The following is a 1,108,522-nucleotide window of genomic DNA, read 5'->3' as shown; positions in this document are numbered from 1 at the left end:
ATAGAATTTTTAAGTTCGTGCGGCATCAAAATCGATTAACTCGTTTTTGAAATATTCACAATTTTGTAAAAAAACTCGTCAAAAATTTATTGTGTTCGCGAGGTGTCTAAGTTCGCGGCGAACAATTAGTAATTTTTAATCATTATTATTTTTAGTTTAATGCACAGATAAGATAGTTGAAAAAGTTTTAAATTAATGGTGTTATATAAAAAAATATTGGTTTACAAAATGTCATTTTTTACTGTCACTACTACATAGTATAAAACAAAGTCGCTTCCCGTTGCGTGTCCATATTTATGTGTGTGTATGTATGCTTAGATCTTTGGAATTACGCAACGGAATTTGATGCCTTTTGGTTGATCAGATAGTGTGATTTCTGACGAAGGTTGAAGTGTTTATTGTGGTTTAACCCGAGCGAAGCCGGCGCGTGTCGCTAGTAATAAATATATCTGTATTCAATTCTATATTACAATAACATTACCGTGAAAATCATCATCGTAAAAAATCCGAGAATTTAAAAGAAAGAAATGATTAGAACTCAATAAATATAAATAAATAAATATATTAGGACAAATCACACAGATTGAGCTAGCCCCAAAGTAAGTTCGAGACTTGTGTTATGGGATACTAACTCAACGATACTATATTTTATAACAAATACATATATAGATAAACATCCAAGACCCGGGCCTATCAGAAAAAAATCATTTTTCATCATGACCCGACCGGGGATCGAACCCGGGACTCGGTTCAGTGGCAAGTACTTTACCACTGCGCCACGGAGGTCGTCATTGCACTCATGATAAAAATGACAGAATATGGATGTACCGTTTTTAGTGAGGTTGTAGGCGTTGTCGCCGCCGATGCCGGGCACCACGCTGCGGTCACACGACCGCGACACAATAGACACCGACAGCTGTTCCACGCCGACACGAGTGTCTGGAGTTATTAAATCAAATAAATCCCACTAATATTTTAAATGCGAAAGTTTGGGAGGAAGTGTGTATGTAGGTATATGTGTGTGTTCGTTACTCTTTCATGCAAAACATGACATACAGACAAGTCCGACCTCATTAAATGAGAAGAGTCAGGGTTTTTTTAATCTGTCAGATAGATTATTTCAGCGCATCGTTTTGCACTTTTTGTCAACCATATCATATATTGCATTTAGTTGGTTTGTTACTCTTTACGTGTTAACCACTGTAGTCTTGTCTTTTTCACATTAGAGGGACCGGGTTGTGTTTCCATTTTAAACAAAAAAAAAAATTAACAAAGAAAACAAATTTCAAATAAATATATTGTGCGGCTGTCAAACAAAATGGCAGCCGAATGGGAGCAATTAATATCTACTTATTGCAACATATAATATTCCGTGTGAATGAGAACTGACCGTTGTAGTCGCGGCGCAGATAGCGCAGACAGAGCGCGCGCGGCGCGGCGGAGGCGCGCGCGCGCGACGCCGCGATCACGAAGCCCGCGCCGCGCTCCGCCCAGCCGCCGTAGCACGAGTACACTGACCGACGCAAAAACAAATCACTTATACAGAAATTACGCCTTCACAGCCGCACAGCTTTTTCACGTCATACGGTCGTCACTTCGGAACGACCACTGCTGAGAACAACTGCCGATAGAAACTCATTCAAACAGTGTTGGTCCCTATCATGCCAGAAGGGCTTACCGGTTTTTAAATATAAATTTGTGTATATTTTTTTTTACAAATACCGAATCACGTGGTTATTATTCATTATGTTGTGTGAAACTATTAATATATTTCAATTGATAAAATTTACCGTAACAATTTCAGTCAATCTGCTACGTACCGATGACGTCTGTCTAGTCCATACTGTGACAGCTAATGTGGCGTGTGTGGCGGGTGTCTTCTAGACTCTCTGAACGCAATAATAACGGTATATACAATACAACGTATAAATTATTAGTAAATATATATAAGTAACCTTAACAGGGTCGAAATGAAACAAAATAGGTACTTGGTTTTCAAATATATTTCAGTAATCAAAATATAATAATAGGCTTACACATTAATAGTTACAAATCGTATCCCATGGCGTGATTGGTTTACAAAAAAAAATGCAAACGTCAAAAAACTTTACGAACGCTTATCTACACAAAATGGAGTTTTATGAAGCATAGGAAATTATCACAAAATTACATAGACAGCAAAATGAAATTAATAAAACATATTTACAAGCCATATAAATTACAAATCCCATACATTACTATATTTTTTTTACATAAATCGTTCCGTGCACTTATTCACATCGTGGAAAAATTTCTTATTTTTAATACAATCAATAAATAATTCAAACAGAAATTTCCTTAATCGCTAATGTGAAATTACAATTATTTTCGTGCACTTAACACTTTTAGTCGATTTTTTAAAATAGAAATTAATTTAAAATGGCTGTTAGAAAACATTTGATTTAATTATATAATTTTCCCTCTATACTATTTATTATCGTTTTGGTATTTAAAAATTAATACTTTCGTCCTGTATTTTAGAAATGCGTTTACATTGTACACTTATAAAATATGATTGTATATAAGTATCCAACTAATTTTATTTACAATAGTCTTTTTGGGCTACGTTTTATATCGTTTTTTTAAGATTCTGATGATCTGGGTCTTCAACTTCATAACTACTGGGGAAAAATCTTGAGCAATGAATTATATACTTTAAATACCACTAATATTTGACTACAGATCGTAAATATCAAATCCTTGTTCAATAGCGCGTTTATGATAACATTATAATGTTAAAAATAATTATGCTAGTTTAGCTCAAGATTTTCCCGCCTTTAAAGCAGTCTCGCGCGTGAGCTGCCATAATGGACGAAACAAGCAACTCCGCTCCTTCAAAGCTTCACAGGTTTAGGCAAGCATCGACATAATTCAAGACTTAAAACTATATAGTTTTGAACTTTACACCGGTAATCATAAAAAAGTTAAAACATACTTTAAGCTAAAATATGTTTTATCACTATCGGCCTTTACAATATTTGCCATTGATAGAAAGAGACAAAACATACGTTAAGCTAAATTATGTTTTTACTTTTTTATGAATAAAAGGTTATATTATTCACTTGGCGTTAAACTCAAACATCACTAATAGTCAAACAATTTCTGATATTTATTATATACATACATAAGAAGTCTCGAAATAAATACTTGAATACAGTGTCTTGAAAGTCATATCAGGTGCCTATAAGGGAGTTGAATAAAATCTAACAGCAGCGAGATAAAAATAATATCAGTTTACTCTTGCATGGATTTTTTGTACCAATAAATCTAACGCCAAGTGGAAAATACAAACAGAAAAATTGTAAGTATAATAAATTAAAATAAAAGCGCGTGAAATAAACAGTGTCAGGAACTTTTACTAGTGAATATTTACATATATTTTTAAGCCTTAAAAGATAAATTTCATATCACAAATAAAATCCCGAACTATTTTCTCGTATGAGCAATTACATATACTTTTTATTTAATAATCATATAATATATAAAACTACTGTTGGTCAAGATTGATAACTGGTTTTTAAAAATTCAAATCATTGAGCATTTGTAAAGGAAATAATAAAAAGCGACGCAAATTCATGATTGGTAAAACATTATTTCTGAACGTTAAGGCCATAGACAATAAATATCGTTATAACGTTATAATTAAATCGCGTCCTACATACGTAAAATCTATTTCAAATTAAATACTTAACTTAAAAAATACATTGGACGATTTGGAAACTAAAAAAGAAATGCTGAGCATAATTGTCTACATTATCGTTTATCTAATTTTAGTCTTAATTTTATAATAAGCATACAGTACAAATGTATACTTTTAAAAGCGTCCGCTATTAAATAATGTAATATAGACATTGTACAAAATGGCCGACATATTTTTTAAAATATAACGACCACGCTTATAAACTGCCTAGTAATATAATAAAAATAAAGTTAAAAGTACACATATAACATTATTTTCACAGATACACAAGTATTCACACTGGACATTTGTTAGGAAGAGTCAGAGTTTTTGTGTGTCAACTCTCTATCTCATCTGAGCGATCTCCCAGTTCTTCCCAGCGTCGGAGCCCAAGGTTCCTACTATTTCTCATCCACATTGTCAAACCATCAACATTTCATTCTACGACTTTAAAACCACTTAATTTGACCTAGTATAACATATTAATAACATATACGTATCATAATATCAATCTAACCAATCTTTTTAAAAAAATGTCAAGTCTGTACACTTTTATGTCTGTGCTTAAAAAATCGCATGTTTTTTTTTAATTACGCATCTTTATCAAATACCATCTTTTTATTTACATTATTGATCACTTTTTCTTCGTTTCTTTAAACATTGTTTAGTTGTCCTATCCTAAAGATAATAATTAATGTAATTTTAACAAAAAAAAAATCATAAAAGAATCGTAACCAAAATTTTGACAATCGATAAAATCTAAAAATGTGCTGCCAACTTTACGAAAATAATTTTCATCTATCACAAAAGTTAAAATACATTTTTTCTATAACGGAAAATAAGTGGATTAAAATTGATTTAAATAATTAAATGTGTCTCGAATGGAAAGATTGTACAATAAGAGTTAAAAAATTGGTATACATAATCACTATTCTATGCAAAGGATCCATTGGTATTCGTAAATCTGATTTAATTTGTGATCTACATATTAATGTTCCATACATATATAATATAGTTGTTATTATTATGTTTGTGGTGGCGCAGAAAACTCCAAAACAATTACTATAATAGGGTTTTTGTCTATAAAATAAAATGTATAAAACATTATATCTGTACTATTATTATAAAGAGGCGTTTGTGAGTTTGTGACTTAGTGAGTTTAAGGCGGGTAATCTTCGAAACTACCGAACCGATTTCAAAATTTATTTCTCCATTAGAAAGGTACATTATGCATTATTGCTATAGGCTATGTTTTATCTCAAAATTCCCGGGCAACATCTAGTTGTGTATAAAATAAAATAAAACGTATGTAAATGCATTCACTTAATGAAACACGATAATCAAATATCACTTTATTTATCAATGTTTTTTTATAGTATGTAACACTAGCTTTCGCACGCGGCTTCGCCCGCGAGTATTTCTCTGCGAAAGCGGAATAGCGGATATGATTTTCATACAAACACCCCCCATTTGAAGAAAAAAAAAGTAACCTATATTAAATTAATTTTTGAATATTATTATTATTTAAATGAAATTTGAATGAATTAAATTAAAATTTCAACAAAATCAGTCCAGCGCATTAGCCGTGAAAGCGAAACAGACAGACTTTATAATATTAGTATGGATTAAGTATTGTTCTCATTAAATGTATTTATGATTCCAACAACTGTGACGTCACTTGCGCTCACTGTCATACAAGCCCCATATATTTTTTTTTATTTTTGACACATGGAAAAAGGTATCAGATTTGACAACTACCCTTGCAAACATAAATATATGTGGCCGTCCACATCAAAAGGGACCTTACGGCGGCTGGCACTTAGGTCTTTATTGCCGTTGTTCGAATACAAAACAACGGCAATAATGGCGTAAGTGCCGGGCGCCATAACGTCCCTTTTGATTTGGACGGCCACATAATATAATAGTTGTATAGAATACGACATAACCATTAACCTCAGACGCGAAATCAATTGAGAATCAATGGATCATCCACAGAAACGTGCCGTAAACATAATTCACCTCAGCTTATTCACCCAGGTGATCTAAACACTTTTAGTTTAAAAACCTGGGTGCGTAAAAATCACTTTCAGAAAAGAATACAACTGGCAAACGAATTACGAAACGCACTTGTATGAAACTAGTCACGTCTATCACCTCCACGCGAGCATGTTCGCGAACATGATCGCGAACACGATCGCGAGCGAATGCGGCAGGAGACGAACGCTGGAGCTATTGTACATGCTGCTCTGCTCGCACGTGCCTGCGAACATACAATATCAATAAGTTTGTTGGCAATGCTGTCAGCCTTCTGGGCACGTTATCTCAAGACAACGAACTGCAGGGACATGGTACAGACATTTTTGTACATATATGTGTATGTATGTAAATCGACTTGGGCAAAAATACTTTTTTTGTATGTATGTTTGTAACGCGATAACTTTCGAACTCTGATTTTGATGACATTTAAAAGTTATGTAGGATCTGTCAATAGAATTTTTAAGTTCGTGCGGCATCAAAATCGGTTAACTCGTTTTTGAAATATTCACAATTTTGTAAAAAAAACTCGTCAAAAATTTATTGTGTTCGCGAGGTGTCTAAGTTCGCGGCGAACAATTAGTAATTTTTAATCATTATTATTTTTAGTTTAATGCACAGATAAGATAGTTGAAAAAGTTTTTAATTATTGGTGGTGTTATATAAAAAAATATTGGTTTACAAAATGTCATTTTTTACTGTCACTACTACATAGTATAAAACAAAGTCGCTTCCCGTTGCGTGTCCATATTTATGTGTGTGTATGTATGCTTAGATCTTTGGAATTACGCAACGGAATTTGATGCCTTTTGGTTGGTCAGATAGTGTGATTTCTGACCAAGGTTGAAGTGTTTATTGTGGTTTAACCCGAGCGAAGCCGGCGCGTGTCGCTAGTAATAAATATATCTGTATTCAATTCTATATTACAATAACATTACCGTGAAAATCATCATCGTAAAAAATCCGAGAATTTAAAAGAAAGCAATGATTAGAACTCAATAAATATAAATAAATAAATATATTAGGACGAATCACACAGATTGAGCTAGCCCCAAAGTAAGTTCGAGACTTGTGTTATGGGATACTAACTCAACGATACTATATTCTATAACATATACATATATAGATAAACATTCTAGACCCGAGTCAATCAGAAGAAGATCATTTTTCATCATGACCCGACCGGGGCTCGAACCCGGGACTCGGTTCAGAGGCAAGTACTTTACCACTGCGCCACGGAGGTCGTCATTGCACTCATGATAAAAATGACAGAATATGGATGTACCGTTTTTAGTGAGGTTGTAGGCGTTGTCGCCGCCGATGCCTGGCACCACGCTGCGGTCACACGACCGCGACACAATAGACACCGACAGCTGTTCCACGCCGACACGAGTGTCTGGAGTTATTAAATCAAATAAATCCCGCTAATATTTTAAATGCGAAAGTTTGGGAGGAAATGTGGATGTAGGTATATGTGTGTGTTCGTTACTTTTTCATGCAAAACATGACATACAGACATGTTTGATCTCATTAAATGAGAAGAGTCAGGGTTTTTTTTATCTGTCAGACAGATATTAGTTCAGCGCATCGTTTTGCACTTTTTTGTCAACCATATCATATATTGCATTTAGTTGGTTTGTTACTCTTTACGTGTTAACCACTGTAGTCTTGTCTTTTCCACATTAGAGGGACCGGGTTGTGTTTCTATTTTAAACAAAAAAAAAAATTAACAAAGAAAACAAATTTCAAATAAATATATTGTGCGGCTGTCAAACAAAATGGCAGCCGAATGGGAGCAATTAATATCTACTTATTGCAACATATAATATTCCGTGTGAATGAGAACTGACCGTTGTAGTCGCGGCGCAGATAGCGCAGACAGAGCGCGCGCGGCGCGGCGGAGGCGCGCGCGCGCGACGCCGCGATCACGAAGCCCGCGCCGCGCTCCGCCCAGCCGCCGTAGCACGAGTACACTGACCGACGCAAAAACAAATCACTTATACAGAAATTACGCCTTCACAGCCGCACAGCTTTTTCACGTCATACGGTCGTCACTTCGGAACGACCACTGCTGAGAACAACTGCCGATAGAAACTCATTCGAACAGTGTTGGTCCCTATCATGCCAGAAGGGCTTACCGTTTTTTAAATATAAATTTGTGTACATTTTTTTTTACAAATACCGAATCACGTGGTTATTATTCATTTTGTTGTGTGAAATTATTAATATATTTCAATTGATAAAATTTACCGTAACAATTTCAGTCAATCTGATCCGTTATAGATTCGTCATGTCCGTCTGTTGTCACGCAACAGTTTTTTTTTTTTCAACTTAGTATGCTTTTTATGCCAATATATGTATACAACACAATTTTTTTATCGTCAATTCTTTTTTCCAAAATAATCTTAAAAATTAAAAAAAAAACAGTACTGTAATACTTTTACGACTTTTTTTTTAAATTTAAAACATTTTTCACCAATAGACTGTTATATAAGTGTATATAAGTACTGGCAAAAAGTTCACGATTTCAAACAAAGCATATGCTATGGTAGGAGAATATCAAACATAAAGGTTGGTAAAATTAATGATAAATAGCCGTAACATAAATATACTCGTATACCGGAAAAAAATTAAAAAATGCGTAATGAAACAGGAGTTAAAAAAAAGCATACAGACAGACAAACGGACATGACAAATGGAACGGAATATGTAGAACAAAACTTACAATAAACTTATAACAAATGATACCGCGTGATTATTTTTCATTTTTAATAACACAGTTCACTCACAATAAAGATTCCTTTTTCACTTTAAAACAACGACGTCAAAGTAAAGAGAACTAGTTATTTTTTTTAATAGTGTAGAAAAAAATCACCTGTATCAGAGCATCCAGCCTTGAACTCAATAGTGTCCTGTTGGGCGCCACAGCCGAAGAATACGCTCGAAAATTCTGGAGAACATTCCGCTTGAGACACGTCTTGAATCTCTGTGTCGCCTGGAATATTAAAAAAATAATCTTTTATTTACTTTATTCTATACTTATATTGACGACTTCCGAGGCTTCATGGTCGTTATGCCAGACTGCTACTTTGGAAGTCCCGGGTTCGATCCCCGTTCAGGTCAACATGGAAAATGATCTTTTTCAGATTGGCCCGGCTCTTGGATGTTTATCTATATATGTATTTGTTATAAAATATAGTATCGTTGAGTTAGTATCCCATAACACAAGTCTCAAACTTACTTTGGGGCGAGCTCAATCTGTGTGTTTTTTTATTTATTTCTAATATTTATTTTCGTTATTGTAACATTGAGCGACGCATAACGTTGCCGCTTACGTCGCGCTCCGTTGTTTTCTATATGTGTGACATTGACGTGTATAAACGTACGTCAAAACTAAATCTTTGTGTTGATCCGTCGACAGACGTCAACGCAACGGAGGACGACGGGAGCAACGTAGCAGAATGTCAATATCGCAAAATGTCAAAGTGATTTGTTTTTTTCAAAAATGTTTTTTTGACTACAGAATATAATACTTCTTTCCTTTTTCCAAGCTTTAAACGTTTTTTCTCTTTCTTTTAAATCGCATGAACATTCGAAATAATTTGAAATATCTCGGAAAACTTTCATTGTCGACAAAGGGTTCTTCATTTCAATGAAACGTGATCGACTTATGCAATATGCGCGGTAAAAACAGTTAACATATTTTATGTTTTTTTACTTCCCAGACCATCATCGAAGGAGTATATAGCCGAGTCGACACGCTAATGCCCCGGCTCCACTCGGAAAGTTCGTCAAACTTTGGTGGATTCGATATTCATCGCTGGTTTTTCATTGCGGTAAATAAAAGTACTCATACTAACTACGCATGTTCACGCATTCGCGTCGACATGTATAGCTAGCATAAGAAGAAGAACATACCAATAGTAGTTTGTTGTCGCCGGCGTCGCTTGTCCGGCAGGGAGTTGATTACAGAGTACCGCCCGATGATTGGACAACGCATTGGCATCAAGGACGTAGCTGGAATACAAAATAAATATATAATTTTATAAAAACCAATTATTGTCCATGTCGTTCAGAGCTGAATAAAGATTTATTTGTTATTGTTATTATTAACACTCATGTTATTCATTTTAGCTTTCTAAATTGAATTGAATTGTATTAGAATCGTTGCGATTGCACAACTAAGTGATGACAGTGACGTAGTAGCCCCAGTAGTTAGCAATTTAGTCAGATGTCTAACAGTAAACAGGACTGTCTATGTCAGAATACCACAAACTCAGAACAATACCACAACACTAGGCAGATTTCGTTCCGCATCCACGCGCAGGAGCCAATGGTTATTAAACACGATTATTTAATTATGATTCTTGCTACTAATTGTTTTTTTTTTAATATTGTATTCCTGTCACACTCGTAAAATTTCAGCTCAAAGCATTTAATTTCCAATGAAACAGACGTAGAGGGTGGGTGTAAGGGAGGTGGAGGTGCTGATGTAGATACTGACTGACGAGAGTGACGTGCGGCAGATCGCGGTCCGCGCAAGCGCCGGCCGCCAGCTCCCAGCGCGCGGCGCTCTGCTGCAGCTCCAGCACGCCGCCCGCACGCCGCCACAGCTTCAGGCACACGTGTCCGGACTCGCTGCGACACATCACACATACACCGAGAGCTCGCTGGTTCTATCTTTTTCTGATTGGCCCGGGCCTTGGACGTATATTTAGATATTACAGAATATAGTATCGTTGCGGACATTAAAGAATATAGTATCTTCTAATATACATTCAAGTCCTAGTAATGCTGTATCTCTACTTAAAACTAATGCATTTAGATCTAAATTTAAGTTTTCACACATAGAACCTAGTGACATCATTAAAACTTTTAAACAGCTAAATATATATATTGTGTGACAATTTTCAATAATTTTATTGGAAATTGGATTAATTTTATTGGAATTATTTTTTCATTCAAATTTTCTCATTTTTAATAGTGATGTTAATTCGTCCTCCTAATTTTTAATATATGTATAAGACCTATATTTGTTAATTGACGTCCTTGGAGAAAAGGCTGCGGTGAAGTTTGTTGCGCCGCTTCTTCTTCACCTACGCTTTGGAAGCCGACAGTAGACTTAGTTTAAGTAATTTTTTTGACGTCAATAAGTGATGTTATATCATCCTTAATTGAATAAAGAATTTTGAATTCGAATTTGAATTTGAATTTGAGGTATATAGTAAATATAGTATCCCATAACACAAGTACTTTGGGGCCAACTCAATCTATATAGTTTATCCTTATATATTTCTTTCTTTTATTTATTTAAGATGTTGTTTTCACAAATTTTATTACATTTTGACGTAAACTCTTTTATCTGTGGCATGTACCGGACGATTTCTTATATACATTGGCATTATTTCAAAAAAAATCAGCTGATCCATACATTTTTCCACAACTTACTTTTTTTTTCTCGCGATTTCGAAGTTACTCCCATACTAAAAGTCGTTATATTAATAATAATAAATATTGCCAGTGTATTAAAATTCACCCTGTATTGTTTTTAGAGATACCTACAGATAGGCCCTCAGACCACACTGTGAAGACCGAGGGCCCGATTTAAAACATCGTAACTCGCTTTAGCTTTCACAAAATCTAATTCCGACTATCACAATTCTATTGGAATGTTCAAGCATATTTTCACAGAATTTCAAGAAGAGGGCCCTCATACCACACGCACATTCAAATTTTATTTTTGAAAATAATAATGAGTATAAATTCTAAAATCGAGTGGGAATTGAACCGCTGTCTATCCGGGCCAGTGATCTTAACCAATGATCTATCGAGAGCATGCCAATACAATACGACCGAATTATATCATCGATTGAAAATATTAAACAGAATATTTAGTACACTCACCATCCACTAGTGACGTGTGCGATCAGCTTGATGTGTTTCTTGTCTTTCTGCTCCAAGATAGAGTGGCACACAAGTCGCATCTCTTCGAAACTGCCGTCGGAGTTCATTATCTGAAAATAACGATAAAAATAACACATCCTACTTATATTACAAATGCGAAAGTTTGTGAGCATGTATTGTTACTTTCACGAAAAAACCACTAGACGGATTTTGATGAAATTTGGTACACGGGTAGATTATAATCTGCAATAACACACAGGGTACTTTTTATCTCGATGTTCCCACGGGAGCGAAGGCCCGGGGCTAGTAACACATAACTTCATAATCAGGTAAAACTAATCTGTGCACGTTCGTGGTTACGATCGAGGCTGTGACGCCACAAATCCCGGGATCAGCATAAAAATGACCTTGAATGAATGAATAGAACAGAATGTCTGTGTTTTCAACCGGCCGCCCGCCTGACTTCAACCCTCATTGGGAACGCTATTGTTGACTATCAGCTGTCGATGTCTTTTTGTCGCCTCGTACGACATCCGCGGGATGGAGTGGTCCTATTCTAGGGCGCAACCACACGCTGTGTATAAATCAATGTACCTTGAGAGTAGCGTTCTTCTTAGTGAAGTGGTACTGGTGCGAGTGGTCCAGACTGAACCACTTGTGGTGGTCCACGATCCAGGAGGGGAAGTGACACCGGTTGTGCTCGTCGTCACCTGAAATGTAGACAACAGATAGTTCTTTCATTGGGGGACCCTGGGCTCCGACGCTCAACGGCTGGGAAGAAACCGGGAAAAATTATCAGATGAGGCAGTTTAATAAATTGAATTATCCTACAGAACAAAAAAACCTTGGTATTGGTATTTTTTTATTAGTCTGTCGACGTGTTGCCCACTGCTGGGCTAAGGCATAGACAGAGACAGCTATAGACCTCTATTATATCTTCCATTGTAGTTATTCATAGAAAGAATGAGATTTGTATACGGAACACCGTACATTATTCTTAGAACCCTATTCATTTTATACCTAGCTATTGAAATGACAATTCGCTTGTGTAATTTCAATAGCAATAACATATTGTATTTTAGTGCAATATATCAGTTCACTCTGTTCGTTTGTTTATATCATACGTAGAGATGAAAATTGCCAGGAATATATCCTAATCCGAGGAAAGTTTCCTGAAAATTTCCGGAAACTTTTTTTTACTCACAATAACAATATTCAAATGCCTCGGCAGTTTTATTTTATTATTGTATAATTATATTGCCTGTAGCTTTTTTTGGTCTTTTTATGTCACTAACAATACAAACATGAAAACTATTTTTTATTACATTGAAAAATTGTTGAAATTTACAAATAATACCAATGTCTTCGACAATTATACAATTATACTCTTATATTTGAAATGCACTCGCTCGATGCCATTTAAAACCCACATCGATGTTATTGTAAACAAAATAAACGATTATGAAAACTTCTAAAATTACCGTAACTTTGAAAGTTTTCGCGAATATTTCTCGAAACATTCCTGGTAACTTTCAAAGTTACGGAAACTTTCGGTAATTTTCACCTCTGATTAGAGGTGAAAATTACCGAAAGTTTCCGTAACATCCGTCCATCTCCGAAACAACACCTATAAATTATCAATATCATTTATCACCAGTGTAAGGACTTAACAAACCCCACAATGTGCGTATTAGAAATACGTGAGAAGAAACGAGATATTGATATTTTTCCTTTTACCGCAAAATGACACAAAGCGGATAAAGTACATTTATTGTAAAATCGACGAACGCCATATTATGGTATAACTGATATGTTTTCAAAATGCACGACATTGTTATTAAACTTCTTTCATCGCAAAATGACACCGATTTGGCGCAAAATGCCAAAAAAAGCGGAAAATGAACACAATTTTGGCGTAAAACGACACTCACTGTTAGTAAGCTTCATAGTCCTGCTCCCGTCGGTCGGTGAAGACAGGCCGTTACATGTGGCGTCGCCGGACTGCGCTATGTTGTACGTCATCGTCTTGTCATTGTGCTGGCCCTTGTAGATGAAACATCTGGAATTTAATAAGGTAGTTAATTGTGTTTCACATCGATATATATATATATATATATATAATAATCAGCATAATATATATATATATATATATATAATAATCAGCACTCGGATCACAATCATAACCTATTTTGATATACCTTTTGACTATGTACATTATGTACTTTTATATATATTATTAGAAAAGAAACATTGTAAGAAACAATAATGGTAAGCCGTCGTTCCGAAATGCCAGTAGTTTGTAGCTTGTGAGAAATAACTATAAATATAAAATTTTACGAGAAAAAGTGCCTGTGAAAGTCTAATTTCTGAATAAATGATTTGTATTTTGAATTTGAATTTTATAAAAATGGCTCCTCTATAAATTATACACTCGTAATTTGTTCATTCCTTTTATTTATGTACACAACAATCTTAATACAATATTTTTTGACATTATACTACACCTAAAAGAATATATATATATATATATATATATATATATATATATATATATATATATATATATATATATATATATATATACAAAAATGCCACTTCCAAGAATAATTTTCGTGCGTTTCGATGAATACCTCAGTCTCTGCAATTCGTTACCTGCCCAGTAGGTAACGTGCCCAGAAGGCTGACAGAATGGACACGTTGAATGGCAATGCTTATTCTCGGGCCGAGATACATGCCAGCCTTTTAGTCACCTGTTACCCCAATGATTTTATTGGAGATGGCTTTATATAATTTGCATTTAACATGAATATCAATATCATATAACTGTATCAGTTTTGTTCAAATTACTTAATACCATCGTTCCGTCTTGAGGTTTGTATATCGTTTTTGCCTTTCATACTAGAAAATTATCTGCTTCCGTGTGTTTTCCGTTGTCCTCGGGATTTACCTTTAAATCTACTAGATATTCGGTAAAAAATAAAATAACAGAAATTTCGCCTCAATCCTTTTTTTTTAATAAACAAAAGATTACAATTTTCAACAAACCGATATGTTCTCCGACAATTGCTTCGTCTACGAACGTTTCGCCGACAGAATGTTTCAACATCGGGCGTTTGAACGACAGAACCCTTCATCTACGAACGATTCGCCGACAGAATAGAGGAGACATTCTGTCGGCGACTCCATAGCGCCACCTACATGTGTAATCTAAAAAATTGTTCTTTAGACACCGTGAGATTTTTTTCTTTGGTTTGTCAACAATTGTTACAATAATTATACATACATAACCGACATAATTATAAAAAGCTTTTGCACAACCTTTTACTGACAAACACTACTCGCATATTAAAGTACAAAACAATCGTAAATAAACAAGAAGCCAAAAAATCGCCACTGTAAACACCATTTATGAACTCAAATGAACAGTATTTTTACAATAGGTAAGACTAAAAATAGGAGCAGTAACTAGAGGCCTAACACGATCAAAGAATTCGCAGGCAAACACTAGAAGACGTAAAATATAATAACACCAAAAAAATTAAAGGCTTCACATTAAAGACCCTATTAATACATGTGAGTAATCAAAATTTCATAATATTAATTATTTAATAAACTACCTGTATGTATCTTCATCAGAGGCTATGGAGTTCCTCCGGTTGACCTGTGAGATCTGGCCCACCAGGTACCGCGTCGAGCCTTCCTTCCACGTGGCCAGGCAGACCAGCTCCTCAACTGGAAACGATATGAAAAACATATATTAATCAATAGGACATCTGATGAGAGGAGTTGCTGATTTTTCTGGTAGTGAAATAAGAAAGTCTTCATTATTTTATCTATACTATTATTGTAAAGCGTAGTGTTTGAAGCGGATAATCTCCGAAACTATCGAACGGATTTCAAAAAATCTTTCACCATTAGAAAGGTACATTATCCAAGATTGCTATAATGTCCCCGCGTGACATCTAGTGGGTAATAAATCCATTAAGCCAAGACCTTTTTGCTACAGCACACACAATTATCTAATGATATTTGTCATTATTTTTCAAGCTTTTCTTATGTCTTGTATGATTTCTTTGTATGTGTGTTTTCGTAGCATCAATTAAACGCCTTTATCTATCTATCTATCTATCAATATCGTAAAACTGTAATGGTAGTTAAGTAAAAATAAAAAAGACGTTAAAGTGTCAAGTTTATATTACCGTTGCTCTCAGTGCCAGGCACATCAGGACAGGCCATGTAACGCAGGAGTAACCTCGAGTCATCTGTGCACGACTCAGCGCGAGATGGAGGATTGGTGCAGTCGCCCGATCCACTGGAAATTGAGAAAATTAATTCAATCATTTTGAAATAAAGTTCGAGCTTGTGCACATTGACTTCTACCAATTTGCGACGCATACGTTTTCCTATGAACGAAAACACGCAGCGTATGTTTTCAGCAGTCAAAATGTAAATCTGTCCAAGACGGTTTAAGTCCCGACAGGACGTTCTAGACCATGATAGGGACCAACACTGTTTGAATGAGTTTCTTTCGGCTTTTCTTCTCAGCAGTGGTCGTTCCGAAATACTAGTAGTTTGTAGCTTTGGTAAATATCATTTAATTTAGAATATGACGTGAAAAAGTGCCTGTGAAGGCCTAATTTTTGAATAAATGATTTGATTTGACCATGCGCGCAGCTAGGTACGGGCCGGGAGGGGCAGCTGCCCCCCATCGAGCGTAGCGAGAGTTCGCTGGTAAACTGTAACTCTGACGAGCTTCATGTCTTCTTATCTAAGAAGGCTGGCTTGTGAAATCCAACAATACGTTTATTCAGATCTATATAGAATATTTTTTCAGATCAATTATTACTCTGACAAACGTGTAGCTCTTTTTTGTTATAGAATGTAAGTTAGGATTTTCTTTGTATGCCCCAAAACAAACCCCACTCTCCTATACACAATCTTGGCTACGTTCTTTGATGTATATTTCTTCCAGTCAGTAAAACAAATTATTTCATTAACAAACATCAAAAGCTAGTTTATTATATGATATACATACAACAAAAAACTTTTAATATAAAAAGACAAAATTATAGCTGGCACAAAATTATATATGGCTGCGTTCTTGGACTAAAAGCAAGACTTGCTGATGGTCAATCCAGTTCACAAGCTGTTTAATTCTTATGTTTTGCTTGGTCTAATAATCAAGTAAACTACTTACCGGTTGTATGTAAAAGTGAATGGCGGAGGATGGAATGGACATTGCTCTGGTATAGGCCTGGGTTCCTTCCGGAACATGGAGTACAGCGCGGCATCGCCACTGATCATCTCACATATAGACGCTAGCGAGTCTTTCGACGAGCAGTAAGCTGGAATATCAAAAGAAAAATATTAGTAAAATAAATAAATATCTATGTACAATCCTACTAATATTGTAAATGCCAAAGTTTGTGAAGATGCATGTGTGTATGTTTGTTACTCTTTCACGCAAAACAATACAATACAGTAATGAATACTTAAAGGAGGCACAATATCATATTGCCTGGATGGATCTTGTCAAGAGAGCCACAGCTACAGGTGGTCACGACGCTCAGACATGAGATGATGAAATAAATACTTCATGAGATAAATACTATTATATATGATAAAATTATTATATTACAATACAAGAGAAATACATATATCAAGCTGTAATTGATTATTTAGTTCGGTATTTGTAAAAATCATGTCAACTTATACGACGTGAATAAAATTATCGTGATGTTAGTTAGACTTAGTTTTACGCCAATTCTTGCAAAAAATATAACTGTTGGAAACACGTTTTCTACCGACTTCTACAAAAAGGAGGCTCTCAATTAATTGTGATTATTTTTTTTATTATGTCAAAACTTTTCAGAATAAATAAGATCTATACTTACTCTCTTTATACTGTAGAACATATTTGTGCTTCTCGTGAATCACCATACACCTGAAGCAGTCTTCGCTCCTGGATTTAAAAAATAAAATTATCACTTTAGTTATGTGTTTAACAAAAAATAATATCGATGTAAATAATGTGAAAAAAAAAATTGAGTAACTTGTATAGACTGATTAATGAGTGTTATGGTTCTCCGACAATTGCTTCGTCTCCGCTATTCTGTCGGCGAATCGTTCGTAGATGAATGGTTCTGTCGTTCAAACGCCCGATGTCGAAACATTCTGTCGACGAAGACGACACAAGAACGTTCGTACACGAAGCAATTGTCGGAGAACCATTTTAGACTCCTGATTAATGGTTGGATTGTAATAATGACCATATAAAATTTATGGATTATTGTGACAGATAATTTCAATTACAGATGAGAAGGGCGACTATATCCACGCTATGTGACCACGCGAACACATGGATTTAGTAAGTACTTCGCGGAGTATCAACTAATTCCATGCACGAAGATGACCATGCATAAACCAGAAACGTCTCTAGGGGTCGCCACCCAGAGGCCAGCATTAAATTTATCCAAGGGGCGCAAAACTACTTTGTGCCGCAGCACTAGTCAGTAGCCACACGCTGGTGGGACAATTATTTCATAGAATACTCTTTTACTTGGTGAACTTTAATAGGAAGAGGCACAATCTCTTGTGAATGAATCAACAATGTGTGGTATCTCATTTTCCCGGTCCCGAGTTTGATTCCCGGTCGTCCGATTGATCTGGGTCTTAGAAATTTATCTACATATGTATTAGATATGATATATATATATATATATATATATATATATATATATATATATATATATATATTCCTTTCATCAGCACTTGATCACAATCATAATATGTTTCAGTATACCTTTTGACCATGTACTTTATTGTGTACTTACATGTTATATTACTGATAAAAAAATTATACATAAATTTATATTTAAAAAATGGTAAGCCCTTCTGGCATAATAGGGACCAACACTGTTTGAATGAGTTTCTTTCGGCATTTCTTCTCAGCAGTGCTCAGTTTGTGCAGCTCAGTTTGTAGCTTTGGTAAACATCATTTAATTTAGAATATGACGTGAAAAAGTGCCTGTCAAGGCCTAATTTCTGAATAAATGATTTGATTTTGATTTTGATATGGTTGAAGTAACACAAGTTTCAAACTTACTTGGGGCTAACTCAATCTGTGTGATTTGTCCGTATATATCTTTGTTTATTGCAGTGATGAGATGTAGTTATCCTCACCTGTCATATAGCAGGAACTTGTCGTATGAGTCGGTCTCGGAGCACTCTCCCTTGGAGTGGATGTGCGTGGAGTTGATGGCGATGAGTCCAGGAGTCCCGGACTGGAACCAGCTGCCCGTCCAGCCGGGAGGGAATGTGCAGCCACCGCCTGAAATAGGAAACATTTGTATTTATTTATTTGCGAATGGTTTTCTCCCATACAACACAAATTAGGACAAAAATTCGAGAGGCCATCAATCCATTTTTGGACAACATTGTCGGTTTCGTGGATCGTGAAATGTTTGTTATTCTAATTAACAACAAACATAAAATTCTACATATATTTTTTATTCTTATTTTAACTGTTAACTGATAGAGAAAGCCATATGGCGTTAAGTCTACCTGTTGTACACATTTTTTTTTGGACAATAAAGTTTTGAAAAAAAAATACATGCCACGAAATAAAATAACCCTAACAATAACGAGCATAACGCTTTTGATTCATTTCGTATTTGTATTGTGAATATTATAGTATTTATTTGACAATTTTCAATTATTTTATTGAAAATATTATCATTTTTTTATTTATTTATTTAAATTTTGACATTTTTAAATAATGATGTGAATTCGTCCCCTTAATTTTTGATATCCTATATGTCCAAACCTACATTTGAAAAGGCCGCGGTCAAGTTTGTTGCGCCGCTTCTTCTTCACCTGCGCTTTGGAAGCCGGCAGTAGACTTAGTTTAAGTAATTTTTTGACGTCAATAAGTGATGTATATCATCCTAAATTGAATAAAGAATTTTGACTTTGACATTCAATTCTTACAACAGTCAAATGTAATTTATATTGCTGTTAACTAATATTATAATTGCGAAAGTACGTCTTGAAGCACGAAGAAGGACATAACCTTTCAACCCAGAAAAAACTACTGTTCCCGTGGGAAATTCACGCGGGCGAAGCTGCGGGCAAAAGCTAGTACATTCATAAAAAAACATGGTAAGATTTATTTATTAATACTTGTAATAAAAAAACGGAGTTTACTTTCGTTTCTAGAGAAATCGTTCCCTTTATAAACAGAAAACATCTATTTTCGCAAACATTTTATCGTATATTTTACGTGAATCTAAAAACCGCCGACCATGAAATCCAGGACACTTATTATGACAGTTAAAAAAAAAGCAATTCTCATAAAACGTGTCGTAAAAATAAAACGACGTGACGTCACTCGTAAAAAAAAACATTAGTCAAGAAATGGACAATAGTTTTATTGCGTTTGGAATCTGCGGTTATAGAATATAACTGTAGACTAAGAAAATTATAGACAAGGAAGGCGCTTAAAATAATAGAAACAAAAACCATGGAATATTTACCGCATATTTTATTCATTACTGCACATTTATCCCGCCAGAGTACAGCACTGTGTGTTAGGTACACAAAAGCTTTGTCGCCTTTTGCTATGTCGATTAAAACGTTTATTTTACAGTACTTTATTAATCCTTTCATTATGTAAGCATTCGTTTGTGAATATATACAACATTGTAGCATATTCGGGTGCTGAAATATTGGGAATAATCGTTTTCCATAAGATAAAAAAACTTAGAAAACTATGGGATACGCCTCACGTACGTCTGTAAAATTATCGAGCCAGTAAACGGTCGAAAAGAAGCCCGGAACACTTCACACGTGAAAACTTATTAAAATAAATATCTTCAGTTAAAATCAAGTTTATGTCAGTTTATGACCACAGTTGACCAAATAATGGAGAACATAACCTAAAATAGTGTTATTATTTACAGGATAATCCACTAAATCCTTCCTTTTTTCTTTTAAACTCGCACCACGATTGCGTAGAATGTATTTATGGTCGTAAATCTGCAACAATATTGAAAATTGGCGCTTTTTGCCTCCATTGGCAATGTTTGTGTACCTTAATTGTACCAGTAGCGCCATCTGCGCTGAGCTTTGCGTAATATGCCCTATTAGTAAGTACGTTGTACGAAGTACTTATTAAATCCAAGACAAATACAGAGAAAACTTTATAGACCACGGACGAGTGTAGTCAAATGAGACAGATTTCCATAAAACCTCACGACTTATCTCACACAAATTGGCAGATTCGGGCACGTGATCAGGGACAAAAGATGTCGCTGTCTCGGTTCTTCTCATATTTAATATGCATGTATTTTCAATACGCACACCTAATTTCTTGTATGAGGGAAATGGAAGATAGATTGTCTTCTTGTTTAATCTTGTCTACTGTATATAAGTATTATACCCAAAATATTTGAACACTAGATGTTGCCCAGTGCTTCGCTCCCGTGGGAATTTTCAGATAAAATAGCCTATAGCAATCTTGGATAATGTACCTTTCTAATGGTGAAAGAATTTTTGAAATCGGTTCGGTAGTTTCGGTGATTACCCGCCTCAAACATACAAACTCACAAACGCTTACCTCTTTATAATAATAGTATATAGATAAAACCAGTACGTTTAGAATTTAGTCTAACAAGCACAATATACCATACGAAAGGGTCATTATATCACTTTTATCTATACGTAACGATCTGTACGTCTGTTTGTATAGGATAAACAGGGGCGCTAATGACTGTCTTTTTAATGTTTGTATGCATGTATAGTACACCCCATTTTGTGACATAGATTTTTATCATTTTCCTATATTTGGACGTCATTGACATAATGACATAAACTTTTATTTGAATAAGTTGTTGAAAACGGTATTTTTTGTACAAAAAATGGGTTATAATCAGGTTATTTATATTTCAACGAATCTATTACTATATCATGTAATAACATAAGATTCTGTTGAATTTATTCCCGACCAAAATAAGCCAACAATGCGGCAAAGCGAATTTACCTCAACAGTTTTGCAAAACACTCCATCTTGCGTTGTTTACACCTTCACAAAATGGCCGCCAAAATGGCTTCCACATAATCTTGTTTACTACAACTTGTAGGATATTTGTTTATATCGTCGAGGTTCGTAAACAGTCTATTATATTACCAAGTTAAGAATGAAACAAGGCTGGTCTGAGTGGCTTTCATTATATGGTAAATATTTTTATTTCATATTAACTTGTGCATACTTTATTGGATGTCGAAGGCCTGATAATAACTGATTAAGAATAGTTTTTTTTTTTTACAAAAATGTCATATTTTACACAGGCCTTTCATGTAAGTAATTAAACCGTTGAGGTGTTCCCTCGTCGGCAACCAATCAAGTGCACCATCAGGACGTGCTTATCATAACTGACCGAGCGAGCGAAGCTAGCGAGGTCCACAAATTAATTTAAATACATTTTTTGTATGTATACGTATGTTTGTATCGCGATAACTTTCGAAAATTCGAACCGTTGGTCTGATTTTGATGAAATTTAGAAGGTATGTAGGATCTGTCAATAGAATTTTTAAGTTCGTGAGGCAAGAAAATCGGTTTTTGAAAAGAAAACCAATCAAAAATGTATTGTGTTCGCGAGTTCTAAGGCCGCGGCGTAAGTTGTGGGCGTCAAATATAGTTTAAATAAAACCTTCAAAAGAAACAGGGAAACCGCTCTTTTATCAGAGAAAGATCTATTGGTGTTTTATTGGGGGCGCCACCTACGTTATAAACAAAATAATAATAATAACTTCGACAATAGTACCGTTTTCCACCACGCGCCAAAATGTTTATTGTCTGAATTTCAAGATAAATTAATACTTGCGTCAAATAAACGCGTCAAAATGTATTATTAATATTCAAAACTCGATTGTCTGTCCGTCTGTCATAACATAATTGTTTACCGCGCAAAAATTAATAACCTTGCCATAGATTTATGTTAACTAGATGTCGCATCTTTATGTAAAAACCGGTGAGGATGAACTTCACAAGCGTTTGAACACGGAGTGTAGCGTTTCATTAGTGTGTGACATGCTTTTTTAATAAGGAATATATAATTTTTAATTAAAAATTAACAATGTACCAGTACTCTACTTATTTATAAAATAGGATAATTAAACTGATTACTGTGTATGGTACAATCCGGGACAGTGCTTTTAACAGTGCTTATTTTCAAGAATCACTACATAGTATAAGACATCGTCGCATCCCGCTGTCTATCCCCATGTATGCTTAGATCTTTAAAACTGCGCAACAGATTTTGATGCGGGTTTTTTAAATAGATAAAGCGATTCAAGAGGAAGGTTTATACGTATAACATGTATATTGAACAGGCGGGCGGGCAAAGTCGAGGCGGACTGCTAGTAAGGTATTTTATTACGATGTTACCACATCATCGTGAGGTTCCGCCCGGGAATAGGATCATACGATATTCTAGGCTACGAGACGAACAAGAGATATGTTTTACGTAGCTGATAGACAACCGAAGCGTTCACAGGTAAAAATTTCTTATGCCGGCTCCACAAACTATGGCGAAACATTGCTGGGCTTTCATTGCGGTAAATAATTAACACTCATACTAACTACGCTATTTAAAAATATTCACGCATTCGCGTCGGCATGTGTCCGAGTTCGGCGACAGTGTGGTGCTGGCATTAAGTGGGGCATACCTTACCTTATTTATACATCACGTTCCGTCGAAAGTAATGCGGTATCTAGTCTGATATAACTCTATGGGCCCATAATAAAACTCTTGGAGTAGGGTTTAATTAAATATGTTAATTATTCACAATTAATTTAGATCTTTAATTACTGTTCATAAGGTGGGAGAATCAATTTATTAATAAAAGCGGCTGTTTCATGTGGGAATTAACATTTGTTTATATCTTTAAAAATGTATTTAGTTTAGAGATGCGCCGAATATTCGTTTGATATTTGAAGTATTCGACGTCTTTTCCACCATTTGTATTCGGTAATTATTCGGTTTTGTGCTGAATACATTCGGTTCAAGTATATATATTTTCTTTAGTAGGACAACCGGCAGCTAGATGAGTCGACGATTGCTGGCAACACAGCTAGATGAATCGACGATGTGCGACGATTGCTGGCTACAACTGGACAAGGATGATACAGAACTGATATGGATCATAATTATTTCACACTAATCCTAATTAATATTATAAATGCGAAAGTAAATTTGTTTGTTTGTCTGAATACTACCGCCTTTTCACGCTTTATTTACTCAACCATCTTAAAATTTTGTATACAAGTTTGAAGTACGGAGAATAAATAATAAATAAATAAATAAATATATAATCAAACAGATTGAGCTAGCCCCAAAGTAAGTTCGAGACTTGTGTCATGGGATACTAACTCAACGATACTATATTTTATAACAAATACATATATAGATAAACATCCAAGACCCGGGCCAATCAGAAAAAGATCATTTTCCATCATGACCCGACCGGGGATCGAACCCGGGACCTCTCGGTTCAGCGGCAAGAACTTTACCACTGCGCCACCGAGGTCGTCAAACGGAGAAGGGCGGATAACTTTCAACCCGGAAAGTCAAATGCTCCCGTGGGAAATCCACGCGCACGGAGCCGCGGTCAAAAGATAGTATCAACATATTTATTATTTTATACGAGTCGATAATATTAATATCACGTTAAAAAAAAATCGGAACAATACAAAACGGAAATGCGCTTATTTCCACACAAAGTGCGTTTGTATGAGATTTGTATTAAATTGTATGGGATTAGGTGACACCTGGTCAGGATCGAAACAAAAGGTGATTGAAACAATAGGGCACAAGTTGTGTGGTGCAAGTCATAAGCGATTAATTATAAAGATTTTCATTACCTATTATTAGACAGAGTTTGAAAAAGATGCCGTGACAATATCGATGGGTTCCTGCGGAGGAGCAATAGGCTGGCCTCAACAGGGATTTGTGGAAGGAAGAGGAGGCCTTTTCCCAGCAGTGGGACACATTAACAGGCTAGAAAGAATAATATTATTAAAACAAGAATGTAATCTAAAATTATGTATTAAAAAATTTTGTTTGTGATAAAAGTTGGTTTCAAAATGTGGGAGACGTTGTACAATTAAATAAAGCGAGTTCGTCCGCGTGTATTTTCCACGGGTAATTCACAATTTTTCCGAAATAAAAAGTAGCCTATGTTGCCATTCCCAGCAGAAGATAGGTCGAGTAGATAAAGCATGAAGAACTAACAAACAAACTTGCCTTCGCGATATATCCATATATATCCAGCAATAATGATAAAAAAAGGGAACGTAGATTTATATAACAGCATTGTAAATCTGTATATTGGGTTTATGTTCATATTATGGTTTTCTTAAAGGTAATGATAATATTTTATTCCTTCTTTGTTTTTATAGATGAGGACCTTTAAATGGCCGAATGTTTCTTAAATTTAGTACCTATTTTGTATGTATGGCTTCCTAATAAATAAAAATAAAATATATCATTAATAATTCTTAATTCACCTTAGGATGACAGATATCACTTATCGACGTCAAAAAATTACAAGTCTACTGCCGACTTCCAAAACGCAGGTGAAGAAACGACGCAACAAAATTAATTAGGATCCCTTGTTACTTGGACCAATCACTAAGAACACAGTGGTTAGCACAAATAATAATTATACTCAATTAAAATCTAGGCGGTCTATGAAACTGCACTAGAAAAGGACCCCAGTGCCAATTCAGATTTTTTATAATCGAATACTCACAATGCGGTTTTGTGAAACGGAACAAAATTGGACTAGAATTGAACCATTGTGGGAAATGGTTATTGAGATTTTAAGGGTTCGGTAGTTAACTTTTACCGGCAAATTCCGTAGGCAATTTGCGCATTCGCGACAGTCTTCATGTCTGGACCATAGCAGACAAAACCCAGGAGTGCCGCCTGCGCTGGTACGGCCACGTCGTTCGTAGACCGGCAAATTACGTAGGGAACAAATGTCTGTCTATGCCGCTCCCGCCCGGCCCTGGCTGAAGGCAAACCCAAGAAGTGCTGGTTCGATGTCGTCAAGGATGATATGCGTTAAAAAACCCTTTTCTTTATTCTTTCAATATTCTCTTTCTTTAGACTTTCAATATTCACTCCGCTAGAACTTTTGAACGGCTGAACCGATTTTGATCAAACATATCTAAGAACTACCGTATAAGAATTAGCTATCAAATAAAAAAAAAACGCATCCAATTCGGTTCACCCGTTGATGAGCTACGGTGGCACGTACACAGACAGACAGACATACACACTTAGCGATCAAACTTATAACATCCCTCTTTTTGCGTCGGAGTTTAAAAATCAGAGCCGCATATGCAAAAATTAATGTTCTAATATTTGTGAAAAACTATGATTATTTTTTTACTCAGACTCAGGACTTCACAGCCGAGAATGACAACACGTGAGGATGAAAGTACCTAACGAGAGAGAATATAAGATTTTGACACCATCAAAAGCCATTTGTATTACCAATTCGTGGACTCCTTCGCACACTTTCCTTGTCATCAATTCGATCGTGAGAAATCTTGTCTGATAAGATAATGTCCCCTGTCCCATGTTTGACGTGAGCAATTGCTTAATTCGATGTCTGACACCACACAACGGCCCACGCAACTGTCAAGAATATTACTGTACCCGTAGAGTATTGCAATTGGTTAGTTGCCTGTGTGTAAAACAAAATGCGTTCACATAGTTGAAACACGTTAATAAAATGTCGCTTTAAATATTTTATAAATTTTATTTAATGTTTTTAAATCCATGCTAATATTATAAATGCGAAAATCTGTCTGTCTATCTGTTTGTCTGTTGCGCTATCCCGCTATCACGGCTAAACCGCTGGATCGATTGTCATGAAATTTGGTAAGCATGTACAATACAATACAATACAAATACTCTTTATTGCACCAAAAAGAAAAAATACACAGAAAACAATTTGTAATAAATATAAGAAGGTACAAAGGCGGACTTATCACTAAAGCGATCTCTTCCAGTCAACCTTTAGGTGGAAGGAGACATATATATATAAAAACATTTAGGCGCAGTAAAACAAACTACCAAATATATAATTACATACACTATATATAAATAAATACATTACATACAATATACATACATATATAAGCATACCAAATACACATATACATATACATATAAATACATATATATACATACATAAATATCATTATATAGAAGGAAATACATGTACAATAAAATTAGGATACGTTAGATAGATAGTGAGACTTAACGAGTTGCTTAAATTTGGTCAGAGTCTGGGCATTCCGAATATCTAAAGGAAGAGCATTCCAAAGACGAACAGCCTGAACAGAGAAAGATTTGGAGAAAAATTTAGAATTAGCTACGGGAAATCTGAGTCTCAAGGATACCGTGCTGCGCAAACTACGAGAGGAGCTGCGATCATCACCGACAAATTTGAAACGGTCCTTGAGATAAGGTGGGAAATAGGGATTGAATAAAATTGAAAAAAGCATGGATACAATATGCAAATTACGACGAAGTCTAATGGGAAGCCAGTTTAACTGGGAACGGAACGTGGAAACGTGGTCATATTTACGAAGTCCATAAATGAAACGAAATGTAGTTAATGACCCCCGTTCAAACATAGGCTACTAATTTTTTCAAAAATCAACCCCTAAATGACTACAATGGGGGGTGAAAATACAATGCACATCTGAGGGCTTAGGGCGGGTTTGCATTTCACTTCTCACCATCGAATCGATTCGAAGTGAGACGCAGCGAACCAATCACATTGCAGTGTGGTTGTCGTTGCGTCACAATGGCGCACTGTGATTTGGTTCGCTGTGTCTCATTTCGAATGGATTCGATGGTGAGAAGTGAAATATTAACCCGCACTTCGCCCACGTCACGTGTCGTGTCACCAGACGTGAGTGTAACATACCTCAGGTATACATTACTTCGTGTATGTTGAGGGCACGTATGTATACCGTTTACATAGTTATATATATTCATATATCCGTTTGGTAAATATGCAGCTTTAGACAATACCAGAACGACAGTCAATAAATTCCCAAAACGACGGAGGGGTGCCCAAATGACCCCACAAAATCAGTATTCGTCGCGTTCGACTAATAAAAATAAATACAGAGTCTATTTAAATTTATATTAATGTCTGTAATTGTTTTCTGCTTGAATGTACACCTGGCCCTGAGGTATGTACGGGGACCGCATAGTCTTGACACTTCACAATCACAGACATGGAAGACTATATCTATACTATTATTATAAAGAGGTAAGCGTATGTGAGTTTGTATGTTTGAGGCGGGTAATATCCGAAATTACTGAACCGATTTCAAAAATTCTTTCACCATTAGAAAGGTACATTATCCAAAATTGCTATAGGCTACATTTTATCTCAAAATTCCCACGGGAACGAAGCCCCGGGCAAAATCTAGTTTCATATATTTTGACCGAGCGAGCGATGCATGTATGTTTATTTGTAACGCGATAACTTTCGAACCGTTGGTCTGATTTTGATAAAATTTTAAAGATATGTAGAATCTGTCAATAGAATTTTTAAGTTCGTAGGGCATCAAAATAGGTTTAGTGGTTTTTGAAATATTCACAATTTTGTAAAAATAAATTTATTGTCATCGCGAGGTCTCCGTTCGCGGTGAACAATTAGTTTAAATAATATAACCAATTCAAAAAGTATCAAGAAAGTTGGTCGCAGTGCCCGCTCAGGTGCGCTATGAAGACGTTTTTCTTGCGACGCGCGAGACCCGCCGCTAGTGATGTTATCATGTGACAGTCCGACTATATCGATAGTTTTCAATTATTTTTACTTTTTTTATCACCATCAGCCATTAATTGCTTAATACGGGTGTTAAACGCGCACGTACAGTCAACAGCACATCAAGTTACCTTGCATGAACCTCTATGGCGCGGTAATAGCGGCGAGTTTGCAATGAATTTGGGTAGGTTGGTGCTGTTGACTGTACCTTTTATACTTTTAAAATTTGTTATCATCAGCCATTTAAACGTGCCCACTGCTGGGGCACTGGCCTTCGTTATAGTATTTCCGGTTGTATTTGCAGTTGTTGTATGTTTTTATACTAAAATATTTATTATTCAAGTAAAGTTTGAAATAGAAACAAAAACTAATATAAATAAATTAAATTATCCTACTAATAACATAAATGCGAAAGTTTGTGACAATGTATGTGTGTGTTTATTACTTCTTTACGCAAAATCTACTGAACGGATCTGGTAGAATATAACCTGGAATAACACATAGGATACTTTTTATCTGGGGGCTCAGCTAGTAACTAGTATCACAACTAATATTATAAATGCCAAAGTAAGTATGTTTGTATTGACTATAATAGTATATTAACTAAAACTATCGATATCGATACAACCGCCGCTCAACACGCAGGCATCTATCAAACTATGACAAATATTGTTTTTACCGAGTCCCGGGACGGTAAGGATTTACTTAAAGTATTCGATATTCCTGCCACATTCTCCTAGAACGCAATCTGGGAGAATTAATATACATTTGAAAACTGCAAACGGTAATATATATATAATAATACATTGTGTTGCGCCCTAGCCGGCTGCAGATAACTTATTTAGGGGGTCCACAGGCACATACAGCCAAAAAGCAGCGAGTTTACCACGCATCTACCACGTAAAGTTTTAGCGAGTAATTTTGAGGTAGATGTCAGCTCTTACTCACTCCATAAACCAGAAATCTAGCCCACTAACATCACACACACATAGCCCAAATCACGTAGATCCCTTCTCGGCAATAGTCTAGCAGTCGTGGAGGACTGTCCGTTGGTGTTCCCCGATGGTACACCGAGGGATAGATCTCTACAGATGCAGCCATCTCATTTTAGAATAAAAAGGTACAAAAATGCCTCTTCAATGTTGGCTTCGGCCCCATGAAAGCCTCAAAGGACCGGGTCCCAATGGACCCGTGACTGAAAATGCGTAATGCGTAAATCATTTATTGCAGGCACAAAATAATAAATACTATGTAAAATACATAACCTATATAACAAACAATAGAGACATTAAAAATAAAAATTAACTATCAATCCCATTTATATTATACTAGAGGCCCGACCCGGCTTCGCTCGGATAAGAACATAATAAAATATAAACCTGAACATTCCTCAGGAACCTATTTATTGGTGAAAACCGCATGAAAATCCGTGCAGTAGTTTTTGAGTTTATCGCAAATAGACAGACAGACAGACACACCAGATTACTTTGTTTTATAATATGTAAGTAAATGCGAAAGTTTGTTCGTATGAGGCGAGTAAGGGATTTATACTAAGTCATACCAACCATCGTTGGGATGGCTTCGCGGCATCACAGTCCCGAACGAAACAAGATTCAAAACGGGATCATACGTTCAAGAGGTACCTAGATACAGATACACAAACGGTGATAAAAAGTGTATTCAAAAGAACGTACGTAAGTATAATAAATTAAAAAGAAACGCAGACATATTGCAAATGTCAACGCGTCTACACCACAGACGCGTTATCCTGTCAAGTGACGTGTGACATATCACGTCATCGAGCTCAAGTGACGCGCCCAAATTAGTCCGCAGACATCGACGTTTTCGGACAACTGTCAGATTGACGATAATGGCGGGATGACAGTCGCGTCGTGGTTCGACTTCATTTGGCTCACAGATTTGGCTATTTGATTGGGTAAAAAATAAACAATGATGTTTCTCTTTTCTTTCTCTTTCTATCAACGTTGTGTATATATAGGTGTAACTTTTTTCGCAATATTTATTTAGTTCCATTGCTCTTTGGCATACCGGTTTTGACATACGAACGAATGTGTTAGTTATGCGTGAACCTTATTGCGTAAGAACGTTATGCTTAAACTCATTACGCCATAATTCAATATGCATATATTACATTTATATTTTTATGCTTATTATAGAGGGGCTTCGCTCCCGTAAAAATTTTGAGATAAAATATACCCTATAGCAATCTTGGATAATGTACCTTTGTAATGGTGAAATAATTTTTGAAATCGGTTCGGTAGTTTCGGAGATTACCCGCCACAAACATACAAACTCACATTGTTACAAACTCACAAACGCTTACCTCTTTATAATAATAGTATAGATAGAGACCCATTTAAATATATATAAATGCGAAAGTTTGTGAGGATGTATGTGTGTCTACGCACTCCAAGTACAAGCAATCCAATTGGAATTCCTGGAAAATGTACGTATGTACATTCTGGTCTTTCTGTATTATATCTACGAAATTTCATCTTAATCTATTCAGTAGATTTTATAAGTAAACAAGACTAGTTTTTGCCCGCGAATTGAATTTCCAACGGGAACAGTTATTTTTCCGGAATAAGGTGTCACCACACCACGTCCTTCTCCGTGCTTCAAACTAAGTGTATACAAAATTTCAAGAAGATTGCTTGAGTAGATAGAGCGTGAAGAGGTAACTTGCTTTCGCGTTTATAATATTAGGTAGGATTAGGACTCCAAAAAAAGCCACTAAGTCGAGTAGAAGAAATATAAAAGCGGTGCTCCATGGCTCCGATGCTCTATGGCGACGTAAGTAACCGAGAAAACGCCCAGATGAGATGAGATTTTTTTTTTCATTCATTGTGGCACAGACTGTCATAGGTACAAAAGGTATTATATAAAAGAGTATATAAAATAGCAGACCAAACATTGTCGATTATTTGAGTGATAGATATTTTATTAAAGTCATCATCATATTGACCGCCATTGAAGCTTTTTACAAAAATGACATTAATCTGTTATGTGACTGACATCGATACAATTTAGTTTTGAATTACGCCGTATTTTATCTATGGTTCTAACTGTGGCTATACACGCTTGTGTCCAATTTGAACAAATGACAATATGCCCGATTTCGGTAATTGCCCGCGCCTGCGGGCGATTAGCTTTAGTGTTTTAGTTTTATTGATTGTGTTAAAAGAAATTAGATATTGTTGTTTTATTTATTTTTCAATTTATTTAATGAATATAGAGTCATTTACTTTATAGAATCTTTAATATAAACTTAAATTAAGTTTTTATTTTATACTAGAGGCCCGCCCCGGCTCCGATCGTGTAAAACCATAATGAATCATACACCTGAACTCTCCTCGGGAATCACACTATTTATTGCTGAAAATCGCATGAAAATCCGTGTAGTAATTTTTGAGTTTATCGCGAACAGACAGACAGATGTGGCAGAGGACTTTGTTTTATAATATGTAAGGATACATCTTACTAGCTGCGCCCCGGGGCTTCGCTCCCATGGGAATTTCGGGATAAAAGTACCCAATGTGTTATTCCAGGTTATATTCTACCCGTGTAGCAAATTAAGCATAACAATCCGTTTAGTAAATTTTACATGAAAGAGTAACAAACAGACACGCACACATCCTCACAAACTTTCACAATTACAATATTAGTAGGATTTTATTTTATTACTGAAAATAGGACAAGTCTACAATGTGTGGTTCCCGTCCTAGAACAGGAACAATGTAATGAAAACCGTCTTGGCGCAAAATGTCCTATTCTCACAATATCCTTCCTCATAATGTCCCTTTCTCGAAATGTCCTTTCTCAAAATCTCCTTTTCTTAAAATGTCGTTTTCTCAAAATGTCCTTTTCTCGTAATGTCCTTTCATCAAAATGTCCTTGTGTGTTTTTGATGATAATTTACATAGCAACTGATGATAAGCAACTGATTAAAACAGTTTTTTTTTATTAAAAGGACATTTTGAGATAAGGACATTGTGAGAAAATGACATTATGAGAAATGTCTTTTGAGAAAAGGACATTTTGAGGAAGGACATGCTGACAAAGACTGTTATAAAAACAAAGATTATTTATTTGCAAAAACATGAGTTTACATTTTTTTACAATGTGGTGTTAAAAGAAAAACTTAATCCTACATGTTTCACCGTCCACGGGTATGCAAATTTAAAGTACATTTCGAGAAAAGGACATTATGAGAAAGAACATTGCAAGAAAAGGACATTTTGCGCCAAGACGATCATGAAAACTGATAAGTCAATGTGGCATTATGAATTGGGGTTTATGATAAATGATACATATTCTTCCGTAGATATTGTACAAGAAACACATAATCTTGACAGGCAACAGTAGCATTTCCACGAAGGGCTAACGCCAGGTCAGCGGTCCCTTGTAAAATCACAAAGCCAAATCTTCAAAATCCACCTTTTTAGTATGTAAACTTATCGTAAAAATATAGTTCTTTGTTAACGATTTGGCATTAGAAGAATATTACGCGACCTAACCTAAAAAGCATGTAAAATATATGGCCGAAAACCTTACCAAAACTATAATAAATGTCTGACTCAGCATGCAACGGGTGAACGACCCAGTATAGAATGATAGAACCTACACGAACATAAAAGTGTAATAGTCACAGTATGATAACATGCGATAACTGACAAATTCGCGAAGTTTCCTTTTTGCAATAGGCAACTGGATTAATTTTACTTTTGATGTTTATTTTTATGCACCTCGCAAATTCTAGAATCATCAGCGAAAAAATTCAAAGTATTCATTATATCTGGAAACAAAAAAACAATTCACATTTTTAGATGACTTTATAGAACATACCAAAACGTTACATCGTTATAACGTCATCGGCATAAGAGAATCGATTTTGATATAAAATTAGATCACAGAGGTATAAACTCAAACTGTAATGTTGCGAAATAATATGTTTATTTATGTTATACTAGCTGCGTCCCGGGGCTTCGCTCCCGTGGGAATTTCTGAATAGAAAGCACCCTATGTGTTATTCCAGGTTATATTCTACCCGTGTACCAAATTTCATAACAATCGGTCCTGTAGATTTTGCGTGAAAGAGTATCAAATTTATAATATTAGTACGACGTCAAGGAACTTACGCTGTTTTATTTTTTCAAACAATGAAACGAAAAAAGTGGAAATTTAAAATGGCGCCACATTTCATAAGACAATGAAGTCGGCTTGTTAAGTGATTGTTATAAAAAACTGATTCGATTTGCATAATTGCTCAATGGGCAGGTATTTCGATGTCATTTAAAAAACCCTTCATTTTTGTTTCAGGCGTTTATACCCTTCAGTCATTATTAAGACCACATAATGAACTTCTTTAAGGGCTTTTCACAATAAGACTATTAAATTCCTGGCATTTATTATCAAAGTAAAAATATTAACTTCTAGCTGCGCCCCGGGGCTTCGCTCCCGTGGGAATTTCGGGATAAAAATTACCCTATGTGTTATTCCAGGTTATATTCTACCCGTGTACCAAATTTAATAACAATCCGTCCAGAAGTTTTTGCGTGAAAGAGTGACATACACACATGCCTGTGCCACAAGTACTTTTTCGATTGATTTTGATAGTTATCGATTGATTTTGATATCATAAATGCGAAAGTAAGTTTGTTTGTTGTTACCTCTTCAAGCTCAATGCTTTCTTCTTGAAATTTTGCATAGGTACATGTAGTTTGAAATATGAAGGACATAGGGTACCTTTCATCTCGGAAACAAAAACTGCTCCCGTGGGCGATGCCGCGGGCAAAAGCTAGTATTCCATGATAAAACTTTAACTTAAGTCTTCAGTCTTAATTTCAATTAACTTATGTCTAGATTTTTCTTTGACCTTACAACTAATGCTGTTGCAAAGTAATTGTCTTTTTTAATTGTTTTTAAAGAATAATTTTCTGATGGAAAAATGTAGTATAGAGTCTATTTTAATATTTGTAATGCCGACTCCAAACTGTCGTCGAACAGTTCGCCAAACTTTGGCGATTTCGGTGTACATTGCTGGTTTCTCATTGCGGCAAATAAAAGCACTCGTACTAACTAAGCAATGTTCACGCATTCGCGTCGGCGTGTTTGCGAGTTCGGCGACAGTGTGGAGCTGGCATTACACTTGGCGATTTTTTGATATACAAAGTCACACATCTGTTATCCAGGTTATAGTCTACTTGTGTACCAAAATTCATCTAGATCTGTCAAGTATATTTTTCGTGATTGTGTATATACTACAGAAAAAGTTATCACGCATATCTGATGATAGAAAAAAATTGAGTGTACGTAAGTACTTGCTTTTCCTCCCGCGCAAATTGTAAAAGACAATCAAAGGAAAGGACTATCAACTGGATATTCTTCTCATAGACAATTATGCCTATAAACCTTTCTCTATTTCAGAAAATTTAAACTTGCACAACAGATTGGTTATAAAGAGTTCATCTGTACATCTAGTGAGTGTGGATACGTTCACTTGCCACTAGATGGCGGTAGGTTGCCGTAAATCATGTCAGATGCCTTTAGGCGACTTTAATACAATTACACCAGTGTTAGCAATAACACACTCTCTAAAAGAATAATCTAAAATCTTGGGTAGATACAAAGTACAACTTTTCTTCTCTCTTGATACTGTCAAAGGCTGAAGGGTTCCGTTACCCTAAATGTCGAACCCTAAAAACTAGGGAACCATGACAAACCGACAGTTTCTTACGCAAGTAGATTTATCTGAAGTCGTACCAACGGTAAATCCTTATAAATACCTCCTCGAGTTCCACTTATATATTTCGTAATAGCGAATACATATGACATAAATATTCATACAGTGAACCAACGTGGAAGCCATGACGTCCTGGTACTTATCGATACGGAAGTCTTACTGTTATGAAGATAAATCCATACTTAATATAACTATACTTTTCATATATTAAACGGAAAAGGTTTGTTTCTTTTTTGCTGTTAAGCAACTTTCACAATGGTCGGTTATTGTATGGGTGATCAAAATTTTATTATCTTATCTCATCCGTGCTTCGGAAGGCACGTTAAGCAGTCTTTAAAACCGGCCAATCTGCAATGGGCCCGCGCGTGGGTCATGGCCCATCCTTATCCATATATATATGGCAAATACCCATCAGTACATCAAAACCGACTGTGGGGTTATAGCATTCCCAAGGACGGTTGACTTCTTATGAATTAAAATCAAAGCTAAAATCAAATCAAAACTGAGCTTCGCGGCGTCACAGCTCCAGATGCAACCGGAACATACAGAGATAAGGGAAACTTCCGTAATATTTTTCCCGCATAGCAAAGTCGTTGTTAGAACACTCCTCTTTGAGGGTAGGGGGTTAAAACAGCAACTAATGATATCCAGAAGGACCCAGTCGGATGTGACCAAAATCGTCGATACACAGCGATTGTACTCCGACCTACTAACATGATACTTTAAGAAATAATTTTTATGCCGGCTCCACACTATCACTCATAAGAGTTCACCTTCATTGCGGCAAATAAAAGCACTCATACACACTAGTCTGAGTTCGGCGACATTGTGGAGCTGGCATTAGACACTAAGTTACACTATTAAGTTTTTACTTGCTTTTTTCTCATTCCTTCTTATAACAGACAGACAGACTACAAAGACGAACACATTTATATGATCTTGTATAAGTATTTCGCCCCCATACTTTTCACTAATGCTAACTACTAGCAGAACTATATAATTTAAAAAATGAAGTGAAAAAGTGTCTGCGAGGGTCTAATTTACGAATAAATACATTAATAAAAAAGTTGAAAGATAACTATATAGCTAAAGTATGTTTTCTCTTGTTCTGTCAAATATTACTTAGCTTGAAGTATGCTTTAACTTAATAGGGTTCCGTAGTCCTACAGACAAGGAACCGTAACTGTTCGTCCGTCAGTCCGTTCGCGGTCTAGCTCTAAAACTATTATATTACATGAAATATCCTAAGTATGTTTTCAATTGAATAAATCAGAAGAGTTTGTTGCAAAATTTCTCTGGACGACATAAAATATTGGACTGAAAAAATATATTTTACATCTGTCATATCGGTAAGTAGATGCTTATTACCCCCAAATGGGGCTTGTAGGTAACCAATTAGCGCTCTAGGGTAATAATGAAGCTAGAAAAGCCCTAGGGCGGGACGTAATTAAAAAAAAAAAACTTCACTCTTTCAGAAAGTTCGCGTACATCTAACCATCATACTGGCAATATAGATCATGCATTCAGCCCAATGACCAAAGAGGTGACTTCGCAATTCAGCCTTGTCTTCGTATAAATATAAATCGTTATCAATTTTAAATACGTAGGTATCGAACGGCGAAGCTCAATCATTCTTGAAAAAAAAAAATTTAAAAAAGGTCAGTTACTGAAAAAAGGCGGGAGTAGAACACTTTTACTTTAAATATTGTTTGTTTTTGGGATTTTTTATAATTACGTTTTTTTCTACTTTCCTCACAATCGAGATGTAAAGCAGAGTACTTAGGTACTTAGCTCGGGTGTAAGCATCGATTGCACCCTCGAACTATAGACGATAAAATATCTCGGGTTGGATCATCATCAATGGATGCCTTACAGCCCTTGGATACTAATCTACTATTTTTGGCTATAACAGCCAAATTCATTGGCTCAAGCATCAATACCATGCGTTGTGCTTGTACAGAATGGTAGTGAATAGTTTATTATCTACCTAACTTATATTCGTATACCAGACTATGTATATTCGATAAAACATGTAGGTTTTAATTCATTTTAACATCAATTTGTATATTTGTACTCATGTTTTTGGCAAATAATTTGTTTCTTTCTTTCTTTCTATCATCAAAACTAGCCAATCGCAGTACACAGGACAACAAGTTTTGGCCGTCACTACGCCTCGTTAAGTGATTGGCTGTTACGCTCAGCGGCGCGGTCGGCACCATTTTTATGTGCGCGCTGCTTTTTATTGGAGGGGGGGGGGGGGGAGCTGTGTTTAATGTCCTATCATACGACGTACCTCCGTGGCCTAATGGTCATCACGCCGTACTGCTACACTGGATTCGATCCCCAATCAGGGCAACATGGAAAATTACCTTCTATCAGATTGACCTGGGTCTTGGATGTTTATCTATATGTGTATATTATAGAATATAGTATCGTTGACTTAGTATCGCATAATACAAGTTTCGAACTAAATTTGGGCCTAAGTCAATCTGTGAGATTTGCCCCTATGTATATCATCACACTACATAGTATAAAACAAGTCGCATTCTCTGTCCCTATATCCCTATGTATGCTTAAATCTTTAAAACTACGCAACGGATTTTATTTATATATAGTTTGATTCCTGAGGAAGGTTTAGATGTATAATTTATTAGGGTTTTACCCGAGCGAAGCCGGGACGGGCCGCTAATTTAAGTATATTTATTGTTATTTATCATTGCAATACAAACTATAACCGTTTCTCTCTCCGCAGGTTGTCGCTTGCGTTCGAGGTTACCTTCAATTTTTTTAGATCCGGCTGTGTTTTTACAACCGGCCGCCTGTTTGTCGCCGACGTTACAATCCTTGGGAATGCTATTGTGGCCTATCAATAGCCAATAGCTCTTTATCCCTTAGTCGCCTCATACGCCCACGAGAGCATGTGATGGGGGCCTGCCTATTGCAGGGCGGCTAAGGTCTCACTTTAACCTTTTAATTTGAACTAGCGGCCCGCCCCTGCTTCGCTCGTGTAAAACCTAAATTTTAAAAGTAGCCTATGTCATTTCTGAGGGTTTCCTCTATCTCTGTGCTGAATTTCATCAAAATCGGTCCAGTAGTTTTTGTGTTTATTCATTGCAAACAAAAAATACAAATGTTTTCTCTTTATAATATTAGTAAGGATAAATGTTTTTTTATATTTGTTTTATTTATTTATTTTATCCCAAGAGACCATCGTATGCGGTCTACCAACTTTCAGATTTAATACCAGCAGCCGAAGTTTTCTAATATGTCTGAAGGTTGGTTATAATATAGTGCTGGCTGGTTTATTATATTTGTTAACTAACTTTTGCCAACAACTTCGTATGTGAGTAAAAATCCGTTTCCCGTGGGAATTTCAGGAAATCCCTCCATTCTTAGTACTCCCCTGCACTGTCCTAGGAACTTACACACCAAATTTCAGCTATCTACGCCCAGTAGTTTCGGCTGTGCATTGTCTGTCAGTCTGTCAGTCACGCAAGAGTTTTATATATATACTGATAAACCAGCCAGTTGAAGCTAAATAAGAGGAACCTATATTATGGACTTCATATAACGAGAAATACGTTGAGGCGGCGGTGGTGTTATGGTTAAGACGCTCGCCTGTTGATCGAAAGGTCTTAGGTTCGTATCCTACTCGTGCCATATGAGTTCGTATACCAATCTGACTCATATGTGTATAGTAGTTTTCATCGACCACCACTTGCTTCCGGTGAAGGAAAACATCGCGAGGAAACCTGCACACTGGTGGACAGTTTAGTTCGCTAGTGTGTATGCGACTACCTGCCACTAGATGGCGGTAAGTAGTCGTAAAAGTTATGTCAGATGCCACCAGTGTTAGCAATAACACCCTCGATATGATGATGGACGAGAAATACGCTAATTTTGCAATAAAATCTTCCTAATAATACGTCTGTGCTAGATAGTAACTAAAAACAAAGTCGCTGCCCGCTGACTGTCCCTATGTAAGCTTTATTTATTATTTATTTATTTATTTATTTATTCATACAACTGCCATTACAGGTATACACCTAATGTGATAGTGCAGACTTATACACTATTAATTACAACACATAACATCGGGTCATGATCGAAAATGAACTTTTCTTGATTGGCCCGGGTCTTGGATGTTTATATATATATATATATATGTGTATGTACCTATTTGTAATAAAATATAGTATAGTTGAGTTAGTATCCTATAACACAAGTCTAGAACTTTGGGGCTAGCTCAATCTGTGTGATTTGTCCTGATATTTTTATTGGAAATACTATATTTTTGTGGTCACAAGTAACTAGGCTCCTCTCGGAGTAATGGTAGGCATAGTTGGAATACGCTAACTATGTGGATTACGAAAATAACATATTATGCCAGCTCCACACGGTCGCCAAACGTTGGCGGATTCGGTATACATCGCTGGTTTTTCATTGCAGTAAATCAAAGCGCTTATACTGACTACGCAATGTTCACGCATTCGCGTCGGCGCGTGTCCGAGTTCGGCGACAGTGTGGAGCTGGTATGAAAATCTTTAGACGAAAGAATGGCTGCTTTTTTAATCGTGATTTTAGGTATTTTTAGACCTGGATAAAGGTCAGGAAATTTAAAAAAAAAAAACACCCACGTAACCCGGCCCACGTAATGGGTTGAAGGTCCCACGTAGATCAAATAATCCTTCAAGTAGAATAATATAGACAAATCCATAGTTTTATATTTACATAGACGACGTCAAAAGTAAGTTCTCGAGTGTTTTCCTATGTATCGCTTTGAATACGTTTTATTCCTCCTTAACTTTGTTTATTGTTTGCATAACTTTTGTATTGTGACAGACAGACTTACAATTGTTCGTTAGAATATTCCTGTTTAATATTTAGTTTTTAACCGCAGACGCAAGAAGAGAAATTTGAATGAAAATTATTATTTGAATGAAGATACATAGATTAAAATATTCAAATTGCAATCCGATGCCAATTCGGAGCCGGTTTACTGAATCCGGAAATCTAATCCAACTTTCCGGATCCGGACCCAATTGTGGACAATGGACCACGCGTGGTCCCTATATAGTTATACTAGATTTTGCCCGGGGCTTCGCTCCTGTGGGTATTTTGAGATAAAATATAGCCTTTAGTAATTTTGGATAAAGTACCTTTCAAATGGTAAAAGAATTTCTTAAAATCGGTTCGGTGATTACGAAGATAGAAGTGTTTGCACTGAAACGCTTTCCTCTTTATAAGAATAGTATAGATTATTATTGAAATACAAAATTAAAACCGATCCTTAAACGGATCCGGTCATTTACTTACTGAATCCGGTACCGGATCCGGTCAGTTACCCACTAAATCCGGTTTTGTATCCGGTAGCTTCCTCACCGAATCTGTAACAGATTCTGTGGTTCGTATCGGGTCGCTTACTAAAAGAACCCGATAGCTTCCTCGTCGAATACCGGATCCGGTTCTGACTCACCGATCTTGGCTACACCGGATCCTAATCCCAAGAGATAATTTAAATATCATCTCGAGTTTTGTATAACTCCTAACTAAAGTTTAGGAGCATAGGCCTAATAACCAAAACAAACCCAAAGCGTCCATAGGGATTTAAACGGGAAAGCTGCACTACCCTCAAATTCTAAGGAGTCCCTCTACTGCCTTATGGCGACTAATAGTGTACAAAGTACAGGCGACAGCGTAAAAAATGAATTAAAAGGAAAGTGTAATCATGTGTATAGGGTTCTAGAAAGATTCGACAGCTGCGGCCGCGCATTACAATTTATCAAATTTTAACAAAGATATTAATTAGTTTTCCTATCTGACTTTAAAATAATTACTCTGTACTGTAGTAATGTCAATTTTATGAATTATTTTGGAAATGATTTCTTGCTCAAGAAAATTTACGGGCCGTAATGACAGCCGCAGCGGTCGAAAATCCCTGAGAACCGCCATACACTTTTGTTTATACTTTCCGTTTTAATTCCTACCCTAGGAATAATGTATACCTATTATTATGTTGTGTAATGTGTAAATGTTATGTATCGACGTTTTTAAACCTTGCTAGGTTCAAAAATGTGTTTTTAAGCGACCATACTCTTGTTTACACTTAATTCCTTTTTACGCTGTCTGTACTTTGTATCGTACAGTCTCCATGAATAAGATTTAAATGCGAAAGTTTGTGAGGATGTATGTGTCAAATGTTTGTTCTGTCTATGTATTGATTTTCTCTACCACGCAAATTCTACTGGACGGACGGGAGAATATAATCTGGAATAACACATAGGGTATTTTTTATACCAAAATTCGAACGGGAGCGAAGCCCCGGGGCGCAGCTAGTAATATATATATATTAAGTCAAATTGTTACTAAAATTCTCGTAAATGGGGCATCTGAATAGAAATAATTTTATTTTTTATTTTCATAGTCAACTTCGCCAACTCTTATGTCTTAAACCTCCACTACTAAACACATTAGCTAGACGCCATTGGTATTCCTAGCACAGTATACGTTTTCATCGCCATTCACTAGACAGAGAAAGCTATATACTTCGTCATACCTTTAGTTTTGCTAAGGAAGAGAAATGCGTAGAAATACACGAGAAGAAACGAGACGGAGCGAATCTTTTGTCCCTCTTTGTGTGCCCGGTTTTACTATGTTTTGTCTCAGTTGGCTACGCTAGCTCATTTTAAGATTTTGTTTAGTTTTGACTCACTCAAACATTTTCAGTGCTCTCTCTCTCGCATATTTGCGTGTTCCCGTTTGCATACCGGACTGTGACGCCACGAAGCTTCTATGTAACTGTCTGTGGCATCGTAGCTCCCAAACGGTTGAACCGATTTTCGTTTAGTTTGTTTTTTTGTGACATAGATAATGTTATCCCTTGAGAGTGTTCTTAGCCATGTTTCACGAAAATTTGTACAGCCGTTCAAAAGTTGTAGCAAAATGAATATTGAGTCGTTTTTTTTTTAATTTGTCTAACAAATTTACTTTTTTCTAATCTAACTAACTTAGAAGTGACAAAAATAACACGAAAAAATCCTAATAGTGTTAGATTATAAGAAAGTGCCTTACACGCCTTTCAGTCTAATGTGTAGGCTCCCTTATATTACACTAATACACGTCTGGGGGATAACTTAATCACACAGGGTTCCATTTGGCTTCGTCTGCGTCTCCATCTAGAATTTTGTCAAATTAAATGAAGTGGTTTCATCTTATGTACGCAACGAGCTATGAATTATAACACACCAACTTTTGCCCGCGGCGTCGTCCGCCTGAGTTTCCCACGGGAGCAGTTATTTTTCCGGTATGTCCTTCTCCGTACTTCAAACTACATGTATGCAAAATGTCAAGATTGGTTGAGCAGATAGAGCGTGAAGAGGTAACAAACAAACTTATTTTCGAATTTGTAATATAATTTCGCATATGTAAGATGTTGCCCGGGGCTTCGCTCCCGTGGGAATTTTAAGATAAAACATAGCCTATAGCAATCTTGGATAATGTACCTTTCTAATGGTGAAATAATTTTTGAAATCGGTTCAGTAGTTTCGAAGGTTACCCGCCTCAAACATACAAACTCACAAACATTCACCTTTTTCTAATAATATAATAGTATAGATATGAAAAATATTGTTCAGCTTGCAAGAATATCTGGTAAAGAGGTACAGTACAGAGCAGTGATCAGAGCCCAAGCTTTTTACAGTTGATTGTTCGTCGCGGCCCGTACTTTATGTACAGTCAACAGCACATCAAACTACTACAATAGCAGTAGATCTATGGCCCGGTAATAGCGGTGAGTTTGCAAAGAATTTGGGTAGGTTGATGTGCTGTTGACTGTACTTTGTTATAATATTAGAAAAAATATATATGTAAGAAACAAAGAAATGAAAAAAAGAATGGTAAGAGCTTCTGGCATGATAGGGACCGACACTGTTCAAATGAGTTTCTTTCGGCATTTCTTCTCAGCAGTTGTCGTTTCGAAAAGCCAGTAGTTTGTAGCTTTTTGAGAAGTTACTAAATAATACAAATATGTCACGTCGTTTTGTCATACGGGGCAGACAGAGCCAGCAGTTCGGAAATCCAAAATCCAAGTTTGCCGTATGTAAGAGAATATTTTCTCCTATGTAAGAGTTCTAAAAAAATATATTTTAAAGAGCTTGGGCTCCATTGTAGCTACTCTATAATAGCAGTCAGCTGCAGTACACTCGTCCTGTGGTTAATATCTTGTAAAACTACGTAGTTTCTAGATACTTTCAACACTCGTAAGCCGCCATTTTCTGTTTACGTCTTATTTTTGCTGCGTCAAAATAAATGTGAGAAATTTTCTCTCTAGTTTTATTAATAAACTAGCTGGTGCCCGCGACTTCGTTCGCCGGTGGCCGAACAACTTTTGGTAAGGAAACTTTATTTCTTAATTAAATATTGGGATAGCAAGTTTAGAAAATCCTTAGTGGATTGCATTTGAGTTTACAATATTTTTACCGCACACGCAAACGAAGTTGCGGGCACGGTGAAAAAATGAAAAGGTGCAAGACGACGTTTCCAATACTAGTAAAATTCTCTATCATTGTCACTGTGATCTCGTCACAGGTATATACATCGTAAAACCTAGTATTATTGTGTCTATTTTCAGTGACGGAGTTACGCTGAATCGAAACCTGATACCTGCCTAGATTTTACAGTTGAATTCCTATTTGGAAAAGCCTAGGATTTTACGGAAGAAATCTTATTATATTCTACCGTCAACGGCACATCAACTTGTACACGTTCATAGCAAATTAATTGCTATTTACTACGAGGTTTGATAAAATTGGACCATTTTAAAGCGGTTGTGGTGTAATGGTTAAGACGCCGCCTATGGATCAATAGGTGCCAGGTTTGAATCCTACTCGTGCCACATGAGTTTGTATACCAATCTGACTCATGTATAGTAGTTTTCATCGACCACCACTTGCTTCCGGTGAAGGAAATCGTCGTGAGGAAACCGGCACACTGGTTGATTCTTATTAACCTGTGTGTGAAATGGAGAAGTCAATGGCAAACCACTCCATTAATAATGCTAAAAAAGTTGTTGTGTGTTTCGTTCCACGTCCCTCAGCCATAAGGACTATAAAGAGAAAGCTCAATGTTTCAACTTTTAACAAAGACAAGAATGAGTTTTACTATATAACTGTACATTAATTACTCTGTACTGTAGTAATGTCAATTTTCTGATTGATTTTGAAAATGATTCTTTCCTCAAGAAAATTGACGGATCGTAATGACCGCGCAGCCGCAGCGGTCGAAACGCTCTGCGAACCATCCCTTGACAGCAAAAACGCAGATTCTCAAAGATGGTTGAGGTCATAGAAGGCGGTACCAACACTGATCAAATGTGTTTATTTCGGCATTTCTCCTCAGCAGCGTTCGTTCCGAAATGCCAGTAGTTTGTAGCTATGATAAAACTATTTAATTTATAGCACGTATATCATAAACCACACCACATACCAAAACTTGTCACCGTAAAATCACGTTATTTAAAAACCTGTTACATAAAATACGCGACAAAATACTCGATATTGTACAAATAACTATTACATTTACACAAAACACGTATCTATCTTAAAATAAAGGCCGTAAGGTTGAAATTACATGTGTGTGGTTATATTCTTTGACGTATCTTCCCGTTTATGACACTATAAACCTTTATGGGCGCGTATATAATAGTTTTTTCACCGACTTCGGATAAGGGAGTGTCAGGATTTATTGGTGATGTTAGTGATACAGCTACATACATATAAAAGTATATGTACATACCCGTAGACAGTAATAAAACGAGTGTAATGGAAAACAACATCATAACTATAGAAGAAGTCACTCTGTTGCGTCTGTCTGTCTGTAGTCTGTATGAACGCGAATAACTCAAAAAATATCGGAATGATTTTTACCAATAGTAAGGTTTTTTATGGTATTATCCAAGCAAAGCCAGGACTAGCCGTTAGTATAGTAATAGTATAAGAAAAAAGAACAGCTCACGAAGATTTTAATGCTAAATTGAGAAGAATTTACTTCATTCTTTTCCTGGCACATATTTTCTGGCAAATTTTTGTTTTGATGACTATTCGAAGGTCCATACACTGGATTGAAACATCAGTGAAACAATTACTGTGATAATTACAATGCTTTCAATGATATGACAAAAATAATATCACATATTTTTAACTCGTCCAAACGCTCCGTACGAACAAGTGACGTCACAACGTGCTAAAATGTTCGCAAAGAATGACGTGTTTGTTCGACAGCTACATTAAATATTACATTTATGGTGATGACTTCTTAATAAAAATTGTTACAAAATGTTATATTTTTATTATGGTTGAGTTTGTTTTTATAATTTCATACTTTTTGAAAATTATTTTTCCAACCAACTTTAAATCCTCGTATAACGATTCAGCTGCATTGTTACACTATAAATTATCATAATGAGCCTAAATATATTATATTTTAGCTAGATTGTGCATATCATCTTAAGGTGACACTTTGGAAATTTAAATGGTAAGGACTGACAGTAATTTAGACTCTTGCGTCAGTTTTTTACTCAAGGGGTTAGCAATAAAAAGTAAATATATATAAGTAATGTAATAATCATACCACTTACTCATTAAGGTGAGTCAATCACCTTACCATCCCTTGGGAACTTCCTTTAGAACTTACCTGAAAAGATAAAATAAAAATTTGTAATTGAATCAAACACTTTTTGATATCTAATTTTTAATCTATACTATTATTATAAAGAGGTAAGCGTTTGTGACTTTGTATGTTTTGAGGCGGGTAATCTCCCAAACTGCGCAGTCGATTTCAAAAATTATTTCACTTTTGGAAAGGTACTTTATCCAAGATTGCTATTGGTTATATTATATCTCAAATTTCCCACGGGAGCGAAGCCCAGGGCAACATCTAGTATTATTATAAAGAGGTAAGCGTTTGTGAGATTACATGTTTTGAGGCAGGAAATCTTCGAAACTACCGAACCGATTGCAAAAATTCTTTCACCATTAAAAAGGTACATTATCCAAGATTGCTATAGGCTATATTTTATCTCAAAATTCCCAAGGGAGCGAAGCCTCGGGCAACGTCTAGTAATAGTATAGATATAGAATTAAAGTCTTATGGGTGACTCACAGTTAAAATGTCGGTTATACGTATTGGTTGCAAGAATAACACATACATTTTTAACAAAGTTACACTTTGCGTATAAAATAGAAAAGCCGAAATTGTTAATAAGGCTCATTTATTCACACATAATATAATTTACACTGGCGTGCAGGTAGGGTTGTCGCCTATATCTGTCGTGAAAATAGTATTGGACAAACTGGGAGCGACTTCTTTGTGGTTACTATGTGGTGGATTCTTCAATAAAACTTGAAATTATATTTTAAACTTATAATCTAATAATTTAGGCAGTTACAAAATGAATATGTTCCATGTTTGTGTCGTTATGAGGCCGTTAAGAGAGTGGGGAGGAGTTCTTCGCGTGCATGTGTGTGTGTGTGTGTATAGCAATACACACATACACAAGGCGTTAACAAGTATATATTGCTAAAGTAACGCTAAAAATATTGTATTTTTGTGTTTGTTAACTTGCTATGCTGTTGATTGTACTATGTATTTATTCTTTCTATGTATTTTCTATGTACAATTGGCTAACATATAGTACGATACAATATTATATAGTACTGGTGGCAACCCTACGTTAAGGGAACGGTACTCACGCCGCATATTAATGTGGGACACAGTAACTAATCAGAGTACGTGCTTTTACGTTATAATTGATTTCAAATGTGTTGGGAATTATTAGCGTAGTGTTGCCCGCTCGATGGTCGGATATCGAAAGCGTGTCGATAGATAAATACGACGCTTTTTACTATTTATTTAATTTTTACTAGCTTTTACCCGCGGAATAGCCACTGTTCTTTTCCCATGGGAACCGTTAGTTTTCCGGGATTAAACGTGTGTCCTTCTCTATACTTCAAACTACATGTATGCAAAATTTCAAGAAGATTGGTTGAGTAGATAGAGCGTGAAGAGGTAACAAATAAACAAACAAACCTACTTTCGCATTTATAATACATGTTACTAGTTGTTCGCCGCGAACTTAGACCTCGCGAACACAATATTTTTTTTTTCCATATTTTAAAAACGACTGAACTGATTTTTATTCCCCACGTACATAAAAAATCTATTGACAAATTCTACATACCTTTTAAATCCCATCAAAATCAGACCAACGGTTCGAAAGTTATCGCGTTACAAACATACATATAACAAAAAATGTATTTTTGCCCCAAGTTGACTTCCTAGGTCTACAAGTCAACTTGGGGCCAAATTGCTCGCATCGACTTTATCGGCAGTCCAATTGTCATCACAGATCGATACTATCGATTGTATTGTAATTTCCCAGTACTCCAAAATAGCTAAGACACCATCCATAGTTAAGTTATAGGTTTATCTATGGTATCGATTTTTCGATTAAAATTATCGATATTAAAACTATCCATAGTTCGGCAACACTATGCAATGGGATTGGAATAATATTTTGTTGGCTTCTCATTTGTTTTTGCTTCGACACACACATCGTCGAACTCTAACAAATGCCGACGAACATTGCGTAGCTTGTATGAGAGCTTTTATTTGTCACAATGATGACCCAAGATCAGTCAAACAGGAATGTCTTTAAACCCCGACGCAAAAAGACGGGTGTTGTAAGTTTGACCGCTAAGCGTGACACCGTAGCTCATCAACGGGTGAACCGATTTGGATTCGGTTTTTTTGTTTTTGTTTTCGTAAACTATCGAGGTCATATATCAAGAAGGCTGTAATCTATTATATTCATGTCAAGATCTGTCAATTTGTCATAGTGACATGTTTGTTTTTTATGAGTGTGTGCATAGTGCGCATGAATGTAACACTTCTCCCGCAAAAAATATTAGATACATTTTTTTGATCAAGTTTTTTGACTGTTCCCAACTTTGTCTTGGTCAATGAGATAAAATATAGTCTAAAGCAATCTTGAATAATGTACCTTTCTAGTGGTGAAAGAATTTTCGGAATCGGTTTGGTATTTTCAGAGATTACCCGCCTCAAACATACAAACTCACAAACGCTAACCTCTTTATAATAATAGTATAGATGATAAATAAATCAAACATTAAGATTTAAAAGAATTTTTATGTTATATGTTACTTGCTGCTACGGAACCCTTCATCAGCGAGTCCGGCTCGCACTTGGCCGCTTTTTTCATACGTCTCCTCTCCGCACGGCCGTCGGCATCCCTAGTTCTTAGACGTGCAACATTTGAATTATATATTGGCATATAAACAATTTCGCTTCACTCACGTGGACGAAGGGTAGACAGATAATTGACTCTCTCAACATCTCAACATACAAACTCACAAATGCTTACCTTTTTTATAATAATAATACTCTTCGGCAAAAAAACAAATTGATACTTTAATAATGTTCTTTTTCCAGATATTCAACTCGATATTCGAAAAAGTAACCATTTTTTTATTTAAAAGATTGACAGAAAAAGTAACAAACATGTTTTTTTTTTTACCATAATAATGATTTTAACAAAACAAATCGTTGTCTCGAAATTCCTATACCATCTCAAGAAGTGCTCCTATACGTACAGTCAACACGAAGTAAATCTACCCAAATTCCTTTTAAAATGGCCTATATTACAACGCCAGAGAGGCGACAACGACTTGGTAGACAGTCGGCCCCATATGAAGTTAACCTATATGAACCTTCACGCTGCAGTATTAAGGGCGATCTTGCAATGAAATTGGGTAGCTTGATATGCTGTCGGCTGTACACTGGCGAGCAATGCCAACTGGCACAATGCCTTTTAAATTCTGCACCTGGAGTCTGATCCAGCATAGTCGCCATATTGTTTCCGAGATAGCCTGAAAATCCATTTCGATTTGGTTAGCGATTTTGAAATATTTGGCTTTAATATTGATGGTAAATTGCTTTGTTTGTATTATATAATATACTACTACTTATACAGGTTATGGTTACTGGTATCAAACGCAAAACCTCCTAAAGACTACTTGGGTACATCAAAACAAGCAACTTTTATTGTACGACTATTCGTGATTGATAGTTTTTTTTTTCATATAAAAAAAAACAATCTATTTTGCGATTCTACACATCTTAACTCTATGTAATAGCCAAGCAACACGAGACAGTACAGTAGCGTTATGTAGCCGAATCGAACATAGAGTTAACGTTTATAGAAACGACATGAAAACTAAAAAAAAAAAAGGAAAATGTTTGTATTTATTACGTTTAGACAAAAGTCGTAGAACAAAAGATGTTAGTCTCTATGCACCTTATGCGCCTTTGGAAGGTTATGCGTTAGATACCAGTAACCGTGTATACGTTGCAATTTAAAGAAAAGCTTGTAACAAACGTAACGCAACGTTCATGATGAATACATTAAAATTCCCGGACACACCGCTCCAGTAAAAAGTAACAGTGAAAAAATACTAGTGAAATAAAAATACCAGTAAAAAATACTCGGTGACACCGTAATGCATTGTAGCATTGTCTGGGACTCTGGTCTGTTAATTTGTTTTCTCCTCTGCGATCGATACTGCGCACGCTTGGGTTTGTGTCCACTGTCGACGTTGCTGCGGCACGATATTTCTATACGAGTGTTTAAGAAAACATAAATATTTGGAATATATTTGTACACGACATTTCGTAATTAAGTTACCACACGTAACACGGCAACATCGAGTGAATCGCTGTCTGCTTTCATCCTAGCCCGGCTAGATAGATGTGTTCTGTGAAAATTATATTTTTTCTATTAATACAGTCCTAAAAATTAACACCCAGCACTTAATTTCTTATACAACGAGAATTTTTGTTGATTTATTTATCTATTTATACAATATGTCATATAAATACAACGGTACATTGTCCTATTACAGTATTTATAAAAGGAAGAAAAGAAAAACATCTTATTACAATATCATAAAACACAAAATTTGAAAAAAAAAACATAAAAAAACATTATTGTATTTGTGATGCGGAAGTAATCCTAATAATATTAATGCGAAAGTAAGTTTGTTTGTTGCCTCTTCAAGCTCTATCTACTCAACCAATCTTCTTGAAATTGTGCATACATACATGTAGTTTGAAGTGTGGAGAAGGACATAGGGTACCTTTCATCACGGAAGCCGCGGGCAACAGCTAGTAGTCATATATGTTGTGTGCGTCGTGTATTCATATTTTTGATAATTTGAAATTTTAACTGAATCTGAGCGGGGATGGGAAGAAATCGTTTTAAGCATACATAAAATAATATTCTTTTATCTATGGATTAACCTTATTACGAATTATACCTTAGATATGCTAAAATATTTTATGTAAAAACCGGTGTGCCAAAGAACAATACAACAAAATAAATTATGCGTAGGGAACTCATTATAATCGTGTCGTCGTGGTACAGTGTACACGCACCCTAACCCTACGTATTTGTAATTCCACGTGGCGAGCAAAATTGTGTTAGTTGCAGGAAGTGGCTGGCTCATTGGAGACCCGGGTTCGAATCCCACTCTGCGAAATTTCTTAATGCGTTTCTTTTATTTCCATTTTTAGGGGAATTACAATTAGGTACGAAAGAGGGGTTTTCTTTTAAATATTTGTGAAAAAAAAAAAACTAGTCTTTCAAGCAATCTTTCTCGTCCATAAGTATCGCTAGTACATCGTGGTGGAACATCGAATACATTTCTTGTGACTTACACTCACAAAATGTTCATGAAATAAATGTTTATTGTTTTATGTTTTGAATATTTTCAAAATAGGCAAATATATTTTTTCACGATATAATATATATAAGTTCTAAGAATCTGTAATATTATTTATTGTTTGAAAAACAATCCTTTTTAAGGCTTTTCACCAATTCAATACTAATTTATTCGATACTAGATGTTGCCCGCGGCTTCGCTCCTGTGGGAATTTTGAGTTAAAATATAGCCTATAGCAATCTTGGATAATGTAACTTTCTAATGGCGAAAGATTTTTGAAATCGGTTTGGTAGTTTCGGAGATTACCCGTCTCAAACATATAAACTCAAAAAGTCAATAACTCACAAACGCTTACCTGTTTATAATAATAGTATAGATAATAAATAATTTATTTACATTAAACTATAAGTAATAAAAAAGATTAATTAAAAAAGAAACAAACTATTTTTAAAAAGAATAACAATTATATACCTACATATTTTTTGAATACAATAATTATACATGTGCCTTGAAATCTTTTCCTATATACTCCCTAATAACCTAAATGGAGAGATATGTACAAAAACTATTACAACCGTGTGGAATGTCCTTCGTGGAAACTCTCCACAGTATTCCGGGAAAAATTACGGAAAATTCCTGTATTTACAAGAGACCGCGCCACGATAGCCTCATACGACACTTATGTAGTTAGCTACATCGTAGCGAAAAATTTAGTTTTATGTGTAATTCCCTTCTACATACAATCCCACTAATATTATAAGGGCCTGTTACATCACAAATTGTCATACTGTAATCTGACAGAGAAACCGACCACTTGATAAACTGCCTGATGTGTTTGGCCAGTTAGCTCCATCCAAGACTTGTGAAACTTAATTTTTAACACTATCTGTTCGATATATGTTACACTAGATGTTGCCCGGGGCTTTGCTCCCGTGTGAATTTTGAGATATAATATAGCCTATAGCAATCTTGGATAATGTACCTTTCTAATGGTGACAGAATTTTTGAAATCGGTTTGGTAGTTTCGGAGATTACCCGCCTCAAACATACAAACTCACAAATGCTTACCTCTTTATAATAATAGTGTAGATATAGCCTACTTTATCCGGTGAAACAGGGTCTAAAGGAGAAACTAGTAATGTATATTTGTTACTTCTTCACGCTCCAGCGGCCGGGCGAATTTTTATAAAATGTATTTTGATAGCTCATAGCTCGCACTAACACATTATCTTCAAACAACGCGATTCCCGTGGGATTTTGTCAAAATCTGATAGTCAATGGCGCTTTATAAAGTAGAGAGACAGAGGTTGGTTTATCAGAACAGTGTAACCACGAGTATGTTGGCATAAAAATAGGGTTCCTCAGGCTAATACTGAACCCTAAAACGAATCAGGCTGCATTTCCGAAACTACCAATTTTCCAGTTCCTACTGGATAATGGCGGGCGGATACGGCGCCGCCAATGACGTCACTGTAGGGTAACCAAGTTTATTAAATAGTCCGGGCAGGATTTAAGTTTGTGCCGATGTAATATTACCCGAGCGAGCGAAACGAGCGAGGTTTTACAAATCGACTTAGGGCAAAAATACATTTTTTGGATGTAAGTATGTAACGTGATACCTTTCGAACCGTTAGTCTGATTTTGATGATATTAAAAAGGTATGTAGGATCTGTCAATAGAATTTTCAAGTCCGTGGGGCGTCGAAATCGGTTAAGTCGTTTTCGAAATATGCACAATTAAGTAAAAATGTATCTCATCAAAAATGTATTGTGTTCACGAGGTCTATGTTCGCGGCGAACAACTAATTATACTGACTCAATACAAGTTTTAGTAATTTAAAAGTGTGAAAAGATCATAACATTATTTACAATCACATACCCGAGTCCCCGCAAAATTCGAACAGATGGTGACCCCAGTCAAGCGCTTCCGGTGAAAATGGCGGGAAAACACATTTGTTTGCACGTCATACACTCATACGCCTAATTTGGATGTTTGTTTGTCCGTACCGTATAATATTGCTGATTTGATACTTTGTTTGTGTTGGTGTAACCCACGACGAAAAATGATTTAATTATTTATTTTCGGGTCGCGGTGTCATTACAATGTTTCAAATTTTAACAAAGACAAGAATGAGTTTTACTATATGACTTTACATTTACTCTGTACTATAGTGATGTCAATTTTATGAATGATTGATTTCGGAAATGATTCCTTCCTCAAGAAAATTGACGGAATTTAATGACGCAGCGGTCGAAACGCTCTGCGAACCATCCCTTGACAGCAAAAACGCAGATTCTCAAAGATGGTTGAGGTCATAGAAGGCGGGACCAACACTGATCTCCAATCTGTGTTTATTTCGGCATTTCTCCTCAGCAGCAGTCGTCCCGAAATGCTGATACATGTTTGTAGCTATGATAAAACTATTTAATTTAGCACGTACCTATATCATAAACCACACCACATACCAAAACTTATCACCGTAAAATGTCAATTTTATGAATGATTGATTTTGGAAATGATTAATTGTTTTAAAGTCAAAACTTACTTGTTTTTGTTACAATTTGAAAAAATCGTAATGACAGCGCTGCCACAGCGGACGCAGCGGTAGCCTAGTTTTTGAGTAGAGCCAAAGCGACTTGTTTAGGGACTGACCATAGACACAGAAACGATAACGTTGTGAAGTGGACGTAAGGACCGATCCTGGTAATAGATATCAAATTACAATTAAGGATAAACTAAACAGTGTAAAGTGAAAGAAAGTGGCTCCTGTTCCAACGCTCAGTGGCTGTGGTAGTAACCGGTATAATGCTCACATATAGAGAAACTCTAACAGGTAAACTATAAACTGTAACAGATGATCCGCCAAGACGAGCCAAGCGAAGCGCAAGAACACTACCTACTTTTTCTGGAAACGTTTCGTCGTATTTTCGAACAATCGTAACTTTGGTAAACATTTTCTGAATTGGTCATGTGAAAGTTTATACGTATTCTTCATAATACACTAACGAAATTTCAACGGCATCATCCTCGCGTAACTGAATCAATCGCGCTCCATGCCGTAACAGGATTGCTAACTGGCTGCAATCACGGCGAAATTAAAATATCGCCCCACCTTACAGAAACTTCATTAGTCGGGACGTGTAGGCGACGTACGGACACCGAACTCAATCCAGAAATAGGAAAAGCCAATAATTTTTGAAGATCAAGGTTCTTAATTTTTTGCCTTTTAAAAATATCGCATTCAAGATTAATAATAAGGAAAACCGAATAATGAGGTTGGGAAGACGAAGAAACATATTAACTTATTTAATGGTGGTGGGAAGTTATATCATAGGATGTGACTTACAGTCACGTAATAATAATAATATTGTCCTTCGTTTGAAGATTATCTACTTTGATGATGGTGACTGTGAGTCGTAATCATCAACAGCCAGCGTTAAGCGTTAAACGTTCCCAGCTGGGGACAGGCTTTCCTTATGGATGGATAACGAGTGTGGGCCAGGACATGACCCATCGCGCGTGCCCATTGCGGATTGGCGGTTTTAACGACTGACTGCAAATAAAGCCGCACCTGAACATGCTTTGCGAAGCACAGACTGTGAGCCACAACCAACTATTCCATTGCCCTCCCCCCTCCCCATTATGTACGTTCATGTGTGACATATGTATACGATAATTTGTGATTATTTTTTCTTGGAAATATGATTCCTCGCGTTAGCGTAACATAGTATTTTATCTGTGCTTAAAGCATCACAAAAAGTTACAACGTTGAAAGCAAACATCCAATCGACGCCGATCGGAAATGAGAATTCAAAACAAAAGATACGATTTTTCATTTCCACCCAAGCAAATATTGTTTCATTTTTTATTTTACAAATCTGTAGGGTTTAACCCCCGACACAAAAAGACGGGTGTTATAAGTTTTACGTGTCTGTCTGTGTATCTGTCCGTGGCATTGTAGCTCCTAAATGGATGAACCGATTTTCATTTATTTTTTTTGTGTCATAAATAATTTTATCCAGCGTGTTCTTAGCCATGTTTCATGAAAATTGGTTCAGCCGTTCAAAAGTTGAAGCGAAATGAATATTGAAAGGCAGTTTTTTATTTATTTGTCTAAGAAATAAACTTGTTAAAAAGTTTTGTTTCATTTATGAAATCACGGTCTAGTGGTTAGGACGCTTTACAGTGAAAAGTGAAGTTCGACACAATTTTTACTACATTTAGGCTATCGGACACTTTATCAGCAATAGGTGAAATATCACCTATAAATCATCAAATAAAAGCTACAGCATCAAAAATATCTTATTAGATATTTTTGATCTTAACTTATAGGCTCCTATAAGTAATATATCAAACAGCGTTAAAAACTGTATTTTATAAGTGCTCGATGGGGCTAGCTGGCCAATCCCTAGGTGGGTTTATCTAGTGGTTAGTTTACCTGTCAGATTACAATATGATATTTCATCAGAAAGTAGTGAAACAGGCCCATAATTTGATTTATCTACTTACTTCTATCCTCATAGTGTTTTTTTTTACAAAACACAAGCTTTTACTCAACTTATAATGTAACTATATCTTGCAAATCAATTTTGAAACAGTTATCTTCAACCGATTGGGCTAAAATTTTCTACACACATTCAGTTTGGATGACAATGCGAATTTGTTTGAATGTTATAACGATAACCACGACCTGATAGTGCACCCAGGAATGGCTCCAGACGTGGGAACTCCTAAACGGTTTACTGCTCGGACATGTTTTTAATTGTCACATATTGAATGCCATAAAAGCTTTCTGACAACCATAAAAGCTTTCTGACAACCATAAAAGCTTTCTGACAACCATAAAAGCTTTCTGACAACCATAAAAGCTTTCTGACAACCATAAAAGCTTTCTGACAACCATAAAAGCTTTCTGACAACCATAAAAGCTTGTGTCAAAAATGATATTATAAATAAATAAATAAGGACAAATCACTCAGATTGAGGCAAATCATTCAGATTAAGTCCCAAAGTAAGTTCGAAACTTGTGTTATGGGATACTAACTCAACATTACTATATATATTCTATAATATATAGATGAACATCCAAGACCCAGGTCAATTGGAAAAGATAATTTTCCATGTTGAGCTGACCGGGGCTCGAACCCGGGACCTCCAGTGTAGCAGTCCGGCGTGATGACCGGCCACGTCATGGTATTTTTGTAAAAAACTTATTAAACACGATTTTGATTAATTAGCCTCCCCTCTGTCCGTCCATTCCTTTGAAAACCACAAAGACAAAACGACATTCATAGTAACACATCCAAATAAAACCCCTCGATTTTCATCCGGGGTTAAAACAAAACACACCCTTAGTTTTTCACTCGGACCGTAGCGCGATAATCGAATACTGTCAGAATCGTCGGATCCGGCCAATCGAGAAATACGCTCTGATTTAATATTAATAAATCGATTTTTCGATTCGGTTTTGTTTTTTTTTTCGCAAATCGAGCGCGCCTAGCGCATACACTTCGAGATTTATAGTTCCTGATTGTTTTGTGTTTCAATTTCTCTTAGCTCTTTAAATCTGTACATATAATAAAAGTGTAAGTGGCGTCAGTACATAGCAGATATTAAAAAACAATAATTATGATCGTCTTTATGGACCTAATAGAAGCCAAAACAATTGTTTTTAGAATTTCTATCTGTTTGTTTGCACACGAGTCACGCAAAAACTACTGAAAGAAATTTGAGGTCTACCGCTCTACTTAAAAAAATACCTACTTTTTTGTATGTATGGATGTTTGTAACGCGATAACTTTCGAATCGTTAGTCTGATTTTGATGAAATTTAAAAGGTATGTAGGATCTGTCAATATAATTTTCAAGTTCGTGCGGCATCAAAATCGTTTAAATGGTTTATGAAATATTCGGAATTTTGTATAATTTCTTTGTGTTCGCGAGGACTACGTTCGCGGCGAACTAACTAGGTATATACTACCTAGTTAGTTCGCCGCGAACGTAAATACAATTTCAAATAACAATTTTATTTCTTGTTTGACACAAATCAATCTTCTTCTTTTTCTCTAGAGTAAACCATAGAGGAGATGATTTTGGCGTTGGAGGTTCCGCCACAGGAACACAACGAAACAACAAAGTCGTAACGGCGGCACGACCGAAAATGGCGAATGGCACTAATTGAGTGCTTGAGCAATGGCGACTACATAATAAAGTGCTGTCCAAATCGGGTGCTATTAGAATTACAACTAATTATTCCACAATCTTGATGCAATATGTCGCGACTAAGTGTGTTACGCCTCGCTCAACTAGCTCAATATGCAGAATGTGGAAGTAGGTCGACTGATTTCGGGAGTTATCCGATTGGACGCCCGAAATGATGCAAATATGGGTTAGGAGGGCGGAAACCTCATACTAGCGCCGCCATCGCATGTTTGTCAATATCTATACATATAATAAAACCGCAATTGGTTATGTATGTACATAGGAGATGTCAAAGAAAAATAATTACGGCGTGTTTATTCTTTTCTATATTCATGTATTCATTCTTTATATTCTGTATTCATTCTTTATATGGGTCTAATAGAAGACTAAACATTTTTTTTTTAGAATTTTTCTCTGTCTGCTTGTATGTTTGTTCGCGCATCACGCAAAAAGTACTGGATGGAATTTGATCCTGAGATATCGATAATACATAATATATTTACATAAATACGTGTTATTTTTGTTATTTGAACACTTCATTGTAGACGGGATTATAAAAATAATAAATAAAAAAATACTAGAGTATTTTTGCAATAAACAAAAAAATAATAATAAGAAATAAAAAAAACTATTCTCTCTAATTCCCCCAAGTTTTGAACAATCACAACATAATGGGAGAATCCGCTCGAACGCATCCAAATGGCGTCCCCGAAACGACCGCCGCAAATAGGGTTCCGTATGAATAGAACAATTAAGAATAGAAATATGGTTTTTTAAGTGGATGACAGTATTGATTTTTTTATTATTTTCGTCTCATCCGGTGACAGTAATGGAGTAAGAGTTATTACTTTTTTGATCAATCGCTGTGTAAGTAGATCAGTATTTTTTAAAATTAAAATATATGCTGCTTAAAACACTGATCTCAAAAGACACGGCGTACATACGAAAAACGACGTTTACTCCTTCGAAATGTACAAATCATTTTACAGACGTACTAATGTTTTGGCAAATAATATTGCTTCTAGCTGCGCCCCGGGGCTTCGTTCCGGTGGGAATTTCGGGATAGAAAGTACCCCATGCGTTTATTCCAGGATATATTCTACCTGTGTACCAAATGTCGTAACAATTGGTCCAGTAGATTTTAACAAACGTACTTACACACATTAATAAATTTAGTAAGATACCAGCAGCCTGTCCCAGCTTCGCTCTGGTAAAACCATAATAAAACTTATATCTTTAGTTGACGAAATTTTGAATTTAAAGATCAAATTTTAAAAAAACCTGAAACTCTGGTTTCACAATTTTTGTTGCAAAGCATTTGTGCCAAGTTTCAAATAGATCAGTAAAGATTTTCGTTATTTTTCATACAAACTTTACCCCCAATTGTTACCCCTTTAGTGGTCGGATTTTGAAAATTCCTTTCTTATCTGAGCACTACGTAATAACCTAAAGCTACTGGCCAAATTTCGCGTTTAGGCTGGGTGTTGATTAGTAAAAAAAAAACGCTTGTTCTTATATATAGATATCGAAAGGTACCATACAAATAGAACTCTTATATTACCGTGCTTATATGATAGTACATACAAATCAGTTTATGACTCTCGTTGGGATCCTGGGTGCTCCATCAGGTTATGCTTATCGTATGCATTGTCATAAAAACAAAAGTGTCGTGGAAAGGTCCCAGATTCAAATCCTACTCGCGCGACAAGAATTTGTATATCAATATTTTATAAGACCTATATTTTTTCAATATATATATAAGACCTATATTTGTTAATTGACGTCCTTGGAGAAAAGGCTGCGGTGAAGTTTGTTGCGCCGCTTCTTCTTCACCTGCGCTTTGGAAGCCGGCAGTAGACTTAGTTTAAGTAATTTTTTTGACGTCAATAAGTGATGTATATCATCCTAAATTTAATAAAGAATTTTGAATTTGAATATGACTCATGTATGGTTTTCATAGACTACCGCTCACTTCCGGTGAATGAAAACATCGCGAGGAAACCTGCACACTGGTTCATTATTAACTTGTGTGTGAAATGGAGAAGCCAATGGCGAACCACTCCATTAATAGTGCCAAGAAAGTTGTTGTGTGTTTAATTCCACGTAATGACCACGACCCTCAGCCATGAGGAAATAAGACTATGAAGAAGAGCGATATATCGTGCCATAAATTTTGAAAATCACATAATTTCTGTAGACATTTTGGAGAAACGCCTAAGTAAAAGTCTACTGCAAGGCGTTAAGCTTTCAAAATTCCCGATGCTCGCTTCCTAAGGGATATAATTCATGCATACTTAATACGCACTTCACTAGTCGAAGACTAGTGATGGCCAAAACCCCCAAAAACATATCGATGGTTTGTTTGACCTTTACAGGCACTTTTCGCCGTCATATTCTAAATTAAATATAAATATATTAGGACACATCACACAGATTGAGCTAACCCCAAAGTAAGTTCGAGACTTGTGTTATAGGATACTAACTCAACGATACTATATTTTATAACAAATACATATATAGATAAACATACAAGACAGGGGCCAATCAGAAATAGATCATTTTCCATCATTACCTGACCAGGAGACCCGGGCCAATTAGAAAAAATCATTTGCCATCATGACCCGACCGGGGCTCGAACCCGGGACCTCTCCGTTCAGAGGCAAGCACTTTACCACTGCGCCACAGAGGTCGTTGAATAATATTTACCAAAGCTACTTCTACCATTAGAAACGACTACAACCTAGAAGAAATTCCGAAAGAAACTCATTTGTGTTGGTCTCTAGCATGCCAGGAGGGATTACCATTTTTTAATATAATTTCATTGTCAACGTCGAATATCGATAGTAAACTATCGATATTCGAGGCTTATAGCTTGCCATCACTACATTTTGTCTAGACACGTTTTACTATTATTGGCGACGGCGTTTTATTTCCGTGGGGGAATGCTGTTTAGTTATTTATTGGGAACTACTTTTTTTCTAATCGGTTGGTTAAGGTTAAATAAGCTACGTATATCTGCACCCTTAGTAACAAACTCAACGCCAGCTCCACACTGTCGCCGAACTCTGACACATACCGACGCGAATGCGTGAACATTGCGCAGTTAGTACGAGTACCTTTTATTTACCGCAATGAACAACCAGCAATGTATACCGAATCCGCCAAAGTTTGGCGAACTGTCCGACGACAGTGTGGAACCGGCTTAAGGACACTACAGAAAAAACATTGTCCAAAGGCGATAAAATAGTTTACAATAGCAATTATATCAGTCTGCAAAATGTATCCATGTTCTTTTCGCTGTTATTTCGACTCGAAAATGACAAGATGACCTGTAGAAATGTAGACTAACTAATATACAATTCTCTTACGTTGGTTAAAAATACAACAGCGCGCCAAATGAACCACTAGTGTTGGGATAACACGGGATTACAAGCAATCCAGCGCGCGGGATTACTCGCCCCCGTCCGGTCGTATTAAGAAAACAAATTACAAATTAATGTCGATATTAATGCGGGTTAAGACTGCCTGTGACTGAAACGTCTCAGGTTCGAATACTACTCGATACTACTAGAAGCTAGCAACGCGAAATTTGGGCAGTAGCTTTAGGTATTACGTAGTGCTCAGATAAAAAGGAATTTTCAAAATTCGACCCCTAAAAAAAATGCTTTGCAACAAAAAAAAATGAAACTCGTGTTTCAGGATTTATTACAATTTGACCTTTAGCGTAGTTAAATGAGGGTGAAAAGAAATAACGAATAATCCCATTCAAAATTTCGTCAACTAAAGATATGAGTAGACAGCTCAGCGGTAAACACCATTGAATTCACGTTGTTACTGTTGACGGTTGCGAATCATGAACTTCAATTATTTTGAATTAAATCTGATTATCTCTAGGGTGATTTCTGTGAAAGTTTTTTATTATGGTTTTACACGAACGATGCCGGGACGGGCCGCTAGTTCATTTATATAACGCTATCCATTCATCTGGTGGTGGAGACACCACGATTCTGGTGATGTGTATTTCTGATATCTGAAACCTCGGACACCATTCTCTCATAATTTCCAAATTGTCGTATGTAGTTTAGTTTTAACTAGCGGCCCGTCCTGGCTTCGCCCGTGTAAAACCATTATTTATTTATATATTTGTTATAAATTATATACATTAACTGTCTTCAGGAATCACACTATCTAATAAAAAAACAAGCATCAAAATCTGTTGCGTAGTTTCAAATATCTAAGCATTCATTATTATTTAAGCATTTATTACATATCTGTTTATAAATCTATACTATTATTATAAAGAGGTAATCGTTTGTGAGTTTGTATGTTTGAGGTAATCTACGAAACTACCGAACCGACATCCGATATCAAAATTCCCATGGGAGCGAAGCCCCGGGCAACATCTAGTAAGTAAATAAAAATACACATATGTATATGTTACGTTGATTAAATATCTAGAACATGGCTTTAACACTGACACAAATTGTATGTGTCGTCACCAGAGTGAGTGAACAAGTGATTATCTTGACGTTCGATTAACATACACTTCTGATTTTGATAAACTCTCTCTCATCTCCGCATTCAGGTTCGATTCCTACTCGTGTCACATGCGGTTTGTATTGCCAATCTGACCCACGTATAGTTTTCATCGACCATCACCGGTGAAGGAAAACATCGTGATTCCTCACCTGCACACTGGTCGACAGTTTAGTTCACTAGTGTGTGACGGCGGGGTTCTGAACGAGCAGGAACACACGGGCATGAAAGAGACCGCAGATATTATGTTAAAATGTCCCACACGCGTCCCTAAACTCGTAAACTGAAGACGTAAATATGATGTATTCCGTTTTACTATTTTACGACGGCGTCAGGCAATACCCTAAGTGATGGGGTTGCGTTTTTGCAGTAAGTTGAGTTAAACAGGTAGGGCCTGCTACTTAACTTTTATCACTATCAGTACATAATATAAAACATCGCTGTCTGTCTCTATGTATGCTTAGATCTTTAAAACTACGTAATCTATTTTGCTGCGGGGTTTTAGGCTGAGGAAGGTATAATTTACATAATTTATCCGATCGAAGACGGGACGGGCCACTAGTAAAAGTAAATAGAATGTGTAAAAGTAAATTTAAAAAAAAAGTAAAAAGTAAATTCTTAAAAATTGCGCGCCAAATGTATATAAATTCTTTTTTTTTTTTTTTTCACGTTTCCTTTTCGGATATACAGTGCATACAGCCAAGTCTTGCGTTATCTTATTTTCATTTCTAAGTTAGATGTGTTTTAAAAATACATGGATTATGTCCCTTGAGGATTGTCGTCTGTCGTTATGGTCTGGCAGGTCTCAACGAAGCGTATCTACCTCAGGTAGACTTGTTTTTTTCATGTTTCAGAACGAAGAAAGCGTTTTATAGTGTTTTTTGGATAATTGGATATATCCTTAGATCTCGATCGTTATCAGTTTATGTTTTATTTAATAAAATTAAGTATACAGGATAAATATTTATTTATTTATATTTAGGAAGACTTACACAGCTAAAGAACAAATAAATAGAAACCAAAGTTAAAAACAGGAAGCCAATTAAAAGTCCCCACAGAGATAGAAGAGAAGTAAGAAATTGAAAACGTCAAGCATGTAATCAGGGTGTCACATGAAAAACAATAGCCAGAAAATATGTGGTACTTGTTACACATTAGTAGTATACGTTACAAGAGATGAATAGTACAGATGCGACGAAAACTGAAGACAACAATAATAAACAATTCATATAATTTTTCAATTAGAAATTAAACAAAAGTATTTAAATAAATATTCAAAACTAAAACTATAAATATTTACAAATTAAGTTAAATTAATATAGTTAATTAGGCTAACATATTCATTTAAGTTAAATTGATGAAGGCATAACCCGCAGACATAAACACACATTTCAAAAAATTGCCATTGCCAAAAGAATATTAAATCGCGTAACCCAAGATTTTTTTCAAATATGTAAGTAAATTTGGAAATTTTATTATTTAGTTACCAGTGACCCGGCCCGTCTTCTCGAGGTCTAATAGGGTTGTTTTGTGTGTATAAACTTTCGTCAATAAATTGTCCAAATAACAGTTAAAACTGTATCAAAATCCTTTGCGTGCTTTAAAAGAAGAAAGATGTAAAGACTTAGTTTTATACCGAGTAATGATTTTAATTATTATTATATTTATTGTATATGTAAGTTTATTTTGGTGTAATGGTTAAGACGCCTGCCTGTGAATTGAAAGGGCCCAGGTTCGAATCCTACTCGTGCCGCATGAATTTGTATACCAATCTGACTCATGTATAGTAGTTTTCATCGAACACCACTTGGTGAAGGACAACATCGTGAGGAAACCTGTACACTGGTTGATTCTTATTAACTTGTATGTGAAATGGAGAAGGCAATATGCAAACCACTCCATCAATAATGCCAAGAAAGTTGTTGTGTGTGTTTCATTCCACATAATAACCACGACCCTCAGCCATGAGAAATACGACTATGAAGAAGAAGAAGAAGTTTAGTTTTATTGTGTTACTTTTATGCACCGCACAATTTTTTTTTCTATTTGTCTTAATGGTTAGCTGGGAGAAAAAAGCATTAAGTTCTCGATTTGTTTATAAGTATGTTCTTACTTGAAATAATAAATTTAAATAAATAAATAAATTAATAAATAAATAAAATTTTCCACGTGTTGATATCATCGTCAAGTTGCATTATCGTACACAACAGCTCCATTGTCGAGCAAGGATTAATGTGTCATTAACTTGAAATATATTTCTGTAACTAACAATTTTCTTGTAGACATCTTGTCCCTTAGACATTTATCTTGGACATAATAGCCTTAAAATCGAATTATAATTCCTCCCCTTGTCGTGCGTACACACAGTTTGTCCAGAAACGACCAGTAGGGTGACACCCTTGAGATCTGGGCGCGCGGCAGTTTGGGAGACAAGTTCTTAAAATTTTTTTGTTGCACAAAAAATTACAAATTCGTATGTTTACGACACTTCCATTTTTAAAGCTGTAGACAATTAATTTTTGACGTCTATAAGTGATGTATGTCGTTCTAAATTGAATAAAGAATTTTTAATTCCTTTGAAAACTTTTTTCTTATATATTTTTTATTTATTTATTTATTTGTTATCAAAACTTATTCTAATTTTTTTTTATTTTTAGTTATAGATAGGTAGTACAAGTATTATTGGCAGTATTTTTCTACTAAACTACACAATTGACTCAAGCCATGACAAATCACTTGTTCATTATTTTAAAAGAAATATTTTTTCTTTGCGTTTCTATTTGCTCGTTGTGTTGAACTTCCAAAAAGTTTTGGCGAAACATATTGACGTCATATTAATTTATTTTATGAAAAACTTAAAAACAAATTATCATGACAAAAAATTAAATTGTCTTCGCCCGTCACATTCAGATTTAGTTTGTATTTTGAAATAAAATTATAAATAGCAACTTTTACTACAATTTCATACTTTGACAGGGTTTGCGAGTAGTTGACCGCACAGACAAACAAAAATAGACTGGTAGAATTCCGATATCCTGCGGTTTAGCTGTGAAAGCGTAACAGAGGAAACTACTTCAACTAAAAAGAATAATGCCCAATTAGATAATTATAACAATGTAATTATTATTAGCCTCATTATTACGTTTCCGCTAGTATAGTTTCCTTTTCCTTAATGTGTTTTTTCTTGTGAGCCGTGTATCCGATCACCATTCGTAATAATAATATGCTTATTCATGTAACCTTACGCAATACGTATTATTTTCTTTATATATTAGGATACAGTATCTTTTACAGTATTTGTATCTGTGTTGGTTTTGCCTCAGTTCACAAGGTCATTGTATAAATGTACACCTATTACAAGAAAAATTACAAGAAAATCATATATTATTAATTATATAATTACAAGAAAATCATAGGTTTTCAAACTTGGCTCGTCGGTTCACATTTTACATTTTTCTCGTGACGTTGGGAACTTTAATATGTTTGAGTGTCGCGAGGGTTAAGCGACAATGGGCGTGTCCGAAATGCGATGGGTGATCGGTTGCTACCGGGAGCAGTTTATCGCAAATGAAGAGTTATAAATGTACAATGTATTTTGAAAAGTGCTACTTTGTCATTTGTGTACTTTTTTTGTAAATCAAAATCAAATCATTTATTCAGAAATTAGGCCTTCACAGGCACTTTTTCACGTCATATTCTAACTACTAGTATTACGGAACGACCACTGCTGAGAAGAAATGCCGAAAGAAACTCATTCAAACAGTGTTGGTCCCTATTATGCCAGAAGGGCTTACCATTTATACTGAAACATATTGTGATTGTGATCAAGTGCTGATGATGTGCTGATGAAATGTATATATATATATATATATATATATATATATATATATATATATATATATATATATATATATATATATATGTATAATTAACCAAACAAAAAAAACTTTTAATAAATACATACTCGATCTCCATAATCTAACATAATGACACTTGAAGATCACAAATCACGTATATGTTTTACAAGTAAATGTACAGTCAATAGCACCTCCTCCACCACCTCCATCCTACGGCGCGGTAATAGCGGCGAGTTTGTATTAGAGTAAAGAGTTCACTTCACTTTTTAATTTTATGGCTCCATCGTTTGGCCAAACGATGATTTTGCCAATGTCAAGGTTGAGAAAGACACTGTAATTATTACTAAGAATTATAATCGGTTAAAAATTCTACAGCGGCAATTGATCGGTGTCCAAGAGCAGGGGAAACCTAAAACAACACAACATATAGAGTAAAGAGTTTTAATCAACTAAAAACAGAAAAATGTTGTCATGACACTTGGTTGTTATTTTTCTGAGATGGTACAATTGTTGTAAAAAAAAAAAAAAAAAATTCAAAATTCAAAAATATTTTATTAAACTCCACAAGTTACACAATCAGATAACACATTAACAGTAAAAAGATAAAACAATTACAAAAACTTGTTGGAGTCCTGGAGACTCAAACTAGGCCGGAACCTGTATCTTGGGCCACCAGGTCCCCTTGTTACTTCCGATGTTTACAAATGTGAAGTTACACAGTGTTCTTTTATACATATATATATATTTATTTATTTATTTAAGACATGATTTCCAAAATGCTCTCCGTAGCCTCATAATCTAAATCAATGAACCATTTTTTAAGTTTTAGTTGAAATTCTTTTTTTCTACAATTATATAAATCCAATTTCTTATTAATAATATTATACAACATTCCTCCACGAAAATCATAAAATTTATGTGCAAACGACGTATTTACGAATATACGCTCACAGACTGCGTACTTTCTTCTTTTCACGTCCATATCTTTCTTTACATTTGCCAAAAGGGTAGAGTGTATACGAGTAACCGTTGCCGATATATATAGCTGTCTAACTGTCAATACTCCTGCCTCTTGGTAAAGTTTAGCTGTGGGATAAAGTCGCGGTTTAGACAAGCTAACTTTGAGTATTAGTCTTTGCGCCCTTTCCAATTCCATCATATCTGTTTTGTTACATCCACCCCAAGTGGAAATGCAGTATGTTATAATTGACTTAGCCAAAGCATCATATACCATGTTAATTGTACTATTATCTGCCACGTCACGTAATTGTTTGAATAAATAAGTCAATTTCCTAACTCTTTGTGATACCGTATGTATATGTTGTTTAAATCTTAAATTTGAGTCAATATGAACACCTAGATATTTTATTGTTTGGACAGAAGAAATGCTGTAATGATTTAATGTATTTATTATAATAGAAATAAACAAGTGATGTTTTATCTCCATACCCTGTGCATATTTTATGATAGTTTTATCTACGGTCCTCAACAGTTTGCTATGAATTTGGGCATGTTGATGTGCTGTTGACTGTACCACGAACTCGAAAAAAAATTATACGATATATGAAAACATTTTTTACTTTAAAATAACCAATAAGTATGTATGGACATTATGTAACGAAAAAAAAATGAACAATTATATTTTTTATAATTTGTCAGAGCAATAGCACACAATATCATTATTTACGTCATCAAGCGAGTATATTTTAAATGAATAACTACTTGTACCAATAAATAAATCGATGTAAAAGGGCCCTCATCATGTCCTCTATCGAAACTTATTAATTCAATTTAAAAAAACTATGTCGGCGCCCGCACTCAATCAGATCCATTCAGAGGATCGAATCGACTCAATTGATAGATTGAACAGATGTGGAAAAAAATCGGTTGAAAAACAAAACAGATGTTTAAAGTTGAAAATATTTGATTTAAATTAATAAAAGACTTTAAATGAGAAAAAGTTGTTTTTTAATCAGTTGTGATAAATATTTATCAATCTATTGAGTTTTTACTTTAATCTGTTCCAAATATATTCATTTGATTGAAAATATTCAATTAAACATCAATTAATTTTATTTTTATAAAACATTAAAAAAAAATCATATTTTTTTTACAAAATTTATTAGTCATACATATTAAAGAGATTCCAGCTCGTCGCCGCTTGGAACGGTTCCAAGAAGGCTGGCAGCATTACCCCTCTGAATTAATTTTGTATTTTAGGCTTTATACAACCGGCACACTAGCGCCACCATCACATTTTTATGAACTTTATCTTTTATTTAACTAGTTGTTCGCTTCTTTACAACATTGTGTTTATTCCATTACCTCACGAACTTAAAAATTCTATTCACAGATCCACAGATGCACATACAGATCCTATATACCTTAGAAAACTTCTTCAAAATCAGACCAACAACGGTTCGAAAGTTATCGCGTTACATACATACATAAAAGAAATGTATGTTTGCCATCGATTGCTTTAAACATCGCTCGTTTCGCTCGCTCAGTCAAAATCTAGCTTTTCATCGCCTGCGTTTATTTCGTGCGTCCGCTCATAACTAATTGTTGTCGATATCTTGGGATCTAAGCAAAGTATCCTGATGAAACCAACACCAGATTTTCCTTTCCTTATACAACTGTAAAAAGCGCATCCAATTCCATCCAATAGCTTCTGCGTGTTACGCGAACAAGCAAACATACAGACAGACAAAAATTTACAAAAAAAATCTATTTTGGCTTCTATTAGGCTCATAAAGACCTGCCATAATCATAATTCTTATTATATCCTATATACAGACATAGCCCACATACAGTTTTATTACATGTATATAGATAAAAACTCGATTATTCGTCCTGTACCGATAGTGCGGCGCCTGCATAAAAACGAACTAACAAGACTTCACATCCCCACCACTTGACCCTTGTACGAGGCAACTATTATGAAATCTGTGACCAAATTTTACGGCTCAATCTAGTTAGTTGCATGTATGACGAAGCAAAATGGACCCCAATCTCGAATGTGGTTTGTTTTAGAATTTCACGGATTTCGCGTACGCACTGTCCTTCGGAAACGCTGCGATATGTTTACAACGTTCGAGCATGTTTACCATTTTAAATTATGATTGTGTTTAAAAAATTAAAGTAGTAAAGAATTTGCATAACTCTTAATTGTACAATTAAGTACGTATAAAAACACACACACAAAAAAGACTCACACAAAGTCGTATACTTCGTATAAAAAAATGAAAAACTGTTTTTCTTCTTCTTGTAGTGCCTCTCCATTACTGAAGGTTGGCCAACGTAAAAGCGTGAAACATTTTTTTCTCGCGTAAAAAATATTTTAAAGTTTTGAAATAAAACAAGCTCCATGTAACCCAACCAATATGTGCGACATTTCATATCATTTATATTTGAACAATACACAATGTGTTGGAATATACATAAAATCATATTTCACACAAAGGATCTTTAAAAATGCCGATATTTCTTAAGAAACTTTGACGACCTCCGTGGCCTAATGGTCTTCATGCCGGACTGCTACGCTGGAGGTCCCGGGTTCGATCCCCGGTCAGGTCAACATGGAAAATTATATTTTTCAGATTGACCTGGGTCTTGGATGTTTATCTATTTATGTATATATTATACAATATAATATCGTTTAGTTAGTATCCTATAACACAAGTTTCGAACTTACTTTCGGGCTAACTTAATCTGTGTGATTTGTTACTATTAAAAAAAAAACATATTTTATATATTTTTGGAAATAGATCTTTAGGGGCACCTACATAATCAACTTTATAACAATACCACCAAAAACATTTTCATGTAAAGACGAGTCTAGTTTGCTTCACAAACTCTACACTTTAGTCTAAATGTATGAAAAAGTGGACAGATCATGAGATCTTGGCTCTACATGAGTAGAGTCAAGATTCTTGATATATGCGCCCTAACTTTACCAGACCAACTTCACATACTCTACATTCTAGTTAAAGGGTGTTTCTCCGAGCGTTTCGACCGCTGCATCTGGGCTGTCATTACCATTTTTCAAATTTTAACAAAGACAAATATTCGTCGGAGCGGTCGAAACGCTCGGAGCTAAACACCCTAAAACGTGTAGCTTTATTATTTTCATTGTCTCTGTACTATTATTAGCTTACAAATCAAATTTCAGCTGTCTAAGACTTCAGGAAGTACCCTAACAATTTTGATGTAATTATGAATGATGTAAATTCGTCCTCCTAATTTTTAATATATGTATAAGACCTATATTTGTTAATTAACGTCCTTGGAGAAAAGGCTGCGGTGAAGTTTGTTGCGCCGCTTCTTCTTCACCTGCGCTTTGGAAGCCGGCAGTAGACTTAGCTTAAGTAATTTTTGACGTCAATAAGTGATGTATATCATCCTAAATTTAATAAAGAATTTTGAATTTGAATTTGATGATCTGTGAATCAGTCAGGGAATCACTGACGAAATTATGGGTTTTTGGACATCTATAAAATCTAAAGTATACTAGCTACGATATTCAAATTTTGTATGTTTATTTAATGTACTCATATGTATTATATCTTGAAAATTTTAACCAAACCAAAGTCACGGGGGGTCAAAAATACGATGAAACGTTTCGAGACAAGGTAGACGGTGCGTAATCTTTAAAAGAAAGTCCGCGCATTTATATATTAAACTTAAACTTTAAAATTTTTTTTTACCAAATTGTAAATTTTTCGAAAACGGTTTAACCGATTTTTTTGCCCCGCGAATTTAAAAATTCTATTGGCAGATCCTACATACGGTGCGAAAGTTATCGCCTTACACATACATACTCGTACATACAAAAAATGTATTTTTGCCTCAAGTCGTATGCTCAAAACGCGTCGTTTTCCTGTACAGTGCGTATCGTGACCAGCGGCATATGGCCCCCAACAATTATATAAAGATTTGCAAGTCACCAATTCGAACCCAAAGCTAATATTCTAAACAAAATCTTCGCCTAAAGCCGTGTCATTGGCTGATTGTAAACAGATGGTTAATTCAATTCGATTACCGACAGGAAATCATTATTTTACGTAACAAGTTTATTTGTTAGACAAATTAAAAATCCCCCGACAATATTCATTTCAATATTCATTTGGCTACAACTTTTGAACGGCTGAACCGATTTTGATCAAACATATCTAAGAACCGACGCGTAAAATACTTATTACATGTGGCGATAAAAATGTATTGGACGCTATCATTACATAATAAAACAAAGTCGCTTTTGGGCTGTTGCTATAGATCTTTCGAACTACGCTACTAATTAATTTTGATGCGGTCTTTTTAATGGATAGTGTGATTGAAGAGGAAGGTTTAGGGTGTATAATCAATTATGGTTTTACCCGAGCGAAGCCATGCGAGCCGTTAATAACTTATAAAACGAAAGTATGGAAAGAAAATCGGAAAAAAACATTAATATTTTCTACTATTCAGGCATTCGGATAAATATTAACAAAATAATAGTGGAAACCGCGCCAAGTCTTGCATGAAATATTGTATCGAAATGATGTTTCAATTTTGCGGCAATTTTACACTATATGATTTCAGTGGTCATTGTACGGGTTAATTATATCGAAATTAATTAAAGTTTCGTCACATACATTTAGCCAGACAAAAATGACCTTACATGTTTATAATATAGATATTTATTTATTACTATTCCGGGGCATCGAGTCACTGGGACTTTGAGGAATAAAAGTATCCTGTTCACTAGCTATTCTGGGTTGTAGTAACCCACCTATACAAATTTTCATCAAAATCACGTCTAATGGATTTTGTGTGATTGAGTTACAAATATCAATATATTTGCATTAGTATCTGATCTTTTGATTTCCCTTCATAGTTTATGGAAGAATAGCAAGATTGATGTCGTACAGGGAGGTGAAAACGTTCAAAATGGCTGAGGATAGAAAGAGATGGAAGGAACTCCACCGACAGGAACGACGTTTTTAGATGATGGTGATGATGAGCTTTATAGTAACATCAGAACTAAAAAGTTACAGACGTCAAATTCTTACACTTTTAAAATTGAATTAATACATCTTAAACATATCCTTTCTTCAGCATTCGGTTGAAAACCTTTTCGCAGAACACAGTTTCACCGACCTCAAAATGTTTTCGAAAAATGATTAATCATAAAAGGGTCAATCAAACCGCATTGTGTGGCACAAGAATGGTTCAAAAAGCGGTTTCATGTGTATACTTCGGGACAAAGAATCTGGCTTACAGCAAGTCGTTACTCACAAAATTATTTTTTGATATGAATTGGAAGCTCAAATTTAGGATTAACATTAAATATAGGTACATAAGATCCAATTATACACCTTAATATTTTTATATAATGGAACAGATGAACTTGGCATATTTTAACATCAATATTTAAACTGAAATCTATACTATTATTATAAAGATGTAAGCGTTTGTGAGTTTCGAAACTACTGAACCGATTTCAAAAATTCTTTCACCATTAGAAATATGCTAGAAATATGATTCATTGCATTGTCCAAGATTGCTATAGGTTAAACTTTATCTCAAAATTCCCACGGGAGCGAAGCGCCGGGCAACATCTAGTTTTTCATAAAATCGGAGAAAGTTTACCTTGAGCTCCAGCTTTAAATTGCTGCGAATGAATCCTAGAATGTGCTCTGATAATAGACTGATGTAATGAAATTATATGCTGATGAACTGCATAACAACAATACTATAGAAAAGTACACGTACATTTTTGACCTTTGACTTCGTCAAATCTGTGGCTTGAAATATTTCTACATATTTTTCTAGCCAACGAATAAACACTAGAAAAGGTGGCAAAAATGAATTTATAAATGAATATTTTATTTCAATAATTATAAATCTATAATTTAGTCAAATCCGAATCCGTCCCCCGAATCGTACCTGACGCAAAAGTGCACTAATATTAATATCAGTATAAATTAATTTCAATTTGGATCATTTTTTTAAAAGTTATAATATTTCAATCAGTAAGGTTTTACTAGGTACAAAAAAAATATATATTTTATAGAACTTGGCTATTTCACATTCTAAATTCTAATTTTAATTTCGCGGCAATCGGTTTTTACAATTGAAATCTTCAGTCAACATTGCGAATAGTCTCCCCGGTGCGGTGCCGTCACACCCGGGTGCATTTCGTGCATTGGTCTATAAATAAAACAAATACTAGTGCGTGACTTCGCTCGTGTTTTCCGGGATCTCCCGAGACGGGAACACAGAGTATACAGAAGTTATAAGTATAATCTGCGAATGTTCAAATGTTTGTCCAGATTCTATGGCTATTTATTTAATCGTATAGCATTTTGGTAGGTTTGCGTTATAATTAAATATTATACTAGATGTTGCCCGTGGCTTCGATCCCGTGCAAGCTTGGATAATGTATCTTTCTAACGGTGAAAGAATTTTTGAAATCAATTTGGTAGTTTTAATTGTATAGATAGATGTATGATTACGGCGATGTAAATATTTGTTAGAAGTATAAAATGATGGCTTTGATTTGTCTCAATTGAAAATTATTATAAAGTTGTTTTGTTTTATCTTCACCAATCTCATTTGTAATTTTAAACACGTTAGTTCTGTTATTATAGATTATTTACGTTTACTTACAAAAAATTGTTGTTCTAAGTAAAACCTTACTTACCATACGCGGGCGCTAGTTAAAATGTCAGTTTTTTTAAATGTAATACATAGTTTTTTCATATATCTAATCTTATTCATAGGTAAGAACTTATTTCAAAATTTTTTCGTTTAAATTTATCTTCACGTGGCTTCGCAACTTTTAGCTCTTTTAGTATGGAACTAGTCTATTTATTATATACAGATATGTGTATAAAAATTTATTGCAACAATTCCCAATAGCGAGACAACACGCAACGCGACCAAGAAAAGCTCTTATTCCAATATGTCGCAGCTACCCCATTCTGGGGGTCGAGATTAATGACACAAACTGAGCATTACTATTATTAGTTTCGGCTTTTTAGGGGGCGCCATGATGGTCAGTGACTTGGCAAAAAAAAAATTCCAGCAAAGAGATTAAATAAAAATCATAATACTTGAGTAATTGTTCTAAAACAAAAAAATTGACGACCTCGGTGGCGCAGTGGTAAAGTGCTTGCCTCTGAACTAAGAGGTCCCGGGTTCGATCCCCGGTCGGGTCATGATGGAAAATGATCTTTTTCTGATTGGCCCGGGTCTTGGATGTTTATCTATATATGTATTTGTTATAAAATATAGTATCGTTGAGTTAGTATCCCATGACACAACGAACTTACTTTGGGGCTAGCTCAATCTGTGTGATTTGTCCTTATAATATTGATTTATTTATATTTAATGTATTTTTTGAGAACTTTGCTTCTCTTTTTACATTTTTATGCACACTCTCAATAAATAATTCGGTAACTTTTATAATTTGTAAAATAGTTGAATGATAATTGAATATAAATAATTGAATGGGAAAATAAATGACGATACAAATAAATGCTTTTATTTTATAATTTTTCAATTTGTATTCTTAAATAAAAATAATAAACAAGAACCAATAAAATGCCATAAATGATAAATGTGAAAAATAAGCCAAGTTAAATTATTAAAACGACCTATTAAAGTTGATGACGTGAAATCTTAGCTACCACGTAACATGCAACGTGCTACACGGCACGTTACAACGTCCACATGCTGTCTCTTTTTCCCATAACGTGTAAAAAAAGAGAACGTGTTTGTTTTATGTTTGAAAGCGGTGGTGGTGTAGTGGTTTAAACGCCCGCCTGTGAATCGAAAGGTTCGAATCCTACTCGTGCCACACGAGTGTGTATACCAATCTGACTCATGTATAGTTGTTTTCATCGACCACCATTTGCTTACGGTGAAGGAAAACATCGTGAGGAAACCTGCATAGTGCCAAGAGAGTTGTTGTGGGTGTTGCTTTCCACGTAATGACCACGACCCTCAGTCATGAGGAAATACGACTATTCAAGGTAGCCCCCTAGAAAATATTTAGCTTTCTTCGAAATCCATGTGAAAAATTCTTTCTTTCAATGTAAAAATGGCCTTACAATTTGTATTTTATGAAGAGATATCTTAATTAATTATTTACTCTCCGTAAATTGGTGATGTAATAAATAAATATGGCAATTTTAATACTGTGAGGTGATTAGTACTCATTTCCGTCGGGTTAGGGCGGGGGCACATTGAGACCAAATTTAAAAGAAAAAAATTGTACGATTTTTAACGTAATCAATTATTCTCCAATCAGTCAAATCAGATACTAGTCTGACGACCTCAGTGGCGCAGTGGTAAAGTGCTTGCCTCTGAACCGAGAGGTCCCGGGTTCGATTCCCAGTCGGGTCATGATGGAAAATGATCCTTTTCTTCATGGCCAGGGTCTTGGATGTTTATCTATATATGTATATGTTATAAAATATAGTATCGTTAGTATCCCATAACACAAGTCTCGAACTTACTTTGGGGCTAGCTCAATCTGTGTGATTTGTCCGGATATATTTATTTATATTTATTTTATTTACTATTCTCTAATGTCAAAAACAAAATTTTATATGGAGCTTGTGTTACAGTGATGTATTGTGACGTCACGGATTTTGGAGTCAAAAAGAATTTCTAAACACTTCAATGAGAAAGAAAAAAATAGTAAATTTCGTAATGAATAAAGTTGATCAATTAAATCGACTTTATTTATCGTGTTTATGTTCTAATACAATTAAGTTTTTAACATTACTAACACAATGGATTCATATTGTCCGAAAATAAATATCTTTATTTTTATTTTATTTTGTATACCTTCATACATTTTATTTTTTACCCAGCCGAATAGCCAATTGTTAAATAAGCTATGTGCAGTGTAAATTCCTTAAGCAATAACACACTCGATAAAAAAGTGTATTGTCGTCCACTAAATCCAATTTGCATGACGTTATGGGCTCAATACGCTATAAAAAGCTCAAAACATTTTATTTTAACATCCTGTTTGTGTGTTATTTAAAAAAAAATACATAAATTAAAATTAACACAAGAAATAAAGACGTAACAATGACGGACTTATCCTATGTAGGGATCTCTTACAGTCAACCGGCAGTGATATATTTTGGTTTTCATATTTTAAATACACTTTTGTAATGCCAAAAATACTGTCCTCTTCCAATTGTTGAAAAAAGTTATTGATTTTAGTGTTCATTTTCAGATGACCAAATCGTCTTTACATCTGGTAAATGATGTACCCACACTTTAACGACTCGTTAAAGGACTCCGAAATTGGTTACTCACAATATTTAATTTCTCCCAGTGTGCCGCCACCTCCTCTCAATTTCTTAACATTAGTATTTTGACGGGGCGCGTGAATTATTCACAAATTCATAACTCCCCCCTCCGACTCCCTCCACCCCCTGTATCTAAATCATCTAAGATAATTCTATCTGAGTTAAAAGGTCGCCTTTCACTAGCTAGATTGATTTTGCAATTTAGCGATTTAGATTGATAAAGGCTATAAATGTGTAAATGCTTTTGTAGTTTGTTTTGGATAGACGTGTGATATACCTAATTTCTATCGTAAATCATTATTGGTTATTTCCTATGGTTAGCTGGCAGTATACATGTGTTTACACTCAGATATACTGTATAGATGTGTTTACACTCAGATATACAGTATAGATGTGTTTACACTCAGATATACTGTATAGATGTGTTTACACTCAGATATATTGTATAGATGTGTTTACACTCAGATATACAGTATAGATGAGTTTACACTGAGATATACAGTATAGATGTGTTTACACTCAGACATACAGTATAGATGTGTTTACACTCAGATATACAGTATAGATGTGTTTACACTCAGATATACAGTATAGATGTGTTTACACTCAGATATACAGTATAGATGTGTTTACACTCAGATATACAGTATAGATTTGTTTCCCAAAAAGTTGAGCGCAAACCCAACTTTAAGATGAGTTTGCGCTCAACTGTTTGGGAAGAAAATGTATTAATTCTGGGCGTAAATATCTTTATATCGGACAAATTATATTAATGGAGACCAGTACATACATAGCAGCAATTACCATGTAAAATTTTACATGTATGTTCGCGTGGAATCTTGCAGCGTTATTTTATTATTGTCAGGGTTCTAAGCAACGTATCGCGATGAAACCTATACCAGATTTTAAGATAGACCATCAGCTATACAACTGTGAAAAACGCATCAAATTCCATACAGTAGTTTAGTTTTAGCGTGATGCGCAAACAAACATACAGACAGAGAGACGATTTTTTTTTTAAATTTGGAAGTCGCTTTGAAAGAACTTTTTACGTCAATAAGTGATGTATCATCTTAAGTTGAATAAAAAATTGAATATGAATTTGAAACAAGTAATAAGTTCCAATAGACGTCCACCTTTATGGAACATAAATAAAAATCAAGAAGTTGTGTAATTTTATCATTCAACAAATGAGAATTAACATACAAAAATATGTTTTTATCATGCTTTCCCTACAGAGATTCGGGATCCGACGGAAAAATATATTCGAAAGTCGATTTGTTGGCTTTATTTTTGAAATTCTGTTTTTTATAGCGCTGTAAAAACTTAAATTTTCATATCTCAACATGAGATAAAAAATATCGTTTTTCTTCTTGATATATTACCGCCATTTTGTTTTTTTCAAGTGATCCATTAGACTTCATTCGAGAGTTCGTGCTTACCTGAAAGGAATAAAAATATCTTAAGTAAATATATTTTTTTAAAAGCATTATAATAATTTCCTTAACTGTTTTATTTTAATTTTTGACCGACTTAATAAAAGAAGGACTTCGGTTCCCAATTCGTCGCTATCTTTTATCATTCAAATTATTACGCATAAAAAAAACTAAAGAAAAGCTATTTTTCCTATGCCAAAAACACTCAAAAGTTTTTTACAATCATCGCTGGTGACAGTTTTTTTTTTAATTTGATATGATGCCCTTTCATGTGCCCCGGTCAAAACAAAAATAAACAACTATAAAGAAAGCAATTTTTCATAAACCTTTTTCAGGACTCCGCACAACCAAGGAATTTTTAACGGCAAATGTGAAATGCTTTTTTTGCCCCACCGAATAATGTTAATAATTTTACGGAACCCTCGGTGCGCGAGTCGCAACTCGCACTTGGCCTTTTTTGTTACACATTTATAGAGCTTAATTAATGTAAAAAGCTCCATTTTAAATTGAACAAAGCTCACAAAGGATTCAACTGACAAACACATCATTTGAAGTTAATCTCTGAAGTTAAACAAATAGCTTATAAACTTTAATTGAAATATTAACTGATGAACATTTTGGGGGTACTTTTTCGCTGTTTATGGTTACTAGATAATAGTCGAAGTCATCCTGATTACATATGTATGCTTAAATCTTTAAAACTACGCAACGGATTTTGATTTTTTTTTTAGGGTTCCGTAGCGTAAATGGCAAAAACGGAACCCTTATAGATTCGTCATGTCTGTCTGTCCGTTCCTCCGACAGTCCGTATATCACAGCCTCTTTTTTAGCTATACTGTTGAAACTTGGTAAGTAGATGTATTCTGTGAATCGCATTAAGATTTTACACAAAAATAGAAAAAAAAAACAATACATTTTGGGAGTCCCCTCTCCATACTTAGAACTGAAACTCAACATTTTTTTTATCAAACCTATACGTGTGGTGTATCTATGGATAGGGCTTCCAAAATGATACTGAAGTTTCCAATATCATGTACAGTAAGTAGATTTTGAGTTTATCGCGAACGGACACACAGACAGACACGGCAGAGACATTTGTTTTATAACATGTAAGGATTCTTAAAAACACTGTGACGCCGGTGTTGCAGGCGTGGATAGGATGTGGTGACTTACCAGGTGGACCTGGAATGCCTGTTTGTCTGTTTGGTAGTATATAAAGATGGTACCCTAGTATTAGGTCTGTAGACTGTAGGTACTTCCATTGTTCTTCGACTACTAGTAACCATAAACAGTGAAGAAGCGGCGGTGGTGTAATGGTTAAGACGCCCGCATGTGGTTCCTATCCTGGCATTCGTATCCTAATCGTGCCATATGAGTTTGTATACAAATCTGACTCATATATAGTAGTTTTTATAGACCACTATTTGCGTCCGGTGAAGGAAAACATCGTGACACCTGCGCACTGGTTGACAGTTTAGTTCCCTAGTGTGCATGCGACTACCTGCCACTAGATGGCGGTAAAAGTCCTGTCAGATGCGTTTAGGCGACTTTATTAATAAAATTTGACACCAGTGTCAGCAATAACACACTCGATATGATGATGATCACTTTTATTGTGATTTAATTTCAAATTCTGTGGCTATGACAAAAACAACAGACACACAGCATTGCGGACCGCAGCAATCCCGAACTCAATTTAACTGCGGTAAAGAGTAATCTAACACAGATCCGGATCGGCACAGACTATGTATTTTAATACAGTGTGTTTAGGGTTCCGTATATCAAAAGGTCAATAAAATTGAGGGTGTGTGAAAACGGAACTAACTTCATACTAACTTTCAACCCCCATTAAATTTTTGTAATATATATATATATTTGTAAATGAAATACAACGGTACATGTGTATGCTATTACAGTATCTATAAAAGAAAGAAAAAAATCTTATAACAATGTCACAAAAAATATAACAACATAAAAATACATTTTTGTTTTATTTATGCATACAAGCAAGTCGACTCACATTCGTCATTCTAGCAAAACCGCAAACAAATATGTTTTATTAAAATTATCTTTGAACGCGTGTCTTTAACTGCATGTATAGAAAATTTCATCAAAATCTGTCCAGTGGTTTAGCCGTTAATGGAAACAGACTTTCGCATTCATATTAATACTAGCGCCCCGGGGCTGCGCTCCCGTGGGAATTCCGGGATAAAAAGTACCCTATGTGTTATTCCAGGTTATATTCTACCCGTGTACCAAATTACATAACAATTTGTCCAGTAGATTTTGCGTGAAAGAGTTAAAAGTTAGATCGATCGTTGTGTTCGCTCGCGAAATTTTGAAAGTATTTTTTTTTTCGTAAAAGCAGAAACAGTGCTTCGGAAAAAAAAGAGAAAACTGTTGAAATTCACTTAGATTGTGTGAGATTTGTGCCTCAGCACTATAGTTTCGACTCAGGAGTACCAAAACTAATTCTCCACAACATTAGCAACTTGCGCTGCCAACCGTACAATCTAAATCCGCGTAAAGTCCACAAAAACTGCGGTTTTGATCCGAAAGTTAGTTATCCACGGTCATTTTCAACTCCATTTAACTGGGCACAGAGCAATTAAACCCCGAGGTTTTATTCTGGCAACACACTATCGCCGAACTCGAATTGATATACGCGAATACACGAACATTGCGTGCTTAGTATCAGCGCTTTTATTTACAGCAATGAAAAACCAGCAATGTATACTGAATCCGCCTTAATATATCGAGGCATTACAAGCTTGTCTGTCTGTAATAAAATCTTGTAAGTTACATTTCTCTTACTTCCAGTTGTCCTAGAGAGGTGAAATTTCACTTGTCGCTTCAGATTCCACGACAATGCATTATTATGATAAACATGGCCTTAATGTGCACTCGGGTTCGGCTCCCAACTCCTCAACGTACAGCACGGGCATGTTTTTTTTTTCTATAAAAATTGAAAAAAAAATCTAAAATAATTGAGGGCGTACTGGACTAGTCTTCATAAAAAGTGAGGGCCAAATGGACGGATGATATTTCGTTGCTCATCACAGTAAATGTCTAATAATAAATTGCCATCACGTTATTTAACTCGGAAATGCCTCGCCCTGTGTTAATTCATAATAACTTAACCAAATTACTTCAAGTTACTTTAAATAAGACTAACTTGCCCGCGTGATTTTCCACGGGAGAAGTTGTTTTGCCGGGATAAAACCCTATCTCCTTGACGACCTCGGTGGCGCAGTGGTAAAGTGCTTGCCTCTGAACCGAGAGGTCCCGGTCGGGTTATGATGGAAAATGATCTTTTTCTGATTGACCCGGGTCTTGGATGTTTATCTATATATGTATTTGTTATAAAATATAGTATCGTTGAGTTAGTATCCCATAACACAAGTCTCGAACTTACTTTGAGGCTAGCTCAATCTGTGTGATTTGTCCTGATATATTTATTTATTTATCTCCTTCTCCGTATACTTTAAACTCAAAAATATATAAAAATCAAGAAGATTGGTTGAGTAGATAGAGCTTGAAGAGTTAACAAACATACTTTCGCATTTATAATATTAGTTAGGATTAGTAAATAATCTTGGCTCGGGACGCCACAGAAATTAATAATTTATGCTTTAGGTGTCAAACGCGCACGTACCTTATATACTTCATACGTTTCGTTCGGGTCGTGGATCGTGGTCGACCGACCTGTGGTCACCGAGCGACTCTTTACTATGTATAAAGTAAAACAAGACCTTGATATTTCCACACACGTAACATTACAACGGTGGTGGAGTAATAATTAAGACGCCCGCCTGTGGATCGAAAAGGTCCCAGGTTCGAATCCTTCTCGTGCCACATGAGTTTGTATACCAATCTGACTCATGTATAGTAAGTTTTCATCGACCACCACTTGCTTCCGGTGAAGGAAAACATCGTTAGGAAATCTGCACACTGGTTGATTCTTATTAACTTGTGTGTGAAATGGAGAAGGCAATGGCAAACCACTTCATTAATAATGCCAAGAAAGTTGTTGTGTGTGTTTCATTCCACGTAATAACCACGACCCTCAGCCATGTGGAATACGACTATGAAGAAGAAGAAGAGAACATTATAACAAACAACAGAAATTTTCAATGTATTCTTTGAATAAAACAAATAAAAGTACCGAAACGCTAAAAATTAAAGTCCCAATATACGATTATAGGTGACAGAAACACGATTCGCGTTATCGACCCCTGCTTTAACTACTTCCACATGGAAATTCGAATAAAAACCATTTCAATTACACACAAATACCGACCTTAAAACATTCCAACGAAAGTGCAAAACAGAAAAACAAATAATCGTATTAAAGATCGTTCGGCTTCCTAAACCGTTCAAGTAGAAATGTCTGGCGTGTTAAAGAAATTTGGGTTTATTGACAAAGGTCGTAAAGTAGATATTTGAATGATGGTTGAAGAGATACAGCGTTTTGTTATTGCTCTGGACGCGGATTCCCCTTCTATAGGAATTGTAAACAAAACGCCTATTATAATGGGACAGTACTGAGTTAGTGATGTCACGTTTCATCAAATATCGACGTCGAATAATATTTAGACATCAATACTCGTTGGAAATGCCTCCATAAATATATTTTTTCTTTTTGTAGCACGAGTTGGGGTTGCCAGTGTTTAAATTATTTTATTGTGGGATTTTAGGCAGTTAATTCGGTTTTGCAAGACCGCTATCTTCAATAATGTTAATGAATTGAATCTTAGCACTAATAATATTCAATTATCATAAACGCCTGTTTAATTCAGATACCTCACAACTCTCACAATCAACAAACTGTGCGTGTAATTTATTGTTAATGTTAATAGTTTTAGTTATAATATTAGTATTTACTAAACACGCAAGGAACTGTGAGATAAATAAATAAAATTTTTATTTTTTGATTCATACTGATCTGGCAATATTTGATTTGAAACTGTTCGTCTGCGCATCACGCAAAAACTACTGGATTAATTTTTCACCGTCGCATAGCGGACTTAGAATCTGCCATGGATTTCGCCGTGACACGTTGCTTATAATCTCGATATTGGCGATTGGGTAATGTAAGTAGTGAATAAATAAATAAATTAATTAAAATAATAAGCCTCGTACATCCAGGAAATAAACGCGGGCGAATCCGCGTGCAAAGCTTGTATTTACTCTTTATCGACCACGCGGTCGATATCGATAACGAAACAGAGTCAGGACGAGTCGAATAGTGACGTCACTAGCCCTAAAAATTGTCCGCACACGTCCGTAGGTTACGCATGATGAATGTTCGAACGGAACTCTCCAATAACTTCCGTCTAAAAATCCACCCGTTTTAATCTTTTCGAAAGGCTTTTTAGACGTTATTTTGTTGTTAAACGTTGTGTTTTTCACATTAATAGAAAATTATTTTTCCCACTATAATCTTTATTTTTACTAGTTGAGAGACAGTGGAACCACGAGCCGATAAACCTAATAGTGTATATCAGTGGTTCTTGGTATTTTTTTTTTATTGAAAATGGAACTACAAACCCAAAGCTATAGTGGGACTATGAGACTGGTGGGACTTTATTGGTGGGATCACGAGTCAAAAACCATACATAAAATCTTAAAACACAGACTCAACATGCCTTACCAACTAAATAAATAAATATATTAGGACAAATCACACAGATTGAGCTAGCCCCAAAGTAAGTTCGAGACTTGTGTTATGGGATACTAACTCAACGATACTATATTTTATAACAATTACATATATAGATAAACATCCAAGACCCGGGCCAATCAGAAAAATATCATTTTCCATCATGACCCGACCGGGGATCGAACCCGGGACCTCTCGGTTCAGGGGAAATCACTTTACCACTGCGCCACCGAGGTTGTCGTTCTACTCTATTCTCCGTGCTTACCATATAATTGTGTGCAAATATAGATACAGTGCCTGATATATATGTATAGTCTTATGTATGCTTATGTAAACATATTTCCCGGTATTAATGAACATATCTTAAGGTCTATTTTCATACGATTAAACAGGATATTACATTTATTGCTGAATAAACTATTCATCAAAAAGTGTGATATTTTTCCATCCATTCTACTGATTTCTAAACATAAAATAATGCATAAATGTTTAGGGACATAGAATGTGTTACATTTTAATATTATTCGTATTACTGTCGTGGTTATCATTATCAAAAAAGAGCTATGCTCTTCTTGGTGGAGTTCTTTCCATTCATTCTTACTCATTGTCAATTGTTTTACTCGATTATCTAAATCGTCATAATAAAAATGGTTTATATTAAATAGTTTCTTTCACGTAAAATCTACGTGCGCCTGTACACTTCTAAACTATGAATAAACTTCCCTCATCAGTGTTCTCTAATCGGTTCGACATTAGGGCTTTCAAGAAATGAGTTTATTGCTTTCTTAAAAAGTTGACATCGCACTGGATTCTTGGGCTGTGGTTACTATCAGACAATTCGCATGCCCGTATGCCTATACTATATAAATACAATCTTTCTTTTAAGAATGCTGTTGTTACCTATCAACTGTCAAGGCTTTTTTTAGTGACCTCATACGACCTCCACGGGAAGAGTTCAGGTTACCACATTACTAAGAGAAACTAAATATATGATTGCACAAAAACGGCTTTGAAAAATGGAAACCGCCGATCATAGTGTCACAGATATAATCAAATCACCAAGCGTGTGTTGCCATTAATCATAATTATTAAATTGTAATAAAATAATAAATAATAATCACACCCGTCTGAAATTACACACCAGCGAATAGCCGTAATATTTATTGCAAATATAATTTATTAACAATGCAATTTGGACCCCCGCTTGGATATAATTTAAATTCAAAAGATTACTAGTATCGAAAGGGGAGACTATGGCCGAATTTTGTATGCGCATTTTTATTTATGATGCTGGTTTACAATATGATGGCTTCCATGTCATTACCAGAAACGGTCTCCATGGTGGCAGCTCCAACAAACCTGAAAATATTTACTGATTGAAGGCATACCCTCTTGGTTCAGCGTTAGTAGTGGCCTCTAACTTTCTCATCTGAGCGATTTCCAGGTTGCTTCATGCCGTTGAGCGTCGGAGCCCAGTGTCCGCTTGGTTGTAGCCTCATGTTATGTAATGCCATTTGTTAAATGTATATTTTGTTTTTACTAAGACTATTCTTTGTTAATATTGTTGCTAAAATCATGTCGGAAAAATATTATGAATCTGAATAGTGGTATGCAATATACCGTTCTGCATACCAATCCGACTAGCACCGTTAGGTTTGAAAAATATTTTTATAATTATAAAAATATTCTTTGAATAGCACCTGAATGGTTCCGGTCAACCAAACACATAAAACCTCGGGTTAATTAAATACGTTAGCGATGGGATCTATTTGATTATTGCATAAAATGAAATAATTATTTAAAATCATTCATCAGAATAGGCATAGCCGGTAAAATTCCCCAATAGTGGGGAAGTAGAACTAAAGGGAATAACCGTATAAGAGTCATTAGGAACTCATTCTAATACGCCTTTGAGCAGGGGAGTCCCATGAGCCAGATTACACTGAATATTAGAGGAAGTTTTGTATAGAAAACTACAGGGCGACTTGGCCGAAGGCAAATTGGAATTTGTAACCGCACGCGATTAAAACGGGCATAGACAATTTCTGATTTAATATTTCAATTGATTGATCCGTGACTTGAAGAGTATCTACAGTTCTAATTTCTGAACAAGAGCCACGCTGAGCACGCTGAAATCAACAGAGTACGACTGAGCTCCAACGAAACACGACTCTTAATGCTTCGATATTGAGAACGAGACTAATGGACTGACTCAAAGTTTTCACGACGGGTTGCTAAATGAAGTTTCTAAGATGAGTGTAAAAGATTAGCTACCAATAGCGCCCGCTGTTCAAGTTGCTTTGTTTTCCAACACATAACAAAAATACCGTGTTTGTTCTTCCCAAACCTTACACTCCGTTAGGTTTAAGTAGCGCACAAAAGAAACATTTGATTAATTTAAAACGTGTGGTGCAAGTGACAAGCTGAAGGCAAAAGGAAATAAAACGTGTGGTGCAAGTGACAAGCTGAAGGCAAAAGGAAATAAAAGTAAGAACAACTGGTTTTGTGATTTACGTTCCGAACAATTTTTCAAGAATTTAATTCTGTCATTCATAAAAAAAAGATAAAGCATACTTTAAGCTAGCTTATGTTTTGTCTCGTTCTGTCAATGCCAAATTTTGTAAAGTGCGATAGTGACAAAACACACGTTAGCTTAACCTTTTTTATGAATAACAAGATAAGGGTTTTACACACCGATGTATAAATGAGACAGTTATATTGTATATAATTTTTCTTCTTTTTCTCTTATCTACGCTTGTCCCTCGTTGTATTCGGGGCTAAGACGTCGCGAAACGACAAGTCAGCATAAAACATAAAACCTATACTAGTTGTTCGCCGCGAACACAATAATTTTTTACAAAATTGTGAATAGTTCAACAACGTCTGAACTGATTTTGATTTTAACACGAACTTATAAATTCTATTGACAGATCCTACATACCTTTCAAATTTCATCATAATCAATCATAAACCACGCTCCACCGGAAAACAAACATCTGTTTGTTTTCCGGTTTAATTCATACGCTCAAAGCGGGTATCTCGTCGAGAATCTTCTCGACGAGATACCCGCTCTGAGCGTATGAATTAAACCCAACATGTACTAACAACAAGCGCCATACACGAATGAATCAACAGACAAACGGATAAGCACAATTATGGTGCGGTAAACTCGCTAAATGATGATTCAGTGACGAAACTTGTGAAATTTGCTTTAACTTAAGTTTCCGTTACTCTAACGGGGTGAAGTACTAAATAATCTGAAAAGTAGGTACAGGAAATAAAATAAAAATCCATTAGTTATGTTACAAATCCTAATAATATATAATGCCAAAGTTTGTGAGGATGTATGTGTGTATGTTTGTCACTCTTTCACACAAAATCTACTGGACGGATTGTTATGAAATTTGGTACACGGGTAGAATATAATCTAGAATAACACATAGGGTACTTTTACCACGAAATTCCCACGGGAGCAAAGCCCCGGGGCGCAGCTAGTACAATAAGATTTAAAATGTTTTTACCCTTGTACTAATTTTCATAACAATCCGTCCAGTTGATTTCGTGTGAAAAAATTACAAACATACACACATACATCCTCACAAACTTTCGCATTTATAATATTAGAAAGACGGCGTGTTTAATTCTACGTAGAACAACTTCAGACGGAGAATCAGTCTACTTAAAATATATGTTATTTCAGAATTTCAACGAAAACAGTATTTCCACTAAAGTTCCGAACCATATAATTTCCCCTAAACACCGTGATTACCAGGGTTGCCAGTAAAGCGCAGATTTAAATGCCAGTGTTTATAATCAAATTAGTTGTATGCCGTAACCCTGAGAAGTTTCGAGGGAGAAAGTTTTGTGAAACACACGGGTGGATATTGCTGAAGACCGCGTTTTCGTTTTTTTTATATTATACTAGCGGCTCGTCCCAGCTTCGCACATATAAAAACATAATAAGTTATACCCCTAAACCTTCCTCAGGAATCACACTATCTATTGGTAAAAACCGCATGTAAATCCATGCATCATTTTTTGAGTTTATCGCGAACAGACAGACACGGTCGATAGTGGACTTTGTTTTGTAATATGTAAGGACATTTTTGTATTTTCTTCTTTTGTTTTTAGTAATGTTTTATCTTCATTTCCCATTTATTGTAGTTAATCTTGCAGTCTATTTTATTCTTCATCCGTTTCAACGTTGCTTATTGACCTTTTTATCACATTTTATATTCACAATAATTTTAATTTATCAGCGTTGTGTTTGTGTCATTATCTCCTAACAAAGGTTGCATTTATTTATTGACAAATACGTACCTGTAATTCAATTTATTTTAAATGTCCGAAAAATGCAGACTTTCGAAGAATTTATTATAGAATTTGTTGAAAAATATTGTACATCATCAGATACATTATATGCATATAGTATAAAAATAACTGCGTTGAAAAACAATAACAGGATAAAACCTTTCATAATTCTACCAGAATAAACTCACTACCATTGAAACAAAATACAAAAAGTGTGAAAATACAAAGACCTATGCCCAGCAATGGGTCACGGAGGGTTGCAGATGATGATGATGATGACAAAAAGTGTGTGAGTATTAGCGTCTACCTTTGTTTTCAACTCCAACCTCACTCATCTATTGAGAGAAATTTCATTTGAAATAAGCACCACATTTGTACTTTACTTTCCTGTTTGCATTTCGTTCTCATTTCTCCGTCTACATAAACTGCTAATTAAAGCGTGAACGCGCGTAATTTATCCCCGTGTGTATTCAAATTCTTATTGTTTTCCCAACTAACTATAGTTTAAATGATCTGATATGATACGCGCTTCCCTGTGGATTTAGTGAGTTTACAAGTTCAAACACTTGGCCATATTGTTTATGACTTAGTGCGTGTACGGAGAGAAGTTAGTTTCGTATGTTTTACATAAAGGTTTTCGTAAGCTTTTATTTAGTTTCACCTGTCCTGATTTTCGTCTGTCTGTCTGTGAAATTTCACCACCTTTTGCTTGTCCTAAAGAGTTGTGTTCCACGTCGCTTCAGTGTCCACGACAATGCTTTATTACGATAAGCATGACCTGGTTGAGCATCCAGGATCTGTTCCCAACGAGGAAACTCCTCAACGGACTACTTCAGAGACATAGTTTCTTTTTCGTCACGCGTTGAAATGCTACAAGATCTCTTTGACGACAATAAAAGCTTGCGCGCTCATAAGGCTGGCAACATTTCCGATTTCCACTGCTATGCCGAGCCTCTGGCCAAAAAGTTTCCACATCTTTGGTCACGAGATACCTCCACCAGACTTTTCTTTAAAAAACTTTTGTTACGTTCAACGTTAAAACACAAATTTACGTTACATTCTTATCTATATATCCTACTTAATCATTACAATTGGGATATATTTCATGTGCGTATTTTTGGAAGGCCCCATCGCGTAAACGTCAATTATCTGTCTACCCTTCGTCCACGTGAGTGAAGCGAAATTGTTTATATGCCAATATATAATTCAAATGTTGCAAGTCTAAGAACTAGGGATGCCGACGGCCGTGCGACCAAGTGCGAGTCGGGCTCGCTGATGAAGGGTTCCGTAGCAGCAAGTAACATATAACATAAAAATTCTTTTAAATCTTTATGTTTGATCTATACTATTATTATAAAGATCGTTTGTGAGTTTGTATGTTTGAGGCGGGTAATCTCTGAAAATACCAAACCGATTCCGAAAATTCTTTCACCATTAGAAAGGTACATCATTCAAGATTGCTATAGGCTATATTTTATCCTAAAATTCCCAAGGGAGCGAAGCCCCGGGCAACATCTAATCATTATTATAATAGAAACGATAAGTTACTAAATAATGTACTAGAAAAGAATAATAAGTTAAAATTAAAAATTAAAACTAAATTATAAATACTAAATTAATTTGAATAAAAATTGGATGCTATGTCGCCGTTGTCGTGAGGTTAAAGTTCCCAGAAGGCTGGCAACATTTCCTCTTTGTATGGCCAAACTCAAACGTTGGCCACCAGTCACCAGTATACTTACATGCATGCAAAATTTCAAGAAGATTGGTTGAGTAGATAGAGCGTGAAGAGGTAACAAACTAACTTTCGCATTTGTCTTATTAGTTAGGATAAAACAGGCTGCTGGTATAAAATATATTTAATAAAATATTTTCTTCCAATCCGGAAAATTTATATTGATCTTAGTAAAGAACGTAAATAATACATATCGCACATAAAATTGTTCACAACCAAATAAAAATATAAGACAAAAAATATCGAAAAAAAAAAAAGACGAATTATATTCATTTCGCTAGACAAAAACTTGCGTACGTGATGTCACTAGTGATGTGCCTCGATGGAAACATATCCGATAGGCTCGTTTATGAATACTAAAGTATGTTTTATGAACAAACAATTGTTACAAATATGACATTTTCCGCCACAAGCTTTCATTGCCGTCAGGACATCTTGTTGCATTCAACGCGTGACAAAAAAATCATGACCGAGCAGGAAACCGTTGAGGAATTCCCTCGTCGGGAGCCGATCTTGGGTGCACCGTCATGTCATGCTTATCATAATATTGCATTGTCATGGAAACTTGAAGCGAATTTGAAAATTTCAACTCTGTAGGACAAGCGGAAGTGGGTGTAAATTAACTTGCAAGATTTGATAACTGATGCAATGAAAAACCAGCAATGTATACCGAATCCGTCAAAGTTTGGCGAATTGTTCGACGACAGTTTGGAGCCGGCACAAATTTTAAAGATTTATTAAGTGTATTAAAGTAGTATATATACGCTACTAGTGAACTGTCAATCGGTGCCTCACGATATTTCTCTTCATCGGAAGCAATATTTTTGCCCAAAATTTTTTCGCGTAGATTTAATAATTATGTATCCAGAGTGAGGGGGGGAGAGAGTTTAAAAAAAAAACAAAGCCGAGGTGCTCGAGGCGTCTTCATTTTGTATTCTAAGAGTAAATTTTATGAAAAAATACAATTCTCGTCTGCAAGTATTTAGACAGGCGATGTTGGGTTGCGCAGCGGACTTGGTGATAGGAATGGCGGGAAGTTATAACCACTGTAGAACACTATATATAGATACAGAGATACTGTAGAACATATATAGATAGCTACATGCACTCTACAAATGAAAGGTACAGAATAGCAACAAGAAACAGATTTTACATATATATATATATATATATATATATATATATATATGAAAATAAACGAGTTTGTGTTGTGTTGTAACAAAAAGCAACTCAGTGGTACTATTAACCGAATGGCAATAACACCGATAAACTCAAAAACGACGGCACAGATTTTCAGGCGGTTTTCACTAAAAGATAGTGTGATTCCTGCGGAAGCTTTAGATGTATATTTATTGTGTTTTTACCCCACTAGTACACTGATTATTATCTTCATACATGTATCCATCGTTCAGTTTCAGCAAAAACAGAAAAGAAATCCATAAAAAGCGGCCAAGTGCGAGTCGGACTCGATATTGAAAGGTTCCTTATTGCGGTTTACGATGTATGTCTTATCAAAAAAACTACTTACTAGACCCGTTCAAACCAATCTTCGGTGGAAGTTTCCATAAAGTACATCATATAAATTTCTTAGTTTTATCATTCTCTTATTTTAAGAAGTTGGGGGGGGGGACAAATTTTACCACTTCGGAAGTGTCTCTCGCGCAAACTATTCAGTTTTGAAAAAAATTATATTAGAAACCTCAATATTATTTTTGAAGACCTATCCATAGATACCCCACACGTATAGGTTTGATAAAAGTTTCAGTTCTAAGTATGGGGTCCCCAAGATTTATTGTTTTTTTTTTTTCTATTTTTATGTGTAATCTTAATGCGGTTCACAGAATACATCTACTTATGATATACTTATAAGTTTCCACAGTATAGTTTCGGAAACAAGTGACTGGCATACGGACATGACGAATCTATAAGGGTTCCGTTTTTGCCATTTGGCTATGGAACCCTAAAAATGTGATGGCGGCGCTAGTGTTCCGAACACATACATAGCGCCTTACATAAATAAATAAGAACATGTTCCCATCGCACAATCGTGTTTCAGCTCAGTCGCGCTCCGTTGGTTTAGCTACACGGTTTGACACTGACGTTGACGTCCGTCGAAACTTCATACAATTTCTACGTTCTTGTATGTACTTGGACGTCAACATGACGGCGGACGTCGCAGCGTAAATGAGGAATGGGAACTCGGCTCTAAATCAACTAGGTGTACGCCACGAACTGAGACCTCGCAAAATTGTGAATATTTCAAAAACGACTGTATTTTGATTGTATTTTGATGCCCCACGAACTTAGAAATTCTATTGGCAAATTCTGCATACCTTTTAAATTTCATCAAACAAACAAACAAACAAACAAACAAACAAACAAACAAACAAACAAACAAACAAACAAACAAACAAACATACATACAAAAAATGTATTTTTGTCCCAAGTCGAATTGTAGACCTCGCTCGGTCAATTATTTTCCTTAGACAACTAAGGACGCCTATCCTTTTATGCGTATTCTAGTGTTAAGGTCATCTTTGATTTATCAAGTGTACACGGTGATTCACGGTTATATGGTTAATTGCTTTCATCTTGACCTGAATAGTGTTCATTAGATATCCACTTTGCATTTAATTTTGGGCGTTAAGGCCCAACTTTTTTGATTTATGTTTACTAGGGGCTTCGCTCCCGTGGGAATTTTGAGATAAAATATAGCCTATATCAATCTTTGATAATGTACCTTTCTAATGGTGAACGATTTTTAAAATCGATTCGGCAGTTGGGGAGATTATCCGCCTCAAACATACAAACTCATAAACGCTTACCTCTTTATAATATTAGTATAGATTTATAGTCTTATTCATAGGCAAATAAGTAATCGGACGTTTATTGTATGACCAGGAAAAAGAATCCAATCCGCCTCCTCTCCGTTACTAAAGCCTGTACTCCGCCATTTTTACTTGATAAAGAGTACGTTCCATCAATTTACATCCACTATATTATGAGTCCCGGTTCTAATATAATTTTAGCCGACCCTCCAATGAAATGTTAATGTTTGCTCACTGTCTCCGAGTCGAATTCTTTATTCGAAATCTCTTTTACGCTTTGCAAGATTTTTTTTTTAGTTAAACATTTTTTTTTCTAGGTCTGCATAATTGGATATGTGTACCACTGTGCCACGGATTTCTCTTAGGGTCTCACCGCTTGTTAGTATATTATCTGAACCAACTAATAGAAAAAATGCGAAAGTTTGTTAAGATATATGTTTGTTACTCTTTCACGCAAAATCTACTGGACGGATTTTGATGAAATTTGGTACACGGTTAGAATATAACCTGGAATAACACATAGAGTACTTTTTATCCCGAAATTCCCACGGGAGCGAAGCCCCGGGGCGCAGCTAGTATTATAAATGCGAAAGTTTGTGAGGATGTATGTGTTTATGTTTGTTACTCTTTCACGCAAAATCTACTCGACCGATTGTTATGAAATTTGGTACACAGGTAGAATATAACATGGAATAACACATAGGATATTTTTTATCCCGAAATTCAAAGGGGGCGAAGCACCTGGGCGCACCTAGTAAAGTCGGTCAGATGAGAGGGATAGCAACAAATCTATAGTGTATGTTAATCTTGTTAACACTTTTCTCGGAAAATGTGCTAGATTGTCGGTCGACATTTATTATTAAAATGAGGTAAGGGAAAATTCTTAGAAAAATTTACTTGATAAGAAATATGAGTACGTAATATGAACCTTATGATTCATATGAAGATAATACGAGTAGTAGTGTAAACTTTGAGGAGGCCATTCTTGTAATTATTATTATAGAAAATCTTTAAAAAATTGTCCTCTTCGCGGACTCTAGGCTTCTGGGCGCCTCAGATGTGAATGCAACAGGGATGAGAGAAGAGATAAAAGTAATTTTCTAATTTTTTTTTTTTATTTTATTTGGCAAGTCTTGTTCATATTAAAAATTATTCGTCAATTTGTTGTTTGCAAGCGAAGTCCCGGGCACTAGCCAAGCGCAAAATGAGGCTAAATTACGAATATGGATTATCTCAAAACCCACAGACACGAAATTCTGAAGCTGGAGTTTTTCGGCGCCGAAACTATAAAAGTTCGCGCGAAATTCATCGAAACTTTTGATGAAAATTCGACAAATTCGAATTTAATACTTTTTATCGTTTTAGTTTTCTTAAAATACTGGCTGGCCACTTTTTTATCACAATATTCACCAATATTGGTGAAAAATCGCTTCTAAATTTGAACTAATAACATTTTTTTTTTCAAGAAAAATATTTTAATTTTCCCCCTATTACACCTAACCAGACTGCATTTTGCACAACTGAAAATTAAATAACGAAATATTATTATTCGTTTATAATACATATAAGTACTATTAAGTGATGTTGTACTCCCCCAGAAACGGTTGGTCAACATACAATGACTAATTTGGATTGCATTAATGTATTACATTGTAAATCGGCTTATGAAGTGATTTGAGTTGAAATTTACACCGAATCGTAACGAACGAGATAATTTTGGACCTTATAATAGTTATAAAACTCTAATGTACAGCTAATTTTACTCAATAGACGTTATTAATATATAAATATAATACTTAGATATTATCCGCTTTATTAATAAAAAATTAGTTTTTTGATAAGTTTGGAGTAGTGTCTTTGTGATGTCTCTCTCTCTCTCTCTCTTTTCAGTATTTGACATTGAAAGAACACGACAATAGAAACAATTATTCCGAGGCTAATCAGAGGATAACGTGGTATTAGGTTTTCAATGCGATGCCAAGAAACTCGGGACTCCGCTAGATCTACCCTATGTTTGAACTTTGCCTTTAACTACTATATGTACACAAAATTTCATCAAAATCTGTCCAGCGATTAGCCGTGAAAGCGGAACAGAAAGACATGGAGACAGACAGACTTTAGCATTTATAATATTAGCATGAAAGTATGGATTCGCGAATATTCTATCATTACACATCGGTGTGAGTGCGTGCCACAGATTACGTCAAGCGTTTCGCCGACTATTAACAATTCAGGAGCCTAGACTCGATGACTTCACAATCCTCTTAATATGGTGAAAATATTTAATATAGTCTTTGGGGAATTGTTGAGCTAATGGCAGTCACGGCAGCCATTATAAATCAAATCAAATCAAAATTCATTTATTCGTGAAAACAGGTACAATGGCTCGATAAAAATGTTAATATAACAGAACTCTGTTTTCTGCCTGGCAGGCGTACATAATCTTGTCAATATTAGTACCTATTAAATCTAGAAAACATTATTTAAAATAAAATTAAATCAAAATTAAATCATAGAAATGTCAGTCAGAATAATTAAATATATAATAGCTAATTAAATTAATAAAGATTACAATTTGTCACTCATAAAATGATTAAGATTATAATAACATTTCTGAACTAACAAATCGTGGAGGCTTCTTTTGAAACTACCCACATCTATGGTCAATTGTAGCGATTTCGGCAATTTATTATATATTAAAGGGGCTTTGCCAAATACACTATTGCTCATTAGTTTTCTTTTACATGCATATTGAATAACTTTGGTACAATGACGCGCGCTGGTGTGATGTGAAAACAAATGTTTGTTTGTGTGTACAAAAAGAGCACATTCGAAAATATATATGCAGGGCAGGGTAAGCAACTTATGCTTTTTAAAATATGGTACACATGAGTCAGTTGGTTTTAAATAGAAAATAGATCTAACGCAACGTTTCTGGGCTTTTAATATCATTTCTTTGTCAGTTGAGTTCCCCCAAAATATGACTCCATATTTTAATGATGACACTACATACGCATGATATGCTGTTAGAACAGTATTTATATTTACAATTTTTTGTAGTCTTGAGAGTGCATATGAGTATTGATTTAACCGTTTGCGTAAGTAATCTAGATGCGTCTTCCATTTTAGTTTATTGTCAATATATAAACCTAAATTAAAAATATATAAAAAAATTTATTGACCTCTGTTTCGGTAATAGTTTGGTCCAAGAATGTAATGTCAAGTTTGGAATTTTCATTATGTCTTTGTTTAAAATTAATTAGTTTCGTCTTTTCAATGTTAATTTTCAATTTATTATTATTTAGCCATTCTGTTATTAATGTCAATGTTTTTATAATTTCAGTCTTTTATAACCGTAAGATATTTTATTTACCTGTCTTTATGTATATGTAATGTTGTTTGAAAGCGGTGGTGGTGTAATAGTTAAGACGCCCGCCTGTGGATCAAAAGGCCCAGGTTCGAATCCTACTAGTGCGACATAAGTTTGTATACCAATCTGACTCATGTATAGTAGTTTTCATCGACCACCACTTGCTTCCGGTGAAGGAAAACATCGCGAGGAAACTAATATTTTTTACTCACAATAACAATATTCATATGCATATGCCTCGGCATTTTTATTTTATTATTGTATAATTATATTGTCTGTAGCTTTTATGGTCTTTTTATGTCACCAACAATACAAACATTATTACATTGAAAAATTGTTGAAATTTACAAATAACACCAATGTCTTCAACAATTATGTACTCTTATATTTGAAATGCACTCGCTCGATGCCATTTAAAATCCACATCGATGTTATTGTAAACAAGATAAACGATTATGAAAACTTCCAGAATTACCTTAGTTTTGAAAGTTTTCGGGAATATTTCCCGAAACATTCCATGAAACTTTCAAAGTTATGGAAACTTTTGGTAATTTTCACCTCTAGTGGTAACAGCACTAATGCCATGCTGTGATTGGTCGACGGCACGCGGCAAATCAAAATCAAATCATTTATTCAGAAATTAGGCCTTCACAGGCACTTTTTCACGTCATATTCTAAATTAAATTATGCTAGCTACAAACTACTAGCATTTCGGAACGACCACTGCTGAGAAGAAATGCCGAAAGAAACTCATTCAAACAGTGTTGGTCCCTATTATGCCAGAAGGCAGACATCAAGACCGGACATGTTTTTCTATAGCTCTTGTCAATTAGATTTATTAATTGATTCTGTATCATATCTAAGATTATATGTAGATATATTGTAATATATGAGATAAAGTACCAGTTTTCATTTAAACCTGCCTAGTATAATGTATTACAAAACTATTGTTTTCAGTATCGACATTGTAGGCTGTTGATTTTACAATATGACAGGAGCGGGATTAGTTACCTCCTGTGTTAATTACTGCGAAGCCCTGTTAATTAATTATGTAACTACCCCTTTGATGTTCGACGTAAGATATAGATTATCAAATTTTAAGTTAACAATATTAAAACGAGAGAATACGAATTAATAGCTGTCGGATTTTGAGCTTATTCATTTAGATAGGTACTCCTTCTCCGCTCAGATTTTAAAAGAGTGGTTTATAATTGCCTTGTGCATTTCATACACAAGTTAATAATCAACCAGTGTGCAGGTTTTACGTTGTATTCCTTCACCGGTGCTAAAATCTTACTACACATGAGTTAGATTGGTATACAAACTCGTGTGGCACGAGCAGGATTCGAACCTGGGACCTTTCGACCCTCAGGAAGCGTATTGACCATTACATCACCACCGGTTAAAATTTAAAGGGTTATGATAGATGGTTTACTTTACGAACACTATTTTCTCGATATCTTCAAAAAATTCTGGCGCAAACTCACGTGTCATGATGCCACGATACATACCTGTAACAAAGAGTATATAAGATAAATAAATAAATAAATATATTGGGTTCAAATCCCACAGATTGAGCTACCTCCACAGTAAGTTCCAAACTTGTGTTATGGGATACTAACTCCACGATACTATGTTCTATAACATATATATAGATAAACATCCAAGACCCGGGTCAATCTGAAAAAGATCATTTTCCATATTGACCTGAACAAAACTAGTTTTAATAAATAAATACATAATTATGTGATGGCGGTGCTAGTGTACACAGCGCCTTGAAACAAGGGGAGTTTTAGAAAATACATCAACAAGAGAAACAATACTCACATTTCATTAAATAAGCACTCCGTTAGATGAGCTTTAGGAAAATATACTTAAGTGTATGTAATTTTTAGGGTTAATTTTTAGGTATTATTTTCAATAATAATGTTCCTAATTTACCAGATACGTACTTACATAGTTTAGAATGAATTTGATAACAAGAACAACTCTGATAAATAGTATATTAAGTGTATTTTATTTGTTAATAAAGTGCTATGTGAGCCCCGGGGTAGATCACGTGTTAATTTCCAATTCAGTGTTATTCCAGGTTGTATTCTACCCGTCCAGTAGATTTTGCGTGAAATATTTACAAACATGCACACATATCCTCACAATTTTTCGAATTTATAACATCAGTAGGACGACTAGCGACCCGCAGCAGCTCCGCACGGGTGCAATGTTCATATTATGCACCTACATACATATAAAACCTTCCATTTGTATTAAACAAACATTCATCAAAATTCGCTGCGCAGATTTTAAGATCTAAGTATACATAGGAACAGACAGACAGACAGTGTGAATTGACTTTGTTTCGTACTATTACTGATGTTTTAACTTTCTACAATAAAGTTTAACAGAAATATAGACGGAAATGTTGACTATAGTTTCGATCTTTTTGAAGACCATTTTCCATCTGGATCGGCTCCCGACGAGGGGTCTTTACGATGGGTTTCCGAAAGTTTAATTGAAATCGGTTATCCGATTAATCGATAACCGTTGTGACGTCCAAAGTCCAAGGACCGCGTAAATAATAAAAGTTGAAATTTCGCAAATTCGTCTCTTTATTTTATAAATGACTTGAAATGATATTGTTGGCTTTCAGTTATCAAGGCATTTGTCTCTTGCACGGCATCTAGCACCTACTTTAGGGCGGGAACAACACGCCACAGTGAACTGTACTGTATTTTTAAAATAAACAATTATTTTTTATAGATTTATATTATTTTGACTGTACTAAAGTCTATTTCCTTGCAATCACAAACGCAAACAGCTAAAATCCAGTAACGGGGGAGAGGGATAGATGTATACAGCAGTAATGGTGTCGGAGAGAGAGATGGAACTAAGCGTAATGCCTACAAGCTTGTTAAGCCGCGACAGAGGGAAGAGGTCACGGTCTTCGCAAAATATTGAGGCAGTGTTTTGTGCAGTGTTATTCCCAAAGAGCGATATCAGGCGGGCGGCCGATTGTAAAATCACAGACAAATCTCGTCTCGTTTAATGGCGATTTCTTTAAACTAACCCTGGGCTTTGGGGCGTCACAGCTCCGAATGAAACCGGGAACACGAGAAGATCGTTGTGGAGTGTGGTTCCGCCATAGAATAGGACTGTCATCATGGGGTGGACAATAGCTATAAGTATAAGTTCTATACTAGAATGACATTAGAAAGGATTACACGCTTCGCCGCGCATTTCTTACGCGATTGAATGACGCCATTTTCTACAAGTACATCTGAGGGGCTACCATGAAACATAAAACACGTAACACGTCATTGCGTCCACACGTTCTCCCTTTTTAACCCCCGATGCAAAAAAAAGGAGTATTATAAGTTTAACGTGTCTGTCTGTGCATCGTAGCTCCCAAACGGATGAACCGATTTTTATTAAGTTTTTTGTGTCACAGATCATTTTATCCCGAGTGTTCTTAGCCGTGTTTCATGAAAATCGGTTCAGCCTTTCAAAAGTTGTAGCGAAATTGATATTGAAAGTCGGGGTTTCTTTTTAATTTGTCTAACAAATAAAGTTGTTACACGATGCGTACGCGATATGGGAAAAAGTTGACCTGAGCGGGGATCGAACGCGGTACCTCCAGTGTAGCAGTGATAGGCGGTCTGCACATCGAACGAAATTCAGCACACGTTTCTAAATGCATACAGACAGACAGACGGAGAGATTATACGCCGCCTGAACTAAATGGTAATGCATAACTATTTATAGGTAATTAAGTATTGTATTTTGATGCGTCACAAGTTATAAGCTCGACGACCTCGATGACGTCCTTGGTGGCGCACTGGTAAAGTGCTTGCCTCTGAACTGAGAGGTACCGGGTTCGATCCCCGGTCGGGCCATGATGGAAAATGATCTTTTTCTGATTGGCCCGGGTCTTGGATGTTTATCTATATATGTATGTATTTGTTATAAAACATAGTATCGTTGAGTTAGTATCCCATAACACAAGTCTCGAACTTACTTTGAAGCTAATCTGTGTGATTTGTCCTAATATATTTATTTATTATTATTATTTAGTTATTTATAAGCGAATGGTAGGCTGGCCTCGGATACCTAGGGGGTTACCAAAACATAAAACACGTAGCACGACATTGTCGTCCACGCGTTCTCTTTTTTTACACGATGCTTAACAAGCAAACAAAGTTAAGTTTAGTTGCAAACAAGTTTATTTGTTAGACAAATTGAAAAACTTTCAATTTTCATTTCTAATTGAACTGCTACCACTTTTGAACGGCTGAACCGATTTTTATCAAACATATCTAAGAACCACCGTATAAAAATTAGCTATCAAATAAAAAAACCGCATCCAAATCGGTTCACACGTTGATGAGCCACGTACACAGACAGACACATTTAGCTGTCAAACTTATAACACCCTCTTTTTGCGTCGGGGGATAAAAAGAGAGCGCGTGGACGTTAGCAACGTTCCACTAGCACGTTACTAACACACATTTTACCACCAAGGACAACCTTTATTGCATTCAAACATAGCTTGCTATTTTTGCGTTCAAAATTCTTCCAACCACTAGCTAGTGATTGTAACTTGTGCCACACGTCAAATATCGATTAATAATAATCTGCTAACACTAGCAGACGTATGGAGTGCAATGGAGATTACCTACATTACAGGGAGCTTAGTGTTTAACAATTTATATTAGATTTTAGTGTGGGTTTGTCCGACTGATTATATCCAAAACGTGCAATAATATCTAGACAACAACCAGATTTTTTTTTTACTTTTGGATAGTCTTTACACATTTATAATATTAAATTTTAACCAGTCTGTCCGTTTCGATGACTCTTACAAAATAATTATGCATATGTATAAAGGAAAGCCAAGAAGGGCATTCCTAGATGAAATAAAAGAGAAGGCAGAGCTCGTGTCGTATAGGGAGATGAAATCGGTGGCTGAGGACAGAATTAGATGGAAAATGCTCCACCGACAAGAACAAACTTCTTCAATTCATTGATTGTTGTGTAAATATCTGCAACAAGATGTTGGAACAACATCCCACTCCCATAAGAAACTTAGGTAATGTTAGATCCTTCAAAATTAAACTAAAACAATATATTTTAAACAACCAAAAGTTTAGCAGCATTATTAAAAAATAACACGCATTTACTATTCATTTCAAACCATTTATTGTTATAATTACAGCCGTCGTGCTTTGCACTTGTGCTTCTAATGTTTTTTTTTTATTTTATTTTATGTCTCCTTTTATGGCATTCGCGGAAGAGCAGCGTCGTGGCTCACGCCACGACACCATGCTGAGCGAAGACCATTTTAGTACAATATTTTTATATCTACTATTACATGTCCAGTGTTATATATGTCATGGTTTTTTTGTGCTAAATAAACGTATTTTTCTTTATTCTTTTCATTCTTTCTTTCGATTTCTTTCAAAAATATATTTTTGGTAACAGATAAGATGCATCGATGACATCATCGACAAGAAAAACATTTTTTTCCCGTAAAGTTTGATGGCCAATAAATTAACTCAGGGGTATTAAATCAATATCAAAGTAGAAAATGTGTTGAATATACATTTGACGACCTCGGTGGCGCAGTGGCAAAGTTCTTGCCACTGAACCGAGAGGTCCCGGCTTCGATCCCCGGTCGGGTCATGATAGAAAATGATATTTTTCTGATTGACCCGGGTCTTGGATGTTTATCTATGTAGGTATGTATTTGTTATGAAATATAATATCGTTGAGTTAGTATCCCATAACACAAGTCTAGAACTTACTTTGGGGCTAGCTCAATCTGTGTGATTTGTCCTAACATATTCATTATTATTATATTTTCTCATTATAACTGCATATTTTTGACAATTCACTCACATAGCCCATAGTCAGGTCATTTATTATGAGATTAATTAGCTGTTCTACGACGACATGTCAAAGAAGTACTTTTGTGTTATGTTGTGTCTAAAGTTTATATTCGCTACCAGCTTATCGCTTACACTGCATAATTTTATAATCTGTTAAGGTGCTCCAGTCAGTGCGTATTGCGTACGGAATGCGATTACATCGGATTAGTGTTCATATAGTTATTAATCAACATCTCTGTTCTGATCAAGTGCTGTATGATTAGCTTTGGGTTTCTCAGTGCTTTCGAAAACTAAGAAGAGCTAAGTATTCGCACGAGCGTAACCGATTTCCAAAATTAACCAGGTATTGTTGGGCTGATGTTGTTGACTGTAAAGAGCGACACAGAGATTGATTAAGCCGGCGGCCATGCTTAAAAATTTTCCTTTTCAAACAACTATAATTTCTTCTATAAAATACAATCCTAACTAATATTCTAAATGCGAAAGTAAGCTCGTTTGTTTGTTTGTCACCTCTTCACGCACGCTGTATCTACTCAACGAATCTTCTTGAAATTTTGCATATATGTTGTTTGAAGTACGGAGAAGGACATAGGGTACCATCATCAACACAAATTTTCCCGTGGGAAATTAACGTGGTAATTATAAGTATGTGGTTCCGACAATTGATTTAAATAGTTGTTCGCCACGAACGTTTTGAAAGTTATCGCGTTACAAACATACATACATACAAAAAAAATATTTTTGCCCCAAGTTGATTTGTAGACCTCCCTCGCTTAGCTAGTTCGGTCAACTAAACGCTTTAAACATCACACTCAAACCAAATTCATTCGCCTCAATGAAACGGAAATCCCTAAATATTCTAAATCACAATTTGTTTTCATTACAAACGTGGCATCTCGAGAAGTGCCATTAAAATGCGAGATATTCTAAACGGTGTGAAAACAACAATATTTATTTTAACTCAGACAGACGCCATGTTAATGTGCACGGAATTCTAAATTTGAAAAGCGCGCGCTTTAAATGTCAAATTCTTTTTTTTTTCTCCGTCGCCGCCCCGCTCTGAAATGTATTTGACATTATGAAAGATCATAGATAACTTTGTTTCTATTTGAGGCAAAGGAAAGAATGATTACAAAGATTATACAGCCAAAAGATAAACACACTTTGATCTCGATCGATTCTTTGATGATGGGTATAAGCTTGGTGAAATAAATATTATTAAATGTTTTTAATGTGAACGACCTAAGAATGACGACATACAAGCAATAAATTGCATTTTGAACATAAAAACTATACATATAGTTTAACCTAACAAATTATTTTCATTCAACGTCATGCATTTGCAATACATTAAAATTCATAAAATAAAGGAAAATAAACTTATCACAAAAAATAAATAACAAAATCCTAACAAACATAATAAAATGTGAAAGTGTTATTGTTTGTAATATCTTCTTTCATACACTTTCCATATAGGAAAAATATATTTTCTAGATGTAAGTAATATTCAGGCGGGCGTAGCCGCGGGCAAAAGTTACCTCTAATTTGAATTCTAATTATATTACCCCATAGAAATTAAAGGTAAAACCAAAGTCTTGCTTTAAAACCGCGAAAGATTTATTACATGTAGGTTTACGAGGCATAAACAACATCATCCAGACCTATCAAAGTTCCTAATGAATTGTGGTAAATTGACCTATTAAGCAAAATCACAAAACTAAAACACAGATCGTATACCTCTGCAGTTAGTCGGTTTTTTCCAGCTGTTTCAGACCCACTGCTGGGCAAATGCCGCCCCTAATTTCTTCCATATTAGAACTTGTCTCTGGTATTATCTTTGTCATTTCTTATCGAATGCTTTTCATTCGGCCATCTTGTCCTAGGGTTTCCACTTTTTCCGAATCCGTCGGTTGGAATCCATGTGGTTAGTATGTATGTTAATATGTAACTTATAACTCCTTTGTGAATGGTGCAATAAAGAGTTTATCTATCTATCTATGTCTGTCTATGCGTATCTCCTGGTAGCGACTCGAACAGAAGAGGTTGTAACATGGTCATCACGTTATATCATTAAGCGTATTTAGTTTGTGCTGGCACACAATATATTATTCTGTCGTAATTCAAATTATTTTACCTTTTTCCAATTTCTATTATTTGCTGCACTCCTACTCAAGAGTATATATTTGAATTATAAATGTTTTAAAAGTAATATAAATAATATTTAAGAACGGTAAGTTTATTTTGGACAGTTATTAAAAATTTATAGTGATATTATAATATTTTCTAGTGATTGTTTGTGTTTTTAGGTCTTATTCGGAACGAGACACGTAGCGGAAATCGTAGCGGGAAACGAGGAATTGAACTAAAGATGACAAAAAACACGAATTTGAATCATAGTAATAAATAAATTTTACCAGTCTTAGAATACGCGATAAAAATTTTACTGAAATTTTACTTCGATTCCTTTTAATAACTATTTCAGTTCTTAAAAGGAATTGAAGTAAAATTTCAGTGCGATCAAGTGCACACGCGTGCGAAGCCGCGGGCAAAGGCTAGTAAAATATATATATTAATTACTCTAAGATATATTAATACTCCAAGTCTCATGTTATAAGGTAATACTCGAAACGCACCTGTTAGCAACAAAATGGTTGTGCCCATTAGCGCTTCAAAATGGATGCTTTTCGAGGAATACCTCAATATTCATTCACTAATTTAACCTATTGGCATTTATTTTCAAGCCATAAGTAACGAAGCGAAACAAAAATCTTTTATTTCTTTTCATTCTATAACTTCGTTATTTTTTACAGCGCAGAGGAAACGATAAAAATTCTTACTAATCTGTGCTATCCGCGCCATAGCGCCTTTGATGTTTTGGCGGGATGTTTGGCATTCGAATTTTGAAAAATCCATCGCTATTTCGACGGGCGTATAAATTTTGTTGTAGTTTTAAGAAACAGATTAAATAGGATTAATCGATTAAATTACAATTAATCAACGTGCAGCCGTATAAACTGTTTTCCTTATAGGGCATGCAATCGTGGCACTATTGTCAAGCACATATTTATTAATCTAAGTTGTCAAAGAATGTATTTTAAATTAAATACATCCTAATTGTAAGGTGAAGGAAAAACATCGTGAGGAAACCTGCACACTTGTTGATTATTAATTTGTGTGTGAAATGGAGAAGGCAATGGCAAACCACTCCATTAATAGTGCCAAGAAAGTTGTTACGTGTGTTTCATTCCATGTAATGACCACGACCCACAGTCACGAGGTATACGACTATGAAGAGAGAATTGTAACTAATATATTATAAATGCGAAAGTAAGTTTGTTTGTTTTTTAATTCTTCACGCTATTTCTACTCAACCAATCTTCTTGAAATTTTACGTACATTGTTTTCACTTTAAAAAAAAACCCTATTATGCAACAGCATATAAGCTTTCCAAAATCATTCAAAATTCGCCGGTATTGCCATTGCATAGCGACGCCAATTTGTGATGCAGTTCACTGTATCTATGTATTGTTTGTTATTTGATACATAGGTGCCTAGGTCGGATACCATATGTTCTAGTATCTCTAGGGTTATAGGGCTTCTCAGGACACAGTTCAGAAAATTTCGCGCAACATTTCAAGGGCAATTCTAGGCAAAATTTACCTCCGCAGCGGCCGAAATCCGTTGAGAACCAAGAACACCATCTATATTTCGATCTATATACTATTATTATAAAGACGTAAGCGTTTGTGAGTTTTGTGACTTTGTGTTGTGTTTGAGGCGGAAAATCTCCGAAACCACCGAACCGATTTCAAAAATTCTTTCACCATTAGAAAGCTACATTATCCAAGATTGCTATAGGCTATATTTTATCTCAAAATTCCAACGGGAGCGAAGCCTCGGGTAACATCTAGTTGTTGATTAAAGATCAATATTACGTTCACACAACTGGATTGGTCACTAAGCCCCTATGCAAGCCCACTGGATGGGAGATGTCAAAACAATAATGTTAGGGTGCGTTCAGGACAAAGGTTCGTGAGCTGCGCCTTAGGATATGTAGTGATGGGGCGTGCGCAGTCTACAGGCCGGATCTGACGTGAAATGAGTATCGCAAAATTATCGAGCACGATGTGAACTTCTAAGAAATGGATAGAGTCTGTCAAGGATAACATGAACAGGAGAGGAGTATCAAACGACAGAACGGAATTAAAGGAACTTACAAACTGTGCCGACCCCACATGAGTGGGATAGGGTCAAGAAGAAGAAGAGATATGTACTTCTTATAATGTGAATCTCTCTCTCTCTCTCTCATGTTCGCATGTTCCTCATCATCATGGTTGCATTCGGAGCTGTGACGCCTCAAGGATTGGCGTAAAAAAGTTGACATCTTTGAATACAATGAATGAACTGAAATGCGTATTACATTTTATACAGTTTATTAGTTAATATTTCGTTCAACGACAGCCATTTCATTGTCCCCACTGATGGGGCACTGACCTTCCTTATGGACGTTAAGGTGTATCCATCACGTGGGTTCATTTGCTTCGACCGGGACCAACGGCTTAACGTGTCTTCCGAAGCACGTAGGAGCGTAAGTAATATATTTTTGGTCACCCATCCAATGACCGAACATTGCGAGAGTAACTTAACCGTCACTATCACAGGCCGAGCGCACTAATTATTTATAAAATACTAGCTGCGCTCCGGGGCTTTCGGGTGGAAATTTACCAAATTTCATAACAATCCGTCCAGTAGATTTTGCGTGAAAGAGTAACAAACACGAAAAACACATACATTCTCAAAAACTTTCGCATTTATAATATTAGTAAGATATCGATATCGATTAACATTTCCCAACCCTATAATAGCCTTAACGCATGGATTCACCGAACATCCTGAGAACCATCATGTCCAAACAATATGGCCTTATGTTTGGTTTTTGGATAATTCCACAAAGATATGTATGTGACCAGGATTAATGTTTCACTGGCCATCAAATTCAAATAATTTATTCAAAAATTAGACCTTCTCAGGCACTTTTTCACGTCAATTTTTATAAATAGTAATTTCTCACACAACTAATTTGAACAGTGTTGGTCCCTATCATGCCAGAAGGGCTTACCATTATTGTTTCTTACATATTTTTTTTCTAATAATATATAAAAGTACATATACATACTTCAAGAAACAAAGAAATCGTTGTATTCTTTATTCAAATATGTTTTCACTCTGACAGCTAATTATATTCCCGCCGTTTTGTTTTAAATTACCAGGTTAGTTTTAGTTTATTATCGATCAAAGTAATAGTCACTATTTCATGCCAGAAGAGTATTCTAGTTTTATGGTCACGGGCTGCATAATCTAAAAAGAAATCTTACAAACTTAATTTATCTAAACCATCGTTATCTGATAAGGCGTTTAAGAATTATGATGGAATATGGAAACTCACATACACAAATAACATTCATAACATTCCTTTTTTCGGGCAGTCGTGTAAAAATGTGTGAAAATATGGTAGAAATTAATTTTTTTTTTTCGTTAAATCAATAACATTTAAGTGCCATTAAAGTAGCGGCACAAAACCAAAGAGAACCATTCATTTGCCCGATAAGAATTCTCATTATCAATAGATAAATAATGCATACACGCTAAACGCATTCGCTTACGACACCCGAGATAAAACTTATCTTCAAATAAATTAATAAATTAGTTTTGAAACCCCTGTCTTGAGTTGTATTTGCCGCTTTTACTTCTTTTTTAGGGTTCCTTACTCAAATGGTATCGAAACTTAAGCAAAGTCTATGGATGTTCATACTATATACTATACTATATTTTATAACATATATGTATATGTTATAAAATATAGTATCGTTGAGTCAGGTATCCCTTAACACAAGTCTAGAACTTACTTTGGGGCAAGCTTAATCTGTGTGATTTGTCCTAATATACTTAATTTCTTTTAAAAAGCGGAGTTTTAGTTATTACTAATCCTAACGAATGTTATAAATGCGAAAGAAAGTTTGTTACCTCTTCACGCTCTATCTACTCAACCAATCTTCTTGAAATTTTGCATACATGTAGTTTAAAGTACGGAGAAGGACATAAGGTACCATTCATCCCGGAAAAATAAGTGCTCCCGCGAGAAAGGGCGAAGCCGCGAGCAAAAGCTAGTTATAATTAACACTAGGCTGTATCTCATTAACGTGGTAAGACAGTTTTACACATTTAATTTAACACATTTCACAGTTGATTTGATTTATTTCTGTTGCCGCAATAACAAACGTTATATTTATTGGCAGTTTTTATAGATAATCGTACGGAACCCTCAGTGCGCGAGTCCTACTCCCCCTTGGCCGGTTTTATTTAGTTTTTATACAAATGGTAATTTTAATTGTCTAGCACAGATTATTTAATAAAATCTTATGTTAAACTTGACAATAAACAAAATAAAAAAATCGAGCGCGTTGCCCTGCGGCAAAGTGCCCAATAGGACGGTAGCATTGTCAATTTCCACTACAATGCTGAGCCTCTGGCCAAAAAAGCTTCCAGCCTTATGCATATTTATCTAAACGAGTCGACTAAAAGCCCAGTCACTTTCCTAGAATACACGAACTAATCCAAATGTGTATATATCTGTATGTGAATCACTATCGTATTAACAAGAGGGAAGTATTAATACATCAATGTTTCCTGAAATCTGGCTTCAGGCACCACGTGCTGTCCATGTGTAGAGGACAGGGAAATGAGTGGAGAGTCCATTTTACGCCCGTCTTATTTATTTCTTTATAGATAAAGATAAATAAATCCTTAAATGCCAAAATTTGTGAGCATATGTGTGTGTATGTATGTTACTTCTTCACGCAAAATGTACTGGACGGATTGTTATGAAATTTGGTACACGGGTAGAATATAACGTGGAATAATAGGATACTTTTTATCTCGAAATTTCCACAGGAGCTAAACCAAGGGGCGCAGTTAGTATACTACAAAACAACTAACAAAGACTCTTTCAGTAGATCCGTGAGATGGTTTATAACGGAAAACTGGCTTTACAGACTACACGGCCAGGCTAGACTGATCTTTTAGCATGAAACCAATGCAAAACTTTTCCTTTCGTCTTCACGTGTCCTGGCCATTAGTTATTTCTTACATCTTAAATGATTTATTTAAAAAAAAAGTATATACAATACTAAAGCAAGTAGATTTTTTTATGTTTTTTTATTATTATAAAAAAGTTACTCAGAAAAAATGATTTACGGCGATAAGGCCGCTTTTTGCGCGTTTTCCTTGTTTACATGTTGAAGTATTTTTAACATAAATATGTATGTTTACGTTTTGTGCGATAACGGATTTTGTTTTGTATTGTAAGAGTCGGCTATGATTCTACGCCAGGCCGCGTGCTTGGCGTCAACCCTCAATGGGAATGCTGTCTTTGACTATTAGCTCGATCTAACTAATATTATAAATGTGAAATTTTGTTACCTCTTCACGCTGTATCAGCTCAGCCAATCTTCTTGAAATTTTGCATACATATAGTTTGAAGTACGGAGAAGGACATAGGGTACCTTTAACAGCTGCTCCCGTGGGAAAACACGCGGGCAAACCCGCGGGTAAAAGCTAGCACTCCCTTAGTCGCCTCGTACAATATACGCGTGACTCTTGTATACCTAAGTTTGTGCCTACAACTGTCGTCTAAAAATAAATTTCTATTGTTAATAATTAGACGCAGGACACTCCATGATTTTTTTATTCTAACAAACTCGATGAATGTTTTAAAGACGGGAATAATATATGTCAAAAGAGATCGCACGTCTTCATGTTACAAAAGGATATCGTTTATTTTTTACAACGCATATTATGATCCTTATTACTGTTACCATAAAGGTTGATTTGGATGCAGCATTCATGGTTTTGATCATAGGATATTTATCAAAAAACAGATGACACACTAATAATGTGACGATGGTTTTATTTGTGACGTATTGCAGTTAATTTATTTACCGACGTTAAGAAAGATAGTGTAATATAACAATAACTGTTTATTGAGATAACTTCGATCCTAAAAAATAGTAACAATTTCATTTTAAATTATGTTAGTATAATATTTTTATATAACTAGTTGTTCGCCGCGAAGTTAAGACCTCGTGTACACAATAAATTTTTACAATATTGTGAGTTTTTCAAAAACGAATTCACCGATTCTGTCGCTCTACGAACTTAAAAATTCTATTGACAGATGATATTACATACCTTTTAAATTTCATCAAAATCGGACCAACAACGGTTCAAAAGTTACAAACATACATACATGCAAAAAAATTATTTTTACCCCGAATTGATAGAATTTTGTCAAAAAGATATGATTTTATTTGACAGCAATGTTATCGTAATTTTGTTTACGATTTACGTTTATCTCTGAACCAGTATTAGTAACGTTCTACTATAATATTGAGCACATCTCTTATTCCCGTGTGGTTCCGCCCTATATACTCCCTATATGTATACATAATAGGACCACTCTATATACTAACGTGGAAGTTGTACGAGGCGACTAAACGCCTGGCGCTGTTACTCGTTTGTATTCCATAGGTTTGGCATTTACGTGAGTTAATCATAAATTTCTGCGTTATTCAGCGGAGCAATGGGGCCGGACCCTAATTTGGCTGTTTCAGGGTGAAGTGAACCAGTCAATGGGACGTTAACTTTTAACCCGCCATATATATATATATATTGACATAATCGCGTACTTTGTATTTTTATGCGTAGGTTAAAGTCAACGTTAAAAATGACTAGTTCTACCCACTCTTATACTTTCGCTCTATACTAGAAGATTCTCTAGAACACCTCTCCCTAAACACAAGCTCCTCAAAATCACCCAGGAATCGAACCGCGAATCAATACAAGCACTGCTCTCATTAAGCGTGTCTCCCTTTAATCCACACATAAATTAACGAAAAGCAATTGCGGCTATCACTTACAGGGGGCGCGCAGACGAGCGATTAAACGTTGCGATTTTTTATGGTTAGTCGCTATACATATATAATCTTTCAAATATTGTCTGTACATTTAATATTTCTGACCGAAATGTATAGAGAGACACTTAAAACGAGTAATAAAAAAGCAAAAAGAAAAAAAATGGGTGAACCAATTTAAATGCGGTTGCGGCTTTATTCAGCCAAAACAGTTAAAAATATGTTTGATCAAAATCGGTTCAGCCGTTCAAAAGTTGTAGCGAAATTAATATTGAAAGACAGGGAAAAAACCCCTGAAATTTGTCTAACAAATAAACTTGTATCTGTAATTGATGCCATCTCTCTTTTAGATAATGGATTTCATGAGTTCTTCTGAAAGTTTCTTTAATTCTAGCCTGAATCGAGATGATTACATTAATTTTCAGTTTGATGAATTTGAAGAATTAGTCGCAATAAGTCGCACGTGTCATCGACCACCACTTGCTTCCGGCGAAGGAAAACATCGTGAGGAAACCTGCACACTGGTTGATTATTAACTTGTGAGTGTAAAATGGAGAAGGCAACAAATGACAGACTAATCCATTACTAATGCCAAGAAAGTTGTGTGTGTTTAATTCCACGTTGAAGGGTTTAGGGCAAAAGAAACCAGGATTGATAATATTAGAAATGATTTATTGAAAAAGTAAAAGAACGCAATTCTGAACTAGGCCGTGTTTACATTCCGCACATGGGAAAATGACGACGGCTGCACCATCAAACAGATTTTCGCAAGCGCTCTTTGTTGTTTGCGCGCATCCGTAACCTTGGGTACGCCTAGCCCCGATTCTTCGACGCAGTCCCATAGATCTTCATGTATCAAATACATTCGCATCAAAAGCTTCCAATTTCCGTAATTAGAAATACCGTTTAGCTTCTCAAAATTTACAGAAATTCCAGAAGAGGAAGCCGACGATGTCGTCGCCGCCATAGTTTTATTGTCTTGAATATCTTGGTTTGGCATTTTTACTATTTTGTTGTTTTCGCAGGAAATATTATTTTTAAACTGATATTTACTCGTCCTGGGCCCATAACCTGAAGGGTTTAGGGCAAAAAAAAACCAGGATTGATAATATTAGAAATGATTTATTGAAAAAGTAAAAGAACGCAATTCTGAACTAGGCAGTGTTGTAAGAGGACAGAGACAAAGTTTATTTTTTTTAATTGTGTGGATTATAAACTAATACAACACACGTAATGACCACGACCCTCATCCATGAGGAACAAGATTATGAAGAAGTCGCACGTGTGCCGACCGGGTTGCAGAGTCATATAGCTTCTTAATTGTCCGGGGTGGGACATTTTCATCTATTTGTGTGTGGTCAGCGATTCTACCGACTCCTAGTATTTTTAGCTTGGATTGTCTTAGTACAGACACCCTGCATGGAACTCTATGCAATGGTAATAGAAGCCAATTTGCAATGGCTTTTCATAGGTTGAAATTGACTTTTGTGTTCGATTAGTCGCACTAAACTTATTTCATACTAACCGCCCGCCCCGGCTTTGCTAAATTAGAACACAATTCAAAAATAGTATTCAATGTTACACCTGAAGGACTTGTCTTTCTCTGTGTCATATATCATGAAAATCGGCACATTTGTCAATTTTGAGTTTATTCGTTAACAAAAAAAAAAACCAAAAACACCAATGTTTTCGCTTTATATAGTATTTTGAATAGAATCTGTAAAATAGGACAAATTTTCACGTCACCCAATACATGTACATTATACTTCCTCAAGAAAATTGACATGACATGATCGTGTGACATCGAATGACAGCGCGGCCGCAGCGCTCGAAACGCTCCAAAAAAAAAAAAAAACAACCTAGAACATTGGCTGTGAAAATCAATTGATCGTAGGTATCTAGAAGTAATAAATTTCCTTTAGTAATTATATTCATTTGTTTATCAAACAATATGTACATTTTAATTTAAACATATTACAATCAAGAGTTGAAGATCAAATAAGGTTTCAGTCATTGAAAAAAAAAGTTAATATTTTATTCCTCTTGAACGAAGCTTAGAAAAAAAATTAGTATAAGTTATTAAATGCATAAAAGGCATGTCTTCAATCTCCTTCATTATTAATTATGCATAATTTTGTGCGTATACGCTTATAGAATGCGCAGAAGCGGTACTAGTACGGTTTGGGAATACGCGACATTATCAAAGTACCGGTACACGAGACAGCTTACAGTAAAATTCAGAAGTGGACTATGCAAACTGCTATACATGAGTCAGATTGGTGTACAAACACGAGTATGATTCGAACCTGGGACATTTTGATCACAGACGAACCTCCACCAACGCTTCAATTTATTATTTATACCTTAACTTGGATGTAAACTCAAGTTCGATCGTGGAACCAAACAGCATTTGTCACTTGTAATAACTTGAAGTTGTAGTCTCTATCTGAATAAGCTACAACGGCAACTTCCCAGAGCCCGGGCGTATCAATTATAACCGAACTCCGGCTTGTTAGTCGACTCACCTTTTGTTTATACTGACTGAAGTTGGTTGCATATTCCGCAACTTTGTCTATGGCAGTCGGGAGCGGCAATTAAAAAGTTGCTGTAAGATTTAATACGATATTTTATTTGTCAATTTTAAATATGTTAATATATTTGACATCAAAAGAACTCTTTAGGTCATAGCACAGTTGCACCGACCGCACCGCTCCCACCCGGCAAGATATGACGTTCATCGAAAAATGTGCTTTCAATCGTCGTCGGTAGACATATTTTACATTGATAACACAAGAGCTGGCAGTGAGCAGTCCGCTATTTTGTTGTCATTGTAAAATAAGTCTTCATAGTACGCTTTAAAGCTCAATTTCCAATGAACGCCATCTTGCTGGGTAGGAGCGATGCGGTACTACTGTGCTAATGACCTTCTTGCACACTTGGAACATCTTTGCCTACTAAGTTCACAGATAAATTTGTCTAACATAAAATAATATCTTAGCTATTGTCTAAGAACATAAAATTTGTTACCTATACATACGAGTATAAGGATATTTCTTTATTAAAAACTAATAATTTTAACACTGTATTGTATAATCCCTAGGTGAAAACGGCATGAAATTAATAAAATTTTTGTCATTTTTTAATTTTTGCCATAAATAAACCGGAAAATGCATTATAATGTATGAAATTCTCATAAAGTTATTAACTTATCAACAAAATCCCTCACGTCATATCGAAACCTTATAAACTCTATCCTTGATACTGCTAACAGAATTTTTAATGTGTTTAAATACCCTAGTGTTTACGCTTCATGCTACACGTGAAATAAGAGAGAGATATCTAATCGAGGGAGCTCAGGGACCACGGGCCCAGAGTCGCCGGAACCTTAAAATTTCAATGATTCAGCTGATATTTCACAACTGGCTGCCTAGCGTCAGCTCTCCTTTGGAATGCTATTGTTACCTATCTATCAGCTACATTAAGTCTATCTTCCTTAGTCGCCTCGTACGAACCACGGGAAGATATGGAATGGGCCTATTCTAGGGCGAAACGACACGCTACATTACTACTACTTATCTTCCTAACTCTATGAAATAAAGACGTCTTTTTAGACTGGATTGCAACTTTGACGTTAACTTTAACCTGCGCAGAAAAAGTACGCCATTTTGTCTAAACGTCAGCGCGCAGGGCGTCAACGTTGCAACTCACCTCTATGACCAAGGAATTTCTATAAATTCCTTGCGGACGTATTCACACAAAGAAACAATTATTTTCTTATCTGACGAGACCCACTGGCCGGAAAGGTATTTGAAAATAGAAGCATAGCAATAATTAAAAAAAGAAACATACGTAATTGCAACAATTGAGCATTTGATTTTATGTTTTATAATTTTCGAGCGTTGTTGCTCTCTCTGTCTTTATATATGCCTGCATTTAAACTGTCAACAAATTGATTACAAGCCGTTAAGGTTAAGAAAAAAAAAATCAACAACCCATTTAGCCACTTTATCTAAAATGGCGGCGCGGCTACTTAGCGTCACGTAATTCCCGCCAAAAAGCGTTTATTGACAGGGAAATAATACAAAAATGGCCGACCCCCGTCTCCACCAATGACTGCAGCATAAATAATCAGACGTCCTGGCAAATTACTTAGAACGGGCGGGTTGGAAATTGATGACTACACAGGAATAAGTGGCAGCATGTCAACCGTGGCTGTCTGCGCGGTGTTTCTTTTGCGTTCCTTTTTTAAATTCGAAATTAGAACTATTTATTGGTGAGTCGATGCTTTTAGAAAGGGATCGGCGGCAAATAGTATTAAATTAACTGATAGAATTTCAAAAAAACATTGACAGAATGGTTGAATGGAAAAAGATTTTATAGTATTAAAGAGTATATAAAGGATACGCATTGAACTTATATAAATATTTTATTGCTATAGCATTGTTTTAAATTAATGTATTATTTATTATTATTATTTGCGCGGCTGCGTGCAGGTTGGTTACAGTTGACTTCAGATCTATGTAAGTCTTGCATATAAATGATTCCATTCCATTTATTTATAAAAAGAATAGAATGAATTTTATTTGTTTACAAATGTGTTATGAGTATATATATTGCGAAGTCAACGGAGTCAGCGTAAGAAATAATCTATCAATATCGAAGATTCGGCACTGGTTTTACAATCGACCGCCTGCCTGACGTCAACCCTCCTTGGGAATGCTATTGTTACCTGTCAGCTACCAGGGCTACGTCTCCCTTTGTCGCCACATACGATATCTTGATATTATTGATACAGAGTGGTCCTATTCTAAGGCGGGACTACACGCCACATCTACTCTCGATTCCCAATCCAACCGTAGCAATGCAATTACCAGTAATTACCGAATAAATCCAGATGAATCCGGAAAAAACCGGTTTGAACTTGCTTTATAAATCAGCGACATATAAGCCAGCTTATTAAACGATACCTTTATACTGTCTCAGTCCAGGGGTGTAACCGAACGTCATAAATTTTAGGAGACCGCCTCTAGTAATGAATCAATGACTGGGACAGCGGTATCCGTGGAGCTGGAGTTTTAAAACGCGACACGGATAAAATATTTCAAACATTGTTTTATTTATGCTTTATCGAAGTATTTTAATATTGAAAGACGGCGTTTTTTTTAATTTGTCTAACAAATAAACTTGTTCTAATTTAAAAGCTATAATATACTCTTCTTTATAGACAGATTTACTCAAGTTACGTCGTGTTGTATCAAATTATTGTTTTACGTGTCATATTCATATTAGAACGTAAAATTTTATTCATTTAAATGCACTAATAAATGAAAGTATATAGTAATGTATCCGCCACAAACTTCGTCAAACGTACAAGTTTATTTGTTAAACAAATTTAAAAAAAAAAAACAGACTTTCAATATTCATTTCGCTACAACTTTCGAACGACTCAACCGATTTTGATCAGACATATCTAAGAACCACCGCATAAAAATTTGCTATCAAATAAAAAAAACCGCATTCAAGTCACCCGTTGATAAGCTACGGTGCCACGTACGCAGACAGACACACTTAGCGGTGAAACTTATAACACCCTCTTTTTGCGTCGGGGGTTAAAAATAGTTGACTAAATGAAAATGACGAAAGAGAGAAGACAAAATACACAAGAGATTAGCTCTTGTATATTTTGTCAATTTGGAATTGATAATATAGTTGTTCGCCGCGAACTTAGACCTCGTGAAAATAATATTTTTACGAAATTGTGAATATTTCAAAAATGACTGAACCGATTTTGATGCCCCACGAACTTAAACATTCTATTGGCATATCCTACATACCTTTTAAATTTCATCAAAATCGGACCAACGGTTCGAAAGTTATCGCGTTACAAACATACATGACGACCTCGGTGGCGCAGTGGTAAAGTGCTTATCTCAGAACCGAGAGGTCCCGGGTTCGATCCCCGGTCGGGTCATGATGAAAAATGATTTCTTTCTGATTGGCCCGGGTCTTGATTATTGATGTTTATCTATATATGTATTTGTTATAAAATACAGTATCGTTGAGTTAGTATCCCATAACACAAGTCTCGAACTTACATTGGGGCTAGCTCTAATCTGCAAATTGCAATCTGTGTGATTTGTCCTCATATATTTATAATTTATTTATTATATTTATACATACATAAATGCATACATACATACATACAAAAAATGTATTTATGCCCCAAGTAGAATGTTAGCTTAGGAGCGACGACGCAGCATCACAAGTATAGCAGTTTTTTAACCGCACTCAGATCGACTCAAAAACACACAACTTCTTTCGACTCCACGGTTTCCATGTTCTGTTAAACAGCGTTTTAAACTCTGGATTTGTTCTAAAGTTATTTCCATAAACCAACTCCCAAACTACGCCGATCAATTATGTACCGTATTTCCTCAGCGTAAAGTCTTATAACATTTCGTATGGAAAGTTTGTATGGACGAGTAAGTATCATTAATATTGTACGTGTAATTTGTTTAATTTTACCAATTTCAGAGATTATTATAAAGACATGCTTCGTATGGACAAGATGAAATGTTTCCACGAAAATAAACAAAGTTGAAAATTACTTGTGGCCCTGAACTGAAACGGCGTTTGTTAACACAAAATTATCAAATAAAATCACTTATTCACAAATTAGACCTGTGTTATTCCAGGTTATTTTCTACCCGTGTACCAAATTTAAAAGTGCCCGCCTGTGGATCGAAAGGTCCCAGGTTCGAATCCTACTCGTGCCACATGAGTTTGTATACCAATCTGATACATATATATATATATATATATATATATATATATATATATATATATATATATAGTAGTTTGATGTATATTGTAGTTGACGACCTCGGTGGCGCAGTTGTAAAGTGCTTGCCCCTGAACCGAGAGGTCCCGGGTTCGATCCCCGGTCGGGTCACGATGGAAAATGATCTTTTTCTGATTTGCCCGGGTTTGTTTATCTATATATGTATATGTTATAAAATATAGTATCGTTGAGTTAGTATCCCATAACACAAGTCTCAAACTTACTTTGGGCCTAGCTTAATCTGTGTGATTTGTCCTAATATATTTATTTATTTATTTCTTCGACCACCACTTGCTTCCGGTGAAGGAAAACATCGTGATGAAACCTGATATGTTGATAATCATCAACTTGTGTATGAATTGGAGAAGGCAATGACAAACCATTCCATTAATAATGCTAAGAAAGTTGTTGTGTGTGTTTCATTTCACGTAATGATGACGACCCTAAGCCATGAGGAATACGACTATGAAGAAGTACCAAATTTAATAACCAATCAGTATATAATGTGTGATGAGGTATCACACAAACATACTTTCGCATTTATAATTCTAGTAGTGATAGAGATGTCATAGGGTTGACCTGATATTTGAGTTGTTTTCAACAAAGTGAAGATTGTTTACGTGTTAAGACCCGTTAGAAAAAACAGACTATAGTCTTTCATTTTTGACTAGCTAAAAAACTTGTAATACCGTGGAGTGACGACAACGTATGTCATTATTGACATCCCATTATCGAGACGACGTCCATAGAACAAACATACAGACACGTGTGTGATAACGAAGCACAAAATTCTACTTATTATTTGTGTCTGGGAAAAGTTGCACAATGTAAATATTTAATATATATTTTTTTTTATTTGATAAAAAAAGGGACGTAATTAGATATGTGTTTACATCCGGCATTTTCTCCGAGGTCTAACGGACTGCTTCACTAGAGGTCCCGGGTTCGATTCCCGTTCGGGTCAACATGTAAAATGATTTATCAGTTTTAGTTTTAAATATTTAACTATATGTATAATGTATCATATATTACATATTATAAAACAAAGTCCTTTACCGCCTCTGTCTGTTCGTCTGTTCGCGATAAACAGCGGTTTTCACCGTAGAGAGATAGACAGATTCCTGAGGAAGGTTTAGGGGTATAATTTATTATATTTTTACCCAAACAAAGCCGGGACGGGCTGCTAGTATGTTATAATATTGTATCGTTCGTTCGTAGTATCCCATAACAAGACTCGAACTTTGGGTCTAACTCAATCTGTGTGATTTATCACTTATAGCAACGATGTCGAATGTCAAAATATATATAATTTTTAAACAACCCAATTATTAGTTAAGTATGCGTTCGACATTTTGGAAATAACTCTTGGCCACGCTTTTTGTTGATACTTACCCTTTTTTTATATATTATTTTATGTTATGTTTATAAACATAGAACACTATGTCATAACAATATTGTCTGTGGATGTTTGCTTGTCGACACTAAGTTGGTCATGATGTGTGCACTTGTTTGTGGTTTTGCAACTGGCAATGTATCTATTATTGTTATTTGTAGATTAACTTTTTGTAGAAAACTGTTTTGTGTGCCAAATAAATAAATAAATAAATAAGTAAATTGGAAGTAAGGAGAGTCTGTTAGGAACTATAATACAGAGTGGCTCCTAGACACAGAGTGACTTAATAAAAAAATTAAATCACCAGAGGACTAAAAAGCGGAAAGCATGATAAAAAGTTATGGCTGTTTAAGTATAGCGTAAAACACGTATGTTTAAAAAGTAAACATCACAAAAAAGTGTTACTATCTCGCCCTAAAATTATTTAAAAAAAAAAGTTCAAACAAACACAGCCCATTCCATATTTAAAACTGTAACACTTCCTCGGCTAATAGCCGAAACGTGCCTCCTTGCTTAATTTCGAATATAGAACGCTCAGAAAATGGCGGCGTTTCCACAAATCCCCGCCTTATCCCGCGGCTTGCAATAAGCGCCATCTGTCATCGAGTTTGACAGTTGACAGTGAAATGTTTTAAAAATAGAACGTTTACGAAGGAACCGCCTCGTGAATGAGTTACCTAGGGGAAGTTTTTTTCTTATTTATTCGATTTCATAGTTCTAATTTGCGACAACAGAAGTTTAGACGGACTCAAAAAGCTCTTTATAGTTGACTAGATGTTGCCCGGGGCTTCGCTCCCATGGAAATTTTGAGATAAAAATATAGCCTATAGCAATTTTGGACAATGTACCTTTGTAATGGTGAAATATTTTTTGAGATCGGATCGGTAGTTTCGGAGATTACCCGACAAAAACATACAAACTTACAAAGTCACAAACGCTTACCTCTTTATAATAATAGTATAGACTAGTAGCCCGTCCCGACTTCGCTTGGGCAAAACATAATAAATTATACACCTAAACCTTCCTCAGGAATCACTCTATCTATTGGTGTAAACTGCATGGAAATCCGTGCAGTAGTTTTTGAGTTTATCTCGAACAGATAGACAAACGCGGCAGAGGACTTCGTTTTATAGTTGTTATTACAAAAAATAAGTCAATACAAAATACGCCTTATATAAGTATGTATATGATAGAAAAATTCTGTATAAATCATCACTGAAAGCAATTAGCGTCTTGTTTTTAATTATCCTTTAGCAATTACATTAGAATGTTTGTATTTTCATTGTTTCCTCTTTTAAAATAATTAATTCTATCCGCATACGTAGGGTTAATCCAACGAACGTGTCAAACGCCATCTGTCAAACGAAAGTGACTTCGGAATTCGAAAATAGAATTGGAGTCGAGAACTTAATTTATTAGCTCCCGCCGCTCGTTACTGCCGTTCTAAATTTGAAAAAGGTTTTGACGTTTGTCTATGGTGTTTAACTGTCAACGGAGAAATGGGCGTTTTAGTTGTCAACTGTTTAACAGTTTCTTTTTCCTAATATCTTTTAGAAACTTGTATGTCTTGTTGGTTCGTTAGTGTTCTTCGTGGAAATTTAATTTGAAATCATTTGTTTTATGTGGTTTTATGATACAACCGATCACTTGCGTGACGTCAACCCTCTTTGGGATTGCTTTTGTTGCCTATCAGTTGTTAAGGCTAGGTATGTATAGGATATGAAGTTGTCTTACTTGTAGGGCGGAACCACACGCTAAACAATATAGTCATATCCTTTAGCTAGTTCTTATATCTCAGTAACATCGGTCGCGGCTTCGCTCGGGTAAAACCATAATTAATTATAGCTTAAAAATCTTCCTCTGTAATCACACCATCTGTTTGTGAAAACCGTATAAAAATACCGTCCGGTAGTTTTTGAGTTTATCGCGTACATACAGACAAACGCGATAGGGGTCTTTTTATAAAAGTTATGTAAGGATATCTGGCTAACCCTAACCCGCAACAATGTCAGTTATTAACCCTGCCGACCACATGCACGGGCCAATACGACCCTCGTCGGCATGCAGTGGTTAGTGCCGGATTCCAATATCGCGCAACCATAGACAAATGTTTACAATTGTATTTTTTATATCTATGGTTTGCCAAGTAAATCCATAATAACAATTAAACATATTTGAAATACAAAGTTTACTGGATTATAAGATGTCTTTTAAATAATATAGAAGACAAAAAAAAACATTTTAAGTACACATCTCCTATTGCCATATCATCTAGAAATATAAATTAAAACAAAATGGAAAACTGCCTACATCAAATCTATATTTTTATTCACTAAAATTGTTAAAGGGTCCCCCAAGGCGCTCACACAAATTAAACCCGAGCTAATAGACACAAATTAAATTGAAATTATCAAAATTGTAACGCTCCTAATGTGTTATGAGGCCGGTCTTTTAGACCGGACGTTTTCAAAACGACAAACAGCCGGAAATAGGGTTAAAATGTCTATTTATAGTCCAATTTTGGGTCCGACCGTAGCCCATTAATGAATACGAATGAATGTTACAAAATTATATAAAATAACACGTAATGGCCGCGGGACTAGATGTGTAATCGTATGATGTGATGGTCAATTTATTTTATTGTGGTTTAGGGTTGCCACATCATTTTATTTTGTCGCGGGTCTTAAAAGTAACAAGTTTATTTGTCAGATAAATTAAAAAGCACCCGACTTTAAATATTCATTTCGCTACAACTTTTAAACGGCTGAATCGATTTTGATCATACATATCTAAGGACCACCACGTAAAAATTAGCTATCAACTAAAAACACCGCATCCAAATCGGTTCACTCGTTGATGAGCTACGGTACCAAGTAAAAAGACAGACGGACAGCGATCAAACTAGCGGTCCTCTTTTGGTGTCGGGTGTTAAAAATGTGATTATTTTCCGAGAGATGATTTGCGTTCGGGTTAAATCTGGAGTTATAGACGATACCAATATATTCAAAAACATTTTATAAGCAAGCTTTTCTGTCAGAAATGTCGCAAAATTTGCCTAATGTCACTCTCCGGCTATATCTCCAGAGCAAAAATCGCCTCAATCCAATTCGTACAAAACGTACTAATCTAAGTTATTGAATAATTTATTACAACTTTATAACAACACTAGCCGCGCTCCGGGGCTTCGCTCCCGTGGGAGTTTCTGGATAAAAAGTACCCAACGTGTTATTCCAGGTATTCTACCCGTGCACTAAATTTCATAACTATCCGTCCACAAATTCAACATACTTTCATATTTATAACATTAGTGGGATATTAACTAAACAATAAAACAAAATTATTGATAATCAGACAGTTGCAGCCCTAACGCATCGTCCAAACACACTTTTACAAGCCCTGCACGTTTTATTGTTTGTTCCACTCAGTTTTTTTTTTTACCTAATTTAAATAATTCTCAGGTATTTCTAACTGTTTTTAGAAGTTACAATATTTAAATGGATTTCTCATAAATGTCACACATGCTTTTTAACTTATTAAAAAAAAAAAACTTTTTTTCATCTCATTATTATTTTCAAAAAGTTACAATACGAGTATTAACGTAGTTTATAAATATGATAAAACATTTTTTTTCTGAAATCTACGTTTAATTGTGACTCTCTCTCTCATATGAGCATGTTCCCTGTGTTCCTCAGCCCTCGGAGCTCAGGGTCCGTTTTTCGACATTTTCGTCTCCGCTTCGCGCGGTCGTCGGCATCCCCAGTTGTCAGACCATTGGTTGTACTCTAGGTGTTTTAAATTTCTTTTTATTGAAATACAATACAAAAAATTACCATTTGTAAAATAAACTGAAAAATTACAAATTTTATAAATAAAACGAAATTCAAACATGTAAAATGTAACTTTTGGAAAAAAAAAAAACAATAAAACAAACATATTTGTGATAATTTTAAATTTAATTTGTAATTAAGTACTGCTTTTAAAAAATCGGTCTATAAAGTAGCGAATATCGATTTTCTCTGCGTCGGACAAGATATCACGCCGGAGGCAGTTTAAAAAAAAGTAAAACATTTTCTTTTTGACCATTGGGTCATTTAGTTCTGAGCGAGACACCTTTTATGTTCTAATTAATTTTTATTTTTTATCTGTCAAAACATGTTCGTCAAAATTGTTTTTGTCGACTTTAAATTACTTACTTTTATTTATAACTTTAAGCGAAATAAATATTGTGCAAAAAAATCGTTGAAACTTATGCATGGAATTAGTAGGTACTCCGTAAAGGTACTGTACCGTAGGAGTGCTAATTCCATGTTCAGAATCTATTTAGCAGGAAGCAAAGAGAATAATTTTATACGTTTTAGTAGTCTCTAGAGTCTAGAAGAACACAACTAATCTTTGTATTTACGCTAAAATTAATAAAACAATTGCAATTTTATAACCTAAGAAACAAAAGGACGAAACGACACAAAATAATAATAAAAAACTTACCGTAAGACGAATATACGGCTAAACTGAGGAGCAGGATCACTTGCGTCAGGATCCCGCCAGGGCCCGCTGGGAGCGCATACAAAATGGCGCCCATTTCGCGAAACAAGATGGCCGACTACAAACAACTATAACACTACACACACGGACACTCTTTATCACATAATATTGGATTTATTTTGTTTTTATCTCCACTGGAGTCCAGAGTGAGTATTCTCGTATTTTCTTCCAAATCATTCGCAGGACGAGACAGCTTCTGGAAAGAAAAAATATAAAATGTTACTACAATTTTTACAAACTTTTATTTGACTTTTAATGTAGCTAAGCTACGTATGTCCCTATGTCTATTCTGGTGTAATCTTGAACTCTCATATGCTCAGAAATTAGATCTTCACAGGCTTTTTGACGTCAATTTTTATGGACTATTCAATTTTGAAGCAGATATCTTACACCGATAAGGCTGAAATTTTGTACACAAGTTTAGTTTGGATGACAATGCGTTATTATGTTAAGCGTGATGCGATAGTGCAGCCAGTGCGGCTCCAGACGTGGGAACTTCTCAACGGCACTTATTTTACATATTAGAACGATCGTTTACATATGGATCTATCCTTTTACTACAAGATACTCCATAAAATACCATATCTTTTAGAAAAAAACTACGCTTAGCATATAGTATTTTGTATAATTTTTAGGAATTAACTGTACAATATAATTTTTTAAGTGAAAAACGTCTAATATCTGAATAAATTATTTAACTTTAAATCATATTGCAACAAATACATTTTCTTAATAATATTACACCTAATAATGTATGTCTGTCTACAATACATTAGCTCGTAAAGGATAATGTATACTTGTATCGTGTTACTGTGCCCTGAACAGTGAAAAAGCACCGTTAATGACATAGTCCAGGGGATTAAAGACAATTTTGACACGAATTTTTGATAATTAAAAATTATGCGAAAAGTCTATCACGGGCAACCTTAAATGGGCCCAAGTCAGGTAGTGCTAACTTGTAACCTTTATAATTATGCATAATACGTCTCAGAGTATAGAAACAATACGCCTATTTCAACTATTTACAGCATAATAATGTAGAACTGTCAGAAAATTTATGAATTGTTTTTTTACTTGAGTTTGTAATTTTTACGAACTTTAGCGGACCCTGGGCTCTGACGCCCAACGGCTGGGAAACTAACCGGGAAAACAAGACAAGACTAGAGTTTATAATTATATAGGAATCCTGGATTTAACACTCTGCTTCAAAATCTGAAGCTAAACCATTCCTTTAACCGGCTTTTACGATCTATTTAAAATATCAAAATAAAAAATTGCACATAAAGAAATATTTTTGTTCGTTATTACAGTTATTTAGTGAAACGAAAAATATGTATAACCTATTAAAATTAATACAAGACAAATATATGCACAAAATCGGACTTATATCAGGGATCTTCAGTTTTCAGTTTGAATTGAGAACAGAAAATATATTTTTTTTAGTTTTTAACTTAGTATTACATTAAATAAAAATAATTGCAAAATGTCTCACTAGCTCTTGGACTATAACAGAAGGGCCGGCTAATGCAGTAATTACTGCACTCAGTTTTGTCTGTATTTTTGTTTCATCGTAGCCTGAGGCCGCGCCAAATTCACAAAAGGGGACCAGTGAAGTTTGGACTATATTACTCTCTCTTTCCCTCCGTATGTTCCCGGCTGCGTTCGGGGCTGGAACACCGCGAAGCCGGGCTCAGCGTAAACAATAACCTTAAAATTAAGATTCGGCTGTGATTTTACGAACGCTTTTGTTGCCTATCAGCTGCTATATGTCCCTTAGTCGCCTCGTACGACATCCACGGGAGTACGTGGAATGGTTTGGTCACAGGATAACGTTGCTTAGAACCCGAGATATTGACTAAAATAAGTTGTGAGCGGACGCGGGCGAATCCGCGGACAAAAGCTAGTTCAATGATAAAACTAAATTTAATTAAAGTAAACAAAAAAAAATTAATTAAAAATCTAAAAAAATCCTGTGAGGCATCGTGCCTAAAACACAAGCTCTGAAAATAAATGATATTTTTTTTAATTACAATTGAACGTTACAACGGTATTGCATAATGCCATTCCAGGATTATCCCTCAGGGCTAACAGAATGGACAATATTGTACAGACGGACAGAAACAGACCATTTTATATAGATAAATATACACGTATACAATTAATCTCCTTTACAATTATTTACTTTTAAGATGAGAATGCCTGAAAAAATATTAGAGGGTTAAAAACCTTTTTGACGGCTATTTTAAAAGCTTTTTTTTTTTCTTTCTCCTTTTAATTCCCATTTCTTTTTCAAATTAAGTATACCAATAATTTTGGTGTTATAGATTTTCATGCTAAGCAATTTAGCCTAATAATATTACGGCGAACTTCGAGGCTTAATAGTCATCACGCCGGAATGCTACACTGGTGAGACTGAGGTCTCGGGTTCGATTCCCGATCTGGTCAAGATAGAAAATCATATTTTTCAGATTGAACTGCGTCTTCGGTTTTTATCTATATAAAATCAAAAATCAAAAACAAATCGTTTATTCACAAATTAGGCCTTCACAGGCACTTTTTCACGTCATATACTAGCTGAGCAGCCGTCCCGACTTCGTTCGGGTAAAAATATAATAAATTACACAACTTCCTCAGGAATCGCATTATATGTCTATTGATACAAACAGAATGAAAATCCGTGCAGTAGTTTTTGACAAACAGACGAGCCAGGGGACTTTGTTTTATAATATGGTCATTGTGATATCATATCACAATTATATGGACGACCTGATACTGCAAGGTTTAAAGTTAACGTCAACGTTGACTGGTACACCTCACCTCTGGTCCTCTGCCGCGTCTGTCTCTGTTCGCGATAAACTCAAAAACTATTGCACGTATTTTCATGCAGTTTTCACCAATAGACTAGTGTGATTCTGAGGAAGGTTTAATTGTGTAATTTATTATCATATTACCGGAGCGAATCAGGGACGGGCTATAGTTAACGTAATAGAAGATAATGTTTCCTGTACGTAGAGAATTACTGTAAGAATCCTAACTAATATTATAAATGCTAGAGTAAATTTGTTTGTTACCTCTTCACGCTCTATCTCCTCAACCAATCTTGAAATTTTACATACATACAGTTTAAAGTACGGAGATGGACATAGGGTAGACCTTTAATCCCGGAATTGTAATAAATCACACGGGCGGGGCCGCGAGCAAACGCTAGTAACTATAAAAGACGAAGTTCTTCTTCTTCTTGACCTTATCCCACTCATGTGGGGTCGGCACAGTATGTAAGTTCCTTCCATTTTGTTCTGTCATTTGCCATGTCCATTGATACTCCTCTCCTGTTCATACTTTCCTTGACACACTCCATCCATTTCTTCTTAGGTCTTCCTCTATTCCTGGAACCCTTTACTTCCATATTTAATGCCCTTTGAGTGACGTGATTTTCATCTCTTCTTAAAATATGCCCGTACCAGCCTAACGTATAACTATAAAAGAATATATACTACTATAAAAGACGAAGTTAAGATTACAAAACCATAGACATAATTAATCTATAAACCGCACCCTTCGCATCTTTGATCTCTCATACATGTTATAATTGGATGTGTATTTATGACAATATTTCCAGAACCATAAATTTATATTAGTGGTTTAGGCGTGGACACTTCAAAGTGGCACAAATAAACATACAGATGAGTTATTGTTCCTTTCAAAGGGAAGTAAAAAGGTTTTAAACTCACAACCATAGTTCTGTATCAGATATATAAATATATATAGTATATACATATATATCCTACTAATTTATTATAATTGTAAAAGTTTGTGACGATGTGTATGTATGTATGCTTGTTCTTCTGTTCTATCACGCAAAATCTACTAGGCGGAATGTTATGCAATTTGGTACACGGGTAAAATATAACTTGGAATAACACAGGGTTTTTATCACCGAAATTCTCACGGAAGCGAAGCCCCGGGGCGCAGCTAGATCAACATAAATAATAAACATAATATAATAACACGGTAAATGGACCATGTTTGTTCGCGCAAAATCAAAATGTCCTGGATTGAATTTGGTGCGGTTTTCTCAGTTTGTATAGCGAATGATCTAACTTAAAATCTTGTATAGCTTTCATCGCGATATATATTGCTTAGAATCCGAGATATTGACGATAAATTTGACCGGATACACGATATAAATGCGGGCGAAGCCACGGGCTAAATCTTGTTAATAAATACAATGCTAATAGACTCCCGACTGCAACGCACTGGAGCTTCTCGGAGTATTTTTTTTTTTAATTTCATGGCTCCATCGTTCGCCAATACGATGATTTTGCCAACGTCAAGGTTGAAATTGACACGGAATATAATATAATGATATTATAAACACGGATCAGTATGTACTTCACTGAGTTCTAATGATGATGATTTGACAGACATCGGTCACAGCGACAATTTCAACGATTTTGACACTGGCTGGTGTGCTTGTGTAGCCAATCCATGGTACTTAGTAAGTATTCGAATAGCTACTAATTCCATGAGCCAATTTTATTAGTGAAAGTTATGACGGAGTTTAGAATAGAAAAGAACAGCAAGCAAGTGGAAAAGTAAAACGTGTTGTCCTTTCTATACAATCAGATTTCTATTGGTCGTAACGCAACGGCCACACAGCCGACGCGAATGCGTGAACATTGCGTTGTTGGTACGAGTGCTTTTATCTAGCGCAATGAAAAACCAATGTATACCGAATCAGCCAAAGTTCGGCAAACTGTTCGACGACAGGGACAATTACGAAAGAATTGATTTTATTTTGTGAAAATAAATTGAGAGATACCTAGTGCCAGTCCTTGAGGGACGCCCACCGAATCAGGTTAATAAGAAATATTTTTTTCACATTTGGATAAGTATTTGCCGGTAATATGTCAAGGAAATCGAGATTTCTTTTTTAACATTGATATATTTCAAGCACGTGTAGAATGTTTACAAAAGATTTTATGTATAATATACGAGACACCACTCAATCAAACGCCTTTGACACATATAAAAATCAGTTTCATATAAAAAGTTTGTAAAATGTCTGAAATGATATTTTTGTAAATTGTGTTCCATTTTATATGAACTATGCTCTTATTTATCTTGTCAATGTTATCACGTCGATGTAACAAATTTGTATAATTGAGAATTTAAACTTATTTAATATTATTTCTCCTGTTCGTATGTTATTGTACCTTTGCAAAGCTCCTGCATTATTCTATTCCTACGTTTTAACTTTATAACTACAATTTCATGCTTCAAATATATCGCGTGACCTAAAACAACAGTGTCCTATGAAATGTTAATTACACTATTAACATCATAAACGAATTGCATACCAAAATATTAGAATGGTCACACTACGTGGAATAATTCAGTCAAAATCATCTTCTGCGCAGTATAATCTTAGAACTATGTGAAGGGCACATTTATTGGCCGAGCGAGCGAAGTGAGCGAGTGAACATTCTACTTGGGGCAAGAAGGGGGTTTTTTTGTGTGTATGTATGTTTGTAACGCGATAACTTACGAACCGTTGATCCGATTTTAATGAAATTTAAAAGGTATGTAGGATATGCTAATAGAATTATTAAGTTCGTGTGGCATCAAAATCGGTTAAGTAGTTTTTGAAATATTCACAAATTTGTAAAAATTTATTATGTTCGCGAGGTCTAAGTTCGCGGCGAACAACTAGTTTTAATACCAAATTAATGATAGTGATTATAGTTGAAGAGATGTTTCACTATGAAACATAAATCGCGTAGCACGTCGTTGCATATATATCCTACTAATATTGCATCCACAGATTCTATATATTTTTTTACTTGATGCGTACACGAGATGGGTAAAAAGGATAGCAGGATGCAGACGTTAGTAACTTGCGTGTTTGTATGTTTCCTGGTAGGCCTCTAGCGTCTGCACTAGATGGATATAATATATGTTTCTTTGTTTCAATGTGTCAATAAATAGTATTAATAAATTTTTGGGAATAAAAACATGTTTGCGAGCTGCTTCTGTGCCATTGGTTCCGTCTAGAATAAGACCACTCAATATGCTCCTGTGGACGTCGTAGCAGGCGACTGAAGGGACAAAACGCCTGGAGTTTTAGGTTGATATGATAAAATAGCTTTCTTAAAATGTATGTCAGGCAGGCGGCCATTGGTCTAAGTCTAAAACAAGAAATGGATTAGAGCACAAAAGTAGAGAAGCTCCGATAATAGAACTGGGGAAGAAACCAGGTGAGACAGATGAAGACGGTGTCGCCAAGGATAATATACGTTTGACAACGAGGGATGCCGACGGCCGTGCGGAGTGGAACGAAAAATTTGCAAAGCGGACTGTAACAAGTAGGCTGACGAAGCAACCGAGAATACACTCAGATACGAGACACATGGAGAAAAATGTCACAATTACTAAAAATAACCAACTAATTATGTTTCATACTTGTCAAATAATTCTCCCTAAAAATACTGAACAATTACTTTCAATTCACAAAATGATGAAACACAACATAAAGGGGTCACACGACGCACACACTAAAGGAATTAAAAAACGACCCGTTTTCATAGCTTCAGTGATAAAAGGAACCGCCGACATGGCCGCAAATATAGACGACACAGAATTGACAGTTGTCGTGAATTCAAATTCGAAATTCTTTATTTTACTAGAATGATAAACTATGGAATTAGTAGGTACTTACTTACTAAATCCATGTGATAAACAGATGTTTTGACGTCAAAAAATTGTTTAAAACTAAGCCTGTCCACTGCCTACTTCCAAAACGCAAGTGAAGAAACGGCGCAACAAACTTCACCGCAGCCTTTTCTCCGGACAAATCGGTCTTATTTATAAAAAACTAACAGTTATGGCTACTGTAAGCGAAAGAAGCGGTGGTAGTCCAATGGTTAAGGCGCCCGCCTGTGAACCGTAAGGTCTCATGTTCGAATCAGGCTCGTTTCGTCGTCCACTTGAATTTGTATACTAATCTGACTTATAGTATTTTTCATAGACCACCTCCTGCTTTCGGCAAAGGAAAACAATTATAATAAATAAACAATAATTTATCATCATGTGTATGAAATGGAGAAGGCAATGGCAAACCACTCCATTAATACTCCATAATGTAGTTGCGTGTTTCATTCCACATAATAGCCACGACCCCCAGCTGGAACTTGATGTATCCGCATTTGTTTTACTGTTTTGGTATAAAACTGAACTGTAAACGATGCAGTTGCTGAAATCAAAACCAAGTTTTGAGCAGTAACTGTCTCTGTAATTCCATGAAAAATTACTCCATATCCTCTCGTGGATGTCATACGAGGCAACAATAGCATTCCCAAGGAGGGTTGACGTCAGGCAGACGGCACACACTGGTTCGAAAATCGTATATGGTGGACTTAGGGATCAAAGTGCAGCTATCACGCTGATTTTTTTTTTACATACTCCTTTTAACAATAGCTTTGACTTTTGTTAATAAGGTTTTTGCTAAAAAGTGCATTTTCATATTTAAAAAAAATACTGTTTATTTTTTTGTATGGAGAAAAAGTAATAATCATAAAAATCTTTGAAATGGTAATACTGTTAGGCAGGGCGGCTAGTAGGCGTTATAGTCCGCACAATTCTCAACATTTTATACCTTGAAGTCATATTCATATGTCTGCCGCTTTGGCGTCCACAGCGCTTGGAAATTTTCCTTATTAAATATATAGGCATCATAAACTAAATTACCGTACCCATACTACGTGACCCGTTCAGAGGCGGATGGGGAGTCTTTTAAAATACCCGTACTTGATCATACGAAGGCTGGGGGGGAGGTCAGGATTACGATGAAATTTTTGATTGAGATGAAATTTCATACTATTAATGATGAAACGATTATCTTTTTAAAGCAAGACCTTTGCGACAAGCACACAAAATTTATACCGTGCGAGAATTTTATACATTAGATATTGACTATGTTGCCCAAGAAATATGAAGATATAGATGGTAGCCCTGAAAAGAGCTTTTGTAGAGCTCTGAAAAGAGCTGTTGTAAAGCTAAGAAATATGAAGATATATATGGTAGCCCTGAAAAGAGCTTTTGTAGAGCTCTGAAAAGAGCTTTTGTAGAGCTCTGAAAAGAGCTTTTGTAGAGCTCTGGAGAGAGCTGTTGTAAAGCTCTGAAAAGAGCTGTGATATTGTGCACACTAAAGAGATGATTATTCCAAAGGATTTGTCTTATCCACTGAAACTTCGTCGATCTCCATTTCTGCTTCTTCCTCTACCGCTGATTCTAATAAGTCAATAGCTTCTGAAAATAATTTTAATTTATTGAATTTTGCATACTTTGGCCTGATGTGTGATATATATGGATCCGAAGTTATTAAAAAGTTATGAAGAATGTCTTCATTATTCTGAATCCTTCCCATTTTCCGAGTGTGTTGCTCCCTTGTATTTCTAAATTCCTTATTTCTTGCTTCGGATGCTTCTTCCGACATTATTCCAATAGGCAGACAAGAGAAATGTCGGCAAATATCAGCCCCATGTATGAGCAGCTTGTGCACACTTGCTGGCATATTGTACCATGGATAGAGGTGTACAAAAAGTTCAGCTGTCTCTCTGCAATATTCCCGGAATTTCTCGATGTTGATGGCATTCCCAGAGGATATGACCTGCAAGATCACAGCGAAATGCCTAATGAGATTCTCATCAATCTTCGTAATCTGTGCACTCTTCTGGTATTCTCTGAAAAATTTTCTTGCAGTGTTGCCATCGTTCGTAGTTCCGAAGCCCTGTTTAACAATATCTATCAAGAGTCCCATCTGCTCTTTGAATTGTTGTTGCGTGAAATCCTTCCTTGCTTTCTTGAGGTTTTTATTTTCACCTCGTGCACACCACATCTCGAAGTCCATATTGTACGATATGTGCAATAGACACTCCATGCTTCTGATCCACATGTGAAGTGTAGAGAGTCCGTACTGGTACACCTCATCCCGAACTGGTCTTGAGAATACTTCTGGTAAGTTATTCATTTCACTGGGTTTTGCCAGACATATATTGCAAGTCGCTGCAGATGGAGTATCGGTGATGATTGTAGCTATCTTGCCATCAATCATCGTCATGTGCAGATCATGACTGATCTCGACTTCCCCGCATCTTGACACAGTCAGGTTTCGGATTTCTTCTTTCATCGCAGCTTCTTCTTGTTTGATGAATTCGCTGGTTTCCTTTGCGAACTGAAACTTCACTGGTCTACAGTAAAACGTGGAAGAAGGTTTTGGATTTTCCCAGATCAGCACATTGTCAGACTCAAGCTTTAATGGCACAAGACTCGTCATGAATACTGATGAATCATCGAAGTCAGGTTGCCCGCTTTTCTGTCTGTAATTACTTTGTGCTGAAGATCCGTCGAATCCCCATTTGCTGGTCATTTTTAGATGTCCATCTGGGAGATTTAGAGGTTCGCCAACAACTTGCAGGATCCTCTGTACAGTCAAATTCAGTAATGACTGCAATTTCACCTTTGCTCCATCTTCAGTTACTTCAATATCAGACGTATCCGGATAGCATTTCTTCTTAGCTTTCAACAGTTTGTAGTACGAAGGAAGCTGTGCAGAACCTTCGTAGTTTGTCAAGAAAGCCCTTAGCGTCAAATATCTCCATTTTGACAAATCCAGTGAAGTAGCAAGGGCCAAAGCTTGATCTTCCTCGAGAGTTTCCTTCTTCTCCTTGTGAAACAAATATGTTTGAACTTCGTGTGCTCGTTCTGGGTTTTTCATAAGGTGCCCAATCACTTGGGCAAGGTCGATTTTTCCTTCCGATTTCAGGTTAGAGACGAGAGCAAAAGACAACTCATCTGCTGTATAGTCAGTTAATGTACCTGACCGTCTTTTTTTTTGCTTGTTTCCCAGGTCAGAAAATGGTTTTCTGACCGGACTTTCTGTAGAAGTGCTCATATCCTTTGTAACAGAAGATGTGGATGGAGTGACGTAATCTGTAGGCTCTGGTAGCTGATTTTCTTCCTCTATGGTATCTTCAAAAATCTTCGCGAGATTCAGGTTATTGCACACAGGCCACTTGATTCTTTCCTCTAACCAGCCCATATGTTTATTCATAAATGTTTTCTGAGTTCTGTTTGCCGCGGTCCATCTGCGATTCAAGTTGACAGTGATGGATCTTGAAAACTTTAATATTTCTTCAGAATCTTGGTCACAAACACTGAGTGGAATACCAGCCAAAATCGCTTGATGGAGCCTTTTATAATCCTTGAGGTCGCCTTCTCGTAGAAATATGTAGAAGTCCAAGTTGGTTCCAAATCGAGTCATGGTATGTAGATGATAATAGAGCGTCACTGATTTTATGGAGATGTATCTTCTTCAACAGTTCAATTGGTAGTGATTTTTTTATCGTACGCGCCTCTTTTATATAATTTCTACCTGTTCATGCATCACACTTTGGACGAGATTACGGGCTCGACCAATGAGAGTCGAGTATTTTTTTAGTGGAGGGGATGGAAGAGCGCTATGGAATCTAAGTACTACTCCACCAAAACAATTAGGCGCATGACAGGAATGCGGTTTCGGCGCCCGTACCTCGTCTCACCTCCCCGCGCTCTCCCTAGTGACGCGCAGTCGTGTACTCGCGCTCTGCAGTTACACCACGTGCTTTCGCGCCTCCTAAAATTTTCGTTGTCAGTTGGGTTTTTGTTGAGTTTGTGTTGTTAATTTTTGTTAAATAATTGTTATTAATTCATTCTGTGTTGTTTAAAAGTCCCGTGTTGTTTTTGTTGTTGATATTTTTTGTTAACCTCATAATGGGTAGGAAAAAAACTATCCGTGGGTCCGAAAGGACAATGATATTAAAAGTATTACATTTTTTTGAGGAAGAAAAGTTGCATGGAATAGCTATTCCAATATCTCAAGTGGAAAAGCGAGTGTGTACGGCTACTGGCATTAGTCGACGCACATTGGCCAGAATAAAAAACGAGGAAAAAGAAGTTTTGGAGAAACTAAGGCTTTCACCACAGCCGGGTACGTCAAGCGAAGCCCCAACAGAGACAGTCAAATTACCCACTCCAGGGAAAAAGCGAAAACAAAAGAAAAAGCTGGAAATTGATGACTTCATGATTTGTGCAATTAAAACAAAAATTGAAAGCTTTTATGACGTGTACAAAGAAGTGCCTACATTGAAAAAAATTTTAAACGTTGTTAAGAGAGATCTTAACTTTCCTGGTCAAAGAGAGACCCTGCGAAAAATTATAACAGAAAGTTTGGGATTTAAATTCAAAAAGTGCTCCAAAAAACGAGACGTGCTCATAGAAAGACCTGAAATAGCAGCGTGGCGTGCACGTTACTTAAGAAGATTAAAAGAAAACGACGACTTGGGCCCGGAAAAAAAACCTGTTATTTTTACCGATGAAACATGGGTCCACTCGCATTACACTGTCAACAAGTGTTGGCAAAGTCAAACGGTCCCAGGCATAAGAAAAAACGATAGTGCTGGCCAACGCTGGATAATCGTTCACGCAGGTAATACCCAATGAGCTGTCTTATTAGGGTTCCATATAATTAATATTTCTGCACGTACGTGATATTCTACTTTAATAATTTAACTATTGTTCATGTCACTACACTGTTTATTAATGTTTATATCTTTGTATTTCAGGAGGAGAGACTGGGTTCGTCGAAGGTGCAGACTTATTATACAAATGTAAAAGTAGTAAAGGGGATTACCACGACGAAATGGACACAGAAAACTACACGAAATGGTTAACCGAAAAACTAATTCCAAATTTGCCACCTAACAGTATTGTTGTCATAGACAACGCGCCCTACCACAGCAAGCAATTAAATAAGCCTCCTACTATGGCCGCTCGTAAACAAGACATGCAGAATTGGCTGAGCGAGAGAAACATTACGTTTGACCCGCGAATGACAAAGGCTGAGTTGAATTATATTATAATTCGCAACCGACCGGAAAAAGAATATTTAGTGGACAAACTTTTAGAGGAGAGCGGTCACGAAGTCCTCAGACTTCCACCATATCAATGTGACCTCAATCCTATTGAGTACATTTGGAACCTGGTCAAACAAAGAGTCGCCGACAAGAATGTCGATCAGTCAGAGAGACAAATCGAAAAACTAGCCAGGGAAGCCATACAATCAATAACGCAAGACGATTGGAAAAAAGAAATTAATCACGTGGACCGGTTACGGAAGGCGTACTGGGAAAAGCAAGGTTTAGAAGACGCAAGAGAGTTAGTCATAAATGTAAATGACGACAGCGATGACAGTGATTTGGAATCACATTCAGATTTTGAAAGAATGTCAGGGATTGAAGAATTAGATTCTGATTAGAACAATTTTTCAAATTATTCCAATAAATAAAGTACATTTAATCAATTAGGAGTTTTATTATTTCCTTTGCACACACAGTTCTCTGTTCCCAAAATAAATAAAGTATAGTTATAATATACACATACTAAGTTGTATTCACAATAGTTACTTACCAGTTTCATACTAGGTATCAGCGAGTCTCGAATATTCCCCTCCCTAGCTACAGTGACGCCATGTTTGCCATGTGCCTAATTGTTTTGGTGGAGTAGTAGTATAATTTTCAGTGGAGGGGAGGGCTCTGGTAATCTGTCTGGCATTCAGTCACTTTTAATGTATGGTACTAAATAATAGACGTATAAGAATATTAAAAGTGGCCGAAGTTCTCTGTTGCATTTTTAATAATTTTTCTGTGACGATATATTATTAAAACATGCAAACATTTTTGTTTTGTCCATTTTTGTTTGAAATCTAGACAGTTTAACTAATATACTTGATCTACAAAATATAAAACAATGTTTCCTGTCTAGACTATTTTTATTATACTCGATCTAGAATATTTATATTTAATATATATATTATATTAATAAGATAAGGGAACGTACCCATACTACGTATAAAAGGATCCATTTTGTTATCCCCGCCCCTCCTCCTTTTCTGTGATCCTCTGATTCTCTCTGCGATATTGTGTACGTGATGATGAAATCCCCCCCCCCCCCCCTCCTATGATCAAGTGCGGTATTTTAAAAGACTGACCCATCCGCCTCTGAACGGGTCACGTAGTATGGGTACGGTAATTTAGTTTATGATGCCTATATATTTAATAAGGAAAATTTCCAAGCGCTGTGGACGCCAAAGCGGCAGACATATGAATATGACTTCAAGGTATAAAATGTTGAGAATTGTGCGGACTATAACGCCTACTAGCCGCCCTGCCTAACAGTATTACCATTTCAAAGATTTTTATGATTATTACTTTTTCTCCATACAAAAAAATAAACAGTATTTTTTTTAAATATGAAAATGCACTTTTTAGCAAAAACCTTATTAACAAAAGTCAAAGCTATTGTTAAAAGGAGTATGTAAAAAAAAAATCAGCGTGATAGCTGCACTTTGATCCCTAAGTCCACCATATACGATTTTCGAACCAGTGTGCGGCAGGTTGTAAAATCACAGCCGAATCTTCAAAATTTTGAAGGTATTTTTTTTACGCTAACCCCGGGCTTCGCGGCTTCATAACCCCGAACGCAACCGGGAACCTGCAGAGATGATAGAGAATTCCTTGAAAAACGCTACCGAATCATATATTTTAAATGGCGATTATGAAGTACTTTTCCGTAAACTAATTATTTTGTGACATGAAAGAGAAACAAAAGCAACATGGCGGCGAATATATAAATCATTGTTGACGGACTCTGTTTCGAACGCAAGTGCGTTGAAGACTGTTTTATTCGTTCGAAGAAATTGCCGGTGTGCTAAATATATTCTAATTGGCTACATGACTGGGTAAAAAATACATAAAGGTATTTAAATAACCAAAATGTCACTTTAATTCATCAGTGTTATTAATATTTTGCATATGATGCAGTGGTGGTGTAATGATGACAAATGGCGTCGTTATTGACCTCGGTCGAACACTCATAATATTGTCTAATCATAATCACAACGAGTGTGTTATTGCTAACACTGGTGTCAGATTTTATTCAAACCGCCTAAAGGCTGAGATGACTTTTAAGATAACCTACCGCCATCTAGTGGCAGGTCAGTCGCTTACACACTAGTGAACTAAATTGTTCACCTAGGTTTTCTCACGATGTTTTCCTTCACCAGAAGCAAGTGGTGGTCAACGACTACTATACATGAGTCAGATTGGTATACAAACTCATGTGGCACCGAGTAGGATTCGAACCTGGGACATTAAGTTAACAGCCGGAAGGTCTTAACCACCACCGAATAAATAAAATGATACTATTTATGTAAGTACATTAATGTAATTTTTCATCTGAGTTTATCGGGATTCGAACCTGAGACCTTTCGATCACAGCCGAGCGTCTTAACCGCTCGACCACCACTGCTGCTACTACGAGTACATTCCGGTACATTTCATACTGAAACTAAACCGCTTTTGAGAAAGAATAGACAAGTAAAGGGGTGGTGAGAGGGCTGCAGTCGAGTGCTCTTCAAATTATACAGGTGGAGCGTAGGGATGTGACTGAGCGAGTATCGATACACACTGGACCCATCCATAAATTAATAAATATAGTTGTTCGCGAACTTAGACCTCGCGAACACAATAAGTAAATTTTTACAAATTTGTGAATATTTAAAAAACGACTTAACCGATTTTGTTGCCCCGCGAAAAAATTCTATTGACAGATCCTACATACCTTTAAAATTTCATCAAAATCAGACCAACACGGTTCGAAAGTTATGGCGTTACAAACAAACATATATTATACATACAAAAAATTTACTTTTGCCCCAAGTTGATTTGTAGACCTCGCTCTCTCGATCAATAATCTTTGTCATAAAATTTCATGCATATACCTAAACTTAAGTAAAATTAAAACATGCTAACCTATATACGATATTGAATTATTGACAAAGATTTCGCCGTCTCGTGTGTAATCTTTATAAATTGTATTAACAATCAATTTATTACAGTTATTGCAGTCTGGAAAAACGACCTTATATATATATGTAAATGACAACAACTTAATTTAAGATTAATTAATTCCTGATAGAAAATATACAGTTCCACCCATTTCGCAAAACGGCGAGATCTTTTATGTTCAAGTTCCTATGTTGATGAAAATGTGCTAAAAATTCTCACAGTCCGCGGGAACAGCCGGTGGATTTTTTTATTGAATAGACGATAAACAGGCTCACCACAAAAATAATACATCTTTGTGCTTTGGTTATATCGATAAAACACAATATAGCGATTGTCGCATCCCTAACCCACTTGACTCGTGTTGAGCAGCATTTTTTTCTGCTTGCGACGGCATAAAAAAAAAAGAAAAAGGTTACGAGGTCACGAGACGTTTTCGGTAACAACTCTTGGCGGATTTTTTTTTTGATTTCCCGCGTTTTTGCTTTAAAATATTTTGAAGATTCCACAAATTTGGCGGGTGAATTCCGTCTTTGAATTTAATGAAATGATGTGAATCTTGAAGGATATTATATTAACTACTACATACTACTCATACATACTAATATTATCCATAATATCCATATAATAAAACCGTAAATGGGTTATGTTTGTTTGTACATAGGAAAATATTTATGGGTCGTCTTTATGTGACTAATAGAAGCCATAACATATTTTTTTTATTTTCGTCTGTCTGCCTGTATGTTAGTTCGAAAAAAAATTTTATGGGTCGTCTTTCTTTACGTGACTAATAGAAACCATAACATATATATTTTTTATTTTGTCTGTCGTCTCTTCTGTCCGTATGTTAGTTCGCGCATCACGCAAAAACTACGGGTTGTATTCAGTTGGGGTTTTCACAGTTGTATAGCGGATGGTTTAACTTAAAATCTGGTGTAGCTTTCATCGCGACACGTTGTTCAGAACCCGAGATAGCGATAATAATAAGCTATGAGCGGACGCACGAAATAAACGCAGGCGATGCCGCGGGCAATAACCAGTTATGAAATAATAATAAAAAACAAAAAATTGCGACGAATTATGAACCTCCTTCTTTAAAGTCGGTAAAAAAAATAAAATTGAATTCATAAAATGAGTCGACATCCGAATAACAATAATACAGTAATCACGTAAAACGGACCAAATTATATTTTAATGAAAGTTTATAATAATGAGAAGACAAAATGACTCATCAAACATTTTGTTATACAATTATTTAGTTATGTGCTTTTTGTGTGAAATTAGATGTAATTGCCGGAAAATTAGAACATTTCACGTGTTTTTTTTTTACATAGGTACTAATATTTATAACGAGAATTATTATCGCAATAACAGTGTTTAAATTTTTTTGTACATAAGAATTAACCAAGTATATGGAAAGAAGAGAGTTGAGTTATGACATGTAATAGAGTAGAATGGAAGGAGTTACCATGCTGCGCCGACCCAATACGAGTGGGAAAAAGGTTATAACGATGTATGAAGTCATCACTTATCCTCGTGGCTGAGGGTCGTGGAATGAAACACACACAACAACTTTCTTGGCAATATTAATGGAGTGGTTTGCCATTGCCTTCTCCATTTCACACACAAGTTGTTAAACAACCAGAGTGCAGGTTTCCTCACGATGTTTTCCTTTGCCGTATGCAAGTGGTGTTCGATGAAAAATACTATTATGTATATATGAGTCAGATTGGTATACAAACTCATGTGGCACGAGTATAAGTACTGTGAAGATTGTTTACATGATAAGATTCGTGAGAAAAAACTGACTTTGTGCCGGCAAATAATTCGCCTAATTTTGCGGTTTCGATGTACATTGCTGGTTTTTCTTTGCGGTAAATAAAAGCTTTAGACAAAGTCGCAGGAAGACGCTGGATGCATGCAACTTACAATCGGTCATTGTGGAAGTCTTTGAGAGGGGCCTATGTCCAGCACTGGACATCTTGTGGCTGAGATGACGATGATATGAAACTACGCGTCGGCACCAGAGTTCGGCGACAGTGTGGATATCGGACACATTCCGGCGCGAATGCGTGAACATTGCGTATTTAGTACAAGTGCCTTTATTCACCGCAATGAGAAACCAGCAATATATACCGAATCCGCCAAAGTTTGGCGAACTGTTCGACGACACAGGAGCCGGCATTATGTTTTACATTTAGTCAGTCAGCACAGACAGTCGGACATTATAGGTACACACACACACCTACGTCACTCAAGCCCTTTGAGCCCTAAAACCCCGACGTGATAGGAGATGGGGCACTTGCCTTAGGGCGTTCTCAAAGAGATGAAAAGTGGGCATAACTGACGCAAGATAAGGGTTGCTTAAGTGGGGCTTGGCATAGGCATAATATAATTACTTACTAAATAATAATGATGCCTTACTTACGATATTTCAAACGAATAAACTCTCTCCCATCTGGGCGTTTTCAGTTTCTTCCTCAGCCGTCGAGGGCGGAGCTCAGTATTCGCTTTCCAACATTTTCATTTTGCACGGTCGTCGGTATCCCTAATTGTCAGACCATTGATTGGCACGCATATCATCTATAAAACTAATTATACCGGTTTTTAATCTTAGCTGAAAAAAGTTAGCTAATAAAAATATCAAACTTTATTATGAAGCAGATGATACATAATAAATAAATAAATATTTAGGACAAATCACACAGATTATGCTAGACCCAAAGTAAGTTCTAAACTTGTGTCATGGGATACTAACTCAATGATACTATATTTTATAACAAATACATATATAGATAAACATCCAAGACCCGGGCCAATCAGAAAAAGATCATTTTCCATCATGACCCGACCGGGGTTCGAACCCGGGACCTCTCGGTTCAGAGGCAAGAACTTTACCACTGCGCCACCAAGGTCGTCATTAATATATATACATATAATATTCTTAAATTAATAATAATATTTAATTCTTAACGCCAAATAAACAGAATACTAATCCTAACTAATATTATAAATGCGAAAGTAGTTTGTTAACTCTTCACGCTCTATCTACTCAACTAATCTTTTTAAATTTTGCACAAATGTAGTTTGAAGTACGGAGAAGGACATAGGGCACCTTTCATCCCGGAAAAATAACTGTTCCCTTGGGAAATTTACGCATTCGAAGCTGCGGGCAAAAAGCTAGTCTATTATAGATGGTTGTCTATGGCACCGGCCGCGTGGAAGAGTATTGCCGCCATAAAGAATATGTGCCATAAACATTTTATAAGCCATTTAATGCACGCACATACGTTCCTTATTATCTGTGTCGTAGATAAAAATTGTGATTTTATAAAGTTATCTCATATGCATCATTGTGCAATTTTCAACCGGCTGCTTTTTATTTAAAAGGGTCTAGTAAAAATACTCCATTATTTTTATGTAAAAAAAAAAACACGAATACGTAAATCGGTTTTTGCGTAAACAGACATGTAAATGAATTGTGTGCGATAATAATGGTTAAGCAATATCGTAATGGGTGGTCGCGAAATGGGTGACCGAAATTTGACACCAAGAGTTTCCTCTCTATGGTATTTACAGTTTCGTATCCAAAGTGTAAAACATGACCTTATTTCTAAGACTCCACTATCCGTTCGTATGTCTGTCTGTCTTTTACTAAACCGTAATCCATGAACCGTGATAGACAATTGAAAATTTCACAGATGATGTATCATCATAATCATAACGAAAGGTCATTCTATCCTAATTTCACCCCCACAGTCCGAGTAGGGGTGAAAAAGGGGATCAAATTTCGTTTTAAAGTGAGACACGTGAAATTGTAGAAATTAAATTTACGGTCAGTGAAGTGACTGGAAATATGTTAATTCTTTTCGGGAAGGAAATTCACGTGGTCGAAGCCGCGGGCAAAGGCTATAGCTTAAACCAGAATGACATTTGCATTCGCGTAATCGATTGCAATTGACATTTAATTTTCACCAACAAATTATGCAAGAGCGTGAAACGTAACTTAAAAATATAAATAAATTTTATTAAAAAAATAAAGTTATCAAGTAAAAAAAAAAAAACAAAACCACCTACTTAAATGTGAGTGAGTCAGGCTCGCGACGGATGGGTTCTGTACACAAATTTAATGTTGGTTCTGTTCCATCTATCAAAACGAGCAAAAGATCACATTCGTTGAATGGGAGCTTTTAAATATTTATTTTATTCTAAATCTTTGTATTAAATACATAATCTGTCAAAATTGCATCATGTCGTCTATGCCATACATATGGCATTTCTCTGTAAGCTCGTACAGGTCCCATATAAATGCTGTCCTGGCAATTATGTTTCAAATTTGCCAAAGAATCCGGTCTTATTTCGAAGAAAATTAACTATTATTTTAGTTCGATAAGGGGGCCCACTGAATTTATGCGTTTTTTTGAGTTATTAACGATTTTCCAAAAACTCATGACAGAGGACTGGTTGAGCAATCAGGGGACTGTTTTTAACGTAACAGGGAACTGTTAAATTAGACAGAGGACTGTTGTACTTCAAATAAAGTAATTTTACATTAATGATTCATTTATTATTTTTATGACATATTTTCGTTTCAATAATCTTTACAAAAGATTTAAAAAAAAAACTTTTTTTAAACATACATATCAAAAATTAACCTTAAGTGCTAAAAACATTTTGTACTCACTGAGATCACTATTAGTCTTATTATTATAATATCAATTATGAAATGCTTCATGCAATCTTATTAGTCATTGAAATACTATTATTAATATATTATTAGGAAGTATTGTCTTTTAAATTAATATATTCTGAGATATTTCTCAATCAAATAAGGCACATAGTAATGTTTATTTTTATCACATTAATCTTAACATTTTAACAAGATAGCGCTCGAAAACCTCTACTTGAGTAGAAAACTGATAAAATTTTCTCTTTCCTTTTAAAATCAAGTCAGGATTATCTGTCTGACTGTATGGAAATTTTGGGGACAAACTTTATATGTGTTTACTAAATATAATAAAATTCATAAGAGACCTTGTTTTACGAAAATAATATAATTTAATTATTATTCTTTACGATGGTAACTGCCAAATGTGTGTAATTTCAATGAGTTCTTCATAAATATTATTGTTAGGCGGCAACAAAGTGATGGGGACAGCCAAGGTACTGTCTTTTTATAACTTCTTTCACGTCTAGAAAAAAAGTTAAAATAGTTATGGTTTTAAAAACAATGTGCCCGTAAAGTTTCAGGGTTAAAGTTTCATTAGGAGATTTTTTGAAAAAATCAGTTGGGACAGCCGATTATATGTCCGTTTTATAACCGTTTTTGGCATATTGTATATTTTCTATTAACTCTATTGAGTATTATTACCAACGAAGTATTTAAATGTATTTTAGTTTTTCGACCGCCTTCCATTTCGTAATCAATATTCCATTTTCAATTTTCTTCACACATTTCTTTAAAATCATAAATCCATTATCTTATACATTAGCCTATACAGACATTGGCAATATTATTTATATGCAAAACTATCTTTTGCCCGCGGCTTCGCCCGCGTAAATGTCCCGCAGGAATATTTATTTTACCGGGATCAAAGGTAGAGCAGATAAAACGTGAAGAGATAACAAATAAACAAACAAACATATTTCCGCATTCATAATTTTAGTTGACAGATCGAGCGAAGCGAGCGAGGTCTACAAATCAACTTTGGGCAAAAATACATTTTTTGTATGTATGTAGATAGATAAAATGTATGTATGTTTAACGCGATAACTTTCGAACTGTTGGTCTGATTTTGATGAAATTTAAAAGAAATTTAAAAAGGTATGTAGGATCTGTCAATAGAATTGTTAAGTTCGTGGGGCAAAAAAATTGGTTGAGTCGTTTCTAAAATATTCATAATTATGTAAAAATGTATTGTGTTCACGAGGTCTAAGTTCGCGGAAATTAGGATTAATTTATACATATTACATTTTGAACAAAACAAAAAAAAAATGCAAAAAAAAAGCTAAGCTTTCGTGTAAAAGCAAGGAGATTATTTTCAAAAAGTATTTCGTTGTAATCGGATTTCGATTTCCGTATTCTGAAATTTGAAAATTCAAATTTGGAACGCGTTCGGATACGCGCAACAGGGGATGCGGCTAGAAATCGGATCCGTTAATGCATTCCCGGTACACACGGATCCTACAACACGGATTTGGGGTAACAAAATACATGACTAATGGAACCAAAAAGTTACCACCGCAGACCTATTTTCATTTTAAAATTTTCACCAAGTTATTTTTTAAACACGAACGAAAAGCGAGATGTTAGCGGTATACTTCTATAGTTAAAAAAAAAACATTTTATGTCCATGTCATGTCCGTCAATTATCTATTTGGCGCGTTTTGTGTTTTATTTTGATTTCAACTACCTAACAGCACCTTTTTTATTTTTACAAACGATGGAGCCATAATACAAAGAAAACAAGAAGAAAGAACACTAATACCTATTTGATACATTTCCCGCTTTCATCTGGGGCTGTGACGCCGCGAAGCGTGGTAACCTGGCAGACGTCAGCCCTACTTAGGAATGCTATTTTCGCTGCTGACCCTTAGTTACCTCGTCATCCACCAGAGGATATGCAGTGGTCCCATTCTACGGCGGTTACGCACATCAGCAAGTTTTAAACATTCATAAAGGTACACTAAATTTATACAACAAGGAACTAACAGACAAGATTTATGGGAGGTACTTGGGTGAATTGGTCAAGTGCACCACAATGACAGTGGAATAGAATAATTGGGGGCCTTCATTCAGAGTATTAGATATTTACAACAGAATCAAATATGGATGACAAGATTTAGCTAGTTCACGATTGTTTCACATGATTCTCTGAGTGTTTTCTTGTTTCTTCCTCAGCTGTCATTCAATTCTTTATTTTTTCTCATGATTAAAATAAAATTGTTGATACACACTTACTGAAGTTTTTAACAATTATGTTATGGATGATGAATGATACTCAAACAGATGAAATCAAGAAAAGAAACAGTGTACAGCTTTCAGTAATTTTATTTCACTCATATCAAAAGAGCACAACCTATATATTGGTTTCAAATGCCAAAACAAGTTGAAAATTTGTCATAAATATTATTATTAAATATTTATTTTATTTGATGGAATGGAGAAATTCTTGTAGGTATAGCAAGACACAGGTTTTACTTGAAAAGGTGCCTGTGAAAATCTAGTTTCGGAATAATGTCATACTTTGATCCTTTATTATATGGGGTTAAAGGGTTACCTATGCCCTGTTGATTGTAAAAGATCTCTACATGGGATAAGTCCAGCATTGTATTATATACAAGTATATCTTTCTTGTAGGCACTACATAGATTAAAATTAATACCTATCTTATATTAGTGCAATAAAGTTATTACAAAAACAAACAAGAGTTGCTTTCTTTAGGAAGTATACTTCCTAAAGCAATAAGTACTCTAATTACATAAGTAATATTGATAATAGAAAATAAATATGAATGAATGTCATTGGTTTATGGTATTACAATGGAACAAATGCAATAGAGCAACTGGCCAGAAAATAAATTATTCAATAAGTTTTTTACAAAAATGCAATTTTGGACACAAGGTTTTACTGTCATCGTGCATGGTCATCCATTCTGAATGTGTACATACAAAACTTCAGCTTAACCGCTAAAGTTATCTGCATCAAAAGTTGCAAGAGCAACTTAAACTTGTTCACATTGCAGGCATAAAAAATGTACTTACATAAAAATAACTAAGATTTTCAGTATACCACAATTTATTGGGAATAAGCGTAAATCTACTTCTGGTGTCTTGTCAAAAACATGTCAACATTTCCATTTATTAAACCACAAGATTCCTGTGAAGCACATTTACAAATTGGTGACCATAAACTGATTTAAAGTTATATGTAGGAATCTAGCTATCATATTTTTTTCTGGTAACTAGTGTGATTTATTATTTCATGGAGACATCAGGAGACAGAGGAGACATCAGCATCAACAGACTGTATCCTTTCATTCCCGGACATTTTCATTGGTAAGTTTAATAAAGGTCCTATGCTTGTATATGTAGGTAGGTACTACACTACATGATTAATGATAAACATTCCTAAGCTTGAGTAAGTTTATGAGTCGGTTTTACATAAATATGAATCATTTGTTAAAATGTTATTTTAAGAAATGTGTTCAGAATTTTATCAATACTACATAATAGGTAGCTAGTAGGATAAATTGGTCGCAATATGGGAGGACAAATCACTCTCTGGTGCTAGCACTGGCATCCTCAACCAAGAATAAATAGATAGCTATAGTCTTCTAGGTAGGTAGCTACTTATGTGAGCAAACAAATTTTCCTTTCAATTAAACACTGCTATGAAAGGGCATAAAACTGGATTATCTCACAAAATACAATTTAAAACCAAAAATTTTTATTACCTATAATACCTACAACTTAGCTTAGATTTTGAACACAATTAATAATAATTAGCCTTGTCACTGAGCTTAGATCAAGTTTCGATTTTAAAAAATCCTATAAAAAATATTTCTGAGCTCAGTGTGCCTTTTGGCAAAAAGCCTCCTCCAACTGCCTCCACTGGTCTCTGTGAACACAATTTGATAGGTTAGGCTATTCAGAGCCTAGGATTATCTTTTCACTTGTTTCTACTAAACTTGAAAAACAGGTTTGTTCCTCTAAGCCTCGAATGCAGGCAAATGGATTGGTGTTAGAAGACAAAAGGGACACACGATATTAATTTGATTAGCCCTCGATAAACGTGTATTCACGCGACCCAAACGTTGTCTGTTTTAATATTTATAACTTTTTAATGCAACCCATGTTAAAATATTCATTTGTCGTGACGATTTTTACACGGCAGGCGGCAATTTGTGTTTAGGTCTAATGAATTGCTGGCTGGTTGGACTGAAACATTGCATTTTACAAAAAATTACGCAGGCAGTACATAAGTAGTAGATATACATATTCTTTTTTCGAAATTTTTTGACAGCTCTTGATTTTAATCGAAGTATTTAAAAAAACATAGGTTCTACTTTATGTCGATGAGGTATAAATTGTGATTATTTTATATTTATCGATAAATAATTGTTAAATTTGTTTACTAACCTTTACGTATTGCTGAAATCTTGAGTGCACGAATTGAGTATGTGATTATAATCATCACTTCACACAGGTCACACAAGTGAACACAAACACTATAGAATAATAAAATAAACAAAATCGGTGCTTAATCCAAGCCGGTTACTGTATTGACCCGAACACTTATGAAACCATGGTGAAAATATGCATTTTTTATTAACTTATATCGATTTGGGGATACAGAGGAAACGCGAGCTTTGTGTTGTGTTTGTTTAGCATGAACGTCGTTTAAGTAATATCACTTGAAAGCACCGTGGTAATTTCGTTAATAACACCTAAAAATCGATCCCACAACAATGTCTTGACAATTCAAACAGAAGACTGCGGCGGCGTGATAAAATACATTATTTTGCTATCTAAAGCTGCACTGTGGTGATACACGTTAAAATTCAGCTAATACACGGTCTAACAACACAAAACAATGGACTGGTATATTTTAAGCGAATGAAAAAACATTTTTCGAGTCATATTCTTTGTACAAAGGTTCTAAATAATGAAATGTAGAGAGGATAGCACAACCCGACGTGTACACGCTCACTTTGACACTAAACTTCGGCATAGATGTCGCGGTTATCGCGACCATAATGGAAAATGGCGGCCGTCACGATCCGTCAAACTCAAGCGGTCTATTTTGTATCTTACAATGTCGACATACGATCTTAAATGCGATATCAATATTCGACCCACACTACAATTCGATCGTATTACGCAACCAATTGAAAAATACTTAAGTGATCATGACTTTGATGTGAATTGATGTACTTTTTATCTATTTGGGTTATACATGAAGTCTTTTTGTCCCTTTTTCTTCAAATCATTTTGGAACAAATACATAATTTTATTGTACGCTTGCGCGAATGTTAACCAATCTATGATCATATGTTATACGAGCGATACTAAACTTAATTACGTTTGTTATAAAGTGTATTAATTTATACGCATTTCACTCGTACTATACATAAATTATTCTTGTTACCTACTATGATGAGTTTATGTGATTGTTGAAAGATAGAAATTGAAACGTTAAAATGCAAGTAATATTAGTAATAGTATTTACCTACTCAAGAATTTTGTTTATTAATCACAAAATCATTTTGTGTGGTATACGGCTCGAAGGACCCAAAACATATGGAAATTGAGTCAAGTTTTGAGTTGAGAGAAGAATTTGAGTGTCATCTTCGTATCTTTAAGAAATGAAGAGAGATGGAGAAAAATAGATGGAACAACTCCAATTCGCTCATTTTATGATGATGAAGATTCGTATCGCAAATATTATGGCGGCTTGACACTATCGCCGAACTCAGACAGATGCCGACGTGAATCAACGGACATTGTGTAGTATAAGAAGAGCTTTTATTTGCCGCAAGAAAAAATACAATGTATGTCGAATTTTGGCGAACAGTTTCCCTATATGCTTAAGCTATTATTTATTTATTTATTACATCATGTTACAAGGATTATTTATATTGAGCGTGACAATAAATTGCATTTTGAAAGCCACTGAGGTTTGTGGCGCACTGCATGGATGAGTTACATCAAGTCAATCATCAATCATATTATCATTAATATAAATATACACAACCAAAGCAATAAACAAATAATTGAAAATATTCTATTACTTTGTGGTTTTCAACAATATTTTTCACTTGAGAGAAGTTGTGAAGAGAACAAACTTCAAAAAAGTTATCTGTATTTTTGCTTCGAGCCTTAGCTTCTTCGCTATTGCACGATTAAGAATCTGTTCGACGAGTATTAGGTAGATGCGTTATGAAGACCTTTATTACTCTCTGTTATCTTCCCGGTCGCATTAAGGGCTGTGACGTCGCGAAACCCGGGGTCAGCGAAAAAATTAACTGAAAATAATTTTTTGAAGATTCGGTTTTGTTATGCAACCGATCAAGCTTTTGTGTACCTAACATACAGTGCTGTACCCTGGCGGGATAAATGTGCAGTAATACTTCCTATTTATGTTTTAATTTTAATGTTTTTTTTTTATGGTGTTCGCGGAAGGCCAGCGTCGTGGTTAACACCGTGACACATATGCTGAGCGGAAACCAATTTGGTACATGTTCCACTTTTCATATATAAGTGTAAGATTATTGTGCTAATTGTGTGGTACCAAATGAATAGGTTTTCTTTCTTTCTTTCGATCACTTGTATATGGCGTTAACTCTTCTGAATTTTGATGCGAGTTTTATTTAAATATGTAGTGTTTTATTTAAATATGTAGTGTTTTATTTAAATATGTAGTGTTTTATTTAAATATGTAGTGTTTTATTTAAATATGTAGTGTTTTATTTAAATATGTAGTGTATTATTTAAATATGTAGTGTAGGTTTAGGTATAATTTATTATTGTTTTAGCCAAGCGAAGCCGGGACGGACCGCCAGTCTGGTATGGAGGAACCGCGTCTACATTTTTCAAAACATCTTCGTCTTTTATTCCACCCAGTTAGATAATTGCTCACGAGATGTCGCTCACAGTGAAATTGGCTCGATATCAAACGATTTTTAATATATTTACTTTTTAATATAAACATAACATGCTTTAAAACAACGCTTTGTAGTATTTACAAAGTTTTTTGAAGTAAATATTTGAAGGTTTTTTGGGTGTACATTTTTTAAGAGTTTTAATATTTATAGAGTGAGTTATTGCTAACACTGGTGTCAGATTATATTCAAGTCACCTAAAGATTTCTGATATTAGTTTGACAACTAAATACCTACCGCCACACAGACTGCGGTGGTGGCTGTGAACCGAAAGGTCCCAGGTTCGAAATCTACTCGTGCCGCAGAGTTTGTATACCAGCCTGACTCATCATGAATGATGATAGTTTTCATAGACACTTTCTTCCGGTGAAGGAAAACATCGTTGGTGAATGCCGGCTCCACACTGTCGTCGAACAATTCGCCAAACTTTGGCAAACTCGGTATACCTACATTGCTGATTTTTGATGCTGAACTACGCAATGTTCACGCATTCGCGTCGGCATTTGTCTGCCTGTCTGCAAGTTTGGCGATATTGTGGAGTCTACATCTAGACATCATGGAATTAGTAGGTACTGCGTACAACGAAGTACTTATTAAATCCATGGCCGACATACAGAAAGTTACTTATTTATTGGCCACATAGCGACATCTATGATTTTTCAGTGGCAAAATATCAACAGAGTTTAAAGCGCTTCTTTTACTTTTTTCTTTCATACTTAATGCTCTATAATGCCGTCAGATGGCGTTATTTAAACATGCAATAAAACCGCAGGATCATTAGTATTAATATTTTTTGTTTATTTTACAATTAAACGTGAATTATTATAACGATTAAAATACACTTAAAATATAACTTATTGAACAAACAATACAAAACAAGTAAACATCTTATACTTCAAATACAATAAAATTTCAAATAACATATGTTTGGTATATCTCTATAGATACCAAACGCTTACCTCTACAATACCTATGTATTGTAGAGGTAAGCGTTTGTGAGTTATCGACTTTATATGTTTGAGGCGTGTAATATTCGAAACTAGTGAACCGATTTCAAAAATTCTTAACCATTAGAAAGGTACATTATCCAAGATTGCTTTCGGCTATATTTTATCTCAAAATTCCCACGAGAGCGTCGATCGAAGCCTCGGGCAACATCTAGTAAAAAAATGTTTATTTTCTTTTGGTAATTGACCACCGTAGCCTATCAACGCCTGCAACACCATGCCAATATTTATTTATTTACCTAATGAAAATGCGTGACAAAAAAAGTCACAGTAACGTCTCCGTGCAGTAAGCTCCGCTCCCGACGAGGGAGCTCCTTCCTCGTCAGGAGCAGGTCTTCAGGTGCAACCGAACAAACATAAATAATGCAATGGAAATGAAAGCTTGTAAATATAACCGGGATTCTGAACTAGGTACTTAATTGTTTACAAATTGATTTTATTTCTTCTTCATCATCCCCACTTCACAATAGCTAGGCTCGACATACTCCTCACGATTTCTATTCACGTATCTACCCTTTCCAAAATCATTTGCATAATCAGATCTATTACTAATCGACGCATACGTAGGTTCATTTTTCAATGCCTCTCCGACAGTAGCATAACACGGCTCTTCTGCATTATACCTCTGACATTTAGGCTTGACTTGAGCATAATTATCTTCCAAATCCAACGACGCATATAAAACTTCGTTCTGTGGTTTCCTTAGAGCGTTCTTTACTGGTTTTGCATATAATTCTTCAATAGATTCAGATACGAACGGCGTAACATATTTATTTTGTAATTTGTTGTCAAAAGTTTTGCAATAAGTTTCTTCTAAAGTTGCGTTTTGGGGGAAATTAGGTGGAGGTGTCTCATTGGGGTGGTCGTCTTCTGGGGTGACAAGGTCCTCCTGTGGATTAGACATTAATTTGTTACTAGCTGTCGACCGGTTGGTAAACCACCAGCCAGATCAGAAGACATTGTTCGGGTTCGCTGGTGATGGATGCTATCATAACCTGTCCGAATTTATTAAGGACAAATGTGAATTTATTTTAGTTTCTCCAATTAAATTTATGAGTAAAATAGGCATCTAGTTGCCCCCTAGGTTTGCTGTGCCCTTGCACTTCAATTGTACTATGCATGTAACCAACATATATAACTTGTGATTTGCAACAAAATCTGATTCTGAATCTGGATGAGACTGGCACGAGGAGCGTACGAAGTGGTAATAAAAAGCGAGGTCTACCGAGCAGTGGGTTGTTGGACCTAGACTGTCAATGATAAGCTGTTGTCCGCATCTTCGTCCGCGGTCTATTTCTATATTTAATCACGGGTCATTAACTATTTTTATACCAAATTTCCAAAATCAGCCCTGTAGTTTAGCCGTAACTTATTTTATGCAATGATAAATAGAAATATAGCTTGTTAAACTTATGAAATATCTGATTGAAGGAAAAATCGAAGCAAGAAGTGGAAAAGGAAAACCAAGAAAGGCATTCCTAGATGAAATAAAAGAGAAGGCAGAGCTCGTGTCGTATAGGGAGGTGAAATCGATGGCTGAGAACAGAATTAGATGGAAAATGCTCTACCGACAAGAACAATTAAAAGTTCTTAAATTAATTGATGATGATGAGCTTGTTAAAATGTTTACTATATAAAGACGGACTGTAATTAATATAATAACTTTATGTGCAGTCCGTCACGTCAGGTGAAGAAATTCAATGAGGGCTGGCAACACAACATCAACCAATCTTGACCGTCCTATTTTGTATAGCAATACCAAAAAAATGTATTTCGTCAAAAATCCGTTTTGACAGACTGTATGAATATTTACGAGCACAACAAGAATACGTACCGTATCTTTAGTATTCTTCCTATAAACTTTAATGATACACGCAATCGTTATGAAAATTATGACAACCAAGCTGGCGACGACGGGGATAAACCAGGCTTCACCTGAAAAACGGAATTTATTTCAATAACTTTATTTATATATGTATAATTGTTATAAAATGTAGTATCCTTGAGTTACTATCCTATAACACAAGTCTCGAACTTACTTTGGGGCTAGCTCAATCTGTGTGATTTGTCCTAATATATTTGGGGCTTTGGGACGTCACATCTTCGATAGCAACCGGGGACACGCAAAGTTGAGAGAGAGATGGCATCAATTACAGATACAAGTTTATTTGTTAGACAAATTAAAAAACCCCTGTTTTTTAATATTCATTTTGCTACAACTATTGAACGGTTGAACCGATTTTGATCAAACATATCTAAGAACCACCGCATAATAATTAGCTATCAAATAAAAAATACCGCATCCAAATCAGTTCACCTGAGCTACGGTCCGTAGCTCATCAACATCACCGTAGCCTACGGTGCCACGTACACAGACAGACACCCATAGCGGTAAAACTTATAACACCCCTCTTTTTGTGTCAGAGGTTAAAAAGAATATTATACAAGCTTTTATAACTTAACTATTTTTGGTTTGAATCTTGAGGCAGTGAGAGAAACTGGAGAACGCTCAGATGAGAGAGAGAGAGACACACAAGGTAGGTGGAAAATACACGCGGGTGAGACCGCGGGCAAAATTTAGTATAACATGTGTGAAGACGTACCTATTATACCATGGTTAACGGCTCCTGGAGGTACATCTGACATGCCATCTCCTTCAAATTGTTCAGTGTCTGTTGGAGCGACTGTAAATATAAATATAAGTACACATGGACCGATATTGACAATAGCTCTGTCTCTCTCCTCTGACCTTTTCTACTTCAGCCGTAAAGCGCCGACGCCCAGGAACCGTTATCACATACAAATTCGAATTTTTTTATTCAAATTTTATTTCTTTAGCGCCCACTAAACCGGGCCGTATCGCTTATCAACACCGTGACTGCTCAACTACCTTGCGTGGATATATTCCATGATAATTTGAGACGATTTTTGTGTGCGTGTATAAATTATTTGTCATATAATAATAATAATTAATGTTTATTTTTGACTCACTGCCCGTCTGGGCAACTGTAAAGTTTTAACTTTATAAATAAATACATACGACCTCGGTGGCGCAGTGGTAAGATTCTAGCCACTGAACCCATAGGTCCCAGGTTCGATCCCCGGTCGGGTCATGATGGAAAATGATCTTTTTCTGATTGGCCCGGGTCTTGGATGTTTATCTATATATGTATTTGTTATAAAATATAGTATCGTTGAGTTAGTATCCCATAACACAAGTCTCGAACTTACTTTGGGGATAGCTCAATCTGTGTGATTTGTCCTAATATATTTATTTTTTATTTATTTTATTTATTTACATAAACTTTGTACGATAATAGCGACCCGTCCAAATTCGTTCGGGTAAAAACATAATAATTTATACCCCTAAAAGCGCATGAAAATCCGTGCAGTAGTATTTGAGTTCATCGCGGACAGACAGACAGACGCGATAGAGGAATTTGTTTTATAATTATGTAAGGATGTATATCAATTATTGAAGTCAAAATTTTTCATAAAAAGACGCCGCTAACTCCACCTTTCGGGGGTTAAAAATACTCACCGTTTGCGGTGCTTAGTTTCTTTTTAAGTGTTACAGTTTTACTCAAATTATTGTATGGAAAGCTTCCAACGTTCAGTTTTTCTTCCAAACTGCATTTAAATACAGTTTCTTCATCATTAACCGGTATTTTTAATACACTTGTGGCATTTAGAGATGATAATTCAACACCTTTATAGTTATATGTTTCATTTTGAGATTCACAATCCTCTCGTATAAGTTCTGAAATATTGTACAAATGATTTTAATAATTTATTTATTGTTATTATACAACGGTACGTGCCTATCCTATTATACCTAACAATAATAATAAAAACATTCAAAAATAAAAATATTGTGTTTTCAAAACAAGGAGCGATGCATAGTCCCTGCATAGTATAAAAAACTAATTTCCCATTCCAACTTCCTTTCACATTCTTGTTCCGGTTCCCGTTCCGTGTCTCGTTCCGTGTCCCGTTCCGATTCCCGTTCCGGTTCCCGTTCATATTCCATAGCACTTTCAAGTCAAATTAAGCGCTACAGCGCATTGAAAGTAAGAAAGATGGCTTTTTGTTCCGTGGTGGACACCACGATACAGTGGGATACAATAATAAATTAGTAGCTTAATTATCCTAACAAATATAATAAATGAGAAAGTAATTTTGTTTGTTACCTCTCAAGCTCTATCTACTCAACTAATCTTCTTGAAATTTTGCATACTTACATATATGAAGAAGGGCATTGGGTACCTTTCATCCCGTTCCCGTGGAAAAAATACGCGGGCGCAGCCGCGTTTAAAAGCTACTGAATAATAAGAAACAAAAGTGACTCACTATTATTTTTATACAAGATCAAAACTGACATTGGATTTTCTATTTTGAATTCTAGAGTAGACAAGCAATTTATTGTGATTTCCACATCTTCTGTTTCAGAGACGTATGGGTAGGTGTCGCCGTTCTCAATTGCTGTTCCATTCACCAATAATGTAACATCTGGAATTCAAAATACCCACAAGTCAGCAGAGAAGGTTATTAATCTAAATAATGCTAGCTGTTGCCCGTAGCTCCGCCCATAGTAGTCTTTGACTCGGGTTATTATCTATATATATTCTAAATTTCATCAAAAACGACTTAATGGTTTAGCTGTGGCAGACAGACTTTTGCATTTTTTTTATTAGTCACTGATATAGCAACGTTAAGCCAAAACCACTCGATAAATAGTATATTTTGCACAATGTTTTTTTTTAGGACATAAGTGAGCACTAAGAAAGGATTTTTGAAAATTCGACCACTGAGGGGTTAAGAAGAGGTTGAAAATTTGTATGAAGCTTCGTCATTTTAGATGAGATACATGTTTTTTTCTGTTTACGTTTTAGTTTAGTAAAAATTTTAAATGTCTTTTGGGACTTTGATGCACACATGAATAGAGGGTGAGAGTTTGTATGAAAGATGAAGTGAATTTTAGATTTTCGTTTGTGCTTAGTCAACTTTAAATATATGCATTTTAAAGCTAGTTACATAAAGGTTGGGATTTGGTCAAACTTTGTGCTCCAACACAGGCACCCAGGATTGCTTGACGGCTGCCACCGATCTGTCTGACTGTCGCGCTTTCACGGCTAAGCTGTAGGGCTAATTTTGATGAAATTTGGAATAGATACATATACATAACATGAGTGGATCATATTAATAATCTATATATTATGTATTAGGAATAATAGTTAAGTTTATCGTGTCATATTTATCTCTGTCTACTGGTAGAAATTTCTTTAATAAGTACTTAGTACCTTTGTACATAGTTTACTATTTGTAAGTTTTATATTTACACTGTTATGTTGGAGGTTCACGCAGGGTAACTTGATGTGCTGTTGACTGTACATAAATAAATTGATTTAAAAAGTAGGCAACTTTTTTTTCAATTTTTTAACACAGAGTTCAAAACGGGGTTGTGAAAGTTTTTGTAACAAATTCACCCGCTAAAATTCACCGCAAGTGGAGATGCGTGCAACAGCTAAAACTAAAAAAAGAACATATTTAATTATGTAAACATACTTACACGGCATATTGTCTGCTTTGATTTCTGAAATTGGAGGAAAAAAATATATAAGAGTGTTTTCTCAACTTTGTGAAGAAGAATAGATCCGAATTTCTATAGAATTGTTCTATATTTCATAATTCATATACTTATATGTCTAATACATACCAATTTTTCATATAATAAACTCATCACAAATATTTCGATACATGAACATTATCACATAAAATAAAAACTATATTAGAAAATATATATATATATATATACAAGCGACCCGCTTCGCACATATTATGCGTGTCATATTGTATATAAACCTTCACCTGGAATCACTCTATCTATGAAAACGACCCGCAACAAAATCCGTTGCGTTGCTTTAAAGATCTAAGCATACATGGGAACAGACAGCGGGAAGCGACTTTGTTTTATACAGGGTGGCCAACCTGGAGGTGTACAACTTTTTTTGCCGCCATTTTGTTTTGGCGGTAAATATGACAGTTGTTGCATGAAAATTACTTTGTAAATGCAAATTTATTATGGAGCGTTTTACGATGGAACAACATGTTTTAATTATTAGAACGTTTTATTAAACATTTAAAAGAATGTTTCCCGGTTGATTAATTTTGAGAAACGGTGACATTGATTGGCCCCCAAGTTCGCCTGATTTAACAGCTCCTGACTATTTTCTGTGGGGCTATCTAAAGGGATGTGTCTATGCTAACAGGCCAATGAACCTTCAGCAATTAAAACAAAATATTCGAGACACAGTCGCTGAGATAACGCAGGAAATGTTTGAAAATTTGATGAAAAACGCGATGAAAATGTTCGCATCTGCTAGATGCTGCTAGAGATGGACATTTGCTTGACATTGTTTTCTATGTATAACTGCCGGCCCTATACAAAATATTTAACAAGGAATACTTGATATATTATATATTTCATGGAATAAAATCCTGTACTAAGTAGTGATAGTAAAACTCCGACCGAAGCCTCTCATCAGCTAGAAAAGAGCTCACGGTATCCAAACAGCTCAGAACATACAATTAATCTCTTTCAAATAAAAAAAAAAAAAAACTAGTTCAAAATTGGTTCGGCCTTTTGACTGTCACGATGCCACGGACAGACATACAGATGCACGTTAAAACTTATAATTCTCTTTTGTCATCGCGTCGTCGGGGGTTGAAAATGCGATCGCGTAAAATTTACGTTTTGTGCCGTGTATCATTTTGTGCTATGTTTTTAGTATTCTATAGGTACTCCCCAAGGAACCTACATTAAACACACAATACAGTATTAGAGTCAGCTGACCTGTGTCTAAAAATAATACTAACGATAACACAAATTTAAAAAAATCATCACTGAAAAATTTAAAGCACACTTGTCATTCCATGTCGATGATATGAGCAGGACTAATTACAGGAAAACAGTACAATGAGGATAATTGATCAATACAAATTTGTATTAAAAAAGGGAGATAATAATTTATATACCAATTTACATAAATTGGTCATATAAAAGTAGAATTCGATTGAGAGAAAAATTAAAAACGATATTTTTGTCGACGACATAAGTTTCGGGTCGAAACTGGTAAGGCACAAGACCGAAAAGGTTGACTGTTCCCAGCAGTGGGAAAACAGTTTGGCTGAAGTCTTGAAGTTATTGTTTTTTGGAATCATGTCCAAAAGTGAAGTGATTGCTTATAAATTTGTATTCACTACAGTTTTTGTCCGCGGCGAAAATTTTCCACGGGAACAGTTATTTTCCGGGATGAAAAGTACGCTATGTCCTTCTCCATACTTCAAACTACATGTATGCAAAATTTCAAGAAGATTGGTTTAGTAGATAGTGCGTGAAGATATAACAAACCAACTTCATCATGATATGGAATTGTTCTACGCCCTCTGCGGATTTGCTAAATAAAACTTATTAATAGCTTTATAACCAGCGGCCCGGCTTGGCTTCACTAGGGTAAAACTATAATAAAAGTTGCCTATGTCATTCCTGAAGGGTTCGCCTATCTCTGTGCCAAGTTTCATCAAAATTAGCCCAGTAGTTTTTGAGTTTACTCATTGCAAATAAAAAAAAAAACCAAAAATACATTTTTTCTCTCTTTATAATATTAGTATAGATGACAAACTTCTGGCATCCATTACATTGGTAAAAATTAATAATGCATTAATTCGATTTTGAAAATTACATCCCTATAGGGGGTGAAATAGGGGTTGCAAGTTTGTATGAAATATCGTCACTTTTGGTAGAGGTGGAAATTTATGCGAAACTTTATTATTTTTGAAGAGAGATCCATGAAATGTTTGTCGCACGTTACGGGAAGCGGGAGTGGGACACGTAGCGGGAAATGGGATGGGGCACGTTGCGGGAAACGACATGGGACAATTTGTAGGAAACGGGACAAAACAAGTTTCGGAACGAGACACGAAGGGAAAAACGTAGCAGGAAACGGGGAATAACTAAAGATGACAAAAATACGAATTTAAATCATAGTAATAAATAATTTTTATCAGTCTTAGAATACGCGATAAAAGAATAACTGAAATTTAAATTAGATTCCTTTTAAGAACTGAAATTTACGCGTGCGAAGCCGCGGGCAAAAGCTAGTTCTCAATAAAATTAAAAAGGTGCGTGTTTAATATCTGTCGTTTAATATATAATTATGCAACGCGAAAATTTAAAAGTGGTGAACGTAGTGCAATGATATTATATATAATTCTAATAATATATCATTGACGTAATGACAATGTTTTTACCCTTTGTTTTTACCTTATACCTCGAGTAGTGTTATATATTATTAGAAAGAAAAAAAAAACATTTTAAGAAACAATAATGGTAAGCCGATCTGGCATGATAGGGACCAACACTGTTCAAATGAGTTTCTTTCGGCATTTCTTCTCAGCAGTGGTCGTTCCGAAATGCCAGTAGTTTGTAGCTTGTGAGAAATAACTATAAATATTGACGAGAAAAAGTGCCTGTGAAGGTCTAATTTCTGAATAAATGATTTGAATTTGAATTTGAATTTGAGTCGAACCCCTCTCCTGCGTTGACTGTACATAACAACCAGATCATTCGTGTTCCACCACACTGTCTCCACACCATCCATTACGACAGCGAGAATGCTCAAATAAGATTTGAGAGATTTCAAAAAAAAATTATATTGCGACACCGGTTTATGCACCGCGACGTATCAACAAAGTTTTGAAACAGCGATACGATTCTTACATAGTCCTGCGCCGGGGCTTCGCTCCCGTGGTAATTTCGGGATAAAAGTACCCTATGTGTTATTCCAGGTATACCTCCTACCTAATGTCCTACCAAATTTCATAACAATCAGTCCAGTACATTTTGCGTGAAAGAGTAACAAACTTACACACACATATAGGTATACATCCTTAGAAATTTTCGCATTTATAATATTAGTAAGTTTCGTAGAATAAATAAAAAATAAATAAGTGTTACGAGTTACTACCATGAAATTAGTAAGTACTCCGTACAAGTACTTATTAAATCCATGGTTACTACTATAGTATACTGAACTTAGTGTTCACCACCGCTATATTGCGATCGTCGGTCCAGTGGTAGAGTATCGTATCTGAAAATACCAAACGAAGCGAACAGAAGTTTAAAAAAATTCCTGTGAATCGGGTTTTCTACGAATCTTTCTACAATATGTAGAGATATCTCCACAATTGCTAAAAATGAATGTCTGTCATTGTGTATACTTAAAACTGAAAAAATATTATGATTTAATGTGAAAAAAAAGCAGACTGACTCATTTACATTGATGAGCTTGAGAAAATCTTTATTTCCCATTGTGAGATAATTCTCTCAATTGACTTTTGGACCAAGGTAAAGTGTCATATCTACCACAACGGCTTAGTAGAATATTGTATGTCGAGAATTTAAATCAATTGTTTAACAAAATATTGATGAGTTTATTGTATGTATGTACCACTTGGGCTTTTAAAACAATTTGGATTTTCGGAAGAATACTTGTTTTTTTACGGCTATATAATTCTATGTTAACATAAGATAGTTTACTTTTGCAGAAAGATAATTTATGTGCAGATAACAGAAAGAGAAAATTTTAATATCTCCGCCACTTTTACTCGTACAGTTATGATGTTTCGACACATAATGCGCAAAAAAAAACACAACGATAATGTGTAAAAATGTCAAAAACGTCAAAATGGCAGTTACGAGTGTTTACCATTGGTTGGACCGAGACGTTTGACATTATCCGCTCCACACTGTCGCCGAACTCGGACACATGCCGGCGCGAATGCGTTAACGTTGCGTAGTTCGCAGTGCTTTTATTTACCGCCATGAAAAACCAGCAATGTATAACGAATCCGCCAAAGTTTGGCAAACTGTTAGACGGGAGTGTGGAGTTAAAAATGGTGTGGTGTGTAACAAATTGTCTTACCAGATATTTGTAAATATTTAAAGTTAATAGTCGCACTGACGATAGTTTTACCCTCATGAATAAACTTGCAATGTAATGTACATCCGTCATCATCTCGGTGAAGTGGCAATGTAACACTCAGTTTAGAAGTTAAGTGAAAGGGTACAGATGATCCGTCTGTAAATAAAAGAAAAGAGGACTTTGCTTTGACTTATCATGGTATAATAAGTGGAGTCTTGTAATTAGCATACTTTTATATATCAATATACATATAATATATCAATATATACATATAATAAAATAATATATTTACATAAAAACAAAATTAGGCGATGTAGTCATAGTAACAGAGAAAGAATTTGAAAAAAAAACTCTGTCTGTTTGTCTGTTTGTACATGCTAATCTTCGGAACTACTGGACGGATTTGAATGAAACTATTTTGTTATATAGCTATTAAGCCTGGGCATGATATAGGGTATAAATAATTTTGAAAACTGGAACACCTGATGGAGAATAATGATAGTACAGCTAAACTATAGGAAATATTGAAATGACGCCCTAACAAAAGTTGTTCAGCCTGATGAGCACTTTCTGTACAGGTATCGTTACGCTTTGTCTGTACAGTTAAATTTCTCTAAAAATTTTGACTCCATACCAAAAATTTTTCGCCATCATCTAGTTGAAACATATGTAAGTTTATTCTATACTAGCTGATGCCCGCGACTTCCTTCGCGTAGCCGGACAATTTTTGGCAAGGAAAAAATATAAGAGAGATTAAAAAAAATATTTATACCTATAATAAATTGGGGATATTTCCTTCGGGCACCAAGTAATCCAAAAGATTTAAATGTAAAGTTTACTAGTTGCGCCCGTGGGAATTTCGGGATAAAAAGTACCATATGTGATCCAGGAATTGTTCCAGGTTATATTCTACCTATGTATCAAATTTATAAACTATCCGTCCAGTAGATTTCCTGTCAAGGAGTAACAAACATACACACACACACATCCCCACAAACTTTTTGTATTTATAATGTTAGAAGATTCTTACAGAAAGATACATAAAATATTTTAATTATATTGTTACATACTTGTCGTCTTTATACACTGGCTTGTAACTGGTCGCAATCCTTCGTAGGTACACACTATACGTTGATCGTGGGGTCTGTATTCATAGTCATAGGTATATGTCATATTATGTGGAAATACGTGATTGTGTGTTAACGTTTTGTTGTTTATTGCTATACTGATCGCTGAAAACATAAGAAATATTTAATTATCTTATTACACTTCACTCCCAACTATCATTATATAGGTAAAACATTATACATTATGCGAAGACTTAAAACTGCTTTATTACTAAAAACTAGCTGTTGTCCGCGGCTTCGTCCGCGTTCATTTTCCGGGATGAAAAAGTACCCTATGTCCTTCTCCATATTTCAAACTGCATGTATGCAAAATTTCAAGAAGATTGGTCGAGTAGATAGAGCGTGAAGTGGTAACAAACAAACTTACTTTCGCATTTATGATATTAGTTAGGATAGGATTAGGATATACGAGTAATTTTAGGGGCCCGTCCCGACTCCGATCAGGTAAAACTATAATAAAAACCCGTACAAAAATGCGTCCGGTAGTTTTTGAGTTTATCGCATTTATACAGACAGACGCTACAGGGGGACTTCTTTTTATAATACACTACATAATATATAGTAGGGTAAGGATACACACTTCACACCAATATACACCAGAAACGGCGTATGTTTGTTTAGTACCTAAATAATAGACTAATTTCCAGCGTGTCTTTGTTTCGGACAAAAATTATAGTTGAATATAGGCTACGTACATAGACCCAAATTCAAATTCAAATTCAAAATTCTTTATTCAATTTAGGATGATATACATCACTTATTGACGTCAAAAAAATTACTTAAACTAAATCTACTGCCGGCTTCCAAAGCGCAGGTGAAGAAGAAGCGGCGCAACAAACTTCACCGCGGCCTTTTCTCCAAGGACGTCAATTAACAAATATAGGTCTTATATATATATTAAAAATTAGGAGGACGAATTTACATCATTATTAAAAATGTCAAAATTTGAATAAATAAATAAAATAAAAGTTGTATTTCCAATAAAATTATTGAAAATTGTCACACAGACTAGACTAGATATATAGCTGATAAAAAAAAAACTACTTACCGACAACTTCAAACTGTACTATATAATTCAGACTATTATAATATTTACCATCCTTGTAATAATCACAAGGAATATATATATTCGTTATGTCTTCGCATAGGTTCGAGTCTTTTAAAGTTGTTAGTGTCCAATTTTTGGGATGATTCTCAGCGATTGGTTTGTGAAAATCCTGCAAATATTTAGAAGTAATTTGCTAAAATGTTGAGAGGAAAACTCGCGTTTTCACTACGGTTGTTTCTTTCGTCGTTGATCGGTGGAGTCTGAACTCATCAAATTCAAAATTCAAAATTCAAATTCAAATTCAAAAATTCAAAATTCAAATCATTTATTCAGAAATTAGACCTTCACAGGCACTTTTTCTCGTCAATCTTTAAATTTATAGTTATTTCTCACAAGCTAGAAACTACTGGCATCCGTTCTTTCAAATTTTCGTGTCAACTTCGCACGGTCGTCAGCATCCCTATTTGCCGACATCAAGCGCTGGCATGATGAATTCACAATAAACTATCTATTGTCCGCGGATTCGACCGCGCGAATTTCTGTACGACAGCGTGATTTTGACGTGTGACGAGCAGACATGATTTTCATACCAACTTTTATTCCGCATTATAGTCAATTGGGGATACATTTTTGAAAAAAATATATAGCCTATTTGTACGGGAGTTTTTGACGGAATGCATACAGAATTTCATCAAAACCAGTCAAGCGGTATAGCCGTAAAAGCCGACAGACAAAAAGTCAACTCCCAAATGATTATGATGAGGAGAGACATTTTGTATGAAAATCGTGTCCGATCCGTTTTGTAGATAAATACACGATCTTCTTCACAGTCTTTATTCTTCATGGCTGAGGGTCGTGGTCAATACGTGGAATTAAACACACATAAAAATTTTCTTGGCATTCTTAATGGAGTGGTTTGCCATTGCCTTCTCCATTTCACACACAAGTTAATAATCAACCAGTGTGCAGGTTTGCTCACGATGTTTTCCTTCACCGTAAGCAAGTGGTGGTCGATGAAAACTACTATAGTACATGAGTCAGATTGGTATACAAACTCATGTGGCACGAGTAGGATTCGAACCTGGGACCGCATACACGATAAAAACAATAAATAAAATGTACTTACAACCAAAACGTTATGTTTTGAAATATCTATGTTCACTTGCATTTCAGAACAATTATACGGAGCCCATATTAGTGGACCACTAGAGTTGGACTCCTCAAAACTGGAAAAAGAAGTATATATATATATATATTTCATTGTCCACACGGTTTTGTGTATTCTTGTCTGTAAATCTGTACTAAAAAGTTCAGCAAAAATTGCTATCTAATGTGCATTAGGTAACGTTTTCAATGAGCTTCCAACATAGACAAAAATACTTCCTCTAAAGGAATTTCAATCGTGTTTACACAACTGGCTGCTCGTGAAATGTTTTTATACTTTGGATGAATTTTGAAATAATAGTTATGCATAGTTTAATTTTATTTGCCAAAATGAACAAGAATATAAATTTAAAATGTAAACTTGACTAATTTTTTGCATGCTCTTGTTAATGGCTAAACAGTTTAAGGATCTTTAAATCGTATTATTAACACCATATTATGCCCTATTTCATGCAAATAATAAAATTATCTTATCTTATGGACTTGACAAAAGTTTAAGGCGAACAAAGATCAAAATAAGCCGTGAGGAGAGAAGGGGGTCGCGAGACTCAAAGACCAAGTTTCACTAAAAAAAGATCTTTGTACAAAGGTCGTCTGTATGCACGGGTACCACACTCTAATCAGCCGTCAAACTGTAGTGCTTGCATTGTGTTCCGGTTTGAGGGTGAGAGAGGCGGTGTGATTACAGGTCACTGTGGCAAAGGGCCTTAGGACATAAAGACACAACACGTGACACCCCTAGTGTTCTCACCTGGTGGGCCGCATTCTTGTTTACCTGATTTAGATAGCTGTCTAAACATTTTGTATAATACCAGCCGGAATTGAGATTAAAAATTACAGTTCGATAGCTCATCTTTGAGAAGAAACCCTTTGTCGACTTTACAATCTGAAAACTGGCATTCCACGCTTTATTCCCTTGCTTCCAGACCAGTGATATGAAAAATTGGTGATAAAAAAATATCATGAGTACAATCTGTGGTTTGTATTTATAGGTATTTCGTATTTTTATTTACCTGGAAAACTTTATATAATAATCTGAATGGAAATTTATATGTAATTTGCTATGTTTCAATATGTATACAGCAAATTCATTACTGTATTTTTTACTTTTATATATGTTAAATGTTACGCTGTGTTGACCTCCTTCAGCTAGATCTGAAACAAATCCAAAAGATTTATATTAATATTTTACTAGTTGCGCCCGCGGGAATTTCGGCATAAAAAGTACCATATGTGTTGTTCCAGGTTATATTCTACACGTGTATCAAATTTCTTAACTATCCGTCCAGTAGATTTCCTGTGAATGAGTGACAAACTAACACACACACGCACACATACTCACAACTTTTGTAATTATAAGATGGTATATAAGATGTAATGAACTAATCTTTATTTTTACATATTATATTATAAAACTAAGTCCTTTGTCGCAAACAGACAGACGCGCGTCTGTCTGTCTGGTCGCGATAAACTCAAAGGATTTTCCCGAGGAATGTTTAGGCGTATATTTTTATACGAGCGAAGCCGGGAGGGGCCGCTAGTGATACATAATGTTGGACCCGGCGGTACTTCCGTAAAATAGTTCCAAGCATAGATTTAGAAAGGGAAAAAAAACAGAATAAAATTATTCTTTGATCGATAAGTCAAATTGACAGAAAACATTCGTCAAAGATTCTTTGTTATTGTGATTAAAGTTTAATATTAATTTCCTAAGATTTTACAAAAGTTTTTAGATATATCCAATGAAAAACAATGACGCCAGGTAGTAGGTAAGTAGATAAATTAATGCCACTATGTGTTTGTTGTGGATGTTTGTCAGTCAATCACGCTAAACTTACAGAACAGATTTCAATGAAATTTGGTGAACGGGTAGAATATATCCTAAAATAGCACACAGGGTACATTTTAACCCGGAACTCCCACGGTAGCGAAATCCCGGCGGGACATTGTTATATACTATTTTTAAACTATAATTTCTATTATATGAAGTTCTGCTGTATACCAGTTTATTTAAATATCTAATGATAGTGACTGTATCTACATATATATATTTATCTACGACACGATAGTGCCCCCGCCAAGTTGAAGGCGTATCAAATATTTTGTGCCCTTCTTTGCGTGTCGATGACAAATCTTCAACAACAACCAAAAAAATGTTCTATTGGATAGATACTAAATATTTTCATGCCAAAACCAAACAACTTCGATGGCTTCATCAGACACTACCATCGAGTCAAATTAATTGATATCTTTCATTAAAACAATATCAAAAAGATTGTCATTTTTCATCTGCCCGGAGGCAAATATGCAGTACGATTTAACTGCACTTTTATTAAAACCTGAGTCAGATTGGTATACAAACTCTTATGGCACGAATAGGATTCGAACCTGGAACCTTTCGGTTCACAGGCTTAACAATTACACCACCACCGCTTCATATAAGTATTAATTATTTATTCCAGCCCTAAGTCCGATCACTGCCCTTGCTGCAAAGATTGCACCAACTGCAGTGGTTTCCAAAAGGTCTTGGCTGTGCCTGGAGCTGGCTACGTTCTGTACAGACACACCACTCGAGTGGACGATGTGAGTGATGTGATTCTTTCTTTTTCTCATACGCATATTCACGGTTTCGTTCAGTTTGTTGACGCTGCTTATGATAAAAGCCTTAAAAATTTGAATATACGGCTGTTTTTACAATAGACCGCCTGATTTTGGGTTGCTCACCAGCTGCCTACGCTATATCTCCTTCTAGGACAATATGGAGTTGTCCTATTCTAAGGCGGAACCACAAGCTCAGTCTCTCTATACAATTTTTAAAGCACCAGCAACGTAGCTGAACGTAGATAGCTGACATCATAAATAACGACCATTGTTCGATGAGTTTGGTTTTGTTAGGTTAGGCGAGGAAGGATTACTGAATGAGAGAAAAAAGTGAGATAGCAATATATTGCCTTGCATTAATGTTTTTAGTAGTTCTAGCTCCATTATTATCTAATAGCTTCATAAAAGTATAGTTTAGTTATATTTAACCAAAGTCGACGTGTAATGCGATTATCATAACGATTGTGTTATTGCTAACACCGGTGTCAGATTTTATTCAAGACCCTAAAGGCATCTGACATGACTTTTACGACTACTTACCGCCATCTAGTGGCAGGTAGTCGCAAACACACTAGTGAACTAAACTGTCCACCAGTGTGCCGGTTTCCTCACGATGTTTTCCTTCACCGGAAGCTAGTGGTGGGTATGAAAACTACTATGTTATTATATGAACCTGAGTCAGATTGGTATACAGAACCATATGGCACGAGTAGGATACAAACCTGAGACCTTTCGGTCCACAGGGCGTCTTAACCATTACACCACCACCGATTCTATATTTTAATTAAAAATGTAGATGATTATTGACCTTTTCAGATTAATAAAAAAACACGTGTAGTGGAAACAACTATTGACACAGTTGATGATGTCTTCATTTTGGAAAATACTGAAGGGAATCCTTTGGGACAGATTGATGTCACTCCGGGTATTGGTAAAAGTTTCCATTATTTGTCTTGAAACGGTCAAAATCTGTACGTACGATATTATGTTGTACGTATCAAACGTTAACGTACCTTTTTTATATTTCGAAAGTTTCGGGTCGTGTTACAACGAGCCGTGGTCAACGATCGATTGACTCAGCGCATTATTGCTCTAACTTTTCTTCTTCTACGATGCCCATTCCTAATTTTATTGGGGTCAGCCCTCCTCGTTCTATGGCGTCATGAATTCCCATCTTAGGTTATCTGGTCGTTGGTCTTTGCGCGTTTCATATCTTTGGCAACGGTTGTCCACTATGTGGCCCGCGGACATTCTATTCCTTTCTTCTTTTCTGGGTTAGCTAGGGTTTTCTTTACAACATGCTTATCGTCTTGCCTCATTACATGTCGCGGTTTTCATCTTATATATGATGGGTGCACTTTAAAGGCCTCTGATGTACTCATTGCGTCCTTTATCGAGCCTCGTATCTCCAGCAGACAATCGCAGCAGCAGAGTTACTGCTCCAACTGGGCTGCAGAATGTTCATCTACCACCAAGTTGTTATTTCTTTGCCAAATATGATTAAAAAACCTTTCAGTCGTCGGAGCAGTAGCCCGATGAGTCAGCTGCTCGATGACTACGGGTCGTTGTAGTGTTACAACAGCCGGATCATACCGTCCTTCCTTATTTACATGTGTATGTATAACATTAGCAAGTGTAACTTTTTATTCATATTCTCATTTTCAGATCGAAGCTTAATAAAATGTCCCCGATGTGCACAATATCTACAACACGCTCAGAGATTACTTAAAAACCAGGATTTTGGTAAAAGTGATATAGCAGGGATATGTGAGCATTGCCGTAAGTACGGCAGCACTTGTGTGAAATGTGAGAAAGCTGTTGAGCAGTTTCAACAGAGCAGGAATGCTCGAAAAGCAGATCACGTGCAGCGGGTCAAGACTTGGCTGTCAAAAATACAAAATATCATCAAAGTCAGCCTTTTTGATGATGTGAAAAGAAATCGAGCTCGAATGGCTCGAAGATATTCCGATGTTGATTTAAATAATCTGAGACAAATAACAAAATTAGATCGTGAACCTGAGGTAGAGGATTTGTTTTTGCACGGCATTAGAGACTTTTATGCTACAAAAAGAGGTCCTAAAAGTGAACGTCAATACCGTCATGGAAAAGACAAAGAAATAGCATTTTACGAACCATCAAAGACTTACGATGATCGAGAAACAACTTATGTAAAAGGAAGATTTGATTTTATCCCGACTCGTGGGATACATCCCGATGATGAATCTTTAATGTTATCAAATGGAACACTTTCAGAAAATGAACTAGAAAAGAATTTTATTTATAACTATGGAAAAAGCTATAAAAGTAACTTAAAGTATAGTTCTCCAGTTGATAGTAAATGGTTAAAAGATGAAGATTTCATTCCAATGCCAGGAGTGCACCACGAATATGAAAAATACTATTATGATGATAACAGTCATGAGACAAGAAAATACGACGATATTACTACACCGAAAACCCGTCATATTGAAGAGAAACCAAAAGATATTGATCGACAAATAAGCAAAGGTGAGCCACCAGCTGGTAAAAGGTATGACGATGAAATGAAAAGGGCTGAAGTAGACAAAAAAAGTAAAAGTTATGGAGAAGATGCACAAAAAGACATTATTTCGATATCAGATGAAGAAGAAAAATTAAAAAAGTATGATCCACTCGAAGAAAAAATACTGAAATTTACTACAGATAATAATGACAGAAAAAGAAGAGAATCGGAAAAAAAGATAGGAAAAGCCGAACCCGAGACAAAAATAATATTTGAGTCACCTTCACGCATTAGAAAATATCGTTCAGAGGAATCACTACTAACTGGTATGTTAAAAATGAAAGACGATGTGCAAAAGAATAAAACTTTTGACTATTATTTCCCAGAAACGATAGAAGGTAGAAAAAAAATAAAAAGGGAAAAAGAAGTGAGCTCCTCGGAACTGATCAAAGATACTCTTGATAAATTAAAGAATAAAATAGAAGAAGAGAGAAGAAAGCGTGAGGAGGCTGAAAGATTAAAAGAAGAACGGCGAAAGAAGCTTGAACGAGAAAAAAGGGAAACAGAAGCAAGAATGCTGAGACAGAAAATGGAAAAACTTAAAGGGGAAATAAAACATCATGGTTCTAAGGAAGAACTTCTTGAATATGACAAGGGAAAATATAAAGTATCTAAAGAAAAAGTACCAAAAGATAAATCACCAAAAGAAAAAGTATCAAAAGATAAAATGTCTAAACAAAAAGTTGCACAAGAAAAAGAATCGAAAGAAAAAGCGTCAGAAAAAATATCTAAAGAAATGATACCAAAAGAAAGAGTATCTAAAGAAAAAGTACCAAAAGATAAATCACCTAAAGAAAAAGTATCAAAAGACAAATTGTCAAAAGAAAAAGAGTCGAAAGAAAAAGCGTCAAAAGAAAAAGCACCCAAAGATAAAGTACCAAAAGAAAAAGAGTCAAAAGAAAAAGTGAAAAAAGAGGCGCCTGAATCAAATAAACAAGAAAAACCCGAAAAAAAAATTAAAGATGACTCAGCAAAGGAAAAAAAACTGAAAGAAGGTAAAGTTAAGGAAGAAAAAGAGAAGGAAGTGAAACGTAAAGAAGAAGAAAAAGTTAAAGAAAAAGTCCCACTGGTCGTGGATGAAAATGAAGCGGAAAGGAAAAGACGAGAAGTTGAGGCTCTAGAGCGAAAACTAAAGATGGATCAACAACAGGGTCAAAAAGAGGAGCAATTGAGAGAATTGAAACTGCAAAGGGAAGAAGCTAAAAAACAACAATTAGAACAGCAAAAAAAGGCGAAGGAAATGGCGGAGAAAATGAAACGAGCGATGCAATCTGAAACGCCACAGCAAAAATTCGAGCTGACTAAAATCAAAGTGAAAAGGCCCTCTATTTATGATTTGATTGACAAGAGGAACAAGTTTAAACGTGCTACTCCACCAGAAAACTTGAAAATGCCAAGTCCTATTGTAATTAAAAAACACAAAAGGCATGGTAAACAAGAATCCAGTTGCGACTTATGCATGGATTCCGATTACGAATTCGATGTCCAAAACGTTTTATGGATTAAGGAGGATGATATGGAGAAAAAAGAAAACTTGAAGGAAGCTGTGCTCGGCACCAACATTTACAAATACAAAAACAAATTCGGGGAGCAGGAAGAGAGGGAGACACAGCCGATACTTTTCCATAAGAATTATGGAGAAAATTTCGATCAAAGCGTAGAAGAAGAAGAACGGGTGCCAAGGATAGAAGTGAAAAAGGACAAGGCGCCTGTGAAACAGGTATGTTTTTGGCGCGTATTCAATTTTATTGTTTACTAGCTTTTGCCTGCGGCGTCGCCCGCGTGAACTTTTCTGCGGAAGCGTAATAAACATGATTTTTGACATACAAATTTCACCCTCATTATTAGTCATTTGTGGTTTGATTTTTGAAAAAAAGTAGCCTATCTTTGAACTACATGCTTACTAAATATCATGAAAATCGGTCAAGCGGTTTAATCGTGAAACAGATAGACATCAGATCTGCCTATCTAGACAGACTCTCGCAATAGTAATATTAGTATGCAGATAAGCAACGTAAGTAGACGAGGAATTATTATAATATACTAGCAATAGCCCGCCTCTTCACCCGCGTAAATTTCTTACGGGAACAGTTATTTTTCCTATATGAAAGAAGATTTGTTGAGTAGATGGAGCGTGAAGAGGTAACAAACAAACTTTAGCATTTATAATAGAGAGGGACTGATTGAAAATTTGAAAACATACTGTCTATGTATAACAAGGAGCAAAACCTTTTTCTCTATATTTATGACTTATATTTGATGAGTATTGTTGATTAATCAATTGTACAATGATAGATATTTATTTTATTTCAAAAACTTGACGCGTATGGGATACATTTTGGTAGTAACTATATGATTATAATAGTGATAATTGTATCTATTTATGACAGCTGTAGCAAAACCCTGTATGAAAAAATTGTTGCTCTCTCGTGCGTCCGGTCGTGTAAGTTATCCACAGAATTTAAAATATTACAAGAAAGGTCGTCTAGGCGATCTGTGACAACTTCTTGTGACGTACTCTTCTGGATATTACTAATTCTGTTTTTGACCACTTCTTGTTACGGCCGATTCTAGTTGTGTGTATGACCATGTTTTTGACCATTCGTGTTATGGCTACAACAAGTACAGTATGAACAAAAAGAAACAAGAGATATCAGAGAATTTTTTAATTAATAGTTAACACAAGTAACGACAAAGAATAGTACCACGAAACATTGTGTACAATCTGTAAGTTGGCTATGTCTGTACATACATAGGATATATATATATATATATATATATATATATATATATATATATATATATATATATATATATATATATATATATATATATATATATAAAATAACGGGACTAATATAAGCCATAACTATGTTTAGAATTTTATACTTGAAACTATATGTAGGTATACAAAATTTGAAGAAGATTGGTTGAGTAGATAGAGCGCGAAGGTATATGTAAGGTGTCTATTGTCTAATATTATAGTTTTCTTAGCCTTTGACAATATCACATTCTGTCTGGCCGCTAACAATATTCTTTCTACCTATCAATATTGTTTAAATGACATTAAATAAATTGTCATTTGCAAAAGACTTTTGTGTATTTCATACATCGAGAACGTTTGTTTTTATGTAATTTTAAATTATCTTGCTAATGTTATACTTTTGGAACAGTGTTGTGAATATTTGTGATATTGTTTTATGAAATGGTATCTACTATTTTTATTTGTATATTAATATGTATTTCCCTGGGCACGCTTTGTATTTTGATATCTCATGTGGTGTGAGCGGGCTTCGAACCTGGGACCTTTCGATCATAGGGGCTCGCAATCGGAAAGTTTCATCAATTTTGACCATTTTCTGTGTTTCAACCCAGTGCGCTCATGCGTGCGTGGTCGTAGACGGAAGGAGGCTTATATCCCCAGCAGTAGGCCACGCATCTCTGCAGATGATAATGTTGATGCTCATTCCAGGAGCAAGATTACGGCAAGGGTGTTATAAAGTACGCGTTGTCCAATCGCACATTTATAGAAAAAGGGTGGACGAAGCTTCCTACAGAAAAAGTTGTTCGCAGGGTAAGTGCTACCTGGTTTCTTTTATTGGTAAAAGGTGCAAATTTTATTCTTGGATTTTATGAAAACACCATTTTTGTTATATATGTTTTTTCGGCAAAAAAGTGAGGGACAGAGAGAATTAGAGTAGATGACAAGGACAGACAATTGTAAAAAAAAAATATATTAATGTATAAATAGATAAAATAGATTTGAGACCATTGTGATCATACGAGTACAGTACATAGACTAATAATGCTTCTATATCGAACGTACTTTTAAAGTTGGAAACTCAATTTTAATAAATAATTAATCCTTACACATTATAAAACAAAGTCCTCTGCCGCGTCTCTCTGTATGTCTGTTCGCTACAAACACAAAAACGACTGCACGGATTTTCATACGATTTTCACAAATTGTGTGATTCCTGTGGAAGGTTTAAGCGTATAATTTACTAGCTGCGCCCTGCTTCGCTCCCGTGGGAATTTCGGTATAAAAAGTACCGTAGTAGTAAAGTTATTTTCTACCCGGGGACCAAATTTCACAACAATCGGTCCAGTAGAAAACGCGTGAAGAGGTAACAAACTTCCTTTCGCATTTATAATATTAGTTGGGATTGTGTTTTTAACCGAGCGAAGCAGAGATGGGCTTTTAGTATTTCATAAAAAATTGTCATCCAGATGAACGTCTACCGCATGCGCCCAGCACATCCTGAGTTTGACTGGTTTGAGCGCAACAAGAGAAAGGGTATCATCAACTACGACAGTGGTGAGAAACTGGCTGAGTTCGAAGACAGCGGTCGGGGACGGTGGTATTACAGGAGCGGCTTGTTAGCCCTGGATCATTACACTCCAGAAGGTAACCTTAACACAGTAATTTGAGTCCCCACAATCGATGGCTCATCTCCTCGCTTGTCCCGAGTACCCATCTGTATTCGGGCTGACGTGATGGCAGTTTCCGATGAAGCCGTCGAAGTGGCTCGGTTCTGGCACGAATATATTTAGCACCCAATAGAGCGTTGATTTTCCATCGACACGCAAAGAGAAGAAGTATATCAGTCTGTAGCGGGAGCTAATTGACTGCGGGGTGAAAGTTTGTGTTCCTCTTTCGCAGAATAACTCTTGCCGGCAAACTCGCGAGCAAAGCTAGTTTAAAACTCCCCCCTTTATTTTCCTATGGTCCCTTCTCATAACGTGATCATATCATGGAAGCCTAGTCACCTGTACTCTATATTTATGTGACATCTTTTGAACCTGTGACTTGCAATAAATTATCTGAATCTGCCTATTATTTTACAATTTCCGTGTAATTGACTATGTTACAGAAATGAATGCTCAACAAAGATTCGTTGTGTACAGCAGTGGTGAGCCAGACCAGCGGGGCAGGTCGCGACCGAGGACTGTGCTGGCCACCTTCGACTACCTGGGCAACGGGATCGTCTTCGATCACACTGGGAAAATTAGGTACTTTATCTTGTTGTTCCAAAACTTATGTAGTCCATGTGTTGCGGCGCTTACCGACCGGCAATTGCTAGCTTGATGTCAGCTTTCATGTGTATATGTTACCGACCAATCCCGATTCCAGGATAAACTAGTTTTGCCAAACTAATTTTTCCTACATGCGATAGGATAAACTGGTTTATCCTATCGGGCTTAGGACGAACTAGTTTAGCCTAGGCTATACCAGTTTCTCCTATCGCATGTAGGAAGAATTAGCTTAGCTTAGGTAAAACTAGTTTGTCCTCGAATCGGGTTTCGCCGGTAACATATATAATCCCAGATCCACACTGTTGCCGAACGTAGACACATGCCGACGCGAATTTGTGAATATTGAGAGTACTGGTAAGAGTGCAATATCGCAACGAAAAACTAACAAATAAAGGTCCAAAGTTTGGTAAACTGTTGGAGGACAGCGTGGAGCCGACATACCTAATATAATACGTATTTCGCGATGCGTGTGGTTCCCACCCTAGAATAGGACCACACCATTGGATGTCATAGGCTTGATTTGATATTAAAAATGCATAAAAACGAACTTGCTTATTAATAATGACTATATCCTTTCAAGTATTTTTTTAATAGCCAAGTGGGCAACGGAGTGATTTTAAATGGCTTCTGTTTTTACTTTTTAAGGTACGGAATTCTTAAAAATGTGTTAAATAAGAAATGCGTTACCTGTAACACTCATTCCTTTTTCGGCTGATAAAAATTTTTCAGAAATTGTTTTGCCGTCAATCCCTTTTTTTGGCTTGTTTCGCCCATAACCTGTAATAAATTAAATACACTAGCGTTCGTTGCGAACGTAGACCTCGCGAATACAAATTTTTTTTTACAATGTTTTTTTTTACATTAAGTAACTATAAGGCATTTTATATGTAAATAGATAATGTAAATTAAAATTTGCATTTTGACAAATATTACTACACAAGCATATTAATCCTTATGATTAAAAGTTATTTCATCATCAAGATAATTTCATGAAGATAAATTTTGTCCTTTACAGCACATAAATTGGATGAATAGATTTTGAAATATCGTGGAATTAAAAAATACGCACGGCTAAATATTTTATGTAGGTTACCTACCTACATAAAATATTTAGGCGTGCGTATTTTTTAAATCTATCTATATATTGTTGAACATAGCATGCGCTGCCGTGTGAAGCCAAAAGACTATAACTTTGAAAAAGGTGTTTTGAGAATAATCTCAAAAATATTTTATATTATGTTTTATATGTAAAAAAAAAATGTATTCTACGTTCGCGGCGAACAACTAGTGTTAGTATGAATTATAAAATGTGATTATTTGTTATTACAGACTAAAATACAACCAATCAGAGGGTATAGTATTGGATAGAGGCCTAGGTCCAGTGTCCCACTGGAAATGGCACACACTGAACGACCCACCGGTCCTCCAACAAGTCATGATTGACACACAAATGTCACACAAAGACCCGTACATACTAAAACTTGCAACTCCCAACGAAGACCAGCCGAGAATTGACGATGAAGACATACTAGCTATAGAATTTGACAATTTCATTAAAGAAAAAAGTCAGAAACTCACTCAATCATTCAAGCCATTTCAAATAAAGATGAAAGCATTGAAGATCAATGAATACTTCTCACTAAGAGTTTTAGATCAAGCTAATGTACATCTAATATTTAGAGATGGTTCGACTAACATTAATTTGAATATAGGCATGATATTAGATCATAAAGAGATTGTTGATACGGACACAGCGGAGGTCGGCGAAGTTTCAAGTAATTTAGAACGATTGCCAGCTAAGACTGATAGTTTAGCCGAATTGCAGCGTAGTGTAGCCGAAGCGCAAAGGATAGAGAGGGTTAGATTCGAAAGAGACAAAAGAATTAACAGACCAGAGCAAGTGATGAGTGTGGATCGTCTGAGAACGGCTGAATCGAAGGCACTGAAGCCACCAATAATGACTGTTGATTCAAAAACTGGTGTTAGCAGACTTTGTAAATGTAGACAGCCGTCTGCATCCAATGTATATTATAACACTGGTTTAGTGTGATTACTATTGAAAGCAACACCACAACGCGGGGCTGAAGCGAAGGCAATTGCGTTTTAAATCATTATTTTCCGTTATTCGAAAGGAAAAGTTGAGTTTTCGATTGTTACTAGGTGTAGTGGTCGTCACGTCAGGCCGTTATCAGATTGGTGGCACGTCATTGTGTCGTCACGTTCGCTCTTTTTTACACGACGCGTACACTATATAGGAAAGAGTGACAGCATGTGGACGTTAGTAAAGTAACGTGCACAAAGTAACGTGTTACGTGTTTGTATGTTTCATGGAAGGTCTGCTGCTGAATTAGATTACCAGCGCTTGCAATTTATATTTATAATCACAGAAATTTTTCAGCGGTTCTGGATGTTAGTGCTCGTTTCTGTGTTAGTGCTTAGTTTGATATCAACCTATTTGTCGAGTTATTGTATCGAAAAGACTATGCGTCACTCGGAGCGGTGTTCCGAACGGTCACTACTAAAGTTCGCTTTTGCTTCGCCCTCGCTTCTTTTCGCCCTCGCCTCTACATAGCGGATCTAAGAGATATTTTGTAGAGTAACTTTAATCATTTGTATTCGAGTTTTAATGTAATTCAGTTATGTTAATATATTATTATACTGTAATCTTTACGATTTTAATCATAAAAATCAGGCGATATTAAGTTATTCGATTCGAGTTTGTTATTTGAATAGGTATTTTTTCTCTAGTGATTTCTTATTTTTATATCAAACTAAAGCCCAATTTGTGTTAGGATAATTTTGTGTAATGTGTATTTGTTGGTATTTGGTAATCGTTGTTATATTTAGTCGTTATTTGTAATAAAGTTTTACATTAAAACATATTTCACCTTCCTCACACACCACTGTGTCTTTTGGCGAAAACCGCATAAAATACGATCAGTGTGTGCAGTGACACTATGCTATTTCCATCTCACCATCGTGTGATTCGCAGTGAGACGCAGCTAACCAATCACAGTGCGCCATTGTGCTGTGACGACAACCACACCGCAATGTGATTGGTTGGCTGTGTCTCACTGCGAATCGACTCGAATGGTTAGATATAAATAGCAAAGTCGCACAAAAGAAACTGTAGTTTTCATTGTTTTTATTTCCTAGACTGTTTTCCTTGTCAACGACATGTACGGGAGGATATTGTGGTTCTATTCTAGGGCGGAACCACACACCTTCAATAATCCGATCAACAACAGTACAGTCAGCGTATTAGTCATCAAAAAATGGGTGGGACCACGAGTCAAACATTACTAATAGTTACAGTGGAGCCACGAGCCACTAAACCTATAAGTATATATATTTTTATTTTTTAACTAGCTTTTGTCTGCGTTTATTCAATGTTTCAGGTGCTAAGGATAATATCGCGATGAAACCTACACAAGATTTAAAGTTAGACCATCAGCTATAAAACTGAGAAAACTGTATCAAATTTCATCCAATAGTTTATACGTTTTTCGCTAACAAACATAGCCCACTTACAGTTTTGTTACATGTATATATGCTTCCGGACTGTAGGTAATAGATTGAAGGAACCAGGAGCCCAACGCTGGTATAGGCCCTATTAGACCACTGGGACATTATTAATGGGATCACGAAGCAGAAATAAAAAATTTAATATTCATTTAAAACTCACTATTTCCGTAAAATCCATCCATTGAAATAATCACAGCGTAGCTGATCACAAAAAACTTCATTGTTTCTGTCCTAATTTAATGTAAACATTAATTAAACATATAATATTAATTTATTTATGGGTCACAAAACGCTTGTCACATGTAACATGTTCAGATACAATTGTGGCATTTTCCTTTACCTACACGTATTTATAGTGCTGATAAGTTTGAACCCTCCATTCTACTGTAAATTCTGATCTTGTACCATTATAATTATATTTTACTAGCTATTACACGCGGCTACGCCCGCGTGAATTTTCCACGGGAACAGTTATTTTTCTAGGATGAAAGGTACCCTAAGTCTAGTGACAAATTGAAAATCCGTGTTGTAAAAGAGTGAATTGTGACTATATATTATATAGATAGTGAAAAAGTATATACTTAACATATAATTTACCTAAATTAAGCAATTACTTTTTAGTTTTCGCGTGTCATACTTTCAAGAAAGCGCCTGCATATTTTAAATACTAATTCCTTCAGAACAAAACTTTAATAGTTGCTATATGTAAATAAAATGTTTTTTACTTCACATTTTTTTTGGCATGTAGTAACGTCCTAAAGGTTCAAGTTGATCCGTTGTCGGACGAGAACGCAACGGATGAAGACGGAGCAATGGGTTCGGGCATTCGAACACAGCCTTGGCAGTTGATACGCAAAAATAACATTCCCATAAAAAGGTTGACGTCAAGCAGACCAGCCGGCCTGGCGTCAAGCCTCTTTCAGATATAGTTGCTGAAAATTCTCCGTTGCGACGACGCAGCACTTTGCGACTCCGTTTTTTTCTATAGGTTAGACACTGATGTGCGTCGACGTACGTCGTAAACTACATAAGTACAATCTCAACGTTGATCCATCGACGGATGTCAACGTGACGGAGAACGACCGAGCAATAAGGCATGGCCAAGGATTTAGTAAGTACTTCGTCCATGGGCATGGCTCTTTAGAGTGTATGAATTCCATGTCACCAGATAGGTGAACTACGGTTTCATTATTTTGAATAGAACACCTAGTTGAACTATGATTACAAAAATTTAATCGTGGTGATCTTAGTTAAGAACCACGGGTCAGAAAGGGTATTGCCAACACTGGTGTCAGATTTTCTTCAAGTCGTTTAAAGGTACCTGGCATGATTTTTACGACTGTTTACTGCCCTTATAAAGACACTTCTTAGAAATCATTTGCGCGAAAGACACACGCGGTAAAGACTAGTTGTACTTAACGTCTAGGGCCATAGAGTCACTGGTGAACTAAACTATGAATATACCTACTAATTGTTCGCCGCGAACTTAGACCCCGCGAACACAATCAATTTTTGATGAATTTTTACAAAATTGTGAATATTTAAAAAACGACTTGACCGATTTTGATGCCCCACGAACTTGATAATTCCTACATACCTTTAAAATTTAATAAAAATCAGACTAATAACGGTTCGAAAGTTATCGCGTTACAAACATATATACAAAAAAAAATTGCCACAAGTTGAAGCGAGCGAGGTCATCAACATCGCTCGCTTCGCTCGCTCGATCAATTAGGACAAATCACACAGATTAAGCTGACAGCTGACCCGATAGTAAGTTCGAGACTTGTGTTATGGGATACTAACTCAACGATACTATATTTTATAACAAACACATGTATAGATAAACATCCAAGACCCGGGCCAATTAGAAAAAGATCATTTTCCATCATGACCTGATCGGGGTTTGAACCCGTGACCTCTCGGTTCAGAGGTAAGCAATATTCCATTGCGTCACCGAGGTCGTTACAACTGTCGGCTAGGTGCAGGTTTCCTCACGATGTTTCCCATCACCGGAAGCAAGTGGTGGCATTTAGAAAAATATAACAGTGACAATAGTAAAGCTAATGATGTAATTATAATTGTTATATATAAAACAAGGGCATTATTAGGTAATAATTATAATTCATAGTTATTTATAACTTGCAATAAGTAGATGGTTCTCGAATGAAACGATTTTATGACTCACCTCCACTACATTTAAACTTGCACAACCATCTGTGCCCCGCTGCACCTTGTTCTAGCCGAGATGACAAAGGATGAACGTTGGTTTAGCCGACTGTAAACTGGTTATACCTAAGGTGTAGCCAATTGAGTTCACTCAATTGGCTACAGAAGACAGGGGGTGAAGATAGGTCTAGCCGTTTTAAGCGAGCATAGGTGAAGCGGCATTTCAGGGTTTTGCCGTAACATACATAGGTACGCCATAGATACTTTAAGTAGTTAAAATACTTTACATAGTTTTGCAACGAGATGCGTAACTGATCATTCTTTTTTTTTCAACAAAAAACGGGACATCCATACATTATCGACCTTGTCGACCTCGGTGGCGCAGTGGTGAAGTGCTTGCCTCTGAACCGAGGGGTCGCGGGTTCGATCCCCGGTCGGGTCATGATGGAGAATGATTTTTTTCTGATTGGCCCGGGTTTTGGATGTTTATCTATATATGTATTTGTTATATAATATCTTTGAGTTAGTATCCCACGACACAAGTCTCGAACTTACTTTGGGGCTAGCTCAATCTGTGTGATTTGTCCTAATATATTTATTTATATTTATTATTATCGGTATTATATGTATATAAGCTAGTATCCAACATAACCTTCCAAGTATGGGAAATGAAAAGTAATTTATTTTCTCTTTTTGATCTTCGACATTTCGACCACATAATGTTTTACCTTGATATTTTAAAGATCTAAAGGCACAATATTTACACCACAAATAGGAAGTAATTATATTATGACTCGTTCAAAACCACAGTTACCCAGAAACCTGGAAAATTTTATACAAATCGTTCCCTTAAACTGCGTCAACAGAATAGACATTTTAACTCGTATTTTACGTTTATTAATCAGTCAGGTCATTAATGAAAGTGATCACGTCACGATTCGTACTGCAGACAAATAAGATAGCTTCACGTCACCGTGTCATACTTGCGAAATGGTCTTCGTCCAATTTCTTGAATCAGTTTCGAACGCACGTCCACCCGGTCTCCTTGTGTTCGCGGCATTATTTTGACGTTTAGTGACAGTGTTCGATTTTTTAAATTTAAAATATATTTTTTTTTATTTGTGCTGTGAAATATTGCAGGTGAGTTTCTGGCTTGTATTCATTTGAAATTGGAACGATTTTGTTTTAATTTGCATATTTGATAGTGTTTTGTTTTTGTTGCTGTAAAAATATTGAAATTACCCGCTTAATAGGTAAGTAGAAAATATATTAATTTTTATTTTGTTTTTTAATTGTAAGGTTTTGCAATTCATAATCTTGCAAAGGTAAAATTATTGAATTTAATCAAATGTTCTCGGTTCCTCTATTTGGAAAGTCAACGTGTTTATGAATTTTAAAATTCTACCAAACTTTCTACATAATTATCACAATAAATTAGCGCAATCAACATACATTTTAGTGTCATTTGTTACTTTGTTTTTTATTTATTTATAAATTTATTAATCTATAAGCATATATATATTTAACACGCTTTAGCCATAGTGTATATTAGTAAATGTTATGCATTTGTTAGTGGGACAGTTATAAAACATAATCTAGCTTCAATTATGCTTTACCTTTTTTGTGGATACTAGGGTTAATTTGAATGAAAATTTTGAAACAAGCTTTTATTGAAATTCGTGAGACAAAATCATGTCCGTGCAATAAACCGTTGAGGAGTTCCCTCGTCGGGGGCCGTCCCTGGGTGCACGGAATAATGCTATGACATCCAAACTGAATGTGTGTACAAAATTTCAGCTCAATCGGTTCATTTCTTCTCAGCAGTGGTACGTTCCGAAATGCCAGTAGTTTTTAGCTTTTGAGAAATTACTGTAAGTACTGAGAATATGAAATTTTAAGTGAAAAAGTGCCTTTGAAGGTCTAATTTCTTAACAAATGATTTGCTTTGAAATTTGCTTTGAAGCTATTTGCTTCAAAATTGACTAACAAGTTTCCACCGAAATAATATATAATATAATTAAATTGTAAACTACGTATCCGTCAAAAAATCCTTAGCTTTGTGTTCTGTGTATTATAATCAACCAATTTTAATAAGTTTTGTTCATTAGTTGTGATTAGGTATCTTTTCCTACATCTATACTTATAATAATAATATTATAATAATCTATACTAATATTAAAAAGAGGTAAGCGTTTGTGAGTTTGTATGTTTGAGGCGGGTGATCTTCGAAGCTACCAAACCGATTTCAAAAATTCTTTCACCATTAGAATGGTACATTATCCGAGATTGCTTGCGATATATATATATATATATATAAATATATATATATATAGCTATATTTGTTTTGAAATAAATTAGTTTTCTATAATATCACAGAAAAATAATTACAGGGTTCTTTATGGGACTGATAGAAGCCAACCCAATTTATTCGAATTTTTGTCTGCCTGTTTGTGTTTGTTCGCGCATCACACAAAAAGCTACTGGATGGAATTTGAGAATTTGATGGTTTTCATAGATGTTTATCAGATGGTCTAACCTAAAATCTGATATAGCTTTCATCGCGATAAGTTGCTTAGAAACCGAGATATAGACAACCATAATTACGATGCATATATTTAAAAAAAAATGTCCGGTCGTGTCTAGGTATTTTAAGACGATAAACTAAAAAAATACCGGACGGAATTTTCACCAACTGTGTGATATGTGTATAATTTATTATGGTTTTACCCGAGCTTAACGAGGATTCAATATTTTTATTATTATATTTTTTTATCTAGCCAGTCGATGTGTCCCACTGCTGGGCAAGGGCCTCCTCTTCCTTTTCTCACAAATTTCTGTCGAGCCCCGCCTGTTGCCCCGCAGGAACCCATTAATATCGTCCCGCCATCTCTTTGGCGGTCTCCTCTGCGCGTACGCACTTCTGGCACCCATAGGGTAGCCAGTCAAGTCCATATTTTTTAACTTATTTTTTAAGTTAAAACATGACCACATTGCTTACATAATATTATTAATGTTGAAACTAGTTGTAATCTAATAAGTTTTGCAATGAGATGCGTAACACATTCTGTGCACGTACGGCCGCGTCCCTACGCCCGCTCTGACTAGTGTTGCGACACTATCGATATTAAGATATTATGTTTTTCTCAATAGTTTATCGATAAACAATTCTGAAGTAGATAAAAGAGACAAGCTATCACTCTAAGTGGTGTTGTGACACAATCGGTAAATTATAACGATGTTACGATTTTGAAATATTATGATTTTCTCAATGGTATATCGATAAACATATCTGAAGTAGATACAACAGACATAGTTACTCTACGTTTATCGATAAATAAATACATATATCTATATATACAGCAGACAAACTATTCTACGTACATCGATATAAATCTCCATATGCAACAGGAATCTCCGAGCGTTTCGACCGCTGCGGTCGCACCGTCATTATGATCTGTTGTCAATTTTCTTGAGGAAGGAATCATTTGCAAAATAAATCATTCATAAAATTGACACTGACCGCAGTACAGATTAATGATTTTAAAGTCAGATAGTAAAACTGATTATTGTCTTTGTTTAAATTTGCAAAATGGACAATGACGCACGGCGGCAGCGGTCGAAACGCTCGGAAATTCACCCAAATATAAACTCTACGCCTGTTCTAGCTATTGTTGCGACACATCTATCATCATCAAGAAAAAGGACTTCATCAAAGTTCTTAATTCAACTTAAAATGATATACATCATTTATTAATGTCAAAAAATTACTTAAAACTAAGTCTGACGACTTCCAAAGCGCAGGTGAAGGGGAAGCGGCGCAACAAAATTCACAGCAGCCTTTTCTCCATAGACGTCAATCGTTTCTTGTTTTTATTTAAGTATGTTTTTATGCAAGTTTATTAGTGTTATATAAATGTAATTCAGTAGGTAAGTATTATATTGATAAATGTATAAGTACATTTCTTTCAAAATCAAAATCAAATCATTTATTCAGAAATTAGGCCTTCACAGGCACTTTTTCACGTCATATTCTAAATTAAATGATATTTACCAAAGCTACAAACTACTAGCAATTCGGATCGACCAATGCTGAGAAGAAATGCCGAAAGAAACTCATTAAAATAGTGTTGCTCCCTATTATGCCAGAAGGACTTACCATTTTAAAATACCATTTATAAATTTATGTATAATTTTTTATCAGTAATATAACAATGTAAGTACAAAATAAAGTAAATTTTCAAAAGGTACACAACATGAAACATATTATGATTGTCTCTCTGTTTGCGCTTCCATCAACAATATTCTTTCGTCTCCGCATCACTGACTGGTGGACTGGTGGAAAAAGCCTCAGACATTCAGTCCGCCATTTAACTACATGTTTTTATAATAAAGTTAAATAAATAAGATTCTTTTAACGTGTAATATCGATACGCAATCGGTCACAACACTAACTCGATGGGTTATAATCAGTCCATGTATTCTTTCTGAGAATAAACAATTAGATATGACATTGGTTTCGATTTCATTGTAGAATCAATATCCTTATTTCAGTTATGTATTTGTCGACCTCGGTGGCGCAGTGGTAAAGTTCTTGCCACTGAACCGAGAGGTCCCGGGTTCGATTCCCGGTCGGGTCATGATGGAAAATGATATTTTTCTGATTGGCCCGGGTCTTTGATGTTTATCTATATATGTATTTGTTATAAAATATAGTATCGTTGAGTTAGTATCCCATGACACAAGTCTCGAACTTACTTTGGGGCTAGCTCCCCATGACACAAGTCTCGAACTTACTTTGGGGCTAGCTCCCCATGACACAAGTCTCGAACTTACTTTGGGGCTAGCTCAATCTGTGTGATTCGTCCTTAATATATAGAAAAAAAAGTTATATAAGTCTTGGTTGTTGCTTACTTGTCCTCAGAGTAGACACATATTGGTCAAAAATGATACATTTTCTTTTAAAAAATGACAATTACTTTATTATTGTTAAGAAAGACGTTATTTGCATTCAACGTATGACAAAAATGTCCGTGAAGAGTTCCTATATCTGGAGCCGTCCCTGTTATATATAAATAATAATAATTAAGTAGGAAAACTTCCTACTAACATTATAAATACGAAAGTTTGTTAGGATGTTTGTGTGTGTATGTTTCTTACTCTTTCACGCTAAATCTACTGGACAGATTGTTATGATTTTTGGTACACGGGTAGAATATAACCTGGAAAAACATATAGGGTACTTTTTATCCCGAAACTACCACGTGAGCGAAGCGGGCAGCATAGTGTTTAATAAATTAACAACAAAGAAAAGAATCGTGTGCCAGTTATAATACCAGATTCGTAACAAGATATTTAAGTTAGATTTTTAAGTAGGTAGAACCATTAATATTTCTTCGCAGAAACATAGATGCATATTTTCACAAATTTATCTATATCTATATTATTATTATTAAGAGGTAAGCGTTTGTGAGTTTGTATGTTTGAGGCGGGTAATCTCCGAGACTATCGAACCGATTTCAAAAATTCTTTCACCATTAGAAAGGTTATGATTGCTATAAGCTATATTTTATCTCAAAATTCCCACGGGAGCGAAGCCCCGCGCTACATCTAGTACATATAATGAAACTGTAAGTGAACTATGTCTGTCTGTACAGAAAAATAAAATAAGTAATGGAGATATTAGAGAAAAACAATTATGGGGGTCCATATGGGACTAATAGAAGCCAAGACAATTTTTTTTCAGAGTATTTCCCTGTCTGTATTGTTCATATCACGCAAAAACTATTGTATGCAATTTGAGTGAAAATATATTGACAATAATAAGTTATGAGAGGAAGACGCAATATAGTTACGCGGGCGATGCCGCGGGCGAAAGCCAGTATACACATATAACGGTAAAACAAAACTGTATTTTTACTATCACCATCTATTAGTGTTGACCGGCCTGGATTGAAATGTTATGTAGTTTATTATATGTAGAACGACAATCAACTGTTGAGGAAGTAACCGGGACATCTTTCGAGTCGTTGGGCGTTCCGTCCTATGAACATTTCGTCCTATAGGGACGAAATAACACTTCGGAAAAATTCAAAATATGTTTTCTGCGATTCGTGCCGATACTAATTAACTATTATTAATTTATTATTTTAATAAATTTAGTACAAAACACAAGCAAATACACAAGCGTATTAAAAATATAAATAATATTTTTATAAATGTAATTTTCTATAAAAAAAAAGATAACTCTAGGACAACACAAAGTTATGATTAATTCATTTCGTATAAATTCTTACACTCATTTTGTCACATTTAAAAAATTTAATAGGCCGAATCGCACACAGAATTAAATATGCTTCGGCCCAGTACTAATATTATAAATGCGCAAGTTTATGATGATGTATGTGTCCAACATTTGTGACGTCACTTGTGCCCACTGTCATGTCATACAATCCCAATATGTTTTTTCGTTTTTGATATATTATGGAAAAAAATGGTTGCCTGTAAAGTCGGTTTTACGGGCAAAGATTTTACGTGTCAACGTCTTTTTACGCGCGCGGCAGACCGATCATAGTTGAGTGGGAGAGAGACGCAAGGCATTCGGCGGGCCTCTCTCTCGTTCGGTGACTCATCGTAACGTTACCGGGCGTTACACTTTTTCATAAGTGACTCCCAGCCGCAACCTAATTTAAGACGTTGTCACGTCAAAAAGACCGTGCGTAGATCGGCAAATTACGTAGGGAACAAATGTCTGTCTATGCCGCTCCCGCCCGGCCCTGGCTGAAGGCAAACGCAAGAAGTTGGCTTGATGTCGTCAAGGATGCTATGCGTGACAATGGTCTGACAACTAGGGATGCCGACGACCGCGCTAAGTGGAGACGGAAAATTATACGGACCCGGTAAAAAGTAATATACTTTTTATACATTGGCAATATTTTGTCCACATGCTCAGTCCCTGATTCTGTACAACTTTTAGTATGAGAGTAACTCCGAAATCGCGAAAAAGAAAATAGCTGCACTTGACGCATGTTTTAATTCCGGATTGTATTGTCAACTTAGTTTTAATTGCCATTATGTACCAAATAAACTATTTTTCTTTCTTTTGTTGTTCTATACAAAATTAAATAAGGTACCTAAGTCGTGGAAAATGTATGGATCAACTGATTTTTTTCGCGATTTCAAGGTTGCTTCCATACGATCTCAGTACCATCGACTGAGCATGTAGATAAAATAATGCCAATCTATAAGGATCGGGAAGCCCTACATAATCTGTGGGTTAAACAGTGAGAGATAAATAAATAAATAATAAATAAATATATTACGACGAATCACACAGATTGAGCTAGCCCCAGAGTAAGTTCGAGACTTGTGTTATGGGATACTAACTCAACGATACTATATTTTATAACAAATACATATATAGATAAACATCCAAGTCACGGGCCAATCAGAAAAAGATCATTTTCCATCATGACCCGACCGGGGATCGAACCCGAGACCTCTCGGTTGAGTGGCAAGAACTTCACCACTGCGCCACCGAGGTCGTCTATATAGACTCTTCCTTCCAATCGCAAAACGTCATAGGATCATCTCCGAGACAAATACACAACTGAAATAAGGATATTGATTCTACAATGAAATCGAAACCAATGTCATATCTAATTGTTTATTCACAGAAAGAATACATGGACTGAGCTATGAAGGTATCATCTCCGCTCCAATTCCCTCTCGATTCTTCACGTGCCGTTACCATCGAATTTTAAAATATCTCAGCGCAATAAGGTTAAATGAAACTCGACAACCTTCGACATTTGTCCTTAAAAAGTTGGTTGGCAAGTAAATTACTTAATGAATAACGCTCCTTACGTAGTTTTTACCTAAAGGTTGACGATATATTATGTACAGTTCGCGGCAAATAAACCCGACCTTTTTGTGGTAGCAAGTTCCATGTTCCGTCATATTTTTATCGATTTCTTTTAAACAGAGGCAAATTTTATAAATCTGGACTAATTGTGTTCCCCTAGATAAACGACTGCATAAAAAAGTGTTGTTGTTTTATATTGGACACAGTTGCCGCAATCTACTAAACGGAAAACGGAGTCCACTTATGTCGGTTTAGTAAATTTTGACTACATATTGTACAATAGAAAACTATTATTTAAAATTTTGCTCTTATTAAAAATATGATGGTTGCGCTAGTTCGGTACACTCTTAAGTGGAAAACTATCTGTTAGAGTCACAATAAATAAAGTATCAGAATTTTTTCCGAGCTCCACCTGTAAATTGTAACAAACAGGAAAAATTTAGTCAAGTAATCTAATATGTGCTAATGAATATGTGTTTGTTATCTATTTTTAGGGTTCTGTAGCAAAAAGGAACAAACAAACGGAAACCATACATAACCACCCATTAATTTTTATTACTAAAAATGTATTTTCAGATATTTAGTTGACTAGAAAAGTTCCCTGCTGGGATAATTCCGACATTGTGCATTAATTCCTATAAAGTAATCATGTGTTTTTTTATAAATGACAATTTATTTACAACCAAATAAAACCATACTAATCATACCAACCGTAGTTGTAAAGGTCTAAGCATACATAGAGATAGACAGCGGGAAGCGGCTTTATTTTATATTACGTAGTCATAAAGATGGTACAAATAATCTGTCAGGTCAATAATCTTCCCATGATGCATTTATTTCATATTAGCTGCCTAGGCGTGTCCCTTAGTCGCCTCGTACGACATATACGTGATATGGAGTGGTCCTATCTTATGGCGTTCACTACTGTGTATGCAAATATACTTGCCACATGTCGTAAAAGTCACATCAGTTGCTATAAATTTATATTGGTCTGACAAATAGGGATGCGACCGTGCGAAGTGGACACGAAAAAGGAGAAAATCGGGGCTGGCGGAGCCCAGGTCAATTGCTGAGAGAGCAACCGGGAAAACGCTCAGAGAGAGAGAGAGAGAGAGAGAGATAATAAATTCTTACACCAGTTTTAGCAATAATATTCGTAAAGAAATAAATATGTTAGGACGGAACCGTACAAGATACTTCACTGTTACTGTTCTGACATAAATAGATTTATGTCGTTTAACAAAAAAATGATCAACGTTTAGATCATTGAGTAGTCGGCAAATATTAAAGTTTCGACGTTCAAGTACACAATGCAAACATACATACGTTTACTGATGTCATGCGATCGATCAACAAATCTTTACATAATGTAAAACAGTCCTCTGTCGCGTCTGTCTGATCGCTTATAAACTCAAAAAGTATACTGCACGGATTTTCATGGTATATCACCAATGGATAGTGTGATTCCTGGGGAAGGTTTTGGTTATTATTAATCTTTTTGGTAATATATTTTAATCTATACAATTATTATAAAGAGGTAAGCGTTTGTGAGTTTGTATGTTTAAGGTACATCATCCAAAATTGCTAATGGGCTTTATTTTATCTCAATATTTCCATGGAAGCGAAGCCCCGGGCAACATCTAATTTATTGTTTTTATGAGGACGTGTGTACGTATGTTTGTTTGTGCACTCTTTCACGCAAAATCAACGCGACCTATTGTTATGAAATTTGGCACACGGGTAGAATATAACCTGCAATAACAGATGGGTACTTTTTATCGCGAAATTTCCACGGGAGCCAAGCCTCGGCGCGCAGCTTGTTGTATTACAAAAAAAAAATTGTCACAATTTATTTTATTTCAATTTTTTTGTATAAGCATGAGGTAATTTTTTAAATGTTTTGTTTTTCTCATATTTCAATGGAACAAAGTGCAAAAGTTATAAAAAAATTATAATAATTAACAAAGCTGGTCGTATTTTATCTTAACATGTCACCAAACTTCAAATCCGGCTAAGCAATAATCCAGACAATACATATTTGTATTTACCATCACGTCCATGATAAATTAACACTTACATGCCAATTTTGTCCGTCCGTCAGTCCATTGATCACGTGGTGTTTTTTGATAATTTTAAATCTATGATACATAGTGAGATTTACGGCATATCATCTCAGCAGTGGTCGTTCAGAAATGCTAGTAGTTTGCAGCTTTGGTAAACATCATTTAATTTAGAAAAGTGCCCGAGAAATTGGGCCAATTTCTGAATAAATGATTTTTGCAATAGCATACTAATACCATTCAAGTTTCGAACTTACTTTGGGCCTAACTCAATCTGTGTGATTTGTTCATATATACACCATACATCATACCTACGTCCTCAGTTTGAAAGGTTTTGAATTGATACGTTTAAAAACTCAAATTCAAAATTCTTTAATGAACTAACAGGATGACACACAATACACACACATCGCTTATCAAAATTTTACATAAATAAAATTTAGTCTACTGCCGACTTCCAAAGCGCACATATATGTATATAATACGTTTATAGAACACACTTTTTGTTTACTTTGAGACTATGTACTTTATTTACTACCAGCTGCGCGCCGCGGTTTGCCTTGTAAAATTATTAAAAAATAAAACAGTACAGTAGCGCCATCTACTTATAAAGCACGAATAGCTCAGGCTTTTAGACCAAATCCTACGGAATCACGTACTTTTGGGTTATAAAGTACCCTATCTGTTAATCCATTAAGGCATTAGCTGCCTAAATAACAAATTTTATAAAAAATGGCTTGGCCGTTTGAGCATGACAAAGTGACAAACTTTCGCCTTGATAATATTAGTGGGATGAGATTAGAAAAAATATGTATGTAGAAACAAGAATAGAAATACTAGTATCGACTTCGCTTATATATATAACGAAAAGGTTGAACGTCAATGTTAGCTTTTAACCGCGGCTTCGTCCGCGTAAATTTCCCACAAAGTACGTATGTCAAACTACATTTATGTAAAATAAGAAGAGGAAGATTGCCTTAGCAAATAATGCTTCAAGAGGTAACAGACATATAAAATTACTTTAGTATATATTATATTATTCAGGATGACTTAGTAAAAAAAGTTGGGTCTATGTATTTCTTTCAATGTCAAGCTAATACTGTCGGTCAATAGTGGATTTAGCAAGTAAACTCGATTTTCCAACAAGTCCCCGGCTAAAAACAGTACCGCTTTAAACGTAGACGATATTTTTGCAAGCTCTTATATAACTTTATATGCTACAGCATGTTCGGGTGGAATCTTGAAGCACAACTGAAACAGATATCTTCAGGCGATTGTATAGAAAATTTTGTACACCATTTAGTTCAGATAACATGACCTAATTGTGCAACCAGGATTGCCTCACTACGAAGGAATTCTTCAATGGCAACACATGATTTGAATCACGCGTTGAATGAAACATGATCGTGTGTCAAAAAAGACATTTTGTTAAAAACAAAACTTGGGTTGCACTCCGCGAGCGCCGGCAGAAGTGAAAACTTGAATATTAACGTATAGTGTCCTTACGAATCGTGTCCTGACGCGAGTTTAACATTTTTTACCCATCACAAAAATAAATAAATAAATAAATATATTGAGACGAATCACACAGATTGAGCTAGCCCCAAAGTAAGTTCGAGACTTGTATTATGGGATACTAACTCAACGATACTATATTATATAATAAATACATATATAAATAAACATCCAAGACCCGGGCCAATCAGAAAAAGATCATTTTCCATTATGACCCGACCGGGGATCGAACCCGGGACCTCTCGGTTCAGTGGCAAGAACCTTACCACTGCGCCACCGAGGTTGTCGCAAGTGGACAACGTCGCTCAAGAAGTTTTCACTTCAAAAACCTTTATTCTTGATTAATCGCCTTGGCCGCACGCACGTTACTACAGACTTATATACATATTAACCACTAGCTTTTGCCCGCGGCTTCGCACGCGTGAATTTCAGTTCTTAGAAATGTATCTAATTTTGCTACAGGACCCTTCTCATTTTCCGGGATGAAATGTCTATAAGATGTTAATCCGGGATTCTGAGGCATTTTTGATTCATAATTAGTTTTTCAATTATCCTACGGGAACCTGATAATTTACCGAGATGAAATGTATCTAAGATGTTAACCCGGTATATAAGGTACCTACATACCAAATTTCAAGCAAATCGGTCCAGTAGATTTCGAGTGATGCGCGTTCAGACAGACAGACAGACAGACAAAAATTTCCAAAACTATATTTTCGTTATCTATATCAGCAACTAAGTATATTCCATGAAGAATTTAAAAAAATATATCCAATGTACAAATTTGGCCTTTCTTCAATTTTATCACATGTATCGATTTTACCATATATATTGTTACTCAACACGTGACTCGACTATTGTTTATCACAACCAGAATAACCAGTGGATCCGATTAATTGGGGTACCTTGTAGCAACCTGGAACCAGAAATAACATGGCAGATCATTTGTTTCGGGCGTTTCTTTTTTTCGAGTCGAAATTGCTGACAAATCGTATTAATTTAGATCAGTAGCCGTAGTACAAAATCAAAACAAAACGATAATCAAAACAAAAACAAAAGAAAAATCAAAACGATAATTAAATGTCACTTCGGTTGATCAGTTTTATTCATTACGAGATTTACTTTTTTTTTCGGTCAATATCAAAAATCATTTCTAATATCCTAACTAATATTATAAATACGAAAGTAAGTTTGTTTGTTTGTTATCTATTCACGCTCTTTCTACTCAACCAACCTTCTTGAATATTTATATACATATAGTTTGAAGTATGGAGAAGGTATATATCTTTCATCTCGAAAAAATAACTGTTAAACACGCGGGCCAAGCCGCGGGCAAAAGCTCGTAGGTATTTTATAATAGAAATGCTTTTTGACTCCGTGACGTCACAATACATTACTGTCACACAAGCTCCATATTAAATTTTGTTTTTGACATTAGAAAATAGTATCTGATTTGACTAGTTGGAGAATAGCCAATTGCCTTGTCATTGGCTTAAGGACTTTTATGGTGGAGGAAGGAATGAGGAGGGAAAACTAAAATTAGAGTTTATGACGTCGCGAATCCCAGGATCGGCGTTAACAAGTTTTGTTAGACAAATAAAAAAAAACTGTTGGCACTTTACTAATATTACGTTGTGTATTTTTGACATCTTACGACTTTTCGATCAGGGTCACGTGTTCTGACGAGAGTTCAACATTTTTTACCGATCACAAAAAGTGCACAACGACGCTGAAGAAGTTTTCACTTCATATACCCCCGACTTTCATTATTCATTTCGCTACAACTTTTTAACGGCTGAACCGATTTTGACCAAACATGTCTAAGAACCACCGCATAAAAATTAGCTATTAAATAAAGAAAACCGAATTCAAATCGGTTCATACGTTGATGAGCTACGGTGCCACGTACACAGACAGAGACACTTAGCGGTGAAACTTATAAAACCCCTCTTTTTGCATCGGGGGTTAAAAATAACCTTATTCCGGTGTGATTTTAGAACCAGCCACCTGCCTGTCGTCAACCATAGGATTGAAGAACCATAAGATTCATAATAATTTTTTTCCATGGTTGTGACAAGAAGAATCACATCATATGCGTATGCTATCAGCTGTCAAGGATTTATCCCTTAGTCGCCTCGTACGAGGATCCACGGGAGGATATCTTCCTATTTATACTCCCTATTCTGGAGAGGAACTACACGTCACTAAAATAATACTCCTCTATAATAAAATAAAAATAATTTGTTGTCAACACACGGTAAAATTGTTAACCGCATCAAACGAGTTACACTGATCTTTATCAGGTGGTATTAACGATTAATTTGCAATGAATTTTGGTATCGTACGAGTCGCTGTATTACAGAAATAGAAATGAAACAGTACCTTTGTCAAGGAACAGTAATAATATTATGTACCTAATTTAATATTTTTTAAAGTAAAAAAATTATGGGCTTTAAGTTTTAATGGTTGAATTTTAAGTACCGTCATTCGGTTAATCGTTTTGACCCATAAACTATTTGATGTGCGTCGAACTTTATTTTTGAGGTATGATTTTGTTACCTAAGTGCATCACATATAAGAAAATCATTAAATAATTATGAAGCAATTAAATGGGGTTATAAAATCGCAGTCGGATCTTTGAAAAGGTTGTTTTTGCTGACCTTGGGTTCCGAGGCGTCACAGCTCCGAACGTATCCAGGAACATGCGGAGATGAGAGAGAGATCGTAAAAGATAAATAAACATACTTTTAAGTTATAGGAAGTGTTATAAGAAAAATACGGAACCTCGAAACAAACCGCTCGCGCTTAGCACTTAACCTCAATTCGGGTTCGCGCGTGAATTTAAGGTCGGAATTATGTAATCGGATGTGAATAAACAACACATTTTATTACGTGAAAAAAAGAGAGAAAACACGAGTTTGACTGACGACTGATTATGGCTAAAATGAAATAAAAATAATATTTTTTTTATATAATTTCGATTTTCGAAATATTATTTTTATAAAATATATGTAACTAGTTACTCCCCGGGGCTTCGCGTCTGTCGGTTTTGACGTGAAAGACGGACAAAGAAACACACTTTCACGTTTATAATATTAGTATGTAGGTATGGATTTTAATTAGATGTTGTTTTGTCCTAATAAATGACTTTTAGATTTAACTGCCTAGGCGTTCGTATAGCTTCTATATACAACTTTCTACTTTCTATTCTATCACTATTATTTTATAAACGCGAATTTAGCGGTTGGAAATTGTTTGAGCCTTTCACGGAAAAATACCTCTTTTTTAATACCAAATAGACATGCGGCCTTGATGGTAAGTGGGCCTATCACCGCGGCCTATCAACGCCTGCAACACCAGGGTTGTCACGCGCGCGTTACCAACTTTGTGTCCTGGGATATTTTGCCACAGCGCCCTGTAATCACACCGCCTCTCTCACCCTTCAAACCGGAACACAATGCAAGCACTGCAGTTTGACGGCTGACATTGATGAAAGTGATTTGTGACAGATTGCCTTTGTATGTCTTCCTCGCGGTTTTTTAGCGGTTTCATTGTAGGCTGTGACGCCCAGGTTCCGAGATCGAACTATTTTTCATTGTCGTGTTTTATTGATAACATTCAGTCAGTCTGTTCCGCTTTAAAGACTAAAATGCTGGACGTATTTTGATGAGATTAGGTATGTATGTAGTTAAAGACCCCCATTCAAACATAGGCTACATTTTTACACTCATTTACGAAATTATCTTGGTTTCTTAAATGTAATCTTATTACTTTAATTGAATAACTTTCTTTCTTTCTAGTACATACTTACCTAAGATTTTGTATGTTTTTAGTCCCCATCAAAGTATAATTGAAACGTTTATGACGTCACTACCGCCCCAAGCCATACAAGCTCCATACAATTTTCTGTTTTTGATCCACGGAAAAAAGTATCTGACTTGATATCAACTACCCTATTATGTTAGTACATAACTTAAACTGTGTAAATTTTTTGAGCCTTTACCTAGTTTGGTGCAAATTTTTGCTTGTAGGTCAACCGGAAATGTCATAATTATCAATTTAAAGGCTTATTTTGAATGGACATCACATCGGCCTAAGTATATGTAACCTCTATTCTGAATAAATAATTATAAAATTACGAATATTTACCACACCGAGGTCGTGCCAGTTGTAATACGATGGTGTCTGTCGAAACTTTTTGTAGAAACACAATTAAACAATCATAAGCGGCGTGTGGTTCCGCCCTAGAAAAGGACCATTCCAAAGGCTCTCGTGGATGTCCGGACACATCACATTTGATAGGCAATAGCATCCCCAAAGGGGGTTAACGTCAGGCAAGCAGCGAATTATAAATGCTAAGCCAAATTTCCAAAATTTAATTGTTTATTTTATACGCGAACCCTTGGGCTTTATAGGCGTCACAGCTCCGAATTAAACAAACATAAGGCAATGTGATTACGGCCCATTGCTTTTCCTATTTTATTGTTTCTTTTCGAGTGTGTTAAATATTAACACCGGTATTAGATTTTATTAAAGCTGCCAAAATGCATTGATTTTTACGACTGCCTACCGCCATCTAGTGGCAAGTAGTCGCATAAATACCAGTGAACTTACTACGTTTTCCTTCACCAGAAGCAGGTGGTGGTCAAAACTATTAATGTGTCAGATTGATACACAAAACTCATGTGGCACGAGTAGGATTCGAACCTGGGACCTTTCGATGTCAGACGAACTAACTAATTACTGCCTATACAAAATTTGACATGAAAAAGCGCCCGTGAAGGTCTAATCTCTGAATAAATTATTTGAATTCGAATTGATTTGGATTAGCTCTTCTTGTAAATTTGTGGCTGAGGTGTTTACTCCGGTTTTTTTGGGAATTGAGCATGATTTGTGAATCTTAGTTTCCATGTTGATTGTTTACTAACTGCTATTGTATGAAGATCAATTTTTCTTCTACCGTAACCGGTTACGAATATAGTTTCGTACGCGGACGAAAGAGCTGTGATATTAAATTGCAAAAAAATCAAGTGAATATATTATAGTGAATATAATATATTTGAATAACCGGTATTAGTGGCCAAATCATTTCTGCTGTTGGCCGTAAATTTCCGCTTGTTCCAAGATATACCTAGTTATAAATATACTTATTAAAATCTAGATAATTATAGGTTGTTTACTGTTATTTCATTTCTTAGTGTTATTTACGCTAGCTTTGTTGCAAAACATCGGAAGTTTACATTATGATTATCATTATAAAAACTTGAATATTAACGTTGTGCATTTTTGACGTGTTGCGTATTTTCGATCAGAGGAATTAGTGTGGGTTTGCATTTCATTTCTCACCATCGAATCGATTCGAAGTGAGACGCAGCGATCCAATCATATTGTTGCGTCACAATGGCGCAAGGGTAGGGACATAGGGTACTCGTACCATTAATCCCAGACCTACCTACCTTTAATCCCAAAAATAACTGTTGCCGTGGGAAATCCACGCGGGCGAAGCCGCGGGCAATAGCTAGTATATACATAAATATCCGAGACCTAGATCAATCTGAAAAAGATGGACGACCTCAAGTTTTTACTTGGTTCCAGCTGAAAATCAGCGCCTTAGCTCGATACCATATGGCACCATGCTGAGCTGGTCGCCATTTCGGCTGACATTTTGTGATCTATATTCGATACTCTTTTGTATTGTATCCGTAGATAAAATTAATATATTTCTTTTATCTGTAGCGGGAGCGAGGTTATCAAGCTCGACCGAAGGGAATATCTTTCCGCCAGGCTAGGTGTTGCGCCTGGGGAACCGCACGGCTCCGACGGTGTCATGTCGGAGGTTGTATGTATGCTTCCAATCGAAAACGCACTGTCTGCGCGGTCTAGGCTTGTTAGCTTCTGGTAGTGAGTCGGCCGTAGTGCCATCTGTCCGTAGATGTCGTGGATCACTTATGTGGCTTGTTATTCGTTGCGTATGGTCGTCTTTTTACATCTGCGGGCGTTGTACATGTGGCGTGGTAGATGTCGTTACATATATTTATTTTTTATTTTATTTTATTTTATTTGGGAAACATACAATCGCCTTACACATAAAAATATCAATAATAAAATAACACACCAGTAAAGTTTCCACAATTAATTACCTAACTCAAATGTTTTGAGCAGGTAGGTTTTGTAAACATAATATTTAAAACATTACAAAAATAAAATTAAAAGTTCCTTGTTTACTCTAAAACCCTAATGAAGAATTACAAAAATAACTATTAGGTAGAATAAAAGTGTTACTATTTATCTTTGCTAAAAATTATTGTTCGTAATTTGTTTTTGTTAAAAGCAGCAGAGCGAGATATCTATTATTGTACCTTTTACTGTTAATGTTTAATGTTTGGATTTGGTGTCTACCGAATGAATAAGATGATTTCTTTCTTTTCTTTGTTTTCTTTCTTTCTTTAGCAATCCGCCATGATATACACGATTAAACATGATGTACTTAAACACAAACCTTTTGCAAGGCACTTCGCAATGAACAAATATACATACCTATATGAAATATACATAAAACGCCAACTTAATTGTAAGGAAAGCTGGTAATATTCAAATGGAAGTGCAATGTCGAAACTCAATGTTGTACAAAAATAAACAGACCATAACATCTGATCTTGGGTGGTTTACAGAGCATTTCGACCGCTGCGGCCGCGCTGTTCATTACGATCCGTCAATTTTCGGAGGAAATTATTTCCAAAATCAATCATTCCTAAAATTAACATTACCACAGGACCTACAGATTGATTTGTAGTATCTACAAATCAATTTGGCAAAAATATTTTTTTTTTGTATGAATGTGTGTCACGCGACAACTTTCGATTCGAACCGCTGGTCTGATTTTGATGAAATTAAATAGGCATGTGGGATCTGTCAATAGATTTTTTAAGTTCTTGGGGCATCAAAATCGGTTAAGTCGTTTTTTTATAAAAAAATATTGTGTACGCGAGGTCTAAGTTCGCGGCGAATCTAGTTATTTGAAAGTCACATAACAAAATTAATTCTTGTCTTTGTTGAAATTTGAATGACGGCGCGACCGTAGCGGTCGAAGCGCTCTGAGAACCACCATTTGATGTGTACTCTTGGGCGTAGTAGCAGTCCAGTGGTTAAGACCGCCTGTGAACCCAATGGTCTTAGGTTCGAATCCAACTACCACATGAGTTTGTGTACCAATCTGACTTATGTAGTTTTCATAGACCACAACTTGCTTCTTCTTTGAAAAGAACTTCTTTTTTATGTCGCGTGTCTACTGGAAGAAATTTTTTATAGCAACGCCTTTGTACTTAGCTTACTGTTTGTAAGTTTATATTAACACTGTTATGTTGTGTACATAAGGAAACAAGTCCCTTACTAAGTATAACAATAATATAACTTGCGAATTATATACAATGAATCGTAAAATATATTTATGTGTTCATTCATTTGAACAATATTATGTAATTTACGACATGAAGGCTTCCATAACTGATAGCGTGTTTAGTTTTGTAACATCATAGAATATGAAGTATGAATCTCGTCAAATGACAATGCTCGACTGAGCAATGGCGCACGCGCAGAGCATATGGCTCTATACCCTGATTTTTAATTAAGTACACGGAATTCTGACATTTCATAAATGTTGCCAACATTCAAACAGCCGAGCTGATAATTTGAGTGAAATAAATAATAACATATACTTAATTAATTTTACGTTTCAATTATAAAAACTAAAATTCATCATCAAAGCGAGTGTAAAAATTAATTCAATCAGCCTAAAGGCATCTGACATGAGTTTTACAACTACGTACCTATCCATCTAGTGGCAGGTAGTCGCATACACACTAGTGAACTGAACTGTCCACCAGTGTGCAGGTTTCCTCACGATGTTTTCCTTCACCGGACGCAAGTCTATGAATATAATATACTTACTTTACTAGTATAGTTCGAGTTAATCCTATTATATATATTATAAGGGCGAATTGCGAGGATGTGTATGTAGTATGTATGTTTGTTGCACTTTCACGCAAAATCTTTTGGACAGACTATGATTAAATTTGGTATATACACGGGAAGAATGTTATATTGTGGAATAACACATAGGCTACTTTTTATCCCGAAATTCCCACGGGAGCGAAGCCCCGAGGCGCAGCTAGCAAATATGTACCTACATGGAATTTCAAGAAGATCAACAATAAGATGAGCATTAATTTGAGGTTATTTTTGACGTATATAGAGAGAGTTGGACAGTGACATACACTGATTTATTTAAAAAACAATGGCTAAAAAGTGTTATATGTATTTGAGGTTATAGCTAAATATATAACTACTTATAAATGACATCGTGTAACATATTGACTTTCTACTTTATTACCAGAAGAAAATCAACGTGATTATTCATGCTTTCACAGATTATATCATACTTTAATAGTTACTTTTAAATTTATCCATCTTATTTATAGGTTACTAGTTGTTGCCCGGAGCATCGCTCTTGTGGGAATTTTGAGATAAAATATAGCTTATAGTAATCTTGGATAATGTACCTCTCTAATGGTGAAAGAATTTTTGAAATCGGTTCGGTAGTTTCGGAGATTACCCGCCTCAAACATACAAACTCACAAACGCTTACCTTTTTATAATAATAGTATAGAAGTATAGATTGTCAATATCTCGGGTTCTAAGCAACATATCGCGATGAAACCTATACCAGATTTTAATGCCGGCTCCACATTGTCGATGAACAGTTCGCCAAAGTTTTGGCGGATCCTGTATACATTGCTGGTTTTACATTGCGCTAAATAAAATCGCTCATACTAACTACGACGCAATCGTGTCGGCATGTGTCCGAATTCGGCGTTAATGTGGAGCTGGCATAAGTTAGACCTTCCGCTATATAGCTGTGAAAACCACATCCAATTCCATCCAGTACTTTGTGCGTCATGCGCAAACATACATACAGGCAAAAATTCTTTAAAAAAATTGTTTTGCTATTCTTATTTAATATCTCCTATATACAGACATTGTCCACTCACAGTTTTACTGTACTATTTGTAGGTATGTATAGATCTATATTAATCCCCCTTAAGAGATAAATATAATAAATATATAAGGACAAATCACACTGATTGAGCTAGCCCCAAAGTAAGTTCGAGACTTGTGTTATGGGATACTAACTCAACGATACTATATTTTATAACAAATACATGTATAGATAAACATCCAAGACCCGTGCCAATCAGAAAAAGATCTTTTCCATCATGACCCGACCGGGGATCGAACCCGGGGCCTCTCGATTCAGAGGCAAAACCCTGTTAGCACTGAGCCACCGAGGTCGATATTCAAAAATAACATAAAAAGAAAAAAAATCGCATTATAATTTATAAATAATAAAAATAAATCTTTATTTATAACATTACACGTACAGATAACATGAACTTTGAAGTCTGTGTTCTTCAGACTTCCCACACTGTTGATACAATATGAATTATCAAATAACTTAATACTAAAAGCATTAAAAAAAAAACTTAAAATCTGGCATTTTTAGAATCCGGCAATCATGGAAACTGGCCTTTAAAACTCATCTGACATTTACATAATCTGACAATTGTCGACTAAACCCGTATTGGTTTAGATACTTGTTGGTTACATAACACTTACGAAGAGATCTTTAATAGCATCATAATCCGATTTTAATCTCTGTATCAAAATATTTTTGAATTCTGTATGGCCGGTAGAAGTTCCTCATAATATAATTAGTTCTCTACTAATTCGACTAGAAATGAATGATCGTAATTGCCGATTAAAAACTTAATAATATTGTTACAGACATGCAGACGGACATTCAGTCGAGCAATACTAAGGAAGGTGGCGATATAACCTATAAGGATATGGTGGAAGAGACTTCGGTGATGGAGGAGTCACAAATACAGAAGTTTTTCTCTGGGACCACTGTTCTTGCGACTGGTGGTACTGGTTTCTTAGGGAAACTGTTGGTTGAGAAGTTGTTGAGGTGAGTGTACTGTTCGATTATTTATTTATTTAACTTTTTTTTTAAATACAATGAAAATATTTACATTTAATAATCTTAATTTACATTGTGGTTATATATATAGAAATTAAAAGTAATTAAAACAAATTATTACAAAAAAATAAGAAAAAGAAGGGTTAAATTTATTTACATATTTACAAAAATGCCAGTCCCTGCAATTCGTTACCTTGAGGTAGCGTGCCCATAAGGCTGACAGCATTGCCACGTTGAATGGCAATGCTTAATCTTTGGTCTAGATACGTATATGCCAGCCTTTTGGTCACCTGTTACCTCCATGATTTTAGTGGAGATTATTTATTTAACAGTTTATGTACACAGACAGATATACAAGAAGATGAATGTTAATAGGAAAGTACGTAGGTGCTGTACCTATTTTTCTAATGAAATGTCTTCCAGCAGACCAATTAAGAAATCTAGTTCTTACTAATATTATCAATGCGAATGTTTGTGAGGATATATTGTTTGTTACTCTTTCACGCAAAATCTACTGAAATTTGGTACATGGATAGAATATAACCTGGAATAACACATAGGGTACTTTTTATCCCGAAATTCTCACGGGAGCGAAGCCCAGTGGCGCAGCCTTGTACCTTGATGATTCTTTATGCGAAGTTTCAAGTTTATATATACGTTTAAAACTGTTAGATTGATTCTGCCAATATTGCTATTTTCTGAGAAAATTCATGTGAGCATATATATTAGTGTTGATTATCGTTATATTTCTACATCAAACATCACGCTTATAATCGTGAGTTGTCAATTTTCTAAAGCAACTGAGTATAATAAATTGAGTGGTGGGTCGTTGACATTTTTCGAGCCAACGAAACTCAACTGTTTTTGTTCAACTAGCAACTAGCTATTAAACCAGTTGGCGTTGCCAACTGGTTTGATAAACAACGTGGCTTTGTTTTTTCATCTGTTTCGTAGCGTTTTTGGCTTAACGCATTGCACGTAGACAAAACAGTTTAGAACAATAATAAGTTAGAAAAAAATACAGTTTTTTTCTTTCACACTACAGTTCTATGTTTGGTTGTTTCCGTGGCGCGCCAAGCTCGCGCACGTCGCTCGCGCCGCGCGCGTCTACTTTGGAAGCAAACCAGTTTGGCATTCCAAATACTTTTGCAGTTATTATTAAACCAGTTGAATCGTTAAGCATAGGAAACAGTTGAACAAAATAGTTAGTTGAAACAACGCCCACGACTAATAAATTGTCCTCACCATAAATCTCTTATCTCCGTGGTCTATTTACACGCCTCGAGGCGTCACAGCCATTAATGCAACCGGGAAAAAGGAAAGAGAGAGAGAGAGAGAGATTTCTTATTTATTTATTTAAATTATATACCAATATTTATATTATAATAATTATTTATATTATAACAATTATTTATATTACCTATATACCAATTTGACGACCTCGGTGGCGCAGTGGTAAAGTTCTTGCCACTGAACCGAGAGGTCCCTGGTTCGATCCCCGGTCGGGTCACGATGGAAAATGATCTTTTTCTGATTGACCCCGGTCAATAGCTCAATCTGTGTGATTTGTTCTAATATATTTATTTCTTTATTTATAATTATTTATATGGTATAAAGAGCAGACTTAATGTTAAAAGCATTCTCTACCAGTCAACTTTCGGGAAAAATAATTTTTATAGCGATAGGTGTAAATATGAAATATGAATAAATAAATGAGACTAATTAGATATATAGCTAAACAGATATTTAAATTAATAAAATACATATCCCAACTATCCAACTAATATTAAAAATGCGAAAGCAATTTTGTTTGTTATCTCTTCACGCTCTATCTACTCGACCAATCTTCTTGAAATTTAGCATACATGTAGTTTGAAGTACGGGGAAGGGCATAGGGTACCTGTCATCACAGAAAAATAAATGTTCCCGAGGCGGAGCCGCGGGTGAAAGCTTGTATACATAAAAATAAATAAATAATGTAAGAAAATAATATCTTATTCTGTTGTGAAATACTATTAAGGTTATAGCGGACATTTTTCTTTAAAGATTTTTACTGTGACGCTGTGATGCAATATTGTTAATATAATTAGGCAAGGAATAGTTTGTAAGTAGTTTTTTATTTACTTAATAATGTTATATTATAAAGGCGTAAGCCAAATCTTCATTTCTTGTCTTTCTCTTTTTCACTTTCTTCTTTGTCAATCAAACTCATTTTTCCTCGTGTCATAGAAGTAGATTTTCTGCGTTTCCAATCAATGTCATAATATGTACTTATAAATGTCAATTATGTACTTTATACATGGAATTAGTAGGTACTTCGAGTACTACTTAACATCACAATCCATAACTTTATATTAAAATATTTTGACGGTGAAATCAAGTTCAAATTCATGTGTTTCCCCAGTTTAATGATACGTTTCTTAGTTTTAAATGTTTGGAAGAGTGAAAGACGGACACGCATATTTTTATATCCGTAACTGGACACGATTTCGGTAAAGAATATGTTATAACCTCCTTTTAATAGCCCGGTAAAAGGTCCAAAGACTAGCTAACAGCGACAAGGCTGACTTCAAACGTGAGTCAACATACGCGTACGTTTTACAAAATATGTGGCCGGACTGATTTAAATTGAAGGTTTAACTGATGGCTGCTTTGTGGCTGATTTATAGCTTATCACCCGCGGCTTCACCCGCGTGCATTTCTCTCGTTAATACTTTTTCCGGTACACAATTATGATAGGCGAAAAATCGTGATTATATGAACATTTATTTTCGCATTTATTTATAGTACTTACAAGTTGTTCGCCGCGAACTTGACCTCGCGAACACAATAAAGTTTTCAAAAACGACTGAACCGATTTTGATGGCCCACGAAGTTAAAAATTCTATTGACAGATTCTATATAGGTTTTACCTTAAATTTTATCAAAATCTGACCAACGGTTTGAAAGTTATCGCGTTGCAAACATACATACATACAAAAAATGTATTTTTGCCCCAAGTAGAAGCCCGGCTTCGCGCGGTTATTAGCCTGTTTTGTATTTTATACATAAAAAATCTTAATAAACTATCTAAATATCAGTGAAAACTGCATCAAAATTGGTAAGAGGTAAGCTTAGAAACAGACAAACGTTGCGTCTCAAAGGCGCGCTGCGTCATGCGATTGGCCAGCTGCGTCTCACTCACTGCGAATCGACTCGATACTGAGATGTATATAGCAAAGTGGGACTACGCGCTGTAATGTGTCATTATATTAGTACAGATTATATTTATAGAGGTCATGTTTTATATTCTAGTCACAAGTTCAAACAATCGAGATATGTAGTTTACACTCATTTATTCACAAAAGGTATGGAAATTGTGGTTTGAAATTAGAATATTATGTATGTTCTTTGCATACTACGTACCTATGTAAGTTAGACGAAGAAGGACATAGGCTACAAGTCATCTCGCATAAAGAAAATTCACGCGGGAGGAGCCGCGGTCAAAAGTGTCAATATAATTTAATCGATTTCATTCACACATGATTCCTAATTTTTTTTTTGTTTCTATTTTAGTCTTTATAACTCTAAAAATCGTGACGTCATACAAACTCCATACAATTTCATATCGAGTGTGCTATTGCTAACACTGGCGTCAGATTTTATTAAAGTCGCCTATAGGCATCTGACACGAGCTTTACGACAACCCACCGTCATCTTGTGCGGCGAGTAATCGCAAACACTCTAGCGAACTTAAACTGCAGGTTTCCTCACAGTGTTGGTTGGTTCCAACCAGTGTTGGTCGATGAAAACTAGGTACTTGTGTAAAATAACTGTGGGGGTCTTTATGAGACTAATAGAAGCCAAAACAATTGTTTTTTAGAATCTTTGTCTGTCAGTCTGTCTGTATGTTTATTCGCGCATCACGCCAAAACTACCTATTACTTGGAATTTTAACAGCGTGCGATTTTAACAGTTGCGGATTGTCTAACTTAAAAGCCTCGCGATACATTGCTTAGAACCCGAGATTAGCAACAATAAGTAATGAACGGTCGCACGACATTAACGCGGACGAAACCGCGGACAATTGCAGTTTGATAAATTACGTTTACTGTTACAAAGGTTCTATGAATTTTTATTAAGCCACATGGGAAAATACGTTCCAACAATGTTATGTAAATATTCTGATATGGACGTCGCGAATCGCATATAAAGTGTTCCATGTGCGATCCTATTTCTGATATGTTTAATTTATAACGCTTATAAAATATACAATTACACACGTCATGGTACTAAAACGGAAACGCGTCATAACATCATTGATATTGGTGACAGTTTCATAATAAAACTATCTTTTGAGCCAGGTATGATGCAGGGTGGCCTGTTAGATTAATAATATATTTGACGAAGCGTGTGGCGGATGCATTTCTGTACACTTTCTGACGAAGCATATTGCGGATGTGGCGACATCTACAACGGCGCAGGTGTAAAAAGCCGACCAAATGCAACGAATAACAAGCCACACAAGTGGTCCACGACTCTACGGACAGATGGCACGACGGTCGATTCGCTACTAGAAGCTAACAAGCCTAGACCGCGCAGACAGTGCGTTTTCGATTGGAAGCATAAATACAACCTCCGACACCTTCGAAGCCGTGCGGTTCCCCAGGCGCAACACCTAGCCTGGCGGAAAATTTTCCCTTTGTGGCGGTCGGTCGAGCATAATCACCTAGCTCCCGCTACACGGATATTTCAAATTGTATTAAATAGTTACTACATAAATAAATTTTGATAGATTGATTGTTATATAATATTGTAATTTAAATTATATTAGTTAGGATATTAGTTGAGACCGAAAAACTGAAAAATGGATTGAACAAATCTGAAATTTATTTTAGGACTTTGTTATAGAGAAGTTATGTCTAACGACATAAAACTTATAGTTTGCCCGCGGCTTCCTCGGTTTACAGTTTTTTCTTCATATTAAAATGCGATTGGGATAAGTATAGTTGAAGTAAAATATCCAAAGCGCATTCAAAATACACACAGCGCCATCTAGTGTTGTATTGCAAAGTTTTTTATTAGCATTTAGCGCCACCTATAATTTTAACTATGGATATTTATATTATATTAGCGAATTTTATTTATATTAGCGAAGACCTGTTATTATTGGAAATCTTTGATGTATTTCCATTTTTTATACTGTTAAATAATTACTGTTAGTTTTCCTTGAATAAATAAATAGATACATATACCTATTAAAATATTTAATACTTCTACGTATAGCGCATGTCTTTCTCCGTACCTATTTGAAAGAAATATCTCAAAAATATTGGTTTTTGTTGCATAATGCGTGAAGAGGTAACAAACAAACTTACTTTCGCATTTATAATATTAGTTGGGATTGGGATTATACACTTATATCTTCTTCAGGAATCGTAATATCTTTTGGTGAAAATCATACAAAAATCCGTCCGGTAGTTTTTCAGTTTCTCGCGTTTATACAGACAGACGCGACAGGGATCTTTTTTTCCATAATATGTAAATAGGTTTTTATCTATCCGACAAGACAGGAAGTCAAACGCAATAGTTCAAGAACTGCAAACAAATATTGCAATGTTATGAGTAAATATTTGCCCGCGACCTGTGACAAGGTTCGTTTAGGTTTAGTGTACCAACTAGTCGGACATATCTTGTGCAATACTTGTGAAGTGAAGGTCGCTCGTCCTACCGGTAGTACCAAGTAAATAGGGATTATAAAACAAATGTTATGGTTAAGCAACTTTTTCAATGGTCGGTTGCGAGATGGGTGGCCTAAAATGCATGTATACAGTATGTGTTGTAATTCCGCCATTGTTAATTGACGTCTTTGAAGAAAAGGCTGCGGTAAAGTTTGTTGCGCCGCTTCTTCTTCACCTGCGCTTTAGTCAGTAATACTAATTCTAAATTTATATATATATATATATATATATATATATATATATATATTCATCCCATCCATGATTTTTCGTACCTACGCGCAGCGTTGGAAATTTTGATGCGTGAATCCGTGTGCCCACTTTACCTACAATTCGTTCTTTTCTCATTGAAATCATGACGTGAAGAAGTGCTTGTGAAGGTCTAATTTCTGAATAAATTATTTGATTTGATTTAATTCTTTGTTATCTACGAATATCTGTACTGCTTATTATTATAAATATAAGGTATAAGCGTTTGTGAGTTTGAGGGTAATCGGAACCAAAACTACCGAACCGATTTCAATAATTCTTTCACCATTAGAAAGGTACGTTTACCAAGATTGCTATAGGTTATATTTTTTCTCGAAATTCCCACGGGAGTGAAGCCCCGGGTTACATCTATCTAGTATCTAATACAGAATGACAAAAGTACTATATCAACTGTCCCTCCCTGGACCATCAGCTAGCTACGCCCTTGAATTCTATCTGAATCTAATGCAACGTAAATTTTAGTGATCCTTGTACTTTAGATAGGAAAATTGTCCAAGAGTAGGGACATCAACTTAATATGGCACTTAGTAGTCGGCGTGACCAACCAATCGTGTATGAGGAAAATATTTGTGAAAAAACCTAAGTAACTACCCACCGATCTAAGTAATATACATAGTGTTGGTCTGGGACTCGTATTAAAATGAGTATTTGAATACGTAATACGTCGTAAATCGTACGAGGCGACTAAGGGACACACAGCCTTAAATGGCAGCTGTACCTCGATCGTTCCAGATATTTTTTAACGCTTCAGTTACAAGTTTCTCCAAGAAATCTATTGTTTTGACAGAGGCAACGTTCGTTTATGATCCAATTGTAATCAAGAAACTGTAAAATTGTTTTCGCGATAGCGAAACGGCTAAAACTAACTTCTAATTCTAACTAATTCTAAACTAATTAAGTTGATATTATTAGCGAGGTTGGAGGACTGGGCTTTTAGGCGTCACAGACGAGAATAATATAAGAAATGCGCTCAGACTGGTGGGAATTTTGAAAATGAGACTTATAAAATGGGAGTCGTTTTAGAACTCATCGTTCGCCTTTGAAGAAATTTGTTGCGCCGCTTCTTCTTCACCTGCGCTTTGAAAGTCAGCGGGTAAACTGACGTCAATAAGTGACGTATATCATTCTAAGGTTAATAAAGATTTGAATTTATTTTGAAAATATCTTCGCCCCTCCTGTGTGACTTTCGGGATAATAAGTACCTACCCTATGTGATATTCCAGGTTATATTCTACTCGTGTGCCAAATTTCATAACAATCCGTCCAGTATATTTCGCGTGAAAGAGTAACAAATACACGAACACACATACATCCTCGCAAACTTTCGCATTTATAATATTAGTAGCATATTAAAATTACTCACTATTAGAATTAATTACTGGAATATTCTAAACACAAATTAATCTAGAATTCGTGTTACATTTAATGTTAATTGAAAATATCATTACATTAATTATCTGTTGACGTACAATATTGATTAGGAAAAAAGACGTGATTATACTAGAAATTTTTGTGAAACGGAATAACCAATTACTTTAGGTTCCGGTGTCATTAATAAAAGGTTTTTCTAATTGTTCCCATTGTGGGAATTTCGGGAATTCCCACTACCACCTGGAAACAAAGTTTTAGGTCTTCTTTCTATCTTATCTCGTGTGTTATCGCTAACACTGGTGTTAAATCTTATACTAGTTGCCTAAAGGCATTTAACATGACTTTTATGTCTACTTAGCGAGTCTAGAAGCGGTGGTGGTGTAATGGTTAAGACGCCCGCGTGTGGATCGAAAGGTCCCAGGTTCGAATCTTACTCGTGCCACATGAGTTTGTATACCAGTCTGTCTCATGTATAATAGTTTTCATCGACCACCAATTGCTTCCGGTGAAGGAAAACATCGTGAGGAAACCTGCACACTGGTTGATTATTACCTTGTGTGTGAAATGGAGAAGGCAATGACATACCACTCCATTACTAATGCCAAGAAAGTTGTTGTGTGTGTTTAACTCCACGTAATGACCACGACCCTCAGCCATGAGGAATACGACTATGATGATGAAGCGAGTCTAGTGGTTTTAGGTTATAAGTATTCGTTTCATTAAATATGATAGCATAGGTAATCTGTCGCTATACAGCAGGGTTTGCATTGTTGTGTTCCGGCATGAAGGGCGAAGGAGACGGTGTGATTACAAGGTACTCTGACAAAAGATGTTAGGACACAAAGTTGGCAACGCGCGTGTGTCAACCCTTGTTGGCGCAGAGGCCTGAATATAGGTTGTGACTGGACTGTATTTATGAGGCGCTGAATTTGTAGATTAGAATTTATTCTTTGGACAAAGTTGCGTACAAGATCTAGGATAAGATGGTGAGTAACGGATGTCCTTTGTTGCCAGGCTTTGGCCGCAACCACCATGGTGTTTATAGGCTGCAGTGACCACTTACCATCCCGGCCGCATGCCTGTTAATCTGTTTGGTAGTATAAAAAAAAAACAGAGACTCGAGATCGTGAAATTGCATTAACTAAATTTAGATTTCTTCGTTTCAGATCGTGTCCGGATATAAAGAAACTGTTTCTACTGGCGAGGCCTAAAAAAAACAAGGATATTGTGAAAAGGCTACAGGAACAATTCGACGATGTGGTAAGCTATATCCTTATCGATATATATTACAAAGTCTCCATGTCGCGTCTGTATGTATGAACGAGAAAAACTCAAAACTACCGGACGGATTTTTGTACGGTTCTCATAGGATGATCATTCCTGGGGAAGGTTTAAGTGTAACGTATAATATAAGGTATGGGCCGCTAGTTAGGCTATTATATTCTATGTATATATAAGAAGGTATTTTTTATTGGTAAATTTTTATTGCATATACATAGATGTTCTAATTAGCTTCCAGCTGCCTACCATCACCTCTTACGGAACGATTCCAATGCAACTCAGTTCAATTTAGGAACCTGAAATAAATCGTATTCATATTGAAAACTAACTCGATGGTACGAATTTGTGATGCTGATCAGTTTAGGTCCCGAACTGCATTGCAATAAGTGATGATGGTAAGCCCCCTGGTCATGGTCATGCATACAGATACAGATGTTCTCTTGGCTCCGTCCCTCACTCCATGGCGATAGGGCGCCAACATTTCCAGTTTCTTCTCCCACATATCTCAACGTTTTTCCGGTTGGTCTTTTCATATTTTTCATATGTTGTGGCGGCAAACTCGCTTTTAGCGAGACTGTCGAACTGTATGAATCTCATTAAACTGTGCTAATATGTTTTCAGCTGTACGATAAATTGAGGAAGGAACATCCAGACTTCCTTCAGAAGATAGCAATTTTGGAAGGTGACGTTGGACAAATTGGTCTTGGTCTCAGAGACGAAGACAGGACTAAAGTTATCAATGAGGTAAGCCTTACTTTCATACTAAATCTAATAATACCCCACTAACATTATAAATGAGGATGTATATTTGTTACTCTCACGCAAAATCTACTGGACCGATGGTTATGAAATTTGGTAGACGGGTAGAATATAACCTGGAATAACACATGAGATACTTTTTATCCCGAAATTCTAGTGGGGCGCAGCTTGTATTAATAAATGTATGCAATATGACTATGAATCTCAGAGTTTCAGATGACAGTTGGAATAGATATAGTTGATAACTTCCAGTTTCGACATTTTAAATTCCTCTCACCAATTTCCAGGTGGAAGTTATCTTCCACGGCGCGGCTACGGTCAGGTTCGACGAGCCCCTGAAGACAGCTGTGGCGATCAACGTCAGAGGCACCAGGGAGATGTTCCTGCTGGCCAGAAACTGCATTAAACTGAAGGCTTTAGTGCACATCTCTACTGCTTACAGGTAATGGGACTTTCTTTATTACTTTTGCGGCGGCGGTGGTGGTTAAGACCCCCGCCTGTGGTCCCAGGTTCCAGGTTCGAATCCTACTCGTTTCACATGAGTTTGTATACCAAACTGACTCATGTATAGTAGTTTTCATCGACCACCACTTGCTTCTATTGAAGGAAAAACATCGTGAGGACACACTTGTTGATTATTAACATTGTGTGTGGAATGGAGAAGGCAATGGCAAACCACTCCATTAAATATGCCAAGAAAGTTGTTACGTGTGTTTCATTCCATGTAATGACTTATGGTCGTGCCCTCATTCATGAGGAATACGACTATGATCATAATTATTATTTATTTTTGAGTCTAATACTAATGCTAACTAATATTATAAATGCGAAAGTAAGTTTGTTTTGTTTGTTACCCCTTCACGCTCTATCTACTCAACCAATCTTCTTTATCTAAATCTTCTAGTCAATTATAAAGAGGTAAGCGTTTGTGAGTTCGTTTGTATGTTTGAGGCTGGCAATCTCCGAAACTATCGAACCGATTTCAAAAATTCTTTCAGCATTACAAAGGTACATTATTCAAGATAGGCTATATTTTATCTCAAAATTTCCACGGGAGCGAAGCCGCGGTCAACATCTATAGTAACTTAAAATTCGTTTAAAATATCCCAATAGTTAAAGATTATTTCTTTGCAGCAACTGCCTCCAATCACAAATCGAAGAGAGGTTTTATGAATGCCCCCTGCCGGGAGACAGCCTCATAGACCTGGTGGAGACCATGGATGACAAGATCATAAACAACATTACTCCTGGGTAAGGGACTTAACTTCATTATTTTTGGATGTGGCGTCTTGGCGCAAAATGTCATTTTCTTACAATGTCCTTTCTCATAATGTCCTTTTCTCGAAATGTCCTTTCTCAGAATGTCCTTTTCTCAAAATGTAATTTTAATTTAAAAAATGTAGCAACTAATTAATTTGACGACCTCGGTGGCGCAGTGGTAAGATTCTTGCCACTGCGCCACTGAATCGAGAGGTCCCGGGTTCGAACCCCGGCCGGGTCATGATGGAAAATGATCTTTTTATGATTGGCCCGGGTCTTGGATGTTTATCTATATATGTATGTATTATAGTATCGTTGAGTTAGTATCCCATAACACAAGTCTCGAACTTACTTTGGGGCTAGCTCAATTTGTGTGATTTGTCCTAATATATTTATTTTTATTTATTTATTTATTTTTCAGCCTACTCGGCGACTGTCCCAACACGTATACATACACGAAAGCGGCAGCTGAGGACATCGTGCTGAAGCATTCTAAAGGACTGCCCGTCGCTCTCTTTCGGCCTGCAATTGGTAAGTGAAATATCATTATAGTATCTACAATAACACTTATCTGTTGTAGTCAATAAATTGCCACGTTAATTGATGATTTATTATGCAAAAAATATGGTTTTCTTTCTTATCGAGTGTGTTGTTGCTAACACTGGTATTAGATTTTATTCAAGTGACTTTTAACGGTTACCCACCAACTTCTACTTACAAATAGTCGCATACACACTAGTGATAATTGTACTGTGTTGTACTGTAAGTACCATATATTGCTATGATATAAATCTGATGATGAATTAGCCTTTAAAGATTAGATATAGAAATAAATTTGATTTTGTTACAGTTATTGGAACAGCAAAGGAGCCTGTGTCAGGATGGATCGATAATGTCTACGGACCTACTGGAGTAAGTCTTCGCTTCATTTCTCTTTTATGTTCTATTTTAGTATTACGTAGTAATTTTGTAGTATATTCGGTATATTAATTTTAAGATTACTGTTGTGTCGGTGGGAGTGACTTCAATATATGTCTATTCTGAACCATTCTATTGATCTCCTTGTATAAAAAAATTTTTGTAACCTTTATTTGATCTGTGTAAGCTCTGGTTGATCTCTTCCGCTTATATTTTACTATAAATCATATTGAGGTCTCTTTTTCGCATATTCAAATTCAAATTCAAATTCAAAATTCTTTATTCAATTAAGGATGATATACATCACTTATTGACGTCAAAAAATTACTTTAACTAAGTCTACTGCCGACTTCCAAAGCGCGGGTGAAGAAGAAGCAGCGCAACAAACAAGCAACAAACAAACCGCAGCCTTTTCTCCAAGGACGTCAATTAACAAATATAGGTTATACATATATTAAAAATTAAGAGGACGAATTGACATCATTATTAAAAATGTCAAAATTAAAAAAATATATTGAAAATTAACACACAAACTATTCGTCATTGGCATACCCGTTGTAGCGTTAAATATGTTGGCTTGATTGAAGGGAAAATTTAAGCTTAAGAAGATTACAATTGTCAGTATCGAAGTGTATATTTAAAGTACACACATATTTGTGATCACAGATACAAATATTTGCCCGCGCACGAATGATGTACACTATAGATAAATCAGAATCTGGATTATCATATCAATTTAGGGACAAATGCAAACGGTACTTTAATAATAAGTAAGACATACCCATTACAGGTGGTAGTCGGTGCGGCAGTTGGTCTGCTTCACGTACTAAACTGTGACCCTAAAGCAGTAGCGGATCTAGTCCCAGGGGACATGGTGGTCAACGCTTGTATAGCGACTGCGTGGAAGACGGCGAGGGAGTACCCTGGGAACCATGAGGACGCTCCACCTCCTGAGTTGGTGCCGCCAGTTTACAATTACGTATCTTCGGAACAGAAGCCTTTAACATGGGGTAATTATTGTCTATTCTACTTAATTTTATTGTATATTAGCGGCCTGTTCCTGCTTCGCTTAGGTAAATATAAATAAACAAATATAAATATATTAGGGACAAATCACACAGATTGAGCTAGCCCCGAAGTAAGTTCGTGACTTGTGTTATGGGATACTAACTCAACGATACTATATTTTATAACAAATACATATATAGATAAACATCCAAAATTATAATAAAAATAAATTGCCTATGTTAATTCACAACATCTCCGTGCCAAATTTAATCAAGCGGGCCAGTAGTTTTCGAGTTTATTCATTACAAACAAAAATACAGATACTCTTTCTAATATTAGTATGAATTGGCCAACGAGCTTGCAGTTTGCCAAATGGTAAACTAGCACCGTAGAGCATGGATACCAACAAACCTATACGAGTTACCGATGTGTAGCTAGTTTAAAAAAAAAAGCGATAGACTCTATTCTACTGTCCCAATGTTGAATCTATTGGAGTCCGCAGTGGGAAGTTTATTTCATAATTTAGTTTGGCTTTACTTATAGTAGTTTAGGCAAAAGAGTCACTTAATGTGGCGACATCTACCACGCCACATGCACAACGGCGCAGATGTAAAAAGTCGACCAAACGCAACGAATAACAAGCAACACAAGTGATCCAGGACACTACGGACAGATGGCACGACGGTCGACTCACTATGGACAGCTAACAAGCCTAGACCGTGCAGACAGTGCGTTTTTGATTTGAAGCATATATACAACTTTCAACATAACACCGTCTGTGCCGTGCAGTTCCCCAGGCGCAACACCTAGTCTGGCGGGAAGATCTTCCCTTTGTGGCGGTCGAGCATGTTAACCTAGCTCCCGCTACAATTACAAATATACATGAACTATATTTGAGAAAGAATTGTATATTTTAAGGTTATAAATTTGTATCTTTATGTTTTATTTGCTAAACATTTAAGAATGTAAACCGAAACAATCGTATAATACAATGGACAAACAATAAATCGTGAACGTCCTATAAATAGGACTGGTCAAAATCTATGGTCAGCAATAAATAAAACTATGTAGTGGTAATTAAATGAAATTATATTGACTTTTCCAAATTTGTTAATGAATTTATCAAAAATCACATACAAGCAATCGGCGGTAATATTTGTATCTGTCATTGTGTGAAAAAATATTTAAATCAAGAATAAAACAATGTCTTTCTTTTTTATCTGTGGCCAGTAAAACATTACCTAATCCTGGACAAGGACATTTTTAACGACGACGATTTCACGATTTACATAATTTTACAGAGAAATTCATGAAATACAACGAATACTACGGTCTGGACGTGCCTCCGATACAGGCGGTGTACTACTACTTGCTTCACATCACGCCGTCCCGCTTCCTCTATCACCTGTCCTGCTTCTTCCTGCACTGGATCCCGGCATATATTGTCGATGGTATTGCTGTGTTAATCGGGAAGAAACCCATGTGAGTTCTTTGTCAACATTATCATATTCCTAGCCTTCCTTATGTATGGTATTGTGTGTGGTTGAAAATGTCTGTAGGATTATCTATTTATCGAAATATGTCATGTCTATCTATCAGATCTTTTATTTTCGATGTGATTTAGTCCTTTTTTTATGTGGTGTGTTCTTTTTTATAATTTTCGTTCCGAATTGAATTTGATACTAAACTACTAGATTTTTACCATAATTGAATGTATTTATTCACAATAAATAGGATCTACAAAGACATTTATAACAATGATGTCTCTTTATACTTATTTAGCTAAAAATATCATGTAGATATCCTTTTAAGATAACACAATTTATTTGCGTATTTCGAGGTAGAATTACAATAAAAAATAAATATATATGTTTGTTACACAGGCTAAGAAAAGCGTACACGAAAATCTCAAAGTTCTCCGACGTCGTGTCCTACTTCGCCGTGCGCCAATGGAAATTCGAGAATATGAACACCCAAAACTTGTTCACAGAAATGTGTACCACAGACAAGGATTTGTTCAATTTCGATATGTCTTCGTTAAACTGGAGCGATTATTTCTTTAGCTACGTTAGAGGTATTAGAGTTTATTTGCTAAAAGACCCAATAGATACCGTCCCAGCTAGCATCAAGAAGCATTCGAAACTTAGATATTTACATTACACATTTTGCACCATTTTGTTTCTCGGTGTTTTGAGGTTATTATGGAGTCTCTTATATTTCTCTTATGCGTTAATTTTTAGGATGTTTTAGGATTGTAACTATAGAATTTAATCAAAAGTCAAATGTTACAATTAAAGTTAATAAACAAATATTTATATCAGAAGTTATAAGTACTAAAGGTTGTACAATTGCTATATTAGTACTATTTATAGAATGGATTATTTTGTGAGTAATTAAACTGGAAAAAAAGAAGATTTCCTTTCTTGTATTTTAGATGTGCATCAATTATACTTCGTACTAAAATAGTTTAATTTCAAGTTACTAGGTTTTATATTTGGGTTTCAATAAGTACAATATGTCTTTCAAATTTATCTCTCAATTCTTTCTACGTCTCACTTTTTTTTAGTCATTTGTTATATTTGTAAAAAGGACATAATTATGCTCATTGATGTATAATTCGGTTTTGCAATATGTGTGAAAACTGTTTAAGGTTATATTATTGAGATTCCGCTTTTAAATAATAATTTTGTGTCACAATGTGTAAATTAGTACTTACAGTGTAATTAAGCATATTATGTGATGGTATAAACATTAGTTAGGTGTAAGAAAAATAATTTTAAGAATTTCTCTCATTTGGGTATTCGTCTGCAACATTTTGCATGTTTGTCCTATCAGAAGGCCACTATTGGCCTTTGTTTTTGTCTACCATAAAGTACAAATTTTCTACTCAACAAATTTTGAACATAAGTCGTTATACATTTATCATAATAATTTGCATAGTACATACAACTTGGTATAAAAGTAATATATACTTGTTTTTTTTTTTTGTAAAATCATAAAAGATTTTTTAATATTTTGGCAGACATGTTTTATTTACAGTGTCATTGTAATTAATTTATAGAGGTTTTAATTATTCGCTGTATTATAAAAATATAAAATTAAATTATTAAAATATCGATGAAAATGCGGTATAAATGTATGATTTTGTGTGAAATATTATTTATCTACGGCATTATGTCTATGGCATCAACATTTTATTGTGATAAATAAATTATTGAATTTTTGCTCAGTACTTAAATAATAATTTAAGAAATTTATTTTGTTATAACATAATATATTTAGTCTTATAAATTTTTATTGAGATTTAGGGCGACTTCCCATTGCTCCGTCGTGCTCCGTTGTTGTTTTTGGCGTTTGACACTGACATGCGTTGACGTACGTCGAAACTTCGTACAATTTCCACGTTCTTCTGCGTTGATCCGTCGACGGATGTCAAAATGACGGATGACGATGCAGCGCGTACAAGCAATGGGAACACGGCCACAGATTTTTTTAGTTGCCATTTAAGTAAGATATTTAAATAAAAAAATATATTTACGTATTTCGTTTTCTTATGTATTTTGTAATTAATGACTAGCGCCATCTAGTTACAGACACATACACTCATAAATTCAAATAAGACTAATAATGTTCTTGACTGTACCATGAACGTTATGCCGGCTCCACACTGTCGTCGAACAGTTTGGCGAACTTTGTCGGATTCGGTATACATTGCTGGTTTTTCATTGCGGTAAATAAAATCACTCACGCAATGTTCACGCGTTCGCGTCGTCACGTGTCCGAGTTCGACGACAGTTGTGGAGCTGGCAATTGATGCCGACGCGTATGAATGTATGAACATTACGTAGTTGGTATAAGAGCTTTTATTTACCGCAATGAGAAACCAGCAATGTAGGTACATACAGAATACACTTTAATTACATAAAATAAAGTTATCTATCGCGTGGGCCGCATCGACCTGTCTGTTCGCGATAAAATCAAAAAGTGTAGTAGCTTTTAACTAAACAAAAACGTATCGACGCAACAACGGAGCAATGAGGCCGCTAAACCCACAGATATAAAAACATTACATTGATCATATATCTGTAACAAAAGCCCTAATTTTCGATATTTCAGCTTTCAACACCACCGTTAGTGTAATTCGTAGCTTTGGTAAATATCATTTAATTTAGAATATGACGTGAAAAAGTGCCTGTGAAGGTCTAATTTCTAAATAAATAATTTGATTTTGATTTTGTTACGCAAAAAAAACTCAAACACCTTTGTTTTCTTAAAAAAAAAACCAAAGATAACAAACCACTCTGTTGATCAATCCAATTTGTGGTTTGACTGACAACCATGACAGATGACTTTATATAGCATTTTTATTATAAGTTTTATATTATTTTACTCGAATACAATTGAAACTATGAAGAATATTAATTTGGCAACACATTTGTATTTAGATACTATTTTTCCATCGGGCACAGGTCTCATCTTCGTGTTCACTGTGAACAACTCAGCCGAAGATGATGCGAACGTTGAGCTATCAGGAGACAGATGCTGTCTCTCAATTGGTTCAGATAATAAATGTGATCTTTTAGAAGTCATTGGGACATGCATCGAAAGAATTCCTAGAGGTAATGTCTTTGTATTACATAAAGACGGTATTGATTACGTGGATTTATTAGCTAATGTGTTCCGTGGTTGGTTTTAGTGAATCTTATGAATGTTTCAGAAGATATGTGTTAAGATACTCTCAATAAGTAAACAATAAATATAAATAAATATATTGGGACAAATCACACAGATTGAGTTAGCCCCAAAGTAAGTTCTAGACTTGTGTCATGGGATACTAACTCAACGATACTATATTCTACCAACATCAAATACGTGGCCTGACTGCTACACTGGAGGTCCCGGGTTCGATCCTCGGTCAGGTCAACATAGAAATGATCACTTGGGGAGATCCCCAATCGGAAAAAAGAACCCCAGATGGGTTAGAGATGTCAATATTATGTTTATGTTATAGAATATAGTATCGTTGAGTTATTATCCCATAACACAAGTGTTCAACTTACTTTCGAGCTAACTTACTGTGATTTGTGGGGACAAATATATATATATATATATATATATATATATATATATATATATATATATATATATATATATATATATATATATATATATATATATATATATATATATATATATATATATATATATATATATATATATATATATATATATATATATATATATATATATATAGTGTATATAGGGATATACAATACTAGCTGTGTCCCGGGGCAGGAGCAATCCTGTGGGAACATCAGGACAAAAACCCGATACGTACTACCCGTACCCTATGTCCTCCGTACTTCAAACTACGTGTATGCAAAATTTTAAGAATATTGGTTGAGTAGGTAAGCGTGAGAGGTATCAAAATAATAAACAAACTTACTTTAGCATTTATAATATTAGTTAGGATTTACTTATATATTAGTGTCATGAAGTTTGTTTGACTGATGATGTCCGACCGATTTTGGTGCCAGCGACAACTTCAACGATTTTGAACTCGCTGGTGAACACCAGATCACATGTGGCTTGTGTAGCCAATCTTATTGCTAGGTCGTTAAGTTACTACCTATTCCAAAATAAAAACGGAGAACCTACTTTACTGATGTAACCTGTGTTATTTGTCCCTATTTATTGCAAAAACTTCGTGAAAAAAAAAGTAACAATCAAAATTATTTATTTTTTATTCAAGGTACAGCCAAAACTATGAGATTGGTCGCTCCAATATTGGACCCTTTCGAAAGAGTCGGTCATTGCTGGTTCAATCTGGATTCCAAATCTTCTAGAAAAAGAAAAAAAACTATGAGGAACCGACTAAAAATAAACTTTGACACAAAAATCGATAATAAAGACCAAGCTATGATTATACCTAGGAATGTTAGAAATTGTGATGAAATAGATGAAGACCCTTTGAATGATTGTCAGTTTGTTGATTGTGATACTTATTATAATGGAAAGAAACCGTATTTTAATAAGAAATCGAGAAAATGCACCGAAACGCCCGAATGTGTATATAACGACGATGAAACTCAAATGGTTTTGGATACAGTATCGAATAAATGTCTAGAAACGGATCTGAAGAAAGAGGACTTGGATTTCATTAAACATTTGATTGACATCAAACAGCGTACTTCAAAAGATATTATTATCATTAAAAACCCAAACACGGCCACTACTCATCGCACTTATAAACCCATCAAATATCATGGTACTACAAAATATAAGAATATCTTTAAATTACTCACGTTACCTACAGAGCAGACTGTGACACACAGAACAACGACAACAAAAGATTTAGCAGACTATCATATGAACGCTAAAGATAATCTAAATTTAGTGCTACACGAAGCATCAATTAAACTTACTTGTTTAAATAACTTATTCAAAAGACTTTCGGTTCATATTCTAGCATTTATAATTCTGGTACAGTGCTGTTGTATAGTTGCAATGATATGTCTCATCCCAAAACCCTGCACGTGTGCCAATAAGAAAGTTGTCAAAAATTTCCTAAACTATCGTCAAGATGTTTCTGTGACTACTCCTCTAATTGATACAAGTAATATGGATACAGAAACAACAAATTATACTAGTGAATCTAATGTAGATAAAAAGATACGCTGCTACAAAGCATGTCAGAAAGAAGTCAATGTACAAATGAGTTTGTCCGATGATATCCTATCAAAATGTATTACAAGAAGAGATTGGCACAGTAAACATCTAAAATATACACCTGATAAACACAAAACAAAGTCTGATATCTGTAAAATACAAGAGAAATCCGAACACGAAGATGATTCCAATGTAGCTGAGGAAAAAGTGAAAAATGTTGTTAACAACAAAGTGCTTATAAAAAAAGAAACTGACAGTAAAGAGAGAGAGAGGAAAAGCGCCCTACGCAAAAGTATATTTCGGAAACTTGAAACGAAGAGTGATTCGGGGGAGGGATCACCGAAATGCGGTTCTTCTGAAAAAGAGATCTCAAGCCATTTTTACACAGAGGAGCTTAAAGATTCGTTCACGTGCACTGACAATACCAAAATTTGTGAAGGTTTTAAACCAAACGATGCACAGAAACACGCGTATTCGATGTCCACGGAGAAGGGAGCTCAAGTTGAGTTTTCAAACGATTCTATCGACGATTTTCTGTCTGAGAGAGGAATGATATACGTAGCCGGAGATAACATGTCTAAATTCTCATTCTCATCGTCGTCTGAAGCGAAGCCTACGTCACATTCGACCGGAACAAGTAAGACGTCAAAAAACAATCTTGTGAAGAATATTTTCTCGATTTTCCGTAAGAATTCTAAAGTTGGCCCTCTATCGGATCCTGGTGCTAAAAAAAGCGGGTTGAACGTTGAATTACTACACATGTCCCATGCTTCAATATATTCTTCAAGTAATAATGGTTCAGAGTATTTCAGATGTTTAAAGAAAATGAAAGATTCTAGAACGTCTTTGTAATTTAGTTGTACTTTCATAGATTTATTGATTAGATAATTTTTATTTTAATTGCAACGGATGCTTTTTTTTTAAATTGATTCGACCGATTTTTTGCGTAGTCACACCATACCGTCCCATGGAAGTCGTGTGAAGCGGCTAAGAGACACAAAGCCTAGACAACTGATATGAAACAATAGCATTCCCAAGGAGGGTTGACGTCAAACAGGCGGCCGGTTGTAAAATCACAAACATTAGGTACATAAATGTTCATCTGTTTGATGTACCTATACTGTACTGACCTGTGCGAGCCTGATTCTCAAGCAAGCCGAAGATTTTATGCAAACGATTCTTGTGTTCGATTGAATGCAGAAATCTGTGAATGCAGAAACTATGTTAAAATCTTCAACTTCAACAGAGAAAATTATGTTCTATTGCATGAGAATTGGCCGCATGAGCATTTATTTTCAGTTTCTGTCTGTTCTAAGCTCGTTCCTATATTCGTCTGGATTGCACACACGACACAAGCCCACTGAGTATTGCCAATTTATTAAAAAAATAACTTACAACTACAATATTTTATTGTGAAATGCTATAAAATATAAATTTCGACATTTTATCGCATTGAAAAATAAATTCGATAATCAGTATTCTTCAATACTAACGTGGCAAAACATTTTCGAACAATATGAAATTATATTTTGTATTTTTACTTGTGATTTCTCTGGTATATGCTTTGCCTAGACCAGTAAGTAATTATAGTAATTATTTCCGTCTATCCCATTAGTCCTACGGACTTGTCCCATCATGGGACAACAAATCATAATCAAACCATTCAACCAACCATTAAATTGGGCCTTCACAGGCACTTTTTCACGTCATATTCTAAATTAAATAATATTTACCAAAGCTACGAACTATTAATATTTCGGAATGACCACTGCTGAGAAGAAATGCCGAAAGAAACCAGTGTTGATCCCTATCATGCCAAAAGGGCTTACTATTTTTTAAATATACTCGTATGAATTTATATATGAGACCACTGGGAACCTATATATGCCCTATATTGTTAGTTGACGTCCTTGGAGAAAAGGCTGACGGCTTCCAAAGGCACCTGCGCTTTGGAAGCCGGCAGTAGACTTAGTTTAAGTATTTTTTTGACGTCAATAAATGATGTATATCATCCTAAATTGAATTAAGAATTTTGAATTTGAATTTGAACACGCGAAGATCTCAACCGCGTCCTGTCCACCCACTAGCTTCACCCGTAGGTCCACGGGTAATTTCTGTTTATCCGTGCACCCACTGCAACCGTGTGAGTGTGGCGGGTAAAATATATTACGACATACTGATCGGTCACATGATATCAAGGTCGAAGCGATGATAGTTGTTTAAGATTCGAACCCAAGACTTTATCTAAACCACCATCTACGCGAATGTCCCATGCCGGCTATACACAAGAACAGTTCGCGGAACATCGGCGGATTTGGTATATACATCATTCTGTATATAATCATAAAAAACTACACAATGTTCGAGCATTCGCGTCGACATCTGATTTCGCCGATGGTGTGTTGCTGACATAAAAGTAGAATGAATAGAATAGTTTTGCAATTATATTGTATTAAATTTGACATCTGTAACTTTTATTTTAGCAAGATGACCCACCAGTAAGTTGATCGATTTATTTTTAACTAAATAGATATATAGATAAGAACTTTATTTGTTACTAATACCCTTGGCTTCGCGCGCAAGTAATTCTAAACAAGTTAAGTGCGAAAGTCTGTTTGTTTGTAACGTCTTCACGCTCTATCTATTCAACCAATCTTCTTAAAATTTTGCATACATGTAATTTGAAGTATGGAGAAGGACATTCATATAACTGTTCCCGTGGGAAATTAACGCGGACGAAGCCGCGGGCAATTGTATGACGCTTCGTGTTTATATGTAAAATGCCGAAGCCGTTTGCAAACGGACCAATCATACAGATTGCCTGAGACAAATACATTGTATAAAACAAAGTCGCTTTCTCCTGTCTCTATTTATAATAAATAATAATAAATATATTAGGACAAATCACACAGATTGAGTTAGCCCCAAAGTAAATTCGAGAATTGTGTTATGGGATATTAAATCAACGATACTATATGTTATAACAAATACATATATAGATAAACATCCAAGACCCGGGCCAATCAGAAAAAGATCATTTTCCATCATGACCCGACCAGGGATCGAACTCGGGAACTCTCGCTCCAGTGGCAAGAACCTTACCACTGCGCCATCGAGGTCGTCAATTTATGAACAACGGATTTTGATGCGGGGTTTCTAATTTGTTATGGCTTTAACCGAGCGAGTCGGGACGAAACGTTAGTTTGTAATAAACATTTTTGTATGAATTCACGTTTGAACGCGGCGTGTAGCGTTTCATTAGTGTCCTACATTGTTTTTTAATAAAGATTTTTTTTTAAAATTTAACATTTATAAAATGAACATTGTACCAGTACCTTACTTATGTATAAAATAGGATAATTAAATTGATTACTGTGTATGTGTAATACAATTTAATTAACACTAATGACAGCCCGCGGCGGAGTTCGAAACGCACGAGAAATTCACCAATTAACGAGACGAAATATATTGTAATGTCTTTGTATTCTGTCTACAGTTTTGCTTGTTCTGCGGACATGTTATTCAGCATAGTATATATTATATACATATAAATATATATATTATATACATACTCATTTAACACAACTTTGTTTGCATACAGCCCGAAGAAGGAGGTGTAAGTAGATTTTTTAAAATAAGATTTTTACAAGAAATATCATTTTTGGCACAAGATTTTAGTGTCCGCAAAAAAATTATATTATTGATAATTATTATTACTTGGGTCATAATAATTTATGTCGTGTGGATACACTTTTGATTAGGACCACTGGCATATCCCTCCGTGGACACCGTAAGAGGCGATTAGGGGTATAGACAGTGTCATAGTCTTGACAACAGCTACTGAATAATAGCATTGAAATATACACATGTTACTGTGAAAGCCCGTATACAGGTAAATCTTAGGTTTTTTCAGAAAATCTTAGGATTTACCGGCATGGGTTGGTAAATGTAAGGATTTATAAATAATTGACGATTTTTTTGGGCTTTTGCTATTAGAATTTAGTAAATGCTAGGTTTTGCTACTGACGACTGGTAAATGTTGGTTTTGGTAATAAAACAATGATTAATTCTTATTAATCATTTATTTTTCAGTCAAAACTTTACATATTTTTATGTAGATATCATAATTATGAGAGTAATTAATTAACTAAGTAATTAGGCAAATCCTTACCTATAATTTCATTTGGTAAGTATTTTTATTTATAAATGTTTTTATATTTTAAAGATAAAGTTATACCTTACCTTTAAAATAATTCTTAAATAGTAAAAAATAACAAAAGTAAAATTATTTTCTCAACATTTTTTGCCTTTGAAGCCTTTGATGTAAATCTTAGGATTTACCAAGTGAATGGTGATAAAAGTTAGAATCGCAAAATTGTTCGGACTTTTACCATTAAGAGTTGGCAAATCTTAGGTTTTACTGGAATATCTAAGGATTTACCGTAGTTCGTGCTTTTACAGTAACACATACATAACATTCCAAAGAGGGTTAACTGTAAAGCAGTAAAGACTGAACAAAACAGCCGATTATTAAAAACTGTAAACTTTATTTTTTACACTGTACAGTCAACATTTAGTTACTCCGAATGATCCTCTATGGCGCGGTAATAGCGACGATTTTGCAATGAACTTCATTGCAAAGGTGTAGGTAGATATCTGTTGACTATACCTGGCTTTTGTGACGTCACAGCCCCGAATGCAATAGGATACAAGCGAAGATGACAGAAATCACTACATAGTTTAAAACAAAGTTTAAAACAAAAATTAAGGCTGTCTATGTATCCCTAGATCTCTAAAACTAAGCAACGGATTTTAATGCGAGTTTATGTAATAGACAGTGTGATTCCTTGGGAAGGTTTAATAATGGTTATACCTGAGCGAAGCCGGGACGGGTCGCTAGTTTCTCAAATAAAAATAAAACTTAACTAATAAACTTGTTCCTGCGTTGGTGGAAAAAGCATTATTATAGATGTGGTCCACAGTTCCGAATGTACTACAAACTAATATTGTTAACATTTTGTGTTTGTATTTAGGATGCTCCTGCACCAGTAAGTTCTTATTCTTTATTATTCTTGTATTTTAACTCGTAACAAAATTAATTTACGCAGAATAAACCTGCTAATATACTGATGAAAAAAATATATGGTCTAGATTGCTATAGCTTTGTAGGGATTTACACTTGTGTAATATTTGTGAGTTGTAATTTCTTAATGTGTATTTCGGACAATATACCGGGACTTTCGTGAAATGCAGTCATTGGTTTCATTTGAACATCCTTCTCAATCAGAACTCTTAATTATAATTAACAATCGTACAATCTTGTTCTTATTTTTTTTTTTATTTTATCTCAATCTCCAATAGTTATTTAGTAAGATAACTTAAACAACTAAATATGATTATAAATTTATCTATCATACTGCTTGGTACTATTAATAATGTTGTGTTTACATTTAATTGGGTTGCATGATAGAACACCATATTGTAATGTTATTTTGAGTTTTTGTCATGTAACCTGTTGGTGTATCTAATAATAAATAAATAAATAAATAAATAAGCTCAGTGGTTAAGAGCACTGTCCCGGACAGACAGGACAATATCTGAAAAGTACAGAATTTGTGAAAATTCGTCTCGTTCGAAAATTTTGAAAATTAGTTAAAAGGCATTGTGTGAAATAGCAAAATCATTTTAATGCCTATTTCATATCATCTAAAAATTACAACAACCGGTCAAAATTAGTTACGATTGTTTTTTTTTTTTATAATTTACACTTTAACGTTTATTTTTAGCCCCCAGACGATGTAAGTAGTATTTTTAAACTAGATACGAACACAGACATAAGAATTACAAATGTAATGTACTTACATCTGTGCTACGAACTTTCATAGTCCTGATAAAGTTAAAACTGGGGTCCCGAAGCCGAAAAAATAATTGGTGACTTATCGGCACGCCTCTTCGAGACAACAGGTGACCGCAGAGCTGGCAGCTTCCTGGCTCAAATGATCAGCGTTATAATTCAAAGAGGAAAACGCTGCTAGCATTCTGGGCACTGTGTCTGGAGGAGACGTGTTACACGAAATTTTTAGCTTGTGGAATATTAAATTGTAACAAATGAATTGTAATTCTAAAGTAAATATTAAAAAAATAAATAAATAAAAATAGAGATGTTAATATTAGTTAAAAAATATTTTATTATCATTTCCTACAAAATGTCATTAAAGTACATTTTGCTGTAATTGTTGGATGAAATGAAACGCAACCAACCAGTAGTAGTATCTGTTTATCTATGACTGAATGTCTATTGCCATCTGTCACTTTGTAGCGTTCGTTTTGCCGCCAATAAAATTTCAAGTTGTCCGAAAATCACGAGTTTATTTTACCACAAAACTGCAATATTCCTACAGTAATACGACGATATTTTTAATGAATTATTATTATGTTTAGGGGGAACCCAAAGTAAGTTTTTTTGCACTTTCTTTCTTTATTTTGTGTTTAATATAGCATTTTATATAACTCAGTCATAATAGCATTATGACGCCGAAAAAAATCTTCAGATTTTCAAATTAATGAATAATTAGTTTAATGATAAGAACAATAATATATCAGTGTTATACAGGGTTACTGGTATCTAACGCATAACCTTCCAAAGGTACCTAAGGTACATAGAGACTAAGATATTTTGTTCTACGACTTTTTAGTTTTAATGTCGTTTCTATAAAATGTTAACTCTATGTTAGATTCCGCTACATAACGCTCCTGTACTGTCTCGTGTTGCTCGGCTATTACATAGAGTTAATATGTGTAGAATGGCAAATTAGATTGATTTTTTTTCTATGAAAAAAAAAACTACGTATCACGAAAAGTCGTTGAATAAAAATTGCTTGTTTTGATGTACCCGAGTAGTCTTTAGGAGGTTAGACGTTTGATACCAGTAACCCTGTATATAGTGTACTCAAGGACACATGAAAAAGTGCCTTCGCATTAATACAGACAGTAACAAAAGTGCCGATACCGATGAAGACACATTATTGTGCAAGCTTTGGATCACGTGGACATTTATAAAAATAAACACATATAATATGTATTTATTCGTTCCTTAGCCCGAAGGTGTAAGTATCGATCCTAACTGATATTATAAATGTGAAAGTAGGTTTGTTTGTTCGTTCGTTCGTTTGTTTGTTTGTTACCTTTTTTACTTTAATCTTTTTGAAATTTTGTATATGTAGTTCTAGGGTACGGAGAAGGACATAGGGGTAGGTACATTTTGTCACGGAAAAACAACTGCTCGCGGGCAAAGCTGTAGGTAAAAGCTAGTTTAAAATATTCCAATGCCTAATATTTCTTAGAATTACGTAACGATTTTTTTTTAACTCAACGATACTATATTTTATAACAAATACATATATAGATAAACATCCAACGCCCGGGCCAATCAGAAAAAGATCATTTTCCATCATGACCCGACCGGGGATCGAACCCGGGACCTCTCGGTTCAGAGGCAAGCACTTTGCCACTGCGCCACCGAGGTCGTCATAAATGGAAATAAACACATGAGAAAATTTGTTTCATTTATCGTTTAATATTTGAAATATCGATGATTTTTATGTTAATTCAAATTACATTTAGGAGGAAGGGGAAAAAACGGTATGTACTATATATAACATATGTCCCTTACACAATAGGCTAGTTGACAAATTTGATGACTATTCGAAGGCCCATAAATTAATAGAATCAGTGAAACAATTATTGTGACAATGCTTTCAAAGACATATGACAAAAATAAAATCACACATTTTTGGACTCGTCCAAGCACTCACGACACGAACAAGTGACGTCACAACGCGCTAAAATGTTCGCTAAGAAAGATGTGTTTGTTCGACAGCTACATTAAATATTACATTTATGGTGATGACTTCTTAATAAAAATTGTTACAAAATTTTAGTTTTTTATAAAGGCTGAGTTATGTTTTTATAATTTCATACTTTTTGGAAATGAACTTTCCAACCAACTTACAATCTTCGCAAAATCCAGCTGAATTGTTACAGTCTATGAATTATTATAATATCCTAATATGTATAAGTAAAAGTTGAGGAGTTCTCTCGGTGGGAGCCGATCCTGGGTGCCCCATTAGGTCATTCTTATCATTAACGTTGTCATGAAAATTGAAGTGACATGGAAAATTTCAGCTCGGTAAGACAAGAAAATAGGTGAAATTCAACTAACAAGATTTGATTACAGACAGACAGACATCGGGAGAGTCGGTGAAACTACATAAAAATTGATAATCATATAATATTGTTTTTTTTTTAGCCCGAAGATGGCGGCGCCGATGCGGGTGTAAGTGGAAAATTCTTACAAATTGTGACATATAAAGAAAATTAGTTCATAATGTTATATATCAAGTTTTTAATATTATGTAATCAATCTGAACCAAAAAAAAACGGAATTAACATGGTAAATGATGTAACAGACAATATAACGACCAACACGTCTCGCCTTCAAGATGACGTGTAAATTTAATTATTAATGCCTAATTATAACACAATATATAGCCCTTCTCCCATTGCAGCGCCCGTCAGGGTCCTTAATTGTTACTATTTATTGTAAACAAAGACCTGTATGACATTAAGGAAGCTATAATAACAAATTTATCATCTTATTGAGCTTTAATAATATCTCTTCTTCATCTTCTTGACCTTATCCCACTCATGTGGGTTCGGCACAGTATGTAAGTTCCTTCCATTTTGTTCTGTCTTTTGCCATATCCATTAATACTCCTTTCCTGTTCAAATTCAAATTCAAAATTCAAATTCAAATCATTTATTCAGAAATTAGACCTTCACAGGCACTTTTTCTCGTATACAATATTTATAGTTATTTCTCACAAGCTACAAACTACTGGCATTTCGGAACGACCACTGCTGAGAAGAAATGCTGAAAGAAACTCATTTGAACAGTGTTGGTCCCTATCGTGCCAGATCGGCTTACCATTATTGTTTCTTACAATGTTTTTTTTCCTTTTTAATAATATATAAAAGTACATAATGTACATAGTCAAAAGGTATATCAAAACAGGTTATGATTGTGATCCGAGTGCTGATTATAATATATATATTCATACATATATCATACACATATCCTTGACACACTCCATCCATTTCTTCTCAGGTCTTCCTCTATTCCTGGAACCCTTTACTTCCATCTTTTATGCCCTTTGAGTGACGTGATTTTCATCTCTTCTTAAAATATGCCCGTATCGCCGTAGTATGCCGTGAGTTTTTGTAACATACATGTTATTAATTGATGTTATTCTTTTAGGGTGAACCTAAAGTGAGTAATTGTTTCTATTATTATTGTATCTCCTTTTGGGATTCACGGCACATAGTCCGGTCCTTTGAGAGGCTTGCGTGGGGATATGGATCCAACACGTAGAGGCCCTTTGGAGAATTTTGATGTTGTGTAGGTCTCCCGCCAAAACCCGCTCGCGGATATACCAATAAAATGATATGTCCATGAGCAGGTCTCGGCGGGAATGTGAACTATTGCAGAATAATGGATAGAAGTACTGGTCTATAGAATGAAATTTGGATGGACTGAGAATGGGCTATTGCAAAGAGTTCGGTCACCTACCATAATCATGATAACTGACTATTCAGTGGCAGGTGGTGACTCGCCGCTCACTGGATGGGCCCCTCAAATCAGTCGCCGTGATTGGCGACAAAGGGGCAACATTGACGTGAGCGGCTATGGGTGTAGACTCACCTCGTCTGCGAGGCGTGAAATCGTGGTGATCCAGTCAGACGCCCCCGGCGTTATGACATTTTACACTTCCACCCTTCGAGCATATAGCTCTCGCGACTCCACTCTGGCCGGCCGGTGAAGGCAAGCCAGAGGTAGGGGTCCTGTTACCTCTTGGTTTCCACTCCGACCTTGGGGAAGGGAGGCGGAGGTGAGGAACAGGGGCCTCCCCTGGGAGCACTCAGGTCCGTGGGGTCGCTACTCCCCAACAGCTCGCCACAAGCCGCCCTGCGGGCCTATTATTATTATAATTTACATTTAATGTTCTCTTTTTACGGTGGGACGCAAATAGATTCTGGACGTGCCCTACAGTTTCGAATAATTATTTTTTTTATAGCCTGAAGGTGAAGGCGGAGATGTAAGCATTTTTCACATCAATATGATTGCCATTTTTAAAATAATATTTTTGGATAAAGTTAGACCATACTAATATTATAAAGAGAAAATATGTGTATTTTTGTTTGTAATGAATAAACTCCAAAATTAATGGGCCGATTTTGATGAAACTTGGCACAGATTTAGAAGAAACATTCAGGCTACTTTTTTATTATGTATTTAACCCGAGCGAAGCCGCGGCAAGCAGTTGGTTTGTCTATAAAGAGTAAAAACGGACTTTTAACAAACTAATTGATTTTTGTAATTGCAGTACCACATAGAATTGTTAAGATTTATTTATAAATACCTAGATGTCACTTTAACACTGAGTTTAATAAACCCAGTGTTAAAGTGTATACAGAGAGCACCTGCCCTAGTACATAGCCATCTAATTTATCGTCTATTTTTGCATAGATCGTAGCGTTAATAATAATGGTTGACGCAATTAATGAAAGTCGCCTTGGTAAACGTCTGCTAGACCACGGACAAGAGTGACACTATAGTCGACTTTACTGTCGATAATTACGTGTTTGATCAGTTTTTTAATTGATAATTAATGATCGTTTATGTTTGTTGTTCAGGACGCCGAAAAAGTGAGTAACGTAAATGTTAAATGATTGACAAATGATTTCAATAATTGCTTCGAATTTAAAAAGCAACGGAGACTGTTCAGTTGTGTTGTGTCTGATTATGTTCTGTTTTCGTATTCAATGGTTGATTACATGAAATCAATAGGATATTATTTTAATTTTCTGTGATATTACCTATATAATTTTCTTTAATATCCTCTTTATTTATTTATATTTGCATACCTATATTCGGTAAAACATGTAGGTTTAATTCATTTTGACACCTATTTGTATATTTGTACTCATGTTTTTGGCAAATAAATGTTTTCTTTCATTCTTTATCGTAATAATTGATTTAAAAAAAGTTATTTAAATAAGTTCAAATAGACAGACTGTATATATAATATGGTGATATAATTTTCTTTTGTATTTTAGCCTGTAAGTAACAATTCTTCTAAAATTGATTTGTTTGTAGAAATGATCATAACATAATGGAATAGAAGCCTTCGATGACAGATTTTTCTATAAAAATATAAATATTTTTATAACAAATCTGAAACTTGCAAAGGAAATGTACCTTTTGCCTATCCATTTTATTTATTTGTTAAATGTAATGCTCATTTATTCCCACGCCTTTGTGATGTTGTGGTAAGAAATCATCGGGATAATATAGACTATGTTTACACCCTTCTAAACGGCGTCACTCAGTAACAGTATTGTATGTATGGCACCTAAAATTTATAACAAAATTCCACAACAAATTAAAGATCAGAATTTAAATTTATTTAAAAAGCACCTCAGGTCCTTGCTGATTGATAAATGTCATTATAATTTGAACGATTTTTTTAATGATAGATTTAGATAAAAATTTAGTAAATTTAGTTACTTTTATTTATTCGATTTTGTTTTGTGGGACTATAGCATGCTCTTCGTTTAAATTTGCATACCCGTGGACGGTGAAACTTGTAGGATTAAGCTTTTCTTTTAACACCACATTGTAAAAAAAAATGTAAGCTTATGTTTTTGCAAATAAATAATCTTTGTCTATTGAAAATCGGAATCAACATCGTCACTTTAGTAGTCGGATTAAATTAGCGCAGTGTATATCCACCATTAATATTTTAGATGTGACTTACAGTTGCAGCCGCAGAATACGGGCCGAGACAATTATTTAAAGATTTATTTATATCAATATGTACTAATTAAATGTAATGAAATTGATATTTATAATTTTAGAAAGAGGGCGAGGGGGTAAGTTTATTTCAATTTATTATATATTTTTATTATTTTCTTCGACGAGAATAAAATCTTCTCTTTTCGGCGTGCAAAGTATGAAGTTTGTACGAGTACTTAGAGCATCTATTGGTCTATGGAAGAATATAGTTTTATAAATATTCTTTTATTACAGAATATAATCTAGATATACAGATTTTGTAAACACAATAATGATCGTATTGTCAATTTAATTATATTTCAGGCTGATGCTGAAAAAGTGAGTGTTTTTACGTTTACCTATTAAATTACTGCACAGAAGCCCTTTTGGTCTCCAATTAGTTTTATAAGTAAAAATGTGTAAAATTTTAGAAACACAAGGTAACGAGTGTTAAGACACTCGTTACCTAGTGTTTTTATAAAATTTTACAAATTATAGCATTGCCATACAAATTGACAATGCAACTAAGTAGTTTAGAGGAATTCGTGTAAAACTTTACATTTTAATTATTGAAATAAATAAATAACTTAAAGTTTTTTCGTAATTATTATTATTATTATTATTCAACGATGTCATTCACATTTTTAGCCAGCCGAAGAAAAGGTAAGTCATGTTTATATTTCGACGATTTGCGTCACACGTAATTCAAAATAATTTTTGATTTCGATCTTATTCAGTTATTCCTCAGCTATCGTACTACATATAGTTAACTCAAACTCAAATTATTAAAACAATATTATCTTGACTAGCTTAAGTTCTTCTTAAACGAATTATCTCAAAGTATATAATTAATTCTATTTAGCCTGAAGAAGATGTAAGCAAACTTTTTATTACTTTGTGTAAAACACCAATTAATTTCTATTTTACTTGATATGGCAATGTTAAGCACTGACAAAAATTTACTGAAAATAAATGACATTGTGTATTCAGAACGGTGGGACTTATATAAAAAGGTTAAGTCATACAGTCTTTTAAATTTCATTTCGACTGAGCATGTAGATAAATTAATGTCAATGTATAAGAAATCGCCCTGTATTTGTATCCCGCCCTATCTTCGTAGGTATATGCAATGACCAGTTTTAATACTTACTATACGTTGTCTTAGTAATTACCCTCTCATTTTAAGATGTCACAAGCTTAAATGTCAATTCCCAGCTGTTTGTAATGGCCGTAGCTCTTCATATTCAACTTACAACTAAAAAACGAAGAAACGTTTTATGATTTTTTAACCATCGTTTCGTAGATGTTAATACCATGGAATTGGTACGTTACTAATTAAAGAATAAATAAAATAAATAAATATATTAGGGATAAATCACACAGATTGAGCTAGCCCCAAAGTAAGTTCGAGACTTGTGTTATGGGATACTAACTCAACGATACTATATTTTATAACAAATACATATATAGATAAACATCCAAGACCCGGGCCAATTAGAAAAAGATCAATTTCCATCATGACCCGACCGGGGTTCGAACCCTCTCGGTTCAGTGGCAAGAACTTCATCACTACGCCACCGAGGTCGTCAAAGAAATACCTACTTAATGGTTAATACCATTATATATTACATAATGGTGTTAACCATGGAATACCAAAGAAGTACTTACTAATTCCTTGGTTAATACCATTATATATTTTTTCGTCTACCAAAGAGGGTTGTTGTCAGGCAGGCGGCCGGTAGTAAAATAACAGAATCTTCAAAATTTAAAGGTAATTTTTTACCCTGACTATGGGGATCACGACGTCACAGTCCCGGGTCATAGAAAGAGATTATTTTATCGTAAAAGTATAAATTTTTTATAAAATGTTTTTGTGACAGTGTGATGATAGTAAAATATAATTAACCTACCATACATATTATTATATAATGCTAATGTTATTTGAAATATATTATTTAATAATTCAATGTAATATTTTTAAGGATGCCAAGGATGAAGTGAGTATAAATATTATATGATATTTTATTAGTGAATGTTAAAAAAATAAATAAATAAGAAATAAATATATTACGACAAATCACACAGATTGAGTTGGTCCCAAAGTAAGTTCGAGACATATATTATATATAAGACATCCAAGAACCGGGCCAAACAGAAAAAGATAATTTTCCACCATGACCGAGGATTGAACCGAGACCTCTAGGTTCAATGGCAAGCACCTCGGTGGCCTAGTGGTAGAGACCACTGCGCCATCTAGGTTGTAAAGGGGAAAAAACATGTTTAGTACTTTAGTTATTTTTTTAAAATTCGATATAAAAATTATGTTAATTGTATGTTTTTTTGTTTCTCAGGTAAAAGAAGAGGAAAATGTAAGGGGGTTTTTAAATCTCGGTATCTAATTAAATTAAGAAACGGATTCAACGGAATCCGTTTCTTAATTTAATTAGATACCTAAGTAATAAATATATGTTAAACTATAGTTTTACATACGTATATTTTACTAGTTGCGCCTCAGGGCTTCGCTCCCGTGGGATTTTCGAGACAAAAAATACCCTATGTCCATCTCCGTGCTTCAAACTATACGTGTAGGTATGGAAATTTCAAGAAGCTTGAGCAAGTAAAGCGTGAAGAGGTAACAAACAAACTTACTTTCGCATTTATAATATTAAGTATTATGTAGGTATATTGTTTGCAATATAATGTATATATTATTTACATTTTCATTGTTTTATTTTACACAAGATTTATAGTATTATAGTTCTTTTAAATCCGAACTTAGTATTTTCGAATTAATGTTTCGATTTTTTTGTTTTTCAGAAAGAAGAAGAAAAGAAAGTAAGTGGGTATTTAAAGCCCGCTTTGAATCCGTTTCTTAATTGAATTACCAAATTAATAAAAAAAATTAAATGTGATTACCAAAGTAATAAAAATTATATACGTAAAAATATTTAAAATATTAAACCAACTTTTACGTTCATTTAGTTTTTCCGAAGTAGATTCATAAAGTTTTTGACAACATAAAAATGTAATTATTGCCAAATACTTTTAACAAAATTTATGTACTTGATTTTGTTTAGGAAGAAGAAGTAAGTATCGATTTTTTTTATTAATTTTTACACAGGTATATATAGTTTTCTTAAATAAAATCTATCCAAGTTAGTGCACTGCCAAGCTGTTTCTTCGCAGGAGATGATTGCCTCGCTATTCTACACGGCAATGCATCCAGTGTTCTTGGCAACAATACCTCACGGATTTATTTAAATTTTGTATTAAGTTCATTTTAATTTTGCTTAGTAATTATTTTTACAATTTTATTTAGCCCGAAGAAGTAAGTGGCAACAATTTTTCACGACAAGTGCAAATTGTACCTATATTTGTTTTATTTTTTAAAATACATAATGCAGGTATTATCTGTATCTAATTTGTTTTAGTGGGTTTTGGTTAATAAAATTTTGCATAGCTGTTATGCTTATTTCCAATTTATCGGTGTGTGTACTGTTTGTTTGTAAATGCTTTAATGCACAAAGAAAACACGTACGAATGTAAATATACATGGATTTTATACATATATTTTACTTCATAATCCATGTTGAACCGATTCTTGCAAATTAATTTCAGGAAAAGAAGGACGAAAAAGAAGCAAAGGAAGAAGAAAAGGAAGAGAAGGCAGAAGTATGTTGATTTTCTTAAACCTGTTTAAGACGCCCGCCTGTGGATCGAAAGGTCCCAGGTTCGAATCCTACTCGTGCCACATGAGCTGTATACCAATCTCTCATACCTATATAATAATTTTCATTGCTTCCGGTGAAGGAAAACATCGTGAAACCTCCGCACTGGTTGATTATTAACTTGTGTGTGAAATGGAGAAGGCAATGGCAAACCACTCCATTAATAATGCCAAGAAAGTTGTTGTCTGTGTTTCATTTTACGGAATGGCCACGATCCTCAGTCTTGAAGAAGTTCATTCCATTCGGGCATTCCTGCACATCTTTACATAGATAATAATTTACATTATAATATTAGGCAATACCTTTTTCAACAAAAATTGCGTGCACCTTGCAAATCCACCCAACCACTAGAATTTTTTTTTAAGTTTTTACTTAACTTGTTAATTTATTATTGTTTTATTTTATATTTCAGGATAAAGTAATTTCTTTTTTATTTTTAAAATCTTTTAAAAGTTAGTCAATTATTTACTTATTTATTACAAGTTTGCACTAAACTTTTTATTGGTAAATTTTATATTTCAAGATAAAGTAATTTCTTTTTTATTATAAATATTAACATGGTTACTTAATTGTCAAATATGTTTGTAGTATACAGGACAGGACACATATATAAAATGTACATAACAGACACATGTAATGTGTCACTGACTTATATATATATGTATAGAATACAATAATTCAAAAGTAATTAATTTTTAATTTTAAACAATTATATAGTTGATTAATTATTTATTATAAATTTGAAATTAAGTACTTAATTTATTGTTGGTATTTCTATTTCAGGAGAAAGTAATTTCTTATTTTATATTAATTAGTTTTATTTTAAATAATTATGTAGTTAGTTAATTAATTAGTTAAGTTAGCTAATACTTGGCTGCTTATTTTATTATTGGAAAATTTTCTATTTCAGGACAAAGTAATAAGTTCTTTTTTTTTAATATTTACACAGGGTTATTTTTAAAACACCAAGCTCGCAGACATGATGTCAGCTTTCTTGTACTACGAGATTTCTCGTGTTGTAGAAGTAATCCTGTATAGTTAGTTGAGAATTTCGTTTTTTATTAAGTTTGTACGTAGCTGTTTAATACATTGTTCGTAAATTTTCTATTTCAGGATAAAGTAATTTACTTTTTATTTTTAAATAATTATATAGTTAGTATATTTAGTTATTTATTATAAGTTTGAAATTAAGCACTTAATTTATTGTTGGTATTTATATTTCAGGATAAAGTAATTTCTTTTTATACTAATTAATTAATTAGATAGTTATTTGGTTAATTATTTATTTTATATTTAAACTTAGCTACTTAATTTATTGTTGGAAAATTCTCTATTTCAGGATAAAGTAATTTCTTTTTTTAAAAATTAATTTATCGACATAAAAATTGTTTTACAAAGAAAAGTAGGCAACAGATTATAATGAAAAATACTCCATTGACAAGAACCTCGTTCATAAACTAATTGATTGTGACGATCTATACTATTTTATATCTATAATAAACTATCTATACTTAACTATATTATATCTATAGTAATATATATTAAGACGTTTAGGGTGATAAATGGGTGATAATGAAAATACCTCCAGAAATAAATTGAAAAAATCTTATTATTTATAAAATTTTGTTTTTCCAAGTTAAAACATATATCTGAACAAATGTATGTATTATGGTTCTTTAATGAATATACTGGCTTTTAATTAATTATTATTATTTTTTTTTATTATTATTTTTAGACCGTTAAAGTGAATGTAAGTACTTACTAAATATAATATATATATATATATATATATATATATATATATATATATATATATATATATATATATATATATATATATATATATATATATTTAAATTTTTTATTTTAATTATGTGTTTATTATTACAGATGACGGTATGTAAATATTTTTATTTTATATTAAATTCTGCAACTAATTTATTATTTTAGCATAAATAACTAATTTGTGGATAAAATCTGATTTTAGCTCGGTGTGAGTAGGCTTTTGATTTTATATATTATATATTATATTTTAGATTTTATATATTCGCAACACTATTAATTGTGTATCAAATATTTTGTACTGTTTATGAGACGTGTGGTGTAAGGAGGTTTTAATTATTTTCAGCCGGAAGATGTGCGTAATGTATTCATTATTATAAATATTTATTTTCTAATAATAGTCATAGTTATTTGTGGTATTTTTTTTATAACCAAATATGTAATTGTTGATACCTTTGTTTATTTTATTATAATTTCTTTTTTTCAGACCAGTACAGTAAGGGTTTACTTTTGCATTGATAAAATATATATTTTTTTTAAATATATTGAATAATATCTATATATTAAATAACATACATTTCTACAGCCAGTGGTAAGATATTTTTTTTTATTTTTCATTAATAAATTGTTTCAAATAATAATATACTTATATATGTTACAAAATTCTAATATATTATTATTATTATTTTAGAACATTGTAAGTATGACATTTGATTTTTTTTTTAATAATTAAATTTTTCAAAATTATTTATAAGTTATTTCATTTTATTTTTTTATATTTTTCCCAGGTCACGGTATGTTTAAAAAAAATCATATTCATATGATGTTCTATATATTGAAATTATCAAGAATTCAGTTATTGTCTAATTTACATTAAATTAATATGTTTCCCTCCACAGGATCGGTATGTAAGTATTGTTTTTTTTATGTCCATGGGTTCCGCACATAACATATAACGTATGCTGTTAACTTTTAAACATATTGTTACATACACTTCAATTAGTAATTTTATATTTGTAATTGCATTGACTAAATATTTAATTTTTGTTTTTTTTTTCATATCTCGCTGTCGACGCCGACTTGAAAAAAATACAGTAAGTTCCTAATTTCACTTGGTCTTTGAAAGCGGTGGTTAAATTAGCTATAGTTAGTTATTTCGTTAATAAATTATATTTTTTATCGACATAGTATACAGGGTGACTGGTGTCTAATAGTGTGCATAGAGACTAACATCTTTTGTTCTACGACTTTTGTCTAAACGTAATAAATACAAAAGTTTTCCTTTTTTAAAACGACGCTTCATAACGCTACTGTACTGTCTCGTGTTGCTCGGCTATTACATAAAGTTAAGATGTGTAGAATCGCAAATTAGATTTATTATTTATGTTAAAAAAAAACTACGAATCACGAAAAGTCGTAGAATAAAAGTTGCTTGTTTTGATGTACCCAAGAAAGTTTCGCATTTGATACCAGTAACCCTGTATATAAATATCACAAAAAGGGGATTTTTGGAAATTGGAAGGGAAGGGAATTTGGAAGGGAAAGGATTACCGTGACAAATAAAAACGTATTGTCATAAATAAAATAAATAAATAAATATTGTTGTAAATACAAATACAAAAAACACACACACAAAACATCCACCAGTCACTGCTGCCCAGTTCCGTGTGAGACTGCGCAACAGCGACCCATGTACAGTCCAGTCTGCTGGCCACCATACTCAGAATGCTGTTGGTTTACACGTCGCGTACATCATATGAGAAGGAAGAAAGAGACAGAATGTGGACGTTAGTAACGTGCTAGGTATTTTCATGTTTCGAGCGAGGACTTCAGTCTATAAATTGTTTTACGTTTGTTTTGTCTTTGTTTTACGTTTAAATAGTGATAAAAGTTTTAAATTAACAATTTTCACGCAATTTTAATTTTCTATTCTTCTATTTACAGAACAGGGTGTAAGTATAAATATTTTTATATATTTTTTTCTTTTGTAAGTGAAATTATGAAACGGGGCTAAGCGGCCTCTGGTCGGATATGAGACAACACTGTTACTAAATTAAATTGCTTAACGTTATTAGTACGTACGTGAAGCAATTTAATTTTAATAATTAATGATAATGCAATAACATAGACCTTAAGACAACCTGTTACTAACTTTATAAGGGAAACCGAAATAAATGATTATATATTTATTGATCATTATTATTTATCAATTTTTGTTTTTTTTTTTTTCACAAACAATGTTATAATTAAATGTGTACATATGTTTCTAAATTAATTATTATTAATTAAATTAATATCTATAAAACAAATTATAATTAATATTTTTGTTTTTTTTTTCTAGGTACCTGTAAGTTTGTAACGTTTTATTCTTTTTTTATACCAAACTTTAATATAAACATTAATTATATTATTATCTCTCTCAACAGCTGATAGTAAGTATTTAAAAAAATACATTGAAATTAATTAAATAAGTTGACAATATATAGATCGTCTTGATGTTTGTCTTACAGTTGACTTTAACAATCTCATTAAACTTTTGTCTCATATTTTTAGATAACGGTAAGACAAATGTAATGTTTTGAAAAACTGCGCTTTTTTGTAATTATGATGAATTATAGTATTTTTTTTTTTGAAATGCAAACGTTTGAACAATCCAAACTTGGAAAAAACGTTAATATGTCTGAAAATTTTCGGTTTTTAAGTTAGAACCCGAACACAATATGACTGAAATGAAATGAAACATAGTACAAATAGATGTTATGTTTAAATATACATATACAGGGTCACTGGTATCTAACGCATAACCTTCCCAAGGCGCATAAGGTACATAGAGAATAACATCTTTTGTTCTACGACTTTTGTCTAAACGTAATAAATACAAACATTTTCCTATTTTTCCTTTTAATGTCGTTTCTATAAAACGATAACTCTATGTTCGATTCCGCAAGCAACGCGACACCGTACAGACTTTACTGTTGCGTTGCTTGGCTATTACACAGAGTTAAGATTTGTATTAGATAGGAGGCTGTAAGAACGGTCAATAATTTTGATTTTAAAATGTTTTAATAATTCTCGTACAAGTTATCTATATATTCTACTATATTATAACATTTACTCTATATATTACAGGAAAAAGTGAGTTTCTTTTAAGTATATTGCTAAATAGGGCTGGTTCGTTTTATAAGCATCGTACACTCAAACGCACTTCATGTTAACCTTCATGGATCTCCATGTTATGAAAATAACGGCGAATTTGAAATAATTTTGGGTAGTTTGATGTGCTGTTGACTGTACCAGCTCAGTTTCATGTATGTGGGTACTCTCTCTGTATGCAGTTATGAACATTATTGGCAACTTAAAATGTATACTGTCAATGTGTCATGAATAATTTGGCAATGTAATAAAAACATGTAAAATACATTATCTAAATATTACAGTTAACACATGGAAAGAAAATGTGTTTTTTTTTTTAATTTTCTTCATTTGTATATTGTCTAAGTAGGTATATGAAAAATCTATTATTTATTTTAAAAACTGTTTTTGACAGCGCAATGTAAGTTATCTAATATTTAATAATAATTTTATTTATTGTAACACAAATGTCATAATATATATTATAATCATGTGTTTCACATTTTTGTACTATTTCCACAACATTGAAGTAATTTAAATTCAGCAAAATTCATATTTTACACAATACAATATAATTTGAATGTTTGTATACTTATTAATATATAATTTGTTTTACAGTTCACGGTAATATTTACACAATAAAAATACGTAAATGTATATCGTCTCATTTGATTTCTTTTTAATCTATTTTTTTATTTTAGCTAGAGGTTTGTATTTGTCTATGTATCATAGTTTGAAAATTTTTCATTTTGGAGATTTCATACAAATTAAAAATTTAATAAAATTAATATTTTTCAGGATGGAAGTGTAAGTATTGCATGAATATAATGAGTTATTCAAATTCAAAATTCTTTATTCACTTATTGACGTCAAAAAATTACTTAAACTAAGTCTACTGCCGGCTTCCAAAGCGCAGGTGAAGAAGAAGCGGCGCAATAAACTTCACCGCAGCCTTTTCTCCAAGGACGTCAATTAAAAAAATGTCAACATTTAAATGAATAAATAAAATAAAAGTTGTATTTCCAATAAAATTATTGAAAATTGACACAAAAAAAAATATATATATATAATATATAAAGCTAAATGTACAAAACGTACGTAATAATGTCATAAACCAATTACATATGTAATGAGGATACTGCACCACGCTTGGGCCAAACATTATGATCATAATATTATAAATTAAAACGAGTTTTGTGTTTTTAAATATTTCATTTTATTATTTCAGGAAATTGTAAGATATTTTCGTTTTTTAATTATAATTGGAATCCTTTGTAATTTTTTTTTACAAAAATTAAATATTTCTTTATTTTTTATATATATGTAATTTCGTTAGTATAAATAAATTTACTTCATCTCATTTTTCAATATATGGAAGTAAATGCTTTTAAAAATATATATATAAGTCACTAACACACACGTTTTAATGAAACTATTATTTTTCTTTCAAGGAATTAGTAGTAAGTTTTTTTTTTTTACATTATCTATTAAAAAAAAATAAGTACACAATTTAAAGCTTGAACAAGGTCGGTCTAGCTTCATGGCAACTTCTTATGAACTTTACCGGTTCCTTATAGAACTCCGTGCTCCTCTTCCTTGTGATTCCTTTACTATCCTTTCCTTTGCAGATTTTAAATATATTAAAGCTCTTGCTTCTTTCCTTTCTTACCATAATATTTATGTTTAAAACTATTTATTTACCCTTACATTACATATGATAATATATGTATTTATTTCCCCTCATTCTTCAACACCGCCTAAGTCCTATCCTATCGTCCAATAACAATGTAACTTGGCAAAAATAAGCTCTATTGAAGAACTTTGATTGCCACAAAGAAGAAAAGAAAAAAAAACTTCTTATGAAGCTACTGAATTGGCTCGGTTGTAGCAAGAAAATATTTCATAGCTAGTGGTGAAGTCTTTCCGGTTTCGCCGCCGACATGCAACGAAAACTATTATTCTAATGATTTATTTGTAAAATAAGTGTATGTTGATGATATAAATCTATATGTACTAGATAATATATATTTTTTTTTTTACAGTCAGAGGTAAGAAAAATCATAAATTATAATTTTACAAAAAAAAAAAAACTTGAAACATTTACAATGTAAATATCACTGCATTTTGGAAATATTTCAGCTCTGGGTGAGATTTCATTTTATAAAAATATTATTATTTTATATTGTTTGATGAAAAAAATAAATAACTTCATTACATTATTTTACAGAGAACAGTAAGTTTTATGCAATTATTAAGTGTAATTTCCATAATAATTACTTTCGGAAATAAATTAGTTTCCTATTAAAAAAAACAAATATTTTATTACTTTACAGTACTACGTGAGTAGAATAATAAAAAAAGCAATTTATAGATAATTATTGTTTTTTCTTTTATTAATAAATTATTTTTGTTTTTCCACAGACAATGGTTAGTGAATATTTCGAGATTATTCGTTCTTTGTTTAAAGGGCATAGTCTTTCTTTACATTTATTGTTTGTATTTTCGTATTTTTTAAATTAATATTATTATTTTATTATTTTCTTCTTGCAGCCAGCTACAGTAAGTAACTTTCAATACAGTTTCTTTCTTCGAACTATAAATAATCTATATTTGTAATGGTTAAGACAAAAATTAACTTTTTTTTCTTACCAATTTCAGATTGTAAGTACCGATAACATATTATTATTTTATATTTACATTTGTCTTTATATATATATATATACATATACTACTTTATGTATATTTTACGTTTAATTGTTACCTTCAATAAGACAAATATAATCAAGCGAGAGAGATTTTTATAAATTGATAATATTAATTTTTAGCCCGGAGTAAGTTTATTGCAGTTTTTTTTTATTTGTTGATAGAGTATTATGAAAAATTTTTGAGTAATACAAGTAGTTACAGAGATTTTTTTGAGACGTATAGGTACTTAGTAAGTGTGAATAACCTTGAAGATAATAATTTAAAAATATTCTTTTATCAATAAGCACCTGAAAATTATTAAACTTTTTTTTTTAATTCACAGTGCGGTTGCATCACTCGCGGTCCTTTATCCCGATTGAAGTTGATCGGGAATATACATTTTAAGAGAATAAAGGCAAGAAACGTATTTTATTTTTGTAAATAATAATGAGATGGAAAATATCTGGAATCGAGCGGGGAGTTGAACCCGCGCCCCTGTCTATCCGGGACAGTGCTCTTGACCACTGAGCTGTCGAGACCAAAAGTTGAAGCATGTGTGACAAATCCATTTAAAAAGAAACATAGTTTGTTTTTTTTTTGTCACAATAATAGAAAAGTAACTAAATTTCTCTGGGTCGATTTTTATGTATAAGAAATACATTCGGGCTTTTCCCCTACACCGTTTCTCCTGTGGACTTGAAATTTCCCACATAGATTTTCTATAACAACGCATTATTATGATAAGCATGCACGACCTGATGTTTGACCCAGGTTTGGCTCCCTACGAAGGAACTCCTCAACGGTTTACTGCACGGCCATAATTATTTTTGTCACACGCTAAATGCAACGTGTGTCAAAAAATATCTCATTTATGCATAGAACAATAAAAAAAATGTGATATTTTTTTTTAATTGAAAAAAAAAAATTGATAAATCCTTTTATTTTTCTTTTTTTTTCAGGTGACGCCCCCAGTGCCCCCAGTGGCCACGGAGTCAACCCAGTCTACAATATGTCCGCCATGCCCAACGTGTCCTACGTGCGGTCCCGGGAGATATTAGAATACTGTTAGATTTAGTGTTGTTGATGTTTAGCTTACTATCGATAGTTGTTTCCCTGAATAGTAGTAACTAGTAACGCCATTTAGTTTATAAAGCGCCATTGACCAATTCCTTTTTTGCACAGTAACGCCATCTAGTTTACGAAGCGCCATTGACAGTAAGACTTTTTGACCAATTCCTACGGGAATCGCGTACTTTCGGGATAAATAGTATCATATGTGTTAATCCAAGTTATCAGCTACCTCAATATCAAATTTCATAAAAATTGTCCGCGCCGTTTGATCGTGAAGAAGTAAAAAATTACTTTCGCTTGTGTAGGGATTGTGTGTTATTCCAAGTGTCCAAGATAACGTCGCATATGATCGTTTGCGTCGATCGTTCTTTGGAAATTGCTGACTGTAGGTACCAATTCCGAGAATAGTATCGATACAGTTGATTTTCTACTTTCCCGAGTCGACAATCGATAGTAAAACTAAGTATTGTATATTTTACAACACCCAATTTAAGAAATCTGTTATAATGGAATAAAAATTGTATTTGAAGCTTTGCTTGTTTTTACATTCTCGACTGCACATAGATCTTTGCATATTATAAAACGTCGCGTTTGTCTGTTTGAACTCAAAAACTGCCGGACAGATTTTTGTTCTTACCTTTGACGACCTCGGTGGCGCAGTGGTGCTTGCCTCTGAACCAAGTGGTCCCGGGTTCGATCCCCGGTCGGGTCATGATGGAAAATGATCTTTTTCGTATTGCCCCGGGATGGGATGCGTGATGGGATCTTGGATGTGTATTTGTACTAAATATGTATTTGTTAAAAAATATAGTATCGTTGAGTTAGTTAGTATCTCATAACACAAGTCTCGAACTTACTTTGGGGCTAGCTCAATCTGTGTGATTTGTCCTAATATATTTATTTATTTATAATACATAATGTGATTCCTGAGAGGTTTAGGTGTATAATTTATTATAGTTTTACCCAAAGCGAAGCCGGGACGGGCCGCTAGTTAATAATTAATTTATCTATCTTCAGTTAATAAATATATAGGTTTATTAAACACCACTTCAAACTACCTGAATACCTTGCTAATTAAGGCTGCAAAAAATCCACTTTATGGCTTTAAATCGCGTACAGTCTCCCACTGACAAATCTGACCCCCCCGCGATTTGAACACCATCTCTTAGGGGGTCAGATTTCTCTGTGGCAGACTGTACACTAAATATTCAAATCAGATATATTTTCTAAAGTGTTTATACTCAGCGGGAACACCTGGTCTTTTGTAAAAGGTTTTTCCGTGAAATAGATCTATATAATTAAGGCTATCTAATAGTAAGACAACTGGAATTTGAATCTGAAACAATAGTAAATTGTGTAGATAATTAAAAAAAAAACTATATTTAAATAATCAAATATATTAATTAAATACCTTTATGCAGATGTATATTTGATTAATTAAATACCTTTATGCATTCTATTTTTAAATAACTAAATAGTCAATTAAAGAAAACGCAACGTGTAAAAAATATATATACATTTTATTCGTAATTCTATATACAGTTTTTGAATGTCATCATTTCGTTCCCTCTTTCTCTTGGTAGTGGATCACTCCCTTTTCAATTAAGTCCGGGATTTCGACCGCTAGCCAGGGCCCTAACTGAAATCAAAAATAATTTTAGTTTTCAACTTGCAATTTCATATACAGGTTATTTTCTTCTTCATAGTCGTATTCCGACGTGGCTGAGGGTCGTGGTCATTACATGGAATGCAACACACGTAACGACATTCCTGGCATTATTAATGGAGTGGTTTGCCATTGCATTTTCCATTTCACACACAAGTTAATAAGAATCAACCAGTGTGCAGGTTTCTTCACGATGTTTCCCTTCACCGGAAACAAGTGGTGGTCGATGAAAACTACTATACATGAGTCAGATTGGTATAAAAACTCATGTGCAAGTAGGATTCGAACCCGGAACCTTTCGACCCACAGGCGGGGGTCTTAACAATTACACCACCACAGCTTCTTTAAGGATATTTAACTTTAAGTTAAAAAAATAAATATAAATATATTCCAAATTTCACCAAAATCAGTCCAGTGGTGGTCGATATGCGCGCTTTAGTGTGTGGTCGATTGACTTTATTCGCTTAAGCCGGGTCCGCAGCACCAATTTTCTAACAAAACATGTTATAAACACAAGTTAGGAAAACCGGCCGTCCGCAACGCCTATTGTTGTTTATTCCATATTGCGCTGTGCTGTCCTACGTCTATAATTAGTGAGCGCTAACACAAAAAGAGTCACTTCCCCTCCCCGCAGGCGAACGCGGGAATGTTATCCATTCGGTTTGGAAAACATGATTTTGCGTTAGCAAATACGAAAACACGGCGCTACGGACCCGGCTTTAGGTTGGTGTTCAATCGACCAAATGCATTTTGGTTGGGTGGTCGATGTCTAGGTCTATGTGTGCCTTAATAGTATAATCGACCACACACGCTTCCGTCGGGTCAATCGACCATGCAGTTATTAGCATACCTATGTACTTGACTGAACTAGTTAAAGTTAAACATATAAAAACCTACACCAAGCGCCATAGCGTGCGCTATCCCGAATTTAGGCACATTTCTCGCCCACAGCGGCTTGAAGTGGTCAGTGAGGCAGATCTTACCGCCGCGGTACATCTTAGCTGTCTTCCCGTCCAGACCAGGCAAGGCTAACTCCGGAGCAGTTGTGGGATAGGTTATCGGTATCTGTGAAAGGTCATGCGTTTTTATAAGAATAGGAATTAGAATTTGCATACCAACTCAGCTTTGTGTGACTGAGAAGCGGAATAAGCCATGTTGTCTTGTCCAAACAATCACTTGCTGTAGCTATGTACTGGTACGGTAGCTTAACCCGTACTTATGTTTATGTAGTAAATGGCATTCCTACTGTTAACACACTAGCTCCATCTAGTGACTTTAGCTTGCACAGACTACAAGGAGAAAATAAATATCGATTATCTATATTAATACTTTTAAGATTAACCAACGGATGTTACTACAATTGGTTAATTATTTTATTCCTAGATGGCGCCAGCTATTCTTAAGTTCATACATAAGCTAATTATGCCTGTAATTCCCTCTCTTCTTCTCAGTTTGTATTGCAATACAGTACATCAAAAGTAATTCCTGAGTTTCTATTTTGCCATCTAAATCCTACTGGTCACGAAGCTAACACCTACATTTACTGTATGTACTGTACACTTTATTATACTTTCTGTGCCCATGAGAACAATAATGAACAAATATATGTATACTATTGGCCTGATCCGGCTGATAAAACCATAATAATTTATATACCCAATCCTTCCTCAGAATGACACTGTCTATTTAACAAACCCGCATCGAAATCAGTTGCATAGTTTTAAAGATCTAAGCTACATATGGACAGACAGCCGAAGCGACTTTGTTTTATACTATGTAGTGATAAAACAAATCACATAGGTAGAGTTAGCCATAAAGTAAGTTTGAGACTTGTGTTATGAAATACTAATTTAACAATAGATTTTAGAACACAATAAATATACAAGCATCTAAAATCTGTGTTTGAAAAAAAGAAGTTTCCATCTGGACCTAACCGGGGATTGAACCCAGACCTCCAGTGTAGCAGTCCGCCATGATGACCATTAGGCCACATTGGTCTGAACCGAGAATGGCCACTAATAAATGCAAATGCAAGTTGAAAAATATTGCCGCATGATAATTTCCTTATTATATGCAAAAATACATACAAAATGATTACTCACATCAAATTCCAAGTCGAACTCGTACTTAAGTAGGTTGTGGACATACCAGCACTTGCCGAACCACTTGGTACCGGTTTTATCCGACTCCAACCGGAACCAGTCATTGTCTGCTTCTTTATTGTTTTGGACATACTGAAATATGAAGAATACAATTAAATTTTCTGTGAAATATAGACAGCTTTTTTAGATCTGTCAATAAACATTGTTGACAAAAACAAAGATTCTCTGTTTGTGAAAACATTTTTGTTGAAAGTTTCTGTTCTGGTCAAAAATATTGGTTCCATCATTTCAGTCATTAACTTCAGATATGTCATAAACTTGGAAGTCGTTTACGTAAAATTTTTATTATTCTTCAAGATCTGTGGGGGTTTAAACTTCTACAGGAGAAATTTGTAGAAAACGTAGTGAAAGTTACATGTGTGGAATGTCAGCATAAATAGTATTTATAGTAGTAAACGTTTGATAACCTGTTAGATAATGTTGTAAAATAGCTAATTAATCGCATCAGGAATTAAATTACCTTAATTAGGGCTTGATATTCTTCTTTTAGTCGCGTCACCCATAATTCTTTATCTCTTGGCCCGGCCTTCGTTTGAAGCAATGGAATGCTACTCAAAGTCTTCCTGGTACCTTCGTCTACCATTTTAAACACTTACTAAACACTGTTTCATATTAATTTCAAGAGAAATCATAAATAATGTTTTTGTGTATATGCACGTCGATTGTCGTAATGACGTCGACGTCATCGACGTGTCAGATAATGTTGCCAGTGTATTCTTTGAAATAATGCATTCAAGAAAAATAAAGGAAATAAAAAATAACAAAAAGATTATATATAAAAAATAACAAAAAGTTTATTTCTTATGAAATACATTGTAACACCATTACTCAAATAAAATTCACACAAAATAAACACTAATTTCAATAACTAAAATTAGTTAACAAAAAAATAAACAAAATTAATTGAATTAAACAATAAGTATATTATGCACATATACATTATAATTGAATTTTTGAACCCATTTTTATTGTATTACTCATGAAAATAAAAATTTGCAATCTATTTCAGTAAAAAGTAAGAAAGTTTACTTCGTAATTTCGTTCGTAACTTTTTACATGCTTTGTCTTATATCATGTCTCCTAAATGTAAAGTCATCGTACAATATCTCAAATTCTCAATAAAAGAAATTCAATATATATTTTTTAATTAACACAGGTAATTTTAACTTTAGTTAAGTTTGTGAATAAAAGTAAATGAAAGGGCAACACATAAATAAAACGTTCTAAACAACGCAGAAAAACTCATGTGTAAAAAATACGAAAGTACTACTGGATTCCGGCTGGCAATAAGTATGAATAAAAAAATAATATAAAAAACAAAAACAAGGCGATGATTGACTCATTGTATAAGTCATAGAAAACATAAAATCTATGAACATGCTATGTGAAATGTGGTTTTCGTTTTAATTACACAACATTTAATAAATAAAAAAAAATTGAAAAAGATATGTAAAAAGGTAAGATTTAAAATGCATAATTCACAGTGTCTTTACAAAACACTAAAGTCTTTACAAAAGGAGAAACAAAAACAAAAATAATTTAATTGACCCTTTGTATGAACACGCTAGCGGAAGATTTTGATCTGTTTATAATTATCAGGGACAAAAACATTCACTGCTTATAGGCACCAATAGCATTCCCAGAGAGGTTGACGTCATGCAGGGGATCATGAAATCATGGAAACATGCGCGGATTGGAAGAAAACGTAGTGTAATTACGACCATAATTTATTTGTCAGTTTTTTATAACCTTTTTTTCAGATTTCCAATGCTGTCAAAAGTATCTGTATGTGGAGTTGAACGGTACCAAGAAATTTATTAATAAAAAATAACACTTGTTGATTTAGTTTATGAAGTGAGTGGACAAAAATGGCTGATAAAAAGAAGTAAGCATTTTAATAATTTATTATTATAGTTGTTTGATCTAGCTTAAAATTTAATTTGTCCAATTTACTTTTATAAACTCGATAACCTACATTAAATTGTATATTTACATATATCTTCAACTTTGCTGTTAAAATATCGACAGGGGATATGACAATGCGCAAGTATTAGAATACATTTTCATCCTTAAAACCTATATATTATAAAACGAAGTTCTCTGCCACGTTTATTCAGAAATTAGGCCTTCACAGGTATCATATTCGTCATATTCTAAATTAAATGATATTTACCAAAGCTACAAACTACTAGCATTTCGGAACGACCACTGCTGAGAATAAATGCCGAAAGAAACTCATTCAAACAGTGTTGGTCCCTATTATGCCAGTAAGGCTTACCATTTATAGTTTTACCCAAGCGAAGCCGGATCCGCTAGTGTCGAACATCCGATAGTTTTGACTACGGTTTTAAACCCCTTCCACACGACCCAATTTTACGCCCAGCTTGATTAGATTGACAATCAAATTGGGTCGTGTGGACGGAATATGAAATTCAAGGTCATGGGGTGGTCGGTATCGCTCGATTTGGGATTGCTCAATCAAACACTGAAATTGGCAATTTAGTTGGGCACGTGTGGACGGACGATCAGATTGTATCCAATTCAATCGGCAATCAAATTGGGCTATCAGATTGTATTGTGTGGATGGTGTTTAAGGTCCATAACATATTTGATGGTCATATATTTTCTTGCAGGACGGGGGCAGGAGGCGATGCCCCAGCAACTGCGAAACCCAAAGGAAAGGAGGCGATGGAACCTGAGGAGCTGCCTAAGACACCCTCAGAAATCGCCAGAGAGTATGTACATATGGTATCTTTTGTAACTGATATTTTAGCGCGTCTCTGTACGTGTAACGGGCGAACCAAGGGCGGGCAGTTATGTTGCACAAAGGATTGCCCTGTTCAAAGGGGTAATGCTGCCAGCCTTCTTGGAACCAGCCTTCTTTGGAAATTTTTGTAATTAAATTAAAGTAAGTATTGTATACATTAATTGTATATAATGTTTTATTTTATATTTTTACTGTAAAACATAATAATATGGTAGTGCCATATTATTTTTATTTTTTATCACTGAAAATCAGCGCGTTGGTCTCGCGTCATGGTTTATGCCGAGCTGATACCTTTTTGTAGCATGTTTGATGTAGGTAATTTGCCTAATTTTACATAATATGCTCCCTATGGAAATGTATAATTTATTTATCTATCTATAAATATAAAACTATATGTGAAAAATAATTATGAGGAGTCTTTATGGAATTAATAGAAGCCAAAACAATTTTTACTTATCTTGAGTATCTGCATGTCGTTATGTTTGTACGCATATCACGCAAAAACCAATGGATGGAATTTGATGCAGTTTTCACAGTTGTATAGCGGATGGTCTAACTTAAAATCTGGTATAGGTTTCATCGCGATACGTTGCTTAGAACCCGAGATATTAACAATAGTAAGTTATGAGCGTACACACGAAATAAATATATTTTTATATATTATTTTTTTTTTAGTCTTTATTGTGCAAAATACAAAGTAAACTCACAAATGGAATAGTCGCTCTTTTATTTGACTGTAAACCTCTTCCTTTCCTGTCTCTCATCATAGCGTGATGAGAGACAGGAAAGGAAGAAGAGTGCATTATCAGGGGTTGACGTCAGACAGACAGCCGGTCGTACGTAAAATCATAGCAGAATCTTAAATGTTTGTTTACGATGCTAGCTTGGCGGCGTCACAAACCAGACAATGAGGAGGTAGTGGGTTTTCACCTAAACTGGATTAGGTACAGGTATCTTCTCACGCATAACCTTCCAAAGGTACATAAGGTACATAGAAGGTACTAAGGTAAAGGTAAAGGTACATAAGCTACATTTTAACACTACTGTACTGTAAAGATGTGTAGAATCGCAAATTAGATTGTTTTTTTTTATATGAAAAAAAAACACGAAAGTCGTAGAATAAAAGTTGCTTGTTTTGATGTACCCAAGTAGTCTTTAGAAGCACAAATGCAAAAGTGCTTGTAAAAGGGTTGGGTTAAAGAAGGTTATGCGTTTGATACCAGTAACCCTGTATAGTATATATAAGTATTTTGATTGATTGATTGGTTCCACCAGAGAGGCCGAATACCGATCAATGATGAGGAAGAACAGGTTCAAGCGCCGCTGGCCTGAGATCCAGAGGCCCAAGTTAAGGACGAGGAAGTGGCGACCTCCAGGACCACCGCAGAGGATACCTCCCATTGTAAGTAGTGTGGACCTTATGTATAATTGACCAAAATCCCTGTACAGGGACTTAAAAACTTAATAAAAGTGTTTTTAACACTGTTTTTCCATTCGGGTTAAAAGAAAAAGAGAAATAAACTGTAAAACTTTAAATCAGTTTTTTAAATAACAGGTTTAAAAGTGTTTATAACTGTTACAGCCTATAAGGTTTATAATGGCGTAACAATGCGACAGCCGACGTGTAGTTGCCGGTCCGTTATAAGACGGAACGGCAACAGCGCGCGCTTTGACGATGCTGGCGGTCAATGGGACTTCCCCATACAGCGACGCTGTTTACATACACACAGAAAATTGTAAAAACAGTTTTCTAACAGTTTGGTTAGGTCTAACAGGAAAATACACATCTGTTACACTTTTATAAGTGTTCGAAGCAAAACAGGTTTGAAACACCCAAATTAGTGTTACAGGAATAATTCTGGAACAGATTCAATGTGTAACACTTGAAGTATCTTTTATTATGGTGTTTTAGACCCTGTCCTTGACTACTACTTATTGAAAATTAGCAACTACCTGCCACGGCTCCACGGGTAGAATATTATGCATGTTTTAATCAACTATCTGTTAAAGAACCCGTATCAAAATCCGTTGCGTAGTTGAAATCTAAGCACACATGCAGACAGACAGACAGCGATGATAATGATTATCAAATCGTCAACATAGTAAAAAATTGGAACACTTTTGCAACCCTTTTACAAGCACTTTTGCACATAAAATTTTAAAGTATATATAGTACCGCCCGGAGGCTTGTTCCCGTGGAAATTTCTGGATAAAAACTACCCCATATGTTATTGCTGGTTATATTCTAATACCCGTATATTAAATTTCGTAACAATCCGTCCATTAGATTTTGCGTGAAAGAGTATCAAACATACACTTATACAACATCACAAACTTAATTCATCCATTATAATTAACAGGTGGTAGAACTTCCAGAGCTGACTACCCGCACATGGGTGCCTCCGTTTCGGCGCCGACGTCGCCCGAGGAAGAAGTTGATGAGAATACCACGCGAAGAAATAACTCAGCCGTTGTATGAATGTGCCACGCTGAAGAAGGTAATATTGCAATGGTCTTAAAATCCATTATAGTTTACACTCTGATGTCCAAAGGTGATGGAACAACTAGAGCTGACGACGTGAGAAAGAAGCTGACGAGAATACCTCCTGAAAAGCTAACGCAGCCGCTACGCTAAAAAGGCAATAATGCAAGGGTGCCATGCTGACGAAGGTAATATTATATAGGCTATAAGGATCATTATCGATTATATTCAAGAAAGAAGCTGATGAGTATACTCCTGAATAGATCACATACCCTTACAATGTGCCACGTTGAAGTAGGTAATATTACCAAGGCTTTAATGTCTATTATGGTTTACACTCTGGTATCTGAAGTGGTGGATTCATTAGAGGTGATGACTCGAAGAATAAGCGGACCTCTTGAAGTGATCACGAAGACTTTGTATGAGTATGATACGCTGAATAAGATTGTTGGATCTTTAAGGTCTGCAGTGTATAGGTGAACTGTCTTTGGGTATAAGCCTCCATCCGTCTTCTCTCTATATCCTGGGCCATCTATATCCAGTTGTTTGTTGTCTGCAATATGTCATCTTATACATCGTCGATATATCTGCCGGATGTCCAACATTCCTCTTTATCACCAGGTTTTGTTGATTTCTCCACCTGAAATTGGAAGAGTTTTTAAGAAATGTTTGTCTTTCCACTTGTGTACTTGATCTGTGATGCTTTAAAACGTCTTCTAACTTTAGTGGATTATTTTAAAAGGTCTCATTATCCCGTAGGACCCGTTGATGCCCAGAATCTCACTCCGTATTGCGTTTAGGACTTTGGACGTGTTAGAGGCTAATCATCCTAATCTACTTTCAGATCTGGCATTCGTTCTACCAAGTGGAGAAGAATAAAATGATGTTACAAGGCAGCATAGGGTGCGATTCCAGAAGATATTCGTCTACAGCTTGTGGTATGTTATAAATAACTGGCGCGGGTAAAAACTATAATAAATTATACCTTTCTCGTTCGAAAATCCGTCCGGTAGTTGAGTTTATCGCGTTCATATAGACAGACGGACGAGGCAGGGAAAAATATGTAAGGAAGTAGTTATTGCTAGCAGCTCCGCTCGCGGCAAAATGTAGCCTGTTACTCTCCAGCTCTCAAACTGTCTCTACACCGAAAAACACCTCATTCCAATGCTTCGTTTTGATTTGAAACAGGAACAATGACAGACACACTTTAACGTGTATTATATATAGTAAGATCAGATCCAGATCCACCCAGACCCGATGCTCAACGGCTGAAGAAGAAACCAAGAAAACTCTCAGATGAGAGAGATATCTGTTCCAGGTCCAAATCCTAAGAATGCGGTGTACAATTTGAAATTCATTTCAATAAAAATAAATAAATACACAAAACAGAAACTAAAACTGAATTATCACTTGTATGTAATGCTCACTGGTTTATATGCGACTGCTTGCCACTAGTGTGAAAGTCATGCCAGATACCTTAAGGCAACATTTTTTAAAATCTAACACCAACACTATAAGGAGGGATAAATGAATAAATGATGGGTTTCTATAGGGTCCCAAACTGCCTGCATTGCGGTGATCTGCCGAGCTCTTCTAGACGAAAAGCCAGCTTCAGCGTTGGTGAAGAGAGATGTGAACGAGGTGATAGAAGCGGGGGATAGGTACTATCATCAGTGTATGGTGGCCATGAAGTGTTATAAAGGTAGGTACAGATGGCAGCCTTTATTCAGCAGACAAACCATGAGATTCTAAAATATTATTGAGATGAAAACAATCAGGAATCGAACAGGAATTTAACTCACCAAGGGCGTGGGTTAATTTCCTGCTGCCCGATCCTTCATACTTACAGAGACAGTCTTAGCCACTGAGCTAAAGAAACCAAACGACGGTTTCAAAGTTTCGCCAGTCGCCTTCGTTAGTGTAAGCAAGCAATGATGTAGGGAATAAAGGTCTGGCTATGCCGATCCCGCTCTGCTCTGGCAGAACGAGCGAACCCAAGAAGGCTTGATGTCGTCAAGGATGATATTCGTGCCAATGGTTTGGGAGTTAAGGATACCAAACACGCAAAGTGGAGGAGATAATATAGAAAAGAGGAAAAGTAGGAGGCAACCCAAAGAGAGAAACAATAGTATTCCCAAATTTACTAAAAGAATTGAATTCAATAAATTAAATTTAAAAGGGTTGGATAATACACAGCCACATCTTCAAAATTTTAAATTCATTTTTTATACTCTTGGCTTCGCGGTGTTGCATCCCTGAATACATCCATAAAACGTGAAGTTAAGAGATTGAGTATCTTGAACGGCTCTTATTTTCTTAACCAGGAAAGCCCCAACTAAGCCTAAACCAGCTGCTAACATCATTCTTCTTCCACGACACCAAGTATACAATAAAGATGCAAGAAGCAGAAAAGGGGCTGCTTGCCAAACATCCTGATAATGTACAGTCTGCACCTGATTTCATGGCGTGAGTTATCTGGTCTTTTTGATGGTTGAGATGGTTAAGCTGTGTTGGTCCAATGGAGAGAGACTGTAAACTGATAGGTCCTAGATTCGAATCCTACACGTGCCACGTCATATAGTATTGACTTTCACTTGCTCCCGGTGAAGGAAAACATAGTGAGGAAACTTGCACTCTAGTTGATAATTTATCATCGTCATACTGCAAATAATAATAATTTCTTTATCCATTATTATCGTCAAAAATGTCTTTGTGTTTGTTAACTGCAAGGAAGGGAGCATTAGTTCGTATTAATAAATCAGTATCGGCAAGCGCAGCTCAGGACCAGGACATCCACCAACCAGATGTGGTCCGACGATATCGTTAAAATCGCAGACAGTCGCTGGACGCAAGCTGCTTTCAATCGGTTATTGTGCTTACACAATGAGCCTCTGCCAAAAACTTATCTTTGACAGAGGCCTATGTCCAGCTGTAGACTTCATGAGATAATGATGAATTAGTATTTATGAATGATCATTTAAGAGCGAGGCTCTTGTCCCTTCTCTCTCTCCATAGCTAATTCCTTCCTTGTATTTATGAATATGAATCTTCAAAATTGCAAGGTTTAACGTAGACACCACGCTTCGTGGCTTCACATCTTTGAGTGTATCCCTGAACACATGAGGATTAGAGCACAAGGAATCTACTATCGGCATTCATCATTTCATTATCTAACTAGATCATCATCAGTCATTTATTTAATCGTTAACACTGTTGGGGCTCTGCCCTTCTCTAAGGCAGGGTACTCATATACCTGCCGCTAGGGCAATCTAGGGTCGAAAGAAGGAAATGTACGTATTTAAAAAGAAAAGGAAGGTCGTCTTACATCCCTTTCTGTAGTCCCTTAAATCGGAGCGTGTGTAGCCAGTCTATGGATGTATAACGACTCAACTTAATTGTAACTAAAAATACCAATTATCCCAGGTTGATGGAGAAGAAGATTGGTCAAACTTACATGATGATCCTGTCGATCGGCGGCGACAAGCACTTTTTGATCTGGGGCCACCCGCCGGAGGTTGTCAGCAGCTGCAAGACAGTTTGCTACATCTTCGATCCTCACATGCTTAATGAATTGGGACAGCCTAACAAATTGTAAGTCATCTTTTATGTTAGGACATGGATGTATCCCTCAACTACTGCCTATAACGCCTCGCTAGCATTGTCAAAAAAAACAAATAAATAGTTAGAATGATTCTAGGTCAATAGGAAGTGAATATTTTTTCTTTTTACACATTGCCACTTACTACTTATTAACTAGTTTTACCTGGACAGACATATTGTCCTTTTGACGTGACAACGTATTAAATTAGGTTGCGGCTGGGAGTCACTTATGAAAAAGTGTAACGCCCGGTAACGTTACGATGAGTCACCGAACGAGAGAGAGGCCCGCCGAATGCCTTGCGTCTCTCTCCCACTCAACTATGATCGGTCTGCCGCGCGCGTAAAAAGACGTTGTCACGTAAAATCTTCGCCCGTAAAACCGACTTTACAGGCAACCATTTTTTTTTATTTATTTATTTTCATGTAAACGAAGTAAATCCTTTTCTGCCGTTATATGGCTTTGTTATACTAGTTTCTTCATCAGCGGAGTAACAACTATTCGGCAAATTGACACAATGTCCAGTCGAAACTGGCTCCGCTCCGCCAATTCCTACCTCTGTCTAGACAGAGGAATAAGGCCTAGGCCTAAGTAATGAATATGTTATTCTGTACCAGTTAGTAAAATTCCAGTAGAACGAGCACATGGATAATGTAGGTATAGAGAATCGGGGTTCCCGGGAAAAATAATGAGGTCAGAAAGTTACGTTGCCAGTGTAGTTACGCTACTGTTGAGCTGACCTTCGTTTTCATCTTATTATTATACTACTTCTATGAAGTTTTCCGACTTCTATGTATTTAAACCGATCTAGTAAGACTGGAATTGCTTTCCCTTCTAGGGGTGGAGCGGGTGCGTTTCTTCGCTACGCAGGAGTAACGTCCTTCGTTTTGGACTTCCTGGCCAACCATGGGAATCTGGACGTCTCTAAGAAGAGCATGCCGAAACCGGCCATCACACTGACTAACATTGAAGTAAGTGGTGATAATTCAATTTATACAGACGTTCAAGGTGCGGTAAAGATAAATATTGATTTGAGCGAACCCGGCGAACAAAGCTCACAGACAGATTAAACAGAAAATATTAAAATAGAGAAAAGATAACACTTAATTATAACGGCAATGAAGAGAAAATTAATACTCATTATATTTATGTAATGAGCAGGCTTGTGGAATTTTAGTTTTAGACCTTCATTTCGTATTGTTCTTCAGGTGGTACAAAGGGAGCCATTACAACGAGTGCCAGATTACGACTTAGATCTGAAGGCATTGAAGATACATTGCAGAGCAGAGTGGGATAGCATGAACATCAACGCTCTCATAGAGAAGAAGAGGACAGAGGTAGGAAGGAATGGAAAAAATCGGTGGATGATGATTTATATGTAGATTTTACATATTGAGAATCTTGATCTACTACAGATGTGAATAAAAGAGTGAGTATATCAAAAGTCGGTAATACACCGGTGTCCTGCATCGGCTGCCGATGCAGGACACCGGTGCTGCGGTGTTTGCTTACCAACAGGTAACCAGCACGCTCGTTTGCCCACTATACTATAAAAACATTGTTGGATTGTCGATGAATATATTTTCAATTTTGGGTAGAGAAATCTCTAATTTTATAGAAATTTAGTAAGAAATATGGTTAAATGGCGACAGAAAAATAATTTCGGATGATGAGTTTTCGAGGATCAGAATTCAAAGCTCTCAAAACTCATGAAATTAGTGTTAGCAAGAATATAAAAGCGTTGATTAGGTAAAAGAATATGGCGATAACTCGAATAAAGTGGAGGGTCAATGAAGATGGGAGAAAATGAATTAAAAACATTACCTCTTTTTTTTTTGTATCCTTAAAATTGTTTTACAGGGTCAATATCCTCTGGCGTCCCTCAGTGCTGTAAGTTTGGCGACCTCACGAGGCACCTCTAGAAGGAAAGTCAGAGATTTCTACCAGAAGACACCTAAAGAGGTACGCGGTTTATCATATTTTTCATCACTTGATTCACCTAAATCTTGTTTGTCCCTACATATGCCTTTATCAATATGATCAACTGTAAGAAATTTTTTTCACGAAAGATTTTCACGTTATTTTATTTAAATGTTCTTGTATAAATTACTTAATGTTTCGAGAATCAATATATTTATTTAATATCATGTCGATAGGGAATAAAGCACAAAAAATTCTGGAGAATGTCAAACTTTATTTTCAGTATGGTCTCAACTTTAAATGTAATAAAGTAACAAACCGATTCTACCGAAGCCAAAGTCGAAACTCTCTTATGATGATATGGTTAACATCATTTATTGGCTCCTTATCCATCCATAAGGATGGCCTGTACCAAGCATTGGGAACGTATACGTATTGCCGTGGATGATGATATTGCTGAGTGGACAAATGTTGTTTATTAAATTCGGGAGATGAGTAATCAAAATGAGTTCTCAAATTTTGAATATTATTTACCATGTGAGAAACCTGAATATTTTTTGCAGCCCCCACCAGTCCTCCCCATGCAGCCGGAGAAGGCTCCCCTGAGCCCTACATACGATCAGATCATGGCGATGAGAGGAGAAGACTTCTTCTTATTCTGTCCTAGGTCTGATGGACATACCTACGGAAGGTTAGCCTCTCTCTCTCTTATTTCCTTCCCTTTCATTCTCATCTGTGTCACCACAAAACCCAGAATCAGCTTAAAAAATAAATCGTGAAGATTCGGCTGTCCGAATGCTGATGGATATAATTACAGAAGGATTGTTTCTCATTTTCTTCTCTTTTATTATCGGCTGTGATGCCTCGGAGCCCAGGGTCTGAGTGAAAAATAAACCTTTTTGGAGACTAGTTTTACGGTCAGCCGACTGCCTAACGTCATTCTACTTTGGGAATGCTGTTGTTGCTATCCAGCAGTCACGGCTTTATTATTAGCCACCTTGTGTGGCATGTGTTTGAACATTTTAAAATATATTTATTATAATCTTATGTTAAAATCATGATGTCGACCCTGGGTTGTAGGACCTGATGGATATAACTTCAAACATTTTGCTGAATAAATTACTCAAAAAAATTTACGATGAGTACCAACCATGTAAGTTTGTGTGTAGTAGAAATTGATACAATGGAACTTATTAACTGGTGCGTGCCAATGTTCTAGCAACTAGGTATGCCCAAGACCTTGTTAAATGGAGGAGAAAAAGCACCTAGGTTCCAACGCCCTTTGGCTGAGGTACCATCCAGGGAAACTCTCATATAAGGGAAGGGTACCATAGAGCATAAATATACATTTTAAACTACTCGTGTTTTTTAATCAACTTACTTTCTGCAAGATAATTTTGTTTATTTATTAACATCTATATCCTTTAGCTTAGCTATCAACTGACTTGCTTGGTAATATAAAAATAATTTTAGAGTTGAAATTATCCATTAACTTCCACGTTAATAAATTTATTTTTGTCTCCAGGGATGATATGATTCCACCGCCAAAGGAAGAGCCGATATTGCACAGTCCAGTGGACATCGCAGACAAGAATTTCATATCTCAGTTCCAGCAGCTGGACGCTGGGAAGTGGATCCTAAGGGGCACCAGGCACATGGCCAGTTACAAGTGAGGGTATTTCTTGTATCCGGCGTCAAAGTCTTCTTAGCTCAATCGGAGTTTCATGTCATAAATTTCTCAATTTTTTTCTGAAGGTTCAAACGTATCGATTGATCAAACTGTTTGGAAAACCGTTTTGAATTGACGTTAAAAAAATACTAAAAACTAAGTCTACCGCCGACTTCCAAAGCGCAGGTGAAGAAGAAGCGGAGCAACAAACTTCACCGCAATATTTTCACCAAAGACGTCGATTAACAAATGTGGTATAGGTGGTTTTTATCCGCAATGAAATCATAAAATCAATAATTTGGCCGAACTGGCGTTATCTTGATAGCTCAGTGGTTAAGAGCAGTGTCCCGGATAGACAGGCCAGCGTGGGTTCAATTCCCGCTCGATTCCAGAACTTTTTCATCTCATTATCATTCATCAAAATTAAATCGTGAAAATTTAAACTAGATACCAAACGTTCAAGACATATACGGCTGTCCCGTGCTGTGTGATCGCTATAGCCATGTTGAGACGCATGAGGGCTAGAGCTTGGAACGAAGACACTATCGACGAAACCTTGGATCTTGGCTATAATCTGTTCAGAGTGAGTATATATCCTCACAGGAGCAAAGTCCCGGGCAACAGCTACACTAGCTGTTGCCCGGGACTTTGCTCCCGTGAGGATTTTGAAATATAGTCTATAGCAATCTTTGATAATGTACCTTTCTAATGGTGAAAGAGTTTTTGAAATCGGTTCAGGAGTTTCGAAGATTACCCGCCTCAAACATAAACAAATGTTTACCTCTTTACAATAATAGATTACCTAACTTCGATTCGATAACTTCGTCCTCCGTGTCGTAGCGGACAACGTAACATTAGTCCGCTATCTGTAGGTCCTAAAAAATTAACCCCAAGAAGTTTCTGGATGTACTCATACACATTTTTACTTAACCTAAGAAACATACAATGTTATTCATAACAAAGTTATTGCTGCAAATGTTCTAGAACAGAAATAATTTTTTTGTACAGGAATCACTGGTGGAACGAGGCGGACCGATCCGTCGCCTCGTGTTGGGGGAACTGAAGGAGAGCTTCAGGATACGAGACAAGGAGTACACTCCAAAGGTGAGTGGCGTTACAAGACGTACGTGGTGATTAAGGGATAAAAGCCTTGACAGACTACATAAGCATTCCAGAAGCAAGCAGCTGTAGTAGCTTTTAGTTCTTCGTAATTTTTTAATAATTATCTTTCTATTTTAAGATGTCAAGTGATACAATGACAAGTTATCAGTTTTTTTTCATTCTGTGCGGTGCATGTGTTTACCAAGATGTTATCTTTTTGCAAAATGAGAGAGAATGTAAAATCACAGCCGAATCTTCATACCCTGAAAGGCATTCCTACAGACCCAATGGCGAATAACCTCTAAATATTATACTTAGTTGTCCCGGAAATCTTATAAATGACTAGATGTTGAATTTTTGAAATCGGTTCAGTAGATTCGGAGATTACCCGCCTCAAACATACAAACTCACAAACGCTTATCTCTTTATAATAAAAGTATAGATATAGGCTTTCTTTCGAAGCTGAAACTAAAAAGTTCCGACTTACGTTGTAAAGAGGTTGTTTCAAAATTTGATGCTGAATCCTGGGTCGGTCTCCCATCATGAGAGAGAGAGAGAGAGACAGAGAAGAGAGAGGAACAGTCTTCAACGTCAACTTTATAATTTCCAGCAACGCGGTATAGCTGTTTGGGGCAAGCTGGTCTCTGGAAACCCCAAAGTGTTTGATGTTTGTAGAGGAATCGACGCTTTCTTCAAGGAGGCTGACAGCGGGATCCTTCAGGTATGACTTGATGTATCTGTTACTAGCTTTTGCCCGCGGCTCCGCTCACGTTAGTTGGTGAATTTTACCTGAAAAGAAAATTGAAATTAGTGGGTCATTTTGTTGTAAATATGATGTGGAATTTATCAATGATACAACGCGAATTAATTTACTGTTTCGTCTGTAAAGATTTGAAGACAGCGGGCGATCTAGATCAATCTAGATTCCAAAGAAGTGAGGGCGAAGCCAGTGAAAATCTACAAATGATGGATACTTACGTGGAAAATAAATATATTAAATATATTAGGACAAATCACACAGATTGAGCTAGCCCCAAAGTTCGAGACTTGTGTTATGGGATACCAACTTAACGACGATATAACATATACAAAGAAAACCTTAAATAGAACCAACGACAAGGCAATTGGCTGTGGCTACTTGCTGATCTAAATTCTTCTTATTTCAAAATCTGGTTCTCTATTGGGTGCTTAATATATTCTTGCCAGAACCGAGCCACTTCGACGGCTTCATCGGAAACTGCCATCAAGTCAGCCCGAGTACAGGGCACAAACACTCAGGGCAGGCGAGAGGATGAGCCATCGATTGTAATTTGTCTGTTATTTCGTCTTGAAAACGTATAATTTGGTATTTTAGGTGCCAGGAGAATATGAATGTGGGATATGGAGCGAGGGAGACAGATATTATCTGTACCACCCATGGCCAGCTGACAGGACTGGACGAAGGGTAAGGTTTGGATAATTATCAAAAATTTACAGTCACATGTGTAATACATATTTTTTTCTATGAATTAAATGAATAGGCATAAGAGAGACGATCGGTCATCTATAGACAATTGTTAATGAAACCAGAGTTTTTTAGGATATTAGACCTAAAAATAATTCTCAAACTTTTTTATGTGCATGTGTATTAACAATTAGGTATTGGTAATAATGCTGTACGTAGCGCAAGCGTTTGGTTCATTCGATAGTTTATTTTATTACAATAAATTATAATGATAGAATACTTACGTTCTCTATTATGTGCTTGGTTTTCATTCATTATGAAATTTCATTTTCATAGACCATGAAAATTGGCTACATAATTTTAGTTCATCTTGAGCGCATATTCATCAAAACAACGACGAAGAAGAAATGGTCGAGAAGGTCAAAATCGGTTGTACTGTACAGAGACCTGATTCATAGCAATCGAAGTTCACTATATATCGCCAAGTTTTCAAAAGGTTTAATCTGATTTATGCATTCAAAGAAAATCACAATCGAAAAAATTTGAAGAAATGAGCTTCGATTACCAGAAAATTTAGTCCAAGATCATCAATATAGTCTATTGCCTGTTCAAGGTGAGCCTCCAAGGGGGCGGCAAAGCTTGCCTGTTATACTTCAACCGTATCTCCCACCTCTGCGACTACTACATGGAGAACGTAGCCGATATCAAGATGAAGCCGTTCAGCATTTCTGAAGTGGGCTGTTACGAGAGATATGACTTGCCTGAGCCAATCAATAAGATGAAGCGTGAGTCTCAATTTATCTTCTTAGTCATTAAGATTGTGAAGACGTATTTTTCATTGCTGATAGATTGCAGCTTTTACAAATTTTTTTCCGCAAGAAAAATTTTGCGGATTATTTAAATGTCGAAGAATTGAAGGATTTGTAATTAATCTTCTGTAACGTTTACTTCTAGTAACTAAATAGGACCACTCCATATTCTTCCATGAGGGTGACTAAGGAATACATAATCTTGGCTTTACCAGATAGACAACAATAGTATTGACACATTATAAAATCGCAGTCGAATATTTTTTAAGCTGACTCTATTCAGCTTCTCAGCCCAGAAGGTATATCTTTGTTCCAGCAAAATTATTAATCCCATCAAGTCTAAATCAGTTTTCATCAAAAACTAAATCAGTTTTCACTATCTCCAGCCGTGGCGCCAAACCGCTGGGTGGTGCGAGGTCGTTTCCACGAGGCTGATGCTAGATTCCCTGAAGAACACAGAGGGAAACAAGCCACGCCCGCTTCCATCACAGCCATAGCGATGTCTCACATCATAGAGCCTGCTAACTGGACAGCAGACGATATTGATGAGGTTAGTGTCTACTGAGGTTTCGAACAATTTTTCTTGTTCTTTTCTCAGCCGTTTAGCGTCGTAGCCCAGAATTCGATTGCCTACTTTATCATTGTAGCGCAGAGTCCATTTTCATATGTTTTCTCCTTCTCTTTGTACGGTCTTCGCCAGCACTTGTTTTGTCACAGCTATAGCGATAGCTCACATCATAGAGCCTGCTTACTGGAGGGTCGATGATATTGATGAAGTTAGTATAAAATCACTCCCTGGAATAGGATTACCTATTAACAAATAAGGGACACATAGTTAACGCTCCATGTGAATGTTATTGTTGACCGTCAGCTGACCAACAAGTTGATCCCAATCAGAATCACAGACGGTTGTATAAATCAGACGAATCTTTAGAATTGTATGCTTTATTTTTCACACAGACCGCGGGCTTAGCGGCTTCGGTGTTCGGAATGCAATCGGGAATACGCAAAGATGAGAGAGTGTATTTAAAACATAAATCTATTGTACATATTGTACCAGGCTCGATATCAGATTGCAGATTTTTTTTTGTAGCAAGGTGATTGCGAGAATAGGAAAAAAGTATAATTTTTAATGGGTTTCATCTTGACTTTAGTTACCGAAACCTCAATTCTTCTCCAGACTCTAGTCAGAGGTGACATCCTGTACCAAAATACAATGGAACACCTTGAACGCATGGGCATAAGTCTGGACACCCCCAAGAGTGAAGAAGTTGAAGAAGAAGAGGACGGTGGCAGCCCATCCGGGACCCTAGCCGCTGCAGATGTGATTAACAAGTTTAAAGTTACAGACTTCGATTGCATTGAGACTGATGTTATGGACAGCTTGTATAGTGGTGAGTATTAGAATTTAATACACACAGTATCATGTCTTTTGGGTTCTAAATTTTATAATGGACATTATATTTTTAAATGCCACAGTTTTAATATTTGACACTATAATATTTTTACACCATACCGCGGTAAAATGTAACGGATACAATGTTATTACCAATACTTAATTGTAAATACCTATATTTGTGGAAATAAATTGTACAAATTTACAAGCTAGACAGACCACGAAGACCTTAGAGAATTATTTTTTACAGTCTGCGCGGAAGGAGAAAAATCTGGCATATTATTTGTTTTTCTTACTCGAATATTTCCAGACATTGCGATTCAAAATTGTAGCAATGTGGTGTGAATGGTGGAACAGGTTATAAAACTACATACTGTAAACTGTAAGAATAGTTATATAATTATTATGATGTATTGTGAACAATACATCATAATAATTATATAAAGAGTATATCTGTATGTATTATATAAATACATAAAGAGTTCATTCATTCGTTCCAGGCCAATTGAACGCTGAAAAGGGCAGTGGAGTAATGTCCCTCAAAGAATCCCTGAAGAGTCTCTTTAAGAGTTACCGTCATGCGGTGGTCACAGCTAGGGGCGGGTCCACCGCTATCTGGTACGATGACGATCATCTGTACTTCTTTGATCCTCATGGGTGTGATGAGAATGGTACGTCAGACGTAGAATTAGACATTATAAATAAATAATATGGACAAATCACACAAATGTCAGATGTCTTTAGGCCAGTTCAATAAAATCTGACATCAGTATTACCAATTAACACACTCGAAAAGACAAAGAATAAGATGATGTTCCTAAGGATTGCCAAAAACTTTTCTAAATATCAGGTGCACCATCCGACGAGCCAAGGGCTGCAGCCGCCCTGGTCAGACTCAGCAACAACGTTGAGGAACTGGCCAACATTATCATGGGTAATCTGGCTCCTGGGCAGGATGACAGCTTCAACATATCTCCCGTGATCATAACTGCTTCCAAGCTTAATCCGGAGTTGGGAGCGCCGGCTACCAAATTAGATGTAAGTAGAATATCGTCAGCATTATTTTGAGTGATATCATCAACATCTTAATGAATATTGTCATCATCACTTTGATGAATATAATCATCATAATTCTCAGGCTATATCAAGCCACTGCTAGGTGGGTTTAGTATATTTATGTGACGGTCCTCGATTTTTAGTTAGGTATTAATAATTCTGTATGCAACAATGTTATTTTGATATTCACTCTTAGTACGTATGTGTATTGTACGTACGTGAGAATCACATAGTTTTAAAATTTTCAGAACAAAGAATTCGCGTGGATCGGCAAAGGAACTGCGGCCATCTTGATGGGACCCAGAGGAGAGAACAGTGCAATTGGCAAGGCTGCCGAAAAAGCTGGCATTGGCGTTAGTGACTTTATATAATATTAATTTTACGGAGAACCGTATGATAAAATTAAAAGTTAACAAATTGACTCTTGTATTAATTTCTCCTGTACAAAAATTTTATTATGCAAGATCTATACTTTGAAATCTCTTATTTTTAATTTAATTAGTTAAATTAGGTTAGATTAGTTATGCGTAAACCGTTACGCGTAAGAATGTTATGCTTAAAAATCTTTATCCATAATATACAGTATTACATAATGGCTTAAATTTTTATGCATGTATAGATATAATTCATTTTTCCAGGAAGACGATATGGCAGGAAGAACTCTGGCCTTACCAGCTGCAGCGGCTTTCTGCGCCGCCACGGACTCTGTTCCACCACCATTCATGCATAACGACCACATGTTCAACTTCCTTGGTGAGTTCGTAAAAAAATATGAAAATTCTTATTGGAGCAAGACAAACAAACATATAGAATAATTGGAAATGTATGACACCTGCTGTAGTTAAAAAACCGAGTCGTATTTATTATATCAACCATGTAAACCAACGATGCATCTGAATTTAGATGTTCTGATGATCTTAATATCTAAATTTGGGTCAAAATAATCAATTTCATTACATCTACAGATGCTGGTACAGAGTACTACTTGAACCACGTTAAGAAAACAGGCCGTAAGGATATCCAAGTTGAAGATCTTTCAGAGAAATTCGAGATGGGTGCTAACACCTTCTCCATTGAATTGGGAGAGCCCATCAAATTGCCGCTGAGATTGCCCGATGAGCCTGCTGGGGTAAGTAGTATTCTTGCATTTAGGAACAAAAAAGGTGGTGTGTGATCCCGCCCTTGTATAGGACCAATCTATGTCCTTACTTGGTTATCGTACGATCGATGCACTAGAGCTTAAAATTTAGTGGCTTATATACCTGTAATGTTAAATTTTACGAGCAAAAGTAGTGAAAGAAAAATTGTAACAGGAAAATTCAGAAGTGAAACTTTTTGTCTTATTGCGATATGAAAGACTGACAGAGATTTGAACATGTTAATAGCTAAGCTTCTCTAGTTATAGCACCATTTAATGAAGAGTTAGATAACGTTGAATTTATTAACAGGAAGGTGAAGAAGGTGGTGAAAAGGAAGAACTTGGTGAAGGCGAAGAAGAGAAAGAAGTCATGAAACGTAATTTTATCAAGCCATATATTTATATTACAATTAAATAGTTTGTCATTTTTAACTTCAAAGATTTAAATGTTACCTCTAATATTGTGCAATACTTCTCATGTCTCGTGGAGTAGACAGAGCGAAATCACAAAACTCAAGAAGATCAAGTATTTTTATGGTACCAAGCAGGCTACATAGGTGTACGGCCTTCAACATAGTGCGACAACAAGCTTTGCGTTACCAGCCCAGAACGAATCTTTTCACGCCCTTTTTAAGAACCCGTTTGTGTACTCTTTAGAGAAAACCATGGCAGATATTACGCTAATGCACTTACTTCGCTGGCTAAATGACCTAAAGGGGATCTTGGCCTTTAAAACTATACCATTCTGCACGACTTCTTTCCAATCGGATCTTTGGAGCCGTCTCTCAGGACTTAATTTCCTGGAAATATGGGTCCAGTCAGAGGAAGAGATAGTCGTAGTTCGATGGTAAGAAGAAACAAGATGTGCTAATGTAAATCAATTGAATTCTAGAAATAAAAGATGCGCTTTTCAAGCAATGGTACGACCCAATGAAGCCGACTACAGTGTCCCTGCTGGTGGGTGACTACCACCAGATGGGCGTGTGGGTGTCTGCTGGCGGGAAAGTAGTTGCTTTTGATCCCGCACCTACACTCTTCAAAGGGATGCTGACCAGGCAGAGAATCACTAAGGGTAAGTTTTGCGTGTGGTAAAAATTTGTCATCTAATCTATGTGAATACATCTATACTAACATATAAAAAGGTAAGCGTTTGTGACTTTGTATGTTTGAGGCGGGTAATCTCCGGAAATATCGAACCGATTTCAAAAATTCTTTCACCATTAGAAAGGTACATTATCCAATATTGCTATAGGCTATATTTTATCTCAAAATTCCCACGGGAGCAAAACCCTGGGCAATATCTAGTAATAAATAAAGCATTATGAAGCATTTCAAGTCACATGTAATATTTAGTGGAAGATGGATATTGAGTCTGTACTACGAGACATCACCTCTTGTTTAGGAGACGAGATCAGACTTCAACGCATTAAGGACGAGATGGCCGGTGAAGGTGGCGGCGATGAAGAAGAAGGAGACGAGGAAGCTGGTGGCGGTAAGTATACTGATGATGATTGATATAACTGATGACATAAATTATGAATGTCCAATAGGAAAAAAAATTAAGAGGAATAATTACCAATAAGAAAAATTTCCAATATGTAAATCGTGCAATACAAATATTAGACAACATAAAGTGTCAGCAAACACACTCGATAGAATAGAAAGATTTAAAGGCAAATTACGCTAAAGACCTCAAATTGTATCAATTATTATAATAATACTTATAACTAAATGTGAAAATAATGATAAATAAATAAACCTTATAAATATAGTAAAGGAAAAAAGTTATTTGAAATCGTCAAAAAAAAAAAATTGTACTCCACATATTATTAAGAAGATTTAAAAAAACTTTGAATATGGGCGCATTTTTTTGAATGAAAATATTTTGAGTTTCAAATTTCCATTTGCAGAAGGGGAAGCCCAGCCCGAACCCGAGCCAGAATTCGTTCCACCTGAAGCTTGTCCCGCTCTGATGGTGTTCGCCAGTCCAGCTGAGTTCATCGACAAACTTAGTGAGTACTTTTATTGATACCATCTAGCAAGAAAGGATGCTGTTACATTTGTTGATTGTTTTTAATTAACATATAATATACAGTGGATCTTGAACCTCATCTCTTCTCATCAGTTAGGGTAGATTGAGGAAAAAACCGCTTAAATTTCTAATTTAAAAAATTTAAGTACGTGTTTTTAGAAATATTTTAATTTAATTAGAAGAAATTATACAAGAATATTGTATAAAATTGCATGTGAGTTTTTGAGGCTAGTTCATAAATTCGGCGCGTGGTGCCGTCCTAGAATAGGACCACTCCGTATCATCCCGTGGATGTCGTACGAGGCGACTAAGGGACGCACAGCCTAGGCATCAAAGAGGCAACAAGGCAGGCGGCCGGTTGTAAAATCACAGCTGATTCTTCAAAATTTTGAGGCGTTTTCACGCTGACCTCGGGCTTCGCGGCTTCACAACTCCGAACGCAATCGAAAAAGGAAAAGACGAGAGAGAGCTATTAATTCAACACCTATGTCGTGCACTCTCGTACACATTTTACAAGATAACTTTCACTTAAGTTTCAATTCCTGAACATGCAAGATAGCCTTTTCCTTCACAAAGTATGTACTTACTCATGATTATTGCAAAATTTTTCTCCCATTTTGAAATCATCAAACATTGTCAGCGCTCCAAGGCCCTCTAGACAAGAAGCAGTGTCTGGCGCCGTACAAATTGTACCCGGTGACGATCACCAACGAGTTAACGTCACTTTTGAAGGAAAAGAAGTCAACCGAGCCTAAGGAAGGAGAAGAGGAAGATGGTAAGAGTTTTTTACACTTAATAATACATTTTAGCTAAGATAATATCTTACTTAATAATTAAAACGTACACGTTAATACACTTTAAAAAATTGAAGCTGGAAGAGAGAAAGGAAAGCCAAGAAGGCATTCATAGATGAAATAAAAGACAAGGTAAATGTCGTGTCATATAAGGAGGTAAAATCTTTGGCAGAAAACACGAGGTTATTATCAATACAAGAAACCTCGTTCTTAAATTGATTGATTGATTCCTTAAATGTCATTAGAAAAGTCCAGACTCAACCATCATCTTTGCCATTACTGTTGTTATGTTGTTTGTTTCACAGAATAATGTTTCAATTAAATACATAGTCATTAAACAGTACGAAAATTCGTCGTCTACCCTGCCTAGGGTCTTTAGAAGAAAGCCAAGAAGGGCCTTCATTATATTAAATTATTAAGAGAAAACAGAAGGTCCAATAGGTAGGTAAAATATTCCATCGACAAACATTAGCTTACTAGCTCTTTCAATTGGCTTTTACATAAATTTTCTAATGTTATAAAATCGTTCAAACAACTTAAAAATCATAATACGATTTTGACATTAGTATTGTAATAGTCGCGTAGTCGCGCAGTATAAGTTATCATTCGGTATCTTTCGGTTTCCCGAAGGTTGAGTGGTAGATAATGCTATTAAGCTATAAATCTTGTCTATAATATGGTAAACAAAATTCGAGTAAAAACGAAAATTCTTCACATGGTTACCCTAAATACTTATATAGTCAAGTTTTTGTTTGTTTTTAATTATTATGTAACAGTACAAACAAAAACTAAATTAAAATAAGAATGCTAAAAATAATGACTTTATATAATTATAAAAATAGTCCCTACAGTTTGCTGCCATGAGGTGAAGAAAACGAACATATTGTTAATCCAAACGGTATTACACATTACATTGTAGAAGCAGAAGCGATGATAGAACCCCTGTCGGACGCCGCCATTGGCCAGTACTTCACCAAGGTCAGCCGCGCGATCGCGTCGCTCCGAGGCAAACTGTCACAAGGAGAGAACTACTTCATGGAGCAGCCCAACAGGGACAACCAGGTGCGTGGAGTTGCGGTCCTACTACCGTAAAAGGCAGCTAAGGGATAACCCTCTTTATCTGGCCAATTTACCCCAAGAGAGAACAATGAGCTCCAGCAAAGTCTTTCAAAAGATTAATTGGCTGCGACGACCTAGTCGTGCCAATCAACGGTTGATATATAACCACAGTATTCCCAGGAGTTGACGATAGGCTGGTTATAAAAGCACATACTTGATTTTTGGGATGTCATAGCAGAGAATGCAACAAGAAACACACAAGGATAAGAGAAAGTTCTGAATCCTGAAAGATTATATTGTCCAAATGGACACGCGGATAAAATTAGAACAAAAATAATATTTATTTTCTATAATGTCCCCTCCTCAGGATGCAGCCAACGCAGTGATGGGTATAGTAGTAGATCACATAGAGCCGTACGGGTTCTGGAAGCCATCACTGATCGACGCTATCCTCAAATACGGCGACCGACTCTACACCCTGTCTCTACCGAATGCAAGCGTACCTCCAAGGCTGTCACCGGCAGAGATTGTGCCAGAGTTTCATGTCACAACTTTCAACGTGAGTCTTTGGACTTCACCACTTTCTGATCAACTGACTATATATATCTGACAGATACTGCCAAACAAATCGGCACGATGTGTTTTGCCAGTTATTATAATGTCCAACACTTGTAATACACGAATTTTAACGCTATCTGTTCGATATGTTACATGTAGACTTTCAGTTATCAGCAATCGGTGAAACAAGTCCTTATTCCGAACTTATTATTATATCATCTAAATAAAGATGCTGTATATATTTATTCTAAGAAAAATGCTTAAAAAGGAAAATTAGGAAGCGAACCCTAGGCTCCGATGCTCAACTGAAGGAACCGGGAAAGCACTCAGATTAGAGAGAGAGTTGGACAAGGCCTATTACGAAATAGATGGTGATAAGAACTAGAAAATTATCTGCGTGTGTAGCAAAATGTCACAATCAATATTAGAGAAAAGAAAGTTGTGGTCTTTGTCCATAGCGGCAGACTTATCCTTACATTTTATAAAAAGATGTTCTGTCGAACGCGATAAATTAAAATCTACAGGACGGATTGTTGTACGGTTTTTACCAATAGATAGTGTGCTTCCTAGGGAAGGTTGGTGTATAGTTTATTATAGTTTTAGGCTACAAATAGGTTGTTTGATTTCAGGTAAGGCTAGAAATAGAACAAAACACAGCAATAGGCGACATCAAAGCAGGCGAGACTGGTGGTGTGCTCAATATAAAGCGAGCTATCGACAAGTTCTTTGAGAGTGTAAGTGATTCAAATCATCGTTATAGGTACTTAGGTGCTTCTGTTTTCTGCTGTGATAACGAAAGATTAGGAAAGGGGACCTTGGGCTCCAACATTTAACGGTTGGGGAATAGCTTTTGGCAACCATCAATCTTTTTAGCTTTAAGGGCCGCAATCTAGTAATTCTTTTTTATCTACTAGCTGATGCCCGAGACTTCGTTCGCGTGGCTGAACAATTTTTCGTAAGGAGTCAAAATTACTAGAGAAATATAACTGTACAGACAAAGCTTAACGATACTACACAGAAGATGCTCATCAGACTGAAAAACGTTTGTTAAGGCGTCAATCCTATATTTCTTATAGTTTAAGTGGACCATCATGGGTCTGCATCAGGTATTCTAGATCTTTTGTTTAATACCCATAACCTGTAATAATAGAATATGTTATGGAGAGTAAATGTACAAACTTATCTCCAGGGCAAGCATGGAATACTTTGCTGCAAACATTACTGCGTTGGCATCTGGCGAGCTTCCGATGATAAAGCATATTGTTTATGGGAGCCTCACGCAGTAGGTCCAGCTGGGAACACATCTCCGAGTGGATCGGCTGGAATCATCCTCTTTTCCACTGTGGATCTTATGGCTGAAGTCATTAAGAAGAATATTGAAGCTACAGGAAGAGCTGGGCCTAATACGTAAGTTTCTTTAATTAATTCGTATACAAAGCTGTGCATAAGTGAGATTTAGATGAAAACCCTTTCAATTTGTGGCAACGTCAAGCCGTCATGGAAATTTGTCTGGAGTTTTGCTACTATTAATTGTAAGGACGTAAGGAGACGAATTATATAAACGTGATACTCTGTATCTGTATATTTGGTCTCGACTAATAAGGATGCCGAAGACCGTGTAGAAAATGGTGAAGGGGTTAAAAAAAACTATCAGCTTATAGCAGTGGCCACAGCAATGGTCTTGTGTCTTCTATGGAACAAGATTAGGGGTAGTTTGGGAAAGCCAACAGATGATACTCCACAGTCAAAGTATTAGACGCTGAGATGAGAGAGACAGAGGGAGAGACTGTAATATTTTCAGTTTATCCATATCTGGCGTGAAAGTGTTCTGGGAGATATCAAAGACTCCTCAAGGCGTGACTGCGCAAGGAGCAGTACCTGATGAAGGATACGAGTGGAAGGTGCTGACGGCGTACGTTGAGAATGCTCGAGGAAGAACTATACTGAGGGGCAGCAGACCAAATGATCTAGTCAGGTAAATGGCATTCGGTAAACGTGTGTGCTGACCATTTATTTTATCTTCTGTTATGATAGGGACCTACATAGAACTACTGTTGGAATGGGTTTCTTCTTAGCAGTGGTGGTCGTTCTGAAATGCTAGAAGTTTGTAGCTTTGGTAAATATTATTTAATTTAGAATATCTGAATATATGATTTGATTTTGTATTGGTGTGAACGTCCGCCCTAAGAAGAACCTCGTACGACATCTACGGCAGGAAATGGAGCGGTCAATTTCTCGGGGATGGCAAACGAGGCAACTAAGGGCCAAAGTTTGCAGATGATATATAAGAGGCGGCCAGTCATAAAATTAGAACTGTTAGGTATCCAAAAATCAGGCTTCACATGGTTTGAATCTTTCAGGGGCCACAGCCGAAAATATGCTAACATGAGAGAGAGTATTCAGTAAATATAAACTCTTTCACTCTCGAAATTCAGAGCTTTGACGCCGCTAGTGATTTTAATGCTGATAAAAACAGACCTTGAACTTATGAATGTTTTGAAACTCAAAAATTTCTTTTTTAACTCTTGGGTGGTTAAATCCAGCAGTGGACTAATAAGACTGAGATTAAGGATTAAGAACAACAACTTTCCGTACAGATTCACAAGAGACTCTTTGATTCAGTCGTCTTGCGGCGCCATCGTAGCGGCAGCCATGTCGCACGTCAGAAGATCACATCTATGGACCGCCAAAACTGTGGACGAAATTATGTGCATCGGCTGTCAATTGTTTGCCAACTCAGTGGGCACTTTAGGCTACGAGTTCAGGCCGGGAGATGATGTGCTCCATCCATTACAGGTTGGTATTCTCAAGGTATCCTGAAAGACATCGCGCTAGCGATGAGGCCGCCTATTGTGCGTTGTACTTGTTGTCTTGTTCTAAATTATGTCTTGTTTTTGATGCAATATAGTGTTTCTACTTACTTTCTACGAGCGTAGACAGAGAAAAGTATACTTCTTTCGTTCCGCTTTTGTAAGAAGCTACATACGAGAAACGAGTATTTAAAAGTTTAAGCATACTTTAAGCAAAATTCGCTCTTGCAGGAAGCTACATACTATTAGAGAAACCAGTACATAAAAATGTTAAACTACTTAAGCTATGTTTTGTCACGTGACAAAAAATACTTTAGCTTGAATGCTTATTTTTTTATGAATAAAAGGTAAAAGGTATATATTTTTATGGTGTCAATGACATACAAAAGAATCAGATTTCGAATGATATATAGGAGTAATTTTTTTTTCTTCTGTTTTTGTATGGCTTATTGTCCATTAATTCACCACCACTGGACTACCACCTCATTGTTTTCAGGTGTTGAAGAGGTTCGTCATGGGTGTCAACTACGTGAGGTATGACTTGGACGCGATCTACTCTGGGAAGCTGGAACAGAAGGAGCCGACGGAGATGACTGTCAGGTACCGAGTCGAAGTCAAAATATTCTTATTTAAATCCCACTTCTACTAATATTGTAAATGCGAAAGTTGAGGATGTATTTGTGTGTGTTTGTTACTCTTTCACGTAAAATCTACCGGACCGATTGTTATGAAATTTGGTACACGGGTAGAATATAACCTGGAATTACACATAGGGTACTTTTTATACCGAAATTCCCGCGGGAGCGAAGCTGTGCATATTAGAGATACACGAGAAGAAACGAGACAGCGCTGACATTTTTACAGATACATATTATTGTCTTAACTTTTCCGTCAACGATCACACGTGAATGACCCGTATTCACTAATAACTATATTATACCGGCTCCACACTGTTGTCGAACAACATTGGCGGATTCGATATTCATTGCTGGTATCTCATTGCTGTATATACTCATAACTCATACTAACTAGGCTATGTTCACGCGTTCGCGTCGGCATGAGTCCGAATTCGGCGATATTGTGATTAACTTTCCTCGCCCTCGGCCCTCAGATCAGCCCTAGAGAGGTTCTTCGAGGGCCACACGCACGGCATCCTGTGGTCGGTGCCGCACGCGGTGGCCGTGTGGCGCGTGTCGGGCGCTCCGCCCTTCTACATGATGGAGCCCCACGCTTGCGGTGCTACGGGGCTCAGGATCGATGCACAGGTGTCTCTTATCTCCCTGTCTACCTAGCATTTGAGAGTTTTCCAGGTTTCTTCTGCGGCTGTTGAGCGCCGTAGTTCAGGCTTAGGAGCGTTAGGAGCTCTCAGAATTATGTTGAAGACCAACGCTTGCGGTGCTACGGGGCTCCGGATAAATGCACAGCTGTCTCTCTCTCTCTCTCCCAGAATCCGCTTGGCCATTAGGTCAGCTATGAAAAGGTTCTTCAATTCTTCTTCTGAAAAGGTTCTGCCACGTCGCTTCAGTTTACATGACAATGCATTATTACGAAAAGTATAATCTTACGGTGCACCCAAGACCGGTTCCCGGTGAGGTAATTTAACAGTTCACAGCACGAGCATGGTATTGTCACGCGTTGACGACAATAAAAATTTACGGAATCCATCTACTTTAGCTTGATTTCAACTTGCACTTGACACACGTCTCCTACTTACAAATCCTTTTCCATCTAATTGCAGCATTAAATTTATTTTTAGGACGACGGCGCCGCTTGTGTTTTGACATTCACGTCTGCTAAGCTGATGGCTTATGCGTTAGTATCTTGATCTCCATAAATATTCGTATTTCCTCATGGCTGAGGGTCGTGGTCATTACTTGGATAGTAACACACTTTCATTGCACTATTTATGGAGTGGTTTGGCATTGCCTTCTTCATTTCACACGCGAGTTAATAATCAACCAGTGTGCAGGTTTCCTCACGATGTTTTCCTTCACCGGAAGCAAGTGGTGGTCTATGAAAACTACTATACATGAGTCGGATTGGTATACAAACACATGTGCGACGAGTAGTTTCAACCTGAGACCTTTCGATCCACAGGCCTTAGGCCACAGGCGTCTTAACCATTACACCACCATTGCTTCAAATGATGTAAGTAGTGCAGATTTTAGGAATATTTTTATTATCATCTTTTGTTTTGAATTAAAATGATTGTGTATTATTGAAGGCTGCGAAACACCGGTGTGTAATTCTTTGAATGTTTCATAGAACAAATGCGGGGTTATTGGTAATAAACTTCGTTAAACCAAATAGATTTTTCTTCATAAGATGTTAATGAAACTACTCAAGTTAAGTTTAGCTAACAGTTATCAATAAGTTTTTGATGTCGTGATAATAAAAAATATTTAAATTATATTTCACCTTCCTCTACGATAAGACGTAGGTCTTGTTAATTGATGTTAATTGACGTCTTTGGTGAAAAGGCTGCGGTGAAATTTGTTGCGCCGCTTATTCACGTAGTCATTTTTTGACGTCAATAAGTTGATGTATAGCATCCTAAAATGAAGAATCTTTGAATGTTTGATGATCTTCCAGATATCTTCAAAACATCCCAGTGATACAACGTCCCAAACACGATTTCCAACTATACGCGATGTCGGCCGTAGTACAGCCTATAAAACCACTCGGCCCCGTGATGCCGCCATTGGTGAGGGCACCTGAGGGGGTGAAGCTTGTGCCAGCCACCAGCAAGGTTCGTATTTGGAGGGGCTACCATGATAAGTGTCAATCAAAAGGTACTTTATGGCGGCTAGCACTTAAGGTCTTTATTGCCGTTGTTCCAATACAAAAAAACGTTCTTTTTTACACGATGTGTACACGCCACGATGCCACGTGTTTCTATGATTCTGACTGATGATGATAATAAATATTTCCATTCAGGTTGGCGTCGATGGAACTAAGCGTCGTGCGGACGAGCAGGATAGGAAGCATCCTCCGGGAAGCGCTACTTGCATGGACGCTCAACGAGCCACAGAGAAACGTGACAAGGAAATGAAGCTGAAGGGTAAACATTCCTACTACTAATATTATACATGCGAAAGTTTGTCAGGATGTATGTTTGTTACCCTTTCACGCAAAATCGACTGGAGCGACTGTTATGAAATTTGGTACACGGGTAGAATATAACCTGGAATAACTTGTTGGTTGATTATAAAAAAACTTCTTAAATAAATCAAAAATACCAAATCGTACGGCTTAATGCTTGCTGCGTATCCTCGTTGAATAGCTGTTGACAAACTTTCACCCAGGCACCATTCGGAGCGTTAAGCATATCCTCGACATCTTAAGCGCACTTCTATCTCGTCAATAGAGCAGTAATGGTTTAAAACCAGAAATAAAATCTCTCATATCTGTCCGTTTTCCCAGATCCCTCCACAGCCGTAGAGCGTAGAAGCCCCGCTATTCTATTTTTCTTTTCCACTTCCACATTCTTAGTAGTCAGATCATGAAATATAAATATATGGGACAAATTATACAGATTGAGTTAGCGCCAAAGTACGTTCGAGTCTTGTGTTATAGAATACTAGCTTTTGCCCGCGGCTTCGCTCGTGTTAATCTACCGGGATGAAAGGTACCCTATGTCCTTCTCCACATTTCATACTACATGTATGCAAAATATGAAGAAGATTGGTTGAGTATATAGATCGTGAAGTCGAGTTAACAAACAAATAAACAAACTTACTTTCGCATTTATAATATTAGTTAGGACTAACACAACGATATAATTTTTTTATAATATATACACATGCAGATAAACATTCATTAGCTCGCATATCATCCTTGGCATCATTGACAGAGAGATAGAATATAGTTTCGAAATCTCAGGTCTAAGAAACACGAGTGGTTGGCTGGTGCTGCAAGATGGCACCCAGTTCCTGTCGGCTCACCACTCCATGGCCTGCAAGAGGTTCCCGTACGGGTCTAGAGGACACCAGGTATAAAGTCTGCGAGTCTTTCCCTTTCCCTTGAATAGAATATTCGTCTTTATTATGAACACACACACAAACATACATAGACACATATATTATGTGGCCGTCCAAATCAAAAGGGACTTTATGGCGGCTGGCCCTTAGTTCGAATATAAAACAACGGCAATAATTTAATTCCACTTGCCACGATCCTGACAAATCTCACTCGCTTCCTCTATATCCATCACTTTCTACATGCATGATCTCTGGTTATGGGCGCCCCCTTATAAAGAAGATCCAATCTGGTTGCGTACACACAATCATAGTAGAAAAAATAAATAAAACTTCAGTACTAAGTTTGAATCGGTGCTGGTGTGATGGTTAAAAATTCCTAATTTCCTAATTCCTAAAATACCTGTGGATTGAAAGGTCCACATGTTCGAATCCTACTCTCCACGTGAGTTTGTATACCATTCTGATTCATATTTAGGAGTTTTCATCAACTCACTACTTGCATCCGGTGAAGGAAAACATCGTGAGGAAACCTGCACACTGGTTAATTATTAACTTGGTGTGTGAAATGCAGAAGGCAATGGCAAACCACTTCATTAATAGTGCTAAGAAAGTTGTTCGTGTGTATTTCATTCCACGTAATGACCATGACCCTCAGCCATGACGAATACGACCATAAAGAGAGAGAGAGAGAGGAACTAAGTGTATGCGTGCATCACATTTGACAAATTGCGCGATAGTAGAAGTGACTGGCATATACTGTCAATCATATTATGAATGTAAAATCAAAATCAAATCATTTATTCAAGTAATTAGGCCTTCACAGGCACTTTTTCATGTCATATTTTAAATTAAATGATATTTAACCAAAGCTACTAACTACTAACATTTCTGAACGACCACTGCTGAGAAGAAATGCCGAAAGAAACTCATTCGAACAGTGTTGGTCCCTATCATGCCAGAAGGGCTTACCATTATTTAAATATAAATTTATGTATCATTTTTAACAAAATAATAATGTAAGTACACAATAAAGTACATGGTCAAAAGGTATACTGAAACATATTATGATTGTGATCGAGTGCTGATGAAAGGAAAAACTGACTTAATTGTACAATACAATAGTGCAAAACAATATCGTATTCCATTCCTTCCAGGCCCTGGCGTGTGCAGTGATGGCGGTGGCAATGTCTAGAGTAGAAGACGTCTGCCGATGGTGCTCGTCCAATCTCGACGATATACTGGAGAGCGGCGATCAGTTATACCAGGATAGCTATCTGCACTTTAAGCCTCCGACGAAGATATTGTCTATACAGCAGGTAAGCAGGTTTCAGCTAAAAGAAGAATCAGATGGATAGAGGTTTATGCCCAGCAATGGGTCACGGAGGGCTGCAGACGTTGATGATGATGAAGAAGAAAAGGAGAGGAAATGTTTTGAAAAATGATTGAAGAAGAATCATGTAAATCGTAGAACTTGAGTCTAAAATTATATTCCTTTCTTTTTAATTTATAATCATAAATAATAAAGAGATTACAGCTCGCCGCCGCTTGGAAGGGTTCCAAGAAGGCTGGCTGCATTACCCCTCTGAACCGCTAAGGCAATCCTCTGTGCAAAGTAACCGCCCGGCCCGCACTTGGATCGCCGGTTACCTTACGGAGACGCGCTGAAATCTCAGACGAAAAGAATTTTGCCAGTCACCATATTTCCTTCGCTTCAAAATCGCGGTCTAAGTCCAACCACAAAGTACAGTTGTCCAAGTGTTCCCAAATTAGCTGAAGGAAGTGCTTTTACTAGACATTTTTGATATTAATCATTCACATTTTAACCATCAATTGCTACTTATTTACCTATTATTGCTATTATTCCCATTTTTACCATCAATTATCCTTTCTACTTGGACGATATTCTGGATATTGGTGGATTTGCACTTTAAGCTTCCAACGGAGATATTGTCCATAGAGCAGATAAAATATTTCAACCACAAGAATATTCTCTCTCTCATCTGAATGTGTTCTCGATTTCTTCTGCAGCCATTGAGTATCGGAGCCCAAGGTCCTCTGCACATCTTGTCTGCCACAAGAAGAATAATCTTGGAGAATAAATTATACTTACTTACCAAGATTCTATTGATCTTAAAATTGATCATCCTACATCCTACATTTGACTTGGACGGTATTCTTGAGAGCGGTGACTAAAGCAACTATGTGCACTTCAAGCTGTTGAGTGTACAATAGAAAATAGCATTTCCAATGAGAATTTACGTGAGGCAGTCGTCGTAAAATCATCGCCAAAAGTTCAAAATTTTATAACAATGCTTACCTATATCTATAGAAATCGATTGTCGATCTATAGAAAGTGTTGTACATTTGATTTCTATAGAAATAAGTATTGCCTTGCTACTTAATATCCCATTTCTAAGTTATGCTGTGTACATCATCACAACATAGTATAAAACAGCGCTTTCCGTGCTCTATCAATAGGTAATATAATAGCTTTACCCGAGCGAAGCCGGGACGAGCCGCTAGTAATTAAAAATAATACAGTAACCATTTGGTTATAGATACTGCGTAAATTCTACACGCCCGGTAACTGTGTGTGTCGCGTGCAAGTGTATAAGCCTCGGCAAAAAGGGAAGGTTGACACTGATCTCGTGGAACAGGTGAGAAGAATCAACTGTTTGTTTATTTGTTTATTCACTACAGAGACACTCAATGCGTTAGCGTGTGTAGGGGGTAATCTGAATATTTACGAAAGGAGAACGGTCAAAAAACCCAGGGCGATCAGAAAGTCATATTTATTTGATACTTGCTACGCCCCGGGGCTTCGCTCCCGTGGGAGTTTTGGGATAAAAAGTACCTTATGTGTTCCAGGTTATATTCTACCCGTGTACCAAATTTCATAACAATCCGTCCAGTAGATTTTGCGTGAATGACTAAACATACACACACATGTGTGTGTATTTATAATATCAGTAGATATAGTAAGATAGTAAATAAAAGGTTATATGCTATTTTATCGAAATGAGTATTTTTTTGTGTATATATTTTTGTGAATATTTTTTTATGAGTATTTAGTACCCACGTGAACAGAAATAAAACATAATTTATGTAAGAAAATTCAGACTGGGATTTTTCATGGTTTCGTGAGGTAGCGAATTTTGAAAAAGTTCGACGTGAAAAAGTGCCTGTGGAGGTCCAATTTCTGAAATGCATTGAAATTGCTGGATGGGGATGGCCCAGGACAGAGACGGTTGGCGGAGACGGAAGGAGGCCTGTGCCCAGCAGTGGGTCACGGAGAGCCCTCCGTGAGCAGATGATGATGACTGTGCATTGTCTGTGAAAAAGTGTTAAAGTTAAAAACTTTACTACTTATTACTTTACTAACGTTTTTATTTGATTGTTAGCTGTCACAATTCTTTATGGAGGAAAAGGCTGGCGTTTTCGTTGCTGGCAGGGGAGACTTTGCTGTCGCCTTATTCAGAACTCCCAGAGGTTCGTGCTACTGCTTACTCTTTCTTTTCATCTCAAGTTGGTAAGAGATGACGATGATATTGATTATAATTGATATCTTAAGACGTGCCTTTGATCCAAAATCAACATTGATCTATTCATTTGGCCCACAAAGTTTTGCCCCGATTTGAACTTCTCGATTTATTTCATCACCATCGAGATATTAATGCACGAAATGCTACCTAATTCTGTAATCTAAACAAACATGCCATACTTAAGCCCTGTTTCACCACTTTCGGATGGAATATCATATCTGAGAGATAAACTAAAATCTGCCTGAATTGCCAAATACTTGTGATACACAATTTTAACGCTGTCTGTTCTACATGTTATAGTTATCAGTTAATTTATCAGCAAGCGGCGACACAGCCATCAAAACTTCATTTTCATCTAAACTATTTCAAATACTTCCTACAGATTTTTTTTTGTATCGACCAAATCTAACATCAACGTCTAAAAACATTGTGGTGTCAGATTTGGCCAACTCGGCCGAAATAGGAATTTAATAAGACAGAAGGGGATAGTGTAGCCGGTATCACGTAATTATATCAGTCTCTCTCTCTCTAGGGTATTACATGTTCGACCCAGCCGACAGAGATCGCTACGGGCGCGCAGTGGCGCCCCCATGTACTGGGAAGGCGAGAGCTTGTTTCTCACAGTATCCTACTGTAAGTTAAATCATTTATTTACTATGAATGTTATAAATGAAGCAGTGGTGGTCTAGTGGTTAGGACCGTTCGTGGTTAGGTTTGTATACTATTTAGGCATACAGTGATGCTATCAGTACAGAGAGCCCATTGGCTCTCGTCATTACGAATGAAAGTTTTACAATATAATGTATGGACAACGCTTTTCACTGGCAAATCAAAATAACAATTTTTGAACGGCACAACTTCTTCTCCAACTTTAGGACGGCGTGTAAGCCGCAACAAGGTCCCCAGGTTCGAATCCTACTCGTGTCATATGGGCTTGTATACCAATCTGACTAGTGTAGTTTTCATAGACCATAACTTGCTCCCGGTGAAGGAAAACATCGTGGGGAAACCTGCTCACTGGTTAACACTTTATTCATGTTAATTGTAGAGACGACGTGAATAAAATCTGATAACTCTGTAAGCATTAGTACACTCGAAAAGAGTTTAAACTAAAAAATAAATTATCAACTACGTTTATGAGCTTCTTTAAATGAAAAGCAATTTGATTTTTAAAATTAATTTTAAAGGTGGAGGCATTGGCAGAGAAGTTGGGCCCGAACATACCACCGGTTCTTAACGAAGAAGTAGCAAAGGAGGTATATCCACTATATTTTTTCCAGTACCTTGTAGTTTATTCTCTGCGAAAACGGAACAGATATTATTTTCATACAAACTTTCACCCCCTATTACAGTCAATTGGGGGTTCATTTTCGAAAATAACATAGCCTACGTCTGAAAAGGGTCTTATTCATACTTAATTTCATCAAAAAGGGTTCAGCGATTTTTGCCGTAAACGCGGAAGACTTTTGCATTTATAATAAGTATGGAAAAAATCTAAATTCATTATGAATTTAGATTTTTAGTTTTGTGAGATTTCTGATGTTTTACAAATAATAAAGTTTATATTTATTTTTGCAATTTAGCCTGGATCGATTGGGGAGAGAAAATCGAGGACATCATTGAAACAGGAGACAACGGAGGTGAAAGACGATAAAGAGGTAATTAATTTATATATTTACTGATATTATATTCGGATGAAATGCTTATTGGGCGACTGGGACCGTTTGTGGTCCCAGTCACCCAAAGACCCGATCTAAGGTGCTTCTTGAAACTCTCTTCATAGTCGCCCAAGAAGCATTTCAACTGACTGTAACGTAGTGTTTTTTAAATAAATTAAAATATTACTTATATCTTTACATTTTAAACTAAACATTTATTATTTAGCGATAAAAGAAGAGGGGTTAGTGCAGGTTTGCATTTCACTTGTCACCATCGAATCGATTCAAAGTGAGACGCAGCGAATCAATCACCTTGCAGTGTGGTTGTCGTTGCGTCACAATGGCGCAATGTGATTGGTTCGCTACGTCTCACTTCGAATCGATTCGATGGTGAGAAGTGAAATGCAAATCCGCACTTCGCCCAAAGATATCTTTTCTGTTCATTTATTTTGTACTATGATGTTATATTTTAATATTAATTTTAAAAAACATATTGTTGACCTGACCGGGGTTCCGTTATCACAGCCAGAGAGGACTTCAATTAATTTTGACATTCTATATCACAGCCAGAGAGGACTTCAAATAATTTTGACATTCTATACATTTCAGGTACACTTTGAAGAGCCAGCCACATTCTCTGTATATGGAATGGACGTCACCAACTTGCGTAAACTGAATCAACACGAACGATAATAATAAAAAATTTAAAAAAAAAAAGAAAATTTAAAAACACTCTATGGGTCTAGTCTACGCAAGTTGGAAATTGCCGTCCATTTATGTCCAAGTGAATATTGTTATGTAGGTATGAACTTTAGTAATACGCGACTTTAAAATTGTTTATTTTTGACGTAAGTAGGTACATGATTTTTATGCGGCTTTTTAATAAAACTACTAAATTTGTGGTTGTAATTTTCCTTATTTTTTAAATCGAGATTTGAATTTCGAATAACAATGTATCGCGTGTATTTGAAATTGGAACTGTGTAATTTAAAAAATAATTTTGAATTAGAAAATGTTCTTTCATGAGATTTTTTGTTGGTTTCCATTTAATATTTGTGTACCTAATTTTCATAATCGAATTAGTTTATAAGCTAATATAATTATAAATATAATTTAATTACTTGCGTGGTTAGATCTGTAGTGTACATAATATAATTGTTTTTTATATAAATTGTAACAAAAAAATGTTAAGTATGTCTGTAAGGTCGAAGCCACATTTTGTCATAGATTTTGTAATATAAATTATAAAAGAAGATTTGTTTTATTAACTTTTAATATTCATTATCGTCCGCTTAACCTTATCTCTATTTGGGTTAAGTATGTACAGCATGTCTGTCTGTCAATGTTCTGTTACCACTTTACGAGGCTAATCAGAGGATAACACGTTTTTATTTTATTATCACACACACATTATACTACAACTAGAATTATAAATTAATAAAAACAAATTATAAAAAAGGATAAGATACGTTGTTATTGATAAGGGGGCAGATGTTTAAGAAGTTTGTACCTATGTACCATTAACAAAATTCATTCAATTCCACAAACAATGCATCAAAGCTGCAAGTAACGCATCCAATAAATCAGCCAGATGTCATTTAGCGTGTTTAGTCACGGTATACATCTGTAAATGCGCAGGTGTGGAATTTCTTGAGTCCCTTGGGTCAACGAGTAGGTACCTAGCGGACATGTCAGAAAAAGGGCTTTTTGGACGATACAGTGATATGTCGGAAAGCGGCAAATAGTGTAATAAAGGGATAATTCAGGATACAAAAAATTATTTTGGTAGTATTTTTCCGCCTCTACATAAGTGACACAAACTTTTTGACAATGACAAATGACAGATGACAGGTAAAGAAATTTAAAAGTTAGGTATTACAGTCATGCGGAATTAGTAGGCACGTTGTGCGAAGTACTTACTAAATTCATGATTACAGTACAAGCGTTGTTACTGTTCATCATCATCATATCGAGTGTGGTTACATCTAACATTGTCAGATTTTAGTCAGATTTTATTCTGTGTGGTATTTTTTTTATTTAATATCTAGTCTGTAACAGTAGGTTTAAAATTTTACTTCAGGTACCTATGCAGTTGGCCCTCCATAGTAAGTGGACAGATTGGCAACTGAACAGATCTCTCAGGTGGACGGAATAGCATTTGTACAAGATATGTGCCTACAGTCCATAACATAACGAATAACCTATAGTTTAGTAATTTGTTGGTGAATTTCACAAGCGTTTGAACGTGGCGTGCCAATGGTGTCCGACATTTTTTAAATATTTTTTTTTCTAATTAAACATTTATAAAATTAACATTGTACCAGTACTCTACTTATTTATAAAATAGGTTAATTAAGTTGATTACTGTGTATGGTACAATTTAATAAACACTAATGACAGCCCACGGCGGCGTTCAAAACGCTCGTGAAATTCACCCTTGTGTGATATTGATAATATCAATCATATTATGATCCTATTTCATGTAATGCGTGGTTCCCAGACGTCGATAAAACTGGACATAAGTGTTTATGACGTTCCGGCCAAAATAAACGATGACCCCGCTGCTCCGGTTTTTGTTTTTAACCTTTTATAGATTTTTAAACCTGAAATAAATGATTTTTATTTTATTTTATTTATTTAACCCCCGACGCAAAAAGAGGGGTGTTATAAGTTTAACGTATCTGTGTATCTGTCTGTGGCATCGTAGCTCCCAAACGGATGAACTGATTTTCGTTTAGTTTTTTTTTTGTGTCACAGATAATTTTATCCCGAGTGTTCTTAGCCGTGTTTCATGAAAATCTGTTCAGCCGTTCAAAAGTTGTGGCGAAATGAATATTGAAAATCGGGGTTTTTTTAATTTGTCTAACAAATAAACTTGTTACACTTAAAGTATCATACTTAGTCACTTCACAAGTCGAGTCTTTAAAAAAAAAACAGATCTTTTGTCCTATAGTCTGGTTGATACGCCACACCAATAATCTACAAAACTTTTTGAAAAATAATTAGTAAGTACACTACGAAAGAAAGAGACGACAAATAGCAAAATGGTAAATGCCTTTTTGTACATGGCTGTGACCAACATTGTCTTTCACAAATTTACGCAGCAAAAAAAGAGATGGCATATCTTGTACATAGTGATTAGAGAGAGTTCGTGTGCTGAGGAGTTTAAGGGACATATTTAAGTGCTTGCCTCTTAACCGAGAGGTCCCGGGTTCGATCCCCGGTCAGGTCATGATGGAAAATGATCTTTTTCTGATTGGCTCGGGTCTTGGATGTTTATCTGTATATGTATATATTATACAATATAGTATCGTTGAGTTAGTATCCCATGACACAAGTCTCGAACTAACTTTGGGGCTAGCTCAATCTGTGTGATTTGTCCTAATATATTTATATTTATTTATTATCATCATATCGAGTGTGTTATTCCTAACACTATCAGATTTCAGTCAGATTTTGTTACTAAGTACTAGCTACCTAGCTAGCTAACGACTTACTAGTGTAAGCTCATTATTTAGTTTCACTTGTAGCGGTGGTGGTGTAATTGTTAAGACGCCCGCCTGTGGATCGAACGGTCTCAGGTTCGTATCCTACTCGTGCCATACCAATTTGACTCATATATATATAGTATTTCATAGACCACCACTTGTTTCCGGTGAAGGAAAACATCGTGAGGAAACCGGCACACTGGTTGACAGTTTAGTTCGCTAATGTGTATGCGACTACCTGCCACTAGATGGAGGTACGTAGTCGTAAAAGTCACGTCAGATGCCTTTAGGCGGCTTGAATAAAACCAGTGTTAGTAATAATAACACACTTGATATATGATGATAATGATTTACTTTCACATTTACCGGACAGTGTGTCCGCTCAACTCCTGCGCACAAGGCTCCGCGTCCGCCATCTTGCCCGCGAATTTTTAATTACAATGTTTTTGCGTGTGCCACCGGCCATCGCCGGCCGAACCAGAATGCCTCTTTTTGTCAAGTCGGTTCGCAGAAGAGTATTATATAAATACAGTTTAAAATGTTTCAATTTGAACGGAGGACATGTGAATGCAAATCTAGAAAGTTTTGGTAATTATCTGTAATTTAGCCAAGTCATTTATTTGTGTACGATCAACAACACATCATTCTGCCTCTCTTCATTGCAAATTAGCCACTATTTGTACTACTTAATGTGCCGCTACAACTCCTGTATATGTGTAAGTACATACGAAATTAATATAAATACTAATAAATATTTACACATGGTTAAGTACATACGGTGAAGGAAAAACATCGTGAGGAAACCTGCACACTTGTTAAATTGTTGACTTGTATGTGTAATGGAGAAGACAATGGGAAACCACTCCATCAATAATGCCAAGAAAGTAATTACATGTGTTCCATTCCATGTAATGACCACGACCGTCAATCATCAGGAATACGACTATGAAAAGATGTTCAGAAGTACGTTATTAATATACATACTGATAAATATTTAGACATGAATATTAGCTGCGCCCGGGGCTTCGCTCCCGTGGGAATTTCAGGATAAAAAGCACCCTATATGTTATGCCAGGTTATATTCTACCCGTGTACGAAATTTCATAACAATCTGCCCAGTAGATTTTGCGTGAAAAAGTAACCAACATACCCGCATATGTACCACAAACTTTCGCATTTATAGGTAATGTCAGTAGGGATTTTTAGTCAGCAACGCAAACTAAACAAGCATAAAATAAAAGTTCACGTCATAAAAATCACTAAATCACCATGAGTAAGTTAACTCATAAAGTTATCGCAATGCTATGAATGTCGACATTTGTTCTCTTCAAGGAATTGGCCGTCACACTCTTGGCCGGTGTAAAGTGACGGCCATTAATTTTTTGGAATGGAAAAAGGCCGGTATCGATATCGATGAGTTTTGTTTTTTATTCCACGGCGCAACGTTTGAAAAATCTCTTTGTTTTACTGTCCAAAATTACCGAACTAAATATAAAACTATTTATTTATATAACACTAGCTTTTGCACGCGGCTTCACCCGCGTTAATTTCGCGCGTCCTCTAATAACTTTATTGTCAATATATCTTGTTCTAAGCAACGTGTCGCGATCAAACTGTAACCAGATTTAGTTAGATTATCCCATATACAGCTGTGTAAATCGCATTTAATTCCACCCAATAAATTTGTCTTGATCCGCAAACAAACATAGAGACAGACAGACAGCAAAAATTAAAAAAAAAAATGTTTTGGCTTCTATTTCCTATGTACCGATAAATGAGCATGCGATTTGCTTGCAAACAAACAATCCATGGACAAATTAGATCTTCACTTGCACTTTTTCACGTCATATTCTAAGTTTAATATTATTTCTCTACTATTAGACTACAAACTACTGCCTTTTCGGAACGACAACTGCTGACTTTACTAAACTTTAGAACTATATAATACTACCTACTATACTGTACTAACTATTCTATATTCTAGTTTTGCAATAAAGAGACATTAACGACGACAAAGCGAATCAACGACGCGACATATTACTTGAATACTGTTCGAATCACCACAAAGAAGAATAGCTTAAAAAAAATAAAAATAACAGTTTATCGATATCGATAGCCCGCAGCACTTCACTGATCTCCATGACTAAACAGCTCAGCCGATTTAGAGCGAGTATTGTGTTCAAAATACCTATAATACGCAAGTAAGACCATTCAGAACTCATTAAAATGTGGATTATGAGGCTGGAGACTTATTAAATGCTGAGCTTATCCACTTGGAGTTATTGGTTATTAATCTTTAATTTATTAGGCACTAGTTTTCGCCCGTGGAGTCGTTCGCGTTCTTTCCGGGATGAAAGACACCCTATAATACTATAATGTGCATTTTATCCCAACATCGTGTACAACGTCCACAAAAAGATATGGAATAGTCACTCCATATCCTTCTGTGAAGAGACAGCCTTGGTAGCTGATAGGCACAACAGGATTCCCATTCCCAAAGGGGGGTTAACTTCAGGTAGTCTCTCGTAAAATTACAGCCGAAATTTCTAACGCAAGGGATGACACGCGCGTTGTTTGAATTCATCTTTAAACGTGTTGAAGTATGTTGTAGTCACTGGGAAAATGGCAGGAGCTCATTACACAACCTCAGAATACGCGGGAATGGCATTTAACCCTTAGACCTGGGATATATTAATGACAATTGAAAAAAAATACGATCGCAGTCCGATTGGGCCGTGCGAGAACTAAAAGTCAAAGTGCACTAAATGCGGCTCTTTGGGCTCCAGAGTGTGAGGATGAAGTCTACGATAAAGTTTTGCGGTGACACCACTTTCTTGGTAGAGGTGCTCACAACTTGGAGCCCAAAATGCTGCATACATCCATGCAGCATTGGTGAGTTCCTGGGAAATCCAGGGACCATGAGTGAAGCCTGCCGTACACCATCCGCGGTGCTCAGCTTCCTGAAGGAGCTGGGCTGGCTGGAATGATCAGCGACTCAGACTCCGAACGCAGAAAGGGCCCAACAAGAGGGCTAACTGCGGAAAATTGTCCTCAAGGGAAGTAAGAAGTAAGCTGCATACATCCTAAATCAATATCCATCCTTACCCAACCAAAAGATAGGCCGCTGGCCCAGCAGTGAAAACATTAAAATGGGTGATGATGACATGTTTACAGCCTCGTCTATCAACAAATCCGACATCATGAACAGCACAAATTTCGCTGCAAATTCGCTCTTATTACCTCGGCATAAAAATCCGTGCACATAAAATACCTGGCTAGAAGGAATGATGGAAGGTGGAGTAAAGCTGTAACTGAGTGGTACCCCCAGAACTGGAAAACGGAGCGTAGGACGTCCGGCAGCTAGACGGATCGACGATGTAAAGGGAATCGCTGGCAACAACTGGATGGGGATGGCCCAGGACAGAGATGGTTGGCGGAGACGGAAGGAGGCCTATGCCCAGCAGTGGGTCACGGAGGGCTGCAGATGATGATGATGATGATGAAAAATCCGTGCAGCATGCCGACTGTACGTGCGCGGATTTAAAAACCATTCATCGGTATATTTCAAAAGTCATATGAACACTTATTTCACATCAGAAAACTCGTGTGACAATAGTGGAGATGATAAAAAATATTGCTATTTCCTGTACACAATGGAGATGGTATTCCATTTTGTCGTGTGCGGTCAGTAGTGTAGCTGAAGATATAATACTCTGCTATAACTGCGTGGAACCAACCACGTTTCTTTTCATGATTTTACTCTCAACATTTTTCTTATTTCATTTGTGGTTATCGAAGTTGGTGGCCACCGAAATCCGCGAAATAAATTGAGATTAAGATAAATTAATGAAAAACTATAACACTTAGAAAATCCTATATGTAACTGAGCTTCATATAGGTAGGTAATACTTTATAATGGTAAAAATGTGACGGTGGCGCCAGTGTACAGGTTTAAACGTCAATATTACAAAAAAATTGACAAGATTCAGCAACAAACGCCATTTTGTAATTTAATGATTGAGGATTTTTATGATGTAAACACATTCAGATTAAAATCCTTCCATTTTCGTTGTAATATAGACAAAATGTGCACAGTATCTCGTAGAGATAGGGACCTATTTACCTGTAACCTGTATAACACAAGTCCTGCATTGATCCTATTTCAGGAACTAACTAGTCTCTACTACTAGTTTACAATATAGTCTTAAACTAAGCGTGTTCAAAGCTAGCTAATTGAAGTATAGCTATAGCATATGTCGGCTACTGGTCAACCGTCTTTACCTGTGACTAATTCTTAAATTTATAGCCCAGCCCAGCGACCCGAACACGCTTTTGGTCACGTATGGATTTCAAAGACTTTTTTGCGAACTATGCTCAGAATTGTACAGTCGCCCACACGACATATTCATAGCAATTTCGCGTCTATAACCACAGCGTAAAGGTCACATTTGAAGGGTGAAATTTTCTAGGTTGGCTGTGCGGGTTTTTTGTCTCACATTTCGTGTACTTTTCAGTAATCTACGATCCCATCTTTCGTGGACTGCTTCCGATAATGATTATCGTAAATAAAATTTGACGCCTCTTCCTGAGTATTATGGTCTGTTCTTTTCAATGCATTTGCCGCTGATTTTTTTTAACAATAAAAATATAATAAATGTAGACATGCTCGTAGGTACTTGTCAAAATGGTGTAAACATTTTCCATGCAATTAGTAGGTACTCTGTACAACGTACTTATTGGATCAATGATATTTTCTTGATCAGAAACTGCCATGGAATTAGTAAACACGCATGGATTTAGTAAGTACTCTAGCACCTACTAATTCCATGGAAACCACTAAATTAATGATATCTGTTTACAATTTTCTGACCTTGTCATCTACCCTATTTCAGAATTTATTATATTGCCCGTACACAAGTACTTGCTGGCAAGTACTACTTGCGAGCTACTGACCATATTCCCGATTTAATTAATGATATATAATTCCCATAGGATTCAAATCACTTGGGGTTTTAAAGAAAACACTCAAGTCTACTAGAGGCGTGGGTGTTTCAGTAAGCAACGCCGGAGGAAATAGTTGTATTGTCATAACAACCGGCTGTCAGTTGTGACAATGACGTAATTATGTGTATTTGTGTGGAGTTGACAGCTGAGGAGCGAAGCGGACATTTGTTTGATGACGTAAATCTACTTATACTTGTTAGTTGTTCGCCACGAACTTAGACCTCGCGAATACAATAAATTTTGATGATATTAATAAATAATAATAAATATATTAGGACAAATCACACAGATTGAGATAGCCCCACAGTAAGTTCGAGACTTGTGTTATGGATACTAACTCAACGATACTATATTTTTATAACAAATACATATATAGATAAACATCCAAGACCCGGACCAATCAGAAAAAGATCATTTTCCATCATGACCCGACCGGGGATCGAACCCGGGACCTCTCGGTTCAGTGGCAAGAACTTTACCACTGCGCCACCGAGGTCGTCGTCGTATTTCACACAAAGAATGTATGTTTCTTGTGTGAAATATCATCAAAATTACTACAGGTACATACATAATATGTATTTTTGCTTCAAGTCGATTGTAGACAATTATCGGTAAACGTTTGTGTGTTTGCATGTTTGTGGCGGGTAAGCTACGAAACTACCGAACCGATTTCAAAAATTGTTTCACCAATAGAAAGATACATTATCCAAGATTGTTACAGACTTCGTAAAAATGTCCCGGGCAACATCTATCAATTAATATATATATTTTTTGCTGTCAATGTAATAATGTGAAAGTATGTTCATTTTTTATTTAATATTTTTCTATTTAATTTAGTTTTTTTTTTAACCGCACGCCAGTTATCCGCTATAATCTTAAAAATAGTAAAGTCCATTTTTTACACCCCAGGCTTCACGCCTTCACAGCCTCGGATACACACAAAAATAAGAAAGAAAGAACTGTTTCTTTCTTATTTTTGTGCGTAGGTATCTGTCTCTACAGATACAGTCTCAGGAACAGATTAAACTATATAAAGGCTTGTAATACAAATGTCCGGTTCGCTCCTCAGCAGACGGCTCCCTACAACAATACACACAAATGAGCTCAAAATGTCAAATAAAAAAAAAGTTCTGACAGCTGCTTCTATTCCAGCTTTTAATTATACATAAACATTTCAATTCTGAATCTTCTTTACTAGTTCACATCAGCCATTTTGTTGAAAAAATTGTATTTATTTATTTTCTTGTGTGACCATGCCATTTTTTACCCCCGACGCAAAAAGAGAGGTGTTTAAGTTTGACCACTAAGTGTGCCTCTCTGTCTGTATACGTGGCACCGTAGCTCATCGGTGAACGGGTGAACCGATTTAGGTGCAGCTTTTTTTATTTTATAGCTAATTTTTATGCGGTGGTTCTTAGATATGTTTGATCAAAATCTACTAACAAATAAATTTGTCTAGTGACTGCAATAAGGATTTCTTCAAAGAGGACGTGAAAAGATTGATTAAGAGCTTGCAACGCGCGTGTAAAACGCGTTATAGGCTACGGTGACCACTTCCCTTCAGGTAGGCCGCATGTCTGTTTCCTTGCTCAAAATATCTTAATAGTTTGCTTACTTGTGTTAACACTGCATAAATGAATTTCGGCATTTCTTCACGGCAGTGGTCGTACCGAAATGTTAATTGTAGCTTTGATGAGGTAAATATTAGGTATTCAGTTTTGAATATGACGTGAAAAAGTGCCTGTGATGAATTTAACCTGTAATTTATGAATAAATGATTTGATTTTTGATCTTGTCTCACACAATTCCCTCCCGTGAGATAGAGGGAGATACAGACGACTGTCTATATATATATTAATATTATAAATGTATAAGTGTGTTTGTTTGTCCGTCTTTCACGTCAAAGCGGAGCAATCGATCGAGGTGATTTTTGGCGTGGAGATAGTTGATGAGCCGGAGAGCCGCGAACGTAGCCGCGGGCAACAGCCAGTGATATATAAAAGCCACATCTCGTCCCGAGATAATTAAAGAGGACAGTCGCAAGCTATAATATGCGACTCATGTTAAAGACAGCTAAACATCGTTCGACGAGGCCTGCCACTTTTTACATCGGGATTTTTTAAATTCCCGCTCCTTGGAGCCGGGCCCTATTCTGATGTATCGAGTGTAGCACTACGATTCATATGCTAGCATTATTGACCGAGTGAGCGAAGCCAGCGCTTTCTACAAATCAACTTGAGGCAAAAATACATTTTTTGTATGTATGTATGTTTGTTTGTTTGTTTATAACGCGATAACTTTCGAACTGTTGCTTTGGTGTGATTTTGATGAAATTTAAAAGGTATGTAGGATCTGTCAATAGAATTTTTTAGTTCGTCATAATCGGTTAAGTAAGTCGCTTTTGAAATATTCACAATTTTGTAAAAATTTATGTGTTCGCGAGGTCCAAGTTCGCGGCGATCAACTTGTTATACTATAAATGCGATCTGTCTGTCACGCTGTCACGGCTAGTCTACGAACTGATTTTGATAAAATTTGGAATTAATGTTTTATTTAATTTTTTTTTTAATGACCCCATGTATGAGAGCAGTGGTTTAATCGATTTTATTTTTTTCACATAGAAAATTAATATCTACATCCATAATATTGAATCAATCCATATTCCTCTGAGGACATCACTAAAGACTCAAACATTTCAAAAATGTCAAACCGCGTATGGCTAAAATAAACCTAAAGTCTTTAATCATACAGTCGATATTTAGAAATCAACACAATTGTCATTTGAACCAGCAACATTGCGAGGCGGGAATTTTTTTGGCGGCCATTTTGAAAAAAAAATGGCGTCGTTTCATGTTGTCGCTCATAATCGCCTATTCTGAGTACTGGCCGTGATTATTTCTATAAAATTATTTTTTAATTGACGGAACCTTTTGACGAGTTGTGACCACCTGACATTATGAACTATAATATGGTACAGACATTTAATTACTAGGTAGGTACAGATTTGTGAGATATGGGATTTATCAATGCGGTGTCACCAATGTAGGGTTTATATCATGATGATTCCGTGAGCCAAATAAAAACAAAACACACAGATTGAGTTAGCTCCAGAGTAAGTTCGAGACTTGTGTTATGAGATACTAACTCAACGATACTATATTTTATAATTACATAATTAAGTATATATGCAAAGGTGGTCGATGAACACTGAAGAATATTTATTATGCGAAATGAAATTTTAATAGTAAACCAATCTGTTGCGTTTTGCCTTGGAACCCTTATACCAATTACGTTCGATTCTTTTTCTTTTCTAGTGTTTTAATTGCTTAATCTGATGTAATTTTATTCGAGCCACCTAAAGGCATCTGATACGACTTTTACGACTACCTACCTAAAAAAAGAGTAATTAAGTACCTACTCAACAAGCCATGCCAAATTATCATAGACAAAGAAAATAATCATTACAAAATTGTGGTAGACAAAATTGTGGTTGCAGGCTATGACGCCACGAAGCCCAGTATAAGAATGTCAAAAATATACCTTACAATTTTGATAATTTGGCTGTGATTCAACAACCGGTCGCCTGATATCTACCCTCCGCGGGAATTACATTGTTTTGTTGTCTATCAGCTGCCAAGGCCGTGTCGTAGAAGGCGACTAAGGGACACATTGCCTTGTACGACATAGGCAACTAAAACGCGAAGATGAGAGACAACATGAACTGTCGAAAAGAAATTAAAGAACTGGAGTCTAGACCCTGTTTATCCCGTGATTATACTTTTGTACGTCTGAGATTCTTCAACGCGGTCTCGAAAAACAAACCTGTAAGATTAATTTTATCTGTGGTGTAACCAGAGATTTTTTTTAATTAGTCTTATTTGCCACAGAGTAAATATTAGACAAGAAGGTTGTAAAATAGGAATTTATAATCAGGTGAGATGCCTGGAGCGTGGCCAAGACAGAGTCGGGATTTTGGCTGAGGTTAGTTTATTTGCTTTGGTAAAAAGAGGATAATTTTTATAAAATACTAGCAGCCGCGGGACTATACTCCCACGCGAAATTCAGGATAAAAAGCACCCTAGGTGCTATTACAGGATATATACTACCTGATGATGATTAAGCAACAAACATCCTGACTTGACACACTCACATCAAACTTCAGCAATTTATATCATTAGTGGGATGGGATTCGCTTTTTCCTGCAACTTTACCCGCGTCAATTTTCTACGGGATGAAAGTTAGTGTGTATCCTTCTTCGTCTCTCTCTCTCTCTCTCTCTCTCTCTCTCTCTCTCATCTGAGCGTTATCATAGAGCGTGGGACAACAGAGTCTGCTTTCCTGTTTTTTATTCTCTACTTCGCACGATCGTCGGCATCCCTAGTTGTCAGACCATCGTCACGCATATCATCCTGGACGACATCAAGCCAGCACTTCTTGGGTTTGCCTTCAGCCAGGGCCGGGGGGGAGCGGCATAGGCTTTGTTCCCTACATAGTTTGCCGTTTCATTTTGCCTGTAATATCACGGACATTATGATCAATCAATCAATTAATCAATATTTTTTTTATTTGTGTAAACTATATATATAAGATGTCACAAATAAAAAACAATACAGGACTCCGTTTCCTTCCCTCAGGCGTACAAATGTTAGTGCGTATAAAATAGTAATTTTAAAAAAAGTTATAATTTGTCTTTCATAAAGTACCTAGTCTAATTTATAGTAGCATATTTGAGGCTCACCACACATTCTGCGCAATATTGCCATATCCATAGGTAAAAGAAACATATTCATATGATCATATCTGTGTCGTGAAAGTCTTTCTTAAAATCCTCAAGTACTGGCCACGCTTCGCTGCTATACAAAAGGATGGTCTTATTTGATGAATATGATAGACTCAAAGATTTTGAAGTTGGAACCTTTCACTACGGTATCCTAATAACAACAGGGTGTTATTTATGGTCGTAGCAAAACAAAAAACGGACCACCGACACTAGCGTGTCATTTCATATATAGAATGTTCCTTTTGTATTTATTTTTTTAATTCACTATGTAATTAGCACGAGCCGCGTGAAATTTTAATAGAAAAATATACATTAAAATGTTACAATTATTCACAAATACAATGCTAAAAAACTCCAACACTTTTATGGCAATAAATGTAATGGTAAAGATTACAACTAATGATAATTAAGTTTATAGTCACGTTATAACATTTTTTGTGGCATACGCTGTCTGTGTCTTTTCGCGATAAACTCAAAAACTACGTGAAGGATTTTTGTACGGTTTTGTCATATATATAAGTTTACACTGTTTGTTAAAATATTAAAAAGCATATTATATCGCGCTCACGCGTTTGGCATGGATGCGAGTGCGATACTTAGTAAAAAGTAATATTGAAAACCCCAAATATTTGTTCATTCTTAGTTATTAAGATATCTGTCATGTCATGTCTGTTTATTATATTATATACTTATGTTCTTTCTTGGTCTATCAAACTCCTTTGTACCTAATATTCTCTGTAAGCACATGTTTGGATTACAGCCTGTTTTCTTTGTATTTTATCTCTATGAATATTTTATATTTGTTGTAATCTGTTTTGTGCGTGAATAAATAAATAAATAAATATAGTGTAATTCCTGGGAAAAGTTAGTAAGGTAAGTGTATAATTTACTATATTTTTACCCGAACGAAGCCGGGACGGGCCAGTGGTAAAAAATACAAATATTTTTCAAACCAACCTGTACATCCGAAAAAGTTAAACCGCAAATAAAAGCGTATTTACACTAGACGTGTGACATTCGTAGCCCAACAGCGAGTGCGGACTAGCTAGAAACGCGAGTGATAATCGAGAGAAACAACAATGAGCTGTCACGAATTATTAAGTCACGTCTGTCGCTTGCGGGGTGGACTGAGACTTGGGCAGGATACATCTAAGCGACTTCTTGTTTTTATCACTATCAATCTATACTAATCTACAACTGTAATCTACAACTGTAATCTTATTTTGACTTTCTTATTTTTGTCTGTAATTTTACTGTCTGACGTCAATCGTCTTTGGAAATACCAAGTTACCCAAGGCCACATGTTCGCTGTCCTTTCGGTGATTCGATTGGTGTCTCTGTCTACCCCGTGAGGTATAAAGACGTGATACTATATCAGATTTTTGTTTGTTTTCAACTACAAATTGACGACCTCGGTGGCGCAGTGGCTCTGAACCGAGGTCCCGGGTTCGATCCCCGAGATGGGAAATGATCTTTTTCTGATTGGCCCGGGTCTTGGATATTTAATTATATATGTATATGTTATAAAATATAGTATCGTTGAGTTAGTATCCCATAATACAAGTCTCGAACTTACTTTGGGGCTAGTTCAATCTGTGTGATTTGTCTTAATTATATTTATTATTATTACAAATAGATTCTTGAAAGATTATCAACCATCACTACATATTATAAAACAAAATCGCTTCCCGCTGTCTGTCCCCTATGTATGCTTAGATCTTTAAAACTTCGCAACGGATTTTGTTACGGGTTTTTTTAATAGATAGAGTTCCAGAGGAAGGTATATGTAACATGCATATTGCACCCGTGCGAAACCGGGGCGAGTTTAAGATAAATGTTTGTATAATATACAATTTTTTTCACGCAATCCAGACTTTTGTATTTTGCATAAAAAGTTCTGTATCGTCAATGTTCAAACTATAAGGTAAGCTGAGACAGAACGCAAAATCCCATACTGGCATGATAGGGACCAACACTGTTCAAATGAGTTTCTTTCGGCATTTCTTCTCAGCAGTGGTCGTTCCGAAATGCCAGTAGTTTGTAGCTTGTGAGAAATAACTATAAATATAAAGATTGACGAGAAAAAGTGCCTGTGAAGGTCTAATTTCTGAATAAATGATTTGAATTTGAATTTGAATTTACTGAGTTGTACCTTTTACATTCTTAACGTCAAAGCCTTTGTCGCTCGAACTATGCTGTGATTTGTTAATCCTCCACCAGAAAAAAAAAATTGAAATCACACAACAAAATGAAATTGTTAGTTGACACCCTTTTTTGACAGCAGATGTAGGAATATGCTCATGTACTATATTATGTATGTATGATGTATGATCATGTACATATTTAGTGTGTGTATAAATAATAACGAGAGGAAACAAGAAAAAAATTAACACAACCCTGTCTATCCGGCCCAGCACACGTGACAGACAGACAAACAGACTTTCGCATTTATATTGAAGAATACCGAGCTTACCGTGCGCTAACGGTACAGTTATAACCGCTAATAATTTTTAATGTGTAACCTATACGATACGAAAATCAAGAAAAATCAAGGATCTCATTGATCAGATATTGTTTATTTTAAAAAAAACTTTGAATATATCTTCAATATCAATATTGATAGTAGGAAATCGGACCCTGCGCTCCGACGCTATATGGCGAAGGAAGATTCTAGGTAAACGCCCAGGTGAGAGAGAGACAACCAATCGATTTCATAATGTAACATTTTCACAGCTTATGTAATAAATTCTACGAAAATATTTTGTATTTAGAATTCTATTTTGAATTCTTTTGGCGCGCTTTTGTCAGGGCCTACTTAATCCACAGACAAAAGTTTTTTTTTTATCCAGCCAGCTGCTATTGTCGAGTTTGGCGCGTAACTTAATACGCGGTAAAATTTCTAACAATGAAATTTTTGGTTTTAAATAGGATTTACGAAAATTGAATCGTGCATAATTCGAAACCGTGATTTTAATCATTTCTGAATTGATTTGGAGCGTGTGTTTGGTTTCATTTTTTTTTAATGTTTGTTATTATTATTGTGTGGTTTCTTGGGAATTTGGTAATATCCTAGTGCTGGTTTTTTTTAACAGTAGATATTTCGACATTGATGTTTAACACTAAATTACTAGCTCTGGTCTGTGTGAATTTCCCACCAACACGTATTTAATATTAGCAAGGTAAATGGCACTATTGCAAGAAAACTTGGTATTTTTACAATCATATTTTCCGTAGCTTTCTTATCCTTGATATAGCAGACGAATTGGAGGAGCGTCTTTGTTTGGTATACCGCCACGTCACACGGCACAAAACCAAGAAATCACGTAAAAAATAATTACGTCGACATTGTATATTGGATTTGCAATCAGAAGCAAAAAAAACACGCCATTGGCATAGTCTTGCACAAAGGGTAGGTATATCTATAAAACAGTATTTAAATGTAATGTTTTAACTATATTAATTTACCTACGTATTTTTCTATCATGTCCCGCGTTTGACGGAATAGACCCGCAGTTTTATTCATTAGGACTTGATCCAATTTTGCCCAAATCTGGTAACGCTGATTAAGACATAAGTTGCACTTAAATTTAGCTTAAGTCTTGATCTTTGCAAAGAGGAAAATAAACGATTATTTATTTATTTTACTTAACAACAGCATCACCAGTAGCATCACGGAGACGTTGCCTTTCAAGAAGTCGTTGATTCATCACTCGGAGGTTCCAAAGTTGTATCGGATCGATAACAATGCCGATTCGACATATGACATTTCCTAGATTGTAATTGTTTTTTATTCAATTATTTATTTCACTTCAATTTTATTTTATTTATCTAGTAATTATTATAGCTATCAAGTATTATAGCATATATATAGTATAAATATAATATAATATAGTATAAAGTATTATAGCTTGATTTAAATGTATTTATTAATAATTCTGTTAAGGAATGTATATATATTAGGTCCTTACATATGAAATTGGCGTTTGGTATAGGAGGAACAAAAAGTCGAATATTTTTTAATATAATATATTTATTTAATCAAAGTAAGAACCATTATTATCTATGCACCTTTGCCATCTCATATAGGTAGTTCATTGATCCCTTTACTAAAAAAAACCATTCGGACGGGAATCAATAAAATCATTGAAGGCGGTTTGGACTGCCCTATCGGAGTTGAATTATTTTCCTTGGAAGAAGTTATCCAAATTTCGAAAAAAATGGTAATCTGTTGAAGCAGAGAATCCACTTTTCATCACAGGTAATGATTTGATTTAAAAACCTTTCATTATGTACCGGTTAAGTAATGTAACGCAGCAGTCGACACGCGTTTGCCGGTTTGCTTCACTCAATTCGTGAGGTACCTTTAAAGTTTCTTAATCTTCCCAATTTGCTTGAAGTAGATTACAATTGTTTTATCACTAACACCGAAGCCTGAAGCTAACTCGGACGTGGTTTGCGATGGATCCGCTTCCATAATAGCCTTCAATTCTTCATTATCAACTAGGGTCTCCGGCCGTCCACGGGGCTTGTTCTGCAGGTCGAAATTTCCAGAACGAAAACTTTGGAACCAAAAGCGCACTGTGTTTTCTTTTGCGACACGACCGCCATACACTTCATTAAACCTTCGAGCCATTTCCGCAGCACTGGTGCCACGGTGGAACTCGTACTCGTAAATAACGCGATATTTCAAGTTTTCCATTTTGTAAACTGAGTGACGCAAACAGAAAAATCAGACGAAAAAGAACAAGTGAATGACGGTTAACGAAATACAAATACATGTGCAATTAACTGTATAAATTTGAATTTGGAATTCCTAACCAAAGAGGAGAAATTTGTGATTAAAGTGGCCAGTACAACAAAACGCCAATTTCATATGTAAGGACCTAATAATTATGTACACATTTCGACACAATGTATATTGTTTGGAAATAAACTAACTTCATTTGACAGTTTGGCCGTACTTAGCGAGAAGTTTTTGAAAAACATATTCCATAAACATAGACGAAGACGCGGCAGCACTAGTGTGTAATATAATACAGACATCACAAAGCATGGTCGGCTAGCATTTTCTGAAATATCCCTCTATAAGAGTATAAAACACGGCTCAACAATAACACACCCATTTAAAATATGACACCATACGTCGTTGGCGCAAAATATATATCGTTGACTGTTTATGGTTGCCGTAAAACTATCTCTAGGGTTGTCAGCTGTGATGAGCAGATCCTGCGGATCTTATGAGGGCGTGTGAAGCATAACTTGAGGGCGCAATAACCACACTAGTGCCACAATGACAATTTTATCAATTCCTTTTATTATCTACAAAATCGTCTGTAAAAAAGACTGAAGCGATGAGACGCCCAAAATCGCCGGCTCCAGATTAGATGAAGCAATTATGGTTTATTAAAAGAATAGCTACGTTAGTATCATATTACTGGGAAGCTTTAGCTCAAAACATATACGCTTTTTCTCCTTTTCGAGTATCAAGTCACTTAAAGGCAACTGACTGAACTGACTTTTGCGATTGGCTCCGCATCAAGTGGCGCAAGCATTCGCATACACACTAGCGAACTTAAACTGTCAACCAGAGGTTTCCTCACGATGCTTTCCTTCACCGGAAGCAAGTGGGATATATGAAAACTACTTGTGACGGCTTAAAAAGCATCAGGAATATTTTCGACATTAAACTAACTTCGCCCCGGGGCTCGCTCTCGTGGGAATTTCGGGATAAAAAGTACCCTGATTATATTCTACCTGTGTAACAAAATTTCAATAATAATCCGTCCAATCGATTTTTCGTGAAATGTAACAAACACACATTCACACATATATCCTCACTAACTTTAGAATTTATATTATTAGTAGAATTAGTAAAAAGGATCAGAAAGGAAGCTTGCTAATAGTCAAAAAAGAAAAATTTAATAAAAAAAATTACACGGCACATAATGTCGTGTAAAAATATTCTTCTCCCTCTGCATCACCGACCGGTTGACTGGCAGAGGTCCGCCATTTGCATGTCTTTGTAATAAAGTTAAATAAATAAATAAATGTTGGCAGCCCTGCGTCTTAATTAGCCAACACTGCGCTCCCCACTAATTTATGATCAATTACACCTGCGCAATAGAGATACGATTCTAATCATATTGCGATATTATTGCAATTTTCACGCCGGCATCATATTACTTTTTTTATTACCCCCACTTGGTCTGATGACAGACATCATAGACATAACAACATACGGCCCGATGTTGTTGTAAATAAATGTTTTTTTTTTCTTTTTAATTGCGATTCCGGTTCTGATTAAAATATATCGCTCTGGATGTCTATGGTTCTGACGATATAGATATAAATATGGCATTGTGATCTTTCAGTATTGGATTATTACGCAATACAATACACGAACGCATACAATACACGATACAATACACGAACGCGAATTAAACGAAGTAAATAGTGTAAACACTAGAAATAAGCACAAACTTTGTATGAACAGATTCAGGCTTAAAAAGGTTCGGCGGTCTTTCGTGGGTCAAAATTATTCAATAAACTCCCTGCAGAGGCTATTAATCTGCCAATGAAAAATTTTAAAACTTATGTTAAGAAAAATTTAATGGATAAAGCGTATTACACAATTAACGCCTATTTGACTGATAAAAACGCTTGGATCCTCCCGACAACTTTGCCACTCCACACATGATCACCTAATTTTTATTTTACTGTTTTTTATTATTTTATTCATAATTTTTATTTTTGTTATAATAATTCGTATGGCATTTAAATTTTATTTGTAAAACATGTACGTGATTTGTGATCTTCAAGTGTCTGAATTATGCTTCTATTTCGACGAATAAGATTTGTAATTATGAAGTCATGGGAATCGAGTGTGTCATGCTCACTCAAATGGTCAATCTGGTGGTGGCGTCGTGGGCCGGGTCGTGAGGTTCCCTCTATTATGGTTGAGCTACGCGATGGCTGTCCCATGCGTCAACTCGTGAACGGGTGCTGCCAGAGGGAACTGGTCATCTCGTTTCTCATATATTTTCATGTAAGTTAATTGTGTTTCACATCGATATATATATATTATAATCAGCACTCGGATCACAATCATAACCTGTTTTGATATACCTTTTGACTATGTACATTATGTACTTTTATATATTATTAGAAAGAAAAAAAAAACATTGTAAGAAACAATAATGGTAAGCCGATCTGGCATGATAGGGACCAACACTGTTCAAATGAGTTTCTTTCGGCATTTCTTCTCAGCAGTGGTCGTTCCGAAATGCCAGTAGTTTGTAGCTTGTGAGAAATAACTATAAATATAAAGATTGACGAGAAAAAGTGCCTGTGAAGGTCTAATTTCTGAATAAATGATTTGAATTTGAATTTGAATTTGAATTTAAAATGTCGTAAATAAATAACTAATTCAATGACAAACATCTCTCGCTCTCATCATCGCGCGTTGCATTCGACTGTGGCGTCCGAAGCCCGGGAACTTTGGAAGATTTGCCTGTGTAAATGCATGACGCCAATCCTCTTGGGGAATACGGTTGTTGCCTATTAGGTGCCAATGCTATGTGTCCCTTCGACGCCTCACATGACATCAACGGAAGCTTGGTAGAGTATCCTAGGATTCGTGTGGATCAAGCTAAAATATTCTGCCTCATTGTAGCTCATTCTCAGAGTGGTATTAATTTGGTTAATTAGATATACAATATAATTAGATCAATTACGCAAATATGCTTGAAGAGCGGCATGTACACACAGAAAACAAAATTAAAAAAAAACTTTAAATTTTGAGACATCATTGTATTTTTTAACCCCATTCCATAATATCAAAGAATGAAGCCTTCACATTCACAAAATGCTCATCGAAAAAAAAAAGACCGATCGTGTATGACTGGCCTTAACTAACCGAATTCAAACTTCTTTGTCAAACATTGAAATAAAAAAAAAAATTGAAAAGGAGCTCGATCGAAAACGGCCAGCTCGAAAAGATCCTTGTCATTCTATAGAATTACACCATTTGAGACGTAAAATTCAAAAATCGAAGGAAGGGGCACGGGTCTTGTCAAATTGGATTTTTCATCTGTCGATTTGGAGAAATATCTTTTTAAGGCAAAAGCGTTCGTGGTATACAGTTAAATAGATGTGTCGAATATAGAACTATGCATTTCCGCTGGGTTTCTAGGCCAATTGTAGCTTTTAATTGATGGCATTTCGACGTGTGAAGTCGGAATGAGACTTCGTTTTTGTAGAATTAAAAAGATTAATCCGTGAGACAGAAAATTAGATCACGCGTTTTATATAGGTACTTTCTTTTATTACTTTTGATCAATATACATAACTAAACATATTTTCTCAAGCGATACAACAATAGTTTCTTTTTATATTTTTCTTAAACCGATAATAATTACAACTGTCATCCACAAACATAATAGAATTCTTTGTCATATGATTTTCTATACTTAGGTACTTGTAAATTTTTGATTTTAACGTAAAATAAAAAACGTAAAGAATTAGGATATACTTAGGGAATAAGATTGTATAAGGTTTTTGCACCTAGGTCTATTGTCAATGCTATAAAACCGCAATAAATTAAAAAAAGTTTTCTATGTTATGTGTTTGGTAAAACTTACATTACTAGGTACTTTCGTGTTCTATAATTCATATTATTTACACATTCAAAAATGGAAAGATCGGATGTTAAATTATTTAAACAGGAGCTAGATATTCTCAGCATGTGGCCAGTATTTTTTGGCTAAAAAGCTGTTAATCAGGCCGATACGAATTCTCATTTTGAATTTGTTTACGTCATCGTCTAACAAGGATGTCTCTGTGACCAAAACGTAACTTTTTTACAAATCAAGTACATATAAATGGCAACGATTGACGCAGTATGTGGTCAAAACGGTTGCTATTTTTTCGACAACTGTCCTGTTTTGAACCTTAGCTCTTTGATTTAAGGATCCTTTTACCTTGAATAAGCCTTAAGTAGTTTTATAGGAAACAAAATAAAAGTTGTCTTTATTACCGAGTAATAAGGTATATTGTAACTGTTTTGCTAATATATTTAAAAAGTTAATTCTAAGCTATTCATTCATCAGTTAGTAAATAGTGGCGTAACTTTTAAAGGGTTAAATGTTGACTGCAACGGGGCCCTAAATAGTTAGGAGCGTTATATTTATTTTGGGACTTACCGTAGAAAACGAATAGAGCGAATGGCGCATTCGAGCCACATAAAACCATTTGACGCCTTTGCCATAAGAGCTAATGATATCCTCTTAAATCATATCACTCGTTTCAAATCATTCGACATAGAACGACACATACATACGAAATTTATTTCGAAGGAAAAATCGTTTGAAAAATCATCAAACAAAGTGTGTACCTAGCATAATCTCCTGTGATATTTTTTAGTTTCTATCAAATATGAAGTTTATAAAACAGTGATAGCGGCGTTAGTGAGTAGGTAGCGCCCTCGTCCATGGGCTTCCAAGTTTTTTATGCCCCGGGGCCAAGGACTGTTTAGTTACGTCGCTAATGTTACACCTACTTGATTAACAATTTTCTCGCTCGAATGACTAACTGTAAGGTGACGCTTATTTGTTGTTATATCTTAATGTTTCACTTATCCCGATAAATAAATAAATATATTGGGATAAATCACACAGATTGAGCTAGCCCCAAAGTAAGTTCGAGACTACTTATGGGATACTAACTCAACAATACTATATTTTATAATATATACATCCAAGACCCGGGCCAAAAAGAAAAGATCATTTTCCATCATGACCCGACCGGGGATCGAACTGGGGACCTCTCGGTTCAGAGGCAAGCACTTTACCATTGCGCCACCGAGGTCGTCAAACTTCAACCTTCAGTTGACATCTAAGAAAATGGCGTCATTAGAGACGGACTTCGAGTTTCTAGAAATAAAATTGTATTATTTTTAATTGATTTCTTTGTTATTAAAGAAATATAAAACTTTTGATGAGCTTGACATGTTTTGTCTGTCTTACTCGTAATTCTATATTAGGATTTTGTGTGAAGCTTTAATTAATATTAAACTGTGCAATATTTTCATAGAAATCAATATCGCTAGCTATCTATATAATAAAACTAGCTATTGGCCGCGAATTCGAACGCGGCCAAAGCCTAGCCTAACGTGTAATTTTTATAATCTTTTATTTAATTTCCAATGTAACTATATATTTCTCTATATCTCGGGTGGAATCTTGCAACTCGGATTTTGAAGCAGATATCTTCGATAATAATAATGGTAATAGCATAGTATGTATGGCACCGAAAATTTACAACAAAATTCCAAATCAATATAAAAGCTTAAATTTAAATCTATTTAAAAAGCACCTCAAGTCTTTATGAACTGATAAATTGTTATTGTACTTTAAATGATTTCTGTAATGATAGACTCGGATAGAATTTAGGGCTAGTATAAGTACATTATAATTCTTTTTTTGTTTTTGATTTGTAGTGGATAGCATGCTCCTCTTTATTTATTTATATTTGCATACCTATATTCGGTAAAACGTGTAGGTTTAATTAATTTTGACATCAATTTGTCTATTTGTACTCATGTTTTTGGCAAATAAATGTTTTCTTTCTTTCTTTCAATCGATTGAGCTGAATTTTTGTACACACTTTTAGCTTGGATGACAATGCATTATTATGATAAGCATAACCTAATGATGCATCCAAGAACGATTCCAGACTTCGGAACTCCTCAACGGTTTACTGCACGGACATTGTAATGCAATTTGTTGTCACACATAGAATGCATAAAAATCTCTCGATTTTTGTAAGAAACTACTGGGCGTGAAAAAAATATTCTTTTCTTTTAAGTGTGTTGATTGCTAACACTGGTGATTTTATTAAAGTCGCCTAAAGGCATCTGACATGACTTTTACGACTACCTACCGCAACGAGTGTGCAACTATATCGCACACAATAGTGAACTTAAACTGTCCACCAGTGTGCAGGTTTCCTCACTATAAATAAATAAATAATAAATAAATATATTAGCACAAATCACACAGATTGAGCTAGCCCCAAAGTAAGTTCGACACTTGTGTTATGGGATACTAACTCAACGCTACTATATTTTATAACAAATACATATGATATAGATAGATAAACATCCAAGACCCGGATCAATCAGAAATTAAAGATCATTTTCCATCATGACCCGACCGGGGATCGAACCCAGGACCTCTCGGTTCAGTGGCAAGAACTTTACCAATGCGCCACCGAGGTCGTCATGTTACTATGTTTTCCTTCACCGGAAGCAATTGTGACTACTACACATGAAATAGATTGGCATACAAACTGAGTCATGTAGGTTTGTCAAATGGCAAGATTAGGACTCGAACCTGGGACCTATCGGGGGGTTCTGAACCACTTGAACACCACCGCTTTCAATCTGATCAAGGGTTAACAAACATACAAACTTTATTTCGCATATTTTTTATATCTTGTCCTTCATACGCCTTTTGATCTGTTTTTGCCATTAAGTCTAGGAAACAAGCCTTCTTCGAAGTGATTAGCGCGGTATTTAGCTGCAAACGGTACACAGTACAGTCAGCTAAGAATATAATTACAAAATCTCTCTCTTTCATCTTCGAGTGCGCCGAGTTGCATACAAGGTTGTGACGCTCTCAAGCCTAATATTAGCATAATATATAGCCTAATAATATATTCCTTTCAAATACTTGGTTGACTGGAAGAATTCCCTTTCTGGGATAAGTCCGCCTTTGTACACGCGTCTCTTTCTTTATTATACTGCTTGAAAACACTTTATTGCACGAAGGAAACACATACAAAGAAAGCAATAAAATAAAGAAAGACAAAACAAACATTAGCTTAGAAAAATAGTTCTTAAAATTTTGAAGATTCAGCTGTGATTTTATAACCTTCCGTCTGTCTGATGTTAACCCTCTTTGGTAATGCCAATACTCGGTCAATAGACCGAGTATTGGCAACATTAGGAAGAGAGAGAGATAGAGCTAGAAGTTAAGATGGCGTCAAAAATAGGAAAGACGTGTGAAACGATTTGGTGGCGACATAAAATATGGAAAGTGGCTCTAAGCTTTTTATTTTTCTATCCCGGTCTCTACAAAATTTTACCTGTTGTTGATCGCTTCGTATGACATCGACAACGACACCGAACGTAGCTTTATCTACATCTATTCTAATCACTAATGAAACAGAGGGGAAAAAACGAAAAATGGCGTGTGGCATGTGTTTCCCACCTAGAATAGGACCACTCTACATCCTGTCGTGGATGTAATACGCCATTCCCAAGGAGGTTGACATCAGACAGGCGGCCGGTAGTAAAATCACCGTCGAATCGTTTCAATTTTAGGGCTTTTTTACGCTGACCCCAAGCTTCCCGGCTTCACAACCACGAACGCAACCGGAAACATTCAGAGCTGAGAGAAAAGAATAAACTTAAAATCGACTACACTAGTCAAGAGTAACTTAAGCTACTTTTAAATTTAAATTAACAGTAGCCGCTAGCTATCTATAGTGTGTCTAGTGTAAGACCCAAATTTGTCAATTGAAATCTTTAGAGAAAAGGCTGCGGTGAAGTTTGTTGCGCCACTTCTTCACCGGCGCGCTTCGGAAGTCGGCGGTAGAGTTAGTTTTAAGTATATAAGTGATGTATATCATCCTGTTAAATAATGTTTTAACTTGAATTAGATAAATAAGTTTAAATTTAATTAATTTCGCATTGACTGTACCTACATTGTTGACTCACTAATCAACTCCTAGTTATTTTAAAAGGTAAATGAGTTTATTTTATAGTGATTTCTTGTGGGAACCCTCAAGTTTAACATGCTCTTATATATTTAATTACTAGCCATTGTCCGCGGCTCCGTTCGCGGCAAAAAGTAGCTTATGTCATTCTCCACCCTTCCCTTGGAAACTATAGACTTGTGTTATGGGATACTTTTTTTTTGTTTACCCAGGGGAATGCTTGTTATGCACTGAGTGTGGGACTCCTGGGCCGCTAGTCGGCCCAGCCTACCCACTAAACCCCTGGGGCGTTTTCACGCTGCCGTTATGGGGGACGTCACGGGGTCGCTAAGCATTTCTCACCGCGACGCCCCCCGGCCGGCCTTTCGGCCCCGACCTGGGCGGGCAGCAAGCACAAGTGCTAACCACCCGCCCCTTACACCACGCGAGCTTGGCGCGGACCATCAAGCCCACTCCGCACAGCAGTCAGAAAGCTGACGGGGGGAGCGGGCATCACCGACCTCTGGTCCTGAAGGGACCAGCGGCCAGGACACATATAACAAAATCCTGGGTGCCACAGGGCACCCAAGTCTGCCTCTGTACGGGTGCAAGAGGTGATAGGCAGGTACACCCACACATTGCGCCCGATACAGAGGCAGCCACCCTTCGGCCGCAGAGGACAGAGGGATCGTCGAGAGATATACCGACGCTTCCCTTCCTCTGCGGCCCCACCGCACCGTGATCAGCACCACGGCCGCGCTGTGGTCGCGGAGGACAAACCCCCGCGACCCCACCTCTGGTCCCCTCTGGTTTCCACATCCAAAGGCTGGTCACCAGCCAATGGCAGTACTACCGAGGGGACCGTCAACCAGGTGTGTTATGGGATACTAACTCAACGATATAATATAGATAATAAACATCCAAGACCCGGATCAATCAGAAAAAGATCATTTTCCATCATGACCCGACCGGGGATCGAACCCAGGACCTCTCGGTTCAGTGGCAAGAACTTTACCACTGCGCCACCGAGGTCGTCAAATTTTTATATTAAAAAAAAATATTTAATCGATATTGAACTTTTTCATTTAAAAAAAATGTCATCTACCCTATTAATGTGAATTAAGTATTTACGGAATGGCGTGTGGCATGTGTTTCCTACCTAGAATAGGACCACTCTACATCCTCCCGTGGATGTAATACGAGGACACACACCATTCCCAAGGAGGGTTGACATCAGACAGGCGGCCGGTAGTAAAATGCTTGCTTACTTTTTTTATTTCAATCCATTTCCTTCGTTCCATTTGATTTCATTCATTCCAGCGGTAGTTACAAACTCACGTCAGATACGGTAGTATCTTTAGTAATAGCGAACTTAAAAAAGAAAGAAAACGTGTCTAATCTTCTTCATGGTCGTATTCCTCCTTGCTGAGGGTCGTGGTCATTACGTGGAATGAACACACATAACGACTTTCTTGGCACTATTAATGGAGTGGTTTGCCATTGCCTTCTCCATTTCACAAACAAGTTAATAAGAATCAACCAGTGTGCAGGTTTCCTCACGATATTTTCCTTCACCGGAAGCAGGTGGTGGACGATGAAAACTACTGCACATGAGTCAGATTGGTATACAAACTCATGTGGCACGAGTAGAATTCGAACCTGGGATCTTTCGGTTCACAGGCGGTCTTAACCATTACACCACCACCGCTGCCAACGTGTCTAATGCCTATGTATATTTCCAGCGAATTACGACATAAGAATACCCAATGCAAAGTATTGTATTGTCCGTTTGTTCATGCAAGGTAATTTATTATATACTTACAAGTCTAAAAACCAAGTCGGTAATAGTAACATTAGTTTTAGTATTGTCCTTGTTATTTAGACTAAATAAATAAGTCGGGCATTAAAAATGACGTACAGGTGTTTTGTTTTGACACAGTGGGTTCCGTATCAATCTACACTATTATTACAAAGAGGTAAGCGTTTGTGAGTTTGTATGCTTGAGGCGGGTGATCTCCGTAAATACCGAACCGATTTCAAAAATTATTTCACTATTACAAAGGTACATTATCCAAGATTGCTATAGGCTATATTTTATCTCAAAATCCCACGGTAGCGAAGCCCCGGGCAATATCTAGTTATTAAGAGAGAGACATTTATAAGTGTATAATATGCGTATTGCACATTCCTTGTTGTACAATCGGCTGGTTGCAAAAATGCACGTGAAGTCCAATAGAAATATAAACTTCAGAATTGTGACAACCGTGTAATGATCAAAAAGTTAAGCCAAAAAAACTTTAGATATTTTGAAGAACTATATAATTTCATGAGCGAAATCAAATCATTTATTCAGAAATTAGGCCTTCACAGGCACTTTTTCAAATCATATTCTAAATTAAATGATATTTACCAAAGCTACAAACTACTAGCATTTCGGAACGACCACTGCTGAGAAGAAATGCCGAAAGAAACTCATTCAAACAGTGTTGGTGCCTATTATGCCAGAAAGGCTTACCATTTTTTAAGTATAAATTTATGTATAATTAAAAAAGATTCTAAAACTAGATATCGCCATCTAGTGACACACATATTCAACTTGAATACTTGTCGTTTCCAATTAAATATAAATAATAAAAAATAATTTATTGCCAAACTCAGTATTACAATAGTTTAACATAATGTTCTTTTGGAGATACATTTAGCAATAACACGGTGACAATGAAATGTCTAAGCCTCTGTTGTGTGCACTCCGCTAAATTTCACAAACTGTGAGCCTTTTAAATATAAATAAATAATGTGTGTCATGTATAACAAATCCATTTAAATAAATAAATAAGCCATTTACATAAGAAAGAGATAATTCCGAAAAATCAAACAGATTCGATCATAAGGATCCCTAAAACTATCAAAACTATGTGGCTCCCGCTGAGCGCATGTTCCTAGTATACTTTGTTACTATTTTAAGTGATATTAATTAATCATTGTAAATAGATTGTTTGTTTAATTTAAGTGATCAAGTAGTTTTGATACTTTTGAGTTATGAGTATTTTCTTATTGAGTATACACGATTTCTCGTAACCCTTCTCATCAAAATCAGAGTATCAGAAAGAGAACATACATATACACACAAATATAAATAATAATAAATAAATCATTATTAAGACAAATCACACAGATTGAGCTAGCCCCAAAGTAGGTAAGTTATGGGATACTAACTCAACGATACTATATTTTATAACAAATACATATATAGATAAACATCCAAGACCGGGGCCAATCAGAAAAAGATCATTTTCCATCATGACCCGACCGGGCATAGGGCCGTCTAGGTTCAGAGGCAAGTACTTTACCAATGCGTCACCGAGGTCGTCATATCATCACAAACTTTTGCATTTATAATGCTATATACCTAGTATCTATGGCCCTGTTATTCGTAAAAAAGTTAAAACATAGTCTATGCTTTCTGTCAATGGCAAATATCATAAAGTCCGGTGACAACATATTCGCTTAAAGTTTAACTTTTTTATGAATAACGAGGTAGAGAGGAGAAATACTTTCGTTGAACAAGTCAAAAATCACGCTAGTTTATTTAGTACCCTACAAATTTTCACATGGGAACAAATATTCACACAGAAATAATTGAATGAAAACTTAGTAGGTAATTTAAGTCGCTCGGTATGCGGTCACTTGACAGTTCAAAAAGTGATATCTTAATTCGTACCACAAATAAAGGCACAAAAGAACTCTTACGCATAAAAGAACCCTTACTCTCGATGCCGAGCGTCACTTTCGCAGAATGTCATTCTAATATTATAAAACCTAACATCATACGATTTTCTGAACGAAACGTAATTCGTAGAGGTATATGAGACTGGTGAAGAACGTACAAGTGCCATTTACATAAGATTAATTTAGTATTTCGCGAAAACGACATTTCATAAAAATGTTTCTTTGAGAACATAAACAGAGAAAGAATTCGTCATATTTTTCGTTTCGCTCTTACAAGAAAGGGAAACGCATATTAGAAATACATGACACGGGACAGAGCGCTAATATATTTTGTCATCTTGTGTCTTTTTTACGCCAATCTTGCCGTTTTGCATGCCGCAAATTGTATGAAATGTTCTATCTCATTCCATTACGCCAGCTCGTTGTCTTTAGTTTTGTTTGTTTGAAAATGACATTACGGGAAAATGACCTTTTTTTCTTGATGACATTCTGCGCACATTACGTTCTGCGTAAAGACTTTCAAAATGCGCCTTTTATTTCCCACATCGTCATTCAGTTTTTGGACGCAAAATAAATAAAAAACCTTCAAAATATCAAGATCGGTTAAGTTTGACGTATGTCAAGCTATTGAAGCGTGCACCGACTACTCTTGATACATTTGGTGTTTAAAATCTATATTTATGTTGATATCTTACTGAATGATAAATATTTATAAACTAGTGTCCTGTTCCGGCTTCGCTCGGGTAATAACATAATAAATAATTCGCCTAATCCTTCCTCAGAAATATAAATATATATATATATATTAGGACAAATCACACAGATTGAGCTAGCCCCAAAGTAAGTTCGAGACTTGTGTTATGGGATACTAACTCAACGATACTATATTTTATAACAAATACATATATAGATAAATATCCAAGACCCGGGCCAATCAGAAAAAGATCATTTTCCATCATGACCCGATCGGGGATCGAACCCGGGACCTCTCGGTCCAGTGGCAAGAACCTTACCACTGCGCCACCGAGGTCGTCATTATTAAATCACACTACACAAAGAGTGAAAATCGTACAAAAATTAGTCTGATGGTCTATTATCTTCAATCAGTCTCACATGCTAGATATTTTACAGTTAGATTTAAAACATGCAACAAATATTTTAAACTGTGAAAAACAAAACCTAAATATACCATAAATAACATGAAATTAACATCGCAAACTAATAAAATACGTCATAATTTATTGCATAAGGAAAACATTAAACTTACGATTTTTTATAGATATGATGTGTCTATGGTCTTTCAAAAGAATTTGTCAATTCTCATATATATATATATATATATATATATATATATATATATATATATATATCATAGGGCGGACACCACACGCTTCATAGCAATACTGACGACTGTCTTTATATGTTATTAGTATTAAATTTGAATGTAAATTGGTAATTATGTCCTTAATTGTTGATTTAATTAGCGAAAAATATGTTTCAGAGATAAAATTGTATGTAAAACTAAACAGACCACAGAGTTAAGAATATACATAGAGTTAAGAAGAGAAGAATAGAGTTAAGAATGTAATATATCCTAAATAATATTATAAAAGCGAAAGTAAGTTTGTTTGTTACATCTTCACGCTTCACCTGCTTATCCAATCTTCATGGAATTTTTGTAAACATGTAGTTTAGAATATGGAGAACATACGGTAGGTACCTGCTTTTCATCCCGGAAAAATAACTGTGCCCGTGAGTAATTAAATCATAAATTTATTTTAATTCCAAAAAACAATTTTTAATTAACTGGGTAACAAATAAAAGGTATTTTAAATAATCAAACAATATAATTAAATGACACTAAAATTCATCAGTTTTATTAATTACGCGATTTACATTTTTTTTTGTTCTGATCATAATCTATTATGAATGCTTTTTGACTCAAAAATTGTGACGTCACAAGATGTCACTGTCAAGGTTAGTTTAATTTTGACAATAGAAAAAGTAAATCTGATTTGACTAGTGGAAAATAGCCAATTACACAAAAGTATATTCGGTACAGTTATATGTTAAATAAATTCCTCTTTACTAATAATAGTTTTAAGAACAATGTTACTAACCCTTTTTATGGATTTTTTTTCCGAAATAAATTATATTATTATTATAAGTAGTGTAATAGGTATGTACCCAAATACCTAATCAGATGTAATGCGTCAAATTTCAATAAACACAGTTTATATTTTGTAATATAAATATATAAATTTTACGGCTGTCCGTCGGTCCACCGCGCTGTCAGTTATTTATGTTTGATCGAGCGAAAAAAAAGAATTAATGGATTTGGATGGCGTTATGCCACGTCATCTATCTTTGGACTAGGATTTTTTTTTTGGTAAATTCTCCTTTACTGACAAAATAAAAATAAAAGTAATTATACTTTTATTTCTCCTTTACTGACATTTTGTCTAAAGTTTCTTTCTAAATTACTCTGGAATAAGCAGGTACCCCATGTTTGACCTAGTATCATCATATCAAATGGACATGACAAATTTCATTAAAATATAAATAGGTATAGATATATACTAGCTGCGTCCTGGGGCTTCGCTTCCGTGGGAATATCGGAACAAAAAGTACCCTATGTGTTATTCCAGATTACCCGTGTACCAATCTTTCATAACAATCAGTCTTGTTGCTCTTGCGTGAAAGAGTAACATACACACACACACGTCCTCAGAAACTTTCGCATTTATAATATTAATAGGATTTTCATCCAAATCGTGACGTCATTTATTGAAATTCAATATAAATCGACTTAGAATGGTATTACTTATGACGTCAGTCAAGTATTTGGGTGTTTCTCAGAACATCGACCGCTGCGGACGCGTAGTCATTACCATTTTCCATTTTTTAACAAAGACATGATTGATAGTAATAAATATATATATTAGGACAAATCACACAGATTGAGCTAGCCCCAAAGTTCGACACTTGTGTTATGGGATACAAACTCAACGATACTATATTTTATAACAAATACATATATATAGATAAACATCCAAGACCCGGGCCAATCAGAAAAAGATCATTTTCCATCATGACCCGACCGGGGATCGAACCCGGGACCTCTCGGTTCAGTGGCAAGAACCTTACCACTGCGCCACTGAGGTCGTCAAATTGATTTTGGGAATGATTCCTTCCCATGGAATTAGTAGGTAGAAGTACTTACTGAATTCACGTTCCTTCCTTAAAAATTGATGGATCGTAATGACAGCGCGGCCGTAGCGGTCGAAACGCTCTGACATCCCATTTATTTAAAACTGACTATTCTGTTGCATAACACCATTCAAAGAACATACAAATACATTGCTAAAGTTCATTGATTTCTATAATATACAGCCGTCTGTATTTGAATAATTTCGCAGTGAATGTAGTCACTGGCCGATAATAAAGAAATCTTCCGATGAGCCATCTTGGATGCGGCATTTTAATCAAAATTAATGATAACGAAACTATTTAGAAAAATCGTATTGTAATATTCAACTCACTCTCATAAGTCCGCCTTTGTCCCTTTTATTTTATTTTTGTATGGTTATTTTTTTGTTAATTTCGCTTTTGGTGCAATAAAGAGTATTGTATTGTATTGTATTGTACTAGAGTCTGTTTCATAACGTTTTTATAAAGTGATCATAAATAAAATAAATAAAAATAAACTTCATTCTTCACCACAATAAAACAGTTAATTCCGTAACAAAACTATATTATGCTAATTTATTGTATCATATTGTAATCTGACAGATAAACTAACTGCTAAATTAATCTGCCCGATGTGATTGGCCAGCTAGCCCTTTGCAACACAATTGTAATGCTATATATTCGATATAATTACTATGTTACATAAAGGACCAGATTTTTATAAGTATAAGTATTTTTTTATTAAATATAAGTACATTTTTATTTGAAGCGGTGGTGGTGTAATGGTTAAGACGCCCGTCTGTGGATCGAAAGGTCCCAGGTTCGTTCTACTCGTGCCACATGAGTTTGTATATCAATCTGACCCATGTATAGTAGTTTTTATCGACCACTTGCTTCCGGTGAAGGAAAACATCGTGAGGAAACCTGCACACTGGTTGATTCTCATTAACATGTGTGTAAAATGGAGAAGGCAATGGCAAACCACTCTATTAATAATGCCAAGAAAGTTGTTGTGTGTGTTTAATTCCACGTAATGACCACGAGCCTCAGCCGTGAGGAATACGACTATGAAGAATTTTTTTATTATGTTGCTCGCGGAAGACCAGCGTCGTGGTTAACACCTTGACATTATACTGAGCGGGAACAAATTTTGTATGAAAAGTTTAAAGAGAAAAAAAATTGTTATTTATTTATATATAGTAAATTCTTATTATTTATTTTTTACCAAATAAATAACTTTTCTTATCATAACTGATAAATCATATGATATGTAAATACTTATCGATAAGAAACCGAAAAATAATTTTCTCTCTGAATGGAATGTATGGGATGTTAAGACGAAATGGTTTCAAATATTAACCAGGTGTCCGCGCCGTGGTACTACCACTATTTCGTACATTAATGTACTTATTTGTCAATAGATATCGTTTTTATTGAATGAATAATATTCGAAAGTATCAGATACGACTAATCGAATGAACCTCTTAGTCTTATGAGCATTAATATTATGAAACTAGCTGTTGTCCGCGGCTACACTCACAGTACGAACATTTTGTATTTTTTAGAGACCGTTGCGCCCCCGAAACTTTGGGAGGAAAATACGCAAATTTTTTTGCTAATTATTGATTTGTTTAGCCCGACCTTGGCAGAAGCGGCAAAACCCAAGAAAGCCATGCTGGCTTGATGTCGTCAAGGATATGAGTGACAATGGTCTGACAGCTAGGGATGCCGTGCCAAGTGATGAAAAAGTAATTAACAGGACGCTGGGCTCCGACGCTCATCGGCTGTGGAAACTGAGAAGAAACAGATATAACGCTCAGATTAGAGAGACAGACGGGACAGATGAGAGTACATAACAAACTTATAAACAACAAAAGCGCGTGGGTTGACGAAATGAAATGAAAGCAATATAACATCATAATTTTTATAACCCAACACTTTTTTTATCCAGGACGGAAAAGTGCAAGGGTACTTTACTTTACAATCGTTTTGGAGTTACGATGTGACAGACCAACATACAGATAAAGCTGTGATATAACACAGTACCCTTTTACGGAGCTTGCTAAGTGAGGCCGATGACCGATTATGGAGATATGTTTTAAGGACGAACGCTAATTTATAAATAGGGTTCCGTATTTTTTAGTTTGTTTAGTGTCGCCCGTTTGTGTTAAAACCAGCGGTGATAGACGTCCCGATTTTGGCGGGACGTCCTGATTCTGCACTCGATGTCCCGCGCGGGACAAGGGAAAGCTTTTTTTTAAAATTGCAGTCCAAAGAACAAACAGTAATAAAATTCCACAAAGGATTAAAATATTTCATATTTTCTTTTTTTTTATCTTCGAATGTATTAATTGCAAAAAAATATATAACACAATACTTATAGCTATCTATATGTGTATATGCAATTACTGCCATTAGATGGTAGGCGTAAAAACCATGTCAGATGCCTTTAGGCGGCTTTATTAAAATCTCACACCAGAGTTAACAATATCTACAGAAATAAAAATTCGAAATTATAAATTTTTGTTGCAATAAATTTCATTTCCTTATCTATAAACTTTATTCAAAATGTGAGTATGTTTGTCCTTCTTTCACGACAAAACGGAGCATTGGATTGAGGTGATATTCGGAGTGGAGATGGTTGGAGAGTGACATAGGTTATTGAGCTTTGAGCAACAGCTAGTACCTAAATAAAAATATTTATCAATTTCAAATACACCTTTTTCAAAAATCAATTATAAAATATTTCTTCTTTTGGATATCTTATATTTTATAACAGTTGACGAACATGTGTTCCGTTCGTCGACGAGGCTCAGGCGCAAAATGTCTGCTTCGCAAAATGTCTCTTCGTTTTCGTAACATCTATTTCTTGTAATGTCCCTTTCGCCGAATATCTCATTTGCTGAATGTCTGTTTCGCAAAATATCACGAAAGGGACTTTGAAATTTAGATTTTCAAAGCAAAATCATTTATTAAAGTTATTGATAATATACTCGTAGTAGACATTATTATGACGTTAGGAAAAAGAGACATTTTACGACAAGAGGACATTTTGCGAAAGACATTTTGCGTTTGAGCCAACTACAATGTCTATATGTACAGTTAACGATAAGCTATAAAACATTATTATATGGTTTTACGATAAAATTAATTAAAGACAAAAGATAATATCATTAGCCGTATACGTTTTGAAATAAATTTATGAAAGAAATAAATCTCTTTTCATTGGCTAGTGGTGACTCCTGACTTTGCTCCTGTAGAAATTTCGAGATGACATAGGCAGTAGCTAGAAGCATAGTGTACTAAAATCCCTTCGAAATTTGACTAATAGAATCTTATAAAAAAAATATTAAAAAATTAGACTTTATTCAAATGTCATAAATAGTCTTTTTAACTGCTCATCTCGCGCTTGGCCAGATATACATAAATTTTTATTTAGTTCCCTAGTTGACGGGTCAGCAATCACGAAGCTCAATCATCAAAAGGAACTTTACAGAATCTAAGAACACACCACGCGTCTGCCACGGCATTTAGAATTTATAGTGGAATAAAGAAACTCGCATGATCCTTTTAAACATGGCAGTCCTTTTTTGGGCAGTCGCGTAAAAACGTAAAAGCCTAACACGGGCAAGTGAGGTGAATACTCCACAAGATATAATAAGCTTAACTAGTAATAAAACGCTTTTACAACTTAAAACTTATTATGTGTGCTTTTCATGTCATTAAAACCTGAAAGATGAAACATCGCTATAGTACACTGGTGTTTCTTCAAGACTTTTTTTACACTATAGATTAGATCGTTTACAAAAAATTTTAATCGATATTTTATACTAGCTTTTGGCTTCACCCGCGCGAAGGAAACTATTCTCCACTCGAATTTTATAAAATACTACAAAAAATTAAGGTTCCCTTATCCGCGCACTTAACCCTAAATTGGTTGTCACTGGCCAGCTAGGACACTAATGGTACTTAAAGGAAAAAAAATAAAACGCGACACATATGAGTCATGGCCGCTATCGCAATGTTAAACCCTAAGATATGGGTAACTGGGGGACAAAGATTGCATGAGTACAGATGAGACGTGGGAGTTTAAGTGCCTATGTAAATCGAGCATCATAGATGTGTGACAAAACTAAAGTCGCTGATTGATTTGAAGGTGAAATAATCTTATGCGAAAGTTGACTTTCTACTCATACACATTAGCCTTAGCCTCCTGATAATATAAATAAAAAAATATGCTATTATCGCAGGTCAGGCGCACGAATTACTTCGATTAGTTTAGTAGGTACGTCACTGAGCTCTTAATTTTTTTTTAATCTATGACATTTAAACTCGATACGTGATTTGTGATCTCCAAGTGTCTGAAAGTAACATAGGTATCTATTATGTTAGATTATGGAGATCGAGTATGTCATGCACATTCAAATGGTCAAACCGGTAGCGGCATCGTGGATCGGGTCGGGAGGTTCCCTCTATTGTGGTTGAGCTTCGCGATGGCTGACTCACGCGTCAACTCGTGAACGGGTGCTGCCGGGGGAACTGGTCAGCTCGATCTTTTATTAAAAGTTTTTTTTTTGTTTGGTTAATTATACATATATATATAAGTATATATATATTTTCCTTTCATCGGCACTTGATCACAATCATAATATGTTTCAGTATACCTTTTGACCATGTACTTTATTATGTACTTAATGTTATATTACTGATAAAAAATTATACATAAATTTATATATAAAAAATGGTAAGGCATAATAGGGACCAACACTGTTTGAATGAGTTTCTTTCGGCATTTCTTCTCAGCAGTGGTCGTTCCGAAATGCTAGTAGTTTGTAGCTTTGGTAAACATCATTTAATTTAGATTATGACGTGAAAAAGTGCCTGTGAAGGCCTAATTTCTGAATAAATGATTTGATTTTGATTTTGATTTTGATTTTGATCATCAAGAGTGTTTCTTACGAGAATTTCCTAGAATTACCTGTGATGACTATTGTTTTTTAAATGCTCTTAAAAATTTACGTACGTGACGACAAAACGTCATTAAAAAGATCGAAGCAAAACTGTCGTCCGATAGAATACTTGCCAGAAAGCGTTCAAACATGCTTAATACAGGTTTATGCTAATTGGTTAACTGGTCGCAATCCCTTCATGGGATAAGTTCTTTTAGGTTACTCTACATTAATTTCTGTACTTTTTTTGTATTTTATAAATGTGCATGGGCAAATAAACTAACACGTGTGACGCGGCGTGTTAAACTCAAAACTAAACGCAGCTCAGGGAAGGTGCACGGCGCGCGGGACGGGAAATTATACATAAATTTATATTTAAAAAATGGTAAGCCCTTCTGGCATAATAGGGACCAACACTGTTTGAATGAGTTTCTTTCGGCATTTCTTCTCAGCAGTGGTCGTTCCGAAATGCTAGTAGTTTGTAGCTTTGGTAAACATCATTTAATTTAGAATGTGACGTGAAAAAGTGCCTGTGAAGGCCTAATTTCTGAATAAATTATTTGATTTTGATTTTGACGCATCCGCCCAGCGACGCGGCCGCAACTTGCTCTCCCAGAGAGCCCATCAAGCTGTCGGCGCATGTACGCATTGCGTCTGATATTTTATTTATATTTATATTAACTACTGAAGTAAATACAGTTAAGTTGCCAATATTTACTGGCTCTCACACAACGTGAATGCATGATGCTCATTTTAATTGCAATATATTTTATCATAATTTTTTGCTCACTAACTTGTAATATTTTATTTCTACTGTAATAAATAAACCTTTTCAAATTTTTATTATATTCAATGTAAACCTTATGTCACAGATAATTTTACTACTAGTTTCGTGTTGATCCACATTTCCGAGCCATAACACCGAGAAGAATATGCCAATTATTCAAGCACATCAACCTACCCGAAATCATTGCAAACTCGCCGCTATCACCGCGCCATAGAGTTTCATGCAGGGTAACTTGATGTGTTGTTGACGGTACGGTTGATAAAACTGTCCATTCTGCCTTGAATTACTGATCTTTGTAAAAGCTCGCCGAGACAGGGCGGTCGAAGCAGTGACATCAAGACAATATTACTGATAATTACATACTTAAAACGGGGGTCTTGACTTTTAAAATGATAATTGTAAAAATGGAAGCGGCAAGCAGTAACGGTCGTAAAATCACAGTTCTTCAAAATGTTAAGGCTATTTATTACGCGGGGCTTCGCGGCTTCACAGCCCTGAACGAAACCGGGAGTTAGCGGATAAGATAGAAAGGTCTGACAACTAAGAGTGATATAAGTACAGAAGTTGAGTGACACCACTCAACTTCTGTACAGTAAAAAGCATACGTAGTAGGTACGCCATTTTTTTCTTGCAAGTGAGATTTCTCCTACTTCCAGTTGTCCTACATAGTTGAAATTTCCCACGTCGCTTCTGTTTCCATGACAATGCATTAATTACTACACGATAGTGCACCCAGGATCCCGACGAGGGAACACTTCAACGGTTTACAAAACGGACATGATTTATTGTCACGCGTTGAATGCAACAAGATCTCTCAGACGACAATAAAAGCTTGTGGCAAAGATGTCATTTTTATATGTATACTTTTTTTGTCCGCGGCTTCGCCCGCATGTTATTCGGCGAAAGCGGAACACAAACTTTCACCCCCCCAATATAGTCAATTGGGGGTAGATTTTTGAAAAAAAATCTACCCTATGTTTGAACGGGAGCCTTTAACTATATGTATACCAAATTTCATCAAAATCGGTCCAGCGGTTTAGCCGTGAAAGCGAAACAGACAGACTTTCGCATTTATAATATTAGTACAGATACAAAACACATCTTTACGACTAAACAATCTAAAATGTTAACAGACTGAATAAAACAACCCATTCACATGGAAATGGCCCGTGGTCAAAACCTGAACGAGGTGCGCACAGTGGTCTGCGGTCAATAGACCCGAACATTACAGTAGTTCAGGCGGTTGTCATACTAATTATCATGACAATACACTAGTAACCAGTCGCATGTCGTATTTGAGTTGTACCCATAGATGGGCATAAACTGGACTTAAACACTAAGTCCTCGGGCACATAGCCATCTCTCTCTCTCATCCTCACGTACCTTCGCGGCTGTAACGCCGAGGAGCCCGAGGACCGCGTAAAAAAAAAAATAAGAATCGATTGAATTGATCGAGCGAGCGAAGTCTACTTTTCAACTTCGGGTAAAAATACATTTTTTGTATGTATGTATGTTTGTTTGTTTGCAACGCGATAACTTTCTAACCGTTGATCTGATATTGATGAAATTTAAAAGGTATGTAGGATCTGTCAATAGAATTTTTAAGTTCGTGGGTCATCAAAATAGTTTTTGAAATATTCATAATTTTATAAAATTCATCAAAATGTATTGTGCGCGAGGTCTACAGGTAAACTTGCCTGGCTCTATCTAGAGACGAAGACATAATACTGTATGTAATTTGAAGATTCGTAGTTAATTTTACGGTTTGGGCGTAGAACGTCAGAATGCAAACATGACAAATGGTCAAGTATTAGTAATTTGTCATAAATGGTTAGAATAGTAAAAAGACAGATTAGCAAAATGACAGACAGAGTAAAATGACAGATTTTGATTTAAAGGCTTCACTTTCGAATTATAGTAAGTATTTGTTTGTATTATGCATTTTTTAAAAGCACTACTTTAATGTTGATTTCAGTTTTTGAAAGTGTATGTTGATTTATACAGACAAAGAATTTTGTAATAGCTTTATAAATTTATGTTATTTCTACAGACGAATAATAAATTTTATTATTATCATTATTTGTATCTCCTTTTGGGATTCACGACACATATTCCGGTCCTTTGAGAGGCTTGCGTGGAGATGTGGATCCAACACGTAGAGGCCCTTTGGAGAGTTTTGATGTTGTGTAGGTCTCCCGCCAAAACCAGCTCGCGGATATACCAATAAAATGATATGCCCATGAGCAGGTCTCGGCGGGAGTGTGAACTATTGCAGAATTATGAATAGAAGTATTGGTCTATAGAATTAAATTTGGATGTACTGAAGACGGGCTATTGTAAAAGGTTCGGACACCTGGCATAATCATGCTTACTGATTATTAAGCGGCAGGTGGACTAGCCAATTCTTATTTACAATCCTTATTATCATTTTATTATTCAATTCTAGATTGACCTGTCAATCTGTGAATCTGTCATTATGGGAATCTGTCTTTACGCCAATCTGTCATTATGCAACACTTTCGTACAAATCGGTGAACTGTCATTTTGCATTTGTGACATTCTTTATCCAAACCGATTTTACAGCACTCTGCCTAACGTCTACCCTCTTTGGGAATGTTATTGTTGCCTATCGTGTACCAGAGCTGTGTCCCCTAGTCGCCATCGATGGGAGGATAAGGAGTGGTCCTATTCTAGGGCGCAATCTCACGCCACAGCCATTTTGCTCTCTCTCTCTCTCTCTCATTGAGCGTTTTCCCGGTTGCTTCTTCAGCCGTTAAATGAGGCCAAGGTCCGCTTGACTTTTACCAAATGAAAAAAGAAAACACTTCTTCATTGAAATTCATTTATTTGTTACAATTAAATTTTTTATACATAATATTTACATAATTATCACTTCTCATACAATTGTAGCGTAGACTGTTATAGTCGAAAAATATTTTTTTTATATTATTCATGAGTTGTGTGATTGTATTATAATCACCATTTACACAATGTAAACAAAACTTGAAACATATAAAAATATCTACTCTACCTACAATCTGTGACAAATCATAAAAAAAATATTTACAATTTACTTTTTAAATATCACCGTAAATAAACTGGCACGTTTTTATATTTATTAATATATTTTACAATAAGTTACTATTTATTTGGTATCGAAAAATGCTTATTATATCACTTCTAAGCAGCATTAAAAAGTTCTGTTCCCACTCATTAATAAAATAAAACTATTTATTAATAAAATTTCATATTGACAACGGCTGAATGATGAGGATTCGCGGATTTTCCCCCACTAGATGGCGTTAGTGAAACGTGAGGTCAAGAAAACTGCCAGCACAACCAAAATTTCATTAATTCATAGAGTTATGAAGCGGTGATGGCCCAGTTTTTCAAACGCCTAAAGATCCCAGGTTCGATTTTATTTTTGCTGACATCTGGTCTAGATGCAATTTTGCTCAGTACAATTTTTCTATACCTGGGTAAGTAAATTTTAAAAATAATAATGAAAAAATCGAGCGGCAATTGAACCCACGCCCCTATCTATCCGAGACCACTGAGCTATCAAGACCATGCCAGTACGGCTGAATTAATTTCTCTTCACGTCTCACGCCGACGTACAGTATTGTCATTAGTGAGTAGTACGTACTCTTAATTCGATTCCAGAACTTTTCCAAAAATAAATTAAAAAAGTATGTGTGACATATATAACAAATCCATTTAAAAGTAAATTTGAATTTAAAACCGTTTTTGATCAGATTTTACGTCTTGGTGATGTCATTCTGCTTTTACTACCATGGATACAGTATTTAATACTAGTAGAAAACCCTCAACGAAAATTATTTCATAAAAAACTAAGAATGATATTTTCCAAAATGTCGGCGGTAACTGGAAACAGAACTTATTAAAATCTAGAGCAGCTAGCTATCTTTGTGAAAATTTCTGTTCACACTTTTCAACTTGGCCGAGTACTTTCCCTATCCTCTCGTGCAATATTTTAGCATTTTTCTCAGGCAAAGTTGGCAAGATGTCCCTAATTACAGCGTTATTTTTACTATGAAACATATCACTGAGTTTATTACCCACAGACTTGCTTTCGTACAAACTTTTTAATGAATCTATTGTTCTTTTCCTAAATACACATAAATTATCTAACATTACACTATGGTACACATTATATTTCTTCAACAGTCTATATCCATGTAGTAACCCTGATTCATTGTCTAAAAACACAAGTAGACCACTGTCCATTTTGCGAGCCAAATTGTGAGCTGGTCCATCCATTATATTTACGTTCCATTGATAATTGAATAAATTATTAACAATCCTATCTAAATTTGCCGTTAAATAATCAAAAATAATTAAATCTGACCACTGTGCTAGTTCTACGAATGATTTTATGACTTTCTTATTTAAAACCATATAAATATGATCGAAGTCTTCAGCTTTAGTTTGAGATGGCGTCACATTTTTCGATTTCAACTTTTCAATCAATATTTCTTTTGAATTTTCCACTGTATTGTTCTCTTTCAACGACAATTGTAATACATCATTTTTATTCAGATGTCTATTTGATGGTTTGAAAATATCCGGGATCGTGGACGACTCAAGACTAGGAATATATTGCGTAATCACAACAGCTCTGTTCGTGTTCCATTGAGCAGCAGCAATATCAGCCGCAACGTTTTGCCATAACTTATCCTTCAGATCAACAACTTTCACGACAGATGGTGCTAAATTTGTCAAATTCAATAGCCTTCCAACGTAAAAACTGAATATTTCACCTTGTATTTGATCTGTGTTCTGTCTATAGCGGACACAAGCCTGAATTCCATCCTTGAATGTAACTAATCTATTCTGCATTCGACCACAACCTGCTTCCATCTTCACAACTTCACTTTGACTGACGTATTTCTCCCAAATCTCTGCTGTGTTCTCACCGTAACCTTGAGGCATCATATCTTCAACTTCTGGGCCCCAATAGACGTTGTCATAAAGCACAGTAAACTCGTCAGGTACATACTTCGTTTTATTATTAACAACATTAATAGTATGTTTATGAACAGTCATTTTATTATCTTTTAGAATATCTTTCATGTCTTCAGTCAGTCCTTTAGGATACACATCTTTTTTGTATTTATGTTTCTCAACATCACCAGTGAACGACACTGTTTCGAATTTGCCATCAATTTTCTTATCATTATCTAAACTATTGAAATCAGTCTTCTCATTCAAATCATACTTAAGACTATTTAATGTTCTTGTAGCTAGATTACTGTTATTGATTTTCACTAATTTTCTAGAGCTTAGATTTTTTAAATGTGCCTGTGACGAGCTCACTAAAACAACTCCTATTAGTAACCCGAAAATAAAACTAATTATAACACTTAGAATACAATAGTTGTAGAAATTATATTCTTTTTTTATTAAGTTTCTTCTAGATACGTCTTCTCTATATCTTAAATTGTCGTATAGGATGTGTTTAGGTTTGTTTACAACCAAATAATTGGTGAAATTGATTGTTGTTCTCATTCTCTCTTTCGTTTCGTCTTTTATATCATTGACTACCGGTAATCTTTCTTCTTTGTTGCTCTGAAGCATATTTGGGTCTTTATTGTCTTTAGCCATGTTAACAACTTCGTCTTCTTCTAATCAGTCACCATTGTAGATCTGAAACAAGACAAATGATACGTTATTTACTTATATTTGACTCCGGGTTTCGCGGCTTCACGATGAGAAAGAGAGAGAGAGGTATCTTTATGGGACCTGTGACATTTCTGTCACAAAGTTGACTCTGACCATAAATCTATACAGAGAATATATTCTAGACATTCTCGTAAACGTCTGGACTAAGGTTATTACTGAGATTGATGCTGATGACCTGACCCAAAGTGCGTATTCTATTAGAGGCAAAGCATCCATTTGGAAGACAAATGTTATTATGTATAGTTTTGTATGTTACATGGCTCTGACAATTATAATTTTGCTATAACTGTGTTCACATATTTATTTATTTATTAAGGTATACACAACGGGATACGATCAATTTAAATATAGATATTTATAAAAAAACCTATGAGCCAGACAAACATATGAAAAAATAGTTCCACATACACATAAATCTATTATTAATGCTGAAAGATAATAATATGATAAAAATACTAAAGATATTTATTAATTATAAAATTATATTGATTTAAATTATAAATAAATAAATAAATATATTAGGACAAATCACACAGATTGAGTTAGCCCCAAAGTAAGTTTGAGACTTGTGTTATGGGATTATTGTATTATTATTATTATGTGTGTCCGGGAATCGAACCCGGGACCTCTCGGCTTAGTGGCAAGAACTTTACCACTGCGCCACTGAGGTCGTCAAAATTACATACTTATAATTATTACCATTACAAAATCATTCTTATTACATAGTATAAAACGAAGACGCTTCCCGTTGTCTATCTGTCTTTATGTACTACTTAGATCTTGAAAACTGCACAACGGATTTTGATGCGGCTTTTTTAAATAGATATAGTCATTTAAAAGAAGGTTTATATGTATATAACATGCATATTATTGCACTCTTTCGCTAGTAACTTATAAATTAAACTTGGTAATATATGTAATATTCTATCCATTTCAAAAACTTGATATTAAAAACTCGATATTAAAACACAGTTGCAAAACTATCTGGCTAGATTAGGTTAGTACCTTACGATTTTTTATTACAGTGCAACGTATGGTTCCCGCCTTAGAATTGGACCAGTCTGAGAGAAGATATCGTTCGAGGCGACTAAAGCATAAAACGCCTCGACAACTGAGAGGCAATATCATTCTCAACGGTTGAAGTATTTGATTTGACTCGTCATAAAATAACACAATCAAAGATCATTAATCTTTATCCTACATATAAAAAATGCAGCAAAAACCCAAAGATAACATAATATGGACGGTTAAATACCGCCTCCTTAAATTGTCCAGGTCAAAAAGCGAAGCAAAAAAGAATAAAAAAAAAACAAACGGCTTCAAAAATTACTACATCTGTGCGTGAAAAAACAAAAAAAAAAAAAAGTACCTACAGAGTTGTTATAACCACCTATTATTCGGTTAGCAACTAATAATTCAATTAGAATGTTCCGTAATTGTCTTGCTTAAAGTTTTGAACACACACGCCCTCGAGAAAAAAAGGGACGGTAATAAGCTGTGTGTTTTGTCTCTTTTTTTCGAATGCATTGGTCAATTAAATACGATCTTTAATAAGTGTGTTTTAAAATTAATTTGCCTATATATATGGACTAATAAATGCTTATTTGGTAAAGGTAAATTATCCCATTTGTAATTAAGTATTTTATAACCTTTTTTTATTGTAAATATACATAAGTTTTTTTTATTGCAATATAAAATTCGCACCTATAAGGAATGGTAATTAATAAAAATGTGACATGTATAATAAATTTATTAAAAACAAAAGTATTTTAAAACTAGGTAAGTGGAATGGAATGCATATAAAAACTTAATTAGAGTAAGTAAAATATTTTCGTAGTATCCAAATGAATGAATTTATTTGAATGTATAATAAACATCCGGGCAAAGGCGGTTCGCTTGACTAGTATAATTGCCTGTGTTACCTGTAATTGTTTCTGGCACGCCCATCGACGCGTGCGCAAAGTTGGAGATGATAATACAACCATGAGTATTCACTAGTAACTAGATTAAAATTTATTGCGCACTGAGCGTTTGATTTTTTTATTACTGGCTTTCCAGATTATTTTTAATTTTAATTTCAGAATATTTCTTTTTGTTGCTTTATTTAATTTCTTTATGCATAACAAAAAGTATGATTTTGTCTATTATTCAGCATCAATTGTTACGTTACGTAATTTTAACAGTGAAATATATATGTAAAATTGTGGATGTTGTTTTACAGACACAAACTGAAAAACTACATTTTTAATGTTAAAATTTCGCATACACAACAGCCATTTTTCTTTTCCCTATTATTAAATTCACTTTGTAATTAATTAAGGCATTTTTAGGTGAAATAATTGTATCGGAATTCTATTTGAAAAAGTAAAAAAAAAAATATTAAGTTTAATTGTGTAAGAACTTTACACAAACGAAAACAAATCATGCAAATAATAAACAATGGGATATTAAACTCACATTGATAAAAACAGTCCTTCAATGGTATCATCAACTCTATACAATTCATCCTAAGTCAAATAACTAACTTTAACAACCTGTTTTTGTTCCGTTTTTTTTTTTCGTCCAATCGGTTAGACCTTTTTTTTTTGAGGCTCATGTAAAAATATTGTTTGACATGGCCCCATGTCACCGTTTTGGGAACGGTGGCTGTATCAATTACGTGTGGTAAGCAACGTTTTAAGATACCAGTTTATGATGGGACAAAAAGTTTTTTTTTTTTGGCACACAAGCTTATATTGTCTTGTCATGTGAGATCTTTAATGTTTTACTTTAATATATATTGACGACATCGTGTTTGTCGAGGCGTGTGGTTTCCGCACTAAAATAGGACCATTCTCCTGTGGGTGTTGTACGAGACGAATAAGGGACAGCCTTGTTAGCAGACAACAAAAATATTCCCAAAAAGGGTTGACATCAGACAGTTTGCTGAATTATGTTTAACACGCCCGCCTGTGGATCGAAAGGTTCGTATCCTACTCGTGTCATATGAGTTTGTATACCAATCTAATTCATATGTATTAGATTTCTACCACCGGTGAAGGAAAACATCGTGAGGAAACCTGCACACTGGCGGACAGTTTAGTTCACTAGTGTATATGCGACTACCTGCCACTAGATGGAGGTAAGTAGTCATAAAAGTCATGTCAGATACCTTTAGACGACTTGAATAAAAACTTACGCCAGTGTTAGCAACAACACACTCGATATGATGAGCAAAAAAACATACGGAGACGAGAGTTAGTAATCAATTTAAAAGAGTATTCATGAAATTAAGCATCGCCACTTAACCGACATTCACAGAGCGAGTTATGTTTTCGCTAGTCATCCTACTTAATGATAACACATTTTGACAGACAACAAACAAGCAGCTAATCAATTGAAATTCTAATTTACTGTATTTATAAATTTGAAAGTGCGCAGTTTCATTATGATTCTGGTATGGTACTCTCTCATTTGAGCGTTTGCCCGCTTCCTTCCACGGGATTATTTCATGAAACTTATAATAGAAAAAATGTAAATTTATTTAGTTAAATAGATTTTTTCCGGTATATCCCGCTTTTTTTGATTTGCAATCAAAAACAAAAAAACAGGAGGTCGGCATACACAAAGGGTCTATAAAATTGGTAATTTAAATTTTCAATAAAATTTAGGTAGATTTTTATTTAAAAAATGAAAAAAATCTATTTAACTAAATAAATTTACGTTTTTTCTATTATAAGTTTCATGAAATAATCCCGTTTCATTACTCATTATGTTTCAAAATTATTTTTATCACAAAAAAAATCTGGCAACTCTGTTACTCTGTGAATATATTTGACTAGGAACGATATCGGATATCGACTACCGATCGCAACTGCGTGGGGGGACAATAGTTCAGTACAATTGACTATAAAACCAATGCGTTTACGTCGATGGCATTACCACAATGAGCTGTGGGGGGTGGACATAGAACTTGCATTAAAAACACTATAGAAATGTCATACAATCGTTATATTATAAGCAGATAGAAGGAAATAGCGAATTACTTTTTTATACATTATATAATTTTGTCTACATGCTGCAGAAAAAAATCTGCTGTTTGTTTATATATCAAATGCATCACACGAGGAAAATGTATGGAACGGCAGATTTTTTTGACGTGACAACGTCTTAAATTAGGTTGCGGCTGGGAGTCACTTATGAAAAAGTGTAACGCCCGGTAACGTTACGATGAGTCACCGAACGAGAGAGAGGCCCGCCGAATGCCTTGCGTCTCTCTCCCACTCAACTATGATCGGTCTGCCGCGCGCGTAAAAAGACGTTGTCACGTAAAATCTTCGCCCGTAAAACCGACTTTACAGGCAACCATTTTTTTTTTTTTAGAAGCCAGGGATCGCGTTGTATGATGAAGTAAAATCGTTTGATAAAATTTAAATGGAGGCAGCACCACCGACAAGAACAGACTGATGAGCAAACGTGCTATTTAAATTTTATAGAAAAAGAAATAAATTTATTCATAACATGCTAATTAATATACATCACAGAAAATGAACAAAATGTTAATATTACAAAGGTACATAAAATATGCTACAAAAGGGTACCACTCAGCTTGTGCCGTGACGAAGAGCCATGACGCTAATTTTCCATACAAGATGGCGCTACCAGAAAAGAGTTTGCGAGATAAATCCGCGAAACATATACACATACAATCATATTCTCAAAATAACATTGTCGAGATGGATTAACATTATTAATGACTGGGAGGAAAATATATATATATATATATATTAGGACAAATCACACAGATTGAGCTAGCCCCAAAGTAAGTTCGAGACTTGTGTTATGGGATACCAAAACTCAACGATACTATATTTCATAACAAATACATATATAGATAAACATCCAAGACCCGGATCAATCAGAAAAAGATCATTTTCCATCATGACCTGACCGGGGATCGAACCCAGGACCTCTCGGTTGGCTAGAACTTTACCACTGCGCCACCGAGGTCGTCGAAAATACAACAAAAAATATCTATAACAACTATAAATTTGAAAGATGAATGTAATTATAATCTATTTGGGTATTATTACAGTATTTTCCATCTGTCTCTCTCACTCTCGCGTGTTGCACTTCTATTTCACATACGGCTCTCAATTCCTGGGGCTGTCTGCGTTTCATTGTTAATTTTGTATTTTGTATATTTCAGAAAATGCCGCCTGCTTACAATATATATATATATATATATATACAAGTTATATTTATGTGCGTGTATGCTTAGTGACAATATTTTAAGACTACATAATTGAATATAAAACGAAATTAATAATATTGGTTTATTAGATTCACCATTGCGAATAGGGAAGTAAAATTTTGTTTTTTATCGAGTCTTCTGAATGTTATGTACTACCTGGCCGCACCGCCACGGGAATAAGTACTTTTTTACGGAATTTCAGTTTAGGTCCAGTGCGTGAAATTTCAACAATATAGGATGAGTAGATAGAGCGTGATAAAGATAATAAAAAACTCACTATAGCATATAATGTTGCAATGGGATATTTTGATGGGAGATTTTAGTAAGTTTATATAAACTATACTTATTTTTCATTGCATATACATATAACCGTTTAACTATTCCTTATAAATAACGAACTGGCGTGTGGTTTCCGACCTGGAATACGACCGCCCCTTAGATATCGTACGGAGCGACTAAGGGGATACTTAAAGCCTCGTCTGCGCCTGTCAACAACGAGAGGATAATGCGAGCAAACCCAAAGGTCAATACTAGTCTGATACTACCGTTTGATTTGCCGACAAAGGGCCATACTGATCTTTAACCCTTGTGAACCTAAATTCAATATCTCATTCCATTGTCGTGATATAATAAAACACGGAAGGTATTGTGATCTTAGGTTACCTAAGTAGGTTACAGTTACTGCGACACAGCAACTATTCCCTTTGTCCCTTTCAATTCGATTCGATCCGATTCGATTCGATTCGATTCGATTCGATTCGATTCGATTCGATTCGATTCGATTCGATTCGATTCGATCCGATCCGATCCGATCCGATCCGATCCGATCCGATCCGATTCCGACCATTGATCATCGCACTTTTTTAGTACAATTAAAAATATATGGTTACTCTCTATGGTCGAGTTGAAAATCATTAATGTTTACAAGCTTTTATCTAGTTTCACGCTGTCACGTTGTCTGTAATCAAATCTTGCAAGTTAGATTTCTCCTACTTCCAGTTGTCATACAGAGTTGAAATTTCCCACGTTCCATGACAATGCATTATTATGATAAGTATGACCTAATGGTGTACCCAGGATCGACTCCCAACGACGGAACTCCTCAAGCTTAAAAATCCCTAAAAATTTTAAAGATTCGGCTGTGATTTTACAACCAGGCGCCTGGCTGACGTCAGCTGCCTCGTTCGTGTGTCCCTTAGTCGTCTCGTACGACATCCACCGGAGGATATGGATTGGTTGTATTCTAGGGCGGAACCACACGCCACAATGCTAAACTCACAACGTAATAACTTATTAGGAAGCAAGTAAACATCGCTCATTTCAAAATTAAATCGACTATTTCTTGAATTAGCTAGTGTACAATTTATGGTACATGCAGCAGTAAAAGTATGGACTTAGGACGTTTCTCATCATGCCCCATTAGCTTAGGCGCTGCAACCTGGCCAAGTTTACAATTGTCGTAAAACATAATGGCTAGTTCACACTGTACTTTTGATTGGAATTTACGTGAATTTCTATAAATCTATAAGTTGTGACTTATATACAAGACGCATAAGATTTAATAGCAAAAAATTCCCTCTGGAACTCATCCATTCGACCTTAACTCAGTATTTTCTTACAAATCTTATTACGTAAACAATTATTACCATGTGTTTTTATGATTTTACAGTATATTTAATGTACTTAAATATAATAGACTTTTTAGGAAATTACGATTTGACGACCACGGTGACGTAGTGGTAAAGTGCTTGCCTCTGAACCGAGAGGTCCCGGGTTCGATCCCCGGTCGGGTCATGATGGAAAATTATCTTTTTCGAAATATTTCGAAGTAGAAACATTTTCATTTATAAAGTTTACGTCAATACTTCTCTTAAAACTGAGTTTAACACCGTCTACCAAAGCTCAATTTTTTTCTAACAAATTTTATAATAATAAAAAGTACGTTTTACCGCTTCCACAGCGCTCAGATATTATTCTAACGGTTTTTTTTTATAAGAAAATTTCACTAAACTCTCTCGCTACTCGCCCCGTTGGAACTGGCCTTTATGAACACTAAAACGCCGCACTATACCTCGTCTGATGAAATTACTACTCTCAATCTGAAACCTAATACCGGTACAGAACCGCGTATTTATTACTAGTGTGTGCCTTTGGCTTTGCGCGCATATATTACCCTGAAGAAGTTATAACGAACTAGTTGCCCGCAGCTCCGCCCGCGGGGTAAATTATCCCGTTTGTTTTAAAGTATTCGTTAGATTAGGTAGTTAGCCTAAAAAGTGGACAGTACTCGTACAGTCACCAACACAATAACCTATTCAAATTCATTACGAGCTCACCGTTATTGCCGGGCTATAGAGGTTCATGTAGGGTATCTTGGTGTGCTGTTAACTGTACTTGTGCAACACAAAAAATTGTTACGCGACACCGAAACTAAGTATAATGCGTTTATGTGGGTTCACGAGGCTCGACCTCTTGATGAGCTTCATGTCTTTGACACAGCAGACAATTCGCACGAACGCCTTCAGCGCTGGTACGGCCACGTCGTGCGTAAACCGACAAGTTACGTAGAAAATAAATGCCTAGCCATGCCTTTCCCGCGCCTGGAAGAAGGAGCAAATGCAAGAAGTGCTGGCTTGATGTCGTCCAGGATGATATGCGTGACAATGGTCTGACAACTAGGGATGCCGGCGACCTTGCGAAGTGGAAAAGAAAAAGTAGGTAAGCGCACCCTGGGTATCGACGCTCAGCGACTGAGGAAGGAACCGGGAAAGCGCTCAATAGAGAGATAAGTCCATTTGAGTGCCACGTAACTTCGAAAGTAATCTGAATATATTACGATAAACTTCACAAGTAAAATGGAAAGAATTTCAATAAAAAGTCCTTGCTAAAAGAATTCATGAGAGTATAAAAAAAAGAAAGTCACTCAATCGATCACACTTGACATATTTACGTTCATAGGAAAATATTAAAAATAAAACACATCTTAACACATAGTAATATAAACTTTAAAACTCTGATTATAAAACTCAAAATCCCTAAAGAGATAAATGCGTAAATATATTCAATATTTATTTGAATAGCAGACACGAAGTGCAATCGAAATTCAACCTTGGTGCAGATAGATATAGAGTTGAATATAGAATGGATTGAGAAGTTTATTCTCTTTGTTTCTTTTTGTACCGTTCCACCTGATTTGTCCCATCCCATCATGTCGCAGTGTGTTTGTTCGTGTCACAGTTTTGATGTGGTTATTAATATACGTATAATACATGTTATAGTACAATTTACATTTTGAGGTCTAAATGCCGTCAAGTTATTAGTTTTTTAGTTGTAGTTGTATTGGAATTTGATAATTTAATAAGGCCAAAGCATCAGACAATTCAAAAATTCTATGATTAAGCTGTTCCCCTAAATTTTGCTTTACAATTGTTTTATATTCTACTAATACTCTGTACAAGCTGTTGTTCTGTGACATCTTTGATCATATTTCTTTGTCAATTTATGTGAATGTACCTGAGTACTACACACTGTGTACACTAAATTTGGGCACTTTACTTGTGCAGTAATGTATAGAGTTGAAGTATAAAAATGCAAAATTGTAATTTGTCTGTATATCTGTATCTTAATAAATAAATAAATTTAACCCAAGTTTTTTGCGCCGCTTCTTCCGCGATTTGGATAAAGATAAAAGATATTTTTATTTACAAAAACACGGTGTGGAACCGCCATTAGATTTGAGTAAATTTTCAACGTCAATAATTGATGTAAGTCGAATAAAAAATAAATAAATTTGAATAACTAAATATTAACAATACCAAATATGACCTAGTAACAAAACGAGTTAATTTGTTAGACAAATAGACAAATTAAAAAAAACCCCGACTTTCAATACTCATTTCACTGCAACTTTTGAACGACTGAACAAATTTTCGTGAAACATGGCTAAGAACACTCGGGATAAAATTATCTATGACACAAGAAAAAAAATAAACGAAAATCGATTTATCCGTTTGGGACCTACGATGCCACAGAGAGACACGTTAAACTTATAACACCCCTCTTTGTGCGTTTAAAAAAAATATTATAAAGCTGAAAGGCAATAACAACATTGCAAAAAACGGTTCACATCAAGCAGGCCTGGTCATAAAATCTGAGATATACTTATGTTATTTTTTGTATGGGCTTCGGTATCACAACCCAGAATGTAACCTAACATGCGATAAGAGAAAGAGAGAGAAAATCATAGAAAGATATGTTAAAAAACTAGGAATGCGGATTTTTGGCTCCAACAATCAACGGAATATACCAAAGCATAATACCAAAACAAGAATTTGACAATCTCCCTCCACCCGCCATCTGGAGTTTCAGTGGGGGCACAAATTTGTACCTATGATCTACCTACCTAGATATTCGTCTACGATTCTGTTAGGTCTGTTTCCGTGTTTGTGTCCATACCATAGGACCCGCGGCACAAACCTAGTGATTATATATTTATAACACCACTCTTTCTCGTCAAGAGTTAACTACACCATTTAACCGGGGGGTTAAACTAACGATCCCATAACAACGACCCTACAATGTAACCAAACAAAGCAGTAACCGGATCATTCCTTACTGCGAGCGGATAGTTCAAGTTACGGCCCGGTTACACGAACATTAACCTGAGTTAACGATATTTAAATTAGAGTTAGCTATAAATGTCGGGTTAAATGGTGATTTGTTTTAGTAAAATCTATATTGGCACCGCGGAATACATAACAAGTCTTTATTTATTACCGGCTAATCTAAAAAATAGATTTTTCAAGTTAAAACGAAACAAGCGATTGGTTTTCAGTTTGTTTATAGTTTAATACAGGATTTATTCAATTTCCACGAATAAACATATTAACGCTATTCTAGAATGTAAATAAACTTAGAAATGTATAAAACTATACTAGCTTTCGTCCGCGATTTCGCCCATTTTTATTTACGTGCGTCTGCTCAAAACTTAACTTAATCAATATCTCGGGTTATAGGCAACGTATCGCGATGAAACCTATACCAGATTTTAAGTTAAACCATCCGCTATACAACTATGAAAACCGCATCAAATTCCATCCAGCGATTTTTGCGCAATGCACGAGCAAACGCACACAAAAATATATTTTTTTTTATATTTTGGCTTCTATTACTCAAATATTACTCAAATAAAAAAATTAATATCTTCTACGCACAGACATGATATAGATGATCCGTCATATTACAAAATTTCCCGTGTGCAAACCATAGTCTAAATTTAACTGCCCGTGGTCAATTAAAATTAACTATCACTTAACTTTACCACTCGCCTTTTTACAATCGCCTCCGTTGCTGAGTTTGACACACTTATTTTGACAGGAAACTATGAAAGCTTTCAACCTTATTCCGCTAGAAATACAGGTGTTATTTAAGATTTCGTGTAATGTGTAAGTTTGTGACGCTAATCGTGGCTGTATACGACATTTGTCAACGCAAAAAAGATTTTGAATATTGTACAGCAGTCACTGAACCTCATAAAGCGTATACTAAATGTTGCCCGGGGCTTCGCTCCCGTGGGATTTTGAGATAAAATATAGCCTATAGCAATCTTAGATAATGCACCATTCTAATGGTGAAAGAATTTTTGAAATCGGTTCGGTAGGTTCGAAGTATACCCGCCTGAAACATACAAACTCACAAACGCTTACATCTTTATAATAATATTATAGTATAGATGTATGTTAGTCTGTAAGGTATTTATAATATTGGTTACAGCTATTTTATACTGTACTTAAGCTATTACCTGAAAAAGTGATATATTTATTTAGTTATTATAAAATTATAAAGAGTGTCTGCAAATTTGTGTGTATGTTTAGTGCTTAATATTCGGAACTTTCACCCATTTCCGCTTGTCCTACAGACTTGAAAGTTTCCACGTCGCTTCAGTTTATAACAATGCATTATTATAATAAGCACAACCTGATAGTGCACCTGGGATCGGCTCCCAGCGTGGGACTCTCATCAGCTTACTGCGCGGACATGTTTTTTTGTTACACTTTGAGTTACAAGATCTCTCTGATGACAATAAAAGCATGTATCAAAATGTCATTTTTGTAAAAAATTAAATACCTACACGTGAAATTGTTTGACCATTGCATCAAGTACATTGCAGTATCCTGACTGTCGCTTCTTACAATTTTAATATCTCAAAATCAATCTTCGAAACGTAATTGTCGTTAAGGGAATTTCTAAGAAATATTCCTTGTGATTCCGAGGCCGACCTTCGTGTATCCGATAAAAGTGAGCAAAAAAGTAGCCAAGTGTGAACCACGCTTTATAGTTGCTGTTCACTACTAAATTATTGATGTGAACGTGTGTTTGTTTGTCCATATTTTACGTCAAAACGGATCATAGGTGATTTTTCTGTGATTAGTTGAACAGTTGAAGAGTGACGTAGGTTATCATAGGCTTCAGCTGTCATACGAGTTTTACTACTATTCATAATAGTTTGTTTTGTATATAGTTTACTAGCCCCGGGGCTTCGCTCCCGTGGGAATTTCGGGATAAAAAGAAACCTATATGTTATTCCAGGTTATATTATACCCGTGTACCAAATTTCATAACAATCCGTCCAGTAGATTTTGCGTGAAAGAGTAACAAACATACATATCCTAAAAAACTTTCGTATTTATATTATTAGTACGATTAATATGTATATATTACGTGTAAGTTTATATATTGTGTTACATTTTTGCGCCGCACAAATTTTTAAGTATGTCCATAATTTAGCTTGACATGCAATAGACAAACTAAACGGTTTGTCTATTGTATTTTAAGCAAACCATGTAACAAATGCAGCCATTTATAATATTATTAGTATAAATAGTATTAGTTATGACCTTAATGACGCAGTTTTAAAATGCCCGGTCGGGTCATGATGGAAAATGATCTTTTTCTGAATGGCCCGGGTCTTGAATGTCTATCTATATATGTATTTGTTATAAAATATAGTATCGTTGAGTTGGTATCCCATAACACAAGTCTCGAACTTACTTTGGGGCTAGCTCAATCTGTGTGATTTGTCCTAATATATTTATTTCTTTATTCATTTATAGTATGATATTACTGGTCAGCAACAGGTGTAAGGAACCCCAAGAAGGGAATATTGGCGTCGATCGCCGATAACCCACGTCAGGGAAGCGCACATTAGCTGCCCACCAAAAAAAAAGAGTGTACGGCGTATGAATGATACAGTCAGTGTGGTACAGTCGACAAATAATATCAACCAATCGACAAAATGACCCGATTGATTCTATTTGGTGTTGCAATAGCAAAAAAGCTTATTTTGTTGTAATAGAGTACATATCAACCCATTTTACCTATGTTTACAAAATGAACGGATTTGAATTTGAAAAGTCGTTTATTTGTATCAAGTTTACCATTACTAACATCACATTACGGAAAGTAACTTAATTATTATTTAATAATAATAATCGTATTGTTTTTAATACGATAAAGATTATCGTATTACAAAAATTATGACATTCTTCGATAATGAAGTTTTGTAAAAGAAACAATATGTGAATATGACGTTTTGCGTAGGTCACATTGCGGAATACAGACGTTCTTCTTAAAAAAAAAAAAACAAATGCATCGAAACTAGCCAAGTTACAGCCCGGTGAAGACCGCCTGCGTAATGCATACGCGTGCACGTTTATTTTATAGAATTTTCGCGCATGCTTTGACTAAGAATCAGGCCTTTATTTACAAAGTAACTAGTTACTAATCTGTACATGTTGTGTGTGTGACATCGTTTCCTAAAAAAATATATTTTTCCGATCCGAGGGCGTCCTCGCCGAGGGCGTATCAGCACGGGTTCCAACTGGCCGGACCCGAAACATCGTCCTAATAACAAAACATTTGTCTCATCGGCTTAAATATCTTCTTTTTTTGCCGACAGTACATGTGGCCCGAACATTTTTGGAATGCCTCCCGATGGTACCGAGGTTCGAAGCCCGGGAACCGGTTCCAAATAGACAGCTCTATTACACTGTATGTTTGTATGTAATTAGTATTGTTTAAATACTAATATATGCTCGCTCCCACCCAACTCCGCCCGGCTTTGAATGTATATTTTGGGGAAACTGTATAATTTGTATAGAAATTAGTTAAATGTTCACTTTTGTTATTAGTTCATTGAATATTTTGGTTTTGGTTTTTTGGGAGAGGTGTGTTGGTTTTTGTGTCGGTCGTATTGGAAAAATCTATAAAAATATCTTTTTCGTATCTGTATTACCTGGCTATATAGAACCTGGGTCTACTTAAAGTTATTTGACCTTTTTTACGAGCTTTTATTTAACTTGCAATGTAACTATGTATGTTCCTATGTCTCGGGTGGAATCTTGCAATTCAAGTTTTAAACATATCTTCAACCGATTGATCTGAAATTTTGTACACACGTTTAGTTTGGATGACAATGCGTTATTGATATGCAATTTCACATTTCGCGCCAGAACTCTATGTCTTCTTCATAGTCGTATTCCTCATGGCTGAGGGTCGTGGTCATTACGTGGAATGAAACACACACAACAAATTTTTGGCACTATTAATGGAGTGCTTTGCCATCGCGTTCTCCATTTAACACATAAGATAAAAATCCAGAGTGCAAGTTTCCTCACGATGTTTTCCTTCACCGGACGCATGTGGTGGTCTATGAAAACTACTATACTTGAGTCAGATTGGTATTATAAACTCATACGGCACGAATAGGATTCGAATCTGGGACCTTTTACACCACCACTGCTACCTTGCTGTAGGACCGCTACTACTATTAGAGCCTAAGTGCTACAGTTTAAATATCATTGATAAACAATAGTGATGTATATGAGAATCGACACCCATACTTCAGAATGTTAATACAAAGTAAAGATCACCTTATAAACGAACCAAAGTTTGCGATCAAATAGCAAAGAGCTGGATTCGGAAACATAAAAACAAGCAGCCGATTAGTGGCGAAAGAATGTCATTGTTCGCTTGTGTTCGGCGAAGCAATTTGAGCCGTGTGCGCCTTGTGGGCACTTAATTTTTTTACAGATCTACAATTAAAATTTATGTCGTTCTATGATTTTTAAATTGGATGTTTCGGTTACTTTGTAACTTTAAAGGCTTTTGTTTGTTACGTTCCACGAGTTAGGTACTATATTTTTAGTGATTTTTAGTGATATTTTTAGTGATATTTTAGTGATATTTTTAGTGATATTTTTAGTGATTTTTTTTAGTGACTCATGTTTCTGTAATCCGTTACTCAAAAACTATTCAGATCAATAAAAGAAAAACGCGTTAAAACACAAACTATTAGAGGTTCACGCAGGGTAACTTGATGTGCTGTTGACGGTACATTGATGAGAGAGGCACACAGAGGAGTGTGTTAAATTTCCATATAATTTTGCATGTGCTTTTACATTGAATTTTATTGCGGAACCAATATCCTATACAATGTGAACAGTATTACAGTGTCAAAATAAGATAAATCCATATTTGGAATAACTAATTCCCCAGAGAATTTTCATTCGCATGCTTGCGATACGGCTTCAAAATCATTGTGGCATCAAAATGACAATACTTATATAGGAAATGAGTATTCTATCGACTGGTCCCGTTTCAGTTGGACCCGCGGGCCCAGTTACTGATATGTATTTTAATTAACCCCCGACGGAAAAAGAGGGGTGTTATTGTTTAACTCTCTGTGTCTGTGGCATCGTAGCTCCCAAACGGATGAACCGATTTTCGTTTAGTTATTTTTGTGTCATAGATAATTTTATCCCGAGTGTTCTTAGCCGTGTTTCATGAAAATCTGTTCGGCCGTTCAAAATTTGTAGCGAAATGAATATTGAAAGTCGGGTTTTTTTTTTAATTTGTCTAACATACAAACTTGTCTTTCAGTCGACTTGCGCATTCTATAACATTACATAGGTACGCTAAATATTGTGCCCAGTAATTGGAAAAAATACTAAATAATTACTAGATAAATTCTCTGTCTCATTTGAGCGTTGTCTCGGTTTCTTCATCAGCCATAAAGCGTTGGAACCCAGAGTTAAACTAATTTTCTGTAATAATAATCTCTTTCATATCGTATATTCTTTGGTATTTTTAATTGCCAAATCATTAACAGGCGTTTTGATTATCGTAGTTAGAATTTTAAATTTGAATCTGCCAGGATATTCCTTAAATCCTTTCTAACGTAATTTTGCAACGCAAAACGATAAACTTTTTTCGTTCGACTGTACTTTTGTGTGGTCAATAGGAGGGAAAAAAATAAATACTAGCGACCCATCGTGGCTTCGCTCGGGTTAAAATTGTAATAATTTATACACCTGAACCTGTCTTAACTTATAACACAATATATTAGTGAAAATCGCATGAAAATTCATGCCGAAAGCAAACAGTCAGACAGTTAGACGTGGCAGAAGACTATGTTTTATATGTATATATATACGTATATATGCGTAAGGTAAGGAAGGATAAAGTTGTATAGAAGTTAAATCAATAATTTTGAATTTGAATTGTGCTTTTGCTATCTATAAACTGGTCCCGCGGGACCACGTGCGTAGTGCGACTTCGTTAGTTACATCTCACCGTCGAGTCGACTCGCATTGAGACGCAGCTAACCAATCACAGTGCGCCATTGTGACGCGACGACAACCACACCGCAATGTGATTGGTTCGTTGCGTCTCACTTCGAATCGATTCGATAGTGAGAAATGATTTTGGCGGGGCCAGTCGACGGAATACAGAATCGTTGTATCGAAATGACAATATATAGAAAATCTCAACTCGGTGCTTATTATCTTAAATCTTTATGGGGTCCTAGTATGTAATAAATAACTGCTTTACTGTGCTGATATTGATAACGTTCCTATTTGCAGATAGATTCCAGTGGGGCAATTGTCGTTTATACGCTTCCTGTATGATGTGGAGTTAGAAATAGGATAATAGGATTTACACAATAGCTTTTGTTTGCGTGTTGGGATTTATATGTGTTTTTTTTCTAGCGACGTTTGGTCCCACCCTAGAATTAGACCAATAACTATACCATACACTATAGTTGACAAATAAATTTATTCACATCCTCTATGTTATAGCTAGATGGGCGACAACGACATTCCCGAGAATTGTCACCAGGCAGGCGTCTGGTAATAAAATCAAAGCCGAATGTACAAAATCTTAACATGTATATTTTAAGCTGACCGCTCTGGCTTCGCGGCGTCACAACCCCGAATGCAAACGGGGAACACGCTAATACAAAATAGAGATATCACTTTTCACTAACAATAAAAATAATTAATTAATCATAAAAGCTTTCAAAAATATTAATTAACACACTACAAGAGATGCGATATTCTAAATCAATGTGAAAAATGAAAGCTAGCTTTTTTTAAAAAAAAAAAATGTTTCGTTTCCGATCTTATTTATTGTCTACGTCAAAACAACTTGACGCGAAGTGAAAAAAAAAATCAATATTTCTAATTTATTCGCGCGAATTAATAAAATGGGGAAAACACTATACATGACAGATTAATAAATGTACCTCTATATCTGTGCGCGGAGTGTTAGAGGACCCGATAGAACGAGACCGGTCGAAACTGGAATCATAAATTTTGTTGCGCCGTCACAAAACATCTAGAACACAGAAACGTGTCTATGGAAACGCGTGGAGTGGAGGCTGGCCTTTATTTTTTATTTCATTTTTTCCTTTCATCAGCACTTGATCACAATCATAATATGTTTCAGTATACCTTTTGACCATGTACTTTATTGTGTACTTACATTGTTATATTACTGATAAAAAATTATACATAAATTTATATTTAAAAAATGGTAAGCCCTTCTGGCATGATAGGGACCAACACTGTTTGAATGAGTTTCTTTCGGCATTTCTTCTCAGCAGTGGTCGTTCAGAAATGTTAGTAGTTAGTAGCTTTGGTAAATTTCAATTCATTTAGAATATGACGTAAAGAAGTGTCTGTTCGTAAAAAAAAATCTGAATAAATGATTTGATTTTAGCCTGTTTTGATTTTTTAAAGTTAAGTTAAAGTTTTTTAAAGTTAAGTTTTTTAAGTATAACCTATAATATTAATACAATTATTAATATCTATTTTAGCTTTATTTAGTTTTATTGTTACTTTTTTTTTATTTGATATTTCATTGATAATTAAAATATTTGAAAAATATTAAAAGCTGTTGTAATTGGATAGTTGACAAAACCAGATAATTATATTTTAAAAAATATATTATCTAGATACAATAGATATGTTTAGGATCATTATGACGATTAATAGACATAACAAATTAATAGTGAAATAAGAACATAATACAAACAATCAAACATAAAAATAATACAGACAACATATTGTTTTAAAACTTAAAAAATAAATTTAAACAAATAAAAAAAATATTTTATTTATCAGTACCTAGTGCGTTTTACTTCTGTCTTTCGTCATTTTACAATATACGACCTTTTTATCATAATTATTTCCTTGCAATATGTGTAAAATGTATAAAATAGCATGATTTTAGTAGAAATAAAAAATCTATTATATAGATAACAATTCGTGTGAACTTAAATGAGTATAATTTGCAAATTTTTACATAAATTTTTAACCCCCGACGCAAAAAGAGGGATGTTATATAGTTTCACCGCTAAGTGTGTCTGTGAACGTGGCACCGTAGCTCATCAACGGGTGAAGCGATTTGGTAGCGGTATTTTTATTTGATAGCTAATTTTTATGCGGTGATTCTTAGATATGTTTGATCAAAGTCGGTTCAGCCGTTCAAAAGTTGTAGCGAAATTAATATTCAATATGATTTTTTTAATTTGTCTAACAAACTAACATCTCTTGTCTCTTTTACGTCCTCGCGGCTTCGCGGTGTCACATTCCCGAACAAAAATGAAGAGAGAATTCACTTATTTTGGGACCCGACCGGGGATCGAACCCGGGACCTCTCAGTCCAGTGGCAAGAACTTTACCACTGCGCCACCGAGGTCGTCAAAGAACACAAGAATTATATATATAAATATAGATCGTATGATTCAATCAATTTAACAAAAAGCATTTGAAACGTTATTGAGTATATTATATATTTTGAAATAACATAAGATGTAATTGCTTACCATTATGAAATAAATTGTGAATTTAAATTAGTTTAATTTGACGACCTCGATGGCGCAGTGGTAAAGTGCTTGCCTCTGAACCGAGAGGTCCAAGGTTCGATCCCCGGTCGGGTCATGATGGAAAATGATCTTTTTCTGATTGGCCCGTGTCTTGGATGTTTATCTATATATGTTAATTGTAATAAAATATAGTATCGTTGAGTTAGTATCCCATAACACAAGGCTCGAACTTACTTTGGGGCTAGCTCAATCTGTGTGATTTGTCCTAATATATATATATATATATATATATATATATATATATATATATATATATATATATATATATACATATATATATATATATATATTTAAATAAAAATAAAATTGCCTATATTATATTTTACACAGTATATAATATTTTTTTATACATAATATTAGACTCAGTTTACTTACAATAATAACCGAATGTGTTTATGCCTATGCCTATTAATATAAAAAACAACAACAATCCAAAACCGTGACTAAAAGGCAATAATATAATGCTTAAATTAATTACCATTTATAATTCTTACCCGGCTACCAGTGTAATAAATTTTATTGGTCAAACAAAAATACAAATTGGTAATAATACGATAATTTATTGATAACCGGCGAAAATTTTTATCGCATAAATATATGACACTTCGGAACTCGTTTTTTTTTTTTAAACGTGGGCTCGAAAATAGCGAACGATTTTTAAAAGGTTACAGTACAATGAACTGTGTGTTAAGGCGATCACTCCCTTCCACACTAGCGACATTAACGTGACATTTTTATTAATTTATTTCTTAGCGAAAAATTAAAAATAAATTAAAAATTATTATTATTAATAATAAATTTAAAATTAAAAAGAAACAACATATTAACAGATTTTTTTGCCAACATTCTATGCATAAATATTGCAATATATTGTTTTTATACTTTTTTAATTTCAATGGCATTAATTTATTAAATAACGCCTGATGAAATTTATCTCTTGTTATTATCGAACAAAAATTAACTTTGCTTGTTAAATGCGTGCACATTGTAAACTGATTTTGTCGGCCTGAATTTGACTGTAATTATATTTGTGATTCCAATTTTAACTAACACAGGACAGGCTTCCAGCCTAGTGTGGAGCCAACTGTATAAAGAAACTGTAAAGATTTTTGTCCAATAAAGAAATCATTCATTAAAAAAAAAAACATTCATTAATTACTCCACACTATATAAATAAATAAACATATTAAGACAAATCACACAGATTGAGCTAGCTCCAAAGTAAGTTCGAGACTTGTGTTATGGGATACTAACTCAACGATTTCATAAAAATTACATATATAGAAAAACATCCAAGACCCGGGCCAATCAGAAAACGATAATTTTCCCTCATGACCCGACCGGGGATCGAACACGGGACCTCTCAGTTCAGAGACAAGCACTTTACCACTGCGACACCGAGATCGTCATATAGTATTCGAGATTTAAAGAAGAATAAACTCAAACAGCGTAAAACCTTCAGCAATTCGATGGGTCGACGATGTGAAGGAATTTCCTTTCACTACTGGATAAGGATGGCTCAGGCAGTGGCACGGAGGGTTACCTTTGATGATGAGGTACGTTAATTAGTCAGACCATTAGTATTTTTGCTGTTGACTGTACTTTGCTATAGTGTTAGTAAAAAAACATTGTAAGAAACAATAATGATAAGCCCTTCTGGCTTGATAGGGACCGAAACTGTTTAAATGAGTTTCTTTCGGCATTTCTTCTCAGCAGTGGTCGTTCCGAAATGCCAGTAGTTTGTAGCTTGTGAGAAAATACTATTTAATATAAAAATGGACGTGAAAAAGTGCCTGTGAAGATTTCTGAATAAATGATTTGATTTGATGGCAATTACATGCCTAAGACATCCACGTGAGGACATGGCTATTACAGGGCGGGATAACACACGTTTAAGTTATTATTGTGCAAACCTAGTCCCTAGTTAGTCCTATTTAATTTAAACTATGTAGACAGGCCAGCACGTCGTGCCTACTGCTACAAATTGCGTGTCTGTCTGTCCGTTTGAAACGAGTATTTCGATTATGTCACCACTTTGTACAGTTAATACAGATAGTTAAGTTTAATTCGTGACTTTATATTACATGCTTTTATTTAACTTGCAATGTAATGTACTTGCAACCATAAATTATATTTAATCATATTTATCTATTCCATTTTTATTTATTTTATTTCTCAAGAAAACTTGCAAATAAATAAATAAAATAAATAAATAAATATATGAAGACAAATCACACAGATTGAGCTAGCCCCAGAGTAAGTTCGAGACTTGAGTTATTGGATACTAACTCAACGATACTATATTTTATAACAAATACATATATATAGATAAACATCCAAGACCCGGGCCAATCAGAAAAAGATCATTTTCCATCATGACCCGACCGGGGATCGAACCCGGGACCTCTTGGTTCATTGGCAAGAACTTTACCACAGCGCCAAAGTTATTACCAAAAGCTACTGAACAAGTTAATAAGCACTCAACATAAATTATTATAAAGCCATTTACAAATTTTCACTGTTAAATTACGTTATTAAATGTCCAGACACAAACAAAACACATAATTTCTTTTGTTAATAAATATGAAATTCGACACCATTATAAAAATCACATAAATACTGGAAACTACTTAAGTAATGACTTACAGAATCGAAAAAAGTATAGGCTACACACGCCTTATCTTCGAGTCACTGGTCGCAAGTACGTCAAGGGTAGGGTAGTCGTTTAATAGACGATAATTGTTGCCTACTTGCACTGTAGATAAAAGAGTTAAGCTACGATAGTTTGTGTGAATAATTTATAGTTAGTGTTTGTGTAATAATTAGGTCTTAAAACCATTCATAAAACCTATAGGCATTGTTATTGGCAGTTGTTTTCATGACTATTCGAAGGCCGTTATATTAATAGAAACACCAGTGAAAAAAAAATACTGTGATAATGACAATGCTTTCGGAGATGTAACAAAAATAAAATCACACATTTTTGGACTCGTCCAAATGCTCCGTACTAAACGACACGAACAAGTGACGTCACAACGTGCGAAAATATTCGCAAAGAAAGACGTGTTTGTTCGACAGCTACATTAAATATTACGATTATGGCGATGACTTCTTAATAAAAGTTGTTACAAAATGTTATGTTTATTAGGACGGTCGACTTTGTTTTTATAAGCGAGTGTATCAAAAATGATATTTTCGAAAAAAAAATGGTTGCCTGTAAAGTCGGTTTTACGGGCGAAGATTTTACGTGACAACGTCTTTTTACGCGCGCGGCAGACCGATCATAGTTGAGTGGGAGAGAGACGCAAGGCATTCGGCGGGCCTCTCTCTCGTTCGGTGACTCATCGTAACGTTACCGGGCGTTACACTTTTTCATAAGTGAATCCCAGCCGCAACCTAATTTAAGACGTTGTCACGTCAAAAACATATTTCAATGTTTCTTCCAACATCCACGGAAATATAAAGTGGTAGGACCACTTTTCTTTAGCACCATACGACTTGTGTATGTTTATACGCCAATCGCTCAAAAACTACGAATCAAGCCGTTATTGTTGTATTGCCGCTTAAATTCATGGATAACATAATAGTAAATTAATCAGCTTTTTCTGTTGTCTGTACAGTCACGGCGCCAATAATATCTACGTATCAGTCAGGAAATTTCAACCACAGTTTATCTCATAAGATCTTATTCAATAAATTTACATGTTACGCATTATACTCGCCTATCGGATTAGTCATTTAGGCATAACTTTATAAATATTAACTTAAACAGCTCAGCTTATAGAACCTCCTAAAGACTTCAAAGGTATCAAAACAAGCAACTTTTATTCTACGACTTTTCGTGATTCGTAGTTTCTTTTTTTATATAAAAAAAAATACAATCAAATTTGCCATTCTACACAAATTAACTCTATGTAATAGCCAAGCAACACGAGACAGTGCAGGAGCGTTATGTAGCGGAATAGAACATAGAGTTAACGTTTTATAAAAACGACATTAAAACTTAAAAAAAGGAAAATTTTTGTATTACGTTTAGACAAAAGTCGTGAAACAAAAGATTGTAGTCTCTATGTACCTTATGCGCCTTTGGAAGATTATGCATGGTTAGACCAGTAACCCTGTATAGCTTTATAGATAAACCTATATACATAAGATAAAATTTGTATTATCCACGACATGAATTCCTAAGAAAATCCTCGACTAATCAAAATTGGTTTACCTGTTTGATAGTTGCGACGCCACAGACCAGAACACGGTATATATATAACATCCCTTATTTACACCCCAAGAAATGTGCATTGTTTTTTATTCAATTTTGAGAAAGACTTTTATTTAAGTAGGTATTGTCATAATTTCACGAATGATTTTAATTATTTTTTTTTAATTTTAATTGACTGAATTCCTTATCTTCACTATTGGTAGATATCCATATTGTTTAATATTCTTAAGTAGTTTCTTTCTTACAAGTAGTTTGTAGCTTGTGAGAAATAACTATAAATATAAAAATTGACGAGAAAAAGTGCCTGTGGAGGTCTAATTTCTGAATAAATGATTTGAATTTGAATTTTGAATTTGAATTTGACTTATTTTATTATGATATATGCATGTCGTTGTTGCTAATACATATATGTGACACGATATTATATAATGTTAACACCATCTGTGCCATATCTGTGTCATCTAATAGGGTTGCTAAGGTCAGAGAATTGTAAAAAATGTGTATAATCTAGATAAAATAGACATATTTAGGATCACATATGATGATTCATAGACTGTAACAATGCAGCTGGATCTAAATACCAAGATTTAAAGTTAGTTGGAAAGTCAATTTTCAAAAAGTATGTAATTATAAAAATAAATTTAACCATCATAAATAACAAAAATTTTGCAACAACTTTTCTTAAGAAATCATCACCATAAATATTTAATGTAGCTGTCGAACAAACATGTCTTTCTTTGCGAATATTTTCGCACGTTGTGACGTCACTTGTTCGTGTCATTGGAGCGTTTGGACGAGTCCACAAATGTGTGATTTTATTTTTGTCATAACTTTGAAAGTATTGTAATTATCACAGTATTTTTTCACTGGTGTTTCTAATTATATAAGGGCCTTCGAATATTCATCAAAACAAACATTTGGCAACTAGGCTATTGTATGATTCTTCAAAGAGAAATAAAACACACAAAATGTCCGGTATCTTATTTGGTCACATTTTGATTCATATCGCGGATTCAAACATGACGAAATTCAAATATTTGTGTGCAAAACCAGGGGGCGTAGTGTAGCGAGGCGAACTTAGTCATAGCTCTATCAACCAGATAGCAATTTATCATTTTCTTTCACAACAGTCGAAAGTCTATGTAGGGTAAGACTTATTGCCTAATAATAGTCTTTGTTTATTGTTATTGCTTTAGTTTTGTAACCCCCGATGCAAAAAGAGGGGTGTTATAAGTTTGACCACTAAGTGTGTCTGTCTGTCAGTGTACGTGGCACCGTAGCTCTCAACGTGTGAACCGATTTGGATGCGGGTTTTTTTTTTATTTGATAGCAAATTTTTATGCGGTGGTTCTTAGATATCTTTGATCAAAATCGATTCAGCCGTTCAAAAGTTGAAGCGAAATGAATATTGAAAGTCGGTGGTTTTTTAATTTGTCTAATCGGTTTTTTAATGTCTATAGTCTATTATACAAATTAAATTAATTATTAGTCTTTCAATATTAATTTGTAGACATAACTGTCTACTGTCTACGTGTAAGAAATAAAATAAATTGATAAAAAAGTAAAATGTTGGCGCTACGGCTTCAAGTAAAGCGCTAAAATGTTATGTTAATTCTTTATTCTCAACCGTATTCATGTTTAAAATAGCTGAAACTTTTATTAACCTTAAATTTTTAACCGTTACGCCACCTGTTTGCCCATAATCGGCCCCAAAATCAGGCTTCAAAGGCAAAAGAATGTATGGCGTCTAAACAGCACGTTAATATAATTCACTATCGATGCCCCGCGTACGTACCTCTATAAATTAGCGCTGCGCCACAGGGAGCAGCCCGCGTTCCCGGGCAACGGGCCCGGTACGTCGCAAAGCGAGACTAACCTCGTGTATGTGACTGCATTTAAGTAAATGAAATGATAAAAATTCTATTCGACGTGTTTCGATTAGCTTCTTTTCAAATTTGGCTGACAAAGCTGACACGATTGACTATATTAATTCATGTGAAAGTGACACGTGTTCACTCAGAAATATACACACCATAAGGTACAGAAATGTAGCAGAGATGAAAGCGACGTTAAATTTTATATGTAATATACTCAATATAATCGTGACATACAGGCACAGAATGCCTTACGGCATAAAGACAACAATATAATTAACTTTTTAAATTAGGCATCATCATGGGGTGCCGTCTTCGAATTGAAGTTTGGAGGTCAGCACACGGAAACCCTCGCGGCTTTGGGCCGCTATTTTCAGTTGGTTGTATCCAAGTCCGGTCCAATCCTTTATGCCATCAAATCACTTTCGTCGAGGGCGGCCAGGTGGTCGTTTGCCAGGGATTTTGCCTTCAAGAATCAGTTATGAAATTCTAACTGGGGTCCCCTTAAAGTTAAATTAAGCAATACAGTTTAAAAAAATAAATATTGAGAATAAAAAGATCAAGTCGAACTTTACACAAACCTATATCTTCTTCATAGTCGTATTCCTCATGGCTGAGGGTCGTGGTTAATACGTAGAACATTTTTCTTGGCATTATTAATGGAGTGGTTTGCCATTACCTTCTCCATTACACACACAAGTTAATAAGAATCATCATTCATCATCTCATCAGTGTGCAGGTTTCCTCACGATGTTTTCCTTCACCGGAACCAAGTGGTGGACGATGAAAACTACGATACATGAGTCAGATTGGTACCCAAACTCACGTAGCATGAGTAGGATTCGAACCCGGAACCTTTCGATCCACAGGCGGGCGTCTTAACGTCTTAAGTCATAATTCTCCCACGAAAATCCCCGCTATATTCCCGGCTCAATCTCCCGCGTCGACACAACCGAAGCCCTAAACTATTTAAGGAACCGATTTTCCCCATACTACCGCGACTGGATCTAAAATGACCAGTTCCCGTACTGTTACGACCAGTTTTTTGAGGAATCCTATTGCTAAATATGTACATCAATTTCTTGGCTAGGTGGAAAAACGGACTATACCCATATAGGATATTGAATCGATCACTGAATTGTGCAACTTCTGAATTAGTGTCAAGTGTTTGTCATTGTATTGTTAAGGATGTTTGTAACGCGATAACTTTCGGACCGTTGGTCTGATTTCGATGAAATTTAAAAGGTATGTAGGATATGCCAATAGAGTTTTTAAGTTCGCGGGGCATCAAAATCGGTTAAGTCTTTTTTGAAATAATCACAATTATGTAAAAACTCATCAAAAAATTATTGTGTTCCCGAGGTCTAAGTTCGCGGCAAACAACTAGTTCTTTAGTGCCCAATAATATTGCTTTCAAACAAAATAATTAGATTAAGTAGCGACAAAGAATCCTTACTTTTTTTTATTAATTCCTAAGCTTCGTCAAAGCGTGTCATTTAGTCGCAGAGCGGGTCAAACGTATATATACAATGCAGTGTCAATTACTCAAAAAAAGGTCGGTTTAAAGGTAAGTTATGAGTCCCATTCAGAAATATATTATATCGTGACCTTAGATTTTAGGGTAGAGGTCGAACCGTCACGACATTTTTTTAGGGTAACGTAGTGGAATGACAAAAACGAAACCCTTAATAGGTCTGTCCGAAAATAAATATTCTAAATATCGTTTGGACGTCAATTGGGAAACATATTCTACTACGTACTACGCGGCGACGTAGGGAACCCGTCCGTATGTATGTATGCCACTCTCTTTGCGTGTGTCAGGTTGCATTCGCTGCTGTGACGTCGTGAAGCTCAGGGTCAGTATAATAAATAGACTTTAAAATTTCGTAGTTTCAGCTGCGATTTCACAACCGGGCGCCTGACGGTACCAAGGCTATGCATCCTAATGCCACAATGTCATACGGAGTGAAAAACCTAAAATATTTGTGATGAACATTATAGAATACGTTTAAAAAGATATACACTTAGCCAGCAGTAATTGAGAAATAGCACACGGCTACGGAACCCTTTAATAAGCGAGTCCGACTCGCACTTGACCACTTATTTTTTTATTTATCACTTTGTTAAAAGCTGTGTCACATTCTCACGACTGAAAAGTTCGAAGTTAAACGTGCCTTCGATTCGTGGCTTTAGAAAAAGCTCGCCCTGTGAACTTTTGTAGTCTTGAAAAGAGCTTTGATAGGGTATTTTATTAATTTACCAGCGCCCCGTCCCGGCTTCGCACGTGTGAAAACATAATAAATTATACATGTACCTATACGTTTTTGAGTTCATCGTGAACACAGACAGACGCAGCAGTTGACTTTGTTTTATAATATCTAAGAATAAGGATAATAATCTAGAATAATAATAATAACAACTTAAAATAATTTAGAAAACACTAAACATAGGTCGTTTTTGTCTAGTTAGTCCAAATGTAAGTGGGCGTGTGGTTCCGCCTTTGTCTAAGACGAGACTACATATCTACACACTTTAAATTTTAGTAGCCCCCAAAGTCTGAAAATGGCTGAGGAAGCAACAGTACAGATTCAGAAAGAGAATACGATCTATACATTCTATTATTATAAAGAGGTAAGCGTTTGTGAATTTGTATGTTTGATTTTAAAAAATTCTGTCACCATTTGAAAGGTACATTATCTGAGATTGCTATAGGCTTTTGTCTCAGAATTCCCACGGGAGCGAAGCCCCGGGCAACATCTAGTCTCTAATATGAAACAAAGGTCCCTAAAGAACCCTGTGTTACGTGTGACCCCGACCTCAGTAACGAACCTGTTCCGATGACGAGCACAGATAAAAAACGATAGATTCGTGATTTCGCAACAAAGAGATGCTTGCTATTAGATTATATTGACAGGGTTGTCACTTTAATCCATACACATACAAGTTGTTCGCCGCGAACTTAGAATTCGCGAACACATTTTTTTTTTTTTTACAAAGTTGTTTATATATCAAAAACGACTAAACCGATTTTGTTGCCCCACGAACGTAAAAAAAAATATTGACTGAACCTCGTACATACATTTTAAGTTTTATCAAAATCAGACGAACGGTTCGAAAGTTATCGCCTCAGGAACATACATATATATTTACAAAAAATGTATTTTTGCCCCGAGTTAATTGAGACTGTAACTGGACTATGTACATACATATATATACATATATACAGGTGATATTAAAGCCAAAACAATGTTTTTTAGAATAATTTTTCCGTCTGTATTTTTGTTCGCTTATCACATACAAACTTTTTGACAGAATATGATGAGGTTCACAGTTGTTTAGCGGACGGTCTAATGTAAAATCTGGTATTGGTTTCATCACGATACGTCGCTTGGAACCTGAGATATTGACAATGAAAGTTGAGAATAAGCTAGTCTTGACATTAGAATATTACATTAATAAATTAATACATTAGAATATTATACATATTGAAATTGGGAATTGATTATATTCCAAAGATTACTCGAGTGAATTTTTGAGCATATCGATCACACAGTCATTACCTTGTTAAAATTTATTTTGTCTCATTTCTGTGTTGGACGTATAATATTTTATCAATATTTGATTTTAAAGATTTATTTATATTATAAAGGTCCTCGAAAATCCTCGGAAATTCACCGATCCCATAAATACTTATTTAGCTCCAAACTGACAACCTTAATATATTTTGTTATCTGGAATCTGGTGTCTATGGCCAAAACTTTAGTTATGACTTTCAATAATTTGAGCCGAAATCGGTTCTTAAAGAGATCAATAACAAGTTAACTAAAAACGTTACACTCCCAATAAGGAATCGGTTAATCAGGACCAAAGATTGGCAATGCAAAACTTTTATTGTATTACTGATTATATCTGAAGCGGCGGTGGTGTTGTTATGGTCAAGACGCCTGTGGAAAGGTCCCAGGTTCACATCCTACTCGTGCCACATGAGTTTTAATATCAATCTGACTCATATGTAGTAATTTTCATAGACCACCGGTGAAGGAAAAGATCGTGAGGAAACCTGCATCTGATTGGCTATTTAGTTCACCAGCATGTGCGACTACCCGCCACTAGATGGCGGTAGGTAGTCGTAAAAGTCACGTGTCCTAATGCTACTTGAATAAAAACTGACACCACAGTTAGCAATGGCACTCGAAAAGAAATAAGTGAATTCTTGTCCAAATTAAAACATATCCAATAAAATAAATATTTATACATTTTAAGTGGCTACCATTACATAATTAAGTTTGTAAGCAATAATTATAACATCCACATGAAGATTATAATCTTTTTACGTCTTGTTCAACATACCGTAACAGCGATTAATTAAAATATAATTTATTTGTGTTATTTCGGAATTCTTACGAACTCAAATTTCAAAAGATGCGTTTGTAATCAAATGGGACAAATTATATATTGTACTAACTAGCTCTTGCCTGTGAATTCGCCCGCGTAATTTCCCACGGGAGCAGTTATTTTAACGGGATGAAAGGTTCTACTCCGTGTTTTAAACTATACTTACGTGTATGCAAAATTTCAAGAAGATTGGTTGAGTAGATAGAGCGTGAAGAGGTAACAAACTTACTTTAGCATTTGTAATATAGTTAGGATATAATTTGTCCTATATAGGTTGTTTAACTTCTCGAGCGGTTAAGCAACTTTTGCGATGGTCGGTTGTAAGATCGGTTACCGATATTTTGACGACCTCCGTGGCCTAGATCATCATGCTGGACTGCTAGTACTGCTACACTGGACGTCCCGGGTTCGATCCCCGGTCAGGTCAACATGGAAAATGATCTTTATCAGATTGATCTGGGTCTTGGATGGATACAATATTTGTTATAAAATATAGTCCCGTTGAGTTAGTTTAGTACTTATCCCATAATACAAATCTCGAACTTACTGTGGAGCTAACTCAATATGTCAAGACCGTTTTTCTCAGGAATGAATCTTCAAAATTTTGTACGGAGCCCTCGGTGCGTGAGTCTAACTCACACTTGACCGGTTTTTGGTCTTTCAGTTCAGTCTGTCAATAAATTGAAGAAAATAAGTGAGTGCGCTGACTCCTGTTGGCTGGCAACGCTGGGTTATCAACCAATCTTGATCATTCTATTTGGTTTTGCAATGGAAAAAAATGTAGTTCCTTTAAAATCTGTTTTCTTCACTTTCTTGACAGACCGTATCTTTCTCTCACGCTTACTTCCTAAGCCATAAAGCGTTACGTGAAAAATATAACTTGATATTTTTGATGATTAATAATTCGCTATAGTTTAATTCCTCAATCGCCTCGTACGACATCCACGAGACTTTATGGAGCGGTCCTATTTTAGTGCGGTAATCACATTCCATATAAAAAAAATCCTCATCAATACATTGTGTTACAATTTTCTAACTTTAGTTGTAATTCATTACTTACTACAAATTCTCAGAAATATTCGCAAATATATTTCTGATGATGCAACACCGGTGCCTTTAGGTATAGTGCTGGGACACTTATGTATTTTAACGATCGATAAATTGAAACTCGACAACTATTCTCCATGAAATGGCGATAACGAATAGTTTGAATTAGTACCTACTGGTGAAAGGTGAAACTTATACTGGATGATTTCTTATACATTGGCATTATTTTATCTACATGCTCAGTCGATGGTACTAAACAACTTTTCATATGCGTGTAAACTTAAGATCACGATAATAATCCATACATTTTCCACAACTTAGGTATTTAATTTTGTAATGGAACAGCTGATTTTTCTTTTTTCGCGATTACGGAGTACTCTCATACTGAAAGTTGTTCAGAATCATGGACTGAGAATGTAGACAAAATATTGCAAATGTATAAAAATATATTATCAATATTCGAGCTAAAATAACATCAGACATCAGATGTGGGATAAGGGTAGGTGGAGCATAACGATCATAATGATCGACTGCTGTGATATTGATAGTTTTTTTTTAACTTTTTTATTTAATGTAGCTGACATTTCAACGACCTTACAGTCACCAGACTCAAGTATTTGCAATGTGCAGTTGTGATGGTGGATGCAGTTTTTAAAACGCCACGTTAGGTTCGTGACAAATCACGTTAATATATTATTGATGTAGTTACAAAGCGCAAGTTTAAACACTAAATGAGAAATATCGATATCACGATTTTTCTATCGATCGATAGTCGATGTATTTCGACTATCGATACATTTCACTATTACAACATTACCTTCTAAAGAATAAGGATATGTTTGCTATCGTAAAATGGCCTCTATTATTATACATTTTACACGCACGGTGTTGGGTATTTATTAATTATAATTGCAAGCGCATTAGCTTAGTTTCCTAGTGCAATTTGAGCGGGAGATGAAAGAAAGGAAACAGGCTAACGTTGGTCATAAAATGTTGTATGCTATGACATACAAAGGGTTGCCATATGAAAACATTAAATAGGAGAAATGCCTGATTTTGCAGATAACTCGAAACAATTTTTTAAGTATTTGATTATGAGTGAGAGGGGATGTGAAAATTTTTATCATTGAACAAAAAAACGACACGCAGATTTCGATTAAAACTTATACGAGAAATTAGACATCTGTACTATTATTATAAAGAGGCGTGCGGTTGTGATGTTTGTGGCGAGTAATCTCCGAAACTACCGAACCGATTTCAAAAATTCTTTCACCATTATAAAGGTTGACATTATATAAGATTGCTATAGGCTATATTTTATCTCAAAATTCCCACGGGAGCGAAGCCCCGGGCAACATCTAGTTGTTAATAAAAATATGGACATTTCCGTCGATAATCACACGCGTGTATGGGAATGAAAATACAGGTCTGTATTTATTTTCATTCCCATACAGATTTTGATAACATTTTAATAGAAATAGGTTGGTTTTTTTTTCGAAACTTCTGTAGGAGCAGAAATTAAGACTTCTAAAACGGAAAAATTCTTCTCCGTTGATTTAAATCCGTCTTTGTTAGCAAGAATACGTGTTAAAATTAAAAGTGGTTAACCACAGAAGGAAGTTCGTTTCACAAACCATCTTAAGGGGTAAAAATTATCGTTTTTACAAGGTTTCCATACTTGTCTGGAAGTCTGCAAGGCTTCACATGTGACAATAAGCTTGTTGCGCGCAGCTTCGTCCGCGGCCTATGTTCATTACAGTGAATTTCACGCAAATCGGCTCAGCGGTTTAGCTGTTTCGCATTTTATTTAACATATGTAAGTTAGGTATAGAAGTATGCATACTCGTAAGTCATTCCAGAATTAAATCACCTTATTTTACGCCAAAATTATTGCTTGTGAAACTCGCCCATAACATTTTTAATTTTTATACTGTTATTATATGTTAGAAATTAAAATTAATACCAATGGCTAGATGAATATTTTTTTTTTAAATTGAGTATTGATACGTAAACCTTATAAAATAATGAATTAATTTAGAATATCTTAACGATTTAAAATAGAAAACTGAATTACAACTATGTCTTAATAGTAATTTTATTCATTTAAATACAAGCAATTATATTAAATAATGTCCACCATAAACAATATTATAAAAAACCTATATACATATGCATATGTTAATCGAATAGATCTTTCCGTAACGATGTTAAAAGCTTTCTCGAATATTATAATAGACATAAGAAAAGTGTGCAAGTGTGTTAATAACAAACATAATATCATTCTATCGCCTATCCATGACAGTAAAATATAAGACAGACGTTAAAAAATGACATATCATAAAAAAAAAAAAACAATAAGCACAAACCTGATTATAAAATTCCAAACACAGTCAATTCGATATTCCTCAAAAAATCACAAACACAGCACAGTATGTTTCCAAAAAATATAATAACACGTTTTATAATGTCTTTTTTAAATGGTTATAAAAACGGTATCACAAATCGTAAAAAATAATGTTAAATAATTTTCAGACACGTCCGAACGCCACCGATGCCACCGCCAGACTGTTATTCCGAACAAGAATCAGTTTGAATAAGAGCTATATTTGTCACGCTCTCGTGCGCTTCGCGCGCTACGTTAGAACGGGATGGATATAATGGCATGCATTATGGTATCGTGTCTTTTTTTTTCGAAGGATCTATATAGTGATCTATAGATCATTATAGCCCGTGAGTTATGCCGTCGTCCATGGCTGATTCATTGATGTCTATTCGGAAAGCGATAAGAATTTTATTATTTAAATTTATAAATATGATTGGATAGATTTTGTGTATTAGGCGTGAAGCGGTCACCGTTGTGTTTTATACTACCCTACTTCCTAATAATGTTTGTATGTCTGTTATTTACGTTTTATAGCGTGAACCTAATCAAAGATATAACGAAGCGTAGTATAATACTGACCTGAATAAAAATATAGGTATATGATAATTTGATGGATATTCTTGAAGAGATATATATATATTTTTATATGTTATCGCATGATGATGGTGTTGGGTACTACTTATTCTCTTCTTCATAGTATTCCTCATGGCTGAAGGTCGTGATCGTTACGTGGAATGAAACACACGCAACAACTTTCATGGCATTATTAATGGAGTGGTTTGCCTTTGCCTTCTCCATTTCACACACAAGTTAACCATCAACCAGTGTGCAGGTTTCCTCACGATGTTTCCCCTCACCAGAAGCAAGTGGTGGTCGATAAAAACTGTTATACATGGGTCAGATTGGTACACCAACTCATGGGACACGAGTAGGATCCGAACCTGGTACTGAGATTTTTTCTATGCCCTACGTCCACTAGTGGACATTGAACAGTGGGAAACGACATACATTATACACGTAAACCTTCCACGAGAATAATATAATAATATATTAATAATATAATATATTACAACGAATCACACAGATTGAGCTAGCCCCAAAGTAAGTTCGAGACTTGTGTTACGGGATACTAACTCAACAATACTATATTTTATAACAAATACATATATAGATAAACATCCAAGACCCGGGCCAATCAGAAAAAGATCATTTTCCATCATGACTCAACCGGGAAACAGAATCACACTATCTATTGGTGAAAACCGTACAAAAATAGGTCCGGTAGTTTTTGAGTTTATCGCGCTCATACAGACAGACGCGACATGGGTACTTCCTTTTATAATACGCGATAACAGCGAAATATAACAACCTACTATAGTTTTTTTTTAAGTGTCGGTCTATTTTTGACCATTTCTCGTAAACACGGGAACACCCACAAACGCCTTTTTAAGTATTTCAGACATGACATCATCCAGATATAGAATAGAAACGAAATTAAATCGTTAAGGCGACCCACCCTGTGGTTGTCTAGTAAGTTGTTTAGAAAAAATGGTCAAGAGCGAGCTGTTTGGTAGTTCATCCTTTCTAAAGGCGCTTCTTCAACATCTCTCTCTCTTTCTCTTGTTCATCTTTATTTTCGTTCTTTTCTGGTGTGACAAAATTTGTTAGGTTTTCATTGTCTGCACATTATAAAGAGTTTTTGATATAGGTAATAATTATTACGAATTTCAATACGTAAAATTAATTTAAAAGTTTTCGCCCGAGTCGGCAACTAAGTTTATATAATATAAGGACAAATGTAATAATAAAAAAATATTATATTAGGACAAATCACACAGTTTGAGCTAGGCTCCAAAGTAAGTTCGAGACTTGTGTTATGGGATACTAACTCAACGATACTATATTTTATAACAAATACATATATACATAAACATCCAAGACCCGGGCCAATCAAAAAAAGATCATTTTCCATCATGACCCGACCGGGGATCGAACCCGCGACCTCTCGGTTCAGTGGCAAGCACTTTGCCACTGCGCCACCGAGGTCGTCGAGTTTCGCAACCAAATGTGAAAAATAATTCGTATTCTTTCATGACGATTAAATGCAACATACTTTTATGTTTATCCGCAATTTCTTATATACAAAAAACACATCAATACATGATATAAAACAAAGTCGCTTCCCGCTGTCTGTCCCTATGTATGCTTAGATTTTTAAAACTATGCAACGGATTTTGATACAGGATTTTTTTCTAGATATTGTGTTTCGGTGTAAAATTTATTATGGTTTTACGGGACTTAATCACTCGATCACTCAATATAGTAAATCCCAAAGTTTAAAGAAATAAATTGTATGGTTATTTGCTAACATGAAATGTTTAAAATATCCTAAACATTTCCGTCGCAAACAAAGGAACCCTAAAAGTCCCACCTCTGGCTTCTTGATAACTACTATGACTAACAGACAGACGGACAAAAAACGCAAGGACAATCAGGTAAAGCGGCGACCATTGTGAATGGCTTTCACAGCTTTAGAGCTTTTCTACGAAAAGTTCCGATAATATAGTACTATCTAGTACCTTTTAAAAAATATGTTTGGTGCGTTTTAACTGTTTCTTCCTCAGTAATAAAGCGTCGAAGCCGCTGTCCGCTATCCTACTTCTTTTTCTATACTTATATATCGTGACGCGAAATTTAATTTCTCCATATATTATACACTAGCGGCCCGTCCAGGCTTCGCTCGGGTAAAAACAATAAATTATACACCTAAACCTTCCTCTGAAATCACACTATCTATTGGTGTAAACCGCATGAAAATCCGTGCAGTCGTTTTTGAGATTATCGCGAACAGGCAGACAGACGCGCCAGAGGACTTTGTTTTATTATATTTCAAGAAGATTGGTTGAGTGGATAACGCGTGAAGAGGTAACAAACAAACTTACTTTCGCATTTATAATATTAGTTGGGATTGTGATATACAGACATGTCCTTACAGCTTTATTATATACTAGTTGCGCCCCGGGGCTTGCCCCCGTGGGAGTTTTTTGATAAAAAGTACCCTATGTGTTATTCCAGGTTATATTCTACCCGTGTACCGAATTTCATAACAATCGGTCCAGTGGATCTTGCGTGAAAGAGAAACAAACATACACACATCCTCACAAACTTTCGCATTTATAATATTAGTGGGATGTTGTTTTCAGTTACCAATGGAAGTAAACAAAACAATTACTTAAATATTTACAATAATATTAATGAAACGGGCGCGCAAACAGAGGGACTATAAATCAAGGAGATACGAACTCAAAGACGGACCGGACAATGGTTCTGTGTTAAGGGGAAGGTGAAACGTGACTTATGCTTGCGTTAAAAGACTTACATAGGAAGCGGTGGTGGTGTAATAACGTTTAGACGTCCGCCTGTCGATCTAAAGGTCCCAGGTTCGAATCCTACTCGTGCCACATGAGTTTGTTATCAATCTGACTCAGATATAGTAGTTTTCATCGACCACCACTTGCTTCCGGTGAAGGAAAACATCGTGAGGAAACCTGCACTCTGGTTGATTATTAACATGTGTGTGAATTGGAGAAGGCAATGACAAATCCATTAATAGTGCTGTGTGTGTTTCATTCCACGTAATAACCACGACCCTCAATCATGAGGAATACGATTACGAAGAAGAAGACTATATACGACCTGTTTGGCGTAGTGGTCACCACGCCCGTCCGTTATCTAATGGTTCGATTAACAACGCGGGTAAATATTTGTATCTGTAATCACAAATATTTGTTTGCGGATGTGCAATTTTATTTAGAAGAAGAACAGAAAAACTAGCAGAAAAAATAGATTACGTAATTTTTAGAAGCGCTTCCCCTTAACTGGGCATGTTAAGACATTCCTAAACAAGGAATGCCTGCGCCCGCGCACTAATGATCTGTTTGTATTTTAACCGTAACCCCTGTATCAACGAAAGCGCAGGTGAAGGCTCTCTCCCCACGGCCAAATCTATGATGGGTCTGATATTTGTAGATTATTTTATTTACGTATGCGTATGCGCATGTATGTGGATTAGTGTTAAAATTAAACATACAAAGTACTGCTTCTACTAATATTATGAATGCGAAACTGTGAGGATGTAAGTGTGTGTATGTTTGTTACTCATTCACGCAAAATCTACTGAACCGAGTGCTATCAAATTTTGTACACGGATAGAATATAACCTGGAATAACACATAGGGTACTTTTTATACCTAAATTCCAACGGGAGCGAAGTCCCGGGGCGCAGCTATTTATAAATTTCGACGAATCTTTACCATTTGAAATTGTATTCGTTGTTAGAACTACTATTTAAATTATATCAATAAAATCTTTTGATTTTTCACCCTAAGATTGGACCACCAGTCCTTATCCTCCCGTGGATGTCGTACGAGGCGATTAAAGGATGGATAAGCCTTCCCAAAAAAGGTTGACGTCAAAAAGTCGGCCTATTGTAAAATTACAAACGAATCTTCACAATTTAAAGATTTATTCTTTTTATTCAAGTATCTATCATATTGCTAATACTGGTTTCAAATTTGATTCACGTCGCGTAAAGGCATCTGACATGACCCTTATCTATCGACGTCTAGTGAATAGTAGTCGCAATACACACTAGACTAACCAACTCACGATGTTTTCCTTCATCGGAAGCAAGTGGTGGTCTATGAAAACTACTATACATTATATTATACAAATTCATGTGGCATGAATTCGAACCTGGTATCACAGGCGGACGGTCTTAACCACTGGACTACCATCAAATTAACTAAATGTTAAGTAAGACTTATAATCGAGAAAAGAACCTGGAACACCTAAAATAATTTGTCTCGTCCAATTTAAAACAACTTTCAAAGTCACCAAGGCTCTGACCACTGCGTAAAGATACAATCAACCATAGACAAGCGTACGTTGAACCTATTTTTTTTTTTTGCACTAACCACTTCTGACAACAATAAAAAAAATCAATACATGTGGACTTTATTTATGTTTTGATTTCTCTGATTATACCAATGTGGTATAAGTCGACGACTTCCGAATACTTGGCTTGCCGACGAACGTACAAAATGGACGTAAGATGAGTCGGCTATTTTATACTCACCGTTTTAGAAGTTTCAAATGTATGTGTTCAATACATGCATACATTGAACATATACATGATGAAGACGACCTCGGTGGCGCAGTGGTAAAGTTCTTGTCACTGAACCGAGAGGTCCCGGGTTCAATCCCCGGTCGGGTCATTATGGAAAATGATCTTTTTCTGATTGATATGTATATGTTATAAAATATAGTATCGTTGAGTTAGTATCCTATAACACAAGTCTCGAACCTACTTTGGGGCTAGCTCAAACTGTGTGATTTGTCCTAATATATTTATATATTTGAAAACTGAAACTCCTTCGATGATCAAGGACTTGAAAAACTGGAAAAAACGAGCTAACACGAGATAGAACATTTACATGCAACTTTTCGATTTACCTCATACAACGCGGTATGATTTTGTAAAATCTGGTACAATGAGAGACAACAGATGTTTGCGCTCTGACTGCGAATTATGGGTTAGCAATTCATTTCTCACTATCGAGTCGATTTGAAGTGAGACGCAGCGAGCCAATCACATTGCTGTGTGGTTGTCGTTGCGTCACAACGGCGCATTGTGATTGGTTAGCTGCGTCTCACTGCGAATATGTAAATTGTTTTTTTTCGTTTCTTCTAGTATTTATCTAATACGCGTTTCTTTTACTTTTATGAGCGATATCTTCGATTTTCTCTGTCTACTTTCATAGCTAGACTGCTGAACCAATTTGATATTTTATTGCAATTTGTATTGAAATACATATTTATGAATTTATTTTGGATAGCTAAATATTTGGAGGGCAATTTTTACCCGAAACAGGTTTAAAATAATCTCATTGTCACAAACTACTTTCAGTTTTTTTTTTTTTTCAGATGACCGTAACGAGTGAGGAATTTGTCCATCCCAGAGTGCTCAAACTGAAGTAGTCTACGTATGATAATTGAGCGCGAAGCAATAACCACTTCTAGTGGTATCGAGTACGGGCGAAATAATAAAATCGAATAATGTAGTACAGTCATAGACACAAGCGACTTCTAGATCGCTCATTTGAATTTTATTTTTATTTATTTGTTAAAGGGCTTTCTCGACAGCGATTTCCATTGCTGCCTGTGTTACAAGTACCTAATTTAGTTTGTAGTTTAAATTAATATAATTTTGTGTGCATTTAGTGGTAGTTCATGTGTATATCTAATTGGATTATGTGTATTCCTCATTAAAATTGTTAGTACATTGTATTTTTTTTACTAACTTATGCCAGCGACTTAGTTCGCGTGGACACCACGACTCCAACATATTACAAATACCAACTATTTCCACACTTGCTACATATATAGTGCTATATACGTCCGATGTTTCTTTTTATTGACAAAGAAAATAAATTGCCACACTAAAACAAATAGTGAGAGTAGACACCATAGGGTGGGTTGCACCAGTCAACATTGGCTTTAACCAACCAACCACATCGTTTAGATAAAATGGCGTACATTGAATTATTCTGCGCACGTGAAGTTAACATCAAAGTTAACTGGAACATGCAATATACAATGTAAAAATCAGTAAATCAATTGAATTGAACACCAGTGTTAGTAATAACGCACTCGTGAAATTAGCAATTCAGTAGTGCAGAGATTACAAACATACATACAAGAGCATTGATTGATGTGTCAAATTTGCGTCGCACCGCGTCCCAACGTAGCGCGGCCGACGTCAAATTAAAATTTTTGGGCCATGATGGATTTTGCACCTTGGGGTAAAGTTGCGAGCACATTCGCATCACGAGGGGACGGAATACTGTATGAATATTGCCAAAATTATGCAACACTATGCTTTTATAATATTGCATATTTTTGCCAACTATATATATAAACTAGATGTTGCCCGGGGCTTCGCTCCCGTTGGAATTTTGAGAAAAAATATAGCCTATAGCAATATTGGATAATGTACCTATCTAATGGTGAAAGAACTTTTGAAATCGTTTCGGTTATTACCCGCCTCAAACATACAAACTTACAAAGTCACAAACTCACAAACGCATACCTCTTTATAATAATAACTAGCGGCCCGTCCCGGCATCGCTCAGGTAAAAACGCAATAAATTATACCCCTAAACCTTCATCAGGAATCACTCTATCTATTGGTGAAAACCGCATGAAAATCCGTGCATTGAGTTTATCGCGAACAGACAGACAGACGGACAGACAGACGCGGTAAAGGACTTTGTTTTATATGTAAGGATAATATCACACTAGTGTGTATGTGCTAAAATTTAAAGATTTATTTTCAAGTTTTTCTTTTTTCTTCTTCCTTTCGAGTGTGTTATGGCTAAAACTGGTATCTGGTTTTATGCAAGTCGCCTAAAGGCATCTGACATGACTTTTACGACTACCTGCCCTAAACGCAGACTTCGCGGCGTCTCAGCCCGGAATGAAGCGTGGAACACGTGTTGATGAAATATATCTTCACAAACCAGTCGATACGCACCCTTAGTCATCAATCATTATGCAGAATGCTTGATACATTGATATAATTAGATTTATAATATAATATAATAAATAAAAATAAAACTGTATATTGTCCCCGGTTGTTACCCCCTGAAATTTTAATGATTTTATTTAATGAAAGTGCATATCGGATTATTTTCATTAATTTTCAAATTAAGTTAATGTAAATTGCATATTGGGAAGTCTTAATGAGATTTCAAGACATTTTGAATAATGTCTTTATTTATTATACTCTCTCTTATCTTCGCGTGCCGGTTGCATTGTCTGCTAAGACGCTGCTAAGCCCTGAATCCTAATCCTGCAAATATTACAAATGCGAAATTTCTCACAGGAGCAAAGCCCTGGGGCGCAACTAGTAAATTATAATATATAAAAAAATATATGTTGTTGCCTATCAGTAGTCAAGGCTTTTTATCACAAAGTCACCTCCTACGACATCCGCGAGAGGGGTGTGATGGGGTGATCTGTTGTAGAATTGGAACCAAACACCTGTGTTATTTATTAAATAATTCAAAATGTATTTACTTGTGATACTTTCGATCCAAAATATCAGTGGACCCTGGACTCCAACTCTCAACGGCCGATGAAGAATCCGGGAAAACGCTAAGATGAAAGAGAGAGAGACACAAAATAAAAACAAAACAGTGAAAAGTGAAAAAATCACAAAATCACTTGTGTTATCGACGATCCTCGATGGTAAAGCTCTTGAGATGAGGTCCAATGTAAATAATTCTTTAAATAAACAAGCGACCCCATGCATTCGTGATAGTCATATTTCAATACCACCCTGTTTCACCATGAATATACCCTAGTACATACAGTATAACGTATTTATACCTTACGGGATAAAGGGAAGCGGTTGTGAATTAATGGTTAAGCCTCAATGACACGAGTGTTAAAACGCTCGTGAAATTCACTGAGTAAATTTCACGAGCGGTTTGAACGCCGCCCTGGGCTGTCAATAGTTGTTTATCAAATTGTACCATACACAGTAATCAATTTAATTATCCTATTTTATAAATAAGTAGAGTATTGGTACAATGTTAATGTTATAAATGTTTCATTTAAAAAAATATATTCTTTATTAAAAAACAATGAGCGACACTAATGAAACGCTACACGCCGCGTTCAAACAGTCGTGAAATTCACCCGCCTGTGGATCGAAAGGTCTCAGATTCGTATCCTACTCGTCCCATATGAGTTTGTATACCAATCTGACTCATATACTAATAGTTTTCCATAGACCAATAGACCACCACTTGCTTCCGGTGAAGGAAAACATCGTGAAACCTTCATCGACAGTTTAGTTCCCTAGTGTGTATGCGACTACCTGCCACTAGATGCCGGTAAATAGTTGTAAGAGTCATGTCAGATGCCTTTAAGCGACATGAATAAAATCTGATACCAGTGTCAGCAATTACATACTCGATATGATGATGATGATCATACGGGACGGACAGAGCCAAGAAAAAAGCCACATTTAGCTGTATGGCGAGTATGTGGATGGAATTAACATTAAATATTGATTGGTTGCTAGCCTAAAGCCTAAGAGAAGAATCTCAAGTTTATAGCTTTTTCTCTTGATTGACCTTTACGCATAATTTGAATTAAGATTATTTTCGTTTACTTTCCGAAATGTTTAATTTGTAACTGTGAGATTTTTATCATTTACTAGCTGCGCCCAGGAGCTTCGCTCCTTTGGGAATTTCGAGATGAAAAGAAGCCTATATATTATTCCAGGTTATATTCTACCCGTGTACCAAATTTCATAACAATTCGTCCAGTAGATTTTGCGTGAAAGTGTAACAAACATACACACATAAATCCTCATAAACTTTCACATTATTGGTAAGATTATTATTAATCACTGCTTGCTTCCAGTGTTATTTCTCCCTCTCTCACCGGAATGTATTATGAGTGGCTTCATTCTGAGTCATAAGCTTCGAAGCCCAGAGTCTTTTTCTATTGTATTTCTTCCACTTCGCAAGGTCGCCGGCATCCCTAGTTGTCAGACCATTGTCACGCATATCATCCTCGACGACATCAAGCCAGCACTTCTTGGGTTTGCCGCTTCTGCCAGGGCCGGGCGGGAGCGGCATAGACAGACATTTGTTCCCAACGTAATTTTCTGGTGAAGTAATTTTGTGGCGTGTGGTTCCGCCCTAGAATAGGACCATATGCACATGAATGACGTACGAGACGACTAAGGGACACGTAGAGCTTTGATAAGCAACAAAAACGTTCCCAAAGAGAGTTGTATTCCCAAACGTCAGGTCAGGTTGTAAAAAAACAGCCAAATCTTCAAAATTGTATGATTATTTTTATATGCGAACCCTGGGCTTTGGGGCGTCACAGCTCCAAATGCAACTGGGAACACGCGAAGTTATTAAAAATGGAAATAATTCTGGTGAAGAAAGGAAAACATTGTGAAGAAAACTGCACATTGGTTTACTGTTCAAAATTTTTCACGGCCTCAGCGCCATGACCTGAGTCTAAGACTTAACGTCGTCTACTACCGCTAGATGGCGGTAGTCGTAAAAATTACTTTAATAAAATCGAACACCAATGATTCCCGATAAAAGTATTTCTCACAAAACGCCATGTACAAATTCCACAAACAAAATCCGAAGCTAAATCCACCACCGCTTAACAACTGCGTCCAGGAGGTCCTAAAGCTTTTTATTAACTGTAGATTCTTGCTTTATGGGCAATAAACATTCAAACAAACAAACATTTCTATCATTGCGATTTTGATGGCCTATCCATTAAAACAAAACGCAATTCCGGGTAAGCGAAACCTAAGCGTTTTGGGGAACGGTTACTTTGACAACGACATTTAACTGTAATAGTAAACTGTTCACTGTTGTATAGTGCACTATACAGAAACAGTGAGAGTTGTTAAACCATTTCTTTTTATTTAAGTTTTACGTTAGTCATAAATGAACAGTTTAAAATACAATACAAACAGCGGGTTCGTGAAGAGATGTAAACCCAAGTTTAATTATATACATTTTGACAATGTACTTTGTTATATTATAAGAAAAAAATATTACGACAAGACACAATAATAAGTAAGCCCTTCTGGCATGATAGGGACCAACACTGTTCGAATGAGTTTCTATCGGCATTCCTTTCAGCAGTGGTCGTTCCGAAATGCCGTAGCTTTTGAGAAATTAACTAAAAACTACAACTGTCTTTGAACTAACGCAGTAATGCTACAAGTAGACAAAAAAATTATAAACATTTTTTATCTTACCGCTCGTATAAGAGAGAACAATGCTTATTATTAATATACACGAGAAGGAACGGGACAGAACGATGATATCTTTGGTGTTTCTTTCTCGCGTTTTCCCGGTTAATTTCTCAGCCGTTGAGCGTCGGAGTCCATGGTTCGCTTTTCTAATTTATCGTCTCCACTTCGCACGGTCGTCGACATCGCTCGACGACATCAAGCCTTCTGTGCGGATGAAGCAACGGACAAAAGTTATAGTTACTAAAGAAAACACAACTCAAAATGCAACGGTAAACATCAAGCTCATAAACGCTACTCGTAATAACAGAGTTACCCGTATCGAAACAATACAACAATGAATGACAACAAGAAGAAAAGAAATGTCTATAAGGTACCGTTTATGCAAAGAAATACTATTAAGTGAACACTGTATTGCCCATAGATAAAATAAATATTTTATTGCCTATCCCATTTGAGCATTTTAAAATGTATTAAATTGATTTTTTTGAAATGAAAACTGAAGACATCCAGATAGACCTATCTCAGCATTAAAAAGCCAACTAAATTACGTAGGAAACAAATGTCTGGTTGTCTCGCTTCCACCTGGCGCTGACAGATTGCAAACAAAATAAGATCTGGCTTGATATATCGATAACTAAGGATGCCAGAGATCATGCGAAATAGAGGAAGAAGAGTAGGAGAGCAGTCCCTGGGCTCCGACGCTCTATGGCAGCGAAGGCAACCCTGATATACTCAGATGGTAACGTATTAAAATAAATAATAAATATATAATGACAAATCACATAGATTGAGCTAGCGTCAAAGTAAGATACTAACTCAACGAAACTATATTTTATAACAAATACATATATAGATAAACATCCAATACCCGGGCCAATCAGAAAAATATCATTTTCCATCATGACCCGACCGGGACTCGAACCCGGGACCTCACGGTTCAGAAGGAAGCACTTTACCACTGCGCCAACGAGGTCGACAAAGTATGATTAACAAAAATAAGCGTAAAACTCCGTAAAAGACAAGGTAACATTGTCACATTTTGATACGAAATATGTAATGATAAAACACAACATTCGCGTTGTATTTTTATTTTGTCTTCCATTTTTTTATTCGTTTTTCTTTTACAATCAAAAGCTTTTGGCTCTGTTGTTTTTGAGACCGAGCGGCCTCACGTCAAAACTGAGGTATGCGTTTGACATTTTAGTGAATTAGTAACAAAAAAAGGTGTTGTTTTGTTATACTTACAAAGATAAAATTAATAAGGAAATCTCCCGCCGTGTTTGGCCTTTTGCTGGCTCGAATAACTTATTTATTTATTTATAATGTTTAAAAGACATTTTTATTTGTTAGTATATTTAATAAGTTTGTTTCTTTTTCTAATTCTTTGCATGTTGCCAGTCTGACTCGTATTTCATAGTCAAATCATAGTATTTTTCTAAATTAGTGTACAAGTATCTCGTCATAATGACTACATTTTAATGCCAGCTCCACACTGTCGCCGAACTCTGACACATGCCAACGCAAATGCGAGAATATTGCGTAGTTAGTATGAGTGATTTTATTTCCCGCAATGAAAAACCAGCAATGTATACCGAATCCGCCAAAGTTTGGCGAACTGTTCCACGACAGTGTGGAGCCGGCATATCAGGTAGTACTTTATATACTGGCAAAGATTAACTAACGCCCTACATTAAACTTTCATAGAATCATAACCATAGACCATTGTTAACAGCACACCGCGTTTTGTGGTGATGGTTAAAATTTACGATTTTGCTAATGTGAGATCATAAATTCATTTTAACAATGTATTTACGGTATTCGAACCCGGAACCCTCATGGCCAAAGTGGTAGTGGATTTGACACCAAACTGAGAGGGCTAAAACCCAAGGCGACAAATTTTAGGGGCGGCATTACTTTCAAGCCAATTTAATTTTTTTTCTCCTTTATTTGGATTGTATATAACATAATATTAGAACAAATATACTTGGTTTGGACATGTTACGAGGAGATATCAACATCTACTTTAAAAACATTCGAAATTTAAAAGGGGAGAGGGAGACAGAAAAAGAGATGGATGGATTGTGTTAGGGACGTCTAATAGAATATTGTGGTAAAAAGTTAAGGCAAACGATCGTTTTGACTGTTTCCTCACGATGATTTCCATCATCAGAAAGTGGTCTATGAAAACTACTATACATGAGTCAGATTGGTATACAAACTCCTGTGGCACGAGTTGGATCCGTTCCTGGTACCTTTCGATCAAAGGCGGACGATCTTAACCACTTAACCACTTAACCAACACCATTTCAAATTTTCGATACGGATCTAATAAAAGCCAAAACAATATTTTTTTCAAATTTTTGTCTGTCTGTAAGTTTGTTCGCGCATCACACATCGTGATACGTTGCTTCGAAACCGGTGATATTGACCATAACATTTGGTGTGGATACACGACGTAAAGGCATATTACATAGACATTCGACGTATAATCAATTAATATAGTATAACTTGAACTGTATTGAATATCACAGGTAAGTAGAGACGAGAGAGACGACGACACTTCTTGCGGATTTTACTGTCGTATATTTTGACGAAGCTTGTGACGAATACTTTTCTGTATACGTTTAAAAAAATGTATAGTTATACGATAAATATATAAATAAGTAGAGACGGAATAGAAATATTCTTAAATGTTTATTATTTAACTGAGACACTAAAGTAACTTCACACGAAATTCCACCATGACAGTTTTTTGAGAGAGAGAGAGAGAGAGAGAGAGAGAGAGAGAGAGAGAGAGAAAGATAACAAATAAAGTAATTTTTGTCTCATCTATTACGTTGTCTGTGATACTTGTCTTCTTCATAGTCATATTCCTCATGGCTGAGGGTCGTGGTTACATGTAATGAAACACACACAACAACTTTCTTGGCATTATTAATGGAGTGGTTTGCCATTGCCTTCTCCATTTCACACACAAGTGAATAAGAATCAACCAGTGTGCAGGTTTCCTCACGATGTTTTCCTTTACCGGATGCAAGTGGTGGACGATGAAAACTACATGAGTCAGATTGGTATACAAACTCATATGGCACGAGTAGGATTCGAACCTTGGACCTTTCGATCCACAGGCGGGCGTCTTAACCATTACACCACCGTGATACTTGTAAGTACGTTCCATTTCGTTCAACAAGTAGGAGCGGCAAAAATTTATATGCCCTTGGCGGCTTAATAATTCCATCGCTTTGGGACGAGCATTCAAAGTCTCAACTTAGCGACCGCAAGAGGTTATGTTATGGGCTGTAAAGTTCCATATTCAAAATTATATATACATATGTAAGTTCTGTCGGTCGGTAGTAGAAGAGTCAAGTAACAATAAAATTGAAAAACGAAATTCACTATAGCTTATGACCGGGGCTTCGCCTGCGGCTTTCCAACAGAAATACGGTATTAAAAGTAGCATATATCCTTCTCCGTACATTGAAATATATGTATGTAAAACTATTTCCCGCGGCTTCGCATGAGTTATTCTACGAAAGCGGAACAGAAACGTTCACCCCCTATTATAGTAAATTGGGGTTTGATTATTGAAAAAAATCTATCTACCTATGTTTGAACGGGAACCTTTAACTTTATGCATACCAAATTTCTTCAAAATCGGTCCAGAGGTTTAGCCGTTATTACGGAACAGACAGATAGACTTTCGTATTTATAGTATTAGTATGAATTTATAAGATTAAAGTGATAACAAATAAACTCACTTTCGTATTTATAATATAGTAGAGCTCCGCCGCGGCTTCGCTCGAGAAACACCATAATAACTTGCTAAATCTAATCAATAAAAACCTGCATTAAATTCCGTGTAGTAGTTTTAAAGATCTAAGCATACATATGGACAGACTACGATAAGCGACTTCGCTTTATACTTACTATGTAATGAACGCGTCCGTATCGCTTTCGGAGAAATTTTTGAATAAAAAAGTATGATTAGTAAAGCAGGGTACATCGAAATCTATCCAAAAAATATAACCTCATTGAGTATCAAACAAACATTCTGACACACATACAAGCTTTGGCAATATTATTTATTTATATTATAACGATATTTTGACCTCGATATGCGGGTCATATACAAAGTCCTCTCCCGCGTCTCTCGCAATAAATTCAAAAACTACTTCACGGATTTTCATGCGGTTCCCACCAATAGATAGTTCACCATGACTAAACAACGCTGATTAATAATGAATTGTTAAACTTTTGAAAAAAATAACATTTTCCGTATACTGTACGTAGCCCACAACCAGAAAAAGTATACCTATCACATTTTCTTAAGAGATTTTTAAAAACAAAATTGGACTAAAAGTATCTTAGAATACCACATAACAGGCTATTGAACTCATTCAGACTGTCCATACCAACACAAATGTAATTTATACTCACTAAAACTTCACACTAAGACCAAAATCACTATCAAAATGTGTAATAATTATTTTGATTACCCAATTTGTACATTTTGAGCCAATATTATGACCGTACTGATTTTTATTGATATGGACAATCGTAAAAGGAGAGGTACTACTATTGGTTTTCAAGTCAGGTCGAAACTACGGAACGCAAACGACACAACGAACAGGGCATATTACGCAAAGCTCAGCGCAGATGGCGCTACTGGTACAACGTGGTTATACAACTGGTTCCTTTAAACTTGCATAAAGGACAAAGGAAGGATTTAGTGGATTATCCTGAAAGTAATAACACTATTTTAGGTTATGTTCTGCATTATTTGGTCAACTGTGGTCATAAACTGATATAAACTTGATTTTGACTGAAGATCTTACCTTTATCAAGTCCATATTTTAATAAGTCTTCACGTGTAAAGTGTTCCGAGCTTTTTTTCGGCCGTTAACTGGCTCGAAAACTTTACAACGTGAGGCGTATCCCATAGTTTTCAAAATTTTTTATCTTATGGAAAACGATTTTTCCCAATATTTCGGCACCCGAATATGCTACATTGTTGTATATTTTCACAAACGAATGCATACATAATGAAAGGATTAATAAAGTACTCCAAAATAAACGTTTCAGTCAACATAGCAAAAGGCGACAAAGCTTTTGTGTACCTAACATACAGTGCTGTACTCTGGCGGGATAAATGTACAGTAATACTCTCTATTGGAGAATGTGTGAAAAGTATTTTTCTTGTCTTTGGCCGATATTTATACGTGTTCAAATTAAAATTGTACACAAAAAGACATAATGGTACCTATGTGATTGACTTAAACTTATTTGATTATTTCAAAAATCAGTTTGTTTTTTTGTCAAGACTTCATTAATTTAGTCATTGTATCGTGGTATCGATCTATCGCAAGTGAGGTCAAACATCAGTGTTTCGCGCTAGCTTGATTTCGACTAGTGTAGCAGTGAATCGAACGCATGATATTTCGCACAATCATTAATAGCACATCTGTTGTCGTACTCAAGAATTAGGTACACTCGATATCTGCATCAGAAAGTTTATTCCACTTATAGACAACAATGTGAAATATCCTTAAATTAATAGCGTTATCCAGGATAACATATGCTATGTGACGTCTAGAAACAGAAATGCTATTTTTAAATTATTTCGTCGTTGTCGCTCGTTCGTTGTTGCGTGCGTCATGTTCCGTAGTAAGCCCCCCAATCGATTCGTAATAAAATGACACGATTTTGACACACTTTCGACGCCTTGGAACATACAGGGTGATGCAAATTACTGTGAATGACACAGCATCCTGTTGTTTATATTTTTGAGATATTTTTAGTACGATCTGACTCATGAATACTGAATTTGGACCATATGCGGTCGTCATACGGTTTGTAATGATTTGTATTTAAGAGTAATAATGGTTTTTCCAATTTACTGATACCAAAAATGCAAAATGTGTGAGAATCGGAGCGTTTAATAAGTGAAATTTCATATAAGATCATTATCTATTGGGATTACCTGGAAGATATTCAGTTATCTTGATTTTCCCAGGCTGTCTTACTAATGTTAGCATCGGATCAAGATGTTTAGATTAACATTGGTAATTTAGAGGGTGACCGTTTGGTGTTATAGAGGTGATATGTATTCAGATCACCTTGTTATTAACGGAATCATTGTACTTACAGTTTTATATCACAACTAGCTTTGGCCCACAGCTTCGCCCGCGTGTATTCCCACGGGAACATTTATTTTTCCGGAACGAAAGGTACCCTATGTCCTTCTCCATATTTCAAACTATATGTATGTAAAATTTCAAGAAGATTGGTTGAGTAGATAGAGCGTGAAGAGGTAACAAACAAACTTACTTTCGCACACATAAACTGCGCCACAATAGGTATGTTGTGACTCGACCACAAATACTAAATAAATTATACTAAATACTTAACCTATAAATACTAAACGATTCAAAGTATAAAATGTGCCAAAGAAGCACAAGGATAACAAGCGTGCCACTTAATTAAATAAATATATTAGGACAAATCACACAGATTGAGCTAGCCCCAAAGTAAGTTTGAGACTTGTGTCATGGGATACTAACTCAACGATACTATATTTTATAACAAATACATATATAGATAAACATCCAAGACCCGGGTCAATCAGAAAAAGATCATTTTCCATCATAACCCGTTCAGAGCCATTTTACCACTGCGCCACCGAGGTCGTCAAATTGATAACTAGGGATGCCAACGAAGTGGAAAAAGTAGAAAAACGATAAAAACCGACGAAAACCACCGACACTCGAACGCTGCAAGCAAGCGTGAAAACTCACAGATGAGGGATATCGATTGACCTTGCCGTGTCATGCCTCTGCATCATGCAACGTCAAGGACGTGTGTTTGTCAGCAAATTATTCGGCGCCGTGTCTCGGAAACCTCCAGGCAGACGCCCCACGAACTAAAGCAATATATAATTGAAGTACATTGATCCGTGCGTCCATAAGTCAAATCATATTGCGATATCTAAACGATATCATTAAATATATAAAAATGTAGCGCGCGCCATGTTCTTGTTTTGCATTTTTTGATGCGGTTAAGGTGATCCGATACACTGGGCTTTTGTGTTTAATACCAATATTGCAAACGTACTAATTACGTTGGGAACAAATGTCTGGCTATGCCGCTCCCGCCCGGCGCTGGCTGAAGGCAAACCCGAAAGAAGTGCTGGCTTGATGTCGTCGAGGATGCTATGCGTGACAATGGTCTGACAACTAGGGATGCCGACGACCGTGCGCCATGGAGACGAAAATGTAGGAAAGTGGATTCTTGGCTCCAGGGTCCAGCCCAGGGTCCGCTATACTTAAAGTAATATTTTATAATATAATACATTAAAATATATATAATACAATAAAATGCATACATAATTAGATTTTGAGACTCTGATGTCGGAAATAAGCATACTTTTCCATTTGTAGGAGTTATGAAAAAAATTATACGAAATTAGCATAAAGGGTAGACTCTCCCCGCTTGAAATCTATACTATCTATACAGTACTATCTATAAGCGTTTGTGAGTTTGTATGTTCGAGGCGGGTAATCTCCGAAACTACCGAACCGATTTTAAAAATTCTATCACCTATTTATCACCCACGGTAGCGAAGCCCCTGGCAACAACTAGTAGATTATGAAATAACAAATATGACAGTAATATAATTCTGTGCTCGGTGTGCCCCGGCCCCAATGCCCCGGGTCATAAAGGACCCCCTGCTCGAGTACATGGATTTCGCACAAATACAAAATGCACAAAAATTATTTAAATAAAATGAAAAAAATATATTACATACTTTAATGATGTTTTTTGAAAATATTTCAAGGTTACCATGGTTATATTGTTTTGTTTGATTTTTGTTCTTAATTTATATAAAGGAATGTGAATAATCTTCTAATATAATTCTTAATTTATATAATTAATATATTTGACGACCTTGGTGGCGTAGTGGTAAAATTCTTGCCACTGAACCGAGAGGTCCGGGTCTTGGATGTTTATCTATATATGTACCTATTTGTTATAAAAATATAGTATCGTTGAGTTAGTATCCCATAACACAAGTCTCAAACTTACTTTGGGGCTATCTCAATCTGTGTGATTTGTCCCAATATATTTATTTATATTTATTTAATGTTTTATATATAAAAATGTATATATTTAGCGGTTGGCATGGGTTATAAAGAAGATAAAATTTGTTTAAAATAAAGTCTTCCTAATTGTAACATTATATCATAACCAAAATTATAATAGACTAGCTGCGCCCCGGGGCTCCGCTTCCGTGGGAATTTCGGGATAAAAAGTACTGTATGTCTTATATTTTACCCGTGTACTAAATTTCATAACAATCCGTCCAGTAGATTTTGCGTGAAAGTGTAAGAAACATACACACATACATCCTATAAGATTTTGTTTGTTACCTCTTCACCCTCTATCTACTGATTCAATCTTCTTGAAATTTTGCATACATGTAGTTTAAAGTATGGAGAAGGACATAGGGTAAAGGCATACTTTTTATTCAGGAAAAATCACTACTCCCGTGGGAAATTCTAAAAGGAAAAAGATAGTTTAAAATAATTATATATATATATATATATATATATATATATATATATATATATATATATATATATATAATCGAAAGCCCAGGTCAATCTGAAAAAATAATTTTACGTTGAAAAATCGATACTATATTTTTTATTTTAAACTATCTTATTATATATATATATCCTACTAATAGTATAAATGCGAACGTTTGTGAGGATGTATGTATGTTTGTTACTCTACTGGGCCGATTGTTATGAAATGTGTACCAAACACAGGTAGAATATATCACATAGGGTACTTTTTATCCCAAAATTCCCACGGGAGCGAAGCCCCTGGACGCACTTAGTTACTTATAAGTATATGTTATAAAATATAGTATTGTTAATTGAGTATAATATCCCAATAACACGAGACTTCTAAACACATTAAAATTTGACTGCATTAATATTATACATGGATCTTGTGTCTAATGGTGTTTTAAAAGTAGTTTGTACAGAAAACAACACATAAACCTATACAAAATCATTGCGAATTCGCTCCTATGACCTTCGCATAGAGTTCTGTTAACTGTGCTACACTTGCTCAACGTTTGTTAAAAGAGATACATCAAAACGAAAAAAAAAATATAGGTATTCATTCAATTTTCGAATATAGCCAGTATTTTCTTAGTAAATCAAAGAAGTGGGTGTTTCACCAAAAAAGAAATAAACCCAATGGCCAGTATTGTCCTAGTCAATCAAGGAAGTGGGTGTTTTTACGGAAAATAAAAAAAAAACACTAATTCAGTTTTGGAATATGGCCAGTATTTCAAAATATCGAAATCAATTTCATGTAACCCGAGCCCCAATGATTGTACCCACGCGCTCACATCTAAATACATACTCAGAACGAATGGCTCGCATTTGTCTCTCCGCATGCGACGCCACTTTTATTTATTTAAAAAAGGAATACATTTTTAAATTTTTTAAATAAAAACGGCGTGGGTGAGCTCTCTTGGGCTATATGGTTCCGTATTGATATTACATACATAATAGCAGTTTTAGTCACGGAGGATTAATTTCCGTGGTTTTAGTTGTAGTATATGTATAGTTATAGTTACCTACTTAATTAATGTGTTTTATTTAGTTGCGTGTGGTTGTAGATGTCGTATGAGGCGACTAAGGGCTACTAGTCTAGGCACCCGATAGGCAACAATATCATTCCTAGGGAGGGTTGACATCAGGAAGGGAACCGGTTGTAAAATCACAGCCGAATCTTCAATGCGCATTATTGCTTTCTGTATAGCAATACAAAATTCTATACTGCACATTATTTAAGGTGTACGTAGGTACAAATATTTTAATAAATAGTGGGACCGCTATGTAACGCTGATTTTGCAAGCATAACTAAAAATCTTTTAATTAATTCCATCATCATTGCCTGAGGTTTAGTATTCTTAATTGGAGGGAACCCTAAAAAAGTACGCGCTCAACCGTTTTGTTTCTCCTTCGGTTGCCCGCACATCGAAGATAAAACCGAACGATACGGCGGAACTCTTCTAACAGTATCGGCCAGAAACAGACAGCAACACTCGATTGTTTTTTTTCTCTGAATAGCCAGTTATGAGGGCTGTCTTTGGTAGATCATAAAGAATTTAAAAATGATATTACACGGGACTCGGCTGAATATTTAAAATGTTTACTTTGATGTGTTCTTTTTTTTACTTTTTTTATTCTCATAGAAGCCGAAATTCCCTTTGACATCCGGGTTTACAGCCAGTGATATAATCTATTATTGAATAAAAAAAACAGTTGATCGTATCGTTCGATGTTTAAAATGAAGAATGGCAGGATACCGAGCATGAATGTTTTTATCTGGAAAAAAAAATGTATTTGTCTGTGGCATTTTATTATTAATTCGTCCCACGGTCGTTTAGTTTGACATTATTTTTTATGGCTATCAATATTTATAATTTTATTATTCTATCGGCCATATTTAATATTTTTAACGATTCATATTCTTGTTGGTAGCAATTCAAAGTCTTTATCAAAACGTAATCACATTATAATTAATTAATTATTTATTTAACATCCGATCCCAGGGGAAAATGACAAAATAAATTAATATTTAACGACGTCGCTTTCTTGTCTGTGCGTATTCCTTCCATTCATTTTCGACTAAGACGCCACGCATTCCGTTTAAAAAATAAGTCTTCAAGTGGAGAAAGTATACTTTCATACAAACTGTGATTTAGTTCATTTAAAAAATGCCACTTGTATGTAACCGTTGGTAGGGATCAAATTTCATCAAAATCGTTCCAGCTGTTTGGCCGTAAGATCATTAAATAAAGAATCATACTAGATGGCTTGTATTCGAAAAGTCCAAGGTTAAAATATAAATTGTATTTTAAAGTTAAAAACGTTTGTTGAGTAAACTATATTTGGAATTTTCCAAACTAGAAAATGGAATCAATAAACCAGATAAATGAGCACAGTTTGTTTTTTCAAGACTTATAAACAATCTATACGTTTATTCTGTTATTATAAAGAGGTACTTAAGCGTTTGTGAGTTTGTATGTTTCAGGCGGGTAATCTCCGAAACTACCAAACTGATTTCAAAAATTCTTTCACCATTAGTAAGGTTTTTATCCATGATTGCTATAAGCTATATTTTATCTCAAAATTCCCACGGGAGCGAAATCCCGGGCAACATCTAGTAAATACCATATATTTTTATGATTTTACTGCAATATAAATTAAAGTAGACTATTTTGGAATTTATTTTATACAAAATTCAACAATAAGCAATAATAATTAAATAAATATATTAGGACAAATCACACAGATTGAGCTAGCCCCAAAGTAAGTTCGAGACTTGTGTTACGGGATACTAACTCAACGATACTAATCAAAAAAAGATCATTTTCCATCATGACCGACCGGGGATCGAACCCGCGACCTCTCGGTTCAGTGGCAAGAACTTTACCACTGCGCCACCGAGGTCGTCAAATTGTAACGTACTGTAAAAGTACTGTGATTATTGTTTACATGTTGGGAATCTTAAGAAAAAACTTACTGTACTTTTTTTTTTCTATAAGCAAAGATAGAAGATTATCAATTTGTGTGTTCCCAACTTCCAGCTATTGATATAATAATAAATAGTGGTCGAGACATCTGTCTGTGAGAGAAAAAAAACTTTTAAAAAACCTCAGGGGTGACCTTTTTATTTAGACTCGAAGCCGAGCGTCGAGCTCATAAGTCACCGATCGTATTAACCATTTTTGACATTAAAAAGGACGACCTCTTTACATCGTACGACTTTTTTCAATATTTATTATTCTGCGCCGGAACTTCAATGAGTAACTTGTACTTGGGTTCAAACGCACAATCGTCAAAATGTAGGTACAATAGTTAAAAAATTAATTATTAACTAATTAGTCACAATGAACAAACGAAAAAATAAATATATTAGGACAAATCACACAGATTGAGCTAGCCCCAAAGTAAGTTCGAGACATGTGTTATGGGATGCTAACTCAACGATACTATATTTTATAACAAATACATATATAGATAAACATCCAAGACCCGGCCCAATCAGAAAAAGATCATTTTCCTACATGACCCGACCGGGGATAAAACCCGGGATCTTGCGGTTAAGAGGCAAACACATTACCACTGCGCCACCGAAGTCGTCAATTAATCATCATGATAATACCTGCCACTGAACAGTCAGTTATCATGATTATGGCAGGTGTGCGAACTCTTTGCAATAGCCCATTCTCAGTCCATCTAAATTACATTCTATAGACCAGTACTTCTATCCATTATTCTGCAATAGTTCACACTCCCGCCGAGACTTGCTCATGGGCATATCATTTTATTGGTATATCCGCGAGCGGGTCTTGGCGGGAGACCTACACAACATCAAAACTCTCCAAAGGGCTTCTACGTATTGGATCCATATCCCCATGCAAGCCTCTCAAAGGACCGGACTCAGTGCCGTGAATTTATAAAAGGAGATACATCAATAATAACATGCATATACTAATTGAAATGAAAACTAAGCTTAAATTATATTTATTAATCTAAACTTAAAACGAAATAACGTCAACTACGAAATATATTTGTTGAATCGAGATATGACGATATGACTGCCGTCCCGACTTCGCTCGGGTGAAACCATAATAGAAATCCACCTAAACATTCCTCAAGAATCAGCCTTATCTATTGGTGAAAACCGTACAAAAATTCGGTAGTTTTTGAGTTTATCGCATACAATTAAAGGGTTATTTCGAAGCTTTTTTGTATGTTCTCAAATTAAAAGGCGGTCTAATGTTTTGTTGAAAAATTCAATCCAATTTTCGCTGTTGTCCTCATCACAATCCGCAATATTTGTGTCGATTTTCTTATTTTTCTCTTTATTGTTAAGTCCTATCAATATTAGAAAGTTTCGTAAAGTGTTCTATAGAATCTATCACGATATATCAGTCAACAAAGAGGCTGAACATCACCACAAAGAATTTCAAACCTTACGACATCACTACATACAAAACATGGCTACCCGCTGTGTGTCCTAATGTATGCTTAGATCTTTGAAACTACGCAACGGATTTTGATGCGGGTTTTTTTAATAGGTGTGATTTCTGAGGAAGGTTTAGGTGTATAATTTATTATGGTTTTATCGGAGCGAAGCCGGGATGAGCCGCTAGTTAGGAATAATATCAATCAAGTACAATATATTTTCGATTAAATTCGCGAAGTAAGATCGTATCGGAATCGTGTAGTACGGTGCAAGAAGGACTGCCACATTATTGATGGGTGTCCGCCAGACGGGTTGCTTTACATAAAGAGGCATGTCCCTGAGTGCTCGGGAATGTTACGATTGATGTTTTGAGAGTACAAGACAATGACTACAGTGCGAAGGGGTGGGGGTAACGAGGTATTTCAGCTATTCCCTTTAGATATTCAGGCACAAAATTGATGAGATTTAGTTGGCTAATTTATAATTCTTGTTTTAAAGTTATTTTTCGATTTTTACTGATTGTTTTATATTTTTTGATGATTATTTAGATGGCTGTTGAAATCCGACAATCCGCAATGGGCCTGCGTTGAGGCGAAGGCCTGTGTTAAAACAGAGGCCATGTGCCCCAGCATTAGGAAGGAGGGCATGATTTAAATCCACGAAACGGATTTGATCCGTTTTTTTTATAATAGTGTTTCAAGAAGGTTTATATGTACTTAACGACGACTTTGACGACCTCGGTGTCGCAGTGGTAAAGTGCTTGCCTCTGAATTGAGGGGTCCCAGGTTCGATCCCCGGTCGGGTCATGGAAAATGTTTTTTTTTTTTTTGATTGGCCCGTGTCTTGGATGTTTATCTATATAGGTTTTTATTTAAAAATATAGTATCGTTGAGTTAGTATCCCATAACACAAGTCTCGAACTTACTTTGGGGCTAGCTCAATCTGTGTGATTTGTCCTAATATATTTATTTTTATAAGATGGCACCCAGGCCCCAACCTGCCAGTTCCTAGTTTTGATCTTCCGCGAAACTAACTATGAAAATACTGGACTGGGCAAATAAATAGGTGCGGAACTTCGCAAGGAAGATGCGCCGGAATTGCTGTGCAGATGGAACTTCTCGGACAGTCCTCTGTGTCCCTGCGGGGAGGTCCGAAGTATGCGGCACGTCACTGACCTCTGTCCATTATAATACTCTATTGAAGGTGGCATTGTCAGGATCCACGAAGTCGACAATGTCGTCCAAAAATGGATTGATGGCTTGCCTCTCGATTTTTAGTCCTAGTTTGTGTTGTATGGAAAAATAAAACCATTTTGTAAATAAATAAATTCTTCCCAGGCGAACTTGAACTAAAATGAAACTCAGTTCACAGAATTAGTAGTTAACTTGATATAATATCTTCTAGCAACAGCTTTAACCAAAGTCGTTCAAAGCATACCGAAGCAGTTTCAACCGATGTGCATCTTTGATTCAACCGCTGCATGTTTCAAATGCATAGCATTTCTAGGTTTAAGAGGGTTAATGACAGCCGGCCATAAAATCACAGCCGAATCATTAAGATTGAAACATTTTTAAGCTAACCCTGGACTCTCGTGTGTGTTATTTGATTATTTCTAACACTGATTTTAGATTTTATTTATAAGATTTTATTGAAGCCGCCTAAAGGCATCTGACATGACCTACCGACGTCTATAGTGGCAACAAGTGGTGGATGGGGCATCACAGCCGAGAATACACACGAGCAAGAGAGAGAAATATGATACACGTCCATATTTTAACTTAACTAATATACATCAATTCCCATAATGATCATTTGTTCAAATAAATGCTCATTTTGGAGTTCCTCTCCATAACAATGTACTAAAGACCAACACGAAGGAAAAACTCGAGTTCTTGTTGGATCCGAAAAAGTTTTGGAGAAAAATTCAACTGACCGTTAAACACACTGTAAATGTTTTGTGGGAGATGCAAAAAGTATGGAAGGAGACTCTTTCGTTATCAATATTCTTGCTATTTTTGTTGCGGTAGTTGTCCAATGGTTAACACGCCCGTATGTGAACCGAAAGGTGCCAGGTTTGAATCCTACGTGTTGTGCAACGTGAGTTTATACAGCAATTGAATCGTGAATGAATAGTAGTTTTCATAGACCGCTTATTGCGTGATCTCATGACCGCATCTAGCGTGTGCAAAGAAGACTATTTTGTGACTATGTTGCAAAGTCGTTGTGTGTTTCATTCCACTTAATGATCATGACCCTCAGCCACGAGGAATGCAACTGTAAGGAGAAAGTGTTGCTAACAGATATGAAGGAGTTTGATAGCATGAGTTATATTTACTCATAAAAGTTATTAATTTGTATATTCCTTCATTTAAAATGTTAAAATCATAACATCTCTCCGGTAACACAGCGTGAAAAAAGTACTCCACTATATGAAATATTATAATCTAGATTTTTTGCGCGAGATATCTACCTATATGCATTTTTTTAACTAATTCATTTACCAAGTAACATTTCTGTGATAAATTAATACAAGGATATGAAGTTCTAAAATAAATTTAAATATCTTTCACACCTTTAGGAGATACAAATATATATATTATTTTTTTATTAACAAATTTTTACAAATAACAAAAGCCGTCCCCACACTGTCCCGACGGCCACAGCCAAATATCTTTAACATGCAAAAGAAATTAACTGCACACAGTTATCCAATGAAAAAACGCTAAATACCACGATGCAGTTCGAAATGAGTTTAATTATTGCAGCAATTGCAATCCAGAACGCATTTCGGAACGACAAATTTAATTCGGGGCCCGTCGGAGAGCGCGCGAACGAAACTGCGCCTTGTGTCTTAAAGTGACAGCTGTCAAACATTGAGGTTATAAGAAAAATGAGTTGCGCAATTTGTATTATACCAAGGCTCCACCCTGCAAACGTTTTTTGTATGGAATATCTCAGAAAAGGTGGAGTTTTTGAGGTAACGCCTTTATAATGATATGTTTCGAAATTTCGGTTATGGGGAAATGGTGTATAGTTGTTTTTTCCAAAAGGAAAGTTGTGTGGTTGTCTTGTCGTACAGTACTTCGACATAATTGTCGGTAATTATGATTAAGTACTTGGAATTTTGTAACGATATTCCTTGGGAATGTCTGCTGCCTCAATTGTTGTATACAGATACATCTCGTCTTTTTTCCATACGGAGTAGACAGGGCCAAGTCTCAAATAAATGGCCACGTATTCCGAGCTTATTGGTGGACGTGAACAATAGACAAAGCGAAAAAGTTACAGAATGATAGCTAATTGGCTATTCGACTGGGTAACAAGTAAATAATATTTAAATAATCAAACACTGCAATTAAATGTCACTTTGATTGATCAGTTTTATTAATTACGATATTTAACTATTTTTTCAGTCGTATTAAAGTATATTAAAAAGCTTATTGGCTCCAAAATCCGTGACGTCACAATACATCACTGCCATACAAGCTCTATATAAAATTTTGTTTTTGACATTGATAAAAAGAATTTGATATGACTGGATGGAGAATAGCCAATTTCTTGTTAGAACAGTTAGTTCATGTTTGTAGACTATTCCCTTAACTGACTTTTACAATCTGAGTAAGAAATTATGCAAATTTTATTTGTTTGAGAGCACAAATTTCATATACATACCATAATAAACAAGTAATTTTAAAAGTATAAATATGAAAATATTCTAAAATGCAGATTTCGTTAAGGTTGGATATGCGTGCCAATGGTCTGACTACTACCAAAGACCATGTGAAGGGGAGAATAAAGCTAGGAAAGCGGATCCTGGGCTCCGACGCTCTATAGCTCTGGGAAGAAACTGGGACTGCGGTCAAATGAAACAGATGGCAAACATCACGAACTGTGGGTGTTAAATTAAACACTTAAACACCCATATTTTTCAGAGAAATTGTATATATTTTGGAAATAATAAATTTATATATCTATACTATTATTTTAAGCATTTGTTAGTGAGAGAGACTTTGTGAGTTTGAGGCGGGTAAGCTCCAAAACTACTGAAAAATTTTTCAAGATATTATCCAATATATAAGAATTTATCCAAGATTGCTATAGGCTATATTTTATCTCAAAATTCCCACGGGAGCGAAGCCGCGGGCAACATCTAGTACTAATAAAAACCTTAGTATAAATTCAAACCTTAGTGGTATCAATATGCTAAGTTAATTACTTAATGTTTTGTAATATCTTTTATAAGATAATTAATTAATAAAATAATTTAAAAAAAAAACTATATTTTCCCGTGACATGACATATATTTCGGAAATCATAAATGTATAAATATATTTTTAATACTTACTTAAATATATTTTTATGTAACTCTAATCTTCAGACATATAAAAATAACATCCTTGTTTCGTTTTAACGTGAAAAAGACAAACAAAATAACAAAATACATACATCTGTAGTATACTATATTTACAATCTTAAATATATATATATATATATATATATATATATATATATATAATTTAAGTACTTATGTAACTACCTACACGTGTAACGCAGCTACGCTTTGTTTGGAATCTCTTTCGATGTATTTCGCCTGCGCTGGCACATTTGGATCTACTGTCATAAATTTTAAAATTCTAAATCCGCTCGAACACTTTGCCGCGTAAACATTACGACCAAGCTAGCGAGGCAAGAGGGTGGCCGTGATAAATTTATAAACATTAAACAAAATGATAAGAACAGACCCAATAAGGGTAAGTGCTCCATTTATTCTGAATATATATAACGTATCACCTAATCTCTATTTTAGAATTTTAATTTATATTTAATTGCTCTAGGTCTTACCTTAAATTTTATAATAAACTGACTTCACTACCTACTGCCTAGTGCCTATTTACTATCAAACCCACAATAAAACCCCGACACACGTAAGACTCAAGTAAATTTAATTCTATGTATATTAAATACAGATTATATCACCCTGTACATAGCCACAGCCGCCTGTATAACCGTCGGATCCCGTCACAACGCGATATGTCTATTAACCATAAGCCGCTTAGTGTAAGTTCGATTCTCAGTTTAAAAATAAAACTATTGTGTACAGAATGTTTTGGGCTAGGTCATAAGCGGCGGCGAATTTAATAAATTATATTTTAAATATACATGTATGTTTGTATTCTTTTGGTAACATATAATATCAGTATTAGAAAATATAATAAGTATTTTGTATATTATAAATTATGTTTGTAATTAAATATAAGAAATTTACTGTCACCCATGTACAGACAACAGCACATCAACCTACCCAAATTCATTGCAAGTTCGCCGCTATTACCACGACATAGAGGTACATACAGGGTAACTTGATGTACTATTGACTGCACTCCGATTTTTTTATAAACTTGTAAACTCGTCGTCTCAAAATAATTCAATTGTTACCCTATAATCCTCACATGAGAATCCTGCACGAAATATTTCACAACAATTTCTATTTTTTTTTTAAACAGCAGTATTATATAGTGGAAAAACGAGCATGTGGATTACCAGATGGTAAGCAAAGACCGCAGTCCATAGATCAGGAGAAATGAAAATAATTGCCAAGTGTGAGTGATGTGACTTTAGAATTTTACAGAATCGCAAAGCAGCAGTCCGATGTGGGTCACCAATGCGCTGTAGATTTTTTGAGAAAGCGATAAACTCTTTTCTCGCCCACGGCCTTTGCCGAAACTAATTTTTAAGTTTCAAATATGGAGAAGTTATTGTTTGATATCCATGAGTTGATATCCTAAAATAGTGATTTCTTTTTTTAGAGAGTGTTAATGCTAACACTAATGTCGGACTTTATTTAAATAGTGACTGATGACGCCTATGAGAAATATATCAATGGGACAATACTAGATAAAAAATCCTTTATTTCAAGCCCTTTTCCTTGATTAACTTTTACAAACTACACAATATGACTTTCTAGTCATATTGTGACATAGATTCTTCTAGCACATTCTAGCAGTTTCTCCTTTACTCGCAGACTTCTATTTATTCATTCCTAGCGGCCCGTCCGGGCTTCGCTCGGGTAAAAACATGATAAATTATACACCTAAACCTTCCTCAGGAACCACACTATCTATTGGTGAAAATCGCATGAAAATCCGAGCAGTAGTTTTTGAGTTTATTACGAACAGACAGACAGACGTGGCAGAGGACTTTGTTATGTGATGTGCTCTTGACTGTATGTAAAGATAGGCGCTGCATTTAAACAATTGATTTACCAATAATTAAGTTAACCAGTATATAAATGAGTAAAAACACTTTATTGCACCAAAAACAAGATACACGACACGATTTTGAACAAGACAACTAGTGAATTGTACAAATATGGAATCTATTAAGGAAAAAAATTGGTAGAAATTATTTTAAGCTCACAACTTGCACCAAACACTGATCTCTTAATAAATCGGGCGTAAGTGCCGCCCGCTTGAAGTGCCAAATCGTTGTTTTGTATGGCTTTAACAAGGCATATACAAAATCCGTTTGTCTATTTGTCTATATTAACCTCTATGATGGATACCACGCCATTGATTGTATTTAAATAAGTTTTAATCTTATTTAATCCTCGAAATTGTTTTGTTTATATACTAGCGCCAAGACCCGGCTTCGCCCGGGGGGTTTTGGACTGACTAATTAATTGATCGATAATAAATGAAAACACCGTAGTTAATAGACGACCTCGGTAGCGCAGTGGTTCTTGCCACTGAACCGAGAGATCCCGGGTTCGATCCCCGGTCGGGTCATGATGGAAAATGATATTTTTCCGATTGTGCCGGGTCTTGGATATATTGATATATTTTATAACAAATACATATATAGATAAACATCTATATATGTATTTGTTATAAAATATAGTATCGTTGAGTTAGTATCCCATAACACAATTCTCGAACTTACTTTGGGGCTAGCTCAATCTGTGTGATTCGTCCTAATATATATATATTTTTAATAGTGGTTATTAAAATTTAATGAGATCAAAAAATTATTGAAGTGACATTTAATGATTCTACTTGGTGAAGTCAATCGTTTGAAAAGTGCATTTAGCAGGATTTTTGTATATAAAAACATATACACTCGAACATAGAATCTCATACTTTTTTGAAAGTCGGTTGGAAACCCAAAATCAACTATCATAATCACAGCCGGAGGGAAACCTTTTGGCAATAAAAATAATGATGTGGAACAACGGATACCTAGCGATGTGATCCCAATACCCTTTACACACATACATCCTCACAAACTATAATACCTATTAGTAGGAATCAAAATCAATCAAAATCAAATCATTTATTCAGAAATTAGGCCTTCACAGGCACTTTTTTACGTCATATTCTAAATTAAATGATGTTTACCAAAGCTACAAACTACTAGCATTTCGGAACGACCACTGCTAAGAAGAAATGCCGAAAGAAACTTATTCAAACAGTGTTGGTCCCTATTATGCCAGAAGGGCTTACCATTTTTTAAATATAAATATAAAGGATGTGAAAGTTTTCTTGTTTGTCCCTCTTTCACGTCAAAACGTGTGGATATAGTTGGTAGAGGCAAGTGACAACATTTTGCAGTAAGCAATAATATTTTATTGAAGTGAAGATGTTTGTTACTCAACCACGCGAATTCGTTTCAACAGATTTTAATGAAATTTTGTACACGTGTAGAATATAAACAGCTACATCAAATAGGGTACCTTTTATCCCAAAATAATCATAGGATCGAAGTCTAGGAACGCAGCTAGTAAAGAGTATAGATTAACAAAAAATACTGTTTAACATGTTTAATTACATGGTTTTTCAATTTATTTATTAAGTCCCTCAATCCAGGTCGACGTTAGACAGATCGTCGGTGATCTTCTTCAGTTCGTCTGCTGTTCTCTTCTTCTCCCCCAACTGAATGGCTTCCTGCTTCTTCAGGCCGTATAACCTGAAATAAGAAGGTGCTGTCAACTCGTGTTATGGGATACTAACTCAACGATACTATATTTTATAACATATACATATATATATAGGTAAACATCCAAGACCCGGGCCAATCAGAAAAATATAATTTTCCACGATGACCCGACCGGGGTGCGAACCCGGGACCTCTCGGTTAAGAGGCAAGCACTTTACCACTGCGCCACCGAGGTCGTCAAAAATTCACTCCAGAAGGTGCAAACCCGTTGAACCAGATAATCTTCTAGCATTTCGGAACAACCTAATGAAAGTCATTTGAAGAAACTCTTAAACATCAACAACTAAAACTCCAGTGGCGTATGGTTCCGCCCTAGAATAGGACCACTATATCCTCCCGGGATGGTCATGAGCCGACTAAGGGACACTTAGCCTCAGTAACTGATAAGTAAAAATTATCAAAAATTGCTAGAAATGTGATGATGGCGCTAGTTTGCAGATATGTATCACCTTAAAGATATATTATCTTTAAATAAAGTACGTGGAATGAAACACAGATAATGACTTCCTTGGCACTTTTAATGGAGTGGTTTGCCATTGCCTTCTCCATTTCACACACAAGTTGATAACCAACCAGTGTGCAGGTTTCTTCACGATGTTTTCCTTCACCGGAAGTAAGTGGTGGACGATGAAAACTACTACATCTGAATCAGATTGATATACTAAGTCATGTGACACAAGTACGATTCGAACCAAGGACCTTTCGGTTCATAGGCGGGCGTCTTAACCATTACACCACCACCGCTTCTAATACATACGTTAACAAATATATAATACAGTTAAATGAAAGCTTATAAAAAAAATATGTGATGTGACGTTCGGTGGCGCAGTGGTAAAGTGGTCGGGTCATGATGGAAAATGATCTTTTTCAGATTGACCTGGGTCTTGGATGTTTATCTATATATGTATTTGTTATAAAATATAGTATCGTTGAGTTAATATCCCATAAGTCTCGAACTTACTTTGGGGCTAGCTCAATCTGTGTGATTTGTCCTAATATTATATTTAAAAAATTTAAACCACTAACCGTTTCAATTCGTCGAGCACGTTCTGCGGCAGATGCCCCGGCTTCGGCTGGTGGATCTCAAATTCGCCCTTCACAAAAACGAAAAATACAATTTAATTATTTATATATATTGTATTTTCGGCTTACATCGAATCATCGAATAGAATAGAATAAACTTACATATGTTTCAATTTACACTATGCTAATTACATGAGCCTATTAATTTGAAACTGTTGACGAACAACAACTAAACACAAGATTTAACGACCAATTGCGGAAGAAATACAATTGAAATCTTATACCTTCTGTGTTACGGTTGTGGAGTACGGTTGGTGAAGTAATTGGCAAAACGTGTCTTAATACATGTATTACTAGTACAATACAGGTCGAAGTTAACTGAAATATTGATAAAATTCGCAGTTCTATGTAAAAACCGTTGCAAAAACGGCTATCAGTGTTGCAAAGCGGAGCGTAGATACAATTTAAATCTTTGCCTTAGCCTAGGACTGCTAACAAGCAAGCTAATTTTAAACAGTCATTCACTGCAGTAAGACAATTAACGTAACATAACATACCCAAACCTACCTACCTTTATTGTGTCAAATGTATGTGTACGCTCTATCTGCTCAACCCATCTTCTTCAAATTTTGCATACATATAGTTTGTAGTGTGGAGAAGGACATAGGTAGGTAGAAAAATAACTGTTTCCGTTGCATATATATATTATATATTGCATATATATTTGCGCAGGCGAAGCCGCGGGCAAAAAGCTAGCTTATACGCCTTACTACTTAGTTCGCTTGTCAATAGTTGTTCGCCGCGAACTTAAGACTTCGCGAACACAATATTTTTTTACAAAATTGTGAATATTTCGAAAACGACTCAGCCACGAACTTCCATTGACAGATTCTACATACCTTTTAAATTTCATCAAAATCAGTCCAAAGGTTAGAAAGTTATCGCGTTACAAACATAAATACATAGGTAAATATAAAATTTTTATTTTTGTCCCAAGTTGTTTTGCAGACCCCGCTCGTCTCGCTCGCTCCGTCAAATATTTAGAGGTAGAAAAACTTAGGTTGTTTTTAAGTATGGCCGAGTGGCTGTTAGACTAGTTCCCTGACCTTGCTGTTCCTGACCAGCTCCACCACAGCGTCCTCGAGGTTGGGCACCTCCCCGGGCCGGGGCCGGCCCGCGCTCGGCGGGAGCTTCATCTTCTGCGCCCAGCCCTGCAGGTACTTGCCCGCCTCCGACTGGAGGTACTGGACACATTTTTGATGTTTATTTATCAAACTAACGTCACAATTCAGAAGTTGACCTGCTGCACAAGCAGTTTTTCAAGTTTAAGTTGTACTAGCTTTTGCTCGCTGGTACGCGCGCGTGAGATTCTCTGCGAACGCGAAACATACAAAATTTCGCCCCCATTATAGTAATTTGGGGGTTGATTCTTAAAAAAAAAAGTAGCCTATGTTTGAACGGGGTTTTTTAACTATACCTATGCTTGAAAATCCATGCAAAAGTTTTTAAGTTTATCGCGGACAAACAGACAAAGAAAGATGCGGCAGAGAACTTTTTTTTTATTATGTAGAATGTAATAATTACCTTTTCTCTGCTTTTGTTAGGCTTCAATGACAGCGGCGCAGGCGCCTGTCGCTTCGCGTTACTTGCTGCTACGAATCCCGTTCCAGCTGGAACAATTGTCAACATAATCTTAAGAAGTTATTTCTAGAAACGTAAGATCATACACACAGGATAGTCTTACACTGTACAGTCATGTCAGAAGCCTTCAGAAAATCTGACACATTAGCAATAACACACTTTGTTTGCGGTATGTGTGTAATTTGACGGTAAACCTGATCAGGTTTACCGTCAAATTTACTCTTGTTTATACATATATGGCAGTCATACACGATCGTGTATGACTACCATATGTATAAACAAGAGACAATAGCATTCCTAATATTCTTATTGTCAGCAACTGTATAAATACATATACATTTTAAATAACTAAGTCTAAAACATAAATATATATCGTTAGATTAACCTGACCATAGACTCCATGCCGTCACAGCCCAAAATAAGAGTGAGAGGTATGATGAGAGGTCAATACTTACTCAAATTCTGTGTGTTGGTCTGTGGGCCGAGCTCCAACACCACCTGGAAGTCAGCGTGGTTGCCGAACGCGTAGCCGAAACCGAGGCGGGAATCTGTGCCTGAAATCATTATATAACTTTTCAAAACTTAAAAGAAATATAGATCAGTAAATAATTCGGTGAGAAAATTGTAAAATAGAGCGGGAATCGAACCCACGGTCAGCCGGAACAGTGCGATACGAGTATGTCTGTTCAATCGAGTCATTAAATTGTTCATGTCATATAATTTCATTATTAGTGCAGTCTCCCATGAAAGTATATTTATTGTGAGTGATTTGTATTACTAAACCTAGGTTAAAGTCTCATTATTACTAACAAAATAGACTAAGTTTGAATAAATGAATTTATTATAAATATGTTATTTAAATTTAGTTTTTAATGCATATGTGAGTGTGCATTTACAATACACACAGCGCCATCTCGTGTTTTTTTTTTATTGTTCATTTAGCGCCACCTACAGGTTTACAGGCTTTTCGCAAATCCCACGGGAACAACAGTTTTTTTTTCGGGATAAAAGATACCTAATTCTCCTTGTCAATACTCTTAATTATATATATACGAAATTTCAAGAAGATTGGTTGAGTAGATAATGCGTGAAGAGGTAACAAACAAATAAACTTAGGTACTTTCGCATTTATTATATTAGATAGTTGGGAGTGGGATTAACCACTTCAAATCTTTATTATTACCCTTCTTAATAGGCGGTATGTTGGAGTATGCGACTGACAACAGGGAAGGTAGCTCCTCAGGAATGATGACGGATCGCGGACGGCCTGTCGCACCTGGAAATTAGAATATATAAATACATATATATATTATATTTAGTACAACGAAAATTTGTTTATGTACACAATATAACAGATACAAATCTAAACTTGTCTTTACTAAATCGCACACAAGGGCTATACACAAAATGCTCTCGCCTCTGGCCAAATATATTACACGAATAAAAAAAACTGAAATAACGTCTAAATTCACGTCCTCACGTGCTCACGTCCCGGCTTCCTTCGGGTAAAAACATAAAAAAACAGTATCTATGGAAAACCCCATGAAAATCCTAACAGTTGTAGTTTTTAAGTTTATCGCGGCAGAGAACTTTGTTTTACAATTATTAAGATATACATATATTTCTAAAATTTAAAATGATATATTAATATAATTATTACCTATAATTATTCGCTCTACGAAAAGTTTGTTTTAAATATCCTTTTATTATATTTTATTATGTCTCTTAAAAACAGATCTACGATTGCGTGCCATGGACAGAAAGTCTTACTTTCAAAATTCTTTTTTTTTTTCATTGTAAAAATATTAATTACCAACCATATAAAAACCAAAGCCATAGCGCGTGTGTGACACAGTTTACGAAAATACCATGACCCGCGACCCGGACAGCCTTGTTGCATCAGGTACCACATGTCTCATGTTGAGCAATTATCCAGACTGTGTCGTGGCTTACGCGAATGGCGTAAATAGAGAGTTTTGTTGTTTGAAATAACTTTATTGCGTACTAGCTTTTGCCTGTGGCTTCATCTGCGTCTATTTCGTGCGTTCGCTCATAAGTATCAGCTCATAACATCGATATCTCGGGTTCTAAGCAACGTATCGCGATGAAACCTATACCAGATTTTAAGTTAGACCATCCGCTATACAACTGTGAAATACCGCACATCAAATTCCATCCAGTAGTTTTTGCGTGATGCGCGAACAGACAGACCGACAAAAATGTTCACAAAAATTGTTTTGGCTTCTTTTACTCCCATAAATACTCCCCATAATCTCGCTTAGTTTTATTATATGTATAGATATATTACAACAAGACACAAGAAATAGAAAAGCAATGGCGGACTTATCCCATTGAGAGATCTCTTCCAGTCAACCGACAGAACACTCCTTGCAAAACGTCATGTACATCGTAATTAAAGTTCGGCGAATTGTTTGGTACAGTACAGTCGACAGCGCATCAACCTACATACTAACTCATTGCAAATTGACCGTTATTACAAGGTGCACAGAGGCCAATGAAGAGTAACTTGAGTAATGCGGTTGACTGTACATCACGTAGTGTTGAAATAACGAGCACAACGAACTGAGAGCTTAGTGCGAGTTTGCATTTTACTACTCAAGATCGAATCGATTCGAAGTGAGTCGCAAAGAACCAATCACATCGCGGTGTGGTTGTCGTTGCGTCACAATGGCGCACTGTGATTGGTTAGCTGCGTCTCTATGCAAATCGACTCAATAGTGAGATGTGAAAAGCAAAGTAACACTCCACACACAGTACATCGCGTAATGGAGTGTTGAACTTACGAGCACCACGAACAAAACATTGTCACTTATAGTAATATTATACGCAAGAACAGTTTTCACTCATTATATAGTGAAAACGTATGAAACCGCGGTACAAAGTATAGCTATTGAAGTATATTCTTGTCATCCATACCGAATATAATATATTATATTATATATAATGTGAAAGAGCACAATATTTTTATCGATTCTACCTCAAATTTATATACCTGGGTGGCTTGGGTGACTGAGCTTCTAGAAAATATGGAACTAATAAATATGGAAATAAATGGAAAAAAATGAATTTTGCTTTTTAAAAAAATCGATTATATAGTTTATGAAAGAGTCGATTTTCTTGCCGAAGAGGTCATAAGGAAGGACAATGAATTAGATAGTTATATAACGTTAGCCTATAAGCGCTTTGTACAGTCTGAATTTTTTTGGGTAATAAAGTGATTTTTTCATTGATGATCTATATTTTTGAGGTGCATCATAGTGTAGTGTTAATTTTATAACATAATTTCTTTGGTCCTGATTTTTTTTATCCGAACAGACAGACAGAGTAGACTAACGACTTTTCAGTGCTCAGTCTATAGTAATATTCAAATTGTATTGGCAAATTTGTTACTCTCAGTATTTTGAAGGTCTTATTGTATAGTTGTTGAAACATAGTTGGCAAGTGTAATCTTCGATGTTTTTTAGTAGTTGAAAAGACTTAACGTGTCGTACTATATCCACACCAAATTTCATCGAAATCAGTCCAGTGATTTAGTCGTGAAAAGGTAACCAGCTCAGCCATATGCTCTCGTAAGCCATAGCGCTGATTTTCAGCTGGGACTGAATTATTTATTAAAACTTTAAAATATAAGTAGAGAAAATTGTGTAAAAATTCACTTCGACACGCTGCAAAGATCACAATTCCTGGATGCCCCCTTGGTTAAGAGAGCCACAGCTATTGGTAATCACGAGCTATTGGTAATCACGAGCTATTGGTAATCACGAGCTATTGGTAATCACGAGCTATTGGTAATCACGAGCTATTGGTAATCACGAGCTATTGGTAATCACGAGCTATTGGTAATCACGAGCTATTGGTAATCACGAGCTTTTGGTAATCACGAGCTATTGGTAATCACGACCCTCAGCCATGTGGATACTACTGTGATGATGATGATAACAGACAGAATTTGTCTTAAAAGTATGGAATATGATAGGGTAAGTATTACGTTGTCCAAATTTCATAAAAACACAAGTAAATTAGTTTTTGAGTGGAAGTGCAATAAATTAACATATAATAACGTACACAAACATATATCATACGGCAGTGAGTTTATTTGTTACGCTTTCACACCTCAACTACTCGACCGATCGCTGTACTCGTGTAATAATACTTTTTATGGTGCTTTTTCAACCGAAATTCCCACAAAACAATGATAATGGTAAGCCCTTCTGGCATGATAGGTAGACCTACACTGTTCAAATTAGTTTCTTTCGGCATTTCTCCTCAGCAGTGGTCGCTCCGAAATGTCAGTAGTTTGCAGCCTTTTCGGAAATACTATGTAATTTAAAATTTGTCGTGAAAAAGTGCCTGTGAAGGTCTGCGATCTTTCTCATGGATTGGACCAGTGTGCAGGTTTCCTCACGATGTCTTCCTTCACCAGAAGCAAGTGGTGGTCGATAAATAGCTGAACTGAGACAGGTTGGTAAACCATCAGCCAGATCAGATGACATTGTTTGGGCCGCTGGTGATGCTATTTATAACCTGTTAGAATTTTTTAACGACAAATGTAAAATGCTTTGATTTCTCCACCCAATAATGTTATTTGATGTAAAAAAATAATAAATAAATAAATATATTAGGACAAATCACACAGATTGAGCTAGCCCCAAAGTAAGTTCGAGACTTGTGTTATGGGATACTAACTCAACGATACTATATTTTATAACAAATACATATATAGATAAACATCCAAGACCCGGGCCAATCAGAAAGATCATTTTCCATCATAACCCGACCGGGGCTCGAACCAGGAACCTCTCGGTTCAGAGTATTCGTTGTATTCGTAGTTAAATTTATAAGTAAAACAGACACGTAATTGCCCTCTATGATTGCTGTGCCCCTGCAGGATGTCACTTGTGCAATCAACTTATGGATGTAACTTGTATAACTTGTGATTTGCAATAAAATCGGAATCTGAATGAGACTGGCACAGGACCGTAGGAAGTGGCGTGAAAAGGGGTCTAAACTTGGCAATGGATTGATGTGGAATATGATGATGAGAGGTGCGTGAAGGTAATTCAACCTGTATTTAAATAATTACATTTGGTCACAAGGACTCGTGGACAATTTAGTATTACGGAACTTCGCAATGCCACTGATCCGTTCACTCGTCGAGTATCTTGTCTTGTAAACTTACAAGTTATTTATTGTATAATTTATATGATCTTAGTAATGTCGAGATGAGTTATATAACTAATTTTAGCATTTGTATGAATTGTATTCTTAGTAAAAAAATACCGAAACTAAACAAATCTAAATATGAAAATTCGTATATTTTTATAATCATTCTAAGAAGGATCAATGCCATAAAAATATACGAATTTTCAAGACAATTTATTGATAGATAAAACATAAATGAATAACAAAAAGAAACACATTCGCATTTAAAATATTTCATGAATTTTATAACACTAGTTTCCATAATAAAATATTAAACAATATCCTAGTTTTCGGAATAAGTTCATTGTTTGACATTACAAAATAAAATTTTAATTATAAAAGCATTTTCTATAACTCATATTCAACAAATGTCTAACGAATTCGAAATTTAAAACGAAATGTCACACTAATCCTTACCTAACGAAAACAGGAAGAGGAAAACACACAATCTCAAATCCATTGTAAAAAATACGTGCAAAATATATGGCCACTGATAATCACATTCACTTTTAAATTTAAAAATTAAAGTCTCAATACAACTTTAATATAAAAAAGTTAATATTTTAAATAAAGAACTGTCTACGACTAAATTTACCGCCAAACTAAGCGCAAAACTCCAAGAACCAATGTCGCAATAACAAAATCATAATCAAAACGTAAGTGGGGACATCTAATCAAGTAATTAGAACTCTTATTTTTACTGTAATTAAACATAAATTCCTCTGCAGTGAATCACGACTTAGATCATTATTGAATTATAAATATGGAGGTCCATGCGTTGGTATTTTAAAATATTCACTTATCGATATTCAACTTTATTAACGTTTACCATTGAATCGAATTTCGTATGACCGGAACCTGCACGTATATCTTACGCATGTGTGTGTGTCCATTCACTGAGATTGTAAATCACTTTCTTATAATAAATCCATCACACGCATCAATTTATTTTGAGCTTTAATAATATAACTTTACAGTTATGTTTAGATTGACATATTTGGTTGTTTCGACGTTAGACTACTGATAATTTTCCACCACTTTCTTATTTCGTGAAAACGATAGTGAAGAGCGAGACAGCATGGGTTCTATTGCATAGAAAGTAAATAAGCAGGACTCTTAATACATCTAAGAATATGTTTATAAAGATACTAGCTGCGCCGCGGGGCTTCGCTCCCGTGGGATTTTCGGTATTAAAATCCCTTTGGTAAAATTATTCCAGGTGTTGTGCGCGAGTAGCGCACCACATTTCATCCAAATTCGTCTAGTAGAATTTTCGTGGTTTAATAACAAAACACTCTCATACACTCCGTTACATTATATTCATTAATTTTTGCATTTTATTTTATTAATTACTAGCCTTTGCCCGCGGCTTTGCCCGTGTAAATTTCCCACGGGGCCAGTTATTTTCCGGGACGAAAAGTACCATTGTACTTCTCCACACTTCAAATTACATATATGCAAATTTTCAAGAAGATTGGTCGAGTAGATAGATCTTGAAAAGGCAAACAATTTACTTTCGCATTAATAATATCAGTTGAGATTTAGGTACACTTAAATTAGCCTTGACTTAATTAACTTGTAAATATTTACATAAATTTTAATGTCCGATTTTTACAGCCTACTATTAGTCCCATAATTATTTTTCTTTAATATCTCCTATGTACAGACAGACGCAGCCATTTACGATTTTATTATATGTAGGTATAGATATAGATTCTGTTAAATACATTAAATTCTAATGGAATCATTTAACCTTTGGGTTCAAGTTAGGTTAGGATATAACTTTCGCTGCTTAACTTTCTTACGGACTCTGTTATACATTATAGACATCGATTATTGATAGTACAAAAAACGGAGTAAATTTTTCAGGATGAGTATAATATGTGTCTTGCTCTCTCTCTCGCTCTCTCTCTCACACACATAAGCATTTTCCCGATTTCATTCTCGGCTGTGTTGCCCCGAATACATACATATAATTTTAAATAATTTATTTCATCATAACTTTGTAAATACAATGTATGTGACCATTGATAAAAATTTAAAACTAAATTACTATTCGAAATTTAAAATTATCTAAATAAAAAAAAGTAAATTAATTATTAAAAGATTTTTTTCATTGAATTTTGCCTATGTTTGCTATTTTGCCTGTTTTTGCTATTTTAACACAATTTTTGAATTTTACATTTTGTCATAGGACTTTCGCATTTTGACATAAAATGAACAAAAACATTGCAATTTCGGTAATGCCTGAGATAAAACACAGTACAGTCTCGTCCAAAATTGTTACTGGAACATATCTAATGCATAACCTTCCAAAGGCGCATAAGGTACATAGACACAAACATGTTTTTGTTCTACGACTTTTGTTTAAACATAATAAATAAAAAAAATCCTTTTTGTAGTTTTAGTTCTATTCCGCTACATAACGCTACTGTACTGTCTCGTGTTGTTTGGCTATTACATAGAGTTAAGATGTATAGAATCGCAAATTAGATTGTTTTTTTTTTAATATGAAAAGAAACTCTTTCACGCAACATCTACTGGACGGATTGTTCTTAAATTTGGTACACAGGTAATATATAACCTGGAATAATACATAGGGTACTTTTTATTCTAAAATTCCTTCAGGAGCGAAACCCCGGGGCGCTGCTAGTAGTTTATAAATCGAAAAAAATATATACGCAACAACGAAAAGTACCGGAACACTTTTCTTTCCAAATGTCCCTGTACCTAATCTTGTGAGAATTTTAACCAACAATGTGTTTCATTGATTAAAAGGTTACTGTTCCCACCATTCAATAGTTATCCTTCGAACTACGCGGGGTTTGCTTGTCTCATTAAGTTAAAATTTGATTTTTGCATCCGCCATTTTGAAAAATGGCGAAGAAGTTTTTCCATTTGTTCTTTATTGGATTTATTCTGGAATGTAAGTATTTAAGATTATACAGAATTCTTCTTCTTCATAGTCGTATTCCTCATGGCTGAGGCTCGTGGTTATTACCTGGAATGTAACACATACAATAATTTTCTTGACACCATTAATAGAGTGATTTGTCATTGCACACACAAGTTAATAATCAACCAGTTTTCAGGTTTCTTCAGCAGGTTAATAGGATGAAAAGTACTATACATGAGTCAGATTGGTATACAAACTCATGTGGCACGAGTGGGATTCGAACCTGGGACCTTTCGTCAGAGCCAGGTGTCAGATTATATTCCAACATCCGTTAATTAGCATCACGGTATCCGTCAATATCGATGGCCTTCCTGAGCATTGTTTCATTCCACCTAAAGGGTTCCGTGGGGACTGCATCATCCTGGTGATCCCTGAAGATGTGCCAGCTGGATTTGCAGCTATATATGGCTTCTCTCCACGACTTATGATTGGTAAATGCGTATATATTATTTTCATTAAAGCTAGTACTGTCAACAGCATTTCAAGTTAGCCGATGAAACTTTATGACGCGATAATAGCGGCGAGTTTGCAATGAATTTGGGTAGGTTGATGTGTTGTTGACTGTACAAAGGTCGTCTGCACGGGTACCTCACTTTCATCTATGTCAGCCGTCAAACTGCAGTGCTTGCATTGTGTTCCAGTTTGAAGGGTGAGAGAGGCGGTGTCATTACAGGGCGCTGTGGCAAAATATCCCAGGACACAAGTTCAGCAGCGCGCATGCGCTCCTGTTGCTGCAGCGTCCATAAGCTGCGGTGACCACTTACCGTCAAACTGTACCTATATTGCGTGTCTTTGATATAAATAATGTCTTATTTTATTCCTAACTAGCTGTTGCCCGCGGCTTCGCCCGCGTAAGTTTTCCTCGGGAACAGTTATTTTTCCAGGATGAAAGGTATCCTATGTCCTTCTCCATACTTTAAACTACATGTACGCAAAATTTCAAGAAGATTGGTTGAGGAGATAGAGCGTGAAGACAACAATCTTACTTTCGCATTTATAATATTAGTTAGAAAGTTATAGAATTAAAATTAAAAAGGGCCCCGCGTAAACATAAATAAATTTATTATTTTTATTCTTAACTAGCGGGGCCCGTTCCTGTTTCGTTCGGGTAAAAACCGAATAAATTATAACCCTAACCTTCCTCAGAAATCACTCTATCTATTGATGAAAACCGCATAAAAATCTGTGCAGTCGTTTTTGAGTTTATCGCGAACAGAAAGACACACACGGTAGAGGAATTTGTTTTATAATATGTAAGGATAAGAATACTTTCTCCCCGCCAGGCAAAGATCACCGCTTCGGCTTCGGGTTCCGGTTCGGCAACCACGCCGACTTCCAGGTCATGTACGAGCTTGGACCACAGACCATCACCAGACCTCTGCAGCCAGTCGCTTATAGTGAGTGACCTGACTTTGCCTACCATTGTATACTCACAGTGTGTTACATTGTATAACTATGCACATAGATAAAAAAATATATAGCTATGTATCGATTGTGTGAATTTTATTCAAGCCGCCTAAAGGCATCTCAGGACTACCTAACGCCATCTAGTGGCAAGTAGTCGCATACACACTAATTAAACTGTATACATTATATCGTACATATGAAATGATAAGATACGATAGAACTCGAACTGAACTCGCTCCGGACGAAAACGGACGGACCACAGTCAATAATTAGCAATTAAAAAAAATCTAAAGCAATTTACTCTGCGACATGAAGTCAGCAACATGGAATTAGTAGGTACTCCGCACTCACCAAATCCAGGTCAGCAACGCTTGCTCATAGTCGCTCGATAGTCAACTATCGACAGCGTTCTGAACTATCGATAGTTTATATATTCACACATTTTAATCGATTATGTAGTATGAGTAATAACATGTTAATTATTAATTTAATAACTACCGCCGGTTGACTGGAAGAGATGGCCCTTCGTGGGATAAGTCCGCCATTATGTTTACTTTTTTGTTATATATGCACTTTCAACATGTGTTCATTGCATAAGAAAGGTATTACAAACAAGATTTACAGTATGTATTACCTATTACAGAGACGAGATCGGCAGCTTACCGCCAGAGCGAGGTAAAAAGGCGCCCTCTACTGCAGTTCTTAATCAACCTCGGTCTCGTGAAGCAAGTCTCGTACAACTACAACGTGGACGACGACAATGAAGTCGATAATGAGCCCAGATAATATCCACGAGGGCTACGCTTGAATGAGTATTAGTTGCTTAGTATTTTACTGTTTTTTAGATTATATATTATGACTTTTTCAGTGTGAAATATAATCATTAACGTTTGTATTTAAATATAATAAAACAAATGTTAATAAGTACATTTAGTAGTTGTCTACGCCAGTACACCACAACACTAGGCACGTCCCGCCCGCGACCCCTCGCGCGGTAGCCAATGGCTATCGTACACGACAATTTAAATTTTATTCCTGCGCGCGCACTACAAATCTAGATTTTTCTATTGTTTATTCCTGTGATTCGATTTCTGTTTTTTCATTATACCAATTTGTAAGAACAAAGAAAAATATAATTATCTAATTCTTAGCTCCAAGTATTTTATTTTAACTACCTATTAGTTCCGTAACGAACAGTAGTGTTTATTTAATGGTTGTCGCAAATAGGATTTTGAGAACATTCTACGATAAGTTATAGAATGTAGAATGTAGTTACGTAGAATGATTTGTAATAACGTATCGTAGATTCGCAGATCATAGAGTAGAATAATATTGTCATATGTTTCTTATTTTGTAAATGATGAAATTAAAATAATGTGTGCAATAAAAACAATTTAATTCTCTCATTTTCGCGTGTTCCCGATTCCATTCGGAGCTGTGACGCTCCAAAGCCCAGGAATCGCATAAAAAAGATTTGGCTATGATTGTACAAACAGCCGCTTGCTTAATGTCCATCCTCTTTAAGAATACTCTTTTGTTGCCTACCAATTCTTACGACGAGATGACATGGCGTGGTCCTATTCTAGGGCGGAAGAACCCATTCGAAAGCTATGTAATTTTTAAATCGAAAGGTTAATTTATAGCATACATCAAACTATTAATAAATCAGTAAAATAAAAACAAAAGTCGGAAGTATAAATTAATTTATTATAAATGTTCAGGTAACCTAATATAAACAAATTAAAAAAAAGATAAACAAATAATCGAATAATATCGTAAATTAATAATTAGTCTTCACAAATGGCAAAACAATTTTTGAACATTTAATAAAAATAACGTATCTACATGAGCTATTTTTACAGTTAGGTATAATTCCTATGAATAGTGCCATACACGCTCCGGCCGAAGAGGTAAATTATTTGCACGATAGCGCACGAGGCGTGTTTATTTTGTGCACGAGATTTTGTCCATTATATTTTTATTTATTACTACAGTGGACAACTTCTACGAATAACGCACGTTATTTTTCACATGCATAAGTTTTTTCACATAGTGTGTTCTATTACTACTGTTCATGTTTCATTATACTTTTTACATCGACCTTACGAACCGGTGCAAACACGCCGGGCAAACTAATGTTTATCTATTGTGTCTCCATTCTACACGATCAACGGGTTAACTCACATTTCAAAAAAACACCTCTGATTTCTTTTCAGAGAATTCCTTACGTGGAAACAGTTATAAACATCATTAGATCGTGCCAAATACAATCAAGTGAACATTTCAGATGTAATGTAAACACCAATCGTGCACTATCGTGCAAATTGAAAAGTTTCAAAATTGACGATTACGATTAGTCAAAAATAAGTCTCGTGGACATCAGAGACTATACTTATTATTATAAACATTATCATGCACGACCATTCAGTGTTATTTACATATACACACTCACACATACATCTAGAGTTTGTGACAATAAGAAGAATACTTAAAACTATAATAACAATTGCTTCCGGACGATTTCGCATAATTCCTGTTTTATTCTGTTTGTAAACTATTTTCGAATGGTGAAAAAAAAAGTTTTTGATTAGTGCACTTTCAGTTCTCGCGCGGCCCGACTGAGATACTATTGTTGCTCAATTGTGTTTATTATCTCCAAGTTCGAGGGGTTAAAATTAAAACCTATTAAAAATGTCTCAAAGAATAATAGTCAACTTGATATTTTACAGGATTTGTAGTAATGGAAAAGAAATATAATACAGAACATATTTTTCGAGTAAAAATCTAGTTTACGGACATATTGACAGAATACTTAGACACTGCAGTGAACTTTTCATACTTGCACTACAATATGGACGCACAACTTGACCAATCAAATCGTAGTTTCGTTTGATCTCACAAAAATCCATGCGTCGTTTAAAATGAAAAAAAAAATATGTTTCCTTAAATAATCAACAAACAGAGCACACACGTATATGTTATTCTATATTCAAATAATATTCATAAGTTTCATGTGACGTACATTTCATTAGGACGCAAGATCCGTTGGCAAATGCGCGAAGTACAATCACGTACATTAATATATTATAACTCTTATTCCGGAGGGACAAAGTTTAAAATTGAATGCTTGCGTATTTGTATAATTGCACGTGATTGTACCTGTTACATATGAAGTTCCTGCCACAAAAGAACGACAACAACGTGGCCGATCTATTATTAAAATAGATTTAAGTCTTTAAATAAAATGTACACAATCTTGACACTATAATTTTATTGTAATACTTGATGTTGACTGCAGCTGCGCCCGTGGTAGTAGGTTAAACATCCTCGGGTCATTGACTGTATGTATTCAATATTTCGGGTCCGGACCCGTGCTTCACCTAAGTTCTCCACCTGGATGAAGCACGGGGACTTCTAAGCTAATATTTCACTAAAATTGGCCTAGCTAGCTAGCTAAATTGTAATGTTCGTGTGGATTTTGACATTACAAATAAAATATTTTATACCTTAAAAAAAGACTTGTCAAGATTGTTTACCTTTATTAAATGCCTAAAAAAACGAACTATAGATATCTTAAGACTCATTTCGTGGACAAATTGTGCATTTTTAATCTATATTTGGGCATTGACATAGTTTAAATAGCTGTCTTTTATATACTTATTGCCTTTATGTTGGTAGTTTGTTTCCGCACTGCTCACAGTAATTCGTCAGTAATAAGACTGATTTTACATTGTCAATGTCAAGTTAATTTGAATTTCTTATGGGCTGGAAGCGAAAATTTTAAAAACTACATACACCCGTATTTTACAATTCCTTCAAAGCGTAAATATTACAAAATTATACGTCAAACATATTTTTTTTTTATAACAAGAATTTTCGATTATTGATTTTTTTTTAAATTATAAAATTAATTATTTGTGTTATAAATGACACTTTTATCAATTCAAACCAACTCTGTCCATATAAAACATAATTAATTCAAATGTCCAAATTAAAAAAAAAACGTTATACGATTGTTTTAACTAGAATATTTCAAAAAATGTGTGCTTTATCAACAACGAATTAACAATTTTTCTAAATATACATATATAAAATTGGTTAAAAAAATTGGAATGGAATTTTAAATGCAATAATATGTATGGCAGTCTAAATTTGACTATTAAAAAAAAAAACTCTGATTGTATTCGTAATTTCGTTAAAATATATAATTAATACTATATTTTCTTATATAGGCGCATGTCAAAGAAAAGTTAATAGAAAAAAAAAATGTGTTATAACAGATATTTTAGACAAAACAAAATCAACCGTTTCAAAATCACATGAGAAAAAGCATGTTTTAAAAACTATTAATTTGAACCGTATAACTAAGACTTGAGGTTCATTTTCGATTACATTTCTCTGACGTCACCTTTCCTCTTTTAATTTTATTTCTCAGAATAAAACCAGAGTATACCACAATTCCTTTCCGACAACAAAATGAATATGTTTCGTGATGATTATCATATTCATTTGTTGTGAAGACTGGATATTCAGATGTATATATTATTAAAACAGAGTCCTTTGCCGCGTCTGTCTGTTTGTTTGTTTGCGATAAACTCAAAAACTACTGCACGGATTTTCTTGCGATTTTCACCAACGGATAGTGTGATTTCCGAGGAAGATTTAAGTTAGATGTATTAATTTATGTTGTGTTTACCCGAGCGAAGCCGGGTCGAGCCGCTAGTATATTATTAAAACAAAGTCCTTTGCCGCGTCTGTCTGTTCGATGAAATTTGGCACAGAGAATGAACGAAACCTTCTGGTGTGACATAGACAATTTTTTATTATGGTTTTACCCGAGCGAAGCCGGAACAGACCTCTGGTCATCTGTATACAAAGGAATTACAGTTTGCAAATTTATGCTTTAATATACGATTATGTCAATCAACTTATAATGTGTATTTGTATATGCATCTGAATATCCGATCTATAATTTCTCACAATATTTAAAAAAAAATATACAATGACTCGTTATTATTTTGAAAATTAGATTATCGATAGTCGAGATCTAAGATAATAAAAATGTTCAACTATCGATAGTGCCTCCAGGTCCTACTGTGTAAGTCCTACCGTTAGTCCTACTAGCTGTGCTGGTCCGGTTGCGGCGGGAGACTGTGCGTCATTTTGTTCTGCATCATGTGGAGCAAGATGTCGGAGTATTGGTCGAAGAACGACAGCGCCGGGCTGGACGGATTATTAGCCTCTGTGGACAAAATTATGTCTATATATATTAAATAAATAAATATATTAGGACTAATAACACAAATTGAGCTACACCCAAAGTAAGTTCGAGACTTATGGGATACTAACTCATCTAATATATATATTATTTACATGATTCACAAATACTTTACAATCATTGTAAGACTTATGTTTATACTTAGCTAACGGCCCGCCCCGGCTTCGCTTGGTTGAAATATATAATTTACATTTTACCGTACTGAATTACATAACAATCCGTCCAGTAGATTTTGCGTGAAAGAGTAACAAACATGCCACTTGAATCCTCACAAACACTTTCACGTTTATAACATTAGTAAGATATAAACTAAACCTTTTTCAGAAATCACACATCTATTGGTGAAAACTGTACACAAATACGTCCTGTATCAGAGTTTATGGTGTTCATACAGGCTGGCGCTATAGGGGTCTTCTTTTTGTAGTATTAAAGCATGTTTAGTTAAAATTAAATTAATAGTAAACTTTAGATACTACTGCTTCACTATAAAGACGTCTCGAGTTATAAAATAAATATTTCACCATCAATAAATATGTTAGTCACAGGACATCCCGAAGAACACACAAAAAGAAAAATAAGCTAAAGGTTTTAGCTGCTCCAGTTAATGCCGCGCCGTGGCCACGTCTCTAAAGTTCCCCTCAGAGGACTTTCGTAATACATTACTCCTACTGACATCCCAAATCATTTACAAAAAAAAATTACCCAATAAAAAAACAAAACAAAATTGTCGGCAACATAAAACAAGTTATGCATCTCATAGCATTTCATTAGCCACACAAAAAGAAAAAAAATAAAAACTAACCTAAAAATTTAGACTGGTACTCTAGTTTCTGCCGAGCCGTGTACACATCTCTAAAGTTCCCCTCAGCGGACAATGAGCTTGGAGTTTCGTTGTCGTTCCTAATACATTAGCCCTAATTACACTAATGTGCCTAAATATACTTAAAAGAAGATTTCAGCCACTATTTCTGACCACGATGTAAGTCAAAAATTCTGTATTTATTCTTTTATTTTTCATTCGAAAGCGATTAGACATGATACAATAACATCCCAAACCAAGCAAAAAAAAAAGCAAAAAGCTGTCAGTAATCGATAACTAGGGTTAATCACACGTTATCTACTTCATTAAATTAATTACACAACATTTATTTCGACGAACACAAAAATAAAATAAAAAATTAAAAAAACTAACCTAAGAATCTAGTCCACTTCACCAACCTTTAGACAGATGCTCCAGTTTCTGTCGCGCCGTGTCCACATCTCTGAAGTCCCCCTCTGAGGACAATGAGCTTAGAGCTTCGTTGCCGTTCCGTGCGACTGCTGAGCGGAGCACCTTCTGGGTTTCAACTATAGCTGCTTCTAGACCTGTTGGGAAAACAGTTATAAAAAGAAGATTCTATGTGGCAATTCTGCCAGCCTTCTGGGCACGCTTCCGTGGGAGTTTTTTGTCTGCATAACTATGTAGGGCACATAGTTATGCAGTATAGAATAGATGACAAATTTGTGCTATAATAATGACAATGCTTTAAAGATATGACAAAAACAAAATCACACATCTGTTGACTCGTCCAAATGCTCCATGCTAAATGGCACATGTGACGTCACAACTAAATAATATGTTCGCAAAAGAAGCTATATTTGTTCGACAGCTGTCTTAAATATTGCGTTTATGGTGATGACTCCCCGGGCCACTCATACCTGCTTGATGACTTAATGATGACACTGGCCGTGCCCGTCCCCAAGAATAAAATGGTTGACAAATCGGATATTAATAACTACAGGCCGATTTCATTAGCCATCATCCGTGCTGGACGGGCTGTTTGAGAAACAATTAACCAAATATATCATCCATGACGCCCAGTAAAGGTTTAGGCCTGGACTTTCTACTGAGTCAGCAGTTCTTTGTCAGAACTTTATTTCGGCAGAACGGGAGAGAGGAGACATAGCCATGTTACACAGATAAAGAATATCGAGTATTATTAGCGGGCAAATAATTCTAGACACGTGAAGGTATGTTAGTAGAAAGTAATTATTTACTTACAAATCAAATATTAGAAATCTACATTGTAGGTTTATCGAGCGGTGAATTTATAACGTACCACTAATGTCGGCCGCTGCGTTTGCCTCCCGCTGCAAACTCGCGTACAACTGAACAACTTTACACGCTGTCTTGGTCAGCTGTTCAGTCAACGCTGAACATAGCTGCGATGACGTCACTGGAACAAGTTTAAAACACGTGAAAATAATATAAAATGTGACTATAATCGGTCGATGGACAAGTGGGAGGAGCCATGTTTAATTGTTCGATATAAACAAAGACCAAGAAACCTACACTACTACGACGGACGAGTGCCAAATGAGATAGAAGATTCCTATACAACTTCCCGGCCCAATTCAGCTAAACTCATACAAACTTTTTTTAAAGGTTTTTGTTACACTGCTAGCAGATACATTTATGTTATGTAAAATGTTTAAGTTAATAATTAACTGACAGAATGAGCCGGTCACGTGATCAGGGACAAAATATGTCATAGCTCTGTCTCGTTTCTTTGACAAAAAGACTTAAAAAACTTGCTAGCTATTACCCACAGGCAACAATAACATTCTCAATGAGTAAAATAACAACCAGACCTTCAAAACTTTCAGGTTTATTTTCTACGCTAACCCCGTGCTTCGCGGCCCCGAAGGCAACCGGAAACAGAAACACGTGATGATGAGAGAGAGAGAGAAGATAAAACGTCTTACTATTATCCTCTGGTGGGAGATCAGGCTTAGTCCTATGTCTGGTCGTAGCAGTGAGCCGTGCGGTGACTTCCCGCGCCTTCTGTGATAAATCCCTTTCGCTGCCGCTGCGACCTGGACAATTTTTGATACTCATCAGACAAATTGTCACTTCCGACTGTGTGTTACACCATTTTGTCACACCTTTGTCCAACAGGAAAATAGAGTAGTTCATAAATGTATGTTTAAATTATCTCTTTCTTTATAATTATTTCTAATGTGAGACTGAAGACCGGCTCGACCGTGTGAAGATTTATGTCCGTGACGAAATTGACAAACTCGAGAAGCACCGTGGAGCTGGTACGGTCCTGTGTAAACGGACTCTGCTCTGACAATCAATGGCGGTGATAGCAACATAAAAGTAGTAATTGCGGCTAAAAGGAAATGGGTCCAACTGAAATTCGAGAATGGTTTCACATTTGCTATAATATGAGCATCGATGCAATAAAAAAATTGCCCATAATTTACCTAGGCGAACTGAGTTGAGGTGAACTTAACAGGTGGACCAGGACCGACGCCCGAATATAACTTAAACTTTCGTTTTTATTTTTGCTACTGTGTTTGTTTATGAATATCATCCTCATTTATTAATTAATTCTTTCGTGCTTATGTTCTTATACATACCAATTCGCCTCTGGTCGATAGACCCAGCCCTAGGCCTTCCATTCTTCTCCCCCTGCCCCTCGGCCTCCGAACTGGACTCCTCAGCATTGGCGGTCGATAGCGACACTGTTAAATGTTAGATTAACTAAGTGCTCTGTGAGGTTAGTCTATAGACTGGTCTACTTTATTAATATGACATATTGATTGACATGTTCATAGCAAACTGGAGCATAGAAAGGGAAAGGAGATTAGTCTATTTCACCGCTTGATGATAAAATATCTGATAGCCTATATGTATGTAGGATGGCAACATTAGGAAGAGGGAGAGATAAGGTTAGAGAGAAATGGAGCTAGTGAGATGGCGTTAGGTTCAAAAATAGGAAAGACGTGTGAAACGATTTGGACACGAAATAAAGTATAAAGTGGCTCTAAGCTTTTTATTTTTGGATCCCGGTTTCTACATGTCACATATCGAACAGATAGCGTTAAAAATTGGGTTTCAAAAGGGTTGCACAGGACCTCAGTTTTTAGAGTTGTTCATAAAAAAAAGTAAGGGTGTAGTATGATATCACGTGTATTTATTTATTTCTTCAAACGCGCGATTTGTATACTGAGCAACGTGAATTGTACTGTGAAATCAACTTGGGGCAAAAATACATTTTTGTATGTATGTTTGTAACTTAACTTTCAAACCGTCGGTCTGATTTTGATTAAATTTAAAATATGCAGGATGCACGATCTGTCAATGGAATTTTTAAGTTCGTGGGGCATCAAAATAGGTTAAATCGTTTTTGAAATATTCACAATTTTGTAGAAACTCATCAAAAATTTATTGTGTTCGTGAGGTCTAAGTTCGCGGCGGACAATATATGATAGGTACATACTAAAAATACACACGAAGGTTGTGGATTAAAAACATCACGTGATTAATGGACGGCTATGGAAGTTTTTATCAAAAGCTACCATTTTAACTACTGCTAGCAGCATTTCTAACTAATATGTGATAATTACTTGCTAGGCGATGGATTAAGAGCCAGGCTCCATTGCTACTTTGCGTCGGTCGTCGCGCTCCGTTGCTTTCCATAGGTTATAACATTGATTCCATATAATTTCTGCGTCGTCCTTCGACGGACGTCAAAACAACGGAGCACGACTGAGCAATGGGACCGCGTGCTAACAATTTGCATTAACTGTACACATGGCATAATCATTTAATTACTATGCATTCATTTCATCAAAAAAATATACATCGCTTGTACATCTCATAAACATTTTCTTGACACTTGTAACAAAAACTTTCAAATACATTACTTTTGTTGTACATTTACTTTCTTTCACGAACATATGTACATAAATTTTAATGAATACAAGGAAGACACATATAACAATCATTATTCCAGCTCCACACTGTCGCGGAACTCAGACACATGCCGACGCGAATACGCGAACATTGCGTAGTGTTTTTATTTACTGCAACGAAAAACCAACAATGTATACCAAATCCGCCAAAGTTTGGCGAACTGTTCGGCGACAGTGTTGAGCCGGCGGCGTTGCAGATGACTCACCGGCGCTATAAGCGTTAGCTAGGCCCCGCCTCCTGGCAGTGTTCGCCGCAGCTTTGTTCATAGAACTGATTGTTGGCCTCATGAGACCTTGCGCTCTGGGTTGTTGGCGGGACGGCTGCGGGTCCGATTCTGAATCACTCTGGAATTAATATGTAGATTGAAGCCGTGGTGGTTCAGTGGTTAAGACAGGCCACTTGTGTTGAAAAGGTCCCAGATTCGAATCGTACACTACAATAAAATGTATATTCGTGTAGCAGTCAATGAGGCTACTATAAAACCTATATTACGCTAGAACTCCTACTCATGTTGGATATGCTGTGTCAGGTAGGCGACTCTGAGACTCATTCGTGCAGTTTTAAACTCATTAGTGTAGCTTGAAACTCATTCGTGCAGTTTAAACTCATTCGTGCAGTTTTAAACTCATTCGTACTGCTCTTAACTCATTCGTGCGGCTCTAAACTCATTCGTGCTACTCTAAACTCATTCGTGCGGCCCTAAACTCATTCGTGTAAAAAGTAAATTACCTGGTTATTTAACACCCCGACGCTAGAACTCCTAGTCATGTTAGACTTGGTGTGTCGGGTCGGCGGGCGCGCGAAGCCGCTCGGAGATTTGTTCGTGTTCGGCGGTGGCGCGGGTTTTGATGGGGCTACAATTATCGATATTTTAATTAAAATCACATTGAAGAAGAATTGTACGATTCAAGATGATCATTATTTTCCTATAGTCAAGATAAGTCCATTATAGTCAAGATGGAAATTGATCTTTTTCTGATTGGCCCGGGTCTTGTATGTTTATCTATATATGTATTTGTTATAAATTATAGTATCCTTGTGTTAGTATCCCACGACACAAGTCTCGAACTTGCTTTGGGGCTAGCACAATCTGTGTGACTTGTCCTAATATATTTATTTATTTATCCTAATGAATACAAGACTCATTTACAACGGCAGACTTATCCCATGTAGGGATCTCTTACAGTCAACCGGCGATAGGTTGAGAGGACGTGTATACAGTAGCAGGCTAGTCAGAAGTAATAACGTACAACATGAACCGAGAAGACTATAAATTTAAACAAAATAAACAAATATACTTACGAGGTTGTGGAGAAATATATACATACTAGGATAAAAGCCACTACATAATAACCATTTAACCAGATGCTTTGTTAGCTCCGTGTGATCCCGAATAACCCGAAAATAAAATGGAAAAAATACCAACTGATCAAGGTTTTAAAAAAACACCATATAAAAAGGGCAATGTTATCAAAATCATGCAATTCAATTAGAATCATAAGACTTCACCTTAAAATCATCGATATAATGTGAGTGAGTATATAGTAACTATAAAATATACTTTTGTGTAAATGTAATGATATGCTAATTGGTTTAATTCGTGCATTTAAATTGATACATTTTATGACAAGTGAATATACAGTCATCAAATAAATATATATAAAACTTCTGATAAGTGTTCCATATTACACCTTAAAAGTGATAAATTACACCATAATAAATAATGTAACGAATTCTACCATGTTAATCCGAAAACTACCATTTTTAATGAAGAAACTACCATTTTGAACCCGACCACCCAAAGTGCCCGTCACCTCGTATAAAGGTTGGCACCAACCTTGCGGCGTTCTCGGCGCCGGCGACGGCTTAACAGCTAAGTCGGATAGTGATATGGCTCGCCGCATTCCAGAGGATTCTTCTTCGGCCTCCACGGATAAATGGTTGCGATTCGCTAGAGGACGATATTTAGGTAACATGCAGAAAGCGATCTGAACTGATTTATATTTTAGAAAATTTTAAATTTGGCTCTAGAAAGTGATATTTCGTAAATTTAAAACATAATTTCGGATAGTAAAAGACGACAGTCTGCCTAAAAAGAATAGAAAACTATTTTTTAACGAACTACATTTTTTTATAGCAATACCAAATCGAATGGGGAGAATCGCCCAGTGTTGCCAGTCCAGAGGACAGAACGACCTCATCTAGTTTCCACCCTTTATAAACAGACTACTAGGTAAACATTTTGTTATTTGTTTGTATTTGTCACATTTTGTGTCCCATTTTAGACAACATACAACTTAAAATTATTATTTGATTATTATTAGCAATATAATCAAATAATTTTCTAATATATCAATGATTTGGTTTAAAATCACCACGGCTAGATTAAATTGGGCAAAATTTAATGTGTACGGAAAACTCATTTAAAATTGTGAGTTTCATCAAATAATTACCACTTTGCAAGCAAAAAGCAATGCAATTTTACTTCAAAATGTAACACCAATTCAGATGGCTATTTCGCAAAAGCTATAAAATATTAAAACACATAATGAAAATGGACATGCTTACACTAAGGCAAAGGGCAATAAAATAAAAAAAATGTGGTGGTCCAAATCAAAAGGTTTGATTTGGACGACCACAAATACTAACAAGCTACCACAAGACACAACATACGCTGGTTCGTGAATGTCGTGACGATGTTGCCAGTGTTAAAAACAATAATTATTCATTGGATTTCTTCATAAAGACCACAGATGCCGATTTAAAAATTTAACAGACATTTTATGGATTACTAAAGCATCGATAAACTAAGACTCGACAATACTCGACATACTTTAGTGAGTAATATTGCTAGTGATAAGGCAAACAATGCGGCTGCATCATTTAGTTACATTGTTACTACATGGACATATTTATTTCAAGTAGTTACAGTATTTAGAAATTCTCATTTAATATAATCGTAGCCAACATAACACAAATCAGATAGCTGTAAGCTGAATGTTGTCGATCTAAAATATATCAACAGAGGACGCACTAAAGTTCACTTTTTATTAAACATAATATTGTTGTGTGCGTGACAAATCGGCTACGACCATACATTGCAATAAATAAGCGAACTGAAAATTTTGATAAAGGAAAGAAACCACTAAAGCAGTAAATTACAAGTCAACGATCTAAAGCGCAAATAAGGTATACAGTGTCGCCATGCAATCCCAACCTTGAGTTGGTGAAAACTTCGATGGTAACACGGGGTATAGTATCGGCAGCCTCTTAGCCAAGCACGAACCCCTTAAGACATTCCCCGAATATATAACTGGCCTGATTCTACATGTAGATGGAAAATTCTTATTCTCCATACACAATCTTGGAGTTGGCACTCTAATGATCTTCCTAAACGGAGTTTTCGCTCTGTTAAATCCGTAGAAAGACAGTCTTTTCGGTGAGTTAGTACAACTCGAACTTGTAGTCGACGATTCGTAATTTTCACTGTCTAAATGTACATCAGTTTTAGGAAATACCATTTCGTTGTATACTCTTTGTTTAAGACTTTTCGGTATGTTGATCGAATCTGTGTTAACTGTGTTATTTAGTATTACTTCTGTGTTATCGGTTACATTTTCATTGCCTGCTTCATTAGGTATTTCTATTTCTTCTTGAACTAGACTACCAATCTGTTCAGAATCCAAAATGTCTGGAAGACTTAAATTTCTCTTAATTTCTTTATTCTCCGAATTAGGTTCCGTATCCGTGTCAGCCTCTTCTAGAGTTAATGATGCGAAATTAGGAACTGTCGTCTGTTTGGTAGCTAATTTTTCAAATTTCTGTGATAATACTTTGACCACACCTGTCCCGTCATTTATATTAGCCTTTAGCGGTCTCATGCGCCATTCTTTGAGTATTTTTTCTTGTAATATCTTTCTTTCCTCCATTTCAACTAACTTGTTGATTATTTCCAATTTTCTTTCAATATATTTATATTTCTTTAACTCGTCACTCATTTCTTTGGGTGCTATGTTTTCTTTCGCCTCATGACGGCTATGACACGGCTCAGCAAAATCTCTCTCGTTTGATATCTTCTTATTTATGTGGTCCTTAATACATTTCCCGTAAAACTTATTTTCTTGTTCAGCATAATAATCTAAAGAATCTTTGGCAAAATCGTTATTATCTTCTATCACATCTAGCGAATCCATACTTACTTGCTTCATTCGCTCTATTCTCTGCATAGCATAAACTTCTAAACTATCCATTTGAATTTCAGATTTATTCTCATTCACGTCTTTTTCTTTAACAAAAACGTCAAAAGTCTTTTCAGAATTGTCGAAAGAATCAACCGTATTGGAATTCTTATCTCCGTTTTTCTTATTGCTAAGGTAATTCTTATTTTGTAAACCATCTAATTTGGCTTTATACTGGGAAGATATCGAAGAACTAAGACTGGCTTTGTCTAAGCCAGCTTTCAGTCGATTGTTTATTTTAACAGACGACGTTCTCTTTATAGGTTTCGGAGGTTTGTGTGGAACGAATTCCATAGTAATTTTTCCATTATTGTTTTTCTGAGATCCCCTTTCAAGACTCTTAGTTGCATTAAACTTATTGCCATTAGCCTTTTCCTTGTTGATCTGATTTTTGCTGACTTTATTTTGCACATTTTTACGAATTTGCTCTTCAAACTTTTCTAAATTTTTCTGCACGTGGGAGTTGCGTTTTTCCATTAGATTTTTCAATGGATTAGGTTTAGAAGCCGGCTCTAAAACTACTTCAAAACTACAACTCTTTGACTTTACCATAGCTTTATTATCACATCCTTCCATTTCACAGGAATATTTATGTTTCTCAGCAAACTTAGGCTGTAAAGACTTACTAGTATTGGCTCTGTAATCTGCTGAATTCAATCTAGGTATTTCGTCCGTCTGTTTCTTATCTTTTGTATATTGCTGTATGTTACTTCCATCGATATAATAAGCAATATTTTTAGCAGGCGGTGGTGCGTGTTTAGAAGAAGAATCATATAAACTTCTGGACCTAGTGACAGTTTTATGTTCAGACATGTCATTGGTTGGTACTTCAAATCCATAAACTTTATTAGTAGGCGGTTTGGGAGTGTTGCGTACCGGCGCAGCATCTATGTATTTAGGACTGGTGCCTTCAAAATAATTGTTATACATATATCCTCCGAAATATGGAGCATTATTAGGACTAGAACCGTAACTTTTCGATGTATTATCAAATTCATAACAACTTTTACTGTTTCTGGGTATTCCTACACCTGGATTTCTTTGTTGTCGTTTAGGCTTAGTCCCTTCAAATAACATTTCTAATGGTGCGCTTTTAGTGCATTCGGAATCATCTGATAATACACTTTCAAGTGAGTTACAGTTGGTTCTAGACAACTGATTGTCATTATCAAGGTACTCATCTGAAAGTACTGATTCTTGACTACAACTAGATTTCATATACTTCTTTTGATTGAGGAAGAAACTGGCACTACTATGTCTATGATTTTCCAGATATTTCTCATCAGGTTCATTGATATTTTCATATGAGCAATTCTGTGAATCGTTCAAATTGTATCGACTGTCAAATCTAGCTTGCTGGAATGCTACTTCATTACCATATTTCAAGAAAATTTCGTTGGACACGCTCGAACAGTTCGAATGATCACTAAGCATAGATTCATTTGAACGCGTAACGCATCTTTTAGTCAACACACTTTGGCACCTGTACATGTTAGAGTAATTGTAATTCATAGAATCTTCGTCCATAATGTCTTCAAGATTAGACGGCATATTACGAGGTAGAGTGGAACTTTTCTGGCCGATATAAGAAGGTTTAGCTGGCACTGCTGGTTTTTCGCTAACATTGCATATTTCATAATTAGACACAGTTCTTCTTGGAGCTTTATTTTTACTGTGCTTCTTGCAGATCTTTTTGGAATACAATTTATTTTTGCAACTTGCATCTTGGCTCAAACTGCAATCTTCTAAAGAATCCGATGAGAAATTACCATCATCTCTTTCTTCAACATCTTTAGTAGGATGTAGATCTAAATCAGAATTAGTATCAAATTCGTCCAAATCCCCATATTTCTTAGTTATTTCCGCAATCATCTTTTCAGTGTCACTTTTTATTGTATCTACAATACTTTTGCCACTCTCCTTTATATTCTTACCATCAAAACCTACGAAGAAACTCAACGAATTTCTCTTTTTGGGATCTAACGAGTTCGATTGAGATTTCGGATCGATTTTTTCTTGATTTCGGCTATTCTGAGCTTTATCCGCCCATTTGCACTCTTCAGAAACAGGAGAAACAGGACAAGACTTATAATTTTTGAATATACTCCTAGCACTAGGCTTAGGTTTCGCCTGTGGCTTATCTTCATGTTTATTTAAATTCAATGTGAAATTTTTGGGTGGAATTTTAGGCGGTTCCTTGTCATCTTGTGCTGGGAATAATCTATTAAAGACTTTAGATTGTACCTTTTTCCCCATATCTATGGTAAAAGCTAAAGGTTTCTGTGGCAGCTGTTCTTTGAAAACCATAGGTTTAGTTCCGTACGGAGTAAAATTCATAGTTCTTTTTTCATTTTGTGTTATTCCGACGTTAGCATGAGGTGGCACATAAGGAGCTATATTATCTAGATAATCAGGTATTAGTTTGTTGAGATTCGCGGGAATGGCGTAAGGGTTTTTGTTTCTATAGTCCATGTTGACATTAGGGTAGGGGTTGAGGCTGTCGAAGTAATTGGAATTTAGACTGTCCAGGGTTTCCTCTGGACAGGGGATGGGGTGTCCTGGTCAGCGTGGCGGGAAATTTCAAATGTTAGTATATAGCAGTACATGTTAGGTTCTGTTGAGAAATACATTTTGTCTCTTTTAAATGTCACTATTGTACATATTAAAACGATTATTTTTTCAGAATTCAACCAAACAATCTTATGGCTTATGATGTATAATCATATTTAAACGTATGTATATAAAGACAGTACTACTTTTAGAAACGGACACAAATAATACTTGTTACCAAACTCTGTTTTACGTGTCCAAATTATAATTACTAATTATTTCTCATCAGATAATAATGATTTCACAGTTGTTATGGCAAATGTTAATGATTGTGTATCACTCGAATCATTCAGCAATGATAATTTATTTAAATGTGGATGTCGACAATCGTTACTTTATGTTACTTTTTATATTTATTATTTAATATTATTTAATAACCTTGGCACGCTAAATTGTTTAGAAGCTAATGACAAAAACTCTACTTGAACTATCACGAACTCTTAAGTTCGAAATCACAGGTCAAATACAGTCTTAATATATCCAATTTTTTTTGCATAATATTTTAAAACAAAAATAGAATTTTCACGATTGCCAATATCCACCACTCAAATGAAAATTAACCTTACTTAACTCACCATAATTCCTGTTATTGCTAGGCACAGCCATGGAGATGGGTCGATTTCGTCTTGATCCATCTTTTTCGGGTAAGTAAGATAGGTCGGTGGTCGATTGACTGGACTTAAGGTTGGAACGGAAGGCTACCTGTAAAAAAAAATAGGCTTTGGAAAACTACTTCACATCGGTTATTTTATTCACTCATCATCGTGAGACATCTACCAACTTATGAGCCCCTGGTATTTAACCAATTTTTTTCTTTAAAAAGTAATGTATACTTCAAGTTATAATTAACATGTTTTGTCACTTTACCCATAATTGACATTGACAGAACGAGATAAAACATATTTTTATCACTAAGTTTTAACTTTTTTTTATGAACGAGAAATGGGCCTGTTCCACCGCTTTCTGATGAATTATCATATATTATGTCATAATCTGATAGATAAAAATAACTGCTAGATCTGCCTGATGTGATTGGTCAGTTCGCACTATCCAACACATTTTAACGCTATCACTTTGATAAGTTACATAGACAATTAGATACTTTATATACTCTATGATGCCCTGGTACTAAGATCGTATAGAAACAAAAAGCTTACGTTCTCCAACTGCCTCCTAGTCTCCAGGATCCTCCTGGTGAGTTCCTCCCTCCTCCTGGCAGCCTCGGGGTCTACGTGGCGGGGGGTGCGCGGGGCAGGGGCGGGCGGAGTCTGCGAGGGGCGCGCGGGGGGGATTGGAGCTCGGGATAAGTGCTGCGCCGATAGTGATGTATTTCCTGTATACGAATACATAGAAAAAGTATTTCAGTGATTGCCTTCATAATCATCTCAAACTTCCTTACCATGTCCCATAATTTGGGGTCGGCGCAATATGTCTTTTCTCTGCATAAAGTTTATGTTTGCTGTCACACTCTCATCAACTCTTAACTCATTTATTACTTTCCTATTGTTTAATATTAAAAAAATACATTTCTGGCAACAAAAGCTTGATTGGTAGTGTTTACATTTTCATATGTCTATGTAAATGTTATTAAAAATCTATTGATATCATAAAACGTTTCTGGGAAAGTTTGGATAACTGCTGCTTGCTTTTTCACTCAATATTACATGACGAATTTTATTAATATGAGCTCCAAAACAACACAAATTCAAGAAAGGAATATTCTTTTCGTTGTTTCCTGGTTTTTATCCTGAAATTTCCGAGGGCTAGAATTTAATAATAGTTTCCCTCACGCGTGATTCCGCCCTGAAATATAACCCCTACATGTCCTCCCGTGGATGTCATACAAGGCGACTAACGGACACATAACCTTAACGGCTTTGCGGCCTCACATCCCCGTATGAATGTGGAAACATGCGAGAATGAGAGAGATATAGTTACCTCCACTGAGTGCAGTTTCCATTTCGGCGCCACTCAAACTATCGAAAGCTGATTTGAGGTATTTTTCGCGTCTCCCGGCCGTGTCCAGGGATTCGCAAGAGCCGGACAAGGGATTGCGATCGGCGTTATCACCCGAAGGTGTCGATACCTAATGTATTACAATTATTACAATACGATGATGATGATTCACCAGTACTAAGACACCACTTTTCTGAATTATTTATTTACACTTCTCACCCACTAGTTGTTTATGATATCCTGGTACTTTTACAATTTTACCAATATAAAATACAAACATTAAAGAAATATTCTTGGCATAAAATACTACTGCTACTTTATGTTCCCCTAGTTACTTTATGTTCAACAGCATGAAGCGGTGGTGGTGTAATGGTGAAGTCGCCCGCCTGTGTATCGAAAGGTCCCAGGTTCGAATCATACTGGTGCCACATGACTTTGTATACCAATCTAACTCATGTATAGTAGTTTTCATAGACCACCACTTGGTGAAGGAAAACATCGTGAGGAAACATGCACTTTGGTTGATTATTATTAACTTGTGTGTGAAATGGAGAAGGTAATGGCAAACCACTCCATTAATAATGCCAAGAAAGTTGTTGTGTGTGTTTCATTACACGTAACCACGACCCTCAGCCATGAGGAGTACGACTATGAAAATGGCCTAATTGGTGACAATTGAACTCCTCTGTAGAAAATGATAACGAAAGTGGGTAACTACCTCGTCATCATCAGAATCGTGGCCGGAACCACTGAGGGAGGTACCACTTGGCGGTAGTTCTAATCTTGGAGAATCAGCTTTCCACCTCTTAGATCTTCTCACTGATTGTCTTAATTCTTCTGCGTCCATCGCGTTTACCATGAATTCACTGTGGAATACATAATTTGTATTAATTGGCTATTTTCCAAATCCAACCAGCCAAATCAAATACTATTCTCTAATGTCTAAAACAAAATTTTATATGGAGCAATGTGTGACAGTAATGTATTGTGACGTCACGGATTTTGGAGTCGAATTTCTAATTTTAATGACACCGAAAAATAGTAAATCTCGTAATTAATAAAACTGATCAATTTAAGTGACGTTCAATTATAGCATTTGAAGCGGTGGTGGTGTAATGGTTAAGACGCCCGCCTGTGAATCGATAGGTCTCAGGTTCGTACCCTACTCATGCCATATGAGTTTGTATACCAATCTGACTCATAATATGGTAGTTTTCATAGACTGGCTTCTAGTGAAGGAAAACATCGTGAGGAAACCTGCACACAGGTTGACAGTTTAGTTCCCTAGGGTGTATGCGACTACCTGCCACTAGATGGCGGTAAGTAGTCGTAAAAAGTCATGTCAGATGCCTTTAGGCGACTTGAATAAAATCTGACACCAGTGTTAGCAATAACACACTCGATATGATGATGATTTTATTTGAATAATAAAATACTTATAAGCATTTTGACGACCTCGGTGGCGCAGTGGTAAGATTCTTGCCACTGAACCGAGAGGTCCCGGGTTCGATCCCCGGTCGGGTCATGATGGAAAATGATCTTTTTCTGATTGGCCCGGGTCTTGGATGTTTATCTATATATGTATTATATTATATAAAATATAATATCGTTGAGTTAGTATCTCATAACACAAGTCTCGAACTTACTTTGGGGCTAGCTCAATTTGTGTGATTTGTCCTAATATATTTATTTATTTTTATTTATTTTATGTTACACCCTGCCGAGTAGCCAATTATAAGCATAATTTTCATTACGATACTTGCTACTAACAAAATATGGAAGTAAAGGGTACCAGGAATAGAGGAAGACCTAAGAAGAAATGGCTAAAGTCTGTCAAGGATAGTATGAACAGGAGAGGTATCAGTTGTACTTGCATTGTATTCGCGAGGTTTAGTTCGCGGCGAACAACTAGTACTTTACTGCACAAATTAGTTGCATAGTATGCATATGTACAAAATGTATTATCACACATACACAGATACTCACATAAGAAGCGTAAAATAAACACAAAAAAGTTAATTTTAAGGGCATGGGTGCACGTGTCCAATACGCACTTGACCGTTTTTTTTTTAAATAAAAAAATTGTCTTACCCCGGCGTATCATCATCATTATTCCCAGGATAATAAGTCGGTCTGTTGCGACTCTCCGAAGAAGAAGTCCTTTCCCCGTCAGAAATATCTTCGATGTCACCATCATGTTCAGTAGATTCTTGATCCTGGAAACAAAAGTTATTAATTACAAATGCGGCGTCGCTCCCTTAGAAACATCAGCGTGAAAAGTATCATGTGTCACTCGGAATAATGTAGGAATTTTTTTTTTTAGTAAAAAAATAATCTATGTCTTACAAAGTCGAATTTCGTAAAAAAAGGATAGAGGTGAACACAATTCAACTAAAACTTATAGAAATTACTTAAAAATTGGTTGTTTCAAAATTTCATATCAATGTTATAATCTGTAAAAAACAAATTTTAAATATTTAAATATATAAATGTTGTTCTTTGGAGACGTAACATATTAACGCATCTCCAACGGGAGCTGAATTAAACAAAATTGTAAAAAAAAAATAAACAAAAAGTAAATAAAAACCTCATATTTAAAGCTGCCGAGCGACGAATCATCAGTATGATGTCTTGTGCGACCGTCTCGCGCGTTTGTTACTATTGTTACCTAATAAAAAAAAAGTAAATAAAAAAAACAATAACTACACTTCCTATCAGGTTGGCCGCATGCCTGTTTGCTCAGCAGTATTTAAAAAAAAACATTCGTCCATTTTTTTTTATTGACCTTGAAATATATCCACAAATTCAGTTTTAAAGATAAAATTCTAGCATCGTTTTCTAGATATCCAGCGCTGATTTTTAATAAAAAAAATACCCAATATATATATAATTAATATTTAAAAACATACAACACGCCACATGCAAATAAAGCAAAGCGTTGATGAGATGAACCGAAATGTACCAGGAAAATATAACATGCAAGAAGTTTATACAGGTTACTGTCGTATTTAGCCGCTTATGCAATGCAAGTATCCCGACATTTACTACACCAATATACATAAACTACATACCTTTTAAAAATATAGTACAGTATATGCTTTGTTTTTATAATACGACATTCAATCGACGAAGACTTACTTTATAATGATTTTAATTTCCCCTTTCATTCTATTTTAAATAAAAAAAATGTAAAGATGAGCGAAACACGAGCGACAAATGAACGACACAAAGAACACAAGTGCATACGGTCAAGCGAACTTAAAAAAAATAATTAAAAAAAACCTTGTGCGCCCTCGGGGACAGTATGGAATTGGCCAATCTGTCAAAGTTCTCGAATAAAGCCGCCACTCTTGGCAGCTGGCTCAGGTTGAGGGATTTCGGCCGCTGATGTCACGTGTTTATTATATATTTTTTTATTTAGGACTGGCTGGTGGTTCGAGATATTTTTTTTATTACGATCGGATCGGATGGGGAGATACTTCAAAAAGTTCCTAAAAGGTTATGTTCGCCTAGTATTTTCTCCACATTCCAGAGAATGAATTCCCATTTGTGGGAGATTTCAGTCTAACAGTGGACATTGTTTGTATGTGTAAGGTTCAGTTTCAGTTTCAGTTTCAGATATCAAGGAACACAGGTAAAAATAATCATTGTGCAGTTATATAAAAAGTTTCCATAGAAGACCAAGTGAAAAGGGTGCTAGGGTATATTCGTAGTTGAGACTTTTTAGAACCCCGTCCTTCTGCCAATTCATAATTTCAATACTGTTTTCATATGGAGTTAAAAATAAAAAAAATATACTCAAACCAAATAAAAAAGTAAAAGAAAATAAATGTAAAATATCCAGACCAACGTAAGAAACACAAAAAAAAATATTGTACAGAACGAATCGGTTTTCAATTAATTCGGGTTAAAACATATTATTACATGACTAAAAAAAAAATAAAAATATCACAGTCCAAATTAAGAAATAAGTATTTTAAAACATATGTGTAATATTAATTATATTTCGGTTCGTTTTTTATTGAAAACCGTTAAATTCATGATAGAATGTTATTAAGATTATTTACATTTAGGTATATATATATTTTTATAACACCTCCACCGATAGGACCAAAACCTTCTGAGTGATTAGGTACACGACAGATTAAAAAAAGAAACATACAAATATAATCTTGGAAAGTCAGGGATGTATTTAAATCACAATGATATTAAATTTAACACACAACAAAAATATTATGCCACACAAACAGGAGCTACAATAATGTATTATTACGTAATTTCCTTTTACACGCCTGACGTGCGTTGCACACGCTTTTTATTCCAAACGTTAGGCGTGTTTTCAAAAGTGAAATCCTGTCAAAATTGTATTATTAGTCGACATCACAAAACTTTATTCCGGTAAAATCCCACACAAAAAACAAACGTTAGTTTAACTTTACACAATACAATTTAATAACATACAAATATTGAATGAAATATTTTAAACTGGCATATAAAGCCCGGTTCGCATTTTGCGATAGTGCAAGTGGTAAGTGCAGGTGTAAAGTAGAAATATATGGACTCGCACTAATCAGTGCCTGTCCAGATAGTTTATTTACTTAACACCTGCACTCAACACTCATATTTATTTTTTACCTTGTTATTGTTTCTATTCTTTATTTGAACCACTCAACGGATTTTGATGCAGTTTTCAGTCAAAGGAACATACACAACATAACAACATTAACAATATACACAAATGTCTTCGCACGAGAGCATTTGTATATGTTAATAAGTTGTCTTAATAACAGTGAAAACTGCATGAAAAGCCGGGCAAAGTCGCTAGTATAAAATTTATTTTTGTATAAATCACCAGTCAATTTCGAAATTACGTCTTTTAAATCTTCTTTCGTGTCAATTTTTTTTTTACCTAACATCCCAGACTTTCCCCCTCCCCCCTCCCCCGCAACCCCAGCCCGCGGCACACACACATACCTGCTTGGCGTGCTGGGGCCTCCGCTCGATGTACCTGGTGTCGGTGCCGCTGTCCAAAGAACTGTCTTTCGATCCATCCGAGTCGCGTTTGTCTGCAAGTAGTTTGTAGCTTCGATAAATATTTTATATTGGACCAAGCGGCTTACATTATAAACATAAACATTTCTCAGGAATCATATGCATTTGTCACATGTATTTGAACTAAATTCAAACAATGAAAAATTGGACATTCGACTGGGTAAAAATCAAATAATCAAACATGATAATTAAATGTCACTTTAATAGATCAGTTTTATTAAAACGAGAGTTACAATGTTTTCGGTCTCAACAAAATATATTAGAAATGCTTTTTGACACCAAAATCCGTGACGTCACAATACATCACTGTCACACTGGCTTCATATTAAATTTGGTTTTTGACATTAGAAAAAGTATCTGATTTGACTAGTTGGAAAGTAGCCCATTTTACAAGCTTTCATCTTGCAATGTAACTGTGTATGTCCCTATGTCTCGGGTGGAATCTTGCAACTAATTTTTTAAGCAGATATCTTCAATCGATTAAACTGAAATTTTGTACACACGTTCAGATGCCATCATACATTATAATAATAAACATGCAAGGATGGTGCACCCAGGCACGGCTCCATGCGTGGGAACTCCTCAAAAGTTTACTGCACGGACTCGACTTTATTAAAAATAAGATCTCTCGTACATTATCATAGTAACATTAAAATGAGTAACTTTAGTACCTATACTCAGCAGTAACTCACCAGCAGGTTGTATCCTGGCGGCCCACTTGCCGCGCGCGGGCGGAGTCGCGGGCGCGGGCGCGGCGGCGGCCGGCTGCGAGTCTCCCAGGCTCTTCTTGGCCCACGTCGGCAGTCTGCCTATCCGCAACCTGACATCAAATTCAATCATAATAACGCGAAATATTCCTGACCGGGAATCGAACCCTGAACCCTCAACCTGACCCGGACAGATTTTCATCTAAATTTAAATATCACCTCAATGGTTAAATTTAGTTTAGTGAGGATATGTTTATGTTATATGTTTGTTATTCTTTCACGCAAAATCTACTTAAGACGATCTTGTTAAGAAAGAAAATCTTGTTAAGAAATTTGGTACGCGGGTAGAATAACACATAGGGTAGGTACCCTATCCCGAAATTCCCACGAAAGTGAAGCCCCGGAGGCGAAGCTAGACATTCACAAAATTTATTAAATTTATGTACAATCTCTATACAATTTACTGTGTAAAATTTCTTCTTCTTCCAAAGCGCACGTGAAGAAGAAGCAGCGCAACAAACTTCACCTTTTCTCGAAAGACGTAAATTAACAATATGTTTTGAATCCACTTACGTATAATCCGGAACGACTGGAGTTGAGAATTGTCCGTCGGCGATTTCCCTCGGAGGGGAGCCCAGTTGAGATTCACTTTCACTCTCCATCGACATGCCGTTAGTCGAGCTGGGAATTTTCCTGCGAAATGAATGAAATGAACGAATGAATGAGGTTTTTTAAATTATATATTAAAAAAACTCGTCACTCCACTGAACTTCATTTGTATAGTATTTTCACATGCAGTAAGTATACAACAGTCGACGTACGCTTAAATTTCTTCAGTCCTTATGAGAGCCTAGTACTTTAGACTATGGAATAACGAAAATGTTATCTCTGACTCTGTGTAATCCGTAAGAGACACAGACGTGATATTGATATTAAGTATGTACATGTACCATGTACCTAGCTCGCATAGTGACTGAAGGTGACCACCGTAATTGATATAAAACACAAATAACCAATCAAAACATATGAGAATCGTTACCTGGCGGCACTATAAAACCTATACTGATATCCCACCTTACAAAATATACGACCAAAACTTTCAGAGTATTTATGCGAGCCTAGTACTTCTTTCTCATCTGAGCGTTTTTCCGGTTTCTTTTTCAACCGTTGATCGTCGAAGCCCAGGGTCCGCTTTCGTACTTGTAACCACCAAAGTGTATGTTTGTCTGTACTTACTTCCCTTGCCGTATAGCCTAGCTTTGTTGTTTGGAATTTTGACCACATGAGGTAACCAGCCTACCCAAGTTACGAAATAAAGACTTTGTGATCTTTATGCGAGCCTAGTACTTATGACCATAGAAGTGTATGTTTGTCTGTACTTACTTCCCTTGCCGTATGGCCTGTTGCGCCAACCTAGCCCGCATTGTGACCACCATATCGTGAGGTACCCGCCACACGAATATACAGCCGTCGCCGGATGCGGAAACTAGGTGTTGGCAGTCGGGGGTGAACCTGAAAATATCCAACGTAAACTTTAAAAAATGCGAGTTGACTTGACATAAAAAAGTCAATTTTGTCTACGGTACCTTATACTAGATTCAATAAACTTGAAACTTATAGGCATGTTCGTTCATATGTAGCACTGTATAAAAATAAATAATCAAAATATTTTTTAAAATAAAGTACACACCTGAGTCCAGTGACAATTTCCGAATGTCCGTACATAGTGGCCATGCACTCGCCCGAGTAATAATCGTACACGCTCAGTATTTTATCTGTGCTGGATGTCGCTAAATAGATGCCGCTACTGTCCAACGCCACCTGGAAAATATGGTAGTCGCCTGTGTATAAACTAAAATGAAGCGTTCCAAAGGGGTACCACTGGGCAGATTCTACTTTTCGAGATATTTGAGACTTTGTGAAAAAAGGTGGAAAATTAGCATTTTGCGATTTTAATGCAACATGCAAATGGCTACGTTTTTACTACGCAAAAATTGCAATTGTATGTTCAGTATCTAGAACTCTAGCTATTACTTTTGAAGCGGTCTGGGTGTATGCAGGAACAAAAACTAGCGTATCCACATAAATACACTTTAATTCATAGACCACACGTACAGTTTCATAAAAAGATAGAAAGGAGTACAGAGAAGAAACAGTCGATAGTCCAAACGATACACAAGAAGAAAGGTGAAAGACATACAAGTCACAAGCTCAAGCAATATTTTAATTACGAGCGGTGGCATAAGACATTAGGTGCGGCGCGATAGCGAGCGGCGTGAGCTCCGCGGTGTATAGGCAAATCACGACTGGTGGGATCTCGCTCGGCTGGTCGGTCGACTCCGGCGCAGCGCGTGTCTACTAGCTGTAGCTATAGATGTATGATGCGTTTAATGACGCATGAGTTTGAATATTATTTATGAATAGAATGTATGTATAAAGAATAGTATGAATATTTTAGTAATGTAATAAATATGTGTGAATATAAATATAATTAAGATAGAATTAGTAAATAGATAATATTAATACATACTATAAATTATATTAATAGATAATTATATAAATAAATTATAATAAATATGTAGGTTCCCTACAACTTTCAATGTCTATTTTTGTAAGTGTGAACTTTGAAATTTTCTTCCAATAAATGCGAATAAAGTTAATTTTTTTTAAATTCCATATGATCAACAAACTATAATATTCAACTAACTACATACAGCCCCAACCAAGTGGTACCTAAACGCTTGAAACGCCACAATGACACGACATTCACATAATGACTTAAGATAATCAAATGTCACTTGGATAGGCTTAAACTTGTTGTCATTTTGTTCAAACTACATGTTAAACCAATCTGACTCATGTATAGTAGTTTCCATAGACCACATCTTGCTTCCGGTGAAAAAAAAAACATCGTGAGGAAACCTGCACATTGGTGGACAGTTTAGTTTGACCTCTGTAGCAATGTCATCATGCCGGACTGCTACACTGGAGGTCACGGACTCGATTCCCGGTCAGGTCAACATGGAAAATGATCTTTTTCTTATTATATATAAGCATATATTGTCAGATTGCTTTAAGCATTGTAAAACAAACTCTATTGTTTAAATTAAATTATTGTTGAATAAAATCTGGCGCTAATGTTAGCAATAACACATTCGAAATTTAAAACAAATTAGTCAAGCAATAATAACCTTTATTAGTGTGCCGTCTTCGGCCGTAGTTCCCCTGAACGTCTTCGTGTGCCGCCCTTGAGCTGCGCTGTACACTCGCACGTTACGGTCCTGACAATTTATTGCAAACAATATTAATTACATTTCATAGTCCTTCCTTACATATTATAAGAAGTCCCTCTGTCACGTCTGTAGCGATAGAGTCATAAACTACCGGACGGATTTTTGCACGGTTTTCAGCAATAGATAGTGTGATTCCTGGGGAAGTTCATCATAATCATTATCGTCATAATTTATTATAATTATATATCACGATCTTCAATCGATGAAGTCTAATCGAGGAGATTGTATCCACCCGAGCTAAGGGTGGATAGTTACGAGGGCGAAAGATCGATTTACTATCGAGGTAAAGTTTGTCAAGAAAGTGAAGAAAAATTATTTTTGACGAACATATTTGCATGCAATTGCAATACCAAATAGAACGGTTGATAAACACCCAGCCAACAGGAGAGCCAACATTTATTTTCACCACTTTCTTTGCAGACTGTATACACTTCGATTAGGATAATATTTTTAGCGTGTGTTCAATTATAGATATTGATTCTTCTTTTTCTAAAAAAAAACTGATCTCTTGAAAAATATTTGAATGCACACACACCTGCATGCTTATCTTTAAAATTTACAATAAGACGGATAGATTCTGTATAAAAATAGTAATTACAAAATATCTAATATTAAAGTTATAAATACCTGACAAGCTGTTAGTATGTGTCTGCCTCCAGCGTCCACTTCCATATCGTACAATGTCGTTCGTCCGGAGACATTTTGACCCCGCGCGAATTGGTAACTGCCGTCTGACGTCTGAAAAGTACAGGTTAAAAATTTAAAAAAAACTAAACTATGCAATACTTTTGACTTTTTAGGAGCCGGGGTATTTTTTAAATTTAGTTATATACTAAACAATAGGTATTAAACGCCTAAAACCTGTTGTTAAGTATATAATTATGCAACGTGAAAATTTATAAGTATATATTAGTGTTTAATGATTTTGTAACGTATCTAAGTTTTTTTTATTGATAATAGTATAGTATAGTAAAAAAGGAAGTAATTTTATATGGCGCATTTGTCATCCTATCATTCGACGTTTTTAACATAAGAGCTAACGAAAGCATGTTTCTGTCTTTCTTCTTTTTTACAAATTTCCAATCACATTACTCGTTTCAAATCATTCGATATAGAACGATTATATCGAATGTACCGAATGTGTGAACGATTATATATATACAGGAAATATTATTCGACACACGCGTTTAGAGTGACAGTTTCAAAAATGACGCATCAGTATGCGTAACTTCTCGAATTGTAGACAGAAAATTACAGATTTTGCCATATCTTTCATTTCGCTCATACAAGGAAAAGAAACTAATATATCATAGGATAAAGGAAGAATATTCGTCTAGTGAATACTAATAGCTCTTATTACATAATGCATAAGGTCTGTATTTACCGTGCGTATCTGTCTGAAGAGTATAGTCTTGTCAGCGCCACACGATACCATTTGAAGATGAGCTCCTGAGTTCAGAAACCTTACAGCCGTGATGGAGGAAGAGTGTTCATCCAAGGTCTGGAGTATTTGGTAACCCTGGAAAATATTATATAAAACATGTATAAAGGCAACCTAACTCCTGAAATAAGTTAGAACCGGAATTCCTCTAAGTGCTAGCAAATTACTCCTCGATGCTTATGAGTTCCTGGTAAAACAAGTTCAGATTCTGGAAGAATTGCCATATAGGCCACCCATCTCAGATCTGACCAGACAAAAAATCGCTTACTAATCAACTACTGGCACTGGTACTCCAAACACAGAACCACTGCATCATCAGTGTTCCTTATATTACACTACGAATTGCTATTTGGTGGTTCTGAAAACCTAGTATCTAAGAACTACAAGCACGATACGCGTGGGCAACCCATCTCAAATCTGATCACCCCGAAGATTGCTTACCTTATCAACTTAGAAGTCCCTAGAAATGTAGCCAGCAATCTAGTTATTCACTATACTTCTACATCCTAAACTTTCAATATTTGTACGGTAAATTATACATATACGAGTACCATATACTTTGCCTTGACTATAACTTCAAACTAAAACATTTAACTCCTCAATACTTATGTCAACCTAGTATCAGGAGAATACATTCAGGATCTTCGAACCCGCCCACCCATCTGTAGCTAACCATATCGAGAACTGCTTACCTTATAAGAAGACGTATATAAACCTAATGTCGAAGAGTTGGCCACCCATCTGAAACCTGAGCAGTCCAAAGATTGCTTACCTTATCAACCAAAGCTTGATGAAACTGGACTTAGTATTTCAATCTGTACTTCTTGCTAGTTCTGACACCCTAGTAATAGAGGTATTACAGGACACAATACAGGAATTCAAACCGGCCCACCCATCTCAAACCTGACCATTGCATTGGTTTCTTACCTTATCAACTAAGAAGACATGAATCAGCCTATCCCTGGAAGCTGATGCCAGCAATCTTGGCTTGGCGCTGTACTCCAAGCACAAGACCTCTGCATCATGAGCTTCCAAGGTATGTAACGCTGATCCAGCAGCAGAATGTACCCAGACGTTGCCCGCTCTATCACCGGACGCTATATGACGGCCGTCAGGTGACACTCGCACGCATCTGTCAACATAAAATGGACGTTAAGCACGACAGGTGTTACGCGACTTGGATTGGATTTCTCTCTTTTCTTTTCGAGTGTGTTATTGTCTACACAGGTGTCAGATTTTAATCAAGTCGCCTAAAGACATCTGACATGACTTTTACGACAATCTACCGACATCTAGCCTAGTCTTATAGATAGGAAGTATGAGCCAATTAGGACCAAAGAAACCAAATCAAAAGACCCAAGGACTCAAGAAGGATTGCAATTAATAATAAGCTGAAAATGCCATCTATATTCTAGATGGAATTAGATTTCATAAAAATTGAGACATTATTTTTAAACATTTTTTTTTAACTATCTGCGTCATCACTACATAGTATAAAACAAAGTCGCTCTCCGCCTCTTGTCTGTTTCTAAGCTATCTTCTTTTAAACCACGTAACGGATATTGATGTAGTTTTCACTGGTATTTCGACAATTTATTTTATTTATTCCCAAAAGTACACATAAATGCCTCCATGCGTAGCCGGGCCAGGCCGCTAGTAAGTAATCAATCAAATATTTTTTATTATAAATTACATGTAAAAAATTAATCTTACAAAAAGTTGTTTATTATTCTTTCACGTCAAAATGTTTGTGATTTTTGTGTGGCGATAGTTAAAAAAGTTTGTTTACTAACCTGACTCCAGTCTTGTCGTCGTAAGATTTGGACTTGTCCTTATCGCTGGTGGCCGTTAAATCATAGTCCTTCAAAAACTTCAGTTCCGGGTCGATGTATATTACTTTGGTCAGTTCCTGTAAGGAAAATGTACATTTGTACTCAGTACTCGGACTACACAAAATAGGTTCATTCAACTGTCAACTACTACAATACTGTCATTTGAATTTGACAACTGAACGTGTCAAGTCGTTGGCCAATGGCAAAACAGGGTTGGACTACCTAGGTGCTGACATCTGGTGTATAGAAAACAGTTATTTAGATACATTCTCTGTTTTCTACTCATTCATCATTCTACATTTTTGTTACTTAGCGGTACGTCTTCCTAAATAGTCATAAAATAAAGTCCCATTCCAAAACATCAAAATATATTTAATACTCCCTGTTTCCATATGCTATCCCAGTACTACCACGATTACGTTGACCCTGAGATCATTGAACTCAAATTGAAATTGGAACATCTCAAGGTCACCGAACTCATATTTGAATTTTGAATGTTCCAATCGTAGGTTCCAATTAACTAGGAAGAATTACTTCTCTTTAATTCATGTTTGCCTAGTACTTTTGTTCACGATACTATCACCGATCTTCATCATCATCGCAGTTATCACAACATCATCATCACCCGAATATACTGGGCTCCGACAGTCTGACGACTGAAGAAGAAACCGGGTAAACGCCCAGAAGAGATGGAGAGAGTACTCACATTGCTGTATATGTTCTGGGCCTGCGGCTGGACCTGCCAAGCGCGAACCGTGTCGTCGCTGGAGCACGTGAGGAAGGTCCCCGGCGGCAGGTCGCCGGCCCCGGGCGCCACGTCCATGCCCCAGATGCAGGCCGAGTGGTACAGGGCCGAGTGGGATTTTCCCACCTGTTGAAACACTACATTGAACACCAAGAAAAGAAAGTAACATATTCTATCGAGGGTGTATGTATGTACGTTGAGCCAAGAACCCACGACTAGATAATCGCGACATGAGTTAGTATACCAATCTTTTGTATGGCAGTTATCATGGACAACCACTTCCTTTTTCCTGGTTGTAAAATAAGAGATACTATAATATAAGATACGATAATATAATACAAAACTACGCAACGGATTTTGAGTCGGGGTTTTTTTAAAAAGATAGAGCTATATCATTTTGCACACGTGCGAAGTCGGGTCGCTAGAACTTAGCATATAGCAATGAACTCACTCGTTTAATATCCCGGACGTCCCATACATAGAGGCTGTGGTCGTTGTAGACGGCGGTCAGCTTGTGGTTCCGCTCATCGTACGTCAGCGCCACCGCGTCCGGGTACCGCGCCCCGGCCGGCTGCGAGAACATGTGGCTGAGGAGGCAACGGTTATATTAGACAGATACCTAGATATGTAAAATGTGGGTAAATAACATAAACATACCAAAAATACAGACAAAGCAAACTATTTTATCTCCCCGTGTAAATTAAGTAAACAGTTTGTAATTGTGAAATTGCAAGTGTAGTTGACATAATGTTTGACAAGACTCGTAGTAAGTAAGCTATCTCTAACGCTTGTTATAAAGAAGAAACTATACACGACAATTCGTAGTATGTTTGTTCGTAGTATGCTTTTGCGTATTCATGAAGTTGTAACCTCACAATGTGTGTATTATTATGTGACTGAATTTTAAATCAAACAAATTAAATATTTTCAGTTTCTAGATTTTTTCTATAAGCTTATACTAAAAGATTTAAGTTTAACAATTTAAAATGTTATTCTCTCACCTTATGTTAGTCCCCTGTTGCACATCGACGCCCAAATAATGCGTTCTCGGCAATGTGGTGACATACTGTAGAGAATTTGGCGCGAAACACCGCACTATACCTTCCGCGCACCCCACGAATATATACTGATTCCCAACCGCCATACAATTTGCTGAAGTTGTCTGAAAAACACACATTATATTAATGATCATAATAACAGCTGTGAAAACGGTTTTCTGAGGATGAACATATCAATCTTTAGTATTATTATATCGAAAATACTGATCATTTTTTATATTGCGCTACATTGACTTCACACAGCACCCTTGATATGTTAATCACATAGTATAAGTACATAAGAATTCTGTAAAGTCACCATTTCGAAAACTGATAAAACAAAACTCTTTTAAATTTATAATCACCTAGTACTTTCACCTTCATGCAACATGAGACAGCAAAATTAGACTGGAACTGAAAATGTGTTGTTTTTTTTTTTACAATAATTTATATATCGTTGAAAGTGTTGAGCAAAATCCTAGATTTCTTCCCTCATCTTATTGTCCAGCAATCAGCCACTTTTAAACTTACAAAGCCCCTCTTAGAAATAGCGAAGGTGGTACTATCTGCAGCGTCGACTTTCCTGACGAAGATATCGCAGAAATTCCTAATTCATATTCGCTCAATATTTCCTGTAACATTCTAATTAATAAAAAAAACACATGACTCACCCTAAGCTCCACCCACTTGTCCAGCAATCTTCTACTATTGAATTCACAGAGCAGCCCCCCTCTAGTAATAGCGTAAGTGCTATCCGCAGCGTCGCCTTTCCCGCAGACGACGTCGCAGAACTCATTGTCTTTCTGCTCCCCTAGTATCGCCGACCGGCCCATTAGGGGCACGGGCTCTTTGAACTGGAATTAAAAAAAACCCAACAGCATTAAAATCATGAACGTACGCGTTGACAACTTCAAGCGGGCCGTATGCCTGTTTGGTGGTATAAAAATAATTAAAATAATAACTAATAAAAATATTATAGTTGGTCGCAACCACCGATATTTGATGTTTTGAAGAATCTTGAGTATACATTTGAAGCATAGACTTTCATCAAAATTGAATGAAGGAAATATTATAAGCTATGTACATACCGAGTAACAATCATTTGTACGAATAAGTTACGAAAAATTATTTTAGACGGCGGCTGAAGGGAAATAGAATGTTCAAGATTTGTTGATTCGAGTATACATCCAAAGTAGCCAGCTAAGAGCACACAACGCCCTCATTAAATTCTCTATTTGTGCAACTAATAACTCCGTAACTCATAAAAAAAGAAAACTGGCACGATTAAAATTAAAAAAAAAAACAATTGATAATAATATTTCTTCAGTGATTCAGAGGGCTATTCATAGGTTTAATGAAACGTTAACCTTTGAAATATATGATTTTATGTCATTTATTATCAAAATATTCAAAGATGAAAACAAATCTTTTTATCTACAATAATTTGGTTCACCCATAGTAGCTTTAAATGATAAGATAAGTAATCATCAATCGTATTAATGTCACTCACCTTAGCATTCCTGGAATATTCTAGATACCAAAACTTGACGTGCCTAAACCCGACCGTGACGAAGTAGTTACCACTCTCTGAAAAACACACCGCCTTCACTCTAGATGACACCTGAAAATTGAGGAAAATTTGGCTTTAGAAACAGAAAAGTATAAATAAAAACGAAATTTATTCTCTAAAAATTGTAATTCATTTATTTATTTCATCATCTTACTACTACCGTACATTATTACAGTTTTTACTCCTTATCAAAAATTGTTCGGCCACACGAACGAAGTCGCGGGCATCAGGTAATTACAACATAAGTAATCCACTTGTATAAATTACTAAAACAGAACATTAGTTAGTATACAAGTGAGGAAAGGAAAAAATAGGAGGTGGAACACACTCACCTTATTGCTAGCTAGTTTGAGGTTATTCCGCCAGTCCCACACGTTGACAATCATGTCGTGCTGGGAGCCCACGGAGACTAGATACTTGGAGGACGTTGAAAAGGCCTGGAACATTCGAATCAATCAGGGACTTATTCTGTATCCAAATAGATTTTTTCAGTTCTCTTTCATATGGTATATTGATTTGTGTTCCGTCTTAGAATAGGACTACTCTATATCCTCCCGTGGATGTCGTAGGAGGCGACTAAGGGACGCAAAACCTTGACATCTGATAGGTAAAAATGGCATTCCCAAAGTAGGAATGTAACCGGGAACACGTAAAACGAGAGAAAGAGATGACGATGATAAGTAAGGGATCCATCACATACGGTTCTTACTTCGCTACCAGGCTAGCATGAGTTACAAAAACATAAAACAAACTTACCACACAGCTGACGCCATGCGTGTGCCCGGGGAATTCTGCTATTTGCACCGCCCCCGATGCCGTTGGGTCCTGAAACAACAATACGATTAATAATATTACATAAATACAAAAAAATAAATACATTATAATATTGTGGGTCAATTTTACGGGTCGGGCATACAGTGACTTGCGTGTCCAGTATAATAATGCTTTCAGGGTAATGTAGGGATTGTCCTGGCGTGACAGTGCCTCAAGAATGTTTGCGGAGGCACACACTGATGGTTTCTCAGCCATTATCAGAAAACGGTGTGCCTCCATGATGGCACGACTGCGTTGGTGCTCCAACAGTGTCCTGAAATCCTATTTGTTGACCGATGGGATACCCCTTTGGTTCAGCGGTAGTTGCGGCTTCATGATGTGTAATATGTTTTTGTTTGGTTTTTACTAATACTAGTGTAAGTTAATATTATTAACATCATATGGACTCTGAAATAAATAATTTGAATTTGAATTGTATTCTGCGCAAAATATTGTAATTCAAAGTAAAATAACACAAAACTTTGTCAAACGTTTTGGCTACTCGCCGCTAGATGGCGCCAGTCACACAGTAACAATTGGTTACTTGACTGGTTACAAAAAATTCATATAGGTATTTAAATAACGTATTAATGAATGAATTACAAATATACTGTTATATACCTGTAGGTCCCACACTCTGACGGCGGGCGCGTGGCCACACTCCCCCGTCGCGAGGTACCTCCCGTCCGGTGAGAACGCCACGCAAGTGACACTCTTTCGAGACGCGTTGAGGACGTGCGATTGACGGTTTTTGCGGACATTGTACAGGACCACTGTGCATCTAGAATTGAAGAGAAAAAATGTCAATAAAACCACAGTTAAACGATATTCATACAATTGTTCGATGGCATTGCTAAAGGTGTGTTCACCTTTTTGTCACAAAAAAGGGTTGTCACAAAATATAAATTATTAGTTTTAATTTATTTTATTTTCCAAAAGTTACAGGCTTTGATTTAGCTAGCGATGCGGAGCGTTGGGAGCGGCCCGCCCTCCCCGCACCTTTCAAACCAACCACGATTGGACCGTCCATGTAAGCCGCATGGCACTAAAAACATGGGCCATATTCGTAAGAGTGACCACTTGGGTCACGGCTGATAATAAAAGATCGCAAGGCAAACCCAAGATGCGATGGTCTGACGAACTGTCGGTCTTCGATAAGGGATGGCAACAATTGGCGATGCATAGAAATGGTTGGAAACAGAAAGGGGAGGCTTTTGCCCAGCCGTGGGGTGAAAGCTACATAAAAATCGAGCAGAACATAGCTAATTAAAAACCCAACGTTGCTGTGATATCTCTTCGAAAAACATATAAATTAATGTTTTTTATGAGAAACAATTTCCACGACCACCACATCAATCGTTACGAATATGACCTAGACTCCCACAGAGGCAGTGTGTCAATAATGATTTTAATAAACGCCGCGTAGGCGTCACTACCTTTATGTCGAGGACTTGGTGATGAGCGGAGGAAGTCAATTTTTAGGTATCCGTATCTGTAAACCTAAAAACGAAACCCTATACGATCACGTCGTTGTATGTGTAACATCACGCGACATGCCAATGTTAATAATTACATGTCTGTCTATACGAAGTAATCCTATAACGTATCTGTTACCTTTTGATGTACGGACATCTAAAAATAACAGAGAACGAAAATAAACCAGTATTCAGTAAATAAATAAAGATATATAATTGCTTTTCTCAGAAAAATCATAATTTATCCACATAATCCAGTGAGCAACGCTATCCGCATAAACAATTTTGTTCGCAATGATAACATTATTGTTATTTAGATTACGCACACATAAATACATAAGCGTATTAAATAGATTACAGTATGTAATCATGTTTAGCATATAAACAAACACTAATTAAATAAATCTGATCTGAATATTTTGAGATCTATATTTTTAGATATATTTCACGATCAAACAAGGTATTTTAAAAGCGATTATAGTTTTTGATTTGGTGTTAATGAACCAGGGTCTGGCTATGATTTTAGCTGGGGAAGAAACAGGGAAAACGAGGAGAAAGTCGAACGAGGCGATAAAGGGACATAAAATATATTTAAAAAAAAATATTATATTTATTTAAGACATTATATCTTCTGCAATTCGAGTGTGTTATTGCTAACACTGGTGTCAGATTTTATTCAAGTCGCCTAAAGGCATCTGACATGGTTTTTACTTTTAGCAAAGAATGTGCGATCATATACACACTAGTGAGCTTAAACAGTCAACCAGTGTGCAGGTTTCCTCACGAAGTTTTCCTTCACCGGAAGCAAGTGGTGGTCTATGAAAACTATACCAATCTGGTATACAAACTAACGTGGCACGAGTAGGATTTGAACATGGGACCTGTTGATCACAGGCGGGTAATTTTCCCACAGGACTAACACCTTATTATGATTTTTCCCAAACGAAGCCGGGGTGGGCCGCTAGTGTATAATAAGAATTAGCAAGCGAAACGTCCCTTTTCTCTTGGAACGTCACATTCTCTATATGCCTACTTACGCTTACCGTTAAGTCTAAAACTATCACCAAAACACGTCAACTAACAGAAACAATACAAAATCATTGCAATTTCGCACCTATTGCCGCGGCATAGAGTTCTCGTGGTGATCTCACATGCGAGTCCCACGGTCCACTAGCCCATTACACAGTCTATTGTGCTAACTAATCAATGGACATATGTTAGGTGTGCGTTAAGAATTTTTATGCGACGGAATTATGTCATGTCATTTTGTATACTACGTATTCGTATCTGTGGCGAATGGTAGTCAAATCTTAGTAAATTCCCAAGTGACGATAGATTTGAACCATTTAATGCATAGTAATTAATCGCACAGGCATGTGTCGAAATAGATCATTTAAGTTGATGTTAATGTCTAGTCTCTTACAATGTCGAATGTGTTATGTCAATATGTGTAATGTCCAGTGTCCTATAACGTCCAGTCTCACAACATGCCCTAAAAATGGTAAGCATCATCTGGCATGATAGGGAATAAACACTGTTTAAATGAGTTTCTTTCGGCACATCTTCTCAGCGGTCGTTCCGAAATGCTAGTAGTTTGTAGTTTTGGTAAATATAATATTAGAATATAATAGTAATAATAGAATATAACGTGAAAAAGTTTATGTGAATGTCTAATTTCGTAATAAATAATTTGATTTTAAGTGTACGTACTTTGCGTGCTTAAAAAAGAAGCGCTCGGGGGTTTCATTCTCATTTTACGATGTCTCTTTCTTACGCGCTTAGCAGTTATCCGTGTCGGACTATAAACGCCATATAAATACTTAAAAAATGACAAATTATTGCTAGCGCCGACTTTAAATCGACGCGCACATTACTATAACACTCTGATGACGTCATAGTAGGTATTTAAAAATTGGCACGCTAGTTTCCCATACAGTCAGACATACTTTTAACCATACGTTATCTATTTCGATACATATCTGCGGTAAATCGGTTGCTTCTAACTAATTAAATCAATGTGCATATATTACACGCCGCGTGTCGAGAATTTTCATTGGGTGACATTCCTACATGCTTCTTTGGGTTAGACTTGTCCTGAGATGGATTTACTGGGCGTAAACTGGGCGGAAACGTTTTTGCTCGGGCGTAAATCAGCGTGATTATAATCTTTGCCCAATTTAATGCAAACCCTGAAGAGGAAAGTGGCGTAAAAAGTTCTATGATCTGCAGTGGGTAAAAAAATCTCTGGCATGCTTGGTAAGGAATAAAAAGTAGCCCCCTGAAGGTCTCGTCTATCTCTGTGCCAAATTCCATCAAAATCGGCCAATTTTTGAGCTTTATCATTACAAACAAAAATACAAATATTTTCTCTTTATAATAGTATGGATTATGGTTTTACCCGAAAGAAGCCGGGACGGGCCGCCAGTGATATTATAAATGCAAAAGTCTGTCCGTCAGACACGTTCACAGCTAAACCACTAGGTATGCGCCTATTTTAACGAAATTTGATCACCTGAAGTCAAACTTATGCTACCACGGGCGGAGATGCGGGCGACAGCTAGTGTGAAAATGGCAGTGGTCTAGGGTCTTGAACTTTCCAGAATATAAATTATGTTAATGGCGCCAAGCCCTCTATCAAGGCTGGACTGCTCCTTAAAATCGATAAGGGGTTCCATTGTTTAAACTTCATGTGTTTTAACTAGATAAGGGTGTTATATTCTGAAAATATACTACGTTACGTGCAACAACGTGCCGAAATAGTGGGATATACGGACTACGCGATACGTCGTTTAGCACACCAATTCAAATGGCACCGATTCGAATCACACCGAACAGTTTTCATTGCTATATACAAGCGGCCCGGCCTGGCCCTGGCAGAAGGGCAAGGAGAAGTGTTGGTCAAGTATGATAACCGCGCCAATGGTGTGACGAAATGGAGAATGAGTGGTGAAAAAGTAGGAAAGCAGACCCTGGGAACACTCAGATGAGAAAGAGAAGTATGTTTCAAGATTATCCCATCCCGCTGCTTTCCCCTTCCCCACACCAATCAACATACCCCCTCTTCGCTTACAAGTTTTCCAATTCATTAATTAGCTTAGAACTTTTGCTAAGTAGTTCCCACATCAATGTCATGTTTATTTTGAAAATGGAATTAAAACAAAATGGCCAACAGACACAGCGGTGAATCTGTACACACAGTGACAGCGGAAACGGAAGTGAACAGTTGCGGTCGTCGCCCCACAGTTTATTTGGCCGACTGGACCGTTACCGGTCGAGGTTATCACTATTATGTCAGATGTCATATTATCTATCTCTGTCTGGGTTTGTTAGGCTTCTGGGCATCACGGCTGGAATGCGACCAGGAACGCGACGATCTGAGAGAAAAGATGAGGCATGTTTTGCACAGTCACATGGAACTAAGGCTGTAAATAGGAGTATCCTCTTCCTTATAGTCGTATCCCTCATAACTGAGGGCCGTGGTTATTACCGGAATGAAACACACACGACTTCTGGACTTCAATATTAATGTAGTCGTTTGCCGTTACCTTCTCCATTTGTTTGTATACCAGACTTGTGTGGCGCGGGTAGGATTCGACCCTGGGACCTTTCAGTTTCGGTTCTCAGACTTAACCATTGGACTATCACCGCTTTGGACTATCACCGCTTCATAAGAATTTACTCAGGCCAATATACACAGAAGCTTTCTCTCATGGAACTAAGGCGTGGCACTAACTTAGGCACTATCTGAATTTAGAATTCTAGTTAAATCTAGGCGAGGCCGGCCATACCGCTCGCCCTTCGTTACTATTGTCTTCGAACACGAAAGCATTGATTACGAAATTTGTCTATATATCATGTTTTATGATTCAAACCTTGTAAAGTAATTAAGAATCGTTATTTATGACATCACTGAAGCGGTGGTGGTGTAATGGTTAAGACGCCCGCCTGTGGATCGAAAGGTCTCATGTTCGTATCCTACTCGTGCCATATGAGTTTGTATACCAATCTAACTCATATGTAGTAGTTTTCATAGACTACCAACTGCCACGACTATATTTTTTTGATTATTGGATGTTTATCTATATAATATGCATTTGTTATATGTTATCGTTGAGTTTGTATCCCATAACACAAGTCTCGAACTTTGGAGGTAGCTCACTCTGTGTGATTTGTTCGAATATATTTATTTATTTTACAATTTATGTTTATATTGATTAATACTTGAAAGATGAAAGCAAGAAGAAGTCCAGGGAGACCGAGGAAGAGCTGTACGAGCCAAATGAAAGAGAAAGAAAGCGTCGTGTCGTATCGAGACTTGAAATAGGGAAATATAATAATAGGCTGACAATAGGGGAGGTTGTGGCGAATTCTACACCGACAAGAGAAGAGCTTACAAAAGGTGTTTCCCAAGCTCAAATTTTATAATAAAAAATTATAAAAAGGAAAGAAGCGACACTAGGGTTACTTGCCGTCAAGTTAAATCAGATACTTTACCAAAACATAAAATAATTAACAATTGACGTCCATTTCTTGGGAGACAAAAAGCATTTAAATTATAATTGAGAAACTTTTAACTGACTTGTCCGGCTTCGCTCGGGTAAAAACGTAATAAATCCTACCCTTAAACCTTCAAGAATAACTCTATTGGTGATTTTTTTTTTTTAATATGTAAGGATAAAATTATCGCTTCATAAAAAATTACATCATGTTTATCACATAACATTTATTGGCGGTGGCCCGTTTCGGTCTGTGCACAGACTCTGTGAGCAACGTTGAATACGTTGCTCACGTTCAGTAGGGTGAATGGTGAATGTTAATTAGGCATTGTGCGTCAAATCTGTCAACGTATTAAGCATGATATATTGTATGTTTGCGCGTATGTCTGTTTGTTGGCATGTAGTCAAAATGCACGCATGCCGGTGCTGACTGTATTTTGACGACCTCCGTGGCGTATTGGTCATCACGCCGGTCTGCTACACTGGGGGTCCCGGGTTCGATCCCCGGTCAGGTCAACATGGAAAATGAACTTTTTCAGATTGACCTAGGTCTTGGACGTTTTATATGTATATTATTTGTATGTTATAAAATATAATATCGTTGAGTTAGTTACCCATAACAGAACAGAAGTCTGGAACTTATTTTGGGGCCAGCTCAATCTGTGATTTGTCCATACATACCTATTTATATTTATGGAATCCGAATGCACAGATAATAACAATTATCCATATAAATTGTATACATCCATACTATTACATGAATTGTACGAAATGCGTGCCCGCCATTCCATACAATAATTATTGCATATGCATTCAGTGAGAGCTATTTTTCACCCCCGACGCAAAAAGGGTTGTTATAAATTTAACGTGTCTGTCTGTGTACCTGTCTGCATCGTAGCTCCCAAACGGATGAACCGATTTTCGTTTATCTTTTTTTGTGTCATAGATAATTTTATCCCGAGTGTTCTCAGGCATGTTTCATGAAATTCGGTTTAGCCATTCAAAAGTTGTAGCGAAATGAATATTGAAATTCGGGGTTTTTTTTTTTAATTTGTCTAAAAAATAAATTTATTAACATATAGCTGGCTGTGCAGCATACGTGTGCACGTATTATTCCATACATTTCTTACACATAATATGTAAGTGCTCCATACACATATTATTTCTATCAACTTACGTACCCAAATCAATTAACATCTTCTCTAAGTAGCAAAAAAGCAATTGAATTTATTTCAAACCAACATAAAATACCAATCTCCGCATTCTGCAATCACTTCGTAAAAACTTGGCTCCATCACTACATTACCAAATGGAAAACATACAGATTGAATTGAATAGCTGACGTTCTAGATCGGAAATATGAATCGTAGATGCAATATTCAAATGCTATTGAAAGCTTGTATTGAAAATTCCATAATTGTACTTCTTTTCATAAACGTTTACGTACACACAGTTGCATAATATAGGATGGAAAACATCGTGAGGAAACCTGCACACTAGTTGGCTATTTAGCTCACTTGTTTTTTTTTTTATTATGTTATTAAGGAATTGGCAAAATAAAAGTACCTACTATATTTCTTTTTGTATTTTGAAAAAAAAAAAAAAACAATTTTTTCTCCAAATAAATATGTATAGTGCCACTTCTTGCCAGTCGACGACTCAAGGTCTAGGAGGAGAGAAGTATCAATAGAAGGATATCCTTATCCTTACATATTATAAAACAAAGTCCTCTGCCCCGTCTGTCTGTCTGTTCGCGATAAACTTAAAAACTACTGCACGGATTTTCATGAGGTTTTCACCAATCGATAGTGTGGTTCCTGAGGAAGGTTTAGTGTATAATTTATTATGTTTTTACAAGGAGCTAAGCCAGGACGGGCCGCAAATTTACATGTACTTTGAAGTGTAGAGAAGGACATAGGGTACCTAACATTCCGGAAAAATACCTAACTGTTCCAAGGGGAAAATCACACGGACGAAGCCGCGTGTAAATGCTAGTCTTATACTCTAAGATCGCATCGAAAAAACCTGTCAAACACCATTACCAGTCGGTCAGTCAACAGATAAATTAACATCACATACATAACATTTCAAAAGCAGTTCCTATAAATATAAATTCTAGTGTAAAACTGGAATAGAATCTGCCGCAGAGCGGAAATAACTTCATATATATTACTTAGTTATAGTTATAAAGCATAGTGCACAACATTTTTTGACTTGCAATTTTACTAGTTGTTCGCCGAGAACTTAGACCTCGCGAACACAATAAATTTTTACAAAATTGAGAATATTTCAAAAATGACTGAACCGATTTTGACGCCCCACAAACTTAAAAATTCTATTGACAGATTCTACATACCTTTTTTTCATCAAAATCAGACCAACGATTCGAAAGTTATCGCGTTAGAAACATATATATATACATACAAAAAATGTATTAATAATATTAATATTTAGTAACAAATCCCCTTCCAAGATGAGTAGCAGATTCATGACAAATTTAACAAAACATGCAAAGGAATTTGACGTTCTCCGTAGCTTAGTTGTCGTTATGACAGCTACACTGGAGACCCCGGATTCGATGTCCGGTCGGCTCAAGAATTCAAGATGGAAAATGACAACCACTAATACCATCAACTGTGCGTAGTTTATCAATCGGACACATTAGTTGGCCGATTGATAAACTCAGTCAAACAATTTTTCTATATTTACATCTCAGCTTGGATCGACACAAGTCTAGTGAAAAATCTGACGAATGTCTCTTAAATAGTAATGTTATTTGCATTTCACACTATCATCTGCAATTTCACACATCGAACATCAATTTCGACAACGCCATTCGTAGTATCTTGAGAAGATACTATTCGCACTCTCTCTCTCTCTCTCTCTTTTCTCAGCATTTTTGCTGTTTCCTGTATCGGAAATTCAACGTTCGCTTCCCAAATTTTTCTCCTTCACTTCGCACTGTGTTTCGCATCCTTAGTAGTCAGATCTTTATAACGCATATCCTCCTTGACGACATTTAGCCAGCACTTCTTGGGTTTGTTTGAAATCCTATACTCAGCCTTACGCCCACGACCTCGTGACCTTTGACGAGCCCTGCCCGCAGAAGGTTAATTTAAACGACTGACAAATTCACTGAAGCGCTAACCTGAACAGGGTGTTGCAACACGGGGCGTTTCGAATATAGTTTTGATTGACGGAGAAAACTTCCTATATATTTAGCGAATAATTTTATAGCTTTTTTGTTATCCCAGTTAAAGATCGAAAGATCAAAAATTTCTTTTTATCATCAGCTAACATCAATTTATAGAAATCATGAGACGTCCATTAATACCACTACATTGCGGTTATAATTTATACTCACACCTTCCTAATTGATGGACTGACACCAGTGTTACGTAGGGTGCGGTTCTCAAAGTGGATCCCTGGGGATCTCCGCAAAGTGCGTATCGGTTGGTGTACACCCGACTATCAACAGCTGTGTGATACGTGCTGACCGGAAAATTGTGCTCGTTCCGCCGTGAAATGGAAATAGCGCAAAACCGCCTCGAGCTGATCTGTTGCTGGTTTACGAACATCACTATGATTTATTTATTTAGAACGACGTTCTTAAATGATGAAGCAACTCAAGACCTAGGAAGGGTCCTAGTAGGTAGTAGTAAATATATATTACTGATGTTTATATTGAATTACTGTATTTGAATGATACTCACCCAGCCGCTTTCTAAATGAGCAGGGCTGGTTGGAATGATCAACGGCTCAGACTCCGCACGCTGACAAGAGGCCCAACTGCGGAAAATAGTCCTCGAGGGAAGTAAGTAAGATACTTACCCAGCTGGATATGCGACCAGTTCGGTGTTGGGATCGCAATCGAGCGCCGCATTGCTGCCTACTGTCAGCCCGAGCACAGTCTCCAATTTAATCTGTGGACAACAGAAAAAGAAATTAATATATCACCAAAAAGGAAGGATGGTCCAAGGTAACATGACACACAAAACACATAGCACGACATTGGGTACACGCGTTCTCTCTTTTTAACCCCCGACACAAAAAGAGGTTTAATGTGTCTGTCTATGTATTTGTGCTATCGTAGCTCCTAAACGGATGAACATATTTTCATTTAGTTTGTTTTTTTGTGTCTTTTATCCCGAGTGTTTTTAGCCATGTTTCATGAAAATCTGTTCGGCCGTTCAAAAGTTGTAACGAAATGAATATTGAAAGTCGGGGGTTTTTTGTCTGTGTTGTATGTTTTTACATGATGCTTACTACACGATATGGAAAAAAAGTATGTGGACTTTAGTAACGTGCTAAGTTTTAGTAGGCATTCAGAACAAAGATGGTTGGCGTGGACGGAAGCCTGGCCTATGCCCAGCAGTGGGACAGGGAAGGCTACAGATAGATGATGATTTCATAGGTATACATTGCTAAAAAATGTCATCGACTGTGTAGTTGATTGTGTAGAAGGAAATGTACGCTTTATGAATACATCCCAATAAGACTAGGGATGTCAGTAAGACTAGATAGATATAACAGTTACTAAATATAAAAATGACTATGTTTATGGCAAAGTTTACATCAAAGGACAACAAGGCCTATTTCCAAACTAGTCAGACAGAATAAAGATGCGTTCGCCTAAAAGTCTAATCTCTATGCAAACAGATAAACACAAGGTTGTACTAGACAAACAGTTGAAGTGTAGACAAACATGGCGGACCTTGACAATCGCATGTTTGGTCGTAATTAGTAGAATTAAAGTGTGCCAATGCGGAAATTTACATAGATACGACCCCATATCAATTTTTATTTACTGTAATATATGTATCTTTTATAGTCATTGAAACATGATATCAAATTCACCCCTTTTCTTCTTCTTCTTGCAATACCTCTCCATTACTGGAGGTTGGCCGTCAGTTCCGCAAACTTCTCCCTGTCCATCACCAGGCGAAACAGGTGATGGACAGGGAGAACATCGCCCTGCATTTTACCGCCGCATAAAAATTCATGATATATATAGATAGTTTTAGATCGCATGTCAAGTTACCCAAACTTGACATGCGATCTAAAACTATCACAGATTTTACGACTCAATTATGTCTCCTCAACGTAAATTAACGTGCCTCCTTAATGTAAAATATAAATAACGCACAATGAATGAATGGTTCAGAGGCCAGGCGTCCTTGCAGAAGGATGCACGTGCGCGTTCGTCCTTGACATAACCGGTTGGCGGTTCGAGGCCGCCATTTCATACGTCATTTCAAACAAAAAGCTGAAACATCATATATCTTCAGTTCTAATTTTGAATTCTATCACATACATTAGAACAATAAATAATAAACTTTATCTAAACATGCGAAGAGTGTTGCTCAGTCATGGACAGAAAAGGCTGAAATTATGATGATCTTAACAGACACAAAAAATATGTCGGTCCGTATCTCCCACGTCGAATTGAATAAAATTATTAATCAAAAACTAAAAATGAAACAAAACCGCTAAGCTCTGACGTCACAATGACGATGCAGATATATTAAGCAAGCGGACATAGGTTCTATTTCGGATGTTCAGTATTTTGTGTTTTTGCTGACTGGCTAGCTTTAATAATAATTTCTTTATTCCATTCTTACAGGATAATAATTAACAGGTATATTTATAAAAGGATCACAAATTAATAAGGTGCCTGAACTAGGATGTAAATAAATCACCTGTAATCTTTGTTAGACTATTGGGGTAATTATTTTTAGAGGTTTTCTTTTAATTATGATAAAACTATTAATATATTATTATGCTAAACAAGGACCTTAAGTACAAAATCCCCACATTCTCAGGAAAATTCCTCACACGGCCAAGGTCACCACACCTGACCTTGCTGGAATGGATGCGTGCTGGCAACCGGTTTTTGGACCTTCATGATGGGCTCCAATTACTCTTGAGACGATCTGATTTAGATTCTCTTATTAGAACAACTATTTAAAGTGATGTTTAAGTCCACGTTCGAGATTCATCAAATATATAAACCGAGGTAGAAAACAACGACATATATCCTAACTAATATTATAAATGCGAAAATAAGTTTGTTTCTTACCTCTTCAAGCATTATCTGCTCAACCTATCTTCTTAAAATTTTGCATACATGTAATTTGAAGTATGGATATATAAGGTATATAAGGTATATAATATAATACATAGGGTATATTTCATCCCAGAAAATTGACACGGGCGTAGCTAGTTTCTTATAAACTAACAAGACATTTTAATAGAAAACTACCATTACATATTAGAAATTAGACCTCCACAAGCTCATTTTATTGAATTATATAGTACTATCGCGGCCCGTCCCGGCTTCGCTCGGGTAAACACATAATAAATTGTACCACCTTCCCAGCAATCAGACAGATTGGTGAAATCCGTATAAAAATCCGTGTAGTAGTTTTTTAGTTTGTCGCGAACAGACAGACGCGTTGTTTTATAACATGTAAGAATCTGTCCTGTTCGTTAATAACGTGATTAGAATGTTTCAGAATTAAAAATAAGTTTCACGTAGCGTTTCAAACGTTATCAAAGACTTTTAATTACCTGTCTGTGTAGTAAAAAAAAAAACGAAATCTCAATTTTCTTTCAATGCAAAGAAGCCCGGAGCCATAAAAAATAATATAACACTTTCGCTCTCACCAAACTTAATCGAGTATTCGATATCAATGGGGGAACAATCGCTTTGTAGTCACTTGAAAGTATTTGCCGAGAAGTCAAATTATATAAGTCGATTAGAGATTACTTTAAACCGAATAGAAAGGTTGACTAATAGTCAGTTCGATAAATCAAATGTATCCAGTAGGTTTGTTTGAAAAAACTATTCATCATTGCACATAACAAAATACCTACAACAAAAATAAATATAAATAAAATCTATATTAAATATATAAATTAATATATTACGACAAATCACACAGATTGAGCTAGCCCCAAAGTAAGTTCGAGACTTGTGACAAATACATATATAGATAAACATCCAAGACTCGGGCCAATAAGAAAAAGATCATTTTCCATTATGACCCGACCGGGGATCGAACCCGGGACCTCTCGGTTCAGAGGCAAGCACTTTACCACCGCGCTACCGAGGTCGTCATAGTAAAAAAAAAGTATACACAAATTGAAGATCTTATAATCGCGGTTGACTGGAAGAAACCCCTTCTTCCAGTCAGGCGGCAGGAAAAAACAGTTACAAACACAGATGCCAAAATAAGAGAAAAGTATATATCGGTATACAAAATCCTTTGTTGCACTCATGTGCAATAAAAAATTTAGATATGCATACGAAAATATACCATATATCTCGGGTATCTAATGTTCGTAATATAAAAATTCAGTGCAGTCCAAAGATCCATCAACCATTCACTCCCACAATCCATGACCTAGCGTACGTTGTCGAAATTCCAGGCAGTTGCTTCACAAATACTGGCTGGGCTGGTTTGACCACGCGTGGGATTAGCTGATACGTATCTGGGCGCAGCTTGGGTATTAGATATTTTGAATTTTCTAGTGAACTTTTTGGTTTTCTAGGTGAGATATGGTCTTTAGATGAAAGATTTTCTTCAATATCATGTCGTTTGAATCTTCTGGCATTTGTTTCACAAATGCTGGGCTGGTTGGACCACGCGTGGGATTAGCTGATACGTACCTGGGCGCGGCTTGGGCATTAGATAAATTCTATTATATTTTTGAAAACTCCAAAGTAACTATTCCATGTGTCGAATGAGTTAACAAATCTACATTTCGTTGGATTATCTCATCCATTTCAAAAGTATTTGTGTGAAATTTGAATATTAACAGGAATTTTAATATAGGGTGAATTCATAGATTTGTATCCAATTAAACGGCCGCGAAGACCGCTGTTTAAGCTTGAATCATTATGATTTCACAAAATACATGTGAGCCTCCAATGATTATACGATATTGTGTATCTTCTTCAGCCCTCGTATCACAATCTTTCTTATAGAGTGTGTTATTGCTAGCACTGGTGTCAGATTTTATTCAAGTCGCGCCTAAAAGCATCAGACATTTCTCAATTTATTAGTATCAGTACATAGGCACTCGCTTCGATATCAACTGTCATATTTTTCACCTTCATCCTTACAATTAACATCATTGAAAAACCCATAACCTACACAATCATTATAACTACACAGTATAAAACAAGTCTCTTCTCGTCTGTCCGTTTATAATATTTCTTCTATCAAACCACACAACGGATTTTGAGACAGTTTCCACTGTTAGACGATTTGTTCACGAAGGTGCCTCGCCTCATGCGAAGCCAGTGGATAGTAGGCGATAAATAAAACAATTCGGAATAGACTTTAATACTAAACAATGCGCAATACAAGACCAGATGTACCAATTCAGTGACGCCGACGCGCAAGCCTCGGCCTTATCTGGCAAGTTTTGAATTCTAGATAGTAGATTACGAAGTAGCTATTTGTTATTATTCATGTAATACTGACCAGTGTTTGAGATTTGAATAATCCAACTGATCTATTTGAAATCTTACATACCTCATACCTGTCTAATGATGCCTACAAGAAGTGTCCCACGGTGGAGGGCCCAGACCGAAGAATGAAGTTTGATATAACTTTTACTGCATAAGCAAGGAACGGAAACTATAATAGCAACGGTGGACGTATCCTAAGGAGGAATTTCTTTCAGTCATCATCATCATCATCATGGTGGCCTATCGGTGATCCAGTCTTGGATATAAGCCTCTTCCCTCCTCTTCCAACAGGAAAAGACTGTTACAAACGCAGAGGGCAAAATAAGCCAATAATACAAAGATGGAAAGTTAAAAGCATATCAAATAAATAAAAAACATAAATCCAAAACAGATGAAAAATAGGTAAAACTTGTATAACAACCTAGCGGCCCGTCCCGGATTCTCTCAGGTAAAAACATAATAAATTATACCCCTAAACCTTCCTCAGGAATCAGCTCTATATATTAGTGAAAAGCGCATGAAAATCCGAAAATCATATTTGAGTTCATCGCGAACAGACTGACCGTACAAAATCCTGTACCATTCGACAAGGCTATGGAGGCTTTGATTTGACTAATCCGCTTGCAAGTATGGCTGCCAATAAGTGTCATAATCGGATTTAGAACTTTAACAATTATATAGGAATGCTGTGGGTGTATCGTTAGGCAACGTTTAGGCACAGGTGACCGCTTCCCACGACACACTGTGACAGACAAACAAACCATTATACAACAGTTAACACATATTTGTCCGCATTGTGGCGTAGAATTTATAATTCCTCAAGATTCGAAGACAAGTCTTTGATGTTAAACACAATATTTTCTGGCAGTGACAATGTAGGTATTAGAAAAGTCCAATGCACATTGGACTTCTGTAAGTAGTGAAATAGTTTTAAATCATATGTTAATAAAATGTTGACCTCAAATGCATACAACCATCAACCATCATGGCAGACCTTTCTTCTTTCATAAATAATTACTTCTTTCTTCTGTATTCGGACCTAGGCTTCCTCATCCATTTATGACCGAAATGCTTCCGGATATCGTCCATCCATCTCTATCCTGGACGTCCCCTTCCCTCTCTATTTTAATTAAAAAATGATTCAATAAAAAAATCAATGAAACAAGTCTATCTTATGCAGGCTCCACTCTGTCGCCGAACTCGGACAGATGCCGAAGCGAATACATGAACATTGCATAGTCTATATGAGTGATTTTATTCACCGATATGAAAAATTAGCAATGTATACCGAATCCACCAAAGTTTGGCGAATTGTTCGCGGATAGCGTGGAGCCAGTATTGACAGAAAATCCAAAAATCAAACGCCACAAGATTCAAGAAACTTGAAAACCTAGAAAAAATATTCAAAAACCACAATAATTCTCGTGATCATGATATCAATTTCATACAAGCACGTATTTAACGTAATTCACGATTCACATAAACTACATGATAAATAAGATTTATCGACAGCCACAACCGACGAAAACTAGTTCCGATGAAAGTAAAAGTTGCGATAATACAAACGAAACTTTCGTTTATTACTTCGATGATTTATATCTTGACTTTGCTGAACGACATTTACAATAGATCTCTCTCTCTCTCTCTCCCTCTCTCTCTCGAATTTATGTTATTTCCTGGTTTCTTCCTCGGCCATGGACCTTAGACAATCAGTATCCTCTTTCCTACTATTTTTCCATTCCGCTCGGTTTTAAGGACAATGTCTTAAGGATCGGAAAAAGATTTTAACTACGACCAGGCGAAATTTTAAAAAAGTGTTTTACTTACTTATTTTAGAAATCAACTCTGATTTCAAGACTTAAATCTAGCAAAAGATACTTCAATTCAAACGGTAATAATGCTAACTTTGTTTCTCATACTACAATTAACATAAGCAGGTACTCTAGCTCATCATAATACTTCACCTTTCGAGAATTGGAGTCTCTTATACTATTATGTAATGAAACATTGATCACTGGAATAACACCAATGATTGACATGCGCGAATTACATGTTATAAGTGTATTTGTATTATGTCATTTGTTGCGTAAATGGTGATTCGGTGGGAAGAAAACCATAAAGTCTATTTCATCATCGTCTTGAGCATTCATTTTGCTTCCATGGTGGGACAGATCGTAATCAACGGGATTAATCAAAGGGAGGTTATTAGGGTAGGAGTGGTGCAAATGCTATGATTTTCAAAAGTACATACATGCTCGTTTGCCCAATATGCTATACAAAAGTACACAAAGAAGAACTCAATAAAGCCAAAAGCTTGCCAAAAGTCAGTGTGCTCACACACGAACACGTGAGTTCTAATGATGAGGTCGCTGTTGGTGCAACACAAACAATGTTAACATTAAAATATAATTTTACTGTAATGATTGATGTGGCAGACGATATAAAAACATACAATTACATAATTTAAACTTAATGGTAGGTATATTTAAAATATCGAGTTTTTTTCTGAACTACACTCATGTAACTTGGTTAAAAACAAGTTGACAAGACAGGTAGGTAATACATTTTGTATACATGAAAAATATTATTAATGGATAGGAAAGGATATGCAAAATTAAAAAATTACAAACACATGATCTTAATCGTAATTCCAAAACATAAAAGTATACATTAATTGTGAATGAACGCTGCTGCCTCAGGTATTGATTCTGTTAATGCTAAGTCGATATCGCGATTTATAATAGAAGCAATAATAACTCTTATTAAGAATATATATCAAGTTGATGTTAGCAGAATCGACATCCTAACAAATTAAGAACTGCAACAAATTCGAACTGAAAACCAAAACCACCCACCATAATAAATGGCACACATAAATCATGTGTTGTTGCAATATCGCCATTATATAGCCGAATTACGGTATTACCATTCGTAAATATCCAACGAAACTTAGAGTGAGACAAATTTTGTCATCAAAATAAATAAATAATTTAGGACAAATCACACAGATTGAGCTAGCCCCAAAGTAAATTCGAGACTTGTGTTATGGAATACTAACTCAACGATACTATATTTTATAACAAATACATATATAGATAAACATACAAGACCCGGGCCAATCAGAAAAAGATCATATTCGATCATGACCCGACCGAGGATCGAACCCGGGACCTCTCGGTTCAGTGGCAAGTACCTTACCACTGCGCCACCGAGGTCGTCATTAAAATTGGTATCTGATAAATGTTGTTGAACGTGTAGGTTTTTATCATCACACAATATTAGTTATTTAGTTATTGCTAACTGCTACTCAACTTATCATTCGATGTGTGTAAATCGAATTTATTAATTTTAATGGATCGTTCCCAGATAGGCTCTCTGATGCACACCATTGTTCTTTAGGAATTTACTTCGTTGGTTTTATCGTATTCGTATTTACTAAACATGAAAGATCTCCTTCATTTCATGACAAATCACTTATAACGATATCATCACAACATAATAGTGATAGCCCTCATACACAGCTCAGTGTATTCAAACGCCTACATAATATCAATTGAAAACGTCAAGTTTTATGGTCACAAAGTGCTGAATGATATCATAGTGTACCGGCTCAAAAATAGTTCTGATTGGTCATGTAATCGTGTTAATGACACTGTTAATATTTAGAATTGTGTCACTGTTATAATATTTTATTTAAATCTTAAAACTTATTTTCCAGTCCATGAGCTAAACGTCGGTTTTCATTCTTTCGATTACCCTCCAAAGTGACGTTTATATGAACCGATTTCTGCGCCCGTAAAGCCTTAATTGGTGCTACTATTATAAGAAAAACAAGAGATTGAGACAAATAAAGTATTGAGTATGATGAGATAATTAAAATAGCAAAGACAGAAAAATATGGCATTAATTTTAACATTTTTAAGTTTATTAAATGTACACAATGTACAGATTGCGAGAGAATGGACCTAAACGCCTGTATCACAGAACAGAACATCAGCGTTTGGGAGGAGCTGTGGATAAAAGGCTGGTGTTCTGAGATACAGATATCCTAGTGGAGACTAGAAGTATCACAACTAATTAGGTAAACATTGCTTAACAATGGGAATCACAGTGTGTGATACGATAGGCAGACTATTGAAGAAATTATTATAATAAAAGACGACAATTTAGGAACTGAATCGACATTCTCATGCCTTGCCGACATTCCATCTGAAGTGGGTCGGTGGAGACACGCGAAGACTATATTTCAACAACGGCCACGCTTCGACTCATTCTTAATCTTGTTAAATTCTATCACGATACGTTATAGTACAGATATTGTTTAACGCGATTAAATCCAAGATGGTAAAAGTTGATTATTATTATATATTGAATATAAATAAAATGGTCTTGCTGGCTTCACTTCGAGTAATGTGCATTGGATTGAAACAATAATAAATCTATACCTATTTTTATAAAGAGGAAAGCATTTGTAAGTTTGTATGTTTGAGAGGGTAATCTCCGAAACTACCGAACCGGTTTTCACCATTAGAAAATTACATTATCCAACATTGCTATAGGCTATATTTTATCTCAAAATTCTCACGGGAGTGAAGCCCCGGATAACATTTAGTAACAAATAAATATCGAGCTATCTTAGAATAAAGTGTTAACGTCTCAAGTTGCGTCTAGGGAAGCAACTATTCGTATATTGAGCGCCTGAATGGGTGTTATCAAACATGACTTTGACGATTTCATATACGAAAAAAATGTAACTAATGGACAATGTAATTAATACTAGTTAAGATATCTTATCACAAGTTCCAAGGGTAAAGGGTGGTAAAGGTAAATGAGCAGGTGAATCCTCTCATATGGACTTCCTCCCATATGGTACCTTTTGTATAGTAACGTCACATATTCTGTTCGATTATTTTCAAACTCTACAAGCTACGCGAATGGACGCATCATTCGCGTGTTTCAGATTCCAACATATTTAAATTCCTATAAAAATGTCGTGTCACAGTTTACTCACCTCATACGCTGGCGTATGCAGACTGTCCTTGATAACTGGTGCACTGTTCCTCGGGCCGATAAACGCCATATTCTCATTTTTAATCATAAAAAGAACAATGTGATCGTTATTTTTTATCTTTTACTCGACTCACGTTGCACTTCACTAGATTCTATTTTCAAATCACTGCAATCCAATTTGTGACGTTCCTTTGGCACTGGCACTTTAGGAAAACTGTTTTAAGTGTTACTTCCTTCTGAACTCATCACGTCATTTACAGGGTCAGTCTAATTATCATTAGGAACACGTTTCTGTGTTACGGTCGCGCTAATAACTGGTTTCTTCCTTTCGTTTTCGCTATCTGTACTGTTCTTTACTGTTATTGTCACTTTACGAGATAATTATAGTTGTATATTGTGATTTTTTTAAAACAATGTATCATAAAGCGGTTCACGTCAACCGCATAATGGGTAAAAGTAAAGTATTTATTTCACACAATCAAGTCAAAACACATTTTGTAAAAATCATACGTCAGTACTGCTATTTCTCACTCTCGAGGAGTACGTCTTTTGTATGACTTTTTTGAGAAGGATGGATTACGCTATTCAGATGAAAAATACACCATTTTCCGATTATGGCAAATGAAAATAGATTGTGTTTTCACACAATGTCAAGCTATTGCTTGTATTGGATTCATTGCAACGCAGGGCAGTCCCTGCAAGCTGCACCTGCCGCTTTCCCCGGTGAAACTCTTAATTGGTTCGCTTTCTCGCCATCTCCAGCTAGCGAGATATCTCGCAAACGAGACGCTATGAAATATGGCGGTTGGTCATCGTTCGAAACTCGAAAAGAAAACATTTTTACAGTTGGTTTCGAAATTTGAAAAAAGAATAGGATATTTACATTGTCACTCAATATTGATCTCAGACTTTTCATAGGGTAGCGAGGTCTGACAATTTAGCTCGCGCTGTTCCAATTCAAAAATAGAATTTCATGAGAAAATTGAATAATAAAAAGTATTTTTTGAATGTGTAATTTTATGCTTCTATTTTTATTATTCTTCCAGATCGGCAAAAAATTATAGTATATTTTGATAATGAATGTTTTTGCAGTTAGTAACATGGATTTAAAAATGGCTGCCACATTTATTTTTATAATTATTATAACTATTGTTGCCTGTACCATGACATAATATGTAGACATTATTCTATTTTATTTTGGGTTCTCTCTGTCTCTGTGTTTTCTGTTAAATTCGAGACCAACCATTGCACTGATGCGAAAAAAATGCCTTCAACGACTGATCTGATATTTTCTCATTTATTAACTTCAAAAAGTACAAAACTGCGGTTAACAAACTTTGACACAGGCTTTCAGAAACCCGATAGAACTGAAGCTGTAAAGCCACTTGGCTTATTGTTACAAATAGTGCCGGATTTTGCACTACAATCGCGTTGGGCATAAATTCTACAGCGCACCCTAAAAAAGGTCTTTTTTATGCAATCTATCTTAAGTTGTCGTTCTCAGCCTCAGAGTAGCGTTATAAGGTGGTTCGCAGAGCGTTTCGACTGCTGCGGTCGCGCTGTCATTAACAAAGACAAGAATTAGTTTTACTACATAACTTTACATTAATTACTCTGTACTGTAGTAATGTCAATTTTATGAATGATTGATTTCGGAAATGATTCCTTCCTCAAGAAAATTGACGAATAGTAATGACTTAAGTGTTGCGTAACTTATATAAAAGCTCATTCAAAATAAATGCGCATCAAACCTTTTTTTATGTAATCAGCAAAGATGCCATATGTATTCGAGAATAAATTGTCTAAGTAACAGTTATAACTGCTTCTAAATCCGTTGCGTGGTTTAAAAGAAAGCTTAAAAATAGGTACGGAGGGCGACTTTGTTTCATACAATGCAGTGGTTTAGGAAAAAAAAAACAACCAACCAATTGAATCCCGGCGAAGTGATATTCGAAAAAGGTACAGGACTCTATACTATCAGGGGCAGTCTTGTATTTAATGCCCTGGGCTCGCCCTAAATCATCATCCATCACTTGTGCCGCCACTGAGGCTTCAGTTGAGCTTTCCACTGAAAAGCTTTTAGCAAACACTTTTGACTTGTGACCTTATGAATAAAGGCTTTGACATAGAGGGATTTTAGTATCAAATATCCGGCCAAGTCTTTTATGAATATTTATTTTTACTAACTTTTATAAGGCTAACATGAGACTTTGCGAATCTATCAAACGCCATCGATAAAATTTATATAAATAAAACCGGCAAAGAGCGAGTCTGACTCGCGCACGAAGGTTCTACGTATCTATAAAAACGGCAAAAAATAATCACGTTTGTTATATGGGAGGCACCTTAAAAATATTTTTTTTGTTATAGCGGCTACAGAAATCAAGATCATCTGAAAATATATCCATTAACAGAAAACTTATCCGACCTTTCACTACGTATTATTATAGATGATTAGTTACACCATTCGAAAATGTAATATTGCAAAAACATCTTATAGGCACGATTGTTACGTGTGCTTTCATATTGATGATGACAAAAACACCCAACAAAACACTCGTGATGAAGATCTATAGCAGAAACAATGGTTCCGTACAATTTTTTTGATTCCCATTAACTATTGAATCTCACATAAATACGAGTTGTTGTTTTTATCGAAATGTATATAGATAGTGTATTTCATTAATAATTAAGGACGCAAGATAATTTGTTCGATCTGGTGAGCATCCTCGAGTAACTACAGAAGAGATTAGATTATTAGATTTATGTGGGTTCTAATATAGACCCCTGCGGAACTCCAATCCATACAAAACCAAATGAGCATGTCACATCACATAACGCTGTCACGAGAAGCAATCACGAATCGCGCGCACGGTATTGACACAATTGACGTTTCATAATATAATCATAGTATAGGCGTAGTGGTGTGTGTATGCACAAAAGGATATATTTTAGTCTTTAAATCTTTTTAAAGAGACCTTTTCGTAAGACCTTGAAGACGAAGTCACACGCATCAGATATCCCAACTCCATTAAACATCTGAACGAAATAAGTGGCGACTAGTGGACAAGATCATTATGAGTTATAATTCTTAGCAGTAACAGTAAGGAAAGGATCATAAAGAAAAAGTTAATCTCTTTGTAACTAAGTGACCTTTCCTGAATGAGCACGCAAATATTGCTAGTAAATATTATAGTAGTTTTATATTGCTAGTAGTACTCTATACTAATGTCATTTCCAACACTTCCATAATATTATGAATGATGGCCGCTATGGCCAGGCATTTGTTCCCTACAAATTTTGTAGGTTTACGCAAAACGTGTCTGTACCTGCGCAGGCGGCTCTCTACACAGAAGTCACAACACGGATTGCTGCAAATGCTCATATACAACATTATCATCTCTATGACGCGCAACTACCTTAACGGTATATAAATATACGCGACAAAACAAGTGAAATAAAAAAAAATAAAACAAAATAAGAATTTAATTATCGTTTATCACTTGTACAACTACCATAAAAAAACCGGAATTCGCGCCATAAAAGCAGTAATAAAGGCTCGCCGGTACTGATACGCATTCTCTCACGACTGTCCTACAATTGAACTATTGACATTTGACATTTGGACATCAAGATGGCGGGTGTAGTAAAATGGCGGTCTAATTTTGGCGCGGCTTTTGCAACTGATCTGGATCGCGACTACTAAAGCTATTAAATATTTATAAGAAAGTAAACCTACATAAAAGTAACAGCCGGCAAAAGACTTTACAGGCATAATTTCACACAACCTCTGAACTGAGACAGAAATAACCTTACATAACCACTTTCTTGTCTTCCTATCGGATATTGTTTCCGTCTATCACGGAAGCTGGTTTTTATTTCCAATATGTCGTGAGACTGGTTTCATACATAACTAAAAGATTGTATACAATTTACATGACATTTTTTTCATAATATTATTTAATAAAGCAAAGTCAATTTCAGACTGTCACATTGGAATAAGAAACGACGTGAACACAAATTAATGTACATGACTGTACGTACATAACAGTATGTTTTCTTCAAAAGAACCGTCTTAAATCTGTATTTGTTCGAATAGATAACGTATTTCAGAGTAAAACCAACAAGAAGTTTATTAGGTTTGATTAAATAATACAGCAATTTAGTTCATCAATCTTATAAACAAAAAAGCAATTAAAATACACAGCTAATGAAGTTATAAATTAACTGACAAATATGGACGTGTGTCCGACCAAATAAGACGCGACTTGTCAACACAAAACTAATATGGTTTGTCTTATTTATTTCCCGCGCATTTCAGCGCTTCCGGCCGCCATATTGGAGTCGTCCGTTAGCGCCATCTAGCGGTCGCGCCGTAAATAGCCGGTTTAACTGTACTTGTCAAGTTTACGGGGAAGTATGATATAGGTTGTATTTCCGTAAATATTATTGTAATGTGGAATTTACTACCTTCCACAGTTGGTAGTTGGAGCGCTCACGAATTTTAATGCCAGCTCCATTGTGGCTTTGGCCACAGACAAATGTCGACACGAATATGTGAACATTGCGTAGTTAGTATGAGTGCTTTTATTGACCGCAATGAAAAACCAGCAATGGTTAGACATCTGAACGATATTATTATTACCCTAAGCCCAGAAATGCAATGAATTTGTAATGCAATAAAAATAAAACAAATCGTTGTTATATAATCCAATGCCGACTCATTTCACATACTACATATATGTATTCATAACTTATACATAGTACTGAACAATATATCGAAAATAATAACAACACAACTTACAAACCCCATTCATAGTTGACACAGTTCGAAATGGAGAACATAAATCAAAATTAATACTAACTCCATTCAGTGAGACAAAGCCTTTGAAATAAGTCGATGATGAAAATCATGGCAGATATGCGACTACACGTGACGACGAATAAAATAAAATAATACGTATCTTTTCTCTGTAACATGTCTTGCGTAAAACGTCAAATTATGTAGGAAACAAATGACTGGCTATGCTGCTTCCATCTACTCCTGGTGGAAGTGGTAAACGGTTTCCCCATGCTTTTGCCGCAAACCCAAATGCTGGCTTGATGTGATCAGTGATAAATATGTTCTTCTTCTTCTTCTTTTTGAGCGTTCATTAATTCCAACAATGGATTCCAACGTTCTATGACTGCGGCAGGAACCGAAGTAACGATGAGAGACATATCTGTGTAACTTTACGACACCACAAGGAAAATCGTAACACAAAATACCTATAAAGTTTAATTTTTATTTTACACGATTTTGAGAATATTTACGCAAGAAATTTGTGTCAACTAGTAAATCCCGTTCTGGACCAATTTTATGAAACATTTCTAACCTCACGCCTCACATCTTACATCATAGTTTTCATTGTTGTGTCGATCGTAAATATAACCTTTCACAAAATCGTACTCGACATTTAGACAATCGCCATCATATCAATCAACTGGTACAGTCAACTTCACGTCAGGTCTACATAGACTTCTATATCGATGTGATATAGGGCGAATATTCTAACGTAAACTTAGATTGATGTGATGTTGACTGTACTGAAATGGGAGTACAATCACGTAATTTCGCGTGACTGGTTGGAAACAGATTAAGAAATCACAGGCCAAAGGTTATGTCAGTAGACTAAATACAGGATTAATCAGATCGGGCTTTGAATAACAACTAAGATTTAAATACTTATACTATGTCCAATGTGAGGAATTGCGAAGACAAGCGATCCCAAGATAGATCAAAGGACACTTGTGTCAATAAAATGGCTGTGATAATGCCGACACCAGTATTAGTATCAAACACACTCGGAAAGAAATAAAGTTTAGGAACTATAGGAGGACCTACAATGAGATTACTCCCGTGGATGTCGTACGAGACGACTGTGGATATAAAGCCTTGACAGCTGATGGGTAACCCCAATAAGAACCTTCAGATTCGAATCTTTAAAATCGTGAGGTATTTTTACGCGGATCCCGAGTTTCGGGTGCTATCGCGATCGCAACCGAGAAGGCGAGGGGATGAGGGAGAGTACCTTCATCAAAACATTAATTGATGTATTATGAGATAACATGAGAAAAACACATAACATATGTAGGGGTAAGCTCAATTTGGCGTCCCTCCAGCTCGTAATGGGTGCAGTTTGTCAAAATCATATAGATTTCGTCTGGCCCGCAATAAGCAGGCAGTACTGTAGCAAAATATATAAAAAAGTAAGAGTTTTTAATGCAGAAGCGTGGGCCATTTTGCCATACACATGCACCATGTGTGTAGTTTAAATAAGTTTAATTTCAATTTTTGTTTGTTCACATTGTACCAAATAAACGATATTTTTTTCTCTCTGCTATGTTAGCAGAATTAATCACGTTATAATTAATTATCACTCTTTACTATAATGTGGTACATAATAACACGTGCCCAGTTAAACGGCCGCGCCAACTGGTCTACCAAACACTCACAAGTCATCGATTTAGACAATGATCTCGAGTGTCATTGCCTCCCACGCATGGGCCTCGGTAGCATGCAGAAATTTCTCGAACTAATCGCATACATATTCATCGGATGTACCGCCTACTATAGGCTTCTTATATGCTGCATACTTCCCTCGAGGAACGTTATCCACAGACCCTTGTGGATCCTTTCTGGGTGTGGACTCTTATGGAAGCTACATATATGAGGATAAATAATATCGTAACACATATACATGAAGGAATAACAAGTAATATATAAAGAATTTCAATCCAATCACTATTTTTTTTCCGAAAGTGAATAATTAATAAGTAGAAATTTAGAAAGCAATAAACGATTGATTGATATTATAAATACAGACATAACGGTTAGAGCGAATACTGCTTTTCAATACGCAATTAATTATAAATATAAATAAATATATTAGGACAAACCACACAGATTGAGCTAGCCCCAAGGTAAGTTCGAGACTTGTGTTATGGGATACTAACTCAACGATACTATATTTTATAACAAATACATATATAGATAAACATCCAAGACCCGGGCCAATCAGAAAAAGATCGTTTTCCATTATGACCCGACCGGGGATCGAACCCGGGACCTCTCGGTTCAGTGGCAAGAACTTTACCACTGCGCCACCGAGGTCGTCAAAATGTAATAAATGTTAATTATGAAATTAAATTGCCAAGTCTTGGGGAAAATAATCGTAGTACATAAAATACTGGTGATAAATAAAGAAAAATAAACAAGAAAATAATAATACAACACAACTGGTTACTGGCAGAGTAGAAATAGTACACAGTTATTTAGTAAAACTAGGCAAGGCTTGCAATCTCTTGATTAAACGTTTAACACAACATCGAGGGTAGGATACTGGAGTGGAACTATTTTAAAGCGACCAGTACACATAACCATTCCATTTCTACAAATATATAGGACAGAAACCACCAGATGATGCTGAAGAACACGCTAAGGTGTGAAGAAAAAAAAAACGGACCTGTAGCTTTAACGCCGGAAAGACAGGAAGCGTCAAAGACCACCGGCCCCCACCAAAGACCGGGAATGCACTTGGATAAAAGGAGAAGGGTTAGCCAGATCCGAAGCCAATAATATAAAACTGAATCGTCAAAAGATAGCCAGAAAAACAATTAGCTACCAATGTAACACTTAGCACTAAATATGCACATATGCTAATACATATTACGCGTGTGTACGTAAGTGTGGGCGTGAAAAAAATATAATTAACTGCTGCGTAATCAAGTCTTACGGTCGATTGTTTTAATACACTTGTGGGTTAGCATGCTCTCCATTTAAATTTGAATACCCATAGCCGGTGAAACATGTAGGATTGAGTTTTCTTTTAAAACCACATTGTAAATAATGTAACTACATGTTTTTGCAAATAAATAGTCTTTGTTATTTAATACATGTGTGAAAGTGACACATGCAGACAATAATAAAATCACGGCTCTGGCAGAAGAGGCATACCCAAGAAGTATTCATGGCTGGGATGATAAATGAGTCAAAGGAAAGATTGAATTTCCTCTTTATTTTATAAGGATTATACTATAACCTTCTATGGATCCATCTATATCAACAATCATAATAAATATTAGCAATATAGCAACGGTACAATCCTCAAATGGTAGCAGGAATCATTCATCGCTATAAGTTGCAATTGCAACACCTCAAGGTCATCTATAATAAACCGTCCTACACTATATTTCCGATGCAGTTGTCTACTTTGTTCAAAAATGTACAGTTAAGAGCAGATCATCAACTACATCAAGATAATGTATTTGCAGTTCTACTCAAGATCATCGCAAGATCGATAGCTGACATCAGATTTCGATGTTCACTGAGTTCAACGTTAGCATCGACATCCTCAACTCGCCACAATCACGGCAGCAGACAATTGTATCACAAAGGTATTAACCCACTTGCTCTCACTTTCGATTTCGTACATCACGTCTGTTACGAAATTATTTGTAATCCTCATGTAATCTATTGAACGTGCTAATTGGGATGTGTATTTGTTAAATCTGAATCTTTATTTGTTTTGCAACGTTAATGGTTATGCTAATCGATCGACAAGTAAATGGAAACGCAAAAGCAAACTTATATTACAAGAATACATTACGATTAGACAAATATAATAAAAAAGAATAAAAAAAATAAAGAACTTTGTGAGAAGAAATCTGTAAAAAATAATTGAAAATAGCACTGGCCAAATTAAAACATCTTAAATAATAAAAAACATTGTAACTATTACAAATACAGCACATTACAATGTGAAAGAATTTTACGAATGCATTTTAACATTGTTGCGTGTATTAAAATTCGTAATAAACTAATGTAACTTACACATTTTTATTTGTCATTACATAATTTTTCAGTTCATGCATAATATAATAGCTAAATATTATCAAACGTAACTAATTTGAGACCCACGGCATCAAATTCTATTAACAAGTTTGGTGTGCCTCAAGGCAGCATTCTTGGACCATGTTTGTTTGTACCTTGTGGCTATTAATAAAGTGAATTGTAGGGTATGTACAGTTTATGTTCCTATTTTACATATTAGTTAAGAATCTAGGCAATAAAGGACTTGAGTTATCTCGTAAAGTCTTATTTACGCAAATGTTGTACGAGTATTAAGCGAAAAACAAGATTTGATTTGAAATTTTATAATAGTGTTTTTGCTAGTAAATCTAAAGTTTCAATAAATAAAGTCGTAAATTTTAAAAACATATCGGAGGAATTTATTTCCATTTCATAATACGGACATTTTCCATTTACAACACAACGTAAACACTACATTCAAACAGCTAAAATTAAGTGGAACGACCAAAACAGGTATGGGACAAGTGTCGAGCCTGACAGTAAATCTAAAGTTTCAATAAATAAAGTCGTAAATTTTAAAAACATATCGGAGGAATTTATTTCCATTTCATAATACGGACATTTTCCGTTTACAACACAATGTAAACACTACATTCAAACAGCTAAAATTAAGTGGAACGACCAAAACAGGTATGGGACAAGTGTCGAGCCTGACAGAAGGTCGTATCTAATCATATATGACTGTCAACAAATACAAAGGTGTTGAAATAATCGCAAATATGATGGTGTAAGTGAAAACAGACGAAATACTGATTAGGAAACAAAAAAAAAAGGTTGATTTTTGTGGCTAATGAAGAGTTGATACATACATCACGCCTTAATCCCTTACGGGGTCGACAGAGCCAAGAGTGGCGAAACTCGAAGCCACGTTTAGCTTACTTTATAGCAGATGAAGTAGTCTATATATATATATATATATATATATATATATAGATAGATATATAGATGAAGTAGTCTATATATATATATATATATATATATATATATATATATATATATATATATATATATATATATATATATATATATATATATATATATATATATCTAACTCTGTCTCTCTCGTCTGAGCGTTGTGATATTTCTAACTATAATAAAATAATAACAATACCAAGACAGTACTGACTGGAGCTCATTATAATGATAATTAAATACATAATGCTTACATACGAGCCGTCATTTTTTGTCAGTCTCGTATCTCACGCGGTCTGAACAAAAAAGAAATGGCCAAGAACGAAATTGCTGTAAATCTTGGCAAATTTTGTTGATCAACCAATGACTCTGTAAAAAAAGTGGACTTTTTAAATGTATAGCTATTTCTGGAAACTCCAATGGTAACTGATTATGGTGCCACAAATGGACTAAAGAATAAACACGTTAAACTTGATACTATTTCTTTTTTATAATTTGGGTATATTCAATCACGCGAAACCTAATGGACGTAATTATGGAAAGTCAAACATCAAAATATTCCTAGAATAAACCGCTTTAATGCGCATCTATACAAGAATAAATTTTTCAACTCAATCGTTGGAACGACCCCTAAAATCCATATTTCGTACAGGATTCACCTAGTGAATTTTAGTGCGATGTCCTTGACGTGGTATATTTAATTAGAATGAGTGTGCTAGGTAGGATAGAGGTGAAAAATCTGATAATTGGGAGCACACGTTGATGAGAGTTAGTACCTACTATTTGTATTTTGTGGTCGAGTGTATCAGTCTTTATAGTTTTCATCTTCTAAGTCATATTACGCTCTTGTTTGTGGTTTTAACTAAACATTTCGAATGGTTCATCAACATTTCTGCTTCTTTCGTCGACAGCTACGTCTTTTTGCTCTGTACTGTGTTTCTCTACAGCCAGGTATTCAAGCAGCAATTCTTATACAAATAGAAGAAAATCTTGCACATAGAATACCCTGCCGTTGACGATAAAGTGTAATCCTATTGAACTAATCGTCCTGCCTTGATTAAACAAGGGATATCATAGGAGGTCATAATTTGAATCTATCGCAGATCTGTCTGTGTTCAAATTTCCTACAGCTCAAAGATTTATTGCCATGTTAAATTTTGCGGCGGCGCTATCTACGGATCTGCGTTTCAACCTAATTCCCTTAGCTAACACTAAACAGTGATATGATCTAACCAGGGCACTTATCTTGGTGTGCGGAGTGACATCATATCTGCAACACTCGCAATTTTGCAGATTCACGTTTTTATCTCTTACAGAGTAGACAGAGCAGAGCGCAATATGAAACGATGAAATGGTAGAAACTCAGGAACTTTCTGGATTTATCACAGACCAAGAAAACTATATAGACGACGAACGAGTGTAACCAAATGAGATAGAAGATTTACTTACAACTGCCCGGCCCAATCCAGTTAATCTCATACAATGTGGTAGATTAGGCCAGAGTGATAAAGTCAGCGCTCTGTCAGATGGTAAGAAAACATACTGTCATAAAGACGACAAGAAAACATTATTTCGCATTAATAACAATAAAGCAGGCATTAAACCACGTACAGGGAACAGGTACGTAGAACTATCGTCAGTCTTTCTAACTGTAGACATAATCATTACTTCGAACATATCTCACGTAGCTGCCAACCGCGCATTTGCAATTAGAACCATGCAAATACAAGTTGATAAGTTTGCTCATTCTAAGGACGCCATGTTTTAACATACAATGAACGGTGTGATTCATGGCTTCCTGATAGATGCTGGTCTACTGGATGCCTTTCCAAGCTGTGAACTTGAGTATACAATAGTTAATGTCAATAAAATCATGTAAGTGGAAAACGTAGCTAAGATTTTTGCAATGATTATTGAAATGTTATAGGTTGAAAATATTAAATTGTACAAATAATTCAGAACACAAAGAAAAATCGAACCGTGCCGTCCACATTTATAAATTAACATCATACCAGTACTTTACTTATTTACAAAATAGGATAATAAAATTGTTTACTGTGTATGGTACAATTTAATAAACACTAATTATAGCCCACGGCGGCGTTCAAAACGCTCGTGAAATTCACCCTGTAATGTACGCATGCAGAGTTGGGTTTACTCCCGGGCATATACCCAACAATTGTGCAGTATCCTCATAATAGATTTAGGTTACAATCAAGTGATGATAACTTATATCATTTAATTTATTTTGTCAATTTACAATAAGTTACTGAATAAGATATTTTTTGACATTGAAATAATGTAGATTGGTCAACTTTATTGTAATGTATAAGTTTTTGAAGAAAAGGTTGCAGTTAAGTTTGTTGCGCAGTAGAGTCAGCAGTAGATTAAGAAAATCTTTGTTGTCAATAAGGGATATCATTTTACCTGCCTTGAATAAAGAATTTTTTATTTTATTTGCACAAATGTTTTAAAATGGGTTTGTGCCTAGTCAAAAACCTTTATCCAGGCGCCAACTCAGCAGCTCATAAACCTATGTGACGTCAGAAGGTTCACAACGCTAATTACATTTAATCCGTACTAGTATCGGCTTCTATCATTATCTGTTTACGGCAGTCCATCACGCGTGGGTCAGCCATCATAGAAATTAATTGCCTTGGCCTGATTTGTGATCTCTAAGATCAACTCTTGGATCTTTATAACCCGGCTTCGCTCCTGTAAAACCGTAATAAAACAGTAGCCTATGTTACTCCTGAAGGTTTCGTCTGTCTCTGTGCCAAATTTCATCAAAATAGGTCCAGTTGTTTATACAAATATTTCCCCTTTATAATATTGTATAAGTGAATTGCTTGTAGCACAAGTAGGTACGGAACTTAAATGAGGCGAGTCCATCTCGCACTTGACTTGTATAGTCTTTTTTTTATTTTTCGCTTTATTTTTCCGTCCGCTACCTGGAAGTCCTACGTTCGATTCCCAGTTCAGGCAAATATATTAGTATCACAGTTATTTATCTGCGGTTTTGAGTATGTTGTGTGTGCTTATAAATTTTTTTTATACTTATGATATGTCTCGTTTAAATGATACTTTATTTAAAATAATAATAAAAATTTAACACTTGTCACCTTGGTTTACGATACATTTTACGATTGGAAACATACCTACATACAAAATAATAAGTAACTGCGTATTTTCTGAGGACAAATGATGTCACGGTATATTATACTAATGTTTAGTTCGTTCGGTCACAATTTGAACGTTAAGACTTGTGGGTTACGATTGAAAATTGTTTGTTTCCTTCTCGTTATCTAAGATTAAAGTTGGCAAAGTAAATAATATTCTGTTTAGTTTACTGAGGTAATTGGACAACTAGATAGAGAATATTTTACCTTTTTTGTATAGAGGATGCTCTTTATGTATGTAGTACCTGTATCAATCATACAAAGTTTGGTGTTTTGATATAATCAAGTCAAAATGCAAAAAAAAATAGGTACAAGTACAGTAATTTCTTCTTTTTGTTAGCTTATGGTGTCCCACTGCTGGGCAAAAGCCATTTTTTTACGATGGTCGAGTTTATTTTTATATTTTTTTTTCCTATTTTAAAAGTACTTTCCAACCAACTTTAAATGTTCGTTAATAGTGATACAGCAGCGCTCTTTACAGTCTATGAATTATCATAATGTTCTTAAACATGTATTTTTTATCTTGAGCATACATATTTTATACAATTTTCTGACCTTGTCTTCTACCCTATTATAAAAACAACAACTACAAACCACAAGAATCGCGCACACAAAACCATACCTTTTCTTTACAATTCTCTACCATGTACACAAACTTCCTGCAATAGCCGATCTCAATAAGGTTGGGTTGCATTCTTGAGAGTTATGTAGCTTTAAACGGGCTATGTTTTCACTTAGTCGGGGAGCCGCAAAGGTAAGAAAATCTCACTTTGTAAGTTCTTTATTTATATCTGTGCTCCGTTATTGTCCTTTAAAGGTTGGATGACTTTGCTTGAAGACTGTTAGCTTCTCTGTCAAACACGCGTGTTGTCCTCGCTTACATTCGGAGTTGTGACACCGCAAATCCCGGTATTAGAGTTAAATATCGTTATATGTATAGGGTATTATAAAAAAAATAGATAAGAAAAGAATATATAAGAAGTTTATCACGTTAATACAGATAGGCTTGTGTCGCGTCTGTCTGTATTAACGCGATAAACTCAAAAACTACCTAACGGATTTTTGTCCGGTTTTCACCAGTAGCTAGTATTAATTATGGTTTTACCCAAGCGAAGCCGGGATGTGAGTCAAGTAATATTTATCAAAGCGACAAACCACTCATAAAACGGTCGACAATACAGTATCACAAGAGTACCGATTGAATCACTAATGTGACACTGGAATGTTAAGAAAAAAGTGGGGACGACGGGTCGACGACCTACATACAGTACAGGAGATCGGATTAATGGGCAAGTCTGGATCAAATCGATAAATAAATAAATTGCTAGGTGATGCTAAACGTTCTAGATGTGTTTCTCTTAGTAACATTTCTTTTATGATTTACGCGAGCGAAGTCAAAACGCGCGCTACTGAATGATAAAGTAGTCAAGAACGATCCTGAACTGTCATAAACAAATCTGATTGTATAAAAAATTGTCTATGACAAAAACGAAACGATTAATTTAATACGCGTATGGGTCTCGCCAAAACCCAACGGCAGTAGGCTGTGTTTTAGGAGCCGAAGGTGCACCTGAAGGTCGTATTGCATAAACAAAATAGTGCCACAGAGTAAAACCAAAGAGACGCTTTATTTTTTAATTTAAGAAGCCGCATAAACATTAAGACATTTTCAGCCATTTTGGCACGTCAAATTTTAATTTACAAAGTATTATATGATAGAAGGCCTAACCAGTATCTTTTCCCCATATTTTTTAAACAATAAAGTATAGTACACTACAGTAGAGACTAATTTTGTATTTTACCTTACCAGTACCACAGAATGATAAAGAGGAAGTGATTTTTACGTTGTTGGGGTATGTTAGTGTTAATCAAATCACACCAGATCGCAATTTATAGATAATTATAAAATATTTGTCATGTAATAATAAATAACTTGCGACAGCAGCTCGCGTTAATCGTTAGATTTCTCTGCTTTTACTTGACGCGTGAAACTCGAGCTGGAATCGAACCTGGACTTTCTCGTAATGTAGGATTATAGCTATCATCTACTAACATCCGGCTGCTAGATAGGTCAACAGCTGACTTTTCTACCCATAAAGATCAGAAATGGCGACTAAAGGTTTGTCTGACAAATGGACCCGGAACTTTTTGCGGCAAACGATGCTGCGGATAATAACTTATATCTGATAAATTGATAAGATAATAATATAAATCGATTATGAATTAAATGTGATATGATTCTTACAAACAATTCAATGAATCGAACCGGCGGACAAACCAAAAGAAATCAAGAACTTACATATAGTAAAGAAGAAAGTAACAATTATCAATTTATGACACTACAACATAAACACACCTCCATTTGATCCGTGTATTTAATAAACGACACTTTCGCGCCAAAATCACTGCACAGATTGCACGGAAGTTTTTTTTTTTCGAAATAATCACACACAAGAACTCGATAGCGAGCGAAACGTGCGCTCTAGCGGTCGCTACGTCACTGACTAATTATTCTATGGAGATCGTAGAGTGTTGGCCGTGGAATTAAACGTAAACTGGATGTGACATGGAATAATTAAGCTAACGATACTAAAATCTTTTTAATACAAATGGCATATATCGCTATCTTTCGCATTTGATGCCCTAGCGTTCTTGTGCGAGGTAATAATTTTCATGGCTAGGGTTAGGTGCGATAAAACTACGTGATTTTACATAAATTAGTTTCTATCACTGCCTTTTGTTGTTAGTAATAATGATAAAACGTTGTTCTATCCTATAGTCAGTCATTAGATAACGAGGAAAATAATAATGCCTTGTCAATTTATAGATAATTATAAAATTTTATTATATTAGCACATTGCTTTCTAATTTCGGGCATTATTCAAATTGCTCGGGTATTTTTGGTAGCGATCAATTAATCACTAGGTCCATAAGTGATATACAAATAGATTATATATATTAAACATAAATAAAACTTGTGGGACAGACGAAAATAGGCCGAAGTCTGCATCACACACATGTAATTGAAGTAAAAGAAAAAAATATTTTATATTATTTGGAAGGTCAACAGCTACACTTGCGTACATATATGAGTATAAGTGGATGAGACCTGGAATGATGAAAATTAACTCGAGTTTTAACCTGTGTGATTGTCATGAGTATTTCTCCAAAAGGTTGCCTGGAGGAAATTGCTCACAGCTAGTAAGACCGATCATGTATGTGCCTGAGTATGATTGTAACTGTACCTATATTTTTATTATGTGCGATAACCGGTTGTTGTATTGTATTGTGATTGTCTATCACAGGATGCCACATCTAGCTGCAATATATCAGCGGCGGGCGCGATAACTTGCATTCATATTAAATTGGCGGATGTCTGCATTTGGGCACGCGAAGGTTTCCACTGAACATAATGTGACATGACACAATTTAACTCATTCAATGTAATCTTAATACTGCACTCAAATTTGTAATTTACAAGTTTACTCGTATAGTTCTGGAGTCCTCCACTACACCTTTTCAATCGGGCGAAACATTTAAATAAATTTTTAACTTCCGATGCAAAAAGAGAAGGTGTTATAAGTTTGACCGCTAAGTGTGTCTGTGTACGTGGCACCGTAGTACATCAGTGGGTGAACCGATTGGGATGCGGTCTCTTTATATGATAGGTAATTTTTATGCGGTGGTTCTTAGATATGTTTGATCAAAATCGGTTCAGCCGTTCAAAAGTTGTAGTGAAATAAATATTGAAAGTCGGTGGCTTTATAATTTGTCTAACAAATAAACTGGTTTTACACGTAAACTTGATAATCAGAGAGGGCCGGCCACACGTGATACGGTGCGAAAGTGGGGCCAACTATTTACGTCGCACCCCACCGGGGTATTATTAATTAGCACAGATTAAAAACCCAGTCTTCTTCAATTCATTGTTAGCTTTATTTTTACTACTTATTACTTAATTTTATTTATACTAGTTGTTCGCCACGACCTTAGACCTCGCGTACACAATAATTTTTTGATGAGTTTTTACAAAATTGTGTTATATTTCAAAAAGGACTTAACCGATTTTGATGCCCCACGAACTTATAAAATTCCATTGACATCCTATATACCTTTTAAGTTTCATCAAAATCGGACCAACGGTCCGAAAGTCATCGCGTTACTAACTAACATACATACAAAAAAGGTATTTTTGCTCCAAGTAGAATGTTAGACCTCGCTCGCTTCGCTCGCTCGGTTAACTAACTGAGACACGCGCGGATGAGAGGGACAAACATAGAGAGCTAGTATTATTTCATACAAGTAAGTAAAATGGAAAATAGGTCTTGGCTTAATAAAAACTTCGTAATTTTGACGACCTCGGTGGCGCAGTGGTAAAGTTCTTGCCACTGAACCGAGAGGTCCCGGGTTCGATCCCCGGTCGGGTCATGATGGAAAATGATCTTTTTCTGACTGTCCCGGGTCTTGGATGTTTATCTATATATGTATTTGTTATAAAATATAGTATCGTTGAGTTAGTGTCCCATAACACAAGTCTCGAACTTACTTTGGGGTTGGCTCAATCTGTGTGATTTGTCCTAATATATTTATTTATTTATTTATTTATTTTTTTCCACAAGGTACTTATAGTGGAGCACCCTTGGCTACGGCGCGTCAGCCTTTTCCGAGAGGTTTTTAAAACTGTAACAATTTTATGAAAATATAATGACAATAATGTGTCGTTTTCCTGCTTTTTTTTCGGTCATATTAAGTTTATTTCAATATATTTCTTTATTTGAAATTCTTACTTTACTAAAAACCCCGCCATCTAGTGGCAGGTAGTCGGTAAGTGTATGAAGAACATCGAGAGGCTTCTTTTCATTCTGGGAAAAAGAACATTTCCCAAATTCACGCGGGCGAAGCCGCGTGTGAAAGCTAGTTTGTGTTACGAATTAATAAATGAATTTATTAATGGACACCTGTTACCCGGTTACATAAAAAAAAATTTAATATCCTCCTGAATATTGTGCCTGCTATACAAACTTTGACAGATTCGGTATAAATTGCTGGTTTTTCATTGCGGTAAATAAAAGCAGACATACGAACTACGCAATGTTCATTCATCCGCGCCGGCATCTGTCTGAGTTAGGCGATAGTGTGTAGCCACTACATAATATAAAACAGAGTCGCTTCCCGCTGTCTATCCCTATGTTTGCTTAGTAGATCTTTATAACTTCGCATTTGAGGATGTGTGTAAGAATGTATGTTTGTTACTATTTTACGCAAAATCTGGACAGATTGTTATGAAATTTGGTACACGGGTAGAATATAACCTGGAATAACACATTGGGTACTTATCATCCCGAAATTCCCACGAAAGTGAAGCCCAGGGCCGCAACTAGTAATATATAAGTCTGTGGTGTTGCCTGCATTAGACCTAATACATTACCTGCTCAGGATATGTAGGTGTGGCCACGGGACCGCGCCTGGTGACTCACTAATACGGAGGGGGATATAAATTATGACAATCATATTTTCGTAAAGGACATTAGGGCGTAGTGCGGGTTTTGCATTTCACTTCTCACTATCGAATCGATACGAAGTTAGACCCAGCGAATCTCATTGTGGTGTGGTTGTCGTTGTGTCAGAATGGAGCACTGTGATTGGGTAGCTGCGTCTCACAGCGAATCGATTCGATGGTGAAAATGTTAGCAAAGTCGCACTACGTACACAGTTATACCTGTCTTAATGTTACCACTTATAGATTACAGCCCATATTTTGTTTTATGGAAATGTAAATGAAGATAAATGATGTACTAGTTACAAGGTAGCACCAATCATAGAAAAATTGGAAAGTAATAGGCTTCGATGGTATGGTCACGTTATGGGAAGGGAGGAAAATAATATTGTAAGATAGGTTATGGATTTGAAATTGAATGGAAAAGAAATAGGGGCAGGCCGAAGAAGAGGTGGAATGAGTGCATTAGGTAGGATATGGCTAAAAAGGAAGTAACAGACCGGTTGACACCAGACAGGGAGAAGTGGAGGAGACTGACATGCTGTACTGTGACCACAGTGGGATAAGAGTAGGCTGATGATGATGTACCAGTTATTAGTGTTCGGTATTTCTTTTTTGTTTCAAAATATCTTTTTTTACCGATCGTGGAAAAAAAGGGGATGTTTGCCACTGCTAGTCCAGTCCAGTCTTAACCAATTACATGTGGTGATACATTAAGGTACTCCCACACAGAATTTACAAAATATTTCATAAAATAATTAATTTTGTATGTGTTCGTTGAGTGGAATCATCATTAAGACTTTAATGAACACTATACTTTTTCTAGAATCACTATAAAAAGTAAGACACATGTATTTGTGTCGACGTTCACACATAACTGTGAGTTACACACAAATGTGAGTTCCATAGAATTTGTACGCTGTGGTCACCGGTCGTGGTTAAGCAACATTTAATTCTGCAATTAGTCGTGTCTTAAAACTTTTATGTTTTTCAATAAAATGTCGCATTGACCTCAAAGATTCCACCGCCGACATTTTCACATTGCACATTGGTATTTTAACGAAGGAGAATCGTCTTCATTCCGAATGGGACGATTAGTCTAAATACCTAGTAATTCTAGCGATAAGTTGAATTAAACAAATACTTAATTTCTACCAGAAAACACTAGAATTATATCATATATACATATGGAAATGCGACTTACCCTGTCAGAAATGGCCTCTTCCATTTTCCCGCGTTTCAATCCGGGCGCGCGAATCACATTCGCTGGTGGCGCCATCACGGCGGGGGGCGGTACCACGCCACCGCTCCCCACCGTAGTGGCCGGTATAAAACCGGCTTCCATTTCATTAATCTCTCATGCTATTCCACAAGAGATGGCACTGTACACAATTTTCACGAACAAGCTCAACTGACTACACCATACTACTCGACAATAGATGGCACTGTATTGAATTTGGCGTAACCAATCAATTCTCTATGCATTTAGCGAGGTAAACACTATTAACACTTAAATTTTACACGTTTCAATTCACCGTTTGGACGCAAGTACTGTGCAAGAATACACTTTACATTGTGAGGAACTGTTATTTTTGAGCACTGCAGGTTTTTGAGCACAACATGAACGGAATATAGCGATATATTTAAATCAAAATGTCACTGTTCACAAATGCCACTTATTATTCACGGAAACACTTTTCTTTTCTTATAAATCCTTTTAAAAAATACTATAACAGTTTGCAAATCAAGAAAACGTGACGCTCCTCCGACGATTTGTACGATTCTGAGTGACAGATGTTTGCCGTCCCGCTCACTCAAAGTACCTGCGAAAGAGAGGGTGTGCCATTAGGGTAATTGACTAAACAGTGGGACAGGTTATACCTGAATAAACATTGTAAAATCATTTTTAAGCGGCAACACAACGTGTTTCGATATTTATTAGACTTGTCGAGCATGTATTTTAATTTAATTGATATTCAACTAGAATAATCATCGTTTTTTGAACGAATTATTTACCACGATAATCTAAAATGTCCTCAAGTGATACAGATCACATAAGCATATCGTCAATATAGAAGTAAACACAAAAAGATTTATTTAGTAACCAGCACTAATAATTGATTGTCGTAAGTGCTACTTTTCTTTTAAACAAAGTTTATTTTTCTGTACAAATAAGTTTAATAAACTGATGAAATTACTTTGGTACAATAATGACGAACATAGAAATGAATATGCACATTTTCTTTTGACCAAGCATGCGGCGCACTTATCTTTTGATTAAAAAAAAATAAGAAGAAAGGAAAGCTTCTCAGAGTACATGGAACAATGTAAAACAATACTATCTGTTTGATTATGAAACTATGACGTAAAAACTGCATCGGTGCCTGATAGCAAAACCAATCAATCACCATATGCTATCGGAACGACGATCTTATAATGGACTGAGCTAAGGATGCCGAAGACCGTGCGAATTGGAGGAGAATAAGCAGGAAAGCGGACCCTGCGCTCCCACTCTGGGAATCGAACCTGGAACCTCCAGATAGCGGACAGGCGTGGTGACCACGACATCGAGGCTGTCAATGAGCAAACACAGAACAACGGCAATAATAGAAAAGTATTTTCAACACTTTGGTAAGTAATTCTCTAACAAGAAACCATAAAGCCGTGAGCCATAGTATAACAATCGGTAATATTGCTACCCAGTTACTCCACAGTTACAAAACGTTTGCTAGTTTTATTTGTATGCAAATATGTTGCGCAATGGCATAGCGTAGACGCATATTTCTGTGACCCGAGTGAATTACTAGTTTGTTTTCAAAGTCTGAATATTCAAAAGAAACTTACCTATCTAGCTAATTAGTACTAGTACCTCTTAAATAATGGTCTGGACCTGAAATAGGCGCCCAGTTATCCACAATTTATTCTACCTCCTATCATAATTTGTTATGTTAGTATTCATTGTTATTGGTAAGAAAACTAAATATTAATAATTTAATAATATAACCGTCCAGTACCCATTGGATCCTCAAAAACCCTAAAACATTAGGTACCCAATCGCGCCATTAATATCAGATGCATAGCATTTGAACTTTGATCGATCAATTCATCGTTTTGGTATCGAAAAATTAGTTTCGACAAATTCTGACAGGGTCAAAACTGAACCGTCAATCCGTTGTCAGAACAACAACTTTCGATGAGAAACATTTAACCGAAACGGTAAGAAAAAAGCGGGAACGGTTCAATTGTAATCCAACTGAAGTTATTATTGAGCGATTGGGAAATCAGTAAACAGTAATTAGAACTTGACGAGGTAACAAATAAACATAATTTCACATGAATAATATTAGTATAGGATTAGGTTAAGGGTATTAGAATATGTATACCTACGAATTTTGGCTATATCTTATCGAAAAGCGAATGTCTAATCCAATCAAATTTAATCTAATCCTAATGTTGACAGAATAAGTCGAAAATAATAGAGGAAAACTGGAACTAGATATAATAGATTGGTATGTGGCCAATTGTTAAACTTTTCATGTATGTGTGCTCCAAACAAACTACGTTATGTATATATTACGTAGTTGGTATGAGAAGCTTTTTTAACGTAATGAAAAACCAGCAATGTATGTCAAAGTCGCCAAAGTTTGGCAAACTGTTTGGCGATATTTCGCAAGGTATACATGGACCTGAAAAAATACCAGGGCATATAAGGGCAGAGGAGTTCTAACAAAATGTTATCGTCTCGAGTACAGAACCATAACAATAAAAAACCCATTGGTGCATCACGCTGGCCATTGTCTAAAGATCGCAATCGTTTTATGCTTCACTTAGCTTGGACTATGATTGGATCATTCCACTTTTAGTTAATGTCAATATTTTTATACATTCGTTTATGGCCACGGGCCAAATATAGAGGACCCGGTGCAATAAACGTATGCACAACTACATCGAAAGGCGCATAGTATAGACAGGGGGGGTTTTATTTCGTTTTACACCCGTAAATGTCATGGCGAAACCGCTTCCCCACTCGTCTGCCTCAGCCCCACATATACTCCACTTTTGTTAGAGAAATGGCAAAAAGCAGTGTCCTCTTTGGTTTTGTCTTCGTGTTTTGAGTGAGTACGCCAAATGTGACCATGCGTCCCAATTTCGTCAGGATTGTCGTGTCGATCTCATGTCAAAATGGACACTATAGCAGAAACAACCGAGGCATACCAAGGAAAAGATTAAGTCATATTTATTTAGTGCAAATCACAAGTTTGAATTTTTGTTGTTACATCTCTCATCGTTGTTACATCTCTCTCTCTCTCTCTCATGTGTGTACACATGAGAGAGAGAGAGAGTTTTAATAAGAGTTTAACAGTATTCTCATTCTTTCAATGTCAAATATTGTTAATTGCGATAGTGAACATACTTCAGCTTCAAGTATGAATTATTTTATGAATTACAGGATGTAGCTTGGATGCGTGCAAAGTCACAGATCAATAATAAACTAACAAAGATCAACCTCGCAAAAAGAAACATAGTAGTAAGCATTCGTGACATTAAAAACGGTAATTCAATATCGATTAACAAAATCGACGCGTGAGAAACCGCGGGCAAAAAACGCAACGTTTGTGTGTGACGTGACAGGGTTCCGTATAATTAAACGGTTTTATTTTATTGTAATGATACATTGTGCACTGATGTCAGTCATGCGAGGATGTCGTTTAAATTACAATACTTTTACTTTCATCGCTCGTTTTCGATTTTCACAAAATTGAAGGATTATAGGTCTTGGATGTTTATCTATATATGTATTTGTTATAAAATATAGTATCGTTGAGTTAGTATCCCATAACACAAGTGTAGAACTTACTTTGGGGCTAGCTCAATCTGTGTGATTTGTCCTAATATATTTATTTTTTTATTTATATTATATACGTCTCAGTATTTTCAGCTCAATTCGGGGATAAAACACACAAAGCAGCAAAATAGGTATTAGGCGTATATATGTATAATATAGGCGGTATATAGGCGTTGTAAAACAGGGTACACTAAGGGGAGACAAAAGATATAAGCGCTCTGTTCCGTTTATTTTCATATATTTCTAATTAAACTCATTTATCACTGAGTACTTTATAAGGTACTAGCGGCCCGTTCCGTCTTCACTCGGGTAAAACCATAATAAATTGCCCACGTAAACCTTCCTCAGGAATCACACTATCTAATAATAATACTCGCATCAAAATCCGTTGCGTAGTTTCAAAGATCTAAGCGGACGGAAGCGACTTTGTTTTATGGTATACTAGTGGCCTGCCCCGCCTTCGCTCGGGTCATCAAATCATAATAAATTACATATCTAAACCTTCCTCAGGGATCACTCTATCTATTAAAAAAATCAGCATCAAAATCCTTTGAGCACTTTTAATGATTTCAGCATACATAGGGACAGACAGACAGCGGGACGCGATTTTGTTTTATACTATGTAATAGTGATCAGCCCGCGACTCAAGGGATGAAAGGAGGCACTCTATGTTCCTGCTTTATCTACTCAACCAATCATATTTTTAACAAACAATTTTAATTTAGCATTTATAATATTAGTTACGATTGTTTTAGGTTCTTTATTTTCCTTACGGAACCCAAATATCTCTAGATGACTGAGCGCAGCTAAACAGAGCGTGTGCCTTGACAGTTTCCGCTCGTAATTCGACATTGTCGACTAACTATTCGATAGTCTGGGATAATTAAAGTCTTCCACAAAGAATTATGAGAAAAACTACAAGGCCAAACGAATTAAGGAATATACCGATAGGCAACAACAGTATTCCCAAAGAGGATTAATATCAGGCCGTTTGTAATATCAGAGCAGGCAGCAGCAGTCTTCTAAAATTTAAGATTATTTTTTTAACGCGGGCCGCATGTTCGCTTTGCAATAATTTTCGCATGAAAGATTTCTTCTATAAACAAAAATCATGTAACTTATCTTTATATATGATTCATCAAAAGTCAAATGTTTAAATCACCCTGAATTGAACTCTATGACACGGTAATAGGGGAAAACTTGCAATGATTTTGGGTAGGTTGATCTGACTGACTGTCCTGCAAATACAATTAAAACAAGACTGCAAAATGCACTTTCAGGAGACAAAGAGACACGATGAGTCACAGAGTATATTCTGACTTGGAGCCACTGTTAATTATGTACAGATTAAAACATAAAACTTTTAAGATTTTAAATCAAGAGTGACTTTTTTTTCTTGAGATCTTCAACATGTGACAGAAAAATCCGTGCATTAAACTCTGCACTCCGTCCATGTCTGTGCACTAAAAACTGAAGCGACGTGGGAAAATTTCAGAGAGATTTTTACAATTTGTGCAAAATAGTCAATTTTTGAATAAATAGATCCAAACACTATATTAAAAATCGTATTAAAACGGGACACAATATACCGCTCATCGACATTGGGGATCGGCACAAATAAAACTACAGCTAATCGAGCGTGCACTCGATCGATTCGTTCTACGTAATCGATTCTAAGATCATTCGATTACAGTTTTAATGGGCCCGGGTTGGGTCGATATCGATACGCAACTCGGGAAAACTAGTAGCCATATAGTTAATGAAAAAGTGTCGCTCATTTGTCTGATTTCCCGGCATCATTCTGTGACGCTACGAAGCCAAAGGACATTTTGCCAAAGGGACATTTTGTGATTAAGCCATCTTAGATTGTCAGCAATCATCTTCCGTGGCTCGCATTGTACCAGGCGAGCAGAAATGTCAAAGAGCGTAACAAGAGAAACGTATGGAAAGTTAGTCACCACCTAATTTAAGTTAAACTTAGCTATCGATTAGACGCCCTGCGTGACTGAAGTGAATTGGCAGGGTGCCAAGTTTCTAATAAGCTAAACGGAACAAATATACAGACATTTGTTAATACATAATGAGCTTGTTAAATAGGATTATGGAATTTAGATTTAGCCATTGATTTTTGAAATAAATAAATATATTAGGACTAATCAGCTAGCCCCAAAGTAAGTTCGAGACTTGTGTTATGGGATACTAACTCAACGATACTATATTTTATAACAAATACATATATAGATAAACATCCAAGACCCGGGCCAATCAGAAAAAGATCATTTTCCATCATGACCCGACTGGGGATGAACCCGGGACCTCTCGGTTCAGTGGCAAGAACTTGACCACTGCGCCACCGAAGTCGTCAAAAAATGAAATGGCAATAGTTATGTTGGTTTGTTTCAATGTACAGTAATAACCATTTGATTGCTTCTTCAAAATGCATAGGAATCCCCAGTTTTTGAATATAAACTAAATTGAGATTAAACGTAAAATAAAAAAAACCTTATCGTTCTAAGAATAGAATACAAATTTAGAAATCACGCAACATTGTCATTCCATTTCAAAAATAAACTTTGCGGTTTATAAAATAGAGTTGCTATTGTATTAATGGTCAAAGCGTGAAAAAATTGTCTCGTCTAATTCGCAAAAAGTTCGCCTACCAGTCAATGGAACAGATGGGTCAGTGACCTTGCCTTGTAGTGTACCAGTCTGTATTTTTAAAACCCGGCGCAAAAAGAGGGGTGTTTTATAAGTTTGACCGCTAAGTGTGTCTGTCTGTTTGTGTACGTGGTACTGTAGCTCATCAACGGGTGAACCGATTTGGATGAGGTTTTTTTTTATTTGATAGTTAATTTTTATTTATTCAGCTTCAAATTATTATTCAGCCGTTAAAAAGTTGTAGCGAAATGAATATTGAAAGCCGGGTTTTTTTTTAATTTGTCTAAAAAATAAACTTGTTACTATATGTAGTGATTATTAAGTTTGGATGGATAAACAAGATACGGGCGGGTAATTTAGTATACAAACTTGAGAGCAATATCCCACCGCACTATAAACAGGCTATAGTATGCATTACTGAACCACATTGCATATGTATGCACTATGCACAACATTCCATAGGCACGACAAAGGCAGGATGCTAACTGATGAATTTTTAATGCCACCCACTCTGGGGTAAAGCTCGTGTTCTAGTGATCGAGCTAAAATCAGACCTGTTGCATGCATGGGAGCTTGAGACATTGCTAACTAAGCACAAGGCACAACCAAGGGAAAATCCGCCCCTTCGCCGGGATGAAAATTTTAACTACGCGTTTTAGTCTTGTCAGTTTGACTATAGGCGCAGGGCCACGTTGAGCAGGCGTTCTTCCTCTTCGTCAATAAGGGAGCCCAAGTACATGTTAATGGGGTTATTAAAGTGGCAGATGACTTGCACAAAGCAAATTTCATTTTATAAAATACAAAATATTTTATCTTTGCCACCAGCTACGCGTCTAAGCAACACGGAATAACTTATACTAACTTATATTGTAATTTTGCAGTTAAAGCTAAATCGCTTAGCTCTTCGCGTTGTCGTCACTGGAGCACAATCCTAACAGACCATAGACATTACAGGTAATATAGCGCGAGACGGCGTCTAGCTCCCGTAAATTATATAAAATCTATTTCCACCGGCATGGGAGACGGTAGAAATTGAGGGTTTATGACCTCGGGGAGTACCTATATAAAATGTTATTTGGACAAATGTTGGTTTCGTGTTCGGTTGGTTGTTTGTTACAGTAACTGGCATATTTATCGGTTTGTTTTCCATTCCCGACGTTGCTTGTGGGAATTATGGGAGCTGGCATCCCATAATATTGTACTCCCATCTATTTGTGAGGAAAATTTCATAATTAATCTCTGAGCGTTTGGGTTTGCTCTTTCTACCAGGGCCAGGCGGGAGCGGCATGAACATACATTTGATCCCTACGTAATTTGCTGAATAAGTAATGAAATCCATCAGAAATTATCCGATAGGTAATCTGTTTTCAAACGGCCGCACGAGCCGTTACAACAAGGCATCGCTTTACAGGCAACATACAACATTCAGATAGCGGATCATTTGTTATCAAACAATGGCTCTATTACAAAGTGGTAGAGGTCAATTTGCATACGTTTGCGATCACTGAAGAAGCCATTACACATACAAGAAAATGTACCTGGGACTGGGACATTGAAGTACGATCTTGGGCTCGGATGAGGCACGGAAACTACGAAGGAATAATAAAAAAGGAAAACATCATTTTTGTCATGCGCTAAATGAAGCAAGATCTCTCGGACGACAATAAAAGCTTATGTCAAAAATCTTTGTAAAAAAAAAACTTAATTTAATTTTCCTTCCTTACTTTTATGAATAAGTATACCTACCTTATCTAGTCCTTCTTCATAACTAGTTACGAAAAACAGTTATGAAAATGGATGGATTGTTGTGTTGAATGAAGTTATCTTTACATACTAGGTATATAGAAGTCATGTCACGTCTGTATGAAAAATACAAAAAAAAACCTACAGTTTTCACAAATAGATAGTGTGGTTCCCGAGGAAGGTTCAGGTGTATAATTTATAATGTTCTTATCCGAGCGAAGACGGGACGGACCGATACAAATAAACAGACGTATCCACAATTTCAGCTTGTTGATTCTCGGCACTATATTTGCATTTCCTGCTCCCGTCAGACAATAGTCTCGCCACATGATTGCTAATTGTCCGCAATTTGGTTCTGTATTAAGTAATTATTCTGATTTATTGCTACAGTGATTTACCGATGGCGTTTATACCTCTAGAGGTTGAGATTCATTTGTAACTAACACATGACTTGATGATATTTTTTTTTAAATATCACTATTTTACTGTTATTATAAATGCGGCAGTTCGAATTCAAATTCAAATCATTTATTCAGAAATTAGACTTTCACAGGCACTTTTTCTCGTCAATTTTTATATTTATAGTTATTTCTCACAAGCTACAAACTACTACTAACTACGCTACTAAACTACGAATGAATAAGCTCTTTATTGGACAGGTGAAACGACATATAATATACATATATATATAACTTATAATAAAAACGTTATTTATTTCTTCTCACAAAAACATTATCAATTTTGTATTCTGAACATAAGATCAAATACCGAACATATTTCCTCACACACATTGGAAATACGAAATTAATTTTAGTTAGTTGAAAGTAATGTTAGAAATGATATCTATTTATCGATTTAATTACCTAAAACTAAGCTAAAAATAGGCTGATGTTCCTATTCATAAGCATAAAAGTTGACCTTTCATCGTAAAATAAAATATTTTTGCACCTGGCATGTTATGTTAATGTTAATTGAGTTGATAAGACCATTGCTACTATTTACTGTCACAAGGTGGCAATCCACCTACCTTCGATTTCCTTCGCACGAGCTCATATTAAACGCGCGTTAAAAAAGCATTGGAATCCTATCCTAATACATTGTTTGTTATCTCATTACATTCTTAAAAAAAAAAAATAATTTAAAATATTGAATTATTATTATTTAATATTTATTTATTTTAATAAATAAAATTAAAAAAAAATATTTTCAGACGTTTGTCCATAGATAGATTGATTGATTACAAATTTTAAATTACAAATTTATTTTTATTATTTTATTTTTATTAATATTTTATTATTTATTTATTATTATTATGTATCTCCTTTTAAAAATTCACGGCACTAAGTCCGGTCCTTTGAGAGGCTTGCGTGGGGATATGGATCCAACACGTAGAGGCCCTTTGGAGAATTTTGATGTTGTGTAGGTCTCCCGCCAAAACCCGCTCGCGGATATACCAATAAAATGACATGCCCATGAGCAGGTCTCGGCGGGAGTGTGAACTATTGCAGAATAATGGATTATTATTATTATTTTTATTTATTTGCTTTTTTATTATTATTTCATTTATTATTTATTTAATTTAATTATTTATAAAATAAATTGCATGTACATTGTACACATTGGGTATAATTATTTCCACGCGATATTTCCCTCTCTTTACCATTATTATGGAGGTAAAGGATCCTGACACCTTTCGGTCCATAGAGTGTCTTCAATACGCAAAATGCCAATAACTACCCGCAAAAACCATTGAATACTCTAGAGTTCAAGGTTGGTTATATAAACTCAATTTTCATCGGAAAACAGAAGCCATACGACCTATGTTTCGCGTGTAGGAAATTTACTGGTACAATGGCGTAATAAATTATAAATTAATTACATAAAACATGCCTTGACAACTATATCAAGTTTCATGAACCTTTAAATGGTTTAAACATATATATAACTTTGAACTTCAACATAGTAGTATTTCCTCATGTCTGAGGGTCCAGGTCATTATGTGGAATGAAACACACAACAACTTTCTTGGCACTATTAATAGAGTGGTTTGCTTTTGTTGTATCCATTTCACACACAAGTTAATAATCAACCAGTGTGCAGGTTGCAGGGTGCAGGTTTCATCACGATGTTTTCCTTCAATGGAAGCAAGTAGTGGTAGATGAAAACTACTATACACAAGTCAGATTGGTATACAAAATCATGTGGTAGGAGTAGGATTCATACTTGGGACCTTACTATCTACAGGCGATCACCACAACTTCATGAAATAGCTTACAAAATACTTGTGTTTTAATAATTAATATTTGTGTTTTAAAATTTCAACAGATTTTTGATTATGTATGATATTATGGTATGTACATTAATTTATTCAAAGTAATACGCTACAGGAAATGCTCTCAAACAAACAGTGAGTCCCAAACCGAACATGGCTTTGACAGATAAGAGTTGAGCGATACACACATGATAAGATATATATGTCCTATATTTAATGAAAATTAATGTTGCTTTTTGATTGTTTACAATATTGTTATTGTATAGAGAACAATAAGAAGGTAGATAAACAATGGCGGACTTATTCCATGAAGGGATCTCTTCCAGTCAACCAGCTAGTTAGTTAGAAAGGATATATTTACTCAATAGCATTTTTGTGCATTTTACTAGCTGTTCTCAGCTTCAATCACGTTATTTCACTTTTTGTAAAAACATTCAGGGCTAAATCAATCAAGCTTTAGTGATAAGTCTGCCTTTGTGCCTTTTTATTTTATTTCATTTCTTTTGTAAATTTTCGCTTTTGGTGCAATAAAGAGTATTGTATTGTAAATATCCAAGACCTAGGTCAATCTGAAAAGATCATTTTCCATCTTGTCCGCTGTAGGAGTCCTGTCTGTACTGTCTTTGCCTAATTTCTTTCTTTTACTTTCACTTTCACCATTTTCATAGTCTCAGATATTATTGAGTTTTATGCAGAAGATTTAGCGGGGATTTAGTAATGTTATTTGCATAGGTTAATGTCCTGTTTACTGTACAAAACGAGCATTTTCCTGCATTGTTATCTACCTACAACATACTGATTGATTAGGCCACAAACAAAACTTAGTTCAATATTTGAAATATCCTTTATTTGTATTGGTTACAGTTCAATTTCTTAATTTTCATATTTTTTAAATAGTCTCTGAACTCATCACAGATTATCTGTCTGTCACAAGTTTGGAAGAGTTGTAGTGTAGATAACTCTGGGAAGCACTGGTATACAATGGTAATCATAAGCATTGCAGGACAGCATTGGGACAACATGGATAAAAAAACAAATACTTAAAATCCTATATCCAAAGAGTAAAATGGAACCAATCAAAACTGTATTCAAGAAAAGAAGAGGTAAAATACGCAGAACTAACAGAACGGTAGCAAAAAATAGTCAACACACAAGGCAAAAACCCCAGAACACCGTTGTCTCAAATTGGAATTCATTCCAAGAACTAGCTAAGCACGATCTGTCTTCGCATTCGAGAAATAAAAAAAAAACATGACCGAATGAAATATTTAAACAATACACCATCACAATACGGAGATTTTAAAACAAATATACTTTCACCGCCTTCGTTAATATAAACTGATAGCAATCTTGAAAATATTTTGATCACTTGGAAAACCATTTCGTTGATGTAAAATAAAGATATTTTTCGACTGAGTATTGCTTACCTGAGTGTTCTTATGTTTAGGATGTTGAGTAATACAATGAAATCACTTAACACGTGTATTATTATGATAAGAAATCACAGTCAAAGGTAAATAAATGTAAAAGTATGGTACAACAGGAGTCGGCCCAATATGGTCACTTTAACAATGTATTCCCACTTTGCTTTAAGTTTACAAATAAAACTTTACGTACCTATAAGTAAAAGTAATAAAGTTTGAGCAAGCTTCACTAGATAATTCAGTTTTCGCGTAAAATAATAATCACATTAAAATACCATCACAATCCATCGGTTGGCAATCGACACGAATGAATTCTTTTGAAATTGATTTAATTGATACAATCATTCATGAATGAAAAAAAAACTACGTTCAGGAATAGGGCATATTACGCAAAGCTCAGCGCAGATGGCACTACTGGTACAACTAAGGTACACAAACAATTGATATCACATTATAATAATATATACCACATTAGTAATAATATTCGTGCTAGGCTTGCAATGGGCAATCGATGAAAATTTTCGAAGTTCCTGAATATTATCCTGCTGATAGGAATAACATGACATAATGTCAGAGAAAAGTTTATGTTATCTATCAGCAGCTTCGAAAATTTTTAACAAAAACTTTACATGTATCTGTAAAGTTGATTTTTGGAATGGTAGGTATCGATAATGTGAATCACTTCCGGTTACTACAAAACCAAGAAAACTATAAAGAGGACGAGAGAGAAGATGTTCATACAACTTGGCCGAATCCAGTAAATTTAATATAAAGTGTTAGGCTGGGCCGGACAACAGAAGATATGACGGGGCCTATTCTTTAGTTATCACTGTCTAAGGTTTTAATGATAAGTAACTTACCTTTATTGCTATTGGTAACGTTATTCGATGTTCCGTTACCCATATATCGTTACCAGCTGTGCTAGTAAAATATTATGTATAGCGTATATCTCTTTACCTATCTTCTTTATCTTCATTGCATTTTAACGTTACCTTATAAGCGTATTCGTATTTTCTATAATTTCTGAACATACCTAGTATATAATAATTTTAAAAAGTATTTTTTTAATTCGTTCATTTATCTGTCACTGTCATTTGTTTGTCATAATCTATTAATAAAAAATCTAAATTATCAAAATATTTATTTCAATTTTCAATTAATTGGACTGGGAGTTTATTTTCTACTCTACAATATCATTTGACCCTTTTGGATGTGTGACTATATTAGACCGTAAATTCTGATTGTATTCACTAAACAATTATAGTATCTCATCTACAAATGGAAGACATTAAGTCGACAAGCGAAGATTGCCAGAACGAGCCTAAAATCGAGTTCAAGAAGCCTGTACTCATTGGTCGTATTGGGAAACTGCCTAAAAAGGCTAAAAATGATAGCGAAAAGCCACCAGAACCGAAAGCTGAAGAAAAATCGAGCGAAAGTGTGGGCGATAGTTCTTCAAAATCTAACTTGCCTCCTGCAGTTTTGTTAAAGGAGTTATCAACACCCATTCCTTACAAGGAACCTAAATGGTCAGGCTTGTGTCCAGATGGTATGTTTTTGTCTATTTTTCCTACTTATGAGAATAAAAAAAACTAGATGTTGACCGGGGCTTTGCCCCGTTAGAATTTTGAGATAAAATATAGCCTATAGCAATTTTGGATAATGTACCTTTCTATGGTGAAAGAATTTTAGAAATCAGTTTGGTAGTTTTGTAGATTACCCGCCTCAAACATACAAACTCACAAATGCTTATCTCTTTATATATTTGATGACCTCGGTGGCATAGTGGTAAAGCACTTGCCTCTGAGCCGAGAGGTCCTGTGTTCAACCCTGTTTGTCTTTTTGTAATGGGCCGGGGTCTTGGATGTTTATCTATATATGTATTTGTTATAAAATATAGTATTGTTGAGTTACTTTGGGGCTAGCTCAATCTGTGTGATTTATCCTAATATAGTTATTTATTTATAATAATAGTACTTATAGATTTAGCATTTCCAACTAATAAAATCAATCTGAATGCGATTTTATTACATATATTCTGTACAAGATGATTTACATACATATTTGGTATTCAATGGCCTTTAAATTTCTTTTTGTTTGCCACATTTTGTTTGTTTCATATTATATACAACGTGAAATCCATCAACCTTATACATCAAATTAAATTCTGCTTTTGAACACTTGAAATATTGTATTTTTATATGAAGCATAAAACAAGTATCATTTACAGCAAATGCATGGAATTGGATGCAACACATAACTTAATGATCTCAAATTTTACCCCTAGCTAAGTCGAACGTTACCTTAGCTTTATTTCACTGCGCAAAGGATGAAATTGCCAAAATTCCTGCAATTTCAAGTTTCATCTTCAGCTGTTTTATATCTGATTTGACATACCAATCACTCGGCATCTAATTGTATACATGGCCAGCAAATATTTGTACTTGTGATCACTTTTTCTGTGTTTGTGTCCAACTGTGTACTGACAATACAAGCTTAGAGACGGTCATTGAGTATAGACAAATTTATTTATATAGTACCACAAACAACAGAATAGTACAGACAAACTCACCATTGTTCTTATATTAGTATAGAATAGGAGTAAAGTTTGACATCAACAAACATGATTCCAGGTTCAGAATATGGCTTAGAAGTTCTTAAATCAGGCATGATTGTGGAGAAAGTGGATTTGACGAGCAAACCATACTATGTGTTTGGTAGGCTTGCCAACTGTGATGTTGTTATGGCCCATCCTACTATATCGAGGTTAGTTTGCGAATTTTTTTTATGACAAGAGATATAGAATTAGTATTACGGTCACAGATAATATAATACTTCCAGTAGTATAGGTATAATCAGTCTGAAAAGAGTAGAAAATAAAGGTGCTGTGTCCAGTCAAGGGGCTGGCAACACTGGGTGCTTATCAACCAATCTCGACCATTCTATTTGGTATTGCAATAATAAATGAATTGATTTTCTTAGAAAGACTGTAAATAAGAGACAAAGAAAACTAAAGGGTGTAGCTAAATAACATAGTGTTGAGCAGTCCAGGTCACAGGTGGATAAATCCATTTATATCTTGTTGACAAGCATTATGAAAGCTAGATAAGTTTACGAGTATAATGAGAGATCTCCCATGAGGTTCACACAAAGCGCACTGAAGCCTTGTCAAAAATTTGAAGGAAATAAATATATATATAATAATAATAATAACAGAGCATTTTCATACAACTTCCTGGTTCATCTCTTACAAAGCGGTAGATTGGTTGTTGTAAAATCGGCCACATAGTGAGGGATCAGAGATATCAGCCCTAGAATGATGTCGAATAAAAAATATACTCAGTATTCTTAGTAATGTTTTTTATTGAAATGAACTGAAACAGTTTCACCTGTCATTCGTACAATTGTATTCGCCATCGAATTGTTCTGTAGACACCACGCAGTGCTGCAATACAAAGCGTTCGCGGCGGAAGGCGAGGCGGCGGCGGGCTGGTACGTGCGCGACCTCGCCAGCACGCACGGCACCTTCCTCAACCGCGAGCGACTCGCGTCTGCGCGCTACGTGCGCGTGCGCGTGGGACACCAGCTCAGGTTCGGCAATAGCACCCGGACTTATATCATGCTGGTAATCATTGCAATGATAATCATTTATTTTTATCAGAATAAATTTGTCATCAATTTGTATGTACTTACATTCAAAACATGTATTTCCAAAAAACAATTTTGATATTATAAAACAAAGTCCTATGCCGTACCTGTCTGTCTGTTCGCGATAAAATCAAAAACTATTGCACCGATTTTCATGCCGTTTTCACCAATAGATAGTGTGATTTCTGGGGAAGGTTTAGGTGGATAATTATATATTTTTTTACCTAAACATAGCGAGGCCGATCCGCTTCAAATCATAGCCGAATCTTACAATTTTTCTTAGTTTTTTAATGCTGACCCCGGACTTTGTGGTGTCACAGCCCCAAAGAGAGAGTGATATATGATCTCCAATGAAAGAGAGATTTTTAGTCACACTAAGGATCCATGCAGTAATATGTATAATTTATATTTGCTTTTATTTTATAACAATAAAGCTAACAGTGTTTCGAAATGTATCTTAACAACATTCTCATTGAGTTTGCTCCAGTATCAAACTACTAGGATTAGAAAATAATATTCATTTTCTTCTTGGCTTATATGCGACATAGTTTTAAAGATTTACTTGTGAAGAAACTGAGGCACTATTAACTCGAATTTTATACCTATATATTTCTAATTTTGTTTCTCTTAATGGGAATTAAATATAAATAATATTATTAAATTTAAACATATAAACAATTGCGTATTAACACCAATACAATATATGCCATACATTATTTGTATAGCAATCATAATATAGTTATTAATCTCATTTTGCATGTAATACCAATGTTTTTGAAGAGTGTGGACCCACCAGCCACAGGTTTTTTTAAACATAAATGGTGAGACCTTGCTACAGTACTACCACGTTTATACAGTTACATCGGCTATATTCGACGGCGCAGAATAGCGCGTCCGAATACAAACTCAATAAAATAACGACCCTATTACTAGGAGATAAGTCTTAAAATCTAAAAAAAAAATCAATGATTCGTGCGTACGACGCGACGGCGGACTCAGACAATAGCGGACAGCTCTGTTCGCGGGTGAACAAACATGGCGCGCTCTGATTAGCTAAAATATTTTCGCGCCGTACAAAAATTAGACTTCTGCGCAGGTACATCGGTGTAACTTATAAAAGTGGTAGACCTGTACGTACATGTACCGGATTGTTTAAAAGGAATAAATGAATTTGAAAGACTATTTTCGAAGAGTTTAAATAGAATTACATCTCAAAATTAATTTGAACAATATCAAGATTTTTATTTCAGGGCCCAGATTTTGATTGTGAAGGGGAGTCGGAATTATCCGTGTCAGAAATCAAACAGAGAGCGCAGAACATGAAGGCAGAGCGAGAAAGGATGATAAAAGAGGCCACGGAGCAGAGGGAGAAAGATAGATTGGCTGAAGAGAAGAGGCGAGAGGAACAGGGCATTGATTGGGGGATGGGTATGTTCTATATGATTTTCAGTAGTTGTTGTCCGCGGCTCCGCCCATGACAAAAGGTAGCGTACATCACTCTCCAGCTGTTCAAATCTCTTCACACCAAAAATCACTACGATATTTCTCCATTTTGATTTGCATAAACAATTAAGTTCTCTCGACGGGAGCCAATCCTGGCTGCACCATCAGATCATGCATATCTTAATAATGCAAATGTCATGAAACTAAGTGTGTAAGCAATGTTTTCACAGGAGAAGATGCAGAAGAAGAGCCAGATTTAGCGGACAATCCATACGCAGTGACAGCCAATGAGGAACTCTATTTGGACGACCCGAAGAAGACATTGCGAGGTTACTACGAGAGAGAGGGACACGAGTTAGTGTATGACTGTGAGGAGAGAGGCCCGGGGCAATTTATGTGCAGGTGAATATTTTTACAAGCCATTATATTTATATATTTCTTTCTTATCGTGTGTTATTTATTGGTAACAATCTTGTCAGATTTTATTCAAGTCGCCTACAGGCATCTGACATGGTTTTCACGACTACCTACCGGTATCAAGTGGCACGCGTAGTAGCATATACACTAGTGAACCGAACTGTTCACCAGTGTGCAGGTTTCCTCATGATGTTCTCCTTCACCGGAAGCCAGTGTTGGTCTATGGAAACTACTATGAGTCAGATTGGTATACAAACTCATGTGGCACGAGTATGATTCGAACCTGGGACTTTTCGATCACAGGCCGACGGTCTTGATCACTGGACCACCATCGCGGATTGTTTATCATTAAGATAATACAAATTAATATAGTTAAATAGATTTTTTCATATTTTTAATGAAAACAAAAGCAAAATTCAATAAAAATTATTTTTTTAATAAAAATATTTTTTTATTGAAAATTACCTATAGATTTAATACATTTGCGGAAAAGTATGCTGATCGATGTCTTGTTTTTTTTTTCTTTAGACTAGAAATCCCAAACGCGTGACATAGCTGTCCTACGATTAAATTTTCGAGTCAAAAAACGGCACGTCCCGCCATGCTGGTATGGCTGTTGGTCTACCAAATAAAATAAATAAAACATTTCAGAGTAGAGTTACCAATCGACGACGCCAGAGGGCGGGCAGTGATGGCGGAAGTGATGCACAGAGGAAAGAAGAAGGAAGCTGTCATAGCTTGCGCGTTGGAGGCCTGCAGGATTCTGGACAGGGCTGGGCTGTTGAGGCAGGCTAAACATGGTGAGAAATATTATGGACTAGCTGTGCCCGAGGCTTCGCTCCCGTGGGAATTTTGGGATAAAAATCCCTACCCCTATGTGTACCCTATGTGTTATTCCAGGTTATTTTCTATCTGTGTACCAAATTTCATAACAATCGGTCCAGTAATGCATGGATAGGTAACAAACAAGCTTACTTTCGCATTTGTAACATTAGTTGGTATTATTATTAATTTTATCTAGTGTAGAGTTACCCATAGACGACGCTAATTTACAACTCTCTCTAAGCTTCACGTGTTCCATTCACGGCTGTGGCGCCCGAAACCTCAATTTAATTTTGAAGATTTTGCTCTGATTTTATGACTAGCCGCCTGCGTGGCTCCAACCCTCTTGGGGATTGCGGTTGTTACCTATTAGCGAGTCGTTCTATTCCAGGGTGGAATCACACGCCACTTTAACTGTATGTAATATTCTACAGAGTCACGTCGCCGCAAAGAACGTGATTGGTCCGCTGACGATTATTACGACTCAGATGACGACACATTCTTAGACCGCACCGGCGCTGTGGAGAAGAAGAGGAGTATTCGAATGAAGAAACACAACCAACAGCCAGATAAACCTCTCACGTATGATGATTTGGTGAGTTTACACGAAAACAGTTCTTATTTCAAGTGGTGTAGTGACTGGTTTTGTTTGAAGAGGATATATGACATTCGAAATATGAACTAATTTCGGGCCATTCATAAAAAAAATATCTTTTGTTTTTGTACTTTGCAACTAATTTGTGCAATAAATTATGATATTATTTCTACAGCTCAAGCAAATATCAGACATTGAAACAAAAATCACGGCCGAAGAGAAATGCCTCGCTCGGCTTCGTGAGAACTCAAAACCGGTTCAGCAATCTGGCGACGAAGACGCTTTGGACGCCTTCATGAGCAGCTTGAGCGGGAAACAGAGCGTCGCGCAAAAAGCCGACATTTCTAATGCTAAGGTAAGATTGATATACTTCGAACTTATGATGACCTGGTACTTTGAAGTAGCTGGCTAGTAGTTTTTAGAAGTTATTTTCGACATATTTATATTTATTTTGACATACTTCACTTATGGGTTCCTAGTACTTTCTTGGCAGAAGGCAGGGAAAAACAACGTAAATATAGCGAATCTCTCGCCACTAGATGGCGTTGTTTCTTAATAAAATTCGAAGCTAGGTTAATAGTCTAATTTATTGACGTCTTTATGAGTAGATTAAGCGGGAAACCGAGCGTCGCGCTAAAGGCGTAATTTCTAATGAGAAATTAAGATTGATATACTCCGATCTTATGATTACGGAAGCATTATTGATATACTTGTGGACCTTATAGTACAGTATTCAGTACTCTTGGCACAGAAAAACGTTACGTCTAAATAAAGCCAATTGTTTAAATGTATGCTACTTTTTTGGAAAAAATAATATAGCCTATATTTGAACTGGGGTCTTTAACTTCGTACCATATCAAATTTAATTAAAATCGGTCCAGCGGAACAGACAGACTTTCGCATTTATAATATTAGTACGGATGTTTGTCAAAACTCGACCAATCGAAAAACAGTAAAGCCTCCATTTTATTCATTCGCAGATGAACATAAGAAAACTGCAAGCGGAACTGTCAAAAGTCCAGCGGTTAGCGGAAATAGCGAGGCCAGCCCATTTGCCGCCATTGATCAAAAAGGAGGAGAGAACGGGAAACAAGATGGCGGTCAAAATCGGGAGCAACTCCGTTGTCTATGGGAAGAGGTGAGGTTATTTGCTAGTGCAATTGTTTAATGACTTCTAGTTGTGTCTCGCGTGTTGCATTCTATGCTGTGATGCCTCGAAGCCCTGGGTTAGCGTAGAAAAAATATGGGACATTGTATTGATGATATTGTATTGTATATTAAATGTAACACCTTTTTATTTAGTAAAATTTTATGCAAATATATTGATATTCTGCAAATAATAGGTTATTTATAAAAAGTATAAATTCATTCACATAATGAAACACGATAATCAAATGTCACTTTAATTGATCAATTTTATATAAAGTAACATTTAGCACATATTTTTTTGTTCTTATTAAAATATAATTAAAATTATTTTTGACTCATCTCCTACAATACAAACCTCATAATAATATTTGGTTTTTGACACATGGATAAAAGTATTATGTGTTTACTTATTTACTAGTTGTACTTCGCGATTCGAAATAAATAGATATACCTACTCACGACTACGTACATAAAGTACCGTAATATTAAATTTACAAATAGGATTATCTGATTTGACTTGCTGGTTCTATCCTATTCTGAAATACATATCGATATATAGGCTTAATGTAGTTTAATAAAAATGTATTAAAAACAGGATAAAGTTAAAAGAGGACATGGAACGCCGGCCAAAAGTGAGGATAGAGGTGAAGAAGGAAGAAGCGGAGTTCGTTGAGGAAGTGGATTCTGACGAGGGAGAAAGCGAGGGTTCCAGAACTGAGGGGGAGAGTGAGAAGTCTACAGGAGATAAGAAAGGTAAGCCAGATACACACTGAATATAAGACCATTGTACAGTTTGTATTAGAGGTTAAATTTACCGCAATTAAAAGCCAGCATTGTATACGAATTAGCTAGAATTCGGAAAATTGTATCGCGATAATGTATAGGGCATTAAGTATAGTAATACCACAAGTCAGACCGTAGTATATAGTATGTATGTGGTTCTTTCGATTCGCTCGTACAAGAAAGTATAACAGTAGACAGGGAGCTATAGACGCCGTCATATCTTCCTTTTCCTTCAAACAAAAAAGTGATGGTCGTAGATAAAAATATATTTCTAATTTTACTCTCATCGGGGCTGTGACGCCGTGAAGCCCGAGGTCAATGTAAAAATAACCATAAAATTTTAAAAATTCGGCTGTGATTTTACAGGACGCCTGCCTGACGTCAAACCTTCTTATGAATGCTATTGTTACTTATATTGCTACCTTGGCTATGAGTCCCTTAGTCGCCTTGTACGACATCCACGCTTAGCCACATTTCTATGTATATTTTTATTTTGTTGTTGTTAAATTTCAAGGTCCAAGCGAGACAGCGTCTGAGAGTAGTAAAAGTGAAGAAGAAGCGCCGAAAAAAGTGTACGGTCCCATGCGACCGCCAGAAGATTACGTCATACCTGAAAATTATTTCGACCAGGAGACGGAGAGAGATCTACCAGAAATTATGGAGAAAGAGTAGTTTTTAAGAAATAAAACAGTTATTTAGATTTTTTTGTTTCATTTTTGTGGTAAATCCTGCGTTTCTGAGGCTAGGAAGTGCTGGAGTGATCTAAGCTTTGAGAGGAAATTGTTGGAGACTAATCAATAAAATAATCTTGATTACTAGAATGTTTGTCGGCTTTACACTATGTAATTCATAGAGACGCTGCCGACGCGAATGTATGAACATTGATTAATTTGTTTGAGAGCTTACCGCAATGAAAAACCATGTGGGTCAGTGCGACAAAACGCCAATTTCATGTAAGGACTTAATACATATATTTAGTACAACTTTATGTGAGAAAAGTTAAATATATATATATTATATTGAGACGAATCACACAGATTGAGCTAGCCCCAAAGTAAGTTCGAGACTTGTATTATGGGATACTAACTCAACGATACTATATTTATATAATAAATACATATATAAATAAACATCCAAGACCCGGGCCAATCAGAAAAAGATCATTTTCCATTATGACCCGACCGGGGATCAAACCCGGGACCTCTCGGTTCAGTGGCAAGAACCTTACCACTGCGCCAAAGAGGTTGTCGAAAAAAATGTTTTTATATCTGTGAAAAGAACCGACTTTTATTAATGATAAGCTCGCACAAAATGCCGAGAGCATGGATTTAATAAGTACTTCGTACAACGGAGTACCTACTAATTCCATGGCCGAGAGAAACTGAAAGATGCCTTGGCAGCGCATCGTTCTGATCTGTTCCTAAGAGCAACGAAAAAAATTCTTTTTGTACCTTAAACTCTCAATGTCATTTCATGTATGACAGTGTGCGATCCGATATCGTGAATTGTAAACAAAGCTAATAATAACAAATTATAAGAATTCAATTGTGGAAAATATGAATAAAGTACCACCGAAACCTAAAAAACTAAAAGGTGCATCACGAGATGAACTCTCAAGTTTGGACAAAAATGTATGGAATCATAATTGTAGAAAAAAAGAAACATAACCTCTTATGCATTCAATTTTTTAAATATCTTAAAAATTTACAGGAACTTATTGATAGAATAATACAGCTACAAGCTCACAACTTACAGCTAAAAAATATTATTAGTAAAAGCATGTCCGAAGATACCAAATGTGATAACAAAAATGACAAACGTCCATTTGATTTTTCAAAGTGAGTTCCATTTATCTCTCTGGATTTTTAGGGTTTCACTCATATAAATTTCTTTACGTAAATTTGAATTTAGTTCACTCTGTCTTTTTGTGGCGTTAATAGATATTTAAATTGAGGCCAAGAATTTGCTTAAATCATAGTGAATTTGACATAATTGCTGAATCGTCTTCACGTTGGTTGATTTTAGTTTCGGATAATTTTCGCTCTGTCTGGCCCGTAATGATCTGATCTCATATACTTGCATAAAGATGTGTGACCAAGGCATAAGACATGTATGAGATAAACACATGTACCTATGAAACAGTATTAGTTGAGAATGAGACGTGATAAATAAAAAACATGTGTACTAATATGTACAAATAACACTGAAAATTGTTAAGGACATATTGTTTACGCTATGCCATGACTGGTCACATCTAGTTATCATTACGTTTTATATCTGTGGTTGTCCGGTGCGGGCTATTGTATCGCTGCGTATAGTGAGAAGCAAGTGATGCGCTAGCGACAGCATTAATTGTTGGGCTACCTACATTTTGTTTTGTTACGTTGTGTTGTTAAATAGTATTAAGAATCTGCACGCTCATTGTAAATTTTATATTATGTAAGTAGTGTTTCTCAGTAAGTGAAATACCATTGTATTTTTTATGAGAAATAAAGTTCTTTAAACTTAAATATTGCTATTTGTGTAGATGTCACTACCGTAAAGTCCTCCTCCGCATTCTCTACTTCGGCTGGGACTACCAAGGCCTGGCGGTACAGGAAGACAGCAATCAGACGATTGAGCATCACCTCTTCCACGCATTGATCAAGTCATGCTTAATACAGAGTCGCGAGACTTCACAATATCATCGTTGTGGACGGACAGATAAAGGTGTCAGTGCTTTTGGACAGGTAATGAATACTTCTCATCTTATTATCATGGTGGCATTCTGGGCTGTGAAGCCGCAAAGACTGGGGTCAGCATAAAAAATAAACCGTTAATATTTTGAAGGTTTGGTTGTGATCTGGACACTTGCTGAAATAATTTAAAAATGTTGCATGGTTTAGAAGAAGAAAGCTTAGAAACAGATTCGGATTACATTTACTTCTATTAATTCTAGGTTATATCTATAACACTACGCAGCAAATTCCCTCCGGAGACACAACAGACGGCACCCTTAGAGACCGAGATGGCTTACTGCAAGATCCTCAATCGTTTGTTGCCGAAGGAAATTAGGGCTGTAGCATGGATGCCTGTGCCAGAGGAAAAGCCGGAGTATAGTGCTCGGTAGGTCGCATTTGACTCAGGTTCTCATGCAATCGAAGTTCACTTGTTTTCTCCTTTTTCTGAATGTTCTGGTACTGTTTCTGCATTTATGATTAATGAACGAAACAACTTTTTCGCTTGTGAATACATACCCAACCGGGGATCAAACCCGGGACCTCTCGGTTCAGAGGCAAGCACTTTACCACTCCGCCACCGAGGTCGTCAACTATTTTGTAATATATTTAAATCTGTAGTAAATTTTAAAAAGCAAAACCTATAAACTTAGGTCCTGTATATGGACCATATCGAACAAATAAAATTAAAAGTGTTTCACAGGTGTTGGATAGAACTAGCCAATCACACCAGGCAAATTAATATTGCAGTTAGTTTTATCTGTCAGATTACAATATAATATACTTAGTATTTTATGCTGTCAAGAACATAGATAAAAGTACAGATTAAATAGTATATAAGTATTACATTACAAGCTTTTATTTAGTTTCGCCTGTCCCGTTGTCTGCAATCAAATCTTGCAGTTAATCTACAGAGTTGAAATCTCCCACGTCGCTTCTGTTTCCATGACAATGCGTTATTATGATAAGCATGACCTGATGGTGCAGCCCAGATCGGCTCCAAACGAGGGAACCCCTCAACAGTTTACAACACGGACATGGGATTTTTGTCAGGCGTTAAATGCCATTAGATGTCTCTCTCTTATTTTAGCTTGCGGCAAAAATGATTTTGATTGATTGTTTTTTTTATTTGATTGATTGGTTTATTTTTATTACAGCTTTGACTGCAAGAAACGTCAATACAAATACTATTTCCCGCGCTCAAATCTCGATCTTCCCGCTATGCGTCAAGCGGCGAGCCACCTGATTGGCTCCCACGACTTCCGCCATCTTTGTAAGATGGATGTCGGGAACGGGGTGACGGAGTTTACGAGGAATATACTGGCAGCTGACATTGTTGCTGTGGGGGAAGACAGTGAAGATCGTAAGTTATTTTACAAAAAAAATCGTATTTATTGAAAAGCTAATGCCGGCTCCACACTATCTCGGAAAAGTTCGCTGAACTTTGACGGATTCGACGTAGATTGCTGGTTTTATATTGCACTAATGTTAGAAGGCTTAGTGCGGGTTTGCTATAATTATACTTCATTATCGAGTCATTTCATGAACAAAACCAATCACAGTGACGCAACGACAACCACACCGCAACGTGATTGGTCCTCTACGTCGAATCGACTCGATGGTGAGATGTAAATAGCTAACCCGCACTAAGCCTTCTAACATTAGTGTAAACATTAACACACTCGAGAAAAAATATTATAGGTTATCGATAAAACAGAAAAAAAAATGAATTTACAGCATCAACAATGTACTGCCTTGTCATAGAAGGCAACGCGTTTCTCTGGCATCAGATACGATGTATTATGGCTGTGGTACTACTGGTAGGACTAGGACTGGAGTCGCATGAAGTGGTGAGGGAGTTGCTTGACGTCGAGTCTCATGATAGGTGAGTTTTCCATGCATATATTCCGTTACATTTTGTATAGCAGTGAAGTTTGGCCGGTACTTGAGTGGCACACAGAAAGTTAGAAGACGAAACAAGAGTTGAGATGTCATTTTCATCGCAGACTACAAGCATCTATGAATCCCAAATATACATATATCAATCAATATATCACAATGAGATACATCTCATATATATATATATATATTAGGGGACAAATCACACAGATTGAGCTAGCCCCAAAGTAAGTTCGAGACTTGTGTTATGGGATACTAACTCAACGATACTATATATTTTATAACAAATACATATATAGATAAACATCCAAGACCCGGGCCAATCAGAAAAAGATCATTTTCCATTATGACCCGACCGGGGATCGAACCCGGGACCTCTCGGTCCAGTGGCAAGAACTTTACCACTGCGCCACCGAGGTCGTCATATGTATTACATTATATACTTCGAGTACGTCATGCACACTCAAATGGTCAAACCGGTAGCGGCGTCGGGGATCGGGTATATATGTATATATATATATATATTTTCCTTTCATCAGCACTTGATCACAATCATAATGTTTCAGTATACCTTTTGACCATGTACTTTATTGTGTACTTACATTGTTATATTACTGATAAAAAATATACATAAATTTATATTAAAAAAATGGTAAGCCCTTCTGGCATGATAGGGACCAACACTGTTTGAATGAGTTTCTTTCGGCATTTCTTCTCAGCAGTGGTCGTTCCGAAATGCTAGTAGTTTGTAGCTTTGGTGAACATCATTTAATTTAGAATATGACGTGAAAAAGTGCCTGTGAAGGCTTAATTTCTGAATAAATGATTTGATTTTGATTCCATTGGATTTTGTATAGCTTTATTGTGTCCTTGAGTGGCGCAATAAAGTTACGTATCATTGTGATGTAATTGATGATGAAGACGAAGACAGAGGCAGTGAGTTGACATGTCAATTCATCGCATACGACGAGCACCTATACATACAACTCAACTATACAGGGTTACTGGTAACAAACGCAAAATCTCCTAAATACTACTTGGGTCAAAACAAGCAACTTTTATTCTACGACCTTTCGTGATTCGTAGTTTTTTTTTCATATATAAAAAAAAACAATCCAATTTGCTGTTCTATACATCTTAACTCTATGTAATAGCCAAGCAACACGAGACAGTACAGGAGCGTTATGTAGCGGAATCAAACATAGAGGTACCTAACGTTTTGTAGAAACGACATTGAAACTAAAAAAAAAGTTTTTTTTTTTTTTAATTTATTACGTTTAGACAAAAGTCGTAGAACAAAAGATGTTAGTCTCTATGTACCTTATGCGCCTTCGGAAGGCTATGCGTTAGATACCAGTAACTCTGTATATTTACTAGTTTTTTACACGCGACTTCGTCAGCGCAGAATAGTTTCTTCTGGCAGCGTAATAATAATCACGTTTTTTGTTGTACGTTCACGGACATGTAAGGATGCCCAACACTTAAGTATTGTAAAGTATACATTAATTTCTAGGATCAATATTTTTGTGTGTGATAGCCAATTAAGTCTTTTCACCGCGCCCAGCTGTTTGAGCGTGAATATGTAACAAACTTACAAACTTTCGCCTATATGAAAGAATGTAGATTAGAAAGAAGATTAATTTATTTTTATTTTTTTACAGGAAACCCCAATACAACATGGCCCTAGACGTACCGCTCAACCTATTCAAATGCAGCTACGATTTGGAAGATTCACAACACTGGTATTACGATAAAGTCGAGCTACGCAGTGTCATAACCGACTTGCAGGGTGAATGGACTGTTTATAATATTAAGTGAGTTCAAATCTATCATTTTTATAGAATTTCATTCATCTTTTTTTGTTTATATTTTTAATAGCTGTCAACGGTGAATTTCACGATAGTTTTGAACGCCGCCGCGGGCTATCATTAGTGTTTATTAAATTGTACCGTACACAGTAATCAATTTTATTATCCTATTTTATAAATAAGTAAAGTACTGGTACAATGTTCATTTTATAAATGTTTAATAATAAAAAAAGATGTATTATTTTAAAAAAATGTGCGACACTAATGAAACGCTACACGCCGCGTTCAAACAGCCGTGAAATTCACCCTTAAATGCCCTCGGGAACAGTTTTTTTCCTGGTATTACAATGGGATTGGGATAGTTGGAATAAAATATCCATAGCGCATTTTAAATACACACAGCGCCATCTAGTGTTTTATTGCAAAGTTATAAAACGTGCTATTAGCTCTACCAATATAATAGAATACAGGTTTTTCGCAAATCCCACGGGAACAATAGTTTTTTTTCCGTAATGTAAGGACATTTTAATTATATATATGCGAAATTTCAAGAAGACTGGTTGAGTTGAAAACGCGTGAAGAGGTCACACACAAATAAACAAACTTACTTTCGCATTTATAATATATTTGTTATTGGGATGTATATGTTACGGATAAACCTCGAAGTGCGGTTAGACCTAGTTTTAGCTTTTAGCTGTTATCTATACATATAATAAAACTGTAAGCGGGCTCTGTCTGTACATAGGATATATTTAAGAAAAACAAGTATGGAGTGTCTTTATGGGACTAATAGAAGCCTTTAGAATTTTTGTCTGACGGCATCACGCAAAAACTACTGGTTTTTATAGTACTGATATATGGTACTGGTTTTTATAGTTGTATAGCGGATGGTCTTAACTTAAAATCTGAAATAGGTTTCATCCCGAAATATCGATAATATTTTTACAGAACCACGATGATAAAAGACACCCTACATCAGTTAGAAACGGAATACTCAAAGCTGTGTGCGAGCGAGACAGATAGCGAGAAGAGAGTGACGGCGTACACGGATTGTCTGACACAAGGCGTGAAGGCCAGGGTTTACACGCCTCTGATGAAGAGGGATAAATGTTGTATGTATAATAACTTCTTCCTAACGATACAAAATCTATACTATTTATTATAAAGAGGTAAGCGTTTGTGAGTTTGTAGGTTTGAGGCGGGTAATCTCCAAAACTACCGAATCGATTTAAAAAAATATTTCACCATTAGAAAGGTAAATTATCCAAGATTGCTATAAGCTATATTTTATTTCAAAAATCCCATGCAGCATCTAGTCAGCTATAAATTTGTTGGTTTAATTTTATAACTAGATATACTAGATCCAAACCGCGGTGTTACCCGCGTTATTATACGTCTTTATAAAGTGCCAATGACTATCAATTTTTTTTACGAAATCCTACCCCCAAATTTTATAAAAATTGACTCAGATATTTGAGCGTGAAAAAGTAACAAACATACTCACAAACTTACGCCTTTATAATATTCGTGGGATACAAGGATATGCTGGATACACAATCGCCGAACTAAGACAGATGTCGACGCGAGTTTTTATTTCCCGCAATGAAAAACTAGCAATGTATATCGAATCCGCCAAAGTTTGGCAAACTGTTCGACGAGAGTGCGAAGCTGGCATAATATTTTAGATTATTTTGACTAATTCACACTATTTCTTTTTTGTTTTCAGCGAGCCTGGAAGAAATGATCGAGTTTTACAAAAAGAAGAGAAAAATTACATGATTTTAATAAATTATTTACATAAAAGCATTGGTTTTATTTATTAAAATAAAATATATTTATTTGCTTGTAATTAATAGTTTTTGGTATGGGTTTAAGCTGCCATCTAGTGTTTGCGTATTGTACTAAAAAGCAAAACATAACATGCACCTACTAGACCAGAGGTGGCGATAGTAGTGTTTAAAAATAAAAATAGTTTATATATTTTATCTGTGTACTTTATGAACCCGCGCTCGTCTAATCTATGATCATGACCTTAATAAAGTATAAATTAAAATTTCTTCCATATGTATCCTAAAATATGTTGTTATTTGTAATCAACTTTACTTTGTATAAATTGGTCTGATGACAAAGCCTAGTGCCACAAACACTAGTAGACACATGCCGTTGTGAATGCATGAACAGTGCAAAGTTAGTATGAGTGCTTTTATGAATGTAGCACCTAATGACCCCAATTCATATTTCTTCTTCCCTGTCCACGTTCCACGATCGCCTTTTACGACCACGTATTAAAAATGTTATAAACAATACCACCTAATATTTTTTTTATATACTTACTTATGTATAATGAATTGAGAGCAGAAATAGATAACCAATTTGTTGCTCTTAATCAATTATATAGATTAACATCCATGATTAATATTCATGCCTTGATTTACTAAAGGTACTTAAAATATGCCGAATTTGATTTAATGGTCAAAAGCATGCACGTAATCATAATCACTTATCCTCTATAAAGGTAGGTTTTAAGGTCATTGTGCTGCAAAAAGCGGTTAATCGACCTCTAAACAGAAGCGAGAACGTTTTGTATATCCGTAATTGTCCCGTAATTATTATGGCATTGTGTGTATAATGCACAACATTGTACATAATCCGTGATCACTCCGCAAAACCGGCTGCGGCGAACGGTGGTCGTCGATATTACTATCTCGCGCGTATTCAATAGTATTAGAAGGCTGGAGCGGGCGCGCAGTGGCCTGTCGGGCGATATAATCCCAATGGAAATTGGGAACAAACTGTAAACATGCACTTCTTGTGCCAAAGAGGAAAAATTAAAAAATAAATAGAAATTTACTCTTTTTTTTTTGGCGGGTCGAAACTTTCGCTGTAGGTCTTTTAAACGACAAATTTAAGAAGTCTTCAGTAAACACGTGGTCCCGTTCACTGACCAATCTCTTTTGTTAGCCGTATTATAAATTTTGACAGTTCGAAGAAAATATTCGTGACGTGAACTTCGGAAAAACTTTTGTATCACTTTTTACGTTTGTTTGTTGATAAAAGTTATATTAAAGTGTTTTGTTGTACTGAATTAGTCAATTTTACGTGCAATAACTGTGGATTACTTAATGTTCATGGACACAATTTGTAAATACAGGTAAAATTGCCTTCTTAATTACAATAAACGTTTTTATGTCAAAATTAGGTATTCATCATCAGTTATTCCTGCAATAATTACTCGTTTCATGTCTAAATTTATGATTGATTAAATCATTACAATTGACGTCCAATAGTATAATTTGACTTTATCTATTTGTTTTTCTTAGTTTTTAAACCGAGATTCAACCGTAGTATTCAACCTACAACCAGATTTAAGAGGTACCATAATACATATTATTAATATCTAGATAGAAAAAGCATATATCTATAACATATTACTTCTCATTCACAAGGTTTTTAAGGTTCTTAATTTTTATATAATAAAACGAAAATCAAATAATTCTTTTATTTATTTCCTGAACAAGAGACAGTCAGCTTTTTGTAGCTGATGTGTCTACATCAGGCAGTGTTAATAATTCTTTTTACTACATACATATAACATTACATATTTATACAGTTTTTAAACAGCAATGACACATTATTTACTTGTTTAGTTTATTTTATAATTTATTGATGGTGCACAAACAACTATTGAAAATTAAAACTTAAGTTTAAAATGTTTATTGTCTGGAGTTACAGAGTTCTTTGTTTCGAATCGAGTGTGTTATCGCTAACACTGTTGTCTGATTGTATTCAGGTTGCCAAAGGTATCTGACATGACTGCCGTCATATACATATAATGGCAGTAAACACTTTGATCTGCAGGCCTAACTATCATCAACTTTTACGGAAAAAATGTAACTCAGTTCATTTGAATCCATTTGAATCCGTCAGTAAAAGCAATTAAGTAACATAAAATAAATTGCATTCATACAAAAAAATAATTTGATGGTTTAGGTGGCAAAGTGGATTGCGTTAAGAGATGATGGTAAGCCCCCTGATCAATGTCCGATCTGGTTTTGTAATCTGAGATATGTTAAGGGTGTTTTTCCAAGCGTTTCGACCACTGCATCTGCGCTGTCTGAATTAATACTTAATGAAGGATTTCTTCTTTTTGAGTGTGTTAATTACTAACAAGCTGCAAGTAATTGCATACACACTAGTGAACTTAAACTGTCAACCGGTGTGCAGGTTTCCTCACAATGAAATTCCTTCACCGGAAACAAGTGATGGTCTATGAAAACTACTATGCACGAGTCAGATCAGTCTACATTTTGAAAGTGCCAATATTTTTTTCTTTGTTACAGATGCATTGATGCAGAAAAATAAAGATTTAGATAACAAACAAATGTTAAATATTACTTAGTTTCTTGTATAATAATGAAAAACGTAGACCAGTATATGCGTTTTTAGAGTGACAAAAATGTTTTTATGTTTATTTTTTTTTTAAATTATTATTTCAATAATACTATGTAAATTTTTCATTGAGTAATAAGTGGCCAGTATTTGATTTCTTATTATTAGATATTCATAATTTGATTTTATTATATCTGCAAGATGAAGACGGCTATTTTCATTATATTATGTGAGTATATTGTAAACTTATATCATAATTTAATCTCTGCATCATGCAGACTGCATGGATGGTGTCCCGGTTGCGTTCAGGGCTGTAAAGACGCAAAGACGGGGGCAGCTTAAAAAAACCTTTAAAATTTTGAAGATTCGACTGTAATTTTACTAACGGCCGCCTGCCTGATGTCTACTCTCCATGGGAATGCTGTTGTTGCCTATCAGCTGTGTCCCTTAGTCGCCTCGTACGACATCCACTTGATAATATGGAGTGGTCCTATTTTAGGGCGGAACTACACGCCACATATTTCGATATATAAATATAAATAAATATATTAGGACAAATCACACAGATTGAGCTAGCCCCAAAGTAAGTCGAGACTTGTGTTATGGGATACTAACTCAACGATACTATATTTTATAACAAATACATATATAGATAAACATCCAAGATCTGGGCCAATCAGAAAAAGATCATTTTCCATCATGACTTGACCGGGGATCGAACCCGGGACCTCTCAGTTCAGAGGCAAGCACTTTACCACTGCGCCACCGAGGTCGTCATATCATAATTTAATGTATGTTCTTATTTTGCATGTTGGCCCTTATGTTGTACTTATGAAAAATAATTTTCCATTATTAACCTTAGTTACACCGGTTAACTTTGACGTTAGCTTTAACCATTAGGTGCAAAAAGTATTTTATATTATATATAGTTTTTTTTTCCAGTGAATACGAGCTACCATTGAGGACAGGATAAACATCACTTCATGGTGTCCATGGTGAGAATAAATTGATTTATTTTTTATAATACAGATGCGCAGTGGCGTAATGTAGGCCTTTGTCGCCCGGGGCGGAATCATTATTTTCCGCTCTTTGATGTTATAAATCGTTATCGATGTTACAAGCCAATATTGTATCTATTTAATTATTTTTTAGCTTTTAGTACAAACAGTTTAGCTTAAAAAAAATTACCATTTTTTATTTAGTTTTCTAACTGGTATTGTATGTACAGAGCATACAAAGTGACCGTCAGGCCGTCCTAATGGGGGGAAATGTGACGGTCCATCCTCACCGATTTTTTAAAAATTACGGAATGGATTGTATAAAGTGCTTCTTCTTGAATATAATAAAAAAAGTAAAAAAAAAATACTACATCCGCATCAGAGTTGCCAGATATTTTTTTGGGTAAAGCGGGAATATTTCGGCAAACGCAGAATGTAATAGAAAAAACACGCACATAAAATGTAGTTCAATAGTTTCTTTCATATACATATTTACTAAAAACACAACAGCATAATTTTATTGAAAATATAAATTACCTATTTAATAATAGATTTAACCTTTGTGCAAAAGTATACCGATGTCGTGTTTCTTTTGCTTTGCGATTGCAAATTCAAAAAATCGGGACAGAGCTGTCCCTGGAGTCCAAAATCGGGACGGGAATGAATGCTGATCCGTATACAAACTCAGCTTGAGACTGTGCTTTATAACACCTCAACAGAACGATAATGAAGCAAGACAGTAATTAGCATAAATAAAATCGACTGATGTACCTTCAGTATTTAGTTAATATTATCTTAACCTTTTCAAACGCGACGGTTATGGGTCGTTATTATTACATATTTAGTATTTTATGGACTGTATGTATACATTTAAATTTCATTTTAAAATATAGCTCATAGCTGTTGTTGCACGCAACTAGGCCGGCGCCATTTTGTCGATTTATTGAACAAACTTTCACCCCCATGTCGGCATTCTGGGGTTGGAAATTAAAAAAAGTAGCTTATGTTTGAACTCGTGTCTTTAACTATACTTATGCATACAAAATTTAATCACATTCTGTATAGTGATTAAGCTGTGAAAGCCAGACGAGACGTTCGTATTTATAATATTATGTATGGCTAGCTATTGCCAAAATGTGTCGCGTGCGTTGGTCATACAAAATTCACCCCCATTTCCGGCTTTTGGGGGATGAGGTTGAAAAAAAGTAGCATAATTGCAGATGCCATTTCTACGTCATTATTAGATTTCCCTTTCTCATCTGAGCGTATTCCCGGAGCGTCGGAGCCCAGGGTTCGCTTTCCTACTTTTTCGTCTCCGCTTCGCACGGTCGTCGGCATCGCTAGGTTTCATAACATTTTTCTTTGATTTCATCTATATTTTGAATACTATTTATTTTTAAATCGTCGTCTAGTTGTCATAACATTTCAAGATTTCTGTTTATTCACATAATGAAATAAAGATCGTAGTATTTAATAAATACTTTTTTATTATAGTTTTAGTATTTAATAAACACTTATATTTGATCATAATCGATCGAATCAAACATAATTCATTGTGATACATTCGGGAAATTTGTTCTGCGCGGTCAGTTTTACAAATTGAATTATTGATACAGTCGACAAAAAAATATATAATCGCTTCTATTTTCTTCGAAAACTACTTCCAAGAATAGTTGCGTGAAATGGCGTCTTATGCAGCTTGCATAGAGATATGTTGTGGCTGCTGGTCTATTGTTAACTAGCTTTTGCCTGCGGTTACGTTCATGTGAACTTCATAACAGAACTTCGTTCCGAAATGAAATATATCCTGTGTCCTTCTCCGTGCTTGTAAATATGGTAAATGAGATCTTTACCTGGGGGTACGATCATTTCAAAATAAATAAAAAGTTAAAGTTTGTCACACACATACTTTACAAAATTTGGCAGTAAATACTGTGTGAGTTCTCTCGTCGAAACCCGTTCCAGGGTGCACCATCCATATCATGATATAATGCATGTCGTTTAAACTATACTGGTGTAGAAAATTTTATCTTAATGGGTTAAATATATCTCCTTCAAAATTGAGTTCCAAAATACAACCCGAACTTACATACATTGCAAGTAAATATAAGCTTGTAAAAACGCAGTTTATACACTTTTACTAGCGATCCGCCACGGCTTCGCACGGTTGCAATATTATGCATGTTACATATATGTATATAAATACGGAATCACTATTAAAAGAACCCGTAACAAAATCCGTTGCGTAGTTTCAAAGATCTAAGCATACATAGGGACAGACAGCGGCATGCGTCTTTGTTTTATACTATGTAGTGATGAGCTGAATAGAGACCACACGTTGTTTTCAAACCCCGAAACAAAAACGGAATCAATCACGCCGGAAAAACGTTGCGTGATATACTTGTGGCTAAAACTGTGCCGTTTAACGATTGTGATTCTATAAATCCGATATTGCACGGAATTGTACGTAAGTGTACACTATAATGCCGGCTTCACACTGTCGTCGAACAGTTCGCCAATCTTTGGCGGATTCGGTATACATTGCTGGTTTTCCACTGCGGTAAATAAAAGCTCTCATAAAAATTCGCAATTCATGCATTCGCGTCGGCCTGTGTCTAAGTTCGGCGACAGTGTGGAGCTGGCATGAGAACTAAGAATAATTACATTTCCACTTGTCTATATAGAGTACTAGCTGCGCCAGTGGCTTCGCTTCCGTTGGAATTTCAGGATTTAAAGTACCCTATCTGTTATTCCAGGTTATATTCTACCCGAGTACCAAATTTCATAATAATCCGTCCAGTAAGTAGATTTTGCTTGAAAATGTAACAAATATACATACACACAAATCCTTACAAACTTTCGCATTTATATTAATATAGGATACATTCATTCAAGATCTATCGAACCCGGGACCTCCGTTACATCATTCCGGCATGACCATTAGGGTACAGTGCTCGTCATTATGGTAGGAAGATGATTATTTACACTATGAAATATGGTCGATTTTTGACGTCCTATGACGAAAACGCCCGGCAGACTGCAATGATCGACATAAAGCTAATTGTATAAATGGATATTTCCTACGCATCGTGTTATGCCATGATGCGTAAAAATGGGGGTAAGGCTCGGGCTTAGCTTTACGATAAACAAAATAATTTTAATGTGTGTATACGCGAGAAATGCATATTGTATTATTATGAAATCAGCCAGTACAGGCTTAACTCTGGAATAATCTTCCATCCATCCATCTTGTCATCCGTGAAAACCGTACAAAAATCTGTCTGGTACTTTTTGGGTTCCGTTCATAAAGACAGACAGACGCGAGAGCGGGACTTCTTTTTATAATATGTAAGGATCTGTGGTCGTATTGTATCTCACTCATCTTGAAAATCATTTATTCAGAAATTAGGCCTTCACAGGCACTTTTTCACGTCATATTCTAAATTAAATGATATTTACCAAAGCTACAATCTACTAGCATTTCGGAACGACTACTGCTGAGAAGAAATGCCGAAAGAAACTCATTCAAACAGTATTGGTCCCTATTATGCCAGAAGGGCTTACCATTTTTTAAATATAAATTTATGTACAATTTTTTATCAGTAATATAACAATGTAAGTACACTCCTGAAGAGATTACGACTCCTACCCACAGGAGTATTGTACGATAATGTGTCAACGTAATGTCAACCTGTATGTAATGCTAGCTCCACACTGTCGCCGAACTCGGACATATGCCGACGCGAATGCTTGAACATTGCGTAGTTATGAGTGATTTTATTTACCGCAATGAAAAACTAGCAATGTATACCGAATCCGCCAAAGTTTGGCGAACTGTTCGACGACAGTGTGGAGCCGGTATAAAACGAAAAAGCGGCGACGCTCTACTATAGAAAATAAAATAACAAATAGTGATAAACGCCCCCGCTTAAGGCGCCGCTGTCACTCAAGCGCTACCCTTGCACACAGTTAATGCGATTAACACACAAAAACCCGTGAGCCGCAATTATTTTTTGTCGATTTCGAGCAAAAAAATAACTTTTCGCGCTACGATACTGGTTGTATGTCGGTTTGACGAGTTATGGCGTGCGTTACATCGTGATTAAATGTTTGTCTTGAATAGTTTTTTTGAGACAAACAGAAACTGCAATGCATTTGTATGATTTAGCAAAAAAAAATATTTCACGGAATTACAAAATGGTGGATTGATATGACAGCTCTACCAGTCCAGCAGCTATATAAGAGGGAACGATAAAATACATTTATAAATATAAATAGAAACAATACTCATCTGATACATAAGTATTAGATAAAATATCATTATAAAATGATCCTTAATAATCCCTCTGTTCTATTTAGTTTCAATCGAATTATTCTTATAATTATTATTATTAGTTCGACATTTTATTCCAAGTAGTTTATTTATTTAGTTCATTCTAATTTGACGACCTCGGTGGCGCAAAGTGCTTGCCTCGGAACCGACAGGTCCCGGGTTCGAATCCCGGTCTGGTCATGATGAAAAATTATATCTTTCTGATTGGCCCGGGTCTTGGATGTTTATCTATGTGTATTTGTTATAGAATATAGTAACTTTGAGTTAGTATCCCATAACACAAGTCTCGAACTTACTTTGGGGCTAGCTCAATCGATGTGATTTGTCCTAATATATTTATTTATTTAGTTCACCATCAGTAGGGATTTTAATGTCCCGGTAGTTGGGGCACGGACACGGATAAGTTTGTCGGGGGCCGTGGTCCGTCACGTCACGCCGAACGACACTAATAATGTAATTTGATTCCGTCGAAAAATATTTCAATTATAAGAAGTTATATAGTCATTTGAGTCCAGATCCAGCTTCGGGAACATATGGGATCTCCACCTGGATGAAGCGCGAGATACTTCACGTCATACACACGTCATTTATTTCAAATTTTATTTCAATAAGAATATTTTTCAAGTTATGGTTTTCTGCGCCTTATCGTCAGAGCAACGTTGACCTTTCCTCTCACACCCGATCCTTGTTACAAAGCAATAAAGACTACAATTATTGTAATTTTAATGGCATCTTAGCAAGGTCACGATGCCACCAACCGGATTAGTTTGTCGTGTCATGTTGGTTACTTACATTATGTCGGCTGTACACTATCGGTAAATATAAGAACATTATGTAATGTTTTTATATCTGCGGCCAAATTTGACGGTACTAATCCACGGGCCAAGCCTAATGGGCAAATTTGTTGTATGTGTTTTTATTTTTGATCTGAATACTTTTTGAGTACCAGTATACGGAAATATCTTCTTCAATGGCAACAACTTCCTTCTTAAATGGCTAAATGTTTGAGGACCAATACAACACCACCGACACAGCACTTTATGTGACGTCATACAGGTGCAGATTGTTAGAGCAGGACAGTGTAAGTGAAAAATGTTGATCATAAAGTACCTTTACCTTTAGAACGTTACATATATTTAGATTTCGTTCACTTATATATTTTCAAAGTCCAATTTGTGTTGGGCCTTTAGGTGCCTGTGCCCAGCATTGGCACACAAAATCATAATAATTTCCAGACATCGACAGCCCTACACCGCTCCATATTTGCGCGCCGCGACAAGCTCGGCCGATGCCAAAATAGTGAAAGCAAATGTTATGTTCTCACGGTGGTACAGTTTTATATTAAGCCCATTTTACACTATATTTCGGGCCAACGTTGCGGCCCATCTCCTGCTCGCTATACCAGATAAAACTATATATCATGTATTTGCTATATATCATGTCGGCTATCATTATTGCGATATCTATACTTCTATACTATTATTATAAAGAGGTAAGGGTTTGTGAGGCCGTATGTTTGGGGCGGGTAATCTCCGTACCCATACCCATTTCAAAAACTCTTTCACCATTAGAAAGGTACATTATCCAAAATTGCTATAGGCTATAAGTTATCTCAAAATTCACACGGGAGCGAAACCCCGGGCAACATGTAGTACCTCATATTTTGGCTAATAGGGTAGATTGCAATAAAAAAATATGTTTAATCCAGATAAAATAGGTACATTTAAGATCGTTGTGATATTTTAAAGACTATAACGATGCAGCTGGATGACTATAGGAACATAGGCGATAGTGTACAGTCAACAGCACATCAACCTACCCAAATTCATTGCAAACTCGCCGCCATTACCGCGACATAGAGGTTTATGCAGGGCAACATGATGTGCGGTTGACTGTACTCGTATAGTCGTTGTACGTATTTGGCCCCGCTCGCAATCTCGCGTTGGCCCATCGTGTAAACTGGGCTGTTATTCCGTGCCGCAGTAGAAATATATAGAGTCCCTTTCACGTGCAAGGCAGTGTAATTAATCAGAGATAACTAAATTGCTTGATAAAGAAGCCATTATGATAACGTATTGCATACGTTTAATGCGCGTGAAGTCATTAAAGCCTTCGGCATGAATTTAATAAAGAGTAGAAAGTTTAGTAATGTTTGTGAAGGGCCTTATTAATCATTAGTAGGAAAGACTTCGTCTTCTAGTTCATAGATGAAATAATATAAACAGAGCAGAGGTCGAGTCTCTTATCTCTCATATCTGCATGTGGTTTCGTTCGTGGCTGTGACGCCGCGGAGCCCAGCGTACATAATAACCTTACAATTTTGAAGATTCGGCGGTGATTTTATAACTGCATAGGTATAGTTAATGATATAGGCTACTATAGAGCAGAAGGCAACAGCTAATCTTCAATAAAGGCTTATTTTTCAAGCGGAGTTAGGTATTTGAGGCGTCTCGCCAATATAATGAAAGACTAGTAGGTATAGTACCTATATGGTTCCGTCTATGATGATAATAAATTAATTCGCACAGAACCCACAGTAAACGTTAGTATACATATTGTTAAGAGTATGATAGTAAGTTATTTAAATGAATCTGGGTTCAGTGTTTAGGTATGGGTATATACACCTTACCAACATAACTGAGATATACGAAGGGATGTATTACGTAGGGAACAAATATCTGGCTATACCGCTCCTGGCAGAAGGGGGAAACTCAAGAAGTGCTGGCTTGATGTCGTCCAGGATGATATGCGTGACAATGGTCTGACAACTAGGGATGCCGGCGACCGCGCTAAGTGGAGACGAAAATGTTGGAAAACGGACCCTGGGCTCCGACGCTCCAAGAAAAAGCTAGAACGTGGTTCCGTCTACAATTCCGTGTATAAAGCAGTATCGTGATTGTCAGATATTACAAAACTGAAGCACATAATTTTAATACGATAGAAAGTTAATGATGTCGTGGGAGCGCAGCTTGTGCAACCGTGTCCTGCCGATGACAAATTGTTTTATACTAGTTCTTGCATGTGGCTACTCCCTCATAAAACATATTCTTTAATTCAAACATAATCGTTCTTATTCCGATTACATTACTTATCTTAAACTAGCGACCTGGACCGGCTTCGCTCGGGTACAAACATAAATTATAGGTACACTTACACCTGAATGAAAAATTATTATCTCACCAAAGATTTTATCGACATATTCGACAGTTCACAGAACTGGACTGTTCCGTCGTACTTCGATAGTTTTTTCTGTGTATGTAATGTACATTCTTTCGCGGCATTGTTTGCAGTGTATGTTGCATTGCAGTGTTTTGGAAACAACTATGGTACTATTTTTTTTGTTTCAGGATGACATAGAGGGCGCGGCTCGCCGGGAAGGCGGCGTGCGGCCCACCAGTATGGAGGTAAGATTATAATTACTCTTCAATAAGCTTTAGAGATTACGCAATAAGTACTTGAAAAACAAATGCAAGTTATATGGATTTTTGCCGACCTTACCGCGCCACAAACAAAACGCCGCTGACGCACCGCCGACACAATCCATATCAGCCGATAGATCGTTCGTGATATTATGGACAGATGGCGCCTATGGTAGAAATGACAAGACTGAATCGCGGTGTTGAAATTTCCAAGATTGAATGCATATATACGACCACCAATGTGACACCGTTGGAGTCGCGGTTCCCCAGGCACTACACCCGATCTGTGGAGGTTGAGCATAACACATACTTCCATTGAAGTGCTGGCTCGTCAAGGGTTAAATACGTATCAATGGACCAGGAAGAAAGCTGAAAAGCGTGCGAAGTGAAGAAGAAAAAGTAGGAAAGCGGGCAACCCTGAGCTCTTGGATGTGTAATGGCTGAGGAAGAATTAGAAAAAAAACGCTCAAATAAGAGACAGATCTTGCACATATCAATATGTTACAATTGCAATTCGTTGAATAATTCAAAATTTAACTCGCGTATAGCATAGTAAGTAGATCATAGAATAAAATATATCGATTTTTTATTCAAATTATAGCTTTGAATTGAATGAGTCTGGTTTGGTATCACACCTTGGGACAAAAACTTGAGGTTGCTTATACGGCTATAGGTATAGCATTTAAAAACGTACTATAGCCATTATGTTTTCAAATATGGTATACGCAACTTTATGAAATCACGTAAAGTCCCAGGTTCGAATCCTACTCGTGCCACATGTGTTTGTGTGGTTTGATTTCATAGACCGCGTTTACCACTGCGCCACCTTACATTGGATTGGATCCAGTCAACTTTGACGTCAACGACAAAATGCGCGACGGCGTTTTTTCCGGTTAAAGTTTAATGGTGCAACCCACTCTGTGATTTACACCTATATTTAACTCGCTAATTTCATTGCTACTGAATTGTACCTACTCAAAATTAACCTTACGATTTAAGACGGCTTAACGTAGGTGTAATATATAATTTGTGAAGGCTAATTAAAGTTATAGAAGGACCTAATGGTGTAACAAACACGGTACTATCACCAAATGGGGCGAGCGTTGCAAAATACGAACCAAAATGTTTAATTTGACGTCGCATTTGCATGTAGGGCTGTCGAGTTTCAGCAATAAATATGTTAGTTTTTTATTTCATTGTCGAGTAGAACCTTTCACTGACTCTTAATAATTTAACCTAGTTAATTTACTTTTTTATTTTTCTTAATTTCAGCCAGTATTTTTCAGTAATTTTCTAAATTATAATATCATCATGGTTAATTTTTTTATTCCATAATTGCTATTTTATCAGGGAAGTCTTGTTATCAGTAATATTATTACTTTTTAACTATTCATACTAATATTATAAATGCGAAAGTCTGTCTGTTCCGCTTTCACGGCTAAACCGCTGGACCAATTCTGATGAATATATTCCGTTCAAACATAGGCTACATTTTTCGAAAAATCAACCCCCATGACTCTAATGGGGGATGAAAGTTTGTGTGAAAATCGTCTGTTCCGCTTTAGCACATAAATTCATGCGGGCGAAGCCGCGGGCAAGAACTAGTATCTATATAATTAGACTGTGAGGCCTCCTTGAATAAATAAGTAATAACTTTATTGCACGAAAGTAAATACATAAAATTAATACGTTTATACTTTGTAAAATGTAACAAGAGTCCTGTGACAGATGTCCAGTAGTATAAACATTTGCAACACAATTTTATTCAACTGGCATGGTCTCGGTATCTCAGTGGTTAGTTTCGGACTGTCCCGCTGAGGCAGGAACGTGGCTTAGATTCCCGCTGGACACCAGATTTTTCATCTCTGTCCAAATCGATATCGATACCCGCTGGATTCTAGAAATTTTTCACCAAAACGAAACTTTGGGTTTAAACGCGCGCCAACCCTACACGTTGGCTAAAGTAAATAATATAATTGACCCATTGATTTGTCAGTTACCTGATGATGTCGATCGTAAACCAACGAACGAACCGTGAAAGTTGTCGATGCCCGGATTTAGTTCAGCCATTACCATTTGTCCGACATTCGTGATTTATGCGGGTGATATTATTCGAACGGTTCGTAACTTTTCGTGAGAAATCGACCACGTGGTTTCTTACGCGGTAATATCCTTTTTTGGTTATGAAAAATAATTACTACATACGATTTGACGACCTATAGGAAATTGGAAGGAATATGAGTATGAAGAATTATACAAAGTCGGGCTCCGCCTCTGTCTATTTCTAAGCTTTGATTTTGATACAGTTTTCAGTCATTCAGACAATTAATTCCCGAAGGTTTCTAATCGTAGGATCGCTAGTAGAATAAATAAATATGAAATATAATATAAATAAACATATTAGGTCAAATCACTCAGATTGAGCTAGCCCCAGAGCAAGTACGAGACGTGTGTTATGGGATACTAACTCAACTATAGTATATTTTATAACAAATACATTATATACTTATAGATAAACATCCAAAACCCGTGCCAATCAGAAAAAGACCATTTTCCATGACCCGACCTAGGATCGAATCCGGGACCTCTGGGTTCAGACTTTACCACTGCACCCTCATGGGTGGCCTCATGGTGGTGGTGGTGGTGGTGACCTCATGGTCGTCAAATGTCACAATCGGTATCACAAAGCAAAATCATAATTCTCATACAAATCAACTTTACAGGAGTGACGTAATGAATTATTCATTCGAAATCTTATAGTAGCGCGTCGACGGTCGATTGTTTAGCCGCGTTTGATTTAAGGTTATATTATTCATTGGAACTGGTGCAGACATGGGTTTACGCCAAGTATTTGCCCGTATTCTTCACAAACAGCTCGGCGTAAACCCATCTCAAAGTTTGGTTTGCGTTGGGCCGTTTGGGAAGAAACCGCGCAGCTATGGCCTGGTGCAATATTGCTGTGTATTAATTAATTTGCTTTCTGGTTGAAGCGGTGGTGGGCAAGTGGTTAAGACCGTCTGCCTGTGATCGAAAGGTCCCAGGTTGAAATCCTACTCGTGCCACATGAGTTTGTATACCAATCTGACTCAGTTTTCATAACACTTGCTTTCAAAAAAATATAAGATAAAAATCTGAAAAATACCATTTTCAATCTTGACCTGATCGGGTTCGAACCCGGTATTAACGTATTATATAGACGTCTACGACTAATACTGTTCAACACGAGTGAACTGTCTACAAGTGTGGAAGTTTCCTCCCGAGGTTTTCCTTCACCACTATAACCACTTTATCTTCTTTGCGTGTCGATGGCAAATCTACAATGCTCTATTGGGTGCTAAATATATTCTTGCCAGAACCGAGCCACTTCGACTACTATATCAGTCAGATTTGAGACAGACAGACGAACTTATTTGGAACGTGTAGGATTCGTTCCTGGTACTTTTCGATCACAGGCATAATGACTTATGCTATACACCGCTGTAACGCCCATGCCCGACGTTTACGAAAGCGGCAGCCACGCCCGCTAACACGCCATATTCATCATGACTTGTGCCACATACTATCATGGTTATTTAGTGTTTTATAGCATGTGCTTCCGCCCTTGAATAGGGCAAATAGATTTAGCAGCTGATGTGAAAAACACTAAAAGAGGGTTGACGTCAGTCAGACGGCCGGTTGTAAAATCACAGCCGCATCTACAGAATTTTAAATTTGTGGCGTCTCAGCCTTAATAAATTGAACGGGTTACAGCACCGAAAGGCTTTCGAAAGCAAACCCATTCCAAAAACCCCTTCAAAACCCGTGAAAGGGATAGCGGTCCGGTCCCTGTTTAACACTCAGCTTTTGCTCGCGGATTGGTCCGCGTATTTGTATTTAAATAGCGGCCCGCCGTCGGGTAAAAACATAAAAAAATTATACACCTAAACCTTATTCAAAAATCACACTATCTTTTTGTGAAAACCGCATCCGTGCAGTAGTTTTTGAGTAGGTACAGATGAAACAGACGCGGCAGGAATTTGTTTTATAATATGTAAGCATTCTCATCTTCGTTACCAATATAATATTATTTTTGCCAAATTTTAATGCGTTTGACGTAAAGCGACATCTCTTAACGCCATCCACTTTATGACCTAAACTGAACTGCATCGCAAATTCGTACCATAGACTTATTTTTTAGTTTGAATGCGATTCATTTTAGGTTGCGAAATTGTACGGATTCGTTCTGTAAAAGTTGATAGTAGGCCTGAAGTCGAACGCACTCAAATTGGCAAAAATAATAATATAGGAAAGGATAGGTGTTGATTTCTGCACGTATTTGCCGTCAGTTATAACGAGACAGTCATAATATCACAATTGCAAGCCAGTCAAGGCAGTATACATATAAAAGGCTCGAGCCACAATATAAGAAAACTGCATTTCCCGACTGCGGGTGTGGCGTTTTCGTAACGAGTCGGCATCCTCATTATAATGTCAGGGTAGGGTCTCACTTCCAGCGAATTTATTTAACCCGACTATTGCACAGAATCGAGACACATGTTTGACCGTCGTATTGCACCGGTAAGGTCGTAAGGTAGACATTTATGAATATTTTTGTTGTCAGTGAAGCGACTTTTGATTTTGGTTAAACCACGGTGTGCAAAGCAAGCGGAGAAACCATTCTAAACAAGTTTTTTTTACAAAATTGTCATTTTGTCCACATGTTTTTATTGTCGTCAGAGAGATCTTGTGGCATTTAACGCCTAACAAAAAACACATGGCCGTACTTGAATGATTCGTTGACTTTATAAATTACTAGATGTTGCCGGGGCTTCGCTCCCGTGGGTATTTTGAGATAAAACATAGCCTATAGCAATCTTGGATAATGTACCTTTCTAATGGTGAAAGAATGTTTGAAATCAGTTCGGTAGTTTCGGAGATTACCCCCACCTCAAACATACAAAGTCATAAACTCACAAACGCTTACCTCTTTATAATAATAGTATAGATAGTTCTAAACTGTGTGGCAGCCCTATGTGGTTTCACTTCAAGCGTTTTGATAAATAAACGTGTCAAGACACATACATGCATGTCGGATGCAACTGGGCGCGGCTGTGTGTGCAATACATGTTCTTTAATGCAACAGTGACCACGAAGTTTATGAGTTTTTTACACGCATACGGGAACACAAGGTGGAAGTGAATTTATTTTGAGTAGCGTCTATTGGTATCGATATTGTTATATTTATAACACTAGCCTTTGCCCGCGGCTTCGCCCGCGTGTATTTCCCACTGGAACAGTATTTTTTCCGGGATGAAAGAAACTCTATGTCCTTTTCCCTACATACAATTTTGATTGTATTTATTTTGTTTTGATTCCATACATGTAGTTTGCTACATGTATGCAAAATTTCAAGAAGTAGTTGAGTAGTTAGAGCGTGAAGAGGTAACTAACTCATTTTCGCATTTATAATATTAGTTAGGATCATCATCATGGGGTGCCGTCTTCGAATTGAAGTTTGGAGGTCAGCACACGGAAACCCTCGCGGCTTTGGGCCGCTATTTTCAATTGGTTGTATCCAAGTCCGGTCCAATCCTTTATGTCATCAAACCACTTTCGTCGAGGGCGGCCAGGAGGTCTTTTGCCAAGGATTTCACCCATTATTATATATTAGTTAGGATAACTTGCAAGATTTGATTACAGACGAGCCGAGACAGATGAAACTAATAAAGGCATACACATGCTAATTGCAAACGACGAATGAGGTCGCCACCGTACGACCTTATCAATACTATTATTATAAAGAGGTAAGCGTTTGTGAGTTTGTAGGTTTGAGGTAATCTCCGAAACTACCGAACCGATTTCAAAAATTATTTCACCATTAGAAAGGTACATTATCCAAGATTGCTAGGCTATATTTTACTTCAAAATTTCAACTGAAGCCAAGCCCCGGGCAACATCTAGTCTATACTAAAGAGGTAGGCTTTTGTGAGTGTATGAGTTTGTATGTTTGAGGCGGGTAATCTCTGAAGCTATCGAACCGATTTCAAAAATTCTTTCACCATTAGACATTATCCAATCAATAGTACATTATCCAAGATTTCTATAGGCTATATTTTATCGCAAAATTCCCACGGGAGCGAAGCCCCGGGCAACATCTAGTACTATAACAAACTGAAATTAGTTATTAATTATTCAACTTCGAATGGCTTGCCTTGTGCACGCCTCGATCGAAGACGAGCCGGTTGCGAAACGGTCGTGCATCGACCACGCCCTGTGGCATGCATCGTGATCGTGACTGCATTTAGATCGCTGGTTAAGCAACGCGTGGTGTGTCCGCTTGTTGATGGGTGTCAGTGCTTAATACGTGTTGGGGGTGACTGTCTCGTGGGAATTTAGGAGAAGGTGAAGAATCTGAATAGCTATACGGGTTTGACATAGACGATAGGCTAGCCTGTCACTATTTCGTTTACCTTTACACTACATAATATACAAGTTTATTTGTTTCGCTACAACTTTTGAACGGCTGAACAGATTTTCATGAAACGTGGCTAAGAACACTCGGGATAAAATCATCTATGACACAAAAAAAAACACTAAACGAAAATCGGTTCATCCGTTTGGGAGCTACGATGCCTCAGATACACAGACAGACACGTTAAACTTATAACACCCCTCTTTTTGTGTCGGAGGTTGAAAACAGTCGCTTCACGTTGTTTGTCTGTGTCTATGTATGCTTTGATTTTTAAAACTGCAATCTATTTTGCGTTTTTGTTAAATATTGTGGTTCCTAAGGAAGATTAGGTAAGGTATATAAGTTATTATGGTTGTACTTGAGAGTAGCCGGGTCGGTCCTCTAGTTTATTAATTTATAATTTGTGTGCGTTTAACCTAAATCTAACCTGATGGAAAGATTAGGTCCAGAGTGTTTGTTACACGTAAGCTCAAAAAAATGTTTATTCACACTTGCCTTGAAGATCATTAAATTAAAGCTTCGCTCCCGGGAGAATTTCGAGATAGAAAGTACCCCATGTGTTATTCCAGGTTATATTCTACGCGTGTACTAAATTTCATAACAATCGGTCCAGTAGAATTTGCGTGAAAGAGTAACAATCATACATACATCCTCACAAACTTTCGTATTTGTAATATTAGTAGGGTATTAGAAAGGAGAACGTGGAGACGGGCGTGGTGTTATACCACGATGATTTGCGCAACTCTGAGCATCTTCGTAAGGCCGTTTTCTCACTGGCACGACTTGATCGTCTTCATAAGGCCATCTTCTCACTAGCGTTACCCAGCGTTTTTGTTTGTTTGAAATATTCTTTTGACACATGTAATGCTCGTGTCAGAAATACAACGCTACGTTCCATTACATACCTATGTCTAGTAATCAACGAAATCGTATCATTTTATTGTCGTTTATCTCAAAAATTGAGTCATTTTAATATGTTGGATGTATAGATTCTTCTGGCGTGGTTGTATTGTATGAGTGCTTTTATTTATCGCAATGAAAAATCTGTGGCTGTAATATCGTGTATGTATGCCGAATGTATACCGAATTCGCCGAAGTTTGGCGAATTGTTCGACGTCAGTGTGGAGACGGCATAACGATCGATCTTGACTTGGATACTTGTGCGAATGTTTGCGCCTACTTGCCACTAGATGTCGCTAGGTAGTCGTAAAAGTAATGTCAGATGCATTCACTCTGACGCCAGTGTTGGAGCCAGCATCGCCCCATTGCTCCATTGCGCTCCGACGTCCTTCCGTCACGTTGGGTCATGGCGCGGTGGGACAGTCTCAAAATTGACCCAGAAGCGGGACGTCCCGGAAAATTCGGAACGGTTGGCAAGCCTAGTCACAACGTGAGCATGACTGAGCAATGGCGGCAATCAAGAAGAGCCATCATCTTAATAACACTCGAGAAGAAGAAGTATATTTTTCTAATTGGTGAAAATATATAAACAAACAAGGCCCGAGGGTCTTGGATGTTTATCTATTATATGTATTGATTATAAAATATAGTATCGTTGTGTTAGTATCCCTAAACAAAAGTCTCCAACTTATTTTGGGGCTAGCCCAATCTGTGCGATTTGTCCTAATGTGTTTATTTATTTAAGTAACAGTTCTCTTCTTGCAGGCATGCGGCCCCCCGATCCAGTTGGAACCAGTCGACCTGAGCCTCAAACGTCCACCGACTCCACGTAGACGACGTAACACCAGTAAGTTTTGTTCCTTATTAACTTACTAGCTTTTGTCCGCGGCTTCACCCGCGTTCATTTCAGTTAACAGTTATTTTTTCTGGATGAACCCTATGTCCTTCTCCATACTTCATACTATATGTATGCAAAAATTCAAGAAGATTGGTTGGGTAGATAGAGCGTGAAGAGGTAACAAACAAACTTACATTCTTCAGATAAGTGTTATTTATGGGATTTTTCGTGGTTACCCACCGAAATTCAAAATACTCTTTTGTTTTTTCATAAATAATAACCACTAAAAATACTTTCATCTCTAATTAAATCTGCGCTGACGGCGGCCATTTTGGTTCAACTCATGTGCCGAGGAATTGTACTTGCGCATTTGTAATATTAGTTAAGATTAAGATGTTACGGCCAAACCCCGTAGACCGGATAATAGGTTAAGCCGGTCTTCGTTGATTACACCTGGGTGTATCGTTTTTATTTCCTTGTTTTTTTTTGTAATCATTTCATTTTTTTCGTTTAGTAACCAAAAAAAAATATTGTGGCAACCTTAGTTGTAAATAAGACTGATAGCGTTTAGATTTACTGTTAACAAGCCTACGAGCATTTTCCATACACGTCGCGAGATAGCGAGAGTGTTGTTAAGGAGAGTGTACACAACGAACGACAAGTGGGTCGTACACGGGCTGTAAATAAAGCTTGTCTTTTAGACTCGTGGCACAGTATAATAAAGAGTACTTATAGCACCGTTTAATGAGATTCATACAGTTATTAATTAAAATATTAGGACAAATCACACAGATTGAGTTAGCCCCAAAGTTAGTTCGAGACTTGTGTTATGGGATACTAACTCAATACAAAATATTTTATAACAAATACATATATAGATAAGCATCCAAGACCCGGGCCAATAAGAAAAATATAGTTTTCCATCATGACCCGACCGGGGATTGAACCCGGGACCTCTCGGTTCAGAGGCCAGCACTTTACCACTTCGCCACCAAGGTCGACAAACAGTTGTTCAATGGCCTTGCAATAATGAAGACCAGCGTCGATAATGCAGTCAGGGTTGTCACAAAATTATATATAATAATCCCACTTTAATTATAATGTAAAAGTAAATTTGTTTGACTTCACGATATAGGAGTATGGAGGGAACTGGTCATCTCGTTTCTCCTATATTTTCATGTAAGTTAATTGTGTTTCACATCGATATATATATATATATATATATATATATATATATATATTATAATCAGCACTCGGATCACAATCATAACCTGTTTTGATATACCTTTTGACTATGTACATTATGTACTTTTATATATTATTAGAAAGAAAAAAAAACATTGTAAGAAACAATAATGGTAAGCCGATCTGGTATGATAGGGACCAACACTGTTCAAATGAGTTTCTTTCGGCATTTCTTCTCAACAGTGGTCGTTCCGAAATGCCAGTAGTTTGTAGCTTGTGAGAAATAACTATAAATATAAAGATTGACGAGAAAAAGTGCCTGTGAAGGTCTAATTTCTGAATAAATGATTTGAATTTGATTTTGAATTTGAAAAATTTGAAAATAGGGAACGGAATTTTTTATTTTGTGCCGTTAAGAAATATATCCTGTGGGAAACTAAAATAGAAAAAAAAACAGTCGTGAATGCAATCAAATATTCATAGTAATCGATAGGTACAATCATATGATTATTATTTTATAAATTTGATAGACGTGCTTTTATTAAGAAATTTTTAACGAGGCGACAGTTTTTGTAAAACTATCGGCCCGTCCCTGTTTTACTTGAGTAAAACCATAAAAACTGTACACCTAAACTTTTCTCTTGAATCAGTTGAATCTCTTTATCTATTAAAAACTAGCAAGACAAAGATTATTTATTTGCAAAAACATGAGTTTTCATTTTTTTACAATGTGGTGTTAAAAGAAAAATTTAATCCTACATGTTTCACCGTCCACGGGTATGCAAATTTAAATGGAGAGCATGCTATAATCCCACAAAACAAAATCGAATAAATAAAAGTAACTAAATTAATTAAATTTTTATCTAAATCTATCATTACGATTATTTAATCGTTCAAATTATAATAACATTTATCAATCAGCAAGGACCTGAGGTGCTTTTTAAATAAATTTAAATTCTGATCTTTAATTTGTTGTGGAATTTTGTTATAAATTTTAGGTACATACAATACTTTTACTGAGTGATGCCGTTTTAGAAGGGTGTAAACATAGTCGATAATTATCCCGATGATTTCTTAACACAACATCACAAAGGCGTGGGAATAAATGAGCATTACATTTAACAAATATTGCAACCTCAGCATACCACAGCAGCGCACATACGGGCAGACAAACAGACAGCGGGAAGCCATTTTGTTTTATACTACTGTAGTGTTATGTAGAAGTGTTTGACCCTAAGACGGAGAGCGGAGAGACTTGAAACGCTTACTTCCAAAATGTTTATTTTAAAATAAAATTTTTTTTTTTTGGATCCTCAAAACAAGCCCTTTAATTGATATGTCATACAATTACAGTATATATTGCGAAACTTATAAAAAAATTATAATTTACTACGACATTCGCATAGCTTATTCAGGTTTTATGAAATAACTTTAAAAAGTGTTAAACTTAAAGGCATACAATAAATATACCCGTTTTTCATTTACCAGTTTTGACTCGGTGGCGCAGTGGTAAAGTTCTTGCCACTGAACCGAGAGGTCCCGATCCGAGGGTTCGATCCCCGGTCGGGTCATGATGGAAAATGATCTTTTTCTGATTGGCCAATGTCTTGGATGTTTATCTATATATGTATTTGTTATAAAATATAGTATCGTTGAGTTAGTATCCCATAACACAAGTCTCGAACTTACTTCGGGGCCAGCTCAATCTGTGTGATTTGTCCTAATATATTTATATTTATTTATTCATCATCTTCTAAGAGAAAAAGAAAAAAAGACGTTTATTTTCACAAACAAAATAAAAAACAAACATTATAAATAGTACTTAAGACAGCCACGAAGCGAATCCATATTACAGATGTCAAACAAAGCCCTTTTAAAGGCACTTCAATTTAATCTATCTTTTTAATACCTTAGATCTGTACTCGAATATGCTTCTATAGTCTGGTCACCCTATTATTATTAAGTGTACAGAGATGTTTCCTTCGGGGTATCTGTCGTAAATATGGGTTAGACCGTCGATGAGAGTGGAATACTTTAGAATTACTAAAATGGATAAACGTAGACAATTATTTGCGCTCACTTACTTACCCAAAATTATTCACTCCTTCATCGATTGTTGACTGAACTATTAAGTTTGATTAACTTCAACTGTAGATATCGTGTACGTAACCCGCGTATCTTTCGTCTTGAGGTGTACAAAAACAACACATCGTTTTTCAATCCTATAAGTAAGAATGTGTCGAGATTTTGATGAGCTGAGACATCGTAACGTTGATCTGGATATTTTTAACTCAAAATTTTCACAGTTTAAAAAAATCATTAGCTGTATCATTAGATATGTGATTATCACGAATGTCATTAATTTTGAATTTTTTTTCATACCTATTCAATTATTCTGATACAATTATTTAAGATTGGATTATAGATTAGTTTAAAACTATTGTTAAATGAAATTGTGTACTGTATTATCTGTATTCTGTTTGTGTACCTAATAAATAAAATAAAATAAATAAGCAAAATAAGAGTACTTCACAAAATAATACAATTATTATCCCCTCAAAAGTAGCAAATTTTAAACGTTTAAAACAATTATTATTGACGTATTACGTACAAAGTTTGTCTTCATGCAAAGCCCTAGAAAAATGTGGCATATATATATATATATATATATATATATATATATATATATATATATATATATATATATATATATATATAATGTGGCATATACACACATTAATATAGGTATAATTCAAATACGGAACCCTCTCCATGCGAGTTTAACTCGTACTTGACTCGTACTTGGTTTTTTTACTGTCACCGAGACCATAAATATAAAAAAAAAAGAAATACTTAGTTTTGACGGGCGAAAGTTTCATCTGAATTTATTGCCCGAAACCGAATATTTTTTGTTACTTTCGGTAAGACACTGAAATAAATCATAAATATGGTCTAATTAAATGGTCTAATCTGAATCTAGATTCAGCTGATATGATATGGAGTGTTTATATAAATCGAACTGATGAAGTACAACAATATCATGGCGGTAATCACACGGCGGCGCCGCGGTAAGAAGAGTAGTTCTCCTGTTGCAAACTAGATGGCGCTTTTTGTTTTTAAAACGCGCTATGGTTTGTCACACACGTATACTCTATTAGGTGGTGAGCAGTTACGCACTTCAGACAGACGGACGGATCCTATAAGGGTTCCTTTTTTCAATTTTTTCGGGTTACACACGAAAGTGCTTGTAACCTGTGTTATTATATTGCAAATCGCTCAATCGCGTGATCCCACGGGAACACGCGCCGGACGGAACTTCAATGAGTAGAAGTCTACTTGTACTCGAGTTCAAACGTTCAATCGTCAAAATGTAAGTAATAATGAAAATTTTATCATCATGGCAAAATCCGCAAGGTGCAAAACATCTATCTATACTATAATATAAAGCTGGAATTAAACTTTTGAAAATGGCTTCATATTTACCATTTTTAACCCCTGACGTAAAAATCATCATCAGGCATCCTGTGGTGGCATCGTAGCTCCCGAACGGATAACCGATTTTCGTTTAGGTAGTTTTTTTTGTGTCATAGATAATTTTATCTCGAGTGTTCTTAGCCATGTTTCATGAAAATCGGTTCAGCCGTTCAAAAGTTGTAGCGAAATGAATATTGAAGGACGGGTTTTTTTTATTTGTTAAACAAATAATTATTACCAGCTAATTCGATATGTACGGGATACAGCATTTTTATAGTATAGTGGGTAAATGGGCTACAACGAAAAAGTAACCGAAATCCTACGTATGAAAAAAGAATTTTCACATGGAAATTATTTTTTTATAGGTCCATGTGGTTTGCTTGAGTAGAAACCACGTGAACAGGTATCAAACAAATATAAATAAATAATAAATAAACATATTAGGACAAACCACACAGATTGAGCTAGCCCCAGATACTTATTTATATACAATACAATAATTTTATAACAAATACATATATAGATGAACCCGGGACCTCTCGGTTCAGTGGCAAGAACTTTACCACTGCGCCACCGAGGTTTTCAAATATAGTCCTACTATTATATTTTACAAAACAAACTGCAGATACCTCACGATGCGGGTGGATTGGTGTATAGGATTTGTACCTGAGCCCTTCGATCACAGCGTCTTAACCACTGGACCACACCGCTACATGTGTATCAGGCCCTTCACATCTGCAAACGTTCACTTTCACTGTTCTTTAATTAACACACCTGGGGGCTTACCATCATCTCTTAACGCGATCCACTTTGCGAGCTAAAGTGATCTGCATCGCAAATTCGTACCAGGGTGAATTTCACAAGCGTTAGATTGTACCATACACAGTAATAAATTTAATTATCCTATTTTATAAATAAGTATTGGTACAATGTTAATTTTATAAATGTTTAATTTATAAAAAGAAGATTATTTACAAAAAAAATGTCTGATCTGATTAATGAAACGCTACACGCCGCGTTCAAACGCTCGTTAAATTCACATACACCATCATAATTTTTTGTACGGATTCTATTCATTTTAGTTTCTGAAATTGAACTGGGAAACTTTTACAGAACGATCCCAACATTCTGTAAAAGTTTATGGTAAGTCTTGTAAATATTTAAGGTATATATCTGTTCTACGAAAATATCACTAGCAGCCCGTCGCGGCTTCGCTCGGAAAAACCATAATTATTTACATAGTATAAAACAAAGTCGCTTCCCGCTGACTGTAATTGTATGCTTTTATTTTGAAAACTACGCAAATTTGATGCGGGTTTGTTTAATAGATAGTGTGATTCCTGGGGAAGGTTTAGGTGTATAATTAATTATTTTTATTACCCGAGTGGCGCCGGGACGGGCCGCTAGTATGGTTATAAAGTAGAAACCAACAAGTTTATAGCTATTCCGTATTTGTTAATAAGGGACTTAATTAATGTTACATTGTTGTGTTCAGGACATAATTTCTCATTAAATTGACCAGTGGCTTAGTCTAGATAGTTCGAACGAAGAGGCCCAGGTTCGAATTTTAGGCGCAGCAGGAACATTATGCGGAAATCTACACATTAATTCTCTCGGAGCATTTGCCCGGATTTTTAATACTACCAGTACCAAACAGGCAAACAGGCATGTCGTCCACCTGATGGTAAGCGGTCACCGCAACCTATGGACACCTGCAACACCAGGGGTGTCACACGCGCGTTGTCTTCATGGCCTAGCCACCACGAGCGATATGTTGGCATTTATAACTTTTAATATTATTCTTTCCTAAGATATACGTAGTGAAAAATTATGCATGTTTGGTTGCAAACACGGGTTTACCAAAACGTCTATTCTTATGTCTTGGAAAAAAAAATGTGTGGATAATAAATCACACAGATTGAGCTAGCCCCGAAATAAGTTCGAGGCTTGTGTTATGATATACTAACTCAACGATACTATATTTTTATAACATATAAATAAATATGTTCCAACTGAAAAATATCATTTTTCATGTTGACCTAACCGGAGATCGAACCCGGAATCCCTTGTGTAGCGGTCCGGTATTCCTAATGATGATCATTAGGAATACAGAAATCGAACCTAATCTACATCCATTCAAAATGCTACTTTTTACTTCTCTTTCGCAAAAATATTTTTTTATGTTCGCTTCGCAACATTTTGTGCGCTCGATTAGTAGGCCTAGCAATAAGATTGGCCATTCATTATTAGGTTAGGTTACAAGATACTTTCGTATTCCGTAACCCCAAAAACTTTTTAAACGTGCACTATCAGTTGACTGTGCCACGCTTATCATAATAATGCGACATTTAAAGATTTTTAGTGCACACAACATCAAACGGTGGCGACAAACCATATCGAGTTTTAAAATGGAACAGCGCCATCTAGTTTTGTTTGCGGGAACTGTTTTCCAAGTGTTTATTTTTTACATTCATTTGTAAATTCATGTATACATGAAGCAATACATGTGGAAAAATAATTGTTAATGTCACAATTACTTATTTGACTGTTATATATAAAGTAATAGTTGTTTTTGTATGTTATCATAACTGATGACCACTATTCGGAAGAGGAAAGTTGGTTTCTTTGGCCACATACAAAGGGGACCCCAGTCTAAGACTGATTCTTGAAGGCAAAATCCCTGGCAAAACACCTCCTGGCCGCCCTCGACGAAAGTTGTTTGATGGCATAAAGGATCGGACCGGACTTGGATACAACCAACTGAAAATAGCGGCCCAAAGCCGCGAGGGTTTCCGTGTGCTGACCTCCAAACTTCAATTCGAAGACGGCACCCCATGATGATGATGATAATCGCTAGCCAATATCACTACGTACATATTATAAAACAAAGTCTCTTCCCGCTGTCTGTCCTTATGTATAACTTAGATTTTGATACGGTTTTTTTTAATAGATAGTGTGATTTCTGAGGAAGGTGTAACACCTAAAGATGTATAATTTTTCATTATTTCCGAGCGAACCGGGAAGGGCCACTAGTTATTTAAGGTCACAAAGACACAAGGTATGTAATCGTGACCCCTCAAAAATTTAAAGAAAAACGTTAAATATATAGGGAGTAGGTAGATAATAGAGGTACCTGCATTATTATATAAATGTATGTTCCTGTTATCCATGTATTCTACTAGACTGTGCGGCAAACCATAGCGAGTTTTAAGTACACGCAGCGACATCTAGTGTCAAAAAGGGTAACTTCCGCCGAATCCTATCAATTCCATTATATTTTTTTCTTTTTGTTGATTTATCAGTCATAAAATCAGAGCTGAATCTTCGAAAAATATTTTATTTTAGGCGGGTTTCGGCCGTCATAGCCGGGTAAGAATCCAGAAGATACAGACAGTACGATATCCAATAACTTAATATGAGTTTTAGTTTCTTTGAATATTGTTTTTTATACAAACAAAAACATTAATAGGTACTTACAATATTGCTTTCAATTAAAATTCTATAATTACTTAAATGTCATCAAGGAAGATTTTTACGATACTTGAATATGACCTTTATAAAAAAAAATATTGTTTTTGTATTCATATTTTTATAAACTGCTAAAATATGCAAAAATAATTACAATTAATTTTACACTACAATTTTGAATTGAATTGAAAACTAATTAAACGAATAACTAATTTAATACGACTGCAATCTATAAATGTAAAATTGTATCTTACATAGCATAGACAATTTGATACATGTATTACTGTTATAGCCATGCCACATTGCTCAGTCGTGCTCTGTTGCGACGACGCAGCACGTTGTGTTGTGGCTCCGTTGTTTCGTCACTGACGTACTTCGAAACTTCTACGTTGTTCCGCGTTGATCCGTCCACGGACGACAACGTGACGGAGGACGTCGGAGCGCAACGGAGCAATGGGTCATGGCTCTTAATCCACATACCCAAATAAGTGAAGTGATAATTTTCATAGATACAGTTTGCTTAATGCTCACCATAAACGGATAAAGCGTTACTAAATCACAGTACAATGGATCGGAAATGAAATAATCTTGTACTACTGTATAAATTGGTACTCTATACTATTAAATGAGCATTATGCATGAAGCGGCGATGGTGTAATGGTTAAGACGCCCGCCTGCGGCTCGAAAGGTCTCAGGTTCGTATCCTACTCGTGCCATATGAGTTTGTATACCAATCTGATTCATATAATAGTAGTTTTAATAGACCACCACTTGGTGAAGGAAAGCAGCGTGATGCACACTGGTTGACAGCGTGTATGCGACTACCTGCCACTAGATGGCGGTAAGTAGTAGTAAAAATCATGTCAGTACCTTTAGGCGACTTGAATAAAATCTGACGCCAGTGTTAGCAATAACACACTCGATACTCTCTTGGACTCTTGAAATCTGTGAATGACGATCCCATATAATATGTATATAATTGAGAATAAAATATCGCTCTCTCTCTGAATGTTTTATCCGGTTACTTCTCCAGCCGTTGAGTGTCGGAGCCCAGGATCCGTTTTCCAACATTTTCGTCTCCACTTAGCGCGGTCGCCGGCATCCCTAGTTGTCAGACCATTGTCACGCATATCATCCTCGACGACATCAAGCCAGCACTTCTTGGGTTTGCCTCTTTTGACAGACACTTGTTATTTATGTTATTATCATGAAATGTAGGTGCTAGCTTACGTTGGCAAAGAAACGGTATAATAATAGTTAATAGATTTTCTTCATATTTTCATGTGAAAAAAAAAAACCGAGTGGAGCTCACTCGGCTCTATATTCTATAGTCATATGAGGAGATCAATAGGTCTCAATGGGCCTGTGATAGCGGTGGTTAAGTCAATCACACAATGGTCGGTCATGGGATGGGTGACCGAAAATGTTATGTTATATGTTATGTTATATGTTATGTTATATGTTATGTTATATGTTATGTTATATGTTATGTATAGGTTATCTTGAGCTCCTCCATGCTTCGGAAGGCACATTAAGCCGTTGGTCACGAACCCGCCAATCCGCAATGGGTCCGCGTGTTGGGTCATGGCCCATACTCCTTATTCAACCATAAGGCGTCCTGTGCCCCACCAGTGGGGACGTTGAAATATCTATTAATGTAGGGAAAATACATAATTTATAATAAGTAGCTGTGTCCCGGGACTTCGCTCCTGTTGGAATATCGGGATAAAAAGTACGTAAGTCAAAAAATTATTAATTTTCCTAGTGGCGTTATTGATGCGATTACGTTACTCGCATATATTCGTGCTAGCCCTGTATTCTTGAGATTTACAACGACCCGTATCAGAACATACTAGACTGTTACAATTTTATGGGCCACTAAACCAGCGTTTTGCGGATTCCGAATGCAGGCCCACTTTCCCCAAGATCTGTAGATGTAATCTTAATTGTCCTTGCGTACAGTTCGTTATTACAGCACAGTTGGGCCACGAAACACGCGGGTGGCCGTGGGAACGTCCAGATAAAGCTTTGACAGTCGACTGAATTATGGTTTAGTTGTAGGGATCAATGATGTTAACGTCTATACCGAGAAGGGCTATCTCTCATTCGCATGAACGCTTTTAAGGTTCCTTTCTCGAATATAGGTATGTTTTAGTTTCTTTGAGCTCATGCGCTAACGAAATTATTTATAAGACGTTGTAATGTTATTACTCGGTGCGCAAAATACAGAGATTTCCAAGGAGGGTTGAAGTCGAGCAGGCGGCCGGTTGTAAAATTTAAGCCAAAACTTATAATATGTTAAGTTACTACAGTTAATACAGTATGTTAAGTTTTAATACGAGTAGCGATAGGCCTATGGCAAATGACAGAACGAAATGGAAGGAACTTACATACTGTGCCGACCCCACATGAGTGGGATAAGGTCAAGAAGAAAAAGAAGGTGCGCAAAATACAGCGAACATCTTTATTCAAAACTTTGACCATTGATTTGGATCGAAGAACGGTCGATTGAAGTTTGAACTACAAAAACACGAGCGAAGTCGATAACACGAATGCAATCGGAGCACGCCAAGACTTTCCCTATTGCAATAACTTATGTGTACCATTATCGTACATTGTCGGACAATCGGCCGCTGTTCGCTTGTGTTATGGCCACATTAGCATAGGCCAATGGTGATTGGGCCAGCTGATTGGACGTCTTCGGTCCGAGTCAGAAAATAAAGAGAAAGACATTTTCTATATCAAAATCGAAAACTTATTCGAAAGTTCAAAGGTACTTTTTACGTAAGATTTTGTTTTAATTTAATTAATATGTAGTTAGGTTTTCCCACGACCGGTGTATATTCCCTCGGGAAGTTATGTTCCCTTCTACATATGACTAGATCTCAACAAATTTTCAAAAGCCAGTTTTTGCCATGGACGGAAAAAAAGGAGGAAGGCTTTTACCCAGCAGTGGGACACGGCATAGGACATAGGATAATGAAAACATATTTTAGTATGAAAACAATTTTGATAGATTACGTCGTACGGCGGCAAATTTTATTTTTTACTAGCTAACCGGCCCGGCTTTGCACGAGGTCTGTAAACCTTCGGGAATAAATTGTCCAAAAAACAGTGAAAACTAGGTCAAAATTATTCTTTTATCTACGGTCAAAACCCGTGGCGTGATTTGAATGAAGAAAGTTTAGAAACAGACAGGCAATATGATTTTTTGCAAAAATACAATACTTGTGCGCTTGCGCCACGCACGAGAAACAATTCTCACACTTTGCCAGTAATATATTTCGGTAGCCACTCGGTGAAAGCGATCACGGAACAGATATGAAGGCTATTAAAATCTGTTAAGAGTTATCGAGAGAGATATATTGTTATATGAATTGTTACCGTCAGTTGAATGCGGGCTTTGTAGTGAACGGAGATTTAACGCTGGCTCACAATATCGAGAACTAGTTCGCCAAACTTGGTTTTTCATTGCGGTAAAATAAAAAGTCATTTGGGATTTGTGGGTTTTAACGACTGCGAATACAACCGGGACCAACGGCTTAACGTGCCTTCCGAAGCACGAAGGAGTTCAAGATAATACATTTTCCATCCAATGACCGACCCTTGTGAGAGTGACTTAACAGTCGCTATTGCCGGCCGACCGCGCTAACCACTGCACGCCATTGAGCTCCTCTACTATTCATATAGGCATATTTAAATTTGGGAAATACCACGGATTACTTATAGAGGGACAGATTGAGGATGGTTGACGTATTCGAAAATGCGATCCACTTGATGGGAAGTGGCTACCGCAGGATAGTATGTCACACGTTCAACGCCGACTTTTCAAATTGAAAAATTCTTTATTCGAATTAGGATGATATACACATCATTTATTGACGCCAAAGGTTTACTTAAAACTAATTCTGCCGCCGACTTCCAAAGCGCAGGTGATGAAGAAGCGGCGCAACAAACTTCACCGCAGCCTTTTGTCAAAAGACGTCAATTAACAAATGTAGGTCTTATGTGGCTTTGTTGGCTTGAATGAACATCACGCCTTTTTTGAAGAACTCCACGTTACAATATCTAGGTTTATTTTACTTATATAAATTGTATCAGTTTTACTATTAGATGTGATGATGGCTAATCGCTCAGTTGCAGTAATGGTCAATTTAGAATATAGCAGCGGTTACGCCACATAAGCGTTTCTCACGAGTCGAATCCGAATCTACATAGCTACCGTGCGGTCCATCGGATTAAGCCGGCCTACATTCACAGGGCTGGCAAACATTATTGCCAATTATGTCTCAGTAATCGCCAATTGGTTTCTAATAAAGTGGGGGAAGGCCATAGAAGAGATGCCACACTCAATGTTAGATCGGATATGTCTAAAAAAGAGTAAGGGAAGATCTTTCCGCCAGGCTAGGTGTTGCGCCTGGGGAACCACACGGCTCCGACGGTGTCATGTCGGAGGTTGTATATATGTTTCAAATCGTAAACGCACTGTCTGCGCGGTCTAGATTTGTTAGCTTCTGTAGTGAGTCTACCGTAGCGTCATCTGTCCGTAGTGTCGTGAATCTTCTACGTGACTCGTGTAGTCGGCTTTTTAGCATAATGTGATAGTTATATTTTATAATAAGTCAGTTAGGATATGAATGGCGGCTCTAGAGGCTATTACAAAATAATCGGCGGAATAAAACACTGGGCCAAGATTTACACGACACAAGGTTATTTTTTCTTCTTGAGAGAGATGAAAAAATAACGTACATGATGGTGTAATAGGTTATAGACGCCCGCCTGTGGATCGAAAGGTCTCAGGTTCGTATCCTACTCATGCCATATGAGTTTGTATACCTATCTGACTGATATATAGTAGTGTATAGACCACCACTTGCTTCCGTTGAAGGAAAACATCGTGAGGAAACATGCACACAGGCGGACAGTTTAGGTCACTAGTGTGTATGCGACTACCTGCCACTAGATGGCGGTAAGTAGTCGTAAAAGTCGTGTCAGATGCCTTTAGGCGACTTGAATGAAATCTGACGCCAGTGTTAGTAATAACACACTCTATATGATGATGACTTAAGCACAGACAAAAGACAAGTAAAGTTGACATTATTATTACAAGTCTCAACAGAGGCAACCCTGTTACATCGAAGGGCAGTGAGCGGTATTGCCATTGTCCTTTCTAATAAGCGCGATTTGCGGTGTGGACACATGTCTTGTATAAATGGAGTATTCCGTTTAGCACACCATTTCGAATAGCACCTATGCGATTACGACCTACCTATGAAGAAATAATTCATTTTCTTTAATATCTCCTATGTACAGATTCAGCTTATGTATAGATTAATAGGTTTGAACTAATATTTGATTTATTTTCAACAATAATGACTATGAAGATTTTTCCCGTGATAAGACTCATCCGAAAAAGAAGCAGTGTAGTGGTGGTGGCGGCATACCTATCATTACAAATATTTTAGCTGCCATTCCAGCCACTTTGTATCTTCCGATACAAACCACCGCCGCCTATGGAGTCAGAATAAAAAGACTTGCGCCGGCGACGCAAAGCATTCCTACACACTCCTCATTATCCAATTTACGCGCTAAACTGACGGGTAAAAAGTGATGAGATTAGAGCCTTGTATGGAGAAAATAAGCTGCTTTTTGTCTTTTTCCGCTCCCGATTTATACGTAATTATGTCGCACTAGCTGCGCTCCGTGGCTTCCGTGAGAATTTCGGTATAAAAAGTACCCTATGACTTATTCCAGGTCATATTCTACCCGTGTACCAAGTTTCATATCAATCCGTCCAGGAGATTTCGCGTGAAAGATTATGACACATCCTCACCAACTTTCACATTTACGAGTATAGTAGAACCATATACGCCACAGAGCGAAACCACACGTCAGATCTGAAATATACTATTATTATTTGTATATCACTTCTTGTAGGGCATTCCTAGATGAAATAAAAGAGAAGGCAGAGCTCGTGTCGTATAGGGAGATGAAATCGATGGCCGAGGACAGAATTAGATGGAAAATGCTCCACCGACAAGAAAAATGTTCTCAAATTATGATAACTTATTAAATTAAAAAATATTTATAACTAATTCTTCTACCGACTTCCAAAGCGTAGGTGAAGAGAACAAGGGCAACAAACAATCGAATATAGGTCTATTCTAAAATATGCTGGCTCCACACTGTCGTCGAACAGTTTGTCAAATTTTGCCGGTTTCGGTATACATTGCTGGTTTTTCATTGCGGTATATAAAAGCACTCATACTAACTACGCAATGTTGACGCACTCGTGTCTGCTTGTGTCTGAAGCTGGCGTAATAAAATTTTACAATTTGAAGACTTCAATGGTCCTCGCTCGCTCATTAATCCTCAATGGTTATTATGTTTTGTTTTCAGGTAGCGCGAACCCTCCCCCGACGAAGTTGGTCAAGGAAATACAGCCGACATCAACACAACTTTTATATGAGTAAGTTATGTTAAAGTACATATACATGTGTGTGGTTCCGCCCTATAATTGCATAATTTATTTTTATCTGAGTGAAGCCGTGATGGGCCGCTAGTATAGTAACTACTTATATGTAATGTAATCGTCAAAAATGTGTCACTTTCAGGGCAAGTCATCCAGTGCCTAAAATTAAGGAGGGTCCAGACCTCCGCAGCGCGAGGAAGCCCAAGCAACAATCTCATAAGTAAGTTTTTGAAAAAGTTATATTAATTTATGTTGTTTCTTATCAGAGCTATTTCTGAAGCACGGTGGGACGAGGCATACATTTTTTGTAGTGTCGGGTCGAACAAATATTACTATTTACAACAAAATCTAAATTTTGTGGCTCGTACAGACTGACAGAATATTCGGTTTGGCCCACAATTCAGCCTAAACTTGAATTCGAATTCAGATTTTTGATTGCTAAATTATAAAATTACGAAAGCCCGACAAAAAAGTTAAGTTTAAACCGCAGTTAAAAGAAATAAGAGCATAATTTCCAAACATAGCTAAGAACACTCTCGATTCGTTCATATTTCTTTATTGCGGCGAGATATTCCAGTAAAAAGGCCGTGGATCGATGTTTGTTGCGAGCGAAATCGGGTGAAGAATTAAAGAGAAAAGGAGCCGGCCTAGCCGCGTACATTGCTTATAAAGCATCGATTAAGCGACATCTAATATTATAATTAGTAAGTGACTACGCCAGTACACCACAACATTAGGCGCGTCCCGCCCGCGACCCCTCGCGCGGCAGCCAATGGCTATCGAACACGACAATTTAAATTTTATTCCTGCGCGCGCACTACAAATCTAGTTTTTTCTATTGTTTTTTTTCCTGTCATTCGATTCGATTTCTGTTTTTTCATTATATCAATTTGTAAGAACAAAGAAAAATATAATTATCTAATTCTTAGCTCCAAGTATTTTATTTTAACTACCTATTAGTTCCGTAACGAACAGTAAGGAACCAAATATTATGATTTCTAAAGCAAGCCATTACTTTATTTCAAATAAAGCAAATACTATCTGTAAAACGATTATTGTCTAGATGGCGCTTTTACAATTTCAGTAATTGTTTTCATTTGGTGTACATTAGGTTTTATTATAACATTCTAAGTGCACAAATGAGCACTGCAAGGGCGTTGCAATTTAATTGTCTTTAATATAATATTGAATATTATATTCAGCGTCATGGCTCTTCGTCACGGCACAAGCTAAGTACCCTTTTGTAGCATATTTAATATTTTGTTAAATTTTCTGTGATGTATATTAGTACTTATGTTATGAATAAATTTATTTCTATTTCAAATTTATTACCGAGTCAATTTATCTCTCTCATTTTTGTTTTCTTTTTCATTTGAAATATAATTCTCTTTCATTCACCTATATGTTATTTTAATTAATTTTGTATGCCCAATGGCGGAACATAGTGTACATTTTCACAATACCATGTCAACCTGTGTTACCTATGTTCACAAAATAAATGAATTTGAATTTGAATTCAAATAAAAAAAAACTAGATCAAAATTGGTTCAGTCGTTTGGCTGCTACGATGACATGGACTGACATACAGACACACAGACATGTTACTTACTATACTTATAACTCCTTAAAAACTCCTTCAGACGTTAATCCTAACTAATATTATAAATACGAAAGTATGTTTGTCACCTCTTTACGCATTATCTACTGGACCGATTTTTATGAAATTTGGTGCACGGGTAGAAAATAACCTGGAATTAGGGTAACTAATAACTAATATGGGGTAACTAGGGTAATTAAAATAGGGTACTTTTTATCCCGAAATTCGCATGGGAGCGAAACCTAGCGCGAAGCGCGGCTAGTAAATATCATTTTTTTTATCAGTAATAATAACAATCTAATTGCAATCTAGGTCGTCATGTTTCACGAATGAGTTGGTTTATTTCAGAATGAAACCCGTCGAACCCCCCACCCCCCCACCGCTGCCCCCCTACCTGCCGCTGCCGTACCAGCTGCCGAAGACAGACGAGCTGAAGAATTTCCTCTTCAACACGGCGTTACAGAACGCGTTGACCGGCTCACTGGCTCAGGTTCGATGCCGGCTCCAAACTGTCGTCGAACAGTTCGCCGAACTTTGTCGGATTCGGTATACATTGCTGGTTTTTCATTGCGGTGAATAAAAGCACTCACGCAATGTTCACGCGTTCGCGTCGGCATGTGTCCGAGTTCGACGACAATTGTGGAGCTGGCATGATATTTTTGTGAATCAAATCGGTGCGATTGTGGTGTGATTCTTGATTACACAATGTTTTATTATAATTGTGCGACAACCATAGATAAAAGAAATATATGGTGATAATACTAGTGTGGCGGGAAGAATTTTTTTCTTTGACGTAGAAAGATTTCCACAAGCTTTTATTCAATTTCCTGTCCCGATGTTTGCTCGTCTGTCTGTTATCAATTCTTGCAAGTTTAATTTCTCCTGCGTCCATTTGTCCTACAGAGTTGAAATATCTATACATTATTACAATAGATTATTATGACAAGCATGACCTAACGGCTCCCAACGAGGGAACACCTCAACGGTTTCCATGGATTTTTGTCAGGCATTAAATGGCACAAGATATCTGTGACGAGAATAAAAGCTTGTGGGAAAAATGTCATTTTTGTAAAAAACTTATTTCTTTCTGACCTCGGTGGCGCAGTGGTAAAGTGCTTGCCACTGAACCGTGAGATCCCGGGTTCGATCCCCGGTCGGGTCATGATGGAAAATGATCTTTTTCTGATTGGATGTTTATCTATTCATATATATATATATATATAAATATTTGTTATAAAATATAGTATCGTTGAGTTAGTATCCCATAACGAACTTACTTTGGGGCTAGCTCAATGTCCTAATTATATACATATATATTTATTATTTACTTTAGTGTGACACTGATCATTCTTTTTCTTGACAGAATTTTTTTTGTTTGCTTTTTTTTTAATTTTTGTTATGTATATTAGTGTTGTTCTCAAATGAATTGCAATAATATATTATAACTTAAACCGTAGGTGCCAAGAAAATGTAAAGAAGAGGATAATCAGAGACGAAGGTTGCATAAGTGTGACGTGGCTGGCTGCGTGAAGGTTTACACGAAGAGTTCGCACCTCAAGGCGCACAAACGAACACACACTGGTGAGCTTTCGTTTATTTTTGACTAGCTTATGCCCGCTGCTTCTCCCGCGTTAATTTTACGGCGTGAAAGTTACACAAAACACTACACAACACACACAAGCAACGCCTACTTTGTGACCTGTCTGTGTGTGTGTGTTCCACAGTACCTTATAAATACACTGCCTCTTTTACGAGAGGTAAGAGAAAGGTATATCTAGGTACCTTGTCATATCTTAATGCAAGAAAGAGATGTGCTTATTAGAAATATATGAGAAGAAACGAAACAGATCGCTTATATTTCGTCCCTCATCACGCGCCTCAATCTACCATTTTGTATTAGATTAGCTGGGTTTAGCCGGGAAATCTTTTTATATCCACAACTTCGTATGTGAGTAAAAATCAGTTTCCCGTGGGAATTTCAGGAAATCCCTTCTTAGACACTCACTTACACTGTCCTAGGAATCTACACACTAAATTTCAGCTTTCTACGCGTAGTAGTTTCGGCTTTGCGTTGTTTGTCAGTTAGTCTGTCATTCAGTAACATAAGAGTTTTATATATACAGGGTTACTGGTATCAAACGCAAAACCTCCTAAAGACTATTTGAGTACATCAAAATAAGCAATTTTTATTCTATGACTTTTCGTGATTCGTAGTTTAATTTGCTATTCTGCACATCTTAACTCAATGTAATAGCCGAGCAACACGAGACAGTACAGGAGTAGCGGAATCGAATATAGAGTTAACGTTTTATAGAAACGACATTAAAACTATAAAAATGTTTTTTTTTTGTTTGTATTTATTACGTTTAGACAAAAGTCGTGGAACAAAAGATGTTATTCGTGTAGGAACTTTATGCGCCTTAGATACCAGTAACCCTGTATAGATGTTTACGTACACATGGTGGGTTCAGGCGAAAAGCCGTATTCGTGCGTGTGGGCGGGCTGCGCGTGGCGCTTCGCGCGCTCGGACGAGCTCACGCGACACACGCGCAAGCACACCGGCCACCGGCCCTTCTCTTGTCCGCTCTGTCGGCGGAGCTTCGCGCGCTCCGACCATCTCGGCTTGCATATGAGGAGGCACTGATTCATAATGAATTCACATGCTAATGACCTATTATAATCCCAATTACAACCCGTAAACAAAACGTGTGCAACAAAAAAAGTGATAAAAAAAGAAAGTCTTTTTTTTCGTTCTTTACAAGAAACGAGTCGATTTTATTATTATTTAAGGCTGATTTACACCAAACGATCGAATGCTCCAGGACATTTTATATAGCCTATGGCCATTAGTCCGGGCCAGCCATTGGTTAAATAGCTAAAGTGAAAATAGAATGAGCATTCGCTCGCTTGGTGAAAAGCATTCCCGTTTTAAATGACAGCTCGTGTAAAAACTTAATTGGATAATTAAACATCTTTAAAATATTTCTAAATCCAGGTAGAAGCCTTGTGTAACTCCAATAACTATCGAAAAATTTTAAATAAGACTTTAATACATAAAAAATGTCTGTAAAAATCTATGAAGGTCCCAGATGTGATCCCTGTGGAACACCAATAAACGAATTCACTATTTGTGAAAATACGAATAGATAAATAAGCATAATTATCTTAAGAAAGCAGATTTACGAGACGAATTTATTATATACTTGCTCAAATATAAGTTACATTTGAATAGAGATTTGTTGAAATATCACATGGATGTAACATTATAATAAAACGAAAAACGAAAATTTCAGTATAAAATATTTATACCGAAATATATAATAATGCGTTTTACGCAAGTAAGATAAGATAAACGTATCAAAAAAGAAAATATATACTTAAAATATTGTTTTACATTGCTTTATTTACATATTATTGAGTAAAATCACCTTTTTAAAGTTGTAGACATGCGAACAAAATATTTTATTTCAGTACTTTATAATATTGAAGGTAATTTCTGTGGCATTATAATTAACCTTAAGGCCAGTAAATATGATACATTTATTATTTTAATTATTTTAGGGATATATTTAAGATTTTTTAATTTTTGCATTAGTATTAAGGTAATGAAATATTAAAAAATATATTTTTTTGAAATGTCAGCACGATTAGCTTCACATAAATTAATGATGATATTGTTCAGAATTCGAAGTGCTACTTGTAAACTTTAATTTTTTTTTCTTTTTTAGCTAGAAATCTGATTTAGAAAGCAATAATTATTTTGGTATTACTTAATGCTTTAAAAAAAATATTTTTTAAGTTTTTACTGTGCTGTCCTGACAATGAACGTCTATGTTAACATAAACCTTTGAGCGAGTATATCCCACGCTACTTCAGCACCGTCGTCTTCAGCAATCGTACGTGTTGCGTATTGAGTGATTAACATTGAAACAGAAAATTTGATGAATATTATTATTTTTTATATAAAAATAAAATTAAACGAATTAAAACTCGCAGATTAAAACTTTGTTGGTTATGAATTAATGTTCATTGACAAGACAACAACTACAAATACTTATTTTATTTTTAAATTCATGTAACACTGGTATTCTCAATAATATAATTAACTCTCTCCACTACTTTTGGTAGATAAGAAATTTGAACAAAATTACAAAATATTATGTAATAACTATATTGTAATTGTCTTTTTACAATATCAAATACATATATATATATATATATATATATATATATCAAATATGTTACATCACTTTTGTAAACTGTTAATAGTACCTTTAGAATCTCAACATTATATAAAAATTTAACACAAAGTAAATGTTCTCTAAAATATTTTTTTTTCTTTTCAAATTAAAAGAATCTGAATAATTTTGTATTTTTATATTGTGACATAGTTTTCATAATAAGGTCGAAATTGTACCACAATTTAATATATGATACAGGGCACTTGTGGCAATATTAGAATATTAAAAAAATCCTATTGTTTTAAAAATATTTTTTTATTAAGTACATTTATTGTTTTGTTTCAGATGTTTAAAATAGTTTAGTATTTTTTCTTAGTTTATATAGTTAATGAAACAAAAAGGTTATTAGGGGCCAGTATTTTTGAAATTATTTTCGATGTAGGTATAAGTTTAGTGTTGATTAAGATGAGATAAAATATTTTATATTTGTTACGAAATAATAAAAAAAACACTAATTTAAAATATGTAGATTTGAAAATTCGGTTGTGAAATGCGTTTGGTATTTTTCATCTAGTAATTGGTCGTGTTCTATCAGAAAATACTAAGTAACACAAAAAAGAAAATGTGTTGAAAAAATGATTGATCTCAAATTTGGTATTCTATCATGTTTATTGTGAGTTTTGATCTCATTCTGATTTTAAAATAAAAAATATTATAATTATTAGTATTTTTACTGTATATTCGGATTGTTTTCTGTTTAAGCATCTATCTCGAATAGGAAAATCAAATATTGAAATGAAGATGAATTCATTTTTACTTTTACACCGATTAAGTTTATATAAATTTTAAGATTTATTAGAATTTAAAAAATAAATTAAATCCTAAATTATTACATCGGCAATATCACTATATTAAAAATATGTATATATTTTTGAAATTAAGTTTAAATTTTTTACAACAAATTCATTTTTTGGTATATTTTTCTCTTCTATATGAAAGTTGATTAAAGTAACATTAATATAGAATTAATACACGAGTAGTTATTATAATGTCAAGCATTTTGGCGGCCAGTAAAATAATGAAATGCAATTTTTTTTATTCCTATTTTGTACGATTTTTTAGAATAAGTTTAAGTTTACATACCATAAAATGTTATATGTTCTACTTAATACAACTTGCTACTTCTTAATAAAATAGATTTTTTTTTATATTATCACGTTTTTATCCTTCATGAGGTAGACAGAGCCTAGTGTCGTAGTGAAACCGAAGGCTGCGTTTCGGTGGATAAATTGAGGTAATCTGCTAGCACATCGCCTATGAGAGTAATCTCCAGTATAGAACCGTTTCCCTTGATTTGCTTTTACAATATGAGCAGGAGGAGAAGCAATTATATTCTACGTTTTTTCCATATCTATATTAAAAGATTTTAATTGATATTGATGACTTTTTGCTGTTAAATTTTGGCTCCATCCGCACTTTGACGGTGTTGTATTCTCACAAATTATATTCCGCACTCGGATCGTACTTGCTCGTAGATTTTTCACCGTCTATGTGAATAGTCTGGTAAGATTCAATGTGTCACAGAATTGCGAGAAATAAATTGCGCGGTAAAATATCGCAGTGCGGACAGAACCAAAATATATTTGAAATTATTATAAGCTTGCAATGTTTTCATTTTTTATTTTTATAAATATAGTAATGATATTTTTAAAATTCAGTAAATGATTATTTCACGTTGATCGTCAGAATTTGTTGTGAATTCCTAAAAAAAAAAATGTTTTATAAACGATGGTGCTTTTGATATTTTAAAATTTTTAAGAGAAAAATAATGTAAATTGTTTTATTACCTGCTTATGTTTTTTGCATAAGGTTATTTGTATAAACATTTCATTAGTAATTAAAAATAATATTTTATGTTTTCGTAGATGAGGAATAAAAATACATATATATATGTGTTCTATGGTTGTGATTATAAATTTCAATAAAACGGAAAATTAAGAAAATTTACATTAAAGATAAAAAAAAAACAAAAATAGAAAACGGTGTGAAAAAAATTTTTTTTTAATTAATTTAAAAATAAATCTAAAAGAATAAAACATTTCAAATCACCTTTTTTTGTATAACATTGACTGTCACGAATGTACCTTTTTCTTATAGAAATAAAAACATATATTTTATTTTTTGTTTTATTTCTACTACTACATCATGCGTTTCGTTAAATACTCGTTGCTATTGTCGATTCGATAACATGATCAACAATATTGCGTAAAGTAGGACATCTTTTTGGGCTCCAACGTGACGCTCGACGGCTGAGGAAGAAACCGGTAAAATGGTCAGATGAGATCAACAAAAGTGTGTGCTAGGGGTGCCACAGCCGACCGACCTATTTGATTCATAGAGTCGAGTTTCAAGGCGATCGTGGGGCCTGTGAGGTGCGGGGAGTGGAGGGGGAAAGGCACAAATAAAGCTAGACCAAGGGTTGTTGCGACTATTCTGAAAAATTAATACAGATACAATATCACGTCTTTTTTCGTATTTCGTGACAACCCTGACCGCATTGTCGACGCTGGCGGCTCGTTCGCCTTTAGCAAGGTCATTGAACTGCGGTATGAATCTTATTGAAGGGTTTCGAAATTCCCGTAGAGCGTGGCTACAATTAGGTACAAAAACAATAATTTAAATGTATCATGTAAAAAAAAAACTTAATCATAGATTATGGTACAACTTACTGGTTAGAATATACTTTAAAGCACTCCTTTTCATAATAATCATAGAAAAAAGTAAATTTTAATTGTCAAATTTTTCATTGTCACATGTGCGACTTTTAAGTCGTGTAAATTTTAGTAATAAAAAAAATGTAAAAAATATAAAAAAAAATCCTACAAACGTAAAATGACGTGAGTGTTACACATTTTTGTGAGTCGAGTAATCTAGCACGTTAATTAGTATTACCTACATGCAAGTTTTCCATCATGTTGACTAGTAGTTCATTCTTTACTTTTGACGACCTCGGTGGCGCAGTGGTAAAGTTCTTGCCACTGGACCGAGAGGTCCCGGGTTCGATCCCCGGTCGGGTCATAATGGAAAATGATCTTTTTCTGATTAGCCCGGGTCTTGGATGTTTATCTATATATGTATTTGTTATAAAATATATAGTATCGTTGAGTTAGTATCCCATAACACAAGTCTCGAACTTACTTTGGGCCTGGCTCAATCTGTGTGATTTACTCTCTCCACCCAAAGGTAGGTTGGAAGAATTGCATTTGGGATAAGCCGCCTTTGAGCTCATTTTATATTTACTACAAAACAGGCATGCGAATGCGAAGGCACCCCTGCAACAGGGGCTGGCTACGTGGCCTTGAATCTTCTTCAAATTCAAATAATACTTTGTAAATAAAAAAAGTTATGGCTTTTTTGCCTTGCAACTTACAAATTGGTGTACCAATTTGTTTAGTTTTATGTTTGGTTTTTATTTTTTATTATAAGACTAGTCTGTTATTTCTTTGGTGTCTGTGGCAAATCAAACGAATTATATATCTATCTAAACGATGTAATGAAGGGAGAAATCTCTTAGCGATAAGACCGCCAATTGTACTTAGGTAGTTGTATTGTTTCTTTAATATTATAGTTTACTGTACAATAAATAGTTTAAAAACATTGACTGCTAAAAACACACGTTGCGTGTTTTAATGTAAAAGTTATGCGTCGGTCACACGCGAGAGATGATCTCATTTTCTCTTCCCGTGGGTACTACTAACACGCACGGGGTGTTTTAAAAGTTCCACCGCCAGTGCGCTTTTAGTGACGAAGCGTGTTTCCTATTTTTTCCTTCACCAGATCGGCTTTACCAAAGGGTATTTCCTTTGAGCGGGTGCTATGAGACACCTCTGAAGTATTTTAATCATTCATTCATTAATTATTTCATTCATTCATTCATTCATTCCTTCGTTCATTCATTCATTCCTTCGTTCATTCATTCATTCCTTCGTTCATTCATTCATTCCTTCGTTCATTCATTCATTCCTTCGTTCATTCATTCATTCCTTCGTTCATTCATTCCTTCGTTCATTCATTCATTCCTTCGTTCATTCATTCCTTCGTTCATTCTTTTATTCATATATTCATTCATTCTTCCATTCATTCATTTATTCATTCAAGCGTTCATCTATCTATGTTATTTTGTGTATTATGATTTTTTCCCAGTTGCGGGGTGTGTCAGCATTGTCAAGAATCAGTGTCCCAAGCTGAGGGGTACGCGGTCCACGCTGGTTATAGCTACCACAAGAAGTGTCACAAGTGCTGTTAGTATCATATGGCAGGGGGTGCGGTGCACCTGGGCGATCGTCATATTTTGCCACAGAGGGCGCCAGGATATTAATTGCATATGGAATCTAACCCAGATTATACTTGGCACGTGGATCTGGACCGCTCTGGTTGGATGGATGGATGTCTTACGAGGCGACTAAAGGAAATATAGTCAGCTGATTATCAGTATTACCTATTAACGTCCACTTTACGAACCGGTGCAAATGCACCACTCAAACAATTGTTTATCTATTGTCTCGATTCTGCGCGAAGGACGGGTTTTGTTTCTGTTGTCCGCGGCTTCGCTCGCGGCAGAAAGAAGCCCATGTCACTTTCCATAGCGAACGAGCGTCATTATCGTCACACCAATCAAAATTCAATGCTCCGTTTTGACGTGATAGAAGGGCAAACACATATTTGTAATATTACTAGCTTTTACACGCGGCCTCGCCCGCGTGAATTTTCCACGGAAATTGTTATTTTTTCGGAAAGAAAGGTGCTCTATGTCCTTTTCCTTAAATCAAATCAAATTAAACTACATGTACCTATGCAAAATTACAAGAAGACTGGTTGAATAGTTTAAGCGTGAACAGGTAAATAAACAAACTTTCGAAATAAATTATACACCTAAACCTTCCTCTGGAATCACTCTATCTATACAAAAAACGCATCAAAATGCGTAATTTAAAAAATTTGAGCATACATATGGACAGACAGACAGACAGCGACAGGCGTCTTTGTTTTATATTATGTAGTGTGTATGTAGTGTATTGTAAAAACATCACTACATAGTGATGTGAGTAATGTCAATGTTCGCAGACGTGTGCAGCGAGACAGACCTACACAATGCTGAGGTGTTTAAAGGCGTTATATTCTGTTCGAGCTGCTCACAACGAATCTTTCAGGTAGTGTAGTGTTACGCCAGCTCCACGCTCTATCGCCGAACTCCGGACACAATGCCGACGCGAAACTTGACGCAATGTTCACGACATTGCGTCAAATTCAGAAATTAGACCTTCACAGGCACTTTTTCACGTCAATTTTTATATGAAATAGTTATTTCTCACAAGCTACAAACTACTGGCATTCGGAACGACCACTGCTGAGAAGAATGCTGACTGTATAACTGGTGATGAGTATAAGTGCATTTATTTACCGCATTGAAAAACCAGCGTTCGACGAAAGTGTGGTTCCGGCATTACAGTTCCGTGCCTGTCCTCTGTACGTCATAGCCAGACTTATTGATGTTCCACCGTGATCACGAATTTTTTTAGCCCTTGTTACACATCAACTTCCGCACAAAATCTCAGGGACAATTGAAATTAGAATCAGCGTTATGTCCAACAAATTGTATAACAGAAGCTGAGACATTCATTTGTCACCTTATTATTACAATTACAAATTGTATCTCTTAAACATGGACGTATGTCATTGACATTTATTAATTTTTCAATTAATTTGGGCGTAATAATTATGCCATAAAAATATAAAACCCGACTTACCTGTGAAATGTAATCCCCTGACTTTTATTAAGAAAACCACTGGTTGCGGCGGCATTTAACAACGCGGCATACGGCATTTAATTTTTTTTGTGATATCGAAACAATTAAATGGTAGCTCGCTGCGTAATGGCGGCCGTCCGACACACTAAGGTGAGTGAGAGTGTGTGCGTGCCCGTCTGCGTGTCTGTCTGTAGTACAGGAGGCCGACACGCTATGGGTTGCTTCCTAGCGCTGCCTTGTAAAACGCCGTCCGTCTTTTTTTATACGTCCATGCTTTTAAACTAATTAAACAAATATTGTAATGTCACACGAGTGCCATATGAATTTGTATAACAATCTGACTCAGGTATAATAGTTTTAATCGACCACCAATTGCTTCCCGTGAAGGAAAACACCGTGAGGAAACCTGCACATTGTTTGATCATCAACTGGCGTGTGTAATGGAGAAGGCAAACCACTCCATTAATAGTGCCAAGAACGGCGTTGTGTGTGTTTAATTCCACGAGACACACCCATGAGGGAACGACTACGAAGAAAAACGAGTCATGTAGTGCCTGGTCTATTATTATAGATTATTATATATTATTATTATACTATTATTGTATATTATAGTATTGTTCGGTTTTATTAGAGTTTGTTATTATTATAGGGATGCTCCACCGCTCGCAGGACCAAAAGCGGAGTCAGGACTGGGCGAAGGAGATCACGCTCCAAGTCCAAGGCCAGAAAACGATCTTGCTCTCCAGTAAATATGACTTGTTATATAACTAACTAGATGTTGCCTGGGGCTTCGCTCCCGTGGGAATTTTGAGATAAATTTTACCTATAACCTATATTTACCTTGGATAATGTACCTTTCCAATGGTGAAAGAATTTTTGAAATCGGTTCGTTAGTTTCGGAGTTTACCCGCCTAAAACATACAAACTCACAAACGCTTACCTCTTTATAATCTATACTATTATTATAAAGAGGTAAGGTGCATTATCCAAGATTGCTATAGGCTATATTTTGTCTCTAAATTCCTACGGGAGCGAAGCCCCGGGCGAAATCTAATATGTGTTTATCTCCTTAGCGCAAGGAGGGCCAGCGCGCCAAGAATCCTATTCCGACGGGCGTCATCGAACTGGCACACCTAGCGGCCTCAGTCAAAAGCAGCGACGACTTGGCGACAGGCTCTCATGATAGAAACAGGTATACAGATGTTTTCTTTCTCTTTTATACAGGCCCAACCTGTGGCGTCAAATCAGAGCTGGGAATCATGCACAGACAACGAAACCTAGACTAGGTTCATGTTGTCTGTGGACTCATGCCGCAGCATATAACTGAGCTGGTTACCTTTTCGGCTTCGATTTCCGGATTTTCAATTAATATTAGGTTCTTCTAAAATTTGGTATAGCATAATGTATAAATGTGTTTAGCCAAATAAAGTTTTATTTAATTCTCTCTTGATTCATTTTAGTTTAGGCATAGGTAATATGTAAACGTGTTTTCTTTCTATCGTCCGCAGCATAAAGAGTCTTTTGATATGTTTATGGCCCCCGACCGCGTATAACTTTAGTTGAATGGCTGATTTTACTTTATTAGCAATATCACTACAATTTAGTCACATAAAGTCTACTATATCAAAATGACATCATTCAATTAAAAGTGGGTCTTCTCAACAGAAAACTAGAAATCACGACGGAGTTAGCTCTGCAAGTTGGAAAACGGATTTATGAAGAACCTTTGCATGAGGTACCTACCAATAAACATGATATATATTTTTTAAAAAGTTTTAAAATAAATAATAAATAAATATATTAGGACAAATCACACAGATTGAGCTAGCCCCAAAGTAAGTTCGAGACTTGTGTTATGTGATGCTAACTCAACGATACTATATTTTATAATAAATACATATATAAACATCCAAGACCCGGGCCTATCAGAAAAAGATCATTTTCCATCATGACCCGACCGGGGATCGAACCCGGGACCTCTCGGTTCAGTGGCAAGAACTTTACCACTGCGCCACCGAGGTTGTCCTAAAATGGCCAAAGAAAAAACAGAATGTGCCAGCAACTTCTTCTCGCCACTAAAATCAAAGAGCGTCGAAGGAAAGGGGAAGAAAAATAAACTGGAGAATCTTCTCATAGGTGATAGGTTAGCATCCTTCCTTCATATACGGGGTTACTGGCATCAAACGCAAAACCTCCTAAAGACTACTTGGGTACATCAAAACAAGCAACTTTTATTCTACGACTGTTAGTGATACGTAATTTTTTTTTTTTCATATAAAATAAAAAATCTAATTTGCGATTTTACACATCTTTACTCTATGTAATAGCCAAGCAACACGACACTACAGTAGCGTTATGAAGCGGAAGTTTTATAGAAACGACATTAAAACTAAAAAAGGAAATTTTTGTATTTATTACGTTTAGACAAAAATCGTAGAACAAAAGATGTTAGTCCCCATGTACCTTATGCGCTTTTGGAAGGTTATGCGTTAGATACCAGTAACCCTGTATATTTAACCTTAGTTCCAACAATTATTTCCCTATACTGCTAGACGAGTTATTAAATTCTATTTACCCACTACGGTAATAATACTTGATACTTGTATGTATGAAAAAATAAAACATGTATTTATTAATATTGTAAAATTTTTTTAGAATGATACTTGGGACACCCTCAAAAAAGAAAGCGCCGGTAAGTTTAATGCAATATATGTATGTGAACTAGCTGCGCCCCGGGGCTTCGCTCCCGTTGGAATTTCGGGATAAAAAGCACTGTGTTATTCCAGGTTATATTCTGTGTAGCAAATTTCATAACAATCCGTCCAGTAGATTTTGTGTGAAAGAATAACAAACATACATATACATACATCCTCATAAACTTTAGCATTTATAATATTAGCTATTGCCCGCGGCTTCGATCGCGTTAATTTTCCAGGATGAAAGGTACCCTATGTCCTTCTCCATACTTTAAACTATATATATGCATAATTTCAAGAAGATTGGTTGAGTAGGTAGAGCGTGAAATTTTGCATACATGTAGTTTGAACTTCAAACTACATGTATGCAAAATTTCAAGAAGATTGGTTACCTCTTCACGCTCCATCTACTCAACCAATCTTCTTGAAATTACGCATATATGTAGTTTGAAGTATGGAAAAGGACATAGGTACCTTTCATTCCGGAATAATAACTGTTCCCGTGGGAAATTAACGCGGGCAAAGCCGCGGGCAAAAGTTAGCTTAATATAATAAAAAGCTATACTTTATTTTTATTTTTTTAGAAATTGGCGTAACTACAGAAGTCACTCAAGATCTTCTCCGGCAAATGAAATGTCCCGTCATAGACAATTGTGAGAAGAAGTAAGAAATTTAAATATTTCTCTATGTTCGTAATTATCATCATCATGGGGTGCCATCTTCGAATTGAAGTTTGGAGGTCAGCACACGGAAACCCTCGCGGCTTTGGGCCGCTATTTTCAGTTGGTTGTATCTAAGTCTGGTCCAATTCTTTATGTCATCAAACCACTTTCGTCGAGGGCGGCCAGGAGGTCTTTTCGTAACTATAAGCATACAATAATTTCTAATAAAATCATTCTTTAGTATAGCATAATCTCTTGTGGCATTATTTAAATTACACCATTAAAATGATTAAAATAAATTGTTAAAAAGGTTATGAGGTGTGCTGATTAGTCTTGTCATATGCAATCTTTCGAATAGAAGAAAAAAAGTAAAAACATTAATTTTCGGTTTTTGTTCACTGTATTTGTGTCATGATAGTTTTTTTTTGTTTTAGGATGAAATCATCGATACCCAGACGCAAGCCTCCCAAAATAATCGCCAAGCCAGTAAGTGAAATTTTATTTTAGATATACGGGGTTACTGGTATCAAACTAACCTGGCTTAAGGAGACTAACATCTTTTGTTCTACGACTTTTGTCTAAATGTAATAAATACAAAAAAAAACCTTTTTTAGTTTTAATGTCGTTTCTATAAAACGTTAGCTCTATGTTCGATACCGCTGCATAACGCTACTGTACTGTCTCGTGTTGTTTGGCTATTACATAGAGTTAAGATGTGTAGAATCGCAAATTAGATTTTTTTTATTTTATATGAAAAAAAACTACGTATCACGAACAGTCGTAGAAAAAAAGTTGCTTGTTTTGATATACACGAGTAGATAGACACACTTAGCGGCCAACTTATAACATAAGTTAGCCGCTAAATGTGTCTGTCTGTGTACGTGGCACCGTATAGCTCATCAACGGGTTAACCGATTTTGATGCAATTTTTTTTATTTGATAGCTAATTTTTATGCGGTGGTTCTTGGATATGTTTGATTAAAATCGGTTCGGCCATTCAACTTTTTTTGCGGTTTGTCTCCCTCTAATGCCTCCCCGCGTGACACCACACGTCCATTGTAACATTATCACCGTAACATTTTTTTCTTGTGTCTTGTGCACTGACCCAATGGCCGTAAAGGATAAAACTTATGATGGGTTTATTTTAATTGTATTTTTAACCTTACACCACTTTTTTCCATGTTTGGTTCGTGTTATTAGATTTGCAACAATTTTCTTTGTACCATACTTAAGTTTTTTTCTCAATTTCAGAGTCCATCTCCTCACAACACAAAATGCAGCGACTGGAGAATTGCAGGTCAATTCATACTAAGCACTTTTATATTTTTTAGTTAATTTTGACGTCCTCGGTGGCGCAGTGGTAAAGTTCTTGCCACTGAACCGAGTGGTCCCGGGTTCGATCCCCGGTCGGGTCATGATGGAAAATGATATTTTTCTGATTGGCGCGGGTCTTGGATATTTATCTATATATGTATTTGTTATAAAATATAGTATCGTTGAGTTAGTATCCCATAACACAAGTCTCGAACTTACTTTGGGGCTAGCTCAATCTGTGTGATTCGTCCTAATATATTTATTTATTAATTTATTTAATTACAACTTCTAATATTTACTTTATGGTACATGTTATTTATTTATAAAATTGTTTTATGTACAGTCACCTACCCGTTATCATTGCAAACTCGCCGCTATTACCGCGCCACAGAAGTTCATGCATGGTTACTTTATGTGCTGTTGACTGTACTATCTTTGTCAGACAACTTAAAAGAATTACCCTTGATATAATTTAGACATTTAAAAGGAACATGCGAAATGGCGGCATTATGTTAATATTTTTTCTCTTTTGATCTTATGATCTTCCTCTGCTTGACGTTACCTCTCTTTGGGCGTGCTGTCGTAGCCTGTCAGCTGGCAAATTTGAGCTAATTAATAAGCTTTTTAATATAATTGTAAGATTTACTCATTCGAAGCGGTGGTGGTGTAATGGTTAAGACGCCCGCTTGTGGATCGAAAGATCCCAGGTTCGAATCCTACTCGTGCCACATGAGTTTGTATACCAATCTGACTCATGTATAGAAGTTTTCATAGACCACCACTTGCTTCCGGTGAAGGAAAACATCGTGAGGAAACCTGCACACTGGTTGATGATGATTATTAACTTGTGTGTGAAATGGAAAAGGCAATGGCAAATCACTCCATTAATAATGCCAAGAAAGTTGTTGTGTGTGTTTCATTCCATGTAATGACCACGACTCTCAGCCATGAGGAATACGACTATGAAGAAGAAGATTCATTATTTATTTTATTGCAGAGTTGGGACAGTCCACGGAAATAGCCAACATGGTTCTAAAGAAGAAGTCAGAATTACCTGTTATCATTAGATCCTTGTGAGTGACTCATCAGCTCAATTAATCGTTCTTAACATACCTACAGTTTCTTTTCTAAAACGTCTAATAAATGTATATGTATTACATTAATTTCGTTCTTTGCCTTCATTCGCTTCGTTCGTTCTTTAATGTTAAACTCCTTCAGTCGTACGTTCTTCGTGGACAAAAAATAACTTGGCGCGTTAAAAAATCGTTGCATTAGTTATATTAACTATTGATTTGCTTCGACAATTTTGACATTAAGATGAGCGCCACCATCACATTTTAAAGAATTTCTTTAATTTATTAGCGAACACTAAAAAATCCTTTTAACAAATTATTCTACACTAGATAAGGGAATTTATTGCAAAGTATTATAATTTTCCATTACACAATGAAAACCGAAAACTGTGGCCACCACGAATCACTTCATAGTGGACTACATAAAAAAAATATTATGTTATGGTTATAAAAATATTCAACAAGATGCCCAAAATTCATACGCGAATTGCCATTAAATCATTTTAAAAGACAATTAAATAAATGGCTTCTTGATCAATGTTTTTACACAATCAAAGATTTTTTGGATTGCAATGACATTAATTAACATACATGTAGGTTGTAAGTGACATTTTATCTTAATTTAATCTGATGTCATTTTATAGTTTTTTTAAATATGCCATTATTAACATTTGCATGCCGTTGACAACGGCTAAATAGGCTTGTTCTAAACCATTATGTGGATATCGTATTACCTACCCTATTTAAAGCAAATAAAAATGATTTGATTTGATTTGAAACTATTGTCTAATACTTCGCAATAAATTCCTATATCTAGTTTAGAATAATTTGGAAAAAGGATTTTTTTAGTTTTCGCTAATAAACAAAAGAATTTGGTTATGTAAGTACCTTAACTTTTCAGGAACCAATTGAAGAAAGACATGTCGCCGCATCTTTCAAGCCTGAATCGAGAATCGGGTATGTATTGACATCCTTCAACTTTATTGAGGAAGGAATATATTTTCAAAATCAATCCAATATTATAAATGCGAAAGTTTGTGAGAATGTATTTGCGTGTAGTATCTTGTATTTCCTGACTGGTATGACGAGCTCGGTGGCGCAGTGGTAAGGTTCTTGCCTCTGAACCGAGAGGTCCCGGGTTCGATCCCCGGTCGGATCATGATGGAAAATGATCTTTTCCTGATTGGCCCGGGTCTTGGATGTTTATCTATATATGTATTTGTTATAAAATATAGAGTTAGTATCCCATAACACAAGTCTCGAACTTACTTTGGGACTAGCTCAATCTGTGTGATTTGTCCTAATATCTTATTATTTATTTATCTTTCACGCGAAATCTCCTGGACGGATTGTTATGAAAATTGGTACATGGGTAGAATAAAACCTGGAATAACACAGTGTATCTACTTTTTATTCCGAAATTCCTACCGGGGCGAAGTAGCATAAAATTGACGATTGCGCAGCTAGTAATTGACATAACCATAGTACAGATTAATTATGAAATAATTAAACTTATTATTGTCTTTGTTAAAGTTTTAAAAATTGTAATGTCAGCGCGGGCCGCAGCGTTCCGAAAACCACCATTATTTAGCAAAATAAATACATTTCCTTATTTTGTGTGATCTATCTATCTATCCGCGTAGAAGTGGTGGTGGTGTAGTGGTTAAGACGCCCGCCTGTGAATCGAAAGGGCCCAGGTTCGAATCCTACTCGTGCCACATGAGTTTGTACACCAATCTGATTCGTGTCCACCACTTGCTTCCGCTGAAGGAAAACATCGTGAGGAAACCTGCATACTGGTTGATTCTTATTAACTTGTGTGTGAAATGCAGAAGGCAATGGCAAACCACTCCATTAATAATGCCAAGAAAGTTGTTGTGTGTGTTTCATTCCACGTAACAACCACGACCCTCAGCCATGAGGAATACGACTATGAAGAATCTATCTTGTGTGAGTGATTTATATTTACACTTTCATCCAGACGAATCAGGAGACAGCAACGAGGACTGGTTGAACTCATCAAGATATGAAAGGGAATGCAAAAGAGGGTAACTGATTTTTGTTTATGGCAGCACCAGCGATTATTTTCATTTCATTACGTGACTTCATGCTAATGACTATAATGGCGGTGTACGAAAACTCGTGTCTGTTCCGCGTTCGCAGAAAAATTCACGCCGGCGAAGACGCGGGCAAGAGCTCCTTTTTAATATTAGTGGAAAGTAGAATGTCAAGTTTAAATTGGTATAAAATAAACATGTCTTTTTTTCAGCATTGGTTTGAAGGATGTTCACATTGCAAGTTTCCTAAAATTACCGATAAGATGTTGTAAGTATGTATATATATATTTGCCGCTTCTCATATCAGAGAATCCGTTCGTGAGGCGGGGTCAGCAGCGGACAATGCGGCTAAACAGAAACATGCTAAATACCAATTACTAAAACCATCATATATTTTTGTTCCGGTAGCATTTGAGACCACGGGTGTTTGGGGGGCTGAGGCGAAAAGAAATATTGGAGAATTAGGTCGCAGGGTATCAGAAAGGCTAAATGATAGGCGTTCTGTATCGTATCCGTCTCAAAAAATCCATCGCCATACAGAGCGACATGCAGCCAGTATAATGGGAACTTTTGAGCCAGGTATGATGCGTTTGGCGGATGCATGCGGATGTGCATTTCTGTACACTTTCTGACGAAGAATGTTGCGGATATTTCAAATTGTATGAAAAATTAAATTACCTTATTTTGTAATGTTAGTTCGAAATTTTACTATTATTATGTTTTTCTTTTTTAAAATTCACGGCACATAGTCCGGTCCTTTGAGAGGCTTGCGTGGGGATATGGATCCAATACGTAGAGGCCCTTTGGAGAGTTTTGATGTTGTGTAGGTCTCCCGCGAAAATCCGCTCCCGGATATACCAATATATTTTTTTTTAAAGTAAAGTAAAAAGTGCTTTATTTTCTCCAAAACGCTAATGAACATAACAGTGTGACTAATTAAAGAAGTAATGTGTACTGCAGCGTGCTGGAGACTGGTGCCTGATATAGGCGAGCCTGTGTCACAGTACACCAGTATATGCCCATGAGCAGGTCTCGGCGGGAGTGTAAACTATTGCAGAATAATGGATAGAAGTTCTGATCTATGGAATGATATGTGGATGGACTGAGAATGGGCTATTGCAAAGAGTTCGGACACCTGCCTGTTGGATTATTTATAATTTTGTATATACCAAGTATCGCTGAAAGTCTTCGTTGCCGACGCCCCTCCACGATGGCGGGATGAATCGAGCAATGTGGAGCCAGAAAGGGGAGACCTTTGCCCAGCAGCGGGACACATTAGGCTAATAAAAGAAAATATCTCCTTGGAAATTCACGGTACATAGGTCGGTCTTTCGAGAGGCTTGCGTGCCGATATAGATCCATCACGTAAAGGCCCTTTGGATAATTATTGTTTTTAAGTAATTATTATAACCTATAACTGGATTTAACTTAATTATTTACAGTCAAAAGGAACATCCTACAACGGAGTTCTATTATCGATATGATAATCAGCAATGAAGACGGTAAGAAGTGAGTATTTTTTTAATATTCTTGGTTATAATACAAGCTCATTTATATATCGAGTGTGTTATTGTTAACACTGTTGACAGATTTTATTCAAGTCGCCCAAAGGCATCTGACATGACTTACTGTTACTACTGTTTTTCCAGATGAGCCGTGTTGCTTAAATCGGCTGATACTTATTTATTTTAATGTTATTTTTTTGGTATTACTTATAAAAAACAGCCATTCTTAAATATGTAAGCCATTCTTAAACATACCAGCGGCCCGTCCCAGCTTCGCTCGGGTAAAACCATAATAAACTATACACCGAAACCTTCCACGGGAATATCTATATCTATTGGTGAAAACCGTACAAAAGTCCGGCTGGTATTTTTTAAGTTTAGACACAGACAAACGGGACAGGGGGACTATATATTAGTATATATATATATATATATATATATATATATATATATATATATATTAGTAGACAGACATCTTAAAAGTAGTTACGTAGATAGTTAGAAACAAGGAACTTGTATGCTAACTGGAATGATTATGAATAACAAATGTCAAAATTTGTTAAAAGATCACATTTCCACAATGTCAGCTTGCCAACACCTAAAGTTCCTGAAATTGGGCACGAAATTTGTAGCCATCCCTTTCTGGCAAACTGTTATTGTCATATGCAAGAGAAAAATGTCTACAAATTTTAGAGCCAAGTTTAGCAACGGCTTTTCTTATTCGTGAGCTCTACTCTAGTTTGTGTTATTTAGAAATTTATTTGTTTGTTTGTTTGTTTGTTTGTTTGTTTGTTTGTTTGTTTGTTTGTTTGTTTGTTTGTTTGTTTGTTTGTTTGTTTGTTTGTTTGTTTGTTTGTTTGTTTGTTTGTTTGTTTGTTTGTTTGTTTGTTTGTTTGTTTGTTTGTTTGTTTGTTTGTTTGTTTGTTTGTTTGTTTTGTTTGGAAATCGCTAAAATTTTGAATTCTTCCACTTTCAGCATGTTTATGAACAAAATCAAGAACCTGTTCCACGAAGAGATCGTTGATCATCAATGTTAGTGTGTTTTAAAATATAATCAATCATATAATCAATCAAAAATATAATCAATCATATAATAAAACTGTAATTGGTGTGTATTTGAAACTTTACTAACATGATATAACAATAAGTATTTATTTCGCTTGCTCAGCCAAAAAAAAAAAAGAAGCTGCGTGCGCAATTACGTGCTACATGTTGTATGTTTCATGGTAACCACCCGGTTTCGGCGGGAATGTATAACTATTGCAGGATAATGGCATTACAGTTTGTTAAACATCGATTCATCTCTGTGACAGATTGTCATCTGTATGGTATGAAGATACGTGTGTCTCTGTCGTTCACATTAATCAAAACGTCACATAATAAAAAACATAAAATTAAATAAAGTGCTGCAGCGAGGCAACAAGGCAATAACTCAGCGAAACTTTCTGCATCTTAGTACAGAAACACTGATTTTCAGTTATTATATATATATATGTAACCATTACGGTGAAAAGGCATATTTGTTTCTTAATTTACAGGCCGTGGTGTCAGAAGGTTATATTCGACAATAAATAGGAGAAAAACACCATACAGGATGGGCTGGTAAGATTTCATAATTCTACTACTTTCTACTACTATTTAACTGTTGTTGTTTATACTGTGTCTTTTCTCGTCTTTTTTCGTCCGTCTGTTTGAGGAATAAACATTAAAAATTACGATTCCGGCTGTGGTTTTACGACCGGCCGTCTGACGTCTTGGGAAGTTACAATTTGGCCTCATTACGCTCATACCAATACCAACACATAAACGTAGACACGTCACACGAGAGAAAATTGAATCAAATGTTTATGGAAAGTTGTATGAAAATAATAGCTCTATTTCATTTGGCTACGATAGATCGTTGTCTTTGGATCTGTCTTTGTATCTGTCTTTGGATCTGTCTTTGGATCTGTCTTTGGATCTGTCTTTGGATCTGTCTTTGGATCTGTCTTTGGATCTGTCTTTGGATCTGTCTTTGGATCTGTCTTTGGATCTGTCTTTGGATCTGTCTTTGGATCTGTCTTTGGATCTGTCTTTGGATCTGTCTTTGGATCTGTCTTTGGATCTGTCTTTGGATCTGTCTTTGGATCTGTCTTTGGATCTGTCTTTGGATCTGTCTTTAGAGCAAGCTGATAATAGTTTCGCTGCCATTCAGAATAAATATTACTTAAATAAATATTAATAAATATTACTTCGGAATCAGAAGTAATATTTATGATGTTTGTTTTCTTACTTTTTACCAATTTCTCATACAATATTTGTTTTTTTTTAGGCTGCATGTCGTGCCTTCTAATGTAATCAGGTTCGTTATTTGTTAATCATGTTGCAGTTATCTACAGGGTGATTTTATTATACATTGGCATTATTTTATCTACATGCTCAGTCGATGGTACTGAACAACTTTTAGTATGGAAGCAATCTTGAAATTGAGAAAGAAATCAGCTGATCCATACATTTTCTACAATGCTGTATTTTTTGCGATTTCGTTGTTAGGATATACTAAAAGTTGTTCAGAATGATAATCTATCATTCTATCAAACTCCTAGCGTGTAGACAAAAGATTGCCAATGTATTAAAAGTCAGCCTGTATAAAGTAAAAGTTGTAAAAAAATTTCTCAATAACTAATTGTGACATTGCAGGATGAAACATCCAAGTTTCAAGGGGTAAGCGATATTTTTATAGAATTATTTTATTTCAAAAAATCTTAACGTCTAAATTAATTTTATTATACTCGCATATAACTTAAGAAAACATATATTTTCATTAACTTATAGAAAACCAAATTTTTTTTTCAAAAAAATACATGTGATATGAAAAAATACTGCGTCTAATTCTGAACAAACTTTTGATTCACAATTTTGTAAACGTATTTCAGATGCAAGCATTACAAAAGGTCCCACAGTTACCGCTGCATGCGATCAATGGTTATGAGGAATGCAGGGCCCACGAAAAGCGAGTAAGTATATTACTAAAACAAAGTGGCGTCTTTCTGTTACTCAAAAACTACGGATTTTCGTGAAGAAATGTTTATTTTACCAGACTGTAATTGTCATAATCTTTTCATTACATTGTCACAAGTTTCACAAGCACACTGGCGCTAGTGCCTAGTGTGCGTTTGCGGCCCAAAGGTTACCTCATCCTACTAAAATTATTAATGCAAAAGTTTGATGTGTATGTATATGTGTGTGTGTGTTGTGTTTGTTACTCTTTCACGTAAAATCTACTGGACAGATTGTTATGTAATTTGGTACACGGGTAGAATATAACCTGGAATGACACATAGGGTACTTTTTATCCCGAAATTCCCACGGGAGCGATGCCCCGGGCCGAAGCTAGTATGTCAATATTTTCTAATGCTGGCTCCACTCTGTCGTCGAACAGTTTGCCAAACTTTGGCAGATTCGGTATACGTTGCTGGTTTTTCATCGCGGTAAATAAAAGCACTCATAATAACTACGCAATGTTCACGCATGCGCGTCGGTATGTGTCCGAGTTCGGCGACAGTGTGGAGCCTACATAAAATATTTTAACTTCGCAGTTTGGCAAAGTTCCGTTCCAAGTTGATTAACTACATAGTACCCCACTGTTTAAGGAATGGGTTTAACTTTGGTAAGTTGTTTTTGTATACCCTTGAGTTTGAGTTACCATCCCATGAGGAGATGGGGTTTCTACACTCATAAGCGCCATGTCCCATTGCTCAGTCGTGTTCATTTGCGACGATTTAGCACGTTGTACCTAGCTCCGTTGCTTTCTAATTGGCTATAGGTTTGCAATCAACTAACAACTTCCGAAAACTATTCAAATCAAAAATAACTATTCAAATAAAAAACACAAAAAAATATAGGATTAACCTTCACCCGTGAAACGACAGATATATTTGAATCGAGAGCTTTTTGCTCTTCACGTTTAGCAGCTCTTTGTCGCCTTTGAGTACACTTTTAGGACGTCTGTTTTGCAAAACTAAAGGTACTTTTTTTAGAATGCGGTAAAGTGGTCCTGAAAATAATAACACCATTTTAGGTTATGTTCTGCATTATTTGGTCAATTATGGTGATCAACTTAATTTTGACTAACCTAACCTGTATGAGGTCTTATCTTAACAAGTCGTCAGGTGTGATGTGGTCCGAGCATATTTTTGACCATTTACAGGCCCGAAAATGTTGCAGCGTGTGGCGGTTTCGCATAATTTTCGAAGTTTTTTATATTTTGGAAAACGATCTTTCCCAATATTTCGGCATCCGAATATGCAACACTGTTGTATATTTTCATAAACGAATACTTACATAATGAAGGAATTCATAAATTACTCTAAAATAAACGTTTTGATCAACTTGGCAAAAGGCGGCAAAACTTTTGTTTACCAAAACACACAGTGGTGCACTCTGGTGGGATAAAATCGCAGTAATCCTTAGGTAATACTCCCTATTCAAATAATGTTTTTTAAAAATCAAGTTTAAAGAGAATGTGTGCTCGAGAAGTCATTTTTTTTCTTTATTTATTTTTTTACTTTTTTTTTCTTTTTCAGACCAAACTTACGCAGAAATCATGTCTCGGGCTTGCGGCAGTGAGCCTGTTAATTGATCGCTTCAAAAAATGTTAATCAAGTTTGTTGAAATAAAAAATGTTTCTTTTTTAATTATTTTATTTTCTTCAGTTTATCATTCTGAAAATGGTAATCATCGAACAGAGACGAATAAACAGTAGCATGTCTTCTAAAAATGTTCTATAAGTACATACAATAGGCACACACAAAGTACTCTTTCCATAAAACTGGAAAAGTTTAATTAAATCTAATTTAAATTAACTCATTAAGGCCGTTTTAACCGACGCTTCTCTTTTTTATTATCTCTTATATTGGCGTATTCCTCTGCCACTGAAGATGGTATTATTAACCGCAGTATACCTTTTGACATATCACTTAAATGAAATTAAAAAACTGTATTATTTAATAATAATAATAATAATTCTTTTTGATAATAAATCCCTGAGTTCTTTGAATTCGCTAATGAAAACTGCCATTAAAGAGTTGCCGGCGATCCCCGAAATAACAAGTTTTTCTGTGTCGGCAACATAGAAGGGATAACTCTCTATATTTTTCTCAAAAAAAGGATCTGAGGAAGTATTGGGCCCATCTTAAATCCCTAGTTTGGAGTGAGATCCTGGCGGTGAAAGTTAGAACGCGTCATCATCTTCGTAATCCGTCTCGTCCGCTTTCACTTTCCTCCACTTCTGGAAGTAGCCCTTCTTCCAGAGGATCACCAGCACCAGGACTATGGGGAAGGTCACGAAGATGCCTAGAAACAAGTTGGAAATTAGCAGGAAAATTGGGAAATGGTATCGTCGAACCGTCCTTTCGATTTCATTTATAATTATTCGTAACCACACACCATAAAAATCAATACGTATTGTTAACTACGTGGTTTGTGGTTCCTTTCCTCCCTAGAAGGCTAAACATATAGCCGTGACAGCTACATGGTCTTGGGTCTATGCCAATGGTCTGACAACTAGGGATACCGATGACCGTGCGAAGTGGAGAAGAACGTGTAAGAAAGCGGACCCTGCGCTCCGGTGCTCAACGGCTCAGAAAGATACCGGAAACGCTCAGGTGAGAGAGATAGCGTCTTAGCAGCGGATAGGCGAAAAAATAGTATTAGCAAGGTAGATGTCAGACCTGCAACCGGTTGTAGAATCACAACTAAATGTTCAAAATTGTAAGGTTTCTTCTTTGCGTTTCGCGGCATCACAGCCCAGAACGTCCGAATATGAGAAAGTGGTGAAGAAGAAGCTACCTATCATGACTCCAAGCAGGATGGCCATGTCCGGCGCGGGTACGGAGTTGATCTCCTCCATCTCCGCGCAAACCAGCGTGCGGTTGGTCAGCTGCAGCGCCTCGAAGGATAACCCTCGCACGTCGCTGGGCTTCTTGCAGCTGGGGACGGAACACGAATTGTTTTTATTCACACATGACTTTACTATTTTACAGCAGAAATTACTATGTTAAATTTGTTTTGCCGTTTGGAGTGCTTTGGACTTTTGACTTTTGTGCTGAGTTGCTGTGGACTGGCGAGCCATCACGCAGAAGAGTCTGGGGTTCTCGTGTTGTATGATTCCGTCCTAAAATAGGACCACTCTATATACTCCCATGGATTTGGCTGGATTTGGAATATTATTGTAGCTCATTACTATTTTAGAGCAGAAAATCAGCAGAACGTCAAGGAGCGTTGACGTAGGGCGAACGGCCGGTTGAAAAATCACGAGTTTTCGAAATTTTAAGTTTTTTTTTAACTTTCAATCGGTCTGAATAATATGACGTAATTAAAGTAATAAATAACGTGTGGCAGCTTCTTAGACAGCAATGGCGACCCGAACATGAGGAGATGAGAGGAGATCAAGTGGGAGAAGATTCTTTGGTTCTTAACCACTCACATCATATTAGCCGTAATGCCTCCGAGGTCCATCTTGAACAGCAAAGGCACCAGCACTTCAACCATCCACTGGTTGTTGCAGTCGCACACATACGGGTTGCTGGAGAAATCTGCTCGCTTCAGCTGGTGCCAGTTGTCCAGGAATTCCGAGCTGATAGAGGTTATGTTGTTGTTGTTCAGGTACAGCTGGAAAAGCAGATGAGATTTCATTTGCTTATGTGTTAAGTGAGTTTAATGTGAAAATAAGGAAGAGTCTTTTCCGTTTTTTGGAGAAACTGATAAATATGAATGACTGAATGATAAATATGTATAAGATTACACTTATGCGTCGACCCCATTTAAAATGGGAATTGGTAAGGAGCGAGAAGAGTAAGATTCCATATAATAGACCTCAAGCCCCAAATATGTAAAACTCAAGTCTTCCTATGCTAGGTACTGCCGGTCCATAGATTTGTCCGTCGTGCAATAATACAAGACAAAATTAGGTTGTGCCGATATGTAAGCGGGTGCAGATGCTCGGATGAGAGAGAGGCTTCTTTAAATTGCAGCGTCTCATAATTTTGTTTAAGATGTGGAATGATGTCAGAGAATCCAGTCCACTGACGTGAGAGAAACAGCTTCATCATTGTCATATCAATATAAAGAAAGTCATTCATATATAAACTTACATCAAGTTGCGATGTCTGCTCATTTTCATGCTCGTCATCTCTTTCTGGCATATCTCCATATGATATAGAGGGCATGGGCCCAAGGCTACCAAGGCGATGGACCGATTAATAACTTCAATTTCATAAGCAGACAAACAAAGTCATCCGAACATAAATAAACTTACTTTTTCAAATTCCTGATTTGTACTGCAGGGATGTCAAATGATGTCTGCCACAGCAATGTACACACTATTATGTTCGATGCCAGCAGACATAAGGTCATCCACATATAAACTTACTTCTTCAAGTTGCGGCGTCTGCTCATTCTCATGTTCGTCTTCCCACGTCAGGAAACCCGGGTCTATGGTGTTCAGTCGCGGGTTGTTGGTGATATAGAGTGACGTTAGAGACTCCAGCCCGCCCAGGGCTCCTGCGGCAATAAACTGCAGACGGCTCTGTCTGCATAGACGTAGTTCTTGGAGCTTGTTCAGGGATAATAGGGCGCTGGAATAGGACTGGAGTTCAGTCTATTGTAAAATTACTGTATTTTCTTTTCTTTTCCTATTATTATTTTCTTTTCTTGATGTTTCCATTAGAGTTAATAGTGGAGGTAATTTAAGTATCGTTGGCGTCAGCAGTAACTGATTTGATTATATGTATTATAGAAATCCATCAATGATCACAATGAATTTGGCGTTCTAGCATTAATAAATTTTTCATGGAATCTTTGTGAACTAGTATCACTAGCCCAGGAACGCAATTGGTCGAATATTTTGAAGAAATAACATCTTACGTCTTCTCGGTGAGGTTGGTCAAAGAATTCCGGTCAAAGTTGAGAGCGACCAGGTTGACAGCCTCGCCCAGCACAGAAGGTATTGTCGTGAATCGGTTGTTGCTCAAATCCAGTCTCTTCAGCCTCCTCTGACGGCGGAGTAGACCTTCAGGAAGTGATTCTAGCTCGCAGGATGCCAGGCTTAGGTCCTGGAAGTAAAGCATTTGTATACACTATCACTATCACTGTCACACATGTGACGTGTAGTGCCGCCTTAGAACAGGATCACCCCACACCCTCCCGAGGTTGTCGCGATTAATGGACACAGCCCAGCCAGCTGATAAGCAATCATAGCATTAAAATGACAACCAAGTCTTCAAAAATTTAAGGTAATATAAGGCGTTATACCTCCGAAAGCAACCAGGGACACGCGGAGACAAGAGAGAGAACAAGTACGTTTGGTTTCCATCTGGTGGCTTGCGTTTTCCACCCTAGAATTACTTCACATCTTCCAGTAATTTTAACCTGGAAAACGCGAAGATGATCTTTAAGAAAACTTGTGTATTACAGACACTAACCGTCAATTTGATATCGCTCAAGGCAACCATGGTGACCTGATCAATCAGTGACAGCGGGTTCCCACTCAAATCTAGCAGTCTCAGGTCCGGCATGAACATAAAAATGTCCTTTGGCAGCGCGTGAATGTCATTGTAGGCCAGACTTAGGTTGCGCATGTTGGAGAAGACTGGCTTGGGAGCGTCCGGGGATGGTATTCCGTCAGGTATCAGCAATGCTGCCTGAAACGCACGATAAAAATATCATATCCATGCAGTAAATCGTTTAAAATTTCACTCGTTGGGAGCCAATCCTGATCCTGGGCGCAACATCACGCCATACTTTCATAATAAAACATTATCATGGAAACTAGGGGGCTACTATGAAATATAAAACATACCTACGTGTTTTATATCTCATAGTAGCCCCCTAGCTACGGCACGTTATTGCGTCCACACGTTCTCTCATTACTCGATGCGTACACGATATGGAAAAAAGAGACAGCATGTGGATGTTAGTAACGTGCTATTTGTATGTTTTGTGGTTGGCTTTCTGTAGTGACGTGGAAAATTTCAACTTATTAGGTCAACATTAGATCAAGCGACTACTTCTACTACTACTACCTTTGGCGACTTGAATATGATCAAGAGTAGTGTAGTAATTGTATATGAACAAGTAAGAAGTGTTAACAATAGCACACTGGAATAGAATACCAGTTGTTTCCACTCACAGCAAAGATCTTCTTGCTGACCGCAGCAGTAGACAGATGGTTCTGGCTGAGGTCTAAGCTCTCCAATTCCTCCAGCTCCCCAAATGCCCCATCCACGATGTCCCCCAGCTCGCAGTGAGACAGGTTCAGCTTGCTGATGGGCAGGTCAGGCACTTTGTATAGGATGTTGAGGGGGTTCCCGCTGAAGTCTAAGTTTAGGATGCCTGTGACGTTTAGATCTGGGAATATGCGTCATCTTGATTAACATTCAAAAATGTATATCATACTAGTTGCACCCGGGGCTTCGCTCCCGTGGGAATTTCGGGATGAAAAGTACCTTGTGTGTTTTTCCAGGTTATATTCTACCCATGTACCAAATTTCCTAATAATCCGTCCAGTAGATTTGCGTGAAAGAGTAACAAATATATACATCCTAACAATTTTCGTATTTATAATACTAGCCGGCGCCCCGGGGCTTCGCTCCCGTGGGAATTTCGGGATGAAAAGTAGCCTGTGTGTTTTTCCAGGTTATATTCTAGCCATGTACCAAATATTATAACAATCCGTCCAGTAGATTTGCGTGAAAGAGTAACAAACATTCACACACACATACCTACATCCTCACAAACTTTCGCATTTATGATATTAGTGGGATTAATGGCATCGGAACAGATAAACAAGATGTCAGTAATTTGCGTCCACACGTTCTTTTTTACAGGATGCGTACACGATATGGCCTCGATACAGCTTCCACATAACAGTAACCATCATCGTCATCAATACATATAATAAAATTGAAGAAAGGCCAAATTTGTACATTGGATATTTTTTTAAAAATTCTTCATGAAATATACTTAGTTACTGAGGAAAATATAGTTTTGGAATTTTTTGTTTTGGAAGTTTGTGCGTCTGTCTGTCTGAACGCGCATCACTCGAAATCTACTGGACCGATTTGCTTGAAATTTGGTTTGTAGGTACCTTATATACCGGGTTAACATCTGAGATACATTTCATCCCGGTAAATGATCAAGTTCCTGTAGGATAATTGAAAAACTAATTATGAATCAAAAATGCCTCAGAATCCCGGGTTAACATCTTATAGACATTTCATCCCGGAAAATGAGGAGGGTCCTGTAGGAAAATTAGATACATTTCATCCCGGTAAATGGTCAGGTTCCCGTAGGATAATCGAAAAACTAATTATGAATCAAAAATTCCTCGGGTTCCCGGTCCTGTAGGAAAATTAAAAGAACAATCCACGGAGCTTTAATATTTTGTAGAAAAGTATAAACAGAATATAAACATTTTTTTTTATCGATTAAAGTCTGATATAGATATAATGGGCGCAGTATGTATCAATATATCAGTATAAAACTCTTCCGTTATTGAGTGACTGACTGACTAACAGACAACGTACACCTGAAACTGCTGGGCGGGAAGCTGAAATTTGGCTTCTAGGTGAGTACTAAGATAGGATTTTTGCAAATTCTACTCCGAAGGGGATGAAAGGGGTGAAAAACTGTAAATATGAAAGTTCTACACCGTTGAAGTTAGTGACTTGAAAATTTGGATTTTGGTTGTTTACAACAAAGTAATGAATACGTGTTTCAGATTTTTCTGAAAATTATCCCTCAACCCCTTTATAAGGAGGGTGAAAGATTGTATGGGACTTAATAAAATTTTCAAGATAAAAAGCTGAAAATTGGCACACTTACTTTTTGTAGTAAATAACAGTAATTGTAAATACAAAAAATGTTTAATGTACATTTGTGGTTAATAAAAAACCGGGACGTAAATTGTCATGGAAAATGGGACGGCACGCGTTGCAGAAAGCGGGAGTGGGAGTAGGAGCGGGAAATGGGAAGGAGACACGCAGCGGGAAACAGAAAACTGAACGAAACATGAGAAAAAATGCGAATTTGAATCATATATATTTACCAGTCTTACAGAGTACGCGATAAAAAAATTACTGAGATTTTGCTATGAAATTAACGCGGGCGAAGCCGCGGGCAAAAGCTAGTTTAAAATAAAGTCTTACCTGCCCACTCTTCTTCCTGGAACATCTTTTTTATCTCCTTCCCACTGCAGTCCACATAGTGCTGCTCACACGTACACACAGAGCACACAACATTTGTGTTTGTTGGTTGTCCCGTGTCGTCTGTGGGTGTGAAAAATATATGTAACTAGATATTGCCCGGGGCTTCGCTCCCGTCGGAATTTTGAGATTATATTGTAGACTATAGCAATCTTGGATAATGTACCTTTCTAATGGTGAAAGATTTTTCGAAATCGGTTCGGTAGTTTCGGAGGTTACCCACCTCAAACATACAAACTCACAAACGCTTACCTCTTTATAATAATATAGTATATATTATAGATTACCTCTTTATAACAATATAGAAGTATAGATTGATCAACAACAGTCGTAAAATCTCAGCTGAATCTACATAAAAGGTGATATTTTTTAGACGTATTCTGGGCTTCGTTGCATTACAGACCCGAAAGTAACCGAGAACATGCGAGAACGCGAGAAAACGCTGATGCCCGCGACTTCGTTTGCGTGGACTATATGACTAAGGTGAATTATAAATCACAAGATGATGTTTGTTATTTAGTTATACCAAACCGGCCGGACGGAATTTATCAATTTTAGGAATATCTAATATTAGATATTGTCCTTAAGTTGATAGGCGTTTATTTCTTTACGTAACAAAAATCCAACCAGCTAAATCAGACACTATTCTCTAATGTCAAAAAAAAAACAAACAATTTAATATGGAGCTTGTGTGACAGTAATGTGTTGTGACGTCACGGATTTTGGAGTCGAATTTCTAATTTTAATGAGACCGAAAAATAGTAAATCTCGTAATTAATAAAACTGATCAATTTAAGTGACGTTTAATCATAGCATTTGATTATTTAAATAAGTAAGTTAGTGCCTTAAATAGTCAAATATGGTTGCGAGAATTTTTTTACATCGAAGTCGGCTAACAATGCTTTATTAGAAGTATTGTTTTGACGTTACTTTTGAATCTGGCACCATGTTGACATCTATAAAACTTTAGTATTATTTATTTATTTACCAAATTTCATAAAACCATAATTAATAACAAATTACATGCAATGTAATCTTTGTGAATTCACCCAGAGAACACCCATTCGTAACAGAGAATACAGAGAACATTATATTCGTTTTGTATTACCTAGTTTGCCGATTTGATGACGTCACCGCGATCCCCCTGATAATGATTACTGGGTAATTGTTTTTCTTTTAATTTTACAATAATATCAACCAAGTATACCATTACGCTATTCGTAAAAATCGTAAGATCCGTTTCGGCGACACCAATGTATGAATGTAACAAATGTTTAAAAAGACTTACCGTTTTCAATTTGTGACAAACAAACACACAAGAATGTCAAGAACACAATTGCCACACAGTATTCCATGGTTCAATTTAAAAAATCACTAAAAATGTGACAATAATAAATTATTACACTTAAAATGTGTGTCAACGTTTCGGCTTGGTTTAAAATCTATTTCATTGATAAAAAAATATGCCCTTGCTGTGGATTTTGTCAAAGATTATGAATTTTATCAGAGTGATTATTTAAACGATGATACCTACACGAAAGAAGACATAGGAAAAGAGAAAGGACGAAGTAAGAATCTCTCGAAAATCGCTGAAGTATTATAGGTACTTCTTGTTAAATGTAATAATAGTGACCCTAAAGTATGACAAAAATATCTATGATATGAAGAATGTAGATGAAGGGAGCGTTGAATTATGAATAGGTACTTATCATTAAAGTCTAAAGGTGAAAGAACCACGTATACCACGTGTGATAGGAAATAAAAAAATCGTGGAAGAAAGAAAACTGCTTCTACCTCAATAAATGGATGGGATGTGATAAGACAATATGACTTGTTTAATTTTGTTCTCAAATCAAGCTCAAGTAAGTAAATTAAGACTTTCCTTTTTTTACAAGCTTATACTTAGTTTCACCTATCTCGATGTTTGTCTGTAACGTAATCTTGCAAGTTTCAGAGTTGAAATTTTCCACGTCGCTTCAGTATTCATGACGATTTATTATTCTGATAAGCATGACCAGATGGTATACCCAGGATTGGCTCCCGACAAGGAAATTCCTCAACGTTTATTGCATCGGTATAGTTTTTTGTCGCGTGTTGAATGCAACAAGATCACTCTGACGACAATATAAGTTTGTGGAAAACTCATGTAATTTTCATATAAATACTTGTTTCTATTATTCAAATATTGTTTTTTTTTCTCATCTCACACGTGTAAAAAGAGTGTCCACTCTTCAAATATTCTATGAATTATCGAAATCTTATCTGTATACACCAATAGCTGATAAAGAACGTGCGTTTTACATCTTTGAATTTATAAATCTGCTAATTCTATAACGTATCGTATTCCTTGATAAAAGTAATGTTACTCAAGTATATATACTTTGTTCGTATTTTTACTAGAATAGATTATAGCGTACGAATAAATACATTATGAAAGTAATGTATGACACAAAAGGTACGATGGATCAGATGTGGTTATGTTAATGGATAATTTGATTTATTATTTGTATTACCATCGCCATATTAAAAAAAAAACTAAAGCACCTATCAAAATAAGCCAAAACCGAGTTATTTTTAAATCCTATTTCAACCAATCATCAATTGCTATAATTATATATTATATCTTAATTCGTAACTGAAAATTAACTATAATGTAAAATTCATACGCAAGCACAGGCTAATAATCTGTCTTTTGTTATTGTTGTGAATGAGCTGAGCACCCTAATGTTGTCTTGAGTTTTTTGTTAATAAGTAAGAAGCGTTCCTACCGATACACAACTACCGACTTAAATTTGTTATGTTAAGTTTTTTTTTCTCTGTAAGTGAAATGCAAATTTCTTTGAGAAAATAAAGTTCTTTAACCATATTTCTTTTATCTGTGTATAAATTCAAATTGAAAATTCTTTATTCAATTTAGGATGTTCAATGATATTCAATTTACTTATTGACGTCAAAAAAATTACTTAAACTAAGTCTACTGCCGGCTTCCAAAGCGCAGGTGAAGAAGAAGCGGCGCAACAAACTTCACCGCAGCATTTTCTCCAAGGACGTCAATTAACAAATATAGGTCTTACATATTACCAAACAAACTTAATTACCATCAGGTGGACCCACAGAGTGGACCGCATGTCTTTTTATGCGGCCCACCAGATGGTAAGTGGTCACCGCAGCCCATCAACGCAACACGGCGTGTCACGGCGTTTGTTAGGAAACATGAGGCTCTCTATACAAAGTGGATAAATAGAAACAAAAGAAATAATAAAGACCTAAACATATTGAAAGACCAATGACTAACATGAAATTAGTTTCGAGAGGCCCCCCCTATCATATGGCTATAAAAATATATAACCATGCCACTTATCATTTAAAAAATATAGAAAAATATCCTTATTAATAAAAGTTATTGCGAGGTTTCTGAGTTTTTCGATGATATATTTTGATATAGATTCACTTTGATTTCTATACTTTACCAATCACATTAGATATATAAGACGATTTTATTTTGTAAGTAATTTGGCTCCCAGTTGTCCTCATGTTTGCTGTGCCCTTGCAGGGCATCACTTGTCCTTATAAGTATATTTACGTAACAACTTCGAACTTGCAAAAAATCTGAATCTCACACGCGCGTTGCCTACTCTGTGTCCTAGGATCTTTTGTCACAGTACCCTGTAATCACATCGCCTCTCTCGCCCTTCAAACCAGAGCACAACAATGCAAGGTTCTGTTTGGCGGCTGATATAGTTCAGAGTGAGGTACCCGTGCAGACGACCTTTGTATCAAGGTAAGGATACGACTTTTAAGAAGTTGCCTTTTGTCGAAATGTCCCAGGTTCGGATACTACCTACTCTCATGCCTTACTAGCAAACTTAGGGCCTAAAAACAGGAAGAAATTACTAAATAAAACTAGAACTAACTTAACAATCGAAATAATTGTTTGGTTTAGAACATTCAAGAATGAAAAATATATGTTCTAATAACATCTAACCAACAATTGTACTTTGTTACGAAAAAAAAAACTTGATTGATTTTAACAACTTATCTAAACGTCCATTAAATGGATTAATAAGCAATCAACATACAATCAATTACTTATGATATAATCATTTCCATGAAAAATCGATCAAAACTTTAATTTTATCTAAACGTATACTTTCGATACATATACTTGCGAGATAAAATCAAAATATATGTGTCATCGATTTGGAATTTTGTAGGTATTGTGTGTACTATCGGTACAGTGTGCCAAAAGTTTGGCGGATTCGGTACACACTGCTTGGTTTCTCATTGCGGTTGTAGCGGCGGTTGTGTCGGCTGTTTACATCTGCGCCGTTGTGCATGTGGCGCGGTAGATGTCGCCACACGGTAAATAAAACTACGCAGTGTTCGTTCCCGTATCTGTATGTTGTATGTTTCGGCGATAACATCCTAATTATCGTTAATAAATACTTAGAAGATATGCTTTCGGACTTCCGCATTTATATCCTTTATGATTCACGTCTAATAGGTAAGTAAGTACTTACCTAATATTATTCATAATAATTTCTTGTTAGAAAAGTAATCGGTGAAATGAAACATCGACCGATATTGCACAAGATTATTATATTTACACTAGCTTTTGCCCGCGGCTTCGCCCGCGTGAATTTCATAGTAAAATCTCGGTCTTTCTTTTAAAAAAAAAAATGAAGAGTATGTTTACGAATTTTCAACTGTCAACCAGGGTGCTGGTTTCCTCACGATGTTTCCCTCCACCGGAAGCAAGTGGTGGTCGATGAAAACTACTATATATGAGTCAGTTTGGTGCACAAACTCAACATGGATATTGATATTATGAAACCGCTTTTGTTGGGTACAAATCAAACAGATAATTTTAAAAAATATAGTGTTTATTTTGATACGATAAATGTTGTAATACATATTACAAAAAAGTTTCAAAAATATTGGTGGGTTTTATTTTTATGAATAGGTATTTACTTATATTCATTTAATTTTATGAACGTGAACTTTTTAGTAAGAAATTATTTATAATAAAAACAGATTAATACGTGTTCCTAAAAATAATAACTTATTCTATAAAAAGTAATTACTAAAATTATATTAAATTTATGTCGTTCTGAAATCAATTACAAAATTCATCTTTCGAGGGTAACTAGATTGATTTTGATTGTCAACTTTTATATTTAAGTAATAAAACATTTTTTCTTCGCTTAAAATTACTTTCGACTTTATTATATAACCATCTTCATATGGATGTATCCATATGAATATGACATTTCACGAGAAAAGCTACTGGTATGAAAGGCAGCCGCCTACGACATATTATGCGCGTCCATAAATAAAATCGAAGTGTCTGCAAATTCAAAATAACTATACGGGTCACATTACAGGAAACGGGACAGGGTATGCCGTGGGAAGTGGGACGGGACATGTTGCGGAAAACGTGACGGGACACGTAAGGGAAATTTGAAATTAAGTAAAGACGGGAGGCTTATAAAGTAGTCCCGTGTTAATAGTTATCTGTTCCCTGTCTATATATAGTTGTCGTCCGCCGGCGCCCTCTTGTAGAAGGCCCTGGAGAAGGACGCAGGACCGCGGAGTCCTAAACACGCGAAGTACCCCTGTCTCCACATCAAGACCAGGGCCAGCATGATCGGAACTGCTAGGAGGACACCTGGAAATCAATACATAATTATAGATATACTAGCTGCGCCCCGGTGCTTCGCTCCCATGGGAATTTCAGGATAAAAGTACCCTATGTGTTATTCCAGGTTATATTCTACCCGCGTACCAAATTTCATAACAATCCGTTCAGTAGATTTTGCGCGAAAGAGTAACAAACATACACATACATCCTCACAAACTTTTATGGAGTGGTTAGCCATTGCCTTCTCCATTTCACATACAAGTTAACAATCAACCAGTGTGCAGGTTTCCTCACGAAGTTTTCCTTCACCGGAAGCAAGTTGTGGTCTATGAAAACTAATATACAAGAGTCAGATTGTTATACAAACTCATTTAGCGCGAGTAGGATTCGAACCTGGGTCCTTTCGATCCACAGGCCTTAACCAATACCGCCGCTTCAAAAGTGCTTATATTCCTCCATAATAAACATCGTAAAAGAAAAGCTCACCAATGAGGGTTCCAAGGAGAATACTGCCGTCTCTCTCTGGCCGATGGCCGTACTTGTCCAGACACCTCATCTCGCGATGGAGCTCGTGGAGCTTCTTCATGTTGTAGCCGCGCATCTCTATTGGTTCTTGACACCTGGGTGCAAGAAGACGGACACTGCGTTTAGGAATCTGGATTTTGTATAGAAGAAACAAATGATCGATAAAAGTCATGTACTATTATGGTCACACGATTATCTTCGAATATATCTTCGGATTTGTGTCTTCTCTTTTTTTTTTTTACAAAAATTTTCATTTTTGCCACAATCTTTTATTGTCGTCAGAGAGTTCTTGTGGCATTTAACGCCTGACGAAATACCCATGTCCGGTTGAGGAGATCCCTCGTTTGCTGCCGATCCTGGCTGCACCATCGTCAGGTCGTCGCTTATCACAATAATGCATTGTCATGGAAACTCAAACGACGTGGGAAATTTCAAATCTGCTGATCGACTGGAAGTAGTAGAAATCTAACTTGCAAGATTTCATTACAGACAGACGAGCAAACATCGGGACAGGTGAAACTAAATAAAAGCTTGTAACAAGTTTCATTCATTTCGCAACAACTTATGAACTGTTGAACCGATTTTGATCAAACATACGAGTATCTAAGAACCACCACACACAAAAATTAGCTATCCAATAAAAAAATGCACATCCAAATAGGTTCAACCGTTGATGAGCTACACTTAGAGAGAAACACTTAGCGGCCAAACATATACCACCATCTTTTTGGTTAAAAAGATGAAGTGACTTACGCCATCTCAGCAGAAGCGTTAGCATGGAGCCCTTCGACCACAGTCACGAGGTTGCTGACCATCCACTGCGTGGAGCAGTCACACAACCAGGGGTTGTCCGACACGTTGATGTCCTGCAGCTTGTCCCAGCGCGCCAGCAGGCGGGAGTCCAGCATTGTTAGGTTGTTGGATTGCAGATACAGCTAGAATTGGTGACGGTGAGAGGATTTAGAGACAGACTTCATCCCGAGTAATTGTTATTATTTATTTATTTTGTACACCAAAACAGTTTTACAACAAAAGTTTATATACAAATAAAAATACTATTATTTAAATAATTAAATATAAGGACAAATTACACAGATTGAGCTAGCCTCAAAGTAAGTTCGAGACTTGTGTTATGGGATACTAACTCGACGATACTATATTTTATAATAAATACATATATAGATAAACAAGACCAAGACCCGGGCCGATCAGAAAAAGATCATTTTCCATCATGACCCGACCGGGGATCGAACCCGGGACCTCTCGGTTCAGAGGCAAGCACTTTACCACTGCGCCAGGCCAGTTACAAAATCGGAAACAAGTGCACACAGCATGACAAACTTTAGTGTCGACAAGCAAACATCCACAGATAGGTTAATATAATTTATTTTGTTTCACGGCACTAAGTCCGGTCCTTCGAGAGGCTTGTGGACACAGATCCAACACGTAGAGGCCCTTTGGAGAGTGTTGATGTTGTTTTATTTATTTTATTATTGTTATTATTTATTTTAACATGTTCAAGGACCAACAGCTTGCATTCTTAACACTAGATAGATATGAGTTACAATAAGCCAATTATAGGCTCCCGCTTGTAATAAATAAATGCGAAAGTACATTCTACACACCTTGTAAGTTTGTTACCTCTTCACGCGTTAACTACTCAACCAATCTTCTTGAAATTTCGCATATATACAGGGTTACTGGTATGAAACGCAAAACCTCCTAAAGACTACTCGGGTACATCAAAACAAGCAACTTTTATTCTACGACTTTTCGTGATTCGTATTTTTTTTTCATATAAAAAAATCAATCTAATTTGCCATTCTACACATCTTAACTCTATGTAATAGCCGAGCAACACGAGACAGTACAGGAGCGTTATGTAGCGGAATCGAACATAGAGTTAACGTTTTATAGACACGACAATAAAATTAAAAAAAGTATTTTTTGTTTATTGATTATGTTTAGACAAAAATCGTAGAACAAAAGATGTTAGTCTCTATGTACCTTATGCGCCTTTCGAAGGTTATGCGTTAGACACCAGTGACCCTGTATAATTAAGAGAATGGAGAATGACATAGGGTAAGTACCTTTCATCCCGGAAAAGATTATTGTCCCCTTGGAATTTGCGATAAATCTGTGTATGTATGTCTTCTATTATAGGTGGCGGGTGTTTCTCAGAGCGCTGCTGTTTGACCGCTGCGAGTGGAGTGGTTATTTAATTATTTTTGTTACAACCAAATTAATAAACTCACGTGAGTCAACGGAGGGTAATCAAACATCTCTCCAATGTCGTCAGGCCTCGCCAGAGCTTTGGGGTCGATATACGAGAGCTTCTCATTGAAGCTCATGTGAAGCTTCTCCAAGCTCTGCAGGTTGGCCAGCGAGCTGATGCCGACGCGAACGAGCTTTGGCATGTTACACATGTGGAGTTCCTTCAGCTTTTTCAGGGTGGGGAAGCCGCTAGAAGAATTTATTCAATTCAATATTCATTCATTCATCAGTTTATTGTGTTTGTCGAAAAATTAAAAAAAAAGTCTATGATCTGTGATTATAACCAACCCCACACCAAAATGACATGCTCATCTCAGCTCATCAACAGTTCTATTGTGTTAGTATTATTTCTGTGTTATAATGTTGTGTTAGTATTGTTGTGTGTATCGGTATTTTCATAAAAACGTTTATGTAACCAAAGATATGGTTTTTATGAGGAGGCTCAACAGGGAGGGGGGGTCAGGTTATAAATTTTGTAAAGAAAGCCCCGCGGGCTGGCGCGTGCGCCACGTTACGAAACACAACAAATGGGATGCTTAACTTGTGATAAAGAAAGGGCTTTCAATGTCGCCAGGCCAATATTTTTATGACATGGAGCCTTAATGAAGTATTATCGGGTTAGGCCATGTTAGCTACACCCACTCGATATTGTTTTTTAATATTAGGTACTTAGTTAAATATATTGATCATGAAAATTATGATTTAAGTACGAAGAGACATCGCTGGCTTTGAGTATATGAGAATTACATTTCATTTATATAAATTAATATTTTTCACTGCCAAAATTCCATATAGGTACATATTTGGATTTGATGAAAATGAGATGAAATAAAAAAATACTTGTATTATAAAATTACATTTGTTTTGTTCTCCCATGTAAATTGGCCGATCGTCTGTTCGGATTTGACATGGAAAATAATAATTATTCTGTTGTAATTTCTGTTCTATATTTCTGTTGTACCTCTACTACTTATCCTGTTCAATAGTAAGGTTAACTAAAGATAAGGTAGCTTTATGAGGTGCATTGCGGCACATTCCAAATCCATATCCAATGACCTTTAGAAGGCTGGTGGCAGCACCACTAGGTCTGCTGATGATGGGCGCTGATTTTGTCTTTATAAGTGATGATGAGTTGCAGAATCACTTTAAACCATGCAATGGATTCTGATGCAGTTTTGACTGTTACACAATTTATACCCGATGATTAGACTTCGTGCAAAGCTGGGCCGTGTCGCTAGTGAACTAAATATACGTACGGGAACTCGTGAGAGTTGTAATCCAGCTCTTCAATCGGATTCTGGTTAAGGTTCAGATACACCAAGTTCTTCGTCTCTCCCAGCTCCTGTGGGACAGCTTTCAGTTGGTTGTTGCTGATGTCCAGCTGTTCCAGGTACTGGGGGGTGTGGAGCAGGCGGTCCGGGATATCGTCCATATTGCAGGAGCGCATGCGCAGTATCTGTGTAAAAGGATTTGATGTATACGGGACCGGGCAAGTTATGGAAATAGCACAGATGCTATATTACGATGACGATACTCCTTAATGGTTAAGTTAGGTAGTATAGTTGTGTAGGCGTTCTTTATAGGCTCTGGAAAAGACACCCCACGACGGCATTGCCGTTGAATAAATGACGTCACACATGACTGAACAACTACCAAGCGAACATAAATTGCGTGGTATATGTAATTCATTACATATTACAAGTCTTAGACTATATAAGTTTAATTAGGTACATTCATAATTACATAACTCTGAGACGGTGAAAATGTCACAGAACGCGTCTGCTCGAACACGCTCCGTTGCACCTTTATGGTATGTATTGCAAGCGAAGTATATATAAAGGAAAAATTTAAAACGTACATCATGTCGTCACATCATCACATCGGTCGACGTAGAGGATCTATTACCACATGATGACCGACAACAACGTGACTGGCCAGGGCCAATTCGAAGAAATTCAGCTGATCTTAGAAATCTGGAATGAGAACTTTAAACCTCCCGAAGAAGTTGAACAATAATTCTAAGAAAACACACAAGTATTGTCACCAGCGCCGTCACCAGAGGAATCTCCGTCACCAGAGGAGTTCGACGACGGATCATATTCCGTATGCCAACAACGGACGGACGCTCCGAAAAAGCGCTCAATTTCAACTTACGCAAAGCACCAACGAAGAGATGCAGACGCAGAAGGCGAAACTGGCAATTCAACAGGAGGCCAAAGCGGTTAAGAGGCAGAATCAGGGATTGACGTATTGGATTGCTCAGTGGACCAAAGAAAACGTTACACAACAGGAAATAAACCATCATCTTGGAAAGTCATCGCTTGTAATACTGGAACAAGAAGAACGCATTACCACATCATTCACATCAGTATAAAGAACACAAAATGTTCTGCGATTGCATGTATCCAGTGCCTGCTTGAGTATATTACTGCCGGCCCTAATCGTATAACATTCAGACAAATTCTCACAGACCGTGACAAAAAGTGGCAATATGCGTCACTCATTCGTTGGGAATTGACCCTAAACAAAACAAAAATAATAATGGAGAAATTCTTTATTGCGAAAGGAAAGCACAACACGATGAACAGTTCACTGACACTTGGATATCAACGCAAAGTGAAATCGTATTTGAAGATCAACAATCGTATTGAATGAACAACAGCTTGATCAATGTACAAGCCCCGACAGTGACCTTGGAAGTGAACAGGATGCCGTTCCACAACAAACAAGACTGACAATAACAACAGACTCAGTAGTTTCGGAGATAATCCGCCTCAAAGAGGCGGAGATAATCCGCCTCAAAGAGGCGGATTATCTCCGAAACTACTGAACCGATTTCAAAAATTCTTTCACCATTAGAAAGGTACATTATCCGAGATTGCTATAGGCATTTTTTATCTCAAAATCCCCACGGAAGCGAAGCCCGGGGCAACATCTTGTAGGGGATAAATCTATACATTCTTCGTCAAAGTCGTATTTACTGATGGCCACAACGTGGACTTAAACACGCACAAAAACTATCTTGGCACTATTAATAGAGTGGTTTGCCTTCTCCATTTCACATGAATCAGATTGGTATACAAATTCATGTGACACGAGTAGCGAGCGAACATAAATTGCGAGGAGGCACATGTAATTCATTACGTAGTACAAGTTTTAGACTACATAAGTTCAGTTAAGTATCGCCGAGTTACACTTTGGAGGACTGCCCAGTGCCCAGCCTGAGCCTGACTGCACAGTTCACCGTGCAGGCCTTTGCTGAGAGCGTCATGCTAAGAGGCGGCGGAGTACACCACCGACCACGCCATACACGTATCGACACGTCGATACATGTTTCACAATCATTTATTGATTATTCTGCAACATTGTAACACATACATTCATAACTACTTACATTTTGTTTTGTTTTTTATTTTTTCAGTTTTGCCGTAGAAATGCTCTTTTGTTGTTTTGTCAAATCTGTATGCGTGAATTCCATTATTCTAGTAATTGTTCTAGATTGTCAATTTCTTTTTCTATAGTGATTAGTGCATTTGCTTGATGTAGTTCATATTCTTTTGCTCGTTGAAGGTGTAAGAAGTCTTTGTTCGTGCGATTCTTGAGATACTAATGTCCTGGCGATTCGTAATCCAAAGTTTCTGTTGAACTGAATTGTAATCACTCGAGGCGTGTTGCATACCTAATAGTCGTGTAGCTTCCCCTTCGTGAAAAGCTTTGTTTTGACAAATTCAATTCAAATTCAAAATTCTTTATTCAATTTAGGATGATATACATCACTTATACCGACATATAAGTGAAGCTCAAGTTCCTGATTTTCTCTGACAAGTTTTGCACGTCTGTTGTTATTGTCTTGCATAAAAACTCAGAAACGCTTACATCTTTATAATAATAGTATATATTAAAAATACCTACCTTCAGCATAGGTAGACTGGATATGGCGATCAATGTGACATGATCAGCCGTGCCCAAGGGGTTCCCGCTCAGGTTCAGTTCGCTGAGCTCGGGCATGTGCTCGAACAGGTCCTGATGTAGCGAGTGCAAGTTGTTGTACGAGAGGTCCAGGGTTCGCATCGAACGGAGTGGCTCGTATTCTTCGGCTGAATAGCGGCCCTGGGACATTAAGTGTGTTGTTTTATCCCTTTTTTGTTGTTCTATGTTCAACATAAAAGAAAATATATCCTAATATTAACTATTACAATCGCTATTAATTACCAGGTGCGTGTGGTGTGAGGGCCCACTTCTTGAAATTCTATGAAAATATGCTTGGGATTTAGTGAACATTAGATGTTTTAGTAAACATTAGAGTTATGATGAAGTAGGGCCCTCAGTCCTTACGGTTGTGTCTGAGGGTCCATCTTTGACCATTGTTTCAAAAGATTTAGATTTTTTTTACAAAAATGTAGATTTTGTTGTCATTGTGAGAGATTTTTTTGCATATAATATATGTCCGTACAGTAAACCATTGAAGAGTTAATTGATTGGGAGCCGATACCTGGGTGCACCATCTGTATATGCTTATCATAAATAATGCATTGTCATGGAAACTGAAGCTACGTGGAAAAGTTCAACTCTGTAGGACAATCAGTGGTGTTCCAACGACTTCCCAGGTTCGAATCCAACTCGTGCCACATAAGTTTGTATACCAATCGGTTTACGCATGTGTACTAGTTTTATCGACATCAACTTGCTTGCGGTGAAAGAAAACATCGTGAGTATGTTTGTCTGTCCGTCCATCTGTCACAGCCACATTCAATTTGCTCCGAATCTCCAAGTCAGGTGAAAGATGGTGTAATGGTTAAACTTTGGCGGATTCGATATACATTGCTGGTTTTTCATTGCGGTAAATAAAATCACTCATACTAACTACGCAATGTTCACGCATTCGCGTCATGTGTCTGAGTTCGGCGATATAAGAAATAATTTGTAGGTTGTACATAACACTCTTCACGTTTCGTAAGTTTGTACAAACGTTCGTAAAAACGTAAGTTCAAACCGCACTTAAACGGCTTTTTAAAGGCCTGTGACTTGTTTTCCAAATCAAACACTTACTTCAAACGAATGGGGACTCAGCTTCTCATAAGTCAGTTTATTATGACTCAGGTCGAGCACCACCATCTCCTGCAGATCCCTGAAGCTGCCGAATGCAATGAGCTCAATGTTGCAGCGAGAGAGGTTCAACACTTGCACTGGAAGCTCGGCCATTGCTGTTATATTCGGGAAAGAGTTGTCGCTAAGGTCCACGTGGGTTGGTTTAAAGTCCTTCAATGCTGGAAAATATAATATCAGATTTTGACGGCAAAAATAGTCTAAATATAACAACTATTTATTCAGAAACAGCGGCGAAAAACCTATGTCACCTCTCGCTCTCTTAATTTTTACACACCATAAATATATTCGATCTGTACCGCGTGCCGAAATGAGATGGAAAATTGCCACACAACTTGCCGGCTTAAAAAATCAGAAAATGATTTTTCCTCTGTTACATGACTCATTAGTGGTAAAATGCCAACATAGAAACTGCGCAATGTACATTCATACTCGTTGGTAGATACTCTGTATGCCGATATTGCATTGATAGGTTGGCTGGAAGATATTGCTTTTGCTATAAGTCCACTCATTTATGTTTGAATATTCATTCATATGGTTATAGTGGTCATAACATATGCAGTTATAACCACTATAACTTATGTTTCTTCTGTTAATATTGCAAGAAAGACTTCATCTATAGGTAGGTAGTAGGTAAGTATGAATATCAACATTATAGACACTATCGAAAACATCGCTTACCTGCCCAATCAGCGGATGAGAAGAACGTGGTTAAACCTTCCTCATTACAATCCACTTTGGTGTCTACACAACGGCATTTTCTGCAAATTCCCGTCTCTTTCACTATTTCGTTGGTAGACGCCGTAGTGGCGGGAATTGTGGCTGAAAATTGAATTATTTAGTTTCGCTATTCGCTAATAGATGGCGTTACAGGTTACGTTTTTATATTTTTTTTGCGAAATTTTATTTTATTGCCTAAATATTGTACTTACTTGTTTCTTGGCTAATAGTTTGTGCCATCAAGCATAGGAAAACGATGTAGGATGCAGTGTTCCCACCCATTTTTCCTGAAAATTTAAAGTTTAAGTAGAAATAACCAGCTCAATTCGCCGAAAATCCACAATGAAGTACCTAGGTTTTATCAGTTCTTAATCTGAATTAACTTATTGCATTTTATTATCTTTCTTAGAATCGTTCAAATAGTATCAATGTGTAAACTTTTAAGGTTGAGTCATGGAAGATTAAAGGAATTTAACTGGAACAATCGAGTTTAAATCAAAAGATATACTTACCTACTTCTAGTAACTAGAGTTAAAAATACTTATTGGGTGCTTACGCAAAAGAGTTAGGATATAGATACTTTTGAAAGGATTAATTTTAATCTACAAAAATAGGGTTTTATCGTTGTTTTATAAGTTTAAATGTCTACCATTCCAATGTAGGTACTTAGTGTCTATCAACTTACTTATCTGTTTTTTTTTCACAATTATTTCCTTAATACAATGCGTGGAATGTTTATAGTAAGTAACAAACCATACAAGCTCAACTATCGCATTTATAATATTACCGAGTAGGATTTATTGTAATGCAAGATTGTAATATTACCTGATTTTGCACTAAACTCATAAAAACACAGTTGTTTCCCACACAAAACACAGTCACGGCAGTACTGACACTACAACTTATCAGATAGCCCTTATCATCCGCTATCGTTATCATCTAGATAAGTTTTAGATAAAAATATATTATTTGTAATTATTATATACGATGATGACCTCAAGTTATAGATGGCAGTGTAACATTTTTCAATTGAAAGAACCGATAAAGAAGAATGAAATCTTTATTCGGCAATAAAAACATACAATTAAAATTATATTTTATAAACATATTATTGTCAATTTCTCGGGTTCTAAGCAACGTATCGCCATGAGTCTTACACCAGATTTTAAGTTAGACCATTCGTTATACAACAGTGAAAACCGCATCAAATTCCATCCAGTAGTTTTATCGTGATACGCGAATAAATATACAGACAGAAAAAATTTTAAAAGAGAATATTTCGACTTCTATAAGTCCCATAAAGACCCTCATATATATTTTTTAAATAACTCCTATGTACAGACTTAACCCACTTACTGTTGGCTTGTTGCATTCAACGCGTGACATGAAAATCCTGTCCGTGCAGTAGACAATTAGATATAAAATATAACTCTACTGATTTTCCAAAATTGTGAATTTTATCTATTTTAAGAATTAGAATTAGGCTTTAAGAATTAGATCTAGATTTTTTAAAATATTGATGATATAGTACATATATCTTCAATATTTGTGTATTGTATTAGAAGGCTCGGTGGCCTAGCCGTGAGACTTTTTTTTTCAGACAACTACCTATATAGTGATCTTCGCAATTATGTGGTCAAAAACTTTATGTGTACATAAGAAGACTATTATCAAAATCCATAATAATATTATAAATACGAAAGTCTGCCTGTCTATGTCTGTCTGTTTGATGAAATTTGGTATGCATCGATGGATGGATTTGTAGACCTGTCCTCTCAGCCTGACCGGCATTTTGGGGTCTGAGCGCTTCCCAGATTTCTTTCTTAGCTGTAATGCCATGCCAGCTATATAGGTAGGTACATATTATCGCGATACAGTACATTGAACTTGGCGGGATCGATGTACATTGCTGGTTTTTCTCGGTTCTCGGTTTTACTCGGACAGATGCTGACGTGAATGCATGAACATTGCGTAACTTATATGAGTGCTTTGATTTAATGCAATGAAAACCAGCAATGTAAGACGAATCCGGCAAAGATTGGCTAACTGGTCCGCGATAATGTGGAGCCGGCGGCGTTGTGGAGCCGGTGGCGTTGAGTATTTTTCCAGTTGAGTATTGTTTTTTGATTGCATTTTTATTTAGGAATAAAATAAAAAGAACTAAAAGCAGTCCATTTAAATAAAACAAAAAAAAATATTTTCGTGGAAGTTTGAATTATAATTTTAGTCATAGATGTTAGTCATTGAATTAATCCGGCATAAGATAAACATTTATGAATATTTCAAAGAATACAGTTCTCGAAATTATGATAAAAACATGTAGTTGGAATCTGCAACTTTCATTGTTGATTTCATGTCCTGAATCAATACTTTGTCATGACGAGATAAAGCCGATAAGTATTACTGATTGACAAATGATCTAATTGCTCTTGGCGTAAATACAAAGCAAATTAAACTTTAAGTCAAAGCAGTAAACGTTGAAATTTCTATAAAATAAGCTGTTAATGCGACTATTTTACGAAGATCCATCCAAACAATACAATTTACAGTTTCGTACACTATTTTAGTGGACTAAAAGGGCATAAAAGGTCTCTGTAATTTGGTCACCAGTTCGCGCTAACAAGTCCCAGCGGGCTGTAATCCGATCCGCGCCATCTAGCGACGAGTAGGATAATCACTCGTTAATTGACGTGATCGCATGCTGATGACAAAACGCGGGAAAATGTCGTCCGCCATTTTTCTTTATTATTTTTTAATTACTCTTTAGGGATTTGGAGAAATAGGGAAATGTTTTTAATAGTAAAACGAAACAGGGAGCTCCTTTTTTGGAAGCTTTAACAATATAATTTAGATAAACTGCGAACAAGTTTTTAGAAATGAAAGAATACACACATAAAACATAATAGGTATTTTTTATTTATATTAATGACAAACAATACACAAAAATGTAAGGTCTATGAATCTCGCAACTCGACTGTGTCCATTACAAACTCTAGGGGTGGCCCGAATGTGGTACGGCCACGTTATGCGTAAACCAGCAATTTACCTACGTAGGAATCAAATGTCTGGCTATGCCGCTTCTGCCTGATCCTGGCAGAACGTGCGAATTCAACAAATGCTGGATGTCGTCAGGATGATATTCGTGACAATGGTCTGAAAGCTAAGGATGCCAAAGACTGTGCGAAGTGGAGAAGTACCTAGGTATAAAAGTAGAATAGCGGACCCTGTGTTCCGATTCTTTACGGCTGAGGAAGAAACTGGGAAAACGCTGAGATCCTTAAAAGAGAGTTTAAAGTGGACATGGAGAGAGTCTAAACTATCAACTTTTCATGTAATTTTCCTTATCCTTTACATAGTACCTATTATAAAAATAAAGTCATCTGCGGCGTCTGTGTGTTTGTTAAATCACGGATTTCAATGCGTTTTCACCAAATAGATATAAGAACATATGTCATCCCTAAGGAAGGTTTAGGTGGTGGGTCGCTAGCACGTCGTAAGTTTAGTAAATAATTAGTAGATGTACATTATTATAGTTATACACTACCTACCGAACCATACTATATAATAATAAATGTCTCGCCTGTCTAATATTAAACGTGTCGTAAAGGTTAAAGACTATCAAGGGATGCAACCTTTTGAAATGGCCTAAACACCAGGCGACGATTAAAAATTGTAGCGAATTGTAGCCAAGGTTTGAAAGAATCGCTCCATACCGTATCATACTAAATATTATAAATGCGAAAGTTTGTGAGGATGTGTATATGTATGTTTGTTACTCTTTCACGCAAAATCTACTGTCATACTTTTAATACCTAGTAAAAGATGAGGGATTGACCAATAAAGCAAAATGAGATCATAACAATCTCTTTTTAGATTTTATCTTATGATTACATTAAATAGTGTCACTAATCATTTATAAACTAAATGGCACCCTTACATCGTATGTTATGAACCTTAAACTGCTCATAACCGGATCAAAGCGATCTATTCTGGTAGTAATAACATCAAATCACAACTCCCACTTGACATTTTACTAAATCGTACGAATTCTAACTTTAACTTGACTGTATAAGGTTGAAATTCAAAGAATATTTTTCAAACCCCTTAAAATTATATCTATTTTCTGCTTTAATACAATAAAAATATGGTCGAAATGACAGGAAAATTTGATCAAAGAAAGCCAAATTAAGTTATTCACTGACAGTTATTGATTTCCGACTTTGAGTTAAGGGTGTAGGGTGCAAATTCATTTAGCGAGGTTGCCGAACTGTTGAGAATAGGGTGTCCAATTGTTAGGTATTAGGGTGACACAACTCTTTTAATTTATTGCCAGAAGGCGAGCTATGGGAGTGATTTTATTATAGGGGACGGCGTTATTCAGCATGCGATGAAAAGTTGAAGTTAGCTTACAAGATATTTGTGATATTGATAGTTGATATTGATAGTTACCTACATATTTGTATATGTATAGTGTCAACATAGCTAGCAAGTCATGTTGACTCAAATTTACCCTCAGACAGTTACGTTAGAAGGTATCAATGGATATAATGTGTAATTGTTTTCTGACAGGACGTATCTTTTGAACGCAAACTAACAAATTGTTTACTAAACTAACAATATTTATTCTTCTTTTACACTGTGTCATTGCTATCACGGATTTCAGTTTTTACTCAAGTCTCCTAAACACATCTGTCGTGAACTTTACTACCTACCGACGTTTAATGATATTTAAAAAAATACCAATAAGATTTAGAAAGGGTTAGGATTAAGGATTTAGAAGATTTTTACAGCCGCAGATAGATAAACCTAACCAATGTTATAAGAAAAATAAATATATACAATAAATCTATCTATGTAATTGTAAATTTTACTATATTATATTATATTTATATTTATAATTAGTAATGTTTACTATATTTATTGTAAATTTGTGTTTTTGAAATATACTTAAGTACCTACTTTTACAAATGCTGTGTACGCCTATAATTGGGTTGTATGCTAAACTAGGTCCCCTAGAATATGTCTGTGTGATTTTGCAACCTGTGGGTGTTCCTTAAATAAATAAATAAAAATAATAAATAAAATATCTTACTACCGGTCACATTTAATTGCTCCCACATAGTAATAGTTGCTTGGTTACTTATTGCATAATAGTTTTTCACCTTTCACTCTCAGTGGGCGGCCGATGTCTTTTTTGCGATACCTTTGACGTTTGCATCGCATTGTGTTATCTGTAATAAAGGCTATTAGACCGTCTGCCACGGTGTTATTAATTTATTAGTTCAAACTGAATTTAAATTAGATTATCACAATTATATTAAAGTAGGCACCATGCCAGACTATGCCAAAAAATAAAGATGTTAGAGCATCAAGTTGAAAATATGAAAATTCCAATAATATTATTTTATTTTCCCGTGGGAATTTTGCCTATAGCAATCTTGGACAATGTACCTTTCTAATGGTGAAAGAATTGGGAAAATCATCAACATACACACTCACAAACGCTTACCTCTTTATAACAATAGTATAGACATACCTGTAGCTTTATAGTAGTTTTAAATAAATATCGATCCTTTGAAGAGGAATTTAGTATTCAATATTCGACGACCTCGGTGGCGCAGTGGTAAAGTCTGAACCGAGAGGCCCCGGGTTCGATCCCCGGTCGGATCATGATGGAAAATGATCTTTTTCTGATTGGCCCAGGTCTTGGATGTTTATCTATATATGTATTTGTTATAAAATATAGTATCATTGAGTTAGTATCCCATAACACAAGTCTTAAACTTACTTTGGGACCAGCCTGTGGGACTAGCTCAATCTGTATCCTAATATTTAAAAAATACATAATAAGGTACAGTACCTTCCAAAAATACTGAATAATAATTAATAATAAAGTTTTAGAATATCTGATAGAACAACTAAACACTCCGTCTGTTTACACTAAAATAATTTGAAGAGTGGAAACAGAGAGCATTTGCTGGTGCGGTGTAAATACACCTTACAATTAGACCCTCAAATCTATTCCTATTCTTCCCCGCGCGCTCGATGCACCACCATTTTCACAAATAATTACATCAACATTGGGGTGATTCGGTACAAACAAACTATAGTTGATTATCCGTGAAAATGTTGCGGGCTCAGTCATGATCACAAGATCATCGAAACACGATTTTATTAATAGGTACAAGCTTTTGCACGGAAGTTCACCCGCGTGAATTTTTAAAGGTAACAGCTCATTTTCCGGGATGAATATGTCCTTCTTCTTACTCTTACCTAAATGAATTGTAATGCAGGAATATAGCTGGTTGTAAAATCGTAATCAAGTCTTCAAAATGTTAAAGTATATTTTTTTGAGCTGACCTCACGCTTCGCACAAATGTCTTCGTACTACGCAAATATGAGCGAGGGGGTCTTATATTTATTATCCATATCGTATCTTCGATTAATGTCAGTATACTATAGCTACGAATGAGTATCATTAACCTGAGGGTGCAAGGTGCATTGCACTTAGAAGCAGGCATCTAAAAGAGCGCGAATCCTTTGCCTTTTCAGCAGGTTGTTTTCATCTCGACACGACTTTATTTAACGATTTTCGCGTCACCTATCAGTTACCTGTGTGGAACTTAGATAGGTACTCTTAAAATCACGTTTAGAATATAAATAAAAGTCATTCACCGAATTTATACTACTTTATTGAGCTTCAAAACTTTATGTACAAATAAATAAATACACAACTAAAATTTATTAATTAACAGGTTTAACCAACTATGTATGTTGATGAGCACTATGGAAGTGTGACAGAGAAACCTTGTAGATTTGAAGTTGTTTTATTAGTGCTATCTCATTCGCAAATTCAACGTCTAATTCAAAACTAGTAATTATTTAAACTGCAAAAGATACCTAGGTATATTCATAAAGGCATTTTGAAAAGACATTTTAGAACTTGGCTTTTGTTCACTCGATATTATGCCTCTGTAAAAACGTCAAGAAACTAAAGTTAACTATAATAATTATATTTCTTTAAACTTTAATAATCCCATGGATTGGATTCATGTAAATGCCTATTTAGCTGCGATCTCCATTGGTGTACGAGAATTACTAGCCAACTTAAATCATACAGCATTTACTCTGTATCACTTTTTAGAAGACTTAGGGTTATGACTAGACCCGAACGACTAGAAATATACAGGATGCACTATTATTGCACATTATACTAATTGCTAAATATTACTATTTTGGGATTTAGTGAATTTGACAAATTTTTAGATTCAAACAACTTGGTCTTAATGTATTTTCAATTGAGATACCAAGAGAATATTAATACAGGAATTAAAAATTAAACTAATTTTCATTTTAAGGAAAATTAATCTATCTTGACTCTTTTTGCTTCGACTTGGCTATAGCAGTTCAGAGACGTCTTATTTATTGCCGTAAGAATTAATTCGATAGCATGAAATAAAAATTAGTCAACTACACTAAATAAGTAATAACAGACGACTAAAAACTAGATCACTATTGTCAATTACAGAAATTGACATCACTCACTTTGAATACTATTCTTTTTTACGTTTAAATTTTATTATTATTTGAACTCTACAAACTAAACTTAAACATTAGTATTTTCGTTTGTTTCCAAGTTAATTTTAATAATAACAGCATATTTTATGTTCCGCTTAAACACATTTCTAATTCATAAATAAAGCAATGAATATCTTAAACAAAATTTAATTTGACTGGACGATTTTGTTTTGTTTGCGGGTACCTGTACTACTCACTACAGACAGGACACTCAGTTTTTATTCCTATAAAGCAAACGAATCGCTTTGCGTACAGCCAAAGTTCGTGCGCGTGAAACGCAAAACATTAGTGTGCGTGTTTTAAAACAGCAGTTTTCAACTAAATCCGTCTGAGTCTGACCGGGAAGGTGAAAGAAGGGGAAGGAATCGTTTCGAGTGGGGGGCGGGGAGTGTCCTTACTGTACGTAGTACTCTTTATTATACTGTGCTACTATCAAGTTGGTTATTTCCTTACATAGTATGAAAAAATTATGTTTCTCCGCGGTAGTGTTGTGCGTAGTTCGATTCGCCCACAATATCGATATCGCTGTCGCTGTGCTCGGAATCCGAATCTGATGTCTGCGTTGTCGACATTCTCGATTCGTCAGCCTGATAAGAAAAAAAAAACTTAAGTATTACCCATTAAGCATGGTAGAATTATGTGCTAATAGACTACTTATTTAAATAGGTTACCTTTCTATATTCTCCTGTTTGAGCTGGATGTTTAGTAAAGTCCACAGTTGAGCCTGTGGAAAATAGTTTGAATAAACCACCAATAAGTACCTAATTATATTTAAATAAATAACTAGGGCATATAATATCACCGACTATTAGTTTAATTTATCGATAAAATAACCGTAGACGAAAGTGTCTACACCCACGGTATGATTATGTAAAGTAGGTAACCTTTCCATGTATTAAATACTTATTAGGTAGGTACATTGTAAAAAATAACAAATACTGCTTAAGTAATGATTATAATAACACGAGGCATTATTCAAAATAGTTTTGCTTAGCAATATTCCAAATGCCTAATAAAAATAAAAATTAAAGCATATTCGCTGAAAACTCATCCATTGTTTCAAACGGCATTCAATTATATACCTTAACTGGTACAAAATAAGTCGTATTTTAACCCGCAATTTTACTGTTAACACCCTAAAAACACTCATCAAGCTACAATCAACCCTAAACTTAAGGTTATAAGGTTGATATTAGCGTAATTGGAGTTTCAAGACGTCGTTCGTTGCCATGACAACGAAGACGTCAGCCATCTTGTGAACTTGTAACTAAGTTTACGAACGTCTTGCGTTGCGGCGCAAAAGCGATGGTTTTGAAATTTAATTTGGAGTCCTTTGAGGTTGTTCAGCCAATTAGTTGATGTCTCATTATGACTTGAGCATAGACTGCGAGTTTGAGAGGTTATGTTTATGTATGGGTAATAACTTTTTAAATTTATAGACGAAGGACCTGTCTGTTACTCTGTCTAGAAAATCGTACCTACGTATATGAAGTAAGCACATGGGTAATATTTTAATAAAAAAGCATCCTATTCTTTGTTACATATTAATAAAACGTGAAAGATTGTGAAAACGGTTAAGTTGAATTTTTTAAATCTTTTGCGCAAAATTTATTAAAGAAAAATATAAAACACACTTTTTATTACAATAAATATAGGTAAGTAGGTAGGTGGAAAACATTTTTTTTAACTTTTAACGCAAACTTCCTTCTGCTGGGAATAACAACAATAAAATATTTATCCATTTAAAGAAAGAAAAACTTTATTCGGCAAAAAATTAGGTTGTTATTACCTACCTATACAGTTTGCTTAATACTATTAACATCGTGCCGAAATTGATCCCAGCTCAGCTATACTTAGTATGTCATGACAGAGCCAGCTGGTACAGTCAACAACAAATAAAGCTATCTGAATACATTGCAAATTCGTCGATAATACCGCCGCATAGACTATACCAAAACATAAAACAAATTGGTAGGTAACCTAATATAAAATTATTAGGTAAATGAAAGGAATAATATAAATTTAAAAAAGAATTTTAATATAATCCTCAAAGTTTAATACCAACCAATGGCATTCGTTAGAGCTAAAGTGAAGGCAGGCTAACTTCTCAACTCGAAAGTTACCTGTAAGTTGGCGAAGTGTAGGTAACTTTGCACCGTAAGTTTTCCAATATCAGATACACCGATAACTAGTAAATACCAACATCAAAATTTAATATCTAGTGCGTTTTTAACTTTGTTTATGAGTAAAAGAGTGCCTGTGAATTGAGGAGTTGAGTTAACATAGGTACTGTCTCTTTCTTCTATGTCGTGTAGGCATAGTGTAAAAAAAGTACGTGTGGACGCAATGACGTGCTAGGTACGTGTTTTATGTTCCCTGTGACTTCAAATTCAAAGTCAAAAACATTGCAGAATCTGTGTTTGTATATATGGTAAATATATAAGTGAGAGTTTCAACAGATTGCCCTTTTAGGCATGCAATATTTTTCAATAACAAAATTATCAATATAAGTATTATATTAATTTTAATAAAATCTCAATGACATAACCATAAGAATGGTGTTTAAATCTTAGAGTTTTTTTATTGTTTTTTAGTATCATGATCAAAATACTCATGTATATCATACCTTTTATAAATTGTTGGCAATTAGAAATAGATCCAATGTCTATTGGTAGATGCTAACTTTGAAATGATTTATTTGTATTGAACAAAGACTCACCTCTTTGTTGCTGTTGCTTCCTCATCTGCTTCTTATGCTTCATCCTTCTGTTCTGGAACCAGGTCTTGACCTGGGTCTCCGACAGGTTGAGGGCGCCCGCCAGCTCCACTCGTTCAGGGGTAGACAAGTAGCGTTGGGTTTCGAAGCGTTTCTCTAGACCTGATGAGCAGAATATAACTTACTAGATGTTGCCCGGGGCGTCGTCCCCGTGGGAATTTTGAGATAAAATATAGCCTATAGCAATTTTGGATAATGTACCTTTGTAATGGTGAAAGAATTTTTGAAATCGGTTCGGTAGTTTAGGAGATTACCCGCCTCAAACATACAAACTCACAAACGCCTACTTCTTTATAATAATAGTATAGATAATAACTTAGAAAGTTAACTTGAGATCAAAATCAAAATCAAATCATTTATTCAGAAATTAGGCCTTCACAGGCACTTTTTCAGGTCTTATTCTAAATTAAATTATATTTACCAAAGCTACAAACTACTAGCATTTCGGAACGACCACTGCTGAGAAGAAATGCCGAAAGAAACTCATTCAAACAGTGTTGGTCCCTATCATGCCAGAAGGGCTTACCATTTTTTAAATATAAATTTACGTATTTCTCTCTAATCTGAGATTTTTCCCGATTGCTTCCTCAATCGAGGCAAAAGTCCGTTTTTCTGCTTTTTCTTCGTACGTTCGTCGGCATCCCTAGTTGTCAGACCATTGGCACGCATATCATCCTCGACGACATCAAGCCAGCACTTCTTGGGTTTGCCACTTCTGCCAGGGCGAGGGAGCGGCATAGCCAGACATTTGATTCCGTACGTAATTTTTCAGCGATGACTGCTACAAATGAGTTTCTTTTTCGGTGGGAAAAATGTAAGAAAGCATTGTGATTATTTGTTGTTTACACTTTAAGGCGAATACTATTTTCTATTATATTGTACAATCAAAATTAGCATTTATTGACAAATTAGACCTTCACATGACCTTCCTTAAATATTTTAAATATATTATGGTAAAACACTAATAAAATACCAAACTACTGTGCAGTTTTGATGAAATTTGTCACAGAGATAGGCGAAACCTTTACTAGTGATATAGATTACATTTTTCTTATGATTTTACAGTTTTATCCAACCGAAGCCGAGGCGAGCGATTAGTGAGAAATTTTTTTAAACCCAAGCAGGTATACCTGTGAGCTGAGGGTCGGAGAAGACGGTTCTCGCCTTCCTTCTTCGGCAGTGCTTCAACGCCGAGAGGGACAGCTCTGATGGGGAAAACAGTGCGTGGTACGGGACACCTGCGATGCAGACATTAACACTAGATTATTTAGAACAAGTTTATTTGTTAGACAAATAAATTAAAAAAACCCCCTGACTTTCAATATTCCTTTCGCTACAACTTTTGTTCGGCTACGGCTGGATCGATTTTGATCAAACATATCTAAGAACGACTGCATAAACATTTGTTATAAAATATAAAAAAAAAAACACCGCATTCAAATCGGTTCACCCGTTGATGAGCAACGGTGCCACGTACACAGACAGACAGGCACACTTATAACACTTCTTTTATTGTGTCGGGTGTTAAAACATACTATAATCAATATATTTGAAATCAATGGTGATAAAAATTGTTAGGATTACCTACGGGTAGGACTGGACGTCCACTAAGAAAGGATTTTTTTGTGAAATAGTAGTTGCTTCTTCTTTTTTATGAATTATTCTATCTTTTGAAGTGTGCGCCGTGGAGATTAGCTAGTCTGGACTAGCTAGTTTGTTTGTTTGTTACCTCTTCACGCTCTATTTACTCCACAAATCTTCTTGAAATTTCGCACACATATAGTTTGAATTACGGAGAAGGAAGGTTAAGGAACATTAAGATTTGATTTTAAAATTAACTCCTACCGTGGGAAAGCCGCGGACAAAAGCTTATTGGTCTATAAGGTTTCTGAACAGAAATGAGAATTTGGCACATACGAATGCATGGTTTATATCCAATTCAGACGTGGCTTACGCCTTCTTTATTCTTCAGTGGATTACAGTCACTTTTATTACAAAAAATATTTTACAAAAGACTTGGCTGTATGTGTTAGTACTCTTTGCCTCCTCAATGAAACCAAAAAATGTCACAACTTTAGAAAATCGACATAACTTGGAATTACTTCAGAAAACAAAAACCCGACCTGCATGTCGATTGAAAACATATTTTCGTAATTTTTCAAATTTTTCTCATGAAACGTGTAATAACAGTTGAAATTTTCACAGATGATGTATTTGTGTTGCCACAATGACAACAGATAGTAAATAACAGAATAAAATAAATATTTAGGTTTTTTATGGAGTTTTATTACTTACTGATACGGAACCCTTCATGCGCGAGGCCTACTTCCCCTTGGCCGGTTTTATAGTTTTGAGTAAGTACCTATTTATTTTATCGAAATAGGTATATACTTACAAATTATGTAAGTCATTTAATCAAGCGGCGGATTCATTGTATTCTCTATCTACAGGGTTGTGTTCCTTTGATCGATGTTTACTTTACCGTTAAACCTGATGTCTGTACGATTTTAGATAGAAATGTAACTAGCTCCACCCGCGTGAATTTCCCACGGGAATAGTCCTCGTTTCCGGGAGGAATGGTACCCTATGTCCTGCTCTGTACTCTTAACTTTTTATATGCAAAATTTTAAGATCGCTTGTGTAGATAAAACGTGAAGAAGTAAGCAAACAAACTTACTTTCGCATTTATAATATTAGTTAGGATTAGTATTATCCATTAAAATTGCTAGATCTTACTTACCTTGTGATAAAAAATACGGAGCCTCCACACTTTTATAAGTATTTGGTGTATGTAAATATGCTCCCAAAGCGCCCATAGCGACCTGCAAATATGAGCCTTCCCTCGGCACGTGTGGTCTGACGTCACTGGGTATCGGAAAATAAGGCTTGGGGTCCCTTTCATAGTCAAATCTTCGATTTTCCACATTCGGTGTTCGAAAATTCTTCTGTTGGCCGCGATATAAGATGTCTTCGATTAAAAAAGAAGTTTTTGACGGTTGCTCTTGATTCGTCGTTGGTGATTCGCTTCGTGTTTCCTGTTCCATTTTCAAATGTTAATTTTCTTTATTGCTCATTTTCATTGCGTAAAATTTTACGTTCCTATTTTTATTCAAATGTTGCCTTAATTAATTTTCAAATAGTGTAACTAAAATCTAGAAATATTAAAATTGAGTCACCGTACTCAATTAAAAATTAAATTTGGAATTGAATATAATAAAGTTCCATTTTCAAAAATGATTACACAAAAAATGTCCTTTTCAAAATTTCTAACGTATTTTTTTTTTCTAAAACGCGCGCGAAATTGTGACACTTTTAATTTTTTTATTCAAACCGGCAAGTTTTCAGCCGTGATGTAACTATTATGCGTATAAACGACGGTTTGCCGACTATTTGTCAGAAACGAGGTGATTTCGACAACGGGTCGCGTTAAACTGTCGCGGATAGGGTAGATCGGGGGTAAACGCCACCGCCCCCTGGGGGGAGGGTGGAGATTTACTTTTTTTAGTTCAAGACAGCTGCTGTTTCAGGCAAGGGAATTAAACGTTTTCAGCCATCAAGTTTAAACAATTATCTTTTTTTAAATTGTTGTGTTGCGTTTTGTGTTCGTCAAAAGATGTTAATTTATATTTCGAAATTATAATTTGTTCAAAACGTAATTGGACCCGTCATATTAATCTAATTATCCAATTAGCCACATTTATACATTTAATGAGAGTTTAACGCCGTGTTGCCTTTGTTTGCATGAAATGGGTGGCAGATGTTTGTATGTATGTTCATGTATGAGGGAGACAGAACTACTGGACTCTCAGAAAATTTCTTCTGAAATTTCAGTCAGGATTTTGAAATTTGGCACACATGTTGCATTGTTGATAATGGTTTCATCAAATAAAGGTTTTACTTAAAATTCCTATGAATATATATAGGTTGGTAGTAGCTGTCTTTAGAAAATCGTGGCGTATGGTTTCCGCCCTAGAATAGGACTACTTATTCCATATCTATCCGTGGATATGTATACGGACATCTTAGTAGAATATCCACAGAGCTGACGTCAAGTATGAATCAGATTATATAAAAAAAGATTTAGTTTTTATTTTCACGACCCAGGTATAGTTTGTTTGTTGGGGTATCACAATGAAACGGAAAGCTCGCGAGGACGACTAAGAGAGACGAGAAAAATATTAATTGTGTACTTATTGCTATCGGTAGACTCGTTCTAACTAATGTATATTTTTCATTAAGTTATAGGACTTTGAAGAATAACCAGTAGATTTAAATATAAAAAATTCCCATTAAACATATGAACACACTGCTTTTACAACAATTGTGTGGAAGCGGGTGTGAAATTCACGCAGGCGGAACCGCGGGCGGTAGCTAGTGCAAATAATTTTCACATACAAACACGGCCCTTTGATACGGACTCCGAATAACTGGCGGATCGAGTCGAACCAAATTGGTAGATACCATTCCAATTGACGCAGTAATTCAGGATAAGGCCGCGTCCACCTTGCTTGTTGATGTTATCTGTAATGCATCCTTACATATTGTAACAAGTTTATTTACAAAAATATCATTTTTGCCACAATCTTTTATTGTGGTCAGAGAGATCTTGTGGCATTTAACGTCTGACAAAAAACCCATGTCCGTGCTGTAAACGGTCGTTGGGAGCCGATCCTAGGTGCACCATCAGGTCTTGTGCTTGTCACAATAATGCATTGTCATTGGAATTTGAAGCGACGTGGGAAATTTCAACTCTGTATGACAACTGGAAGTAGGAGAAATCTAACTTGCAAGATTTGATTACAGACAGACAACGTGACAGTTGAAACTATAAATAAAAGCTTGTAAGAAGATTCAAGATAGTAGACACAAGCGGTACTACTAGACTCAAGTATAGTAGTTTTCATAGACCACCACTTGCTTCCGGTAAAGGGAAACATCCAGCACACTGGTTAACAGTTTAAGTTCACTAGTATTTATGTGATTTCTGGCCTAAAGACGTCTGGGTTGTCGTAAAAGTAATGTCAGATGCCCTTAGGCGATTTGAATAAAATCTGACACAGTGTTAGCAATAACACATTCGTTATGAAAGAAAGATAAAAGATTTCTTTTTTATTCATTATTTTTATTTATAATTCATTAAATATTTAAATGAACTACCTTAAATACACAAAATAATATTAATTTAAACTATAAAACTAACAACTATAAAAGAAGTCCCTTAGTCACGTTATCTGTCTGTATGTATGCAATAAACATGGTTATACCCGAGCGAAGCCGGAACGGTCACTAGTATGTTATAAAATATCGTTGAGTTAGTATCCTGTTACATAATTCTCTAACTTACAGTGGTGCTAACTGAATCAATGTGATTTGTCAATTTATTTGAAAAATGCGTCGACAAAAAGATTTACCGTGTGTTTCCGCCCTAGAATAGAACCATTCTTTATTAGCTCGTGGATGTTGTACGGCGACAATACCATTCCCAGAGCGGGCAGGCGGCCGGTAAACGGTTAACAACAGTATCAAGAAATAATAGTTTGAACTCAATAAGCGATGCAAGTATACCTATCATCCTATATTGAATAAAGAAATTTGAATTTGAATAAAAATGATAAAGTATTTGATTTACTAAAAATCAATGAAAAAGTATTTGATTTACTAAAAGAAATTGTAGCAATATATAAATATTGTAATTACGGATAACTCAGCCCCTCTTCGATTGCTGGGCCCGTAAGGGTCCTTAATTGTCACTATTATATATAAGAAACATATGTTACTTACATTAATGCAAATAAAGAATTGAGTATAGTCTCACTACTCAAATCGGGCTTCGCTGAATCACAGCCAAGGGATGCAACTATGTGACGTGATCCACACTTTTACCTGGTGTTAATCAGAGCGTTTCCATCGCTGCTGCGGCCGCGCTGTCATTACAATTTTTCAAATTCTAACAAAGGCAAATAAATAAATAAATATATTAGGACAAATCACACAGATTGAGCTAGCCCCAAAGTTAGTCCTGGTCTTGTGTTATGGGATTCTAACTCAATGATACCATATTTTATAACATATACATATAAACATCCAAGTCCCGTGCCAATCAGAAAAAGATCATTCATCATGACCCGACCGGGGATCGAACCCGGGGCCTCTCGGTTCAGAGGCAAGCACTTTACCACTGCGCCATCGAGGTCGACAACAAGAATTCGTTTTACTGACTTTAAAATAATTAATCTGTACTGTGGTAACGTCAATATAATGAACTAGCGGCCCGTCCAGGCTTCGCTCGGCTAAAAACATAATAAATTATACCCCTAAACCTTCCTCGGGAATCACTCTATCTATCGGTAAAAACCGCATGAAAATCCGTGCTTTGAGTTTCTCGCTAACAGACAGACAGACACGGTAGAGGACTTTGTTTTATAATATGTAAGGATAAACATTATTGATTTTGGAAATGATTCCTTCCGGAAGGAAATTGACGGATCGTAATGACAGCGCGGGAATCATCAAGCTATGAATATTTTATAGATTTTTTGAATTTTTTTTTTATTATTACAAGTATATCTACCAAGTCTACGTGCTGTTTACTCAGTTATGTAGGTGATGTTATATATTGTTGTGAATAAATACCAAATCAAACTTACCTTTTTCTTACATACTTTCCTGAAAAATACCGTTTCATGTGTACAAGCCCTAACCCCGCTACATAGCTACAGAGCGGGGGCGAAGAGTGTAACCCACTCCGGATCATCCCCGCATGCAAAGCGGGTGTAGTGCGACCGACACGTCTACATACTTTGACTTATTTCGCTCCGAAATACTAATAGTTTGTTGCTTTTGAAGAAAAATATAAGTATTACTATAATAGTATGACTTATTTCGGTGCGAAAAAAAAAGTATTTATGTAATAATATAAGCTTTTGCATGCGGCTCCGCCCGCGTGAAATCCCACGAGAGTGCATAGTTTTCCGGGACTAGAGTTAACATAGTTCTTCGCCGTACTTCAAACTACATGTATGAAGAATTTTAAGAAGATTGATTGAGATGAAACGTGAAGAGGTACCAAAAAACTAATCTTACTTTCGCCTTTATAGGTATACTAGCTTTTGCCCACAACTTTTACGAGTAAAAATGCTTTTCCCGTGGGAATTTCAGGAAATCCTTTCTTAGTGCTCTTCTACACTGTCCTAGGAACCTACGCACCAAATTTCAGCTTTCTACGCCCAGTAATTTCGGCTGTGCGTTGTCTGTCAGTCACTCAATAAAGCATGAGTTTTATATTATATTGATTAGTAAGGAATTAAGATAGGATTTTGATGTGAAAAAATACCATTTACGTTACTACATTGACATGTTACTGTGTATATGTCCTTTTAATCTCAAAGACCAAGACCACCTAATCCCCTATCCTTTAACCCCCGATCGTAATCCGCTTATTGGGCGTGCCCTCCCGAGTCCGGCCTATCACAGCGCTCCGCGGTCGCCGCCCGCCCTCGCCAGCCAATCGGAGAGCGGCAATTAGGGCGAAAAAAGCGTCGTTTGGGGTCGAGTTTCGTCGTTTGTCTGTTATCCAGGACTAAGGATTGAAATTTGCTTCGCTTGGAACTTCGGATATGGAGGTTTTGTGAAGTTAATCGAGGTCTGTATTCGGTTGCGAGACACAGCCGAATTTTTATAATTTTAAGTTTTGCGATGACAACAGGGTAGTTGAGGAGGTTAGAAAATCGTCAAAAATATGTATAATCTAGATAAATTACTTGTATAAATGATGAATTATATAATTAGTTGCTACTTGCTTCGTCAAAACGTATACAGAAAAGTATTCGCCACAAGCTTCGTCAAAAATTAAAGATCTAGATAAAATAGATATATTTTCAATTCATAGACGGTAACAATGCAGCTGGTAAAGTTCATTTTCAAAAAGTATTATATTTATTATAAATTATAAAAAATTATAAAAAAAAATTGCAACAACTTTTATTAAGAAGTCATCACCATAAACGTAATATTTAATGTAGCTGTCGAACAAACATGTCTTTCTTTGCGAACATTTCAGCAAGATGTGACGTCACTTCTACGTGTCATTTAGTAGACATAAAATTATTCAATACAATACTTTTTATTTCACCAAAGGAAATATTGAAATACAAAAAAAAAGGAGAGCTTGTACCCCTGGCCACATGAACATGGGTTTCGTGACGTCACAGTTCCGAATGAAACTGTACGTACTTATACCATTTTGTTTTCCCCACAGTCGGTTAAAGAGTGTATTTTCCAGATTACGCTGATTGCAGGCAAACCCGCGATAAGTCACGTGCTCATTAGTGTGAGAGAGACTTAAGTGCACTTTGTGACGCTCGCGCTTGACGCTTTCTGCATTTTGTTGTTTTATTTTTATTTTGGTTCAACATCACCTTATAAAATGTAATCGCTGTGCTAATAATCTGACGACCTCGGTGGCGCAGTGGTAAGGTTCTTGCTTCTGAACCGAGAGGTCCCGGGTTCGATCCCCGGTCGGGTCTTGATGGAAAATGATCTTTCTCTGATTGGCCCGGGTCTTAGATGTTTATCTATATATGTATTTGTTATAAAATATAGTATCGTTGAGTTAGTATCCCATGACACAAGTCACGAACTTATTTTGGGGCTAGCTCAATCTGTGTGATTTGTCCTAATATATATATTATATTTATTTATATTTAATAATGTATGAACCGGTGGTGGTGATGACGCCTGTGGATTGATAGGTTCCAAGTTCGAATCCTACTCGTGCCACATGAGTTTGTATAGCAACCTGACTCATGTATAGTAGTTTTCATAGACCACCATTTGCTTCCGGTGAAGGAAAACATCGTGAGGAAACCTGCACACTGGTTGATTATTAACTTGGGGGGAGAAGGCAATGGCAAACCACTCCATTAATAGTGCCAAGAAATTTGTATGTTTCTTTTCACATAATGACCACGAACCTCAGCCATGAGGAAATACGACTACTTATGAAGAAGAATAATGAATGAATGAAAATAATAATATGCTTAATAAAATAGCTTTTAAGTTACAATAGGCAATCATCTTAATCATAACTTCCTAAATAATCTTAACTATAATACCTATTATAAATGCGAAAGTAATTTTTGTTGTTTATTACCTCTTCACCCTACAATCTCCTTGAGATTGTGTACATAGTTTTAAGTATGGAAAAGGACATAGGATTCCTTTCATCTCAGTATAATAACTGTTCCCGTATGGGACTAGTATTAATTGTTTTGTCTCTTTGTTGTGCCTCATAATAATAATCATAGAGCCAATGAAAAAAAAACCTCACTTGAGTATCTCAATATTTCACAACAATTCAAATTGTTTTATTTTACACTATTCGGTAAAGTTTGCTAATAAACGAGGTATAAACAATCAAACAAAAAAGTAGCAAGTAATTAGCAAGAAGAAAAATTATTAACAAGCAAGTGAACAACATTCTCAACGGGGGTTCACATCAGGAAGGTAGTCAGTCGTAAAATCACAGCCGAATACGAACCTCGGGCTTTGTTGCGATCTTATGTGGTATGCAACCAAGAACACTTGAGGATTATAGAGGCATATTTCTGAAGATTTCAATCTACTAAATTCCAGATTTATAAATGTTTCCAAAAGGATTTGCATTAGCCATACACTTCAATCACTTTTTTCCTCTCACCTTTAACATAACAACTTCACACCTAGCTAATTAGCGGCAAAACAAGTGGCAATCACTGAAGCGATAGGTCACGTATGTTGCAACACCAGTAACTTGGGGAGGAGTTTTGATCGTGTTGATTGAAATCACTAGATGTGGCATAACACTAACATACACAACTATAGCCATGTGCCGTCCTCGAAAATTTCGAGAATGGTCAGGAAATATTCTAAGAAATTCCCGAGAATTTTCTTCAGATCATTACCGTTAAATTGGCTATGAGAACCTAGGATATAAACGGGGCAGGTAATTACAGAGAACAGAGAATTTCCAACGGCTTATCTCTAAATCCACACAAAAAGTTCCAAACGGATTTCCTGTCGCGCCATCACTTATGTGATTTATGATAGAAAAAAAGTAAAAAATAATAATAACAACGAAATTGTAGTTACTTTCCATCTAGTAATCGCTACGTCTGCGCTCATCGGAGCAAGCGGCATGTTGTCCCTCCCTGATTGTATCTGTCCTATTTGCAATTTTTAAGGGCTGTTAGGTCCACTTGACCGTATATTGTTAATATCTAAAATCTCACGGTACACTTTTTTTAAATAAAATGCAGACAGCAGACATCGTCGAGGATTTTTTAAACTAACGTGTGTCACTTGAGTGCCTATGCTTGTGAATTCCAAAATAATACATTACATCATGCATTACATCATAAATAGAAAGTAACATTAACATCAAAAATTACTTCGAAATCCGTCTGATGGTTCCTAAAGGGTTCAACCGCTGCGGCCGCGCTGTCATTACGATTCGTAAATTTTGTTTAGGAAGGAATCTTTTCCAATATTTCATATATAAATATTTCATAATATAAATCATAAAACATGAATTGACTAAAACAAATTAATTATTTTAAGGTCGAGTAGAAAAAAGAATTCTTACCTTTGATAAAATTTGAAAAATTGTAATGACAGCGCTGTCGCGGCCATTGAATAGCTCTGTGAATTACCTGTGTGTGTGTGTGTGTGTTAGGGCACAAAAATGTAATTAAAAACTTTAATACAAAAGAAATGTAAAAGACATTGCAGGACACACATCCAAACTTTCCTATTAATAATTTAGTAAATAAGTAGTACCTAACACGCTTTTCCCGCCCAAATTTTTCTTAGTTCCTGGTTAAGTACATAAATTTAAGTACAAATTGACTTAAAACGGAGATAAAGGGCGACTTAATAACTACACTGCCAAAGCCCATTTATTAACACAATAATAAGACCCCTCTAACGCGGCAAATTAATCGAAATTGTTCTGCAAAATCTATAAATAAACTGCTTTGATCCCCCTCAGTATGATATATTCAATTAGTTTTTGTCAAAACAATTTAGTTTAAGTAATTCGGAGCACGCGTTTTGACATTGTAGGAAATTGTCCGGAATAATCAGTGTTTTTATAGGTTATAATTATTTTGTTGTTCCCGCGCCTATTAGAATAACAAGCAATGCAATTTTACAAGTAATTTAATTAGTTATTCACTGTGTTGCTACAACTTTGTGATATAACATGCAGTTTTAAAATAGGGCATTAGACACGTTGTATTTTATTTATTACGTGACTAGCTTTTGTCCACAGCTTCGCCGGGTTTATTCCGTGCGTATGTTAGTACTTACGTTCATAACTTATTATTATCGATATGTCAGGTTCTAAGCAACGTATCGCGATGAAATCTATACGAAGACCGTCCACCATACAACTGTGAAAATCGCATCAAGTTCCATCTAGTAGTTTTCGCGTGATTCACGAACAAACATACAGACATACTGCTATTTTTGTGATTCTGTACCTCGAAGGGTAAAAAGGAACTTTATTCAGCGTAGCTTAGGTATAATTTTCCAGTGTCATTATTATTGATCACTTCTATGTCCATTGTTCGTTAAGATTCTTTTTTAGTAATCATTAGGAATGTCGTTGATTCTGACTTACCTATATAAATCACTAGCTGTTGCCCGCGTGTTCGCCCGCGACAAACAGTACCGTATGACACTCTACAATTCACTGTATTCCACACTAAAAATCACTTCAATAATTCGTTTTGACGTGCAAGACGGACAAACTAAATAGTATATGTATTGGTTTTGACATATAAAAATTATTACATATTGAAATTGTTGTAAAATATCTGAAATAGCATATATTTTGTTTCAGATTTTTAGTACACTTCTATGGCACCGCCTTGTAATATAATTTCTCAGTGGTCTATCGTATTTCCTCCCTACTTCCTGTGCCCATCACTCAACTTTTAACAACGACATCCTAAAAACTTAAGATGTCACAAGCAAAGTACTTCCACGTGACAACTTTGAGACGCCTATTAGGACAACCCATTGTGTGTGTGTAGTACTTAATAAAACGTCAAGAAAACTGGGATAAAATTGCAGGAAACGAAAACAATAGGAGTTTGCTTGAATTTGAGAAGCGACACGCGCCGCCACGCGGCGAGTAGCGGAACTTCCCTCTTGGTTGGACAATGGGGGAAAAAGGAGGATTTTTTATTTCGATTATTCAATATTGTTCATTTTGTTTTTGTTACTTTGTGAACGGGAGATATTCTCACATTTAACTTTAGGTGTTAATAATGTATTTCACATAAGAATATACAGATATATCACATAAAAATAAATTTGATATTAATTAATCCTTACTAATTATATACAAAAGTTATATATTTTTGTTTGTAATGAGTAAGTTTATAGACTACTAGACCGATTTTGGTGAAATTTGGCATAGAGACAGACGAAACGTTCTAGAGTAACATACTTAGGCTACTTTTTAAATTATGATTTAACCCGAGCGACGCCGGGACAGGCTGCTCATATAAGTATATGTATGCTTGGCACAGGTAAATGTACAAAAAATATACCTATATTTTTTTGTACGTACCTGTGATTTTACGTCCGGCCGCCAGCCTAACACTTCTTTGCCTTGGGATGTTATTGTCTGTTATTATCTCTTTGTCGCTTCATTGGACATACAAAAGACAATTACAAATACGTGGTCTTATTCTAGGGCGAGAACCACACGCCGTACTTAGAATATTGTAGTTTCATTTTGTGTCCGTGCTTATACGATACGCTGATAGCAGTTAGAGAGACCGCAGCTCTAGCCGTGTCAGGTTACATAAAGGGTGTTTCAATAAAGACTACGATTACCCGCTATTATTTCTGGTTTATGCCAAGTTTTTGGGGGGATTTAAACGTCAAATTCCTGGTCACGTGTGGCTATTTGAGATTTTTTTATGCCTAATTAGGATGATGTAGAACCAGTTGTTTGTTTTGTGGTTCTGGTTTACATTTTCACGCGTAAGTGGATACGATTATGTTACGGGAAATTAGTTTCAAAAACCCCAAAAAGCCCCGGGCGTTTTAATAAACGCCAAAAAATCGGCACGCATAATTATGCATGCCGATTTTGTACAATTTATTGCACCAAGGAATTACGAGTATCATTTCCGTTTTTTTGTTGGAGTATTCTTTAAATATACAGTATGAAAGACATTAAGTACCTATTACTGTAATTTTTTTGCATCTAAGATGTTCAAATAAAGATCGTTATTCATTTACTAACTTTTGCCTGCGGCTTCGCTCGCGTTAATTTCCCATGGGAACAGTTATTTTTCCGGGATGGAAGGTAACCTATGTCCTTCTCTATACTTCAACCATTCTTCAAACTATATCTGCAAATTTTCAAGAAGATAGGTTGAGATTAGATACAGCGTGAAGTTAGATTTATGAGCAATTCATTGGTTAATCCGTATAATAAATTTCTTAAAATTATCAAGGAATAGTAAATAAAACAAAACATGTAAGAGAAATTATATATATTTCAATATATTTCTTCACAACAGTTGCACCTGCTCACCTAAGTTACATTTCGTACAAATTCATACATTCCTAAATCACAATATCACCAAACACACGCAAAGTACAAAAAAAAATCTAACGACTGGATTTAATCGAGTTTATATTTTCAACGTCCGAGATATTGCTTGGCATAAAAATGCAAAACTTGTAACATTGTTCGTTAGTAAAAAATATGTAGCGACCAACGCCATCTGTCAACGAGTAGCTGATTTAAACAGACGTTCTAAATATAAATTCAAGATTTCAAATCCATTTACGTAATAAATAAATATTGCTATTCGATTTTTATACATAATAAATCATCGAGTAAAACTATTTGATTGGTTTTTGAAAGAAAATATTAACATTCATTTATTGAAAAAAAAAAAAAGTATCTATGAACGAAATATATTTCAAATCTAGTCATAATATTATTTAACATAAATGTTTTTTGCTGAAAAATGATGTAAAGAAAACCAAAACACAAAAACAACTATATACTACAAGATAGTGAAGAAGAGAAACTCAATTTAATAGAAATGAGTTAAAATCATCTTTCGAAAGACAATCGTATATGTAGAAACTAAATTATTGACTTTTTATAGCAAGAATTGATTACACAAGTGTATATTATCACCATTAATATAGAACCGTGGCACAGGTTTGTAAAACCAATATTTTCCATAAATAACTATAAAAACGATTAAAGAAGCATGAAGGAAATGCGCTTTTGAGATTGATCAGGTTTTAAATGGGAATGGCCTAGCGTTCTGCAACTTTATGAGAATGTTTAATATGAAAAAGTGTTTTTAAAACTCCGATAATTATTACAAAAATATCATGGCGTCAGGATGTTACTAAAAGTTTTGTACAAAATTATGTTTTTTATTTGCGCAGCATTTTTACATATTTGACTAAGAAAACATAGCTTTTAATGTGTCAAAATATATAGATACAATCTGTCAATAAAGTGAAGAAAACTGATTTTTAACGTTTTTTTTTTTCCATTCCTATATGAAATATAATGATCAAGATTGGTTGATGAACACCCAGCGTCGCCGCCAACAGGAGACCGCGCAATCATTTCCTTTCTTCACTTTCTTGATAAGACTGTTCATATATTTTAACACTACATATAGATGTAATTCATAATTTGCTTGTTAATTTAAAATTTCTCAAAAAACATAATAGCCTCGAATATGACACAAAGTTTTCTAATCAATTAATACATAATTACATAAACATCGATCTAAATCATAATTCAGTCAAGGAACTGTCTAAGCTTTAAAGAGAAAAGACGTGTAACCGTGAAAATTATTTCAATCAATCGATGTTAATGTAACGTTAAAATCTAAATACATAAAATAGAATTTTCACATTATAATACCTGGTTCCGACGAGCTAAACAGTTAAGTGCTTAGTACAGTATACAGTAGCGATTAATTCATTTCGGAAAGAGATCATTAGATAGTTCAGCCTCGTCGGATTTATATAAGAAAATCACCCAATAAATTACTGAACACTTTCACTGTATTAAGCACTTCATAAGTTGCCCCCGATCAATGTCCCATAAAAGCCGTACAGACAATAAAAAAGTAGATTTGTTTTTAATTAAGTCTTATTATTGTGGGCGCCGCTGTCTCGCGGTGGGCAACTTAGCTCTAACCGGGCAATCGTCACAGTCATTCCAATTGATTAATATTCCTAATAATGCCGAAAATCTACCACAACTACCCATTGAGAATTTTTTAAATTCTAATTTTAGTATACCTATCTTCATTGCTTCGAAGGACGTTTTTGCGCGTATGCGCTTTTAGGTTATATGTCCGTTTAATGTAACTTTGCTTACGACGGGAATGACTAAAATCATAAATACCTATATTACTAACATACAACATTACCTTATTCTGTAAATGAACACACAATTGAGTTAAAAATAAGAATCATTTTAAACAGTACAATAATTAAATATTTTGTCTAATGCGAGTATTTTCAAGTCATATCATATGAATCGAAATGAATCTTTTGAAAATAAACTTTATTCTAGTAAAATTAAGGCTGGTTTTTGTTTGAGTTTTTTCTGAGATGCTTTAAGTCCAGTAATCCGTAGAACATATGTTTCTTGTTTGTAAACAAATTATAACGATAAATAGAATTATTATTTTTCGCCTAATAATTCAATGTAATAATTAAATTCGCAATAATTTATGACACTAGTTTCGTCGATTCTAGCGACGTTAAATATCGTGTCTCTACTTTCTAATATTAGTGCTTCACAATACACAACACACAAACAATTGAAAGACCATTGAAACACGATTATCATTATATAGTAAGCAAAGTTTCATTCTAGACTACCTTAAAACGCTCAGTGACTTATGATCATAGTACGCTCACCACACCGCTTCCGCCTGGCAAGTTGACGTTCATTGAAAAGTGAGCTTTAAATCGTCTACTGTAGACAAAAAAATTGCGGATTTCTCGCTGTCAGCTCTCGTCTTGTCAATGTAAAATATGTCTACATAAGATGATTTAAAGCTCACTTTGCAATGAACATCATCTTGCCGATATAAGGTGGGGGTGGTGCGGCGTAAGTGTGCTAATAAATTTTGAGGTCACGTGTTATTATTACATTATAATTAAATTGAATTCTCACTAAGATCTACTAAGAGGAGATTCTTTTCAACATTTTCCCGCGCAATATGAGTCGATATTCGTTCTACCTTTTTACCGTCTCTAATTATATCGATAGTTCTAATTCTTATGTACATTAATTTAATTTTGCAAGGGATTAAATTTCAATAATAAAAAATAATAATAAAATGGCGGACGACGCCATTTCTTGTCATAGATTTTCGTTCGTATCGTTTGTCATAGGCTTTTTTAACATGTCATATAAAAAAAAATTTTTTTTCGTTCGTTTAATATTATATTGCCATCTCAAAAAATCTTCAATCTTATAGCCATTGCAAGCGCTCATATTACACCACAAAAGCGTACACTGATAAATATTTGTCTTTTTATATACAATCACACATTTCTTAATTCAGACATTCACATTTAGTTATTTCTTGGTGTTCCATAATTGCACATCTTAACTATGTGTATATGTACTAAAATAGTATTTTTTTAAATTTTCTCCCATATACATTTGCAATCATAATGTCTATTTAGAGTTATCATTTTTATGCAAAATATCATTGCAATAGTCATAAGTTATGCTTAATTTAAATCGATCCTTAGGTACTTAAAGAAAAAAAAATACATTTTTTTTCACAAAAACACAATTAAATTAGTTAAAAATCCTACTCTATGCTTCAAGACTAGTTTTCAACACACAAATAAATGCACCAAAATGTCTATGAAAAAAAAATTGTCTAAAACTTAACTTTGTTCTTTTGAGATCAGGCATTTTTTTACGAATTGTACTATGTTTTTTTTTTCACAAATGCGAATTGAATGGTTTTTAATTCATAATACTGATATTGTTATCGAGACCAATCAAAAATATGTACTTACTAGCTGCGGCCCGGGGCTTGGCTCCCGTTGGAATTTCGGCATAAAAAGTACCCTATGTGTTATTCCAGATTATATTCTACCCGTGCACCGAATTTCATAACAATCCGTCCAGTACATTTTGAGTGAACGAGGAACAAATATTCACACATACATCCTCACAAAATTTCGCAATTATAATATTAGTAGGATAACTGAGCTTTTTTATCTGTAGTATTTTTTTTTTAATTTTTATGAAAAAAAAAAAGAACTTACCTATCTTTTTTCATTGTTTATTCCACGAAATTAAAAATAGCTACAAATAAATACGTATATTTGATGTTTAGATCCTAAATTATTAACAAACAATTAGTATAATATTTATAGCACATTCGACAACTCAGTCACGTATACGCAGGTCAAGCAACTTTATAAGAAAATAACTTATATTGGTCGCCACTTATATTAATCTGTCAATATTTTATGCTTTATAGACTTATTTCTAAACTAGCTGCCCCGCGGGGCGTCGCTTCCGTAGGAATTTCGGGATAAAACCTATGTGTTATTCCAGGTTATATTCTACACGTGTACCAAATTTGCGAGAAAGACTAACAAACATACACCCTCACAAAGTGTCGTAACACTTTATAATATTAGTAAGATGGAATTTAAGGTTAGACAGGTATAAAAGCAATACAGACATATGAATGAACTGAATAGTTATATTACTGTAATTATTTATACTGTTTGGAGAATATTGCAAAGAATATATAATTTAAATTTATATTATTATTATAAGGAGGTAAGCGTTTATGAGTTTGTATTTTTGAGGCGGGTAAACACAGAAACTACCGAACCGATTGCAAAAATTCTTTCACCATTAGAAAGGTACATTATCCATTATGCTATAGGCTATATTTTATCTCAAAATTCCCACAGGAGCGAAGCCACGGGCAACATCTAGTCTGACATATTATACATTCTAATCTATATAGTTTTTAAAATGACCTGTACCAACTTTTTCTTTAATTTTTATCAGACTCCATAAGGAGATGGTTCTCAATACGTCGCAATTTTTTTTTATTTTACTCTTTCAAATGGGTTATTCTGTTAATTTTAACAGCGTCATAAATATGTTTTATAAATAATGTGATATCTATAAACAGATCTACATTTTGTCACAGCAATCTTGTAATCATACAGTTTTAACTCTTTCTACAAATTGCGCTGTTATAGTTCTTCCCCATTGGAACGCGCCATTTCGCTAACCATCATACAGTCGTCTCACTCTAACAAAAGTAGTTATATAATGGCATCTCTTTCCATTGAAACGCATACGTTTCAGCAGTGGTGGAAACGTGGGTTGCTAGATAACATCGCTGTCTCGCTCTCACCTATGCAGCTTTATAGTGGCGTCTCTTTCCTCCATTGGAAGGCGTTAGTTTTGACAACCGGGTTGCTGGAACTTGCGCTGGCGGCTAGGGCGACGCCCGTGCGGCGTATATTTGCGGCTGCATTATCTGAAAACAAGAAAAAAAAATATACAGTCTGTCAACCAAGTGAAGAAAACTTGTTTTTGACGAACTATCCTAGACCTATGGAATGTATAGTTAACACATTCGGTGTCATTTGTATAATGTCATTATTTACGATCGTGAGAAGCGAAAATTTCATTTTACACTATTTATTAGCCGCGAGAATAGACCTCGCGAACACAATAAATTTTCGATGAGTTTTTACAAAATTGTGAATATTTCAAAAACGACTTAACCGATTTTGTTGGCCCACGAACTTAAAAACTCTATTGACGGATCTCACATACCTTTTAAATTTCATCAAAATCAGACCAACGGTTCGAAAGTTAACGCGTTACAAACATACATAAATACAAAAAATGCTTTTTTGCCCCAAGTTGACTTGTAGACCTCGCTCGGTCAATGAATATACTCACCAAGACCGTTTCTCACATTAGCGACTAGCCTCATAGCTGGGTTAGTGACTATTCCATTCCTCTTGTTCTTGCTGTGGACAAACAACATATTTAATTTACGATTATTTACCTTTTTTATTATACATTTAATTGAAAAATATTGTTTTTAAGACCGGCTGCACACGCTCCAATTTAAGGACTACAGAAAGGGATGCAGTTATTTAAAAGAAAGAGATATAGGACGACCTTCCTTGTCCATTAAATCCGAGCGTGTGTAGCCGGTCTAATACAACGCAAAAATTAAGCCACGAATATACTAGGAATACATTTGACGCGCAACACATCGTTCTTTCCTTTTCATTACAATTTGCACGAGTGAGATCGACTATGTGCTATTTCACTCGAGTCAATGGTAACGCGTGAGATAGAGTGATATGTTGCGCGTCAAATGTTGTCCAGTGTATTCGTAGCTTGATATCTTCTGAGATTTCCCATGTATCGGAATATGCTATCTATTAGTATAATATATATTGTAAAAGATATATAAAATCAACAGACAAGAGGTAGATATATAATAACCAATTTAATAATTATGCTAGCATTTTATTCGTAGAAACTGTCCAAAGAAATCAGTATTAACGCAGAGGACGGAATGAAATGAATAGTATATTCAATTTGACATTTTGTCGCCCTTCTAATGATGACGCCCAGAGCGCTCCCCCTTGCACTACGCCACTGGCCACCACAAACTTTTTCTGTAGATATCTTATCAATAAATTCTTTAAAAAACAAATTTGAATGTCTAAGATTTATTAGTAATGTATTTGGAACTTAATATGTCTAAATATAAGTATGTTATTTATTAGTTGTTTAGTATAGTGAGGTCACAAATTAAAATCTAATGCTTCTTATTAAAACGCAAGTGTTCACACATTAACCATATATGTAACATTAAAATAAACTATTATGAATTAATGTGTCAACACAATATGTATACTATGATGTTATCATGAAACGAAAGCTGTTAATTAATAATTAAGCCTTTGTTATAAATATATATATAAATATAACTTTCCCAACATATATAATTTACTTTATACGACACCTGGACACAATAACATTTAATTGCATTTTGTTTTTTATTATCCACGTAGGCAGGTGTCGCATAAAATTTTATATACCACTCGAAAGAAAGTACTATACACATGTTGTTGTATGATAGTGACCCTCGACTCTGTCTCGGGCCTTAATATCTTAATTATGAGACCCGTGGAAACGCAAATACAAAATATTCCGTTATTATTACGCGGTGCAGGCTTCGGGGCGCCGTGAATGCCGGCAACACACCATCCTTATCCTTGCATATTATAAAACAAAGTCGTCTGTCGCGTCTGTCTGTTCGCGATAAACACGGCGATATGTTTTTACCGGAGCGACGGGGTTCTAGTTAGAAATAATATATTTATAATAATAACTTTTGTTTAAAGTACACGGGACACCGTACACTGTCATGATAGGGACCAACACTGTTCAAATGAGTTTCTTTAGACATTTCTTCTCAGCAGTGGTCGTTCCGAAATGCCAGTAGTTCGTAGCTCGTGAGAAATAACTATAAATATAAAAATTGACGAGAAAAAGTGCCTGTGAAGGTCTAATTTCTGGGATTTGAATTTTGAATTACATTTTGAACGGGACTTCATGGACACAATTTTCGAACGGACAAAAATAAATAATACAAATAATTTCCATGCATATGATGAGCAGCCAATGATGATGAGGTTACAGTACAAATCTGATGCCAGCCTCAGCCAACCTATAACAGAATGGGGGTGATTGTGCTTCGAGCTACAATACCTTACTGTTTTATAGAATAGTCTAAATACCACTTACTATTTAAACCATGAATACTCAACTCTAAAAGCAGGCCAATATCTATGTTACCTTTTCACGCTTTATCTACTCAACTAAACTTCTTGAAACTTTGCTAACGTGTAGTTTGAAGTACGGAGAAGGACATAGGGTACCTTTAATCCCGGAAACATAACTGCTCCCGTGGTAAAATCACGAGGGTCGCGGTAAAAAGCTAGTAGATATATTTTTTATTTATACAGGATTACTGGTATCTAACCTATAACCTTCCAAAGGTGCGTAAGGTACATAGAAACTAACATCTTTTGTTCGACGACTTTTGTCTAAACGTAATAAATACAAAAAAAAACTTTTTTTTAGTTTCAATGTCGTTTCTATAAAACATTAACTCTATGTTCGATTCTGCTACATAACGCTTACTGTACTGTCTCGTGTTGCTTGGCTATTACATAGAGTTAAAATGTGTAGAATCGCAAATTAGATTGTATTTTTTTTTATGAAAAAAAAAAACTACGAATCACGAAAAGTCGTAGAATAAAAGTGGCTTGTTTTGATATACCCACGTAATCTTTAGAAGGTTTTGGTTTGATACCAGTAACCCTGTATATTCTTTTAGAACGTATTCTATTATTACAGGTTTATATACCTAAATCAACAGAAGAGCAAATATATACATTATATAAACTGTAACTTTAGTACATTTAGCTAATGATAATACAAGTAATATATTTAAAATATAACACTACCGCACCGCTCCCCCTCGGCAAGATAACCTCCATTGAAATGTGAGCTTTAAAGCGTGGTCTATAAACATACTTTACATTGACAAGAAAATTAGCGGACTGAATTATTCGTTACTTTGACTTACTTGTCTGTATAGGGAGTGATAAATGAAATAAATCTTTCGTCCTGATACCAGTGATTTAATGAAATCTTTGATTATTCCATCACCTTGTTCATGAGAACAATACCGTGACATCACATGTTTTACTTAAAACGTGTAATATGTGGCCGGCCATATCAAAAGGGACCTTATGGCGGCTGGCGCTTAGGTCTTTATTGCCGTTGTTCGAATACAAAACGACGACAATAATGGCGTAAGTTCCGGGCGCCATTAGGTCCCTTTTGTTTTGGACGGCCACATATAATAATTATATACTTCGAAGAAATTAATGACGCGATATATTCATTAATTAGTAAAACATAATATTTCGGAAAAGAAAATGGAATTTCCTAATCTAATATTACCAGAATCCGGATGTGCGCACAAATCTCGTAGAGTCTACATTTATATAACCAAACATTATTCAAATTCAAACAAATAAGAAAATATACAAAAAAATTATAGACCTTTCATGGGCAATCGTGTGAAACCATTAAAATATATAATGAACCCTAAAAAAACTTTTTAATAAGCCTCGCATTACACAATGCAACAACGCATGATGTCACAGTTTGCAAACCCTACACCGTTTCAAACCCTACATTGGCCCAGCACAACCACCCCTCTAGTCAAAACCGACTCACGTCTTAAATATCCTGCCTCTAGCGCGTCCAAAACTGCCCACAAGCCGGTTGTACGCTACACGACTCTTCGAAGGCCGTATCTCGCTACATATTATTATATAGATAAGTAAATATATGTTACATACTCCTATATATTTAAAATAGTGTCCGATCGAATATTTGGCTTCAGTCGTAAAATTTAATTTCGATTTCGACCAATAATTTTAAACTCGAACTAATTTATTTACATGAAAAGATACGATCTTAGATTATTTCCAATTTACTTTATTTAAAAAAATAAATATTGCGAAACGCAAGTTTTAGTCATAAAGTCACGATTGTATAGTTTCGGTCGGACACTAATTAAAAGTTTACATAATGTGCTAAGCCCAGAGATTCGCAAATTTTTACGAACGAAAGAACAATTTAAAACTAATGTTAACCATTTTTATGATTAAAATAAGAGGCATATACAAACATAAGCAAAGCTACATTTATTAATAAATGTAAATAATAAACAAAACTTGAGTTATTTAGCATTAAGAACAATATTTATTGATTGGATACAAACATCCATTGGCCTCTGAAGGTCATTGAATAAAATATATTTTTAAATCAAAATCAACAGAAAGAAAAAAATATATATTCAAATCTACTTAGAACGTTTCAATCAAGATAGGCCGTGAATGCTTTGGTGTTTTTCTTCCTCGATTAAAGTTAACGTTAAAGTTCACTGGTGCAACACACCTTTAGTTTTAAGTAAATTTTTGAAGTCAATAAGCGATGTAAATCATCATAAAAGGAAATAAATATATTCGTTATTTTATTTGATTTCATTCATTCACTCATTCATTTGAACACCAATTTGTAGTAAAACCACAATTTTACCTGTCATTCCTATCCTGCGGTTTACATTCTCGTCCTAGAATGATTCTCATATGTGTGTCGCGGTTGAAATGTGTGTCTTGTTGTATAGACTGAACTGCTGTGAGGCTGGCCGGTTGAGATCCTGCGGGAACAATAAGGGAGTTATCTTCTTTCATTAGCTCTTACCACGAAAATATTCTTCTCTCTCTACATCACATCTCTCTCATATCTGAGCGTTTACTCTGTTTCTTCCTCAAGCCTAAGCCTAAAAATAAAGTCAGTTGACTTTGAAAAAATACGTGAAAATAGGATTGACGTAGATAATTTTATTTCTAACACATCACGTCTAGGGTCGCAACAGCATCCAGCTATAAAATTTTACTTAAAAAAAATATTTTCGACTCACCAACGCCCCCTATCGGCTGTGTCGGGCTGCAAATATCGCTGACGGGGCTCCTCGGGGGCGAAGCGTATAGAGGGCTACCATTGTCCCTATAGCCGCCATGTCTCGCGTCCCTTCGTCTGTCGTAGTCTCCGTACCCTCGAAGATCTGAGTCCCTTTCGTTGGCCAGGTAGCTTCTGTTGAGGGAAAGACTTTGGGTTCGTTATTGCTATGTCATTTGCTTCCTTTTCTTATGCCGGCTCCACACTGTCGAGCAGTTTAAGCTAAACTTTAGCGGATTCGGTATAAAATTTATTTTTCACTCAAAAAGCACTTAAACTACGCATGTGTCTGAGTTCGGCGACAGTGTGGAGTACGCATTGCATATTATAAAACAAAGTAAGTTTTCTTCCAGTCAAAATGTCAGTAATTTTTTTATTGAAAAATAATCGTGTCAATTGCATATACTTGGACGATAAAGGCGGATTTATGCCAGAAAGGGATTTCCTTTTCTCCCATAAGTCCGTATTTGTACGCGTTTTCTTTTTCTGCCGATAGAAAAATATAACATTTTTAGAACGCAATACAATATTGTCTCAAAATCAAATTAAATCATTTATTCAGAAATTAGATCGTCACAGGCACGTTTTCACGTCATATTCTAAAATAAATAATATTTAAGCTACAAACTACTACTAGCATTTCGGAACGAGCAGTGCTGTGAAGAAATTTCGAAGGAAACTGATTTAAACAGTGTTTGTCCCCATTATGACAGAAGGGCTTAATATTTTTTGACAAAAATATTGTTTTTCTCATTAATATAACAATATAAGTATACAATAAAGTACATGGATTTTTTGGTTCTAATATCTAAAGCACATATATGCTTACCTCAAATTAGAGTCCGTCTCCACAACCTGGTGTTCAGGTATAGTTGTGTCTCTCTCTTTCTCTCTTCTGCCGTGGCCGCGGCGCGCGACCTGCTGCGCGAAAGAGAGGGAGAGATTCGCTCTGTTCGGCTGTTGACAAAAAGACATTATTTTTAACGGATTTCGGCTACATATTCACGTTTCAAGAGCTCTTAGATTAAGGCCTCATCTATCATCATTAGTTGGAGGTGTAGACAAGGACATATATGGTAACTTTCGTTCCGGAAAAATGACTGTTCTCTTGAGAAATTTAAGCAGACGAAGCCGGGGGCAAAAGCTGGTTTATAATATTAGTAGGATTTAAACCGTCTGTTAGCAGTCAATCAATGTGCTAACTCTTGCTCCTACAGAGGGGGGTTCAATTCACTTCTCACTATCGAATCGATTCGAAGTGAGACGTAGTCATCATCATATCGAGTGTGTTATTGCTAACACTGGCGTCAGATTTTATTCAAGTCGCCTAAAGGTACTGACATGACTTTTACGACTACTTACCGCCATCTAGTGGCAGGTAGTCGCATACACACTAGGGAGCTAAACTGTTCACTAGTGTGCAGCAGGTTTCCTCACGTTATTTTCCTTCACCGGAAGCAAGTGGTGGTCTATGAAAATTACTACCTATATATGAGTCAGATTGGTATACAAACTCACATGGCACGAGTAGGATACGAACATGAGAACTTACAATTCACAGGCGGACGTTTTAACCATTACACCACCACCGCTTCAGTGAGACGCAGCGAACCAATCACACTGCGGTGTGGTTGTCGTTGCGACACAACGGCGCACTGTGATTGGTTAGCTGACGAGGAGACAGTTTACCTTGTCATGTGTATGAGTGAGTTCAGTGTCCGCAGGCTCGTGAGACCGGCCAGAGCCTCCGGTCATGTTGGACGATGATTTTGTTGAGTTCGAACTGTGCACACTGCGCCTCTTGTACTCCGGCGAGCCTGGTACAAATATACAGATAGATAAAGGTGTTATTTGATGCGAGAATATTGTAAACGTTACATATCACTACGTATGTCAATTATGTATGCTTCGATCCTTAAAACTGCAAAACCGATTTTGATGCGGGTTTTCAATATATAGTATGATTCCTGAAGAACGTTTGGGTATCTATATAATTATTACCTACCAATACCGGCTTCGTTCGAGTAAAAACCACCTCCACCTTCCTCAGAAATGACAATATTTATTGGTGAAAACCGCACGATAATCCGTATAGTAGAATTTGTCGCGAACAGACAGACAGACGAGGCAGAAGACTCTATAACATGTAAGGATACATCAATCTGAATAGAGATAATTTTCTATCTTGACCTGACCGGGGATAGAACCTGGGACCTCCAGTGTAACAGTCCAGCGTGACGACCATGAAGCCACAGAGGATGTGGAACATCTTTATTGTTATGATATTAAAACGCGCTATGACTTTCATCACAGTACATATATAAATTTCGAATGTGTTACGCCAGCTCCACGCTGTCGCCGAACTCGGACACGTGCGACGCATTGCGTAGTCAGTATGTATTTATTTACCGCAATGAAAAACCATCAATGCATACCGAATCCGCCAAAGTTCGGCGAACTGTTCGCAGACAGTGTGGAGCCGGCATCACAGTTGTTGCTTCCCCAGTAAATACAATTTGAAAACGTGTGTTTTTCATTCCTTGTGGCGCCATCTAGCGACCGAATTGAACATAGATCTATAAGAAGTAACGACTTACCAGCGCTGGGCGGCCGCAGTGAGTGAGTGGACGGGGGCGCCGTGGGCGCGGTCCAACGTTCTAATAAACGACAGATATTAGCGTGACCAGCACGCCACGCCACTTTGGCTGGAGTACGACCTGGATTTATAACAATATGTCAGTTGCCATCGAATCATATCATAAACTATTCGCCACTAGATGTTGCCCGCGGCTGCGCTCCCGTGGGAATTTTGAGATAAAATATAGCTTATAGCAATCTTGGACAATGTACCTTTCTAATGGTGAAAGAATTTTTGAAATCAGTTCGGTTGTTTCGAAGATTACCTGCCTCAAACATACAAACTCACAAACGCTTAGCTCTTTATAATAATAGTACAGATAGTATAGATATATATCGAAAACAAAAAAAAAAAACAAAATGAAGCTCGTGTGACAGTAATATATTACGATTACGACGTCACGATTTTAAGGGATCAAAAATATTCCTAATATACTTTAAAGAGAATAAAAAAGCCTTTAGGCGTGATTAAAGGAAAAAAATCACTTCACAACAAATAAAAAAAAACATTGACGCATTTCAGCACTCGAATTAAAACTGAAAACTGGTAGAGTGTCCGTTTTATGTCACATAATACTTTTTTTTCTTCAATAAGTTAAGGAAAATCAAACATTGTAACAATAGCATTAGGTTCGTAATTTCTGTATGCTCTTTACTATACTTTAGAAAATATGATTGTATACAAAATTAAACCATATGCTAATGTAATTAAGGTCAAATTTTGAACTCACCACAATGGTCGGCCTGTAATGGATCGGCGCCATGTTGTAACAGCCACAGAACACATTCTTCATGCCCCTCCTGCGCTGCTATGCCTGTGGAAATTATCTATACATATAATAAAACTGTATGTTTGTACATAGAAAATATTAAAGATAAATAATCATGGTGACTCTTTATGGACTAATAGAAGCCAACACAATTTTTTTTTAGACTTTATGTCTGTTTGTATGTATGTGCAGTGGTGGTTATTTAATTACAAACACTTTTAATTAATAAAGAAAATATAACTTCAATGACAAATTTTCCTGAAAAATATATACATACAATCATAACAACCATGCAATAATATAGCCACTTAAATAAAACATATGTAATGTTTGTTCGTGCATCACGCAAAAACTACTAGATGTAATTTGATACGGTTTTTACAGTTGTATAGAGGAAAATCTAACTTAAAATCCGGGAATTCCCACGAGAGCGAAGCCCCGGGGCGCAGCTAGTTGTATACATAGTAAATAACAAAGTACCGAGTGGCGAAGCGCCCTGCGTGCAGACGGCGGCGGGCGAAGCGCCGTGCTGCAGCAACGTCTTCAGCACCGGCGTCCGCCCGCGCCACGCCGCCGCGTGCAGCGCCGTCCTAGCGCAGCGGTCGCGTCCGTCCACTGCTGCGCCGCCTACAATTCATCATAAACATTCAAATCATTTATTCAGAAATTAGACCTTCAAATATCTGATTGAAGGAAAGATCGAAGCAACAAGAGGAAAAGGAAAGCCCCCTTTTCGGCTTTCCTTTTCCTCTTGTTGCTTCGATTCCTAGATGAAATAAAAGAGAAGGCAGAGGCAGAGCTCGTGTCGTATACGGAGGTGAAATCGATGGCTGAGGACAGAATTAGATGCTCCACCGACAAGAACAAAGTTCTTCAATTAATTGATATTTGACCTTCATAGGCGCTGTTTCAGGTAAATTTTTATATTATTCAAATAGTTATTTCTCACAAGCTATACAAACTATTGGACTATAGTCGTCGATAAATAAAGCTATTAATGTTGTCAAATATTTCTAATACAAAAACATCAAAATTATGTTTAAAAACGAAGCTCTCACGACACTAGCGCCCCCTAGCAGCAAATTCATTAATCTTATTATTAATGCTACTGAACGAGCAAACGGACATGCGTCCCACTCTCCTTTCATCTGAGCGTGTTCTCGGTTCCATCCTCAGCCGAGCATCGGAGCCTAGAGTCCGTTAAGAACGAAACTAAACGACGCATAGAAACGAAAGACACCAGTTATTTATTACTTTAAAATGTGACGTCACGAAATTAGGAACCCTCCCAAACCATTGCCACACAATATCACATTTCAGCACACACCTGCCTCTCCCCCATATGACGTAATTTATACGTCACGACGTAAGTCTGTTTTTTAGATTAGATTCATCAAACTCACCAACTTTGATCAGAAGATTGACCATATCAGTGTGTCCTTGCCACGCCGACACATGTAAAGGAGTTCGACCCTGTAAATATGAAAAATATACGTAAAATTCGACGCGTGTTATATTACTAACTTTTATATAATATGGAGATTTTATTGTAATTTTCGCGATGTGATTTCACAAGACATCAGATGTAAATAAAATGGCAATATTGCATTCCGCAGTTAGCAAGTACACACATACAAATTGTGATTCCTATAGATAGGGAATCAATCAATCAATCAATCAATCAATCAATCCATTCATCAATAGAGGAAATATCGATAAACTTCATAATATCGATACTATGTTGATTAGTAATATAATATTATAACGATACCTCTTCTACTAAAGATAAAAACGTAAAGTTTTATAGGTAAATGTCATTACTCTTTTTTAATCCGTCAATATAATTTATATTGACGGATTAAAGAGTTAGAGAAAACATAAAACAATAAATACTCTTATTAAAACCCATCCGTAAGGTACTTTCACTTAATAAATTTATTTTTTAAAGCAATTATTTATTATCCATTGTAACCTACGTTTCAATAAAATAAATGCACTATGTCAATCCAATAAGGCGTACAATGGTTTGGCGATAATAACGCTCACCTCAGTATCGGTGGTGTCGATGTTAGCCCCGCAGTCCGCCAGCAGGAACCGGGCCATGGCCAGCCTGTTGTCGAGCGCGAGCACGTACAGCGTGCTCCGGCGGTCCGCGTCCAGCGCGTCCGGGTCCGCGCCGCGCGCGTGCGCCGCGCGCACTGTGTCAAAGTGACCTTCCAGTGCTGCCAACCTGTTATCAAAATTATTTATACCCTATATGTTGCCCAGGATTAATAGCTATATAACAAAAAACTTTCATTCAAACCCGCCTAGTAGTTCCGAAGATTAGCGTGTAGAAACAGACAGAATTTTTTTTTAATGCTTACTCTGTTGCTGTGACTCCATCGTCTAATTTTATTTTTATGTAAATTTATTCAATGTACAGGATTTTTTTTCTACTGTTTTATTACATGTATTGATTGATATCATAGAATACTTATACAAAAACACCGACAGATTTTTCCAACATCAAAATTAGTCACAACGCCATCTATCCCCAAACGCCAGAACTAAACAAACCTCAAAGCAGTCTTCCCATCGTGCGCCCGCTGGTCGATGGGCGCATTCCAGTCGTCCACCAAAATCTCGACCAGTCGCGTGTGTCCCTCTTGCGCGGCCAACATCAATGCACCTTTGCCGTCATTATCTGCTTCGTCGACTTTCGCGCCGGCTTCTAATAGCGCTTCGCAGACTTCCACGTGTCCTGCAGGAACGGAAAATATATAATGGTTAAAAACGGTTATGACCGGATAAGAGTTTTTACTGCGAAATATATAGTGCATTGGGTAATTCCGACAGAAATTTCTAATGCCAGCTCCACACTGTCGCCGACACGAATGCGCGAACATTACGTAGTATGTATAAGTGCTTCTATTTAGCGCAATCGCAAAGATCTGTAATGTACACCGAATTCGCCAAAGTTTGGCGACAGTGTGGAGCCGGCATAAGAGAAAACTAGAGGTCTATGTTTGATATGAATCGAATCTGACACCGCCCGCGGCCCGCGACTTCGCCTGCGAAAATTTCCCACTGGAACAGTTATATTTCCGGGATCATTATGTCCCTCTCCAGACTACGAACTACTATTGGTTTAGAAGATAGAGCGTGAAAAGGTAACAAATGCGCAACAGCTAAACCTTCCACAGGAATCTATTTATTCGTAAAATCGCATGAAAATCCGTGCAGTAGTTTTGAGTTCAACGCAAACAGATAGATAGACGCGGCAAAGGACTTTGTTTTATAACATGTAAGGAAGGATGATGTACACTCAAAGGCAGATAAACCTGCCCTACAGTAGTTTTTTTAATAATCATCTTACTACCTTTGTGTGTGTGTGTGTGTGTTATGTGCCGACACTACTTACCTTCAAAAGCGGCATAATGCAGCGGAGTCCATCCTGAGTTGTCTCTGTGATGCTCGTCTAGACCACGATCTAGCAGCTGCCTTACCACTTCAACGTTACCTGGAGGAAATATATGGCAAGCCATCATTGCAAAGTCTTTGTATGGGTTTCATTCCACGCAATGACCACGACCGATATGGAATGGGAGGAATGCGACTTTAAGGAAGGACGTTCTTATCGCTTCATAACTCCCTAGTACTTTAGATGAGGGAAAACCAAGACTTTTTATGGTTGCTTAGTACGTATATACCATAGCTCAGTCCATGCAATATCATGGACTACTAAATAAATTCTTATTGCTTTAAAATAAACTTACTTAAACCCTGTGCTTCCCTAGTACTTCCGGGGCAGTAAGACATATTTAGATGGAAATAATTTTTACTACTAAGTACTGAGCCCAGTACTTTCGTACTGAGCCTAGTACTTTCGAGATTGGTATAAGACTCATTTAGACGTTAAGTAAAGAAATCTTACTACTCTGAACATATGGTTGCCTAGTACTTTCGAACATGGCAAGACTTATATGTAACGAATTCTTACTACTGAGATCTTATGGATGCCTAGTAATTTCGAGGATGGTAAGACTTATTTATAAAATAAAAATAAAATTATTTTAATTCAGATTTACATTCATAGTGTTAGTAAACATTTGCAACTAAAAACATGCTAGTAACTCTTGATCCACACAGTAAATAATTCTTGCTACTCGGATCTTATGGTCGCCTAGTACTTTAGTCTGCGAATGTACCAACTTGTTTACCTAGTTCTTACCTTGAGCAGCGGCAGTACTGAGCACAGTCCTCCCCTCAGCGTCCATGTTGTCGACGCAGGCGCCCCAGAACAGCAACAGGCGCACCGTGCGCGCGTGCCCGGCGGACGCCGCGGCCCACAGCGCCGTCCGCCCCGCCACGTCTTGTGCCTCTATATCCGCTTCCGCTTCCAGTAGGAGCTCGCAGATTTCCCTGGTATTAGATGGTTTGCATGCGATATAAAACATTTCACTAATCGACTACATTTTCTAATCTAAAAAACAAAATTTTATCTTAAACTTGTATGACAGTAATTAGGACGTCACAGATTTTGGGGTCAAAAATCATTTCTAATACAATTGAGACCGGAAAAATAGTAAATCTGCTAATGAATAAAACTGACATTTAATTATTGTATTTGGTTATTTTAAAACCTATATTTTATATTATATTATACCCCAGTCAAGTAGTAACTTCTTGATCTATAAAATCATATAAACACATGAAAGGAAAGATGCAGTTTCAAAATATGTACGGACACACTAAATTTTAATAATGAAGCTGCTTACAGTTCATGAGTCCCTAGTAGTTCAGAGTGAAATAAAACACGGAGAGCTTTAGATCGCCTATTAAAAACTCATGGTATGGTACAAAAAGTGAATGAACGAATGAAAACTTACGTATGCCCCTCAAACGCGGCGACCAACAGAGGCGCGGCTCTGTCCCGGTCGGCCGCTTGCACGGACGCGCCTCGTTCCAACAGCGAAGCTGCGCACGCGGCGCCCGTGGCGCACAGTGACGCTACTGACAGGGCTGTGCGACCTGGGGAATTAATATGGCATAGTCAGTTGAAACAAAAGATTTGCTGCATGAACTGATTGTTTGTTAAAGAGCATTGAAAATTTTGGTTAGGATTAGCTGAAGCCAATTAGCGTCCGCACTATGTCGGCGTGGGCTATGTAAGCTAGTGCGGCTCTCTTATTGCTGTATGAAGTCCTGGTACTCATATGTCGGTGTGGCCAAACTGTATCGATATTAATACGAGGCACATATATTGCTACCTCTTATATCTGTGGTCTAACCTCTCTTTTTAAATATTTATACACATACAGGTATAAAATAATAGCTATACCTTTCAAAGTGAGGTAGGGTATCAAATGCAATATATGTACTTTTCATAAAAAAGTTCTTAGTAGTGCGGACTCTGAGAACTGGCCCATGTAGCCTATTGCGGCCCTCCTACTACATTATGTTGTCCTGGTACTCGCCATCCTAACCGCGTGGTCGACGGTAGCGCCGGCGTCAAATAGCGCCAGAACTATGTCGGCGTGGCCCATGTAGGCTAGTGCGGTCCTCCTACTATATTATGATATCCTGGTACTCACCATCCTCGTCCGCGTGGTCGACGGTAGCGCCGGCGTCAAGTAGCGCCCGCACTATGTCGGCGTGGCCCATGTAGGCTAGTGCGCTCCTCCTATTATGATATCCTGGTACTCACCATCCTCGTCCGCGTGGTCGACGGTAGCGCCGGCGTCAAGTAGCGCCCGCACTATGTCGGCGTGGCCCATGTAGGCGGCCGCTATCAGCGGAGTGCGCCCCTCGGCGTCTGCCGCGTCGGGGTTAGCGCCCGCCGCTAGAAGACGGGAGACGACAGATTCGTGGCCGGACCAAGCTGCCGCCCTGGAGATTTTAGGTTATGATTGCATGAAAACTGACAAAAAACAAAGGTTCTACTGGAAAAGATTTCATTTTAAATTAGTACTCATTTTTTATAATGTAATTTATATTTTAAGTTTCTTGTGTACATAAATTGATACATAAATAAATAAATCTTTTTGCTGACAGGAAGAAATCCCTTCATGGGAAAGACCCGCCGTTGCTAATGCTTCTTCAGTTTCTTGTATCTTTCTGTTTTCATAAACAATCAAGTTAATTCAAACAAAAATTTTTGAAGGATGGAGATTTACGCCACAATCATCATGGTTGATAGTCAAATGAAATCGTTAAAAAAATCCGTTAAATTGTGAAATTACCTTAAAGCTGTTCTGTTGTCGGCATCTACACAATCCACGTCGCATCCGAATTCTAACAACACTTCAACCACCTGAAACAATGCAAAATAATTAATATAAATGATAAACAGAACAAATGAAGATTGTAATCTCGGGTCCGACCAAACGAACCTTATTTCTAAGACAATAGAGACAAAATTATCTCAGTATTTCTCAGTCGCCTGCAAAGCGCCCAATCTCCTGGTCCCGTCGTGGTCGAAACCAGAAACGCGCGGCAAAATGACCCTTATCTCCAAGGCATAAGCCCCAAAGAGACCAGCTTTAAGTCTTATTACCTAATAGGGTGTACAAGTCCATTGACTTCACAAGTGTGATAATAATCCCGTGACTCGACTTACAATGAGAATATAATAGCCGCTTCGAGTAATAAAGTACCAGGCGAGCATAAAAGCCGAGGAGTTTCAAGCGTACAGCAAAATTGCCCTTGGTTGTCTCCTACATCGATCACGTCATGTCTTGTGTCAGCTAACAGATAGACAAACCCAATTTTCAACAATATTATGTTTATTATATTAATATATGCTAAAATAGCCATTAAGTCTTATGCAGTAGTGACCAAATTACCTCAGTATGTCCAGCCCAGGCCGCCGCTCTCAGGGCGCTCCAGCCATCGGCGTCGTTAGCATCAGACCTCGCCCCGGCCGCCAGCAAAGCCGCGCAGCAAGAAGCTTTTCCGGCGCGAGCGGCGCAGTGCAAAGCAGTGCCGCCGATCGAGTCGGTGGCTTCTACTAGGTGCGGACAACGCTGTAAATAATATAAAAAAAAATATATGGAAACTTTTGACGATGATCATGTTGCATTCAACTTGTTATGACAAAATAAACCATTGAGAAGTTCCTTCTTTCGGAGCCGATCCTTGCCCACCTTCGGGTCATGCTTATCATAATAACGCATTGTCATCCAAACTAAACGTGTGTACAAAATTTCAGCTCAATCGGTTGGACATATCTGCTTCAAAATTGTGTTACAAAATGTTACATATTTGCAAATTCAATAAAATCTTATAAAAAGAAAACACCCCTACCGTTATTATAATAAAGATCGAAATTATTTACCTTAAGTAAAACTGTAAGGGCTTCCTCGTCACCCTTCGCCGCTAATTCGAACACTAGATTAGGGTCCAACACCACCGGTTCTTCTATAGCTTCTATTGGATCGTCTTCCAGTGGTTTCTCGGCTTCAAGCTTTAAAAAAGGACGACTTTTAATAGTTTTAAGAGTTAATGGTAGATAAAATAAATAATTCTTATTGCATTGGTAGTAAAGCTTAAAACGAGCTAACAGGTTATGTGCCAAGCTGTGTTTAAGTATTATGAACTCTATTCTTATAGCAATAAGACTGTGGCACGCGCATGAATGGAATTCACTCTAGTTAGCTCTAAAAGAGTACTGAACACCATTTTATCACGAAGCCAGTGTGGTGCTGCTTCACATGTCACTAGCTCAGCAAATATAGACTCTATACATAATAATATATAAGGCTATCTGGCCAGCAAGCTAAGCTAAGGAAATACAGACTCTATTCTAATAGAAATAAGACACTCACCATCAAGTCCTCAGTCTGTTGCAGGGGAATCGAATCTGCTCTAGTCAATTCTAGAAGTGTCTTGAACACCCTCCTATCGCGGGGCCAACGTGGCGCCGCTTCGCCTGTCACTAACTCCGGCATTATGGATTCTATTGTCGATTGTTCAGCTGAAAAATAATAAAAATAGTTTTATAAGTACAGTCAACATCAAGTTACCCTGCATGAACCTCTATGGCGCGGTAATAGCGGCGAGTTTGCAATGAATTCGGGTAGGTTGGTGTGCTGTTGATTGTACAATAGCGACATGATCCGTCTTCGAGTCTATAAACTTTAGAGAATAATTAATTGTCTGACAATGAATCCTAACTAATATTCTAAATGTGAAAGTAAGATTGTTTGTTTGTAACGTCTTCAAGCTATATCTACTCAACCAATCTTCTTGAAATTTTGCATACATGTAGATTGAAGTATGGAGAAGGACATAGGGTAGGAAGGACCTTTCATCCCGGAAAATAACATGTCGGGTCTTGAACGATAATCCCACGGAATGCACGTGCCGTCGGCCAATCACAGCACGGCATTAGTGCTGTGACCATCCCGTCGAGATGGGACATCTAATGTATTGTATTCTTGCGATTTTCGCGTGTAACAATTCAATTGTGTAAATTCAAATATGTATATTTGAATTTCCAGTAGAATATGTTATAAACAAAGAAAATAAATTACGACGTTATAATGTTGGCAGGCGTAGCGCAATATATCTAATATCATTATATTATGCTATTTGTGATAAATAAATAAAATATTATTGTTTTATGTTTTGTACATTAGGTAATACAAATTTACATTCGTGACATTTTGCGAAATATACATTATGAGAAAGAGATATTTTACGACTAGACTAGAAACATTTAAAGCTTTAATTACAGGATAAAAAGGCACTAATTACAGGTTAACAAGGCTATTTTAGATTTAATACTACGCGTGTACCAAAATTTAGTCAGTAAATTTAGCATGATTAGGTTACAAAAATTGACTTGCACACTTCCAAACTTTCACATTTATAATGTCTATGATATAACAAAATGAGGAATATCTATGACAAATATAATTTAAAGCAGATTATAATCGCGCCTATGAGTAATATTTCTTGAAAATCTTAATCCTTATTATCAATAATTTTCTCCTGAACAACTGTTTTAAAATTACATATACCACAAGGTAAATTCATACTACTATTATAAATGTGAAACCGTGTTTATATATTTGTCCTTTTCACGTCAAAACAGAGTAATGAATCGATGTGATCTTTTGTGTGGAGATAGTTGAAACGGTAGAGTGATAATGGCTACTTTTGTCACGGGAAACAGCTGTTTTAGATTTAAAACTTTTTATAAATGTAGAATTCGATAAAAATATAAAAGACATACCTTTTCAATGACTAACAATGAATAGTGCCGGAAAATGTCAGCACTCTTTCACTTATCATCATAAAGAGAGCAAATCGTATCCACAATGATAAAATTACATATAATAAAACAATAAAATATCGCACTACCGCACTGACCTACTGAAATTTAAAGACTAAATAACACAATACACAATGTATATTTATTTTTCCTTTAAAACTAAGACACAAGGGATATTACACTTAATCACTGAGGAAATAGAGTTCATTATGACACAATCTTTGCGAAGGACACGATAAGGACATTGTTCATATTTCGAGAGAAATGATAATGATTCCGGTACACAAATTAGATAATTTTATCGTAATTAGTGTTATCTTAATCTGAATGGTCTAACCCACCCTAACGGTTAAGATTTACCGTTAAACTGCATGTTTTAACAGCTAAAGACTAGTTTTACGAAAAGAATAAGTTGTATTTTTGAGTTGCTGCAGCACACACGTTTATAGAGGATATTTGTTATTATTTCTCAAATTAATAATTCAAAAATTAAAAATAATTTATTTGCACAAAACTAGTCTGAAACAGTTCTCCGACAATAGCTTCGTCTACGAACGATTCGCCGACAGAATAGATGAGACATTCAGTCGGCGATTCGTTCGTAGATGAAGGGTTCTGTCGTTTTCCGAACCGTTTCAGACTAGCACAAAACAGACAGGAGATGTTCATTACAGATTTTTTTTTCGGAATCGCAGCGGGAACATGCGAGAATGAGAGTTATAATTATTTCCAAACGAAATCTATTATAAATAATAGTTACTTCAATACAGTACGGATGTTTAAAAAAGCTATTTTATTTATGTAACATAGCTATAAACAAGGAAAAATCACAAATTCCTATTGTAACACAAATCAGCAATTTATTTCAGCAGTATAAATTTCCCATGTTATATTAATTCTTGTTTCTATTAGTCATAGTGGCTATATTTTATATGTGTGTTTATTTACTACCGGGATACATACAGTATGTGCAAAATTATGTATCACTACACAACAAAATATACACAAAAATAGGCCAAAAATACTGTTCCAATATAAACTTTATTTTAACAGTTCATATATGAAAGGTTTATAAACTGTGATATGAAATATGTTTTTCATTTTAAAATGAGTATTAAATCATTATTGTAATAACAGTTCAGTGAACCGTACAAATTAATACTTATATTATATGCTATAAGTTTGTGAGGATGTATGTGTGTATGGGTGTTTTTTACTCTTCCAGGCAAAATCTACTGGACAGATTGTCATGAAATTTGGTACACGAGTAGAATATAACCTGGAATAATAGATAGGGTGCTGTTTATCCTATTTTTTACTAAATTACATGGAAATCATATGACAAATCGACCACATAAGAGGGAACTTCAGGAACTCATTTCACGTGCGCTTGCGCATTTACGACTTGCGGTTAGAAATTGGAAATAGATGGGTTATGAGTGAAATGTTACTCATTTAACAATTGACGTATTTTAAATACCACGTAGGTTACGTGGTACTAACATAAAAATAAGTCTACCTGTCGCGTGTGTCTGTATGAACACCATAAACTCAAAAACTACCGGACGGTTTTTGTACGATTTTCACCACTAGATAGCGTGATTCCTGAGGAAGCTTTAGGTGTATAATATATTATTGTTTTACACGAGACAAGCCGGGACGAGCCACCAGTAACAGTAAGTCGCCCTCCGCGTCTGTCCCTTTCTTCTTTTAAGCCACGTAACGGATTTTGATGAAGTTTTCATTGTTATTTAGACAATTTATTCCCGAAGGTTTATAGACCTTGTCCGACCGGGTGACTAGTATTATAAAATATCCGACAGTTTGGATGTGAGATTACAAGAATGTTTGCGTGCTGATTTTGATGAAATTTGGTACACGGGAGGAATATATGCTGAATATTCTTCTACTCGTGTACCAAACAAAATAGACCCTACGTGCTATACGTAGGGTTTTATCCCGAAATTCCCACGGTAGCGAAGCCCCGGGATTTTTGATGAGAAGATTAAATTGGGTAGGTGACAAATTGTTATTTTGATTAAAGTCTATTCGAAGGCCCTTATATTATTAGAAACATTTGTGAAGTAAATTACTGTGATAATGATAAAATCTTTAAAGGTATGACAAAAATACAATCGTACATTTTTGAACTCATGTTTGTCACGACGCTCTATACTAAATGAAACGAACAAGCAACGTGCTAAAACGATCGCGAACAAAGATATGTTTGTTCGACAGCTACATTATATACTACGTTTATGGAGATGACTTCTTAATAGTTTTTATTATGGTTGTCTTAGTTTTAATAATTTCATAATTTTTTTAAATGTACTTTCCAACCAACTTTAAATATTCGTATCCAGCAGCATTGTACAGTCTATGAATTATCACAATGATCTCAAATCAATTTTATCTAGAGCATACACATTTTCTACAATTCTCTGACCATGTCGTCTACCCTAATCCATACTAATATTATAAAGAGAAAAGATTTGTATTTTTGTTTACTTCAGGAGTGACATAGGCTACATTTTATTATGGTTTTACCCGAGTGGAGCCGGGGCGGGCCGCTAGTACTGATTATATGCTATGACTTTAAATAAATCATGTACCTGAAACAGACTCCTTCCCTTCTGAATCTGGTTCGGCATCTTTATCGTCTGCGACATCATCCTTCTGCAATAAAAAATAATATACATATGTATTATGCGCATGCGCATATAATCACTAATTAAACTAGCTTGTACACGCGGCTGCATCCGCATGAATTTTCCACTGGAGGCGTATTTTTTTCGTACTTCAAACTAAATTGTTTGTTACCTCTTCACGATCTATCTACTCAACCAATCTTCTTAAAAATTTCGCACAATGTAGTTTGAAATATGAAGAAGGACATAGGTCACCCTTCATCTTGAAATGGAGAAGGTTACCTTTCATCTCGAAAAATATCTGGGAAGAGATATTTTTAGCTAGAGCTAGTTAAGCAATATTCTTACCATTTCTGTAGATGTGTCGAGCAGCCGACAGTCGTTCTCCCGCCTCAAAGCCGATTCGACGTCACAGCCAGAATCCAACACCCACAGTAGGAACAACGTATGAAGGTCTACCGCTTCTTCTGATTGTTCGCTGTAACAATGAAATAAATGTTTTTACCATGTACTTTTTCATAGTCGTATTCCTCATGGCTGAGGGTCGTGGACTGAAAACGATGGGTGAAACACACACAAACAACTTTCTTGGCATTATTAATGGAGTGGTTTGCCATTGTCTTCTCTCCATTTCACACACAAATTAATACCACCACAACGCTTCAACAGAATGTTGACAGACTTTATACACTAAAAAGCGTTTAACTGTTGACCTCATATTGGGCTAACAGCCGAAATAAGTTTAATATTTCCGGTGAAGGAAAACATCGTGAGGAAACCTGCACACTGGTTGATTATTAACTGTGTGTGTAAATGGCAAACCACTCCATTAATAATGCCAAGAGAGTTGTCGTGTGTGTTTCAATCCACGTAATGACCACGACCCTCAGCCATGAGGAATACGACTATGAAGGGAGAAGAGAAGAAGTCTGTCAAGAAAGTGAAAAAAACATAATTTTGACGAAGTACATTTTTTTTTCCATTGCAACAGCAAATATAATGGTAAAAATTGGTTGGTAAACGTAGTGTCGCCAGCCAACAGGAGACAACGCTCTCTTTCTCCACTTTTTGGACAGAATGCACATGCTTTTATAAATAAATCATTCATTCAATATATATTTTTTTATTTGAAGATTTCTCAAAAACTACTCACCCGTTAGTTTTCTTCTTTTGCGAGGCGAGATGTTGCTCAAGATTCGTCATGTGGTAGACGTAATTGTGTATCTCTAGAGCGGTCAGTCTGGAACAAAATTCACAATTATAAAATTGTTGTCCTCTCATTTCTTTTCAGAGTGTGTCTACGTGTGTTTTACTGGTGGAGATCGGATTTTATTCAAGTCGCCTAAAGTTTTCCGACATGACTTTTAAGACTATAGTATATTTTTAGGGTTTTATCACACCGGACTGCTACACTAGAGGATCCGGGTTCGATCCCGGTCAGGTAATGACGCAAGGAAAATGATTTTCTTTTTCTGATTGACCTGTGTCTCGTATGTATCCTTACATATTATAAAACAAAGTCCTGCATGGATTTTCATGCAGTTTTCACCAATAGATCGTGTGATTCCAGAGTTTAGGTGTATCTTTTTTTTTACACAAGCAAAGCCGGGACGGGCTGCTAGTATGTTATAAAACATAGTATCGTTGAGTTAGTATCTCATAACACAGGTCTCGAACTGACTTTGGGGCTGGCTCAATCTGTGTGATTTGTCCATATACATATATATATATATATATATATATATGTACCTTCTAGCATCAAGGGTGTAGTACATAGCTAAGGCTGCATGTCCATCGGGCACCGAGCACAGATAGCGCCGCGTGCAGTGCTTCACGTCCACCAGCCACGCCGCGAACGAGTGGTGAAAAATCGACAAGTAACCTGTACTGCGCTCCATCACTAGAATCCTGTGGAAAGAGAAAAAAATATCACTGGTTTTCATGCCATAACTTCAATTTAAATCAAACAAAAAAATTTTTTTGATTGATTAAAATAATAAAAAAATATAAGTATATTATTAACTAGCTTTTGCTCGCGGCTTCGCACGCGTAAATTCCCCATGGGAACAGTATTTTTTCCGGGACGAAATGTACCCTATGTCCTTCTCCATGCTTCAAACTACATGTATGCAAAATTTCAAGATTGGTTGAGTAGATAGAGCGTGAAGAGGTAACAAACAAATAAACAAGCAAACTTGCTTTCGCATTTATAATATTAAGTTAGGCTTCTCGATATTTTTTTATTTTTCATTGCGGATTGGTACCTGAACGGCTTTAAGATAATTTTGGTCACCCATCCAATGACCGCTCATTGTGAGAGTGTCCTAACCGCCGCTATCACAGGCCGAGCGCGCTAACCACTGCGCCATTGGGCTCTTGTTGATCATTTTGTAAATTTTGCATATTCACCTCCTCAGGAGATGGAGTCTCCTGTTGAAATCCTCTCTCGTAACACAATATTCTTTGGTCAGCAAACATTTGTAGAGCATTTCTTCTGTCACACCGCATCGCGCCGCCAGTAACACGTCCAACAAAAGGCGGACCTGTACAAGACGAAACATTTTATTTAAAATTAGCATTTGCCCGTGCGTTCGCCCGCGTGAATTCATCTGCGACACGATTTTCACACAAGCTTTCACCTCCCATTATAGTCTATCGGGGGTTGATTTAAAAAAAAAAAGTAGCCTATGTTTGAACGGGGGTCTAGCTACATGCATACTAAATCTCATCAAAATCGGTCCAGCGGTTTAGCCGTGAAAGCGGAACAGACAGATATAGGTACATATAGACAGGCAGACTTTCGCATTTTTAATATTAATATGCATATAAAACGACTGTTTCTCCATTAGCTTTTTGACCTCGGCTTCGCCCGCGTAAATATGACACGGGAATAGTTATTTTTCCGGATGAAAGGTATCCTATGTCCTTCTCCATACCTCAAACTACATGTGTGCAAAATTTTCAAGAAGATTGGTTGAGTAGATAGAGCGTGAAGAGGACTCACTTTAGTCGTCGCATTAAGAAATAATGGTAAGCGATTGGTAATGGTCGCCTTTTTGACAGATAATTCTATTTTTTTATTTTTTTTGTTATTTAATATCGTAAGTTTTAATGTTATGTGTTTGTCAAATAAATGACGACTTGTTAAAAATAAATAAATGGACAACACTCAACGGCCCACACTAAGCTTGTAACGCGGGTCCGATGGACACAATCACAGAAACCTAAACAAAAATAAGATTCATTTCATGGGAGTCAGTCGACTATTGTACACCTTCTCGTTAGGCACTTTTAACATGTGTTCTTGGTATAAACAAATAAACAGACCAACAAATAAGGGTGGTTCGCAGAGCGTTTCGACCGCTGCGTTCGCGCTGTTATTAAATTTTTTCAAATTTTAACAAAGTAAAGAATGTGTTTTACTATGTCTGTACATTAATTACTCTGTACTGTAGTAATGACAATTTTATGAATGATTGATTTCGGAAATGATTCCATCCTCAAGAAAATTGCCAGATTGTATAGACCGCGCGGCCGCAGCGGTCGAAACGCTGTGCGAATGATGTCCGACCGATGTCGGTCCCGGCGACAGCTTCAACAATTTTGAACTCGCTGGTGGGCTGTATATCTATAATAAAATGATTTAAAACAAACAAACAAACAAACAAACAAACAAACAAACAAACAAAGTTTACCTTAGTAAATCGTCTGCCGTGGAATAATCTCTGCGCTAACCATAAATACAGTCCGTTGAGAGTGCCCGGAATCTCTTTGATCTCGCGAAGACCTATAAATCCGTCTGCAACACCGTCCAGAACCTGAAATACATACATATATTATATATTTGAAAGTGTATTTGTTTGTCCGTATTTACACTACAAAACGGAGCGACGGAAAAAACAAAAGTTATTGCGTGATTCACTAACAAACATTTAGGCATTTCTTCTCAGCAGTGGTCGTTCCGAAATGCCAGTAGTTTGTAGCTTGTGAGAAATTACTCTATATAATGTAAAATTTGACGTGAAAAAGTGCCTGTGAAGGTCTAATTTCTGAATAAATGGTTTGATTTAATTAGACAGACAGACAAAAATTCAAAAATAACATTGCTTTGGCTTCTATTAGTCCTATAAAGACGCTCCATAATTATTTTTCTTTAATATTTCCTATGTACAGACAGAGCCCGCTTACAGTTTTATTATATGTATAGACAATTAAGTATTGCATGTATTCCCAATATGGGCTTGTGTCTGTAATAAAGAAATGTGTATTTTTTATTTTATAAGAGAGAATTTTCCGATATTGCCACGAGAACGAGAAAATGCGGAAATGAGAAAAGCTAGTCAGAATAAAAAAGTACCTTTTCCAAATACAGTAAACAACCATCACTCTTGATCCTGAGATGGTCTAGCGCTGCCGCCGCGGCCGCCGCGGCTGTGGAGTCGCTCGACACACGCGCTCTAAAACACATACTATTTATTTAGAAAGGCTAATAGTATTAACCATAGAAATTTGATGTTTATTTTTGGTTATTTATTACAAGTTTATTTGTTAGACAACTTAAAAAACCGCCGACTTTCAATGTTAATTTCGCTACAACTTTTCAACGGCTGAACCGATTTTGATCAAACACATCTAAGAACCACCGCATAAAAATTAGCTAATAATAAAAAGAAACCGCATCAAAATCGGTTCACCCGTTGATTTGCTATGGAGACAGACAGATAAACACAACTAACGGTCAAACTTATAACACCCCTCTTTTTGCGTCGGAGGTTAAAAACGGGTGGCGTTGCTCGATTTTGTCTTAACCATTACACCACCGCCGCTTCAAAACAAACAAACAAATCTCGCCCCAGGCTACTATGCATCTAACTACTTAGGAGACTATTTAAGCGTGTAGACGAGTCGACCCTGCCACAAATACAAGAGTTTGCCCTGTACCACTCGCTATCCCGACCCTAAGCAATTCCCTAGAGACCTAACAGTTGACCCCCAGTGACCCCCTTCTTGTCCCCCCTTGTGCTGAGATCGCGAGATAGATTGGACAGAGCTTTAGAATATAAATATGTACCAATAGAGCGCTAGTATTGCAGTTCTCAGAATGAGAAAACAATCCCTCAAGGATTTCTCATTCTGGATGAATGAATATTTACTAAAGTCAGATTCCCGTTCGTTCGTTCTTCTCGTAGTCTAAATATATTAGTGCCGCTTCCTCTTCACAAGAATTATACCAGAAATATTTTTTTCCATATATGTTTAGTTAAATACAATAGTGATTTCTCCGACTTAGACCACCTTTCAAATTCTTTAGCAACCCACTAAAAACTTTCTCCATAAAAAAATTGTTAGCGATACAATAGTTATACTCTTTGATTGTCCGTATGTCTCGCCTTTTACTTTTAGTTTATACAAATTGGCGAATAATATACTATGAACATTAAATAAGATTCGGTACTGTTTTTGTCTAGTAATTAAAATTTGTTTGTTGAATGTAAATATCCTGTATAATGACGGTTACTTGCGAAAAAAAATGAAAAAAAAAATGAATGAATGAATGAACCCCTAGTATTCTCACCGCAATTTAGGCTCAGCGTCGAGCCTGGCGAGGACATATCTCTGCACGTCGGCCGCCACGTGAGCGCGTTGTAACTCGTCCAATGGTATTTTACGGAACCCTGCAACCAAACATAACAAATATTAATAAAACAATTATAATCATAATAATTCTATTATCCGACTATTATAATATAAATGCGAAAGTTTTTGAGGATGTATGTGTGTATGTTTGTTCTTTTTCAAGCAAAATCTACTGGACGAATTGTTATGAAATTTGGTACACGGTTAGAATATAACCTAACACTTTTTATCCCGAAATTCTCAAGCCGCAGCGCGCAGCTAGCTTTTTTGAAAGGTTCGTATCCTATCGTGCCATATGGTATACCAATCTGACTCATATATAGTAATTTTCCATCACTTGCTTCCGGTGAAGGAAAACATCGTGAGGAAACTTGCACACTGGTGGACAATTTAGTTCACTAAGTAGTCATGTCATTTTTAGGCAACTTGAATAAGATCTGACACCAGTGTTAGCAATAACACACTCGATATGATGATCGTTTTGTTTTATTACCCTCCCCCCTTTTAAAACCTGGCTACGCCCCGATATATACACTCACCGGTGAACATAGAAGTGATAGACCTGGCGTGCCTCCTGGCGGTGATGACGACCAGCAGCCAGGGCGGGAACAGGTGCTGGTGGCGGGCAACCAACGCGCACACGCTGGTGGCGCACTCAGACTCATCTTCCGCTTGACCTAGTAGAGTTACCTTATTTATTTATATACAATGTGTAACTACTATGTAAGAACATAATCTTAACATAGTTGTTTCCCATTGTCACATTGTTGTTGACATTGTGAAAAATGCTATAGATAGCTATGCTTAGATCAGGGCATTTTAATAAATATATACGCCGAAACCTTCCTCAGGAATCACTATATATATATATATCACTATATATTGGTGAAAACGGCTTGAAAATTTTGAGTTTTTGACTTTATCGCGAACAAACAGACGCGGCAGAGGACATTGTTTTATAATATACTAGCGCCCCGCCCCGGCTTCGCATGGTAAAACCATAATACAAAAAACTAGCCTATGTCACTCCGGAACGTTTCGTCAATCTCTGTGCCAAATATCATTAAAATCGACCTAGTAGTTTTGGAGTTATACCTTACAAACAAAAAACGAAAATCTTTCCTCTTTATTGACCGAGCGAGCTAAGCGAGCGAGGTCTAACATTCTACTTGGCAAAAATACATTTTTTGTAAGTATGTATGTTTGCAACGCGATAACTTTAGAACCGTTGGACCGATTTTGATGAAATTTAAAAGGTATGTAGGATATGTCAATGGAATTTTTAAGTTCGTGGGGCATCAAAATCGGTCAAGTCGTTTTTGAAATATTCACAATTTTTTTAAAATGTATTGTGTTCACGAGGTCGAAGTTCGCGGCGAACAACTAGTAAAATTAGTATATATCACTCACCATTACTAGCTCCCTCGTCAATCGCGTCGATCAATAAAAACAAACACTGCTTGGGCGGATCTATCTCCAGCAGGGGGAAGAGCAATGCCTTTTTGAAACACTCGTCCGGATTATTCTCCAAATTTTGAGGCAACAGCGCTTGCTGTATTTCCGTTTCCGCAAGCAGCTTGTCGTAATAAGCATTAGCTATTATAGTCCTGGGGCTAATAGGCAAACTTGGTATCGGTGGTGGCACGTCATCGTTTTGCGACCTTTTCTTCTCTAATAACACTTCCATTTCGTGTTTTTCCGTCATTGGTATAGAATTGACCACGTTCTGGTATTCGGGTGGATCTTCCGATTTCTCGTCAGATTTTTTCGGCGAATTCTCGTTCGATTTTTGATTCAAATCGCTTTTGTTGGGATATTTGAAGTTCGCGACTGGGATCCGCGATTTCGGTGGACTGTTTTCGATTTTTCTGTCCTCCTCCGTCTTCTGTTCGGTCGAGAGACTTTTTTGCAATACCGCCGTCCTTTTCTCGCTCAACGGCTCGGAGCTTTGGCGTAAAAGTCTCGAGTTTCTCAATTCTTTCGACTGCCGCTGAGAAATGTTTCGGAGAAATAGATTTTCGTGGTTTTCATACAGACGCATGTCTTTGTCGTCTGTTATGAACGGATTGGTCGGTTTTACGCTCGCCCTTGGCAGGATTTCCGGCAACTGTGAATTTTAAAAAAAGTTTATGCTTTTTTTTTACACACTTTATTAATATTATTCCCGAAATAATTTTGTCTCGTTCTGATATGTCAAATAGTGAAAAGAGAGCGAATACAAAGCAAACTCACTTTACCAAGATTAATCAGATTTTTTTTATTAAAAGGGCGGTAAAAGTTGTGATGTAAATCGCCGAAAAGGCATCTGACACGACTTATCTATCTTCTCTATCTATCTATATCTATATCTCTATCGATCTAATGTTTAATGCTATATAATTAAATCTCACTATTTGTATACATTTTTGATTATGTGCAGTGAAGTTTTGAATAAATAAATAATTTTTACTTATAAAATAATAGTTATATATAATAAAATAATAGTTAAAATAATAGTGGGAAGTCAAATACAAAATCGCACTAAGCCCTGTGTATAATAATAAAATTATTATACACAGGGCTTAGTGCGATAATATTAGACGAAACAGAAAAAAACATTTACGCGGTAAAAATGTACTACTATTGTGAAAAATTAGCTGTTATTATTAAGAATTAACTAAACAGTTTATTTCAATTATTCTAAAAATCCTAAAACAAATTGTTTTTAAGACGTAGGGTTTCATAGACAATAAATAAATATACTAACGTCATCCACATTGCTGAGCGCGGCGTCTCCGACCATAGAGTCCAAATATGCTTCCCTCTCGTGGATGCGGTCTATGGTCCGCTGTCTACGGCCGCTGCCCGCGCCTTCTTCCTCGTCTGTGCGTTGATCTGGAAAAAGATAAGTTTGTCTATTACACTATCCTGGCTAAACTAGGTAGATTTGAAAAATAAAGCATAATATTATTTTAATTTTTAAACTCTTTAGGTAAAAAAACATACAATTTTCATAGCACCCGGACCTCCCAGTGTGGCAATCGATGATGCCACAGAGATAGTCAAGTTTAGGTCAATTTTCATTCATTCATTCATTTATTGGTGCACGGAACAGTTTACAACATTATACATTATAATGGTAAAAAAACCAACAGTGTACAATGACTGGTTGTAAGACGAAAAGTGGGTGCACACAGCGTGATAAAGATTATTATCAACTAGCTACTGCCCGCGGCTTCGCCCGCATAAATTCCCCACGGGAGCAGTTATTTTTGCAGAATTAAAGATAACCTCTTGCTCAATACTTTAAAATTAAAGACTATACTATTGGTAGACTGCATTCTTCATAGTCTTATTCCTCATGGCTGAGGGTCGTGGTCATTATGTGGAATGAAACACACACAATAACTTTCTTGGCATTATTAATGGAGTGGTTTGTCATTGCCTTCTCCATTTCATATACAAGTTAATAATCAACCAGTGTGCAGGTTTCCTCACGATGTTTTCCTTCACCGGAAGCAAGTTGTGGTCTATGAAAACTACTATACATGAGTCAGATTGGTATACAAACTCATGTGGCACGAGTAGGATTCGAACCTTTCGATCCACAGGCGGGCGTCTTAACCTAATGGTTGTGGTGTAATCACCACAACCGCTTCTGTATACAAAATTTCATGGAGATTGGGTTGTGTAAATAGAGGGTGAAGGGGTAACAAACAAACTTACTTTCGCATTTAAAATATTAGCTTTTGCCTGCGGCTTAGCCCACGTTAATTTTCCGTGATGAAAGGTATGTGTCCCTATGTCCTTCTCCATATTTAAAACTACATGTGTGCAAAATTTCAAGAAGATTGGTTGAGTAGATAGAGCGTGAAGAGATAACAAACAAACAAACTTACTATCTCATTTATATTATTAGTTAGGATAAGAAGTTAATGATAGCATACCTTCACTATCAGCCAAGAGTGGTTTGGAACTTTCTTCGGTGTCATCCGCTAGTCTCTTGAAGCGATCTATCAGTCGTTCTTCATCAGAATCTCTCCTGCAACAGAGACACAGAGTGAGAGACTATATGCATGAAATGTTTTTCGTCCGTTTGAACTTTATTACACGAAATAAGTGCATACTTAAATTAAAATTGGGCGGGCGGAGCTGCGTGCAACTAATAGTAAAGAATATATTATGACGACCTCGGTGGCGCAGTGGTTAAAGTGCTTGCTTCTGATCCGAGGGGTCCCGGGTTCGATCTCCGGTCGGGTCATGATGGAAAATGATCTTTTTCTGATTGGGCCGGGTCTTGGATTATTATCTATATATGTATTTGTTATAAAATATAGTATCGTTGAGTTAGTATCCGACAACACAAGTCTCGTTAAAATTTGGGGCTAGATCGATCTGTGTGATTTGTCCTAATATTTATTTATTAATATGGTACAGTACCTGTCCACGAGTGGGGTAGTGGGCTGTTGAGTTTCGCTGTCCAGCCTCGGCCGCCTCTGGGAGTGAGTCAGGATCTGCATCGCGAGCGACCGCACGAAGTCCGGAGGGCGGAGGCTGGTTTCGTTGTGGCTCTGGGAGATATAATATTTTATAGATGTTGCCTGCCCTTTTGCCCGAGCAAATTTTCCACGGAAACTGTTGATTTCCGGGATGAAATGTATATCCTTCTCCATACTTCAATTTACATGTATGCAAAATTTCAAGAAAATTGCTCGAGTAGATAGAGCGTGAAGAGGTAACAAACAAACTTCGCATTTATAATATTAATCGGCGTCTACACCAATATTGCCTAGTGACTTAGTTACTTTTACCTAAGCGAAATTCACGCAGGTGAAGCCGCGGTCAAAAGCTAGTTATTAACAAAAATATTACCACTTGACAAATAACTTCACGATACGCTATGACGCTTTATTAAAAAAATATTGTTTTTGCTGAAGCGAACAAAGTGCTGTTTTACCATCCTGACCTGCAAGAAATGTCTGGCCAGCAGTCGTCGGTTCAGCGCCCTCTGTTGCCTCGCTTGAGGACCTTGCCCGGGCTCGCTTAGTTCTTGACATAGTGCTGTTTTACCGCTACCAGCATCACCTGTCATGCAATAAAGATTTTATTAGAAAAATAAATGAAAAACGATCTTTTGTCGTGGTCATTACGTGGAATGATACATACAATTTTTTGACACTATTCTTAAGTGTAGTGGCTTGTAATGTAATAACATCATGAATTTTGAATACACGATTTTGAATACAATACGACCTCGGTGGCGCAATGGTAAGGTTCTTGCCACTGAACCAAGAGGTCCCGGGTTCGATCCTCGGTCGGGTCGTGATAAAAAATGATCTTTTTCTGATTGGCCCGGTCTCGGATATTTATCTATATATGTATTTGTTATAAAATATAGTATCGTTGAGTTAGTATTATTTTCCATAATGACCCGACCGGGGATCGAACCCAGGACCTCTCGGTTCAGTGGCAAGAACCTTACCACTGCGCCATCGAGGTCGTCAAATTTAGATCCAGCTGCATTGTTTCAGTCTATGAATTATGATGATACTAAATATATCTATTGTATCTATTAAATATATCTATTGTAATTATACATATTTTTTACAATTCTCTGACCTTGTCAACTACCCTATAATCATGTCTTATTTTTATTTGCGGTTGCCCAGTAGCTATGAGATAACTACATTTTAAATGGATACATGTAATTTAAAAAAAAATAGCATGACCCCGTGGCTTCGCGGCGTCACAGCTCCGAATAAAATTGGGAACACGCGGAGATGGGACATAGAGAGATCATAATTAGCTTCAGGCCATCACAAAATTACATCAGTCGTCCCCCATCATAACACTTCGCTTTCATTCTCATAATGTAATGAAAAATGTAAACACATTCAGTTTACATCATAAAGTATATCATCACAAAACCGATAAGCGATAACATACGACCCGCGAGTTAAACGATAAGAATATTTAAACATTATTTAAATATATTTACATGTCAGTAGCGGTTAAAACTATTAGTTGGTTAGACGTATTTAGCCATTTATTTAGTCTGTGCCAACGAAAATGTCTCAAAAAGTGATTAAGACTATAATTTCCACTTCTAAAACCTACAAACCCGTAGGCCCATACAGGTATTTAATTTTTACTTCACATACAGCATTTTTCTTCGAAGAAATGTTATTAATAATTAGGGTTCCTATAGAAATTCCTTTTCACCTGTACTGTAATTTGTACAGTCAACAGCACATCAAGTTACCCTGCATGAACCTATATGGTGCGGTAATAGCGGCGAGTTTGCAATTAATTTGGGTAGGTTGACGTGCAGCTGTTGACTGTACATGTATATTGATTTTTGATAGATAGACAGATGTACATCTATCTTTGCACCTGTACTTAATCTTGTACATTTGTTTTGTGTACACTTTTTTGATATAACAAATGGAATTACGGTACTGCAGGGATTTAGCAAGAGAAATAAGAACATAGAATGTGCCAGCTACTCTATCTATGGTTACCTAAATATTTTTCTTTATAAAAAAAAATATCATTTACTTTCACTTCCTTGGACCTTGGACTTTTTTGGAACTTGACCCATAGCCCTAGTCCTGTATTATCACACAACTAAGATAAGTTATCAACAATAATATTTATATTTGTCTTCGAAACTGGTATAGTACATACAGTACTTATTATACCGAAATTATATACCTTATGACGACCTCGGTGGCGAAGTGGTAAAGTGCTTGCCTCTGAACCGAGAGGTCCCGGGTTCGATCCCCGGTCGGTTCATGATGGAAAATGATATTTTTCTGATTGGCCCGGGTCTTGGATGTTTATCTATATATGTATTTGTTATAAAATATAGTATCATTGAGTTAGTATCCCATAACACAAGTATAGAACTTACTTTCGGGCTAGCTCAATATGTGTGATTTGTCCTAATATATTTATTTATTTAATTCCTACAAGAGCGGAGCTGGATTCTCATGCAAATGAAGTTGGTATCATCAATTTTCACCGTTTTCATCTACACACTGTATCACAGAGAAGAAACTTGCCACGTCCCTACAGTTCCCAATACATACATTATGTTATGAGGAGCATGACTTGATGGTGCACCAAGGGTCGGCCCCCATCGAGGAAACTCCTCAACGGTTTACTGTACGAACATGAGTTTTTGGTCACGCTAAGAATCAACCAACAACATCTCCAGACGACAATAAAATTTAATATCTAAAAATATATAGATTCGTACTCTATATATAAAGTACGAATACAACAAAAATTATAACATGTTATTCATTTCTCTTATAACCTGTCGTAATATCAATAATCTATACTCCGTTTTAAAGCGAAAGAACGACAAAAAAACACAGTTTAAATATACATAATTTTGTTTCAGTCAAGCAATATTAGCAGACAAAACGCTCTATGTCTCCGGGATACTAGGCGCGGATCCAAACGCTAAACTGGTCCCGGGCGGGGCGGGGCCACAGGCTAAACAGGCTTTGGACAATCTGACACATATCCTGGCTGCAGGTGGGGCGTCACTGGAGTCTGTTGTGAAGACTACTATATTGTTGGCGAATATTGATGATTTTGTCGAAGTGAACAAAATCTACGGGCAATGTAAGTATGGGTAATATATTTACTAGCTTTTTAACCGCGGCTTCGTCCGCTTAAATGCCCTCGGGACAGTGTTTTATTCGTATTGAAATGGGATTGAGATAGTTGAAATAAAATATCCATAGCGCATTTAAAATACACACAGCGCCATCTAGTGTTTTATAGCAAAGTTTATTTTCATTAGCATTTAGCGCCACCTATAATAGAATACAGGTTTTTCGAAAAATCCTACGGGAACAATAGTTTTTTCCGGTTGAAAGGTACTCTATGTCCTTCTCCATACCTTCGTTGGCAATTTTATATCTCGTCAATTTTATACGAGTTGATATCTGGTTATAATTCGTCATAATTCTTTTTAGACTATAGTCGCTTAACGATGGATTATAATATATCATATTTCTCGCAATTAGTCGTTTTAAAAAATAAAATTTAGGGAACTTTCCGTACACTTGCGTTGCCAAAATTGATAGATTCCAGAAACTCGCACTTGGGCGATGTTTTTTTTTTATTTCTATCTATGATATTACATATGTGAATAATTCGCAGACTTCACCAAGAATAACCCCGCGCGGTCCACATACCAAGTGGCCAAATTGCCCATGGGCGCCGCAGTGGAGATCGAAGCGATCGCCCTGAGCGGGGATCTCACCGTCACAGAAAAAAAAGACTAAACTCCCGCTATTAAAAATGACACGTGTTCCAGCCCTCTACAATCGGAACGTGGTGTGCAGAGTTAGAGAGAGAGAATTGATTTATGCTGAATTTCAAAAACACTTCCTCATGCAAGACCACCTACGATTGTAGACAAGAGGGGTTAGTGCGGGTTTGCATTTCACTTACACCACACCATCGAATCGATTCGAAGTGAGACGCAGCGAACAAATCACATTGCAGTGTGGTTGTCGTTGCGTCACAATGGCAAGAGGAATTCGATGGTGAAAAGCGAAATGCAAACCCGCACTAAGTCCAAAGGTCCGATTTTACCAAGGTATATTGGAAATATAAAATATAATATATCAAATGACTGAAACGGTGTATTTATTCTATCTCATCTTGTTACCATCGATGGTGTTTCCGGTTTTATCCGGGACTGTGACGACGCGAAGCCCTTGGTGAGCGTAAAAAATACTGTGATTTTATAATGTGATTTTACTACCTACCTGACGTCAATGCCTGCGTAAGTGGCCAAGTGCGGCATCTATGGTGGGCTATGAAGTGGTCATATTCTAAGGCGGAATCACAGAGAGACTTCACCAAGATCTCACTTCCTAAATGGCCAAGGCTAGCCCTTTCCCACTCAGGGGAGTAGGAACCTCGCCGTCACAGTACAAAAAAGACTAAAATCCCGATAATGATATGTATTTATTTAAATACCTACGAAATGTATTAATATGAAATGACCGTTGAAACTGTTTTATTAACTCTTAGAAATAAGAATAATTTTGTCCAATCTCCTTAGTGCGATGATGGCGCTAGTGTGCGTGTATGTAGCCCGCACGCGCACACTAGCGCCACCATCACAACTTTATCAAATTTCTTTTATTTCTTAGCAAAAAATAAAAATTATCTTGACAAATTATGTCGCACTGGATAAAGGATTTTATTAGAAAGTAATACAGTTTTCCATTATTCCATTACACAACTACACGGATTTTGTTGGCCACGGTATTAGATTTATTATACTGTGATTACATAGAAAAACCGTAATATTTTCTAATAACATCAATAACGCGTTCGACAAAGAACCAGCAACAACGAAAAGACCTTTCACACTTACCCAGTATAAGAGTCCCGCAGGTCTTGCTGGCTGGCCGCTGCTCCAAGCAATGGGCGATCTTCTGAAACGCCCACTCTCTGCAGTAGAAGCGACGTTTATCAGTAGATATGCTCTCAGTAACGCGATGGGAGGAAGTAGATTTTCTGACACGTGGCTCTTTCTCCGCCCGGGGTGCTAGCGGGCTTAGAGGGGTGCCTGGAATTATTTAAATCTTTACCACTATAATGCCAACTGCACACTGTCGCTGAACACATGCAGTTTTTTATGGGAACTACTGCAACTTTAGAGTTTCAAAATTGAATTGATTTTTATCCACCGAACTACTGCTAGTCGACCGGACTAACAACCGAACTACTACTAACAGATGGACGGGAATATGAACATTGCGTAGTATATATATATATATATATATATATATATATACCTTTTGACCATGTACTTTATTGTGTACTTACATGTTATATTACTGATAAAAAATTATACATAAATTTATATTTAAAAAATGGTAAGCCCTTCTGGCATAATAGGGACCAATACTGTTTGAATGAGTTTCTTTCGGCATTTCTTCTCAGCAGTGGTCGTTCCGAAATGCTAGTAGTTTGTAGCTTTGGTAAACATCATTTAATTTAGAATATGACGTGAAAAAGTGCCTGTGAAGGCCTAATTTCTGAATAAATGATTTGATTTTGATTTTGAGTGATTTTGCAATTTTTTTCGCAATGAAAATCTTGTGTAATAACATTTTGATATCACCGCGCATAAGTACTAGGAAGACATGAAGATCGCAGAAGTTTACCGTCAAGCTTATCCCTGTCTCGCTCTCGCTCCCGTCGGTGCTCCCTCGTGCTGTCTCGCTCCGGGAATCCTCGGTGCCGCTCTGTTGGGGTTCGCTCGTGGGTGCGTGGAGAAATCGCATCGTTTAGTGGCAAAGACCTGGAAATTTTAGCATTTCTTTGTTTTTAATTCAATTATAAGCAATTATGATCTCAGGCTTAGTTAAATTGTTAAATTTTGGGTTAAATGTATAGACTATTTTTATTAGGCGCCATTAATTTTTTTTTGTTTTGAACACTTTTATTAAATAGCGAAAACTTAAAAAATACCACAGGAGATTATGCTATACTAAAATAAAGTATTTTTTTTTAGTAGTAAACATTTCTATTATACAAAATGTAGTCACAATTTACAAGGATTTTGCTGACCACCGTTTTTTTTAGTAAATTGCGGCAACTGTGTCCAATAGTAAACTATAATACTGTCTAAGAAAATCTATCATTTAGTGCAAAACAATCTCCTGTATTTTTTACGTTTACACTAGTAATGGGGGCGCTAGTGTGCGGTTTGGCTCAGTATTAATAAGACCAGTTACAACGATAATAAAATAAATAAACTAATAAAAAATCTCACCTCAAATTGACCCTATGCTCCGCCTGCCTCACCGCCGAATGTCTATGCTGCTGTTGCCTCATGCTGACCTGGTTCTGCCTCAAATAAGCCTCAACTTTACTCTCCGTCGCGTCACTCCTATTCTGTGTCCTTCTAGATCTGCTGGTCTCATCTCTGGACCTCCTCGACTCTTTCTTCTCCGCCCTCTCCATTTTCACTTCGTTCGACATTTGAAAATTGCCGCCATTATTGAAATTCAACGGATCGAAGTCTGTTCGCGCCAAATTCTGCGCGCGATTCGTCACCTTCGAATTCTTCGCGCGGTACTGAGATTTTGGTACAATTTGACTATATATAGGGATATCGTTCGACATCTTAAACTAGCTTTGGTTAGAAAATATAGATTTAGAGGTAACGTTACCTTTTTTTTAAAATTTAACTGCTTTGGCTTTAGATTAATTGACACTATGACTACAGGAACCAGGGAGATTTATATAGGCCTTATTGTACGTAGCTGTGTTGGATTATCACAAAATTTGTATTAATTCAAGTCATTTTTATGAGCTGCACATTATTAAATTTGTTCTTAAACTATTATGTTTATCCATTTCTTTCGGAGGACACCATGGCTGAGAGTGATTTCTGTAACAAAAAAACATAATTATGTATTAATATTATGTCCTTTTACAAAGAACTAGTGGCCGTGCCGGCTTCGTTCGATAAATTACACACCTAAACCTTCCTTAGGGATCATATGTAAAGATATAAGAAGACTAATCCTAATATTTTAAATTCGTAAGTAAGTTGGTGTCAAGAGGTTCACGCTCTATCTACGTAACCAATCTTCTTGAAATTTTGCATACGCGTAGTTAGAAATATGGAGAAATGTACGCAGGGGAAGTCGCGGGCAAAAGCTAGTTCTCTATAGTATGTAAATATATAGAAGTTAATTCAAACCGGTAGTAAATAAATAAATAAATATTAGTAAGATAAATGAATTTTTATCTCAATACTTGGATCAGTATATGTGAATGTTTTCAATGCAGCCTTTGTACAGTAGGTACATTTAAGTTTAGCACTTCCTACCCTGGGAATAACACAAGATTAGTAGGCCTTTCAGGGATGGCTTTCAATGCCCTTTCACCCTTTTGTCGGCGGAGTTCCAAAGGGCCACCCATCAGACTTTTTTGAGAAAACGTAAAAGTTACCATCGGGTTTAGAGCGTGTGCTAAAAATAATGAAATTGAATCACGCTGTCTGAATACTCTGAATGTACACCAAGGGATTTTATTTTAATGAGACGATGATGATATGAAACTAAACGTTTGTTTATTGCACGAAAATAAACACATAAATTGACACAAGAAAGATAAATGTACTAAAGTGGACTTATCCCGTGTAGGAATCTCTTACAGTCAGCCAGCGATAGGTTGAGAGATTTTCTATTCTCAGATTTGTAAGAAGAAAATATACTTCTAAAATTCTGGATTTCAGCTAAAATACATATATAAATATATGTCGTACGAGTTTATTCAATTGAAAATATACAAAAATTCTACTTTACAGGTAGTATAGATTTTGAGCATATTACATATGATACTATCGATTCTATTAACGTTAATAATTAAAGATAAATATGGCCCTAATCGCGTCTCAGTTTCAGAAATCTTTACAAAAATTAAGTTTTTTAATTTATCCCATTAGAAATGTAAGGAAAAGCACATTTCGAGAAGTGCTCATTTTGTGACATGAGCTCATTTGGCAAAATGCACAATTAGCACTAAACCCGCTTCAAGTACGCGCATGCGCCTACCCACATCAAAACTAACAAAAAAACAAGAGTAACTTTTAAAATTTACTCTAGAACTTCCTGCAATTGTACGCAAGGAGGAAATCTATTATAAGGAAGAATCTAGTCTAATTGGTTTGATCAACATTAAACCTAACTACATAGAGTCAAGGTATATTTTAGATCAACAAACTTTTCTTGGAGGACTTTTATATTATTGTTTCCTTCACGGTGTATTGTGAAATCATTCACAATAGAGTTTTATTGTTGTAGATCTGAACAAACCATTAGAATATATCCGTTTATGCTAATTTGAGAGGTTAAATGTAAACACGGGCAGAATTTCATATATGGGTTGGATTATATTCTCATTCTTACAATCTGGGCACAGTGGCCCATAATTAGGTTTGGCCTCGAACACGCCAACGTCCCTGGTCCTCATTATAAAAAAAAAATGTTTTATAGAAAGTTTACTGTAGCTATTTCTGTTTTATTTACCCGTAGTTTACATCAATGTCAGTGTCAGCAATTGCTGACTTTTGTCGAATAATAAATATATATTCTTTTCAATAATATTTAAAAAAAAATTATGTTAAATAAAAAAATAAAAGGTTGTTCGCGAAAAATTAGAATGAGAAAAACATTTTTTCGTGTTTAATAATTTCACCAAACACGTGCTTAGCTCTGTGTGGTCTCGTAGGTACCTAGTGAATAAATTTATTTATATTGCACTTTTTGGAAAACCCCGGGCCGCAGCTAATAGCAGGTTTCAATACGTTGTTTTACGCCGGGGGTTAAAAACCGTAAAATTGTATTAGGGCACGCCCAGACAGCCTCTCAAATACCACTCCCCAACCCCTTGGGGGAGTCACGGCGGGTTAAAAATTAAACGAACAGATGACGTTACTAATTTAATATTCAGTGAGGCAGGCTGGCTGACTTGTAATGTACATTTTAAGGTCGATTTAAAGTGTAACAAAGGTAAAGTCATAAAGGGCCGACAATAATTTGTTCGTGTGGCGTGTGACGCGCCCTATAATTGGGCCACATTCATATTGTACCCGTTGCGGAAATTCGCAGGCGGAGAGCCATAGAGGAATATTTTATACAAATATTTGTTTTAGATAACAAATACCTAAGGCACAAATCACACAGACTGAGTAAGCCCCAAAGTAAGTTTGAGATTTGTGTTATGGGCAGGGCTCGGATACCCGATTCATTTTTTAAACCAATTCGAGCGCTTTGATTACATAATGTCAATTTTGACCTGACCGTAGACCTCCAGTGCAATAGTCCGTCATATTATGATCATTAAGTTGCAGAGGTTGTCGAAAAATTACAATTCCATAATAATCCATATTCCAGATTTACTGCCAAAAGTATGATAATTTTGTATTGAGACAAGTTTATTTGTTAGACAAATTAACTTCCGATATTCATTTCGCTACACCTTTTGAATGGCTGAACAGATTTTCATGAAACATGGCTATGGGATCATATAGAACACTCGGGATAAAATTATCTATGACACAAAAAAAAAACTAAACGAAAATCGGTTCATCCGTTTGGGAGCTACGATGACACAGACAGATACACAGACAGACAGGTTAACTTAAACACCCCTCTTTTTACGTCGGGGGTTAAAAAAGGATAAATTGTGAAATAGGGTGACCGCAGCCGGTGTTTGGGCAATGCGTGGGCCGAGTCCAAACTGTCCAATTTATCAACAGTGGGCCTGAACAAAGGTCGTTTACGCCTACCTTTGGAAAGTGCAAGGTTGGTCTCAGCTGGCGTACAGCACAGGGTTGTCCAAACAGTTGACGTCACTTAGTTATGGCTGTTTGTTTTGAATAATTTGTTTATTAAAGAAGAGAAGTTAGAAGCACAACTATCACAGACAGAACTTATAAATTCCATTTTACGCGATAAATAACTTTAATTGATGGAGATACACAACACTACATAATATAATATAATAACATACACACCATACATTCAATAGTCCACACGTTCTTGTCATTATTATTTAGTTTCTTGTTCTAAGTGTTATATATGGAAAACGTACAGAATAAGAATCTGTAATTGGCAGTAACATAAGAAAACAGATTAGATAAATTTTAAAATAGCTGTTGATTCTATGATAAACAAATAAAAAAAAACAAAATTTTATCACAATCTTTGCAGTTGAAGATTCGCGGTAGAGTACGCGTCCCGTTCTGGCAGTGTCGCCATGTAAGATAAAGTATATTTGTATAGCGTTTTATTTATTTATAAATTACACGCTTATTACGACGCGGCTAACCAATCACAATGCAGAATTGCGACACGACGACAACCACACCGTAACGTGATTGGTTAGTTGCGTCTCACTGCGAATTTACTCTCCACACTTTGACGACCTCGCTGGCGCAGTGGTAAAGTTCTTGCCACTGGACCGAGAGGTCCCGAGTTCGATCCCCGATCGGGTCATGATGGAAAATGATCTTTTTCTGATTGGCCCGGGTCTTGGATGTTTATCTATATATGTATTTGTTATGAAATATAGTATCGTTGAGTTAGTATCTCATAACACAAGTCTAGAACTTACTTTAGGGCTAGCTCAATCTGTGTGATTTGTCCTAGTATTTATTAATTAATTAACACTAAGCCCTATTTACTCCATTAATAAGTAGTAAGATTGCCAGCCCTATGCCTTAAGCCGCCTACACCAGCTCAGAACTCAGAAAGGTTTAAAAGATTACGACCCAGTCTAAATATAACGTGAGATTAGCGCCGACTGCTTCCCGGACATTTCTACAACTATTTGACACAATTAACCATAATGCTAAGCTGACCGTATTGAGATACGGATACGATGTTGGAGATCACTTTCTATGCTCCACACTATCGCGGGAAAGTTCGCGGAACTTTGACGGATTCGTCATACATTGCTGGTTTTTCATTGCGGTAAATAAAAGAACTCGTACAAACTACGCAATGTTCACGCAATCGCGTCGTTCGAAAATAGAGGATGAGATGAACGTATATATACCAGCCACACGTCCGTACAAAAAAGAAAACGTTTTTCTACCCCTAAATATTAACCGATCTTAGTGATTTCTTTGTATGTTATTCACACAATAACAGGCTAGGTTTATAGGATTACCTTTTTCTTTCAAAATTTGCAATAGATTCAAACTTATTGGCACCTGTAAATCATTATTTTTGGTGGGACGTTACTGACTAGATCTTGCTACTTACATTAACCTAAATTTAATTCCGTCAGCGTGAGGGACTATTTATATAAACCGTAATAATTGGTATAATGACAGTCAAAACTTGTGAGTACTTTTATAACCTGGGGGGCTACCGTGAAACACGTAACACGTCATTGCGTGAGTTACGTACACTCTTTTTTTTACACGATGCGTACATGATATGGAACAAGTTAATTTTGTAGACAAATTAAAAAACTTCCGACTTTCAATATTAATTTCGCTACAACTTTTGAACGGCTGAACAGATTTTGATGAAACATGGCAAGAACACTCGCGACAAAATTATCTATGACACAAAAAAGTCTAAACAAAAATCGGTTCATCCGTTTGGGTGCTACGTTAACACAGACAGATACACAGGCAGACACGTTAAACTTATAACACGCCTCTTTTTGCGTCGGGGGTTAAAAAAGTGCTACGTATTTGTACGTTTCATGGTTGGCGTTCTAGTAGCAAAAGTAATGAGACTAAATTGAATAGGAGTGGTTGCCTTGCAAAAAGCGCGGGAAATGAGCACCCTTACGAGGCATAACAGCATCGAGCGCCACCTCCTCATTCATTATGAATGCCTTTCAGAGATTCTCTCTTTATAGCCGCTGGTGAACAAAGAGGGGTTCTATAAAGACATACACGGGCTTGTTACAGGTAAACGTACCTAGTTTCATATATGTATACCACGTCCTACTAATATTATAATGTATTTGTTAATTTTTCACGCGAAATCTACGGGACGGATTGACATAAAATTTGGTACACGGGTTGAATGGTAGGCTGGAATAACACATAGGGTACTTTTTATACAGAAATTCGGAAACGGGAGTGATTCCCCGGGGCGCATCAAGTCATGCATAAACTGTCAAATTACGTAGGGAACAAATGTCTGACCATGCCGATTCTGTCTGGCAGAAGGGGCAAACATAACAAAAGCTGGCTGGCTTGATGTCGTCAAGGATGACTGACAGTCTGACAACATGGACGCCGAAAACCATGCGAAGTGGAGAAGAAAATCTAGTAAAGAGGACCCTGCTGGGTGGAAGAAAGACAAACACACTTTCACATTTATAATATTAGTACGCATAGTATACAGTATGGATATAACATAATATCATGCACATTGTCATTAAAAAATACGTGTGAATTATAATATGAAGTTGGTTTTTGCTATCATAACATCAACTACGATTCCGCTGTGTTTATAATCTAAATCTTTGCAGACCACAGTGCACCTTACACCATTGAAATTAAGATGTACTATCGCTTGACAACGTGAATATATTTATAGATGCATAACACATCATATGGAAAACATGTGCGGTAGTTACTCATAATACTGGATCGCGTCTTAGATCAATCAATACTTAGTATTTTATCTATTTCTGTCTATCTGTACGCTTTCAGTTTTGATGTAGTTTTATATTTTTTGTAGTAATAGTGATAAGGTAGTCGTAAAAAAAACATATCAGATTCAGTCAACGAAAAACTCTTGACACCACTTTTAACAATAAAACACTCGATAATAATAAATTCAATAAACGAGTAGGATTCGAACTTGCGATCTATCGGTTTACAGGGCGTCTTAACCACTGGACCACCACCATGGACCAAGTGTGGGTTTGCATTTCACTTCTCATTATCGAGTCGATTCGCAGTGAGACGCAGCAAACCAATCACATTGCGGCGTGGTTGTCGTCGCGTCACAATGGCGCACTGTGATTGGTTAGCTGCGTCTCAATCCGAATCGACTCGATAGTGAGAAGTGAAATTCAAGGACACACTCCTGTCTATACACTTTCGTGGACGCTTGACGAGACACAAAAGAAGTTTTGTTACGACTGCTATAGTGCGTCCGCGAAAGTGTTAAAACAATATAAATAACATTGACAGACATTAACGTCCACTTTTCTTGACAGAAACTTCACATTTGTCAAATCTTTTGACGTTATCCGTTATCGCGCGCTAATTTAAGACCGTACGTCTGTTTGTCAGTCCTGACCGCCTGAACTCTAGTTTGAAAGAATTAATTGCGTGTTTAAGTAAGTAGTTGGAATGTAGATATTGTAGTAATAAATATTATAATTAAGTACCAATTTTATGGACATGTACGTGTACGGATATTTTATAAAGACAAACTTAGATGCGAATGAACGTACATTGCTTTTCATTACTTCAAGGGATAAACCAGCAATGTAAGCCGAAACCGTCAAGTTCGGCGAACTGTTTGCGGATATTTAGTTATATTATGAATTTTAGTTTGGTTACCTCTCTTTACGCTTTATTTACGAATGGAGAAAGGACAAAGAGTACTTTTCATTCCGGAAACAAGTATATTTCCCGTGGAAAATACAACGGGCGGAGCCGCAAGTAAAAGTTAGATACTTAATAAAGACCGGTGCACACGGACCTGCCACTAGACTTGTTAAGCGACTTGAACTCTTAAAATCTCCTGTGTTGGCAATAAAGAATGTTTAGACAAACTTAAAATACTGCATCATTTCACAAAACCGTTGACAAAAAAAACACTGATCGAGGCGAAATAATAATCATAAGAATAGCAGTGTGACAATAACATAGTACCCCAGATACAAAACAAAACACACAACCAAAGATGCACGTCTAAAAATAGAGATATTTCAAAATATCGATTTCGATTCGAACAATCGTTGGTATCCGACATTCGGACAAATGAGAAGCGCCGCTTTTAGCGAGTGTTATGTAACGTAGTGCGGGATGGGAGTATCGATGAATTATCCTGTTATCGATATTTATATTTCCCTTATGGATAGATGAGAAAAACATCTTGATATTTCGGAGATAATACTAAGCTAGGTACAAATAAGGACTCTTCTTGTTATATAACTATATAAACGGGTAAAATTTTCGTTCTGCGGCCAGACACCAACATACTAAATATTATTTTACATATCAAGGAAATCAATCAAACTTTCCCATGGAACACATACAGGGTGATTTCTTGTACATTGGCATTCTTTTATATACATGCTCAGTTGAAAGTACCTACTGAACAATTTTTCATACGGAAGCAACCTTGAAATCGCGAAAAAACAATCAGCTGATCCATACATATTCCACAACTTAGATATATTTAATTATGTATAGATTTTTTCGCGATTTCGAAGTTACTCCCATACTAAAAGTTGTTCAGAATCATGAACTGAATAGAACATGTAGACAAAATATCGCCAATGTATAAAAGTTATTTTGGTATCATTATGTTAGCTCAGAGATTAGTTAGAACAATGTTTACCAATAACATACGTTTCTTTATTAGGATACTACAAAAGTAAAATAAGATTTAAAATATAGCTGGCCTATAAAAAGATCAAAAAGCATGTTAAAACAAAAAAAAAACAAACAATCGAAAATAAATCAACAGCATTTCAACAACAAAACACGCAAGCGAAAATAGTTTTATATCAATTTTATCGATATCGATACTATATCAAACACGTACAAGCACTATACAGATATCGAGCACGTAGGAAGCTGTCCGCAAAACTGTATGTGCAAGTTTGAGCACCACTGGATGTAATGTGGGTCATTTCCATGCACATTGGAAAATAGATGTCTGTACTCTGTACCTGACGTTCGGGTAACACGAATTTGTTTTCATCATCATATAATCGATGGCGCAGTGGTAAAGTTCTTGCCACGGAACCGAGAGGTCCCGGGTTCGATCCCCGGTCGGGTCATGATGGAAATTGATCTTTTTCTGATTGGCCCGGGTCTTGGATGTTTATCTATATATGTATTTGTTATAAAATATAGTATCGTTGAGTTAGTATTCCATAACACAAGTTTCGAACTTACTTTGGGGCTAGCTCAATCTGTGTGATTTGTCCCAATATATTTATATTTATATAAATATGCTCCTTCACCTATCAAATGGGGACGTTTATATTTTTACATCGCGTAAGAATTACGCTTGGGCAAGTTTTAGCTTGGTATTCATAAAGCTCATAACTGAATTATTACAAATGCGAAAGTTTGTGAGGATATGAGAGTATTTTTGTTACTCTTTCACGCAAAATCTACTGGACCGATTGTTATAAAACTTGGTAACACGGATAGAATATATAACCTGGAATAACACAGGGTACTTTTAACCCGAGTTTTTCCCACAGGATTCCCACGGGAGCGAAGCCCCGGGGCGCAGCTAGTAATATAAATATTTGCACTGGAAGTTTGGGTTAAATTAACTCGGAATATGATAGCAGCTACACCAGGGACTGTCAATCAAATCGGTGTTTGCTCTTTATTGAGACAGCTTAGGCCAGTGGGAATACACTCACTCACAACTTGGCAGTTGCTTTACACCCAGGTTATTTATTTTAAATTAGCTTTTGCCCGCGGCTTTGCCCGCGTTAATTTATTTATCTGCTGAACACTAACGAAAGCTGAACATACAAATTTTTCATACAAACTTTCACCCCCTTTATAGTCATTTGGGGGTTGATTTGTGGAAAATAAAATAGCCTATGTTTGAACAGTAGCAAATTTCAACAAAATCGGAACAGACAGACTTTCGCATATAAAATATTAGTATGGATATGGATTAGGTTTGTTTCTCGGCTTCACCGCGTGATTATTCCACGGATAAAATGATTTTCCGAGATGAAAGCTATGTCCTTCACCGGTCTACGTAACTGGGTAGGTTAGGTATATGTATGCGAAATTTCAAATTTATAAATATGTATGGCCATCCAAAAACTTTTAGTAAGTTTGTACATTCTTAAACATATTACAAAGTCTTCAACCGCGTCTGTCTGTTCGGAATTATTCAAAAACTACTGCACGGATTTACATGCGGTTTTCACCATTAGATAGTGTGATTCCTGAGGAAGGTTAAGGTACGTTTTTACCCGAGCGAAGTCGGGACGGACCGCTAGTGTGAAATATTGTTCTTTAACTTCAGGAAACTGAAACGCAGCTTACGTATTGTGGTTAAATAACGATCATTAAGGTCATTGACCTTCTGCGCGCCAAAACTACAAAGACATGAACGATAACCCACTCTCACGATAGGGAGATTACAAATCTTATCTCAATGACATAAGACCTATGTTAGTTCCCTGTAAGGAAAAATACGGATTGCAAAATAGATTGTCACAAATATAACTAATCGAACGCAGTGTGTGATTCCTAAAATTATACACAGCTGCGAATGTCGTAGTAGGCGATTAAGGGATAGAAAAACCCATGTAAATGTTTATACTGCAAACAATAGAGACGTGGAAAGTTGTTTGATTCAATTCAATTCGGAATCCGCGAAGAATACAATATCGAAAAAACAATGTGGAGATATTTAACTATCGGTGCAGCTTTGCTCTGTGATTCTATTAATAAAGACGAGCATTCATCAAACAATCGTAGATATCGAGACGCTTCCTTACGCCAAATACGGTGTTTCCTGTTGAGTAACAATCATAGAAGCTCATTGCATAGAAGTCATATCAGCAGGCCTACCATCAACTTCTCAAACTCAGTTCAATTTAGGAATCTAAAATGAATCGCATTCATACTAAAAACTACGTTGATGGTACGAATTTACGAGTCAGATCAGTTTAGGTCCAGAACTGGATCGCATTACGAGATGATAGTAAGCCCCCTGATGAGGAAAGTGTACCGATCATTAAGGAAACAAAAGTAGACGGATTGTGAAGATGTTATAATTTTTTTTGTTTGTCGAAACGCTGCTTGTTGAAATGTAAACAAACACACGACCCATACAAAGTTACACACAACAGCATCAAGCCAGTACATGTAGACCACACCACCACTTTGCAGTTGGACCAAAGTTGGATAGCTTTCCGCTGCGCCGATTGAAAAACTATTGCTACGCTATTTACAGCGGCTCCGTTGCTTTTCTGTTCAGATTTGTTTTATATTCAGTATGGAATACACAGTATTCAGGTATTTGAATAATTATATAAAACTAGCTAATGCCCGCGTGAATTTATTTGCGATAGCGGAACAGACGATTTTCGTACAAGCTTTCACCCCCATTGTAGTAATTAGGGGGTCGATTTTTGGAAAAAAAAGGTAGCCTATGGGTTCTTTAACTACATGCATACCAAATTTCATCAAAATCGGTCCAGCGATTTGGCCGTGAAAGCGGAACAGACAGACAGACAGATAGACAGACTTTAGTATTTATAATATTAGTATGGATGTATGTGTACACATCCATACAAATTACATTAATCAGTACAGATTATGTATACCATTACAAAGTGAGTCATTCTTTTTTCATAGCAAAATAATATCAACTCTCGCCCGTGCTCCGTCCATCAACTGCATACAATTACACTTATTGATAGCAAAAAAAAATACTTAAAAGTCTATTGCCAACTTCCATTTACCTACAATTACGTATGTTCCCATTATATAAAAATAAAAATGGCATGATGAAAATCTCGAAGTCGAGCGTGAAATTCTCGCTCGATTCCAGATATTTTTTTCAAAATTACTTAAAAATTATGTGTGACATAGTTAACAAAAACATTTATTAACCCGTTCAAATTTTCCTTGGATCAGCGGTGATCACTTAGAGGGCCGTCCGTCAAACACGTGACGTTTTTTTTGGTATTTTCAACCGCCGCTCAATTCCTTTTATTCCAATTCCATTGAATAAAAATAATCAACACCTACAAAGTAATGACTAAAAAATTTCCGTATCAATGACACATCGGCTGGCACTGCCTCTATCAGTTGAAGCCCTAGACCTGTCTGCGGGCACCCTAACGCGAACAAGGTCAACGATCTTGTTATACTGGATGTGACCATCACTACACAGTATACAAATTCGCTTCCCGCTGTCTGTCCCTATGTATGCTTAGATCTTTGAAACTACGCAACGGATTTTGATTGCGGGCTTTTTAGAATAGATAGTGTGATTTCTGATGAAGATTTAGGTGTGTAATTTATTATGATACCCACGAGCGAAGCCGGGATGGCCCGCTAGTGTGAAATATTGCTCTTCAACTCCTGGAAATTAAGATCTGAAGCGTAGGCGAAATTAAATTAAACTGCGGCCGTCTCGGCTTCGCTCGGTTAAAACCATAATAAATTACAGAAAGTAGTAAGTAACAATAAATAGTGATTCCCGAGGAAGGGAATCACTTCCTATACCTTCCTCGGGAATCACTATTTATTGGTGAAAACCGTACAAAAGTCCGATCGGTAGTTTTTGAGTTTATCGCGTTCACAGTACAGGCAGACGCGACAGGAGGACATTTTATAGTATGTAAGGATGTCACAGTAAAGATATTACTATCATCATTAGTATCATCAAACCATACCAGTGTAACTCAATGTGTTTACTATAATTAAACCTTTTTTGGGCGCTGGAAACCTAGAAACGGCTTCCCAGTATGCTTGGCACTGCATCCAGCTGTTCTCCTAATTTCCGCCAAAAGAGGCGTGAATTAAAATTTTATTTTTTTTAGTTCAAGCAAGCCACATCTAGGTTTTTACATTCTTTAGATCAGCAAATATCGACAGTGCCACCCCGCTTGCGTTGTAGGTACATATTAATAGCCGGAACATTTTCATTATTGGAATTAAATTGTACCCCATCAACCCTTCGCATTTGGTTTTACGAAAATAATTTCTGGAAATTTGCTGTCTGGCTTGTTTCAGTTTCAGCGTTTGCTGAATAAATGACAGATTGTAATATTTTTCGTTTACTATATATACTACATGATGAAAAATGGATGAAAAGAACAAAAAAATATATGTTTTCTACATATCTACTTTTAGGGGTTCTTTTTAGATATTTTGACATCCAATCATCAATAGTAACCGGTGCTTGCGGCCTTATTCTAGGACAAAGCAGATACTTATATATTTTTATATTATTATATTATCACGTACTTATATATTTTTATATTATCACGTGTATAACCCTTACGGGATAGACAGGGCATTGTTTTGGGAAATATATATGTATTTATTTGGTGGAAAGAATATTTTAAAAAGTTCACAATTATAAAGAACTAGCTGCCCCCGGGGCTTCGCTTCCGTAGGAAATTCGTGATAAAAAAGTATCCTATGTGTTATTCCAGTGTGGGTAAGTATGACGGTGAAGTATCCTACCATTATAATATATAACCTGTACCAAATTTCATAACAATCCATCCAGTAGATTTTGCGTGAAAGAGTAACAAACACACATATATACTCACAAACTTTCGCATTTATTAGTAGGATCCCAACAAGTACAAGAGATGATAAAACTCCCAATAAGGTAAACGCACCCTTGAGTTGGAGTTGACCAGACACACACACACGGCCCAGACGTAGGGCAAATGGATTCAGACTCCAGACAATGCGTCACAGAAAAAAAATCAATTTTACGCAGACATTTTAATACAACTTGACGCAGAGCTACGTTTGGAATGGACATCTAATGAAGAGAGAAAACGAACATATGTTGATAGAGAAGGTTGTCTGGTTACAAAGACAAAGTTGGTGCAAAGACAATCTGGCCAGGTGGGGTATGCTTGACCAGTCTCAGAACATGTGCGATTGTGGCTTCTCCCCACAATCGATGGCTCATCTCCTCGCCTGTCCCGAGTGTCCAAACACATGTACTCGGGCTGACTTGATGGCAGCTTCCGATGACGCCGTCGAAGCGGCTGGCAAGAATATATATTTAGGTAGCACCCAATAGACTTACAAGTCTTTCTTTATGATTTTACAACAGATTTTGCATTGCAGATTTCGCAGAGTTTGAAAAATCTTCGATTATATTATGTGACAAGAATCCAGGAATTTCGATTATTTATCATTTTAGTGAATAAAAATATATGTAGATAAGATTTGAAATTACTGTAGGTACTCATGTAAACAGATTTTTATATTGGAATTTATTTTAATAAATAATTATTATATTTATTTACTTTCAAATACCTGCGACATATCGAATGTAGGTATAATATGTAAATAAAAATAAATTATTTTAAATGATACAAGTTACTCATCATCATCACTAAAATCCATGATTCATTAAAGAAGGTGGAGTCTGGTGACGCAAGCCAGCGGTAGGTACACGTAATAGCGCTTTATAAAAAATATCATTAATACACCGCTCTAACTTAAATTTCACGCGTATGAAGTCGCAGGTAAATTAAGTACAACATTATGAATCATCCATTAATGTTCAGGAAACATCCGATGCACTATGCTAATTTCGTCCACCCCGCCATCGGCAGCGTGGCCGAGCGGTCTAAGGCGCTGGTTTTAGGCACCAGTCCGAAAGGGCGTGGGTTCGAATCCCACCGCTGTCAAATCACTTTTTGTCATTTTTTTATTATGTTAGTCATTTTTTGTGACGTTAATAATGGAATTAAATAGTTAATTATTTTTGCGGCCGAAATTTAGCAGTTTTAAACGTGATGGTTCGGATATCGAAAACAATAAATTTGTTTACGTTTGTGTTCTTTTGTAAAATTTCATTTATAATTAAACAATTTTTTTGGTGAGTTAAAATTTTTAGTGGATATTTTTATGTTACTTTAAAATAATGATCTGCTAAATTAATGTGTACAGCTGAAAAGTTAGGTATAAAAAAAATCATGCCAATTCAACTGACACTACAAAAAGCAGCCTTGTGTCAAAATAACAAAGTACACATTACATAACCCGTTATTGTAATCACGTAAGTATATAATTTATCATATCACAAAGAATGTTGATGGCAATGACCCCTTATCAACAAGATCATGCATCTTACTGCGTTTTATTTATGGGACTTTTATTTTCGCAGATTTCCTATTTAATTAATTTATGTTTTTTTTCTGTGCTTTTCTGCAATGAGCGTTGGAAATTTGGCGGATTCGGTGTACATTGCTGGATTTTTATTGCGGTAAATAAAAACTCTCATACAAATTACGCATGTGTCCGAGTATCGCGATAGTGTGGAGCCGGGATAATGTTGTGTTTTATAGCAATCATAATGTCTATTGAAGACTGTGCTTATTGAAATTACATATTGCTAAAATTAGGTACAGCATAACAGCACGTCATCATCTCCTGCCAGTCATCTCCAGCTCTTGTGGTCAAGACTAATTTTGGGTCACGGGGCCAGATAGCATTGCAATAATTCAGCTAAATAACAGATCTGCCCTGATAGTAATAGACAAACTATTACAGATTATTTAGCAAATTTTTGTCCCTCTGTCTAACTACATATTAAATTTCATCAAAAAATTTGTGTGACTGGCAGATTTGGCTAGCTGATGATGCAATTAGCAACAATGTTAGATAACAATGAAGAATTAAAAAAAACACTAACATTAATCTGTCAGTTGGTGTTAGTTACACTGACAGATATCTCTGAGAGGAAGCTTTCTGAAAAACAAACAATACGCTCCCACACTTTCATTTTTGCTGGGAGGTAACATTATTATTCATGTGTTTTAATTAAGTCAGTTATAACGCTAATGTAATATCAAAATTATAGATAAAAGATGTTGATAACCCAAGAGGACCATGAGTCAAAAATCGACTTCTCAACGATTTACTACAGGACAGAAAATGCTCTAGAATTGTCCAAAAAACTATGAACATCGCCAAATATATTCATATTGTTGTAGGTTTAATTTTGTACTAGATGTAAATGTTGTGTGCAATCCTGCATGACTATTGTCAGTAAGAAAATAATTGTTATTTTCTTTAAAATATTAAATACATGTTGTCTTGTGTTAAAAATATACTTTACATTATATTTGATGAAATATATGGTTTTATTACCAATATATTAGTTGGGTTTTATTTTATATTAATTATCAACTAACCTTTGAAAAAACTTAAAGAAAAAAAATCACATCATTACTACTTTAGTAGATGTGATTACTACTAAGTACTAATTTTTTATGTGAGTACCTACCAATATATTTTTAAATTTATCTTCGCAAACTATACATAATTTACATTGATGATTTGTATAACATAATGTGCAAACCAAGTGTTACACTGATTCTTTGTTTGTATAACTATATTTGATACATATTTATGTACCTATGGGAAATTAAATATGAGATGGACCGGCTACACACATACACTCTAATTTAAGGGATAACAGACAATCAGGACTGCATTTTCATAAGACCATAGATTGCCCCTGTGGCAGGACTGTGAGTAGTTTGCCTTAATTAAAGATAAGGAGCTATAGTCAACTCATCCCTCCCGTGGGAATTCTGAAATAAAAAGTACTCTGTTTTATTCCAGGTTATTTTCTACCCATGTACCAAATTTCATAACAATCAGTCAAATAGATAATGTGTGAAGAGGTAATAAACAAACTTACTTACGCATTTATAATATTAGTTGGGATGCAAAAACTTAAAAGAATGAATGATGGTCATTTCATTAGCTATGAAATGACCATCATTCATTATTTAAAGTTAGACCTGATCACCTGATATTTTTGCCAATTTCTGATATAATCTGATTGACAGTGACAGACAATAAAAACAAACTAAAAAATCATGATGACTCATACAATGAGATGGCTACTGGCAGTTAACAAGTTAGGTATATTTTGAATACTAAGAAAAACAATATATTTCCCTATGTTTTGCAATGCGCGGTGCGAGTTTGATCATTGACTTTAGTTTTTTTATTTCACAAATTAGCAATGCATAAGGACGCATTTTTTTATGATTACGATAATTCGCAGATCAATTATACTTGAATTAGACTATTTATCATTCCCATCTTAACATTTTAGTAGCAGACAACATGCGAATAAATATCTTACTTTTTACAAACAGCCAGCGAGGACAGCCAGGGCGACTCCAAAAGAATATAACTTTTCTCAACAATCCCACATGGATTTACACAAAAATACACGAAACTAATGAAATTATAATAATCACAACACTTTACACCCACGATTACAATCTTTCACGTCCATTTTGTGCTTTAATTTCAATTAAATATTTACATTTCTAATCACATGTTACACTTTACGATGTGGTGTCTGTTAGTGTCTATTTTTGTGTTTAGCATAACAAAACATAGGCACCAAGCGTTTCACCCAGCAGGTTAATGAGAAACAAAACTATATGAAGAGAAATAAGATAAATTTGCATGAACAGATATTAAAACAACAACAGCAGCAGCGGCGACCGAGAAACGAAGCTTTCTTTCTCGTGCTCGCTTTGCTTGCTTGATTTGATTGCTTGCTTGGTCGCATTGACAAGTGCAAATTAGTGTTGCCATATTGTTCTTTTCAGTTTTCTACTATCCTCTTTTTAAGTACGCGGGGTAAATTTCAAGGAAAAAATACGCAGCGCTTATTTTAAAAAGATTTCCCGTGATTTAAAAAAGTTAACATCAACTTAACTTTAAGTTAAAATCATAGGTATAAGAACATTAATGTTAAATGTAAAATGATCTGTGGTTTTCTCACTATCGCACTTCAGAAATTGACAGAAAGAGACAAAACATATTTTAGCTTAAAGTATGTTTTATAAATAACGGATATTAAATATAATTGTTGAATTTGAATTTTGTTCTGCTACTAATTATTTTCAACTAGCCGCACTGCAATAGGCTAAAAATATACCAAATACCTGTATATTTTTTTGTAACAACTTTGTTCTAAAAACTATATATTAAAGAATACTCATCAATGTTTCGTATCCTTACATAAATTATTAAAAATACGTCACGTCTGTCAGTCTATTTATCCGACCACGATATACTCAAAAACCACGATTTTTTACGGTTTTCACCACTTTTTCAGTTGTAAATAATGTGACTACTGAATAATTTTATTAATCATGGTTTTAGTCGAGAGAAGCCGTACCGACAGCTAGTTTAAAATAACAATTAAAACAGAATTAAGCAATCCATCTCTCCAAAACGAATTTGAGGGAGATTTTTTTGTGATAATTAACTTATTATCATCAATTAATTTAAGGACTTTGTTCTTGTCGGTGGAGAATTTTCCATCTAATTCTGTCCTTAGCCATTGATTTCATCTCCCTATACGACACGACCTCTGCCTTCTCTTTTATTTCATCTAGGAATGCCCTACTTGGCTTTCCTTTTCCTCTTCTTGCTTCGATTTTTCCTTCAATCAGATATTTCATAAAGTTGTCGTACATCTTTCCCCTTCTTAAATTAACTTATGTAAGGATAAGATACAAAATATTTTTTATAAGTAAGGTTTTTATTTTGGCTTTACCAACTTACCAAGATGATGTTTGCAATGACGACGATCAAAAGCTGTTATTTTCAAATTCATTACTAAGATCTTCAAGATATTCTGGCTTACAATAATCTACTAATTTCGGAGATTTTCTTTAAATATGGCAACCTGAATACCACGCCCCCAAGCTAATCTGTCAATGTCAGTCCGTTGATCACCGCCATCTAACGACTGCAATCCGAATCAATAACTATCCAATCCAAAGATATATTAAGTTCAATATCAATTCAATAGATGGCGTTTAGTTTGATACCTCTTGTTAGTTCTATTTATCATTACTAGATGGCAGTAATTTGTCAAAGTTAACCATTTCAATAAAAAGAGGTTCTCTATTCCTATTTATTTCTCTTTGTCGTTCTTTGATATTCGCCATCTTCATGCCAGCTCCACACTTCCAACCCAGACAGATGTACACGCGAATGTACTTATATTGCGTGGTTTATATGGGAGCATTTATTTACCGTAAGGTAAAAGTAGCAATGTCGAATGTTCGAAACAGAAAACTTTGGCGATTTGTAGATAGTGTATAACCGACATTAGGTCCATTTTTTGACATGTAAATCATGGTTATCACCTTGGCTTACATGTTTACTCCGCTGTGTCAAAATAAGGTAAAATTAATGTGATCAACGATTCGCTTAGTTGCAGGTGCAATGACATGATTAGGTTTCTAAAAATATTTCTAAGTAGGTTTTTGACGTTGTTTTAATTTGTTGGCACCTTGTTATAATGATAGTCACTACATATTATGATTCAATATCACAGTGTAAAACAAAGTTGCTTTTCGTTGCCTGTCCTTATATTGTATGTCTACAAATCAACTTACATACAAAAAATGTATATTTGACCCAAGTAGAATTGTAGATAAAAACAGTGTGAACTTATGAACTTAGGTGAGTTACACCGTAAAATTTGACGTTTATTTTAATTTTTGGCGTAAGTACCTTTCGTTTTCCCGTTCGCGTTAAAAATGACGGTGCAACCCACTTTTAACAGGTTATAAGTGGACTTAAAATATACATAAGTAGGTATATGAAGATAATAAACGTAACTGAACGAACTTTCTACTTGCATTTGTGAGTCATCGACGTCAGGCCACGAAATATGTCAGTTCCACATTGCCGCCAAACAGTTTACCAAACTTTGTCGGATTCGGTATACATTGCTGGTTTTTCATTGCGGTAAATAAAAGCACACATGCTAACTATGCAATGTTCGCGCATGCGCGTCGGCGTGTGTCCGAGTTCGGCGACAGCGTGGAGCTGGCATTAAAAAAGCGTAATTATTAGCGGAGAGTGGAAAATAGCGACGTTTTTACTGTCGAACTCATGGTTACACGGCAATAAAAGACATTTTTTGTATTCACACTGATGTACGAGTAACAAGCACTAGTGTAGTAGTATCGACAGTGAATACACACTTCAAACTTATCCATACATTATTTTAATAATAATTATTTTTTCTCTTAAAAAAAGATAATATTACTTAAGAGAAACTCAAAGACATCGACAGTGACACACTTCAAACTTATCCATACTAATATTATTAAGAAAAAATATTAGTATTTGTTTGTAAACAAAAAAAAACTCAATAACTAATTTGCTGATTGTGATGAAATTTGGCACGAAACCTTCAGGAGTAGGTAATATAGGCTATTTTTTTTGTTATGGTTTTACTCGAGCGAAGCCGGGACTGGCCGATAGTAGCTAATACAATAAATTGATAAAAATCTGATTGCGGCAATAGTGTGTTATTTGGCACATTCATAAGAACTCCTTTTTCATAGCTCCACACGGTAACCACATACCCACGAGACTTACATAACAATATTATTATAATTCATTCACCCACGTCTTCTTCCCTTACGAGCGAGACAAAGCATTACATAGGAACGGCTCTATCACATGTAACTCCCGTGTGCAATCGACACCCATTCGTATTAAAAGATCACTTAAATTCAGATTCAGATTTTATTCACAGTCACAATTTATACATATATGTTGGTTACATGCACAGTACTAGTGACACCCTGCAAGCACAGCTAACATAGAGGGCAAATGGATGTCGGCTTCACTTTAAAATTTAACTAAGAATACCACATTAGATTAGATTATTCGGTGGAGAAATCAAAGCATTGTCATTAAAAAATTCGGACAGAGTATAAACTCAGAATAATAAACAAATATATTTTTTGACGAAATATTTACCTATAAGACTATTATAAGAACTTGTATTTAATTGCAAATAAACACAAGATAAATAATATAGGTACATGACGGTAAATTAAAAATACATTTTATATTATTTTAAATATTTCCACCTCCCACACATTCCCTCTTTCTCATCTCTGCAAGTTCCCGATCGTGTTCGGGGTTGTGTAATGTAATTTTGAAGATTCGGCTGAGATTTTACAACCGGCCGCCTGCCTGGCGGCAACCCTCCTTGAGAATGTTATTGTCCCCATCAGCTGTCTAGGCTGTGTCGCCTCGTACGACGTCCACAGGAGGATATGAAGTGATCCTATCTTAGGAAACCACACGCCACATAATTTCCATCTGCCTATAAAATGTTAAGTATAAACTTAATAGCATTTTGTAACGATTTTAAATGTTCATTAAAAATTCGGGCACTATGAGTGAGCCTATACCCAAAATGAGTATTAGCCTTCAATACAAGAGCACGCCGCCGTCTCTGTTCCCGCGCCAGCTTCTGCCAGTCGTTTCTCCACGTCATGGCTGATGTAGAGCTCACATCAGCCAGCTCCATAACTCCAGAAACATGTCGACGCGCACGCGTGAACATTGCGTAGTTGGTATGAGTGCTTTTATTTACAGCAATGAAAAACCAGCAATGTATACCGAATCTGCCAAAGATTGGCAAACGCTGAAGTTTGGCGAACTGTCGCCAAACTTTGACAGATCCGTCACTTGCCATAATATAAACACTAAAACGATAAACACAAAAAAAAAATGGGGTGCACTCCGGCAGTGCCGGCCGAAGTGAAAACTTGAATATTAACTATTTACTTATGTGAATTTCTTACGTCTTACGAATTTGTGTCCTGACGCGAGTTTAACATTTTTTTACCCATCACAAAAAGTGCACAACGCCGCTAAAGAAGTTTTCACTTCAAAAATACAAATATTTCTGTAGTGAACAACCATATTATATAAACTCAAAATGGAAGGCATAGGGTGCATTTCATCCCGGAAATAAAATGTTACCGTGGGAAATGTACGCGGGCGAAGCTGCGGGCAAAAGCTAGTATTAAATAAACTCATTTTTATTCATTTATACTGTTTATTACTTGACACAACAATTAATGTTTTATTATATAAAATATGCAAATTCGTAACACAACATAACTGTCTTAGAGTAGGTTGCACCGTCAACTTTGACGAAGTACGCCATTTTGTCTACACGTCAGCGGCGCGCCGGTTAAAATCATCGTTAAATTTGACGGTGAAACTCACTCTTAGTTATGAATTCTTTGTTCCACATTTTTTATGTCTCATTTTAACTTTCATTATGTAATTAATTCATGTGTCAACGTAACATTTGTTATCATAACTGTTAAGTAGCAGTTTTGTATGTCTGTTAGTTTTATTCGTACTCTCTATTACTCTCACTCAATATTTGCGTGTTCGTAAAAACATAACAAAAAAATTTTGAAGATTTGGCTATGGTTTTACAACCGGCCGCCTGCTTGACGTAAACCCTCTTTGGGATTGCTATTGTTGTCAAACAGCTGCCTGAGCTGTGTCTCTTCGCCGCCTCATACGCCATTCATAAGAGGATGTGAAGTGGTCATATTCTAAGGCGGAACCACATACCACAGAGTACCTAACTATTGTATTCGTCAGATTGTAAACAGATTGACTAACACTAACAATCCTACGGTTAATAAAACTAGTTTAAATAACAATCAGATTATTCCACTTGTAATCAAACGGTAATTACACTGTATGGTTACCGGGGTCGTATTTCAAAGTGTAGAGGCACTGGGGACACCTAAGAGATGGAAGCCCCTATTTTATTTTGTGGTTGGAACACGTGGTTTGCCCCCTAGAAATAGGATTACAGTACGCAATCCTATGATAATTTATATCTTCCATGGGTGTGTTATAAAGCGACTGAGGTATAAAAAACCTTGATAACCGACAGAAGGTTTACCAGGAAACATATAAATACGTACCACGTTATTAACATTCACATTCTATATTCTATCGTGTGTGCATCGTGTTAAAAAAAGACAGAACGTTTGGACGCAATAATGTGATATGTGCTTTGTAGTCCTCCAGGCACCCATCCCTTTTTTATGTAGACCTTTGTGGCTTCGAGACCTTACAGCCAATGAACGCAAACCTCTCTAGGATAAAACATTTGTGTTTGCTGACAGTCGACTGTGTTATTGACACTGCTGTAAGATTTGATTCAATTAGCATTGGCGCAAAAATATGGAAAAAAACTCTGTTTAAGAAAAACATACGGAGAAGTGAAAATAGCTTTGTTATACAAATGCTATTTAATAATAAAGTTCTCGATAGATCGTTGGTTAAGAGTTACCGGTAAGTTCGATTCGATTCCCGTCGAGTAATGATTTTTTAATGTCTGTAACATAATTAAAAAAAAAATCGGATAAGTTGTTTTCCATATTTGATTAACGATTTAATACTATGGGGGCCCCTCTCTTGTGGTAGCCCAGGGCCGTAGCCTGATTTGGACAAAACTAAATCCGGCTATGATGGCAACAGAATGATGGCTTTACCCGTGTATCAATGACAATGAATTAAATCCATAATATTCCGTCCCATTAAATGATCAGCTTGTAGATTTTAATTTTAATTAGCTATTGAAATTAGCCTTTTGCGCATTTAAAATAGCTGTTTACACGCGACTTCGTCAGCGTGAAATAGTTACTACTGACAGCATAATAAAAGTATTTACAACATAATTATTAACAAGTTAAAATTAAAAATTAAAACTAAAATAATAAACACTAAATTAATTTAAATAAAAAATTGACACTAAATCGCCGTCGTCGTGCGATAAAGTTCCCAGAGGGCTGGCGACATTTCCTCTTTGTATGGCCAAACTCAAACGTTGGCCAAAATAGTGACCAGCCCTTGGGTCCCCAGAGACATCGACCAGGCGTGCGGAAATTTCTTTGTAAAGGGTTTTGCATCCGCACCCCAAGGTCCCAGGGTCTCTACAGCAAAAGGCATAAATATGTATGGCTCTCCCAGAGATGCATACTTACGCCTTTTGCCGGACTCTGCCGCCAACGCAGCCGCACCAGCCTTACAGGCAGTCGCTGTTTCGTGGGATGGAGCTACTGTATGACATTTTTTGTGATTAATGTGTTTACCGATGCTATATTACTAATTTCTAGAACCAATATTTTTGTGTGATAACCAATTAAGTCGTCTATTGTAATGCAACATGATTTTCATACAAACTTTCAACCTCCATTATTGTCATTTGGTAGTTGATGTTTGAAAAAAATAATAGCCTATATTTGAACGGGGGTCTTTGACTACATGCATACCAAATTTCATCAAAGTCGGTTCAGAGGTTGAGCTGTCAAAGCGAAACATACAGATGTTATGGATTAAAAAAAAAACTTGTTTGGTCCTACAGATCTAGTTATGTCAATTAATTTAAATTTATTACCTGACCATTTAAATACTTTGACGCCGTAAAAAAGACCTAGAAATCCTTGAAGTGATGCATTTACGATAACTAATTATAACTGACTAACGTCCCGTTCCGGCTTCGCTCGGGAAAAACCGTAATATAAATAGTAGCATGTTACTCCTGAAAGCTTCGTCAAAATCCATACAGAACATTTTTAATTTATTGATGACAAACAAAAATATATGATTTTCTCTTTATAATATTAGTATGGTCGCAGCTAGTTAGATATGAATTCATGAATTCATGTCTTTGGAGGAAACCATTGAGGAGTTCCCTCATCGGGGCCGATCCTGATTACACCATCAGGTCATACACATTATAATAATGTCATGGAAACTGAAGTGACGTGCTGAAACAAAACGTTAAAGACAAACAAACAATCATCGAGACAAATCGAAACTAAATAAAAGCTTGTAAAAAAAAAAAATATTTCTAAAAGACGTGGAATATTGTGCTCTACATATATGTGTCAAAATCGTAAACTTTTTGTTATGTATTATAATATATCTGCAATAAATGTAACCATATTTTCGTGTCATTATGGGACAAATTGCGAAATTCCTGCAATTTTTTGTTTTAATTTTTTGAGCTGCTTTTATCGTATTTACACGTCCGTCACCACGTCCCGTCCGCTATCTGGAGGTCCTGGGTTCGATTCACAGCGCGGGAAAATATCTGTACTTGGGGCTGCGTTATGCCCGTTTCTATATTTGTGTCCATCGGTTCTCCGATACAAGTTTATTGCATAGGCCCACGGCCCACAGGCCGTTGAGTGTTGAATATCCATTGTAATTATTATTATTATTGGGTTGTTGTACATTTGCCACAAAGTAAATACGTCACAAAAAAAAGTATGTGCAAATGTGCCACACCTTAATTTTTTTAAAGTTAATTTGTCACGTTTTGTTATGGAGAATTGTAAATTCGTCACATTATTGATTCTATATAGTCCTCTTCTATTTTTTTTCGTAAATATCTTCTATATACAGACATAGTCCAGGTACAACTTATAACTATATATACTAAATATATAGTTATAAGTATGTCTAGATTATTATCTTTTTAATTTCTATAGTTTTCTGTCTTGGACAGTTTGTTGCTGCACTGAAACTTCTCTAGATCGTGGCGCCATTTTGTTTTAGTCCGACGCGTGCGCAGTTTGGTAATCCAAGTTGTGAGCATCCTGCCTATCTATCAGGAGGCGAAACAAACGGAGAGTGTTCAGCAATGGATATATAAAAGTCAATATAAAAAAATGTCTTAATTTTAGCACCATCTCACCTATCATTGTTAGGTCTTGAGGTTTGACAGGCAAGTATACAATAACAACGCATGATATTCCTAGACATGTTGATATTCCTAGAGAAAATTTATATCGACATCGATCAATATCAGCCCGAGATACTAATTTCTATGTTATTGGTTAATAATAATAATTTATTTCTTTTTAGGAAATACATTTTTTTACAAAGATATATACTTAACAAAAGAAGTTTGCATACATTTGTGCGATTCTCTGCTCCGGAATAAACCTGTATTTTAGGGAGTAGCGAGTCTGATGAGATTTAAGTAAAAACGCGTTTTATACAAACTGAGATAAAAGGACTAGGTTCTTTACGGAGTGTTTGTTTACTACAGCTTATTTTAGATCTATCGGTTACAGGTTCGACAGAGCCACATAATACATATAATACTTCTTCATAGTTGTATTCCTCATGGCTGAGGGTCGTGGTTATTGGCATTATTAATGCAGTGGTTTGCCATTCCCTCTCCTATTTCACATATAAGTTAATAAGAATCAGCCAGTGTGCAGGTTTCCTCACGATATTTTCCTTCACCGGAAGTAAGTCCGCCCCCATGATATGTGCAATAAAATTTAAACAAAAAATATCCCGTCCAAAGCGGGAAATATGGTCACCTCACCAATAACTAATCAACATCATATAAAACCACAGTTTTTGCGATTACAACACTGTTCACACATTTGTTCGTAACAATTCAATTCAAATTATATTTTTTGCTTGCGAGACAATGAAAAGTGAATGTGTTTAAAACCTATGGAACTTTATTGTGTGCATTAACAATTTAAGACGGCCATGTTACACCACTTTAAGACATCATATTTTAATCTGGCAGATAAACTAACAGCCAGATAAATCTGCTTGAAGTTATTTGCCAGTTACGCTAACCTACACTAAATTTGTGTTTTAAAATTATTTGCTGATGTGATTATACTGATGTGTGATATTCTTATTTATTTATTTGTTTGTTTGACGACCTCGGTGGCGCAGTGGTAAAGTTCTTGCCTCTGAACCGAGAGGTCCCCGGTTCGATCCCCGGTCGGGTCATGATGGAAAATAATCTTTTTCTTATTGGCCCGGGTCTTAGATGTTTATCGTTGAGTTAGTATCCCATAACACAAGTCTCGAACTTACTTTGGGGCTAACTCAATTTGTGTGATTTGTCCTAATATATGTATTTATATTTATTTATATATGATACTGTTGCCGCTCATGTATCAAACACGAATGGTGTCCGTTAGCCTGTTCTGACTATATTTATTAACATTTAAACACACAAACTGGTTACAATGTTACAAGACAAACGGAAGATACCGATATGTTACTAATTCGCATAATTAATTAGTGTTTTATCTGGTTTCTGTGCAGTTAAAAATAAAATCGCAATATGGCGGTAAAAATAAAATAACAAATATCTTTCCAAAAATACATTAAGTATAATAATCCGAAGGAAATACAAAAAATATATAAAATTGCAACGACATTCGTTTTTTGCTTTTACATCTGTAAAAAATACGCCCACAGAAAACATACGTTTATAAATTTTGTCCGAAAACGTTGATTTTAATCATCAAGAAGTCAACTGGACAAAGTTCTGTGGTATAATAAAGTAATAAGTACTTGATTTGAATCGTTCTTATCGGCAAGTGAGAACTCAGAAAGTAATGAAATATTTCCACCTACATATTAACTGAATACGTAATGCGGGGCGTGTTTTGTATGGAATTGTAATTGCGTACGTCTACGCATGTGTGCATACGTCACAATTCCTAATTAATTAGTTTTCAGTTTGCACTGTCCTCATCCTTCAGATAAGAGATAGATTATAAGATCTCTTTAGGACGATTATAATAATTCCTAAATAATTTCCTGAGTTATTCCTACGTTCTATTATCAGAGGTGGCTTAAGTATGTTTCACAACTTGTAATATATATATGAAGATTGTATAAAGCACAGTGCTACGACACCTATCACTACCAACTTGTGACGATTTTGCCCATTCGAAAATAATTCGGTTTCTCGCGGACATGATGAAATAAAGACCCGTATTTTTCAACCTACAACAAAGGCTACATTACACAGTAATGGTTATGTTCACGTCCAGTACCCACATTTTAATATGACCCTAAGAAGGTCAAATTTATTGTTCGGGTGTTCCGCAAGGCGTCACACTAGGGCCTTTGTTATTTATGAACTGAAAATTGGACAATGAAAACTGAACTTTTGTGTATGTTAACGACCTTTGATACAATTAAAATTGCGATTGTGTTAGCGATTGATAATTTTCCTGTTAATCCTTTATCAATTGAGTCATCCATATAAGTAGTCACGATAAAACAATAACGAAAAGTGTTTTCCAATTACGCATTACCCAGTGAACTCCAAATAATGTTCTAATAATAATTTAATGCAAGAATGAAGAAAATCTTTCAAATATTATATCACAGATGTTGATATTATGCGGAGCCGATGGTTCTCAGAGCGTTGCGAGCGCTGCGGCTTCGCTGTCATCACGATCCGTCAACTTTATCGAGGAAGGAATCATATTCAAAATTTTCTAAATGACATTACCAGAGTACAAATCAATTATTTTATAGTCAGATATAGTAAAACTAATTACAATTTGTATTGGAAACAAGGAAAAATGATATTTTTGACATTGATTTCTTCGGAAACCCGCTTGGCTTTGTCGTCTCCCACTAATAATATACAAATGCGAGTATTTGTTTGAGAATCAGTGTTATTCAATCGTGCTGTTGGTCGGATTTCGATAATATTTTGTACACGAAATAATAATATATTGATAGAGTATAATCTGGAATAGCATATATTACTTTTTATGCCGATATTCCCAATTAATTAAATGTTTATTCACTTGAAACGTATTACATACTATATATAGAACGTTACAAATTAATAGATGGTGTGTCCTTACTGTTAATGTTCCGCCAGGGGTATGGCATGTAAATATTATATTATTAACTGATATCTAACACAATTGAATTTAAAAAAAATGCACCAAACTATCCTCAGGACACTATGTGTTAAAAAACCCTGCATCAAAATGCGTTGTGTAGTTTTACAGGGACAGATAGCGGCAAGTGACTTCGTTTTATACGATGTAGTGATATAAATTATTAGTGATATTAATTCTCTATCTATATTATATAAAACACTTGCGTTACTGACTGACTGACAGACAACGCACAGTCGAAACTAGTGGGCGTAGACAGCTGAAATTTGGTGTGTAGGTTCCTAGGACGGTGTAGGGGAGCACTAATAAGGGATTTCCTGAAATTCTCACGGGAAACGGATTTACACACATGCGAAGTTGTGGGCAAAGTCTAGTATATTAAGGCACAATAAAAGAATTACCAATCTACGCTTCAGGGAAGTTTCGTGAAGGGAATTGTTTCAGATAATTCTATTACATAAAAACAGAGAAAGTAATAACCCAACAGAGCATCAAAGATAAGGGAGTTTTACACAACCTCTAATGACCACAAGTAGGTACTTACGGGCAAAACTGGGGCAGTTTCATAAGCTACCTTCGTAGGTACTAATTGGTGGCCGTATAGTGAGTATAACTTTATTTGCGGGCAGAGCGCGCGCAAGGACAGAGATGACGATTTTTGTCTCTCTCATACTCGAGTTTTCTCGGTTCCATTAGCGGCTGTAACGCCAAAATAAAATAAGCCAATTATGAAGATTCAGATGTCTAGAAATGAAATATTCAGGAATTTTTCTACATCTGTTACAAATAGTAGGCAATATTCCACAATATTGTGGGGATAAGTGAATTTTATCAAATGTGACACCTTAAACGTTGTCTGTTGCATGTCAATATACTATAATGGCTGAGCAGAGCATATGTTTTTATGAAAATTTCCTCATTTTATATTTTTTTACCATGTTTACAGAAATAAACTAATTCATTCGTTGATTTAAAAGTTTTTTTTACGAGTTTACCGAAAATTCGTCCCAATTTTTGTCAAGACATCAGATCATATCAAAATCACAAAAGCCGCATCTTGCTATGTCGGTTATAAACGTTTATTTTACAGTACTTTATTAATCCTTTCATTATGTATGCATTCGTTTGTGAAAATATACAACAATGTAGTATTCGGGTGCGGAAATATTGGGAAAAATCGTTTTCCATAACATAAAAAAACTTCGAAAACTATGGGATACGCCTCACGCTGTAAAATTTTCGAGCCAGTAAACATACAAACATAAGGTCGAAAAGAAGCTCGGAACACTTCACACGTGAAGACTTATTAAAATATGGACTTCATACAGGTAAGATCTTCAATCAAAATCAAGTTTATATCAGTTTATGACCACAGTTAACCAAATAATGCAGAACATAACCTAAAATAGTGTTATTATTTTCAAGATAATCCACTAAATCCTTCCTTTTTCCTTCAAACTATAACATATTTTTGGTCGTAAATCTGGAACAATATTGAAAATTAGCGAGATATGTTTGTGTACCTTAGTTGTACCAGTAGCGCCATCTGCGCTGAGCTTTGCGTAATATGCCCTATTGTTATTATTTCTTGGGCTGACGCAAGCGCGAGCATCAGATAGTAAAATAGACAACTGGTTGCTCTATAATTTATAGTTATTCTATGGCTGCATCCTATATTTTACGGTGAGGCACCATGACGGCCTACTTGTGATCCAACGCGACGCAAATTGATTATTTTGTTGTTTTTTTTTTACATGAATCGTAATTAAAAGATAAACATTGATCAATCGATTGATTTCATGGTTAAGAGTATCTCCTTCATTGATAGGTTCGACATTAATATCGTCATATTATTTGTTTCATACCAGCTGCGCCCCGGGGCTCCCGTGGGAATTTCGGGATAAAAAGTACCCAATGTGTTATTCCAGTTTATATTCTACCTGTATACATAAATTTCATAACAATCCGAGCGAGTAAATTATGCGTGAAAGAGTAACAAACATACATCACAAACTTTCGCATTTATAATATTAGAAGAAAATGTGTGGATGTGTGGTTCCGCCCTAGAATAGGACCACAGATCCTTTGGTGGATCTCGTACGAGTCGACTAAGGGAAACGTAGTCTTGGTTAATTTAAATATTTCTTATTTTTTTTTACATTATATCACGCTCTACTAACAATAAGTGACAACCGGTAGGTACTGATTTTGTTTGTTGGGTGGTTTATGCGATATGGTACGGTAAAGATGCCGGACGGTTTTTGTCTTGTCTCGAATTATCATGCTTGTGCATGGAAACCTTAATTGCGTCTAGATACCAAAAAAAAAATATATAAATTGAGTTACGTAGTGAATATGGGTATTTCTGTTTCAATATAAGAAATTTGGAAAATCTGTGTGCAAATGTTAAAGAGAAACAGTGAAGCCCTGTTTGTGACCTATAAGGTTTTCAAGTATCCTCGAATATTTATACTATTATTACAAAGAGTTAAGCGTTTGTGAGTTTGTATGTTTGAGGTGGGTAATCTCCGCAACTACCGAACCGATTTCAAAAATTCTTTTACCATTAGAAAGGTACATTGTTATTTTATCTTAAAATTCACATGGGAGCGAAGCCCCGGGCAATATCTAGTCATAAAATAAAGTCCCCTACCGCGTCTATCTGTACGCGATAAACTGAAAAATTACTCCACGGATATTTCAGTTTTCATCTTCAGAATCTTCAAATCTTACACGTCATTTTAGTTTACATGACAATGCATTATGACCTGGCAGCATGCACGGCCCGATGCATCCATGATCGGCTCCCGACGAGGAGTTCCTCAACAGATTACTGCCATGACATTTCTGTCACGCGTTGAACGCAACATACGATCTCCCTGACGACAAAAATTGCATGTGGCGAAATAGATGACTGTAAAAAACTTTCTTATCTAATCAAGTCTTCGTTTAATGTCCACACGTTGTTGCGTTTAAATTGATTTTAATTAACGAATTAATAATCTTAACTATGCATCAGCCGTTGTTTTTAAAATGCAACATATGTTAACGTGAATTTTAAGGTCGTTTATCAATATAAACGACCTTAAAATTCAAACTTATATACAATAATATATTATATTCAATACTAGCCTCCCGTCCCGGCTTTGCTCGGGTAAACGCTCAATAAATTATACACTTAAGCGTTCCTCAGGAATCACACTATTTATTAAATAAACCCGTATCAAAATCCGTTGCGTGGTTTTAAATATGTAAGCATATATAATGACAGATAGTTGTTTTATACTAGTGATAGTGTTAGTAGTTGTAATAACATGATTCTGTATGTAAAATGGAGTGCTTTAAAAAAATTGTGTTGACCTGTTATGACAAATATACTGAGTTACTGGCTTCAAACGCAAAACCTCCTAAAGACTACTCGGGTACATCAAAACAAGCAACTTTTATTCTACGACTTTTCGTGATTCGTAGTTTTTTTTATTCATATAAAAAAAAAACAATCCAATTTGCGATTAATCTTAAGTCTATATAATAGCCGAGCAACACGAGACAGTACAGGAGCGTTATGTAGCGGAATCGAACATAGAGTTAACGTTTTATAGAAACGACATTAAAACTAAAAAAAGGTTTTTTATTTTATTTATTACGTTTAGACAAAAGTCGTAGAACAAAAGATGTTAGTGTTATGTACCTTATGCGCCTTTGGAAGGTTATGCGTTAGACACCAGTAACCCTGTATATATTTTGATTGATTGATATATAATTTCCTCACAATGGAAGTACAAAGCAGAGTACATCAATACAAATACATCAATCTACTCAAATTTATTGCAAACTCGCCGCTATTACCGCGCCATAGATGTTCATGCGGGGTAACTTGATGTGCTGTTGACTGTACCTATACCTCGATCATAAATCGACTTTGCCCTTCGAACAATCACCATATCCCGCTGCGATTTGTATTCTTGATGTATAATAGTATAATTTACTATTGTCAACGAATACGAAAATTAAAAACAATAAACACGAGTATGAGTCAAGTGGAGCTGTTAAGAAAAATTATGAAATTGATTTACATAACAAACATTATTGAAAAAATTGTATATTTTGTATTATTGTGATATTTATTCACACGTTACGCATCGATGGGAAGTGGGTTTTACGTTTCAGTTCGTTAGATTTATTTGAATATTGTTGTGTTTTCAGTTGTGTGATTTTAAATTTATGTTTTTCAATAATGTGACCTGTGGCTTCACTTGGGTAAAATTATAATCCTGTCTTAACTAATATTATAAATGCGAAAGTAAGCTTGTTTGTTTGTTAACTGAAGAGGTAACAAACAAACAAGCTTATATACTCAACCATTATTCTTGAAATTTTGCATAAAACTATGGTTATGCAAAAAAGTACGGAGAAGGACATAGGGTACCTATCTTTTATCCCGGAAAAATAGTTGCTGCCGTGGAAAATCACGCTGGAAAAGTCGCGGGCAAACTAGTAAATTATACACTTAAACCTTCATCAGGAATTACATTAAGTATCTATTAAAAAATCCATCAAAATCCGTTGCGTAAATTTTAATATATCTAAGCTTAGAGGCAAAAGCGACTATATTTTATTATAGGTACTTACTAAAGTTAAATTCAATAAGGTTGGCCATAAAATCCCTTGACACCTGCGTACTATGTTTTCCCAATTTCAACAACGACAGTTTCGGAATATATGAAATGTATCGCAAAATTGTGTAAACTCGGTAACTTGGTATAGGGTTAGGGGTCATACAAGTTCACAGTAGAAATCGTCAACATTTATTTAAAAGTACACGATATTAATTCTATCTTCCTAATTGTGTTGGTTTGTTACTCTTTACGTTTTAACCGCTGTAGTCTTGGCTTTCCCACATTAGAGGGACCGGGTTGTGGTTCCATTTTAAACAAAAAAAAACTAACAAAGAAAACAAATTTAAAATAAATATATTGTGCGACTGTCAAACAAAATGGCATATAACCATACTTTACCTACTTATGTAGTGATGTATGCAATGATCAAGCTGAAAAATTTTTGAAACAGATTTCAACCCATCGCTCGTAGTTATAGGGTTAAAAATACCACAAAGATCATAAACTCTATCACTAACATAATTTCAAGATTGTTTACTAACAATATGTATGCAAATCTGAAAAAAAAACTTTTTTTTATAAGTAAACATTTTTTTTTCCTTTTTTACATTTGCAAAATGATTTTCCGATTGATTGAATTTTTTTATCTCAAATTGAAATAAAGATCCCATTCCAATATGTCTAAGTGTTTGGATATCATGCGAGATTGTAAACTTATGTATCAGTGTATCACCGTTATGATCTTATAAAGATTTAATAAACAAATAAAATAATAAACTTGGAAATGCATTGCATGGGGATTATTTGGGATTGAGTAGGAAATTTATGTTCGTTCGTATATTAAAATAAGCAATTTTAAATTGTATTTATCTTTATTTATTTTTCATTTTATATACACAACATTCACTGTGAATATAAAACTTACACGTAGGAAAATAAGTAAATAAATATTATATATTTTTAAATTAGACCAGTATTTTTTATCTTCCACATATTAATTGAAACAAACTCTTTTGTTTTATTCAAATAAAGACATCGTTTAGCTATATATTGATAATTATTTCGAACCGTCCACGCAAACTTGCGGACAGAGACGAAATAAAATGAAATGTGATGTTTGAAAATGAATTGATATTTTTATTTATTTAACTATTAATTACAAAATATATTGCGGATTTAAAGCCTGCCGCCGTTCTAGAGGCGAAAGGGCAGTTTTTCATTGTTTTTGTTTTGCCTCTATTGATAAATATTTCACTTTGTCCATAAAGTACTTTTTTAACAATCTGTCTGACAAGTCACTGGATTTATCCAGTGACTTGTCTGTGGGGTCACGCCTAGATGAGAGTGCACGTGCCTCTTAAAAATTACTAATAAGTCTAATATACATTTACATATAATATATTATATACATTTTGCAAAGCGCACATCTCTGTGTAGGCTCAGATGTAGACGTTGCTCTTGATTATTAAACAAGGCTTTTGCCAACACCGGCTGTTTATCAAATAAATTTATTTTCACCCATCAATCACTTAAATTATACAATAACAACAAACTTATTTCACAACAATGCCAACCCTGAGACGTTAAAAAAAAATTAACGCATCTCGCCAGTCACTCCCCGCCCGCGATTTTGAATAAAATAGCGCGCGAATCGCCATTTTGACTCAGTTGCTTCGCGCAGACGGTGCTGCCAACACAAAAAAGGGCGGGCATTTTCTTTTTTTTAATTCTCCGCACTCGTAAGGTGTCGTGAAGATGAAATACTTGGTAGTATTCGCTGTTGTTGCGTTGGCTTTTGCTGCTGAAGAGGCCAAAGAAGAGGAAAGGCCGAAAACCTTCAGGAGGTTAATCCCAGCTGATGTTTTGAGAGGTCAGTTAAAAAAAGCAAAGTTAAAATTACCTAAATTTGGAGGAAATGTATGAAAGAAGTGTTGCGGACATTATCTGGGATTTTTTGCCTAAGTGACTAATATTGGAAAAATGTATATTAATTTTTATAAACGGCCAGTATGTATTAAAAAAATTAAAACGACCATAGTGTTCCACTTGTAATAACATTTTTGTATTTGACACACAAATTTCGCTTAGATCTGGAATCTAGAAAATTATTTATTTTTGCAATAAAAAAGTGTGAATATTTCTAAAACTTCATTAATTTAAAATTATCATTATATATATTATGTGTGTGTGTGATATGAATTTTTCACTCAAATTTCCAAATTATAATTTAGATCTAATGAATAAATTATCGATTTTATACAGTTTGATGCAAATTGGAATAGAATAAACTCAAGGTGTGAATATTTAGAGCACGTTAGATATTCTAGAATCTTCCATTCGCTTGCATAACGACAAGTTATTTAAATGTGCATTCTGAAAGTGTTTCTGTTAGTTTTTTCATGCATTGCGTGTGTTGCCAACGTAATAGACCGCAAAAACGACTTCGTTCTGCGTTGACATCGTGAAATATTGTTTTTCTACATTACAATTATGACGTATGTATTTGACATTTTAATTTCCTGGGTTTAACCTTAATGAAATAATAACTTCAATACTTAATAAATAGTTATTGTTTAATTAGGTGCCTAATTAATTAAGGTAAAATGATAAAATTTGCGCAATCAACGATGCGAATGATTCACATTTAAATTTAATCGATATATTGCATTTAATGTCGTTTTGGATTTATCAAAAATATATAAATGGATATTTTTAACAATTGTTACCATTAATAATTTTCTGATATATGTATACCCTCTTACGGTACTACGTTAAAAGTTTTGAAAAGATAATAAAAAATTTGTGCTAAAATTGTAATTAACTATGAAATAAGTTTTTAAGGCAGAAACCCAGGCAAAACATTTAGTTAGACGTTAATGGGTAGGCGTACTTTGTCACTAACATAGGCCACCTCAACCTACTTACCAAACAGAATTGTATATTAATCGGACTAGTCACCCGACTGGTTACTTAGTCACGATTCAGGTCTAACTATTGTCTAAGTTTTAACTTAATTTCTAAAGGCTAAGTTATTCGATAATTGAGAATCATAGAAATAGAAAATGCCCAGTATAAATCGGATTATTATATGAAGAATTCATGGTTTTATTATGTAACATTTGAAGCAGCGGTGGTGTAATGGTTAAGTCGCCCGCCTGTGGATCGAAAGGTCCCAAGTTCGAATCCTAGATATGCCACATGAATTTATACCAATGGACCACCACTGGCTACTGGTGAAGGAAAAATATCGTGAGGAAACTTGCACTCTGTTCGATTATTAACTTGTGTGTGCAATGTAGTAGGCAAACCACTCCATTAATAATGCCAAGAAAGTCGTTGTGTGTGTTTCATTCCGCGTAATGACCACGACCCTCAGCCATGAGGAATACGACTGTGAAGAAGAGGCAATATTTGGATATACAGGTACAGTATCACGTCTTTATCTCTTACGGAGTAGACAGAGCCAGGAGTAGTGTAAGTCAGAGGCCACGTTTAGCTGTATGGCGGGGCTTATCGGTGGAGTCGATATTATTAAGATACTAACGCCCCATCCCGTCTTCGGTCGGGTAAAAACACAACTAAATTATTGGTGAAAACCGCATGAAAATCCGTGTAGATAGTTTTTGAGTTTATCGCGAACAGACAGACGGACGGATTTGGATACATGCGCTTTTTTGCAGCAGGCAGAGCTGTGGGCCACAGCTTATTATTATATAGTATAGTAGAAAACTACTCGTAGTGTCAAAACTGGGGGCTTACCATCATCTCTTAACGCGATCCACTTTACGACCTAAACTGAACTGCATCGAAAATTCGTACCATTGACTTAATTTATAGTATGAATGCTATTCATTTTAAGTTAAAAAACTTATGGTAGGCCTGCTGAATACTGCTGGCCTACCATCAACTTTTACAGGACGATTCCCCAATGCAACTCAGGTCAATTTAGGAACCTAAAATGAATCGCCCCCTTGAGCATACTTTACCGGAAAGGCAATAAAATGACGCGCGAACATCTAAAATCTAGACTTCGAGAAAGTATCAACAAGATGTAGTGAAAGTAAGGTGATTTCTTGGTCTATTACATCCGATATTTATCATTTGTTTGGTTAAGAAAGCCACAGTTTATTAGAGGAAAAACATACAAATTCTATCTTACTAATATACCTATTACAAATGCGAAAGTTTGTGAAGATTTGTTACTTTTTCGCGCAAAATCTACTGGATTGTTATGAGATTTAGTACACGTGTAGAATACCTGGAGTAACACACATTATACTTTTTATCCCGAAATTCCCACGGGAGCGAAGGCGCAGCTAGATTGGTATTGTATATCATTTGAAGAAAATAGAACAAAGATCTGACAAGTCAAATCTTAATTTAGTTGTTTTTTTTTATTGCACACCCAATAAGAGAACACAACTTGCTGCATACAAAAAGAGAGAGTATAGGAATACGTAAGTACATATGATATACATTTTATTTAAAATTGATTCCAAGGTCATCTTAAAATGTCATATTATATTTTTTTCTAAATTTTATTTCTTTGTTTTTAAATAGTATTTAGGAAATTTATTGAAGACATCGACAGACATTAAGTATACATTTTCATCCTTGATAGCTGGTAAAAAAAATATCAGTAACATTCTGATAACCGAACATCGCATTTATAATTTGAAATCATTTGCAGCGTTTGTGTATTGACGAGCAAAAAACTTAATTACGTATATTAAATTTAAATGCCATAGATTATGTAGACTTCACCGTTATTTACGGTCAGTTCTTTTTTTGAATATTCGCAAAAGTGGAAATTTCGGAACAAAAACCATATATTTCGTCGGTTCAAATTACAATAAGAAAAAAATACTGTCGCGATATTTACAAATAGTCGATGGTATTCCTCAAGTTTTCTCAAGTCTCAGCGGTATTCATACCAAAACGCTAGTAGTTTGTATGTTGGAGATCAATTTTTACAACTAACCTGTTGTCGTTTCCCACTGTTGGGCTAAGGCTTCCCCTTGTTCCCAGAAGGGCTCGACTCAGCAGTCCCATGGCTGCCAGAAGAGCGTTAATTATCAATTACGAAAATGACCAAATTATAATTGTCATAACTTGGGTTAAATCTTTTGGTAATTTTCTTATAATGATTATTATTTTTAGTTTAATTTACAAATGACTGTGACATCGGTAACCATCTGCCACTACATATCGATAGATATTTATGAGGAAACCAATATGAATAAATACTTACGTTTTTCGCATGAAAAATTGAATGAATATATTTCGATTTATTTTTCAGTAGCATCCAAGTCATAACTAAAACTGTACGCAAATGACTTTTTGGGCTTCATCGGTTGGTCTTAATTAATTCTAAAGTTTACCTCCATCTGTCTTGTAGTTACACTCGAGTTTGAGAATGGTAGTATATTTTTTTTGTAAAGTAAGACATAAAAACTTAATCAAGTCACTAAATATCGGTAGATTTATACCGTTACATCAAAAACTGCAATCAGTTACATTCAGGTATTTGTTGATGCACAAAAAATACAACCCAGTTTTCGACCACACTGGTTTAATATACTTTAAAAGGCTGTAACTTCTTTGAAATTTTTAAGTAATGCATATGAATTACCTATGTAAACTTAAATGTATTTATTTATTGAATAAAATAATATTTTTGTGGCTCTATCAATTTATCTTAATCTTAAATTAATCATGTCGTCGAAAAAACTCGTTAATAACTATGAAATTGAACAGCGTCTTTTATTTTGTATGCACTTTTTGTCCATAGTATGAAAATATTATCTAATATTTTCATAGTATACCTATACTAATTACTATTATTTATTTATCTGAGCACAGAAACAGACAAAGTCATAACACTGTGGACTTTCATTATGTGCATATAATTTTAATTTTCCAGTTTTCACCAATAGATTGAATAATTATTTTCCAATCACCTCACCGTATACGTACTCGTAAGTCGCAGAAAAATCGAGTCAAAGACATTCAATTTATCTTACTTTATTGTAAATTTAGAATACAATTTAAATTTGAAAATGGCTCCATTGATTTTTCTGTATCTTGTATTCCGTAATAAATTATATCCTCAAATCATTTCAAGCTTTAAAGAATTCGAATTTCGAGCAAGTCAATCTCGTGGCGGATATTTGAAGCGGGTCATTTTGTGTTTTTCCTTTTTCAACTTACTAACCAGTATTCTCAATTCAAATGCCGAAGGATATTCGAATTTCGATCTTGTCAGTTTCTAAAAGGGTGTGTTCGGATATTTGCAACGGGGCGTTTGGATTACGTGAGCCGTGACGAAACCTCGGAAATGTCGCAAGCCGGTATATTGGCTAATCCTTATTGTCGATTTAATGATGGCACTGTGTGTATTCGAACGTTTTTGTTTCTTTATTGTGTTTTGCAATTACTGCTATTGTTGATTTATTGTTTACCTTTCTTATATTGCATCCAGTGGCATCGCTTCTTATATTTTAAATTAATATCTGCTCGGTACATGACCTACGTGATTGATGTTTTATTATTCAAAATAAACCTCTGTCCTCAATGACGTTTAAATTGAAGACCTTTTAATTTGAGTAGTTTACGATGGGAATTATTACTGTTTTACAATAATGTACTATTTATTTTATTACCTAGGTATTCTACCTAACTATAAATGTTTTAAGTAATGTAGGTATTAATTACACAAATTTATCATCTTGAATTGATCATTAAATTAACCAAATAATTCATTAGATTTAACTGCAAAGTGAATCTAATCCTAAAGTTATTAGATTTATTACTAAACTGAATCAAACTATGTCATACATATGATATACACCTAAAGCAAAAATAGCTATCTCAAAAATCTAATGGGAACATGTCATATATTTATCGCTTTTTTTGCTTGGGTCGCATCAGATCGAGCTAGTACTACTGCTTTTAAATTTTCTGATAAATTATATGACATATAATGAATATAATGTAGGTAGACAAGAAGAAAGCCATAGACTTGAATTAGTAGTAATAAAAAGAGAAGGAAGAATACCATTGGCACGGTACGCATTATCACTGACGACATCAAGCCGTTCTGACTTCTTTGTCCATCGTTTAAAAAATAAAATGGCCGATAATTTCGAAGCTGCAGTTTCTCCCGCCATTTTGGGCAAACCAGTTGTGCACATTTTGAGGCTGAGGTCGATATCTTCACGTCAGGGTGTTTCTGTTTTGTAATTTTGTAAAATTATGTGTGGTCTGATTGCGAAAGAGTTTTAGCAGGAAAATGTGCAGACAAAAAATGTTCTTAACCCTTTTTTTATTTTTTATTTAATCTCTTTATTTTAGGGACTTGTCAGTTTTAACGAATACTTAGGTATAATGCCTTTGGAAGTAATATAAAATATGTGTATTAAGTTTAGAGCTAACATATGTGAGAGAACTTGGCAACTTTCGCGATCAAAGACGTGTTATTAAATTTAGAAAACATGATGTCAAATTACCTAATGAATGAAGTATATGTAATGTCTTGAATATAACATAGATTTAATGAATTAAAATAAAAGGATCTTCATCGCAGCCCTCCATGACCCACTGCTGGGCATAGTCCCATCTGTCTACGCCAACCATATCTGTCTTGGTATATAAACCCTCAATCATTTAAGCTTGCGGTTAGCGCTAGAATAGAAAAAATACTTAGTTACGCTACTCGTAACACGACGTACACAGCTACAATTTGTTAAAGTAATCTAGAATATATAAATAAAATTTCCTGCTGGCCTTAAGATGTAAAAGGTAGCAATCAAAAACTGACTCATAGTGAACGGAGTATATCAGTCGGTGTATTCGAATAACCTTGGTCGAGGGTTCTAGAAACACGTGGTCAAATCGAAAGTGTCTCATGGAAAGATGTCACCATTTGAAATTTAAATTCGTTATATTACCAGCCAGTTGTATGATGGAAAATTTGGAGGTTGTTTTTTTAAATTGCCGGCCAGTGTCATTTATTTTGTTCTTTTTTTAAATCATCTATCATCAATTACCACAGAACTAAATAGAAATCTGTTACATTTAAACTAACTCACTACATAACTAAAATAAATTATTAGTGGACGCACATATAATAAATGCGAGCGAAGCCGCAGGTAAAAGTTAGTAATTTTATAATTTGATTAAGCAGGAATTTACCAGGAAGTATTTTATTTTGTCCTTTGTAAGTCTAGATTTACAGGAGTTTTGCACAATACGGATATTATATCTCGCAAAAGGAAGCCATAATCTGTTGCGAAAGTTTGTAGGTGCAATGTATGCAATCAACACTTCATTATATCTTTACATACTTATTATAAAACAAAGTCCTATGCCACGTCTGTCTGTCTGTTCGCGATTTTCATGCGTTTTTCACCAATAGATTACAGGAATATTCTTTGGGTCCTTCCGTATAGTCGTATTCTTCATAGCCAAAGGTCGCAGTTATTAACTGGTATCGCGGTTAGTAGTGAAATGTCAAATGTAAATATTCCCATCACTAGCTGCCCATTATGTTAATTTATTATATTTATTAATAGTTCATTACGTAATTTAGATCATATATGTAATATGTAATTTCCAATAAAATATTAAAACGCATGATCCAGTTTCAAATGATCATTTTAAGGTGCAAACATACCAAGGTCAGATAACCTGGTTTGCAAATTTGACATTTCGAAATGTCACAGTGGACTTTTTATTTTTTTGTGACATTGTCGCCTGGACAACAAAAGTGATGAATACAAACATCAAGAAACCTATATCTGGACGGATTGTTATGAAATTTCGTACACGAGTAGAATATATAACATGGAATAACATTTATCCCGAAATCCTCACGGGAGCGCAGCCGCGAGGCGCAGTTAGTAGTAATATATACTCTTTAATAGACGACGTATGAGTGTAACCAAATTAGATTAAAAAATATTGATTTACTATTCGCCTAAGTTCACACTAAGAGGCAGAATGACGATGGACTAAAGATGTCAGCGCTCTGTCTCGTTTCTTCTCTATGGACATTTCTTCTTGTGTGAGCAAAACGGAAGATATGGGTCTATAGCTTTCTCTATTTACGGATCACTAATTTTATTGTGGTGTTTTGATCAAAATATTTATACAAAATGATAATAAAAATCGTATTAGTTTATTTCTATAGATATTTTTCCTTAGTTCCAAGACCAGTAAGGAAGCGTTCTTTCCATGAATATCGTAAGAGGCGACTAAAGGATATAAAGTCCTGATATTCCTAGTTTAGAGACACCTACACTACACACAAACTTATAAAATTTAAAACGCTTCTTCATTAATGGATTCGAGACCTGTTTTTTTTTCATCTCATTATTATTTAACCTTATAAGTGGCATGCATACTTATACAAAAAATATTACAAGTAATATTTACATATGCAAGTAATTATTATTAAAAAAAATATTACAATTGCCATTGTGATTTTGTAATTCAATTTACACCTATGTGTCATAATCACAATTGTAACAATTATTATGTCTACCAACGTAGACAGACTATGGTCGCACGCGCACAATAACTTTCGATTTTCAATGGAGCGTGGCCGATTGATGTATCAATGTATCGCTTCCTAGATACGCCTTAATTTGTTGACGGTTTTAACCCCCATCGCGAAAATGGTGTGTGAATTTCTGTCTAGGTAGTTAGTTAAATGATACCATCGATTATATAACATAAACCATAATTATTAATCGTATTGTTTGAGTAAATGTTATCTAGCTGCCATAATGTTTGCTTTGTATGGAGCTGTGCCCTTTGTGACTAGCAATTAAATATATCTGAATCTGTGGTAGCTTAAATAAATAAATATATTAGGACAAATCACACAGATTAAGCTAACCGCAAAGTAAGTTCGAGACTTGTGTTATGAGATACAAACTCAACGATATTATATTTTATAACAAATGCATATATTTAAACATCCAACCGGGCCAATCAGAAAAAGATCATTTTCCAACATGACCCGACCGGGGTCGAACCCGGGACCTCTCGGTTCAGAGGCAAGCACTTTACCACTGCGCCACCGAGGTCGTCGAGCTTTAAATCTATTTGACCGATTTTGATCCATTTTTGCTTGTTACTTTTATAAAAGTGATTCTAAACTCCGCTTTATGACAGGTTTTTATGGAATTACGTATTTATTTCGTTTAAATCAAGAGAATTAATGAACTGTTAAATTATTTGAATTTAAAAACAGAAAGCTTCCGCGTCCAATTCGAAATTCAATTTTAAATGTCATAGACTGATTTTTTAAATTACAGGCAAGAGAAAAGATTTAATAATATATAAAAAAAATATATATATTACTTCGTGACTGTTACACGGAAAGCAATTTAGACTGCATCGAGTGAAAGTCTAGATTGGTAGTAATGTAGGCCGCAGATGAAGGTATCGTTTATCCGAAGACGGCTCGGATTTCGTAACGGTTGAGCAAGGTGAGGTAATGTGTTAATTTTGAGGCAAAGGACATGGGGTTCTTACTCCTCGCGTCATTGGGACTTGAGTATTTTTTTTTTTTACAAATAAGAAAAATGCAAAGTGAAATGTTTTCGTGAAAGGATATTTTTTAAATAAGTAGATGAATTTTTTTTTAATGAAGCTATGGAGTCCCAAGTGTTGGCAAAAGAAATTTGTTAAAAACTACAATGAACGACGCTGGGTTTGAAATTGAACAATATTTTAAAGTTCAGTTTGTTTTATGAATAACCAGCGTTCCGTCCCGGCTTCGCTCGGGTAAAAGCATCATCAGTCTCACTTTATCAGACCAAGAAGTAAACGCATGTGTGAAATATAAAAAAAATTGCAATACCATGCCCTGTAGCCATGTGGGTCATCACTGCCTGAATGGAGTGCGTATGCGCTAGAGGACACCGCTTACTTCCCGTGCCGTTGCTTGACTTCCTTTTCCTAACTCATGTTTTTAATTTAATTAGTTAATAATTTTTCATCATCCCTCATCCCATCATCCCTGACACGTCACGTTTAGATATTCGATACTAGCTGCGCCCCGCGGCTTCGAACCCGTGGGGATTTCGGGATAAAAGTACCTACCCCATGTGGTATTCCAGGTTATATTCTACACGTGTACAAAATTTTATAGCAATCCGTCCAGTAGATTTTGCGTGAAAGAGGAACAAACATACAGACATACATCCTAACAAACTTTCGCATTTATTATATGAGTAGGATTTATTTCCCTATATATAGTTTGTATAAGTGAATATTCTGATGCAGGCTCTTTAATCAGCACTCGGATCACAATCTTAGACTGTTTTGATTTACTTTTTGACTGTACATTATGTACTTTTATATATTATTAGAAAAAAAACATTGTAAGAAACAATAATGGTAAGCCGATCTGGCATGATAGGGACCAACACTGTTCAAATGAGTTTCTTTCGGCATTTCTTTTCAGTAGTGGTCGTTCCGAAATGCCAGTAGTTTGTAGCTTGTTTGAAATAACTATTTAATATAAAAATTGACGAGAAAAAGTGCCTGTGAAGGTCTAATATCTGAATAAATGATTTGAATTTGATCTTTCAAAAATGTATTAGAGAAGTAATTTCTTGTCAAATTTATTGAACAATAGCGACGCCCTCACCGGGCAAGATAAATTTCTTCTTCTGTTGCAATATAATTAGAGATATGCAGACGAGCTTTAATTACCGTTTACACGTTACTGACCTTTGAAATATCCTTGCTAAATCGTCAAAAGCCGACTAACTGTAGACTGCAATTGTCTATGGGACATTTAGTTCATGGCTACAAGACAAAGCAGTTAAGTTTAGGAGAATAGTAGACACAGACTCATTGTTTGGGTGTAGTAGCGTTTCGTAATACATCAGTTACTAGCTTTTGCCTGCGACTTCGCCCGCGTGAGTTTCTCTGTGAGTTATTTTTCGGGATGAAAGGTGCCCTATGTCCTTTATCCATACTTCAATCGACATGTATGCAAAATTTCAAGAAGATTGGTTCATTAGATAGTGCGTGAAGAGGTAACAAACAAACTTACTTTCGCATAATATATAAAAGATGGCTTATTCCACAAAGAGAGCCACGGGTAACAGTTGTATTAAATGAACAATGTTAAAACTTTTCCTCTCGCTATCGTAAAGATCTTAGAAAGTGACTTTCTGTCATTTACAGACAATATTTGTTCAGTTTCTTAGTATAATGAATATCCATAGTATGTTTGATGTATGACTACGCTTGTTACCTGTTGATGTATGTATGTATGTATGTTTAATTGTCTACACACTTCCAGCTTTCGCCTTCGACTATGTTCATTTAAATGTCTATATTATGCTAGTTAGTGACTTTGATCAAGTCATACCGAAATGCCAGTAGTTTGTAGCTTGTGAGAAATAACTATTAAATATAAAAATTGACGAGAAAAAGTGCCTGTGAAGGTCTAATTTCTGAATAAATGATTTGAATTTGAATTTGAATTTGAAGTTCTTCTTTATTATTGGGTCTCTATTCATTGAGCGTTGTCTATCCTAATTTTTCTTTTCCACTTCGCACGGTTTGTGGCATCGCTAGTTGTCAGAATATTGGCACGCACATATTTTTTTTTATCGAGTTTATTATTTATGTCTGTTTTTTTTAAGTCGCCTTAAGGGTTCCGATGTGATTTAACTTATAGGGGTGTTATAACTTTAACGTGTCTGTCTGTGTGACATCTGCAATGGCTGAACCGATTTTCGTTTAGTTTTTTTTTTTTGTCATAGATTATTTTATGCCGAGTGTTCTTAGCCATGTTTCATGAAAATCGGTCCGTTCAGCCGTTCAAAAGGTGTAGCGAAATGAACGTGTCGGGGTTTTTTTAATTTGTCTAACAAATGAACTTGTTATTACCGCCATGTTATTAGAGACTGCACTGAATAATATGATCAACCATTGAAATTAATAATAAATCGAAAGCCATTTTTTCTCGCCTCGGTTTTTAAACATTTTCATATTTACATTGAGTATTATTATAATGTGTTATTAATAACTGTCTACATTACGTAATTGACTATGAAACGAGCACAAATTACAATTAAATTAATTTAATTATGTTACTACAATGAGCCTTCATTCTAATTATAATTAACCGTCGAGGTTAATTAGTGTTGTACTAACATCTTTGTTTTGTAACTTTGAACCACATTTGTTGTGCTAATTGTCTTTTACAATAACTTTTTCGGCACTAAATTTAATATTGATATTAAGTTAATCGTTTATTTATTTTAGAATTTTGCCAAATTAGACCTTCACAGGCACTTTTTCACGTCATTTTTTATATTAAATAGTAATAATTTCTCACAAGCTACAAATTACCAATAATATTGTATAAAAATTTGAATAAATTGTATTGTATATCCTAATCAAGATTTAATTTCAACGCATTACATATTGCGTGAAAATTGCGAAATTATTCTTAATTCAATTTATAAAAAAAGACTTTTGTATTTAGAATTTTAATTCCAGCCAGTTCTTGAATTTATTTTTTCTTTTCCCCTCTCGACGAAAACCAGTGTTATAGTGATGTGACATATACTGACTTTAATTTCCTCAGGACTCGTTTGAAAGGCTACTTTTGGATTATTTTCTTAGTCAACTACTTCCGCTTGTCGTATAGAGTTTAAATGCCCACGTCATTTCAGTATCCATGACAATATAGTATTATTATAAGAATGATCTAATGATGCATCCAAGATCGGCTCCCAACTAGGGAATTCCTCAATTGTCTTCTTCATCATAGCGTGTCGAGTCGGTGAATCATATAGTGGAGACCAACAAAACGTAACCGATACAGCATTTTCTGTTGGGCTTTTCACATTATTTAATTTAAGTATTTGTTTTACAGACTTCCCCGGCATGTGCTTCGCGTCCACGCGGTGCGCGACGGTGGAGCCTGGCAACACCTGGGACCTGGCCCCGTTCTGTGGGCGCAGCACCTGCGTCGTCAGCGAAGACCAGCCGCCGAGGCTGCTGGAGCTGGTCGAAGACTGCGGGCCCCTGCCGCTGGCCAACCCTAAGTGCAAACTTGACACAGGTAATTATTTTCCCCATTTTTTAAAGGCATCAGTGCTTGATGTCGTCAAGGATGATATGCGTAACAATAGTCTGACAACAAGGTATGCCGATGACCGTGCGAAGTGGAGACGATAAAGTTGGAAAGGCACTGGGCTTCGGTGCTTGACGGCTGGAGTAGAAACATGTTTAAAGCTCAGATGAGAGAGAGAGAGAGGTATCCAGGTCTCAATACAGTGTCAGTCTCCGTACTTAATAATTCCTGCGGAACAAACCTTAAACTTCGCTTGCTCAGCGACACAAATGAGACCAGATATCGTTTGCGTTATGATGTACTGATAGACCTGGCACCATGACTCTTTCTCTCATCTGAGCCTTTTCCAGGTTTCTTCCGCAGCCATTGACCATCGTACCCCAGATACCGCTTTCTTACGGTCGTCTCCATCCCTAGTTGTCAGACCATTGTCACGCATATCATCCTTGACGACATCAAACCAGCACTTCTTGGGTTTGCCTTCTGCCAGCGCCGGGCGGGAGCGGCATAGCCAGACATTTGTTTTGAGTTAAACAGGCTAGTTTTTACGAGCGGAGTCGCGGGCTACCGATGTTCATGTCCATATTATGACAGTGTTGCATCGACGTGCGGTACGCGTGATATGTAGAGCATAACCTTTTACGCACAAATTGATTTTTAATCACCAGCCAGACTACTGTTTTTTTACTTTTAACCTAGATTGCCAGTTTTTACTTTCTTTATCATGGTTTTATGAATCCAAAAATCTATACTTGTTATAAACTACTTAGATGCATTCCGGGGCTTCGTTCGGGAGTTTCGGGATAAAAAGTACCTACCCTATATTTTATTCCAGGTTATATTCTACCCGTGTACCAAATACGTCGTCTATACGTAAATTATGCATGAAAGAGTAACAAACATATACTTATATCCTCAAAAATTGTCACATTTATTATATTAGTTTTTTTTTTGATTTTCCGAGTTCCGAGTTTTCCGGAAGATAAAGTCTACTTATATTAGTAGGGTGTGATAGGGTGTTTGTTTGTCCTTCTTTCACATCTAAACGGAATATTGGGTTGAGGTGATTTTTGATGTGGGGAGCTATAGTAGCTATAGTGTTACATTTAGCCGCGCGTGAAACCACGGGCAAAATCTAAAGTTGTAATAAAAATAATTGAACAACAATAGGATTGCAATCTTATCGGGCCGTGCGGGATCTGAAGGGCTTCCTCAATAACCTTTTACTTTCTTTATAAACTGCCCTTTGGCTTTTTTGAACTGCTATTTTCCGTAGGTACTTATTAATTTGAATGTAATATTTGTATATTATTCCACAAAGTGTAAAATACAAATAGGAAACGAAAATGTTACCATTTAGCCTGTGCATAGCACGCAATTCATTGTAATTTTTTTTAAACAATTTCTTTTGAATTTTGACAATTTTAAAATTAACCAATTATTTTCCTATTTACAGACAAAACCAACAAGACCGCGCCTTTCCCTGGCTGCTGTCCGATCTTCACATGCGAAGATGGTGCCAAGTTAGAGTACCCCGAGCTCCCTACTCCTCCCCCAGAAGAGGAAAAGAAAGAGGAAGAAAAGAAGGCAAAGGAATAAATACAACACTAAGAAAAAAAAAAGATTTCCGCAGTCACTGGCGATTAAAAAATAAAATTAGAAAAAAGAACGCGCAAATGTCAAATTGAACAAAAAAGGCGCGCTCTTTTTTTGAACTGCGGCATGTTTGGTCTCAAAACGTAGCGAAATAGTGTTTTTTTTTTTAATATGAAATCATTACAGAACTTTCTACACTCAAATACAATACAATGAATGAATTTCATCCGAAACTTCCTTTTTCCTGTTCTTTCATACATAATCTGTAACAAAACGCATTGTTGCAATGAATGGTGTGCGATCCATGGACAAAATTGGAACGCATAGACAATTTTGTGATTGTTTTTTTAGAAGTTCATCGGTTTTTTATTTGAATACCTGCTATTACTATAATGTTTGTGATATTGATACAATAAATAATTAAATAATATAAAAGATATTCAATAAAAAATACAAAATTTCTACGTTATGCGTTTCATTTCCTATCCTACATAATATATAATATATAAAATATAATTGTGTACCTTGGCAGCTGATAGACAACAATAGCATTGCCAAAGAGTAAACGTCAGACAGGAAGAATATTTATTTTTACGCTCTCCAGGGATTCGTAGCGTCACAACCCCGAATGAAACAATAATATAAATATAGATCTCACAATAAATAAAAAATACAGTATTAACTCAATAATTTATTCGGGATTAATGATCAATAATACACGTTACAGTATGATTGTCAACACTTTATATTAAGTATAATATAAAGATACCTCTAGACCCTATAATATAACTAAATAAATATATATATATATATATATATATTATAAAAAAATCGTTAAAATCATCCCAGTGTCTTGCAAGAAATTAAAAAATAAAATAATATTAGGAAATAAATCTATACCAGGCGTACTGAATGTCTCACAAGTGTCAGTGATGTCTGTGTGACACTAAAGCCAGTGAGAGGTACGTAAAGGTAAACTTTTCAAAAACATTTGAAAAACAAGTCTAATTTATTTTAAAATATCCTTCAAGTTTATATAATATTGAAATAACATTTTACAAATAAGAATGCTATGTAAAATATAACTTGCACATGAGGAACATTCGAAATGAGAGCGACAGAGAAAGATGTATATTCGTTTCATACTATTTGACGTATTGTCATTATAATCAAATTATGTTTTAAAATGTAGTGTAAAATAAAAAAAAAACAATTTTAGGTCAAATAAAAATGTATATCATCACGTATTAACAGACACTGAGAATTAATTACAGTAATTGGTAATAAATTATTAACCAAAATTCATTGTTTAAAAGTTTTGATATTAGAAGAATCGAGTAGCAAAGGAAAAATGTGTTTAAATTAGCATTTTTTTTAAACATAACAGTCTATATATACGTTCTATTATTCTAAACACATATTTCTTAACGTTAGATAGTTAGGTACATGATATTACATATATTTTTAAAATGTTATTATTTTTTTCATTTTAAACTATACGATAAAATATAATCAACTATATTATTAAAATCACAATTCTCCTAATTATAACATTTAATACAATTATTAATATTGCACATAATATTTGACAGACATCGAACGCGGCCATTTTGTCACACTTGAGCCCACAATAAGCATGTAAAAGGCATGGATTTAGTATATCCTTGTCCATAAGGATATGCTAATTCAATGGTAAAAGGTCGCGTAAATACACAAAGCATACCTATCCATCTCATTACAAATATACGAACGTATCCGGAAAACGAAATATATATTCTTTTTATATAGAATACTGGAAAATGTCATTAGCGGTAAATATTCAAATGATTGTACCTAATTTTCGATTTAATGTCACTGTCAAAATATTTGAAATAAATATCAATTTTGAATTTAATATATTTTTATTAAAAATTTGGAAACAAACCAATCAATTGAATGATTTTATTATTTCAATGAAACAATTTTTTGATATATTTTTGAAAAAAAAAAGACAATTATTTTACTAATTTTAGCTACAAATTAATGTAGATTTAAGCTACAAAGTTAAAATTATGATTTTTAAAGAAAAACTGTATTTAATTAATAGAATTTTTTGTTACTCCTGTAAATATAAACTAGTATAATTTTAAAACAACAGCTAAAATTGATGTGGATTTTTAAATTACCTTAGTTTATAATGCAAGATATATATTTTTTTAAAGACTTGTCTAAATGTGTTATTATATAATGCGTTGTATGGTTTGAAAAATTTCCTTTTAAACTCAAAAAAACTAGGCTCATTCGATTTAAAATCCCTTATCTGTTAGTTTTAAAAATAATTTCGTGTAGTTTGCAAAAAATATAGATCTTTATTTTTAGAACAACATTCTTCAAAATATATATTTTTTTAATTGCTTATTTTTAAAATAAAACAATGTATTGATATGTTCTAATGTTGTACATCACAATGATTTTAAAATTAATCTAGATTAAAAAAAATGCTGTATTCGTTTTAAAATTCAAAATTTGTTCTGTAAAATGGTTTAAAACCTTAAAAATAATGTTAAAAAATAAGCGAAAAGGACATGTTAAAAAATTACGGAAATTTTTAACTTCCAATACTACCTAGTATTGGAAGTTAAAAATTTCCGTAAGATTTCACAAATATATCTCAAACATACAGTTTGTATGACAACAATGAATGTTTAAATATATTTTATATTTTATTTATACAGTTATACAATAGTTCCTCTCATGGCTGACCTTTCATTTTAATACTTACAATATTTAATTAATTATAACCTTTATCAGGATATGCATTTTTTGTTCAATAAATTGCGACAATCATAAATTGTATCTAAACTATTCTAAGCATTGAGTTAATTAAAATGCATAGCAAAAATAAAGGGGAAAGCACACAGAAGTCGGCGCTTTAGAACATGACAGTAAAAAATATAGATTTTTGCCATTTATCTACAATACGAGATATACTTTAGCAAACATTTGGCGTAATGCCTACGAGCAAACTACTGGCGTCCTAGTTGAGCGACTTGACGCTGTACGATGCGATCCGACTGATGCTGCGTAGGTATGTAAAGAGGATTACGATGGCGGCAACATATTCCACAAAAAAATCTACATATTTGACATTTGATGTATCCTAACGCCGCATTGTCGCGTTTGCCGCTCACTTAGGACACCGAGTTAGGTTTGCAGCCGTTCTAAATATGGACAGGTTTCACCAATACTTACGAAACTTAGACATGGGATTATAAAACACATGTAGGTATAGTATAACACAGTTGTCTAACAAGGTGTTCTTCCACACAAAATGTACTTAGCACGTGAAACGCGAATCTATATATTTGAATGACGTTTAGAATTTGCAATGTGAATTGGCTAATATTTATAACGTTTAAAATTATTAGTGTAGTTCATTAAAAATGGCGTCTGAATTATTGCACTCAAATTCAAATTCAAAATTCTTTATTCAATTTAGTATGATATACATCACTTATTGACGTCAAAAAAATTACTTAAACTAAGTCTACTGCCGACTTCCAAACTTGGCACTTCGCACGTAGGTAATAAAATGTTATGATGCATAATTAACTGTTATTTTTTCAGGATTAATTTTGTTGAAAATAAAGCCAGTTATGTATGAAAGTGATGATGGACACGTCACACAGAGTCAACTCCAAAGTAAATTCGAGACTTGCATTACGGGATACTAATTCAAAGATATAATTTTTAACATAATACTTATAACATATTACTTGTAGATAAACATCCAAACAACAGCGCTAAGTATTGATGAAACCAAGGCTCAGAATACATTTTAACCTATCATTATACTATTCCACAGGCTATATTAATATTATTATGTTGGCAATCCTAAAATCGGGTTCTGAAGCTCTGTAATGTTTCGAAATTCAAAAAGAAACTGATTTTAACATTAAAACCGTTACGTTAACAAATCTGCAGCTAACATGAACTTTTAACTGCCTAACATCTACACAACAAGCTACGTATGTAAGTATTTCGAAAATAGGGCACTTCGATTGCTTATACATATTATGTATTTGTTATAATTGGCATCATACAACTAGATATTTATCGGGTCATCAAGTTTATCTTTCAATCTTCCAAAAAAAAAAAAATGTTGTTTTCGGCATTAAAAATGATGATATTGGATTTTTACATGTAAAAAAAAAAATTTGATTCGATGCCAGGATCTAGAATAAATTTAGAAAAGAAGTTTTTTTAGAAAAGAAAATACTAGTGTTCCATTTTTTTATTTGCATATTTTGTTTTATTTGCATATCAGAAATGATTTAAAAAATGCCAATACATAAGCATCACGAAATATCGTAAATGGCTACAATTCACAGATAATAAATATAAATAGCTAATATTGTTCACTTTCATTTGATATTAATTTCCTTCTGTGTTTTTTATTATAGTAACTCTTATTTATCGAACAGACATATTTTTTACCTATCCAAAAAATTACAACCGCTTAATTTTGAACTAAATATGAATATTCAAAATCTTTTAAATATATTTATGCATCGATAAATAATGTACAGTATAATTTTCTTATATATCTTTCGAAGTGCCGAATTTTAATACAAACATTACGATAATTAGGTAGGTACATCTATATAAAATACGCTACTTCTCGCTATAAAACCTTTTACAAATGTGTACAATATTGATTCTGATCATTTTATATACTCTTTTCATATAACATCAATACTTCTACGGAATGTAAGCTTGGTACGTAACAACAAGCATTTCGATCGTAATAACTATGTTTAAAATACATATAGGTATGTATAAAACCAAATGTATAGCACAATTCAATCATTACTATATCTACGACTTTATATATATTGTTTAAAATTGATAAAATTTATAATTTAAGAATTAAAAATGTTGCAAACAATTTTGCATTCGCATATGTACGAGTATATCAATTTTTAATTTAAATGGAAAATATAAAAATGCATATATTACGTTCCCTATGTAATTATAAACTACAAATAATTATATATTTATAAAGCCATAGATACAATATATATCACAAAATATACAAATTTGTGAATTTAACATACGAACAATTAAATGTTTTCGTGACATTCAGCTTAATTTCGTATTTATTATTTCGCGCCTAAAATTGACCAACCGTATATAACTCATGCCGTTTTCTAAATTCCCTTAACGTTTAACAATTAATTTAGAATGTCCTCCGATAGGTCGTCCACATCGCGTGGGTCACGTGGTTGAAAATGGCGGGCGAAAAAAATATGTTGACGGAACGTCAGATTTTTTTTTGTTATTATATAACTTTGCCCTTGCACACGACTTTTCTGGTAACCCTCAAAGTTTTTTTTATTATATTTTTTTGGATAATAAAGTGACAAACACGATGCAGACGCCCATAGTATTAACCTTTATAATATTCAAATGACAAAATGTATTTGACACATTTGTTTCGAAATATCCCGTTATTTGTATTGTTCATAAATAACAATTTGGCAGTTTACATTTTTGATTTATTGTTTCCATAGATAGAAGAAATACTTGTTTCCTTATATGAATACGACAGATAAAAAAAAAACTTCTTGACTCGATCAAAATCGACTGAAATGCTCAACAACACGAAAATAAGGTTTAAGATTTCTTGAGCAGAATTGTTTTGTTATTTATTTAAAATAATTTAATTAAAACATCTACACTCTTTGTGCGATATGAACTCGACATTTTCACGTATTCACTACAGTTTAACAATTGTATTATAATTTTCTAACAATTTATTAAAAACCTTAACATTGATTGTTCAACTTTACGAATAAAACGTCAATAATTTTTGAACAATGATCGTGTTTTCAAACATTTTCGAAGATCATATTAGTATTTAAATAATAATATAATTAAGTGTAAATTAATTGAATTTATGATAAAAAATACAATAATTACATGTTATAAACACATATACAATATGTGTTTATTTCAATAATAAAATAATAACAATCAAAAATCTTCCATCGCGTTTGAAAACAGATCTATTTTTTGAAAGTGAAGTTGGGAAATTGTCTTAGTTTCGAAGTATCAGAAGTTTTACAGTTGTCAGATATTGAAAAGTTATGAAATGTCCGTGCAGGTAAAGTAATAAAATCACTAAAAGCGTCAAAAATATACATAACATTTCAAATTAACAGAAATATATATTTTGTTTCTGTAACAATTTAAATTTCAACATAAATTTAGAATATTTTCAATTATATTCTATTTTTGAAACACGATTTCGAACAATTAAAAAAATTAAAAAACTACCGAAATTTTCAAATAGAGAACGAGGTTCGGTCAAATGCGAGCGAAAAATCTGTACCAATAGGACAAGTTTATTTTGAGAAAAGAATCCTATTGATCGCCATTTCACGCAGACAAACCTCGCGCGTCTTTTGAAAGAAAAAAAAAAACGAAAAACACATGAAACATCCGTGCATTTTCAAAGTCCAGAAGACAGATAGAGAGGTGGATCCGTTACTCCATGTACCGCTCAGTCTTATGACGTTTTGTATTAACTTTTTTTTTTGTTATTTTCCTTTACTTTTTAATTAACAATTTACTCTGGCTTCAGACGATGCCATTGCACTATTGTCTGCCTCGGCTTTGTGATCATATCCTGCCAGTGTTTCGTCTCGGTTGCGCCGGAGCCATTTTTGCCTGAAAGCAGAAAATTATTGAAGTAAGTATAACAGACGATTTGTCTTCTCAGAGTGTTTTGACCGCGTCCATATAGCGGTCTAACTTAAAATCTGGTATAGGTTTTATCGCGATACGTTGTTTAGAACACGAGATATTTAGAAAAATATTAACACGAAATATACGCAGGCGAAGCCGCGGGCAAAAGCTAGTGTTGTATAAAAAAAGTGAAGCGGTGGTGGCCAGACGCCTGTGAACCGAAAGGTCACAGGTTCGAATCCAACTCATGCCAGGTGAGTTTGTATACCAATCTGCATCATGTATAGTAGTTTTCATAGACCACCACTTGCTTCCGGTGAAGGAAAACATCGCGAGGAAACCTGCACACTGGTGGACAGTATAGTTCACTAGTATCTATGCGACTACCTGCCACTAGCCTGACAGTGTCATAAAATTCATGTCAGATGCCTTTAGGCGACTTGAATAAAATCTGACACCAGTATTAGCAGTAACACACTCGACATGATGATGATGAGTTTTGGACAAGACAGCACATGAGCCGCAGATAGAACCGCTCCACAATTACAAAGAGCATTTAGTCCAGAAGCCCAATATAACTCTGTTAAAGGCAATTCGGCAATAGCATACCACTCCATTAACATTGCCAAAACATTTGTTAAGTGTACTTTGTTCCACTTAAAGACCACGACCCTCAGCCATGAGGAATACGACTGAAAGAGGCAAAAATAACATACCAGCCAATAATATCCGCCCAATCAGTTCATTCCTCCCGATGTTGTCGAAGTCCATGACCTGGACGTCGAGAGAACACTCTCTGATCTTCTCCCACGGCACGTTGAAGGAGAAGGAGTCGTTGAAGACAGGGTTCAGGGTGCACTTGAAGATGGCAGTCTTGCGCTTCTCGATACGCTTGTCTCCGAACTGTAGCCAGACCTTCACGTATGGATCTGGAAGTGAGTAGTGAAAGTTATTATTCACATACCTTACATTATAATACATTAAGCCGAACCATCGATAGTTTTACAGTCGATAATTTCAATCGAAAAATGCCATACTATTTATTGCTATTTTGGAGCATTATACTATTGATTAATAGCAATAATGTCTCGATAGTATTGTTTTGCAATATTAGATTTACTATCGATTCGTGATGATGATTAAACTATTGGCTATACTATTTATTTCTTGTCAAACCATCGATAGTCAATCGAAACACAATCGATAGTTTACTATCGAGCGGCAACAGTATCATAAATAAATACATATATTAGGACAAATCACACAGATTGAGCTAGCCCCAAAGTAAGTTCGCGACTTGTGTTATACTTTTGTACTAACTCAACGATACTATATTTTATAACGAATACATATATAGATAAACATCCAAGACCCGGGCCAATCAGAAAATACATTTTTCAATCAGAAGAACATTTTTCATAATAACCCGACCGGTGATCGAACCTGGGACCTCTCGGTTCAAAGGCAAGCACTCTACCACTGCGCCACCGAGATTGTCAAACATACAATACATACACGCATACATTTAAATTAAAATTCTCATCCAATTCTCATATCAGCCATTTAAAAAGAGAAGGAAAAATACATAACTTAATTTCTTCGTAAAATAATACTTACAATATAATAATTTAACTTTAAAAACTTCGATTTTCACGGAAATGCGGATTCCCAGTCATTTCTTAAGATACCCCCAGCGACCATTAGCAATAACTCAAGGTCCGGTTGCTATCTAATTGGCAACACCAAGGATTAACCGTGACAGGAACAGATGGCGCATTTAAAGAACATTCTGGAAATTGTATTTTCCGCGCCCATTCCGGGGCTCTTCATTCACTTTCGAGACAAAGTATTGCCATTTGTTTTGTGGTGTTAGTTGATGAAGAGGTACAGTCGACAACCTACCCAAATTCATTGCAATCTCGCCGCTATCACCGCGCAATTAGAGGTTCATGCAGAACAACATGATGTATTTATTGGCTGTACTTTAAATTATATTATTTAAACTTAAATTTTTAATTATATTACGTAAAATATACAAGTATTATATACAAGCTGCATCTCGGTGATTCGCTCCCGGGGGAATTTCGCGATAAAAAGTACACTATGTGTAATTCCAGCTAACAGCTAATTTCGCTCAATTTTCGATTTAATAGAATCTAAAAACGAGTCCAACAGTTACAAGACACGACACAATTGCGTGTAACATCATATAATATAATATTATACATTGTATAGATGGTTGTACAACCGCGAAGACAAGTTATGATCAATTTTTCATACAATTATGTGGGTCGAACACGCGATTTTCCCGCGCTGTACATGTGGAAATATGGCGGGAAGGTGCGCTGGGAAATTGATTAGGTTATTACAAAGTGCAGCTCATCCTGAGGGTACGGCCCGATCATTTTCTATTCCTTTTGTTGATCTATGGATGTCGCAGTCAAATGGTTAAAATGTTAAAATAGCCGTACAATCAAACATCTAGCTCTTTGACTGAACAACGACATTCAACCAACGTCTAGCTTTTTAATTGAATATTTGATGCGCTCAAAACGTTCAACACTACTTTGTTTTCAATATGGCGTCTACACTTGCCGGTGTTTTTTATTGTTTCAAGATATTTTTCAGAAAGAAAGTAGTAAATATACGTTACTAGTGTTAATATATATATATATGGACAAAATATTGCATCGAGTTTCGACGTACACCGCCGCAAGTTAACAACAAAGCAATGGAAACTAATCAATACGGAACAATGGAGCCGCGGTTTTAGAACACAAAATATGAAGACTCCTACCTGACTTTCCGTTGATATCCTTGGCCTTCAGGTTCCTGGCTTTGAGCAGGGTCAAGGTCAGCACGCTGTTGCTGGGGTGGTAACACAGTGAGGTCAGCAGCTCCCCGCATTTGTCCTTGGCTGGAGGCTTCAGCGCCTTCCAAAAGGATGGCTTTTCGCTCAGGTCCACCTGGAAATGAAAAAAGAAAATGTCATCTTTGACACAAGCTTTTATTGGCGCCAGATGTTCTTGTTGCATTTGTGGCGTGCGGTCCCGCCATATAGAATAGGGCCACTCAAAATCTAAACTTCCGTGGATGTCGTACGAGGCAACTAAGGGACACATGCCTTAATAGCTGATAGACAACAATACCATTTCATTCGTCAGGCGGACAGCCGGTTGTAAAAGCTAAATCTTCAAAATTCAATGGTTGATTGTTTACGCGAACTCTGGGCTTGGGGGCGTCACAGCTTCGAATGTAACACGCGAGGTTGAGAGAGATTATGTTGACGTCAGGCAGGCGGTCAGTATTATAATTAGAGACGTTTTTTTTTAATTTAAATTTAATGGGGCGTTTGTATTGCTTATTTTTGTATCATTTATTTTATAAGAACACAAGCGACTAACCACGACTTCGCTCTGCTAAACCCATAATAAAATGTAGCCTATGTCACTTTTGAAGGTTTAGCCTATCTCTGTGTGCTTAATTTCATCAAAATCGGCCTAGTACTTTTTTATTTATCCATTACAAACAAAAAACAAAAAACAAAAATACAAATATTTTCTCTTCATAATATTAGTATGGATTAAATGGAAAAAATGCAATAGGTAAGTACACATACAACATGCCTTCATTATCCTATCACAGACCGTCCGCACAACTCATTACCTATAAGTTACGGGGATATAAATATTAAGTACAAGATCAGGACATTTGTCACAGAGAAGTAGAAAAATATTCATAAAAACAACAATAATATGTTAACAGGTCAAAGTATGCGCACCGTTTACAAAAAGTCTACATTAGTCATAAAATAGAATAATTACAGAAAAGATTCTCTAATTTGTCACTCCTAATCGCATTTTTGTATTCGTACGGTCAAAATTCAAAATTCTTCAAGATTATATATATACGTCGCTTACTAGCTGTTGCCCGCGGCTCCGCAGGCAAAACTATGTCCACACCAAAAAACATCTTAAACCATTGCTCCGTTTTGACGTGAAAGACGGATAAACAAAGTAATAAAATTATAATATTAGTGCGGATTGACGTCAAGTCAAAAATACATCTACGGTAAAAAAATAATACTTAATTATAATGCGCGACTAAAATACTTACTATACTATAATTATTAGGTATACTTTTTCAGTTTGATCTATGGGTGACTAGTGTAGAGAATGCCATGTTAAGTTTACCATGTGAGTTACTTTCTTTATCAACAACAATTAAAAAATATATTTGACCCGTGTTGTACCTAGGTATGCTGTCTTTCAAACCTAACTAATACCTTATACAAGACAGTACCTATTACTGTATTAGTTAGATTTGGTTCGGTTTGATATTAAACACATCTATGTTCACTATATTTTGTGTTTCAGGCAAATTAATTAAAGGATTCGAAGTCGGCGCCTTAAATTTTCTTCACGGCAAAATTACTCGTTGAAGTTTTGCTCAGTAATTTTGTGTTATTTGCGAGTCCACCGACCAAACCCTAAATTATTTATTCACTCGTAATAGTTGTATTGTTACAGGAATTTAATCATTTAAAATGCCATTGTTGCATCATTATATATAGTACTAGCGGCCAGTCCTGGCTTCGCTCTGGTAAAACATATAAATTATACCCTCAGGGGTATAATTATAAAACAGCGGTTTTCGCCAGTTTCGGAAAACTGGCGAAAACCGCATGAAAATACGTAAAGTAGTTTTTGAGTTTATCGCGAACAGACAGGCATTAGAGGATTTTGTTTTATAATACTTATGTAAGCATATGTCCCTGTATCTCGAAAGCCTGTTTGCGATAAACACAGAAACTATTGGTTGATTGTTGAGGAAGGTTCAAGTGTATAATTTAATAGCTGCCCCCTATGGGTACGTAAAAAGTACCCTATGTGTTACTCCAGGTTATTTTCTACCCATGTACCAAATTTCGTATTAATCGGTCCAGTAGATAATGCGTGAAACTTGCTTTCGCATTTATAATATTATTTGGGATTATGTTTTTACCCGAAGACGGGACGAGCCGTCAGTTTAAGATAAATCACCACGTAATATTTCTTGTTTGAAAACCAGTGTCTGTACTAATGTTTTCGACTGATTATCTAAGACCATATTCCTTAATATTGGACTCGACAAAACCCACAGTCCACAATGGGTCAAGTCATGACACATACTTCTTATCCAAGGAAGGCCAGTGCCCCAGCCGTGGGGATGTTAACATCGTTTAGATGATGCAAATTGTATAGACATGGTAAATTCTTTGGAAATCTTTGATTAAATCTTTGAAAATTAAAGAAGTATACACACTACTAATATTGTAAATGCCAAAGTTTGTGAGGATGTATGTAAGTTTGTTACTTTTTCACACATAATCTACTGGACAGATTATTATGAAATTTGGTACCTTGAATAATGTATAGGGCACTTTTTATCCCGAAATCCTACTCGTGCCACATGAGTTTGTATACCAATCTGACTCACGTATAGTAGTTTTCATAGACCACCACTTGCTTCCGGTGAAGGAAAACATCGTGAGGAAACCTGCACACTGGTTGATTATTATTAACTTGTGTGTGAAATGGAGAAGACAACGGCAAACCACTCCATTAATAATGCCAAGAAAGTTGTTGTGTATGTTTCATTCAACGTAATGACCACGACCCTCAGCCATGAGGAATACGACTATGAAGAATGAAGAAGTATCCTGAAAGAGTTTAATTTAGAACACATAAAGATATGGAATTATAAGTACGTTTTTATATCCGTTCGATAATGCCTGCGAAACTGAAATGGGATTTGGCGGACCATGTACCATGTAACCTGGAATAACACATAGGGTAGGCACTTTTTATCCCGAAATTTCCACGGGTACGAAGCCCCGGGGCGCAGCTAGCTAGCTAATCAATATTTATTTTACTAGCGTTATCCTAACTGATGTTATAAAAGCGAAAGGAAAATTTCAATCTTGAAAATTCACATCTTGAAAATTCGCAATCATATAGTTTGGAGCCTACAGAGAAGGAGATAGACTTTTTATCCCGGAAAAAGTAGGTACTGTTTTCATGGGCGAAGGCGCGGGCAAAGGCTAGTATTCAATATACTCGCTGTGAGAGTTGAGTTCTCAGCCCTAGCTGGCAGTTTTCCGGATGAGTTTTGTTATCATGAACATATCAGCAGAGTTGTTAAAACGAGATTAATATTAATGGAATTTCTGATAGGACTGTTACCGTGATAACTGCGCACAAATGTCGGTATGATATGATTTCATAACAGGAAAAAAGTTTTAAATTTCTCTTCGACAATCACGATCAAGATGGTCGCACGATTAGACGCGACGGATAATAACTGGAGGAGTTACGCAATGGACAGAGTGGATGGGGAAGTGGAGGAGAGGCCTTTGCCCAGCAGTGGGACACAACAGGCTATTAACAAAAATGTTTGCTCTTGCTCGTACTGTTCGTTTAGAGCGTAAAGTATGTCGTCTAAACGCTTCATCTAAATATCTATTTTAATTCTACAGGCCGGCCATGACATCATGTTTATTTTGCATTAAAAGTATGCCTATATTACTCATGTAGGTCTAACCTATCTCTGTAACAAATTTCATGAAAATCGGTTCAGTACATTCCGTGTTTATTCGTTACAAACAGAAATAAAAATAATTCCTCTTTATAACATTATCTCGTACGTAACTGAACATCACTATATTATTACATATAATTTCTCTTTTTTTATTAACAAAATACTGTAATAAGATACAATCATATGTACCGTTGTCTTTAAATAATTCAATATATGAATGTAAAACTTCCGTTACTGAGTGACTGACTGACAGACAATGTACAGCCGAAACTACTGGGCGTAGGAAGCTGAAATTTGGCATGTAGGTTCCCTGGGGAGTGTAGCGGAGCACTAAGAAGGGATTTCTAGAAATTTCCACGGAATAAGGATTTTTACTACGAATTTGTGGGCAAAAGCTAGTAATAAATAAAATAAATCACAAAGTGGGGAGGAAGTGAACACACAGACAGACACGTACAGTGCTTAAATATGGTTTTTTTCACCCTAATATGTAGGAAAACATGTGAACGTTAGTATCGTGTTACGTGTTTGTATGATTTGTGTTAGGCTTTCTGATCTTGTCACGCCCTTTCTGAAGAACTTATAGTATCTAGGGAAAACAATGGTATTGATAAATGCTTACTTGACATAAGGGCAGGAACACCTCCCCAATAGAGTCATCCCTTGAGAAGCGATCGTAGTCGAAAACGTGTAGATGTAGAACCTGAAACAAAATCATCTTATTTACAAAATTGCCGTTGATTGTTACAGATGTGATAAGTCCGCCGTGGAATTTTTTACAAACACGTTTCTATCACGTATTAATTTTTGAACTTATTTTTCGTATAATAAAGTTACAATAAACAAACAATAGAAATAGGAATATTAAAATAAAAATAACTGTATATGCTGTTCCAGCTTATATTCTACCTGTGTACTTAAATTTCATTAAAATCCCTTTTATACATTTTACGCAATTCAGAAATAAAAAAAATATGTTGTTAATCTTTACTTTGCGAATTTTAACACCGCGATTTAGACCTGTCATTACGCCATCTATCTTATTCACTGCAAACTATTTCGTCAGTTGATCATATGGCGTGGTAGATGTCGCCACATATGCTTACCCGGCTTTGCAGCTTCTGTATCGGGAACCCCTCGAAGTAGAAGGTCTCGTTCCAGCGAGGATTGAGAGTCCGTCTCTTGATCTTAGTCTCTAGACGATGCTTCTTGTCCGGGAGGAGGGTCACCCTTACGTACGGGTCGGATGTGCCGCTTAGATCCTTAGCTGGGAGCTCCTTACCCTGAAAACGCGATGTATAATCATTATAATCTTGAGTGTGAAAGTGCCTGCAAGGTTTTATCCATATAATATTATAAACGTGAAAGTGTGTTTGTCCGTTCACGTCATAACTGAGAAGCGGATTGAGTTTTTTTGGGGTGTAGATAGGCGGAGAGCTGGAGAGTGTGTTAGGCTGCTTTATGGCATAAAGCGGAGCCGCGGACAACAGCTAGTTACAAAATAAATGCCTTAACTTTAACTATATAAAATTATTTCGTAGCTGATTGACATACAACGCACAGCCGACAGCAGCTGGGGGTAGAAAATTAGTATGTACAGATACAGATTTCCTGAAATCCTTTCGAAATCGACGACCTCCGTGGCGCAGTGGTATAGTGCTTGCCTTGGAACCGAGAGATCCCGGGTTCGATCACCGGTCGGGTTATTATGAAAAATGATATTTTTCTGATTGGCCTGGATCTTGGATGTTTATCTATTTATATGTATTTGTTATAAAATATAGTACCGTTGAGCTAGTATGCCATAACACAAGTCTCGAACTTACTTTGGGGCGAGCTCAATCTGTGTGATTTGTCCTAATATATTTATTTATTTATTATTTATTTATCGAGAAAAGCGGTAATTTTATACACATACGAATACACCGGGAGCTATCCCAACGGTAATTTTTTGGGTTTCTCTGGATTTTTGGTTATAATATTTTTGACATTCCTTCTCTATACCTAGCCTCTAAAGTCAAAGTCGAAACATTTATTCAGAAATTGGGCATTTAGAGACACTTTTTTACGTAAAATTGACTTCTCAATAGCGTAAAACGTAAGTAGACGAATCACGCAGAAAGAAGAGCGAATGGCTTGAAGACAAGTTCATCAATGGGCAAGCAGTAACGGAGTGGTAGCCGAGATATGGACAGAGACCGGTTGGTTAACCAGCAGCTGCTGGTCAGAGATGACATTGTTTGGGTGATGGAAAGCGATGGATGAGACTGGCACAGGACCGTAGGAAGTGGCGCGTAAAACGGGAGGCCTGACCCAGCAGCAGTGGGTTGAGGTAGGCTGAAAATCATGATGATACTGGCCACTACGCGAAGATTATTGACGACCTCCGTGGCCTTATGGTCACCATGGCGGACTCCTACACTAGAGGTCCCGGGTTCGTTCCCCGGTCAGGTCAACATGGAAAATGATATTTTTCGGATTGATCTGGGTCTTGGATGTTCATCTATATATGTATATAGAATGTTGAGTTAGTATCCCATAACACAAGTTTCGAACTTATTTTGGGGATCTCAATCTGTGTGATTTGACCTTATATGTTTATTTTATTATGGATTTTCTGTTGTTTATAACGTCGACTCGATTTTGAAGTGAACAAATTCGATTACAGAATCCAGTGTTAGTCGAAACTTTGTTTGTTCTATTTTATTCGCGGTCCATTGTGTATTGTTTGAAACAACAAAACGCTTCGTGAGAATCGAATCAGAACGCCATATTTGATTTTCATTTAGAACTGGCTGGATATAATAACACGGGAATATTACGAATCGAAAACTGATTTTGTATTTGAGAAACATTCGATTCTCTAAAGATATAGGTACTTATTTAGAAAATGCTGGCTGGAATTCAGACTTTTATATTTTATTTTTAGGGTGCCGTACCACAAAGGTAATAAAACCGGTCAAGTGCGAGTTAGACTCGCGTACGAAGTGTTCAATCACGTTAGGGTTAGCCGATTTAAATAATTATTTTACGAGTATTCTGATTTTTAGTATCTGTTTATAGCGGCAATAGAAATTCATGAGATACAGCCTACAATCCTAAAAACTATTTGTAATTAGACGTACAGAATTCCCAAAAATCCAACTGTGTGTTCCTGGAATGAGCGTTGAAAACACAAGATATACCTGAATGATCCTCAATATCAGAGTGGTGTTCTGGAAATCGTACTCCAGGCTGAAGTGGATCTGTCCGACGTTCTCCGAAGGCTCAGAGTTGTCGATGTACATGTCCACCAGCGATATGGAGCGGTTCTGAAGAAACGCCATCTGTCAGCGCAAATTGGACACTTTTTAGGTGGTGTCACACACTTTATGTGGTGTCAGACACTTTAGATTTGTGTCTTAACCATTGCACGAATCTATGTTAAGATATTTAATGCCGACTCAGCACTATCAAACTTAGATGACGACGCGAATAAACACATTCATTACGTACGTAGTGTGTTTGGTTTTTTACGACAAAGAACAACCAAAATTAATACAGAAGCAAAGTTTGGGGAACTGTTCGCCGATAGTGTAGAGATGGCATACATTAACCTCAAAATGTGTGATATTAAGCTTTGTTTGTGAAGTGATTTTTCAAAAATATTTTTTATCTTATTGTTGTATAAATACTGTAAGCGATCGAGTCTGTATTCACATATTTTTATAAACAACATCGAATGAATTAATGGTTAAATTTATTTGCTTGTAAACACGATTTATTTAGCAAAAATATTCATTTCAAAGCTTAATATTATTTCGAGGTGAAACTTTATTAATGTGGTATGAAAATTGTGAACATTTTTGTGAAAATTATTTGTCAAAATGTGCTAAAAGTTGTTTAATTAATATATCACACTCACTCACACGTGTTATAATGTTATCTGTGAAATATACACTGTGTTTTAGTACATAGGCGTGATATAATACATAATAAATTTATTTCTATAAAATGCTATATTGTTTTTTATCAAAGATTGTGAATCTAATAACAGACAAATATAACTGAATACTAGATTTACAAATTTAAAAGTTAAAACAACCACATTTCTTTTTTTTTTTTGGAAGAAAAAACATATATAAACATTATATATATATATAGGTATATATGTAAATGAAGTACCTGTCTGTAGGTATAATTATGAAAGTATAATTTGATTTTTCAAAAATGCACACAAGACTCTAACTTCTATTTAAACATAAAACTATCTAGATTATTCTATTCTAATGTGTAATGCACTAAAAATAAGTGAAAATGTTATGTGAACTAACACATTTCGAAGTATGCGCATATATTTATTATAAAACATACAAATAAATGCTAAACAAACTAAAAAACTATTATTTTAAAAAAATGCTTGTATTTATTTAAAATTTTAGGTTAAAATATCGTTTATAAAATTTTCTTTTTTATTTAAAATTAGAATTAACAGAACCTTATAATATAGCACTAATGTTATGAAGCTGACATTTCTGTATTTAAAATTATATTTGAGTTGAAAATAGAACAGAAATGTCACGGCACATTATGAATTTAATCGATTTATGTAAATAGGATGATTAATCGTTTGCTCGTTATGCTACAATTCAAGTTTTAAATAAAATCGGTCGCCGGCGATTTTCGTCGATTTTCGCCAGTAATTTTTCGCGGCCAAAATTACTTGTGAATGGGTGAAATTTTTTAATATAAATTGATTAAATCCATATTATTATCTATTAAATCATAATATAAGTTAAATCATATTCTTTTTAGGTAGTTCCGGTATTATTATTATTTTTATTTTAATTTATAATGTACCTACTATATATGTCATACTAACCTACAAAAATAAGCTTTGACTATTTATTATAATGACCCCCAAATTACTACAATGGGGGGTGAAAGTTGTTCCGCATTCGCAGAGATACTTATGCGGGCGGAGCCGCGGACAAAAGCTACTACACTATAAAAGTATCTACTCCAAAAAAAATCATGCACCAAATAAATAAATAATACATTAAAAGAGTACACCATGTACTATGATCTCCTATTTAAGATTATTCGGCAAAAGGCAGTATTTTTAGACGAAAATGAACGTAAACTAACTCCTATATATAATATAAAAAAGGCTTGAAAATTTTTTTCTTTAAATATACAAACCTATGTTGAAGTAACGAGCCTAGATTTAACATTCTGAAAATTTAGGCAGTCATTGAAATAAATGATGCATTGATAAAAAAATATGGCTGACATATGTCAAAAATACAAATGAAAACATACATTTAAATCATCTAAAAGCGTTATCACTACTAAAATGCAAACTCACTTAAAAATTACAATACAAAAATGCCAAACAAAATGAATACCTAGTTTATTTTTAGTTTCGCATTTTAAAAACATCTATTCTAAAAGTATAAATAAAATTAAATAACAAATAGTTTTATGGTGACTGTTTAGTTTCTATTTTAATTACTATTTGAAAAAAAGTTGCAGGTTGTCTATTTGTTCTAAAACTAACCTAAAAAGTGTTTCAAGTGAAGTAAAAAAGTATATGTACACTTTGTTCGTGGAAAAATCTAAAAAAAAAAAAGTGATAATTCACTCCAGTCAGTGGTAATGAACATTAAAAATATCATTGTAATTTCTAAAAATATAATTCAAACTATTTTTTTATAATTGTGCGTAATTATTTAATTCAGTTAAATATAATTATAAAAGCATCGTTGAAAAATCTCAACAACAAGATTGATGTGAGAAATTTCGTAAGCGGAAAATTTTTAAGCGTAATTTTTTTTCTAATTTTTAAAAAAAATATTTTCTTCTCTATGTCTTTCATATACAACCTCTTCTACCTACCATTTTTGAAGGAGAAAGCATGGAAAAAGAATCCATAGTTTAGAGATAGGTCACAAATTAAAAAAATCTAAATACACATTAAAAAAAAAAGGCAGCTCGTATTTTTTTTAAAATTTCACAACACTGGCGACTACATTTAAGAAAATTTCAATAATATCTCAGCGTGTTTCTTCCATTTGTATGTAAAACTTGTATTCAAATATTAGATTAACGACATTGTTTATATGTCGTGTCAGTTCAATTTCGATAAAAATACAGTATGGAAATTGGAAAAATGTTTTATCTCTTGCATTCAAAACGTATTTGTAGGATATTTTTATCGTGTATCTACTAACGTACCTATGTACTATTATGTCTGAGAAAATAAACATTTTTCTCTCTTTAATACTAATAAATATTTTGATATTTCTTGTTTCGTATGTAAACCAATTGTAGGATTGGAAATATTCTGAAAATATTCAGGTAGATAACATTTAATTACATTAAAACACCTCATCGTCATTCGCCATTTTTTGATTCTTCAAAAATGGGATTTATGTATACTGTCATATATGTGTATAGGTGTGCATTACAATATACGTATACTCTATTTTTTTATTGCACGGAATTCTGCTGATATTTCATAAATTTGTCAACATTAAAACAGTCTCACTGATAACGGAAAACGTTTGAGGAAAAATGGCACCTTTCAGAATTCCGTGCGATTATTAAATAATCAGTGTTTAGTAATCGATTTTGTTGAAATAGTTGGTAACTCTGTTTTAACCTAGACTCGGGTTTTTACCCAGGGGATTAAATAATTGAAAATTACTCTTATTACCTTTGTTAATATATACATCCTGATGCTGAGTAGTTTACAGTGGACTATATTTACTTATAGGTAAATGTTTTTGGTGTGAGCTCTAACACATATTGTGATCAGTCTGTGACTTATTGGTGATTTCAAGAATATTGGTTAAGTAGATAGACGCGAAGAGGTAACAAACAAAATTACTTTCTCATTTATAATATTAGTTAGGATTAGAATTCGAATCTGGAGTCTCAAAAAGATTACCACAAGACTGAGGTAAATCACAAGTTAAAGTTCATTCGAGAAATCATTCACGAACGACATTGTCAGACGGTCTAACCCACAGAATTTACAATAAAACCATAGAAATGTCGCTCTTATCCTAGGAGAGGACCACTACATATTTCGTGGATGTCATAAAAGGGGACTGGATATATGTCTTCTTCTTCTTCTTAGCGAGTCGACTCGGTTAAGTTATATCTTAACTAATATTATAAATGCGAAAGTAAGTTTTGTTTGTTACCTTTTCACGCTTTGTTCACTCAACCAATCTTCTTGAAACTTTGCATACATGTAATTTGAAGTATGGAGAAGGACATGAATTCAGGAATTGAAATGTACCCTACATTTCAATTCCAGAAAAATAACTGCTCGGCGAAGCTGCATGTAAAGGCTAGTTATAATATAAAAGGTATATAGATCTAAACTCAAGGTTATTTAGGCGGATCCCGGACCAATTTTGTATCGACGGCTTTAGTATCAACAACTATCAATCAACATCATTGTAAGATATTTCTTTGATTGTTTTCTTATTATTTAAATTAAATAATTTACAGTTTTAATTATTTTCATAACTTTTAAAAAAGATATAATACATAAATTTAATGTTATACTTTTTTTTCATACGTCAAAAGGAATGAAAATAAGTAAGGAATAATTGTTTATTAAACGTACCTTTTTAATATACCTATATTGCAAATATATAAGATAAGTATGTCATTCTGTAAAAGACAGCAGATGACATAACTATTTAGCTTATTTATTGCAATTTCTGCGGACTAACCTCTCGGGACTTTTGGGACTAAAACTATAAATAATTCAACAGAGTAGACAATAAAACAGTAAATGGATAGATATGGTATTTTTACGGGCCGTACCAAAATAAAATGTATGCGAATACAGTCCACTACAAGTCTAATTATGCATGAAATGGACCTCGATGGTTGAAAGCACGCATATGCGATTTATTTAGAAAATCCTACCAACCCTACTAATATTATAAATGCGAAAGTTTGTGACGGTGTATGTGTGTATGTATGTGTGTTCGTTTGTTACTCTTTCACGCTAAATCTAGTCTCGGACAAATGGGAATGTTTGTGAAGATGTGTCCATATTTGTTACTCTTTCACGTAATTCACTGGAACGATTGTTATGAAATTTGGTACACAATACAACCTGGAAGTTATTCCAGGTTATACACTATGTGTATACATAGGGTATCTTTTATCCCGAAATTCCCACGGGAGCGAAGCCCCGGGGCGCAGCTAGTTCTATAAATATTCTAAATCAAGAAATACACCAGAGGTAGATCTTGGTACAAAGATCTCTGGATAACTATGTGGTCTAAATGTGGTTGTGAAATTTTTTCGATTTTTTATTATCCACTGCCCGCGTCTTCGCCCGCGGAATTTCCCACGGCAATAGTTATTTTTCCGGGATGAAAGTTACCTTATGTCCTTCTCCATACCTCAAACTACATGCATGCAAAAATTCAAGAACATTGGTTGAGGAGATAGAGCGTGAAGAGGTAAAAAACCAAACTTACTTTCGCATTTATAATATTAGTTAGGATTGGGATTAAACGCACCAGGCTTTGTATAGTCTTCTTGTATGTAACGCAATATCAAGGTTTGATATTAAAGTACTTTGACGTCAATTTTAATCTGCACACAAAACTCTATCCGCCATTTTATCTAGACGACAGTGGAGCAAGTTAACATCAAAGTTGACTGGTGCAACTGCATAAGTATTCCGCTAGTATTTCGTAACTTAACCCAGGGTCACAAGAATGCTCACGTCGCCCGTCTCTGAATTATTCATCGACCGATCTGTTGCGTAGATTCAGATTGTGTACGAATGTTAATCTTGATAGTTACATATCCAAAACTAGGGTTAGGCTTATCAACTTTGACCAGAGATCAGGTTTGCTTGTATTTACGCAGTTTGCGTCGGACTTTTAGAGAAGAAACTTTGTGCCCTGTTGTAAACTAACAGATAGTGGTGGTTAAGACTCCGGCTTATGATTGGAAGGTCTCAGGTTTGTAGCAGGTAGTATCTGTAAAATGTCCTGCTTTTTATTTGAGTTGAATATGCACCGCAATTGTGCCTTAGCTTTTAATTACCGCAGCATAACCACCAATTTATACAGAACTAGCTCTTGCCAGCGGCTTCGCCCGCGTGAATTTATCTGCGAAACTGGAACAGACGATTTTTATACAAAGTTTCACTATTATTATAGTAGCCTATGTTGGAACGGAGATCTTTAACTACATGCATACAAAATTTCATCAAAATCTGCCCAGCGATTTAGCCGACAGACAGACAGACTTTCACATTTATAACATTAATAGTAATAGAACATTAAGAGTAATCGTATGGGCAATTGGGCATGTCAAACTGCACAGCGATGACGTACAGCAGGCATTAATTTCAGTGAAAGAAAGTTTAATTTGTCGTAACTTCCACCTTCATTAAGACAATTAACTTTTACAAAAGCTCGCTGTAATTAAGTTTATTCAATATTTCTAGCAGTCGGGACGAAATTGTCACAGATTGGATATATTTTTAATATCTGCAGTTATTAAATAAATTATGCTAATAAATATAGCTAAATGACGTTCCCGTCTCGTCCTGGCAGAAGGGGCAAACCCAAGAAGTGCTGGCTTGATGTCGTCAAGGATGACATGCGTGACAATGGTCTGACATACTAGGGTAGCCGAAGTGGTATACTGACCCTGGGATTCGACACTTAAAACATGAGAAAGCCACCCGATAAAATAAGATATTATTTATTATGACGTTAGTGGGAATTTCTTACACCATTTAAAAGACTGTGCTACAAATTATTTTTAAAAAATGTCACTAAGTAGTGGTGTGTCATTGACGTTTTTCCAGCTCAACTATTTTTGATCAACGAGCAACTAGTTACTAAACCAGTTGCCAACTGGTTTGATATAACAACGTGGCTTTGTTTTTTCATATGGTTCGCGGCGTTTCTGGCTCAATGTATTGCAATGCATTTAAAACAGTAATAAGTTAGAAAAAATAAATCAGCTTTTTTCTTTCACACTACAGTTCTACGTCCGCTTGTTTCCATGGCGCGCCATGTCTCGCGCTCGCCGTTTGCGCCGCGCGCTACGTTGGAAGCAAACCAGTTGGGCATTCCAATTACTTTTGCAGTTATTGTTAAACCAGTTGGATCGTTGAGCATAGGAAACAGTTGAATAAAATGAAATAACGCCCACGACTAGTTGTCACACTAGGAGCATGTTTACCGATTGCAGATAAATTATCCAAATGTAATTATTTTAAATCAAATAAAAAGTATAAAAAAATGTGTTTCACATGGATTCACGTCGATTGGATAACTGGCCAATCACATCAGGTAGATTTATCTATCAGTTAGCTTATCTGTCAGATAACAATACGATATTTTATTAATTGGAAGAAGCAAAACAGGTACTTTTATTTTATTATCTTAAAAATTGTTATTTATAAAATGTTCATAATGTTTACCTATAGTTGTTACTATTTTTTAATCATTACCTATCATTTTAATGTTGGTAACAATTCTGAAGTGGTGTCATAACGTCTGGATATTACTTTAATTGTATGTAATAACGGATAGTTCCACATAATTCGGTAATTTACTTGTTCGTTACTAGGTTACAGGAAGCCAAACATATACTAAATAAATAAATGAAAAAACAGCATTTAGGAACCTATAAAAGACAAATAAACTTGTTTGTTTGTCATATCGTTATTGTACCAAGAACACATCTTAAAAATACATATAACAAGAAGGTATCCCATGAAGGGATCTCTTCCAGTCAACCAGCGATAGTTTGAGAGAATATATTAAGAAATAAAATATTTATTTGCCATTAACATGAGTAATTAAACCCACATTGTTTTACCGAATATAGGTATGCAAATATAAAATAAATAAAGTAACTTATTTGTATACATTAATTATTGCAATCAAGAAGAACAAAAATCACAGCCGAATCCTATTTCACTCTTGTCTAACAAAATAAATAAGCCGTAAAATCTTCAAAAAGGTTAATTTTTTCCGCGGTCCTCGGGGTGTCACAACCGAAGATGCAACCGATAACACGCGAGATAAAGGACTTTATCATACCCTCATGTCAAAGTCTTCATGATTGTTATAGAGAAGACGACATTGGGTGGTTCGCACAGCGTTTCGACCGCTGCGGCCGCGCGGTCTATACAATCCGTCAATTTTCTTGAGGAAGGAATCATTTCCGAAATTAATCGTTCATAAAATTGACATTACTACAGTACAGAGTAATTAATGTAAAGTCTTATAAAAACTCATTCTTGTCTTTGTTAAAATTTGAAAAATTGTAATGCGAACCACCCTATTGCGTTTTAATAAACTCATAAAAATTTCAAAAATAAATTATTATTTACACCAACACGGTGAAGCGAAAACAGCTTATCCACCCCTGTAATTACCCCACCCCTATTCTCACCTACCCTTGTTGTGCTATGAATAATTCACAACTTGGCACGTGACCCATGTAAAGGGAAAAAAGGTTTTTTTTTTTCTATTATTGTTTATATCAGCGATATCGTGTTGAAAATATTGATATCTTAAAATTATATATGTTGTTTTCAAACATCAACGTACAAACTAAACTTTTGTGGCAAGTTATCAGCTATTTAATATCATTTATTTTTAGATAGGAGCAATCACATTGCAGTGTGGTTGTTGTTGCGTCACAATGGCCCAATGTGATTGGTTCGCTGCGTCTCACTTCGAATCGATTCGATGGTGAGAAGTGAAATGTGAACCCGCACTGAGTCGCAGTAGACGATTCGATCAGACATTATACAAACTAGTCCAATTGAAGTTATGTCTCACCAGACGTCCCGTTTATTCGTAGACCGACGTTATTGTAGTCCATTTTGTTGTCAATGTTTATTCCTGTCTGCTCTGGAGTTGGTTACAGGGTTGCCAACTTTACTACATAATTAAAACCTTATTGCACAACTAAAAGCTAACAATAGGCGCACTTAATGACATAAGGCATTCATTGGCTCTTGTTTCGTCCAAAAACCTTCCTTGGCTAAATGGCAAAAAGGGTGATGCTATAAAAAATGAAAAAATAAATATACAAACTGCAATATACCTGTTAGAACCAGCGCCATCTGGTAATAAATTGCTAATGTTTTTCTCTATTGTGTCTTATAATTTTTTTATCCAAACCAGCACATGTTGGAATCATCATCATATCGAGTGTGTTATTGCTAACACAGTCAGATTTTATTCAAGTCGCCTTAAGGCATCTGAGATGACTTTTACGATTACTTACCGCCATCTAGTGGTAGGTAGTCGCATACACACTAGTGAACTAAACTGTCCACCAGTGTGCAGGTTTCCTCATGGTGTTTTCTTTCACCGAAAACGAGCGGTGGTCTATGAAAACTACTATATATGAGTCAGATTGAATTTGACAAACATTACAAACTAATATGACATGAGTAGAATACGAACCTGAGACCTTTCAATCCACAGGCTGGCGTCTTAACCATTACACCATCACCACTTCGAACCACAATTCAAACACATGTTCGAATGATGTCTAGCTATAACTGAATGTCACAAAATACAATATTTTCTTCTATTATTGTTTATATTATAGTTGATAGGTAAATGAGTTTATAGGTAAATTTATGCATGAATCCCAAGACACTATATTTAGTCTAAATGATAAAGTATATGTTAGTCTGTTAGGTATTTACACTATAGTCACTGGTTTGTTATTGATATTATTATAAAGTTAGTTTATTGAAAAGGAGAAACAATAAATAAAAACAAATCAAATAAAAATTGGAATTGCAAAACTGACTAAAATAAAAAAAAAATATTTTAAAATAGCTGGCAACCCTTGCTTCCTTTATTAGTGTCCGTGAAGTTGTCTACAAGTTTTGCAACTTGCGGGAAATGTGTTGAGTTGCAATGATACGTTTTAGATAAGATAAATCATTTGTTTGCATTAAATAAACGTACATTGTGTGTACATATCTTTATGCCATTTAGCGGACCCTGGGCTCCGACGCTCAATGGCCGAGGAGGGAACAAGACAACAGAACTCTCAAATGAGAGAGAGATATCAGAATACGTTAAAGTCGCCATTATGTCAAATCATATACTCTTTTCCATGTGTCAAAATTTAAAAAACAAAAGAATGCGGTTTTAATGACAGTGATTTGGCACAAGTGACGTCACAAATGTATGAGTCAAAAAGCGTTTTAAATTACCTATACTTTAATGAGAAAAAAGAATCTAAATGTTAGTATAAATAAAATTAATCAATTAAAGTGCCATTCATTATGTGAATAAGGTACAGTTTATTTTATACACAGCTAATTGTCGCTAATTGTTCACAGTTCATTCGGCAAGATGGAAAAAAAAAGCGTCACGTACGGGATTTTTATATGTTGAAGTTTCGGCGATTTCACGACCGGCCGTCAACCCTCTTTGAGGATGCTGTTGTTGCCAGCTGTTTAAGTTTTCTATCACATCTTCAACGACAACCAATTCGGCTGTGGTTTCACGACCGGCCGCTTACGTCTCGTCAATACCTAGTAAGAATGCTGTTGTTAGCAGCTGTTGCTTTCTATCCCATCTTTGTCTTGTGCGGCAACCACGGGATAACATGAAGTGCTATTTTAGGGCGGCAACCGCTTGCACAAGAACCCACATTTGAACTAATTATACTAACAGAAGATGTTATAATAGGCTTGTTAAATTTGCTCATGGATTAAACCCTTGGTTAAAAGTTGGACTGGGTTGAGAAACATTATGAGGGTGGGAATAACCCTTCAGAGGTTTCCTTTACATAAATACAGTTCATTGCTGAGATTCCTTTCTGAGCACCAATTGTAATAGCACTTTGGTCACCGTTAATGTCAAACAAATTAAATTTTGTTCTCATCTCCGTATATTCCCGGTTTCCTGTCGTCAACCATGTCAACCTGTCGTCAACCGCCTGCGTGTCGTCAACCCTTCTTGGTAATACTATAGTTGCCTATGCTATTATGCTATCACGTCCCTTAGTCGCCCCGTACGAAATCCACGGAAGGATATAAGTGATCATGTCTTTGGGCGGAACCACACGCCATAGATTATTCCTAGCTTACGAGTTTGCATGGGATAGGGTTCTGAAAAATTGGAAACAACATCTTGTGAATGATTGAAAATTATTAGAGAATTAAATGAAATTAAAAGAATAAATGTTTTGAATAGTGTAGCATTTTCAAATAAATACTTTCACTAGGTATATATAAGAAAATAAATTTTAATATTAATAGTTCAATTTATTGGAGTCGTAAATATTTAAATTTGGGGTTTGAGTTAATCGATTACAAATCGATCAAGTATGAGCAGGACGAAGGGAAAACGACAAAAAGTCACGTTTGTTGTGTAGGAGCTTTCTTAAATTGATTTTATTATTTTTTTTAGTATTTGTTGTTATAGTGGCAACAAAAAATTTTAACTGTCGCTGTTCATGATATACAGCGGGGTGACAGACAGACAGCGGGCAGCGGAGGCTTAGTAATAGGGTCCCGTTTTGCCAAAATCCAAAAAAACGAGATTGAAAATATTTTTCGTCGTCTGACTAGCGAAAAGGACGAAAAATATTTTCGAAAAACTGATGTTACAGCATAAAGGTCCCCGTAAATTATTAGGTATATGTTGGCACGTTAAGAAAATATATTACCGCGCACTACGTACCCAACTCAAAGTTGTAATTATTTGGGACAACTGTAGGAGTGGAGGTAATTACTTGGTGAAATATGTAGGTGTAATTGGTCAAGTGAGATCGCTTTTCGAAGAACTTGACTCTTCGTAGTCGTATCTCCTCATGGCTGTGGGTCGTGGTGACTATACGTGTAATGAAACACACACAACAACTTTCTTGGCATTGCTAATGGTGTGGTTTGCCATTGCCTTCTCCATTTCACACACAAGTTAATAATCAACCAGTGTGCAGGTTTCCTCACGACGTTTTCCTTCACCGGAAGCAATGGGTGGCAAAAAACTATACATGAGTCAGATTGGTATACAAACTCATGTGGCACGAGTAAGATTCGAACGTGGGATCTCTCAATTCATGTCAAATTTTGTTGGCCTCTAAAGTCCAAAATACAAGAGACATGATTTTCATACAAAGATTCACCCCCTATTATAGTTAATCGGGGATAGATTTTTGAAAAACAGTAGCCTATGTGTGAATCGGGTTCTTTAACTATATTCATACTAAATTTCATCAATGGTCCAGCGGTTTAGCCGTGAAAGCGGAACAGACAGAGGAAGCAGATAAACAGCATAAAATTTATAATATTAGAATGGAAGTATGGATTTTACACTATCTAAAATACAATAAATTATCTTTTATCAATTTCATTTGGCAGCATTCGTCCCCTAGTTCACGCATGGGTCAGCCATCTCAAAATCGTATCAAGTATTCATTTACCTCGAATCGAAACTGACTAGGAAGGTAGGAAGAGTTTCTTAAATGTCTTAACCGAATTTGAGAAAAAAAGTAACATTCTGAAACATATTGAAAACTAGCTTTTGCCCGCGGCTTCGTCCGAGTGATTTTCATTTCTTAGAAGTAATGAAGGGTAAATATCTTTAATTTAATCTTTAGTTCAATTTCCCGTTTCCCGCTACGTGTCCCGTCTCGCAACTGATCCAATCCCGCTTCCTGTAATGTTACCTACATTACAGGAAGCGGGATTGGACCAGTTCTCGTACCATTTCCTACATATTGTCCCATCACGTTTTAGCAATATGTCACATGTTAGAACACATAATATGACACGACGCCTTCAGATATTACGAGTATATCCTATAGAAGGAAAGGTGGAAGGAAGAAGGGGCCCAGGAAGGCCAAGAGATAGTTACACCAGACAAATTAATGAAAAAGTCGGTGTTGTGTCGCATCTAGAAGTGAAGGAGTTTGCTTTGAGAGAACACTGGAAGGAACACCACTGACAGGAGCCTCCCTGTTAAATTACACGAAGCTGACTAGCCACTGAAATAATAAAGAGAAATAAGGTTTAATAAAAGTCGTTTTTTCATTACCTGTAGCTATAAACCTACCTTACTATAGCCTAGTAGCCTTAATCCATTAGACGATTCCCATTAAGGCTAACATTTAGTGTTGTATGCTTACTCGAAGCTGAAAGGTAGACTAAACGTTTTTATAGCTAGGACGGTTAAAAATCGCCAGTTTGGCACGTTTCATAGCTTTTAAATTCTGATGCAACACCAATCTATATTAATCTATAAGTACATATAATAAAACCGTAAGTTGCCATGTCTGTACATAGGAGATATTTAGACTAATAGAAGCCAAAACATGTTTTTAAAATTTTTGTCTGTCTGTATGTTTGTTCGCGCATCACGCAAAAAGTACAAGATGAAATTGTATAGGGTTTTCACAGTCGTATATCGGATAGTCTATGTCGTGTGTGAAATGGAGTAGAAAGCTTATCTTACACTCTTTCTCATCTGAGTGTTTTTCCGGTTGCTCAGTCATCGAGTGTCGGAGCCCCGGGTCCGCTTTCATCTCAGAAGAACATTACAATGTTCTTATATCTGTGGTTTTCATAATTTTTCGTCTCCACTTCGCACGGTTATCGGTATATTAGTTACTATAGACCATTGGGGACTACGGGCTCCAACTCCATATGACTGAGGAAATAACCTGGACTGCTCTTATACACAATTTAAAAAAATTGCGTAAAATTCGTATGAATTAAAACAATCCAAGCGAATAAAGGAACAATGCTAATTAAAATTTCGTGTAATTACATAAGGAGCTTAGACAAACTTTATCATTCGCCGCGCGCTCATTAAGGCACAGTTCCGAATGACACGACAATACTTTGACTAAACTTACTTTGTGTTTAGAAGCGGTGGTGGTGTAATGGTTAAGATCGTCGAGCCTGTGGATCGAAAGGTCCCAGGTCTGGTTCGAATCCTACTCGTGCCACATGAGTTTGTATACCAATCTGACTCATGTATAGTAGTTTTCATCGACCACCACTTGCTTCCGGTGAAGGATAAACATCGTGAGGAAACCTGCACACTTATTGATTATTAACTTGTGTGTGAAATGGAGAAGGCAATGGCAAACCACTCCATTAATAATGCCAAGAAAGTTGTTACGTGTGTTTCCGTCCATGTAATGACCACGACCCTCAGCCATGAGGAATACGACTATGAAGAACTTCCGTGTTTTCTTTTCGTTATATTTATTTATGTAATATGACCACGAGCCCAATTCTCTCGCAATCAAATGTGATTTAATATTTTTTCCAATGTTTTAAACACAGTAAATACAGTATTTGCATTCACAAAAAATTACAATCAAGATTTATCGATGCGTTCGACTCCGTCGATCTTTTTCAATGCTGAATTAGATTAAAACCTTCGTAATAATAGGCTGTGAAATCCATAGAATAAACTTGTAAATTAACCTTTGAATTTGAACATTCGCCTCTGATTTTATGACCGGCCGTCTTACCTGACGTCGAACTTTTTATGCCTAGTCCACCTTTTTGGGATCTCGCTTTAGCACGCGTCTCTATATGTGTTTAAATCTTATATAATATTTTAGTGACACTTGCGATTGGCTTCATTACCGCACCTTATCTTGTTATAGGCATTTCGAACACCTGAACCGTGGACCCTAGAATATCGTCCCTTCAAATATAATTAAATTTATAATAAATTGAATAATTTTATTTATTTAATTGTAGTTCCAAATTTATAATCACGGAACAAAATACATTGCATTCGAATATTACAAAACTTAAAATTTAATGATTAATGTCTAAAGGAAGTTCCAATTATTACCACGCTTATCAATCCTGTCGTTTATTATTTGTCTTCCCACGATGGTCTGAGAGAGACATAATTACACAGAAAGAGCAAGCGGATTATCCTCCTGCGCAGATTTCAATTCCACCAAGAGTAGGTACGTATATCGAAATTACGAAGACTAATTTTGAGTGTATTTTGTATAAGAATCTATATTACTTCTTAATTTTTTTTAGGTATTAAGGTGTTTTTTGTTTTGTAATTCTTGAAATACAGTTAGTTTTCTGTCTAATATATTCAAATATCGAGCTGCCTTTTCAAGAAACGAAAACAACAAACAGTAACACATTAGACCTACCAAATCCGCTGAAAACATGGGACGTTTCGTAAAAGAGAATGTCTGAATATTGACGATAATACATTGTTTTTTTTATCGAAGTATTTGATATATTAAAAAATAAATGTATAAAATTGTATCAATGTGACTACCTACTATCTATATCGATCTACTTTTATTACACTGTAATAATAGTATTTTACTTAGAAATAAATGAATTAATATGTGGCTGGTAATATGGCATATAATTGAGTATAGCGTTCACGCATGCAACAACATCTTGGTAAGTATATATTTTCAAATATGTACATATTATCAAAAATTAAAAATACAAAAAGAAAAATCAGACATTCCCTTTTAGATGGGAAATACCTCCGATCCCAGGAAAAGTCAGTAAACATTACATAATGACGTCATTTGTTAGCAAGTATATATATATGTTTCTTTATTTATATCTCAAGATATTTAAGATTAGATTATTACAGGCAAAGCTCCAAATATTTCTCTTATTGAAGTAAAAAATTAAAAGAGCGAGACGGCAAATATAATTGCATAAAAATTACAGAGACGAAATTAGGGTCAGTAAACGCTTTAACGCTTGCGTTTGAAACATAATGTAATTCATTCATCGAAACAAATGACGTCACTCTAGTCACAAATAAATCACACGAATCACAAATCCAACGAACAACCTGGAAACTGTAAAAAGACATTTAAACTAAACTACCTATATTTGATAAACAACATTTTTCAGCCAGTAACATCTAGAACAACAATCTCGAACAAGTTTCAACAACAGACTCCTTTAGTACTTACTGTGTTTTTATTTAAAGCACAAAATTTTGGCCTACAATTTCATCCCTCAATTTCAGAATTTCAACCCCTTAGTTTAAGATAGTAAGAAACTGATTTTTGCAGATAAAATAATTATTATCTCTTTTTTTCTTGCAATATATTTATCTAATAGACATATACTTAATTTGTTTAATAATATCACTTAGATAAATGTAGGTTCAAACAAACTTAGTCTGCTTTTTATATTAGAAATTCTATTTTTTAATTTAAACTTCAACCTATAAACTAGCTTTCACTTTATAAGCATACATATTCAAAAATAAAAATGCTTTTTCTATTTAATTTTTCAACCTCTATCCTTACATTTGTGCCCCTATCCACTATTTCAATTCTCAAATTTTAAAACTCAAAAATTTCAAACCCCAAAATTTTCAACCCCCAATTTTCAACTCCATACTTACGGAAGGATGCGGCGGGTGCTCCTGCCCCTTGACATTTTGCAGCTGCTTGTTGGTGGCGGTCGGGGTGCGGTCGCCGGCGGCGGTCGATGCGCCCGCTGCGCCTGCGCTGCTCCCGGCCGGCGACTTCGCTTGCGGGGAGCTGGTAGAGGTGGTCCTGAAGGCATAAAAAATTATTAGTCAATCAAAAACTCTATATTTCTCCACAAACTAGAGTAAACAATTGGTTACAATGTACGGTCGGCTGCAAAATATTAATGGCCTTTTGAATTTGAATTTATAAAAAACATTTCAAAAATATGAGTGGACTTAGTACATGATTCTTATTTATACAAGGTTACAAGTTAGAAAACACCTATAGGTGTGTATACGAAGCCGTAAGATACATTGGGTAGATTATTTACACGAAGTTTTAAGTTAATACGAACACTTCCACAAGACTGAAACTGTAGTCGAAAATTATATGCGATGTTGTGAGTGACCAGTGTTTTAGTTAACGATCCTCTCACGTACTCTAAGGTTGTGGAATCACTAGTGCTTACAACATTGAGTTCTTAAAAAGGGCATGTAAAGATTCAGGGTTGATACCGCGCCTGGTGATACAATACTGGTGTTGCAGCGTCCATAGCCTGTGATGACCACTTCCCATCAGGTGGGCCGAATATTCACTTGTTTAATAGTAGAAAAATAATAAATTCATGTTCTTGCGTGCCGTAGAAAAAATATAGTATCGCCTCGCCCATAAAGGTAACACGAAATCAATCATAATACGCGTATGTAGCCCTTTTCCTATGAATATATTATGAAAATTACATTTTTGATTGATGTAGGTTGTAGGTACATGTATATTTAATTTTGTAACGTACTATGTTTGTCCTTATACGACATGCAAGAATTTTGGTACATTTGACCTCATATTAAGTTATCTTGCATGGATTTTATGTTGCGGTGATAAGGCGGAGTTTGAAATTATATTTTGTCGACTGTACAAAACCTGGGATCAACGATGTCGTAAAACTAACATTAAATACAAAGCAAAGTGAAACTTTGAATTAAATATGTAAGAGAAAAACTCACGCTTTCCATTATTATAATTTTATTTTTCTGAAAAACTTTTTACTATGAAAAATAAAGGTTTTTAAATATATCAATAAATCATCAGTTCTGTTAAGTTGCATAATCTCCTGTGGTACTTTTTTAGTGTTGTAAATTAAAAGCGCGGGTTGGCCCAGTCTTAAGATTCACTGTAGAAGTTATTAAAAAATTACTTGAAGTCCGACTTAGTATGAATTATTTATATATATAATGCAATATTATGATAAAATGTATTTTACATAAAGTACTTACTCAAGCTGTGCTCTGCGATCCGGACGAGTGCATGAAAAAAGAAAAAAGGGACAATTTAATTAAAATATCCATACTAATCCATACTTAATAATATAAATGCGAAAGTCTATCTGTCTATTGCGCTTTCACTTCGTTGAAGATCACCTTTCACACATAGGCTGCCTTTGTCAAAAATCATCTCCCAAAGGGGCTGAAAATTTGTATGAAAATCGCGTCTGTTCCGTATTCAGAGCTAAACCGCTGGAACGATTTTGATAACATTTGGCACGTGTTAAGTTAAATACTCCCTTTCATACATTGGCTATTTTTTTCAAAAATCAACTTCCAAATGATTATGATAGGGGGTGAAATTTTGTCTTAAGATCATATTGAAAAGAAAACCAAAGACGTCGTAATTGGCTATCACACAAAAATATTGGCCCTAGAAATTAGTAATCTGGTATGCCTATTCTAATATTTATTCTAATATACTATAGTTCCAGTAATTGAGGTCAACTGGTTAGTTTTCAAGTACTGAAGATGTGAGAAAAATATTTGCGAACATTTGCGTAGGCACTCAACATTTTTGATCGCACTTTTTCGTATAAAATGTCAAAAGTATCCAATCCCCACTTAGTCTCAATGTTACGTGCATTTGTACCCTTTTTTATTTCACGGTCCATTTCAAGGGATGATGTAGCCCTTCACACATTACGGCGACTTGTATTACTGTTACAAGGGTGTTCAAAAATGCCCTATAAGTATTTTTTATTTCGTGTGTTATTGCTCTAACACTGGTGTCAGATTTTATTCAAGTCATAATTACACCTGATGTGCAGCCAGATACACGCCGACGCGAATGCGTGAACATTGCGTTATTTGTATGAGAGTATTTACTGCAATGCAAAACCAGCAATGTATACCGAATCCGCCAAAGTTTGGCGAACTGTTCGACGACACTGTGGCCGGTGTAACGTGTAATACTTGAAGCAAAATGGTTTCGCTTGAGCCACGACGCTGGTCCTCCGCCGATGGCATACATATAACTAAACAGTATAAAATATGAATGAAATAAAACTTAATACTATAGGAAATCATCAATACAAGGCGTGTATTTAAATTATGTCCTCAAAACTTACTTAAAACATTAGGTATTATGCAGTTATATAAGTACATACTAATAATTATTATAAATGCGAAGGATGTATGGGTGTAAGTATGTTTGTTATTCTTTCGCGCATAATTATGTTATGAAATTTGGTACATGGGTCCATTATAATATTATAAATGCGAAAGTCTGACTGTCTACCTGCTAGTTTCGCTTTCACGACTAAACCGCTGGATCGATTTTGATAAAATTTGGTATGCATGTAGTTAAAGAACCCCGTTCAAACATAGGCTACATGTTTTTTCAAAAGTCAACCCCCAAATTATAATGGGGGGGTTAAATATTGTATGAAAATCGTGTCCATTCCGCTTTCGCAGAGAAATTCACGCGTGAAAAGCCGCGCTGGCAAGCTCCTTGCAGCAAAATGTTTAACAAAGATTGTTACAAATTTGTCTTTTTGTCACGAGAAAAACAAGAGCAAAATGAAGACAAAGATGAATCTACTCACCCGTATTCTCGGGTAAAACTAAGGATATTATAAAAAGTCTCTAAACGAGTTTCAAAAAACTGAAAGTCAACACGAATCGAACACCTATTTATCATCGGTCTGTCTGGCAAGTTAGCTACATTGGAAGTTCACAAATAATGGACTTGGTTCAACTTTGAGAATGGAGCTTAGAATATTATAAGTTCTTACAGCTGTATCAACGGTTACAACAGAGGTTAGCGCCATCTAGTATGCCGATTTTAGACTAGTGTGAGTGCGTGTATAGACACGAAATAAAATGATATAATCTTTCCGATCGTTTATTTGAATTATGTTGACTAAATTTTAATAATAGGCCATAAAAAATAAAAGAGTATGTTTGCCGCTCGCAGCACCAAAATTTGCCAATCAGTACTGCAATTTGCTTACTTAAATTAATAATTGAAAATGTTTTAAACAACGCCATCTAACGGACATGTTCAAAAACGCATTCACCTTAAGTTGAGGTGTTACAGTCAAATTTACAGTTTTAAGGTAGCAAAATTGTACAATGAAATATTTTTGCTTAAAGAGATGAATGGGCGATTTTGTATGGTCCGTGTACCCATGCTGTGTCAAGTAGGGCTTTTGTCGCTTTAAGGGTGCCTTCCCATTGCGTAATCGAGCTCTGTTAGTAGGTACGTTGTAGCTCGTCGTGTTCCATTGTCTATGGGGTTTGACACTGACATGAGTCGACGTACGTCGAAACTTCATACATTTTCTACGTTGTTCTACTTTGATCCGTCGACGTATGTCAAGTCAACATGACGGAGAATGTCGCAAGCGCAACTAAACAATGGAAACGCGCTTTAAAGGTCACATGTATAGCTTCATTTTATTATATAACACCAGCATTGAGATGTGTGCAGGGAAATATATATTGACGATTTAATTTATTAATGTCATCGATATATTTTCTATGGAATATTTATTTGAAACAACAACTCGACCTGCCTGCTACTGTATACATGTCCTCTCAACCTATCGCCTATAAGAGATCCCTACATGGGATAAGTCCGCCGTTGTACATGTGTCTTTCTTATATTAATTTTGATGAAGGTACTAATTATCGTGCAATAAAGTTATTAATGATTGTCTAGTGTGAATATGTTCGTCAGACAATTAGGGATGTTGAAGACCTTGCGAGCGAAGTAGACAAGGAAAGCGAACCCTAGGCACCAGTGTTCAATGGCATAATTACATGCATACCAAATTTTATCAAAATCGGTCCTGCGGTTTAGCCCTAAAAGCGAAACAGACAGACAAACTTTTGAATTTATAATATTAGTACGGAGGTTTAGTCAAGATTATACAATGTAAAGAAACAGCAATCGAGAAAATGATCATCATTGTAATGAGTTATTGCTAACACTGGCGTCAGATTTTTTCAAGTCACCTAAAGGCATCTTGCATGACTTTTACTTCAACCTACCGCCATCTAGAGGCCGGTAGTCGGATAAACACTAGTGAACCAAACTTTCCACTAATATGCAGGTTACCTCACGATGTTTTCCTACACATTCATAGTAGTTTTAATAGAGCCCAGATAAGAGAGAGAGAGAGAGAGATGAAAATAAATAAAGAAGTTAAGTACGTTGACTTAAAAATAGCTATCTGAAGGTAGAATGAACGCTCCAAGCTACATGTGTACAAGTCACCGAGCGTGTCGTGTCCCCTTTACACACGTCTCTGGCAGGAAATTAAACTTGAGATGACATACATACATACAGACATACACACACAGTGGTGTGTCCATAGAATTTGTTATATAATAAGGAAAATAGAATTGCCATGTTGGTTATTTTATAAAAATTGTGTATAGTGTTTTCGTTAGCAGTACGTGATTTGTGGTTTACATCGTAAAAATGTGCAGTAATAGGTACGTGATATAAAAAAAATACATTGAGTATATTCAGAGACTAATTCTGATAAATTCAAAAAAAATAAGTTTTTGCTTATCTTCAGGCCACTAGTATTGTCTAATCTTTATTCTTATCCAAACTCATATTATAAATGCGAAAGTAAGTTTGTTTATTTCCTCTTCACGCGTTATCTACTCAACCAATCTTCAAAGAAGGACGTGGGGTACCTTTCATCCCGGAAAAATCTATTGTTTCCGCGGGATTTGCGAAAAACCTGTATTCTATTATAGGTGGCGCTAAATGCTAATGAAAATAAACTTTGCTATAAAACACTAGATGGCGCTGTGTGTATATTAAATGGGCTCTGGATATTTTATTTCAACTATCCCAATCTCATTTTAATACGATGAAAAAATTTAAGCGGACGAAGCCGCGTGTAAATAGCTAGTATATTATAAAGCAAAGTCTACTGCCGCGTCTGTCCGTAATGTCTTATGTTAACAACTTAATTAAAACTTATCTGTCCCGTAAGTCGAGCAAAAAAAGTGGCACGGCCACACCATCCTTTCCTCGAAGCAATTCAGACAAATTTCGAACCCCAATAACTTCGTTGTGGATAAAACAGGAAGCCTGAATTTTCAGTGACTAAGCAGATATTTGCTATTCTTCTATGCATTTTAACGAATCACTTTTGTTTTTCACCTCCATGTCACATAATTCCATTTTTTGTGAACTTTTACTCTTTCAATTCCAATGTCTGTGACACATACAGATGTAGGGTGTAATTTATAACTTATGGAAATGAGGATTTATGGGGTAACGGAGCCTTCATAATTTATGAGTTGAAGGTGCGTTATATCCAGCGGTTTAGATGTTTAAATCAGGTATTTCTATGATTAAAACATAATAAATACTTAAATAAAATAAAATGTTTTTATTTCAGATTTGCATTCATATTGTCAGTAAAAAATTTCAGGCTATCGCACTAAGACACAATGTAAATTCAAGTACTTAATACATATTATATTAAATTATTAGATTGTTTAGAGCGATTAGATTTGATATTGATATGGTCAGTATTGTTAAGTCAGCTAATTACTTAACAACTTAAGGGTCGGATGAAGAAGGTCCCTTAAGTAGGGATAGAACAAATTAATAACCGACATGGATCTTACAACTTTTTACGGTAGAAGAACTGCGTTGCATATTTGTGCACTTTTGTGTGGACACGAAAATCCCTAGTCTCTGCCTACCCCTATGGGAAAAAGGCATTACAAACACTTACTCTTTACGAATATTTGTGTTGATATTGGGGTGTCTACAGTTCACAGAAATGCTCTTCACCGAAAGCAAGTTTGAATTAAGCCGACCAAACGCAACGAATAACAAGCCACACAAGTGTTCCACGACGTCTACGGACAGATGGCGCTACGGCCGACTCACTACCAGAAGCTAACAAGCCTAGACCGCGCAGACAGTGCGTTTACGAATCGGAAGCATATATACAACCTCCGACATGACACCGTCTGTCGCGTGGGATTCCCGGCGCTGCACCAGCCTGGCGGGAAGATCTTCCCTTTGTGGCGGTCGAGCATGATAACCTCGCTTCCGCTACAAAAATAATTGCTAAATTCCTGCCTGACACAAAATTAGGTTTAAATATCTTGAGATATAAAAGAAGAAAATTCGGCGAAACATGCTGTCGGACAGTGTTCTGTCAGTCTGAGGTTCACACTCTGTGTAATAAAGAAAATGACAGGAATTAAAAACCAATAAAATGAGCGGCAATTAAACACGAAGAATGGGTGTTTGTTAGTCCAATTGTAACGCGTTAATCTCTAACTTTTCGGTTGAAGAGTCCTAATGCCAGCTACACAAAGTATGCGAATGAACATTGAACATTGCGTAGTTTATATGCGTGCTTTTGTATTTGCCGCAATGAAAACCCAGCAACGTATGCCGAATCCGCTAAAGTTTGGGCTCTCCAGCGACAGTGTGTAGCCGACATAATAGTGTCTGTGTGTTGTTTATTCGAAAAATTACCAATTTTCCGAGTTTGACTTATAAATTATGATAAATTTGGTATCTACGTAGATATACTCGTTTCTTAGGGTAGATCGATTAGTGTTGCCGCTCGATAGTCAACTATCGATTGCGTTTCGATTGACTATCGATAGTTTGAGGAAAAGCAAGAGTATCGATAGTATCGAAAGACATCTAATATTTGGGGCAATACTCGATGGTATATCGATACTATCGATAAGCCTACACTAGTATCGATAGGCGAACTATTTGCCAATAGCAGTGACACAGAAAACTAAAGACGACATATAAGATAGAAGATACATACAACTTCTCGGCCCATCTCACACCGGCCACACTGTCGTCGAACAGTTCGCCAAACATTGGCGGATATGGTATACATTGCTGGTTTTTCATTGCGGTGAATAAAATCACTCATACTAACTAAGCAATGAATGCATGAAGCATTCAATGGCTGGCATGAGACAAATTGAGCTGAACTATTAGCGCTTTATCCCGTTTTTCTCGTTTTTCTACACGTAATTGTGTCTTGTATGAGCGAAACGAAAGATATGCCGAAGTCTACTCTCTGTCTACAGATAATAGTGTGTGTGTATGTTTGTAAAAACTGTCCCCAAAACATGTAATTGGCTACATAACTGGGAAAAGAAAGTAATAAAATATTTATTTGCCAAAAACATGAGTAGAAAATATACCTACAAATTGATGTTAAAATGAATTTACCTACATGTTTTACCGAATATAGGCATGCAAATATAAATAAAAAAAAATAAAATAATACGGACTATAAATAAATAAATAAATAAAATAAAATGATGAATAAAATATAGGTAATTTAAATAAGGAGACACAATAATTAAATGTCACTTTAATTGATCAGTTTGATTAATTACGAGATTTACTCTTTTTTCAACCTCATTAAAGTATATTAAAAATACAGCCTCCAAAATCCGTGACGTCCCAATACATTACTGTCACAAAAGCTCCATATAACGTTTTGTTTTTGACATCAGAAAATAGTATATTTGACTAAGTAGTTGGAATTTGTGGTGGCGCTAGTGTGCGAGTGCAATGCGCCCTAAATAATTCACCTGTGTGTTTGTTTGTAAAAACTGTCCCCCGAAAACACGTAATTCCCCAGCCGCCTTTCGTGCCGTGTTCCATTACACACGTCCTTGTGTTACGACGCTTTTTACCTAATTGCCATACATACACACATGTTATAACCTCTAATTGCGAAGTTAAGTGTCACCATTACTTCATTCTTGTATGTTTTAAAGTACTTATACAGGGTGACTTTTAATACATTGGCAATATTTTTACTAAGTACTTCGGAATCGCGAAAAAAATCAGCTGTTCTTTCTTTTCTTCTCATACTTCTCATTCAGTACCATCGACTGAGCATGTAGATAAAATAATACCAATGTATAAGAAAACATCCTGTGTTTATGACGCATTAATTACCAATCTCTCCTTATGTTATTTATTCAGGTACACCAATAGTGAACACGTCCAACGTCTGAAATACATAGTGGCGTTCCAAGCGGTTAGGTACCACTTGGTTGGTATTGCGTTAAGGCTGTATTTAGATAGTTAAATAGTTGGTTGGAAAAATTAACTTTATTCACATTTATTAGAAAAAAAATATTTCCAAGTTCAAACTTACAAAAATCAAATTGTTGAGAAACAGACATTGTTAAACTGTAATAGCTAGAGTTGTAGTTACTAAACATACACTTGCGTACACGTTTATTGTATGAAAACGTAGCCCTTTGCATGTTGTGTTAAAATCGCAAAATGCCAATTTTCCTGTGCAGTGCCCTTTTGCTTGGAATGCCACAATAGACAAATTCAAATTAAAATTCAAAATTCTTTATTAAATTTAGGATGATATACATCACTTATTGACGTTAAAAAATTACTTAAACTAAGTCTACTGCCGGCTTCCAAAGCGCAGGTGAAAAAGAAGCGGCGCAACAAACTTCACCGCAGCCTTTTCCACAAGGACGTCAATTAACAAATATAGGTCTTATACATATATTAAAAATTAGGAGGACGAATTTACATCATTATTGAAAATGTCAAAATTTGAATGAATAAATAAAATAAAAGTTGTATTTCTCTTTCTGTATTTCCAATGACAGATTGTATATCTGTCACACAGTCACACATCGTTCTTATATCTGTGGTTCACTCCAAAAACCTTGGCCGTTTCCATTAATTCTTAAAACCGTCACAACTGTCAATTAAAGCGGCCATCTTGGAACGAATGGTCGTTATTTATCGCCCGGTAGCCTTGGTAAACATTCGATATTGGAGTGGAAAAATTATATTAATAATTTAAGATGTACAAACCCAACGTTGAGTTTGGGGACAAAAATAACAGTTACTTTGTTTAATAAGTATTCTTCATAGTCGTATTCCTCATGGCTGAGGGTCGTGGTCATTACGTAGATTTAAACACACACAACAACTCTCTTGGCATTAGTAATGGAGTGGTTTGCCATTGTCTTCTCCATTTACACAAGTTAATAATCAACTAGTGTGCTGGTTTCCTCACGATGTTTTCCTTCACCGGAAGTCGATGAAAACTACTATATATGAGTCAGATTGGTATACAAACTCATGTCGCACGAGTAGGATTCGAACCTGGGACCTTTCGATCCACAGGCGGGGTCTTAACCGCTTCAATAAGTATTAATTATATTATTAATGCAAAAGTTTGTGAGGATGTATGTGTGTATGTATATCTATCTTTATAAAAAGGAACATTAGAAGACTACTTCAACTGAATTAGTTATAATAAATGGACATATTTAATTTATCTCTTTAATTCACGCGGGCGAAGCCTCGGCTAAAAACTATTAATCTATATTTTATCAAGATATTATATTAGTGATATTTAAACCATAAAACTCTTCTATTGTTCGTATATAGTGTACAATAATTACATGGCACTGTGGCTGGTGCCCTAATGGCATGTCAAGATATATAAGCCGTACAAGATTATCGCATTAACATATTGGAAGTTGGGCCTAATTTATGTTAAGTCGCGGTCCGTGACCCACCTCATGGCTGTCGATTGGGCAAAAAGAAATTCTGGATATTTTAAGGATTTTAATCCTTAAAATATCCAGATTTTTTTCTTAAACATTTTTAAACATTTAATTAAACATTTTAATGTTGAGTAACTAATTACTTAATAAAGAGAGGAAAGAAAGCTTGTGAGATGCGGATGAGACTTTTGACCACAAGACAAAAAAAAAAATGTTATGTAAAAATGTTAAAAAAATGCTATTAGTCCCAAAACGATCACCCATATTTATTTTTTGTTTAACATCTCCATGTACAAACATAGCACTTACAGTTTTATTACATGTATACATATATGGATATAGAAGACAGATAAATAAATATTTGATACGTGAAAACATGCCTATGAAGACACTAATGAATAATCGATAGAGATCTGGGGGCACGGGAGTGCCCCCGCCAAGACGAGCCAAGCGAAACGCGAGGGCTTCGAGAAAAGCTACACGTTTTAACTAGAATGTAGAGTATGTGAAGTTAGGTCAGGTGCCTAAAGTTAGGGCGCGCAGTTATATCAAGAATCTTGGCTCTACTTGAGATCTGACCACTTTGACTACAACACTGACATTTTGACTAAAATTTAGAGTTTGCGAAGCAAACTAGACTAGTCTTGGCAACATTTTTACATGAAAATGTTTTTTGGTGGGATTACCGGTATTCCGGTATTTTTAGAGAGTCTCTTTTGTCGGCCATTTTTAATCTGCAAACTGTAGCATTTCAGATCGACCTGCTGTTATAGTGGATAAAAAAACCTCCGAAGTCGAGAAATCCAGTCCTGACGTTGGATTTAATTTAGAAGATTATTTCAACACTCCGAGACAACCTTTATTCACACAGTGATAATGTAAGCAGAAAATATGCTTCCATATTTTATCCGGAAGACAGAAGCGTCCTATGGGAGAAAAAAACCGGTCAAGGCCGAGTTGGACTCGCGCGTCAAGGGTTCTGTACGACAAAATAATTTAAAGTTATCTTACAATATGTACAACAGTTGTTGACCGCGGCAAAGTGTATCTTACGACTTGAGCTGGAAAGTGTCCCGGGTTTTTAACTATTTCCACAAGAAAATCACCTCAGTCTTGCCTCATGATTGTGATTTGATTAGCGGGTGAAACAAAATATAAGGTATTTTGTTTTGTGTATTTTGTCCTTCCTCAGGAATTATGCTATCTATGAAAAAAACACACATCAAAATCCGTTGCGTAGTTTTAAAGATCTAAGCCTACATAGAGACAGATAGACAGCGACTTAGTTTTATTATTGACTAGTGATTGTAGATTTTCTGATTAAATTGTATACACGTGTTAAGATAGCTTCTTGCCAGGTGATAAGTTGGGTTGTTTTTTTAAGTGATGCGTGCCAATGGCTTAAGACAGTCCTAATTAAGAGATACAAAAGTAGAAAAACTGACACTGGGCTTCGATGCTTTATGGCTCAGAAAGCAACAGATTGATGAGAGAAAGTGGCGGATAGCGAAGTTACGACAGTCTGCGTGGCGTTTGTTTGGTGATCACCAAACTTGAGTCTTGAGTTTGATTCCCAAAGCGAGAAAATATTTGTACTTGTTATGATAAATATTTATTATACATATCCATATACACTTTTTTTAGACGTGTAGTTATGTTTCTATGTTCGTCTCCATCCAGGACCCGCGATACAAGCTTATCGTTTGCTGTGAGTCGTTGAGTGCTGTCCATTACGGTTTCACCGATAAGTACGGAATTACCGGATTGAAGTACGGAACCCTAAAAAAGATATTTCTTAGAACTGCCGACGAGAACTGAAAATGTACTTATTTAGTGGTGATCCCAGGTGGATGCTGTGAACGTTCATATTTTACTTGCAAAACGATGAGGTATTATTGAATTTAGTTATTTTTATATTTTTGGTATTACCTATTATCATTTAATTTTTTTTTGACAAAATATTTATTTGACCAATCGAGCGAAGCGGGTATTGCGATACATCTCAAAATGTTTTTGCCCCAACTAGTCAACTTGGGGCAAAAATACATTTTTTTGTATTTGTATGTAACGCGATGTATTTTGATGAAATTTAAAAGGTATGTGGGGTCTGTCAATAGAATTTTTAAGTTTGTCGGTCATAAAAATCGGTTAAGTCGTATTTGAAATATTCACAATTTTGTAAAAAAAAAAAACTCATTAACATTTATTGTGTTCGCGAGATCTAAGTTCGTGGCGAACAAGTTATTTGGACTCCCCAAACTTATTGGTATTTATTTAATAATTAATTTACCTATTCATTTAGCTGGCTGGCTGGCTATTTTGTGAGAAGGGTGATACTCGATTCCCACACATTAGAGTATCGATCTATCGATGTATGTCGAATCGATGAATAAATTTGTAATTTTACATATTTTATTAATCAAATAAAGATGTCCCCTTGCCCCTTAATAACACAGCCTAGTTATATTAACAGTGAGTATGGATTTGTAACTATTTTATCTGAAATATATGAATGTTAATATAAATAAAATACATTCATGCGAAAGCCCGTCTGTTTCGCTTTCACGGCTAAACTGTTAGACCGATCTTCATGAAATTTGGTATGCATCTAGTTAAAATCATGTTTGTTTCAAATTCACGCAAGAAAAAGCTATTTATTAATAAATTATTATTAATAAATACTTAATATGATTTTTTAATTTTCACTAAGAAATAAAACACATCGATATAGGTAAATGTCATTGTGGCGCTGGTGTGTAAGTACATACGTTAGAGATACTTTCTACAAGTACTAAAATGTAGGAAGCAAAGTGTGGGTTTATAACAAATTATATCTTATGTCGGCTCCACACTGTCGTCGAACTGTTTGCCAAGCTTTGGCGGATTCGATATACATTGCTGGTTTTTCATTGCGGTAAATAGAGCACTCATACTAACTACGCAATGTTCACACATCGCGTTGCCGCGTGTCTGACTTCGGCGACAGTGTGGCATTGAAATGACACTAAAAGCCTTATTTGACACAGATTCTTACCTATTTGGTCACTAGCCTAATTGCTCAAATTCTTTATGTATGCCTATGACCTTGCATCTCCATAACTAATCCAAGGCTTCGCTCAAGCTGAGATTGCCTATCTACCCTCTGGGAGGTAATATTCGTGTCAGAAACTGCTGAGCTATTAAGGGTGGAATTGAACCTTGAATAATAGGTTAATCCTGAGGTAGGGTTGCGTATCTTCAATTGTTTTTGTATTAATGTCAAATATTGACATTGTGTAATATTTGTACCTATAAACAGTACATTGTTCACCGAGAAATGAAAGTCACAGATTCTAACGAGAGTGTATATTGACCCGAAACGTCAGTCGAGGGTCGCAAACACACGAGTTGTGAATCGTATTTTCTTTCGAGTGATACAATAGTGCTTATGGCTTTGTCTGTGCGAAGCTGTGGGCCAAAGCTAGTATAACACATATTTATCTGTACTATTATTACAAAGAGGTAAGCGTGTGTGAGTTTGTGATTTTGTGAGTTTGAGGCGGGTAATCTCCGAAACTACCGAACCGATTTCAAAAAATCTTTCACCATTAGAATGGTACATTATCCAAGATTGCTATATACTATATTTTATCCTAAAATTTCCACGGGAGCGAAGCCCCGGGCAACATCTAGTTCATTTATAAGAACGAATTTCTTAAATACTTGAGGATGAGAAAAAAGTGTTGACAGATTGATAGATATATAAAAATATTCCTTAGAGGGTTCCATTTTTGAGGAACGGGTCTCTAAAATTATTTTCAAAGGGAACGTGGCAATATTACAAAGCCTCAAAGCTGCGAATTCCAATTACGCAACAGCTGTAAGCTATTGTTAAAGTTTTTCGAGCTGCTTCTCATTACAGCTCGAAAAAGAGATGTTCCATTTATTTGTTATTTTCCAATTGGCTATTTGCCGACTTGTCGAATCATATACTTTTTTCCAATGAGAAATAAAATTGTGTTTGTATTGCCAGTGCTTGTACAGTGACGTCACATCCTTGAAGACAAATAGCAATAAGAAAACGTTATAAAACGTGTAAAACCTCAAAAGTGTATACAATTATCGCGTTTTTGATTATATTTGAGTTGCCAATAGTGTATTAAAAACATCGCGTGAGCTGTCTCGGCGTGGCTTTGGTAAAAACATAATAAATTATACCTACATCTAATCCTTCCTCAGGAATCACACTGTCTATTGGTGAAAACCGCATGAAAATCCGTGCAGTAGTTTTTCGAGTTTATCGCGAACAGACAGACAGACGCGGCAGAGGATTTTGTTTTATGATAAGTAATGAAGATTTAGAACAAGCGTCAATCTGTTCCGTGCCTTCAGTAGATGTCGTATGAGGCGACTTAGGGACACATCCTTGGGAGCTGGTAGGCAACTATAGCATTCCCAAAGAGGATGGACATCTTGGATGGCTGAATCTTGAATAATTTTAAGGTTGGTTTATTTTTCTGGCCTCGGTATCACAGCACCGGATGAAATCGGGAACTCGTAAAGATGAATGAGAATTTCCAAATTAATTTTACGCGAGTGAAGACGCTGGCAAACGTTTCAGAACAAACCTAAGACCGGCTATTCACTATCGACAAACAGTTTGGAGAACCTTTTTCAGTTTTCGACGTATATATTGCTGGTTTTAGATTTAAAAAAAGCTCACATAGAAAAATTACGCTTATACTTTCATTTAAGTTGGCCTCATCTCTCCGACGACATTGTGTAGCTGGCATAAAGCATCAAGAACAACGAGCGAAATAAGACAAAGACGATCTCACAATGGCTGACCAAGGACATCTACACATAATGAAGAGAATAGGTCTGTCTGTCACTGTTCATTAATAGCTGGGTGGGTGGTGAAAGTTCCCTTGTATGTAGGCTGTTATATAATAGGTTGTTATGATATCTGTGATGTTGTTAAGTTATTATTCTACTCAATCGAGGCTTACTATGATATTTTATCTCGTGTGATTCCATCGATTAGCAAAATTTGTTTACAGGTAAGTGTAAAGTATAACGCAAATGACAAACGTGTATTGCTGTTGTGAAGTTGTGTAAGTATTTTCGGTTTGGGCGGAGTACAACAGAAATGCAAAATGTCAGTTCAGTGATTTGTCAGAAACCCATAATGCCAGGTGTTGCATAATGACAGATTGGCGTAAAGACAGATTCCCATAATGACAGATTCACGAAATGTCAGAGTCGCGTAATGACAGATTCACAGATTGACAGGTCAATCTCGAATCGAATAATAAAATCAACATGAATTTAAAAAGCTAGTAATATTATTATTAACAAAATTCTTTGTCTGTATTAATCAACACATATTTTCAAAAACTGAAATCAACAGTAAAACTGTGGATGATTGTTTCCTTTAAAAAAATGCATAATACAAACAAATACAAATATTACTATATTACTATATTTGTATTTGTTTATTAATTAGACGAGTAAAACTAAAAGTAGCCTTTAAATCAAAATCTGTCATCTGTCATTTTACTCGTCTGTCATATTGCAAACCTGTCATTTTGTTAATCTGTCTTGTTGTGACAAATTACTAATACCTGAGGATTTGCAAATTTGTCGTAATTGCATTCTGACGTTCTTGGCCCAAAGCGTATTTTTATTATCATTTCATTAAATAATGACCTAATAATGATAATCCCCTGCGATGAGGAACACCCACAGTTAGAGACAATAAACCATCATTAATCATCATCTCAACTGAAAAACCGCGATACCTTAAAAAAAAACCGTAGCTTATCTAGAAAGAAATGGAGCTAAAAAACCGTGATACCTTTTAAAAATAATTCTGAAGCTCATCTAGAAAATAGACCTATTTTTAAAGGACAAGACTGACGTTTCCCTCGTAATCAATAGGCTGTTCACAATGACCTCTGCAAAAACCCGTCACTCAAAATCGTGAGAAGGCCATTTAGAACTAACAATGATATACCTACCATCAACTTTTACAGAACGATTCCAATGCAACTCAGTTCAATTTAGGAATTTAAAATGAATCGCATTAATACTAAAAATTCACTCAATGGTGCGAATTTGCGATGCAGAGCAGTTTAGGTCAAAAAGTGTATCGTGTTAAGAGATAATGGTAAGCACCCTGCTTAGTATAAAAAGTAAATAGTCCTTTACCTATATTGTATGCCTATATTATAGTATTATCAAATTTCAGGTGTAGTACAGGTCTTAGTGGACTGGGCTCCGACGCTCAACGGCTGAGGAAGGTATCGAAAAATCGCTCAGGTGAGAGAGAGAGAGAGAGAGAGAGCATGAGTAGTAATAGCCCCTACTCCACCTACCTAATGATCGCATAAGTAACAGACAAACGCATAACAGGTAACTTTACATAAATAACACTAAAACACAATTACTCCGAGGTCTCGAAACGTACGAAGCCTTTTATCACAAATTAAAAAGAATACAGATGCGGCAATCAGCCTCGCTCATGTACATAGTTACATTTTAGTACCATTAGTAGAAGAAGCCGTACAGAAGCCGTTGGTACTCATCCGTATCATATCAAACTTATCATTAAGGGTGTGTGGTCCTGGATCACACATATACCTCGGTAATATATAAATATATTAGGACAAATCACACAGATTGAGCTAGCCCCAAAATAAGTTTGAAACTTGTGTTATGGGATGCTAACTCAACGATACTATATTTTATAACAAATACATATATATAGATAAACACCCAAGACATCATGACCCGACCGGGGATCGAACCCGGGACCTTTCGGTTCAGAAGCAAGCACTTTACCACTGCGCAACCGAGGTCGACAAACCTCACTCATCTGTGATCGTAAGAGTAGTGATTGATTTGTTTTCCAGTGAGAGAGGTAATGTACTTAATTACAGGGACTATGGCAAAACACAAAATATAAAGTCATCGTTTTAGACGGCTCTGGTGCTGAAGCGTCTGTAAGCTGCATGATCAGGACATAACATACTTATTTAAATTGCTATGAGGTTCACTCCTTGAATTGAATAGAAGTGAGCCATACAATTAGTTAAAATGAATGGCAATCTATTGAATGAAATTATATTTTTCAGACTGTACACAACTAACAGTCTAAATTTTGTTAGCAGGAGACTTACTATGTTAGTGGAATTTAAAATGTGTGCTATTATCATATAAAGATGTAATAACGCGAAATAATTCAGAATTACAGACAGTTAACCCAATCTGACACCACTGTAAATGCCTGTATGTTGTTTTGTGAATTGATTCGAAGTGAGACGCAGTGAACTAATCGCATTGGAGTGTGGTTGTCGTCGCGTCACAATAGAGCGCTGTGATTGGTTAGATGCGTTTCACTGCGAATTGACTCGATGGTTAGATGTAAATAGGAAAGTCGCACTACGACACCGTTGTATATTTGTTACACTTCTATTTACACGTTATTTTGTGTGCTTTTACTCTAATAAAGGTGGAAAGTCAGTACCTTCATTTCATAAGGAAGTATTCGCTGGCAAAATAAATGGCACAATTTGATTACGAAGATATACGGTTTTTGGTGTAATCGCTATCGAGAGGTGTATTAATAGGGGAAAGGTAGGGTGAGAGGGGGGGATTCTTAGACGCTAACTGCAATGGAGTGACCATTCGAAAATAGCGTAATTTTGTTGCTGTTATATTAAAATTACAGTTACTCCAAGTGTAATTTTAATATAACAATGATAATCTTTTCTCTCTTTCTCTTCTCACGGTGCTCTCATCTTATGCCAGCTCCACACTGTCACAGTTTGCCAAATCTTGAATATGTTTATTTTTTAAGCTCCGACCCAAAAAGAGTGGTGTTATAAAGTTTGACCGCTAAGTGTGCTTTCTGTGTACCGTAGCTCATCAACGGGTGAACTGATTTGTATGCGGTTTTTTTATTTGATAGCTAATTTTTATGCGGTGATTCTTAGATATGTTTGATTAAAATAGGTTCAGCCGTTCAAAAGTTGTAGCGAAATGAACATTGAAAGTCGGGGTATTTGTCTAACCAAATAAATAAACTAGATTATAAATATTTTTTACAATTCTTTGTTCAACCCTACCCTATTATTATAAGCAATTATATCAACGTGGGTGAAGCCGCGGGCTATAAAACGAAAGTGTACTTAATTTTATTAACTTAAGAGGAATTATCTTATTCATTAAATTATGATGAGATGAAATTCTAAACCGACATTGAATTAAATTCTAAAATCCGTCACTTAGCGGAAACACCGTTGGAGTCGAAATTTAATTAACTTTACCAGTGTTAATTTTCATGTCTTTGATATGAAATTATGTTGTTATAAGCTTAACTATTTACATTCATTATTATGTCAAAATGTTACAATTAATAGGGACTATTAGAGCCATTTTTTACAAGTAATTTTTTAACTTGTCATCTCATTGCTCAGTTGCGCTACGTCATCCTCCGTCACTTTGACATCTGTCGACGGATCAACGCGGTACAACACAGAAATTGTGTGAAGATTCGTACGTCAACGCGATGTGCGTTGACGCCCAACTTGAATCATAACTGTCACGTCAACTATCATAACCTATATGAAACACCTGTACACGCGGTGCGTCGTAGTTATGACAAAATTGTTTTGGCTACTATTAGTCTAGTAAAAAACCCCCGTAATTACTTTCCTTCTATGTACCGACATCTGAGTTTTGTTATATGTATAGACTAGCTTTTGCCCGCGGCTTCGCCCGCGTGAATTTCATAGTAAAATCTCGGTCATTCTTTAAGAAAAATGATGAAGACTATGTTTACCAATTCCGAGCATTTTCATCTTGGCTTCATGAGCTCAGTAGTTTTTGAGATATCGTGATACGGGAGTGAGTGAGTGCTTTTCGCTTTTATATATAGTCACATTGTACAATGTAGCCACAGTGTTATAGAAAACTATAATACTTTTTACTAAAATTATTTATCTATAGCGGCACAATCTGTTAAAATAGATAGATAAAATTTTATTAGCATCAACTGAGACACGTACAAACAAATAGAAGTTGGAACATGTTACATAGAGATACACGTCTATAAGTGACAACAATAAGATTGTTTCCGTGATGTAAATGTGTGGCGCAGTGACACAAATTGGCGACAACTCAGCGGTGGGAATTGCTCAAGGAGCAAACACTGATTTTCAGTCATCAATACCTATATATTATCTTTTTATATTTCGCTTCTTCTTCATAGTCGTGTTCCTCATGGCTGAGGGTCGTGGTCATTACGTGGAATGAAACACACACAACAACTGTCTTGGCATTATTAATGGAGTGGTTTGCCATTGCCTTCTCCATTTCACACACAAGTCAATAATCAACCAGTGTCACGATGTTTTCCTTCATCGGAAGCAAGTGGTTGTCTATGAAAACTACTATACATGAGTCAGATTGGTATACAAACTCATGTGGCACAAGTAGGATTCAAACCTGGGATTTTTCGATCCACAGGCGGGCGTCTTAACCATTACACCACCACCGCTACGGAATAAAATAAATTAATAAACATATAAAGCGCATTGAGAGGTTCTTCTGTATAATATTCTAAATTCTGTGATAACTTACTACTCCTGTAGTATACTTATTATTTATTGTATGGCAGACTGCAGGCTCCGTTGCGCTTCAGCTTTGTAGGTAATAATGCAAAAGAATTCAGGGAACATCGAGTAAGGGACACACGCGACATTATTCTACAGAGTGATTTCTTATACATTGGCATTATTTTATCTACATCTCAATCGAACAACAGTCTGACCAACTTTTCGTATGGAAACAACTTTGACATCGCGATCAATCAGCTCCATCCATACATTTTCCACAACTTAGGCATTTAATTTTGCATAGAACAGCAGATATTTTTTGCGATTTCTGAGTTACTCTCATACTAAAACTTGTTCATTCAGAAGACAAAATATTGCCAATGTATAAAAAGTCAGCCTGTATATTTTGCATATAAATTGTTCAATTTTATATTGAGTATCTTAAAGTCGTCTTAAAGTATATTTTGTAATTTTTTGAGCACGATCCAAATTTGAATAAAACTTTTTTTGAATAAAATTTTTTGAGCACGATCCAAGTTTGAATAAAACTCGGATCGTGCTCAAAAATTTTAACACTTTGTGCACCTGAGTGATGTCCCCTGTAAGACCCTGATTATCACTTAGGTAAATTGATATTTTTATTATTCATTGTCCATCCAGGTGATCATTTTTACAATACAACAGTAACATGAATAAAATTCGCAATGAAAGTTCCAGACTGTTCACCCAGGTACGGGACGTGACCCAGGTGATATCACTCAGGTGTACCAATGACTTTTGATGACTACGACGGGCGTCAAAACGACGGAGCGCAATTGAGCAATGAGGCATGACTCTAGATTAAACATTGACGCAAATGGGGTAGTTTGATTGCAGTTGACAAAGGCTGAGAACTAAATAAATATTTCTTCTCAAATACTTTCCTTTTTATACATTGCTAGCTGCGCCCCGGTGCTTCACACCCGTGGGAATTTCGGGATAAAAGTATCCTATGTGCTATCCATGTCATATTCTTACCCGTGTACCAAATTTCATAATAATCTAGTTAGTAGATTTTGCGCGAAATATGAACAAATGTGCATACCCTCACAAAATTTTCTCTGTTCTGATTTAAGAACATTTGTTCTTATATCTGTGCCTTTTATCCCGAAATTCCTAGGGCAGTGAAGCCCCGGAGCGCAGCTAGTACTTACCTATATATAAAATCATGACTACTTTTTGTGTCCAATAATACCCGAATATTCCTATCTCATTGCGTTAACATTTCACAATACAAGCGAGGGTCTTTTGTAAAAAATAAAATTGCCGGAAGTACCCCCGCCCTTGGAAACGGAAGTCCGGACGTCGGGAGATAGGCACAGTGGACGTCTTCGAATACCGTCATACTAGTTGCGTCCCGGGGCTTCGCTCCGTGGGAATTTCGGGATAAAAAGTACCCTATGTGTACCTGAAGCTGATATATAATGCGAAAGTAAATTTGTTTGTTTGTTACCTCTTTACGTTCTGTCTACTCATCAACCAAACTTCTTGAAATTTTCTAGTTTCTACTCAACCAAACTTCTTGAAATATAGTATACATGTAGTTAGAAATATGTAGAAGGACATATGATACTTTTCATCCCGGAAAAATAACTGCTCTCGTGGAAAAAGCTAGTTCTATATATTGGTGTATCTGTGTAACATTGCCCTGGATCGAACACTGTTATAATGTATAAAAGTTTTCATATAAATATCATATTATATCATGAAATTTTATCAAAACGTGCTTAACAGCAAAGGCTTTATTTAGTATCAAAATATAATAAACAAACCTTTGAATATTCTGCTTGAACAAGGCCATTTTAGGAAACAATACAGTCGATATAAATGATAGGAATTTCCTCTCAAACGGGCCATCATATATTACCGATTCTTATGAAAATTGGATAAATTTCGGCCATTTGTTACAAGCATATCGAAATTATGGTGATTTCTAATGTTCATATAATATCGAACGAGTTATGTATACCTAAAGTAATAAGTACCTAAAGTTTTATCAACATGTTTATTTGTTAGACAAATTAAAAGCCCCGACTTTCAATATTCATTTCGCTACAACTTTTGAACGGCTGAACCGATTTCGATCAAACACATCAAAGAACCACCGCGTAAAAATTAGCTATCTAATAATAAAAAACCGTCTGTAAAGATTTAGATACGGTTTTTTTTTATTTCATAGTAATCATGAACCGATGTTCACCCGTTGATGATTTACGGCACTGTAGCTCACCGACGTACACAAATAGACAAGTTATGCTGCGCACATTAAAGTTAATGGTGTAACCCACCCTTAGTAGTTTCAAAGTAAATATAAATACAAATAAATCATATAAATATATTAGGACAAATCACACAGATTGAGCTAGCCCCAAAGTAAGTTCGAGACTTGTGTTATGGGATACTGTCTCAACGATACTATATTTTTTAACAAATACATTATATAGATAAACATCCAAGACCCGGGCCATTCAGAGAAAAATCATTTTCCAACATGACCCGACCGGGGACCGAACCCGGAACCTCTCGGTTTAGAGGCAAGCACTTTAACCACTGCGCCACCGAGGTCGAGTGAAGACGGAAAACCATTGGTGTTGTAACCTTGAGTAAAGATATAACAGAAACCAACAATTTCAACCATAAACAAATGTATTAATCCACTTAATTTACTTCGTTTCAATAAAACGATAAACTTTATCAATACGATATTATAAGTCAATTTATTATGACATGACGTACGATAAGTGTACTTTATCGCTGAAGTTAATAAATAACGAACTTTAGCGAAAATTCCTGACGGTTAGTACCTTGTGGGGCCACGAAACGTAAAATAAAGTTATCATTTTAGCATTTCGAATGTTTTTTATTTTTTTTTATTTTTAATATGGTTTAAGAATTTTATTCTCCTAAATGAATCTACAAGAGTTCGCTTGTAATGAGAAATTAGAATTTACATTTTATCCTACTAATATTATAGGTAAATGCGAAAGTTTGTGAGGTTGATTTTTCTTCATCGGAAGCAAGTGGTTTTTACTCATATTGAGAACAGACTGTGAAGCAAAAATAAGGAGGAGACGTGTTATTGCCATTTCTCTGACAGAAGTTGGGTGACGATACGCGGGGCTGAGGCAGACGAGTGGGGGTAAGCGGTTTCGACATGGCTCCGCTCCTTTACGAATAGAAAATGAAATAAACGTCGAAACTTCGTACCATTCCTACGTTGATGTTACTCAACGTGACGGAGTGCGACTAAGCAATGTGGACGGGCTCTAATTTGTCAAGATCATTTTAATTTCTCAAAGAAATAAAATACACTGATATAAATAAATAAATATATTATTAATAAATAATTTAATTTGATTTTAATTTAATTTATTAACATAGTTTTACTAAAACTATGATGAATGAGCCAAAACATGACTTTTTTGAAATTTTATTCTGTACAAAACCTTGACGACCTCGGTGGCGCAGAAGTAAAGCTCTTGCCTCTGAACCGAGTGGTCCCGGGTTCGATCCCCGGTCGGGTCATGACGCAAAATGATATTTTTCTGATTGGCCCGGATTCTGGAATGTTCATTTTGTTATAAAATATAGTATCGTTGAGTTAGTATCCCATAACACAAGTCTCGAACTTACTTTGGACACAGACTATATAATATCCCATTACTTTGGAGCTCGCTCAATCTGTGTGATTTTTACCTATATATTTATTTGAAAATTACAGACACATATTTACAACAAATTACCTTATCTGATTGATTATAATCCAATGTTAAATTGAAACCTTTCGGTTCACAGGGCGTCTTAACCACTGGATCATCACCGCTCGAATACCATTAAACGATTTTGATTTGATTTTTGATTTGACTAACGAAAATGTGATGGTGGCGCTAGTGTGTTTCTAGCCTGGACCACTGTCATTTCAAGTCAGTCAGTTTTCCACTGACTGACTTGAAATGACAGTGGTCCATTGATATTTCCGTGTTAAAAAGCAATTTGCGAGTGCATTCTGATGGAAAACGAACGCTGTCGTCCACTATGAATAACTGCAGTGGGCTATGCAATTAAAAAACATGGCTGGGTGTTTCTCCGAGCGTTTCGACCGCTGCGGCCGCGCTGCCGTTACATTTTATTTCAAATTTTAAGCAAGATAAGAATTATTTTACCTATCCGACTTTGAAATAATTAATGTAATGTCAATTTTAAGAATGACTAGCTTTTGCCCGTGGCTTCGCACCCGTGAATTTTATTTCTTAAAAGTAAAATGTAAGTAAAATCTCAGTCATTATTTTATCGTGTATCCTGTAAGACTGGTAAACATATATAATTCAAATTCGTACCTTTTCTCTTCTAAATTTTTAGTTTTTCCATTAAAATATTACAATTACTTCTCTTTCAACAATACAACGTAAAAATTGGCGCCTCGCTTGTACACAGATAATATAATATGTAGGCCGGCCTAGTAAATTTTTAAAAATCGAGGTAATTAATATCAGCAAAGAAATCATCAACAAACTGACAGTTCACAGCTGTCAGTGGAAATAATCGATAATTAAGCTAAATATTATTTCTGCACAACTAAATTCCACGTTTCTGCGTTGTTCTGTGTTCTCAGTCGACGGACGTCAAAATGACGGAGCACAACAGTTGAGCATGGCTCTTAATCGCGTCGTGTCGCTGTATACGTAATGGAACTACGTAAATTCTGAAATCAACTAATTAAACTTAGCTACCTAATGACACTTTGAGGTGAGTTTATGGTCCACAAGCGACCTCCTACAACACAGGTGTTCATACTTTAATGTGTGTCTGTCTGCAAATTTCTATGGCGTTACTGCGTGCCAGAATAAGATTGTTATATCTCTATATATTATTGTGAAAGAGCCGATTTTTGACGGATTGTTTTTGGCACAAAAGATATTATATAGTTTACAATGAGCGAAACGGAAGACAGGACGGGGTCAGACGTGTGGTTCCGCCCTAGATTGGAACCACTTGGGACAATTTAACCAACAAATATTCACATAGGGACATACAGTCTGCCTAGGCACTTAATAGGCAACAAAAGCATTCCCAAGGAGGGTTGACGTCAGACAGGCAGCCGGTCGTGAAATCACAGCTGAATTATCAAAATGTAAAGTTTTTTTTAACGCTGACCCCGGCTTCGCGGCTTCACAACCCCGAAACCTGGAATATGCAGAGATGAGAGAAAGAGAGGAAGATATGTCGGAGTCTACAGCTTTCTCGGTTACTACTAAAACTGGTGTCGGATTTTATTCGTAATTTTTTTATATAGCTACTGATTTTACAGTGTGTCTGTGTCTGTCGGAATTACATGCAAATTCTGAACTCGTAAAACGTGTCGTAAAACGGAACGCAATATTTTGCTGAAGTGAAATTGATTTCCAAAGTCTATTTATATACAATCGAAGCTATTTCTAATAATGCTGAACGCGCGAATTTCCCACGGGAAACGTTATTTGTTCTATAAACGTTGTATGTCCTACTGCATACTTTAAACTGCATTGTATGCAAAATTTCAAGAAGATTGGTTCAGTAGATTGTTTATCTAGCCCTTGGACACAACCTTCCACTAGTGAACAAAGACCTCTCACTTTTTCTTTCACTCGTCTCTTTCTATTACAGAAAAAGACAGAATGAGACAAAACATATTTATTACCTTTTTCATAATGAAGAGGATTCTAAGGTGTGTTATTATTGTTTTACACCGTTCCCGAGAAAAAGGCTTTTGACAAACGAACAGACAACGAAATGATCATATAAAGTTTTTGTTATTGTTCCATATTTTGAGGATCATCTAAAAAGGATTAAAAAATAAATAAAGTCACATGAATTTGTTAAAACCATTTTCAGTTTGCGAATAAAAAGGTTAAATGTGATATCATCAAACAAAACACGCAGCTGACGTAATATTAGCGAATTAGGGACACAAAAACTCTGTTAAATTGCCACATTACGCCAATTCACGTTAATTACTCCCAAAGATATTACAGAAACGAGTTTGTGACATGCCACAGTCAGATATGACACTATTGTCAACACGTTTAGTGGGACAAATTCAAATTTAAATTCAAAAATATCTAGAAAATTAAGGAAGAGATTTTTCAAGATTTCGTTTCGTAGATTGGGTTATTGGGTTATTGGACGATTTTCATCAAAAGATTGTGTTATTTCTGAGGAAGCATAACAGGGTAGATGACAAGGTCAGAAAATTCTAAGAAATACGAATGCTCTGGATTAAGTAAATATAGGTTAAGATCATTGTGCTAATTCATAGACTGTAACTCTTCCGCTGGATCATTATATAAACATTTAAAGATTTTAAGAAAGTCTATTTAAAAAAAAAAACATCGTAAAACACTAAAATTTTGAAACAACTTTTATTAAGAAGACATCAGCTTAAGCCCTAAACCCTCAGCATTAACTCATTTAAAGTAGCTGTTTGTAAAATAGCCTTTTTTGCTAATATTATTCAACTGTGACGTCACGTTAGAGTATCGTATCATTTAGTATGGAGCGTTAGGATGGGTCCAAAAATGTGTGATTTTATTTTTGTTATATCAGGGCATAATAGTATAAGGCCTTCGAATAGTGATCAAAATAAAAATCTATCCTATTTATATGATTGTACCCGAGTGAAGCTTGGACGGGCTGATAGTTTATCTATATATAAACTCTTGCGTTACTGAGTGACTGACTGACAGACAACGCACAGCCAAACTACTGGGCGTAGAATGCTGAAATTTGGTGTACAAGTTCCTAGAACAGTGTAGGGGAGCACTAAGAAGGGATTTCCTGAATATTCCACGGGAAACGGATTTTTACTCACATGCGAAGTCGTGGGCAAAAGCTAGTTGAATATAAATGCCTTGACTTTGAAGGATTTTGAAAACCACCTAAAACTAGAAGCCCTAGTGTATGCGCCAGCCCTAAACAGAGACTGCAGACAAGGTAATTAGAGTACCTCTTTATAATTTATGCTACCCTGGTACATTTTATAGTTTAGGCCAAAGTGGGTAGCTACATCAGACTGAATTATCCTAAATTTTCATTCTACAAATAAATTTTTCAGGAATTTTGCATCATTCTGCCCATCGAAATTATATTTTCACGTCATGAAAAATGAAAAATACTGATTATAAGCAAGAAAAAATAGTATTGTTTTTCTTAATTATTAGTTTTTATTTGCATATTTTGTGGTTTCCATCGATTTTTCTACAATAAAAGTTGGACAAAAGAAATTGGACGACGTGGCTGGTGCGAAAAAAACATGCATTTTTGAAAAAAAAAAAAAAAGAAACGTCAACTTTATATTTTACTTAAAAACAGAAAAATTAAATAAACCCCAAACCAGAGTGTAAGGTATGATCAATTGACTACAATCAGAGTCAATTCCCTCATGGTGAATTGTCCACCTAACCATTTGTCAAAATTTTCCTGTATTTATCCCATAGATTTGTTTCCTATATACCAAAAAAAGCATGCTTTTTTCCAAAGAAATTACTTAGAATCTTATATACGCGGGATATTGTCTGATATAAGTTTCATCGCGATACGTGGCTTAGAACCAGAGATATTGATAAAAATGAGTTATTCGTTTTTATAATAAACACGGACGAAGCTACTATATATACTATAATAAATAAATCCCTTACACACACACATGTCCAGATATCATAAAAACCGTACTTAACGCTGGAGTTCTACTATTTGAGCTAAATTCATCTAAATCATCGAGACAGACGTAGATTAGCATTAGCAACGCAGATGCCATTTAGACCGAATCATTTATCAAAATTCCACCCTTTGTAGCGCAACCATTAATTATACCAAGTTATGGATTGCAAATTGTGATTAGCAATTTTTTCATTTTTAGATTTATGTGGTTTTAATGAAACATTTATTACGATAATGTCAAATTTCGATGTCGAATAGGACGCACACACACACACACACACACACACATGCAAAAAAAATATTTTCTGTATGTCTATTCGCGCATCGCGGAAAAACTACTAGATGAAATTTAACGCGGTTTTTACAGTTGTATAGCAAAAGGTCCAACTTACAATCTGGTATATGTATCATAGCGATACGATGCTCAGAACCCGAGATATTGACAATAATAATTTAGATATTAAGAAACAAACGCGGGCGAAGCCGCGGACAAAAGCTTGTGCTAAATGTATCCAATATCAGTGATCTATATTGGCCATGTCTTTTTAAAGCTCCAGTCGAAAAAAATTAGCTACAAAGTTGATTTTACGGTGCATCTGGACGGATGAGCATCAAAATGAATAGCCGCATCGGAAATAGATTAACCCTAATGTAGGAGGCGATTCGTTCGCAGTCGACTGCGTGATTACCTTTTTTCATATGGATTTGAATTAAAATGTGTTTTTTTTTACAATATTTTGGGCTTGCTCTTGTTGGTAAAATATCTGGTAGACTAAGGTGAGAATCAATCAACTTTTGTGCTAACTTTAACCTGTGAAAGACGCATAGTACGCCATTTTGTTTAAACGTCTTGGTGCAACCCACCCTAAGTCGGCTCGAATATCGAACAGCACAAGTAGGTATTGGATAGGACTAACTGGCAAATAACTCCAGGAAGTTTTATCTCAAAGATAGTTTGTCTGTCAGATTACAATATCATTTGTTTATCATATTTTATCAGAAAGTTGGGAAACAGGCTCAGGTAAAAATTGAAAATTTATCTAAAAACTAGGTACCGAGCGGATTTTTATACAGTTTTCACGAACAGATAGTATGATCCCTGAGGAAGGTTTAAGCGTATACTTTACAATGGTTTTACTCGAGCGAAGCCAGGACGGGCTGCTAGTTTTAATATAAATTAAATCACATTGTAGTCGATATGATGTTTATTTTTTTTAGCTATAGCATGTCCCACTGCTGGGCTAAAGCCCCTCTCTCTTTCCACGTAAGGAGCACGTCTTTGGCGTTTTCCATCCAATGTCTGTCGAATTTTTGAATGTTGTCTGTTATATAAATGAATTTTATATAAATGAATTTTATAAAAAAAAATATATCGACTGATGCTAAAAAATAATAAATATCTGCGTAATATTAATTTAAAATCAAAATATATAAAAGAATTTGAATTACTCAAACATAATAATGTGATGTTGTGGGATTCCGGTCAGAATCCAAACAATTTATCTTCAGATCACGGGGCGACGGATCTTGTACGATATGTCACGTGTACTCGAGTACGTCACGTAATCGATGTGACGCACCATAGATATGTTACATGTGTAACCGAAACGGCCAGTGATTTTGTCCTATTTCGAGCATTGAGAAAAAAAGTAATTGAAAATGGAATGGGATTCTATTTTTTCTTTTGATTTGAATTTGGAATAATACAAAAGACAATATTATTAGAGAATAATACAATAGACAAAACATCGATAGATTTGGACTTGTTAAATTCAAATTTACTATTCTTTATTCAAATTAGGATGATATACATCACTTAGTGACGTTAAAAAGTTACTTTAATTAAGTCTACCGCCGACTTCCAAAGCGTAGGTAGGTGAAGAAAAAGCAGCGAAACAAACTTCACCGCAGTCTTTTCTTCAAAGACGTCTAACAAATGGGTCATACGGGTAAGGTTCTTGCCACTGAACCGAGAGGTCCCGGGTTCGAACCCGGTCGGGTCACGATGGAAAGTGATCTTTTTCTGATTGGCTCGGGTCTTGGATGTTTATCTATATATGTATTTGTTATAAAATATACTATCGTTGAGTTAGTATCCCATAACACAAGTCTCGAACTTACTTTGGGGCTAACTCGATCTGTGTGATTTGTCCTAATATTTTTATTTTATTTTATTTTATGGGGATTAAAAATACTAAATGTCTACATACAGCTTATTATAAATAGAACAATTTATGTAACTGATATAACACATATAGCACTGGATAGTACTTAGATTACGAGATAAAATTCGACGTACGTTCATCATATAACGAATCGGTATCGATTGCAATTGTAACTAAGCTCGTGGGGATTGAAGTAGGTATTATATTGACCGACATTATGTCAGGATGGAAAATGTTCTTTTTCATATTGACCTCTTTCTTTCTAAATCTGTAATAAATAATAGTATAGATATATTTAGTTTATGTGATTTTGTGAGTTTGTATGTTTGAGGCGGGTAATCTCCGAAACTACGAAACCGATTTCAAAATTTCTTTCACCATTAGAAAGGTACATTAACTGAGATTACTATAGGCTATATTTTATCTCAAAATTCCCATGAGAGCGGAGCCCCGGGCAACATCTAGTAAAATATAAGTTGTAAAATATAAAATAAATGTAAAAACTTATGGATGGAATTTGGTGAGGTTTTCTCAGTTGCACAGCAGATGGTTTAACTTCAAATGTTGTATTGGTTTCATCGATTTATTGCTTAGAACAGGAGATGCGAGGGCGAAGCCGCGGGCAATAGCCAGTCCTAAATACAACCACAATCACATATCACAATACAGCCAGATTTCAGATTTTAGAGATTTCCAGCAATTGCCGGTATTCAGAATTCCAGCTCCATTTCTGGAATTTCCAAAGCTGTTTCGTTGTTAGTAACTACATACTTGCATTTCGGGAAATGTTTCTGTTTACAGGAATAGCGCATTTAGGAATAATTTTGCATACCATATTAATGATGTTGGTATCGTAATAACGATGCTTTTTATTGCATTATCACTGTCTCTCGCATCTGTTTTCCTGGTTTCCTCCTCAGCCGTTCAGCCGAGGGTCGGAGCCCAGGGTCCGCTTTCCCACTTTTTCTTTTTTTATTGCATTATTACTGTATTAACATAATTTGAATATGCTCGTATATGGATCTACTGTGAGTTTACGAAATAAGTTTTATTTATCATTTACTAGCTTTTGCTTGCGGCTTCGCCCGCATTTATTATGTGCGTCCGCTCATAAATTATTTTTGTCAATATCTCCGGTTCTAAGCAACCCACCTATACTAGATTTTAACTTAGATCTTTCTCTATACAGCTGTGGAAAACGCATCAATCATTCTTAAGTAGTTTTTGCGTGATGCGCGAACAAACATACAGACAGACAAAAATTTTAAAAAAATTTGGCTTCTATTAGTCCATCATTATTTTTCTGTAATATCTCATATGTACAGACATATATAATAGAATATATAAGATATATAGATTTCTTAAGAGGAACGTCTACCGATCACTCGGCCATACAAAAAGTGGTTTTTGATTATATATTAATAAAATCCCAATTAATATTATAAATGCGAAACTAAGTTTGTTTGTTACTTCTTCACGCTTTACCTGCTTTACCAATCTTGTAAGGTACCTAGAGTTTAAGTTTATTTTGAGTAGACATGCAAATCAGAATGTACGTACACACAAACATTTGTCACACGAAATATTATGATTAATATCGGTCGTGGGTTGTGTGATTTAGAGTTGAGGTGGAAAAATGAAGGGCTTAGTAGCATTCTGACACACGGGTGGCAAAGACAACCAATAAAAAGATGTAAGATATTGCTAATTTTGCTGGACCTTATTCTACAAAACGACTAAACTACAATCAGTCTGTCTGTAGTATAAAATCTGTCTCTCTGTTCCGCTTTCACGGTTAAATAGCTGAAGCGATTTTGATGAAATTTGGTATGCATGTAGTTAGAGACACCCGTTCGTACAAACATAGGCAATTAAAAAAAAATCAACCCCTAAGTTAATATAGGGGATGAAAGTTTGTATGTAACATGTGTGTTCTTCTTTCGTAGAAAAATTCGCGCGGGTGAAGCCGCGGGCAAAAGTTAGTATTATATATTCTGTGGATATGATTACGGAAGATACCAAAAACCGTGTGAACTGGACCATAAAAAAAGAAAGAACGTGGACTCCAACGCTTAACGGTTGAGGAAGCAATCGTTCTCGATGTACGTTCAAATGAGAGAGAGAGATACATGAACAGGTTCATAATTTTTGTATAAAGCTCGTCATTCTAACAAGCAGTGTGTCACAAAATCCACTGATATAGTATCGTGTTCAACTGAAAAGAGCTAAATCATTTTTCACGGAACAATGCGACAGGTCGAACGGATTAAACGGATTTTGGGTGAAAAACAAAACGCTCCAACGACATACAATGTCAAACAATCTATGTGAACGAATATAATTTTTGTCTACAATTTTGTAATTTTTTCTCTCTCTACCTATCTCTCCCTCTCTCATTAGAACGTTATTCAGGTTTCTTCTCCAGCCGTTAAGCGACAGAGTCCAGGGTCCTCTTTCATACGTTTTAGTCTCCACTTCGCACGGTCGTCGGCATCACTAGTTATCAGACCATTGTCACGCATATCATCCTCGACGACATCAAGCCAGCACTTCTTGGGTTCGCCTTCAGCCAGAGCCGGGCGGGAGCGGCATAGCCAGACATTTGTTCCCTACGTAATTTGCTGGTCTACACAAGACGTGGCCGTACCAGCGCGGGCGGCACTCCTGGTATTTGTCTGCTACGAATCACGAAGCTGAAAACTGCGGCGAATACGCTAGTTTGTCACACGGTCCAGCCTCGCCCACGGAGAATTGTCATCTCCGTGACTTGCTTACCTTTTATGCCGCTTGAACAAGGGTCACGCTTCACTGCCATATCCCAAGCAGAGGCTGAGGAAGCAACCGGGAAAAGACTTAAATAAAAGAGAACTAATATAAATTGCTTATAGAGATGGACGTATAATTAAACTCAGCAATAAAAATATTTATTTTTCAGTGGAGATCAAGCTTTAGGTCCTAAAACCCAGCGAGCCGCGTGGAGCCGCGTGGTCACGTAGGTCTAAAATGCTATTACACACATTTCTTCCCTGAAATAGGCGTAATATCCTTTACAGCTTTACTACATATTACGTTATGTGGGTAGTACTGGCAATAATATTATATGTTTGTACATATAAGTGAGAGGAAGAAATGTTTTATTTCGGCAAAAAAAAAAGTTAAAGTTTTTACATTTGTAACACATGTACAAACTAGGGGAGAATCTATGCCGAAAAGGATGCCAGTTCAGCTTAGTGCCATGACTGCGATCACCATTTGCCACAGCGCCGATTTTTCAGCTTAAATGAACAAATATAATTTTAAAAAATACTTATATATATAAAAGTTGGCATAACATAAAAAATCAAATTGAAAATAAAGATTATGTGTTTGGAGAATATTAGTATTTACACAATTAGTTTTATTTTGGTGGTGTAATGGTTAAGACGCCCGTCAATTAGTCAACAATAGAATTGCCGAGGAGGGTCGACGTCAGGCGGGCCGGTTGTAAAATCACAGTGGAATCTTTAAAATTTATACGATTTTATTGCTTTGTGGCTTTACGACCCCGAACGCAATTGGAAAAAGCAGAAATGAGACATAATTGCTAAGTCATGAAGCTAAGCTCAAAAACTATGCTCAATTTTAAATTTATAAAACAAAGTTATAAACAAATAATAAATAAATAAATATATTAGGACAAATCACACAGATTGAGCTAGCCCCAAAGTAAGTTCGAGACTTGTGATATGGGATGCTAACTCAACGATACAATATTTTATAACAAATACATAAATAGATAAACATCCAAGACCCGGGCCAATCAGAAAAAGATCATTTTCCATCATGACCAGATCGGGATTCGAACCCGGGACCTCTCGATTCAGAGGCAAGCACTTTACCACTGCGCCACCGAGGTCGTCGAAAGCAATGGTTTTAAAACCAAATAAAACGTAATAAATATCGCACGCTGTAAAAATGATTTAGCACAAGAAGATGCTTTTGAATCTTTTATACAAGAATTTTACTTAAAAGCATAACAGACAATAATGGACATCGTGTAAGTTAAAAAGTAATTTGTTTTTATGGTCCTTTTATTTAAATTTATGATTATCACTTCTGGAACTCAATTTTTCACGATTAATTGAGATAATAGCATATTAGCCGGTGTGTGGTTTCCGTCCTAGAATAGAACCACTATATATTCTATCGTGCAATCGCTGAACTCGGTCAGATTCCGACGTGAATGCATGAGAATGTAGTAGTTTATATTTACTGCAATGAACAAATTACAATGTAGGTAATAAAACCTACAAAACAAAACAAATGTTACAATAGGATAGTTGACAAGGTCAGAGAATTGTAAAAAAATATATATAGTCTAGGTTAAATAGATATATGATCACTATGATGATTCATAGACTGTAACAATGCAGTTGGATCTAAATACCAAGATTTAAAGTTAGTTGGAAAGTCCATTTAAAAAAAAAAATGAAATTATAAAAACAAACTCTACCATCATAAAAAACTAAAATTTTGTAACAACTTTTATTAAGAAGTCATCACCATAAACGTAATATTTAATGTAGCTGTCGAACAAACACAACTTTCTTAGCGAACATTTCAGCACGTTGTGACGTCACTTGTTCGTGACATTTAGTGTGGTGCGTTTGGACGAGTCCAAAAATGTGTGATTTTATTTTTGACATATCTTTGAAAGTATTGTAATTATCACAGTATTTTTTTCACTGGTGTTTCTAATGATATAAGGGCCTTCGAATAGCCATCAAACAAAATTTGTCAAATAGCCTATTGTGATTGAGTTTTGATCACAATAATTGTTACAAATACAAGATTGTTACAAAAATGTCATTTTTGCCGCAGGCTTTTATTGTCGTCAAAGAGATCTTATGGCATTTAACGTCTGACAAAAAACCCATGTCTGTGCTGTAAACGGTTGAGGAGTTCCATCACTGGAGCCGATCCGGGCTGCACCATCAGGTCATGCTTACCATTACAATGCAAAATAAGTAACAATTTCGGATGCTCTTTAGAAGGTTCTCTATGTGTTATCTATACTATTATTATTAAGAGGTAAGCGTTTGTGAGTTTGTATGTTTGAGGCGGGTAATCTTCGAAACTACCGAACCAATTTCAAAAATTCTTTCACAATTTGAAAGGTACATTATGCAAGATTGCTATAGGCTATATTTTATTTCAAAATTCCCAAGGAGCCGAAGCCCCGGGCAACATCTAGCGTGTTATAAGTTAACTTACAATTCTACTTACTCGATAAGGTCGTTAGGTTCAGCAAATATTTCTGTAAGGATTCTGTAAACAGATTCTAATCAAATATAGTACGAATGTAACGCAATTAAAGTCTTGAAAAATTTTTTGGGGTGATACAAATACAATTCTCTCAAAGGCTTATCAATTGCTATCCAACGAAGAAACGCAGCTAGCGTTATGGGTACTTTTGAACCGGGTACAATTCGGGGTGGCATTTTTGATTGACATTGCAATTATAATTTAAAAAAAAAATCTCTCATGCGCACGTATAGATAGAAATCTTGGAAAATGTATCTTTCTAATGGTGAAACAATTTTTAAAATGGGTCCGGTAGTTTTGGATATTACCCGCCTCAAACATACAAACTTACAAACGCTTATCTCTTTATAATAAATAGTATAAGATAATTGACCCCATGCGAAGCCGGGCTCGGTCGCTAGTTTTTTTTTACAAAAAATTGGTTATTAACTTAAGTGAAATCTCGTAAAAATGAGTCACATTACTAAACACCGACGTAACTACTTAAGTACTGGTTTGAAAACAAAAACAGAACATTTCAAAGATACATATCCGTATGACCCAGTTTCAGTGATAATATTATTCTCGTGTTCTTGAAAATACACACGAGATAAGTATATTTTATACTTCCAGCTACATAAAAACGTTTTTGAGTTTTGTGTCGCTTACCCCCACCCGTCTGCCTCAGCTCCGCGTATTACTTTTGTTAGAGAAAAGGCATATATGTTTATACTTTCAAATTCCAACAAATTGTTTTAGAGTTTTGTGGACTAAACAAAATATTTTGTTAATGCCACGGCGGAACGGCTTGTTCCACTCGTCTGCCTCAGCCTCGGGTTTTTTGATTAGTAGGTTGAGGTGATTTTTAATATAGAGATAGTCGAAGAGCTGGAATGTGACATACTACTTCTTGCCGCGAGTAGAGGCGCGTTCAAGAGCTCGTAAATTAATATTTATTTTCTAAAATCGTAAATTAATATTTTTTAAAAAAATCCACTTACCTCTGTGCATAGTACTCGAAAAAAGCGACGAGTATCTCAATAGAGCGTGTCATGGCGGCCCACATTTCGTGGGGCTTGCATTTTGGATTGATCAGGGGCAGGCGAGATGGTCCGTCGGACATCTAGACCTTACATTTCGCACATGTTTGTAAAACAAAAAAAAAAACTTTACAATCCACCGAAAACACTGGCCAGTTAGTTTGTTAAGTTTTAATTTCACTTCACTATTCGAAATATAAAGTAACACAATCAAAATGTCACTTTTAAAATTCAGTACCGGTTCAGTACTTGGGGTAAAAAGTCGTAACCGCAAATTTGACACTTTTTAAATCTTACGTTCTCTTATTTGATATTCTGTAAATTCAACATACATTTTATTTGCTAGATTTATTTAAGTGATTACAAATCATATTGAAAGTTCTTTCAACACGCGGTATTTTTCGAATAAAATCGCTTATATAATGGTAAATTAACAGTATTGTATACATAAATAAAATATATTCGTTCAATAGAATGGCTTGAATCCACGAAAACAAAGCATTCATCAACCACTATCATAAAGCACCTTTTAATTTGGGTAATGCACACTCCATATATTTGGGTCACAGCGGTATCTTGTATCACAATGGGGACAAACCCCAATAACTTTTGAATAACAATGAATCCATAGCGGGATTATTATAATGTGAATACATGAATACAATACGGAAGATTTGAAACTCATTTGAATCTGTCTTCAAAAGGTTTTCATTTGAGCCAAGTTCGTCCTCATGATGGTCTTTTTTAAGCATTAATCAAACATTATTTATGAGATTTTGTATGTGATATATATAAGATACTAAGTTATGTAAGATCCCGGAATATTTATGAACTATGACTCCCAAAGGTAACATATGGTGTAACAAATAGAGACATAAAACTTTTGTTATGGATTATACAAGTGTAGTTTGATAGCAATGACATTGTACTAATATTTTTTTTATTGACGTTGGAATATTATTACAAATTGAAGAGGAACATCGTACATAATATATTATGTCAATAAAAATGTATTAAATAATTGCTCGTAAAATTAATTATATTTGTTTAATGAGTTAAAACGCTAAGTATTTCAATATGTAACATCAAATATTTCATTAACGATAATTGGTATCACATAATATTAATTTAACAAACGTTAACAGCTTTTCATCAACATGTATTACGTAATAGTGTTGATAATAAAAGCAATTACTTGAGTGGATTATTCATTATTTGTGTTTCCAACAAGCTGCGTAGTTTCGACGACACGAATGGCATAAGGTAACCATGTTTATTTAAATGCCTATATGAATAGGGATAATGGCCTGGTTGGTTGGAAGCCTGGACCAGCTCGTCCACTATTAGGTACATTCATTTATCAATTTATTTATCAACATAAAACCTCAAAACTAGATTCACAAGTTGAAAGCAGCTGTGACATCCCCACAGCTCGAAGCCAATCCAGACGATGGTCAGACAGAAAAACAGTTAAATTCTCGAAGACATTGCTGTGATTGGCAGAGCAGAATTAAAAAAAAAAATAATGCCGAAGCTGAACTATCTGACAGAAGATAAAGCTTGATAAAAGATTTTATTAGATAGTAAGTATTGGTAGTGGTTTACTATCTTACAAAATCTATATTTTGTAAGATATTAAACTACCTACACGTACCTATCTAATAAAATCTACTTTTGTGACTATCATGACCATCGTAAACATCGTTGTGACTATTCACAACGATGATTTTGATGGCCACCGATTTCATTTTAACAAATTGTGGCAACTGCATCAAATACAACAATATAACACTTTATATAATAAAATTAAAATTACTTAGTATAGCACAATCGCCTGCATATTTCTAGTTAAATTGGTAAAAACAAGATGGTGGCGCAAAATGTACGGTCGAGACCAGGTTTAAATAATCCTTATAAAAAAATTGGAAAATGTTTTTGAAAAGAAAAATTAACCTGTGCCTACAAAACGTGGGTGATATTTTTTATTCTGACAAAAGAAAATATTTTTTTCTTGATCAACAATCATATTGGCCTTCATCTAACGTCTCCAATATGGACAATTTTATAATACTATTTCTCTTAACCTTTCCGAGTGTACATAACATCGTTTCAATATGCAGGATTCTTGTTTCGTCTTCGCTAAGATGAATATTTATGAATGATTCATTATTCATATCCTTCATTCCTTATAAATGAATCCTTTTTCGATTTGAACCAATGGAAATATAGCAAGACTTTGCCTAAACAAACACAATTTTCGAGCATAAGTCGATGACTCGTCAGCCCGTATCTGTCAGAAAGGAAAAATGAAAATAACCTTAATTTTGCTTTACTGACAGATAAGTAATACAAAGATGTCAATTGTAAATTCAATTTTCTTTCTACAGTATTTACAAAATCATATACTTAACATTATTTACAATTTATATAGATAAATTGTAAATTATGTTAAATATATGATTTTTTGTTCCTTTAAAAACAATAATGAAATATCTATTTTATATATTATTATTAATTATCTAAATTAATTTTTATTAATTATCTAAATCTCGGTGGATATGCTTATAATGTATATATATAAATGTATTTTATATAACAAGAATTATAATTATTTCTACTTAAGACATTGAAACCAATGAGATACTACTATTTTTCTTTTTTACACAACTTGTTCAATATCACAGTTCAATCACAGTTACTGCAATAAAGACATATGAATTGGAGTTTATGAAATTTAAATGGATTTTTTTCTACATTTAAAAAAAGATCGAGATCCCAAATAGATGCAATAAAAAGAGATATCAATAAGTGGACATCAAAAGGAGACCTTTTACCCTTGATAAAGGTAGGTCCTTGAAAATTGATCCGTCCGTCGACACTACGCTACTCGCACACCTACGCGGTCGCAGCCGGCAACAGGTCTACTGACCCGTAAACTGTATTAAAAATAAAAAAAAGTGTATCACTCATCCCACCTAAAATTAAAAAAATAATAATAAACATGTTATCAAAAAATTACACTTGTTGAGTTACAACAATTCTGTATCGAACCTTAAAATTTTCAAATGAAGAACGTAAAATATTTTCTTCAAATTAGAATATTGCGTATCGGATTTCAAAATTTGAATTCGGAATATTTTATTTTTTTCGCGGAAAACAGGCGCCGGGATGCGTTAAAGACATCCAGCCGGTGTTGTCGGACTGGCTCGTAAGCGGGATAGCGCATGCCCGCTAGTAAAATTGTACTGAATCGGACCAACATAAAATGACTACCCTGCCCCCTTTTTGCTTGTAATTTTCCAATTCCCAACCGCTTTTCCCTACATGGTAAGAGGTCAGCTAACACTGGCCGGATAGAGCGTCAAAAGGAGCATAAAACCACACGTAAAGTAAGGTGAATCCACAGTTGGTCGTCTCTAGAGATTGGCTTGATAATTGTATCGAACACTGCTTTCAGTATCTCACTTTGAGACTTTATCCTCAATCACAGACATCTTTTATTTGACAGGATTATAATGCGATTGTCGGAATTTTCTCGGGTTGTAAACCAGCTGTGTAGGCGTCTTTGATTATTTTAATTAAGCAGATTAATTGTAGGTATTGTTTTTGCCTTTTTCAAAATAATACGATGCGAAGAATTATCCTGATTGATCTAAAGCCTATTTATAAATGTGAAAGGAAGTTTGTTTGTTTGTTGCCTCTTCACGCTCTATCTGCTCAACCAATCTTCTTCATAAAATGTAGCTTGAAATACGTAGAAGGACATATATGGTACCTTTCATCCCGGAAAATTTAATGATCCGGTGGGAAATTCACGCGGCCGAAGCCGCGGGCAAAAGCTAGTTTTAGATAATTACAAAATATTTTCTAGTCACGTTCACAAATCTTATACTTCCCTTAACGCCTTAACATTAATATTTCAACATTGCCATATAAAAATCACTTATGTTTTCTTGCCATGAGATTCCGATACAACTTTGTATTGTCTGATACAAGTACGCCTACATAATTCTCCAGCTCTCCAACTAACTCCACGCCAAAAATCACCTCAATCCAACACTACGTTTTGACGTGAAAGACGGACAAACAAACTTTCACACCGCAACACTCGAACGAATACTGTGAGAGACGTCTCGAAAAAAAATTCAACAGCGACTTTGATTTCTACTTGTTTCTACTTTTATCTAACAATATTCAAAGACTGGGCCAATAATATTAATTAGTACAGTCAACAGAACATCGACTACTGTAACACTTTATTGTTTTAACTTTTTATTTTTTACATTACAGAACTCTTTCATTCTGTTTGTCCATTATGTTTCTTGATAATGTCTTGTCATAGTCTTGTATGTCTCAAATTGAACTATTGCTTGATGTCACTCTCTAATGTCGAAGGACGAGAAAAAGGCTTACTTGACGAGAAAAAGTGCCTGTGAAGGTCTAATTTCTGAATAAATGATTTGAATTTGGACTAAAATAATAATTTTATTGACCTATTTATCAATTAACATAGATGTATGATTATTTATAGGATCCCCAAATATTTTAACTTAGATATACAGAACATAATTGCATTGCAAACTCGCCTCTATTAACAAACCTTAGATGTTCATGCGGGGTAACTTGATGTGCTGTTGACGTACGAGTATGTCTAAAATCACAGACAGATTGCCAGTTGGTGAGTATATCTGTTTAGTATCTAATCAATATAGTGCCTATACGTTTCCTACAGTCTTAGGCTAACATACTATTGTCGAACTCAGTCAGATGCCAGTGGTGCTTGTACATTGCGTGGTTTGTGTGAGAGTTTTAATTTACCGCAATGACAATACCAGCAGTGTGAACCGTATCTGACAAAATTTAGAAGAACTTAGACATCCACGGGTGAATGTGTAGTGGTCCTATAGTAGGGCGGAAGCACACGCCACTGTTTGTTATTGTTTTTCTTAAACTATCGATAGTCTATCGTAACGCTATCGGTATACTATCGAGCGGCAACACTAAGTCTGAAATTACTGCAAATAAAAATTCTAGATTGAAAAAAAAACCTGTTTTCTGTTACGTACGCTGCGTCGAATGGATTTGTAAAGTTTGTTATGGGTTAGTTGACAGTTGAAAGGGTAGGAAAGTGGCTTCCAACAGTGTTTTCAGCCAATCAATATTGTGTATACATATCTTTATACTTCGGTTGGAAGTCGGATTTGCCAGGTTTACAATTCAACTTGGTGCAAAATATTTTTTTTAGTATGTATGATTTTTTTTGTCTTTTAAATTTTATTATTGGCAGACCATTGACATACCCTTTAAAATTTATCATAATCGTACCAACGGTTCGTAAGTTATCGCGTTACAAACAAACATATGTAACGCGATAACTTACGAACCGTTGGTCCGATTTTGATAAAATTTAAAGGGTATGTCAATGGTCTGCCAATAGAATTATTAAGTTCGTGGCGCAACAAAATCGGTTATGTCGTTTTTGAAATATTCACAATTTTGTAAAAAAAAATATTGTGTTCGCGGCAAACAACTAGTTTATATGTAGTGTTTTCATCACAGACATATGCGTTAACCTTATATTTTCTGAAATTGTTAATATTGTTGCGCTATGTGAGGTGGTCGAGAAGTTAATACTTAGGTTTATATAATAGACAAGCTGCCCGGCCCGCCCTCGCTGGGGTAAAATCATAGTAAATTACACACCTAAACCTTCCTCACGAATCACACTAATAATTTTTAAAAACCGAATCAAAATCGGTTGCGTTGTTTTAAAGATCTAAGCATACATAGGGACAGACAGCGGGAAGCGACTCTTTTATACTATGTTTTATCCCTTTCGCGTCTGTCCATGTGAACGCAATAAACTCAAAAACTACCGGACGGATTTTTGTACTGTTTTCACCGATAGATAGAGCGATTCCTGTGGAAGGTTTACCCGAGCGAAGCCGGGACGCGTCGCTACTTATAAATAAATTAAAGCAATATTCGACACGACTTTTGACAGGGCGCTACTCAAGCACACAAAAGTCAATAATGAAAATTGGACACGACTTACAAACTTTACGGCTCGCGTTCTCAATTTAATTCTTTATTTTCAGGGAAAAATTTGTAATAACTGATTAGACTAATAAAATTTTCATCAGCGGAAATGGTTATATATTAAAATACATTTTTGTTGATAGAGTTACTGTAAAGGATATTTTAACTAGCTGTTACCTGCCGCGGCTTCGCTCACGGCAAACGTGGTATGATGTCACTTTTCTATCTATAACAATCTACAGACAAAAAAATACTTTTTGAAAATCTACTTTCCAACCAACTTTAACTTTGTCATAATGTAATAACATAACATAACATAATCCCTAATTATAACTATTTTACCTGGATAATACATATTTTTTTCGATTTTTATTAGACGCACAAAGAGGGGTGTTATAAATTTGACCGCTAGGTGTGTCGGTCTGTCTGTGTACGTAGCTCATTAACGGGTGGACGCGTTTTTTTTATTTATTTGATAGCTAATTTTTATGCGGTGGTTCTTAGATATGTTTGATCAAAGTCGGTTCAGCCGTTCGAAAGTTGTAGCGAAGTGAATATTGAAAGTCGGGGGGGTTCTTTAATTTGTCTAAAAATAATCTTGTTTCTTACTACAGATGAGAAGATGGTGGATTTCGCTTACCTGAAAATAAAGAAATGTGTGATTAATTTTAATTTAATAAGTTATAATAAAGTAGTTAAGTTTTTCTTACGGGTAAATATGTGTCGATCACAAATGATCTGATAACTAAGAGCGGGTTGCACCAGTCAACTTTGATGTTAACTTTAAGTGCAGAAAATCAAATTAAAAATAAAGTCCGCCATTTTGTCTAAACTTCAGTGGAGGGGAGGTTAATGTTTGGTTAAAGTCAACATCAAAGTAACTGCTGTAACTCAAAAATTCTCATTTTAAGTTACCCCTGGGGGTTTCGGGAAAATGTTTTCCCATTTTCTTTTTTAGGAAGAAATTGAGAAAATATAACCTCACTTTTGCTACGTAAATATCTGGCGTCGTCGGATCGAGCGCATGACAATTTTGCATGAATCTTTCTGCCGTAGTTATAGGGGCGAGTTTCCAATAAATTTGTGTAAATTCATGTGCTATTTTTGTCTGTAATAGACTTAATACAACTACCGATTTGCTGGTTAATATCCAATTTAATATAATTAGTTCTCATAACAAAATTTTGCTCATAAAATAGGCAATAGGCAATTAAAATATCCTCAAGGCAAAACCTCCTATAAACCGATGAATTTAAGGCTTATTTTCGTCTGATCTTAAGTGACTGGTATTCTGATTACGCTATTATGTCCATTCTGACCGTCATTTTGGTGTTTTTTATATATTTTACTATGTCATATAAAGTAAGTACTTGGTTTTTCGTACATTGATAAAAATAGACGGACAATTTATTTTAATTCTATTACATATATGTATATATGACTTAATTATATTTATATCAACATAGATACCTTATCAGGAATTGCAATGGGCGAGAGGGAGTTAGACTTCGTCGTGTATTTCGTCTTGCTCATACAAAATTAAGGGTGCGTTTACGTTAAATATAATCTGTGCAGAAAATCGCAAAATCCGCAATTTTGTTTAAATGAGCTTTATTTAAAGTAAACGTCAAAGTAGACTGATGCAACCGACTCTACGAAATCCGTATTATAGAAATACACGAGAAGAAACGGGACAGAGCGCTATGTACATCTTTTGTCCTTCATCGAGTGTCCGGTTTTACAACGCACTATAGGTACTATCCTGTCGCTGTGTTTGAAATGTTCTATCTCATTTGGCTACGATGGCTCCTTGTGTTTTTGATAAGGAAGTAAGTAGTACATTTTTTTACTCAACAGCTTGAAAGTGAAGATGCATTGTTTGTATGTATTTATATTTAAATAGCTCTTGCCCGCGGCTTCACCCGCGGCTTCACCCGCGTGCATTTATCTGCGAAAGCAGAACAAATGATTTTCATAGAAAGTTTCACCAATCATTATAGTCATTTGTGGGTTGATTTTTGAAAAAAAATCTACCCTATGTTTGAACGGAAGCCTTTAACTATATGAATACCAAATTTTATCAAAATCTGTCCAGCGGTTTAGCCGGGAAAGCGGAACAGACAGACTTTCGCATTTATAATATTAGTATGGATTTTTGTAAATAGACCTTCGAACTCATAGAGAAGCCATTTTATGTATTTTTTTTTTTCATTGCCTAGTACCTCTCATTCGACATCCCAGGGTCCTATCATAGGGCGGAATCACCTCTTCGTGCTACTAGATATTTTCAAAATCCTGTCTGCGCGTCGTTAAATCTGTGTAGCTTCCGACATTTTCTCCAGAGACCGACTAAGCTTGTTAATATGGCAATTCATAATAGATTGATTATAGTATGCTCTATTTGGTTGTTCAATTATTTTGATTAAATATTAGGTATTTCGGGGACCTGAGTGTTTGTTAACCGAAAAGCCACAGGTTCGAATCATACTCGTGCCACATGAATTTTTACAACAATCTTGCTCATTAATGTTTTAAGATTGGCTCAAGTTATTCGATATATAAACTAAGTTTTGTTATGTGTTGTTCCCGCCATATCCAGCGTTCTAAGTAATGTTGATGTTTTGGTCGTGGAATCACAAGCAAACATTCGGTCCAGTAGATTTTGCGTTAAAGAATAACAAACATACATACACACATTCTCACAAACTTTCTCATTTATAATATTAGTAGTACCATAAAGCATTTTACAAGTGGCTTCATTAACTTTGGTAGGTAGGTACTACTGACACAATGGGCTGGTCTCTGTTAATATCGACGACCTCGGTGGCGCAGTGGTAAAGTGCTTGCCACTGAACCGAGAGGTCCCGGTTTCGATCCCCGGTCGGGTCATGATGGAAAATGATCTTTTTCTGATTGGCCCGGGTCTTGGATGTTTATCTATATATGTATTTGTGTTATAAAATATAGTATCGTTGAGTCAGTATCCCATAACACAAGTCTCGAACTTACTTTGGGGCTAGCTCTGTGTGATTTGTCCTTGTTTATTTATTTATTGATTTATTTATTTATATCATGGATTTAATAAGTACGGAGTACGTACTAAATCCATGGATAATATATAAGTCTGTGGTCTCTGCCAGTCAAAACTTTTTTTCACTTTATTTTGATATGAAGAGTTATTACAATAAAATTAACTTGGTGCTAAGTATTACTAAATTCTAGATATTGATTGCCGAAAATTGACACAGTATCCTGTGATCACACAGCCTTTCTCACATTTCAATCCGGAACACAACAATGCAAGTACTGAAAAATATCTACGTATATTCCTAATTTAGGCACGTCACAAGTTGTGCTATATATTCTGTCCTAGTTTTCACACTAATTATCTACCCGCTAATGATAAGCCTCGAGCCGAGGTGCGCAAAAACTTGGACAGTTTTAAAAAGTCCAATGGTTAAAAGCCTTGAAATAATAATGCTTCTAAGCTGGTCTGGTAGTGGAAGAATAACGTAGAATGTGCCAGCTACTTTTCTTCCCACGCACAGTAAAAGTCAATTAAGGGAAAAGCTATAAACTGGAGATTCTTCTCATAGACGATGGGCTCAACCTAGTCAATATATTTCTTCTCCATAGTCGTATTCCTCGTGGCTGAGGGTCGTGGTCATTACGTGGAATTAAACACACAGAACAACTTTCTTGGCATTAGTAATGGAGTGGTTTGCCATTGCCTTCTCCATTTCACACACAAGTTAATAATCAACCAGTGTGCAGGTTTCCTCACGCTGTTTTCCTTCACAGAAAGCAAGTGGTGGTCGATGTAAACTACTATACATGAGTCAGATTGGTATACCCATGTGGCACGAGTAGGATTCGAACCTGGGATTTTCGAACCACAGGCGGGCGTCTTAACCATTACACCATCACCGCAATATATTTACAAATTATAAAACAATGTCCTATGCCGTATCTGTCTGTATGTCAATCTATTCCATCGATGACACATTATTACCAACTAGCGGCCCGTCCCGGCTTTGCTCGTTTAAATACATAACAAATTATACACCAACACCTTCCTCTGGAATCACACTATATATTGGTGAAAACCGCATAAAAATCTGAGCATCAGTTTTTGAGTTTATCGCGAACAGACAGACAGACGCGACAGTAGACAAATAGCGTGATTTCAGAGAAAGGTTACTCGAGTGAAGCAATGACGTGTCGTTAGTTAAATCCAAATTCCACCGCGCTGTACAGGTAATCCTGGCTTTCGAGTTTCGCAACTCACGGCTCTGTCCACCCCGTGAGGGATATAGACGTGATATTGTAGGATATATATGAAATTAGTATTTTCATTAATGGACTGTTTTGGTTAATAACCATTGAACATATAAAACCGCGAGACATCTAGAAATAATGTGGACAGTTTAAAACTAATGGGAAAGTAGATCTTTGATGGACACTAAATTCGCCTCTTGATGAACAGTTAAAAACTTCTAAAACAGACAGTTACGTAAACATAACAGTTACGTAAAAATGATAATTATTTTAAACCATAAACCAGCTTAATTCAAGTCACACATTTGATTTAATTCAAGTCGCCAAAAATATTGATTATAATAAATGCGAAAGTTTGTGAGGATGTATGTGTCTATGTACGTTTGTTACTCTTTCCCGCCAAATCTACTGGACGGATTAGGGTACTTTTTATCCCGATATTCCCTCGGGAGCGAAGCCCCGGGGCGCAGCTAGTAGCTTCATAAAGATTCAGACATCGTTTCAGAGTATATGGATGGTCCTATTTTAAGGCGGGAACCGCATGCGTCATTGCGTCTCTCATCATCGCGTGTTCTTGGTTGCATTCGCTGTTACGACGACACGTAGCCTGGAGTCAAGGTTAAAAATAAAACATGAAGTAATAAATAAAATTAAATATAATTCCAGGTTACATTCTACCCATGTACTAAATTTCATTAAAATCTGTTTACTCTAGTAGATTACGTGAGATTAGGCAACAACATTAAAATATTTAAACTTTTGTAATTATTTTAGTGGGATTCATCGGACGAGGGAACTCAAAAATATTTTGGATTTCTCCACATCTTGCAGTCACTTCTACTAGCCGGTTGCCATGGCGACGAAATCGATTGATGTTACCGCCTATACACCTCTCTTTCGCACCTACACTCACCTGTATACAGGTGTCTCGCTCTAACAATTATTAATTCAAGTACCAGTACAATTATTGTCTTAATGTAAACTTTGTAAATGCTTTTTTATATATTAGTTATGTATAAGATATTAAAAAAATTGTATACTTATTATACATTTATAGTTTTATTATACATATGTATTTATAGTTTTATTATATATATGTATTTAAAACTTTATTAATCAAATATAAAATTGTACAAAAGAACTTAATGCTAAAATCATTCTGTTTGAGTCAACCTATGCGATAAAATACCCTTAATAAATTGTCTAAACAACATTGAAAACTGCATCAAAATCCGTTGCGTTTAAAAAGGAGAAAGCTCAGAATGTGTTTTATACTTGTATAGTGATATTAGTATGCAAGTTCTAACTATTGAACTGATGAGAGTCACATGTGTGAGCCAAAAGTAGGTTAAGTCACAGAATATGATTACGTCTGAGCCTCTATGGCCACAAAATGTTGAGCAGAATTTAATAAAACATGTTAAATCGTGGTGGACATAAAGCTTATATTACAGGCGTGATACAGACAGACACATGTGCTAGTTATAGTCATAAACTTGAAAAGAAACGAGATTTTTGTAAATGTGTATATTCTATATCATTTTTTCGTCAGTTCTCGATCACAATCATAATATGTTTTTCCGTTTATACCTTACTAGCTGCACCCTGGGGCCTCGCTCCTGTAGAAATTTCGGGATAGAAAGTATGCTATGTGTTATTCCAGGTTGTTTTCTACCCGTGTACCAAATTTCATAACAATCGGTCCATTAGATCACGCTTGAAGAGGTAACAAACAAACAAATTTACATTCGCATTTATAATATTAGTTGGTATTAGGATACTTTAGACCGTGTACATGTGTAAACATTGTTGTATAACTGAAAAAACGACCATTATGGCATGATAGGACTAACACTGTCTTTAAGCATTTTTTCTCAGCAGTGGTCATTCCGATATTGTACATGTGTAAACATTGTTGTATAACTGAAAAAACGACCATTATGGCATGATAGGACTAACACTGTCTTTAAGCATTTTTTCTCAGCAGTGGTCATTCCGATATGCTATTAGGTACTTAGTAGTTTGTAGCTTTGGTAAATTTTATTTAATTTCGAATATGACGCGATAAAGTGTCTGTGAAGATCTAATTTCTGAATAAATGATTTGATTTTGATTTAGTATTATTGATACAAGCTTTTATATTCATCAACGAGAATTTATTGCATTACGTACATTTACGTGACAAAAAAACATGTCCGTGAGGTAAACTCTTGAGGAGTTGCCTCGTTGGGAGCCGAGCCTGGGTGCACCATTAGGTCATGCTTATCATAATAATGCGTTGTCATCTAAACGTGTATTCAAAATGTCAGCTCGATCGGTTGAATATATTATTTGCTTCAACATTGAGTTACGAGTTCTGGATGCCAGCCGAACACACATATTTATCATCATAGATACATATCCACTAATAAGCCAGCCATTCTTCAAGCTTCGCAACTCATGGCTCTGTCTATCTCGTAAGGCATAAAGATGTGAACTCAGCATAAATTTGCCACTCGATTGTAATAAATAATAATATAATATGGGACATTAATGAAACGAAGTCATTAATTATATTGCGTCTAGAATATAATTTTTTACGCTGAATTTACAAGCGGGAAGGCGGTGGCGTAGCTAGTCACCGGCCCAGGGGCATAAATAGATACGGCCCCCAATTCAACAAAATAAATAAATATGTATGTACAAATCACACAGATTGAGCTAGCCCCAAGGTAAGTCCGAGACTTGTGTTAGGGGATACTAACTCAACAAATTTATGATATAAAATCATACATGTATAGATAAATATCCATGATCCAGGTTAATTTTTGATCAGGTCAACTAAACTCTTTAGGTTTCGCTATGTTGCCATAATATGTGTTGTTACACAAGTAAAAGGTACCTATGGACGTTTTTGTATTCGTTTTAATGACTAGATGTTGCCCGGGGCTTCGCTACCGTGGGAATTTTGAGATAAAATATAGCCTATAACAATCTTGGATAATGCACCTTTCTAACGGTAAAAGAATTTTTGAAATCGGTTCGGTAGTTTCGGTGATTACGCGTCTCAAACTTTCAAACTCACACTCACCTCTTTTTAATGATTGTATATAGAAATAGTTTCTGAGGAACAGATTACGGAATGAGTAAAAATTTAGCATAAAGTAACTAGTTTCTATTCTAAAATTCGGTGACTTTTCAGGAACAATCAGGACAAAAACCGGGCGTAAACCCATCTATGTACAGTACATGACTACGTTATCCAACATAACAAGACGAAGTAATGCGAGGAATGTCTGCTGTCGCCCCATCTCTTTTACTCTTCAAGTAATGTCGAGGCCAGTTATACTCGTATAATGCTACGAATGTTTAACAAGCTTTTATTAAACTCGTTTGTATATTTTCTCTTTCGTCTGACCGTGCTGCCGGTTCAATCATTCGTTCGTTCGTTCATTCTGGGATTATGACGCCTCATAACCTTAAAATTTTGAAGTTTCAGCGGATTCAAAACCGGACTGACCACTGACCCTACTATCCTTGGGAATGCATGTCAGGCTTTTATAGATAAACAGCCTATATCCTCCCGTCTATCTGTCACGCTTTCATTGGTAAATTTGGCTAAATTTAGAATAGATTTAATTGATTCTTCTTCATAGTTGTATTCCACATGGCTGAGGGTCGTGGTCATTAAGTGGAATTAAACACACACAACCACTTTCTTGGCATTAGTAATGGAGTGGTTTGCCATTGCTCACTCATTCTCCATTTCACACACAAGGTGTGCAGGTTTCCTCACGATGTTTCCCTTCACCGGAAGCAAGTGGTGCTCTATGAAAATTACTATACAGGAGTCAGATATATATATATTACTATACAAACTTATATGGGAGCTTTAGATCAACACGGGCGTCTTTACCATTACACCTCCACCGCTATAATTGATTACCCGAGGTAAATCCTCTAACCGCCTTATACGAAGTTAAAGCATACTTTGAGCTAAAGTATGTACCGTCACTACCGCACTTGATGGTATTTTAAATTGACAGAGAGAGATAAAACTTTAGTTATTAGATATTTACAATAAATGTTAGTTATCCTGAATGTTAAGCTATTAATAAAGTTGATTTTTGCATTTGTCGTAAAAAGAGAAACGAAACTTTCTTAATTCAAAACCAATACGAACTCTTAATGAAAAACAAAGGTGATTTGCGAAGATTTCCGATTGTTTTCCGATAGTCATAATCGAGTACTCGATTACGCCACTCGGTCTATCGGAGTAGTATCATTAATAACTGCATTTATTCCAATACTGATCGCTGACCTAGATTTTCGTTAGTATATTACTCTGGAAAATATGTGTATTAAGTAGTTATTGTTCATGCTAACGAAAAGTATAAGAATTAGATATGTAACCATTAAACTAGTCTGTTAATTTTCTCGTCGTCACAAACAGTTCCACGTTGGGCGCCAATTAGCAATTTATTAAATGGCACCCAACGTGGTACTTACTGTAAACGTTTTAGTAATCTAATAATAAGTAATCTAAAACGTTTACAGAAGGTAGTTCATACAAACACTAAACATTATCAGCTGCTATTAGAAATTAGTAGCAAGTTTTATTTTATATTTTTATTTATTTAATATTAATGCTAATTGTAAAAAATATATCTAACAAAATTTTGTTAACCGCCATCTTTTCATATTTTATGTAACAAACTTCTAATTTGTTGTTGCTTTTTAGTATTTAGTTCCAAACTCGCTAGATGTCACTTTCAAAGACAAAAACTATTCCATTAACGAGCTAGATGGCGCTAAATCCAAATATTTTTTGTAGTACGATATATTTGTCATAGATGGCGCTATATGAAAAAAACTAAAATTGCACAGATATCAAACCATAGATGGCGCTGGCCACCTTCAAATGGAAAAGGCATTTCAGAACGCCTCACAATTCAGAAGTTACGTAAAGTATCTTTTCTCTGAAAATAAGCCATGAATATGGAAAAGTATATCGAAATGTTGCCTAGTTTATGGACGAGATTTTTTGTGTTTTCCGTCGGAAATGTCGTTGTTTTTCAAAACCGAATTAGATTTCCCACGACTGAGGATGGTTACATTTTTAGGACCCTGATTTGGCTGTTCAATTCCTTTATCGCATAAAATGTTTGACGAGGGTACATACAGAGGTGTGTAGTGGATTTTAGAATTGTAATTCTTTATTCCGACCAGAATTTCTAATGTGTAACATATTTCGTGTCATGCAATAATATGTGTTCACATCACCTTATCATTAACGGAGTAATTTACTTACAGTTTATCCATGAAAATATTGCAATTACCTCTCTTTAAACAACACAACGTAAAAATTGGCGCCTGCCTCGTTTGTACAAAGACAATATATGCCGACCGGCCTAGTTAACTTTTTAAAAATCGAGGTAATGAATGCCGTAAAAGGAATTATAAATTGACAGTTGACAGCTGTCAGTGAAAATAATCGGTAATGTAAAAAAAAATGTGTGTAAAAATAAGTAAGCTAACAATACCTTGTTGTAACTTTGTGAATGGTGCAATCATGGAATTAGTAGGTACTCCGACGAAGTACACTAAACTAAATCCATGTGCACTCATGGATTTAGTAAGTATAAAGAGTTCGTCTATCTATCTATCTCATCTAATCCACGTAGGTACCTACGACCTGCGATTTTAGTAATGTCATATACCTATCTCGATGCTGGTCTGCCGACATTTTCCTCTATTCGAGGCCTATGTTTCTAATTATGTAATTTGTTTACCGTATATTGTGTCGATACTAACTTTGTATGTGTAAAATTATAGCAACCCGCGAAAAACCTTCAACCTTCCTCAGGAACCACACTATCTATTGGTGGGTAGTCGTAAAAAGTCATGTCAAATGCCTTTAGGCGGCTTGAATAAAACTCACTCGCTCGATGATGGAAAAAACCGTACAAAAATCCGTCTGGTAGTTATTGTTGATTTTATCGTGTTCATACAGACAGACAGATTCGCCACAAGTGGACTTCTTTTCATAAACATAATAAATGAAATAAAATGACTTTATTTCTGGCAAATAATTTAATGTAATATATAAGGATATAATAAAATTTAAAATAATACCCATATACTAAGGACCAGTTCTATAGTTCATTCACAACACAACCGGTTAACGACGCCATCTTGACGTATCGACAAACAGTCACCATAAATATTGTTCACTCGACGACCTCGGTGGCGCAGTGGTAAAGTTCTTGCCACTGAACCGAGAGGTCCCGGGTTCGATCCCCGGTCGGGTCATGATGGAAAATGATCTTTTTCTGTTTGGCCCGGGTCTTGGATGTTTATTTATATATGTATTAATTTATAAAATATAGTATCGTTGAGTTAGTATCTCATAACACAAGTCTCGAACTTACTTTGGGGCTAGCTCAATCTGTGTGATTTGTCCTAATATATTTATTTATTTATTTATTATTATTTATTACTCGAACCCGGCGGCGTCCCGTACTTTTGGTGTACAGTCAACAGCACATCAACCTACCCAAATTCATTGCAAATTCGTCACTATTACCGCGCCATAAAGGTTCATGCAGGGTCGCTTGATGTGCTGTTGACTGTACCGGATGTCGGTCCGCTATGCCGGCTGTACACTGTCGGCAAACAGTTGGCTAAACTTATCGGTGTCGATGTATTCAGGGTAAATATAGTTCTCATACGAATTATGTAACGTTCACCCGACTTCGCCGATGATATATAAACCCATTATTTATATTTATTACAATACATATTCGGCATCACGTCTTATTCCCTTGCGGGGTAGACAGAGCCACAAGTTGTGAAACACGAAGGCCACGTTTAACTATATATATATATGCCTATGTATGTGTTTTTTACAAAGCTTTATTCAATTTCACCTGTTTAGTGTCTTTGTATATAAGAGCCATGTACTAATTGCTCAGTCGCACACCGTAGTTTTGACGTCCGTCGACAAACAACGCAAAAGTTGGGAGTTTCGACGTACGTTAACGCACGTCAATGCTCCAATATTGAAAAAAGCAGAGGACAACGCAATGTACTACATCAACGCAACGACTGAGCAATGGGGCGTAGCTCTTCTTCTTCTATCTTTCAAGTTAAATTTCACCTACTTCACACACTTCTTATACAGAGTTGAAATTTCACATTTTATGTTCGTGGGGCATTATAATCGGTTCAGTCGTTATGGAAATATTCACAATTTCGTCAAAATTTATTGTGTTCTCGAGGTCTAGTTTATTAAGGTTTTACCCGAGCAAAGCCGGGACGTTGCTATAATGCCATAAAAAATAAAAGTGAATTTGTGTTCTACTTAGATAAGTTAATAAAACAATGACCATTTGATCAAGCAGTTGTTACGGTACCCTATTTAGTGAAACTAATTTCATTAACCCTTAAAACTGCGGCTTAAATGGTCTTAACCCTTAATCTAGCTACACAAAAGAGGAGTGGTCCTTTGTGACTCACAGTTCATACAGATGGCCAACATTCACAAACCACTAAGAGCATAGTACTAGTATGTACTAGTGGTATAGTATAGTCACTCCTGAAACACAGAGTGATTTTCACTCTAGCTCAGGGTTACCTGAAAAATATAAAAAAAGTACAAAACATACATGTTAATCTATTTTTGCACTTTTTTATACATATCTATAGGTATATTGTAATATAGCTGTTAAGATATTTGAATAAAGATTTTATTTATTTATTATTCATTAGTGTAATACTATCACCACAAGAAAGAAATTCCTTCATTCATTTTACCCCGGTCCTTTGAGTATTGTATGGAGATAGGATAGGCCTATATTTTGATAATATTAATGCCAAACTAATAAATTAAGTATCGACTAACAACAAGGTATTAAAATATTATGAATGCATTAAAGTACAATGGTACACATGGATGAGTTATGGCTAAAGCGCATTTCTTTGTCTCTTCAAGTGAAAGTGGATAACTGTTATCTTTAAAAAAAAATACATATTTAAAAAACTCCCCGCTAGAAAAGGCTCTCATCAGCTAGAAAAGATCACCCGGTTCCCATATTAGTCAACACACATTTTCCAAACATAGCTAAGTATGAGTACACTATAAATTAAGTATATTCTCTTTCAACAAAAACTAGATCAAAATCGGTTCAACCGTTTGAATGCTACTATGCCACGGACAGACATACCGATAAAATGACACGTTAAATTTATAATCGCCTCTTTTGTCGGGAGTTTAAAATCGGTATTATAACTGCATAAATTCTATCCATACATAACAAAGTCCACTGTCGCGTCTGTACTCTTTTGAGTTTAGTTTAGTAAAATATAAATTCCTACTTTATAACGAGGTTACACGTAATATTGGCGACGTATGGCGCGCTGAGTCAGCCGCAGACTTCCAGCAGTTTTGCAAGACATTTCTGTTGGGTATTTAGTTGGACGCACGGAGTGTCTGTGTGTCAGGCGCCCTATTAAGAAACGGGGCTACCGCGGATCATTGCAATCCGTTGTTTAAATAAAGACCTTTATTTGCTATTCTCTTAACTCTGATTGGTTCAAACGGGATTTTTTAATGAGTGAATAAAATTCGATTAACTTGAAGTATTTAATCAGATATTTTCAATTATTAGGCTTAATGGAAAATATAATTTTTAGCAACACACGGGCGATAGATTCATCTGAAATAATATAATCAAAAATGTTGATAACAATGAAGATTTTGCCCCCACGACGACTGCTAAATTACTGACTTAAATAAAATAAAAAATATATCAATTTGGAAATCTTAGTTTAAATATTTAAGAAATGGAATCAAGAATCTCTATGGGAAAATTTTCTATACTGTTTAAAAATTTAGGATTCTTATACGAAAAAAAAATAAACATATACAAACAATTCTATATACAAGGGAGAAATCTAGTCTTCTTAATAGGTCAATTAATCTAGCCTCTAGGAATCTAGCCTCTACCTATCCCTGTGAGAAACAGTCGTGATAATATGTATGAATGTATTAAAACTATGAATTTAAATTCAACACTCATGCATGAGCAGTTCTTTAAAAATATAACTGTCCAAAAATATCACACATCATAAATATGACTGAAGTTTTTTCCAATGGTTCATACGGAAAGGTATGAAAAAAGTTTGACTTGATTTAATAATGTACGCTGTGACAGAACAAAAGCTTGCAAACAGTAAAAAAATACCGTTCACATATCATATTTCAACGCAAACGTAACACAAGAAAATAAAAATAAATTACGGAGATCGGATGCCATTGGAATTATGCGTGTGGTTCTCAAACTGTCAGTATTTTTTTTATCGAAAAGAATCAATAACATGTGTATAATTTATTATCAAGAGTTTGCGACTATAGCCTAATTAGTTATACGAAGAAATTTAGTAACGTCCACTTTTATACAAATGTCGAAAAGTAAAAATGACAAGTATAAAATTTTTAGGACACTTATTAGCATACTTTTGACAGTAATTGTTATTTGGACAAAATTGTCAAGGGAAATGTCAAGTTTTTTAATGCATGTATTGACGTCACAACGAAATTTAACGTTTATATCAAAATTACTAAATTAACAGTCACGAAATTAGAACTTCTCCCGGGAGAAGTCTCTAGATAACCTGGAATCATTCTCTAAACTTGATGACAGAAGATGACCAGAAGTTATTGGCGTCGAGAAAGTTAGGCCAAGTATATTTTGTCTCTATAGTAGTAAAATCTAGACAGATTATCAGAACATGACTTTTATTATATGTCATATAATTTTTGGCATGTTTCTCTTCGCCATCAGTCTCGCTGTCAGACAGATCGTTATGAAAATTAGGCTTTGCGAATGAATAACGAGAATTAGTCACAAATAAAAACCTTAAGGCGAGCATTCCAGACTCGAGATTATAGATTTTTTGGTCCCACACTTCGTGACAAGTAACTACTTCTTCTGTTTCTAAGGGTGCCTCTCCAACTAGTGAAGATTAGCTATTAGTATTCTTAAGTCCATTTTGTCTTTAGCTCTGCGGAAAAGCTCAGCTGCGCTCGCTATCCCGGTCCGTTCTCGGATGTTCCCGAAAAAAATTGTAAACACTTCACTACTTACTAAAGAAGTAAATCAGCACTGAAATATTGAAAATGCTGTAAAAAGAAATCAATCGTTTTTTTCTTAATTTAACCATTGTTTAAATTCTCTTAGCTTGAACGAATTATATTATTGATTATTCTTTAATTCAACACGAAAACATGTTTGTGTAAGTCATGCCGAACAAACAAGACATTATTCCAGACACCTCTTAGGAAATGCATTACGTAACCCACACTTTGAGCACCACTGGGACATAACAGCGGGTTATTACGTGAATGTCTACAAAATGTCCCATTTCCTAACTTTCTGTCTGACTCAGCTTTGACATACTTATTTCAATTGCGTAAGGGGTAAATTAGCTTGGCAGATTCACAATTGTCCTGATAAAGATACTCAGTTTTGGAGAATGTCGAATTAGGTGCAATAAGAGCGATTTATTTCGGGGGCGAATTTGAGTTGAGATTTTGTGATACTTTCGGTAATACGGTTGGGGATACTTTAAAAAAATCTTTTGACATTTAGTATTTTACCTCTGCTCAGATAATGCTCTTGATCATAAATTCTTTTCATCGGATTATAAACTTTGACGTAGGTAAAATTTATGTTTATGTCAAGTATTCAATTTTGAACGTTGGTTTGTACTACGAATAGTATAAGGTCCGTAGGATCCGTCTGTGTTAGAAACTTAGTCGAGTGAGCTTTATTCACGGACCAAATATAGAGAAAGACTCGGTATATCTGTTCAGAAAGGGGTAGAGTCATATCGTAGTGGCTTACTCCACTCGTCTGTCACAGCCCCCCGCTCATCCTCTTTTTGTCAGAGAATTAGCAATAAGGCGTGTTCTCTGTGTTCTCTCTGTACCATGTCTTTGTTTGCCCCTACTTTACTTTCATTTTTGTTATATCGTATTCGTGCTTATTTTTGTGCAATTCAAATTCAAATTTCAAATTCAAATCATTTATTCAGAAATTAGACCTTCACAGGCACTTTTTCTCGTCAATTTTTATATTTATAGTCATTTCTCACAAGCTACAAACTACTGGCATTTCGGAACGACCGCTGATGAGAAGAAATGCTGAAAGAAACTCATTTGAACAGTGTCGGTCCCTATCATGCCAGAAGAGCTTACCATTATTGTTTCACATCAATTGACTTTGGAAATAGTCCAATTCCTGCCGATGATTCTCATGCTATAGATTTTTTTAGTACCAATTGATTCCTGGGGAAGGTGTATAATTAATTATGGTTTTACCCCCAAGCGAAGCCGGGGCTGGCGGCTAGAGCAGCGTTGCTTTGTCGCTTACATATAACTCCGTGAATCTCGAAAAATACTATTTAATTATACTAAAATTTACTTTAGGTTACTTTAGGTTTTACAAAAAATATTAATAAAGAGTTTTAAAACTGAAAACCACCTATTTTTCTTCTAAATCACCAGCTGTTTGAAATATCCACTATTAATTTTAGAAATTCTCTGTATTTCAGACTGTAGTAATATTCTATTAATCATGTGTCCAAAACAAACTTGATTCTAAGCACGCAATTGATCGCAAATAACATAAATTTCAGTATATTTTCTTCAATGTCTGTTCTAAGAACTGACAAATCTCATAATACTGTTCGTATATTAAATGCAAATAAATAATTTATTTCTTTAAAAAAAAAAAGATCTAAGTCTTTGAGTAATATTACTGAGACACTTGACACAGATCTAAACTAAACAGAGAGAGTGTAAACAAAAGCTCAAAAGCTCGGACGAATTTAGAAGCGTTTTCCCAAGTACGGACAGTGCCCTTCCGGTCGACCTTGACCCACTTCCGGTTCTTGAGGAATACGTCTTAGTCCAGATTTAGTATGTCTAGATCATAGTGAGGATAATTGTGATTATATTTAGCTTACAATCTGTCTGAACGAGTATGTTACTAATCGTCACAATAATTACTAGATAATAATCGAGAAAGTCTGTCTGTAAGATTTTGTCTGTTACGCTTTCACGGCTAAACTGCGGATCTGATTTTGATAATATTGTGAATCCAAAATAGATTATTTAAAATTGAGTATCTATTTCGGATATACTAGTCCAACATGAATTTTGTCTTCCCCAAGATTTTATTCATACTAATGTTAGGTATAAAGAGAAAATATTTTGTTAATGAATAAACTTAAACACAATTGGGCCGATTTTGATGAAATATGGCACAGAATAGGCGAAACCTTCAGGAGTAACATAGGCTACAGCGAAGCCGGGGAGAGCGGCTTGTAAAAAACATAATAAAAATCAAAAATATCATCTCCAACGGTACCTGCACTAAAGCTTCTCAATATACTGGCGTCATTTTCACTTCAATTTTGTCTTGCATTTGAAAAGACGGCAAAATTTTCACAAAAATATCAGCCGTGTGAATTTTCAACCGGGCGTGACGCAACGGACAGGCACCCGGGTGTCCGGGCGAGCGGGATGATATTTATGGAGACGGTTACCCGATACGTCGAGACGAGTAAGCTGGGTGTAACTGGCTGGTAATAAAACAGGAAATAGAATAGTTGCCACCATGTCAAATGAAGATACCTTTTTCCATGTGTCAAAAACAAAAAATATATATGGGGCTTGTTTTGGCTTGTATTGTCGGGCACAATTTTTGGAATTAAAAATAATTCTAATTATAATTTAATGTGAACAAAAAAATATTAAAATTTCATTATCGTATTTCATTGTGAATGCATTTATACAATTTATTTAATATACAATAAATTACGGGTACTGGTTGAATGAGACGATGCTGGATAGATCAAAGAAGAAATTTATGATCGGCTGTCACTGTCAAACTGTCACTAGTGGCTGAATTTGTAACAAATACTTTTATGGAAATTTGATTGGTCTTAAAAAAATTTTTATATTTTTGGTTATGTTTTATTTGGATTTATTACTAAAGATTAGGCCTATTAGGCCTCAATTTTTGATGTACACTACAGACTTGGCTTATGCCTTCTTCTTCAGTGGATATTAGCCACTCTTATTTATATATAAATATTCAATACAAAAGACTTGGCTGTATGGGCTAGTACCCTTTGCCTCCTCAATAAAACGAGGGAATAAACAAAAAAAAAATGTCACTAGTGGCGCGCTTCTAAGTTTATCATGAACTGAAACTTTTTCAGAGTTTATTATTTGCTTTTTTTTTAGTTAAATCGAAGATTGTTTTAACGTGTTTTTTGGAAGAATGGACTCGATTTCGCTAGATAGGACACACATCGAAAGTAATATAAAATCATCGAATAACCTGCGATCAAATGTGGCCAACATATCACTAAATTCGCTTATGCCAGCAAATAGTGCCATTGGTTCGAAATTACCCCGATCATCGGAATCGCCGGGGCCGGATTTCAATGTCTGGGGGCTTCGGGGCAATGAAAATGCGGGATCCCTTATTATCTCTCTCTCTCACACATCCTGCGTGTTTTACTCCGCCTGCGACGCACCGAAGCTTGAATAAAAACCTTCAGCCAATCAGTCAATATTTACTAAGTAAAAAAAACTTTAATATTTTTTATAGTGAAGATTCGTTACTTTATATTAAATAGTAATTATTCACAAGCTACAAACTACTGGCATTTCGGAACGACCACTGACGAGAAGAAATGCTGAAAGAAACTCATTTGAACAGTGTCGGTCCCTATCATGCCAGAAGAGCTTACCATTATTGTTTCTTATAATTTTTGATATTGTCCTTCACGTCAATTGACTTTGGAAATGGTCCAATTCCTGCCGATGATTCTCATGCTATAGATTTTTTTCGCTCAAACTATTAATAAACGAATGATTTCATACATGAACTTAATTATAGTTATATTTAGTCGTGAATCGTGATATTTATTACCTATATTTATTTCTGTTGAAAGGGGCGCTTTTTATTTTAGCCCCAGAGCAATAGCCCCGTGTGTCATACCCTACATACGCCTCTGTAATCCAGAATATTCGCCGTTGCCGAAATACCATCGGTGTCCGAGCGGGTATGGAACTGCGGATACTGGACACTGTTGACCTATTTAGCGATAGATGAATGGTTTGAGAACCTCTGACTGTAATGCAGAAATGAGTTTGCGATTCTCTAACCTAGATAGGAGTGGGTGAATTTATTGATTCCTCTCTCTTTAAGCCTACTAATGAATGCATTTCAATTAATTATACACATCTATAATTGTTGTAAACATTACAATTAAGTTTTTATCATGATTTTTGCAACCATAATAAAAAATAGTAGCCTATATTACTCCCAAACGTTTCGTCTATCTCTGTGCCAAATTTCATTTAAATCGATCCAATAATATTCCAAAAACTAGTGTCCATCAAAGTCTCAACAAATCAAAATATTATAGGTATATCTCGACGCTTTGGGTAACATTAAAAATATATTTTTTTATACATTAGCTTGGGAGTCCCTTCGAGGCCATCGCGAAGGTAAGGTTCTAAAAGGGTAACGCTGTTAATACACCACTAAAAACCCTTACGGGGCCATCTCTGAGTGCGTCCGTCATAATGTTCTAAGATAAATTAGGTTACTATAGGGTTATGATATTCAATGAAAGGGAAATAAGAAAAAGAATATACTAGCTGCGCCCCGGGGCTTCGCTCCCGTGGGAATTTCGGGATAAAAAGTAATCCTATGTTTTATTTTAAGTTATATTCTACCTGTGTACCAAATTTCACATGTGGAAGAGTAACAAACAAATTTACTTTCGCGTGTATAATGTTAGTTGGGATTGATAGTTTAAGAAGTTTTCGACTGAATTTAAAATTACATTTGAGAAAAGTTACATAAGTTCTAGTTAGATCCATTTAAATATCCATTCACTAGAGCGATCCACGCTAAAATCTCATTTCCACACATATCAAGATAGTTTTCACACTCTAAAGATGTATTCACAATGACATTAAATGAGGAGATGGATAAGGTTAAATTAAAATTTAGCAATAACTGATTTTATTTGAATGAATTCATTTTATTGTACCACACTAAAATATTAACATAAGCAAATTGAAAAGAATATAGAAAAACATAGAAAGATAATAAATTTTACTCAGATGACCTCGGCGGCGCAGTGGTAAAATTCTTGCCTCTGAACCGAGAGGTCCCAGGTTCGATCCCCGGTCGGGTCAATGGAAAATGATATTTTTCCGATTGGTCCGGGTCTTGGATGTTTATCGTCGAGTTAGTATCCCATAACACAAGTCTCGAACTTACTTTGGGGCTAACTCAATCTGTGTGATTTGTCCTAATATATTTTTATTTATTTATTTTACTGTGGCAAAAATATCCGAAGCCTAGTATGGTGTGTGCGTTGACTGACTGTGGTAACTACTTACAATCAGGCGGGCTGGATACCTGTTTTCCTACCTTGGTAGTATAAAAAAAAATACCTTATATTTTTATCCTTAAACTCACTAATTGATGGATTTCAATATATAGTATATATATATATATTGAATATATAGTATATATATATATATATATTGAAATCCATCAATTAGTGTCACGAAGTAATTTTGGTTTTAACGTTCTAACCAACACCCAAGCATCTATCAGCCCCAACAATAATCCACTGATTATCAAGTACATAGGACATGTCTCACATGTTTGGTCCTTCGAGCCGGATATGAACCAGCGACCTACGATACGGCAATCTAGTTATTATTATACATTTCAACCTACTGGTAGATTATAAAGTTATACTGGTAGATTTTGAGATAAAATATAGCCTATAGCAATCTTGGAAAATGTATCTTACTAATGGTGAAAGAATTTTTGAAATCGGTTCGGTAGTTTCGGAGATTAAACACCTCAAACATACAAACTCACAAACGCTTACCTCTTTATAATAATAGTATAGTATAGATCAGCATCACTTTTTACTAATCTACTCGTACGTTTACAATTCAATTAGACGCGCCAATACGAATACAGCTTTATGCCTCACGTTTGGATACACGCACGGATGCGCCAATAGGATTGGCTCTTTGTGATTCAAACTATTTATTTAGATATCCGAACGCTCTATATGCTATAGCTCTGAAATGGTTTAATAATGTAGATCTATTGAAAATATTGTAACATTCGAACTAATTTACGAAAAGCAATTTCTACTTGACAAGCAGCGCCAAAGCGCTTTGCTATTGTGAGAATTTCGGGATAAAAGATACCCTATGTTATATTAAAGGTTATTACGTTCTACTCGTATAGCCAATTTCATTGAAATCATTTCAGTAGATTTGGCGTGATTGCGTAACAAACAGTATTGCGTACACATGCAAACATTTGTAATTGTAATATTAGCGAGATTATTACATGTAAATTACTGATAAACAAATTATTATGAAGGTAAATTCCATTTCGCCGAAAGTGGTTTGATGACATAAAGGATTGGACCGGACTTGGATACAATCAACTGAAAATAGCGGCCCAAAGCCGCGAGGGTTTCCGTGTGCTGACCTCCAAACTTCAATTCGAAGATGGCACCCCATGATGATGATGAAATACCATTTGAATAACAGGTGTTTATGAAAAATATCCACGTTTTATTAATAAAGACGTTATTTATGAAACGGCTGCGGTGGAAGACGTAAAACGGAAGAAAAGGCTGCGGTGAAGTTTGTTGTGCCGCTTCTTCACCCGCTTAATTTTGAGTAAGTTTTTAACGTCAATAAGTGATGATATCATTCTAAGTGCAATAAAGAGTTTATTTAAATTATGCATGCATTCGACTTTGCTTAAATTAATATAAAGGCCAAAACTACATGACGAAAAATAAATTAAGTGTATCGATGTTTAAACTATACAGTTTTTTGTGATGGTCAATTTACTTGATGACAATACTATTCTAACCTAATATGTCTATGGTTTTGTCCATCTGTGATCGGTTATCTCCATTTTTCTTCAAGAGATTCGATCAGTGTGGACAAAATCAATATATTTTACTGCTTCTTTACTGAAGACCCATAAACTTGAGGTTTAGAAGTAGTATGACAGTATCAACCGAGAGCGCGCTTAAATTAAAATCATGTTTTTAAGTTTTTATGAGGTGGTTCTTAGATGTGTTTGATTAAAATCGGTAGGTAGACGTTCAAAAATTGTAGCGAATTCGACATTCAATATTTTCTCGATATTCAATATCGATAATTGAATATCGATTTAAATTAAAAACCTCGACTAATTAAATACCCCGACTAATTAAAAAAGAAATTAAAAAACTTGTTATTGAATAAAAAGGTATTTTATGGGAAATTAGTCTGTGATAATATAATTTTTTATGTTGTGTTTAGCTTTAAGTTATGTGTTATCGATTGTACTATTTTTGTCCGTACGCGTACCTAGTTCTGAACATTATACCCCTATTATACCTACTACACTCAAATTTAAAAAAAGTATAAATATATAAGCACGGAATTTGGAGAAAAATTACGAAGTAGCGCGCTCTACAAATAACATTTTACTCTATGGAAAGAGACGTTCCATTCATTGCCTTCATAAATTCGACCATTGCAGTTTAGGAATCGTAAAAGACGAGTTAGGGAACGAGATATCCGAGGAATAGATTGTGATGATTATTTGCGGGTTTCAACTAACTTTAACTAGCCATAGATATATTGCCTAGCTCTCGCTTTACGGGCGTAGCTAGATACGGGCAAGGAGGGGCAGCTGCCCCCCCCTAAAAGAGCAGTCGTTCGCTGGTAAACTGTAATTCTAATGAACTTTGACCTAAAAATCTAACAGGCTTAAAGGCTCGCTCTAATAAATAGTTTTTTTTTTAATTTATTCATATTATAAGATAGAAAAGAGAGGATAAAATTTATACTGTTATAATGTGTGCAGGTTTCCTCACGATGTTTTCCCTCACCGGAAACAAGTGGTGGTAAAAAGAACTACTAAACATGAGTCAGATTGGTATACGAACTCATGTGGCACGAGTAGGATTCGAACCTGGGACCGTTCGATCTCAGAGGGACGGTCTTAAAACTATCGCTTCAAATGTGTCAAAAACCTAAAAATGTTGAGCTAAAAAAGTATGTCGCTTGTTGCTTTCTGTACATTCCGTTAGAAAAGTAACCGATGTAATAAAAAAACAGCCGAGATTGCACAAGATTATTATATTTTGTTGAGAGTGAATAAACGTATTTAGTATTCAGCCAGGACGGAAGCGCGAAAAGTCAATGTGACATTTTTTATTTTTATTTTAGATTGCGACCATAGAGTCCAACATTGGCCCTTGAGCGCAAGACAAAATAACTACATTCGGTCATATTAAACAAACTTACGTTACTTAAGTTTACTCAGTCGCGTTAGTGCATCAGTCTTACAAAAAAAAAAAAAACATGTTTTTACATTATAAAATACACACACTAACATCAACACACAGAGATAATTCTAACGTAATTTAACATTCACAAATTTAATAAAGAAATAAAACAATCTAATAACATATCTGGTCATTTTACAGTTAACATTCAACAGTAGTGTGAATAGTTTAATACTGCAGTAGGCTAAATAAAAACAAACGCTTAAAACGATAGACTGAAAACCGATTAAATACGAACCTCGATTCGTGTGGAACATTTAAATGTTGAGTATTAAAATCTAAGCTGTAATTAAAGCAACCGAATTTTATGTAAACGACCACAGATATTTTTAAATGAAGCACAATTTACGGAAACATTAAGTATTTTACGGAAATTCGAACCGCTGGGAAATGGGTCGGAAGGATTAGGCAATGATCCAGATTAAATTTTAAGCCTAGGCCATAAATTTACATTAAATTTATTTGGTGTTTTGTTAAGCCATTCATTTTAATAGTTGTACGTGATTCTCTGTCATATTTATATAGAACAACCGGCTCGTCCCGGTTTCGCACGTGTAAAATCGTAATGAATTAAACACCTAAACCTTCTTCTGGAATCACACTATCTATTGGTGAAAACCACATGAAAATCGATGCGTCCGTTTTTTAGTTTATCGCAAACAGACAGACAGACAGACACGGCAGTGGACTATGTTTTATGATATGTAAGGATGAAGATTTGTATTGGTCCGTTAGCTTCATATATACAGTCAAGAAATTCTTTAAAAATATTCGTTCATTTCAGAAATCGTAAAACATCAAAAGATCATCCATACATAAAATAAAACTATATATATGTCTGTACACAGGGAATGTGAAACGGTTCTCCGACAATTGCTTCGTCTACGAACGTTTCGTCGACAGAATGTTTCGACATCGGGCGTCTGAACGACAGAACCCTTCATCTACGAACGATTCGCCGACAGAATGTCTCCTCTATTCTGTCGGTATTATTGCGTGGAAGCAATTGTCGGAGAACCATTTCAGACTCGTACACAGAAGATATTAAAGGAAAATAATTATGGGGGGTTTTTATGAGACTGACATATTTTTAAAAGAGTTTCATTCTGTATTTTTTTCTCAACAGTGCTCGTTCCGAAATGCCAAAGAACTACTAGAAAAAATTTTTTGTTTAAAATTATCACAAACTTTGTCTTATATAAATGTGAGTGGGTTGCACCGTCGACTTTGACGTTAAATGCAAAGTACGCAGGTACTATGTCATTATGTCAGGCCATTATGTCTAATCATCAGCGGCGCGCAGGTTAAAGTCAACGTCAAAATTGACTGGTGAAATTTATCTTGATACATGGCAAACTAGTTATTTGCCCGCGGCTTCGCCAGCGTAAATTTCCCATAAGATTTTCCCGGGATGAAAGGTAATCCATCCATCTCAACACTTTAAACTACATGTATGCAAAATTTCAAGAAAATTGGTTGAGTAGATAGAGCGTGAAGAGGTAACAAACGTGGTCATCACGCCGGACTGCTGCACTGGAGGTCCCGGGTTCGATATATAATAATAGAATATAGGTATCGTTGAGTTAGTAACCCGTAACACAAGTTTCGAACTTACATTGGGGCTAAATAAATCTGTGTGATTTGTACCTAATATATATTTAATTTAATTTATATTTAATTTACTTACTGTCAATTTGTCGCAACCCATCTTGAATTACCCTCAAAGGGATCGCATAAATCATTTATAGGAAGTTCTGATCCTATTCAAAGGTATAACTGTCACTAAGTTGTCACTAGTGATTTCATGTACTCAAGGCTTTCCTGTGTGAAAAGACTCGAGTTTTTTTAAACACCCTCTAATTATTTTTAAATAACAAGTCTCTAAAATTACACATGATTGCACAAATAAATAAATACCAATATTATAGACCGGGATGAGACGTCAATTCAATTCGATTTGTAAAAAAAATATGTTTGTTTGCAATAACTTTATTGCAGTCATAATAAAATACAAAATAAAGTATTTAATGGCAGCCGCGAACTTATCTCATGGAATGTATTAAAAATTAATTTTCTTTTAATTATAGTCATTAAATTAGAAAATTTCGAGTTTCAAACCACGAGTCAAAAATTTGTAATTACCTAACAATATCAATATCAAGGACCGACTCATTCACCTCATGTTATGGCTCAATGACCCAGAGGCTTTTAGTTTAAATACGTTTTTATTTTTAACATTTTCTAAAATTTTAGTTTTATTACAGTCAGGTCCTGTATACCATAGAGGACATTTATGGGGCTTACGACAAAGCGATCAGAGTGGCCGTATCCCGGTCTCACATTATATAAAGACCCATAAAGACTCGAAAAGAAGAACTGAGGTAAAATTAAGACGGAGACTAAAAGGCTTTTTGAGACAGTTTTTCGCATCACTAGCTATATCTATTGTCCTGTTAATAACTTTTAACGACCAAAGTTATAGGGTTTTCGAGTTGTAATTTGTCGTACTGAACAAATTTATATTCATGTGTCTTATTTTATAATTTATTATTTTATAATTTATATATAACCCAGCAGGTTGACAGTGGCCCATTCAATAGTAAGTCACCACAGCCTATCAACGCCAGCAACACTAGGGTTGTCACACGCGCGTTGCCTATTTTGTGGCCTAGGATCTTTTGCCACAGTGCCCTATAATCACACCGCCTCTCTCGCCCTTCAGAACACAACAATGCAAGCACTGATATTTGGCGGCAGAAATAGATGAGAGCGAGGTACTCATGCAGACGAGGTGTACACCTGGTATTTCTGAACTATCCTTCTTCTTCTTCTGCAGCTCATTCGTCCACTGCAAGACACAAGCCTCCTCCAATACACACCAAGCTTCGCTATCTCTGGTCTCTTTTCTGGTCTATGGGCTCCGGTTTATTACTAGTAGTCATTATTTAGCTGCATTTTTTGCCAATGTTAATGTTTTACCTAGAAACCACATAGAAATGTTAAATAAAACGCGCGAAAAAAGATGTATGACGTTCTGCGTTGTATGACAGTAGATAAACATATATATTCATGATCACCTTTCAAAAACCTTCATTTGATATTTATTACAGGATTGACGTCAGGCAGACTATTCAGAGCCAACCCTAGTAGCTCTCACTGCTGTCAATTCAACTTCGTTCAGCCGCGCTAATCTGAATCATGAGCATAACTCGATATCTCGAATTGTCGGTTAACATTTACAGAATATTCTTGGCCAGCTTGCAGCATAACATATTGAAATTTTATTTTATTCGAACGTCACATAATTTTTTTACATATATAACATTATTCCTAAGCTACTTTATACAACTAAAATAAATTAAAACTAATAAAAAAAAGATTTTATTTTCATAAAAATTGAAAATTGATACAATATAAATATTATTTATTGCCATAAGAGAGAATATACAAAAACAATATTAAAGGTAATGAAGGCGAGGTAAGGAGTTTTGTAACTTACTTTACGTTTCTCTGCGCGGGTTCAAGTAAGTTAACGTCAAAGTTGAGTGTGCACCATTTAAATATGGCGTCAATTTGAATCTGCACAGAAAATTCGCTCCGGTAAAAACATGATACATTATAGACGTAAACCTTCCTCAGGAATCATACTATCTATTGAAAACCACATGGAAATCCGTTCAGTTGTTTTCAAGTTTATCGTGAACAGTCAGACAGACGCGACAGAGGACTTTGCTTTATAATATGTAAGGACATTTGATATGTAAAACCGTCCATCTTGTCTTAAAAGAGTACGAGTAATTATAATTATGAAAATAAATACTAATTTATTCTTTAAAATAATTATTTATTTATTAATGAGAATTAACATCATTCTTGAATAGTAGAATAAACAGCCTATATTTAGAATTCATGTCGCGTAAGGAACAGCTGGCCGTCAAGTTTTAGTAACTGGATCAAACTTGTTCCAACTGGCCGACGGTAGTTGCATTCAGATTTTACTGGATTGGATTCTTTGCGCATATCAAATAAATTTGCTGTCTAGATTAGAACAATATCCTCCCAGGGATGTCGTAAGAGGTGAACGTAACCAGGGGCATAAAAAGCCTTGACATCTGACCGTCAAAAATAGCGCGCGCAAAATCTACTGGACCGATTGTTATGAAATTTGGTACACGGATAAGATTTAACCTGGAATAACAAATAGGGTACTTTTTATCCCGAAATTCCCACGGGCCTCGGGGCGCAGCTAGTAATATATTGCTACAGCTTGCAAGAGAATGAATAGAATTGGGTACTTCCTTGAAACTTTTAATATTAGTTAGAGTAATTCCCTTTTGTTTCATGCATCCAAGTTATTCACAAAGCGGTTAATGTTAATGTGATCAGAAGCATTAAGCTAGAAATAGAGAAACACGTATGCATACGAATAGAGATCAATGAAAATTTTACTTTTCTGCGCTGTTCACTCCATTACCAGAGTTCAACTTCTTGTTTTAGATTTATTGTACTAAGGATACAAACAATACATGTTAAAAGTTAACCATAAAACATATTTTAACCATAAAGATCGACTTGACAACTAACTATAATAATTTTCATTTACCATAAAAATATATTAATTTAAACTAAAAACGGTTTATCTTAAAAACAACTTATAAATAAAAAATATACTATATATTATATAAATGCGGGCAAAATCGTATTTCTTTATTCAATTTACGATAATTATATAGTAGCTCAAAGAATCAGCATTCAGTTACTTAAAACTAAGTATCGGCAGTATACTTCTACTACTATTATTTCCAAAGCATGTGAAGAAAACTTCACCGCAGCCGTTTCTTCAAAGACGTCAATCAATAAATATGGCTCTTTATGTGTACTGACTGATTACCCGCGACTTCGTCGACGTCGAACGGTTACTTTTGACAGCTAAATTATATTTCCAGTGATTAATGGGACTGCACCCATGCCAGATTACTAGGTCGCCTTTGGTCGTCTTGTCAACACGATTTTCATACAGAACTTTTTAACGTTCACCCTCCATGATAATCTTTCAGGGGTTGAGTTTTGCTAAGGTCTGATTGGATTAGAAGTCTCGTACGACTTCCATATTGGATATAAAAAGGTCTGATTCTAAGGCGGGAACTTCACGCCGCAAAGTATATAATTACAAAACAATGTTTACCTAACTGGTGTAAACAAATTTACGTTTGAAAATCCATTTGGGCATCGTAAATATTTAATTTCAAACGGGTACAGTGGAAATTTACGATTCAGTACGTTTCACTAAGCCTTGATTCGATCAATTAAACTATATCTTAATAGAATCAGAAGCTACTAGTGATGGCGAACGATAGGTCACTATCGATAGTCGATACAATTTAAGGAACTGTCTATGATAATTAAACCAGTTGGTAATAAAAATGTGGCGTGTGGTCCCGCCCTATAATAGGACCACTCCATATCTTACCGTGGATGTCGTATGAAGCTACTAAGACACAAGCATTAACAGCTGATAGGCAGCAATGGCATTCCAAATAGGGTTGACGTCAGGCGGGCCGGTTGTAAAATCATAACCTTCAAAATTTAATGGAAAATGTTTTACGACTTTTTATCCTTACATTTTATAAAAAGTCGTGTCGCGTCTGTTTGTTTGAACGCATAAACAAAAAACTACGGGGCTATTTTTTATACAATTTCATTCATTATTAGAGAGTGTGATTCTTGAAGTTTTATGTGTATAATTTATCACGGACTACCCGAGAAAAGCCGGGACTGTCCGCTAGATATATATTATCGATAGTGTTGTCGATATTCCAAGAAGTAGTTTTATGGATAGTAGAATTCCAGACAGTTTGCATCACTATAAACTAAAACTTGTGTCGGGAAGTGCTTGCATCAGAATTGCCAATCAAATGGCTCCAAACATTGAGGACAACTTGCGTCGGACAACGGCAAAGTTTGGGAACAAGTGACAACTCTGCGGACGGCCACCAGAGGAAGTTCCAATTAGATGTTTAGAACCACTACGTTACAACTATTGTTTGTAGTATAACAGAATTTGTTTATATAATTGCAAGCATTATTATGTGTATGCTAGCTGCGCCCCGGGGCTTCGCTCCCGTGGAGATTTCGGGATAAAAAGTACCCTAAGTGATATTCCAGGATATATTCTACCCGTGTACCAAATTTCGTAATAATCCGTCCAGTAGATTTTGCGTGAAAGAGTAACAAACATACATGCACCTCATGCAAACATTTGACGACCTCGGTGGCGCAGTGGTAAAGTTCTTGCCACTGAACCGAGAGGTCCCGGGTTCGATCCCCGGTCGGGTCATGATGGAAAATAATCTTTTTCTGATTGACCCGGGTCTTGGATGTTTATTTATTTATGTATTTGTTATAAAATATAGTATCGTTGAGTTAGTATCCCATAACACAAGTCTCAAACTTACTTTGGGGCTAGCTCAATCTGTGTGATTTGTCCTAATATATTTATTATTTATTATTTATTATGCATATACACATCCTCACAAACTTTCGCATTTACGAGTATAATATTATAGGATGTTGCGACTAAACCTCGAAGTGCGGCAACAACTAGGTTTAGCCTAATTATTTTCGGCTAAACCTAGGTATAGCCAGATTTTGGTTTTTAGCCGTAAGATATAAAATACTAGCGTCTCCCGGCTTCTCTCGGGCAAAACCACAATAAATTATAAAAATAATAATAAATAAATAATTTTATTTCAAGTAATAACATAAGTACATTATAAAAAACTTAATATAAAAGCCAGTGACCCATATTATATTACTTAGAACTGTACAAAAATCCGTTTGGTAGACGCCCTGTTATTACGATCTGTCAATTTTCTTGAGGAAGGAATCATTTCAGGAGTTTGACGCGGTCATCACATTTTAAAGGTGATATAACTTAAAATCTGGTATAGGTTACATCGCGATACGTCGCTTAGATCCCAAAATAGGGTCATTGTTCTAACCTAAAGTAGTTCAAAGTTATGATCGGACACGCAAGAAATAAAAGCGGGCGACGCCGCGGGCAAAAGCTTGTATTAAATATAGAAAAAAATATTACAAATGTGCCATGTAATTTCATTTTTCTACAGGAGTCTTTTCCTCAATGAAAAACTTGTTTTTTTTTTATAAGCTACGTGATGACGGCGCCCCGTCTGAGTGTAAATAAATACAAACAAATTTATCTAACTTTGTTCGACTTATTAAGTGGACGAGATTTAATTTGATTCTTCCAAGTTTTCTTTGAAAAGATATTCTTTCTCTCTCAAATAGGTCTTTTTTATAAAAATTTTTTTGATAAGTACTATCGATTTTTTCAGTCAGAGATTTAGCATTCAACGCGTGACAAAAAAAAACTTTTGGGGACTAGACTCGTCATTAGATCATGCTTATCATAATAATATATTGCTTACACAACTAAAGCCACGTGTAAAATTTCACGATCGTGGTATTAACCGTTGTAGAACTCCGTCATCGGGAGCCGATTCTAGGTACACTATAATATATTTTTAAATTTTTTAAACCGTAATATTGCTTCATCGAACAGTAAATCAAAACATAAATACCGTTACTAAGTTATAATCCAATTTAAGTATAATTTGCTATCGAGCTTGTCATCTTGTTAAACTTATCAGTTATGATTATCATAATTGGGGCATTAGAGGGTTCAAATTAAGTATAGAGGAGGAAAAGGTATAGAGACCAAGCTTTATTTCGAAGGTATATTTACATCCTAATTTTTATATCACATATAATATTAGCTGAGGCACTAGAAATAAATATATGTGAACAATAAAATATGGATAAATCACACAGATTGAGTTAGTGCCAAAGTCAGTTTGAGACTTTTGTTATGGAATATTAATTCAATGATACCATATTATAAATTCACATAAAACGTGCTACTAACACTAGATTGTAAGTTCATAATGTTTACTAACAAAATTTGTATGTGTCTCGTAATCGTTGCTGGAAATATGATGTTAAAATATAGTGTCACGGTAGTCTCAGCAGTATATCTCACTCGTTTTTGAAAATAAAACATTCTGGAATCGAGCGGGAATTGAAACCGCGCCCCTGTCTATCCGGGACAGTCTGCTCTTTTCAAAAATAAGTTAAAAAGCATGTGTGACATGTATGACAAATCCATGAAATATCTCACTGGATATAAATAGTAAAGTAAATAATAAAACTCGAAGTAAATAATAACAATGTATCCGACAATAACAGGCGTCAAGTTGTTTTTTTTTTTCAGTTTATATATTTTTTTCGAAAAGTATATTAGCGTGTTTTAAAACTAGAGTCATCTTATAAGAGAATAATAAATTAGCTTAGTCTCTGTACAATAAATGTCATCTGTGCATCAACTAAAGCCATTAATCTGGGTTTTCAGCGAATTACCGAGTTTAGCCGTCACCGGCACGCGACGTGAAGTGAAAAAGGGTTCCATAAAGAACCCTACGGAACCCGTTCCGGGGATAATTATTTTTTCGCCTCCCGATTTCCGTTAAGGGCTTTTAAAATGCTGCTTTGGCATTATTGTTAACCGACTTGAAAACAATGTAGGTAATGTAGGTTCTCAATTTGACGCTTTATTATTTATTAAGATATAATTCGCGATATTTGTTACTAAACGATCGATTGATTGTATTGTATGTGGCCTAATATGTCTATTACATCTCATAAAAAGGTAAAAGCGTTTTCATGCTAAAGTATTTTTTGTCTCATTTTGACAACGTGTAATATTGCAAAGTGTTTAAGTGACAAAACATACTTCAATGTACTACTACCTACCTATTAAAAGTATGCTTTGATTTTTAAATCGTAGATTTAAAAAAGGTTAAGGATTAAGGAAAGGTTAAGTAGTGGCTCTATTCCAGGGCGGAACCACACGTCAAAATGTTAAGTTAACAAACGCAAAAGTAAGCTCCTTTAAAAATCTAGTTCTAAATTTTACAACATCCTTTGGATATCCTATAAAATTCGGTGATGTTCAAACACTAACTTAAACAAATATTGTTTACAGAATGTACGTAAACAAATTTGTTTAAACTTGAATATGTGCTTTCGGTGGAAGCTTTTCTCGTTAAAGCTCTTTAATATAAGCTGAATCATTTAATTTCAGAAACAGGTCATATTTGATAGCTTTAAACTTGTTATCATATGGTTATTGATGACCATCATATCCATCCACCCCCATCATAGCACACAATCGATAGATTTTATCGATAATTTTTCGAATTTTGACATATGAATAATTTAACGATAGTTTTGATTGTGTCCAAAACTGTCAATAGTATAGTATATGATATTACGCCGCTATCAGTATAGACATTTTACTCAATTATCATTCTCAAGGAGGATTGACGACAGGCAGGCGGCCGGTTGTAAAATCTTTGCGGCTTCACAACCCCGAACGTAACCGGGAATATGCAGAGATGTGAGACAAGAGAGAGAGAGTGAGAGAGAGAGAGTAAACTCAATTATCAAGGGGTCATATTATCGATACTATTGCAAGTCATAGCCGATAAATACTAATGCTTCATTTTATACCATCAATGAAGCGGTGATTGTTAAGATCATCCGTCAGTGATCAAAAGATCCCAGGTTCGAATCCTACTTATGCCATATATAGAAAGCGCGTGAAGCGATGGTCGTTTAACGGTTTAACCTGTGAACCGAAAGGTCGCAGAAGTTCAAATCCTACTTTTAGAATATCGACAGTTCACAGATATTATCGATAATTAGGCATCACTACATGTGGTTTCATATTCACAATCACGATAATTGTATGCAGATCCAACATGCAGCTAATATCATAACGCTCTTTAGGAAATCTAGTCCATATCTATTCAGAATTTTCCTTATAATTAAGAGAAAATGTTTGCTTATATAAAAAACTTGTTATAATAAATTTATCTTAACCACAGATTGTCCTTACACATTATTAAACAAAGTCTACAGCCGCGTCTGTCTGTCTCTCTGTTGGCGATAATGATAATGCGATTTTACCAATAGATAGTGTGATTCCAGAGGAAGGTTCAGGTGTATAACCCTAACTAATATTATAAATGCGAAAGTAAGTTTGTTTGTTACCTCGTCACGATCTATCTACTCAACCAATCTTCTTGAAATTTTGCATATATATAGTTTGAAGTACCGAGAAGGACATAGGGTACCTTTTAACCTGAAAAACTGAAATTTACACGGGCGAAGCCGCGGGAAACCGCTATTTTATTATGTTTTTACACGTGCGAAGCCGCGACGTGCTTCTAGTATACAATAGAATATATAATTGTATATGAATTATGCATCTAACTTTGCAGACTAGACGTGGAAACGTTAGATCAAGCCCCGTAACTGTGAAGCTGTAATGAGCTAACTATACAGAGATAACAAGCTAAACGCGAATATCAAGCTCTTAACTTATAACTTAACAGTAAAATTGAAATTTTAAATTATTCACAGGTCTTTTCACGTGAAATTTTATATTATACTAGATGTTGCCCCGAGCTTCGCTCCCGTGTGTAATTTGAGATAAAATATAGCCTACCTATAGCATTCTAGGATAATGTACCTGTCTAATGGTGAAAGAATTTTTGAAATCGGTTCGGTAGTTTCGGAGATTACCCGCCTCAAAACATACAAACTCACAAACGCTTACCTCTTTATAATAATAGTATAGATGGTAATTTCTCAAAAAGCTATAGACTACTGACATTTCGGAACGACCACTGCTGAGAGGAAATGCCAGTGTGTTTGTTTCTTTATTACAGCATAAATCTGTAGTACCTACCCGAGAATATTTTTCAGATCGGTGCGTTCCCGTGAAACTCTCTTGGATATCCGCTGGAATTCTCGCGGGAGAACATTTTCAAGAATTTCTCTGTGGCATGTCGCAGATGATTTTTTTACAAGCTTACCCCTTCTTTAACTTGCAATGTATAATGTATGTTCGGGTGGAATCTTGCAAATCAATTTTGAAACAGATACCTTCAACCGATTGATCTAAAATTTTGTACACACATTTAGTTTGGATGACAATGCATTATTAGGATAGGCATGACCTGGCCTGGCGCACCAAGGAATGACTCCCGACGAGGGAACTCCTCAACGTTTTACTACACAGACAAGATTTTTTTGTCACGCATTGAATGCAAAAGATATCTATATACCCGTAATCTGATAATAATAATGACATTTTTGTAAAAAAAACTTATGTCTGTAATGTTATGTATTTAAGATTTGAATAGTTTTCGCGTAACAAAATTGTATAAATACTTATATATTGCAAAAAACTACCTTAAAGTACTTTAGTATTGCAACATCGAATAAAAACCCTTTCTGATTTTGTTTCACGCGATATTTTTAACAATAGGTCTCATATAAAATACAGTGTCATAAGAAATTTTTCACGTTCCGCAAGAAAAATTGTATAAACGGTTTATCTAGATAAAGTTGAGAATCATTTTATATGCAAATGGAGAAAATTCGAATATCGAAACATTTCATCATATGTTTTATGGTGTTTACAAGGTTATACTTGAATACCTTGTAAACAGATTAGTGTGCCACACAAATGTCCATTAAAATTTAAAAAAATATATGATTTCGTCCCGAAGTCGATCGGTGAGGAAAGGAAGGTGGATTTCCTGACAAAACTTGAAACATTGGTCACGTCGGGTGTTTTACCTTCTGAAGCATTGTTGAAGACTTACCTGCAAAGAAAAACATGGAATTAACTAAATCTATAAAAAAATATTGCGACCTACCTACAACTATGTAAAATATATTTTTATTTTAAGTTTTACAGGGTAAAAAATTAATATATACATTATGACGCCTCGACGATCATAGGAGAGAGATAAAAACTATAAACTTTATTTTCATTTCATCATGACATTATCAAAATCGTTATCTGATATATTTGAATCAATAATTGCATAATATATAAGTAAATATTCTCACAAAATTTGTGAGAATATTTACTTAGAACTAACAAGACAAGTCGGCAATCGTAGAAAAATTATGACGAAAATCAGTTTGGATTTTTTTGTGACCATGTTTGATAATCAATCACGCGAAATCTAGTCGACAGATTTTAATGAAAATTATTACACAATTAGAATATGATCTGGAATAGCCTATAGGGTAATTTTATCTCGAAATTTCCACGAGAGTGAAAGAGCATGTTATGGAAAATATTGCATAATGGAAGCAATTAAATAAAAACTTTGAAACAAGGAAAAGTTTATATTTACATCTCTTCCAAAAGACATAATCGTTTCGTTTCCTTTTATCTCCCAAAACAGCACACATATGAGTATCACCACTAGTTTATGACTTACAAAGAACAAACTAAACACATAAAACCCTATACAAAAGCAAGCTATACGCAGTCATAAGCCAAAGTAATAAAGTGGCCTATTCAGGATAGGATGGGCTATGAATGGAATGTAAAAAAACGGACGTAGTAAATGTTTCTCTTAGTCTCATGTTACTTTTTTTCTTCTTTTTAACGTTTAGCTAAATTTGTAAGGACGTAGGACCATAGAAAGCAACCGATCCATGCCTCGCCCTTATCATCCGGCCCTGCGAACTCTACTACATGCATAGTTAAGGATGAGCATCATGAAGGATCTGTATCCTTCGGTGGGCAGGTGGCAGGGCACAGGACAGGCCAATCAGTGCACTAGGTTTTGGGGAGAGACACCTAGGGTTGCCAAATTTTTTACCACATATCTATACTAATATTATAAAGAGGTAAGCGTTTGTGAGTTTGTATGTTTGAGACGGGTAATCTCCGAAACTATCGAACCGATTTCAAAAATTCTTTCACCTATATTTTATATAGGCTATATTTTATCATTATATTTTTTAAACAGATTATTTTAGAAAAAAATAGCTGTATTTCATTTTAATGTTTTTAACGAACACGGCAACGCGCGAACGCACGCACACACTTGCATGTGAGAATTATTCCGAAACTCCTTTAATTTTATTTTACTGCTTCGAAGCTGAGACTGAGCGCGCCCTCTAACTAAAGTTAATTTTTAAATAATATGTGTGAGCGTCTGAAAACGGTATTTTGTATACTTTATTATTGTTAAACAGTAAGAAGTATAATTTAGTGAAAAGCAGTATAACATTGTTTTTAGCGGTATAGTTGGGAACCATAGAGACACCACATTCACAAGCGGCGTCAGAGCAGCTAACAGTCACACGCAGGCAAAAAAAAAATGTGCTTTCGTCCTGAAAATGATATGGAACATACATCGTCTGTTACGGGACTATTCAAATGCAGCGCAGTTCAATTTAGGAACCTTTAATGAATCGCATTCATACTGAAAATTAAATCGATGGTACGAATTTGTGATACAGATCAGTTTAGGTCGTAAACTGGATCGCATTAAGAGATGATGGTAAGCCATCAGGCTATGTTTTCTTTGTTTCAGCCGACTTGGTGTCCGGAGCTTATTGATATGTCTCCACACTGTCATCGAACAGTTTGCCTAACTGGTGGATTTGGTATACATCGCTTTTTTCATTGCGGTAAACAAAAGCAGTCACACTAACTGCTCAATGTTCACGCATTCGCGTCGGCCTGTGTCTGAGTTCGACGACAGTGTGGCTTTTCCCACGGGAAGATTTCTTTTTTTGGGATAAAAGTTACACCTTATGTCCTTCTACATACTTCAAACTACATGGACGTAAAGACGTGGTTAAGTAGAAATTTCAAGAAAATTGGTTGAGTAGATAGAGCGTGAAGAGGTAACAAACAAACAAACTTGCTTTCGCATTTATCTACAATATTAGTTGGGATTTCCAGACATTATCGATTGGTATCACTATTAGTCAGAGGTATCCTATGCTTAAATCATACCCTCACTATCTAAACCTTCCTTTCAAAATACGATCATTGATCCCATGCGACTCTGAGTAAACTCTATCTTCAGAATATTAGGGCGGGTTCACAAGATAACGGCGCAGCTGAGCGATCAACACATTATGGATGAATACGAAGCGATAATGTGGAAGCTAAATGTAGATTATACTCGAGAAGGTTTAGTATGGGTTAAGTAAATGTAATATTCTTTTCATAGAACGTTGGAGCATAAATAGGTAGATAAAGCATTGATAAAAATATAATTTAGATAATTTGTTGTTACTTAATTGGAGGAAGTTAGGGGAGGCTTTTGCCCAGCAGTGGGACTTAATAAGTGTACTTTATTGTGTACTAACATTGTTATATTAATGAAAAAAATATATAAAATTATATTTAAAAAATGAAGCCCTTCTGGCATGATAGGGACCAACACTGTTTAAATGAGTTTCTTTCGGCATTTCTTCTCAGCGGTGGTCGTTTCGAAATGCTAGTAGTTTGTAGCTTTGGTAAATATTATTTAATTTAGAACATGACGTGAAAAATGTCTTTGAAGACCTAATTTCTGTATAAATGATTTGATTTTGATTTTGGATAGCACATTATATAAGCACATATAAATCACACATAAAATATTCAGGTAAGTATCAATTAACATTAAAATATATCCAGAAAATCGACATTCCCTCCTACAAATAACAAATGAACGCAGACTAAATTGGATTTCCCGCCGTAATACAATCAGTATGATGAATGTTGGCGCACGGATTCGAACCTGCTTACCTAAACAAATAGTGTGCTAAACGTGACTGTCGTTCAAGATATTGAGTTATGTTGGACACATTTATTTGAACTGTCATTTTTACTTTGTGGGTTACATCCTTATGGATTCAGCGTAACCTATAAATTTTGCAGATTCCACAATTTTAAGACAGCCTGACGACAATCCCTATAAGTAATGTCGTTGCCTACGAGCTGTCAAAGCTATAAATTAGTCTTTAGTATCAATATTTCATCTAATTTAATTTGGATATGTAGTTATTAAGTAATCTAATCTCTAAACATACACGAGCAATATAACTAGATAGATTATATTATAGAAAAATAAATATGTGGGCTCTTTATGAAACTAATAGACGTTAAAATATTTTTTTAAAGAAATTTTGTCTGAATGTCTGTATGTTCGTTCGCTTATAGTGCAAAAACTACTGGATGAAAATTGTTGTATAGCGGATGGTCTAACTTAAAATATGGTATTTTCATCGCGAGACGTTGCCTAGAAGGCAAGATTCTAACACGATTTAAACGCAGTCGGCACAGATATTTATTTATATTCATACTAGCTTTTGCCCGCGGCTTCGCTCGCGTGAATTTATCTGCGAAAGCGGAACAAACGATTTTCATACAAACTTTCACCACTCATTTGGGGGTCGATTTTTGAAAAAAAAAAGCCTATGTAGTAGCCTGTGTTTGAACGGGTCTTTAACTGCATGCATATCAAATTTCATCACAATTGGTCCAGCGGTTTAGCCGTCAAAGCGGAATAGACAGACAGACTTTCGCATTTATAATATTAATATGGATACATGAAACACTGACATGTCTACAATGTATCAACATATTAGTATGATTATATAAATTCGTGTTGCCCGTGTTTCGTTGGTGAATGTTCCCAGAAATTCCCACCATCAATCAGACGCGAAATAAATTCCAAAGTGACTTTTGGGAATCTTTTGGGAATCACTCGAACTGCGATGGAAAAGGTGAAAATTATCAATAATAACGTGAAACGTCACAATCAGAATATCTTTTGTTATTGAGCGCATGCATTACACAGGGCAATATTTTAATTTACTGCTCATTTTTTTACAATTACGCCAGTACCTACATGGAATACATAATAACAAATTCACAACCGGATTTCAGTGAAAGAATAACGTTAATTTCGTTTTTAAGATCTTTTTTTGCAGACACACAAACTTATAACACCCCTCGTTTTGTGTCGGGGTTTATAAACGGGAAAAACGCTCAGATAATCTAATTAAATGTTAATAAAAATTAAATAGGTACCTATTAAAATAACTATTGATCATTGAGGCATAAAAAGGTACAGATAGCCCTATGCCCTAAGGGTTTTCTTATTGGACTACTAAGGCGGCTTTTAATATAATAAAAACTTTGGGCAACGTTTTTTCGTGGAATTATTTAAGTTGTGAATCTATTTTCTTCTACAAAAGAGTTGACTAGGTATTGTTTTAAACAACTTTTGCAGTATAATTGTGGCCGTCAAAATGAAAAGGGACCTTATGGCGGTTGGCACTTAGGCCTATATTGTCGTTGTTCCAATACAAAACAACGGCAATAATGGTGTAAGTGCCGGGCGCCATAAGGTCCCTTTTGATTTGGACGGCCACAATTATTTATAAATGTTGCTTTTAAAAAAAAACAAGTCAGGTTGTCCTGGGTTCGATTCCTCGCTTAGGTAAATATTTGTAGTACCAGTCACACATATATTGCATTCGAGACATATATTTCCAAGAGTCATACTCTTCGAAACGCGGGCTTCAAAAAGTAAATTTGGCTGTGATTTTATGACAGCTTGGCTGACGTTAACACTCTTTGGTATTGCTGTTGTTGTCTATTAGCCAAGGATTTTTAACCTCGCGACGATATGAAGTAGTTCAATTCTAGGGCGCGAACCACACGCCAGAGTAATTGTATTTTCCCTGTATCCACGTATTCCAGTTCTAACTGGATTTTTCCATCTCACGTAAGTAATTCATTGTCTAGGCGGTTACAGAAAGCAATTTCTGCGTTACATTGTTTTGTATGGTCGTCTGTCAGATGTAGCAGGTTTATGAGAATAATGTTGATACGTAACGTTTATCGCAATAAAAGGATATATATATTCTTAACTGACTGATGCCCGCGACTCCGCTTGCGAAACGCAGCCTGTATTTAGTAAAATTCTTTATGCATACGAAATTATCGATCGAAATGCATCGAAAAATGATAAGATTTGTATTTTATAAACTTTTTGCAGATTAAACGGATTTGAAAGTCTAAATTTTCTTTGCAGATTGATTTAAATATACAATTCAAATGACAGCGGAATTTTTAAAATTAATTCTACACAGTTTTTAATTGAAAACATACAAAGTGATTTTATTTACCGCGATGAAAAACCAGCAATGTATTCTGAATCCGCTAAAGTTTGGCAAACTGTTCGACGACAGTGTGGAGCCGATATGTGAAATAAGACGAAGTATAATAAAGTCTACTATCATTATATAACAATGCTAAAATAAATAATTCACACTAAACACGAAAAAACTGCAAAGTAATTAAAGTTCCAAAATAAAATATTTTCAAAAATACATTCTTGACACTGATTACATCATGGACCGGATATGAGTCGGGACCGGAAGAAGATGGCGGCGGACGGAAATACACAAGTCAAAATATTACGTGGCTGTTAGTTTAGGAATTGTTGGGTATATTGCCGAGCTTTCTGATTAAATATTTATATGGAGAGATATATCGATTTAAAAAATATATATTTTAATAATGTGCTGTGCCCGATATGTGTGGACGAGATGGTCGGATGACATCAAAAAATTCGACAAAGAACGAAAAAGAGAATGCAAAGTATAGAAATGCGTGGCTTTTGCTCAGCTGTGGGACTTAGCATAAAAAAATTCAGTGCACTGAAACTTTGCCTTTATTTTACTATATGTCTTTCTCTGTTTAAAATTATCTTCAACATTTCATACATTTAATATCACGTATGAGTCTTCGAAATTGAAAGTTTTCTTTTGTATACTTTATTCCAGGCTTTGCACAGCCATTAATGCAGCTGGAAACACGCGAATATGAAAGAGATACGTGTTTTTAAAGTGTGTAAGGGATATAGGTTAGAATTGGATGGGATATTTTTTGAAATACTAAACAGATTTCTAAAATTCTTTCACCAAAGCAGCTATATTAGATTTTAAACATAATATTTCCACTGGGGCGAGGCGGGACGAATCCAATTCTTGATATATACGAAGAAGTTGTCAGACTTCAAGATAAACTGGTAATTCCTTATTCATGACATCGAAGGGTGCTCCACTCATTGAATTATAACATTTCCTGTTTCTGTCCGTCCATCTTTAAATAAATAAATAAATATATTTGGACAAATTACACAGATTGAGCAAGCCCCAAAGTAAGTTCTAGACTTGTGTTTTGGGATACTAACTCATAGATAAACATCCAAGACCCGGGCCAATCATAAAAAGATCATTTCCCATCATGACCCGACCGGGTCGATCGAACGCGGGACCTCTCGGTTCAGAGGTACTACTTTACCACTGCGCCACTGAGGTCGACGAAATTTTTGATGTTCAGTTTATTAAGTTCACGTAGCAGTAATTGCTATAGCTTATAGTCCTACCTTTACTACAAAGAAAACGATTTTAATAAGAAATATATTAGTCACAATCAGCCTACCCTTATCCCATTTATGTAGGGTGGGTTCGGTCATCTCGTCACAATCTCTGACTTTCATTTCTCGGTGAGCAATGTACTATTGTTTCCACCGCTGATATTTAGAAAAAAATGCGTTTTTCTGCGCATGATAACATTAACGTCAAAGTTGCAACCGACTCTCAATAGATTCAGGTCAAGATAGCTTAAATTAAACTAAAATTAATTACTATTGTATCAAATTGATATTCCGCTTGCCAAGAGGCAAAGTTTAATGTAATAGTCGACAATCTGACGAGAGACCACCGTGGCTGGAACTTGGCAACTTTGCAAAATGTCGCGTTAGATTGTTGGCAAGTAATTGTATGCATATAACATTAACTTTACCCACGTACCTTTTGTTATACCCGTGTGAGAGACAGTGTATTTTACGAGACAATTTTAATGTGCTGTAAGTTTGTGGTCTTTTGCAAAAAATTTATAAATCAAATCAAAAATTATTTATTTTCTATACAATCTTAACATGGTATAATCTAGATAGGTATGTTACATTGTACATAGGTTTCAATAAAACACGACTATGGTGCCTGAACTAAGCAGAGCCTGTATCTCAGTACACCAGCCTGTATAAGAATGTAATTTAAAATTTGACGTATAAAAGTGCCTGTGAAGGTCTAATTTCTGAATGAGTGGAGTCTGGGAGCGATAAAAAAATAAGTTTTTTTTTTACAAAGATGATTTTTGACACAAGCTTTTATTGTGGTCCGGTAACACCACCGGTAACGTCCGGTAACGTCACCGCAGCCTATCAATTGTAAATGTGTGAAGTTTCGACGTACATCAACACATATCAGTGTCAAACCCTATATATGGAACGTACTGCGTCGTCGCAATGGAGCACGACTATGCGATGGGACGCGCCCTTAGCTAAAAATTCGGTTGAAATTGCGCATGACTTGAATAGAAATATTACGTGTGCGCCGCGCGCTTATTTATAGCTGTTAAGATAAGATTCCCTGTCAGAATATACATTTTTTCTTGTGAATGTTGTCTAGAAAATGATGTTTACACGTTGGTAGGGTCAAGGTAAACACCATTCACTATTGAAGATGAGGAGAGGGATAATATAATAATGATAAAATATATCTTGTGGATCTTCTTAGCGTTTCGATGGTAAACACTAAATTGTTGCGGCTCAGAAATTAGCCACCCTAATCGCGCTGTCGGTGGCAGCCATTAGGTCCTCCTGCATGGATTTATTTACCATCGTGGTGAAAGGATGGCTAATTCTATAGTTTGACTGGAAGAAATCCCTTCATGGGATAAGTTTGCCATTTGTATAACACGATTCGTATTGAGTTTTGTCATAAACATTTTTCAACTGGAACATTTTTTGAACGCGATAACTGTTTACTCAGTTCTTGTGTAATATATTTTTTTAATTCCCCATGTAATTCAACTTTTTTATTTTTTTTTATTATACACAATAAATTTTTAATTATGCCATGTGAGTAGTTAAAATTAAATATTATCGTTTATCACCAAAGACATTCAGGTTTGCGTTTGTCCCAAAATATCAATGAGTTTTAGGACGCAGTTTGAAACTACAATTATTCCAATTCATAGTTTATCGTGTTCTCTCGCTCTCGCGTGCAATGGCATACGTAAAAAATAAATAAAAAAGAATTGCCAGAATTTATCAATGAAAATCGACTTTGTGTGAACCGCTGCACTGAGCCTACCTTTACTATGAAGCGTAGTAGTCAGGTGGCACACTCGTAAGTATTATAATCAATTATTATAGATTTTAATGGATAAATTTTGGATTTCGATTTTCTGATGATTTTGGCATAAATATAAGTTAATATTTTGTACATGTCTGTTAGTTGCCTCAATAATGATAGATAAAAATAAATAAAAACTTTTTTACAAATATGAGGTTAAACCTACGAAGCTAATGTATTTTTTGGCCCGGCCCAAAACACACCCTAGTTTAATATTCCAGAAGCGACACCCTAATTGATTCGCTCGTTAGTAGCTCTGTAATATGGAGGTACAAACAAACACATTTTATCACTGAGGGAGTTGCACGAACTGCTTGTTTATTGTAAGGTATATATATAGTGGTGATCAGATGGCATTGTTTGAGTCTCGGAAAGCGATGGACGAGACTGGCACAGGACCGAAAAAAGTGGCGTAAAAAATACCCAGGCCTATACCCCGCTGTGGGTTGATGTAGGCTGAAAAATATGATCATCATCTTCATATCGAGTGTGTTATTCCTAACTCTGGTGTCATATTTCATTCAACTCGCCTAAAGGCATCTGACATGACTTTTACGACTATTCACCGCCATCTAGTGACAGGTAATCGCATACACACTAGTGAACTAAACTGTCCACCAGTGTGCAGGTTTCCTCACGATGTTTTTCTTCAGGGGAAGCAAGTGGTGGTCTATGCAAACTACAAAGATTGGTATACAAACTCATGTGGCACGAGGATACGAACATGAATGTTCTTAAAACCATGACGTTTCAGAGCCGCAACAAAATAAAAAAAATAATATTCGCGGTCTAAGGGTGAGTTAGACTCGTGCACCGAAGGTTCCGTAAAATTTGTTTTATTTTTTTTTTATGTCGTTCAACGAGCGAGAAGGTCGCCCTATAAATATTTACTTTCACAGATTGTTTATTATTTATATTTAAAGTCAAAGTTAAAACATTTATTCAGAAATTAAACTTCTACAGGTACTTTTTAACATACAAATTTATTTATCTGTTTAAATTATATTAGTATTCAAAAAGCAACAAACTACAGGCATTTCGGAACGACCACTGCCGAGAAGAAATGCCGTAATAAACTCATTTAAACAGTTTTGGTCCCTATCAGGCCAGATGTTGTACTTCGATTAACCGAAAGAGATCTAAGAGCTCCTACAGTAACCTCCAGTAGGTTGCACCAGTCAACTTTGACGTTACTTTTAACCTGCACAGAAAAACGCAATTAATTTTGTCTAAACGACGGTGGCGCGCGATGACTGATGCAACTCTCCGTGCAGGGTTCCATTTTCAAATTATGAGGTGCGGAACCCTAATAGAAAATTAATTCAGCCCACGTTTATAATTTGGGATTTTAATAAAAAATCTCGTTATTTCGCATCGACGTAACTTTGTTTACGCCATTTTGAAATTCTGGTCGCGGTTTCGGGTTTGATTAAGTGACAGTTCGGATAATAATGTAGACGTCTTATAAAAATCGTCGTGTTATTTGCATAACATATTTATTTATTGGGAATACTAGCTGTTGCCCGTGGCATCGTCTGCAGTAGAAATTAGCTTAAATCACGGTGATAATATTGGTCACTCTCCAACTATATCCACATAAATTTTGAGACCAAATTAAATATACACCAATATACCATACAAGTTCCCTATAGTATTAAGTTTTACTTTATTTTTATTTGAAACTTTTTTGTTGTTATAATTACGGCATCCGCGGAAGACCAGCGCCGAGGCTCTCAGCACGGCGTATGCTGAGCGGAGACCATTTTGTTTCAACACTACAAATAAAAACAAATGTAATAACATTTGTTTTTATTTGTAATGTGATGTATGTTTGAGAAAATAGACGTTTCATTCTTTCTTTCTTACATAAAAAACCTTAGGGCAAACCCAAGAAGTGCTGGCTTTATGTCGTCTATCATGATTTGCGTGACAATGGTCTGACTGCTGCAGCTAAGGATGATGAAGACGAGTGTAGGAGAAAAGTCTGAAAGCGGACCCTGGGCTCCGACGCTCAATGGTTGCGGAAACAACTGGGAAAAAATTGAAAAAAGGTTAATTATTTCTCTGTTTCTTTCAAAATAGCCTTAAAATTTTGAAGATTTAACTTTGACTTTACAAGCCGCCGTGACGTCTGTCCTCCTTGGAAATACTATTGTTGCCCATTAGTCACATAGGCCTTTAGATTAGATTACACCAATCAACTTTGACGTTAACTTTAACTTGCGCAGAAAAACACACAAACGCAGGTCAAAGTTGACTGGTGAAGCCCAACTATTAGTTTCCTCAAACGCAATTTATAGTAGAATATTAAAGCTATTTTCAGCCAGTACTCTTTGTAGCTTTTATTCGAAAAAGCTAAAGGAAACTTATCATTCGTTTAAAGTTCTTGGGGCTGTTACAATTTATCGTTCTGTTTTTGACGTTGTATTATGGATAGCTTTGAAACTACACACATATAATAGCTGTAGAAATGACTATTTGACCAATAAAGTTAAGAGAAAAGGATTTCATATATTCAATTTAAATTATTTGTTGCTTTTTACAATGTACAGTAAGGTAATTCAGTAACTTAGTAACCTCAGTCATTACAATGTAGGCACAATGTAAATCCCGTCGGGCATTGCAATTTATAATACAAATTAGATTAAAATTAAGACTATCAAATTATAAGTCAATGAATTACAAAATTTAAAATATCAAAATAAAATATCAGGAACAGTAACCTGACTATATATATTTTCAATGTTTCATGATGGAAAATGATCTTTTTCTGATTGGCCCGGGTCTTGGATGTTTATCTATATATGTATATGTTATAAAATATAGTATCGTTGAGTTAGTATCCCATAACACAAGTCTCTAACTTACTTTGGGGCTAGCTCAATCTGTGTAATTTGTCCTTATATATTTATTTTATTTAATGTCAAAAAATTAAGCCTTTATAGGCACATGTCTAATTCAGAATCAAATAATAGGTACTTATCGAAGCTATGAACTAGCATTTCGGAAGAACTATTAAAATAACGTCGAAAGAAACTCTCATGCGATATAAAAGTGTGGTTAAAGACCCGAATCGGACATTTGCCGAGTAAATTCTGCAATAGTGAATGATTTATTAATAAACTAGATGTTGCCCGCGGCTTCGCCCACGTTAATTTCCACGGGAACAGTTATTTTTCCGGGATGAAAGGTACCTACCCTATGTCCTTCTACATACTTCATATGTACAAAATTTGAAGAAGATTGGTTTAGTAGATAGAGCGTTAAGAGGCAACAAACAAATAAACAATCAAACTTACTTTAGCATTTATATTATCAGTAGCATTATAGTATTAGGAAGTTAGGATTAGGATACAAATAAAATTTACTTATAATGTTATAAGAAAATATCAAAATATGTAACTGAAAATAAAAAACTTAAAATGGAACGTTTAAAACCACAAATACCACAAATATACTTAGGTCCCGTTTTATGTATGGAACCGGAAATGAGCGCAGGAGCGGGGGGAGGGGGCAAAGATTGGCGGCGTCCGGTAACGACCCGCTATTTCCGTTCGGAATATTTTACTGAGCTACGATATTTTATCTCGCGTCTCAGTTTAAATTTCGAATCTGATTAGTTTTGTGGCCAGTGTTATAAGATTTGTTATCTTTTAAATATCCTATTTGGAATTTCTTTATCTCAGTCAGTCCATAAAAAATATTATTTCACGATTAGAAATGTGCCAGCTGCATCTCTCGCGCGATTTCAAATCAAATTTTCAAATTTGGAAAACCATCATCATCATCTCAGTACTTTCTTGCACAAACAAACCTTAACAGCTGATAAAATGTAATGGGTGTTTTTTTACGCGATCCCTGGGCTTCGTGGCGACACAGCTCCGAATGTATTCGTGAACATATGACGACGACAGAGATCACTTCTGCCCAGCAGTGGGTTCTCCCTTTTCTATTTTCAACCACTTCCTCGCCAGTTTTCAGCCTACAGAAGTACCTACCAAGTATAAAATTAATTTCATCACCGACCGTGTAAATAATGATTTGAAATTCAAAATGGCGGTCGGGTTTCGAGGGCGGGAAGTTACTTTCGCTATAATCGCAAACTTAATTACTCGGAAGCCGCGATCACTGGCTCTGTGAGTATGAAAGTTACTTGATAACGATGAAACTGTTATGCCGGCTCCACACTGTTGTCGAACAGTTCGCCAACCGGCATAAATTGCCTGTTTTTCATTGCGGTAAATAAAAGTACGCAACATACTAACTACGCAAATATTCACGCATTCGCGTCGGCATGTGTCTGAGTTCGGCGACAGTGTGGAGTTGGCATTAGAGTAATATTGTTTTTTGGAACTCGATTATGAGTATGTACGCTATTGTAAATGGGAATTTTGGGAAACTATGTTTCTTTTCCATGCTGGAAGCGAAGGAAAAGTATAGAATGTTCCAGCTATTATCTACTATCATAAACATTTGAGCGATCCGGAGCGTGTTGTGTCCGTTTCTGTGTTTATGTCCGCGTAACAGCACTAAGTGCTTACTGTGGGGCGTTGAGTATTGTACATTTATTATACTCAACCCGTGCAGACTGTAAAAGACAATAAAAACCTGTAAACCGGAGGTACTGTATCTCATAGCTGTGGCGATAGGCTAGCAACTTATCACTATAAATTGAATCTCAATTCCACTAATAAGCTAAATGTGGCCATCGAGTAACCCAACACTTGGCTCTGTCTGCCCCGTAAGGGATAAAGACGTGACACTAAGACTTTATGTTTGTAAATACTCAAGAATGATATGCGTGACAATGGTCTGACAGCTAGCAATGCCGACGACCGTGCGAACTGGAGACGAAAAAGTCGGAAAGCGGTCCCTGGGCTCAGATGCTCAATGCCTGCGGAAGGAACTGAGAAAACGCTCATATGAGTGCTAAGGAAACTATATGTTTGTGTGTACATCTTTTGTTTCTGGCGTTTCAATTTGTGAGGATGTGCAAAAGCATTGTTCGTTTTGTCTGTGTATCAGATGTACAAAAGTAATAAAATTATATCTTTCTCTTGGGTAAATTTATCTCTCCACTTTTGGGTATAAAGATAAGGTATATTATTACGTAAATCTATTAATTTATTAAAGGGTACATCAAATTAACTACTTAATTTGCTTTAAAAACTTTTGGAGCTTTCTTCTCTTGAATTTTCATGTCTGATTAATTTTTTAAATAGATAGATATAGATTTAAATTTTGTAACCCATTATTCTATCTAATTTTTCGCGTGCCTACGTGCATTAGGAGCTGTAACGTTGCGGATACCGAATTCCTCGTAAAAAATAAAAAAGTTTAAATTTCTAAGATGTCATAAACTAACAACCGACCGAATGCCTGACGTCAACCTCATTAGAAATGCTATTGTTGCTATCAGCTGCCAAGACTATATGTCCCTTGATCGCCTCGTACCACACATGAGGATATAAAATAGACCTGTTCTAAGGCGAAACCATGTCTCGCTATGTTTATCCTCATTTATCCAGGGCCGGCAACGCACGTATAATACCCCTGATATTGCAGTATCCATAGGCTGTGGTGACCACTTGCCATCATGTCTGTTTTCTTGCTTAGCACTATAAAAATACATACACTCCTATTTCTATATAGTTACCTCACATATAATAAAAGAAGGTTTTTAATTATCTTTCCTTTGTGACGCGATTAGTTTGGAAAGTGTCAAAGAAATTCTAATTAAAGCTAAATGTTATTGGCGGTATTAGAACACAGCTAACAGCAAGAATCTAATCCAATCTTGCCTACCACACTATGAATTCTTCAAAAATATACCCTATTTTTTTTAAAGAATATAAAAATACTTATATATACAAAAAAAATATTTGTGGCGTTCCAAGCAATAGGGTAAATTCTAGTTTTCGAGATATTTTAGAATTTGTGAATAAATGTGGAAAATTGGCATTTTGCAATTTTAATTGATTTTAACATGCTAAGGGCTACGTTTTCATACAATAAACTATATTTAGTATCTACAACTCTAGTTTAACAATGTCTGTTTCTCAACAATTTGATTTTTGTAAGTGTGAATTTTGAACATTTTTCCCTAATAAATAGCGAATAAAGTTAATTGTTTTTTATTCCATAATGATTAACCAACTATTTAACTATCTGAATACAACCTTAACTCAATACCAATCAAGCGGTACCTAAACGCTTGGAACACCACATTATTAACAAAAAGAGGGGTGTTATAAGTTTGACCGCTAAGTGTGTCTGTCTGTCTGTGAACGTGGTGCGGTTTTTTTTTTATTTGATAGCAAATTTTTATGCGGTGGTTCTTAGATATGTTTGATAAAAATCGGTTCAGCCGTTCAAAAGTTTTAGCGAAACGAATATTAAAAAAGTTTTTTAATTTGTCTAACAAATAACCCAATCTCATTTCTTCAAAACAAATAGGCCCTATCGGTGCTAATCAAATTGGTGCGCAGAACGGCGTACTACAAAGATAATTTTATTCATTTCATTTCCGCTTCCAAATAAAAACTTGGGAGGTAAATAGGACCAGCCAACAAAAACGGAAAACAAATCAAAGTTACGGATTGTTTTTAATTAAAACTAAGTTCGAAGCATTGAAGATTCCAAAGCAGTTTATTTAACTGAGAAGTAAATAGGATCTAGTTTCTGAGATAGCACTGATTTTGCTTTTGATTTTTAAAGTGAAAACTATTTATTTATACTATTACCGAGGTATACCAACAGAAAGATCAGCAATTACATATGCTACCGCTGTCCAAAACGCAGCTCCCAAATTTAATTCATGTGCGTCTTCAACAGTCATTGTGTCTCCGTCAGTATGATGAAACCAGAAGTGTCTCTCATTGGCATTATATAGACTTGCCCCAGGAATTTCAGTATTAACAAGAACTGATATATCAGATCCAGGACTCACAGATTCTATCAAAGTCGATGCATTGATTGATTCAAATAGTTTAAGGATTTCTGCGACGATACAACGAGTAGCCTGATTTCCTGCTACCTCCAAGCCGAGCGGAGCGGAGGTACCTTCATCAGACTCCATTATGAAATTAATTTTGTCGTTTTCATTTCTATGTTTTTCTTTATAAGCGTAGGCACCTATTAGATCTAATTCTTCGGCGGTCCAAATATAGAACGGATAGTTCTTTTCGGTCGAAGATTCAAGCGATGACAGGCACGGCCCAACTAACAAATAGGTCTCCGCCATCGTCCATAGCCCATGAACCGACATCCCAGCTGTCAATGTGACCAGAAACAATTACAAGCTTATCAGGGTACTGTGTTCCTTTATAATCAATCAAAGTGTTTCGTGATGTTTTGGTATCATAAGTTGATTGCATTTGTATGTTCAACACAATTTTTCACCTCGTTTATATAATCTACTATTAGTTATATAATACTAATTAGAACCGCGTCTTAGGTAAAAAATATCAAACCCGCGTCAGGACACAAATTCGTAAGACGTCAAAAATGCACAACGTTAATATTCAAGTTTTCACTAGTGCCGGCACTCCCGGAGTGCAACCTGTTTTTTTAAAGGTTCCGTATAGTAGAAGGTAAAATATTACTTCGTTGTCTATCTGTCGATCAAGACCCTTTCATCAAGTATAGAGGTTAAAATTAAAATAATATAAGATGATTCTCTCGGAATTTCAAAGCTAAGTTAGATTTTTTTCGCTATTTGCAAAAGTTGGTATTTGCGATAACAAAATAGGAAACTTTTATTTAAAACCAGTTTTTGGAAGATAAAATATAACAATTTTCTTTCAATTCAGTTTTGGATTTCTGTTGGCCGACAATTTTATATATAAGCCAAACTGTCACATTTCTATCAAAGGCGTGCCTTGCAGCACTGGTAAAAAATATCATTTTTTTCTAATAAATTATATTATTGAAGTGGTGGTGGTGTAATGGTTAAGACGCCTGTGGATCAAAAGTTCCCAGGTTCGAATCCTACCCATGGCACATGAGTTTTTATACGAATCTGACTCATATATTATAGTAGTTTTCATCGACCACCACTTGCTTCCGGTGAAGGAAAACATCATAAAGAAACCTGCACACTGGTTGATTATTAGTATTAACTTGTGCGTGAAATGGAGAAGGCAATGGCAAACCACCCATTAATAATACCAAGAAAGTTGTTGTGTGTGTTTCATTCCACATAATGACCACGACCCTCACCCATGAGGAACGACTATGAAGAGATGAATGTAATATATAATAAAATAAAATGTTTTTAGACATTTTTGAAATGGTTATAACTACTTCAATTGAAAAAAAAAACATTTAAACGACACAAAGTAGCAAAATTGTTCTCCTTGATTGAAATTCATGTCAGAAATAACATAATCCGATCAGAATACGTCTGTTTTGGCAATTCCACAACAGTTCTATTGTACGAACAATAAGTACTTATCGGGAGTCCTGAATTCGAGAGCTTCCGATGCAAATCAAGATACGAAATTTACAAAAGGAAAACTTCAAAGGCCCTAGTACTGAGCCTTGCGGTAAACCGCTATGAAATTTGCCATTATATCTTGAAATATTATTGTTTTATAAAGTAATTGGTCTTTATTTTGTATTTCTTCAATGTCAGATTATATTTTCTCAATTTATAAAAAGACATGTGTAGTCTGTATCTAATCAAAATAAGGTATTAAGTGATTTATATATCATAATTAAATTTTGTTTATGTTTTGATTTCATCAAAACGATATGGTGGCGTTTAGTTCCCGCCCTAAAATAGAATCACTCCATATCGACCTGTAAATATCGTACCAAACGACCAAATGATACAAAATCTTAATAGATTATTGTACATATAATAGCATTCTCAAAGAGAGCTGTTGGTAGTCAAATATTCAAAGCTAAATTTTGTTTAAAAGTTTATATTTCTCACGGATCTCGGACTATGGGCATCAAAGCCTAGATGCATCCAAAGACACACGAGAATGTGGCAGAGACTTTGCCATATAAGTATCGGTATTCACTAGTTTTGAATTCCAAGCAAACTATATGCTAGAATCCCAAAATTCCCACGAGAGCGAAGCCATCGGGCATCACTAGTGAAATAATAATAATACAAATCATAAACCCATAATCCAATCATAAGAAGTAAACAATGAAGCCTTCAATACAATGGAAGATAAATGGCAAATTAACCTGACAGTCTGAAGGCGCCGGAAATGAACGCGGCAAGATGGCGGCGCGTCCGGTCGGTCGTTAGAGCAATTATTTTGTTTGTTTGTACCGTTTAGATTTAGGTTAGCTCTGATTTTAGATTGGACAACGCTCAGCTAATGAGTTTAGTTAAAATCTACACTTATAAATGCGAAAGTTTGTCTACTATGCTTTCAGTATTAAACCTCTAGACTGATATTGATGAAATTTGGAACAGATATAGTTAATTATCAGAGTTCAAATATAACCTATATTTCAAATATAACCGCGGGTAACATCTAGTTTTAAATATAAAAAGGAAGTTTTTCGAAGTTTGTAGGCCGTAATCTTCGGAACTACATACAGATTTCCAAATATCTATAACCTACTGGTTATAGATATTTGGTTAGGTTTCCTACTGGAAGCTGCATAATTCTTGATTGATGTACCATACATCAATCAAGAATTATCATGACGACAGTGCTTTTTTTCTCCCACGCGGTCGATGCACCGATTTACTATTTACAATTTCATACTAAACAAGCTTATTAGTTAGAAAAAAAACCCGGACTTTCAATATTCATTTCGCCACAACTTTTGAACGGCTGAACCGATTTTCATGAAACATGGCTAAGAACACTCGGAATATAATTATCTATGACACAAAAAAATCTAAAAGAAATTCGATCCATCCGTTTGGGAGCTGCCATGCCACAGATACATGTACTTAAACTTATAACACTGGATTAAAAAGCTGACGAATGTATACTTAAATGGCAAATATGGCAAATATGTACCGATTTTTATTAATCAAAAAATGCTATAACGTTAGAAAGATCGAGAAGCAGCGTTCGAAGAGACGCGAAAGGGAGAGAGGACCATACGGTCATACGATACGAAATTAAACTGTATGAATTATGCACATTGAAATTATCTTTTTACGGCTAGAACGACAGAAAACGGTAGTGAATGAAATATGAATTATGAAACAACGAAGCGAGGTGAATGAAAAGAACAATATTATGGTGATTCGAAATCAATTGTTTCAAATGTCTTATTTAAATGTTTCAACAAAAAATGTTTATATTTTTTATATCTATATTTATATTATTTATATTAATTGAGTTTATATTTTAATTACATCGAACACAAGATAAAATGTACGTTCGCGGTGTTCACAATTTACAGAGGTAATAAATGTCGCAAGAATGATTTGTGGACGAGCTCTCACCGTTCCGCTATACCCAAAATATTTTATATTTAGCTGATATTTTTCAACGATGCAATATATTTATTCCATTTTGAGTGATGGGAACAAGATTGTACATAACTTATGTTATGGTGAAAATCATACAAAAATCCGTCTTCTCACAGACGCTACAGGCTTCTTTTTATAATATGTAAGGATTTATTTATTTATATATTTAACAAAAAATAGAAATAAAGAAAAATATATAAAGAACAAGAAAATTAAACTTACTTCAAAAATAAAACTAAAGTATATAAAATTAATTGAAATTAAAAGTTAACCCTAATTCGCCATTGTAAATATGAAACTGTACCCAGTTGAAAGTACCTACAGATGATTGACTGGCTATATTATAGCTCGACAACCAAACTAAAACAACACACAAGCGTGTGGTTCCGCCCTATTCATATCCTATTCGTTCTGCACTATTTCATATCCTCCCGTGGGTATTGTTCGTGGCGATTGAGAAATAAGCTACAATAGAATTCCCAAGAAGAGTTGACTTTAAGCAGGCGGCCATTTTGTAAAGAGAGGAATTTATAATATATTTAGGTTTAATTTTTGCGCTGACCCCGGCGGGCGTCACATCGTCATAGCCCCGAATGCAACTCGGAAGATGGAAGAGACAGAAAAATCACTTTTGAAAATTTTTGAGTTAGTTTGTTGAGAAAAAAGGAGTTGAACAATTGTGTCAATCGCGAAAAACGCGCGAAAATCAGGGAGGCACAAATAATACATCTTGTAAAATTAAGGTAAGTATTTAAATTGTAAAATGTATAATGGCCGACTCCAAAGTTACTGGCATAATCTCATCGGCTAGGTGAATTTCCCCAGTATTTTGAACGCCGGCGTCGCTGTGGGCTAACGTTTGTGTTTATTTTACCATACACAGTAATCAATTTGAGTATCCTATTTTATAAATAAGTAAAGTATGATGTATATGATTTTATAAATGTTTCATTGAAATAAAATGATTCTTTATTTAAAAAAGATGTGCGACACTAATGGAACGCTACATGCCGCGTTCGTGAAATTCACCCTAGGATAGAGCTGGCGGTTTCCAATCGGCTAAACACATTATGCAAACATAACATAACATTGCAAGCTAAAATCGATCAAATTCTTTTTCAAATAAAAAAGAAAATAGATCACAATCGGTTCAGCTGTTTGGCTGCTACGATACCACGGACAGACATACACAGATACATTATACTTGTAACTGCCATTATAACTTATATATATATTCTAATACAGTCGGGGGTTAAAAATAGTAGAGTTGAATTTATATGTAAAGCAGTATGCTTGTCCATATAAATTCTAAATTCCGTCTTATCTCAGAAACTTTTGCTACAATCCCGTGTTTACATAAATACCACTCCTTCGGGAACTTATTTTTATAAAAACTTTGAAGCTTCCAAATTTTTTTTATTTAAATTCTGTTGTTACTTACAGTCTCAAAGTTTTTCTTTTTTAGGAAAATTAATTGCAACCTTATCCGTCCTAAGTGAGCGACAAAAACTACTAGGCAGCGACACGCAACACCACATGTGTCAGTATCAAATGAATGAAGAATGAATGTCCGGTGAAGGAAAACATCGTGAGGAAACCTGCACACTGGTTGATTATTAACTTGTGTGTGAAATGGAGAAGGCTACGGTAAACCACTCCATTACTAATGCCAAAAAAGTTATGTGTGTTTAATTCCACGTAATGACCACGACCCTCAGCCACGAGGACTAGAAGTGGCCATGAAGAGATCAAATGAATGAATTTGTAAATTTATTCCTTAGTTTATGTTTTCCCCCGTGGGAAATGGGTGTGATAATATTATGTATGTATTTTTTTAAATAGTATAGTGGGCAAACGAGCATGCATGTCGTCTGATGGTAAACAAACACCGCAGCACATGGACACCGGTAACCGGTCACCGGTATTTATACAATACAAAATCTTTTATACATATATTAAAGGTATGCATTCAAAAATGTAGGTATTTTGCATAGTTCCGTGTATATAATAAATATAAATAGATGAGAAAAAAAACTAAACGCAACCTTATTTATTTGTGACTCATGTTGTAATCGTGCACAGTGCCACATAGCAACATGAAACATTCTGTTTCTTACCTAGGACGCCAAGAAAGATGGGATTTCAAGGAAAAGCTCAGAAATGTTTCCCTAGGAGTTAATGTTAAAGTGGACCGATGGGAATAAAAAATTTACAGAAAGAAGAAACAGACAAAAAGAGCCTATGCTCTTTTAAACTATTTTTTGCAATGTGAAAAGTTTAGCGGGGGAATAATTTTTAGGGTTCCGTGGTCCTACAGACAAGGAACCCTTATAGTATCGCCGTCTGCCCGTCAGTGATCTAGCTCAAAAACTATTTAATACTACAATTATGTAATTTGGTATGGGTATGCACATTAATAATGCCGGCAATGTGGTCAAATAAACTCTTTTTCATCTTTCCATCTTTACTACGGAACCCTACACTGCTTTAGGCCCGACATGCATTTGGCCCGTTATTACCCCTACTTTCAAACAGACTTCCAAAAACATTGTATATTAATATAATAGTTAAAATATTAATATAAAATGTTATATTATGTTCAGACATTTAGTCTCTTTATGAATATTAAATTATTAACATACAATCTTACTATTATAAAAATGTGGCACATGTGATCCAGCCCTTGAATATGACCACGCCATGGATCTGAATGTCGTACCAGGTGTCTAAGAGACTGATTGGTGACAATAGCATTCCCAAAGGGGATTGAGATGAGGCAGTTGTGAAATCACAGCGAATTTTCAAAATTGATATTTTATTTTTTTAGTTATAGGTTAATTTTTTACACTGATCCTGGGCTTTACGGCGTCACAGCCCTGTTCGCAACCCGGAACACGCGGAGATGAGACAGAGATTATTAGTAAAACTTCAAATACATAAATATACTTCATCCGGCGAGTAAAATTATCATTCAATCATTACTTTGTCTATAAGAGGTTATTTTTTATCCCGAATTTTCCAAGACACAACTTCTAATCACGAATCCTCAATTGTATCCTTACGGCAAATCCCAATAATAAATCCCATAAACGTCATACAATAATGAAACCATAAGCCATTGATTACATAACAAAATAAAGCCTCTCAATCGAATATGCACCGTACACCTCTCATTATACAAATCAAATTCCCTTAACGGTATTAACAAAGAATGCGTTTTCATCGATCGGGCAGTTTCGTGTACATTCGGCGTGTTTCGTACTCGGGTCATGGAATTTTTATTATGGTAAGTGTATTCGATGGGTCTATCTATAAGCATAACAATTTAGGCCGTAATGTAATATAGCATTCTGTATTATGGCATAATGATTTTCAAGTATTTAGTTAGTAGTTTTAAGTTAGTATTTCTTACGCATAAATATTTGATGCATAACTATCATATATATGATATCATATACATGATTCATAAATATCACATATTTATCAGATCGCCCACAAATGCCACAAAATCTAAAAAAATCTTCGGTAAACTAATTTTGTTACAAAAATGTTGTCACAAACTTTTATTGTCGTCAGGGAGATCTTGTTGCATTTAACGTGTGACAAAAAAATCATGTCCACGCGGTAAACCGTTGAGGAGTTCCCTCGTTGGGAGCCGATCCTGGATGCACCATATGGGCATGCTTATCATAATAATGGATACTGAAATTATGTGGAAAATATAACATGCAGGATTTTATTAAAGACAGAACGACAGACAAAAATACGGAAAAAGTTAAACTAAATAAAAACAAAAAAATCTGAATCGATTGACGATCAATAGCTGTTACTTCTCAAAGTTTTTTTTTATATATCACCAATACATCATAACAGAAAGAATACAAAACAAAGAAGTAAGTCAAAAATATTTACAAATCATAAAGTCATCTAAAAATACCGTTCATATTTCAAAAAAATTGTAAACATAATAATATATTTATTGTATAAAATCTGTGAAATTGAAGAAAGGAAAAGTAGCTATAACATTTTTTTTTCAACGAAACAATAAAATTGTGTCGAACGCGGTCAACATTAACTGGAGGTACACAGCACTCCTCAATGATATTACGTCACAGAAAATACCTTTCAATGGATGCGTTCAGCTCACAGTTTGAAAGTGGGGCGAAAAACACATTATGTGGGGTGAAATTATACCTTGTGCTGGATTTTTGCACCAGTCTATATTCTTTTATACATTATATCAAAACTGGAAGCGTGATATGTATGTATGTACATGGAAGATATTAAAGAAAAATAATTATACGAGACTTACCTAGGGTCTCCTTTTTTTAATAATTTATTTTGTCATAGTGTTCTTAGGCATATCGGTTTTGGCATAATAACGTCTAAGGCATAAATTTATTTACAGGTAAATGTGGCATAATTAACTTTTAGATGAGGTTTATGTAAGTTACGCTTCATATAGTTCCGTAATGCGTAAAGCGTTATGTGTAAGAACGTTATGCTAAAAATAATTACGCTGTAATACAGTTGCGATATTACATTATGACTAAATTTTTCTTGCTCAAAGGTAGATACATTTTGATATAATTATGTACATCTATATTAGGGGCAAGCAATATATTTTAGCATCTATCTGTTACATTAATACTTACATAAAACTTGAATTCTAGTCAATTGACCTGGCGACGACAAATAAAAAACGCAGCGCGACCTCATTAGCAACGGACCTATTTTACAAATGTACCTTTTTAAAAAGCATATACTTACTTGAATAGACAATAACTTTTCAGTCTCAAAGTGGGGCGAGTCGCAGAACTCGGGTTAGAATGGAACAATTCTATCCCTACAAAGAGCTCGGTCGTTATTACGTACATAAACATTCTTTTGTGTGTCGGTGTGTACTGATAATTACGATGTTGACTCCAGGCTTGTTTGGACTTGTCAAGATGTAGATAAATTGTTTGCATGCCGTTACGCACACCAATTTGAAGAATACCTAAATGTTTTGTTTACAGCACCGATCTATTTGTTTAGGTAATATTCATAATGCGAGGAAATAGGCAGCTAAGAGGTGACCGTAATCTATGGACGCCTGCAACGCCAGTGGCGTGACACGCGGGTTACCGGCCATCAGTTTTGGAAAAGCCCATGTTGTAGTCTCTGGTGAAATCCATGGGTGCTCATTCCACAACCTCAGAGCTCGCAGTAGGAAATGATTTTTAAAAGTGCACTAGACGCGTCACTTGGAGCGCAAGTGTCGTAACGTGAATGGATGAATCGCCCGTCGCGCGTCGGTGAACTAAATTTAAAGTCTTGTGATGCAATCTGAACAAATAGTTAGGTATAAAACAAAGAATCATTTTTAATTTCTATTTTTCAAAGAATCTTAATCTTAACTTGTTAGTTAGTGTTAGTGTCTTGGGCACGTTGCCTCCCTGTGGTGCGTTGGATGATTAATTTTATGTTTTTCACTTTCAACTATTTGATTTTCGTATAAATGTTTTATGGTTTGAATAAAGAGGTTTTACTTGTTAGTTCTCTTTAAATTTTATCTCTCTTAGAATCTTCTTGACATTTTGCATGGCTACGTATGGTTTGAAGTACGGAATACATCGCTACGTTCTATTCCGGAAAAACAACTGTTTCTATGCGGAAAACACGGGGGCGAAGCCGCGAGCAAAAGCTAGTATACTATACAAAAACATGTTTATGTTTCTATTAAAAATGTTGCGAGTATTAAACATTTGTTATGATCGGTTTGGATACAAACACTAAATAAAATATTAAACCTATAACGTAGATCACTATAATCACTTTAACTAAGTACTTAATTATTTTTCAACAGAAGAGCTGTATGTAAAATATTATATTATAACGTAACAGAATATTCATACAACTAAGTCGGTATCGACTTGCGAGTCGATACCAAAGGTGCTTTTGAACTCCAAATAAACTTAAAGTTTAAACAAACATGAGGTTCCCACTTTTAAAACGTAGACGGCGAACCCGGGAAAACCTGTACAAAACAGTCTCTAGGTGAAGTTTCATAAGTTTCGTATACAACACTGACGACCAATTTTGTTCCGGCGAGACGCGGATAGAAACGAACAAGCCTTGATTTTGCAGAAGTGAAATGAAGTTTTCTTCCTAGAAATTTGACTTTTTGAAGTAATATTAGGAAGTGAAATAAAAATTATTATTATTATTATTAAAAATGTTTTATTTGAAAATTAAACGAGATATAGTTGAGAGTATATGTTCAAAACTTCAGCCTCTTTATTAATATTCTTTTTAATGATTAAATCTCTTCTTAATTACTTTTATTTTGTTTACACAAATACAAATACACGGTACAGAACATCATAACAAAGGACAGTATATTAATAATCAACCAATCAATCAACCAATCTTTTTCGTACAAGACATGATTCATACAGATTCCTCCAAGTTATTTCTGTCTTTTATTATAGCTTCGTTTTCAGTTATAAACATTGTCCTTCGAGCCGGATACTAGATTGAATAGAATCAGTTGTAATCCTGCGGAATCATACTTGGAAAACAAGAAGTGCTAATAATTTCTTTATTTTATTATCAGTTAGAAACATTGTCCGTCGAGCCGGATACTAGATTAAATAGAATCAGTTGTAATCCTGTGGAATCATACTTGGAAAACAAGAAGTGCTAATAATTTCTTTATTTTATTATCAGTTAGAAACATTGTCCGTCGAGCCGGATACTAGATTAAATAGAATCAGTTGTAATCCTGCGGAATCATACTTGGAAAACAAGAAGTGCTAATAATTTCTTTATTTTATTATCAGTTAGAAACATTGTCCGTCGAGCCGGATACTAGATTAAATAGAATCAGTTGTAATCCTGTGGAATCATACTTGGAAAACAAGAAGTGCTAATAATTTCTTTATTTTATTATAGTTTTGTTTTCAGTTAGAAACATTGTCCTTCGAGCTGGATACTAGATTAAATAGAATCAGTTGTAATCTTGTGGATTCATACTTAGAAAACAAGAAGTCAAAATAATTTCTTTATTTTATTATAGCTTCGTTTTCGTTAGAAACATTGTCCTTAGAGCCGGATCTTGGCAATCTAATCTATTGCCAAGTATTAGTTGTAATCCTATGGAATCATACTTGTAAATCAAGAAGTCCAATTTATTTAATTTAATTTATTAGTTTTCAGTTACAGTAATAATTTTTTAAATAGACCTCTCAAACTCCCCTCAGCGGGGGTGACCCCCTTCATGGAGGGTGATCCCCCTTCATGGGGATATTATTAATTTATTAAACAGTTTCAATTAAAAAAATGTTTACAAAAATAACTTATAATTATAATATAATATTTATACTACCTATAATATTTATACTTTATACGTATTAAATTACCTAAACCCTTCAAAGTGTATCTTTTTAATTTTCTTTCACTTCAAAACTGACTGCAAGAGAAGGGAGAACTGGAGAGTGACATAGATTAAACACTTTTTGCTGTGCAATATATATATATATATATATATATATATATATATATATATATATATATATATATATTTATATAAATCAAGATTCATTATATATATATATATATATAATGAATCTTGATTTTTGTTTTACAGCTGCGACTATTATAACTTGGCTCCTTTCTGGTTTGGTTCTTTTATAAAATTTCGATTTAAAAATATTGTGCAGATGTGAAACTTTGTTAAAGTCTAAATCATTTGCTCTTGCGGTTTATAAAAAGTTGAAATTTGGCAGCCCTACAGCAGAGTAAATAAATAAGGAACACAAGCACGGTCGTTCCAACCGCCAAGGCATACTAAAATAACCGAACTTCTAAGTCGAACACTTCTTGACTTCGGACTGCCGAACTTTCTCTTCGATAGCTTTTACGTGGAACTTGAGCCTAAAGCTCTTACATAGAGGAATTTATTCCCTCAACTTAATCTTGTTTGGAAAGTTTTCTGAGGGCAACTGTAATCCTAATTAATAATTGTGAGTGCGATTTTGTGTTTATTTACTATAGTTTTACGAGTACTTATAGTGGTAGGTACTGATAGAATCTATTGCTAAAACGTTATCCGGCGTTGAACCTTTTTTTAAATTTTAGTCAAATATTTATGGTAAAATATTTCAATGATAGTCTATTACAAAAATATAACATTGTTTTGATTTGTTACTTTGACAGATATGTTATGAATTTTGATTGGCTTACCATTGAGCCAATCAGTGGACAGGAAATACACAATTAATATTATAAAGAGAAAAGATTTGTATTTTTGTTTGTAATGGATAAACTTTAAAACTAACTAGTAGCTGATTTTCATTAAATTTGGCACGAAGATAGTCGAAACTTTCTGGAGTGACATAGGCAACTTTTTTATTATAGTTTTACCCGAACGAAGCCGGAACAGATCTCTAGAGTAATATAATATTAATTATCAATCGTATTATTATTGTGCATTAGTCTATTATAATCTATAATCTATTAATCAATTAATCTCCATCCACCAATCCATCCTTTTAAAAAAACTGCAAGACCAAGGTGTTAGGGATCTTCAGTTGCAAGTCTTTAAAAGTTACCTCACGGGACGTACCCAATAAGTTAAGATTGGCTCGTATACAAGTGATGCTATGCCTATCTCCCATGGAGTACCCCAGGGAAGCATATTGGGTCCTACTCTCTTTCTCATTTATATATATGATATATGCCTTTCTGAGCTCAAAAAGGGTAAACTTATATCATACGCGGATGACACAGCACTGGTCTTTGCTGCTGAGTCTTGGAGGGAGGTTTTTGAGGTTGCTCAGACTGGACTTATTGATATTGCTGATAAACTTGATCGCAGTTTTTTGTCACTAAATGCAAACAAAACAAAATACACCTGCTTTTCCATTAGAAATACTGAAAATATTCATGGTCTAAATTTGAGTCTAAAAGTACACAAATGCGCCCTTGTTTCTAACACCTGTAATTGCCAAAAAATAGAAAACACATCTCACCTTAAATATTTAGGCGTTATATATGATAATAATCTAAGTTTTAAAAGACACAATATAAACTCGGTTACAAACAGATTAAGGAAACTTATGGTCGATAGTTCAAAAAACTGAGACACTGTGTTAAGCCTAAAATTCTAAAAACAATATATTATGCCTTGTGCCAATCCGTTGCATCATATTGCATGTTGGTGGGGGGGGGGGGGGGGGGCTCCTAAAACAACTCTTAAACCCCTCGAAGTTGCACAAAGAGGTATCTTAAATATAGCGACGTTTAAACCTCCTCTCTATCCCACTAATTCTCTTTATCGCGAATGTGAGGTGCTGACTATTCGACAACTGTTTATTAAGACAATTATTCTTACTCAACATGAAAAATTGCAATTTGATCGAGCATTATTGAATCAATGCAAAGCCCACATTATTTGTAAACAGAAAATATATTTTAATACTTTCTTCGCTCATCGATTTTTCTCTTTTTTGGTGCCATATCTGTACAGTAAAGCACATAGGCAGGTTTATATTTATACCAACACAAAATACCAATGTAATAAAAATGTTAGCAAATGGTTACTCTCGTTGTCATTTGACGACACTGAAAATCTGATGAATGTTTTAAAATAATGTTTTCTCAATTATTATTATTATTATTACGTATCTCCTTTTAAAAATTCACGGCACATAGTCCGGTCCTTTGAGAGGCTTGCGTGGGGATATGGATCCAATACGTAGAGGCCCTTTGGAGAGTTTTGATGTTGTGTAGGTCTCCCGCCAAGACCCGCTCGCGGATATACCAATGAAATGATATGCCCATGAGCAGGTCTCGGCGGGAGTGTGAACTATTTCAGAATAATGGATAGAAGTACTGGTCTATATTATTTATTATTATTATTATTGTTTTTTTCCCTCACATACTAGCGTGCGTACACACAATATATATTTACTTCTTATGTATAAATACTGTTCATTGTGACTTTTTACCTATGCATGTCTTGATATTTTTTCTTTCTCTTTCTTTTGGAATGTCTCACTTTCTTACACAATGTATGTTACATTCTTAAGGTGGGAGCCTGGAGATCTGTAGTACAGGCTGCGACCTAGTTCAGACTCCAGACTCTCACAAGGACTAGATGGTTCGCAAATTCAAATTCAAATTCAAATCATTTATTCAGAGATGAGACCTTCACAGGCACTTTTTCTCGTCAATCTTTATATTTATAGTTATTTCTCACAAGCTACAAACTACTGGCATTTCGGAACGACCACTGCTGAGAAGAAATGCCGAAAGAAACTCATTTGAACAGTGTTGGTCCCTATCATGCCAGATCGGCTTACCATTATTGTTTCTTACAATGTTTTTTTTTTCTTTCTAATAATATATAAAAGTACATAATGTACATAGTCAAAAGACTACGCTACTCAAATGATGTAAATTAATTATAACCCTACATGTATACATATCCTTGTGAGAAGTGAATAAATAAATAATTATTGTTATGTATCTCCTTTTAAAAATTCACGGCACCTAGGCCGGTCCTTTGAGAGGCTTGGGTGGATCCAACACGTTGAGGCCCTTTGGAGAGTTTTGATGTTTATTATTATTATTATTAATCTAAAAATGATAGCCACTTGGTCAAGGCCCGTGTTTATCGTCAAAATTCCCGGCTCGCCTGAGAACTTGGAAGTGAAATAAAAAAAAATAATATTAAACTGAATATCGAAAGTTTCGTAACGACTTGCGATTGAGACTCGAAAGTAAAGACTTGTGTACATAAACTGTGGGCTTGAATAACTGCGTCTCACTTCACATCGACTTGATGGTTAGATGTAAATAGCAAAGTCGCTCTTTCGGAATGTTTTTGCAACTAGCGGTGTTACAAATGGTTTAAAGACAATGTTTATAGTGGTTTTAATATGTTTATCTATAAACTGAAATAGTGGCGCACATCCACAATCAACCACTCGTCAAGACGGGTGATAGTAATGTACAAATTTTCAACGTATTTGGGTAGCTGTGTTGAATGTACCTACTTACTCGTATCAATCAGAAATAAGTACAGTTAAGTCTCTCTTTCTTGTCCTCGCATGTTTCTGGTTTAATTTTTGCTGTATCTATGTAAATAATTAAGCTTCGGTTGAAAATGAAAACGAAAAGAAAAATGCATTAATATTCGATTTCATTTTCAACCAAAATGTTCCAATTAAAAAGTTAATCTTGTAAATTTTGAAGACTCGGCTGTGATTTTACTATAATAAAAATGGCCTCCTGCTCAACGTCAATTCTTTTTCAACTGTTGCATATTACAAGGCTGTTTTTGTCCCATGCTCGCTCCGTACGATACATGGGATATGGGGCGGTAAGTGCTTACGTAATTAAAGTGTTTTTCTAACAAAAACAAATATTATTTACTAACTATTGCCCAAAGCACCGCCCTCGTTTATTAAAGCTAGTTATAAATATTATTAAAGAAGTATTTATGATGATAATGGTATGGTAACTAATGATTATAGATTTGCGATCTGAAATTAAATTTGTTCATATTCATATTATATTCATTTACTACACAGAAAACAAGTCGGGTCATGATGAAAAATGATCTTTTTCTGATTGGCCCGGGTCTTGGATGTTTATCTAAGCATGTATTTATTACAAAATATTGTATCGTTGAGTTACTATCACAAGTCTCGAACTTACTTAAGCTCAATCTGTGTGATTTGTCCTAATATATTTATTTATTTATAGCATACAAAGAAACATACAAATGACATGTTAAAGATTTCATACAAACCCAATTCAAAATCTTGGCAGTCTGTTCACATGTCTTTCTTTTTTTTTTCTTTTCGACTCACTTTTTGTATTATTTTTGATAGTAAGTGTGAAACAAAAAATATGATTATCCAATTTCTGATTATTGCCAAATGTCACAGTATGAAACTCCCTTTCATTTATAGATATCACATTCTAACCTTAGAGAAACATATATATATATAGAACACGGACATTAGAGCTATCATCCAGACCTCCTACTAAACATTTGTTTGAAATAACGTCATTATAATCCGTCAATTTTCTTGAGAAAGCAATCATTTTCCAAATCAATCATTCATAGAATTGACATTGATCACAGTGTACAGATTGATGATTTTAAAGTACGATAGTTAACTGATTCGTTGTTTTTGTTAAAATTAGAAAAATAACAATGACGCGCGGCCATTGGCGAAACGCTCGGAGATACACCCAGCAACGGCGGACTTATCCCATGGAGGGATCTCTTCCAGCCAACCGACAGGAAAAGACATAGTTACAAAACGCAAAATGCTAAAGAAGCAATACAACAAAAGAAAGGAATTTAAAACACGTAATATAAAATGAATGTTGTCTTTTTGTGATTTTACTGCAATATAATACAATGAAGATTCGTTCGTTGTGGTTTTACGACCGGGCTGTCTGACGTCAACCATCATTGCGGGTGCTATTGTTGCCTCTTACCTGTCAAGGCTTTATATCTCTTCGTGCGACTTCTACGCAATCATACGGTTATATTCTAAGGTAGGAAGCACTCAACAATAACACGTGTGTTCTAATCCATAGACTATTGGTCCTATTCTAAGGCGGGAAGCACTCACACGCGTGCTCTATAGTAAATATATGATAGGTATTCTGTATATTTTCTAGAATAATCTTCCGATTCGCTCTGGATGTTGACCTGCTAAGATGACAGGATCTTGTATCTCATTCCTTTTCATAAGGGGATTTAGCGGATTTCCTTTTGTTTTTCTTAGGTAACTTTTCTTTTTCATTTATCTTCACCTAGCTATTATTATATTAGACTGTTATAAATTATAATAATCGAATTATCGGGATATTGGTTTTACTATTTCATTCATACTAATTATATTCATATTTGTTAAAATTTTCACTTGACTGGGATATGTGAGAATATAAACTGGACTTTTATATATTTTTTTTAAATTGCGTCAAGGTTCTTTTTATTCAGATTTAGTATAATTTTTGCTTGCTAACACATCGACTATGTTTTGATGTTATTATAATTTTAGACCTCATCTATACACATAATAAGCAAAAAAATTACTTATTTTTTTATTAGTAAACCTGCATGAGAGATAAAACTGTTCAGATGAGTTTCTTTCGTCATTTCTTCTCAGCAGTGGTCCTTCCGAAATGCTAGTAGTTTGTAGCTGCTTTTTGAGAAATTAATATATCTGTAAAAATTTTCCTGAGAAGGTCTAATATCTGAATAATTGATTTGATTTTGATTTGATAAAAGGAATACAAATATAATGAGATGAAAATAAGGGATAGAAATGTACAGTCAACAGCACATCAATCTACCCAAATTAATTCTTAGCAATTCGCCGCTATTACCGCACCATAGAGGTTCATGCAGGGTAACTTGATGTGCTGTAGACTGTACGTGTATTAAAATTAAATGTGAAATTCAGTTTGTCACTCCGCACCTTTATCGATATACATTCCTGTACCTTTAGAGGGTCCAAAATTGCTTGATAAAGTAATTATTGTGCTGAAGACCCTCTTATGGTTTACGCCCAGTAATAGCACAAATTGTCCGGCGGAAACCCAACTCTAGATGAGTTTGCGCCGGTCTGTTTGGGCTGAAACCGGGGAATTTCTGGACGTGAACCCATCTAGATCGTAGCCTATTGGCCTCTTCAATGTAGCTAATAAATTAAATGGGTCTACTTGATTGAAGTCTGAGCATGACTTAACGGGGTCTGTGAGACGAATTGTGTCGGCAATTTGACTTGGATGTTGTTTTATTTTTATTATAGATCAATAAATAGAAAAAAATAATAGTAGGATTTTTATGTCTGGCAATAAATTTAGTATCGAGTGTGACTATATCCTATCTTAATAATATTATAAATGCGAAAGTTTTTGAGGATGTATGTTTGTTACTCTTTCACGCAAAATTTACTGGACGGATTGTTATGAAATTTAGTACACGGTTAGAACCTGAACTAATAGATAGGGTACATTTTATCCCGAAATTCTCACGGGAGCGGAAGCTTCACCGGAAGCAAGTGAACTATTTCTCTCTGTTACGCTTCGAAGCCCAAGTTTCGCGTTAAGAATCAACCATAATTTGTTTTAAAGGTTTCGCTGTACTTATACAATATATGGATAAATAAACTTTATTTAACAAACACAAATGCGAACAAAAATACAATTTCAAGCAATCATTTCTCGAAGCAATAAATACGGATAAAATTTTACAAATTGCCATGATTAATGATTTTTTTCCAAAATAAATAAAGTACAGAGTTGGTATTCAGGGATAAGTATACATAATAATTATACCTTATACCTAATAACTAATTTACGAAATCAAAAACCTTTCTCTTTCATCTGAGCGATTTCTCGGTTACTTCCTTAGCCGTAGATCATCGGAGCACAGGATCTGTTTAGACACTTTTTCGTTTCCACTTCACATCAATTAATTAAAACAATAAAATTTAGGAACCAAAATTATGTAAAAATTGCGCTAGTCGGTATCCAGCCCCGTAAGAATTTCGTTGTTGCAAATTCCGTTGAAATTGGTCTAATAGTTTTGTGTCAAACTGTAACATTCATATTTTTCGCATTGCTATTTATGACGGTGTTGTGAGGTTAACTGTTTTTCTCTAAATAAAAGATTTTCAATTTAGTTTTGATATTTAAGAATTAATTTATTATAGGATGTCATCAATCATTCAGACGCAACTATTAATGATGTAAATCATAAGATCTACCGGAACACAGAAATAACATTTGTTTTTATTCTGTGTGTGACGATGTTTGTTTCTCAATCATGCAAAATCAACAAGATGGATTTTAATACAATTTTGTACAATGGTGGATTAAAACCTGAAATATCAAATAGGATACATTTCATCTCAAATTTTTTTAAGGAACATCTATGAAATCGTTATTTTATAACATCACCCACGAAACGGAAATATATATAGCAAAAATAAACACAGCTCGCTCTCGATGTAGGATGTGTATTGATGCTTTCACGGATGTAAGGAAAAATTGCGTAAGCCGGTGCCCTAAGTGAGCGACAAAGGCGGCACATTCAAAACAAATCCAATAGGAAATAAGATTTACAAAATCGTCATTTTTGACACATGGATTTATTGATATCAGATAGACACATATTATCAATCAATCAATATTTATTTGCTAGAATACAGTATAAAGGTGTTACAAATTCGTATAAGTGCCTACGTGTACACTGTATGGTAAGGCATTATTATTATTATTGCACTCATAGCGTGATAAAAAAAACATGAGAAGAACGCTGAGAAGTGTTCTCGTCGGTAGTCAATTCTGGGTACGCCTTCGGATCATGCTTTTGATAGATTTTACATTAATTTTTTTTTTATTAGAATTTTTTGTGTGTTTTTTACCTCTATCTAGCCTGATGGGAGGCAGACATGAAGTCTAAGATATTACACGCAAGCTTAAAATTATCCCTCTTGACTTTTAACTCTTGCCTTGAAGATCCCTAAATTATAGGATTGAGGAAATATCGACGCGGGGATACAATTCTGGATCTCAGCAGTTCTCAAACAGAAAAAGGAGCCAGATCAGGAGGTAACTATGGCGAGGTGGAATGTACGCCCACATAGGGGTGGAGATCGAAGTGCTACATACAGATTGTGTGTATAAGATACGCAGACTCGCTACCAGTCGGCGATGATCGAGGCTCTCGAACTGAACATAATCAAATATTACTTACAGTATGTTGTCATTGCAGTCACTCATACACAGCGCATCGCGTCGTGCAGCATTACGCCGCGAATCAAGGACGTCACGTCACTCCAGTGTTTATGATAGCTTTTTGCATACGCTCGCAAAAAACTGTAGAATAATATACCTTATGTCTTCACAGGCACCTTTAGGGCAAATATTATCACACCTTTCCATACCTCTTCACGAATTTTTATCAGCTTGTCAAAACTAGTACAGAGGCAGTGGTCCAACTGCTCCATCCATAGTTGGACCACCTTTATTAGGGGCAGTTGTCCAACTTTAAAAATAGTTGGACCACAGCACCTTTTGTGAGTTCTGGGGTCGTATACATTTCTGCCATTGTGTAGTTTACAAAACAATGTTATTTGAGTCAAAGCGTACAATAATATTTGGCCACATTGTACGACATGATAATCTGATTAAAAACTTAACAGAAGGCAAAATTAGAATCGAAGCAAAGAAACCAAGAATGGACCAAATAAAGAAGGAAGCAAGATATATGTCGTACAGGGATGTCAAAACGATGGCTGACGATAGAGAGAGATGGGAGAAACTGCATCGACAGAAACAATATTTTTTGTATTGCCACTCGATAGTTAATATCGATAGCGTTTCGATAGACTGATAGCTTAACATCGACATCAAAGTTTTATATCAAAAGTATTGTGATCTGCAATATTACTTGTCCATATCGATTGCGCAAATCTTAGTATAAGTAATATTACGGAGCAATATTATCGATAGTTTAATCTAGTTCGGTACTATCGTTAGTATTGTAATTTATCAATAATATTGCTCCAAAATAATTATTGTTACTATCGATAGGCCTGTTGATAATATGGTATTTTTGGATTAAAATTTATTTTATTTATTATATAGTCGGCATAATTTTTGTTTTCTTTAAACTTAACTCGGTGCTTTTCAATCAAGAATATATTGCTACGTTGTTGCATATTTTACAAAATATTGTTAGCAATATAATATTTAATGTATTACAAATTATATATATATATATATATATATGAACTACTTTACTATAAAAGAAAGGGATGGCCTTTGAACAACAGTGGGAGACATCGACAGACTAGAAAAAAATATACGAACTACTTTAAATACACGCAAAACGACTGTGCAATATTGCATTGCGTTATTTATCCATTGATACAATCATGGATCTATACAACCGAGTCCTAAAATAATTTCAGATTTGTTCAATCCTATTCCACTTTTTAGGTTTCATTTAATATCTACGACAAAGGTAAAGTGAGTTTGTATGTTCCTCTTCATGGTTCTATTCAATCGACATTCATGAAATATTGAAAAAAAAAAATGATAGATCTCTGAACTGTCCCCGTGAGAAATTGACGCGGGCGAAGCCGCGGGCAAAAGCTAGTTAAAAATATCTAAAGCTGGCTCTCTAGGCGTGTGCCCCTCACAACGTACATCATAATAATATTGTATTGCTAAAAAGCCAAATTCTTTTAGGGATATTATCCCAGGAGCTCCACTTAAATAATTAGGGCTGCCATACGCAGACTCTACACAGAGTAGATTTACTGTAGGAGGTTAAGCTGTGTGTATTAATTACTAGAATCAAAATTTTGATTGATTCTAGTAATTAAGTAAACTTGCAGTAATTGTTTTCTTTTTCAGTTCGAAGTATTGGTGAACTGTAAAGTAGTAGTTACATTGCCAATAATCGAGATACTTTTAAGATAACTTTATCTTTATATTAGTGCAATATAATTTTTAGAAATATCTGAAATAAAGTATACCTACCCAAACATATGTATATTGTCAGCAAAACGACTATAAATTGTTGTTTAATTGAAAGCCTTGTATAGGTAGGGTCTATTAAACAGGGTGGCTTGTTGGCAATAAGGTTTGGATGACAATATAGACCAGGTATTAAAAGCTTTTTTTAGCCTAATTGTGTCAATTCAGTTGACACAATTACAAAATAAAAAAGAATTAGAAATCGAATTTGAATAGGAGAAAAAAATAAATGGCGGCTGGCACTTAGGTCTTTATTGCCGTTGTTCGAATACAAAACAACGGCAATAATAGCGTAAGTGCCGGGCGCCATAAGGTCCCTTTTGATTTGGACGGCCACATATAATAAATCTAATCTATTAGCTTGGGCTCTGTATGATGTATATTCTTGTCTCGGCTTTTAGAATTAATTGCTTTACATCGATCTCTGCAGCCACTTAATTCCTCCGACATTTTAATTTAGCATGGCGTCTTAACAAAGGTTCAGATCCGTCTTTGAACAGAGCAACATTCCTTACATTTTTTATATTATTAAGTTATTAAGTTGTCTCGTGTACTGTATCTGTACTGTTGCTTAGCTTTTATTCTTTCCATCTTAAAGAATTATTTTTTTGCGGCGGACTTATCCACCTGTCCTTATCCGCGATCATTTAGTTAGTGTATACTTAAATATATTCGTAACTTATAATTATTCTTCTGTATATGGTGCATAATAGAGTACACTAGCGGGCCGTCCCGGCTTCGCTCGGGTAAAATATAATCAATTATGCACATAAACCTTCCACGGGAATCACAATATCCGCATCAAAATCCCATTTTTGAGTTTATCTCGAACAGACAGACAGAAGCGGCAGCGTACTTTGTTTTATGTAAGGCTAAAGATAATCTACGTATATTTCTTCTCACAGTCTCGCGGGTGTTACTGGCATACTTTGATTTTAGACTATTGGCACGCATAAAAATCCTTGACGACATCAAGCCAGCATTTTATGGTTTGATGTTTGGGATAACCTGAGCGCAGGCTTATTTTCATGAAAAAAAAAATCTGTCGTTCTTCTGCCAGGCAGGAAAAAACCGAAACCTGCGTAAATTGTCGTCTGAACATCATAAATTTACCTCTATCCTATTCGTCGATCTGTGTCATTGTCTGTATTAACCGTTGTACCGATTTTGATGAAATATATCTATTATATGGTCTAAAACCCGTGGTTAAACATAGGTTAAAGTTATAGTCGGGGCATTGATATAAACTGGAGATGTTATCATAAACATAGGATTTATTACATACATTAGGATGGGTTAGCAACCACAGTCGAACATCAAAGATTATTTTTACTCGAACTCCAGGCTTTCGGGCGTCACGTCAGGGAATTAAACCATACATGCGAGGGTTAGAGTGAGAAATTGAAATACAAAACGTAAACCTACTAATCCCTACGCAATTACATTTTTTTTTAACCTTGAGATAAGATTCACAAATTGTTTATTGCGAAACAAATTTTATTATACTTATTTCTCACGAGAGTGTTCGTGTTTAACATCTGGGGGCACGGGAGTGCTCCCCAAGACGAACCAAGCTGAGCGCAAGGGTACTAGATGTATATTTCTTTTATCGATGTGTTTAACCTTTAGAGTGTTTTTTTTTAATATTTGTGTTGTTTTTATACAAAAATAAACAGTTTTCTCCAGTAAATAAACAGGCAAGCCACCTGATGGTAAGCGATCACCGCTGCCATACAACTGCAAAACCAGGGGCATCAAAAAAGCGTTGCCTATCAAGATGTCTGTTTCTTGAAGGCTCCATCGTAGTATCGGATAGGGCATACTAATTAATTTACTTAAATTTGGGACAAATTGTGTCGTGCCATCCCGTACTATAATAAGACCGATTCAAAACACTTCCAATGGATGTCGTACGAGGCGACTAAGGGACACATGCCTTAACAACTGATAGGCAGTTATGGCATCCCCAAATAGCGCTGACGTCAGGCACTTGTCGATTCTAAAAGTATAGACAAATCTTTAAATCTTACGATTATTTTTTACGCGTACCCTGGGCGCTTCGGAGCGTCACAGATCCGAATGTAATCTGAAACACGTAAGGATGAAAAATATATGTATAGTAACTATCTTATCTAATGAGTTAACGTATGAATGCCTATTGAATATTAACATTACTGAATCTCAGTATTATAATCAATGGCCCGATATTGTATTACACACAGAATTTTGAATAATAAGGTAGCAGAAGCGTCATAAAATTTTCTACCCGCGACTACATCCGCGCGGAGATAACTAATTGCTACTTGTAGAAATAGATAATTATATAACACACATTTAAATAAATAAAATAAGTATATAAGAACAAATCACACAGATTGAGCTAGCCCGTAAAGTAAGTTCGAGACTTGTATTATAGGATACTAACTCAACGATACTATATTTTATAACATATACATATGTATTTGTTATAAAATAAATTTCTGATTGCCCGGGTCTTGGATGTTTATCTATATATATATATATATAGATAAACATCCAAGACCCGGGTCAATCAGAGAAAGATCATTTTCCATCATGTCCCGACCGGGGATCGGACCCGGGACCTCACGGTTCAGAGGCAAGCACTTTTACCACTGCGCAATGAGGTCGACATAATTTATTTCAAATAAAGCCTAAGTTTACCTTTTGTTAGGTAATACGTCAATAATATTTTAATATAATTTCTGTGGTATGATGTCGAGGCAATTACATTTAGAGAGAACTAACACAGATTCAATTAATTGATACACAGAAGTTACGTAACGTAATTAAACATTGTAATACAATTGTTCAAAGTAGGCACTTCCTAATAAGATTTATTATTGGTGCGAAAGTTTGTATATTTCTTTGTTTCGTCTTTATAATTTGTTTCTCATTAACTCATCTGAGCTTGTCATTTTTCTTCGGCACACTTAAAGTAGACAACTGAAAAGTCTAAAAAACTTGTGGAACGAGTTCGAAACGAATTCGATACGAATTTAGAATTCGTTGAAATAATAATAAAACTGTATGTAGGCTATGTCTGTAAGGAGATATAAAAAAATAATTATGCCGGTATTTATGCGACTAATAGAAGCCAAAACAATGGTTATTACAATTTCTATCAGTCAGTCTGTCTGTCTGTATATATGTTCGGTCATCTCGCAAAAATACTAGATGGAATTCGTTGAGGTTTTCACAGTTATATAGCAGACAGTCTAAATTGAAATCTGGTATAGGTTTCATCGCGATACGTTGCTTAGAACCAGAGATATTGACAATCACAAGTTATAAGTGGAGGCATCAAAATAAATGCAGGTTAAGCTTGCTGCTAGTTCGAAATAAAAATCTAGAATTCGCAAATAGGATCCTTCCTATTGTTCATGGACTGTATGTTTTGTCTGAAACTGGCTGGCAACAAAAAAACAGTAATGACAGACGTCATGGTTTGTTTGCGCCAAATTACATTGATTTTGGCGCCTTTTTTTAGAGAAGCTTTTCATAATTAGGTACTTTTGTTGATTATTTTTACCTATCATTAGGTCTAATATTATTTGTTGATGTATTTACCTAATAAGCTATTAAAAATTGAAATTACGTTCCAATTTTCCCTTTACACGCAATTAACTATCAGGTTTCTATTGCGTCTAAATAATGGACAGGAGATGAATGTAAAGGAGTTTATCTGATCTCTAATATCTCCAAGGAATTTAAGGCATGGAATCAAGGTTACAATTTGATTTACCACTTCGAATAGCGGTACTTCGTCCTTGTTACCCGAAATTCACATGGGAGATTAAGAAAAAAATTACGCTATGTGTGCTACAAAATGTTTGTTGTGCTAAAAAACTTTATTGCATAAAAAACATTCACAAGAAACGGAAAAAGCACTAGCAACGGCGGCTTTATCCCGTACAAATATCATAATATCCGTATTTTTTTTGGTTAATCGCATTCACACAGACAGATAGACGCGACATTTCTTATTATAATAATATGTTTCCATTTTTGCGCTGTCAATATTCATAATTCTATGCGAAAAAAGGTTCTTGAATGAATACAAAAGCTGTCTGTAATAGTTTTCGTCTGGTACGCTGATAAATTGTTACAAAAACACACGGAACATTTGTGTTGACCTCTTAACGACATTGTTTTTCTCGCGTATCTAAGTGTAATTTTTATCTGTCCTTCGTCCTTAATATTGCCAATGGTTTATAGTTATTTAAGTTAACGTCAAGAGCCTTATTTAACAATATAAAATATACTCTGTAGAGTTACTTGTATTACTGGAAGTATTGTCTAATCTGTGCTTGACTATGTGTTTGTGCGTGTGCGCGCGCGTGTTAGTGTGTGTATGCGTATGCGTATATAAGTATGTATGTAAGTTGGAACGCGATAACTTTAGAACCGTTGGTGTGATTTTGATGAAATTTAAAAGGTATGTAGGATCTGTCAATAGAATTTTAAAGATCGTGGGGCAAGTCTTTGAAGTCGTTTTTGAAATATTCTCAATTTTGTAAAAAAATATTGTGTTCGCGAGGTCTATATATCTTAATATTCTCTAGTAATAATATTATCTAGTCTATATATTATAACTTTGGTTATCGCGTTACAAACAAAAAAAATATTTCACCACAAGTTGACTTGTAGACCTCGTTCTATTGCTCCGTATTACTCCTGAACGTTTCGTCTATCTCTGTGAAAAATTTCATCAAAATTGGTTCAGTACTTTTTGAGTTTACATTACAAACAAAAACAACGAAAAATACAAATTTAATCTCTTAATAATACTTGTTGTTCGCCGCGAACTTAAACCTCGTGAACACAATAAATATGGATTATGGATTAATAGAGCCTCTAAACTTTCCCGCCCAAAACCGAGCAATCAGTAACGAAGTATAATGGCGGGAAATTTCAAATATTCATACGTTCTATTTAATAAGACATCCGCGATATTGTCTCACGCTTGATCACTTGAATATTTAATAGCGATGTACACTTGGTATGGATAGTTTTATTATTATTGTTGTTCAATTTCACCAAATCCGTCTGCCAGTCTGTTTATAATCAACATTAATTTTGCTTGTTAAAAATATTCTACATATTAGTTTCCGTAAAAATGTAATTTAAGGTGAACATAAATTGATGATTGCTTGATGATGCGGGATTCCTCAGCGGTTTGCTGCACGGACAAGATCTTTTTGTTACGCGTCGAATGCAATATTATCTCTCCAATGACAAAGTGTGAATGAAAAAAACATTTTTGTAAAAAAAAAATATATTTAAGTAAGCCTTCCATTGGTGGGCCAGGACATTTTCATAAAACTTTGATACCTAATTTCAAAATACATAAGGTTGGTTATAAAATTTTACTAATACCTACCTATATAAGGTATATAAAAAAATACACGAAAACAAAATGGCATTTTTTAAATCTTTTAAATATTTCCACGTACCTCTAACCATATTTACATAGCATAATATTGTGCATATATTTCCAAAGCATTGTTTTATTTGCAGTGTAATTTAAACGTTTTGATAAACATGTCAAACTTGCGTTTTAACAAATTTTGAATATAATAATGAAATGAAAACAATTCCCGCTCGATTGCAGCGTAAATGTTGACTTGAAAAAGTAGATAGACATTTATATGTAAAAAAGCAACAACACATTGCTCATTCCAAATACAAACAACACAATGAAAGAACAAACAAAACAACTGTCAGAGAAGCATAAAATAAGAATTTAAGTATCTGTGTTGCAATGCAAAAAGAACATCTTTATATGCACCGAAGTGTACCTACTTCAAAATAGCTAGCTAGGGTGCGTATAATTCCATTTTTTATGTGGGATATCTTGAAAGCCCGATATTAGTCTCCAAGGAATCTTATTAAGGCGAGGAAAATAGCGGGAAAATTATATTTTATTGCAGCTTTTGTTGACTGTTGAATGTGGATTTCGGAATATTTTCATAACTGTAAAAGATAACGGAGATCGTAGATATAAATATGACTATTCTTAATGTACATAATCTCGATTAACAAAATGAGAAAGAGAAAAGGCAGTCATAGGACTAAATGGTAACTACAAATATTAATTTACCCTGTAATTACACCGCCTCTCTCACCATTCAAACCGGAACAGTACAATGCAAGCGCTGCCGTTTGGCTGAAACAGACGAGAGTGCAGACGACCTATGTCCGCTTCAAATTCAAATTACTTATTCACAAATGTGATTGTTACGAGCACTTTCATGTCAACTTTAATATTACGTAGTAAAAATTGAAGCTGTAGTGGTGTAATGGTTAAGACGCCCGCCTGTGTTCGAATCCTACTCGTGCCACATGAGTTTGTATACAAATCTGACTCATATATAGTGGTTTTCATCGACCACCACTTGCTTCCGCTGAAGGAAAACATCGTGAGGAAACCTGCACACTGGTTGATTATTAACTTGTGTGTGAAATGGAGAAGGCAATGGCAAACCACTCCATTGATAATGCCAAGTTGTTGTGTGTGTTTCATACCACGTAATGACCACGACCCTCAGCCATGTGGAATACAACCTATGAAGAAGAAAAATCTACAATCTATACTGGCATTACGGAACGAGCGCTGTTGTCAATTTTACTCGCTCAACAGCGCTTTCCCACGTTTTATCAACTTTTTACCAAAGAATTGAAAATCTTAAGAAAAGCCCGTAGTCATTGTAACGTCAAGAGATTTTTTTTCGAATCACGTGGCTTTCACAGCTTTTACTTCGAGTCACGTTCCGAGGGTACATGATTATCGGATAGGTGATTTATGTCGATCTTCCGTGTATTCATAAATATATAAAATTTTGGTACAAGTTGTTATAATTTGAAAACTTCTTTAGCGACGTTGTGCACTTTTTGTAATGTTAAACTCGCGTCAGGACAGGTCACTAATCGAAAATTCGTAAGACGTCAAAAATGCACAATGTAAATATTCAAGTTTTCAGCCGGCACTCCCGGATGCTCACTGCTATCTGTTTTTTTTTTTTTAAATCAAAACAAAACTAAAGACGATTATTTAACAGCCAAATGAGAGAGAGAGAAAGAGAGAGAATATATCCGAACAACTCGAGGTGCACTTGCGTCTTCTCATATATTTAACTAGATGTTGCCCGGGGCTTCGCTCCCGTGGGAATTTTGAGATAATAGCCTATAGCAATCTTGGATAATGTACCTTTCCAATGGTGAAAGAATTTTTGAAATCGGTTTGTAAGTTTCGGAGATTACCCGCGTCAAACATAGAAACTCACCAACGCTTATCTATTTATAATAATAGTATAGATAAGCATTTCTCTTTCTTGTGTGAGCAAAACGAAAGATATGACGAAGTGTTTTTTTCTCTTTCTACAGATCAATCACTTAACAACTCCAAATAATATCTCTTATTCAAATGGCTACGATAAATCAAAGTTTTTCACAGCCGTTGTGAACAGTTGTTATTGCGATCGAAAATATTGACTGACAAAAGTTTATGAGTCTTTGGAATACTTTACACAATTGGTAAAAGGAGTGTTATGTTTTATACAGCGTTTCTGTGATCATCTTACGCGTTCGCGCTGGACTTACCTGAAACAAAACAAATAAATTACATGAATATAAAAATTATAAAATTATTAAAATTACTAAAGACCCGCATTTGGTGTCTTCGAAGTAATGCGGTGAAGTTTATTGCGCCGCTTCTTCACCTGCGCTTTGGAAGTCGACAGTAGACTTAACTTTCAGTGAATTTTTGATGTCGTAAGCCATAAGTCATAAAGTAAGCTGAATAAAGTATTTCGAATTGAATTGACGTCTTATCCTTGACAAAAGCAATACAATGTTACTTTTCATTTCTTAAACTCGAAAGGAACTAACGTATGTTAGAGTTCCACCCTCCAACATACGTTCCTACCCACCCTTCTTTAAAAATAAAAATAAAATGCCTTTATTTCAGACAACAGTCCACATTGACGGTCGCAGCGCTCTAAATTCTCTGAGAACCCGTAAAAAAAGTGTTGGTCCTATCATGTTGGAAGGGCTCGCTTGTCTAACATTTACAGTACTTTTTAAGAAAAAATTAATGTATGTGAGTTTAGTTTTCTATGAGGGTCGCATAATAAGTATATAAAAATAACATGAATTCACGTAAGTGGTTCCTTCCATCAATATCATCTGGGCATATAAGTTTGAAGGCTTCACTTTATTAAATTAGTTGTTTTGTGTTGTTCTTAGGACAAAATATCTTTTACGTCAGACCCAATTTTGTGATAGAAACTTGTATGGCTTGTAACACTTTGTGAAATTATTTTTTTATGGTTAAGTGTGGTAACGTTTTCATCCTAATATCATAAAATTAGATATTTCATGTCGTAAAAGCATATATTTTTTTAAAACATTTTAATAACAAAACACTAGAACTTTACGTCATAAACTTTCTTTTAAAAATAAAATTTAATGTCATTTTCAATTATGTAATGTAATATATTCATTTATACGGATAGAGAAGGTTGTTTATGAAAAAAAAAAAAACAACTTTTTTCTCACTATTTAAAACTCAGCTTTCATCAAAACTTTCATCCAAGTTTTATTACGAAAAAGGAAACCCCTGGCTAAGCTCCAAAAGATAAAAAGCTTTAAATTTGAGCTTTCAAATTTAATTTAATTCAAGTTACGTTGAAAAGCCTGTAACTTAAATAAACACACACACCTCCATTTCACACACAAGTTTATAATCGATCAATGTGCAGATTCCCTCACGATGTTTTCCTTCATCGGTAGCAAGTGGTGGTCGATGAAAACTACTATACATGAGCCAGATTGGTATACACTATACAAACTCATTTGGCACGAGTAGGATTCGAACCTGGGACCTTTCGATTTTAAGGCGGATACTGAATAGATACACATAGTCTTTTTTAAAATGTGTACATTGTATTCCTTGTCATACCGTTATCGTATAACGTAGGCGTAAAACTAAATTGTCTATGTCAAACTACTTTATGATTGGTATCGTAAGTTAAGAAACTTACGTAAGCAATCGTAAAAATTGTTTGAAATAGACAATTTAGTTTTACGACTGTATTTGAGACATTAGACACGGTGGCGGGTAAACAGGACAATAAACTGAGCCTGACCAATAAAAGTTTGTTAGTTCGCCCCCGACAAATAGGAGGAGAGACTCTGAGTTATAGTAAGGTCATTAGGTACTTAAATAAATAAAACTATATGGACAAGTCAGACAGATTTAGTCCCAGAGTAAATACAGTTTTCTACATCGTCATTGACAACCTTCTCTTTCACACTGCTGGAAATAGAGCTCCCTTAATGAACGCCATTCTTCCCGATCGTGTGCCTTACGAAAACAAACAAAAAAAACAGGTTTATCTGCCTACCATGTACCATATCACCTATCACAGAACACTGTGATAGGTGAGGTAAAAATACAGTATTTTCCCATAGGCCTTTTTTTAAATTTTACAAATACATGAATTTTAATAAATATGAAAGATTGGACCAAAAGTTGTAGATCTCATTTTGTAAAAACATTAAATCCTAAGGTTAATTGGGAAATAAATTAGAAATATGCAAATATGTGAGAAATAATTCCATTTTTTAAAGTAAAGAAAAATATATAACTACCAATTAACATACTGGAGCCTGGCTACGATCACGGTGATTGCAAGGTAGTTAAAACGTCAGCAACATTAACCGCGCATTTCACTTCTCACTATCGAGTCGATTCGCAGTGGACTCACTGCGCTAATCGGGTCGTCGGCGCGTCACAATGCTGCACGTGATTGGTTAGTTGCGTCCCATTGCGAAGTCGATAACCAGATTTGAAAAGCAAACCTGTCACTCTCTGAGGGTGCTGGTTTGCATCTCAGTTCTAACCATCGAATCGATTCGAAGTGAGACGTAACGAACCAATCACATTTCGGTGTGCGTTACAATGATGGCGCAATGTGATTGGTTCGCTGGGTCTCACTGCGAATCGACTCGATAGTGAGATGTGAATCGCAAACACATTTAGCTCTCTGAGTATCATACGCGGGCGCCTAACCGGGAGGCCCAAAGTATAATGTACCAAAATCCAAACAAATGTTAGGAGTTTTGAACTCATTATCCCAGCGCCTCTGTGGTTAATCTCAGTGGTCGTGTCCTGGTTCGTCACCCGTTCCATTGTCATATAAGGCGTGTTTTATTGTTTATATTACGTTGTAACTTGCAAGATTTGATTACACACAAACATTGGGTAGCACAATTTATTCTACTGAGAAGAATACATATTTTTCTTATCAGGAAAGGTGAAAAAAAAAAGTTTAAACACAGCTGTAGGAAACAAACTAACCTACGTAACGAACAATGTAACTAATATAAAGAAAACGCACGTCATAGACTTTTTATGCCCTTGTATTGAAATACAACTTAATAGCCTTCACAAGGTTTATAGGGTCATTGCAGATACGATATTATGCTTTCACTTTAATAGATATGTTACAATGTTAAAATATTTGTGATGCATCATCATTAAATCTATGTTCACGTGCAGTGTTCTTCTTCTTTGCGTGTCGATGGCAAATCTATTGGGCGCTAAATATATTGTTGCCAGAACCGAGCCGCTTCGACGGCTTCATCGGAAGCTGCCATCAAGTCAGCCCGAGTACAGGTGTTTGGACACTCGGGACAGGCGAGGAGATGAGCCATCGATTGTGGGGAGAAGCCACAATTGCCCTACGTCTACTAAAATCTTTCTTGAATCTATTTCCACTTTTATCACTTCAATCGATGATTCAGGATTTAAAAAAAATGATTTATTAGAACTAAACTTATGTCTAATGATCCTGGTATAAATTGAATTCGCGCACATGTTATGAGACTGGTCAAGCATACCCAAAATATCTATGCTCCGGCCCACTTGATTGTGCAATATGTGCTGTGAACGCAGACGATCTATATGGCTTCTGGAGGTCCTGGTTTTAATTTCCAGCTAAAATATTTGTACTTGTTGCCACAGATATCTGTGGTTCTTATTGTGATACGCCCGTTTCTTTGTTTTAACAAGTAACTGTGTGTTAAATTAAAAGAGACACATAACTTAGTGAACAACAATAGTATTCAAAGAATCAAATCTTCAAAAATTTGCTGTTTGTTATTATATGGACGTCACAGCCGATAATGAAGCCGGGACCGCGGGAGTACGCGAGAGTTTCTCAACTTTTTCTGATACCATCTAATTGAGCTGGCAATGCGCTGTGCAATATAAAGCACAGCTGCAAACTCGTAAAGTGCAGCTGAAATAGTGAAAATTGCAATGACGCAATTAACTAGTGTTGTCGATAACGTCTATCGACAATCGATACTTTGAAGAAAGTGATAGTATCAATAGTTTTCGATACTATGCTCCGTTGGATGTGGAACTCGCGCCTCCTCAGTAGTCCTCATGTCTGTCACATAGCAGACAAACTCCAGGGGTGTCGCTTGCGCTGATACCTCTTGCGTAGACCGCAAATTACTTAGGAAACAAATATCTGTTTATGCCGCTTCCGCCCGGCCCTGGCAGAAGGCAAACCCAAGAAGTGCTGGCTTGATGTCATCAAGGATGATATGCGTGACAATGGTCTGATAACTAGTGATGCCGACGACCGTGCGAAGTGGAGACGGAAAAGTAGGAAAGCGGAGCATGGGTTGCGACGCTCAATGAGAAACCGGGAAGAAACCGGGAAAACACTCAGATGAGTGCGAGAGAGAGAGAGTTTTCTATTCTATCAATAATTACGAGTCGCCGCTTTGGTGCTATATACTCTTGATAAAAAACAATAAGTACTATTTAGTGTATCGAACTTTGATTACGATAACACCATTAAATAGTATTGCTCTGAATTATTACATATTCTATCGACAGTATTGTTATTTACCAATAGGTACTATTGCTCCAAAATAACTCCACCAATAAGCCTATATCGATAGACCGACATCGAATGGCCCTTTTTAGATTAAAACTATCGAAAGTTTGACAACACTACTATTAACTGAGTTGATAATGCACTGTGAATGGAGTAATGCGCCTATTATTTTAGTTTAATATACGTTGCAACTTTTTTATAGGTTATAGAACATTCAGAGCACCTATTCGCACAGATTCGAATAACACCTCGGGTTTCTTTTAGAGCACCAATCAATTTTCATGTTAAAGGATTACTTCTTAGAGATGTAGTGCTTAGATTTTTCCCGACAACTTTGCCTCTCCACACATCTCCTAATTTTTATTTTACTGTTTTTTATTTTATTTTTATTTCTAATTTTCGTTTTTATTACAATAATTCATATATTGTGACATTTAAATTTTATTTGTAAAACATGTACGTGATTTGTGATCTTCAAGTGTCTGAATTATACTTCTATTTCGACGAATAAGATTTGTAATTATGAAGTCATGGGAATCGAGTGTGTCATGCTCACTCAAATGGTCAATCTGGTAGTGGCATTGTGGGCCGGGTCGTGAGGTTCCCTCTATTATTGTTGAGCTACGCGATGGCTGATCCATGCGTCAACTCGTGAACGGGTGCTGCCAGAGGGAACTGGTCATCTCGTTTCTCATATATTCTTATGCAAGTTAATTGAGTTTCACACGCATCGTATATATATATATATCAGCACTCGGATCACAATCATAACCTGTTTTGATATACCTTTTGACTATGTACATTATGTACTTTTATATGTTGTTAGAAAGAAAACAACATTGTAAGAAACAATAATGGTAAGCCCTTCTGGCATGATAGGGACCAACACTGTTCAAATGAGTTTGTTTCGGCATTTCTTCTTAGCAGTGGTCGTTCCGAAATGTCAGTAGTTTGTAGCTTGTGAGAAATAACTATTAATATAAAAATTGACGAGAAAAAGTGCCTGTGAAGGTCTAATTTCTGAATAAATTATTTGAATTTGAATTTTGAAAAATTGCATTTTCTCAGGAATTATCTATAGGTGAAAACCGCAAGTAAATCAGTGCAGTAGTTTTGAGTTTATCGGGAACAGATAGACAGGCAGACAGACGCGGCAGAGGATTTTGTTTTATAAATGCAATAATGAGAGTGAAGCTACCAAATTGAACAATTTACTTTAATTGCAAGTTAATTTCAACAATTTTTGTTTTGCAGATTGAACTGTTTTGCATGTATATTGGATTGCGTGTGTACGATGTGTGATGTTTTATTGTTTTGGTTTATCCCATTAGCACTATGCCTATATTTTTATGTCACTCCCTAGTGAATATTATCACTGTTACGAGTATAATTGTTGCAAATGAGTTTTTGTTAATCGGCTATACAACTGGTTAAAAATAAAATATATTTAGGTAGGCATTTAAATAATTAAACAATTTAATTGATTTTATTAATTACGAGATTAACTATTTCTTTGGTCTCATCTACTTATTATGATATATATAAAAGGAGAAGTTCCCACGGACTGAGGTATAGACGCACGCACAGCAGTAGGAGCGTGAAATTTGGACAGATGTATATTTTCATAATCCCACTAAGAAGGGTTTTTGACAACACGAAGGGGTGAAATAGAGGTTGAAAGTTTGTATGGAAAAATCGATATTTAGAAAAATTTAAATTTACACTCTTAAATGGTTTATTAGAATTCACTCCCTAAGGGTGCAAATAATGGGTTGAAACTTTGTACGGATAGTATATAAAAGTTATTCTGATTATTATGAAAATTGGTACAAGGATACAGTATAACCTGGAATAACGCATAGGGTACATTTTATGCCGAAATTCCAACGGGAACCAAAGCCCGGGGCGCAGCTAGTCAAAGAATATTAGAAATGTTTCTTGACTTCAAAATCGATGTGACGCCGTCACTCTTTCAATGGCTATACAAGTAGGTATATATTTTCCTTAACCTACTTTAGCCGAGAAATCGCGTCAATTTTTTATAAAAATTAACAACTTCGTTACACAAGATTAAACGAATTTAACAGAACCAAGTTAATTTTGATGAATTGAAATATGCACATTCAAGGATGGAGGCGTTTCGTCGAAATTCTTAATTAAAATGTGATAATGAGACTCTTAATCATAATTTTTGTTCGTAAGTGAATTATGTGAATCAGGCACCGTTACCGATATTAACTTCCAAGAAGATAAAAGATATTTTATCTTCTTATATAGATAATTTTGCAAAACACGAATTTTATTTATATTATTCATAAGGCACACAAATAGAATACAGACAACAAAGAGCATAATTAAAATTATACATATTAATATAACGAACTCCATTTAAATTTGCATACCCAAAGCCGGATGAAACATGTAAGATTAAGTTTGCTTTTAACACCACATTGTAAATAATGTTAAGTCATGTTTTTGTAAATAAATGATCTTTGACTTTGTCTGAGAATCTCGTCTTCAAACGTGATAATTATTATGGTTTCAATGAAAATAAAAAATCGAAAGAAGTATTATAATCTCGAACTGGATGTAGTTGTGAATTCGTTTTTTCCATTGTCATGGTACATTGTCAAGATTCGGCTGTGATTTTTACAGGCCGTCTGACAGACGTCAACCCTCCTCGGGAATGCTATTGTTACCGTGGGAAGGCTGTGTCCATTAGTCGCCTCGTACGACATCCATGAAAGAATATGGAGTCATATTCAAGGGCGGATCTATCCGCCACGTAACAATAAAGCTTGTATTAACTACGTTTATATAATACCTAGGCTATATTATTAGAAACACCAGTGAAAAAAATCTGTGATAATAACAACACTTTCAAAGATATGACAAAAATAATATCACACATTTTTTACTCGTCCAAATGCACCATGCCAAATGACACGAACAAGTGACGTCACAACGTGCTAAAATGTAGGCGAAGAAAGATAAGTTTATTCGACAGCTACATTAAATATTGCGTTTATGTTGATGACTTCTTAATAAAATTTGTTACAAAATTTTTGTTATTTATGATGGTTAAATTTATTTTTATAATTTCATACTTTTCGAAAATGTACTTTCCGACCAAATTTAAATCTTCGTAATGATCCAACTGCATTGTTACAGTCTACGAATTATCATAGTGATCCTAATATCTGTTTTACTTAGATTATACATATTTTTTACAATTCTCTGACATTATCAAGTACCCTATTCAACTAAATGGAAAGGTAAAATAATGAGGAATAAATCCTTATTCCCAAGGATACATTAAGACCCAGGTGCAGTAGCTGGCGAGCGTCCAGAAAATATATCAACAAGTCCGCTAAGTAAAATGATATTACATACTTCTATTTTTGCACGATTTGGCAAACTGATGGGATTTCACATTCGTTTATTGGTAATTTTGTAGTAATAGAATAATTGTCTGTGGGAAGTTCGCAGGTAGTAGACAAGTGGATCCTGGGCTCGGATGCTCAACTGTTGGGAAGCGTCCTGGAAATCGTCCAGAGAAGAGCCGTATTCTGGACGATTTTAGCCTTTGTAACAAGGTCCGAAATATCTAGGAAATAAAAAAGATTTGTGCATTTAATACTTGTAGATAAGCATAGCAGCTTCCTCTTAAAATATTGCACTTTTTTCTATCTCGTTTCTATTTAGGATTAGATGCACTTCATGCACTCAATGCTATCTCTGTTTGGTCGTATGGTACAGAATGCTACACGGCTTTAAGTGTACCGTTTGTTACATATTTTTGTTTGTTTGTAAACTCTTTATTGCACGAAGAAAACACATACAGAGAAAGCAATAAAATAAAGAGACGCTTACAAAGGTGGACTTATCACAGAAAGGGAATCTTTTTTTTTTTTGTTTTGTGTAATAAAGTTTCAAGTGAAATAAGTACTAGCACTTAAGTTCTAAAGGTCTTTCAGCTGGCACCAAATTTCCATCCAGGGCGACATAATTAAGCGTTAAACGTTATGCTTCGTGTTGCCTTCCGCTCAGAATTACTCGCAGCCAAACGTTGGAGGGTTGCCAAGTTGTGTAAGTCTGTACAGGATGGACTGCAAACTTGTATGAATTTAGAATTGGACATTTAAATCTATACTATATTATACAGAGGTAAGCGTTTGTTGTTGTATGTTTGAGGCGGGTAGTCCCCGAAACTACCGAACCGATATCAATAATTCTTTCACCATTAGAAAGGTACATTATCCAAGATTGCTATAGGCTATAATTTTTTTTCCAAAATTCCCACGGGAGCGATGCCCCGGGCAACATCTAGTTTATAATAATTTTGCATTGGGTGGTCCCGCGAGCGTTTCGATCGCCCCTTCCTTACCGTCCTTAACATTTTAACGAAAATCCTAACCTATTATAAATGCGAGAGTTAAATTTGTTTGTTACCTCTTCAAGTTTTGTACTTACCAATATTCTTAAAATTCATACATGTAGATTGAAGTTTGGGAAGGACATAGGGTACCTTTTATCCCGGAAAAATAACTGTTCCCGTAAGAAATTCACGCAGGCGAGCTGCCGGAAAAAAGTTAATAATCAATAAAACATTATTATTATGTTATATGGTACATACATTTCAAAACGACCACTGCTGAGAAAAAAATGTGAAAAAACTCATTTAAACAGTGTTGATTCCTGTAATGTTACGAAAGGCTTACCATTATTCCAAGTACTAAATACATAGTTAAAAAATATACAAAAACATTTTAATGATTAACCAAACAAAAATTATAATTATATAAGAATCCGACCTTACCCTGGCAACACCCGTACTATATAAATCATTCGACTTCAAATACACATTTAAATAAATCCTCTTCAAAACAATCATTTCAAACCTCTCAAACATTGTCGGTTTCAGTTTAAAATGTATTATTCAGCGGCTTTACAGTGAGAGGGTAAATACTGAATATTAAAACGCAAACGTCGCGGAGATCTTTAAACAGGCTGTTTTTAAAATGACCAACGCTATTACAGACTTCTGTACGTATTAATAGTTGTGACATGTGGTCCCACTCAAAAATAAAAACACTGGATATTCTCTCGTAGATGTAGTGGATGCGTGATAAATTTCAACTCAATTAGATATGATGTTCGGACAGATAGACGCGCAAATCATTTTATATGTGTTCCATTAGTTTCTCATGAGGTAAAAATAAAAGTAATATTATAACTATAATATATCTAAATAGATAACAATGCGGTTGGCACCATTAGACTATTAAGTCTAAATTATTGGCTTGCTTATCGTTAATGTAGGTCGCTCTGTCGAATGGATCACTAGCTTAAAATTATATTTAGAATATTTAGAATGGGTGGGAAGGAAATGCTTGTATATTCGATTTTGAATAAACTCATATTTGTATTGTTTTGAGATAATACACGCTGCGTTTCGGAGTTTTCATTAATTTTGTAACGTTGAAGTAGCCATTAATGTCACTAACTGAAATTAGAAAAAAAAAAAACAAATAAAATCGGCCAAGCGCGAGTCGGACTGTCTATCTATGAAAATGGCAATATAATCACGTTTTTTTGTACAAGCGCCATCTGGAATATTTATTATAGTTTTTTTTAGTAAATTATTTGTTTTAAAAAGCGTCCTTTATTTTATTCAGTTTGTATTTTTTTTTTTGTTAAAAGGGGAACAGAAATATATCTGTGAAAATTTCAATTGTAATACGTCCGAAGCACTATAAAAATAACTTTTTTGAAGATTAGGTTGTGAACTATTTCTGCTTTCAGACAGACCTGCAGGCCTACCTTAAAAGTCTAAAGCTTAAGCTAAGCTTAAGAATCTAAAATGAATCGTAATCGTCATACTAAAAATTAACTCGATGGTACGAATTTGCGTTGCAAATTAGTTTAGGTCCCACATCGCAATAAGAGATGATGGTAAGCCCCCTGAAACTACCACAGACAGAGAGTATAACTCACGTTTTCGTATAGATTTCTACCGAGTGTCACGTTTATTGGCTGGCACGCCGCCAGAGCGTCCACCGTCAAGTATAAACAGCGTGACAAACATTCTCAACTTGAGATTGCGGATGAAGGAGGCTTTAATGCACTGGTCTTTGAGATTTTTTATAGATATTTTCTCTTTTTAACCCCCGATACAAGAAGAGGGGTGTTATAAGTTTAACGTGTCTGTCTGTGTATCTGTGCAACGTAGCTCTGTCTGCCTGTGTATCTGTCTGTGGCATCGTAACTCCCAAACGGATGAACCGATTTTCCTATTTTTTTGTGTCATAGATAATTTTATCCCGAGTATTCTTAGCCATGTTTCATGAAAATCTGTTCAGCCGTTCAAAAGTTATAGCGAAATGAATATTGAAAGTCGGTAGTCTTTCAATTTGTCTAACAAATTAACATGTTCATATTTTCAACAACAAGATAGTGGTATCTTACTCTAAATTATGAGAATATTTGACGATTTAGGTTTTTTCCGATATTCCCATGTCGCAGCTAGTCCACAAAGTCGGTCTGGTAATTGCGTTTCCACTTGACAATTGAGTGTCCGAGTGGGCAGGCTGCCAGCCAATGATACTGTGACACGACGTCTGTTGAAGATGAATTTATCACTTTATTGGGCGCTCCCGAGGCCATAGCCTTTTTCAAAGTCGACTTAAAACATACCAATCATATAAGCCCAACTAATATAAATGCTAAAGTAAGTTTGTTATCTCTTCACGCGTTATCTACTCAACTAATCTTCTTGAAATTTCGCATATATATACTTCAAAATATGGAGAAGGACATAGGGGAAGGTATTTCATCCCGGAAAAAGCTATAAGTACCTGTGGGATTTGCGAAAACTAAATATTCTGTTATAGGTGGCGCTAAATGCTAATAAAATAAACTATTCAATAAAAAACACTAGATGGCGATGTATTTTAAATGCGCTATGGATATTTTTTCAACTATATCCCTAACCCATTTTAATACGAAAAAAAATTGTTCCCGAAGGCATTTAAACAGGCAAAACTGCGGGAAAACGGCTAGTATAATAATAATAATATTTCTTTCTTCCTCAAATTCGCGAGAAAACAGACAGTATAATAATAATTTATTTCTATCTTCCTCAAATTCGATGTAAAAACTTCCTTTTAAACATGTACTGTCTGTGTTAGAAGAACTTACTTCTAATACAGACACTACATTTATTTTATATTATCCTAGTACACACTGAGAGTTCTCACTATAAGCTTCACCAGTGCCAAAGCTGTGGCATTATCATACACGTCAAAATGAACGTAAATCACTCCACCTAGAAATTATTTGGTGATAAATTATCTTGGTTTAGACAAACTCAATCTTGGATTAGGGCAGGCATTTGATACAAGCGGTAAGATAAGATTAGATAATTATTATAATGTAAGTTTTGGTTGTTTTAATTAGATTTATGAATTAATTTATATTCGAAACTGAAGTCGTTTCCGCCCGATCCAGGTAGTAGAGGCAAACAAACAAATGCTGGCTTGATATAATCAAGGATGACATACAAACTACTGACAATGAAGCATGGCAAAAGTACCACCAAAAACGTGCCACCAAAAAATATACCACCAAAACTTTTATATCTATTGCTATCTAGGTATATGATATTTATGTTATAATTTTTTTTTTATTTGATTTGAAGTGTGAAGTAGAAGAGGAAGAATTATGTAACTAAATAGAAATAATAAAAAGAAACGCTCACCTTCTAATTCATACTTAAGTTAATTTAAGTACCAAAATTATGACTTCATACTCTGCTTTTGCTTTGCAACGTCAACTTTTATTCTAAGACCCTGGTGCGACATTTTGCGATAGAGACATTCTGCGAAAGAGACATTCAGAGATAGAGACATTCTGCGAAAGAGACATTCAGAGATAGAGACATTCTGCGAAAGAGACATTCAGAGATAGAGACATTCTGCGAAAGAGACATTCAGAGATAGAGACATTCTGCGAAAGAGACATTCAGAGATAGAGACATTCTGCGAAAGAGAGGCTTTGCGACCAAGCGACATTTTGCGATAGAGACATTTTGCGCATGAGCCCATCTGGGCCTGACCACGAGGTCACAAACTGGCGTGTGGACACCGTTATTTTAATTGTAACATTATATATAATACAAGCACACAGTAGAATAAGTTCCGCAAAACCATATTTTGGTTTGACTGCAGAATCAGGTTTAGTTTTACCGTTGCTTGTAACATCTGCTAGATAAGAGCTGATAAGTAGTTTCCAAACGACACAACACAAATTTCACAAAAATATACAAGATTAATTACAATTAATAACATTCTCGACTAAATTCTCTTTCAAATAAAGAATACTAGATGAAAATCGGTTCAACCGTTTGTCTTCTGTGATACCATACAGATACACAGTGACGTTAAAATTACAACTCCCCTCCTTCTGTCGTCGGGGACCAAAAACAGCAAAGCGTATACGCCTAAACTGAGAAAGCAACCTGGACAACGATCAGGTAAGAGAGAGACCACATTTAATGAGGTCTTATTGTCTTTTAGACAGTGCCACGTAGGCGCAACAGCCGTGTCCGAGTTGGCAACGGGCCAATGATATCGTAAATTAAAATTATTAGGTTTGATAAGATATTGCTAATTAAAATGGTGGTCCCAGGTGATAAGGTTTTAAGACTAAAGGCCTATATGCACCGCTTGCTGATAAAGTATTTTGATAGTCTGTTATGTAACTTTGTGTATATATATTATACTTCTGAGTTAATTATTTGTATGATTAATTTATATTAGGTAAGTTTTCAATTTATTTTATTTATGATAATTAATTAAGGATTAAAAAGTACTGTGAAAGAAAAAATATACATATTTTAATAATTGAACAATGGTTTATATGGATTTCGTAATCTATATGAATTTCATTCGATAGTCATTACTGCATGTAATTTCAACTGTGTTTCAATTAAATCATTTAAAATTCAATACAAATAACTACATATATTATAAATAAAATTATAGTTATGAGTTGCCCCATGATATATTCAGAGTAAATGTGCCCAGTACACTGGCGGCATTCTTTGCACCAGATACATCCCAGAGCTGGCGATTTTTTTGATGCACTTTATCGCATCACAGTAGGTCTTATGGTTGACTGGTAGAGAATGCCATACGGCATTAAGCCCACAATTTGTACATGACTTTTTGTCTAAACTTGTGCAGTAAATTTGTAAATAAAACGTGACGAACAGATACAATTAAGTTTTATTCTTAGATAGGGCTAACTGACGAATTACTTCAAGCATATGGATCATCGAATATAACCTTAAAATTTTGTAGCTATCGGCTGTGTTTTGACAACCTGTCTGTCGTCAATCTTCGTTGAGAATTCTCTTGTTGCCTGTCAGTTATCAAGTCTATGTACCATCTTTAGCCATCTCGTACGACACGTCTTTTGTAGGGATATGGATTTCTATTTCAGGGCGAAACCACACGCAATTACGTGTACTTACATGTTATATTACTAATAAAAAATGGTAAGCCCTTCTGGCATAATAGGGACCAACACTGTTTGAATGAGTTTCTTTCGGCATTTCTTCTCAGCAGTGGTCGTTCCAAAATGCTAGTAGTTCGTAGCTTTGGTAAACATCATTTAATTTAGAATATGACGTGAAAAAGTGCCTGTGAAGGCCTAATTTCTGAATAAATGATTTGATTTTGATTTTGACAATTCAAGTCCATTCTTTATGCCTACCTTCACAAAACATTTAACATGTGCCATTTAAAAAATCTGATTATGAATAATGACTATAAAATTACTGGTGTTATCAAGATTTCCAATTTCACGCCACTTCCCGCCATATTGCCTGGCGAAATGCCAACTGATGCAGTAATACCTTTGAACAGCCTGATAAAAGAATTTTTGATATTAATTTTATGCAAGTACAGATATGGCAGATGCGGCTTGAGCAAACCATGAGAAGTCGTCGTATAATGTCTAAAATACATGCTTTTAGATATGACGCTATGGCAAAATGGAAGAAAATCGCGTATAGTATAGGTAATAGGGTAGATGACATTTTTTTTATGACTATTCGAAGGCCGAAATATTATTAGAAATACTAGTAAAAAAATTATATGATAATGATAATAATATTATAATTTTATGACTTTATAACCAAATTAAAATGTTCGTATAATGATCCAGCAGCGAAGTAGCGGGCATCAGCAAATAAATAAAATTCCCAAAAAAGGGAATATATATGAGGTTATCCGTTTTGTATTCCATTCTATCGACCTCATCAATCACAATAACATCGTAACTTGTTGACGCTGGCATCGAGCCATGCAGCCATTTTGTATACTAGTTTCTTTATATTGCTTCACCCGGTAAGTAGTTTTTGTATGTTTTTTTTTATGTTTTCGTGTGTTATTTACCAATAGATGTTGCCGGCGATAAAAAAGATCTTTTGTCACATTCTATTTTACCCCCTCTTTCACCCCCTTCAAAATTGAATCTCCATTGCAGCTTTTTTGGACGGTGTGGCCTAAAGTCTCACTCATGTGGAATTCATGTGGTCGCTAGTTTCCGAAGTTAGCGCGCTCAAACTAACTTTAACTTCATTAGTATTAAAGATTTCTTTTAATAGAACAAACCTCACAAATTGAATTAGTCCCAAAGTAAGTTCGAAACTTATCTTATGGGATACTAACTCAACGATATTGTATTCTACAACATATACATATAGATAAACATCCAATACCCAGGTCAAACTGAAAAAGATCATTTTCCATGTTGACCTGACCGGGGATCGAACCCGGGACCTCCGGTGCAGCAGTCCGGCGTGATGGCCACGGTGGTCATTGTGGGATGTACGGGTAAACCCTTTTGGCAATTGTCAAATGCGACATCTTTCCCGTTTATGCAATGGAAAAGAAAAGTAGTAAGACCATTTGGCTTTGACACTTTCACCAAAACAATGCGAAGCGGTGGTGGTGTAATGGTTAAGACGCCCGCCTGTGGATCGAAAGGTCTCAGGTTCGTACGCCTAGCCTAAACCATAGAAAATTTGGGCATAGGATATTTCGGCAGTAGCTTTAGGTTATTACGTAGTGTTCACATAAGAAAGTAATTTCCAAAATTGGACCTCTAAAGGGGTAAACATTGGATGTAAAGATTGAATGAAAAATAACGAAAATCTTTACTAATCTACTTGAAACTTGAAAAAAATCTTATCTAATCTGATCTTTAGGGTAGTTAAGTGAGGGTGAAAAGAAATAACGATAAGATATGAGTAGACAGTTGAGTCAACACAATTGAATTCATGTTGTTACTGTCGACGGTTCGAATCCTGAACTTCAATTATGTTGAATTAAATCATATAGAGTGCTTTCTGTGAAAGTATTATTATGGTTTTACCCGAGCGAAGCTGGGACGGGCTGCTAGTAATGCATATATGCTCATCGCTTGTAGATGGCTTGATGTCAGAGTCAACAAGTTTGGTATGATAGATCTATGCATTTCCCACATTGGCGGGGTTTATATTTGCGTCTATTGGTGCAATATTTTCTGGTAAAATATCGTTATACCCAGGTCCGTACAATGAAATGTTCCTGCCTGTGGCTCCGCTAAAAATCCTTTTCCCGTGGGAATTTCAGTAAATCCCTTCTTAGTGCTCCCCTACACTGTCCTAGGAACCTGCACACCAAATTTCAGCTATCTACGCCCAGTAGTTTCGGCTACGCGTTGTCTGTCAGCCAGTCAGTCGCTCAGTAACGGAAGACATTTATATATAACTAGCTTTTGCCCGCGGCTTCGCCCGCGTGTAGCGCTAGCAAAATCTCAGTAATTTTATCGCGTACTCTGTAAGACTGGTTAGAATTCTGGCTTCGCCCGCGTGATGTGTCTTTGCTCTGTCTACACCGTAAGAGATAAAGTCGTGTAAAATAGGTTTCTATATATAAAAAGTCTAGCAGAGTCAAATCACACGATCTTATTGGCCTTGGAGAATTGACCTCGAAGGGCCACCTCGTCTGCTGTAAAATGGACGACGTAATGCGCGCAACGTTTGGACTGACGAACACCCAGACTTTGATATAATCATAACAACCCCATTCCACCCTAATAGGGATGATGGTATTTCACTTCCACCACGTCAGCGACCCGAAAAACCGTACAAACTATACCCATGTTGATATTTTACTTTATTAGTCCCTTTTCCCCCATTTAGGGGTAAATTTTTGAAAAATTCGGAGACCCGTATTTACTAATTTATTGATAGAAGTAATCCTGTAAAGTTTCAAACGAAACAAATTAACTAATCTGGTTTCCCCATACGAACTTTGAACCCCCCTTTCACACCCTTAGAGGGTGAATTTTGAAAAATCCTTTCTTATTGTAACCCTAGGCCACATAAGGAACCTACATGCCAAATTTGAAGTTTCTAGACCCAGCGGTTTAGGCTGTACGTTGATATGTCAGTCAGTCAGTCATTCAGTTTGTTCTTTTATATATTTAGATTTATTGAGGACACAGATTTTAATAACACGAAAACATTAAACATTCTATGAACGTGTGCGATTATTTTCCTTCGTGTTTCCTGTGTTATTTTTTAACATTTTATCCTGTGTTATCTTCTCCACTGTCGCAGAACAAAGAATTGTCGAGGAAAAAAATATGGAATATTCGCGTTCAAAATACTGGCAAGGCTTACTCTGTTCCACTCAATGAACACAATAGCAAAAATATTTAATTTATTCCATTCAATGTCGATGTCGTCTCATTTTTTCACATAACATTTTACATAATATTATGGATTCGAATTTTGATGCGGGTATTTTTAATAGATAATGTGATTAGGTGTACAATTTGTGATGGTTTTGCTCGAGCGAAGCCGGGCCGGGTCGCTAGTGAGAAGTATAATGATGTCATCAAAGATGATTTGCGTGCCAATGGTCTGACAACTAGGGATGTCGACCGTGCGAAGTGGAGACGAAAAAGTAGGAAAACGGTACAGGTTCAGATACTAAATGGCTGCGGAAGGAACCGAAATAACGCCCATATGAGAGAAAGAGAAACTGTATGTTTGTATGTACAACGTAAGTACATGTTTTGTCTCTGGCGTTTAAATTGGCGAGGAGTGCAAAAGCATTATTCGTTTTGTCTGTAGGAACATATATCAACAAAAGCAACCAAGCTCCAACGCTCAACAGCTAAGAATGGAACGGTGAAACAGGTTGAAAATATGATCTAAATGAGACAGAGAGAGCATATCAGACCATTACTAAATTAAATATTCATCGTAAGTACTAAATGTTTTTTATGACAGTTACTGAAACAGTAAACAAAATGGCCCGTACCGTCGGCAAATTCAGAAATTTTCCGAAGCGAATAAACATACAATACTTAGTTTGTTGAAGAAGTGAACCCGGTGAAGTTTGTTGCGCCGCTTCTTCTTCTTCTGCGCTTTTGAAGTCGGCAGTAGACTTAGTTTAAGTAATTTTATCGACGTCAATAACTGTACATCAGTTATGATATCATATCAACCTATATTGAATAAAGAATTTTGAATTATGAAAGTTTGTATGTGAACTGTTTTTGCCGCAAGGTAAAACGAGTAATGTACGTCAAACCGACAAAGTTCGGCAAACTGTTTGCCGATAGCACAATAGATTATAATAAACATCTTTATAGGCAGCTGTTCCAACCATCGCCATTCAAATTGATTGACCATCAACGGTATATTGCTATAAGTTTCAAATATAATATATAATATAAGTTTCACACTCGGAGAATATGGCGTGTGGTTCCCGTCCTAGAATAGAACCACTCCATATCACGAGGATGTTACAAGGCGACTGAGAGCGTAATATCATTGCTCGAGCTCCGTTCCGTCGACGCAGTACGTTGCACTGGTTGTCTATCAGCTTCCATGGCTATTGTGTCACCAACTCGCCTTATACGACATCCACGGGAGTGTATCGAGTCGTATTTTAGGTCGGGACCACACGCCTTGCCACATTAAAGCATGCTCCGTTTTAATCAAGTTCCTTTTACTAATTACATGCGATGACGTTACAGTTGGTTTCAGTCTCAAGATGATGACGTCACCGTGAGAGTCAAAGTTCATTACGTCGGTCGCGGTGTCCGTGGTTGATTACTGTGCGCTGCGAGTCATGAGCGACGAGCGTTTTTAAAACTTATGAAACACAACGAATAAATTGACGAAAAATTACAGGCACGTGAAAATGATAGGGCCATGGCATAATAGGTACCAACACTGTTCAAATGAGTTTCTTTCCGCATTTCTTCTCAGCAGTGGTCGTTCCGAAATGCCAGTAGTTTGTAGCTTATGAGAAATTACTATTTAATATAAAAGTTTACGTGAAAAAGTGCCTGTGAAGGTCTAATTTCTGAATAAACAATTTGTAATTTTAATTTGAAAGAACTGCCTTTATTCCGTTTTATTCAATTGATGATATTGTTTAGACATTTCATGTAAAATAAAATTTTACTTATTTCGAACTGCACGCAAAAGAAGTTGCGGGTACAGCTAGTTTCAGAACGAATGCTTTGACTAAAACTTGCACGCACGTCATTCAAATAAATGGACATAGAACTCCACTCCACATCCCGTGGATATCATCTAAGGCGACTAAGGGACATAGTCTGGAGAACAGATAGGCAGAAATAGCATTTCAAGGAGAATCCACGTCAGGCCTGTTGTAAAATTAGGGAAAATTTTAAAAAGACTCCTGAATAATGGTTTGTTATTCATATTCATATATTTAACTACCTTTAAACGTTCGCGTTGCATAATTATATATTAAACGGCGGGTTTTTATACCTGCCGTTTAATATATAATTATGTACATGCATATACCTTTTTTATTTCCCAGACATCGCCCAGTGACGGACCTTTATAACAAGTTCCGAAAAGTCTGGGAAATAACAAAGGTATATAGCTACGCGTTTAATATGTATTCATTTTTTTTAATAGCCTGTTCAAGTGTCCCACTGCTGGGAAAAGGGTGCAATATGATGCCACCCCCGCAGAAATCCCTCTATTTCGTCACGCCATCTTTTTTACGCGGTCTGCCTCGTCTCCTCCTCCCTGATGGTACCCAAAAGGTTGCTAGGCGGACCCATCTTAGCGGCGGCATGCGGCAAACATGTCCCGCAAAATTCATATTCGTTTATTTAATTAGATATTACTATACATGCGACTAGTGATGGAAGTTGTTATTGTAATGTTAGTGACTCGAACAAAATGATCAGTTCTAGCATTAACGCAGTCAATGAAAAAGAATAAAGATTATTTCTCATCGCTTGGACCAAACTAAAACTGTATTAAACAATTGCCCCTTATAAATGTAGACAGCCTATTTAAGTTCAAGATTGCATCCGAACAGCTAACAAGGTGAGACCTAAATTTTATCACACACATTAGTGACACTAGATTATTATGTTATTAACCACATTAGTGTTGCCGCTCGACAGTCAACCACCGATTGCGGTTCGATTAACTATCGATTGTTTGAGGAAAAGCAATAGTGTCGATAGTAATCGATAATACTATCGATAGCCAGGTTAGGTGCAATACTATTGATAATGAGCAATACTATCGAACTGTTATGACGAGATGACTATCGATACTATCGATACTATGGCCTTTATCGATTGAATAACTATCGTAATTATATATATATATATATATATATATATATATATATATATATATATATATATATATATATATATATATATATATATATATATATATATATATATATATATATATAATTATAAATAAACTTAATTTCATTTTGAACGACCTCCGTGGCGTAGCCTGGATTTGATTTTACACAGGCAAATATTTGTACCACAGATATTTTGTGTGCTGCTTCAGGTGTGTTTTACTGCGGCTTCTGTCAGGTTTAATTCTGTCACACTTTCACGGCTAAAACGTGATTTTGACATTATGGAAAGATGTTAATAACCCGAGGTCACACTTTGGCTGCCACGGGTGAGGCTGCGGGCAACCGCAAGTAACACCACAAAATAAAAGGGTTTACTTTCGATTAAAATAGATTGATATCAAAAGAATTGTCCATTCATCACATATGTTTAATAAAGGGTGTTTTATTAACACCCATTGTTTATCTTCAGCCACAATGGGCCACAATTTGCCACGATTTTGTTTCAGAGATCACAAAAAAGGTCACATTCTAACATTTCTCGCAGACAGCAGATATGAGGAAATAAATTAGGACATGTATTTGAAAATGTCATGAAAGTTTTTAATTTCGTTCATTTTTTAATTTATATACACTCATTCGATTGATTAATTAATTTCAAAAGACGATCAAAATTTTAAAATAATTTATTCAGAAATTAGGCCTTCACAGGCTCTTTTTCACGTCATATTCTAAATTAAATGATATTTACCAAAGCTACAAACTACTAGCATTTCGCAACGACCACCGCTGAGACGAAATGCCGAAAGAAACTCATTCAAACAGTGTTGGTCCCTATCATGCCAGAAGGGCTTACCATTTTTAAAATATAAATTTATGTATAATTTTTTATCAGTAATAACAATGTAAGTACACAATAAAGTACAAGGTATAATATATATATAAATATAAATTTATATATATATATATATACGCGCTGACCAGTTCCCCCCGGCAGCACCCGTTCACGAGCTGACGCGTGAGTCAGCCATCGCGAAGCTCAACCACAATAGAGGAAACCTCCCGATGACTAATTATATTACTGGAAGATCATTGTAACACTTGTTTAGTGAATAAATAATATTAATAGGTGTTTCTCTTGTTCGTTTCGTGCACAGATCTATATAGATACCAGAAACAATTAATATGTGTTCCTTTTAGAGTTAAAGCTATTTGCGCTGGACAGATGGACTGAGTAGACTTATTGGTCTGAATTGAGATTCCTAAATAGATTTTTAATAAAAAGCTCATAATTACGACACTCTACTTTTCTTTAGCTATATAGGTAATGAAATGTGTGTTATTTTTTAACATCTTATAAACTAATACTTACAGAGATTGGGAGAGGTACTTGGACAGGCCAAGCTTGGATATCTTGCTGCCCTTGATGCCCTCGTTCACAATATTGGTGACCGTCAAGAAATTCTTCGTCATTGCTGACTCTTGAGACACTATTGTCACAAAAAAAACCACAAATATATGACAAAATGCCACAAAATCAACAAAAAAAAAGTAAAGCTAAAATTTACCACACTTACTTTTCAAATCGAGAACACAACATCGAATTTTATTTTTTTAATTATTCAAATCGCAACATTAACACGCGGATATTATGTAACTGGCAACGTAAATATAATTTTTAATTTTAACACAGATAGGACACTGGGTTACTCTCTCTTTTTGGTTATCACAGATAATGTTTATCGATGTATTCGTTTTAAAGAAAGTTTATGGAAATCTGGTAAAGTTCAGGAAAACCTGGAAAAATTGGACGATTTAGTGCACTTCACGTCACCCTTAAAATGTACGTAATAATGAAATTTAGTCCCAAAAGTACTTTATTTTTTGAAGAAGGTGATAAACTTAAAAAAAAAGTTATTATGCTTAATGATTTCTTATGATTAACAAACTAATAGCTTAGTATAGCTTCAAATGTAATGTCAATTTCACAAAAAAAGAAAATCTGTATATAGAAAAACGATAACGTGTGCTAACGATTTTATGCCAAATAACCTTCTATATAGCTTCATGATGACCACAATATTACGCAAAGCTCAGCGCAGATGGCGTTACTGGTACAACTAAGGTACACGAACATTGCCAATGGAGACAAAAGCGCCAATTTTCAATATCCTTGCAGATTTACTACCAAAAATACCTTCTACGCAATACTGGTGCGAGTTTAAAGGAAAAATGAAGGATTTTGTGGATTATTGAATAGGCTTTCAGAACACAAAATGTTAAATACAAGACGAATTTGCTAAATGATCCAAGTCCACTGTAAAACACAATACCTTTATTATAATTATTGAACACTATTGATATCACATTGCACTATTTGTGGGATTGTGATATGTATATTATTTTCGACCACCACTTCTTCAACATAATCAATTAACCACTTCCACCCAAAAACAATTAAAATCCAAAAGATAATCACAAAAAACCGTCTATAGAGTTAACTTCATATACGAAGACACATATTTGATTTTTAGCTTCACGTTTAGCAGCTCTTTGTCGCCTTTGAGTACATTTTGAAGAATTCACTTTTAGAAAACTGAGAAAATTGAAGGGCGGTTAATTGGTCCTGAAAATAATAACACCATTTTTAGGTTATGTTCTGCATTATTTGGTCGACTGTGGTGATAAACAGTGATAAACTTCATTTTGACTGAAAGCCATAGAAACCCATATATAGAAAACCATAAGCTGTATGAAGTCCATATTTTAATAAGTCGTCAGGTGTGAAGTGTTCCGAGCATATTTTTGACCATACAACAACAACTGGCTCGAAAATTTTGCAGCGTTTGACGGTTTCCCATAGTTTTCGCAGTTTTTTATCTTTTGGAAAACGATATTTCCCAATATTTCGACACTTTTGAATATGCTACATTGTTATATATTTTCACAAACGAATGCTTACATAATGAAATAATTAATAAAGTACTCCAAAATAAACGTTTTAATCGACATAGCAAAAGGCGACAAAGCTTTTGTGTACCTAACACAAAGTGCTGTACTTTGGCGGGATAAATGTGAAGTAATACTCCCTATTGTATATAAAAAGAAAAAATATTAGGTTATAGCTTCGCGACAATGTCATTCAGAAAAAAAATAGAAAATTAAACAGAAACAGACAGCATCAAATTACACCACAGTATGGCGCACAAACAAATATATAAAATGATGTGTTTTGGTCTTGGATTTAATAAGTACTTTGCAATGAGTACCTACTAATTCCATGGTTTTATTACATGTCTTGAAATGTCATTGTCAATGTCAAAGAACCTTATTTAGATATTCCTGTGCTGCACTGTGGCGTGACAACTTGGCACTAATATTCTCTAAAATAAAACAACGTGCGATTTACGAAATGCCCTCCCCGTTTTTCGCACGGTTTTATCTGTGGAGAATAAAAAAAGAAAAAGTCAGTTGTTTAATTTTCCGCACTAGTCGCAGACCGTCATTGTGACTTATAACTGTGGTTTTCCATGTGGAGGGTTTCTTGTGTTGGTGTAAGGCATAGGAATTTAGCGTAGGTATTCCTAATTAATAATGCCTTCTTTAGATATTTTTAATTTATAAGTATTTATAAAATAGATAGTTTTTAGTTTAAATTAATACGTAGAAAATGAAAATAACAGAAATTAAGAAAATATAATTGTGGATGACTAATGTCTGACAATTTAAATTTAATTTGATAAATTTACTTATCTATTAATTATTACTTTTATATTCGATTTAAAATTCGTAGTCATTAGCGAATCACAGTAGCCATAAATATTACCAAGTTCGTATACCTGACGTAGGCGCAGCATGTGCACTAAAAAAAATTATATAACTTCTATTGTATTTAGATATTCCATACTGATATAAGTAAAGTAAATACTCGTACTTATGAATTGCATATAGAATTTGAATCAATGTGTGTGTGTGTGATTCTGTTTTAGAATATCTTTCCGTGGGTGACGTGGCGACTATAGGGCACATAGCTTTGGCTGTTGATAGGAAACAACATTCTCAAATCTTTAAAATCCCGGGCTTATATTGGTAGCAAAAATAGCATTTCGAATAGGGTTGACGTCAGGCAGGCAAAATCACACGCAAATCTTCAAAATTGTAAGGTTTTTTTAAGCTAACAAAAAATAAATGCAATTAGCAAGTTTTCACGCTAACAAAATGACATAAATTCGAAAATCCTGTGTCCAGGGAATTTGCACTTGTAAATCAATATACCAAAACATTTATTCATAAATTAGGCCTTCACAGGCATTTTTAAAAGTATCATATTCTAAGTTAAATGATATTTAAATACCAAGCTACTAACATTTCCGAACGACCATTGCCGAGAAGAAATGCCGAAAGAAACTCATTTAAACAGTGTTGGTCCCTATCATGTCAGAAAGGCTTACCATTTTTAAAATATAATTATAACGCTTACACTTCTAGGCTGGGCCACACATGTGAAAAATATCAGAGCCGAGACAAACTAATGAGTCCTTCACAATCACAATGAGTGCAAACGCTGCCTGGTACCCCTACTTTTATCGTTAAAAGGTTAAATTTAAGATATTTTAATTTTCATCCCGTGGCTTCACTACCGTGGATATTTCGGTGAAAATAATACCCTATGTGCGATTTTAGGTTATTATAAATATATACATGTGTACCAAATTTCATAGAAAATAGTAGATTTGTCGTGATTGAATAAAAAAAACATCCGTACTTTCGCATTTAGGTATATTATTAATGGGAATACTAGTATAATACACAGCTTGAAACACTTACAGTTTTATTATATGTATATTTTATAGAATATATATAAGAAACCTTGAATAAAATTATTTTATCTATATCATTTACCACAAATAGGAATGAATATCGTGTAATTCCTTCGGGAAATTTAACTAGGAGCCAAGATGGCGGCAAGTTAAGTTACACACTAAGTGCACTTAAATTTTTTCTGTAATTGAGAACATTTATCAGAAAGAGCTTTATACTTGGTACGAGGTCGGGGGAAAAATAGCGTATAAGTCGCAGCCAATTGGTTAAAATAGCCGTTCAATCAAAAGTCTTCCTATTCTTTCAAATTACATACTAAACTAAAGATCACCCTAGTTAATTTGCCATTTAACCAGTTGGCTAAGCGTCGTTTAGCTGTAATGTTGAACGTTGCAGTCAACAAGTCGGCTAAACGACGTATACCTAGCCAAGTGATTGAATGGCTGTTCAGTCAAAGAGCCGTATGTTTAGTATCGTTGTATACAAGTAATAATTATATATTGTGCATGCACGTCTTACGTAGATCGGAAAATTACGCAGGGAACAAAGGTCTAGATATGCCGCTCCCGCCCGTCTCTGGCTGAAGGCAAACCCAAGAAGTGCTGGCTTGATGTCATCAAGGATGATATGCGTGACAATGGTCTGATAACTAGGGATGAGACGACCGTGCGATGTGGAGACGAGCTAGGAAAGCAATCCTTAGGCGACTGGGATGGAATACACTCAAATGAGAAAGAGAGAGAGGAATTTTAATTGTCATAATACTTATATAATTATATTCTGTATCTCTCATTTTAACCTCATCTACTTTTGCCAATTAATGATATAGTGGCCAATTAACGTTTGACTTCTCAATACCGGAACATGAGAATGATTTAAGTTTACAAGTTTCTATGTAAACGTAAATGGGCAATGAGTTTGGCTTCAGAAAAATCCCAAAATGTCCTATGTAAATGTATGTGTCTGTCTGTTGCGCTTTCAAATCTAAACCGCTGGACCGATTTTGATGAAATTTGATATGCATGTAGTTAAAAGCTCCCATTCAAACATAGGGTAGATTTTTTTTCAAAAATCAACCCCCTATTGATAATAATGGGGAGTGAAAGTTTGTGTTTACGTTTGTACGCTTTCGCAGAATAACTCATGCGGGCGAAGCCGCGGGCAAAAGCTAGTATTAGTATAAATGTAAGAATCAGAAAGCCTGGTTTTCGCGCATAGAGTCGCTTTCTCAAAGCTAGCGTGACGTCACGAATATTGACATTCCTATCCTGAAATAGGTCAAGTTTCGTACGGTTAAGCACAGACACACATATGTTGAAATAATGGGTGATTGTACTGTAATATACACATACACATATATAATACTACTAGCTCTTGCCCGCGTCTTCACCCGCGTGAAATTTTGAATTTCTGCGAAAGCGGAACAGACGATTATCATACAAACTTTCACCCCCCAATTTATTCATTTAGGGGTTGATTTTTGAAAAAAGGAGCCTATGTTTGATCGGGGGTCATTAACTACATACATACCAAATTTCATCAAAATTGGTCCAGCGGTTTAGCCGTGACAGCGGAACATACAGACCGAAAGACTTTCGCATTTATAAAATTATCATATTAGTATGGATATACATGTGTAGTATGGATATACATGTGGTATGTTGTTCAAAATATCCTATATTTCCTCCGTATGTATATGTATGTCGTAAAATGCGGCTAAGAGCAATTAACAGCTAAGAGCTAGCACCAAAATGACATCTTTAAAAGATGACTCTTTAAAAATGTTAGTGTTTTGTGAGTGTTTGATTTTCATAGCCGACATGGCCGGTAAGAGATCCCTAAATGGGATAAGTCCGTCATTCTACTTATATTTCTTGTAATGATGAACAAACTTGTACATCATTACAAGTTGGCTAGATTTTACCAATAGAAACATACTCAGATGAGACAAATACACATATACACCGTATATATAGTAAATAAAACATTTAATGGTTTGGAGTGAACGAGCTACTTGTAAGTTTTGACCTCGTTTCCGACATAAATATATTATGTAGTACGAAAACGTACGATGATAATATTTAGACATTAATGTTTATAAAATTTTAATTAATTTGCAAAATGGACATCTAATATAAACTTTTCAAGACACTAAATCAAATTTTTAGCCACATTAGTGTCTTTCTTTGACGTTTTAGGTTACACATTACTTTAGTCAACAATTTGTTGATATAACATGTGTGTGTATGTAAAGCAAAATATTTTAAATAAATATGAAAAATAATGTACATCGTATGATACAGTCTTGCGTCGATCGTAATCTTTAAATCAATTTTATTCGAAAAAATTGACTGCCCCGCTATCCCCGATATCCGCTTTTCCAAGGGCAGTAAGTGGTGCTTTCTACAGGCAACATCATACGTAAATTTAGTTTTGCATTGAAAATTATGGAACCGAATGAATTTCATTTGAATTCGCTCCAAGCGTGAGATATATTTAGCACACTGGGAGTTCCAGATTTGTGAGGCATATTCAATAATACTTCGAACATATGCACAATAAAGAACCTTTAAGGTTTTGACACTACTGAAATCACGGGAGATTCACATAATAAAACCAAGAAGTTTGCTAGCTTTAGTAATTATAATATTAATATGTCTCTCAAATAATAACTTGGAATACTTCTAGATCTCTTACCTCCGAAACTTTAGCAACTATTTGATCTCTAAGAGAATAATCGTAATTAACTTTGTTAAATTTACGTGAAAACGTTATAGTTAAACACTTAGAGGGATTGAGATCCAGCTTATTTCGTTCACAATAATCTAGTTTATATAGGTCCCTCTGTAAAGCAATAGCATCGTCAAGACTATCAATACATTTAAAAATTTTCATATCGTCGGCGTAAATTGAAACTTTAGACTCCGTTAGAATTGAATCAATGTCAGAAATGAAAATAAGAAATAAAAGTGGGCCTAAGTGGGAACCTTGTAGTACACCACTAGGTATATTAACCCACGAAGATACATAATTAATGACTGCAATGGGCTGAGATATATTACTTATATAAGCCGAGAACCACCTCAGCAAATCGCCTCGAATGCCAGCTTCTGAGAGTTTGTGTAAGAGCAACTGGTGATCGATACGGTCAAAACACTTGGAATAGTCTGTGTATATGACGTCGACCTGGTGGCCCTCGTCCATTTTTGAAGTAATAAATTCATTAAATAAAACAAGATTAGAAACAGTAAATCGGCCAGGAAGAAATCCATGTTGGCCAGGATTAAATGAATTTCGAAATGCTGAATAAACTTGCTCATGTACTATTTGCTCAAGTACTTACACTACTTACTTACTTGTAACACAATAATTGGTGCGGAATTCGAAATTTAAAAGAAAATTAAATTTCATATCGTCAGTAATTACTAATGGCTTCTCAACGCATCATAAATTTAATGCCAGTTCCACACTGTCGTCGAATAGTTTGCCAAACTTTAGCGGATTCGATATACATTGCTGGTTTTTCATAGCGGTGTATAAAAGCCCTATAGAATTACGCAATGTTCATGCATTCGCGTTGGTATTTGTCTACTTCGGCGACAGTATGGAGCAGGCATTGATAAGTCGACGCAGAGACCAACTGCAAGTAGGCGTCGTTAAAAACATACAAAAATTGCATCACAATCGTTTTAAACTAAATTAGTACATATATAGTAGAAGCGGTGGTGGTGTAATGGTTAAGACGCGGGTCTGTGGATCGAAAGGTCCCAGGATCGAATCCTAATCGTGCCACATGAGTTTGTATACAAATCTGACTCATGTATACTGGTTTTCATTTACCACCACTTGCTTCCGGTGAAGGAAAACATCGTGAGGAAACCTGCACATAGGTTGATTATTATTAACTTGTGTGTGAAATGGAGAAGACAACGGCAAACCACTCCATTAATAATGCCAAGAAAGTTGTTGTGTGTGTTTCATTCCACATAATGACCACGACCCTCAGCCATGAGGAATACGACTGTGAAGAAGAAGTATATATTTACAGAATATTTCTTAGCACAAAAGAGGTTGTTATGTAGAAATTTCCTAGGAATTTTCTCATTATAGAAGGTGACACCTTTTCCTGCAGTTCCTGTACAAACCGGATATAACCAGGCTGATCCAGTTTTGCGCTGGAATCCTCCTGTAATTGGAAAAATCCTAGAACACCTTTCAAAGGGAATCCTAGGAAAATTCAAATAAAATTTGAACTATTTTATTTTCTGCTAGCTTCAAGTGACTTAATTATTTTGAAGTTATCATCATGATGAATAAATTTAAGAATCAGGTTCTCGTCGATGGAGTGTTTTCCATTCTACTCTGTTTGCTGTCATAGATTTTACCTCTCTATACGATACGACTTTAACCTAATTTTGTCCTTTTCCTCTTCTAGGTTGTAATTATTAAGTTATTAGATGTTTATGCCCCGGTAATAGGGGTGAATTTGATATGAATATGTTAACTGTACGCGTATGTTTAAGCTCATAAACAGGTATAATTTAAATTATTATATATTTGAATGAATTCCTTTCTTTTGACGACCTCGGTGGCGCGAGTTTTTGCCACTGAACCGAGAGATCCCGGGTTCGATCCCCGGTTGGGTCATGATGGAATATGATCTTTTTCTTTTGATTGATTTTAGGGCGGAAACCACACACCAAATTTCTAGATACAAAATCACGTTTTTATTACGGAACATAGTCAAGGAAACTTAAAATCAACATTCAGTTAATTTTTCAATAGGTAAATATCTTGTTTTTCTAGACATTTAAGTCCCACTGTTGGGCAAAAGCCCTACCGTAATTTCCTCCTCTTCCTATCTTGATTATTAATAAAAAAAAATGTCAAAAAAATCTTCTACAAATTTGTTATACACAAAAATTGAAGTCTTAAAAATTGCATCGTATACAAGGTATCTTAAGCACCCATTGTAAAGAGGACACGGAAAGCATTTTAAACGGACATAAAATAGGTCTTACGTTCTTTGCGTCTTGGCGCAAAATGTCCTTATCCTAAAAGGACATTATGAGAAAATGACATTATGAGAAATGGACATTTTGCGCCAAGACGGTTCTTTGTATCGAAAATAATTACATATACATTTCTACAATCGCTTACTTCATTGCTGACCGTCGTAGTCTTTATGTGGAATGAAACACGGCACTTAATTTCTACCTAATAACTAAATGCGAAATTTTGTTTGTTTGTTAACATTTTACACCTATCTACACAACAATTTTGCATACCTATATGTAGTTTGAAGTATGGACTTGAAACTACATGTATGCAAAATTTCAACAATAACATGTATACAAAATTATATTAAAATTGTTTTAGCGGTTCTGAAAGTTAACCGCTTCTGCGATTACAGATATTATTTTGTTATCAATATGTTCCAAGTAGAAGAAGAATTTTTAATTTGAGCATATCTAAATTCGAAAATCACGACTATTATTTCTTTCTACCTATGAGTTAACTCTTCGGCATATATCGTTACGCATTATGAAAATAAATCCTCCTTTCGCGTATATCTGTATAAACGCGATAAAGTCACAAACTGCCGGACGGATTTTTAATGTGGTTTTCATTAATAAATATTGTGTTTCCGGAGTAATGTTTAGTTGTATATTTATGGTTTGACCCGAGCGAAGTTAGAACGGGCCTCTACTTGTAATTAAGTCAATAACTTCTCAAAAAATAAATCAAAAAGAAAATAATACATGTATAATTCAAAATTCAACTTCTATATAATTCAATAATACTTATGTATAATTCAAAATTCAACAAACCTCTTAAAGCAATGTAATTGAAAGTATTGAAACCCGATCACGTATATCTGTCAGTGACGTCAATCACGCCGAAAATGATGGATTCTAACGATTACGCCAGTCATGAGAAACTCGCTAGTACAATAATCTTGCGTATTTGAAATGGAAAATTTATTATATTGTGGGAGAACATTAAGGCGTATGAATAGAACGTGAATATTCGAAAATTTTCGGTCCTTTAAACTCCACAAAATAATTTAGTTTTGTTGAACGTAGATAGGTATAGACTGAAATTCACATAGATAATTCTCTCTATCTCTTAACGAATGTGCTTGTTTATGTCCTTGGCTGTGACGCCTCGACATCAATCCATCATCAAACAATCTTACTAATACCTATTACAAATGCGATGTTTGTAAGGATGTATGTATATATTTGTTACTCTTTCACGCAAAATCGATTGCACGGATTGTTGTGAAATTTGGTACACGGGGAGAGTATAACTTGGATTAACACGTAATGTATTTTTATCCCGAAATTCCTACGAGAGCAAAAGACCCGAGGCGGGGCTAGTATCAATATAAAATACAAAAATGTTCTCAAAACAGGCTAGAATCATTTTTAAGAAAAAGAATAATACACAAACAATTTTCTACCCGATTCTTTACAAAAATCATTTATATTAGTATCCCATAACACAAGTCTCGAACATACTTTGCAGCTAATTCCACCTGTTTCAATAAAGAATTTTCAATTTCAATTTCATTTCGGAAAATAACATTCTTCTGTAAGGAAAATCACTCGAACGAAGCCGCGGGCAAGAGCTAGTTCCCGCTAAAAATTTAACAAAATATTATGTATTTCGGTATTTGAATTAAATACTCAATTTTCACGTTAATCATGTCTACGAATTTTAAATGAGATGAGTTGAAATTCGGTTTGAACTCACATTTTGTACTGTTCGAGTCGTAAATTAGATACTATTTCTGTGCTTTGATTAACACATGAAAGCGAATTCAATGTGCTTTTAAAATTTATTTGTTTATATAAACACAAGTATAATACAGACAAAGACTTCTTTCGAGATCTTTTTTCGAATTTGTTATTGCTAACACTGGTGTCAGGATTTTTATTGGGGTCTTTATGGAAGACTAATGGAAGACTACATTTGAATTTTTGCCTGTCTGTCTGTATGTTTGTTCGCGCATCACGCAAGAACAACAGGCTGAAAATCTGGTAAGTATATAGGTTTCATTGTAATACATAGCTTAGATCCCGAGATATCAATAATAATATGTTATTCGCGTACGCACGAAATAAAAGCGGGCGCAGCTGCATTCAAAAGCTACTGATAAAGGAACATCAATACGCAGTTGCTTAAACCACTAGTGGTTTAGTCAAATATTCAACAAAGCTGAAATCGATTCGAATTTTCAGCCTATTTTACTAATAACTCGATTGTATTCTGCTGTCAGAGCAATCATTATAGAAACACAAGATAATTTAAATTCCAAATCGGAATTATCGACTGACATGAGTAGAATTTAATTTGGAAATATCGGTTTTAATATTATCGCTTTCAGACAACAGATGGTTCACCATGACAGATTTACATGTTTAAATGAAAAGGTGGTGGTGTAATAGTTAAGACGCCCGCCTGTGGATCGAAAGGTCTCAGGTTCGTATCCTACTCGTGCCACATGAGTTTGTATACAAATCTGACTCATATATAGTAGTTTTCAACGACCACCACATGCTTCCGGTGAAGGAAAACATCGTGAGGAAACCTGCACAATGGTTGACAGTATAGTTCGTTAGTGTGTATGCGATTACCTGCCACTAGATTTCGATAAGAAGAAAGAAGGCATGTCAGATGCCTTAAGGCGACTTGAATAAAATTTGAAACCAGTGTTAGCAATAACACGCTCAATATGATGATCTTAAAATGGACTGGCAGAAGGGCAAACGTAATGCCAGCTACAAAAACGACAAACTCCGACACACATGCAGACGCGTGAGAATGCGTGAACATTACGTGGTTATTATGAGTGTTTATATTTACCGCAATAAAAAAACCAGAAATGTATGCCGAATCTACCAAAGTTTGTCAAACTGTGGAGACAGATGTTGTCAAGGATGATGCGTGACAATGGCTTGACAAAATATCCGTTAGAAGTGGTCTTCCACTACGAGGTCAAATAGGAAAACGGACCCTTAGCTCTAACTTTCAATGTCGAAGGAAGCAACCGGGAAAAGACTCAGATGTCATATAGTCTAGTGTAAGTTCGTGTGTGTTTCGAAATAAAGATATTCTATTCTATAGATGAGATAGGATATCAGACGTGTGATATCGCCCTTGAACCAGATCACTTTGTATGCTTCCGTGGATTGGAGATTGGTAGCTAACGTCAATCAAGCTTGTTGTAATATTATAGTCGAATCAACAAAATTTGACGATTAATTTTTTGTGATAATCACGGGCTTCGATGCGTCACGACAACCGGTTTCACACGAAGATAAAAAAAGAGCGCGAATTATTATTTTTTTCTTATTTTAACAAATTCCGCATTTCAAATCACGAAAGCTAATAACACACACAAAATTCAAAGACCAATTTTTCTATTTAGCTTTTTTGATCGAACAGAAAAATTGTTAAACCACAAATTACGTTAGAAAATACGCTTTATTAAGAAAAGAAAAAAGGAAAACCAATAATGTCTGTCTGATTGTCACGTCCCTTACTAATTCAGCAGTACGTGATCCTAACTTACTCTTAATTCAGGTGGGGAGATTCGAATAGGTGAGCGATTCGTCCTTCAAAGTTTTCGTCCCATGGGACGAAGTTTAAATAAAAAATAATGACCTCTTCGATGGGGTGCGAAAATCTCTCTCTCTCATCTGAGCGTTTTCCCGGTTTCTTCCATTTCAGCCATTGAGCGTCGGAGCCAAGGGTTTTCCAAAATTTTCCTCTCCAACTTCGCACGGTCGTCAACGTCATGCCGACGTTGTTAGACCGTTGTACTAAATCTCACCGATTATGCAAAAATTCTGATGGTAATCATAAAAAAGACACTTTTTTGCTTCTTAAACAAAAAGCGATTAATATATCTGACTACTGTGTGATGATTATTGTGGGTTTATTGTATGTTAATAAAAACATTTTATTTTTATATATTGTTTCAATGTAGATAATTCGTTCCCATGGGACATTTATGTTGTACACATATATGTTTACCAATGTAAATAAATGAATAAATAAACAAATAAAAACGGTTGCGTGTCCTAAATTTAACAATGCATGTTTTTTGACTTCCGGTTAAGGCACAAGCACAGCCGCTAATGAAACCGGAAATGTTGATGATTCGTTCCCATGGGACGAAAATCTTAAGGGACGAGAGTATAACCAGTTACTCCGTCAGTGAATTAAGTTATTATGAGAACTCCGTTTTTCTTTGCCCGAATTTCTGATGATGGAAAAATTAATGCTAATAAGAAACGCCCGTATGATTAGATATGCATGGAGTTTTGTGTTTCAAAGTGCCTTGTGTTCTAATTAACAAGTATAATTAAAGATCTATGTAGATATCTATATAGAATCAATACTGATGGGAACCATTCAGTGGTAAACGTGCCATCGAAAATACCAATCCTAACTGATTATTATAAACTAACTTTTGTCCCGCGTTAGTCTCCCACGGGAACAGTTATTTTTCCGGGACGAAAGCTATGTCCTTCTCGGTACTTCATATTACATGTATGCAAAATTTCAAGAAGATTATTTAAGCTGATAGAGCGTGAAGAGGTAACAAACTATAATTATAAATAATAATATATATTATAAATGCGAATTTATAATACTAGTTGTTCGCCGCGAACTTGATCGCGAACACAATAAATTATCACAAAATTGTGAATATTTCAAAAATGGCTGAACCGATTTAGATGCTCTGTGAACTTAAAAATTCTATTGACAGATTCTACATACCTTTTAAATTTCATCAAAATCGGACCAACTGGTTCGAAAGTTATCGCGTTACAAACATACGAAAAATGTATTTTTGCCCCAAATGGAATGTTAGAGAACGACATTAGGTACCTTCCATCCCGGAAAAATAACAGTTCCACACACACATCTGTCCGAGTTCGGTGATAGTGTGCAGTACATTATGCCAGTGATACGTCTCATAAAATATTATTTTACTGAAATAATATTTAACCTCGGCAATCCGATCGGGCCGCGAGAGAATTGAGGGGTTAATTAGTTACTCGACTATATAGTATATAGCGCTAGTAGTTACTTTAATCCAATAGTTTAATCCAGACATATACATATATCCATACTAATATTATAAAGAGGTAAGCGTTTGTGAGTTTGTATGTTTGAGGCGGGTAATCTCCGAAACTACCAAACCGATTTCAAAAATTCTTTCACCATTAGAAATGTACATTATCCAAGATTGTTATAGGCTATATTTTATCTCAAAATTCCCACGAAGCAAAGCCCCGGGCAACATCTAGTTTTGTATATAATAGGAGAATGAATAGCTTTTAGTGTAAAATTAACTAAAAATTACGGGGACCATTGTTGTCAAGATTTGATATGGCTGTCAACTAAAACCAATGGTTAATTGTTAACCCCCACCACAAAAATTCTCTGGGAATTGGGTGAAATTATCCAGGAATTGTAGAACCGATCACCCATGTTTGGGCCGGCGCCCCCAACCAGTTTAATATAAAATATATATATGTTCACAACATATCCTTTGGTGAAAATTGCAAGAAAATCCTTGCAGTTAGTTTTGAGTTAATCACAAATAGACAGACAGAGACTTTGTTTTATAATTTGTAAAGGATAAGTCACAATCTTACTTTGGCGCTAATATAAATCCGTGTGATTTGTCCATATATAATTACAAAAATAAACTAACGTAATTACAAATTAATGAATGACTTTGTACATAGTTTCCTATTTGTAAGTTTTATATTTATGTTGTGTACATAAATGAATAAATAAAAACTGTTGCGTGTCCTATATTTAAAAATGCATTTTTAGCCGGGGTTTCGAAGCCTCACAGCCGATAATGCAACGGAAAAACGCGAGGATAAGAGAGATTTAAAATCAATAATCAATACATATAATAAAATCGAAGAAAGGCCAAATTTGTATATTGGATATTTTTTTTAAATTCTTCATGGAATATACTTAGTTACTGATATAGATGACGAAATTACAGTTTTGGAAATTTTTGTCTGTCTGTCTGTCTGAATCACTCGAAAACTACTAGACCGATTTGCTTGAAATTTGGTATGTAGGTATCTTATATACCGGGTTAACATCTTAGATACATTTCATCCCGGTAAATGGTCAGGTTCCCGTAGGATAATTGAAAAACTAAATATGAATCAAAAGTTCTTCGGAATCCCGGGTTAACATCCTATAGACATTTCATCCCGGAAAATGAGGAGGGTCCTGCAGGAAAATTAAAATAACAATCCACGGAGCTGATTTACTTTAAAATTTTGTAAAAAGGTGTAAACAGAATATAAACAAATTGTTTTTATCGATTAAAGCCTGATATAGATAGAATGGGCGCAGAATGTATCTATATATCAGTATAAAACTCTTCCTTAATGAGTGACTGACTGACTGACAGACAACATACACCCGAAAGCACTAAGAGAGGATTTTTGGAAATTCTACTCCGAAGGGGGTAAAAGGGGTAAAAATCTGTAAATATGAAAGTTCTACACCGTTGAAGTTAGTGACTTGAAAATTTCGATTTTGGTTGTTTACAATGAAATAATGAATACGTGTTTCAGATTTTTCTAAAAATTAACCCTCAACCCCTTCATAAGGGGGGTGAAAGATTGTATGGAACTTAATACAATTTTCAAGATAAAAAGCTGAAAATTGGCACACTTACTATTTGTAGTAAATAACAGTAATAGTAAATACAAAAAATGTTTAATTTACATTTGTGGCTAATAAAAAAACCGGGATGTAAATCCTCATGGAATATATGAAGGCATGCGTTGCAGAAAACGGGAGTGGGAGTAGGAGCGGGAAATGGGAAGGAGACACGTAGTGGGAAACAGGACGGGACACATTGCAAAAAACATGACGACAAAATATATAGGAAACGGTACGGGATATCTACTTTACATTACATAGCAGGAAGCGGGATTGGACAAGTTTGTGGGACGAGACACGCAGCGGGAAACAGAAAATTGAACTAAAGATGAGAAAAAATGCGAATTTTAATAATATATGTTTACCAGTCTTACAGAGTACGCAATAAAAAAATACTGAGATTTTGCTATGAAATTCACGCGGGCGAAGCCGCGGGCAAAAGCTAGTTTCTAATAAAATGCAATTATCATTTGTGGAATTTTAAAATCTGACAGAGAATATGTATTGTCAATTATATAATAGAACGTCTACAATATTATGAATTAAGGAAAATAAATAAATATACATATACTATAGTATTATGTACTATGGCTTGGAAACCTGGCTTACAATTACTAGAAAAAAAAACAATTTTAAGCGCGAAAACGCCTGTCAATCTTTGACATAAACAAAAAAATATTCATGAAATTATTAACATTCCACATTTATTATACTTATTGTCGTAATATAAAAAAAGTACTTTTGGGACTGTACAACGTATACCAACCCTTTGTGAAAACCGTTACATAACAAAACAGAATGGAACATCAAAATCTAATTCAAATTTAGAACACAGCACTGGAAACTTCACAATTTTAAAATATACGATGGTATTTGAAATATTTGACACATAGAGAGAGATAGATTAGAGGGAGAAGAAACGCGCGTGCCCTCTACGACGCCTACGACAACACTGTGCTACGGTGCTCATTTTCGTAGCGTTTCGTAGCTGCGCGCTACGGTTTTTGCTCCGAGAGAGAAGTTTCAACGAGTTTCTATTGTACCTGGTGTTACAAAATACAGAATGTTTATTTAGTTTATTTTTAAATTTAATATTTATTGCATAATTTTAATGTTATATAAATAATGGGAAATAACTTACCCAAATTGCAAACTCGCCGATATTACCGCGCTATAGAGGTTCGTGCAGGTTAACTTGATGTGCCGTTGACTGTACATGCGTCTTTTTTGCATTAATATAAATTTAAACCTTTAAATTTAAATGTACTTATTTCAGTACTATATTATTATAAACAAACAATTTTTTAAAACATATTTACATTAAAGATTAGATTTTAATGGTTATTAGTCTACCGCGCTGATCTGGGAGAAAAAAAAACAAAGAATGTGCCAGCTGCTTCTCTCCCGCGCCAGGCGTAAAAGTCAATTACGGGAAAGGGCTATAAATTGGATTTTTTTTCTCAGGATAGGCTAGCAATATATTACTAGTTAATGTTAGTTTCCATAGTAAAAGCTTTGCAAGTAGGGTTATTCTCTAGGAGGGTTGACGTCAGGCAGGCGGCCGGTTGTAAAATCACAGCCGAATCTTCGAAATTTTAAAGATGTTTTTATACTAACCCCGGCTTCGCGGCTTCACAACCCCGAACGAAACTGGGAACACGCAGAAATGAGAGTTTCAACAGTAAGACCGACAAACGAGACTGCATTTTAGACATCACCTTCAAAAGTCTTATTCCTTGGTAATAAAGATCAAATGAATTATTTGCAGCCGACCGTACAGTCAACAGCACACCAAACTCACCGCTATCACTTCTGCACAACAATACAAGTCGATTAATTTGACATGAAGTCGTCTGTACTGAAACCTCGTAATAAAAAACAGCGTTAAGCTTTTCCAGCTTAAACTTTCTAAGCTGCTTTAACGTATGCGCTGTTTCGAGCGCTTTTTCAAAATCTTCCAAACATTTAATCTTTATTTTTCTATTCGCTCAATGGGTATTATCGGACGTAATGGGAATTCCGGACATTTTAAGTGACCGTTTACCGATAAGGGCTGCGTCAGAATTCGCTGTATTCATTTTGAAGTGTTATTATTTTCGCTGACGTTTTCTCAACTTTTGTTTTTTTACAAAAATGTAATTTTTTGAAATTAGTTTTTTATGTTTCAATGATTTTGATATGCATGTCACGTATGCTTTTTAATCATTGATTTAATAAGTACTTCGTACAACTACAAATTCCATGTTTTTAACTAATTGTTGACGGATATGTAGACAGGAGCATGGGTTCGATTCCAGATTTTTTTTCATCTCATTATTATTTCCGACAATGCTTTTTACCCGACTGCAAAATATAAACTGCAAAGGGTATTGTTTTTCGCGCGTATGTATGTAATATGTATCTTTATTATAACGGATTTAAATAATTGAGATATCGTGACATTCGTCTTAGCTGCCCGAGTATTCTCAGATAGGTGACGTTAAAAAAACAAACATGGCGGCTGTGCAATGACTTGGTGAAAAACAATTTATTTTTCGAATACCACAATATAATTAAAGGGCTCAACACAAGGATTCTTAAGTAGGTGTTTTTTTTTTTTGCTTATTAAAGATTACATGGCCGCGTAATAATTAATTTACGCCCAAAGTCACGTCGTGCAGCCTTCCGCCGCTCACTTGGCACAGTGAGGTAACTATGTCTGTTTGTTTATCGTACTGTTCAGAAAGCACTATGGCAGATATTATTCCGTCCGTTCCTTGAAGTTAGTGAAATTGTTATTATTATTAGCTTAGTATTTTGAACCCAAGAACGGATGATCAGAAATACGTTGATTTATTAATAAAAAAGTTTTAACGTGGATTTTTGCGTGAGCTCAGATATTTAATATTCGTCGGCATCATCAACAAACGTCTTGATTTTTAGTCCTAGTATATGGAAAAAAGCCTTTCGCAAATAATATAATCAACAAGTTTTGTGGATTAAAAAAAAAACTCTAAAACAAGTGCCTGTTTCATTAACATTTTCTGATAAAATAGCATATTGTTATCTGACAGATAAAACTAATCCCCTAGATAAGTCTGCTTGATATGATTGGCCGATTAGTCGTAAACAACTGATCAATGATAGTCTATATGCAACATGCATTTAGACTATCAGTTACTTTAACAAACAAACTTTGATATCTATGGATATTTGCACTTAAAATAAATTCAGAATTTATGTTCACTCGTATACATTTGCAAGTTGAATGAAAATGAAGAAGCCTTTCACGGCTTTTGTGTTTTTGAACAAATAAAATTAATTTCTTGAATGCCGTTTGTTTCTTTAAAATTACAGTGAAATATTTACGAGTAATGTGGTTTTATTACGATTCTCTTTTTAATGGATATTAAAACTAGTGATAAATTGGAGACAAAATTTTTTGATGTGTTTTCCATACAATCTTTTTTATATAGATCTTCTTCTTCAGTCATGTAGTTTGAAGTACGGATAAGGACAAAGGGTACCTAACTGTTCCCATGGGAAATTCACGCGGGCCAAGCCGCGGATAAAAACTAGTACAGTATAAAAATTAACCAGTCCTACTGCAGAATACACTGTGACCTGACTGCCAGCAGACGCCAAATGAGAGCGGCCATAATTATTCTCTGAAATATTCAAGTTGGGTATACACAGACAGCGTGACGTCATTGGGGTAGCGTTAACATAAAAATCGTTGAAGTTTTTTTCTTATAGGTAGTCCATTTATAAGAAATAATAAAAATTACTTATCTTTTTAAGCCCCGATGCAAAAAGAGGGGTGTTATAAGTTTGACCGCTAAGTGTGGCTGTCTGTCTGTCTGTTTGTGTACGTGCACCGTAGCTCATCAACCGGTGAACCAATTTGGATGCGGTTTTTTTATTTGATAGCCAATTTTTATGACATATGTTTGATTAAAATCTGTTCAGCTGTCAAAAAGTTGTAGCGAAATGAATATTGAGAATCGGGGTATTTTTCACGTACTGTAATATTATAAAGTAAGTTCGATACTTAAGGAGATAATAAAAGTCACGCGCCGCGTCTGTCTGTCTGTTTCTAAGCTTTTTTCGCTTAAATCACAAACGTATACATAAACATCAAAGACTATGTTTAACTGAAACGAAAACTTTTACATCTTGACGTGCGAACTGCGACTTTGCTCTTTACATCTCACCATCGATGAGACTCGCAGTGAGATGCAACTAACCAATCACAGTGTGCCATTGTGACGGAACGATAACCACGCCGTAATTTTATTGGTTCGTTGCGTCTCACTTCGAATCGATTCGATAATGAGAAGTGAAAAGCAAATTCGCCCTAACGGGGATCGACACACCCGTGTCTTATTTAAATTTTTTTCAAGGTCTTTTTTAATAAACAAAGAAAATGAGGATGCGGAATAAAACAAAATAGCTGTGTAAGAATAAGATCCTTAATTAATACAAAAAATTTTAAAATCTGAATATGCTGTCTGTACCTACGAGAATTTTAAGTTCAGAAATTCATCTTTCGTCACATATGCGCCCCAAGCTTTTGTTTTTGGGTCTTTTGTATTAAATGTATGAATAACAATGTGAAGTTCAGAGGGTTTTAAATAGATATAAAGTTAATTGGCGCAAAACGCTTAACTTTTTTTTTTACAAAGAATAATTAATTTTGGGGCAAGAAGTAGCGTCAGAATAAGAAAGTAATTGAGTGTTTGAATGAATTATTTTATCGACAGAGAACTACAGAAAAAACTGCAAATAAAGACAATTTTTAAGATTACTGTAATAAGATTTTTTTTCGAGTACAAAAATCCGTCTAAGTCAATAACGTCAAAAGTTTTGACGTCATTATCGAAAAGTCCAATTTGTCCCATGGACATGCTATGATTAGAGCGAAATAAAAGATTTTCCAGTATTGTATCACTACGCTTGATGGGCTAGACATAATCTACCTACCATAATTATACTCTATATGACTCCGTTAGACCATGTCAGTTATCTCCAATTTTCCTTATCTATTCGATGATAAACGCTATTCTTATACCTCATTTTTCGGAGCGCAAAATTAACTTTTCGCTCCGAGATCAGTGGGAAACATTTATTATATTTTTTAAATTAAATTTATCATTTCGAAATATTTGTTGTCCCTAACAAACAAACAAATTTTATCGCGCCAAAATTCACGGGTAATTTGCTACTAAAATTTCTTTAGAAGAAAAATGGCGACGAAAATTTTAAAGTAAACAAAGCATAAATTTGCAAAAGGCTTTCAAAATATAATTAACTACGATTTTTCCGATATTTTAATAGTAAAATTGTAGTGTTGTTGGAAGCGGTGGTGGTGTCATGGTTAAGACGCCCGTCTGTGGATCGAAAGGTCTCAGGTTCGTATCCTACTCGTGTCACATGAGTTTGTATACCAATCTGAATCATTTAAAGTACTTTTCATCGACCATCACTTACTTCCCATGAAGGAAAACATCGTGAGGAAACCTGCACATTGGTGGACAGTTTAGTTCACTAGTGTGTACGCGACTACCTGCCACCAACGCTCCTAGGGGACGCTATTGTTACCTACAATATGCCACGGCTGTGTGTCCCTTAATCGACTCATACGATATCCACGGCTCGATATGGAGTGGTCCAATTCTATTAACCTTTTATCTATTAGTGATTTTTTTATCAATGTCATTTATATCAGAAAGTATAACTATGTTTATTCCACATCAGTAGATCAGATGATATAAAAATGAAGACTCTTTATTCTATGATTATCAAAATTTACTTTTGGCGTATAAAACATACAAGCTTGTGTGAGATGACTGCCCATACGGTATACACGTGTACACAATACACTATGAAAATGTATGTTAATGACATGCAAATATAACCTGTTTATGTTGACAACGTCGAGTACGTCACTAGTGATGTGGAGAGCCTTAAACTCGGTCTCGAGACTTTTTAATAAATTTCCTAAATGAAAATTTTCTCCGTATGAAATATTTTTTTTTACTTGTAAACTTAATAATTGATGGGTAACCATGCAAGGTTTCCCCATGTTAAATTTTTGGAAAAAAGTACATATATATACAAAATAAGAATGTTAAGCTCTTTTTGCATGACAGGGACAAATACTGTTGAAATGGTCGTTCTGAAATGCTAGTAATTTTTAGCTTTTTGAGAGAAATATATGTACTTACTTTTTTAATACATACACGATAATTTGACGTGAAAATTTGTCTGTAATGTCCTAATTTCTGAATAAACGTTTCGGTTTGGATTTTTATTGTAATCTAAATTTTTTCGTCAGTGATAATATGAAAATCCTTTTATTTATATGCTTATTTATGTTAATTATTATCCTGTAAGAAGTGAATGAAGAAAATTTAAAATTAAAAAATAAAAGTTTAAAAATTTAAACCTACAAAGTTAACATCAAAGACTGTGGAGGCTCTTTTTAACCACACTATCCTTACTCAGCGAAACGTCATCAGTAATTGGACTTTTTTTACTTTTTTAAAGGTACAGTCAACAGCACATCAATCTATACAAAGTCATTGCAAACTCGCCACTATGTGAAAACATAACCCTCCTATTTGGACAATCGAGCACGTTCACAATAAAACGCAGATTTCACTAAATGTATTTATCTGTATTGTGTCATTTGGCAAAAGCATGTTCATTTACGCAGATGTATTAAAAAAGTTTCATACATATTTTGTTAAAATTTTGTTAATTATTTTGCTCATTAATAATAATTATGATTAAAACCAAATTTAGCACACACACACTATATTTCACACCCAAATTTAGTCTTCTATGAAATTAACTTTTAATAAAAACATTTACATTTTAACATTCGTGACTTCAAACTAATACAAATACAGATTGAGTATCACGTCTTTATGTCTTACGGGGTGGACAGAGTTAAAGAGTTGCGGTCGCGTTTAGGACTATAGTGGCTTATTGATGGAATTTAAATTAAATAGAGACAGGGGTCAACTGAGGTCAGCTAGTGTTGTAGTATGTAGGGCCAGAAGTCCCTGGAAATTTTTGGATATCATTCTTATAAATAAATAAATATATTAGGACAATTCACACAGATTCAGTTAGCCCCAAAGTAAGTTTGAGACTTGTGTTACGAGATACTAACTCAACGATACTATATTTTATAACAAATACATATATAGATAAACATCCAAGACCCGGGCCAATCAGAAAAAGATCATTTTCCAGCATGACCCGGCCGGGGATCAAACCCGGGTCCTCTAGGTTCAGAGGCAAGCACTTTTCCACTGCGCCACAGAGGTCATCAACTCGTTAATCGTTATCGAGTGTATTCGAGAGGTAAAATTGCTGTATATAAAAAACTTGACTGTCCATCCAATCATCCGCAGGGCCCTACTGGTTATAAGGACTTGTGTTTTTGCTAACACTGTGGTCAGACTGGGGTCAGGGGGTATTATTAAAGTCGCCTAAATGAAGCGGCGGTGGTGTAATGGTTAAGACCCCCGTCTGAGGATCGAAGGGTCCCAGGTTTGAATCCTACTCGTGCCACACAAGTTTGTATACCAATCTGACTCGTGTATAGTAGTTTTCATAGATCACCACTGGCTTCCGGTGAAGGAAAAACATCGCGAGGAAACCTGCACACTGGAAATGGTGAAATGGAGAAGGCAATGGCAAACCACTCCAATAATAATGCCAAGAAAGTTGTTACGTGTGTTTGATTCCATGCAATCACCACGATCCTCAGCCATGAGGAATACGACTATGAAGAAGAAAGGTACTTACATGACTTAAATGAATACCTCCAATCAATCAGCATGAAGAATTACTCACTATGATTTCCTTCACCGCAAGCAAGTACACGAGTCAGATTGATCTCCTTGTGGAATCAAACTAAATGACCAAGGATACAACAACATTAGTTGAGGAAGCAACAATCGATATAAATTTGCATCAGCAAACCGAACTAATGGGGTGATCCGGTGTCCTAAATGAGCGACAAACGCGACAAGCAAAGCGACGCGGCGCAGTCTATCGATGTATGAAAAGGATAATGAAAAATTACGTGACTAATTATTACAAGTGAAGTTAATTCATTAAATGAATTGACGAACTTTTAATGGTCCCTGATATAGATGCATCAGCTACCTGCCTATTATTCAATATATAAATACATTTTGTCTATGGTCATACGATTATTATTATTATTTTGCTAGACTGATTTGGGCTATGTGGGCTAGATTTCTGGCTTACGGTGTGAGACAGAATTTAATTATTATTATTTGTTTCTCCTTTTGGGATTCACGGCACATAGTCCAGTCCTTTGATACCCACGTATATGGATCCAATACGTAGGGCCCCTACGTATTGGATCTTTGGAGAATTTTGATGTTGTGTAGGTCTCCCGCCAAAACCCGCTCACGGATATACCAATGAAATGATATACTCATGAGTAGCGGCTTCGACGGGAGTATGAATTATTGTAGAATTGTGAATAGAAGTTTTTGGTCTATGATATAAATTTGGATTAACTGAAGACTTTATTATTATTATTATCTGGTTAGGGATAATGTAATTGTTATTCATAAATAAATAATATAATAAAACGACTTATTGAAGCATCTTGTTATAGCATATTGGAAGAGAAGCATATACAAAATAAAAAAATATAGATAGCCATAAATTATTTTACTTGTTGTAAAGGGACGCCAACACGAGCACCCATTTCTCCGAGACCTCTTTTATAGTGCTGGTTAATTAGTAACCCTATATTGACGGCGATCCGTTAAATCTACCTATACCTTTGCAAAACTTAAGTAACTACTGTTATGTCTTTAGAGCGATAGGATAAAAACTTGTTCTAATTCATCTGTGTAGGTATTTGCTTGTGGCCGATGTTGTTCGCATACATCGCATAGCGTAGTGTGCGTCGTGCGTCGTCGACCTAGGACTCCGGGTAAACAATAAAATGAATTGTTGTACTAACTATTCAAGAGTTCAGAACGTTTGTGAATTTATGTTCAGGAATCTGTTCAAGGCACTTGATCAGGCGTTTGTTTATGTCTCATATTCCGATAGATCTCCTCGTGTTGTTGCCATCCATAGATATATTAATAATCTGTACATATTATTCTTGAGAGAGTATTTCTTGGGTGTGACGCCTCAAAACTCAGGGTCCGCGTTGAACTAAATCTTTAAACTGAATATACGGCTGTCAATTCACGTCCTGCTTGACGTCAACACTTATTGGGAATACTGTTGTATTACTGTTGAACAAAATATTGTATTCAGACGCTCACACATAATATTTCAAAATTTTGTTAGCTTGAAGCCGAAAAATACGTGTTGCCGCGTTTGTTAAAAACATTAAAATAAAATACTGATTCTTCATAGTCGTATTCCTCATGGCTGAGGGTCGTGGTTATTACGTGGAATGAAACACACACAACAACTTTCTTGGCATTACTAATGGAATGGTTTGCCATTGCCTTCTCCATTTCACACACAAGTTAATAATAATCAACCAGTGCGCAGGTTTCAGACCTTCGGATACATGAGTCAGATTGGTATACAAACTCATGTGGCACGAGCAGGATTCGAACCTTTCGATCCACAGGCTTAACCATTACACCACCACCGCTTCCGCATAAATACTGATAAATACTGATATTTTTTCTAAAATACTGTTCATTTTGTACCTCAGACCGAAAGAAAGAAAGAAAGAAAGAAAGAAAGAAAACATTTATTTGCCAAAAACATGAGTACAAATAGTCAAAATGAATTAGACCTACACGTTTTACCGAATATAGGTATGCAAATATAATTAAATAAAGAGGAGCATGCTATCCACTACAAATCCAAAACAAACTATAATGAACTATAATGTACTATACTAGCCCTAAATTCTATCCGAGTCTATCATTAAAGAAATCATTTAAAGTATAATAACATTTATCAGTTAATAAAGACTTGAGGTGCTTTTTAAATAGATTTAAATTTAAGCTTTTATATTGATTTGGAATTTTGTTGTAAATTTTCGGTGCCATACATACTATGCTATTACCGAGTAAAGCAGTTTTTGATGGGTGCATGCATAATCGATAGATATCTCGATGATTCCTCAATACAACATCAGCTAGACGAGGGAATAAATGAGCATTGGTTTTCACAAATGTTGCTACCTCAAGTATGTAAAGTGACGGAAGTGTAAGAATTTTGTGTTCTTTAAAAAACGGCTGACAACTATCAGTGCTTTGGAGTCTAAACATTGCGCGAATACAGCGTTTTTGCATTTTAAAAGCTATATCCTTATCCGTCGAATTGCCCCAAAAAATTATTCCATATCTAAGTATTGATTCCACTAAACCATGATAAGCTGTAAGAAGCGCTTTTATGTTTAATTCATTTGAGAGTTTAAATAGTACAAACGCCGAACTACTAAGTCTTTTACTAAGACCATCTATATGGGGTTTCCAGTTTAATTTAGAATCTATAGTTAGCCCTAGAAATTTTGTTGAATCAACTTCTTTCAACACATGGCCTTGATATTCTATTTTATAATTTTCCGTATCAAGCGGTCTTTGACTAAAAGTACAGTACAGTTGCAGTACAGTTTCAAATCTTTAAACCAATAGGTACATCGAATTTGTAACTATAAGGATTTCGGGTAGAGTGATTTTAATTAGGCATTCTGGGTGTCGTGAATAATTAATGGTACAATCCAACCGCAAGTTTTAGAATACGAGTATAGGGCAGAGAGGCCGCTTGCGTGATAATAATAAAGTTTATTTGTTGGTCAAATTAAAATACCGCCTATTTTCAATATTCATTTCACTACAACTTTTGAACGGCTGAACAAAATTTCATAAAACATGGCTAAGAACGCTCGGGATAAAATTATCTATGACACAAAAATCGGACACAGGTACACAGACAGACACGTTAAACTTGTAACACCAGTCTTTTTGCGTCGGGGGTTGAAAATACTTTACAACAACTACGATTTATATCTCTACCATCCCGTTATACGTTTGTTTGTTACCTTTTCACGCTTTATCTACTGAAACAATCTTTTTGAAATTTTTCATACCTATAGTTTGAAGTACGGAGTAGGATATAGGGTACCTTTCGTCCCGGAATAACTGCGCTGGCGGGAAATATACGCGAGTGGAGCCGCGGGCGGAAGCTAGTTTGTATATAATAAAATAAGAAAGTTGTTGTGTGTGATTCGTTACACGTAATGATCATGAAATACGACTATGAAGAGAAATTGAAATAAATAAAATAAATATAGGTATAGCCTACATGACAAATTAGTCGGTAATCAAAACTTGCAAGTTGAACCAATTCCGCTTGTATTAGATGATATTTACCATATCGCTACAGTTTCCACGACAATGCATTATTACGAGACCTGATGGTGCACCCAGGACCGGCTTCCAACGAGGGAACGAAAAATTCCTCAACGGTTTGCACGGAATGCAACAAGATCTCTCTGACGACAATAAAAGTTTGTAACTTATTTTAGTATCGTCAAATTACTTGTATTTATTTAATACTGGTTCCAAATTAAGTAGAAACAAATGTCTGGCTAAGCCGCTCCCGCCCGGCGCTGGCTGAAGGCAAACCCAAGAAGTGCTGGCTTGATGTCATCAAGGATGATATGCGTGACAATGGTCTGATAACTAGTGATGCCGACGACCGTGCGAAGTGGAGACTAAAACGTATGAAAGCGGATCCTGGGCTCCGAGGTTTAATATCTGAATAATAAACAGATAAACGTTCAGACGAAATATTTTCTTTTAAAAATAGAAAAAAAATATTTTTCACGGAACCCTAAAAAAACGGGAACAACGCAAGCGTGACGAATAGTGATGTAATTACTACGTTATCTGACGTTGACATACATCTGTGGCGTCACTGACGGACGTTGAGCCGTGCGATTCAAACGAGACACACTGACGATAAGAGTGAGCAATAAAATGATGAAAAAAAAATGAAAGTTTTTTTATTGCAGCACCACTGTCAATGTATCAGATGATCACTCCAAAAAATACTGTTCCCACGGGAATTTGACCCGGGCGAAGCCGCGGGAAATGCTAGTACTATATAATAGGAATACTTCAATAAGCCCTTTCTTATTTTTTTTTATTTAGCAAGATGATACTTAATCTTGCTTAATAAACATTGAATAAATATATCGTTATATGGATAATGAGCCGGAACGTATGCAAATACGTTAATAAAAATAATAAAAAACTGAGAATTGATTTATTCTTCCGCGATTGTTTTATGCTATCGATATTAAACAGCATTTTCATAGATTTTGTTTAAAATAATCTTATTTGAAATTTGTCTATTTTTGAACAATTAAGTACGTAGAGTAATTTGTTATAATTAAAGAAACGGCCCGTCCCGGCTACGTTCGGGTGAAACCACAATAAATTTGGCATACACCTTCATCAGGAATCGCACTATTGTTGAAAACCGTACAAGAATCTATACAGACAGACGCGATAGAGGACTTTATTTAATAATATTGTATGGATATGTAAGCATAGATATATAAGTTTAGATATAGATTATAATATGTTCGCTTGTTTGATAAAATTGCTCTCAGTGTGTATTCCACTCAAAGGGGAAAATTTCGCAATCAAGTTAAAACATTACGAGTCTTGATACGGTTACATAAGGTTTAATTTTGAAAAACAGCGTCGTTAGCTTTGTCGTATTCCAAATAATATATTATCATGTTGTTGACAATTCAGTAATTTTGTTTATGCTATTTACTGGCGAATTCCATTTTTGTAAAATATATTAATAAAGCGACAATTAATGTGAAAGTTTCTGAGGATATGTGTGAATGTATGTTTGTTACTCTTTCACGCAAAATCTTCTGGAAGAATTGTTACGAAATTTGGTACATGGATAGAATGTAACCTGGAATAACATAGGTTACTTTTTATCCCAAATTTCCTACGAGAGCTAAGCTGCGTAGCCCCGGGCGCAGCATCCTAATTTTATAAATGCGAACTTACGTTGTTAGGTATTCACGCTCTATCTCCTCAACCAATCTTCTTGACATTTTGCATACATGTAGTTTGAAATACGGAGTAGGACATTACGTATATTTCATCCCGGGAAAATAACTATTTCCGTGGGAAATAAACGCGAGCAAAAGCTAGTATGCATTGACAAATTTGTCATTCTTTATTGACAAATACGAAATAATAACGAACGATTGATTTCATCAAACGTTAATTATTTTAGAAGTCTAAATTAGAAAAAGTTATTTAATACTAGACTTTTTTAATATATACTATTATTTATTTCTTCGCTGTAAAATTCTTGCCATTAAATAAGCTCTCATGTAATTACTGTGTGTAGTGTATACTTCAAAAGCTTTTCGCGTCAAACTAGAGGTTTCCTTGGCAGGTTAATTAGCAATATAATTACTAGACAATATGCTATATTGGAAACAGGGTAGTTGCCTGTGTATAAAATAAAATGTATAAACACATTCACATAATGAAACACGATAACCAAATGTCACTTTGTTGATCAATTTTATTTAGATTAACAGTAGTAGTAGTTTAATATTTTGCAACGAGTTAACATATTGTGCTGAATTTCCGACCATGCAGTTCCCTTACTCGCCTTGCACCCGTGTCTATGGCGTCACGATCGAGAACATTAATAAGATGAGGAGGATGTGTGGCCGACTGTACCACAGACTCTTACAAGCTCCGGTTTAATGGACCTTGAGAGCTTAATCCATCGATTAGTCTTAATGTGTTTGCTGACGATTAATGAGCATGCTTAGTTTCGTAGGTGTACTTAGTATGTATGTACTACTATTGTATGTGCGGTGTGTGGTTCCGCCCTAAAATCGGACTAATCCAAATCCTGCGAGTCGACTGAGGGACACGGTAGAGTCGAAGCTACTAGTAAGCATTAATAGCATTCCCAATGAAGGAGCAATTCTCTTACAGCCGACTTGTGACAATTTTGATTCACGTGAAAAATTATATTTATATATGCTACTTTTATCTATGGTCCACACAAAGAATTTTGAATCTAAAATATTACATTTCAAATGATTGATCGATTTTAGAATTTTGAATATAAAGTATTACAATCTGTAGCATTTTGACCTACGTCCTACCTTAATTATGTACTATTTATTATAAAAATTAACGTGAAAAAGTCCCTGTGAAGGTCTAATTTCATTTAAGGTGAATACATTATTTGAATTTGAATTTACCGTCCTTCAAAAAAAGGGTTTTTCTAAAATCTTAATAATCAAATATTGATAAAATTTTACACTACCCCCAGCACTGATTATTCTATTCTACTAATATTATAAATGCGAAAGTGTGTGAGGATTTATGTGTGTATGTATATGTATGTTTGTTACTCTTTCACGCAAAATCTACTGGACCGATTGATGAAATTTGGTACACGGGTAGAATATAATCTGGAATACATAGGGTACTTTTTACACCGAAATCCCCACGGGAGCGAAGCCCCGGGGCTCTGCTAGTTATTCATAAATTAGAGTAGTTAATAATTATTGGTTTTGTTGAAATTTGGTCGAAATGCTCAAAAAATCACCCACCAAAATACAGACAATTCTGAGGGCAAAAGCTAGTCAAATAGGTCTAGGTTAAATGATATTTGGAATATAAAGCATTCCTGTACAACCGTCAATCACTGACGCTATTTCGCTGTGCGAATAAAGTGATTTTCGTGTGGTCCAATATCATAAGCGATAGCGGGTAAAACTAAAAAAAGCTCGTGGCTTCAAGAGGTACAAAATTTTGCCAGAGCCTAATGTAATTTACATAATATCGCCGAATTCAGACATTATGCGGCTGAATAAACATTGCGTTTGCATGAGAGCTTTTATTTGCCGCAATGAATAACCAGCAATGTTTTCTGCATCCGCCAAAGTTTGGAGAAACGTTCAGCGAAATTATATAGCCTAAAAAATTAACCTTAAAATTCGGCTGTAATTTTACAACTGGTGCAACAGTCGACTAGAAGAAGCAAAATATCTATAACAATATATTGAATGTCAATCTATATAATAGGTATAATACCTAAATTTTGGTTGTTTTTTAAACGGAATTAAATAAGATTTAAAGATAAAGTGGGAAACAGACGTGATCATATGTAATGTATGTATCGCTTACATAATTACAATAACAAAGTAATCTATCGCGTCTGTCTATCTGTCAGTTCAGTCAAACTCAAAATCTACTGCACGGATTTTCATGTAGTTTTCACCAATAGATAGTGTGATTCCTAAGGAAGGTTTAGAGATATAATTAATGATGTTTTTACCAGAGCGAAGGCGGGACGGGTGGCTAGTAGTAAAAATGGAAAGTTAATTCCGCTTGACGCTTAATATTTGAACCATACCTTAAGTAAATCTAAAGAAACATGAAGAGAAAACACCGCAATATTCTAACCAGGCATTGACACATTGCTGTTGATGGAGCAGAATAATATTGAAACAAGTTTTTTTTACAAAACTTACATTTTTGACACAAGCTTCTATTGTCGTCAGAGAGATCTTTTTGCATTCAATGTGTGACAAAAAAAAAATGACCGTCCAGTAAACCGTTCAGGAGTTCCCACAACTGGAGCCGTACCTGGGCGCACCATTTGGTCATGCTTATCATAATAATGCAATGTCATCCAAACTAAATGTGTGTACAAAATTACAGCTAGTAGCAACATTCCACCTGAATAAACATAGTGACATGTAATATATAAATAATATACGTAAACCTTCATAGTGACAATGCAAGTTGAATAAAAGCTTATAAAAAGGTACTATATTCTACTATATTCTTGATTCTTACATATACGGCTTTGAAAAAGTAAAATTTGGTACACCTTTCGTAGAATTTCTAGAGTCTTGTGTCGAGTGTTGAGTCTTCTGACTTTATACATGCCGCATGTATAGTTTGAGATACAGGTGGGCCCTCAGACCACACTATGAGGACTGAGGGCCTTTCGTAAAACATCGTATCTCGCTTATTTGGCTTTCACAAAATCTAATTCCAACTTTCACAATTCTTTTGTGATGTTCACTAAATCCCAAGAATAATTTGATAGAATTCCAAGAACTTGGGCCCTCAGACCACACGCACATGACAATTCTGTCGACGGACAACGCAGAAGTTGTATGGAGATTCTACGTATGTCAACGTATGTCAGTGAGAAAAACTATGGAAAATAACGGAGCCCAATGGAGCCGCAACGTGCTACGTCGACGCGACAATGGTGCTCTCTTATATCTTTCTGCCCAAATTTTTTAATGTCATTAGACTTCCTAATGAAATTATTTCATGTGACGTTAAAACCACGAAGTAAGACCAGAGACCGCCATAATAAATTCATGTTTTACGTAATAATAGCTGAATATATCGGGTTTAAGTCATAAGCGAATCTTCATTCCCATCTATGGGTGAATTGTTGATTTGTAAATCACAACTTGTAGTCGCTTCGCAGCGAGTCACAGCTAACCAATCACAGGCGACAACCACACCGCTATGTGATTGGTTAACGCGTATCACTTCCGAAAAATAAAAACACTGGTTGATTATTAACTTGTGTGTGAAATGGAGAAGGCAATGGCAAACCACTCCAATACTAATGCCAAGAAAGTTGTTGTGTGTGTTTAATTCCACGTAATGACCACGACCCTCAGCCATGAAAGTTCACTACTATGAAAAGGAAGAATAAAATTTTGTCTACATGCTCAGCTCCATGATATTAAACAACTTTTTTTATGGCAGTAAAAAAAATCTGCTGATCCAGACATTTTCCTCGAGTTAGGTACCTATTTGATTTTGTATGGAACAGCTGATATTTTCTTCGTGATTGTGGGGTTGCTCCCATACAAAAAGTTGATAAGTATGAGCTGAGCGTGTAGACAAAATGATGCCAACGTATAAAATGTCCTGTAGTTATTAAAAATCGCTTCCACTTGTAACTTAAAAACGTGTTGACAGTCGGTCCTGAACAAAAAAGGGTCCATGAAACACACCGGAGTGTTTGCGCGGTTAGTTTAGTTTACAGATAACAAACAAACAGGCACATCGACTGAACTTAGGTCACGATAATATATTTATGGTAATACTTTGCCGTGTTTCTTCTAGTTTATTGTGGACGGCCATTTTATTGAGTCTAACAAGTTCTAAAGAAACGGAAAAGGATAGTGTAAATGTCAACTTATAAAATACAATATCTCTCTTTCTTCTTTCCACGTAAATAAATAAACCTTAAATTTTTGAAAATATATCTGTAATTTTACAATTGAAAGAATTTTGGCATACGTTTGATTAGTTCCGAAACTTACCCACTACACACAAACTTACTACGGTGAATTTCACGCGTTTGAGCGTTTTGAAGCCCGCCGCCGCGGGCTCTCATTAGTGTTTATTAAATTGTACCATACACAGTAATCAATTTAATTATCCTATTTTATAAATAACTAAAGTACTGGTACAATGTTGATTTTATAGATGTTGAATAAAAAAAAACGATTCTTTATTTAAAAAAAAATGTACAACACTAATGAAACGCTACACGCCGCGTTCAAACAGTCGTGAAATGTACTGGTTCATATATTTAAGACTAAGAAAAATTATGTATATATAATTTATTGACGACATCCGTGGCGCAATGGTAAAGTACTTGCTTGTGAACCGAGAGGTCCTGAGTTCGATCCCCGGTCGGGTCATGATGGAAAATGATCTTTTTCTGATTGGCCCGGGTCTTGGATGTTTATGTATATATGTATTTGTTATATAATATAGTAACGTTGAGTTAGTATCCCATAACACAAGTCTCGAACTTACTTTGGGGCTAACTCAATCTGTGTGATTTGTCCTAATATACCTAAGTACTTATACCTATTATACCCATATTTCTCAAACATAAACAAAACAAACAATTTTCGACGACACAGCACAGTTGTAACTACGTGCTTTTCTATACGTTTTGACACTGTTGTGCGTTGAGATATTTCGACACACAATATATGCGTTGTCTGTCGACGGACGTCGAGACGACGAAGCATGACTCTCTTTTGGAATCACTTCATTGTTCGTCACGTTGATGTTCGTCATTGTATTTGGTTTCCACGTACATCAACGCACGTCATTGTCAAAGAATTTAACGGGCACAACGGAGCTGCAACGCAAAGTGCCGCGTCATCGTGGCACTAACAATGAAGTGATCCTATATGGGTTCCGATTTTACTATTTAATATTTGGAACCCTAAAATATATGTAACTGACCCGCAATTAACGTTAATTGTGTGCCTATAATAATATTAATTACCATTATTAAAGCTTCAGTAATAGTGGAGGCTTTTCTGTGAAATAATGTAGTTTTTGCCTATTACCACATTGAGGATTAATTATTATTTGAGTATTTAAATATAAGAGACTTATATATCTACGGGTTTCGTTGCATGTATCTAATAGTCTAATAAATAACAAGCTCTTTTAAAAAAAAAACTTTTTCCATAATCTTTCGTGGTCGACAGATTCTTGTTGCATTCTATGCGTGACAAAAAACCTTGTCCGTACTGTAAGTTGAGTTTTCTCGTAGGTAGCCGATCTTGGGTGAATCATAAGAATGTCATGCTGATCATAATATCTGTAACTTATGCGACGTGGGAAATTTAAACTCTTTAGGAAAAAGGTGAAAATTAACATGCAAGATTTGATTACAGACAAACAGACATCTAGTTTCACCTGTCCTGATATCTGCTTTGTACAACAGTGTATTTTCCGAGGAAGATTTTAGCTCCGTCGTTTTCTATAGGGTTTGACACTAACATGCGTTGACGTATGTCAAATCTAATTTCTACGTTCTTCTGCGTTTATCCATAGACGGATATCGTATCGTATCGAAAGAGGTCGTCGCAACTAAGCAATGGAAATGCGAGGGAAACACCTAGTCCTTGTGTGGTCCAAGGATTACATAAGTAATCATTGGCGCCATCTATTTTTACTAATGAAAAATATACAACCATTTCCATCCTTCTGTCGAGTGCTATGTCGAATGCTATGAAATTAAACTGGTAGATGTCGTTTATTTATTTAGTTCCTACTGAAAAACACAGATGGCGCTGTGCTTTGACAGCATATTTTGTCCTGAAAATTTTCCCTTCTGAATAGTGTTTTAATTTGTACACAGATGGCGACATGTAATGGTTGCTACGAATCCGCCATCGAAACGTCGTAGCAGTGCTACGATGCTTGCTTTTGCTACGAATATGCTACAAACGCTACGACAATGTCCTTAAGGAATATCACATTATCTTTATTGAGAATCGAATGCAAACTCCACACTGTCGCCGAACTCAGACACATGTCGAAGCGAATGCGTGAACATTGCGCAGTTTAAGTGCGTAGTTACATTGTACAATAATGCATTCGCGTCGACATCTGTCCAGTACGGCGACTAAGTGGAGTTTATTTAATGTAGATTCACAATACTCCACGCCAATGTATGGCTCCCATACACATTTCTTACAAATACAAAGTTTGCGTAGTTTGTTTGACTTTTTCACTGCAATGAAAAGCCAGCAATGTACGTCAAAACCGCCAAAGTTCGGCAAACTCTTCGATAGTGTATCCTCAGAGCCAATCGTAATGATTGGCTCTGATCGAACATTGTCTATTAATAATAAAATAAAAATCAATTTTCATTTTATATTCTCGTCTTAAGTCAAAAATAGAATCTTTTCAGCCACGTGCGGTGTTCGGTGGGTTGGGCTGGCACTAGACTAGTTCTCTGGGCAGCGAAGCGGTGGTGACCCAGTGGTTAAGACCTTCTGCCTGTGATTGAAAGGTCCAGGTTCGAATCCTACTCATCATCTCGTTTCTCAATAATGGTAAGCAGGTAGGTTCGGCTTTTCTTCTCAGCAGCGGTCGTTCCGAAATGTCAGTAGTTTATAGCTTATGAGAAATAACTACAAAAATTGAATATAAAAATTGACGTGAAAAAGTGCCTATGAAGGTCTAATTTCTGAATAAATGATTTGAATTTCAATTTGCCACATGAGTTTATATACCGATCTGACTGATGTATGTAGTGTGTTACAATGATCTTAAAGTTTAATTAGTGCTTATAACTTAGTAACCTTTTATAGGTCATCTAGAGAAAATGAAGAAGGATCTTGGTCAAACAATCTATCATCGATAAGTATCAGGTCTCGGCCCTTCAAACGGCTCGATCAAACCTTGGAGGCTGATACGTGAATTTGGGATTTTCGTTCGCCAAAACAGAACAGTTTTCTGTTCTGAAAACTGTCTACATTATGTGTCTACATTATGTACTCACCCTAATGTCTTGGTACTGATGAGTGGTGTCTTCAAACTGAGGAATCCGTTCAGTCTGCTGGTCTTCTGTCCCCCATCGGAAGAAGACTGATCCACTCTGTAACAGAGGATAAATACCATTCAAGAGGGAGAGAATAGAATATAAAAAAATATTTGCAAGATTTACATAGATCTTAAGTTAACTGTAATCAGCCTGCATACAGGCGCGCACATAATATTAATATATATAATATAATATTAATAATACATTAATTTAAAACAATACTCATCAATAAAATATTTATATAGGTTCAATGTTTGTCGTTCATAGATTCTTTAATACTATGAAATCTTTTTCCATTCAACCATTCCGTCAATTTGATGTTTTTGTGAAATTCTTTCTATCAGTCAATTTAAATTTGGTATTTGATTAAATATTTGTATGCACATGTGGTATGCATTTTATGGAGTCGACTCATTATTTATTAGATGCACTCTATCGCACCATAATGCTATCTCTTTTTGGTCTTATTTCGTTAAGTTACTAGCATTCGTGTACATGTCTTTTTAAAATAATTGTGTGCAATAAATTTTCAAATAAATATTTTCTTTGTCCTTTTTTTGCACATCAACCTATCGAAATTATTACCACGCCATAGAGATTAACCCAGGGTAACTTGATGTGCTGTTGACTGTACACTACTGGCGACTTCGCACGATGTATGTAAACCTTCGAGTTTCGAGAATATATTATCTAAATAACGGTGGAAACTTCATTGAAAACGATTGCGCTGTTTAAAATACCCATGCCTAATGAACTTAAGTTTAGATAATTTGGCTTTGATTGGACAAGCCGATAGCCTGAACTTTAACCCTACTTGGAAATGTTATGATCTTGCCTACTGCCAAGGTCTTTAGTCCCCACGATATCCACGGGAGAAGGGAGCGGTAATAAGGATGACACTCCACTAGGACAAAACCACACGCCAACAAATAACAAGCTTTCAACATTAACATAGCTATATGCCAATATGTAGGTATAGCTCAATGCCATTTTACACTACATTCGCACACTTCAACTTAATTAACACAACATACATACATATATAGCATGGTATCAGATCGTAGCTCCCGCGAGGCGCAATTCAATTTTCTGTTTATGTCACTATACTAAAGTAGGGTGGGTTCACAGTTTCCGATGAGTCTTTGAGGCTTAATTCAATAGACTCGGCTCAATTTTACAAGACTCGGTGTACTAACAAAACTCAGAGTCTTGAGTCGAGCCGAGCTCCAGTCCTTTCTCGAAAACTCGAGCGATAAAATAGAACTCGTGTTTTAAAAATAACTCGAGTCTTAAAAAGAGCTCAAGTGTATCAGGTCTTGAGCATATCAAGGAATTATTTAAGAGCAGCTGGTCAGAGTTGGTTACATCTAGGTAACTAGTGTAACAGCCGGTCTTCGTGGTGTATTCTAAATTTTGTGTACCTAAGTACGCAGAATTTAGAATACTACAGAAGTCTTGACCACGGGTGTATACGCGATTTTAAAATAACCACACACACTTGACATTAGTATGGCGGCCGCGCGTTTTGTTGACACGTCGCCGAAACGAATTATCATAACGGGGGTGGCTCGCAGAGCGTTTCGACCGCTGCGGTCACGCTGTCATCACAATTTTTAAAATTTTAACAAAGAGAAGAATGAGTTTTACTATATGACTTTACATTAATACTCTGTGCTGTAGTAATATAAATTTTATGAATTGTTTGTTGTTCCAATGTTCCGAAAAGAGCGTAAAAGTACACCAAAAACATAAAATATCACTTATAACATCTAAATACCACATTTCAAGGTCGTTTTATTTCATTATTGCTATCTCAAGCGTCAAATTTCGAAATTTCAGATCTCAAGCGTCCATTTTACAAAAGTTGCTAGAATAGTCAAACATTTTACACTATGATTTTACTCAACTATTTGGTTAAGAAAACCTGTTTAAAGTTAAATCTACTATAGTTAATCGCGGTAAAATCTAGAAAATAATAAACTTTGTATTGTAGTAGTAGTATTAAATCGAATGAATATGAATAATAAAACTTTACATTTTTTTTTGCTAAGAAATAAAACAACTTTTATAAAAAAGGGACGGTGACATTAGAGAACACCTAAAAAAATTTTTTTTTTGTTAAACTGTAATCGCTAACAGTCGCGCTGCACCTTTATCTATTGTTACTGTCTCCGTGCTGACTCCTGAATCAAGTTTTTAACTATCTATATAAACTTTACCGATCGACTATGGTCCCTACTAATTCAAGTAAGGATTAATTAAAGTAAAGTCCGACTTTGACTATGCTTTAAATATTTTGGGTTCCGTACCTCGAAAGCAAAAAAATAATATTGCTCCTGTGTATGATACATTTTCCAGGTTCTAATAGTATCTTAAAAATTTTCAATGAAAATCCAACGAATTGAGAAAATATTTTGCCAACAGTACACAGGGTATGTTATTGGTAAACGTCGTATTAAGTACCGTCAGCGTAACATATCGAGCGTCGGCAAAACAAATGCTGGAAGAACGTCGCTGGCAGCCGGCGCGGTGCTAAGCCGGTCGCTACGTTGTAGCGTATGGTGCGAGCGAGGAGCGGAAGCGGTTTGTAACTTTTTCAAATGAGCCCTCCTAATTTTATGCAATGATCAATTATTTTATAAAAAAACCTCTAGACGAATTCAGTAGGTACCTACTTTTTGTGAAGGTGGTTGTTTACATCAACGCAATGGAACCGAGAACAATTGAGCAAGAGAAAGATAGAGAAAATTAACTCCTATTAACACCAATAATATAAATAAGTCTTTGTAGGGATAAATTCAACAAAACACTGAGCTGATTTATATAATCATTCCACAAGATTTTATATTATAAGTCCAATCATATAAAAGACCACCGTTAAAAAATATTTTAGTTAAATGTTGGTCTTAATTACAAGTTTGTTCACAACTTAAATTTGTTCGGCCTTTGCCCAGCAGTGGGACACATCAATATAAAAGAAAATCGAATTGAATACACCTAGGATCGGCTCCCGACGACAGACATGACATACGGACATGATTTTTTGTCGCTTGATCTCTGACCATAAAAGCGTGTGTAAAATGTTAGCTTATTACAAAACTTATACTTCCAGGAATACTAACGGTCCGTTCCGGCTTCGCTCGGGTAAAACCATGATAAAATGATATACATAAACTTTCGTCACGAATTAAGCTTATTAATCAATAAAAGCATCATCGAAATCCGTTGCGTAGTTTTTAAATCCCGCTGTCTGTCTGTCTGTCCCCATGTAGCATACATAGAGACAGACAGACAGTGACATTATCGTTTTTGTGGCACAAAACGCGAACAATATCACTATCACACAGTATAAAATAAAGTCGCTTCCCGCTGTCTGTCTGTCCCTGTGTAGCATATACATAGGGACTACAAAAATACTTTGTTGTTATACTGTGTGATAGTGATATGCTCGTGTTTTGTGCCACAAAAACGAAAATGTCATTACAACGAGTCATATTGCTAGCGCCTCGCCTCGCTCCAACATATTTTGTATAATAGAATATTCTACTTATACTAAATGTCACAATTGGCAAATTTACTATGTAAAAAATCCATACTAATATATATATATTCAATATTATAAATGCGAAAATGTAACGTAGTCAAAGAACTCCGATCAAACTTAAACAAAAATCAACCCCTTAATTACTACAATGGGGGTTGAGAGTTTGTGTGAAAATCATGTCTCTTCTACTTTCGTAGATAAATTCATGCGGGCTAAGTCGCGGGCAAAAGCTAGTATAATAATTATAACTATATACATACATTGGTCACCTTCGGTTCGTAACTTTTATTTCCAACACTGATAGCCCTGTTCACATAGACAGTATCCATGTACCCAGAAGATTCTTGTTGCGGCCTTAACTTCGATTTTAACGTGTTAGGTATCTCCAAAACTTGGGTTTGGGCGAAAAGGTTTGAATTTCCAAACGTGTAGAGTTTATTTCTTCATCTAGTTTATCACCAAAAAGTTCAGCGAAAAACGAACATAAAAGATAAAAATATAGGTACATAAATAGAAAATGAAAAATTTTCTATTCAAAGCATGATACACATAAATTTAATAATAAACAGCTTGTTACCCGCGACTTCGTCATCGTAGTGTTAGTTACTGCATAATATTTTTTGTTATGTGTTTACCGTGCCATATTACTAATATCTACGACCAATATATTTGTGTGACAGCCAGTTAAGTCGTCTTTTCAACATGTTTACATACAAACTTTCAACCCCCCTTATAGTAATTTAGGGGTTCATTTTTCCTATCTCACGCGCATCACACAAAAACTACTAGATGTAATCATCATCATCATATCGAGTGTGTTATCGCTAACACTGGTGTCAGGTTTTATTCAAGTCGCCTAGAGGCATCTGACATGACTTTTACGACTACTTACCGCCATCTACTGGCAGATAGTCGCATACACACTAATTAAACTAAACTGTCAACCAGTGTGCAGGTTTCCTCACGATGTTTTCTTTCACCGGAAGCAAGTGGTGGTCTATGGAAACTACTATATATGGATCAGATTGATATACAAATTCATGTGGCATGAGTAGGATACGAACCTGAGACCTTTAGGTCCACAGGCGGGCGTCTTAACCATTACACCACCACCGCTTCGTCTACTATATGACACTAGATGGAATTAGATTAGAACGCGGTTTACGCAGTTGTGTATTGGATAATATAACTTAAGATCTGGTATACGTTTCATCGCGATACGTTGCTTAAGGGTGGTTCGCAGAGCGTTTCGATCGATGCGGCTGCGCGGTCATTACAATTCATCAATTTTCTTCAGGAAGGAACCATTTCCAAAATCAATCATTCATAATGAACAATATCTATGGTCGTAATAAATGAAACTCTTGTGTAGTGGCAATTAAAATGTAAATATATATTGGAAACCAAAAATACAACTCAACTATCGGCGGCAATTTTCTTGACAGTGAAAAATATTTGAAATTAGAATAACGTTGTCAACTTATTTCTCTAATACAATTTTGGTGGCCAGTGCAGTTATTTTATTGTTATTTAAATCCTGGACACATAAAATTGACATTACTACAGTACAGAGTAATTGATGTAAAGTCATTATAGTAAAACTCATTCTTGTCTTTGTTAAAATATGAAAAATTATAATGACAGCGCGACCGCTGCGGTTGAAACGATCTGATAACCACCCTTAGAACCAGAGATATTGACAATCATAAGTTATGAGCGAACGCGGGAAATAAACGCGGGCGAGTCGCGGACAAAAACTAGTTATATAACATTGAAATATTTGATCTTATCGTCTTCCAAAGTGAAATTAATGCGTATATATTTTAAACAATTTATTTGTAATCTATACTTCAAAACTTTTCTCTCTTGTTCAAAGACTTTTCCGACAATTTTGACGACTTAACTGTTGGAACAAGAACACCTGACCATTAATTAAGGTTTCCAGTTAGAAATTGTAATTGTAATAAACCAGTGTTAATGATAATTAACTAATTTTTGTTAAATAAAGGCTAGTAATTAACTTAACAGAAGCGGTGGTGGTGTAAGGTTAAGAAGCCCGCCTGTGGATCGAAAGGTCCCAGGTTCGAATCCTACTCGTGACACATAAGTTTGTATACCAATCTGACTCATTTATAGTAGTTTTCATCGACCACCACTTGGAAAGGGAAACATCGTGAGGAAACCTGCACACTGGTTTGATGCACCTGATTATTATTTACTTGTGTGTGAAGTGGAGAAGGCAATGGCAAACCACTCCATTAATAATGTCAAGAAAGTTGTTATTATGTGTGTTTCATTCCACATAATGACCATGACCCTCAGCCATGAGGAATACGACTATGAAGAAGTAGTTAACTAAATGAACAATTTTCTGTTTGTCCTAAATGTTAGCTGGGAGAGAATTCTTCGTCATTTGTTTCTCAGTATGTGTTTATTTGTGTTGACATTAATGTTAAAATAATTATAAGTAGGAAAAGTTGTATATTATTAATTACAACCATTTAACGGATACTGAGCTCCGATGCTCAACGGCCGAGAAAGAAACCGAGAAAACGCTCAGGTGAGATACAGAATTATGAAACTGAGCCATTTATTTATTTACTAGCTATTGCATGCGGCTTCGCCCGCATTAATTTCATGTATCCGCTAATCACGTATTGTAGCCAATTAGTACTGTATCTCTGGTATAGTAATTTTCATCGATCTTCGTGAGGAAACATCGTGAGGAAACCAGCACACTGGTTGATTATCAACTTGTGTGCGAAATAGAAATGGCAATAGCCAACCACTTCATTAGTAATTCCAAGGAAATTGTGTGTGTTTCATTCCGCGTAACGGCCACGTTCCTTAGCCATGAGGGAACGACTATGAGGGAAGTAGGTACATACAAATAGTTCGGAAACCAATTTCTGCATGTCTATTCATGTCGCGCCCGCGGGACTTCCATTAGCCATTCCCGACTATTGCCTCAATTTTCTAGAACCTTCCGCAAGGCGCCATTTTGGATTTCACTAGAGAATTTTCGTTGAGCTTTATGAGACGGTTTTTTATTTCACAAAAAAATAATCTATACATATAATAAATCTGTATGTGGGCTATGTCTGTACACAGGAGATATTGAAAACTAGCTTTTGCCCGCGGCTTCGCCCGCGTGAATTTCATAGCAAAATCGCGTACTCTGTAAGACTGGTATGAAATAGACTTAATTAATATGATTCAAATTCGCATTTTTTCTCATCTTTAGTTCAAAATAATTATGGGCTGTCTTTATGGGACTAATAGAAGCCAAAACATTTCTGTATGTTTGTTCGCGCATCACGCAAAAACTACTAGATGGAATTGGATGCGGTTTTCACAGTTGTACAGTGGATGGTGTAACTTAAAATAAAGTATAGGATTCATCGCGATACATTGCTTGACGTGATTTTCATAAAACTTTCACCCCCCATTAAAGCCATTTGGGGGTAAGATTTGAAAAAAAAGTAACATAATTTTGTCTTCATAGTCGTATTCCTCGTGGCTGAGGAACGTGGTTATTACGTGGGATTAAACACACACAAACAACTTTCTTGGCATTATTAATGGAGTGAATTGCGAAGGTTTGTGAAATGAAGAAGGCAATGGCAATGGCTCCATTTCACATACAAGTTAATAAGAATCAACCAGTATGCAGGTTTCCTCACGATATTTTCCTTCACCGGAAGCAATTGGTGGACGATGAAAACTACTATACATAAGTCAGATTGGTATACAAACTAATGTGGCACGAGTAGGATTCGAACCTGGGACCTTTCGATCCACAGGCGGGCGTCTTAACCATTACACCACCACCGCTTCACGTTGTATGCGTCTTTAACTAGATGCCTACAATTTTCATCAAAATCGTTCCAGCGGTTTAGCTGTGGATTCAGAACAGACAGTCAGACTTTCGCATTAGTAATTTAGTATGGATGTATAAGAATATTGCCTCAAATTTCTGGAACCTTCGGCAAGCGGATACATTTTGGATTTCACTCGGGAATACGATTCGTTTAGTTTTTGTGATTCTCTTCAAGTTTTTTTTTGTGTTTACAAAAGATAACACTCTATAACCTACGTCCAACTGTTTATCCTTTTGGGAAATTACTCATGTATGTTACTTTTGTCAATTTAATTTTACAAGAAGTTATATTATTCACTAGCTTTCACCCGCGGCTTCGCCTGGATTTCCTTTCCAACAAAAAGTATATACTCGATCTATAGCACGTATTCTGCAGAACTGTTAAATTTCCTTAAATAATTGGTTTAGGTGTAATTAATTATGTTTTTACTCGAGCGAAACCAGGACGGGCCGCTAGTTTAAGATAACATAAATTATATATACTATACGCAACATATAGCACTTCTAATTGTAAACAAAATATGTCTAAACCTGAAAGTAATGCTATTAATTTTGATCGTTAAGCCTTTAGTTAACTGTGTCAAATTACAAAGAATTACCAAAACATACATGAAAAATATACTTTAAAATGATCGCCATAAGATTCCGTGTCCCTTGTCGCCGTACTTAAATCATTTTCCAGCCTCCCAAAGTTGAGCTAAGTTATAAATTATGGCTAAAGTTAGAGAAACATTTTCGTGAGCAGAAAAACAGTTTGAGAGGAAGTAAAAAAAAAGAAATTTAAGTATAACACGTAATCTGGAATTGGCAAAAGGTTCTAAATTAACGTATTTTCATTGTTATTTTGCCACTGGAATAGTTATTTAAAAGGCTACGTGCGAGTCAGGCTCGTCCGCGACCGGTTCCGTACTGTCCTAACTTAAAATATAAATGAGAAATGTAATGTTCGTTTGTTAACTCTTCACACTGTCATCCCGGAAAAATGACTGTTCCCGTGGGAAATTTACGCGGGCGAAGCCGCGGTCAAAAGCTAGCAATCTATTTGTCTATAGTATAGTAACCTATTTATTTAAATTAAGCTAAATGGACGCTCTGTTGACAGACGGACAGATAGACGAACGGCCACGGAGTCTTTGTAATACAGTTCCATTTTACCCTTTGGGCACAGAACCCGAAACCGGACATTCAGCCTATATATAAATATGTAAAGAAAAACAAAATACCTAATCACAACTTACATATATGTATATCAAAGAGGTCCCTTTTCGATGGCTCAAACAGCTCGAGCGTAAAATTCGGTACGTTGTAAGAAAAAATGTCATTTAGGAGGTATATCACCACAATCGATTATGATATATTTGAGTAGGGTAGATTAATGGGAGCACTATATTTTTTGTCAAAAAAACAGTATCTTATAATATTTCAAAGAAAAATATATTGTCCTTTTAGTGCGGTTAAGGTTAACCAATATTTTATAGTCATTTAGCGTTTGTTTTTACTAGCTTTTGCCTTCGGTGTCATCCGCGTTAATTTCCTACATGAACAGTGCGTTATTAGGGTTCCACAAAAGGAAAAAACGGAACCCTCATCACTTTTTTATCCGTCTGTGAAGATAAGGGAAAGAAATTTAGGAAGAAAAATCATAATACTAATACCTGAATACGTTATATCCGTGGTGGAGTAATTTTTAAGACGCCCGCTGGTGGATCGAAAGGTCCCAAGCTCGAATCCTACTCGTGCCACATGAGTTTGTATACCAATCTGACTCATATATAGTAGTTTTCATCGACCACCACTTGTTTCCGGTGAAGGATAACATCGTAAGGAAACCTGCACACGGGTTGATACTTAACTTGTGTGTGAAATGGAGAAGGCAATGACAAACCGCTCCATTAATAGTGCCAAGAAAGTTGTTGTGTGTATTTCATTTCACGTAATAACCACAACTCTCAGCTATGAGGAAATATAACAATGAAAAAGTATAGAATACCTTCCCCGTTTTACCTATAATTACCAACAAATTAAACAATAGGTAAAAGCCGTTTTCTTCACAAGGTTTTCTTATATACCAAACTAAAACAAAGATACAAGATTTTATTATCACGTTATATCATCATGAATCATGGTTTAGAAACGGCGAACAGCAAGTATTTTTTTATAATAATAAAAAAGGCACGGTAAGTACACAATACACACACTACGTCACTAAAATATTGCATTCATTTATGTGTACAATAATATTATTTTATTAATATTATTGTAACTTTAGAGAATCCTATATTTATTAATACTTGTGTGTCCTTTCCGCTTAAGACTATTCCATATCCTTCAGTAGATGTCGTGCGAGGCGATAAAGAGCTTTTGGAAATTGATCGGCAACAAAAGCATTCCCATGGAGATTCGAGTTAACGTCAGGCAAGCGTTATGTAGTAAAATCACACCCAAATATTGAAATTTTAAGTTTTAGTTTTAGACGGATTGCTTTTTGAATATTTCTATCCATCCTGTAAGGTTATACAAACTCATGTGGCACGAGTAAGAGGCGAAGCTGGGAAAGTCATGTGAAACTTGTATAAAATCTGACACTAATGTTAACAATATACATAGTCGATAAAAAATAAATACTTCAAAATTACATTCATTAAAAGATCTTTAATGATTTTAGTTTATAGAACCTCCATTTTCTTTCAAAAGTCACTAACATACAACCTTGACACTGACCTTGGGCTGAACGTTAAATCTTCTATTTGCATATAATATAGTATGTTATGATGATAATCTATGTTTTGAACCCTTCTCACCTCGACTGAAAAGACCGGATTTGTTCATTATAAAGTTAATCTTTGGATTTATTTGACCCACATCCACCAAATTCAAATTCAAATAATTTATTCAGAAATTAGACCTTCACAGGCACTTTTTCTTGTCAATTTTTACAGTTGTTTCTCACAAGCTACAAACTACTCGCATTTCGGATTGACCACTGCTGGGAAGAAATGCCGAAAGGAACTCATTTGAATAGTGTTGGTCCCTATCATGCCAGAAGAGCGATCGGTAAAGACACCCGCCTGTTCACGAACAGTAAAGTGATTAAGTTCGAATCCTTATTACGTATATACCGACCTGACTTATGTACTTTGTTATAATATTATTGGAAAAAAAATCTCCCGGTATTGCTTCTCAGCATTGGCCAGCGGACACTGAACTCCGGCTCTCAACGGCTGAGGAAAAACGCTCAGATAAGAGAGAGTCGTCCCTAAATGCTGGAAGCTTGTAGCTTTTGAAAGTATATGGTAGTTGCCAAGGTCAGAGAATTGTAAAAAATATTTATAATCTAGATATATTTAGGATCATTATAATAATTCATAGACTGTAACAATTCAGCTGGATCTAAATACGAATATTTAAAGTTGGTCGGAAAGTCAATTTTCAAAAAGTATGAAATTATAAAAATAAATTTAACCATCATAAAATAACAAAAATTTTGTAACAACTTTTATTAAGAAGTCATCATCATAAACGTAATATTTAATGTAGCTGTCGAACAAACATATCTTTCTTCGCGAACATTTTCGCACGTTGTGACGTCACTTGTTCGTGTCATTTGGTATGGAGCCTTTGGACGAGTCCAAAAATGTGTGATTTTATTTTTGTCATATCTTTGAAAGCATTTATCACAATATTTTTTCACTGGTGTTTCTAATGGTATAAGAGCATTCGAATAGTCGTCAAATCAAAAAATTGGTAAGTAGCCTATTGTATGCAATATATAAATTTTTATATACCGAAAAAACATACAAAGTTTTAATATTATCGATCATTCTCCAATTTTTTTTTCTTCGTCTGATTTCTGAGTCACTTTTTTGCCGTTTTGTTTTTGACAACAAAATGACTACTAAGTATAAAAACCGTTTGACTGTTATAACGTAACTTTTGGCCGCTTATTTTACATATGTGAACAACAATTTTAAATTAAACATATATCTATTTATAGATAATTGGCGAGTCCATCTTGCACTTGCCCGTTTTATTTTCATACAAACTCCTTGTTGATAAATATGTCACAAAAACAAATCTTATTAACTTATGACCTTCGTAAAGAGTGAATAAAAGGAAAACTCGTCTCAGGGTAAACCCTAATAAGAATACATAAAGTTTTGTTGACTTGCTTCTTTGCTAAACTAACACAAGAGAAATGATAAATTTATGGGACGTTGTTTACCAATAAGTTACTTACTTTCGATATAATTTTGTACAATAAACTCTATTCCAAAATATTTAGGATGACATTCGCGTGATACTAGGTATAATAATTTGTTTTTGTGTTCTGTATGTACCAGTTGCAAAATTCGTTATGGCGCTAGAGCCACTGTTATATTTTATCAATTTCTTTTATTACTTAGCGAGACGATAATATTATTATGTAAAGTTATTATCAAGTTTACCCGAGCGAAGCCTGGATTGGTCTATTTATTTATTTATTTCATAAGGTGTGCAAAGCAGGTAGATAAGCGCAATGGCTGCCGATAGTGTGCCACGCGAAGTCCTACTCTTGTACGGAACTCATTGGCGATAATATTATTATTGGTCGCTAGTTTTATAAAGTCCCTGCTCTGGCAGAAGAGATAAACCCAAAAAGTACTGGCATATTGTCGTCCCTGAGGATATGAATTGCAAAAAATATGCAGATGGAGAAGAAAAAGTAAGAAAGCCGTTTAGCAGCAGAGGAAGACCTCGGAATACGTTAGGATGAGAGCAAGAGAGAGAGAGAGTTCTTCATTAATAGTTCTCCAGGAAAAAAACATTTTTATTACAATGAAACATTATATACACACACTATTTATGGTTAATTGAACTTACCTTAAGTGAACTTCAACCAAAATTATGCGAGATGTTACATCCGAATAGATTTAAGTTCCCTCCCTACCCAGTCACTAACACCAGTCAGTAAAACCAGCATTATTCTATGTTTCATAGTGTTTTAAAATCCCCATACTAAATATGCAGAATGATTATATTGCTGCTCTAAAAATAATGAATGTCATGGCTGTAAATCGGTGAAAGTCGAAACAACTACCTTCATTTAAAAAAAAAATAAAAAATAAAATCTAAACCGTGTGAGATGCAATGCATACGACAGCGACTACCTGGTATTCTTAAATCTAGAGGATGTAACATCGAAGCATAATATATTGGTGATAATCACTATGTAAGGATTAGTATGTTTTAAATAATGATCTACATATTTTAAACTCTATTTCTCAACAGAAGAAGAAGAAGAATAAGAAGTCTTTAGTTTCAGGTCTTCGGAAATTAAAAAAAATCAGCAAGGACCTGAGGTGCTTTTAAAATAAATTATAACAAACATATCATATTATTTTTGAAAATAATAATGAGGTGAAAAATTCTGGAATCGAGCGAGAATTCCCGTAAATATCATGTGTGACATTGTATAACAAACTATATACCTATATATGTATAACATACTATCCCGTGGGTATCGTACGACGCGACTAAGGGACACATAGGAAGCTGCTGATAGGCGACAATAGCATTCTTAAAAATCATTGATGCCAGACAAGAAGCCGGTCGTAAAACCACAGATAAATCTTTATTTATTTTTTTGCAGACTCCGGGTTTTAAGGGATTTCACAGTCGTAAAAGCAACAGAGGAGAAAGTGGAAGTTTAAAACTAGATATAAAAGAAAGACTCCAATTTTTCTATTTAGTGACTAAACTAAGCTGTGTTTTTTCAATAGTTTATGTTAAAAAAAACACATTATCCATGGCGGGAAAAGTCATAAAATTAAAAACGTAAGGTTACCTGCGTAAACTCATTTTTATGCCGTCGAAAAACTGCTTTTAAAAAGTTAAAAGTCTCACTTTATTTGTCCACTATTACATTTTTTAGATCGCCCTTTTAAGTTTCCAATTACACTCAAAAAACTTCAAGGAGAAAATAAACTTTTTTTTAAATCAATGTCAAAAAAGGTACATAGTAACATATAAATAAATCAAACATTCTTTATGTATAAAGTGGAAGCCTATATAGAATTTTTACAACCACAATATTATTTTTATAGTCGAAGTGGGAAACACCTATGGCCGACCGATTTCACTACTACACTGAAATTTCAGACATCCCCGAATTGGTTATATTAATAATCATACAAGGAATTTTCTACCTTATGCCACATACTTTTAAGAGCTAAGATAGCTTGTCGGGAAATTCCGAGGTAGTCGCCCTGAGTCTGTTCGATTGTAACACACAAGCTGTTTTAGACTTTATTTGGTTACCCCCAAAGTTGATTTTCGAGTGATTTTTTGAGTGCAACAATATAGAATTAGCTTTATTTTGGTGTAGACTCTTGCTGTACTTTTATGTATCTACATTTTAAGTGAAACAATCAAATATAGTACTTATTGTCATGAATTAAGGCTGTTATTGCAATGCGTTTTATTTATAAAGGTAGACGCTATTTTCAATGTCATTTATCATTAGTTGGGTTGGGATTATATTTTATGGCAATATTTGGGGAAGCAATTTAGCAAAATAAAAATATTCCAATTACGCACATACATTTCTATAACAACCTATCGTGTGCCAGGTTGCATTCGCGACTGTGACGCCAGAAAGCCCGGGATCAGCGTGAAAAATAAACTTCAAAATTTTGAAGATTCGACTGTGATTTCACAACCGGCCGTCTGCCTGACCTCCATGGGAATGTTATTATTAGCCTATCAGCTTCCTAGGTTATGAGTCCCTTAGTCGCCTCGTACGACCTCCACGGATATGGACTGGTCCTATTCTAGGGCGGAAGCACACGTGCCACAGATGGAATTGCTTACATCTCTTTCAACGTCTCATGTTCCCACTTGTATTCGCGGCTGTGACGCCGCAGTAAGCCTTAAAATTTTGGAAACTCGTCTGAGATTTTATTGATGCTTTTACAACTGGCCGCCTGTCCGATCCCTCATTGGGAAAGCAAAGGAATCATAACATGTTATTCTCTCGATTGAGTGACTATTTTAATGAATACAAAATGATTAAGCAACTTTTTCAATCAGGAAAGTACAGCCCGTGTTTTTGTATAAACTTAATCGACTGTGAATCAACTAAGTCTTTTGTAATAAATAAACATTTTTCTCTTTCTTTCAATTCACCTACATCCTCACATCGATTAAGTATGTATACAATTGGTAGATAGCCAACTTACCCAACATTTAAGATGTGAATCGCTACAGGTCACGTGTAAGCCATCGATTTCTATTCTATCGGAACCCTATATAGCTCTGTTAGCAATCTAACAAGTTTAATTAGGAACTTTACTATCACTACATCCATATCGTCGGTGTATCTGTCTGTCTGTTCCGCTTTCAGGGCTAAACCACTTTGATGAAATTTGATTTGCATGTAGTTAAAGATCCCGTTCAAACATAGGGTACTATTTATAAAATTTCAACCCCCATATGACTATAATTGGGTGTCAAAATTTATATGAAAATCGTGTCTGTTCCGCTTTTGCAGATAAATTCACGCGGGCGAAGCCACGGGCAAAAACTAGTAGTAGCCACAAATTGATTACAAACAAACAAAGATTTGTTTGTTTGTAATGAATTTAGTGAGCGCATCATAAAACTATTTAAATTACAAATCTACATTATTATATCGGAAATCTCTGAAATAGCCTATGTTACCAAACTCTGATTTGGGCTTGGTCGATATCTATTTTAATGCCTATTAGCTGTAAACGGAAAGGCATTTAGTATAACGCCAAGAAAGAAAGGCATTCCTAGATGAAATAAAAGAGAAGGCAGAGTTGTCGTATACGGAGGTGAAATCGGTGGCTGAGGACAGAATTAGATGGAAATTGCTCCACCGACAAGAACGAACTTCTTAAATTAATTGCTGATGATGATGATGGCTGTAAACTGTGGTTTTATCCGTTAATCTGAATATGATTGGTTTATATATTTGCTAGCTGTGCTGTGGAACATATTGAGGTCCAATATTAAGTTTAATAACGGTTCACCGTACAATTATACCGGCTGGTTGATAACTTTTTGTTTTTATGACTATTCGAAGTGAACAAATTACTGTGATAATGACAATGCTTTCAACGATGTGACAATAATAAAATCACACACATGGATTTAGTAAGTTCGTTGTATGAAGATTCTACTAATTCCACAATCACATAGTTTTGGACTTGTCCAAAACGCTTCATACTACATTGAGTAAAGTTGTGCCGACTTGTCATAACTTGCTGAAATGTTCGCGAAAAAAGATATGTTTGTTCAACAGCTACACGAAATATTACGTTTGTGATAATGACTTCTTAATAAAATTCGTTACAAAATTTTAGTTTTTTTTTTATAGTGGATGAGTTAGTTTTTACAATTTCATACTTTTGAAAATGGACTCTCCAACCAAATCTTCGTATTTAGATCCAGCTGCATTGTTACAGTCAATAAATTATCATAATGATCCTGTTAGATGTTTCTTCTTGTGCAATACAAACTTTATACGAAACGCGTTACCGCACAAACACACAGAGGAGAGAGGACTGAGCTGGGCTAATCGCCGTGCTGTTGTCGTTGCGCTTCGAAATAGGATATCAAAAACTGACTCCGCAAAATGTCGCGGGAACAGGCCACCACAATAATTCTAAATATATATATTCATTTCACCTAGATCATACATATTTTTTGCGATTATCTGACCTGGTCAACTACTTATTTGGTCGTATGATTGACAGAAGCTAGGTGCGAAAACAAGTTGCCAATTCAGTTTATATGTAATGATAATTTGCGAAGCGTATATTAAATAGCGTAATATCAAAATTGTACGTATTTCGTTTGTAAAATAACTTTCTGCGATTATTTTTAAGCTCAAACCCTATAGTGAACAAGATTGCGTGCACACTGCAGCAACTGCGTATTGCATTTAACTGCTGGTTTAATCCCATTACTGCCAGGCAAGTTTAGTCCGAATATGTTGGAACCAAATACCGTAGCTTGTAATTGCTTAAGAACTTGAAGTTTTCGACGAAGCCCATAGTTAACTCTTTCCATTAATGTATTTACGCCATTTTTATTTGGCGTTTTACTAAATGTAATTGTGTTTGATTGATTTAGCTAATTAAGGTTATAAAGCTAACCTTATAACAGTACTAGCCGCGTCTTGGAGCTTCGCTCCCGTGGGAATTTCGGGATAAAAAGTACCCTATGTGTTATTCCAGGTTAATAACCTTGAATATGGAAACTGAAATATGAAATTTGGTACACGGGTAGAATATAATATATTCTACCCGTGTACCAAATTTCATAACAATCCGTCCAGTAGATTTCGCGTGAAAGAGAAACAAACTTAAATATAACAATCTGAGACCATTACGTTAATTATGACACACAATTATTATTATTGATTATGACACGAAATGAAATTGACGACCTCGGTGGCGTAGTGGTAAGATTCTTCCACGGTTCTTCCCACTGAACCGAGAGGTCCCGGGTTCGATCCCTTGTCGGGTCATGATGGAAAATGATCTTTTTCTGATTAGCCCGGGTCTTGGATGTTTATCTACATATGTATTTGTTATAAAATATAGTGTCGTTGAGTTAGTATCCCATACCACAAGTCTTGACTTACTTTGGGGGCTAGCTCAATCTGTGTGATTTGTCCTAATATATTTATTTATTTAATCCTAAATCACAAAGTATATAAATGTCAACGAGCAGCTAACAGGTTACAACAGCATGTCATAGTTGACATCACACTGACGCCGCCGGTCGTTAAATCTCAGCCAAAATACGCCCGTTTTGATTAACAACGCTATGGATATATATCCTAACTTATAAATACAGAAAGTAAGTGTGTTTATTTGTTTGTTACCTCTTCACGTTCCATCTACTCAACAAAAGACAAAAGTAAGTAATTTTATAAAGCTGGTTGTACACCAAGCTACAAAAGGACTTTGAAAGTAACATCGATGTGCAAAAAGATTTATCGATTATTCTACATTCGCGTACATGCAACGTTGCGTGACACTTGTTATTAAGTTCTTTATGCGTTATAACGTTATAACGTTATAACGTTTCTCGTTTGTTACTTTTTTTATTGTGGATAAAGAAAAGATTGAATGCATAATATTGTCATTCATTTGTATACTGAATTATACTAAATTCAAATGATATTCAGAAATTAGACAGATACAATTATTTTACTGATACTTTTTCACTTCACATGTTATATTATACTAGCGTCTCGTCCCGGCTTCGCTTGGGTAAGAACGTAATAAAGTATCCATTTAAATTCTAAAAATATCTAATGGTAGTTTTTGAATTTATCGCCAACAGACAGACAGTTTTATAATATGTAAGGTTATATAAATGTTAATGTTTTGTTTGTTATTTATGTATACGCTAAGCTACGACGAAACAGAAGAAAGATTATTAATTGAAAGTTAAGTCTAAATATTCACTACCCGACCCACCTTCGACCACTGGTTTAAAGTTAAGTTTAAATTTACGTAAAAGTACTATCTGGCTCGGAAACCCTGTATTTTTAATTGATATTTGATGAAATTGACTTGTCCGTTACAGGCTTGCCTAGTGAAGAAGTTATAGTTAATAAGATTAATTTGTTAAATTTCTGCAATGTATGTAAACCTATCTTGTAAAATGTTATACTTATTGCAGCAAATAAATTCATTTTATCTTTTATGAATTTCTCAAAAATCTGTAAATTACCTGACATGAAGGGTTCCGTATTTACGATTTATGACGTATAAAAAATACTACTTACTAGTTACTACTTCAAACTACACGTATGCTAAATTTCAAGAAGATTGGTTTTGTGGATCAAACGTGAAGTGGTAACAAACTGACATACGAACTTTACTTTTGCATTTATAATATTAGTTAAGATTAAGATCGATTTTGGAAATGATTCCTTCCTAAAGAAAATTGACGGATCGTAACGACAGCGCGAACGCAGCGGTCGATACGCTCTGAGAACATAAAACAGTCAAACATTTAAAATAGGAAGACCCCCAATTAATCGAAACGAGGACATCAAACTTATACGTACAAAATGTCAAGCACACTATAATTTCTTATAAATATGGGGTATGTAGTTCATTATATATTCCAGTAAGTTCGGAGGTCGTTCCTCTTTGAACATTATACCAAATGAACAAGTGAATATATAATTTATGATAATTGTTTAAACACTGTGTTGTGTTATGTAGAGTACCTACTATACATACTGTAAAAATTATGTCTTCATGGCCGTGACATAGCAGGCAAACTCTTAAAAGCCTGTGCTGGTACGGCCACGTGTTGTATAGACCGGAAAATTACGTAGGGAACAAATGTCTGTTTATGCCGCTCCCGCCCGGCCCTAGCAGAAGGCAAACCCAAGAAGAAGTGCTGGCTTGATGTCGAGGATGATATGCGTGACAATGGTCTGACAACTAGGGATGCCGACGACCGCGCTAAGTGGAGACGAAAAAGTAGGAAAGCGAACTCTGGGTTCCGAAGCTCAAAGGCTGAGAAAGATGAAAATCGAGCTGAATAGTTCCCACCAGCAGTACTTTTACGTATCTTTATTTTCAATCATTGTTTTACTTTATTTTATCATTTCTTTTTTCATCAGCACTCGACCACAATCGTAATATGTTTCACTATACCTTCTGACCATGTACTTTATTGTGTACTTACATTGTTATATTACTGATAAAAATGATACATACAATATATATTTAATAATGGTAAGCCCTTCTGGCATGATAGGGGCCAACACTGTTTGAATGAGTTTCTTTCGCCTTTTCTTCTCAGCAGTGGTCGTTCCGAAATGCTAGTTAGTAGATTGTATGCTTTGGTTTAGTTTTTTTAGTTGGTTTGGTTTAGTCTTTTGGTTTAGTTTAGTTTTTTTGTTTGTATCATTTAATTCAGAATATGACTTGAAAAAGTGCATGTGAAGACCTAATTTCTGAATGAATGATTCGATTTTTGATTTCAAAACATTCCAAAAAATGTATCTTTCTTTTGACCCGCCCGATTTCGCATTTGTCGCCAATTAACTGGGTCATCGGGTCATAAAATGAAGGGCGTTTTACTAGGGATTTTAGGGTTTTTATTCAAGCTAAAGTGGAAACGTGCTTTTGAGGAAGCGCTAGTCATCTTAATTGTACAGTCAGCAAACAAAGCGGGTTACTTTTATCAATAGATCCAATGGCTCGGATACTTAATTAAATTATTGAAAACAGTTCGCGTGCAAATTAGATCTTTCTCCTTACAATTCAACTCGAAGAAAATCCAATTTTTCGGCTATTATCATATATATATTAGTTAGTATCCCATAACACAAGTCTCGAGCTTACTTTGGGGCTAGCTCAGTCTGTGTGATTTGTCCTAATATATTTATTTATTATTTATTATCATTTCGAGTTTCTTCAAATTTATTAGTTAATACCAAAATAAATTGGCTTGTTACGGAATTTAAAAGAAAACGTTATATTTTATTATCCTGTTCAACGTGGCGCTTGTTTTGTTGACGCTACTGGATCCGAAAAGTCAATAGATCCATTAACGCAGCTGAGGAAAATTTATTGTCGTGTTTTCTTAGATCCGCTATCCAAAGCCGTGCGTCATGACAAACAAACTCCAATGATTTTGTTTAGTTGGATTTGATGAAGATAAGCTGAAGTGAATGAATACCGAGGACCGTTCGAAATGGAGACAAAAAAAATCGGTCAAGTGCGAATTGAACTCGGGTGAAGAGCGTTCCGTACAATTTATAGAATCGTTTTAGGTTTTCCTGTTATCTACAAGAAATTAACTATATTTTTGTATTTGTTTCAACATTCTACGCTCAGTCGTTTCGGAGATCAGGACAATGGTCGATTTTTAACTTTTTCGTGAATAATATCGAAACTGTTTATTAAATAATTAACTGTTCTGTTTTTTTTTGTTTTAAAATTGTATTCGAGATTCTCATAAAGAATGCTTTGATTTGATATATTTGTGTCACATGTTGATTGCAAAACTTTTCTTTTCATCGACACTTTAAGCAACCTAGAAAGCGTTCAGACGACCATTGATTGCGCATTTACATAAATATTAGTAGAAAAATTGTCTACTTACTAAGAATAGGTTATATTAGAAGGGTATTCCTATTGCCTAGTCGCACTGCGTCACATGTCGACGGATGAACGCAGAAGAATCTAGAAATTGTATAAAGTTTCAACATACAGTAACCAAATCAAATCATTTATTCAGAAATTAGACATTTACAGGCACTTTTTCACGTCAAATTTTAAATTAAACTAGCTCACGCCTTTAAAAATTATTCTTCAAATTTCAAATATATTCTTAAAATCGTAAAAATCCCGTTTTCCCCGTTTCTGTGAGAATGTTGCGAAATCCTTTCTTAGTGCTCACCTACACTCTCCTTGTGACAAATTTCAGCGTTCTACGCCCAGTAGTTTCGGCTGTGCGTTGTCTGTCAGTCTGTCACTCAGTAATGCAAGAGTTTTATATAGATAGTGATTTCTCACAAGCTACAAACTACTGGCATTTCGGAACGACCACTGCTGAAAGAAACTCATTTGAACAGGGTGTTGGTCTCCCCATGGGCTTAATAATAATGATTCTTACAATTTTTTTAACGCACATCAATGTCAAAACAACGGAGCACGAAGGAGCAATGAGAACACGTTCTTACTCTTCATACGTGTATTCTCTATTTTTAAGGTCGACCTTTTAATCACATAATACTTGTTTGTCACAAAATATAAAGCAGCCCACAAATAAAGATGTTTATTCACAAAAGCTCCAACGAATCGTACAGGGCTTCATGTTTGATAGATCCGATGTGTACAGGCAATACCCTACACAGACCTGAATTTCCCGGTGTTAGGGGCGAATTTGCAATGAATATGAGTGTGTTGATGTGCGATTGACTGTAGACCCCTGTGGCTGCGAGCCAAGTTTCGGTATATGCAACTTTTACGGCAGTCTATTCATCAAGAGGTCATTGATTTCTTTCGGTTATTCGATTCACATTTATCTCTTATGTAAGCTTTTTCCCGGTTACTTCCTCAGCCGTTGAGCATCGGAGCCCACAGTCTACTTTCCTACTTTTTCGCCTCCACGTCGCATTGTCACGCATATCATCCTTGACGACATCAAGCCAGCACTTCTTGGGTTTGCCTTCCCTTCCTTGTTCCCCTGTCTTGTTCCACAAATCCCTGTCGAGGGCAGCCAGTTACCACTCCCGCAGGAACCAGACAAGACAAGTAAAAATATTTTCGAGATCCAAAAAGTAAATATGCTTATATAATAGGTTACTAACATATGGTTTTTATTCAAAAACGTCACACTTAAGTTTATTGCGAACAGACAGATTCTGCTGAGAACTTTGTTTTATAATAAGTAATTATGGTAATAAACTGGAATTAACCTACTGTTTTAGTCCACTTACCTAATAGCACATGTAGTGCCGTCTTCGTCGTCCTCTCTCTTTCTTCTCTTTCGGCGAATGTACAGGTACGCGCCGATCGCGAAAAGGACAGCTATAGCGCCGCAACTCAGTATTGTAATCAACGCTATGTCACGGGTCTTCATATTGCTGGCTGAAAAGAAAGAAGAAAAAACATTATATATTTTTTTAATTTCTAGTTATAGATTAGCACAGTGGACAAATTTTATTTTAGAAATGTCATTTTCGACACACGCTATATCATTGTCATCAGAGAAATCTTGTGTCATTCAAAGCGTGGCAGAAAAATCATGTCCTTGCAGTAAAACGTTGAGGAGTTCCCTAGTCGGGAGCCGATCGTGGTTGCACAATCTAGTCATGCACAAATCTTAATATAATGCATTATTATCCAAACTAAAGTCCTATAGAAGTTTTCAGCTCAATCGGTTTAAGATATCCGGCTTCATAATTGAGTTGTAAGATTCCATCCGAACAAACGTAGTTACCCTCATACATACATATTCATATATTGATATATATGTAGTCTTATGTATATGTGCTTTGCTATTTATATTTATATTTTATATATGTAGTTATTATTGTATTTTAGTATGTGGTAGTACTTATTTGTGTTTAAGATATTTTTGCGGCGCACAACTATTCTGTTACTCCTAATGGTTAGCCGCGAGAGAATGCTTATAGCATTAAGTTCGCCATATGTTTATAAGTATGTTTTTACTTGGAACAATAAAGTTTTATAAATAAAAAACAGATACATTGCATGTTAAAATAAAATGTGTAACCAGTGACATCCCAGCTCGTTGAAAATATTTATTTAATTGAGTAATTCTTTATTGCACAAAATTCCAAAAAAATATGTACAAAAGTTTGACGACATTATCCATCAGTCAACAATCTTAACTGTAAATGCGAAAACAAGTTTGTTTGTTACCTCTTCACGCGCTATCTACTCAACCAATCTCCTTGAAATTTTGCATACATTTAGTTTGAAGTGTTGAGAAGGACATAGGGTACCTTTCATTCCAGAAAAAAATATAGGATATATATATATAACATAGGACCTTTCATTCGAGAAAAAAATATATTCCCGTGGGAAATTTACGCAGGCGATACCGCTGGCAAAGAGCTTAAGATAAAAGTTGGAGCGAAAACTGCCTGAACCGATTACAAAATACAGTTGCATACGGCCGAAAGGGATTTTGAAGACCAGGGATGGGATACAAAAACTATGGAAAGCTATATATAGGTCGCTGATATAATGACATCGCTGAAGTGGTCCAATACGGAGAACAGCTAATAACCAAACTAGAGCCCGCGGCACCACCCCTGCTCCCGCAAACAGCAATTTTTTCGGGATGAAAAGTACCCTATATGTCATTCTCCATACTCTTAATTATATTATGCGAAATTTCAAGAAGATTGGCCGCGTATATAACGCGTGAAAAGATAACAACAAACAAACTTGACTTACTTTCGCATTTAAATATTAATTGGGATTTTAATAACGGGTTATTGGATGATCGCAGCTAATCGGACTTAGTATGGAAAGACGAAATTTTACATTCTTATAACACTGTGAATGTAACTTAGGAGAGAAAATTTTAATCATACTGTCTCAACAGTCATTACGAACATTTGTCGCAAACAATGTTCATTTGTAACTATATAGTGTTGATAGGATATGTAAATAAATAAATAAATATATTAAGACAAATCACACAGATTGAGCTAGCCCCAAAGTAAGTTCGAAACTTGTGTTATGGGATACTAACTCAACGGTACTATATTTTATAACAAATACATATATAGATAAACATCCAAGACCCGGGCCAATCAGAAAAAGATCGTTTTCCATCATGACCCGACCGGGTATCGAACCCGAGACCTCTCGGTTCAGTCGGCAAGAACTTTACCACTGCGCCACCGAGGTCGTCAAATATGTTATTTAAGAAAATCTATGTATGCCATCTATTGTTATAATTACAGGCATCGTAATTTGCACTTGTACTTCTAATATTTTGTTAAATTCAAATCAACGAGCATTTTAGTGCAATATTTACCATACTACATAAGTTCAGTGTTATGTTATGTTTAGTGCAATACTTATTACTATCATATGTCCAGTGTTACGTTGTGTCTTTGTGCTAAATAAACGTTTTTTTCTTTCTTTCTATTTTATACATAGAAGCGGTGGTGGTTTAATGGTTAAGACGCCCGCCTGTGGATCGAAAGGTCCCAGAAATTCGAATCCTACTCGTGACATATGAGTTTATATACTAATCAGACTCATGTATAGTAGTTTTCATCGTCCAACTATTGCTTCCGGTGAAGGAAAACATCGTGAGGAAACCTGCACACTGGTTGATTATTAACTTGTGTGTGAAATGGAGAAGGCAATGGTAAACCACTCCATTAATAATGCTAAAAAGGTTGTTGTGTGTTGAATTATACTTCCACGTAATGACTACGACCCTCAGCCATGAGGAGTACGACTACGAACAATATTGTATACATTAACATTTTGTAGATTTTATACATTCTTGACCAGTCCTTAACAAAACCATTAAATCATATTCAGTTACTCCAAATTAGGCGAGAGGAAACTATAACCAGCTAAAAGCGAATAAAATGGTCACATAAAACGCAGTATTTTGGCTTTCGGCCAAAATTTTGGATCTGCAGTTGAATATTGAACATGTGGTTGGCTTTGCGAGTTTTGCCGTTTAGAAAACAAACTCTGATAATGATGGGATAATCAACACGCTGCAAAATATATCAGAGCTTACAGTAGCTGAACACGAACGCATTGTCGCGAAGACTTTAGTCAAAAGAGCCACAAATAAAATGTGGATGGCACAATCGATATATGACGAATACATGATAAAATAATTAATTAATACATTATAATTTAATTTCATGAATTTATTGTATGTGCCACACTATAAGGACAGACCACACTATAAGGACTGAGGGCCTTTCTTAAAACATTACCAGTAACTCGGTTTGGCTTTCACAAAATCTAATTCCAACTGTTCACAATTCTTTTGGAATGTTCACTAAATCCCAAGCATATTTTCATAGAAGTTGGAGAATCAAAGAAGTGGGCCCCCTCAGACCATAACGTGAAATATTTTATTTTGCTGTGCCCTTACTGGGTTCGTGTTTGAACTTAATAATGCACTGTCATTGAGTATTTAACCTACGCAGATGTTATAAGCGTCAATAGGAAGGACTATTTTTTCTGCCAGTTTCTGCGGGGGAAAGTTGTTTACGTATAAGCGCACTACGCAATTTTCGTAACTAAATACAATGAAATTTTTTCTATTACTACAAAGGCACACACAGCAAAATAATATCACACCCAAAAAATAAAAGTGATGAACAATATCTATACTATTATTATAAAGAGGTTAGCTTTTGTGAGTTTGTATGTTTGAGTCGGGTAATCTCCGAAACTATCGAACCTATTTCAAAAATTATTTCACAATTAGAAAGTTACATTATCCAAGATTGCTATAGGCTATATTTTATCTCAAAATTCCCACGTGATCGAAGCCCCGGGCAATGTCTAGTATGCAATAAATGATTTGAGGCTATTTGAGTTGATGGTCACGAACCTCAGCCATGAGAAAAAGAAGCAAGAAAACAAGAAGAAGCCATGATTCGAATATGTATGACATTTAGACCTTTATATTTCCTGTTCCTTTTTGTAGGACTAAATATAGATATTATTATGTTATTATTATTATTACATTTATGTTACGTGCCTCTAGACAATTGAATAAATATTCCCATCAACTCGATCTTTTCCAAAGCAATCGAAGGACTATAATTCTATTTTATGTAGATCCTTTTTCACTGTCTCTTCTTTACCTAGTTAATTTCTTTTTTTTTTTTGTTTTTTTTTTCTTGACTCCAGCCAGCACTTTTCTGTAATCTTCTAGCTTGTAGCGGCGGAGTTAATTTTTCTATCACATGTTTATGATTATGATTTTAAAAACCTTGACCAATTTTTACAACAAGCTAAAAAATAACCTTTTTGATACTTCGCTATAGCATTCTCCTGGCTTAGGACCATATTTTTTTTTATATTTTCGTAAGGTTAGTGTCAAAGTAGGAAACTCTTCAGAATCTATGCGTTGAATTCTGAGGAAGAAAATTAACTCCACGCATAGATTCTGTATTCTGGATTCTTGCGTGCAAATGGCTTTCGCGCAAGTATCTTTGCGCGCAAATGACTTCGCGCAAATGTCTTTGCGCGCAAGCGTCTTTGAACGCAAGTGTCATTGTGCGCAAATGTCTTTCGCACATGACGTCTTTCGCGCAAGTGTCCAGATTCGTTTTCTTCCTCATAAAAAACAGCTTAACTTCGATATGTTTTCCTATTGAGAAACCGAAAATAATGACACGATATTCGCCTCAATTTGAAGTGAGTGAATCGCGCGCATTCCCGCGCGGGATTCGCTTTAGTTTGAAAAGATGTTCACCAACTCCACACTGTCGCCGAACTCAGACACATTCCTACGCGAATGCGTGAACATTGCGTAGTTTATATGAAAAACCAGCAATGTTTGGCAAACTGTTCGACGACAGTGTAGAGTTGGCATAAAATCTCTTTTAGAAAAGTGACGAGAAATTGATTTCTGATTTTTAGAATCGCGTAGTAGGTAGTAATTGTAGATTTACAATGACTTACTATAGCAGCTTAAACCTTACAATAGTCAGGTACGCAGTGCAGCAAAGCATTACATAACAGATAGTTGGCATGGCCCCAACTTAGAACAAGTGGTTCGGATATCCAAACGTGTGAATGTTAGCAGGCGGCAAATTTGGATGGGTCTGTAGCATTTCTACTGACTCACTATTGACTCTATTCGAAGTGAGACGTAGCGAACCAATCACATTTCGGTGTGGTTCTCGTCGCGTCACAACGACGCACTGTGATTGGTTCGAATATAGTCGATGGTGAGATATAAATAGCAAACTCGCACTAAGCTTTAGCGTTTCGAACTGTGAATTTTTACAAATACAATAATTAATTTTACTATCTGACTTTATAATTATTAATCTGTAATGTGGTAATGTCAATTTTATCAATGATCGATATTGGAAATGATTATTTCCTCAAGAAAATCGACAGATCGTAATGACATCGCGGCCGCAGCGGTCGAAACTCTCTGCGAAACACACCGACGCAAAAGCATGAACATTTCATAGTTTGTATAAGTGCTTTCATTTACCGCAATGAAAAACCAGCAATGTATACCGAATCTGTCAAAGTTCAAAAAAAATGTGTGTTTTCAGAGTTCATGTTTTTATGTCTTCCATGCTTGTATGGGAGCGTAGGATGAACATAGAGTGCGCCAGCTGCTTCACATCCCACGCAAATTGTAAAAGTCAATCAAGGGAGGGGGCTTTGAACTGGAGATTCTTCTCATAGGCGTTAAGCTAGCAAAGCTATCATTTTTGAATTTTATTTTCACCAACGCCAAACGTACAGCTAGATGTGCCTTTCAACTGTTAAGGCTACGTATCCCTTAGTCGCCTCGTACGATACGATGGGGATACGGAGTGACAGTACCTAATCTGGAGCGAGACGACGCGCTTAAGGCTTAGTAATTAATCCACTCTAAAAATATTTTATTGACTAAGAAATGAGTTTCATCCTTCGATTCCCGAAAATGGAAGGTCAGAAGTGATTTAATGGTTTCTTTATTGACAGCGGCAGGACGGTTATTAGGGGCTTTGGTGAATGTTGAGAGCGAGAAGGATATACCTTTTCACTCAGCTGTAGGAAATTTATTTTTTTGGTGAAGATTTTTTTTTTCTATCTCATTTGTTGTTGTTGAAGTGTTATATGCTCCACACTATCCGGACAGATGCCGATAGGAATGCATGAATATTGTGTAGCTTGTATGAGTGCCTTTATTTACCGCAATGAAAAATCAGCAATGTATACCGAATCCGTTAAAATTTGGCGAACTGTTAGCAGATAGTGTGGAGCCTTCAATTGAGATCGGTCAAAATAATTTGATAATGTTCGTAATCATCCAAGATGGCCGCGCTTTATACGTTCAAAAAACAAAATCGCAATTCGATTATTTGCATCTCACAAATTAAATTAAATCAGAACTTACCTAATAGGTAGTACTTCAAATACACAAATTTCCGACGAAAACGAAAGTTTCAAATAAGAGCGGAGAGAGAAAAGCACCCTGTTACTGCATAAGACGACCTTGACGACCTCGGTGGCGCAGTGGTAAAGTGCTTGCCTCTGAACCGAGAGGTCCCGGGTTCGATCCCCGGTCGGGTCATGATGGAAAATGATCTTTTTCTGATTGACCCGGGTCATGGATGTTTATCTATATATGTATTTGTTATAAAATATAGTATCGTTGAGTTAGTATCCCATAACACAAGTCTCGAACTTACTTTGGGACTAGCTCAATCTGTGTGATTTGTCTGTAATATATTTATTTATAACATTAAAATAAAATTCTCGGTCTAAAAAAGCCCGCGGTGTTCGTGATGACGTCACGACTGCCTAGACGCCTTCGGGGGTCAATGCGGATCGCGATGCGGCGCGGCATCGACCCGGGTGCGTTTAAACGCGCAAGTCTTGACGACTTGCGCCTGTAGTCTGGTCGACTACCTGATGCAATTTATAATTAAACCAGCGGCCAGTCACGGCTTAGCTCGATTCAATCCATAATAAACTAGTTGTTCGCCGCGAGCTTAGACCTCGCGAGCACAATACATTTTTACAAAATTGTGAATATTTCAAAAACGAATTACCCAATTTTGATGCTCCACGAACTTCAAAATTACATTGACAGATCCTACATACCTTTTAAATCTCATCAAAATAGGGTAGTAAAAAAGCATGTTTGTTTGTAATCGAAAGTTATCGAGTTACAAACAACATACATACATTCAAAAATGTATTTTTGCCCCAAGTAGAACTGTAGACCTCGCTCGCTCGTCAATTAAACCTTCCTCACGAATCACACTATCTATTTTAAAAACCCGCATTAAAATGCGTTATGTAGTTTTAAAGATCTAAGAATACATATGGATAGACAGCAGGAAGCGACTTTGTTTTATACTATGTCATGATAACGAGAGAATTAAATTAATTAAAGATTATACGTGGTCTGGTTTATTTCAAAAGTGAAACTTATATCAAGTGAATTATGGTTATCAATATATGACATAATATTGTCAAAAGCACTCTGTTATTACAAATTTTATTAATTAAACCTTTATTGCGCAAAACACAATTAACAAATAGTAAGCGGACTTAACGCTGAGAGCATTATCTAACAGTCAATAGGCCAACAGTTACAAATTTTAAGGCAAACTAACACTTTAAAAAGAAGAAAGACCACTTTGATCTTTGATTTGATGATGATGAAATAAACAAGCCGAATATAGGTCGAACTAATTAGTCTGGAAAGTTATACCAAACCATATTTACGATTACATTGTTTTGTGACACACGATTTCAAATTTCATTTAGGTACTCTCTTTTATAATCGAAAATATTAAACATTTAACGATCTTGTATAATATGCCTTTGAAGTTATATATTACCAGCAGCACGTCCCAGCTCCGCTCGGGTATAATCATGATAAATTATACACATAAACCTTCTTTAGGAAGCACACTATCAGTTGGTGAAAACCGCATGAAAATCCGTGTAATATTTTTTGAGCTTATGGCGAACAGACAGACAGACTCGGCAGAGGACTTTGTTTTACTGTAATATGTAAGAATGTATCATGTATACAAGACATAGTGATTATTTTCAAACAGATTTAAGTGAAGAAAATTAGAATACAGTCTAAATTTTCTTTATTCCAACTTCTACAATGTCATAATGACTTGTACAAGTAACTCGCAACGCAAGTCAAGTCAACTTGTGCTTTCAAACAATCTACAAGATCTGGACACATCAATATTGAATATAATAAGACGATGAACCCATAAATTAATAAACGAATGTTATGTAACTAATGCGATAAATTATTTTTATGAGACGTCGCAAGCTACAGTGTCAACATTTGGTCGAAAATATGATTTGGTCGATCGCTAGTCATTTTTCTTAATTCGTCATTGTCGTTAATATTCTAGATTCCCTTCTTCTACGATTTCATCTCTTCATTATTCCTCCGAAGCTACCGAATCGATTTCAAAAATTCTTTCACCATTAGAAAGGGACATTATCCAAGATGCTATATTCTATATTTTATCTAAAAATTCCCACGGGAGCGAACCCCGGGCAACATCTAGTTAAATATATAATGGTAAGCCGTAGAATGTTAGGGACTTTGTTAAATGAGTTTCTTTCGGCATTTCTTCCCAGCAGTGGTCGTTCCGAAATGCTAACTAAATTTTAGCTTCGCGGGATATTATTTTATTCTAGAATATCACGTGAAAAAGTGCCTCTGAAGGGCTAGTTAAGTAAATACTTGATTCACAATTCTTGGCAAAAGCTATACATAAATCCATAGCTCCTTTATGTAGCCAAATTTGGACATCTTAATCCTTAGCTTTGCACCCTTTTTGCTTAATCCAAGGGCTTTTGCCCTTACAAGGGATGAGGGTTGGTGACGTATAATGAGCGGGGACATGATAAGGATGTCTGTATAATTTGAAATAAGTAAAATTACAGACAGACACGTGATATTTCTGTTATATAAATAAAATAGGGTAAACTATATCTATTCCAATTTTGATCAAAATCGCGCCGGCGGTTTAGCCGTGAAAGCGTGAAAGATCTGTCTTTCTCTCGTGCCTGTCTGCCTGTACAAACTCAAAAATTATCGGACGGATTTTTGTATGATTTTCACCAATGGATAGTGTGATTCCAGATGTATATTTATTATGGTTCAAGCGAAGCCGGGACAGCCCGCTAGTCAATAACAAAAAAGGTCATAGCACAGTTGTACCGCACCGCTCCCACCCGGCAAGATGACGTTCATCGAAAAATGTGCTTTAAACCATCGTTTGTAGACATATTTTGCATTGACAACACGAGAGCTGACAGCGAACAGTCCGCTATTTTATTGTCATTGCAAAAGTAAGTCTACAAAGTACGCTTTAAAGTTAAATTTCCAATGAACGTCATCTTGCTGGGCAGGAGCGGAGCGATACAACTGTGCTATGACCTAAAATTACATCGTGAGTGGAAAAAAACGCGGTAAATAACTATTGATTTAAACCTAAAATGTAACTACCTAATAGCAAGTTTAACTATCTACACTCCGATATTTCTAACTAAACGGTAAAGTTTTAGTAGTTAAGTTAAACTACCCGAACTGCCATTTAACTATTAAAGTCTTACACCCGCAATCTTACTCGTATAAAAAATGTACATCGTCACGTGAACATTTATGTATTACGTGAAAGTCACACGAAAAGATAGCATATGATACTGGCCGTTTAGAATTTTAGAACTTCGCCTTAGGCCAGAAAAGAAAAAAGAAAAAAAAATCTAATCACACTACTTTTTTCTAATGTCAAAAATAACTATGGAGTTTGTATGACAGTGACGTCTAACGTCACAATTGGTAGCTATCAACTTATAGGATCATTTAACTATAGGTACACTGCATTTCCCGGTCATCAACATGGAAAATGATCTTTTTCAGATTTATCTGGGTGTTGGATGTTTATCTATATATTATGTATATGTTATAGAATATAATATCGTTGAGTTAGTATCCCATAACATAATTATCGAACTTACTTTGGGGCTAGCTCAATCTATATATGTGATTTGTCCGTCCGTCCGTATATATTTATATTGAAGAGGATTGATTTCAGGCAGACAGAAAGTCATAAAATAATGACCGTATCTCCTTAGATTGTTTACATTGAGGCTAGGATTCAAGGCGTCACAATCGTGAAACGCACTGAGAACACGCGAAGATGATAGTGTATGTATAAATTACTAGCTTCGCCCCGGGGTTTCGCTCCCGTGGGAATTTTTGGGACAAAAGATAACTTATGTGTTATTCCAGATGAAATTCTACACGTGTATAAAATTTCATAACCATCGGTCCAGTAGATTTTGCATGAAAGAGTAACAAACAAACATACATATATACATTCTCACAAACATTCGCATTTATAATATTTGTAGTATTTGTCAAAATTATTAATTTTACTGCTTCTATAGATGTGAGTGTCAATGAAAGTGGAGATATCAAATGAATAAATGTCACGATCAAATACGCAATCATTGAACGGAATTAAAATACATTTTCACTGTACGTATTTCAATAATGAACGAGTGAACGAAAGAAAATTTGAAATTGAACGCGGAAGTTTCGCAATATCGAGAGGGTTACAAGCTTGTCATTATTAACTTCAGAGTTATTAAAATTTTAGATTAAAACACAGCTACTAATTTGTTTATATACCTATACCTATTTTACAAATTTTATTTAACTTGCAACCGTATGTATGATATGCATGACCTGATGCTCCATCCAGAATCGGCTCCCAACAAGGGAACTCACACATGGCTTTAGTTCCGATGACAAATGCACAAAAATGAAGTCACAAAATTTTGATAAGGATAGTGAACAAGAACTAATTTAACATGAGAGACCTTCTAGCGGTTTATTGTATATGAATCATGACCATAACGGTACGGAGGTCGTCGTGTGATTCCTAGGGAAGGTTTTTATGTCAATATAAAATATATTTAAAGCTATCCTGCTACGTGTCTAGAAGGCTAAGAGCATTTCCATGTTAGCATTAAAAAAAATACAAAATTTACACTTAGAGTTGGTAAAGAATATTAACATTTTATTCCTAGTCACCTTTTCCGCTTATCTTGGTAATCCTAAGTCCTAGCTTCGCGAAAATGGCGACAAGGCACATATTATGATAATTCAAATGGTGTTTAAAATGTTACTCTGTTTTTGGGAGATTTTACGACGAAAAAGGCGACAAGGCACATATTATGATAATTCAAATGGTGTTTAAAATGTTGCTCTGTTTTTTTGGGAGATTTTGCGACGTACAATACTCACACATTTTGACATCCATCAATATTTCTTATTCATAATCCTATTTTATTTGCTAGCGTGTTTCACTGGCTGGGTTCCACTTTAGAATAAGCCCACTCCATATCCTACCGAGGCTATCATACGAAGCAACTAAGAAATAAGTACATAGCCTTGTCAATTGATAAGTAACAATAACATTCCCAAAAAGGAATCACGTCAAGCAGGCGGCTGATTGTAAAACCAATATTCAAACAGTCAAATCTCATTTTTTTTATGCTGGCTGTAGTTTGTTTAACTTTGCTAATTCGGTATACATTGCTGGTTTTTCATTGCGGTAAATAAATGCTACGCAATGTTCATGTATTCGAGTCGCCATTTTTCCGTTCGGTGATAGTGTGTAGCCGAACGCGAGGAAGACAGAGATGATCCTATTTGTAAGTTGTTCCGATTTCATACATCCATAGGGCCGCATCGCGTCGCCGCGCCGTGCAGCCGCAGCGCAGTTAGGACGCCGGGTGTTAAACTTGACAGCTATTGTTTGGAAGTCCATTTTCATGCTAATTCGGACAAACAATAAACTGCATTGTTTGGAGTTTTCATAATAAGTGCTAGTTAGTTAAAGCTGCCATTTTTTTGCTTGTAATAGGAACAAAACAAGTATTTCTATGAACTACTAGCTGTTTATCCGCAACTTCGTCAGCGTAAAATAAGTAGTTACTTCTGACAGCATAATTAATTTATTTTTTTGTGATTAATGTGTTTACCCATGCCAGATTACTAATTTCTAGGTCCAATATTTTTCTGCGATAGCCAATTAAGTCATGTTTTGTCGTCTTTTCAACATGATTTTCATACAAACTTTCACCCCCTTGTATATCTATATATTTAGGGGTTATTTTTTTTAAAACAATCCTATGTTTGCCTGTAGTGGTCTTAAAGTTAATACTTTAATATAATTGATTAGTTAATATAATTGACCTAGATTATGGATGTTTATGTATTTAAAATTAAGTATAATATCGCTAAATTATCCCATAACACAAATGTCAAACTTACTTCGGGGCTACCTCAATGTGTGATTTGTCAATGTAATTACATGATTAGAATTCATTTTAATTTCGCGGGAAAAATGTTCAAGCCGTTTGATATTCATAATGGCAGTTCAACTTTTATCGATAAACTTGGAGCGGCATTGAATGTCAAGATATAAAAATCTTCTGTTTAGCAACTAAGCAATAATCATAGCATTTTTAACTAGCGTTTTTTTTTTACAGACGTACGGCGCAAAACGCAGGCGAAGCCGCACTATCTAATAGTTTATTTTCTTCTTCTTTTCGAGTCGAATAACAAATACATATTTTATTTTATATTAATACGTCCACCGTTGTACAGTCAACAGCACATCCAGTTACCCTGCTATAATCTCTATGGCGAAGTAATAGCGACGACTTTGCAATGAATTTGGGGTAGGTTGATGTGCTGTTGACTGTACATACAAACAAATTTGGCCAACTGCTTGTCGATAGTGTATAACCGGCAGAAGGAAAACGTGACTGAATATTTATTTGACTAAGAATTACTATAAATGCCTTTGTATAACCTTATTTTTAGATTAGATAATATAATTATAATTGTTTATTATGATACATTGTTGATTGAATTTTAATTATGCCTTTACGATGCGCCTTAGCAAATATAATAAAGCTTAACCTATACCGGAAAATCGCACACACAAAAAGCGAAAACGTTTTACTATACAAAAATATATATTATTTGTGTATCATATTATCTGAGAGCTTATTGCGGGTTTGCATTTCGATGGATCGAATCGATTCGCAGTGAGACGCAGCGAACCAATCACAGTGCGCTATTGCGACGCGACGACAACCACACCGCAATTTGATTGGTTCGCTGCTTCTCACTGCGAATCGATTGGATATTGGGAAATGAAATGCATATTTCGCCCTAACTCAACGATTTTTATATAATATTGACACTATAAAAAATTAGGTTACATAGAAGTTACATAATAGAATTGTAATTATATTACCTATGAGTTTTATAGTTGGTTTCTGTAACATTTTACATAGAGGAAAACATTTTTTTTTAACAAATTAGATAATTAGGTAACTGTGCACAATTGTCAATTACAGTTACAACGTAATATACAACGTAATTACAGTTACAACGTAATATATTTTAACATTTGCCACCGATTTGTCATCGCAAAATAGTCACAATCGCCGCTGCTTAAAGTTCATAAAATAACTTCCAGTAGAATAAATACATTTCATGCATCGCACGTTTCGAATGTTAACTAGATTAACGTGTCAGGGCTGCCAAACGTAACATTTTAATTTATTTAAATTATATCAATAAATATTTTAAAACATTTAAATATTTTTAAACCCCGAAGCAAAAAAAGAGGGGCGTTATAAGTTTGTCCGCTAAGTGTGTCTGTATGTATATCTCTTTGTCTGTCTCTCTCTGTCTGTGTACGTGGACCGAAACTCACCAACGAGTGAACTGATTTGGATGCAGTTTTTTCTTATTTGATAGGTAATTTTTATGCGCTGGTTCTTAGATATATCCGATCAAAATCGGTTCAGCCGTTCAGTAAAGTAGTAGCGAAATGAATATTGAAAGTCGGGGGATTTTTAATTTGTCGAACAAATAACCTTTACGGTATGGTTCCTTGTAATGAGGTTTTTGTATATATGCGTACAGTGGACGGAATTGACGATTACTTTTTAGAAGTATTGATATTAACTTAAATCCATACTAATATTATAAAAGCGAAAGTCTGTCTGTCTATCTGTCTGTCTGTTTCGCTTAAACCGCTAGATGCGAAAGTCTGTCTGTCTATCTGACTGTCTGTCTGTTTCGCTTAAACCGCTAGACCGATTTTGATGGAGTTTGATATGGATATAGTTAAAGATCACCGTTCAAACATAGGCTATTTATTTATCAAAAATCAACACTCAAATGACTATAATGAGGGGGTGAACATTTGTATGAAATATTTGTTTGTTTAAAATCACGCGGTCGAAGCCGCGGGCAAAAGCTAGCCTTTATCCATTTGTGGATGACGTATAAGACGACTAAGGGATAAAAGCTAGGATAGATGTTTTCCACAAATATGTATGCCATTTAAAGGGTGTAATATTAAACAGTTTAAAAATGTCTTATCCCATACGGGGTTAACAGACCCAGGAGTTACGATATTGAAAGACCACTCATTGATGGAATTAAGATTTAAATATACAGGGTTACTGGTATCAAACGCAAAACCTACTAAAAACTACTTGGGTACATCACAACAAGAAACTTTTATTCTACGACTTTTCGTTTTTCATATAAAAAAACAATCTAATTTGCGATTCTACACATCTTAACTCTACGTACCTACATCACAACAACACGAGACAGGTACAGTAGCGTTATGTAGTGGAATCGAACATATATAATAGACTTAACGTTTTATAGAAACGACATTAAAACTAAAAAAAAGGATTTTTTTTTGTATTTATTACGTTTAGACAAAGTCGTAGAACAAAAGATGTTAGTCTCTATGTACCTTTGAAAATTTATGCGTTAGATACCAGTAACACTGTATTATTAAATTAATTAAAAGAATACTGTTTTTACTGTTAAGTATTATTTAATTAAAAGAATACTGTTTTTACTGTTAAGTATTATTTAATTAAAATAATACTTTTAACGAAATTATGTTGGCTACCCTAAACGAGTGATGCATTTTCCTTAACCATTTTACCATATACACGCGTAAAATCCCGACTATTACAAATTGTTTAGAGATTATTGGGTATCGGTGTTAATATTCGATGTAGGTACTTGTTATAAAACCAGTTTCCCGCATTGGTTTCGTAATAAAATGATTTTCTTTCATTAAGAAGTGAAAATAGTGAATAAGAACAGTGCACCTTGATAGACAGATATTTGTGTGTATTGAATTATTAGGTATTTGGCACAGATAACTGTAGTCACAAAAGTCATATCAGAATCGATTAGGCGAGGCGAGGTTTAGGAGAAAGGGCAAGCCTTTCTGCCAGGACCAGGAGGAAGCAGCATCGCCAGAAATTTGTTCCCTACGTAATTGACCGAGCGGGCAAAGCGAGCGAAGTCTATAAATCAAGTTGGGGCAAAAATACATTTACATTTTTTGTATGTGTATGTATGTATGTTTGTTTGTTTGTAACGCGATAACTTTCGAACCGTTCGTCTGATTTTGATGATATTTAAAAGGTATGTAGGATCTGTGAATAGAACAGAAATTCGTGGAACATCAAAATCGGTTAAGCCTTTTTTTAAATATTCACATTTAAAAAATATATATATTGTGTTCACGAGGTCTAAGTTCACGGCGAACAAAAAGTTTATTAAATGTTAGAATATAGAAAAGTAAGTGTAAGCTTAACAAAATCATTATTCTCGAAATCATTAAACTTTGTTGAACTTAAAAGCTCAATGTAGACAGTGATCGACAGACAGCGTCGTCAAGCGTGAGCTTTTTGTTTGGCAGTTGAGAGCTTTTCTCTTGGGTACACTCAATTTATTTCAGGCAAGTTCTAACATGTCAACAATATTCACGATGTTGTTGGAAACAAATCACATATATGTTAAAGAAGAAAGAAAAAAAAAAACTATTTATTTGGTACCACACAATTAGCACAACAATCTTACACTTATATAATGAAAAGTGAAATATATACCAAATTGGTTTCCGCTCAGCATATGTCACGGTGTCAACCACGACAACGGTCTTTCGCGGACACCATTTAAAAAAAAAAACATTGAAATTAAAATATAAATGGAAATGACGACACAAAATGGCCAACACAGGTTCAATGCCGGCTCCACACTATCGTCGAACAGTTCGCCAAACTTTGACGGATTCGGTATACATTGCTGGTGTTTCATTGCGGTAATTAAAAGCACTCATACTAACTACGCAATGTTCAACGCGTTCGCGTCGGCATCTGTCTGTGTGTTCGCCGTTTGTGGCATAAAGTAATTTACGACGGCAGTAAGTAGCCAACACTGTTACAATCATAGAATTTGTAATAACTCAAATAGAAATGCCATCTATGCACGTGCTCCTGCGTCCTCATTTGGATCTCGTATACGACGACTAAGGGACACATAGCTTTAATAGTGGACAGGTCTGAAAGATTTTTTTCTTACTAGCTGCCCCCGGGGCATCGCTCCCGTAGGAATTTCGAGATTAAACGTACCCCATGTGTTATTGCTGGTTATATTATTAAAACTAAATTTTATAACAATCCGTCTAGTAGATTTTGCATGAATGAGTAACAAACATACACACATACCTGCATCCTCACAAACTTTCGCATTTATAATAAATATTAGTAGGATACCTATCCCACTAATATTTATTATAAATGCGAAAGTTCTCATTATTCTTCATTAAATTCAGATAGGTATCTGAATTTAAAAACCAATAATGAGAAGGAAACAAAATAAAATGAAGGTATGCTTGCTATTTGTAGCATTGTTAGCATTTTAAAATAGAGAAAAAACTGACTTCATACAAAAACTAATAAAAAGGGAAACCGCGGTAACAGATGGGCGCATTTGTAGACTTATGGCGTTTTTGATAAGTGGACCCTAAGGATTAGTTGCAAGGTATAAGCTGACAGCGTCGTAGAAGAAAAAACCCTATAATTGTTATTAGCTTTTATTTAGATTCGCCTGCTGCATCGGAAGTGTTTCCTCATGAAACACAAAAACTTTCTTGGCACTATTCATGGATTTGTAGCGACTTCTACAAACATATGAGATGACGACTGCACAGCGCTATGAGCAGGATTTTCACGCCTGCGCCATACGGCCGTCACTACGTTACTGTGGACGTTGACACAGGTCGGACATATTTATGCAGCGGACCCCTAGCGGCAATCGGCGTAAAATGAATCGCAATTTGTGATACGATTAAAATGTCAATTTTGGTAATAAATAGCCGTGTAAATTTGTCAAAATATAGTCTGATTTTCTACTACAGTTCGAGTTTCATTTCTACAATAACACTTCTTCAACAGATTGATTAATCACTTGTCACATTTAACCATGGAATTAGTAGGCACATGTACGAAGTACTTACTAAATCCATGCATTTAACCGCGACCTCTACTATGACTTTGACACTAGCTCCGAACTGGCCGAGACAGTAGAGGGTGCACGAAGACTGTGCTGAAGTCGGTAGCAATAAAAAAAATAAGAAAAATAACCTGTGTTAGGTTAGGTTAGGTTATTTATTATATGTAAAGCTTGTGATCACACAAAGCAGAGCGAGCGAAGTGAGTGGAGCTTCAACCTTTGCCAATAAAAGCTATGTAGTTAAGATTACCGTGCAGTGTTGAGGAGTTCTCTTGTTAGTAGCCGATCTTGGGTGTGAACCTTATTATCACCTAACAACAAAACTTTACATCCACCTATTATATTTTTAGTGTTAAAAGTTTAATAAATAAATAATAACAAAATGAATATCGCGATGTTCTTTTAAATTGTGCCATAGATTAATTTTCAAAGAGAATACTGTTATGGCTTATATTTTGCTAATGGCGCCAATTTATGTTGGTAAGAAGTTTTTTTTTTAATATTCTTATGGATCATGGATTATTTTAAGGCGCACACAATTTTTTCTTCTTCTTGACTCCACTTGACAAGGGATATCGTGATATTATTTCTCTCTCATCATGTCGTATTCGGCGCTATGACGCCGCGAAACCCGGGAGCAGCAGCGTAAAAAACCTTATAATTTTGATGGTTTAGCTATGATTTTAGCCTGACGTCAGGCAGACAGTCTGCGATAGTTATCGAAGCAACACTTTCTAAATCTTTAAAATCAGGATTGTTTACATTATTAACACAAGTCTTGAACTTACTTTGGGGCTAGCTCAATCTGTGTGATGTGTCCTAATATATTTATACTTATTAATTTATTATGTAAAACAAATAAATAGAACAAATCACACAGATTGAGTTAGCCCCAAAGTAAGTTCGAAACTTGTGTTATGGGATACTGACTCAACGATAATATATTCTATAACATATACATATATAGATAAACATCCAAAACCCAGATCAATCTGAAAAAGATCATTTTCCATGTTGACCTGACCGAGGATCGAACCCGGAACCTCCACTGTAGCAGTCCGGCATGATGACTATTAGGCCACGGAAGTCGTTATAGTTAAATAACTTATGTATTGAAAATATAGTATCGTATCGTGTCTCATCCTAGAAAATGACTAATCTGTCGTAACTAGTCTTCAAATTCAATAAGAAACCAGAGTAGCTAAAGCTAAGAACAAATATCAAACGTTTGTACAAAATTTCTGCAACAAAACAAAATTCTATATTTGCTTCAAAATTGAGTTGCTAGATTATACCTGAGACATATTCAGGACATAGCGACGTACATACCAACACAGTTGTTACATTGCAAATATAATAGAAGTGTCTACTGACATTTCCTAAATGGCTTTTCAGTAGTTTCAAACTCGATTGCCCGGGGATTCCTTGTCGATTTGTAGATACACTGCAATAATAAAACGAAGCCATCGCTCAATTTTATCAGTTATCAGTAATCCAATCAGATATAGATAAGCAATGCAATAGGGTTCAACGACCGCATATTGTAACATATTTAACAATTAAGTTGCAACTTCAATTAATTGTTATTGTCTTTGTAGATCTGAATGCCCTTATTAATTAAAGTTCCTCTATATTAAATCATTTTATTTCTCTTCTATTTCTATCAGATACATTTTAACGTCTTACAAATTCAAACCATTTTTCACGACAACAATGTCACTCTATGAGATAACCATAAACAATATGTTATAATAGAATATAACCTTTAAATGTGGTGTCTGTCCACTAACTTACTTATACTCAACAATTGTTCGTCTTTTATCTTTTAGTAATATAATTATTATATTATTTCCAGCGCTCCACAAAACCATTGTTCTCAAAAAACTGCTGCCCAAACAACTGTTCTCGGGCGACGTAAAATCGTTACAACAACGGCTCCATGAATACATTAGGCATAGTACAGTCAGTTTAGGTTGAAATTATTATTTGATTATAAAGTAATTTGATTATAAATAATTTAAATTTTATTCGGTGTGACTTTTTCGACTGGTCGGATAGTCAGAACGTCAATTGGGTTGATGTCGTGTATTTTTATCATTTTTTATTGACTTAGATAGTCAGTCAATATTTAAATTAGAATGGGCATAAAATGACAAAGTCACATTGTAAAAAATATTTATATAAACTAGGTAAAATAGATATTTTTTGGATCATTATGATAATTCGTAGACTGTAACAATGCAGCTGGATCATTTTATACGAAGATTTAAGGTTGGTTGGATAGTCCAATTCCAAAAAGTATGAAATTATAAAAGCAAACTCAACCCATCATACAAAGCTAAAATTTTGAAAGATTTTTTATTAAGAATACATAACCATAAACATAATATTTAATGTAGCTGTCGAACAAACATATCTTTCATTGCGAACATTTTGGTAAACTGTGACGTCACTTGTTCGTGTCACTTGGTATGGAGCGTTTGGACGAGTCCAAGAATGTGTGATTTTATTATTGTCATATCTTTGGAACCATTTTCTTTAGCACAATATTTTTTTCACTTGTGTTGCTATTAATAGGCTTCGAATAGGCATCAAAACAAAAAGTAGTCAACTTGCCTATTACGTATATTTTTTCTTCTAATCAGTCAACAACCCCCTGTTTCGCTCACATTTTAGTCGCATATTAATTTACCAAAGATAATATTTACATCGTAATTTCTAATCTTTGGTAATTATTTGTTTAACTCATGAAAAAACGTAAATAACTATGTGAGTCACAGTTTTAGTATTTTGTTATGATAAAGCACGGCAAAGCGCATGAGTCACCCGATGGTAAGTGGTCAACGCTGCCCAGAAAAAACTGCAATACCAGGGACATCATAAGTGCCCAATTAAAAGTGTTTTTGGTTTAATTTTTGGAATAGGGCGCCAACCAGCAAGCGGCTCACCTGGTGGTAAGTGGTCACCCGAGCGCGGAGCTTCCTGTGTTGTGTAATCCTAATCCTTAGTAATATTAAATGCGAAAGTAAGTTTATTGTTTGTTACCAATTCACATTATATCTACTCAGACTTCTTGAAATTTTGCACGCTGTAGTTTGAAGTACTGAGAAGGATATAGGGTACTTTTTATCTCGAAAAAATAAATGTTCCTGGGTCTTCCTCTACAATAGGACCACTCCCTCCATATACTCGCGTGGATGTCGTACGAGGCAACTAAGGGACTCAACGCCTTGTCAACACATAGGAAACGAAGCATTCCCATGTAGGGTTGACGTCAGACAGGCGGCGTCTAAAAGCCTAATCATATAAAAATGAATACAGGAATTGCAGACCCTGGGCTCCGACGCGCGACGACTGCTTCAGCTCGCCTTGACCTCAGATGATTCGAATTCAAAATTTTTTTTTTTCAACTTCGGATCAGTTATTGACGTCAAAAAATTAGTTTTAAGTATTTTTTTTTAATGAACAGTAAGGCCCTTTTGTCAAATTATATCTATTCTAGATCATGCCTAGCTCTTCTTGAGTCCCTTTTAATAATGACAAACTATCAAGAACGACATTTATACGGACCTATATACTTGATAAATGGTCTGTCTCATTCAATTGTGTCTCAGGGATATGTTTTGGTGATAAATTGTTGAAGGAGTGTCTCCTTGTGTGAACTATCTCGACATTTGTGTTTTGGTAAACAAAAAAATATATTTGGTTAGCTAAAATAGCTAATTGGTCAACATATATTTTGCAATTGGTATGCAATTTATATCATAGCTAATTGGTTCTCAAACATATCTAAATTGGTATGTATTTTAACATCATTAATTATCATGGTTGTTTGCAGAACAGAGTTGCTCAATTTTATTATTTGCCAACAAAATTTATATTTGCTTGCCAAATGTTTCTTTTATGGTTACAAAAATTTTAAATGACGTAGATATCAAAACATTTCTTCCCTTAATATTTTGTAGTGTGCCAACAACAATGATCGCTCAAAATATTTACACTACATCTAATTAACATAATTGAAGAACACTTTAAGCTGAAGTATGTTTTATCATTATCGCACTACAAAACGAAAGTAATATTGATGGAAAGAAAAAAACAAAATCAAATCATTTAGTTTGAGAATTCAGGGCTGTGTAAAAAATAAATCATTAAATATAGAAGTTTCGGCTGTGGTTTTAGAACAGATGATCATTTAAACAGAATATGATACCAGTGTCAGATCACACAATAAGAAGAATTAATTTAAAAAATGGAATAAAAAAGAAAACATAAAATAATTAACTATACATGAATGACATGTACATTTTAATTGAAAAAACACAAAAATAACAATTTTAAAATTTAAAATAAGAATGTAAAAGATGACAGAAGAATTTATTCTTCTGTTATTATATCCGGCCCATTCATATACGCTGCCGGCCGGGTATTCTCCCACATCTATGTTTCACACCAGCAGATATTATTAAGGAAACTGCCACAGTGCCCCCCTTTGTATCCTCGCCTTTTGCATTCTCCATTGCAATCGGAGACATAATTGCTTCCGCCCCATACGCAACTTCCAATGCTAACGTCCGCTGCGACGCCATTATCCGGGGACGAGATGATGACGACCATCGCCACGCACACCAAAAGCAATACCGAGCTGAACTTCTTCACCATTTTAAAAAATAGCTGTTGTTTTTTTTTATAAAGATTAATGCGACCAGATACTTTTTTTTTTCTATTACAGTCGATGCTGCCAGTTACAGGACTTGACTGGATATGAAGGTGTTTAGCACGTTTATATATCTAAGCTGTTTTGAAAAACACAGCAGCGATTTTCGAATCTCGGGCCCAGATTATAAATTTCGTATGCGTATCACTTACGTGTGCGATTTCGAATGGTACTTAGATTTTGTATTGTTCTTTTTTGAATGATAAATATGATGAATTGGAATGCTAGTTTTACATATTATTTATTAAGGAATTTCAACAAATACATCAATTCGGACGTAATGAACTAAAAAAACCTATCTAATTATCTATACAATAAATACCTAACATATTCCGATTTTTAATTTTTTCTGCTTTATAAGTCTTTTCTTCTAAACTTTTAGATGCAGTTCACATATTTAACAACTAATTAAAAATAAATAAATAATCCAAATTTCACCATTATTCTCGGCATCACTTAAACTATCGTGTGATAAAACGTGAAACCTACCAATGTGAACATTTAACATGTCGGGTATTCGCAAATTTATATGACAAAACGTAGTATGATTATTTATAAATAAATACATAAATACTAACTATCATTATAAATGCGAAAGTATGTTTGTTTGTTACCTCTTCACGATGTATCTACTCGACCAATCTTCTTGGAATTTTGTATATACGTGTAGTTTGAAGTGTGGATAAGGACATAGGGTACTTTTCAGCCCGGTAAAATAACTGTTTCCGTAGGAAATTACGCAATTTTAACTCGCTTATTTGGCTTTCACAAAATCTTAATACCATTTTTTCACAATTCTTTTCGAATGCATAAAATCACAAGCATATATTCAGAGAATTTCAAGAAGTGGGCCCTCAGACCATACGCTCATAATTTACTTATTTATTTAGAGACAAATAACGCTCTTCTTTCTTGAATACAAACAACATTCTAGAAATCGCGTGAAATTGAAAATCGACCCTCTGATGTGTACCAGATATCCTTATTATTTATTTGCCAAATGTGATATAGCGGTCGATAGTCCTGAGGGATAACGGTGTCGCGGAGCTAACTGAAACACGGGCGTACGTAACAAGCATTTATTCCGGACTGGTTTATAAAATGACATCTCACAACCAAGCTACTTAGACTACCCCCCACCATTTATTATAAACTAACCTACATACATCACATTCCCCCACATCAATCAACCCTTACGTACAAAACCCCTTTGCTACATTTAAACTAACTTAAATCTAAAATATAAAAGTAACATAAAATTTCCCTTAAACTTAATTACATTTTCCTTAACCTACACTGTCGTACAGGACGACTAGGAGGTGGTGTAGTCACAGTTGGCAAGGCGTCCTGGAACTCGGGAGACGCAGGAGCATCCCTCCTGTTCAACCCACTGACTACCGACCCTTTAAGGGGCGTCTCAGCCTTCCCGGCTTCGTCGTTTATCTCCTCCGATTGGGCCGCATCCCCCGCATCCGGCAAGGCTATCTGTGGTTCAGAATTTGTGCTAGACTCGTTTTGGCTGGTATTAAATTCTGTATCAGGGCAAGCGAGCGATGAACGTCCACCCGTCCTCCGTCTCAGTTGATCGATATGCCTATGTAAGACCTCCCCATGCTTATCCCTGATCTTATAGTTACTAGGCCCGACGCACTCGGCCACCTGGCCCGATGCCCACTTCTGTGACTTTAAGTACTGCCTATACCATACGGTTTCATTTGGCCTAAGCTCCCTATTACTTCCTTTTGCCGCTACCTTTTGACGTTGCTGCGCTTCCCTGACTTTACCCTCCCTATTCGGTTTCAGTGCATCTAATTTTGTACGTAACCGTCTGCCTAGTAACAACATAGCCGGGCTTTCCCCAGTTGTCGAGTGCTCAGTATTCCTATAATGCAACAAAAACGTACACAAGGCTTTATCTATGTCTTGTTTCTCCGCACTAGCTTTTTTAATAACTCTTTTTAACGATTTTACAGCATTTTCCGCTAAACCGTTTGAAGCCGGATGGTACGGTGGCGAAAATATGTGCTCAATACCCTGGCTACTCACAAAATTAGCGAATTCCGCGCTAAAAAACGGCGGTCCGTTGTCTGTAACTATCTGTTTAGGTAAACCCCATCTACTGAATAATTCGCTAATCTTTCCTATAGTCCCAGTTGCCGCTGTGCTAGAAACCTGACAAACTTCTATCCATTTAGACATGGCGTCGACTAAAACCAGGTAAGTTTTGCCAAAAATTGGTCCTAGGAAATCTAAGTGAACTCTAGACCAGGGCCGGTTTGGCCAGGGCCACATTCGCGGGGTCTGGCGCGGCGGCGCGTCCGCCTGCGAGGCACACACCGCGCACTCCCGACACAACCGCTCCACGTCCTCGTCCACCCCCGGCCACCACACATAACTGCGAGCTAAAGCTTTCGATTTTACTATTCCCATATGGGGTTCGTGAATCATGCGTAGTACCCTCTCCCTACACTCGTCCGGTACTACCAGCCTATGACCCCACATAACGCACCCTAACTCTTCGTATAACCCGTCTTTACGATTAAAATACGGCTTCATACTCATAATCTCACAATCCGACGGCCATCCGTCTCGTAAATAACTCAAAACTTTAGCGAGAAGCGGATTACGCGACGTTTTACTTTTAATAACATTATAGTCTAACAATAGTTCCTGTTGAATAAAATGTAAATACGTTTGCTCGGGCGCCGGTGCATTACTAGACGCATGACTCATCTGTTTACCGCCGGCGGCCACAGGTAGCCGCGACAGCCCGTCCGCTCCGTTCTCGTCGGTGCGCACGTACTCGATATCGTACGAATAAGCCGATAATATTATTGCCCAGCGTTGCATCCGACTAGCTACCATGGTAGGTATCCCTGTATGTGGTCCGAGTATCGATACCAAAGGCTTATGGTCGGTGCGTAGGGTAAAACGACGACCGTACAAATATTGGTGGAATTTATTAACAGAAAATATAATAGCAAGTGCTTCCCTATGTATCTGAGAATAATTTCTCTCGGCATCGTTGAGCGTGCGCGATACATAGGCAACCGGGCGCTCGCGGCCGCCGCACCTACTCGGCTGCGAGAGCACGCCCCCCACGCCCCGCGCGCTCGCGTCGCAGGTCACTATGAGCGGCAGACTAGGATCATAGTGCATCAAAACTTCCGCGCTAACCAAAAGTCGTTTAACCTCTGTGAACGCTTGTTCACACTGCTGTGACCAATTCCATGTACAACCTTTTTTAAGTAATTCGTATAAGGGAACTAACTTTGTGCTCATGTTCTTAACGAACTTTGCGTAAAAATTTACTAAACCTAAAAACGAACGCAGCTCTGTTACACAGCTTGGTCGAGGTATTTTGGTAATGGCTTGAATTTTTTCTGGATCCGTTCTTATACCATCCCTATTTAAAATATAACCTAAATAACGTACTTCGTTAACTAAAAATACGCATTTATTACTTTTCAACTTTAGTCCATATTTATGCAACCTACTAAATACAGCTTCAACAGCTTGCAAGTGATCCCTTTTAGTTTGGCCCCCTATTATGACGTCATCTAAAAATACTTCGACGTTAGGGATATTATTTAATAAATTACACATTATTCGTTGAAAAATCCCGGCGCTGGATGCTAAGCCATACACCAGCCTATTATACCTATACAGACCTCTATGGGTATTCACAACGGTGAGATTTTTCGTTTCGTCTAACAAAACCTGATTATAGGCCTGAGATAAATCAATTTTTGAGAAAAACTGTGACCCACTTAACCTTACCAGCAAATCGTCTACTTTTGGCAACGGATAGCGGTCTACCACAAGCGCCGGGTTGACTGTAGCTTTGTAGTCAGCACAAATTCTCAAGGAACCATCAGCCTTGCTTACCGGTACGAGAGGTGAGGCCCACTCGGAGCAGTCGACGGGCTCGATGACGCCGTCGCGCAGCATCTGATCGAGCTGCGCGTCGACGCGGTCGCGCAGCGCGTACGGCAGCGGCCGCGCGCGGTGGAACACCGGTACCGCGCTCTCCCGAACCCTCAGAGTCGCCTTGCCCCCCGTGTATGTGCCCAAACCTCCGCTGAATAATTCCTTATATCTGTTGAACAATTTTTTCAACTCATGATCCATTTGTATATGGCTCTTATCTGCACCTATCATATTATTACAATTTGTAAACATTGGTAACTTTATTTTTAATTCTGATAACCACTGCCGTCCTAACAGTGAGGTCGTCCCTCCATCGATAATAAATAACTCTAAATTATTATGAACACCCTTATAATTCACAGTTGGTCTAATGACACCTAGTGGCTTAAGCTTAGAACCATCGTAAAAGTTTAAAATGACGTTGCTAGCCTCAATCTTTAAATGTTTTAAATATTTATTATAAGTTCCTCGGCTTATACAGGATACAGCCGTACCAGTATCCACTTCCATATAAATTGTATGACCTTCTATGACAACGGGCACACTCACCGCCTTATAATCGTTCAGGCATAAGTGGTGAAAATCCTCCCCGCAACTGTCCAGATTCTCGTCCTCTGGCTCCTCCTCTCCTGCGGCATAGTGTACAGCTGCTCTTCGCCCCTGCCTCTGGTCCGGGCACACACGCCTGAGGTGCCCCACCCGCTTGCACTTGCTACAGGTGTATTGGTTAAATCGACACTCTTCCCGATAATGGCCCACTCCCCCACAGCTATAACATTGTCCACTGTGTGTATCCCGACTGCCACTCCTCGCAATCTTGTTGCCGCTAAGGTTCGCTCCGGCGACCTCCGCCCGCTGCGCTCCCGCTCCTCCATGTGTACCGCGCCCGGCTCGGCCCGCCGCCCGTGGCTCCCGCCGCTGCTTGCCGCTGCTGACCGCCAGAGCATGCACATCCGCCGATAGCTCCCGGCTTGCGGCTCCTGTCGCGTCAACCGCAGCTGCGTCGCGTTCCGCGGCTTCTAATGAGCTGGCTAACTTCACCGCGTTAGTAAACGTGAGCGTGTCATCCTCTGCAAATAACCTCTGCCGGATGAGATCACTCCTCAAGCCGCACACGAATTGATCCCGAAGGTTTTCGTTTAATCCGTCCCCCAGCTTACAATAGCGTGTCAACTTTTTTAATTCCGCCACGTAGCTTGCCACATTCTCGTCCGCCGCTTGCCTTCTCTGCCGAAATCTGAACCGCTCTGCCAGTGCCGACGGGGTCGGTTGGAGGTGATTACGTAATAATCTGACCGCACACTCGTAGCTTAGTTCCGCTGGTTTCTTAGGGCTGGCTAGATTCGATAATAGTTCGTAAGCTTCGTCCCCCATTACCGCAATTAAAGTAGGCACTTTGAGTTCATTTTTCACACTGTTCACTGTAAAGTACATCTCGAGCCTGTCCACGTAGGACGACCACGCCCCGTTCTTCACGTCGAACTCCCGCACTTTACCAATCGACATAATTGCGATGTCTAACCTGCACGCGTAAATATTGGTACTAATCCTCGTTCGCCAATGTGATATAGCGGTCGATAGTCCTGAGGGATAACGGTGTCGCGGAGCTAACTGAAACACGGGCGTACGTAACAAGCATTTATTCCGGACTGGTTTATAAAATGACATCTCACAACCAAGCTACTTAGACTACCCCCCACCATTTATTATAAACTAACCTACATACATCACACCAAACAAGTGTGACAAAGAACTTAGTGAACATGTAAACTCAAATATAGTTGTAGGTATTGTGAAACATTAAAGACAATAACAAGGAAAACTGTGTTGTTACAAAATGTAAATAGAATTATCTAGAAAGGTTAGTGATACCATTGATATTATAATCGTACATTAGGAGTCGTGAGCAACGTGCAGTTAACAAATATTCCAAACTAGCTTTAGCCTACGGCTTCGCTTTCCCTGCGAAAGCGGGATAAACGTGATTTTCATACAAACCCTTTTAGTAATTTGGGGTTTTAATGTAGCCTGTGTTGTTTAATACATATATGCTAAATTCCATCAAAATCGATCTAGCGGTTTAGCCGTGAGCTTTCACAGAGTGAGAACAGACAGACGTTCGCATTTATAATGTTAGTATGGATACATTGATTTTTAACCCCCGACGCAAAAAGAGGGATGTTATAAGTTTAACGTGTCTGTCTGTTTAGCTGTCTGTGGCATCGTAGTCCAAACGGATGAACCGATTGTGTCATAGATAATTTTATCCCGAGTGTTGTTAGCCGTGTTTCATGAAAATCTGTTCAGCCGTTCAAAAGTTATAGCGAAATGAATATTGAAAGTCGGGGGATTTTTAATTTGTCTAACAAATAAACTTGTTAAAACAACGCTTTACATGCAGACAATTTATCACTGGTATTAAAATACTATTATTTTATTGCCCTGTGTCCTACCATCAACACAGAACGATTCCAATGCAACTCAGTTCAATTTAGGAACGTAAAATGAATCGTATTCATACTAAAAATTAAGTCGATGGTACGAATTTGCGATGCACTTCAGTTTAGGTCGTAAAGTGGATCGCGTTAAGAGCTGATGGTAAGCCCCCAGATGTATTTATTTGGTACTTCAAGACAAATTCTGAGTGGATGCCTAGTTCGCCCACTATTTCATGAAACATGGCTAAGAATAAAATTATCTATGATCCAACAAAAAACTGAACGGAAATCGATTCTTCCGTTTTGGGTGCCACGATGCCACAGACAGATGCACCGACAGACACGTTAAACTTCTAACACCGGGGGGTGTTGTTGTTTCTGCGTCTGGGATTAGAGGTAATTAAAATACAGTTGAAACAGTTTTTGAATGACACAAAGCGCTTGGCAATAGAAAAGAATCACAACAAATCACGTATCCTATAAATTCTCGGGAAGAAATCGAATTAATTGAGCGCCCTGTAACTTAAAAAAGTTTTTGTTTAATGTTTGATGAGTTTGAAGTGCGACTTAGCTGTTTACATCTCACTGATACGAGTGAATTCGCAATGAGACGCTGCTAACCAATCACAGTGCGCCATTGTAACAACATGCCAAAGCTCCCGGGTTCGATTCTCGGTAGGGTCAATAGTAAACTTTATAATTTTTTACGCCGTTTAGTAAATAGATGTAAAATAATAATTATTTTTATACATGTGTCATTTATTACAGGTTATATTCTACCCGAGTACCAAATTTCATAACAATCGGTTCAGTAGATTTTGCATGAAAGAGTAACAAACATATACATACACACATAGCATATACCTTACAAACTTTCGCATTTATAATATTAGTAGGAAATATAGTTATTTAAAGTTTTCTTAATTTTCAAAAATGCACGGAAAAGGTCGGGAAATTCTCGGAAACTCCCGAGAATTTTTCTTCAGGTCAGAATTGTGAAATTCATAATGAGAATTTCACTTGGAAGTCTGCGGGAAATCTCAAGCATATATTTCCGTGATCAGAGATATTCTCAGAGGAACATCGCCAGTCATATCAGATTGTCTTTGGACGAATTGAATAGAATCTTACACCGACGGGAATATTAGAATATAAATAGTACACTTACTTATTCAGGAAAATTACCTAATTTACATAATCAAACACTGTAACTGGATTATTTTTTTGCTTTAGTTTGCGTGTCGTTTTAGTAAATTTATGGTCGTCAAAAGCAAGAGGCAACATGAATGATGATAAAAACAACTTGGTTGGACATTTAACCTTGTGTTTATGACATGTTTGTAAGAAGCTAAGCATATTTTTAATGCGAGGAGGCTCATCCTATAATAATTGAAGCAGAACTGTTGAGAGCGTTTCGATGCGAGGCGCTTAAATAGTCTTTCATCTCTGGTCATCATCATGATATCGAGTGTGTTTATTGCTAACACTGGTGTCAGATTTTATTCAAGTCGCCTAGAGGCATCTGACATGACTTTTTACTACCTCCATCAGGCAGGTAGTCGCATATACACTAGGGAACTAAACTGTCTATCAGTGTGCAGGTTTCCTCACAATGTTTTCCTTCACCGGAAGTAAGTGTTGGTCTATGAAAACTACTATATATGAGTCAGATTGGTATACAAACTCATATTCACGAGTAGGATTCGAACCTGCGACCTTTTGATCCACAGGCCACACATCTTAACCATTACACCATCACCGCTTTCATCTCTGGTCCAACATACTAGCATAAAAATTATCTAAGTTGGCTGAATGACAAGCTCCCAGATATCAGATAGACAGATTCTAGATATCTTGTCTCTCTTTCTCTCTCATCTGAGCGTGTTTCCGATTTTTTCCTCAGCCGTGGAGTGTCGGCTCCGTTTTCCTACTTTTTCGTCTCCACTTCGCACAGTAATCCATCTCTCTGGATGCGTGGTAGAAGTTGTAATTATATATGATAAATAGTAATTTCATTCCAGAAAAAAAGGACTCATTGAAAATTCACGCGGACGAAGCCACAGACAACAGGTACCTACTACACAGCGTTAAGGTAGAAGAAGACAAACCCAAGAAGTGCTGGGCTGGATTTCGTCGAGGATGATATGGTGGACTATGTGGGCCGTGAACTCCGATGCCTGGAGGAAGTAACCGCGAAAACGCTCTGATAAAAGAATGAGCGTTGCGAATAACATTAAGCTTTTTTGTCCTATTCACGGTACACAAAGTTTTAAAAGGCGTAACAGAAATTATTGATATCCGGTCTCACACCAGCATATATTATTAAGAAAACTACCGCAGTGCCCTCTCATTTGTAGACTCTTCTGATACACTCCTCTTTACAATTCGACACGTAGTCCTCCCCACACATTGCTGCCCATAATCACGTCAGCATCGACATATGATTACATGATCGCAATAATCACCGCACACAACAAAACGAGCGTATTTTTCACCATGTTTAAATTGATTGATTAACTTCAAAAAAACACCGCTTCGGTCGGATGTTACATGGGATTATGTGAGATTTTGTTGACCGCCTAATATTATATGCCTTGAATTAATGTAAAAAATAATTATATGCCTTGAATTAATGTAAAAAATTACTAGTTTTTAATCTTATTTAAAATTTTATTACATAATGGTTTTGAGGTTTTTGAATCAGACTTAAAAATAATGTGTTTTGTCTGTATGTATGTACTCGTATGTAACACGCCTACTTAATGGCCTGCGAGGATGATAAAAAAAAACAAAAATGCAATTATTATTATAATAACGTGCATATATGCAAATATAATAAAATGTAATAAATAAATAATATAATACCTGTCTGTCTGTTCCGCTTTCGCACAGACAGACAGATAGCTACTAAAAGCTGTCACTATTTTTTTAGAAACACAACAAAATTATGTTTGATCCTGTATAAATGACGTTTATAGCGAATTTCACATTTATTTGACGACCTCGGTGGCGCAGTGGTAAAATGCATGCCTCTGAACCGAGAGGTCCTGGGTTCGATCCCCGGTCGGGTCATGATGGAAAATGATCTTTTTCTGATTGGCCCGGGTCTTGGATGTTTATCTATATATGTATTTGTTATAAAATATAGTATCGTTGAGTAATATAGTATCCCATAACACAAGTCTCGAACTTACTTTGGGGCTAGCTCAATCTGTGTGATTTGTCTAATATATTTATTTTATTTATTTATTTATTTCCACTGGATTATAGTTTATTTTATTTCCACGAATTTAATAAATTTTCATATAAATTTTTCAGTTGAAACCACACGAGGAAAACTTCTACTTTCACAGCGATTCGGTTCTCTTTAACACCCCACTCCATTTTAATATCGCAAAATATTGTACAATGTATTGGCGCCAAAATAAGAAAAGACAATGAAAAATCATATAAAAATAATGGATTCCGAATTCAAATGTATATAATATGTTTTCTTTTTAATTGTAACAGTATTTATGGCCAGACTAAGGTCTAGGCCATAAATATTATACCTCTATGTCGCTTTAAATATTTTTAAGGTATAATCTGTAAGGAAAACAAGACACAATGAATATTTAAAGGCGATATTGCAAGAATGCACACGTTTCTACCCATATATAGTTCGTCTCGAGACAATGTTAAACGCACTTGCTTGCATGCTAAGATACACATACACTCCCCGGGTTGAAGATCATCTGAATGAAGGTCTCAAGGACCTGATAAGCATATGAAGCTTCAAAGTTACATCAGGTCATCATCTAGAGGAAGAGCACATAGGTTATTCCAGCCTCTTCTTATAGTCCCTTTCATGGTTTTTACTTCGGCGACACGGTTAATACCATCCGCTCCAGGATAGACTTGAATGACACGACCGAGAGACCAGAGCAGAGGCGGCGTTGACTTGTCTTTGATCAAAACAAGCGAGTTCATCTCGATATCATTCTTAGTTTGTTTCCATTTTGTCTTCTGTTGAAGAGTGCAGATATATTCATTGGTAAATCTATTCCAAAAATGTTGTTTTATAGCTTCGACTCGCTTATGACGCTGCAGCAATGTGATATTCACGTTGTCGGCGATTTGTGGATATGGCACGGAAGTCAGAGTTCGTCCAATCAAAAAATGTGAAGGAGTCAGGACAGAAAAGTCATTAGTTTCTGAGGAAAGAGGGATTAAAGGCCGCGAGTTTAATATCGCTTCGACTTGAGTGAGACAAGTTGACATTTCTTCATAGGTTAAATGAGTTAAATTCAGTATTCGACGTAAATGATGCTTCGTCGATCGGACAGCAGCTTCAGCCATCCCATTGAAATGAGGGGAATATGCAGGTGTAAAAAAGAAAGTAATACCTTCATCGGCTAAATCCTCAGTAAGGTTACGTTGAGAAAGAAAACTTTCTAGTTCATTGCATGCGCCTACGAAATTGGTCCCATTATCTGAGGTTATCGTTTTGGGTTTGCCGCGACGACTAATAAAACGGCGCAAAGCAGCTAAATAAGAATCTTTAGTCAGGTCCGTGACGAGCTCCAAGTGAACTGCCTTCACTGCTAAGCATACAAAAATACACAGGTATGATTTAATTAACTTGCAACCACGACCTTTTCGATCGGCTATCAAAATTGGCCCGGCATAGTCAACTGCACAGTGAAGAAAAGGAAATTCTAATTTGGTTCTAGAGACAGGTAATTGGCCCATGATGGGCTGTAAAGTTTGACTTTTGTGCCTAAAACATGTGACGCATTTTTTAACGATAAACCTAGCCAGATTCCTACCACCTAGAGCCCAGTATGACTGCCTTATGTCCGAAAGTAAAAGTTGCGGACCTGCATGTAAGAGCTTTAAATGTTGTCTACGAAAAATTAATTTAGTTAAATAATGTTTACAGCATACAAGAATCGGATGCTTTTGGTCATATGAGTAAGGAGATTTGTCAAGCCTTCCTCCTACTCTAATTAAATTGTCTGAATGAATAAACGGGGTCAAAGACAATAGTCTATTTTTAGATGGTAACTTGCCGTTATTTTTTAAGATTTTATATTCTTCAGGAAACATTTCAACCTGACCCTGCCTAAGAATAATAAATAAAGATTCACGTATTTCATCTGAAGTTAAACACTCTTTGCATTTGTTATTTTTATTTTTACAATTTTTTATAAACCGCTGTATGTAAGCGAGAGTATGAATAAGACGAGTGAGATTTGAATGTTTGTGTATAAGTGAAGACACAATATTCGTATTCTCTATATCAGAATTGGACTCCTGACTTAGATGACAGACTACGTCTGGTAGATCTCGTGTCTCACTTGAGTTAGGTATTTTTGGCCATAACTCCTCATTACAGGTTAAAAACTGGGGGCCAAACCACCACAGTGACAAATTGCTGACAAGATCAGCCTTCACCCCGCGAGAAACGAGATCCGCGGGATTATCTAGGGAAGGCACGTAGCTCCAGGTGCAGTTCACACTATTTTCATTAATTTCGTTCACGCGATTGCGAACAAAAGGTTTTAAACGATGTACAGGGGTTTTTAGCCACCCTAATACGATGGTGGAATCACACCAGTATCTGCAACTAACCTCTAACGTTATAGAATTCCTAACTTTAGCGCATAACCTTGTTGCTAAGAGAGCTGCACAAAGCTCAAGGCGTGGCATCGTTGTTGGTTTCATTGGTGCTACTTTATTTTTGGATGCAATCAAGTTAACATATACAACACCATCTTTAGTTATAGAACGAGCGTAAATACACGACCCGTAAGCACGCTCAGAGGCGTCAGAAAAAATGTGTAATTCTACCTTACAGAAATCATCTTGCAGTACCCATCTAGGAATTTTAATATTATTTAAAAAAGTTAACTGTCTTGAGAATGAAGTCCATTGTCCTTTTATATTTTCTGGTACTTCATCATCCCAACCTAACTTTAATGACCATATTTGTTGCAATATTATTTTTGCTTCTACCACTGCTAGGCCCACGAGCCCTAGGGGATCAAAAATTTGACTTATTACTGAAAGAATATTTCTTTTAGTGATTTTATATTTATCTTCAATATTTATTGAAAACGACAACGTATCACACTTAGGGCTCCAAATTAAACCTAAGGTTTTTGATGGAGTATTAGAATATTCAGATATATCTAAAAAATTATTTGAACTTGTTTCCTCTGACAACAATTGGTTTAATATTACTTGACTATTTGATTTAAATTTTCTTAAATTAAATTTTGCTGACGATAATACATTAATTACTGCCTTCGTCTGTTTTACGACGTCCTCTTCAGTAAACCCTCCACTGAGATAATCGTCAACGTAAAAATCCCTTTTTATAGAGTTTTTTACAAGTACATCATCAACAGTTTCAGATAGAGAAGAAAGGCACTTGGTCGCTAAATACGGGGAGGATGCAACTCCGTATGTAACAGTATTTAAAGTATATGTCTTAAGAGGTTGGGACGGGTCTGATCTAAATATTATTTGTTGTAACGAGCGCTGAGAAGGGTTAACATCTATAGCCCTATACATTTTCTCAATATCACCCGAAATCACATATTTATGTTGACGAAACCTTATAAGTATAGACACAAGGTCGTCTTGGACAGTAGGCCCTATCATTTGGATGTCATTGAGAGACAGCCCTGTTGTAGTAACTGCAGAAGCGTCAAATACCGTACGTAGTTTAGTAGTGGTACTTGATTCCCTAATTACACCGTGATGCGGTAGGTAATAATTTACAATACTACTATCACGTAAAGACAATGTATTTTCAGTCATATGACCGAGTTCTTCGTATTCACGCAAGAACTCCAAGTATTTATTTTTAAAACCAGGATCTCTACTGAACTTTCTTTCGAGAGAAAGGAAACGGATCTTAGCCATCACGTAAGAATCTCCTAATTCGTGAGGATCCTTTTTTAAGGGCATAGTCACAACGAAACGGCCTTCTTCATTACGGTAAGTATCTAACTTAAATTTATTTTCACAGGCACGTTCTTCAGTCGTAAATGCATATTTAGGCGAAATCGAATCTAATTCCCAAAATTGAGTTATACTATCATCTTGATTTATGAAATTACACTGGTATGATTTAGTTTTGGCACGTGCTACATAACCTGAAACTAACCAACCTAATTTTGTTTCGTATAACTTTGGCATATTTTTACCCAAATCAATAGAATTGTTGCACATGACGTTCCAGAATACCTCTGCACCTACCAGTATGTCTACAGCGGCGGGAATATTAAATGAAGGGTCAGCCAACTGTACACCTGAAGGTATGAGAATGCTATCTATGTTTACAAGTTTGGACGGCAGTGCTTTTGTAATTTCGGGCAAAATAAGACAATTTATATCGGTTTTATAATCACTATGTAAGGACTCAATAGTAAGCTGACACGAGTATGTAGTTTTACACGTTTGATTACAGATACCTGATACCGTGGAGCGTACACCTCGCCTCGACAATCCCAGCTTACCGCATAACTCGCTGGTGACAAAATTTGCTGTACTCCCGTTATCTAAGAGGAGGCGAACAGTGTGTGCGTCGCCCTTGTTATTTCGCACCCGCACGAGTGCTGTTGATAAAAGTACATGCGGAGAAGTATTATATGTAGTGTTAGCCGACAGAACGATAGAGTCTGTCAATTTGTCAGAACCTGACTGAGCAATGTCCGTCGTCAACGCGACAGTCTCTTGCATAGGCATAGATGAAGTTGAAGTTTCATCATGCTTGTGTAAATGTAATAATGTACTATGTTTGTACCTACAATAACGGCAGTGTGAAAGTCTGCATTTTACATGAGAATGGCCTGGGCGTAAACAATTTAAACAAACCTTCAAATCTCTTGCCTTTGAAATACGGTTTTCTATGGACAACTCCCTAAACTTATCACAATGATATAATAAATGACCAGATTTACACATAGGACATAAGTTCTCTTTGCGTGTATTAACTTTATCTGAACCACTGGATACATTTAAGAAAGATTTGTTTTTCGACGTGTCAGGGCATTGACCTTTGTGCATTTTATTATTTTCCTCCAAGGATTCTAGCAGGTCTGCCCTGTTTCGTACAAATGTACAAAATATTTCGAGTGTAGGCGGTTCAGACAAGGTATTCCTGTATTCCTCCCATTTCCTAAGAGTGGTGGAATCTAGTTTCGTAACCATCATGTGAACTATAAGAGTATCCCAGTGCTGGGTAGGTTGCTTCAAAATAGTGAGAGCCCTAATATTTTTATTAGTAACATCAATCAAATAACGCAGTGACTTGCTCGACTCTTTCGTTATTGACCCTATATTAAATAATGCTTGTACATGGTTATTCACCAATAGCCTAGAATTATCATAGCGCGCACACAATAACTCCCAAGCGGTTATATAATTCTCACTTGTGAAGTCAATATTTCGTATAATTATAGCGGCGCTTCCTACTAAAGAAGCTCGCAAATAATGAAATTTACTAATATCATCCAAATCTTTATTAGTATGTATTAAAGAACTAAACGTATCTCTAAATTCGAGCCAATTCTGATAAGCACCATCAAATTTAGGAATATTAATTTTCGGCAATTGAAACCTCGTGTTATGGTTGCAAGTCCCACCTGTTTTGGCGTCGCCGAAGCTCGACACGGAACCTGACCCGCCTCGACGCACTCCAGCGCCGGCTGTGTCGAGCAAGGTGCGGGCGGCCGCGGTCAGTTGGTAGTACTGAGCCTCAAACTTCTCTCGAGCTGCGTACTGCTCCTCAGGGGATTCAGAGAGCGATTCGATCTCAGTCTGCAAATCATCGAATTCCTGGATAATGCTTTCAACACGCGTAAGGCGTAATCGAAGCTCATTGGCATGGACTTCGCTTAGCTCCTTATAGCTTAGCCTTTAGCTGAATCAAAATATGTTGCGAAATGAGTTAGCTTAGCTTTTATGCTTCCTCTCTTTTTAATAAGTTTGGCAATATTCTCACTAGCTGTTTGCGCCATCATTAAATAAAAAAATAATTTATATTTAAAATAATTAAATTTTATGAAGCAGAGCAAACAAAGCAAACTGCAAAACTGATAACATGCGATTATGTACCAGGTAACACAGCGCAAACAAAGAAATAGACGTTTTGAAATATGTGAGAGAAACAAGAAATTGAAAAGAAAAATGTGTTGGAATTAATGGAAAATGTAAGAATTTATTTGGGCAAATCGAAATGATGAATTGGAACGAACTCACAGGAGGTGCTCTCGTAGCCGGTGGAATATCACGCCTTTTATTTTCAGAATCTTTTTTGATCTGCCGCCATTGCCATCAAACGCCGTCGCGTAGATATCCATAAATTTTCATTGTTCGTCCATTCGATTGCCTTGCTCGCTTTTCCGCGAAGGACCAAACTGTAGGATCTTGTCTGAGTATATATTTATAAATAATTATACTCGGTATTTGACAAAGATTATTTTATTTTAGGGCTGGTAAATCACGAGCAATACATTTTAAAATCCAACAGCCAAGAATCGTCCATGACAGCATTTGTTTTTTAAAGAAAAGAAACATCGCGCAGGCGCGAGCTCATGCGCGTAGACACTAAGTACTACAGTTTTCCTTATTATTTTCGGGTATCTCGTTATAATGTTATTAGCATGTCTTGCTATAATATATATATATATATATATATATATATATATATATATATATATATATATATATATATATATATATATATATATATATATATATATATATATATATATATATATATATATATGTATATATAGTTATTTCCTAGAAAGAAATGCAATACGATTTTGACCTGAAAAAAAATTCTCCAACATATATATTGCAAGAAAATGGGAAAAAATATTCCCGTTCCTCCTACCAATCGGAGTTCCGATCGGAGAAACGGGGATATACCTAAATCTGATGTTTAAGTTAAGCACTCGCACCTATAATGTTGCCAATAAATGAAAATCAGTGTTTCTGTACTAAGATGCAGAAAGTTTCGCTGAGTTATGTATGGCCTTTTTGCCTTGCTACAGAGCATCAATTTGTTTAATTTCATGTTTTTTTTTTTATTATTATATAAGACGTCTGTTATTTCTTTGGTGTCTGTGGTAAATCAAATAAACAAATTATCTATCTATCTATCTATATATCCATCTATCTAAATCCAAGGATGTTCTTTCAGTTCACCAATCATAATTATAACATTTAATGTATTATTACCTTCGTAATCAAATAAATGCTCTATATTATTTTTGTATAAGTACAATCTCAAGCAGTTACTTTATAAACCCTATATCTGAGCGTATTCCCGGTTTCTTCCTCAGCCGTTGAGCGTCGGAGCCCAGGGTCCGCTTTCCTACTTTTCCGTGTCCACTTCGCACGGTCGGCACCCCTAGTTGTCAGACCATTATCACGCCAGCACTTCTTGCAAACCCTATATCAAACTATGTAACAGCAAACTATGTAATCAATCCCGATGCTCCTAATTGCTTTGTAAAGCAATTTGCATATTTTGGTACATACTTGAAACTAGAGTTACACAACCCATACTACGTACGATCTGCGCAGATACATAAAGAACGAAGAGCACCTCGCTCACTTCACTTTAAGACCGTCCTGTAATCGAAAAGTCCCAGATTCAAATCATACTCGTAGTTTTCATAGACCAGATGGTCTATGGTCCTGCTCTAGGTGGAGGAAAACATAGACACTGGTTGACATTTTAGCTCACTAGTGTGAATGCAACGACTTGACAATATATGTCGGTCGATAATCGTAATAGTCACAGTAAAAGAAGACTATTATGGTAGACGACGTATTTATTGATGACTATACGAAGTATAATGAAAGGGTCATCCCAGTGAAACAATTATTGTGAAAATGACAATGCTTTTGTGGCGACATCTACCACGCCACATGCACAACGAATAACAAGCCACACAAGTGATCCACGACTCTACGGACAGATGGCACTACGGTCGACTCACAATAGAAAGCTAACAAGCCTAGACCGCGCAGGCAGTGCGTTTCCGATTGGAAGCATATATACAACCTCCGACATGACACAACATGCGGTTCCCCGGCGCAGCACCAGCCTGGCGGGAAGATCTTCCCGTTGTGGCGGTCGTGCATAATCATCTATCTCCCGCTACACTTTCAAAGATTTGACAGGTTAAAATCGTACATTTTTGACTCGTCCGGTTTGCATTCGATGTATGAAAGCAATCATGTCCGTGGAAGAGTTCCACGTCTGGAACCGTTCCAAATTGAAATTCAAATTATTTATTCAGAAATTAGACCTTCACAGACACTTTTTTAACGTCAATTTTTATATTACGTAAATAGTACCTAAGTTACAAACTACTGGCATGCACTGGCATCAGGTAATGCTTATGATAACAATGCATTGTCGTCCAAACTGAACGTATGTCCAAAATTGCAGCTCAATCGGTTCAAGATATGTGTTTCAAAATTTAGTTGCAAGATTCTAAGGGACATATAGTTACATTGCAAGTTAAATAAAAGCTTGTAAAGAAAGAGACAGCATGTGAACTTTAGTAACGTACTACGTTTGTATGTAACGTGGTAGGCCTTCAGAAATACGCTGAGATAAATGAGTGATTACTTCGTAATCCTAAATCTTAGCTTTGAACGCACAACCGCCTTTAAAATATAGTCACGTACAAAATTCCAATCTAGTGTCATTAACATCTCAAAGGCGAGTTCCATTGAATACCGTGTCAGTTGTGAGCAGACCACATTACATTGTAATTACATTGTACCTCTGCGAAGAAGATCATGACTGTATATACATATGTATAGGAGATATTAAAGAAAAATAATTATAGTTATATATACGACTAATAGAAGCCAAAACTTTTTTTTTTATTTTTGGTTGTCTGTATGTTTGGTCGCGCATCACGCAAAATCTACTGGACGGAATTTGATGTGGTTTTCACAGTCGTATAGTAGATGATCTAACTTAAAATATAGTATAGGTATCATCGCGATACGTTGCTTAGAACCCGAGAGATTTTAACAATAATAATTTATGAGCTTAAGAAACAAACGCGGGCGAAGCCGCAGACAAAAGCTAGTGTAACATACGTATAGAGGTATACAATGAATTACAACATAAAGACATGGAGTGGCTATAGATTTCAATTGAAGGGATAAGGATAGAGAGTCTATAGAAATCTTTGACTGAAAGGATCTCAAATGGAAATCTTAATTACTTAACTATACCCAAAAATCCTTGAACTCATTCAGAGTGTTGTATAATATGTTCTATATGCCATACATGACTTATTATTGACGTCTAACATACTTAAAACTAAGTCTATGTCTAAGTATAAGAATAGAATAATTTATATATATTATTTTTATAATAACAATATATAATACTTTATATATATTATTTATTTATATATATTACTTTATATATACAATAGAATACTTTTAGCATTTACTTCAAACAATGAAGATCATTAAATAAACATAAGACCTTATATTGGCGCTCTAATCTCTCATCACACCGCGTCGCATAGCGTAGTGCAGCGTTACGTAACTCATAGAGGACCCCATGCCTGGCCTATGAATGACGAGGGTCGGATGGCTTTATCAGCTCTGACAGATGATAAATTACAATAGCAGAGGTTACAGGAACCTCAAAGGGCATAAGAAAAAAAAAAGGATTGTTTATTTTTTGTGTTGGTAAACAACAAAAACGTGCCCGTGTTGCTAAGCCCGTTATAAGATACGGAATAGATGAAATCTATCCGTAATTGATACTTAACTACTTTTTGTTACAGCCTCTTTTATATAGGTCGGAACGTTTTGTATTGATAGCGTAATGTTATGTGGCATACAATCTTTTAGTGACAACGTATATAACAATTATATTATAAGTTAGAAAATAAGGATGGAGGTGTTAAGTATGTACCAACGTAAGTAAGTAATAGTAAAGTATTGTAGGTAGCTATAATTTTCTTGTATGTTCGTCAGTCCAATAAATGCCCTGTGATACCACACACGTCTTTTATTTAGCACCTACCTCTCTTTCAATCATTTCATAAGATAAACATAAAAATATAGTATTTTTCACTAATTGGCTCTGGTTACGATTAGTACAAAAGCTATAAATTAAATCACATAATATAAATCCAAGCGTACTGCTAAAGCGCTGAATCCGCTTAATTGAAAGCATAAAGCCTCCTTTACATTACATCAAGTCATTATCCAAGTTATAGTCCGATAAAAAAGATGATTTCTTCAATGTGTAAGTTGAGCTTCTATGGCACCGGGGCGTACGAATCGACTGACCCACCTTTTATTATCTACTGGGATTGGGTATTGGATTATTTTCAAATCAAATTAAAGAGAAGCGATCATTACTGAAGGCAATGGAGACAAGACGAAGAAAGATTTTTGGCCACCATAATGTGATATGACAACTTTATGAAATTTTTTATCGAAAGAAAAGTCGAAGCTCAAAGATACGAAGGGTATTCATGGATCAGTTGAAATATAGGACAAAGGTCGTGTCTAGACAGGTAAAATTTATGACAGAAGATAAATGGAAATTGAGGCAGCTCCACCGACAAGAACTTACCGACTTTAATGTTTGATAATTCATTATTTTTTTTATATAATTTAAATTAAAATTTAGTTTTTTTTTATACCATACTAACTACGTAACTTAATTCACACATGCATACCTATAATATATTTATATTATATATTACAGTTTCTCAACGAACTACCGCTGATGAGAAACTGCATCACCACCACAACTTTACACCGCAAATACTCCAGTTTAGCTGCGACCACGGCGACTGCAAAATCTAAAACACCATCACACCATGTATCTATAATAAATGTAGTTATGAGTTCCAGAAATATTAAATCACGGAATAATAGGATATGATTCCGTATGATCGTATAATTTGTTAGTAGCACATATCAGTAGGTATATAAAACGCATTTAGGGTTATATAACACACATTATTTATTATTTATTTAGATCAACAACTATATGAATGTAAGACTGAAGTGAACAAAAACTTGTGAATAGAAACAAGTTTTTGTTCACTTCAGTCTAAATATTCCATCAAAATAATTACTGTCTACTGGACCAAACCAACTTGCTCGATGTGAAGACGGCATAATGGATCTATTACTAATTGCTGAGTATTTCTACGGTCAGATGAACACTTTTAAAGGGTTAGCCTGAGCTTCATACTATATAATACTATACTCAGCCAGTGTCCTAGGTTAGCAATAATTGCGGCAAGGCAACTCAAAGCGGCGCGAAGTTATTTATGTCTATGTTTTCGCAGTAATTTTTCATACGCGCACAGCGTCTCGTCGCTTAGTACAACGTTCAGTCCTTTACCTAGGACGCAGGGTCGGCCTACATGTGTAATTGGAAATTAAAATATTAATTGCGAGAACTCACAAATAATTTTAGGATTCGTAAGGGGTTTTAACTCTAAGTGATGTATCAAAACAACTTTGGTCAATATTTAAATTTCAATCCCACTGGTATTGTAAAGTTTGTTTTATATAAAACAAGCTTTTCCCGCGGCTTCGCCCACGTGAAAGCGGAACAGACATGGTTTTCATACAAACTTTCACCCACCATTATAATATTTTGTAAAATCCTATTAATACAAATGCGAAAGTTTGTGAGGATGTATGTATGTTTGTTGCATGAATTAATCTATTTCATGAATATAAACAAAATTCGCAGCTAGTGCTATATAATTTAAAACATGACGTATAAAAGTGGCTGTGAAGGTCTAATTTCTGAATTAAATCTTTAACTTTATTTTGAAATACCAGCAATATATGACGAATCCGCCAACTATTTGGCGAACTATTTGCCGATAATGGTTGGCTAGCAATAGAACTATAAGAGCTCTACGGATGAATAGTTTGCGATGTAACAGTTAAGCTACTTTCGTAATTCCGACTAAGGTATTATTTAGGTTCGAATTAGATTATGGGTAAATGGTTGTTCGCATTTTTGTTAATATATTTTGATTAGTTTGTATCGTGTAAAGTAATAACGTGGGAGTATATAGTAAATAAATAATATATATATTAATATACGTGTTGTTTTCACATGTAATCGCAGGCTATCGACTTTTACATATTTGCGTCTAACGCTGTGGAGAACATATGATTTTGGGCCCGTTTCTCATGCAATCGAAGTTCATTTTTTTAAGAAGGTTTATTGACTCACGAAAAATCACAATTGAAAGAGTTTAATTCAGTGCATCAATCGATCGATTTTCCCCATTGTAAATTTACTTTAAAACAATCGAAACAAATTTTGAGAAAATTGATGATCGGCACCCAAGTCATAGGTTTTCCACAGCCAAAGACGCAAATATATAAGTAGGTAAATACACTAAAGACAAGATAAAAACTTGTTAAATAAATGAAGGCACTTTGGAACCTCAAATTGGCTGAAGAACTGAATATAGTTCAGTTTTCTTCTCAAATGAACTTCTTTACGCGCGAGCAAAAAGAGGCCATTATCGACCTAGTGGACCTTTCAAGGGTCTTCAAAACTTTGATTTGGGACAAAAGGTCTGTCATTAGTATTCGCGACTCTGTGAAAAATGAGCCCCTTCGTCAACAGACTGAAATGTTTTGAGCTTAATGAGTTTTGTACAAGTTCAACAAGGAAATACTCAAGACAACCAACAATGTTTAAATGAGTTTCTTTCTGTATTCATTCTTAACAGTTGTCTTTCCGAAATCCCAATGTTTTGTGGCTTCTAAATCCTTATAAAACTCTGCTATGTTTGTCTGTCTATGTGTTCGCGTTTAACTCGTAAACTACTGCACGAATTTTCACACGGTTTTCACCAATAGATAGTGTGATTCTTGGAGAAGATTTAGGTGTGTAATTTATTAAGTCTTTAACCTAGTCAAGCCGGGAGCCCCTAGTGCAATAAAAATAAAAATTTGACTTAAAAAAGTGCCTGTGAAGAAATTAGATAATTTCCAAGTCACTCTTTGACTCAGACGCAGTAATTTTTATTGTGGAAAAAATGAAATCATTCACTATGATAGAGAGATAGTACTTAGAATGGAAAAGGACAATTCAATGGCAATAAATCAATATTGGTATTATATTAGTTACTTGTCGCTTGCTTTATATAAATTTCTCATTAATCACTATCGTGCATGATTAATGAACGAATTGACATCCGATACACTATTATATTGTGTGAAACATGATGTGTGATAATCAAATAATCTCGACACTAATGATCTATTATATAGCTATTTCGAGGAATCTATAACCGAATCAAGATTCAGATTATATTGCCAGTCACAAGTTATATAGGTTGGTTACATGCATACTCGTAAGTTGATAGTACTAGTGACACCCTGCAAGCACAGCTAACATAGAGGGCAAATGGATGTCTGCTTCATTTTAAAATTTAATAATACATCAGATTACAATATCAATCGAATAATTGACGTTAACTTTAGCATGCGCAGAAAAACGTTAGCGGTGCGCTAGTAAAAATCTACAACATCAAACGGTAAAGGTGACGGTGCAACTCACCCAGAACCTTCATTGCATAACTTAAAAGTTTTAAAAGTACAAACTATACACAACAACATAATGACATTCTCTGTCAGTTGTGACTGACAGAGAATGTCATTAGGTCCCAAGGTGTGAACTTGGGACCAAACAGAAAGAGGTGAAAAATGTGTTGCTTTACAAGTTAAAAAGAAAAAATAATTTTAAACACAAATAAATCCACACTTAAACTGATATCGACCGGGTCAGTGAATCAGGACGTCTTCAATTTGAAGTTCTAAGTTGAATTTACAAAACTAGTTTAATTTAATTTTAATTTATTTGCCAATTAAATTTTTTATGCGGCCTTTGTGGTATTACAGCCGCGAATACAACTGAGAACACGCAAGGAGTAATAACAAGTTTAATTGTTACACAAATTAAAAAACCCCCGACCCTGATATTCATTTCGCTGCAACTTCTGAACGGCTGAACCGATTTTGATCAAACATATCTAACAACCACCGCATAAAAATTAGCTATCAAATAAAAAAACCGCATCCAAATCGGTTTACCCGTTGATAAGCTACGGTGCCACGTACACAGACAGACAGACACACAAAGCGGTCAAACTTATAACACCCCTCTTTTTGCGTCGGGGTCCTAGCTAATCGATAAATGTGTTGAATATAGATATATCTACAGAGTATATCTGACACGGCGCGGTCAAATTCTCCACTCCTGTGGTCCACATTCCACCTCGTAGTACCTCCAGGCTTGATTCCCATCCCTACTGCGAACTGCCGATCGATATAATCCTACAATTTGGGGATCTTCAAGCCAATTGTGAATAGGCATTATTTGAGCTTGCGTATAACATCTCAGACCTCATATTTTCTTCCCATCAAGCTACATAGAGATACAAACACACTCAAATCTATACTATTATTATAAAGTGGTAAGCGTTTGTATGTTTGAGGCGGATAATATCCAAAACTACCGAACAGATTTCAAAAATTCTTTCACCATTAGATTGGTACATTATCCAAGATTGCTATAGGCTATATTTTATCCCAAAATTCAATATCTAATTTCTAGTAAAAAAAAAAACTTTGAGGAAGATAAGTAACAGACCTGAATCATTTTACCAGTGTTACCTGCTATATTATCTGCACCTAAAGTCTCCCATTTTACCTTGATGATAACTAAATGCCTACAATAACAATAAATTACACTGACACTCTCCCACGAATCTACAATCTGAGTATAACAAAGTTTAGGCACGGCCTCCTACCCCCATGTGGGGATATTAGGGAACAAAACATATAACCGGGACGACAAAGCCGCGAAAGAAACCAGGCATGCATGCGAAGAAAATATTAGTAGATTAAGATTTTATACAGGGTGTTACAAATTACCCATACACATATGAGATACAAAGAGCTAACATAAGGTATCTTGGATATAGGTAAGATCTTTTACACAAACTTTCGCGTTAAATTAAAAAATCAAAAATCAAAATCAAATAATTTATTCAGAAATTAGGCCTTCACAGGCACTTTTTCACGTCATATTCTAAATTAAATGATATTTACCAAAGCTACAAACTACTAGCATTTCGGAATGACCACTGCTGAGAAGAAATGCCGAAAGAAACTCATTCCTACAGTGTTGGTCCCTATTATGCCAGAAGGGCTTACCTATTTTTAAATATAAATTTATGTATAATTTTTTATCAGTAATATAACAATGTAAGTACACAATAAAGTACATGGTCAAAAGGAATACTGAAACATATTATGATTGTGATCAAGTGCTGATGAAAGGAAAATATATATATATAATATGTATAATTATCCAAACAAAAACTTTTAATAAAATATCGAGGTGACCAGTCCCCCCGGCAGCACCCGTTCAGTATTAGTTATAACACATTTTTCGTATTAGTTACGTGTTTATTTTTCGAGTGTGTTATTGCTAATTCTTTTCCTCACCTCATATATACCTATATGAGGTGAGGAAACCTGCACACTGGTTGATTATTATTAATTTGTGTGTGAAATGGAGAAGGCAATGGCAAACCACACCATTAATAATGCCAAGAAAGTTATTGTGTGTGTTTCATTCCACGTAATGACCATGACCCTCAGCCATGAAGAATACGACTATGAAGAACAATGTCTGTCAATCGCCGAATTCAAACACATGCCGTGAACATTGCGTAATTTGTATGAGTGCTTTTATTTACCGCAATGAAAGATCAGCAATGTATATATAATCCGCTAAGGCATAAGTCTGTAGAGTAGTGGGCCATCTGTAACATTAATCTATGCCACAATCTGCGAACAGTGAATTTGTCCACAAAACTAATACCATTAGTTGCCTAGCAACGAGATGTGGGATGTAAAGTAAGTAATTATCTTTTAGAGATAATTTTCCAACTTGTGTTTATTATTAGCTTTGTTTTAAGTACTCGCTGCCCCTCGGGGCTTCGCTCCCGTAGAAATTTCGTGATAAAAAGTACCTTATATTATTCCAGGTTATATTCTAAATTATAAATGCTCACAAGATATAAAAGTTTCCTTATTTAATGCATGTCGCCAGTCCCCTGCAATCTATGGGTCAGCCATACTCAGAGGGCAGTCAACGCACTTTGCATTCAGTGTAACAACATAATTAGAATGCTGTTGGGGCTTCCAAAATATTGTAGCGCTTCGGGTATGTTTGCGGAGAGGCGCACTGATTTGGCTTTCATGCAATCATTAGGAAAAGAAAGATCTCATTGATGCAACGTATTCGGAGCAGCACCAACGGCATTCTAAATTGTCTGACAGGATTGTCTGTCCAATAATGAGACGCTAGGTTTCGAGATTCATGTGTCATGCACAATATTCACATTAATCTCGAGACACTGGGTGTGACACGACGACCTCGGTGGCGCAGTGGTAAGGTTCTTGCCACTGAACCGAGAGGTCCCGGGTTCGATCCCCGCTCGGGTCATGATGGAAAACGATCTTTTTCTGATTGGCCCGGGTCTTGGATGTTTATTTATATATGTATTTATTATAAAATATAGTATCGTTGAGTTAGTATCCCATAACACAAGTCTCGAACTTACTTTGGGACTAGCTCAATCTGTGTGATTTGTCCCAATATATTTATTTATTTATTATTACTGGGTCGAGATTCATGTGTCACGCACATGAATCTCGATACAGTGACTCAATTCGTTTTAAATAGACTCTTGCTTACTAACATACTAGGTTAAGAAATCTACTAACAATTTATAGATGTTATGGTCTAACAAATAAAATATTATTATTATAGTCTACCCGTAAGTTTACCATATTTCATAATAATCTGTCCAGTAGTTTTTGTGTGAAAGAGTAACAAACATATACACATATATCCTCACAAAGTTTCGTAAAATTTCTTCAAGGTAACCAGGACCAGACGTGAGATTTTTGTCACATAAAATCTATATAAAACAATGATGTGTATTTATATAAATTAGTCATATTTATTTGCCGTGCCCTCAAAACAGTCAATCCAATCATGCAAACGATCAAACAAATTCCAGAGTTCGTTTTTCCCGACATTTTCTGTCTTGAAGTTGAGAAATTACGTTATTTCCTCTTCGCGGTTTGTAACTTTGATGCGTCCTAGGTAAGTGGCGAACGCGGCAAAGCAACTCAACGCTAAGCGTCCGTATACAAAGTTTATTAATGGCCTATGCTGAGGTCCCGGGTTCGATCCCCGGCCAGGTCACTATGGAAAATGATATTTTTCGGAATGACCCGCAATAATTCGTATATATTATAGAATATGATATGGTTAAGTTAGCATCCCTTAACGCAAGTCTCAAACATACTTTGGCGCTAACTAAATCTGTATGATTTGTCCTTATAGATTGGTATATAGTAAGATTTGAACCTAGCCTTTCTTTAACAGGCGTGCGTCGTATTCACTGGACCACCAACAATTTAATACGTAATGGGACACCACTGAAAAATATAGCACACTCGTTAAAAAAAAAAGCGTCAGAACGAGACGCGTCACTCACGCTCACTCAGGACCCCAACCGAATAAGGGTTGCGAGAAAGAATTTTGGATAGACATTCTTTTGTATGTCTGTCTAAAATCCCTTGTTGCTAAATAAATAAGACTTGGAAATATTAAATTATTTCAAAAATACTGCTTTTGTCTGTTCATATTGTACGTACATGTCTTTCTTTGACGACCTCGAAGTGGTAAAGTGCTTGCCTCTGAACCGAGAGGTCCCGAGTTCGATCCCCGGTCGGGTCATGATGGAAAATGATCTTTTTCTGATTGGCCCGGGTCTTGGATCTTTATCTATATATGTATGAGTTTGTATAGCAATCTGACTCATATATAGTAGTTTTCATAGACCACCACTTGCTTCCGGTGAAGGAAAACATCGTGAGGAATCCTGGACACTGGTTGCTTATTGGTAACTTGTGTGTGAAATGGAGAATGCAATGAAAAAACCACTCCATTAATAATGCCAAGAAAGTATTTGTGTGTGTTTCATTCCACGTAATGACCACGACGATCAGCCATGAGAAATACGACTATAAAGAAGTGTAAAGGGTACCATACCATGTCGTGTTCGGTTGATAACAACGGTACAGAATTTTGCGTACGTGCTGCAATGTGTATCTCAGTCACGATTTCATCCCCCTACTCTCTCTTTGGTCTGGGGGCTTACTACGATACGATAGACGAAGATTTTGAATTGATCGATTAAACTTTAATGCGTGAGAAAACAGAAATAGTGACAGCAGAGCAGGACTTACTACGCAGAGGAATGTCTTCAGTCAACCGGCAGAAAAATATATAGTTTTATAGAAAATCTTTCATTGTTTGATGTTGAGTGACAGGTACCTACTTTAGGTAACGAATTGCAGGGTCTGGCATTTTTGTAAATATATATATATATAAATAATTCTTTTTTTATATATAATTTGTTTTTATGAGTTTTAATTTATTTTAGTTGTAGGTATAATGTAAAAAATATTATAGTTAGATTGTTCAATAAAATTGTATGTAGATCAATATGAATATATACGATACGTACGTTAGTACTGTCGGTTTTGAATAGAATATAAAACACGTATATAATAATATCAGGTTTGTAATGTTTCTTAGATTTGGACATTAAGAAAATTGAATAGGAAATGAATGCTGAAACTTCCACGGGGTTCTGACACCGTACACAAAAGGAGCCTTAATGTCGTCGAAGATGTGACGGATTTGGTCCTTTTATCATGGCTAGGCTTTTATTCCGAGTGCATTAATAGCTAACACTGAGGTCAGATTTTATTCAAACCGCCTAAAGGTATTGATATGACCACGTCTAGTGGCAAATAATACACACTGGTGAACTGAAACTGTCAAATAATGTGCAGGTTTTTTAAGATGTTTTCCTTCGCCGAAAGCAAATGGTGGTCTATGAAAACTACTATAAATGAGTCTGATTAGTATTTTTTAAAGGCTATGTTGAATCTTAAAAAAAAGGCGAAATGAACTTTTAAGGCGTGAGATACGGCCTATAAAAAATTTAGTATACGGCCTATACAATTTTTTCCTGGACATAAGTCGTATGAAGGAGAAAATCGAGTGGGCTTTATTGTTCGTGTTTCAATGTTCCAAAGTAGATCCCCACCGTTGCCCTTTCGAAGGTGTCCCACGTCCGCATACGAGACGTGATTCCCGTTCCTTTGATCTGTATGTATGTTTTATTTTGTTTTTACATCAGCTTGGTAAAAATAATTCAAATAATAATAATAACCTATCATGTAGGTTCTGATTCTCGATTAGAACCACGCGCCATCGCGCCCCATGTTGGGCGCCAATGATAAATGTATATAAAAAAGTATCCTTACATATTATAAAACAAAGTCCTCTGCCGCGTCTGTCTGTCTGTTCGCGATAAGCTCAAAAACTACTGCATGAATTTTCATGCGGTCTTCACCAAAATATAGTGTGGTTCCTGAGGAAGGTTTAGATGTATAAACTATTATGTTCTTAACCGAGCGAAGTCGGGACGGGTCGCTAATATTCTATTAAAATATATCTGACATAAATTATAAAACGTATCCAAATACAAATCCGAATGCACACGAAAGGAAACGAGTTTGCGCACTACACATTATAATAATACGTATTTTTAATTAAGCTATTTAATTAATTGATAAGCTCTTCTAAAACAGTTATTGTGTTCCGGTTTGAAAGGTGAGAGAGGCAGTGTAACGGTACACACAATTTTTTTTATACAAATTAAAAAACCCCCGACTTTCAATATTCATTTCGTTACAACTTTTGAACCGTTAAACAGATTTTGACCAAACATATCTAAGAACCGCAGCATAAAAATTAGCTATCAAACAAAAAAAACGCATCCAAATCGGTTCACCCGTTGATGAGCAATGCGGTATCAAGTCCACCTTTTTTAGTTGTGCAATATAGTTTAAATAAATAAAAAAATTCTATAAAGCAATCAGCAAGAAGCTTGATCAGGTAAATCTTTTAAAATCTTCTCCTACAGTTTCGTTCGATGAAATTACAGCTTTTAATCTTTCTCATTAGTCGACTGTCTGAAGAGAAAGGCAAAGGAAATATAAATTATCTTGCGGAAACTATGTTAATGAAGACTGGCGTTTTAAACGAAGTTCCATCTGTGATCGGTCTCAGGTTCGAATCCTACTCGAGCCATATGAGTTTGTATAATGTAATGTTAGATCCTTCAAAATTAAATTAAAATAATATGTTTTAAACAACCAAAAGACTTATAGTTGCAGCATTATGAAAAAAATGACGCCCATGTCAAATGACACATTAATTTTAACCTATTTTGTTATAATGTTTTATTATTTTAACTATATTTTATTTTTATTTTATTTTGTGTCTCCTTTTATGGCATTCGCGGAAGACCAGCGTCGTGGTTCACACTATGGCATCATGCTAAGCGAAGACCATATTAATAGGTTCTTTCTATACCAATGTAATTTAGTCTCCTGTATAGTAATTTTCATTGACAAACAGTGTTGATCCCTACAGTCGCAGTAGCTCATATCCAAAAAAACTATTCTCCCTAATAAATAATCCTACTTCCTACTAATATTATAAATGTGAAAGTTATTGAGGATGTATGTTTGTTACTCTTTCACGCAAAATATAGGTACTGGATTGTTGTGAAATTTGGTACACGGGTAGAATATAACCTGGAATAACACATAGGGACTTTTTATCCCGAAATTCCCACAGGAGCAAAACACTCAACGGCCCACATTTTCATCATCACGTGTTCCATTAACAGACGCTTAAAAGGTCGGGTTCCGCTTAAAATGTTTAACATTAAATTTCGAAGGTTGTGATTTTACGACCAGCCGTCTGCATCACTTTGGGAACGCTGTTGCCTATCAAGACTTTTAGATCCCGTATATATCTTACAAACACGCGAGGATAGATTGAATTTTGGGGCGTTAACCAATCTTACAAGTAAATGCGTGACTTAAAGTGTTTGGTCAACGTCCGTGAAATGCACGGAAGTTGATAAAATCTACTTGTTTGAATAAATTAGGTGCCAATTTGTACTTAATCCGATATAATATTATTACCCAGAGTTTAACCAACACTATTTAAATTAGTTTCATTTGGTATTTCTGCTCATGTAGCTGCAACGCGCGGCGTCGTCGCAACGGAGTACAACTAAGCAATGTGGCATGGCTCTTACTAGGATACAGCGCAGCGTATTTTTCTTTCAAATAAATTCTCTTTCTCATCTTCGCTTCTGCGCTTCTCGTTCCTGGTTACATTAGGAGCTGCGACGCCCGAAGCCCAGGGTTCGCGTAAAAATCAACCACACAATTTTGAAGATTCAGCTATATTATCGGTCCCGCTTTCACGGCTAAATAGCGGAACTGATTTTGATGTAATTTGGTATTCATGTAGTTAAAGACCGTGTTCAAATATAAAATACTTTTTTTTTCAAAAATTAACCCTCAAATTGAATTCTACACATTCTAAAATTTTCATCCCCCGTTATTTATAGTCATATATCGGGGGGATGAGAATTTATATGAAAATAGTGTCTGTTCCGCTTTCGCGAGGCGAAGCCGCGGACAAAACCTAGTGGTATAATAACAATATAATGTAAACACTCAATCGTTAACTCACATAACGGCGCAGTTAAATTAATGGAAAGTCTCTGTAATCAGTATTTATGGGTTATTATTGTTGTCATAGTCTATTGCCATAGATTTAAGTTTTTGTTTGTTTGTCTGTAATGTTTTTATTGTAGAGAAGCTCAACGGCGCCTGCGATAGTGGCTGCTAAGTCACTCTAATAATGGCCGGTCACTAGATGAGTGGCAAAAATTTTATTATCTTGAGCTCCTTCGTGCTTCGGAAGGCACGTTAAGCCGTTGGTCCCTGTTGTATTTGCAGTCGTTAAAATTCGCCAATCTCAGGCCCGCGTGGTAGGTCACGACCGATATTTCCATATAGAAGGCCAGTACCCCAGCGGTGGGTTGTTTAAATTGCTGATGATTATCTCTGATGATGGATACTTGTTAAAATACATATAGATATACACAGCAAGAAGGTAAACATGCAACGGCGGGCTTAACCCATGAAGGGAGAGATGTATATTAGTGTGTCTCATATCATCATATCAAGTCTGTCTGTCTGTTCCACATTCACGGCCAGACCGATTTTGATGAAATTTTGTATGCTTATTGTAAAAAAGTTAAGTTCAAACATTACTCGTACACCGACTACTTTTATTTCAAAAATTAACCCCCAAATTACTATATTTGGGGGGTGAAACTTTGTATGAAAATCATGTCTGTTCCGCTTTCGTAGAGAAATTCACGCGGGCCAAATATATATATATATACAAAATTTCCATTATGTACGATATGTACTTAAAATAAAATTACCTATTACAACGGCGTCGTTATAGATGATAAAAGTATGCATTACGGGAGTCAAGCAAACAAGTCTAACAACAAAATCGTTTGTTGTTTCATCATAAAACAAGTACTATACAATCAAATTAATGTGCCATAACTCGATATGTAAATTGGGCTTTTATGGAAGAAAACGGGGTGCTTAAATAGGTTACGGTAGGCTTAAAAGCTTCTACATAGGGTTGTAATAGTCTTCAGCAAGAACTCATAACTGGAATGCCTATTATGAATAAATTCTCTCTTCATAGTCGTATTTCCTCATGGCTGAGGGTCGAGGTCACGTGGAATGAATAATAACAACTTTCTTGACACTATTAATGGAGTGGTTTGAACATTGTCTTCTCCATTTCACACACAAGTTTATAATCAACCAGTCAGCTGGTTTCCTCACGATGTTTTCCTTCACCGAAGCAGGTGGCGGTCTATAAGAACTACATTACATGTGTCATATTGGTACCTACTTATACAAACTCGTGTGGCATGAGTAGGATTGGAACATGGGACCTTTCGATTCATAGGCGGGTGTCTTAACCATTACACCACCACCGCTTCAAAATATAACAAATATACCCAAAATATTATAATAATATTGCTGTGTTCGAATTAGATTTGTTGATTTTTGCGCTTAAGAAAATATAGGTACCAATTTTAACCAGACATAAATACATAATAAACTGCTAATTTTATTCGTAGACAGAACTTAACTCCGAAAAGTTAGGCCTTTTGCCAAAAGTCTGGCTAGACTAATTGAAGATAAAATTCGATTGCTAAATTCTAGTGCCAGACGTCCCTTGAATCATAATTTCTGAGATAAAAGGAAATTTCGAACTAAATTGAGCTGAGATTTCAGATAATTTGACAGTAAATTAACGCTTTTTAAGATGGATAATATTAAATTATCTTATATTAATCGGGTCCTGCGCTCAACGGTTAACAGCTGAGTATGAAACCCCTCTGATACAAAAAAGAGGTTTATATTTATGTTCAAAATATTACAGCCATCTTGTAGCTAAACAACTAAACGAAACTAACATTAAAAATTGGAATTGGAATTGTTCGCTTGGTTAAGAAATTTTTTAACATATTTAAGATTATCTTGAATATTTTTTTAAATACATGTGACTGATATGTTTTAAATATATGTATTTAAAAATATTCAATGTCTTTTTATTAAACTGTTTCATCATCTAAAATTATTTCATTCAATCGATCTAATTCTAGTCACAATCATTACAGCGACCAAAAACGTTAGGGTTGCGTACCAAAAATAAAAAAAAAACGGAACACTTATAGAATCAATCGTGTGTCTGTCTGTCTATCCGTCTAACACAGCCAATTTGTTCCGAATCGACCAGATCAAATCAGGTTAAATTTAGTAAGTTTAACTCGCACTGAACTGGTTTTTTCATTTAAAACCTACTTATTTCATTCTATTTCTCAGCTCTCAACGTAGTTATTGACAGATCCTTCAATACGAGACCTGGATAGAATGCTAAATGAAAGAAATTCTTGGTCTCTACGGGAAAAAGAGGTCGGTAAATACATATTTTAAATTTTATATAACCATTTTTCGTATATTTATTTATCCGAGAAAGAGCTATCTCTCGTCCTCAGCCGTTGAGCGTCGGATCCCAGGGTTTGTGTATGTGATATTATTTATCCGTAATAATAAAAACATTATTTGTTTACTTAAATCATAAATTATTCCAAAACAGCGGGACAAAATGGAAAATACAATTCAATTTCACAATATTTCGAAGTATTTTAACGTAATTTATTAAATGTGACACCGTCTAATGACGTCACTTTATGCAAACTTTGCTCAAATCGATTTGAAGCGGTGCTGGTCCAAGGTCCCAGATTAGAATCCCACTCGTGCCACATGAGTTTGTATATCAATCTGACTCATGTATACATGTAGTTTTCATAGACCACCTATTGTTTCCAGTGAAAGAAAACATCGCGAGGAAACCTGCACACTGGTTGACAGCTTAAGTTCACTGTCGCAGTTCACTATATGTGCTTACTTGCCACTAGACAGGCGGCTGGTAGTTGTAAAAGTTATCTTATATATCTTTAGGCGAATTAAATAAAATCTGACACCAGTGAAGTGGGGCATAGCATTTCACTTCTCACCATCGAATCAATTCGAAACGAGACACAGCGAGCCAATCACATAACGCCATTGTGACGCAACGACAACAACAGAGCAATGTCATTGGTTCGCTGCGTCTCACTTCGAATAGATTCGATGGTGAGAAGCGAAATGCTAACCCGTACTAACCCGTCAGTGTTAAAAATTAACAGGCTTGAAAAGAAAAGTTATGAAAAAGTAAAATTACAATGAAGGTATAAATCGACACACCAGGGCGTGAAGTAGCTATTTCCACCTGTCACCGCCGGGAACACTTTTTGTCATCCTGTTATTGGAATCCTGTCAGAGTCCAATTCAATTCTAGCATTCAAACTAGTCTAGATTGGCACAAAACAGTTCCATTATATTACAACATTATATTATTATCCATTATACACGAACACGTCTATAAAAAAATTACAACTCTTAACTCAACGATGTCACACTGGGCCATTCAAAGTTCCTGAAAACCAAAAGAAATATGTAAATATCTATATAACTTTATTTATATTAAAAAAAAATGATTGTCTATGATGGGTATCTCATTATATCTGTGTCGTAAAATAAAAATATGCCAGATTTTTTAAAAAACTAAAACATTTATTCATATCTATTATAAAATTATAACTGAATAAATGAAATTAAAACTACCCAATTAAATTAAACTTATAGTAAAAACTTAAAAATGAAATATTTACAAAAATGCCTGTCCCAAAATGTGAATTTTAGTTTCAATAACCAATCACTTGTTTTATTTTGTTCGCTAAGTTACTGGAGAAGTACTATGTAATCTGTGGCGAAGTTAACCTCAAAGAGACGTAATTGTCAAGTTTTAAAATGTATTCATTGAGATTACAACGAAACTTGACATTGACGCGAAATTGACACAATTTATATTGAGAACGAAACTTCATTAATGCCACTAGCATCGTTATGAAAATTAAGCTTATATCTACCACATAACAGGTCATCATCATCATCAACAGCTATTATAACGTCCCCACTGCTGGGGTACTGGCCTTCCTTAAGGATGGATAAGGAGTTTGGGCCATGGCCCACCACGCGAGCCCATTTGCGGATTGGCGGGTTTTAACTATTGGAATTATACAACCGGGACCAACGGCTTAACGGGCCTTCCGAAGCACAGAGGAGCTCAAGATAATTTTGGTCACCCATCCAATGATCGACCACTGTGAGAGTGTCTTAATCGCCACTATCACAGGCCCGGCGCGGTAACCACTGCGCCATTAAGCTTCTCTAGCTTAATGGGTATAATGGAATTATTTAACAAAAGTTTAGTAGAAAATTTTAATGTAGATGGTAAGACCTTGCTCCTGGGCTGCATTAAGACCCTCTTAATGAGCATTCGCAACTAAAAAGCTGTGGCGGGAAAAGTGTAATCCCATTTGGCATACCAAACGAAAGATTACAGATTCTTCTAATTAAATATGTATCTATTTAATTACGTTTATTCCCAGGAATCCGTTTTTTTCACATAGAGATTGACACATTCAAATTAAATCTAAAAAATAATTCAGATTATATTTCACAAAATATTTTAGTCAGGTTCCAAATCCGAATGAACGTCGAAAAAATTAAAAAAGAAGAGATGCTGCCGATGTGTTAAATCCATCAAACACATTGAAATCGAAATTTCATTTGCGAAATGGAATGCTGGAATTCCGAATTTAAAACTTTTTCATTCAGGTAAATGACCTTCGCGGCTTGTTCGAAATTCGAATGAGTCCCTTGCCAATCGTTCGTATGAAATTGGTTGCAAACGAGCGCTGTCGACTTGATTTTATGAGTCTTTTAAAAATAAAATTTTGGGACACTTTGGTTCACAGGCGTCTTAACCATTAGACTACCACCGCTTTGAAATGCTTCTAAACTAAGTATAGACAAACAAATATAATAAAACTAGCTTTTGCACGCGGCTTCGCCGTGTTAATTTCGTGCGTCTGCTAATAACTTGTCATTGTCAATATCTCGGGTTCTAAGCAACGTATCGCGATGAAACCTATACCAGAATTTACGTTAGACTATCCCCTATAAAGCTATGAAAACCATAATAAATTCCATCCAGTAGTTATTGCGTGATGCGCGAACAAATATACAAACAGACAATATCAAGATCCCATAATTAATTTTCTTTTATATCTCTCGTTATGTACATACATAGCCCACTTATTGTTGTATTATTATGTATAGATAATGGCTTATTGCAATATCTTCCATAGCTCTATTATAAGCCCTCACAAATGTGGCTTAGTCGCCATACGTAATAGAATAATTGATTTGTCGATTAAGCTCATCGTGTTTACTATTTTCAATAACCAATAACTTATTTTATTATAGGTATACAGAGGGGATTAAGTTACAAGACACATGGGATGAAGAGAAACAAGTAAATAAAGGCAAAAAGTTTTATATTTTATATTATGGACAAAGTGAGTAATTGGACGCTATCAAGAATGCCCGCGCAACATGATTAAGGCCCAAATTGAGAGGGAAATGTGCTAATATAATCAAATTGACTGGGCATCATTATTGTGCTCGTCATTAACCCAGCGAGCGAAGCGAACGAGTTCTACAAATCAACTTGAAGCAAAAATATTTTTTTTAGTTTGTAACTTTCGAAATGTTGGTCTGATTTTGATGAAATTTTAAAGGTATGTAGGATCTGCCAATAAGTTCGTTGGGCAACAAAATCGGTTAAATCGTTTTTGAAATGTTCACAATTTTGTAAATAATATAATGGTGTTCGCAAGTTCGCGGCGAACAACTAGTCTATTGGACAGACTATGGAACAAAACAATTAAAATAGCTTATATTATGTATTATATAAAATATTTAAGTTTATTTTATCTTTTTTGTACACGCCAATGCCTCTTTTTTCCATTTGTTTTCGCGGGTCTACTGGAAGAAATTTCTGTAGAAATAAGTAGTACCTTTGTACTTAGTTTCTTATTTGTAAGTTTTATATTTAGACTGTTGTGTTGTGTACATAAATAAATAAATAAAAAATAGCTTCATATCACTATTCTTCTCCTGTTCTTTAGCCTTTTTAACCACCGTCGTGTGAAAAAAAAATTAATTTTTTTTTTCATCTTCGTGTTCCTTCCGACTATGCTCTCTTTCGATCCAATTTTTATCATTCTCTCATGCCTGCATGTTCCCAGTTTGAGGTTGTGAAGCCACAAACCCGGGATCAACATAAAACCATTCACTATTATTAATTACAAAATGACAGAAACGAATTGCTGTAAAACCGATTTCACTTAATTATGTTTACCCCTAAAGTTTAACAAACCAACTGTTTAATCTACCCATAGGTAGGTTAAACGGTTGCCGCCGCAGCCGAGTCTCGCGGGCTTCGCACTGTGTCATATGTATGCATACATATATGTGCAAAGCCAGGACGTGTTGCTAGTATTAAATACATGAATAAACTTTGTATAAATAGATAGTTTACCTTAAAATAAAGACCTCTTGGGCCCTCAAAAGCCGTCAACTGCGCAATGCATGCTCGAATCAACCCGTCCACGGCAAAACAAGCGAATTCAATCGATTACACGGCAACTCAGCCAAGAAATCGGTTGGTACTCGATTTAAATCCTAGTGGTCGACTCGTATTTCATATTATGTATAAATATTAGGACAAATCACACAGATTGAGCTAGCCCCAAAGTATGTTCGAGACTTGTGTTATGGGATACTAACTCAACAATACTATATTTTATAACAAATACATATATAGATAAACATCCAAGACCAATCAGAAAAAGATCATTTTCCATCATGACCCGACCGGGGATCGAACCCGGGACCTCTCAGTTCAGCGGCAAGAACCTTACCACTGCACCACCAAGGTCGTTATACTTTAAAACTGGGCCTACACGCCACACTACAACGCCACCAAACGCATTTTATAGTTTTCTTTTAATTATTAGTGAAATCAATACAATACTATATACTATAATATATAATCATTCACATTAATATAATGACAATTTAAAAATAGGTCTTTAAAATAAAAAAAAAGTAAGTTAAATATTTTTTTCTTCGGTGGCCAGTCGTAACACACACCGTTGGCAGGGCACGGCCATTAATTAATAAACCAAGCCAGCTCCTGCGCTCAAATGAACATAATCATGTATCGGTAACGTAATCGCTAATTTTGGGTCCACTGGTTTTCATTCACTGAGTTCTCATCTTGTAAAATTGGACGGGAAAATAGAATTTGCTAGATAGATATTTGCGGAAGGCCTCGAGAGTGCACAAAACGTATTTACATTTTTTTGCCATGGCGACACTATCGAATGGTCAAGATTGGTTGGTAAACTCCCAGTGTGTTGCCAGCTAAGAACACAGCGCCCTCGTTTATTTTTCTACTATTTATACTGACTGTAATACTGCCTACATTAATAGGCACAAAAAGTTCTTTCTTTCTTTCTTTCTTTCTTATTTTCTATGTTTCTTTCTCATTTTCAATATTTCTTACGGATACTATACTATCTGTATTTGATAATGATGAGTCATTCACAAAAAAAGACACTAAATAGTAAATAGATCTGTCCGTCTTTTACAAGGGTACCGAATATTTACACAAAATTGTCACAAAACACGCAAAAAAAACTATTTTGATAACATTACTTAAAGAATTAATTTTCTTATTGGTATTATCACGTAGAAATTTCAATTAAACAAATAAAGGACACAATAAATATTATTATGAAATGCAACACCAATTAGTTTTGCCATGAAACCTAAAACCAACGGTCAAATCAAATTAATAAAAGCAAATTGAATTTGGAATGCCGCCATTTGCAAAATGGAACTCGAATTTAAAATGCGCGACGTGCCGGTTTAATGACCCCTGAGCTGTCATGGAAATTCGTATACGTCCCTTGTCAAATTATATAGTGTGGGGTGCACGATATGGTTTGATATTTCATGGAAATTCATGGAATTAGAAGGCAACTCCGATACCTACTAATTCCATGTGGAAATTTCAAAATTAGGTATATTCTTGTCACAGTGACAGCTGCCAAACAACAACTTCAACAACTCTCATAATTTAGTGCTATCTACATTATAAGACCTTCCTCTCAAGTAGTATAATTATATGTGTTATTGATAGAATATGGACGACCGAGCTCTATTCGATATGTATTGTTTTTTGCGTGAAAAAATTAAAAAGAAAATATGGAAAAATCTTCCCCGACATGGGATCTAACTAGATTGATTTTTTTCACCAACAAACGACTATATTTTTCAATTAAATCGTTAGGAACGTTTTATAAAACGTCCCTAACTAACACATCCTTGCATTTTATTAAACAAAGGCCTCGTCCACGTCTCGCTGTCTGTCTGTTTGCGATAAACTCAAAAACTACTACGGCTAAAATCTGAAATGAACATAACATAAAATCTGAATGAAATAACATGTTTATAACGACAATAAAAACTTGTATTTGTACATAACGTATTTAGTAAACATATTTACGTAAACTACTAACGTTTAACCGACTTAAAAAAAAGAGGTTCTTAATTCGTCGCGTTCTTTTATTTATTTTATTTTTATAACGTATTTCTCTCATATCTAACTTTCAAATTCGACTGTGATTTTACGACCGCCCCACCTTATTACTTTACCCTCTACCGCAATGCTTGGTATTGTGATGTTCATAATCTCTTTGATCTGAACGCTTTCCCGTATTTATCATTACAGTATTTTTTTCACTGGTGTTTAGACAACAAATAGTTGTTGTAGTCAAATTCTAAAATTAAAAAATTCCTTGTTATTAAATAACTGATTCCCAGTATAATTTACATAACAATCACTGTGTTTAATGTACATCAACGTCGCTATAACGCGTTTGATTGCTTTATTAAGATGCAAAAGGCTGCCTTAAATAATGTATTCTTAATCCCCCCCTTTTATTAATGACATTCCCTTTTAATTACACGCTTTAATTACAATAGAAGGTCATGTTTTGTTCATAGACATAACTGGATAAGACTTTAGTCTTCAAACATATTTTACAGGCAGGCTTTAGGGGGGGCACGTGTCCCCCTTTCCTAAAATAATAATAAATATTAGGACAAATCACACAGATTGAGCTAGCCCCAAAGTAAGTTCAAGACTTGTGTTATAGGATACTAACTCAACGATACCATATTTTATAACAAATACATACCTAACCTATATAGATAAACATCCAAAACCCGGGCCACTCAGAAAAATATCATTTTCCATCATGACCCGATCGGGGATCGAACCCTGGACCTCTCGGTTTAGGGACAAGTACTTTACCACTACGCCGCCGAGGTCGATAAAGTTTATTTTATGTACAGTCAACAGTACCCTCGCCACGAACCTCGAGGTAGCGAACAAGATAGATTTAATTTTTTTCGTTGATTTGGCTGTGAATAATAACGACCGGCCACCTGCCTGGCGTTAACCTTTCTTGAGAATGCCATTGTTTTCTTTCGTCAATGCTAAATAACTTCATAGAAACGATGACACATACCACATAAAATGGCCTGGAACATAAAAAGTACATTGCTATAGAAATTGGGTTAACCACTAGACGGTTAAATATGTATCCATTACAAACAACCCTACCATTGATTGGCTGTGCGCTACGTTTAATTTATATATGTAACGAAATTGCCTTAAATTACTGTGTCGTTTCCATTTTAAAACACATAAGTGCGTTTTGTGTGTTGTCGACCTGAGTGGCGCAGTGGTAAAGTGCTTGCCTCTGAACTGAGAGTTCCCGGGTTCGATCCCCGGTTGGGTCATGATGGAAAATGATCTCTATGAGTGGCCCGGGTCTTGGATGTTTATCTATATATGTATTTGTTATAAAATATAGTATCGTTGAGCTAGTATCCCATAACACAAGCCAAGAACTTACTTTGAGGCTGCTCAATCTGTGTGATTTGTCCTAATATATTTATTTATCTATTAAGTATGAGAGATAAAAGAACAAGATCGGTTAACATCAATTCTTTAAATTTAATAATGTAATAACGTTAATAATAAGTTATGGAGAATGGTTATGGGGAAGACTGCATCAAAATCCGTTGCGTGGTTTAAAAGAAAGCTTAGAAACAGACAGACGCGTAGTGTGATTTTGTTTTATATAGATCATCATTATCAATCAACAATCAACAGACGTTTAAACGTTCCCACAGCTGGGGCACTGGCCTTCACTGGAGTTTGGGCCAAGACCCACCATGCGGGCCCATTGCGGATTGACGGATTTCAACGTCTACAAATACAGATCTAGCATAGTTGTACCGCACCGCTCCTACCCAGCAAGATGACGTTCATTGGAAATTGAGATTTAAAGCGTACTTTGTAGACTCACTTTACAATGACAACAAAATAGAGGATTGCTCACTGCCAGCTCTCATGTTATCAATGTAAAATATGTCTACAGACGACGATTTAAAGCACATTTTTCGATGAACGCCATCTTGCCGGGTGGGAGCGACGGGACCAACAGACAGAACAACCTTACAACCGGGACCAACGGCTTTACGTGCCTTCCGAAGCACTTCACTCAGGATAATTTTGGTCACCCATCCAATGATCGAACATTGTGAGAGTGTCTTAACCGCCACTATCACAGGCTAACCACTACACCATTTGAGCTATTCAATATACAATTGTTTTATATTATGTAATGGAAATATTCAGTAAGAAAGTGGTAGGGGCAAAGTAAATAATTAATCGAAGGCTGAACAAATGAATCGTGACGAACTGACACGCACGCCACGTTATATTGCATAATATATAGCTTTTTCATAGTAATTTGGATACAATACTCTTTATTAATTTGTAACCTACTAGCTGCGCCCCGGGGCTTCGCTCCCGTGGGAATTTCGGGATAAAAAGTACCCTATGTGTTATTCCAGGTTATATATATATATGAAATTTGGTACACGGGTAAGTGTACCAAATTTCACAACAATCTGTCTGAGTAGATTTTGCGTGAAAGAGTAACACACACACATACATCCTCACAAACTTTCGCATTTACAATATTAGTAGGACTAGCTTTTGCCCGCGGCTTCTCCCGCGTGAATAATAATAATGTCAGTCGTCGCGAAATAAATCTTTTTGTGTTTACTCTTGAATTTCTCTGCGAAAGCGTGAACAGGCATGATTTTCATTTGGGAGTTGAAAAACACTTGAAAAAAATGTAGACTATGTTTAACCGGGGGTCTTTAACTATATGCATACCAAAATATCATCAAAATTGTTTCAGTGCATGTTTTTTGGTGAGCGTAATAGCATAACAGACAGTCTTTCGCATTTATAATATTAGTATTGAGTGAATGTGGCGTGTTCCCGGTTGTATTTTCAGCTGTAACAGCGCGAAGCCCGGGTCAGCGTAAAAAATAAACCTTAATTTTAAACATTTCACATCCACGAGTTGATTGGAATATTCGATTGTGATTTTAGAACTGGCAGTTTCCATCGACAAATTAAAAACAAATCACGTTTCGAAATTCAAACGCAGAGTATCAATAGGGTTGCCGATCGTGTCCTGTATACGCGCCGTGGGATTAGACTGACACACAAATTGACAACGTCTAGATATATATCTAGACTAGATGTTACCCAGGGCTACGCGCCCGGGGGAATTTTATGGTAAAATATAGACTACAGCAATCTTGGATAATGTACCTTTCTAATGGTGAAAGAATTTTTGAAATCGGTTCGTTCGTTAGTTTCGGAGATTACCAGCCTCAAACTAACTCACAAACGCTTACATCTTTATAATAATAGTACATAGACTATCTGTGAGATGAGTACTCGTATTGCAATACTTTGCACTCTTTAAATGATTTTAGGAGGGTTTAGACAGTACTAAGTATTCTTTGGAAATAAGCAGCAAAGTTCGTTGGCAACTAAGGGGTAGCCATGGCTGATAACAACAGCATTTCCAAGGAGAATTGCCATCAGGCAGGCTCTTGGTTGTAGGTTTTTGACGCTTCATGGCGTCACATCTGTGAATATAATTGGGAAGACGATAAGTCTTTTAATACCTAAACTCTCTCTCTCTCTCTCATCTGGGCGTTTTCCCGGTTTCTTCCTCAGCCGTTTGCCTGTCGGAGCCCAGGGACCGCTTTCCTACATTTTCATCTCCACTTCGCACGATCGACATCCCTAATTGTCAGCAATGATCTGATAACTAGGGATGCCGACCGTGCGAATACGAACAACGACATCAAGCCAACACAGCCAACTGGGTAAAAAAATGGGTTTTTTAGAGCTAAACTAAAATATATATCCAGTTCTGTATATTCCTTCTTTTGTGACAATGTTTGCGCGCTGACCAAACAACAACATGGCAAACATACTATCTGTCAGTCTGGAATTAAATAAACATTCCTGATAGATAACATATCTGAATCGAGAAGCCTGTAATAATATAAGCTCTTTTATTCTGATATTCCTCATCAAGCATATCTTGCTCCCATTTCGAATGTGTTTTGATACAGATTTTATTCAAGTCTATTTGTTTTTATTAAGGCCGTCCACCTGTGATCGAAAGGTCCCAGATTCGAATCCGTGTCCGAGGACATGTATAGTAGTTTTCATAGAGCACAAAATGACCACTGGGCGCGGTAGTTGTCAAAGTCATGTCAGATGCCTTTTGGCGACATGAATAAAGTCTGACAGCAGTATTAGCAAACAACACACTCGAAAAGAAAGTTGGAAATAAATATCTTTTTACTTTTACTTTACACTAGGGCGGGAACCTCACGTCACAAATTCTGCCAACTGCCAACCTTGCTTAGTAACTTACTAGAAACTATTGCGTTAAGGGAGTCCTTACAAGTGTTCCGAGGTTAAGTGTTAAGTTTCACATGCAAGTTAGAAGTTAGCTAACTTTGGCTTCTGTTTAACTTTAACAAGAGGCTACACCTGAAAGGTCGATTTCAATGCTTTGATTACAACGCTATAAATAATAATAAATATATAAAGACAAATCACACAGATTGAGCTAGCCCCAAGGTAAGTTCGAAACTTGTGATATGGGATACTAACTCAACGATACTATATTCTATAGCATATATAGATAAACATCAAAGACCTGAATCTGAAAAAGATCATTTTCCATGTTGAGCTGACCGGGGATAGAACCCGGGTCCTCCAGCATAGTGGTCCGGCGTGAGGACCATTAGGCCGCGGAGGTCGTCCCATATTTGATACGGAGTCCGGCCCTGGAGAATTTAATATCGAATCGAACAGCGGGCATCCAATAATGGTAGAATATAAATCATGTCTTTTAAATTTCTGACAAATCCGAAGATGTTCTTTTGAATTTATCAATGTAACAAAGAATATTTTCGGATTGTAATATTTGTTTGAGTTTTACATTGAATGTAATTAATTATTTTCGATCTAATACGTTTAATAAAATGAAATTTTCACTTATTTCTTTTTATATAAGTAATCAATTTAATGTAATATTTAGTAATTCAATGTTTTTGTTCAATCACATTTATATTTACACGTCGACATAGCAGTATATGTATGGTTTACTCGCAAACATGTATATCACTTATCTGTATTCATATTTGTAAATAAGTACTTTATATTTATTGTTATTTAAAGAAACATAAAGTGCTGGGTTGACGTCGATAAGGAAGATGAGCATGTCTATGGTCTAATAAGATTTTTTTTAAAATAATTTATACTGAGCAAGCAAACAGATGCCGCCATCTGATGGCAAGTGGTCACCGCACCCTACGGACTCCTGCAATCAATCTTTTCAAGCCCCGTTATAGGATAACTCAATTTTGCATGTCGAGGACAAATCACACAGATTGAGCTAGCCCCAAAGTACGTTCGAGTCTTGTGTTATGGGATACTAACTCAACGATACTATATTTTATAGATATATATTTTTTATATATAAATATCCAAGACCCGGGCCAATCAGAAAAAGATCATTTTCCATCATGACCCGACCGGAGATCGAACCCGGGACATTATATATCTTCCATTTTGTCGACCTCGGTGGCACAGTGGTAAAGTGCTTGCCTCTGAACTGAGAGGTCCCGGGTTCTTATTTATAAATAGTTATTGAAATTCCTGAGGAAGGTTTAGGTCAATTAATTATGTTTTTACCTGAACGAAGACGGATGGGGCCGCTAGTCAAGTATATATCGTATTTTATAATACGCTCACCTCTTTGTTGGACGAGGGAAATGGAAAATATGTCAGGATATATAGCTTTCTCTTTCTACGCCCTAAAAGGGTTTAATTTGTATCCGAGCTTCAAGAGACCATTAAAAAGTTTGGTGTGTAGCAACGTAAAATAAGTATAGTATAATATTTACGCCCTTATTTTAACAAACTCCCCTTTGAATGCGAGATTTTTACTGCCGTCAATAAAACTCATAAGATTCAACCCTATGAGTAAGTTTAAGGCTTTAATATAGTAAGCTAGCTTTTGTCCGCGGCCTTGCTCGCACTAGAAGAAAACCTGACCCCTATTTCACCCCCCTTAGGTCTCGAATTTCCAAAGATTCTTTCTTAAGAGTCGTGTCCTAATCACAGTTTACTTTCCTTCCAAAATCCATGTTTATTGGCTTAGTACTTTTCGCATTTTTCATTTTTATATACACAAGTGGGTTACAATTAGTTTGATATGGATAAAGAGAGAGAGAGAGAGATAAAGTATTAGTATTATATACTAGCAAATGTTTACGTTTGAAAGTTCATCTTGCAAGAGGCAATATTACATAGCGAACATAAAAGTCTACATCTCAACTTCGGAGATAGGACTCGAGGTATTTTAGGGTTCCGCGTGTAACTAATTTTGATTAATTGAAGAAAAAACTCAAGATATTTAAGTTTGACATTGTGTATTCTGATAAAAACGCATGGATCCTCCCGACAACTTTGCCACTCCACACATGATCTCCTAATTTTTATTTTACTGTTTTTTATTATTTTATTCATATTTTTTATTTTTGTCATAGTAATTCACATATTGTGACATTTAAATTTTATTTGTAAAACATGTACGTGATTTGTGATCTTCAAGTGTCTGAATTATATTTCTATTTCGACAAATAAGCTTTGTAAGGTCGTGAGGTTCCCTCTATTATGGTTGAGCTTCGCGATGGCTGTCCCATGCGTCAACTCGTGTACGGGTGCTGCCAGAGGGAACAGGTCATCTCGTTTCTCATCTATTTTCATGTAAGTATACTACTGACTTGACCTGACTTTTGACTATGTACATTATGTACTTTTATATATTATTTTTAAAAAAACATTGTAAGAAACAATAATGGTAAGCCGATCTGGCATGACCATCACTGTCTAATTAATTTTTTTTTCTTATAACTATAAATATAAAAATTGACAAGAAAAAGTGCCTATGAAGGTCTAATTTCTGAATAAATGATTTGAATTTGAAGCGTGAATTAGGGTGATGATGAAGCGTGTTGCTAAATTATGTAATAAAATTATATTGTGCTAGACACCCCGGTGCTTCGTTCCCGTGGGTATTTCGGGATGAAAAGTACCTTATGTAAGTATCCCAGGTTATATTCTACCCGTGTAACAAATTTTATAACAATCCGTCCAATAGACTTTGCGTGAAAGACTAACAAACCCACATACAACGTCGTAGTTTTAATCAGGCTTTTTTATGAACAATCATATCGTACATATCATAATAATAAATTGTCTACCAAACTTGTGTATACATAATTTAAATTTATCAGGTTGCAGATATCTGCTTCACAATTGAGTTGCAAGATTCCACCTGAGGGCTTAGCGCGTGTTTACTATTTACAGTGAACCAATCACATTGCGCCATTGTGACGCAACGACAACTACACTGCAATGTGATTGGTTCGCTGCGTCTCACTTCGAATCAATTCAATGATGATAAGTGAAATTTAAACCTGTACTAAGCCCTCCTCGAACAAACAAAACATATTTATTCTGGGTTATGTTATTATTAACAACCCTTATAGATTGCGGTTTATTAAAAGCTTGTAATAATGTATTAATCTAAACCTTCTAGCCACGTATTAAAAACTAATTACTTGTACGGAACCCATAGGTTTTTACGACTCACACTTGCCCGTATCATGTCTTACGTTAAATTGTTCTCGGCGGATTTTTCTCAAGTCCTTTGTTTATACAATGTTTTAGATGTAGAAGATTTTAGGCACTATTGTATTAGGTTCTTTCTTATATATCCTTCCTTATCCTATCTTACTAATATTATAAATGCGAAAGTTTGTGAGAATGTATGTATGTTTATTACTCTTTCGCGCAAAATCTACTGGACGGATTGTTATGAAATTTGATACACGGGTAGAATATAACCGTATATATAATATAGAATAACACACATAAGGTACTTTTTATCCCGAAATTCCCACAGGAGCGACGCACGCAGCTAATATGTTATAAAACAATTGTCCTCTGCAGCTACTGTCGGTCTTGCGATAAACTCAAAAGACCCACACGGATTTTCATGTGCTTTTCACCAATAGTTTGATTCCTGAGGAAGGTTTTGGTGAATATGTTTTTACAAGAGCGATGCCGGGACCGGCCGCTAGTTCATGATAAATTTCGTGAAGAAGGATTTCTTATACAGCGCTGGTCGAAAAAAATATGTCAAAAATGATTTAGGAATATTTTAGAACGCTCTCGATTAAATTCTTTGTCAAATAAAAAAAACTAGAACAAAATCGGTTCAGCCGTTTGACTGCTACGATGCCACAGACGGACATACAAATACTCTCTTCATAGTCGTATTCCTCATGGCTGAGGGTCGTGGTCATTATGTGGAATGAAACACACACAACAACTTTCTTGGCATTAGTAATGGAGTGGTTTGCCATAGCCTTCTCCATTTCACAAACAAGTTAATAATCAACCAGTGTGCAGGTTTCCTCACGATGTTTTCCTTCACCGGAAGCAAGTGGTGGTCGATGAAAACTACTATACATGAGTCAAATTGGTATGCAAAGTCATGTGGCACGAGTAGGATTCGAACCTGAGCCCTTTCGATCTATATACTTATTATACTTATAACTCCACTTCTTCTGTCGTCGGGGGTTAAATAACATAATAATAATCACCTTTCTTAATGAGAATGCTAATATACACTTTAGAACGGATCCAAAAAGAGGTCCTGTTATGAAGATTACGGGTCAAGTAAGTCTCGGGGTAGGGCGAGATTGGACCAACAGCCAGGGCGCTAAATATAAAGGGGCGGTGCAGGTTTGCGAATGATATTTTTATGGTCACACGTTCTAAAATTACAGATATGTTGATAAAGCAGCGGTGACGTAATATCTGTAATATGTTTATTATATACACATAATACATGTTTAAAAGTAATAATAAAATATTTATTCAGTGCCCAATATATCACATTAAAGAAAGTCTACAGTCCACTCCATTATTAAAACTCGCGTTCGCCTTAGAAATAATGTGGCTTAACAGTTTTGACTTATGCATATTAATTACGACAAAAAAGATTCTTAAATATACATATAATGATCAGAAAAAAATCACTTGACGCTGAATATGATGACGCCACCATAGATTCCACTTATTATATATGCGAAATATGTATGTCTTTCTTTCTGTCAGTCACGTCACGCTTGCACAGCCAAACCGTTGGTCCGATTTTAATGACATTTGGAATAGATTTATTTATCAATCACCCGAGATCAAACATACGACTACCGCAAACAGCGGGCAACAGTTAGTTAATAGACATATATTTCACTAGGTGGCGCTACTGTCAACTGACATAGGGGGCGTCGGAAAATTTCACCCAAGGATCTTGTAGTGCTGCAACCGACACTGCCCTTTTGTAATTATAGACGACGGAACAGCACATTAACTGCTTAACTACTATGTGCTAATGGGAGAAGGGTGTAACCTTTCTAGTCTACTCAAATGGACATAGTAAAAATATATTTACTATTCTCATGAAGTCATAGATAATAGAGAAGACAGGAGTTTTTGTTGACTTTTTATACATTGGCAATATTTTGTCTATATGCGCAGTCCGTGGTACTGATCAACTTTTCGTATGGAAGCAACCTTGAAATCGCGACCAAAAGTCAGCTGTTCTATACAAAGTTATTTAACTTTGTATAGAACAGCTGACTTTTGGACCTAATTGGTGGACAATGCATGGACATAACAGCATGTAGACAAAATAATTGGCGATGTATTAAAAGTCACGAAGTATTCGCATAAAGGAGAACCCCCATGGTACCCCCATGGTACCCCCATGGATCTACCCATGGTACCCCTATACCCGGGTGATAGGGGTACCATGGGTAGATCCTTTAGGTCTATTCCATGGGTAGATTCGTTTCGTATTTGCACGGAGTTCATGATGCACCCTATATATTCAAATTCAAATTCAAAATTCTTTATTCAATTTGGGATCACTTATTGACGTCAAAAAAAATTACTTAAACTAAGTCTACTGCCGGCTTCCAAAGCGCAGGTGAAGAAGCTTCACCGCAGCATTTTCTCCAAGGACGTCAATTAACAAATATAGGTCTTATACATTTTATATTAAAAATTAGGAGGACGAATTTACATAATTATATATATATATATTTAACAAATATAGGTCTTATACATATATAAAATTTGAATGAATAAATAAAATAAAAGTTGAATTTCCAATAAAATTATATATATATATATATATATATATATATATATATATATATATATATATATATATATATATATATATAAAGACTCCCCCATAATTATTACTATTATGAGACTAATAGGACCAAAACATTTGTTTTTAAAATTGTGTCTGTCTGTACATTTTGTTCGCTCATCACGCAAAATCTATTGGATAAAATTTGATGCAGTTATCTCAGTTGTATAGTAGACGGTCTAATTTAAAACCTGATATAGGTTTCATTACGTTGATTCATACGTTGATTGGATCCTGAGATTGATAGTAATAAGATATGAACGGATGCACAAAATAATCACGGCTTGTATATACTCCTATGTTAATAGAGTCAAAAAATATGGGTCTATCTATGAAAGTATAAAAAAAAATTTCAATTAATTTTTTTTTTGTAATACAGATTACTTTAAATCTTGATTAAATATCGGGAAAATGCCTAAAACACATCAGTAACTCTCCATGAATATTAATCAGCTGACTTGATAACATTCCCCTCCGTCTTTTCAATGTTTAGATGTAAGCAAGGAGGAGATATAACACACAACAATTTTGAAGATCGAGAAATCGTTGAACAAACATAAAAAAATATATAATTTCATACATATAACCTCTACCTTTTTAAAAGTCAGTTATCTACCACACTGACTAAAATTCACGGCTTCCAGACATTTAGATAAAACTATTTATGTAAGGAGACTAATCCCTTCTTATTCTGCCTATTATACTGGAGCCCTCACTGCTAAAAAGCAATATATATATATATATATATATATATTGTATATCTTTTTCATTTGTGGATTTGACTCATTCTTGTGAGGTGAAATGTATACATGTACAATACATAAGATACAGAAGTTGAGACCTTAAATGAAAGATATAGTAATACACTTGCATTAAAAAGGAGTGCGGGCTACAGTATTTCCTTATGTTATTCATAAAAAAGATAAAGCACATTTTTTCATTATTAAAAAGAATGCGAAAGAGATAACGAGACGATATTGATGTACCTGCGGGAATGGCAGCTACCGTCGACAGAGATTTGTGGAAAAGAAACGGGAGATCTTTGCCCAACAGTGATACACATCTAATAAAAAAAATGGTTGCCTGTAAAGTCGGTTTTACGGGCGAAGATTTTACGTGACAACGTCTTTTTCTCGGTAGAATATACGAACGAGAGAGAGGCCCGCCGAATGCCTTGCGTCTCTCTCCCACGGTGACTCATCGTAACTTTACCGGGCGTTACACTTTTTCATAAGTGACTCCCAGCCGCAACCTAATTTAAGACGTTGTCGTCAAAAAGGTTTATCTGTAGTTTAGTAGTAGTATAGCTTCAAGACTCAACATAACATATCGCCGTGTTTCTTTTATCTCTGTTAAAACAAAGGCTTTTCGTTTCACGTGGCCTTTTTGTGACACGACCTTCTGGCGCGCCTGTTCGAACCAAATTATCTCCAATACAAGTTGACATTATAAAGCATCCATAATTTTATCGAGTATTTGAATAGATATTTTTTTCACGGCCACGGGTTACGAAGGTTAAATGAATTGCTTAATAATTTTCCTTTGTGCTTTATAGAAACAATTAGTATCTTTTCGCGAGTAAATCCATAATAAATTATACGTTTGAAAATTTCTCAGGAATCACAGTATCTGTCGGTGTATCTGTAATTAATGAGTTTAATGATATTATAAAGTACCCATAATTCCATCAAGTCCACGTATACTAATCTTTTTTCACGGTCACGCGTAATTTCCTTTAGTGTATTATATAAATATTGAAAGTACCTACTTTCAATATTTATATAATATATATAAGTTTATTTACCTAAATAAACTTATAATTTTTCCATTACATTACCGACTATGTATATCCAAAAGCTTTTAATATCTTCTTTATTAGTAAATGACAATATAATATTTACTAGGTTACCTTTCGTACCGAAAAACGGCACTATTAACGTTGAAAATTCACGCGTTTGAAGCCGCAGATAAAATTTATTATTATGCAAAATCAATCCTCGTCATTTAGTGAAAGCATTGGATAAGTCCGCATTTGTACATGTGTTATTCTTGTAGATATGATATACCTATTTATATTTCATACAAATCAAAAAAATTAGTAATTAGTAGGTGTAGGAAGTAAGTAGACCTTTTGCTCTGAAAATTAATTTTAAAATTCGAAAAAAAAAAAGCAAAAGAAACCAATCTGAGTATGATGTAACTTGTCGAGATAAGACTAGCACAAATACAAACAACATTTCAGCTACTCCGGAATTTTACATATCTAAGTATAAGTATTATAGAATTGCTTGAAAGTGCCTTCCCGGAGCAATAACTAAATTGATGCGAAGTAGGCACTTCACAATATCAACGAAATCGATTTGAAACCTGAAGTTGTATCGATTTGTGGTACAACTTTGCGAATATTTACTTACAACTATGGAATGTCCAATGGATTTCCGTATAGTTTCTGTTGTATAGTTAACTTCTGCGCCCCGGGGTTTCGCTCCCGTGGGAATTTCGGTATAAAAACTACCTTATGTGTTATTCCAGATTATATCCTACCCGTGTACTAAAATTTGGTACACGGGTAGAATATAATCTGGAATCATAATCATAACAATCAGTCCAGTAGAGTTTGCGTGAAAGAGTAACAAAAATACACACAAATAGGACCAATCCATATCATCCCGTGGATGTCATACGAGGCGACTAAACGACCTTGACAGTTGACGGCAACAATTTCAAGGAGAACTGACATCAAACATGCGGATGGTCGAACAACCACAACAAAATTGTTATGTTACTAATTTGTCAAACTCAAAAGTTTTACATAACACACGTTTGTCTGCTAGCAGTGTAATGTTCATTTTTTATACTTAGATACTGGCTTCGTACCAAACCCGAATGAACGCAATGAGAAATTAGACCTTACCACTATTCCTGTCTGTATATAAATCCATATATTACGTTCAAGTGGATAGCCTGTCTAATTGAATTTGTTTAACAACCTCCTAATGCCAAAATAACAAGAACGCTATCAATCATTCAATTCGTCCATAATTTGTATTTAATGAACAGACAGACACTGATTAGTTTGTATTAGTGTAGGCGCTACGTACACACCATTACATTTTTTATCAATTTCCTTAATTTCTTAGCGAAAAATTGAATTTGAAACACATTTTTCTAGATAAAGATTTTTTGTAGAAAGTGTGGCGACATCTACCACGCCACATGCACAACGAATAACAAGCCACACAAGTGATCCACGACTCCACGGACAGATGGCACTACGGTCGACTCACAATAGAAAGCTAACAAGCCTAGACCGCGCAGACAGTGCTATTTCGATTGGAAGCATATATACAACCTCCGACATGACACCGTCTGTCGTGTGGGATTCCTGGCGCTGCACCTTCTGAAGATCTTCCCGTTGTGGCGGTCGAGCATGATAACCTCGCTCCCGCTACAAAAGTATTCTAGTTTTCTATAATACAATGTAGTCCACATGAAGATATATATATGTATATATATATAGTGGTCAGATGAATACCAAAAATATTGGATTGCTTTTCTGCGTGAGTTTCGAAGTTGAGTTGTAGAAATACAATAATTGTTACAGTATACAGTTGCGAAAGGTACTTTTTCCCATTGACAATCCAGAGGAATTATGTTTCGTTGATTTTTAAGTGAAACCAGCTGTGGAACTAGTCGGAATTATTATAAAATCTTACCTATTTACGTGTATCACTTCGTCCAAGTCCGGATATGTACTACCTGTGAAGTAAACAAGTTGAAAGTTATAATAATGTAAAAATAATATAATAATAATGATGATAATACGTAGATAGACATATACATACATAGTCATAGTATAACAAGTGAATTTGTTAGACAAATTAAAAATACCTTATAATACTTATCCTAATAGTACAAAATTTGAGCTCAATCGGTTACAGATGTCTGCTTAAAGCAGAAAAATTCCACCCATCAATATGTATGTAGGTATGTTATGTATGGTCGGGTAGAATTTTGTATTAAATTTTACTCTTGTAATGTATGTAAGTACTTACATTGTACATACATTGCAAATTATATATAAACTGGTATAAATCATCTTCATAATCAACCTTTCCGGTTGTAATATACAGGGTTACTGGTATCAAACCCATAACCTTCCAAAGGCGCATAAGGTACTTGGAGACTTAACGACTTTTGTTCTACGGCTTTTGTTTAAACGTAATAAATACAAAAAAAAAAAACATTTTTTTAGTTTCAATGTCATTTCTATAAAACGTTAACTCTATGTTCTATGCTACATAACGCTACTGTACTGTCTCGTGTTGCTCGGCTATTACGTAGAGTTAAGATGTGTAGAATCGCAAATTAGATTGTAATTTTATTTTATATGAAAAAAAAAAACTACGAATCACGAAAAGTCGTAGAATAAAACTTTACTCGTTTTAAATAGATCAAAGGTCATTCAATATCCCTTTCGGTTTTTCCTTAAACAAAAGAATATAATTCCCTGCGGGTCCTCAAAGAAATTGAGAGTTATCTTCTGAAACGCCATTTATTTTTAGATTATTACCAAAAACCGATGAAACCCTTCGCGTATTATGAAAGAAAGAAAAAACGTTTATTTAGTACAAAAGTCACAGATATCGCTGGACATAATTATGATAGTAATAAATATTCTACTAAAATGGTCTGCGCTCAGCGTGATGTCATGGTGTGCGCCATAATCAATGAAATATATAGGTATAGTTATGAGTAATATAACTTTTCACTGTCTAGTCCAAGAAAACAATTGTATTTCGTACTAATATTATAAATGCAAAAGTCTGTCACACTTCCACGACTGAACCGTTTCATTTTCAATCAAAAATTGGAAGGGATGTTAAGACCGTCCGCTTGCGATCGAAAGGTCCCAGGTTCGAATCCTACTCGTGCCACATGATTTTGTATACCAATCTGGCTTATAAATAGTAGTTTTCATAGACCACCACTTGTTTCCGGTGAAGGAAAATATCGTGAGGAAACCTGCACACTGGTTTAGTTCACTACTAAATGGAACCCTAGGTGATGCCGAAAGCGTTTTGTCCGATTTAGAGAAAATTAAAGACTCTTTTGGCAGCATTGGTTTGGAACTAAATTATTCTAAATGTGAGCTATTTTTCAAAAGTAACATTAACCAGCTATTGAGATCTGAAATACAAGATAAATTTAATATTTTGGCACCTAATATTAAAATCGTAGACGAGCAATCACTTCACCTCCTGGGAGCGCCGTTTTTGGAAGATACGTTTTCTATTTTTGTTAATGACCAAATTTCAAAATTTGAGTCGTCTTCCCACCGTCTACTTAATGTAAACCCTCATTTTGCATATACAATTATAAAATTTTGTCTCTTCGTTCCCAAAACTACCTACGTCTTAAGGTGTACACCGCTTTGGGCTCACGATGATCTGTTATCTCGTATAGATGATTGTGTGACGGGAGGTGTTATCTAATATTCTAAATTGCCCCCTCAACAAAAGATGTTGGGCTCAAGCAGCATTGCCCGTACGACATGGTGGTATTGGGATAAGAAAAAATCCCAGTGTAGCACTGCTGGCGTTCTTGTCCTCGGTTTATAGTACGCAAAACCTCATTGGTAAAATTCTTGGCCCATCAATTTGTGATGCGTGGCTGAGGCTAGGAACGCCTGGTCCAGTGCAGTTGGTCCGAATGTCGATATACCTTTGAATCTGGCTTCGCAGCGGCAATATTTATAAATACTTTATTACTAATTTCAATTGTAAAAAATAAAAGTATTTTAATGGTTAAAGGAATCTTAAAATAAGAGAAGACTTTATAAAAATGTTCATCGCAACGTTACGTGGGCACTATTTCAAAATAAACCATCAACTATTTCATATACGACTCTGGATTTTAAACACTTAAACACAGATTTTAGCATATAAATGATAATTATAACATTCAAATTATAAATTCCACGACCGCCGCGGCATCAGTCTAACGCGTGTCCGAAATTTCACCAAATTTATTCAACGACCCTGACCTTTGCAAATAAACCTTTGAATCTGGCTTCGCAGCGGCAATGGGACAAGCCCATTTGCTTGCTTGTCCAGGAAAACTTACTCAAGACTGCTGATTGTCCTGCGGAGCGGTCTCGTCTTTTGGCAAGCCAGAGTCAGGTTTTTGGTTGAACGCTATCCCTTCAGCTAGTGTAGGTACACAGTAGTGTACCTACACAGTCAGTCCAGTAGGCAGTCTTGTCCTACTGGACAAGACTGCCTTTAGTCTGACAGTGACTCTTCGATTGCGGGCCAGAACTAATGAACCACATCGCTGTCATTGTGGGGAAGATGTCGACCATGTCGATGTCGAGATGTCGACTTGGGTCACCACAGTTTGGCTTGTCGTCGTAGTGCAGGCCGCATCTCACGCCATGCTGCACTGAATGACGTCATCCGTCGCGCTCTTACCAGTGCCGGCGTGCCAGCAGTCCTAGAGCCTACTGGCATTTCAAGAGATGACGGTAAGAGGCCTGACGGCATGACATTCATTCCGTGGAAGAATGGGCAGTCGTTGGTGTGGGATGCGACGTGCTTGGATACAGTAGCTCCATCCCACGAAACAGCGACTGCCTGTAAGGCTGGCGCGGCTGCGTTGGCGGCAGAGTCCGGCAAAAGGCGTAAGTATGCATCTCTGGGAGAGCCATACATATTTATGCCTTTTGCTGTAGAGACCCTGGGACCTTGGGGTGCGGATGCAAAAACCCTTTACAAAGAAATTTCCGCACGCCTGGTCGATGTCTCTGGGGACCCAAGGGCTGGTGACTATTTTGGCCAACGTTTGAGTTTGGCCATACAAAGAGGAAATGTCGCCAGCCTTCTGGGAACTTTACTTTAGTGTCAATTTTTTATTTATTTTTATTTTAGTTTTAATTTTTAATTTTAACAAATAGCTTAAGTGTGTATATAAATATATATAGTCATTTATTACAATTGGATAAAAAATTGAACTAGTTGGGATGTTATCAGGTCTAGCCGTGAAAATAAAACACTATTTTTTGTCATATGTACACTTATGTTAAGCAAATTACAAAAGCAAGCAAAAACTACATAAACACTCACTACTTAACTACATCGTACAGTTAGAAACTTATGTAGTTACATGTGTACACTATGTACAATATACATTAATCGAAGTAAATTTTGAATTAAAAAGTTCACTACTGTGTGAGCATGTCATTAGACGCAGTAGTAAAAATCAAGTCAAGTGCTTTTAGGTGACCTAAATAAAAATTATTTAAAATTTTACGTAAGAAATTACCATTGAAAATGAGTCGGTAAGTACACTGCTGTTTTTAGTCGGATAAACCTCTCTTCGTTGCTCATTCGTAAAGGGGATCGTGTCTCTTTCCGTCCTCTGTGAAATCTTTGAATTATTCAAAATATTGTGATGTAACCAAGCGTAAGGACTTTATCGGGAACTCGAGTGGGGATGAGTATTTGAGTATTTCCTTTATAAATCGTGGTGTCAGTATTTTGAAAGGATCAATAAAAGCTGATAGATGTCGTCATTTGTATTCGTTTAACTACGAGTACACACAGATTAACCCCCTTAGTTATTACTAAAAATCGATGAAACGCAATTTGGAGATGAAACCCTCTCCGTAATAGGAACATTAGGCCACAGACGTCATAATTTTTTATCTCATAGAATTATTTATAAATACTTTATTACTAATTTCAATTGTAAAAAATAAAAGTATTTTAATGGTTAAAGGAATCTTAAAATAAGAGAAGACTTTATAAAAATGTTCATCGCAACGTTACGTGGGCACTATTTCAAAATAAACCATCAACCATTTCATATACGACTCTGGATTTTAAACACTTCAACACAGATTTTAGCATATAAATGATAATTATAAAATTCAAATTATAAATTCCACGACCGCCGCGGCATCAGTCTAACGCGTGTCCGAAATTTCACCAAATTTATTCAACAAACCTTTGCAAATAATAATAATTGAGTCCCGAAAATAATCAGAATTCTGGGCACGCTAGCGAACCCCTCTATTTAAATAGAGCTCTTTATTGAGAGAATTAGTTATATTTTATTACTTTGTAGCCTATTTCATGTCCATAGATAAGAACCACATTTGTTAATTGACTTGGAAGAAAGGGATGCGGTGAAGTTTGTTGCGTGTTTGCGCCTCTTCTTCACCTGCGTGTTGGAAGTCGGCTGTAGACTTAGTTTAGTTATTTTTTATTTCTTCTCATTGGAACGATTTTGGTTTTAATGATTCAATTTATTGAAATTTTCGTGACAAAGATAGCTATGGAATTTATTTAGTATATTGGAATAATTTAAATAGAACTATTCCATGTCCTAGTGGATGTAGTACAAGGCGATTAAGGGATGAAAAATCGTATTTATATACTCGGGTTTCATCTAAATGGCAGCTTTCCTCACGATGTTTTCCTTCTCCGAATATAAGCAAATATGGAAGGTAAATTAGAAATTATTACTTAGTTGTTATTATAAACAGCATAAAGTCAACATGCTAAATGAATAGTACACAAGCCATGTTTGTTCTGTACGTCTGTCTGTTGTCCCTCAAAACACGAGAACGAATGGTTAATTTGCGCTAAATTTAGATTGTTTTTGTAAAATCTTAACAGGGCTCATATGTTGCATACGATTTTCGAGATGTGGTTTGTATTTATTGAAGGTATGCTCTCTTTCACCACATTATCCCGGTTTCATTCACGGCTGTGATGCCTTGAAGCCTAGAGTCCAATGTTTCTGGAGTCAGAAGTGGAGTCTCCACATTCCACTACGTTCGACAATCATTTTACGATTCTCTTGACGATATATAATACTCTTTGGGAAAAATATTGTCGCCTATGTTATTGTAGCCTTAGGGCAGCTGTTGTGTCCCTTAGCCGTCTCGTACGACTGATATTATAAATGCAAAAAAATATCTCTGTTAGTTACACTTTCACGCGAAATCAACTGAACGTATTGTTATTGAAATTTGATCTTGTAGAAAAACTGGAATAACACATAGGGTACTTTTTACCCGACATTCCCACGCGAGCGAAGCGCCGAGGCACAGCTACTTTTATATATTAATGGCCATTTTATATATTAAAGGCCAGTACAAAGTAAAGCACTTAAAGCACTCGTTTATCAAAAAAAACACGCCAGCCGCAACCGACGCAATAAAAACTGAGAAATAAATCAGACTTGTGTTCCTACATTGACCTATTTAACAAAACATTTACCATCTACAAAAAAAAAATCTCATAGTCGTTTTTTGCCGTCACTTTTCATGAAAACGAATCCATTGCTGCATATTAAAAGTAATTGCTAAATTTAAAAATCGAATATATGGTATCTGTGCGTCTATTTCAAACTAGCCTTCGTTTATAGGTTCGATTTCCAGCATAGGAAAATATTTTTATATTAAAACAGAGTTTTAACCAAATGAACTACAGGGACAGAAAACTCACTATAGTTCAACTGACGGGGGAACTACTCAGTTGAACTAGTGGGAACGATTTTAGTGCACGCATTTGTAATTTTTGTACTATCAAACATACTTATAGGCATCAATTTTAATATGGCCGGAGAGTGAGTTCCAATTTAACAAACGTTACAATCAATATCAAATCATTTATTCAGAAATTAAGCCTTCACAGGCACTTTTTCACGTTATATCCTAAATTAAATTATATTTACTAAAATTACGAACTACTGGCATTTCTAACGACCACTGCTGAGAAGAAATCCCGAAAGAACCTCACTTAAACAGTCCCTATCATGCCAGAAGGGCTTACTATGTTTTAAATAAAAATGTATGTAGTACATCCAGCAAATGAACTGTATAAAGGTCTCTGTACGTACACAACTTGTAAGAAATGAATGAATAATACAACTCCTGTCCAATTTTCTTGACAGCTTCCCTTGATTAGCTGTGGACCGGAATATTAATTATGACATTAATATGAAACTTGCTTGTTTTTTCTGTTTATTTTTTTATAATTTTGCTCCTGCAGAAGATTATAAACCTTCCTCAGTAATCACAGTCTCTATTTTTAAAAACCCAATCAAAATCCGTTGCGGAGTTTTAAAGATCTAAACATTACATATTTTTATACTGTAAATATAAATAAATACTAGCCTCAATCTATAGGTAAGTTCGAGACTTGTGTTATGGGATACTAACTCAACGATACTATATTTTATACCAATTATGTAATTGGTATAAATAGATAAACGTCCAAGACCAGGGCCAATCGGAAAAATCATTTTCCATCATGAACTGACCGGGGTTCGAACCCGGGACCTCTCGGTTCAGGGGCAAGCACTTTACCACTGCGCCACCGAGGTCGTCACTATGTAGTGATGAAACTTTTTGACCATGTAAGTACTTTTTGATATGTACTATTAGAAGAAGAATTCACGCAAGCATAGCCGCGGGCATCAATTAGTAGTATACGAGTATAACCCGTTTTATCTGAAGTCGGTAATAAAAGCCGGTGTGTGCTATGAAATCAATAAGCCACAGCGGCTATTAGGGGCGTCCTCGATATCTGTCTAAATGAAGTTAAGAACTCATGTCAAGCTATTTACACTTGCTGTAGCTGGGTAAATCGGATTTACTGTCAGTTAAAAATAACGCTAAAATATATTGCATCTTATCTTGCATATAATAACAAGTTTATTTGTTAGACAAATTAAAAAAAAAACCCCGACTTTTAATATTCATTTGGCTACACCTTTTCGTACGGCTGAACCGATTTTGATCAAGAATCCTAAACCTTCCTCAGGAATCACTCTATATGTTGGTGTAAACCGCATGAAAATCAGTGCAGTAGTGTTTGAGTTTATTGCGAACAGTCAGACGCAGTAGAGGACTTTGTTTTATAATTTGTAAGGATTAGCCCGAGCGAAGCCAGGAGAGGCCGTTAGTAATAAACCTCGGGCTTCGCGACGTCACAGCTTGGATTGCAACCGGGAAGAGAAACAACGAGCAGCTATGTATGTAGAAAAGGCTTTAAAATATTAAATTATATATTCACAAGAAAACCGTAGTGTTTGCCCAAAACCTGCCTTTGTATCACAATCTCAAAAGGCGTTTCTCAGTTTTATTAAAAAAAAAATACTTTTCCCTACACACAAACGTCTTTATTACTATTAGGATAGGCTTGAATATTGCTAAGTAAAAAAATATCTTACGAAATGTTGTTTAGAGCTCTCTAAGGACGAATACGTCGACAGGAAGGGTCCCTTAGTCACCATTTTAATGGAATATTTTTTCGTGTTTTATTGTCTATTTAAGTATTTACTTCTATTATGTAACAACTATTCACGATTAGACCCACGCGTCAACTCGTGAACGGGAGTGCCGTGGGAGTTGGTCAGCTCGATTCTCATATAAATGTTTGGTTAATCGTGTTTTATATCTATATTTTCTTACAAGTACAAATCTTATCATAATAATAACCTTTTTTTTTGTATACTTTTGCCCATGTACCTTTTTGTACTATGTTATATTACTATTAAAAAATCTAGTAATATATCTTGTGTTTTTATATAACTAGATATACATATAAACATATGAGAGATAGCCCTTTTGGCTGAGTTTCTTTCGGCATTCCATTTGAGCAGTGGTCTGTCTGAATTGTAGGTAGTTTGTAGCTTTTTAAGGTATACTACATATATAATTAAAAATTTTTAGTGAAAACTTTTACACAGCCATTTGAAGGTCTTAATTATTTGCCTGTGAAGGTCAATTTTTTAAAATACTTCGACTTTACTAGTTGCGCCTCTGGACGCTCTCCCAATTACATTTCAGGATGATATAAGTAATGTGATTATGACAATACTAGCTGCGCCCCGGGGCTTAGCTCCCGTAGGAATTTCGGGATCAAAGTACACTATGGTTATTCTAGGATATATTTTACCCGTGAATCAAATTTCATAATAATCCGTCCAGTACATTGTGTGTGAAAGAGTAACAAACATACACAAGTACATCCTCGAAAACTTTCGTATATATTAGTTTAGTAGGAAAAACATTCAGTTCAGTATCACGTCATTAGCCTTTAGACAAAGCCAAGAGTTGCAAAACTTAAAAGCTACATTACTCAAAGGCTACAAAGACTTGCTAGTCGAATTGAGATTCAATAGATAGCTTGCTAACCCATCGCCTATGAGACAAATCTCCAGTTTTCAACCTTTTCCCTTGATTGACTTTTACAATCTGACAGGAGCTGGCACTATACTTTTCCTTCGATCCTAGACCAGCAGCTGCATGTACGAATATTATAAACCTAGACGAATATTATAAACTTTGATTTCAATTTCTCTGAAAATTATATTCAACTCTGTTGTTACAGGATTAAATGGATTTATCTTAAGTTACACTAAGCGGATTATCTTCAGGGTTTGGTCAAAGTTGTTATCTGGGTCAAGAATGCCCAACAATCTGCTAATGGAGCCCGTGGGGCATTCTCTTTGAAATGGTACTGGTTATGGTTCTACGAACTCCATGATATTATAAAGAGAATAAGTAGATTTGTTTCTTTGTTTTTTTTTTTGTTTGTCCTACTAACATTTAATATTTTATATGCGAAAGTTGGGGTTGAAAAAAATGGGGGGTGAAAGTTTGTATGAAAATCATGTATGTTTTGCTTTCGCAAATAAATTCACGATGGCGATAGTACACTTTTAACAGACAAACATTAGTCCAGTTTATTAGAACAGTTTATACTTTAAATAAATTCTACTTTAAGAGTTGCATAAGCACGGCTCGATCACAGTCTCCACTCCTATGGTCGACATTCCACCTCGTCGTATCTTCCGATTCGGTTCCTTACTATAAACTGCTGAAGTCTGAAATTCTCTCACCGCTTCAATATTTCCCGAATACAATAATTTGGGATCTTCAAAGCAAGAGCGAATAGGCATTATTTGAGCTTGAGTGTAACATCTTACTGCGAAACAACAAATATGAACTCCTTCAACTAGATCCAAGACAAAAGTACCTGCCTGGACGAAGAAGAATTTCATGGCTGCAAATACTACGCCAATGGTACAACAAAAGTACGCGAAATTTGTTCCGAGCGGCCGTTTCAAAGATACAGATCGCATTGATGATTACCGATCTTCAATGAAGTTGGCACTGAAAGAAGAAAAAGTAACATCTTGGATTTAATCTCTGCTTCCGATTAGAAAGACGAACAAAAACATAAACGCACAGAAATATTTAATAAAATAATAAACTTTAAAGAAACATGACGCAAACGCTCGCCCACTCTCCCTAAAACAAAGAATAGGTACAAGACATTCTGGAGATTCAGGATAATAATGGAAGATGCTGTAATAGCGAAGACTGAGTCTGGCAGGTCGAGATGGGACGACCTTATCACACTAACATTAAACACGAATGACCAAATTACATGAGAAATGTTTATTAAAATGGTTTATGTCACGGATGCCATTTTAAGTAATTTTGCAAAATAATGAAAGTATTGTATTTGAGGAACTCTGAAGTCCTTAAGTGAAAACTTCTTTAGCGACATTGTGCACTCTTTGTGATTGATAAAAAATTTTAAACTTGCGTCAGGACACGTGATCTGAAATATATAGGACGTCAAAAATGCACAACGTTAACATTCAAGTTTTTACTTCGGCCAGCACTCCCGGAGTGCAACCCGTTTTTTTTAATAATTTCACGGGTAACACAGCTAGTATATAAAATAAGACTTATAAATAGCTTTTGTACGTAAGCTCCTTGAAAACAGAATGAGTAACAACTGTAAAACATTATGACATGAAGTTGAACACTGCTTATGAATTGCAAATGGAGGAGGTGAAATAAAATAATAATTATGCTTCACTTTTGTGACGCAAGCGACACTAGGCAACAGTAGACAGGGATATATTTCTTGTTACTGACTGACAAAATTTAAAACATAAAACTAGAAAAATTAATAAATCACCTTTGCGTGTTGATGGCAAATCTACAACGCTCTATTGGGAGTGAAATATATTCTTGCCAGAACCGAGCCACTTCGACGGCTTCATCGGAAGCTGCCATCAAGTCAGCCCGAGTACAGGTGTTTGGACACTCGGGACAGGCGAGGAGATGAGCCATCGATTGTATTATATTTATATTGATGTCTATGCATTGCAATCAAAGACACGCGAAAAGAAATTACAGAGAGAAGCGGAAACTAAACTAATTTTCCGCGTCAATCCTTTAACAAACAGAACAACACAAAAAAAAGGTATAAAAATATTAGGCGCGGACTTGAACCTTATTTACCCAACTAAAAGGTCAACATCCACTATCATCGGAAAATAAACGGCTTAATATCGAAATCGGATCGCAGCTCTCAATTTCATGGAAGACATTCGATTATTATCTCTGTTGAGGGGAGTCCTGAAAATATTGGGTTTGGGTTCAGATAAATTCAAATTGTGAGGTAATCAATACTATCAATTTTTATATTTTATTTAATCGCGCGAAAGTCACGCTTTCACGGCTATACCGCTGGACCGGTTTATTCATATTCATTTATTTCAAAAACAAAACAGCATTGTGTGCAAATATTAAAACACAAAATTCTCACAAATTTAAAAAAAAAAACAAAAATTTTAAAAATACTAATAATTATATAAGGTGCATTAATAAAATTTTAGTCAGATAATCTTCCAAGGAATAATGTTATGATGAAATTTGGTACAGATATAGAATCAGAATCATATTTTATTCCTTGAATATGGTACAAAATTTGTTCTTATACCTATCTAATTTCATTGTGCGCATACATATCCCGCCTTGATTGGCGTCGGAATTAAATTATACTTAGGATTTAAAGGCAATGACAATAAATCAAAAGTCATGCATGATCACTGCACAATCAGTCATATTATATTGGCAAACGAGTTATACATTATCGAATAATTATTAATATTTAATATTAGTTAATGACCCGGCTGGCAGAAGGGGCAAACCCAAGAAATGGTGGCTTTATGTCGTCAAGGATGATATTCGTGCTAATGACCTGATCATTAGGGATGGCGACGACCGTGCGAAGTGGGAAAATAGGAAAGCGGACCCTGCACTCATGTACATCAGCTCAGGAAGAAATCGGGAATACACTCAAATGAAAGAGATAATGGACCCGAGGTCCAAAGGAACATTGGCTACCGCGGGCGAATCTACAAGCAAGTTACTAAATACAGTAAAAACTGAAACAGAAACGTAAAAAAAATATTTGTGATCGCGAGTACAAATATTTGCCCGCTCAGGGGATCGAACCCAGGACTTTCAGACTGCGAACAGGCGTGGTGACCACTAATTCATGAGCTCACCAGAAACCTTCATCAAATATAAAGACTTGCATATAGACATCCACCTCTCATCCCTATGAAAGAAAAAATCCCGAAATTCAATCCTAATTCCCTAACAGTTTCAGTTTGTGTTTGGAAAATAAACTTATTTTTATTTTCTTTACCATTCCTTACTTCTTAATTAGAGTTTTATTTTTTTTAACGTTAAATAGAGTATTTCCTTGAAAACCACACGCGATAACCAAGAAAATTTAAACAAAAGTGGTAAATACAAGCTCGGGGTAAAGAGTACATTTCTCAAGAAACTCAAACAGCGGACAGCCCTGAATATTTTGGATTAAAATTTGCCCGTTTTATTTCCTACTTTATTTCCTTAACAAGAAGGTTGTGTTTCCATTGAGGAAGAATATACTAGATTTGTTAAGGCCACACTAATCGTTTCTTATACGTAAAGGATGTGAAAGTAATAAACTCCTGTTGAGATGTTCAAAAGTTGTAGATTTTTCATATCGCTAATTTATTTTTTACAGCAATGCTACAAATTTAAAATTATCATTACCATTAGGTACAGCCAAGTACAAAGTGTTTTACGGTACAGCCCAGTACAGAGTCTTTTACGATATATACAACACTAGCTTTTACCCGCGGTTTCGCCCGCCTTAATATCTCTACGAAAGCGCAACAGACATGATTTTCATACAAAATTTCACCCCCCATTGTAGCCACAAGGGGGTTGATTTCTGAAAAAAAGCCCATGTTTGAATGAGGTTCTATAACTATATTATATTCTAGCATACCAAATTTAATCAAACTCGGTCCAGCGGTTTAACCATGAAAGCGAACAGACAGACAGATAGATTTTGGTATTAATAATACAGAGTGTGGTTCCCACCTTAGCATAAGGCCATTCCATGACCTCCTAAGAAAGAAAGAAAACCCGGACCAATGAAAAAAAGATCATTTTCCGACTGGGGATCGAACCCGGGACCTCTCAGTTCAGGCAAGCACTTTACCACTGCGCCACCGAGGCTGTCATCTGTCCAGTACATTTTACGCGATTATGAAATAATATTTTAAAATACCACTTGCTTCGGTCATCAGGTGCATCGTGAGGAAACCTGTACTCTAGTTGGTGATTTATCTCTTAGTCTGTAAATAAAAAAGATAATAGAAATCACATGAAGTGATCGTATATGTTACATTAAATCATTATTATATACATACATGTTACGTGTAATATATTAGGTATCTTAAAGGGAAGGATCTAGATTCTCAACCAATTTTTTTGTTAGAAAGATGAATCTACTTCTAATCCCATGGGAATATGTATTTATGTACTAAATAACTACCAAGTAAGGTATGTTTTGCATTATCTTATTAAATGGTTTAAGTCTTAAAGCCACAGGCGTAGTCTGATCTAAATCTATTTTCATAACATTCATAAAGTCCGCTGTTCCATTGCTACGTACATACTTTTATCATCTGTCAATAATCCACATTTTATAAAAACTACCGGACTGATTTTTGTACAGTTTTCACCATGGCTCGTTCCGGCTGCGCTCGGGTAATACCATAATTTACATACACACCTAAACCTTCCTCAGCAATCACACTATCTATTGGTGAAAATCTGTCCTGTACTTTTTGAGTTTATCGTGTTTATACAGACAGACAGACGTGGGGACTTATTTTTGTAACAAGCAAGGATTAGTTTGGACCATAGATAAAATAAATATTATGGTGTGGACTAAAGTACACTTGTTATTTATGTATTGTTTTGATTACGAAGATCAGTGGTTACAGGAGAAGAAGACCAAACAAGAGATGATTGGACTGCGTTAGGGGTAATATGAAGGTGTGGTAACACGTGTGTACCAGGTAATAGAGACTGGAATTATATTTCATTCATTCATCTTTTCATCTCACTTCACTTTTGAAAATAATAATGAGATGAAGTCTACCCGGGACAGGCTCTGGAATGGGAATCACATACATTGCAAGTTAAATAAAAAGCTTGCCTAAATTGTAAATCTTTCTATCCGTGTCCGTTTTATGATGATGACTGAAAATCCGTGTTTGCTCCTTGAGCAATTCCCACCGCTGAGTTGGCGCCAATTTGTATCACTGCGCCACACATTTACGTCACGGAAACAATCTTATTGTTGTCACTTATAGACGTGTATCTCTATGTAACATGTTCCAACTTTTAATTGTTTGTACGTGTCTCAGTTGATGCTAATAATCTTCTTATCTATCTATCAAGAGTATTATTGCTAAAAATAGTGTCAATTTTCGGACATTAATTTTACGGCCAACTAGAGGCAAGTGCGTAGTAACATTACAGAAAAAAAAGGCATTTTTTGTCAGTATCAATGAATTGGTACCTTAAATTCATATAACACTCGGGGAATTACAAAATATTTTAGTATTCACATGTGGAGAAATCCGATTACGGAAATAGGATTACATTTTGTGTTTATAAATCCTTTATGTATTAAACATAGCAGAATATGAATTTATACCCACGAATTCGTCGGCGTTGAATCTAACAGCATACTTCTAGTAGGATAATTGCATATATTTTTTGTTGTGTTTGTGTGTTTAAGTTAATGTGCTTAACCCATGGCATATTACTAATTTCCTAGGATCAATATTTTTTAGCCAATTAAGTCGTCTTTTAAACCTGGTTTTCATACAAATTTTCACCCTCTAATATAGTTTTTTGGGGGTTGATTTTTGAAAAGGAAAACTAGAATGTTTCATCGCCAACGATATGTCAAATTTCATCAAAATTGGTCCAACGGTTTAGCAATGAAAATACGCCGGGGCACAACTAGTCTATCTATATGTATCATACCCCGAGCAGATAAACCGTTCTAAAAATATCGTATATTTTTTAAATATAAATAACACACGGGTCGTATGTTTATAAATTAGGCACTTTGGTACGATACCTCGCTAAGGTAACCGTCTTAATTGAGCGACGAAACGCTGCACAACGAATTGCGACACGCGACACTGATTACGCCGACAATATCCTATATATTGTCCTATAATTGAGGTGCAAATGCGAAATCGCGAAATCAAATCTGCTGTTCCATACCGGAAATGAGGAAAATGTATGGATCAGCTGACTATTTTTTTTTTTGCTTCTATAATAAAAGTTGTTCTGTGTCTTGAACTGTGCATAGACAAAATAATGTCATGCATAAAAAATCACCCCGCCTACCGACAGTAACTCTTATCAACAGAACTACTGCAACTATAGAACGATTAAGTACATAGGTACATTTATTAATTTAATTACTCACTCAACATTATATCAAAAAAAAATTTATTTTATGGTTATAAAAATATTCAACAAGATTCCAAAATTCATATCATCATTTCAAAAGACAATTAAATAAATGGCTTCTTGATAAATGTTTTTACCTAATCAAAGATTTGACGATGACATTAATTAACATACATGTAGATTGTAAGTGACATTTTATCTTAATTTAATCTGATGTCATTTTATAGTTTTTTAAATATGCCATTAAATATAACATTTGCATGGTGTTGACAACGGCTGAATAGGCTTGTTCTAAACCATTGTGTGGATATTGTATTAACCTTATTTAAGCAAATAAAAATGATTTGATTTGATTTAGGTACCCTCCATTTCTTACAAGTCTTATTATGTAACTAGAATAGGCAACATGAACAAAATCTGATTCCAGTGTTACTGTAGTTAAAAAATGTTATTGCACTTTTTTTTTTTTTACATTTATTTCACATATAAAGAACAAATATATATATATATAGTACATAATATAAGAACACTGACAAAAACCACAGAGGAGAATGAGACTCAGATATAATTTAGATCTATCAATTATTATTTTTTTGGTATCTTATCTGTAATAGATAGCGTGCTCCTCATTTATATATTTATATTTGCATACTTATATTCGGTAAAACATGTAGGTTTAATTTATTTTAATTTCTTTCTATCTTAGCAATAACAGACTCGATAAGAAAGACACAACACAAGTTTGATATAGGCACATGCATTTTGTCGCTCACTTAGGACGCCTGGTAAAGACTGCATAGCATACATATAAAACAGGAACGTATTTGCAGCGACGGCGTGAGTTGCATACGAGTTGCGTAATATGACATATGCATGGGCGTATCTAGGGAATTGGGGCTTTTGGGTCGTGCCCACCCCGAACTGAAAATCAAAGCAATTAATGCATTCGTTCAGAAATTATGGTCTAATTTCACAAGCACATTTTCGAGTCAAATCTATACATATCATAAAACTGTAAGTGAGCTATGTCATAGGAAATATTAAAGAAAAATAATTATAGGACTAATAGAAGCCAAAACATTTTTTTAAACTACTGGATGGAATTATGATAGATGCCGTTTCCGCAGCTGTAGCGGATTATCTAACTAAAAATCTGATATAGGTTTCAACGCGATACGTTGCTTAGAACACAAGATATTGACAATAATAAGTTATGAGCACGAAAAAACGCGGGCGAAGCCGTGGGAAAAAGCTAGTTTTAAATAATAATGGTATTCCTAAGAAAGCTGCAAACTACTGCCACCATGAAGAATTTTTTAGTAGCAAAAAGGCAAAAAGAACTACAACGGGTTGCAGACACAATTTGATCAAGTGAACCCTGAATTTTTCAAAAAACTTTATATTAATCAGTGAACCGACTCACTGGTGGTTGGGCCCTTCTGAAAAATATCTCTAGATACGCACTTCATGATAGTAGACATGTAGACTAAGTAATTTGGTATACAATTCGTAGCATTAACTATATACAGACTAAATTTCAGATATCTTGTTTTGGCCAGTCTAGTTAACGTCAACTTTGACGTTAACTTTACACCGATGATACAAAATGGCGTTGCATTGAGATGCCTTATTGCGTAGTTTGAAGTTGAACGTCAAAATTGATTGGTATAACCATAGATAAAATTATTCTTTTATCTAGGGGTGCAACCGAACCTTAGAATAATATTTTATTAATATATAAATGGGATTCGTAGCTCTGTCTACCCCGTACGAAAGCGAAACTGCGAGATACATCTTATATAAAAATAAGTCACCATACCTATCATGTCTGTCTGTATCTATCTATATGAACGCGATAAACTCAAAAAGTACCGGTCGGATTTTTTAGTTTTCATCAATAAATAGTGTGATTTTTGAGCAAGATTTTAGTGTATATATATATATAGTGATTTTAGTAATCTAAGGTTTTACCCGAGGGAAGCCGGGACGGGCAGCTACATTAAAATAAATTGAATAAACAAATTCAAAAATGGTTAGACATCCTTGAAATTTTTATGATCAAAGAGATTCATAGTTTCGAACATTATTCGTAGACTTTCAAGAATCTATGAAAAGTTTAGCTGTCTATTCAACCACAGAATAATACTTCCAGTAACTCAACAAACCATTTTTAAACAAATAATTCGTTTTAATGATTACCCTTTTTCCTTTTCTTTGAATAACAATAAAAAGATGATCTTGAGGATCTTGATGATTCCGTCGTTTTTCACTTTGACAATTAAAAAGGCGGCATTTTGTTGACATTCACTCTGACAGCTATGTCGTTAGACAATCGATATCCATGACTTATTTCGAGGTTCAGTATTTTTTGACATTTTTTTAATTAAATATGTTTTTGAAGACAAGTCGTATCAGTTTTTAGGATATCGCCATTAATGAATTGAACGATTAACTAAACTACTTAAAACACCTAATATTTCAGAAAAAAATATAAGAACTACCTATATAGATTTTCAACATTGATTATATATTTATTCTTATTCCTTCCATGCTGGTATGGGAGCGAAAGAAAAACATAGAAGTCAGCATCTTCTCTGCAGATTGTAAAAGTCAATCAAGGGAAATGGTTATAACTGGAGATTATTTACATATAGGTACAATATGAATTATAGATGATCATCTATACAGTGTTTAACAAAAACTTACGTGACTTTGATATACCAGAAGGCCTACCACGAAACATACACGTAGCACGTTACTGACGTCCACATGCTGTCTCTTTTTCCCATATCGTGTACGCATCGTGTAAAAAAAGAGAACGTGTGGACGCAATGACGTGTTACGTGTTTTATGTTTCATGGTAGCCCCCCAAATCCTTTATGTATGTTCCGTGTTCAAACTCCGTAAGTAAGTACTGTATCTAGGTGAGACCGTCACTTTGTTACAAGCTTTTAGTAACAAAGTGACGGTAAAAACGCCATAAATATACATACACACATTCTTTATCAGACATTTCCACCGCCAGTGACCGGATCACGCACTCTTAAATAATGTACGAGCACAGATTAGATTTACTGCAGAGCCCAACTCTCGTAGGTATACCGTGTTCCGTATATGGCTCTGCTGGTCTCTGCCGTGTTCCTATTTTCGATATTTTTTATGGGGCGTCGAGATTTGGACCATCAAAAGTCAAACCAAAATCGCTTCTTTTTATTAAAAAAAAACTTTATTTTCGATCTATTCCTATTTGCTTATTTTACTCCTTTTTTTTACTTTTAATACCAATATTTAGCACGAGATTTGACATAACTTATTATCAATAATGATTCACTGAACATAGCCTGGTTGTAGCTGAAAATAAACACGTCGATCATTACCCCTGAGCTTTGACAATTTTGTATTATTGCAGCATTTGTTACTATGTCTTACATATAGCATACTATAACATACAACAATAACATATTATTGTTTGTTTTATTGCCTACTTCGCCATCCATCTCTGTCCATTGCGTATCTCCTCCAGTTTTTATCTGTCGCATCTTAATCGACCGACTATATTGTTCTGGGGCGGCCTGCCCGTCGGTCGTCTTTTTCGTCGCCACCCAGCAGGGAGCCATTCTGTTTCTTCATGTTATTATAATATTATTAAACTACTACTACATACTGTTATTTATTTATCTATCTGTACTTACTGATCTTATATAATATGTCACGGCTTAGTCTCCATATATATATCTACTCTGTGACAAAAGGAACGATTTCCGGATTCGTCCACTGGCCGAATCGTTTAATATTTTATGTTACACGGTCAACGCAAGGATAAAAGCCTTTAAAATTAACCCCCTTCGTGTAATAATTTACTAAGTTTGTGAATTTTTTAGCATCGTAGTCTTGCTTTGTTACTACACAAACTAACCTTTAGTAAAACTCAATTTGTTTCATGTTTTATTCAATTCTCCTAACGGCATTTACGGTTACATGGCTCACGATGTTTTCCTTCACCGGAAGCAAGTGGCGGTCTATGAAAACTACTATACATGAATCAGATTGGTATGACTCATATGGCATGAATAGGATTTGAACCTTCAATTTGGGACCTTTCAATCTCAAGCGGACGTTCTTAACCACTGGACCGTCACATCTAAATTAGGTGAAGATAACAAACTAAACATATTAAAAATCCCCTGGGATATGAACATCTAAGTAGTTTGACAGAAAGAATTATTAAACATTTACTAACTAACGCTATATTATATACGCTATATTATATTTAGTATCGTTGAGTTTTGGTATCCCATAACACAAGTCTCGAACTTACTTTGGGGCTAGCTCAATCTGTGTGATTTGTCCTAATATATATATATATATATATATATATATATATATATATATATATATATAGCTAGTTCCTGCATACAACCTTCACCAGGCTCGCATAATAATCATTATTTGACTTGGTCTCGAGTCCCATTACATATTAATGCCCATAATTTATTCAGCTTCCATAGAGTGAGAAACAATCTAGTAACACGATTGTTGAATTTTGTCCGAATAAATCAATTATTTGTTCAAACCTATATACATTCTAAAGTAAAACATTTATTAACCATGAAAGTTATTTCCGAAATATATATATATATATATTTATTTATGAATGTCAGGATGGCTCCCTATATATATATATATTGATTGATATATTGATTGATGATTTTCCATGTTGACCTGATCGGGGATCGAACCCGGGACCTCCAGTGTAGCAGTACGACATGTCGACCATTAGGCCACGGGGGTCGTCATAAAAAATGTAAAGCATACTTTAAGATTAAGTATGTTTTATCACTATCGCACTTTGCAATATCTGACATTGACAGAAGGAGACAAAACATAATATTGCTCAAAATATGCTTTGTAATAACAAGGTAAGACTTGTAAAAAGACGGAGTTCATGTGTTGTCAAAGAATAATTCAGAAGACTATGTTTTTAGCGCTATACTTATGATTGTATCGAGGCTGAACTGGGAGCGATAGAAAAACGTATAAATACAATGTCTCCTCCCGCGTAGATTGTAAAAGTCAATCAAGGGAGTCCTGGGAATTCTTACAGGCGCTGATCTAGCAACATAGCGACATATATGTATATGATACTAGCTTTTGTCCACGGCTTTGACCGCGTGATTTCCCACGAGAGCAATTATTATTCCGGGATGAATGATACCTATGTCCTTCTCTGTACTTCAAACTATACTTATGCAAAATTTCAAGATTAGTTGTGTAGATAGATGGTCTTCAAGTTTCCCCTGACTCTGTCTACCTCGTTAGCGTGACGACGAGATATTTTATTTGTGTTAGATACGTAACTTATCTCACAGAACTCTAAACATACATTGGACGTTAAAATTAAAAAATAAATAGTTATTTTCTCTACTCAGATTTTCCTTTCAAACAAAAAGATAGAACATCTCACTAATTACAAATCCCCTAATGACCCAACAAAATAAATTGAAAAACATTTTTAGCGAGCAAATTTCAATAGACACTTTCTCATTATTTGCCGTCTCCTCTTTTAATTAAAGTTAAAGTTTCATATCACATTAAAACCGTGATTAATTTAAATTATACTGTTTTAAGTACTACAACTAATTGAAAATAAACTATAACTTGATTTTGCTTTCAAGCATTGACAAGTGGTATGAACCTGTTGTTTGTCTATTATAAAATGGAAAAGGTTAAAAAAACTAAAAAAATCTCATATATCCTTATTATAATCATCTAAATTTAAATTCACGTTTCGAGTTTCTCTCTCTCGCTCTCTCAACTAAGTGCATTACCGGTCCATCAATCGTTAATAACACATTTTTATGATAAGTATGATCTGATACTGCACCCAGGATCGGCTCCAGACGAGGGAATTTCTTAACTGTTTACTGCGCAGACATAATTTTTTGTCACGCGTTTTATACAACAAGAACTGACGACAAATAAAGGTTTTGGCAAAAACATGTTTTTTTTTGAACCTGTCAAAGACAATATGGTTCAAATCGATTTAAGATCTGTCAAAGACAAGTCTTATATCGATTTGTATAATCGATCGAACCCCTTCCAAGCTTCATTACGTCATTTTTACCCAATACACATTGTCTCTAAATAATGAATTTTGTTTCTTCCACTGTAACTGGCGATACACACAAAATAATGTTTGTACAGAAATATATCCAAAGGTTGGCTGGAAGAAATTGCATTAGCGATAAGTCCGCCTTATGGTATGTTTCAATTATGTTTGAATATCTTGTTGTAACTTGTAACTCCTTGCGAATGGTGCAATAAAGAGTTTATCTATCTATCTATGTGTGTAAAAAAAGATGCCGCCCCGGAACAAGATGGTCGGACAATTTAGAGCATGACTCTGTACCGCGAAAAATTTACAGCGATACAAATCTACACGGTTTTATGTACGTATGGATGAGATCTGAGCGGTCTCCTATTTTTATTTGTTTGTTTGAATTAACTTTATTGCATTTAATGCTAAGCGTGAAGAGGTAACATACAAACTTACTTTCGCATTTATAATAATAATTAGGATTACTTCTGTTCACTCGCTGTTCTGTGACTTGTGCGTGTTGGAAGCAGTTATTATTCGCTTACGAAAATTAACGTTGATGTGGTAAGCGGAAATCGCTGTAGATGTGGTATTTCTATGCGTGACATTCTGAACTCACTGCGTTAAAAAAGGATTTTGTTGCCTCTATTTGAAGGCTTTTAACGGTAAGTCGTGCGTACACATAATCTCATAAGGCATCTAAGAATTATCCTTACTAATATTATAAATGCGAAAGTAAGTTTGTTTGTTACCTCCTCACGTTCTATCTACTCAAACAATCTTCTTGAAAATTTCCATCCATATAGTTTCAAGTTCGGAGAAGGACATAGGGGTACTTATCATCTCGGAAAAATAACTGCTCCAGTGGGAAACCACGCGGGCGAAGCCGCGAGCTAGAGCTAGTGAGGTAATAAATAAACTCTCATAATAAACATACGAAGCGAAACGAAGCGGTGGTGGTGTAATGGTTAAGACGCCCTGTGGACAGAAAGGTTCCATGTTCAAATCCTACCTGACACATGTTTATTAGTTTTAAGGCTAATAGCTTCAATAAATGTATGTAATGTGGTAACATTATATATAATGCCCGTGCAATACCACGTCTATAAAATTGCACGCAATAAGGTTCGATATCGTATTAGACGTGACCATATGTCTCTATATGGTGAAGGTTTACGAGATACTCTGGTTTATAGGTATTCTCGGTTTATGTACCTGAAGCATTGATTGGTGGGAATGTGCACGCGGTCGTGTGAGGGCCAAGTGCTAAAATATCTCAGGTCATTTTATTAATATTTATTCCATTACAAAAAAAAATATATACGAGTATATAAAACAAAATTAAAAATCCACAAATTCTCTGAGCCAGATACGAAAAGGAACGTTAGTCATCTTATTCTACAAGCGCTCCAACTAGTGAAGTTTAGCTATCAGTATTCTTAAATCCTTTTTGTCTTTAGCTCTGCGGAATATCTATCTATCCCGGTCCGTTCTCGGATGTTCCCGTCTAAGACTTTTTCCTTCTTCCGACTGTTTTCCTTCTTTACTTAGATCATACTATTACCACGTTTATGACAAACGTGGAAACAGTAAGGTCTAAGTAAAGGAATAGTATTAATATTTAAATAGTAAGAAAAAGAAATAGACAGACAAACACATAGGAATCTTTAGGTAAGGAGTCTAGAACTTGAAAGGCCGGCAACGCTTCTGTGATGATTCTGGCATTGCAGATGTCCTTGGACAACAGTGATAACTTACAAGTGCGGCTTTCTTGTTTGTCACCCTAATCTATCAAAAGCCAATACTTTTCAATGATAATTAAATTATTGAAACGGTTGCAGTCAAGTGGTTAAGACCGTCCACCTGTGATTGATAGGTCCCAGATTCGAATTCTACTCGTACCACATGAATTTGTATACCAATCTGACTTGACTAGAAGTTTCATAGACCACCACTTGCTCCCAGTGAAGGAAAACTTCGTTAGGAAACCTGTTTTTTATTTATGTAAGAGGAATCGAACAAGTCCTGACAAAAAAGTAAAGAATAGAAGACGCACCTCAATAGCATATAACAAAAAACTATGAAAGTCTTCCATAAGAATATTAATAAATAAGAAAGATAGGCGGACGGGCGGATAACGTCAAGTATACCCATACTTGACGTTATCCGTCCGTCCGCCAGAAACCCAAAATGTGTTAGCCGCACGCTGGGCAAGAATCCGGAAACTTGGACCTTTTTTTACATGCGAATAATTTTTGATTGGATATAAAGCCAAGGTATTACTTGAAATTTAGTAGCGCGTGATTTTTTTAGGAAAAAAATAAGGAATATAATTTTGGAAGGATACCTTCTGTTATTTATTCTGTGATTGCGAGTTTGGAATGTTTCAAGATAAGAATATAAATAACTATTGATGTGTACTTGAGTTTCGTCTCTCGCTCTCGTCCTTTCATGATCCCTGTTACATTCGGAGCTGTGACGCCCCGAAGCCAACAGCTTACAACAGACGTCAAACCTTTTTGGGTATGCTATTTTCGCCTCGTACGACATCCACGGGAGGATTTGGAGTGGTCCTATTCTAGGGACCACACACCACAACGAGGTTTGAGCTTCGTCCCGGTAGGGGAGTATTGGGATAAAAATTTTCTTTTTTCACTCAGGAATAATGCAGCGCAGGTTAAAGTCAACGTCAAAGTTGACATTGCAAGCTAAATAATAAGCTTGTAAAATTACCACATCACAATATTCTATTATCGGTGTAACAATTATTTAGTATTGAAATATGTAATCATTTTGATAAGAATCTATGTTTACGATGAAACTGAAAAGCATCGTGAAACAAAAGTTTTTTTGCTTTACAAATTGTTTACATGAAATATTTGTATAGGAAAAATATTATAATGAACATGGAATAAATTATTCCACTCAATCACGGCAAATTGGACTCGGAAACCTGATTATTTTTTGAAATCGTCGCACTAGCGTACATTTTAATTCAAAGACCATTTGTCTTCTAGAATCTTATACTAAGCCCAAACACAAATTTTCTAGTTGGGTTTATGTAAATCTCATAAGTAATCCTGTATTATGTCAAAATAATCGCACTTATTTAAGTTTAATTCCTTTCCATATATTTTATTTTATTATTATCACATATTACTTATTATAATAAATCACAGCGTCTGTCCTGATATCTAACCGGTCGTTCATCATCTGAGATACAGAATCTATCTAGTTCGGAGGTGGACTTCCTGTTAGTGACGGGACAACGCATAATTTTAGAACTAAATGACAAATGTTACCATGCAATTAGTTCTTTTGTAAATTGTTGGCAAATAAAGATATTACACATATTTATATTTTCATGTCGATTTTGTTCAAAACATCAGTTGAACCGATTTTTTTTCCACCACTTTCTTATGAAACCTAATGTAATACTTCCTGAAGTTATATATTATATCTATTGGACATTTAATATTAAGATTTTTTTTACAAATTATTATTTTTCTTGACTTGTTATTTAACCGAAAATTATTATGTATGTCCCATCTCGCAAAACGATCTCATACAAAAGAATATGATAAAGAGAAAACATGTGTGGTCTTTGTCCTGCGCGTGTTAGAATCAACCAGCTTGACCTAGTGTTCCACTCGGAAGCTATCAATATATATAAAACTCTTCCGTTACTGAGTGACTGACTGACTGACAAACAAGGTACAGCCGAAATTACTGGATGTAGGAAGCTGAATTTCGGAAATGTAGGTTCCTTGGGAAGTGTAGATGAACACTGAGAGAGAATTTTTGGAAATTTCACCCCGAAGGGGGACAAAAGGGGACAAAAAACTTTTATATGAATGTTCTAAACCGTTGAAGTTGACTAAAAATTTGGATTTTAGTTTTTTACAACAAATTAAAGAACACGTATTTCAAATTTTTGTGAAAATTAACCCTGAACCCCTTCAAAAGGGGAGTGAAAGATTGTATGGGACTTAATACAATTTTCAAGATAAAAAACTGAAAATTGGTAAACATACTCTTCATCATTTTTCTTAAAGAATTAATGAGATTTTACTATGTAATTCACGCAGGCGAAGCCGCGGGCAAAAGCTAGTTACAAATAATTTGTTTAGTTATTTAAGGTGACAAAAATATTGGTCTCGAGGCGGAAAGCCTCATTCTATACTATTCGATATTATAAAGAGGTAAACGTTAGTGAGTTTGTATGTTTGAGGTTTGTATCTCCGAAACTACCGAACCGATTATAAAAATTCTTTCACCATTAGAAAGGTACATTATCCAAGATTGCTGTAGGCTATATTTTATCTTAAAATTGTCACGTGAGCGAAGCCCCGGGCAACATCTAATCTAGATATACGTTTTGAATCAGCCATCTTACCACTAACCATTGCAAAAGCAACTTAACCGCAACTTGCACAGGCCGAACGATTGATCAGTCTGATTTTATTTAAGTCGCCTAAAGGTATACGACATGACTTTTATCGTCGATGAAAATGATATACTATAATGTAATCGTATTTTACAAAGCCTTGGACACAGCCTTGTCCATTTTTATCCTCAACAGAAATCAATAATGCGACCCTTTATGCAAAATTAAGGGCACTACTACTCTTATACCCGCTTGCCTATTCATGCCTACCCTTTTTACATAAAGCCTAAACATGTACAATGTACTGACAGACAGTATTAGGTCACCCTAAATGGTCAAAATTATTTGAATATCAAAATATTATTATATGATATTCCTCTATCCATCAAAAATGGGAATGATGATACACTCAGGAACGGCTCCCGACGAGGGAACTCCTCAACGGTTTACAGCACGGAAATGATTTACTGTTACGCATTCAAAACATTAAGATCTCTCTGACAATAATAAAAGCGTTGTCATTTTTGTAAGAAACTTATTTTTCTGTTTCTTTCCTAGGTACATAAAAGGTAAAAAAAATGCAATATCTTGGCGATGAATTCAACTTTTAACGTTGGAATGAATTCAACTTTTAACGTTATTAAATATTTCATCGGGGTACATTTTCTATAATTCAGTCCTGGAAGGACTGTTTAAGGTTTAATTTAATTTCGCGAATTCCGTGCGCCTAAATAAAATATTTGAGAACGTTTTATCATTGTCTTGTCTATGCAAGACAGCTGAAGATTTTCAACTTTTTTTCTTTTAATTTGATTGCCGATGATTGAAGGACAACTCCTGTTACATGATATATGATTTTAGGATTTTGATAAAAATAAAAATGCTGCTTTAAGATATAGTATATATATATATACTCTATTACAATATAATACCATGCAATGCAATTGCACAAATTAATTACATAGTATACATAAGTACAAAATGTATAATCACACATAGCATGACATCATGGTATAGATATTGTGCAAAAGGCGGCCTTATCGCTGTAAGCAATTTCTTCCAGGCAACCTTTTGGGAAATTGCTAGACGAGGAAATACAGAAATGCGGGTCGGATTGAACTGACAATTGTAAAAATAGATTTAATATAATAAATATACTTAAAATAAATGTCATAAACCTACATAAATGTTAATACTATAAACTTACATACACACATTACATAAATATATACTTATATTGCACATAATTATGATATTATACTCTAATAGTACCTCCTATAACAAAGTACATAGTCAAAAATAAATACATACACGCTGGCTTGCACAAAAGATAGACTAGAATGTTACACACATTCACCTGAAAGAAAATTATCTATCACTGTCTACCTATAGGTATATATAAAAGCGAAAAACACTCACTCACGTATCAGGAAATCTCGAAAACTACTGAACCCATAAACATGAAATTTGTCAGGAAGTTAGATTGTGACTAGGAGACGTCCGCTAAGAAAGGATATTTCGAAATTCCATCCCTAAGGGGGTAAAATAGGGGGTTGCCGGTTTGTATGAAACTTCATCATTTTTTAAGTGAGTCACATGAAGTTTTTAATTGAAATTTGTAGGTAATAATCTACCTATATATAATAATGCATTAACTAGATTTTGAAAAATGCCTCTCGAAGGGAATGATGTAGGGGTTTTTGAAGAGAGGCCCATGAAATGTTCGGCACGCGTTACTGGAAGCGGGAGAACACGTTGCGGGAAACGAAATAGGACAATTTGTAGGAAACGGGACAGGACAAGTTTCGGAATGAAACACGTAGCGGGAAACGGGGAATTGAACTAAAGGTGCCAAAAAATACGAATTTAAATCATATAGTAATATTAAATTTTACCAGTCTTAGAATACGCGATAAAAGAATAACTGAAATTTTACTTCGATTTCTTTTAAGAACTGAAATTAACGCGTGCGAAGCCGCGGGCAAAAGCTAGTAAATTATAATTGTTTATAATTTATGTAACCAATTTATGTAGTGTGGTATCATATCACCCATTTTTCATACAATCACGCTGCAGGACTCGCGAGTATTATGAAAAATGTCAAAAAATATCTCGACCACAGTTTTAGTACAAGTACTTTACTAAAAGTTTTTGTTATATGATTTTAAGCGGCTATGATATGATATAATTTTAATTGTAAAAACTGGTTTTAAGCGGCCTATTCACACACTTCCACGCTTAGATACACGTTAAAGACAATTAAAGCAAGATTTCCTATGAATTTTATATTTTATCTATACTCTGATAGATTTTCTCTTTCACTACTGCACGAAGTAATTTAATTTAGTGCTGATGCAAGTGTTAAATTCAGTCGTAACTCGTTAGCCGCCGAAGCAATCCACAATGTTCACAGTTCGCTTTCGACCTAGTTTTCCCGATTGGAGACACCTATCTGTTTGCACATTCACTTATTTGTTCTTTTGGTAATCAATTCTGATGTAACCTATTTATTAATATCACTTCCAAAAGCAATGTGTATATTTAGACAATGCTAATTAATTAAAATAACAATCGTATCCTCAAAATATTTTAGTTTTAAGAGTTTGTATACCATCTAACTCGTGTATTATTAAGATATAAATTTTTATGGTGATGTTTTACGTCTGTATGTTTCAGTCTTTAGTTACTTAAAATCAATCATGGATTTAATAAGTACTTCGTACGAAGTACGTACTAATTCCAGGCTTTTATAACACTGACACTATATTTATTTGTTTAAAAAGGCAAAGGGATCTAAGTTTAGACACTATACCTGGACACTTTAATAGACCAGGAAATAATTTCCTTTTCTTTTCAAAATATGGAATAGATTCAAATTTATTGCTGGCTGAAAAGCATTATGATTAAAACTTCCAAAGTAAGCTATTAGTATGATATAAATAATCTATTTTTAGCAAAGCCTACTTAACTAGTTGATACCAAATTCAGATATATTTATCATCATAACATTATTATCATTACATAGTATGAAAAAGAATCGCTTTCCACCGTCTTCTGTCCCTATACTTATATGTGCTTAGATCTTTAAAACGACGCAACGGATTTTGATGCGGGTTTTTTTAATAGATAGAGTAATTGAAGGGAAAGGCATACCAAATATTGCATCCATGCGAAGCCGAGACGGATAGCCCCGGAACGCAATTGGCTATTCTCCAACTAGTCAAATCAGATACTATGTCAAAATCAAAATTTTATATGGAGCTCGAGTGACAATAATTTATTATCACGTCACTATTTTTCTTTGGAGTCAAAATTCATTCCTAATATACTTTAATTACAATTTCATAATAGAAAACTACGTACTTAATTAATAAAAATTATAAATTAAAGTGACATTTAAGTAATCATTGTTTTTGGATTTTATTTAAATACCGTGAATTTATGTTATTTATCAAGAATCCTCACCCCGTGTTGATCGTTAAAAATGTTAAAATAAAACGCTAGAATCTCTTAAACGGAGGTTATTTATTGGCTTACATGTCTTTCGACATAAATAGTGATCAAGCCTTACTAATGTTACGGCGCTCCACCCTAATTCACTCACCTGCAAGCGACAAGGTCGGTGAAACCCATGAGGCTGGATCGATATCCTTCATAGTACCGCTGTTCTGCTATCTTATTAACACTTTTATGTTTTACTAATTGTTTAGAACAACATAAAATTACAATACAATACAATAATTCTTTATTGTACAAATTAATTACATAAAATATCCAGAATTTTTTCCTCGATTCCAGAATTTTTTTATCTCATTATTATTTTCAAAAATAAAGTTAAAAAGTATGTGTGACATTGTACATATTCCATTTCAAATTAATTACATAGTATACATAAGTACAAAATGTATAATCACACATAGCATGACATCATGATTTAATACATTGTGCAAAAGGCGGCAAAAAAAACTGTCGTCTACCAAGTCGCAGTATAATTAAAAAGTTAACAATATTGTCTTTGCTATGCTATAACTAAAATTCCCGCCATCAGCTCTTTCTCCACCAACCATTGTGGGGTGTGCACGTCGTTAGTATTGCGAGCAACACATATATACATAGTTGATTGAAGTCGAATCATTTTTTTACTAGTATAGCAGCATACCAATTCCGTTCACTTGGGAATTAATTAATAACTAGACTTGTGTCCCACACTAATCTAGTACATAGTAATTTCACTATAAAAATTAAGAGCTTGAAATGTGAACGCAATCAAAATTCAAGAAGGATGTTACTTATTTAGAAAAATATAAAATTAATTGACTAGACCTGATGTAAGCATCATTACTAAGACATATTCTGATGCCTCAAGGATGCTTGTGTGGCTTATTGGGGTACCACCAATGAATCCACAATCACTGTTATACTAATCTACACATCTATATAATTATATAATAAATAAAATTAATTGTAAATGAAATGTCTGTACATAGAAGATAATATTACAGAAAAATAAATACTTATTGGAGGTCTTTATGAGACTAATAGAAGCCAAAATATTTTTTTAGAATATTTGACCACCAAGGTACAAGGTAACTCTTGGACTATTTACTGTGGACATGACTTTTTGTTACAAACTATTTGATGGATATAATCTAAACTAATATTATAAATGCTTTCGCATTTATAATATTTAATTAGTAAGTTTGTTACCTCTTCACGCTCTATCTACTCAACTAATCTTCTTGAAATTTTGCATACATGTAGATTAAAGAATGGAGAAGGACATAGGGCTGATCTTATACCGTAAAATAACTGTTCCCGTGGAAAATTGACGTGTGCGAAGCCGCGGGCAACAACTAGTTTAAAATAAAAGTTTACACAAATTTCGGAGAGCAATATTGATAGTCGTTTTCAAAAGCAAAGCTTCACAAATATCACATGTATACAGAAATGTCATACAAAAGAGCTAGCTTTGTAGTAAAGTTTCCATGAAATAGGATACTAACTCAACGATACTATATTACAGTTTTCAGAACAATGTATGTACACGATAAAGTTTATTGTGTCCCGATGTTGTTATACAACAAATTTCTACAAAATTTGAATTTCTACGAATTCTAGCATATAAAATTGGTTTCATTCCACATAATATCCATGACCCTAAATATGTGGATTACTATGGAATAAAAAAAAACAAGAATTAAGACTGTAGAATTGATTACTTTAGGATGTATATTATTCTAATAACTGCCCGTCCTAGTTTCATAATAAATTAAACACCTAAACCTTCGTCAGGAATCACACGTACCTATTATTGAAACCGCATGAAAATTCGTGCAGTAGTGTTTGAGTATATCGCGGACAGACGGACGCGGTAGAGGACATTGTTTTATAAAATGTAGTGATAAGGATTTAACGAAAGGGAAATCGGAAGAGGTGCGAAAAAGAGATATGTATTTATTAAAATTTTCATTGATTTTTATCAACATTTTAGTCATGAAAATTCGACTACTGAACGTGGGCTCTTCCAAAAATCTCTTACAAATTAAACTCAGTACGATTGAAAAAGTATATTCGTTTATTTTGTATTTACCCGACAAGGAAAAAGTGAGATTCATCAGCTAAATGGGCCAAAGGCGCGTACCATAAAAAGTCAAATTTGCCGGTACGCAAAAACTTCACAAAAAGCTCCAAGTTAAAAGCTTATGATCATTAATTTTAATTTGATCCAATCATTTTTAATTGCCACTCATTATGTGCTATTGCATTTTGAGTTATGTAAATTGATGGGTCACTGAAGTTAAATATATTATTTACTGCAAAATTATTATGACTGGAAAATTTTTTTAAAATAGGCTATGAAGAAGGTGATGATTGATTTTACAACCGGATGCCTGCCTGACGTTAACGCTTCTTGGGAACGATATTGTTGCCTATCAGTTGCGAAGGCTTTGTGGCTCGTACAACATCCATGAGAGAATATGGAGTGGTCCTATACAGCGGGACCACGCCACACTGACTGGGTAAAAAATAAAAAGCTAAATAAAAACTGATGTAAATAAATAATTAAATCTTTGTAAATATCTTTTATTTGTATAAATGATTACATAATTAGTTGCTACATGCTTCGTCAAAACAAGTAAATTGCTTGTAAGTAAATTGGCCAGTACAGTCGACTGTATGTCAAGCTACCCGAATTCATTACAAACCCACCTTTATTACCACCGCATAAAGAGCCATGCATCGTAACTTAACGTGCGGTCGACTATACACAAAGAAATGAACGCACGAAATCGCAGGCAATAGATATTCAAGAAATAATTCTCCCTCTTATTAATTCATAGTGTAAGTTTTTTAAGTTAATATTATAAAAAATATTTTTGTATGTCCGTGTTTGCACCTTCTTTACGCCATATCGTTCCTATGCAACTATGACAGAAGGGCTAAATCCAAAAAGTGCTGGCTTGATGTCGTCAAGGATGATATGCGTGTCAATCGTTTGGCTATTAAGGATGCCGACGACTGTGCCAGGTGGAGACGAAAATATAGAAAAGACTAAATACTAAATACGACTAAAGACTACGCGCCTGAGGATAGTGAAGGGAGTACCTAGTGCAAGAAAAGTCGTTGTGTTTCATTCCACGTAAAGATTACGAACCTCAGCAATGAGGAATACGAATATGAAGAAAACGAAGCAAGAGGAAGGAACAGTAAAACCGCTCAGATGAGAGAAAATTTTTGTTGTGCAATAAAATAATATTTTACTGTATCGTACAGCCAACAGCACATCAAGTTACCCTGTATCAACCTGTATGGCGCAGTAATAGCGGCGAGTTTGCAATGAATTTGGGTAGGCTGATGTGCTGTTGACTGTACAATACATCCGCAAAAGGCAGCCTAACCACTGTGAGCAACTTCTTCGTTTGAGGCAACCTTTTGGATAATTAAAAGAACATTGTATCATATCTATGAATATAAAAGTAGTGAGCCATTTTGAGCCCCTCCGAAAGAGACCCGCTCTCCCCTCTCGCTCGCACCGCACGCCGCACCCAATCAGAATCATTGGCAGCGAAACTTTTTCAATTACCTCGACTTGTCCGGTGGAGGGGATTTCCTCTATGCCAAGTTCGAACGATCACTTTTATTATAAGGGAATTAAATTCTTATTTCTTTCGAAAGGAAGGAAAGAAGAATTGGTTAAGTACCTACGTGATAAAAAAATAATAATTTCCTTAATTCAACCTAATAATAATGTATTAGGCGATCACCGAGCAAACATCACAAATATTTATTCAACTTGATGATATTCACTTATTGACGTCAAGAAATTTTACAAAAAAGTCTACCGCCGACTTCCAAAGCGGCGCAATAAACTTCTCCGCAGCCTTTTCTCAAAGAACGTCAATTGACAAATGTGAGTCTTATAATCTATACCCATTTGAATCTCAAACACACAGCTACTTAAACGCAGTTTCGCAACTTGGCTCTGTCTGCCCTGTAAGGTATCATGGACGAAATAGAGGAATAAAGATACCGTATGTATGTAATAATATGTCATTGACAAAAGTAATAAATAAATAAGGACAAATCACACAGATTGAGCTAGCCCCAAAGTAAGTTCGAGACTTGTGTTATGGGATACTAACTCAACGATACTATATTTTATAATAGGTTAAACTGGTTTATCCTATCGGGCTTAGGACGAACTAGTTTAGCCTAGGCTATACCAGTTTATCCCATCATATGTAGGAAGAATTAGTTTAGCTTAGGCAAAACTAGTTTACCCTGGAATAAACTGGTTTTGCCGATAACATATATACAAAATTCAACACTGCCTGACATATAAATGTAAGTGTACCGAGCGCTGCGGCCGCGCTGTCATTACAATCCGTCAATTTTCTTGAGGAAGGAATCATTTCCAAAATCAATCATACATAAAATTGACATTACCACAGTACAAATTAGTTATTTTAAAGTCAGATTATATAAATAATACTTATTTTTGTGAAAAATTCAAAAATTGTAATGACAGCGCGGCCGCAGCTGTCGACACGCTCTGAGAAACATTCCAAAACGTCTTTGTATTAACAATGGAAAAGTGTTATATAAAACAACTTTTGAATAGTTGATGGTCTAATATTCTGCGAAATTACAAATTCATCATCATTTATCAACTTACAGCACTACAATAATAAGTACGAATACCTACTTTATCATTTATCTAATCAGATAAATTCATTTATATTTGCTCAGTCGAAGGCCCGCGCAGTCAGGTGGAAACCCCTTCACTTCCACCCGATTAAATGCAGCTGAGATTGTCTTTTGAGTTATATTAACTCACTATTTATGATGATAATGTATACATAACAAAACGGGGGCTGAACGGACGAAGCTGCGTCTTGCAAACAGACAAATAGTTGGTTGCACCAGTCATCTTCAACCTGTGCAGAAAAACGTACGCCATTTTGTCAAAACGTCAGCGGCAGCTTGCAGTCAACGTCAAAGTTGACCGGTGCGACTCACCCCTAATATACCGTATTCCTGAATTCAATAAATCTAGAAAGTTCTTCACCAAACAAACAAAAGAATACAGTTGCTAAGCTGATCAGTTCCACCCAGTTTCTATCCGCGGAGATATCTCCAATACTTTGATCGTAGTTTACGAACTTTACGGATTTTTTCTGCGCGTAACTTTCCCGACCTATATGGGATATTGGTCGAGTGAGGCCAACGGTGTATGTGGAGTAAAAGGCCCTGGGACAATACAGACATGGGGTCCCACTCGAAATTACCTTTCTGCTCTCATCTTTTTTTTGCATAAGTAAAAAACAGGGTACAGATAAAAAATACACTTTATCTGGGATGTTTATCTATATATGTATTTGTTATAAAATATAGTATCGTTGAGTTAGTATCCCATAACACAAGTCTCGAACTTACTTTGGGGCTAGCTCAATCTGTGTGATTTATCTTAATATATTTATTATTATTATTATTTTGAAAATTCGGTTGTGATTTTATAATCGGATATAATATTATCTGACATCAACCCTTGGGCATGCTATTGTTACCTATCAGCTGCCGATGCTATTCTGTTTTAGTCGCATCGTATGAAATCCACAGGATAAGAAAAGTATGTCACGAAATAAGGACGCTGGTCAACCGGAGGGCCCGCTAAGCTTGTGGATCGCGTCGCAACATTCTTTAAGCTACGCCACTGAGTGAAGCAAAGTTTTCAGTGTCTTTTCTAGTTATTTTCTCTCTTATAATAAAATTTCTATTAAACGGTCGGATATAGACAGGTGACTCTGTACAGGTTTAAAGAGAGCTTAGTTCAAGATATTTTACTACTTATTCCAAAATAGTTTGCAGAAAATGTTCCAATTTATAAATATACCTAGGTAGGCAGTAAAAAGAGAAGATTTTTTAAGGAATTGAACTCCGAAGAAATTGTTGTTTAATCCATGTGGTGCGTAAATTTCATTAATTGGATATTTGACAGATAACCTAAAAACAATATGATGGAGCGCGTTGGAAATTTAGAAATAACTTGATCAATTTTCATTAAAGGTAACCCACATTGTTGATATTTTTACTGGTGTATTGTCAGGATGTAGGAATATGTTGCAAACTATGCATGTTATCTTAGAAATTTATTTGTTTGGTTGAATGGTAGATTAAAATTCAAAACTTTTCTTAGCTCATACCTATTACTGTTTCTTAATCGTGGTATAAAAAAAAAACGGGTCGCACTCCGGGAGTGCCGGCAGTAGTGAAAACTTTAATATAACGTTGTGTATTTTTGACTTGTCACAAATTTTCGGGTCACGTGTCCTGATGAGAGTTTAAATTTTTTCCCCGTCATAAAAAGTGCACAACACCGCTGAAGAAGTTTTCATTTCAAAAACTCACATACAAATTACGCAATGTAGCGTACATTCACGTCAATATTTGTCTAGTTCGACGATAAAGTTCGAGCCATTAAACTTGCATAGTCTTTTACTGGGGCAGTAGGACAAACACTTGAAGATTCAATGAAAATTTGAAGTTCGCTGTACGTCTTCAATCAGCAAAGAGCCATTGTGAAGTTTAAAAGAGCCGTTCTCGAATGAAACAACGAATGAGCAAATGAAGTAACACGGAAGATGTCAAAATTCAGACGAATTTAAGTAATGATGGGTAGAAGTTATGAATAATATCGCTTTTTGGTGAATTAAATTAATTATTTTGGTGTGTATAAATATATTTAATAATAATTTAAATTAATGATACCCAAATTTAATCTAGATATAACACACCGATTGTTTAAAGACATTTTTATTAATTATAAGTAACTATCTGTGTCCCGGGCCTTCGCTCCCATGAAAATATCGGGATAAAAAGTACCCTATCTGTTTGGAATAACAGATTGTTGCTTATATTGTATCCGTGTATCAAATTTCATAACAATCCGTCCAGTAGATTTTTAAAATTAGGATTAAAATTGATAAAGGCGGTTATTTGATAATAAAACTTGTTTATATCGGCACTATTTTATCTATGATAATATAGTCTAGACGATTCTTCTCATATAGTTTATCTGGCTAATATAAAACTGAGGTTTATATAAATACATTATATACGAAAATACATTTTTATATTCGACCGAGCTCTTATCTGTTATCATCAAGAGATGGCCTTATCTAATCGGACGGCTAAAAGCATTGATCAGAGAGCTTTTAGTATTTCGTATTGGACTTTTTAAAACGGAAGCTTTATTCACTCATTTATGTCGAACAGAGACAAAAAAAAGAATTCATGAATTTCGAATGAACATTTCTGAAAATAAAATAAGTATATTGCAAAAGTTTATTTATTCTTTTTTCGGATTATGTAAAAGCATGAGCTTTTTGGAAGTAGGTATTGACTAATCCTACTAATATTATAAATGCGAAAGTTTGTGAGGTTGTATGTGTGTATGTTTGTTACTCTGTCACGCAAAATCTACTGGATCGGTTGTTATGATATAAATTTGGTAATAATGGAATAAAATCTGGAATAACCCATAGATTAATTTTTATCGTGAAATTCCCACGGAAGCGAAGGCCCGGGGCGCAGCTAGCATTCAATATGGAACTGTAATGTTTTCATGTGCATAGTTAGAAGACCTCTGTGGCCTAATGGTGATAATACCGGACTGCTACACTGGTGGGCTCCATTTCGATCTCCAGTCAGATCAAGATGGAAATATCTTGGATGTTTATTTATGAATACGTTATAAAATATAGAATCGTTGAGTCAGAATCCCATAACACATGTCTCGAACTTACCTTGGGGCTAGCTCAATCTGTGTGCCATGTTTCAAAATAAAACTAGCGACATACATACATATACGCATAACCGCGGTTATGTATATACTAGCTGTTGCCCGTGGCTTCGCTCGCACATTCGCTTCGATATATAACAGAAAACATGTATAAATTTTTTATGCTCACTTGTTAATGAAATAAAAAATGAAATTGAATATATTTAGGCATAATAAGCGGCATATGTGTGTATCCCTTTGGTAAAAAAATAAGTAAATAACAGTGAAAACGGAACAAACTTGGCGTCATTAGTTTCCATTGAAGATAAGACTAGATTCGTAGTCTGTTAGTGTAGATGTTATGCTGCTTATCAATATATTATATGTATACTAACTGAGGCCCGGGGCTTCGCTGCCGTGGGAATTTCGTGATAAAATGTACCCTATGTGTTACTCCAGGTTATATTCGACCCGTGTACCAAATTTCATAACAATTGGTCCAGTAGATTTTGTGTGAAAGGCATAACAACTAACAAACACACATTATATCCTCACAAACTTTCGCATTTATAATATTAGTATAAAACAAAGATGCTCCCTGCCTCTGTTTCTAAGCTATCTTCTTTTAACTACGCGACAAATTTTAATGCAGTTTCCACAGTCATTTAGACCATTTAGTCCCGAAGGTTTACACATACATAAATGCCATCCTACCCGGTCGCTAATTAGTTATAAAACTATTAAAGAAGAGAGCCCAGTGACCGCACTATACCCAATTAGTCACGTCCTTCGGGAGCGAGCTTCATATGCTGGGGAAATTGAGTTACGCATGACGCAATTCTAACTTTGTATTAAGATGGATGCTTTAATTTATTAATTTGGTCTATAAATAAACCAGTGAGATTCTCTCCTGTGGGAATTTAAAGGTATGACATACAAACCCCTTCTGGCATGAGAGGAACCGACGCTGTTCAAATGAGTTTCTTTCGGCATTTCTTCCCAGCAGCGGTCGTTCCGTAACGCCAGTAGTTTGTATTTTTTTGAACAATTACTGTATAATGTGTGGGACTAATTTCTAAATAAATCATTTTAATTTGACCCACAGTTTTGTCTCAAACAATATATATATATATATATATATATATATATTGCTTACTTGTCTTAAAACACGATTTTTTTTTATTTCAGTTGTTATAATACTGAATCTCTTATTAATCGGTAATATAAATTACTGCTAAATCTGATTTGGCCAAATCAAATTCGAAAGTAATCAATAAATATATTAGGACAAATCACATAGACTGAGCTAGCCCCAAAGTAAGTTCGAGATTTGTGTCATGGGATACTAACTCAACGATACTATATTTTAAAACAAATACATATATAGATAAACATCCAAGGCCCTACTTAAATATAAATAAATACTTAACCAAACTTAACCTATCATTATAGAAAGCATAATTTAGTACGACAGGTTAGCATTTCGCATTAATACTTATGTATAAAATAGGATATTCATACGTCAATATTTTCATTTTAATAAAAAAAAATGTTGTCACGCGTCTTTTTTATATATTTAATTAAGTGATATTTTTTTAAATGTTGTTACCACATTCAAAACATTTATCAATGTCCATTGTACCAATACCAATGTACTTTGGTATTGTAGCAATTCGTAGCATGTTCGCTACGTCGTAGCGAGCGCTACGAATGAGCGCCTGCTCTTCGACTTGTAGTCGATAATTTTGTGAAGGATAGTAGCACAGGAAAAGTGCATGGTTGTGAGTGAGGTCAAGGACAGAGTGGGACGGAAATATACATTTTGAACTCCCTGCGCGAAGGAAAGGGTGTTATGAAGTACTTTAACAAATCAGTTTTTCGAAATGTTATGGTTAAATTTTATAGTGAATTATAATGTGACGTGAACTTTATTGTTTTTTTTTTTAATTACAAATAACAAAACCGATACAAGCATTTTGGAATTAGTCACAACAACATCAAAAAGCTCTTGTAATAAACCTGACAACAATACCTTTTTTACGCAGTCGAGTAAAAATATGAGCGTCATGCAACAATGGCCAGGAAATCCCCGTAAAAGATCTTTTATCTTTTGGTTAGAAGCAAAGTGAACAAAGGGCAAGATAAACAAATAGAACCTTTTTTTACCTCCATTCTAAGAAACAAATCGAGGGTGTAGCAAGCTACGTAGTGCTGGCATTGGATGGGGTTGGCCATGGTTGGGCGGCCGCCCAGGGTGATGAATGCAATGGGGCGCCATTTGTAAGCCATTATATATTTCTGGGGGAATGTCTATCTCTTAAGCCGCTTTTTTTAGAATCTTTATGTCGCGTCACGTCCCAAAGATCCTAAAATTATACCTTTAAATTTTGAAGATGAACATTTGGCTGTGCATTTTACAACCGTTCGCATGTTTGACGTCAACCCTCTTTGGAAAAACTACTTGTGCCTATCAGCTGCTAAGGATATCCTTGACTTAGAAGCCGTTGTACGGCACCCACTGGAGCGTGGAGTGGTCCTATTCTAGGACGATTTCTTTCGAGGTGATAGGGTACCTTGGGTAGATCCTCTATGCGAAGTTTCAAGTAAATATAAACATTTCTCATTTTTTTATATTAAGATAATAAATATTAAATCGGCTGTGAATTGTAGATGCCCAGCATCCACAGTGGTGGTCTCAAAAAAGTGGTGGTGATCAAGAAAGTGGAATAATATCAGTTTTGTCTGTGTGTATGTTGTGGAGGAACATTGAGCTCAAATAGTGTTGTGCGGTGTTTGTTTACATGTCAAGATTATATTTTCATAGTTTATTTTTTTTATATCCCTTTTTGGAAGTGTTGATATTTACTGGAAACTTCGCGTAAAGGATCTACCTAAAGGTACCCTATCACCCCGTTTCGTATGTGCACGGGGTTTGTGATAAACCCTGTGAAATTGTATATATCTATATGTCAATCTGCTTCTTATTCATTTAACCAAATCAAATAGACGTACGATAACGGCGGTAGTATGCTACATTGTAGATAGTAACCACACACATAATCGATAATGGATACGCACTGGCCACCAATTAGATAATGAAAAAAAATAATGAATTCCACATTGAAATATTTTTTCACGACATACTTTACCGCCAATTGGCAGTTTGAGACGAAAAGAAGTAGATATAGGTATCTACTTATTTTCGTTATATTTTTATTTTCATATTTGGAAACGTTGGCATTTTATTTACCATAGATTATATTCATTTAGATATTGCCCGAGGAAATTTTGACATTAAATATAGCCTATAACAAACTTGGATAATGCCGCCGCAGCGATCAAAATCACAGATTTAAGAACATTACGTTGACGTTCTTATATCTGTGGTCGTAACGCTCTGAGGACCACCCACTTGTGCACTGAACTCGTGTCCTATTCCTGCCCTGATCCCTTTACACCACAAACCTTCCAGCCTACAGCATAATAACCCCACGACCCGTGTGATTTCCATAAATATACCGCCGACGGCGGGCTTAGGAAAAAAAGTAATGGCAACGTCATTCTGATACAAATTGCTCAGCTTTTTACGAGCTTTCAACTTGGTATTGAGCTTTTTAATAGGTATTGGATTACCGGATCTTTTTCACAAAAATTGTTTGGATTATCTGTTGCAAGGATTGTGAGTTTATATTATGATTTTTTCTTGTTTATTTCTTTTTAGTCGATCAAAGTAATGAGGTCTGGGTTCTAGTTTTAAATTCCATTCTTTGATTTAGTACTGCTGGATGTTTACAATCTTTTAAGTTTGTATGTATCTCCCTATGTCTATTTGATTAGTACTGGTGGATTTTTACAAGCTTTTATTTAACTTGCAATGTAACTATATCACTATGTATATTCGAATGGAACATTGCAACCCGATTTTGAAGCAGATATCTTCAACCGATTGAGCTGAAATTTTGTACACACGTTCAATTTGGATGACAATGCATTATTATCATAAGCATGACCTGATGGTGCACCTAGGAACGGCTCCAGACGTGAGCGTGAACGGCTCAACGGTTTACTACACGGACATGATTTATCACAGTAAATGCAATTAGATCTCCCTGACAACAATAAAATCTTGCGTCAAAAATTATTTTTTGTCTAATGACGACGCGAATGGCTGATATACAATAAAAAAAAAGTATTTTCATTTGACTAGAATAAAATATGCGACACAATCGGCCACCCGAGGCTACTGATCGGGTTAGGGCTCCTAATCTAATCAGATTCTTGGTCGGACTGTGTGGCTGTGTGTGGCTCCTCACCGCTAAAACTAAGCGTTGATTAGATTATCTAGATCCCAAGCCGAGCCTGTATATTAATTTATAGTGGATACAACAGGTAATACTCCGCATGGAATTGAAATCTTATATTTTTTTAAAATAACCGGCCAATTGCGTGTTGGTCCACGCACATATATGGTTGCTATATATGGTTTGATGAGAAGGGATTCCCTTAGAGATTTTTTTTTAAGATATTAATATTTTAACTTTACCCTCTCAATACATATTTGACAACATTATGCATGTCCGGAAAAATTTGAACTTATTTAAAAAAGTTGGTGATTACACTGATAGAGCCTTACGTAATAAAGATAAATTGTCTGTCCCCGGGCATCGGTTGGCCAAAGTTAGAACGTCTTTTGTTGGGAACTGTATCCGTTTTTATAACAAATTGCCTAAATGGATTCTTGATTTGCCGGACAAAAAATTTAGAAATTATATAAAAGAAGTACTTTGTAAAAAGGCATATTACAAGTCTGACGATTATGTGGATGACAATAATGTTTGGCCCAAGCATGGTGCAGTATCCTCATAACATATGTAATTGGTTTTTTAATAACGATGTAAATTCGTCCTCCTAATTTTTAATATATGTATAAGACCTATATTTGTTAATTGACGTCCTTGGAGAAAATGCTGCGGTGAAGTTTGTTGCGCCGCTTCTTCTTCACCTGCGCTTTGGAAGCCGGCAGTAGACTTAGTTTAAGTAATTTTTGACGTCAATAAGTGATGTATATCATCCTAAATTGAATAAAGAATTTTGAATTTGAATTTGAATTTGCACAGTGCAGGGCTCCGTAGTTTAATAAGATTTGATGATAAGAAATTAAAATTACGCATTAAGTGTTGTTTTTTTTTCAAAATCGACTTAATTACCACTATCAGATGCCTATTTCCGTTAAAACCCGGATCATATTAAGTACTCAAATATATATTTATATTTCAAATTTCGTTTAATTCTAACCAGCGTCTTTGTGTGACATTCCGTTTTTTTGTGACACCTTTAAGGCTATATCTTGAAAGTGTCACAAATAAACGTAATAATATTTATTGAATTTTATTTCCGGGGTTCTTACAGCGAAAGAAAATGATTGAAATTGAATGATGAAGCTAAATATAACTTGAATACATATGTTTCAATATATAAATCGAAAATCAAAATATTTATTCAGAAGATAGACCTTCACAGGCACATTTTCACGTCAAATTTTATATTATATAGAAGTTTCTCAAAAAACTACAAACTACTGGCATTTCTAAACGACCACTGCTGTGAAGAAATGCCGAAAGAAACTTACACAGTATTGGTCTCTATCGTGCCAGAAGGTCTTACCTACCATTATTGTTTCTTAAATATTTTTCCCCTAATAGTGACAAAGGGTACATACATTGTCAAAAATCGTTGCTTATTTATCTGTACTCTCCTTAATTTAAAAAGTAAATGGTAATTAAGCAAAAGCTAAATGTGTTTTATTAATTCAGACCTACATTAACTTGACGCGATCAAATTAAATTACGTTTTAAGTATAATTAATTTTTCAGAACTTGCTAATGTGAGCGCAGACATTTCCCGTTGTAAATGGCGTGTGGTAGCCCCGCTCTAGAATATGGCCAGTCCACATACTCCGGTGGACGTCGTACAAGGCGACTTAGGGATGAAAAGCCTATCAGCTTGACATGCTAGCGACCGTAACTATCTCTGCAAAATCTTCAGAATGTTAGAATACGTAAATTTTTAAACACACTCCGGGCTTCGGGCCGTCACATCCGTTAATGAGACCGAGAACGAAGACAAACTCAAAGAATGTACTCAAAAATTACTTAGACCTTCACAAGTATTTTTTCCCATCAAATATTGTCTTATATGGTGATTTATATAAAAAAGCTACAAACAACTGGCATTTTAACAACGACTAACACATCGAGATAGATATTTCATTCTAGAACTGATAGTAAACAAAGCTTCGGTTTTATCTCAAGCGTGGGAAGCACAGAGACATATGACAAAACGATAGTGATTATATATATATATATAGTCAACACAAATTAGTTTTGATCCAATACTCAATATTTCCTACTAATATTATAAATGCGAAAGTTTGTGTGGATATATGCGTGTTTGTTACTCTTTCACGCAAAATCTACTGGACGGATTGTTATGAAATTTGATATACGGGTAGAATATAACCTAGAATAACACATAGGGTACTTTATATCGCGAAATTACCATAGGAGCGAAGCCCCGGGGTGCAGCTAGTAACAAAGCTGAGTTTTTTTTACTGAAAATACGCTTTGGCACATGCCATGAGCGGGAACAATTAATAAAAATAATTGAAAACAATATGTGCAAAATTCTTTACATATTCAAATTTTAGTTTAGCCTTGAGCATATGTTAGAATCTATAAAATAGCTCTCAAAAAAACCGATATATATTATTTTATAAGGTAATTTTTTCTTGAAATATTCCAGTAAATAAGTGAATATGTTAGTTAGATAAATAAATGTGTTGTTAGATTTGTATTTACGTGGCTTTGCACATCGCCCAGTAAATGTTATAAGCCAAAAACATTTCTTTTAAAAATCAGTCGCTAATAAACATTATCATAAACTGTGATACTCCAGAAAATCTCTCCGGACTAATAGTGTGCCCTATTATAAACACCAAAATGTGAAAAATTAATTAATTTACTTTCGCATTTGGCTTTTATTAAAACCAGCATTTTAACCCTTTAATTATATCATAACTTTGATATAATAAAATAACTAATAAGAAAATGAATACAAGTTGGATACGTCAAAAATTATATTCTTTTTTTAACCACGTTCCAAAACATAGTTATATGTTGCTATAACATATATATAAACATCAAATATATGTTTTCTAGTTTCCAATTCTCAATTTATTATACATAGTTACGTTAACATCGTACGACAATCAAAAGTTTCAGCCGCGAAAACTTCCTGAAATCAAACTTTAAACAACAAAAACAATTGAACAAAAAGCCTACCTTAATTCGGCAGCGGATCCTCAGTGAAACAAATACAAAACTGAGCACAAAAACACACAACACAACACTGAAACTTTTATATTTTCAGCACAGAAGCACACAACGCGTCCGTTATACAGACAAGCCCGCACTGTACTGAAGACTGAAAGCTAAAGTAGGAACAAAGGATATGGTAAATGTTTGAATTACGGGGTTGAAGTACGGCCGAGGGCCGAGTGTATATCGCAATGATTCTCATTTTTTGCAAGCTTTTATTAACTTGCAATGGTACACTCAGTTTTTTCTTATAAATCCTATCCTAACATGAAAATCTTCACGGTTTCTATCGTTGAAAATAATTCAAATGTTAGTTCAAACATTCTAAAATGAAATATTTTACAAGCCAAATATAAAAGTCTATTTTGATTTATATTAATATGAAATCACAAAAATACGTGTTAAATATGTTTACAATTAGTAAAAAAATAAATCGTAGGTATATTAATACAATAAAAGATTTTTTTACAAAAAATATATTTTCGACATAAAATATATTTTTTGTAAAAAAATCTTATTTTATTTAATTACTGGATATCGTGCCTGATAAATTTATTGAAACAGAAATGCAGGGCTCTGAAATTTTTGTTGTGTACTTTTTCAATAATTTACACAGCTAATAATAAAGAGTAAATGCTTGTAGGTTTGTTTATAAGAAGTAGTTTCCGAAATTGTGTTTTCTAGTACTACACACTAGTCTTGGTAAAAAAATTTTTAGATAATTTATTTGACCGAGCGAGCGAGGTCTACAGGTCAACTTGGGGCAAAAATACAGTTTTTGTATGTTTGTTCGTAACTTTCGAACCGTTAGTCTGATTTTGATGAAATTTAAAAAATAGGATCTGTCTATAGAATTTTTAAGTTCGTGGGGCATCAAAATCGACTAAGTCGTTTTTGAAATATTCACAATTTTGTAAAAATTTGTTGTGTTCGCGAGGTCGAAGTTCGCGGCGCACAACTAGTTAAGCTACGTTATTAAAGAATAACTTGGTTATTATACATTATATCCCGATGATTCCACGTGGGCGAAGCCCCGTCTCGCATATATTTGGATTATAAACACAGAATGAATGTAGAAGTTTGAAATTTTGCAGTGAATATTTATAAAACGTTAGTGAGCGCTAAGAAATGAATTAAAAATCCCATTTGTAATGGATGTAATAGGGGTGCACTTTTCCTTACAATATTAATATTTGTCTTATATGTCTTTGTGGTGGTGTAATGGTTAAGACGCCCGCCTGTGGATCGAAAGGTCCCAGGTTCGAATCCTACTCGTGCCACATGAGTTTGTATGCCAACCTGACTCATGTATAGTAGTGAGGAAACCTGCTCACTGGTTGATTCTTTTTAACTTTTGTGTGAAATGGAGAAGGCAATAGCAAACCACTCCAATACTAATGCCAAGAAAGTTGTTGTGTGTGTTTAATTCCACGTAATGACCACGACCCTCAGCCATGAGGAATACGACTATGAAGAGTATAATTGATTGTGTTTTTACCCGAGTGAAGCCGGTACGGGATGCTAGCTTACTAATAAATAATACACAATTTGGTTCGTATTATCCATTCTTTTATTTCCCAACAATTTGGCTATTTGGTTGTTCGATTAACCTTCAATTGACCCCTTCACCAACCGGAGTGGTTCCATTCGTAACTAAGACGCATAAAGTTTGCACCAGTCAACTTTAACGTTAACTTTAACCTGCGCAGAAAGACAAAGAAAAACGCAAAGTACACCATTTTGTCTAAACGTCAGCGGCGCGCACAGGTTTAAGTCAACGTCAAAGTTGACTGGTGCAACTCATCCTGTTGGCAATGAGTTTATTCATATTGAACTATCGACTATACTATACTTCCGATTACGAACGCGTCGTGTATATAACATGTTGCGGTTAAACTAAAAGTATGTTTCTTATATCTAAACACCTAGCTCTTGCCCGCGGTTTCGCCCTCGTCAATTTGCCGCTACTACTTCTTAGCATAAATCTTCAAAAGGTACAACATTAGTCAAGGTGAATGTGACCCTTGAGAGCTGTACCTTTTTTGGAAAGAAAAATACCAACCCATGTCCTTTTCTGTGTTTTATTTTTAGTGTATAGTAACTTAGAGTATTCTTAAATATGAGCAATTCATTCACACAGATTGACATAGAATCTTCAAAGTAGGTACTTTTTGTTTTGAATTTTGTTAAAAATAACGTGTGGTTCGCAGAGCTTTTCGACCGCTGCGGCCGCGCTGCCATTACGATCCGTAAATTTTCTTTCAAAATCAATCATTCATAAAATTTACATAACCACAGTAAAGATTAATGATTTTAAAGTCAGATAGTAAAACTAATTCTTATCTTTATTGAAATTTGCGCGGTCGAGACGCTCTGATAACTACCCAAAAACATTAACCCAAATAATTTTGTAAAAGTGATATTAATTTACAAATTATTAATTTTAATTTACATTGCTGAAAAATCATACAAAGACATGGTAACATTGTTAAAATAAGATGCGTAATAAAAAATGCAAATTAGTTACATTATATGACTACCCGCATTAAACTAAATACATTCTCATGCTTGAGAAAATTCAGAATAAATTCACCAGATACATATATATGAAGCTCTACGGAGTTTATCCCTTTTATCCTTTATTGTATCCTACCTTATTCGTTTTGGGTATGGTAGGATACACACAGTTGTGTGTGCGCAGAGAATTAGCGTTTGCTTTATACATATTCAAATTAATACGTGGAAGAGCCAGAAAGGTCTGAGTTTGATAAGATTGTTGGTTCCTGACGGTTACGTGGGGCGCCGGCGCCGGCCGCCATGGAGGTGCCGCTGGCCCGCACCGAGCTACTGCGCAAGGCACCTCTGGCGTGCGCGTGCTTAATTTAGTGGCCGAGAAAATTGATATTTTCTCCTGTTCTCTGAATGAATTCACAATAACGTCTTTAAATATCATGTTATACGATAATGTAAAAGGTTAACCTGTCGTATTAGAATGTTTTCTGTAATGGTAAATAATAATAATAAGTTTGGTTAAATAAATAAATATTTTTTGTAGGACACAAAAAAACATATACTTATTTCTTTTATCTATGAGAAAATCCAACATTCTGAATTGACTGCCACACGACAGCTCGATTAAGGCTATTCATTGAGGAAGCTTCCAAAAGCTCATTGTTCGAAATCATTTGGGTCTATTATTCGCATGCCAAAAATGTATGGAAATAGTTCACACAAAAGATTGATTCGCTTCTGTTGATTATCCAAATGTTAGTAGAATATTTATAGGTAAATGTTACGGTTAAACCCGAAAGTGCAGCTATACCTAGGTATTGCCTGCTTGTGTTCGGCCAGATCTAGGTGCTGTCAGTGTTCTTTGCCATTAAAATATTGTTTAACGCTAATAAAACTCTTTTAATAAGTATTACAGTGTCTAATAGTAAGTAATGAAAGAAAACATATCTAAAGACAATGGACCCCCGCCGCATGAACAAAATAATACTCACTTAATATAATATATACCTACTATTATTATATAATATTATAAAGAGGTAAGCATTTGTCAGTTTGTATGTTTGAGTCTGATAATCTCCGAAACTATCGAAACGATTTCAAATATTATTTCACCATTCCAATGGTACGTTATCCAAGATTATTAAGGATATTTTATCTCCAAATACCCACGGGAGCGAAGCCTCGGGCAACAGCTAGTGTTTTATACTAGAGGTAGCCGGATAGAAGCGACCATTCCTCCTCGATTCACGTAACTTGATCCTGCTTGACCGCCAAACAGGGCGATATCAACCACGCCACAGATTTCCGCCACGTCACGGCAAAAAATCTATGGTATTTATTGGTAAATAAGTACTAAAACAACAGGTATTAAACGCGCACATACCTTTTATAGTTCAATACCTGTTGTTATTAGTATACTAGTTGTTCGCCGCGAACTTAGACCACGCGAACACAATAAATTTTTATTAAATTGTGATTATTTCAAAAACTACTTAACCGATTTTGATACTCTACGAACTTGAAAAGTTATCGCATTATAAATATACATACATACTGTATATACATACACACAAAAATGTATTTTTGCCCCAAGTTGATTTGCAATAATTAAGCAATAAAGTTTAAAAGTACTTATACTCGTAGCAAAGATTTCTCTCTCTCTCTCTCTTTCTTACGCATGTTCAAAGTTGCACTCGCGGCTGTGATGCCCAAAGCCCGCGTAAAAGTGAAAAAGTATTGGATAAATGGTTGTTTGGAAATCAAACTATAAAATTATGAAAATTGAAATATTTAATTTATTAAATTTAAATTTTGCAAGTCAATACGTTTAATACGAGTGCCAAGTGAATATGGCCAGATATTCCACTAAATACATTGAATTGGTTAATGGGACAACCATGGTAATGAACGAGATATGAATTGTCAATGAATGAATTGAGCGAGATGAATGAAAAGAACTAGTGATTCGAATTTCATATTCAATGCTAAGATCGATTACTGTTATTTTAATTTAATAATACCAACAAAAATAAACCTTTTACCAAATAAAAAAAATCGATTCAGTTTTTAAGTTGCCTGGAACTACAATGATAGTATACGGAATGATCCATGTTTTTCCGGGCGGAAACCGCACGCCAGATGGTACGAAATAAATAAAAACATCAATTATTAAAATATATTTTAATATCACAAAATACAACAGTTGAATAAAAACAATAAATACATATTTTGAGCCTATGGCAGCCTGTCACAATTAAATAATTACATTTACACAATCAATTAATTAAATAAACCCCCCACACAGTTAAACATGGCCTTTGAGTATCGCAACTCTGTCTACCCCGTAAGAGACAAAGCCGTGTGTCTGAAACATGTTACAGAAATTGCCAAAAAAGCTTCCCCTATGCGCTACATATCACGATGTCTCTAAGAATAAAAAAATATTATCTTTTCTAAATTATTAAATTTACTTCGACCATAATTTTAATAATGTCCACCAGATGGCTTATAGAAATAACAACTTGAGGTAGTTTACAAGGAAGCTTAGAAACAGACAGATGGGAAAAGCGACTTTGTTTTATACTATACTAGCGGCCCGCCCCGGCTTCGCACGGTTGAAGAATCACATTACCTATTGGTGAAATACCGCATGAAAATCCGTGCAATAGTTTTGAGTTTATCGCAAACAGACAGACAGATGCGGCAGAGGAATTTGTTTTATAATATGTAGCGATAGTGATATTTCAAATACAAATTCTACAATTATAATTACATATAAATCTACAATTATATATAATTCTAAAGAATTCTAAAAAGAAATTGGTAAGAGAAAGCGGTCACGTACTATTTTCACATTCTGTCTATAACTTTCTATGTCTACAGCCAGATGTAAGCTGACACTGTCGATACGACACTAGCTGGCCATGGCGTCCTTCTTCATCATAATCTGTAACTCCTTCCTCAACATGGCGGCTTCTGTTTGCATCTCTTCTAAACTCCTCGCCGGCTTGCTTGGGCCGCCGCCCCGCCATCTTGAAAATAATATTTTTATTAATTTATCAATTTATGTTATAAGTGTAACTTAACGCTAATGTTGCACGGCTGTAAGGGTAAACTGTTGAAACTGTTGTATTGTATGGGCCATCTTATACCTTGTACTGTACACAGTGACTGCAATAAAGATATTTGAGTTTGAGTTATGTATACAAGAGACGTATAATATAAAAGTGAGTACAAAGATGCTATTTATTTCGAACTGTTGCCAGCGGCTTCGCCGGCGTGAAATTCCCACGTTGCAGTAATTCCGGGATAAAAAGTACCCTATGTCCTTCTCGATACATCAAACTACATGTACGCAAAATTTCAAGAAGTTTAGTTGAGTAAATAAACCGTGAAGAGGTAACAAACAAACTTACTTTTGCATTTATAATATTAGTTTATATAATATTATTAAAAAATTCTTATTGTAGGCCCGTGAGAGCAGAGGTGGTAAAATAATTATACAAAAAACTTTTTGTTAGTTTTTTTTTGTATAATTATTTTACCACCTAAATAAATCTAAATAAAAAATTAAATACACATACATACAGCCTACTGGGCACATACCTCAATGTAACGAAATACAGGCACTGGCATTTTTGTAAATATTTATGTTTAATTTATTTAGTTTTAATTTTATCCATTTAGTTTTATTTGTGTAGTCAAAATTTAAATTAAAATTACTTGTTTTAAACATACATACAACTTTACATAAATTCTTATATACATAAAGTATATAAGGACAAATCACAGATTGAGTTAGCCCCAAAGCAAGTTCGAAACTTGTGTTACGGGATACTAACTCAACGATACTATATTCTATAACATATACATACTGATCATGTTTAGCCAGCTCCAAGTAAATAAGGTCGTTCTGAATGAAGTCACCCTTCCGCCGAGGCATTATGTGGCAATGTAGATGCTGAAACAAAAATGATAAGATAATAGTATCAGATATATAAAGTACTAGTTGCGCCTCGCGCGACTCCCGTGGGAATTTCGGAATAAATGTACCTACACCTACCCTAAAAGCACCAAATTTCATAACGATACGTTCAATAGATTGTGCGTGAAGAGTTACAAACATACACAGATACATCCTCACAAACTTTCGCATTTATAATATTTGCATAGACAGTATGGTATGGATGGTATGCAGGTGGAGTACAGGATATGTATTCCCACAAGAGGAAAGCCCCACAATTCAGTTAGCCATTTCTTAATATAGTTTCATACATACAAAATGATATGTATAAATGCACGATAATCAAATGTCACTTTGTGACATTTAGTATTTTTTGTTCTCATTAAAGTATAAAAAAGGCTTTTTGACTCCAACATTTGTGACGTCACTTGTGCCCACTGTCATACAAGCCCCAATATTTATATATTAACCTTATATAAGGTTACTGGTATCTAACGCATAGCCTTCGAAAGGCGCGTAAGGTACATAGAGACTAACATAATTTGTTCTACGACTTTTGTCTCAACGTAATAAATACAAAAATTTTACTTTTTTTAGTTTTAATGTCGTTTCTATAAAACGCTAACTTTTGTTCGATTCCGCTACATAACGCCACTGTACTGTCTCGTGTTGTTTGGCTATTACATAGAGTTAAGATGTGTAGAATCGCAAAGTAGATTGTATTTTTTTTATATGGCAAAAAAAACTACGAATCACGAAAAGTCTTTAGGAGGTTTTGCACCGATTGAGCTATTCACACTAATCACACAGGTTGAGCTAGCCACAAAGTAAGTTCGAGACTTGTGTTATGGGATTCTAACTCAACGATACTATATTTTATAACAAATACATTATATAGTTAAACATCCAAGCCAAACCGAAAAAGATCATTTTCCATCATGTCCCGACCGGGGATGAACCCGGGACCTCTCGGTTCAGAGGCAAGCACTTGACTACTGCGCCACCGACGTCGTCGCGCTGTATATTTTATTTTAGACATATGGAAAACAGTATCCGATTTGATAGCGATTACCCTACGCCTACTCGTGTATACAAATAACAGAAAATTAATATCACCTATATATTGTTACGATATACATATATATATATATTTATATTTTTATTGCCTAGATAATATAACAGACATGAACACATGTTCCATTGATAGAGATAAATTTTATTCGTACAGTCTATAGTCTTTATATCTATGTCATTATTCCAAAATCATTAGCAAGATGAACACAGCAGGTCTAAGGCAAGAATATTATAAAACACGTTAAACATTTTCATTTGTTGGTAAGTATTTATACTGTCGTTAATAAAAATAGCTGTTTTTTTTTAATTACTTTTTTTAATGCTAGATTTTGCCTGCGGCTTCGCCCGCGTAATTATCCCACGGAAGCTGTTATTTTTCCGGGATAAAACGTACCCTATGTCCTTCTCCGTACTTCGAACGATATGTCTGCAAAATTGCAAGAAGAATGGTTGAGTGAACAAAGCGTGAAGAGGTAAAAAACCGACAAATAAACAAACTTACTTTCGCATTTATAATATTAGTTAGGCTTAGAATTTTTATACATTTTTGTGTTAATTGTTTTTGGTGCGATAAAGTTATTTCAAACAACCGACCACGACTGAACAGTGAGTCCTCACTCTAACGGTGTAATGTAACCATAAATCTTGTTTTTTTTTTCAGCGAAAATGATAAAGTATACTTTATTAATATTACTGGTGACATACCAAGTATATTGCAGTGTTCCATCAAGGACAGAAGCGAGTACCAGAGACGTTACAACAACTGAAGACGCACCTACCACAGAGAAAAGAAGCGGTTCAAAGCTACTAAAAGGATTCTCATTCGAAGACATTTTGGATGTTTACGATTATGATTTTATGAATAGAAAGACAAAGACAGTAAAATATATTTAGATAATGTTAAAAATAAATTCATTCATACAACTTTAAGTCCACCTATTACAACTGTATTAAAACAAACAATAAAAATTGATTATTTAAATTAAACTATATTTAAGTACAATTTGCCCGCGGTTTCGCCCGCATTAATTTCCCACGGGAGCTGTTATTCTTCCGGAATGAAACCCTGTCATTCTCCATACTTCAATCAAGATTGGTTGAGTAGATAGAGCGTGAATAGATAACAAACAAACAAACTCACTTTCGCATTTATAATATTAGTTAGGATTAGAAAATAACGCGCAAGAAAACAACTAATTTTCATAGTTCTGTCCGTTCCCGTGGGAATTTCGGTCTCAAAAATTCTCACGCAGTATTCCGCAAGGAATCTACTATGAAATGAATATGGAATTTTAGTTTCCCACGGCCCCGCTAAGTGTGCGTGTGTCAATGTCGGCTGTACATTGTCTATTTGTCTGTGTGTCTGTCTGCTAAGGAAGAGTTTCTATGATAGAGATCTCTCTCTCATTTCTGCATGTCTGCTAGACCATACTAATAAGATTTATATTTTTGTTTTATTGTTTGGAATGAATAAACTCAAAATCTACTGGGCCAATTTAATGAAATTTGGCATAGAGATACCTTCAGGAGTGACATAGGCTAATTTTTAATACGGTTTTACACGAGCGAAGCCGGGGCGAGCGGCTAGTGTTTTATAAGGGAAGTACATGAACCCAGGTTGGTTGTTGCAGGTCATAAAATGTCGTTCATTAAAATGAGTAATTGCTTAAATTAATATTAATTAAGTCTACAATGTTATAGGTAACGTGGAAATTTCGGGATAAAAAGTAACCTATGTGTTATTCCAGGTTATATTCCACCCGTGTACCAAATTTCATGACAATCGGTCAAATACATTATCCGTGACATAGTAACAAACACATCCTCACAAACTTTCGCGTTTATACTACTAGTAGTCGACTTTGATGATTCCATTATTACAATTTTTCTGTTAAATCTTAATAAAAATCTTATACATTGTGAACAGTTAAATATATAAACAGAAAAATTATATAGTTTTATTACAACGTAATTCCAATACTGCTAAAATGATTCACTAATATTATCAAGAATTTCGATAAAAAAAACACAGACCTGGCATCCCGTTACACTATATAATCACATTAATACATTTAGTTTTAGTGTTATATATTGAGAAGTAGTTGATGCAAGAGAGTTTGTTAATGGTGACTTCGTTTTGAAAAATATTAGATTAAAAAAAAACCTTTGTGGGTGTATCGGAGTAAGTGTAGTTTAATAACATCATAATTTATATCTTCTTCATGGTTGTATTCCTCATGGCTGAGGGTCGTGGTCATTACGTGTAACAAAACACACACAACTTTCTTGGCATTATTAATGGAGTGGTTTTCCATTGCCTTCTCCATTTCACACACAAGTTAATAATAATCAACCAGTGCGCAGGTTTCCTCACGATGTTTTCCTTCACCGGAAGCAATGTTGTGGTCTATGAAAACTACTATACATGAGTCAGATTGGTATACAAACTCATGTGGCACGAGTAGGATTCGAACCTTTCGATCCACAGGGTCTCAACCATTACACCACCACCGCTTCATATAATTTATATAATTATATACTTTAGCGAATTTTCAAGCATTTCGACCGCAGTAAATTACATTAACAATTACATAGTTTAAAACAAAGTCGCTTGCCCTTCTATCCGCTACGTACGCTTGGAACATAAAACTACGCAACAGATTTTGATGCAGTTTTTTTAAATACATAGTGATTCAAGAAGGCTTGTTTATATGTATGAAGCGTGCGCAATATTGCACCCGTGCGAAGCCAGGGCGGTTCGCTAGTTATATATGAAAATCAAATATTAAGTTTTACACTACCCCCAGTACCGATTATCCTCACATCCTTAAAAGAAGTTCACCCCTGTCTCATCTGATTGTCTGTACGGGATAAACTCAAAAACCACCGGATGGATTTTTGTACGGTTTTCACCAATAGATAGTGTGATTCAAGAGGAAAGTTTAGATGTATAATTTATTATGGTTTCATTCGAGCGAAGCCGAGACGGGCCGTTAGTCCTGCTAATGTTATAAATGCGAAAGTTTGTGAGGATATATGTGTGTGTTTGTTACTCTTTCGCGCAAAATCTACTGGACCGATTGTTATGAAATTTGGTACACATAGGGTACTTTTAATTCCCACAGGAGCGAATCCCCGGGGCGCAGCTAGTCACAAATATGATACAAATCAAGAAATTAAGCTAAAATAAAACGTTAAAAAATGGCCAAAATATCATAAGCCGAAGACTATCAAATTGACAACTATCAATGTCAACAAACATTAACAATAGTTAACCTAACATAAATATAAGTATAAATAAGTCATAATTTAATATAGTACCAAAAAATTTAATATTTTTTTTACGAAATTTATAATTATAAATAACAAAGAGATTCCAGCTCGTCGCCGCTTGGAAGGGTTCCAAGAAGGCTGGCAGTATTACCCCTTTGAACCGCCTCTGTGCAAAGTAACTGCCCGCCCTTGGATCGCCCGTTACCTCACGGAGACGCGGTGTAATCTCAATATATACATATAAGGTTATTAAATTATAATTTATAATATTATAAAATAGATAGTATAGACTGATTCTGTTTATTTTTCAGAGACTTCAACAACGATGAAATATACTTTTCTAATAATATTAATTATAGTTTACCAAACAAACAGTCGATCGTTCCCGATGGAAATCGAAAATGGGAGTTGGGTCGACGTTGTAAATTGGAGCAACGTGACACTAGACTTCGACGACGACATGGATGAGAATCAAGAAACACAATTACGTGGGATCTCCTTTCAAGATATAGAAAATACTTACCTATTAAGAAAGTTGCAAGAGAACACCACGAAATAAGTCGTATTCGTCATCAGAAATAATAATAATTATTATAAAGAGGTAAGCTATTGTGAGTTTGTATGTTTGAGGCGGGTAATCTCCGAACCTACCGAACCGATTCCAAAAATTCTTCCACCATTAAAAAGGTACATTATCCAAGATTTCTATAAACTATATTTTATCTCAAAATTCCAACGGGAGCGGAGCCCCGGACAACATCTAGTCAGAAATAAAGGTCTGTGATAAATATCAATAATGCATAGCGCGACGGCTATTAGCATCTCACCATCGAGTCGATTCGCAGTGAGACGCAACTCACCAATCACAGTGCGCCATTGTGACGCAACGACAACCACACCGCATTGCGACTCGATAATGAGAAGTGAAAATGCAAACCCGTAAATCGCCCTCAGACCAATAAATATAATGAATATACAGGGCAAGCTAAATAAAACCGTGTGTGGTTCCGCCCCAAAATAGGACCACTCTATAACCGCTAATGTCATAGGGGGCTCTATGCCTTCTTTAAAAAAGTCTTCTTTAAAAAAAAATTATAGTATTACTATTTGTTCCAGGTACAGCCACCGTCAAAAATTATAAAATTTATTTTTCTAAAGATTATTATAATCACCATATACCAAGTACATTGCAGAAGGCTCACTTCACACAACCAACGAGCTGTGTCTTCTGAGAGACACGGACCGAATAGAACAGTCTACCATCGCGTGTTGTCTACATGAATCGAGATACATTATAATTGATAAATAAATATATTTATACTGAAAAATACAATAATTCTTATTAATATTTTACTAGCTGTTGCCAGCGGCTTCGCCCGCGTAAATTTTCCACGGGAACAGTTGTTTTTCCGAGAAGAAAGGTACCCTATATCCTTCTCCATACTTCAAACAATATATGCAAAGAAGTTCGGTTGAGTAGATAGAGCATGACGAGGTAACAAGCAAACTTACTTTCACATTTCTAATATTAGTTAGTACACATATTATCACACACTTGTGGCGTGTGGTTCCGCCCTAGAATATACACTCCATATATTCCTGTGGATGTCGTACGAGGTGACTAAGGGACATATAGCCATATAAGCTGTCAAGCAGCTATAGCATTTCAAGAAGGGCAGACGTCAGGCAGGCGTTCGGTTGTGAAATCTGAACTATTTTGTGTGTAGGTTCCTTGTTCGTAAAGGATACATTACGATAAGGGATAAAGGTAAGGGATTATCCCTCACCTAATATAATAGGGTTTTAAGTCCGCCATTTACATGTTTTTGTAATAAAGTTAAATAAATAAAGACGAGGGATTTTTCATTGTCTTCTTATAAATATTTATATAGGGTTACTGGTATCAAACGCAAAACCTCCTAAAGACTACTCGGGTACATCAAAACAAGCAACTTTGATTCGTAGTTTTTTTTTGCCATATAAAAAAAATACAATCTACTTTGCGATTCTACACATCTTAACTCTATGTAATAGCCAAATAACACGAGACAGTACAGTAGCGTTATGTAGCGGAATCGAACATAGAGTTAAAGTTTTATAGACACGACTTTAATATGTTTATATTTATTACGTTGAGACAAAAGTCGTAGAACAAAAGATGTTAGTATCTATGTACCTTATTCGCCTTTGGAAGGTTATGCGTTAGATAACCAGTAACGTGTATAGTTGTTCGGTAAATAAATATTATTATGTGTTATGGAATATTTTGAAGAACATGACTTAAAAATGTGTAATTTATAAAAAATATTCTACCTGTATACCAGATTTCATAACAATCCGTCCAGCAAAACTGAACGTTATGCTTAAATAACAAGTCGAACTGAATGAATGAACGGAAATAACGTCAAACTTCAGTATCAACCGATGACACCGGACTCGAGTCTACTTGACTGCCGTCGCCGTCACCAGATGGCGTCACCGTCAAATCCTGACTGTCTCCGACATACATCCTCACAATAATTTCGCATTTATAATATTAGTTAGTGGGATTTACCTTTACAGTTTGTCCTGCGTCGGGGCCGTCTTGTATGGTCACCGTACACGATTGTGTGTCGTGTACTTTCTCCATTAACTGGGAAAAAAAGTTTTAAATAAAATACTACTCCACAATCCATTTTTTTCTTACGAATTCTACACCTAAAACCTTCCACGGGACTCATATTATCTATTGTTGAAAATCGCATGAAAATCCGTGCAGCAGTTTTTGAGTTTATCGCGAACAGATGGACAAAGTGCTTTTACAATATGCAACAAGTTTATTTTATAAACAAATTAAAAAAACTTTTGAACGGCTGAACCGATTTTGATCAAAGATATCTAAGAACCACCGCATAAAAATTAGCTATCAAATAAAAAATAACCGCATCCAAATCGGTTCACCCGTTGATGAGCTACGGTGCCACGTACACAGACAGACAGATACACTTAGCGGTCAAACTTATAACACCCCCTCTTCTTGTGTCGGGGGTGAAAAATACTAATATACAATAAATTTTAAACCTTCCTCGAGACTTAAATTATCGATTGTTGAAAATCGCATGAAAATCCGTGCATCAGTTTTTGAGTTTATCGCGAACAGACAGGCGGGCAGAGTACTTTGTTTTATAATATGCAAAGATATGAAAATGTCACCTTCTGTACAAGTCTGATAGTCTTGTAAAAATCGTCGGCTTCTTCCTCAGTCAGATCGTTGTTCCTCTCGGCGGAGCGGAGCGGCGCCACCAGCACATGGCCAGGGATCACACATCTGGACCAAGAGAGATAAGTTTTTTCACAATGTCACGAGGAGTTCCCATGTCGGGAGCCAATTCTGGGTGCACTATTTTGATAGACAAACGGTTTATCAAAATTGCTTCGTCTACGAACGATTCGCCGACAGAATAGAGGGGACATTCTATCGGCGAATTGTTCGTAAATGAATCAATTGTCGGAGAACCATTTCAGACTTCAATAATATAATTTAATACGAAGAGAAAAATATCCCGAGGTCTATTTAAACGGGCGAAGCCGCGTATAAACAGCTAGTTTCAAAAAAATACATAATTAATAAATATTTCAATAATAAGTCAAGAAAAATAATAATTAGCAAAAAAAATATTAATATTGTTAAATAAATATTTTTGAATTTAAACAAAAACTTGTGAAAAAACTCAATCATCATATCGAGTGTGTTATCGCTAACACTGGTATCAGATTTTATTCAAGTCGCCTAAAGGCATCTGACACGACTTTTACGACTACTAACCGCCATCTAGTGGCAGGTAGTCGCATACCCACTAGGGAACTAAACTGTCAACCAGTGTGCAGGTTTCCTCACGATGTTTCCCTTCACCGGAAACAAGTGGTGTTCTATGAAAACTACTATAAATGAGTCATATTATTATTGGTATACAAACTCATGTGGCCAACCGAAAATAATGTTAACTCACCTAAGGTTAACAAAAGCGTAGCTCAGTCGAGTCTTGTAAAACACGCACGTGTCCGGCACACGGACATGTCCGAACGCGTTGTCCGGACCGGGCGCCGGCGCCGGACCGGGCTCCGGCCGGCCGCCCCCGGCGGTGGGGGAGTGCTCCGGTAGTTGGTTCTTGCGTAAGCTTAAAGTATATAGGGAGTAGACGTCACGACTGAAAAAAGGAACATAAAAAACCCGTTTTAAAGATTATTTTTGAAATCTTTCACAAAATTTCTATTTTTATTATTATTTTTTTAATTCACAATATTTATACTGTTTATTATTAATAATTTTTGCTATTAAACACATTCACGTAAAAATTGTTGAAAAATAAAACCAATTTTTTTTTATTATTATTTTAGGAAGTTTAAAGCAGATATTGCAACAAAACACGAATAAAATCAAAGTTTCAATGAATCCATGTTGTTTCATTTAAAACTGAGTACACTAGCGCTAACATCACATTTAAAAAATCTCAAATTTTTTGTAAACTAACTTTTGCCTGCGACATTTTGAATTTCTCTGCGATAGCAGAACAGACATGATTTTCACACAAACTTTCACCCCCCATTATTGTCATTCGGGGGTCGATTTTTGAATCTTTAACTATATGCATACCAAATTTCATCAACATCGGACCAGCGGTTTAGCAGACAGATAGACTTTCGCATTTAATATATTAGTATGGATACGGAACATACAAATAAATTGTACAATCATATACAATGTACATACAACAACCATATGTGGTCGTCCAAATCAAAAGGGATCTTATGGCGGCTGGCACTTAGGTCTTTATTGCCGTTGTTCGAATACAAAACAACGGCAAGAATGGCGTAAATGCCGGTCGCCATAAGGTCCCTTTTGATTTGGACGACCACATATTTTCCTATAAACTCACCGTCTATGACTGAACACGGGCATATCCCTCCTAACCCTGGCAATGGTGTCAGGAGCAATTTCAACCACTTTGAACCCCTTTTCATCTTTGCAGTCGGCCAACACCACCCCCCAAGGGTCCACACATAAAGCGTGACCGTACGATTTGCGTTTAGGATTGTGTTGCCCTGTTTGAGCGGCCGCCACTACATAGCATTGGTTTTCTATTGCTCTCGATCTAAACAAATAATTGTATACGTATTGTATTTATTTCATCCGCCTACACTTAAAAAAAATACTATTTTGAAAAAAATCTTCATGGTACAACGAAGATTGAAGAAAGAAAAAAATGTTAATTTGGTATAACAAACTTATATCTAACTAGATGTTGCCCGGGGCTTCGCTCCCGTGGGAGTTTTGAGATAAAATATAGCCTATATCAATTTTGGATAATATATATACCTTTCTAATGAAAGGTGTATTATCCAAAATTAATTAATCCTTTCTAGGTGAAAGAATTTTTAAATCAATTCGGTAGTTTCGGAGATTACCCGCCTCAATCATACAAACTCACAAACGCTTACATCTTTATAATAATAGTATAAATTATACAGGATATTCAACCTGGCCATATTTATGTATAACAAAAAGGATCTTAGAATAGATGTGAGCGAGATACCCGTGCAGACGACAAACTCTATACTCTACCGTTCGCTTGTTACCCCACATTAAAATACACACTTAACTGCCTTAGGTTCAATAGGACCTATATCAGGAACTAGTCTCTTCACAAAAACCACATTAATTGTAACATAGTACGTTTTCCAAGCTATAGTATTAGTTATATATTAAATGCTGAAATTGTGAAGAGAAATTAATGCTTTTATCATTATTTTCATTTAATATCTTCAAGTTCTCAGCCGAGGCTGGTATTTTAATGTTAGACTTAGTAGATCCGAGAGGTATATTTAGGGGATCAGTCCATATGTGGATCATATTTCATAAAGGATATATATAGATGTGAATCCATAAAAATCCTTTATTAATAGCGCCCCGTTCCGACATTGCTCTGCTAATAATAATAAAAAATTACGCACCTAATCCTTCCTCAAGAAACACCCTATCTATTCTCGAAAACCGCATGAAAATCCGTGCAGTAGTTTTCGAGTTTAACGCGACAGAAGTCTTTATTTTATAATATGTAAGGATTATTTTTTATTTTACTTTTTTTGTTATGAATGATTATTTAGATTATTCATTTACACGCACGCAATAAGGACTGCAATCGTGTGGACATATTACCTGAGCAACACATGCCAATGCGCCACACCGGTCGCGTACGTGAACGCGGACGGATACGTCAGTATGTCCGCGCCCATCACGGCGAGGCTCGTGCCCATCTCAGGGAAACGCATGTCGTAACACACCGCCATACCTATGCATATATAAACAATAGTTTTAGTCAGTAGTTTGTAGCTTTTGAGAAAACACTATATAATATACTGGCGGCCCGTCCCGGCTTCGCTCGTGTAAAAACATAATAAATTAAACTCCTCAAAACCTTCCACTGGAATCACACTATTCATTGGTGAAAACCGCATGAAAATCCGTGCAGTAGTTTTTGAGATAATCGCGAACAGACAGACAGACAGACGTGGTAGAGGAGTTTGTTTTATAATACGAGTATGTAAGAATATAAAATAAATAATAAAATCCTACTAATATTATAAATGCGAAAATTTGTGAGGACGTATGTGTGTATGTTTATTACTCTTTCACGCAAAATCTACTGGACGGATTGTTATGCTAAATTTCATACATGGATAGAATATAGCCTGGAATAACACATAGGGTACCTTTTATCACAAAATTTTTACGGGAGCGAAGCCCCGGGGCGAAACTAATTAATAGTAGTAATATTTTAAATAGAAAAGTAAGTTTGTTACCTTTATGTACTTAACTAATATTCTTGAAATTTTTCATACATGTAGTTAAGTACAGCGAAGGACATAGGGTACCCTTCATCCCGGAAAAATTAATGTTCTCGCAGGTAATTCATAGGAATAAAATTTTGTAAACACCTACCTATATACTGTACATGTAAGCGATTCTCAATTACAAACTAAAATAATTAATATCTAATTAAAATATTTAAAAAATATCTGACATACATGTATGTATGTAAAGAAAACCTTTATGGTTATAAGATTTTCTTTAATTTAAAAATTGTACTGACACTGTCAGATATACATGTCATGAAGGAGAATCTAAATTTATTTTTGTTAGATTAAGATTTTATATTATTGTTACAAATTAGTTAAACAATCTTTAGGAATAGGATCTTTTAATGTTGTTTCTTGATTTTTCACAGGTGAGTACATTTTTTGCTCATGGTTCAGTTTATAAATGTTGTATTTAGCTATAAAAAATAAATATCTTGATTTTTCACAGAAACACGCGGTTTTATTCCAATAAATCCTAGACAGAGGAAATTATCATTATATGTATATTTATAAAAATTACCCTAAAAACGGGTTCCTTGAGGCAAAATGCCCAGAAGGCTGGTCGCATTACCACATTTTATATTCACATAGATAAAGAAAAAAAAATTATAAAAATTTGCATTGAATTAAAAAAAATGTTATAACCAATACAAACCAACCCTTCCTACGGGCGTGTCGACGGGAGTCACAATATGCTCTCCGGCTTGACAGAAGTCACTCTCTCTCAATCTCACTCCCTTCTCCGGTATCTCCACGTCGAACATGTGGAGTTTCCTGTATGTCTGTACTATATCTCCCTTGTTGTCTATTATTATGTGAGTGTTGTACATTTTAGATGGATTATTTTCGTCCTGAAATTTTCAAGTAACAGTTTTAGGAAATGCTCGTTTTTTGTCTGTGGGTCTGCTGGAAAAAATTTTTATAGAAACAAGCAGTACCTTTGTACTTAGTTTCTTGTGTGTAAGTTTTATATTTACACCATATGAACAATTATGAAATATAAATTAATACATACTAATATTATATAAATGCAAAAGTTCTGTCTATTGCGCTTTCACAGCTAAACCACTGGACCGATTTTAATGATATTTGGTTTGCATGTAGTTAAAGGCACCATAAAGACCCCAGTTCAAACATAGGCTACATTTTTTTTTCAAATATCAACTCCCGAATGACTATAGGACTGATCACCGCTAGCGTTCCCAACCAGGAAATAATACCCAACATTATTAAAGGCTAAAGTTTGTGAGTATGTTTGTTACTTCTTCAAAAGGTGGAGCCAATTTTTATGAAATTTGGTATTGAGGTAGCTGGTACCACGGATTAATACATAGAGTACTTTCTTTTATCCGGAAAGTTAAGTTGGGGTAGGTGAAGCTAAAGTACGCGTTTCCCGTAGGCTTTGGTCAAAAAGTCTAATAGTGAATACTGTGCATAAAAACCTAAGTAATTTTTTAAAATAATTTTTAAATTACTGCAGGGTGCAGTGAGTATTAAATAAATACCTTCTCATGCACTCCTCCCATAGACAACCAAACTTCATGTTTGGCTGCCAGCTCCCTGTACTTCCCAACCGTATACCCTGACAACAAGGGCTCCGATTGCGCCACAACATCCTTTTTGTTATCACAAATGTAGTCACAGCATTCAGGGAAAAACATCATCTCAACAAAAAAAAAGGATTTGTTGTATTATAGTGGCACACAAATTTATTAGGCTACATTTTTTTTATGATAATAGGTAGCTTGTTCTCCTAAACACCTGGCTTATTTCATCAAAATCACTCGTTGTTTTTGAGTCACAACTCAATTCTCACATAGCTAAATATATTATTAAAGTATTAATAATAAATAAATTAACTTACAATAAATCAGATATATAAAAAATTAAGCCTATTTCGTCTCCCACTGCTTGGCAAAGTCCTCCACTTCCTACCAATCTAACTGTCAATCTAATGTGATTTCCTATCATTCTGCCAAAAAGTGCTGATGCCAAAGAGTTCTTTTATTCAAAAGGAATTGACAAAGGAATAGAGACAAAACCAAAATTAAAATAAATTATTGTTTTTTTTTTTGGCGTGATAACATCCCGCATTTTTAGGCAGAATGAGTTTACTTCTCCCTCAGAGTGAACATCAAATATATTTATTTATACAATGTTACCTGAACATTCTCCCTGGAAGCTTCGCTGACTAGTTGACTAACTACTTGCAAGTTAGCTGATTTATCGGCTCCCGACGTCATCTGACACACGGCTATTCTATTTGCACTCATTTTATGACTAAAAAGACGTTTGAATTCTAACTGGTAAACTCTTTGTAGTGTTGTGAGAGGTAGATACTAGAAACAAATACAAATATATAAGAGTTATAAGTAATAGGATTGTTGTAGAGGAGTGGAGCAAACCATACTAATATAATAAATGTGACAGTGTATCTGTCTGTTCCACTTTTACGGTTAAAGTGCTAGACTGATTCAAGACTCCTGTTCAAAAACATGTGAAATTGATGTTGTTGGTTGAAATTGATATTGCCACCCTGAATTTTACAAAATAATGTGTAGGCCTACCCTTCAACACCACTCACAGTGGGTGGAAACAAAGAAAAATAAATCTCTGTAATAAATATGAAACTCTTCTGTTACTGATTGAGTGACTGACTGACAGACAAAATACAACCGAAGGCGTAGAAAGCTGTGGTGTGTAGGCTCCTAGGACAGTGTAGGGGAGCACTAAGAAGGGATTTCCGGAAATTCCCACGGAAAACGGATTTTTACTCACATACGAAGTTGTGGGCTCAAGCTAGTAAATAATAAAAGAATTGCATTCTATTCTGTTCTAACCTGTAGCATATTAAAGACAGGGACGCCAATCCGCACCAGACTGCCCCGGACGCTACCACTAGAAGGACAGCAAAACTATTCTATTTCTCTCCTTCAGTGTTTATTTTTTGAAAGTGTCTCCTTTAGCCAATAAATTTGTAATTTATTGTCATATTTATACAAGAAGATATTATATGTTATATACAGACAGACTCTGATAAGATATGAAATTATCAATAAACAAGCATAAATTGTTTGAAATACCTAGGTACCTAATTACTTGTAAACAGATTCATTTCAGACACTGTTTAATATAACCTTACTTACCCGCATTCTACAGATTTAACCGACAAAGTTGGTAAGTTGGCTTTGATTATATAACAGCAAGTCATTTATAGTCATATACTGTATTTTATTTCGTTGAACTGAAAACAAATAAATTTTATAATTTCGCACTTTTGCCTACAGGGTACAATACAATACAGTATGAAAACATGACAGCCAGCGATGACCATCTGATTTTTTTTTTTTGTTTATTCCCTCGTTTTATTGAGGAGGCAAAGAGTACTAGCCCATACAGCCAAGTCTTTTGTATTGAATATTTATATATAAATAAGAGTGGCTAATATCCACTGAAGAAGGCATAAGCCAAGTCTGAAGTGTACATCAAAAATTGAGGCCTAAAAGGCCTAGTCTTTAGTAATAAATCCAAATAAAACATAACCAAAAATATAAATATTTTTGTTTTAAGTCCAATCAAATTTCCATAAAAGTATTTGTTACAAATTCATATAAAGGTTTAAAGCATGCAGGATTGGATAAGAGTTCCTGAAGCGAGCGCGGGATTGCTTCAGAATAATTATAAATTTGTGTTAGGCGGTCGACTAACACAATTCTTTGCAAACAGAAATTGGAACATTCGTAAAACAAATGATGTAAAGTTTGATCTGCAATGTTGCAATAATTGCATATAGGAGAAGACAAAAGTTTAAGACGAAACAGATGAGAATTAAAACGACCATGGCCAAGACGAAGACGACAAACTATAGTATAGAACTTTCTACCAGCAAAATCTCTTCCTTTTACAAACCAAGGTCGACCTAATTTATTATTGATTCCCGCATACCATAAACCCTTGCAATTCAATTCCCAAGTCTCCTTCCATTGTTTGTCAAAAAGCTGTGATATATTTTGTTTTAATAAAGATAGAACATCTCCCGCTGGTAGTGAGCAAGATTTTAATTCAATGCAGTTACCATAACGCACTATAGTTTTGGCGAAATAATCTACACTTTCGTTACCCTTCACACCTATGTGTGATGGAGTCCATAGTAATATTATATCCTTATGATGATTCTGACAGAGATCATAGTACTTTTCTCTTATTTTATGTGTTATAAATGAGGTGGTAGAATCAAATTTTGGATTATTAAGCGAACTTAAAATACCCATATTATCAGTAATAATAATCCAATTATCATAGGAATGTTGAGAAATGTATTCGAGAGCTGAAAATATTCCAATTGACTCTGCCGTATAAATGGAAGCATTATTAGGGAGTCTACACCCATGACCCGTTTTGGCTTCTAAATCATAAATAGCCATTGAGACAGCTGACGTTGACGTATTCTTTGAACCGTCTGTATAAATTTGCTTGTAACCTCTGTATGATTCTAATTTGTTGTAAACATCCTCTTTAAATTCAAGAGATTTATCTATAACAATTTTAATAGGATAAAATTTGCTTTCGTAAGAACCTGAATAGCATGGCAGGATTACACTTTCATAAAGATTATTTTGAAGTTTGAATTCGACAGCTTCTTTAAGACATTCTGTTAAGTTTGAAGAAGAATTTACTAACTTAGGCATTAAGGGGTGACCTGTTGAAGAACAAATTTTGAGCAGAAATTTATAGTTAAGATAACGGAATCTTATGGCTAAAGGAGGTATGTTACATTCAACTTGCATTGAGATAATTGGCGTAGACATCATAGCACCCAAAATAATACGAAGACCTTTATTCTGAATTTTTTCCAGCTTATCTATACTTTTCTGATTAGCATAACAAAAATATGCATATTTGAAATGACTTCTAACTAGGGATTTATACAACATTAATAAAATTTTGGGGTCTGAACCCCAGTAAGTAGCAGATAATGTTTTAAGAATATTAAGAGCTCGAAGACTCCTGTTGGCTATAATATCAACATATTTATTAAAATTATTATTGTTTTGAAACATGACTCCCAGAAATTTTATTGACGAATCAGCAGGCAATAAATTACCCTCATACATTATACAAATATCCCTAACTTTAATAGATTTTTTTGAAAATACAACCACTTTACTTTTTTGTTTGCTGATGCTCAGCTGGAGATAGGTGAAATATGAGTTCAACCCAGCCAGGGCTGAATTCATCTTTCTGTTTATGTCTGACATATTATCTCCTTTGCAATATACAGCCAGGTCATCAGCAAACTGTAAATTATTGACATCCAAACCTAGATTAATATTTAAGCGATGAATATACAACACAAACAGCAAAGGACTCAAGATTCCTCCTTGACTTACACCTTTATATGAATATCTTGGTCCTATAAGATTATTATTAAACTTCACATATAATTTCCGTTCATGAAGAAAATTAAAAATCCAATTTACAATTTTTTCAGGAAGTCCCAAGCTGATTAGAGTGGCAGAAAGAACATGCAAGTTAACATTATTAAAAGCACCAACTACATCAAAGAAGACACAAGCCAGAATTTTATTGTTTGATAAGGCCTCCTGAATGTCCAAATTCAAGTGACACAGACTTTCTCGAGCTGATCGACCACGGCGAAATCCAAATTGATTATAAGGCAATAAATGGTTACTCTCTACATAAAATTCAAGACGTTGTTTTAATAACTGTTCAAAAATTTTGCCAACACATGAGGTCAAAGTAATAGGACGATAAGAGTCTGGATCATTAGGAGCTTTATCTGGTTTTAGAATTGGAATAATACAATCCATTTTCCATTGTGAAGGAATTAAGGAGTTCTGCCATAGCAAATTTAAAATTGTTAAAAATGTTTGTTTATTAGAATCATTCAACAATTTCAACATTCTGTAAGATAAATAATCTAGACCTGTTGAAGTATTTTTTCTAGAGTTAAGGGCTGATTGTAATTCTTGCATAGAAAAGTCCTTCAACAAATAAGAATTATTGGTTGTGTGAATAGAGGGAACAGTAAAATTATTTTCAACTGTATCTGGGGTGTATTTATGAAGAAAGTCAGTTACCCAATTGTATTCAGAAACAAAATTTGTGGAAGGAGAGTATGAATTGTTAATTTTTTTAATTTTCTTCCAAATTTCACTCATAGAAGATAAACGATTTAGTGAGGAACAGTATTGCAACCAACTGAATTGTCTTTCGCGTCTTAAAATAACTTTTTAATAGCCTGAACACGTTTCAAATTAATAAAATTTTCTGTAGACGGACAAGTTTTAAATAAAATATAAGCTTTATGAACATTTTCAACTGCTTGAGAACAAATGTGATTCCACCATGGCAAAGATCTACGACTTGCATTGATGCTGGGTGCAACAGAATGTTTAGCTTTGGGAGCTGAAGCTTCAACAGTACTAGAAATTATAGAACAAAAACTATTATAAGAATTGATGGGATCCACATGATTAACATTGAAATTAGACAACAATAAATTGACCTGTGCTTCATAAGTCTTCCAATCAACCAATTTTAAATTAACATGTTTTAGCAAATTTGAAGAGTTATGAAGCATATTATTAGAATTTGGTCCTAGACACAACCTTGTTAATGTAGGTAAGTGATAACTTCCAAGTGGGTTGTCACAGACCTGCCAATCACACTGTAATACTAAACACGATGAAACCATGGTGAGATCAAGACCATTAGGTCTAGCAATATTTGAACCAATTGTAGTAGGCACATTGCTGTTTAAGAGAACCAAATTATTTTTATCTATAATATCTAGAATGTCCCTACCACGAGCATCAGTAGAATGACAACCCCAATATGGGTGATGAGCGTTAAAATCTCCTGAAAAAATAAAGGGTTTGGGTAAAGAAGAAATTAAATTATTCAATTTATTACTACAGAATCTAGGGGTGCTAATACTAGGACAATAAACACTAACTATGGTGACAGATTTACTATTTAATTGAAGAGAAATTGCCACAGTTTGTATTGAGTTATCAGATGCAATAGCAAAATTAGAGAAATGAAAAGAGTTATGAATTAAAATAGCTACCCCATTGTGGTCATTGCCAGAGTCATTTCTTACAACAGAGTAGCCTTTAATATTAAATTTGTGGTGTGGTCTTAACCACGTTTCTGATATAATAGCAACATGTATATTTTGATCATATAAAAATTTCTGGAAGTCAAGTCTATTACTTAATAAGCTTTGTGCATTCCATTGACAAATATTTATTATACCTGTGAATTTTCCGAACAAACTGAATTTGTCTTAAGTATATCCTTAAGAGTGTCTGCAATAGTTTTAGTATTTACAATAGTGTTATTATTGATTTTATTGTGTGTAATCACCTTTATGATTGCTTCAGTGATGAAGCTGAGCATTTTAGTGTCAGAGAGAACAAGTTTTTGGAATTCTTGTGAATTTTTTGGATTAGTAAGTGATGGAAAGGCGTTGTTTTTCAAGGTTTCAGAATAGGATTGTGGAATAATCTTGTTTTTATTTTCAATAATTTTTTGTTTTTTTACTGGACAAGTGCCTGAAATGGCTATATGATTGCCTTTGCAATGAATACAAACTGCATTCGCTAAAGAAACATTACAATTTTTGAAGCTATGGCCTTCAGTGCAGATAGAACAACGTTCTGCATTTTTACAAAATTTGGCAAGATGGCCATAACGTAGGCACCGGAAACATTGTTTAATCGGTGGAATATATGGCAGAACAGGTACACGCCACATTTTTAAATAAACATAATCAGGTAAAGACGCACAAGATGCAAACGTAATCGCCACGGTCTGAGTGGGTTGTAAGTTATAAGATTCGCCTTCTTTTACTTTACGCATTATTCTACGAACACAAATAATTTTTTTTGTTGTAGTAGAAAGAACTTTAAAGATTGTTTTGTTTGACAAGTCTGATGGAACATTAGTTATAACACCAGTTATTTCTGTAACCGCTGCCGGAATAGAAGCAGTGATGCGATGTTCTCTATGGAAAGTAGCATTGTCCAAGAATGAATTAGCCATGTTAGGATTATCGAATACAACCCCCATTCTATATTTGTTGACTTTTTTTAAATATTTTATCCCTTTTACAAAGCGAGTGAAACTATTACTTAAATACATCATATCTCTGGAACCTATTGGGACATTTTCATCCGAGCTAGCTATGAACACGACGTGCTCATGCCCTGGACTATCTTCAGGATATCTACGACTATAATCGGCGACCCTATATGGTTTGTATTTGTCCAGTGGCGACTCTGACGCGTCAGAGTATTCTGAGTCACTATCAGAGCTCTGGATTACCGAATTGGTTTCATATTCTTGCTCCTTCTTTTTCCTCTTCTTGCCGCCCATCGCTGGAAAGGTAAAAACTTACCCCGACCTCAGCAACACTTTATACAAAACAGACTATAGAAAATATATAAATAACGAAATTATATACAAAAGGAAAGGTATTTACAACAAGATTTACAAATATATACAGATTTTGCACAAATTTAAATTTTCCCAGAAAAAAAGACCGCCGTCGCTTCCAAATTCCCGCGCTTTTTTTTTCGATGACCATCTGATTTTGACAGTTTAGGTTTTAACTTTGACACCGCTGTTTGGGCTAGGAAAGTAGCCCAAACAGCGCCCTGCCTGCAAGGAAAGATTAACAATATAGGTTAATCTAATGTAGGTTAAATAATACACGTGCATTTTGTCACTGCTCCACTAAAGAACATTACAATGAAATTCTTATATCTGTGCACTGCTCTGGGGCGCGCGCGGGGCCCTTTCAATATCTATGGCACAAATCTGACTTGATCTCCTGAAATAGGGAGTATTACTACAAATTTATCCCGCCAGACTACAGCACTGTATGTTAGGTACACAAAAGCTTTGACGCCTTTTGCTATGTCGATTAAAACGTTTATTTTGGAGTACTTTATTAATCCTTTCATTATATAAGCATTCGTTGGTGAAAATATACAACAATATAGCATACTCGGGTGCCGAAATATTGGGAAAAATCGTTTTCCATAAGATAAAAAAACTTCGAAAACCATGGGATACGCCTCACGCTGTAAAATTTTCGAGCCAGTAAACGGTCGAAAAGAAGCTCGATACACTTCACACGTGAAGACTTATTAAAATATGGACTTCACACAGGTAAGATCTTCAGTCAAAATCAAGTTTATATCAGTTATGACCACAGTAGACCATATAATGCAGAACATAGGCAACCTAAAATAGTGTTATTATTTCCAGGATAATCCACTAAATCCTTCCTTTTTCCTTTAAACTCGCACCACGATTGCGTAGAAGGTATTTTTGGTCATAAATCTGCAACGATATTGAAAATTGGCGCTTTTTGCCTCCATAGGCAATGTTTGTGAACCTTAGTTGTACCAGTAGCGCCATCTGCCCTGAGCTTTGGGTAATATGCATTTATGTATTATGGTATTCCATGCTTGATCTTGACTTTCGTCAAAGTTTTCGTTTCGCTAAAACAAGAGAAATAAGAAAGAAGAGAAATGCGTATACATTAGAAATAGACGAAAAAAACGGGACAGTGTGCTTATATATTTTCGCTTTTGGTAAAAGAAAGTCGTGTTAAATTTTCTTAGAAAATGACCGTTGTCCAGCGAACATAGTTAAACATAGTTATAAAATAACGCCATCGCCAAATCATCATACTCGTACACGAGAAAAAAACGGGACAGAGCGCTTATGAGAGAGAGAGAGAATATAAAATTAACTACACATAGCTTTAATTCATTAGCACTTAAGCTATTTGTTAAAATTAAAAATTAAAACTAAAATAATAAATATAAATAAAAAATTGACACTAAAGAAGAATATTATGATTACAAAATGTAGAAGTAGGTAAAATACGGTAACGCCAAAGTGCAACATGTTGAACCAGGTATAAAACATTATGGTTCCACTATGGTTGGTAAATATCTATATTACTTATTATATATTATAACTAGTACATAGGTAGGTATACCTATGTACTAGTTATTTGCCGGAACCGCGTGAAAAAAAATTGAATTTGGGAATCGACTCATTGTTCGACTCCACTATAATTAACACTTTGGTGGAGATGATTCTTAATCGATTGATTCGATTTTGTATCGATATTAGAAAGTCAGCATGCACGGTGGTGGGTGGATGAGTAAGCATCAGTAGGTGGCAACACTGATTAAAAAGTGAATTAGTGTGAAATAAAGTAAAAGTGAAGGCGTAGTTTGAAGGCAATGAGATTTGTTTTCATCAATAATTGATTACATTTTGTTACTAAAATAATTAAATAACACGTCGAAAGAATTCTTGTAATTATCTACTCAAGAACAAGAGCTAAAATAATGTCTGATACAAAGGAAACGGCACCTGGTGAGGTAAGCTCAATATCATTTACTTGTAACCTTTATGTAGAATATTTCGAAAATAACATAATTGGAACTACATTATTGGCTAAAAACCGTTCACAATATACTATAAACCTATATGTGGCTCGGTTAAATGATTATTTTTGGGTTAGACCAACATAAATCTTTCTTTTATGAAGAAATCCATAAAGTCTATTTGTATTGCAACTCACAACTTATTACAAAACCATTATGTGGGAAAAAGGTTAGTTATCTGGATTTTTGTGACTTATTATGATAACTAGCATTTTTAATCACAGTAAGTAATTGAGATAAAGCATAAAGAATGTCTGACCTATCATGTCTTTTTATTTTGATACCTGTCCCAGTTAGCTCATTTTTTTGATCTAAGACTAATATTGTTTGTGTTTGATCAAATTAACATCTGGGTCATGTCCCAGGGCGTCGAAGTCAAAGAAGAGCACCAACTTGGACGGATATGATAAGGTCATCTACACACCACCTACCTGCATCAGACCTTAGCAGGCTCAGAATCGTGTTACCTGACGGCCCTTGACCAGAGCCACGACTACTGATTGTCACGACCCTCAGCCATGAGGATACAACTATGATGAAGAAGAAATTTACGTTAGAGCGTACGCCGCCTCCGCATTCGCATATGAACCATGCGGGACCTCACCACCATCACCACATGGACACGAATCCACTAGAAGGTCCAATGGAGTCCGTGGTCAGCAGTGCAGGATCATCGGACGACGGACTGTCTTCCAAAGCTGGGGACAGCCCTAGCAGGAAACGGAGAAGGATCTCCAGGCATTTGTCTTCCGGAGAGAGCGACATATCAGTGTCTGCGCCGGCGGTGGAGCGCCGGCCGCCGCGGCACCACTACCCGCCGCCGCGCCGCGTGCGCTACGGCTCGGGCGGCGTGTGGCGCGAACAGCCGCGGCCGCCCGTGCTGCTGGACATCAACCCCATGTCGCTGCGCGGCGGCGTGTGGTCGCACGCGCCGCCGCACGCGCCGCACCGCGACTACCCCTCCCGTAGTCAGATGTCGCTGCGCGGCGCGCGCCTGTCGCAGTCGTGCGCCATGTACCCCCCCCACCCGCAGCACCGGGACCACCCCTCCAGGAACCAGATGCGGCTGTCGCCGTTGTCGGGTGCGGGCGTGTACTCGCACCACCACCCGCAGCACCCGCCGCACCGCGACTCCAGGAACCAGATGGGCGGTATGTACGCCGGCATCCAGTACCACGGCAGCTTCGCGCCGCCGCCACGGGCGCCGTTCGCTTCCCCGCCCCACCCTCATCACACACACTACCTCGCCAACTCGCAGCGGGCGGAAGGCGGTCGGCTGCAGCTACTGGGAAACGGTGACGGGGGACTGTCTCCCTTGCAGCCCGCACCGGAGCTGCATCACGCTCCTCTGCTGCTGGCCACAGAGCCGCGGGGCGCCCCGCTGGACCTCATGTCGCATCACGCTCGGCATCACGCGCTGTCGTATCGCCATCGGCGCAACGGGGGCGGCGTGGGCGTGGGCGTGGGCCCGCACGTGGTGGGTTCGCCCAGCCAGCCGTACGTGCGGCACGCCACCCGCTGGCCGCACCACCCGCTGCATCACATCCACCCGCAAGGCGGCGGCGGACTGGTGGTGCCCCCTCAGCTCCAAGCGCAGCTGCATGTGGCCTCACCGCTGTCGCTTCCCGCGCCGCCCACATATCAGGTGTTCTTAAACCTCCTGGCCATGTTCCCGCTGTCCCCTTACGCGGAGGCCAGGGGTGTATCGGTTGTATCTAGCGACGACTCGCCAGACTCTCCGGAGACTGAGAACTACGAGGCGCTGTTGTCGCTCGCGGAGCGCCTGGGCGAGGCCAAGCCGAGAGGACTGGCTCGAGCGGAGATCGACCAGCTGCCCAGCTACAAGTTCAGCCCGCAGACGCACCAGGGCGAACAGACGTCATGCGTGGTGTGTATGTGCGAGTTCGAGGCGCGGCAAACGCTGCGCCTGCTGCCTTGCGCCCACGAGTTCCACGCCAAGTGTGTGGACAAGTGGCTGAGGTCCAACCGAACATGTCCCATTTGCCGCGGCAACGCTTCAGAATACTTCAGCAATTCGGAGTGACGCGGCCGCCCCCGCGCTTCCCCCGTGGATGTTACTCCTGTGGAAATTGTCTCCGCTGACAATCTCTCTTCTGTGGACTGTGTTAATGTTGCTAAATTAGGTGGTGTGCTCCCTGGTAGTGACGTCATAGCTGATAATGGAACTCGTTTAGACTGTGTCTCTTCTGTGGATAGTGTTTTTGGTGATGTGTGTTCGTAGCGACGGCTTCACGTCTGTGTGTAGACGTAAAAGACGTTTTTTATGCAATGCTTGGTTAAACTTTATTACTTAATAGCTGTGTGTTCCCGCAGCTTCGCTCCCGCTGTACCGGGTTCTGGGTAGCCTATAGCCTTGCTCATTTATGTGGATGTAATGCACCGAATTTGTAAAATCAGGCTGGTGATTCCAGAGATCAGCACGTTTGAACAAACAAACAAATCCTTCAGCTTTATTATATTAGCATAGATATTAGATTAGTATAGATAAGGTTTTTGCAATTAACATAGTCACATCCAAAAAAACTTAACATTGTACACTTAGTTCGCAAATAAATGAATATTAATATCATATCTTTTTTAATTGAACTTGATGAACTTAAAATACGTTTTTTTTAACTTTATGTAATTCTATAAGTTGAAATTTATACGTAAATAAGAAAAATACTGGTAATGCACTGGTTGAAATTATCTCTATAGTTGTATTCTTCATGACTGAGGGTCGTGGACATGATGTGGAATGAAACAAGCAATTTCTTGGCAATGTTATTGGAGATTTTTGCCTTCAGGTATAGAAGGCAATAGGCTTATAATTTCTACTTGTTTGTATTATTTTCAGTATAATTAATCAAAATATTAATTATTATACATTTTTTAATATATACTATTAAATTTGCCCCTATATGTAAAAAAAATATGAAAGTTGTCTTCGTACAGAAATTGCAAAAAGTACATAATATTTGTAACTGCTACCAACTTTCACTGGTTTTATGCAAAGTGCGCACTTCTTACATTTTGCGTCGAGTGCTCATATTACAAGTGAACATTATGCCGAACCTCTCAGTTTTCGATTTTTCACTTTCTTCCACACAAAACTTGCTGACTGGAAAAGGTATATGACAAACAACTGATTTCAAATATGCTCTTCTCAGAATAGGAACTTTTTAACAGTATTCAAAAAATAAATTATCAAGTCTACTAACTGGGTCTGACTCAGGTCATAGATTAACAAAAAAGGAAATAATAACAATCCGGACTCAATTTAACATAGATGTACCATTATTTGATACAAAACAGCATAATTGTTCTTTTTTAAGCTTCCATTTTGAGAAGTGTTATGCGTCAACGCTAAAAAATGAGACTAGGTCAACTCGCAAACTATACAAAACATATATATACGTATATATTGTCACAATTTACGAAAAGGAATTTTACAACTAAAATGAAAAGTATACAGTTATTTTTTATAAATCGTGGCAACTGTGTCCAATATAAAACTAAAATATTTTCTAATAAAATCAATTATTAAATCGGTTGGTAACATAATCTTCTGTTGTAATTTTAGTGTAAAATATGTTTTGATGTAAATTGTAAATGCAATGGGGGCATTAGTGTGCGGGTTGACCCTTAAAACCGTTCTATTTCTTTTTATGACTAAAACGGTCAGTCTGTGTGTTTCTTTTTTCCAGCCTGTAAAGCCGAGAATAAAACACGACTGGTATCAGACTGACGCTCAGGTCGTCGTCACCATCTTGTTGAAGAATGCGCCGGTTGATAAAGTCAAGGTGCATTATGGGGAGAGAAACGTCAGTATCTTCATTCATCTATTACTGGCAATTTGTATATTTTATTTTTTTTGCGACTGTGATGCCCCGTCGACCAGGGTCCGCATACGTGTAAAGCTTAAAATGTTGCATCGGCTGGAATTTTATGACCGGCAGCCTGTCTGACGTCAACCCTCCTTGGGAATGCTGTTGTTGCCTGTCAGCTTGCAAGGCAGCTTCTTACAACTTAGTCGCCGATAAGATAGCCACGGAAAAGCCTGTTCTATTCTAGGACGGATTACATATACAATACCGGATGATTCACAATCTGAGTAGTTTATGTATTTGTACACCTAGGGGTAGGTAGAAGAGTCTAAGTGACTTAACCTAGGTACAGAGTAGATAATGGTATCGCGTGCCCTGTGAGATAAACGAGAGGTTTAAAAACAAGTGTTCGAATACACATAACAAGAATCATGACACTGACGATCATAAAAATTGTCATTAAATTATGAAGTTAGTATCATGGATTTAATAAGTAGTTGTACAGAGTATCTACTAATTCCATGGTTAGTATCCACTCGGGCTGAGAAGATGTCACAAATGAAGCCGTAGAGGTAAAATAACTCATTTTTGGGAGGCTTAGATCATTTAAGTTGGGAGGACATGATACCTTAAACTTTAAGAAAACCAGTCAAATGCCATCGACACGAAAAGAGGAATATGAAACAAAGACTTTATTTGTCTAATTCATTGATTCTAGGTCAACTGGTTTAATCGTATCAGTTTCGTTGTAAACTCGCAAAATATGCAACACTAGCTGCTCCCCGGGACTTCGCTCCCGTGGGAATTTCGGGATAATAAGTACTCCATGTGTTATTCCAGATTATATTTTAATCCTAATGGTTAGCTGGGAGAGAATGCTTTTAGTATAATATATAGATATATATATATAGATAAGTTCTTCATTTGTTTATAAGTGTGTGTTTTACTTGGAACAATATAGTTTTATAAGTAAATACATATTTTAACTTTGTAACAAATTTCATAATAATCGGTCCAGTAGATTTTGCGTGAAAGAGTAACAAAATACATCCTCACAAACTCGCATTTATAATATTAATAGGATAAATGGTCATATCTTTTGATCGCGTTGGCTTACAAGTAGAATTATCATAGCTGAGTGAGTAGATTTTAACAGGAAACTTACCTCCCATTTAGTACACGATGAAAGACATTTTTCACTTCTGCAATTTATACATCAACCCATTGAAAGTTATGCCAATGTAAATGTGACTCCTCAGTCTGAACATCTGTTGTGAAGAGCCAGCTAGATCTCAGAAAGTAATTGATGAATATTGTTGAAAATGATACATAATTTTGTACATGTTGCATATAGTCCCAACTAGTAAATTGTTTATATTCAATGATATTCAAAAATTTTAACGTACTTCCTCAATCCAAACCCTGGATCACTGTGACAGCAAATCATATATTTTTACGCCACTCCTTGAATGTATAGTACGTCGTGGGATATTTAATGGGCACCAACATACGTGATACTTCTCCTCCTCCTATCTTAAGAAAAATTCTCGACTGGTGGACAACTAACTGTTATAAGAATAAGTACAAATATTAACGGGACTTAACACGAACCTTTTTGATTTAATGTAGCTAACGTTTCAACGACCTTGCAGTCGCCGTGGTCGCAGCCATACTGGAGTTTTTGCGGTGTAACCAAAGTGTGTAGTTATGTGTTCAAATTGAGAAAGTTTAAAAAAACATGTTTATTTTATTGGTTCCGTTTGAGGAACGCTAAAAAAAAGCTAGTATTCGATTAAAGCCGTATGATTTCAGCTTTCTGTAACTAGTGCTATGCCTGGAACTGATGCGGAGTACAGTCTAGAGATAGAACTGGCTCATGAGGTTGTACCGTCTATGTGTTCCTATACTGTGACGCCGTCTAAGATCGAAGTCAAGTTGCGCAAGAAAGAGGGGCTGAGATGGACCCTTTTGGAGGGGGAGGGCAAGGAAGAGCAGGTCAAGGCTATACCTCAAGGTGAGTTGAGTGGAACGATATATAACGACAATAGTTTATATGTTTTCTGCTTATGATGAGACAGCATAAATGTCCACTTCCTTCCTGCTGGTTGACAGTTTAATTCACTGTGTGTGTGTGTGTGCGACTATCTGCCACTAGATTGCGGTAAGTAGCCGTAAAAGTCATGACAGATGCCTTTAGGTGACTTGAATAAAATCTGACACCAGTGTTAGCAATAACACACTCGATATGATGATGAGTAGGTATTTAATCATTATATTTTTCAGCGGTGCTCGACGCATCAGGTCCGGTACAGCAGCAGCCGCCCAAACTGTTCAGAAAGGACTGGGACAAGATTGAAAAGGACATCAAGAAGATGGTATGTCTATTGGGAAATTTCTCAAAACCATCGAAAATACTAATCCCTCTCATCTTTACATATTATAAAAATATGTCCCATTGTCGCGTCTGTCTGTGTGGACGCGATTAACTTGTTTAACCCGACATTTGACTACCGGACGGATTTTTGTACGGTTTTCATTAATAGAAAGTGTGATTTCTGATAAAATTATTAGGTGTATAATTTACTAGCGGCCCACCGGGTAAAACCATGATAAAAAGTAGCCGTATGCCTGCGGCTTTTCCCAAGGGAACAGTTATTTTTCCGAGATGATAGGTACCCTATGTCCTTCTCCATACTTCAAACTACATGTACGCAAAATTTCAATAAGATTGGTCGAGTAGAAAGAGGTAGTGAACAAACTTACTTTCACATTTAGTTAGGATTACGATTAAGTTGAGATTTGATAAATTTGTAGTAATTTGATACCATTTCCAATCATTTTGGAGTCGTCGCAATGTATCTCTCTAATCTCCAGTATCTATTTCCTGTCACACTCGCTTCCACTCCTAACTTTTCTCCCTCACACAGTCCATCTATCTCTTTCTTAGTCTCCGCCTTCTGATTTCTTAAATCATAAAAATATATTTTTACTGTTATATTAATTTATGGACATAAAAATTATAACAATAAAATTGTATGACATTATGTTGGTACAATAATTATGTAAAGGGATTTTACACAACCCATTGCTTGCAACTCCATTATAACGTCAGTCGTAACAATTGATCAATGATAATGTTTACGGTATGACTCTTTCCGTTACATCATTACATTATTGAAAAAAAATTTTCCTTAAGCGCTGAACAGACTCGGCGCGAATTCGCCCTAGAAAGATAGATCGAGTGAGAGGTTCTGGGTGTAGAAAGAGAGATATACATATCTCTCTTTCTACACCTAGAACCTCTGTCATCCATGAAACTATAGATAACAGTGGAGCCAGTACTTCTAAGAACTTTTTTGATAAGTTACATATATTGATCTCTTTCATGGGCCCGACCTCCTGAACGTGTACCTTTCAGCGCGCAAGGAGAGCTTGAGGTTACCGAAAGGGATAGCAATACTTTGGATCAAAAGATCTTGGGAATACTGTTTCCAGTCTTAACTATAGCTTCACCATGTCAACGAAATTTATTCAAAGTTACACTTATCCTATCCTAATCCTAAATAATACTATAAATGTGAGAGTAAGTTTGTTTGTTACCTCTTCACGCTCTATCTACTCAACCTTCATGAAATTTTGCATATATGTAGTTTGAAGTACCTATGGAGAAGGACATGAAGATTGGTTGTGTAGATAGAGCTAGAAGAGGTAACAAACAAAATTACTTTCGCAGTTATAATATTAGTTGGGATAAGTAACTTTTTAAGAACTCATATTTTTTTGTAGGAAGAAGAGGAAAAGCCGGAAGGGGACGCTGCCCTGAACGCTCTCTTCCAGAAGATATACGGAGAAGGCAGCGACGAGGTGCGCCGCGCTATGAACAAGAGTTTTGTAAGTCGTACTTTTGTGTTTATTTGAGGCGGCGGTGGCCCATATATAGATAATAATAAAACTATTTTATTTGCAAAAACATATGTAATTTGTTACATAAAATCTTAAACACCCATAACTTAGACTCTACATGCCCATTATATATTTGCATACCATAGAATGGTGTGCAAATATCAATGCAAGTCGCTGTTTTCAATATAAAGTTGTTGAGAACTGTGATCGAAAGGTCCCAGGTGCGAATCCTACTCGTGTCACATGAGTTTGTATGCAAATCTGACTCATGTATGGTAGTTTTCATAGACCACCATTTGAATTGCAATACCGAATATTATTTTCTACTCTCTATAGCACAGACTGCAGCTAATGTCACTATAGATATGATTTTGCAGGACTGTTCGTTATCAATTGACGACCTCGTGGCGTAATGTTTACGACGCCTGTCCGCTATGTAGAAGTCCTTCTGGGTTCGATTCCCGGCGCGATTGTACGTGTGATCACAAATATTTGTAAGCGGTTCAACTTGAACCAAAAATACATCTTTTGTATATGTATGTTTGTAACGCGATATCTTTCAAACCGTTGGTCTGATTTTAATGAAATTTTAAAAGGTATGTAGGATCTGTCAATAGAATTTTTAAGTTCGTGGGGCAACAAAATCGGTTAAGTCGTTTTAGATATTCACAATTTTGTAAAAACTCGTCAAAAATGTATTGTGTTCGTGAGGTCTAAGTTCGCGGCGAACAACTATAGTTATTTATATCATTTAAATATATTATTTGTATTAATTGTAGGTGGAATCGGGCGGCACAGTTTTGAGCACCAATTGGAACCAAGTGGCCAAGGAGAAGGTGGATGTGAAGCCACCAGATGGACTTGAGTTCAAAAAATGGGAGAACTAAAGAAACGAATTCATGTCCTGATAATGCATTTTGTCATGGATAGTTACACCACTAATAGTAGATCGCATATAACTCTTATGGATGGATAAGATACCTTATTTGTTGTTAATAGGGTTCATAATGATTTGTCTTCTAAAATATGTAGATTTTATGGCATAATTAATTTACACATAAGTTTTATTCTCAATATACTCAAAATGTGTTTAGTTTTATTTTGAGGATAAGACTGTACGCTATGAATTAAAATAAATATTTGAAAATTAAAATCGGAAGTTTTGTCTTAACAATATTCCTAATAATCCCAATGATATTAGGCGAAAGTTTGTGAGTATGTTTGTTACTTCTTCACGCTCAAACGTCCTAGTTTTATGAAATTTGTTACCGAGATAGCTAATATCTTGGATTAACACATAAGGTACTTTGTATCCCGAAATCACGCGATTCCCGTAGTATTTGGTCAAAAAATCGGCTAGTCAATGTCGCTTTATAAAGTATATATACAGTACATACTGTGAATAAAATAAAACTTTATAATAAAAAAGTAAATTATCTTATAATAATCACGCGGGTAACACCGCGGGGTGCAGCTAGTAATAAATATTAAGGGCTTATAAGTAAATACTAGTCTCGAATTTATTTATGGCTATAAATAAATTCGAGACTTGTATTGTGGGATATGTTATGTCGTAAAAATGAACAAAAAATTTTAGTATCAATTAAATCAAATGCTATATTAGTCTCTAGCACAAAAATGAGTATCATACGAGTGTACACAAGTAGTCTAGTTTAAAAAATTACAAACTAACCTTACTCGAGGTATTTACAAAATATATCGTAATAGGTTAAAATTTGGACAAACAGAGTTTCAATTATCAACGTTCATAGTGCTACCGAAAATATGGTCGATCACAAATCAGGTTCTATGTTTTTATTTAGTATGGAGCGTTTGTACGAATTAAAAATGTGTGATTTTATATTTATCATATCTTTGAAATCATTGTCATTATTACAGTAATTTTGTGTATTTCTATTAATTTAGTGGGCTACAAATAGTCATCTTTGTCATCTACCCTATTCGATAGTTTCAACCATGGATTTAGTAAGTACTTCGTTGTACGGAGTACTTTACTTACTAATTCCATGGTTTCAACATCGACAGTTGACTTTGAAATCATGTATGGCAGTCAGTACCGATATTTTAGATGATATTTCAAGAACTATCGATGGTAAAAAAAATCTAAAGAAATTTTTAATATCACAAAGGATACGCACACGTAAATTATTGTAATGTTTGGCCTATCAATTTAGTGGTAAAATTTCCCGCGCAAACATTAACTTCGTTATTCATAAAAAAGTGAAAACTAAAATGTGTTTTGTCACTATGGCATTTTACAATATTTGGGATTGACTGAAAGAGACAAAACATACCTACTTTACCCTAAGGAATCCTTTAACTTTTTTATGAATCACAGGGTTATTCCGTTGACAGAGACAATTATAGACTTCGTCATATATTTCTTTTAGATTTTAGAAATACAAGTTAAATTTCTTTGCCGTCTGTTGTTAGTTAATTTGTCTGTCAAGAAATAGAAGTGAACGGATTTTAACTAAATTTTTTGCCATTGCAATACCAAATAGAATGGTCAACTTTGGTTGATAAACACCCAGTGTTGCCAGCCAACAGGAGACAGCGCCCTTATTTATTTTTTTTACTTTCTTGACAGACTGTTAGTATGTCTTTGATCTGTTAAAAAAAAACCCTAACTTCCCTTATTGTTAGCAACACTAAACAAATCTATGGTAGCTTTGCTGACAGTGTTCTGGTAGCTTTGGACATGGCCCTCGTGTATGGTAGAAATTTCTCCCGAACTTTGTTGCAAGCCGTTTCTGACCGGCGGCACTTTTCTACCATTTATCATTTGGACACTGCCATTTGGAGAATTTGTGGCATCTGAAATATGAAGTCATATTATTATTCAGTTATTTGTTACACCGTTACAGTACTGACGAACACACAACTGCTATAGTAGTTTTAGAACTGGCAGCTGATAGACCATAATTGCATTCTCAAAGAAGTTTGACATTAGGCAGGAAACTCAAATCGAATCAAAATTTAATTTGATTTGAGTGGTTTTAGATATGCAGCCAAAACTTTAAAAAAAATAGGTTAATTTTATCCGATAATCCCATGCTATGCGGCGTCGCATCCTCGGATGCAACTAAGAATACGCGAGGATGAAAGAAATAATAAAGAGTGTATTTGTTATGGCTAAACCCCGACGCACGGCTACTTTAGCCGGTTAGACCTAAGTGCAGGCGATCTTAGTTTCACCTAGGTGTAGTCTGCTGTGTTCGGTTAGATTCTAGCCCTCTCTAACATATAATGATATTCACCAGTGAACCCCTCAGTACCATTTTCAATATTTTATTTCCCTGTCTTTTGTTAAATAAATAAATAATTATAACTCAATTGTGGAGATATTTTTCGTTATTCACACGAAAAATTGGAAAATGTACTATTTGCTATTCGCGTGTAAAGTCGCGAGCAAAAGCTAGATAAAAAAGTACGTGTGATAAATTCGTTGTATACTTTACATACATGCTTACATTTATCTTTCTTGTATTAATTTTATTCTATACACTTATTTCTTTACAATAAAACTAAATACAAACAAAAATAGTACCTTCATCTTCTAAACTCTTCTTTTTCTGCATGGCAACAACACAAGGCCCTTTCGCCAAAGACCAACTCGGTATAGGGGCTTCTTCCCTCTTTATAGGCTCCAAAATATTCCTCCTGGACCTCAGAACCACCGGCAAATCCCCTCTACTATCCCAACCATTTTGCCCTTCCACATTCGACAAACAAAACTGACCATTTTCACCGTAACCGTTCACTAATTTCAAATTCGATTTTGGTAGATTTTCGTGTGGTAGTTTCTCCGTTTTGGGAGTTTCTTGTGGCAACACCGCTTCTAATTTCGACATTTGATTTTCGACCGTGAATATTTGGTTGTCTTTGTTGTTGAAAACCGGTTTTATGTCGTCGGACGTGTTAGTATCACTGCTGCTTTGGTGGTACAGTGTGTTTTTGGGCGACATTGAGTCTATTCTCTTTGGTACGCCGTTGAGTTTCGGCGTTTCGTTCTCTAGAGACAGTGGTGGGGCAGATGCCATGTATTGGTTGTACATGTTGCCTATTAGTTCTTCTGTACGTCTGTAATTAAAAATAAAGAATTTAAATTTGAACACGACATCCCCTATTTTTTTATTATATTCTATATCGGTCCTTCGAGTCGGATTACCTGGTGAGCGGTATGATGACGGTCTGAGCTGCCCCGTTGGTCGGATGGTACGCGTTGGGACCGAAACTGTCTATGGTTGGATTTCCGGTTACCTGCCAACCGAAAATAACTACTTATAAATGTCACTCATAGATTCAAGTAGAACTAGAAGTACACTACGAGATAAAACCGTCGGTACATGACAAAATTACTGTATATGATTAGTGAGGAAAATCAACGCGTAATTGTTAACACATAGGGTACTTTTTATCCCGAAATTCCCACGCGAGCGAAGCTCCGGGGTGCAGCTAGTAATATATAAGTCTGTGCATGAGTATATACACGTTTATAAACTAACGGAGCCGTTGCCTTGTGACCTAGTAGCTAAGTCTTTATTTATGTTTATGTTCGTGTGTCTGTGTTTCACAATAAAGATACTATTTATAATTGTCTAAGCTACAATCTAAGTATTTAGTTATAGTTACCTCCATAACGCCTATCTGTGTAGTTCTGACGTGGTAAGGAAAGTTTTTGTTCGCGAACACAGGTAGCGTCAGAAGCTGAAATAAAGACGAAAACACATTGAGTATGTACTGCATTTATTTTGTTTCTAAGTAGGTAATTTCTATAAAGTGCCTCTCTCTCCCGGTTCCCTCCACAGCTGTAAAACGTCGGAGCGCAGTGTCCGCTTTTCTCCTCTCCTTTCACTTCGACGTGTGAAAGTCCATGTGAAGGTACTTTAAAAGTAAGTAGATAACTTATCAAAGTTTACGCACATATTCAGAATTTAAACCCCTTCCACACGATACAATCTGATTGCCCAATTTGATTGCCGATTGAATTGGGTACAATCTGATCGTCCGTCCACACGTACAGTCAACATTAGCCATAGAGGTTCATGCAGCTTGATGTGCTATTGACTGTACACAACTAAATCGCCATATTCAGTATTTGATTAAGCAACCCAAATCGGGTGATATCGACCACCCATAATGAATTTCATATTTCCGTCCACACGACCTAATTTAATTGTCAATCTAATCAAATTGGGTGGAAGAGCTTTTAAACCGATATTCGACATTTTTTGACATTGGAAAATAATTAAAACTTCTTACCAAAAACATGATGTGTCCACTGAATGTTATGAACAACAGGACTGCCGTCACCACGCTCTCCCGCACCCATTTATCTGGATTTTTTGTCAAAATATGTAAGTATTTATTTAATACTAGCTTATACCCGCGCCTTCGCCCGCGTTTCTTTTACAGGATGAAAGGTACCCTATGTCCTTATCCATAGCCGTATGCCTGCAGCTTTTCCCAAGGGAACAGTTATTTTTCCGAGAAGAAAGGTACCCTATGTAAGGACATAGGGTATTGGAGAAGGCTCCATACTTCAAACTAGATCTTTGTTTTGTTAAAACACACAAACTTACTTACGCATTTCTAATTTAGTTAGAATTAGGATTCAGGTAAATCCTACTAATATTATAAATGCGAAAGTTTGTGAGGATGTATACATGTGTGTGTATGTTTGTTACTCTTTCACGTAAAATCTACTGGACTGATTGTTAAAGTTGTAAATTGATGAAAATACGCGGGTAGAATATGACCTGAAATAACACATAGGGTACTTTTTATCCCGAAATTCCCACGGGAGCGAAGCCCCGGGGCGCAGCTAAATAGGTATCATATCAAAAGGACATTATTAAATCACATTTCATACATACATTTTGTATAACGAAAAATACTAAACTAACTATGCATATCTTTTACCATATTTCACGGCAATAATTTCATTCATTCAATAAAAAAAAAGATGGCGCGTTCACTCACCTATATACGAGTTGGCAGTTAGAATGAACAGAGGTCCAGAGTAGAACCACAGAATGCCGCAGATGAAGAAAGGACAGTAGAACATATTCTGTGAAAGAGAGAAATTGAACAATTCGAAAGAAAGAAAATATTTATTTGGTTACAATAAAAATTTTGAATTTACACACACTATATATATATATATATATATATATATATATATATATATATATATATATATATATATATACAAAAACAGTTAATACTTTTAGTATTCTTATACAGATCGAACATACCAACATCGATCGAGCTACATAATTTGATAGAGTCGTTCATTTATCGTTCAATCTAAATATCGCTTAATCGTATTCCAGTATGAAGTTCAGTCATGAAGATATTAGAATGGAGCCAACACTGCTGAGATATTTTTGATGGAAAATACATAGGTATTGAGAGTAGTAAAGAAACGTATAGTTTCATTTTTAATCGTGCAAGAAGGAAAAGTCGGGCCACAGACAAAAATGATAGCAATATATAGTTTACATATATATACATAGGGACAAATCACACTGATTGAGTTGGCCCCAAAGTATGTTCGATACTTGTGTTATGGGATACTAACTCAACGATACTATATTCTATAAAATATACATATATAGATAAACATCTAAGACAGATTGACCTCAAACTGAAAAAGATCATTTTCCATGTTGAGCTGACCGGGGATCCAACCCGGGACCTCCGGTGTAGCAGTCCGGCGTGATGACCATTAGGCCACGGAGATCGTTAAAAAAAATTACTAGCAGTGCGAGTTGCAGTGTCGAAACTGTGGTACATCGATGACATGGAACATCGGCAACCCGGAGCCTCGAGCCAACGGTTTCGGTGAATTAGCCATCGGACACACGGCTTTCGAATTCATGCAGTAAACACAGTGTAACCTATATCTTCATGATTAGTATACGCACCTTTTCAGGGAACTTCCTAACCGTAAAGAAGGTAGCGTACGCGAACACACACGAGGCTATCACACGCAGCACTATCAGCCCGTACCCCGCCGGACTCTCGTAGAGGTACAACACTTCGCCTGGGTCGAATGCCTGAAAATTATCACAATCATAAGTCAGTCAAAAATTTACTTAAAACTAAACGCAGTTGAAGACGCAACAAACTTCACCGCATCATTTTCTCCAAGACGTCACTTGAGAAATTGGCGGTTCACAGAGCTTTTCGACCGCTGTGGCCGCGCTGTCATTACGATCAGTGACGCGAATTGCACGAGCGATTGAACGCGGCGTGTAGCGTTTCATTCATTTCTGGCATTTCTTTTTTTTGAATAAAGAATTATTATTTTTTTATTAAACTCGTGAAATTCACCCCATGGAAATGATTCCTTCCTTAAGAAAAATGACTGGTCAATTTTATTTAAGGAATTATTTCTGAAATCAATTATTCATTCCTAAAATTGACAATACCACAGTACAGATTAATTATTTTAAATTGAGATGATAAAACTAATTCTTGGCTATGTTAAAATTTGTAATATTGTAATGACAGCGCGGCCACAGCGGTCGAATCGCTCTGAAAAACATATGGATCTTATTTAGTCCACATAGATATGTTTGTGCATTACCATCTTGTGGTTTGAGCATAATATAAGAACATTACAAATGTAATGTTCTTATATTGAATTTTCCTCCCAGACATTAATAATGTTCATCCATCTCGACATTGTTATATTGATAATATAATTGTATGTATATATATTTCAGAAGCAGTGGTGGTGTAATTGTTAAGACGCCCGCCTGTAGATCTAAAGGTCCCAGGTTCGAATCCTACTTGTGCCACTCCGAGTTTATATACCAATGTGACTCATGTAAACGTAGTGTAAACTAGTTTTCATCGACCACCACTTGCTTCCGATGAAGGAAAACATCGTGAGGAAACCTGCACACTGATTGATTCTTATTAACTTGTATGTGAAATGGAGAAGGCAAACCACTCCATTAATAATGTCAAGAAAGTTGTTGTGTATGTTTAATTCCACGTTATAACCACGACCCTTAGCCATGAGGAATACGACTATGAAGAAGAATATATGTTTCGCGGATTTATCTTGCAAACTCTTTTCTGGTAGCGCCATCTTGTTTGGTATCACTGAAGATCATCGTCATGGCTCTTCGTCACGGCACAAGCTGAGTGTTACCCTTTTGTAGCATATTTAATGTACCTTTGTAATATTAACATTCTATTAACTTCCTGTGATGCATGTTATGAATAAATTAATTTATATTTCTATATCTGTGGGTCAAACACACTCAAATGTTTACTAATAATTTAAAAAAACCATCGATTGAAAAAGCAGTTGTAATAATTTATGATTGAAAAAACTAGATGGCGCTGTAACACTTACCTTAGCCTGGTATATAAACAGCACGATGTAAGTGACGATGTAGCAACACATGAAGACAGTCAGTTTAACGGTGAAGCCCACTTTGAGCCGTCCCCGCGTTATCGTGTATCCTTTGGCCATTAGAAGCAAGAGAAGGAGAAATGTCGTCTCTGACACACCGCATAAGAATTGGCCTGTAACGTAAAATACTAGTTGTTCGCCGCGAACTTGGACCTCGCGATCGCATAATATATATTTTTTTTAATTGTGAATAAATATTTCAAAATCTACTTCACCGATTTTGTTGCCTCATGAACTTAAAAATTCTATTGACAGATCCTCACATAACTTTTAAATTTCATCAAAATCAGACCAACGGTTCGAAAGTTATCGCGTTACAAACTTATCTACATACAAAGACCACGATCGCTTCGCTCGCTCGGTCAATTATGGTTTCCAAACAATGTATTTTCTAAGCTCCTCTGTGCCTCGAAAGTTGCGGTTTTAGCTGTATCGTGGTCGTTAAAACTCAGCGGGATGGGTCATGGCCCGTATTCCATATCTATAAGGATAGTGCACCAGGAGTGGGGACATTAAAATGGTTATGATGATGACAAAATATGTCACAAAAATTCGACAATAAGCTTATTATATCTATATAGGTACTATGTTTAGTACCTCGACAGTTAGCAGTACTAATATGGAGTCCGTATTTGTTAACTGACAATGTACAATCAACAGCACATCAGCCTACCCAAATTCATTGCAAACTCGTCGCTACTACCGCGCCATAGAGGTTCATGCAGGTTAACTTGATGTGTTGTTGACTGTACGTCGAAACTGCCAATGTTTGGCGACCTTTTGTCTCTCATTTATTACAGACGGCCCGCCCCGACCCCGCTCGGGTAAAAACATAATAAATTATACCCCTAAACCTTCCTCAGGAATCACACTATCTATTGGTGAAAACTGTATGAAAATCCGTGCAGTAGTTTGAGTTTATCACGAACAGACAGACGCGGCAGAGGCATTTGTTTCATTACATGTAAAGAATCCCTATAAAGATAGATATTATATATATCAATAGACAAAAGACCCAAAACCATCTAATAGAAGGGTTTACGACTGTTTGGGAAGAAACTGGGCAAACACGTAAACCCATCACTGGTAAAGGTAATATAGCGATTGGGATCGTTAATAATTAAAAAATATCATTATCAGATAATCTTATTCAGCTCTGAGGGCTGACTGCGCCAAAACATACATCAAATAAAATCCTATAAATAGATTGCATTTCGAACGACGAACAGAAAAGCCAACAGAATTTTAAAAATTTAAGTTTTTAAAATTTAAAGGAGTATCATTACATTAAGGATTCACTATACTTACCGACCACTTTGACCTTGCTCTCCACACCGTTGGCAGCGTATCTCACAGTAGCTAAGCTCTGCAACACAACCCCGGCGTGCTGCGTCACAACGGAGCCCAGGAACAGCTTGTAGCTCGAGTGCAATAAATGTCTAGATTTCAGCTCGACGCTGCACATCACGACAGCTATCATTACGATGACGTACGCGAAAGTATAAGCTAGCAGGACCGGTAGGACATCTGGAATTGAGAAGAAAGTCATACAGATACAGTCGGTCGAGAACGGATTTTCGACGAACTAAATTTTTTTGCCATTGCAACACGAAATATTTCAAGATTGGTTGATGAACACCCAGTGTTGCCGGCCAATAGAAGACAGCGCCCTCAATTTTTTTTCTTCGCTTTTTGGACAGACTGTATAAACATTTAAAAAATGTACAGTCAAAAAATAAAAATAATAATTTTAAACTTTAATTTTAATATTATATTTTAGGCATTGTGTTTGGACCTGTTTAAATAATGTTTATATCCAGTGACATTATTTCAGGGTTATAATCCTATTATAAATGCGAAAGTTTGTTAGGATGTATGTGTGTATGTTTGTTACTCTTTCAGGCAAAATTTATTGGACGCCGATTATTATGAAATTTGGTACACGGGTTGAATATAACCTCGAATAATACATAGAGTACTTTATATTGATCCCGTATTTCCCACGAGAGCGAAGACCCAGGGCGCAGCTAGTATTTTATATTTGCATGAAAAGAATCATATTTCATTTTAAAACTTGGATGTGAAATTAGCTAATTGAATTTAAAAACGCGGAAAAAATGTATGAAAATCCATTATCCCCTTTACATAAAAATGTAGGTAGAAAAAGTTAATATCTAAGGTCAAAGTTTCGACTTTGCGGAGATAACGTGGCACTTACAAAATTCGTCTGCAGAGAAGTGCTCGTGCCAGAAATCACCATCCGGTCCGTTTGTCATCAGGAACTTATATCTCACGTCCAAACCCTGAAAATAAAGAAAAATTGATAACAACAATACCACTCTTTCAAGTTACTCCGAGGTACATGCGCCGAAATCATAATTTTACATCGCAAATAAATATTTCAGCCGATATGTTGGTTAAGAATTTTGCATTCATTCGTTAAAGTTAATATATATATTAGGACAAATCACACAGATTGAGCTAGCCCCAAAGTAAGTTCGAGACTTGTGTTATACAGACTCAACGATACTATATTTAAAACAAATAAGTACAAACATCCAAGACCCGGGCCAATTAGAAAAAAAACGGTTTCCATCATGACCCGACCGGGGATCGAACCCGGGACCTCTCGGTTCAGAGGCAAGCACTTTACCACTGCGCCACCGAAGTCATTATATCATTTTAGCCAATAAAAAGATTCGGCCAATCAAACGCCAAACCCGACCGCTATTGGTGCTACTTAGTCGAACAAGAATTTGTTGAGCGAGAAAGCACTACCCACATAATTTTTGGTTTCAAATGTTATGTAGTAGCAATAAGGTCGTTACTCGGTTGTGCGTTTATTCTGAATCGGCGTGTAATATGTACATGTAATGTTCTTATATCTGTGGGCATGTGTAGTAAAATCACGTGACATGAGTAACATTAGAACTTGTGACCTTTCGCTTCACAGGCGAGCGTCTTTAGCCATTACACCATCTTAAAATTAGCAATAACACAATCGAAAAGAATGAAGACTAAATAAACTAACCTTAGAGCTGTCACAATTGCTGATTGCAATGAACCACCACCTTTCCCTCGCGGAGCGGAACCTTCTGGAATTGTGACAGGACACCACAAGCTTCTCCACGGTGTTCCTGTTGCCGGCTGGCTGACTGGGCTGGGAGTTCAGGCGACGGCGACGATATCGCTCGTACAACTCGAACGTTGAGCGTTTTATTTTATGCTGGATAATAAATAACATTTCAATCGATCACATATATACATAGTAGCTGCACCCCGGGGCTTCGCTCTCGTAGGAATTTCGGGATAAAAAGTACCCTATGTGTTATTCCAGGTTATATTCTACACGTCTACCAAATTTTATAACAATCCGTCCAGAAGGTTTTGCGTGAAGAGTAACAAACATACTCAAAAATTAGTAGGTTAGGATATATGTATATATTAATGTCATAAATTAATTACGATTAAGCATTAAAGGCCCGTTCCGGCTTCACTCGGGTAAAAACATAATAAATGTTTACACCTAAACCTTGCTCAGGAATCATACCATGGTGAAAACCACATGGAAATTCGTGCAGTGAATTTTTAGTTTATCGCGAACAGGCAGGCAGACACTTTGGTAAGGATTACTAACAAAATGTTGAGTTCTAATTGCTTGGCAATAAACATACGTTTATTAGATCGTTCATAAACTTAATGGTTTTATCCAATCTTTAAACATTGAAGTGGTGGTAGTTCAGACCGGCCGCCTGAGATAGAAAGGTCCCAGGTTTGAATCCTACTCGTGACCAATCTGACTCAAATGTTGTTTTCATAGACCACCACATGCTTCCGGTGAAGGAAAACATCGTGAGGAAACCTGCACACTGGTTGACAGTTTACTTCACTAGTGTGTATGCGACTACTTGCTACTAGATGTCGAGTACCGACAAAAAAGTCACGTCAGATGCCTTAGGCGACGTAAATAAAATCTGACACCAGTGTTACCACACTCGAGATAAGAAATAAATATACTTACACTGGAATTATTTTTATCACCAAAAAGAATTTCCACATCTTTTAAATTGCTAAATTGACTTCCATTCCGGTCACCTCCGACATTTTCCCATAAATCATCATCTGGCAACACAGTAGTAATATTCAAGTCGTCGGTTGGATACAATTCGTACCAAGTGGTAGCATTGCCATCTACGATGGTAGAAATTGGCCCGGATGTGGTAGTTTTTAGAAATTGATCGTAATACGCTGGATCCAGTGGTAGTTGCGGTTTTGTGCCATTTTTGGGTTTCTTTTGCGGTTTTTTAGTAGACGGAGTTTCCTGTGTGCTAGTCGTCGAACTGAAAAAAAACACATGATTTTAAACCGCTTAATCTAATAGTATATCAAAGTACATAATGTACTTTGATATATTATAGAAAGCCCCGGGGCGCAGCTAGTTTCATATACATAAACTATTAAATAAATAACCTCTTTTCAGCTGGCATTTCCTTGTCATCCCTTCTGATGATGCATCCAGAATACTCCGTGTCTGGGTACCAGTAAGATAGCTTGATCATCTGGTTCTGTCCAGCTTTGTTGAGGACTGCCTCGCGTTGTTTACACGTCTGTGAATATTAATTATGGTCAATTATTTCACACATTTATGTTGTCACATATTATTACAATTATGTTGGGGCGGAACCACCTAGCTAAAGCACCCAGGTGCTTTAAGTCTACAGGCTACTACTTAAATTTGGTAAAGCTATCTCAAGAGACGCCGACGTATGTGTATACACACGTCGGCGTCGCGCGTTGTTGGCATGTTTGTTACTCCTTCACGCAAAATCTACTGGACGGATTCTTATGAAATTTGGTATAAATAAACCTTGTGACGGAGTTAAAGCACCTAGGTTACTAGACTAGCGAATGTTTTAGGTGCACAAATTTTAATATTTCAAACCGTTTTAAAGACAAGGCCTCAGGTGCTTTAAGTACACTAAAAATACTTAAAGATCCTGCTTGCTTATAATGAAAACCTGGTAATTAATTATAAAGCTTAGTTTATTGGTAATTTTAATTTAAAACAAGATTTCGGTAGCACAGTCCAGAGGAGCGCGGGAAGAGACCGCAAAAGGCGGGAAAAGCAAGACTTGACATTTGATAGTTTAACAGAATAATGTGCGTTCTATATATATTCAACACTTTAGCCAGGTGCTTTAAGCGAAATAACTCTTTAAGACCGATAAAATACGGAACATTTTACCTTGCTACTGTGGTAGACCGCGGGCCACTGGCTATCATCATCATAGTACAGCAGCAGGTTAGGCATACCCATGTCCTTGTCATATTCAATCAGGTACTCAAACTGGCCCTCGAGTGAGAGGAAACAGAACCTGGCTAAGAATGCCCAATTCTGAAAAATTTATGAAGTGTCATATAATTTCTTACATAAGCTTAAAATACAATCGTGTTACAGAAAATATATAAATAAAATATATTTATTTCAGGTACTTAAGATTCATAAATTGATACATATGTATGTCAGTCGCTCTTGCTCAAGAAAATTCACCGCAGCCTTATCTTATAAAAATTCTCGAAATTTCTGCGGGATTGAAGTCCAATTATCATAATTACCTCTTTTGTATCGATCCTGCCTTCCACCCACTTCCCGTGAGCGCGTCCTAGCAACCACAGGAGTAGGAAACAACTGGTTGACGACGCCATATTCATTGAAGAGGATTCTGGAAGATTCATGGACTCAGTTGTACTTAGTCTAAGTAAATAAATGCTTAATTTTTGTTTGTGGCTCACACTATGGTGGCATATGCTGAGCGGTGACCATTTTGTGACGTGATGGTCACATTTCCGAATTATTGCTTTTATTTTGACTTTATAACAAAATATAACATATAAATGTCCTACAGAAAACAGAGTTCTGTTGTCTGTGAGATACTTCCATATATTTTCCCTACAACGATATTAATGCCTGCTCCACACTGTCGTCGAACAGTTTGCAAAACTTTGACGGTTAAGTATACATCGCTGGTTTTTTATTGCGGTATATAAAGGCATTCATAGTTCATACTAACTACGCAATGTTCACGTATTCGCGGCGGAATGTGTTGAGTTCGGCGACAGTGTGGAGCTGGCATTAAACTGAACAAAGTAATTGAAGACGAATAGTATAAAGCAAATTGAAATTCAACCATTATGTATTTATGTTACGTTTAATATTATATTATTTACCTCAAAAAAGGTACAGCGTATATACATATATGATAAAAAAACACAATTACACATTCTTGAAAAACGAAACACTATTTTACAAGAACATTCCACACTAATAATTAAATGCTTGCTGTGGTTCCGCCCTAAAATTGGGCCACTCCATACCCACTCGTGGATGTCGTGCGAGGCGACGAAGGGACACATAGACTTAATAGCTAACAGGCAACAATAGCATTCCCATAGAGCTCAAACACTGGACCAATCTCGATGAAATTTGGAAAATATAATTAATGACCCGAGGTTCCAACACAGGTTACGCGATGGAGCAGCAGGCAAACTGGTGTTATATAAATAAATATATTAGGACAAATCACACAGATTGAGCTAGCCCCAAAGTAAGTTCGAGACTTATGTTATGGGATATGAACTCAACGACACTATATTTTATAAGAAATACATATATAAATAAACATCCAAGACCCGGGCCAATCAGACAAACATCCACCATGACCCGACCGGGGATCGAACCTGGGACCTCTCGGTTCAGAGGCAAGCGCTTTACCAATGCGCCACCAGAGGTCGTCATATAAAACACAAAATTAGGTAAATAAAAATAAATAGGCCATTTTATCTGACCAATCATTACCTTGAAACTTATGTGACGCACTGGGCCATGTCAAAACACATCATTAATTTTTAATTAACCTACATTTGACCGAAGCCTCTAATAACTCAAAGACATTGTATTAAAATCACTTTTTCGTATAATAACTATAGTATTTTTAGTACAATATGTTATCTTAACGAAATTTTGTATAATACTCGGAGTATTTAAATTTATTGTTAATAATCAAGAACTTACTAGTTCACTTGTTTTGTGATGTTAACTTGTTGTGGTGAGCGTCGTCATAGAAACGCGTCGCCTTCGTAACATGCGATTTAGGCGTTTCGCGACCGCTGCGGCCGCGCTGTCATTACGATTTTCCAAATTTCAACAAAGACAACAATTAGTTTTACTATCTGACTTTAAAATAATCTGTACTGTGGTAATGTAAATTTTATGAATGGTTGATTTTTAAAATGATTCCTTCCTCATGAAAATTGACGGATCGTAATGACAGAGCGGCCGCAGCGGTCGAAACGCTCTGAGAACCACCCTTTTACATATTTCTGTTTAAGTATACGATTATAGGTACTTATAATAAAACTTCATATAAATTGGATATAATCATATATTTCCCTAGATATAAACATTTAAAAAAAAAAACATTCGCTTACATCAATTTACGTCTAATAGCCGCAATAAATATAAAGAAATGCGACAGAACCCGGCCCCATTGTTCCGTTGCGCTACGTCCCGCTGCTCTCCATCGACGCAGTTATTGTATGATGTTTGTCAAAGCACGTCAATATTAAAATCTAGGTAAAACAACGCGCAACGTGCTGCGTTGACGCAGCAGAGCAATGGGGCCGGGCCCAAATGTAATAAAAACAGTAACATACACATTGAAATTTTGTCAATTTGTTTTTGAAACAACAAAAATTGCGTATCCGAAACGAGTGCTAATGAAAATAAGCAAATAAATATTTATTTGTTCATAGATAACAGCAATACATACTAGATGGCAGCACTGATGCATTGGTTCTAAATTTCAATGAGGTTTCACGATTGGACAAGTATTTACCCATACTAGAACGTTCGAAAAGTTATATAAACGATTTTTATTGGTCTAGAATAGGACTAATCCATATCCTCACGTGGATATCGTACGCAAGAGTTATAAGTCTAACGTGTCTGTCTGTGTAGATACACAGACAGACACGTCTGTGGCATCGTAGCTCCCAAACGGATGAACCGATTTTCGTTTAGCTTTTTTCTTGTGTCATAGATAATTTTATCTCGAGTGTTCTAAGCCATGTGTCATGAAAATCGGTTCAGCCGTTCAAAAGTTGTAGCGAAATTAATATTGTGTAGATGGCGCTAGTGTGCGACTAACTAGTACCTTAAAAGTGATACAGAGTAATTTAAGACTTTATTACCAGCATTTAGAGTCCATAGTATAATGATGCTGTTATCTGAATAGAATAGAATAAAAGAAGAAAATAACTTGGTCCACAAACTATGCTAAATAAAAATCTTTATCTAAACATACATATACTATAATTCTGCCCCTCATAGTTTAGTGTATAGGGGAGTAGCAATTCTCTGAAGCACTATTTGTTTGGTCTAAGGGAACATTAATTTATTTATGCTATTAATTGGCCTAGGACACTTGTGCTTGGGTTAAAAAAAGGTTGAACATACTGATATGATATTTTTTTTAGAAAACAAGTAAGTACTATAAATGTTCTGGATCAGCAAAGGAATACGATTCCAAATATGTACAATTATATAATTTCGAAACAAACATATGAATTTGGGACAGAATTCAAAATGCAATCATTCCGCATATAATTAACTTTAACGGCAATACAGCCGTAAAAAATGTATGCTTTTTTTAACCTCTATAGAATCGGGGCTACAAAAATCCCGTAACACCATGTGAAATTATCAATGGTAGATCGGCCACGTTGTCAGGGCCCGTAGCGCGGGAACATTTTTTGTGGAAAATATGGGAAATTACACGAGAAAAGGTTTGTGAAAATATTAATTTGACCAAAGACAAAGACAACAACAGCATAGCCAAATGAGATGAAACATTTATATACAACTTCCCGGCCCATCTCATACAAAGCGGCAACATAGACGCTATAAAACGTAGGCAGGTAATAAATGAATAGGCTTAACATTTGACATAGTTCTGTCTCAAGTGGCTACGCTCACCCCTTGTCTATAGCTTTCTCGATCTACGAGATCTGACACATCACTAGGGCGATCTGGTGGAGTAAAATCAAGAAAAGGAATATAC

At 35.6% G+C, this 1,108,522-nt stretch overlaps 30 protein-coding genes, 5 long non-coding RNA genes, 1 other non-coding gene and 1 pseudogene across 82 annotated transcripts in view; 20 read left to right on the top strand and 17 right to left on the bottom strand.

The window, feature by feature from the left end:
- Positions 1 to 1,985: 1,985 nt before the first annotated feature.
- On the bottom strand, positions 1,986 to 147,608 carry LOC128681695 (uncharacterized). Its single transcript, XM_053765801.1, has 16 exons — positions 147,029 to 147,608; positions 122,892 to 123,144; positions 18,839 to 18,986; positions 17,551 to 17,618; positions 16,854 to 17,001; positions 15,856 to 15,968; positions 15,274 to 15,388; positions 13,588 to 13,715; positions 12,251 to 12,366; positions 11,657 to 11,766; positions 10,257 to 10,390; positions 9,671 to 9,769; positions 8,628 to 8,747; positions 7,603 to 7,725; positions 7,038 to 7,148; positions 1,986 to 5,978 (listed from the first exon to the last, which is right to left on the bottom strand). The coding sequence occupies exons 2-16, from the start codon at positions 122,983 to 122,985 to the stop codon at positions 5,869 to 5,871; spliced, it is 1,737 nt and encodes a 578-aa protein (XP_053621776.1). The 5' UTR covers positions 122,986 to 123,144; positions 147,029 to 147,608; the 3' UTR covers positions 1,986 to 5,868.
- Positions 133,471 to 136,292, top strand: LOC128681696 (uncharacterized). The gene is made up of 2 exons (XM_053765802.2): positions 133,471 to 134,472; positions 134,609 to 136,292. Exons 1-2 carry the CDS (start codon positions 133,758 to 133,760, stop codon positions 135,298 to 135,300), a joined length of 1,407 nt encoding a protein of 468 aa, XP_053621777.1. The 5' UTR covers positions 133,471 to 133,757; the 3' UTR covers positions 135,301 to 136,292.
- A 2,718-nt stretch (positions 147,609 to 150,326) lies between the features above and the next one.
- Positions 150,327 to 177,899, bottom strand: LOC128681692 (uncharacterized). 4 transcript variants are annotated; one of them, XM_053765796.1, is made up of 14 exons: positions 177,745 to 177,899; positions 174,747 to 174,836; positions 164,893 to 165,034; positions 163,842 to 163,941; positions 162,716 to 162,884; positions 161,611 to 161,772; positions 160,541 to 160,696; positions 156,127 to 156,150; positions 154,908 to 155,066; positions 154,099 to 154,317; positions 153,161 to 153,241; positions 152,392 to 152,492; positions 150,521 to 151,446; positions 150,327 to 150,488 (listed from the first exon to the last, which is right to left on the bottom strand). In XM_053765796.1, the coding sequence occupies exons 1-13, from the start codon at positions 177,803 to 177,805 to the stop codon at positions 150,994 to 150,996; spliced, it is 1,917 nt and encodes a 638-aa protein (XP_053621771.1). In that variant the 5' UTR covers positions 177,806 to 177,899; the 3' UTR covers positions 150,327 to 150,488; positions 150,521 to 150,993. The 4 variants fall into 4 exon arrangements, with proteins under 4 accessions (XP_053621771.1, XP_064292964.1, XP_053621772.1 ...); XM_064436894.1 differs by having other exon boundaries at positions 160,592 to 160,696; XM_053765797.1 differs by lacking the exon at positions 153,161 to 153,241.
- Positions 165,526 to 177,216, top strand: LOC128681690 (titin homolog). 4 transcript variants are annotated; one of them, XM_053765791.2, is made up of 8 exons: positions 165,526 to 165,648; positions 166,342 to 166,462; positions 167,297 to 167,405; positions 168,146 to 170,742; positions 172,495 to 172,596; positions 173,253 to 173,430; positions 173,897 to 174,035; positions 175,389 to 177,216. In XM_053765791.2, the coding sequence occupies exons 1-8, from the start codon at positions 165,632 to 165,634 to the stop codon at positions 176,107 to 176,109; spliced, it is 3,984 nt and encodes a 1,327-aa protein (XP_053621766.1). In that variant the 5' UTR covers positions 165,526 to 165,631; the 3' UTR covers positions 176,110 to 177,216. The 4 variants fall into 4 exon arrangements, with proteins under 4 accessions (XP_053621766.1, XP_053621765.1, XP_053621768.1 ...); XM_053765790.2 differs by having other exon boundaries at positions 167,297 to 167,411; XM_053765793.1 differs by having other exon boundaries at positions 167,297 to 167,411; positions 173,934 to 174,035; positions 175,389 to 175,527.
- Positions 177,900 to 180,754: 2,855 nt separating the features above from the next.
- LOC128681693 (fatty acyl-CoA reductase wat-like) lies at positions 180,755 to 217,346 on the top strand. Of its 2 annotated transcripts, none has more exons than XM_053765799.1 (11): positions 180,755 to 180,893; positions 201,030 to 201,213; positions 209,750 to 209,843; positions 210,486 to 210,608; positions 210,911 to 211,065; positions 211,758 to 211,874; positions 212,305 to 212,414; positions 212,734 to 212,795; positions 213,592 to 213,811; positions 215,111 to 215,291; positions 215,693 to 217,346. In XM_053765799.1, the coding sequence occupies exons 2-11, from the start codon at positions 201,032 to 201,034 to the stop codon at positions 216,057 to 216,059; spliced, it is 1,611 nt and encodes a 536-aa protein (XP_053621774.1). In that variant the 5' UTR covers positions 180,755 to 180,893; positions 201,030 to 201,031; the 3' UTR covers positions 216,060 to 217,346. The 2 variants fall into 2 exon arrangements, with proteins under 2 accessions (XP_053621774.1, XP_053621775.1); XM_053765800.2 differs by having other exon boundaries at positions 180,763 to 181,006.
- A 759-nt stretch (positions 217,347 to 218,105) lies between these two features.
- Positions 218,106 to 226,838, top strand: LOC128681691 (uncharacterized). Its single transcript, XM_053765794.1, has 6 exons — positions 218,106 to 218,428; positions 219,562 to 222,054; positions 222,962 to 222,976; positions 224,080 to 224,094; positions 225,512 to 225,526; positions 226,265 to 226,838. Exons 1-2 carry the CDS (start codon positions 218,155 to 218,157, stop codon positions 221,328 to 221,330), a joined length of 2,043 nt encoding a protein of 680 aa, XP_053621769.1. The 5' UTR covers positions 218,106 to 218,154; the 3' UTR covers positions 221,331 to 222,054; positions 222,962 to 222,976; positions 224,080 to 224,094; positions 225,512 to 225,526; positions 226,265 to 226,838.
- Positions 226,839 to 228,101: 1,263 nt separating this feature from the next.
- LOC135309996 (uncharacterized) lies at positions 228,102 to 230,460 on the top strand. The gene is made up of 3 exons (XR_010370273.1): positions 228,102 to 228,119; positions 228,787 to 228,813; positions 229,795 to 230,460. It is a non-coding gene; the product is annotated as an uncharacterized LOC135309996 (long non-coding RNA).
- A 1,993-nt stretch (positions 230,461 to 232,453) lies between these two features.
- LOC128681694 (uncharacterized) lies at positions 232,454 to 237,843 on the top strand. Its single transcript, XR_010370276.1, has 9 exons — positions 232,454 to 232,469; positions 232,696 to 232,710; positions 233,020 to 233,034; positions 233,234 to 233,245; positions 234,354 to 234,368; positions 234,723 to 234,740; positions 235,189 to 235,206; positions 235,449 to 236,043; positions 236,512 to 237,843. It is a non-coding gene; the product is annotated as an uncharacterized LOC128681694 (long non-coding RNA).
- A 2,402-nt stretch (positions 237,844 to 240,245) lies between these two features.
- Positions 240,246 to 245,302, top strand: LOC135309999 (uncharacterized). Of its 2 annotated transcripts, XR_010370281.1 has the most exons (4): positions 240,246 to 242,473; positions 243,056 to 243,572; positions 243,672 to 244,113; positions 244,658 to 245,302. It is a non-coding gene; the product is annotated as an uncharacterized LOC135309999 (long non-coding RNA). The 2 variants fall into 2 exon arrangements; XR_010370280.1 differs by having other exon boundaries at positions 240,277 to 243,572.
- Positions 245,303 to 246,270: 968 nt separating this feature from the next.
- Ufc1 (Ubiquitin-fold modifier conjugating enzyme 1) lies at positions 246,271 to 249,297 on the bottom strand. Its single transcript, XM_053765789.1, has 4 exons — positions 249,058 to 249,297; positions 248,538 to 248,669; positions 247,333 to 247,500; positions 246,271 to 246,408 (listed from the first exon to the last, which is right to left on the bottom strand). Exons 1-4 carry the CDS (start codon positions 249,178 to 249,180, stop codon positions 246,325 to 246,327), a joined length of 507 nt encoding a protein of 168 aa, XP_053621764.1. The 5' UTR covers positions 249,181 to 249,297; the 3' UTR covers positions 246,271 to 246,324.
- A 628-nt stretch (positions 249,298 to 249,925) lies between these two features.
- Positions 249,926 to 285,663, top strand: LOC128681688 (uncharacterized). Its single transcript, XM_053765788.2, has 50 exons — positions 249,926 to 250,054; positions 250,358 to 250,482; positions 251,231 to 251,332; positions 252,640 to 252,766; positions 253,725 to 253,862; positions 254,691 to 254,784; positions 255,399 to 255,548; positions 256,171 to 256,312; positions 257,270 to 257,437; positions 258,283 to 258,415; positions 258,653 to 258,781; positions 259,305 to 259,406; positions 259,928 to 260,055; positions 260,890 to 261,033; positions 261,481 to 261,616; positions 262,042 to 262,137; positions 262,745 to 262,855; positions 263,489 to 263,578; positions 264,192 to 264,363; positions 264,774 to 264,937; positions 265,568 to 265,781; positions 266,284 to 266,454; positions 266,634 to 266,821; positions 267,088 to 267,192; positions 267,478 to 267,592; positions 267,805 to 267,968; positions 268,288 to 268,354; positions 268,870 to 269,049; positions 269,380 to 269,469; positions 269,888 to 269,989; positions 270,650 to 270,784; positions 271,723 to 271,865; positions 272,230 to 272,421; positions 273,050 to 273,154; positions 273,610 to 273,827; positions 274,222 to 274,395; positions 275,018 to 275,216; positions 275,727 to 275,830; positions 276,342 to 276,495; positions 276,987 to 277,042; positions 277,823 to 277,979; positions 278,168 to 278,291; positions 279,113 to 279,222; positions 280,365 to 280,526; positions 281,769 to 281,867; positions 282,612 to 282,699; positions 283,285 to 283,385; positions 283,940 to 284,008; positions 284,336 to 284,410; positions 285,020 to 285,663. Exons 2-50 carry the CDS (start codon positions 250,466 to 250,468, stop codon positions 285,101 to 285,103), a joined length of 6,288 nt encoding a protein of 2,095 aa, XP_053621763.1. The 5' UTR covers positions 249,926 to 250,054; positions 250,358 to 250,465; the 3' UTR covers positions 285,104 to 285,663.
- A 40,257-nt stretch (positions 285,664 to 325,920) lies between these two features.
- On the bottom strand, positions 325,921 to 361,358 carry fj (four-jointed). Its single transcript, XM_053765786.1, has 2 exons — positions 361,158 to 361,358; positions 325,921 to 328,759 (listed from the first exon to the last, which is right to left on the bottom strand). The coding sequence occupies exon 2, from the start codon at positions 328,715 to 328,717 to the stop codon at positions 327,014 to 327,016; it is 1,704 nt and encodes a 567-aa protein (XP_053621761.1). The 5' UTR covers positions 328,718 to 328,759; positions 361,158 to 361,358; the 3' UTR covers positions 325,921 to 327,013.
- Positions 361,359 to 387,962: 26,604 nt separating this feature from the next.
- Positions 387,963 to 390,939, top strand: LOC128681830 (uncharacterized). Its single transcript, XR_008406068.1, has 2 exons — positions 387,963 to 388,074; positions 388,835 to 390,939. It is a non-coding gene; the product is annotated as an uncharacterized LOC128681830 (long non-coding RNA).
- A 1,723-nt stretch (positions 390,940 to 392,662) lies between these two features.
- On the bottom strand, positions 392,663 to 401,574 carry LOC128681829 (uncharacterized). The gene is made up of 7 exons (XM_053766040.2): positions 401,394 to 401,574; positions 396,937 to 397,029; positions 396,209 to 396,307; positions 395,697 to 395,782; positions 395,219 to 395,356; positions 394,116 to 394,183; positions 392,663 to 393,059 (listed from the first exon to the last, which is right to left on the bottom strand). Exons 1-7 carry the CDS (start codon positions 401,434 to 401,436, stop codon positions 392,951 to 392,953), a joined length of 636 nt encoding a protein of 211 aa, XP_053622015.1. The 5' UTR covers positions 401,437 to 401,574; the 3' UTR covers positions 392,663 to 392,950.
- A 2,219-nt stretch (positions 401,575 to 403,793) lies between these two features.
- LOC128681769 (uncharacterized) lies at positions 403,794 to 406,569 on the top strand. 2 transcript variants are annotated; one of them, XM_053765930.1, is made up of 4 exons: positions 403,794 to 403,902; positions 404,271 to 404,363; positions 405,216 to 405,329; positions 405,983 to 406,569. In XM_053765930.1, the coding sequence occupies exons 1-4, from the start codon at positions 403,854 to 403,856 to the stop codon at positions 406,123 to 406,125; spliced, it is 399 nt and encodes a 132-aa protein (XP_053621905.1). In that variant the 5' UTR covers positions 403,794 to 403,853; the 3' UTR covers positions 406,126 to 406,569. The 2 variants fall into 2 exon arrangements, with proteins under 2 accessions (XP_053621905.1, XP_053621906.1); XM_053765931.1 differs by lacking the exon at positions 404,271 to 404,363 and having other exon boundaries at positions 403,797 to 403,902.
- Positions 406,570 to 407,028: 459 nt separating this feature from the next.
- Positions 407,029 to 491,863, bottom strand: Wdr62 (WD repeat domain 62). 14 transcript variants are annotated; one of them, XM_053766228.1, is made up of 36 exons: positions 491,561 to 491,863; positions 479,819 to 480,437; positions 450,458 to 450,549; positions 441,277 to 441,436; positions 440,599 to 440,667; positions 440,175 to 440,279; positions 439,783 to 439,893; positions 438,944 to 439,126; positions 438,237 to 438,397; positions 437,687 to 437,822; positions 437,197 to 437,361; positions 436,452 to 436,567; positions 435,586 to 435,790; positions 434,602 to 434,736; positions 433,845 to 433,955; positions 433,116 to 433,205; positions 431,615 to 431,745; positions 431,308 to 431,436; positions 430,498 to 430,617; positions 429,910 to 430,037; positions 429,140 to 429,231; positions 427,448 to 427,549; positions 426,753 to 426,833; positions 426,257 to 426,381; positions 424,884 to 425,031; positions 424,148 to 424,295; positions 423,367 to 423,542; positions 422,785 to 422,911; positions 418,579 to 422,157; positions 416,091 to 416,215; positions 415,567 to 415,705; positions 414,023 to 414,127; positions 413,363 to 413,473; positions 412,717 to 412,833; positions 411,836 to 411,982; positions 407,029 to 410,581 (listed from the first exon to the last, which is right to left on the bottom strand). In XM_053766228.1, exons 2-36 carry the CDS (start codon positions 479,957 to 479,959, stop codon positions 410,460 to 410,462), a joined length of 7,932 nt encoding a protein of 2,643 aa, XP_053622203.1. In that variant the 5' UTR covers positions 479,960 to 480,437; positions 491,561 to 491,863; the 3' UTR covers positions 407,029 to 410,459. The 14 variants fall into 14 exon arrangements, with proteins under 14 accessions (XP_053622203.1, XP_053622212.1, XP_053622202.1 ...); XM_053766237.1 differs by having other exon boundaries at positions 411,810 to 411,982; positions 491,751 to 491,861; XM_053766227.1 differs by having other exon boundaries at positions 491,751 to 491,861.
- A 780-nt stretch (positions 491,864 to 492,643) lies between these two features.
- Positions 492,644 to 501,114, top strand: LOC128681811 (uncharacterized protein). The gene is made up of 11 exons (XM_053766009.2): positions 492,644 to 493,106; positions 494,191 to 494,323; positions 494,990 to 495,182; positions 496,456 to 496,633; positions 496,879 to 497,050; positions 497,717 to 497,865; positions 498,322 to 498,482; positions 498,658 to 498,837; positions 499,463 to 499,620; positions 500,227 to 500,384; positions 500,929 to 501,114. The coding sequence occupies exons 1-11, from the start codon at positions 492,836 to 492,838 to the stop codon at positions 501,084 to 501,086; spliced, it is 1,911 nt and encodes a 636-aa protein (XP_053621984.1). The 5' UTR covers positions 492,644 to 492,835; the 3' UTR covers positions 501,087 to 501,114.
- A 770-nt stretch (positions 501,115 to 501,884) lies between these two features.
- On the top strand, positions 501,885 to 508,641 carry LOC128681828 (uncharacterized protein). 3 transcript variants are annotated; one of them, XM_053766037.2, is made up of 9 exons: positions 501,885 to 502,045; positions 502,125 to 502,252; positions 502,942 to 503,143; positions 503,353 to 503,519; positions 504,289 to 504,494; positions 504,869 to 505,016; positions 506,692 to 506,844; positions 507,787 to 507,950; positions 508,565 to 508,641. In XM_053766037.2, the coding sequence occupies exons 1-9, from the start codon at positions 501,971 to 501,973 to the stop codon at positions 508,615 to 508,617; spliced, it is 1,296 nt and encodes a 431-aa protein (XP_053622012.1). In that variant the 5' UTR covers positions 501,885 to 501,970; the 3' UTR covers positions 508,618 to 508,641. The 3 variants fall into 3 exon arrangements, with proteins under 3 accessions (XP_053622012.1, XP_053622013.1, XP_053622011.1); XM_053766038.2 differs by lacking the exon at positions 502,125 to 502,252 and having other exon boundaries at positions 501,886 to 502,045; XM_053766036.2 differs by having other exon boundaries at positions 501,886 to 502,252.
- Positions 508,642 to 509,504: 863 nt separating this feature from the next.
- Positions 509,505 to 549,964, top strand: LOC128681815 (Krueppel-like factor 3). 4 transcript variants are annotated; one of them, XM_053766019.1, is made up of 11 exons: positions 509,505 to 509,989; positions 510,159 to 510,210; positions 511,179 to 511,456; positions 512,170 to 512,222; positions 519,906 to 519,962; positions 528,094 to 528,175; positions 542,693 to 542,762; positions 542,908 to 542,985; positions 544,711 to 544,852; positions 545,820 to 545,943; positions 546,834 to 547,249. In XM_053766019.1, exons 4-11 carry the CDS (start codon positions 512,211 to 512,213, stop codon positions 547,004 to 547,006), a joined length of 738 nt encoding a protein of 245 aa, XP_053621994.1. In that variant the 5' UTR covers positions 509,505 to 509,989; positions 510,159 to 510,210; positions 511,179 to 511,456; positions 512,170 to 512,210; the 3' UTR covers positions 547,007 to 547,249. The 4 variants fall into 4 exon arrangements, with proteins under 4 accessions (XP_053621994.1, XP_053621996.1, XP_053621993.1 ...); XM_053766021.2 differs by lacking the exons at positions 510,159 to 510,210; positions 546,834 to 547,249 and adding an exon at positions 548,889 to 549,964; XM_053766018.1 differs by lacking the exon at positions 510,159 to 510,210.
- Positions 549,965 to 551,297: 1,333 nt separating this feature from the next.
- Positions 551,298 to 600,735, top strand: LOC128681755 (uncharacterized). 8 transcript variants are annotated; one of them, XM_053765903.1, is made up of 23 exons: positions 551,299 to 551,440; positions 552,747 to 552,844; positions 553,668 to 553,753; positions 555,000 to 555,095; positions 555,424 to 555,542; positions 556,016 to 556,085; positions 557,006 to 557,042; positions 557,631 to 557,709; positions 558,143 to 558,194; positions 558,960 to 559,005; positions 560,020 to 560,095; positions 560,997 to 561,052; positions 562,077 to 562,143; positions 562,365 to 562,420; positions 563,595 to 563,661; positions 564,634 to 564,689; positions 565,196 to 565,259; positions 565,969 to 565,998; positions 566,337 to 566,360; positions 566,573 to 566,653; positions 567,236 to 567,306; positions 578,603 to 578,681; positions 579,115 to 579,967. In XM_053765903.1, exons 1-23 carry the CDS (start codon positions 551,436 to 551,438, stop codon positions 579,194 to 579,196), a joined length of 1,497 nt encoding a protein of 498 aa, XP_053621878.1. In that variant the 5' UTR covers positions 551,299 to 551,435; the 3' UTR covers positions 579,197 to 579,967. The 8 variants fall into 8 exon arrangements, with proteins under 8 accessions (XP_053621877.1, XP_053621878.1, XP_053621883.1 ...); XM_053765902.1 differs by lacking the exons at positions 578,603 to 578,681; positions 579,115 to 579,967 and adding an exon at positions 575,274 to 576,195 and having other exon boundaries at positions 551,298 to 551,440; XM_053765908.2 differs by lacking the exons at positions 578,603 to 578,681; positions 579,115 to 579,967 and adding an exon at positions 600,642 to 600,735.
- LOC128681757 (slit homolog 1 protein-like) lies at positions 568,854 to 576,329 on the bottom strand. The gene is made up of 9 exons (XM_053765913.1): positions 576,189 to 576,329; positions 574,844 to 574,963; positions 572,827 to 573,044; positions 572,120 to 572,338; positions 571,563 to 571,750; positions 571,069 to 571,273; positions 570,124 to 570,308; positions 569,487 to 569,626; positions 568,854 to 568,991 (listed from the first exon to the last, which is right to left on the bottom strand). Exons 1-9 carry the CDS (start codon positions 576,253 to 576,255, stop codon positions 568,870 to 568,872), a joined length of 1,464 nt encoding a protein of 487 aa, XP_053621888.1. The 5' UTR covers positions 576,256 to 576,329; the 3' UTR covers positions 568,854 to 568,869.
- Positions 579,766 to 590,095, bottom strand: LOC128681756 (leucine-rich repeat neuronal protein 3-like). The gene is made up of 10 exons (XM_053765912.1): positions 589,992 to 590,095; positions 589,379 to 589,453; positions 589,128 to 589,268; positions 588,390 to 588,607; positions 587,253 to 587,450; positions 584,597 to 584,796; positions 583,322 to 583,529; positions 581,820 to 582,001; positions 581,028 to 581,161; positions 579,766 to 580,568 (listed from the first exon to the last, which is right to left on the bottom strand). Exons 2-10 carry the CDS (start codon positions 589,446 to 589,448, stop codon positions 580,426 to 580,428), a joined length of 1,494 nt encoding a protein of 497 aa, XP_053621887.1. The 5' UTR covers positions 589,449 to 589,453; positions 589,992 to 590,095; the 3' UTR covers positions 579,766 to 580,425.
- LOC128681758 (brain-specific homeobox protein homolog) lies at positions 595,847 to 602,939 on the bottom strand. Its single transcript, XM_053765914.1, has 5 exons — positions 602,261 to 602,939; positions 600,651 to 600,758; positions 599,464 to 599,622; positions 597,416 to 597,468; positions 595,847 to 597,331 (listed from the first exon to the last, which is right to left on the bottom strand). Exons 1-5 carry the CDS (start codon positions 602,562 to 602,564, stop codon positions 597,212 to 597,214), a joined length of 744 nt encoding a protein of 247 aa, XP_053621889.1. The 5' UTR covers positions 602,565 to 602,939; the 3' UTR covers positions 595,847 to 597,211.
- Positions 602,940 to 613,058: 10,119 nt separating this feature from the next.
- Positions 613,059 to 672,184, bottom strand: LOC128681708 (ankyrin repeat domain-containing protein 50-like). Of its 5 annotated transcripts, none has more exons than XM_053765819.1 (39): positions 671,760 to 672,184; positions 654,953 to 655,573; positions 654,342 to 654,478; positions 653,546 to 653,740; positions 649,094 to 649,221; positions 648,577 to 648,707; positions 648,084 to 648,178; positions 646,904 to 647,031; positions 645,568 to 646,264; positions 644,697 to 644,834; positions 644,096 to 644,195; positions 642,878 to 642,977; positions 642,216 to 642,338; positions 640,930 to 641,063; positions 640,270 to 640,428; positions 639,674 to 639,760; positions 638,869 to 638,998; positions 638,485 to 638,548; positions 634,422 to 634,570; positions 633,932 to 634,060; positions 633,441 to 633,620; positions 632,838 to 632,908; positions 632,303 to 632,484; positions 631,485 to 631,626; positions 630,827 to 631,017; positions 630,017 to 630,115; positions 629,173 to 629,356; positions 628,660 to 628,843; positions 628,017 to 628,086; positions 627,094 to 627,240; positions 626,575 to 626,658; positions 625,804 to 625,923; positions 624,896 to 625,023; positions 624,036 to 624,163; positions 623,169 to 623,356; positions 622,784 to 622,904; positions 621,917 to 622,000; positions 618,542 to 618,612; positions 613,059 to 618,110 (listed from the first exon to the last, which is right to left on the bottom strand). In XM_053765819.1, exons 2-39 carry the CDS (start codon positions 655,303 to 655,305, stop codon positions 617,995 to 617,997), a joined length of 5,667 nt encoding a protein of 1,888 aa, XP_053621794.1. In that variant the 5' UTR covers positions 655,306 to 655,573; positions 671,760 to 672,184; the 3' UTR covers positions 613,059 to 617,994. The 5 variants fall into 5 exon arrangements, with proteins under 5 accessions (XP_053621794.1, XP_053621796.1, XP_053621795.1 ...); XM_053765821.1 differs by having other exon boundaries at positions 623,169 to 623,341; XM_053765820.1 differs by having other exon boundaries at positions 649,103 to 649,221.
- On the top strand, positions 650,121 to 652,798 carry LOC128681709 (2-iminobutanoate/2-iminopropanoate deaminase-like). The gene is made up of 3 exons (XM_053765824.2): positions 650,121 to 650,273; positions 651,545 to 651,771; positions 652,315 to 652,798. Exons 1-3 carry the CDS (start codon positions 650,206 to 650,208, stop codon positions 652,437 to 652,439), a joined length of 420 nt encoding a protein of 139 aa, XP_053621799.1. The 5' UTR covers positions 650,121 to 650,205; the 3' UTR covers positions 652,440 to 652,798.
- TRNAL-UAG (transfer RNA leucine (anticodon UAG)) lies at positions 669,206 to 669,285 on the top strand. The gene has a single exon. It is a non-coding gene; the product is annotated as a tRNA-Leu (tRNA).
- A 17,285-nt stretch (positions 672,185 to 689,469) lies between the features above and the next one.
- Positions 689,470 to 703,755, top strand: LOC128681776 (uncharacterized protein). Its single transcript, XM_053765945.2, has 3 exons — positions 689,470 to 689,679; positions 701,722 to 701,910; positions 703,379 to 703,755. Exons 1-3 carry the CDS (start codon positions 689,565 to 689,567, stop codon positions 703,519 to 703,521), a joined length of 447 nt encoding a protein of 148 aa, XP_053621920.1. The 5' UTR covers positions 689,470 to 689,564; the 3' UTR covers positions 703,522 to 703,755.
- A 2,374-nt stretch (positions 703,756 to 706,129) lies between these two features.
- Positions 706,130 to 1,055,090, bottom strand: Syt7 (Synaptotagmin 7). 8 transcript variants are annotated; one of them, XM_053765756.1, is made up of 12 exons: positions 1,054,962 to 1,055,090; positions 1,010,909 to 1,010,951; positions 935,477 to 935,627; positions 913,523 to 913,618; positions 737,574 to 737,585; positions 736,230 to 736,383; positions 720,012 to 720,152; positions 717,933 to 718,109; positions 717,449 to 717,529; positions 713,045 to 713,213; positions 710,964 to 711,176; positions 706,130 to 710,229 (listed from the first exon to the last, which is right to left on the bottom strand). In XM_053765756.1, exons 3-12 carry the CDS (start codon positions 935,617 to 935,619, stop codon positions 710,129 to 710,131), a joined length of 1,287 nt encoding a protein of 428 aa, XP_053621731.1. In that variant the 5' UTR covers positions 935,620 to 935,627; positions 1,010,909 to 1,010,951; positions 1,054,962 to 1,055,090; the 3' UTR covers positions 706,130 to 710,128. The 8 variants fall into 8 exon arrangements, with proteins under 8 accessions (XP_053621731.1, XP_053621736.1, XP_053621735.1 ...); XM_053765761.1 differs by lacking the exons at positions 913,523 to 913,618; positions 935,477 to 935,627; positions 1,010,909 to 1,010,951; positions 1,054,962 to 1,055,090 and adding exons at positions 877,968 to 878,085; positions 878,173 to 878,418; positions 893,904 to 894,074; XM_053765760.1 differs by lacking the exons at positions 913,523 to 913,618; positions 935,477 to 935,627; positions 1,010,909 to 1,010,951; positions 1,054,962 to 1,055,090 and adding exons at positions 877,968 to 878,085; positions 878,173 to 878,392; positions 893,904 to 894,074.
- On the bottom strand, positions 827,659 to 828,313 carry LOC135309991 (carboxypeptidase Q-like; annotated as a pseudogene).
- On the bottom strand, positions 958,436 to 963,030 carry LOC128681674 (uncharacterized protein K02A2.6-like). The gene has a single exon (XM_053765755.1). The coding sequence runs from the start codon at positions 962,966 to 962,968 to the stop codon at positions 958,646 to 958,648; it is 4,323 nt and encodes a 1,440-aa protein (XP_053621730.1). The 5' UTR covers positions 962,969 to 963,030; the 3' UTR covers positions 958,436 to 958,645.
- LOC128681700 (uncharacterized) lies at positions 967,457 to 1,013,905 on the bottom strand. The gene is made up of 2 exons (XM_053765809.1): positions 1,013,666 to 1,013,905; positions 967,457 to 972,549 (listed from the first exon to the last, which is right to left on the bottom strand). The coding sequence occupies exons 1-2, from the start codon at positions 1,013,903 to 1,013,905 to the stop codon at positions 967,519 to 967,521; spliced, it is 5,271 nt and encodes a 1,756-aa protein (XP_053621784.1). The 3' UTR covers positions 967,457 to 967,518.
- A 4,584-nt stretch (positions 1,055,091 to 1,059,674) lies between the features above and the next one.
- NitFhit (Nitrilase and fragile histidine triad fusion protein) lies at positions 1,059,675 to 1,076,041 on the bottom strand. 2 transcript variants are annotated; one of them, XM_053766191.2, is made up of 12 exons: positions 1,075,863 to 1,076,041; positions 1,075,557 to 1,075,614; positions 1,074,879 to 1,075,055; positions 1,074,222 to 1,074,380; positions 1,073,372 to 1,073,567; positions 1,072,016 to 1,072,148; positions 1,070,736 to 1,070,951; positions 1,069,809 to 1,070,006; positions 1,069,012 to 1,069,126; positions 1,068,374 to 1,068,451; positions 1,061,384 to 1,061,469; positions 1,059,675 to 1,060,540 (listed from the first exon to the last, which is right to left on the bottom strand). In XM_053766191.2, the coding sequence occupies exons 1-12, from the start codon at positions 1,075,925 to 1,075,927 to the stop codon at positions 1,060,423 to 1,060,425; spliced, it is 1,599 nt and encodes a 532-aa protein (XP_053622166.1). In that variant the 5' UTR covers positions 1,075,928 to 1,076,041; the 3' UTR covers positions 1,059,675 to 1,060,422. The 2 variants fall into 2 exon arrangements, with proteins under 2 accessions (XP_053622166.1, XP_053622167.1); XM_053766192.2 differs by lacking the exon at positions 1,075,557 to 1,075,614 and having other exon boundaries at positions 1,075,863 to 1,076,023.
- Positions 1,076,042 to 1,076,647: 606 nt separating this feature from the next.
- Positions 1,076,648 to 1,078,426, top strand: LOC135309997 (uncharacterized). The gene is made up of 2 exons (XR_010370274.1): positions 1,076,648 to 1,077,481; positions 1,078,208 to 1,078,426. It is a non-coding gene; the product is annotated as an uncharacterized LOC135309997 (long non-coding RNA).
- A 4,541-nt stretch (positions 1,078,427 to 1,082,967) lies between these two features.
- Positions 1,082,968 to 1,092,098, top strand: Sgt1 (suppressor-of-G2-allele-of-skp1). Its single transcript, XM_053766187.2, has 6 exons — positions 1,082,968 to 1,083,149; positions 1,086,923 to 1,087,039; positions 1,088,855 to 1,089,056; positions 1,089,326 to 1,089,417; positions 1,090,829 to 1,090,933; positions 1,091,725 to 1,092,098. The coding sequence occupies exons 1-6, from the start codon at positions 1,083,117 to 1,083,119 to the stop codon at positions 1,091,830 to 1,091,832; spliced, it is 657 nt and encodes a 218-aa protein (XP_053622162.1). The 5' UTR covers positions 1,082,968 to 1,083,116; the 3' UTR covers positions 1,091,833 to 1,092,098.
- Positions 1,083,612 to 1,085,391, top strand: LOC135309690 (RING finger protein 44-like). Its single transcript, XM_064436885.1, has one exon. The coding sequence runs from the start codon at positions 1,083,748 to 1,083,750 to the stop codon at positions 1,085,257 to 1,085,259; it is 1,512 nt and encodes a 503-aa protein (XP_064292955.1). The 5' UTR covers positions 1,083,612 to 1,083,747; the 3' UTR covers positions 1,085,260 to 1,085,391.
- A 1,364-nt stretch (positions 1,092,099 to 1,093,462) lies between the features above and the next one.
- LOC128681889 (transmembrane protein 145-like) lies at positions 1,093,463 to 1,106,398 on the bottom strand. Its single transcript, XM_053766185.2, has 16 exons — positions 1,106,260 to 1,106,398; positions 1,105,020 to 1,105,126; positions 1,104,649 to 1,104,798; positions 1,103,874 to 1,104,010; positions 1,103,425 to 1,103,743; positions 1,102,435 to 1,102,629; positions 1,101,622 to 1,101,706; positions 1,100,712 to 1,100,930; positions 1,099,344 to 1,099,516; positions 1,097,899 to 1,098,030; positions 1,096,952 to 1,097,039; positions 1,096,232 to 1,096,305; positions 1,095,602 to 1,095,676; positions 1,095,138 to 1,095,229; positions 1,094,517 to 1,095,049; positions 1,093,463 to 1,093,783 (listed from the first exon to the last, which is right to left on the bottom strand). The coding sequence occupies exons 2-16, from the start codon at positions 1,105,113 to 1,105,115 to the stop codon at positions 1,093,593 to 1,093,595; spliced, it is 2,559 nt and encodes an 852-aa protein (XP_053622160.1). The 5' UTR covers positions 1,105,116 to 1,105,126; positions 1,106,260 to 1,106,398; the 3' UTR covers positions 1,093,463 to 1,093,592.
- A 1,850-nt stretch (positions 1,106,399 to 1,108,248) lies between these two features.
- The window catches only part of Snx6 (Sorting nexin 6), a 9,431-nt gene continuing 9,157 nt past the window's right edge, over positions 1,108,249 to 1,108,522 (bottom strand). Inside the window, exon 11 of the mRNA XM_053766190.2 lies at positions 1,108,249 to 1,108,522. This exon is cut by the window's right edge and continues 1,373 nt beyond it. The gene's annotated coding sequence lies outside the window, so the exon portion shown is untranslated.

The sequence above is a fragment of the Plodia interpunctella genome, chromosome 28, assembly GCF_027563975.2.
Source record: "Plodia interpunctella isolate USDA-ARS_2022_Savannah chromosome 28, ilPloInte3.2, whole genome shotgun sequence".
NCBI classification, from domain to species: Eukaryota; Metazoa; Arthropoda; class Insecta; order Lepidoptera; family Pyralidae; genus Plodia; species Plodia interpunctella.
This window is presented reverse-complemented; position numbering and strand designations above follow the sequence as displayed.

Bases quoted from the DNA above. Each gene is read 5' to 3' on its own strand.
- LOC128681695 (XM_053765801.1), bottom strand. From the start codon at position 122,985: ATGGGCGCCATTTTGTATGCGCTCCCAGCGGGCCCTGGCGGGATCCTG. The intron at 17,619-18,838 runs GTGAGGATAACT...TTTTAAATCCAG, and splicing joins AAGTTCCTGCTATATGACAG to GAGCGAAGACTGCTTCAGGT. The intron at 11,767-12,250 runs GTACATTGATTT...CGTTATTTTCAG, and splicing joins AGAAGAACGCTACTCTCAAG to ATAATGAACTCCGACGGCAG.
- LOC128681696 (XM_053765802.2), top strand. From the start codon at position 133,758: ATGGGTAGGAAAAAAACTATCCGTGGGTCCGAAAGGACAATGATATTA. The intron at 134,473-134,608 runs GTAATACCCAAT...TTTGTATTTCAG, and splicing joins CTGGATAATCGTTCACGCAG to GAGGAGAGACTGGGTTCGTC.
- LOC128681690 (XM_053765790.2), top strand. The intron at 170,743-172,494 runs GTATGTTTTTGG...TGCTCATTCCAG, and splicing joins ACAAGGCGCCTGTGAAACAG to GAGCAAGATTACGGCAAGGG. The intron at 174,036-175,388 runs GTACTTTATCTT...TTGTTATTACAG, and splicing joins GATCACACTGGGAAAATTAG to ACTAAAATACAACCAATCAG.
- LOC128681692 (XM_053765796.1), bottom strand. From the start codon at position 177,805: ATGAAGTTTTTTGTGATCAGCTACGCTGTGATTATTTCAATGGATGGA. The intron at 163,942-164,892 runs GTAAATAAAAAT...TTCTTTTTCCAG, and splicing joins TATTATATAAAGTTTTCCAG to TTTTGAGGAGTCCAACTCTA. The intron at 151,447-152,391 runs GTACGTATTCTT...TCTAATCCACAG, and splicing joins GGAAGAATACTAAAGATACG to GAGGACCTTGTCACCCCAGA.
- LOC128681693 (XM_053765799.1), top strand. From the start codon at position 201,032: ATGCAGACGGACATTCAGTCGAGCAATACTAAGGAAGGTGGCGATATA. The intron at 201,214-209,749 runs GTGAGTGTACTG...TCTTCGTTTCAG, and splicing joins TTGGTTGAGAAGTTGTTGAG to ATCGTGTCCGGATATAAAGA. The intron at 213,812-215,110 runs GTAATTATTGTC...ATAATTTTACAG, and splicing joins ACAGAAGCCTTTAACATGGG to AGAAATTCATGAAATACAAC.
- LOC128681691 (XM_053765794.1), top strand. From the start codon at position 218,155: ATGACTTTATATAGCATTTTTATTATAAGTTTTATATTATTTTACTCG. The intron at 218,429-219,561 runs GTAATGTCTTTG...TTTTTATTCAAG, and splicing joins CATCGAAAGAATTCCTAGAG to GTACAGCCAAAACTATGAGA.
- Ufc1 (XM_053765789.1), bottom strand. From the start codon at position 249,180: ATGGTAGACGAAGGTACCAGGAAGACTTTGAGTAGCATTCCATTGCTT. The intron at 248,670-249,057 runs GTAATTTAATTC...TTCATATTTCAG, and splicing joins AATATCAAGCCCTAATTAAG to TATGTCCAAAACAATAAAGA. The intron at 246,409-247,332 runs GTAGGTTTTTAT...TTTTGATTTCAG, and splicing joins CGCACGCTATGGCGCTTGGT to TTAGGGCCCTGGCTAGCGGT.
- LOC128681688 (XM_053765788.2), top strand. The intron at 280,527-281,768 runs GTAAGCAGGTTT...ATTTGGTTATAG, and splicing joins AGATATTGTCTATACAGCAG to ATACTGCGTAAATTCTACAC. The intron at 281,868-282,611 runs GTGAGAAGAATC...TTTGATTGTTAG, and splicing joins ACACTGATCTCGTGGAACAG to CTGTCACAATTCTTTATGGA.
- fj (XM_053765786.1), bottom strand. From the start codon at position 328,717: ATGGCTAAAGACAATAAAGACCCAAATATGCTTCAGAGCAACAAAGAA.
- LOC128681829 (XM_053766040.2), bottom strand. From the start codon at position 401,436: ATGGATTTGAGATTGTGTGTTTTCCTCTTCCTGTTTTCGTTAG. The intron at 396,308-396,936 runs GTAATAATAAAG...TAATGATTTCAG, and splicing joins CATACCGCCTATTAAGAAGG to GCACAGATTCCCGCCTCGGT. The intron at 395,357-395,696 runs GTAATTATTACA...AAATGTGTCCAG, and splicing joins CTAACAAAAGCAGAGAAAAG to TACCTCCAGTCGGAGGCGGG.
- LOC128681769 (XM_053765930.1), top strand. From the start codon at position 403,854: ATGGCGAAGAAGTTTTTCCATTTGTTCTTTATTGGATTTATTCTGGAA. The intron at 404,364-405,215 runs GTAAATGCGTAT...TCTCCCCGCCAG, and splicing joins CTCTCCACGACTTATGATTG to GCAAAGATCACCGCTTCGGC. The intron at 405,330-405,982 runs GTGAGTGACCTG...TACCTATTACAG, and splicing joins TCTGCAGCCAGTCGCTTATA to AGACGAGATCGGCAGCTTAC.
- Wdr62 (XM_053766228.1), bottom strand. From the start codon at position 479,959: ATGGAAGCCGGTTTTATACCGGCCACTACGGTGGGGAGCGGTGGCGTG. The intron at 426,834-427,447 runs GTTTTTTTTAAT...TTTTTTTATTAG, and splicing joins TGTCCCCGAGGGCGCACAAG to GTAACAATAGTAACAAACGC. The intron at 416,216-418,578 runs GTTGGGATTGCA...CGATAATTGTAG, and splicing joins GAAGTTTTCACCAACTCAAG to CCCCATCAAAACCCGCGCCA.
- LOC128681811 (XM_053766009.2), top strand. From the start codon at position 492,836: ATGGAAGACATTAAGTCGACAAGCGAAGATTGCCAGAACGAGCCTAAA. The intron at 494,324-494,989 runs GTTAGTTTGCGA...ATTGTTCTGTAG, and splicing joins GCCCATCCTACTATATCGAG to ACACCACGCAGTGCTGCAAT. The intron at 499,621-500,226 runs GTGAGGTTATTT...TATTAAAAACAG, and splicing joins TCCGTTGTCTATGGGAAGAG to GATAAAGTTAAAAGAGGACA.
- LOC128681828 (XM_053766036.2), top strand. From the start codon at position 502,020: ATGAACTCTCAAGTTTGGACAAAAATGTATGGAATCATAATTGTAGAA. The intron at 502,253-502,941 runs GTGAGTTCCATT...CTATTTGTGTAG, and splicing joins CGTCCATTTGATTTTTCAAA to ATGTCACTACCGTAAAGTCC. The intron at 503,520-504,288 runs GTAGGTCGCATT...TTTTTATTACAG, and splicing joins AAGCCGGAGTATAGTGCTCG to CTTTGACTGCAAGAAACGTC.
- LOC128681815 (XM_053766020.1), top strand. The intron at 519,963-528,093 runs GTAAGATTATAA...CTCTTCTTGCAG, and splicing joins TGCGGCCCACCAGTATGGAG to GCATGCGGCCCCCCGATCCA. The intron at 542,986-544,710 runs GTAAGTTTTTGA...GGTTTATTTCAG, and splicing joins CCCAAGCAACAATCTCATAA to AATGAAACCCGTCGAACCCC.
- LOC128681755 (XM_053765902.1), top strand. The intron at 558,195-558,959 runs GTAAGTGAAATT...TCTCAATTTCAG, and splicing joins CCAAAATAATCGCCAAGCCA to AGTCCATCTCCTCACAACAC. The intron at 565,260-565,968 runs GTAAGATTTCAT...GTTTTTTTTTAG, and splicing joins ACACCATACAGGATGGGCTG to GCTGCATGTCGTGCCTTCTA.
- LOC128681757 (XM_053765913.1), bottom strand. From the start codon at position 576,255: ATGGAATACTGTGTGGCAATTGTGTTCTTGACATTCTTGTGTGTTTGT. The intron at 572,339-572,826 runs GTGAGTGGAAAC...CGTGCGTTTCAG, and splicing joins TCAGCAAGAAGATCTTTGCT to GCAGCATTGCTGATACCTGA. The intron at 571,274-571,562 runs GTAAGATGTTAT...GTCCTATTCCAG, and splicing joins ACCAACCTCACCGAGAAGAC to CGCCCTATTATCCCTGAACA.
- LOC128681756 (XM_053765912.1), bottom strand. From the start codon at position 589,448: ATGGGTGGGAACACTGCATCCTACATCGTTTTCCTATGCTTGATGGCA. The intron at 582,002-583,321 runs GTGAGTTTATTA...CACCAATTCTAG, and splicing joins ATTACCCTCCGTTGACTCAC to CTGTATCTGCAATCCAACAA. The intron at 580,569-581,027 runs GTGAGCTTTTCT...ATTGATTTCCAG, and splicing joins TCTCCTTGGAACCCTCATTG to GTGTCCTCCTAGCAGTTCCG.
- LOC128681758 (XM_053765914.1), bottom strand. From the start codon at position 602,564: ATGGAACAGGAAACACGAAGCGAATCACCAACGACGAATCAAGAGCAA. The intron at 600,759-602,260 runs GTAAGTAAGATC...TCTGCATCGCAG, and splicing joins TCCGTATTTTTTATCACAAG to GTGTCCCGTACCACGCACTG. The intron at 597,332-597,415 runs GTAACCTATTTA...TTTTCTTATCAG, and splicing joins AAACAGGAGAATATAGAAAG to GCTGACGAATCGAGAATGTC.
- LOC128681709 (XM_053765824.2), top strand. From the start codon at position 650,206: ATGTCTCAAAAAGTGATTAAGACTATAATTTCCACTTCTAAAACCTAC. The intron at 650,274-651,544 runs GTATTTAATTTT...ATTTTGTTTCAG, and splicing joins AAACCCGTAGGCCCATACAG to TCAAGCAATATTAGCAGACA. The intron at 651,772-652,314 runs GTAAGTATGGGT...AATAATTCGCAG, and splicing joins GAACAAAATCTACGGGCAAT to ACTTCACCAAGAATAACCCC.
- LOC128681708 (XM_053765819.1), bottom strand. From the start codon at position 655,305: ATGTCGAACGATATCCCTATATATAGTCAAATTGTACCAAAATCTCAG. The intron at 647,032-648,083 runs GTATGCTATCAT...ATCTTTTTCCAG, and splicing joins ACTCTTGGCTGATAGTGAAG to ATCAACGCACAGACGAGGAA. The intron at 629,357-630,016 runs GTAAGTAGTGTC...CCGTTCCTGCAG, and splicing joins GCATTATGCCGCTTTTGAAG to GACACGTGGAAGTCTGCGAA.
- LOC128681776 (XM_053765945.2), top strand. From the start codon at position 689,565: ATGAAATACTTGGTAGTATTCGCTGTTGTTGCGTTGGCTTTTGCTGCT. The intron at 689,680-701,721 runs GTCAGTTAAAAA...TTTGTTTTACAG, and splicing joins CCCAGCTGATGTTTTGAGAG to ACTTCCCCGGCATGTGCTTC. The intron at 701,911-703,378 runs GTAATTATTTTC...TCCTATTTACAG, and splicing joins TAAGTGCAAACTTGACACAG to ACAAAACCAACAAGACCGCG.
- Syt7 (XM_053765756.1), bottom strand. From the start codon at position 935,619: ATGAAGACCCGTGACATAGCGTTGATTACAATACTGAGTTGCGGCGCT. The intron at 913,619-935,476 runs GTAAGTGGACTA...CCTCTGTTACAG, and splicing joins GGCACTACATGTGCTATTAG to AGTGGATCAGTCTTCTTCCG. The intron at 718,110-720,011 runs GTATATCTTGTG...TCGCGTTTTCAG, and splicing joins TGATATTGAGGATCATTCAG to GGTAAGGAGCTCCCAGCTAA.
- LOC128681674 (XM_053765755.1), bottom strand. From the start codon at position 962,968: ATGTCATTTTATAAACCAGTCCGGAATAAATGCTTGTTACGTACGCCC.
- LOC128681700 (XM_053765809.1), bottom strand. From the start codon at position 1,013,905: ATGTATGGCTCTCCCAGAGATGCATACTTACGCCTTTTGCCGGACTCT. The intron at 972,550-1,013,665 runs GTAAGAGCGCGA...GATGATTTGCAG, and splicing joins CTGCTGGCACGCCGGCACTG to ACTGAGATCGAATCGCTCTC.
- NitFhit (XM_053766191.2), bottom strand. From the start codon at position 1,075,927: ATGACTTGCTGTTATATAATCAAAGCCAACTTACCAACTTTGTCGGTT. The intron at 1,075,615-1,075,862 runs GTAAGTAAGGTT...CTGTCCTTCTAG, and splicing joins GTTAAATCTGTAGAATGCGG to TGGTAGCGTCCGGGGCAGTC. The intron at 1,072,149-1,073,371 runs GTTTGTATTGGT...ATATATGCATAG, and splicing joins CACGCCCGTAGGAAGGGTTG to GTATGGCGGTGTGTTACGAC.
- Sgt1 (XM_053766187.2), top strand. From the start codon at position 1,083,117: ATGTCTGATACAAAGGAAACGGCACCTGGTGAG. The intron at 1,087,040-1,088,854 runs GTCAGTATCTTC...GTATGATTTCAG, and splicing joins TGCATTATGGGGAGAGAAAC to CTTTCTGTAACTAGTGCTAT. The intron at 1,089,418-1,090,828 runs GTATGTCTATTG...ATTTTTTTGTAG, and splicing joins AAAAGGACATCAAGAAGATG to GAAGAAGAGGAAAAGCCGGA.
- LOC135309690 (XM_064436885.1), top strand. From the start codon at position 1,083,748: ATGATGAAGAAGAAATTTACGTTAGAGCGTACGCCGCCTCCGCATTCG.
- LOC128681889 (XM_053766185.2), bottom strand. From the start codon at position 1,105,115: ATGAATATGGCGTCGTCAACCAGTTGTTTCCTACTCCTGTGGTTGCTA. The intron at 1,103,744-1,103,873 runs GTTATTTATTTA...GTTTTTTTTCAG, and splicing joins GAAATGCCAGCTGAAAAGAG to TTCGACGACTAGCACACAGG. The intron at 1,095,050-1,095,137 runs GTAATCCGACTC...TTTTAATTACAG, and splicing joins GTCATCATACCGCTCACCAG to ACGTACAGAAGAACTAATAG.